The sequence below is a fragment of the Dipodomys merriami genome, unplaced genomic scaffold (genome assembly GCF_024711535.1).
Source record: "Dipodomys merriami isolate MVZ:Mamm:240054 unplaced genomic scaffold, mDipMer1.0.p SCAF_89, whole genome shotgun sequence".
NCBI lineage: Eukaryota > Metazoa > Chordata > Mammalia > Rodentia > Heteromyidae > Dipodomys > Dipodomys merriami.
The window spans coordinates 2,705,001-3,762,500 of NW_027206501.1; the positions used below are offsets into that span (position 1 = coordinate 2,705,001).

Consider the following 1,057,500-nt stretch of genomic DNA (forward strand, 5'->3'; position numbering starts at 1 on the left):
TTATATATTATAATTAATATATAACAAATAATATGTAATACGTACAATGTTATATATTATATATACCATAAACATAAGTATATATAAAATGAAGCACAAAAACAATGAGAAAAGGCAATGGCAATGAAATAAATATTAAACCACAAAATTATGGCCAAGTGTGATGGCTCACACTTGTAATCCCTACTACTCAAGAGACTAAGATTGGGAGGACTTGATTCCAGAACAGCATAGACAAACAGCTCATGTGAACCCATCATCCAATAAGACTAGGTGTGGTGGTGCTGATTTGTCACCCCAGTTACACTTAATGTTTAAATATAGGAAGACCTGGGTCTGGGATAGTTCAGACACAACTATGAGACCCTATTTGAAAACCAACTAAAGCAAAAAGGGCTGGGTTCATTGCTCAAGTGCTAGAGTACTTGTCTAGGAAGGGTTAAGATCTTGAGTTCAAACTCCACTACTAGCAAAAGAAGAAAAAAAATGAGCTGCAGAAATGCATTCCATGTGGACCAAACTGGTTTATTCTTAGTAGTTTAGTCTACCTATATATATCAACTAAAACAACTACCTTAAAAAAACGTCTTATTCATCCATATATTTTGACTAGATTAAAAGTCAGTAGTTAACTACTTTCCAAAATTTCTGTTTTCATTTGATTTTGATTTTGATTTTATATACAAACTGTTCTCAATCAGTTCAGTTATCTGCTTCTTTTCTTTATTCTGAATGATAATACACAAAGAATATGTAATTTGGGGCCAGAAGAATGGATCAAGTCCTTGCTTACTTATTCATTAAATATATTTATTAAAAATTTTATAGGGCCAGCCACCAGTAGCTCATATTTGTAATCTTAGCTACTTGGGAGACCAAGATCTGAAGATCACAGTTTGAAGACAGCCCAATCAAGAAAGGGTGTAAACTCCAACGTATATCAAAAAGCCATAAGCAGAGGTGTTGCTCCAGTGCCCAACCTGAGCATATAAGCTAGTGGAGTGTGCTCAAGCCCTGAGTTCAAGCCCTAGTACTCATGCGCATGCATGTGCACATGCACACATGCACCCACACACACAGACTACACACACACACACACACACACACACACACAGAATTTTCCGTTCGTAAAATGAGTTTCCAAAGGAGTATCTATTGTATGAAAAGTGGGAGCATTCTTATACTGTGTATCATGTAAAATTTAGGCCATTTAAATCATTAGTTAACCAACTGGCCGGTAAACATTTATACATTTATCCAAGATTTGCTGAACCTATGGAGGGGAGCTCCTCTTTGTGTTGACTGAGTTCCTCTGAAAGACGAGCTGAGAGAGTTTGGCAGTTATGTGTGAGGCAGTCCCAAGCACAAATGCCAGAGTGGACTGTGGGAAGGGAGACAGGGGAAGGAAGTCAGTGTTAGGTGTGTGTGTCTGAGAGTGCATGGGTATGAACCATGGGACAACACACAAGTATTCCCTGGAGGCTGGGGGTGCCAGAGCTTATGTCCAGCAGCTCCTCTTTGTTACTGGCTGAGGACTGAAAGCTTCCGCCATCCCCCAGTATGGGTCCAGCTGGCAACAGCGATTCAGTCCTCAGCAAGTTGCCAATATCTATAGCATGAGTGCCAAAGGGACATGGACAGAGCAGCATCTGCATCAGTACCCCCAGCCTTCTCCCACTCTTCCTACAAGGGTGCAGTTTGACTTCCGAACCATGGCGCCACCTAGTGGGAGAGCTCCTCAGTGCAGAACTGCTATCAAGTCAGGAATTCAGGGAGGTGATTGCCACTAATGCTCTCCCCAGGTTTACCGTGTGTGCTTGGAGCAGGGCTTCAGTTATTCCACCATGACCATCCCACATGGATAAGGCTGCCCTGAACAAACTCAGGTGATGACTCCACATTCTAAAGTGGAAGATACCTTGTTTACCGAGGTAGCACCAGACAGAAAGTTTCGTTACAAGGACTTTTAGACCTTGTCGTTTCAATTGTAATAGTCTTAATGGAAGCTGGGTTCTCATGCCTATAATCCTAGCTACTCAGGAGGCTGAGATTGTGGCTCAAAGCCAACCCTGGACGGGAAAACCCATGAGACTCTTACCTTCAATGAATCACCAAAAAGCCAGCAGTGGAGCTTTCTCAAGCCCCAGCCACAGTAGCAAAAGTAATAACCTTCTTAATGAAAATGCCCAAATTTTACTTGTATCTTGAGACTAGTTTAACATATATATATATACATATATATATATATGGTCTTATATATAACTTATCACAAAAATATCTTTGATAGCATGAAGGAGATCTTATACATAAAATGCCAGAATATTGGGAATAAACCAGCATCATCCTGAGTTGAGAAGCAGATAAAAATCCCCTACTGCCTTTTATGCCTTCTGATTTTCCTACAGCCCTGAAGGTTAAAGGGAGGGGAGAGAGGTGATTACAAACCTTTTATTCCTAAATGCAGTTGAAGAAAGAGGCAGACCCCAGGTGTTCGCACAGTCCAGATGCTGCCATTTCCCCTCTGTGGAGTACATATCATGAAATGACTTCAAGAGCGTGCATATGTTTTAAAGAAATTGAGCTAAGAATTTAATTTAGGGGGACTCAGTTTTGTTGCTGGTGGTAGGCTTTTTTCCCCCACTTACTAACTTTTTGAAGAGCCCAGACCCTTAATTTCTATACTTGTCAACCACAGCAATACTATAGGAGAATCACTGGGGTTCGTGGAAATGTATGTGAGCACAGAGCTAAGTGTGTGAACGAGTTCCACTAGTAGGAATCTTTGTTGCTTGCATTCAGGGGATAACCCTGGATGGGAAAGGGCACAAAAAAAGCGACTAAAGCCCTGAGTGTTAATAAATGCATCTTAAAAGCAATCATTTTGACAGCTTAAGTGCATACAATGTGGGTTACAATCAGTGAGTTTGCTGCAAGAAATTAATATGAAGCCATTCTTCTACCCCTGTACAAATCCTTTAACCAGGAGCTAGCCCTCTGATGTTCCTTACATAATTACAGAGGCCATATGGTATTTAACAAAACACCATGTAAAAGTGCATCATATTTTTATTTAAATTTGTTTAAATGTGTCTTCATGATCTAGTTAACCATTTTTTTGTGATAGTGAAGAACTTTTCAAATGATGGCTATTTAGCAGTTTTCAAGTTTATGAGATGGCACATGGCAAATGTGCTCAATGATTTTACACTTAATGACTTATGGTGTAATAAGATACAGAAAAAGCAGTTTAATCATTTGGTGGTTCTGTTTGAGAAAAAAGGGAGGTTCAGGGAGGAGGAGAGGAAGGGAAAGAAGAAGAGGGAGGGACATAGGGAGAGAGAGAGAAAGAGAGAGAGAGAGAGAGTGCTCACCGAGAGCTGTGATAGATAACCCACCCAGGGACCACAGAGACAGAACAAGTTACTAAAAGCACATCAATGCTTCTTGGCCTTTCACTTTTCATCCTGGATGAGGATTTAATGCTGATATTTAAGTTTTACAAGATAAACAAGGTAAGCTGATATATTTACTAAGTCCTAAGAGAATTTTTTTAGTTCATTTATAACATTTCTCAAAACTCAAACTAAACCCAGATCTCTGTGTTTGTCTGGAGCTTTCTCTGTGTGTAGCAGTTTGCAAAGGTGGTTGTTGGGTGCACTTGAAGATTATCAACAAGTGAATGGAAAAGAAAATTGAAAATTGGCTCTGTCATGGGTGAAGGACTTGTAGAAGAATGTTACAAATATAGACATATTTATACAATTATAATGTCTAAATGCAGTTAACTTTAAAACTAGGCTCACAGCTGCATTTGCAGTTCAATGGTGCTTTAACTCATTAGTATCAAAGTGTATCCTAATGCTACTACAAAGCTAAAGCAACTTTCTATTTAAAATTGTAGCTTATATATAGCCTATAATAAATGTATTTCTTTGGTAAATTCAGAAGTATATTTACTTTACACTTCGAAATAATAAACCACATTTTTCTCAGGCTCCAAAAAATTATGCCTTTCACTTTGTTTTGTTCAGGCAAGAGCAAGAGAAATTGGACTTTTAAGTGGCAAGAAAATATTGTAAAGTTGAAAGTTCAAAAATGAGATGTATGTTGTACTTTCAAAAATATTTCTGGGAAAGTATAGCATGATATTTTCCCCTAATTCCTTATTACTCACTTATATGCTGATGTCACATGCAGTTTATAGAATTAAATGTATTACTTTAATCAGAGTTTATACCAAAATCTGTTCGGAGAACTTTCTTGAAAAGGGCAGTTTCACATTTCTGTATTGGAAAACAATGTTGTTTCACCAAAAATTAAACATATAATCTACATGATAACATCAATATTTATTGGTAACTTCCTTTCTTGCTTCATTCTAAAACTAAGACTTCTGATGACACATTGCATACAAAGAGGTTATAAATTGTCAACCAAGGGTCTTCTACATATAGCTGTGTTATGTTTTTGATCTTTATTTTATATTTTGATTAATACTTATATGGAATTAACTCCTAATTTCTTGTTTAACACTTGGCATTTACCTTCTGAAGCAGGGATTATGTATGGAATGAAAGCATAAATATACTTAGGATGACTGTAATACATTTGTGATTTATTTCTTTCCCTCCCCTATTTCCCAATTTAGTTTTGTCATTTGTCTTAAAAGGAATCGTAACATCTGTTTAGTTTTATGCCATCTTCGAGTTTAACCAGCTTAGTGAAATGTCCTCTGGCTTTTTATCTGTACTTATTCATTGGGAACAAAAAAAAGGGTTTTTTTTTGCCAAGGTTTTTTTAATCTTCCCTATACATTAAAAAAAAAAGTCTGCAATTCCTTTTGTAAGCCTAAGTGGCCAGATAATAGGTTATGCTTTAGGCATCCATGAAGATATCTACACACTTAATATTCTTTTTAATTACCAAAGTTTACCACCAACTCAGTAAACACTTAGCATAGGCATATTGACATAAGAGTGCTGAGAGATCGAATCATGTATATTCAGATTCAAAGATAAACATAAGTAAAAGACTGCTATAAGTGTATCACATAGATGTTTGTGAAAGACTTACCATTTACCAAATTATTTTTATGGGAATATTAATGCAATTTATAGGGGAATAATGCATACAGAGCAGAATCATTTCAGCTTAGATGTGTCAGGATATGTTACAAGAAGAGGTATTTTGAGAGAGTCTTAGATAATTGGTTGGGAAAAGATAAAGAAGGACATCCAGGTAGGAGAGATTGGACTGGGGTGGAAAGGGAGGAAGCTGCCAGACAGGGAGGAAGGAATATACCAGGAACTGGTTGCAGACAGGTTGGCTTGTGTAGAATTTCTATCCGAATGTAGGGAGAGGAAAATATGGCAGACTTGGTAAGAAATGAATTCTGAATTCCTCAATTGATGTGCTAGCCAGTGACTGGAACAGAAATCTAACATGACATTTCTTTTTCTTTCTTTCTTTCTTTCTTTCTTTCTTTCTTTCTTTCTTTCTTTCTTTCTTTCTTTCTTTCTCTTTCTTTCTTTCTTTCTCTTTCTTTCTTTCTTCCTTTCTTTTTCTTTCCTTCTTTCTTTCTTTCTTTCTTTCTTTCTCACTCACTCACTTGATCCTTCCTTCTTTCCTTCCTTCTTTTCTTTTTGTCTATCCATCTCTCTGTCTCTGTATGTCTATCTCTTGTCTCTCTATCTCTCTCCAGTCTGTTTGTCTGTCTGTTTTCTGTCTGTCTGTCTGTCTTCTGTCTGTCTGTCTGTCTCTCTCTCTCTCTCTTTCTCTTCCTTCCTTCCTATTTTTTTGTGCCAGTCCTGAGCCTTGGACTCATGACCTGGGTATTGTCCTTGGCCTTTTGTGCCAAAGGCTAATGCCCTACCACTTGAGCCACAGCTCCACTTCTGACTTTTTTTTTAATTTAATTTTATTTTATTTGTGAACATACTGTACAGAGGAGTTACAATTACATGGGCAGGATAATGCGTACATTTCTTACCAAGCATTGCAGCCTCCTCCTTTGGTTTACCCTTCACATCCCTTCCCAGCCTCCCCCCTCCCCCCCAATCCCAATCCTTCTCCTTCCCCCCCCTTCCCCCCACCCCCGCACCAATGTTGTAAAGCTCGTTTTGGACATGACAACTTGTACTTCTCATTGTTGCAACAGGTCCACCTGAATCCTTAAAGAACTGGTTTTTCCCCATCTCCTCCACAAGTTATACTGACATCAAATATAGTGAAAGCAGGGGTTATACTGTGGGGAAGGGACATACAAAGCAACAAAGAGATAATCTTATAAATGCATTAGAAACACATGCATGAAAGAAAAAAACATTAAAATACACATCTAAGGGTTCATTTTCCTGACATCACATTATCTGACCTTTTCCGCTTGACTCATACATATACTAGATATTACAAATAAGGGAAACCATGGGACCTATGTTTCTTTGGGCCTGGCTTACTTCACTTAATATAATTTTTTCCAAGTTTTTCCATTTCCTAACAAATGGGGCACTGTCATTCTTTCTGATGGCGGCATAGAATTCCATTGTGTATATATACCACATTTTCTTGATCCATTCATCTACTGAGGGGCATCTGGGTTGGTTCCATATCTTAGCTATGGTAAATAATGCTGCAATAAACATAGTTGTACTGGTAGCTTTAGGGTGGTCTTGTTTGTAAACATTTGGGTAAATGCCCAAAAGTGGGATTGCTGGGTCATAGGGGAGTTCTATGTGAAGTCTTTTGAGGAACCTCCATACTGCTTTCCAAAGTGGTTGAACAAGTTTACATTCCCACCAACAATGAAGTAAGGTTCCTTTCTGTCCACATCCCCTCCAGCATCTGTTGTTGTTAGAGTTCTTGATTTTTGCTGTTCTAACTGGAGTGAGGTGATATCTCAATGTTGTTTTGATTTGCATTTCTTTTATGGCTAGGGATGTTGAACATTTCTTCATGTGTCTATTGGCCATCCTTCTTTCTTCTTCAAAGAAGTTTCTCTTTAAGTCTTTCGCCCACTTATTTATTGGGCAGTTGTTTCTTTGAGGATTTGTTGTTGGGGGGTTTAAGTTTTTGAGTTCCAAGTATATTTTAGATATGAGACCCTTGTCCGTTGTATGGCTAGTAAAGATCTTCTCCCAATCCGTGGGCTTTCTATCGATCTTGCTAGCTATGTCCTTTGCCCTGCAGAAGCTCTGCAACTTTATGCAATCCCATTTGTCCAACCTTTGTTTGATTTGTTGTGTTTCCGGGTCTCTATTCAGAAAATTTCGGCCTTAGCCAAGGAGACCTAGGGTTTCTCCTATTCCATCCTGTAATGTTTTCAGAGTGTCTGCTTTGAGTTCAAGGTCTTTGATCCATTTGGAGTTGATTCTGGTGCAGGGTGATATATAAGGATCTAGCTTAAGTTTTCTACATGTAGTTAACCAATTTTGCCAGCACCATTTACTGAAGAGGTTGTCTTTCTTCCATTCTATTGTTTTAGCTCCCTTATAGAAGATTAGATGGCTATAGGTCTGTAGGTTCATTTCTGGGTTTTCAATTCTATTCCATTGGTCCTGAGGTCTGTTCTTATGCCAATACCAAGCTGTTTTGATTACTATGGCTTTATAGTAGAGTTTGAAATTTGGTATTGATATTCCTCCAGCAGTGTACTTCTGACTTTTTGCTGGTTAATAGGTGATATGAGTTTACCACTTGAGCCACAGCTCCACTTCTGACTTTTTGCTGGTTAATAGGTGATAAGAGTTTCCCAGACTTTCCTACTTGAGGTGGCTTTTAACCATGATCCTCAGATCACAGCCTCCTAAACAGCTAGGATCATAGGCATTGGCCACTGGTATCCAGCTAACATGCTGTGTCTAAGAAAATTAATCAGTCATGGTTGTACCAATCCAGTTGAAATGTGGAGACACTCAATGTGAAGAAAGCAATGAGAATAATCAAGGAAAAGTTTGTGGAGATTAGGCAGTAAAAATATTGAAGTTATATTTCAGTAATGGGTTGTGGACTTCACCAAGATTTCATCTGTCTTGTGATTTTTTTATTTTATTTTCAAAGAATAGCTCAAGGAATTTTTTCCTTTGTGGGAAATGATAACTTGGTCCTTTGCCTCATTGCTCACTTAGGCATATTTTATGCTTCTAAATCTACTCAAATTGAATTTCTCATAATTTCTCCCCAAGTGCTTTGTCAACTTCTTTTGAGTCCACAGTGACCATAACAACTGTATTTAAGGATTTAATGTACACTTGGAAAATTGAGGTAAACCCTTATGAACTCATGTTAGAAAATGAATAACACATAAAGGTATATATAATATATGACACATTTTATATTTGATATATAAGATATATATGTATAAAGATACATTTGAGATTTAGAGTTTTGAAGTTGAGAGATTAGAATTAAAAAGAGAATAATGTAGAGAATAAAAAGAGGGCAGTGTTTGTTTGAGAGGGATGTTGGAGAAGAGGAAAAGTCCTTATTTACTAAAGGAGAGAGATTTGTTGAAGAACTGAGAAGGGAGTCAGGATGGAGAAATCTGTTTTCCCAGGAAATTAAAATTAGATGGATATGATAGAAAAAATGACATAAAATTATGATTGTTTTTAAAGTGGCAAAGCAAGGAGGTTAGTAGAGAGTGAGAAAGTATACCATTAAGGGAAACTTCAGCCTCCACGTTGATGGCTCAGGAAGAGGGTTAAAGGAGAGAGACAGATGGACGGACAGATGGACAGACAGACAGATAGACACAGACCACAGACAAACATTTCCTGTTCCTCATGCAGGAAATGGGATTCCTAAAATGATGAAATTCTGTCTGAATACTTAAAGTCTTTAAACTATTTGTTCCCTTAACTTTGACTGGTTTGGTTCAAATTGTAGAGCACCTGTCAAGCAAGTAAGGAGGTCTGAGTTCAGACCCTACTACCACAAAAACCAAACAAAAAAATAGAAAAATACTTTGACCTACAGCACTTAAGTACTTGTAAAAATGAAATTGATTATTTCTCCTTTTCTTTTGCTATTCTTCTTTCTTTGCGTGTAGTATTATTGATACAATTTTATTTAATTGTTCTTTTTGTTGTGCCAATCCTAGGGCTTGAACTCAGTGCTGTCCCAGAGCTTTTTCTCTCAAGAATGGCACTCTACCACATGAGCCACACCTCTACTTCTGGCTTTTTAGTGGCTAATTGGAGATAAGAGTTTCATGAACTTTCCTGTCTTGGTTGGCTTGGAACAGTGATTCTCAGATCTCAGCCTCCTGAGTAGCTAGAAATATAAGCATGAGCCACCAATGCCAGGCTTTCGTTCATCTTTGATTTATGTGTCACTGCCCCCAGCCAAACACAAAGGGAAACGCAAAGGTCAAAGAGAAGTGAATATTATTCTGTATTGAATTATATTTACCTGTCACTTCTATCAATTGACCCCACATTCCCAATAAGAATTGTTTAATATATTCTTGAAATAATTTCTTTCATCTGTGCCTTTCAAGATTCTGTGTGTGTGTGTGAGAGAGAGAGAGAGACAGAGATAGACAGAGAGAGACAGAGAGACAGACAGACAAAGAGTGGGGGGAGGTTGATACTGAGACTTGAACTCTCAGGCCCTGGGTTAACTTTTTTCAGGCTGGCTTGTGATGTCAGCTTCCTGGATAGCTAAACGTACAGGTATGAGCCACTGATCGAAATCCTTTTTTTTTTTAGTTTTATGTGCTTATGTAATGTAACAAGTAGTAAACTGGTGTTTCACAAATCTACAAAAGTACCTTTTGTCCTCAGATTTACTTAGAACATGACTGTTCTTTTTGTTTTAAAAATTGTGGGTTTATATCATGCAGAAATACAACTGTAATCAACTCAGTGAGAACTGAAGGTTCCAGGCACCCACAATACTATTTTTCCTTCTGTACTTTTTTTAGGAGCAATTTCAAGAAGCACAACTGGAGAGCCTTTTACAATTGTTCTTTAGATTACGTTTGTAAAAAGAAATCTCCCTGTTTCTAAGCCAGACAGCAAAAGCAGATTCCTCTCTGGACTGTGTGGGTTCACAGGGACTGGCTTCCCGTCAGTGTTGAGGATGATGTATGCTGTCAAAACCTGGTTGGACCACACATTATGTAATCACCATGCTGAGGGCACTGGCATTTGGACTTGGCCCATTTGAGTACAAACAAATGGAGTGTGACAATGTGTGTTTATTCTGAAAGGAACAGCCTTGAAGAATAAAGAACACAGCTCACTGCTCTCATTATGAAATGCCTTCTTTTTAACAAATGAGACTGACATTTTATTTACAGTAGAAGCCTTCAACCTGGGAATGTCACTGTGTTAGTTAAGGAAGATTTGGATCAGAGACTAAGGATTTGAATTTACTGCTGTTTGCGGTTCCTCAAAGTTTGGATATGGTTACTTTCAGAAGAAAACTAAGTTTCAGATCTGTTTTCCTCTAAATTGGATCAATTTAACCCACCTATCATCTACGTTTCTGTATTTTCAGCTTAGTGTTTAGTTTTAGTACTGCTTTAGTATTTTTAATATATTTAATATAAGCATCAAAATATATTAAGAAAATCATTTACTGCCCTCCCAACTACTCAAGAGGTAGAGATCAGGAGTATGGCAGTTCAAGGCCAGCCCTGGTTACAAGTCGTGGATCAAGCAACCATATGACTGAGTTAGCAAGACCCCAGAGGGGGTAACATTTATCAAGAGGCATTATACTCATAAACTGGCATTTTGAATTGAAATCCCTTTGTATAACTGATTAAAGATAGTAAAAAAACAAAACCCCCATCTCAATAAACTAGGTGTGGTGGTGTGCACCTGTCATCCAGCTATGTGGGAGGAGAGGCTTGGTCTCCACCCAAGGCCGGACATAAATACAGCAGAACCTACCTGAAAAATAAAGTAATAAAGAGCTATGGACTTGCTTAAGTGATAGAGTACCTGCTTAGCTTGTATAAAGCCCTGAGTTCAAACCCTAGTACTGAAAATTCAAAGGAAGAAGAAAGAAAATGATTTATTCTTACACATTTTCCTCCATTTTGTCTTAGCTTTATCTTATGCTAGTGTCTTTCTTGAAAAGAGTTATCAGCTCCACAATCTTGTCCAAGCGTGGCTTAAACAAACATTTCTTTGTGTTGAATACAGAATTTACCTGTATCTCCTCCAAATGTTGGAGCACTCATGTACAATCAAGTTAAGACAGTGGCCTGAGAGTAATAAGCAAAATCTGGTGAAAGAAAGAAAGAAGGAAAGAGGAGGGAGGGAAGGAAGGAAGAAAGGAAGGAAAGGGAGGAAGGGAGGGAGACAGGAAGGAAGACAGGCAAGCAGGCAGGCAGGCAATCAGAAAATTATTGACTCAGCTTTTACCTGACATCTCAGCTACTCAGGAGGCTGAAATCTGAAGATCACATTATGAAGCCAGCCTGAGTAGGAAAGTCCATGAGACTCTTTTTTTTCTTTTTTTAATATATATATTTTTTATTGTAAAGATAATGTACAGAGGGGTTATAGTTACATGAACAAGGTAATGAGTCCATTTTCTATCAAGCATTGTTGCACCCTCCTTTATTTTTCCCCTACATCTCTTTCCTCTCCACCTCCCCAACTCCTCCCTTCCCTCTCCCACCCCCGTCCCCACACCCAAGCCCCCTCCTGCAAAGTTGTAAAGTTCGTGTTTTTTTCTTAATTTAATTTTATTTTATTTGTGAACATACTGTACAGAGGGGTTACAATTACATGGGCAGGATAATGCGTACATTTCTTACCAAGCATTGCAGCCTCCTCCTTTGGTTTACCCTTCACATCCCTTCCCAGCCTCCCCCCTCCCCCCCAATCCCAATCCTTCTCCTTCCCCCCTCTTCCCCCCCCCCCCCACACACCGACGTTGTAAAGCTCGTTTTGGACATGACAACTTGTACTTCTCATTGTTGCAACAGGTCCACCCATATCCTTAAACAACTGGTTTTTCCCCATCTCCTCCACAAGTTATACTGACATCAAATATAGTGAAAGCAGGGGTTATACTGTGGGGGAGAGACTTACAAAGCAACAAAGAGATAATCTTATAAATGCGTTAGAAACACATGCATGAAAGAAAAAACATTAAAATACATATCTAAGGGTTTATTTTCCTGACATCACATTATCTGACCTTTTCCGCTTGACTCATACATATACTAGATATTACAAATAAGGGAAACCATGGGACCTATGTTTCTTTGGGCCTGGCTTACTTCACTTAATATAATTTTTTCCAAGCCTTTCCATTTCCTAACAAATGGGGCACTGTCATTCTTTCTGATGGCGGCATAGAATTCCATTGTGTATATATACCACATTTTCTTGATCCATTCATCTACTGAGGGGCATCTGGGTTGGTTCCATATCTTTTTTTTTTTTTTTTGTTTTGTTTTTGTTTTTTGTTTTTTGGTCCGGTTGTGGGCCTGAACTCTGGGCCTGGGCGCTGTCCCTCAGCTCTTCAGCTCAAGGCTAGCGTTCGACCACTTGAGCCACAGCGCCACTTCCAGCTTTTTTCTTAAGTTTACATTCCCACCAACAATGAAGTAAGGTTCCTTTCTGTCCACATCCCCTCCAGCATCTGTTGTTGTTAGAGTTCTTGATTTTTGCCGTTCTAACTGGGGTGAGGTGATATCTCAATGTTGTTTTGATTTGCATTTCTTTTATGGCTAGGGATGTTGAACATTTCTTCATGTGTCTATTGGCCATCCTTCTTTCTTCTTCAGAGAAGTTTCTCTTTAAGTCTTTCGCCCACTTATTTATTGGGCAGTTGTTTCTTTGAGGATTTGTTGTTGGGGGGTTTAAGTTTTTGAGTTCCAAGTATATTTTAGATATGAGACCCTTGTCCGTTGTATGGCTAGTAAAGATCTTCTCCCAATCCGTGGGCTTTCTATTGATTTTGCTGGCTATGTCCTTTGCCCTGCAGAAGCTCTGCAACTTTATGCAATCCCATTTGTCCAACCTTTCTTTGATTTGTTGTGTTTCCGGGTCTCTATTCAGAAAATTTCGGCCTTAGCCAAGGAGACCTAGGGTTTCTCCTATTCCATCCTGTAATGTTTTCAGAGTGTCTGCTTTGAGTTCAAGGTCTTTGATCCATTTGGAGTTGATTCTGGTGCAGGGTGATATATAAGGATCTAGCTTTAGTTTTCTACATGTAGTTAACCAATTTTGCCAGCACCATTTACTGAAGAGGTTGTCTTTCTTCCATTCTATTGTTTTAGCTTCCTTATAGAAGATTAGATGGCTATAGGTCTGTAGGTTCATTTCTGGGTTTTCAATTCTATTCCATTGGTCCTGAGGTCTGTTCTTATGCCAATACCAAGCTGTTTTGATTACTATGGCTTTATAGTAGAGTTTGAAATTTGGTATTGATATTCCTCCAGCAGTGTTCTTTCCGTTGAGGAGCGTTTTTGCTATTCGGGGTCTTTTATTGTTCCATATGAATTTTTGGATTGCCTCTTCTATTTCCTTGAAGAATGAGGTTGGAATTTTGATAGGTATTGCATTGAATTTGTAGATAGCCTTGGGAAGTATTGCCATTTTCACGATGTTAATCTTTCCAATCCAGGAGCATGGGAGGCTTTGCCATTTTTTTAGTTCTGTGTTGATTTCCTTTTTCAAGATTTTAAAGTTTTCATCGTAGAGGTCCTTCACTTCTTTAGTTAAGTTAATTCCTAGGTATTTTATTTTTTGTGGGGCTATTACAAATGGAGTTGCTTTCCTAATTTCAGCCACACTTTTCTCATTGTTGGCATACAGAAAAGCCATTGATTTTGGGGGATTAATGTTATAACCTGCTACTTTGCCAAAGTTTTGAATCAGCTTGAGTAATTTTGGAGTGGAGTCTATGGGATTCTTTAAATACAAGATCATGTCATCTGCAAAGAGGGAGAGTTTTATTTCTTCTTTCCCTATTTGGATCCCCTTTATGTCTGCATCTTGTCTTATTGCTGTAGCTAGGTAATACTAGATTGAAGAGAAGTGGAGAGAGTGGGCATCCTTGTCTTGTTCCTGAGTTAAGAGGAAATGGCTTTAGTTTTTCACCATTGAGTATAATGCTGGCTGTAGGTTTGTCATATACAGCCTTTATTGTATTGAGGAATGTTCCATGGATTTCTAATTTTTCCAAAACCTTCATCATGAAGGGGTGTTGGATCTTGTCGAATGCTTTTTCTGCATCTATTGAGATAACCATGTGGTTTTTATTCTTGCTCCTGTTGATTCTTGCTCCTGCAAAGTTGTAAAGTTTGTGTTTTTCAACATACTCTCTTGTACATCTTATTGTCACAGTGGGTCATCCTGTATCCTTATTTCAACATTTTGTTATTTCCCTTTCCCTCCCCAAATTAGAAAAATGCATATACAAGATGTAGCACACTGGAATCAATTACAGTGACAACAGGGGTTGTATCATGGGGGAAGAGCATTCAAAGAAACAAAAAAAAATCAAATAGAATCAACAAAACAAACATGAGACTCTTTTCTCCAATTAACCACCAAAAGTTGTGGCTCAGTTGTAATAGCTCTAGCCTTGAGCAAAAAAAAAAAAAAAGCTCAGGACAGTGTCCAGGCCGTGAGTTCAAGCCCCAGTACTGACACACACACAATTTTTTTTTCTAAGAATGTCAAATTTCTGTCAGTGAAATGTGCTTCATGCGTTCACCCTATTCATCAAGTAGCAAGTAGACATTCCTGTGGGCACATGCATTGTCCTCCCACAGAATTGCTAAGTACAGTGCTTGAAATAATTCAGCTGTTTCCCCAAAATGCAGGTAACTGATCCTTGAAACCGGTTCCCATCAAGCCACCATATCTTCCTTTCACAGTTTACACTGCTATTACATTGCAGCTTTAATGTTCTCATTCACCTAATTTCAACAGTCAAACAAATGCAATATATCAATACCACCAGTAAGATCAGTAATATCTTATTACTTTATTATTGATAACATTGTTATTTAACAAAAAATGACCTCATAGTTTCATACTGGATTGCATCAATTTTCAAAACCAAATGTCATTTTTTACCTTATTTCTTGAGTTTTCTTTGGGTGTTTTGATAATGAAACAATGTTTGCCTATTTAACCTTTTTTTTTCTAATCAGGCTCAGTGAAAAAGCCACTGATGGCCAATTCCCAAATTCTCTTATACACACAAGTGCAAATCAGAACTTTTCTACATATGTATATGCTTCCTGGTTACAGAATCAACCTTCAGGGCACTCCAGGCCTCAAAGGAACACTCAGGGCCCATTTTCCTCCTTGCAATGGCTGCCTTCTGGCCTCTGTGACAGCCTAAAAGAAGGAGAGCATTTTGCTTTGAAAGGATCCACTAATCGGAATCACACTCATCATCCTCACTCTTGTAAGATTTTTGCCCTGTAAAGTTTGGTCTCTCGCTCTTCCAAGGCTGTGGGTATTCTGTTTGTCTTTGTCTCTCTCTCCCTCTGTCTCCTCTCTTTGTCTGTTTCTCTGTACGTCTGTCTCTCTGTTCCTCTTGTCTCCCTGCCTCTTTCTCTCTTCTCTTTTCATAATTCTCTATGCTCTGTCTCTTTCCCTGTATGTCTCTTTCTCTGTTTCTCTTTGTCTCTCTGCCTCTCTCTCTCTCCTCTCTCTCTCTGCCTCCTTCTGTCTCTGTCCTCTGTCTTTCTGTCTCTGTATGTCATTAATTCATTCTCTCTATAAAGTGTGCAGAATTTCTGCTGAATTCACTGAATTAACTCCTATATTTATAAGCAACCTTGAAACCGTTTCCCTTTCTCTTGTCATAAACTATCTCTATATGGTTCAATAAATAGGTATTACCATTTAAAAAACCTTTTAAGTTCCTATCCATCTATAATATGTCTATTAGGTGTTAAAAATTAACTTGGTATGGGCTGGGAAATTGGCTCAGTGGTAGAGCGCTTGCCTTGCATGCCTGAGGCCCTGGGTTCGATTCCTCAGCACCACATAAGCAAAAAGAAAAAAAAAAGCCGGAAGTGGTGCTGTGGCTCAAGTGGTAGAGCGCTCGCCTTGAGCTGAAGAGCTGAGGGACAGTGCCCAGGCCCAGAGTTCAGGCCCCACGACAGGACCCCCCAAAAAAATTGACTTGGTAACTTTGTCGGGGAGGGAGGGGTTCTTGGGACTTGAACTCGGTGCCTGGGAGCTGTTTTGCTGTTTTTGAGCTTTCCTGCTCAAGGTTAGCATCTACCATTTAAACCACAGCTACACTTCAGATTGTTTGGTGGTGGTTAATTGGAGACAAAAGTCTCAGAAGCTTTTCCTGCCTGGGCTCACTCAAACTGCAGTCCTTAGATCTCAGCCTCCGGATTACAGGCATGAGCCACTGGTGTCCAGCTTGATGAGTTAACTTTCGTGAACCACATGTAGTGGATAATCCTAAATCAGGACAGTCTGAACATCTGCTAAAACAAGGAGTATGGAACATTTGTAGATAATAGTTTGTGAAACAGCAGCCATATTGAGTCATTCCTACCTTTCTCAGGTGATCTTGCTTCTTCTGTAATCACATAGAATCGCCTGCATTTTCTTTTTTCCTTTTTATATTTTATTTTCTTGTATAGCTGCTGTACAGTTACATCAGTTAGGTAATGAGTACATTTCTTATTGAGCATTGTTCCCCCCTCCTTTGTTTTTCTCCCACTATCTCTTCCCTCCCCTACCTCCCTCACTCCCCTCTCCAAAGTTGTAAAGTTCATTTCCTGTGTCCTTGTTTCAGCATTTTGTTATTTCCCTTCCCTTCCCCAACTAAGATAAATGTATATTCAAGATGCAAAGTACCAAAATCAAATCAGTGACAATATCTCCTGCATTTTATACAGGTGTTTGGAAGTTGGGAGACAAAATTTGAGTTGAATAAGGGATAGAGCCAAGTGAGTGCCACTTAGTTTATAATACAAGTGAGTGCCACTACACTCAGCACTTGTTTAAGAAACATTTTGAAAATAATTATATGCAGTATTGGCACACACAGGCACACACACACACACACACAGGCACACACACACACACACACACACACACACACACACGTAGCCTGAAGGAGTAGTAGACCTAGGAGGCTTTATAGAGATGCCGGAAGACATGTGAGGTGCATGTCATGGGGGTGGAAGTAGATAAAGACTTCAAATACCTACATATACCTGCAAAACAATGACAGAATGTCAGAAATAAACACTGCCCATTTGATATGGTTTAATGACATGAAGACAAAATTTTTAAAGAAAGTTTTGATTAGCCAGGCAGTGGGGGCTCATGGCTGTAATCCTTGTTACTCAGGAGGCTGAGATTTGAGGATCATGATTCAAAGTCAACCAGGGCAGAAAAGTCTGTGAAACTCTTATCTCCAATTAACCACCCAAACACTAGAAGTAAAGTTGTGGCTCAAGTGGTTTTATAAACTAAGACACAGCCTGAATGTGATTCTTGTATTTTCTGTCTTACCTGAATTTTGCTAGTGAACAGGTTCTAATTTCAGTCTGCTGAACTGAAAGTATCCTGAGCTGAGTGTGATACTACTGTAATCCCAGGCACCTTGGAGGCTAAGTTATGAGGATTGCAGGCTGGAGGCAGCCTTGGCAAAATTAGTGAGATCCTACTGACAAAATAGGAACCGCTGGGAGGTGTGGCTTAAATGGTAGATCACTTCCCTAAGAAGCACAGCATGAGCTTCTGAGCTAAATTCCTACTACTGGGCAGAAAAAAAAAAGTATTCTGACAATGAGTTTATGGTATCTCTGTTAATAGAAACTGGAGTATTATTACATTTCATTTTTTTCTTGCTGTACTTTCTCTTCCCCAGGAAATTCTGGAGTTAAAAAAAAATTATACTTCTGGAAAGATTGATCTATCTTGCGATCCTAGATGTCCTTAGAATTTGTGCTTAAATCTTAGCAAATCATTCTTCTACATTCTATTAAAACCATGGAGAAAGTGAAGCATTGGTGGCTCACACCTGTAATTACTCAGGAGGCTGAGATCTGAGAATTGTGATTCAAAGCCAACCAGGATAAAAGATTGTGAGACTCTTATCTTTGATAAACCAATCTGAAAAAGTTGGAAGTGGTGCTGTGGCTCAAGTGCTAGCCTTGAGCACAAAGAAGCTCATAGATAGCACCCAGACCCTGAGTTCAAGCCCCAGGACTGGGAAAAAAGAAAAGAAAAGAAAATGCTGAAATATGAGAAATACCATAAAGTAGTCATTACACTATGTGCCCAAACATTCCTGGTTTTCCTTCGCAACATGTGAATTTTGTCACATCAAATCTCTCTTCTGCTATCCTGCAGAGAGACAAGTATTCCCACATCACTTCCAGAAAGAAATACCTAGTAGTGCCTACAGAGTTTGCAATTCCCAGGTGTGCCTGAAGGGGGCAGCATCCCTAGATGGACAGGAATGAGGACCAGGCGTTCAGGGATGCACACAATCCACAGAAGAACCGATGCTTTTATACAACTTCCTTTCCTCATAGGGTCCCCAGTTCCCTGAACTATGGGGAAGAAAAAGGTCCATGAGAGAGAATAGAACCTTCCAATCTATGCCGTACTTGTCTTGGGGTTGTTTGGTCTTGTCTGTTTTTAGCTTACATTAATTGTACAGAGGCCACAATCATTGTTACAGTTCCATACCTAGGACATATTCCAATCAATCACACATTCCATTCAGTCTTACCCACTCCATCATTCCTTGCCTTCCTTCTCCCCTTCTTTCTTGAACTTTTTATTTCTTTTCACGCAAAGATTAGCACTCTACCACTTGAGCCACAACTTTACTTCTAGTGTTTTGGTGGTTAATTGAAGATAAGAGTCTCACAGACTTTCCTGCCCTGATGGACTTTGAATCATGATCCTCAAATCTTAGCCTCCTGAATAACAAGGATTACAGCCATGAGCCACCAGTGCCTGGCTAATCAAAACTTTCTTTAAAAATTTTGTCTTCATGTCATTAAACCATATCAAATGGGCAGTGTTTATTTCTGACATTCTGTCACTGTTTTGCAGGTATATGTAGGTATTTGAAGTCTTTATCCACTTCCACCCCCATGACATGCACCTCATATATCTTCCGGCATCTCTATAAAGCCTCCTTCTAGGTCTACTACTCCTTCAGGCTACGTGTGTGTGTGTGTGTGTGTGTGTGTGTGTGTGTGTGTGTGTGTGTGTGTGCGCGCGCGCGCCTGTATGTGCCAATACTGTAAATAATTATTTTCAAAATGTTTCTTAAACAAGTGCTGAGTGTAGTGGCACTCACTTGTAATGCCAACTACCAGGCAGATCAGATTATATTCTGAGATTAGATAGCAGTAAAAATTTCTAAAATATTCATACATAGAGTTTAACGAATATTGCTAAAATCAGAGATAGGCAATAAACTATTCAGGATTTTAGCCTGAAGAATTGCTTTCTTTTCACAGCAAGGCAAGTAGGAAGGTGATATTCTGTGTGTAGACTTAATGAATGAAATTCAACCTCTTCCAGGGTATTAGCTCAAAGGAAGGTAAAGAAAATAGATTTGAACTAAATGAGATATTTTTATTGGGCAAATCTAAAGCCTAGCTTTCTGATCACCAACATTAGTTAATAAATGATTTTGGTATCCCTGTGTAATAATACTTTAGGCCGTGTTTAATCAAGACAACCTAAATTCTATTACTTAGTGATTAATTTCATCAGACCACTTAGGTGATTACCTCTGTATGCATTAAGTTATATTAAATCATCACATTTCAATAAGTTGATAATTTTAGAATGCTACATAACAATAGCCACTCTCTAGATGCACTTGTCTGCTAGGACAGCCATAACAGAATGCCACGGGCTAGATGGTATAAGCAATAGAAATGAATTTCCTCACATCCCTGGAGAGCAGAAGGATGAGAACAAGATGTCAGCAGATCTGGTTTCTTCAGAGGTCCCTCTCCCTGACTTGCAGATACTCCTCCTTCCTGGGGCTCTCTTTTTATTTATTTTATTTATTTATTTTTATTGTGAAAATACTGTACAGAGGGGTTACAATTACATGGGCAAGATAATGAGTACATTTCTTATCAAGCATTGTAGCCTCCTCCTTTGTTTCCCCTTCCCATCCCTTCCCAGCCCCCCCCCCGCCCTGCCCACCCACCCAATGCTCCCCCCCCACACCAAAGTTGTAAAGTTCGTTTTCGACATGACAACTTGTACTCATAGTTGGAATGGGTCCACCTGTGTCCTTATTTAAACGACTTGTATTTTCCCTTCCCCTCCCCAAATTATACCAACATCAAATACAGTGAAAGCAGGGGTTATACTGTGGGGGAGGGACATACAAAGCAACAAAGAAATAATCTTATAAAGGCATTAGAAACAATCACATGAAAGAAAAAAAACATTTAAATACATATCTTAGGGTTCATTTTCCTAACATCACCTTATCTGACCTTTTCTGCTTGACTCATACATATACTAAATATTGCAAATAAGGGAAACCATGGGACCTGTGTTTCTTTGGGCTTGGCTTACTTCACTTAATATAATTTTTTCCAAGTCTTTCCATTTCCTAACAAATGGGGCAATATCATTCTTTCTGATGGAGGCATAGAATTCCATTGTGTATATATACCACATTCTCATCTACTGAGGAGCATATGGGTTGGTTCCATATCTTAGCTATATAGTAAATAATCCTGGGGCCCTCTTCTGTGCACAGGCACCCCAGGAACTCTGTCTCTGGGTCATAGTCTTTGATAAGGATGTGAAATCACATTGGATGAGGACCACCCAAACAGCTGCATTTTGTCCAAATGCAGTGACATTCTGAGATGCTAATGCTTTACCATGTGTGTGTGAGGGTTAGGTAATGGACACATAATACTTAGAAGCACCCACCGTAGAAACGGTAAAAACCAAACAGTTTTTAGGGTAAGAAACCCAGAATTTGATTATTTCTTCCTCCTTTACTTAACTTTGTCCAAAACAGGAGTTGATATAGTTGATATTGTTGATATATAGTTGATATAGTTGATATTGCATCATTGACGATCAATACCTTTTCTGAAATCTTCTGAGGCTGCCTCATTACATTTCAGCGCAAACTGTTTAAAACCTTGAACGTGCTATTGTATACATTGTCACCAGCTTGGTAAAAAGGATAAAGAAAAAATTGGTGTCATATTAGCTAGCTTGAGGGATCTGAGCAGACGTAAAAGACGAGTCATGACAGCCTCTCAGGACAAACCCAGAGTGTCTACAAGAGAACCACTGTTTTCTGAAAAGCTGAAACAAGCATCTGTGTTTAGCAAGTCCTTTTCTCAAGTTGTATCTACAGATAACTTGAAATGTATAACAGCAAAAGAAAACATTTTACCTCTCTGTTAGCTTTTTAAAAAGAGGTAGGCAAGTAAGAACAGCACCACCCACGTGGTATTCAGGTAAGGGGTAGGTTTATTCATCGTTCTGGCTGGCACCAGGCCATGTTAGCCCTCCACGCGTCTGGGAAAGGCCTGGGAAAGAGGTGGGAAAGAGCTAGAAAAGAGCCAGAAAAGAGAAGAGAGAGGTGGGAAAGAGAGAGCTGGGAAAGAGGGCATCTGGGCCTGGGCTAGGCCTTATCTAGGGTATGGGTGGAGAAAGGTGGCCACATCAAATTCAGATGTGGCAGGTACTGGGTGGAGACTGCTGTGAGGAAGGTGGAGTCTGCTCGCCATCCAGGAGCAGACCTTACACTCTCTGGGTAATAGGCATACATGAAAGAGAATAAAAGATTACCATAAAAGAGTTGAAGTATTGCTTTGAAGGGAAATATTATCCAGTGGGTTTATTCCATCTATTTTATGAAAATAGTCTGGATAATATCACTTGGAGCTTCTTGAGCACAATATTTCTTTTGCTTTTAATTCTATTGTGCCAGTGCTTGGGCTTGAACACTTCTTTGCTCAAGTCTAATGCTCTGCTCCTTGAGCCACAGCTCTACTTTCAGCTTTCGTTGGTGGCTAGTTGGAGATAAGATTCTCATGGACTTCCCAAGGGACTGGCTTCAAATCATGATTCTCAGATCTCAGCCTCCTGAGTAGCGAGGACTACAGACACGAGCCAAAGGTACTTGGTTAATACATTTCTTTATTATAGATTTCTGTGAAAAAAGAGAGGAAGGAAGTAAAATAATGTACTTTCAGGCTTTAGGAATAGTTGGGAGAATAAATAAGAGAAATGAAGAAAACCATAAAAGTCAAAGAACCCGTGCAGTTTTCAAAAAAGAAAGCCTCAGATCTATAAAATTTTTATTTATCAGTTGTAGAAATATAGTTAAAAATTTTGGCACAGCACAAAACACAGAACTTGAGGGGTGATTTATTTGTTTAAGAAAACAGGAGAATAAAGGTTTCAGACTGAGTAGCTTCTACAATCTAGGAAGCATTTGGCAAAAACCAAGGAGAAGGAAGGTCTGGGAAGGTGGCTTAGTGGTAGGGTGCTTGCCTCGCATGCATGATGCTCTGGGTTTGATTCCTTAGCACCACATAAGCAGAAAAGGCTGGAAGTGATGCTGTGGCTCAAGTTGTAGAGCATTAGCCTTGAGCCGAAGAGCTGAGGGACAGAACCCAGGTCCAGAGTTCGGGACCCATGACTGACAAAAACAAACAAGCAAACAAACAAACAAAAAAACCAACAAGGAGAACTGTTAGATTGTTTTGTCTTTCCTCTGAATGATTCACATGTGATCCTTTAATTCAAAATAACCTGTGAACTAACTTCCCTCATCTCTCCAGAGATAAGGGATCTGTAGAGATGAAGGAAGAAAGATGCTGAGAAGAAAGAGAGCTGCTTGCAGGTACAACAACTTAATGGTTGGTGTAGATCTATGGCAGTGTAACTGTATCAAATTGCACAAAACACAAATACACACACTTATGTGCGGGTGATATTAGGAAGTCCGAGGCCTTGATATCACAAAGAACAGCATTAACAGTACTGAAACAGCAATCCAAGAATAAGTAATTGTTCATCTCAGGGACGTGAGATCAAAGCCATGTGGGTGACACCTCTTTGCTTCTCTGGCTTTACATACCAAGGTCTTCACTCACTACAAAATGATAAGATGCAGTGTACTCAAATCTAATAAGTAGAGCAGGCACTGGTGGCTCACCTCTCAATCCTAGCTACTCAGGAGGCTGAGCTCTTAGGATCATAGCTTGAAGCTATCCAAGGCAGAAAGGTCCTTGACTCTTTTTTTTCATTATTATTTTTTTTTTATTGTGAAAATATTGTACAGAGGGGTTACAATTACATGGGCAAGATAATGAGTACATTTCTTATCAAGCGTTGTAGCCTCCTCCTTTGTTTCCCCTTCCCATCTCTTCCCATCCTCCCCCCCATCCCCCACCCAATCCTCCCCGCTCCCCTTCCCCTCCCCACCCCACCCCCCACACCAAAGTTGTAAAAAGTTCGTTTTCGACATAATGACTTGTACATCTCATTGTTGCAATGGGTCCACCAGTATCCCTATTTAAACGATTTGTTTTTCCCTTCCCCTCCACAAATTATACCGACATCAAATACAGTGAAAGCAGGGGTTATACTGTGGGGGAGGGACATACAAAGCAACAAAGAAATAATCTTATAAATGTGTTAGAAACAATCGAATGAGAGAAAAAAAATTTATCTCTAGTTAACCAACAAAAAGCTGGAACAGGTCTATACCTTAGATAAGCCCCAGGACAAGGACCAAAAACAAACAAAAATCTCTAACTGTGGTAATTTGGGAATGACAGTTCTCTTTCTCATTTAGGGACCCTTAAATATGGTGCTTTTCTGTTCTGCTTATAACCTTAGTTCCCACCCCTTCCCTTCAATAACTTATCTGTAGTTGCTCAATAAATTCCAAACTGTGCAGCTTCTACCCACTGTGACCACATAACTGCTATTTTGTTTGAACATCAGATAAAACTATTGGTTTGCTCATAGGAAGTCTGTTTTAGAAATCATCATAAATACCAGAATACCAGAATCATCTTCGGAAATCTAAACAAAAGAAAGAAGGAGAAGACTTTCATTTACCATCTCATTTTTGTGGACATCTTCAAACTCACTGTTTGAATTCTCTCTCTCTCTCTCTCTCTCTCTCTCTCTCTCTCTCTCTCTCTCTCTCTCTCTCTCTCTCTCTCTCTCTCTCTCTCTCTCTCTCTCTCTCTCTCTCTCTCTCTCTCTCTCTCTCTCTTTTGTCAGTTGTGGGGCTTGAACTCTGGGCTTGGGCACTATCCCTGCGCTCTTCAACTCAAGGTGAGCACTCTACTGCTTGAGTCACAGCGCCACTTCCAACTATTTGAATTCTCTTCTCTCATTTTTCCTCTCTATCGTTTGTGTGTGTGTGTGTGTGTGTGTGTGTGTGTGTGTGTGTGTGTGTATGTGTGTGTGTGAGTGTGAGTGTGTGTGTTTGTGTGTGTGTGTCTGTGTGATTACTAGGGCTTGAACTCAGGACCTGGTCTGCTGTCCCTGAGCTTTTTTGCTCAAGTTTAACACTCAATCACTTGAGCAACACATCCACTTCTGTGGCTTTTTGGTGGTTATTTGGAGATGAGTCTCAAAAACTTTCATAAGAGTCAGATCTGACTCTTCTCATGTAGCCAGGATTATAGGCACGAGCCTCTGGCACCCAGCTTCTCTCTGTTATTTCCAGGTAACAAAAGTTACCTGTTGTAGCTTTTTCTCCAGGGTCAGTGATTTCCACATTGCCTTATACTCTAGTCACTTTGTTTTGTCTTATTAAAACTGAAAGCAATATTCAACACACTTTTGATTTATTTACTTTTATTTCTGATTCATGAAATCCTTCTGATTTCTGCACTATCACATATTTTACTCTCTCCCAATTAAGAGGCCCTTCTTTAAGCCAAGCTTAGGTGACACAAAATGCAGTCCCAGAAGTATGGAAGGTGAGGCAGGTAGATCACATTAGAGGGCAGCCTGGGCTACGTAGCAAGACCTTGTCATTAGAGAGAAAGGGAGACAGAGAAAGAGAAAGAGAGAAAGGTTTTCTTTTTCAATCCTTCTTGTCAGTCTTTATTTTACATTTTCTCCACAATTTTATTATCAATTAATTGTACAAAGTGGTTTCATTCTGACATACAATGACTTTGACCAGAATCCTCTCCTTCATCATTCTCCCTCCTTCTTCCCAATCTCAGTAAGCTTCCTTCTTCCATTTTTTACATGTATAAAGTATTTAACCATATTCACCTTCCTTCCTTCTCTTGGTTTGTCCTTAACCACTTTATATTATTCTGCACCTCTACATATGGGAAAATACTAGACTCCCTTCTACCATTTTTTTAAAAAGTTGTAACTGCAATTCCTTCCTAGGTGATTACATTTAGCAGCATAGACTTTGATTGCAACTATGTGTTGATATAGTAAATCGCATCACCTGTCTGCCTACCGGACTCTGTCTAACCCTGAGTTTTTCTTCATGATCTTCACTCACACCTACGTGTTTTATGTCCTATTTTATTGTCCTGACACCACAGTGATGCTTGTTATAATAGGTTTTTGGTGTTTAGTGAGTATTTACAAAATGAATTAAATCATACAAGTGTTTCTAAATATAACATATTTATATATTCAAAGAGAGAGAAAGCAGAAGTAAATAATAACATCTTATAAGCAATCTCTGAGAAGAAACTTTGCTTTTTCACAACACAGGTAAATATTGGCTTCAAATATTGCTTATACTATATTGTATATATATATATATATATATGTAGATATATGTGTATATATATTTGTATTGCTTTTCCATGTTTGTGAATATAAAATATGCAAATGTATAACTCATCTTTTCATTCTCAGTACTTGGGACCACGTTTTCTAATCAAAGATTTTATATCAAAATTGGACAGTAGACTTTCTATAAGGTTATTGAAGCTTGATACAAATAACTAGCAATAATGGTGGTATCATTAACTTATTGTTAAATTGTATTTTCTAATGGTAATATATTTTAATTGAATTTATTACTATATACATATTACATGTGTAATTTTGCATAGTTACAGCATATGTAGAAAGACAAATGCAGATAATTATCCACATTAATACTTATATGAACTATATGTAATTTTCACAAAGTTCTACAAATGTATGTACAAGTTCATATAAAAATGAAAATGTACACATAAATACATCGGTGGGTAAATCATTTTTCTGTTTGTAAAATAATGAAAATAAGTTTTTATGAAGTTTTTATGAAATTTTATGTTTTCATAAACTGGGGTGTTGTGGAATGATCACAAGATTGAGATTCAGAAATTCAGCTTCCTAATTGTGATTTTGTTACTAAGTTCCATTGCATTGAGAGTCATTGTGTTTATTAGAATGGGAGCTCTACAAGGGCAGGGATTTTATCTGCTGCTTCATAAGCATCTAGTTCTGAATCATTTTGTTGCATTGGTTATATTTCTCCAAATGTATAGTTTCCATATATGTATGTAAATTATCTGTAGGACAGCAATCATCACAGCCCTCATATTGCAAATTAATATTAAAGCCCTTATTAATTAAAATTCAAGGCTGGAACTCTTTTTTCAGACTACTTGTCCCTTTCCTATTGCTTGGTCCACCAAAACTCTTCTCATTGAATAGTAATTAACATAAAAAAAGGAAATAATGAGATTTCATTCCATTTGCCATCTTCTACCAGAAGATCTAAAATAAAAATTTTACAAATGAAAAGATATTTTTCAAATTTATACAAGTAGTAAATATAAAGAATATCTAATACTCTCTCATGTATTTTTTAAATTTTTACTTGTTTCCATTTTATTTTGCTTTTATGAAGTGTGTTGCTAATCGATTTTGGAAACTAGTAAGGTTTAAAACAGCCCTAAAATTTTGAAGACATTCTGTATTTATACTTTTCATTAAGCAAGCTTGATATCTCAATTTACAAACATAAACAAATTAATAAATATTTCCAAGTTTTCTTTTCCGATTAATTTTAAAAAGATGGACCCAAGGACAAACCATTTGGAATCTGTGTTAGGAAATGTAAGAGAAATCAGGTATTGTCAGTTATGTGCCATGGTCTTCTGGAAGGGCTAGCCAACCACAGAGCTCTGTGATCACTAGCAAACCAGTCAACTGTTGTGGTCGGATTCATCAACGTTAGAAAAACTAGGGAACCTGAGGACCACGAACGACGCCACTACATGATTGCCACAGCTTTCATTCTTCACAGCCTCCCCATCACAGCTTCTGAGACCAGTTCTGCAGTATTTGACTTCCTTCTTCCCTCATGGCTATGTCCTTACCTCATCCTCCTGTTTAATGACACCCCAATCCCTGTTCCACTAAAACCATTGCTGTTCTACCCTGTTGTTCCCTGCCATTCTCTTATTACCACCCATATTTATCTTTAGTTGATCATTGACTTTCCTGTATTCACATCTATTCAAATGTGAGCTCCATGTTAGCAGTAATTTTCCCATTTTTTCAATGTATCTCCGGCATTTATAACAGTGTATGATACATAGCAGGTGTCTGGTAAATAATTGTTGGATAGGTGGACAGATAAGATGGATGAATGGATGAATGCACCAGTCTATCAGTGGGTAGATGGATAGATGAATGGATGGATAAGCTGAATGAATGCACACTTTAACATGAGTTTGCTGATGCTGTTCAACTGTTTCTCCTGCAGTCTCCAGCATCTCTTCAATTTCTAAAGTTTTCACCTAATTTCTCTAACTATGGTCAATGTTACTGTCTGTAAAAACTGATACTCTATACTTGCTGCCTTACCTCACACTGCTTTTGTTGAACATTTAACATTTTGTTAAACTATTCTTGACTCATTAATTTGTAAATACAGGGTTGCACATCTGAAGTGTTTCAGATTTTTCCCTTTTTCATAGTTTTGAAATATTCACAACATTTATATATCTATATTTACATATCTATATATCTATATATTGAAATATCTGGGGAATGAGAACCAAGTCTATGCATGAAATTCATTTGCATTTCATCCATACCATAAAATTTTATCAGATATTTTCAAGTGCATCTGGATTTTGACAGCCACATGATGTCAGCTGTTGAATTTTTCATGTGTGACATCGGCCAGCACTCAAAAACATTTGGGATTGAAAGCATTTCAGCTTTTGAGTTTTGCATTAGGCATCCTTTGTACCTGTGGGACCTGCCTCTGTCCCTCCCATGGGATCTTCTCAGCACATAGCTGTGGAAGAAATGTTGCTCTACTATAAAATGAACTGCTTCTAAGAAAGGCATAGTATACAAATGAATAAAGGCCAAAACTAAGCCAAGAAATATTTAGAAGGGCCATAACAGAAATCCATGCTTTCTGTAAGTATACATGCCCTATACTAACAAGTCAAGTGGGCAAATCAGAGACCAAAAAAGAAAAAGGAAGAGAAGTCTTGGGTTTCAGCTGGGAAACTTGGAACATACATACAAAAGTTGGTAGGACTGTAAGTGTCTACATTGACTTTTATTGACAATTCATGAAGATTAATTTCTTGCCCATTCCCTTAACGTATCAACTAACATATCAACTTCCAATCATTCTGTAAAATTTTTCCCATAACACATTCAAATAATTTAATTTAATTTAATTTTGAAAGCACATCATCATGTAATGGAGTAATGCAGCCGTGGAAAATAAATGTAGAAATATTTATATTTATGTTGAATGAGAAAATGGCACAGTATCCTGATGTGATCTCATTGTCATGTTTATAACTGGTTCTTCTAGATATCAAGGATAGAAAATGAATACTGCTCACAATGTACATGCCTGCCTAGAAATTAAATTCTCACTTGGGAACTGACAACAGACAGATGAAGGGTTGAAGAATCAGTACTGTGAAAAGAGCAAGTCATAGCAAAATGGTAAAGGGAGTGAGGAGGATCGAAAAATCTATTCAGAGGAGGGGACACAGGAACAGAGATTTGAAGGAAGTAAGGGAGCAGGACAGGAAGATCCAAAGGGATAGTCAGAAAGTTTAAAGGGCTGTACAAAGATGTGTTTGAAGTGTTGAAGGAGTTACAAACCTGACAATGTGAACAGAGAGTAATGATCTGGAACGAGGGAATCACAGTGAGATCTGAGAGGTACCCAGGCACCATAGCATGTATGCAGCGTTTTATGGGCCATGCTGACAATTTTGGATTTCCTTAATTATGCTGATTGATTACAAGGGTGTGATGTGATCACGTGCATCTTTTGAGAACTATCATGGCTCTTAGAGAATATTCTGAGGAGGTAAAGAACAGAAGTTGAAGATCTGTTTGGTGAATATTGTAGCTGTTAAGTGATAGTAGTGGCTTGAAGTGGGCCTGGAGCAGTGGAAGGAGGAAGAATGGTCAGGTGGGTGTGGTATTGTGAATAGGAAGTCAAGCATCCTTTGCATCACAGGTAGGTGTGTTGGAAGGAGGAGTAAAGGGTGATCCCTGGGACTTAAGCCTGAGCACTTGAGTAGGTAATGATGGAGATAGAGAACACAGTTTTCTTTTGGATGTGTTACTGTTGAAATGTCTGCTAGAGCTCTAAATGGAGGAAATGACAGTTGGATTATGATTGTCATTTACCAGAAACACTGAGATTGGAAATGGCACATATCTGGGAGCCCATAAAGCATCAGCTGAAGTCAGAAATTATAGAAAAAGTATGAAAATGCCAGACAACCAAACCCATAGAGTCCCCTCATCAGAGAGTTCTGAACAGGAAGACATTTCAACACAAAAACTAAGGAGAAGCAAGCACTGGGGAAAGGAGAAAGGAGGAGTGTGATTACAGAAGCCAGGTGGATAAACAAGTGTGGATGCAAAGACAACATCAATCTCAAGTTATTGATTATCATTTTCTTTTACGGGGATGAAACTGTAGGGGCTATGTCCTATTTCTCTGCCATTGGAAAAGTTTATAATATTGCTTGGGAAATAAGAATAGCTATGGAGGGGCTGGGAAGGTGGCTCAATGGCAGAGCGCTTGCCTTGCATGCATGAGGCCCTGGGTTCGATTCCTCAGCACCACATAAGCAAAAAGGAAAAAGCTGGAAGTGGTGCTGTGGCTCAAGTGGTAGAGCGCTAGTCTTGAGCTGAAGAGCTGAGGGACAGCGCCCAGGCCCAGAGTTCAGGCCCCACGATTGAACCCCCCCCCCCCACCAAAAAAAAAGGAATAGCTATGGAGGCCCGGTGGCAGTGGCTCACACCTGAAATCCTAGCTAGTTGGGAGATTGAGATGGTTGGAAGCCATAATCTTATCTCTAATTAAGCAGCAAAAAGCCAGAAGTGGTGATATGTCTCAAGTGCTAGAGCACCTTGAGCCTTGAGCAGAAAAAGCCAAGCAAAAGCATGAGTTCAAGCCCCAGTAACAGCGAACGCCCGCCCGTGCGTGTGCACACGCACACACACACACACACATACTAGCCATGGAAAGTTTAAGAACAATAAAAAACAATTAAAAAGCAAATAAACCTATAAAAAGAATATGGAGGAATGAGCATTGATTCTTACATACTTGATTCCGCCATTTCCAAAGGATTTATGGGGGCTAAAAATAAAGGAAGAAATGCTATCTTTCAGATGGCTCATCAAGAGTATATTTAATCACCTGCATTTTACAGGGGAATTATGTGTGGAAAGGCTATCTATGTACATGTATTTTCTCATATATTATTTGTGGGTATTAAGTAATTCTGTGCAATATACAGCAAAAATGTATATAAAATGCGTAGATGGAAAAAGGCTACTTGCTACTATATACATATATATGTATATAGTTTATATATGTAACATCTTAAAAATTAAGGTTATATTTACTTAATTTCACATTTTGTCTTGGTTTTGTTCATCTTTTGTTATGTATTACTTATATAAAAAGACTTCTCTCTGTCTCCACTTATTGAAACTGATTATATATACATAGTTATTTTTTACTTCACATTTTTAATTTACTTTTATCCATTTTATTAGCTTATATTAATTATACAGAGAGGTTTCATTGCAATATTTTCTTTGTGGGTACAGAATACTCCAATCATACTGATCCTTTATATTCTTCCCTCTTCTTTGATCTAGTTCAATAGGCTCATTGTTCTATTTTCAGACATATATATATATATATATATATATATATATGTGTATACACACACACACACACACACACATATATATATATATATATATATATATATATATATATATATATAAAACACTGACTATATTCACCTTTATACCTTCTCCTTTCACCTTCTGCTGGTAACCTTCCCACTCCATACCACCCCAGCCCTCCAAAAAAAAAAAAGTAGAACTTATTTTACATTTCTGTATATTTTTAAGGACTGGATTCCACATTTGAATGAGAACACACAATGTTTGTCATTCTCCATGGCTTATTTCACTTCACATGTTGATTTCTAGTTCCATCCATTAAATAAAGGTTTTAGAGTTGGTATCCATGCTAAGATTAGAAGGCTGGTTCATCCATTCCACAGGGGCTCATGAAGTTGCTCTTAACTTTGAGCTTAAGAAAAACTGAAATGCCCTAGGTAGGTCACACAATCACAGCACTTGGAAGGCTAAGGCAGGAAGACTAGAATTTCAAAGCCAGCCTGGGCTATGTAATGAGGACCTGACCATCCTAAGTTATGTAGTGACCCATCTTAAAAACTGGAAATTAAAGACTAGGAATGTGGCTCAGTGGGAGAGTGCTTGCCTAGCATGCATGAAGCCCTGTGTTTGATTCCTCAGTACCACAAAAAAAAAGCTGGAAGTGACGTTGTGGTTCAAGTAGTAAAGTGCTAGCCTTCAACACAGAAAGGCTCAGGGACAGTGCCCAGGCCCTGAGTTCAAGCACCAGGATTGGAGAGAAAGAAAACAAAAACAACAACAAAAAAAAAACTAGGTCTTAATGATCAGCCAGTGTAATTCCTACTGAAAGTGAGCTCAGCTTCAAACTGCCCATCAGACATCATGCAGCTGTATCAAAAGGCCATGAGACACTTGTGTTGCCTTAAAATTAAGGTAATATTCATTCTAGCAAATTAGATATCATGTATACCATCTTATAGAAGCGTGTGTATGTTAAGTGTTTTAAAGGGCTGGGATGTAGCTCAGTGGCAAAGTGCTTGCCCAGAAAGTGCAGCGTCCTGGGTTCTATTCCCCAGTATCAAAAAAAAAAAAAGAAGTGTTGTAAAGTCACCAGAAAAAATTATTATTTCTCCTAATGGGGATTGCCTAACAGCACAAAATAGTGGTATTCCTCATACTTGCAAGAGACTCTGCTTTTTTTTTTTTTTTTTTTTTTGGTCCGGTCGTGGGGCCTGAGCTCTGGGCCTGGGCGCTGTCCCTCAGCTCTTCAGCTCAAGGCTAGCGCTCTACCACTTGAGCCACAGCACCACTTCCGGCTTTTTTCTTCTTGTTTATGTGGTGCTGAGGAATCGAACCCAGGGCCTCATGCATGCAAGGCAAGCACTCTACCACTGAGCCACCTTCCCAGCCCGAGACTCTGCTTTTTAAAAGAGGGATCCACTCAAACATGGGAACCTTTTTCTGCAAGAGGCAACTTCATTATTTATAACATAATCATAGTCCATAGGAAATTATCAATTCAGACAAATGGCTGTTGACAACAGATGACAAATCTGAGAAAAAGCATATGTATCTCCATTGTGTGCCCAATGGTTTCTTGGACATTTCAGGGTCACCTTTGGGATCCCCAGCCCTGAAGGTCCAGCTCCACAAATTTAGAAAATTCCAGGTTAGAAAAAGCCTAACTTATTCAATATTATCCTTCCATGTAACAGTTCAATGTGAAGTCCAAATTTTCATTGTCGTCAAGCAACAGTAATAGAGCAAGTTCATTTTATTCATGGAGATTCTGTAACATCTGAAACTTTCATCAGGTTATGTCTTCTACCAAGTTGGTAAATCTCACCTTAGCAGTTGGTAAATCTCACCTTACATTTTGCGTATCATTATTGTAAGTGCTGATTTTTCTGATTAATAAATTTTTAGTCCAGTACTAGAGCTTGAACTCAGGACCTGGACATTGTCCTTTAGCTTTTCTACTCAAGGCTAGTGCTTGACCACTTCAGCCACATCTCTGTTTTTGGCTTTTTGCTGGTTACTTGGAGATGAGTCTTATGGACTTTCTTGCCCAGGCTGGCTTCATACCAAGATCCTCAGATTTCAGCCTTAAGATTAGCTAGAATGTCAGGCACAATTCGCCAACACTTAGGTTTCTGATTAAAATTTTAATTACAATGAAAATTAACTATTGTGTTTGCAGAACCGATCACTACCTGGAGAAAAACTCTAAATAAAACTCAGTGTTTCTTTTTCCTATCTCTTGTCAGAGTCAGGACACAAGAAGTTAAAAAGCACCATTCAGAGAAGCACAGAAACAGGCATGGCAGCGGAAATGAGGAAGATGGTGAGACAGCCAAGCCGGGAGTCTACTGATGGCAGCATCAACAGCTACAGCTCAGAGGGAAAGTAAGTGATGCCAATGGCCCTCAGGCCAGGGATGGGATAGCAATGAACAAGACAGCAAAGTCCCAGAAGGCTACTGTGCATCCACTTTGTCCCTCAGGATACACCTGAGCACCTGCCACTCAAACCAGCCAGAGAGATAAAGAAATGCAGAGTTCATATAGATTTCCATCAGTCAGTACAGCTCAAAATTATCCTGCCTTGAAGAGAAGATAGGAAAGCCACCTTTAATGAATTCTGTCCAGATGGGAAACTCTGACCCTGCTGTGAAAATCTCAATTCAAAATTAAAAGTGAGAAATACAGCCAGGCTCCAGTGCCTCATTCCTGGAATCCTAGCTCTCAAGAGGCTGAGATTTGAGGATCCTGGTTTGAAGCCAGCCTGGGGACAAAAGCCTGAGACTTTTAACTCCAATTAACCAACAGAAAGCCAGAAATGGAGTTGTGGCTCAAGAGTTAGCTTGCCAGTCTTGAGAAAAACAGCTAAACAAGAGCACTCCATTACTGGTACCAGTGTGTGCGTGTGCGCGCACGCACACACATACACAGAATAAGAAATTAATGCCTGATTTTTCTTTTTTTTTTTTTAATTTAATTTAATTTTATTTGAGAACATACTGTACAGAGGGGTTACAATTACATGGGCAGGATAATGCATACATTTCTTACCAAGCATTGCAGCCTCCTCCTTTGTTTACCCTTCACCTCCCTTCCCAGCCTCCCCCCTCCCCCCCCACCCAATCATACCCCCCTCCCCCCCCCCCCACACCGACATTGTAAAGCTGGTTTTGACATAACATTTTGTACTTCTCATTGTTAATGCCTGATTTTTCTACTTTAAACTGCTTTGGGCTCTAAGTTATTGTAAGCCTAACATACTCATACATTGTACAGTTTTCAAAATAACACTTACTGTTACCTCCGGGGATTGGAAGGAAAACCAGGATCTCTGTATATCATTTTTTATGATTAATGATAATTATTATCAAAATTAGTTAATTCTGAAAAATATAACTGAATATTTTTTGTTTGATTAACTTATTCTTTTTATATGGATCCCACACAAAATCTGCATTTTTCCTACGCTAAGAATTTTTCTGGTAAAACTTTTTACTAGAAAATCAGAAGTAGCAATTACTACACCGTGATATATTAGGTGAAGAATGACTGTACACAGATTCTTCCTAATAAATTTTCTATGAATATCTGAATCATTTGCAAGCCAAACTAGTACTTGTACTTTCTTTTCTTTGACTGGCATTTTTGATATTGCTTAAAAATTAAAAGAAAATTATGCTGAGTTAATATATATGATGATATTTTTCCCACTCCTGAGTTGGTCCTAGCTTATCTGATCAAAAATTTGGGAAAAAAGAACATAGTAAAACACAACCTAAGACAAAAAAATGAATGCATGTAAAGTGAATGAGATAAATTACTGCAAAGTTTAATGAGGCATTAGAGTGCCGTGTGCAACCAAAGACGAGACATTATTTCCTGATACAAAAACAAGACAAATAAAACTCCTCTCTGCCCTGCCTAAGCCTGATTTCAGCTCTTCCATATCTATTTCCTTAGTCTCTGGAAGGGATAAAAACATGAGTATCTGGCTGGGAAGTTGGCTCAGTGGTAGGATGCTTGCCTTGCATGCATAAGGCCCTGGGCTCCATTCCTCAGCACCACATAAGCAGAGAAAAAAGCCGGAAGTGGGGCTGAGGCTCAAGTGGTAGGGCGCTAGCCTTGAGCTGAAGAGCTGAGGGACAGCATCCAGGCCCAGAGTTGAGCCCCTACAACAGAAAAAAAAAAGTGTGTACCATGCACTTCCTCTTTATTTGTGGGCAAAATAATTTGTGATAGCACAATAGAAACAGTTGTTACTAAACTACTGATGGAAATCAGAAGAATGATGAAAATCCGTACATTCATAATCAATTTAATTGCCCATAACAATAGCATTCACACTTATATGGCAAATATTGTTATATGAATAAAAATAGTTATATAGCAAATATTGTTATGTGGGATAAATATGGTCTTATCAAAAGACTTATCAAATGCCAACTGTTTAACCAACATTGGGCTCATTAACCAGAGACAATTACATCAGTAAACACTAAGAACACGTCATTGCTTTTCTGCAGCCTACATATAAAGGCGTTCAATAAATCACAGATTAGTAAGAAATAGAGATGATCTAACGATTGAATTTTTATTTGGACAAAATAAAGCCTCAAATTACTCAAACATTAATTCATTCAAAACTGAGTCATATGAACATTTCATTTGTGAATAAGAATTAATACAATACTACAATAGTACTCAAAATATTACTAGTGACTTTTCTGCATTCATGTCACTTTGTTTTTGAGAAGTTAGATAAAGGTGATGATACTCAAATTATTGTCTTGTATTTTGTATCCACAATGTATTTAGTAAGAATGTGGGATAAAGGGTCCAGAGCACTTAGAACATTAAAAACATCTGAGCCCTTCTGAATGGAACACTACATCTCAATCAGTGAGATGCTAAGATACTTGTCCTAAGTAGTTTCATGTTTTATGATCAGAATTAGTCAAGAGGAAACTAGCAAAGAGTGTTGCAGATCACGTGGGAGAGAAAAACTTCTGGGTACCTGAAGAAAAAGAAATCAAGCCGGGCATTGGTTGGTGGTTCATGCCTGTAATCCTAGCTACTCAGGAAACTGAGATCTGAGGATCACAGTTCAAAGCCAGCTTGGGCAGAAAAGTCCATGAGACTCTTACCTCCAATAAACCTCCAGAATACTGGAAGTGGTGCTGTGGCTTAAAGTGGTAGAGCACTAGCCTTGAGCTGAAAAGCTAAGGGACAGAGCCCAAGCCCAGAGTTCAAGGAGAGAGAGAGAGACAGAGACAGACAGAGACAGAGAGAGAGATCATAGATATAATGTTTCCTCTTTTGTCTTTTATCCTGTTGCTAATAGCTTAATATTTCCTGGAGTGCGACTGGGTGCTGACAGCCAGTTCAGCGATTTTCTTGATGGACTGGGTCCCGCCCAGCTGGTTGGACGCCAAACCCTCGCCACCCCTGCGATGGGTAAGGGTCATTTCTCAGCCAACAGGGGCTTCCTGATTGTCAAGGCCATTTGAAACAGCACAGTTGTCATGCCTAGGAGAAGTAATATTCTGAATAGGTTATTGCTGGCTACAGAACTCTATCTGAATTTCTAGTACATTTTTCTTACATGAGACATTATGCAAAATAAGTACAATTAGCCATAAATCTTTCAGTTGCCATTTGAACTGCTAGATAACCTTGTTAAGAACAGTCTGCACTCGATGCAAATGTAGATACATGATTAGATTTCACACCACGGAAGGAAAGCTGGACCCCACAAAGTAAGGTGTTGGTATAATCGTTTACTGTTTGTAAGTGAATTAAATTGCCTCCTTCACAGTCTATAAGAAGATAAGCATATAATATTTCAGAATCAGCTGAAAATCAAAGAGGAGGGGGGAGAAAGGAAGTTTAGAAATGCTGGAAAACTGTTCATGTTTCTTAGAGTGGGAAAGAAAGTAGAAAGAACCAAGCCAATATCTATTGGCTGAGCTCCCCTCCTCTGAAAATCTCAAATCTACAGTCCTCCAAATTGTAGAACTTTCAAAATATCAGCATAGAGAATTCTACACCTGATCTCATGTCAAAATGCAGACTCAAGAACAACTTAGGTGTATTTATTTTATGTTAACATTTGGATCTTATCCCCTATAGACCTCATTATGTATTTGCAAATATTTCCAAATCTGAATGTATATGAAATCTGAAGCACCATGGCCACAAGCATTTTGGGTAAGGGACATTCAACATATTGACAGGAAATACCTTAAATGAAGTTAAAAGGAAGAGGAGAAATAGAGAAAATTATATGCAGCCTGGGCAACAAATATTTCCCTGTACCACATGAAATTACACCTGCAAAGAAATCATAGTAAACCCACAAAAATGAATGGAAGTAGATAACAAAAGATATATATCATCATGGAATTTTACAGTGATGGAGATCAATAGAAAAAAATCAAAGAAATCTTCTAAGACAAAACTAACTGTATAAAATTAGCAAAGTCCAATTTACATTGAGCATGGTGGTGCAGGCCAGTAATCTCAGTACTACATAATTCCAAGGCTATCTTGAATTATATAGTGAATCTGAGGTCACTGGAGTGAATTTGGCAGCAGAATGAATTTGGCAACAGAGTGAAACCTTGTCTCAAATAAACAAATAAATGAACAAAGACAGATTCACATTGGACTTGAGTAATAATACTGACAGGCAGAAAGCAAAAATTGCCTTCAAAACTTGGAATAACAAGCAATTTCCAACTTGATGTAGAATAGCCAGCTAAATAATCAAGTAAGTGTGAGGCTACAGTAAATACAAATTTGGAAGCCTGGTGCTGACTGATGCCTACAGCCCCGGTACTCAAGAAGCTGAAATAAGAGGATTGAGATTTACCGCTAGGAAAAGACAAGTGCATGCAATTAACCACCACAGAAGGCAGAAGTGAAGGTGTGGCTCAAGTGGTAGAGCACCAACATTGAAGGATAAAGTTAAGGGACAGCACTCAAGTCCCGAATGCAAGTCCTAGTACCTGCAAAACGAATGGATGAGTGAATGAATTCATGGTTGGACGACCGTTGGCTAAGAGCATTGTCTTTACATGCACTTCACTGACTTAAAAGCCACAGGAGGATTTGCCTCTGTAAAATAAACTTCTTCATTGACTTAAAAAAAGAGAAAAAGGAGATCCAACAAAAAAAGTATCCTCACACAAGAGAGATGATTTTGGGATTTCCAGCATGATAGTGTAAATTGGAAATAACAGCTGTGGCGAGGTTTGAATATAGTTTTTATGAATTGTAGCCTGCTATGGTCCTTAAAACAATGTTGTAGAGTGCCTCCTGTTTTTGTTTTTATGGAAGAGTCAACATCAGGATAGAATAAAAGTGACATAAACATAAAAATGTAACTTATAAAAAAAAGATAACACTAAGTGTAAGATAAAGGTAGGTCACACCTGTAATCCTAGCTACTCAAGAGACTGAGATCTGAGGATTCTTGCTTGAAACCTGCCCAGGCAGTAAAGTCCATGAGACTCCTACCTCCAATTAACCACTAAAAAGCTGAAAGTGGAGCTCTGGCTCAAGTGTAGAGCATTAGCCTTGATCAAAAAAGGTAAGGAACAGCACCCAGGTTAATTCAAGCCCCAGTACACACACACACACACACCAATAGAATGTAGCTTTAAGAAAATAAAGTAGAAAAAGGCTTTAAAATGTCACAATTCCATTGAAAACACAGTCGTCCCATGCAACAAACAATGCCCAGTTTCACAAAGCTCAGTTATTATTATGCTTCATAAAGCTCAATTAACAAGTCTGGAGTGACCATAAAAAATCACTAGAAGCAAGCAATTTACATCATGCTTTGATATAGAGGAGAATTTTAGATATAAGAAGAAAGAAAAAATTTAAATTTATTCTAGTAATATTCTAAAGGGAGAACAGATACAGCTCTTAGAAAAACAATAATGGTGGCTGAACTATATAAAAACATAAAACCAGAGAGAGTAAAGATGATGATGATCACTGAACTCAGCTCTCAACCCAAGGAAAAAGGACTTCCTAAAGAAATTCTAGAACCTCATTTCAATTTATGAGGAAGAGAAAAATTGTCAAGGGAAAAAAGGAAATAAACCAACAGCTTTTATTTTCTAGTAATGCCCAAGAAAGTGTTTAGAAGATAAATGATTCTTGAATGATTAAAGACAAAAATTACTGAAAATTCTTTTTTGTTTTGTTTGTCGATTGTGGGGTTTGAGTTTGGGGTCTGAGCACTAAGCTCTCTTGCTCAAGGCTAGTGCTACCATTTTGAGCCACAGCTTCACTTCCAGTTGTCTGGGAGTTAATAGGAGAAAAGAGTCTCATGGACTTTCCTGTCTGGGCTGGCTTTGAACTGCAATCCTCAGATCTGAGCTTCCTGAATAGCTAGGATTACAGGCATGAGCCAACAGCATCCAGCAGAAAATTCTGTATTAAGACAAATTTTATTCAAGAAAGAAAAGATAAAAATTCAATTTAATAGGGGCCGGGAAGGTGGCTCAGTGGTAGAGTGCTTACCTTGCATGCTCTGGGTTAGATTCCTCAGCACCATATAAGCAGAAAAAGCTGGAATTGGCACTGTGGCTCAAGGGGTAGAGCGCTAGCCTTGATCTAAAGGACAGGGCCCAGGCCCAGAGTTCAGGCCCCACAACAGACCAAAAAAAAAAAACAAATTCATTTTAATAAAAATGTTAAAATCAATAATTTTTCATTCAAGAATAAAAAAGGTACAGACAAAGCTTAGTTTCTACACTCCTTTAAAAGATACAGTTTCATGGGGAAAATAAACTTCAAAGGATGAAATACACAAAGAAATATCAAGGAAAAATTAATGAAACTTGATAAATTTATTTTAGAAAAAAATGCTTTCTCTGAAAAACAACCTAAGGTATAAATGTCTGGAAGCCTAGAGCAAGTGGCAGAGCTCTTAACCTAGCAAGTTCAAATCCCATTACCATCAAAAGTAAATGCATAGGTAAAAATGAAAAGGGAGATATCTCTTCAATTCATTCTAATAGTGGATATAGTTGTACATCAAATTATACCTGGGTTCTTAAAAGACTCCACTTCTTTCACAATCAAAGAAAATCAGATTAATATAACCATCAGAGTGACAAAACTTAAGATGAATTTTTAAGACCTACTTTATCAAATCTAAGAGTTGCAATCCAGAAGTTTCCACAGAAGCACAGACTAGTCGTTCTTCAAGGTTTGCAGAACACACAGGGACTTTGAATATCTGTAAAACGAGATCCAAACATGTAAAGATCTGGAACAAGTGTTCAACCAAAGGTTCAACCAAAGGTGTATGATTTCTTGTAAAATTGTTTTAGTGCTTTTATATTTGCAGAGATGTAAATAACCTATGTTTTCATCAACAAAGGTCAGGTTACATGGGTAAAAATATATCCGTTCACTGGTACATATAGTTGTACAAGGACAGTGTGTGATCCCATTCATGATGGATGCACAGAGGAATGGATGGATGGATTATCAGATCTACATAATAAATGATAGCTAGATGGATGATAGATAGTAAGATATATAGAATAGATGGATAGATACATGTAGATAATTAGAGGTAGAAGATAGGTAGTTTTCTTTAGATGATTGTAACACAGACTATTACAATTTTTATTAATAAGCAAAAAGATGACATAAAACAAGAAATGTTACTAGAGCATGAGAATCACATGACTACTTCAATGTGGTAGTTGATTTTTTTCCAAGTAACCGATGTCAGTTTTGAAAATGGACAGAAAAGTGGGACTAGGGTTATCTAAATATTTGTTTCTTTATATCACAGTCCCTAAGATGATTTTAATTTTTGTTATATCTCTTGACTGAAAAGAAGGTGAAATATTTTGCTTTGCCTCCACCCCAGGTGATATACAAATTGGAATGGAAGATAAAAAGGGCCAGTTAGAAGTAGAAGTTATTAGAGCACGAAGCCTCACACAAAAACCTGGTTCCAAATCTACACCTGGTAAGGAAATCTATTAGGAAGTTTTGTCAAGAGAAGATTAAAGAGGAAAAAAGAAAGAAAAAGAAGATAAAGATTTGAGACATTTGTGACAAGTGATTTTTCTGTGCTTGATTTTGTATCTCTAATTGGTTTTTTTAAACAATGTTTCTGTCATTTCTTATTGCATGAATGAATGTAAGTCTGTGTTTTAAAATTTTGAATTATAATTGTTTCATAGCTTGTATCAGTTATTGCTTTTTTATGTGTTTATATGTACAAAAGTAAAAATGGAGGAATCTAATCATATGAAGTAAGGAATGAGCTTTTAAATACAAACTGTAATTCACAAAAGTGAAACTTCAGGTAACCACACATTTTCTTGAAGTGAGGAAAGTTGCAGACATGGTGTGTGTGTGTGTGTGTGTGTGTGTGTGTGTGTGTGTGTGTGTGTGTGTGTACATATATATATACATATATATATGGGTTTTAAGGAAGCAATAGGTACTTACAATGATTTTACTAGTTTTCTGGGAAATTATCAAACAGCATCTCTAATTCTCAGATATGGTATTCTGTAATAAAGTAAGTGAATTCAAGGATTAATTTCTTATATGTGTCTATACCTTGGTTTAGCTCCTTATGTCAAAGTCTATCTTTTGGAAAATGGAGCCTGTATAGCCAAAAAGAAGACAAGAATTGCACGGAAAACTCTTGATCCTTTGTATCAACAGTCCTTGGTTTTTGATGAAAGTCCACAGGGAAAAGTTCTTCAGGTCAGTAAGAGATTGTCTTTCTCTGCTGTAATATCTGTAGTATGCATAGCAACATTGAAGTGGTGGTGAACCACAGAGAACCAAATTCCAAAAAAATAAACAGTATTAAATCATTGAGTAAAAAAAATAACCAGGGGGATTTGAATGTAATCATGTATAGTATTTACATAGAATGATTCTAATGGAAATTATTTTCTTCCTGTTCTTTCCTTCTCTCCATCCTCACATTTGCATTATTTTTCATACATACATAAATAAAGACATAGATATAGATATCTGCATACATAAATAAAGACATAGATATAATAGACAGATGTGACAGATGAGAGAGTAGATAGAGGATAGAAGATAGGATGAATGGATATCTATAGAGAGAGAGAGAGAAAGATATATCAAAATAAACAAAACTAATAGTAGTTCATTGGTCATTACTATGTACTGGATGTGACTTCTAAGAGATCATACAGGCACTAGCCACTAGCTGAATGCCAGACACATAGTTGGGTACTCGGGTATACTACCTCTTTTAACATTTGTAAGAATCACGTGGCATGAATACCATAATCTTCATTTTAAAGATGATTTCTCAGTAATTTAATTTAGCAAAACTATTCAGTAAGTTGAAAGGGCAGAATTTACCAGCCCTGCTTGTGTAAGGCATGTGACGGTGACAGTACAGAACCTTTAAGCTCAAGGACTAGAACGTAGAACTTGGGCAATTATGTACTGGAAGGCTTGTCCAGGCATGGAGCTGACCCAGATGGTGTAACTGTTAGTGAATTCACTGCGCTACTAGCCATCTGAGCAAATCAGAGTTTCCAGACAAGTCTCCTGAAGGTGTCAACCACAAAAGGAATCCACCATGCTTTTGCACACTGCACTGTAAATGCATTGCATGGCACCCAGCCTTGGATTGTTTCTGTAATCTGCATCTCTAACAGCCCCTTTCCTTGATTATTAGATAGGCCTGGGATTTATATCTGAGAAAGCATGTATTTCTTTCTTTAACATGGCTCGTGCACGTAAAACCTTTATTGACTAAGGAAACATTATTTGCATCCCATCAAACTGAAGATGGAGTGTGCAGTATCTCTGAGCACCTTCACATTATTGATTCTCACCTATGCTTCCTCATTGGTGTTGTTTGGCCAATTCAAGTGTAAAAGAGAAAGCAGTTCAAATTAATGTCGCATGCTCTGTCTCTGCAGGTGATCGTGTGGGGAGACTATGGCAGAATGGACCACAAATGCTTTATGGGTGTGGCTCAAATCTTACTGGAAGAACTGGATCTGTCCAGCATGGTGATTGGATGGTACAAATTGTTCCCGCCCTCATCACTGGTGGATCCCACACTCACTCCCCTGACCCGTCGGGCTTCCCAATCTTCTCTGGAAAGTTCAACTGGGCCTCCCTGCATCCGATCATAGTGAAGTTGGAGTTTTTCCAGTAAACCTCTATCTTGCAGGATAACAGTTGAACCAGATATTTCACGATCAAAAAGCATTGTTGGAGACAGACAATCAACTTGTGTTTTTGCCTGTAGTAGTTTTTCAATAATATGTCCCAATTGTTTAAAACATGGCTTCATATGACAGAACAAGGCAATCTACCAAATTAGAGGAAGAATCAATGTGCTAGTGAGAGTCACTGATGCTTCTAACAAATAGAAAAAGAGGAAACTTCAGATACACACACACACCACCACCACCACCACCACCATCACCACCACACCAAATTGAACAAACTGGAAACTCTCACTTTCTGAAAAGTCATAATTTACACATTTCTGCACAGACCACAAGCAGTGTTATTTTCCTGGTGTTTGAGAAACATACTTGTTTGTGTGTGTGTGTGTGTTATTGATTTGTGTTTTTGTCAGTTGTTTTTTGTTTGCGTCGGTTCCTGTTTTCTTTGTTCTCATTGTATTGTATGTGATTTCCACTCCTTTTTTGGGCTGTATCATAAAAGGTTTCAGGATGCTAACAGAGACCCTTCCTTTCTTTTTCCAAAAGCACTAACTAAAAAGGGCTGAAGTAGTCTCTGTTGCATTAACAAGTAGTCGACAACTACAAATTGACGCCAGTGAACAGTTTCACTAGCTTTCATGTCATAGTTAAAGTCTTATGTGTGGAAACCCAAAAGACAAGAAGTTATCTTCCAAAACTCATCCACCACAGCTTTGTCAATGAAGAACATCCCTGTCTGCCGTCCACACATGTCCCGATGTTTTCCATTGTTTTGCATGGAAGACTTTGTAGTCAATCTACAACTAATGCTGGGAACTCAAAGTAATTGCATAATCGTACCTTGAAAACACTCCTGCTAGTACCTTCTTCCTTCCTGATATCTAAAACAACTCTGCTGATGTAGACAAACTTTACTTCTGACTTCCCCAAATGGTGACTAGGAATGAATTGGAGCCTAAGACACTTTCAGCTACACCCAGGCTTCTGAGCCATGCTCCAGTGCAATTTTTCACCTGCCCTGGAAAGAGGGTGGTATGAGCTGTTCAGTATTTCACTGGATATTCCAGTTGAAATATTCTGCACTAAACTAATGTTTTTCTATTGAATTTCAGTTTACATTTCTTTGAGGTCGAAGCAAGCACAAAGCTTGATTTTTTTAAATGCCAAGTATCTTACTCTTTTTTTTTTTGGATGGGGGGAGGGAATCAAACCAAGTCAAATTCTCATTTGCATTTTCTTCATTTTTGAGTTTTCCCTGACCTTGAATATCCCTTTGTGTAACCATGCAACAAACTTCAGACACACAGGTGTATCAGTCCGTTCTCTCTCCTTTTATGAGTCATTCAACTTTTGTGATTACACAAAATAGAGCAGCATGACTTGGAACTGTTCAAAGCTGCATGCACATTTTTGTAAAAAAAAATGAAAAGAAAAAAAAGCAAAGAAACAAAAGGTTATTTAACAATGTATGTTAGTTTCACATAGGCTTGTCTGTTGCATGTATGTACAGTTTGCTTGTTAATTACTCTATTGAAAATAACCAAGAAATCTAAGCCATCCATTTTTGTTATAGACATTTTGCAAGTTTTTTAGACTCCACCTCTTAGGGGTCTGGGCTGAAATGTCTATAGATGGACTTTATTTTTTAAACCCTCTGGAAAATGTGATGTAGTATGGACCAAATTCCTTCTAATGAATATTTTGGTGTAGATTCCTCTCGTGGGACTGTAACACAAGTAGACACTGTGTCCACACTAGGTTTTAATCCATAGACATACTGCCTGCACCAAGTAAATTATTATTTATTATTTCCACATGCCAGAATTTTATCTGCCCATCATTCCACAGGGCACAGATTGACCACTGCTCACCATGCCGAGCAGGGAGAGCTGAAGCATTGGTGCACTTGTCCTAGATTCCGTTCTGTCTTAGTGGCCAACAATCAACTGACTATAGAATTGGGGTAGCATCTTTCTATTCTGACCACTTGTCTTAACACTCTTCTCCAACCCCTGTGCTTTTAAAATGAACTCCCAACTCATGGATGTAAACATGTTTAATAAATTTTACTTTTCATGTCTGATAGTAGCCATCTGTGTTCTATGTCTGGCCAGATTTCCATTGTGGATTCGATGGTGCAAAAATGGGAGCCAGATTATGGCCAGGGGAGGCTGGGGCTCATTGTGTGCTTGCTAGCCTTGGAGACATGACTTGTCACTGCACTCTCTATGTCTTCTTCTCCGGCCTAAAAGGTACTTTGCATCACAAACAAGTTTTTCACTCTGTCAGCCTGTCTTAAGTGAGCACATGATTATACTTCTGAAAAGTGGCATTATTAAAAAAAAAAACAATAAATCTCAGTAAGAATCAAATGAAGGTTGTTTTTCTGCTACTGTTTGAATGTGCTAATAAAGGAGAGAACTGTCTGCCAAATCATTTGAAGTTATGTGACGTATTGAAGTAATACTTGTGTGCCTCTCATCCGAGCTTCTGGTTCCTCTTTGCGTCTTTTCCTTCTGGACTCTTAACTAGCTTATAGAACCTTTCCTTCCAAAGGCCAACTTAACACCAACATCTACCCTAATCATGTTAAGCACAATCTTAAGGAATAACATTTTGGGGTCAGTTTCTCAAACTAATATGCTAGAAATAAAACTTACAGCCTTGTGCTGTCACTTGGCTTTTCTACTCAAGACTGTCACTCTATTGCTTGAGCCACTTCTGGGTTTTTGCTGGTTAATTGTCAATGGTGGTTTCTCTCAGATTTATCTGCCCAGTCTGGCTTTGAACTTCAGTCCTCAGATTCCAGCTTCCTCAGTAGCTGGGCTCAGGCCTGAACCACCAGTGCCTAGGTAAGATTTGTTAGATTTTATTTTCTTTTTATGTAATTCATAATCATGACATTCACGAAATGCTAACTTAATATGTTAACTGGTGAAATAGTTATTGGGATCTAATCTCAAATTGCCAACAGATTTTAATTTTTTGTTGTTGTTGGTCATGGGGCTTGAACTCTGGACCTGGGCGCTGTTCCTCAGCTCTCCAGCTCAAGGTGAGAGCTCTATCACTTGAGCCACAGTGCCACTTCTGTTTTTCTGGTGGTTTATTGGAGATAAGAGTCTCACAGACTTTCTTGCCTGAGCTGGCTTTGTTAGGATTACAAGCATGCACTACCAGTGCCTGGCTCAGATTTTAGTTTTTACAGAGCAGCCTTGGTTTGACATTACTTTTTTAAAAAACTGACTCAATATCATATTTAAAACAGCAAAGCAGCTTGAGAAACAACACCATCAATTGTTTATGGTTTTAAAACAATTGAATGACTTCAACTCATTGAGTCATTTTGTTGTTTGGTCTACAAGGCATGTGATTATCTGTTAGGTGGGGTCCAAAGGCTGTAAAGCCTTGTCAGAGCTGAGCTGTGAGTGTGTATGCATTAAGATAGCATATGACAAATCTGCCACTGAAATGGAGAGTGGCTGGATTTAGCTTTAGAATTTCTATCTAGACAGAAATTTCTTTTCAAATAAGAGGAAGTTGCACAGTTGGGATCTCAAGGTCTACAGTGGAGAGGAAACAGATTTGTGAAGTCCTGATGGTTTCTTGCTGACATTTACCACTTAGTTCTTGAAATCTCAGCCTGAGATAATGATTGATCACACCTAGCTGATGTAATTCAGGGATGAAGTATAGATACTAAATTAAGTACTTGGAATATAAAAATGAAAAAACCTCATTGACCCACCTTTGAAGGGGCTCCATTTCTATGAAAAGAGATCATTACCTGAAGAAACAAGTAAGATAACAAATATTTGACTTATATACAAAGGGTTCTATTGCAAAGGTGATTTACAGAGGGATTACATTATATGAACTTTTGAAAAGTGTTAACCTCTCCTTTATTTTCTCCCATCCCCCCAAAACCCTTCTCCCTCAAGTTGTAAAGTTCATTTCAAACATAGTGTCTAGTGACTCTCACTGTTGCACTGGCTCACCCTTTTTTTCTCTGTTGCTATGATTCCAAATCATATAAACTGATATACAAGACAAAAGGGTACAGAAATTAAAAAGTGACAACAGGGAATAAACCAAAGAAAAAAGAAATAACTACAAATAGTACTCTAGTAAAACTTCTTGTTTCCATTTCTTGGAGGTCATTTCAATAAGCATCACTTTATATGGTCAAATGCCCCTCAATAGATGAATGGGTTAAGATATATATATAGATAGATAGATATAGATATATATATAGATATATATATATATAATGAAATTCTATGCTTCCATTAGAAAGAATGGCATTGCCCTATTCATAAGAAATGGAAAGTCTTGGAAAAATATTAAGCAAAGTAAGCTGGACCTAAAGAAAATGAGGCTGCATGGTTTCCTCACTTGTAATAACTAGAATGGTTAGGATATTCTTAGCAGAAGATCACAATAGCTCAATAGCTGTGTGCATATGAGACTTTTTAAATTAAGTAGTTACCATTCAACAGAACAGTTTACGAACACAATGGGTCTTGATCAATCTCACCTCTTCCATCATTATTCTCATTCTTGCAAACCCCACTCCTTCCCTCAATTTTCTCAATTTTATACAATGTACGTTGAATTTTATGACTGTATTCTGGCCCCATTCCTCTTACCATTCATCTACTCCCCTCTCCTGGATCCTACTACTTTCCCTGGTGTTTATTTTGTTGGATTGTGAGTTCGCCTCTCTAGGGAATTACACCATAGTCCACTTAATATATTTATATTTGCTCAGATGCCACCCTGAGATATTTGTAAATTAATTCTAGGTTCCACATCTGAGAGAAAACATGTCTCCTTTGTCTCTCTAGGTCTATCAGACTTATTTCATTCTCACCAGAGTCCTCTCCCCCCCCCACACACACACTTCACACCTAAGCATCTACAGCCTAGAGATGCCACGCAGCAGGCCAAAGCTTGCTATGCTGACCAGAAACAGAGCTGTGGGATTTTTATTAGGAGTAGAGAAATCTGACCACAATCCAGTCCTCTTCAAAGATAGCAGAGTAGGAACACGAAAAAGAAAGTTTTCCATGAAGAAAATCTTCAGTCAAATACAAACGATGCAGCTTGCTGAGATTGGTGTGGAAAGGATGGAAAGGGAGGAGAAAAACTGGCCAAGGAAGGGAGTGGCTCTGTTCCCAATGCCTCGAGTACATAAATGGGCATGTTCAAAAGCAAGCAACCCCCGTGTGAAACGAATTGATTTTAAGAAAAGAAACCAGCAATAAAAGAAGTCAAGCACTTTGTTGAGAAAGACTGCTGTAACTTTTCATCACTTCCAGAGAACCAGAGATGAGCAGTCAAGCAGTCTGCCCTGCGGGGCGCTGTCCCCTCCACCAGATGAACAGCAACTCAAAGCCTGGATATTCTACATTAAGGCAGCTCCTGCATGCCCAGCTTGCAGCCCCAACTGCTGCCTTGATGGCTCTTCCAGCTCAAGGGGATTGAAAGGTTAGGGAAAGGAGGCAGGTAGGTCCGTTTTCACCTCCAGGGCCCTGGCTTACGGCTTTCCCCCACTGTGTCCTGCCTGAGATCACAGGAGCATTTATGATCTTCAGAAATATACCCCAGTCCGCTCCAGGAACAGTAGGAACAAAGCACCTAGAACAAAGCTTATTTTTATTTTTGCATGTACTAGTACTGGGATTTGAACTTGGGGCCTGGGCACTCTTCATTAGCATTAGATCCTACAATCTCAGGCCTTGAGTGGCTAGGATTGCAGGCATGAGTTACCGCTGGCCCCACTTAGAAGCTTTAGGCCCCAGACTTAGCCTTTAGTTTTAAGTTCATGTTGCCTTTCAGATCCCCTTGGCATGGGTCATTGTTCTCGTTCCCTGTGTAATAAACTCTGTGTCTTCATGTTAAATCAATCTGTCTGGAATCATCCTGTAGAACATCTGGGTCCTCTATGTGCCCTTGAAGTTATTTGCTCTCAAGACATACTCCATGGGTCTCCATCTGCTCACAGGGTCTCTCCTCCCAGAGGAGCTTGGGAGCCAACCAGCCTTTGCACACAGCCCACACTGTCTGCCCCAGGAGCCTCTCCAGGGAAATAACCTGCCACTCTTCCCATCCCTTAAGTGTCCACTGAGCAGGTGGGCCCTGCTCTGTTAATCAACTCTTTGATTGAGACACACCATGGAGGAGACTTGAACTCAATCCCAGCCCAAGGCAGAGTTGTCCTTCTGACTTCCAAATCTGTAGAGAAAATTAAAACTGAATCCCACCCCACTGATGTAGAGGTTTGCTGGGAAACATCACGACAGAGAAACGTATTCTATCATGCTGCTTACCCATTCTTTGTATCACCAACCACTATGTGTAATTAATGTGCTACCAGGACCTGGATGTGGCAAACATGGGTCCCTGAGGTCAAATTCCACTATAAAGACACTGTTAACTATTTTATGTTTGGCCCTAAGTAAGGTTAAAAAAAAAAACCTAAGACACAGATTCTTTAAAAATCCTTAACTCTGTGTAATCCACAAGAATGTCCCTTTTTCTCCTTTTCTCTGCTTTCCTTCTACCATTTTATCCATCTGAAGATTTCAATTATTGCCTGTGTTTTAATGGCAGCACACCAAATCTTCAATTGTCAGAAATAATTTCCACACTGTTCACTCAATGATCCAGCACCTCACATTGGGCACATACAAATAAAAACAATTTACTCACACAAATGCAAAGTCGTGTTCCTTCTGCTGCACACCATCTACTTTGAGGTTTCAAAATGTCACGAGCAACGACCAGAATAAACCATGTGGTACCATCAAAGTTCATGTAAGTACTGCCCACTAGTGATGTTGTCCCTATGTGTTTCTTAAGACTTAGCTCGATCATCAAACCATGACCTGCTTGTTCTACTTCTGAAACGGATGATAAAAATAGTGATGCAATAATTAGAGAAAGTCCATGAGGAATTATATGAAATGTGGATTCCATCAGTACCGTCTATTCAATAGATGTTACTGAATGTTTTCATCAACAAAGTCATCTAGTAATCAGCCACATAATATCAAAGAAACTGCTTTTCTCTAAAGGAATATGTCATCCAACCTAAGTTGACACAGTGGTGCAGTTTGGCTATGAAGGCTTTCCATGAGAAGAGAAATCTTAGCTAAGTATAGAATAGAGGAATGTGATAGATATTCCAGACAAAGGCAGGGGAAGGGGAAGACCTAGGAGGAGTCAATGTGACTGGAATCTGCCTGGCAGATTATTCAGTATTCTTTCAACTCTCTTGAATAGCTCTTACCACAGAACTCCAGCAAAAGACCTATAAATATCATATATTTATAAAATATATAATAAATGAACATACCTATTATCACATATTGGGTAAAGGATTTTGTTTTTGTTTTCTGGTGCCAGTTCTGGGGCTTGTGCTCAAGGCTAGCACTGTACCACTTGAGCCATGGTTTCTCTTCTGGCTTTTTGTGTGGTTAATTAAAGATCAGAGTCTCATATGCTTTCCTGTCTGGGATGACTTCGAATCCTGATCCTCTGAATTGCTAGGATTACAGGTGTGAGACACCATACCCATCTTGGGGTTTTTTTTTCTCATAAGCATGTATATTGAAGCAAGAAAACCACTGTAAAATGATAAACCCAACATTGTCGTGTGCTAGCTACTCCTAGCTACTTAGGAGGCTGAGAGCTGAGGATCACAGTTCAAATCCAGTCCATACAAGAAAGTCCCTGAGATTCTCATCTCCAATTAACCATCAAAAAGCCACACTTGGAAGTGTGGCTCAAGTGGTACAGTGCTGACCTTAAGCAAAAAATTTCATGGACAACACCCGGGGCTTGAGTTCAAGCCCCAGGACAGGCACAAAAAATAACAACAAAAAAAGAGTAAGACCAAAATGTAAAGTAACTCAAGCCCAGAGGAAATTTCTGTCTCCCAAGGGAACAAGATAGACCAGGAGGGTGAACAGGAAGAATCTCTGCACAGCATTGGTGAACCCAGCAATCTCCAATGCCTAGGATCCATCAAAGCCAGGGCCAGGGTGGCTGTCTACACCAGCCAAAGACAATGGCACAGCACATTAGGATGAGCTGGTGGGCAAGATCTGAAGCAATGCTCATTGATTGTTTCTAGTAGAACCAATCCACGGCCATTTAGTCACATGTCCTTGCCACCTTGGCTCTTTTCATTGGTTGAACAGACATTTGGGGCATTATGGAAAGAAGCAGCAAGAGAGCAGGGGCCTGAGGCACTATGGGAACCAGAAGTGCCATGATGAACCACTTTCACTTGCCATGTGTTGTGTCTGCCGCTTTTTATCCTTACTTAACAGTTCCTTTTCTGTTCTTTCATCCCCATCTTGGTGAACGAATGAGTGTGTGAATGAATTTCAAATATCTTTGGGCCTTTACTAGAGACTAACAGAGCTCACTTGGAGCAGAAAGTTGTGAGTACTCATGCCTAGAGCATATAATTCTGTGGTTGGCCAGTCCATCCAGTGGCTTTCTGGCTACTAAACGCAGCATTGGGGTGAAACTACTGATTTTTCCTAACTTTACCTACCACAGACTCATTTGATTATCATTGATGAGTTGAGACACCCATAGAAATATCTGAGTAATTCAATCCTTTATCTTTGAAATATCCTCAATGCAGGCTTTCCAAAGAACTATTTTTCAGACTTATCTGTAGTGCTAATAGGGATAAAATGGGAGCAGGAGAGCCCGGCATAGTGGCCTCAGGAGTAGCTATGTCAGAAGAGATAGGAGGTTTAAACTAAGGGATGGGGTGGGCTAGGCATGGTAGGGGGATTATGGTCCAAGGCTGCTGGAAGAAAGTGGAAGACTTGCTCCGAAAAGTAAACTAAAGCAAAAGCAAGTGGGTGGGGGAGGGGAGCAGGGAATGTGGCTTAAGTGATATAAATCTTGCCTAGCCAAGCACAAGGCCCCAAGTTCAACACCAATTACTGCAAAAAGAAAAGAAAAGATGTAGTAGAATGGAGGACAAACTAGCATGTCCCATAATTTTCATTCGTGTTTCAAGCACAGTATTGATCTTTCATTTGCCTGATAATTTTGTTGAAGTTTGAGGAAGTGACATATTAGTTTGGGTCAGGCCAGGTAAATTTACTAAACAAGTTAGGTGGAGAGTGAGAGAGGAATACTATTCATCTCATAGCAACAAAACACCAAGCATGACTCTGAGATATCTGAGCCTCTCTCCTAGGAAATTAGGTAGGGAGTAAAACAACCATCCAAAATTGCTACCAGTTTGGGTTAGCAAGCCTCCCAGCACCAAAGGCAGCAGAAAAGCTACCTTTTTTCTGGATTCCTAAAAGTTTAAGCCTCTGCCCCAGAATCTTTTGCCACTCTATTGCCAGCACAAAGTGAGCAGGGATAAAAAAAATGTCAATTAAAGCAATTCAAAATAGTCTAGTAGCATGATTTCACTTACTGGGAGGCTGAACAGTATTTGTGATTTTTTCACTGTTTTGCTAACAAGAGAAGTTGTATTATATGATTCTGCTCCATATTTGGTTTTAAAATAAATCTCATTCTGCCCTAACAGCAAAATGCTACAAATTCAAGATTATAAACAAAACGTTTCTATCCAATCCCTGCCCTCTGTTGGTGAGAACTGGAACCGCAGGAAACAAGGCAGTGTTGTGGCACACTCTGGCCACCAGATGGCAGCAGTATATCAGACAGATCCGTGAGGCCTAAATTGAACTCTAATGAAGAAGTAAGATTAGGTCTGACTAGCCCTAAAGTCTAAGGGCAAATGTGACTCAACATATAACTTAAGGACAAAACATGTAGGGTAATAAGGCTTTTCATGACATTAAAATACCTGTGTTTAACTGGGAGCCTGTAGCTTGTAAACTCTAGCTACTCAGGATGCTGAGATCTGAGGATCATGATTCAAAGTCATCCCAGGCAGTAAAGTTCTGTGAGACTCTTGATCTCTAATCATCAAAAGGCCAGAAGTGGCTGTGATTCTAGTGGGAGAATGCTAATCTAGAGCAAAAATTCAAGCCCCAGGTCTGGCATGCACACACACACACACACACACACACACACACACACACACACACACACACACACACACACACACACACACATCTATTTTAGGGTTCCAGTATTTTATAACTACAAACATGCCCCAAATAATTCATCAAGAAATCAGGTCCAAGTGGCCCACAGCTGTGATCCTAACTACTCAAGAGGCAAAGATCTGAGGATTGCAGTTGGTAATCAGACTGGGCAAATAAGTCAAGAGACTCTTATCTCCAATTAGCTAGTACAAAACTGGACATGGGTCAGGTGGTAGAACATCAGCCTAGGTTTTTTCACAAGAACACAAGAACACAAAACCACAAGAGCACATACCAGAAATACAAAATCAAATTGCCACCTGGACCATCTTCCCTTCACAGGGTGGAAAGACATCTTTCTTTATCCAGCTTCTGCTGCTTGCAGACCTTTGTTGGCTTGTGACAGCTAAGTCTGCAGCCTCCAGTCTCCACCACTGACTTCACATGCCTTCCCTCCCTGTGTCCCTGTCTCTTATTTTTCTGACTCTTGAGAGAGCTTTTGTCAGCCAAGCTCTGGTTGGCCACGCCTATAATCCTAGCTACTTAGGAGACTAAGAACTGAGAATCAAAACCAATCAAACACCAAAAGCCAGAATTGAAACAATGGCTCAAGTGCTAAAGCGCCACCCTTGAGCAGAAAAGTTAAGAGACAGCACTGAGGCTTGCTGAGTTGAAGTCCCAGTGTAGGTATACATACATATATGTGCACATATGTGTGTGCGCGCGCACACACACACACACACACACACACAGCCTTGCCGCTGGAGTTAAGGCCTAAGTCAGGTCCTTACTTTAAATATGACTACAAGGATTTTTCTTCCACATGAGGTGACATTCTGACACATCAACACAACTTTTATTTGGTGGCAGGGCATATTAGATCTTCTATAAGAGAGAGGCACGTGAGTCCTGGCATCTCTCTTGCCTCATCAGCTTTATCGAATGAGAAAGCTTTATCTGCACAGAGACCAGTAACTATCAAAGTAAAGCAGCAAGTGGAAGGGCCAGAAGATGATTATTGGTAAAGGAGCCTTTCTCTTCCCCCAGAAATGCCTTTGTAAAACCTTTGGTGACTCCAGGAAATAAAGTGATTTGTGCATCATTAATAAGAGTCAGAAAAATATTATTCTATTTTGTTTGTAATACCTAGGGCTGGGGACAGGTGGCTCATTCCTGTGGTTGTGGCTACTTAGAAAATGGAGATCTGAGCGTTGAGGTTGAAAGCCAGCCCATTGGCTATGATTCTTAGCCCCAGTGAACCAGCAAAAACCTGGAAGTGGAGCTGGGGCTCAAGTGGTAGAGTACTATAGCCCTGAGCAAAAAAACAGGGACAGCACCCAGACCCTCCATGTCTAATACAGGTGTACATACACACACACACACACACACACACACACACACACACACCCTACAGTAACATGAAACTGTTCCAATTTGATGCTTTTGGTGGTGAGCAGGTATAAAAAAAAAATTGAACGTGCCGGGCGCTGGTGGCTCACGCCTGTAATCCTAGTTACACAGGAGGCTGAGATCTGAGGATTGCAGTTCAAAGCCAGCCCGGGCAAGAAAGTCCGTGAAACTCTTATCTCCAATAAACTACCAGAAAACTGGAAGTGGCACTGTAGCTCAAATGGTAGAACACTAGCCTTGAGCTGAAGAGCTGAGGGACAGCGCTCAGGCCCTGAGTTCAAGCCCCATGACGACAAAAAAAAAAAAATTGAACGTGGAATCTTAATTACCTATGTGTCATTGGATAGAGTATTAGACACATAATAATGCCCCCCAGCCTAAGAAGAAGGTATAATGTTTTAATATACACAAAGCTGTATTTAGGAGGTAGAGGTTAGAGATTTGTGGTCTGAAGCCAATTCAGGCATCAAAGTTTGAAAGAAGGCAGGTGCTACTGGTCTGTAATCCAAGCCACTCAGAAAGCTGAGATCTAGAAGACTGTGTTTAGAAGCTACCCAGGAAAGAAAAATCCATGATATTCCATCTCCAAAATAAACAGCCAAAAGCAGGGCTGGAGACATGGCTCCAGTTGAGCAAAGAAACAGCAAGCACAAGGTCTGAGTTCAGACCTCAGAACCAGGAAGAACGCTCACGAGACTTCATCTCAACTAATGTCTGGGCATGGCAGCATGTGTCTGTCATGCCAGCCACTGAGTAAGCAAAGCATCATGGCACAGCAGCACATCCCTGGGGAAGTGCAAACAGAAGCAGCACAGTTCAGGCCATCCTGGACATAGAGAGACCCTACGTCAAAAATGACCAAAGCAAAAGGGGCCAGAGGCAGGACTCAAGAGGAAGAGCACTTGCCTAGCTCATGTGAGGCATAGAGTACCACCATGTGTGTGTGTGTGTGTGTGTGTGTGTGTGTGTGTGTGTGTGTGTGTGTGTGTGTGTGTGTGTGTGTGTAAAGAAATTGTCTTTTTTCTCAGTCTTTTTGGTCTATGTGCCAGTACTAGTAGGGCTTAAACTCAGAACCAGAGTGCTCTTCCTTAGCTCTTTCCACTCAAGGCTAGTGGTCTGCTACTTGAGCCATGCCTCCCGTCCAGCATTTTGCTGGCCAATTGTCAATAAGAGCTTCATGGACTTTTTTTTTTTTTTGGCCTGGGCTAGCTTTGAACTACGATCCTCAGACCTCAGCTTCCTGAATAGTTAAGATTATAGGCATGTGACACCAGTGCCCAACTTCTCATTTATTTTGTAGTGCATACAGTGTTACAGGCAGGCCCTAGCGCTTCTTACCTCTGCAAGGTGAGGAGAAGCAGCAGCAGGGGAAGTGGTGAGAGATGAAAAACTCCAGGTCCGGCTCTGATGGCTCTTTGACACCATTCCCTGGACAGTTGACCTAGACACTTACATTAGATGAGCCCTGCTCTAAATGATCCTTGTCTGGCAAAGACCTAGACACTTACATTAGATGAGCCCTGCTCTAAATGATCCTTGTCTGGCAAAGTTTTAATTGTGAAAATGGCATCCTCCATATTGTTCCCTATTGTTAGGAATTGCTTAGGGCACCCCAAGGATGAGAAGTGATTGCCTGCTGATGACCTCCAAAAAGCCAGAATGTGGACCACAAGGTCAGCCCTGCCTGGGACATCACAGCTTCTCCTCTGATGTCTAGAAAAAGGTCAAGATGGCTATGTTGATTGACAAACGTACAAAAAAATATCCTGCAGTCTTAACTTTGGCCTTTTACAATGGCATTTTCCCAGGTAACTGAGAAGAGAAATTACAAGGCAGTGCCAGGGATACTGGTTGAAAAGAAAAAGGAAAGGCGGGTAGAGGATGAGCCATTTTGATTTTTCTGGTTCCTGGTTCTCTGTAAGAACAGCGTGAGTAATGATGCATTTGTTGCAGTAAGCTGAGCCCATGCTGAGAAAGCATTCCTGGCTGGAGGCATCCAAATGAAAGATGTGCATACAGAAGAATGGCAGCGGTGTTACTATTTGAGCAGGACAGATTCTTCAGTGTAGCCACTTACTACCTGAAAGCAGAGATGCCCCATGGCAAGGCCCCATGGCTGCTGAGCTTTCTGGCTGGGCTCTCATTGGCCAGGAAACTGCTGCAAGGGATGGAGCGTCTGGGTTTCTGGCTGACTGGTAGAGCTGAGAGACAGCAGAATTCCACAATGAAGGACGTGTTTGCAGTGTGCAAGGACAGCCATTAGAAAGGATCTTGTCCAACAGAGCTCCTGGAATGGAAACTCTCACCAGGTAGGCAATGAACAGCACTCAGAAACCTGAAGCTGGAACTGGAGCCATGGCTCAGATGGTAGAGTGCCAGCCTGAACCACAGAAAAGACAAGGAGAGGTGAGGGCCTTGAGTTTAAGCCCCAGTATTGGCACAAAATAAAAAAAAGAAAAGGAAGGAAGGGAGAGAAGGAGGGAGGGAGGGAGGGAGGGAAGGAGGGAAGGAAGGAGGGAAGAAGGAAGGGAGGTAAGGAAAAGGAAAGGAAAGGAAAGAGAAGGAAGGAAGGAAGGAAGGAAGGAAGGAAGGAAGGAAGGAAGGAAGGAAGGGAGGGAGGGAGGGAGGGAGGGAGGGAGGGTGGGAAGGAGGGAAGGAAGGAGGGAAGGAAGGAGGGAAAGGAAAGGAAAGGAGAAGGGAAGGAGAGAGGGGAAGAAACAAGAAAAGACATAGGCAGAAAAAAAAGTAAAAGAAAGAAAGCGAGAGGAGAGAGATCTTTTTAAAAATTTTATTGTCAAAGTGATGTACAGAGGGGTTACAGTTACATAAGTAAGGAAGTGAGTACATTTCTTGTCTAACTTGTTACTCCCCCCTCATTTTTCTCCCTCTTTCCCCCACTAATCCTCCCCCAAGTTGTAAGATCATTTCTAACATATCCTCTTGTGAGAATCACTGTTACATAGGTTTCCCTTTTGTTCTTTGTCTCACCATTTTGTTGATTCTCTGCCCTTCCCTAGTTCAGATAAATATATATACAATACCCAGGGTACCAAAATCAAATACAGTGACAACAAGGGATACACCATATGGGGAAAATAACACAAAAGAAAAAGGAATCACATAGTCCATTGAGAACAACAACAAAGAAAAAACCCTTGTGTCCATGTCTTGGAGTTCATTTTACTTAGCATCATCTTATATTTTCATATGTACATAGCTATTGAGCTATTCTTCTCATCTGCTAAGATTATTCTAATTATTATCCTAATTATACTAATTATTGCAAATAAGGGAAACCATGGGACCTATGTTTTTATGGGTCTGGCTTACTTCACTTAATATGATTTTAGATATAGATATAGATATATCACATTTTCTTGATCCATTCATCTACTGAGGGACATCTTGTCTGGGCTGGTTCCATATCTTAGCTATGGTCAATAATGCTGTGATAAACATAGTTGTGATAGTAGCTTTAGTATGGCCTTGTTTGTTTTCACTTGGGTAAATGCCCAGAAATGGGATTGCTGGGTCATAGGGGAGCTCTATGTGTAGTCTCTCTCTCTTTCTTTTTTTTTTTTTTGTCGGTCGTGGGCTTGAACTCTGGGCTTGGGTGCTGTCCCTGCGCTCTTCAGCTCAAGGCAAGTGCTCTACTGCTTCGACCACAATGCTACTTCTGGCTTTCTACTGGTTTATTGGAGAGGCTCATGAACTTTCCTCCCAGGGCTGGCTTTGAACCTTGATCCTCAGATCTCAGCCTCCTGAGTAGCTAGGATTAAGGTGTGAGCCACTGGAACCCAGTTCTATGTGGAGTCTTTTGAGGAACCTCCATACTTCTTTCCAAAGTGGTTGAACAAGTTTACACTCCCACCAACAAAGCAGTATGGTTCCCTTTTGACCACATCCCCTCCAGCATCTGTTATTAAAGTTCTTGATTATAGCCATTCTAACTGGGGTAAGGTGGAATCTCAATGTTGTTTTGATTTGCATTTCTTTTGTGGCTAGAGAAGTTGAACATTTTTTCATGTGTCTATTGGCCATTCTTATTTCCTCTTCAGAGAAGTTGAAGAGAGAGATCTTTTTTTGAGGGGGGGCCAGTTGTGGGGCCTGAACTCTGGGCCTGGGCGCTGTCCCTCAGCTCTTCAGCTCAAGGCTAGTGCTCTACCGCTTGAGCCACAGCACCACTTCGGCTTTTTTCTTTTTGCTTATGTGGTGCTGAGGAATCGAACCCAGGGCCTCATGCATGCAAGGCAAGCGCTCTACCACTGAGCCACCTTCCCAGACCAAAGAGGGAGATCTTATGTCTAAACTTCCACATCTTTCTTACTGAGAGGTGTTTCCTTCTTTCCTTCCTTCCTTCCTTCCTTCCTTCCTTCCTTCCTTCCTTCCTTCCTTCCTTCCTTCCTTCCTTTCCTTCCTTCCTCCCCTCCCTTGTATTTTTGTGTCATGATCAATGTCTCTCCTGTCCACTCTGGCATCTGTGTTCGGTCTTAGCTGAGGCAGAGATGCCTGGCCATTCTTCTTTCCCACAAGGCTGGGGAGAGCCCTCCCTCCTGTGAAGATCCCTCTCACTAAGGGCCAAAGTGCTTTCTCCACTAGGAGGCGATGCAGGACTTGGATGGACCACTTGTTTGTCTTCCCATGTCTGCTCTGAAGGTGTCTTGATTGCTCCCAAAGGAGTGTTTCCTGTCTGCTCCCAGGGTGTGATGCTTCACTTTTTAGCCACTCCAGTGATTCCCTTGTGATAGAATCCATGTATTAGTCTGTTATAAGGACCCAGTGCCGTGCCTGAAGGAAGTAATTTGCTTAATTACCTGAGCAAATCACCCTTCCATCTGCAAAAGCTGAGCCACACAAACCTCGGTGATGTCATCATCATCTATTTTAAGATCATCACTAGTTACCATCCTTCCACACAATTGTTGTGGGAGTTTTCATGTCCCTTCCTCATAAATATAGTAAGTGTGGTATCACCCACACCTACAGAACACTGAATTCAAGCAAGGTTAAGTAAATTAGACCAGTGCCACAGCTAGACAATTGCTGAGCCAGTATTTGCAGCTGGATCTACCTGATGCAAGGCTGCATTCTCGGTCATTATGCCAGACTCAGAGCCCTGGAGTGGATCACTAGAGTCTTGTACAGAGTATTGTGCAGATGGTCAATGACACATACCTCTGGGGGCGGTTAAACCATCCTTGGTAAGAGGACATGAGACAGATTCCACAGAGTGGAGATTCAACCAGGACTTATTGATGTGTGAATACGGATGTTGATATACTAACTTAGACAACATACATTATGGTGGTTCCACAGTTACATGGGTGACACATATAGGGAGGATTATGATTTGAGATCAGCCTGGGGAAAACATTAAAGAGATCTCAACAAGTTAAGCCATCCTTGGTGGCTGCATCTTTGAACCATGATCCTCAGACCTCAGTCCCCCAAGTAGCTAGAATTACAGGTGTGAACTATCAGTGCTAGGCATCAACAGCAACTTTTTTCTAAAGGCCCAGCCTGTGTTCTGTTTCTGGCTGGCTCTGTAATCTTACAGTACACACTGGTCCATGTCATCATGAGTAGAAGATTCTGTATGGCCCAAAGGAACTATCTGCAAATACTTTGCCCGAGAAACACACATTGCTGAGTATGCCATAATCATTAGTTGTACAAGCCATTGTTTGGGACCAACCAGCAGCTGAGAGCAGAAGGCCCCTATTGTAAGTGTGCCATCCATTCAAGGTGATGTCCACTTCAGTGAGGAGCTGTCCTCATGTGGCAAGCACCTGAGCTCCAGCCACTAGAGTTCCTCTGACTGTCATTTTGACCATGGTGCTGTGTGGCTGCTACTTTAAGGTTTCCCTTAATTAGACTTCTTAGTGCCATCTCCCAAACAATTTATTTCCCCAGTGTTAGTCTCCTGATAAGTACTCAGAATCCTCTATTTCTAAGACTGCTATTTATTTATTAAATTATTATTTTTTAATGCTGTTACTTGGCTTCCACTCAAGTCCTGGGCATCACCCTTAAGCTTTTTTACCTCATGGCTGATGCTCACGTTAGCCATAGTTCTACTTCTGGTGTTTTGCTGGTTAAAGTGGAGATAATTCTCACAGACTCTCCAGCCCAGGTGGATTCAAACCTCTATCCTCAGCCTCCTGAGTGTCTGAGTGAGCCACTAGTGCCCAGCTCTAAAACTGGCCATTTTTATACTATAGTGTTTAAACTGTTTGCTTCCAAGCATCCTTCAGTGTATGGGATTGTGTGCTGGAGGTACTGTACCTCAAGTATTCATCATCTCACTCTGGGAGTGCACCCTGTATTTGTGGAGCTGCTCAGCTATTGAGACCACTGCCCAGCCTGCCTGCCTTCAGCCTTCCCAGAGGCAATGCCAGAAAGGCTACAGTCATGAACAACATAATCTTGAATGGACTCAACACACCCCAGCTGTCTTAACTTTGAGTCAAACAGGCTCATTGTGACTTTGTAAAAGAAGTGAAGTAAAATAATTATATTTAGAATTGCATATGCTTAGGTCAAAACCAGCCTTCCAAAATAGCAGTGCCAGCTTAATTCCCTAAATTGTGATTAAATGTTGAAATGTTAGAGCTGGATGGATCTATTCATTTTCCAGACGAATCATCTAGGCTTAGAAAAGTAAAGCGACCTGTGAGCTCTGTTAGTGTCAGAACCAGGACAAGAACCCAGTTATGAAACTGAGTGCAACCAACTGCTGTGGGAGGAAGTTAGGCCTCCTCTGCTAGGCAGTAGGGCATGGAAGATGGGAGCTGGGACCAGCTCCAACGCAGATGAGAGGACAGCTCGTGAAATACCCATCAGGCCCCCAGTGGGCTATGGGTCCCAAACACATGTGCCCTTTGTGAGTATGGCCTGGTATGTCTCCATCAGCCTCTGTACTTGTGAGCAGAGTCAGAAGATCAAATTTCTGAGAAACTTCCATGCTTGTGCTCACAAGGCACAGAAACCAATCAGGAGACATTTCACAATGCATGTCCATCCCTTGACCAATAGAGACAGGCGCTCATGAGAAGGAGGAGGAGAAGGAGGGGGGAGGCAGTGGCAGCAAAGGGTCCTGTATAGAGGAGAGGGTGTGGCATCCTGAGGGTAAGGCAAGACACCTAGTTTCAGGACCCCTCATTGCACAAGAGCCTATTTCACTGTTTCTTTCTCTTTTAGATCAACCTGCTATGTCTGCTTTAAACACTTTCTTGCCCTTCAGTCCATTAATCAGCTGAGAAAATGAAACAAACCTGAGGCACAATACCTAATGTCTCAGTCACTTATGGTACATATTTTAGAGTAAATAACAATTCCAAATGTTTATGGATATTGTCTCATTGGATTTGCACAGGTTGATTTGCATCATATTATTATTAAAGGAAAAAGAAGCATCCTGCATACATTTACAATTCTCCTCTTACATCTGAGTTCACTCCTCGACTGGAAAGAGCTCAATGTGGATGCATTCTGAAAATGTCCAAATACCATACAATAAATCTCCGTGTGTCCAAATCACCTTTGCGCTCTCAAATGTACGGGACACAGCTCAGGGTCTCAGAGTGATGTGAGCAGCTTCAGATACACAAAGGAAGCAGACAAAGCAACACCAACAACACCAGCACATGACAGAGATTTGTTTAGGAGAAACTCTATTGCTCATTCCTGGATTCTGTCAACATTGAAAAGGATTGACCGGGAGCAAAGCCACTGTCACCTACCCAGTAGCATTTTTACAACAGAGGGTTCCTCTCTTTGGGATCCATGTAATCCAAGAGTGAAGGGAGAGAAGGTGAGGAGGAAATGGAGTCCCTGGAGGCCTCAGCCAGCACAGCTACACAGGGCAGGGTTGATGGATTCCTACTCAGATCTAGTGACAAACTTGAGCTCTTCACATCCTGAGAATTCCTTTTGCCTGATCCATATTCTATGATTACCTTTACTATTATTATTGTTACAGAAGCAAAGAGGCTTTCTTTCTTCTTCTTTCTTTTTTTCTTTTTGATTTGTTCTGGAGCTTGAACTCTGGGCCTGGGCACTATTCCTCAGCTCTTCAGTTCAAGGCTAGCACTCTACCACTTCAGCCATAGTGCCACTTCTGGTTTTCTGGTGGTTAACTGGAGATAAGAGTTTCATGGACTTTCCTGCTCCGGCTGCCTTTGAACTGTGATCCTCAGATCTCAGTCTCATGAGCAGCTAGGATTAGCTACCAGCGCCCAGCCAAAGAGGCTTTCTTTAGTAAAATTCAAAAGCTTCATCTGTTCCAAAGATCTGTTTGACACTCCATCAAACTTTAGTCTCTTACCTTCTAGAATGTGGAAATTCTGAACCATAATGGTTTTTTACTACTACTACTAGTAGTAGTAGTAGTAGTATTTGCTGGAATAAAAAGATTTTCTTCAGTGGAATGGGAAAGCTTCATGTGTTCCACTATCCATTTAACTGAGTGACATTAGTGGTGGGTTGGTGAATGGACTTTCCCATGCCTAGCTCCTTAGAGCCGCATCTGCCTGCACTTGAGCGAGCCTGAAAGCCACAGGCTGATCTCTCAGTTCTTGATCCCCGTTGGTCGGTCCTCTGTGCCAAGTGCCTTCTAACACACCACCAGGGGTGAGGGACCCAGATGACTGTCGTACTGACCCTCTTGTCATCCAGATGGCACTGAGAAGAACTCTGTGCCAACCCTGTCCTAAGTGACTTGAAACTCAGGTCTGACAGGTAAGACTTAAGGCATTTTATGGGGGGGGGCAGATGTGTGAACTTAGGGCCTGAAACTTGCAAGGCCACTGTGATACCACCGAGCCATGCCTCCAGCACTGTTTTTGCTGGTTACTTTTTAGGATAGGGTCTCATCTCCTACCGAAGGTTGCACCTGAACTGCAATCTGAGGACTTTTAGTCTTCGCACTCATTTCTGGGATCCCACGTACGTGCTGCTGTGTTCATCTTCTCTGTGTGGAGACAACATCTAGTGGACTTTTCTGTCTGGGCTTCAGACCAGGAGGTTTTGAGGTTCTGCCAGTCTCAGCCTCCCAGGAAGCTTGGATTGACAGGTGTGCTCTCAGGTGCACCACTACGCTCAGGTGTGGGTTGTAAAGGGACTTGCAAACACTTGTGCCTGGGCTTGCCTCAAAACATGAGCCTCCTCTTCTTAGCCCCCGAAGGAGCTAGAATTACAGGCCATGGACACACGCAGACTGATTTTTTTAAAAAGAAGATCTTAAAATTTCCAAAAGTCTCTCTTACCCCTCTCTCTCTGTGTCTCTTTCCCTCTCCTTTCTCCTTCTCTCTTAAAAAGATCTTTTGGACAGCATTGAGGCATAAACTCAGAGCTTTGTACTTGCTGGGCATACTCCACTGCAGTTATTTCTTTGCTCTGATTATTTTTCAGATGAGATCTTTGTCCTGCCTGGGCTGGCTTTCACTGCTCCTCAACACAGCTGGCATGATCCATGTGAGCCACCACACCCAACTTCTGGCATGGAGAAGGGGGCTAGAGAAGCTTCTTGTCCAGCATAACCTGGAACTGCAGGCCTCCTAATCTCAGCCTCCTGTGTATCTGGAAATAGAGATATCAGCTACCCTGTCCACCTAAAGCTTTTTCTGTCAATGATACAAAGTATGATTTATATAAAAATCATCTGCAAGTCTTTGTTATTAATAGAATGATGGCAAATAGGTTTGTTGATCAATTTCATCCCTTGGTTTTAAAAGTACCTGGGACTTTACTAGGTCCTGAACTTCTGGTGTTGAAGCACTGGAATCTTTCCTTTCAATTTGTGTGGAGAAGGGGTCCTGGGGTTTTAACTTAAGGCCTGGGTGCTTTTCTCAGCTTTTTTTGCTCAAGGCTAGCACTGAACCAATTGAGCCACAGCTCCATTGCCAGATTTGTTGTGGTTAATTAGAGATCTGAATCTCACATACTTTCCTGCCCTGGCTGCTTTCAAACTGCAATCCTCAGATCTCAGCCTGCTGAGTAGCTAAAGTTATATTTGTGAGCCACTGGCACTGAATAATCTTTTATTTTTACTTTTATCTTTTTACTTTTACATAAATTTTATTATAATTACATTTTCTTAATAATATTGAACAGCATTATCTTTTAAAGTACATTTATATCCTTTTTAAAAAAAACCCTTAAGTGATTGTGCAAAGAAGTTGCCACTCAACAAAGCAGTTTATGAATGCAATGCATCTTGATAATGTCACCCCTTCCCCCAGCCCACCTGACCCTACCCCTTCCTTTTTCTTAAATTTTTTAGGATTTGCTTTGAATTTTATGACTGCTGTCTTCCCTCTTCCTCTCTTTTATTGTTAATCCTCACATTCTGAAAAGGGTTGGGTCTTTATTGTGATTTTACAGCAAAGATCTTCCTAGATGGTTATAAGTAAAATGCTAACAGGTGCATTGATGGCTTCCTGTCTTTAAAATCACCTGAGGTTAGTGACTGGCATAGTTATGAATTGTGATCTGAAGCAGCTCATGTTTCTCTGTCATGTGCTTTTCTATTGTCTTGCTGGTTGTCACTGAAAATGTAACTTTTTATTGATCCCTAAGAATTGGGCAAATCAACCAGTGGCATTACTTTGCAATATGTATTTGCATTTTTTCACCTGAAATGCCATGGGTAAAACATTGCCTTAAAATGATTGCAAATACAAGAAGTGCAGTTCCCTGTTGTGAATTCCCTGTGGTTTCATAATTTTGGCTGAGGTTCCAAGTTTCTGAGAGAAGAAATCAAACCAACTGAGCCATTCTTGCTAAAGGAAGAGCAAACACACAGTCTAGTCACATGTAACTCAACATCTTCACCTAGGAGAATTACAAACAATGGAGACTGAGGGCGGGAAGGCTGGGAGGAAAGGTTTTCTCTGGGGAGACTGCCAGTTTGCAGTGTTACATTTTTGGAATAAAAAAAAAAAGAGGATTTGCTTTCTCCTGCAGGCTAGGTAAGGAAAGCTTCCAGAGAGACACTTGGCAGAAGCAGGCACTTGCCAAAACTGGAGAGTGACTACCCCAGGGAAGCTTCCAGGCTGCAGAAGCCTGTCCTCCAGCCCCCACCTCCATCGCCTCCCTGTTTTCATGTTGTCACCATTAAAGGAAAAGTATTTGATTCTCTCATGGGGAAGATGAAGGGCAGAGGAAGGGGGCGGGAGGGTAGTCTATGCTCAGTGAGGAAGCTTCGTTGTAATGTGGGCCTCCCTCCAGCAGGAGGATGCACGGAGGAACCGGTCTTAAATCATGAGGAAGATTGCTCTGGAGAGCTGCTGAGCACAGAAAAGGCCTGGCTAGGCAATCAGGGCATTGGCCCCTTTCCATGGTGGTTTTGTATTCTTCGCCTTGGGGAGTCCCGTGTGCAGGGACTCCTAGACATCACAGCACCAGGGGACCACGCGGAGGCAGGCAGGCACAAGAGAAAGATAATTACAAGGTTTAGTAAAGGGACCATATCTCCCAGGAGAGGGAGCACATGGCATCTGCCCTATCCAGGTGGCAGGAGGATCTGAGGGTCTGGGTGGAGAGAGGGAGGGGCCAGGGGTGTTCGCAGGAACTCCAGGGCGGGGAGGAGCTCAGGTCTGGAGCTGAGGACCTAGAGTGGTGATAATCCTAACTATGGACTTGAGCAGTCACACATTGGGGCCCCAGGAAACCACTTCATAGCTCAGTGCTCCTGGAAAATTGCATGTGAATAATGGACTGCCAGGCCCCAGGGGTGTGCACCAGAATGGGCTCCCAGTCAGAGGGGCCAAACAGCACCCCGAGAGGTCATGCGGCTGCATGGAGCCTCTGGTTGCATCTAAGGACTGATAAGTGTCCAATGATCTTGAGAGTCACATAACTCTCTCCTTATTCACTCCCCCCCCCCCCCCCCACACACACACAACACACACACTCTGGGCAGTCTCCACCTTTGGAGGGCTCCTTTCTCACAGGAGCTCTGCATATCTTATCATATTTATCTTCAATAAATCTTTGCTGTTTTACTTCTTCCTCTGCACCTATAGACTCATTTGGGGAGACCAGAGACAAAGGACCTGAACCAGGCAATGGGGTTTTTCAGATCACTTCCATACAGAGCAAGATACCTTTGGCAAGAATAGCAATGTAAGTAGGAAGAGATGAGGTTAAGGTGGCTTCAAATGACCAAGCAGAGATTGCATCCCTTCACCTGGGAATGAGGGCTGTCGAAGGCCCAAGGAAAAGTATCCAGGCAGTCTGTGTGAGGCCTTTAAGAGAAAGTGCATGAGAATTCAGCATTTGGATACTTGCCATCAGACAGAAAACAGCCAGTGCTGGAGTTCAGCCTCTCAGCTTCTTCATTCTCTCCCTAGCTTTTGATGCAGACCCAGAGCAGCCAGAGTGCTAAGCTGGGCTCTCTGATCATGCATACCCCTGTATCATAGTTTCCTGAGCCAGACTTGAATTGCCAATGGGCCAAGAGTGAGAAGCAAGAATAGAACAAGTTAAGTTCTTGCAATAAGACCAGATTAGACATTATAAAAACTTATGGAATATTTCAGGTGTACAATGTACTGATGAACCTCCACATTTCTATCACCCAACTCACACTAACTGAGAGCAAGACAGTACCTAAATATCTGACAGCTAAATGGAAAAATTCCAGTGTAATGTCAGACCCTCGATAGCTTTCAGGCTCTACTTTCCCTCCTTTGCCTTTTGCTACATCTAGAAGCTAAAACGAGAGTCCAAGTGCTCCCTCCTGTAGTGATTCAGACCCCCAAGACATTCTGGTACCTATTAGTCATTAGTGAGTGATCTTGATTTAGGTGTTTTCTGGTTATCCAATTAAGGGAGGGACCAACCGCGCAGATATTATTTAGATAGTGGTCACGTGTGTGTGCGTAGAGGGAATGAAGGAGATTGTTTATATAATGGGACTTTTTGGATTGAACAAGGAAAGCATCAAGTCATTTTGAATGGCTTGAGCCAAGTGCAAAGTCTGTGGTTTGGGTTTTTATTGTAATTGGGTGGCAAAGTCTAGGTGGGTTTTATGCAGCTTGCGGCGGATCCCTGACCCCCAAACAGAAGCCTGGGGTATGCGCACTTTTTATGTCTGCACTTGCTCCTGGCAGCTGCTATGAATAGCATTTCCTCTCAGCAAATGGTGCTGTGTCAGAAGGCATAGGCCAAGAGTAGTGTGGCACTTTTCCCAGTAACTGCTCTGGCTAGGAATGCAGACTGTACCCCATAAATTACAGCTCTCCAGAGATGAATTTCTAGGAATATTTTTATTCCTTGGTTTTATTATGAGTTCTTCCCTATGAGTAGATGCTAAAGGGTCTATATGGCCCAGGAGAGTTAAATGAGCAATCCATGCAACCATAATCCAGCAACCTTGTCAAGTATCTACCCTGGTTTCTTACTATTCAGCTGGAAAAACTCATTATTTTCAACTCCACAACTTAGGAACCAGCTGGAAAGCTGAGAAACTGCTCAGATCCACCTATATTTTGAAGGCCATAAAATCCACCCAGACAAACTTATTTCTTTTCTCTAGGTGTTTATTAGGAATTAGCCCAAGGTACCAAAGCTAGTATAGAGTGTAATCCCCTCAGTTTTCAAATATTTTCCTTCTGGAACTTATTGTGAGAGGGTCTAAACATCTGTGTGTTAAAGCGGCTTAGAAGAATCATGGTGCAGGCTTCTCCCTCTGATGCTAAGAAAGAACATTTTATACCTTAGCAGGTTGTTTTAATCTAAAAGCAGTTTAACATTCGTTATATACAAAAGCTCCCCCTTTGCTATCTAGGGTTTTATTGTTTTGCTTTTGTGTGGTACTGGGTGGGGCTTGAACTCATAACCTTGCATACCTGCTTAACCTTTCACTCAACTCTGGGGCTCTACCACTTGAGCCATCCCTCCACTTCTGCTTTTTACTGGCTAATTTTAGAAAGAAGTTCATGCATTTATAGGGGTGATCAGTTCTCTTAGCTTTTTATTTGTCTGAAAATGTCTTATCTTGCCTTTAATTTCTGAAGGACAGCCTCTCCAATTATAGCATGGCAAGATTTTCTTTTAGTGCTTTGAATACATCACTCATACTCTCCCTTGCTTGCTAAACTTCTGTTAAGAAATCTGGTGATAGCCTTATGCAGTTTCCCTTGTGTGAAGAGCCCCTTGTCTCCTGCTACTTTGAAGATTCTCTCTTACCTTCAGCTTTTGACAATGGACTACAATGCACTCTGCACTATTTTTCTTTGGGTTGCTCTTGCTTGGGATTCTTTGAACTTCATGAATCCTTGACAACTCATAAGCATACCTTAAGTCCAGCCATGGCATGAGTATTCAAAGAACAGGCACTAGCAAACACTAAAAAAATAAAAATCAGGGCTTTGATTCTGCTTTGTGTCTAGAGAGTTAGTCATTAAGAACTTAGCAGCACATACATTGGACAGCTTTAGAAAAGATTCATTTGATTCTCTTCATTAGCTCTCACTTGACTTATCTCCTTGCTCCTACTCAAAATATGAAAACAAAAAGTGTGATATGTTTTCATAACATGGTTTGCTACACTGCATGAAACTCTATGATACCTGATTTTGAAGTAGAATTCTGGACCTACCACTTTTCTAATTATTTGATCATGAAAAACTTCATTAATGAGGGGAGAGAGAATTTGGTGAGGGAGGGAGGAAAGGGATGGTAGGGAAAAAATGAAGGAATAGGAAATGAACTCATTACCTTGCTCATGTACCTGTAACCTCTCTGTACAGTAACTTTACAGTAAAAAAAATATTAAAAAAGAAAAACTTCATTAAGTTTGAAAATCTCAGTTTCGCTATCAAAAAATGTAGTTAATAAGAAATGTTACTGTAAAGAATGTGTGTGTGTGTGTGTGTGTGTGTGTGTGTGTGTGTGTGTGTGTGTGTGTGTGTGTGTGTGTGTGTATCTACCATTACTGGGGCTTGAACTCAGAGCCTTAACTCTGTTCCTTAACTTTTTCTATTCAGCTGGCACTCTACCACTTGAGAAACAGCTCCACTTCTGGTATTTTGTTGTTTAATTGGAGATAAGAGTCTCATGGGCTTTACTGCCCAAGCTGGCTTGGAGCTGTGATCTTCAGATCTCAGCCATGGGAGAAGTTAGGATTACAGGCAACAGTCACCAACACAGATTAGTATATGGAATTTTATAATGCAACACAAACTCAGCTTAAAATTGAATCATTTTAGCAGAAAAGCTCAAAAGCTATGTAGATATGCCCATATAAGATGATGCTAAGCGAAATGAACCCCAAGATATGGACACAAAAGGTCTTGTCATTGTTGTTGTTGTTAATATATTATGTGATTTTTTGTTTCCTTTGTATGTTCTTCCTCCTATGGTATATCCCCTGTGCTTGATTTCAGTACCCTGCATCTTATATATACATTTATCTAATTTGGAGAGAAGAAGGGAAACAAGGACACAGAATGACCTATTGCAACAATGATACACGTAAGACACTATGTTAGAAGTGAACTTTACAACTTTGGGGATGGAGAGAGTGAGGAGGTGGGGGAGGGAAGGAGAGAACAGCAAGGGGAAGGGTAATAATGCTTGACAAGAAATGTACTCATTACCTTACTCATGTAACTGTAACCCCTCGTACAGCGTCTTTACAATAAAATAAAATTAAAAAAATTGCATTATCTTAAATTTCAGTGTCCATCTATTTACTTGAGTGTTTTATTTGGTATTAGGGCTAGGTAGATGTATGCCTCTCTTTGGAGAGATGAATGGTAGCAATAACAGGTGCAGGAAATAAAGTCAATAACAACTATTTGCTTTTGTCCCAAAGAAGAAAAAATAGGAGCAAATTGATGATTTAATGCACTGCAGTCAGCTGTCAGAAGATGCTATGCCTACATATGATAATGAGTCAAGAGCAACTTATAAGTCACATTTAGCACAGGAGGAACTTTCATAAGGAATAAGTAGCCTGAATTAAGGGAGGTCTATACTAAATTCTTGCTGGCTTATTCACCCACTAAAGTCTTCACTTTCTTTTCTCTTCATTCCCTGAAACCTGCTATAGATTCAAGTGTCAGCAATTGAATTGCATGGGCTGCTAACAGCTGATCCTGCTGAGAGATTTCAGCTAATTAGTTGAGGTCTTGGCCTTGCTCAGTTCCTCCCTCCTCTTTAGCAGGCCTGTGGGAAACTCCAGATCAGGAAATAAATATGTGTTGAACATGTGTTCAGGCTTTTCTTGGGTTGGACCCTACAAGAGTAGCAAACATGGCTCCTAATCCCCAAAGTTCACAATCTACATAGATGATAATCAAGACACACTAGGCCACACAGTAGGCAATATTGCACTGAACATACTTAACTTGTGGTTACACATAATTTACCAACTTGTGGAGTAATTTAGATAAGAGCAAAACTTTGAGACTCTAGATTATGGGGGCCCTACCTAGATCCCCAAGGGAGCGGTAACTGGGTGCAGGAAGTATGCTTGGTTCGGTTATGTAGAAAAAGGCCGAGGGCAGTGGAAAGCCACAGGTGTATGCTTTTTACTTTGCTCTATGTACACAGAATTCTAAGTGCTGGACATTACATATTGATCCTCTCCAAAAACAAGCTAAGTGCCTGGCTTTCAGTGTTCCACATGTCTGCTACATCCTGAGACCCTGTCATTTACCTCTCACAAGGTGATCTGTGAACCAGCCCCAAGTTAACATGTATTTTCTCACCCATCAAAAGCTGAGAATGGAGGAAACCTAAAGTTTGGGGCTCTCTTGTGATTTACATCAACAGTAATCCTTTCTTTGCGATCATGGTAACAGCTGGGTGGAATAGCACCCGACCACCACAATTGAAGTGGGATTGAATTGGACCATGAGAAAGGAGTAGCATTTTCTCTTCTGGGAATTGGAACCAAGGCAAAAACACCTACGAGCAAGATTCATGGAAAGCACGAAGAAAAAGCTACAAAATGTCAATCTGGTCCTTAGGGGAGGAATTTTGAAATGAACAGCTCCATGTCTGTAATGGGGTCCTATCTCATTTCACCAGTAGCCAGCAGGTAAAAACCTTACATGTTTATTTTTCTTGAAACTTCTATACACTTCTAATTTTTTAGCAGTAGTGGGTTAGAACTCAAGGTTTTATGCTTGCTATGTAGGCTTCCTACCACTGAAGCAAGTCCCAAAGCCCTTTTTTTTGTTTCAAATATTTTCAGATAGGGTCTTGTGTTTTTGCTCAGATCCAATCTTTAACTATTGTTCTACTTCTACCACTCACATACCTGGAATTGTTGACATATACCATCACTGAAGGTCTTACTAACGTCTTATCTACAGTGGTATTTAACTGAGATCCTTCTGGCTATTTCGTAAGTAGTTGGGATTAGAAGCATGAATCACCATATCAGGCCTGGCTTCTATGCACTTAATATAATCTAGATACATAGCAACTAAATCATCACACTTCTTCAAGATGCAGGTTTTCAGTAGACAAAGAATAAGTTCAAAGTCTCCTCCAGAAAATTAGCAACCTAAAAATGCACCGATATTTTCCTACTTATTACCCAGGATATAGAAACATAATCAGAAATCTACTTTTACCTTTTATGTAATAGAGCTATGGTGAATACTCTGACGTGTGTGTGTGCATGCACATGTGCGCACGTGATGGTATTGGAGCTTGAACTCTCACTTGGGTTTTTTACTTAAGGCATCAGCCCTACCACTTGAACCATACCTTCCACTTCTGCCATTTTGCTGGTTAATTGGAGGTAAGTGTCTCAGACTTGTCTGTCTGGGCTGGCTTCAAATCATGATCCTCAGCTTTTGGCCTCAGTATCTAGGATTACAGGCATGAACTACCAGTCCCTGATGTACTCACTTAATGTTATTGTTTTGATCAAATTTAATTGTAGAGAAAATTATATCAAATCACTTAACCACAAGCCCCTCTTGAAATATCCATAAGTGTGTTCTGCTATAGTCAAATTCATAGTTGGTGGATATGAAGATGCTAAAACCAGGAGTACCTCCACATTGAACTCCTTCATGGAAAAGTTTGAGGAGTGCCTGCGTTAGTTCCTCATTAAAGGCTTTACAGAATTCAGCTGTGAGGCAGGCACTGGTGGCTAATGCCTGTAATCCTAGCTATTCAGGAGGCTGAGATCTGAGAATCACGGTTCAAAGCCAGCCCAGGCAGGAAAGTTGGTGAGACTCTTATCTCCAATAAACCACTAGAAAACTGGAAGTGGTGCTGTGGTTCAAGCAGTAGAACGCTCGCCTTGAGCTGAGGAGCACAGGGACAGTGCCCAAGCCCAGAGTTCAAGCCCCACGACTGACCAAAAAATAAAAAATAAAAAAAGAAGAAGAATTCAGCTGTGAATCCATTAGGACCTAGACTTTTCCTTTATGGGACACTCTTTATTTCTTCTTTTATCTCATTGTTTATTTGGGGGTCTGTTAAGTGGTTTATGCATTCTTCATTCAGCTTTTGCAGCTTGTAAGTCTCTAGAACTGTATTCATTTCTTCTAGATTTTCCAGATTACCTGTTGGTAAGTTTTTAAAGTAATACCTCATAATCTTTTGAATTTATTGGATATTTGTTATGTGGGATCTTCACTGTACTTTTCATTTTCTTCCTCAGACCTAACATGCGATTTTCACAAGGTCAGAATGACTTTGAGTATTCATCTGCTATATCACAGGAACATTAAAATAGTGGTAGGAATGGCCATAATAAAGTTGAGAAAAGTAATTTAAGCCACAAAAAGAAGGGAAAAAGAAAACGAGGCTAGTTGGTTTGGACAGATCAATACTCAATAAAAAGCAAAAAGAAAAAAATAGAAATAAACTTGCTCAAGTGATTTTGGAAAACAGATTTCATACTCAAGTCTTTTGAAAACTTCATTCTACTTCAGTGTTACAGTTCATTTAACAGATGGCAATTAAAGAAATAAGAAGAAACCTAAGGGCATATTAATATGGCAACATTTTAGAAGTGTTAAAGCTGTCCAAAATCTTAAAGCTTGCCAAATTCACATTTTAATTAACCTCTCTTCGACAGATTTTTGTTCTGTGGCTTCTTAGTGAGAAACCACTTTCACACTCATGAAGATCAGCTCGATGCTTCTGCTCAGCATCTATGGACCAATCCTTCACAACACCCAAGTAACAGAGGTTCTGACTACCAGCACCTGTGGATATATTTGTAGACTATTTGGAACCTTTATCTATCTCAGCAAGGCCCAGGAACAGAGTAGATCTTTGGTGGCTAGGAGCTGAATCTTTGGGATTAGCCATTGTGGGTTTATTTTCCATCTATCTCAGTTCTTTTTTTTATTTTTTGTCAGTGTTGGGACTTGAACTCTGGGCCTGGGCGCTGTCCCTCAGCTCTTCAGCTCAAGGCTAACACTATGCCACTTGAGCCACAGCGCCACTTCTAGTTTTCTGGTGATTTATTGGAGATAAGAATCTCATGGACTTTCCTGCCCGGGCTGCCTTTGAACTGCGATCCTCAGATCTCAGCCTAGGATTATAGGTGTGAGCCACCAGCACCCAGATTTATATTTCAGTTCTCTAGGTCCCCTTGGGCTCTGAATTCTTGCTATCGCCATGCTGGTGGACAAAAGTTTGCTTCAATCCATGTAGTTACCCCACACCTTCAAAGGAAAGAAGTTATTTTCCATTTCTAGCAGCTCAATGGTTGCAACTCCTCCTCTATTTGCTTCTGTTTACCAGATTATACACACTTTTCTGCCAGGGTGGGCCTTATCCTCAAAGCATCCTGAACAGCTTAAAGACATCAGGATTCCCAACTCTTTCTAAGGGTCTCCTCTGCCTGTGGATCTTTTTCCTGTAATGGTACTTTCTGAGGCTCATGGCCTTCTTGACCATATCTACCGTGAGAAAGAGATGGTAATGTAGCCTATGGGTACCAGTATTGGTGCATAAGGGCTTTCACCTCAGGGAGAGGAGGCAACTTAGCAGGGAAGAGAACACGGGTAAGGCTTAGCATTCTGAAGCACATGAAATGTCTGATGTTTGCTAGTGATGCCGCTGAAATTCCTGATATGAACAGGTAAGCACTGAGAGACAGCATTAAGAAGGAATAAGAATTGTTTTGACCTAGGAGATTTAGGTTTTAAACATTAGACAAGAGAGTGTCTCTGGAGTGATTTTAAAAGAAAAGTAAGACCAACTTGTGTTTTAGAAAGATAGCTCCAATACCAGTGTTTGGAGACTCAATCTAATTTAAGGATGTTTTGGTTTCAAGACATAGGAACAAATGGACTAAAGTTAACTTCAAAAGGAAGTTGTTGCAAAGTGTTGTACTATCTCACTTCCTAGAAGAAATAGTTAAATGGCTGAAGACCAGGGACAGACCCTGGCCATCAGCCTAATGAGGAGTTATTAGCATACCAGAGTCCACTAATGCTTGGTGACTTTTCCCTCCATGGTAAGAATGAGTAGTTCATATTTCCAGGGAATGTAGCTTAGCTTGGATCCAGCATTCATGTTTAGGAGAGTGACTAGCAAAAGCAGACATAGCCATTAAGGGCTCTGTTGGTGGTACTTGCTAGGAGGTAAGCAATCATTCATCAAACACAGTTAGAAAATGTTTTTTCTACACAGATAGATGATAGCTAGCTAGTTAGATAGAAAGGAGAGAGACAGACAGACAGACAGACAGACAGACAGACAGACAGAGTGGTGATTGAACTTAGGGCCTTGCATTCAAGTGCTCTACCACTTGCATCATGCCTCCAGTCATTTTTCTTTTAGTTCTTTTTACCAATAGGGACTTAGACTACATTTTTCCAGACCAGCTTCAAACTATGATCTTCTTACCTCCATCTGCTATTAGGTGAACTTTTCTCTATGCCTGGCTTGTTTTTAAGACAGATTTTGCTAATTTTTGTCTGGACTGTACTTAATTCGCAATCCTCCCAGGACTTCACTTGTAACCCTTGTTACACGTCATGTAGTTTTGTAAATGATTGGATATGGAAAGCAAATAAGAAAATAAAATATCCCTTTTTACTTTGGAGGATGGGATAATACTGGATATCAATTTAGATAATAGAGAAAGAAGAGGTTAGGGGAGCCGGAAACTTTTGAATTGGAGGTACATAGTTCCTATGCAATACACTCAGGAGGATACATCTAATGGAGAGTTGAGATCAGATTTGAGAGCCCATGAGAAGCATGACCCCTGGATATGCACATTGTCATGTCATCCCTGATATCCATGGCTGCCGGTGCTGTCACTCAAGGACACTGTGGAGAATAAGGAGAGAGGTGGACTCAGGAGACATACACCATGATTCATGGTGGGAGGAGGGCAAAGAAGAAAAAGGAGAGAGACAGGTCTTATTGCATTCATTACTTAGAAAATGATTAGTGACATTGTGAGCCAAGGGTTGGCATCGTGCGACACAGGTCATGTCACCAGATGGAATAACAAATAAGAAGTAAGAAAGCAGAGACAGTGAGTGCAGAATTGCATTGTTCTTTCAGGAAATTTTTCCAAGGAAAGGCAAAGAATGAGATCAAAGTACATTTATTTGTTTTTCTACGTGATGACAAAAGCAATATATACAAGTTAAGGAAATACAGAAAATCATATAGGTTTTAAGCTTTATAATGGCTTAGCCAAAATGGACATGATCTTATTTACTAGGGGAGAAAGAGACATCTATAAAATGCTAAAATGGAGGACGGGTTAGAGGTGTGGATCAGTTGGTAGAGTACTAACCAATGAGCTGAAATGGTCAGGTACCAAGTTTGAGTCTCAGTTTCAACCTAAAAAATGCTAAAAGGAAAAATAACTGATGATAAGACAACTCTTTACCCAACAGTTGAGTTAATGAAGGAAGGAGTTCAGGAAGGAAACCCCTGCTTCGAGGACAGGGAAAGTAAGAGGGAAGAAGTAGAGGGCAGTCTTTTCACTGGTAAGTAGGAGACTGGCCATTGTAAGAAAGATGGGGATGGGGTATAAGTTAACATGAGATGCTCAAAGAGTGGTCAGAAGTGATAAAGAGATCTTTCTGAGAGCAAGAAAACTCACAGTGGAATGAAAGTTCTGGTGGCATTGGAAGCCATACATTTTTATAAACTCTGATCTTTTAAGATTAAAAAAAGCAAATGACCAAGCTAAATGGGAACCACCTGTAATTCTAGCTGCTTATAAGGTGGACAGGAGAATTGTGGTTCAAGGTCAATCCTGGCAAAAAAATAGTGAGATTTTATTTCAAAAATAAGCTAGCAAACTGTTCCATTGTACCTATAATACCAGCTTTGTGGAAGGCGGAAGTAGGAGGATCGTGGTCTGCGGTTGTTCCAGGCAAAAGCAACAGACCCTACCTGAAAAAAAATAACTAAAGTGCAAAGTACTGGAAGTGTGCTCTAACTGATAGAGGGGTTGCTCAAGTCTCTGAATTCAGGCCTGAGTATGAAAAAACTCTATATATTATATAAAGGAGATATATGTATGTATATCTATATATTGTAAGTACTATATATCCTTAAATATATCCTTTACTATATCTATCTATCTATCTATCTATCTATCTATCTATCTATCTATCTCTATCTATCTATATCCTTTACACACACACACACACACACACACACACACACACACACACACACACATCCTTTTAGAGTGCTTTCCAAGTGTTAGTGCAGAAGATGATTAATGAGTCATTGTGGCTTCACACATCAAGTCTTCAGAAAAGACAGTTGAAATGCTTTGACTGTATTATTTAACCCATAAAGGAAAGAATGAAAACTAACCTTCCCTTCTTTGACCAACTGAAATTAAAGTTAATAAGCAAAGACCTGGGGTTGTTTGATACTTAAACAAGCAGATTTTACAAAAGCTGTGAGATAGTTGAAGAAAACCAGGGTGTGATTGTAGATGGCAACATCAAAATCATTGTTTTCAACTGAACACCAGAGAGAATAATCTTGACTAATAGCAAGAGAGAGATAATGTGATTTTTAATGATTTGAAAACTGAGCTTCGACTACAGGATGGTTGAAATTAGATTCCTTCCAGTTTATGACAGAAGCTTAAGGATTGATGATGACTAAGCCAACCATGGAAGTTTTCAAAATGTGTACTGCAGTGAAGTAAAAAAAGAAAAAAAATGGGGGCATGATTGCATTGTTTATGTGCCAAGGGTGGTAGAGCTGCATGACAGAAGTCCAGAAACAAAATCTTGCATATGTGCAGAAATGTGAGGAAAGCAATAATCCCCAAGTGGCCACGGAATAATTAACATGCATATCTTCTGAATACTTCTTAATTATTTAGAAGCAGGATAAAAAGATAAAAAGAACACTGTTAGATTGAAATGGTCATAAGTACGGTATCAAATCCATTAGATTTCATAATTCTGGTGTTTCATTTTTAGAGGTAGAGTCAATGTGTGAACAAAATAGAAATAGTGAAACAAGTTCTTAAATTTATCCATGAGGCTAGTAGAGAGTATACCATCTTGTGAGAAAAAGACCTATTATTAAAATAGGGGGTCATCCTGTGGTGATTTACTAGGAACATTTCATGTGTAAGAGAAAGCAAATCTTGGGCTGGGAACGTGGCTTTGTGGTAGAGTACTTGCCTTGCACGCATGAAGCCCTAGGTTCAATTCCTCAGTACCACATACGCAGAAAAAGCCTTGGCACTGTGGCTCAAGTGGTTGAGTGCTAGTCTTGAGCAAAAAGAAGCTCAGGGACAGTGCTCTTAAAAAAAGCAAAAAGTAAAAAAGAAAAGTAAACAAACTTGAAAATACAGAAAACTGAGAGTAAAAGATTATAAGGAAAAAGAGAAAGCAATGGTAAGTGGAGGAGGAAGAAGAGGGGGAAGGTAAGGATAAAGGAAGAGGAACCAGAAGTGAAGAGAGGAAGGAAGGAGGAGGAGATGGGAAGGGAGGGAGAAGAGGGGAAGTGGAGGAAGAGAAAGAGGAAGAAATGATTTTCAGAAGCTACTGATGAAATTACTCATGCAAACAGGTTTCTTTGGGAGATGTATTTGGGGCCAAAGAAAAGAACAAAACATCTGATTCTTAAGGAGCACAACTTTTGAATGTCTATACGAAAGAAAAGTACTGTAAGACAGTTGAGAAGTTGGAGACATGGCTCAGGTGGTAGAGCACCAGAAATCATTGTTACTGAATTCGAATCCCTATCTCCAACAAAAGAAAAAAAAAGACACAGTTGAAACATATCTTGATATTTGGAGAGGGGCTAGATGAATGGAAAAATGAGTTCAGTCATAATAAATATATTATGTGGAAAAGGAAGGGAGAAATATGATGTGACTATGGGAGAAGGGGTAGGTGGAATGGGAGGGAAAACAAGAGAAGGGTGACTCTTATACCACCATTTGAAGATACTAAACAAACAAATAAATAATCTAAAAGAAGAGAAATGAAGAAAGAAAAAGGAAGAAAAAGTTTGCTAGCTTGCAATTTCAGCCTGACGACTACATAGAGTTTAGGATGGCTATGGTTCAGAAAATGTTTAAAGTATTAGAGAATCTCTTTATAAAGCACCAAAGTTTTAGGCAGTCATTTTTTTCAATTTAAAGAACAATAATTGATGGATATGTTAACAGAAATTCTCTTGGAGTAATGGAATTTTAGGTACTCTTTTCAGTACCTGCCAAATGGGCTAAATTGAACATGTATAAGATACGTCTGGAAGCAAGTCCATCCCTTCTTCTGGTGATTAACAATCTCTGATGCTAAATATATGTTACAGGTTCTCCTCATCATCAGTTGAAAATATGGTGAATCAAACAGCCTTTAATGTAATGAATCTATTGAATGTCATGACTTAGCAAAGAGTACCTGTAAGGTACCAATTTCTAACCCTCCTGGTTGGCTGGTTAACAGGAGCTGTGGCCTACTTCCTTTTATCCACACTGCAGAAACATCAAAATTCAAATCATCACAAATGTAACACGGTGCTGGTCCTGGTAGCTCTCATCTGTAATCCTAGCTAATCAGGAAGCTGAAGTCTGAGAATCACTGGCTGAAGCCCGCCCAAGCAGATAAGTCCATAAGACTCCTATCTCCAGTTAACCAGCAAAAAGCCAGAAGTGGAGTTGTTCCTCAAGTGGTAAAGTGCCTTGAACACACACACACATACACACACACACACACACACAAAGAAAAAGTGAGAGGTCCTCAGTTTAAGCCCCATTACCAGCACACACACACACACACACACACACACACACACACACACACACACACACACATACACACACACACACACACACACACACACACACCTGAAAGACTTTTTTCTCACTTTACACTAGTGTAAAGTTGAAGAACTGTAAGTCAAATGGTCACAAGTCAGATATTGGCTGAATTCCTTTGTAACTGGAAGAAAGAAGTGCTCCTAAAATGAATACTAAAAGTAAATTACATACATACATACATATATACATACATACACACATACAATGATTCTGTTTACAATACGTTGTTGGGAAAAGAAAAATGCATAATTCAACAAACTAAGAGCTACCTATGAATGATGACTTCACTGTAAACATAGGCGACCAGAAGTTTACTTTTCATTACAGTTTTAAAATCTTTATTAAAATGCTTTCATGCTGTGATACTTTAACAAACAGGTATAGAAATTGGACTTCTTTTCAATGTAGTGTATCAGTTAATATGCAATGATTGGCCTTAGGTAAAAGAAATGCATTTCGTTTGACTGTTAGGAATTGTTGAGTGGTAATCAGGAAGAGCCTTCTCTCCCTTCTTCTGCCGTCATCCTTGTTACCTTATTAAAACCACCATTAAGCTAGGTGCTGGTGGCTCACACCTGTAATCCTAGCTAATTAGGAGGCTGAGATCTGAGGATGGCGGTTTAAAGCCAACCCTTGGCAGAAAAATCAAGAAGACTCTTATCTCCAGTTAACCACAAAAAGCCAGAGTGGAGCTGTGGTTCAAGTGGTACAGTGCTAGGACAGTGCCCAGGCCCAAGTTCAAACGCCAGGACTGGCAAAAAATCATTATGTTGGACATGCTTTGAATGCACATGCTAATGCACTTGCTACTCATAAGCACACTTGGAGCTTAATTTTCTTAAATTTCTAATGAGTAGACAGAACAACTAAGGCAAAAAGTTGGCAGACAACTTGCCAGAACTATAGGCCTGAATGGTTACACCAAGATTTAAAAACCTGGTTACAATCCAGATCTTAAACATGATTTAGATACTCTTCTTTTATTATAAAAGGAGTCATTTACTTATAGGAAAGTTGGTAAAAACACACAGAAGAGAAATTCATAAATATTTGGATATATTTCATCAACTTTTAAAAGTTGAAATAAGTAAAGTGCTCATGGTTAGATTTTTATTCACAATCCAGTTGCTTCTCCTCTTCTCAAAACTAATTTAGCTATCCTTCATCTCCTAGCTACATAAACTACTATTGTATTGAATGGATCACTTAATTTAACACTTAAGAATTGATTTTAAAGGTAAAGAGTTATAAAATCCAAATGTTCTTATATGTAGGCAACTGTTCCTAGATCAATAGACTGATTCTAATTATCAGCCACAATGTTTCTAACTTTTAAGTGTTCATGGTACACTAATGGAAAAGAAAACCACAGGTCCAAAAAACGCCCCCTAAGATGTGGGTATTGAAATTACTTTTCTTCATTATAAATATAATGACTAGAAAGTTTTCCAAAATACACCTCTATGCAAACATATGTGTGCACACATGCAGTGACATTAATGTTCTCTTACTCATTGAATACTTTCCTTCAGTCCTTGGGTTGTGCCCATTATAAAGCCAGAACCCTCTGAGTTAAGCAGAGCTTACAGTCAGAACATTCATCCCTGAGGAGCTACCCATCCGCCCAGTCACCTCACCGACAAAGGGATGAGGATCTGTTTGACAGAAGTCTGTGTGCAAACCTCAATATCTGCCTAGAGATTAATTCCATTAAGACATCAAGCAATGTTTGGACAGCAGTTTTTACAATCACTTTCAATCAGAATATTTCAAGCAGCTGTTTACAGTATAAAATAATTCTTTCTAGGGCATTTGCTAAAATACTTTTCCTTGCTCTGGGATGGTAAAATAATCCTGTGTATATAAACTTCTAACAATTGGTATAAGACTTACTAGCCACTTTTTCTTTAAGAAGAGAACAGTGTCTTGTTATTCTATGTACATACCAAGAAAATTATGTTGAGTTTTATCTTTGAAGTCACAATTAATAGTAGCCATCCTTCATTTCTTGGCAAGTCCATATGACTTTGGTGATCTTCGCAATGGATAGAAAGGAGGATAGAAAAAGCTTTTGAAGGCCTAGAGTACTCTGAATTAAAATGAAGAGCTTAAGATAACATAGAAGATAATAAGAGATCATTGGCCTAATGTGGTGAACTGAGTTTGGATACAGTGTTGGAGGTTAGAGAAGAGGGAAGACATGGGGAAAGAGGCTTTGAAATGACTTCCCATGTCATATGAATGTCAACCCTCTCTAACATAGGGGTGAGTGATTGCCATAGATTTAAATTAACTGCATTTTAATTTTCCTGGATTTCAAACTGTGTTTCTTTGGCTTCAACGGTATGTTGAAATTGGCTTAAATGCTGCTTGGCCATCAACTGGGAAAGCTCTTCTACTAATCTGGAACATAAAGCATTATACCCTACAGAGAATGACTGTGATTGTACTTCTGCTCAGTTTTATCAAGTGTAACTTCCTGGGGCACTTGAATAATGGAATGGTCGTTGGCAAATAATGCACAGGTGAAGGTCTTCTGCTAGAGGAAAACAGAGTAGTATGCTTCAGACATCATTAGCAAATGAGCCTTACCCTGAAGCTGAAGAACTACATCTGTGGGAGAAGAACAATGGCTAGCAAACCAAAGGAAATGCGGGCTTTTCAGGAAATGATCAGATTCTGTTTGGGTACAGTGAGTTCCATTCCTTAATTACATTTAATTAATTTTCTTCTGCCCTGCTGTCTGATGGGAAGCTTTCCACACCAGCAGACAGTTAATTGCCATCATTTATTTGGCTTTGCCTTTTGGTACAGTGGTTAGCCATTTTCTCTCATCATCCATCCTATGGAACCAATGATGTCACAGATGACGCTGTCACATGCCTTTCTTTCATGACCCCCAGCCATGCATTCAATAACTGCACAGAAAGTAGCATTTGTATTCTCTTACACCTGCTCCCTAGCTCAGCTCTTTGCCTGACCATTCTTGTCTCCACATATCCCTGCCCAAAAGACATATGTTAACTTTCTCTATAAGGTAACTATTGACATTCTGACCTCTCAAAAAATATTCTTTCATTTTTCCAAATAAGTTACATAAAATGATTTTGAAGTTCAGCCGCAAAGCTACACTTGTGAGTTTGTCCTAAGATGAATTCTATTGTGATAAGTGTAATTACTTCAAGAAAGAAGAGCATTTGGACAAAAGACTCATCCATAAGAACTTCAGCACTTATTTTTTGAAAGCGTGAATATAAAAGAAGTATCTCTAAAGAAAGGAGAAAATCAAATGAAAGTCATTCCAGAAGAGTGCCATATGGCTTGCAAGATGTCTGGGGTATGGAAGGCTCATGTGCAGAGGGAAATACAGATTCTGGAAATCAGAAATGAAACCCTCCACAAAGTAGGTCATTCCTCATAACCAAATTCAAAGACCAAATTTCTCATCTCTTACTGCTAAATTAGTTTTTATCTCTGCTGACATAAGTGTATTTTTTAAAGTAAATTCAATTCTCACCTCAGCATGGTTTATATTTGTGCTGTCGCTAAATGGCTGTATTCTAGGGGTGATGTCATGAGCATATGTTTCTCAATTATAACATCATCTTCAGATCTGGAAAATAAAGGAGATGCACATTTGAACTCACGGTGAAGGCATCTGCACACAAGATTACTATCCTTTAGCACAGCTTCTGGTTTCTCCCTAAAGTTTGAAAATATATTCAGAAATAGAAAACAAAAAATCCAATGATTTCCTTCAAAGCAGTGTTTCTCAACCCCGGTATTACTGACATTTTAGAACTGATAATCATTAATCGAATTCATTTTTAGAGAAATTTAAATTTTAAACAGAAAGTGCAGAGGGTTTCCATATACTATTTTACCACATATAAATGCATGCTATACCATATGTGTATATGACAACACAAGCATGTCATTTATATGTTACATATGTTATATATCTGACATATATAACATACCATATGTGTTTTTATTTTGTTGTTTTTTGTTCTCCCTTGCAGGGAGCTGAGATCAAGTTCAATAGCATCCCTGTCCTAACCACTATCTCCACTAGAGGACAGCAGTGGATCCCAGTTGTTGCTATCAAAGGTGTGACCAGACATGACCAAATGTCCTCAGTGGTCAAAATCAGCCCTGGGTGAAAATGATCACACAAGGTTTGGCCTTCCCCAAGAAAGAGCCAACCTAGAGCCAACTTTCCCATTTCTTAAATGGACATCATTTTTTCCAGTTTGTCTCTAGACCATTATGTCTAGAATTTCAGTATATTTCAAGGAGCTACTGAATAATTGATAAAAATCCAATAATTTCCATTCACAGGAATTGGGATCATAATTTACAAAAATTGATAAGAAAATTCATTACAAAAACACCGGTACAGGAAGTGGTGCTGTGGCTCAAGTGGTAGAGCACTTGCCTTGACCTGAAGAGCTCAGGGACAGCGTCGGGCCCAGAGTTCAAACCCCACAACTGACAAAACAAAAAACAGCAACAACACAGGTACAGGTGGCTCATGCCTATAAGCTTGCTACTCAGGAGTCTGAGATCTGAGGATCCCAGTTTGAAGCCAGACTGGGCAGACAAATCACTGAAACACTGATCTCCAATTAAGCATCAAAATGCTGAAAGTGGAGCTGTGGCTCAAGAGGTAAAGCACCAGTCCTGAAACCAAAAGCTAAGGGACAATGTCCAAGCCCTGAGTTAGTCTCAGAACTGGCAGCCATGTGTACACACACACACACACACACACACACACACACACACACACACACACACACACACACACACACACACACACACACACACACACACACACACACACACACACACACACACACCCCTTCCTCATAAAATATTAAGTAACAACAATCTTGATAGTCTGCACCAAGAAATGCCATAATGAGAATAATCTATACGGACTATATGGGCAACATACATTTCTTTTCTTTTTCTTTCTTTCTTTTTTTTTTTCGTTTATGGTGCTTGAACTCTGGGCCTGAGTGTTGTCTCTCAGCTCTCCAGCTCTACCACTTGAGCTACAGCACAACTTCCAGTTTTCTGGTGGTTAACTGGAGATAAACAGTCTCAAGAACTTTCCTGCCAAGGCTGGCTTTAGACTATGATCCTCAGATCTCAGCCTCCTGAGTAACTAGGATTTCAGGTGTGAGCCACCAGTGCCTGGCTAGGCAGCTTTTTTTCCATAATTTAACTACATGAGAGCTAAATTGCCCAAAGGCTTTTTTTGTGAATATGAGATCAAAATAAGTGAATTGAAACTTCGGATCTGATAGCTTACAAGGTCTCAATATTGATACCTTTGCCCCTGCTATGTGTACCCCAGGGAGAGTCATGTCTGCAGCAGTGCTCCAAGAACTCTCAGAGGGCCTTGGTAAAATCTGGGGTATGAGCTACACCCGCTCATCCTGCTCTAATAGGACTGAGGCAGAAGTCAGCCATCATCATTGAACCAACATGCTGACGGCTGAAGAAACACTGGCCTACAGTTTACTTTGGATATGTCTTTTATTGTTTCCATGAAATTCTGAGCAGTCTTGCTCTGGTTCACACAGTCTTTCTGGCCATCTGAACACCTTCAGAAGTTCCAATAAAAGCTGACAATCATGGAAAAAACTCTTGCCTCTGTAGATAATATTACTTGTGTGGTACTGAGTTCCATTTGATCAAAATATTAGTGCCTGAGTTGTGGATTTTAATGCAATAACCAAAGAAGAAAACAGTGGCTCACATAGTCACATGCTTCCTAGCCTCTCTCCCAGTTCTGCAATTACTAAACTAAATGTCCTGAACTTCAAATTTTAAGTCCATCTGTCCATTCATTATGTAAACACTTACTGCTTATTATGGAGCAGCTGTGATTTTCAGTTTTTGAGACATAGATCTCTACTCTAGGGTGCAGAATTGTAGGACTGAGACTGAGGAGGAACAGAGAAATAAATACGAAGAGAAAGAACTCGAGTCTAGCAGGGTTCCCATGGCTAATGCCTGTCATCCTAGCTACTCAGGGGGATTTCCAGCCTGGGCAGGAAAGTCTGTGAGATTCTTATCTCCCATAAACTACCAAAAAATAAAAGCCAGAATTGGAGCTGAGGATTAAGTAGTAGAGCTCTAGCCTTGAGAACAAAGCTCAGGGACAGCACCCAGACCCTGAGTTCAAGCCCCAGGACTGGCATGCACCTGTGTGTGCAGGTGCTCACACACACACACACACACACACACACACACACACACACACACATACACACGAACCCAACATGGATGCCATTGGTTCAAAACTGTAATCCTAGCTACTCAGGAGGCCAAGAACTCAGGATCACAGTTCAAAGCCAACTGGGGCATGAAAGTATGCGAGACTCTTATTTCCAATTAACCACCTGAAAACCCAAAGTAGCGATGCGGTTCAAGTGGTAGAGTGCTAGCCTTGAACCAAAAATAGCTCAGGGACAGGACCCAGGCCCTAAATTCAAACTCCATGTCTAACAAAAAGAAAAAAACATAATAATAGTAATAATAAAAAGCCATATCTAATAGGAGAAATGGTGGTGTGAGAATAGACAGGGAATCAATCTTTCTCAGAGAATGTTACATCTGAACTGCACAAAACGGGGAGCAGAAACCAATCAAGCTAAGTAGGAAGAGACGACTTGAAGATGAAGGCATTGTTATATACAAGGAGTAGGAGAGCCTAGAGCCTCCTGGGAGATCTGTTACAGACTTGCCTGGAATGTTGACTCCATATAAAGATGGGAAATGTACTGGGAGGAAGCAGAAGTCACTCCATGATGGGTCTTGTACAAAACAAAATGCAGAGACGTTTTCCTTTACAGATCAGTGGGGAAATGAGTGGGGAGTGGGGAGATGCTTGTAAGCAAAGACATGCCCTGAGTGGGGCTGTGTTTAGCAGAGATTGCTCTGTAGCAAGGTGGAGCTTTTCTGCAGTTAGTCAGTCAAGCAGAGCCAGAGTCTGGCTCAACGAAGAGGCATGGTAAGGGTAAGGCACCGTATTGCCAAACAGTGGTGAACATCTTGCTGCATTTCTGAAAGTTTCATGACTTAAATAATCCATTTGCTTTGAGGGCTTTTTTTTTTCCTAACAGTTCTCAGAGACAAGTTGTTCAGCAGAGAGAGAGAGAGATGATTGAATTAATTCATAGTTGTCATGTGAAAACCTTTTAAGCTGCAAAGTGAGAATTTTCACAGGTTTGAACAAAGCAGGGCCAAGTGATGTGGCTCACACTTGTAATCTCAGCTACTTGGAAGGCAGAGATAGGAGGATCATAGTTGAAGGCCAGCCAAAAAGCAAGAGGCAATGAAAAGAAGGAAGATTTTATCTCAAAGAAATTACTTCCTGGGTGTGTTGGCACAGGCATGTAATCCCAGCTACTCTAGAGTGTAAAAAGATTTGTGATCTGAAGCTGGCCCTTGGCATAAAAGCATGAAACTTAATCTAAAGAATAACTAATGTAAAAAGGGTTACTGATACATTGCGTATGGTAGAGCATATACATAGAAAGCTCAAAATTTACCATGATGTCTTTATTGATTTGCATATGTTCCTCGTGTAAAGGGAGATTTCATTGTGATACTTCCATACATGTGTGCAATGGACCCTTGATCACACTCGGCTCTCCACCACTCTCCCCTACCACTCCCCCTCTTCCAGAACAATTCCAGCACTCTTCTGTCTTCATACATAACATGTATGTGGCAGAGAAATCTTGGGGGATGAATTAGGACTGTACATGAACATGGAAGAAAATCTCTGGAGTCTGGAAATGCTCTTCTTCTGGGGATCACAGTGCCCAAGACAATATCCATACTTATAAATCCTTCATGGTCTCCTTGACCAATTGGAACAATCAGTTCCACATCCCCGAGAATCTAAAGTCAGAATCCCATATTCAACCTTGCTGGAATTCTTGCTGGAATGTCAACATCTTTGCCTTAATACTAGTTCCCTGGGGCGGGGGGCGGAAAAATGAAGGAGGGAGCAGGGAATACAGATATTCAAAGACAAACAAATGAGAACTCTTAGGTCTACAAGAGACCAGATCTTTTCTCCCTGTCATTTTCCAACTCACAGTTGGTATCTTTGAATGTTGATATATTCTTCTTATAGTTTTATTTACTTACATTTGCCTACATTTTATTTACTTACATTTTACTTACATTACTTTCATGTGTTACTTACTTATTTACTTAGATGGGAATAATGGTACTTAGGAAGCTGAGTTAAGAACAGTATGAGTTCAAGGTCATATTGTCTATATGAAGAGCTGAAGGCCAGCTTGAGCTATCTAGTGAGTTGAAGACCAGCCCGGGCTTTGTAGAGAGACTCTGTCTTCAAATAAATTATCTGGTATTGTCTTACATGATATGCATCTTTAATGAAAAGCAGTACAAGGAGGTGGAGAAAAATATTCTCTTGTGCATGTGGAAAGCAATATACGCCAGCACCATCTTGTTAAAGGACAACTTGATAACAGCTGTAAACACTCTATAGTGTTCATTTTGACACAGACATTCCATGTTGGACACCTAAAACAATGGAAAAAAATAATTTTCTGCGTGCATTATTGTATTACACTATTGTACCCCAAAAAGGAGCAGCAATGAGCTGAGCAATCCCGCTAAGGTATGCCTGAGAAAAGGACCCCATTGGGAATTTTTTCAGCCCTCTACTGCTCCTACTTTTAACTAGGGTGCTAATGTGTGAATCTGGGAATGATAAATAAATATATGATAAATAATACAAATAATAAAAATACATTGGAAACCCGGCACATATCGATAAAGGCAGAACTGGATAGTATATTATAACATGGACATAAAACACAATACAATGCAATGAAATAGTTATCAGTTTGTCAATGTATAACTATTTCTTTTTTTTTTTTGTCGGTCATGGGGCCTAAACTCTGGGCCTGAGTTCTGTCCCTCAGTTCTTCAGCTCTAGACTAGCGTTCTACCACTTGAGCCACAGCGCCGCATCCAGCTTTTTCTGCTTTTGTGGTACTGAGGAATTTAACCCAGGGCCTCATGCATGCAAGACAAGCATTCTACCACTGAGCCACCTTCCCAGCCCAATATATAACTATTTCTAAACAACTGTAATGGGATGGAAAAGCAAAATACCAAAGACTGAGAATACTCCTATTTTATTTCTATATAGTTTCATTTTATTTTATTTTGTGTGCCACCAGGGCTTGAACTTGGAGCCTTAAGCTCTTGCTATGATGCTTCCCTTAAGGCTAGTACTCTTACACTGAATCACACCTCCACTTCTGGTTTTTTGTTAGTTAACTGGTGACAAGAGTCTCATGGACTTTTCTACCTGAACTGACTTCAAGATGAAATCCTCAGATCTCAATCTCCTGAGTAGCTAGGACTACAAGCAGGAGCTACCAACACCTACCTAAGTTCTACATTTTTAAGAGTCTACTGAGATATGCAGATATACTTACAATATGTTCTGACTGGACACAAGACAAGTTGTTTACAATACATTTCAGGAATTTGGTGAAACTATTTTCATGAGTAGAATAGCCCTGGTTTACTCAGGGGTCCAGGTGGGAAAGTCCACAAGACTCTAATTAACTACCAAAAAGTTGGAAGTGGAGCTGTGGCTCAAGTGGTAGAGCCCTAGCCTTAAGCAAAGAAAACTCAGGGATAGAGCCTAGATCTTGAGTTCTATCCCCAGAATCAGTACAAACACACAAAAATCTTTCTTCTTTTCATTATACTTTCATCTCTACTTTAGAGCAAATCTAGAGCTAGTCTCCAGCTTTTCTCTTGAATCTAGGTGGCCTATGTCTTCACCTTGTACCTTGTTCCTGACACTGTAAGACATCCTGGAATTTAAGATGCATGAGCTTGCTAACCTGCACTCCATCTTTCATCGTGTGGCTCTTTGCCAATTGTAGATTCGCAATATAAAACTATTACTTGAAAGATAATCAAATCCTTATTTTGATCCAGAAGCCATTACATTAAACTTCTTTCCATCTTGGGCCCACTTTCATAAGATATTAGAAAGATGTGTGAACAGCAATACTTTTAATTCCGTCATTGCCTGGGATAATTCTTTTATGTGAGCCTGAAGTACTGTGATTATCTTCTAGTCACTCCCTTGCCTAACCAGATGAGTACTGTCCTAAGTAGTTCAAGGACATGGATTTATTCTTACTTCAGAAATGTATCCAACAACCTCATGACTTAATAGCATACACAAACCCTATGAAAACTGATTTCTCTCTATGTCATAGAGAGTATAGCAGCCTAGCTCTAAGTTCATTTCCTAATAAAATTACTGGGAGCCCTCTTTTTTGGCCTGAGGCACCCCAAAAAGGAGCAGCAATGAGTTGAGCAATCTGGCTGAGGTACGCTTGAGAAAAGGACCCCATTGGGAATTTTTTCAGCCCTTCTGCTGCTCCTACTTTTAACTAGGGTGCTAATGTGTGAATCTGGGAATGAGCCTTACAGAAAAAGTAGTTTCAAATCAGCGTTATAAAAAGATGTGCTCAGTCCCTAAGAATCCTCTCCAGAGCTTTCTGTTTCTCCCTGTTCATGAAAATTACAATGTTTAAATATTAGTTCTTTTTGAATCTTTTAAAGAGGTTTGCTCTAAAGGTTGCAATTCTTAAAATAGATTCCCGTGTACAACATAAATAGAAAGGACCAGAGATGGCGGATGACCACCTGTGGTGGCAAAGAAATGCAGAAGCTGAGAATTGTATCATCTAGAAAGAGATGGACAGCGAGTGATGGTTTAATTGAAGCTTTCCTCAGAATAAATGAATTCGATATTCACGTGACTATCTTCATATGGCCACAGCTCTGCAGTACAGAGAGAACAGTGGAAGAACAGAGAAGCAAGCAGTGACTGCACCCATTTCTTTCAATATGAACAATCAGGGGAGAGGGAGGGAGACAGGAAGAGAAGGGAACAAAGCCAGCACCAGAGGAGGCCCAGCGCTCCTGGGTTCCTGCAGAGGTTGAAGGGAAATGAGGAGTCTAGAAAGACTTAGAAGCAATGGCAATGGAGTAAATAAGTGTTCTCTTAAGAATATTCAAAAAGAATTAACAAAATCCTATTTGGATTGATTCTTAGAGAGAATATTTTGGTCAGTTTTGGGGATTGAACTCAGGGCCTTTACACCTGCCAGGCAAGTGGCTCCACCACTTGAAGCACACCTTTAATCATTCTGCTTTAATGTTCTGGAGACAGGGGCATACTGCTGTCAATGCCTGGGCTGCTTTTGGCCTCTTTTTCTTTCCTTCCTTCCTTCCTTCCTTCCTTCCTTCCTTCCTTCCTTCCTTCCTTCCTTCCTTCTTTCCCTCCCTCTCTTTCTTCCTCACTCCCTCCCTTCCTTCCTCACACCCTTCTTTCCTTCTTTCTTTCTTTCTTTCTTTCTTTCCTTCCTTCCTTCCTTCCTCCCTCCCTCACATCCCTCCTTCCTTGCTTCCCTCCTTTCCTCCTTCCTTCTTTCCCTCCTTCCTTCCTTCTTCCTTCCCTCACTCCCTCCCTTCCTTCCTCCCTCCCTTCTCTCCTTCCTTTCTTCCTCCCTCCCTCCCCTCCCTCCTTTCCCTTCTTCCCTTTCTCCCTCCTTCCTTCCTCCCTTCCTTCCTTCCTCCCTCCCTCCCTCCCTCCGGCTCTATCCTCCCTCCCTCCCTTCCTCCCTCCCTCCCTCCCTCCCTTCCTCGCTTCCTTGCTTCCTTGCTTCCTTCCTTCCTTGCTTCCTTCCTTGCTTCCTTCCTTCCTTCCCTCCTTCCTTCCTTCCTTCCTTCCCTCCCTTTTCTTCCCTCCCTTCCTTCCCTCCCTCCCTTCCTTCAGTCCTTCTTTCTTCCCTCCTTCCCTCCCTCCCTTCCTTCCTTCCCTCCTTCCTCCCCTCCTTCCTTCCTTTCTCTCTTCCTCCTTTCCTCCCTTCCTCCCTCCCTTCCTTCCTTCTTCCCTCCCTCCCTTCCTTCCTCCCTCCTTCCCTTTCCTCCTTCCTTCCTTCCTTCTCCCTCCCTCCCCCTCCCTTCCTTCCCTCTTTCTTTCTTTGCTGTGAATTCCTAACCTCAACTCCAGGCATCACTCTCACTTGGCCTGCCTGCTAGGCTTGCGCTCCACACTGGAAGCGCACTGAAGCAAGCAGCTTAGGCAAATAGGGAAAGAAGGTGACCTGGCAGACATAACACCTTTCCCTCTCATTGAAGACTTTGGGAAACAGACAATACTAGGTGAACACAATGCTTTGTATTCTTTCTAGAGCCCCCCAGGAAGCTGAAAGAATGGCTCTGATGAAAGCAAACCCCCTTACAACCCTGGAACAGACCAGTTCAGGGGACAGGTGAGGTGCACAGTGACTGAACCAGATACCCAAACAGCTGAGACACACCAAGAGGGCTATAAAAAGGACTCCATGAGCCTACATTGAGGTAATGATTTCTGAGTCCCACTTCTAGCTATTTTACACTAATAAGTCAGTATTGTCTTCCTCTTCTTTCTTTTTCCCCCTTCCTCCTTCTCCTTTTTCTCTTCCTCCTGCCTCAAACTTATTTATTTGTGGAAAAATATAAAGGATGCAATATGGTATCAACACTTCCAGCCTAACATTTTGCTGGTGATATTTTTTCCTGAGTAATTAGGATTACAAACATGAGGCCCTAGCACCTAGCACTGGCCTTAAACATTTCTATATGTGTGACAAGGCCCTGAGGCTTGAACTCAGAGCCTGGGCACTGTCCCTGAGCTTTTGTGTTAAGGCTAGCACTCTACCGCTGAGCCACAGCTCCACTTTTTGCTTCTTGTTGTTCTTGGTGGTGGTGGTTAATTGGAGACAAGAGTCTCACAGACTTTCCAGCCCAGGCTGGCTTTGAACCATGATCCTCAGATCTCAGCCTCCTGAGTAGCTAGGATTATAGGCGTGAGCTCCCAGCTCCCAGAGTGGCCTCAGACTTTTGATCCTCCTGCCTCTGCCTCCTTAGTCGCAGAGATTACAAACATGCAGCACCATGCTCAGCTTCTTGGAGTATTCTGATCAAGTCAAAGTCATGTGCAAATTAAGTGCCATAATTGTATGCAGCATGTAACTAGTACAATGGTGGTAACTGCCCTGTAGAGTGTTTTCTATAAATGGATTCAGAAACTCACTTTTGTTCATCTCTACTTCTCACTCCATCACTCCAATCACTGCCCCAACTCTAATCAATGTCTAGAACTTTGATTCTAACCAAGGAAATGCATGATGTGTTTCAAAATCACAGAACACATATTACCTGAGAAGTGTAAGCACTTCTTTTTTGAACTATAATTTTCTTTTAACAAAAAAATTCAGTAGTCAAGAAAATAAACCATTACAATGGTTTTGGAAGAACAAATAAGAAAGTAGAGATAACTCACCATAAGTAAATAGAAGCATCTACTCGATTATTATTATTATTATTATTATTATTATTATTATTATTATTATTGTATTGGTATGGGTTTTGAACTTAGGACCTCCCACTCGGTTTGCTTGCTTGCTTGGCTGGTGCTCTAACACTTGGTCCATACTTCCAACCCTGCTTTTTGCTGGTTATTTTGGAGAAGGAGTCTCAAGGGCTTTCTTTTTTGCCTAGATTGTCTTTGGAGTATGATCCTCCAGACTCCTGAGTAGTTAGGATTAAAGACATGAGAAAAGATGATTATTTTTTTAACTTTTCTAAAATAAATTCATCATAAATACTAAAAAGTGTAAGTTTGATTTAATTTACAATTTTAATTTCATCTAGCAGAATTTGATTTTATTTTGACTTCTAGTCAAGCTATGAAAAGGTCTCTCCAAAGAAGGCTATCTGCTTGAGTATGCCTTACAAAGCAAATGAGATATAAAATGTTTTTAAATGTACATGTTCATTACCTTCACAGGTGCTTGATCAGCTCTGAGTTAAATGTCAAGGTCAGTGTCCATGATGTCCCAAGCTTTTCAAACATCCATTGAGCATTTAATTCTCATGCTTCTGTTCTTTTCTACTTAGAAACAAGAAAGATGCATATCCTTAATAATGTCTCAACAGTGAGTTCTTAACAAAAACATTTGTAGCTGACTTTTCTTTTCTTTTTTTTTTTTCACTGGCCCTGGGTCTTGAACTCTGGGTCTGGGCACTTGTCCCTGAGCTTTTGTGCTCAAGGCTAGTACTCTACCACTTGAGCTACAACTCCACTTCTGGCTTTTTGTGGTTTACTGGAGATAACAGATTTTTCTGTCTGGGCTGTCTTCTAACCAGGATCATCAGATCTCAGCCCCCTGAGTAGCAAGGATTACAAGAGTGAGCCTAGTTTGTTTGTTGTTTTCTTTCTTTCTTTCTTTCTTTCTTTCTTTCTTTCTTTCTTTCTTTCTTTCTTTCTTTCTTTCTTTCTCTCTTTTCTTTGTTTCTTTCTTTTCTTCCTTCCTTCCTTCCTTTCTTTCCTTCCTTCCTTCCTTCCTTCCTTCCTTCCTTCCTTCCTTTCTTTCTTTCTTCTTTCTTTCTTTCTTTCTTTCTTTCTTTCTTTCTTTCTTTCTTTCTTTCTTTCTTTCTTTCTCTTTCTAAATATTTTTATTGTCTTTAAGTAGCTGTAGAAGAGTTGCCATCCCACAAAGCAGTTTATGGATCCAGCTCATCTTGATCAATGTCACCCCGCATTCTCACCCACCCCTCCCACCCAACCCCTTCCTTCACTTTCCTTAATTTTTTAGCATATGTATTGAATTATTGTTTTGCCATTCAGCAAAGCAGTTTATGTATACAATGCATCTGGATCTGTGTCACCCCTTCAACATCTACACCTCCCTTCAATCATTCTTTCTCATGTTTTTCTTAATTTTGTGGTATGGACAAAGAATTCTTGACTGCTTTCTCCCTTCTTCCCCGCTTCATTCATATGCCCCTTTCCCCTTAACTCTACTCCCCCATTCTTACTTGGTTGGGCTTTGACTTAGTCTTTCTGAAGAATTAGTAGATTTCAAATCTCTATTTCTTATAACCAAAAAGCTTGAGACCTCATGGGAATATATAAATGAGGTCCATGATCCCTGGCTTTCATCTCGTTAATCAAGTTCCCTATATGCAGACTTGGTAATTTCTTCAAGCCTGATGACTAGCCTATCTTGTGTAGCCCAGTCCCAGCACTGGGAAATCCATTTGCTTTCACAGGAATTTTCAACACTCACCCTGCAAAACAGCAAGGTGACCTCACAGTGGCCATCCTCTGTCTGCTCTCCATCCTGCCTTAGAGATGCTTTTTTTTTTCCCCTGGCCCTGGCATTTGAACTCAGAGGTTAGGTGCTGTTCCTCATCTTTTTTTTTTCTACCATTTGAGCCACAGCTCTACTTCCAGCTTTTTTGGTGATTAATTGAAGATAATAGTCACTCTTTCCTGCCTATGCTGGCTTTGAACTTCAATCCTCAGATCTCAGTATCCTGAGTAGCTTGGATTACAGGCATGAGTCACAAATGCCTGGCCTTGGAGATTCTTGAACATGTATTTTATTGTTTATAACCAGTCATTTCTGTAGGGATTATATCTATTCATAAAAGTGATTATTATGATTTTAACAATACTTAACCAGCTCTTAGGCATTTTCCTTTTTTAACCAATTTCTACTTTCTTTTCAAAAGACTTTCAAGTTTTATTTTTGCCAGGTATTGCTGGCTATGACTTGAGGATTCTGTTGTGAAGCCCTCCCAGAACAGAAAAGTCTATGAGATTCTTATCCCTAATTAACCAGCAAAAACTCGTAAGTGGATGTGAGACTCAAGTGATAAAGTACCAGACCTGAGAGAAAAAAAACAAGGCCCTGAGTTCCAGCCAGAATACTGGCACATGTGCTTGCACACGTGCGCACACGCACACATGCACACCTACACACGCACACACACACGCACACAAAATCAAACTCAACTTATACTTTCTTTTTAAAATAATTTTAAGTTTTATTTCAAATTTATATATAAAATTTACAAAATATACCACTATATGTTTCAAGATATATACAAAATGTTTAAATTTGAATTACCATATTTATGTACTAAAACATTAATCATTTCTACATGGTGACATTTTTTAAAAGGCTTTTCTTAGGGGAAGACTAGAGGAAGGCCAAGGAAGTGGTGATATTGTCCAAAAAGAATTGTACTTATTACCTGACTTATAAAATAGCAACCCATCTGTACAACACCCTAATAATAAAAATAAAATTATATTTAAAAATTGAAACAAGTTTAAATAAACACAAAAAGCCATTTCTTCTAGTTTTTTGGAAAGCATACAGAACAATTTTTTAAAAATTTTTATAGTGAAAATATTGTAAAGAGGGTTACAATTACATGGGCAAGGTAATGAGTACATTTCTTATAAGTATTGTTGCCTCCTCCTTTGTTTCCCCTTCCCATCCCTTTCCCCCACCCCGAGCCAAAGTTGTAAAGTTCGTTTTCGACATAACGACTTGTACATCTCATTGTTGCAATGGGTCCACCTGTATCCCTATTTGAACGGTTTGTTTTTGCCCTTGCCCTCCACAAATTATACCAACAGCAAATACAGTGAAAGCAGGGGTTATACCGTGGGGGAGGGACATACAAAACAACAAAGAAATCATCTTATAAATATGTTAGAAACAATTGCAAGAAAGAAAAAAAACATTTGAATACTTAGCTTGGGATTCATTTCACCTAACATCAACTTACTTAACCTTTTCTGCAATAACTAGTGTATGTCTGAGAGAAGCAGAACCATTATTTTTATATATTGCCAGTCTCCAAAGCAGTAGCACACCTAGCCTCTACCTAGTTGTAACCTAGTACTCATTGGCCCACCTCCCCCCATCCTTCCCCAACCCCATTCTCCCAGCCCCTGGTCACCCCCTTTCAACTTTAAGTTTCTAATACATATTTAAGATTCCACCTATGAGTGACATCACATATTTGCATGCTTGGATTGTTTCTCTTGACATAGTGATCTCCATCCAGTTGTTACAAACCATAAGATTTCCTTCTTTTTATCTGATTGACTAGTACTCCATGGTGTGTATGTACCATGTTTTCTTTACCTGTTGATTGATAGACTGTTAGGCTGTTTCCATTTCTTGGCTATTGTCACTTGTGCTGCAATGAATATGAGGCTCAGATGTCTTCAATATTCTGACTTCATTTTCTTTGACTATGTACACAGTAGTGGGATTACTGAATCATATGGTATTCTATTTTAATTTTTTTGAGGAACCTCCATATGGTTTTTTATAATAGCTATGCTATTTACAATCCTAACAACCTCTACCATCAGTAAAAAGCATTCCTATTTGCTATGCATCTTCACCCCACTCTTAGGAGTAAAATCTCTCAATAAACTAGGTGTGAAGTAGAATACTTATGTTTTTTACTTATATTTCCCTCATAAGATTCAGCACTCTATTACATGGAAATTGGAGTTTTGAATTCCCTCATTTGGGAAGTTAGTTGTCCTCATTTTTCCTGTTTTTAATTATTTTGGGTCAATGTGTTATAGATATGCACCTGTAGTCAATTATAGACATTGCATATGTATTTTTCTTCTCAAGGTTTCCTTTCAATGGTGCATTCTGAACAAGTGTGTTTAATTTCAGTGAGGTTAAATTAATCCTACTCAGTGAGGTTAAATTAACCTACTCAGTTAAGCTGAGTAGGTTTTGTGTCCTATTTAAAAATTATCCTCCACTCGAAACTCATGAAGACATTCCTTCTGTCTTATTCAGCGGAAGCTTTGCAGATACGTGTTTCACTTAGGTCTGTGATACATTCACAATTTATCTTTGTGAATACCTGGGGTAGGAAGTCAGTTTTTCCTAACATATACCCAATTGCTCCAAAACTACTTGCTGAAAATTCAACCATTTACAATTGCCCTCCATGAAAACATGGCGATATATCTGTATGACTATATAATTTCTTTGTTGTTTTTCCTTATTTCAGTTGTTTCTACCTCACCCTCAGTATCCAGATAAAAGAAATTCTTGATAATGATGGTTAGCAGTGTCTCAAAATAGACTATAAGAACAATGATGTTATTAATGTATGCCAAATCAAAATAAATGTATTGTTATAAAAAAAAGAACAATGTTTCCTTAAAACTTTTGGGTGAATACTCTTATTCTAACAAGAGGAACTTGTATTTTGTATTGTCATATGTCTTTGTAGTTTAAAAGGATTTAAAGGGATTTTTGTAATCCAGTTTCTTTAGAAAAATTGACCTATAAAATTTTGTTTCCTTGGGTTTAGGGTTCCTTAGAGTTTATTCTCACTAAGTGATTTTGGTAGCCTATTTTCTTCATTTCTATCACTTATAAAAGTTGTGTTAAGATTAAAGTTATTTCTTCCTTAGCTGTTTGGGGAATTCACTAAAAAACATTTGGCTTTGTCTTGCCATTCTGCTGAAATTTTTTCATTACTCTTTTCAATTTATGTATCTGTTTTTATCTACCTATTTATTTATTCAGTTACTAGGACTGGAACTGGAAATAAGGGCTTGAAGCCCTCACTCAACTTTTTCCTCTTTTTTTCTTTTTGTCCCAGTTTGGTACTCTATAACTTGAGCCGCAGCTCCCCTTCTGGCTTTTACTTGGTAGTTGGAGCAGAATCTCATGGGGTTTCTCTGCCTGGGCTGCTCCAAACAGTACTTCTCAGATCTCAGCTTCCAGACAAGCTGCACAAGTAGGTGTGAGCCAGCAGTGCCTGGCCCTCATTATGATTTTAAAGAAATGCTTGCAGATAAATTATTAAGGTTTTGTTTGCTCGTGTGTGTTATATCAAAATTTTAACAGGACCAGCTTTTGGCTTCTTCAGTTCTCACTATTTTATCATGGTTTTTATTCATGAATTTGTGCTCTCATCATTTTACAATTTCTCTACTTTCTTTTGCTTAATTTAGTATTCCTACTAGAACTTCTTAAAAAAGTTGCCTGCTTCTACTTTCAAAATCATGTTTTCTGATGTATGGATATTAAATAAAATATACTAACTTTGAAAGCCATGCATCCAATAAGGGATTAATATCCAAAATATATAATAGACATAGATAACGCAACAGGAAGGAAACAAATTGCCCAATTAAAGCAGAGCTTCCATATGATTCAGAAACCTTGCTGCTAGGCATATAGAGAAAGGAAAGGAAATGTGTCAAGAATGTATGCTCGCTCTCATTCATTTCAAAACTAGTCACAATAGTCAAGAAGTCAAATCAACCATTGGTAGATGGATAGATGACAAAGCAGCGTATAAACCCATATCAGAATATGGTTCTCATTTGAAAATCAAGGAAATCTTGTCATTTGTGCACCATGGATGAATCTAGAAGAATGTGGATTAAGTAAAATAACTCAGGAAACAAAAGACAAAACATTGTGTTATTTTATTTATAGACACTAAAAAGTTGCATTGATAGAAAAAATGTAGAGGAAGAAGAAATGATAGGAAATCTCAGTTAAAAGGAATAAACTCAAAGGACAACATGGTTACTATAATCAAAAACAAAGTATTATATTACAGGAAGGAATAGGGGATATGCTAAGATTCCTTGGCACAGGTCAAAACAACCCAAATAAAGATCCAGAAACACAATAAATCAAAGAAAGGTTGGATAAATTGGATTGCATTAAACTGCAGAACTTCTGCATGGCAAGGGACATAGCCAGCAAGCTAAATAGAAAGCCCACGGATTGGGAGAAAATCTTCACTAACTATACAATAGACAAGGGTCTGATATCTAAAATATAAAAATCTAAATTGTAATTAAAATATAAAAATTAAAATATAAAAAATTACCCCCCCAAACAAATCCATGAAGAAACAACCATTCCATTAATAAGTGGGCTAAAGAATTAAAAAGAGACTTCTCTGGAGAGGAAATAACAACAGCCAATAGACACAGGAAGAAATGTTCAACATCTCTGGCCATAAACAAAATGCAATTCAAAACTACATCGAGATTCCATCTCTCCCATTTAGAATGGCCATTATCAAGAAAACAAATAATAACAGATGCTGGCAGGGATGTGGTCAAAAGGAAACTCTCTTACACTGTTGGTGGGAATGTAAACTGGTTCAATCACTCTAGAAAGAAGTCTGGAGGCTCCTCAAAAGACTAAACATAGAGCTCCCCTATGATCCAACAATCCCACTCCTGGGCATTTACCCAAATGATCACAAACAAAGCCACACTAAAGCTACCAGCACAACTATGTTCCTTGCGGCATTAGTCATCATAGCTAAGATATGGAACCAACCCAGGTGTCCCTCAGTAGATGAATGGATCAAGAAAATGTGGCATACACACACACACACACACACACACACACACACACACACACACACACACAATGGAATTCTATGCTTCCATCAGAAAGAATGACATCATTCTATTTGTTAAGGAAATGGAAAGACTTGGAAAAAATTTTATTAAGTGAAGTATGCAAGACTGAAAGAAACATAGACTCCATGGTTTACCTCATTTGTAATAATTAGTATATGTCTAGTATAGTCCTAGCAGAGGATCACAATAGCTCAATAGCTATGTATATATGACCATATAAAATTATGCTAATCTTAATGAATTCCAAGATATAGAAAGAAGAGGGTTTTGTTTTTGTTTTTTGTTTTTTGTTTTTGTATAGTATTTGTTTTTAATGTACTGTGTGAAGTTACTTTTTTTCTTTCATTTTTTTCCTTTGCTTTCTCCCCTGTTGTTGCTGTTTTTGATTTTGGCACTCTGTGTCTTGTATATATGTTTATATGATTTGGGGAGGAGAAGATGAATAACAAATGGTGAGACAAAGGACAAAGACTGAACCAATGCAACCGCGATACTCACAAGACAATATGTTGGAAATTAACTTTACAACTCTGGGAGAGGTGAATCTGTTGGGGAGAGTGCGAGAAAAATGAGGGAGGGGGTAACAATGTTCAACAAGAAATGTACATTTCATCTTATATAACTAACTATTCTAAACATGACCTTTACAATTAAATTAAATTTTAAAATTCAGAGTATTTTATTCTTGAAATTATCAAAATGTTATATCACAAAAAATGATCACTGAGGCAGTGCATTTAGTTAGTTTTATATAAAATTTTCTGTGCAATAAAGATACTTTAAAACATCATTTTGTGTGTGATAAATGCATATAATACGAGAAAAAAATCCTAGAAACTTTCATCTAGGAGGGCTGGGGTGTGGCTCAATTGTGCTTAGCAAGTACACAGCCCAGAGTTCAAATCCAAGCATTGTCAGAAAATGATAATTAGCTAGCAATTTAACAATATTTTTATTTGAAATATATATTTCATTCATCCATATGAAATAGTGTGTCCCTTTCAAACGTATCATACTACACTTTATGTATGTCAGTTGTATTAAATAACAGTATGTGTGGTTAAAGATTGAATCTTATGGTTGTATGAAAAAAATGGATAAGGAATATATCCTGATGTCATATTTGTCAATAAAACAAAAAAATTAAGGTGCACAAACCACTGGAAATTTCTCATGTTTTTCTGGTATGCTCCATGTTCCTCTAATCTTTTATAGCAGCTGTTGAGGAGACGAAAAGAGAGGCCAGTTGTACCTGCATTTCATGTGTCAAATATGCTAGGGTGCAAAGCTTACAGCTCTGTATTTATGCCTAATTGTTATTTTATTATTTCCCATGAAAGAAACAGTATATTTTTAGAATTCTACATGTCATTAAATATGTAACACATACAGAAAAGAAGAATCTCTTGTTAGTAAGACACACAAGCTTGTCTGTAATGAATAACCATAGGTTCTATGTGGTGTTCAAAAAGACATTTGGAAGCGAAATATTTGAAATGAGTATTTTTTTTCAGTGCCCAGGCAACCTAATTTTTAGTTTAACACCAGGTTTACTTTCTACCTGACGTTCTCAGAATCTTTCACAGGAGAAGTCATGCCATTTGTACTAATAATATACCAAGAAGCAGCAGGGATGCCACAATGAGGAAAAGCCAAGAAAATAGGACCAAAACATTGGCTTTGCAGTGAATGTATGAAATTAGAACTACATCAAATATGTGACAATTCTTGATGTCCAAGTCTTCCTTTGAATTTTATTTTTGTTTCAGATTCTTTAAAAAAAATTTGTTTGTTTATTCTCTGGTCAATTACAAATAAGAGGCCACGCTCTTCTCTACCTGGGGTTGACTTTGAACAGTGATCCTCAGATCTCAGACTCCTGAGCAGCCATCTCTCAGCTTAATTTTATTACTTTTTAATCTACAAATAATTGCACAAAGCTGACAGTTATGTCCATTTATGTATCAAGTGCATCTTGATCAGAGTGCCAATCTCAAACTTTCCCAGTTTAGGGAGGAATCCCCATAAGTTGTAGCTCCATGTATGTATGTATGTATGTATGTATGTATGTATGTATGTATGTATGTATGTATGTATGTATGTATGTATTTAGTTGTCATAGGGCTTGAAATCTGGGCCTGGGTGCTGTCCCTCAGCTCTTCAGCTCAAGGCTAGCACTCTACTACTTGAGCCACAGCACCACTTCTGGTTTTCTGGTGGCTAACTGGAGATAAGAGTCTCATGAACTTTCCTGCCACGGCTGGCTTTGAATTGTGATCCTCAGATCTCAGCCTCCTGAGTAGCTAGGAGTACAGGCATGAGCCACTGGCGCCCCGCTCCATTTATTTTTTTAAATTAACTTTTCTATTATTTTGCATTAAAAATCTTGAACAACATCTAAGAGAAATAATGATAATAACTGAGGTAGAAATTTTAAAAGGGGCTAAATACAGATGACATTCCTGTCATCTATCTGACCTTGAACAAAAGACTTGCTTCTGTGGCCTCAGTTTCTTCTTTCATGAAGGCAGAGAATTCACACCTCTGAAATGTTTGTTCTTGAGCTACATCCGACTGTTCCTGCCATGATTAGACAATATGTCTGACATCATGTGTGCATAAAACATTTTGGAGATTTGATCATTTTTATGACTGTTAAGGCAACTTCATAATTCTATTAAAGAACAAGGATATCTCAAAAGCAAACGAATCAAAAAAATTGAACACAGCCACAGCTTTCTTTTATGACTGCTTCCCAAAAGCAACAATTGCCATTTAAATCTTTGGAAATACAGGACAAAGTGCTCTTCAGAAAACAAGGTCCACTTCAAGACACTAGTGGCTTTTATTCAGAAAATAACAGAATAATCCCACCAATATCCTGAGCCTCTTGTCTGACATTATCCATTTCCACTGTGATTCACCGGACTCCAGGTACAGACATTGTAGTGTCATTGTGTCTGGTACTTTGTAGCTGTCCTTTCAAATGGGAAGAAAATTTATTTCTCAGGTTTCCCAGACAGGAAAAGCAAAGTGCAACTAATTTATTTATGACTCTGTTCTGTTCAGCTCACTAAGTATATATTTTTTAGCTTTGTGCTGGGAGAGAGAAAGAGAAAAAAAAATGTCTTTCTTTATCAAGAGGACATGAGAAAAGAGTTCTTTCTGATTGTTACAAAATAATTCATTGTATCCCTCCAGGCAAGTCACCCAACTTGTCCCTCTTTTCCTCTGGCATCTGACCACAGAAGGGTTGATAGTAATGGTCCATTTTTCCTTAGAACAGACAGAAAAAGACAAAATTAACACATTAAAAGGTAGCTGATATGTGTTGATCACTATTGATGAGCCAAGTCCTCTTTAGAGCACTTCCAGTGTAATTTCAAATGTCAGGTCTTAGTAATAATTCTATATGAAAGCCTTTGGAAATATGCTCATTTTTAGATGAAGTTGTGGAGACACAGAAAGTTAATAACTTGCCTGAAGTCACAAACTAGTGGTACATTCAAACTCCAGCGTCTGTATTCAATCTAGACAATCTTGCCTTGTTGTTTTGCAAGTGAAATGACAGATTTAAAAGTCTCATTCCCAATGTCAGACACTGACATGTCAACAAGATGCCAAACTTTCCATGTAGGAATTGGTCAAAGACAGCTGTCTGCTTATCTTGTCTCCTAACAAGAAATCCTGGTACTCATCATGACCTGAAATGGGAATATTGCTCCCAGATGTTCCTTATCATTTCTGTGCAGTGCATCCTTTGAGTTGTAAGGCTGTGGCCTTTTGTACACTTTCACCTCAACTCTTAGCTAAGGAGTCTTGGTTTGAATTGTATTGCCCACAGCTGCAGCACTCCCCACTCACATAGAATCTCCACAGAACCAGCTCCAGCTGTGCTTCAGCAGATCCTTGCGAGCATTGCCTCTCCATTCTTGCTGTAGGGATGTTTTAACTTAGCTGAACACCAAGTACAAACACTGGAAGCAAGGCTGCTAAAGCCTGGAAGAAGTGATATTAATGTTACCTCACTTGCATTTCTCTTTCTGTTTCATCTCATATTCTGCTATCAGAATAATCTTTTTTGACTATAAGGCACTTTTATTGATTTCCATTTTTCTAGAAGAGCAAATGAAATCATCAGCTTGTATACAGGTCTCCTTGATTCTATTACCCTGACATCCAGACTCACCCTCCTGAAGAGAAGCTTGACTATTCTCCATCACAGTTTTAATAGAGTTTGGTCTTGGGCCTCACGCTTGCTATGCAAGTGCTGTACCATTAATTCAGGCAGGGTCTCCAGCATTTCCTTGGGGGCCACCTATGATCTGTGATTCTCAAAACTCTGCCTTCCAATTATCTGAGACTACAGACATGACCATAACACTCAGCAGTCATTTTGAGGATAGGATGTTGCTATTTTTTCTTTTTCTTTTGGGTCTTGGACACTGCCTTTGAATTCTAATTTGCCAGTCTGTGCCTACCAACTAGCTGGAGTAGCATAGGTGCACCACTATACTTGGTCCTGCTTGTTCAATTTTTTTCAATAAACATTTCTTAAGTACTTAATTTGTACCAGGTGTAGAACAAGAGGCTAGTCAAGAAATGGCTTCCTATTTGTCAATTCTTACCAATATTTCAAATCCCATGCTCACTGCATTTTTCATTAACACTGCTTAGACATTTCCTGGAATCAATATTTGTTTTTATTAAGTTAGGTCTAGCCACTTTAAGCTTCAGACCCCTTCATCCTTCATCAGGCTGAATTAGAAAGATTCAGAAATACTTAACAGACACTTGAGCAGAGTGCTTGGGCTGCTTACAACTTCAATCCCACTGAGGTTTCCAACCTTTACTTAGAAAGTGATGATAAATTGTTAGGAAGCTGATGAATTATTGTTACCATCTGTGCAGATGTACGTGAGGAACACAGAGTCACTTTCCCTCTTTAAAAACGGATGGTGTTGATGTGTGTCTGAGGACAGCGGGGGTGGGATGCAGAGAGAGAAAAAGAAATGTACTTCTTTCTGTACACCATCCAAATCTCTTGGCTTCCCACCTTAGTATCTTTCCACCAGTGCAAAACTTTCTTGACATATTGTAGTTCCCAATTGTCTGCATTTGCTGAGCATGGATTTGAGCCATCTTGCTGTTAAAATTAAGAATCAGCCCAGCTAGGGGAGAATATAGTCATAATAGTCAATGTATATATGTAAAAATGAACTAGGAAAACAGAGGGAGGGAATGGGTGGGATTGAGAGAGATGGGGAGAAGGATGAAGACATGACATCGATCAAGGTGCATTGTACTTATAAGCTGACATACTAATTTGTAACCTCCTTTTACAACTACTTAAAGATAATACAATGATATAATAGGTCTGGGAAGTTGGTTCAGTGGTAGAGTGCTTGCCTCTCATGAATGGGGTCCTGAGTTCAATTCCTCAGCACCACATAAGCAGAAAAAAGCCAGAAGTGGTGCTGTGGCTCAAGTGGTAGGGCACTAGCCTTCAGCTGAAGAGCTGAGGGACAGTGCTCAGGCCCAGAGTTCAGGCCCCACAACCAACAAAAAAAGACATACTAGTAATGGTAATAATAATAATAATAAATCAACCCAGGTTTCTTTTCTCTACATCATACTATAATATCACAGTTTTTAAAATTATGATTTTATATTAGTTCAACCCTTGCATTGTACAGAGGGTTTTCTTCATTTGATAGTGCTGTAGTCATTTCCAATAGATTATCGTACTGTAAATACTTCAGCTTATTCACTTAATCAATAGAACACTTATGTTATTTTCGACGTATCCTTAGCAGCACAATTGTTATGCATTTTCAATTTATTTTTATATCTATTTTTATAGCTGCCACTTCTAGAGTGTGGAAGGCAAGACTTTTTTTCTTAACTTTAAAAACATCGTTTCCAAAAGAAAGCTGTTCTGAAATCTGGCTTTTTCAGCAAACTGAACACCCACACAATGAAGACGGAATGACAGAAGTTAGAGGTAGGAAAGATACATAAGGTCACCTTGCCTAGTTTCTTAAGCAAATACAAAGATGTGTTTGCAAGAATGCTTGAGTTTACATAACTTTTTATTTTAAGCATAGAATATGGTGCTGACCCTCATTATAAGTGCTCTCAATAGAGAAATTTTACTAGTACTTTAAGGGCATTGCTAATAGTTTACATTTTCTTTGGAATCAATTGTACCTGTGTGGTGGGATTGTAAATCTGGGTGATTCTAAATTTATGTCTCCTTTTTGGAGGATAATAATTTCCTTTTTCTGTTTTTAAGAATAGTATTTTTCGCACCTATTATTTCATGACAAATCAACGCAAGACTAATAATTCAAAATAGCAGCTTTCATTGTGTGGTTCTTTGACAGGGAAACTGAGCTCAAGGTGGCAGTTGTGCATGGGCTGACATGCAGCTGCAGCCAGATGCTGATATGGAAATCATCTGCGAGGCTTTGTTACACATAGGACTCTTCTGTGGCTACTCAGCTAGGGGTCCCAGCCCGAACATCTATGATTGGATCCTCTAGGTGCTGTTACCTTTCCCTTCCCCACTAGTTGAATGGCTTGTCCCCAAGCAAATGTCCCAAAATAGAGATGACATCGTTATTGACCTGCCTGATGTATCTCAGAAACACTTCACTCAGCCATTAGAAAGGACCACTTGGGTGTAAGTGGAATGGTGGCAGTATGGATTTGAGGTAAGAAGTAGGGGTGAGAGGAGAAAAACCTGGCTGGAGTGAGATTGTTACTGTCATCTTTGCAAAGTAAAACCTTCCACAACTATTTATATGATCTATAATGAATTATTTACAACTATATACAGAATAAAACATTTCAGTTGGGATATAAATTTCTAGCTCTTTCCATATCAAGCCATATAATACTAGATCTAAATCATATATATGGGTATAGATTATTTAATAGATTATAAACTATATGATAAATCTCTTAGTACCATAATAAATCCAGCAAAGTACACAGTCCATATTGCTTATTTTGTTTAAATGGTTCCTACTTTCTTTTTTAAGTTAGATTCAATCAAACAAAAAGAAAAAGAAACACATATTAATTTGTAATCAGCATACCATTATCTTTGAGACTTGGGTTCTGATCCCAAGTGCATGCAGTTCCTCTACTAGCTAAGTAAAACCTCAATGGCAGTTGGACCTCCCAGGGCTTCAGTATGTTTATATTATCCCTTACTTCTTTTTTGTCATGAATATTTAAACTTCTCACTTATACATTTACATAACTGCAACTCCACTTCCCTTTTTCTTTTATTTCATTGTTATCTTTTTTTTTGGTGCTAGTACTGGGGCGTGAACTCAGGGTCTTGCACAGTCACTTTTCACACAAGGATGGTGCTCTACCACTTGAGCCCCAGCTTCATTTGAGGATTTTTGCTGATTAATTGGAGGTTACAATCTCTTTGATTTTGTCCTTGGAACCACAATCCACAGATAACATCCTTTGCTCTACCTAGGAAGACAGGCGAGCCACCAGCGCCCAGCTTAATTTCTATTTTTATCTACTAAATAAACATAATTCCCATTACAACCACTTAATCAGTCTAATGAATTGCATATGTTTATTTTCCTATATTGAGCCGCAGGGAAAGTCTATCATAAGCTCCCTTGTCACAAATAAGATTAAAGGGTTAGATTTCTATTTGAGGTTGAGTTCATCTGAGTTACACATACTAATTTTTCTCCCTCTTAGCCTAGAATAGCCCATCATGCCCCTGAAGTTTTGCCATTAAAATAATAAAACTGTTCTGATTATCTCTCCTCAACAGGCAAGTTGATAACATCTTTGTCTAGCTGTGGAAACATTATGAAATGAAAAAGCTGGGTTCTGTCAGAAGCATGAAATTCACTTGAGAAACTAGCTGTTGATGCATAAAGCAGTCATAACACAATATGAATCCTGTGAATTTATAAGTAAACATGAAACTTAAATCTCTAAAACATCCACTAAGGCTATCTAAGCAATGTCCAGTATAAGTGACAGAGGCGTGATTTCCATAGGGCCCTAATGGTATTCATCAATAATATTTTATTATTTTTTCCCTTTTGAATGAAACACTTGGCTAAGCAGGAAATTTTTTGTTGTTGTTCATTTGCTTGTATTTTGGGCAAGTACTGGGGCTTGAGCTCAAGTCCTGCACACTGTCTTGAGCTTTTTTGTTTAAGACTGGCACTTGAGCCACAGCTTCACTGGTTACTTGGAACAAAGAGTTTCAAAGAACTTTCCTGCCCAGACTGACTTTGTATCTCAGCTCCTAAGTGTGAGCCACCAGCTACCAGCAGTAAAGTCTTTTTGTATCAGAGATCTTGAGACTCTTTTTTTTTAATTGTGAAAATACCATACAGAGTGGTTACAATTACATGGGCAAGGTACTGAGTACATTTCTTATCAAGCATTGTTGCCTCCTCCTTTGTTTCCCCTTCCCATCCCTTCCCTTCTCATCCCCTCACTCCCCACCCCCACCAAAATTATAAAGTTCATTTTTTGACATAATGAGTTGTACATCTCATTGTTGCAATGGGTCCACTTGTATTCCTATTTAAACAATTTGTTTTTGCCCTTCCCCTCCACAAATTATACCAACATCAAATACAATGAAAGCAGGGGTTATACCATGGGGGAAGGACATACAAAGCAACAAAGAAATCATCTTATAAACATCTAGAAACAATCACAAGAAAGAAAAAACATTAGAATACTTATCTTGGGGTGATCTTGAGATTTTTTTTAATTTTTATTTATTTTTTATTGTGAAAATACTGTACAGAGGGGTTACAATTACATGGGAAAGATAATGAGTACATTTCTTATCAAGCATTGTAGCCTCCTCCTTTCCCCCTTCCCATCCCTTCCCAGCCTCCCCCAACCCCCACCTAATCATCCAATCTTGAGATTTTTAAATCATACTTTCCTATATCTCCAAAGAGCTTTTCTCTCTCCCTCAATTCAAATGATTTCCCCTACCCCCTATTACCATCAGAGATGGTAATTACCATCTCCACTTCCACAATTTGATTTGTCTTTCAATCATTTGGGGTTTTGAAATCAATATGACCTCTTCCCATTAGGTATACAATTTTGTATTTTAAAAATTATTATTATCAAATTATTATTATCTTTAAGTATTTATTCAAAAGGGTTTCACTCCAACATGTCAGTATATGAGTAGACTGTATCTTGATTGATGTCATCCTTTCTGTCATTTCCCCCCCCCATTCAACAATTACTATTTGTGGTGTAATTTCTTTCTGACTATTCATATGTCTAAATCCCCATAACAATCTCACATCAAATCCTCTAGGATGTTCCTGCTTCTGTGTAACTGGACTTGCAAGGATCTGCTAGGCACTGGGGAAATATTATTTACCTTCTCTATCATTATTCATTGTCTTTTGATAATGCTAGGCCACCTTAATTACTCCTTCTAACCCACTTATAAAGGCCAAGCCAAGAGTGGCTGAGATGCTCCTTAGCCCGGGTCTCTTAATTTACTAGTTAAGGCAAGTGCATTACTGAACACTACAAGAAGACACTGAGAATGCCACCACCTCATGATCCTGAAAGAGAAAGTCCAAAGCTTTGCTGGCATTTCTTTTGCTCTTTTATGTGGCAGCCCTCCTTCTAAGCACAATGTATTCAAAGGCAGCTAGAAACTTAAGGGGCAAAAGTGACCCACATTGCAAATGCCACTGTGCTCATCACAGTCTGTCATCCAATTTAGCATTTGGAAAGCGGTTGGACCCAACATCCTGACTCTGTTTACTTAATGATCTCATCCAGAAATACATGGCCAAGAAATGGAGGAGAAGGAAAGCCCTGACTCTAGCACTATGCCGGCACTGCTGAGGAAGGCCAGCCACACCACAAGCAAGCACTGCCCAGCACCTGCCCCTGCTGGAGGGAGGAACGCAGATGCCACTGTCCACCACCACAGCCAGAAAGCTGCTTTTTTCTTTGCTGAAAAAGACACTTACTGAGCATCCCACTGGGAAAAATACTGTTTGCTCTGATTTCTTTTTTTTTTTTCTTTTTCTTTTCTTCTTTTTTTTTTTTTTTTTTGTCCGTCGTGGGGCTTGAACTCTGGGCTTGGGCGCTGTCCCTGCGCTCTTCAGCTCCAGGCGAGTGCTTACCGCCTGAACGACAGCGTCATTTCCGGTTTTCTAGTGGTTTATTGAAGATAAGAGTCTCATGGACTTTCTTGCCCAGGCTGGCTTTGAACCACAATCCTCAGATCTCAGCCTCCTGAGTAGCTAGGATTACAGGTGTGAGCCACCGGTGCCCGGCTTGCTCTGACTTCTTATTGCTGAGCCCTTAAACAAAACTGAAATCCCTACAAGTCAGCATTGTTCTTTAGGCTTTCTCCTGTTCCCTACAACTACTTTTTAAGTGACCAATGAAAATGCGTAGATGTCACTGGAGTGAAAATTTGTCCTTTATATGTGAAGACATTAGTGTGAGAGTATTCTAGATCTAAAGATAAAAAATGAGCATGAGCCTCAATGAAGAACTAGCTAGGAAGGAGATAGGGGAACTAATAAGAGATGAGAGGAAGAAAAGGGAAGGCAGGAAAAGGGAATATATATAATATATGAAATTAAAATTGTGTGTATGTATATATATGTATCTATATATGCACACAATAGGTATATATGTTTATATATGTATATCTCTGTATATATACTTATATGTGTGCATATATAGATACATATATAATTAAAATACATTGTGTTATATATTTCAATAGGTCATAGGTAGATTCAAAGGAGAACTAAAATAATGTAACTCCTTAGAAAAGCAAAGTCAAATTTTAATGCAATAAAAATACCAGGAAGCTGGGGGGGGGGAGGACTGAGGGGGGGGTAGGGGGAGGCTGGGATGGGATGGGAAGGGGAAACAAAGGAGGAGGCTACAATGCTTGATAAAAAATGTACTCATTATCTTGCTCATGTAATTGTAACCCCTCTGTACATTATTTTCACAATAAAAAATAAATAAAATTGTAAAAACATACCAGGAAGCTGGTACTTGAAAGCAGTGGGGTCATGTCAAGGGGAAAGTGGTAGACTGGACAAACAAAGAGAAGAGGGGGAGAATGCAGTCAAGAATCCAGTGTATAACCTACAAAATTAAGAAGAATGAATGAAGGAAGGCATGGGTTGAGGAGGGAAGGGTGCGAATGTTGAAAGGGTGACATTGATGGAATATATTGTATTCATAAACTGCTTTTTAAATGGCAACTCCTTTGTACAACTATTTAATAAAAATAACAAGTCATTTATAATTTTAAATAAATTGTACCATGGTCAAAAATAAACAAATAAAGAAGGTTTTCAGTTTTCAGGGTGGGTATGAAAATGAAAATGCAAGGAAAAGTAAAAACTGTGTCTGGGAAAGTGGGATTAAGAAAAAAATCATAGAAGGGGTGAATATAATCTAAGCAGACTGTATGCATATATGCACATATCACAATAAGCCCCCACATTGTACAATTAATATGCACAAATAAAAATGTGAAAGAAAGAAGACATTATTTTCTTAAGAAGCATGGATAAATTGAAAAGGGAAAGAAAATTAGAGGAAAGACTTACACAGTACACACTTACTCTAAAGTTCAAATAAAAAGCATATTGGAAAAGGCTGATTGATTGCTCTTCTAGATACTAGTGGCAAGAAAATAGAAATGAAAAGGCATTTAGGACTATAGAGAAATAGCTATTTTTCAATTTATTGATCCTTCAAATATAGAAGAATATGTTGTTTTGTCAATATAGTTGCTTTGGTGGGAGAGAAGTGGGGGTAGAACTTGAAAACAACTGAAATTGAGTTAAAGTGCTGATGTATCTGGTAGGATTAGAACTTCACAAAACAGATATGGCCAGGTGCCCATGTCAGTAATCCTAGTTAGCTTTGCTCAGGAGGCTGAAATCTGAAGATCACCAAGCAAAGCCAGCCCAGGCAGGAAAGTCTGGGAGGCTCTTATCTCCAATTAAGTACTGAGGAGCTAGAAGTAGAGCTATGGCTCAAATGGTAGAGCACTAGCCTTGAGTGAAAAAGCTGAGGGACAGTGCCTAGGTCCTAAGTTCAAGCCACAGTACCAGCATGAAAAGAAAACCACCACCATAAAGAACAAAAAGCTCATGGCATTGCAGGTGTAGCATTAAGCTGTTGTTCACTGCATGGCAACTGTCGGATTTAAAGGGCATACCGTTATAGTCCGTGCTGCTTAGCCAGTGTTGTAAGCTGAATAGTGTATACGGCAGAGCTACCAGTCTGAGGTTAAGATAGCGGATGAACATCTGCTCTAGTAATGGCCAAATACACACTCCATCAGACTCAAGCTCACCCATCCTCCTATGCATTTGGTATTGATGAAAGATAAGTTTTCATATCTCAAGTAGTCTTTAGAACACTTTTCTTTCTCTTGCTAAGAACACTTTGTGCCAACATTAACATTAAGAGGGGTATAATATTTACTTTTCAAATGTCAAAATTTCCTAGTTTGTATTCTTGGATGGGCTTTTGAGCCTATGTGTTTTTCTTTTTAATTTTCTTGTACACTTCTGTTTCCGAACTTAAAACATTTTCTAAAGCCCTTAAAGCTAATGGATGTCTCAATAGTCTGTCTTACTATACAAGAGATGGAATCTTTGTTGGTGGGGAAAAATGACACTGAAGAGAATTCTAGTTACTCAGAATTCAAATTAAATGGACAACATGTTATTAAAATAAAACTTATTAAATAACTGTACCTTCTGTTCAATGACTACAAAATGATTTTAGATTAAGTTTTTCAGACCCAAATGTCCTCTTTCATGGTAGCAAAAGATCAGCTTCTTCAGAGGGCCCCAGAGCTAATGGTTAACATTTGCAAAACGAAGCCAGGCATGAGACCAACCATCTGTCTGTCTGCTACATTCACATTCCATGTCTTCCATCTTGTTCTTCAGCTCCTACTCTTATTTGCCCATTTTCCTTGGCTAGGCAGGCTCACAGGCTTTATGAACTGATAACCGTGACCATTGCAAAAGATCAAAATGCTGTCTACTAGAATTTCCAACATTGAAACTCCATTGGCTTTCAGAATAATTGGGGTTCTCTAAATAGTTGTGGAGAATGAAATGTTTTCCCACATCTATCTTTTCTATCTGTGCAATATTAGCTCCCTTGAAAATAGTTCCTTTCCAATGCAATTCTTTTCTGTCCTATTAAAATCTCTTTTCTCCTTAAAGCAAAAAAGGCACTCAATCACCATTTCAGTTCTATGTTTTCTATTGCATATACCCAAACTAACCAAACTAACCAAACTAACCTCTTCACTCTCTGCATGCAAACATAAGAAATTGCAATCTTCTGTGCAAAATAAAACATTTGAAACAAAAGACATTTCCAGTCTCTACATCTTACACTTTGAAAAAAGCTTTGAAATCATCAGTGTTCCTTCCCATTCCTACTCTTACTCCATTAAGGATTTTTATTTTTATTTTTGGATTAATTTACATGATTTAATGATGTTGTTGTGTTCTAGCAAAATAGTGGTGCCTCCTTTACTCTGGAAATCATAAGCCTTTGCTCTAATGTTTACAGAGCATCAGAGTACAGATGTACTTGTCTTATATGAGCTTATAACCTGAAAGGACATGGAAATATACATATAAACAATTCAGTTTCAAGTAACCATGGTTTATCCTGAGGAAGTAGAGCATAACTTTGAGTTCATAAGAATTCTTTGATGGCTTAAGTCTTTAAGTGGGTTTGGAATGATGGATACTGGGTTTATAGGCAGTCCTTGGGCAATCTGGTAGGACAAAAGCATGAGAGACTGACATGGGAAGTGAATTAACAATAGGAAAAAGATGATACAGATAAGATAGTGTGAAAATTAAAGATGACCAATTAGAAATAAAATTCCTAAGACACCTAGCAACTAGGTAAGGTCTTTGAACTTAATCCTTATTCAAGTGTTTAAATGCTGTTTTTTGAGTGGGATACTATAACCAAACTTTGTAGTGTAAGTAAGATATAAAATCTATGAGTGTCAAGTGCCAGTGGCCCACACCTGTAATCCTAGCTACTTAAGAAGCTGAGATCTGAGGATTGGAGGTTTGAAGCCAGCATGGGCAGAAAAGTCTATAAGAGTCTTTTCTCCAATTAAACAACAATAATCTGGAAAAGGAGCTGTGGGTCAATTGCTAGAGTGATTGCTTTAAGAGAAAACACTAAAGAACAGTGCATAGGACCTGAGTCCAAGCCCCAGTACTAGCAACAAATAAACAAAAACCTCTATGAACAAAATTAGTTGATTCCCTTAGGAAAGAGAAAACAGGAAAGGAGAATTGAACAGTAGTTTATCCAACACTCAAAATCAAATGATAACTACCTCCTACCTACAAAATAGCTCGTCTTTTTTTGTGTGTGTGTGTGACAATACCCTAAAGAGGGGTTACAATTACATGGACAAGGTAATGAGTACATTTCTTATCAAGCATTGTTGCTTCCTCCCTTTATTCTCCTTCCCATCCCTTCCCATCTTTCCCCATCCACCCAGCACCAAAGTTGTAAAGTTCATTTTTTGACATTATGTCTTGTACATCTCATTGTTGCAATGGGTCCACCTGTATCCCTATTTAAACATTTTTTCCCTTCCCCTCCCTAAATTATACCAACATCAAATACAGTGAACACAGGAGTTATACTGTGGGGGAGGGACATACAAAGCAACAAAGAAATCAGCTTATAAACATGTTAGAGACAGTAGCAAGAAAGAAAAACCATTTGAGTCCTTATCTTGGGGTTCATTTCGCCTAATATCAACTTATTTGACTGTTTCTGCTTGCCTCAGACATATACTAGTTATTGCAAATACGGAAATCCATGGGACCTATGTTTCTTTGGGCCTGGCTTACTTCACTTAATATAATTTTTTCCAAGTCTTTCCATTTACTATCAAATGGGGCAATGTCATTCTTTCTGATGGAGACATAGAATTCCATTATGTATATGTACCACATTTTCTTGATCCATTCATCTACTGGGGAAGATGGTGGAGGAGAAACTGGAGGCTAAACAAATAGCTCATCTTAATTTGCCACATGACACCTAACCATAATGACAATTACTGGAAAACGTGTCCTCCTCCTCAGTTCACATTCAAATGTCAATATCTTTGTGTCTTTGAAACAGAGCAAAGATAAATACTGTATTGTGGGAGTCACATCATGTTAAATAAACCCATGTACAAACAAACTGCCTGATTTTAAGAGTCTGTTTTCTCCAAATTGTTTGGTGATTAGTATAATAACAATCATGAATTGTGTCTGTATGATTCACCACGGACTTGTTTTCAGATATATTATTTTGAGCCCTATTGTAGAAATATGGTTCTGGAAATATGTTCAAAATATGTTTATACTCAATGTACAAACACTGAAGCCACTGTCTGTACCCCAAGGATAGTTGAAGATATACTAAATGCTCTCTTCCTATAGATACCTTATAACAAATCTCCTTTCTTTCCCCTTTAAACCAAAGAAATATTAGACCTTGGAATCTAGAAATATGCCAGTTGGTCATGAGCTGTGAGACTAGATGAGAAATTATAAATAAAATATTTCTCATTACTCATAGGAATAATTACAGTTATAGTGAGATAATCAAGACCCAAACTTACATTAACATACTCCACTAAAACCCCATCAAAGGCTTCCTTATAGCTGAGTAGAAAGAAAGCCACCATCAGCAAAGATTCCTTGTCCTGAAAATCAAAATCCCTGGAAAGTAGGCTGCAGGAAGGTTGAAATAACTTATTTACTCACAGTGAATTTCCCCTCCTTACTACATTAGCAAGGCTGTACATAACATCAGGAAATTTAATTTCAAGATCTCAGTGATCCTAAGGAAATCATTGGTTATAATCCACTAATGTGGCCTGGTGGTTAATTCAAGAAATACATACAGCATGCCATGAGTGCAAGAGATTGAAAATATGAAAATTTCTTGATGTCCAGCTGTCAGTCCTAAGGAATTTATTGAGAATCTACAGATTCCCAAAGGAAATGAATCCATTCTTCATATAGGTACAATATTGTATCACGAGCATATCTGGATCATATGTGCCTTATCTAATGTGAACAGTTGAATCTGGCCTGCTTCCATTTGTTTAAGCACTAAGAGCTACAATACATTTCAGAGTGATTTTTTTGTGTGTTTTTTTTTGTTTTTTTCTTTAGGCCAGTCACACTACTTAACCCAGGCTGGCCTCAAACTTGCACTCAACCTGCTTTTTCCTTCTTTTGAGCTGATACTGGGGCTTGTTGAATCAGGGCAAGTGCAGTTTCTCTTCACTTTTTTGCTCAAGGCTGGTTCTCTACCACTTGGACCACATCTCTAGCCACACCTTTTGCTGGTTAACTGGGAATAAATGTCTCAGAAATACTCCTGCTAATGCTGGCTTAGAACCAAGATTCTCATATCTCAGCCATGCTAGGCTTATAGGTATGAGCAACCACACTTGTCTCAGCTTTTCATCTTCCGAATGCAGGCATTACCAGCATGCACCACCATACCTGGCAGATTTTATATATTTTAATGGCAGTAAAATATCAAAAGAATAATAATATGTGACATGTAAATATTTGAAATTCAAATGCCAATGTTCATAAATAAAGTATTACTGGAACATAATAATACCATTCATTTATATGGTGGCTTTCAAGCTATAGAATTAGAGCATAGTAGTTAAATAGAAACCACAAAAGCAAAAACATTTGCAATCTGACACTCTAGCCAGTTTGCTCAACCCTGATTTACAGCATTCTCACAATAAAAATTGCAAAATCATTTTTTTTGTTTTTAAAAATATGTTTTTAGGAGTCTGGAGGAAGATGGCAGAGGAGAAGCTGGGAGCTAAACCAGCTCTTGTGTAGAAACCAGTTTTAGCATTCCAGTGAAAAGTCCAAGGCTAGAGTCACATCAAGTGTGCCATCATAGTATAGAGAGTTTGGCCAGAGAGAAAACTCAGGCACCTTGGTTAAATAGACAGATTTGACACTTTCCAGTGGCAGCAGTGGTGATGGGTGCTGCTGCAGTTGCCACATTAACAGATAGAGCCCCTAACAAAGGTACCAGAGGCAGTGTGCAAGAGGATTTTACTCACAGCCAGCAAGAACTAAGGAGTAGAGATCCTCATCCTGCTAACTACAAACAGTCACAGACTGTGGATGGCTCAGAAACCAAGAGAAAGGTATCAGTACCCCACAAGGTATCTTCACTCCTTCTCAGGAATTAACGGTGGGAAGGTAGCCCCTCCCCCACCACTGGAGAAGAACGCCATCATTGATACTGACAAAGACCAGGACAGAGCAGCTAGCAGGTAACTCAGACCTTGGAAGAAGCCATTCAACAACTCAAAGGAACCTGACCTGTGGGGCTCAGCCCACCCCTGGGGAAAGTTGCCCTTCTTAGGCAGAGAGCTCCGCTCAACTCAGGACGGGGTGACTTTCTTCACTGGTTAAACAGAGCCAGAGGCTGCCCCACCACTCTGTAGCACAGACAGAAACTCCAGCTGCAGGAGGGTAAAAGAAAAACAATTGGAAATCAGTACACATAAATCCTGAGAATGGCTCTTAGGTGGACTGTGTGAGTATGTCAGGAGCTAGCCCCTCAGGGAAAAGCAACTGTTTGCTGGCAGACATCAACCCTACCTACAACCTAGCCCCATCACAGCAACTCCAATCTAGAGAAAACAGCCAACTCCCTCTTATGTGATACTCAAAGCAGATTGCCTCCCACTGAACTAGCCTGGGAAGAGGGTCATAAAATCCATGGTAAGGAAAAACTTTGTTCTGCCTGCTCAAACTGATTTAAGAAATCAACAAGCCACAGGAAAAACAAACACCACGAGCAAACCACACACTCCACAGAGAGATGGGTTATGGACACAGAGGAGAAACAAGATCCCTCTACCCCCAAAAAATTGAAGAACTTTTTTTTCTACCTACTTTTTAAATTTAAAAAAATGTTTTCTTTTTTTCATCATTTTATTTTAAGTTCTTTTAAAATTCTCTTTTTACTCCTTTCTCTTTTGGTCCTCTTTGGTTTTTTGCTTTACTTAATTGCTGTTCTATTCATCCCCACATATATATCCTTCTTCAAATATTAGACCTTATCCTTTATTATGTACATACTTAATTCAGATATTGATTACTCAATTCACAAACTCTCAGCCTTAACTCTTTTAATTGTAAGATTATATCTTTATACTTATATAATTTTCAAGTGTTTCATTTTAAATTTTTTTATTTTTCATTTTTCCCTTTTCTTTATCTCTTCTCCTTTTCTTCTATCCTTTTCCTCTCTCTGAAATTAGGTCTTAGTTATCTTCCCTCTCTCCTTTTGCTCCCCACATTCCTGTAATTTTTTTGGATGGAAATTTAGGGTTTTTTTATCATTTATTTATTTATAACACCCCACCCCCTCACACCCCCACCCCCACCTAAATTATAAAGTTCACTTTTTGACATAGTGTCCTCTAATCTTCTTTTCTCCTGACAATTATCCCTAAATCTATAGATTACTGGTCTGCTGACTCCTTCTTTTATTTTCTTAGTCTATTGATCCCTGGTTGATTGTTATTGAACTACAATGTATATGTTAAACTAGATTGTATCTGTACTCATTTTGAGTGCATCATACAATCTGTGCAACTACAGGGCTATGATGATGCTTGCCTTAAAATAGTGTTCTAGTGCAGAATTGGTTTTACCTTCATACCCAAATGGGCAGAAAAAAAACAGAAAACACAGGGAAAGTGGCAAGTCCAGGTATCTCAACTCCAGCTCATGATAATTAGGCAACAGAGCAGTTAATGAATAATCCAGAGAAGAGTTCCCAAAATGCCAAATGTTCTACAAACACTACTGGTAAAAATGCTGAATGAAAAGATTGAAAGCCTGTAAAGGACTGTGTGAGCGGGATAGAGAAATGCATGAGCATGATGATACTAACTAAAGATTGATACAGGAATTTTGCCAGCATGAGGAAGCTAATCAAAGATTAATAGAGGAATTGCATGAGTAGGATGAGAATAAACAAAGATTAATAGAGGCATTCGTGGAATCCACAAACAGAAAGCTGGAGGAATCTATGGAGGCCATAAAGGGAATGCTGAATGAAGCCCAACAGAAGGAAAAGGAGTCCAATGAAACTAATCAACTAAGGGATTTGAGAGTGAACACTGAACACCAAATTAAAGGAAGTAAAGAAGTGCAATAAGATCTAAAACAAAGCTCCAACAAAGAATTTGAAGCCATCAAATCTGACCAATTAGAAGGAAAGGAAAAAAAACCAAAGTAGAAAGCCTTGGTAGTAAGTTAGACCATGCAGAAATCAAATCTCTGGAATTGAAGACAGCCTAGACATTATAGAGGAAGACAGACAAGTATTCAAGACAAATCCAAGAAATATGATAGATCTAATCCACATTTAGAAGACACCATCAGAAGGCCTAATTTGAGGATAATGGGTGTAGAGGAGCACCTAGAGACAGGAGTTAATTGTCTAGGAAATTTATTTAACAGGATCCTAGCAGAGAACTTTCCAAACATGCAATAAGTTAGGCCAATTCAGATATCAGAATTCTTTAGAACCCCAAATAGACCAGAACAGAACAGAACATCCCACTATCACACTGTAATCTGCACAGGATTTATTGAGACCAAGGAAATGATCCTTAAAGCTGTCAGGGAGAAAAGGTCAATTACCTACAAAGGGAAAACAATGAGAATAAATTCAGATTTCTCAGCAGACCAATGAAAGCAAGAAGAGCCTAGAATGATGTATGCCATGCCCTAAAGACAAACAACTATCAACCAAGAATACTGTACCCAGCTAAACTCACCTTCATAACTGAGGGAAAAATAAAAACCTTCCACAGCAAAGAAAAATTGAAACAATATATCTCCAAACCAGTCCTACAAAAGATAGTTAAAGATGTCCTACACATAGAAAACCAACAAGAGCACGATAAAGGCCAAGAAACGGCCCCCAGAGAACCCAAGAATCATAGGAAGAGCTGGGCGCCGGTGGCTCACACCTGTAATGCTAGCTACTCAGGAGGCTGAGATCTGAGGATCATAGTTCAAAGCTAGGCCAGGCAGGAAAGACCGTGAGACTTCTATTTTCAATAAACCACCAGAAAACTGGAAGTGGCACTGTAGCTCAAGTGGTAGAGCACTCACCTTGAGATGAAGAGCTGAGGGACAGCACCCAAGCCTAGAGTTCAAGCCCCACAACTGACCAAAGAAAAAAAAAAGAATCATAAGAACAACCCAGTTGGCACAGCCCCCAAGAAGATGGATAACATGGCAGGAACTACAAAACACCTCTCAGTCCTAACTCTCAATATTAATGGACTTAACTCTCCAATTAAGAGACATAGATTAGTTGGATCAAAAAGCAAGATCCTTCTGTTGCCTTCAAGAGACACACCTTGCCCACAAAAACAAGCATATTCTGAAACCGAAAGGCTGGAATAAATTCTACCAAGCAAATGGCCCCCATAAATAGGCAGGGGTTGCAATCCTAATATCAGATAAAATAGACTTCAAATTAAAATTAGCAAGGAGAGATAAAGAAGGTCATTACATACTAATTAAGGAATCTCTTCTTCAGGAGGATATTACAACTCTAAATATCTAGTCACCAAATAATAAAGCACACAAATTTATCCAAGAAACAGTATTTTTCCTAAAATCTCACATAGATCTAAAGACATTAATTGTTAGGGACACACCACTATCCCCACTGGATAGATCAACCAGGCAAAAACTCAACAAAGAAACTTCAGATCTACACAGCTGCATAGATCAACTAGACTTAACAGACATCTACAGAATATTTCACCCAGCAGCTTCAGAATATACGTTCTTCTCAGCAGCACATGGAACATTCTCCAAATAAGACCAAATTTTAGGTCACAAAGCAAATTTGTGCAAACTCAAAAACATTAAAATTATGCCCTCATTCTCTCAGACCACAAGGGAATAAAGTTAGAACTCAACACCAAATACCAGCAAAGAAAATCCTGTAACACATGGAGGCTGAATAACACATTGTTGAACCACCAGTAGATCATGGAAAAGATTAGAAAGGAAATTCAAATATTCATGATATTTAACAAAAAATGGAAACCACTAGCTCCTTTGGGACACAACAAAGGCAGTACTCAGAGGCAAGTTTATAGCTCTGAGTTCCTACATCAACAAATTTGAGAGATCTGAAACCAACTATTTAATGAAACACCTGAAGCTCCTTGAGAAAGAGCAACAAGCTAAACCCCAATCCAGTAGATGGAAACAAATAATTAAAATTAAATCAGAATTAAATGAATTAGAGTCTAAAAAAACGATAGAAAGAATTAACAAAACAAAGCCTTGGTTCTTTGAAAAAATTAACAAAATTGACAGACCCTTAGCAAATTTTATTAAAAAAGAAGACAACACACCCAAATAAACCAACTCAGAGATGAGAATGGAAACATCACCACAGAAACAGCCAAGATTCAGAACATTATAAAGGAATACTTCTCAAACCTTTATGCTAATCAGTTAGAGAATCTGGAAGAAATGGATGAATTTCCAGCAAATACTGATATGCCTAAACTAAACTAAGATGATTTAAATCAACTTAACAGACCCATATCAATCATGAAATAGAAAGAGCAATAAGAGCCCTCCCACTCAAGAAAAACCCAGGACTGGATGGCTTCCCACTGAACTCTACAAGGCAGAACTCACATCCATGCTCCTCCAACTCTTTAATGAATTTTGAAGTGGAAGTTCACTACCAAGCTGTTTCTATGAAGCCATTATAACCCTCATCCCAAAACCAGACAGGGACTCATCAAAGAAAGAGAACTACAGAACCATTTCTTTGATGAACATCAATAAAATCTTCTCAACAAAATTTTGGCCAATCAATTTCAACAATTCATCAAAAAACTCATACACTATGATCAAATAGGATTCATTTCAGAGATGCAAAGCTGGTTCAATATATGCAAATCAATTAATATAATGCACATCAACAATAGCAAGGATAAGAACCACATGCTTATCTAAATAGATGCAGAAAAAGCATTTGACAAGATCCAACACCCCTTTATGATGAAAGCTCTGGAAAAACTAGGAATCCATGGAACATTCCTGTGTATGACAAACCTACAGCCAGCATTTTATTTAATGGTGAAAAGCTAAAGCCATTTCATCTAAATTCAGGAGTGAGAAAAGAATGTCCACTCTCCACTTCTCTTCAATTTAGTATTAGAATGCTTAGCTAGAGCAATAAGACAAAATGCAAACATAAAAGGGAAACAAATAGAGAAAGATGAAGTAAAACTATCCCTCTTTGCTGATGACATGATCGTGGTATTTAAAGAACCCCATTGACCCCACTCCCAAGTTACCTGAGCTGATCCAAAACATGGGCAATGTTGCAGGGTATAAAATTCATCCTCAAATATCAAGAGTTCCCCTATGACCCAGCAATCCCACTTTTGGGCATTTACCCTAATGTTTACAAACAAGACCACACTAAAGCTACCAGCACAACTATGTTTATTGCAGCATTATTTACCACAGCTAAGATAGGGAACCAACCCAGATACCCATCAGTAGATGAATGGATCAAGAAAATGTGGTATATATACACAATGGAATTCTATGCCTACATCAGAAAGAATGATATTTCCCCATTTGTTAGGAAATGGAAAAACTTGGAAAAAATTATATTAAGTGAAGTAAGCCAGGCCCAAAGAAACATAGGTCCCATGGTTTCCCTTATTTGCAATATCTAGTATATGTATGAGTCAAGCGGAAAAGGTCAGATAATGTGATGTTAAGAAAATGAACCCTTAGATATGTATTTTAATGTTTTTTTCTTTCATGCATGTGTTTCTAATGCATTTATAAGATTATCTCTTTGTTGCTTTGTATGTCCCTCCCCCACAGTATAACCTCTGCTTTCACTATATTTGATGTCAGTATAACTTGTGGAGGAGATAGGGAAAAACAAGTCTTTTAAGGATACAGGTGGACCTGTTGCAACAATGAGAAGTACAAGTTGTCATGTCGAAAATGAACTTTACAACGTTGGTGCTGGGGGGGGAGGATTGGGTGGGGGGGTAGTGGGAGGCTGGGAAGGGATGTGAAGGGTAAACAAAGGAGGAGGCTGCAATGCTTGATAAGAAATGTATGCATTATATATATATATATATATATATATATATATATATATATAAAAGAAAACTTTAAAAACCAGAAAAAGGAATTTTAAGCAGAAATAAGAAAGCAGAAAAAACTCCCATGCTCCTGGATTGGGAGGATTAACATCCTGAAAATGGCAATCCTGTCAAAGGTTATGTACAAATTCAATGCGATATCTATCAATATCCCAATCTCATTCCTCTATAAAATAGAAGAAGCAATCCAAAAATTCATATGCAACAATAAAAGACCCTGAATAGCAAAAACAATCCTTAGCAGAAAGTACAGGGTTGGAGGAATATCAATTCCAAATTTCAAACTCTACTACAAAGCCGTAGGAATCAAAACAGCTTGGTACTGGCACAAGAACAGACCTCAGGACCAATGGAACAGAACTGAAGACACAGAAATGAACCCACATACCTATAGCCACCTAATCTTTGATAAGGGAGCTAAAAAATTAGAATGGAAGAAAGACAGCCTCTTCAGTAAATGGTGCTGGCAAAATTGGTTAAACACATGTAGAAAATTAAAACTAGATCCTGATATATTACCCTGCACCAGAATCAACTCCAAATGGATCAAAGACATAGAATTCAAAGCAGACATCCTGAAAACATTACAGGAAAGAATAGGAGAAATGCTGAGGTTCTTTGGCAATGGGTGAAATTTTCTTAATAGAGACCCGGAAACACAACAAATCAAAGAAAGGTTGGACAAATGAGATTATATGAAGCTACAGAGCTTCTGCTTGGCAAAGGATATAGCTAGCAAGATCAATACAAAGCCCTCGGATTGGGAGAAGATCTTCACTAGCCATATAACAGATAAGGGCTTCATATCTAAAATATACTTAGAACACAAAAAATTAAATTCCCCAACAACAAATCCTCAAAGAAACAACTGCCTGATAAATAAGTGGGCTAAAGACTTAAAGAGTAACTTCTCTGAAGAGAAAATAAGAATGTCCAATAGACACACGAAGAAATGTTCAACTTCACTAGCCATAAAAGAAATGCAACTCAAAACAACACTGAGATTCCACCTTACCCTAGTTAGAATAGCTATAATCAAGAATTCTAATAACAACAGATGCTGGAGGGGATGTGGCCAGAAGGGAACCCTACTGAATTGTTGGTGGGAGTGAAAACTTGTTCAATCACTTTGGAAAGCAATATGGAGGTACTTCAAAAAACCCAGGTAGAGCTCCCCTATGACCCAGAAATCCCACTTTTGGCATTTACCCAAATGATCACAAACAAGACCATACTAAAAGCTACCAGCACAACTATGTTTATTGCAGCATTATTCACCATAGCTAAGATACGGAACCAACCCAGATGCCCCCTCAGTAGATGAATGGATCAAGACAATGTGATACATACTCATATATATATATATGAAAACATTAAAAACCAGAAAATGAATTTTAAGCAGAAATAAGAGAGTGGAAAAAGCTCCCATGCTCCTGGATTGGGAGGATTAACATCCTGAAAATGGCAATCCTGCCAAAGGTTATGTACAAATTCAATGAGATATCTATCAATATCCCTACATCATTCCTCAATAAAATAGAAGAAGCAATCCAAAAATTCATATGGAACAATAAAAGACCCCAAATAGCAAAAACAATCCTTAGCAGAAAGAACAGTGCTGGAGGAATATCAATTCCAAACTTCAAACTCTACTACAAAGCTATGGTAATCTATCTATCTATCTATCTATCTATCTATCTATCTATCTATCTGTATGTATGTATGTATAATGGAATTATATGACTCCATCAGAAAGAATGACATTGCCCCATTTGTTAGGAAATGGAAAGACTTGGAAAAAATTATATTAGGTGAAGTAAGCTAGACCCACAGAAACAGGTCCCATGGATTTCCTTATTTGCAATAACTATTATACATCTAGGAGAAGCCAAAAAGGTCAAAAGCTATGTACATATGACCATATAAGATGGTGCTAAGCGAAATGAGTCCCAAGATAGGGACACAGGAATTATATCTTTGTTGTGGTTGTTTTTAATGTATTTATAATGTATTATGTGATTTTTTTGTTTATTTTGTATGTTCTTCCCCCATGGTATAACCCTTTTTACTATATTTCATTCCAGTGCCCTGCATCTTGTATACACATTTTTCTAATTTGGGGAAGGGAAGGGAAATAACAAAATGCTTAAATAAGGATACAGGTTGACACATTGTAACAATGATATATACAAGACACTAGGTTGAAAATGAACTTTACAGGATGGGATGGTGGCTCAGTGGTACAGTGCTTGCCTTGCATGCATGAGGCCCTGGGTTCGATTCCTCAGCACCACATAAGCAAAAAAGAAAAAAAGCCGTAAGTGGCACTGTGGCTCAAGTGGTAGAGTGCTAGCCTTGAGATGAAGAGCTGAGGGACAGTGCCCAGGCCCAGAGTTCAGGTCCCATGACCAGACCCCCAAAAAAAGAAAAGAAAATGAACTTTACAACTTCCGGGGGGGGGGGGTAGGGTGAACGGTGGGGGGAGGAGGAAGAAGTTGGGGAGGTGGGGAGGAAAGGATGGTAGGGGAAAAACAAAGGAGGGAGTAATAATGCTCAATAGGAAATGTACTCATTACCTTAGTCTTCTAACTGTAACCCCTCAATAATACCTTTACAATAGAAATACTAGGTAGATAGATAGATAGATAGATAGATAGATAGACAGACAGATAGATAGATAGATAGATAGATATAGATAGATAGATAGATAGATAGATAATCCAGCAGAGAGAAAAATGTTTCCTTTCACAAGATTCTGGACTTTTTCACAGTTATACTGGAATTTTCACATGTAGTATCTGAAAGTATTTCATTTTCTTAAATTATGTAGAAAAATATGGGTGATTAAAAAAAAAAGAGACCTGAAAGGATCCAGTGTACTCTGAAATCCTCACAAGGTTTGGGAAAACACACTGAGACAGAGAACATGTGCCTTCTTGCATGTCTTCCTGGCAGGCGTGTAAAGCTGAATGGCTGAACTGTCTTAGAGATTATGAAGGACATTCTTGGTGGGGTGGGGAAGGAGCAGAGAAAGGTTACCACGAACAAACCAGAACAGAACACCATCCAAGCAAGTAAATCCAATAGTTACTTGAAAACATGGGAGGTCAATATTTTCAGTAGTTTCCAACTTGAACTCGTGAATGGTTTTGCTTCCAAGTCAGGCCAAGAATGCCCCTCTCAGAACCCAGAAGTACAACCACCCACTGCCTCCCATCTCATTCTTCTAATCTGGTGCCTTAAGTCCATTCCAACACATGTAACTGGTGTTTCCATTGCCTTCTGTAAGACATTTCTCGGATGGAGCTATGATATTCCCATTTGGATGATAATCAATTCATGATGATAGTTTAGCTTATTCTTCTCTTGTGCCAGGAACAGATGAGGAGTGGAAGTGTCTGCTTTTACTCCATTCCCTACAGATGAAGAACACAAAGTCACTCTAGCTGGCTTCAGGTTGCATGACAGTTGCAGTATTTTTTGGCATCACAGTATAAATCAAATGAGCAAATAAACCACTGGTGCTGCGAGGACAGACTCAGAGCACCGACAGAGCCATTTACTATCTTCCAATAATACATCCAGGCTTGCGGGGGCTTCTCGAGCCCTGTGAGTACACTCATTTGAGCATATTTTAAATATACATCACTAGAATTCATCTTTTCCTTTCTTTTTCTTTTTTAACTCAAAGGATCTGCTCTGTACATCAGGACTCAAACCAGCACATGCCTTAACAATGTGTCTGGGCTCAACATGTAGGGTGGCTTTAGGACTAGCAACATGTTCTTGCTTTGCTGCCTTACTCTGGGCATTGGCTCTTTCACTATCTTATCTGTGTGGTTCTTTCTGGGATTGATTTGATTGCCCTAGTTTATCCCTCTGGTTTATCAGATGTCAACAACTTCTCAGCTCACTCAGATTTGTCTTGCAGCCATCCATCCTTTCATTAAAAAGTCCCTGTTTCTTGCCATGGGTCAGAAGTTCATGCCTAGTTATTCAGGAGGCTAAGATCTAAGGATGGACATTCGAAGATATCCTAGGAAGGAACATCCTTGAGAAACTTAAATGCAAAAAAATAAATAAATAAAATAAAAAATTAAATTAAATTAAAATTAAAAAAAAGAAACTTAAAGGCATTTAGCCACCAGAAAGTCAGACGCAGAGCTGTGGCTAAAGTGATAGAATGCTAGAAAGTTCAGGGACAGTACCCAGGCTGTGAGTTCAAGCCCCAGGACACATACATACACGCACGCACACACACACACTCTCCACATTTCTTGAGTTTTGAAGAAAGGGAAATAGTTTCTCTTTGGATAACACAAGGAAATTCTTCCTAACTGAGTTAAACGATCTTATCTGAAAGTCTTGTTTCCCATATCTGCACAAAGGTCTTGCTCCATTCTTCCCAGAGCTTCCAGTAGTTGAACTACAGGCATACCATAATTTAGCAATTCACTTTGAACTATTGGCTAACTTTTTTTCAAGTGTAACCCTTCAAAGTTTCAATTTCCCACTCATGCCTCAGTTGCAATCTTCATGTAAGCCTGTTGTTTCATTATGAACAAACCACTAACATTTTTAGAGATGTTAGAAAATTGGTAATCACCAGCTACCATAGTATGAAGACAATCAGGCAAGGTTAGAAGTTAGAAAGTATGAGAAGTTGGAAATCAATGTAAGATACTCAGAACATCATTAGAGTCTGACCCAGAACTACAGTAGTAAGTCTAGTGAATGAACAAGAAGAAATTTGCATCGATTGGGGGCTTTTCACACAACGTAATGTTATGTAATGTTTAGAAGGTATTTGAGAAAAAAATAATTTCTTTAACTATTAACCTTTATCCTATTACCTTGTAAATTCAATCTTATCTAGAACTTGCTATATTTTATCTGGCTAGGATTTTTAACTATTAATTTTTTTATTAACAACTACTAAAAGATAATAGCACTGGCTTTATTTCTTTTGCTTTGTATGTGTGTGTGTGTGTGTGTGTGTGTGTGCATGTGTATGATTGTGCATGTGTGTATGCATGTGTGTGTGTGTGTGTGTGTGTGTGTGTGTGTGTGTGTGTGTGTGTGTGTGTGTGTGTGTGTGTGTGTGTGAGTCCTGGGGCTTGAGCTCAGGACCTAATCACTTTTTTTTTTCACTCAAGATTAATGTTCCTGTCACTTGAAGCGCTACTCCACTTCTTTTTGTTCTTTTTTTTGTTTATTTTATAGCAACATAAAATCAGAGCTCAGATAATATCACAGACATGCAAATTCCTACAGCCATTGGAACTTCTGAAGGGGGCAAGTGGACATCTTTGGATTTCATAGCAATTTATTTTAGAATTTGTGAAAGAACTTTGCTGGATGCTTTGCAGCTTTGATTCCTTAACTTTCTAAGAGAAAGAAATGTCTTTATGAATGGCAGAGATTCCTGCCTTGAAATAAACAAGAGATAGCCGGTTGCATTTTCTGTCCAGGGCTCAGGTGGGAGATTGGGACACAGGCCCCAGGTCCCGCTTGCTCACTCGTGCTGATTTGCTGCAGCCTGGAGCTTCTGGGAGCCACTCCCTTTGCAGATTTCTGTCATGAAGCAAAACAGAAACATATTGTGACGAAGGTGGAAAACCCTGGGGTTAAAAAAATAACTGTCAGTCTTCAAAGAGGGAGGGGATGTGTAGGAAAGAGGATATTCGTGAATGAGAAAACGAATTCCCAAACAGGTGCTCTTTTCCTCACAAGACTAATTACAGAGAAATTTCTCAGGCACAGTTGGATTTTGACTAAACACAGCCACAAGTGCAGTCAAGCCACCATTTACATAAACAGGGCTCAGGAACATACTCATCAGCCTTATCTGGAGCCCCTTCAGAGTCCTTTTACTTCACCACAAAAATCATTACTTATATTATTGTATTATTTGTTCATAGAATGATGAATAGATTAAAATTAGCCATATACTGATAGTGGCTCTCACCTGTGATCTAGCTACTCAGGAGGCTGAGATCTAAAGATTGTTGTTTGAAGCTGAGGGAGATGTTGGTAGACTCTGTGCTTCCTATGTCAAGTGGGTAGGTTAGTTCTGAAAGAATTTGCATTTATTCCTTATGCTTATGCATTTATTTAGTTTATTGTGGTGGAGTGTGTGTGTGTGTGTGTGTGTGTGTGTGTGTGTGTGTGTGTGTGTGTGTGTGTGTGTGTAAGAACAGGCGCATGCGTGCCTCTTTCTCTCCCTCGACTTTTCCATTCAGAGCTGTTAATCTACTACTTGAGCCAGATCTCTACCTCTGGCTTTTTGCTGGATAATTAGAGATAAGAATTTCAAAGATTTTCCTGCATGGACTGGCTTTGAACCTTGATCCTCAGCTCTCAGACTCCTGAGGTTATTGTTACAGGCATGAGCCACCAGTGCCTAGTTTATAGATTAAAATTAGCCATGTGCTGATAGGTGGCTCACACCTGTGATCTTTGATTTTAAATAGTGGATTTCTGTAACCATGTTTATAAGAGAAGTGGTCTGTTTCTAATCTTTTATTAAGCTATTTTTACCCTATTTTAGTATGAGCATTTTAACTACCTTGATTTAAAAAGTGTAATCTTTCTTCTACTTCAGTTCAGAACACAATTAAATGCTATCGTAGCTATCTTTTCCTTGAATTAAAACATACTTATAAAATTGGTTAAGTTTACTTAGCTGAGGAAGAAAAAGTAAGGTTTTCCAATTTCTCTTTTGGTCACTAGCCAATTTTTCTAGAAAATTTATTTATATTATTAATACCTTTCCTTTATGAACCAGGATTTATACGTTATATGATCCAAAAATTTTTTATCTGCTTTTAATCTGTGGTTCTCTGATATTTTTCATACTTAATGCTTTTTATAAGTTTCTTCTTTTCTTAATTTAATGTACTAGAACTGAGTATTTTAATACTCTTTTCCAGTGAGATCTTTGATTCTTCTTAATCTATTCTATCATTACATTTTTAACATTTTTCTATCTCTGCTTTCATCTCTACAAAGAAGTCTTGTCTTTCATCTTTGGTCAGATGCTGTAAGGATATGATTTAGTGGTCCTTGTTTAGAAAAATAGTCTGAGGTAGCACCACAGTTTACCAAAAGAAGATTAAATGAGAGATGAAGAGAAAAAGAGTCCCCAAAAGATAAACGAGAGAGACAGAAACAGAGACAGAGACAGAGACAAAGAGACAGACAGAGATGGAGACAGACATGGAGAGTTTAAATCAACCTCCCTTCTTTCTTTATATCATATAAACTATTAAACTTTTTAAGTTAGGTACATTATTGTCCTAGGTAAATACATAAGTTTCATGTTTGTATTCCTATTATAAGTACTTTGTAGAGTGCCTGGCCAACAGATAACAGATGCATAAATACTCACTCAGTATTTATGCATTCATAAGCCATGTTAATCTTACATTTTCTACTTATCAGTTATATATATGTTCTATGTCAAAGACCCACACTCAACAATTAATCTATCTTATTCATATTTCCCTGTTGCTAGTACTTGTAGACACCATTATAGGTGTACACAAAATGGAGGTTCTCCTAACAACATCACATCACTACTATAGAAAATTGTAGATATTAAATTGGGAATATTATTAGCCAAGGGATACTTCAATATTGGCCACCTATCTAATGTATGATACCCCTTATTCTTTTCATCCATCCTTTGCACAATCCTCAACTTGAAGGATGGTTAAAAAACACTCTGATATTGAGCCTGGCACCCGTGGCTCATGCCTGTAATCCTAGCTACATAAGATGCTGAAATCTGAGGATCACAGAAGTCAACCTGGAAAGTACATGAGACTCTTACCTCCAGTTAACCACCACGGAAGCTTGAAGTGGAGCTGTGGCTCAAATGGTAGAGCACTAACCTTGAAGAATAAAGCTCAGGGTCTGCACTTGGGCCCCAAGTTCAATTCCAGGGCCGTCATAAGAAAAAAGAAAAGAAAACAAGAAACCTCTGGTATTAAGAAAAATCTCTACAAGACCTGCCATGATAGAATTTCTGTCATGGGCCTTGAACTCTTGGAGCCACATAGGCAGAATATCAGCTCCCAAGAACAGAACTGATTCCTCTATCTCACCATGTGATTTGCACAGGTCATTTTACTTTGGAGGGTTCAACTTCCTTACATAAAATACTATAATTTTATCCAGGTGATGTTGGCTTATGTCTATAATTGTAGCAGCACAGGCAGAAAAGCCTATGTAATTCTTATCTCCAAATAGCCAGGAAAAGCTGAAAGTGAAGGTATGCTTCAAATGGTAGAGCACCAGCCTCGAGTACAAAATCCAAGCCAGAACGTGGGCTTTGAGTCGTGGTACCTGCGCAAAACACAAACCACAGACAAACAAAAAACTAGGATTGTTGCCAAATGGTTTCAGATTCCCTCCATTTAAGGCATGCTATGATTTGATGAATCTTTACAAAACTATCCCACCAAAGGAATTTGGAAGTATACAGTAACAGGAGTACAGCAGTCCTCTTACTTTCAAGCAATACCGATGTGATATTTGATTTTAGCAGTTTTAATTTTAGTAGTGTGTACTAATTATACACAGCAATGGTTTCCTTATGACATTTTTATACATCCCTATAATTTACTTAGACGATATTTACTATCACTCCTAATGACCACTTGGCTTTCCCCAGTAATGACTCATTCTGCTTTTATATCTCTTTTAGTAAATGAGAGAAAACATGCAATGTTTGTCCTGATTCTGACTCCTTTTCCTTAAAATGCTAATCTCATTTTACTTATTTTTATGAAGATGTCATAATTTTGTTGTTATTTCTATGGCTCATAAATACTCCCTGTGTATGTAGACTACATCTCTATCCATTATCCATTCATGAGTGCATTGGTTGATTCCATGACTTGGCTATTGTGAACAGTGCCACAACAAACATGGACAGGCTGGCAGCTTGTATTCCTCCAGGCATAAACCCAGGATTTGTACAGCTGGATCCAATAGTAGCTCTATATTTCTCACGTTGTTATATACCAGCAGATATACCAACATATACCTCTGGGAAGGATTATAATTTGAATATCTTAAGTAAACTGCATTAACAGACATACAGATAATTATTTATATGTAAATCAAACACTTCCTCTGCAACCTAGCTTTCATTTCAAGCATAAAATTAAAGACAATTACGGGGCTGTAAGTAATGGTTCCACACATTGTATTAAAAGAATATGGACTAGAAAAGAATTTCCCTTTTTCTATGCAACCCTAGTTTAAAATGAAATATTTAGCCTCTAAGAAAATATCAGTGGAGGCTGGGAAGATGGCTCAGTGGTAGAGCGATTGCCTTGCATGCATGAGGCCCTGGGTTCGATTCCTCAGCACCACATAAGCAAAATGAAAAAAGCCAGAGTGGTGCTGTGGCTCAAGTGGTAGAGCGCTAGCCTTGAGCTGAAGAGCTGAGGGACAGCGCCCAGGCCCAGAGTTCAGGCCACACGACCAGACCCAAAAAAGAAAGAAAGAAAGAAAGAAAGAAAATATCAATGAATGAATTAAAGTGAATGCTTTGGGCAAATAGGAAGCTGAGTGCTGAGTATTCACATCAAAAAATATCATGAATATTTTTTCATGCTTTGTAGATTTAAAGTGTCTTCCCCTACACTGTGTGTATGCACATGTGTGTTCATGCATGCCAGTACTGGACTTGCACTCAGGACCTCACACCCACCCTTAACATTCCACTCAAGGCTTGCACTGTATCACTTGAGTCACAACTTCACTTTTTGGATTTTTTTTTGCTAATTTATTGTAAATAAGTCTCATGAACTTTCCTACCCAGGCTACCTTCACATCTTATTCTTCAGATCTCACACTTTTGAGTAACTAGGTATACAAGCATGAGCCACTAGTGCCCAGGTTTACTGTTAATAGTGTAAATGTGACCTCTGAATTTTTCTCATCTTTGGAACTAGAAAATGTTGACTGTAATTGGAGAGTAATTTATATAGTGAGATCTAAAAAGAAGAAAATATTTTTGCATGTGTAATGTCCCAGAAACTGTTATCAATCATTCTGATTAATTTCCAGATGCTCCATCTCTGTACATTATTATACAATGGAAGAAATTGAAGCTCAAGAATTTGAAAATTAAGTGGATATGTGAGGTACTAGACTTTATGTCATATAACAATATTCTATAAGGTAAAGTTTGATGACCTTTCCTTGTATTTGAAAAAGGAAAGTAGTTTATTTCATGTTCAATAGAACACTTTAAATACCATTTTGTTCTAAATTTCACTGAATCCATTAATATGTACCATTAATGGTATTGATTTAAATAATTAAAGAACCAGTACTATTTGCAAAATTGATTTTTCATTTTATAATTTTTTTTATTTACAAAATAACATTACCAAGCAGTATGGAGGTTCCTCAAAAGACTCCACATAGAGCTCCCCTTTGACCCAGCAATCCCACTTTTGGGAATTTACTTAAATACTTACAAACAAGACCATACTAAAGCTACCAGCATGACTATGTTTATTGCAGCATTATTTACCATAGCTAAGATATGGAACCAACACAGATGCCTCTCAGTAGATGAATGGGTCAAGAAAATGTGGTATATATACACAATGGAATTCTATGCCTCCATCAGAAAGAATGGCATTGCCCCATTTGTTAGGAGATGGAAAGGCCTGGAAAAAATTATATTAAGTGAAGTAAGCCAAGCCCAAAGAAGCATAGGTCCCATGGTTTCCCTTATTTGCAATATCTAGTATATGTCTGAGTCATGCAGAAAAGGTCAGATAAGGTGATGTTAGGGAAATGAACCCTAAGATATGTATTCAAATGTTTTTTTTCTTTCATGCGCTTGTTTCTAACACATTTATAAGGTTATTTGTTGCTTTGTATGTCCCTCCCCCACAGTATAAACCCTGCTTTCACTGTATTTGATATGGGCATAATTTGTGGAGGAGAAGGAGAAAAACAAATCGTTTAAACAGGGATACAGGTGGACCCATTGCAACAATGAGATGTACAAGTTGTTAGGTCGAAAACGAGCTTTACAACTTTAGTGCGGGTGCGGGGGGGGGGGGAGGATTGGGTGGGGGGAGAATGGGAATGAATGGGAAGGGGAAACAAAGGAGGAGGCTACAATGCTTGATAAGAAATGTACTCATTATCTTGCCCATGTAATTGTAACCCTTCTGTAAAGTATTTTCACAATAAAAAATAGATAAATAAAATCACTAAAAAAATAACATTACCATTTTCCAACATGCACTGACCCCTAAATGTACAAAATAATGTTATGTATGATCTCATTTAATCTTTATAAAACCACAGACAATAATAAATATTCTTATTTAACTTTATGACTCTGAGGAGCAGGAATTTTGTTTGCTCAAGGCAGACAGTTAGCAAGTAGGTGAGCTAAAATTGAACTCAGCTCACTGAGTGTAAACCCAAGCTTGTCTGCACTACTATAATGCTGGGCACTGAGGATCAATGAGTTCTATAACCTTAGATGAAAGGATATTTAAAAGATTCCTTTATTTTTCAATGTGATATGAGTTTCCATGGCAATTCCCAAAGAACTACACCCTCCAGACTTCTTTTACCTTGAGCTTATTTTTCACTAAAATTCATGTTTTTTCAAACCTTTTCTTAGAAATTTTTTTTTTGGCATTCATTGTTACACAGGGGGAATATTCTTGTGATAATTCTTTACAGTATACAATGTGCCCTCAAGAAACTCAGGCTCTCCATTTCTCTCCATCAATCCCTTCTCCTTCTTAAGACAATTCCAGCAGGTTTAATTGTGTTATTTTCATACATATAACATAAAGGTTTGAGCTACACTTGCTTTCATTCATCCTCTCCAATACTTTTCACTCTCCTGCTGGTTTCTGCCCCTAATGGAGCCTGTTTTACCCTGCTATCACTCATTTTTATTTTCATTTCATGTGTATATGAATTATGAAAAAGATTTTACCCTGGTATTTCGTGCGCGCGCTTGTGCGCGCGCACACACACACACACACACTATAGTTTAGATTAACCTCTTCTATTGCACTCTTCTTCGTTCTCCACAGCTTCCAATCCATTTTGTTACATGTACTTCATGCATAGACACATTTATTTAGAAATTTAGATTTTTGAGCTTGGCTTATTTCTCTTATTTCTCTTCTGTAGTTCAATCCACTTTCCTGCAAATAATATAATTTTAATTCTCACTATTACTAAGTAATATTCCACAGGATATATGTACCATATTTTCTTTCCACTCATCTGCTGGACAACTTGTTGATTCTACAGTTGGACTATTGTAAAAATAGCTAGTAACATGAGTGTCTAGGTATCTCTTGTATGTATTGATTTACATTCCTTCATAATTATACCCAAGAGCAACATGAAGGCTATTACAATACTAGACTGCAAATTCTACTGCAAAGCTAAACTACCTGAACAGCTTGGTAATAGCACTAAAACAGACATAAAGACCAATGAAACAGAGAAGAAAATAATCCATGTACCTATAGCCATCTACTTTTTGATAAAGTAGTCAAAACATACACAGGAGAAAAAATATCATCCTCTTCAATAAATGGTACTAAAAAAACTGTCTATATGTGGACGACTGAAACTAGACTTCTATCTATCTCTCACCCAGAACAAAAGTCAAAATCCAAGTACATTAAAGATGTTAATACCTCAAGTATAACAAGGCTGTGGTGACTCATGTCTGTAATCGAATCTACTTAAGAGGCTGAGATCTGAAGATCAAGGTTCAAAGCTAGCCTGGGCAAGAATGTCCATGAAATTATATCTCCAATTAACCACCAGAAAACCAGAAGTGGTGCTGTGGCTAAAAGTGGTAGAGTGTTATCCTTGAGCAAAAGAGATCAGGGACAGGGCCCCAGTCCTGAGTTCAGCCACATGATTGACAAAAAAAAGCTTCATGTAAGATCTGAAAGTATTAAACAAGAAAACATAGAGAAAATATAAGTATATATAATCATTTTCTGAAAAGGATTCAAATTACCCAGAAAGAAAAAAATGGTAAATGAGACTAAATAAGATCAAAAGTTTTATAGCAAAAGAAATAATTATCAGGACAAAAGACAGCCCATAGAATGGAAGAAAATCTCTGCTGCTACCTAGTCGTGGATAAGGAATTAATATCAGAATATAAACAGTTCAAAAATTAAATGGTAAAAGGAGAAATAACCCATTTTATGTGCTGGAATTTAAACTCAGGGCCTAACACTGTTCCTGTGTTGTTGTTTCATTTTTCCTCAAAATTAGTGATCTACCACATCTCTACTTCCAGCTTTTTGAGGTAGTTAATTGGAGATAAGAGTCGCATGGGCTTTCCTGACCAGGCTGGCTTTAAACTTCAAATCTCAACCTCCTGAGTAACTAGGATTATAGGCATGAGCCAACAGCACCTGTCAATAACCCAATTATTGAAAGGTCAAATAAACAGAACAGACATTTCTCAAAAGAAGAAATACAAATAACTAGTAGATACATGAAGACATGTTTATTATCCCTATACATAAGAGAAATGCAAATCAAAACTACACTTAGATTCCATATCATCCCAGTCAGAATAGGAATTATCAAGAAACCAAAGAAACAAAACTAAAATCATGGCAAAGTATGGGAATAAAGGAACCTTCATTTAGTGCTGGTAAGACTATAAACTATGGAAGTCAGCATGGCGATTCCTCACAAACCAAAAATAGTATTATCCTATAACCCTACTATACACATCTTGGCATATATTTGAAGGAATGTAAATAATGTTAAAGTTTGAATTGATAAGTACTGCTGATTTCACACTGACTAATAAACTAAGATAGTTTAAGTTAGCTTCCTATACATATTTAGCAATTACTATGAGGGAGTGTAATGTTTGCTAGAAGAGGAAACTTAAAATTACTTCTTAAAAATAAGAAGGGGGGAAGTGGCACTGTGGCTCAAGTGGTAAAGCACTCTCCTTGAGCTGAAGAGTTGGGGGACAGCATCCAAGTGGGGGGGAGGGGGGAAGAGGAGGAGGAGGAGGAGGAGGAGGAGGAGGAGGAGGAGGAGGAGGAGGAGGAGGAGGAGGAGGAGGAGGAGGAGGAGGAGGAGGAGGAGGAGGAGGAGGAGGAGGAGGAGGAGGAGGAGGAGGAGGAGGAGGAGGAGAAGAGAAGAAGAAGAAGAAGAAGAAGAAGAAGAAGAAGAAGAAGAAGAAGAAGAAGAAGAAGAAGAAGAAGAAGAAGAAGAAGAAGAAGAAGAAGAAGAAGAAGAAGAAGAAGAAGGCCAAACAATAAGGAGTTAGTCCAGCTCTCTCTGACCAGAGATTTGGGTTCCTAAAATACACTTCTCCCCAAAAGATCAACAACAACAAATATATAAATAAGCAGAGAGTCACAGGGAACTGAAAAAAATCTTACCTGCTTAACAATCATATAGGACTCCCCCGCAGTACACTGGATTCAAGAAGGAACACTTCTAGAATAATCATAGTAAAAATATGACATGAATAGCAAAAAAGTGATTTTAAATGCTGCAAAATTAAAGAAGGAGCTATATTACAATGGAAAGAAAATCAGACTCACTGCAGACCTCTCCACACAAAGCCTCAACACAAGGAGAGCCTGGAGATCAACTGCCAACCCAAAAAGAGCTACTCAGAGAAACAATCATTTCCATTATATGGTGAAACCAAAACCTTCCATTACAAGCAAACATTAAAGGAATTCATGATCACTAAACCAGCATTACAAAGAACTCTAAAAGGAGGAATACAATCTGAAGAATACAAATAAAATCAAAGAAACACATCAGACAAAAATCATTAGAAGATCAATTTAGTAAATATATGAAGAGGGAAAAAAACAAAATACATGAAACTTATAATAGAAAATAGCTCTATTGCAAAAAGAAAAAAAAGTAAAATTAGAAGAACCAGCATCAAAGTCATAGATTTTCTCTCAGTATATAAAAATTACAAGAAATAGAACAAGTGTATTCTATTTTAATTACCACAGGTTTTGGTTGATAGTAGAAATCACAAATGGCACTTTTGCTTTGTTCTTTTGACACATTCTTTCTACCAATAATATAAGCACTGTACATGTGTATGCATCATGTATCTTAAGGTATAGAATAGTGGCAACACCTTTGACTTCCCCTGTGTGCCTTTCTCAGATCACAGTCCCAAATATTGTAGTGAGCTCACTTCTACACTACTATTTGTATAAGTCACTCTCAAGCTTGTTGTTGTAGTTTTGTCATTTGTCTATCTATTAACAATATCATGCTTAGTTTTGCCTGTTTTCAAACTTTATAAATAGAACAATTGTTCCTTTTAATGACTTTCAATTTTTATTTACAGAACATTCTTTTAAGATTCATCTATGAAGAGTGATGTAGCTATTGTCATTTGTAACTGTGATGGTTAGTCTTAACTGACAACTTGATTGGATCGAGAAATGCATAAAGATTAGCAAAGCACATTTCTGGGTGTGCTATGTACATGATGCGGTCCCAGAGGGAATTACCTAAAGAAGAAGGGCTGTACTATCCCATAGGCTGGGGCCTGCATGGAATGAAAGGGGGTTAGAGAAAGGCTGCTAGCCCAGACATTCTCTCTCAGTTTCCTGGCTGCCAAGATGTGAGCTGTTCTGCTCTGCCACATCCCACCTCATTATATCCTTGTAACAATGCACTAAAACCTCTTTGATTAGAGCCAAAATACCTAAGTGTTCTTAGGTAATTTGTCAGAGCCATGAACCATTATCAGAATCACTACTTAGTAACATCCCATGATATCATTATATCACAATTTATTTATTCATGCTACTACTCAGTGTTAATGGATCAGTAATTGTTTCCATTTTGCTTTGTTGCTGTCACAAAGCACAATACTCAGTTTCCTCATTTCTAGTTATAATGCAACAATTTCTCTAGGATTTGTACATGGGAGTGAGTAATCTTAGAGACTGAATCTTTCAACTCTACTACTGTAGTCTTCTTTAATCAATAGTTTTTTTTTTTTTAAGTTAATCTGTTATAAATAGTTTCCATTCTGGAGCACAAAAGAAGACATCAATCTGTTGGGCTCTGAAGTCTGGATTTCTCAGTGTAAATTAAATATAATAAAATAATACTGTGGCAAATTAGTCTCAAGTTACTTTAACCAAGTAATTTATGAGGGTTGGTCTTCAGGGTGATGGTATTTGGAAGTGCTATGGAACCTTTAAAAAGAAGGCCTAGGAGGAGGTTCATAGGTCCTATAGTAATTGAAGGTGTGCTGCCAGAAAGTCATTCTCCCTATAGTCTAGCTGTAGGTTGCAAGAGGATTGTTATAAAAGCTGTAAACATCACTCCTGTCCTCATTCTACTTGAAGATGAAATCATTCGCTTGTTCCTTCAATAGTCCCCTCCTTCTAACTACACTGTGAGGTGAGTCTACAATATACCACCTATACATTTAGCCTCCAGGAATATCAGTTAAGTAAATTTTTGTCTTCATAACTAGACTTTGTTGGATATTTTACCATAAAGACATGAAGCTGATTAATACACATGGGGCAATCGAATTTTTTCCATTAATAATTATATATTTATGTTATCTCAACTACTGGAAGAAGAGTAAGTTATGAGTGCTCTATGAATGAACATTGACAAACTAGTAACACCAAAGAGAGAGTTTCCATGTTAACTTTGTCTCACCTGTCTCCCTCCCTGTGCTGCATCGTTCCTCTTTGCTACTCCACCTTCCTTCACCATCTATTCCAGCTCAGTCATTAGCAGTTCCAAGAATAACTCTACTCTACTCAGGCTTGTGATGAAATTCCACAAAACATAACAGTGCAAATACCTCAGGATTTTCTAGGAAATAGACATTTCCTAAGGATTATGTTCATAGAAATATAAAGGCCAACACAGAGTTCACATTTCTTTTATAAATTTATACTTTTTCCTGTTATGAAATGTCTCAGGAATCATTCCAACTAGTATTCAAAAAGAATTGTTTGAAATGTCCCCTTTGGTAACCGTGCCTAGCCATTGGGTACTGGCAGCTACCGCCAGTGGACAGTGAGTTTGAATTACAGACTAACAGTGGGGCCACAGTGCACCTCACATACCTATAGACAAAGGGTATTCATGTGTATAGAGTCGGTGTTGTGATAAGTGAAAGCCAAATGTAATGTAACTATAGGTAGACTAATGGGCTTCTTTTCCTTTTAATGAATAAATATATAGAGTACAGCAATTGCCACAGGAAGGTCTTTTTTTATCTTAAAAGTAGTTTGATCTCTAGAACCTATCTACCTATCTTTCCCCATGATTTTATTAATCATATTTTAATATATAAGTATTTATAAAAAATATATAAATGTGCACATATAAGCATATATAAAAGTAAATATATTTTTTGTTGCTTTGTATGTCCCTTCCCCACAGTATTATCCCTGTTTTCACTGTATTTAATATTGGTATAATTGGGGGGGGAAGGGAATAAAACAAATGGGATACAGGTGGACCCATTGCAACAATGAGATGTACAAGACGTTATGTCAAAAAATGAACTTTACAATTTTGGTGAAGTGGCGGGGAGGCTGGGAGGACAGGGATGGTAAGGGGAAACAAAGGAGGAGGTAACAATGTTTGATAAAAAATGTACTTATTACCTTGATCATGTAATTGTAACCACTCTGTATGGTATTTTCACAATAAAAAAAAAACTTCTTAATAAAAAAAGAAAAAGAAATTCCCTCCCCCCAAAAAAGTAAATATAGGGGCCAGGAAGGTGGCTCAGTGGTAGAGTGCTTGCCTTGCATGCATGAGGCTCTGGGTTTGATTCCTTAGCACCACACAAGCAGAAAAAGCCGGAAGTGGCACTGTGGCTCAAGTGGTAGAGTGCTAGCCTTGAGCTGAAAAGCTGAGGGACAGTGCCCAGGCTCAGAGTTCAGGTCCCATGACCAACAAAAAAATCAGTAAATATAATATATTTGATACATAAATATATACACAAGTAAAAATACATAGTATACATAAATATGATATGTATTATATATTAACATTTAAATATATACTATATTAATGTGATGTCTTATATATCATATATTACTGATAAATCATATATAACATATTATATATGATATATCATGTTAATATGTTTCTATGCTACCATTATATAAATACATTTATATAAATATAATGTTTTATATAATATGTATAATATCACTGTATAAATGCAGAAGTTTATATAAATGTATAAATTCACATTTTATATAATTAGTTACATATATACATAAAGATCTCTCTAGATATATTTCATCCTCATCACTCAATGGATAGGAGAATATTAGAGAAGATTTTTTAATAGAAATATGCCTTCTAGCTCTCTCAATAACAGCATTTTAAATTATTGAGCAAAGTATTTGTCATTTGTACTTGAATATTTTATTGTAAGCAGAACAGTTATACAAGACAATTATTCAACAGGACTTCTCACATTGCAGAAGAAATCTTGAGTCCCTTTCCATTGAAGCTCTGTAAAAATTACTTATAAAGCTCTAAGTACTTAACAGAAAAAGGAGCTAAAAGCTTGCTTTATTAAATATGCATTAGAAAATGAGATGAGGCAAAATTTAGTAGCAATAAGTATCTCCTCTGAAGTATTGTTTGGAAATTTGAAATTTCATTTCTTTAAAGAAATTTGATCACTCAGTTCCATTTATCAAAACATACAATTTCTTCCTGACCAAAAAATAATTTGAACAGTCCTGAATATATTGTAAATGCACTTATTTTCTCTTTATCTGAGAAAAACTGCCCTGGGTGAAATGATATATTTTTCTTAAATAGTATAAAAATGATAACTCCCTAAGTACTGGTCAATTTTATAAGTTAATGTTTCAAATCAAAATAAAAATAGCTGGCACTGATGGCTCATACCTCCAATCCTAACTAATCAGAAGGCTGACATCTGAGGATTGTAGTTCAAAGGTAGCCTGGGCAAGAGTCTCTAAGACTCTTCTCTAAATTCCATCAAACATCTGGAACTAGAGCTGTAGCTCAAGTGTTAGAGCACTAGCCTTGAGCAGAAAAGTTCAGGCTTAAGAAACAAGGCCTTTAGTTCAACCTCTAGGACCAGCACAAAAATTAATAATAAGTAAAACAAAATAAATATACTAACAGTGATTCCTTACTTGGCTAAGACTCCATATAAGAATTCCTTCCTGACCTCTTCAGAGAACTCTTATGGAAAATAACTGCTCTGGCTTCTGACAGTGTTTTCCTATATAAAACACAAATATAAATGACAGTATTCTCATTACTGCTACTAATAAAAATATTGATGTCTAAATATTTATATTCTGAAAAAACATGAGATGAGTGTTTGATTGAATGTGTGGAGGACAAGAAAATAAAAACATGTGCTAACAACCAAAATAGATTTTTTTAATTTTTAATGAAAAAATCAACAGCTAATATCCTATGTGGTATTTCAACTTTTTGATTGCTAGCACTTAGAAAAAGATTTAAATTGTAAAATGTGAAATAAACACAGTATAACCCCTGCTTTCACTATATTTGATGTTAGTATAATTTGTGGAGGAGAAGGGGAAAAACAAGTCGTTTAAGGATACAGGTGGACCCGTTGCAACAATGAGAAGTACAAGTTGTCATGTCGAAAACGAACTTTACAACTTTGGTGGGGGGCGGGGAGGATTGGGTGGAGGGAGCAGGGGGGAGGCAGGGAAGGGATGTGAAGGGTAAACAAAGGAGGAGGCTGCAATGCTTGATAAGAAATGTACTCATTATCTTGCCCATGTAATTGTAACCCCTCTGTACAGTATGTTCACAATAAAAAAATATAAAAATGTGAAATAAATATGCTAAGGAAAAAAATAATAAAATTGTTTTAAATAAATTATGTTAAATGATATATGAAAATATCATTGTTAATCATAGAAATAGATGAAGTATAGAAAATAGTGGGTTTCGATGTGGCAAATTTTTTATACGTGTGTATAATATGCTTTGAGATCCCTCCTTGCCTCTCATGGGTCAGTCAATAGATAACATACTCGAGAGAGTTTGTACAAATAGTATCTTGGCACCAACAGAAGGTAAGATTAGTACAAGCTCCTAGAATAGGTCTTGGCAACCTCATTACGCTGAGGTTGGTGTGAGTTGATTCAAAGAGATTGAGAGCAGGACAGTTTATCCTTAGTATTTGCTGTGTTTATAGATGGGAAGATACTGTAGTGTATGCACAGAGCAACCACTTGAAGATATTAAAAATCTTAGTCTTGTAACACAATCATTGCTTGTTCTTGCCCTTCAATGGAAACTTCTCACTTACCATATGGAAACAAAGTATTGCAAAGCAAAGACAGACTGAGGAAAGTGGCTCTGTATCATTATGGAGATAAGTGTGTGGCCTTAAGTAGAAGTGTTTGCAGTGTTTGGCAAGACTTATCTTCTAATAAACAGGGAATATCTACAAGGCCAAACTCCTTGTGAGAGTCTAAACTAGAATCTTAGTAGTAGTAATTTCTTCAGAGTAGTCATTTATTCAGGCACAATTTTTTTCAGAGTGGCCTCTTTCCAGATAGTGATTTGTGTGTGTTTTTGTGTGCTGGTACTGGTGCCTGACTCAGGACCTTGTGCTCTTGTCTTTTTCATTCAAGCCTGGTGCTCTACCATTTGAGCCACAGCTCCATTTCTGACTTTGCTAGTCAATTAGAGATAAGAGTCTCGTGAGGCTGTCTGCCCAACCTGCCTTTGAGCTTTGATCCTCAGTTCTTAGTCCCTTGAGTAGCTAAGATTACAGGCATTAGCTCTGGTACCCAGAGAATTATTACTCATCTTGTAAGATTATCAAAACCCATCTCTCCTCTGACACTTCTACATTGCTTTCACACTGCAACCTGATTCCCTTCAATACCAGACATCTACTTAAACTCAGCTTACTTGTGTTGTCATCTCCCACCTAATAGATAAAATTTGTTTTCTTTCCAAAGAAAGGGAATGCACCTCATGTTAGATGTCCAAATTTTGCTAATGTTTGAAAAATATATCACCAATTTATGCATTATAGATATGACTAGGCATATCCATACCAGGACAGCTGATGCTTTTTTTACACATACTTCTGATTATAAGCCACACTAATCAAGCCATTTCTAATTTTCCTTGGAATTTAGGAACTTAAGTTCTAGTTTGGGCTACTTGCAAGTAACCATTAATAGTTATGCTGTTGTGATTTAGAATCTCTCTAAATGCAATGTTCAATTGCACCAACATCAAGGCTATTATATGGGAAACAATCATTTGGTGCAGTGGAATATGCTTGAGCGGTCAATTCTCTAATTAAAATTGACTTGTGTTTTACAGTCCAATACATCCCATGAAGTAATGAATATTTTGTCCCTTAGAAAAGTGATTCCCAAAAAGAGTCTGTCAAAAAATTATAAAAGATCTTTTCAGAGGATGTGGAAAGTACAAGTATAAATATCTCAGGTCTGCTGAATTGAGGAACATTTTTGGCATTTATTCAATTCTTGCTAGAAACTCTGGAAAGAATCTATAGTCACATTCTAAAGTACCCATGATAGAAAACTGACTTAAATAGAATCACTCAAAAATGAATTAATTAAAAGGAATTCAATGGTTAATATAACAAGAAAAGTCAAGAGATTAACCATAGTCATTAGACCTCCCAAACATCATTCCTCAAATAAGGTGCTGCCTTCAATGGCTTTTGGAAGCAAAACCCTGGTAATTCATGCTTGTAACTCACACTTGTAACCAAATGCTAGTCTAACAGAAAGACTACTGCCTGTCAATATTCCCACTAAGAGCTTCCTTTTGTCCCATTGTGCCATGTCCTATAAGCAGGAAAAAACAGGAGCCCCATTAATATTAGGTTTAGGCTTTTATTACATACTGTACCCTTAAAATTGATGATTGAGACCCACCTTGTCTAAACAATAAAAAAGAAAAGAGTTGGAAGAAAATGAACTGTAAGATGAAACTAAAGCCATTCCACCTCTTGGAACCCTTACAATCAGCTCGTCATTACACTCTCATCTCCTATATTTCCATTTATGACTCTAATACTTAAAAAGTCACATATGCAGTTATATGCTTACTGATTGAATAAGCCCTTCTCTCCCATACAACAAATGATTTGCAAAATTATTGAAACCACATGAGTTCTTTGTGAAAATTTGCACAAGTACTTGCAAATTGAATTCAGAATTCAATTTTGGTCCATTCAAGTTTAGACAAATGCTAATGTTAGGATTATTTATTATTAAAATTATATAAGCAAAATCCTGAAACTCATCACTCCTTCCCATGAAAACATTTATATGTTATTGGATTTTGTTTATTCTATTAAAGAACTTCAAATAACAACAAGGATCAATTTAAAATATAAACTATGGCTTCATTCAGTGACACACTCCTACTATCCCAGCCATTTAAGAGGCAGAGGTAGGAGAATCACCAGTTTGAGGCCTATCTGAGCAAATGTAATGAGACCTTGTCTCAAGGACAAAATAAATACTGAGGGACTGGCTCAAGCGGTAGAGTGCATGCCTGGCATGAAGTATTGAGTTCAGTACTTATTACTGTAAAACTAGGCAGCTAACTGTCTAAATAAATAATCTAGGACTTGAGATTTAGTGATAACTCAATTGATAACATGCTTTATATCCTGGGTTCAATCTCTAGCACCACTGAAACCATACGTAAAAACATGAACTAAAGGAATATAAGCATTCCAAGTAGAACATGCAAATACTAACATACTCTGATCATATAAAGTAATATTTATCAAAATGAACCCTAGGAAATGGAACCAAGTAGTTTCTATCTTTGTTGTTGCTTCTGTTTTCTTTTTTAATTTTTTGTCTTGTTTGTTTATCTGTCGTGGGAAGGTGGGGGGCACAGAAATGGAGGGTGTAAGTCAGGAAGCACCCCCCTCGCAGACTAAGCTCCGCCCTGGATGGTGTGGGCAGGTAGGCACCTCCCGGCTGTGCCCCGGACTGTTTATAGGGTTCTCAGAGGAGCAGGTTGCCACCATTTTGCCCCTCTCTTCATAAGAACATGGGCTTGTCAGCTCTGCTGACAGTAAATCTTTTCTCTCCTCTACCTGACTTTCGTCTGCGTGGTCTTTTGGGTACTTTTCCTCTCACAGGGACAAAGAGTAAACAAAGGCAGTAGTAGATAGTACTCATTAGACTTTATGGGGAGAGAACTATACAATTTGTGGGTAGGGACTGGGGAAAACACTGGGAGAGAGAAGAAAGGGGTGACATTGTCCAAAAAGAAAAGTACTCACTACCTGACATGTAACTGAAATCCTACTATACTAACAATAAAAGAATTTTAAAAATTTAAATACTAACATTTAATCTCATATGAGTTCAACTTTTTTCCTGAGTAAGACTAGAGATCAATTCATCCTCAAATGGTCTAATAAAGGCATTTTCTCAACACACGGTCACAATTTTCTCTTTTGAACAGGAAAACAAACACTATCCTCTATCTATGAAAGAGATCCTTGGGGCTGTTTTGTAAGTTGCTCTCTGCGAATCTGAGCAGATACCATGGCTCATCTGAGCAGATATCACGGTCCTCAAATTCATTTCACTGCATTAGAGGTCCTTCATTCATCCCAATGACACTGAGCCCCTCGTACACTGGCACCAGGCTGTGTATGAGATACGATGGTAAACAACACAAAAAGTGGTCCTGTGGGTTGCTGCCAGCCCAGCGAAGACGACAGACGTTGATCCTGTTAGAACACAAATGCACAAGTACGAAGAGCAATTCATGTTTTTAAATTCAGTGTTGCTCTTATGTTGTCTCAGAACTCATAGGGTCCCCTCTGGCGGGCTTGGGAAGTTGCCTTTGAGCCTAGTGTAAAAGATTGAAGACTTTAGTGGTCTTCTTCCACCTAAAGGACAGATTGGAATAAAGGAATTACAATGAGGTCAGATTATGTGATCATTAGACACTATATGCACCACAAGGATTCAGTATTCATCCTCAAATTTATCCTAAAATTTACCTTGCAATATACTTGAATATAAGATGGCATAATCATCTGTGTATTTGAAAGATCTAAGAATAGATATAAAGACTGATATAAAACTGACATGAGCTGGGCATTGGTGGCTCATGCCTATAATCCTAGCTACTCAGGAGGCTGAGATCTGAGGATCACGGTTCAAAGCCTTCCTTAGCAGAAAAGTCCATGACATTCTTATCTCCAATGAACCACCAGAAAACCAGAAGTGATGCTGTGGCTCAAGAGCTGAAGAGCTCAGGGACAGTGTCCAGACCTAGAGTTTAAGCCCCATGACCATCAAAAACAACAAAAAATAACTGACATGAGAATACTTAGTGAGTTAATCGTCTAAGTGAGAGAAGATGACATGAAATACTTGGGGACAAAAAATGCTTTGCATATTTGAGAGGGAGTAGAAAATAAAAGACAAATTGACTCTTACCATTTTTTTCTTTTCATTCTTTCTTTTTTATTTGTCAGTACTAGGATTTGAACACAGAGCCATGTGCTTTCCAGAGAGGTACTCTACTACTTGAGCCATGCTCCCAACTCTTTTTACTTGAATTATTTTGCAGAGTCTAGCTTTTATGTTTGAGCTGGTTTGCTTCTCACATAGCAGAGCCTACATGTGTGTATTACTGCTGCCAGATTTTTTTATTGGTTGGGATGAAGTCTCACAAACTTTGTGCCTGGTGACTATGAACCATGATCTTCTAAATCTCTGCCTCCTGAGTAGCTAGGATTAAAGTTCAAGCAAATATATTCAACTTTTTGCCAAGTTTTAATTGTTATTGAATGCCAGAAAGTTGTTTGTTGACCCAGTATACTTTCTAAGAAAGCCTATCATTTTTGTCAGTTTTCCTAATAAGACAATAAAGATTTCCATTCTTTAATAGGTACATTTATTTGTTTATCATGGTATATAAATGCCTGTAGGAACAAGGATACTCATGTCCTGTAATTTTCTGGTTATTGTCAATGTCATTTGGCAGTTAGCTCAATTATCTTCTTAATTCAGGTCTTTTCATCACCAACCAAGTTGATAGATGCATTTACAATATAAAATGATGCAGTGCTGGGTGCCAGTGGCTCACACTTGTAATTCTAGCTACTCAGGAAGCTGAGATCTGAGGATCGTAGTTCAAAGCCAGCCCAGGCAGGAAAGTCTGAGTCTCTTATCTACAGTTGACCACTTGAAAACCAGAAGTAATGCTGTAAATCAAGTGGTAGAGCACTAGACTTGAGCTGAAGAGCTCAGGGACAACTCCCAGGCCCAGAGTTCAAGCCTCACAACTGGCATAAGTAAGTAAGTAAGTAAATAAATAAATAAATACCAAATAAAATTATGTAGTAGTCCAAACTGACTGTGGGTTTGAATTTTTTTCAAACTGTCATACTTTTTAGAAGTTCATTCCTTAACTCTTAACACTAACATGATCTGAATTACAAGTCAATACAGGTAGATGACCTAGCATACTGTATGTGGTTAATTTTCCTTAAGGAAATGCAATGCTCTAAATTCAAATTCAAATTTAGCCTAAATGGATGGTGGAATTACTGGATACTTTTCAAATTCCTCTCCCTTTCCCCCCAGTTTCTGTAATCGTGTCCCCGTACTTATTTGGGTCATTTTCTCTTTTTCCAATATAGCAATTCCCAAAGCAAGGCAGACACTATGGGCCTTTTACCTTTCTGTCCTTCACTTAACAAATATGTCTGAGAGCCTAATTCTACCCCAGAGCCTATCAAATACCTCCGAGTGACAACCTTTCAGTGACTCAGATCCACATACTTAAAACTAATGATGGGTCCTCTCTTAACTCTCTTACTTGTGGTATTCATGTCAGTCAAAGTTAACAAAACAAGCATACTTGAATTGGAGAATTCATAGTTTCACTCAACACTTGCTTCATCCCTCCCTGTCTTTCAACCCAGTCATGAGTCCTACCGCTCTACAACTTAGACCTCTTTCAACACTTGTAGCCTGCTAAATTCTCATTGAGTCTCCCTTCCTTGACTGCCAATCCATTCTTCCAACTGAAGCCGTCTTACAAGGAAGACTGATGCATTCACCTTGCTTCTGTGCCTGAAGGTCTCAAGGAAGGCGTTTCCTCCTGGCCTTCAGGGAAAACATATCACACCTCAGTGCTGCACACAGAATCGGTGAGAATGTGCTCATTCTTCTTGCAGTTACTTCATTATGACACTATCCCTCTTCTGTGGAGCTCTGATAGCAAATGACATCTTGTTCGGAAGTTGTGTAACACCTGTGAGCTTGTTATTTTCACTTTTTCTGCCTTTTTCTAGTATAACCCTACTGCGTCAACATTCAGTGCTATTTCTCAGCATAACATTTCCAGCAGCAGGCAAAACCCATGTATCCACCTCCATTTTACTATGTCTTTCTACACATAGAGACTCTGCAAATCAGTTCCCAAAAACCACTTGCTCACACTTCATTCTCAGCAAACCTTCTAGTACTTTCTGTCCCCCAGGATCTGCTATAAAGCATGGTGTACAACACAAATTCCACAATTTATTCAATTAGAGCTGATAATTACAGCACTTAAAAATTAGGGATATTTAGCATGTGCCAAGTGTTTTAGCAAGTTTCAAAGAAATAAACACACACATACAGGCATGCTAAGAAAACAAAGCTTGGTGAGAAAAATGGGTAAATGACTAACCTCACTGCAGACCTCCAAAATTGAAATAACTTTCAAGTATTGATTTACTTGAAGTTTGCATTTTGATGTGTCCATGCATGTATATCATGTACCTTGGTCTGACTCACCCCTTCCATCCCTCCCTTTTCTCTGCCTCCTCCATTATACGGGGTCACTCAGAACTCCCAGGATTGCACTGATTCTTTGCACTTTGAGTCCCTGCGTGCAGCTCAATCCTAGAGCCTGCCTGGCTATGGGCCACTTGCAGGCAGCTGATCACTCTGGAAGCTCTTGCGATCTGAGCTCTCTATGACCAGAGGTAAATTGCTTGGCCTGAGATGCTCTTCAGACAGTGAACCTGTACATTTTTTCTTATCACTTATGACAACCTAAAATGTAATTAATCTTCCTGGCTCACTCACTGGTAACCACAATCCTGTAGACTCTTTATAGAGATAATAATTTCTCACAGGAAGTCTCAACAAGTACTCCAAGTCTAATGCTGGGGTCCCATCTTTGAGACAACCCAATGACATTCTATTGAAAGTGTGTTTGTAATAGGTACTGAGACTGTTTTTCTTTCCATGCATTAAAAGTAAGAAGGAAGTCTGGCATCTTTGCCTTCCTTTTGGACTTGTTCTAAGTCACTTTCCAGTTACCTTGGGATCCAGGGAAGAGAGGACTGATCAGTAACATCTTTATGACAGAGGACTAAAACAAACCCTAGGGACCAGCAGAGTCCTGCAGGACAGGTCATTCCCACATAAGGACAATTATTTGTAATGATCAGGCTGCACCCTGGATCCAGAGCGGTCATCTCATGAGATCCAGACAGCTCTTCTCCAGTGGCCACAGCAACAACAGAACCCCTTTCCAGGAGAACCAGAGCCAAGATAATGACCATCCAGACGACATCTGTAACCAACTATGCATCCCTTTATCCCAAGCCCCTAATTCTTCTTCTACTGAAATCTAGTGCCCTTGTCCGCGCCCTGAAGGTGGCTGGGGCTGCACTGAGGTACCATCTTCCCTTTGACATTATGCTACATAATCTCTTTTGTCTGCCATATTTCTTTCCTAATACAGTTTCTTATCTTTTCTTGCTTGAATTCTTCTCTGAGCAGATGCAAGGTCAAAATTGATTAGTTGCACTGGATTTCTGGTAACACCTAGTACCTCAAAAGCCTTCCCTCCTAACCGCCCCCCAAAAGATGTTGCCACCCTGTTATTCTCTGAGAGGTGAAGAGTGAAAGGTTATCCTCTCTAATGCTGGCCTATCTCACTCAACTGCCACATTCCCATTTTGAGGGTTTAAGGCTTATGCCTCAAACTGACAGCTACTTAGACAGTCTGTTCCAGAGATTGCCTGTAGGGATTCAGCTTCCTCTCCCCATAATGAAAATAGACCTGGGGTTACAAAATGTTTCCTAATTTGCTCTGTCTTATTCCTTTTCCATGTTTGTCAGTACTCCTCTTTCTCTAAATATATTCCCCTTCATTTCTCAGACATTTCTCATGTTGTCTGACAAAGGAAAACTCTATTCTTCTACTCTTCTTTTCCACTTTTATAAATAAGCAATTTGGCTAATAGTTAGAGCTACTCGAAATTCATTAACTTCCGGTCTGATCCTCACTGTCAACACCATCATTATATTTTAATAATAAGTAGCTTGTTATGATCATTTCTTTTCTTTTCTTTTCCTTTTTCCTTTTTTTTTTTTTTTTTTTTTTTTGGTCATGGTACTTGAACTCAGGTCCTGGACACTGTCCCTGAGCCCTTCAGCTCAAGGCTAGTACTCTACCACTTGAGCCACAACAACACTTCTGGTTTTCTGGTGGTTAATTGGAGATAAGAGTCTCACAGCCTTTCCTGCCTGGGCTGGCTTGGAACCGTGATCCTCAAATCTCAGTTTCCTGAGTTGCTAGGCTTCCAGGCATAAGCCACAGAACCCAGCTGTCTTGATCCTTTCTGACACAGGTCACACAGTGAGCTCATAGAAGCAGCTGAGAGAGGCTGAGGCAGAGTTTGTAGTTGTTGGATTTATGCTGTCTAAACACTGAATCTTATTTCCTAAGGTGAAATCTCTTTGATGGTACTCAAACACTATGAGGTGTGCTTGAGGGCGGGGAAGGTGGCTCAGTGGTAGAGCACTTGCCTTGCATGCTTGAGGCCCTGGGTTCGATTCCTCAGCACCACATAATAAAAAAAAACTGGAAGTGGCGCTGTGGCTCAAGTGGTAGAGTGCTAGCCTTGAGCTGAAGAGCTGAGGGACAGCACCCATGCCCAGAGTTCAGGCCCCACGACCGGACCCCCCCCCCAAAAAAAAAAAACTCAATTAGAGAATATTCTTCTTGAAATGGAAGTAGTGATAGGAATCTATTCAGAGAGAGACAGAGAGAGAGAGAGTGATTCCATAATATTACTTTGTTTCTTTTCTATTTCTGGACAACTCTATCACTGTGAATAAATGGCATATTGCTGTCTCATATCCATGATGTTTGGGAAGGAAATCAGCAATATTTTTGTTTTTGTTTTCTATGCCAGCAGTGGGGCTTGAACTCAGGGTCAGGGTGCTATAGCTCCACATCTAGCTTTTTAGTGTTAATTACAGGTAAAGGTTTCACAAATTTCTCTGCCTAAGCTGGGTTTGAACCATGGTCCTCAGTTCTCAGCCTCCCTAGTAGCTAGGATTTCAGACATTCGCCACCAGTGCCTGACACCAACATTATGATGAGCTTAATAAGCAACTATCTGCCAACTCTTCTGTTACCTCATAAAAATATAATAAATATTACACTTCATAAGTCAGCATTTCAGTGCTCCACAAATGAGGGAATGCCTATTATTTTTCTAAATGAAAGAGCAAAAAGCAACCAGAAAGTTTTAGAAACATAAAAGGATTTTGCCAACATTTTCCTCTAGAAACATTAATCTCTTAAAACAAAATCCTGGCCACAGAACTACACTAGAAATGAGGTATTTATCATGCTATATGACTTCCCAACTAGATTGTGAATATTTTAAGTTGAGATTTTTGAAAAAGCACACATATAAATAAGTGTTTTGCACTTAAATAATCCATTTTTCAAAATAAAGTTTAAGCTGTGTTGCAAAATTTGTCAAAATTAAATTTCAATCTCTACCCTCCAGCTAAGTATAGTAGCACAGCTGCCATGATCCTAAATTTGAATAACACAACTTGTATAAGTGGGACATGGAATGCCAATTTCTCAAGTAGAATATGGGGTTCTCTTTACATATCTCAAGGCCATAAATTTCCTTCCTATGTTTAGCAGTTATCCCCAAACTGAAAGCTTGAGAATAGTGTATAGAGGAAGGAAGCTTCAAAATATGCATATTCATATAGGTATTTTTCTAAATGTATTTGATGAAATGAAGAATTGTTTTAACCAGGAAATGTCAAACCTATTTATTGCAGACTTCCCATACTGTGTGATGGACTGAACTAAAAAAGATAAACGAGGAAGATACTCCACATAGGGTGGGAGGAGCAGGCAGGAAAGAAAGATGTCTCCCTGGAGAAAGAGAGGACTGGAATGTGCAGTCTCCAACTCAGGGTGTAGGTGCCTGAGGGAAGAATGACATGGAAGGTGGGAACCGCTGCTCAGAGGATAGGATTTCTCAAGGGGCATTAGGAAGAATGGTTTGGCAAGGATGGTAGAATCTAGGCTGAGTAAGGAGGGCATTCATGCCATGTGGTGGGAATGAGTGGCTACACAGCAGTGGACTGACAAAGTTTGGAAATCTATTATGGTAACAAGAGCCAGATTTCTCATGGCAGAAGACAGATACAAAGGAATGAAAACTATGATGAATTATGTGCTATCACATTGAAATTAGAGATATGAATCTGAAGTCATGTTTTCCAACAAGTATGATTGTATAAACATAGAGATGAATGTAGAAATAATTGTGGGCCCACTATTGAAAGTTCTATGTGGAACAGAAGCAGTAGATCCACCATAAAGACTTCGCTAAGCAGACTCTGGAGGCCAATAATTCCAGGATCTGCAGCCACCAAGCTGGAAACTCAGGAGAGTCAATAGCGCCTCTTCAATGTGAAGGGCTGAGGTTTGAGACCTAAAAAGAGCCAATGTTTCTGCCAACGTTTGAAAAATAAAACAAACAAACCACAATGAAAATAAGACTCCAGCTCAAAACAGTCAGAAAAGAAGAAATTTCTCTTACTTGTGGGAGGTTCAACATTTTTCTTCTATGTAGGCCCTAACTAATCAGAGAAGCTTACTCAAGGACATTCACCCTTACCCAGTCTATCAATTCAAAAGTTACTTTCATGTGGAATCAGCCCCATGAATACTCTCAGAATAATGTTTGGCAAAACATTAGAGATTTTCCCCAATTCTCTTCAAATTGACACTTAAAATTAACTATCATAATTTCATAGATACCTGGGTATCTACGTCTAAAATGTATAGCGCCCAAGTTTTGGTTACTAAATACAATTCTACCTTAAAAGGAATTAGAGATCTTTGGATAAATGGCTGAATCCAAGTTTGAGAGGAGAAAGTTCAAGATGATTGGGAATATTTCGTTGTTGCATGAATATATTAGAAATGAACTTTACAACTTGGTGAGGGAATTGGGTGGGAGGGAAAGTGGGAGAAAAATGAGGGAGGGGGTAACAATGTTCAACAAGATATGTAATGTACTCACTACAGAATGTAACTGTAACTCTTCTGTACATCATCTTGATAATAATATTGAATTAAAAAAAAGAACACACACACACACACACACACACACACACACACACACACACACACACACACACACACCACAAAAGGACATAGGAATCTACTTGAAGACCTTCCCAATGGCTAAATCTAGAACAATTCGAATAAAACAGAAGTAACACTTAGCAATAGACTGTATAATCAAGTGAGAATCAATGAGTCCATATTCCTGTTATTTAATTGGAAACATGGAGCCAAGATATTTATATACTCACAAAGTACAACTTCACTAAATATATATTAATTATAAAACAGAAAAGAGTAACTTCCCAGTTCTTAATGAAGTGATCAATGTTAACATTAACAGGAATAGCTGAAAGAATGCAGTGATACAAAGGTACTCCCATTTTATGTTATCTCCACAAGAAATGAAATGCACTGGCAGGGAATCTAAGAACTCATATCAGCATTATTTGAGGTCAGATCTGAACTCTACCTTCCAAGAGTCAAGGTCATACAGCCAAAGGAAACTAAAGATTGATTGTAATTAGAAAGAGAATAAAGAAATGTGACAACCAGATGCATTATTGGAATCTGAACTGGATCCTTCTGTTATAAAGGACATTGCCTGAATAATTTATATAGCATAAGTGTTGGGCTGGGATTATCTTGCAGTAATACATTTGTATTCACTTCCTGGTGCTGAGGGATTTGGTAATGTAAGGTAGTGTCATCATTTACAAGAATATTCATTAAAGTACTGGGAGTTGATGGTGCATAATGTCATTATTTTACTTTTATATTCAAGGGGAGAAAACTCTGTTCTGATTTTGTAACTTTTCTCTGTATTTGAAATTATTTTCAAAATGTATGAATACTATATTCCATTGGCAATCAGAAATATTACCTATCCTTAGGAATACCTTCATTTTTGCTATATATGTTTCTTAATTCTCATATGTGAGAAAACTCATATATATTACAAACAATCTATAAAACTCATATATATACATATATTTATTTCCAAAGACTAGTAGTTACCAAAACCCTTCATTTTATAAATTACTAGGTGTGGCTTTTTAAATCTTTTTTTTTTGTCGGTCATGGGGCTTGAATTCTGGGTTTGGGCCCTGTCCCTGCACTCTTGAGCTCAAGGCTAATGCACTTGAGCCACAGTGCCACTTCCAGTTTTCTAGTGGTTTATTAAAGATAAGAGTCTCACTGACTTTCCTGCCTGGGCTGGCTTTGAATCATGATCCTTAGATCTCAGCCTCCTGAGTAGCTAGGGTTATAGTCATGAGCCACCAGTGACCGGATTAAATCTTTTTTTTAACTCACAGGTTTAATTTTTTTATTATGCAACTGCCTAACCAAGTAGTGGCACTTGAACAAGCACAGTCATATAGAGAATATCCCCATGTTTTCTCCTTAGATGAGTCAAACTTTAGAAATTTTCACTCTATGGTAAATACTCCTACCACTCCAATTTAACACCCTTAACAACCATAAGCATTTATCCAGTTTTTCATTATTTAACTGTAAGTACAGTTAGTCTTTAGATCTCTGTAATTTTAGATGTTTTTGGCCTCTGCCTCCTGAAAACTTGCTTGGCTTTATGACAAATTTTCCTCCTTGTTCTTCTCCAAGAATTCCTTCTTAGTGGTCTCAGGCTGTTAAACAGATTTACCAAGACAAGAGGATAGGAGCAACAAATGCTTATTAAGTCAGTCCAAGAGAGACACACAAAGCAGCTAGCCAGCCAAAGAGGCACAGTAGCACACACTCTCTGGGTTTTATGGTTTTTGTTAGGCTACTCTTCATTGGACCTTTCCTGTTTTGTGGGGCCTCTTGATTGGCTGCTTCTTGCACTCTGGTGTAAAATTTTTTCTCATAGGAACAGCTCAAGATTTCGGTTTTTCATACCTATGTTCCACCTGGCCCATTTCCCAGCCTTGAATAACATCCTCATTTTACCAGGACCTTGGTATTCTGTGTCCGCAATGTCATTGTAAATAGAGCCTCCTTCACAGTTTTCATAGACTTACTGTTGATAGTCCCTAAAATATTAATGTTCCCTGGGTTCCAACCTTATGTCTCCATTACACTGTTCTCCTGAGTCATCTTTTGAAAGTCCTAATCATCACCTGTGTGCTGACGACCACAGATCTACTGCAAACAGATACCACATCTAAGCACAGACCTGAAGAGCCCACTCCCAAACAAACATATCCACACTTGGATGCCTTGGATGTCCCAACATGATTCCACAAAACTGAATTCATTGCCAAATCCTCTTGGTCCCCTCCACTAAGGTTGGTGATGAGTTTTCTTTATTCCTCTAAGTGAATGACATCACTATTTACTTAGCAGTGATGACATTTTTTTAATTTTCCTCTCCCACCACTATCTTGTCTCTGGATTTCAACTTTATGCTTGGTGTCCTGACAGTAATTTGTCTCTTCTACAATTTGACTTCTTAATAACACAATGACAAACGTGCCACAAACATCCTCTGGCAGAAAGGTGGGACAAGAAGATCTAGGTGCAGAGTTTTGTTCTGTCTGGACAATAGAACATTAGTTAGGCTCAAGTGGAGAAGGCTGCTGAGATGGCCTTTCAACTGTTGGACCAACAAGACTGTAATTGAGTCAGAAAATGAAGCAGCATCCTATCCAAGAATGAAAGGTATTCTGTAGTATGCACGTGGCAAACTTGATAAGATATACAAAGACATATAATACGCAAGTGAATTAAAGTCAGCAGATAATTTACCTTCTCTCAGAGGTGCCTGAAAATGTTTCACTGTCAGGAAGTAATGCATAAGAACCTTTATAATCTTTGGGCTTTACTTTTTGTAGGACTAGCACAAGTGACCCCATTTTTCATGGTTTTGAGTCTCTATGTAATTCAAATTGGCTGCAACTATCTATGTAGTCCGGGCTGGCCTCAACTCATGACTCTCTTGTTTTATTGCCCCAGGTGCTGCGATTATGGGTATATACCACCTCCCCTGGATAGCAATGACTCCATTACTTTTCTGACATCTCTTCTTATCTCTGAACACGTCACTTTGAAAATCTCTGTGATTTGGTTTTAATGATTCATCAACTTTGGGATGAGATATGTTCCATTTCTTAATTCAACATGGGAGGGGAAGTGATATGGAAGTAAGGTGTGTTGCTGGTACCAACAAGAATGAATTTAAGCAAGAGTTTTAGAAAACTGGTTCTTAGGCTGGGATTACCTGAAATTCAATCATACATTTATCTCTGACTTAATGATATTATCTTAAAACCCTACTTAGGCTGTACTTCTGAGAAGTTGTACTTCTGAGAATATCAACAAGCAATAGTCACAAAATTATGCAAGGAAAACAAAATGAGCAAAGACTTAATAACAACTAGCTTGCTTGAAAATAAGTATTTCTAATTGCCATCCTCTATCAGCCTAACTGCAGATACTTAAAGGAAGAACTGAACCATAAATTGATAAAAGGACATGAGAACAGCTGAAGTTAAAATTTTATGAAATTGAAATTTCAAGTGACCATAGGTAGAAATATTTCCTTAAAAAAGGAATCTTATATCTACATTTAAAGAAATAGATGTAGGCAATATGTCAGTGATTTTATTTAATCTGAATGGTACTGGTTACAAAGAACAGAAATGCCAAAATTCTCAGTCATTCATGAAGTCCAGATATAATGAATATCAGATAGAAAAAGAAAATTTTCTGGTCATTTTCTGTTAAGTCCACATACTTTTAACTGTGCAAATATTTCTATAATACTTAGTTTAGACATACAGTTCATATATTCTAGTCACAGACATAGGATTGGAATTCTCTGAAATAAACTGGCCATTTTAAAGGCTGACATATATCAACCTGGACTTAATGTTTAGACTAAATTTCCTAAATGATTTTTAAAAAATACAAGTAGTTCTCCTGATAAAACACACTGGAATTCTAAACCTGTATTTTTTAAAATGTTACTGAGAACAGATATACATACATATATATATACATGTTCACACATATGCATGTAAATACATATATATGCATATGTCTATATATGCATACACATAAATATACATATCTATACATATACATACATAAACATGTATGCAAGCATATGTATATATATGAATATCTGTTCTCAGTAACATTTAAAAAATGTAGGCCTAGAATTTCAGGGATTTCATCAGAATATATATTAGGGGGATTTGAACTCAGGGCTTTGCACTTGCTAGGCAGGTGCTGCATTAATTGGAGTCACATCTCCATTTGTATAATATTATTCTTGAGACAGCCTTATTGATCAGACATGAAAAATTAAGTTAATAAGTAGAAAGAAATATTAAACTGTACTAACAATTTATACAAACACATTCTAATTAATATAAATTATATTTATGAAAGAATGAAATAGACAAATAGTTCTTGTCCACAAGATTCCTTCTTTTATTTTTCAAATCTCTAATCCAGCAGTTTTATCAGTTTTGGTTGGTTTTAAAGTCAATTTTCTTTAGTCCTGAATATTTGAGAGTTAATTCTTGAGTGCCTGTATTTTAGCTGGATCTGGCTGGGTTAAGGACTTTTGACTACGCATTTTATGTATCTATATATTTAAAAGAGAGGTAGCAGAAAAAGAGGAATAAAAGGATAGCAATTACTCTGTTAGGAGTAGGAGCTCCCATATTAGGAGGTTGTAAAAGAGACAAATCAAAGGAATGGCCAGAGTAGAAACTTCCATTTGGAGATTACAGACTATCCGTGGATTTGCGAATAAAGCCATTAATTCTTAGAAATATGGAACCTCTGGTCATTTTCTCCATCTTCTACAGGGCAATTCCACTTACAGGACCTGGTGTTTTTATGTAGGGATCTATTGACCATCTCATTTTGAAGCTATATTGAGTGGTATTAAAGAAAATAGAGACAGTTTAACTTGGAGATGTAGGGATTAAATATTTTCCAATGATGTAAAATATAATCCAAGGAGGAAACTAGTTCCAGAGGGTTAGTTTTTTGTTTGTTTGTTTATTTCTGTAAGAAAGAATGGTATATTTTACCAGCCATGAAGGATTCTCAGGTATCTGAGATACTATATTTCCCATAGTTACCTGGGGCTGACAGGCATACCTCATAGTCTACCCCAAAGACTGGGTTGCCTGTGTAACAACCATAGTGCTTTAAGGAACTTTCCTTAGAGACTCCCTCCTTATGAACGTGTCAAAGGGGAAGACTTCTTTCCTCCCACACTGACATGTCCTTTGCTCAGGTCATGTTTTCTTCAAGGGCTCTCTCTTGTGATCTTCTATCCCTTGGTACATGCCATAGCACACCTTTTGTGACCCACAAAAATTCTGCTTTTTTTCTTGTGTGTATGTTACTACTGGACATCCTAAAGGATGTCTCCTCCCTGAATCTCACTGTCCCTTTAAATTAATGACCCACAATGTTATAGGTCTAGGAATACATTTTCCCCTTAGATCCCCTAGGCTTCTACATCACAATTTGGGGAAAAAATTGTTCTGAGTCTTGGGAAAAGATTGATTGAGACTGATAAATCTGATCACCTGAAGCCTGAATCAAAGTGGAAAGGCATCAAAGCCCATAAACCATGCAAAATGTCAACCCAAGGAATGAGTGTGGACACTTGGAAAGAGAATAGCAAGCAAAGCATTCATAAGTGTTGGGAACTCATCATCACTCAGAAAGCCAGAAACGTATTGCTACATTGGCTAGGCTGATAGGAAAATCAAATTTAAAGGAAAGCAAAAAGGTCAGAGATTAGAATGCATTCTCTCAAGCCAGCAGAGCAGTGGGGAATAAGAATTAACTAGCAGATCTGAGTCATGATACCAAGGCATTATGGGTGATTTGGGGATTTCTAGATGTTCGTTTGTCCTTGTATACAGAAATTAAGGTTAAGATACTGCTCAAGATGCAGCAAACAGCTCATGAAGCAAAGTAACCAGGAAGAATCAAATACATTAAAAGCTGATTTGCTAGCAAAGCATGAGTTAACTTGTTTATTTTTTAAATCTGAGTATTGCAGTCAGAAGTTAAACTCCATGAATCAATATACTTTATCTGCTTTTTTTTTCCCCTTTGGGTAAACTCAACAGTAAGATCAACAGCTCAATAATCATTTGTTGAACAAATGACTTCTATGTAAGATTACAGATTTCCAAAGGACAGAAATGATCTCATCAATCTGTTTTAGTGACGTAATCCTTGACATATCAAAGGCTATAATCTTACTATCTACCCAAGAGATATTTATTAAGTTAGTTCTATATTTAAGATATTGTACTGTGGATTCGAGTAATAAAAACATAGTCCAAATAGTAAAACACATAATCCACTAGAAAAGACCTCCGACGCCAAATTCCCATCTATTTTATGGAGCTGTCCTGTGTTCCAGAATCACCTTTTACTTTGATCACATCAAACAATTCTAATGCCAAATGAAATCTAGTATTATTACTGATATTACTTGGATTACTGATATTGTCTAGGATTCAGTTTCATTTTGTAAACCAATTAATGAACAGAAGAAAAGAAAATATTTAAAGCAAACAGAGCACGTTTATTCTTTAAAGCAGGAGGGGTCCCAGGGGATGGTAGTTCTCTTAGACTGGCTATATATATTGTCCCTTGACATATCTCCTGGTTTGATTGGTTAAGGAGTAAACATATGCTTCAAGGAGTGCTGTGATTGGTTCCCACAGATCCATGGAGTTACCTCTCAGAGGTAACTCCATACCTCCTGCCATGTCGGAGATGGTCTTGGCAGATATCTTCTCCCTCCCCTGGAAAGCCTAACTTTCCCTCCCTGGGGTAGGAGGATAATTCCAGAAGACACATGTCACCTCTTATTCCAAATTCTACCCCAAACTCCATTCCTTTTTATCCACAGTTCCACACCGAAGATTTTCCATCTTATATTCTCCTAAACACATACTTGTTATTATGAAAATGACTTGTGATCAATGTTTGGGAAAGATATTTCATAAGAGAAAATAATCTACTATTAAATATCAGTCCTGAAAGCTTGGAGATCTTCCGAGCAGGAGAGCTTCACAAGTCTTTTCTCTCCTAGTTGCCAGCCTGCCACTGTATTTCTACATGTCTACCTTTACATATGGAGATTTTCTTCCAGAAAACTCCCAAGTTTTTATAATCCAGAAAACGTAGCTTTCTTGTAGTAAATTCTCTCTGAAATACATTCACATATCTTTTTTTTAATGAAGGAAACCCTGATAGGTTTTCCTTAAAGAAAGAGATAATTCTGTTTGGCATTGGTAACTCATTTGTAATCTGAGGTATTCAAGAGGCTATGTTCTGAAGGTCAAGGTTTGTTGCCACACTGAATAGTGTGATAATGTATCTTCCATTAACCAGCCAGAAAAAGTAAGAAATACTGGAAAGAGAAGAGGAGTAGAGGAAAAGAGTTATGAGGGGAAGAGAGGGGAAGGAAAGAGAGGGCAGAGGAAGGGAAGGTTGAGGAGAGGAAGAAAGGGGAAGGGAGGAACAGAGCTATTTTCTCTCCTTCGGGGGAGGTGATCTGTTTAGACAGAAGAAATCTCTCATCTCCTTTATTTCAATAACTGATATCTAAAATTGCATTAAGTTTAGTTTAAACTGTGCAAATTAGTCATTGAAATGCTCTAGACTGAAATCTTTAAGACTTTCACAAGAGTTTTCTCTCAATTACACTTCCCAGGCTACATTTACTTAGTTGGAATTTTGACCAAAGTACAGAGATTTATTCCTGTTAAGTTTCATCTTATTATATTTGGCCCATCATTTCAGCCTGTCAAGATCTCTTAGAAGCTTGATCCTGGCATGCAGTCTATTCGCTATCCTTGCCAACTTCATGTCAAGTGCAACTTGCTTAAGTATGTTGTTCTCTATCTTCACAGAAGCCACCAAAAATGGCTAACAGGCATGTGCTGTTTTGTTATAGGATTCCAAGAATGAAAAAGAAGATGAAATCACCAAATGAGACACGTAAGGACAAATATCTTTAGATTGGGAGTGAAGATCTGGTGTTCAGGCATGTGTCTCCTATTGTTTTTGGCATGTCCCTTACTAACTTATTTTGAGGCATGAGTTGATGTGGTGAGAGAAGGAGGCCAGGAATAAGTGGGTAACCTGAAGTGTTTTCATGTTCCAGAGTCGGAGTTAGGACAAGACAAAAGAACACCAAAAAAACCCTGAGCATGTAACATTTCAAAACCCTGATCAGGTAACATTTCAACCTTCCAATATATTCTATCACAGGCTTCTTGGTTGTCTCATCCCAATGAGGGTCCCATGATGGCCTTTTGTTTTTTTGTTTGGTTTGTATGGTGGAACTCGGTCTCACCATTGCTAGGCTACCATTCAACACTTGAACCATGTCTCCAGACTCTCTTTCTGTTGGTTATTTTTGAGGTAGGGTCTCACTTTCTGTTTCCTGAGCTTCCATCCTACTTGTACTTCTCAGCATTTTGTAGGGACTAGTTGGTGTGTACCACAGCCATTGTGCTTCCCCCAGAGCTGGGAATATAGGATATACAACTATGCCCAGCCATTGGAGGTGGAGTCTTGTGAATATTTTTCCCATAGACTGGCCTCAAACTGTGATCTTCTGGTTTCTACCTTCCAGGTAGGTAGGATTACAGGCTTGAGCCATTGTACACAGGTTAGGTCCTATGATATTTAATGGCTAGAAACTGACTTGTCAGAATTAGCTTTCCAATCTGAAATTAAGCTATCATCTTTCCATGCTCTCATTATTAGAAACAACTCCACCAAACCCAAACTAATTTTGGCTTAGTTAGGATACTTAATGGAATCTTTGTGACACCTATATTTTGCTATATGCTATTAACTTATTCTATGAAAACTTTCTCAGCCACGTTTACTGAGGGTCAATACTGCTATTCTGCATCCAAACTTCTACTCCTAAGATCGATGTGTAAGTGATCACATAGCCACAACACTTCTCCCTTTCTCTCTCCTCATGTCCATCGTCATTATTCAAGCATTCCTGTGTGTCTGTGGAAGTTTTATTCTGCTTTAAAATTACATGTTGTCTTGCCAATGCTGTTTTTATGTAGCTGTTTACCTGGTTAAATACACTGAAGTCCTATTTCATTTGCTTTTTCAATATTGAGTATTTCATAATTACTTAATGAATGGATGAATGAACTGATGAGACTGAGCACTAGGAACTATATATCTATCATTCCAGAGCCCTGGTTTAATTACTCATATTGCTAATATATCTTCCCATGTGTTAACACTTGAGACCTTAGCAGATGGCAACAGCAATAACTAGGTAATGCACAGCTATTCCTCACCAGTTATAAGCATTGAATTACTTACACACTCTAGTTGGCAAAGTCATAATGAATAAGTGCAGAGGATAAAGGGGAGTCAGGAAAATAATACTAATGGTATTTATTACAAAATAGTAATACCATTATCTATTTTTCGTGTGCATGCACAGAGATGGAGACAGACAGAGACAAAGACAGGACATAAAGTCTAGAGGACAGCCAGTCCCAGCCGTATTATTTGTTACAGTCCCCTGTTGCAATTTTACCTTTTCTTGGTTCACAAACAAGAAACTATGGTAGAGTTTTCAATCAGCTAAAGTCAATTATGTTAACTTATGCAATACTGATTAAATCTCTCCTTAACATTTTAAATTTTCATATGTTGAACTAAAATCAACTAGTTTCATTTTTGTGTTTTCATATTCCTTTGTGATGCTTGTAAGGAAGGAGTCATGATTTCTCTTTCAGGAACTATAGCCCAACACATTGCTAGAGACTGCTAGAACAGAATTAACCTGTACTTAAGGACTCATTTAGTCATCTCATCTTTAACCAAACACTCCCATTCACATTTTATGAACCCATGTCTGGGAACATGGTTCAAGGTGTTGAGTTCAAACCACAGTACCATTAAAGACAAAACAAAACCCCCTTCTTAATGAATCCCCTATTTAAGAAAAGGAAAGGAGTTAGGTCATCAATAAATGAGAGATTTTTGCAAATTTAGAGATTTTAACAAATTGAAGAAGTGATATCTGGTGAATTCATTTAGAAGAGATTTCCAGCTCAGAATGCACAGAAAGACTTATGTCCTCCACCCTCATCTTCAATCTCTCTAGATAACACTTGAGACTGAAAAGTGCTACGTTCAATTGAGGGCAAAGTTGGACATGGCACTGAAAACAAGAGGATAATAGAATATCTGTATTTGCAACACAAATCCTCCCCCAACACATATATCTTCCAGCATACAAAATGCACTGAAAATTAGGTAGAAGGCAACTTTTCTAAAGAAGCTGAAAATATCTATAGACTGTAACTTACTTAAACTTTCCCAAGCAAAAGATTCTTAGATATAGCAGTAATCTGTCTTTAATTAGAACTACCCATATATAGAGAGATACAAATTTCACCAGCTTCTTTGTGAACAAACAAATATTAAACAAACAGGAAATGATGCAGCAGAAATCCTTCGATACAAAATGGTGAAAAATAGAAAAAGCTCATAGTTGCATTTAAAGGCAATAATTAAAATGTCCAACCATATTCATTGGTCAAATAAATCCTGGCTCATACATGGAGCCTGATAAATATCATAAAAGACTATTTGTTGACATAATCATAGTACTTTAAATAAACTGATTACTAGATAATTTGCCAATAAATATAGTAAGGATATGTTTATATATGTGTATATATATATATATATATATGTGTACAGCTTTCTATCTAAAATATCTATCATCTATTTATCTGTCTATGTCAATCTGTTTTTCATCTATTTATATAATTTGTCTGTATTTTCATGTATAAAGAAATTCTGAAAGATTATGTGAAATTTAAATATCAATATTATTTTTCTCTATTTTTGTTCTCTTCCCCTTCTCTGAATGAACATATATTGTTTTGATGATTGATCTACAAAGGAACATTTGGTGGCTGTTGAAGCAGTTGTTTATATTGATTTTGAGTGTCCTAAACATTACTTTTATACCTCTGTAATTTACTTTCTTTTTTTTCTTTCTTTTTTATTTTTTGTTTCCACAACGGGGCTTGAACCTCATGCCCTTGCTTGGCTATCTATTAAAATCTAACACTTAATCACTTGAGCCACACCTCCACTTCATGGTTTTTGTTAACGTTCCTGTATGGGCAGGCTGTGAACCCTGATACTCAGATCTTGGCCTTCTAGGTAGCTAGGATTACAAGCAGCCATTTTTGTAATTCACTTTCTATCCCTAAGTTTTCATAAAAATTACTATCCGCTCAAGTAATCACAAAAAACAAGAAATGCTGCATCATTTTTCAACCTCATGCTATTTGATAGCATTAATTATTCTCCTGTTCCTTAAATTCTCTCTTCCATTGGCTCCTGACCCAATGTTCTCTTTGCTTCTTTCCTAACTACACTATGCTTCTGTCATTCTCCTCTTTTCTGGGCTTTCCTCCTTGCTGGCCTCCTTGGTGTTAGTGCTGTTAAAACAGTACTCTTGGCAGGGGGCTATTTTTTCCACTCTTCCTGAGTAACCTCATATATTCCCATTTGCTGAACTGTGATCAATCTGCTGTTTTCACATGAGTTTAATTATCATCTCTGTGCTGTTGACTGCCATCTATATTTTCAGTTCAGATTTCTCATTTTGCTCTAAAATGTCTAATGTCAAATCCCAACTAGATGTGTCAACTTGGATGTATTTGAAATTAGGTTTTGATCTTTCTCTTTGGCTCCATGCACATATAATTCTTCTGCACTTCTCAGTTTTACACACTGTATGCAGTTTCTCCAGCCAGAGATTTCCATCTGGGTTTCTCCTTCTGATTCATTCAAGTCTGGTTCCCATCAAGCTCTTTGTTTAATTGTTCGATTTCTATGTACATGTAAAGTGGTCTCAGAATTGTTAGGTCAAACCCCCTTGGGTAACAAGTTTATCCATTCAGGTATGATGCAAAAGCACACAGTGTGTTTTCATTTTAGTGTTATAGATAGTATTTATTTTTAGATTTCTGTAGGTCAGCACCTTTTTCTCTCTTTCTATACTACAATACTACAAAGTCCTTCCTTCTTTCCTTCTTTCCTTCCTTTCTTCCTTTCTCTCTCTCTTCCTTTCTTTCTTTCTCTCTCTGTTTCCTTCTTTCTTTCTTCTTTCTTTCTTCCTTTTTTTTCTTTCTTTCTTTCTTTCTGTCTTTCTTTCTTCCTGTCTTTCTTTCTCTCTTTTTTTAATAAGTCATAAGGTTTGAACTCAGGGCCTGGGTGCTGTCCCTGAGCATTTTTGCTCAAGGCTAACCCTACCACTTTGAGCCACAGCTCCACTTCTGGTTTTCTGGTGCTTAATTAGAGATAAGAGTCTCCTGGACTTTCTTCCCAGTCTAGCTTCAAACTGCAATCCAGATCTCAGCCTCTGGAGTAGCTAGGATTACTGACATGAACCACTAGCACCCAGCTATTCCATATATTTTAATAGCATTAGATTAGAATGTAATAAATGCCTAAAGATCCTTTGACTTCCTTTATGTGTTTTTAATTTATATAAAGTTCATCTTTGTGGTTTCAAACATACATGGTGTCAGTTGTCCACCATTTCAACTTTACAGAGTAGTTTTACTGCCCTAAAAGCCCTCGAAACTCACCGGGTAATCGTGACTCATGCCTATGACCCTAGCTACTCAGGAGGATGAGATCTGAGGATCACAATTCAAATCCAGCCCAGAAATAAAAGTCTATGAGCATCTCAGTTCCAATTAACTAGTAAAAACTGAAAATAGAAGTGTAGATAAAAATGGTAGATTGCTAGCCTTGAACAAATAAGCAAGTGTGCAAAGCCCTGAGGACCAGACACAGACACACATACACATACACACAGCCCTTTGAACTTCACTTCTTTAAATATCCCATTGTCCCAGAACTTTTAGAAACCAGTGGTATTTTACTATCTCTAAAATTTTATTTTTCTCAGAATGTCATCTTGTTGGAACCATACAGTAATATAGAATTTCAGCCTCCTTTCTTTGATTTAGCAATGTGTTAAGTAAATTTAAAATTCATTGTGAATACATTTAAGATTTATTCATGCGTTTTAATGATTTATTTTACAAGCCATCTTAAAACAGTGTCTGAATAATGTTGCTGCTTCTCTACCACAAATGTGATAAATTATAAACAACCAAAGACCTCCTGGTTTGGGGTTTAGGAAGGTGGAAAGCTCAAGAGCATAGGGCCAGATTTGGTGAGGGCCTTAGTACTCTCTGAGAACACAGAAGGATGAGTATAAATGCCAAATATACGTACTGTATGGATAATGGGAGAAATCCATCGATGAAAGCAGAAGTCCCGTGACCTAATCACCCCAAAAAGACCATACCTGCCAAGGCCATTGCACTGGCAAAAATTTACAGTGTGAGTGTTAAGTAAGATATATAAATCATAGCCATTCCATTGCATGGGTGGTGTCATAGTTTATTTAGCTGTCTGTTCTGATATCTTGGTTGCTTCTATATTTTAGTGATTATGAATACAGTTTGAATTAGTATTTGTGTGTCAGTTGTTTGGATATCATGTTTACATGAGTTAATCTACTATCTAGGAACATGATTGCTGGACTATATCCTCAGTTTGGATTTGAAAGAAATTTCCAAATTGTCTTTAAAGTGGCTGTCTAGTTTAGCATTCTCACCAGCAGTAAATAAATTGCTGCTACTTGACATCCTCCCCAGCGATTGCTAGTGCTAGGCTTTGCAGTTTTAGCTATCCTTATAATTTTTTTTTTACATAGTATCCAATTCTTGTCTAAATTTCTAATCCCCTAATAACAGAAGACTTTTTTGTTTTTAATTTAATTTTATTTTATTTGAGAACATACTGTACAGAGGGGTTACAATTACATGGGCAGGATAATGCATACATTTCTTACCAAGCATTGCAGCCTCCTCCTTTGTTTACCCTTCACCTTCCTTCCCAGCCTCCCCCCTCCCCCCCACCCAATCATACCCCCCTCCCCCCCACACCGACATTGTAAAGCTGGTTTTGACATGACATTTTGTACTTCTCATTGTTGCAACAGGTCCACCTGAATCCTTAAACGACTTGTTTGTCCCCATCTCCTCCACATGTTATACTGACATCAAATATAGTGAAAGCGGGGGTTACACTGTGGGGGAGGGACATACAAAGCAACAAAGAAATAATCTTATAAATGCGTTAGAAACACATGCATGAAAGAAACGAAAACATTAAAATACATATTTAAGGGTTCATTTTCCTAACATCACATTAACTGACCTTTTCCGCTTGACTCATACCTATACTAGATATTGCAAATAAGGGAAACCATGGGACCTATGTTTCTTTGGGCTGGCTTACTTCACTTAATATAATTTTTTCCAAACCTTTCCATTTCCTAACAAATGGGGAAATGTCATTCTTTCTGATGGAGGCATAGAATTCCATTGTGTATATATACCACATTTTCTTGATCCATTCACCTACTGAGGGGCATCTGGGTTGGTTCCATATCTTAGCTATGGTAAATAATGCTGCAATAAACATAGTTGTGCTGGTAGCTTTAGTGTGGTCTTGTTTGTAAACATTTGGGTAAATGCCCAAAAGTGGGATTGCTGGATCATAGGGGAGATCTATGTGAAGTCAGAAGACTTTTTTTTGTCGGTCATGGGGCTTGAACTCTGGGTCTGGACGCTGTCCCTCAGCTCTTCAGCTCAAGGTAAATACTCTACCACTGGAGCCACAGCACCACTTACAGTTTTCTGAGTGGTTTATTGGAGATAATCATCTCATAGACTTTTCCTGCCCAGGCTGGCTTTAAACTGTGATTCTCAGATCTCAGCCTCCTGAGTAGCTAGGATTACAGGCATGAGCCACAACACCCAACAAAAGACTTTTTAAAAAACCGGTAATGGAGGATTAGCAGAGTACAAAAGACATGACATCTAGAAAGATCACATTAAAAATAAATACTCTAAAAGGCAGACAATGGTAGGATAGATTTATAAAAATGCACACCATTCAGATTTAAGGTTGTAACTTAATGATAGAATACATATTTGTGTACACACACACTCACACACATACACACTCACACACACATACACACACACAAACAAGACCAAAACATAATTTATCTCTATGGTATCTTCTATATATAGATGTTTTCAGCTGCATAAAATTAAAAGGAACAAGCCAGGCACTGGTAGCTCAAACCTAAAGTCCTGGGTACTCAAGAGGCTGAGATGGGGGTATTGTGGTTCAAAGTCATCCTGGGCAGAAAAAACAGTGAGACTTCATCTTCAAAATAACGAACTTTTAAAGGCAAGGTTGGAACAGGGGCTGGAGTGGTAGGCAAGGAGGCTCAGTGAGGTTGAGGCCCTGAGTGCAAGATTCTGAGTTTAAATAAATAAGCATAAAAGGCACAAATCAGTGGAAAGTTTAAGGATGGAAAAGTATTTACACACTCAATAAACAAGAGAGAATGGTACTACTAATATCACATAAAACATTCCAAATGTTCCTCAAAACAAAGATACAAATAAAAAATGACCAAGAAAATAGGACAATTATTAGCAGTTTACGCTAGAGCAACAAAATGTAAAAAGCCAAAACTGACAGAAATGAAAAAATAACTAGAGCATGTAATAGTCATGATTCTAAGCTATACTATCTCAGTACTAATAACAAATAGAACCAGAAGATGGATCACCAAACTACAGACATTATAAGTCAACTAGGTCTATTTCACACCTATAGAACACTCTACTAACCAAGAGCACACACATTATTTTTGTAATGCACATGGAACATTCTGCAAGATACATAAGTCAGCCTCAATAAATATAAAAGTATTAGGGAAATGAACCCTAAGATATGAATTCAAATGTTTTTTTTCTTTCATGCAATTGTTTCTAACACATTTATAACATTCTTTCTTTGTTGCTGAGATGCACAAGTCCTCATGTCGAAAACAAACTTTACAACTGTGGTGTGGGAGGGGAGGAGGGCTGGGGAGGATTAGGTGGGAGGGCGGGAGGGGGAGGATGGGAAAGGATAAGGGGAAACAAAAGAGGAGGTTACAATGTTTGATAAGAAATGTACTCATGATCTTGCCCATGTAATTTTAACCCCTCTGTACAGTATTTTCACAATAAAAAAAATAGAGGTTCAAATGAACTATGAAAAGGAAAATAAATAAATAAATAAATATAAAAGTATGAAAAGCATGTGCTGTATAAGTTGTGACTACAATAAAAAATTAGAAATCATTAACACAAGGAAGTTTTAGAACTAAAAAATACATATAAAAACATACTCCTAAATAACCAATGTATCTAAGAAGAAATCAGAACAGAAATTGAAAAATGCCCAATTAGGAATGAAAATAAAAATATGATATGCAAATCTTATGAAATGCAACAAAAGTAAAGTGAATTGGAAAATGTACAGGCCTCAACACTCATGTTAAAGAGAAAATGATAAATAACACTCTCCAAAGAAAATTTAAAAGTAGGATACACAAGATCAAAACAAGGTAAAGGAAGACAAATGATTGGCATGAAAATAAATGCAATGTGTAGCTTGAAATACAGGAGACAAAGTCAAGATAAACAAATCCACTTCTTTCAAAAGACATTTCTCATGCCGGGCGCCGGTGGCTCACGCCTGTAATCCTAGCTACTCAGGAGGCTGAGATCTGAGAATTGCGGTTCAAAGCCAGCCCGGGCAGGAAAGACCGTGAGACTCCTATCTCCAATAAACCACTAGAAAACCGGAAGTGGCGCTGTAGCTCAAGTGGTAGAGCGCTAGCCTTGAGCTGAAGAGCTGAGGGATAGCGCCCAGGCACAGAGTTCAAGCCCCATGACTGACAAAAAAAAAAAAAAAAAGACATTTCTCTAGTTTGAGGAGGGAAAGGGAAAAAACAAAATGCAAATAGGGATACAGGTTAACCCATTCTAGCAATGAGATGTACAAGACACTATGTTGAAAAACGACCTTTACAATTTAGGGGGTGGGGAATGTAGTTATGGAGGTGGGAGGGAAGGTATGGTAGGGGAAAAACAAAGGAGGAGGTAACAATTCTTGATAGGAAATGTACTCATTACCTTGCTCATGTAACTGTCACCTCTCTGTACAGAATTTTCACAATAAAAAATCATTTTAAAAATTTATCTAAAAAGATGAAAGACATCTACAGTGAATGCTATAAAACACTAAAGAAGATTCTAGAAGATGGAAGGATTCCCCATGATCTTGGATTTGAATTAGTATTACAAGAATGAGTCTACTACTGAAAGCAATCTACAGATTCAAAGTATATGAAAGCTGACATTTATGTTATTAACACTAATACTTTATTTCCCTTTGTGGTACCAATAAAATAATGAAATTCTAAACAAAAAAGTAATAGATGCTTAGTTAGAATGACAAAAAAAGAGAAAAGTTAAATATCATGAATGAAATAAGAAACATCAATATTGATCTCCCAAACATAAAAATGATTATAAGTAAATATGATACAATAAACAATTGCTGGACTGTCAATTAGATAGCTTCAGTGAAATGAGAAAGGGCTTAGAATGATAACCAAAGGAAATAGAAATAATCTATAACAAGTAAAACTTAATCCAAAGATAATAAATTAGCATTCAAAAAACCTTTCCTAAGAGAAATTCCAGGACTTTGTTAATCCTGCTTGTTTTTTAGTTTCTTCCATGGTTTTTGGTGTCTGACAGGTGACACTTCCTCCTGCACCATATACTGTGTCAGATCTCTGTGGCAATCTGCATAGATGGTGTCAATTAGCCACCCAAGAGAATTTCCAGATATGCAGCTGTCTTTGGGACTATCAAAACATCTCTGAAGATACCAACAGGCATGTCTCTTGCTGCTATGCAACACACTGCTGGACACACAGGGCTTGGCTGTCCTCACTGTGTATCCAGTCGGCCTTGTTATTATTAGTGTGTAATTCTATAAACATGAAGACTTATTTTGTTTATAGAATATACATGCAGAAACATAGCATTTGTATATTCCAAGGTTTTATGAGGGTTCACTATGTTAGTAAATAAATAGTATCAAAGCCAGCCCTAGTATTTAGTAAACATTGTTTAAGAATTTGTAATCTATGGTTATTAAGGATGATTGTTTTTCTTTCTTTATTTTTTTTCTGGAAGTACTGAACCCCATTTGAACCCAGTGCCTTTAAGAAAATGTTCTATGACATGAGCCATGTCCTCAGCCTTTAAAAATAAAAGCTTACTTTTTGGAATCTCATACTTTTGCTGGGTACCATTATCTGTTCTACCATTATTTTACATGCATCTAAGATTATAAACATAGACCATCATGTCCAGATTATTTGTTGAAGTGGGTTCTTGCTAGTGTTTTGTTAGGGATGACCTTGATCTGAAATCTTCCCTATTTCTTCCTCATAAGTCACTTGGATTATAGGCATGAACTGCCTCATGTAGAATGAATGGCTACTGAATTATTAATGACTTATTAATGAATATGCCAGAACTTTAGTAATAAAGCACTATGATCAGAAAGAATCTGAAAAACCTAGTCACAATTTGAGGAATTGAGATGTCTAGAATTCTCTCTAGACATCTATGTGGATTTTATTAGACATTAGCAATGAAGATGAAATATCAAGACTCCAGGTCTACTAAGTTTAGGACAATGCTTGGTCCTAGCCACTGATGCTTGGTTGTATTTATCTGAAAGGAGAAATTATCATTTCAAGTATCTTATGATCATCACAACTCTTTGAAGTAAATATTTCTGTATCTTTCATGCTGCTAAGTCAGACATATGAACAATATATTGGGCAAATCATTGATAATTAGGCAGATTCAAGTCAGGACAGGATAGGAAGAAACATTCTCAAGATAATGTAATAAATACCCCTCTTGCCACAAATAGAGTTGAAAATCTATTACTGGAGTATCTACAGGTACTTTACATGCTGATATAAAAAATCATATCATACATTGAAATTCCACCTTACCTTGGCTAGAATGGTCATTATCAAGAAAACAAACAATAAGAGATCATGAGGATGTGGCCAAAAGGGAATGCTACCACACTGATTATGGAAATATAAACTTGTTCAACCACTGTAGAAAGTAGAATGGAGGTTCCTCAAGTAAAATAAACATAAAACTACCTGAAGCTCCAGTATTTCCAATTCTGGCATTTATCCAAAAATTACAAATCAAGATATAGTAAAGCCACTAGTGTACCCGTGTTCACTTCAGAATCATCACCATAGCCAAGGTATGGAAGCAAAGCCTAAATGCCACCCAATGAATGAATGGATCAAGAAAATATGGTAAATATACACAATGGAATTTTACTCATCCATTAGAAAGAATGATATCATTTACAAAGAAATGGATGGAACTGGAAAAATATGTGTTAATTGAAGTAAGACAGGCCCAAAGAAACAAAAGATGGATGATCTCCTTTATATGCAGAAAGTAGATTTAGTTTATAAATTTTTAAGTAAATACATTGGATGGTATGCAAGTATATACAGATATGTTAACTGAAATATGGTAGACTCAAGGGAGAACTCAAATAGTTTAATTCCTTAGAAAGGTAAAGTCATAGTTCAACAAAATGAACATCAGGAAGTGGGTACTTGAAAGGGGTAGGGTGAGGTCAAGGGGAAAGGAGTAGATGAATAAAGAGAAGAGGGGGGAATGAAGTCAAGAATTCAATATATATCTTATAAACTTAAGAAGAGTGAGGGAAGGGGTAGATATAGGAAGGACGAGTAAGAAAATGTTTAAAGGGACGACATTTATCAAGATGCACTGTATAAACTGCTCTGTGAAAAGGCAACTCCTTAACAACTTGTTAAAGATAATAAAAATGAAAATCATACCATACATGTCTTTCTATATAACTATACTGAACAAAATGCTAGAGTATATTAAGGACATCATACTGAAAGATGGAAAACCATAAGGATTCCTGGGCATTCTTAGGAAAAGAGCCAAGGATTCAGAAACCTTGCTTGAGTTCCCTGGTAGATGGTAACAAATTGTCATCCATATTTACTTCTATTATTAGCTGAACAATCAGCTTTGTCTCTCTTCTGAAACCTTTCCATTCTGTACAAGTAATCTTGAAGAAAGCAAAGGCAAGGAGAAAACTCTGAATCCACATTTATCTTTTCTTTTTTTCTTTTTTTTTCTTTTCTGATTTTTTTTTTCTGGGCCTGTACCTTGCACTTGGAGCCTGGGCGCTGTCCCTAAGCCTCTATGTGCTCAAGGCTAATGCTCTACCTCTTGAACCACAATGCCACTTCCAGCTTTTTCTCAGTGGTTTATTGGAGATAGTCTCATGGACTTTTCTGCTCAGGCTAGCTTCAAGCCACTAAACTCAGATCTCAGCCTCCTGAGTAGCTAGGGTTACAGGCTTGAGCCACCAGCACCTGGCTTTTGTCTTTTCAATTTACCAACAAAAGGAGGATTGGTGCTTACAGAGTAATTACTTTATTCCTCCACTCTCAGAGAATGGATCAAGAGAGAGACAGAGAGACAGAGCCAGGGAGAATAGAGAAAAGATAAATGTGGCTAGAACAAGGGGAAGAGAAGTAGAATAAAAACTGAGAACTGCAAAGGTAAAAAAAGAAGACAGCTGGGCGCTGATGGCTCACACCTGTAATCCCAGCTAATCAGGAGGCTGAGATCTGAGGATTGCAATTCAAAGCCAGCCTGTGCAGGAAACTCCATGAAACTCTTATCTCCAGTAAACCACTCAGAAAACCAGAAGTGGTGCTGTGGCTCAAGTGTTAGAGTTCTTGCCTTGAGCTGAAGAGCCGAGGAACAGTGCCCAGGCCCAGAGTTCAAGCCCCACAACCGACACACACACACACACACACACACACACACACACAAAATAGAAGCAAGACCAGATCTGAGGAAAGAAAGGTATGGGAAAAAGGTGTTGAGAATTTGGGAAGAGACAATGAAGCAGTGCATTGAGAAGTAAGGAAAGATGTAAGATGGAAAGATACTCATTGGACTCTATCTACGTCCTCCTCATGGTTATAGAAAAATGTGACTAAAAATTAGTTGTTAAATTAAAAAAAATGTTTCTTACTGGAGCTTTCATTGATCTGAACATTGTTGTGGAGTTGAACTATACATATGTCTTGGTTTGTAAAATGGCAGGCAGTAGATAGATGCTGAATAACTAAATTTGACTAGTGACCTCTGAAAGCAACTAGTTCTACCTCCAGATGTCTTATCAATGTCTTATCAATTTCTGTACTTTATCCTGTTTTATCTTCATTTTATTTTATCCAGTTTCAACTTAGAATGTTGAAAGCCTCTCCTTTATTCAGCTTTCTATCAATCCATCATCAATCAATCCATCCTTTGTCAATCCATTCTTGGCTTTGCTACTAACTAAATGTCCAGATTTCCTCACTTGGCACATTGATAGAACTAAAGATAGAATGCCAGCACTACTTGTTTATATTTGCCCTAATAGTTTTTCTGGGAGCAACTTTAGAGGACAACTTCCTCTTTCCTTTCCACCCACAAACACATGCTAACCAAACACAATTTATGGGCTTAGAGATGATATAGAAGCAATTGTGACTTTCATGGCTTATACCTGGATTATGCAAATAAGTGAAGCCAAAAAGTGTATTAAAATAGGAAGTGATGAATTTAGTCAGTACTTTCTCTATCTAAAATCATAAGGCTCAGATTATTAAGCAATATTAGGGGGCAAAGTAAATGGATTTGCAGATCAAGAATAATTTACTAGATGACAATCAGGCTTCCACAACAACAGGAGAGTATTTAATTCACATTTTAAAAAGCAGAAGGATTATGAAAGGGGTGATATCCATCAAGATGCATTGTAGTCATAAACAGGTGATGGGGGCTGTCTACCAAGCTTCCAAGGCCCAAAGGTGAAACAACCCATCCTTTGAATTGCAGATATATCATGCTATTTAGACCCAGGATATGTAAATATACCATGTTGTTTAGCCCCAGGGAAATCCCACCTCAGATGACAGGCATGCATGAATCCCAAGAGGCAGGGGCAGGGACTTGGATGATAGGGTACTAAACCTATCAGTCCTGTGACTTGAACTTGGGAGACTCTTGAGTTTCTTATGATCCTACTCCCATTGCTGACCAGATTTTAGGGTCAGACCAGCATAGATGACATTATGCCAGGCCTCATGTTCTGGCTCCTATCTCCTGGCTCTGCTCTGGTCAGTCAGCATGGCATCCCACTTCAGCTCTCCATTAGGGCTGATGTGAGTTGTTGTGTTGTATGGTGAGAAAACAGAGAAGCCACATTTTGAGAGGTCGAATTTGGACTCTTTATTAAAAAGCCAGTGACTAAACGGTGACCAGCAGCCCCAAACAGAGCTTGCACCAAGCTTTTAAAGACAACAACCACATGCTTGGGGTGGAGACCAAACCTTAACAAAAATGGGCCTTACATGGACATACTCAGGTACCAGTAGAATTTTTTCTCTCTAGGGAAGATATACCTCAACCTTCCATATAGGGCAAATCTTTGAGGCTACTCAGTGGTGGGTGATTCAAGCCATTTAGGGAAGCAATCAAGGCAGAATCTGAGTATTCTTTTGGTGTAAGGTAACTTATCAGAGAAGCCACACTGTGGAAGATGGAAGTAGGGAGGTCAGGTCTGGCCGGCACCATATTGGGACACATGGTGGATGGTAGGGTCTCACATTTTGTCTTCCTGTCAGGGGAAGGAAATGTCCCTGTCTCCCCGGTGATGGGTGTGCCCGGATCCCTGGAGGCAGGGGCAGGCACTTGGCTGATAGGTTACTGAACCTGTCAGTCCAGTGCCTGGGACTAGGAATTTCCTGTGGCCCTGCCCACTGCACTGACCTATTTAAGCCCAGATCAGCACAGGCGCCATTCGTCCATACCAGGTGTCTCTGTGATTGTGTCCTGTGTCCTATCTCCTGGCTCCTCTCTGGTCATCATGATCCCAATTCAGCACTCCATCAGTGCTGACTTGATGTGTTGGTATTGTTTTTGTTCTTTCTTTCCTCTCTGGCCTGTTTCCTGTGTTACATGCATTTGGGGACTGCATGCCTTTGTAACAATGGGCTGTTTGCATACTGCTAACTGTGTAATAAAGACTCCAATATTCCATCTTCCAAAGTATGGCTTCTCTGATAAGTTACCTTACAACACTCTATGCAGAGGTTTCCTAAGGCTATGACATCTGCATTTCTCTGAAACAGAGCTCTCCTAGCTCACCTTAAGCTAAGCATCTGTATTCAATTAATGTCCTCTCTTCCTCCACCCAGTAAGGGGCACCAGGATGGCTGTAAGAAGTTACTTAGACTCAGCCTCTTTACTTCAGTTGGAATTGTTTTCCTGTTCTTTCTTTCCTCACTTGCTCTTATGAGTCAGTTTTCTAACAAAGTTAAGAGTATTCATAGGGCTGTAGGTTTTTGTGACAAGAGTCTTCCTGCATTTGCCAACTTTCCAATTAAGACTTCCAATTCAACCTTTCAAAATGGGCTTCTGTATCTCACTGACTGGATTCACTATTCAACACTACTTAAAGATAATTTTTTTTTAATTCAGAAGAGGCCAGATGCTGGTGGCTCACACCTGTAATCCTAGCTACCCAGGAGGCTGAGATTTGAGGATCAAGGTTCGAAGCCAGCCCGGGCAGAAATTGCCTGTGAGACTCTTATCTCCAATAAACTACTCAAAAACGCTGGAAGTAGCACTGTGTCTCAAGTGGTAGAGTGCTATCCTTGAGCACAAAGAGGCTCAGGGACAGCACCCAGGTCCTAATAGGTTCAAGTCCCAGAACTGGTAATTAAAAAAAAATCAGAAGGGAAGGCCCCACAAATATGGTGTCTGGAAAAGTTGGACACAGTTGGGTGGAGACACAGGTTTTGAGCTCCAGATATGCACCAGCCCTGCCAGGCTTGGCTGTGGATCCATTCTTGGTAACTGTAAAGGCATCACTTTGCTACTTCTTTCCCATTTCTCACTCATTTCCACTTACTGCTGAGATCACATCCCTAGATGCTGAGTCGGCTTTACTTTTCTCCACATGTCTAATGTAGTTTCCAGTAAAAGAAATAAATTCAAAAGAAACAAAAGAACAATTAGGATTGTGATAATACTGAGCTGAAAGGAGGAAAAAAATCCTAAAGAAATGGTGAGTAAATCTCAGGGCAGAAGCCAGCCATTTCAAACATTTTTTTTGTTCAGTCATGGGGCTTAAACTCTGGGCCTGGGCACATGCTGTCCCTGAGCTCTTCAGCTCAAGGCTAGCGATCTACCACTTGAGCCACAGCACCACTTCCAGCTTTTCGGTGGTTGATTGCAGATAAGAGTCTCATAGACTTTCCTGCCTGGGCTGGCTTTAAACTGTGATCCTCAGATCTCAGCCTACTGAGTAGCTAGGATTCAGACTTGAGCCACTAGAACGCAGCCCATTTCAAACACTTTGATGTCAATTTTGAAGAGCTTCCCTTAATCCCCCATCATAGAGAAGAAACACAAACTCTAAATGTCAGAAGAGAAATGATGTATGGATCTTTGAAGTAATACATTAACTGGGAAAAAGACCAGGAAGCAGCAGCTTGGTGATACAGCCTCATAGCAAAGTTCAAATCTTACTTAAGCTTAGTGACACAGACAGGGAGACAAGGATAAGCTGGCTGCTACTTAAGGACCGCAGCTCATATGGAAATGCGAGATCCACAAGAGACTGACAGAACTCCATACAAGGATGAAAAATGGCCACTGTGAGAGTTTGGGACAACACTGGTATAAAGAAATCACAGTACAGCCAGGCGCCGGTGGCTCCCGCCTGTAATCCTAGCTCACAGGAAGCTGAGATCAGAGGATCATGGGTCAAATCCAGGCCTGGAAGGAAAGTCTGTGACACTCTTATCTCCAATAAACCACTAGAAAACCAGAAGTGGTGCTATGGCTTAAGCGGTAGAGCACTCGCCTTGAGCTGAAGAGCTGAGGGACAGTGCCCAAGCCCAGAGTTCAAGCCCCACGACCGACCCAAAAAAAAAAAAAATCACTGTACAAAACTAGCTAGCTTCTGGGTGGGGCAAAAGAAACAAGAAGAGTCAACATCAAGGCAGGGTACCTTTGTGAGCCATGATGGACTCCAAAGGGAAGTTCATTTGTGCTGGGGGTGTGACATTACTGTCACTGCTTAGGGATGAGAGGCTGGAAACACTGCTTTTAGATTCCATTCCCTATAAAATCCATCTTGAAAAGGACAAGAAAAATAGAAACAATTGGAGACTGAATCCTTTTCCTCACTTATACACAGTCTTCTAGAAGCTTTCCTTTCCCTTGATGTCAGGGTTGTATTACCCAATCTGGGTATACACACTCCACTCCATCTGGTAGTGATAGATTTCCAACTGCTTCCCACTTGTAAAGAGGAGAGAGCCAGCAAAGGTTTTAATGAGTAATTGGTTTAATAGAGCATCTGGAAAAGTAGCCACATATTCAATTAGAGTAATTAACAATATACTTGCACAATGGCAACATTTTAAGTGAAGACATAAAATTTAAAATCAACTAAGAATCATTCCATACACAGCTGCCAAAGAATGAAGTTTTTCTAAAAATATCTAGACATAAAGCAAAAATGTATATGACAATGCTTTAGGGAGATAGGGTTGCTGTGGGTACAGCTATGTTTATATTTGAAACTCAAACTTTGGGACAGTTCAATCAGAAAGCACACTTTCAAATGAGGCACATGCCTCATGCCAGGTGTAGTATCAGCATTCTCTTAAGAAAGGACAATGATAAATAGCCCAACAAAAATCTCTGAATGGTTTTCTAACATTTGCTTCTATATCTTGTTCCTTCTGTGCCCAGTACACTTCTATTCCTTTTTCAAACTCTTTGAAACATTTATCACAGTACACCTAATATTGGGAATACATCAGAATGTATCAGAAAGGATACATCACAAAGAATGACACCATCCACCTCTCCTTCTCTTCTTGCAAATTCTTAGTGATAACTTAGTTTTCTCCCATGGTTGCATAAACATAGCTATTTTTCTCTGCATTTTAATAGTCTCTATTATTGAATACCTACTTACTCTGACTTATTGTGTTTCTTCTCTTAACAAGATTCCTCAGATTTAACACTTATAAAGCAGAGCAATTATCTAATATACATATATACAATGTGGATATATTATATATAATACAGATATTATATATACACATACAGATCAACAGTCTCAAGCAAGCAATGAATACACTTGGTGCATATGTTCATCTCACAACAGATGCTTCATCCCTCACTCTGGTTTTCTGAAGGCATCAAATATTAATAAAAAGCACTTCTGAATTCACGTACATAGGTCTCTAATACACTCTGACTTTGTAAAAGTCCATCTTTACTAGGTCTTTATATAGGCAAATCTTCCACAGTCAGGAATTCCTCAGGGCAGGCATGGTCCTGGAAACACAGATTGCTAAAGGTAGCAGAGCAAAAATAATGATTGTTACCATTTAGACTCAAGCAACTGAAAGGCAGATAGCCAAATAATGGCTATTTAGGAACTTTGTAATCAGAGCCAAGACTGCAGTAGTATTGGATGCTGACTACAGTGATTCTGTGCCTGCATATCTGGTACATTGTCAGCCAAATCATTTGTGATTAACAGCAATGCTAATTTTACTATTGTAAATTTAAGAACTGCTAAAAACTTAGTATAAAAATTTTCTAAAGATTGGACCAGTTTACACTCCCACCAACAGTAGTATGGAGGTTCCTCAAAAGACTCCACATAGAGCTCCCCTGTGACCTAGCAATCCCACTGTTGGCCATTTACCCAAATGATCACAAACAAGACCATACTAAAGCTACCAGCACAACTATGTTTATTGCAGCACTATTTACCATAGCTAAGATATGGAACTAACCCAGATGCCCCTCAGTAGATGAATGGATCAAGAAAATGTAGTATATATACACAATGGAATTCTATGCCTCCATCAGAAAGAATGGCACTGCCCCATTTGTTAGGAAATAGAAAGACTTGAAAAATTATATCAAGTATAGTAAGCCAGGCCTAAAGAAACATAGGTCCCATGGTTTCCCTTATTTGCAATAACTAGTATATGTTTGAGACAAGCAGAAATGGTCAGATAAGTTGATGTTAGGTGAAATGAGCCCCAAGATAAGGATTTAAAAGGTTTTTCTTTCTTGCCATTGTTTCTAACATATTTATAAGATATTTCTTTGTTGCTTTGTATGTCCCTCCCCCACGGTATAACCCCTGTTTTTACTGTATTTGATGTTGGTATATTTTGTGGAGGGGAAGGGAAAAAACAAATTGTTTAAATAGGGATACAGGTGGACCCATTGCAACAATGAGATGTACAAGTCGTTATGATGAAAAACGAACTTTACAACTTTGGCATGGGGAGGGGCAGGGGGAGAGCGTAGCAAGATGGGAAGGGATGGGAAGGGGAAACAAAGGAGGAGGGAATAATGCTTGATAAGAAATGTACTCATTACCTTGCTCATGTAATTGTAACCTCTCTGTATGGTATTTTCACAATAAAAAAACCTTAATAATAAAAAATAAAATGTAGATTAAAAGTAAAAAAAAATTTCTAAAGGTTTTCCTTTAGTTGGAATGGAGGAATGATTTGATATCATTAAACATTTTCAACCAATAAAAAGCAATTTTTAAAGGCAATTTAAAATGTTAAATGCTTTGGTTTCATTCATTTATTATTATATTAATTTTTAATTATCTTTTTTTGCCAGTTCTCCAGCTTGTCCTCAAGCCCTGGGAACTGAACTTCTTCGGCTAGCACTCTACCACCTAAGCCACAGTGCCACTTCTGGCTTTTTCTGTTTATGTAGTACTGAGGAATGGAACCCAGGAATTCATGCATACTAGGCAAGCACTCTACCACTAAGCCACATTCCCAGCCCAGTTTTTAAATTATCTTTAAGGAGTTGTCCAAAGGGATTTCAATTCAAGTTGTTAGTTTATGAGTAAAATGCAGCTTGTTTGTTTTTTAAAAATAAAATGTTTTTCTACATAGTTACCAGTTTCCTCTGAGAAATGCTAATAAACCCATTTCACTGAGTAGAATCTATGCACTACACTCAAACTACTGTGGACAAGATAAAAGGAAATAATATTGTGATAGCTTATTGAGCAGAATGCCTCCATTTTATGACTGTGCACCATCTTGTCACACACACTTCACTTCCTCCCCACCATCCTATCAATGGCATCTTCCCTATTCAATCGTGCACACTTTGCTTCTTCCTCCCCACTAGTTCCGGCTTGCTCAGGGACAATAAGCTTCAGGAAGCAGTTAGTTTCGTTCCCATTTGCTTGGAATCTATAAACTTCAGAAACAGTCTAGTGTCAGGAGATGTCTTGACTCAGGTGGATGAGCACAATGCCCAATGCAGCAGTAAATTAGATATGGGGCCTCTTGCTTAATACTGACTTCTGCTTCTGTTGTTTCCTGCTTATTGCTTGTAGCTGTAGATAAGGAAAAAGGGAACTTCCAAACTCAGAGTGAGGAGTATAGTAACCTGACTTGATAGGGAAACAGGCTATCTCACTTGGATACCTGACACCCTGAGAGTGCTCACTGGACAGCTATAAAAGACTTTCCATTGGCTATGTATTTTGTTTGAGTGGTGGCTCCTGGGAATTCCCATTTCAATATGTGAAAATAAATGAAGAAGGTGAGTGGCTATAAAGGCTCCAGGTGTGGCTGGAGGATCAGAGTTTGGAGGACCAGGTTTCTATTTCTTAGCTCAGTAAGATGGGCAGATACTGAACTGTTTGAACCAATGTTCAGGGCTAATGATACAGGTTCTTTGAGGCCTGGTAGTTCTTAATCCATCTCCTTATGTGTTTGGTGAAATGATTTAGCAATCTAACATTAGAGTCACTATATTAACATGCTGGTTCATCATCGGCATTGCTTGATTTATCTTTACCTTTGCCATTGCCTTATTTGAAGGTTATGTGTGATGGAATCAGCATGGTGTAAGGAAAAGTATGAAGTTTATTTACAGCCAGAGTCTCTGTGATGCCTTTATTATGATAAATTAATTAATTGTTGAACATGATAATAAGGATGAGGATCAAGAACAAACTTTCTGATGAACATCCTTGAGACTAAGTCTCACATATCTAGCCATGAAATCTGTCACATGAGTTTTATTATTGTCCCTATCTTGTGAATTAGGAAATAGACACTGACAGAGTTGATATACCTTGCCATATTCACTGACATGATAAACAGACAAAAATTTAAAATCCTACCATCTGTTTCCAAATCTTGGTCTTTATTTACTATGCCACAAAACAAAAGAGAGTAACCAATTTAGAGCAGCTGAGAGACTGGAAGTCAGAAGCATCACCGTCAAGCAATGTTAATTAAGACTAAGTTTCTGCAAACAGACTTCACTTAGCCTCCAAAAGAAAAAATTACTTGGAGTTGTAAAGATCTCTTCTCAACATCTCTTTAGCATCCCTACCAAATTTGAGTTTGATAAAAGGATAGCTCGTGATAACCTAGGAAGAAATTTCTAAGCGTGTTATTATGCATTAGAAAAATGCATAAGAACTGTTATTATTCTCCCAAACAGCTCAAAGAGGCATTTTCAAGAATGAAGACTACAGTTTTAAATCACTGGCTAAGGATATCATTTGAAACAAACCCTTGAAAACAAAACATTTTATTGTTAAATTTGCTAGGAATGCCATAAGAATTTGAGACTAATGAAGTTAATTTTGCAGCCACATTTTTGTAAGCACTAATAAATTGGACAAAGGGATCTCACTGATACTTACAACAATGTTTTTAAATCAAATTTACCTCATGTGTATTACTCTTTCTTACTCCTGTCTTTCCTCCTGCTTCATTTTTAATAGTATTGGAGGGCTTATTATGCCATTTTCATATATATATATATATATATATATATATATATTTGTCATTTCTCTGCACAGTCCTACATTTACAACTATGTCTTTTTAAGTCTAGAGTTCATCTATGAGAACAAACTTATCATTTTTGTTTATCTGGGATTGGCTCACCTGCTTAACATAATGAACTTCAGTTTTATTTTTTTCATTTTGTTTTTTTATTATGAAAATATTGTACACAGGGGTTACAACTACATGAGCAAGGTAATGAATACATTTCTTATCAAGCATTGTTGGCTCCTTCTTTGTTTCCCCTTCCCATCCCTTCCCATCTTCCCCTCTCGCCCCCCAAAACCCCAGCCCCCGGCCAAAGTTGTAAAATTCATTTTTCGACAAAACAACTTGGACATCTCATTGTTGCAATGGGTCCACCTGTATCCCTATTTAAACAGTTTGATTTTGCCCTTCCCCGCCACAAATTATACCAACATCAAATAAAATGAAAGCAGGGGTTATATCATGGGGAAGTGGCATACAAAGCAACAAAGAAATCATCGTATAAGTATGTTAGAAACAATCGCAAGGAAGAAAAAATATTTCAATATTTACCTTGGGGTTCATTTCACCTAACAGTAACTTATCTGACTTTTTCTGCTTGTCTCAGACATATGCTAGTTATTGCAAATAAGGGAAACCATGGGACCTGTTTCTTTGGGTCTGGCTTATTTCACTTAATATAATTTTTTACAAGCCTTTCCAATTCCTAACAAATGGGGCAATACCATTCTTTCTGATGGAGGCATAGAATTCCATTGTGTATATATACTACATTTTCTTGATCCATTCATCTACTGAGGGGCATCTGTGTTGGTTCCATATCTTAGCTATAGTGAATAATGCTGCAATAAACATAGTTGTGCTGGTAGCTTTAGTGTGGTCTTGTTTGTGATCATTTGGGCAAATGGCCAACAGTGGGATTGCTGGGTCATAGGGGAGCTCTATGTGGAGACTTTGAGGAACCTCCATAGAACTTTCAAAAGTGCTTCAACAAGTTTACACTCTCACCAACAATGCAGTAGGGTTCCCTTCTGTCCACATCCCCTCCAGCATCTGTTGTTATTAGAGTTCTTGATTATAGCCATTTTAACTGGGATGAGGTGGTATCTCAATGTTGTTTTGATTTGCATTTCTTTTATGGCTAGAGAGGTTGAGCATTTCTTCATGTGTCTATTGGCCATCCTTCTTTCCTCTTCAGAGAAGTTCCTCTTTAAGTCTTTAGCCCACTTATTTATGAGGCAGTTGTTTCTTTGAGGATTTGTTGTTGGGGAATTTAATTATTTGAGTTCTAGGTATGTTTTAGATATGAGACCCTTGTCCGTTGTATGGCTAGTGAAGATCTCCCAATCCGTGGGCTTTCTATTGATCTTGCTAGCTATGTTGTTTGCCATGCAGAAGCTCTGCAATTTCATGCAATCCCATTTGTCCAACCTTTCTTTGATTTGTTGTGTTTCTGGGTCACTATTAAGAAAATTTCGGCCTGTGCCAAGGAGACCTAGGGTTCCTCCTATTCCATCCTGTAATGTTTTCAGAGTGTCTGCTTTGACTCCGAGGTTTTTGATCCATTTGGAGTTTATTCTGGTACAGGGTGATATATAGGATCTAGCTTAAGTTTTCTACATGTAGTAAACCAATTTTGCCAGCACCATTTACTGAAGAGGTTGTCTTTCTTCCATTCTATTTTTTTTAGCTCCCTTATTGAAGATTAGATGACTATAAGTCTGTGGGTTCATTTCTGGATTTTCAATTCTATTCCATTGGTCCTGAGGTCTCTTCTTGTGCCAGTACCAAGCTGATTTGATTACTATGGCTTTGAGTACAGTTTGAAGTTTGGTATTGATATTCCTCCAGCACTGTTCTTTCTGTTGAGGATAGTTTTTGCTATTCGGGGTCTTTTATTGTTCCATATGAATTTTTGGGTTGCCTCTTCTATTTCCTTGAAGAATGAGGTTGGAATATTGATAAGAATCACATTTAATTTGTAGATAGCCTTGGGAAGTATTGCCATTTTCACGATGTTGATCTTTCCAATCCAGGAGCATGGAAAGTTTTGCCACTTTCTAAGTTCTGTTTTGATTTCCTTTTTCAGGTTTTTAAAGTTTTCATCATAGAAGTCCTTCACTTCTTTGGTTAAGTTAATTCCTAGGTATTTTATTTTTTGTGGGACTATTACGAATGGGTTTGCTTTCCTAGTTTCAGCCACGCTTTTCTCATTGTTGGCATACAAAAAAGCCATTGATTTTTGAGGGTTAATTTTATACCCTGCTATTTTGCCAAAGTTTTGAATCAGCTTGAGTAATTTGGGAGTGGAGTCTATGGGATTCTTTAAATACAAGATCATGTCATTTGCAAAGAGGGAGAGTTTTACTTCATCTTTCCTTATTTGGATCCCTTTTATGTTTGGTCTTGTCTTATTGCTGTAGCTAGGCATTCTAATACTAAATTGAAGAGAAGTGGAGAGAGTGGACATCCTTGTCTCATTGCTGAGTTAAGAGGAAATGGCTTTAGTTTTTCACCATTATGTTTAAAGTTGGCTGTAGGTTTCACATATACAGCATTTATTGTATTGAGGAATGTTTCCTGGATTCCTAGTTTTTCCAGAACCTTCATCATAAAGAGGTGTTAGATCTTGTCAAATGTTTTTTCTCCATCTATTGAGATAACCATGTAGTTCTTATCCTTGCTCTTGTTGATGTAATGAATTATATTAATTGATTTGCGTATATTGAACCAGCTTTACATACCTGAAATGAATCCTGTTTGATCGTGGTGTATGATTTTTTGGATGAATTGTTGAAGCGGACTGGCTAAAGTTTTGTTGAGAAGTTTTGCATCAATGTTCATCAAAGAAATGGGTCTAGCCGGGCACCAGTGGTTCACACCTGTAATCCTAGCTACCCAGAAGGCTGAGATCTGAGGATCTCGATTCAAAACCCACCTGGGCAGGAAAATCAGTGAAACTCTTCTCTCCAATAAACCACAAGAAAACCGGAAGTGGAACTGTAGCTCAAGCGGTAAAGCGTTCGCTTTGAGCTGAAGAACTGAGGGACAGTGCTCAGGCCCAGAGTTCAAGGCCCACAACCAGCCCAAAAAAAGAAAGAAAAAAAAGAAATGGGTCTATAGTTCTCTTTTTTTGATGAGTCTCTGCCTGGTTTTGGGATGAGGGTTATGATGGCTTCATAGAATGAGTTCGGTAGTCAGCACAACTATGTTTATTGCAGCATTATTTACTATAACTAAGATATGGAACCAACACAGATGCCCCTCAGTAGATGAATGGATCAATAAAATGTAGTATATAAACACAATGGAATTCTATGCCTCCATCAGAAAGAATGACATTGCCCCATTTGTTAGGAAATGGAAAGGCTTGGAAAAAATTATATTAAGTGAAGTAAGCCAAGCCCAAAAAACATAGGTCCCATGGTTTTCCTTATTTGCAATATCTAGTATATGTCTGAGTCAAGCAGAAAAGATCAGATAAGATGATGTTAGGGAAATGAACCCTAAGATATGTATTCAAATATTTTTTTTTCTTTCATGCGATTGTTTCTAACACATTTATAAGATTATTTCTTTGTTACTTTGTATGTCCCTCCCCCACAGTATAACACCTGCTTTCACTGTATTTGATGTCGGTATAATTTGTGGAGGGGAAGGGGAAAAACAAGTCGTTTAAATAATGTAATCATTATCTTGCCCATGTAATTGTAACCCCTCTATACAGTATTTTCACAATAAAAAATAAATAAAAATAAAAAAAAAGAATGAGTTCGGTAGTGAACATTCTCTTTCAATTTCATTGAAGAGTTGAGGAGTATTGGTGTGAACTCTGCTTTGAAGGCCTCGTAGAATTCCGCTGTAAATCCATCTGGTCCTGGGCTATTCTTAGATGGGAGGTCTCATATTGCTGTTTCTATTTCAATGCTTGATATGTGCCTGTTAAGGTGGTTTAACTCATCTTGGTTTAGTTTCGGCATGTCAATATTTGCTAGGAAAAGGTCCATTTCTGCCAAGTTCTCAAACTTATTAGCATTAAGTTTTGAGAAGTATTCCCTTATAATGTTCTGAATCTTGGTTGTTTCTGTGGTGATGTTTCTATTCTCATCTCTGAGTTTATTTACTTGGGTGTGTGTTCTCTTCTTTTTCTCATAAGATTTGCTAAGGGTCTGTCAATTTTGTTAATTTTTTCGAAGAACCAATTCTTTGTTTTGCTGATTCTTTCTATTTTTTTCAGATTCTAATTCATTTAATTCTGATTTATTTTTAATTATTTGTTTCCATCTACTGGATTGGGGATTATCTTGCTGCTCTTTTTCAAGGTAGTTCAGATATCTCATTATGTCATTGGTTTCAGATCTCTCCAATTTGTTGATGTTGGAACTCAGAGCTAAAAACTTGCCACTGAGTACTGCTTTTGCTGTGCCCCAGAGGAGGTGGTAATTTTTGTGTTTATTTTTGTTGACTATCATGAACATTTGAATTTCCTTTCTAATCTCTTCCATGACCCACTGGTGTTGTTCAGGCTCCATGTGTTACAGGACTTTCTTTGGTGGCTTCTGGTTTTGAGTTCTAACCTTATTCCCTTGTGGGCTGAGAGAATGCAAGGTATAACTTCAATGTTTCTGAATTTGGACAAGTTTGCTTTGTGACCTAAAATGTGGTCTATTTTGGAAAATGTTCCATGTGCTGCTGAGAAAAAACGTGTATTCTGATGCTGCTGGGTGAAATATTCGGTAGATGTCTGTTAAATCTATTTGATCTATGCAGTTGTTTAGGTCTGAGGTTTCTCTGTTGAGTTTTTGCCCAGTTGATCTATCTAGTGGGGATACTGGTGTGTTAAAGTCCCCGACAATTAATGTCTTGGATCTATATGAGATTTGAGAGAAAGTAGTGTTTCTTGGATACATTTGGGTGTTCCGTTGTTTGGCGAATAAAGATTAGAATTGTAATATCCTCCTGAAGGAGAGATCCCTTAATTAGTATGTAGCGACCTTCTTTATCTCTTTTAACTAATTTTAATTTGAAGTCTATTTTATCTGATATTAGGATTGCAACTCCTGCCTGTTTATGGGGGCCATTTGCTTGGTAGATTTTGTTCCAGCCTTTCACTTTCAAAATGTGTTTGTTTTTATGGGAAAGGTGTGACTCCTGAAGACAGCAGATAGAAAGATCTTGCTTTTTAATCCAACTAGACAGTCTATGTCGCTTAATTGGAGAGTTAAGTCCATTAATGTTAAGAGATAGGACTTAGAGGTATTTGGGAGTTCCTGCCATTTTATCCACCTTCTTGGGGTCTGTGGCAACTGGGTTCTTCCTATGGTTCTTGGATTCTCATTTTGGATGTGGTTTCTTGGCTTTTATTGTGGTCTTATTGGTTTTCTATGTGTCAGACATCTTTAAGTATCTTTTGTAAGGCTTGTTTCATGGAGATATATTGTTTCAATTTTTCTTTGTTATGGAAGGTTTTTATTTGACATTCGGTTATGAAGGAGAGTTCAGCTAGGTACAGTATTCTTGGTTGATAGTTGTTTATCTTTATGGCATGGCATACATCATTCCAGGCTCTTCTTGCTTTTGTTGTCTCTGCTGAGAAATCTAAGGTGATTCTAATTGGTTTCCCTTTATAGGTGATTGATCTTTTCTCCTTGACCTCTTTAAGGATCTTTTCCTTGGCCTGAATTGATCCTGTGCAGATTATAATGTGATGGTGGGATGTCCTATTCTGGTCTGGTCTATTTGGCATTCTAAAAGCTTCTTGTATCTGAATAGGCCTATCTTTTTTCATGTTTAGGAAGTTCTCTGCTAGGATCCTGTTAAACAAATTTCCTAGACCATTAACTTCTGTCTCTAGGTGCTCCTCTACACCCATTATCCTCAGATTAGGCCTTCTGATGGTGTCTTCCAAATGTTGAATAGATCTATCATATTTCTTGGATTTGTCTTGGATAGTTGTATGTTCTTTCTCTATAATATCTAGGCTGTCTTCAATCCCCGAGATTCGATCTTTTCTGCATGGTCTAACCTACTGTAAAGACTTTCTACTTTTTTTAAAAATTTTCTTTTCCTTCTAATTGGTCAGCTTTGATGACTTCAAATTCTTTGTTGGAGCTTTGTTTTAGATCTTGTATGAACTTCTTTACTTCCTTAATTTGGTATTCAGTGTTTATTCTCAAATCACTTAGTTGATTGGCTATGGTTTCCTTGGACTCCCATTCCTTCTGTTGGGCTCCATTCAACATTCCCTTTGTGGTCTCCCTGACTTCTTTCAGCTGTCTGTTTATAGATTTCATGAATGCCTCTATTCTCATCCCACTCTTGCAATTCCTGTATTACTCTTTGATTAGCTTCCTCATGTTCACACAATTCCTGTAGTTCTCTTTGACTGTTCTCAGCCTGCTCAAGCCATTCCTGACTTACTCTTTGTCTGTTCTCAGCCTGCTCATTCAATTCCTTTACTTCTCTTTGAGTGTTCTCAACTTGCTCACTCAATTCCTGTATCAATCTTTGAGTAGCTTCCTCATGCTCATGAGATTTGATCTTCAGTTTTGTCCATTTTTCCTGCAAACTACATGATTTCATTCTGTGTGTGTGTGTATGTGTGTGTGTGTGTGTGTGTGTGTGTGTGTGTGTGTGTGTGTGTGTGTGTGTGTGTGTGTGTGTGTGTGTGTGTGTGTACTGGCCCTGGAGCTTGAACTCAGAGCCTGGGCACTGTCCCTGAGTTTTCTTGCTCAAGCCTAGTATACTACTACTTGAGCCACAGCTCTCACTTTGAGTTTTTCAGTGGTTAATTGAAAGTACAAGTCTCATGGACCTTCCTGGCTAAGCTAGCTTCAAACCATGATTCTCAGATCTCAGCCTACAAAGCTAGGACTATGGGCATAAGCTACCAGTGCTTGTATAATTTCATTCTTCATCATGGATGAATAATACCTTGTTGTAAAATGACTATACTACCAAGAGGGAACAATCTAAAGATTCATTGCAATCTCCATGAAAATCTCAAAGTCATCTTTCACTAAAATTTTAAAAATAAATATAAAAATTCATATAGAAGCACAAAAAAAAATAGCCTAAGAAATCCTGAGCAAAAAGAGCAATGCTGGAGGCATCACATACTTGACTTCAAATAATAAAACTCTGTAGAGTTACATTGATAAAAAAATGACATGTTTCTTGCACAAAAATAGACAAATAGGGTAGATGAACTAAAAATATATTTACACAGCTACAGTCATCTAATAAAGTTTTATTGAAACCTCTTATAAGCAATCCAAAATGTATATGTGCCGGGCGCTGGTGGCTCACGCCTGTAATCCTAGCTACTCTCTGTCATTTTGTATTTAATGAGAATGTTCTAGAAGTTCAACATAAAAATTAAACTTTGTGAGTGAAAACTTTTTATTAAACCAATAAGTTGTTTATTGTTTGTTGGTTGGTTGTGAGGCTTGAGCTTGGGGCTTGGGCATCATCCTTGAGCTTTTCTGCTCAAAGCTAGAGCTCTATCACTTTAAGCACCATTCCTAGTTTCTGGTGGTTAACTGAAGCTAAGAGTCTCACGGACTTTCCTGCTACGGCTGGTTTTGAACCACAATCCTCAGATCTCATCCTCCTGAGTAGCTAGGCTTATAGGTGTGAGCCATTCGTGCCCTGCTCAAAACCAATCAGTTTTTAAACTGAAATGATCTATTTGACTCTAACCAGCAAAGGGTTAGTAATACATCCAAGACAATAAGTAATCATCAATTTCATTTTGGAAGAGTCATTATGCACAGGTCAGCTTTTCCAGGCTCACAGAGATGGCTGTGGTTTTGGTATTGTCTTCGATTGTCAGTAAAGAAATATGATTGTTTTCTTGACAAAATGTGAATGAATTCAGGAATATTTAAACCACAATGCCTGTTTCTCTGCTTTAGGAGAGCAAACATCTTTGCTAAAATGCAAATATTAGTTGGTGTGTTAGCACTTACAATTACAATGTTTCTCTCCTCTCCTCTTTTTTTCTTTCTTCTCTCTTTTTCTTCTCCCCTTCTTTTTCTCTCCCCTCTTCTCCTCTCCTTTCCCCTTCTTTCTCTCCTCTGTCTCTTTTCAGAGTTAAAGAGTGAGCTCAGGCCCTGCATATTCTAGAACAGCATGCCAGCCCTGAGCCACTTCTCTAGCGCTAGTGTATTGGTATTTTAATTAACAGCAACAGCTTAATTTAAATGTATATAAAATATTGGCTTAATAAAATGCTCATCTTGTAGGAATATCACACTTAGACTGTATGCACTTTATGTGAATGTGCTTGGGATAAGAAATGATATGGATGAAAATGCATAGTGTTGAGAGCTCAGAGTTGAACATTGTGGTAGGTGAATAAGTACATGAAAAAACAACATTCATTTTCCTGGACAAGAGGTAGGTGCTAGAAAGGATACAACATAGAATAAAGTATGTTCAGACAGCCATTTATCATCCTTCCCTGAAGTAATTAAGGGCCTATTACTTTAAAAGTCAAAGTCTTGCTATGTAGCTCAAAGTTTTCCAAAACTTTTGATCCTCCTGCTTCAGCCTTCTAAGTGCTTTTAAGCACAGAGACATTACATAACACAGGTCTCCCCTCATGTAATCTGTGATCCATCTTCTCTCTAAGACTTTCAACTTCACTCATTGGTTTAGGCTTTACCTTTTCAGGCTTGCAGAATTTGCCAAACATACCATCCATTTTCTTTTTCTTATATAGACATTAGGGCAGATAGAATGATATATGTGCAAGATGTGCTATGCAAAGAGCCCTGGAACAAAAAGTAATTCCTGAGTGTTTTCATCTTGCTAGTCATTATAGTAAAATCTTGATTTTAGCTCTCAGTGTATAGGTCAGTATGCTTTAGCATAGCTGGGAGAATTGACCACGTTTCTGGAGCACTTTACTAACATGTTGATTTTTCTATTTCTTCTCAATTTAAAAGAAGCAGAAGTTAAAAGAACCAGTTCCTGATTATGTATTAAGGTCAGTTGGACTACAGTGGTAGTGCTAAAAACCAAATGGAAAGATCATTGGATTGAGGTAAAAATGGGTGATTTCTACAGAGATTACCAAAACTCTTTCAATGTATGCTATTCAAGAGTTAAAGTTGCTGGTGCTGGTGGCTCATGCTTGTAATCCTAGCTACTCAAGAGGCTGAGATCTAAGGATCATGGTTCAAAGCCAGCCCTGGCAGGTAAGTCCATGAAACTCTTATCTCCAATAAACCATCAGAAAATCGCAAGTGGTGCTGTGGCTCAAGTGGTAGAGCACTCGCCTTGAGCTGAAGAAATGAGGGACAGCACCTAAGCCCAGAGTGCAAGCCCCACAACCGACCAAAAAAACAAAAAGTTTAAATAAATGGACTTAAAAATAGCAATAGCATAGATGTCCAATCCAAATGCTAAAGAATTGGGAAAATAACTAATATATTAGAAAAAGACTTAAGAATCACAGCCAAGTATAGCCACTCGCATCTGTAGTCCCAGTTACTAGAGAAGGAAAGGCAAACGAATAACTTGAGTCCAGGAGCTGAAGAACAGCCTGGTCAATATATTAAGAATCTGATTCAAAACTAACAAAAAAGGAGAAATAAAAAATAGAGCTTGGCCCTGGTGATACCTGCAATCTTACCTATTCAGGAGGTTGAGATATAAAGAAGATTGTTTGAAGCCAGCCCTGGAAGAAAATTCTGAGACTCTTATCTCCAAGTAACCAACAAAAAGTCACAAGTAGAGGTATGATCAAGTAGTAGAGCACTAGTCTTTAGCAAAAAGGCCAAATGAGAGTGTAAACCCTGAATTCAAGTCTGGTACCAACACACACACACACACACACACACACACACACACACAAACAAACAAATGTTGAAATAAATGTAATTTATTGTAATAAAATATAAGCAAGATAAATGCAAAGTTGTATGTTTAGTTTCAAATCTCCTCTTGCTAATTATGAGCTCATTAATAAGGAGCAGATATGACTGCCAAGTAAACTACTGTGGTTTGGGTTAGGGTGATAGAAAGTGTCTACTTATTCTGGTAGTTTTGTGTTGATCAGACATCACTGGGAAACATCTGTTCAATGATAGCTAAGGAGATTCTTACAGGATGTCCAGAGAAAAATAGTTGAAGTAGCTAGTGGTCTCAAAACCATTCTCAGGAGAATGAGCTGTTTATTTGTAGAATAAAGATCGGCAGAAAGCACATAGTGGGTGGCCTTTGGAATAGCATTTGTACACAGAAGATGGATTCAATTTCTTCCATATGACTTAAGAAGACAAAGCCAGAGTTGATGGGTCCAAGTTTAAAGAGAAACACATGAGATCCCAAAGAAAAATGATTACAGAAAATGTGTAGGGTTCCTGGGTGGAAGTAGCAGTGATTTGACTTTTTGGATTTAAAGGCACTGAGCTACAACTAAGGCAGAAATCCAAGGAAAAGGGTAATGAGTGCTTTCTTTTGTAAAGAGTCTTGAAGAACTAGCTGAAGGATCAATATTCAGAGATCTAGTAAATCTGGACTTTTTATTTCCTCAGGAACTAAATTTCTTCAAGATTCATCAGTATGAAGTTTTAGGGAAAAAGTAATTGCTACACTCCTTCAGGAGGAAAAGAAAAGAATAACAACCCTTTTCATACTGATCAACCATATAGCCAGTCTTTTCTATCAATTTTGAACAAGTTGATTGAGTATAATTCTTCTGTGAAAAGAAACATTTCTTCAACATTTCCAGTACACAACTATATTTCTCTAAATACATATCAATATTTTAGGGTTTTCTGTATAATATTCTTGTATTTATCTCTGGTAGATTACTAGACTCTTTTCATAATCTTTCTGTGATCTTCCCTAACATCTTAACATAATATTTTACCTTTTTTTGTCATCGTGGGGCCTGAACTCTGGGCCTAGGCACTATCCCTCAGCTCTTCAGCTCAAGGTTAACATTCTACCACTTGAGCCACAGCACTACTTCTGGCTTTTTCTGCTGAGGAATCAAACCCAGGGCCTCATGCATGTAAGATAAGCACTCTACCACTGAGCTACCTTCCCAGCCCCATATTTGACTTTTTGTAAGTGTGATCAATGAGAACAGAGTTTTGAAAGATGGACTGCAAAAATAAATTTACCTACAAATAAGGAAAGAGTTTGTTTAACATATATATTGTGGCAATTAGTCTAATTTCAAAGAACAGCATTTCATTATGAAGTAAGGGAAAGACTAGGTCTAAGTAAGTCACCTTGTTTCCACAGCCATCCTAGGGCTCCCAAGGCCTAGAGGTGAGACAAGCCAACCTTTTAATTGCAGATATACCATGTTGTTTAGACCCATACAAGATATGTAAATGCATCATGTTGTTTAGCCCCAGGGAAATCCTATCTCCCAGGTGATGGGTGTTCCTGAATACAGAGAGGTGGGAAGAGGGCAGGGCTTGGATGATCAGTGCCTTGAACTTGGGAGACTCTCTAGTTTCCTGGAAGGAAAGGGGATAACTGGATTTTAGGATGAGACCAGTGAAGATCCCTTTACACCAAGCCTCTTATGCTGTATCTGGTCTCCTGACCTTGCTCTGGTCAGCTTAGCATCCTATTTCAGCTTCCATTAGGGTTGATCTGGGTGGTTGGTATTGTTTTTCTGCTTTTTCTTTCCTCTCCTGCTCTCATGATTCCGTTTTCTAACAGTGTTACGTGAATGTGTGGGGCTGCAGGTCTTTGCAACAAGAGTTGGCCTGCATTCATCAGCTCCAGCTTTCCAATAAAGACTCCCAATTCAACCAAAATGTGGCTACTCTTTATCTTCCTGACTGGATTCACCTTACAACAATTAGAGGTTGAAATACCACTGAGCACAATGAAACAATCATAGACTTCTCTACCCCTGCAGAGAAGGAGGAAATGATTGTGGCATGATAAGGGCAGAAAAACCAGTGGCTGTAAAAAACGAATAATAAAATACTTTTGGAGAATTAAGAGAACCAACTAAGTGAGAAATACTCAGCATATACAAGATCATTTCAGGAGCTGAAAAATACTTAGGCCAAGAGATTGTATTTTCTCCTCATAGCCTATCATGGTTCCTTTCCAAAATGGATATAGGCTTTGAGTCCAAAGCTTGTCTGGTTCTTTCAACACATGGTCAGATGATCTCTTCTTTGTAAAGTGGAAGAGAGCTTCAGTTTCCAGAGTCCTGTCTGAAATGTACTGCATGTCACTCTAACAAAAAGCCTATTAGTAATAGATTCCTCTGAGAAGTCCTATTTCTCTACAGTTTTTGACTGCTAATGGCTTCCCTTTTGCAATTGCCATCATAACTTTCTTAAGAGGCAAAAGGAAGTGCATGAAAAAACATGTGGGAATCTTAGATGCTTCTTCATAATTTCTAGCTGGCATCAATCAACATCACACAAAACTAGTGGAATTCTTGGCATAAGTGAACACTGACAGCAAGTCTGAAGTGACCAAATCTGAGGAAACCTCTTGAAGTAAGGAGGTCAGGTTCGGCTAACACCAGATTGGCCACATGGTGGATGATGGGGTCTGGCATCTGGTCTTCATGTGGGGGAAGGAAACTCCCTGCCCATCACCTTGCAGGTGTTAGGTGTGCCTGGATCCCTGGAGGCAGGGGTGGACACTTGGCTAATAAGTTACTGAATCTGTCAGCCCAATGCCTGAGACTGGGAGTTTCCTGTGGATATTTCCCCCTGTTGGGGCCCTATTTAGGTCCAGACTAGCCCAGCTGCCAAAAATCCATGCCATGTGTCTCTCCATGATTTTTTCTGTATCCTGTCTCCTGCCTCGTCTCCAGTCATCTTGGCATTTCAATTCAGCTGTCCATTGGAGCTGAATTGGATTGTTGGTATTGTTTCTGTTCTTTCTTTCCTCTTTAGCCTGTTTCCTAGCTGTGTTATGTTCATCGAGTGCAGCAGGCCTTTGTGATAACAGGCTGCCTGCAGCCTACTAACTGCATAATAAAGATTCCAATATTCCATATTTCAAATTGTGGCTTCTGGGATGATTCACCTTACAACACTCTCAAGACAACCTGCTTACACTCAAGTTTGTTTTTTGTTTTTTGTTTTTTTTTCAGTCATGGAGCTTGAACTCAGGGTCTAGGCCCTGACCCTGAGCTCTTTGAGCTACAGCTCCATGGTTTTCTGGTGGTTAATTGGAGATAAGAGTCACACAGGGATTTTTCAGCCCAGGCTGGCTTCAAACAAGTGATCCTCAGATATCAGCCTCCTGTACACTCAGCATTTTGCCTCCAGGTAAAATCTTTGGTATGGATCAATGCATAAAATGACTTGTTACCCAGGGAAGTCTGAAAATGGGTTTTATTTTTCTAGCCTGAGTGACTGTGCTAGACATTGAATGGTAAATCTCTTGAGATCCTGCAGCTTTCTTAGATATGGAAGCTTTTTCCATCTCTCTTTGTCCTTTTTTTATTATTATATTTAAGTAGTTGTACAAAGGGGTTTCAATTCAGCATATCAGTTTCTAAGTACAGTGTATCTTGATCAATGTCAGCCCTTCCATTGTTCTCTCCTCATCTATCTCAGTCCTACCCATCCTTCAGGTTGTCTGGTTCCATGTTCACATATGATTATTGACTATTATGACTGCATTCACCCATACTTCTTCTCTCTATTCATCTGCCTTCTGCTGTTTTTTACATCCCATATTCCCCAATAGGTGTTTCATTTATCCCAAGGGAAGAGAAAATGTTTCCTTCAGAACAGGAAATCTCAATGGAGGGAGGAAGGGAAAGTGATCGAGGAAGGAGAGCACCTTTTGGCTTTTAGGAGATAGTCAATGCCTATAACAGCAGAAGGGATGGGTAGCAGCGAGCTGGAAGCCTACAAGGCACTTGTTATTTTCTTTTTGTGTGTGGGGCAGTCCTAGGACTGAAATTCAGAGCACGCTCCCTGAACATTTTTGCTCATGGCTAGTGCTCTACCACTTGAGCCACAGCTACACTTTTGGCTTTTTTCTGGTGCTTAATTAGATATAAAAGTCTCACAAACTTTTTGCACATGCTGGTTTGGAACCTCTATCCTCAGATATCTGCCTCCTTAGTAGCTATGAATGCAGGCATGAGCCACTGGTGCCCAACTCACTTTGACTGATTAGAAGTAGTCATTAGGCAGCCATCTTTGAGGTTGTACAAGTCCCTGGGCTTGGGGACAATTGAATAGAGACCAATGGTTTAGCCTGGGGAGATCCAGGCCTCTTGTGGCATTCAACAAGGGGACAATCCAGTTCAAATATCTACCTGAGACTGACATTGCAATTTCTCTGGAGCTTCTTGCTCACATATATTTTTTTCTGGTCCAAAATAGTGGGTGTTGATCATAAACCATTAACTAATAAGACAATAAGCCTTTGCCAAAGGCTTGACATTATTAATTCTTTCCTGATCTTTCCCTATGCCCTTGTAAGTTTCCCATCCAGGACACTGGGTCTTTGAGCATCTTCAAGATGTCCTCCAGGTCCTCCCACAGCTTGTGGTGCGTGTTGAAGAGTGGAAAATCCCAACTGGTGCAGATGGCCTTCTCCTAGGGGCCGCCCTAATGCACTGGCACTAATCCCTTCCTGGAGGTCAGAGTTCTGAATCCTGGGGTTGACAGGACTTGCTCCCACTCCTGGTGGCTGGGCACACAGTGTCACAAGCCGAAGCCCTTGCAGCAGCTGAGGTTTTGGTGAAGGAGAAAACGATCACCTCATCTGAGAGCAGTGTGGCAGGTGAGACTGATGGATTCCCACACAGCAGCAACAATGCCATCTGGGTTTGGTGAGCTACAGCCCAAATCGCACTCAGGGCAGACCTGTGTCCTTCATGCAGTAGGCAACACCCAGGGCAGGGGTGACAGTGTCCTGGGGCTGATCTGAGTTGGATGCACTCTCAATTCACCATGGACTGCTTGCTGATGTTGATTTTGATTTTGGGGGATTTTTTTGTGTTCAAAATGCATTATGAGCTTTATTTACATTTCACCCTTAAAAATCTAACAAATTTTACTGCTGGGAAGTCATCATATTAGAAATACATGAAGCATTCCCAGTTTAACAAAAATGAAAGAAAGAATAAATAAAATTTCTTTGACCACCAGTGAGATTGGACAGCCTCCATTTCCCACAAATAAATATTTTCTTGAATGTCCCTCTAAACTTCTACAGAGATGGTAGTCTCAATTCAGGTAGATGTGAGGAAATATTTTCAGAAGTCAAAATTAGAAAGAGGACCTCAACATTTTGGCTAGCAAAAAAGCAACTGCCCAGACAGCTCTCATCTTTGTAGGTGGAAAATAAAGAGTGAACAAAGCTACAGACCCTGTGACACTGACTGGTAGAATGTCTATATTTGAACTAAAAAGGTTCCCAATTCTGTATTTCATTTGGTCCATAGATTCCTTTTGGTGATGTGGAGATAGAGCTCTGCCTCGGCTTTTTGCCTTCCTTTTCTATTTTTACCTGGATTATATGCCAGACATCCTGAGAGATTACAAAGAGATTACAAAGAGGCCAGAGAAGGCTTGTGATGACTGGATTCTAACCCTCACACATGTGTTCATCACACTTTGTCATTTTCCTCTGTTTTCAGGAGTTCCTTGATAACTCAAGGTGACCTTCTCATTCCGTTTATGTAATTAACTCTGGGATAAGGAGAGAAGATCTTGAGTTTGTTTTTCTGGGTGATCTAATGGTTTGAGTCTGGGAGCAAGTTTAAAGATGTATAATGGTTTTAATATTAAAAAAACTGCAATATCTGGATCAGGTCCTTCATCTCTATGGTCTCCAACAGTGAGTCAATAAACATAGAGAGAGACGTAGAATGGCAAAGATTTACTGAAAATAAAAGATAAAAATGCTGCTAGATGAAGAGGGGTCTCATGAAAAATACTATGTTCTTCCTGTGAGGGTTAATAAGGTTTCTCTAGGAAAGAGCTATGTGATTTTCAAGATTGTTGGATGGTTTGAGGATCACATCAGTCACCAGACCAAGTCAGAGGTTCAGAGGTTTGTACAGCCTGCACAAACCCTCCATGTGTCATTTAGCTACTGTAAGTGGATGCCCATTCTAGGGTAAAGCTCTGGGGTGCCATTAGCCTGTTATTCATGTGCAAGTCCCCAGGGACAATGGACCATGACATGATGCCCAGAGGGCCACATGTGTGATATGATGTTTGGGGGTCTGAATACAGGACTGCTTAAGACCATGGTAAGGAATGCTGAATTGCTATGGGAGGAAACTTTTGCTCTGATTGCTCTTTTTCTGTTCTCAATGCTTAGAAACACTGAAAAATTACAGTGAAAGCTCACACTCCAAAATTTAGTAAGGAAATGATAGATAACTCAAGGGTATCATGGAGAATGGGAAGCAGAGAATGGAAGGCATACTCTGCAAAGCAGGGTTGGCGTTAATATTAGTCTAAGGGTGTGTGTGTGTGTGTGTGTGTGTGTGTGTGTGTGTGTGTGTGTGTGTGTGTGTGTGTGTGTGTGTGTGTGTGTGTGTGTGTGTGTGTGTTCATTAATTTAAAAAAATAAGGTAGCTCACTTTAAATGTGTAGTGATATTGAGATGCAGTATGTAAGGAAAAAAAACAAAGATAATTAAAAGGTCTCTGTATGAGCTCGATCAAAGACCTGTAACCTTTTCAGTATGCAATCTGGAACGCTTAGCTCTATGGGTCTTTTCTCTGGGGTGCTCTCGCTGATGCTAAGAATCAGTCAGTGTCTTGATTGAAGGATGCAATCTTGGCAGGCCTCCTCTGGGGACCTGAAGCAAGCAAGGATTTCAGAGTCTCCCCCTTCTACATTGCTCAGAATATATTCACTTAACACAAAATTTCTAGAAAATGAAACATGTCTATCCATTTGCAAAGTGTGGGTTTTCACTTGGACATTTTGAGAATTTTGAATGAGTGCATTTATATTATTTTGGCCTTTTTAAAAATTCTGTGATGTATTTATCCTTCCAATTATAGGATTATATTGTTGGATCTCTTTTATTTTTCTATTGCTCTGTACAATAAAAATCTTATTTTCAAACAAGCTAATTAATTTTAAATCACAAATGATTTGCAATCATCTTAAGAATCTTTCATGTCTGAATGCAACAATTACCCACTTAGACTTCATTTTCTGTGAACCCTATTGGTTTCAGAAAGCCCTGAAAAAAACAACATTGAAATGGATAGAGTTCCTGCCATGCTTTATATGTCCTAGTCAAATCCTCTTGTGTGGATAAAGTTGAGAAAGAAAAATACCACTTCCCTCAAACTAATCTGTCTTCATTTTGTAGCACACACTGAGTTTTTGTATAATTTAATTTTTGAAGGAAAATTAAGAGTGTTTTACAGTGCTTTCTCCAATATACAAATTGAATGTTGGCTTGGTAAAGGCAGATTTATTTCTGATGATTTTTTTCATGCAGATTTTATCTTATGGCTCAGCTTTGGGATACAGGAAAGTGCTGGATTCACAGTAAAATAGCATCACAAAAGAGCTCTGAGATAACAGAATGAGAGTTGGTGCTGAGAAATCCCTTCTTTGACTTCTTCTGAAAAAGCCATAAATAGTGAAAAATAGACATCTGCTAGAAATCAGATATTTTAGACGAAATGCAAGCTTCCATTTAAACACACATAGTGGTATATGCATGTATACACAATTAAGTTGACCATAGGATATGCAAAAGTGAAACTCCATGGAGTAAAAAAAAAATTTTTTTAGTCAGTTATGGGGCTTGAACTCTGGGCCTGAGCGCTGTCCCTGAGCTTTTCAGCTCAAGGCTACTACTAGAGCCACAGCTCCACTTCTGGCTTTTTCTGCTTATGTGGTGCTAAGGAATTGAACCTAGGACATCATGCATGTGAGGCAAGCACCCTACCACTGAGCCACCTAATCTTTTGACCAATTAACAGTTTAACAATATGAACATCAGGAAGCAGAGCATTTTGAATGGGACTAGGCTGGAGGGAAGGGAGTGGATAAATGAAAAGGAGAACAAGGTACAAATGCAGCCAGAATATTCAATGTACATATGAGATAAAGGACCCTGGGGGGGGGGCAGGGAGAGGGTAATGAAATGAGTCTGGGCAGAGGGAGGAAAGAGATGGGACAGAGGAGAAAAATGTATGAGGTGACTAATCAACAAGCACTAAACACTTAGATGGACGTTATTAATTGTAACCTCCCTCTTCCCCACTGAAGCTTGAAATTTATATATATATATATTTATTGTAAAAATGTTGTACGGAGGGGTTACAGTTACATGAGTAGGGTAATGAGTACATTTCATAGGGAGCATTGTTACCTCCTCCTTTGTTTTTCCCCTACCATCACTTCCCTCTCCACCTCCTCAACTCTTCCCACCACCCCACCTCGACATTGTAAAGTTCCTTTTCCTGTACATCTCCTCGTCACAATGCATCAGGCTTCATCCCCATTTAAGCATTCCCCAATATCCCTTCCCCTTCCCAAATTATAAAAATGTGTATACAAGATGCAGAACACTGGCATCAAATCCAGTGAAAACAGGGGTTATACCATGGGAAAAGAACCTACAAAAGAATCACATAGTGCATTGTAAGTACATTAAAAACACTAGCAAGAAAGAAAAAACCACTTGTATCCCTGTCTTGGGGTACATTTTGCATAACATTATCTCATTTGGTCATATGTACATAGCCTTTGACCGTCTATGCTTGCATGGAGGTACCTCAAAAAATTCCACATAGAGCTCCCTTATGACCCAGCAATCCCACTTTTGGGCATTTACCCAAAGGAGCACAAATAAATCATACCAAAGCTACCAGCACAGCCATGTTTACCGCAGCATTATTTACCATAGCTAAGATATGGAACCAACCCAGATGCCCCCTCAGTACATTAGTGGATCAAGAAAATATGATATATATATATATATATATATATATATATATATGAATTCTATGCCTCCGTCAGAAAGAATGACTTTGCTTCATGGAAATGGAAATGGAAAGACTTGGGAAAAAATTATATTAAGCCAGGCCCAAAGAAACATAGGTCCCATGGTTTCCCTTGTGTGCAATGGATATTTTTTAAAATGCTAAGTAAGATACAAGTCGATAGTCTCAAATCCATCAGTGCTTTCTTTCTCCATTTATGATGCATTCGGTAAACAACTTCCAGGGTAAGCTTCAGAGAGATTTCAGGTCTGAGCTCAGATATTCCAGGAGGCTGAGAACTGAGGATTATGACTCACCACACACCACACCACACACACACCCTATATTAATAAAGGAGGATGTTAAGCATTATCAAATAGATTATTTGCAAATATGAAATGAAACAAGGTAATCTGATAGAGATGTTATTTTTTTATTGTGAAAATACCATACAGAGGGGTTACAATTACTTGGGCAAGGTAATGAGTACATTTCTTATCAAGCATTGTTGCCTCCTCCTTTGTTTCCCCTTCCCATCCCTTCCCATCTCCCTAGAGATGTTATTTTTGACTGAGCTGTGTCAAGGAGTATGACAGAGGGGATGAGATCAATTAGAATAGAGTGTAAACATGTGTGGAGATGTAATGATACAATCTCCCCTCCCTGTGTAACTGATATAAGTTAGTAGAAAACGTTTCATCTCATTTATTAATAAGGGCAATCATGAAGGGCAATCATGAAGTGAAGAAACAAGCAATAGTAAATGCTGGAGAGGATGCAGTGTGCGTATGTGTGTGTGTGTGTGTGTGTGTGTGTGTGTGTGTGTGTGTGTGTGTGTGTGTGAGAGAGAGAGAGAGAGAGAGAGAGAGAGAGAGAGAGAGAGAGAGAGAGAGAGAGAGAGAGAGAGAGAGAGAGGAACCCTCAAATGCATTGGTAGGACTGTAAATTAGGACAGCTATAATGGAACTAAGTTTGAAGGTCTCTCCAAAAACAAAACAAAACAAAAAAAAAGAACTATTATATGATCCTACTACATTGTAACTCCTGCACATATACACTCACAGAAAAAAAGGCAGCATACCATAGAAATGTCAGCATACTCATGTTTATTGTGACACAATAGTAAATTATAGAATCAACCTAGCTACCTAACAATAGAAGAATTGGTAAAGAAATAATTGTATATATGCACAACAAAGTGAAATTCACTCATAAAGGAGAAGGAAATTATGTCATTTACAAGAAAATGTATCCAATTGGAAATCATCATGTTAAATAAGATAAACCAGATTCAGAAAGGGACATTCAATATAACTATCCACCCATCAGTCACTCCCTTATAGTAAAGAAATCCAGCATTTTGAACTATACACTTCATTATTGTTATCTTCAGTCACCCTACTATGTTATAGCACATTAGAAATTCTTGCTTCTACAGAACTGTAACTTTGTACCCATCAATTGTCATCTCTCATTTCCCCTATTCTCCTGTCCTCTGATAACTGTCATTACATTCTTAATTTCTATGAGATCAAACTTTCAGATCTGAAATATCAGTGAGAGCATGAAATTCTTCTTTTTATGTACTAAGTTTATTTCACTTCCAGTTTCAGTGATACAGACTTGTGTATATATGACATTCCATATTACACAAATACCATATTTGAACTATTGTTGCAATAAACATGAACCTGCAGATGTATCATTGACATAGTGATTTTATTATTTTCTATACTAACTTTCTAGTATGTTTCAGTGTGCCAATCCTGTAGCCAGGGCACTGTTCCAGATCACTTTTTTCTTTTTCTTTTTTCTGTACCACTCAAAGCTAACCACAGTTCCATTTCTTTTTGGGTGGTTAATTGGAGATAAGAGTCTCACAGACTTTCCTGCCAGGGTTGGTTTTGAACCACACTCTTCAGTAAACAAGATATATAAACTGAAAGTAATTAGAAAGAAAATATATCATGCCAACACCAACTAAATAAAGGCAGAAATAGTACTTCAGTGTACAGTTCTTGCCTAATATGCATGAGGCTCTGAGTTCAAACACCAGCATCACGTACACACATAAAAAAATGACAAAAGTGGCTTCATTATACCACATGTTGAATACTAAAGAAATTGACTCCGGCAAGGACAATCATTGTGTAATGATAAAGAAGTAGATCTATTAAAAATTCAAAATATCAATACAAAATTTCTCAATAGAATTCTGGCCAACCACCATAAAAACTAATAAAAAATAATCATACACTGTGATCAAACGGAATTCCTTCCAGGGATGCAATGCGGGCTGAATATATACAGATCAATTAATGTCATTCAGTGTATCAATAGGAGCAAGGACAAGAACCACATGATCATCTAAATCGATGCAGAAAAAGCATTTAACAAGATCCAACACCTTTGTATTATAAAAACTCTGGATAAGCTAGGAACCCGTGGAACATTCCCTAATATAATAAAACTGTATATGACAAATATATAGCCAGCATTATATTTAATGGTGAAAAATTAAAAACATTTCCTCTAAAATCAGGAATGAGACATGGATGTCTGATCTCTCTATTACTCTTCAACATAGTATTGGACTTCCTAACTACAGCAATAAGACAAGAGACAAACATAAAAGGGATCCAAACAGGAAAAGAAGAAGTAAAATTCTCCTTCTTTGCAGATGATATGATCCTGTATTTGAAGAACTCTCCCAAATCACTCAAGCTGATCCAAAACTTTAGCAAAGTAGCAGGGTATAAAATTAATCCGCAAAAATCAGTAGCTATTGTGTATGCCAACAATGAGAAGAGTGCGCTGAAATCAGAAAAGCAACCCCCTTTGTAATAGTCTCAAAAAAAAACCCCTAGGAATTAACTTAACCAAAGAGGTCAAAGACTTCTATGATGAAAAATTTAAAAACCTGAAAAAGGAAGTTAAAGCAGATTTAAGGAAATGGAAAACCTCCCATGCTCCTGGATTGGGAGAACTAACATTGTGAAAAAGGCAATACTGCCCAAAGCTATCTACAAATTCAATGCAATACCTATCAATATCCCAACCATATTCTTTAATGAAATAGAAGAAGCAATCCAAAAATTCATATGGAATAATAGAAGACCCCCAAATAGTAAAAACAATCCTTAGCAGAAATAACAGTATTGGAGGAATATCAATGCCAAACTTGAAACTCTATTATAAAGCTGTAGTTATAAAAACAACTTGATACTGGCACAAGAACAGGCCTTAGGACAAATGGAGTAGAATTGAAGAACCAGACATGATCCCACAGATCTATGGCCATCTAATCTTCAATCAGGGAGTCAAACTTATCAGGTGAAGAAAGACAGCCTCTTGAACAAATGGTGCTGGCAGAATTGGCTATACACATGTAGAAAACTGAAGTTATATCCTTATATATCACCCTGCACCAAAATCAACACCAAATGGATCAAAGACCTTGAGGTAAAAGCAGAGACCCTGAAAATATTACAGGAAGGGATAGAGGATATGTTAGGGCTCCTTGGCACAGGTCAAAAACTTTCTAAATAAAGATCCAGAAACACAACAAATCAAAGAAAAGCTGGATACATGGGATTGCATTAAACTACAGAGCTTCTGCATGGCAAAGGACATAGCTAGCAAGATAAATAGAAAGCCCACAGATTAGGAGAAGATCTTCACTAGCTATACAACAGACAAGGGCCTCATATCAAAAATATACCTGGGGCCCAAATAATTAATCCCTCCAATAACAAATCCTCAAAGAAACAACCACCCCATTAATAAGTGGGCTAAAGAATTATAGAGAAACTTCGCTAGAGAGGAAATAAGAGTGGCCAACCACATGAAGAAATGTTCAACATTTCTGGCCATGAAAGAAATGCAGATCAAAACTACATTGAGATTCCATCTTACCCCAGCTAGAATGGCCATTATCAAGAAAACAAATAAAAACCGAAGCTGGCAGGGATATGGCTAAAAGGAAATTCTATTACACTGTTGGTGGGAATGTGAACTTGTTCAAACACTCTGGAAAGTAGTCTGGAGGTTCCTCAAAAGACTAAGCATAGAGCTTCCCTATGATCTAACAATCCTACTCCTGGGAATTTACACAAGTGGTCACAAACAAACCCACACTAAAGCTACCAACATAACTATGTTCATTGCAACACAGTTTGCCATAGCTAAAATATGGAGCCAACCCAGATGCCCCTCGGTGGATGAATGGATCAGGAAATTTTACATATACACAATGGAATTTTATACTTCTATTAGAAAGAATGACATCACCCATTTCATGAGGAAATGTAAAGACTTGATAAAAGTTATATTAAACAAAGTAAGCCAGACCCAAAGAAACATAGGCTCTATGGTTTCCCTGATTTGTAATATCTAGAATATGTCTAGGATATTCTTAGCAAAGGATCACAATAGCTCAATAGCTGTGTGCATATGACAACATATCAAAAGGAACTCTAAGAAATGGAAACAAGAGGTTTTGTTTAGTGTCCTGGATGTAGTTATTTCTTTTCTCTTTCATTTTTTTCCTTTGGTTTATTCCCTATAGTCACTGATTTGATAACTGTACCCTTTTCTTGTATGTAAGTTTATCTGATTTGGGGTAAGGAGGAGGAATCACAGCAAGAGTGGGACAAAAGTGAACCAAGTCAACAGTGATACTCACTTGACAGTACATAGAAATTAACTTTACAACTTAGAAGGGAGAGGAGTCAGGGAGAGGATGAGGAGAATGTGAGGAAGGGGGTGACACTGTTCAAAAAGAAATGTACTCATTACCTTACTTATGTAACTGTAATACTTTTGTATTTCACATTACAATAAAACTTAGAATACAAAATAAAAATAATAAAATAAAACACAAAACAATCCTAAGTATATATAAACCATGCAATAGGATTAATTTATGTTGGGGGGGAGGAGGAAGGATGGAAAGGGATGGGAAGGGGAAACAAAGGAGGAGGCTACAATGCTTGATAAGAAATGTACTCATTATCTTGCCCATGTAATTGTAACCCCTCTGTACAGTATTTTCACAATAAAAAATAAAAATTAAAAAATTAATTTATGTGAAACTGAAACTTAAGCTAAGCAAATGATCAGTTATATGCTGGGATGTCAGTGTTAAAACTCTTGTGTAGCATGCACCACAAGGCTCTAGCTTTGATTCCCAGCACTTCACTTAAAAAAAATCCGTAATTATTATTTCAGTATTCTATCAATAGGAATACAGAAAAACTCAATAAAAAACAGAATTAAAAGAATCCAATTGCTATCTATAGAATATTCCACTCAGCAATAGCAGCTTATTTAAAGATCATAACCAGGCAACAAAATAAATTTCACAAATTTGAAAGAACTGAAATGACATTTTGATGGCGAACGACTTAACCTAAAGCACTCACTTTCCCCCTGACAGCCATACCTTAGACCAGACCTTGCTGCAGACCTCACTGAACCATCTCCCTGTCCTGTGTCCCCAAACAAACATACCCTGAAGTTTTGGAGAAGAGAGCCTCAAATCAAGGCCACATCTGACACTGATGCTCCAATGAACACAGCTGCTGTTGAAACCTTAATACTCCTCAGTCAGAACAACATTGCCCACCACCCTTCAATCTTTCTGCCGAGTCTTTATAGAGCTCTAGTTGTAAGGGGGAGGAGGGTTATGCCATTTCCCCATCAGCGGTGCTGAAATAAACATGGTCGCCCTTCCCAGGCTTCACTCTAGAATAAAGCCTGCTGGTCAGTTGACTTCACTTTCTGTTCTTTCTTCTGATACTCTTATGACTCAGTTTCCTTACATATATAATTTGTTTACTCGTTGTATGACATCCAAGTAGAATTCAAAACAAAAATAAATCCAACAGGGAAGTGGCTACACTCTAAAAAATGAAGCAATTCATTTGTAAAAAATTAATGATCCAAAATAAAAAGGAAAAATTCATTAAACTTAATAAAAATGAAAAAACAGCATATCAAAATTTCTGGGATGCAATTAAGGCAGTCCTAAGAAGGAAATTTTGGGTGCTATATATTTTCTTTACCATAGAAGAAATCTCATTTAAAAAAAATAAGAGCAGAAAAACAAACCTAAAAAAACCAGAGGCAAAACAATACAAATTACAGCATATCTTTCAATAAATTAAAAGTAGTAAAAAAAAAAAATGAGCAAATCAATTGTTTGAAAATATTGTCAAACCAAGCCAGGCGCTGGTGGCTCACGCCTGTAATCCTAGCTATTCAGGAGGCTGAGATCTGAGGATCACGGTTCAAAGCCAGCCCGGCAAGAGAGACCGTGAAACTCCTATCTCCAATAAACCACCAGAAAACCGGAAGTGGCGCTGTAGCTCAAGTGGTAGAGCGCTGGCCTTGAGCTGAAGAGCTGAGGGACAGCGCCCAGGCCTAGAGTTCAAGCTCCACGACCGACAAAAAAAAAAAAAAAAAAAAAAAAAGAAAATATTGTCAAACCAGTTCTTTGGACAGAGTACTCTACGGTGATTAAGCCTCTAAGCAAGACACATTTAAAAAAAGAGAACGTAATTTATTGGTATCATGAATAACTAAAGGAAAATCATTTCAGACGCTAAAGAGACCAAATGGATAAAACCACAAAGAAATACTACTATATATGCCTTCCAGAATAGAAAAAAAAAACACAAATGTAATTACATCAAATGTTTTTGAGGATGCAGGGAAACTGATCACTCTTACTATAGTGCTGAAACGAAATGGGAAAATAAATGGCACAGCTACTTTTGAAAAGAGGCAAATTTTGCAAAACAAAAACATTTATATGCTTTATGAAGAAATAATTGAACTCTTGAACATTTAGACCAGAAATAGGAGAAGTTATATTGACACAAAAACCTGTCACTGAACATCCACAGCAGCTTCACTTGTTTGCAGTAGTAAGAACTTCAAACAACTCAAATGTTCTAATACACAATTAAAATAACTGTTTCCTTCATGCCAGTGTGCTTAATATACACAACCTGGATATCGTTAAATAGAATTTTGATGCACAAATGTCAGTCCTGTGTGATTCCATTTACGTAGAGTCCTTGAGCAGAGGTGAATACAGACCAAGGATGTTAAGAACAGAGATAGCACAATGTAAGATTCTTACAACTGAATCTTTCATTTCTTGATTGTTGTGATGATATAAATCTACATGAACTACATACATAATTCACATACACATAGAGATGCACACGTAAATTCATGTAAATATAGCAGAAACAAACCATGCTCTGTGGATTGTACCAATGTCAGCCTCTAGAGTTGTTAATATACCATAGATATTAAAATGGTTCCACTAAAGGAACTCCTATGTAAAATACACTAGAACACGGAACATAATTTCTTGTAACTTCCTATGTATTTCCTATTGGTATTTCATTGTTTTAGAAATTAAAGGGCTAGAGTAAATCAGCATGTACACACTTTGCTTTCAATTTTAAACAAAAGGGTGTGTCTGCTTGATATTAGGTTGTAATACCACTAGCTAAAAGCAATCAAGCACTAGCTACAGGTCTACTCTGCTTTGAACTACACATGTACTTCTTACAAAATCCCCAAATTGACATGGTAGTATCATTTCAGTCTCTTTTGTGGTGACCAAATAAAAGACTGGAAAGGTTAAATATGTTTCCCATGATTTCATACATTCAGTGTCATATACAACATGGAAAAGTGGAAAGTGTGATGTTTTGAGGAGTAAAAGTAAAAGGGACCCCACAGCAAGGGAAAATTAAGAAGACAAATATATGTGGCTATTTGGTACTCCTTGGATCCACTTTGCAATTTTACACAAGGAATGTATTCATCTCATTTAAAGGTGAGAAGTTTCGAACTGTATACACTAGAAAATTTCTCCTAAGATTGGCCTTTGTCTTCATACTAAAATTGAAGTGCAGGAAATTTGACTAAAATCTGTCAGCCCATTTGAAAGTTAGTGGGAAACAAACTGGTGTAAAACACTAAAGGTCTAATCGATTTCACTAGGTGCAATCAATACCTTTCTCATTCCCAATTCAGCAGGCAGCCCTATTTTAAACATCCATGTAAGCCAAGAATGACTAAAAACAGCATTTGATTTTTACCACATACTGTTAGCTGAAAATTAACCACAGGATAGCAGAAGACAGAATATTCAATAACAAGTTCATTTCTCTCATCTTTATGAAAAAGTTCTCTTCATGTAGCTCATGTAAATTAAAAGTACTTTATAATGTAAATATGAAGAGTATAATAGAAATTTTATTTGATTTTTAATGTGTTTTGTATGCCAACTAATAGTTTTTGTTTGGTGTTAGAGTAATTTTGTGATTCAAAAACAGTAGTGTATATGCAATCATTAATTTAATATACTTGACTTACTTAAATGCTGACTGTTTAGTCTTTCATCTTAAATTCTACATTTCTGATGTCGTAATTATGATGCTTTTATGTATATCAAACACAGATGTCAAGAGTAATCCTTCTGCCAGGTGAGAGTGGCTTATGCCTGTAATCCAGCTACTCAGGAGGTTGAGATCAGGATCATAGTTTGAAGCCAGCCCAAGCAGAGAAGTCCATGAAATTATTATCTTCAATTAGGCTGCAAAACTGGAACTGGAGGTATGACTCCAGTGATAGAGCACCAGCCTTGAGCAAAAAGCCAAATAAGAGCTCAAGGACCGAAATTTAAGTCTCACTAATGGTACTACCTCCCTCCCCCCCCCCCCCAAAGTAATAAATCTCCTCAATTTCAGTAGAGTTTATTTATTCTCTTAACACATTATCCCACATTTAAGAGCCAGATGTTATGTTAAGTGTTGGGATATATCAAGTTAATAAACTACATCAAAGTGTTCACATATGACCAGGCCATTTTAAGTCTAAAATCGATGTCACGCTATTTTAGTCTAATAGAAATGAAAACATCATGGAGACTTTGAAATCCCATAAGGGGAAAAAACTCACCAACAATCAAAATTATAAATTAGAAACCTTCTTCGAGGAACTGCTCAAGATGATCCTAGAAGTATAGGATAGATGTGGCAAAGGCACATCTTTTGGGCAAGTCTTTTGGGTATTCACAGAGAAATCTAGACTCTAGTGTTAGAAGTGAGTCTTAACTGAAGGATCAAACCACATAGTCTGTAATGTAATGAATGAAGGGGAAATGTTCAGTGTATATGAATAGGAGAATGAAAGGAAGATTTGCATTACAAGACCAATATGTGGGGGATTGTTTAAGGCGAAGGGCTTGAGAGGTTGGCCCTGATTGGGACCAGAAGTTATTGCATCACTGTGAGAAGTATCGCATCATTATGAAATAATTACACAAAAGCAATGGTAGAAGAAATGGTGATTCAGGTTAGCTTATGAGCCTCTACTGTAGACTATGGAGAAAGATAAATTTACACCTGGGACAGATATGGACAATACTAAAATAGTCTAATATTTCCTCTTTTCTCTAGATCGGTTTATTTTCATTGTTCTACTTTAATCAAGTCATCTCCAATTTGTTGTTAAGCACATTGGTAACTTTTAGTAAATATAGATATTTTTTCAATGCTAATTGTCTAAGAAGAAATGTGAACCATATGGCTCCAATTTCCTCTTAGGCCTTGACTGTATCTACTATAAAACACTCAGATTTCCTCACTCCTAATTGTAACATAAACACCCCACTGGAACCTGTTTCTATTGACTGTTTCCTCCCTTGACTAGGTAGGGTTCATATGTCTCATCTTTCACAAATACAGGATTTTTTGAATTGTCTACTCAATTCTATGTCTAATTTCATCATACAAACTAATTTCCATTTTTTTCTTGCTTTTTGTTTGATGAGGGAGTTCACTCAGCTGGACTCAAACCACAAGTTTCATTTAACTACTATTGTCAACAGCTGAAATGACAAAATTGGCTCAGCCTTCTAGCTCTTTGCCCTTGGTAATTTATCATGCTAGTAAAGTTCAAAATTCAACCAAGAATAGTGTCATGCTTTTTTTTTTATTGGTGTATATTAATTGTACAAAGAGCTGGGTTTCAAAAAGGCCTTTTCCTAAGTGTCTATAATATATTTGTGATTGTGTTTCTCCTTTGCTTGTTGACACTTCTGCTCCCTCCCCACAACTCCTGCTTTTCTTCCTGTTCTTTAATCATCTTCCTTCTAATTTCATGTCTCTGCCTTTTCTAGGTTCTAAATATGAGAGAATTTATAATATTTGTCTTTCTGAGTTGGCTTATTTTGATTAACATAAAGGTTTCAGTTCCATCCATTTTCCTACAAATAATCCAGTTCATTCTTCTTTTTATAAATTTTAGGAGCTTCCTCTCTAGGAATTTCTTGTTAGTATGTTTTCTTAAGTCTCTGGTCATGATGGAAGTATCAGGGTCCATTCTTTAACTTCTGTTACTAAACAAGACAATAGTGTTCTACTTCCAGTTCTAGTTTCCCAGCATTGCAGCCTGGAGAAAAGCCATACAAATAGGATTTTTTTTCTCACTTCACATTTTCCAAACATCATATCCCCCACTCAAGTGTGTTTGAGTAATTGTCTGAACTGATTCGGAGAGAATATAACTTTAGATTTGTGCCACAGCCAGCCTACATCGAGATAATTCACCATGACCAGAATCAGCCTCTGACCATTAGTATATGATAGTCTCTTGATCACCCCACCTTCCCTCCCTTCCCTTTCCTCTTCTCCCTTCCCCTCTCCTCTCCTTTCCTCATTCTCATCTATTCTCTCTTCTCTTCTCTTCTCTTCTCTTCTCTTCTCTTCTCTTCTCTTCTTTTCTCTTCTCTTCTCTTCTCTTCTCTTCTCTTCTCTGCTCCTTTCCTCTCTGCTCCTCTCCATTCCTCTTCTGTCTTCTCCTCTCCTCTCCTCTATTATTCCTTTTTATTTTTCTGGTGCCAATACTAGTGCATGAACTCAGGAGCTAGCACTCTTGCTTGTTTTGCTATTTATCAGCTAGTAGTCTATTGGAGCCACACTCCAACTCAGCTTTTTGCTGGTGTTTTGGCTTTTAATTATTTAATTTTGGGGGGTTTGTTGTTGCACTTGTTGAAGATAACAATCTACCAAACTTCCCTACTAACTGGCTTCAAACTAACATCCTCTAATCTCAATCTCCTGAGTAGCTAGGAAAAGAGGTATGAGCCACCAGCAGCCAACTCTTTTTTTTTTAATTTCTTTAAATATATCACATAAACATGTTTTATATTTTCACCTGATCATCCTGATTCTTGAATATTTTATGCATCTATTGCTTCTTATATTTCTTATTCTGCTTTCTTCTTTATCCAGTTATGATTATTTGCTGATATGTAAACTCATATTTGTTGGTATATATATATTTGGGGGGGGGTCCAGTCGTGGGGCCTGAACTCTGGGCCTGGGCGCTGTCCCTCAGCTCTTCAGCTCAAGGCTAGCGCTCTACCACTTGAACCACAGCACCACTTCTGGATTTTTTCTTTTTGCTTATGTGGTGCTGAGCAATCGAACCCAGGGCCTCATGCATGCAAGACAGCACTCTACCACTGAGCCACCTTCCCAGCCCTGTTGGTATGTTTTTATACTTTGGTGTCTGTCTGAATTTAATTTTCCCCCTGAAAATGTCTAGTTTACATTTATTTTGGTTTTCAGGTTGTTTTTGTTTGATATAGAAAAGGATCCTCCAAATATCAATACCAAATTTCAAACTCTACTACAAAGCCATAGTAATCAAAACAGCTTGGTACTGGCACCAGAACAGACCCCAGGACCAATGGAATAGAACTGAAGACCCAGAAATGAACCTAAAGACCTATAGCCATCTAATCTTCAATAAGGGAGCTAAAAAAAATAGAATGGAAAAAAGACAGCCTTTTCAGTAAATATTGCTGGCAAAATTGGTTAATCATTTGTAGAAGACTAAAGCTAGATCCTTATATATCACCCTGCACCAGAATCAACTCCAAATGGATCAAAGACCTCGGAGTCAAAGCAGACACTCTGAAAACATTACAAGATGGAATAGGAGAAACCCTAGGTCTCCTTGACACAGGCTGAAAATTTCTTAATAGAGACCCAGAAACACAACAAATCAAAGAAAGGTTGGACAAATGGGATTGCATGAAATTGCAGAGCTTCTGCATGGCAAAGGACATAGCTAGCAAGATCAATAGAAAGCCCACGAACTTGTTCAACCACTTTGGAAAGTAGTATGGAGGTTCCTCAACGACTGCACATAGAGCTCCCCTATTACCCAGCAATCCCACTGTTGGGCATTTACCCAAATGATCACAAACAAGACCACACTAAAGCTGCCAGCACAACTATGTTTATTGCAGCATTATTTACTATAGCTAAGATATGGAACCAATCCAGATGCCCCTCAGTAGATGAATGGATCAAGAAAATGTGGTATACATACACAATGAAATTCTCCATCAGAAAGAATGGCATTGCCCCATTTGTTAGGAAATGGAAAGACTTGAAAAAGATTATATTAAGTGAAGTAAGCCAGGCCCAAAGAAACATAGGTCTCATGGTTTCCCTTATTTGCAATAACTAGTACATGTGTAGGACAAGTAGAAAAGGTCAAAAGCTATGTACATATGACCATATAAGATAATGTTAAGCGAAATGAATCCCAAGATAGGGACACAAATGTTTTTCTTTCTTGATATGGTTTCTAACATATTCATAATGTACCATGTGATTTTGTTGTTTCTTTGTATGTTGCTCCGTCATGGTATAACCCCTGTTTTCACTGTATTTGATGTGGGTGCCCTGCATCTTGTATATACACTTCTCTAATTCTAGGAGTGAAGGGATAAAACAAAATCCTTAAATATGGATACAGGTTGACCCATTGTAACAATGAGATGTGCAAGACACTATCTTGAAAACAAACTTTCCAACTTTGGTGGGGGGGGTGTAATAATTGTGGAGGTGGAAGGGAAGGTATGGTAGGGGAAAAACAAAGGAGGAGGCAACAATGCTCGACAGGAAATGTACTCATTACCTTGCTCATGTAACTGTAACCCCTCTAGTCAGTATTGTTACAATAAAAATGTAGAAAGAAAGAAAGAAAGAAAGAAAGAAAGAAAGAAAGAAAGAAAGAAAGAAAGAAAGAAAGAAGGAAGGAAGGAAGGAAGGAAGGAAGGAAGGAAGGAAGGAAGGAAGGAAGGAAGGAAGGAAGGAAGGAAGGAAGGAAGGAAGGAAGGAAGGAAGGAAGAAAGAAAGAAAGAAAAAAAGAAAGAAAGACTCACAATCCAACAAGATGAATACCAGAAAACTGGTACTTGAAAGATGTTAGGGAGGGAAGCCAATAGGAGTGAATATAGATGAGGAGAGGAAGGGAGGGAGAGAATGCTGTCATAATATTCATATCTTATGAAATTAAGAAAGCTGAGGGGAGGGTTGGGAGAAATGGGGGAGAATGATGAGTGATAAAGTGTGACATGGATTAAAATGCATTGATTCATAAACTGAAAAAAAAGAAAGAAAAGGATTCTCCAACCTACACTAAACTAAATTTTTGCTTCTTTTTTTTTTTGGGGGGGGGTCCGGTCGTGGGGCCTGAACTCTGGGCCTGGGCGCTGTCCTTCAGCTCTTCAGTTCAAGGTTAGCTCTCTACCACTTGAGCCACAGCACCACTTCCGGCTTTTTTCTTTTTTGCTTATGTGGTGCTGAGGAATCAAACCCAGGGCCTCATGCATGCAAGGCAAGTGCTCTACCACTGAGCCACCTTCCCAGCCCCTATTTTTGCTTCTTTTGAAGAAGAAAGTAGTGGGAATTCTGAGCTCAAATCCTTGTGGGGACTTTTCCCCTCTCCCTCTGGAGACACACATGTAAGAAGTGCAGGAATATTTGTATGTGTCAGTCACCTTTAAAAATGGATGCTGATCTGGGCTGGGAAGGTGGCTCAGTGGTAGAGCGCTTGCCTTGCATGCATGAGGCCCTGGGTTCAATTCCCCAGCACCACATAAGCAAAAAGAAAAAAAGCCAGAAGTGGCACTGTGGCTCAAGTGGTAGAGTGCTAGCCTTGAGCTGAAGAGCTGAGGGACAGCGCCCAGGCCCAGAGTTCAGGCCCCACGACTGGACCAAAAAAAACAAAACAAAACAAAAAATGGATTCTGATCTGTAGGGGTTTTCCTTTTAGGGGTCTGTCTAATTGAAGCTCCTATTTTATAATGGAGCTAAGTATTATCTCTTGAATTCACCTTCTTCTACCTTATTGTGCATGGGATTCATCTCTAGAAAATTAGAGATAGAAAAATATTCATAATTTCAGTGATTTCTTAATTTATTAAATTTCTGCTTTATCATAATTTTTTATCGTTTCCTAAATTTCTGCCTAATGCAGCTGATAATTTAGGAAGACACATTTTTAGCCAGCATTTCAGTGTTTGGTAAATGAAAAGACTTTCAGGATATCTACTAGCTAATATATTAATATATTATATATTATATACATTAAATATATAATACACTATATTTTTGTAACATTTTATACTCTCTAGTCTAATAAATTGTATTATCACATCTTTTATAATATGAAATATATTATTGTTATATATTTATATATTATTATATTTTGCTTAATATATATTGTATCATATGGGATATGTCATATTATGATATAATATGATAATATTGCATTATGATATTATGGCAATATCATATTATGATATATGATATTATAAAATGATATAACATCACAAAATGATACATACTTCAGAGAGAAATATTTGTTGTAGTTTTAAGCAACTCATGTTTGAATTCCTCACTCTTGTTTATATAATCCAAGTTACATGACAAGGTCACGGGAAAAACAAATTATTGTAGGTAGCTGAAAGTGACTTCAGCCCAGAATCGTGCCCGCAGTGTACAGCAGGCAGAGCATGCTTTGGCAGATGCATCTCCGTCATTTCCCAGGCGGAGGCTGCATTGAACAATCCCTTCAGAAACGGCAAAATGGGTTTAGCATACATGATCGTGCTGCTGACTCTCTTAGAACTTTGTTAGTGCTACCACCTATCTACAAAGATAGTTAAAACTAAGTAGGATTGTGAAAAGATTAAATTCTATCCTTTTCGAGAGTACCTCTTGAAAGGATCACACTTGAACTAGCCAGAGCAGACAAACTTGCAACAAATCAATATAAAGTCAGACATAGAAGTGCAGCTCAAGCAGTAGTGTGCCAGCCTTAAAGAAAAAAGCCAAGCTATAGTGCAAGGCCCTGCATTCAAGGCCCAGTATCCGCATACATACACAAAAAAGTATATAGTTCTTTTTTTATTTTGCCACATACTACAGAGGTTATTACGGCAAACACTATCACACCTGACTCATATTGTCTTCACATTATGGTGTGTGTGTGTTTGTGTGTGTGTGTGTGTGTGTGTGTGTGTGTGTGAGAGAGAGAGAGAGAGAGAGAGAGAGAGAGAGAGAGAGAGAGAGAGAGAGAGGGAGGGAGGGAGGAAGAGGGAGAGGGAGAAGGAGAGGGAGAGGGAGAGGGGGAGGGAGGGAGGAAGGGAGGGAGGGGGAAGAGAAAGAAAGAGAAAGAGAGAGAGGAGAAAGAGAAAGAGAGAAAGGGAAAGAGAAAGAGAGAAAGAAAAGAGAAAGAGAAAGAGTACTGAGCCTGAATTCAGGACCTGGACTGTACCCTTAGGTATCTCACCAAGAGCTAATGCTCCACCATTTGAGCCAAAGCTCCATTTCCATGATTTTGGTAAGAGGAGATAAAAGACTCAAAGCCTAGCTTTGAGCTGTAATTCTCAGTCTTAGAATTCTCAGTGTCTAGAATTCCAAGTGTGAGCCACTGGCTACTGCCTTGATCTTCACATCTTTACAGTAGGTCAGTAAAATGTGTGGGGGCAGGGGTGTGAGGGGGATGAAGATAACCACATAAACCCAGCATTTTCTCTAGCCTTGAAATAGCAACATTCTTTCACTTCCCTGGTTATTACATTTAATTCAGTAAGGGACACCAAGTGAGAATCACTTTGTTCCTCACTAGGAAGGTATAGCTGTCTCTTTCCCTATCTTCTGGCAAATCCAATTTTCTTACTCTTGATGAACATCCCTGGCATTTCTCTGAAACGTCCTCAAGACTGGGCTCCTCTCAGAATGAGACTTCATTATCAGCCCTTACATTCTCAAGAAATAGATTTGCATTACTTACCAACTGAAATGTCACTCCGGTCAATATACATGATATAAATACATTGTATGTATAAGCTTGTGAATATGAGTGTGGCTACAATGTTCAGTCCAGGCTCATTCACACATTTAGAGTTATTCCCAAGTGTTCACAGAGATAAACATGAAGAGTCCTAACACTCCAAACCTTTCAATCTAAGAAAGCAATGAAGCAGAATAAAATCATAGGTTGAATGGAAAATTTTTAGAGTGGCTAGATATATGGTTGTCATTTTTCTAGATCATGTCATTTTATTTTTATTTTAATAATTTGAAGGGAAATTTCAAAAACTATAATTCCTTAGAAAGCCCAGATCAAAGTTCAGCAAAATAAAACACCATGAAGTGAGTACTAGAAAATGGTGTGGTGGGGTCAATGGGTAAGGAGTAGAGGAATGAAGAGGAGAAGAGGAAAAGAATGCAGAAGAGAATCCAATGTATATCCTACAGAACTGAGAAAGAAGACGTGGGTAGGGGAGGAAGGGGTGAGAACATCGAAAAGGGTGACATTGATCAAGATACATTATATTCATAAACTGCTATGTGAAATGGCAACTCCTTTGTACAACTACTTAAAATAATAATAAAATAAATAAATATATAGGAAATACAAAGCCATTTTTGGTTAAAAAAGAAAAGAGTACAGTCCAGTGATGCTCAGTACATTTGCAATGTTGTGTAATGGTCCCTAGTTTATAGTTCCAGAAGTTCTATTATCTCAAAGGTAACTTTTACCTATAAAGTAGGTACTCTCCATTCTTCCCTTCCCCCGGCCCCAACCCCTCTAACCCCACTTCCTGGCCATCATTAATCTGCTTTCATTCTCATGAATTTGTTTTGGGGAAGCATTTCATACATACAGGATCATGAAACAAAGGCCATTCTATGTCTGATTTCTGTCTCTCATCTTAATATTGTTAAAGGTTCATCCATGTTATAGCATGTATCATTCTTTTTGTGGTACAATATATCATTGTATAAATATAACACATTGTGTTCATAGAATTTATTAGATGTAAATTGTTTGCCCTTTCAACCATTGTGAAAGAAATATCATAAACATTCCCATATTCAGCTTCACTACATTCCCAAATATTTTAAATTTTCTGGATAGAAGCATAGGAATGACTGCTGGGTTATATGGGAATTATCATTTAACATTTTTAACTTTTTGATGAGTTGCCACACCTTTCACCAGAATAACTGTATCATTTACTTTGCCAATCCCAATGTACAAGGATTCCAATGTTTGGAAATACTCATTAAAACTTGCTGTTTTTTATGCTAATTGGGGAGGGGGCTTGAACTTGGGGCTCAGGTGCTGTCTCAGTATTTTTCACTCAATGCTGTCACTCTAACACTTAACCCATAGCTCTTCTTATGGCTTTTTTTTTTTTGGCTGGTTAACTAGAGATCAAAGTTTCATGGACTTTCCTGCCTAGACTGGCTTTAAATTGTGATCCTCAGATCTCGGCCTCCTCAGTAGCTGGAATTACAAGTGTGAGCCACCAGCGCCCAGCTGTTATTTTCTGCTTTTAAGATTGTATAGCTAATGAAGATCTTCTCCTAATCTGTGGGCTTTCTATTTATCTTGCTAGCTATGTCCTTTGCCATGTAGAAGAATGCAATCCCATTTATCCAGCTTTTCTTTGATTTGTTGTGTTTCTGGATCTTATTTAGGAAGTTTTGACCTGTGCCAAGGAGCCCTAATATATCCTCTATCCCTTCCTGTAATATTTTCAGGGTCTCTGCTTTTACCTCAAGGTCTTTGATCCATTTGGTGTTGATTTTGGTGCAGGGTGATATATAAGGATATAACTTCAGTTTTCTACATGTGTATAGCCAATTCTGCCAGCACCATTTGTTCAAGAGGCTGTCTTTCTTCATCTGATAAGTTTGGCTCCCTGATTGAAGATTAGATGGCCATAGATCTGTGGGATCATGTCTGGTTCTTCAATTCTACTCCATTTGTCCTAAGGCCTGTTCTTGTGCCAGTATCAAGCTGTTTTTGTAACTACAGCTGTGTAATCAAGTTTGAAGTTTGGTATTGATATTCCTCCAACACTGTATTTCTGCTAAGGATTGTTTTTACTATTTGGGGGTCTTCTATTATTCCATATGAATTTTTGGATTGCTTCTTCTATTTCATTAAAGAATGTTGTTGGGATATTGATAGGTATTGCATTGAATTTGTAGATAGTTTTGGGCAGCATTGCCATTTTCACAATCCAGGAGCAGGGGAGGTTTTTTCATTTCCTTAAATCTGCTTTAATATCCTTTTTTTTAAGTTTTTAAAGTTTTTATCATAGAGGTCCTTGAGACCTCTTTGTTTAAGTTTACTCCTAGGTATTTTATTTTTTAGTGGCTATTCACTAGCTATACCACAGACAAGGGTCTCATATCAAAAATATACCTAGAGCTCAAAAAAATTAAACACCCAAGAACAAACTCCCAAAGAAACAAGCACCCCACTAATAAGTGGGCTAAATAATTAAAAAAAGACTTCTCTGGAGAGGATATAAGAATGGCCAACAGATACATGAAGAAATGTTCAACATCACTGGCCAGAAAAGAAATGCAAATCAACACCACATTGAGATTCCACCTCACCACAGCTAGAATGGCCATTATCAAGAAAACAAGTAATAACAGATTCTGGCAGAGATATGGCCAAAAGAGAACACACAATACTGCTGGTGAGAAGTAAGCTGGTTCAACCACTCTGGAAAGCTGTATGGAGGTTCCTCAAAAGATTAATCATAGAGCTCCCTATGATCCAGCAATCTCACTCCTGGGAATTTATTCAAATTATCACAAACAAGGCCACACAAAAGCTACCAGCACAACTATGTTTATTGCAGCATTATTTACCATAGCTAAGAAGGGAACTGACCTAATGACCAATAGATGAAAGGATCAAGAACATGTGGTATATATACCCAATGAAATTTTATGCTTCTATCAGAAAGAATGACATCACCCCTTTCATAAGGAAATGGAAAGACTTGGAAAAAATCATATTCAGTGAAATAAGCCAGGCCCAAAGAAATATAGGCTCTATGGTTTCCCTCATTTTTAATAATTAGTATATGCCTAGGATAGTCCTGGCATAGAATTATAATAACTCAATAGCTATGTACATATGAACATACAAAATGATGCTAATTGAAATGAACTCCAAGACATGGAAACAACATGTCCTTTTTGTTGGTTGTTGACCTTATTGTCACCAATGTACTATATCAAGTTCTTATTTTATTTTATTTCATTTTTCTTTTTCCATTGGTTTATCCATAGCAATCACTGTCTTTGGTTCTGGTACCCTGCATTTTGTATATATATATACATTGTATATACATATATGATTTGGGGAATAAAGGGGAATAAGAAAATGCTGAAACGAGGACAAAGGATGACACATTGCAACAATGATACTCACAAAACACTATGTTGGAAATGAACTTTACAACTTCAAGGGAGGGGGGAAGGAGAGGGAGAGGGAAGGGATAATGGGAGAAAAACAAAGGAGTGGGTAACAATGTTCGACAAGAAAAATACTCATTGACTTATTCATGTAACTGTAACCCCTCTGTACAGCATCTTTACAATAAAATAAAATTTAAAAAATAAAAAGATTGTAGTCACCTTTCTGGGTATAAAATGGTTTCAATTTGCCTTTTCCTAATGACAAATAACAGTGAGAATCTTCCTCCTCCTCCTCCACCTCTTCCTCCTCCCTCTCTCTCATTCACCTCCTCCTCTTCCTTCTTGTTCTTTCAAAATACTGGAGTTTGATTCTAGGGCCTCCTTATTGTCCAGATTGCTTGATCAGCTAGTTTTCTGTCATTTGAGCCATGTCCTTAGTCCTAGTTTTTGCATAGTATTTTGTAGATGTTTCCTCATGTGCTCTTTTGCTCAGGATGGTTTCAAAACTGGATCCTCTGGATCTCAGTTTCCCAAGTAGTTGAATAGCTGTTCATGTGTCTCTGAGATATTTCTAGTTCTTCATTATGAGGACATCTGGTTAAGTTCACGCACATTTTATAATTGACTCTTCTTTTGTGGAGGGGTCGCTGATACCAGGCCTTGAACTCAGGGCCTTGTGCTCTTGCTCAGCTTGTTCGCCCATGGCTGACATTCTACCACTTGAACCATGCCTCATTGATGTATCATCTGTGACTGATTTTAGATTATAAATAAAATATGTATTATTATTTAATATTTATTATGTTTTTCAGACACTTGACATTCAGTTTTTAAAAGGAAGATCCAGCACCCTTGTGACATCAAGAATGTGCATATGTTTTGAATAGATTGCAATGAAAATACACAGGAAAAGAAAAATACATTTTAAGGAGCATCTCAAGAAAATTTATTAATATTAATGAAAAATATCATAACAAATATTGGCATAATTTTCTACTCTCCAATCAACTGTCCCTACAGTTCAAATAAATGTTCATATATACAATATACAGTTCATATATGTCCTGAGTCTATATATTATTTGCACACCCCTCTATTATTAAAAAGTTGTGGTCAATGCTAAAAATTGTAGTCTGATTTTTATAAAAGCAATAGTCCAACATTATTAGTACCATGGAGGATATATTCCAAAGCTATGGGATAAACATAACCTAAACTGAAAGGAACTTGTGTGTATTATGCCAGAAGAATCACATCTTTTCATGAGGGTTCTTAACGAGGCAAAACCTCTTGAGAGAAGACTACATGCTGATTGATGCTCTCAATGTTAAAAAAGCAAGTTCATCCACTACAGAAAGGTCACTAGTGAATGCAGAAAATAAAAAGTATTCTATGTTTATTTGTCATTGATAGCAAGAAACTCAGGGAATAGTCAATTCTATTTATTGAAAAGAAGTTATAGGTGTTAAAATGTTACTGGTACAAAAGTAGGAATTATGAAACTAAGAAAATTAGTACTATAAAAATCATTCTGGTTACAACTGTCCTCACCCTACTTTTCTTTTTTACACCTTTGAAAATGGAAATTGGAAATTCATATCAATTCTTAGTACTGAAGAAAACTAAGACTAGAACTAGTTGGTTGAACTTACTACCTAAAATCTAAAAACAATTACCATAAAATATCTGAGCTATATATATTACCTGAAACTTCTAGGAGCATCATCACTGGCTCATAAAGAAGTTTCAAATTAATATGTTTGTATTGTCTTCCTCAGATGTGAAGGAATTGATTATTTAATTAAAACAAAACCTTTTTAGAACAAGATTCAAATCATCTACATATACAAAGCAGTATGTCTCCCAATGTCTCCAAACCCTAAGGACTCAATATTACCTCTCTGTCTTTTAACACAACATCAGAATGTCATTTACTATCTAATTAAATCCAAGATGAATAGAGTAAATTACCATTGACTTAGAAGCCTTCCGTTCAATGTTTTTGAACATGTTTCCTCTCGAGATGTCTTCAGTAATTACTAGAGAATCCTTGTGCCTCTGAAGGTGACTCTTCATGTGTCTCTACTTTTTTCCAATCATGTCGGTGTGATATAGTTTTCACTGGAAATCACAGGTGGTAAGACTTGGAACGAAGCTGGAAGAATCAAGCAAGTTACTGAAACCTGTCAAATTAGAAACAGGCTCCTTTGACCGTGTGTGAACTGACAGTGTGTACATGTGAATGCTATTTTTAGGCCTGAATATTATTCATACCTATTTCAAAAATCTCTGATTAATAGGCAAATGAGCTTCCTAGATTTGCTAATGACACAATTACAAATGATTTACAAATTTGCTAAAGGTGATCTCCATTGGTCTTGCAAATTGTCAGTGTATTATTTTGTTGTGTTTGCATTTGGCTTACAAGACTTGACAACAGCAAGGAATTCTAAGTGTACTCTTCTGTGTGCAATTCTGCATGAATCTGTTCCTTCATTCTGCCCAACATTCTGGCGTCTTCGTCTTCATCTGATGTGGAAAGCAACAGTAAATCTGCCTGAGGAGGGAGGTTTAAAGAACAGAAGAAAATAACAACTGCAACATTAAAACCCTAAAGGCTTCAGGCACCAGTAACTCACACCAGTAATCCTAGCTTCTCAAGAGGCTGAGAAATCTGTAGGATCCCAATTCAAAGCCAACACAGACAAAAATGTCTGTTAGACTCCATCTTCAAAAATAACTAGCAAAATGCTGTGCTGTAGATGTGCCTCAAGTAGTAGAGCACCAACTCCAAATAAAGCAAGCCAAACAAGTGCTGAATTCCAACTCTAGAACTGGCACACACAAAAAAAGTTCTAATGCTATGGATGGAAGGTTAGAATGGTGAACTTAGAAATAAACACTTGGGTGGGGGGGGGGGGCAATGGCTCACGCCTGTAATCCTAGCTACTCAGGAGCCTGAGATCTGAAGATCTTGGTTCAAAGCCAGCCCAGACAGGAAAGTCCATGAGACTCTTATCTTCAATAAACCAACAGAAAACCAAAAGTGGTACTGTGGCTCAAGTGGTAGAGCACTCACCTTGAGCTGAATATATCAGGGATGGCATCTAGGCCAAGAGTTCAAGCCCCACAACTGACGGGGAAAAAAAAGAAAAGAAAGAAACACTTAAAAATAAATAACTTAGAAATAAATCACTCCAATAATATCATAATCATCTATTTGCTAGAGAAGGAAAACCAATTAAAGTCACCTTCACGTAAAAGTAGACATCATAGATGTCAAGGATTTTATTTTTTATTTTTTTATTTTTTTATTATTGTGAAAATACCATACAGAGGGGTTACAATTACATGGGCAAGATAGTGAGTACATTTCTTATCAAGCATTGTTGCCTCCTCCTTTGTTTCCCCATACCATCCCTTCCCCTCTCCACCCCCACCCCCCTAACACCACCCCCTTACACCCCCCACCCCACCAAAGTTGTAAAGTTAGCTTTTCGATGTCAAGGATTTTAAAATGCCACTGACTTAGTGATGAGTTAGAAGAGTCTCAGTGTTGAAACAGAAAGAGAAATTGGGATGCCACTGAAAGGGCTATGGAAGTTCAGTTTTATTTATGGCTCTAAAATAACACAAATATTATTTGAGCATGGGCCTGGAAAAAAATTGTGTTAATCAGGTTCAGAGAAACAAAGGGTGCATATTTTCTCTCATATGTGGAAGTTAGGTCTAATTATATATATATATATATATATATATATATATATATATATATATATATGTACCCATGTAGGTTCATTTGTATGTATATACAAACTCATTAACTGAGGTATGGTATATGCAGGGAAGAATTCTTATGGTGTGACTCTGAACAACTAACCTACAGTCTAACAAAATGCCTGGAAGCTGGTACTTGGAGTATCAGTGGGAAGAGTGAGGTCAAGGGGAGGGGTGTAGGCAAATTGTGAGAGGAAGGAAGAACAAATGCAGTCACAATCAACCACATATGTGAACATGGAAACTAGGTAAACTTGAGAGGATGGTTGGGGTTGGGAGAAATGGGAGAGAATGATGGAAGGGGTGACATTGATCAAAATCCATTGTACTTGTACATGTTGAATTAAAACCCCTTTGTACTGCTAAAGAAAATTTAAATATTCAAAGTTTATTTTTTATTGTGAAAATACCATACAGAGGGGTTACAATTACATGGACAAGGTAATGAATGAGTACATTTCTTATCAAGCATTGTTGCCTCCTCCTTTGTTTCCCCTTCCCATCCCTTCCCATCCCCCCCACCACGGCCAAAGTTGTAAAGTTTGCTTTTCAACATAATGTCTTGTACATCTCATTGTTGCAATGGGTCCACCTGTATCCCTATTTAAACAATTTATTTTTTCCCTTCCCCTCCACAAATTATACCAACATCAAATACAGTGAAAACAGGGGTTATACCGTGGGGAGGGGACATACAAAGCAACAAATAAATATCTTAGAAATATGTTAGAAGTTTAATCATAAAATAACATGAACCTGGATATCATAGTAGAAATGATCAGCATTGCTCACCCAATTTGGAGTAGTGAGTTGTTGATAATACCTCCCAGGATAATTGGGTGAATATGGAAGTAATATGATCAAGTAGATTGAGTTGGCCTAAACTTTGGGAATAGCTGTGAGATGCTGAAAAGGGCCGGGATTCCCAGGTCTTTCCCATGGGGAATGAGCTTCATCATTTAAATCAACCTTCATACACAGTTGTGAAGGTTGTAGTTTGTATGAGCAGAAATACCACAGAGGAGAGAACGAAATTCTGCAATTTAGCCATCCTTTCAGCTATGAAAACCCTGAAAATAATAGGTCAGCAGTAACTGAGAGCTGAGCAAATCTTTACTGATACTTTAAATGATTGCCCTCTGGATTCAGAGAAGGAAACCAAGTTGCTAAGGAGCTTGTGGGTATTTTAATCCAAATTCACATGTACACACCTTTACACACACACACACACACACACACACACACACACACACACACACACACACACACACACACACACACACACAGACTCCTTGACCCCAGACAGACTCATCTATTACTCAACATACTTATCACATTGACAAGATCTTTTGAAGTCGGCAGGATAATCTTTGTAGGACATATGTAAAGAGCAGTGAGTCACTTGGCTTTGCCAAAAGGCACTTCAATTATCTGAAAAAACACAGAGAAACAGTAGCAAAAACACAGTAACAGTAGCAAACTCAAGGAAGTCAGAAAACAATTGGGATGTTAGGTAAAATCAATTTTAGTTTCAAAAATTTTTTTAACTTGGATTAAGATCCATATATAATTCATAATTCAAATCACTGTTTTGATATATTATTATATTTCACTTTAAAGCAATAAGAGAAGATTATGCTGGGGAGTATAATATACATTTAAAAGTTCACAGAATAATGAAAAACCCATTCATCAAAAATAGCATTAGCTAATTTTACTGAGTACTTTCCACATACTAGACACTTCAAAAATATTTATCTGAATTAAATCATTATAATAACTCATTACCTTTTCCAATCAACCTTATGCAATGGTTTCCATTACTGTAATCTTTCGAGGAGGAACTGATGCACAATTACAGAAAAAAAACTAAATTAAGCGACTTATATTTTATCAACTACATAAGATCCACAATTTTAAAATTTACAAAATTAATAAGTGTCTTTCTATACTAGCAATGGAAGCAAAATATCAACTAAAAATACTGTTTTGATAGACAAGATAATGCTCGCACATTTATACACTTTTTTCTTTATGAGCTCCGGGTGTGTGTGTGTGTGTGTGTGTGTGTGTGTGTGTGTGTGTGTGTGTGTGTGTGTGTGTGTGTGTGTGTGTGTGCTGGTCCTGGAGCTTGAACTCAGAGCATGGGTGTCATCCCTGAACTTCTTTTGCTCACTCGCACTCTACCACTTGAACAACAGCACCACTTTCAGCGTTTTCTGAGTTGTTTGCTGGAGATAAGAGTCTCAAGGGGACTTTCCTGACTGGGCTGGCTTCAAACCGTGACCCTCAGATCTTAGCCTCCCGAATAGTTAGGATTACAGGTGTGAGTGAAGAGTTGTTGATTTTTTAAAATACTGATGATAAGAGCATGGTATTACTAGGCTTTTGCCAGTTGCACCTGTATTAACAAATGACTTAGATAAATGTTGAGTCAGCACAGCAAGGAACAGTTCTTTTTCCTCAATTTTTAACATAACTTCATGTTTATCAGTTTCTATTTGTTAACTTGCTAGATTACTGTGCTGCACACCCTACAAAGGTGTAACCTTAACACTGGAAGTAATGATGCATGCTTGCAATCCCAGCACCCGAAGAAATCACAAGTTCAAGCCAGTCTGGGCTACCAAGTGAGACTCAGATTTAAAAAATAATATAAACTTAGGTGATATGTGGAGTTGGGAGAGATGGCATTGATCAAGATGCATTGTACTTGCTTGGTAAGAAATGTATGCATTATCCTGCCCATGTAATTGTAGCCCCTCTGTACAGTATGTTCTCAAATAAAATAAAATAATATTAAAAAAAAAGATGCATTGTACTTATAAACTGACATGTTGAGTTGATTATTTTCTTTCTGTGATAATTTATAGAACAATGCAATCTTTAGTGGAACACTTAATATCAATAAAAAATTCTGAAAATATTTCAAATGACCAGAAATGCTTGACTCAGAAGTTTTCGTGAAAAGTTGGAAGTAACACCTCTACTTGTAACTGAGAAGGCTTCAGCTAATGGCCAATGCTGTGGTCAGTTCCTGTCAGAATCACCTTTCTACATGAGATTTGAACATGCAAATCATGACACACATCTTGGGCAGCAGCTCCAAATTGCTATTATACTTAATGAACCAGGGAAGTCACAAAGTGACTTATCTGTGTATTCTGCAGGTATTCTTAAGTAGAACTGAAACTGTTCTTTTTTTTAAAAAAATGTTTTTTATTGTGAAAAACTGTACAGAGGGGTTACAGTTACATGAGCAAGGTAATGAGTACATTTCCTATCAAGCATTGTTGCCTGCTCCTTTGTTTTTCCCCTACCATGGCTTCCCTCCCACCTCCTCAACTACACTCCCTTCTCCCCGCACCTAAATTGTAAAGTTCGTTTTTCGACGTAAGGACTTGTACATCTCATTGTTGCAATGGGTCCACCTGTATCCCTATTTAAACAATTTGTTTTTTCCCTTCCCCTCCACAAATTATACCAACATCAAATACGGTGAAAACAGGGGTTATACCGTGGGGGAGGGACATACAAAGCAACAAAAAATCACGTGGTTCCTTATAAATACATTAGAAACAATAGTAAGAAAGAAAAAAAACCATCTGTGTCCTTATCTTGGGGTTCATTTCACCTAACATCAACTTACCTTTCCTTTTCTGCTTGTCTCAGACATATACAAATATTGCAAATAAGGGAAACCATGGGACCTATGTTTCTTTAAGTTTGGCTTACTTCACTTAATATAATTTTTTCCGAGTCTTTTTCCATTTCCTAACAAATGGGGCAATGCCATTCTTTCTGATGGAGGCATAAATTCCATTGTGTATATATACCACATTTTCTTGATCCATTCATCTAAGGGGCATCTGGGTTTGTTCCATATCTTAGCTATGGTAAATAATGCTGCAATAAACATAGTCGTGCTGGTAGCTTTAGTAAAACTGTTCTTAATAACTAAACAAAACTGCCATTAGTAGAAAAAAGGACTTCCTACAGAACAATAGCATTCTGGAGAATCATAAAGGGTTCAAGTCTTTGTAAGAAGTAGAGAAAGAAATTCAATTTCAACCATATAAATATTTTATAAAACATCTAGAAGTGGACAAAACACAGACTACTAATGCAGTTTTGCATTTAATTTAATTTTGCCTCTGATAATTTGTCAAGTTCATCAGACTTTGGGACTAGTATTACTTTATACTTTTGATTGTGTGTGTGTGTGTGTGTGTGTGTGTGTGTGTGTGTGTGGTTTGTGGGGCTTGATCTCAGGACCTGGGTGCTGACTCTATGCATTTTTACTCAAAGCCAGTGCTCTATTACTTGCACTACAACCCCACTTCCACCTTTTTGGAGGACAATCGAAGTCTCAGACACTTTCATGTGCATGCTGGCTTCAAACCATGATCCTCAGATCTCAGCTTCCTGAGTAACAGGATGACAGTTGTGAGCCACAGGTTCCTGGCTTACTTTGATAGCTTTTTTTTCTTGCTTTATATTTCCTTTGGGTCACTGGCATCAGAAGTCCAAGCTTTGTACTTCCCGTGAAGGAACTCTAATGTTTTTTTGAGCCGTACTCCTCCCCACCCACAGACATTTCTTTGTTTTTATTTATTTATTTTTCCTATAAAATCCAATTTTTTTAGCTAATGTTTTTAACTAATCCAGTGTTTTTAATTGTGGTCCATCCTTGGACCACAATCCTCCTATCTAGATCTGCTTAACAGATTAGAGGATGTGTCACTACTGCCTGGCTTATTTGTAGGTAGGGCTTTCCCTAGTTTTTTGCATGGACTAGTGTTTTGTTTTGATTTTTTAAATTGTATTTTATTGTAAAGATGCTATATAGAGGGGTTACAGTTACACGAGTAATATAATGAGTACATGTCTTGTCGTCTTGTCGAACATTGTTACCCCTCCTTTTTTTTCCTACTATCCCTTCCCTCTCCTACTGCCCTCTCTTCCTTCCCCCCACCTAAGTTGTAAAGATCACATCCAACATAGTGTCTTGTGAGTATCATTTTAGCAATGGATCATCCTGTGTCCTTGTCTCAGCATTTTATTATACCTCTTTCCCTCCCCAAATTAGATAAATGTATATACAAGTTATAGATTACCAAAATCAAATACAGAGACAATAAATAAATAAGACAAATATATATACAAGATGCAGGGTACCATAATCAAGTACAGTGACAACAGGGGATATACCATAGGAGGAAGACCATATAAAAGAAACAAAAAAAGAAATCACATAGTATGTTAAAAACAACAACAACAAAGAAAAACCTCTTGTGTCCATCTCTTGGGACTCATTTCGCTTAGCATCATCTTATAGGGTCCTATGTACATAGCTTTTGAGCTTTTCTGCGTATCTGATAACGTTATCCTAGACGTATACTAGTTATTGCAAATGAGGGAAACCATGGTACCTATATTTCTTTGAATCTAGCTTACTTCCCTTAATATGATTTTTTCCAAGTCTTTCTATTTCCTAACAAATTGGGCGGTGTCATTCTTTCTGATGGAAACATAGAATTACATTGTATGTGTATACACACACACACACACACACACACACACACACACACACACACATATCATATTTTCTTGATCCATTCATCTATTGAGGGACATCTAGGTTAGTGTTGAACTATATTCCTTCTCATTGCCACCACCTGAGTAGTTGGGATTAAATATGCAACTTATTCTGCCCAGCCTCTTATTTTGAGTTTTTGACACATTTCACACAGTTTAAAATTTGAATTAGACTAGAATGTCTTAGCCGTACTTCAGTTCTTTATATGAAATACCCTATTGCCACAATTCTTAGCATCTCCCTCTAATTTAATGTGCAGAACTAGGTGATAGAATAGTTTTAGATATTGAAAGAATTTCTGATATCTTTTTAAATTTTTTACCATTATTATTAACGTGTAAAGGTGATGAGAAATCTTTGTACTCAGTTTACTTCAAGTGAGACTCTAGGAATTTAAAACTATATTTATTGATTTGAAATTGTCTAGCAAATTGGTAATGACTCCAACTGGGACAAATGCACTGATCAACATATATAAATGTGTTTTCTTAGGTGAAACAAAACTTGAGATAGGAAATAGAAAAATAAAATGATATCAAGTAAAATAAAATGAATATAAAAGAGCCATCACAAAAGTTTATTGTCTATTTTAAGATATACCTAAGCAAAAGTTTGCATGCAATAGAGAAGTTTTCATATTTTATTTTCTGCCTAATAAACCTTGCTTTATTTCCATCTGTAGCATTGCCTGGGGTTTTTTAATTGCAATTAAATTCCTAATGCTATTTCTTAATGATAGAACAAAATTAGAACAAGTGGACTCCTGCCAATTCCCCAGTCATTCATTTTGTAAACTTCCTATTCTCTGCCCTCCTCCTGTGAATAAATCAAACCTATAAAGTCCTACTGCGTAATTCTCCTTCATCTTGTGTTGAAAATTGTTCTTTTTTCCAACACTCTGATGTGCAATTGAAAAATTCAAACGGCTAATAAACAGCATGGATTCCTAGGTTGAAGAGCCGGCCATCTGTGCACCGAACACCTGGGTGTAAAGAACGAAGTCCCCCATTATTGACTCAAAACGTGACAATAAATCAGAGAACTGTGGGATGTTATCATACTTTAAATTAGAAGGTGCTAATAACTAAATGCCATACAGTGCACTAAAGAGGTTGCTTCAGTTTCTCTTCAGTTTTCCTTCCTTACATTCTTCTTTATGTAGTCAAGTTGTCCCAGATTATAGGGGACATGCTTATCCTAAAAAATTCCTTCTTGTTTTCCTAAAATTGAATTTTTACTGCATAACCTGAATTTTATATGGCAAACCTAATTATATGTATAAATGTCTTGGAAATATTTCTGAAAATAATCTGGTCTTTCCTATGGATCAATGTGAGATTTTCACATATTTGGAAAACAGAAATACTCAATGATGATCATCCTATAAATTTTACACCTTGATTCAACATGGAAATTTGTTGGATTTGCTGTATTTGGTAGCTTATCAGAAGGCAAACATTTTTTAAAAGGCCTTTTCAAAACAGAATGTGAAGCTCATAGAATCTCTATAAAATTACTCTGCTTTTTCTTTGTAGAATGAAACAAGTATGGCTGTGGTCCAATAAAACTTCACTTAGAAAAAGAAGTGCTGTTTAATTGATCATGCCCAAGTATACTTTTTGTCTTTTATTATCCATTAGGTTTACTTGTGGATTTTAGTCACATTCTAATTATTACAAATGAGGGAAAACATGTAATTTATGTTTCTTTGGGTCTTGACTTACTTCACTTAATATAATTTGTTTCAAGTCTCTCCATTTCCTTACAAATGGGGCAATGTCATTCTCTCTGATGGAAGCATAGAATTCCTAAACATTCACACAGTGAAACTAAAGGAGGATATTCTTAGGAGAAGATCAGATGGGCTCAATAGCTACATGCATAAGATCATATAAAATGATGTTTATCAAAATGAACTCCAAGAAATGGAAACACAAAGTTTTTTTATTGTATTGTTTGCTGTTCTTTTTTTCCCTTCTATTTTTTTTTCCTTTTTGTCACTGTTTTTGATTTCTGTACCTTTTGTCTTGTATGTAGGTTTTTCTGATTTGGGGAAGCACAGAAATGTTTGGACAAAGGATAAACTAATTCAGCAGTGATGTCAGTAAACACTATGTTGAAAGTGAACTATACAATTTGGGTGGGGAGGGGAAAAGTAGGAGAAAATAAGTGATGGGGCAACACTGCTCAAAAAGAAAAGAAATTTACTCATTACCTGACTTATATAACTGTATGTATATCACCTATGTATATCACCATTATGATTAACAAGAAGAAAAAGGAGAAGGAGAAGGAGGAGGACAAGGAGGAGGAGGAGGAGGAGGAGGGGGGAGGAGGAGGGAGAAGAGGGGAGCTAGAACATGGGTTGCAGCAATCCAGCCAATGATAAATTGAAATTGCTCCTAAAAGATGTTCCAGGGACATTAAATTTAATTTATTGAAGAATCAGTCCAGTCAATCATCAAAATAGAAGATTATGAAGAGAAATGAAATCAAACTTTTTTAACAGGCATTTGCTTTTTCCCTCTGCTATTGAAGGGAAATGATTGACATTGGAACATTTGAGTTTGAAGCATTAATTTGAATAAACAAATGTGGTACCATGTACTATTATAGTTTTTAACAAAGAGAAATGCTGTCATTTTGCCAAATTACTTTTTTACAATGAAAATATTTAAAATTAAAAATGATGGTGAAGCTGGGCACTGGCCAGGATTAAGCTTTGAAGCCAGCCTGAGGAGGAAAGTCTTTGTCTCCAATTAGCCAGCAAAAAGCTGGAAGTGGAGCTGAGGCTCAAATGGTAGAGTTGCTAGCTTTGAGCTAAAAAGCTGAGAGAGCACCCAGGCCCTTAGTTCAAACCCCAGTATCCACACCCACACACCCACACACCCACACCCCCTGCCCCATACACACATGAAGATAGTGAGACTTGTGATCTAAAAGTGGAAAATTTAAACAACCAACCCAAAGTAAGTTTCCTCTCATATATAGAGACCATATAAAGATCATACAAGATCATAAAAACACACATACATTTTTGTGTGTGTAAAAAGTGGTTGTAATTGTGGCACTGTTTCTGGGGACTGGGGAGTAAAGGATAAAATAGTAGGTGATAGCACTGAAATATATTACATCGATGAATGAAGATAGTAAAATGAAACTCACTGAAAGCTGTTTAACACCCATTAGTACTAGAGAAGGGGAAAGAGAAAATGAGGGCACCATCTGATTAAAATACTGTATGACATGTGAAATACCATGAGCAATTAACATATACTTAAAAATGAATGACAGGAATGTAAAACAGATCTTTGTCCAGGGTAGGGGTACAAGGGGGGAGTATACAGAAAAGGTGAAGGAGGATAAACATAGTCAAAATTCTTTACATACACATGCAAAACTGGAACAATGAAGCTTATGGTGGTTTGGGAAGAGGACAGGGGGATGAGGGAGAGTGATGGAGGGGACTGATCAAGGTACGTTGTGTGCATGCAGAGACGTGTCTCCATAAAATCCCTCTTATGACTAATCAATGTGAATAAAGTAGGAAAAACTAACACTGAAGAAGGCAAATGAAAAAGCATCGTGTTACACAAGGCTAGCTGAAAGGCAGACACATACCAGGGTATGGCTGGAAGGATAAACAGAGTGAGAGGTTTGGGTAGCATCCAGGTCTCGCTGATGAGCAGTAATTAGATATGGTTTCCACAAGAGTGTAAAGAAAGCTAAGAGGGCATGCAAAGAGAAGAACAAAAACCACCAAGGTCCATGGAAGGATGAAATCAAGTGATGTCTTAGACACCTCCCTGGCGAGAGGTATAGAAATGAGAGCCCAGTGACTGGCTTTGTCTATGATCTCTTGCCAGTGACTACCTGTATTCCATTTGAGAGTTGAGTCACAGGTGACAGGCACACCTGAAGGTGCAGGAAAGCCTTTGTACTGTAAGCACAGCCTGCTCGTAGAAGGCTTTAGTCTGTGTGGGAAGGACCCAGGCACACACTGAAAATCAGCCAAGCATGTGACAGCCAGTGATGTATTTCAGATAATCCATTGTCACAACTCTTTCTCTTGCTAAATTTGAGGTGCAGATAAAGAGATGCCAAAGGAAATTGAGTGGAAAAAAATTACTTTATTAAATAAGTTTCATTTCTCATTTTCATCATCATCAAAGCCAGAATAAATCTGATACAACAGCAACTGGAAATGACTAAAATGAAGTAAAGAGATTATTGTCATTAGAGGTAGCCTTGTGGCAACAGGAGGAAAGTGTCTATGTAAAAGAATGGAAAGAATGAATGCATGAGGGATGACACAACCAGAGCCAGAGCTCAGAATCAATTTGATGGTCTCCCAGAAGAGAAACATCAGAAATGACCAATATTTTAATTATATGAATTGGCTAGTTTATAAAATATAATTCTCCCCAAGTTAGACTACAGATTTAGAAGCAGTGGCCCAAGAAATTTAGTTATTGTCTAATTATCATCATGAAATTGGTAAATGAATAGTATTATCAAGGGAGTTTACAATTGAGATCAAAATAGCTAAACAACAACAATAAAATCTCCAGCTTCTTCAGGGAGCTACTCAGGAGGGAGAAATCTGAGGGTCAAGGTTCAAAGCCAGCCTGGGCACAAAAATCCCGGAGACTCTTATCTCTAATTAATTGGCAAAAGTGAATGTAGGAAAAAAAAAAAAGTGAAGATGCAGCTCAAGTGGTAGAGATCAACTTGAGTGAAAAAGGCAAGGACTTGAATTCAAGCCCTTATACTGGAAATATACCCCCCAAAAATACTAAAATGAAGCCACTGGATACCCTGAAAGAAAAATTCATCTTGATGGAAGCATGATAACTTTTACAGAGTACTTTTTAAGTATAGGGCATAGTGAAAAGTATCGCCATAGTAATATTAATAGCTCTACTTCTTTTACTGGGAAAAATTCCTGAGGCCTGGACAGATTAAGGAATTTGGTCAGAAACATAACTAAGATGTGTCAAGGCAGAGACTCTACTACAGCATGCCTCACCCACAACTCAACACAACAATTTTTGTGATGCCCAGACTGGCATATACAGTCACTCAGAGTGCACCAAAGGCCACAGCTAATATGACCCTCCTTAATTAGGGCGTTTGCATCTGACACTTGTGAACAAAATTTCCTATTGCAGATCACAAACTGTTAATTTCTTCTTCACTTATGGTGCTGGTTCCTGGCTCAGCAGTTGTGTCCTTCCTTCTCTCTAGTTTGTGGACAGTCCTATGGATATTCGTGGGTGGAAGGCAATCTAGTTTTCTGACTAATCATGTGCAATGATTACTTACGGGAATTCTATTCAAAGCATAGTCCTCAAAATTGCTTGCTAGAAAGAGAGAGCTTCCCATACTCCAATTCAGACCTGCCAGCTCAGTACACCTGGAGGGGAGGGCAAGGATCTGCATCTTACCAAGATCCTGAGATGAACTGTAAGCCTATTAAGTTTGAGAAATACCAGCTAAGAGGATTTACTATGGCTGTCACTCTCCCTCACAGGAGAAGATTCATGACTCTATGAGCTGGCTTCCAGAGCTTAAAATCCTCTGTGCTGGGAGCTCAGAAAAGCCACTCCCACTCCCAGCTGACCAGAGACAACAAGGATACAGACAGATATTGGATATAACTACAACTGACAATGTCTGTCCTTCATAGACAATGTATAAATTGTATATTTTGCTTAAGATTCCCAATGATATTGATGAGATAAAAACAACAACTTTATCTTTGAATCAGACTTGTCATGGCTCTCAGCTACTCACTGTCTTTGGTTTGTCTCAACAAATCTCTCTCTCTCTCTCTCTCTCTCTCTCTCTCTCTCTCACACACACACACACACACACACACACACACACACACACACACACACACACACACACACACACAGAGCTGTAGCCTGCCAAACTAAGGGTTTAGAGTCTACTTCAAGAGCTGCTGTGAATGCACAAATAATACAAAATAATATAAACAATAAAAAGCACTAGACATTTTTTAGCTATGTAGAAATCTACTTGAGCAGAAGTTCATCATTTTTTCTTAAGTCCTGATGAAGAATCCATAATTTAAAATATTAAACTTGAATTTGAATCATCCACAACCCATTTCAGTCAATAAAAATTATAGACAAATGAGGTTGTTGAACTCTCAATTTCTCCAGTGTGGTCAGTTAGATTTCTTTTAATTGTACTATTCATTTTCTTCCTATTTATTCATTTTTGTACCTGTCTCCACATCTTACTTTCTCTTTTGCCTCTTAGTCACTCTACCTTTGAAGATTTTCTGTCTCCCTCTTTGTGATCACACAAATTATTTAAATCTGACTAAAATTTCTTTAGAAGGTTCCAATCCGGATTCCTGTCACTAATGGTTTAAATTCATCCAACATATTGGATAGAGAAGGAAGGAGAGGGCTGGGAAGGTGGCTCAGTGGTAGAGTGCTTGCCTTGAATGCATGAGGCCCTGGGTTTGATTCCTCAGCACCACATAAACAGAAAAAGCCAGAAGTGGCGCTGTGGCTCAAGTGGTAGAGGGCTAACCTTGAGCTGAAGAGCTGAGGGACAGTGCCCAGGCCCAGAGTTCAGGCCCATAACCGACAAAAACAAAAAAACAAAAGAGAGAAGGAAGGAGAGACTTGTAGATACAGCAAGACATGAAGACTGAGGTGAGATATGGTGGGTTCAGGAATTACAGATGTCAAGTATTCAGGTAGATGAATAAATAATGAATGTATAAGCAGAAAGCTAGCCAATTCTAGAGATAAAAATATTCTATAAGAAAAGGACCACTGGATTAAGATCAAAGGACTTCAATTAATTATTATCTGGGCATCTGAAATTGAGTTTTCATGGTCAATTTAATCATATAAGCAATAGAACAATTATTCATCTCTTATGAATGTGCATGTCTATTCTTGCACAGAGAATTGTCAGAATCTCAAATTTTGAGTTAAATATGTTCTATTTCCTAATATTCTGTTAACATCAGCAAGATTGACATACAGCTTCTGTGTAACTTTTTCAAAAAATAAAAATAAAGAAATTCTTCAAGCCAGGCACTTACAACTTAAATTCTAGCTACTCAAGGAGCTGAGATCTGAGGATCATGGGTTGAAGCCAGCCTGGCCTGGAAAGTCTGTGAGACTCTGACCTCTAGTTAACCATCAAAAAGTCTAAAGCAGAAGTGTGGCTAGAATGGTAGAGCTCTAGACTTGAGCAAAATAGCTCAGAGACAACACCCAGTCCCCCTGACTCTCTCTCTCTCTCTCTCTCTCTCTCTCTCTCTCTCTCTCTCTCTCTCTCTCTCTCTCTCTCTCTCTCTCTCTCTCTCTCTCTCTCTCCCTCTCTCTCTCTCCCTCTCTCTCTCTCTCTCTCTCTCTCTCTCTCTCTCTCTCCCCCTCTCTCTCCCTCTCTCTCCCTCTCTCTCCCTCCCTCTCTCTCTCTCTCTCTCTCTCTCTCTCTCTCTCTCTCTCTCTCTCTCTCTCTCTCTCACACACACACACACACACACACACACAGTACTTTGACAAATGAATAGTTCAGGATAAATGGTCCTTTGTGTATTTTTCAAAGGCATTTCTGAGTCTAATGGTTGATCCAAACAGAAGCATTGTCAAATGTGCAGCCACTTGGTGTAAGAGAACCCAGACACAGAGAAACTATGTTGGCCTCGTGGCCATCTACTATCATTTGAGTACTACATAAACATAAAAAAAAACTATACCAGCAAACACAACTCAATGATAGTTTAGGGATAGTAGTCTTTTATAAAGAAAGAGATTCTCAACCTAAAATTCAGGATAATATGACCTCCAGAAGAAAGAAATTGAATGTAGTAAGAAAAATGCACATTATTGGCAATGTCCTAGTTCTCAAATTAGGCAGCAGGTGTGCATTTCATCTATACCTATCATCACTTATATTTTGCATGCTTTATGTGCATAAAATATTACAAAATATTTAATCATGATATTCCAAATTGTATTATTGTGCTATATAAATCTAGTATAATTCAGAAATGTCCCTCCCCCATGGTACAACCCCTGTTTTCACTTTATTTGATGTTGGTATAATTTGTGGAGGGGAAGGGAAAAAACAAATTGTTTAAATAGGGATACAGGTGGACCCATTGCAAATGAACTTTACAACTTGGGCGCAAGGGGGGGCAGGCACAGGGAGGGGGGTGAGATGGGAAGGGATGGGAAGGGGAAACAAAGGAGGAGGCAACAATGCTTGATAAGAAATGTACTCATTACCTTGCCCATGTAATTGTAACCCCTTTGTATGGTATTTTCACAATAAAAAATAAAAGAAAGTCTACCAAAGTTATGGAGACTCATATTTGAACACAAATAATGTACATGCCTGCTTTGAAATATGTTTCTAATTGATTTTAAAGCAAAGAAAATACCTTTCAATCAAAGGACACCTAGCCCTTCTGTTTGGGGGAGTTTGTGAATATAAGAATGGAAATTTCACCTTTTTTCCAAAAATAATTCATAACTTAATTTTTCTCCAAAGAAATTCTAAGTTTTACAGGGATACTGGCATGTATTTCAAAATGAAGTTTTTCATATATAACATGTATTTTAGTTCTGTAAATGTTACCATGGCATGAAGGGGGAAATAACCTACTATAATAATCTTAAGAAATATTTTAAGTAATTTTTAAGTCAGGATCATGAAAATTCTAAGTAATAAAGAATTGTTGAATTGCTTCATTATTAATACATTGGATAGATGTGATGTTTCTTAGGATATAGTTTAAACATAATAGATGACTGGATACTACGCAAGAATGAGGTAAGTTTTGTGCTACATGACCATACTCTAAAACTACAGAATCAGTGATGGTGATCTTAATGTAAAGATGATTAATGTGGCAGGTTACAGGGAAACAGGAACAAACATTGACAAAATGTGAGATATAGGCAATATACCAACTAGTCTTGTTTAATAATAGTATAAGAATGGACCCAATATATTTTAATAGAAGCAAATGTTTACTAGAAATAAATGTTAATTCCAATGCTTAGAACCAAAATCAGTAGTTAGAAAGGATCTAGTGAGCCAGGCATTAATGGCTTATGCCTGTAATCCTAGCTACTCAAAAGGCTGAGAGCTAAGGATCAAGGTCTGAAGCCAGCCAATGCAGAATATGCATGACTTGCTTATCTCCAATGAATGAACAGAAACAAAGAAGCTGGAAGTGGCACTGTGTTTCAAGTGGTAAAGTAGCTTGAGCAGAAGAAGCTGAAGGACAGTGCTCAGACCCTGATTTCAAGCCCCAGGACCAGAGTGTGCACACACACACACACACACACACACACACACACACACAAGCACACACGTAACTGAGGGAATCAGTGACCAAAAGTGAATTTAACCCCTATGTTTATTAATGCAATAGGATGTCTACAAGTGAAAGGATCCTTCATTACTTAAAAAATGCCCCCATATCTGAATGCTGTGTCTTAAAAGCATGTTGCAGGAAACATCCAGGAAAATGAATTCTTTTGGGTCAACATCATCCATGAAATTGAGAATATTAAGCCAAAGAAGAGAGGATGACATAGCAGGAAGGGGAAGGTAAAGCTCTGCAGTAAGTATGATTTTTCAGGAACAATAAATTATTTGATTTCTTTTTTTTTTTAATTTGGGGTCTGGTTGTGGGGCCTGAACTCTGGACCTGAGCGCTGTCCCTCAGCTCTTCAGCTCAAGGCTACCACTTGAGCCACAGCGCCACTTCCGGTTTTTTTCTTTTTGCTTTTGTGGTGCTGAGGAATAGAACCCAGGGCCTCATGCATGCAAGACAAGCGCTCTACCACTGAGCCACCTTCCCAGCCAAATTATTTGATTTCTATATTATTTTTTAGTTTGCATATTATCTCCTTAGAAAGTAAATATATGACCAGAGGAAGGAAAATCTGTGTGTGTGTGTCTGTGTGTGTGTGTGTGTGTGTCTGTGTGTCTGTGTGTCTGTGTGTCTGTGTGTGGGTGTGTGTATGCATGTGCCCAAGAGTGCTGATATTGAACCTGGGCTTAAATTCAGGATCTAGGTGCTATTCCTTAGCTTTTTCCCTCAAGTCTGGAGCTCAAGTTGAGCCATAGCTCTACTTCCACCTTTTTGGTGATTAATTGGACTTTTCTGCCTTGGCTGTGCTAAAATCATCATCCTCAGAGTTCAGTCTCTGATTAGCTAGGATTATAAGTGTGAGACACCAGCATCTGGCTGGATGAAAAATTTTAACACAGCTAATAACAGTGGCAAGACCCAAATGCCAAGCACAGACAGTAGTGGAATTCTTGAGTAGATGATATGGAGTATAAGTGATAGGGTGAAACACAGACCTTGACTTCTTCAACTCTTGAGTACTTTGGGGTCACTACAAGGGTGTTATAATTAATAGATAAATAGATAGATAACCATATATGTTATACATAATATACCCACTTAAAAAGGTATGTCTCAAATAGCTGGAGGAAACAAGGATATTGGTTGCCTGCTTAAATAGAACATACAGTAACAACAACCACAGATAGTCATGCCAAGTGATTCACATACTCAACTCTATTTAGTCCTTCCAAAAATAAGGAAGTTACTATTATCCCAACTTGTCTGATAAAGAAGACCACGGGGCTGGGAAGGTGGCTCAGTGATAGAGCGCTTGCCTTGCATGCCTGAGGCCCTGGGTTCGATTCCTCAGCACCACATAAGCAAAAAGAAAAAAGCCGGAAGTGGCGCTGTGGCTCAAGTGGTAGAGCGCTAGCCTTGAGCTGAAGAGCTGAGGGACAGCGCCCAGGCCCAGAGTTCAGGCCCACGACCGGACCAAAAAAATAAAAATAAAAATAAAAAAATAAAGAAGACCACACTGAGAGCAGAAACAAGGACTAAAATTTAAACTAGAATGAATTTGAAAAGCCAGATTTCTTGTCTGATTAATTCAGTCGTTGTCAATTCTAGCCAAACATTAAACTTGTCTGGAGTGTTATTTAAAATATCAATATCTTGGATCCCATGCCTAGAGATTCTGGTTTAATTGGTTTAGAGTAAGACTCAGGCATTCATATAAGAAAAGTAAAGTAAAGTGAATCTTTGTCAAAGTGACTCTAAGATGGAGTCAATCTTATGAACTATTACATTAGGCTATTCTGTTTCCTTTCCCACCCTTTCTGTGGAGGTCATTGTAGCATAAATCAATACAAGCAGAGACAAAGTTTGCTTTTCACTACTTTCTAACCTCTATTTCACCTCAGAAAATGGAAGTCTGAATTCCACATTCACCATCTACTCTATGACATGCTAAGATGTCAATTAACTGCTGCCTGACGAACCCTGTCCTTTAAATATCTCCTGCATCATCTGACACTGAGATTAGAGCATCATTTTTGAAATTGTGCTTGTCTCAGTTTGTAAAATATCCTCCTGCACTTCCCTGCTGCATTTTCTTCCTTTCCTTTCTTTCCTCCTGTCTCCTCCTGTCTCTCACCACAGTTGCACTCACCACGTTCTCAACCCAGTTCCACACTACCAGGTCCCTCCCTAAGGAGAACAAAAACAACATTTATCATCTCCATCTCACTCTCTCCCTAAGTCTGAATTCCATAGATCTAGCGGCCTATGCAGAGTATCTCAATTTTCTTTGTTCTATGCTAAACGTACCTGGACCTTCCTAGTATTACTTCCCAGAAACAAGGAGTTGCTTTGTTATACTGTACACAGTGGCACAGAATAACATGTCTAAAGGACAGAGTATCACCACCTCTCAACTTCTGAGGGGAAGAGAATCCACCAGGCCTCCCAACCTCACCTCCTAAGCTTCGGAGACCATTTGTCCTGCTGATGCCAAAGCAAAAAATTACTAAGGCCAGGCATCAGTGTCCATACCTGTAATGCTACCTATTCAGGAGGCTGAGATTTGAGGTTCAAAACTAACCTGGGCAGAAGAATCCCCAAGACTTTTATCTCCAGTTAATCATCAAAAAGTGGGATGTGGGGGGTATGGCACTAGTGATAAGGTTCCAGCCTTGAGCAAAAAAGCTGGGCAACAGCACAAGGCTATGAGTTCAAGCCTCAGTACTCCAGAAAATAGTAGACCTTAGAAATAAGAAATAGAAGTGTGTGTTGCTAAGTCAGCTTCAAGGTTCTCCAACTTTGCTACTGAAACACAACCACAGGTGAAATTACTTGTAGTTATGAATGATTTGCTCTTTTTTGTTTATTACTGTAACTAGATTGTATAAGCAATATTTTACATTTAGGTATTTATATAAATATTAACTTATTTCCTAATTAGTTACATATATTTGTGTAATTTTACACTTTTTTCTCATTTCTGAGGTCACACTTGTAAAACAAATGCTACTTTCAATAATCCCAAAGACTGCTTGCTTCTGCAGCTCATATACTAAAATTGGAATGATACAGAGATTAGCATGGCCCCTGCGCAAAGATGATATCTAAATATGTGAATTGATCCATATTTTTAAAACATGATCCTCAACAGAAAGAACAGTGCTGGAGGAATATCAATACCAAATTCCAAACTCTACTACAAAGCCATAGTAATCAAAACAGCTTAGTACTGGCATAAGAAGAGACCTCAGGACCAATGGAATAGAACTGAAGACCCAAAAATGAACCCACAGTCCTATAGCCACCTAATCTTCAATAAGGGAGCTAAACAAAAATAGGATGGAAAAAAGACAGCCTCTTCAATAAATGGTGCTGGCAAAACTGGTTATTCACCTGTAGAAAACTAAAGCTAGATCCTCATATATCACCCTGCATCAGAACCAACTCCAAATGGATCAAAGACCTCGGAATCAAAGCAGACACCTGAAAACATTACAGGAAGGAATAGGAGAACCCTAGGTCTCCTTGGCACAGGCCAAAATTTTCTTGATAGGGACCCAGAAACACAACAAATCAAAGAAAGTTTGGACAAATAGGATTGCATGAAGCTGCAGAACTCTGCATGGTAAAGGACATAGCTAGCAAGATCAATAGTAAGCCCATGAACTGGAAGAAGATCTTCACTAGCCATACAATGGATAAGGTCTTCATATCTAAAATACACTTGGAACTTGAAAAATCAAATCCCCCAACAACAAATCCTCAAGGAAACAACTGCCCAATAAATAAGTGTGCTAAAGACATAAAGAGAAACTTCTCTGAAGAGAAAATAAGAAGGGCCAATAGACACATGAAGAAATGCTCAACCTCTCTAGCCATAAAAGAAATGCAAATCAAAACAACATTGAGATTCCATCTCATCCCAGTTAGAATGGCTATAATCAAGAACTCTAATTAAACAACAGATGCTGGAGGGGATGTGGACAGAAGGGAACCCTACTGAATTGTTGGTGGGAGTGTAAACTTGTTCAACCACTTTGGAAAGCAGTATGAAGTATCCTCAAAAGACTCCACATAGAGCTCCCCTATGACCCAGCAATCCCACTTTTGGGCATTTACCCAAATGATCACAAACAAAGCCATACTAAGGCTACCAGCACAACTGTGTTTATCACAGCATTATTTACCATAGCTAAGATATGGAACTAACCTAGAGAAAATGTGATTATATATATATATATATATATATATATAATGGAATTCTATGCCTCCATCAGAAAGAATGACATCGTCCCACTTGTTAGGAAATGGAAAGACTTGGAAAAAATTATATTAAGTGAAGTAAGCCAGACCCACAAAAACATAGGTCCCATGGTTTCCCTTATTTGCAATAACCAGTACATGTGTAGGACAAGCAGAAAAGGTCAAAAGCTCTAACTGTGTGAATGTTTAGACTGCTATTTAATTAATCTTGTCCAAGAGTAATTATTTGTCTTTTACTATGCATTGGGTTTACTTGTAGGTTTATAGACACATTCTAATTATTACAAATGATGGAAACTATGCAGTCTGCGTTTCTTTGGATCTGGCTTATTTTGCTTAATATAATTATTTGCACATCTTTCCATTTCCTTACAAATGGGCCAATGTCATTCTATGCTTTCTGATGGAAGAATAGAAATCCATTGTGTATATATACCACACTCTCTTGATCCATTCATCTACTGAATATGGAATCAACCACTGGGTTGATTCCATATCTTAGTTATTGTAAACAATGCTGCAATGAACATGGTTGTACTGGTGGCCTTAGTGCCCATTGGTTTGTGGTCATTTGCATAAATGCTGCTTTCCAGAGTGGTTGAACAAGTTTACATTCCCACCAACAATGTAATACCATTCCCTTTTGTCCACATCCCCACTAGCAGCTATTATTGTTAGTTTTCTTGATAATGGCCATTCTAACTGGGTGAGGTGGAATCTCAGTGTTGTCTTGATTTGCATTTCTTTTATGGCCAGAGATGTCAAGCATCTCTTCATGTATCTATTGGCCATTCTTATTTCTTCTTCAGGGAAGTCTCTCTTTAAATCTTTAGTCCACTTTTTAATTGGGTTATTGTTTCTTTGAGGATTTGTTTTTGGGAAGTCTAGTTTTTTTATTTCATCTTTTAGATATGAGGCCCTTGTCTGATGTATAGCTAGTAAAGATCTTTTCCCATTCTGTGGGCTTTTTATTTATCTTACTAACTATGTCCTTTGCCATGCAGAAACTTCAGCTGTCTGCAATCCAATCTTTCTTTGATTTGTTGTGATTCTGGATATTTAGTTAGAAAGTTTCGACCTGTGTCTAAGAGCCCTATTGTTTCACCTATCCCTTCCTGTAATATTTCCAGAGTATCCGGTCTTACATTTAGGTCTTTGATCCATTTGGAATTGATTCTGGTGTAATGTGATATATAAAGATCTAACTTCCATTTTTTGCATGTGTATAGACAATTCTGCCAGCATCATTTGTTGAAGAGGCTATCTTTCTTCCATTCATCCTGTGTTTTTGATTCCGTTATCAGATATTAGGTCACTGTAGGGTTGTAGGATCATTTCCAGGTCTTCAATTCTATTCCATTGATCCTCAGGCTATTCTTATGCACATACCAAGCTAGTTTTTTTTTAATTACTATTTGTAATAGCGTTTGAAGTTTGGTATTGATATTGCTCCAGCACTGTTCTTCCTAACTATGGTTTTTATTATTTGGGATTTTCTATCATTCCACATGAATTTTTGTATTGCTTTCTCTATATCATTGAAGAATGTTGTTGGAGTTTTGATGGATATTGCATTGAATGTATAGATAGCTTTGGGAGTATTACCATTTCTAGGATGCTAGTTCTTCCTATCCAAGAGAATGGAAAGTTTTTCTATTTACTTAAGTCTGCTTGAATTTACTTTTTCAAGTTTTAATCATAGAGCTCCTTCACATCTTTAGTTAAGTTAATTCCTAGGCTTTTTGTTTTTTGAGGCTATTACAAATGAAGTTCTTTCCTTACTTCAGCCTTGCTCTTGTCATTGTTGGCATACAGAAAAGTATTGATTTTTGTGGGTTAATTTTATACCCTTCTACCTTGCCAAAATTTTGGATCATCTCAACTAACTTGAGAGAGGAATCATAGTGTTCTTTAGTAACATTTTTTATAGTTTATCTTGCCCATTACTAAAGAGTGTTTATCTTAACTTATTTATCTCTACCATATCAGAGTATAAGAATATTATAATATCCCCTTATCTACTTTCATTCATTATAAACAAAATAATTTGACCAAATGTAAATTAAAGCAAATAATTCAATATTGAATTCCAAATGTAAATATGAATTATAGGCTCAGGAGGTGCTTCAATATAATTGTATGATAATTATATGAATTATATGAATGGATGAATCAAGTCATTTATAATAAAGTGCAAATGCTTTGTAATTTATATTAAGAAAAAAATCCAATTAGAAAGTTTGCAAACGTAGTCATTCTATTACTGACTATATTAACTTTGTCATATTAAAATCATCTCCCCAGTGTTAAATTTTTAAATTAATTTCTGACATAATTTCCTTTTGCTTACAAGTTTATATGCACATGGAGCATGGCAGATATAATAACATTGAATAGATTCCTATATTTTGCTTTATAAATTTAATATAAGACATCATCTTCACTGTGTTACATGTAAGACTTGCTGGAACTTGCCTATGAGCACAGATTCTGCAAAATAACTTAGTATTTTATATCTTCCTTCAAGTAAAACTCAACAGTGAGATAATTTGCAGTTATCTTGTCATAAAACTTTGTAATAAAAATGATTCAATAACTTAAATTTTTGTCTCTTTCAATACTAATTCTTGATAGATAATTAGTAGGTAAAATGTAGTCATTTTTCAGGGTAATTCACCACTAGGAATGTTCTTTATTCAAGAAGGTATAGAATAGGTGATCCAGGGATGGATTTTACTTGTGCTTATAATGTGTAAACACATTCTAATCCATTAAATAAAAATCTCAATGGTAAAAGAGGATATGCACCCCTTGTCTTTCTGGGTCTGATTTACTTTACTTAACATAATTTTTCCAGATTCATCTATTTCTTTGCAGCTTTTGTGGAATCATTCTTCCTAATGGATGAATAAAATTCCATCAAATATATGTACCACATTTTCTTGACCCATTGGTCTATCTAGGGGCATCATTACTTTAAACATACATTAGCTCTAATGAATAGGCAGCAGTGCACATGATGCAGTGTACATGCTTGTGCTGGTGGCTTTATTGAATCCTAATATGTATTTTTCTGGATAAATGTCCAAGTGTACTATGGTTGTATCACAGGATAGTTCTGTTTCAGGGGGGTATCTCCAACTTGCTTCCCACAGTGGTTGCACCAGTTTATATTCCCACCAGCAGTATAATTAAGGTTCATTTTCCCCCACATTCATACCAGCACCTGTTGTTTGTATTCTTGATAAAGGCCATTCTAACTGGGGTGAGATGGAATTGCAGTGTTGTCCTAATGTATCTAAGCTAAGCAGCAGAAAAGTGACTACCTTATGGCTCTTAACTGTCCTGATACTGGTGATAATATAGACAATAACAGATAAGCAGAAAAATATGTGAGGAGTGATATGGTCCTATTTTATGAAACTGAACTGAGATAGCTAAGGTCCTGCTTTTCTCTAAGGGAAGAGATGTACTTGGAGAACTATATCAATTTTTTAAAAATAAACACCTTTAAAGATGAGTGTACTGAATACATTCTCAGAAGATTCCCTTCAGGCTAAGCTCTGATCTCAAATGTATCTTCATGAAAGTTAAGAACAAGGTTTGTGTAGATTTCTTGAAATTTTTTGAGAAAATGGACATACTTTAAGGCTGTGACTAAGAATGTGAATAAATTTAGAAATCAAACAAAATAGAATCATTACCATGGCATCTATTCATCAAGTGACATTAGAAATCAGGAAATGAATTTTTCCTTTACTGATCTTAGGGGTTTGTTTCTTTTTCAGCTTTAAAATAGAAATAATAATACCTAACATTAAAAGCATTGATTGAGACATCATGTGCCAAGAAATCAGCATATCTTAAATTAATAAATATTCACATAATAGCCAGACTGCAGACATTTTTACACTCTCTTAATGACCTTTATATCGTTTAGCAAGTAATAGAGTTAGGAGAGAAGAGAATAAGACCACTTACTTTAATAGTCTAAATTATAGCTTCTTTTCTATCAGTGCTAACTTTCTTGACTTCTTTTATATGAATGAATCTCTGCAAGTTTAAATATATGACTTCATAAATTCAAAAGTTTGCTTGGAATTGTGTCTTTAATTTCTTTTAAATTCTCTCTCATATCTTTGTTAGTAGAATATTCAATGGCAAGGGAAAACTTTATCACACTTCATCTATAAGTTATTTAACCCTTTTCAGCAGTAGAATTACTAATTACTAGCTTCTTCCCTGGTGTTTGCACAAATAGTATATTATGTATTTTATTATCTTTGGTTAGTTGTGTATCAATTTTTCTCTTAATAGCATGTAAGCTCCTTAAGGAACAGGAGAATGGCCTATTTGTACTTGTTGAAGTTATTGTGAAAAACAGCTTTAAGATATAGACATTGACCTGAATTGTGAAATGGTAGCTTGTCTATACAACACCTTAATGATAACAATTAAATTATATTACTATATATAGGCGTTGTATTATGTCATTAGCAGGAACATGGATGTGAAGTTAGTCAGGCTTAGAGATACAAAAACATAGATGTTGTCTTTCATATGTGAAAGTCACATCTAAATTATAAATACATGTATGTAAACATATATAGAATCATATGTATATATACACAAACATATTGAAGTATGATATATGCAGGGGATAATTCCAATGGTAGAACTCTTTTGAACAACTAACTTACAGTTAAATGAAATGAATACCAGGAAGCAGGAATTTGAGATCTCAATGGGGAGTGAAGTCAAGGGGAGAGTAGTAGATGAATGAACAGTAAGAATGGGAGAATGCATTGAAAGTGGTGGCATTGATCAAGATGCATTGTACTCATAAACTGGCATGTTGAAGTGAAATCCCTTTGTACAAACACTTAAAACTAATGTAAAAAAATTAAAAGAAATAAAAAAGAAGAAAGCAAAAAAAAGTATATATGTAGGCTTTGGAGGGGGGGTAAGTGAGAATCTTTTTGGCAGTGACATCAGTTGGTATATGGAAAGCCACTGGGAATGGAAAACTATAGTCAAACATTCGGTTTGATTTTCTATAGAAATGCTACAAACAGGAGAAGGGGGATAGAATGCAGTCAAAAATCCAGTACATACAAAACTAAGAAAATGAGGGAAGGGGCTGGTTGGAAGGGATGGGTAGGAATGATAAAAGTTGTGACATTGATCAAGATGCAGTGTATTCATAAACTGCTTGTTAAATGACAGGTGTTTTGTACAACTATTTAAAGATAATAAATTTTTTTAATTAAAAACTTTTTAAATTTAAACAATAGGGACACACACACACACACACTCACGGGGGAACAGGGCATTTGAGAGCCCTCTTGATGTGTCACATCTTGAAGCAGTAGCTTCTGATTGCTGTTTTAACCTACATTTTCTCTTTTTTATTGTTGTTTTTAAAGACTGTGCAGCTGGGCACCAATAGCTGCTGGCTATAATCCTAACTTCTCAGGAGGCTGAGATCTGAAAATCATGATTTAAAGCCAACTCAGGGCAGTTTATCTCCACTTAACTACCCAAACAGCTGGAAGTGGGGCTATGAATCAAGTGGTAGAGTGCTAGCTTAGAGTGGATAAATCTCAGGGGCTCAGTGACAGCACCCAGGCTCTGATTTCTAGCCTGTGCACACACATACACACACACACAAAATATTATAAAATAGATTATTTACTTTTTTCCCTTTGAAGATTAAGAGAATGATATCTCTAGTCATTAAGGGTCATTAACTACTCAAGATCTCAATAACAATGATAATGTGGTTTTTGTTCCATCACTGAAGTTATCAAGATATAAATATAACTTACTCCACATACTCCTTGAATTCTTAAAATAAAACAAAGATAAATAATTCATGATAATCACAATAAGGTCACAATCATAGTGAGGACAATGCAACTTGTAACAGAAATAGGAATATTAATTCACACTGCTAGCTGTGGAAAAATAAAACTATCTTTATCTTCTGAGAAATTGGTTTTTAAAGAACTATTTGCTTTTGTCACATACTCTAATAAATCATTTGCTTAAGTGAATGCAATATTTTTGGAGAAACATTAAGCTTATTACAGCATATCTAATAAACACTTCAAGAAGTTCATCTCTCTAGAATAAGTTAATAGTTTAATAGAAGTAAGGGAATGAATTAATTTCTCTGTCTCTTCTACTTAAATTTTATACTAAAATTTAAATAAATCTGAAAAGCCTATGTCAAATTAAAATATTTTTAAAATATAAAAAATAATCATAACTACCATTAATGATAATTTCTAATACATTTTAAGGAAAATAAATTTTCTGAAGTTAAATTACCACATTTCTTACTGTGAATAGAAAGACCTAAGTCAGGTTCATGTTCACAAGAGGTAATTTTCATTTTACTTTTATTCTTTATTGGGAATATGGAAATTGAATATAGAAATTGAAATATGGAAATTGAAAGATAACTTCATTGTGCTTTTTAAAGAACTCAAAAATATTTTATTTATTGAAATATCTAGAGAGAAAATTGGTAGTTATTTGAGGTAAATTGTCCAACCCTTCAATTTTTGGGACTACAATTTCATTCAAAATTATAGGTCACATTGAGATATCACCTCACTCCAGTTAGAACAGCAAAAATCAAGAACTCTAACAACAACAGATGCTGGAGGGGATGTGGACAGAAAGGAACCTTACTTCATGGTTGGTGGGAATGTAAACTTGTTCAACCACTTTGGAAAGCAGTATGGAGGTTCCTCAAAAGACTTCACATAGATCTCCCCTATGATCCAGCAATCCCACTTTTGGGCATTTACCCAAATGTTTACAAACAAGACCACACTAAAGCTACCAGCACAACTATGTTTATTGCAGCATTATTTACCATAGCTAAGATGTGGAACCAACCCAGATGCCCCTCAGTAGATGAATGGATCAAGAAAATGTGGTATATATACACAATGGAATTCTATGCCTCCATCAGCAAGAATGACATTTCCCCATTTGTTAGGAAATGGAAAGGTTTGGAAAAAATTATATTAAGTGAAGTAAGCCAGGCCCAAAGAAGCATAGGTCCCATGGTTTCCCTTATTTGCAATATCTAGTATAGGTATGAGTCAAGCGGAAAAGGTCAGATAATGTGATGTTAGGAAAATGAACCCTTAAATATGTATTTTAATGTTTTCGTTTCTTTCATGCGTGTGTTTCTAACGCATTTATAAGATTATTTCTTTGTTGCTTTGTATGTCCCTCCCCCACAGTGTAACCCCCGCTTTCACTATATTTGATGTCAGTATAACATGTGGAGGAGATGGGGACAAACAAGTCGTTTAAGGATTCAGGTGGACCTGTTGCAACAATGAGAAGTACAAAATGTCATGTCAAAACCAGCTTTACAATGTCGGTGTGGGGGGGGGGAGGGGGGTATAATTGGGTGGGGGGAGGGGGGTAAAATTGGGTGGGGGGAGGGGGGAGGCGGGGAAGGGAAGTGAAGGGTAAACAAAGGAGGAGGCTGCAATGCTTGGTAAGAAATGTATGCATTATCCTGCCCATGTAATTGTAGCCCCTCTGTACAGTATGTTCTCAAATAAAATAAAATACAATTAAAAAAAAATTATAGGTCATTAACTTTTTATCTTTCTAGTATTTTTGTTAAAAACAAATTCTGATTTTGGTAAATTTAAATAAACTATTAAGTCTAAAACATTCCCATGGCATTGTTTATTCCAGAAAAGTTTATTAGTAATTCTTTCTACCAACATTAAAAATTACATTATAGAGGGGCTGGTAAGGTGGTTCAGTGGTAGAGTGTTTGCCTCACATGCATAAGGCCCTGGGTTCAATTCCTCAGTACCACATAAGCAGAAAAAAGCTGGAAGTGGTGTTGTGGCTCAAGTGGTAGAGTGCTGTCATTGAGCTGAAGAGCTGAGGGACAGCGCCCAGGCCCAGACTTCAGGCCCAACGACCGACAAAAAAAAAAAAAAAAAAAAAAAAATACATTATAGGGCTGGGAAGGTGGCTCAGTGGTAGAGCGCTTGTCTTGCATGCCTGAGGCCCTGGGTTCGATTCCTCAGCACCACATAAGCAAAAAGAAAAAAGCCAGAAGCGGCGCTGTGGCTCAAGTGGTAGAGCGCTAGCCTTGAGCTAAAGAGCTGAGGGACAGCGCCCAGGCCCAGAGTTCAGGCCCCACGACCGGACCCAAAAAAAAAAAAATACATTATAGAAAAAAGTGATATTTAGCAACTAAAAAAAATTTAAGTAACCAAGTACAGTCAATATAAACCTAGACGAAAATGCAGTACAAGTAGTCAATAAATACATGAAAAAAATGCTCAATAACCCTGGACATAATGAAAATGCAAATCAAAAAAGCACTGGGATTTCATCAAAAAAGCCATAATCAAGAACACACATAGTAGAAATACTGAAAAATTAGTAGAAATGTTGGAAAAAGCAAATCTTATACACTGTTGGTGGACATATGAACTAGTGCAACCATTATGAAAATCAGTAAGGAATTTCCTCAAAAGTGAAAAACTGTACAATCTAGCAATATTGTTCTTGACCATAAGCCCAAAAGGATGCAAGTCAGGATACAATAAAGGCACCTATACACTCATGTACATTGCAGCCTTAGTCATGATAGCCATGCTATGGGAACAGCCCAGGTGCCTTAAAACAGATATATGGGTCAAGGCAGAATAGTACATATATACAATGGAGTATTATGCAGCTATACAGAAGAATGACTTAATGTCATTTGCAGTTAAATGGATGGGTTTGGAGAGCAACATATTATGCAAAGGAAGCCAGGTTCAGAAAAGGACAATGGCCAAATGGGTTCTCCCAAATGTGGATGCTAGACCTTAAAAAGCCATATCCATAAATACAAATATATCTGCATATATATGTCTGTGTGTTGAAATGATAGTAAGAGAATATTATGAATATATCTACATTCGTGCGTTGTGTGATCTAAATCAAAGGGGACAATTCCTTAAAAAGAAATTTTACAGCACTTATACAAATATAAGTTGACAATCTACACTAGTACTTCTAGAAAAGATAGTGAATTGATAATCATCTTTCCAAACAGTTCCCCAGTGGAGTAGCTGATAAAATTGACTAAACTCTAAAGGAGGAAGTGGTGCTATGGCTCAAGTGGCAGAGCACTTGCCTTGAGCTGAAGAGCTGAGGGACAGCGCCCAGGCCCAGAGTTCAAGCCCCACGACTGACCAAAACAAAACAAAACAAAAGCCTAAAGGAAAATTAAGCTAATTTCTATCATCTCTTCCAGGAGACACTTTTTAATCCATCTCATCAGGTTATCATTATTCTAATATCAGACCCCAAAAGATTTTCTTTTCTTATTAATCTTTATTGAAATGGTGATGAGCAGGGGGTTACAGTTACATAAGTAAAGTAATAAGTACATTTGTTTTAAAACACTGTTACCCCATCCCTCATTTCTCATGGTTCCCCTCCATACTCCCCCTGCAAGTTCTAAGATTCATATCCAATATAGTGTCAAGTAATATCAATGTTGTATTAGTTCATCCTTTGTCATGCTGTTTCTGTAATTCCCTTTCCCTTCCGCTACTCAAATAATCTTATATGCAAGACACAAGGTACAGATAATCAAGAGAAAAAAAAAGAAAAAGAAAAAAAACTACATACAGGACATAATAAGAACCTCTTGGTTCCATATCTTAGAGTTCATGTTGATATGCTTCATTATATATGGTCCTATGCACTAAGCAATTTGGTTATTGAGATCTCCTGTTGTACATATCATAGACATGTTCTAGTTCTTACAAATGAGGGAAACCATGCAACCTACTTTTCTACAAAAGGTTTTCAAACCTATCAGAAAATATATACATATATATTTATGTGTGTGTGTATATATATATATATATATATATACTTCCTCCAAAAATAATCAGCAAATCAACTTCAATATTCTGAAAATAACCCAGTGGGATTTATGTCAATTCAAGGTTTGACAATGAATTACTACCACCTACCACATCAATAGGCAAAAAGAAGAAAGTCAAATCATATCAATAGGTACAGAAACAACATTAACAAAATCCAACATCCATTCACTATGTTTTGTTTTGTATGGATACTTGGGCTTTAACTCATAGCCTCACATTTCTGCTTGGCTTTTTACACTCAAAGCTGGCACTAAATCACTTGGGTCACATCTCCATTTCTGACTTTTTGCTGATTAACTGGAGATAAGCTTCTTTTAGATTTGTTTGCTGGAGCTAGTTTGAAATCATGATCCTCAGATCTCAGCTTCTTGCTTAGCTAGGATTACCAGTGTGAACCACCAGCACCAGAGTGTTCATGATACTTTTTAAAAAATATTAAATTAGTAAGAGGAAACGTGCCAACTTGGTTTAAAAAAAAAGTACTATTAAAAAAAGCCTATAGAGCTGGATGCCAGTGGTTCACGCCTATAATCCTAGCTACTCAGGAACCTGATATCTGATGATCACGGTTCAAAGCCAGCCCAGGCAGGAAAGTCCATAAGACTCAGCAACAATTAACCACCAAAAAAACAAACAAACAAAAACCTATAGAATAACAGATTCTCTTGACAGTTAGTGAAAGGGCTCTTGGACAGGACAAAATAGAAGATGAAAATGGTTGATATATGTTCTATATCTGCATGGAATTGAAACAAAGAAACCTGTTGGACTTGTTCTGAGAAGGAAAAGAGGGGGTGAGGGAGATGAGGGAGGGGGACAGAAAGGTTGAGTTTGATCAGGAGACATGTATGCCTGTATGTAAATATCACAAAGAAGCCCCATTGTAGAATTAATAGAGCTAATTACAATAACTACAGTGAAGAGGACGCTTCTTGGAGGAAAACCCAAGCTTTCCACTTATCATACGAGACATAACAGTTTTTATTTATGCTTCCCTTTCTCTAAGTTCTTTGCAGACATTTAATTCATGGACCATTGGCAACTATAAAATTACTCTCCAGAGTTGCCTATCTCAAGTTTATTTGATGCCCAAGTAATTTAAAAATGATTACATACATACAGGCAGTATTCCAAACTGGAAGTCATTATCTATAAAATTTTTATAAGCCTTAAAACTTGAAAATATTACCATTATGTGCTAAAGGTATAAAACTCATTATAACATGAGCAGATGTTCAATGTCAACCTTCCAACACTTGGGTATTGGTGACTATTGCTTCCACATTAGCACACTGATTAAGTGACATATGTTAGGTGCTTACTCTCTGTTCCCTTAGGAAACGTTCTTTCCTAACAATGTTTATTAAAGTTATTTTTCTGAAATTTAGATTCTAGAACAATATAATACAACCATGCAAGTATATTTATATACATGTATATTCATACACATATATGTTTTTCCTAAGAACTTCTTTCTAATATTCATTGTGTACAATACATGTATTTTCCTCTTTTTTTTAGAATGTTGCTTAGTTTATTCATTTTTAAAAGAAAATATATTATTTTTTATTTTTTTAATTTAATTTTATTTTATTTGTGAACATACTGTACAGAGGAGTTACAATTACGTGGGCAGGATAATGCGTACATTTCTTACCAAGCAATGCAGCCTCCTCCTTTGTTTACCCTTCACATCCCTTCCCAGCCTCCCCCCTCCCCCCAATCCCAATCCTTCTCCTTCCCCCCCTTCCCCCCCCACCCCCGCACCGACGTTGTAAAGCTAGTTTTGGACATGATAACTTGTACTTCTCATTGTTGCAACAGGTCCACCTGTATCCTCTTAAGAAACACTAATATATATAGAACAGGATTTGGAAGATTTGATAGATGTTATAGATTAAGCCCTAAAGAATAAAATAGAATGTTCCATCAGTTCTATTAACAGGATCCTAAGTGAATCAGCAGTATCTTCTTTCGTACTGTAAAAACTGACAAAAATGTGAACATATTGATATTTTCAGTCATTTTTTTCTCTAAGAAACTCAGCTAGAAATAGTATATACTATGTTCCTTCAAAAGCTGTCTGAGAAAGAGAGAAAAAAAGAGAGAGAATGAGAAATCACTCACCCTCTACATGAAGATGGAAAATCTTTAGAAAAGATTCCAAATCCAGTACCCCACAGGATTGTAGTTTGACAGATGGAGCTTTCAGGGTCAGTAAACCAATGACGTCCTTCTTCCCCTCTAATAAAGGTCTCACATCATTTTAATTTTCATCTTCGTTATATATAAAATTAATTTCATAAAAACATTCAAATAATTATAGAAAATAATAAAAGCAAGATATGTCATCATTAAGGTTAGGGTGTGTGTATGTGTATGTGCACATGTGTGTGTGTGTGTGTGTGTGTGTGTGTGTGTGTGTGTGTGTGTGTGTGTGTTGGAGCTTGAACTTAAGGCCTTTTGTTCTCACTTTTTCACTCAAAGCTAGTACTCTACCACTTAAGTCACACTCCTATTCCAGCTTTTTATTAATTGGATATTCAGCTTCAAACACAATCCTTAGATCTTAGCCTCTTGAGTTGCTAGTATCACAGGCATGAGCCATGGGTATCCACCTTACTCATTACTTACACAACATGTGGGTACAGAACCCCCAGCTCAAATCAAGCAGCAAACATTCAGTGATGACACTTTTTTCTTAAAGATCAGGGATTATTGGTAATGAAAAGTTACCCAAATGTCCTAGGTTTGGTATGTTCATATCCTCTAATTAATATAGATTTTCTTTAAATAAAATTTTAGTTACTGAGCCGGGCACTGGTGGCTCACGCCTGTAATCCTAGCTACTCAGGAGGCTGAGATATGAGGATCGCGGTTCAAAGCCAGCCCGGGCAAGAGAGACCGTGAGACTCCTATCCCCAATAAACCACCAGAAAACTGGAAGTGGCGCTGTAGCTCAAGTGGTAGAGCTTTGAGCTGAAGAGCTGAGGGACAGCGCCCAGGCCCAGAGTTCAAGCCCCACGACTGACAAAAATAAAAATAAATAAATAAATAAATAAAATAAAATGCCATATTCAAAATACCAAAGAACATTAAAAAATGCCATATTCAAAATACCAAAGAACATTAAAAAAAAATTTTAGTTACTGAAAGAAAAACTACAAAGCCACTTTCCATTCTGTTGTAATTGTATTTCTAAACTTACTGAATTGTATAGTTTTGACCTAAATATCTGTTGTTGATGTAAACCAAAATATATTTTTTTAAAAAAACAGCCACAGACAAATAAAACTTATACCTTAGATACAAAAGAAAAAGCTTTTAAATGATGGAACATCAACTCTTGGAAAAGTAAAAGCATGAACAACACACTTCAGGAAACAATTGGATATTTGCTTTGACAACTTTTGAATGAAACATATAGCACACATTGCATGTTATGCTCCAGAACTAAAATAAGTTGATGGTTTTAGTCTAAGAAATAAAGAAAGCAGTAAGTATGATCATTCGCATTTCAGAAAGTTCCACCATCTCATCATTCCTGGAAGAGGCTGCTCACGGTGTCTGGTGTTCTCTGTGTGTTTATTCTACACAGCGTCTTCTGTACATGTTGAAGTTTGTAAGTGCCTCTCAGTGGAAGCTACACTGTGTGGAATGTGCAGTTTGTGTTGTGTAACTTGCCTCTTTTTTTGGTAGTGTATCTCATTTTTCAGGCCATTTTATGACCCTGTGGAGCAAAGAAGAAGGACCTCTTTTGTCTTCTCTGCTCAGTGAGCTTAGTGCCATCTGCTGCATGCTTCCAGCTACTGTAGTGGGAACTATAGTTAAGAGGAGTTTGGGAAACTGGAGAGAGCTGGCCTCATAGTTACTAATTCACAAGCTATGAGTAGGAAGGAAATAAACTTCAGAAACTGAGACTATCTTAGAAACATTTATCAAAAGAGACTCGCATAGTGATTCCTTCACTTAAGTTTTATATAATGCACTCCATGGCTCTTCTTATAATGTCTTGGTGTAATAATTTCACCTAAGAATTGATTTAGCTTTAACTTTAGTTCTTCCAAAATGAAGCTATTTTTATTCAGCTTGTTTCTTAGATAAGTTATAAATGCATCTGTGGGAAAAAAGATAATTTAATGGTATTAACAATTATGTTCACTGGTGGATATTTACATATTTTAGATAAAGGATTTCCTTTTACTTAAAAAATACATCAACAGGACAGATATAAATAGATATTAAAAAGCAATAAGCCCAAAGATATTGCCAAAGATTACCAAAGAGAGTCTTGTTTATTATGTAAAATACCAGACACAAAACCACTAGAGGGGATTGTCCTAGCCTACATCTCTAAAACTTGCAACCAGTCTTCTCTATAGCAATCCCTCGAGCTATTTTTTTTCTTTCTGTTCCAGAAAATTATACCTTTCTGTCACCTTGAATGCAGACCAATTTTATCTTCCAGATAGTTAAAAATTCTATTCCCTGTAGTGTTTTAAGATCATAGCTTCCTGCAAAGCTACATTGCTTCCTTCATTTCCTCAACATTGGAAATGAACCAGACTGAAGTCATGTGAACGGTGTTTAATTATGTATAAAACAAACCATCATTGTAAAGCCAAAAGAAATCTGAAATACTAAACTAAAAGGATGTGAGGGTGGATATGATCAAAAGCATGGCAGCCTACTAACAATTACATTGCAAAATATTCAGATTTTCTGGAGAAATTTTTTAAGCAGTTATTAATCCTAGAAGAATCTCTGTGAAAAATAGAGTAGAGCCTATTTCTATTTTAATAAATGTTACTTTGTGTACAAAAAAGATAGGCATTCACAATGTGTAATGCAAGTTGCAACCTTGGAGTTCTTGTCAAACACACCCTAAAATAAGAAGGAAAAGAATACTTTCCTGCCTAAAGCACCAAGAATATCTGCTTGTCTGTCTCCAGAATTTTACTTAGGACTACTAAAGAAAAGTACTAGAAAGCTACCGACTCTGTCCTAAATATCCCCGTTTATGACTCAGTCATGAAAGGCCTTAAGTTCCTTTTGACAGCTCTTCTACACCCAAGTTATCTCCTACATTTGCTTTTTCTCACAATTCTGAGTGGCATATTTTCTATCATGGGAAATTACATTACAAGAAACAGCTGTATGGACAGAGGAATGCCCAGAACACCTGCATATGCAGGGTGAACAAGCCATGACTGTATGATAGGCCAGTTTGCTTATCCTAATCTATATATGATATACCTACTATTCATCAAGGTCTTTTTTCTTGTCAATATTTAACCTAAAATTGATCATTGAAAGTAGTACTGAAACAGGCAATTAAACCAAATGCATCTGACTTGAAGACATATGCCTTTTTCTGAGAAAGATACTGATAAACATTGAGAGCTGTACAATCACAGTCAGATCTACTCTCTTCAGAGACTTGGCCCATGAGAAAAAGCACCTTTCCAGCTTACTATTCCCTCTGCACTTCATTTGATTCTTTATCACTTCATATAAGATGATGCTAAGTGAAATGAACCCCAAGCTATGAACACAAGAGGTCTTTCTTTGTTGTAGTTGTTTTTAATGTACTACGTGATTTTTTTGTTTCTTATGTATGTTTTTCCCCCTATTGTCCCCTGTTGTCACTGTACTTGATTATGGTACCCTGTATCTTGTATATACATTTGTCTAATTTAGGGAAGGGAAGTGAAGAGAAGTGAAGGGAAGGGAAGGGAAGGGAAGGGAAGGGAAGGGAAGGGAAGGGAAGGGAAGGGAAGGGAAGGAAAGGGAAGGGAAGGGAAGGGAAGGGAAGGGAAGGGAAGGGTAATAACAAAATGCTGAAACAAGGACACAGGATGACCCATTGCAACAATGATACCCACAAGACACTATGTTGAAAATGAACTTTACAACTTCGGTGGGCTGCGGGGGGGGGGGGGGGAGGAGTCAGGGAGGTGGGGAAGGGAAGAGATAGTGGAAGAACAAGAGAGGGGTAACAATGCTTGACAAGAAATGTATTCATTGCCTTACTCATGTAACTAACCCTTCTGTACAACATCTTCACAATAAAAAAATTAAGAATTCACTTCAATCTGCTGCCTTCTTATCCTGATATACTTAACATAATGCTTAGATCATTATAGATATTATTTTTTAAACCAACAATATCATATTATCACTTTCTAGGTCCAATACTAACACTTGGTTCTTGTACTTCCTTCCTTCTCCTCCTCATGACTTTCATTTCAGACATTGTCTCCCCTCACAGCCTCTAGCACATCAGTGCTGCTCTCACACTTACTTTCTACCTGTCAGAGCAGGGAGATCCAAAATCCTCCTCAAATATAAGCCATATAAAAAGGTCAAGAAACAAAATCAGTCAAGTGAGATGAATATAAAATTTGCAGGAATAACTTGAGGGAGAATGAAAAACAAGCTGAGGATTGACTGAATAAAGAATGTCATCTCTAAATAATAGTGGCTCAATAAAAAGTTAAGGGGCTCTTGCAAAATTCCAGGTAGGCATACAGAAACAAATGCCTTTTGAGGTTGTTGTTCTAGTGATTTAACCAACATAAAGTATCTAGTATTGACCAGCAGAAAAGTGAAAAGCCATTCCTAAGGCTTTGCTAGATGTATGCTTTGTTCAATGCCTGGAACTCAAACTCCAATTCTACAAGGGCCCTCACTCAGCTCTACCCTGGGATTTAAAAAACTGAATCCTCCACCTTCAGGACACAGGTGGACCATCTCTGGTCTGCAGCAGGATAAATATTCTCTGTTCACTAAGTGTTAAAACAACCCCACATCCAACGGTGAGCCCATCTGCATAGTTTTCATTTATTTCTTATAGAGAATATCATTTCAGAATGACATAGTTCTGCTTTCCTTTATGATTCATTTTCCCCAATTGTAGTAACAACTGTTTTGTTGAATAATAAATATCCAAATAAATAAATGTTGTTGGATAATATTAATTTTCATGTAACATGAAGTAGTGTACTCTGCTTTCTGGTGTCATCACAGCACTAAACAAGACAATGTAACCACTTAACATTTAGTATTAAAAAGTCACCGATAATCATTTTCCCTTCATTTTGAAAAGTACCATCACTACTTATCTTGAACCTCTGAAGATCTTCCTATTCTGCTAACTCCTGATATCCTTAGCCGCTACTGAGGAGCTGGCTGTCACTGAAGCCAGCAACTCTGCCACTGAAAGCAAGCCACCCTTATGTTCCTTTTATGTTTGAAAGACTGACTCTTTGCCTTGGTGTTTTCACATTTTTCACTATCATATATGTATATGTTTGCCTCTCATTTTCTTCTAATATTATTGGCACAATTATGGTTCACATTTCCCCTATTTTTCCTCAAGGTTAAAATTTTGTAAAACTAGAGAGGGTGCTGGTAGAAAACATCTGTACTGTTAGCTACTCAGGAGATTGAGATCTGAAGACTCAGTGTTAATGCCAGACTGGATAAGCAGGCTTAGGCCCTGTGTGACTTCAATCCCAGTGCTGCCACCAAATATACATATATATAGATATGTGTGTGTATACACACATATGCCCTGGACTGCACTCTTCCTACCTATACCTGTGACGTATCTTGGCTGACGTGCACATCACCACACCGCTCTTATTTGCTGAGATGGAATCTCACTAACCATGCTTTAGTTACTTTTAAATGACAGTCCTCCTAAGTGTTTCAGGTATAGGTGTGAGCCACTGCTTTGGACTAGTTTGCCAATCTTTTTAACTATTTCTCTACTAAATCTTTCCACTGAAGTCTTAATTTTAGCTGTTGTTTTAGGATAAGAAGACTGATTTGTGTTTTTAAAAATCAGTATCACTTCTTTTATACTTAGCTGCTTCTTATTTTCTTCTGTTTTCTAGTATATTTTAGCTCACAAGCATAAGTTATTTATAATATTTTGTTAATTTCAACAGTTGAATTCCTTTTTCTTTTTTTTCCTTTTTCTTTTTTATATCAGTGAATATTGGTTTGAAAGAGTCTCATGTTTCCACACACGTATTTTATATACTTTGGTCCAATTCTTTCCCTTTGTTGTCTCAGCAGGTTTCATGATTCTATTTTGATGCCTCTTGTTAAATTCTTCTTTATGTTCACCCCACTCACACATTCTCCTCCATGTTTAAATTTTTCCTGAATCCCTTCCATAGGCTGCTGTCAGTCAACGGTGTCTTTCCCTGCAGATTGCCTCCCTCTGATAGTATCACTGCTGTTACACTGAAGTTGGGTAGAAACAATTTTTGAAGTTTGTCCCCTTATCTCTACATGCTGCCCAAACCACAGGTCACCTCCAGAAGCTGTATCTTTCAGCACACAAATATCCTGTGGACAAAAGCAACTTCTAATATTCAGTTCATCCTACCTTTTGGCTAGATATAACTTGCTACCAGGTAAGCTCACTTACTTTTTTATTATTAATTTACTTTGTTGTTATTATAGTGGTGATGTACAGAGGGATTACAATTACAATTACATGAGTCAGATACTGAGTGCATTTACTTTTGTACAGTGTCTTCTGTTCCCTCATTCTCTCCCAGTCCCTCCCTCCTGTCTCCACCCACGAGTTGTATAGTTCACTTTCCTCAGTGTCCAGTGAGGACTGGACACTGCTGCGTTTTTTTCAACATTTTTTCTTTACCCTCCCCCAACCTTTCTGAATATGTTCACTTGAATACACCACACACATCGTAAAGAAGACAGAATCATCAAAAACTAAAAACAAGAAAGAAAGAAAGAAAGAAAGAAAGAAAGAAAGAAAGAAAGAAAGAAAGAAAGAAAGAAAGAAAGAAAGAAAGAAAGAGGGAGGGAGAAAGAAAGAAAGAAAGAAAGAAAGAAAGAAAGAAAGAAAGGAAGGAAGGAAGGAAGGAAGGAAGGAAGGAAGGAAGGAAGGAAGGAAGGAAGGAAGGAAGGAAGGAAAAGGAAGGAAGGAAGAAAGAAAGGAAGGGAGGAAGGAAGGGAGGGATGGAGAGAGGGAGGGAGGGAGGGAGGGAAGGAAGGAAGAAAGAAACAAAGAAAAAAGAGAAAGATAGAAACAAAGAAACAAAGAAAGGAAAGAGAAAAAAAGGAAAAAAGACATCTCTTGTTCCCATATCTTCCATAACTTGAAGTTTGTTTCAGTATGTATATTTTTATATAAATACGAAGAGGTACTTGGGCATTGCACCTTTATGTGAGCCATATGATAAGGACACCTGCACATCCAAGTTCATTGTTGTGATATTCACATATGGAAACAGCCCAAATGCCCCACAATAGATGAGTGGATCCAAAAAATGTGGTACCTATAACAATGGAATTTTCTACAACCATTAGAAAGAATAAAATAGTGTCATTTGCAGGGAAATGGATGGAATCATGTTAAGTGATGTAAGTCAAGCTCAGAAAGACAAAAGGTGCATGTTCTCTCTGATATGCAGGAATTAGATCTAAAAATACGCTGAGATTTGATAAATTATACAGGATTCTAGATACTCACGTCTTAACAAGTTTGTAGTAATGGAATTTAATCATTCATCAGGAAGTATGATATTACATCATTTGCAGAGAAATGAATGGCCCTGGAAAAAATTATATAAAATGAAGTAAGTCATGTTCTATGAGGCAAAGATCACGTTTTTCCCCTCTCGTGTGGAAGTTAGATCTAAATCATATGTGTGCGTGTGTGTGTGTGTGAGAGTGAGTGTGTAACCATATACAGGATCAAATGTGTTCGTGAAAGAATAGCGTATGCAGGGGAGAATTCCCATGGCATACCTTTTTTGTAACCTTTTGTACAACAAACTACTTTTATAAAGATAATGTTTTAAAGACACACAAAAAAAGAGAGGTTAGGAGAAAAAATGTTTGTTGTGTGATGGAGCCTACATGCCACCCCTAGCAGGTGCCAATTCTTCATCTCTGGGGTAGGGTGGAGGAGGTTCCTCAGGGAGGTTGAGGCACACCCAAGGCAATGGAACACTGGAAACATCTGGCACTGGTGGATTTGGACAGCTGTGGCACAGCTGGAGAAAGCTATCACCTTAGCCTATCAACTTTGCGAGGTTGACACAGACAAGGTGGAGCCTGTGGCATCAGTCCTTAATGGGAGGTTTTCTATACTTGAGATTGGATAATGTAGTAGGAGCAACTATGCTGAAAAACTACTACAAAATTCCTAATGCATGGTGAAAGAGTATTGTCTAGCTCTCCCCAGCTCTCAGATATTAGTCCTTTGCCAAAGCCCTTGTCACAGGGCTGATAGCTAGCTATTCTGGGAAAGTATAGCCTGTGAACGAACACATGAAGTACTGCTATCATGAACCTTAGTTTCCCACTTCCTTCCATCACCGGAAAAGTGAATGCTTGAGCATTTCTTAGTAACTCTTCTGTGGACAGAATTGGAAAACAACTAGCTAAATAAGGCAATGGGTTCCTGATGCTAATGGAAGAAAGAGAGAATGTCAACTTCAAAGGAAGTGGAGCAAGCGTTTACTTATAGGCTTGTTCAGTATGGAAGATATCCTCCTTTTTCTCCCTCTAAAAAATGTATGTCTGCCAAACCGTGTATACTTGAACGTTTTTTACTGATATACCTAGTAGACAGAGTATCTGATCACTGGGTGACAACCTGAGTTGTCAGTTTTCTTTTCCTTGCTATTTCCACCAACTAGAACAATTGCACCTTTACCAGACATACTTGCATTTGTTCTGGGTACTTACTTTTTTGTCAGCAGAGAGCTTACTTTCTGTAAGCTTGGAAAAGGCTGATTAAACTTTACTTAAGAACTCCTTAACAATCTTCTCTAAGATTGTACAAGGTAAATAAAGTACTAGCTGCATCTGTAGTTTATTTCTTAAAAGAGAACTTATAACAATAAAAATGGAAGGTTTGAAACATTTTTCCATCATTTTTGTTGTCATTTCAGGATTGTGTGTGCCCACTAAATATCATTTGACACTTTTTGAAAGTTGGAGTCATGTCAAATAATACCAGTTTGGAAATCACACAACATACACTCACATACACACACACACTCACACACACACACACACACACACACACACACACACACACACACACACACACACACTTTGTTGAAGGATTCTAAAGATGTACCTTTGGAGGAGAAAAATTTAAGGGACCTCTATCAGAGATAACCAGGCCATAATACTCCACAAAATCAGTCACATAACCGTGGAGTCAGTATTTTGTTATTTATTTTTGAGGCTTTTTCTTTTTTCTTTTTTTCTGTTCAGATGTACATTTGCCAAAACTTTTTGGCACAAATACAATGAAAACATAGAATGGAGTATAGGGGGTGAAAGAGATCAGATTTACTTTTCCATACTAATCCTGTAAGTTCCTTTTCTGTGGAAAATTTCTAAGGTGAGTGAACTTAAAACCATTTAACAACTCTTTATGTTTTCATTTTTTAACCAAAATGTGTTAATTGTCACCAATAAACTCAAATAATCTACAATAGCCTCATGAGCTCTGGAAACCTTACAAAATAGAGTCTGTGAAGATTTGAATAAGAAGGGAGTCCTATCCCCAAAATCTCAAATCTTGACAGACTGTTAATTGAAGGCAGATATCTATAAATAACTTCAAAAGGCAACAGTGAATGTGAAATGCAGATTCTTGGTCAGCAGTTGTGCCAGTGCTATCAATAAGGAGTAATAGATTCTAGGCTCCTTGAAGAAGAGGGAAGAAAACACTAACAAAAGTAGATACAATGACCCACAAGCAAACCCAAATGAATATACAATGAAGATGCTCCCATTGAAACCTTCTAAGGTAAAATAGAAAGTTAATGAAGTGATTTACAATACTGGCTGGAGAAAATGGAAGGAGAGTGTGAACAGAGAAGGTGAGGAAGAGTGAATATGGGCAAAATACTTTGAATTCCTTTGATGCAAATGGAGCAATAAAGCTTCTTGAAGTTGGTTTGGCAAGGAGGATGAAGAGGGAGAGTGATGAAGAGCTGGGAGTCTGATCAAGGTACGTTGTAAATAAATATGAACATGTCAAAACAAAACTAACTTGCTAATTTTAAGAGAATTGTGCTTTAAATTAAGACAAATGAGGACCTCCACACTGAGTATATATTTAAGAAACTACAGCAGGAGCTGGGCACTAGTGGCTCACTCATATAAACCTAACTACTCAGAAGGTTGAAATCTGAAAATCCAGTTTTTATGCCATCCCAGATAGAAACGTCCACAAAACCCTTATCTCCAATTAGCCAGTAAAAAGCTGGAAGGGAGGTGTGCCTCAAGCGCTAGAGAGAAACTTTGAACAAAAAATGTAATTTGAGTCTGAGGACCTGAGTTCAAGCCCCAGTATCAGCACACACATACACTCCCCCAAATATTACACACACACATATACACAGACACACACACACACATACACACACACCTGCCAAACACACATAAGAAAACTATAAGTGTGGTTGATGTATGCAAAATAAGGTCTGTTCTGATAACCATTAAGATACAGGGTACAGGGCTGGGAAGGTGGCTCAGTGGTAGAGTGTTTGCCTTGCATGCATGAAGACCTGGGTTCCATTACTCAGCACCACATAAACAGGAAAAGCCAGAAGTGGTGCTGTGGCTCAAGTGGTAGAACGCTAGCCTTGAACTGAAGAGCTGAGGGGCAGCACCCAAACCCAGAGTTCAGGTTCCATGACCAACAGAAAAAAAAAAAAAAAGATACAGCATAGAATTAGATAATTTATCTCATGGGATGGGAATTATTTACTTTCTCTAGTTATATTAAGATACAAATTTTTCTTATAGTACTTATTGAAGACAGTTTTTCCAATTCTTTTCATGAAGAAAAGAGCAGATATAAAATACATATAAAACATGTATGAAGTAGGCCTGGCACTGGTGACTCACATTTGTAATCCTGACTACTCAGGAGGCTAAGACCAGAGGATCACAGTTCAAAGCCAGCTTGGTCAGGAAAGTACCTGAGACTTATCTCCAGTTAACCCACCAAAAACCAGAAGTGGAGCTATGGCTCAAAGTGTTAGAACATTAGCCTTGAGCAAAGAGCTCAGGGACTGCACCTAGGCCCTGAGTTCAAGCCACATGACAAACAACAACAACAAAAATTAAAATGTACACTTCTGTACAAAAAACAGCAAAACAATACTGCAGGAAACAGACACTTGCAGCCTACTCAGATAAGCTTTGGTTATTATCACTTACTAAGCCTCATAAACATTCTCCTCAACCCATTCCCTGCCATTCCCACCTCCCCTACATGTATTTTCTCTATCATTTCATTGTTACAGAATGCTTTTCAAAAGTTGCCAACTACGTTTCTACATGCAAGCAATGTATCAGGTACTTCTGCTTGGTCAGTAGGATATAGAAACAGAATTTTAAAGTGTAGCAAAAACATTTTATTCTTCTTTTTAAATTTTGATGTCAATAGTGGGGCTTGCCACAAAAAATAAAATACCTAGGAATTAACTTAACTAAAGAAGTGAAGGACCTCTATGATGAAAACTTTAAAATCTTAAAAAAGGAAATCAACATAGAACTTAAAAAATGGCAAAACCTCCCATGCTCCTGGATTGGAAAGATTAACATCGTGAAAATGGCAATACTTCCCAAGGCTATCTACAAATTCAACGCAATACCTATCAAAATTCCAACCTCATTCTTCAAGGAAATAGAAGAGGCAATCCAAAAATTCATAAGGAACAATAAAAGACCCTGAATAGCAAAAACGCTCCTCAATGGAAAGAACACTGCTGGAGGAATATCAATACCAAACTTCAAACTCTACTATAAAGCCATAGTAATCAAAACAGCTTGGTATTGGCATAAGAACAGATCTCAGGACCAATGGAATAGAATTGAAAACCCAGAAATGAACCTACAGACCTATAGCCATCTAATCTTCGATAAGGGAGCTAAAACAATAGAATGGAAGAAAGACAACCTCTTCAGTAAATGGTGCTGGCAAAATTGGTTTACTACATGTAGAAAACTTAAGCTAGATCCTTATATATCACCCTGCACCAGAATCAACTCCAAATGGATCAAAGACCTTGAACTCAAAGCAGACACTCTGAAAACATTACAGGATGGAATAGGAGAAACCCTAGGTCTCCTTGGCTCAGGCCAAAATTTTCTGAATAGAGATCCGGAAACACAACAAATCAAAGAAAGGTTGGACAAATGGGATTGCATAAAGTTGCAGAGCTTCTGCAGGGCAAATGACATAGCTAGCAAGATCAATAGAAAGCCCACGGATTGGGAGAAGATCTTACTAGCCATACAACGGACAAGGGTCTCATATCTAAAATATACTTGGAACTCAAAAAATTAAACCCCCCAACAACAAATCCTCAAAGAAACAACTGCCCAATAAATAAGTGGGCGAAAGACTTAAAGAGAAACTTCTCTGAAGAAGAAAGAAGGATGGCCAATAGACACATGAAGAAACGCTCAACATCCCTAGCCATAAAAGAAATGCAAATCAAAACAACATTGAGATATCACCTCACTCCAGTTAGAACGGCAAAAATCAAGAACTCTAACAACAACAGATGCTGGAGGGGATGTGGACAGAAAGGAACCTTACTTCATTGTTGGTGGGAATGTAAACTTGTTCAACCACTTTGGAAAGCAGTATGGAGGTTCCTCAAAAGACTTCACATAGAACTCCCCTATGACCCAGCAATCCCACTTTTGGGCATTTACCCAAATGTTTACAAACAAGACCACACTAAAGCTACCAGCACAACTATGTTTATTGCAGCATTATTTACCATAGCTAAGACATGGAACCAGCCGGGTGCTGGTGGCTCACGCCTGTAATCCCAGCTACTCAGGAGGCTGAGATCTGAGGATCGCGGTTCAAAGCCAGCCCGGGCAGGAGAGACCGTGAGACTCCTATCTCCAATAAAACCACCAGAAAACCGGAAGTGGCGCTGTAGCTCAAGTGGTAGAGCGCTCGCCTTGAGCTGAAGAGCTGAGGGACAGCACCCAGGCCCAGAGTTCAAGCCCCACGACCGACAAAAAAAAAAAAAAAAAGACATGGAACCATGGAACCAACCCAGATGCCCCTCAGTAGATGAATGGATCAAGAAAATGTGGTATATATACACAATGGAATTCTATGCCTCCATCAGAAAGAATGACATTGCCCCATTTGTTAGGAAATGGAAAAACGTGGAAAAAATTATATTAAGTGAAGTAAGCCAGGCCCAAACACAGGTCCCATGGTTTCCCTTATTTGCAATATCTAGTATATGTATGAGTCAAGCGGAAAAGGTCAGATAATGTTATGTTAGGAAAATGAACCCTTAGATATGTATTTTAATGTTTTTTTTCTTTCCTGCACGTGTTTCTAACACATTTATAAGATGATTTCTTTGTTGCTTTGTATGTCCCTCCCCCACAGTATAACCCCTGCTTTCACTATATTTGATGTCAGTATAACTTGTGGAGGAGATGGGGAAAAACAAGTCGTTTAAGGATTCAGGTGGCCCTGTTGCAACAATGAGAAGTACAAATTATCATGTCAAAAATGAGCTTTACCGGGCGCTGGTGGCTCACGCCTGTAATCCTAGCTACTCAGGAGGCTGAGATCTGAGGATCGCGGTTCAAAGCCAGCCCGGGCAGGAGAGACCGTGAGACTCCTATCTCCAATAAACCACCAGAAAACCGGAAGTGGCGCTGTAGCTCAAGTAGTAGAGCGCTCGCCTTGAGCTGAAGAGCTGAGGGACAGCGCCCAGGCCCGGAGTTCAAGCCCCATGACCGACAAAAAACAAACAAACAAACAAAAAAAAAAACAAAAACGAGCTTTACAATGTCGGTGGGGGGGGGAGGATGGGGGGGAGGGGAGAGGCTGGGAAGGGAGGTGAAGAGTAAACAAAGGAGGAAGCTGCAATGCTTGGTAAGAAATGTATACATTATCCTGCCCATGTAATTGTAACCCCTCTGTACAGTATGTTCACAAATAAAATAAAATAAAAAATAAAATGCCCTTCAATAATCATGAAACGACAACTCACCACAATCAGTTTTGGGCATGTTCCACTTTATTTCAGGATAATGTTATTTTTTATTGACTGACAAAATTGCTGTAGCTTAATACATTTTCCTGCATTAGATTTATTTTTGATGTCACTGGGGTTTGAATCCAGTGCTTCATGCTTACTAAGATGAGACTACCACTTAAGCCATGCCTCCAGCCCTGATTTTTACTAGTTGTTTTTAAGATAGAGACTTACCTGCAATTCATGCATGCACCTGAGCTCTAATCTGCCTACTAGGTTTTCTTTTGTTGCTGGAATGGATTACAGACATGTGCCTCCGTCCCAGCTTTGCTGCTTTGAGATGAAGTCTCTCTGATTTTTCTACCTAGGATGGCCTGTAACTATCACCTTCCCAATCACAGCATCCTGTGTGGTTTGGGATGATAGGCATAGGCCACTGCACTAGCTACAGATTAAATAAGGATCTTGTGATCTTTTCTTCACAGGCTGGGCTCAAATCTCAGTTCTTTCCATTTCAGCATCCCAAGTAGCTAGAATTATAGACTTGAATGCTTCACTGTTAGCAGCTTTATGCAGCTCTCACTAGGCAATTTTTAATCATGCTTTTAAATTTTATTTCATTTAATGAATCAAATAAAACTATAATTGAAGTTTTCACTGATGCATGTGTCTAACAGTCTTAGTAAATTATTCCACATTTCATTTTAGGTTTCTACATATTTTTAAAAATGTCATCTCTATAGTTTGTTGGTATGGTATGTTATAGAAACTATATTTTCATTTTTTGTTTTGTTTTGTTTTTGTTTTTGAAATTAGGTGTGTACAAGGCTATCCTTAAACTCTTCATCTTCCTAATTCAGCTTCCTAAGTATAGGGATTATAGGTATGAACAAAACCCAGCCTCAATATTTTCTGTTTAGCCACCTATATTCCCAAGTTACTGTACATTTGTCAGCATTGTCACTTTTAAGTAATAGTGATATTTTCTTAATGGATTTAAAAATCTATGTTCACAAGCCCCTGGGATCAGTTGTGTGTGTGTGTGTGTGTGTGTGTGTGTGTGTGTGTGTGTGTGTGTGTGTGTGTGTGTTTTAATGGATATTTACCTTGTAGGTTCTGGAGCCAGGATAATAGCACACTAAATGTAGATGTATTGCTCCTATTTCTGTTCACTGTTGATGAGTACTTAAGCTGATGCCATGTCTTGGTTATTGTAAATGTGCTGCCATAACCACGGGTGCCTAGGTGTCTATTGTGTGCTGGCTTTGATTCCTCTGGATATATCACCAGGAATGGTAGAGCAGGATTGTATTTTTAGTTTTCTGAAGAATCTGCATACTTACTTCCATAGTATTTCTACTAGCAGTGTTGTTTTCTCCTTGAGGATGACCATTCTGAATGGCGTAAGATGGATTCTCAATGTTGCTTTGTTTATACTCCTTTGATGGCTAAAAATGTTTAACAGTTTTTCACGCATTTATTGGCCATTTCTACTAATTTTTTGAAAACTGCCTGCTCAACTCATTTGCCCTCTTACTATTTTACGACTAAACTTTTGAGTTCCATATATTACTCCCTTCTCAGAAGGATAGCTCGCATATATTCCTATACTGTAGACTGATTTTCACTTCTATCATTGTTTCCTTTGACCCAAAGGAGCTTTGCAACTTGATAAAATCTCATTTATCAATAAAAAGCTTTGCACAGTGAAAGAAATAGTATCAGGAATCAAAAGAAAGACTACAGAATAATACAAAGTCCCTGCCAGTTATTCACTATATAAAGCATTAATATTCTGAATATATAAAGAGCTCCAAAAATAAGGCATCCAAGGAATGAATAACCAAGAAATCAAGACAGGTGTTGGTGGCTTATTAATCTAATTACTTAGAAGGCTGGGCTCTAGAGGAGGATTAAACCAGCCTGGTTAGAAGTGGTGCTGTGGCTCAAGTGGTAAGCGCTAGCCTTGAGCTGAAGAGCTCAGGGACCCAGGCCCATAGTTCAAGCCCCACAACTGACAAATACACACACACACACACACACACACACACACATCCTGATTAGAAAAGTCCCTGAGATTCCATCTCCAATTAGTCAGGAAAATATCAGTCTGAATGTGTGGATCAAGTGCTAGAGCACCAGGTGTGAACAAGAAAGCTTGGGAAGAGCATGGGGTGCTCAGATCAAGCCATTTATCAGGACTAAATAAAGTAAATAAACAATACAAATAACAAATGAGCAAATGAATTAGACAGTTTTCAAAGTATAAACTTCTAAGAAACACATGCAGAAATGTTCAAAATTTTTGCTGTTATTTCTTGAACTATTGGAGCTCTATTAAGACAGTTGTTGCCTAAATCTATTACCGGAAGAATTTTCCCCTTTCCTTCTACTAATTTTTTTTCAAAGTCTATAGTCATGCATTAAAGACTTTCATCCATTTCAATTGATTTTTCTGCAGAGTGAGAGATAGGGTCATAACTTCAGTCATCTACATGTGGATGTCTAGTTTACCCCATTTCACTTGTTGAACAGGCTTTATTTTCTCCCATGCATGTTTTTGGCACCATTGTCAAGAATCAGGTGACTGTAACTATGTAGGCTCACTTCTAGCTCCTCTATTCTGTTTCATTAGTCAATATATTTGCTTTGTGATGTTATTGCTATTAGTATGTGTATGTGTTGGGTCTTGAACTCAGGAGCTGGGCACGGTTCCTGATACTTTTTACTCAAGATTCTCTGCCACTTCCAGTTTTTTGGTAGATAATTGGAGAAAAGAGTCTCATTGACTTCCCTGCCTGGTCTGGCTTCAAACTGCAATCCTCATATCTCAGGCTACTGAATAGCTAGGCTTACAGGTGCAAGCTACTGGTGCCTAGCTTGCTGCGACATTATTTTAAATTACACAGAATTCTAGCTATGTCCCACCTTTCCCTGATTACATACTTTCCCTTTGCCCAATTGTACTAGAGTTTTGTTTATTTGACCATTTCAAATAATATTTAATTCTATTGATCTCTGTTGTATATGTGTTTGTTTTATTTGTTGTTGTTGCATATTTACATTTATTCATTTGGGAAATCTTTTAAATTTCCTAATATAATTATTTAAAATTCTATTTTCCTTTAAGAATTGTTGAATTCATCATTTTTTGATGGGAATTTTTTTCATTATCATTCAGCTCTTAACAATGTGTGTTATATAAACATTATAGAATAAGTAATTTTAGTATGTTGATAAAAAGATCTAAGTATCCCTGAATGGAGATTAATGCAATTAATCTGTTAAAGGTTAAGGTTATAAAATGTGTTATTCAAATATACTATACTCTTACTATGTCTCTGATTGCCAAGTTTAGTCTCCCATTCAAATATGCATTCATCTTTTTATTCCAAATATCTATGCATCAGCAGTATTATTTAAAACAATGTTTATGACAGTTAAAATTCCCACACCTTTCTAATTGAAACCTATTTCCACTTTGATCTGTACTTATGTGTTTTTTCCCTTTCCAAGGCAATATTTACAAAGTTGCACCATGTATTTATACTTACTTATTAGTTATTATTTGCTCTTAGGATTAAACTCAGGACTTGTACGTACAAGGCAGGCACTCTATGACTTAATCAATCTCTCCAGCCCCTTTGTACATTGCTTATTTTCTAAATAGAGTCTTACATTATGTCCAAGCCAACCTGGGCTGTGATCCTTCTAAATGTGCTTCGTTATCACTGTCACTAAAGATGATATATATATACTGCTGTCCCAAACATTGTAGTTCCCCAGGACCTTATCTAACAGGACACTATGCCCAAACATTGGTTGAGATACAGACTCAGCAACTTTTATGACTGTGATGGACTCAGACTGTAAGTATCTAGAAATAAAGGCTTGGGGCACTATGCCCACTTATATCACTTACAGAATATATTTTTCCACTCCTCTATTTTTAACTCGAATGTAGATGGGTGACTGTTAAGGGGAAACAAAGGAGGAGGCAACAATGCTTGATAAGAAATGCACTCATTACTTTGCCCATGTAATTGTAACCCCTCTGTATGGTATTTTCACAATAAAGAAAAAAATCACAACTGAAATTCCTTGTCTTTTAACTCAATCAATTATATTTTATAGTCTCCCAATTTAAGTTAAGAAATGCAATAATCATACAAAAACTCAGAGTACTTTGCCCAAATATAGCTAAAACAGTCTAAAACTCACCTAATAAGGCACCAAAGGTTTCAGATTTACATAAAGTATTGAAACTTTCATATTGTTTAATGCCTCCCCTAATGGGTTCCTTATTGATTCTCTTATGCCATAGTGTATCTATTCTCTAAATTTTGGACACAAATTACGTTGACTGTCTATATAAGAACAAATAGATTCTATTACATAGCCCAATGAAGAAGTTATATTTTAGATGTCGTAGGGATACTATCCTAATTGGAGCTAGATGTTAGTACCCAAGATACTTGGTCAAACAAAACAAAACAAAAAAAAACAACAACATAAGTTACATACTCAGAAAAATAACATTGGCAAGACACAGACATTATCAAGAACACAACTAAGACCTTTCCATAAGAACTGCAAAATCTGGCTCCCTAAACATATACAAAACTTAACAGTTTGGCTGATGTATGTGTAGTTGCATCACAGTTGGCTTTCATTCCAGACAGTAAATTTTAGCAAAACATTGGTAATTATTGGTGATTACTGCAAATACCTAAGTATTAGGTCTCACACACAAACACACACGCACACACAAGCATACAGATCTTTTGGATTTTTGTACTACTAATTCCACAGATTTGTCCCTTTTTCCTTTTCTTGTCATATTTTTTTTGGTTTATTAATTTTGTTTTGTCAGTTTAGATATTGATTGGAATTTTCACTGTTTCCTTCTATAACTTTGAAAGTTAAAAATTTTAATTACTATTATTTTATTGGTTGCCTTTAGCATTGACATGTAGTACCCTGGTTTTCCAACAAGACACCCCCAACACTGGGTCAACTAGGCTAGCAGTCTTTATTGCCATGTGGCCTCTGCATCCAGCTTGCAGAGCTTAGGAATGCAACCCCGATTTGCAGATCCAATAGGCCAGAGCAAGCAAGCTGGGGGTACAGAAGGGAGAATTACACAGTAGGAATTTGGCAGTTATGCTTGGCTCCCTTCTCACCCATTTCTTGGATTCTGCAGAGGTCAGGCTTGACTCTGGTTATTCAGGTCACTGTGCCTTCTGCATCACCCCTGACCTAGAGAGTCCCCATGTCGGATACTGATCATTGTACTACTACTTAATGAATTCCAGTAACCTGGTGTTTAACTCACTAATTCACTTCAAGCCTTTGGAATTTTTGGAATTTTTGGAATCTTTGGAATTTCTACTTTTAATAACTAGCCTTGAGGATTTGTTTTCTACAGGAAGATCCTGCCTTTCAAGTTTGGCCCTATTCTTAATAATCAATGATTTTGCTCTGTTTCTAATTTCACAGTTTGTATTCTTTTGGGGGGGATCATCACAGTCAGAATCCCTACACTGAGAAAAGCCATCTTTTCCACCAAAGTGGGTGACTTCCTTCTTTCAGTCTTATGAAAGTTCCTGTTTTAGACAGGTGGCTTGACCTTGCTTGATGGAATCAGGTGGCTTGACCCTGCTTGATGGCATTTTACTTACATTCTCTTCCAGATACACTTTAAGACATTCTGTTAACAAGCTCATTAAATTTTAGTTACATTCTATTCTTGTTATACTTTAATTAAGACATCAGGTTACAGGCTCACCTGGTCTTGTTAATTAAGACATCTTATTTCTGTTAATGAAGCCACATCCTGTTAAAAACAATTTTGTTTTTATCTTTTTCAAACTAACCAATCACAAGCAGATTGTGAACTTGAACTTGGCCAATCTAAGCAGAGGGGCAGGGCCTGCTGTTTAAGGATAAAAGGCAAGCAGCAGCAGCTACTCTATGTACTTGAAAACAGGATTTTGGTTGATTTGCACTCCCTTCTGCTCAGATGTAAATTTTGCTTTGCCAGGATCCTTTGTTTTTGTCTTCACTTGTGACTTGAGGGGTTCTTGGAGAACACAACACACACACACACACACACACACACACACACACACACACACACTAGATAGATAGATAGATAGATAGATAGATAGATAGATAGATAGATAGATAGATAGATAGATAGATATAAAATCAAATATGGGGAATCATCTGGGATCTTTTCATCCAGGAGGGGTACTCTGGGAAACAAATTTGTTTCCTGAGGGAAACAAATCCCTCATCATTGTTTCAGAGAACCTAGGTTGTTGGTTGACTAGTGTTCTTGTATTAGAAAACCACCTTGGGCCTGAATTACCTCAGCAACACAGGGCCAAGCAATTTCAGGCATGTACAAACCAGGGCAGGAAACACCACTGATTGATAATATTTGGTTTTTGGAGTATGTGCTCTTGTATTGGAATGAAATGTGTTTGAGACACTTGTGGAGTTCTGATCCTCAGTTCTACAAGTATTCAGGTGTCTATATTCAGCTTTCCAGTGGTTCATGGGGAGGGACCTAGCAGGAGTTTGTATTGCTAAGGAGCACCTTCAATTTGATATCACCCTGCAAGGGAATCCATTGGAGACTAACAAAGCACAAGGGGTATTTTGTGAGACATCTGCAGATTTGAGAAGTGTAGCATCTACAGAGCTAACCTAGTAAAGTGAGACGGGGAACATTGTAAGTGCAAAGAGCTCTGGGGAAGAAGAAGCTAGAAAAAAGTCCATTAGGATGGATGCTAAAATACTAGTTTGATAATCCTTGAACCACAGGGACAAAGATGTAGGAAATGATCAAATATTGCTGCTTCATCTGGACCCAAAGACCTCTTCTTCAGCCAGCTATCTTGTGACCAAATTTTGGGTCATATGAGGACTGGGTTTGCCAATTGCTTACATATGTTAAGGACAAGGTTCCAGAAAGTCAGGAAGAAACTGAATGAACCAGGCCTGCACCAGATATAGGTGTGCAGAGAGGGAACTAATGGCAGAGATTATACAATATAGGAAAGGCGAGGAGGAGGTGTGGCCACAGCAGATGTGTAAGTGACTTCAGAGCCTGGGTCCTTTCCCTGCTCACAGTCAGGTGATTGACAGTTGCTGGTGATTACAGGTTTTGGCAGATGATTTCTGGTAAGGCTACGTGCTTCCCTTCACAAAACAGGGAGGGGAGGAAGGGGCTGTTCTGGTCAGACCTAACCTCCAAATTGGACTCCCTTTCCTGTTCACCTTCTCTTTATAATCCTGAGTCTGAGTATTTCCAGGCAGAATCCCAAGACCAGATGGGCAGTCTGGCCAGAAGCTTCCAAAGGCTCAATCTTAACCCCTTCCTGAACTCCCAGATAACTCTCCCATCACGTTCAGCCCCACCTCCAGTTTGCAGTTTTTTTTCAAGCTCCAAAAAGAGCTGCCACTATGTCAAAAGGGCATCCAGAAGCTCTCCTTTCCCTCATTAACCAGAATGCAATCACAGGCCCTTTACTCACTTGGAGAGGTCCAAATGGAGGGGGGAACTGACTAGCAAGATAATCCAACATTTTAAGAAAGAATTCAAACCCTCTCTTGAAGAACCACATGGGATCATGGAACAGGCCCACAAATCTCTACCTGGGCTGAACGCATGTCCATCTTGGGAATCTTATTGTCTGGGAAAGAGAGGACTAAAATGAGGACAGCAGCATGGGTCCTGGGGTTCCACCCACAGGCAGGAAGTTCTCAACTACTCCCACTGGAGTACTAATGATCCAGGCCACAGAAGAGAAATGGGAGATTTGAAACATGACCATTAAAAGGATGAGACTTTGATGCATTGCAAGGGAAAGATGAAGTACCTGCCAACTTCCTACACAGACTGAAAAATCAAATGAGAAGTTAAATACTTAGAAGAACAATATTAGCAAGAAACAAAACTTAGAAAACTGACATTAGCAAGAAATAAAACATTATCAAGAACACAGCTAAGACCTTTCCATAAGAACTGTAAATCCTTGCTCACTGAACATACACAAAACTTAACATTTTTGCTGATGCATATGTAGTTACATCACAGTTGGCTTTCATTCCAGACAGTAAATTAATGTGATTGTTTCAAAAACATAAACATTAGAAGTTCGAAAGAGAGAGAATATTTTGATTTTTTGTGCTACTTATTCCAAAAATTTGTCCCTTTTTTCTTTTGTCTTTTTTTGTTTAATTTTGTCAATTTCAATATTGATTTGAATTTTTTCTCACTTGTTTCCTCCTACGTCTTTGAAAGTTAAAGTTTTTATTTCTCTTATTTTATTGGTTGCCTTTGACACTATTAGAATGCCTACCCCCATCCTTTCTTATCTTTTGAAAGTTCCTCCTTTGGCCCTGGTTGAATGAATTTTAGTTACATAAATTTTATTTACATCCTATTCCTGTTACACTTTAAGACTTCCTGTTACAAGCTCATTAACTTTCAATTACATCTTATTGCTATTATACTTTAATCAAGACAACCTGTTACAAGCTTATTGAAGTTCAGTTACACCTGGTCCTGTTAATTAAGACATCCTGTTCCTATTAAGCCACATCCTGTTTCTTTAAAAAAAATTTTCTTTTGAACCTCTTCAAACTAGCCAATTAAAAGCAGCTTGTGATCATGATCTGGGCCAATCTGAGCAGAGAGGCAGGGTCTGCTTCATTAGGGATACAAGAGCATCACCTGCCTGTTATATTTTTGCTGATGATACACCCTTTCGTGCAGAAAATTTGCCTTGTCAGGATATTACTTTTTGTTTCTGCATTTGTGACCCTGGTGGTTTTGGAGAGCATATTTATATCACTACTTCAAAACATTCTAAGCCAGACACCAGTGGCTCATGACTTTAATCCTAGCTACTCAGGAGGCTGAGAACTGAGAACTAGAAGCTAGATCCAGCAGGAAAGTCCATGAAACTCTATCTCCAATTAACACCAAAAAGTCAGTAGTAGAGCTATGGCTCAAGTGGTAGAGTGTTAGCCTTGAGTGAAAAAGTTAACCAAAAACATGAAGCCCTAAGTTTAAGCTCCAGTACTGGCGCACAGATGCACATGCATACACACAAATCTGAAAGTGCAATTTTCACTCCTTTAAATATTTTTAAAAATTTAAATTGGATCACCCTTTCCTGAGATACATGAAGTTAAGAGAAACCATAGTTCCACCTGCTTTCAACTGCCTTATGCGATCAATGTTGTCACATTTACCCATGCATTTAGCACATTCTTTTAATTCTCTTTTGCATTTTCCGTGTACAATGGCTTTCTCTTTGACCAGAGTCCATCTTATTTTGAACTTTTTTCAGTGGGTGTGTTTTGGTGGCAAACTCTGTTTTTTTTTTCTCATGTGGCAACTTATTCTTTATTCTGCACAATTATTTTCCTCAAGTATACAACTCTAGATTGATAGGTGTTCACTCTTACACAGTAACAATGTTTCACTGTTTTCTGGCTGCTCTTGCTGCTGCTAAGAAGTCAGTAGTCAGTTAGAAAGTTTTCTCTTTGAGTAGTTTTTTTTGTAGTTTTTCTGTCTATATAAGCACTCTGTAGTTAGTTTAAACTAGAAAAGCTCTATATTCACTTATTTTTATTTCTTGGCTGTAGACTGACAATTTTATAGATACATGAATGCTTTCCCTAGTTTGGCAAGTTTCTGAGCCAGTTTCAACATTACTTCTTCCTTGTTCTTCATTTCTTAAACCGCCAATTATTTAAATTAGATTTCAGTCTGCTTATATTTTCCCTTTTTCTCAGTGTTCTCCATTCTAGATAAAGTTTTTAGATCCTTTTTCTAGTTCATTGGGCTTCTCAATTGTGTAATCAAATCTCAGCTCCAATCACTTTTTATTTCAGCATTTTTCATTTCTGAAATTTATATTTAATTCTTTTTCAGATCTACTTGTATAATCTTAGCTCCTCAACTATAATTTTGTCCTTTGTTGTTTTTAAAAAGCAACCATTGGAAAAATTATTTTATGGCTTGTATAATAATGCTAAAGTCTAGTTGTTTCACTAGTTTAATTCAGTGTTTTGTCTCCTTGGGATAGTTTCTTCGGGCAGTGCAGGGGGTTGACTCATTGCTTTGCACTTGCTAGGCAAATACTCTGTCACTTGGGTCATGCTCAGGGCCATTTGTTTTGTTTTTTTTTTTTGGATACAAGCTCAATTTTTGCCTAGTAAAACCTGGACTATGTTCCTCCTGCTTATGATTCCCACTATATCTAGGATGATAGATGCCTTTCACCAAGCCCAGCTTTTTATGTTCAGATGGGGTTTCATCACCTTGTCTGGGTTGTTCTTAAACTGTGGTTTTCCCAATCTCTGCCTGCTTTGTAGCTAGGATTATAGGCGTGATTCACTATACCCAGCTCAATCCAGTTTTTTATTTTCCCCGGCTGGTACTTATTTGTATTGTTCTGCTTCATTGAGTTTAACTTTGGTGATGATCTTCCATTCATCTGCCAGTATTTGCTTTAGACTGACTTGATACTGGATAACATGAATGCTTTGCTAAGTTCCCAAGAACACATTAAGTTGGAATACTTCCAATTAAAATACTACTAACAACATTTTAAAATTACCCAGCTGATACAAGTTCAGTCACTCTGCAAATGCTTGTTTTATAACCTGTTAATGATCATTTGTACACACCCCTCTCCCTTTAATCTAATGTTGTTTTAAGAGAGGCAATAAGTTGCACAGTCTTTTTCTATTAGCTCTTTAATTGAGAATTAAGGACCCATGGGGTTATATGCAGGGGGAATTACTTGTTAGAGTCCAATTTTTGCAATTCTTTTCTCTTCCCCTATTTCTTCCTATTTTCAAACTCTATGAAAATGGAATTTTATGTTCATGCCAAGGTTAGTAAATATTTTTAGGGTAATAGTTCTCCATAGCTGTCAGAATTGTTATTGTATACTTTCATCCCCAACGCCAAAAACAAATAACAATATAATGCCCTTATTATGTCAACTATTGTGTGTGTGTGTGTGTGTGTGTGTGTGTGTATGTGTGTATGTGGCACAGAGACAGAGACCAAGAGAGAGAAGAGGACAGAGAGTAGGGACAGAGAAAGAAACAGAAAGAGAGGGACAGGGACACAAAGAACATAAAAAAGGATAGATAAGCACAGAGATTAAAGAAGTAATAACTTTCATTAACTCTGCTAAATTCAATAACTATCAAAATATTGCCAGTGTCTGATAATAACATGATATGTGTGCTCATTTGAAGCATTTTTTGATCATCTACCATTTTCAGTTTCTGAATCCATGGGAACATTTCAGGAAAATCCTCAACATAGAATAAGTATGACCCCTGACAGCACTGTGTAATTTTTTTTTTTACTCTCCTGGAGAGGAGGGAAAAATAAACCCAGGTTCTTGTGACCTTTTTCAGCGGGTTCAAGAGATGATAGGAAAGATTCATGCCTTTTGACATAAAGATGAATGCTGTAGACAAGATTTCTGCCTGTGGTTCCTAGTGCACAAGAATCTATTAGAAACTAATAGACTGGCTGCAGTGATTATGGCTGGCATTAGGCTGTGACTGCTCAGTTCTTAATGTAATCCTAGCACCCACACTGACATCAACAATAATTATGCTAGTGAAGTGATACAGCCTACAGAAAAGTACATGCTTCTAAGAGTAACATCCCATATGTGGTCTAACTAATTAGATGGAGAAGTAAGATTCCTCCAGAGGGCAGGGCAAAGGACTGGCTGGGAAAATATTGCACTACAGGATCAAGGAATCTTCCTCTTCCTCTCCAGTTGTTCTGTCTTCCAGTCCTATCATTCTTTTATATCCATTTTCCTCTTTGTCTTTTATAAAATAAGATGATATATTTTTTATTGTGCCAGTACTGGGGCTTCAACTCAGGGTCTAGGTGCTGTCCCAGAGCTTTTTTTGCTCAAGGCTAGTGCTCTAATACTTGAGCTGCAGCTCCACTTCTGGCTTTTAGGCAGTTCATTAGAGATAAGAGTCTCCTAGACCTTTCTCCCCAGGCTAGCTTCAAACCTTGATCTTCAGATCTCAGCTTCCTGAGTAGCTAGGATCACAGGCATGAGCCAGCAGTGCCCAGCTAATGAGAGGGTTTATTAGATGATGTTACTCTATTTCTTGCCTCAACACTTCCACAGCTATATGTTCCAACACTTCAACTAGACTTTTAGGAGTAACATTTAGAGATGAAGAGGGGTTGTGCCTCATCCAGAGGCTCCCAGTTTCAGGGAAATTTTATTACTTTGATGAGGCTGGGGGGTGGTACACTATACACAAGGAGTTGGATTGCAAAGTGAAAAGTTCTGGTGATGTGTGTGTGTGTGTGTGTGTGTGTGTGTGTGTGTGTGTGTGTGTGTGTGTGTGTGTGTGTGTGTGTGTATGCACTGTCCTACAGCTTTAACTTTAAAGAAAGATTAAAATTTAAAATATGAAATATATTTTACTATGTTTGAATGGGTTGAAAGTCAAGCACTACCAGAATAAAAATTGATACCTATTTTAAATAATGAGGATTGTGGGTAATAGGATGAAGGACTCAGAATGAAAAGTTTCAAAACACAGACTATAACAGAGAGAGATTATTTAGATTCACATATATAAAATTTTCCATATATTATACTTGAGAGCTACTAAAAATACAATTATATGGATGACTCAGTAATGTTCAGTTTACCAATTAATTGTGTTGCTTTACAAGCAACAACAATTGAATACATTACCATTCCATGAAGTGGAGGTATGGTTCAAGTGGTAGAGTTCCAGCTTTATGCCAAAAAAAGAAAGGGAAAGGCCATGTTAAAGACCCAGTACTGGCACAAACAAAAGAAAATGTAGCACAAGGTTAATAATTCTCATTGAAATGGAATTAGAACATTGCTCAAGGAGCTTTCATAATTCAAATTTGAAAAGTAGCTTTGTTTTTCTAAAAATAACTTTTCTTGAATAAAGAAGGTTAAGAAGCATAGTAGATTAGAAAAGATTAAGACAAACCTAATATTTTGAGAGTCTGTGTACCCATATGTATATATTTATAAACACATACCATATATGTGTATCTATGTATATATGTGTATATGTACACATATAATCAATAAATCTTTATAAAAACATAAGTTTGATTTATAAAAGATTGAAAACAAAGGGGAAACAAAGGAGAAGGCTACCATGCTTGGTAAGAAATGTACTCATTATCTTGCCCATGTAATTGTAACCCCTCTGTACAGTATTTTCACAATAAAAATAAAAATAAAAAAAGATTGAAAACAAACTTCGCTCTTAAATGCAGGTAAATTCATTCAATAAAAACAATTACCAATTTTTTTCCTTTTAATATTTTGCAATACTAACAGACTTCTTTCTACATCAGAGACTGTCATTACACAAGAACATTTTAGCTACTATTATATACATAAGCACATATAACTGAAGTAAAAAATCATAGTCACAGTTTGATATAACTCTTCCAAGGTTATGATTCTTGAAAGGAATGTGCTATTTTTTAATTCCTCAAAAGGATACATTTGAAAATATTTGTATGCAGCTGATATTCAAATCAAACATCCATTCCTATTTTCTCAAAAATATACCTCTAATGAGGTAGTAAACAGGCAACTATAGTTTTAAAATTAACAGATTGATATTCTATAGCCATTTTTGTATAATGAGCTCTTGTATAAATATGTCATATTAAATTTGAATAAACCTGCGGTGTCACTTGAAGGGTTTATATTCTAAAGCAATCAAAACATGGTTTGTCTTCCTGGGTGCTGATGCTCACACCTGTAATCCTGCCTACATAGGAGGCTGAGGTCTGAGGTTCATGGTTCAGAGTCAGCCTGGGCAGTAAGGACTATGGGAATTTTTTAATCTCCAGTTAACCAGCAAAGACCAGGTGCTGGTGGCTCACATCTGTAATCTTAACTACTGAGGAAGCTGAAATATGAGAATCCCACTTCCAAGTAGGCCTGAACACAAAAGTCCTTGAGATTCTTAATTAACTACTAAAAATTAACTATTAAAAGAAAATTAACAACTAATTAACTACTGAAAAGAAAATATGGGATGTATAGCTGTGGCTCAAGGGGTAGTGTGCTAGCTAGCCTTGGGCAAAAAGATCAGAGCCCAAGCCCCGAATTTAGGTCCCATGACTGACACATAAAACAAAAACCAGGTGACATTGTCTGAAAAGAAATGTACTCTTTACCGTATGAAACTGTAACTCCTTTGTATATCACCTTTATAATGACAATAAAAAATGAAATTAAAAAGCTCTAAAATTCCAAATATAAAATAGAGACTATACTGATCACCATACATAACAAATATTACCCAAAGTTCCAGCAAGCAAAACTCCCAGCTGGATACCTTCACAGTCTGGCAAGGTTTCTCACCTTCAACTTTGGCGACATTTGGAGCACATAAAGCTCTGTTGGGGCAGATATCAGTTACTCTGTGAAATGCCCAATAGCATCTCTCACCCATAGCTCCTGATACCAGGAGCTGGGCTGACCTACAGTTCTTGCCTTCCCTGCACTGTGCTTTCGACATTACAAATATTCTCTTGGCACTAAGTAACCAGTAATGTAAAAAACTAGCTCTGGATAAATGAATATTTATAATAAGCATGCTAGTTGCTTTGGGTTATAGATTTGAATAACTTTATTTTTCAACTAGGACTGAAGCTTGAACTCTAGGCCTAGATATTTTCCCTTAGGTTTTGCTCAAAGCTGGGGTTTTTCTACTTAAGCCACAGCTCTACCTTTGGCTTTTTTTCTGGCTAATTGGAGGTCAGAGTGTCACAGACTTTCCTGGGTAGCTAGGATTACACGGGTGATCCCTCAGCACCCAGCTATAGTCCTGGATAACTTTTTATCATTGCACGTTATATATTTCAATTTTCTCTAAAAAGATTTTTAAGCTTTAAATAAGTGACAGGCTGGACTGATGGGGGTGATGTTTGTTCTTCATTTTGATACATGGCAGGATGTGAACAATTGCTAATAGACTTGATGAATGGATGAGGATAATGAAACATGAGTCTGATCTAAACTTAGATGTGATTAGTCATGTCTCAGCTAGTGAAGCACTGGAGAACTCAGGGAAGGATAGGCCCACCTTTAAGGGTCAGGCCAGGACTTGGGTGAATGGCTTTGCTGCATTTGGGGATATGAAACAGCAGTATCTAGACTGAAGAGTGTGATTCTTTTTATGTGTCAGTACTGTGGCTTGAACTAAAAGCCACTATGCTCTCCTTTAGCTTTTTGCTCAAGGCTGACACTCTCTCACTAGAGCCAGAGTTCTGTTTCTGGCTTTTGAGTGGTTAATTGCTGATAAGAGTCTTACGGACTTTTCTGCCCAGCTGACTTTGAACCACAATCTTCAGATTGCAGTCTCCTAAATAATTTGGATTACAGGTGTGAGCCACTGACACCTTACAAGAGTGTATATTTTACCTAACATTATCTGTTCCACAAAACACATGAGCACTGCTGGAGTCAGGATGACATCCAGAGATTCAAGTAGGTAGGCAGGCAGATAGTTGGCATTGAGGAATTCAATTAACGAGACACAGGACTCCAGTCAACAAAGTGGGACACAGAATCAGTTTTTGAGGATGACTGAAAAAACCAAAGATGAGACATTGCCAAGACAGAGAAGTAGTCGGGGAACAGTAGAAAGGGTTGAAATATAGAAATGACATGATCACATAACAGAGCTAAGACCTGTGGCTGGACTAATAATCTTCCTTCACATTGCAGGAACAGATTTGTGGTGGGTTACTGTGCTTTGAATAGGAATATTTTAAAGCACTAGCTTGCTATTATGTTAAAACTGTATACACACACACACATATGTATGTATATGTACTGATGGGAATCTGCTTTGTATCATTATAACAACATGTTGCTCCCTTTTCAGCCCAATTCTTTTTATGTATCCAAAGACCTGTATGAAGGACTTGCCTCTAGGCCCATTCTTTCTATGTATCCAAAGATGGAATATGAAGGATTGACTTCCACCCTGTTTTCTTAGGTGCATACAGATACCAGACAAGCCACCAAAGATAAGTGCAGACTGCCAACTCCAGCAGGACAATTTCTCTAAGCCTGGCTGTAAAGAGTCCATCGTGGGCCCAACCGAAAAGCCCCCCACCTCCCTTGACCTAGGGTTTTTTTCATTAACTTCTGCCTCCTTGTTCAGACCTCATAAACCCAGCTCCTGTCCCAGCTTGGACACACAGTCTCCAAGCCAGCGGGAAGGCTGTGTCCCTTGTTGCTCTATCTCAATAAACAGTCCTGCCTGTGGAAGATCAAGTCCAGCCTGTTTCCTTCCTTTCTCCTCCGGAAACCCGAGAAAGGAGAAGTGTCAGGAGTCCCCTCCATCCACCTCCTGGCTGCCTCTCATAGAGCCGTTTACCCTCACTCTTTCTGTGGCCTCTCCCCTCCGGAAGACCCCCACCCCGCCCCGTGCCTCTTCCTCCTCTAGCTTCTTCTTCCTCTCTCTGGGAGCTCTGATCTCCAAGCAGGAGGCTCTTTGCCATTTGACCAACTCCACCCACCACCTAAAAGCCTTCAGGACAAGGTAACCACACAGACCAGGGGACTCCAGGAAGTCCCCCACTCTCTGTCTGTGGGGTCCCTAGAGACTTCAGGAGTCTCTCTCTCTCTCTCTCTCTCTCTCTCTCTCTCTCTCTCTCTCTCTCTCTCTCTCTCTCTCTCTCTCTCTCACACACACACACACACACACACACACACACACTTTGCTGACCCCATAACATCCTTTAATTAGGACTTTGGGGACTCCCTCTCCTAATTATTGGGCACTTGTTCATTTGCCTTCCCAAAGGCATTGGTGATCTGAAGCAGCCAGACAGGCCACTCTTATAGTCCTACCAAATTTTCCAAAGTGGGCTCTAAATTGTTTGTTCCCAGAGGCATCCCATTGGCAATCTCAAGACTCTGGGCTGACTGATTTACAGTCTAAGAAAACTGATTTGTTTGTCTACTGAAATCGGTTCTCACTATCATGTAAATAATGGCCACCATTGGCCTGAAGTTTAGAACCTTCAACTTTACTCTTACTGATTTAAACAATTCTCCAATGAAATGGTGAGGATCTGAGGTCCCCAAGCTCTCCTCTACCTCCACTCCAGTGCAGCCGTCCCCCACTCTGCTCATCCTGTTTTGCCCACCAAGTCCTTCTGTATCTAATCTCCACTTGAGGCCACCACCTCTGTTCTCCTGCCTTGCTCACCAAGCCCTTTTCTGCCATGACCTCCCAATCATCTCCTCTAGAAAAGTAACTCCTTATCCTGTAGCAGCTCAATCTGTCTCTCACCCCCTTTTCCCTCCCTCCATCCCTCTTTCTCTCTTTTCTTTGATGACCTCTAGCACCAAAGATCCTTTTCTCATTCCTTGCTCTTCTAACTACTCTTGCTATCTGCAATTGGTCCAGATTCTCTAAGCTAAAACCGACTGCTCCAAGCAAACTCCTTCTGTTGAACTCTGTCCCTGTGCCTGCCTACCTGTGTAGCTGACACAAGGTGGGGCTGAGCACAAATCTCCAAAGGTAAAACAACAAGCTAATGGCCCTGCTTAAACTCCCTCTAAACAAGCCCCTTCACACTTAATATTTCTCAACCCCCTTCTATGGCGAATACACCTTTTTCCCTTCCAGACCCTAAATAAATAGGCCTCTGCTCTGACTCTTTTGTTAATCTGTCATAGTGGTTGGCTGGTGTAATATCTGAGTTGCCTTGCAGCCCTGTTTGTTTCTGGGGGTTTGCAGATGGGCAAACTTATGGGAAAAGCCCCACCTTTTGCCTGCCAAATTCAAGCGCCAATTCAAACCAAAATGTTCGTTTAAACAGCTACTATAAGGCAGACTCTAACTCCATTGGCCACCTGAGTGTGGCCAGGCTTTACTGCATAAATTTTGCCTTTAAAAATGCTAGCTTGTGGGCCATTTTGGGGTGACACCAACCACATAAATTCATTTGTTTAAGGAAAGGAAGTTTGTGGACTGTGATGATCCCCCCCCAAAAGAAAGAATATAAAATGTGAAATTGTGCAGAACTATGCCTCAAGTTTCCTTTTGTGTTTTTACCCCACCTGCACCTTGCTTCCTCTTTTATTACCTTGAACAACTCTTTCCAATCACTGATTAAAGGTTGCTAATTATCCACATTCCCCAAGAATTGTTTAAGGTCAACTTTCTGTCCCCTGTCTGTCCCCTGACTTACCTTCTATGCCCCTATGTCCTATACAAGCATAAGATGTTTTAATAAACTTTGTCTATACCCACATGGTATGGTCCCTTTCTGCCTACCAGACACTGCACTCCCGGGTCTCATTGGGTGAACAGCAATAGCTGGTAAACACACTGAGGACAGCTTCTCTCTTTTACTGCTCTCTCCCTTTCCCACTCAAAAGTCCCATAATAAAAACAAACCAGTCCTTTTTATTTTGGGGACTCAGACAATAATCCAATCCTTTTTGCTTTCCTGAATCCACTCACTTCAAAATCTAGATTCTTGATTTCCCCTCTAGGAGGCTGAAGAAGAGAAATCCCTCCATTTCACCTCTTTCCTATCAGATGCTCTCTCTATCCAAATGTAAGTTTTGTGTTGAAAGAGTTAATTATAAAATGTGCTGTTTGTTTAAAGGAAACATCTTTATTAAGGGTAGTAGTAAAAGGAATGAGACCCAGCTCGGTTCCTAGCCAGCTGTGACTAAGAACACCAGGAAGAAGATAAGGAAATGTAAGAGGAAAGCTAGTAAAGAAAGGGAAACTGAGGAAATGCCTTTGGATAAGAAAGTATTTGGAAAGTAAGAATTGTCTTAAATGTTTGTTCCAAAATGGAAAAGATAGAAATTAAGACAAACCCCAGAAGGATCTAGTAGGTGACAGTTGGTATGAGTATGTAATAAATTCTTGTAAAATAAAGCTTATTAAAACTGGTATGTGATCAAGCTAGCTATGATTTAAATACTGTTGTAACACCAGCATGTCATTCTTTATGTCCATCTAAAGTCAATTATCTTTAACCAGTCTGTGTATAAGTTTGTAAGCAACCAAGAAGGAGATGTGACAATTCATATAAGGACATGGTTTAGCCCAGATCCTGCCTGGACCATCTTGCCTACCTCCACTATGATAAAAGTAGAGTGGACTCCTGCCTGATTCCTTGTGAAAGGCTGCTTTAGATTTACAAAAACTGAGACGCCTGTGGGACCTTACCCAGCCTGACCTGAAAAAGCTCACTATGTTGTTATGCTATTGAAACAGGGATAGGCCAGGAGAGTCTCTTGTGAACTTTGGTTATCAGGTTTTCTGGGCAGCCAAGCTATACTACATCTATGCTAAAATTCTCATCCCATCTACTGAGTTTTGTCATTGCAGAATTCCGGCAAGTATTTGTTGGTAAATTCTGGATAGGGTGCAAGTAAGCCCTACTTATTCCCATTGATCTTTTTGTTGTTTAATTGGAAATAATAAAGGGTTTTTGTGGCAAAGATTACAGTTCCAAGCCAGCCTGGGCAGAAAAATCCATCTGAGACTCCATCTCCAACTAACCAGCAAAGAGCCAGGCTGGAAGCTGGCTCCAAAGTTAACCAGCAAAAGGCTGGAAGTGGCACTGAGACTCAAAGTAGTAGGGCACTAGCCTCAAGCAGAAGTGCTCAACATAAGTGCCCAGGTCTTGAGTTCAAAGCCCGTAAATGCCAACTGGGACAAGTTAACCCAACAACAAACATCTAGACCCCCAGGATGATGTGAGAGGAGTAAAAGGAGATAATGTCCCATCAGTCACTTTGTGCCAGCCCTTTCAAAATTAACCAGAGCCAGGAGATCAAGAGAACATAGTTAATAAGCATGCCTAGCTAATATCCATACCTTTCTACCTTTTAACTAGACAAGAACTTACATGCTTGCCTTTGTTACCTGTTATTTGCATTTATAGTAGCCTCTGACTGGTTATTCCTAGCCAGTCTACTACGTTCTAAGTTGCCATAACCCTAGACACCCCCCCTTCCTGCTCCCAGGCCAGTTATTCCTCCTTTCCTGGAGGCCACAATTGGGCTTATGCTCCAAATGGAACTTTTCTGGCCCATGGCCAGTGTGTTTTCTCCTACATCATTCATGTTAACTGATCTTGTCAACTTGTCAGATTTTTGTCTGACCTTTTCAAAAGTTTCCTTTAACAGGATAACAGCCCCCCACTCAGGACATCACCTGGGAGCACGTCAAGGCCATCCTATTACTGCAGGCAACCAGAGGTTTCACTTACACTGTCATGCCTCATCCAGTACAAACCTGGACCCTGAAGACCCCAGCTCCAGTGACTTCTAGATGCCCCTATGTCAGCAGGAAGTAGCCAGAAAAGACTACGGCATCCCTCAACTTTTTATAGTCCTTCAGGGTTTCTCATGATGGGAATCTGCTTTGTATTCATTATAACAACATGTTGCTCCCTTCTCAGTCCAATTCTTTTTATGTACTAAAAGACCCTATATGAAGGCCCATTTTTTTCTATGTATCCAAAGATGGAATATGAAGGATTGACTCTTACCCTGTTTTCCCAGGTGCATACAGATACCAGGCAAGCCACCAAAGGTAAGTGCAGACTGCCCAACTCCAGCAGGGCAATGTCTCCAAGCCTGCCTGTAAACATTCCATCATGGGCCCAACAAAAAGCCCCACACCTCCTTTGACCTAATGGCTTTTTCATTAACCTCTGCCTCCTTGCTCAGGCCTCATAAAACCCAGCTCCTGTCCCAGCTTGTACCCATAGTCTCCAACCCATGGTAAGGTTGTGTCCCTTGTTGATCTATCTCTATAAACAGTCCTTGCCTGTGGACAATTGAGTCTCTCCTGTTTCCTTCCTTTCTCCTCCATCTTCCCAACATGTACACACACACACACACACACACACACACACACACACACACACACACACACACACAAATACTCCTATTTTTGGATTTAAAGTGTCCAAACTTTTTAGAATAATTTAGAAAAAAAGTATCATTACTCTGAGTAAACGCATCTCAACAGAGAAAGCGGGTCACAGTAGCACACACATACCATTGTAGCTGTGGGAAGGAGCATAAATAGAAGGATTCTGGATCCACAATGCCCTGGGCAAAAAAGAATAGAAGGGGCTGGAAGCATGGCTCAAGTGGTAGAGTGCCTGCTCAGCAATTGTGTAGCCCTGGGTTTGAACTCCAAAACAGAAAAATGAGGAAAGGAAAATGGAATGAGAGAGGGAGGAAGAGAGGGGCAGTGAAGAGAAAGAAGAAAGAAAAAGAAAGGCGATCAGAGGAGGCGAGTCTCCAAGCATGAATGGCAAATTTGTCTTTTTCAATCAACAACTTGAGCCAAAACTCCACGTCTGTCTTTTTGGCGATTAATTGGAGATAAGAATATCATGAACTTTCCTGCGCAAACTGGATTTGAACACTGATCTTCAGCCCCCTGAGGATTGCAAATGTGAGCCATTAGCACCAATCTTGTCATTACTTTGAACAGAAAGAAGTAAAGGCTTAATGGGATCCAGGAATCATAATTCAACACATTAATTTTTTCTGAACCCAACTCAGAGTGTATTAAGAAACACATTTAAATCCTCATTGTTATTTATTGCTTCACTTCAAGTCTTATTACTAAAAAAAACATTGGTTTTTGTTTTCTTCTTGAAAGTACTGGATGATATCAAGTCTTATGGCTCCCAGCTTTTCACTTTTCATTTAGCATCAAGAAATACCTTCATTCTTATAAGTATTTTTTTATTTAATTTTTATTGTGATTAAGTGATTACATAAATTTCACAAATTTCAAGTATTGTGAGATAGTGACAATTAAAGTCACAAACACATTCTAACCTTCATGGGGCAAATTGTCATTTTGTAACAATGACAATGTCTCTGAAGTTTGTGAATTCTATGAGCTTTGACAATGCAGCTATTTCCACTACATCGGTGATACGTATATTTTTTTTCCTTTTATTTAGTGCTAGCTGTTCCTTCTATCTCTCTCATTCCCTCCCTCCCATCACTGTCCTTCAGTTGCTTAGTTTGTTTTCATCAATGTCCAATGCAGCTGAAGGGTCCCTCTGTTGTATATTTCCCCGTTTCCCTCTGATTCTGTGTTCTCCCCCTAATTTCCGTCACATCTGTGCATATATACCATATATGTGGTCAGCAGCATGGGGTCATGTAGTAATGATATGACAAGATGAATGGAGGTCCTTTGTTTCTCAAGTCTTGATTACTTTGATTACTTTTTTTGTGTTTAACTTCCACATATCAGGGAGACTATGTGCCGTTTGTCTCTTTGCTCTTGGCTTACCTCATTCAAAATGATTTTTTCTAGTTGCATCCATTTCCATTTGTCCTTTCTAATGGATGTATTTAGGTAATTTCTACAGTATGCTCTGTTATTAAGAACTAGCATGATTCCACTGTGGTCAGATAGAATACAGGGGATTATGTTGATCCTCTTGTATTTGCTTAAATTCCTTGTATGAACTATGATATTGTCTATTTTGGAGAAAGTTCCATGGGCTGCTGAGAAGAACGTGTACTGGGTTGTTGTTGAGTGGAAAACTTGAGATATGGCATCATTTAATTTGGAGGCTTCTTTGCCAATCCTCTGGTTGATAGACCTGTCCTTTGGTGAGAGAGGAGTATTAAAGTCTCCTAGTATTATTGTATTTGGATCTATTTTATTTTGTATGTCTGAGAGTATTTGCTTAACATATTTGGGTGTTCCAATGTTGAAACTATAAGTTGATAATGGTAATATCCTCTTCTTGGATTGTTCCCTGTATTAATATGTAGTGTCCTTCTTTGTCTTTTTGTATCGATTTTAACGAAAAGTTTATTTTGTCAGATATCAGGAAGCCAACTCCTTGCTGGGAGCATTTGCATGGTAGATCTTCCTCCATCCCTTCACTTAGGGTTTGTTTTTATCTTTGGCTGTAATATGGGTCTCTTGAAGGCAACAAATAGATGAGTTTCTGATCCAATCTGCAGTTCTTTATCTTTTGATTGGTAAATTAGTTCATCAATATTTATAGTTATTATGGAGATGCACTGTGTTTCCTGTCATTTTCCTGCTTTCCTAAGTTTTGCTTTTTTCCTTTCCTCCTGTGCTTACTAAGTTGGACTTCTAGTGATATCTGTCTGATGTGAATCCCTGATCTTGGTTATATTCTTCAGTTTGTATTCCTCCTCTTAATATTCTTTGAAATTCTGGCTTTTTGTTTATGAATTCACTTAGTTTTTCTTATTATTAAAAATTTTAGTTCCTCCATCGAATGTGAATGCTACCTTTGCTGGTATACCCATCTGGGTTGGCAGTTATTGTTTCTCAGGGCTCGGATGGTGCTTTTCCTGGCTTTCCTTGCATTCAGTGTCTGTATGGAGAGATCTGCAGTGATTATGATTTTTTTTCTCATGATAATTTAGCTCCTTCTTTGTTTTTGCTGCTTGCAAGATTGTTTCTGATCTATCATTTTTACTATAATGTGCTTAGAAGTGTTCCTCCTGGAATCCTTCTTGTTAGGTGTTCTGTATGCTTCTGTTATTTAGGCAAGATTTTCTCTTTTAAGATTGGGGAAATTTTCAGTGACAATCTTATTGAACAGGTGTTGCATTCCTTTATTCTGGTATTCCTCACCTTCATCCACCCCAGTCATATGAAGGTTAAATTTTTTGGCACTGTCTGCTTTTTCTTGGACTTCCCTTTGGAATAGTTTAAGTGTTTTTTTTCCATATCTGTGACTTTTTTTCCAGTTGCTGCATTTTGTTATCCATACCTGATATTCTATTTTCCATTTCATTCACTCTGTTACTTATGGCTTCATTGTGGTTTGCATGGAGGAAACTGAACCATTTATGACTTCTATGTTGGTCCTCAGAGTATTAATCTCATCTCTTAACGAGGTGTGTACTACATCTAGTTTTGAATGCATCTCCTGTTTGAAATCCTGTATCTCTTTTGATGATTCATTTCTTTGTTCTTTGTTTCTGATCTATTTATTGCTTTAATTCTTGAGTCATTGCCTCTAACATCTCTTGGATGTAGTGTTTGTCATCCATTTCTGTTTTGTTTTCACTGGAGCTCTTCCCTGGGTGGCTGCTGGCCTTTGGAGGTGGCTTGCTATCTTGGATATTGATGAATCTTGTAATTTTTTTTTTGCTGTGATTTTTCTCATGACAGTTCAGGGATTATTGGAGACCAATTCCAAACTCTGTTTTGGTCAATAGGTGGCTGTCTTTGCATGGTTCTGGGTTGGTTCCTGGATCAATTGATGAAGTTCGCTCTTGGCCCTGGGTTGGCTGAGAGAGTTTTTACCTAGTCTCAGTTCTGCAATGGGGAGAGTCAGACCTCCAGCTGCTAGTCTGACTCACTCTCAGCTATCTGTTGGAGATCACAGGTAGTTCCCTCCTTCAGCCAAGGACTAAGCAGCCTAGACTGCTTGTGCTCCCTCCTATCTGATGGAGCTCTTGGCAAGAGCAGGTGGGCTGGGTGTATTCTCCCAGTTGCTGGAGTCTGGTATGAGTTCTTGATTATAATGAGGTGCTGGTGGCCTGAGCTGTCCAATCCCCAGGATACACAGGTCAGGGTCTGGTGGGATTTGGGCTTCTGGTTCTCCTGCCCGGGACACACAGGACTTTTGCTGTCACAGGCACAGTTCCCTGGGGGTGCAGTTCCTTGCTTTCCACCCTCTGCTGATGTGTGTGCTCGGCTTCTGACTTCAGTAGAGACAGGTGGGTTATGCAGCTCAGGCACTGGATCTCCAGGCCTGGCCCTGGCTCCCTGTCCCCAGCCTGGGACACTGGTTGGACTCAGGTGGGACATGTGCTGCTGGGTTTCCTGCCTGGGGTACGCAGTTCAGATTTCTTCCATGGCTGGCTGCTGTGGCCCATGGGTGCTGTTCCCAGCTTGGGCATTTGTGCTCCCTCCCAGGGGTGCTCTTAGTCAACACTGGTGGACTGGTGTGCTCCACAGGCTGGAGTACACAGTTTTAGTGGGACCTGTAGTCCAGTTTGTAGAGGGAGGGGTCTGGGTCAAGCTCTAGTGGTTATGCCAGCACTCGTCTCTCTTGGGAGGGGAGGCTGTCCCCTATGAGGTACTCACTTATCCTGGAACTGGTTGGGAGCTGTCCAGCAGTGCTGCATCAGATTACTGTTTCTGTGAGTTGCAGGTCACTGGTTGCCACAGCACTCTGCATTCCGTTGAGATGATTGTAGGCTGCTCTAGGTCTATGTTTCACACCGTCTCTGTTTGCGCTGTCCGGGTTGGCACTGCAGGCATTATTTGGGCTGGCCTCCTATGGACAGTTGTAGTTCTGGGAGCCCAGTGGCTTTTGGAATGGTTTGGAGCCGCTCTGCTGGCGAGGGCCGGGGAGCGGTTTTGTGCAGGTTCCAAGCTCTGAGCTTTTTCTGTTTGCAATCAGCAGGTCCAGTACTTTGCTGGTGTTCTGCAGATGACCCTCAGTAGCTCTGGGGTCTCTGGCAGCCCCAGGCTGGGCCAGCCCATGGTCTGGTGCTGAATTGTGTGGCCAGCAAAGGATGGGGGAAGGGTCTTCGCACTTTTCCATTGTGAAATATTTTCCTTTTTTTTCTTTTCACCTCCTGTTTTTTTCTGGGTGTTCACCTTTTTGCTGTTGTCGATCTCTTGGGGAAACTGAGCGTTGGCACTTGAACTCTCTGGTTGGTTGGAGAGAGCTGTGGTGTTTCCCTACTGTCCTGTTGCCATCTTGGTCCCCCTCCTCTTAAGACATTTTTAGTTGATCTTTCTTCCTCAATATGTTTCTGTCTTACATATCAAATCACACGTAAAGATGAAATCCATCCAGGAAGGAAAGCCCCCAAGACTCTTATCACCAATTAATTACAAAAAAAAAAGTGGAGCAGTGGTTCAAGTAGTAGAGCACTAGCCTTCAACACAAAAGCTACAAACAGCACCCAGGACCAGAGTTCAAGCCCCAGAACTAGCCAAAAAGAAAACAAACAAACAAACAAAAAACCCCAAAAAGTGAAATCCCAAACCTTGATGACATTTGAGGCTATCCTCCCATCTCTTCATTGTCTTGCTATTTTGTCCCATCTAAATATTACACCAGAGTAGTGAGCTTGAACTTTGCTGCTTTCTGTTTTCAAGAACAGCTGGCTCTGATTACAAATGTTTTTCTTGTGGTGCCAGGGCTGGGGCTTGATCTCCTGGCCTTGCGTTCTTACTCAGCTTTATTCACTAAGGCTGGTAGGTGCTCTGCCACTTGAACCACACCTCCATTTTCAGCTCTCTACTGCTTGATTTGAGATAAAGTCGTTTATGTTTTTATGCCTGAGCTGGCTTAGAACCCAGATCCTCAGAAATCAGCTTCCTGCATAGCTGTCCACTGATACAATTAATGCTTTTTAACCTCTTGCAGCATTTCTATCATCTTTCTTTCCATAATGTACAGCCTCCCAGCCATAATGCTAGTGATTCAAGACAAGACAGGCATTGGTGGCTCCCACCTGTAATCCTAATTATTCAGAAGGCTGAGATGTGGACCATTGTGGATTAAAGGCAGCCTAGTAAAATAGCTTGAGAGTCTCCATCTCCAATTAACCAGCAAAAATCTAGCCTGCAGGCATGGTGCAAGTGGTAGAGTATCAACTGAGCAAACAAGCCCAGAGTCCAAATCCTGATATCCTAAAAATAATCTAGACTTAAAAAAGTCATAGGCCTGAATACCCTGGTCTCTTTTTTTTTGCAGCTTGCTATTTTGTAGCTGACACAGAAAATCACAGAAAGCATTATTTCAAGTGAGCCAATAAATAGTAACACAGCTTTTCAAACATAATTATAACAGACTTTTAACCTTAATAAGGCATTATACAGAAACCTCATATATAAAAGAGAAAAACAAATTTCTGGTGGAAACTTTAGGAACTTGAATATTCTTTCTTCTGCTAAGTTCTGTCCTGTCTCTCTTCTAGCTCTCCACAGCACTATTGGAAAACTAGGCTAAATATTGAGCAGTTACCAGGTGCTTTTAAGTATTTTTCTGAGTGATTTCATCAGTTCCTCAGCATTTCATTATGAATAAAATCAAGTAAAAGCTGGATGTTAGTGGCTTAAGCTTATAATTCTAACTACTCGGGAGGCTGAAATATGAAGATCTCTGTTCAAATCCAACTCAAGCAGTTAAATCTGTGAGACTTGTATCTCCAATTAATCAACAAAAACCCAGAAGTGAAGTGTAGCTTAAAAGGTAGAGCACTAACCTTGATGGAAAAAGCTAAGGGACAGTGCCCAGGCCCTCAGTCTAAGCTCTGTTACTGGTGTGCACATAGACACACACAAACACACACACACACAGCACCAAATAAAATGATATAGTTTATACATCATTCGACTCTGCCTGATAAAGTGTAAGACATGATACTTTATTAAATAATCTGTTGGAGAGCGAAATAAAATCAATAGAGATGTTCAAATTGTCTCAGGCCTCAAAATATGCAGTTCAACAATGTCCATCAATCTTGAAGCTCAGTGATCCAAATGGCTGTGTTGACTCAGATTGGGGACCAACAACAGTGGCTGTTTCTGGCTTTCAATTCATAGTTGATTTAACATGGTATTTTGTCTAGAGCCTTCCTTAAGCCCACCCCTCTGCTTACTACTTCTTCCTGTCAATCACAAAAATTATGTACTATCTTCAAATTCTCACTGCTTTTCAGGGTAACAATCTTTCTATTCATCTTTGATTCCTCTGACTTTAATGATTTGACTCCTCTTGTTCATCTTTGATTCCCCTGATTTCTGGTGGGCTCAATCCTCCTTTTCATCCCTGATTCTTCTGACTTCCTGTTGGCTCCTCCCATGGGGTGCTCAGCAATCTCAGTGTTTTTCTGAAAGAAGTAGGAATATATAGTGTTTCTGTGCATCATTCTCCAGCAGCTCATTTTCTGATATCTAGTTCCTGCCTAGATTGTTAGCCATAATACCTTGCCTTAAATCTCCTGGCTCCTGCTTACATCTGTGTCTTCATATAGACCCTGGCTTCAGTAGTATACAACTCCATATCATTCTCACCCAACATCAGCCCTTCAGATTTCACATTTTTTTCAAATGCTTTTTCTTTGAGGATTCTGTGTTTATCAGAGTCTAATTATTCCTAATTCCTAATTATTCCTGAGGAATAGCTAGCTTATTGCATTCTTTAGGAAATCCTTGGCAGCTTCCTGTGAGTGTCTGCATAACCCTTTCTGAACTCATCACCAAGTTATAATTACTTACTCATTTATCTTTCTCTCCCACTGGCCCATAAACATGAGAGGAATCAGGAATATTTTTCATCTCTGCACTACTCTAGTTAGCATGGGACCTGTTGATTGATGATTGCTTGTTGGAGGGATGAATATATTGGGGAGCTTCATAAAAGATGCTCCCTTCATTCTCTTTTGAACAAAGTAATGGTAAAATGTCAGTACCACTAGGGGGCACAGAATTATAACAGAATGTTCTAGTACATCAGCTCAAAGCAGCCATTTCCCTTCTAAACTAATGTGCTCAATTTCTAAAAAGGTATACTTTTAGAAAAATTAAATGACTACTCAAATTATTTCCTCAAATAATTGACTTAAAGATGGAGTGACATTGTCATATTCACGTACCTGAACAAAATGAAATCAGTTATAGCCAAAAGCAATAAACATGATTTTATTAATGAATGTAGTATTAGGGAAAAGATCAAAATGAAAAGAAAATGTCCAGATATTAATACCACTAAGAATTTTTGAATGTTTTTAAATAAAGAAAATAAATAGCAAGGGTACCAAACAGCTCAGTTAGGTAATCCCTTGCCTGTTATGTGTAAAGCCCTAGGTTGGGTCATCAATACCAAGTGAGAGAAGGAAGATGAAGGAGGGAGGGAGAGAGGAAGAGAGGAAGAAAGGAAAAGAGAAAAGGAAGAAGAAAAAAGAAGGGAGAAAGGGAGGGAACGAGGGAGGGAGGGAGAGAAAGAAGAGGAGGAAGGAAGGAAGAAAGCAAGACAGCTATCTAAAATATATATATATATATATATATATATATATTTTTTTTTTTTTTTTTTTTTTTTTTTTTTTGTCGGTCGTGGGGCTTGAACTCTGGGCTTGGGCGCTGTCCTTGCACTCTTCAGTTCAAGGCAAGCACTCTGCCTCTTGAGCCACAGGACCACTTCCCTAAAATATCTTTACATGAAAAAGTCTATTTCCACAAGAAAATGAAGAGAAATATTGAAGGTATACGTTTAAAATAAAACCCAAATATTCTTTTAAAACCAACCAGAAGAATCATTCTAATACTTTCCTTCATAAAAAAAACCATCAAATTACCTAGATTAATACAAAATAATTAGGTTTTTAGTATTTTAATTTTAAAAGGGTTAGTAATTTACAACTTGGATATTGGGGTTTTTTAGAATTGTTGGGAGATCTAGGTTATTTTGTTTGATCATTATAACTACTATTTTCAAAAAGTTATTAATTTATCAGGTGCTGGTGGCTCCTACCTGTAATTCTAGCTACTCAGTAAACTAGGATCTGAGGATCATGGTTGAGAGCCAGTTTGGAAAGAAAGCACATGAGACTCTTATTTCCAAATAACCAACAAGAAACTGGAAGTGGAGCTGTGGCTCAAGTGGCAGAGTGCCAACCGTAAGCAAAAAAAAAAAAAGCCAAGCAGGAGTTGGAGGCTGAGTTCAAGTCCCAGTATTGGTTCACACACAAATGAAAAATTACTATCTTCACCTTGGTACTTCCTCCAGAAATTGAGTAATGCTGTAGTATGTACTTAGAAGGTTATCATCAGAATCAAGAAAAGTAATTAGATAACCATGGGGCCTAGTAACACTGAACACAGACAAAGGATTTGCTATCATTTTGCTTTGAATGATGGTAACTATTCTTAGAAAAATAAATTTTAGTAACTGCTGGGGTGGAAATGGCGAGACCTTTTGAAGTGCTTTCGTCTTGAAGCACATTTCTCTGTTCCTCTATCAACCTTTCCTTACAGCCACAGACATTCACACCTACCTCTTTTTGGTACCCCTGGGCCAAAAGCTGTTCTAAAGGGTTTCTGACTCATTCACCATGTGATGCATGCCTGAAACTCCTACTGTTAGAACTCTGTGCAGTCTGGCCAGCCTCAGAGACTCTCTGTTATTTATTGTCCTGGGTTCTCTGATGATGTCTGGTTATTGGAGTAACAACTTGAGAATCTTGTATCCTATCTCTTAGAGGTAAGAATTCTCAATGGACAAATGGTACTTCGGAATACCCTGTTGATCAATTTAAAATTGTGACAAGAACTAAATATGCTTTCTGACCCAATGGTTATTAGCATACATAAAATTCAATATAAGCTGGTTGCTAGTAATTCTAGCTAATCAGGAGGCTGAGATTTGAACATCATGATCTGAAGCCAGCCTAGGCAGACAAATCCAAGAGACCCTTATCTCCAATTAGCCAGCAAAAAGCCAGAAGTGGAAGTGCGAAGCCTTGAATAAAAAGGCTAATCAAAAGTGAGGTGCCTTGAGTTCAAGCCCCAGTTACCTGTACACACAAAAAAAATTCAGTCCAGTTTTATGCTTATTGGTTAGATTATGGCTTGACAGGAAGGAAATAAAGGTGATTTGTAGGAGGGATACAGCTGAAAGATCACTTTATTTAGGAGTTGGAGATTTCAGTGATTTTTCCAAGCCTACATGCCAAATTGCTGGGCTTTATGTAAGACTCTAAGCAGCAACCAACCACAGATTTCCATTAGTAAATTTCAAATTTGTTCCAATGGTTAAGAATTCGGTCTTATCATCAGTGCTATGATTAGCCCAGGAATCTCACTTGGAATCAAAGTGCAGCCACAGCACTGGAGACCTTCATCTTTACCACCACTATTCCACACTCACACACTGATGTGAACCATGAGTAGGAACTGATGAACCTGTGTGTTGCAGAAGAGTTGTAGCAAATGGGAAAATAGGCTGGTATGGAGATAAGAAAAAAAAAACAGTAATGGCTCACTAACATTTTTTGAAAGCAGTCAAAAATCTAGTTATTCTGCCTTCTTTGTAGGCTCTGGCTGATATTTTTTGAAAGCAGCCAAAAATCTAGTTTTTCTGCCTTTGTAGGCTCTGGAAGTCTTTCTTGTTATCTCTTCCTCATAGAAGGATTTCTTTAAGTTTTCCTCCTCCTCCTCCTCCTCTTTCTCCTCCTCCTCCAGCTCCTCCTCCTCTTCCTCTTTCTTTTCATTCTCATTCTTCTGGAAGCATTGGAGTTTACTCAGGACCTTACACTTGCTGGGCAGGCACTCTACTCGAGTATGCCTTCAGTTCTTTTTGCTTTACTTACTTTTTAAGTAGGTATTTTTATTTATACCCATGTCAGTGTGAACTGTTCTCCTATTTATGCTTCCCTCATAGCTGGTGCAAGCCACCATGTCCAGACTTTTATTGATTGAGATGAGGTCTTTTAAACTTTTTGCCTGAAGTGACTTCAAACTAAAAAGAACAATCCCCCCAAATGGCTAGTATTATAACCATGGGCAACTATGCCCAGACTAGAAATTTCAGTATCATTATTCCAGATTCTCCTTTCAGAAGAAAAATATAATGGGAGAGAGAAGACACAGAAATAAAATATTTCTTGTAACTATGTTCAACTGAGTCCACCTCCATATGGACTTCAGAAAATAAGCTTTGAAGGTCATAAATTTCAGGCAGAAAAGAAATGGTTGAAAGCCAATATGTTTCAAAGGCCAATCAACATGCACATACTACAATAAACATTTGCCTTTGAAAAGTATATCTGTCATTTACCTTTACCTCTATATCTTCATAGGTCTAATGCAATCATTATGCATGATATATACACAATATTGTTTTAGTCAGGGCTCATTATGTTTACTTTCTTTTCTGATACTTCAGCAAAAAAAGAAAAGGCAGTTTCCTAGCAACATCTATATTCAAGGGAACAACAACAATAAAAGCTTAATCACAAACATTTTATTTTCCCCAAAGTTGATTCCTGTCTGTGCAGCGAAGTTAGGTAGGTAGCAAGTATGCATCTCCTTAGCTTTTCCTCCTGTGAATTAAAGGGACAGTGAATACAATTTGCAACTTATGCCTGGCTTTCCTAGCAATTGAAGGGTTTTATTGTCCATTTGCTCTTGGATGTCATTAGTATCAATGATACGAAGGAAGAAAGAGTGGATTGGGATTCGAGATTGCTGGATTCCTAGTAATCCTTACATGAATTACTAGTTGATATATCAGTCAGTACTGTTTTTTGGATTGTTTATTTCCAAATGCCTGTTATTCTGGAAGGGTGCATTTCAAGGGTCCTTCCTAGATCTAAAGCCCTACTAACCATCACATCTCATTTTATTTTTAAAGTTTATGGGAAGCCAGGTACAGAGGGCTCATGTCTATAATCTTAGCTTCTCAAGAAGGGTGAGACTGGAGAATCACAGCTTGAAGTTCTGTCAGGCGGTAAAGCCCTAGAGATTCTTAGCTCCAGGTGGCTCCTATTCATAATCCTAGCTACCCAGGTGGCTGCAATCTGAGGATCACTGTTCAAAATCAGCCCTGGCAGAAAGTCTGTGAGACCCTGGTGTCCAACTGAAGGCTGAAAAGCCAGAAGTGAAGGTGTGGCTCAAGTGATAGTGCATTAAGTCTTGAGCCCCAAAGCCAAAGAACAGTGCCCAGACCCTGAGTTCAAACCCCAGTACAGGCACACATGCACTCATACAAAAGCCCTAAGTGAAGGTGAGGCTTAAGTGGTAGAGCACCAGCCTTGTGGGTGAGAGATGAGTCCCTGAGTTCAAGCCCTAGTACTGGCAAAGTTTATTGGCATTCATTCAATCAACATCACAGTTTCACTCTAGTATTCCTTCCTCCCAGGAAAGCATCTTTGGGAAATGAAGTAGCTGGCTGCTCTCCAAAGAAACACGTGCCTGTGCCTAGCTTTCTGGAGACTTCCTGCTTGCTGGCTGCTTGGGAGGTGGGGGTCCCCAGGTGCACGCAGAGGAAATGACCTGACTGACCTCTGTGGTGGAAGTCTACACGTCTTCCTCCTCCTTCCTTAGGAGGAAGTGGCGTTCATTTCACTGCCTTCAGAAGAGCCAAGTTTCTCGAGTTGAAAGCATGTGCACAGCAGTCTCTGCATCTTTCACCCCGAAAGTCCCTGCACAGAAACTCCGTGGGGAGTCTAAATATAGCAAATAACAAACTCCCCCTCCCCCGCCTTCAGCCGGGGTCCCCTGTGCAGCTCGAGGATTGGAGGATGGCATATCCCCACACTCTTCTTTGCATCTGCCTGGAAGAGCGGGCACGGAGCAATCGCTCTCGCACCTCCACAGCGCGTGGGTGTGAAGTGTATTAGGGGAAAGCAAGAGTGACTCTGGGTGCTGGCACTTGGCTCGCAGTCACGTGGCACCACTGCCAGCCACCGGGAACAAGCAGCCACAGTCTCCTGTCCAGAGGAGAGGCCTGTGGGTCTCAGGAGCAGGCCCCAGGGCTCCCACCTATAATAGATAAGAACTTCAAAATGAAAAAGAAAAGAAAAAAGAAAGCATTTAAGGGGAGGCCACAGCAGCTGCCCGCAGGCGTGGTGCGCGTGTGCGCTGTGGGTTGGGGCGGTGGGAATGCGCACCTTGCTGCTTGTAACTTGTCATTGTTTTCTTTCCTATTTGGGAGGAAAACTACTCCCTTGGAAGAAGTGTCCAAGCCTGGCTTCTTCTCAATTTCCCCACGCTGGATGTGAGCTTGAACTGCTTAAGGTTTTGACTTAACCATTTTATTTTTTTTTTTTTTAATTCCAATTTAAGTTTATTTTTTGGGGGAAGTATCTTTGAAAGCCAGCGGCACTGTGGCCTCGCCTTCCGCCAAGGGAACTGAGCCCAGATCGGAGTGGCAGGGTGCTAGACCTGCACCCCAGTGGGAACCCCAGGCAGTTGGTTCTCGCACCCCATCTCTATAATCAAGTCCGTGTCAGCATCCGCGGCCTGGGGGTGCGCCCTGGACACCTCATCCTCTTGGATCCTTCTCCCAGCCCCTGAGACTTGGGCACTTTTCTGACTTCCTGAGACTTAAATGGAAATTTCTTGACTAGGGAACTGGGTTCGTTCTCCCCGGCTTGGCTGCCAGGTGGAGCCCGGGGGCAGCTCACCCACTGCGGAGAAGCCGCTGTGGAGTTTCACGCCCTCCCCGCACCCCACCCCCGGGCTGGGAAGGAGGGATGTTCAGTCAACTCGAGGGCGTCTGTCTGAGGCTGGGATGGAAAGTCACCGCCCGCAGGCTGCGTTGAGCGGCGGGAAGACGCCGGGTCCCCACCTCGCCCTCTCCACGGCCGCGTCCTTCGGGTGTGCCGCCCACTGAGCTGCCCACGGCTCGCCACCAGCGCGGGAATCCCAGCGTGGGTCGCGCTCGCCCGCTCGCTTGAGGACGGCCGGGGACCCGGAGGGCAGGCCGGGGCCGGGCCGGCTGCACCCCCAGAGGGAAGAGGGGCAGGACCCTGCCCGGCGAGGCGGGGCAGGGCGACGGACACCTCCGCTCCGTACGCTGGGCACCCCACCACCTCAACCTAGCCGACAGCTCCGAACTACCCCCCCCCCCCGGGGAAAGCAAGTCTAACTCTTCCCTGAACTGGACTCAGGTGATCGGTCCTTTACGGGGAGAAAGGGGTGCAGGGGAGTGGAAGGAGTGAAGAAGGGGGGTTGCGGCTGGTGTGTGCGCGCGTGGGAGCGCGCCCCGGAGCGCCCCACGCCTGGCTTGGGGGTACTTGGAGAAGCAGGCAGCGGTAGCCCCGGGAATCAGAGAACTGGCGAAATCCTCTCCGAGGGACGCCCCCAACAGGTCCGGATCGCGACGAGGAAGCGACGGGCGGCTAGAAATTGGGCGCCCTCGGCCTCCTCCGCGCGCCCGCCGACCCCGCCCCGCCCCGCGCCGCCCCCCGCCCCGCGCCGCTGGAGGTCGCGGGCCGCCGGGCGCCCCGTCGGCCGCCCGCTTCCTCCTCGGAAAGCGGCGGGCGCACATGAGGCCGCGGTCGTCCGGGCGAGCGCGGGCGCCCCCCTCGCGGTGCCCGTGGTGATGCCATGCCCCGCCACCACGCGGGTGGAGAGGAGGGCGGCGCCGCCGGGCTGTGGGTGAGGAGCAGCGCGGCGGCCGCGGCGGGCGGGGGGCGCCTGGGCAGCGGCATGAAGGATGTGGAGTCGGGCCGGGGCAGAGTGCTGCTGAACTCGGCCGCCGCCAGGGGTGACGGCCTGCTGCTGCTGGGCACCCGCGCGGCCACGCTGGGCGGCGGCGGCGGCGGCGGCGGCAGCGGCGGCGGCCTGAGGGAGAGCCGCCGGGGCAAGCAGGGGGCCCGGATGAGCTTGCTGGGGAAGCCGCTGTCCTACACCAGTAGCCAGAGCTGTCGGCGCAACGTGAAGTACCGGCGGGTGCAGAACTATCTCTACAACGTGCTGGAGAGACCCCGCGGCTGGGCGTTCGTCTACCACGCGTTCGTGTGAGTACCCGCCGCCCCTCTCCCTCCTCCCCTGCGCGCGCCCGGCCACGCCGGGGACCCCTCCCCACCGGTGCGCTCGGAGCCCGCGACCCGGCCGGACGCGCGCGTGCGCGCGTGCACACACTCCCAACGGAGCGCGCGCGCACGTGGTGGGTTTTATTATTACCATTATCATTATTATCGCTATCATTATTTGCTTGCACGTGTCGGTGCTCTTGCAACCTTTCGCCTCCCCTGCTCCAGCTCCTCCATCTCTGTAGCTTGAACCCCCTGATCCCCTCGGTCCCCTCGGTCTGGCGCCCCAGGAACTGCTAGGCACCCAGCAAAAGGTGGATTTTAGGTTTCTCAGCTAATTGGGATCGGGGAGATCCTGAGCTAGCATAAAGTTCAGCCGAAGCGGGGAGAGGCACAGAGACGGCACGTTAGCGGGGTTCCGGGGTGATGGCGGAGGGGGAGACAGGTCCTCGGTACCGGGGGAGGAGCAGGGAAGCTGCTAGATGGTGGAGACAGCCACTGGGTTCGGAGTGCGCCCGGAAACACGCCTGGCCACCACCAGGGTCGCCACCAACGGCAGATCTTGTCAGCGCGTGGAGCAATTCTTGTCACAGAGAAGGTGACTAAGGTCGAGAAGAGTGAGCCAGGCTGGAGCGTGGACCCGGGCGACGTGGGGCGCTAGAGCGCCGCGCCCAGGTGTGACCCAGGAAGCGCGAACCCACCCGCCACATCTGCCCGGAGTCAGCTCCGTGTGTGTGTGTGTGTGTGTGTTTGTGTGTGTGTGTGTGTGTGTGTGTGTGTGTGTGTGTGTGTGTGTGTGTGTGTAAGCCCCTCGCCGTCTAGCAGAGAATGCTTAATGAGAAAACGATTGGAAGCAAATGTTTATTTTCCCCACAGGCATTTAAAACCTTTTAGTGGCTTTAAAGTTTACTACTGTTTTCCCCACAAGGTCCATTCATTCAGTCTCCTGTTAAGAGTCCAGGTTTTACACCCTGTTTCATTCGTGGTTTTTTTTTTTTTGGCCCTTCCTCTTTTTCATTTTTTGCCTTTTGGCTTTCCACTCTTCATACTTGTTGCCTATGCTAAGATGAAATATAAACACGATAGACGATCTTTAGAGAAAGTTGCAATTGCCCATGCGTTCCTTCTTTCCTAGGAAAATTCATTTTGAACACATAACCTAGTTTCTTTCTGTATCATCTGTACATATCCTCATCTGAGACAGGCTGGCACCAACATGAAAAAAATATTTTTTAATACTTGGGGGAAAGAACTAGGTTTGTAAGTACTGAGCCTGGAATTTGACCACGTAGGACTCAGGAAGCCGTGGAGGCTACAATCCGTGGGGCTCTGGTGTCTGGAAAAGTTTACAATTCCAGACTGCTGTGAGCTTGTAGGATTCACTGAAAGCTCCCCTGTAACTTTCATTAGTATTATTATTTCTACTAATTTCACATCCTTATTACACCAAAAGGGATTAAGTTCTATCATTCGCTGATTGAAGATCATATTAATGTAGGATGTAGATACTGCAATTAATATTAGTCATAGAGAAACACCACTGATAAGCTTTTCTTCCCTGGGTTGGTAGAAAATCACTCTATTATTTAATGAGTCCAATAAGTTATTTTGACCTGTTTTAGAATAAACTCAAAATTTAGCAATGATGATACCTATTTTGGCAGCAAATATATCATGCCTATAATAACTTTTTACAAGATAGGCTTAACATATTCATGGCTTGGAACTTTCAATATGATGACTTTGTGGTGAATCATATGTTTTATCCACCTAGCAGTGCTTTTTATGATAGATATGATATAAATGATAGGATATGCTGATATGATATAAAAACATGATATGTTGATATTGAGAACATGAAGTTCTGCTTCATATACTTCCAGCAGTAGGAAACAGTACTGTTTTAGTTGCTACATAGACTTGCTAGGTACACATTAGCACAAGGACTGCTTGTAATTTTATTTTATTTATTTCATTTTAAAAGTAATTATTAATTGTTTGTAATTATTAATTCTTGTGATGGTCCTGGGGCTTGGACTTAGGGCTTTGGTGCATTCTCTTGAGTTTTTTCTTAAGCCTACTGCTCTATCACTTGAGCCACAGCACCAATAATGGCTTTTTGGTGGTTAATTGGACATAAGAGTCTCATGGACTTTTCTGTATTTGAACCACAGTCCTTAGATACCAGCCTCCTGAGTAGCTAGGATTACAGGCACCCAGCTTAAATGGGTTTTGGAATAGCTGGACTTTACACATTAAATTAATAAATCAAACTTGCTTTGAGCTGTACATCTAACAAGACCACTAATAACGCAGGAAATTACAAGAAAATCACTTCTAGAAGAGGTGTAACTAACTAATTCCCTGCCAGCCTGGGAATCCCCAAATCTTACTTTAATAACAGTTTTTGTAGCATATTAAGGTTCCTGCCAAGAAACAAGTGCACTGTGATTAATGAAGCACTTCAGGGATGAATTTACTTGGTAGACCAATGTTTATACTGCCAAGAAACAAGAAAAGTGTACTTAAACTTATGCTTTAGGTAAAGAAAAACCTCTGTTAAATATGCAAAACTCATTATATAATGATACTTTAATGATATAAAATGTGGTTTTAAGAGTACTTATTCTAAGCTGGATGCTGGTGGCTCATGTCTGGAATCCTAGGTACTCAGAATGCTGAGAGCTGAGGGTGTGGTTTGAAATCAGCCCTGGCAGAAAAGTCCGTGAGACACTTAGCTGCAGTTAACCAGCGAAAAGACATAAATGTTGCTGTGGTTCAAGTGGTAAAACACTAGTCTTATGTGAAAGAGCTAAAGGACAGCATCCATGCCTGGAGTTCAAGCTCTAGTATTGGCCTGAGGATGCCCGTGCACACACGAGTACTTAGCCCACCAATAAGAGATATCTGAAATGTCTGAAATACTTACTTGCAGTTGGCGAATCGGGGGATTAGATCAGTGTCATTGCTGTACTTTTGGTTTTATGGGTAGCATTTCCTGCCTTTAGCTGTTCTTCAGTTTATTAGATGAGCCATTAAAAATAGAAGCTGACTAATTTCCTTGAATGTTGTTTGATTTTTCTTAGTCCCCCTTCCTTTCGGGAAAATTTTAGAGTCATGGTGGTACTATGTAGAGGAATCATAGTGGGATTCTCTGTATAAATTTGCCTTGCTGTAGGAAATGTGGTTCTGAGAGAGTACACAGGAAACAGTAGTGTAGATACATCTTACTTACTTAACACTCCCCCAGTGTATATTTGCCTGGTTTAAGACCGTGGAAGAAGATTCATAAGTATTTTTAAACTAGAAGAAATATTCCAGACACCCAAGCTAAAGGCCCTGAAGGCATCCCTTTTTTCATACTTCCTCCTTCTGGCCATCCAAATGGTCATTCTGTCCTGTTTATTTACTCATAAATATTTTGGAAATACATTTCTTTAAGTTCTTTGCTTTTCCCACCTCTGCCTGGTTCTAAGTACCTCTGCATGGGATGATTGTAATACCTACCTGTTTAATCATCTCCCTTCTATTAAGGACCTTGTAGCAGGAGTCTCTGAAACCATAGCTCTAAATGTAAGTCTTTTCACTTCCTAAAAATGCAGATATTTATTTATTCATTTTTGGCAGCACTAGGATTTGAACTCAGCACCTTCTACTTGCTTGCTAGCTGGCACCTTTCCACTTCAGCCACACACTTAGTCCTTTTACTTTTAGCTATTTTTGATATAAGACCTTGCATTTTTTTGTGTAGGCCAACTGGAACCACATTTCTATTTACTTGTCCTGTGTATCTGAGTTGACAGGCCCACACTGAGCTACTGATTGAGATGGCATCTCACAGAGTTTTTGCCCCAGGGGCTTGGAATCATAATCCTCCCAGTTACCTGGATTTTAGGCATGAGCTATTGAATGCTGTTAAAATGCAAATCATGTATTATTCCCATGCCTTAAATCTTTCTGTTATTATGTCTTATTAATTTGTACATGTGTTTATTTTATTTTATTTTATTTTTATAAAAGCTGAGTGGCAATGAGCCTGGGAAGTAGCTTATTGGTAGAATGTTTGCCTAACATGCATGAAGCCCTGGGTTTGATTCCAGGACCAGCTCCAGGACCAGCAAAAAATCCAAAAGAAAACAACAAAAAAGCTGAGTGGCAATTATTAATTATAGTATGTGTTGATTCCCAAATTAGTAAGAGAAAGACCTCTACTTTTAAGGATGGAAAAATTCTAGCATGTGGTGTTTACAACCATATGAAAAAGTGTGACACAATATCCATGATTTTTTTTTTTTGGTCGGTTGTGGGGCTTGAACTCTGGGCTTGGGCACTGTCCCTGCGCTCTTCAGCTCAAGGCGAGCGCTCTACCACTTGAGCCACAGTGCCACTCCGGGTTTCTAGTGGTTTATTGGAGATTAATGTCTCACGGACTTTCCTGCCCGGGCTGGCTTTGAACCGCGATCCTCAGATCTCAGCCTCCTGAGTAGCTAGGATTACAGGTGTGAGCCACCAGCGCCCGGCATTCATGCTCTTTAGAGGAGGTAGGTTACCAAGCTCTATGAGAAAGGAGAAGGTAGTGGAGGAGATGAATGCAAAACCATCAGCAGTCTCCTAAGTAAAAAAATGAGACATGAGCTGACTTTAGACAAATGAGTCCTTAATTTGCACTTAGGCAAAAAAGGGAGAATGAAGTCCTGATGGAGAAAGAAGCTTATGTAAAAGTTTGGAATTGTGAATCGGCGCAGTAATTGTATGTGCTCCCAAGAATTTGCAGGACAAGACCATGTAAAAAAATCACGTTGCCAAATGCAGGTGGCTCACACCTGTCACTCTAGCTACTCAGGGAGCTGAGGTATGATGATCATCAATCAAAGCCAGTCCAGGCAGAAAATTCTATGAGATGCTTATCTTTATCTAGTGAACTAGCAAATGAAGCTGGAAGTGAAGGTGGGCTCAAGTGGCAGAGTGAAGAAGTTAAGGGAGAGCTCAGAGTCCTGGGTTCAAGCCCTAGTACTGACAGCAAAAAGAAGACAAGTCATATAGCTAACATTTGGGAGCCTCAGATGCTAGCCATGGAATCTGGTCTTTATCCTATAAGTAGTATTACACTGTGATGAAAAGGAAGAAAGTGAGGCAATCAGGTAAGAATTTTGGCAATACGTACATTTTTATCGGCTTAAAAAATGAGCTGGAACTGGGCGCTGGTGGCTCACACCTGTAATCCTAGCTACTCAGGGGGTTGAGATCTGAGGATCACAGTTCAAAGACAGCCCAGGCAATGAACCACTAGAAAATTAGAAGTGGTGCTGTGGCTCAAGTGGAAGAGTGCTAGCCTTGAACTGAAGAGCTGAGGGACAGCGTCTAGGCCCAGAGTTCAGCCCCACGACCGCAAACAACCGCAAAAAAAAAAAAAAAAAAAAGAAGAGTTGGCAGATCCAAAATGGAGTCATTGTGGCCTATTGTGAGATGGAAGCCACTGTATCAAATTTTCATTCAGTCTTGTATTCCTTTTTTTATTATTAAAATACTGTACAGAGGGGTTACAATTACATGGGCAAGGTAATGAGTACATTTCTTATCAAGCATTGTTGCCTCCTCCTTTGTTTCCCCTTCCTATCCCTTCCCATCTCCCACCCCCCAGTCTTGCATTCTTTCTGCAAACATCTATTTACTCTTTCTAATATAACATGTGCTGGTCTAGAAAGATGAGAGAAGATTGCCCAAGAAAAGAAACCCAGACAATAACTTTGAAGGAAAAGAAAACATTAAGATGTAGAATTGGCTGATTGTTTTCACCAGTCCAACACATAGTATGAGAACACAGATCTAACCTGGGGATTTGAAGAACAGAAATGCCATCCATGAATGCATAGGAAAGAAGGCATTGTAGAGTGTAAGTTCACATTTGGGCATGTTATGTTTTAGATGTTTTGGTTTTTTTTTTTTTTGACGGTTGTGGGGCTTGAACTCTGGGCCTGGGTGCTGTCCCTAAGCTCTTCAGCTCAAGGCAAGTGCTTTACCACTTGAGCCACAGCACCACTTCTGGTTTTCTGGTTGTTAATTGGAGACAAGAGTCTCATGGCCTTTCCTGCCCAAGCTGGCTTGGAATCATGATCCTTAGATCTCAGCCACCTGAGTAGCTAGGATTACAGATGTGAGCCACTGGCACCCAGCTTGTTTTAGATGTTTTTGAGTCATTCAGGTTGCTGTTGAAAAGGATCAGAGAATAGTACTGAACTAAATACAGGCCTTTTCCAGGAGGTTTTGGATCAACAACCAGAACTTTTAAAAGTATGTAGTATGATGATGATGACTGAACCAAATGCAGGTCTTTTTCAGGAGGGTTTGGATCAACAACCAGAACTTTTTTAGGTACATAGTATGATGATGATGATGATGGTGGTGGTGGTGGTGGTGGTGGTGGTGGTGGTGGTGGTGGTGGTGGTGGTGGTGGTGGTGGTGGTGGTGGTGGTGTGTGTGTGTGTACTGATGGGGGCTTGAACTCAGGGTCTGGGTTCTGTTGCTCTACCACTTGAGCCACAGCTCTACTTGTGGCTTTATGCTGGTTAACAGGAGATAAGAGTCTCATAGACATTCCTGCTTGGGCTCAAATTTCTGTTTCTTGTGATTGCAGACATGAGCCACCAGTGCCTGACTAGTAAGATATTTTTGGATAAATGAATCTGCAAAGCTCAAAATTAATCTGATATTTAGCTTGTATACTTAGGCTTTTGAGGTTCTAGTAGTTTGTGTTAGTAAAATCAGTGTGTAGGGGAAAAAATGAGATAGTTTAGGGAATAGGCAATGAGTTACCACATGGTAAAGAAGAGTCTTAGGAACATCAGAGCCAGCCAGTGGGTGGAAGAATACAGAAAACATGTGCAGAAGAACACCCGAAGGCCAGGGGGAAAGCCAGGATAACTTGTTTTTATGAAGGCAAATGAAGATGTGCATAAAACCAGAAGTTATGGTCAGCAGTTTGTGGTGCTGCAGAAATGTTTTAAAGTTGGGTTAGATTTCATTGGATAGCTCAGGTTGGAGACTACTGTTGAGCTTCCCCCATAGCAGCTGAAGTGGTGAGTGTTAGGATTTCAGTAGACTGAGAATGGTTAAAAGTAAGCTCCAGATCCACTGAGACAGTTCACAGGACCTTCAAGTTATGGCTATGGATTCTCTATCAGGCCTTATTGTAACTTCTCCTCTTTAATATGCATTCCAGTAAAATCCTTTCTGAACTGGTCTGTCCTGTATTTCACCCTTGTCCTTTTGCTCAGTGCTGTGCTTGAGGACCACTTCTTGCATTGGCTTTCCAACTCCTATAGTGTCTTCAAAATCTAGTGTTTGCAGACTGGAATCTGAGGATCAAAATTCAAATCCAGCCCAAGCAGGAAAGTCCATGAGACTATTGCCTCCAATTAGGCAACAAAATGCCAGAAGTAGAGCTGTGACTCAGTGGTAGAGCACCAGCCTTGAGTGAAAAGGCCAAGTGAGAACATGAGGTCTTGAGTCTAAGCCCCAGTGTTGGCATTACAAAAAGAGAGAAGAAAAGAGAAAAAGAAGAGAAGAGAGAAAAGACATGCAAGGATGGTTTCTGTCTTTCAGGATGATTCAGGTCCTGTTGTCTCAGGTTCTATGGTATTCTGGGATATGATCAAAATAGTATTCCCCCAACTCCCCTCACTGTATGGTCATTTCTGGCTACCTTTTCTGTGTTTCTTGTACAAAGAAGAACATACCCACACAGGAAGTGTCCTACTTACCTATGAATCTCAAGGTCCAAGCAGTGTTTTTTTGTATCTTGTAGACCCTCTATAATTGTTTCTTTAAGAGAAAGTTAATCATTTTCTTGGAATCCTTCCATACAGGAGTTTTAGGATTAAGATGAAGCTAAAAGAACCACCAGGTCTTTCCAGTTTTCTTAGAAGTAACATTTAAGAAAATGATAACCAGTGGGAAGCGGCCTCAGAGATCAGGGCTTTGCTCTCAGCTTGACAACTAATTAGCTGTGTGACTTAGAGGAAGTTGTTTTATCGTTCTGGGTCTTCAAATCTTCATCTTTGTATGGTCACCATGATAGTGTCTGCCATCCAACTGAGGTTTTTTTTTTTTAGACGTATATGCTGCTATTATTTATTATAACATCACCCTACTTCATAGAATATGTAAACATTTGCCTAGATGTCATTGATGTTTTGCCTTTTTTTGATTATGCAACATTTATAACATCATCTGACTTACAACTTTTTGTTCTGAAGATTCATTTTATTTCCAGGCAGGGGAGAGAATATTTCACAGTTTGTTAGCTTGTTGTGTGACTTCAGTTACTCATAGTAAATGGTCCTTAATCTGTTCTTTTGCCCCAAACTTGCAAATGTTCAGGTGTTAACAGCAGACTTTGTACCCCAGACTGTGACCATCTGTCCATCTGCTCCTTTCTTATTCATTCTTCACATTTTCTGTGAATCCAGTATTGCTCAAATTTCATTCAGCAAACATTGGGTATCTTTGGGGTGCCAAGGCCTAGATGAGGCTATTCTGGTCAATATAAGCAATTGTAATAAGAAGGAGTTCATTTCAGAGGGGAAGACAGAAAAACAGAGAAATAACTCAATATGGTAAATGCTTAGTGAAAGTGTATATACACCAGCATCCAGCTGAGGTTTTGAAAGACAATGTTGGGTGTCTAAAATGCAATCATGAAAGGAAAAGAGTAAGCTGGGTGCCAGTGGCTCATGCCTATAAACCTAGCTACTCAGGAGGCTGAGATCTGAGGATTGAAGTGCAAAGCCAGCCTGGACAAGAAAGTCCATGAGACTCTTATCTCTAATTAATCACCAGAAAACCAGAAATGGCGCTGTGACGCAAGTGGTAGAGCACTAGCCTTGAGCTGAAGAGCTCAAGGACAGAGCCCAGGCCCAAAGTTTAAGCCCCATGACTGATGAAAAACAAAAAAAGGAAAGAGGATTTTCATCAGTTCCCCTCCTCACCTGTGAGATAGAAGGTGGCATTAGTTGTTAAAACTTTGCTCATAACTCTCAAGATCTCTGCCCACAATACTCCTTTGCTTGAAGGAGAGATCTGTTTCCCATCCATGCATACATCATCCCTAAAATCAGGGGTTCCCTCTCTCTTGTTCATTGCTTTTTCCCCCCGCCCTGTTCATGCCTACCATGTAAATCACTGTGTAAACATACATCATTACTCTTACTGACACCATCTCCAAAATACTCCAGTAGCTCCCTTGTGGAAGATGGAATTTTTTCCTTACTGGCCATTGTCTGTGTCTGACACTAGATCCAATTAATTGCTTTATTATTTATGAGAAATTCTGTTCTGAATTAAGTCTATGTGTCTAGAAATTATACTTGAATTTTATTGTTCTTCCAAGTTCCTTAAAAATCACTGACTTCTAGATACAGAGAATCTTTGTAGTGATTTATCTTTAGCTGATACAATACTGGTATACTTCATTTCCTTCAAATTAATCTAATTTTAGAAAAATAAACAAAGTTACAATAGTTGAGGACCTTATTGCTGTTCGAAATATTGTAAAGTGTGAAGATACTTAAAACTTATTGGAAATGCTGAAAATAGTAGAGCCTAAAAGAAATAATACACAGCAAAATAATATTTTTTTCCTTTTTTATTTATATAATTATTTTCTACCTTTAAGTAGGGGCTTCAATTCAACATGTCATTTATGAGTACAGTGTATCTTGGTCAATGTCACCACTTTTCATGAAAAGAATATTTCAAAATGAAATAAAATCCTGATATAAGAATCACTATAAACAAGGAAGAGAGCCAGCAGCCTTTTGATAATTACTTGCAATGAAGTAATGCCAATTTTATTTTTTAATTGCAGATGGTCCTATTGGCAGACCAAAGTGCCAGTAGAGCATGTTTGATCCCAGACCAGTGGTGTGAAACCACTAGAAGCCCAATTGTCAGACAGTCACAGTCATTATGGTTAATGACTTGTCCGTGTTTCCAGTTTAATTTTCTTTTTCTTCAACCTTGTATGAGGATGCTATTTGAAGTTTTATTTGGTTGCAACCTGGGAAACCAATTGGCCACACAATTGCATTTTTTCATAAACAGTGAAATACTTGGATGAGTCTCAGAGTTTCAAGCATACCTTCTAATTCTTTGTAAGTTTGAAGTGTGAGCTTCCTAAATTAAATTAAATCTATCGTTTCCTACTTTTAGTAGTTTGAACTTTTTATGTTGCTCACATATGATTATTTATGCATGCATATATTCCAGACATACACAGAATTAACCTAAATATATCTTTTTGCAGAGATTTTGTGTCAGTGAAAATATTTACATTTCTCTTTGTTTTGTTTCACCAAAGGTAAAATGAGGCACTTGAATAAAATGCGATTTAGAAATAAAAAGGATTTTACATTTACTCTTGGTATTATAAAGATGGTCTCATAATTTGAACGATGTTTAAATTTACCTATATATGAAGAAATACACATTTTTTTTATAAACTCAGAGATAATATAATGGATGCAGTTTCCGTGTTTGCATGCTAAAGAACTATAATTTTATTTTGTGGATGTGGAGCAGCCTATGAGACAGATAGGACTTTGACAGATAATAATTCTAGTACATTTTATTTGGGATATGGTCTCACTGGACTTGAACTCTTTTTTTTTTTTTTTTTTTTGGTTGGTTGTGGGGCCTGAAATCTGGGCCTGGGTGCTGTCCCTCAGCTCTTCAGCTCAAGGCTAGCACCCTATTCCACTTGAGCCACAGCCACAGCACCACTTCCAACTTTTTCTGCTTATGTGGTGCTGAGGAATTGAACCCAGGGTCTCATGCATGCAAGGTAAGCACTCTACCACTGAACCACCTTCCCAGCACCTGGACTTGAACTCTTTATGTATATATTCCAAACTAGTCTCTAACTTGCAATCTTCAGGCTTTTGCCTTCTGAATGCTGGGATCACAGGTATGTGATCCATACCATATTGCCATTGGATTTTTCTTTTAGATTTATCACACTGTCAGCTCTATGACTTATGGCTTGAAAAGGACCACAGTGGACATGGAGGACCAATTTTGAAACTTACTCCAACCTTAAGCAAGAGATAATTAGGGTGTAGACTGGGAAATGATAGCAGGATGGAAAATATATGCTGATAAAATTGGAATGTATTAACAAATGATCTAATGCAGAAAATGATAAAAGAAGGTCAGATTGGTTATTTCCAGCTTCTTTTCTTGGATAGTTTACAGATGTTAAACACTTTACTGAGATCAAGCATGCAGATGGAACAACTGGTTGAGGAGAATGTGAGATGTAAAAATGTGAGTTTAATCATAGAGATAATCTGCTTGCAGTGCTGGTGGGCTGTCCAGCTACACATGGCCACATAGCTTGTGGATGATGATACAGCAGTAAAGAGTAAGAGAAGCAGGAGAAAGATGGTGACCTGAAGCATACTAGCATTTGAAAGATGAGCAGAAGATATGAAGAATTTAATGAAGTGTACAATGAGATATAAAGAATCACTAGATCCTCAGAAGATGACAAGGTGGTTATGGAAATAAAGTGTTATGTGAAACCAAGAGTTTCACAAAGTAATCAACTATGAAATAGGGGAGTGGCTTAGTATAATAAAGAACAAGGATCAGGGTTGGGCATCACTAACACCCATAAACACTATACTTATAACTGCACAGGGAAGAGGTTCAGGAGCTGCATGTCTCCCAGACCTAAATGCATTGGAGAGAATTGAACTAGAGTGAGATTTTAAATTCTACTTTCTGTTTCAAGTCATTGGATGAACATCTCAGCTTTCTGGTTTGTAAATTTAGCCTAGAATAATCACAGTTGTCTGAGTTCACAGTATGTATAAGACATGGGCAAGGAATTATAGGAGTAAATGATAAATAAGAGATAGTCAGTTGCCTTAAAGATTTTACTTTAAATCTAGAGTGGTATTAATTCACGATTTACTTCATCACAAATGAACCCTCAAAACATATTTAAGAACTGACAGGATCAAAGCAATGTCTGGCTTTTCTCCAGTGGCGTTTAGTGACTGCTGCAATAGAAAGGATTTACCCTGTACAGACCACTGATTGCCTGTTCTCCTGACCCTTTGGGAAGTTTCCAAGCTGGGTATTTAGCTGCTTGTGAAGGTGGGTGGGTGTTCAATACAGGGCATTCCCACACAGAAACCAAACACAGGAGTTCCCACTGATCATAGTAATTTCTAAACAGTAGTAATTAAACTGGTTAAGCTCAATGTTCTCGTTAATAAAACATTCTGAGTATGTTTAATTTGCTCCAAAGTTTTTAAAATAGAAAGGTAACTGATGACACTTCATAATACTGTTTGAGAACTCCCCCTCCCCCAATGGCTTGAGAATAATAATAACCTAAATGTTTGGTTCAAGAAAAGGACATTCGGATTTTTCAGTATATAGTTTAAACTTCTAATATGTTTAATATTTTATTCATTGACTTTCTTCTTGTGCCAGTTTTGGAATTTGAGCACTATCCCTTGTTTTTTTTTTTTCCTCAAGAATTCTGAAACCTGAAACACAGCTTCTCTTCTGACTTTTTGGATGTTAATTGGAGACAAGAGGCTAATGGGTTTTCCTTCCCAGGCTGTTTTGGAACTATAATCCTCAGATCTCAGCTACTGAACAGCTAGGATTATAGGCGTGAGGCACCAGCACCTGACCAGTCCCCACATCCCCCTCTTTCCCCTAAGGAACTGATTATCTAGTCTTCTATTACCTCATTTCAGTACATGAGCGTCTGACACATACTCTTTCCTTGAAACACATTGGGAATACTTTTTCCCAGTTGGTCAACAATCTTGAAGAATTTGAAAAATGGGCTCTTTTTTCAGCAAGACCAGAACACTTGTGCATCTGAGGCCAGGAATTATTAGGAATATGTACTTGCTGCCATCCCGAAGATACTCTTCATCCATTTATTTGAAGCTACCTTTTAAAATTTCATTTTGTGTGTGCGTGTGCGTGTGCGTGTGTGTGTGTGTGTGTGTGTGTGTGTGTGTGTGTGTGTACATATTGTGTAACCTGGTGCTCTATCACTTCAGCTACACCTCCACTTTCAGCCTTTTTTTTTTTTTTTTAAACTAATACTTAATTGGAGACAAGAATCTATGGATTTATCTGTCCTGGCTGGCTTTGAACCTGATCCTCAGATCTCAGCTTCTTGAGTTGCTAGAGTTATAGGTGTGAGCCACCAGTGTCCTGTAACAATTTTTTTTTTAACTAGAGCAGCATTTAGATTAAAATATTACAAGGTAAGATTTAATTTGACTTAAATTTGTAATATAGATGATAAAATTCTATAGTTCTTTTTTTGCCCAACCAAATGGAAAAGGCAGTACAAAATGGCAATATAAATGACTTTTGGACAGTACACTGAAAACTTTCAAGGTAAGTTCTTGCCTCTAAGGCATTTCAACTCTTTTGTAATACTTGACATGTAGAAGAAATGACCTGTTGGAGACAATCATTTTACCAAGCTTGAACCTTCAAGTGGCCATCCAAGTATTTTTCTAGAACAAAGCCAACTAAATTCCTTTAGACTGAGACTCATAAAGGTGTCAACGGAAAGAAATGGGTTAGAATTTTCTTCATGGAACAGACTACTTGAATTAATACAGCCCAATATCATTCTTACATTGAGATGGCCTGTTGCCAGTGGCGTGGGTGGTAGGTGGCTGTAGATGTTTCCTTTGTTCTTGGGTATGCAACTACACAGACAGGAATGGTGCCCTCAAAGGGTGAGGCAGATGGTCTGACAAGGCCAAAGACAACTGGAATTTGTTGGGAATTGGGGCTTTTATCCAAAAAGATGGTATTGCTGAATCAGGAGGATCATAGTTCAGAGCCATCCTGGGCGGGGATGTTCACAAAATTGTTTTCCTATTAATTACCAAAAGCTAGAAATGGAACTGTGGCTCAAGTTGTATAACACCAGCTTTGAGCGAAGAAAGCTAAGAGAGAGACCAGGACCTGAGTTCAATTCCTCGTATAATCAGAGAGAGAGAGACAGAGAGAGAAAGACAGAGACAGAGAGAGAAAGACAGAGACAGAGAGAGACAGAGGCAGAGACAGAGAGACGGGGGACGTGCAAGAGAGCAAGAACAGTTATGTTATTGAATAGCTAGAAATTGAGGATTTTCTTCAAATGATCTGGCATTTGTATATGATCTGTCCAGATGTGGGATGCCTAAGCATGCACAATTGATCATTTTGCCATTCCAGGTTTAACTTTGACTTGAGGAGTGGGCTCTCCATGGAGGATATAGAGCCATACCTTAATACTCAATTTTTAGGTGTATATTACTATGTTAATTGTTGTTTCTAGAGTGGAGCCTATTATGTCAATAATCGGTCCCAGGTCAGACCATTGGTTTTAACTCCTTTAAGGGTTGCACACCTACATGTTCATGCCAATAGTTTTTCAAGCCTTCCAAAGATGGAACAGAAAATAAAGTAGCAAAGAAAAATACCTAGTCATCATATCTGGAAGAAATGTTAGGTTCCAGACACTGATTCAGACCAACACTGCAGCCCCTCATTCCCTTCTCTGTAGGATAATAACAATAACTTCCCTGAAAAAGGAAGTGAGAGATTTCTAGTTTCTCTTGTAAGATTCCCTTACATGGCTCCAGAACTTTTGTATCCAGTGTTGGAACAGAGGAGTTTTTTTTACAGATGACTGTTCTTAAACTAGTTGTGTCACGCTCCTGATAGCTGCTTCCAGAGCTCATGGATTCAGAGTTTTATTCCAGGCTTTGGGGCAAGAAGTAGATAAAAGAGTAAGTTTGTAAGTAACATTAGGTGAGGTGGCCTAGACAACCATAAACAAGAGTACTTAAGAAATGGTTACATTATGCTGGAGAAAATGGAATATTTCTCTAATAATACAATTCACTATTGTCATCAATGTTCCTCCAAAGTAATAACTAAAAAAAAACCCAGCTTTTTGTTCTTTTTCATTGGCTCAAATTCTATTTTTACGTTACAGTCTTAATATATATTCCCAAAGCATGTGGTAGAATATTTAAGGGATCTATTCACAACAGTCTATCATGTGCTGCTTTTTCTCTCTTCCTCCTCCTCCTCCTCCTCTTCCTCTTTTTCCTTTCCCTCCCTATCCTTCCTTTCCTCCCTCTCCCTCTCCTCTTCCTTATCTTCCTCATCCTTCTCCTTCTCTTTCCCCTTCCACTTCCTCTGCTTTTCTTTTCTATGTTACTAGAGTTTGAACTCAGGGGAGTCTTGTGTTCACTCAAGTTGCTTGCTTGCTAGCATGCTCTACCTCTTGACCACACTTCCACTCCTGCTTTTTTTTCTGGTTATTTTGGAGACAAAGCCTCATGGATATTTTTGGCTAAGACTGGCCTCAAACCTCCATCCTCCTGATTTCAGCCTCTGGAGTAACTAGGATTACAGGTATAAGTTACCAGTACCTGGATTAATTATGTTTCTGTGCTTTTTTTTTTCAAGGGCCACATGCAAAGTTAGGTACCTGGATTAATTGTGTTTCTGTGCTTTTTTTTTTTTTTTCCAAGGGCTGCATGCAAAGTTAGGTTCAAATTAGGCTCAAATTTAGAAACTCAGGGTAGGATTCCTTAGAGTTTCTTTAAGTTTTCTAATAGCTACCAATTTTTTCTGGAATACTCATATTTAGCAAGTGGGTTGTGGAAGATCATCTTTCCTATTTTATAAGCTAATTACTCTTTGATGGTTGAGAAATGAATTAGAAATTAATTTTGCTTACAGATGGAACTATTTTAGGAAAAAAGCACCATGTTTAAAAAATCCGAATATGTTTGTAATATGAATTGCACTTACCTTAAAAATATTTACGATATAGGGCTGTGAAGGTGGCTTAGTGGTAGAGTGCTTGTCTCGCATGCATGAGGCTCTGGGTTCGATTCCTCATCACCATATAAACAGAAAAAGCTGGGAGTGGTGCTGTGGCTCAGATGGTAGAGTGCTAGCTTTGAGCTGAAGAGCTGAGGCATAGTGCCCAGGCCCAGAGTTCAAGCCCTACAACCGACAAAAAAAAAAAAGAAAAAAAAAAGAGTTACCATATAGTCTACTGAGTTTCATTATGAAATATTTTCTGTAGAGAATGAATGTCTCAAATTAAGGCAGCAATTAATAACAGACTGCACAGAGCTGGGCCTGGTGTGTTCTCATGGGGAATATGAAGGAAGGGAGAATAAGATGTGAGGAGTAGTGAAAAGAAATGAAAAAGTTCAAGCTTTAAAACTCATGCAAGCGTGGCTATGACCAAGCAGCAATTGGTTGGTTTTTAGGTAGAAAAAGGATGCTCATATGGACTTCTATCTTGCTTGTCTTTTGGAAGAGGAAGACAGAATTACAAGTTACCAGTATAAAGGTGATATGAAAAGTTAATAAGAGAGTACAACAGTAGAAATATAAGGAGGTGAGAGAATAAGAGGGGAAAAAAAAGTAAATTAGGGCAATCTAGCATTTGTGAGAGTACCAAATCTCAAACAAGAACTGCAGCAGTTTGAAGGCATTAACAAAGAGATGAGGTTGTACATGTTTTTTTAAAAAAAGACAGTAGCGTAGAAAACTGAGATAAAAGAAGAAGCAATGAGGATCTAGAGCCATGTGTGGCATCTACAGCACCATGTGGTACAGTGACATCCAAATTCATAGTATAAGTAACGAACAAACAAATAAATGTTCTAGAAAAAAAGAACCAGAGCAACTCTGCAAATAAGTGGTGCAGTGTGTGGACAGAAGCAATCAGCATCTTTTTTTTAAAAGTGCATTTCTTTTTTATTATTGTTATTATAAAACGTGATATACAGAGGGATTATAATTACATAACTCAGGTAAAGATTACATTTCTTTTTGGACATGTCACGTATTCATATACTGTTTTGTAGCATAGGAACTTCTTGGTACAACTATTTAAAGGTAATAATTTTTAAAAAAAGAAATGCAATCAGCATCTTTAAAAGCACATCAAAGCTGGGCACTGATAGCTCACTCCTGTAATCCTAGCTACTCAGAATGATCCTCTGAGATTAGAGGATTGTGGTTTAAAGCCACTTGAAATCTCAGTGCCCTGAGTAGCTTGGATTATAGGCATGAACCACTGACACTGGCCCAGGTGGAGTTTTTATATGATCATGTAGAAGCCTCAATGTTTAAGATTCAGAGGATTTCTCTAAACAGTGGTATGCAGGAAAAATTTGAAAAAGGAGATGTAGCCATAACCCTCTAATGGCTGTGTAGCTACATTGAAGGGAATACAAATGTTCTAGAAGTTGTATACACACAACATGTATGACCTTGGGAAAATTGAAACCCCTCTAAATCTGACTATGTTACAAGTGTGGAAATAATGAAACAAGCTAAGTGTGTGTGTGTGTGTGTGTGTGTGTGTGTGTGTGTGTGTGTGTGTGTGTGTGTGTGTGTGTGTGTGTGTGTTGGAACTAGAGTTTAAACTCAGTGCCTCAATGTCTTTGCTTTGGGTTTTCTGTTCAAGACTGGTGCTTTACCACTAGAGCAACAGCTCCACTTCTGGCTTTTTGGTGACTGATTGGAAGTAAGAGACTTTCCTCACAGACTTTCCTGCCAGGGCTGGCTTCCAAGTATGACCTCATATCTTACCTTCTTGAATAGCTAGGATGACAGGTTGAGCCACCAGCGCCAGGCTCCAGACATGGTTTGGAAATTCCTTATATAATCACTGGTAGGGGGAAAACACAACAACCATATAGATTTATATTTCCTTATGGATAGTATTTTTAACCTCCTAAAGGAAACCAATACTTCTGTAGACAGGCATATGTGAAAAAATAAAGAGTGCTCAACAAGTAAATAAGTGAATTAATTAAATAGCACTTGATTCACAACCACATTGTATTTGTTACCTGAATTATATATTATAAGACTATTGTATGTTCAAGTTCTGTGACCTGGAACAGATTTTTTTCCCCTTCAAATCAGGAAATATTTTATCATCTTTTTTATTTTGGAACCTCTGAACCTCTTGTTGTGACACATTTAAAAAGCTAAAGAACTCTAGTTGGAAGGACCTTTGGGGCTTGTTCCAACACTGCCCATTTACATCAGAAAACAGTCTACAAAAAAGTTAAGCCGGGGCTGGGAAGGTGGTTCAGTGCTTGTCTTGCATTCATGAGGCCCTGGGTTTGAATCCTCAGTACCACATAAACAGAAAAAACTGGAAGTGGTGCTGTGGCTCAAGTGGTAGAGTGCTAGCCTTGAGCTGAAGAGCTGAGGGATAGTGCCCTGGCCCAGATTTCAAGCCCCACAACTGAAAATAAAAGGTTGCACCATTTGCTCAGCACACATTGCTGGTTGGATTTAGCTCTGGTGAGCAGGCCTGCCACTACACTTGTAGGTCTGTGGCCTTCCTTAACCTTATTCCTCTGGAAGGTATCCTGTTTTTATTTTTGTTTTGTGTTTTTTTTTTAATGTGAAAAGTGACATTCATTTTAAGTGCTATGGTTTGTTAACTCTGCAGAAGATATTTTATCTACAAGCATTTCTTACCTTTTCACTCTGTGTAATAGCAGAAACAGATTTCCTCCTTCTAGAAATGCCTAGTAGCTAGCAAGAGATATTCATGTTTATGATATTAATTAATGAATTAACTTTATTTATATTTAGTGCTAGTGCTGGGGCTTGAACTCAGGGCCTGCGGACTCTCCCCTTAGCCTTTTCACTTCAACCTGGTTTGTGCTCTACCACTTGAGGCATATCTCCACTCTGGCTTTTTGCTGGTTAGTTAGAGTTAAGTGTCTGACTGACTTTCTAAGCCCAGGCTGGCTGTGAAATGCAATTGTTAGATATCAGTCCCCTGAATAGCAAACACAGTGTGGGCCTGTATTATTGTTGTTTAAGGGATTTCAACTCAACATGTCACATTATGAGTTTAATGCATATTGGTCAGGGTCATCCCATCAACCTGTCATGCCAATCAGATCTAACACACTTTTAGGTCCGAAGAGACTGGGATCTAGACCAGCGAGACAAGATCCTATCTCCTGAAAACTGCCACCCTACCCATGAAAAGAGAGGATGATCTTCAGCTTTCAGATTTTTGTCATGAATGGTTAAAATTAACTTGAATTTGATTCTCATGTTCCTAATACTTCTTTATGTATCAAATAAACTTATGGTAGTTATCATTAAAATGTAGTGGTTCTATTAATCAATATTTGGAGAAAGACAGTTGGATGGCTGTTTAAAATCATGACCCTGATAGTGACCGTTTTTGCTTGGCTTACCTCATACACTCAAATGTTGGAGTGTAGTATATGTTTCTTAATGCATTTATTATTAATCTCAGAAAAAATTGAAGTGCAGAATTAATTAATTGTGCTGGTACTAGCCCTTGAACTCAGGGTTTGACACCCTGGTTTAGATTTTCACTAAAGTTTGGCACTCTATTACTTGAACAACAGCTCCACTTACAGCTTTTTGATAGTTAATTGGTGATAAGAGTTTCATGGATTTTTTTTTTTTTTAACCTCGGCTGGCTTCAGACAGCAATCATCAGATTTCAGCCTTCTGAGTAGCTAGGATTACAGGTATGAGCTACCAGCAACTGGCTTCTATTTATTTATTTATTTAATTTTATTTTTGTTGTTGGTCACTGGGCTTGAACTCTGGGCCTGGGCGCTGTCTCTAAGCTCTTCAGTTCAAGGCAACAGCTCTGTCAGTTGAGCACAGTGCCACTTCCGGTTTTCTGGTGGTTAAGAGTCTCACAGACTTGCCTGCCTGGGCTGAATTAGAACTGAGATCCTCAGATTCAGCCTTATGAGTAGCTAGGATTACAGGCGTGAGCCATCAGCACCTGGCTTTCTATTTAATTTTTATCAGCAATTCTTTGTGCCCTATTTCTCTCCTGAAACTCTATAGCATTTTTTCTCTCACCATGAGGTGAATATTATTCATCCTGAGCTATATCACCAGCCAAATACTTGAGGGAGGTGATCAGATGGAAAGAAAGAGGCCCCTTTCTCTACCACATAACTAACACTTTGTGCCTTACAGAAGAGAGTTAGTTTAGCACTAACAGATAAAAAACAGTGAAAAAGGCTGCCTCTCCTCATGAGTAGATTTGTCTACAAATGTAAAGCACTTACCCTAGCCATCTGTGGCATAAAGGGACCCTGTGATCTTTCAACTCTGACCCTATCTTCCAAAAAAAGTCTAATTAGTTGACATTCATTAAACATCTTCAGACAGGATCTGCTATACAGCAGTGGCAAATTGCAAGGCAGATTTACACCCTTTGTAGTGATATCAGTTTATTAACATTTTGATGCCTTCTGAAGACAGCCAAACAGTTTTATGTTTGGTACAGGGTCCATAATTTAATCCACAGATCTGTGTAGCCTGCAATAATAAAAGCACAGCAGTGTTTCTTGAAGCAGTGTTTTGTCATTTAAAACATTCAGAGATTATCTACAACTACTATTACCAGCGAGTTAAATCATGCAAGGGAAAACTCCTTTGAAGAGATCGAGGTCGATATACATGATATCTTTCTAAAATGAATTATTAGGCTCATGGTGGCGCATGCTGATAAACCTACTTAGGAGGCTGAGATCTGAGGATTGAGGTTTAAAGCTGACTCAGGAAAGAAAGTCTGTGAAACTCTTATCTTCAATTAACCACTCCAAATACTCAGAAGTGCACTTTAGATCAAGTGGTAGAAGGCCAGCCTTCCAGCCTTCCAGAGACTGCACTTAGGCTCTGAGTTCTAGTCCCGGTACTGGCACAAAAAAAACCCAGTAAAACGAACAACATAAAATGAAGTATTAGCTGAAAAAGTATGGTATAAGACATTGTGTATAGAATCATATATACATACTCACTTTTCTAAAGTAAGACCAAGGCTATACAGTAGGTTTGTTAGTTTGTTTCAGTTGAACTTGATAGCCTCACAATGAACATTGAGTTAGCAAACCCTGCATCGTTGTTTATACTGGAAACACAGGGATATGTTCTAGAAGCCTTTGTTCACAACATTTTGATCAGCTAGTGAATGGCTAGTGTTGATTTCTTAGCATTGAGTACTCAGCATATCTGAATGCAGCTTCTATTCTCTGTGTTCTTCCATCAGGCCCATTGTGGCCTTCTTGTGCTTAAGAAGGGCTATGTACTTCAGTAAGTCCCTCAGCTTTGTCCAGTGTTAATCTGGGAACAACAAGAGACTCAACTTCCTCGCTGATGTTCATGTACATGAACATGTACATGATGTTCATGTACATATGATCTGAACAGTGCTGCAGCAGTTTTGAGGGCTGCTAATTAATTTTGATGAGGTAATCTTGCAAATATGGGTTCTGGATAATGAAGATCCATAATGCAACCAGATTCATGCATGTGCACACGCGCGTGCACACACACACACTTTCTATATGCATGTATATAAATGGGAAGTTGCTAGAAGCATCAAGAGAAAGCTTGTTGAAAGTTATTGGGAATAAGGCTGTGGGCTGGAATGATATGATGCGTCTTCTTCTCTCTGTCTTGTTTGCCTTTTTATTGTGTCCATCACAGATATCTTTGTCTTCTCTGTCCCCTTTCTCTTCTGCCTTTGCTTCTACCACCACCATCATCATTCTTTTGGCAAGTCACGGACTCTCTTCTGCCTTTGCTTCTACCACCACCATCATCATTCTTTTGGCAAGTCGCGGACACTTCAGGAGGAGGTCTATAGGGAAGAATTTATTCCAGTCAAATTGATCATAGTGAGTATCCACTGAATCATACTCTTAGAAAAGACAGTCTATATGATTTGCATATACATTTTCAAATGATTTTTATTACTACTAAGTATGACACTTAGAACATGAGTTCTTAGGGTGGTTTGTGCCATACCTGTTTCCCTGTCTCCCAAGCCCCCAGGAAGCTCTGAACTTGGGAGTGTTTCAGGATCAGCAGTGTTTTTGATTAAGTTTCACTGCATGTCATCAGAATAAAAACTTAGTATGTAGAAAATAAGCACTATCAATAATATACTACTGGAAATTAGGTAGTATATGAATATGATGCACACTTCTGGTCAAATTCCAGCCTCTGGACTTCCTCCTTCTTCTTCATAGTGGCAGAACAGATGATGAGTCCTTTGGTTTGGTCACTGTCAGCCGTATTATAGATGTAGTCTCAGTATGCATATTTTCCATTTTTCCCCTCAGTATATATACTTTCTTTCTTTCTTTTGTGCCAGTCCTGAGACTTGAACTCTGGGCCTAGGTGCTATCTCTGAGCTTCTTTTGCTCAAGGCTAACACTTTACTACTTGAGCCACAGCTAGATGTGAGCCCCAAGGCTCTTGAATTATCTTTTAAATGTGTCATTGATAATTTGTGACTTTAGGAAACATGGGAAATATATGTATAATTTTTTCTACCGTGTATATATGTTTATGTTCTTTTCATTTATGTTTATTTATTTATTAAATTCAGGGCCTAGGCTCTGTCCTTGAGCTCCTGAGTAGGTAGGATTACAGACGTGAGATGGTCACCCAGCTTGTTTGTATTCTTTTGTTGAAAGAAGCCTGGAAAGAAAGTGACTTCTGGCTTCCATGTAGAGATTTCCATTTCTTCTAGGTACTGGATGTGGTGTGCAGTATGCCTAGTTCAAAAGGTTAAGCTGAAAGTGCTTTAAGAAAGTATATAGAAGACATGCCTGTATTTAATTATAGCTATGATATATTATAATTTATAATCTCTGTGGACTTTTTACCCTGTGGTTGTTGGGAGACTGTAATTTAAAATGATTCAATTATTTTGTAGGATTCCATTCCTAACAGCATTACTCCATCTTTCACTCTATCTCTTCTTCAATATTGAGAACAGTGTATTTTACATGTTTATATGCATATGTACACATATATAGTCAAGATGTGTGAAAAACACCCCTTCATTTGAAAAAAATCAATAAGGCTTGTAAAGAATAATTTAGCAACAAATGGTGGGAGTATTTTAAGAATAAACTTTGTAAATCTATGTACCTCCAAAAATAAAAATAGTGAAAGTTTAAAAATGTTTACTTTCCTCACTAAATATGACAGTTGCCACAAGTGGAACAGCTTGTCTACTGGTGTCTCATGTCTATATAACTATGAGTGCTTAGGGAAAATGCATGTACCTATCTATTAATATGCATAGCTGACTGTAGTCTCTGTACACAGTGTTCAGTGAAAGCAAACGGTTCTTTTCTAATGAATCTGTGTAGAGCTGGTATGTGTCTTGTCAGCCCAGGCTTCCTTGAGCTTGAACTAACTTTCTAGCTGGGATGGAGTTCTCTGTGACTGATCCTTCTGTCACACACTGTGAGGGCTTACTAGTGGCTGTGATCAGTGCACAGCTCAGATGTACTATTCTCTTTAAAAAGCACTAGTTAGCTGGGTGTTGGTGGCTCATGCTTATAATCCTAGCTACTCAGGAGGCTGAGATATGAAGAGTGCAGTTTAAATCCAGCCCAGGCAGCAAAGTCCTTGAGATTCTTATCTCCAATTAACCGCTATGCAAAAAGAGGTACAGAAAAACCAGAAGGGGAGCTGTGACACATTATGAAATTAAATATTTCCCTTTTATTTTATTTGTACAGTCAGTCAAGTAAACATCGAAGACCTACTAAGTACAGAACTTGAGCAAGATGACTCAGTGAAGTTTGTAACAAGTCCCACACTCCCACATAAACAGCTTTATAAAAAAGTTGATCAGAGGGATGAGATCTGAGGATCTCAATTCTAAGCCAGCCTTGTCAGAAAAGACCATGAGACTCTTATCTCCAATTAACCAGCAGAAAGCCAAGTGAGAAGGTGAGGTTCTGAGTTCAAGCCCCAGTATTGCCACAGAAGAAAGGAAAGAAGGAAGGAGGGAAGGAAGGAAGGAAGGAAGGAATGAAAGAAGGAAGGAAGGAAGAAAGGAAAGAACCGTGGTACAGAGAAACCTGTGGTACAGAGAAACCTGTGGTACTTAATTGAATGAATATTGATAGCAGGCTCATTATGTATCAAAGCATCATGCCAAGCACCACATATACTATGTTGGATGAGGTTGGACTCTGACAGTGCTGTGAAGGGCAGAAGGAGGATCACGTGTTCCCTGAGACCAGTGAGACCACCATGGGTGATTATTTAGATGAACGCCGAAATGTACTTAGAATGAATATTGCAACATTACCAGTATTAGAGAAAAAGTTCAAAACCAGGTAATTAATGAGAATTGTGATATAGTAAACTGCCGTACAGTAGTAGAAAGGAATGGATTAGGAATACTTGAATCAATGTGGGTATATACTCAAAATGTTGAGTAAACATAAAATACGTAGCTGGATGCAGTAGTGTATGCTTGTAATCCCAGCATTTGGAAGGCTGTGGTAAAAAGATCATGAGTTCGAGGGCTCTATAGCTAGATGTCAATACAAGGTGCATTTATATAGCGTGAGACAGACTACCTAGTATTCAAAGATAGGGAGGCCAATACTTATAGATTGCTTAGCCCAGCATGTGTATGTTATAAATATTTGTGAGTTTGTTCAGTATTGATACATAGCTTTTCTGGAGGGGAGGAATAGGATGGAGGAAGCAATTTTTAGCTCTCCTTTTTTCTTTTTCTTTTCTTTTCTTTTTTTTTTTTTGGGTCCGTTTGTGGGGCCTGAACTCTGGGCCTGGGCGCTGTCCCTCAGCTCTTCAGCTCAAGGCTAGCACTCTACCACCTGAGCCACAGTGCCACGTCCGGCTTTTTTTTCTTTTTGCTTATGTGGTGCTGAGGAATCGAACCCAGGGCCTTAGGCATGCAAGGCAAGCACTCTACCACTGAGCCACCTTCCCAGCCCTCTTTTTCTTTTCTTAATGATCCAAGTCTGGGGAAATACACACTTCAAGTCTTTTTCTCTTAATTTTTATTCTAATCTTCTTGAAGTGTGTTTATGTGGAAATTATCTCAGAGAAGGAATAGGTGGTGGTTTTACTGTTTTAATCTGACAATCTAGATGATGTGTTTTAACCCTCAGTTTTGTTGTGTGCTGAATCATATCAGTCAACTCAGGAATATAAGCTTGTTGGCAGGGTCAGAGCACAACTTCCGGTGTACAAACTAATGTCTGTGTTGGTGCACTGCTCTAGTCCTGCTCACAGATGCCCAGCTGTGCACACGCCGGCAGCAGCAAAGGAAGCTGAGAATTGAGTAGAACCGACAATAGAAATCCCTGCCCCATATTGTTGATGCAAAGGCTGTTTCCAAATGATTCTATGCTGTAGACTCTTTCAGAATAGAAAAAGAGAACCATATCTTAAACACGTGTGTGTGTGTGTGTGTGTGTGTGTGTGTGTGTGTGTGTGTGTGTGTGTGTGTACACTGACACATAATGGCGTACTTTTCCTGATGTTCACCCATCATGTGATCTTAGAAATTTGCTTAACAGTCTCATGTATAAGTCAGGTGCCTGTGGCTCACGCTTGTAATCCTAGCTACTCAGGAGACTGAGTTCTGAGGATCACAGTTCAAAGCCAGCCCAGGCAGAAAAGCCCCAGCGACTCTTATCTTCAGTTAACTACCAAAAAGTCAGAAATATAGCTGTGATTCAAGTAGTAAAACACTAATATTGAGGGAAAATGCTAAGGGACAGCACCAAGACCCTGAGTTCAAGCCTTATAGTCATGTATACACACATTGCCTTAGGTGAATTTGATCAAAACCTCCAGTGGAGACAATGAATGATGCATATTCGGTGAACATCCTCAGGATTTGAAGCTGGAACTGCAGGTCCACTGAAGAGTTCCTGCAGCTCAAGGAGACTTCATGAATTTACTGAATACCCTGATAATCACTGTCAGACTTGAAGCATGAAATGACATATATGTATATATATATAAACTTCAATTATTTTGCAGTTCTTCTTGATTGCTTCTTTTTATTGTTTTTTGATTTCAAAAAAACTAGTTTATTCTTTTTAAAAATGTTTTATTTTTATTATAAAGCTGATATACAGAGGGGTTACAGTTACATAAATCAGGTACATTTCTTTTTGTAAGTTAAATGAAACAAGCAATATATTTATTGAACAATATAAGTGCAAACCATGAATCCCAAGAACAAGGAACCATGTGGTGGTTTCCTTTCCAGTGAACCTTATAGGGCAGGGTAGTATGAGGTAGTATAAGCAAGAGGAGACCCTATCTTTCTTTTCTTTGGTCTCTTTTGAAACACAGGCTTTATTTTCTGTTCTCTATAAGACTCCAGAATGAAAAGACAAACTCTCCTTAATCTCACTACACGCTGAAAACTGGGGAATGCAACTAAAATCTGGACAAAATGGTATAATCTTAACATTTACTAGGATAACTGTCACGTTGACTCAATGTGGTAATAGAATCACTCAACTGCATAGTCATCAGCAGTAAGTCTCTTCTCCCCTCCCCCTTTTTTTCTCACAACTGTTTCCTTCCCCTACCTGAGTGGCACAAAGTCTCAATTCCCTGATCAGCCAAAAGGCAGTTCTTAAAGGAAGTCACAGGATGTACTAATGTATTTATAAACTAGTAAATAGCAGCTCCTTTGTACTTGATAATAATAAAAGTGTTAAAAAATAATTTAATAAAAGTATTAAAGAAATGAAGATAAGATGAAAGAGTTATACAATCTAAAGGGAACCTAGAGTATTAAAAATGGGTGGGTACAGTCATAATAATCAATGTATATATGTGAAAATAGAACTGGAAACTTGAGGGAGAGAGGTTGGGATATATGAGGACTGGGAAAATGATGAGGTGACAATGATCAAGATTCACTGTATTCATAAATTAACATGTTGAACTGAAACCCCGATGTATAATTATTGAAGAGTACATTTCTTTTTGAACAATATCACTCCTTTCCTTGCTCTCTCCCAGGTTTTCCTTTCAATCCCCATGGGTAAGTTGTTTAGTTCATTTTCAAATAGTGTCTAGTAAGTACCACTGCTGCATTTGTTCACTTTATTGAAATCAACTCCAGGAAATAGAGAAAACTGGTTTCTTCTTTGTTGCTATTTTTGCTTTCTTTACTTTTTGTCCCGTTTGTTCATTTGTTTGTCTTTGGGAGGGTAAGTAGGGGCACAGAAATGGACTTGAATGCTTCTTTAAAGAAGGAAGTTATGGGTGTACAAAATCAATCAATTTAGTTACTTCATGTGTACTCATTTAAGATGGTGTAATTTAGCTCAAACATTTCCTTTGAGAAGGAAATTCAGTCAGATGACAAGTTCTTGGCATCAGCCCTCAACCACCAATACAGAATATGACTAAGGAGTAACACTTTCAGTCTAAGGTCACAAACAACATGAACTTCAGACATTTTATTCACCAGGTGGCAAATAGAAATGAAATCGCAGAATCTTGGTTTTTAAATAAATAATGTACTGAGTGACATATCTAAGTATACTTAAAGTGGACGGTCTGTTCTTACAAACCCTCTGCTTTTTATTCTATTATATATTTTGTTTATGATTTAAATAGTCAATGAGTTTATTATAACATTATACTGTTTTCCATTCTTCTGAAATGATATACAGATTATTATTGGTCAGATCAAATAGTTAAAATGCAATTACAGGAGATAGAAACTGAGTATCTCTTAAAATCAAATCTGAAAAGTACAAAAATGAAAATTAATCTAATTTGTATTTGTTAACCAAATTAGTGATTATTATTTGAATGATTTGCCCTAACCATTTTTTTCTTAGAACTAGCTGACTAAGGTATATAAAAATAATGACTCATGGATGCCCATTTTGAAATAGCCAATATAAATAAATAAGTACAGTCTGGCTATTTGATAATTTAAACAACTGCTCAGACAAGTGAAATGTAAAAACAAAAAGTACTGCAAATATATCTTGAAGTGTGTGTTTCAAGATGATTTTCAGGTTAGGTCCACGTTTATATAGCTGTACAAAAAACAAGGAAAGGAAACCAGAAATTCCAGAATATTTTCAAAACCTTAGCCCTCTTGATTCTTAACGGTTTTTCAATGCCAGGAGAATAAATTAGTGGTTTGCCCTCTGGGGGAAAAAGTCTATTTAAAAGAGAAAATATTAGCTGGATGCTGGTGGCTCATGCCTGTTATCCCAGCTACTCAGAAGGCTGAGACTTGACAGCTGAAATCCAGTTAATCAACAAGAAGCCAGAAGTGGAGCTGTGACTCAAGTTAGAATGTTAGCCTTGGGTGAAAAAGCCTAGTGGGAGTGTGAGACTTTGAGTTCAACCCCAGAACTGGTGAGGGTGTGGTGGGGGGAGCAGAGAGACAGAGATGGACAGAGAGACAGAGAGATGGACAGAGACAGATAATATTTTAACTTTTTACCTTATAAGAGGACAATGAATGATTTTTGGTAGCTGGTAGAGCAATGATAGGATTATATGTACTTGGTAGGACAGAGCAGAGCAAATTTGTGATTAAAGTTGTCCTTCAGTGTCTACTGGAGATTGACTGACTCAGGTTCCTGCAGAGACACTAAAATCCACAGATGCTCAAATTCTGTAGTGTTTGCAAATAACCTATACATACCCTCCTGGGTTCTTTGGTAATATCAATGCAGTGTAAATTTCGTGTAAATAGCTGTTGTACAGTGTTGTTTAGAGAATAGTGACCTCCCCCCCAAAAAAAGACTACACATAATCAGTGCAGATAGAATTTTTTTTCTAATATTCTAAATCTGTGATTGGTTGAGTGTACTGCATGTGGAATGGGCATGCAGAGGGCCCTCTGGATTGTCTTCCTTTCTGAAATCCATCACCCATCATGGTATATGGTTAGCACTGGAGATGTGAAAATCAGAGAACTACTTCTGACCTTCACGTAGTTTCAGTCCTAAGGAAGAGCTGTGGGAACAAGATACATACCATACAGGTAGCACGCCAGGAAGGCTTGTGAGCAGGAAATGTGCAGTGACGAATCCTGTATAGTGTAGGGAAGAGGTCTCGTTCCTCTTTGAGGAGACCTAGAGGAAGAACAGGGAAAATAGGGAAAGAGCAGTTCCTTATCTGAATTTGTAATTATAAGTATTACCACCTGTGTGGAAATGAGGTGAGTGGTGAGATTGCTGCTTTCCTTGGTATCTTGTTTGCACACTTTGTGTATTCAGTGTAGCTGCCCCTTCCCTACAGAACAATTACAAGATTACCTTTTCATCTGCTCTGGAAAGTCCTTTGGGAATATAAACGTTCTATTCACTGTGCCTGACATGGAACCAACCATCTGGTCATCATCACAAAATGAATATTTTTTTAGTTGAACTGAATGAATGAAAGGACAAGTGGATGGATGGGTGGATGGACAGATGGATGGATAGATATTCTGTATTTAGAAAGCAGTATACTTAGGTTATGACTGTTTCAGTGGAAAAAAACGTAAGAGGAAAAAATGCAATACATGGGGTGTGGTAGAATGCAAAAATATTTTTACTAGAAATACTCTTGGACTTTATTATAAATTAGAAATTATTTCCCCCTATGTCTAGCCTTTCCAAAATTTCACATTCATGCATACACTAGTATACTTGTTGAACAGTTGGCCTAAAGTCTTGTTTCATTCAGTAGTCTGTTCTTTCATTGAGAAGACAGTTTTGAGCTAGTAATGAAAGTTTTCCATTTAAAACACCAGTCTTTTGCCGTATGTACCTCAATTATGTGAAAATAAACTTTTCAGTCCACTGGAAAAATCTTAATTCTGTTAAACTCTTTTAAGTGGTATTACATATCAAAGAGTGCACCTTAAATGTACGAATGGAAGAAAAATAAAATAGCACTGGAGACCCAAGGAGACCAGGCAGACAGATGGAATTTTTGGGAAATGTCTGTGGCATTTGGGTTTATTTTTAAGGGAAAGAAAAATGTTCCATTAAATTTTATAACACAATAATATTTTTTAAAAACTTACACTCAATAAGAATCTTTATAGTGCTGATGTAAAACTCAGATTATATTTTATCCATGAATTGCAGATTTCTTTTGGGATGAGTGTGGATAGACTAAGAAACAAGATTTTAGAAACCTCTTCCATTCTCCTTTTAGTTTCTCCTCTTCCTGTTCCCAATGAACTCTTACACACAAACATGCATTTTTATTTTTATTTTCCCTGGGATTTCTTTGTAAACAATGCCATACCATACCTAAATGAAGAAACACACCAAATAGTCGTGAGCACACTATAAGGAAATCAAACACAACATTTTGCATAATGTATAGGCAACTTAAAAAAATGCTTGACAAAGAAGCAAAAAATATGCAAGAGGTACTGGCTTTGTGTCATTTTTACTTAGATATTTCAGATGATGAAGAAATTCTAATTGTGTCCTTATTGAGCAGAGTAAGCCTCTGAATCATTCTCTCCCAACTTTGAGTTCCAATTGCATTTTCCTTTCTCTTTCTTTCCTTATCTCCCAGACCCCCTCCTTCTCTTCCTTTTCCTTTGTCTTCATCCTTCCCCTCCTCACCCTTCACAAAAAGTCTAAATTGCTTGATGGTCATGAAACAGTGAAGCAGGAATTGAACCTAGGAGTCATCCTCACTTTGGCTTATTCTTTACCTTATTTAACCTGAGTATCTTTGGATACTTTAGATTCTTTTTTTCTGTTTTTATTAACATATATTACTGTATGAGAGGGTTTCATTGGGATATTCCCATATATGCATTCAATGAAACCCATTCAGATGTATCCCATTCCTCAGACCCTGCCACCCTTTCTTTCCCCACTTTGGAACAATTTCAACAGGTTTCCTGGTTCTATTTTCACACACGTGTGTAAAGTATTTCTTTTTTAAAATAATTTTTTATTGTGTTTAAGTGATTACATACATTTCATAAATTTAACAGTGTGTGAGAAAGTGATCGTTAAAGTGATAGTTAAACACATTCTAACGTTCATGAGGCAAATTGCCATTATTGAGGCCTATAAAATTTGTGAATTCTATGAGCTTTGACAATACAGCTATTTCTTCCACATTGGGTGGTATGTACATTTCTTTCCTTTTGCTTATTGTCAGCTGTTCCCTCTATCTTTCTCTCCCTCCTATCCCTCCCTCCTATGGCCCTTGAGTTGCTTAGTTCGTTTTCATCAGTGTCCACTGGGATACTTTAGATTCTTTTTTTTTTTTTGTCGGTTGTGGGGCTTGAACTCTTGGCCTGGACACTGTCCCTGCACTCTTCAGCTCAAGGTGAGTGCTCTACTGCTTAAGCCACAGTACCACTTCCTGTTTTCTAGCAGTTGATTGAAGATAAGAGTCTCATGGAGTTTTCTGTCCAGGCTGGCTTTGAGCTATGATCCTCAGATCTCAGCTTCCTGAGTAGCTAGGATTACAGGCGTGAGCCACTGGTGCCCGGCTACTTTAGATTCTTAACTGAAGTATCACATAGCCTAGTTCCTCCCTCTTGCTGGCCACTGGTCAACACTACGCAGGGTTTGGGGATAGTGGTCTTGTATGGTGTGTGCTTTTGTGTGTGTGTGTGTGTGCTAGTACTGGGGCTTGAACTCAGGGACTGGTGTTGGAATTTAGCAACTGGGATCTGTCCCTTAGCTTTTTCACAAAATGCTGGTACTATATGCCTTGACCCACACCTCCATTTCTGCCCCCTCCCCCAACTTTATTTTGGTGGTTCTGATAACAATTAATTGAAGATAGGATTTTACAGAGTTTCCTGCCAGGGCTGGCTTCAAGTGGCAATCTTCAGATCTCAGCCTTTTGAGTAGCTATAATTGAAAGCATGAGCCACCTGTGCTCAGCTTGTATTCAGTTTTGGTTTTGTTGTTATTGTTACTGTTTTTGCATTTTATTTTATTTATTGTTATTGTAATGGTGATGTACACAGGGGTCATAGTTACATAAGTCAGGTAATGAGTACATTTCTTTTTGAACAGTGTCGCCTCTCCCCTTGTTTTTTTCCTAGATTTCCCTTGTGATTCCCTTAACTCCCTGCAGAGAGGTAGTGTTTGGAGAGGAAAAGCATTCAATTCTAGGCAGAAAACATAGTTCAAACCAGCCACAATTCACACTGACTACTCTTAATCAAGGAAACTTCCAGGTCCTGGTTTCTTCCTCTATCAGATGAGGATAGTGGAGAGGCATCACTGGAGTGCAGAGGGCCGGACATGACACTGAGAGCTGTAGAAAACCAGGCTCCTGAGTGATACACGCCTCCTGTGATTTTCCTTCCCTCTTGGTTGTTTGGAACATTCTAGATACATTTGTTGTATGAGTAGATACTGTTTGTCACAGGTATTCACAACTTTTCATAGCTGTATCCCAGTCTTGTTGACTGTAGTTTGTTTATTCCACAGGAGTGGCTTTAACTTGCTTTAGAAGAAGAGAGACATGTCCCTTGGGTTTCCATTCCAGTTTGTTTCAGATGCCATGTCTTGAAGCCATTGTGTTGGTGTTTCAGAGCCACACTTCAGTTTGTCAGAATCAGTGGAGCAGGACATTTACTGCTTGTCTTCAGTGTACTGAACGAGTCTCTCATGTTTTGTTCTTTATTCGGGGAGGGGGTGGGGGAGCGGTTCTCTTGGTAAAAAGATTTTGCATGATTGTCTACGCCTATTATTTTATTTCATGTATTTTCTTTCAGTATTTTCAGAGAAAAGAGAGTAATGAATATTACCCAATAAGGAAATGCAAATAAGGCCATGTCTTCATTTTTTGCCATTGTTTTGGTGACTTTTCAGTGACTTCTATAGATGTGATCATTTATACTCCAACAAATGTTTATTAGAAACATTTGAAATTATGCACTAATGTCAGTCTTTGAATATATCATTTTATTTTGAGAATACAGGTGTATGCCAATAACAATTGATACTTTTAAATGTGAACAAAAAAATGACAGCTAATTCTCTTATTAAACATATTCACTTATCAAAGAAAGTAATACTTTCTTAATGTTTTAAAAAGACAACTAAGTTTAAGTAGTTATTAATGTGTTCTAGGAAAAAATTAACTTTCAGATACTATGCACTTAATTCTGTGATGGAAACATACACATTTAAACCTCAGATGGTTTTATAGGAAACTGTATATACTTACAAAATACATTAAATATTTGAAAGATTCTTAAAAAAAATTTTTTTAGTGCCAGTACTGGGTCTTGAGTTCAAGGCCTGGGAAGCTGTCTCTTAGCTCTTTGCATCAGGGCTGGTGTGCTATCACTTGAGCCACACCTCTACTTTCATCTTTTTTTGTTCCATCCTGACTTACTTTACTTTAGTTAGAAAATAAGGTTCAAACACAAAATGTTTCAAGTAATTTATTTTAAACTAGCAGTCAAAAGTGTTTCCAGCTTTTTATGGCTAATTAGTCTCTTAGATTTTCCTGCCTGGGCAATTTTGAATTGCAGTGCTCAAATCTCAGCCTCCTGAGTAGCTAGGATTACAGATATGAGCCACTAGGACCAGGCATGTTTTTATTTGTGAAGTATAAACTTTGTAATATCTTCTTATTGAGGTTTTTGAAATTCAATACAAATGATCCTTGTAGAATTTCCCCAGTGTTGAAAACATTACATGGACATTACATATTAGGACTGAGTGCATGCTATAAACACAACTCACAATAAGACCCCAGGGATATAATAATAGGAATAATTAACATTTAAATTGGAGAAACCAGAAAGGAAGTAAACAGACTGATTTAATTATGTTTGAGGCCATGCGATCTAAGAATAGAAGGAAATGGGGTACAGTGGGAGGTTAACTGGAAGAGTTGAGATTTAAAGCAGAGACAATTCTAATGTATTTGAAATACATTGAATTTAAAATAAGAGAATGCTATTGTAGTGAAGATGTATTACAACCACTTCACAGTTTGAAATAGAACTCCAATGTTGTCATTTTTTGATATTTCAAGAGATTTTATAATAGGCCAACTACCACTGGATACATTGCACAGGTGCACTACATTTAGGATGAAAATAAGGAAAGCTTTGAATTTCATTTTTGAGTGAAATGTAGGCATGAGAAAGAGCATTCTAGTGGTGGCATACAGGAGGGAAAAAGGAAGTTGTCTCCAACCTGAGTATGGAGGTGAGAATGAACCCAGTGCTGCCTTAGGCAAGAAGATAGTAGATAATCAGAAAAATAAATTCTAAGAACTGAATGTGACTTTTTCTTTTCTGGTAATAGCACTTAAACTTAGGGCTGGTGTTCTACCACTAGATCCACATTTCCATTTTCAGCTTTTTGGTGGTAAGAATCTCATGCATTAGCTACTTGGGCTGGCTTTGAACCTAAATCCTCAGATTTCAGCATTCTGAGTAGCTAGAATTACAGGTGTGAACTACTAGTTTCTAGCTTAAAAAATTTTTTTTTTGTCAGTCGTGGGTCTTGGGTCTGGAACTGTGGGCCTGGGCACTATCCCTGAGCTCTTCAGCTCAAGGCAAGCGTTCTACCACTTGAGCCAGAGCACCACTTCTGGTTTTCTTGTGGTTTATTGGAGATAAGAGTCTCACAGACTTTCCTGCCTGGGCTGGCTTTGAATTGTGATCCTCAGCTCTCAGCCTCTTGAGTAGCTAGGATTACAGGTGTGAGCCACCTGCACCCGGCTAGTTTCTAGCTTTGAATGCAAGTTTTATAGTTGAGGAAAAATTTTTAGATTGCAAATGAAGACAGACAAAGAGACTAATCTTGGCTTATATCTATCATAAGTATACATGAAAACACTCATATCTTCTATTTATTATAATATGAAATCACTATGTTCATAAAAGAAAATTATTAAAATGGTTGTTTAATGAATAATGAAAGTGAACTTCTGATTAGGCTCATAAATATTCTTGGATGCTTTAAAATGCTTCATTCTGTAAATTTCTGTACAGTTTTTAGTAAACCAGATGTATTTCTTAGGAAAAAAACTTACATTTTGCTGTTAATCTTGTTATTATATTTAGAAGCCCGAGTCAAACATTTTTTTCAAGCAAAAGAAAGCTCTAATATGTTGGCTTGGTGTTCATTATGTACAAACTAAAGGGGAAAGTGGAAGAAAGACCATCAGAGTAAAAATGTAATGAACCTTCAAACTTTGTAACCCAGTATACTCTCACCAGAGGAGACCTCAGATAATACTAGGTTTAGTTCAAGTGAACACACAGGTCTCAAACATTCACATGTTCATTTATTTATTTATTTACTTATTTGCCAGTATTGGAGCTGGAACTCAGATTTTTACACTGTCCCTTAAATTTTCCATTGAAGACTGGCATTGTACCACCTGAGCCACATTTCTACTTCTGGCTGTTTGCTAGCTAACTGGAGATAAGATTCTCATGAACTTTTCTACCCAGGCTAGCCTTGAACCATGATCCTTAGGTCTTAGTCTCTTGCGTTGTGAGAATTAACAGATGTGAGCCACCAGCACCTGACTTACACTTTTTATTTTGCTTTTTAAAAGCAATCTATTAAATTCTACAAACCACAAGCTCACTCTTCAAATAAGTACACATAAAATCACCTACATTTTCCTCCTTATTGTAAGATAAAATAATTATGTTCATAAAAGTGAATGTATTGGACACAAATTTGGTGATCACCATGACCTAATTTTTAAGATTGTGAGGTGTCCACTGAGATATTTGAGGTAGAAAGCAAGATTTGTGGAGAAAGTAGAATTAGAGGGAGGAATGAGAAGTAGGAATGTATGTTTGTATATATGTATGCATGCATATTTATAAAAATACATGTATATACACATACATGTACATAAAATGTATATATATCAGATATGAATGTTATCTCTCTCTTTCTCTCTCTCGTTTCCCATCTTCCCAAATGCAAATATTGGAAACACTTCATGTATAAAACACATGTCTGTGATGTGTGTGTTTTCACATTTCCACGTTGCCTTCCGATATTTGACAGATTGAGCTGTGGAATGATTTGGCACAGGTGATCTTAGTTGTAGAGCATATTTTTTTGTTGTTGTTCTGTACTAACATATTTTCCTTCTGCTTAATTAATTTTGTTGTTGGTATTCATGATGCCTTCTTACGTTTAAGAAGGCTGCTAAAATGAATACATAAATAAAAGGAATTGCTACTTCTCTTCTGCTTGTACTGGGCACTCACACGACTATAATTCATTGGGGGAATGAAGACCACACAAAATAGTACAGAACTGGTTACACAAGGAGATTTGAAGAAGGTTCTTAATTACTTTCCACAGCAACTTCCCTCACCCACTCTTAGGTGTGAGTGTGGTATAGTTTGCTTTCGGGTTCAGTCCTTAAATTTATCTCTATTTAGTATTCCATCAGGAATAGCTGGTGTGTCTGCAAACACATTCCTTTATATATTTTTCATAATGCTTGGTTTCCTACTCACTGGAGAGTATACTTGAGTGAAGATCATCTTAGCTATTTCTATGTTGTCTATTCATCTATTATATCTTCTAGTATTGGAATGCATTTAATTATGGTAAAAACTTTTAGCAAAAGTAACCAAACAAAATATTTTATATCCACTGATGATTTTTAGACTTAGTTTTCTCTCCCTTTCCTCTAGAAATGCCTAAATTTAATATTCTGCCTTTATAAATACAACAAATATGTTTGATCCAACTTCTAAGCTTCTCCACCACACAAACATATGTGATCTACAAGTTCTTACTTGTACACCCTGGCCTAGACCCAATACTTCTCATTGACTGTTACATCAGGGATCTCTCTCTCTCTCTCTCTCTCTCTCTCTCTCTCTCTCTCTCTCTCTCTCTCTCTTTTCTCTGTTTATCTTCAACTTTGTCAGTAGATGGGTATATTATTTTTCAATATTTAAGAGAAGCATTTATTGTATTTGCTTTTCCTTCTCTGGATTAAGTCAACCAGTTAATAAATGGGGCCTGTTCATGGAATAAATGTAAGTATTATAATGTATTTTCTTAGACTTTTTACTTCTAAAGGTTCCAGAATTTACCTCATGGACTCTTCAAGCCTGAGGGAAGAAACAAGGCCTGTTCTTGCCTACAGTGGTTCTTAGGAGACGCTGAGGATGTTAACGCAGAGTTTTAGAATGTGCCAAGACTATAAAAATTCTTCCCTTTGTAGATAGAAATTCATAATTTATTTGCAAATCATGATATGGTACAGTCATAGTTTAGTTATTGTAGACCAAATGTGTGTAATTCTTAAAATTTTGTGGGAGAACATAAAGCAGCCTATGAAGCAGTATTAATTTATCTTTGATATTCCCATATCTATCTAATTTGTCAATTAGTCATAACTGTGACTTTTCCAACAGCACTGTTTTGGGCACTGTACCCTGAATTTGATACATGCAGGCAATATTAAGATATAAGTGCTTACCCCACTACTTTCAGTGTTCATTTTAATTCACAACTTAGATTCAAATGATACACACTCTCTTTCTCTCTCTCTCTCTCTCTCTCTCTCTCTCTCTCTCTCTCTCACACACACACACACACACACACACACACACACAGAGACACACACACACACATACATACACTTGTGATCAAACATGGCTTGTGATCAAACATGGGGCATTGCACTTGATAGGAAAGTGCTTTGCCACCAAGTCACATCCAGCTCAACAGGAATTATTAGTGACAGGAGGAAGTTTTCCTGGAATTTCTGAAATTCTTTCTTTTATGCTTAGAAATTGGTAAAGATTCAGTCTTTTTGAAAGAATAAGAATAATAACCTCCAATAGGACCTTTGAACACAATTCAAGTTTGTTCTAAAGGTCACATAGATGTTCATTCATTCATTCATTTCCATTTGACAGTAGTGGAGTTTAAATGCAAAGCCCTGAACTTGTTGGTTTCCTATTTGAGCCATGTCCCTAGCCTTTTATTTTTTTCTTGTACTTATTTTTTTTATGTCCCTTGTTCAGCTTTATTTTTATTTTTTATTTTTTAAAATTTTGTTATTGTAAAGATACTGCACAAAGGGGTTACAGTTATATGAGTAAGGTAATGAGTACATTTCCTATCAAGCATTGTTACCCCCTCCTTTGTTTTTCCCCTACTATCCTCCCTACCACTCCAACTCCTCCCTCCACCACCACCCCCCAAGCTGTAAAGTTCATTTTCAACATAGTGTCTTGTAGGTCTCATTGGTACCATGGGTCAACCTGTAACCTTGTTTCAGCATTTTGTTATTTACCTTCCCCTCCAAAAATTAGAAAAATGTATATACACAATGCAGGGCACTGGAATCAAATACAGTGACAAAAGTGGTTATACTGTGGGGGAAGAACATACAAAAGAAACAAAAAAAATCACATAGTACATTATAAGTACGTTAAAAACAACAGTAACAGCTAGGCATCCGTGGCTCACACTTGTAATCCTAGCTACGGAGGCTGAGATCTGAGGATTGTGGTTCAAAGCCAGCCTTGGGACTCTTATCTCCAATAAACCATTTAGAAAACCGGAAGTGGCACTGTGGCTCAACTGGTAGAGTACTTGCTTTGAGATGAAGAGCTGAGGGATGGTGCCCAGCCAGAGTTCAAGCCCCAGGAGCGGAAAAAAAAAGAAAAGAAAAGAAAAAGAAAAAAAGCAACAAAGAAAAAAACCTCTTGTGTCCCTATCTTGGGGTTCATTTCTCTTAGCATCATCTTATATCATCATATGTACATAGCTTTTGAGCTTTTCTGCTTGTCTGGTAAGATTATCCTGGATGTATATTAGTTATTGCAAATAAAGGCAATCATGGGACCTATGTTTTTTTTGGGCCTGGCTTACTTCACTTACCATAACTTTTTCCAAGTTTTTCAATTTCCTAACAAATGGAATGGAGCTTTGTCATTCTTTCTGATGGAGGCATACAATTCCATCATGTATGTATGTGTACACACACACACACACACACACACACACACACACACACACACACACACACACACGCACACACACACACACACGCACACACACACACACACACACATTCATCCATTCATCTACTGAAGGACATCTGGGTTAGTTCCATATCTTAGCTCTGGTGAATAATGCTGCAATAAACATAGTTGTGCTGGTAGCATTAGTATGGCTTTAGCCCACTTATTAATGGGGCAATTGTTTCTTTGAGGATTTGTTTTTGGGGGACTTAGTTTTTTGAGTTCTAAGTATATTTTAGATATGAGGAATAAATTTTTTTTTAAAAAAAGATGGTGTTTTTCCTGGTAGGCTCTTCTAAGGTGAGACCTTGTCATGTCTTCCTTTTGTTGTAGTGTTAGGAGGCTGGCTGAATGAGTAAATGCTAAGTTATTAAACAGTAGAGCTACATACAAGTTTGAAATGCAACAGAATTATTTTTTATGGTTCAGTCATGCAACTCAGCAATGATTTGTATGTCTTAGATCAACCGTTGAGAGCTATGAACTAAACTTGTCTCCTTCCTGAGTGGCGACCACTTCCTGTATTTTTTTTCAAGTATGTGTCACAACAGAATATGAATATGAAATTTGTATAGGAGTCTGACTTGAAAAACTATGCTATTTTTGAACATGCTTATTCCCAGTTTAGAAGACTTAAAATTCCAAGACCAAGGCACTAGCACATTTCGTATCTGTTTCTGTTATGATGCTTTTGAAGCAATGGACATTGTTTTCACATGCAAAATAACTTCTTTTATAAAGACATAGATAGCGTTCTTCTTTTTTGTGTGTGCAGTTTTGGGGAATGGCATCTAGGACCTCACATATGCTAGGCACATGCTCTATCATTAAGTTTCATCTCCAGCATTAATACTGTTTAGAAGGGCTCTGTTATAGGACCTTGATCTCCAAATAAAGGGCCCTCTCTCGTCGACTTTTGACATTGTGATTGTCAACATTGGGCTTTGGGAGGACACAGCCAGGCTATACAGTCTCTACAGGAAAGAAATATTGCATTTAAGTCTTTGATTCATTGTAAGTGTATATATATATATATATATATATATATATATATATATATATATAGAGAGAGAGAGAGAGAGAGAGAGAGAGAGAGAGAGAGAGAGAGAGAGAGAGAGAGATTTTCTTCTACATGTGGATATCCACTTTTTCCGATATCTTTGCTAAAGCAATGGTCCTTTCTCCAATATTTGTTCTGGGTACCTTGTTTGAGTATCAAGTGGCTGTAAATAGGATTAGTTTTTGGATTCTTTGTTCTATTCCACTGATGAATTTGTCATTTTTATGACAATATGTACTGCATTTTGAAGATAGTTTTGTGGTGAAGTTTCTTAGCATCCTCTTCAGGTAAGTAGTTAGATACACAGTGAGTTACCACCATGTATTTGTTGGTTTTGGTGGTCCCAACAGTGTTTTAGTCTCTTGCATCTATGAACACTGTTTTAATAGTTATCTTGCACTTCATCCTCAATAAAATTCTACTGTTGATACCTGATTTTTGACTTTTCACCATTATTATACATTTTGAGTTATTGTTGATTCAGATGAGAAGTGCATAGTCATCATAGTTTTCAGAAAATTACATCTATAAACACTATTCTTTATACAAACCATGCATTGAAAATGAATGTAATTATAGATAAAGAAGATTTCACTCAGTGGGGAAGTGTTACTATATATTACTAGAAATGATGCTGGAACTAAAGTGGTGGTAAACTATAGAAACAGTTTAAAAAACTAATAGAAGATAGCTGGGCAGTGGTGGCTCATGCCTGTAATCCTAGCTATTCAGGAGGCTGAGGCTTGAGGATTGCAGTTTGAAGTCAGCCCAGCCAGGAAAATCCATTGTACTTTTATCTCCAGTTAACCATCTGAAAACCAGAAATGGGTCTGTGGCTTAAAATCATAGAGTACTAATCTTAAGCAAAAAGCCCCCAAACACCCCAGGGACTGGACCTAGGCCCCGAGTTCAAGCTCCTCCCGTGTCCCCCCCCCAACAAAAAGCTAGTGTGTGGTTTGTTTGTTTGTTTGTTTGTTTTTGTTGTTTTTTTGCTGGTACTAGGGCAGGTCCTGAACACTGTCCTTTTGTTTTGTTTTGTTTTGTTTTGCTTAAGACTGGTTACTTATGGTTAATTGGAATTGAGTTATCTAATGGACTTTCCTTGTCTGGACTGGATTCCCACCTCAATCCTTTGATCTCAGCCTCCTGAGTAGCCAAGAGTGTGAGCCACTGGCACCCAGCAGTCTTTAATGATTTTTTTTAAAGCTATTTTAGTTATTTGCTATTTTAGCAAATTATTTAACCTCTCCTTTTTTTTCCCTTCACTATTTAGCACATAATGAACGTAGTCTAGAATGGGCTCTTTGAGATGAAGGATTGAACTGCTTCCAGTTTATTTATTCATTTGTAGACATTACAGTCTATTATACATTAGAGAATGCTGCTTTCAGAATGCTGTGGTAGAGGGACCACCAGGTCATGGATTACTATCCTTCTGATCTTTGCTCAATATTTGGTTTATCTTTTCTACCCTCCATACCACCATCTGATATGAACTCTTTACTTTTCACCTCATCTAATGAATAGTTGTTTGATTATTTAGAAAAAAATTTAGAAAGAAATCTTTATTGCCATTTATTTTCCTTTCAGTACATTTATATACGTATTTTTTCTTTTTCTTTTTCCCTTCTTTCACCTTCCTTCCTTCCTTCCTTCCTTTCCTTCCTTCCTTCCTTCCTTCCTTCCTTCCTTCCTTCCTTCCTTCCTTCCTTCCTTCCTTCCTTCCTTCCTTTTTCTTTCTTTCTCCCCGCCCCCCAGGCTTGAACTAGCCTAGGATTTCACACAAGTCTGGCACTCTGCCATTTGAGCCACACCTCCACTTCCATCATTTCGCTGGTTAATTGGAGAAAAGGATCTCAGGGACTTTCCTGGGTGTGCTGGCTTCAAACCATGAACCTCAAATCTCAGCTTCTTATGTAGCTATCATTATGGTGTGAGGCAGCAGTGCTTGGCAGTACATTTATATCTTGAACTTTAGCTTTTGATGCAGCTGAAAATACTATTTTTTGTAAAGTTGATAGGAAAGTTTTATTAGAAAAGAAATTTGGCAAAGAAACATAGGTCCCATGGTTTCCCTTATTTGCAATAACTAGTATATGTCTGAGTCAAGCAAAAAAGGTCAGATAAGTTGATGTTAGGGAAATGAACCCTAAGATATGTATTCAAATGTTTTTTTCTTTCATGCAATTGTAATACATTTATTGGATTATTTCTTTGTTGCTTTGTATGTCCCTCCCCCACGGTATAACCCCTGCTTTCACTGTATTTGATGTTGTTATAAGTTCTGGAAGGGAAGGGAAAAAACAAATCGTTTAAATAGGGATAAAGGTGGACCCATTGCAACAATGAGACGTACAAGTCGTTATGTCGAAAATGAACTTTACAACTTTGGTGATGGGGCGGGGAGGAGGGTTGGGTGGGAGGGTGAGGGCAGGATGGGATGGGAAGGGGAAACAAAGGAAGAGGCTACAATGCTTGATAAGAAATGTACTCATTATCTTGCCCATGTAATTGTAACCCCTCTGTACAGTATTTTCACAATAAAAAAGAAAAAAAAAGAAAAGAAATTTGGCATTGAAAGAGAACATGTGCTACTAGGAGACAGTACTTGAGCCCATTTTAGCTATAAATTATTTTATCATGTAAGCATATTTATTTTCATCACAATGACGTGTGTGTGTGTGTGTGTGTGTGTGTGTGTGTATGTGTGTGTGTGTGTGTTGTCCTACAGCTTTAACTCTGTGCCTGGATACTCTCCTTGACTTTTATTTTTGTTCTCTACCACTTGAGCCACAGCTCCACTCCAGGCTTTTTGGTAGTTCGTTGAAGTAAGCATCTTACAGACTTTCCTGCCTGTGCTGGATTCAAACCGTGATCCTCAGATCTCAGCTACTTGAGTAGCTATTGGTTAAAGGCATTATTTACTGGAGCCTAGCTGACTGTACCCATCTCCCCCTCCCCTCCCCCCCCCCCGTCCCCAGGCAGCACCCCCCTGGCACCCCCTCCCCCAGTGCCAGAGTTTTAAAGTTCGTTTTTTTAACGACTTCTACATCTCATTGTTGGCATGACTGTTGAATTTTTAATGCTTAAAAATAGTTGGTATGAGTCAGGTGCCCAAGTCTCACACCTGTAATAATAGCTACAGGCTGAGATCTGAGGATCATGTTCAAAGTCAGCTTGGGCAGGAAAGTCTTTGAGATTTTTACCTCCAACTAACTAGCAAAACAAAACAACCAAAAAACCTCACTGTAGGTGGAGCTGTGGCTTAAGTGGTAGAGCACCAGCCTTGAGAACAAAGGATAAAGGACAACACCTAAGTCTTGAATTCAAGCCCTATTCTAGCACAAAAAAATACTATGTATAAAAACTAAAGGTTAGTATTCTCCAAGTAGGTGCAAAAGTCAAAAATACCATGTACTCTTTGTGCAATAAGGTATCTAGAATTTGTTTTTCTTTGATTCATTTAGTGAGTTTGCCAAAGATAGGATAAATAACTTGTCTGGAATGTTTTTATTAGTTGAAGAGCAGGTGGGTAGCAGATAAAACAAGAAATTAAAATCAAATAATGTACAAAAACAAATCAAACTGAAACATTAAAGGGAACAATCTAAGGTTACTTCCTGGGAAAGAATATGTTTATATGAGACATGTTTCTATCCCTAAAGAAATACTTTCCTTTTAACTTTAGAATGAGCTCTTGATATCATTGGGCTAGTAGAAAATTTGGATGGCTTAATAACTGGCCCAATTTTCACTTTCTTAGGTGATGGCTTTGTTATGGTTGCTGCCATTTCTGAGGTTTGTTTAAACTGTCCTAATTACAGAGAAAAGAAAATTAAGGAAAGCTATTTTTGACAGCTGGGAACTAAAAATATGATCTAGAGTAATTACCAAACTCTCTGAACTTAGAAAGGCATAGAGGATAACATCAGTAAGTTTTGTGTGCTCTTTGAAGAACCTTCCCAGATGAAATATTTTAAAGGTCTTCAGGAAACCTCCAGCAAAGTACAATAGCAGTTGCGGAATCATTAAAATATTCCTGTTTCCAAGGAGACTAAAGTTTCATTTCATTAAGATTTGTCAAGGATCTGAAGCATTGTGTGCTGTAATTATAACTGTACTAAGTATTTAGCATAATTCACTTCTTAAGGGATATCCTTTTGGGCAAGCAGTTCTAAAATATTTTAACTTTTGAATATAGAAGAGAACATCTGAACTAAGCTGAATGAAGCTTATCTTTCTGAATCATCACCCTATTCCTTTATTCCTTTTCCCTGGCTTAAACTCTGCCCTCCCAAGGATGCCATCTTATCAGCAGAGCTGATTGGAGCTGGTTGGAGCCTAGGAGTGATTTTGATCCTCACAGAGAAAAGACTAGACAGTTCCATGTCAGCAAGATCTTGCAATCTTTTAGACCAGACAACATGGTTGACTTCATTGTAAATCCTATTCATCTCACCTGCTTCTCTTCAGAATGGCTCCTGACTGTCTTAAGAAGTACTCCAGCATCAGTGTAATCAGATATAATCAACAAAAGAGTATAACTAATGTAATCAGTGACTATCAAAGTTCTTTGGGGAATCTTTTTTTAAAAGATGTTTTTACTCAGTTTTTCAGTTTAATTAATTATTAATTAATTAATGTGCTGATTCTTGGGCTTAAACTCCAGGTCTTAATTTCTTGCTTGACCTTAACACTCAAGGCTGGTGTTACTTTACCAGTTTAGCCACAGCTACACTTCTGGCTTTTTGCTAATCATTGGAGATAAACCAAGGACTTTTCTGCCCAGGCTGGCTTTGAACTGCAATCCAAAGTTCTCAGCTTGTTTAGTAGCTATGAGTCACCAGCACTTTACTTCAGTTGTTTTTTCTAAATTAATTAATATACCATACATTGTGATATTTCCATTCATGTATATAATGTATGTTGTTCAAATTCACTTCCTATCATAAATCTTTCTTATCTCCTCCCTATCCATTCTTTTTTTCTTTTTTTTTGCTGGTCATGGGTCCTGAACGCTGGGTCTGGGCACAGTCCCTCAGCCCTTCAGCTCAAGGCTAGCACTATACCACTTGAGCCACAGTGACACTTCTGGCTTTTTTCTGCTTACGTGGTGCTGACGAATCAAACCTAGGGCCTCATTCATGCAAGGCAAGCACTCTACCACTGAGCCTCCTTCCCAGCCCCCCCATTGCATTCTTCATCTACCATTCTTAGTGGGTTTCATTGTGATATATTCATACATATATACAATGTACTTGAATATATTCACTTCCATTAGCTTCTCCTTTTTCCCTCCCCCTTCTTCCAAGAGTCACCTTTTACATTTATACCATATCATCATCATCATCATCATCACCATCATCATCACCACCATCATCATCATCAACAGCAACAGCAGCAGCACTGCAATCACTATTCTTTAGGTCTAGACTGCAGAAAAGAGAAAAATATGATTTTTATCTTGTTGAGCTCAGCTTATCTTACTCAACATGATGTTCTCTAGTTACATCCATTTTCCTACAAACGACATAATTTCTTCTTTGTCAGTGAATAATACTCCATTATGACCATATAAGAGATTTTCTTCATCCATTACTTAGTTTGGGGACCCCTTTCCTTTAGTTCACAGCAACTATGAGCTACCTCAGTGGAGGTTTGCCTTGTCTTATTTCATTACCTTAAAAAGCTAAATAAAAAAGCCTCACCTGGCTGGACTCACCCTCTTGTCAGGATTTAAGAAGGCCAAAGAAGGTACTAGTTGAGTAAGGAAAGAGCCTATGGGCGCTACTGGCCTGGCTTCAGTAAACAGTGAATCTTCTGTTCAGATTGCAGCTGTGTCTTAATACAGAGTGTGAAGCCTGGAAATACTAGTTTTAAAAACACACAAAAATTAATCATATTTTCATAGTATACTTTGGTATTTGGCATAAGGCAAGCAAACATTTTGGTCTGGTATTTAATACTTAAGAACTTTACAAAAGACTATATAGTATATGCTTAGGATATAGTACATATAATGTAGTATATATAATATATAGTTTATATAATATGGTATACAATATAGGTATATAATAGAGTATATACCATATTATTTATAGTATATGTATATATAAGCTGTATAATATATAGTATAAATATAGAGCATATACATGCAGAAATACTATACACTGAATACTATACTATACACTGAATAAAACTTAACATTTATTTCTCTTCTATTCTATAGCTCTTTTTTTTGGAATCTGTTACTGCCATTATTACTGTTCAGTATATTTTTCATCAATCACATGAATTTTCCCTTCTGAATTACTGAAAATGAGGAAGTTAGCCACATGTATATTTTATCAGCTACGTGTCAGGTTGAGTTTAATATGTGCATATATGTTTTTAGTGTAAAGCACTGTTTTTTTTTGTTTTTTGTTTTGCTGGTCCTGGGGCTTGAACTCTGGCCTAGGTGATGTCCCTGAACTTCTTTTTGCTCAAGGTGAGCACTCTACCACTTGAGACACAGGCTACTTCTGGTTTTTTTGAGTAGTCTATTGGAGATAAGGGTTTCATGGAGTTTCCTGCCCTGGCTTCAAATCTTGATCCTCAGAACTCAGCCTCATGAGTAGCTAGGATTACAGGTGTGAGCCATGGTGCCCAGCTTAAAGCATTGTTTTTAAGAACAAAATAATCTTTTAAGTATACAGTAGTTCCATATATAAATAAAATCTGTTTTGCTTTTTAACAAAATACTATTCATATATGACCTCTTGTAACAATTAGTAGTTTCATTTTAAGACTGTGATTTGAGAATATAATCCATTTGGACAGTATGGTATTTTAAAATTACAGGAGTCCGAAACTCTAATTGTAATCATTTAAATGCATCCCCAAATTGCCATGAATTTCTGAAAATCAGTAGTTATTATTATTTTTATATTTCTAACTAGCACTGTGTTTATTATCCACATTGTTGATTGGCCAGTACTTAAGAAACTTCTTTCCAAATCAGGACTCATATGAGCTTATTTGAAGCACATTAACTTTGCCCAAAATGATCTAGCTACGTTCTTCCTTTGTGTTTTTTGTGAATGGTTCACCTTTTCACATTTCTACTTTTTTAAAAATATACTTTTTATTGTAAAAATACTGTACAGAGGGGTTACAGTTACATGAGCAAGGTAATAAGTACATTTCCTATCAAGCATTGTTGCCTCCTCCACTTCCTGGCCCAAATTACCAAGAGCTGCCTGTGTGGGGTGACAATAGCATGCCAGGAGTTTTGTAACCTATACCCTGTTGTCCTTGAAGCATTAATGCTGGGTGGTTAGAGTACTAGAAAGTGATGTCACCAGGAGATGTTTTCCCAGCTTTTGAATTGCCCAGCCACTCACTTTATGAGCCACATAAGAATTTCAATTATTGCACTTCCTATGATGAATGAATTACTCTAAAACTGCCACCCATCTTACACTTGGCTTTTAATGCTGCCATATTGTTTCCATATTCAGTTCTAACCTGGAAGGTCCATATATAGGTTCAGCAGTAAGAGTACAATAGAAGTAACCTCACAGCTTTTCAGTAAGATTGCACTTTATATGAGCATAGAAGACTGCAGATTGCAGAGATTTAATGAACTTGCTTCCACATTTTAAAGCAAAAATAAGCAACAATAAAGGAAGTAGAGGTCTACATCATTATATTACTAAAGGAATAATATTAAGGGAATTTAATGTTATTATTATTTTTATTATTGTTGTTGTTGTTGCTGCTGCTGTTAGTTCTGAACCTGAGGCTTGAACCCAAAGTCTGAACATTGCTCCTGATCATTTTTTGCTCAAGTCCAGTGCTCTATTACTTACACTCATTTCTGTCTCTTTTATGGTTAATAGAAGATAAGAGTCTCATGGACTTTTCTCCCTGCCATGGCTTCAAACCATGATACTCAGATTTAAGCCGCCAAATACCTAGGGTTATAGGCCTGAGCCACTAGTTTCCTCTGTATTATTTAAAAAAAAATCTAATTCAGTCAGAGGCTTGTGGCTCACACCTGTAATGTTTGCAGCTCAAGAGGCTAAGATCTGAGGGCTGCAGTTCAAAGCCAGGTCCATAGAAAAAGTCTGTGAGTCTCTTATTTCCAATTAACCACCCCAAAGCAGATCAAGTGGTAGAGTACCTGAAGCAGTCTTAAGCAAAAAAGCCAAGTGAGAGTGTGAAGCTCTGAGTTCATGCTCCAGTATCAACACACACACACACACACACACACACACACACACACACACACACACACACACACACACACACACACACACACACACACACACACACACACACACACACAACATCCTCTAAACTTTTTTTTGGTGGGGGGGTGGTCATGGGGTTTGAGAACTCTGGACCTGGGTACTATCCCTCAGCTCTTCAGCTCAAGGCAAGCAGTCTACCACTTGAGCTACAGCACCATTTCCGGCTTATCGGAGATAAGACTCTCACAGATGGTCTTGCCTGGGCTGGTGTTGAACTGCGATCCTCAGATCTCAGCCTCCTGAGTGGCTAGGATTACAGGCATGAGCCATTGGCTCCTAGCAACATACTCATTTTGCAGTGTTTAAAAAAGAATTGAAAAGTAATAAATTTACATACTAATTTGTGGGAAACCATGTCTTTCCTCAAGGTCAATACATCATCAACCCTTCAATATTTATTTATTTATTTTTTTGGTCGGCCGTGGGGCTTGAACTCTGGGCCTGGGCGCTGTCCCTCAGCTCTTCAGCTCAAGGCGAGTGCTCTACCACTTGAGCTACAGCGCCACTTCCGGTTTTCTGGTGGTTTATTGGAGATAGGAGTCTCATGGTCTCTCCTGCCCTGGCTGGCTTTGAACCGCGATCCTCAGATCTCAGCCTCCTGAGTAGCTAGGATTACAGGCGTGAGCCACCAATGCCTGACCTCATCCCATCAATATTAATGTCAAATCAAAACCTTTTAAAACTAATTATTTTTCCACTCGATTTTTTTGGCTCATATGTAATTTATTCCAATTTTGATTGAAATTAGACTTATACAATTGAATACTGTTAATGCTAAAAACAATCTCAGAAAAAATACTGACTAGTGAGTAATAAAATTATTCAAATTATTTAAAAACGTATTAGATAACCTAAAATATGGAATTATCCAATGATAACATAAATATTTAAGAAGTACTAATGTACTTACATTAGTACAATGTACTAATGTAAAATACTCATAATTATTTTATTATGAACTTTTGCACTTAAAACCTTTTAAAATACATTGTTATAAAATTAAAAATAAAATTTAAAAATTCCAATAAGAAACTTATTAGGGGCTGAGAAGGTGGCTCAGTGGTAGAGTGCTTTCCTTGCATGCATGAATCTCTGGGAAAAAGCCAGAAATGACGCTGTAGCTCAAGTGGTAGAGCGCTGTCCTTGAGCTGAAGAGCTGAGGGACAGTGCTCAGGCCCAGAGTTCAGGACCCACGACCAACCAAAAAAAAACAAAACAAACTTATTAGGTGTATTTATAACATAATACTGAATAGTGATTCGTAATGCCTTATTTATTTCACAATTGTATGGTTTTTTATATTTCCGTTAACACTGTATGTTCTTTATATTGTAGTTACCATTCCTGAAATATTGGCCACGATCAAACAACATTTTAAAACTGTCCTATTATAATATTAGCAAATATCCACGAAGAGATTAATGAACTTCCTTTCTTTAAAGAAAATATCGGAACAGATGTTCATGAAGAAGGTATGGTGCTTGCCCCTCCCCTGGCCTTCTGTTCTGATCCCCACATCAGTTTACAAGTGTTTTACAACAAACCTTTTAGTTAACTTTGCTTAAAAAGTGGATCTTGTCAAGCATGAAAATAGGATGGGCTTGATCTATTAAATTAAGGCAGTCACCAAAGCTGACTGAAGCCTGACATCTTCTCTGTGCTGGATATGGAGACCGGGAGCCTCCTATTATTGTTCCAGTATGAAACCTTTCAGCTCTTACCTGGAATTCACCTTTCATCTCAGTAGACAGGCAAACACAGAGAACTATACTTGATCACTTTGCTTTAGAAGTTAACAGTTCAAAGAATGTGGAAAATTTAATAATTACTTTTAGGTAAATACCACAGAAAATATTATTGATGGCAAGACTGGCCAATGGATATTAAAATAAATGGCTAAAAGATGAAGGAGAAGCTGAACATTTGCACAGTCTCTAATAGCTCCTTCAAAGTAGTTTTTTTAATTAAAAATATTTCTTTTACAGAGTAGGAGAAACTCATGAACAACCATTTGGGGATCTAGGTTAATCCATTAGAAACAACAAGATGTACTTAGATCATAAGATAAGGTTAATACCAGTGGTAATAAAATATATGTATATCATGTTTCCTGACAGGATGGTACATCAAACTTTTGTACCTTTATTTGATAATGTTCATATTTAAGTGACCAACATATTTTAATGTGTATTTCAGTTAGATAAGAATAAAAAATGAGGAATATTCTATGAAAGAACTTATTAGAAATCTTCAAAAGTTTCAAGGTCATCAAAGTAAGGAGAAATTGAGTTGTCACAGATTAAAGGAGTTTAAATGCAATGTGGGATCTTATTTTAAAGCAGAATAAAGATATTAATTAAAACTGAAATTCAAATAAAAGTTCTAATTTGGGGCTTTAATAATGTCAGTGTCTGGATTGAATAAATATAGTATAATTATGTAAGATGTTGGCATGGAAGATGGGGTAAAAACATAGAAATAATATAATACACCCATATTAGTATATAAATATATCCTCTAATAGTATAAACATATATCCCTAATAATGGTAGACACTGCATAATAGTATATAGGATATTATTTTTGTCTTTTTTCTATAATTTTTGAATTAGTTCAAAATTTGGTTTTATAATAGAAGAAGTTGACACTCCTAGTCAATGAAATTGAGTTGTATTAATTAAATGTAATTACTAAGCATGCTCCTCAGTACTGCAGAGAAAACTAAAATACATAATCATAGTTCCTGCCCTCAAGCAATTTATTTTTATGTGAGAACAATTAAGATAGCAGTATGAGCACTGGCACAAAAAAGGCATAAGTGACCTGTCTGTGTATGTGTATTCATGTGTTTATGTTCACGTGCACGTATACACATACATGTATCGACTACTCTGCTGGCCAAGTAGTAGATTTAGAAAAGCTTTTTGTGAGCATGGCATGAGATAGAAACTGAAGAATACACAGAAGTTTTACTGTTTCATCCCAAGAAAAAAGATTAACATAGAGCTGGTTCTAGCGGTGCACACCTGAAATTCTAGCGGTTCAGGAGAGTGACTTCTGAGGATTGTGGTTCAAGGCCAGCCAAGGCAGGAAAGTCTGTGATATTCTTTTTTTTTTTTTGGTCCGGTCGTGGGGCCTGAACTCTGGGCCTGGGCGCTGTCCCTCAGCTCTTCAGCTCAAGGCAAGTGCTCTACCACTTGAGCCACAGCACCACTTTCGGCTTTTTTTCTTTTTGCTTATGTGGTGCTGAGGAATCGAACCCAGGGCCTCATGCATGCAAGGCAAGCGCTCTACCACTGAGCCACCTTCCCAGCCCGAAAGTCTGTGACATTCTTATCACCAATTAACCACTAAGAAGCTGGAATAGGAGCTGTGCCTCAGGTTGCAGAGGGTCAAACCTTGGGTGAAAAAGCTAAGCAACAATGCCCAGACCCTGAGTTCAGGCCCTGGTTCTGGCACAAGTAATAAATACGTGGAAAGAAAAAGAATAGAAATATCAATGTGATGAAAGGAAAGAAAGTGATGTTGTTTGGGAATAGCAAGCAGGTGGGCCAGTTTCCCCAGTAGTGAGTAGTACTTGTGGGTTAACCTATATCACTTCTTTCTTTCTTGTTGCTCCTCTCTTTTTATCTTTGTCCCTGTCTCTCTCTGTTGTTAATTATTTTATAATTATTATTATTGAGCTTTGAACTCAGAGCTTTGCATTTCTAGATTACCACTGTATTTGAGCCATACTTTGGTCCTTTTGCTCCTAATTTGTTCATCAGGTAGGATCTCCCACTTTAGTCTAGCATCTGACTTAATCCTACTTCCATTACAGGTATGTCTCATTATATCCGACCTCCACATGACTCATTAATCCATATCTTATTCAGCACAAGGTAATGTAAAATACCATAGGCAATGTGGGTTAAATAACACAAAATGATTTTTCTTGTACTTCTGGAAGCTGGAAGTCCCACAGCAAGCTGCTGGCGAGGTCACTGGCAAGTGCTCTCTTACTGGATTGTAAATGACTGTGTCCTCACGGAATGTGGAAAGAGCCCACAAACTCTCTAGGGTTTCTTCTTATAAGGACTCCAATTCTACAGGGGTCACCACCCCTGTAGTCAAACTTACCCTTAATCACCTGTGTAAAGAAGGCCCTGGCCAGCCAATTCAGTTCTTGTTTCTCCTGTTTGCGTATAGACAACCATGTCCTGCTTGTTTGCTCACATAGCAGGGAAGAAAGTATGAAACCACTTGTGTCTACTTTCATAAGGGAAGCAGCTCTCTCTTGTGAGTTTGTTTGACCTTGATTATCTCTGTAAAAAATGTATCTCTGAAACGACACACATTGAGGGATAGAGATTCAACACATTAATTTTAGCAGGACATAAATACTGAGTCCACCATGATAGAGAATCCTTACTTTGGGAGAGTTGAATCACTTTGCCGAGGGAACAAAGAACAGGAATGAATGCTGAGAGACATCTAGAGCATCTACAGAGCATTTCTAGGGCTCTGTGAGGACTTTGTTGTGTTTCTTTGTCAGAATAGTCAGAAGAGTTTCTCAATCTTAGGCTCAGATACAATCTCAATAATTAGGAATCCTCAGTTTTCAAGAATCTCATCCTAAACCATAAGTTTGTGTTGGGTCTTCCTTTCTAGAGAGAGGAGATAATGAGAGTAAACACATTTTTGTATTCACTACTTTAAAATGGTAACTTCTTCTCTTTAATATAATTTATTCAAGAAACAACTTCAATTTTATACAGTATATGGTAATTTTACCTTTATACTTAAAGTATATGATGATCAAAAAGGTAACCGTGACAACAGGCCTGTAGTCCAGTTCATGATGGCAGATCCCTGAGCATTGGAGACCTTTGGCAGGAAATACTTGTTCATGATGACACAAACATACATATATGAACAGGAGTTACATGTTTGTAGACCTATCTGTCTGTCTGTCTGTCTACCTACCTGCCTACCTATCTTTGTATCTGTCTGTGTATCTACCTTCCTACCTATCTTTCTTCTCTTTCTGTGTGTTCTGGTAATAGGACTTAAACTTAAGGCCTGGCAGGTGTCTCTTAGTCGTTTTGCTTAAGACTGGCGTTCGACTTCTTAAGTCACACCTCCACTTCTGTTTTTTTGGTGTTTAATTGGAGATGGATTTTCCTGCCTGAGCTGGCTTTGAACAATGATCCCAGATCTCAGCCTCCTGAGTAGCTAGGATTATAGATGTGAGCCCCTGCCTAGCTTATCTGTACCTTTATTTTTAAAATTTTTAATTAGTATTGTAAAGTTGATATACAGAGGGGTTACAGTTACATGAATCAGGTAATGTGTAATAAGTATAATTCTTTTTTAATCCTGTCACCCCTTCCATTGCTCTCTCCAGGTTTTTCCCGCCTGTCCCCACACACAAGATATCCAGTTCGTTTTCCAGTGTCTAGTGAGCACCACTATTGTATTTGTTCGTCCTTTTTCCACCTTTTTTTTTTTTTTTTGTTGGTCATGGGGCTTGAACTCTGGGCCTCGATCCTGGATGCTGTCCCTCAGCTCTTCAGTTCAAGGCTGGCACCCTGTCACTTGAGGCACAGTGCCACTTCCAGTTTTCTGGTGGTTTTATTGGAGATAAGAGTCTCATGGACTTTCTTGCCCGGGCTGGCTTTGAACCTCCATCCTCAAATCTCAGCCTTCTGAGTAGGTAAGATTACAGGTGTGAGCCACTGGTGCCTGGCTTCCACCTTTCCTGTGCCCTTGCTCACCCTCCCAAATACAAACAAACAAGACAAAAGGAAAAGAAAACAAAAACAGTAACAGTGGCAACCAAGTAATGTCTTTTGTTTCCTTTTCTGGGAGTTCATTTCATAGAATATTATTTTAGCTTTTTAACAGGAGAACTATAAACTGTCTACAAAGGTAGACAGAAGTAGACGGTTTTATCATATACGTGAATTGGCAGCTTAGTGTTTTGAGAAATAAAAGTATCAAAGTTTTGGTGTCAGAAGCACAGGTTCTAGTTTATTCTGTGGCATTTCCTGACTACACACGCTTGGGAAAACCATAGCCTCAGGAGGCTGTCTCTTCCCCAACTGCAGTAAGTACCTTTCCTCACCAGCAAAAGAAAACATCAGACCCAGGAAAGCAGTTTATATATTGGCATATTTCCTTCACTCATCATTTCATTACTGTAGTGGTAATTAGTTTCTAATATTTATTTCAAGTGTCATAATTAAGGTGAGAATATTAGCGTAGGTATATTTATTAATGTTATGGTAAAAAATAGATAAGTATGATGGAAAGCATTTATACAAGGTTAAATGATCTGTAGTGATTATGCATGAGGAAAAAGATGGCCAACAAGTAATCCTGTAAATGTCTTCAAGAATTCCAGAGAGTAAGTAATGATGAGCAGAATAGGAAAGGTCAGTATGACTTATTTAAGCTAATTAAGCAAAATAACTCCCCAAGAGTGAGAGTCATTGCTAAGTACAATAAGTTTTGGGGGAGGCTCTAGAATTTTTGTGATGGACACCCTGTTGTCTGGGAACGGTTAAATGGATACCCCGTTGTCTGGGAACAATTGAATACCAGCTTTACCCAGAATCAGAGACTCAACCTCCATGTACCCACACCTGGGTCTCATCTTTGTAATCTGAGTGGATGACAGATCCATTATTATTATTATTATTATTATTATTATTATTATTATTATTGTTAAGTAGTTGTACAAAGAAGTTCCCATTCTACAAAACAGTATATGAATGCAAGGTGTCTGACAACATTGTCACCTATTGCTTCTAACCCATCTCTTCTCTCAGTTTTTTTAAAAAATTGAGATTAGGTGGTTACATAAATTTCACATATTTCACAGTATTTGTGGGATAGTGATACTTAGTTATAAAGTCCCAAACACCTTTTAACCTTCACAAGGCAAATTGTCACTATCATGGTCTATACAGTTTGTGAATTCTATGAGCTTTGACAATACAAATTATGTTTACATTTCTTTCCTTTTGCTTAGTGTAGGCTGTTCCCTCTTTTCCTCTCATTCCTCCATTCCCATCACTGTCTTTGGGTTGCTTAGTTCTTTTTCTTCTATGTCCAGTGCAGCTGATGGGGCCCTTTTTTGTATGTTGTTCTGTTTCCCACTTATTCTGTATCTTCCTCCTGTCTTCCCTTTGTTGCGTGCATATATCTACGAAGAACATGGAGTCATTAAGTAATGATATGACAAAATAAATAGCTGTCCTTTAGTTCTCGAGTCCTGTTTACTTTGTCATATCTTCTTGAGTTTTGGCTTTAGCATCCACATATCAGGGAGACCATGTGCTGTTTGTCAATGTTTTTGGCTTACCACATTCAAAATAATCTGCTCTAGTTCCATCCATTTCCCTCCAAATGCCATTATTTTGTCCTTTCTAATGGCTGCATAATATTCCCTTGTATATAGGTACCACAGTTTTTGGATCCACTCATCAATAGTGGGGCATCTGGGTTGTTTCCAAATCTTGGCTATTGTGAACAGTGCTGCAGTGAACATGGAGGTTCATGTGCTCTTGTATCCTGGTTCCTGATGCTCAGGATAGATGCCTAGGAGTGGTATGGTTGGGTCATAGGGGAGGTCTATATTTAGCTTTCAGAGTTGCCTCCAGACTGCTTTCCAAAGTGGTTGTATTAGTATACATTCTCACTAGCAATGCAGTAGGATTCCTCTTTCTCTGCATCCCTCCAGCATTTGTCGTTGGCTGACTTTAGGATGTGGGCCTTTCTAACTGGGGTAAGGTGGCATCTCAGTGTTGTTTTTATTTGCGTTTCCTTTACAGCCAGGGTTGATGAACATTTCTTCATGTGTTTCTTTGCCATTTTTCTCTTCTTCTGAGATGTCTCTCTTTAGCACCCTTGCCCATTTCATTATTGGTTTGTTAGATTTGTGAGGGGTTAGTTTCTTGAGTTCCCTGTATATAATGTATATTAGACCTTTGTCTGATATATTGCTGGTAAATATTTTTCCCAATTAGTTGGCATTTTTTCTAGTTTGGTTGCTATTTCTTTATCTATGCAGAAACTTTTATTTTAAGGTACTAACATTTATGGAGTCTGCAATTTGTTGTGACCCTGGGACTCTGTTCAGGAAGTTCCTGCCTGTGCCTATAAGTTCAAGTGTCTCTCCTTTCAGAGTATCAACTTCGATGTTAAGGTCTTTAATCCTTTTAGAGTTGATGTTAGTACATGGTGACAGGCTAGGATCCACTTTCAGTTTTCTGCAAGTGGCCACCCACTTTTCCCAGCACCAGTAGTTGAAGAGGTTATTATTGTTCCACTGTATGTATTTGGCTCCTTTGGGATGACAGATTCTAAATGGATCTATTGTGTTTTAATACTGGATTATGTTTGTTGACCCACAGAAACACAACTCAGTAATGGCAAAGCCAACCCTTCAAAAAACATTAAATCAAGCATATTTCCTTCTTGAAAAATTCTAGTCACTGATTTTCATCTTAAAATGTTGACAATCATTTTATTTTATGAGTATCATAAATAGTAGAGTATATTTCTTCCCAAAGTTATTTGCATTTAAAGTTGAGTAAACTGTCTAGTCCTTTCCTCTGCCACTTAAAGAACAGACAGAGATTAAAGAGTAAGTTGTTTACAGCAAAGGGTAAGAAGGAAAAGTTAATGGAAGTAGATTCTCTGGGGAGCAGAGGAGAATTACTAACTGGAAAAACCCTTCTTGGTCCCCTCCCCTGGCAAAGCTTACCTTGGTTTAGATTTGTTGCTGTTGGTCACTTGTTGGGGGCGGGGCTTTCTGATTGATAACCCCGGCAGGAACCACAGCCTGGTTATTTCCCTTGTAATTGTTTTTCTTCCACTTCAGAGCACCTGGGCAGTAGTGTTGGGTGGAGTCAGGGGAGAGGGAGGAGCAGGTCTTTTGTTCTGCTAGACCTTTCCTAAAGCTCTTTCTGATTGGATCGCCTGAGCAAGAAAATTCCCTTCCGATTGGATCCCCGCCATTGCAGAACATGAGGGCAGACCCAGGGTGGGCCGGGTGGTTCTGCTTTGAGTCTTTTCATAGCACTCCATACTACTTTGGGGTCCACCAGGAATAAGAAAGTTGATTGAGATAGAATGAAATCAAGGAAAAATGCTAGAAACTAAGAAGAGAAAAGAGGAAGAAAGTCTGGGAAGGGATTTGAGTAAATAAGGGGAATAACTTCTGAGGTGGGGAAGTAAAGGAGGGAAGGAAGATCTGGCATGGAAATACTTCCGGCTTAGTGAAGGCTCCCCTTAGGTGGAAGTCAGGAGTATTGCGCTGCATCCTTTGTCTTTGAAAGGTAGTTAGCTCTTCAGTCACTCTGCGCCTATCTTCAGTCCTCTGACATCTTCACTTTGAGTTAAGAACTTCAGAGGCCCCCAGAGTGGACACTGGAAATTATTTTTAGATGGTATTAGCAGTGGCAAGACTTTTTTAGATTAAACTGAACCAAATGTTCTCCATTATTAAGTTTTCCACTTCCGCTGTGCAGAGGTTAACAGAGATCAATGTTTATATTTCTAGAAATTCAAACAGTCTTACTAAAACAAGTTACATTAAAAACATTAAGACATCCTTTCCCTTAAATTTTTTTTGTGACATTATTTTTTAAGCTACATTTCTAACCTTAAAGACTTAAAATGTTAGCTGGGATCTGTGTCCTGTAATCCTAGCTAATGAGGAGAATGCATCCAAGGATTGAGACTTAAAGCCAGCAATGGCAGAAAAGCCCATGCCACTCTTATCTCCAATTAACCACCAAAAGGCCAGAAGTGGAGGTGTGGCTCAAGTGGCAGGGCCTGCTCCTTTTTGGAAAAGAGAAAATGAAAATATCACTATCAGTCATTTGTCACGTCCAATATTGTTTTTTTTTCTCAGGATAAACAAATTTTCATTTTCATCTTGATGGTTAAGTTTCTTAACTAGATGAAATAGAAACTCAGTTTATGAAATGGAAATTCCAAAGAGAATTGGAAGTTTGTGTGGCAAATAGTCTTTTGATAGAAAGGTTCTGCTATTAAGTAATTCTGATCTTGCTTCTTGAAAAACATTATATGTTTTATCATTCAGCTAGTAAATATGTGTATGAATACAGCTGCATAGAAGTTAAAAAAATCTCACTTTAAGTTATTGTTTATTTACTTATTTTGGTGCAGATACTAGGGCTTGAACTCAGGTCTTATCCCTTAGTATTTTTGCTCAAGGCTCGTGCTTTACCGCTTGAGCCACAGTTCTTTTTCAAGCTTTTTTTTGGTGGTTAATTGGAGGTAAGAGTCCCATGGATTTTCCTGCCCAAACTGGATTCTAGCCATGATTCTCAGATCTCAGCCTTCGGAATAGCTAAGATTATAGGTGTAAACCACTGGCCTGGCCTCTGGCTTTTAATTATTACTTGCGAGAAGTTCTTTGCTGTGTTATACTTTAGATTTTTCATTACAATTGTAAAGAAGACTTTGAAAAATGGTAGTTATTTTTTCTTTGCTCAAGTCTTTTTGAGACAAAACATACGAACTTTAAAACGCCTTTTTTCCCCCTGTTTATATTCCCAGAAGACATTATATATTGTTATCTGGGATCTACTTGAATTTGAAAATCGAGTAACCACAATAGTCTTAAGATATATATAAAGCTTAGTCATGAACTTACTTGTTAAATTATCTATTTAATTATAGTTTTGATCCAGGCGCTTTCCAAGAAATTATAAAACTGTTGTCTCTTATAAAGGGAAACTTAATTCCTAGGGACAATTAGAGAAAGCAGCCTAAGTTCTGTAAATTTATCTTAGAATTGAAGTAATATTTAAATGAAAACATTGTGCTTTAGAATTACATTGGGGAGAGCCAGTGTTTGTATAAGGGCTACAGATTTGAATTTCTAATTCAAATTTTTAATTGAATTAGACATTCTCATTCCGGTTCTGATATTGACAATTTTGCTTAAACACCTACCTTCATCGGTGATTGGATATGATGAGAACTACTGGTAAGATTATACCATGAACTGTCTTTGGCATGCTTTCTCATGCTACCTTTTAGGAATGTATTGAGTTTTGCAAAATGACCCCTAGTGAACACTTGCTTTATGGAATTCATCTTCCTTGTTTTACTTTTGAATGGTAGTCTTTGAATTTTATCTTCCTGAGGCAGTGGTTCAGAAAGAAGGGGCAGTTCTAGAACTGAGGGAGTAAATCACTGGATGCTTTAACCTCATTTACTGAGGTGACCTTTTTGTTTTTTAGCCATTTATTGATTTTAAAACTCTGCACACCTTCTGTAATTGTTTAAGTTAATTCATATAATTGTACATTTGGAGCTATAGTCATAGGTTCTAATTTCATTGGTTCTTACAAAAACTTTGATTTTTTTTTCTTTTTTTGCCAATGTGGGCTTTGGGACTTGGGCACTATCCCTTAGCTTTTTTTTTTTTTTCCACTCAAAGCTGATTCTCTACCACCTGAGCTACAGTTCTGCTTCCAGCTTTTTGGTAGTTAATTGTAGATAAGAGTCTCATGGACTTTCCTGCTTGGGCTGGCTTCAAACATCGATCCTCAGATCTCAACCTTTTAGATAGCTAAGATTATAGACATGATCCCCCAGTGCCTGACTCCTAATGTTGCAAATCTGAGCTGATTACCCTGCCTTGGTCTGGAGAGCATCTACTCACCGCTGTATGAAAGGACTGGTTAATCTCTTCTTTCATCTTGATTATGGACACATCTCTTGGCAAGTGAACAGGGAACAGGAAGTATGTGTGGGAATGGAAAACATCACAACAGAACATTTTTTTCTCTCTCCTAGATTGTTTATTGTTGTTTTCTGTCATAAAAATAATCTTAAATTACATCATTTTAATATAAACTCAATTTTATTCAGTCAGAATATGCTCAAGGATAATACAGGAAGACCATGTGTTCTTATATGCTAAGTCTTCAAAGAAGCAGGTTGGGACTCATGTGCCCTTGGTTTTAAATGTTTTTGTTATTGTTGTTGTTTTTGTTTCTTGTTTTTTCTTTTCTTTTTAAGGCAACATCTTACTATATAGCCAGGGTATGTTAAAATTCTTGATTCTCCTGCCTCAGTAATGGCTGGAACTACAGGTATATATCCCTATGTCTAGTTTCTATATTAATTGTCTCTAAAGTGAAATTTTGGAGTCTTTGAAGTGTAATTTTGCAGTAAACAACTCAATCTTTTCTAAATTATAGAGACTATAAAGATTACTGTGCAGATATAACAGAATATAACTTAGAGATTAAAAAAGAAATTTTATTATTTTTTATATTGCAGTTTTTTAAATACGTTTTTTATTGTAAAAATACCGTACAGAGGGGTTATAGTTACATGAGCAAGGTAATGAGTACATTTCATATCAAGCATTGTTACCTCCTCCTCCCTTCCCTCCCACCTCCACAACTACACCTCCCCCTCTCCCCCACTCCCTGCCTAAATTGTAAAGTTCCTTTTTCAACACAGTGTGTTGTACATCTCATTGTTACAATGGGTCAACCTGTATTCCTATTTAAACATTTTGTTTTTTCCCTTCCTCTCCCCAAGCTAGAGAAGTATATATATATATATATATATATATATATATATATATATATGATGCAGGGCACCGACATCAAATACAGTGAAAACAGGGTTATACAGTAGGGGAGGAACATACAAAGAAACACAAAAGTCACATAGTACATTATAAATACATTAGGAATAATAGCAAGAAAGAAAAAAACCACTTGTGTCCCTGTCTTGGGGTTCATTTCACTTAACATCATCTTATCTGGTCATATGTACATAGCTTTTGACCTTTTCTGCTTGTCCCAGACATATACTAATTTTTTCTTTTTTATTTATGTGTTCTAGTTCTTGGGTTTGAATTCAGGTCCTGGTTGCTGTTCCTGTCTTGTGATTACTACTGGCCTTATTGTGAACTTGTCTATTAACTTATAATTGAAGAACTCTGTGTGTGTGTGTGTGTGTGTGTGTGTGTGTGTGTGTGTGTGTGTGTGTGTGTGTGTGTGTGTGTGTGTGTGTGTGTGTGTGTGTGTGTGTGTGTGTGTGTGTGTGTGTGTGTGTGGTTATCAATACTAGGGCTTGAATTCAGCATATCACACTCTCACTTGGCTTTTCACCCAAGGCTGTTGCTCCTGTACCACTTGAGCTGTAGTTCCACTTCTAGCATATTGTTGGTTAATTGGAGGTAAGAGTCTTGAGGACTTTCCTTTCTAGGCTGTTTTTGAACCATAAGCCTCAAATTTCAGCCTCCTGAGTAGCTAGAATTACAGGTGTGAGCCACCAGCACCTGGCTGAACTTGCCTAATTTTAATTTTATATAGTATGTCCTAGAATAAATTTTGATGATTTATTTGATATAAAGTTTAACCTTAATTGTACAGTGACACCTAGCCCAATAACAGGAGTTCAACTGGATGCGAAACTTATTCTGTTCAACTGCTATCTTCAAACAAAGCAGGTACACAGCAATTACTTACAGAATAGATATAATTCTACTGAACTCTAAAGCAAATACTAACATTCAATGCTGACTGAGCAGACATGCTTGCTTCTTTTCATTTTTCATTACATTGGTGAATTCCACATGTCTTTTGCAGGTGATTTTCTTTTCTGGATGGTTCCTGATCATTGTCATTATTGTCTATGGTGGTGTATCAGTACAGCTACTCTGATCATAATCGGATGAGCAACAGTATGTTTTGCTTTGTTTATGGGAAAAAAGATATTTTATGAACTTGTGGTTAGAGGCCTGAGCAAAAAGACTCAATAGTTTCTTGGAATTATAATTCGAATATTTGGAAACAGACAGACAGTGTCTCACTGTAGGGTTGAATTGGTCTGTAACCTTGCTTTCCTAGATGAACACCATGGACTCTAAGGTGTCACCAGAATAAGAAATGATCTTACAGCCTGGTACTGGGTGCTCATGGCCTATAATCCTACCGATCTGAGGATTTTGGTTTGTGGGTAACCTGGGGAGACAAATCCTGGAGACTCTTATATCCAATTAACTAGCAAAAAGCCAGAAGTGGAAGCATGGTGCAAGTTGCACAGTGTCTGCCTCGAGCGAAAAAGACAGGAAGTGAGAGCTTGAGGCCGGAATGTCAAGCCCCAATATTGGCATGTGTGTGCATGCACACACACACACACACACACACACACACACACACACACACACACACACACACACACACACACACACACACAGAAAGAATGATGGCTTATGTCTGTAATCTTAACTGCTCAGGAGACTGAGATCTGAGGATCATGGTTCAGAGCCAGCTTGTGCAGGAAAAGTCCATGAGACTCTTATCTCCAGTTAATGGCCAGAAAACCAGAAGTGGAACTGTGGCTTAATGTGTTAGAGTGTCAGCCTTGAGTTAAAGAGCTCAGGGACAGTGCTTAAGGCCCTGTGTTCATGAAGAGAAATGGTCCTATAAATGAGCATTAAAAAATGAAAAGAGAGGATGATAACACATTTCACGTGTCTTGCATTCTACTAAAGCCATTTTAAGGTATTATCATAAGGAATTCTTGCAAACCTATGCTGTTATCCTTATTTTAAAAAGGGAGAATTTGAAGCCTAGAGAAAGCAAGAAACTTTCTCAAGGGCATAAAAGAGGAATTTGGATTCAAATCTAGTTGTCTTCTCCAGGATTTCTGCTTTTAACCCTACATGGCTCAATTCTTAAATAAAACCTTGCATTAATGACATGTCCTAATGCCTGTTGTTAAAAATGAGAAAGGAATACTGGTTTTATGTGTGTGTGCACTTTTTAATAAGACCTTCATGATACCTTTGGCTTTACTGCAGATTTTCCTTGTGTTGTGTGTGATGCTCTGATAAATGTTTAAGATATCTTTAGGGACACATGTAATTAGCAATTTTTAATTTAATGTGTTCAATTAAGTAATAATTTATTTCCTACTTGGTATATGTTCCATGTTTGATCTTCTGCTGGTGTCAAGAAGCCACACAGAATAGTTGCCATTTAACCACATTTTGACTCTTTTGTTCCAGAAATAAAGAACAAAATAAACAAATTTGCAAGGATTTCTTTAGAAAAGTTGTGAGATAGAGATTCATCCAAAGCAATTTTTTTCCAAACTTAAAAATTGGCAGAAAGTTTTGTTTATAATACCATAGAGATAAAAGTTAGATTCACATAGAGGATTTCAGTGTTTCTTGTAATATGGAGTCACTCAGGAACTCACCAAGCCTCACAAGGTAAACTTTTGGAAACATTTGTGGGTGGAAAAATCAATGGCAGTCAAGAAGTTTTAGGTAGAGACTTGAGATACAATTCACATATGTACACAGTTCATCCTTTTTTACTTTTAACATTTATTATCTTTTAGTTGTTACAGGGGTTTCAGTTTTACATGTGACTTTCTAAGTACATGTCATAAGTTTTAAGTTTTATAAGTTGTTTTTTTTTGTGATCAGTGACATCCCTTTTATATTATATTGTCTTTCCCATTCTCCAAACTCAAAACAAAGAAAACTCAGTAAGCTTTAGCATTTGTAGTGTATGGACATAATTGTGTAACCAACACCGTTACATAATTCCAAAATATTTTCGCCATTCAAAAAGAAACTTTTTTGGTCCATAAGTAATTATTCTCCATCCTTTTCTACCACTATCCCACCTTAAGTGGCCTCCAAACTTTCTAATTATATTCATTTGCTAATTCTGAATGGTGACTATAATAGAATTATATAATACATGGTCTTTTGTGCCTCTATTTTCATATAATTTCAATTTACATTTTTTTTTTTGCCTGTCTCAGGACAGGCTTGAACTCAGGGCCTGGGTACTGTCCCTGAGCTTCTTTTGCTCAAGGCTAGCACTCTACCACTTGAGTCATTGTGCCACTTCCAGCCTTTTCTGTTTATGTGGTACTAAGGAATCGAACCCAGGGTTTCATGAATGCTAGGCAAGCACTCTACTACTAAGCCATATTACCAGTCCAATTTACAACCTTTTTATTGCTAGATTGTATTGCATTGTATGATATGCCACATTTTGTTTACCTATTAATCAAGTGCTGTATTCTCAGATTAGTGTATTTCATTCATACTGAAATTTGGGCAAATTGGACCAGGAACACAATCCATGCTAGTTTCCAACTGAAGGACAGTTATAAGCACTTTTAACTTCCCATATCAAACAAAATCATTGTCTATGAAAAGGAGAAAACTCAAGAACGAAAACCCCTGATGTCTGTTATTAAGGCAATAGAAAATGATGAAGAGTTTTCCTCATTGACTCAGCAAGGTAACCCTCTGTACTTTGCTCAACATTTGGCACTATAAATTCATTGGCTAGAATGCCCCCCCCCAAAATCCACACTAACAGAATGCATATAAAGGAAATGTCTCTCTCTTCTATAAACCAACTCTGAAAATAACCAATGTAGAGTTATAAAAACCAAAAGTGTAAATTTACATTCTGTGTCCACATTGCCTTTACTGGATTACTGCCTCTTCAAGAAATGAAAGGGCCCAGTGTTGGTGGCTCATGCCTGTAATCCTAGATACACATGAGACTGAGATCTAAGGATCACCGTTTGAAGCTAACCCGGGCAGAAAAATCTGAGCCTTTTATCACCAATTTATCACCTAGTGGGAAGTGGAGTTGTCCCTCAAGTGGTAGAGTTCCAGCCTTGAGTGGAAAAGCAGGGACTTCAGGCACTGAATTCAAGTCCCAGTTACTGTGCTAGCACACAAAATTAAACAATAGCCTGAATTAAAAAGAAATATACTTTTCAATGTATAGTGATTATTGTGATCTGATCACTTAAGTAGACATTTAGCAAATAGCAAGGGAAGAAGAGTACCAGACTGCAATTAATTAGAGCAAATCACAAGCTGCTTGAAGTTCTGATTCCTAATTGCGTCCTAAAGAGTTGAAGTAAAAAAGTGGGGGCTAATTCTGAAGCCTTTACTTGACTTTTTACTTGATTCTCCAAACCATAACCTAGGTCGAGTGTTTATCAGAGATCTGCAGAGGAACAGGTCTTCTGTGTTTTGGCAAATGCAGCTCTGAGCACGTGAGAGACACTAGTCTTTGATTACTACTATGATAACAATAATAGTTATTGACAGGATCTGATGCCAGCTGCTATTCATTCAATAATTACTATCTGCTGGGCGATTTCTAGCTTCAGGAAACTTCCTAACCTCCCAGGGCAAGTTTGTCATTTCCATTTTGTAGACAAGAAAACGGTATTACTGATATGTAGCTATACCTTTATTAAGAGTGCTAAGACACTTCCAAAGTATATCTCTTGGAAATAGTAAAAAATGGATAATGAAAATTTGTAGCCACTCCACATCACAATACTGATGATAATATGATTTCTATATCCCCGGGGATAAAGACTCTACCTGTCTGTCCTGAGTAACCTGTTGAACTTGTTTTTTGTATTGATCATGGGGCTTTCATAGATGCCCTTTCTAGCTTAAGCCATAGGCTACTTTTCCCCATGCTATGTTGTTGTTGTTGTTGTTGTTGTTGTAGGTTATGGGGCTTAAACTGGGCCTAGGCACTGTCCCTGAGCTCTTCAGGTCAAGGTGAGTACTCTACCACTTGAGCCACAGCACCAGTTCTGGTTTTCTGGTGGTTAGTTGGAAATAAGAGTCTCATAGACGTTCCTACCTTGGCTGGCTTTAAACCTCGATCCTCAGATCTCAACCTCCTGAGTAGCTAGGATTACAGGTGTGAGCCATTTGTGCCTGGCACATGCTGTGATCTTAGGACTTAGGACATTGCCACAAATTTGAATGAGATGTTATGTTAGTGCCCATTATGGAGTCTGGATCCGCTCTAGAACATTGTGATTTCCCCTTAATAATCTTTATATGTACTCTGGTCTTGCACTTTGGTTGCCTTCACCCACGGTATAACCCCTGATTTCACTGTATTTGATGTTGGTATAATTTGTGGAGGGGAAGGGAAAAAACAAATTGTTTAAATAGGGATACAGGTGGACCCATTGCAACAATGAGATGTACAAGACGTTATGTTGAAAAACGGAACTTTACAACTTTGGCAGGGGAGCCAGGAGGAGGGGGAAGGGGAGATGGGAAGGGATGGGAGGGGGAAACAAAGGCGGAGGCAACACTGCTTGATAAGAAATGTACTTGTTATCTTGCCTATGTAATTGTAACCCCTCTGTACTGTAGTTTCACACACACACACACACACACACACACACACACACACACACACACACACACACACACACACACACACACACACACACACGAGTGAGTGCAAGGGTTCTTGCCTGAGAGAGAGCTGGAAAATTTCTGGAGTTCCCCAAGCTTCGAGGATTTCCTTGAAGGTAAGGGAGGATTTAACCTTCTCGGGAGATCCTTCAGATTTATGGACACAGATTCCAGGTCTTTGGGAAAACAAACTTCAAGTGAGTTATCTTCATATAGTATAGTCACATCATAGGGTGTTTTTTTTTTTTTTACCGATCTTAGTGTTTAGCAGGCCTTTCTATACCACAAAAGGAGTGGACAAATGACTCCTATAGTTATCTTACTTTGGCCAGCACAGAATTCATTTTTTAAAGATGTTTTATTCACCTAAGGAGGGAGGGTTATAGTGTGACATCTTGATGCATATATAAAATGTACTGTGACCAAAATCACTCCTCCATTTCTCTATTTATCCTGAATCTCCTTTTCTTCTTCTCCTCTTCCTTTACTTCTTCTTCCTCCTCATATTCATTCTTCTTCTTCTTTTTCTTGTGCTAGTATCAGGGTTTCAACTCAGGGCCTCAACTCACTTGTCTGTTTGGCTTACTGCTGGCACTCTTAACACATGAGGCATGCTTCTGGTGCCAGCTTTTTACTGGTTAATTGGAAATAAGAGCATTGAAGATTTGTCTGCAGCCGGGCGTCGGTGCCTCATGCCGATCATCCTAGCTACTCAGGAGGCTGAGATCTGAGGATCACAGTTCAAAGCCAGCCCTGGCAGAAAAGTTCGTGAGATCCTTTTCTCCAGTAAACCATCAGAAAACCCGAAGTGGCGCTGTGGCTTAGTGGTAGAGGTCTCGCCTTGAGCTGAAGAGCTGAGGGACAGCACCCAGGCCCAGAGTTCAAGCCCCACGACCTACAAAAAAAAAAAAAAAGGTTTGTCTGTCTGAATTGACTTTGAACCTTGAGCCTCTTGAATCTCAGCTTCCTAAATAGCTAAGATTACAGTATAAGCAGGAGCGACCATCACCCTTCTGAAGCATTATTTTCAGTGTGTAAAATGGTATGCATTCCAGTATATATTACTTGTGTGTTCTTTTTTTCTTTACACACACATATAACACAGAATTTAAATGGTCACAGTGGTTAGTGAGGAATCTCCTACTCATTTCTAAAACCCTAGCAATCCGTTTTCTTTTCATTGTACCATTTTTGGTGTTTGTATGCCTTATTATGATAGAGATGGATAGGTAGGTTTTAGTTCTCTCCACAAATATTAGCCTGTTACATATACTAAATATTTTGCCTTAGCAGTTCATCTAGTACTACGTACATCATTCATTTGCATACTACATACAATTCCATTAAAGCAATTTACACTAATTCTTTTAACTAGGTGTCTATCATTTGCAATATTGCCGATCACATTTCAATGAAAATACTTACATGAATTCATTCGTTACTGAAATTAGATATTACTCAGATTACTTATAATGAATTCATTTTATCTGAAGCTCCTAATGAAAGGCTACAGGCTGGTGCTTTAAACAATGGCTATGTCTTTTTCACAGTTCTAGAGACATATGATCAAGGTGCTCCTCTTGGTAAAGGTCTTATATCTGATCTGAAGATGCCCAAAATATTGCAATGTACTAGCATGATGATGTCTCAGAACAAGAGCCCTAGAAGTGTCTTCTAATATGGAGACCAAATTCCCTGATAGGAACTATACCTTCATGAATTCCTCTGAACCTAATTGCCTGTCACATGCCCCAGTCTTGCTTGCAGATTGGATATGTTCAGATGAGAATTTAAGGTGTTCACAGTCATTTCATAACATTACTTAGTCAAATGATATAATAATTTGATAGTCTACCTAGTATTCTTTATTCGATCCATAATAATAACCTTTGAACTTTACCAATAGAATTGTGATAGCCCATGAACTGATAAGTCAAAATGATGGCATAGTTTTGTGTTTATATTTTTTAAATCATTTTATTTATTTATTTATTTTTGCAGTATTGGGGACTGAACTCAAGGATTTTGCTTGTTGAGCCATTTGTTCGGCACTTAGTGTATTTTAGATTTTGTTTTTTCTTGTTAATTTATAAGCTTGAATACATCTTTAGTAAATATTATCACTGCTTCCTCCTTGTAATATTTCTTTTTTTTCTTTTCTTTTTTTTATCTGTACCAGGCTTGAGCTCAGGGCCTGTGCACTGTCCCCTAGATTCTGTTGCTTAAGGCTAGCACTCTACCACTTGAGCCACAGCACTACTTCTGGCTTTTTCTGTGTTTGTGGGCTTCATGCATGCTGGGCAAGCACGCTACCACTCAGCCATATTCTATTGGATAAATCTTAGCTCTCTTCCTCAAGAGGCTGTGAAGTTCTTAGCAGAGAAGCCATGCCTCATCTTTCCATTTTCATGTGTTCAGCAATCACATTTATTGAGAATCTACCATATTCTAAGCACTAGTGACCTGTAGGTTGAGAGAGCTAAAGAAAAGTAAAGGAAGCAAGTGTGAACTGTGTCTTGTCTTAAGGAACATAGAGAATTATAGAGACAGATGACACCCTGAGCAATAGTAGTATAGGCGACAGCCAGATTCACAGGCCCCAGAAGTTCAGAGGAAGCCTGTTCACCTGAGACTGGAGAAGATGGAGATAAAATTTAAGGCATATCTTTATAATTAGACTCAAGTGCTAGGCAAATCATGAATGTGAACTAACTTTAGGAAAATTATTAGCAATATTTTATTTTTCTATCTGTTATAAGCAGTGTATCTCAAAGTTGTAAAGCCTTATTTGCTTTTTTTTTTCTCAGAAAGTGAACATTTTCATGAGAATTGAAAAATCTATCCATTTGAGCTCTAATTTATAAAACCTTAGTGTTTTTTTTATTGATTTTTTTATTTATGTGACTGGTTCAAGGATTTAAGCTGAGTCTTACGCTTGTTTGGATGGTGCTTTTTTACTTGAATCATGCTTCAAGTCATGCTTCCAGGCATTTTATTGGTTAAATTTGGGATTGAGTTTATTAGGCTTTTCTGCCCAGGTTAGCTTCAAATCATGATCCTCTGAATCTAAGCTTCCTAAGATGCTAGATCACAGGCATGAGCTATGATGCCAGGCTAAAACCTGGCATTTTTACTGATTACTTTAAAAAAATGTTAAAAGCATGTTACTATGCTTTCTTAACCCCATCCATACCATCCTCATCAGAGTTTACACTTTGGGATTTCACAAATACTATGGAAAGCATCTTGCTTTGTAGAGTATGAGCACTCAAGGCCTCCCAGATGACAAGGTTATTCTACTACAAGATTTTCTTTTCTCCTCAATGTTGTAAGACTAGGCTAGATTACTGCATTCTCTCTGAGATCTCTTTATCTTTCTCTTTTCTCACTTGATACTTCCTCTTATGAATTATTTGGGGATACAGATGAAGAAACTGGTCTGAATTATGCCTAAAAGAAGAATATATAGCATCTCTGTGATATGATAACATAGAATCCTTTTTCATGTCATTTTTAAATCACTTATGAAGATTGCATAATATGTTTCTATAAATTATTACACTTACCCATCTAACTTGTTTTAATACTTTAGAATACTGTAAAATGTCTGTAGTTGTGGAAAGTTAGGCTGTTTTCTTTTCCTTGTTGTTGTTTTGTGCCCATACTGGGGTTTGAACTCAGAGTCCCAGCCCTGACCATTAGCTGCTTGTTCAAGGCCAGCACTTCCACTTCCTACTTTTATTGATGAATAACTGGAGATAAGAGTCTCACAGACTTTCATTCCCAGGCTGGCTTTGAACTGAGATACAACCTTGTGAGTAGTTAGGTTACAGGGGTGAGCTGCTGGTGCCTGGCTGAAGTTAGTTTTTATCAGTCTCGGTTAGTGGTATATTGTTTCTCGTTGTATTCAAGTTGTCCAACATCATAAGAGCATTAAATTTTATTCCCTCCTCAATAGTTCATGTCCAAAGAGAGCAAATATAAAAAAAAATAATACTTACAGGGTAAAAAAATACATAAAAGTTATTTTGACCAATAAAAATGTCACATTGTCGTTAACCACTCTCTGCTCATTGAAAGTTCTTGCAATTAAGAACTTAATTCACTTATTGTCTATCTATGTTTAATTTTGAAGAACTTAAGTGATAAATCCATTGAGTCCTATAGTTAGAGGACAAACTAAGCAACCATTCCCTTTGCTCTCTGAGTGTTTAGAGCTCTAAGGTCAGCAGTCCAGCAGAGTGAGTGTGATGTTGGGCAGGGCGGTGACTAATGGCTCTCAGTCACGAGGCTTCCCCCAGTGGACTGAGCTGGCCCCCACACAGGGAAAACAACACAGAAAGTCTCCAAAAGAAAGAGATGTTCCGCAGTCTCAGGCAACATCCCCCAACTCACGCAGCCCGCTCATAAACATGACCAATTGTACAAGGGGAAGTGGGTGAAGGAGCATGAACCCTAAAGGTCAGGGTGCATCCGGCCACTGCTTGGGAGTCCGGCAGCATCCTTGGGGAGGAATACGACGTATTTGTGATAGATCCACACCAGATTCCAATCACACTGGATAAACAAGCTTCACAACTGGCTGACTTGATAATAGCTGAGAATTTGCATTCAAATAATAATTCTAGACTCTGTACATTCATTCTTAAGTTAAATATCACTAAACAGTATCTTATCTGTGTTGCGTGCATTAAGCTTTTTGTAGTATTAATATTTATATTCATGAAATATTCAGTGATGGTATTTGTAGGTTTTAGCTGGTAGAATTATATTTTGATTTTCTAGTTAAAAACAAAGAAGTGATACCAGATGCCTGTAATACTAGATACTCAAGAGGCTGAGCTCTGAGGATCATTGTTTGAGCCAGACCAGGCAGAAAAGTCCATGAGACTCTTATCTTTATCTTCAATTAACCATCAAACAGCTGGAAGTGGAGCTGTGGCTTAAGTGGTATACTGCCAGCCTTGAGCCAAAAAGCTAAGAGACAACTCCAGGCCATGAGTTCAAACCCCAGTACACACACTCACACACACACACACACACAGTGATACAAACTCAGTACACTGGAAAATGAAAAACAAATCATCAAACTGTTATCTGATTCAGCAACTGATCTTCTATTTTGAAGAGTTACTGCAATGGGACAAGATTAATGTACAACATCGAAACTTCTGTACTTAATTGGAATAGTTTAATATTCATAGAAAGATGCTTTTTCCACAGAATTCTTTTACCATATAATCATACATGTATATTAATATAATTTGATCATCACAGAGTTTGTGACCTTCTGATTTTTACCTCTCTCATTGAATTACATGATTTATGAAAGCTTATTCTCTATTTAGGTTGCAGACAGAACACTAATATAGTTTCTTTTCTTTTTCTTTTCTTCTATGTGTGTGTGTCAGGACTGGGGACACTGCACTCTTGCTTAGCCTTTTTGCTCAAGGCAGCTGCTCTACCACTTGAGCGGCATCTCTGTTTTTTGCTTGTCAATTGGAGAATCAAGTCTCATGGACTTTCCTGCCTGGGCTGGCTTTGAAGCTCAATTTTCATATCTTACTCTCCTGAGTATGTAGGATTACAGGTGTGGAGCCATCAGCATTGCAATTTGTGTTGTATATCATCTTCCTACAATCAGAGAACAGACTGGAATGTTGATGCTAATGTCACTTGAACAATCATGGGTGTGTTGATGTTGATGCCACACAGAGAACCCTGACATGTGACAGCCTGAGGCATCTGGATGGAATCAGCTGGTGAAGTTCAGAGTCCAGTATTTCAGATTTCTTTTTTTAAATAAGTTTTTTTAATTGTGAAAATACTGTACAGTGGGTTACAGTTACATGAGCAAGGTAATGAGTACATTTCTTATCAAGCATTGTTGCCTCCTTGTTTTTCCCCTACCATCGCTTCCCTCTCACCTCCTCAACTACACTCCCCTCTTCCCCCTCTCCCCGTCTAAATTCTAAAGTTTGTTTTTCAACATAGTGTCTTGTATATCTCATTGTTACAGTGAGCCAACCTGTATCCCTATTTAAACATTTTGCTTTTTCCCTTCCCCTCCCCAAATTATACCAACATCAAATCCAGTGAAAACAGGGGTTATACCATGGGGGGAGGAACATAGAAAGCAACAAAAAAAATCACATGGTACCTTATAAATTCATTAGAAACAATAGCAAGAAAGAAAAAACTATTTGTATTTCTATCTTGGGGTTCATTTCGCTTAACTTCATCATATCTGGTCATGTGTACATAGCTTTTGACCTTTTCTACTTGTCTCATACATATACTAGTTATTGGTGGTGCTGTAGCTCAAGTGGTAGAGTACTTGCCTCGAGCTGAAGAGTTGAGGGACAGTGCCCAGGCCCAGAGTTCAAGCCCCATCGCTGACCAAAAAAAAAAAAAAAAGACAGCTTTGACTACCAAGCAGGAACACCAGAGTTTGTCCCTGGCAAATTCATACTCTCAGATTTCTTAAAGCATATGTTACTGGAATTCTGGGTATTCTTTTGCAATGCTTTTCATTTCTCATAGAAAAGATACTAATATACATGATATATATTAAACATCACCTAGAATACTATTCATTATATATACAGAGAGAGGTATTTAATATATATGGTATCTAAGGTATCTGTCTCTTAAACATCATACAACAAATGAAAATTGTAATTGTCCCTATTTTAAAATTATTTATCCTGGGGCTGGGAAGGTAGGTTGGTGGTAGAGTGCTTGCCTTGTATCCATGAGGCCCTGGGTTTGATTCCTTAGCACCACATAAGCAGAAAAAACTGGAAGTGGTGCTGTGGCTTAAGTGTGAGGGACAGCGCCTAGGCCCAGAGTTCAAGTCCCACAACCGGCCAAAAAAAAAAAAGTAAAATTATTTAGCTCGAATAATAGCAGTTTACAAATAATTCTAAATAATCAGATAATTCTAATAATCAGTTTCTTTATCATTTTATTAATTATCTAGTTGTAGCTGGTAAACTTGCTTTGCTTATAAGCATCAGTTTTTAGAAACTTGAATTCAAACTCAAAATCAGCAAATTCCAAAGAAGCTTTCAAATACATTAAAAAGGAATTCCCTTATCTATCTCTCTGTTTACAATAGACATGTCAGTTATGTAGTTCACCCTGATAGCTTAAAAATAAGGAGATTTCAAATTGGAATATGCAGTTCTATTTTTACAAGTATCATTTAGAAAATAATTTCTAAATGCTGTAATTTATGAAATATTAGTTGTTGCAGTGATTCGAATGAAAGAGGACCTTATATGAAGCAATTTGCAAGTTTTAAGACCTGCCTTTTACAATTGCTCTGCAGTTGACCCTTTGGTCCTATTTTGAGTTGCCAGATGAAAATAAGGTTTCCCTGCAAGTGGCAGTTGCTATGGGCAACGGGTGCTGACGCCAAAAGATGAATACTCTACCTCCTTAATATAATGATTACTTTGTGAGCTAAATAAAGAACTCAATTGTAGAGAAAGAAGTTATAAATGTGAAATATCAGGGAAGGAATGGAGACAGGAATATTAGAGATGTGTAAATAAGAAAAAGCATGATTACCGTTGCATTTTTGGTAACTGCCTAACATTTGGACAGAAGTCTTAATCTGAGCATTCTAGATTTACACCTTTCATAGAAAACTAACATTGTTACCTAGTGCCAATGGCTCATGCTTCTAATCCTAGCTACTCAGGAGGCTGAAATCCTAGCATCTTAATTCAAAGCCAGCCCAAGCAGGAAAGCCAGTGAGACTCTTATCTCCAGTTAACCCCAAAAAAGCCAGAAGTGGAGCTGTAGCTCAAGTGGTAGAGTGTTAACCTTTGGCACAAAAGCTCAAGAACAGCTTCCAATCCAGGGTTCAAGTCCCAGCATGCCCCCTTTCCTCTCTCCACCAAAACAAAACAAAACAAAACAAAAAACAAAAACCCCACAAAAACTAACATTGTTCACTGGGACAAGTCTTCCTTTGTAATATGAATAATGTGAATTTATGTCCTTAGTTCTTAGTGGATTTTGAAAAAAAAAAAAAAAAAGGAAGTCTGATCAAGATGTAATTACGTCGGGAAATAGTTGCCTATTTATTTTTTCTTTTTAACTTGGAATTTCCGTTCAGAGTAGTTTGTGCCATTATAATTGATATATGTGTGCTATTTGAAACTTGATAGTGGATAGGGTCAGCTAGCCACCGCATTTATCCTCAGATTGTTTTATTAACATGTTGGTTTAATGACAGCACTTTTGTGTAAGGTTTGATACAGCAGCCTTTATAATGTCATTTGCCAAACTCTGCTGGTTAGCTTCAGCCATTGCTGTGACTGCAAGAGTCCTTTAAAAAGAAAAAGACACAGGCACTGCTGTTTTTGAAGGGTGAGTTCCCTTCTCTTTTATTGGCATCTGGTCTATGCCAGGTGCTCTTTTTGTCTCCAAAAAACCCTACAGAGGCTGATCGGGAAGACAGACATAAAATCAAGTAATTAGAAATAAATACACTATAAAATATAATTGAGTCCTAAAGCTAGATGCTACAGGAACACAAAGGAAAACACATGATCATGGACATAAGTCATTCATGGTGGGTTGGGGGCTCAGGATGCATGAGAACCATCTGCCTAAAGCAATGTCACTTCATTTATTATCAAGGTTCATGCAATGAGCTTCTTCATTGCATTTCCCCTTTCTTCCTCTCTCCTTCTAAAACTTAACTTGTCAATTAAGGAATAATTGAGCTAAATTTCTTCCTCCTTCAGTGGAGACTCTAGAATATGGACTCAGCTATATAATACTACAAATACATTCTGTTGGGCCTAAATCTTTCTGACATTTTTATATGAAGAGATTGAACTTACTAGGCAGTTGAGAATGGTATATACAGAAAAAACTTTTTTTTTTGTCTGTCATAAGGCTTGAACTGTGGGCCTGGGTACTGTCCCAGCTCTTCAGCTCAAGGCGAGCACTCTACCACTTGAGCCACAGCACTACTTCTGGTTTTCTAGTGGTTTATTGGGGATAAGAGTCTCACGGACTTTTCCTGCCTGAGCTGGCTTTGAACTGTGATCCTCAGATCTCAGCCTCCTGAGTAGCTAGGATTACAGGCAGATGTTTCTATTTCATTACAAATGGGGCACTATGATTCTTTCCGATGGAAGCATAGAATTCCATATATATATGTATATATATTGTGATATATATATATATATATATATATATATATATATTTCTTTTTCTTGATCCATCCATCTACTGAGGGACATTTGGGTTGGTTCCATAGCTTAGCTATGGTGAATAATGCTGTGATGAACATAGTTGTGCTGGTAGCTTTAGTATGGCCTTGTTTGTGATTGTTTGGGTAAATGCTCAGAAGTGGGATTGCTGGGTCATAGGAGAGCTCTATGTATAGTCTTTTGAGGAACTGCTTTCCAGAAGGGTTGAATACCTGGTATTGTATATACATTTATTTGAATTAGGGAAGGAAGGGGAACAGTAAGACAAAGGACAAGGGGGAAATCAATGCAACAGCTATATACACAAGACTGTGTTGGAGATGATCTGTACAACTTGGGTGGGGAGACTTGGGGGAAGGGAAAGTAGGAGAAAAATGAGGGAAGGGATAACAAGATTGACAAGAAATGTACTTATTACTTTACTTATGTAACTGTAATTCCTCTGTATATCACCTTGACAATAAAGAAAAAAGGCAAAACCGAAACAAAACAAAACAAAAAGAACCATCATTACCACCACCACCACCACAACTATCTGCTTATGTCCCAATGTACTTGATTCAGGAAAGTGTTCAATGTATTGAGAAGGGCTGATGGCGTACTGCTATGATAATCTATGGGCTTTATGAGCTTAGAAAATGACATAAATACATACAGTAGCAGGGTTTGTAGCCAACAATAGATACTTGGGCTTTTTGGACTTTATCTTTAGATCAGAAGAGCTACCTTTTTTTTTTTTTTCTTGACAAGAATAGGTGGGATCACTTCTTTAGTAAGAGAATAATTCTAGTATCAGTTTGGAGAATGGATTGGATTTTAGTTTTCAACCAGACACTGTATTGAAAAGTATAAATTGATGGATTACTAACTGTTAGACAATAATTCAAGCTTGGATGTGAATGAGAGAACCCAAAACACAAGCAAAAAGAGGATAGGAATCCACAGGGGTCTGTGGGACGTGTGCCTGGAGATAAGGCCAGAGGAGCAAAGAACAGGCTGAAGGATTTTTAGAGAGTTGGGAGAGAGTTAGGAGAATTGTCTTAGGAAAGAAGTAAATGACTCATGCTATATATCTTAGCTATTCTGGGGAGGCTGAGAGCTGAAGGTCACAGTTTGAAGCCAGCCCAGGCAGGATAATTCCTGAGACTTTCATCTCCAATTAGCACCAAAAAAAGGGAAGTGAAACTGGCTCAAATAGTGCGGTGCTAGCTTTGATTGAAGCAGCTAAGGGATGGCACCCAGGGTCTGAGTTTAAGCCCCAGCACTTGAAAGCACACGCGTGCGCATGTGCGCACCCATGCATGCAGATACACACACACATACACACACACACACAGAAATAACTCATTGCATCAGAGTGAAGAACTTTTAGAAAGGGTTGGGGAGAAGAAAACTAATGAGACAGAGTTTTTCTTTGGGGGAACAAAGGGTAAGATTACAGAAACTACTCACAGCAGTAAGAAGCCCTAGTCATAAAATTGTACAACAGTTATTAGATACTTAAATTGTATCACCATAGGCCAGGATTGTGCCTAAACTATTCTAGAGAGGTGCATAATCCTAACTGCTTATACTGAATCCTAATTATGAGATAATGCGAAATAACATTAAAACTAGCACCCCACTGATTTAATTTGGAGAAACCTTCATATCAGCTATTTCTAACAATTCTTTCTACTTTTCTGCAAACCATAGTTATTTCAAATTTGGCCCTCAACTCTTCCTTCTGTTTTTTCTCCCTTCCCCTTCCCCTTCCACTTCCCTTTCCCCCTCCCCTCCCTTCCCTTCCCCTCCCTACCTCTCTCTTTCTTTCTTTCTTTCGTTCTTTCTTTCGTTCTTTTGTTTTCTTTCTTTCTTTTTCTTTCTCTCTTTCTTTCTCTCTCTCTTTCGTTCTCTTTCTCCTTCCTTCCTTCCTTCCTTCCTTCCTTCCTTCCTTCCTTCCTTCCTTCCTTCCTTCCTTCCTTCCTTCCTTCCTTTTTTGGGCCAATACTGGGGCTTCCTTTTTCACTTAAGGCTAGTGCTCTACCACCTTTCACTTTTTGCTGGTTAATTAGGGACAAGACTCTCATAAATTTGCTACCTTGGCTATCTTTGAACTGTAATCTTCAGATCTCAGCCTCCTAAGTATCAAGCACTAAAGGCATGAGCCATAGTTACCTGCTTGGCCTTTAGTTTTAAAAGGAGAATTGTTGCTATAAAGAAATAAATATAGCCAGGCACTAGTAGCTCATGCCTGTAATCCTAGCTTCTCAGGAGATTGAGATCTGAGGATCATGGTTCAAAGCCATCCCAGGCAGAAAAGTCCTTGTGAGAATCTTACCTCCAATTACCACCCCAAAATCAGAGGTGGAGCTATGGCTAAAAGTGGTAGATCATTAACCTAAAGCAAAAGAGCTCAGAGACAGCACCCAGGCCCTGAGTTCAAGCCCTGCACCAATAAAAATAAATAATTACAACTTCGCTTGCTTTATATAGGTGTCAGAACCTCACGATTTTCTTTCATTTGTTCTTTACCCTGATTGTTGAACACTGATTAACTTAAATTTTTTAGATTTAGTTCCTTCTTTGGGCCATTACACTTAAATGCCAGCTGTTTTCTGCAGAGCATAAGGTAGAACAGCCCCACTCTGAGGTACTGTACCTTATTTTAAGCTGCAGGGTTGCTGAGGATGAAGTGAGAAATTAGTAATTGTTGATTGTGCAAAATACAGGTAATATTTTTCTGGTGATTGAGCTCCTTTGCATTGTGTATTCTATCATTTCCCTTAGAAAGAATACACACAAATACTGTCTCTTTGACAAGGTATCCACAATTGGTCCTCAGGGATGTTTGCCTGGGCCTGAGTAGGTACACTAGGGGGATGAGTGACAACTTCTCTTGTTTTAGTCTGAAGGGTAGTACATCCTTGTGTGTCGATCCTTCTCATGGATGCAGATACACAAGGTTTGCATGACAGAAGCTAAACATTAATTTAGGCAGAGTCCTGGATCTAGAGCTGACTCTGGTCTAAGCTGTGCATTTTTAAGGAATTATTTGTACATGTACAATACTAGCCCATGGTGGGGGACAGCGTTCTTTCAGCAGCTTCTGCTGAAGTTTGAAATGGAGATACTACACTTAAAGGACAGTTGTTTCTCTGACCCTATGCAAAGAAAGCAACTGTGGGTGAGAAAACAAAGTAACTCAGGATGAATTTCAGAATCCAAAATCTTATAAGAAAATAAGAGGCTGGGTGCCAGTGGTTCATGCCTGTAATCAAAAGCTAGCCTAGACAGGAAAGTCTGTGATATTATTATTCCTAGTGAACCACTAAAAAGCCAGAAATAGAGCTTTGGCTCAAGTTGTAGAGCTCTAGCTTTGTGAACAAAAAGTCAGACAGCACTCAAACCCAGAGTTCAAACCCCAGAACTAGTTTAAAAAAAAGAAAAGAAAGGAAAAGAAGATAAGATAAAAATTCTTAGGATTGTGTGAAAAATATACCAGGAAGAGATGAACAGTATTCGGTGTTGAAAGACAAAGTAATTAAAGTTTTATGATATGGGTCAAGATACTGCAGGTTTACATTGTTGTTTACATTTTGGCCTATTTTTATTGGTAATAGCTCTCACCTGCTAGGTTGTTTTAGTATGAGTTCTATTTTTAATTATCTTGTGTGCCAATACTAAGGCTTAAACTCAAGGCTGGCACACTACCATTTGAACCACAGCTCCACTTCCAGTGTTTCATTGGTTAATCAGAGATAAATAGCTCACAAACTTTTCTGACCTCTATGGCTTTCCATGTCTGTCTTCAGATCTCATCCTCATGAGCAGCAAGCCTTTATGACAGGTGCCACCAGTGTTCAGCTTATACAGTTGATTAGGCTAATAAGAACCTAAAAAGTAAAATAATGCTGACAAAAAGACAAAATTGTCAATGAATAAAATTTAGAGATGTGTAGGCTGCCCTAAAAGTTAAAACAGATTTCAACAATTGCTTAATTCTTGTCCAGTGAATAAGAGCTTTCTTAGTCTCTTTCTGTTCTCAAAAATAAATGATTTAGGTGAAAAAATAATTTTCACTAGGAGAGTTACACTATCCTACTTAGCTACTTAGGTAAGTTAATTATAAAATTGTCCAATCTCAATTCATTGTGAGCTATATAAGCATATTGGAGAGTGCATTTTGTTAATCTCAAGAATTTATGTTTTTGAAATTTTTTTGAATAGAAGAATCCTTTAACCACATAATTTCCATCATTAGCCACTTAGTTTGGTTTATGTTACGATAACTAATTTGAATGTCGATGAATTTGAAAATTTAATGTAACTCAGATCAGACTTAAATACTCCTATTTTGAAGCATATTTAGCACTTTTACTTCCAGATTAAAGTTCTGTGGAGAAAATCATTAATATTTATTAAATCTCTGTTTTAGGCATAATGTTTTCCATGAATCACACCTTAATTTTCATGCATAATTATCTTTTATTTCAAGTCCTTTGTGTATAAAGTGGGAATAAAAACATGTACTTGTCAAAGGCTTGCTTAAACATTGACTGACAACGTTGTATAAAGCATTTAAAACAGAATAGAGTAAGTTCTTAGTAAATGTACCATCAACTCTTGATGATGAGAATATTTATAACTGGGCATATTATTATTGTTTGGATATTATTCTGTTCTTGCCCCAGTTCTTAAAAGTCCAGTAAACACACACAACCAGTAACTAACAGACTGAGACATAAACTTACTTCTGCTTGGGTTCTGGGTCTGGTCCCTTTCTGGCACTCCAAAAGATTTAGTTAAAACGTCCCTATCCTCACTGTTCTAACTCAGGCCCATTCAATTTGCCATCATTCTGTGCTTTTATTTTTTTGTTTGTTTTTGTTTTTTGTTTCTCTACTGGTACTGTTACTTGAATTCAGAACCTCACACTCTCATTTACCTTTTTTTGCTTAAGGCCTGGTGCTCTAACCCTTGAGCCACAGCCCTACTTCCAGCTTTTACTGGTTAGTTGGAGATCAGAGTCTTATGGAATTTTCTGCTCGGAATGGCTTTAAATCTTGATCCTCAGATTTCAGCTTCTTGAGCAGCTAGGAGTCTAGGCATAAACCACCAACACTTGGCTGAGTTGTTCTTGTTTTAAGATTTATCAAGTTCAGATAGAATGTTCACGTTTAAGATAGTATCTTGGTTTCCAGGGACAGTGCCTGTTGCTAGGTATGTCACAATTTACTCCTATTAGTAAAACACTAGAATAATGGATGACTTTTTAAATGTCAACTCTGAAAGATATACTATTGTTCTTAGAACAGCCTTCTATGCACTCTCCCTACCATCCTATCTGCCTCTTTAAGAAGAAAAGGAGAGTTGAAGCAGCCCATCTTCTGGGAGCCTTGCCCAAAATACAAACCAGCAATCTGCACACACTCAGAAGGTATCAGTGTTCTCTTACTGCCAATGCTGGATTGAAGGACCAAGCTGGCTCCCCTTTAACTTCACTTCCTGGGAGGAGTTTATCCTAACTTAACTGACTGGGCAAGGGCAAAGTATTAAATAGAACTATCCATACCATAAATTCAATTCCATTAAATAGAATTATCCATACCATAAATTCAATTCCATATCATATTGCTTTTACTTTCTACCATCTGCCTGCATTACAATTTATTATATTCATTTTACTTTCCACTTAATCTAGATATCTAAAGGTAACAACAATCATTCCAAGTGGGACTTTTATGCAAAACATCATAAGGGGAAATTTCTAGTGGTTTCATTATTAAAACAACTAGTTGTCTAAAAGATTAGTAAGTTATATTTTGGCATGCTATTTTATAGAGAAGGCTATTTGTTAAATAGCCATTCAAGGTTAGAAGATAATTAATTCAAGCTTTTATGTTCATGAAAATTTAATAAAGCAATCAAGCAATCTTTTTTTATGTTGCTGAGTAAAGGTTAACAGAAATATATATGTGTGTGTGTGTGTGTGTGTGTGTGTGTGTGTATATACACACACACACACACACACACACACACATATATATATATATATATATATATATATATATATATATATATATATATATATATATATATATAGGCTTCTTGATCGAACATCAGATCCTCAAACCAAAAAAGACGCAAACCAAAAAAGCCAACCGAGAATACCAAACCCTAAGTTCATATCTCAGTACTGACACACAAAAAATTTAAAGACAAAAAGAGCCAGGAATTATTTTATGCTTTAGTCAAAAGAAAGAAAAATGACAATATTACAGGTAGTTTTATGAAGAGGCCAAAAACTTGGTTATATATCCTTTTCCAATAAATTTTCAACTGAATGTTTTTTTCTTCCATTATAACATTGGCACACAGTAATTTGAAGTGAATGCAAAATATTTTCTTGGCTCCAAATCTTAAATTGTACATTTTGGCCAAGGATATGATTGTAGATGAAAACTTAGCATTGACAAACGAATGACTCCAACATTCTGAGGATGATGTTGAGTGAAGATAAAATGCTAAAATCTATTTAGCAACAAAAGGGTTGCCTAGATAAAAAGGTAGGAGCCAAATACAATCACCCATTGATGTGGTTCCATGCAAATAAAGACAGACATTCCTCAGCTGTCGGCCTTGGCCTCTGTTAAGGAAAAATGGAGGCACTTTTTTTTTCTTAGTTATATGAAAAAGTTAGAGAGCAGGTACTTTGTGTTTAATAAATGATTAAAAAATGTTAAGTCATTGGTATGTTGCAATAAAGAGTTACAGGTCCAGTAGAGAAAGATGTGTTTCAAATGTTAAGGAACAAAAAGTCTTTGTTTCCTTCCACTTTCTGTGGCAATACATTGAGTCAGCCCTGAGGATCGCAGGGGTTCAGGCGAAAATGTTCTCCCTGTCCTCCACACGAGACCCCCTCCCACGGCACAGGGCTCGTCCCCACGCGAGACCCCCTCCTAACTGCACACCGCGAATTCCCACGTCCTCCCCGCCCTCCACACGCGACCCCATCCCACTGCACATGGCGTGTTCCCCTACAGACCCAGCTTCCAAGCTCGGGGCTGATGCCAGTAACTAGATAGATACTCAGGAAGCTGAGATCTGAGGATTTGGGGTTGAACCAAGCCTGGACAGAAAACTCAATGAGACTCTTGCCTCCAGTTAACCACCCCAAACCCAGAAGTGACTGATGTCATAGAGTGCCAACCTCAAGTAAAAAAGCTAAGCAAAAAGGCCTGTTTTCAAGCCTTAGTACCAGAGCAAAACAACATCAAAATAACAATACAAAAACAAGCAAACAGACATAGCTAGCTTCTAATTGCCAGCTAGTTTTCATTTCCCCATATTTCATTATAATTGAAACAATAATGACTTCTTAGTACAATTTCAACAGATCCAGGTGAAAAGAAACCACTTGTGTTTATTTTCATTCTAAAGTGTTCGGCGTTTTTATTTCTTTGGTCTTGATCCATTGGATTATTTGACTTGCTTTTTTTGTATGTGTTCCACTACTAATACTCGAACACAGGGCCTTATAATCTTGCTTAGTTAGCTATTTCACTCAAGGCTGGCATTCTACCACTTGAGCCACTGTCAGCTTTTCTTTGGTTCATTGGAAATAGGGGACTTTTCTGTCTGGGCTGGCTTTGAACTAGGTTCCTTAGATCTCAGCCCTGTGAGTAGCTAAGATTACAGGCGTGAGCCAGCACAGCTGGCTTTGATCAATTTTTAAAAGTACTTTACTAGTCGTTCTCCTCCTCTTTATACCTGAGGTCAACAACCTCTCTCAGATTTTATTCCATTTCACTCTCTCCCATTCAAATACTCTCCTACCTTGTTTGCTCTTCTCATGCCTCTTCCCTGCGGAGCCTCAAGGGTGGTTTAGTTAGGATTCAGATCTGGTCTTTTGCCAGAGCTCTGTGTTGCTCCCACTACAGCCAGTATACAAAGGGCAATATCGAATCATAGCAAATTATAGTCCTCTTGAGCAGTAGCAGGTGTCTCTCCATCCACTCTACCTAATACTCTTAACTCTAGTACAGAACCCAGATTTGTGGTAGTGTGGTAGTGCCCTGTCTCTCCCAGCATCTCTATATCAAATGCTATCTGATAATACTCTTCTTTCTTTTACCTCTAATGTCCCCTTCTTTTTTTTTGGGTCCAGTTGTGGGCCTGAACTCTGGGCCTGGGCGCTGTCCCTCAGCTCTTCAGCTCAAGGCTAGCACTCTACCATTTGAGCCACAGCGCCACTTCCGGCTTTTTTTCTTTTTGCTTATGTGGTGCTGAGGAATCGAACCCAGAGCCTCATGCATGCAAGGCAAGCGCTCTACCACTGAGCCACCTTCCCAGCCCTCTAATGTCCCCTTCTAATCTTGGTTCCCATGTCCCCTCCTGCAGACACCACCATATATCTCCTGGACATGACTTGTCTTTATTGTACCTCTGTGGCATTTAAAAATTATTTGCTAAATACCTGCCTCCCCCAGAAGACACTTAATTTTTGAGAGAGAAGAAAAAAGTCATGCCAATCCATCAAAACCCACAAGGGCTAAAAATAGCTAGTGAGACCATTTCTTTAAAAAATATTTTATTTGGCCAGCACCAAGGTACATAGATTAAATTCTTACAAAGAAGCATTTGCAAAGAACCCAGCTCTGTCTAAAAAGCAAGTTCGGGTGGTTTAAATGAGTTGTATGTCAGCATTTTTTGATATTCACTTATTTGATATGATTTTAAAAATGTGGTTTCCATGTATCCAATGCTGTTTGTAATATATGCTGTGATTTTCAGTTACCCTGCAAGAATGTGCATGGTGCTGAAAAAGAAGCAATTAACTACAATGAAGATATTCAATATTTTTGCTGTTCCTATGAAACTTGTGAAAACCACTCATTCTTAAAATAAGTTTTTTTTTTTGTAATGGGGAAATTCAATAAATGGTTTGTGGCTGCTTTCAAATGTTAATATTTGTACTCTATTTTTGTGTACATTAAACATGTCCAAAGCACACTTTTCTATGAAAATAAAGGTGAATCTTTAGTTCTCTTTGAATATTGATCTCCTCATAGAAGTTGTATCTTTGTATTTTTATCTAGAATGGAGATAGATTTACACCTTCAGATAATTTCATTATCACAATTAGATTTTTTTCCACAGATCATTTCATATTTCCTTATTCTATATATGTGCAATCACAAATATATAGACATTCTCACTGTGGTTTGGAAGTGGTAGGAGAATTATACTAAATTTATTTTTGTAAAATGTTTTCAAATCCCCAGAAAGACCAAACTGATGTATTTTCCAAATCATTATTTTAAGTCTTTAAATACTTTATTCACACCATGGACTTTCTCTATGTCTCTATAAGCTGTTGTGTTTTCGAATTTCCCAGAAATTACTCAGTGAGAACTCTGCAGGAATGCATACAAGAGGCGCATACCAAATTCTTTTAGGCAGCTCTAATCATAGCTTTCTTTGCCTTGGCCTAGTATAGCAAGAATTTCTCCCACTTCTCCCCAAATTACAAATATTGAATGAAATATCCCAGTAATCATTGTGTAATGTAAGACTCCTTTCTAATAGAGATTTTTAAAAATAATGAAAAAAAAAGAAAAGTAAGGGAAGAGTGGATCAAAGCTGGATGGAGATACTGAAGGGATCATACAGATCAAGGTGCATTGCACACATAAATTCCTTTGTTAAATGGCAAAAAAATCAATATAACCTAAAAAGCCAATATAACCAACCAATATAACCTAAAAATCAAGTGAAGGAAGGTGTGGGTTGGAAAGGTGGATGAAAATGTTGAAAGGGATGACACTGATTAAGACTCACTGTATTCATAAGCTGCTTTGTTGAATGGCAACTCCTTTGTACAACTACTTAAAATAATAAATGTATTTAATAAGGGATTATAATGTGAGTTTAAAATTTCCATGTATCTTTTTTCTTACTGTTTAAAAATATAATTGTCTTTTCTAAAAAATAATTGTGAATGCTGAAAAAGTTGTTTCCATTCATAGAAGATGTGGCATTTGCTCTTTACTTTGAATTACCATTTTATAACCAGAAGACTTTGTAAATATAGATTGCTACTTTTTCATCTTTACAGACCTTTCTCCTGTGGAAAAATCTCTTATTCAGTGCTACTACATAATATATGCTATATCTCTTTGTCTTCCTCTGCCCTATTATTGGTTGCACTGAAAAGATGACTACAAGACCAGTGCATTCAAGTACAAGTGATTTACACAGAAGACGTTATAGTTCTAAACTACTTTGTGGGGAGAGTAGCACTGAGGTCTGAACTAAGCCTCACACTCTTGTTCGACTTTCTTTCTTAGCTGGTGCTCTATCACTTGAGCCACAGCTCCAGCCTTGCTTTTTGCTGGTTAATTGGAGATGGAATCACATGGACTCTCCTGCCCATGCTTGCTTTGAACCACAATCCTCAGGATTTCAGCCTCTGATGTAGTTAGAGCAATGTGAGCCACCACCTGGTTGTCAGTTTCATTATGTTCACTCCCTTGGGAAATAGAGAGGGGCCAACACAACAGTGTTGAGTCTTTGTTTCACATTGTTTTTGGATTGGTATTTTCATGGTGATATTGCTTTAAAGAAACTGAACTAGTTAGTGTTTCTCCTATAGTTTCCATTCTATTCATCTTCTCTGTTTAATTGATTTCTTTCATCTGATGTTTCATTAGTTCTTGAGTGCCAGTCCTATTTGGATAGACCCATCCCTGCAAATAGGCAAGGAGATGGTAAAATTGTTGGCATTTACATGTTGGAATGTCTTAAATACCATTTATTCACTTTGCTGTAGGGATTAAGTTGTGAGAACAGGTCGTGCGTTGTTAGAATTCACCAGGGATCAGTCATTGAAGAAACTAAACAGTAGAATCTGGTCTACAGCACAAATCCCTTCATATCAAAACTACTTATTACTTTCTCAAAGTTTATTAAGTATGACAGCAGGACATGTTTTGCCAAGATGGGGATAGTGGAATTGCCTCATAGAGGAAGAGATATATGTGATGTTCCTCTTGGAGACATTGTGCTTTTATTTGTAAGAGTGGGAAAATTGCCAGGTGTCAGTGGCTCACATCTGTAATCCTGCCTACTCAGGAGGCTGAGATCTGAAGATTGAGTTTCATTATCAGCTGGGGCAACTAACTGGCAAAAAGCCAGGCTGGGTGAGTAGTTCAAATGGTAGAGCACCAGCCTTGATTATAAAACCCAAGTGAGAGTTCAAAGCTCTTAGTTCAGGTACCACTACCAACACCAAAAACAAGCAAAAAGAGTGAGGAAGTTTATGTAGGTGTAGATTAAAATATAAATATTCTTAAAAATATGCCTGGAGATTTTATTGTCAAAGTACTGTTTATGTAAACAAAAAACAAATTAAAAAATTGTAAATGTAATCTTTTCTATAAGGCTTAATAGTACTTTGAAAAAATAACATAAGAGAAATTTTCAAAGTGATTATCAGACCTTATTTTTAACATGAAAGAACTCAATTACTTTAGTCTGGGAAGTAATTTGTTATATTACAATGTTGACAGGCTCAAATTCACTGAGATACAATTTGAAAAATAGAAGTGAAGTATCAGATAAAGAATTTCTTTCCTTTTGGTATTTGTCTTACTAAAATAAGTGAGTTTTTGTGTGAAAAGTTAAACAAAGAAAGAATACAAAACTGACTATTAAAATGAGATATTGTGTTTATACAAACTGACTCTGAACTAAGGGTTTGACTAATTTCTGCTGCATGAAGAGCAGGGATAATTTACATTGGAATTGTATTGAATACAGAAGCAGAACTGAGAGCTATTAAACACTGTTAAATTTAATTAAAACGACACTCAGTGGTTTAGAATTTTTTCTTTTTCTATAAGCATGGTTCCAAATAGAAGCACTTTCCCAGCCACTGTAAATTTAGCTATCATTATCTCCAATGAAAGTAGCACAGACATACTTACTCTTGAGTACAGATTGGGAAATGTACGATAGTTCTGTATAAGATGAAATCATTTGATACATTTAATATGTTGTGAAATATCCTGTTAGAGTGAAATTTTATAAATTATGCTTTTAATTATACTTTTTAATTTCATTTATATTTTGAAGTAGTTGTACAAAGGAATTGCTATTCAATAGTAAATGAATTTACTGAATGTTGATCATCTCTTCAATCATTCTCCCCATCCTCCCAACCCCATCTATTTCCTCATTTTTCTTAATTTTGGGTAATATGCATTGACTTTCATGGCTGTAGTCCTTCCTTCCTCTCTTCATTGTTCTATCCCCTTCCCCTTTACAAGTGAAATTTACATGTGACACATGGCACTAGTGGCTCATACCTGTAATCTTAGATACTCTGAGTCTGAGATCTCAAGATTGCTGTGTAAAGAGTCTGTTAGTCTCCAATTAAATAGCAAAAAGCTGAAAGTGGATGTGTGACTCGTGTGGTAGACAGCCAGTCGTAAGCTTTTGTAAAAGCCAAGGGATAGCAGTGTCCAGTCCCAGAGTTCAAGATCCAGTACAGGCACCAAAAAATGCAATCATTTGTCTCTTAAGAGATTCCTTTCTGCCTTTTCTTTCTCAGATATTGTGTTGGACACTCAGGAGAGGGAAATGAACTTGTGCTCTCAGAACTCAGAGGTTTGTGGTACTTAAAGAGTGGAAAGATTTGTAACTGAGTAAAGGCAAAAGAACTCTTCAATGTCCAGAGATGCATATTGAATATAATGAAAGCACAGGGCTGATTGTCTTTTTTTTTTTTTTTTGGTCGGTCGTGGGGCTTGAACTCTGGGCCTGGGCGCTGTCCACTCTACCACTTGAGCTACAGCGCCACTTCTGGTTTTCTGGTAGTTTATTGGAGATAGGAGTCTCACGGTCTCTCCTGCCTGGGCTGGCTTTGAACCGCGATCCTCAGATCTCAGCCTCCTGAGTAGCTAGGATTACAGGTGTGAGCCACCAGCACCCAGCAGGGCTGATTGTCTTACTTTGCCCATGTCCCTATGGTGGCTTCGAAGAATTTACAATATATCTTATAATCTGGCATAAATGCAAATCTGCATACAGATGTGAATCTGTATCTTCATCCTTTCAACACTAAATTCTCTGTTTTTGTTAATTCCTAATGTGGTAACTTAAATTGGTGTCCTACTGGCATTAAAAGCATCAGAGTGCCTTTCTAAATATCTAAGCTTGATAAGAAATGTACTCATTACCTTGCTCATGTAACTGTAACCCCTCTGTACAGTATGTTCACAATAAAAACCTTACTAAAAATAAAATCAAAATATAATTTGACCAAAGAGGGGACAAATAATCATAAAAGTGAACTGTAATCCAGGTGTTGTTGTCCCCTCTCTGTAATGCTAGCTACTCAGGAGACATAGATGTGAAGACTGAGGTTCAAAGCCAGCCTGGGCAAAAAGAATCCATGACAATCTTATCTCTTTTTAACCAGTAAAAAACTTGTGGATCAGGTGGTAGAAGGCTAGTCTTGAGTGAAAAAGTCAAGCAAGAGGCCCTGAGTTCAAACTCTAGTGCTGGCATAAAAATAAAAGCATAGTAATTTTCTATGAATAATCTAAACAAATGGTTATTGAAGTGTTAGTATTTAGGTACTTATATACATGTCAAGGAATTAGCACTTAGAGCCACATGTAATAATCTTCTGTTAATATATATAAAGACACCCACACCAACATAAATCTTTCTATTAATATTATACTTAAAATACTTCAGAAAAAATATTCACTTAATTGCTTCTTTATTTCCATATTGGGAACAGAGCTATGTTCCTTTAACTTAGAAACTATACTTATTTGTACATGCATCTACATCCGTGGTATGACATTTCCTTATTCCAGAAGAGATTTCTGTGCAGAGTCCCAAATCTACTGTTTAAATATGTATATTGACCAATAATAATGTGAAATTTTGGATTTAAATGTGTCTACTATAGAACAGATGTGGTGAATACTCATATATCAAGGAAGAAAATCTAAATTAATATAAGTCCGTGTCATTTTGTTTTTGTAATAGAAGTGTTGCTGGTGTTACCATTGTTTCCTTACCAGTAAGCATCATCTATCTTTTCCTTATATGTTGTTTATGTATATTTCAGCATTTTTTAAAAAAAGGTATTATATACTTTAGATCTTGAGTCAGAAGGAAATGAAATAAAGCTTATGCTTGTTTAGATTAAATTGAAAATATTGAAAATAATTCAAGAACAGCCCTTGAGGAAAGTTACAGTAAATTAAATTCTCAGATGTTTAATTTATTCCATGACCCTTGAGCCACCTGTGATTTAAATCAGTCACTAACTTGATAATTAACTTAGGACAGAATATAAGCTTAGAGGGGCTGGGTATGTGGCTTAGCAATACAGTGCTTGCCTAGCATGTATGAAGCCCTGGGTTTGATTCCTCAGTACCACAAAAACAGAAAAAAGCTTGGAAGTGGTGTCATGGCTCAAGTGGTAGAACACTAGCCTTGAGCACAAAGAGGCTCAAGGGCAGTGCCCAGGCCCTGAGTTCAAGCTCCAGGACCAGCAAAAAAAAAAAAAAAAAAAAAAAAAAAGAATGTAAGCTAAATATCAGTTGCATTTTTTCATATGTACATGATTAATCATTGAGCGGACACAGATTTATTAATTAAAACTGACTCAAAAAGATCTTGTTTCTACGATCTATCTAGAGTAAGTAGACAGGTGTCCAGCAGTTCATAGGTAATATCAAGGCATTTATTCAATTAGCAGGCATTCCTAACAATCTGACTCTGGCTCGGTCTTTTACTCCAAGTCAGCTCATAAATAAGTACTTCTGTTTATGTTATCTTATTTTGTGCTGATACTAGGCTTACACTCAGGATCTTGCATTTTCTCTTGTTTTTTCCAATCACAGTGGATGTTCTACCACTTGAGCCATATTTCCAGTTTCAGATTTTTTCTGGTTAATTGGAGTTAGGAGTCTCACAGATTTGTCTACCTGGGCTGGCTTTGAATCACAATCCAAACAACTCTGGGTCCCAAGTAACTAGGTGTGAGCCATTAGTTTACTTCTCTATTTACAATTCAGACCTTCTCTTTTATTTGTTTTTTGTCAGTCCTGAAGATGCAGTCTTCATTCTCCTTGGTTATTCCTAGCATCTACTGTAGAAAAGTTCTAGGAGGACAGTAGTTACAACCTTTCAAGTTCCACCCACAGCTTCTAAGGAACCCACCTCCTACTTAACCCTATCTTCTTCCTTCCCTTTACTGGCAGCCCAGTATAGGACCAATGTAACTGCTATCTTCACCTTTAGTATATTGACTCCTCACACACTCCATCCATCCAGTTCTACTTTATATCTTTAAAGGTCTATTTCCCATGCTGGGGGAAACATTTTTTTTCTCTCAATTTTATCTTTCAAATACCCATGTACCCTCAGGTTTATTCAGACAAGCCTTTCATAAAGGTCTTCCAGGCCCCTCAGTTATTCAGGACATTCTCAGCCCCACTGGTATATTTAATATCAATATAGGATATCTGTTTTACTTTGATATTATTATTGGTTTTTTTCTGGGTCTGGACATTGTCCCTCAGCTCTTCGGCTCCAGGCGAATGCTCTACCAGTTGAGCCACAGCACCACTTCTGGTTTTCTGGTGGTTAATTGGAGGTAAGAGTCTCATGGACTTTCCTGTCCAGGCTGGCTTTGAACTTCGATCCTCAGATCTCAGCCTTCTGAATAGCTAGGATTACAGGTGTAAGCCACAAGCATCAGGCACATCAGGTTTTTAAGAGAAGGAGCTGTATAGGAATCTTCTGTAGATCCCCCTATAGAAAATGAAGAGTCATAGTGCCAAGTATTACTTGTTAATTGAGTAGATTGCAGGTAACACTACAAAGATGATGAATTGATGGTTCTTTTTTGGGGGGGTGGGGTGGGATAGGTCTGGTCGTGGGGCCGGAACTCTGGGCCTGCGCGCTGTCCCTCAGCTTTTCAGCTCAAGGCTAGCACTCCATCACTTGAGCCACAGCGCCACTTCCTGCTTATGTGGTGCTGAGGAATCGAACCCAGGGCCTCATGCATACAAGCTAAGTGCTCTAGCACTGAGCCACCTTCCCAGCCGAATTGATGGTTCTTGAAGAAGAGTGATTTGGGACCCCCACTTAAGCTCAAATATCTTTTTTTTTAAGTGAGTGTTATTGTTGACTGTAAGCTTTCAAGATCACACACATTTCCATAAGAGAAGACCCTCTCTGGGTCCATCAGCTATGAATATGGGTGTTTCCTTCCTTTCTACTATTTATGGAAGATCAAAGGAATTATCCAGAGATAGCCAGAAGTGATTTCACATCTTAATTCTCTCAACCTTTCTCTTCCTGCAATACATATGAAAAAAATGAAAGATAAACTGACCCAGACTGTATTTTTCTTTGTTTTAAATTTTATTTTCTTGTAAAGATGCTGTACAGAGAGGTTATAGTTACATCAGTAAAGTAATGAGCATTGTTACCCCCTCCATTGTTTTTCTCCTAATATCCCTTCCCTGCTCCTTCTCCTCTCCTTCCAAAGTTGTAAAGTTCATTTCCAGCAGAGTATCTTGTGAGTATTATTGATGTAATGGGTAATCCTGTGTCCTCGTTTCAGAATTTTATTCCCCTACCCTTCCCATAATTAGACACACACACACACACACACACACACACACACACACACACACACACACACACACACACACACACACACACACACACACACACACACACACACATATACACACATACAAGATGCAAGGTACCAAAATCAAATACAGTTACATAAGAGGAAGAACATACAAAAGAAACAAAAAAAACACAGAGTACATTAACAACAACAACAACAACAAAGAAAATGGACTGTATTTTTCAAAACATAGAAGATTGGTAGGATAATTTTCTCTTGAGTTTTTTTTCCTCTTGAGTTCTTTCCTTTGACCACTACGCCTGATGCTCTTAAAATCAGTACCCTGCTATTTGCTCTTTCTGAATCCTGAACTTATATGTGTAGGTCATTATACTCAGTCAAGAAACTTCTTATTTTTTTATTGTAAAAAATACTGTACAGAGGGGTTACAATTACATGGGCAAGATAGTGAGTACATTTCTTATCAAGCATTGTAGCCTCCTCCTTTGTTTACCCTTCCCATCCCTTTCCAGCCTCCCTCTCCCCCCCAGTCCTCCCCCCCAAGTTGTAAAGTTCGTTTTTGACATGACTAGTTGTACTTCTCATTGTTGCAACAGGTCCACCTGTATCCTTATTTAAATGACTTGTTTTTCCCCTTCCCCTCCACAAATTATACCGACATCAAATACAGTGAAAGCATGGGTTATACTGTGGGGGAGGGACATACAAAGTAACAAAGAAATAATCTTATAATTGCGTTAGAAACAAATGCATGAAAGAAAAAAAAACATTTAAAATACATAAGAAGAATGGCCAATAGACACATGAAGAAATGCTCAACCTCCCTAGCCGTAAAAGAAATGCAAATCAAAACAACATTGAGATACCACTTCACCCCAGTTAGAATGGCAAAAATCAAGAACTCTAATAACAACAGATGCTGGAGGGGATGTGGACAGAAGGGAACCTTACTTCATTGTTGGGGGGAGTGTAAACTTGTTCAACCACTTTGAAAAGTAGTATGGAGGTTCCTCAAAAGACTCCACATAGAGCTCCCCTATGGCCCAGCAGTCCCACTTTTGGGCATTTACCCAAATGTTTACAAACAAGACCACACTAAAGCTACCAGCACAACTATGTTTATTGCAGCATTATTTACCATTGCTAAGATCTGGAACCAACCCAGATGCCCCTCAGTAGATGAATGGATCAAGAAAATGTGGTATATATACACAATGGAATTCTATGCCTCCATCAGAAAGAATGACATTGCCCCATTTGTTAGGAAATGGAAAGACTTGGAAAAAATTATATTAAGTGAAGTAAGCCAAGCCCAAAGAAGCATAGGTCCCATGATTTCCCTTATTTGCAATATCTAGTATATGTATGAGTCAAGTAGAAGAGGTCAGATAAGGTGATTAGGGAAAAAAAAAGAAACTTCTTTGAAATATTGTTAAAGATACTAAATCATTTAGGGCTTTAGCCCAATGGCAAGTAATTTTTAAAGCTACATTTGAGTTCATTAAACACTTTCCCCCCCAAAACTTTCCTTTAGATGGAAAAATCAACTAAGTGACAGTAGATGCACAATAGTAAATTGTGGTTCAGCAAGTAATCAGATCATTAACCAGGATATTTTGGAAGAGAAAGAGCCTGTGCTCTGTAAGGATTTACAAATATCATATGTACTTCTTAGTAAGTTACATATATTTTTGATAAGTTCTAATGTAAGAAGTAGTCAATATAATATTGATCGGTTTTCCTTTCTTTTAAATTATCATAATAAAGCATTCATAGAAAACATCTTTAATATTTTAGTGTTGGATTCTTTCCAATCGATACAAAACATTCATGTAAGTTGGTTCTGGCATTCCATTCATTCGTGAACTAAAGTACTACCCAAATAAATAATAATGTGGGATTACATTTGGTCCATGGAGGAGAAATATTTCTAGAAATTAAAATACTATCTTTCTCCTTCTCCTTCCATGGCACTTCTGGTGGCAGTTTAATGGTCCCTAGCAGAGATCTGGCCCTGAAAATAGAAGCTTAAACTGAGGGTGTACCCTTGCTAAACCAAAGTGAATTGTGAAATAGCTAGACAGACTACAACTTCTCATGTTCTCAAAATGATTTCAAGATGTTTTCTATAAAAGTTCACTACTTTTGCTTTTGAAAAATCCATTCAGCAAATATTTGTTAAAAAACATACTGTAAAATAGAAGTTTAAAAAAATCCCTCTCAATAGACATGAGAAAAGTGTTCAAGGTTTGTAATTAAATGGTTCTATTCTGTCTTCATGTTGTAGAGGTACAAGTGATGGAGGGGGATATCAACCTTAAATCCAATTTCATTCCAATCCTGAGTGCTTTAAGAGAAGAGTGAGCATTCCTGATCTTAACCATGTTGATAATAAAAATGCTCTCTTATTACTTGTGTCCCAGCCACTATATCTGAAGGGTCATTGTTGAGCATAACTGACATTCTTCCTGTGCTATGTGGTCACAGTCTGGCAGAGAAAATGGACAAGAATCAAATTACCACACACATAAATTCACTAGACTCTTATCTCCAATTAATCAACAAAAAAGTGGAATGGAGTTATAGTTCAGTTATGATTGAGTGCTAGGGGTGGGCGAAAAAGCTAAGGGACAACACACACACACACACGCACGCGCACACACACACACACACACACACACACACACACACACACACACACACACAACTTTGTGTTATGGGCCTGTACTAGATTTGAGAAGTACATGAACACAGGGCATTCTGCTGGGCAAATCAGATAGTAAGCAGAGAAAGAAGTTGATGCCATCCTGGGAGGTGGTGCTATGGTGACAAAGTGCTGGAAAGACATCGAAATTTTTCCAACCATATTTAGTGTGTTCAGGGATAGGTGTGAGATTAGAGCTTCTGAAGGGGCTGATGTTTGAAGAGAAATCTGAAAGAAGTCTTGACATGCTACCACAAGAGAATTCTTAGCTTCTGCTTTTGTGTTTGGGAAGGACTTTGTGTGTTTGAATCTAGAGTGCAACACAGAACATGAAGAAACTCTGTAAGACGTGTTAGAAAGCCAGATCTTTTGGAGCTGATGAGCACTATATCCAGCTTTGCAAAGGCCATTTCCTAATGAAGTTGACAGGGTCAAATTTCCATCTAAAAGCATGTGACTGTGGACAACTGGGTAGGCAAAGAATCAGTACAGGAAACCCTCTCCAAAGGTCCCTGAAAGATGAAGCAGCCTAGATAGGGATGATAGCAGTAGGGGTAGAGAGAGGGGCTTGGCATTTATGAAGTGGACAAGACAGGAGTTGTTCCCACATTTCTCGGTTTTTACATAGAAAGAAGTTGATACCATTCTTGAGGGAAATAACTCTGGATTTATAATTTTCGCCCTCAGTGCAACTAGTTCCATTTAGGACTTGTGGTTTCTGAGATGTTTCTGAGACAGCCTAGTAGACAATCAGAAAGAGATGGGATCTGGAGTACAGAGAACAGGTGGGGAGTGGTGCTAGAAACTTGGGGGTCAAAGGCTTGGAGTGCAAAATCAAAGCTTTCTGCTGGGCAAGATTCTGTAACCAGGGACTTTATGGTTTCCTCTCAGATATATCCCAAATCCACGGGGCAGTGCTGACACACAGGGGACACTGAATGCCTATAATGTTGAGTATGCATATTTAACATCTATTTGTGGAAAGGCAGGGAGGGGGCTTAATATGAAAAGAGAAGCAGATATAGAATGAAACCTAAAAGAATGTCATCAATTATAGGCTGGGACAAAAGAATGAACTCAAAGAGGAACAGCAAAGGAATGGCCAGAAAGTAATCTGTGCAGTCTGCGTTTTGGCAAGCCAAGGAAAAAAACATTTCAACAAGGAAAGATTAAATCTATCCTGTGGAGCAATAGACATGCAGCCTTCAGCTTAGCTTACAAACAAACACTTTTGAATTCTCATAGTTAAATAGCCTTTACTTGTTTATCACAATTGTCAAACTTTTGTGTGTGTTTGTGTTTATGTGTGTGCGCAGGTCTTGGGGCTTGAACTCAGGGCCTGGGTACTGTCTCTGGTTCATTTGCTTGAGGATATCACTTGAGCTAGAGCTCCACTTCTGGGTATTTATTGGGTAGTTTTTTTTTTTTTTGTTGTTGTTGTTGTTATTTTCTTGGTCGTGGGGCTTGAACTCTGGGCCTGGGTGCTGTCCCTGCACTCTTCAGCTAAAGGCGAGCACTCTACCTTTTGAGCCACAGCACCATTTTTGGTTTTCTAATGGTTTATTGGAGATCAGAGTCTCACAGACTTTTCTGCCTGGGCTGGCTTTGAACCATGATCCTCATAATCTCAGCCTCCTGATTAGCTAACATTACAGGTGTGAGCCACCAGCGCCCGGCTATTGGGTAGTTTTTGTTGGAGCTAAGAGTCTCACAGTATTTCCTGCCCAGGCTGGCTTTAATCCACAGTCCTCAGATCTCAGCTCCTGAGTAGTTAGGATTACAGGTGGCTCATACACTGGCACCCAGCACTGTCAATCTTTGAATTTTAAAAGATCTGCTTTCTTGGGTGTGAGACATACCTTGAGAAGTTGCCCCTTTGTAGCACAGTCCCACCAAGGGTACATATAAGTTACATCAGCATTCTTTGAAATGAGTTATAATGCCAATGACAGTTGGAAAATGTATATTTAACAGAACATCAATAGTTTTTCTTGTCAAGCTCCCTTAGATAAAAACTCAGTATTTTTTTTGGGGGGGGGGTCTGGTCTGGGGCCTGAACTCTGGGCCTGGACACTGTCCCTCAGCTCTTCAGCTCAAGGCTAGCGCTCTATCACTTGAGCCACAGTGCCACTTCCAGGTTTTTTTCTTTTTGCTATGTGGTGCTGAGGAATCAAACCCAGGGCCTCAGGCATGCAAGGCAAGCACTCTACAACTGAGCCAATTTCCCAGCCCCCCAAAAAAACTCAGTATTTCTTTTAACCATCTGCCTTTACTCTGTACTTTTTTTATTTCTATATAAAAGACACCAATAGCTTATCTCGAAAACAAGTCATGTATGTGGCACACACCTATAATCAAGAGGCAAAAATAGGAGGATCATTGTCTGAGGCCCTACCTCAAAAAACACTAAAATGAAAAGAACTGAAGTCATGGCTTAAGGGTTAGAGTACTTGCCTACAAAGTCAAATCCCAGGAGACAAAGACTTTATTAACTGCAAATATGATCACATGACTACATAGAGAATAATAGTGAAGGTTTGGTTGAGCAGTGGCTTTATTTTACCTCCAGAATAATGCTTTATTATTTTAAAAAAACTTAACTGGTTTAAAGGAAAAATGATAGCCTCTGAAGATTATAATTGATTTTCAAGATTGGTCTGTATGATTATCTTTTAAACTAAATTAGGGTCACAACTCTCAGCCTACAGATTAAGGTTGTTTATCTAAAATTCTGACCAGTCCATCTTATTCCAATATTCTCTTTCTTGAGACAGATAACCCATGTAGCTATTATTATCATCAGTGGAAAGACAAGGGAGAAGGCATTAATTAGTCCTTGGTTTAAATCCCAGTGGTACTATAAATATTTAGTTTAAGGAATAGTTCTGGCTCTCCCTCTCTCATTTATTTCTCCTCAACACATTTCTCCTACTAGATGTTTCATTATATGTTTATTACTTATTTGGCTTTGGTCAAACTTCCCTTGCAAAATAACCTGCATGAGAAGTAGAACACTGTCTTCTGTGTGATCACAGCCTCCAGTCCCCAAATGGGACCTGTGGTGGCTGCTCAATAATATTTATAGAACATAAACAGATAGAACTTAAAATCTGATGGCAGGAGGCAAATATAAAAAGTGTTGGTTAGGTTTATATCTTAGTTGGAAATGCTCTTCCTAATTCACACATTTGAAATCCAAACGAATGTCTTGTCTGGGTCACATCTGTAGTTGGCTATTTCTAAGATCCAACCTCATATTGTAGGTGTTCATGTGAGTATCTAGCAGGCACTTTGAATTCAAACTGTCTCAGATGCACCTCATTCTAAGCTCTCACCTGTCTTCCCCCTTCCTTACCTTACTGAGCCAAGCATCACCAGTGAGTTACAACATTCCTTTTTCTTGTTCTCACACATCCAACCAATCACCAAATGCTATCTGTTGTGTTTCTGTGAAGTCCTTTGAATCTCTTGGGTCACAGTACGGCTTTCATGCTTCCAGTCTGTCTTGTGCACAGTTCATTTCCTACAGTTAGCCAATCATTGTGTGACCATTCATTGATCAATAAACCCGGTCCTTTTATGTAGCTATTCTAGTCCTAAAATAAAGAGAGAAAAACTAATTCCACATGAGGATCTTATAAAGGAGCAAATTAATACCAGCAGCCTATCAAAAGTCTTAGAGAAGCATACCCTTCCTCCTTTCCCCCGTCCCCGCCATCTCATTTCCCTGGGTAGAGAATGAACTTCTCTTTCTTCTTGCACACAGAATCACACCTCATTCATTCTTAGAAGTCCAATTCAAATGCTGTCCATCGCTCCCATGAGGTTTTTGCTGAAACCCTGGGCAGAATGAATGATCGTTTTTTGTTTGCTCCTCCATGGGAGCAGGCCCATCTATGGAGGAAGTTCTGTAAGAGATGTATGCCCAAGGTGAATCCATGGTTTAGTGTTCCTGTTAAAGACCTTTCATTTTAGAGTTTTAAAAAATATTATCTTTAAGTACTTGTGCAAAGGGATTTCAATTCAACATACCAGTTAATAATTATAATGCATTTTTTTTGACAGTCCTGGGACTTTAAGACAGGGCCTGGGCACTGTTCCTCTGCTTCTTTTGCTCAAGGCTAGCACTCTACCACTTGAGCCACAATGCCACTTCCGGCCTTTTCTGTTTATAAGGAATCGAACCCAGGGCTTCATGAATGTTAGGCAAGCACTCTACCACTAAGCCACATTCTCAGCCCTACAATGCATTTTAATCACTGTCACCCTTTCCATCAATGCCCTTCATCTCCTCCAGCCACACCCATTTCCTCAACTTCCCTAATTTAGTTTTCTTATATGCACATTGAATATTGTGAGTGCATTCACCCACCCTTCCTCTCTTTATTCATCTACTCCCTCTCCCTTATCTTCATCCCTTACCTGATACATAATTGTATTACTTTATGAATTAGTTGTTCAAAGGAATTGCACCACTGGAATTCTACCCTGCATAAATGATACTTTGAGGTGTTTGTTTGTGCTGGTACTAAGCCTTAAACTCAGGCCGTCACATTTTCATTTGGATTTTTCACTCAAGGCTGGTGTTCCACCATGTAAGCCACACCTCCTGCTTCTAGCCTTTTATGTTCTTTTCGTCCTTAGCTGGCTTTGAACTGAGATCCTCGTATTTCTGTCTCCCAAGTAGCTAAGATTACAATTGTATGCCACTAGTTCCTGGCTCCTTTCAAAGTCTTAATCTCTACCTAATTACCTAATTAAGTAAGAATTTCACTTCAGTGACTTTTTTTTTCTTAAGGGAGTTCCTAGATCCCTTCTCTCCCATATCCATTGTCTCTTCTAAAATTCTGACCCTGATGGTACATTATTTCAGAGTTGCTTTGTTCTTTTTCTCTGAAGTCCTCTGTCTCTGATCTATGGCAATAGAAGAGCTTTGTATAATGCAATTGGTGGGAAGTTCATACTCCTTGGAGTTTGAAATGGAAATGGATTCTGTCTAGAAAATCCAATAGAAAAACAAAGCCAAGTTTTCATGTACTTGTGATTTCCTACACATATAATATCATTAAATATTTTGCTTTCCCTTCCCTCACTGAGACAGCCCAGGAACAGTTGCTTAAACACTGCATTCCTTGTAGTGTGTGCATTACCAAAGGACATACAAATAGCTTTTTATCCTAAGTGTGGATGGATGATTGCCCCGGGTACTGCCAGATAGCTACTGTGATTTTGCTAATGACCATCAGACTCAGAGTTTAATTGGCAACTGCTACATGTCAGAAATCCTTATACTAGCTAATTTCCGACAGTTTCTAAATGACAACTGCTGATGTCAAGGCAGTTCAAAAATAGCAAAAACTTGATTTCCCCTTAATATCCAGATAATCATATTCTTGGGCACCAGGGAATCTAAGCAATAATTCTGATGGATTTTTTTTACCATTGGATTTGGAATAAACAATGGTAGACACAGTTTTCAAACAGGAAACAAAAAGGAAATAGGCAAACAAAAACAAATGTTCCAAAGAAGAAAAATATAACCTCTGTGAGATTAGTTTAAAAAATACAGAAACAAAAAAATAACTAGATGGAACTTTAAAAACTAGACAGTTTGGCTATGTAGTTGTTCCTCTTGTTCCAAAGTTATTTTTTTCTCTTTTGGGGCCCAAATTTATATTGAAATGGGTTTAATTACAATGAAGCACTTGTAAGATTATTTACCAGTGAATATTCCTTTAACTGGCTTGAAGTAAGTGAGAGTGTGATTCATGCCTAAAGGAGCCAGTTCTGGGCAGGTCATTACAGGATGGGTGGGGATGATTAGCTCCCATCCCAGTACCTGCAGTGAGATCACCAAAAGACTTGGTGTCTGTGGCATTTAGAATGGCCATGTACCCGGGTGTGTTCGCAGTACAACCAAGTTCCCCAACCCATCCCCAGTCTCCAGGCCAAGTCTTTCATGCCTCCTGCTTTTACCTTGCAAACTTTGGCTGCTGTGCACAATGGCAGTCTTGCATGCTATATATAGGCTATACGAAAAAATGGTTACCATTTGACAATTGTAAAGCCCTTCTCATTACAGTGATTCAAACAAGATCTTCAAGCATAGGATGTAAATAGAAGAAAGAACGGGAGCCTATTCTAAACTTTATGGATATATAGCTCCAGTCTTCCCTTTACAATACACATCCTTGATCCCTCACTAACCCTCAGGATAGAACTAGCCAAGGTGCGGGTGGTTCATGCCTGTATCCAGACTGCTCAGGAGACTGAGATCTGTAGGTTCAAGACCATCCCAGGAGGAGTGCCAACCTTGAGTGAAAAAAACGAATGAACAATTCTCAGGCCCGAATGATCTACTGTAATAGAAGGAAAAGCTATTCTTAAGATCATAGAGGAATTTAGATATTTCCTTCCTTCTTTTACTTTTGTTTTTATTTTTTGTTATTATCTGTAAGTAATTGTACACAGGAGTTTCCAGCTTTATTTTTTTAATCAATTAATCCTAGTACCTCATGTTATAAAGGCTTTGTCTGCAGGCACAGATTAGTTTTATTTTCATGCCTTTATGTTACAGATAAGACCAGATTTATTTGCTTCACTGGTGTGCATAGTAGGTATTTAATTACTGTCTGTTGAGTGTGTATTGGATGTCAGACACTCTGTCAGTTTTCGGTTTCCTAACATTTCAGAAAAATGTTCCACTGTGATGAAAATAATTGTGTTTTAACAAAAGCAACCTTTAGAGAACAGATTGCATGGATACTCCTTCACAAAGCGATACGAAAAGCTCTTGTTCCGCTTTCGGCACTGCTGGCCTAGTACCATCACAAGCAGCAATTTAAATTCATTTGTGCATTCGATCATCACAATGTTTATGCATCACTTACTACATGCCAAGAAGTGTTCTAGGGACTGAGAAAATGGTGATAAACCAAAATCAGAGCTGGGGGTGGGGGGAGCAGGGGGTTAGAATTGCATTCTGCTACAATCCCTACAATCATTCTAAGGGATGTAATGATTTATTGTGAGTCCTGTTTCTAATATTGATAGAATGTGAGGAATGACCCCAGTGTAATGGCATTCCAGTGACAGCACTAAAAAGCTTCAGAAGTTGTCACGCCCAGCAGGGGCAGACTGCTTGTTCACTAGCAACAAGGCTCCACCACTGGATGCCTAACACCTCATGTTCTCTCACTGATGGTGTAAATGGCCCTTTTAAAAGGAAAGAGGGACTACCAAGATTTCCCCAGAGGGACCAAACAACAAGTCATGGGAGAATGTTCTCAGCTTGTCTATGCATTTAGAAGATAGTGTATTTTAAGTATCAGAGCAGGAACCTTATTTCAGTAAAGACTACAGGTATTGGTTTTACATTAACCACATTTTAAAAAGATAATAGACACAACACCAATGAAAACTTTCACTTTCATTTCCCCCAGTGAGGCTCGCCTTTAGATATGTTTTCTAACCATTCTTTCAAGCCACAGAAATAAAAATTTGGTGAATGTCTTTGTTTGGTACTCATGAATGAATTTTTACAAAAGCATGAAAAAATCATATTGCTAAAAAGACAGTTGAAAAATTATTTCCTTCTTTTGCTTTCTTTCCTCCCTCCTTCTCTCCATCTCTCCCTCCCTCCATCTCCTCCCTTATTTGTGCCAGTACTCGAGCCTGAACTCAGGGCCTCAAGCTTTCACTCAGTTTTCTCTCTCAAGGCTGGTTTTTCTTTTGTTTTGTTTTGTTTTGTTTTGTTTTTACCATTTGAGCCACACCTCTACTTCTTGTTCTTTTCAGGTTAATTGGAGATAAGATGTCTTCTGGTCTTTTCTGCATAGGCTGTCTTTGGTCTGTGATCCTCAGATCTCAGCCTCCTGAGTAGCTAGAATTATAGAAGTGAGCCACTGGCACCCAGCTTATTTTGTAGCATATCCCACTCTGGTGTTACCAGATAGTAGAACTAGCAGTAGCTTGAATTCTTACTTGAAGTCTTTTACCACGTGCCTTCACATGACTCCTTCCATCCCTGTATGACACTGCCAGTTGCTAGCTACATATCTCCAAGAGGGCAAGGATTGTATTTAATATGTGTACTGAGAAAAAATTGCTTTGAGTGGGCTCTTGTGAGAAGTTGAGGTTTCCCTGACCACCAGTTCCTTTAGATAACTATGGTTTTCTGGAGAGTTCTCCCTGGCTGATCTCTAAGAGTGTCTAGGTAGCTAATTATGTTAAAAATGTATGCCTCTTCCTTTGCTGGTCTCCAAGCTTCTCTTGCCAGCTTCTCAGCAGCAGTTGGTGACAGAAAGTAGCAACTGCTCCCCTTTCTATTTGCAGATTCAGGAGATACAGCCAGGTCTTTAGGCTTCCCTTCTGCTCTATCTTATGGCCTTGTCTGAAATCCTCATGTATTTGTAGTATAGAGAATAGGAAGAACTTTTAAAGCAATGCATCTCTCCTCAGCTTCAATATAAGTCATTTCATTCCTGGTTATGGATGTATTTTATCAGTTGCTCTTTTGAAATTGAAATGTAAAAATATTCTCTCTTTGGTTTCTAAAAATAGCTGTTAAAATAGTTCAAAAATGGTTATAAAATAATGCTAATGGAGAAAGGATGCTAGTGGGATGAGAGGAGAAGATATTTCTTCAGTATTCATTCATTCATTCACTCATCCATTCAGTAGTTATTGACTGAGCACCTATATGTAAAGCTCTGAGGGGCATAAAATGAATAATGCACAATTTTTCTTCCTTAGGCCATACTGTCAAGATGGAAAACTTGGTAATCTTTCCACAGCCAGATTTTTTTTTCCTGGTCAGATTTTAGACCCCTACAAAGTCAAATTTTTTGTTAGGAAACTGTTACTCTGTCTTCCAGGTGAGAAATATTCTGAAAGATTAACCTAGTGTGCATTGAAGGAGAAAAGAGAGACAGAGAGCCTCATAAGCATTGTCCTTCCCAAAGAGAATATCCCACAGAAGTCTCTTCTCATGGGATTCTTAGGCTACATCCCAAACTTCGTAAGTAGTGATGTCAAGAGAAACAAGAAAGCTTCAGTGAAGCAAAGTTCAGCTTAACAAACAATGTTCAGTTCAAGTCTCAGATTAATGAGATGATATAGATATTTTACTGACTGAAAAACCCAGGCACTATATGTCTAAGCACAGCTATGATTTAAGCCAGGTCTCGGTGTCAAGAGACATATATTCATAGGCATAGCCATGGGCTCCCCATTTTCTGGCCCTTCTCTGTGAAAGTGGCATCTGTTCTTGGCAGGGAAGGACCAATGTGGATAGCTCTCTTGTTTCCGTGGTAACATCTTTGCTTCCTCCAACTCCTCAGGGATTGGACAGAGCTCTTTCTCTGGTTCCCTTGAATGCCAGCAATAGTTCATCAGAACTCCAGAACTCTCTCTTTGCCAGATGCCAGCAACTCACGCCTGTAATCCCAGATACGCAGGAGGCTGAGATCTGAGGGTCATGGTTCAAAGCAAGCCTAGACAGGAAAGTCTGTGAGACTCTTATCTGCAGTTAGCCATAAAAAAAACTCTAGAAGTGGAGCTGTGGCTCAAGTGGTAGAGTACAAGCCTCAGGACTAGCACAGTAAAGTTACAAACAACAACAACAACAACAACAATAGAACTGATATTTCTGATACTCCGCATCCTGGACTGGACTGATACCATGAAACCAGAGCTTATCCAAGTATTTCAGATTGTGGGGATTTGGCAAGAAGCACATAGTACTTTCCATCTGAATAGTTCCTATACCTATATGTAAACTGAACTCTTGTGGTAAGTGGGTACACGTTGAATGAATGGTAGAGATATGTCATAACTTCATCATGTCCTGCACTCAGTAATCTATGCATTATTCTACCTTTTGTCTCATAGAGCGGAACTTCAAACTATGTGCTTCTGAGTCATATTTACAGCTTTACTGTCTTCCCTTGTGCTTTTCCCACTCTCAAGGCATGGGTTACTTATCCTTTTGATAAATTTTCTGTTTTTAATGTGCTAGGGAGTGATTAATCAGATTTTACAATGTTTTTTGCATACTAGAAGATGATGATACTTACAGGGAAAGACTCTGCTGTGAATTGGTGTGTTCACTTAAGTTTCTGAGTCTACCAAAGTAATTGTTACCTTTCTTAATAGTTTCAGCTTTCTCTCTGCTTCTCAGTTTTCTAGTGTTCTTTGTGTCACAGAAACATTGGAATAGGTAACTGGTAGGGATATTTTCTCTATTCTCACAGATTCTTGGTGGGATGTAAGCACGTGATTTTCTTCTGTTTCTTCTCTACTTAGCCAATTTTCAGTGAAAGGAGTTTCTGCTAATAGGTAGAATTCTTTGCATAGGGAGCCTGTGATCATACTGGATAATACATAATGGAAAAATACAGACCAAGGAGAAGAAAGAATTTGTTGAGGGTCTCGCAAATGGTAGGTTTAGAACCAGGAGGAAATAACTATACTCTTGATCTTAAGCCATTGATTTCTTCTCTTACCAAGTATTCTCATTACAACCATTAAAAAATATATTTTTATATATATATGTATTACAAGTTCTATGACCAACCTCCTTCAAAAAACATGAATATCTGTTGAATAAATATGTACATATATTTGTTTTTGCAAATTCAGGGCCTGGGCTTTGTCTCTGAGCTCTTTTGCTCAAGGCTATCACTCTGCCACTTTGAGCCACATTGCCTAAAAATGGGTTTTATGATTACATTTTGTTGGTACAGAGTAAATCTCATTTTGTTCAGTATCCTGAAGAGGACAGGGTAGAATTTAGAGAATTTAGATATAATGATTAAATATGCGATTGGCATTTTCTACATTTAATCTTCACAAAAAGCCTATGTCATTTTCCCGCTTTGGGATGTGGGAAAGGTTATGCAGTCCTAAATTTTGTTTTTCTGATCATAAAATAAATAGCATATAGGTTATAATAACAATTAAATGAAATGATACTATGTTGTTTTCAAAACAGAGCCAGTGAATGTCTAGCAAGTAGCATGCACAATTGTAAACCATCTTTTTTATCAGAAATAAATAACTTTTAACCCGGGCACTGGTGGCTCACATTTGCAATCCTTGCTACTCAGGAGACTGAGATCTGCAGATTGAAAAAAGTGCATCAGACTCTGATCTCCAGACTCTGATCTGCCAGAGTAGAGTTGTGGATCAAGTGGTAGATAAGTGACAGCCCCTATTCCATGAGTTCAAGTTCTGGTTCTGGTATCATGCACGCACACACACAAACAAATAAAAAGTAACTTCTTTCCTATGTTTAAAATAATATTTATTACTTCATAGAAAAATGAAGAATGATGGCCAAACCAGAGGAAGGAATTCACGTGCTTTTGCTGTCTTATGAGTTTTTTGTTGGTCATATAGCTTGAACTCAGAACCTGAATGTTTTCCCTGAGTTTTTTTGCTTAAGGCTAGTGCTCCACCATTTTGAACCCTGGCTCCACTTTTGGTTTTATGGTGGTAAATTGGAGATTAAGAGTTTCAATGACTTCCTTGCCTGGGCTGGCTTCAAACTGTGATCTCAACCACCTGAGTAGCTAGGCATAGCTAGGCATGAGACACTAGTGTCCAGTTTTTTTTTTTTTTAAAGTTTTATGAGTTTTTATTTGTTATACCTCTGATTCTTGTCATAGAAAGCTATTTAAGCCATGTTATTTATGGTGAATATATTCATGTTCCTTTTCCCTGAAGTGTTAACTATGCAAATAAGCATAAGAGTTATAATAACAGAAAGGAAACTGGTAAAATAGTAACAGCAAAGTGGTGTAGTATAAAGGATCTAGGACTTTGGTAGACTCATTTCAGTTCTAACTTTGCAATTTCTTCATCTTGAAAATGGAAATCAGTTTGAAGATAAAGTTCATTGGTAGAACACTTTCACAGGTCATGTGAAGTCCTGGGCTTGATACAAAGGTAAATAATTAAAATATTAAAAATAAAATATATAATAAAAAATTAAATAGAACGGAAATAGTCTATAATCTCTTAGAATTGATTTCAGGATTAAGAAAGATGATAAACATAATGTCTTAGCCATTTCTAGAAATATATAAGATACTGAATTTACCTCATATTTAGATAGCTGTATTAGATATATGGTTGATAGTGAGCAGAGTTTGTATGCTTGCTGTTGGACTAATGTTCACACAACAAAAATGTATAAGAAACACATAAAGCTGGCCTGCCTCTTTCTTCCCCTTCTTTTCTAGTTTTTGCATTCCTTCATGTCAGGTGATTGTACAATAGTATTTTGAGTATTTGAGTATATTGGACTTGAGATCAAATTTTTCAAAAAGTCTGTGATTTAATACATTGCCATTAATCTTTCCTTTCCTTAAGACCTATCATGTTATCTTAGTGTGGAAGCAAGCTCTGCTAACACAACTAATTTGAATTCATTTTTCAAATGAGAGTTCATGTGCTCATATGCTAAAATTAAGGCCTGTTACATCTTCTGCACTTCCTTTGGCTACTAAGGTAATGTAATTTCTGTGTAATTGAATTTCTTTTGACATGCTTACTTATTTAGATATTCAGGCTAATTTGCAAGTCTTTTATGTCTGTGGCTGTTTATATATTTTCTATAGATATTTTCTCTGAGACTGGCTATTTCAGAGAGCTTTGGCTTGTTTAAACTATATGAAGTAGCTCTAAGGAAATAGGATTCAGGTTCAAGAATGCTAGCAAAATTTGATGATAATAACCACTTCTGTCATAGGAAGGGAAAATTAAGCTTATTCCATAATGTAAAGAAGAAGTGAATGGGTTTGGTGGCTCATTCCTGTAATCTAAACTACTGGGAGAAGGAGGGAATCAGCATGTGAGGCCTTCCCTGGCTAAAAGGTTTTTATAAGACCCCATCTCAATGGAAACAACTGAGTATGGTAGTTTCTACCTCTTATCCCAACTACATGGTCTAGGCCAGCCAGGTCCTAGTTAATTAAAGTGAAAGGATGGGAGCATGGGTCAAGTGGCATAATGTTTACCTAGCAAGCACAGGCTCTGAGTTCAAGCCCTCCCACTAAATAAATACTAAATGATAGATTGATAGACAAGAAATTTGAGTGCAGCAGATAGATGCATCAAAAGTCATCCCTTAACAAATATTAGTTTTAATAAGAAAAGTTTATTCCCTCATCTTTTGGCTTTGCTTTCTGTTTGTCAAAAACTTATTTTGTAAATAAGAGGATTAAAGGAACCTGTATGGTAGCTGAGAATTTTTCCTATGGCTTCTGGAAGAGTCTATTCTTTGTGTACTCCTCCTAGAATATAAGTGAAGCAAGAACCATGGTTGTAGGCTCTCCTTAAACACGTTTTTGGGTGTGCACTGGTACTGGGGCTTGAACTGGGGGCTTCATGTTTGCATTGTTGTCTCTCTTGACACTTTGATTGTCGATCAAATGACTTGCAAACCTGCCTGTTTTGCTTGGAAAAGGCATCTTAGCTCTGGACTTAAACACATACCGCAGGGCTTTTATATGAGAAATGAGAAACTCATTTGACAAAGTGTTAAGTGTCAGTTCTATTGAGAGAATATTGCACTCTGTGCTTCTCCTCAGTTGCCATGCCCAAGCCCATAGCCAAAAGCTGAGCATGTGTGCATGCAGATGGAAGCCCCTGCTACTGGAGATGTATGAGTGTGGTCAAGAAGAAAAGAACATCTCATGGATTTCAGTGAGGTATTTGAAATCAAATAGAAAATATATGTCTTCTCAAGCCTGTAATCTTAGCTATTCAGGAGGCTGAGACCTGAGGGTTATGAATCAAAGCCAACCTGGACAGGGAAGTCCGTGAGGCTCTTATTTCCAGTTAATCAGCAAAAAAGCTGAAAGTAGAGGTATGGCTCAAGTGGTAGAGCAACAGCCTTGAATGAAAAAGCCAAGTGAAGGCACGAGGCTTGAGTTCAAGACCTGGTACTGGCAAAATGAAAGAAGGAAGGAAGGAAGGAAGGAAGGAAGGAACGAAGGAAGGGAAGCAAGGAGGGAAAAAAAGGAAAAAATGATTTAATTTACCATAGCTTTTAGTACAGAAATGCAAGTTATACTTTATAGCATGGGTTGGAATAAAGAAAGGAAGAAATAGAAAGAACTCAATTTGCTTCTAAGAAATTATTAACCTACCTGCAATGAAGTTGAAGAACATTTTAAAAGTTATTGTCTTCCATAGCAATGTAAGGGTATATTTTTTACTTATAATTTTCTCTGATTTTACCCTTAGATATGTATTTAAATGTTTTTTCTTTCATGCATTTGTTTCTAACGCATTTATAAGATTATTTCTTTGTTGCTTTGTATGTCCCTCCCCCACTTTCACTATATTTGATGTCGGTATAATTTGTGGAGGAGAAGGGGAAAAACAAATCGTTTAAGGATACAGGTGGACCTGTTGCAACAATGAGAAGTACAAGTTGTCATGTCGAAAACGAACTTTACAACTTTGGTGGGGGGGAGGGGAGGATTGGGTAGGGGGCGGGGGGGGGGAGGCTGGGAAGGGATGTGAAGGGTAAACAAAGGAGGAGGCTGCAATGCTTGATAAGAAATGTACTCATTATCTTGCCCATGTAATTGTAACCCCTCTGTACAGTATGTTCACAATAAAAATAAAAACAAATAAAAAAAATTTTCTCTGATTTTTACCTAAAAACTTGTTTCATTTTCTAAAATTCCACAATGGAGAGCCATATATGCTAGAATTTCAAATAGACTTTTTAATGTAATACCAATTTATGATCTAATGGGTGACAAAGGCCATTTGAAGCATATTTAAATCTCTCCCCATACCTTGTGTATACACATACAAATATTCCAAACAAGCTATAAAGTCCTGATAAATTTAATAAAAGTCAAATAGTAATTATATGTACTGATTCAAGTTTCTCACAAATGGATTAATCATATATTGCTGTTTGGCAGGTCATTTAACTCACTTTACAATTAATGTATGTAGTATGACGTGATTTGTTTTGAAGAAGTATAGTAGGAAATTTCTTTTTTTCTTTTTCACAGTAGTGAGCAGAATGGGTGCTCCTAGAGATATGGTGAAGGTGAATGAGAAAAAGACAGTTATTGATCAAGGGTACAATTAGAAGATAGTAAACTTTAGTGACATATTGCTCCAAGTAGTTACTATAAACAGGAATAGTGCATCACATTAAAAATTGCTACCAGACCTCTCTGTACAGCATCTTTGCAATAAAATAAAATTAAAAACAATTGATAACAGTAGATTTTAAATGTTTTCACTACAACATAATCACTGCAGGAGGTAATAGATTTGTTAATTAGCTTGATTTGCTCAAGCTACAATGTGAATTTATCAAAACACCAGTGGTACTCCATAGATGTATATAATTAGACAATTAGAAATAAAAATATTATTTTAATCACCAAAGATAATGCAACCCAACTTTGTAAAGTTTTTACAAAGACCCCCCATTGAGAATTACCATGTTTAAATTTTATGGTGAAAATAATGCATAAAACCAGCATATATTTAATAGATAATTTATTATGCAACAACCCGATAAAGCATAGTTACAGCCTTCTTGGAATAGGAGCATTAGATCTCTTACTCTCAAAGTAATGGACAGTGAATGGATTCAAAAGTGTGGATCATTATATCCAAAAGTTCTCATCTCGCAGAATCTTAGGGGAAAAAAACTGAAGTATAGTAACACAATTTTTAATTAATTAAAAAACTCAGATAATTAAAAACCATACATGAATTTTGAATTTTGTTTTGTGGGGTCCTGGTGCTTAGTAGACAGGCACTCAACAACTTGAGCCATGCCTCCAGTCCCTTTCTGTATTCATTACCTTCCCGGTCACATCTTACTTCCTGCCTGGCCTGGCCTGTGCTGAGATCTTTCTATTAGCACCTTCCCTGGGTTGCTGGGGATGATAGATATGTGCCACTGAACACAGCCATTGTGTCATAATAGACATGCCATCACACACAGCCTTTGGTTAAGATGTATTCTCATCAACTTTTGTGCCTCAGCTGGCCTCCACCTGTGAATCTCTAATATCTGTCTCCCAAGAAGCTATGATTCAGAGTTGAGTCATCTAGCCTGTTTGATTTTTAATTGTGATGACCCAGGTTCCCAGTGAAGCACAGTAGGATATCATAGTTACCTGTTCACTTTCCTGGAGCACAGAAAGTTGTGTTATGAGCAATGATATCTCACTCACTTAGATTTAATTCTAGCACATGAACTAGAACAACTGTCTTTCATTGCTATCAAAATTTATTAGGAGATAGGCCAGGTGCCAGTGCTCAGACTTCGAGTTCAAGAGGTCTAACATTAAAAATAGCAGCAATATAAGTGTCTAATGGTAGAAGCCTAACTTAGTAACTTATAATACTGTGGATGATATGGAGAAAATATGACAAATACAATTACTGAGAAGCAATATGAAGAATTGAGATTCTTTAATCAGATCAATCTGATTAAAATATAGTAGTTTAATGTATGAAAATATAGTAGTTTAATGTATAGTAGTTTAATGTAGTAGTAATAATGTGTTTCTTTGTAAATTTTAATCCATGCTCCCTGTTGATGGAGTAGATTCACAGTAAGGGATGCTGTTCGCATTTGGGAAGTGTGGAGATTCTGTACTTACCGATCAACTCCCTTATGAACCCAAATTGCACTAGTTAATGCAGTTCATTCCTAAAAGGAGCTTAATAAATGAAGGATTCATATAAGAATTACGAGAAAGGCATAACTGTGGGAATGATAGAAGCCAGTTCTTTACAGGGCAAATCTTAACAATAGTGCCACCTTGGAAGGACTGAGGAAACCATTGGTGATATGTTGTAGGGGACCAAGCCATCAGGTATGGAAGTCTTAACTTTTACCACATCCTCTTCTGTCAAGGACATCTGTCCTAACTTCTCCTTTAGGTTTAACTTGGCTTTGTTTCTATCTCTCCTGAACTTACTTCATTTCATAAATGAACTGAACTTTTGTTACTTAACTGAATTTCACTGGAAAATGTATTCCTTCTTAGAAATGATAATCCACACACCCCTTTTATAAGTGCAGCATTGAAAACAAATCACCATCCCCTAAGTTACTTGTTTCTCTATCAAGAAAGTAACAGAACTACTGTTTGTTCTGTGACCTAAGAACTTAGGTCTGGGAAGCTATTCATGTCAAAACATCTCTTCAGATTTTTTATGGTCCCAAGGACTGATGTCATGAAGAGTCTGCTTCATTTAGGATAAACCTACCAAATAAAAAATAAATATAAAAATATGTATAGTCTAAGAGCATTTGTAAGTCAGGTGGCTCCTGCCTGTAATCCTGATTATTCAAGAGAATGAGGTCTGAGGATCAGAGTTTGAAACGAGCTTGGGCAGGAAAGTCTATGAAAGCCTTATCTCCAATCAGCTACTCAAAATCTAGAAGTGGTAGAGTTCCAGTCTTGACCCCAAAAGCTACGATACAGCACCAACACCCTGATTTCAAGACCCAGTATTGGTCTTGAAACCACACACACACACACACACACACACACACACACACACACACACACACACACACACACACACACACACACACACACACACACACACACACACACACACACACACACACACACACACACACACACACACACACACACACACACACACACCCCATATATGAAGCACTGTAGGTTTAGGTTATTATATTTTAGTTATCCATTTCTGGGTAGTACATGACAGTGTAAGGGTCAAAACTTACTTGGATTCTCTGCATAGTGTCTCACTTGGTTGAAATGGAGCTATTCAGTAGAAAATTGTTTTTCTGAATTTTTACTTACAGTAATATCATTGCTAAGTCTCAATAAGCTTCAATTTTCCCTAGGTATTGACATCTGCCCAAGCCATTTAACATTTCCAACTACTTTCAATTCAAAAATATTTTTAAAACATCTCTTATTTTCTACTTGAAGACATTAGAAATAAGAGATGAATATGACCTTACGGATAATCATGTGATCTATTAGGGAAACAGCCTGGGGGATACCAAGCCTGCAACACTTTAAGGGGGAAGAAAACTCAAGTGGCAGCCAAACTCAGTTTGTCTTGAAAAGACTTTCTTGCTAGTAGCTGGAATTCTTTGCTGCTGATAGATGTGCAGTTGGCAAGTTGATTGCCATAGGAAGCTGATGCACTGGGAGATGTACAGAGTACTCCATAGAGATCATTCAAATTGACAAAGGCAGCTACCAAATAATAAGGCTACAATGGGATTCTCCAAGAAAAATTAAATTTTAAAACATTATTTTTGTGTCAGTACTAGGGCTTGAACTCAAGACTGTGACACTCTCCATTAACTTTTTCTATCACGGCTGGTACTCTGGCTCTTGAGCCACACCTCCAATTCTAGTATTTTACTCATTAATTAGAATTGAAAGTCTCATGGACTTTCTTAAAATCCTCAGCTCTCAGCACCTGACTAGCTAGGATTACAGGTGGGAGCCACAGTCAGAAAATGTCAAAACGTTTTGTTTTTGTGGGGAATATTGAGGCTAAATCTCAGGCAAGGAAAGCTTAGGAGATGTAGCCTCTGCTGGATGGCAATCTTTATTTACTCAGCCTATGAAGAATATGTAATTTTGAGTAAAGGATGAAAGGATGGGTGAAAACTTTACCAAGCATGCTTATGTAAATAGGAAGATTTTAGGAGATTGGGTAATATGTTCTAAATGTCAAGCTTTTGTGACATTTAATACTGTAATCCCTAGAGTAGAACCCTGAAGATTGTAGCTGCTAAGTCCCATCAGCACCTGTTTACTTGCCTGATGTTTAACTACGTTTTCAATTCTAACTTCATTGATGCTTCGGTGAAACCTTTTGAGAGGGAGATATAAAGAATTTTTCTAAAAGGTCCTAATGCTAGCAATGTGATGAATGCTGGCGCAATAGTTGACACCACCAGGGGGAGCTTTCTTGGGAAGAGCTTTAAAATGGGTGGATGACCTGGGTCATAAGGGAGAAGTTTAAACTGAGCCACTGATGTTTTGCCCTTTCCCTGAGTGTGGGGGGACAGAGTGCCCAACAGGCCAAAAGTGGAAAATGTAGTTGCCTTGAGCTTCAGTGTCAGCTTGCCCAGGAAATATACTTTGAAAGGGACCTTTAATTGTCTCATTTCATATCAGCACACGAATTTTTTTTCTTTTAAATAACAAGGTATAACCAGAAGATTATGTAATGTAATTGATCAGACAATACCCCTTGACTTTCTTCTTCCTTCAGATGTCAGCCCATAAGACAGGGATGGCATTGATTAAGATGCGTTGTACTCATAAAATGAATTGAAAGTTCTCTGTACAACTACTTAAAGATAATTTTAAAAATTAAAAAAATATTTCTCAAAGTGAGACTCTAAGGGAAAGGATGCAAATGTGTTTTAGAGCGATGATTCTCAAATTTACATGAAGATATGAAGCACGAGGTCTCTTATTAAAAAGCAATTTATGATACAATTAGTGATTTACATCCTGAACACTAGGACAGGAAAGACCCATCTTAGATGGTGTGGTTATGGCTTCGTATGCTGTAAAGTCACAAAATATAAGAGGGACTTGAAAGAAAACAAAAGAAGTTAGAAACTATACATATTTCATATATATATGTATATATTATTTGTTAAAGCCAGTCTGTTGTTTCCAAAGGATGTGTCAGGAAGAAAAAACAAAATAGTTGCTAGAAAACAGGCCAATCTATCTTCATTGTACTCTAATTCTGAAGGATACAGTCTTCTGTTTTAAGTTGTAAAGGCCTCTTCCTTCCAGCCTATTAAATATCTCTGCCAGCCACACTTCTACAGCTCATCTTTCCCTTTATGCCCTGCCATTGCACCCATATCTGTCACTGGCTGTCACCAGCTTTCATAAGATAGAGAAGCAAACTGACTTGAAGATGAATTTCACACTTGCATCTTAAGTATTCTAGAATAAGGCTTTTAAGAAGAAGGGATATAGAATTTCTATGATGGACAGTTGGTTAGAAGATAGTGTTGGCATCCTCTATTGTAATATCCATTTGACTATTTAATGTGATGAAATTTAGGAATCGTCCAGAAATTCTGGATTTCTCTTAGTACAATGAAACTTGCATTAATATGCAAAAATTTTTATAATATAACCTTGGAAATGATGTTCATAGTTTATAAGATTTACAAAATTTCTAATTGAAGTGCTCACATAACACCAATTTCCTTCCTTTTTTTTTTTAGTATTATTTATAGCGGGTGATCTACAGGAGATCAACTTTCTTCTCAGTATTTGATATAAATAGCTACAATTCTCTAAGTATGATCTGTTTACAATTTCCAGGTAGCTCAGGAGCTGATAACTAACTTATATTCAAACTTTGGCACAGATGCATCTTTGTTGTTAATATAAATTAGTACTTTTCATGTGAAATGCAGTAAAAGTTGTATCTAACTGCAGTGATATGATATTTTCATAAAAATACCACATTTCTTTTTTTAATGTTTTTTATTGTAAAAGTACTGTACAGAGGGGCTAGAGTTACATGAGTAGGGTAATGAATACAATTCCTATTGAGCATTTTACTTCCTTCCTTGTTTTTCCCCTACCATCCCTTCCCTCCCCACATTCCCAACTCCTCCCCCCACCAAGTTTCAACATAGTGTCTTGTACATCTCGTTGTTACAGTGGACCAACCTGTATCCTTATTTCAGCATTTTGTTATTTCCCTTCCTCTCCCCAAATTAGAAAAATGTATATACAAGATGCAGGGCACCGAAATCAAATACAGTGAAAACAGGGGTTATACTGTGGGGGAAGAACATACAAGAGAAACAAAAAAATCACATAGTACATTTTAAATACCTTAAAAACGATAGCAAGCAAGAAAAAAAAACCCACTTGTGTCCCTATCTTGGGGTTCTTTCACTTAACATCATCTTACAAATCCTCAAAGATAAAGTGGGCTAAAGACTTAAAGAGAAACTTCTCTGAAGAGGAAATAAGAATTGCCAATAGATACATGAAGAAATGCTTAACTTCTTTAGCCATTAAAAGAAATGCAAATCAAAACAACATTGAGATACCACCTCATCCCAGTTAGAATGGCTATAATCAAGAACGCTAATAACAACAGATGCTGGAGGGGATGTGGACAGAAGGGAACCCTACTGCATTGTTAGTGGGAGTGTAAACTTGTTCAACCACTTTGGAAAACAGTATGGAGGTTCCTCAAAGGCTCCACATAGAGCTCCCCTATGACCCAGCAATTTTACTTTTGGGCATTTACCCAAATGATCACAAACAAGACCACACTAAAGCTACCAGCACAACTATGTTTATTGCAGCATTATTTACTTACTATAGGTAAGATATGGAGCCAACCCAGATGCCCCTCAGTAGATGAATGGATCAAGAAAATGTGGTATATTTATACAATAGAATTCTCTGCCTCCATCAGAAAGAATGACATTGCCCCATTTGTTAAGAAATGGAAAGACTTGGAAAAAATTATATTAAGTAAAGTAAGCCAGGCCCAAAGTAACATAGGTCCCATGGTTTCCCTTATTTGCAATAACTAGTATGTGTCAAGGACAAGCAGAAAAGGTCAAAAGCTATGTACATATGACCATATAGGATGATGTTAAGTAAAATACCACATTTCTTGAAGAGCAGGTAAGTTGAGTCTGGACATGGCAGAGACATTCAGAGGCCAGCAGTGGTGGTCTTTTGCGATCGTTTCCCTTGAGCTGGAGAATGATGTCCAAATGCAGAAAGGAACATAGTCTGTTCAGATTTCTTTCAGACCTAGGGACTGAGAGTATATGCTTATTTTCATGCTTCTTACACTATGACGAAAACCTGAAATTACCTTGCTTAAAACTGTCTACATTAAAGGCTACTCTGCATAGCTTCTGCTCAGAATTCTTCAAAAACCTTTGATCGTTTTACTCAGCTTAGAGGGAATGTCACAGCAATAATTAAATACTTATAAAATTTAAAGATCAAAGTATGGAGTAGAAGCTGAATTTAACTATGTAAATAAAAGCATTTATAAATAACTAGACTGTAATTTTTTTCTCTCCTAGTAATGAGTCCAAATATTATCAAACCTAATTAATGAAATATCCCATAATAGAAATAATGAATTTTAGTAAGCATTTTTCAAGACTGTGGTCATTAAACTCTAATTTAATTATGTTAATAGAATTTGAATGGATTTGAGCCAACAGTGCCATGCTGTTTTCATAATTTGGATTTTAAAATAAATTTATGATAAACACACACCTCTTCTCCTTAAATTTTTCTTTATCCAATATGATAGATGCAAACAGAATGTAATGGCAACTTGTTGAATTCAATTAATTGTCTTTAGCAGTGTGTAACCGAGATCATGTTGTAATGTTAAGCATAAGACTTGGACCATGTAAATCCTGTCCTTACTAACTAGGACTATGTTTTCATTTATTATATAGCTGTTACAGGCACTTCATTAAAAAAATAGGGCAAGGCCTGGATTTAACTTGTCTTCTTTATCAGATCTGTTACATATTAGTCTTAGCTTTCTGTGTGGTAAACTGCTGGCCTACTCTATGACTTGGCTAGTGGATGGAGTATTATAAATTGAAGTAAACATAAGGTATTAAATGTGCTATAGTTTCTGTTATTTCATCTTTCATGTTTGTTTGCAGGAACCAAATAAAAGGTCCCAATTATCAGTGAATATAAACTCACATAGTCAGAAGTTTATTCCTCTTTCATGCTTTATGTCTACAAGAGTTTGACCCATGGTAATCCATGTGACACCAAACCCTGGAAAGGAAACTTTGTTGTGAAAATGGGTCCCCAACTAAGCTCACACTTTATTGTCAAAGCAAGAGAATGGCCACACCTAACTTCAGAGTGTGGTACATGCATTTCCACCACAAGCCTGGAAGGAAGGAACAGGCCTGCCAGTTAGGAGCTATGCTCATCTCCCAGATATTGTGACATGTGAAACTCTGAACAATCCTGAGATGTAACTATTGAAAACATTCTTTTCAACTTGGACATGATCAAGAGGACCATCATATAAATTTTTACTCTAAATGATAGATGTGTGTGGCACCAAGATTGAGAGGAAGTAATGTGCTCTATGAAATAAGTATCAGTATACTTCCTGATAGAAATATAATAGTGAGAATGTCAGTTATTGCAAATAAGGGAAATCATGGGATCTATGTTTCTTTGGACCTGGCTTACTTTACTTAATATAATTTTTTCCAAGTCTTTCCATTTCTTAACAAATGGGGCAATGTCATTCTTTCTGATGGAGGCAGAGAATTCATATATATACATATATATATGAATATATATTCATATATATGAATATATATATGAATGAAATGCACACACACACACACACACACACACACACACACACACACACACACACACACACACACACACACACACACACACACCACATTTTCTTGATCCGTTCATCTACAGGGGCATCTGGGTTGGTTTCATAAGAAACATAGGTCCCATGGTTTCCATTATTTGCAATAACTAGTACATATGTAGGACAAGCAGAAAAGGTCAAAAAGCTATGTACATATGACCATATAAAATGATGTTAAGCAAAATGAACCCCAAGATAGGGACACAAATAACCTTTTTCTTTCTTGCTATTGTTTCTAAAGTATTTATAATGTACCATGTGATTTTGTTTGTTTGTTTGTTTGTTTATTCCTCCCCTACTGTATAACCCCTGTTTTCACTATATTTGATGTCGGTGTACTACGTCTTGTATATGCACTTCTCTAATTTGGGGAGGGGAAGGGAAAAAAAACAAAATGCTCAAATAGGGATACAGGTTAACCCACTGTAACAATGATATGTACAAGGCACTATGTTGAAAATGAACTTTACAACTTTGGAGGAGATGGTAGGGGAAAAACAAAGGAGGAGGCAACAATGCTTGATGAGAAATGTACTCATTACCTTACTCATGTAAATGTAACCCCTCTGTACAGTATTTTTACAATAAAAAGCATACAAAAAATGTCAGATACCAGGCTTTCAGAGGACTCCTATGGCTAAACCAGGGAGGGTTTTTTTTAAAGCTTTTTTATTGAAGAATGGAAGAGCATGGATTTATGGAGAGGAAAAGATAACTTACAAAACAGAGAAGTAAAATGCAATGCAGGAAGTCTTCTGATTTTTGGACTATCCTTAATGAGCACATTTATGTTGCTTTGGTTAAAATATCAGGACCTTTTAATCTAATGACTCAGCTTTTCTGTGTTTCCGTTTCATGTCTTATTGCTTTGCTGTTGAGAAGTAAAGCCATGAAGGAACTTTTGGAGACTCTTGTCCATTTCTACTAGAATAGTTGTTTCTTAAAAGTGAAAAAAAATGAGGAAATTACTGACTCATTCATGTTTCTTTTGTCACCTTGAATTAGTTAATTCTTGAATTGAGATCTCTAGATGTAGATACAATATCAGATCAAAAACAAGTTAAATATTTAAATCAAAGGGAATATGTGTACTTTTCATACTTGTAACAATTTCTGGGAGATACCAGAAATCATTTGGGATTGTAATTCAATTGGCTAGGATTCCTATGAACTTGTTCGTTAAAAGTTTAATTTAATTAAGTAGTTTAATAATGAGTACATATTTTTAAAAAATTAAGTTTATATTTTGTTTGTCATTAAATCACATTTTTGAGACAAAAACCGAGACTGCTACCTTAATACTAGCATAGTGAATATGCTAACGGATACATTCTAAAGGATTCTAACATTCTAAAGGATATAGTATTAGTTTGACCTGAACTACCATATCATATTTCCACAAAATGAATGGTTTAAAACAAGAATTACACAGGGTCATATATATCATACATATATATATATAATATTTCAACAGATGGACTACAATATTATATCTACCAGTGGAATTGCAAGGGTGTGTAACTCTATAGCGCATAACTAATTATCAAAATGGACACCAGAAGCTGACACATGTATTTTTTTAAATTTATTTTATTTGTGAACATACTGTACAGAGGGGTTACAATTACATGGGCAGGATAATGCGTACATTTCTTACCGAGCATTGCAGCCTCCTCCTTTGTTTATCCTTCATATCCCTTCCCAGCCTCCCCCCTCCCCCCCAGTCCCAATCCTTCCTCCCCTCCCCCCCCCGCACCAACATTGTAAAGCTCGTTTTCAACATGACAACTTGTACTTCTCATTGTTGCAACAGGTCCACCTGTATCCTTAAACGACTTGTTTTTCCCCATCTCCTTCACAAGTTATACTGACATCAAATATAGTGAAAGCAGGGGTTATACTGTGGGGGAGGGACATACAAAGCAACAAAGAAATAATCTTATAAATGAGTTAGAAACATGAAAGAAAAAAAACATTAAAATACATATCTAAGGGTTCATTTTCCTAACATCACATTATCTGACCTTTTCCGCTTGACTCATACATATACTAGATATTGCAAATAAGGGAAACCATGGGGCCTATGTTTCTTTGGGCCTGGCTTACTTCGCTTAATATAATTTTTTCCAACTCTTTCCATTTCCTAACAAATGGGGCAATGTCATTCTTTCTGATGGAGGCATAGAATTCCATTGTGTATATATACCACATTTTCTTGATCCATTCATCTACTGAGGGGCATCTGGGTTGGTTCCATATCTTACCTATAGTAAGTAAATAATGCTGCAATAAACATAGTTGTGCTGGTAGCTTTAGTGTGGTCTTGTTTGTAAACATTTGGGTAAATGCCCAAAAGTGGGATTGCTGGGTCATAGGGGAGTTCTATGTGAAGTCTTTTGAGGAACCTCCATACTGCTTTCCAAAGTGGTTGAACAAGTTTACATTCCCACCAACAATGAAGTAAGGTTCCCTTCTGTCCACATCCCCTCCAGCATCTGTTATTGTTAGAGTTCTTGATTTTTGCCATTCTAACTGGAGTGAGGTGGTATCTCAATGTTGTTTTGATTTGCATTTCTTTTATGGCTAGGGAGGTTGAGCATTTCTTCATGTGTCTATTGGCCATCCTTCTTTCTTCTTCAGAGAAGTTTCTCTTTAAGTCTTTCGCCCACTTGTTTATTGGGCAGTTGTTTCTTTGAGGATTTGTTGTTGGGGGATTTAATTTTTTGAGTTCCAAGTATATTTTAGATATGAGACCCTTGTCCGTTGTATGGCTAGTAAAGATCTTCTCCCAATCCGTGGGCTTTCTCTTGATCTTGCTAGCTATGTCCTTTGCCATGCAGAAGCTCTGCAACTTTATGCAATCCCATTTGTCCAACCTTTCTTTGATTTGTTGTGACACATGTATTGTTGAGGGGGAGGAAGTCAAGAGGAGAAGGGTGGACAGATATACTCAGATTCAGTGTATATATGTGAAAATGAAATGATTTTAGGAGATGAGTTGGGTTGGGAGAAATATGGGGAGAATAATGGAAGGGGTAACACTCATAAAGATGCATAGTATTCATAAACAGGTTGAATTGAAAGCTACTTGTACAACTACTTAACAATAAAACATTGTATAAATAACAAAGAGGCATAAAAACCATAATCCTCTCAGTTCTGGAAGCTTGAAATTGAAGACACAGCATATAGAAAGACATGTTTCCTCAGAAGATACTAGGAATGCATGTTTCCTTGTCCTTTCCTACTTTCTGGTGGCTCTAAGCATTTCTTCTCAAGTTTTGGCTTGAAGCCACCTCCATTCCTTTTCTGTCTTTGTTGTCACATGACCTGTTTTGCTCCATTTTCTGACTTCTGATTTCAAATCTCCAAATCTCCCTCTCTTAGGGTCCACTGAAATCCAGTGTCATCATAACACAATTATAATGACAACTATTTTTTATTATTACTGTGAAAATACCATACAGAGGGGTTACAATTACATGGGCAAGATAACAAGTACATTTCTTATCAAGCATTGTTGCCTCCTCCTTTGTTTCCCCTTCCCATCCCTTCCCTATCCCCCCCCCACCTAATCCCTCCCCCGCAAAGTTGTAAAGTTCGTTTTTCAACATAAGGACTTGTACATCTCATTGTTGCAATGGGTCCACCTGTATCCCTATTTAAACGATTTGTTTTTTCCCTTCCCCTCCACAAATTATACCAACATCAAATACAGTGAAAGCAGGGGTTATACCGTGGGGGAGGGACATACAAAGCCACAAAGAAATCGTCTTATAAATATGTTAGAAGCAATTGCATGAAAGAAAAAAAAACATTTGAATACTTATCTTGGGGTTCGTTACCCTAACATTAACTTATCTGACTTTTACTGCTTGACTCAGACATTAACAACTATTTTTTTTTTTTAAAAAAAGGTCACCGTCCATAGATTCCAGTGGCTCCAGTCTCCAGGACTTTAACGTATCTTTAAGGGGAATAGAATTCAACAACTCAAAAATGAAATTTTGAAACTTCTGTAAAATCCATGACATCTATTTGTAGGATCTTTTACAAGACCCTCCTAGCCCCCAAATAGAGAAAGATACTAATTTCATTATAGTCATGCTCCTACACCTGACTGGGACTAGATTTATATATCTGGCTCTTTGTTATCTTCCCTAAGACCTGGTTTCTTGCATGAGTTCTCTTTCTCTCGAGTTTTGTAGCAAGAATTGATAAAGTTTAACTTGTTTCAGAAAGAACTGGCAGGCAGTTCAGAATGACCAGAGTTGACATGCTAGAGATCAGGGGTGACTCCTGTTTCTCTCCTCTGTCAGGGATTTGCTGACAGATACTAATGGTTGCTGTCATTGAACTAAATCAGAAGCAATGGGAGAAGAAAACAAGATTTCAGCCATTTTTAACGAAGTCAACTTACATTTCTTTTCCTCTTGCTCTTTACAAAGTTACATTGGATATGATCTGTGAAATATATGTAAAATACTATAAACAAAAACTCAGAGCCCCATCTTTTCCTGTAAGTACTATTAATGCAATTTGAATATTAGGAAGGAAGGAAAAGGCTGGAAAATGTAATTCAGGATACTACATTGACATCCAAAAGTACCAGATGATAAATCAAGACTCAACAACATCTTTTTGTGTTCTACTGTATTACTGTTCTCAACTAATATATTAGTATACATGTTATATATTCTAATGTTGTAGATATCAAGAACTATGAAAATTCAAAACAGTTTAATTATAGTAACAAAAGATGACATGATGTACTACAGACTGGAAGAAGGAAATGTTACGGATTTTGAGGTTTCCTAAGGATTGCATTATTTTTAGAATTACCTGTCCTTAGAGTTTTATAACCCTGGGACGAGCACTTAGATCAAAAATAAATTACATCTCATGCTAAAGGTATGGTTCAGGTGATAGAGGACTTGCTTGGCTAGCACAAGGCCTTGCTTTCAAGCCTCAAATTTTCTAAGAATAGAAAGAAAGAAAAAGAAGTGCATTTGAATTTTCACTAGCTCTAACTGGTGTTCAGTATTTTCTCAATAATGAGAATAAGCCAGGAAACTATGGTGATATTGGTACTAGTATAAATCATAAATTAGTTGTAAACTTCACCACTTTTATTGAATACATTGGAAATATAAATTATAGTCAGCACTCTTTCAAAATTAGGTCTGCTAGTAGATTTCCTGCTAGACATTGCTACATAATGCATTACTAATTATTCAGACATTTCAATAATTTGTCCATTAACATTTATTCTTATAATGTTTTTAGTTTTATGCATTTTTATAACAATTATAGAGAAGATGTTTCTGTAAGCTTCCTTGGACTGCCAAACTGACCCATGATAAAACCAGAATTTGTCTAGGATATTCTTAGTGGAGGATCACAATAACTCAATAGCTATGTGCATATGACCATATAAAGTGATGCTTAAGGAAACGAATGCCAAGAAATAGAAACAAGAAACGTTTTAATGTTGTGTTTGCATTTACTTCTTTTTTCTTTCTTTTTTATCCCCCTTGGTTTATTCCTTCTTGTCATTGATTTTGATTTCTGTACTCTTTGTCTTGTATATATGTTCATCTGATTTAGGGAAGGGGAATCACAGACATGGTGGGGCAAAGGGTAAGCCAATTCAACAGTGAGACTCGCTAGACACTATGTTGGAAATGAATTTTACAACTTGAGGGGAGGGAAGTAGGGGGGAAGTGGGAGAAAATGAGGGCGGGGTGACACTGTTCAAAAGAAATGTACTCATTACCTTTCTTATGTAACTGTAATTCCTCTGTACATCACCTTTACAATAAAATTTTTTAACAAACCGAGATGAGTAAATCTCTTTTGCATTTGGTTCCTTCTTCATGATGACAGGTTAAAAGGTAGGCTCAAATGTTGGAACTAAATGTTATAGCTATATTTATTTTTCAGTTATCAACTCAATCATCTGAATTTTTTTCTTTTACAACTAGCAGTGTGCTAAAATATTTGAGAATACAAGGATTTAAAAACTATAACATGCTGGGCATGGGTGGCTCATGCCTGTGATCCTGGCTACTCGGGAGACTGAGATCTGAGGTTCACAGTTTGAAGCCAGCTTGGGTAGTAAAGTCTGTGAAACTCTTTTTCTCTGGTAACTACTCAGAAAATGCCAGAAGTGGTGCTGTGGCTCAAATGGTAGAGAACTAGCCTTAAGCAAAAGAGGCTCGGGGGGAGAGCCCAGGCCCAGAGTTCAAGCCCCAGGACCAGCTAAATAAATATACAAATAAATGTGTAACAATAACAGTATTACAGTTCTCAGTGGCCTTACAATCTAGTGATGTAACACATGAATTTTCATTATTTGCATTATGTTTAAGATAATTACTTTTGTGTAATTTTTCTTTCTTTTTCCTTTGATATTTTGGGGATGCCAATGATATTAGTGCTTGAATTCAGACTTGGCTTTTTTGTTCACGATTAGCACTCTACCACTTGAGCCACAGCTCCAATTTAGGCCATTAAGGCCTTTTACTGGTTAATTGGAGAAAAGAGTACCAGGACTTTTTGTTCAGGTGGCTTTGAATTTTGATTCTCCAGTCTTAGTCTCCTAAGTGATAAGTATTACTGGTGTGAGCCACCAGCATCAGGCTTGTGAATGCTTTTTGAAATATCCTAGAAAGCTGCTGTACATACTTATTGGACTCCATCAACAGGATTGTTAAGTGAACAAGGCAGCATCATTACAATTTCATAAATTTTAAAAAGTTACTTTCCTTTTAAGAAATGAGAAAGGAACAAGAAGTGGGTTGGCTCTTATACATAATATTTATTACTCTTAACTTCGAAAAATTCAGCATCAGAAATTTCCAAGTCTTTTACGGTATATAATCCATATGTTTATAGGAAACAAGGAAGAAAATGTAGTCACGCTGAGATAAAACACAAAGTAGCTTGAATTTGTGCTAGGTTTGTTATGATCATCTTGCCAAGGATACATGCCCTACTTCCTTCTCATTGAAACACTTACAACTTGCTTTAATATTCCAACAGCTTGCTAGCAATATTTAGAAGCCTGTCACCTGTTTTAACTTGAGCTTGACTTAGGACTTTCTAAATCAGAATCTAGGTTTTAACAAAATTCTCCATTTGTTTGAATGCACGTTAATGATTTTTGATGCAGCTATCATAACCAAAATAGGAACGATTTTTATTTGTTTGTTTATTATGTGGCTAAGTCAGTAATTGAGCTTGAACTCACGGCCTGGTAGCTGTTCTTTAGCTTTTTCTGCTCAAGGTGGGTGCTCTACCCTTTGAGCCATGACTCCACTTCTATCTCCTTTTTTTGCTGGTTAATTGGAGATAAGAGTCTCACAAGACTTTTCTGCCCAGGTTGGTTTCAGTCTACAAGCCTCATATCTCAGCCTCCTGAGTAGCTAAGATTATAGGTGGGAGCCATTTGCACCCAATGGGATGATTAAGTTTTTCCACTCTTTAAGTTCTTTCTTGTTGCTGTTACTATATTCATCTGAACACATGAGACCCCCTAGTGATTTTAAAAAATTAATTAATTTGAATTAACCTCATTGAATCAGGCAATTGTCATTTTCACACCTGGGTATTTTCTCTGTCATACTAGGAAAGCTCACATTCAGAGAGAAAAAGAAGGCCCTAGTATTTCATTGAGGCAAATCCTAAGTGCATAATGTGCCAGGGAAAGCTATTGCTTTTCCTGGACTGGCTTTGACATATTCACACTTGAATGTATTTCATTCAGAAAAACTCAAGGGCTGTAGAATGGCACAGTCTGCTTTTATGAGAAACAGATGTGTCATGGTTCACCCACTCCCTGACCACCTGTGGTTTGCCCATGACTCAACTTTCTTAAATAAGGGGAGTTAACTCTTGGATCCTGAACGAACTCTAAATTACATATTTATTTACTTCCTCTTCATATTTCTCTTCCCTGCTCATTGCCATGATAGAAGCTTAAAATTCAGAGGACTTTGAGTAGCTATTTTCAACACTCCAAGCCATTTTTCATTTAAAGGCAAATGCTTACTCTAGTATTGCCTCTGATATTCTAAGTTCAGTCAATACCCCAGTTTTAATCAATCAATTATAAAAAATATTATTCAATGTACTTATGTGAGAGTGGAACTAGGTAAACAGAGGGGTTCAGAGAAATAGGAGAGAAAGGTGGAAGGGGTGACACTGATCAGGATGCATTGTACTCATAAACTGTCATGCTGAATTGAAACCCCTTTAAACAGCTGAAAATAATGAAAACATAAACTGATACAATTATAATTTTAAACCTACTTATTAATATGATGTACTTCATTATTTGTGTTTTACTTGAAATTAAGAATTGTTCTGGTTTAGGAATATAGTTTAGATGATTAGTGACGTGTCTCAGCTACCTCTGTTTATGGAATAATAATGAAAAATTAAAACGACTTAATATTCACCAACTTTTGACAGAAGGCAAAACTTGATGTCAAAGTTCACAATGCTCACTTCTAACAATTGCACACAAGTAGCTGAAAAAAGAAGGATTTGAATTTTGTTACATTTTATTTCTCTTGCCATACTCCATTCTTGGCTCCACAGAAAATCGGCAGGGAAGTGGTCCAACCACAGGTAGGTGGATGGAAAAATACAAGGCACAAATAACACACAGGGAGAATAATCACGCCTTCCACACTCACTGACAATATTTCTTTAAAAATATTTTTATTTCCATTCATGCAATCAATTTAGGGCTTTTTTTTGACATTCCACTAAAATGTTTTGTTTGTCTTTTCATGGAGTCTTTCTGTATTTCCTCAGACATGGTATCTAATTAAATTGAACATATAAACTTGTAAAACCTGTTCATTCATGGGCCAAATTATAATTTCAGTAAAAACTCTGCCAAAAATAAAAGAATGTAAACTTTAAAAAATACTTTGGGGCTGGGAAGGTGGCTCAGTGGTAGAGCGCTTGCCTTGCATGTTTGAGGCCCTGGGTTCGATTCCTCAGCACCACATAAGCAAAAAGAAAAAAGCCGGAAGTGGCGCTATGGCTCAAGTGGTAGAGCGCTAGCCTTGAGCTGAAGAGCTGAGGGATAGCGCCCAGGCCCAGAGTTCAGGCTCACAACTGGACCCCCCCCCAAAAAAATATTTTGTACTCCTGACTGTACTTATGTAACTGTAATCCCTCTTGTACCTCACCTTTACAATAAAATTAAATTAAAAAATTAAATGATAACCCCTCTGTACATCACCTTTACAATAATTTTTTTAAAAAAACTGAATGAATGCATATGATACCAGATAGGATTTTGGAGCTATACAAAGAAACAACAATGAAAATTTGAGAAATTAGGATGCATATAAGTGATGTTTGTTTCTTATTTTTAATCACTTCTAAAGATATTTTGCCATCTAAAGAAACCTAGTGAAAATATATTGCGAGATTTGTAATAGATAGGATGTAAAGGAGTAAACAGAAACTATGTTATATGGTTCTTAGACTATACACAACATGATATAAAATTAGCTGATGTTATACAAATTAAATATTCATACTGTAAACCAGTTTATGTAGTTTAAGAACTAAAAGCTCTTAAAAGATGAGCAACTAAGGGGTGAGATTCATCAAGGTGTGTTGTGTTCAAAAACTACTTTGTTGAATGACAAAACAAAAGCATTAAAAACAATGTTGCCATGTTAAAAAAAAAAAAGGCAACTAATAGGCCTTAGGTGAGGTAATGAGTACATTTCCTTTTGAATAGTGTCACCCCCTCTCTCATTATTTCCCAGATTTTCCCCCCTGGAATTCCCTTCCCCCAAGTTGTATGGTTCATTTCCAGCATAGTGTCTAGTGGATTTCACTGCTGAATTGTTTACCCTTTGTTCCACTGTGCTTCCCTTTTCATTTAGTCTTAAGAACTGCCCTGAACAGGTTTTTTTTTTTTTTTTTAATAGCATAGGACTGTTGGCTTCAGGCCTGTCCCTGGCAGCAGGCCGTTCATCATCTGCCATGGGAGTCTGCAACAGCAGGGACCTCCCTCTAGTTCCCTGCTCTGTCTACTGAGTACCTACCTGATGAAAGCCTGTAGAGTAGCTCTTCTCTAGTGTGCATTCTACTGTGTCTGGACCACTTAGCTAAACACTCAGAGTAGTCCATGCTTGTCCTTTACACATTCATGAGAATTTCATTTATTTTTTCTTATCCAGTAGGATAATGGAGGGTCTCTTCTACTTCTCGACTTTGCCAAAAAGGTTATCCCTTTTGAAGAGCTTGTCACTCTGGAATTTAGTTTGCTTTGCATCTCAACTCTCTCACAGGCTCAAGTCACAGAGGATATATTTTTTAAATAAGCATTAGATATCTTAAAAAGCAATGACTATGAAAATGTCATGATTTCTGATTGGAAAGCACGTGGAAATAATGACAAAATGAGCGGAAGCTTGTGATAACCTACATTCTTACTAATTCCATTGCAGTTGTTTTAAATCTTATGTTATACATAAAACTGGTAGGCAACTTGTAGTTCATCTTTTTCTCTCTATCACCATTCCCAGTTCATAAGCACCCAGATAATTGAAATTATTTGATAAAAAATAATTTCATGCCTGTAATTCTAGGTACTCAGGAGGCTGATCTGTAGGTTACAGTTTGAAGCCAGCCTAGGCAGGAAAATTCACAAGACTCATCTCCTACTAACCACACAAAAGCCCAAAGTGGAGCTGTGGCTCAAGTTGTAGAGCTTTAGCTTTTAGCAAAAGAGCTAAGGGACAGCTTCCAGGCACTGTCCCTTAGCTTTTTCATTCAAAGTTAGCACTCTACCACTTAAACCACATCTCTACTTCTGGCTGTTTGTTAGTTGGAAGTAAGACTTTCATGGACTTTTCTGCCCAGCTTGGATATGAACTACAATTTTTACATCTCAGTTTCCTGAGTAGCTAGGATTATAAGGCATGATCCACTGGCACGTGTGTCTTGTGTCTTGTATAAAAGTTTATGTCCTACGTATAGGACATAATAAAAAGAAATGAAAATCAGAACAATATTGAGATTCCACCTTATCCCAGTTAGAATAGCCATTTTCAAGAAATCTAATAACTATAGATATTGGCAGGGATGTAGCCAAAGGGGAAAGGTACTATTCTTTTGGTTGGGAGTGCAAACTTTGTTCAGCCACTTTGGAAAGCAGTATGGAGGTTCCTCAAAAGACTAAACATAGAGCTCCTCTATGATCCAGCAATCCAACTCCTGGGCATTTACCCAAATGACCACAAACAAAGCCATACTTAAGCTACCAGCACAACCATGTTCGTTACAGCATTATTTACCATAGCTAAGATATGGAACCAACCCTCAGTAGATGAATGGATCTAGAAGATGTGGTATATATACAAAATGGAGTTCTATGCTTTCATAAGAAAGAATGGTATTACCCCATTCATAAGGAAATGGAAATACTTGGGGAAAATTATATTACATGAAGTAAGCCAGACCCAAAGAAAAGCTTTTTTAGTTTCAGGGTTTTTTTTTTTATGGTTTCATTTGTCGGGGTATTTTTATGCTTTTATAGTTCCAGAATGAAAATAGGTGCCTGCACCAACACTTGAGTTTTGCCTTGTTTTACTCTAATATTTTCAGGTTGTTAAAGCATTTGATCCATTTCAAGGTAAATTTTTTATATCATACAAAACAAAGTTCAAATTTCACTCTTCTACAGATGGATGTTCTCTTTTCCCAGAAATATTTGGTAAAGAGGTTGTCTTTTTTTGGGGGGGGGGGTCCGGTCGTGGGGCCTGAACTCTGGGCCTGGGCTCCAACCCTCAGCTCTTCAGCTCAAGGCTAGCGCTCTACCACTTGAACCACAGCGCCACTTCCGGACTTTTTCTTTTATTTTTTTTGCTTATGTGGTGCTGAGGAATCAAATGCAGGGCCTCGTGCGTGCAAGGCAAGCACTCTACCACTGAGCCACCTTCCCAGCCCCAAGGTTGTCTTTTTTTAATTGTATGTTTTGGAAATATTTGTTGAGAATCAGTTGACTATAGATATGTGGATTAATGTCTGGATTTTGTATTATGTTCCATTGGCTTCTATGTGTCTGTTTCATTGCTATCATTAGGCAGCTTGGCTACAATGATTGTGTAATATAGAACGTACCTGTCTCCAATTCTGCTGCTCTTTATCAAGAATGCTTTGGATATTAAGAGTCTTTTCTGTGTCCATATGATTCTAAAGTCGAAAGATATAAATCTTAGTAAACAAAATTCCTTAACTTACAGGCTTTTGGTCTCTTTGCCACTTTAGTCATAAGCAAAGAAACTGTTATGATAGAAGAAAGAATGGCCGGTGAAGTTGATTTTAGCTAAGATTAAAGAAGTTCAGCTGAATATTCTAAGTTACTTTTAGTTAACTCCTAATAAAATCCTACAGTAAAACATTCTGGGATAGTTTTTTCGAATAAAGGCATTGCTCAGGTCTTGCTTGTGAATACAGAGAGGCCTGACTCTTTATGGGCAGATAACCATGCCTCCAACTTTACTTGAGATACTTCCAATTTATACCCTTTCATTTCAAGGTATCATGATTTGAATGAGTATATAATTGGTGATCCTATTAATAAGCCCATACTCTAGAGGGCTCCTTCCTAGAAGTGAAACTAGCAAGCTAAAAATACAGTGTTAAATATTACTGAAAGATGTAGTGTAAAATATTTCTGAAAGCCAAGCATTAAATGTTATAATCACAGTAAAATAACTAAGCATAATAAAAATAAAGAGATAACACTTCATATGTGCACACATAAATGACATTCTAATTGAAGTGCTTTGACACTTTACAGTGTGATAAGAAGAAAGGGGATAGATGGGTGCTGCTGCCTCATATCTGTGGATCCTGGCCACTCAAGAGGCTGAGATCTAAGGAACGTGGTTCAAAGCCAGCATGGGTAGAAAAGTCTGTCTGAGAGACACTTATTTCCAATGAAAGGCAAAAAGCTGAAAGTGAAGCTGTGGCTCAAATGGTTAAGTGCCAGCCTTGAATGTGCAAGGCCTTAAGATTAAGCCCAGAACTAGCACAAACGAGCAACACGAGTAGAGGCAGGAGCAGAGGAAAGAAGTGGAAGAAGGGAGGGAATAGGGTAGGAAAGAAGGATGGGAGGGAGGGAAGGAAGGAAGAGCAAATTAGCCAACCATCATTTAAAGGCCAAAATGACTAGAAGTCCAGCAATCACAGAACAGAACACACAGAAACACTGCACCAGAATAGAATGTAACTCTTTTGAACTGGGCTTTCTCTTCGAGGCAAGAGTGTGTGACTGTTGGACTGTGTTTATTCTTGGTGACTTTTATTAATAAACCATGTCCAGTAATCCATACTCTATACAAGGAAAGGTTCTCGTTGGAACAGCAGCATAAATATGCCAGATCTAGGTCTAATAGAGGTAGTGGCATGGTCTCCTGGGTACAGTTTTAAGAGCAATTAGAACTAATTCCAAGACAAGCTTGTCAGCACCTGAACAATGAGAAAATAGTCAGTGACTTGGCATTTTGATTCTGAGTTGTACCCATGTTAAAGCTGAATAAGACTCAGTTTTAATGAGAGAGAGAGAGAGTACATATGTGCGCATGCATCTCTGTGGTGAGAGGGTTGATAAATATACATATAGTTCAGCAGCTTTGGAATAAAAGTGAAAGGCACTCTTGGTTGCTTTCAAATCCTCTAAAAATAGGCACAAGTCTCTGCCAAAGCTAATAGAGACAGGATTCCCATGGAAACTCTTGGGCTAGAAGGGAAAGGTTTTATTTTTTTTCATCAGTTATTAGTTAAGTGATTCCTGCCCATTTTCTAATATGTAGAAATGGATGGACCAAACTCTAATGGTACCTGCTTATCTGGACTGTCAGTGTCTATGCTGAATTTACAGTCTTTACAAGGAAAGCTTTGAGAGAAAAAATCCAAATCAAACCAAACCAAACAAAGGAATACTAGCTACCTTGTTACATTCTGGGCTCTTACTTTTAATTGTCTTTCCTTTCTCACCAGCTTTTTTATAAAAAGTTCTAGGCCCTATATATTTGTGTGTGACAGGAGTTGCCCTCTTTCCATTTTCTCAAGGTGTGTTCAGGGCCTCTTTTGGATGCATTTGTCAGTTATGAAAACTAAAACTACACAAAGTCAGCATGGAAGACACATAGTGAAGTTAGCCTTTGGGCAATGTCACTTCTGCACTCTCAAACGTAGCAATTGCAAAAAATATTAATAGTCAAAATGAACCATTTATTCTCTTTGCCCTTGTAATTTGAATACATTTGAGATGAGTATCTTAATAAAATTAGCAGTTATACAAATATACAAATACAAAAGGAAGAATTTAAATGTTTTGAATTGCAAAAGCGAAAATTTCATAAATTGCAAGCATTTTCCTTGTAGTTTTTAAATGTAAAATTATGGCTAATGTAAATAGCAAATTACATTCATTAATTTTTTTTCTTTTGCCAGTCATGGGGCCTGAACTCGACCTGGGCGCTGTCCCTCAGCTCTTCAGCTCAAGGCTAGCACTCTACTACTTGAGCCACAGCGCCACAACCGGCTTTTTCTGCTTATGTGGTGCTGAGGAATCAAACCCAGGGCCTCATGCATGCAAGGCAAGCAATCTACCACTGAGCCACCTTCCCAGCCCCTTAACTTTGGTTTTTTTTTGTATGCTGGTGCTGAGGATTGAGTCTCTTGATCTTGCTTGACCTTTTCTGCTCTACCACATTTGCCACAGTACCACTTCCAATCTTCTTTTGGTTAACTGGGGATCAGAGTCTCAATGACTTACCTACCTGTCTGGCTTTGAACCATGATTCCCAGATCTCAGACTCCTGAGTAGTTAATTTTACAGGCCTGAACCACTGGAGCCTAGCAACACTCATTTTCACAAGTCACTTGCTTTACCCTTCCATTTTATTCATGTGTTCTCTTTCTAATAACATTCATTTTCTGACATATATTATAAATAAGATTACATATAAATTGTCTTTGAGCTGCAAACATCTCCATATAAGCCAGATTTAATCATCACTGTAAAATTGCAAAATAATAGTTTAATGTTTATTTATAATTATTTAAATTTATTTCTTCATATAGTTAAAATCATTTAACCCACAATCCTAAGAGATATTTTTGCACTAAATTCATAGATATATTTTCTTTTCTTGTATTTACCTCTTGAAATCACAGTTGACTTACAAAATCAATCATTGGACTACATTTTAGATGCTCTTAACTCAGTGCCTGGGCTCTGTCCCTGAGCTTTGTGCTCAGACCTAGTCGTCTATGACTTGAGCCACCACTCCACTTTTTGCTTTTTTTAATAGTTTGTTGGAGATAAGAATTTCCTACTTGAGCTGGTTTTAAAGTGAGATCGTCAGATCTCAGCTTCCAGAATAGCTAGGATTATAGACAGCACCTGATGAAACACAACCTTGATGAAGATTCCAGATCCTATTGATAAATTCCCAGAGCCTGATGCTTCAAGGTCTGGTTTTCTTTTACAATAAAGCTGTGCAGAGAGAAAAAATCCAACCCGTCCCCCTCCTCACCATGACCTCTGGGTTAGAGAGATGCCTAAGAAAGATGTCCTTCTTCCCAGCCTCACCCACAGGACACATTTGCTGCTACCATAGGTCCTACTTGATTTGTAATGTCCATGTATGTTCCACTAAGAGAATCTTAAAAATCAATTAAAATGTTTGTGAGGAAATCAACGTCACAATTAGAAAGTAAAATTTTTGTTGTTTTTGTTCTTCACTATGAATCTAAAAGTCTTGGCATATAGTTTTAATTTTGTGAGAAAGGTTATCACACCATTAAGACTTGTGTTTCAGACACAGCTCTGTCACCAAGTAGACAGATAACCCTAGTACAGTTCTAAAAAATGTTTTAATTTGGACCTTCTGTACTTTTATTTGAGACAGGGCTCACTATGGAGTTCAGGGTACTTCAAATTCTCAGTCCTCCTGCCTTGATTTCCCTAATACTGGGATTACAAGTGTGAACTACCACAACTAGCCTTCCAGCTAACTGCTTGAAAGCAGCACAATTAATGATCTGAGGTCAGATCATTTATCATTTTAACCAGGCATTGGCATTACAATACAAACAAATCTGGGCAGTGATGAACTTTTGAAAACATCAAAACCATAGGGTAGTTGAATATGGCTAACAATGTAATATTGTTGTAATCTACCAGAAAATTGTACAGAGTTTTTCAGTTATTAGAATAAAACTCAATCTGTTATTCAAATAAGAGGGCTTTACTATGCCATGATTAAATGATTAAGTAAGAATTAACATGGTTTGATACTATTCCCATAATGAATACTATTGCTGCATCTTATGGATTATGTTAATTACATTACATTCCTCCATTTAGTTAAACTGTCTTTTTATGTTTTGTGCTAAATTGGCTTATCATTGTCATTTGAATCTAATTTGAATATTGATTCTCACTTTCCCAAGATATACAAAAAGTAATTGGGCAATTCCATTTGCATAATGCTTATAGTAAAAGGCAACACAACAGGCTACACAATTACACTATTAATTTATTATCCTCAAACATATGTTTTTATGTAACAGCAATAAAAAGTCAGCTCTATAAATTGTAGATTGTACTTGTAAACTGTGAACAATGGAATAAATTTTTTACTACAAACATCAATACTCATGTTGACATAAATATGTATCTTCCTATTTATTTTTCTGGAAAAGTCCTAGTCCTCTAACGAGGTCTTGGTTATGCTGCTTTGATAGCACATAGAGTAATATTAACAAATCTTTCATTAATTATTTTTATACAGTTTTAATAGCCCCACAGATAGGATGTGTTGGCCTTCAAGGGATGAGTTATTATAAACACTGTGTAGACATTTGAAAGAAACAGCGTGGGAGTTAAAATTACAGGTTCAGGAACCTATTTTTCGTCTTTCTCCCACACATACACTCATCTCCTGTCATATTCTTTCCCAAAAGTTTGCCAATTTCCCGTGTTTCTCAGTAGATGTTTCTTTTAAATAAATGCCCAAGTGTCATTTACAGGTCATGTTGCGTGCTCTGTATTGGCTTGTATGAAGATTCCTCATATCCACATGCAGAAACATAAGGTTTTATAATTTTTCAGTATTGGAACAAACTGCTGTAGAAAAGAGGTGTTCATCCAATGGGAGGATCGATTGTAATTTCTTACTTAAAGAAGGAAGACTCTGGCTAGAGCTGTATTACATCTCTACCCCGCTTCCTCTTATTCCTTAAATATTAAGGTATGGCACGCCTAAATGGAGAAATACATATGGAAGAGCTTTTTATGGTTACTAGAATTTTAACTCAGGGCCTCATATTTGCTAGGTATTCTATCACGTGAGTCTTCCTCTAGACCTTTTTTGCTTTAGTTTTTTTTCCAGTTAGGTTCTCCTGTTTGGGCCTCAAGACTATGATCCTCCTACCTGCTAGTGGAGAAGAGATTCATTGCCAAGATTTCATTGCCAAGCTGGCCTCAAATAGAATTCCTCCAAAAGAATTCTACTCCATCATTTCCTTTTCTTGTATCCTTGAGCAAGTCAATTTTTAATTCTCAGCACTTTTATTTCCATCTCATTACATAAACAAGGTTTTTTGAGCAGATACAGATCTGTCTCATAAAATGACTATAAACTAAGTGATTGTGTAAGTGGAACCATGTAGGCATTATTTTGATAGCATAAGCCAAATAGTCTAGTTTTCCAAAGCTATGCTCAGGACACTAAGAAAACATTACTAAGTGACTATTCACTAACTTAATTCTAAAATAGTCCAGTTAAATGTTATACTCTTTTGGAATGACAAAAATAAAGAGATAATACAAAACCCCATATGAGACCCTATCGGAATATATTTCTCTAACAGATTAGATAGAAATTGGTGTTTGGTATCAGATGAGATGAGAATATAAAGCATTTGATGCAGGAAAGAAACAGGATACCTTCACCATGTTCCAACTACTCCAGGAAGTATTGGGGGCTCGGTTTTTTGTTTTGTTTTAATTGTGAAAATACCGTACAGAGGGGTTACAATTACATGAGCAAGGTAATGAGTACTTTTCTTATCAAGCATTGTTGCCTCCTCCTTTGCTTCTCCTTCTCATCTCGGCAACACCCCCCCCCCCCCCCCCCCGCCTCCAGCGCCATAGTTGTAAAGTTCGTTTTTCGCCATAACGACTTGTACATCTCATTGTTGCAGTGGGTCCTCTTGTATCCCTATTTAAACAATTTTTCCCTTCCCCTCCCCAAATTATACCAATGTCAAATACAGTGAAAACAGGGGTTAAAGCAACAAAGAAATGATCTTATAAATATAGGAGCTCTGTTTTGAATAAGGAAAGCACACATCCATAGTCTTTGAGATTTTCTAGTCTAATATGTATGGGAAAGGAGAGGGGAAAGAAAGGTAGAAGATAGTCAGTATAAAGAGTAGATCTGGATAAGAGCCATGCATTTGCAATTGGTGTTATCACAATATGCAGAGAGAATCTAAGCTGTAGAATTGGGTGCAATTACCTGATGAAAAGTAGGAAAGAGATGAAAAGAATGAATTAGAATGAGTTTTGTAGACATAAATTAATGGCTTAGAGAAAGAAGGTAATCAAGGAAAAATGATTGGTTTAAAAATTGAGTGTTTAATTGTATCATTCATTGAGTTGGCAAGAACTGGAGAAAGAATAGTGATAGGTTTATAGAGGAGGGACCTGTTTTGATACATTAAATTTGACATCTCTTTTGCAAGTGGAAAGGAAGTTGCAGATATGCAGTCATAATTTCAAATCAAGAAGGTGTGGTATCAGGTAATAGTACTAGGATGGCTGAATAGTCATGTGCAACACCAATAGCAATACATTTCACACGTTTTTTGGAAAAAAATTCTCAACATACTCATCAGCTGTTAGGTTGAAGTGGGAAGAGGGAAAATTATTTAACATCTACTTTTAGGCAATATTCAGATAGAGAGGTTATTAGCCTTTTTAAAATATATTTTTTACTGTAAAGATACTGTACAGAGGGGTTACAGTTACATGAGTAAGGTAATGAGTACATTTCCTATTGAGCATTGTTACCCCTTCCTTTGTTTTTCCCCTACCATCCCTTCCCTCCCCACCTCCCCAACCCCCACACCAAGTTGTAAAATTCATTTTCAACCATCTTATTGTTACAACCTGTATCCTTGTTTCAGCATTTTGTTATTTCCCTTCCCCTTCCCAAATTAGAAAGAATGTATATATAAGATGTAGGGTACCAGAATCAAATGCAGTGAAAACAGGTGTTATACCATGGGGGAAGAACAAACAAAAGAAACAAAAAAAATCACATAGTACATTAAAAAACAACAGCAACAAAGATAAAAACCAATTGTGTCCCTATCTTGGGGTTCATTTCACTTAGCATCATCTTATATGGTCATATGTACATAGCTTTTAACCTTTTATGCTTGTCTGGTAAGATTATCCTAGACATATACTAGTTATTGCAAATAAGGAAAACCATGGGACCTATGTTTCTTTGAGTCTGGCTTATTTCACTTAATATTATTTTTCCAAGTCTTTCCATTTCCTAACGAATGGGGCGGTGTCATTCTTTCTGGTGGAGGCATAGAATTCCATTGTATAAATATACATATTTTCTTGATCCATTCATCTACTGAGGGGCATCTGGGTTGGTTCCATATCTTAGCTATGGTAAACAATGCTACAGTAAACATAGTTGTGCTGGTAGCTTTAGTGTGGTTTTGTTTGTGATCATTTGGGTAAATGCCCAAAAGTGGGATTGCTGGGAGCAATAGGGGAGCTCTATGTGGAGTCTTTTGAGGAACCTCCATACTGCTTCCCAAAATGGTGTCAACCTTCTTTCACACCCTTCTGTCAACACAGTGAACAGCATGGACACTGTCTTCATAGATTTAACACAACAGGTTGAGAAAACGTAAAAAGGAAATATGGATTTGGGGCTGTGTGTGTGTGTATGTGTTAGGCAAAACCATTTTGTTATTGATAATCCAAAAACTGTACAAAATAAATGGACCTAACTCTGGAGATAACTGGCATGGTTCCTCAAGAGATTTTGCACCTGTTCTGCCTTTGTGTTAAAGACCTAAAAGCATCAGTAGATGACTGATACACTTTAGTGGTGGCCTGACAGGTATATTTAATTCAGGGCTCTGAAAGAATTACAGAAAGAAAATACTATAATTGCTGAATATTACAATCTGCACAAAATCAGTATATAAAATGACATGAATTATTTACAAATCAGCAATGTTCATTATGAAATCTTGTTTTAGAAAGGGAATTGCTATTCATACATGTGGGCCAATTCCATTTCTATGGCATTCTGTTGCATATGGACCTAGCTATTACCAAGCCTTGCCTCTACTATTTAGATTCATTTAGTACTTCTGCATGAATGTAATAAAATAAGCTGACAGCCTAAATATAGGTACTTAAGGATTTCTTTGTCATATAAATATAAATAACTAATATTAACCCTAAAAATCTTTCTCAAAATAAATATACTATGACAGAAAAGAGTCCTTCATTCATTTATTCACCTACAAACACTGACTGCTAACCAGAAAAATACATCCACCAGTGTTAGGCAGTCAAGAATATGGATTAGTATGAAACCCTCTCAATCCTCAAGAAACTTCAATCTAGGAGAGAAAATGAGGAGAGGGATTTTGATCAAAGGATGGCATGAAGTCCAATTAAAGATGTTCTTACACAGCTAAGGAGAGAATGGAGAATGGAGTGGGAAACATCCTGGGAAGATGACTGGGCATGAAAGAGAGTAGGCCTCGCTGAGTGAATGCAGGGTAACGTGTTGTTGGCAAAGATGCATGGGGGTGGGATGCTAAAGACCACAGCTCACCAAAGAAGAGTAAACATTCAAGGCTCAGACAATAGAAAGGTACTTATTCATTCTAACTTAAGAAAATAGTAATTAATATAGTATGTCTTGAAATAAACTTACTTTTTGGAAGAAAGGATTTAAAGAACAGGAAGGTATTTTAATCTATTAGGAAATGGCACTTACATTCTCATCAGTCTGGTGACCTTTTGTCCATACTCTCACCAATGATTGCTATATTTTTTCTTTTTCTTCTTTTGTACAACTGTTAGGGCTTGAACTCCCAAGGGCTTGAACTCTCCCAAGCCTGTCATTCTGCCATTTGAAGCACATCTCTACTTCTAGATTTTTGATGTTACTGGAGATACAGGTCTTATTTACTTTCCTGCCCAGGCTAGCCTAGAACTGCAGTCTTGAGTAGCTAGGAGTGAGCTATGTCTTGTCTTTTAGAGTATGGCCATCCTTGCTAGTATGACTTGTTGTATTATTGTGATTTTAATTTGGATATCCCTGGTGAGTTGTGATTATAAATGTATTTTGTTTTTCTTTTCTTTTATTTTTTCGTTTTTGTCAGTTGTGGGGCTTAAACTCTGGGCCTGGGCGCTGTCCCTGAGTTCTTCAGCTCAAGGTGAGCACTTTACTACTTGAGTCACAGAGCCACTTCTGGTTTTCTGGTTTTCTGGCTTTCATGGACTTTCCTGCCTGGGCTGGCTTTGAGCTACGATCCTCAGTTCTCAGCCTCCTGTGTAGCTAGGATTACAGGCATGAACCACTGGTGCCTGGCAAATACATTGTCTTTTTAGGTATCCTTGCTCTACACATACATGTATATACATATGCACAAAAGATAACTGTGAAATGATGATTATGTTAAATGACTATATTAACCATTTTAGTGTATGTAAACATGTATATCATAGCTGTATATGGTGTGTATGTCATATACATTACATTTATATACATATATACATACAGAAGTAAGCATTTTGTTATATATTTATATTCTTCATAAATCTATATCATATGTAACTCATATATATCTATTATATATGTACACATATATATACATATCTCAAAACATTACATTGTACACATTAAGTACCTATAATAATAAAATTTTTCCACAGTAAAGCAATGTATAAATAGTAATGTGTTTGTCAAGTGTTGCTAATATTTATTGCATAATTTCTGGGAGCTGAGAAATAGAGAAGAAGGTTCAGCAGAACTGTAGGCAGGGCCTGCAAGGATTCTGTCTTTGGAGAAGGAACCAGAATATTGAGAATCCCTGAACAACTCTATGCGAAATAGTCATGATGTGCTTTTCTGAGGAAGTAGGCTTTAGTTTTCACCAAATTTTAATATGATTCATGCCTCCCAAAAGGTTAAGATATTTCACTACAAAATAAGAACTTATTTTACATATTTTATTCATGCAGACTTTTCACTGTCGTTATCTTTATTATTCTGAGATTGGTAAACATATTGCATTATGTAATTTGGCCTGAAATTACTTAATTCTTTTTCTTCAGATGTATTTTCTCTGACACAGTCTACTGAAATATTTAAACTCTTTTACAATATTGTCTGCATGCCTGGGGCATGGCTCAAGAGAGAGATCACCTGATTAGCAAGCACAAGACCTTGAATTCCAACCTGAGTACTACAAAAAAGAAAGAAGGAGGAATGAAAGGGAGAGAAGGAGAAAGGGGAAGGAAAAATGAAATTATAGAAGGAAGACATGAAGGAAGGAAGGGAAGATGGACGGAAGGAAAATACTTCAGAGATCATACTGATACCGAAACATACAAAAATTCTCAGAAACCCTGACTTATAATCGGGGATTGCAAGAGCCTATAGTAGCATACCTTATAACAAGTATAATAAGAAAATTCCTAAAGCTAATTGCTGAAATGAATGATTAGCAAATATTAGAAAGATGACACCAGTTTATAAAATTGTACGTAATTCACTGTAAATTGTCACATGGCTCCATAAAATAGCAAAATTACTTTTTATTCTGATAAGGTATATGGTTTCATAGAACCGGAAAATTGCTCCTTGAAGATGAGGGTTTTTTAACATTATTATCGTGTTTCTTAGTAAAAATGGCCATCTCTTTCCTATCTCCCGACCGTGCTGCTAGAAGAGTCTCATTAGATACATTCCCAACTGTAAAACCTATTGCAAAGACTTAGCATTTCAGACAGTGCTGTTTTGGTGCATTGGAACACAGAAGCCAGATACAGATCCACATATAGGTCACTTTATTTATTACCAAAGTAAGACTGGACAGTGGGAAAAAGACCCTGTTATTCTTTTATTTCCCCCCCCCAACTCAATATCCTTATAGTGGAAATCAGATCTTTATTCATTCACTAAAATCAGTCCTAGATGAATTTCAAAAGTATACACAGACACATTAATAAAAAACAACTTTATAGGACAAAAGTTAGCAAACTTTTCTTGTTTCTTTTCTTTTGCATCTGTACCAAGGCTTGAATTCAGGACCTCTGTGCATGCTTGCTCTACTACTTAAGCCATACTTCCAGCCCAGAATTTTGCCAATTAATTAGAAATGGAGTCCTCCTTGACTTTTCTACAAAGGCTGGCTTTAGTAGCAATTCTCTGATGTCAGTTTTCTGAGTGGCTTTCAGATTATAGGCAGCAAAATTTTCTTTAGGAGTAGATAGTACACAAATCAACCTTGCAGGTCATATGGCCTTTGTTATAATCATCCAGTTTTCTGCCCTGTTAGCACAAAAGAAAGTCATAATTAATGCATGAGAAAGTGAACTTGTCTGTGCTTCAGTAAAACTATTTACAAAAGCAGATGGTAGGCTGAGTGTGGTTTGCAAACTATGATTTCCCAACCCTTTCTCTAGAACATCTATTGGAGCTCGAAGTTAACAAAAAATTATTTGAAAAAATTTTAACATACATTAATAGCACAAGGAGGTGGGAATTCCTTGTGATAATTTCAGATATATATATATATACTATACTTTAAATAAGTTCACCTTCCCCATTATACTCTCTTACCTTCCCTCAAAAGTTGATTAATGTGAACATAAGAAGTACTAGCTAAAAGCAACTTTGATAGATTAGATCTGATCACCAAAAGATATTTCTAAAATAGAGAAGAATGGAAGAAGAGATTTTAAAAGATTCTGTTCAGAATATACGAACATGAACATCATACACACACACATACACACACACACACACACACACACACGCGTGCGCGCGCGCACACACACACACACACACGCACATATCCTAAACACTGGTAAGAAAGAAAACATACAAGGGACCAAAAAAAAACAGGCAAGTAAATTTGGTATAAAAGTTTCATTAAAGAAATTCTTCCAATGATATCCAAATGGACAATAAACATAAAAAATTTCTTAGCCTCAGTCTTGAGGACAACAAAACACAAAAATATCAGCAGCATACTATTATATCCACAAATGAAAAAGATAGAAAATTTCCAAGTATTACCAAGAATATAGAACAGATAGAATTTTTACCCCTTGCTGAGGAGAGTATAATTGAGAGAAGAGCTCTCTCTCACATACAAGAATTAAAAAGAAATGACCCTGATGCTCTGCCCTCAGGGAGGGGAAAGGTAGCCTGACCTTTTAAGGGGGGCCTGTACATAGTAACTTTCTTCCAAAGAGTGCAGCCTGGAAAATGGTGATAAGAGGAAATTTGCAGTGAATAAACTGACAAACACTAACTCAATCAAAGAGTGATGTCAGGGGGATGACTGGCAAGGCATGCTGGCCCCTTGCAAACTTGGTGTGATATAATGAGCATGCCACTGTATGTCTGTGGTCTTTCTCCAGAAAACACATAGCCTTGGTCAAGAACATCAGAGAATTAGACATTGGTGGTTCATGTCTATAATCCTAGATACTCAGGAAGCTCAGACCTGCAGGATCACAGCTCTAAGCCATCCAGCAGAAGAGTCTGCCTGCCTTAATCTCCTATCAACCAGCAAAATGTAATGGTAGAAACATGTTTCAAGTGGTAGAGCACACAAGGTGAGCAAGAGCACAAGGAATTGAATGTAAGCCCTAGAACTAGAAAAAAAAATCAGCAGATCTCAAATGGAGAGGCTGTGCACAAAATCATTGACTCAGTACTTAAGCAAGACTGTCATGGATGCTGGGCATCTTTTTCTCACCCCTGTAATCCTACACACTCAGGAAGCTGAGATTTGCAGCTCTTGGTTCAAAACCAGGCTGTCCAAGAAAGTCCCTGAGACTCTTATCTCTAGTTAATCACCATAAAAGCCAGAAGTGGAGCCATGACTCAAGGATACTGTGGTATCCTTGAGCAAAAATGCTCAAGGACAGCTCCTGTGTCCTGACTTCATTCCCAGGACCACAAAACACACACACACACACACACCACACACACACACACACACACACACACACACACAAACATACACACACACACACACACCAAAGATATTAAAATCTGAGAACCCTTTAGATACAAGGACAGTTTATGGTGGTAGGATACATTAATGTTCTGTATATCCTTTATGGGATCTCAAAACTGAAAAGGGATATTAAATAAAAATGTAGCAAATTGGAATGTAAAGTCTTTCTACATCAGTTTATTAATTATGACACATGCACACTGCTTATGCACAATGTTAACTCTGTAATAAACTTGTAACTTTTTGGAATCGTCCAAAATTAAATATAAAAGAAATGCTTGTAAGTATGTGGTTAGACTTAAACTGGGCATCTTGACGTGTAATATCATCTCATTAGCAATGAGAAAATAGAAAACATGTAAAGCATGGCTTCTTTTATAACTCAATATCCATTTATAATGCAGTACTTATTTTTCAGTTTTCTCTGTGGATTTTTAGTGATTAAGCTTTCTATATGTGAATTACTTCTGTTTACTACAACACATGAAGGTGGGAACTTTATAAGCTATTACACTATTATATTTGAAGTAAAACTTTATATATCAAACTTCATGCAGAAGAGCTGAGTGATGAAATAGTAATGCTTTTGTTAATAATTATAGATTATTAAAAATTAATTTTCGCTCCATTACACTCTTTCAACAAACAGAAGTCTCATAGATAGTTGGAACTGAAAGGGACATTTAAGAGATTAGTTCAGCTTCTTAACTTTATATGAAACAACTGAATGTTAGAAAATTTGAGTCTTGCCCAGGTCCTAATAAATTGGTGGGAATGCTGGAATTTGTTTATTCAGTTGAATAACACTGAATATTTACTAGGTTGCAAAAACTATGACAAGAAGGGTGGCTATGCTAGATGGGTAGCTGAGTTTAATTTTACCCTTCTATAGGAAGCAGCGAGGAAGGAAAGGGACGGAAATGAATCGATGGGGTCCACACAAAATGGGAGCAGGCCAGTGGACACACAGGAGAACTGAGAAGCAAATCACTTGTCCTGAGTCTTTGCAAGATTGGCAGGGTTTAAACAGTGGGAAAGGCCAGAAACAGATATTCCAAGCAAAGCAAGGATCACATGAGTCAAAGGTCAAAGAGGTAAAATTATGTGTTCTACAAGAACACATAATATCTGCCGTTGACTGCAGAACTGTGGAAGCAGGGAGTGTCTGAAAAATGATGCATCTTGGGAAGGTTTCTGTACCAGTTAATGAACTGAACCTTTATCTATAAAAAGATATCATGGAATGACTATCATAAAAAGTTATTATAGTTGGCCGGGTGCCAGTGGCTCATGCTTGTAATCCTAGCTATTCTGGAGGCTGAGATGTGAGCGTCGTGGTACAAAGCCAGCCTTGGCAGGAAAGCCCATGAGACTCTTATCTCCAATAAATCGCTAGAAAACTGGAAGTGGCACTGTGGCTCAAGTGGTAGAGCATTTGCCTTGAGCTGAAGAGTTGAGGGACAGTGCTCAGGCCCAGAGTTCAACCTCCATGACTGACAAAAAGACAAAAAAAAGTTATTATATTTGAGAGGATGGATGGGTTGGGGAGAGATGAGGATGAATTGTGGAAAGGGTAACACAGGTCAGGATGTATGTGTTGAGATGTTGAAATGAAACCCTCTGTACAACTACTTAAAGAGAGTTTTTTAATAATTTTTTTTAATAAACAAAGCTGGGTGTTTGTGGCCCATTCTAGTAACATCCAATTAACTAGCCAAAAACCGGAACTGGGTCTATGGCTCAAATGGTAGAGCACTAACCTTGAGGGAAGGAGCCAAGCAAGAATATGAGGCCCTGAATACAAACCTTGAAGCTCCCTTCAAAAAAAAAGTCACTATAGCAGTCAAGAAATATGTAATAAAGGATCAGTGTGAGAATGTGGTAGCAAATATGGAGAAGAGTACACAAGTACCCAAGAAGTACTTAACTAAATGATTGAATCGCAGTTGGCTGAGCGTTGGCTGCAGGAAAGATACATGAAAATGGGAGCTCAACCCCTGACTCTACGAAGCTTCAGAACTCAAGGAGCACATAGTAACCCTGGTTTCCATTGGTGAATTTTGCTGCCTCCCCCCTAAGCTTGGCTTTTGATAAGCATTCCATAACAAGAAATAAACAAAACAGGATCAACAAAGCTATTGCTCTTACCCTGTCTTGTCCCAGCATACAAGTTATCTTCTAGCAGGGTACACACATTATCAAAAGAGATCTCTGAGGTGATTCTTTGAAGAACCTGCAGAATTAGTTTTTTTTTTCCTCCTAAGCTATCGTCTAGCCATTGTAAAGATCAAGTATGCCTCATAAGGCAGGAGCTGATGGCATGGTTGTAATCCTAGCTACTGAGGAGGCTGAGATCTGAGGATCATGGTTCAAAGCCCACTCAGGCTATAAGGTCTGTGAGACTCTTATCACCAATTAGCTAGGAAAAACAACAACAACAACAACAAAAACAAAACAGATGTGGAGATTGTCTCAAGTGGTACTCCACAAGTCTTGCCGAGTAAAGAGCACAAGGTCCTGGGTTCAAGCCCTCTAAATGGCACAAAAATAAAGCCATTCAAGCCTGACACACTAAGATTAAATTCTGGTGAGGGCGAATGACTATTCTGCTCATACAGAAAGGAAAGGCATAGACTAAAGGGCAGTATCATGATTACCCTTAACACTGATGTATACATGGAAATTGCTTAATAAGTCCATCTTAAATATTTCCAAAAACAAGAACAATGTGAGATAATAAATATGTTAATTAGTTTGATTGTGGTAATCATTTCAGTGTGTACATATGCTAAACATCACATTGCACACTCTATGCTTAATAAAATGGCTTAATAAAGATGGAAAATATTTTTGAACAAGGACTCAACAAGATAGTCAGAATGTACCAGAAAGAATCTAGAAGAATGTTGTATCCCAAAGAATAGAAGTTATACAGTTTTCAGAACAGAACAGAGTGATCAATTATTAATAAAGAAAATGAGCAGTTTGTAACAAGGTACTGGTGGCTCACACCTGTAATCCTAGCTACTCAGGAGGATGAGATCTGAGGATTCCAATTCAAAGCAGAATGGGCAGGAAAGTCTAAGAGACAGTTATCACCAATTAAAAAACAAAAAAAGAAGTGGAGCTGTTGCTCCACTTGAGCAGAAATGCCAAGCAAGAAGCAAGCCTCTAAGTTCAAGCCCAAAATCTGACTCAGAAAAGTAGTAGTCCCTAAAAGTATTTATATATATTTATACATTATATATATACTATAAGTAATATGTGTATATACATATGTGTATATATACTTACATATTATATATACTATACACTGTATACTATGTACTATATAATGTATATTATATAATATATATAATTATTTAGTGAACTTGGCTATAAGGAGGCTACAGGTGACATTAGTGATAATTTGTTGTTGTGACTGTGCTTAACTACCCCAAGATGGCTTGATGAGTATGTGAACAACAAAGTAGAGGCTGCTTTTCCAGACTATTCTTTGATGGTTTGGATAAAATTAGAAGAAAAGAAAATATCCAGGGGCAGACAGCCAAGGGAAACTCTTTTGTTGTCTGATTAATTTTGGAGAAATGTTTAATGTGTTGTCAGCTACTAGGAAAAGTGTCCATTGGAAAACAAATGTTGAGGACAGAGGCAGAGGAGGCTGACTCTGGAGGGAGGGGGTTGAGAGAGGGTAAAGGTCATGCAGAAGAAGGGCTGGCATCTAGCAGGTGTAAATTCAAGGATGAAGGTGCATCCAGTATACATCAACATCTCAAAATTTGTTTGAGTGTGTATGTGTCCCAAGCAGGTTGGTCTAGCATAAGTGCATGCTGAAGATTTTGATTGCTCTTTTAGTAACTCGTATTTTTCCAGTAGGAAGTAAGGTATTCTGCAGAAAATGAGGTTAAGCAGGGTCATCGGCGAGCAAGTGAGAATTTGGATGAACACTGAAAAAAGTAGGCAAGGGAATTATTGAGGCCAAAAATAAAAAGATGAAATTTAGCAGACAGTCTTAATTGGAGACAGCAACAATCTACAGGCGTGTATGTGGTTATTTTTGGTTTGCTTTTGTTTTATTTTTTCAGTCATGATCAGCTACCACACTCTGTGTGTGTGTGTGTGTGTGTGTGTGTGTGTGTGTGTGTGTGTGTGTGTGTGTGTGTGTGTGTGTGTGTGTGTGTGTATGTGTGCGTGTGCTAGTCCTGGGGCTTTAACGTAGGGCCTGGAGGCTGTCCTTGAGTGTTTGGGGTTTTTTTGCTCAAGGCTAGCACTCTACCACTTGAGCCACAGCTCCAGCTTTTTGGTGGAAATAAGAGTCTCATAGACTTTCCTATCTGGGCTGGATTTGAACATCTGTCCTCAGATCTCAGCCTCCTGAGTAGCTAGGATTACAGCCATAAGCCACAGATACTTGGCTTATCAGAACTTTTAAAGGCATTTATTCAGCATCCCTTAATGTATTTTGACATTAGGTACTCCAGACATTACCTCAATCTCAGTAAGTAGACATGTTTATTACTATAATTTCTAGGTGAAGTAACTTCTCCAATATTTCACAGTTGGAAGGCATAAAATAGCTCTGTCCATGTTGATGATTTTACATTATCCATTTTTTTTCCTCTAAGAATTAGAGCTTTAATAATTGACATTTTACCCAGGTGTTGGTACTTCATGCCTGTAATCCTGGCTACTCAAGAGGCTGAGACCTCAGGATAGCGCTTCAGAGCCAGTTCAGGTGAGAAAGTCCTTGAGATTTTTATCTCTAAATAACTACAAAAATCTGGAAGGCAAGCTGTAGCTCAAGTGGTAGAGCACTAGCCTTGAGCACGAAAGTGCAAGAAGAGGAGCTGGGAAGGTGGCTCAGTGGTAGAGTGCTTGCCTTGCATGCATGAGGCCCTAGGTTCGATTCCTCAGCTCCACATAGGTAGAAAAAGCTGGAAGTGGTGCTGTGGCTCAAGTGGTAGAGCATTAGTTTTGAGCTGAAGAGCTGAGGGACAGTGCCAAGGTCCAGAGTTCAAGCCCCATGACTGACCCCCCCCCAAAAAAGTGCAAGAACAGCACTCAATACAGCTGTTCAAGCACCAAGACCAGCACTAAAAACAACACAAAACATGCCAAGTGAGACTGTAAGGCCCTGAGTTCACACCATAGTACTGGCGGGCATGTATCTGTCACACATACACACACATTGATATTTTGCTTAGCCTCAGGGAACTTCTATGCTAATAAATAATTGCAAGCTGCTATGCATGACTATTATGGTCAACCATGCAGAGCTGGGATGGGCTTTTCCCTCCTTCTAGGAAGTCCTCTCAGGATGCTGACAGTGAGCTCTGATCATACCTGAGCAATGTTTACCAAGTAGAAAAGGACTCTGGACACTTCAGCTTTGCTGGAGGGGATATATATGCAATGGCAAGGTGACATAAGAAATTCTATCTTTGGGGCTGGGAAAATGGCTCAGTGATAGAGCTCTTGCCTTGCATGCATGAGGCCCTGGGTTCGATTCCCCAGCACCACATAAGCAAAAGGAAAAAAAGCCAGAAGTGGCGCTGTGGCTCAAGTGGTAGAGTGCTAGCCTTGAGCTGAAGAGCTGAGGGACAGCACCCAGACCCAGAGTTCAGGCCCCACGACCGGACACCCCCCCCAAAAAAAGAAATTCTATCTTTTTTTAATCTGGATCCCAGTGGCTCATGTCTATAATTCTAGCTACTTAGCTATCAGAGAGCTGAGGATTGTGGTTCAAAGCCACCTCAGACAGAAATGTCTGTGAGATTCTGATCTCTAATCAGCCCCCAAAAAGCCAGAGGAGGAGCTATGGTTCAACTGGTAGAGTACTAGCCTTGAGCAAAACCACTCAGGGACAGCACCCAGGCCCTAAGTTCATGACACAGGACAGGCCCAAAAAAAGGAAAAAAAAATGTATGTTTTTGCTTTGTACTGTAATAATACATATATAAAATATCAATATAAATGCTATGTAATGTAATATATGTAATGTAGTGAGTAATTACAAAATATACTTTGCTCAATACAAATTGGCATGAAGTGTTGGGAAAGGCTTGGGAAACAACGGTATGGGATGAGAGAGGCATTCTATCTACTGAAAGCTTCCTGTATAACAGTCAAATGGATGACGTATAAGTTTCTAAAGAAAAGAATGATCACATTTAAGTTGTAGAAATATGAACCTGCCAGTAACAGACAGGATGGATTCTAGAATGAGGAGAGTAATAATTATGATCACTACAAGGTCTCATTTTGATCTGAGGCAGAGCAAGTGATTTTCCTAGGATCAGAACTTTGTAAACAGAGAACTCTATGAGTAAAGTGTTATTATTTCCTCTTTATAGGTGAGGCCCTCAGAGTGTAACTAGTTTGCACATGGTCTTAGAGCAAAAAAGTAGCTGAGGCAGACTGGCTAAAGCTGGATCTCTGTTGGGAGGAGATTAGGGTGGCTTGGGGAATTAGGATGCAGGTACTGAGGATCAGGATACAGGAGGGGACTAACTCTAGGTTCCTAGTTCCGAGCCAGTGTTCTTTCCACCATTTTCTTATGTTTTGTGGTCTTGGTGTTTATATACGAACATACATGTCCCAGTATTTATAAGGGGAGAATAATGTCTGTCCACATTCATATGTACTCAGAACCTCACAATACATTTATAGGAGAAATAAGATATCTGTGGTTGCCTTTTTTGGTAAGATGAGCTTGCTAGGAAAACTCTGATTCCAGTGGTTGATGTTCCTGTAAGCTGAGAGAAGGACATAGAAGAGGGAGATAGATAGATAGATAGATAGATAGATAGATAGATAGATAGATAGATAGATAGATAGATGGATGGATGGACAGACAGACAGACAGACAGACAGACAGACAGACAGACAGACAGACAGACAGACAGACAAATGACACAGCCATAAGCCAGGAAGCATCAAGACTCACCAGAAGCTTGGAAAGACAGAACTAATTTGTCCCTGGAATTTTTAAAAGGCAAGTTAACACTTCAGTTAACACTTTGAGTTCTATCTTTAACCCTGTCTATACATTTATTATGCTTTATTATGCTTTTTTGTTTTTGCTGTTGGTGCTGGTACAGGGACTTTAACACAGGGCCCTGTGCTCTCTCCCTTACCTTGGCTCTACCACTTGAGCCATACCTCCATTTCCACCTTTTTTGCTGGTTAATGGGAGATAAAGTCTGGTGGGCTGGATTTGAACTGGAATTCTCAGATCTCAGCTTTGTGAGTAGCTTAGATTACATGTGTTAGCCATTGTGCCTAGCTCTTTTCTTGTGCATTAATACACCAAGTTTGTGGTATTGTGTTGCACCAGTTACATGAAACTAATCTAACATATTTCTTTACCCAAGCTATTTTCCATGTAGACTTATATTCTGTTGATAATTGCATACAAATAATCACATAGCTGTTGGGAAAAAGATCACTCCCCACTGTTGCTCTAAGGAGCCTGCTGTCTTTAAATTGCCTTTCCCAGAAAGGCAAAGTTCATGTGGATTCCCTGGGCACACATCTTGCTGATTATATTGAGATTATCACCTACTGTTTTGGTACTTTGAGTTACAAAAACAGATTTCTCTGTATACCCTAGCTTGACAGTAACATGAAGACTTAACGTTAAAACAACCAGAATAACAGCATCTGTGCTTGAAATTTTTTTTAAAAGGGTAGGAACGTGTTCAAGCCTGCTTTAGATTTGACTTCTGCACTGTCCCAGGGATCAAGAGTCTGCTCTTACGCTAGACTGAAATATCCAGAGTTGTTTGCAAAGTGTATGGTAAGACAGATAAGCAATCTAGCATGAAGTGATACTTTTCACAGCCTATTGGAAACTCTGAGTTCTCAGGGCACAGGATGGTGGGATTTTAGGGTTAGCCAAATAGATTCAACATGAAATTAATAAGAGTCAACATCATTGTACTTCCTGCCAAAATAGTGATACTGACTTAACTTCTGCATTGATTCATTTTTCCTTTCATTGCCAGTGACTTTCTTTCAGACATGGTATGTATGCCACTTACATTTCTGAACTGCATTGTAAGGGCTTCTGGGATTCATTCATTCATTTATTTGTTGTTTTTTGTGCCAATCAATATTGGAACTTGAGCTCAGGGCTTGGGTGCTGTCTATCAGCTTTTTCTGTCAAGGTTGGCACTCTAACAGTTGAACCACGGCTGTACTTCATGCTTTTTGGTATTAAATTAGAGCTAAGATTCTCCAATACGTTCCTTCCCAGGCTGGCTTTGAACCATGATCCTTAGATCTCAACCTCCTAGGTAGCTGGGATTATGGGCATGAGCCACCAGTGCTCAGCTAGCATTAATTCTTACAGAGCAAAGATGGTTATAGGGTATTTGACATTTGTTAGGCCTGCCAACTCATATTGATCAGACACCCTGTGTGCGTGTGCTTACACATAAATTTCCCCCAGCACTTTGGAGCATGTACTTGAGAGTAAAGAGAGAGAAGTACTGAGCAAAGCACCCATGTCCAGCCCACTCCCCCAGTGCCATACAATACACTGCATTTCCTGCTGTCAGGTCAATGAAGTAGTGAGGTGTCATGTGATTATCCTGGTCTCCAGAACACACACTGCCAAAAAGGCATCAGGCATTTGCCTTTTAAAATTTACTCCTCATGCTGGGAATTGGTGACTCACACCTATCAATCATGGTTCAAAGCCAGCATAGACAGGAAAGTCAGTAAGATGCTCACCTCCAATTAACCACCGAAAAGCCAGAAGTACAGCTGTGGATCAAGTGACAGAATTCTAGCCCTGAGCAGAAAAGCCTAAAGATAGTGCCCAGGCCTTTAGTTCAAGCCCCAGGATGGCACACATATAGTATATATACACCACACACACAATTCACTTTTGGAATGGATTAATAATATTAGAATGAATTAATAATTTTAGAAAACGGTATATTTTAAGTCTTAGGCTTAGTGATAGGGATTTTATTTTGCCAGTCCTGAGGCTTGAAATCAGGGCCTGGACATGTCCCTGAGCCTCTCTGTGCTCAAGGCTAGTACTCTCTAGCATTTGAGCCACAGCACCATGTCTGGCCTTTTCTGTTTGTGTGGTACTGAGGAATCAAACCCAAGGCTTCATTCATGCTAAACAAGCACTCTACCACTAAGCCACATTCCCAGTCCATGAGGAATTTTTTTTAATTTATTGTGAAAATACCATACAGAAGGGTTACAATTACATGAGCAAGGTAATGAGTACATTTCTTATCAAGCTTTGTTGCCCCTCCTTTGTTTCCTCTTCCCATCCCTTCCCATCCTCCCCTCCACACACCAAAGTTGTAAAGTTCATTTTTCAACATAATGTCTTGTATATCCCATTGTATCCCTATTTAAACAATTTGTTTTTTCCCCTTTCCCGCCACAAATTATACCAACATCAAATACAGTGAAAACAGGGGTTATACTGTGGAGGAGGGACATACAAAGCAAGAAAGAAATATCTTATAAATATGTTAGAAACAGTAGCAAGAAAGAAAAGACATTTGATTCCTACAAAGCCATAGTAATCAAGACAGCTTGGTACTGGCACAAGAACAGACCTAGGACCAATGGAATAAAATTGAAAACCCACAGACCTATAGCCATCTAATCATCGATAAGGGAGCTAAGACAGCCTCTTCAGTAAATGGTGCTGGCAAAATTGGTTAATCATTTGTAGAAAACTAAAGCTAGATCCTTATATATCACCCTGCACCAGAATCAACTCCAAATGGATCAAAGCAGAGTGAAGGCAGACACTCTGAAAACAGTACAGGGCAGAATAAGAGAAACCCTAAATCTCCTTGGCACAGGCTGAAATTTTCTTAATAGAGACCCAGAACAACAAATCAAAAGAAAGGTTGGACAAATGGGATCGCAGGAGGAATTTTTGAATTCAAATTTTATCTGAAATGGATCTTCTTCAGAAAAGCCCCTGATCAGCTGTTATTTTTACTATAATACTTGGTTGGTTATATAGTAATTTTTTTCATGGGTCTATTGTCTGTCTTTCCAACTCCCCAGATTGCCAACTGTCTTATTTGCCTTCATCACTGTACTATCCACCAAGCCGATTTATATCTGTTGTTGATTAAAAGTTTATTCAGTGAATGTAGTATAGACCTGTAAACCGTAAGGAGTAAGGATAAGGAGAAAGGACCAGTGATAAAAGATATAGGTGGTTGCTTGAAGTTTATTTGTTTGTTTGTTTTTTTGCCAGTAGCAGATTGTTAACTCAAGATCTCATTCTTTCTTGGCTTGGTCATTCACCTAGCATAATGCTCTACCCTTGTGCCATGGCTCTGGCCCAGGTTTTTGCTGTTTGTTTTGGCAATAAAGTCTTTCAGACTTTTTCCATCCAGACCGGCCTCAAAACAGGATTGATCTTCTAGATCAATCCTTAGTAGCGAGGATTACAAAAGTGAGTCACCAATGCCTGACAAGTCAGAGTTTCAACACAGAATTAGCAGAAGGGACCTGGTATTGGACCTAAGGCAAAGATTTTGGTGACTGGGGAGCTTTAGAATCTGAAGACAACACTGCCCATGTAATTGTAACCCCTCTGTATTGGTATTTTCACAATAAAAAATTAAAAAGAATCTGAAGACAAGGAAGGCATTCAAGGGACAGATAGATGCAAAGTACCTACCAGTGAGGGATAACAGGGCAAATCATACTGGTTTATCTTCCAGCCAGTTTACGAGGAAGTAGAAAGGAGGAGTATGAAAGCTGAAGACTTCTAAAGCTTGTGTATAAAGTATGACAAGCATATAATACTCCTAAACAAACCAAAACCAAATTCTTAAGCTTTACAGGGCTGTATAATAAGAACCTATATCTTAAAAATCCTATATTTATGTGTATACAATACATGTACACATATATGTATATGTGTGTGAATATGTTGTGTGGAACGTGACATTAACATGTAGCATTGCTGTGTAGTGCAAAATCAAACTATAAAAGAAATTTTGTAGCTTGAAATAAATTGCAAGGCACATTCAACCAAATGGACTGTCCTTTTCCTGTTGTGTGTGTGTGTGTGTGTGTGTGTGTGTGTGTGTGTGTGTGTGTGTGTGTGTGATCTAACACAGCTTTATAGAGGATACCATAAGGCTTTTCATTTCCACCCCAAATATTTTAGGTATTTATTAACAGATGAAGAAACTGTAGAGTAGGCTGGGTACCAGTGGTGCATGTCTGTGATTCTAAGAGGCTGTGACCTGATGATCTCCGTTCAAAGCCAGCCTGAGCTCAAGTGGTAAGACTTCAACCTTGATGGAAAAATTATGGGACAGTGCAAGATCCTGAGTTCAAACCCCCATCCTGACACAAAAGAAAAAAAAGGGAAAAACAAAAGAAAAAACATGAAGTGTGTAGAGAAAGCCGAGGAGAGCAGTATGTTAAACAAGGTGAACAACTGGAACTGTGTCACAATTGCCCACTGTTACCTCGTTATATTTGAATGTTCTGAAGAAACAGTTCCTGAGTTCATATGTCTCCATGCTGTTGTCTGGGCATCATTTTGATTTTCCTTTGTTGACTTGACTGTACGGGAACCAGAGGTTTCTTTTTCTTACCTATGGGATGGAATGCTTTTCTAACTCAGGTCTGATGGCTTTCCTGGGACAATAGGGCTTGTGTGGGGTTAGCGGAGCACAAAGCAAGCTGTGTAACTCATATGGAGCTGAAATGTGCCGGAGATTGCCTAGGGGCTACCAAACAGGAATCCAGAGAGCTGTGGTAACCCTTGTCCTGCTTCCTCAGCTCTCATGGCGAGTTCATCCCCTCTTCCATCCTCAGTATGCCTGGCCAGAGGTGTGACATGCCTGTCTCAAAGGTAGGGACCCTTCCTCAACCACCACTGACACATGTTATGTCAGGGGAAGAGAAAGGGAAGAGGGAAAGGACTATATGTGTTTAATGTCCACACCAGGATACAGGGTTCCTAAAGGGTGCAACTTCTTTGGAGAATTCTGATGAGGAAGACCTGACAGGGATCAGAGAAGGGAGAGAGCTGAGGGAAAGTGACATTTGGATAAAAGATGTAGGAGAGAAGCCAGATACTGATGGCTCACAGTGGTAATCCTAGCTATTCAGGAGGCTGAGAGCTGGTTTGAAGCTAGCCCAGGAAGGAAAGTCTGCAAGACTCTTATCTCTCGTTAACCACCCAAAAGCCAGAAGTGTAACTGTGAATCAAGTGGTAGAATACCAATACCAGCACACACACACACACACACACACACACACACACACACACACACACACACACACACACATGATAAAAATAGTTACAGTATGAATTAACATTACATTCATGGACGATGATAGAAAGCATGTTCAGAGTTTATTTCACTTACACAACAAGCAGTTTGGTAGAAACCAGGCTCCGCCATGTCATCCCAGTAGCAGGCCCTGTCTGCTCTTATTCCCTGCAGTGTGCCTTCCTCCTATTTGTCTTCTCATGGTTGTAATATTGCCACTCAACTCCAGCCTTACAAATTGCATCATAGTCAAGTGGCAGAGGGTCTCAAAAGGGCTTGACTCTTTATAAGAAAATGTTGATTTCTACAAGTTTCTACTATGTTTTGGGCTAAAAATAAGTCTCAAGTTAATCCTTACTTACAAGTAAGACTGAAATGTTGGGAATTTAATGTTCCATTCTTCGTGGTAGACGAAGTAGTTAACACTTTTTCAGGTGACAGATTTACAGATTTTGAATGAATCACAGTGGTCAAGGTCAAATGATCAAATAAAACTACATAGCAACAGAGGAATGGAGGATGAATATAATCATAATACTCAGTGTACACATGTGAAGATAGATCTAGGAAACTTGAGGGGATGGGTGGGGAAGAATGATGGAAAAGGTTGAATAGGAACCTCTTTGTATGATTATAAACTAAGAAAGATGAATAAGCCAGTCACTAGTGGCTCAGGCCTATAATTCTAGATACTCAAGAGGCTGAGATCTGAGGATCATAGTTCATAACCAGTTAGAACAGACAACTCTAGAAGATTCTTGTCTCCAAATAAATAGCAACAAGCCAGAAGTGGAGGTATGGTTCAAGTGCTAGCCTTGAACAGAAAACTCTGAACTCAGAAAACTGAGTTCAAGCCAATAACAAGCACAGAAAATAAAAAAAGATTATTTTTAAAGAAGAATAAAACCCATGCAGTTAGCAAGAAATTATCAATCAATAAAGATGAAGATAGTCATTTCTGAAAAACCACTATGTTAATCTTAAAGAATAAGATAGAATGGTGGTTATTTGAAATGAAATTGGACAGTGAAAGGAGAAAAAATAACGACCACCAAAACACACAGGTGGGTAGCTTGTTCATAATTATTCTTTAGTGCAGGCAAAATAGAATGGTTAGCTAAGTATGAAATTCCCAACACCCCAAAATGATTAATGATTGAAGAGATGGAAAGACTTAGTACCCTGATTTGATTAATGTGCATCATATTATTATTGAGTTAATTAATTATTAGTATTGAATTAACATAACAAACCCCATAATGATGTACCATTTTTTAAATAATAAAAAGATGACAAAGGCATTGAGCAATACCAAAGTGCTTTAGATTCTCTTTCCTTTAACTTTCTATCTTATAAAATCTTTAAATTCCTACAGAAGAACTTTTAGAACAAGAGGATTTTATAATGAACCTGGACAGTTTTATCTCCCAGGATGTTGAAGGAGCCCATGCCCACTGCAGTGTCGATGCCACTAGGCCTCTGCTCTTGAAGTGGGTCATAGGTCCAGCAAAGCCAATTAGCAGCACTGTGGGTGGAGGCTCCCATTTGTGGAGTCTGGTTACATCTCTGCTGTCTAGCAGATTTTCTTTTCCTGTGTACACACATCACACTTGGTGTGACACCTGGTATGCCCATTCATAAGTGTGCAAGTTCCTTAGAACTCGCCTCATACCAGATGCCGTCCTAAGCTCTGAGCTTAGCATAGGTCAGTGTCTGCCTGTTAAATGCATTGTCCAGGAGAAATATATGAATCCTATCAATAATTTTCAGTACTCCATTATTCACATTAAAAAATGGCAAAAAGAAAGGCCAGATACTCATGCTTCATGCCTGTAATCCTAGCTCCTCAGGAGACTGAGATCTGAAGAACATTGTTCAAAGCCAGCCCAGGCAGGCCCTTGGGACTCGTCATCAATTACCTGCTCAATAAAACCTGAAACAGAGCCATGGCTCAAGTGGTAGAGCACTAGCCTTGAGTAGAAAAGCTCAGGGACAGTGCCCAGGCCCTGAGTTCAAGCCCCAGGGCTGGCAAAAATAAGCAACCTCTCCCCCACCCCCACCCACACACACACTATTTTTCATTCTAGTGCTGACACTTGAACTTTCCCTTATCTTGATCTCTCAAGGCTGTTGCTCTACCACTTGAGCAACACATTCACTAATAGCTTTTTGATAGTTAATTGGAACTTTCCCTTATCTTGATCTCTCAAGGCTGTTGCTCTACCACTTGAGCAACACATTCACTAATAGCTTTTTGATAGCTAATTGGAGAGAAGGATCTTTGTCAGGGCTGGATATGAATGGGGATCCTCAGATCTCAGCCTCCTGAGTAGTTAGGATTACAGACATGAGCTTCTATCACTGGGATAAAATTATTTTTAGTAATATAACTTATTTAAGCCATGATAGACAAAGCAGTAGCATTTTGTTACAATTATTACTGTAATTAGTGAGACTTACCACATTCTGTTTTGCATGCTAAGTCTTCCAAAATCCATGTACTTTTCACACACCACCTTTGGACTAGTTACATCTCAAGTGGTCAGGAACTGCATGTGGTGAATGACTAATGAGAAAATACTGCTTTATAGCTTGCAGACCCTAAATAATGAGTTAGTATAAAACTTATTAATTATGCCCAATAAATGCTCAGTAGGGAAAGTTCGTGGCAGGAGGTCGCAAGGAAGCTTATGTGAAAAAAAAGCCAGTCGTTCTTCTAGTCCATTCTCCTGGGAATGCATTTGTCTTAGTAAGTTCACCAGTCTAGAGATTTGCCAGTCTAGAGATTTGCCACATGAGTTTAGAAAACTTGCTTTAGTCAGTCTTTAAGTGATTGGCTCCAGACTCCTGGCTCCTAGTGATAGACTTGATGGATTGATGGATACACATGTGAGAATCCTTTTCCATTATTGGTGAACCATGTCATCAGGAGGTTTATGTGTTTGTGTCATCTCCATGGTTTTATGGTATCCTCACCTTGGCTTGTCTGGGCCTGTCACATAAACCCAGCCCCTCTCCTATCTGCTTTTATAAAGCCACAGACTGAGACTGAGTTTTATATTTCTAGACTTATTTTTAGTGCTGGTACTGAGGCTAGAGCCTCAGTGTTCGCTTAGTGTTTTCAGTCAGGGATAGTGCTATACCACTTAAGCTACAGCTCCACTTCTGGCTCTTTGATGGTTAATTGGAGATAAAAGTTTCCCAGTCTTACCTATCTGGGCTAGTTTCAAACCATAATCCTCAGATCTCAGCCTCCTAAGTAGCAAGGATTACAGGTGTGAGCCACCAGTGCCCAGTGAGATTTATATTTTTAAATAGTTAACAAGAAGTGGAAAAATTAAAAGTTTCTGATAGATTAAACTGCACAAAATTTAAATTTCATTGCCTACAAAAATATTTCCGTGCAACAGAGCCTCACTCTATATAGGTATTATCAGTAGCTGGTTTTGTGCAAAGTTGAGTCACTGAAAGAAACCATATGGCAGACAAACCTAAAATGTTTACTTCTCTATTCCTGAAAATGTTTACTAACCCCGTGTATTTACATCACTTATAGAGCTTTAAAGGAATACCAATATCCAGCACTACCCCCGAATAATTCTGCCTTAATTAATCTCTGATGAAGTTCAAGTATGGATTATTTATAATAATAAAAAAGAGCTTTGGTTCAAGTGGTAGAGTGCCAGCCTTGGACAGAATAAACCAAAGCAAGAGTATAAGTCCCTGAGCTCAAGCTGAGACTGGCACACACAAAAATGTCCCAGTAGCGTAGCCAATTGATGTAGGAAACCATAGTAGCAAGGTTAGTATGGCTGACAGAGCCCAGGACAAACAGAATCAGGAAAGGAACTGGCCTTTCGGTTGCTCAGTCTGTTACCTGTCAGCACAGGGCTACTTGATTTAGCAAGCCAAGGCACATTCTTCTGAGTCAGTGCTCCTCTCTGTTTGTGTTTAACCTCTATGACCCTGGTGTTTCTACACTTCCAAACTTAACCAGCAACTCTCTTGATTGACATGCTTTTCCTGTGGAGTAACTAGTTAATCTGGCCTTATCAGCCTGGGGCCATTCTATTTCTCTCAAACAGGATTTTGTTTGTCTATTCTGAGTCACTATCAGTTGCTTTAAAGAGTTTTCTTAAGATCTATCTTCCTTTCCTTTCCTTTCCTTTCCTTTCCTTTCCTTTCCTTTCCTTTCCTTTCCTTTCCTTTCCTTTCCTTTCCTTTCCTTTCCTTTCCTTTCCTTTCCTTTCCTTTCCTTTCCTTTCCTTTCCTTTCCTTTCCCTTCTTTTTCCCTTCTTTTTCCCTTCCCTTCCCTTCCCTTCCTTTCCTTTCCCTTCCCTTTCCTTCCCTTCCCTTTCCTTCCTTTCCCTTCCCTTCCTTACTCCTTTTTCCTTTTCCCCTCCCCTCCCCTTCCCTTTTCCTTTTTCCTTTCTCCCTTTCCTTTCCTTTCCTTGCTCCCTCCCTCCCTCCTTCCCTCCCTCCCTCCCTCCCTTCCTCCCTCCCTTCCTCCCTTCCTCCCTCCCTTCCTCCCTCTCTTCCTCCCTTCCTTCCTTCCTTCTTCTCTTTCTTTTTCTTTCTCTTTTTCTTTTTATTTTTTTTCCAAAATATTTCTTGGTTGCTTCAGTGCTTTATATCTTAAACAATTCTTGCTAATTTTTGCTTTCCTTAAGTATCTTTGAGTCTGCAACCTGACAGGCATTATGCCTCTTGAATATGTTTCCTGGAATTATTCGTTGAATGAAAGAATGAGTGAATATGATGGATGCAGGGTGAGGTAGACAAAAATATAGAGGTATTTTTCAGAGCATGTGAGGTCGTTTGAGTGAGTTTAAAATTAGAGTTTTCCTGGACAGTCTTCTGAAGAAAATACCTTAATGTTTCTGAGAATGAGATTTTGGATATGTATGTGGTAGAGAATTAGTACCTACTTCAGAGAAGAGTATGAAGATAGTTTGTCAGATTCAGGAGCTCAGGTGGTAAATAGTTCCTTAATAGAAAATTTCCCTTCTTTCTGTTCGTTCATCCTTTTAGATATCCATGGTCCTTATTGTTTATAGCTGTATATATTTTGTGATTATTTATTAAATAATGGAATATCTAATAAATATTATTAAAATTACTTGGTAAAATAATTTATTGTTTATAAATACTTTGTAAATACTGCTGTACATATGTGAAAATGGAAGCCAGTAACTTGAGGGATGGGTGGGATTGGGAGAGATGGGTGGAACAATGAAAGGAGTGACATGGATCCAGATGCATTGTGTTCATAATCTGATACATTGAATGAACCCTTTTTGTATAACTACTTAAAGATAATTAAAAAAATAAAATTATCTTTTGTAAAGTAACCATAGCTCAAACAATTGAACTTTTCCCTTAATAAAAGTATTATGTAGACATACTCATTTTGTAGGTTCAGTCCCTTTTGTAAAGCTTACATTTCTTTCTTTCTTCTTAAAGATTTTCAAGTTTTGAGATGGGAAATTTCTTCACCGGAACCTATGTCTCATAGTTTTGTTATGCCAAGAGAAACATAGTCTGTCTTCTAAAATGTTGTTCATTGCTATTTCTTGATTCCTGAATTGCCTTGAATACTGGAGGATGAAAGTTTCTGACCTTAGCTTCACATTAGAATCTGCATGCTGATTTCCATGCTGATCTTCAGCCTCTCTTGGAGCTCCAGAACCCAGGGCAGGATCTGCTCTCAGTCTGATGGTAATAGGCTGGAAGCCAGTAGATTATCCAGTCCTCATTGTTGAGGAAATGAAGCCTTCAGTATGTGAGAGCTGCCCTCTTCCCTTCACGTGACATGGAACTGGAGAACCCATCTTTACCACCTCCAAGCCAGCGCTGCAGGCAAATCCTGAGCCGAGAATTTTAGGATGTGTAGTTTCCTTAGGGAACCCAAAAGCTACTAAATGGAATGTTGCTTAAATACAAAAACTATCAATTATTGAAGAATGAATTATATATGTACGTTTGATTTATTTTTCATTGCATTTTTTAGTACATTTTGTATATTACATATGGTGACTTTCATTATTAGGTCTTGTTTGTGAGGTAGGAGATATTTTATACATATATTTTAATATATTATAATATGCAATGGAATACTATCAAATTATTAAAAATTCTCACAGTGGAAATCTCTCTCTCTTTTTAACTGCCTAGCATGTATTCTTCCTTCTTTAAATAGCTGCACGTCTTTTTTTTTCCTCTCACATAGCATGAGGGAACGGATGCACAAAATGATGAATAGCTTTAGATTAGGTCACATAGTTCGTGTGTGTCAGAATGAGGAAATGAACCTAAACCACAAAACAGGTTGTCTCATTTTTCTTTTCCATACTAAAAATAAAATAGAATTTTGGGCTTGCTGTGTGCTAGTGTCTTACAACTGCAATCCTAGCTCTTCTGAGACTGAGATCTGAGGATCTTGATTCAAGGTCAGCCTGGGTTGGCCATGGACTCTGTTGTCAGTTAACCAGCCAAAAGCTGGGTTGGAGGTGTGGCTCAAATGGCAGCAGCTATATGCAAAATAAACCAAGTGGATGTGTGAGTGTGGATCTCTTGAGTTCAAGATCCAGTACTTGAACATCATCATCATCAACAACAACAACAACAACAAATAGAATTTCAGACTGTGGATATGATTTGAGTAGTAAAGCACTTGCTTGCTTAACAAGCCCTGGGCACTGAGTTCAAGCTGTGGTACCAAAACAAAATGAAACAAACAAAAAACCCTACTAATGTTGGTTCATAATCTAAGATCTATTATCTCAATATTTTCTTTAGTTAGGAAGTTGGAACAAATATATGGAAAGGTTAATGTGTAAATATTGTAAGCTGTACTAGAAAATGAAAATCACCTAATATATCTTCATAAGATACATTTTAGTGAGTCGAAAGGGAAAGGGGGCCATTTTGTTTGATTATACTTTTTGGAGCAGAGTAAAACAGATCCATTGAACTGGAGCCATGTACTAGAATATATTTTCTTTCCACAAAGAGCCATTTTGTCATGAACTTGGCTAGGTCCCAGTGCAAGAAAATAGAATAGTATTAAGATGAGGGGATCTTGTAGTGGCCAAACCGAATTAGAGTGAGACTCAACTTGTTAAGTGTGTGGTGAAACTTGCATGTCTGTCCAGAAATCATTGAAATGTTGATATAAACATTAACACTTTCTTAAAGCAATGTTCTAGTTCCTTAAAAAGTTGCACTGATAGATTTTTCTTTCTTCTTTCTTAAAATCTAGTCTTTTGTGTTCTATAGAATGACAGTCATCAGAAGATTGGCCCGGAAGTAGTGAAAGTTTTTCTATAAAAGTGAAAAATGGAGTAAATCCCACAGACACCACAGAAAGCATCGCCTACCTGAGCTGGAATGCAATGCAGGAGAATTTGGTGACTAAAGCATTCTTTCATCAAGTTGAACTAATAGATTAAACAAAAGGAAAAAAGAGCTGCATCAGTCTTTTATTTGTAAAACAAACAAACAAACAAACTAAAGTTGTAGTTGGGTGCCAATGGCTTAGGCCTATAATTCTAGCTACTCAGGAGACTGAGATTTGTAGGATCATGGTGCAAAATGAGCCTGGACAGAAAAGTATGAGACACTCCCATCTCAAAAATAGCCAGCACAAAGCCTAGTTAGAGCTCGAGCACAAGGCTAGCCAAGCAAGTATTAGGTGTTGAGTTTAAATCCAGGTACATGAAAACAAAAAAGGTAACACTACAACTGATGCCATTTGTAAAGCTAAGTAAATTAAAAACATAAAGCACAAAGTATTAGCCTTAAGATGAAGACCAGATTTTTAGATCCAAATGATCACATTCAATATTTGGTATTTAGCAAGGTTTTCTTTAGGCATCTTTTATGATCCTATGTGGTTATTTTGGTTGAAAGAATGGTAACAAGACAGACAAGGTTCTTCACCACAGGTATCTTGCCTTCTAGTGGAGAAAGGTCATCAAGAAATAGACAATGGACAAACTCAGTGCGGCTCTCTATTGCTCTGAAGGAAATAAACAGGGGCCACTCTTGGAGCATATCTGAAAATGACCACGCAGCCACAGGTGGGTGGCAATAATTCCATCCATAGAGTGTTAGGAGGGTTATCTCAGAAAAGACAGCATTGAAGGTCTCAGCTGAGGCTAAGAAAGAGCCTTGATCGAGGTCAAACTGGGGAAGAAGCCTCTTTGGCAAGAGGGAGTTGTTTATATAAATGCCAAGGTAGAAGATTTGCATCTGAGATAATATACAGAAGCCATCTCACATAGCTATCATTTATCTACCCATCATCTATCTATCTATCTATCTATCTATCTATCTATCTATCTATCTATCTATCTATCTATCTATCTTCTATCTACTGATCTGTCTGTCCAGCTAGCTAGCCATCTTTCAGTGATAAAAAAAAGAAGCAAATAAGCAAATAAGCTTGAAAGCCACATTAAAACCAGCATAGATACTGGGCATCGGTGGCTCATGCCTGTAATCCTAGCTACTCAGGAGGCTGAGATCTGAGGATTGAGGTTCAAAGCCAGCCCGGGCAGGAAAGACCGTGAAACTCTTACCTCCAATAAGCTACCAGAAAACCGGAAGTGGCACTGTAGCCTAAGTGGTAGAGCGCTAACCTTGAGCTGAAGAGCTGAGGGACAGAGCTCAGGCCCAGAGTTCAAGTCCCACGACTGACCAAAAAAAAAAACAAAAACAAAAACAAAACCCCCAGCATAGAGCATCATTGCTAGTCCTGATGGAAAATTGAATTGTTGCATATTTTTATGACTCTTCAATTATAAAAAAAATCTTTGTAAATTCCACAAGTGTTCATTTATTTTTAATTTTTGGTATCAGGGCTCAGGGCCTCACTCAAGACTGGTACTCTACCACCTGAGCCAACCCCAAAATTTTAATTTTTTGTTTTTTAGTCTCTAATTATAGTCTTTTACTTACCAAATCCACTAACTTCTCTAGATCAGTGATTATGAAGCATTCAAAATAGCATTTTAGGCTCAAGCTTGTTATTATTGGTGTAATTTCTATATCTTTGTTACTGTTGTGGTTTTCTTTTGAAGTTCAGTGAAACAGTGGAGACATCCTTTTGTTACTAGTATTTTAGAATCAACGTTTTTCTGAGTGTCTTACAAGTAAATCAACTCCTGAATGAAACAGATCTTTAAATAAACATGACCCTAAAAAAATGGCTGTATTCTGTAATCACAGTCATGAATCTGAGCATTTCAATGATGAATTGCGCATGTTTCATTTTAATTTGAATTTTTTTCAATTGACTTTGAGGTGGTGTTACAATTCAACCTGCCTCTGCTGTTTTATGTGCATTAAAACTTGTTGCTACCATGTAATAACTAGAAGAACATAGCTGCAGGGTTCCAATTATTCTGGCAGAGGAACCTTATTACATTGACTCCAACTAAGCATGTAATTAATGTCTCTATTTCAAGGCTATTTCAGCATATTCAAAACCCAGAGACTTTCCATATACACGTAAAGAAATGCATATTAATACTTGTGATGTCTTCATCCCAGCACATAGAAATGTCAGAAGAAATTTGGAGCCAGGTTCTGGTGGTTGGTACCTATAATTTTAGTTACTACAGAGACTGAGACCCAAGAACTGTGATTTGAAGCCAGCCAGTGTGGAAAAGTCCATGAGATTCTTGTCTTCAATTAACCAGTGGAAAACAGGAAGTGGAGCTGCTGGCTCAAATGGTAGATGGCTAGCCTTGAGTAAAAAGCCAAGTGAGAGTGTGATGTCTGGAATTCAAATCCCAGTACAAGCACATGCACACACCACACACACCACACACACACACACACACACACACACACACACACACACACACACACACACACACACACACACACACACACACACACACACACACACACACACACACACACACACACACACACACACACACACACACACACAGAAAGAACACAAAGAAAAGAACACAAAACTTGGAAGAAGATGCTTTTCTTTAACATTGGATTCCAAATATTTTGCCATACCTAACAACGTGCCTTAAAAATAAATACATCATTCTAAAAATTCTCAAAGATGGGGCTCCCTCCAATCTAAGGATGTGGCATGTTGTCACATGATCGCAGTGTCTGGGTTGAGATAAACTATCTGTGATACCATTTGAATACCCTACTGAACATTTAGGAAGAGTTAACAAATTTTGTCTCAAATTGTTTGGATTCAAGCTTCGGTCCATTTTTAAATAAACACAAAGTATTTGTGATTTTTGCACAATTTTAATAGTGAATTTTGCAGTGATTCAACTAGCTTAAAATAAACAGTCGCCTTAACTTTTGCTTAGAACTTTACCAAGAGTTGCTTATCACCACAAAAATAAAAAATAAAAAATCCACATGCCATTAGAGGCAGTACAGCTTGTGGTATTTGAGTTGCCAATAAAACATTCCCACATTCGTATACCTCTTGTCTTGCAGTTGAAAAAAGCTGTGTTTAGATGCCACCAGCATTTAATTTCATTTCAATTTAATTTCATCTTCCCATTAAGAATATCTTGTCCAAACATTATGGAGGCATTTTATTCATTCTTACTTTTTTAATTTCATACTGTAGGTGATGCTAGAGGGAAGAGTGTGCCAAGACATACTGTTTCTATGGATTTCTGCATTTACATATTGTCATATAAAGAAGACACAGTGTCTATCTCACTCTGTCTCTCTGTCTATCCATCCACCTCTACCTTCTGTAATCAGAAAGTATAATAATAAAACAAGTTTATTTTAAATAATTCTCACTGTGAGAAAAGGTAAAGAGAACTCTCCTTAACTAGGTGCTGTTTATTCACACCTGTACTACTAGCTTCTCAGGACACCAAGATAAGAACTGAGGATCCTGGATTGAAGCCACAGACAGGTCTGTTAAAATTTTATTTCCAGTTAACCAGTAAAAACTTAGAAATGGAGGTGTGGCTCAAGTGGGAAAGCACCAGCCTTAAGCAAAACAGCCAAGTTGAGAGTTTAAGGCCCTGAGTTCAACTTTGGTGTCTGTATACCAAAAAAAGAAAAGGGAAAGATAATTATCCTAAAATCAATTGTTTTCTCAAGGAAAAGGGCGATCAACAATGTACTTGTGTGCACATACATAGGCCCTTCAGAGCAATGGAAAAGGAAAGGAAGTCAGTCAGCCTTGATTCCAAACCCTATTGTATGTCGGGCTCTGGGCCCATCCCTTCAAATACAATACGCATTCTTGTGTTTGCACATGGCTTTGAGGAACATCAGGTGTGCTCCCAATCTCGTGCTCCTATGGCTTGTGCCACATTCAGAGCTGACTGCTTGACATTTGAAAAGTAGAAAATATGAGAAGATGAGTAGCTGAGTATTTTTGACATTGCCGGGATGTTAGAATTATTTAAAAGTTATATTAAATGCACTGACAGTCTCGGAGCCTGATTTATAGTTGCTAATAAAATTTTCACCAAGAAGGATTATCAAGAAATTTGAAAAGAGAAGCCACAGCAGATGCACATGGGCATTCATATGCGTATGGGGTCAGAGCACGTTGGCATACTCGTGCTTTTCCTATTTATAGCTTCCGGGACACATTCGCGAGTGATAAATGAACATTGAAATGCTACACATATGTTTATATCTACTTTTAGCTATGGAGTTGTTTCAAAAAGTGGTATCTCTGCTGAGCCAAATCCCAGGCATTTGGAAAGAACAAGCGTTTTTAAATTTCTGTGTTGAACGAGAAAATAAAATTCTGACAAGATATGGCAATAGTAAATGTGACATAAATTTTTTAAGAGAAATATATAAGAAATACATATGACAGAACCAGAGCTTTTTTTGGGGGGGGTCCAGTCATGGGGCCTGAACTCTGGGCATGGGCACTGTCCCTCAGCTCTTCAGCTCAAGGCTAGCACTCTACCACTTGAGCCACAGCGCCACTTCTGGCTTTTTTTTTTCTCTTTGCTTATGTGGTGCTGAGGAATCGAACCCAGGGCCTCGAACATGCAAGGCAAGTGCTCTACCACTGAGCCACCTTCCCAGCCCCGAACCAGATCTTTTTGATACATAGATATTGCTTGGAAATTTTTAAGCCTTGAAATTATTTACTTTTTTTGTTTCACATTACAGTTGTCCATTTTAACTTATTGTAGTTTTGGATCAGAGACAGATTGTTTTCTTTTTTAAATAGCCAGGTAAGCTGAAGGTCAATATTTAATAAGGAATGTGGATCTTGTCATTTTGTCTTCTATTGGCCAGACTATTGCTTAAAGAAGGAATTAAACAGTGGAGGAGAGACTGAGTTCAAAAGAGAGCAAAATCCATATAGAAAGCCGCTACGATAATATTTAAAAGTTTATCTGATTTAGGGAGGGGCAGGAGGAGGAGAAGCACAGAAACAGTGGGACAAAGGATGAACCAATTCAGAAGTGAAACCCACTAGACATTATGTCGGAAATGAACTATACAACTTGTGTGGGGTAGTGAGGGAAGTCAGGAGAGGAAAAACTGAGAAAGAGGGAGGAGGTGACACTGTTCAAAAGGAAATATACTCCTTACCTGATTTAAGTTACGGTAACCCCTCTGTATATCACCTTTACAATATAATTATTTAAAAAATTAAATAAACGAGAACTAAAATCTAAAAAACACTTCTTTCAGCCAGGCATAGTGGTTCACACCTTTAATCCCACCTACTTGGAAGGCAGAGATGGGGAAGAGCTGGATTTGAGGGCAGCCTAAGCACAAAGTTAACAAGACTTCCTCTCAACACAGATGATGAGAGTAGTGGTACACACCTGTGATCCCAACTACATGGAAGTATAAACTGAAGTATTGATGCTGGATAGACTAGGAAAAATGAGGTATGGTCAGCTAATAGCAAATACATGTACTTTTCTTAAGATTACGGGAACAAAAGTCATTTTGGGGGAAATGAAGTAGGAAAACTTACGGAAACTGAGGCCTGGTGTAGGCAACTCAGAAATATGGTATCTAGAAACTTAGAAATGCTCTTTGCTTCAAACAAAGGTGACTGAATGCATTCTTTCCTAAGGGATGCATTTCCCACCCAAGAATTCACAACTGCCTGACAGGATGCCCCAAAATGCAGTTAGCAGGGTGTCTCCTTGTTTCAAGAATAAGGATCTGTTTTATGGCAGGATACATTCTTACCTGAAACACCAGGTGTAGTTAAAGCAAAGACAAAGCACCTAGCTTTGCATAACTTAAAGCCAGAACCCCTGCCTTTACCCTATAAATACCCAACAGCCCAAGGAGCTGTGTCTCTCTGGGTGTCTCCTTGTCTGTGTCTCTATGTCTGTGTCTGTGTCCCTATGAGAGCACCCACACTCTGCTAGAGTGTGCCCTTGCCCTTCTGTTTGTCTGCTTTTTTGTCTGTTTCCTTGCTTGTTTACTTAAAAGGCTCTGCCAGGTTTTCTTACTATTTTGACTTGTCCAGAAATTCTTATTCTTCGATTGAAGTCAAGAAACCTGTGAAGAATTCCCATATTTAAAGGGGAGCTTCACTAATCCTCACCTCTGTCTAGTGACAGTATCACTATGCAAGCTGGTCCTAGAACTGGAAACCCTACTCAAAAATAATGTGAACAAAAAGTCTGAGGATGTGACTCAAATGGTAAAGCATCTGCATACCAGGCATAAGATCCTTAGTTCAAAAAAACAAAGGAGGAGGTAACAAAGCTCGATAGGAAATGTATTCATTACCTTACTTATGTTACTGTAACCCTCTGTAAAGTATCTTTACAATAAAAAATATATATTATTAAAAAAATCCTTAGTTCAAAACAAAATCATTCCTTAGCCTTCCTTTGTTTGCAAGTTGCTGAAAGTGAAATAAACTAAGCAAACTTTTACCTAAGTAAAAGTCTTCAGGTATGATTTGCTTTGGAAAAAACTAGCTAAAAGATCTCAAGGCAGCATGACTCAAGCTTGTAACCTTAGCTACTTGGTAGGTAAAGTGACTTTAGCCTCTGAAGCAGACCCAACATGGGGGCTCACAGAACCACCACACTTAAATGATCTTGGCTAAATACAATGAAACTACCTTTCTCCAAAACTTAACCAAGCAAATAAAATCTGGCATGCATTTTATGGAGCCAGTTTGGGTCATATGTGCATGATGGCTCTTAATTTGAGTTGGGTTGGATGACATTGATTGGTCAGACCAAGATCATGTCCTTTAAAGGGCGGGTGAAAAGGCAGGGCTGGCTTCCACTCACAGCCCTGGTCCTGGGAGGTGAGATCTTCACCCTTCTTCTTCTGTGGCATCACTCCACACAGAGCAGCAAGTTACCTAGATGATTTGTTTTACAGTCATTACAGTCCCTTAAACCCTAATTTCTGTTCTTTGGTCTCTTCAGATGTGAGAATGAACATTTAGGCAATGTTAGAAGTGAAAGAACCCTTGTAACGCCATCAACGTAAATATTTTTTGTGTGTTTGCTTATCATTCATTTGGGGCTTGCTGATTGCATGAGCTGGTTCCCATACAGCACTGCAAAGGACTTAAGAAGAGGCTTGTAAAATATGAACCAGAATTTTATTAAAAGGATTCAATGTATATCATAAAGATAATTTTAGAGCAAATCACCAGTGGTTAGTTCGCACCTTTAATTCTAACTACCCAACAGGCTGAGATCTGAGGATCGCCATCCATAGTCATCCAGTGCAAGAAAATCTGTGAGACATCTCTAGTTAACCACACACACACACACACACACACACACACACACACCACGCATGCACGCATGCACGCACGCATGCACAGAGGTATTTTTAGGAATTGGACTCTGATGTGAATTACAGGAATTACTACCAAAAATCTATACAAAATTTTAAAAAGCAAATTCTATCTTCTCTCCTTCCTATCATTTCTAAAATTTCTATTATTACAGTAACTTGTAACTTACAAAATCTTTATGGGAAAGTAAATCTACTTTCTTTGTCTTCTTTATAGTTTTAGTTCCTTTTTCCAATATTGGTCCTAATTATTGCTAGTAACCATCCCTGTCACTAACAGGAAATAGCCATTGCAAAAATCAGTATATAAATAGTTATATTTACTTGCTATAAGCAAGCCATTATGAAATACTTATGGAAGTATTATTAAATAATGGAAACAATTACTAAAAACTTACAGAACTATATAACTTGAGGTTGGAAATAGGAGAGGGAAAATGTGGGAGAATGAAAAAAGGGGTGACATTGTCCAAGAAGAATTGTACTCATAAAAAATGGTTATAATTCCATAAACAGAATATACACAGTGGAATTCTGTTTATGGAATTACAACCATTTTTTACATCTACTTAACAATAATAAACATTTAAAAACTTATCGAAGTTATTAAAAAATATTAACTATATTCTGAAATAATTACAAAGTTCCTTGTAGATATAGTAGATATAGTAGATCTCAGACAAAAGTCTTCCATTACTTGAGGTTCAATCATTAGCAGTTTAGATTCTATATTTGAAATCGGATAACTTGCTATAATCTCCCACCCCCAGCCCTGACAATGATATGTACCAGGTGCCTTATTTTAAAGCCAGCCAGGATCATGGTGAGTCAGGAGAGTCTTTTATATCTGCAACAAGTCACCTCAGATTATTAGAGTTGCTGATAATGAGGCCCAGGTCAGGCATTTGATCTCTGTGAGTGCCTGAAGTACCTCAGATAGGTTCTAAGGCCACCCATAGAACATAGCGCTGTCTTCATGATACTGGGGAACAAGGCTTAGAAGCTTTGGGTATGGTAAGACATTTCCCCAAGTCCTATAAACACATTGCATAGCGTGCTACCCTGTGCTAATAGTGACCAGACTCTTTATTCCAAGGACATAGATATCAAAGAGAAAAATTAGAAGACAATGGGGATTATGGCTGAGCCACAAAAGCTTATTGAAGGTTTCCATATAATTAGATATCTTTGTTATATTTAAGATACTGATATTAAATTGTGCACGAAATACTGATTTTTAAAATTCGCCAAGGTCAAAAATTGAAATACAAATAGATCCTATAATAGGATTAAAGAGCAAGAAGAGGTAATGATGGGTCTGTTCACTGAGTATAATGAGATTATTCTGGAGAAGCCGAGCCCTTAGTTTAAACAAGAACATGAGCTCACTGGACCAGCGATGCAATGCTGCAATTTCCATGAACTCACTGCTTTTTGGGTTAGCTGATAGATATCAATCTTGATGTGTTTTTAAGGAACAGAAATACTTCCCATAGTCTAGGCAGAGTCCCATCGAAGTCAATAATTTGTATTGAATCCCAAATTACCCTAATAACTAATTTATCAACTATTTTAGTTAATCAAAAAAAGTACATTTCAAATACTTGTAGTGATTCTGAATTATACCCGTTTTTGACTCATCAGAATCTTAACATAAATACTATTCATTCCAGTTACATTGACAAGGATTCCAAATAGGCTCTTGTAGCTCAGCCAATTAAGTTAATGTTCTTATGTTGATATTATTTAGTTCAAATGAAGTTTTAAGTGTGTGAATAAGATGCTTTTCAAAGTAGGAAACAATTAGAATTTTTATAGAGGAGTCACTAGTGGTATGAAGCAATGCTAATAAAATACAGACGTTGAGCTAACCAGAATTTGGAAATTGAATAGTCCCTGGATAGCAGTACTGGGGAGGGGAGAGCGGTTTCCAAAGGTCAGAAGGGTGTGCTTCGTGAGCAGTCCTCTGGTCACTGGGTTTGTGTCCTTAATGGGAGCTGGGGAATCCTTTCACTTCCTCTGGCCCTTTTGGGGTAAACACTTGCTACGTTATGTATTGCTGTGGCAGTCTAGCACCCCATCGGAGACTTAAAAAGTGATGATCTACTGAAATCAGGGACTGGAACCCCTAAAATCATGAGCCAGAACAAACCTTTTCTCTTTGTAAGTTAATTACCTCTGTATTTGTTATAGTGACAGAAAGCCAGCTTAGAGTTAGAATTTATAGCAAAAAAATTCAAACATATTAAATACTATGTTAATAATAGTCAATCATTAGGATGCTGCTTACAAGTTTTATCTCTCATTCCTTTTAAACATATTTCCCAGACTTTCTATTAACATCAATTATTGTACAAAAGGCCTCATTTCCACCTACCCACATATGCATACAATGTACCTCGATCAGACTACATCCTCAGTCATTCCCCCTCATCCCCTGTCCTTTCCCCAAAGCAATCTCAACAGGTTTCATTGTTCCATTTTTACACAAGTACCTAAAGCATTTTGAGCATATAATTATATGCTTTTCTGTATTAATGAGCATCTCAGTTCTTGAGTCCCTAAAATGTGAAAGTCACTATGTATGAGAGGCTAAGTCAGTATCTGTGAGGAAATCAAGAAATTAGAAAAACAAACAAACAAACAAAAAAGTACTCATCTTCTTGCTCTTGAATTCTTGTTTCCAAAATAACAATAAAAAAAAGAATAAAAAAAGAATGGAATGAGCAGGGGAGGGAAGAGAAAGGGAGGACAAAAAGGAGAGAAGAGGAGAAAAGAAAAAAGGGGGCAGTTGTGGTGGCACATGTCTATAATCTCAGGTACTTGGGAGGGAGAGGTAGGAGGATTACAGTCCAAGGCCATCTGGGCCAAAATTTGAGACCTTATCTGATAAGCAAACTAAGAGCAAAGGGACTAAAAGTGTGACTCAAGACGTAGAGCAAGTTCAAGGCCCTAAGGTCAATATCAGTCTGAAAGAAGAAAAAAAAAAAAGACAGAAAAGAGTAATTGTGTCCAAGGACCATGGCCCTGTGCTATTTGCTGCATGAAACTTACCCCCAGACTCAAGGCCTAGCTCCCTTCTGAAATATGCCCAACCATGGAGAACACTTCTTAAGTGAGTGTGTTCAGTTCTCTTCTTTCCAAGCTCATAATGTGTTTTCCATACTACAGCATGAGTTGTACCATGAGTTGTACTGGCCAGGATGGATCTAGTGTAGCTCAGAGGACTAAAAGTCCCCAGTCCTATTGAGGCCTGCTAGTCCTGCCTCAGGTCTCCCACCAAACTTGTGGGACGAGCTAGGTCTTTAAGAACTAAAGAAAAAACTAGGAGGAGGACACAGAAACAGAGGGAAATGGGAAAACATACAACAGTAGGACCCATCAGTTACACTGGACATTGATCAAAATGAACTAAGCAACTCAATGGCAGCGATGGGAGGGAGGGAATGAGCGTGAAAGCGGGAACAACTGAAACTAAGCAAAAGGAAAGAAATGTACATATCACTCAACCTATCACCCAATGTGGAAGAAATAACTGTATTGTCAAAGCTCATAGAATTCATAAACTTTATAAACCACGATAAAGACAATTTTCAAATGAAGGTTAGCATGTGTTTGTGACTTTGACTAATATCACTGTCTCACAATACTGTGAAATTTATGTAATCACTTAATTATTATAAAAATGGCTTAACATGAAAATAAAAACAAAAAAAACTGAAGAAAGTGAAATGAAATTATACTTTAAAATATCACTCATCTTAGAGGATGTATAGTCTAGAAGAGATGTAAAATATAAAATATTTAAAATGGCCAGGAATTGCAGAAGATTCTGTGATATAAGAATAATTGCTAGTTTCAAAAGAGCAAGGCCCTTATGGGAATTAAGGTTGGTCTAGGGAAAGGACTATAGGAAAGGAGAAGACTGTGTTTGTATATGTTATTTCTTTTCTCAACACATATTCTTAGCTTTAATCATTCTACATATTTGAAATACCTTTTTATATGGTATTGCAGTTCCAAGCATAAGATTTCACCCTAAGCCCATTGTGATATATGATTATTTTTCTGTGTATCTGTTTGTCTATCATCTATGTGTTATCCATGTATCCATTTATCTATCTATGTATCTATGTATCTATGTATCTATCTATCTGTCTGTCTATCTATCTATCTATCTATCTATCTATCTATCTATCTATCTATCTATCTATCTATCTGTCTATCTATCTATCTATCTATCTATCTAGAGCCAGCTCTGAGTCTTGCACTAAGGGCTATCTCTTAGCTTTTTCACTTAAGGCTTGCAATTCACCACTTTAAGCCACAGTTCCACTTCCAGCTTTTTTCTGGTTAATTGGAGATAAGAGCCTCTTGAACTTTGTTGAACAGACTAGCTTTGAACTATGATGATCAGATCTCAGCCTTCTGAGCCGCTGGTAAGAGCCACTAGCATCTTGGCTTATGATATGATTTAAATATTTTGAGATTTGCATATAGAGACAAAGAGTAGACTCAATCAGTTGCTTAGTTCATAGAACATTATCACTATTAATCCAATGTTAACTTCCTTTTTCTAAAAGTTACTTTTTGTTTTTTTGTCCATTGTGGGGCTTGAACTCTGGGCCTGGGCTCTGTCCCTCAGCTCTTCAGCTCAAGGCTAGCATTACCACTTGAGCCACAGCACCACTTCCAGTTTTCTGGTGGTTTATTGGAGATAAGAGTCTCACAGACTTTTCCTCCTTGGGCTGGCTTTAAAACCTCGATCCTCAGATCTCAGCCTCCTGAGTAGCTAGGATTACAGGCATGAGCCACCAGTGCCCAGCCAAAAGTTAATTTTTTTAATTAATTAATTTTTTATTGTCAAGGTATATACAGAGGGGTTACAGTTACATAAGTAAAGTAAGGTAAGTAAGGTACATTTCTTGTTGAACTTGTTAATTTTGTTGTTGGTGGTGGTGGTTGTGAGGCTTTTAACTCTAGGCCTGACCTCTTTAGCTCAAGACAAGCACTCTACCACTTGAGCCACAGCTCCACTTCTGGTTTTCTGGTGTTTAATTAGAGAGAAGAGTCTTACAGACTTTCTTGCCCGGGCTGTGTTAATTTTTAAAACCATAATTATGTTCCATTTTTAATATTCTTCCTTCTTGTAGTTACCTATCTGTGTATGTTTAAGTCATACCTTACACTTTCTTTTCCAGTTTTTTCATATGGGTTTATACACAGATAAAACAAAGTATCTGAACATAACGAAAAATCTGTATTTTCTTGTTTCTATTTTTTTTCCCAAATCACTTTTTATTATCTTTAAATGTTGTAGAAAGGAGTTTCAATTCACTGTGTCAGTTTATATGTTCAGTCATCTTGGTTTATATTGCTACTTCCAGCATACTTTCTCCAGCATATTTCCTACATAAGTGCATGTTCTTTGGGATCAGAGAAGGAGACTCTTTACTTGGAATGTAAAATGCATTTGAGGAAGGAACTGAAGCGGTTGCTGGCATGGTAGATGATATCCTGGCCCCAAATTCTGTTCTTGAATGGACTAGATAACCAGCCTTCTTTGGGAATGTTTTCCTGTATTAGATTCAAGAGTCTGTCTGGATGAATCTCTTGATTTCCTTCTCCCAGCAACCTCTGGCAACTCTACCAAGTGCTGAACTGTGCTTAGGCTTGTAGCCCTCCAAATGCCAAGGAAGGAGCAAATTTACTTTGAAAACATAATTTGAAGGATAATTTTATTTGATTGCCCTTCCCTTATTGTACCAAAATCTTCTAATTAGTGCATTTTTCTCAGGCTATTTGAAATAATTCTGATTGAAGCAAGGGTACAACACAGTTTACTTGCTTATTAGTAACTTACTACCATGAGTGTTATCATGTACCCTTGTACTATTAATAACTAAGCTAGGAAATAATTATAAGCAACAGCCTACCCTAATTCCTGCCCACACAGTGTTCTGTGATACCCTTTGAGTCTCAAGGAGTGAAGACACACTTTGTAATGAGGTCTTATTTGACCTCTCCTCCCTTAGGCAGCAAAAGGTAGCAATATTCTTTCATCCCAGCACTGCCTGTAATGAAATAAACAATTCTGTATTTAATTAGTGAGTCTGCAGATAAAATTAGCTATTAACTCACTCTCTTTCTGATGTCAGCAGGGCAAAAATTCAATCAGTAGTTCAATTTTTAAAGAGTTTTGTGTTGTGGTAGCTCTAGTGTCATTTTAGTAGTGGTGATCAGTACTTATGAAGATGAGATTTTTGTATATTTCTGGATCAAAGTATTTGGTGTAGAAAGAGACTGTGTCCACACCATCACCAGAATTGTTGTTGCTTCTGTTCTCCATGATGACCAGTGTCCATTCTGACTGGACTGAGTTGGAATCTCAGTGTTATTTTATGGTCAAGGATTGGTGCACATTTCTCCATGTATATATTGGCCATTTGTACTGGTTCTTTGAAGAATTGTCCACTCAGTTCATTTGCCTATTTGTTAATTGTGTTTTTTATTCTTTGGTAATCAGATATTTTTGACTCCTTGCATATTCCGGTAATAAAATTGTTTTAGATGTTTAACTGCCAAATTTTTTTCCATTCTCTAAGCTTTCTTTAGAGACTATTTACTTTGGTGTGCAGAACTTTTGAGTTTAATACAATCTTCATTCATCAATCCTTGCTCCTCTTGCTGATCTCTTAGTATTCTATTCAGAAAGCTACTGCCTTTGTGTACATGTTTCAGTGTTTTCCACATTATTTCCTGTTTGAATGTTTCATTGAGACAACCAATGAGTCAATTCTCAAGCCAACCATGTCATTTTGTACTTTGGACAAAAGTTTTGTCCTGATTATTAATCCCTCAGATTCTCTGTTTTACAAGAAACTTCACTTCGGAAGTGAAGGGTAGGTATAGGATGTCATCATGTATAAGCTTATTCTCAATATTGGGATATAAAGTATCTACACAATAACCTTAAGAAGACCTGAGCCAGTGGCAGATATTCAGAGAAATTAATATTAATGATATAATTTATTTAAACTAATACACTCAAAATGTTAGCACGTGATATAGTTATTACTATTACTTGTAATAGTAATAGACATCTTAAGTGGTAAGAGAATGGCTAAGTGTATACATTCTCCAAAGAACTTAATGTTTAATGCTTAATGGCTTCAGATTTCAGAATTAGCACTTGTATATACAGGTCCACCTAATGAGTGAATCAGTGCCAGAATATTCTTTGCAGACATTCAGTTGTGCTAAATCAATTCTATACCAAAGTTTTCCTCAAAACTCTAGATCTTGGGTGATTATACAAAAAATTTTAAGTTTTGCTTCAAGAGAAATAAAAAGTATTATTTTAATACCTTCAGAGATCATCCACACTGGGAAATAGTGGTCCTCTGTGGTATTGACAGAAAATTTTCACTTAGTTGCTTTGTTGACTAAATTCTTTATTACCAAGGCTTTTTCATCTTTATTATTTGCCTGCAGTGGCTGTTCAGAGAGCTTCTAAGAAAGATTCTTCTCTGTTCTTAGAAATAATACTTCTGTTTATGAGTAATATAAACTGAATAATCTTCACCAGGATAACTTGAGTAGCTATAAATAGCTATAAATAGATGCCTTTTCAGAGGGGAATAAAACACAGCAATTTCTAAAACTTAGACTCTTGAACAAAAGCAAAATATTTTTAAGTCATTGACCTTACTGCTCTGGTTTTCAAGGACATTATTCTTTACTTCTTTTTAAGACCTGAAATCTACTGACAGTAAACTAGTGATAGTGACCTGAGGAAACACAGGGTACCAGCGGAACTCAGCAAGGATGGATTTTGACTTTCTCTCTTTCTTTGGTACAAAGTTCAGTAACCTTCACTCCACAGAAATAGTTACATATGCCTAGATAGAACCTGAACTTTGTAAGAGTGTTTCTTCTAGATGAATGTGACCAACGTAGTTTGTTCACATGTATGAAAATAGAAGAATGAAGCTTGTTAAAATTAAGAAGGAAAAGGGCATAAGGGAGAGTGGCATAATGGGTGAGGTTGCTAAGGATACATGACATGCATGTGAAATGTCACAGTGGACATTGTATGATGAATGTATGCTCCTCTCTTGTATGATGAATGTATGCTCATTCAATAGTATTATGTAGAGGCCTTAACTTCTTTACTTCATTTGTGACCATCAAAGCAAATAGAGCATTGATCTACTTAATACTGGCAAAGCCATTAACCACAAAAATAAGAGGAACAAATCTGTGGAAAGGGACCAAATCTGTCTTCATGAAGTACCTAGAAAGTAACCTTAAAAATAAAGCTGCTTAATTATGGCAGACTGTAAAGCCAAAAAGTTTATTGAATAAACTTAATGTCTAAGAAGAGTAGGAAACAAGGTTTGTGAGTAAATGTGTTACTAAATGTGTTACCACAGGTCCTTCTAACCTTAGAAAATGTGTTTTCCTCATTTTTGGTCATCTCCATGTTCTATTTGTATTCATTTAGCATTGATACATTGTCATTTATCTGCATTAATTAAAATTACTGATGAAGATTACTCTTAATGACATGATAATAATTCATCAGGTCGAATTTTCCTATTGATTAGTGATTCAGTATTTCACTTTCTCACAAGGCTAACTTCTAAATTACTGAGCACATATTTACTAAAATTATTTTGGGAGAGAGAAAAGAGAAGAGAGGAGGGAGGGAGAGGGGGTGGGGCTTCAGGTTGCTTGGTTGTTTCCTTAGAATAGATTTCCAGAATAGGAATCACTGGTTCATAAGCCTATATTCCCACATATTATACAGCTGACCATATAAAATATGATGTTATTTATAATTTACATGTTCATCCTTTTTATTTATTTTTTTTGATAGAAATCTTTTTTTAAATTTTTTATTGTGAAAATACTGTACAGAGGGGTTACAATTACATGGGCAAGATAGTGAGTACATTTCTTATCAAGCACTGTAGCCTCCTCCTTTGTTTATCCTTCCCATCCCTTCCCAGCCTCCCCCCGCCCCCCCCCACCCAAATCCTCCCCCCCCCCACCAAAGTTGTAAAGTTCGTTTTCGACATGACAACTTGTACTTCTCATTGTTGCAACGGGTCCACCTGTATCCTTATTTAAACGACTTGTTTTTCCCTTTCCCCACCATAAATTATACCGACATCAAATACAGTGAAAGCAGGGGTTATACTGTGGGGGAGGGACATACAAAGTAACAAAGAAATAATCTTATAAATGCGTTAGAAACAAATGCATGAAAGAAAAAAAAACATTTAAATACATATCTTAGGGCTCATTTTCCTAACATCACCTTATCTGACCTTTACTGCTTGACTCATACATATACTAGATATTGCAAATAAGGGAAACCATGGGACCCAAGACCACACTAAAGCTACCAGCACATCTATGTTTATTGCAGCATTATTTACCATAGCTACCATGCCCCTCAGTAGATGAATGGATCAAGAAAATGTGATATATATATATATATATATATATATATATATATATACATACATACATACATACATACACACACACAATGGAATTCTATGCTTCCATCAGAATGAATGACATTGCCCCATTTGTTAGGAAATGGAAAGACTTGGAAAAAATTATATATGTTCCTCCTTTTTAATCTATGGTTGTTGTTTTGATTTGGTTTTTGTGCTGATACTAGAGCTTGAATTCAGGGCCTGGGCACTATCACTTAGCTGTTCTGCTGAAGGCTGGTGCTTTACCACTTGAGATATACGTCCACTTCTGACTTTTTAACTGATGAACTGGAAATAAGTGTCTCATCTATTTATTCTGTTTAAGCTAGCTTCAAACCTTAACTTTCAGATTTCAGGCTCCTGAGTAGCTTAGATTATAGGCATGAGCCACCAGCACCCCACTAATCCATGTCTTAATTACAAAAATCTGTGTGGCAGGCAGAGGGTAAGTTGTTAAATCCTAACATAAATGTGGATTTTGAAAAAGGAAATAATTTACATATTTCTTTATGCAAAACTTGGCTAGTATGCCCTTTCAGAGTGACATAATATTAAATAGGGAAATGTTAAAGAAGCACTAATTAATGACTAAGTATTCCTGATTACCATTAATGTATTACACCATCATATATATTAATATAAGCTCTTAGTACCTAAAACTTTAACACAGGCTAATAAAAAATAGGTATTTCTCTTAACTTTTATCCTGTTTGTTGTTAGTGTGGTTCCTTTGCTTTCATATTTACGATTGCATGAGTTTTCTATGACTTTTCTTGCTATTGAAGATTGTAAGTATGGTCTTCAATCTTCTGTAACGTCCATCCATGGCTATTAATCAGCTTTATGCATCTCTGGCCTTCTATAAATGCTTCTATGGTCTTCGAGGAGACCTGCATGAACATCAGTCCATTGCAAGGAACTAAACAGGGACTGACTCGAAGAAATAGGAGTGGGAACTCAGTACAAAATTTATAGCATATCCAAACTATGGGAGATGCAGCGCATATATTTCATCCCTTACTTATAGATCCACCAATCAAATATTCTGGAGTTACAGAATTTTCAGACAAAGCTTGCTTTCTCCTTAACAGAACCAGTAGAGGTTGGTTGTGCATCAATATTTTCTGCCTGTTTCCTGTTGTGTGTGTATGCTTGAACTCAGGACTTCCTACTCTCATTTGGATTTTTTGCTCAAAGCTAGAACTTTACCATTTGAGACAAAGCTTTACTTCTAGTTTTTGCAGGTTAATTGGAGACGAGAATCGCATAGATTTTTCTTCCAGCACTGGCACTGAGCCCAGATTCTTAGAGCTCAGCCTGCTGAGTAGCTAGTAAGCATAAGTTCTTAACCCCTAGCTGTTGCTATTTCTTTTTCCTCTAGTTTTAGTCCTTAAGGATTTTGCTAAAATGACCCTAATATTTTTATGTCATCTTTTGTAAGATTAATTATTTTCTTTTTCTTTTACTTCAATAGTTATCTGTCTTATTTTCCCAATATGGAAATAAAATCTAAAAAATTCATACCATTTGAAAGAAATGAATAATAAATGTCATATTATAATCTATTTTTCTCTCAGTTATAAGCATTTTATAATATAATCTGCCTGTATCTCTCTTCTCATTTTTGTATGTGTGACTCATTAATCATCCATATTTGGCAGTAACACTTCTCTTGCTCATATGGATCATGTCTTGTTCCAATTATATATTTATTTATGCATTATTTATTGTTGATAACAGGAAAGCCAAGGATTCTGTTTTCATTTAGTAAAAAGAATATTAAATAGTGCAGTATTGCACTATAGTGCATGCCTGTGTTCAAATACCAGCAGCATTTTGCTAAAATATATGATATTCCTACAATAGGGCTAAGTTCATAGCAACTTGAGTTATTTTTATCCCAACATGGTTCATTATTGTTTACTATGTGTGTATCAATATAATTAGCCAGGTTGTTGGCTCATGCTTGTAATCCTAGCTACTCAGAAGTCTAAGGATTGTGATTTAAAGCCATCCTGGGCAGGAATTTCAGAGTCTTATCTCTAAGTAACCACCAAAAAGCCAGAAGTGGAGTTATTTCTCAACTGATAGAACACTAGATTCAAGTGAAAAAGTTAAGGGACAGTGACAGAGTTCAAGCCCTAGGCCTATGTACTATCACACACACACATACATACACACACACGATACAAATATAGAGACATATGTATGATACAGATAGATTGATAGATATTATAAAGAAACATATGATAGATGTTTCAAAGGTAAAATTCAAAGGTTACCTTTACTGTCAAGGAAATTAAAATGTGTTAGATTATAAAAGATAAACAATGCCCTTTTATACTCAAGTTATTTCTCTACTTATATCTTCTATCGTGATTCATTCTGAGGTGAAGCATTGGTACTCATTACACCCCAAATCTGTTGAATGTTGGAGCTTAGTAGTGGTGATGCTTGCTAAACTTGTAAACTACTGAACTAAATTATTACTGCCTATAAGTACTATCTGTACTATATGTACTATCGGCTTATCTTTGGCCTTCACCAATATCTGCCTCACAGTTGCAGTGTCTTAAGCTTAGGCTCTGTGGCTCATGCTTATAGTCCTAGCTACTCAGGTGCCTGAGCTCTGAGGATCATGGTTCAAAACCAACCTGAACAGAAAAGTACATATGACTCTTACCTTTAATTAACCAACCAGCAGTCTAGAAGTAGAGTTGTCACGCAAGTGGCAGAGTGCCAGTCTTATGTGAGAAAGTTGAGGGACAGTGTCCAGACCCTGAGTTCTTCCCTCAAAACTGCCACATACTCAAAAAAGAAAAAGAAGTGGTGTCTTAAGTGTTTGGAATAGAGAAAACTCCAAATGTAAAAGGCTTTTGTAGAAGACAAGAAAGTGGTCATTGAACATAGTAACTAGAACAAGTGCAGTTTGCTTGTTGTGTAGGAAGAGAATCAGGACAGCAAGGAGAGAAGGACCATGAAGTAATTTGGACTTTATCCGTAGAACACGCAGCTGCCACCAAAGCCTTTGCAGGAGAGATATGATCAAACTGTTTACCAGACAGAAGAATGGAAACGTGACAGGAGAGCGCGTGGGTGACCGAAATTGGCAGAGTAAACAGGGCAGTGGCTCAGCATATGGAGGGAAGTGAATATATTTCAGAGATACTTAGAAATATCTGAAGAATAACTTACCCAGCATAGTTCTGAATATTCTACTTCAAATAACAAAGTCTGTAGTCAACACAGGAAATACAAAAGTTACCTCTACTTTTAGAATGAGAATTAGAGATGCAATATAAAGAATCAGAGCCTGAACTGATTTCTTTTTGTTCAGTTTGGAACATCCAGGTGATACATCAGCCAAATCAAATCATCATTTTTTGTTTATTTTGGGTTTTTGTGCTAGTTCTGGGACTTAAACTCAGGGCCTAGGTACTATCCTTGAGCTATTTTTGCTCAAGGCTGGTGCTCTAACATTTGAACAACAGCTTTACTTCCAGCTTTTTGATAGTGAATTGGAGCTAAGATTCTCATGGCCTTTACTGCCTGAGCTAGCACTGAAGTATGATCCTCAGATCTCAACCTCTGTGAGTGTGAGCCACCCATCCATGTAGTTTAATCTTTCATGTCATTAGGTGAGATGAGACCTTCTCCAAAGCCTATTATCTTTTAGTTTCCCACAATATTTTCTCCCATTTTTTCTGTTTTTTAATTTTAAGAAGTTGTACAAATGGGTTTCAGTTCAACCTGTTGAACTGAATCTCCCATTTATCATTTTACTTGTTCCAGTGATCCACTGTGTTATTTAAAATAATGGGATTTAAAGCTAGAAAAATGCAAGTATTTGATTTATTTTATTTGCTTCTTTATTTGTTTAGTGTTGGTACTATGGCTTGTTGCTTCCACTCAGGGCCTGGGCAGTGTCTCTTAGCTTTTTAACTTGAGGCTACCATTCTACCAATTGAGCCAATGTCCAGTTTTTTGATGTTTAATCAGACACGAGTCCCCCAGACTTCCCTGTCTAGGCTTGTTTTGAACCACAGTCCTCATATCTCAAACTTATGGGTCACTACTCTTGCAAGAACTAGCCATCTGCATCCAGCTGTTTGTTATTTTTAATGTCTTGTGTCCTGGCATTTCCAAGAAGCCCTTCCCAAACCAGGTGGTGAGTGAAGAAAGACTCTAAAAGTGACATCACATGTTTTGAGTCACATCCATGTTGACTAGGTGAAATTTTGCCCACAGGAAAACACATGTAAAAATAATAAATCAAATGAGCTGGATGTGGACCATGCTGGATGGGAATCTGACACCTAGCACTCTGACAATTTAATCCTTATTATGCCAAGACAAAGGAGCCTGGAGTGACACTTGATGTGCCTAGATAAGAGAGAGATACTGCTTTCAAATGATCCCTTTCTTACTTATATGTCTTTCTAAAGTTTGCAGCTGTGAACTTGATGTGGTCCCGGTGTTTTTGTGAACGGCTGGAAAATTTCACTCACACACTAATGGTTCCAATGAACACAAAATACCTCTTCTACAGGGCAGTTGCCAATAAGCAGTATTTTTAGAGACACATGTCACCGTTTCTGTTTGCCTCTGTTGTGACTGTTAATGGGCGCTGAATGATTAAGGAACAGGCTCTGATAAAAGGCATTACCCCACTGCTTCATTATATCCTGTGGCAGTAAATGTTTGCCACACATTGGGCTCAAGCTAACATGTCATTAAACTGTGTTCCAGTTAAATCAGCTCCCAGCATATAACTGTTCCTCTGAAATGTGTTTGTCATTTCCCTGTATCAGAAAGAGCAGCCCATTCCTTTAGAGTTCCTGCAGCTAAATGATGTCATTGTATCATTAATGTATGCCTCCTTAGGGAAGTATCTTACTGCGTTTTCTGCATCGTGTGGGAAACTTTGCATCTAGCTCTAGGAATCCCTCTGTTTCCTATCATTGTTATCTGATCTGTTGTAAAAAGGAATCCTTTTTTTCAGAAAAAAGATGGGAAGTGAAGAAAGCAAGGGCCAAGGAACTTCACATTCCAGTAGGTAAGACTTTCTTCTGCACAGAATGTGTGTCTCCAGCATAGTTTTCCTCTAGTGATCATTCTTGATGAATGTCTGGTTTCTGGATGGAGAAGAAATCTATTTTCCTTTCTGATTGTAGAAGTAAAGATTACTGAAATTTCCTACACTCCTCCCACTCTACCCCAGGCCACACAGAAACCTTCTTAATTTCTTCCACTGTTTTGGAAATGAAAAAGGAAGTGTTTGCTTTTGTTCCAGATACTAGATACTATAATATTACTACCATGGATTGTGACTGTGAGCAATCAGAGGGGAAAAGTCATCAGGCGTCATTTTGTCTTTCTATACAAGCATGGATGTGTGTGTGTGTGTGTGTGTGTGTGTGTGTGTGTGTGTGTGTGTGTGTTTATGGTCCATTTTGACATGCTTAGTCATCACTTTGAGGCTGGGCAGGTTGAGAAAACAAAAACATCTGAGACATAAATGCATCTTTCATTCTGACATACAGTGTTAGCATTATCTTTTATTTCCAGGACCAGAACTTTTCATTTGTTTCTTTTGTAAAACAGCATGGTACCATTTCATGCTGGCTAACCTACAGTTGCTAAAAATACCCTCTGTCTGCTTTCCCTAGGTTGTGAGTATTCATTTATTTCAACTTATGTGTTCAGGCAAAGACAAGAAAATCTCTTTCTCAGGAAAAGTTCATGCATGATTTCAGTGCAGGTGGCATTGTGCATGCCTGGCTCTCTTAGGTAGCTGCAGTATACAGGGGAACCAGAATGTGCCAGTTTGAGCCTATGCACGTGACACACTGCCACAGATGGCATGGAACTCCCCTTATTCTCTGGTTTGGGATAACCACACAGGAAAGGTTCTGTTCATAGTCAATTGTGAATAGCATACTTCTGGTAGAAAAGAAAAAAAAATCAGGGAACAAGATTTCATTCTTTCCTTCTCTTCCACAAGATGGCTTTACTTTTGCTTCTGAATCAAGGAAATCTAATGAGAATCCAAATTCTAGAAAAGACATCGTGAGGGTTCATTTGATGTCATATACTGCTCAGGTCCTTTACCATGTCTTATAGGAAAGGATCATGATTTATTTTTCCTGTTTGTGTACCAAGATGTTGTAAACAGTACTGTGTGCATACATCCCTTTCCTATATTAAAAAAAAAAAATACTGTTGGCGCTGGTGGATGGCTCAGGCCCATAATCCTACCTACTCAGGAGCATGAGAGCTGAGGATCATAGTTTGAAGCCAACCAGGCAAGAAAGCCTGTAAGACTCTTCTGTCAGGGCTGAGAAGGTGGCTCAGTGGTAGATTGCTTGCCTTGCATGCATGAGGCCCTGGGTTCGATTCCTCAGCACCACATAAGCAGAAAAAAAAAGCCGGAAGTGGTGCTTTGGCTCAAGTGGTAGCATGTTAGCCTTGAGCTGAATTGCTGAGGGACAGCGCCCAGGCCCAGAGTTCAGGTCCCACTACCGGACCTCCCCCCCCCCAAAAAAAAAGACTCTTCTCTCCAATTAACTACCAGAAAAGCCAGAAGTGAAGCTGTGGCTCAAGTGGTAGAGTGTCAGCCTTGAGCACAAAAGCCTTCAGGGACATTGCCTAGGCTCTTAGTCCAAGCCCAGGACCACAAAAACAAACAAAAAACAAAACAAAAAAAAACCCAATCATTACCAGCAATAACAAAACAACAAAAAGAAACTATATTCCAATGGCAGTTCTCTTAAAAGGGCTCCTTTGAAAATTAACGTTTCCTACCCTTTCGGTAACAGTGATAGCCTGGGGGCACATTTGGCATGTATTTGACTTATTTAAGGCTGATTATTTCTGTTCCATTACACTAGGAGGCGGTGGGAGCCAAAGTCTATGTATATAGCTCATCCTTAGGCTCTACAAAGACCAGCACTTTACCCATAGTAAACACTGTTACCATGTATAATGAATAAAATCATGTCACATTGGGAGCCCACAAGAATTATCATTGAAAGCCAGGAGATGGTAGCTCATGCCTGGAATCCTACCTATTCAGGAGGCTGATCTGAAGATCGCAATTCAAAGCCTGCCCAAGAAGGAAACTCTGTGAGACTCTTATCTCCACCAGAAGTGGTGTTGTGGCTCAAAGTGGTAGAGAGCACTAGCCTTGAGCAGAAAATCTCAAGGACAGTGCCCAAGCCCTGAGTTCAAGCCCCATGACTGGCATATATACATATATATGTATATATTATATATAATACATATATATATACACATATATTTGTATATATTCTATATGTGTGTGTATCTGCACGTATATAATAGAAATTATGCCCAGAAACATTTAGGGTCATGATTTATTTCATGACAGAAGCACCAAGTTCTTTTGTGAACTTTACTGGTACAGAATACCAGGGAACTGTCTTGATAAAAATGAAAAAGCTAAAGAGCCACTTTGTATGAATGGGCAGAAATGGAGGCAGAGGGGCTTATTAACTTTGCGTATACTAGAGAGAGATTGATTTGCCTGGCTTCAAAGGCTTGATTTACTTAGATATCACAATAAGAGACACACTAAGTGCATCAAGCTTTATTTCTAACTGTAAGGGCATATTGCAAAGGTCTGGGGAACAAGTGAGAGGAAATTACAAACTAAGTAGCAAGCTAAGGTTTATGGTGATACCGACCATCTACACAATTCTGAGTCAAATGAAAGACATTTGAAACCAGAAGAATTGCTTTCATTCAGATGATCTACAAGGCCCATTTTGGTTGGTGATTTGTCATCTATGGAGAACTTATTGAAAAGAGTGTATTATGATAAAGCGTACTCTATTTTGGATACATGCCAAGAGAGATTGCTTTCCTAGAGAAATCACGCATTGTTTTTTCTGTTTCTTTGCTATTTCTAGCTGTGACAGGCTGCACACACTTGTAAGTCACTGTGGCATTTCATCCACTTTATTTTGCAATTCATTGTATTTGTTTTTATCAGTTACCTCTGACTAAAGTGAACATTCTGAGAAATAGAGTTAAGCAAAACAAAATTTCTTTTTTTTTAAAGCCTTATTTTCAGAGGCTTATTTCCAGGATTCTACCAGCAGGAAAGGTCTTAACCTGAAAATATGTTTAGGCCAACTAAAGAGACATTTATTTCTAAAGCCTACGCAGGTATAGCTTATTGCTTGGTAACATTTACAAGGTTTCTTTCTTTTTTCTTTTTATTATTAACGTGCTCTATGTTTCTGGAAATAGAGAAATAACTTTTTATCCAAATGAACCTCTTTATTACTCACAATTAATGGACTATTTTGTGTCCAACTATGTACCATCTTTTAAAGTGAAAACTGTAATTGAGTTTTAGTAATACGTATTCATTGCAGTAAGTTATGTACTTGTAGTAATTCCACATGCACATAGAATGTACTTTATTGAAGTTTAGCCCTTGAAGTGAAAGCCTTCATTCAAAAGACCTTACTGCCATCCTGGGATCAGGTGTTCAGGAGCAGCCACTGGGCTGTGGAAGATTCCTCTGGCCTTGCTGACTGCCCTTATTTATGCCTCTGATAGCTGGAACCCTAGTGCCCCACAGTCAGAGCAGAGCAGCCAATAGGCAGGGTTCTTTGCCAGAAAAGAATGGGAAGGCACACAGCCAGGCATACTGTCCCGATGCATTTCAGGGCAACAATCAGAGTTCAATGGAAGCAAAGATCGGGGTAGCCAAACAGACAAAAAGTAAAGAGTCAGGATCCCAGGAGAAAAAGGCAAAGACCTTAAAAAGTAAAGAGTCAGGATCCCAGGAGAAAAAGGCAAAGACCTGTCACATTTGAAATAGAAAGACCATTGAGGAGACTGGGTCCTAGGAGAAAAGGATGACTTAGCTATGGCCATTACTTCTCCTGTCTCGGGAGGTGGGTGAGAAGATCACTCACACTCTACTTGCCTACCCTATAAAATAAGGGTTGTAGAACTATTGTCAACCTGAGGAGTGCCTGTGAAGATTCCTGGATAATAGAAAATATTCTCACTCATGCCCGTAAATAGCAATGTGTGGCCTGAAGAGTTCTTAAGTGTTCTGGTTGTTGTGATGTGTGCTGTAACTCCCAAGTGCTTGCTGCTGAACTCATTTTGGGATGACTTTCTTTCCTGCAGTACCACTAGATCTACTCAGTAGATCAGTCTACTGAGTAACTAGGATTATAGGCTTGAGCCAGTGGCACCCAACATCTCCATCTTAACATAGAGTTGTTGTAAACCTGATCTTTTTGGGTTTTTTTGGTCCACTTTCTTTTTCAATCAACAAAGGTGATGCAAAGAGTACCAATCTAGGCCGTGGTAATAATAAAAATTGCATTTGCTTGGAGACATTTGCTTGTCTTTCTTTTAAAACAACCTATCCTTACTTTAGAGTTTTAAGTAGGAGATAATTTGACATAATAGAATCCTCAGAGTTCTAGATAGGAAACAATTTGGTGTACTCTTCATAATTGTTCATCAAATTTCACCTAGACTGTTTCAACAGAATTGAGAAAACTAAGAGCAGATTATCACATAGAAAGAACATGGAAATAAGGTTAAAAAGTGGACCATGATCAAGAACTACAAAATTGGGCTGGGAAGGTGGCTCAGTGGGACAGTGCTTGCCTTGCATGCATGAGGCCCTGGGTTTGATTCCTCAGCACCACATAAGCACAAAAAGCCAGAAGTGGCACTATGGCTCAAGTGGTAGGTTACTAGTCCTGAGCTGAAGAGCTGAGGGACAGTGCCCAGGCCCAGAGTTCAGGCCCCAAAACCGACAAAAAAAAGTACAAAATTCAAGTTGGATCATTTTTTATGAGTGTGCTTATACTGAGTATGCTTATATGAGTGTGCTTATGCCTTAAACTTGGGGGTCTGAAGAGTGTGGGTCTGAAGGGTGTAAGTACTGTCCCTTATTACTCAAAGCTAGGGTTCCAGTACCAAATGAGTCACACCTCTATTTCTGAATTTTTTGAGAGCTAATTAGAGATAGCGTCTCACAGGCTTTCCTGCCTGGGGCTGGCTTTGAAGTGTGATCCTCAAATTTCAGCTTTTTGAGTAGCTAGAATGACAGGTATGAGCCACTAGTGCCTCGCTAAAGCATTTAAAACCTTTTTCACAAACACAGGGTTCCAGTGCTTAATGTTCTAGAATGCAAAGAATTAGACATCACCTGTATTCTCAAGGAGCCGGTAAAACCAGGTAAGTGACATGTGACATACACAAGGGCTTTACATCGTAACATGTGCCTGGCACTTAGGAATGAAGAATTGCTTACATTTTCCCTTCAAACATAACAAAATTTACAAATGTAGAACAAAGTAAAAACTCTGTGTGTGTGTGTGTGTGTGTGTGTTTGTGTGTCTGTTTATGTTAGTCCTGGGGCTTGAACTCAGGGACTGGGTGCTATCCCTTAGCTATTCTGCTTAATTAGTTCTCTACCAGTTGAGCCTCAGCCCCACATCTGGCTTTTTGGTAGTTAACTAAGAGTCTCACAGACTTTTCTGCACTGAGCTGAGATTCTCAGAGAGCAGCTTACTGAATAGCTAGGATTACAGGCTTGAACTAATGGTGCCCAACAAAAACACTTCTTTTATAAGCACAGGAAGAGGGATATTAAGATCTATCAAGTGAAAAAGAAGAGACGAGGGAAAGACAGTACAGGCAAACATTTGAGCTCAGTTTTCATTAATGTGTGAGATATCTGGCTTTGTGGGCAGAGAAGTCATGGCAGAGGGAGGAAGATTCTAGAAGTATGGGACTTGGTGTTCAGTTTAGTGTGACTGAAAGGAAGTAGTGCATTATGCTTTAAATTGATTTTTTTGAGTTAAAAACTAAAAAGAATTTTTTAAAAGAAAATGTTGAGACATCTTTGAAAAGTAGATTGGGTCCATACCAATCCGGATCCTCCCAGTTACGCTTAGAAATTTCACTTGATTCAATACCCAGTGGGGACTCAAGGAAGCCATTAGATCAGGGCAATAACGCCATTGGAGTTAAGTTGCTACAGAACAAATCATTAAAATGGATCAGCAAATTTCAAATGATGAAGCCGAAGGGAGTAAGAGTGGAACTATTTGGCAATTGGCTTAGAAATTAGAGGCCCAGTGAAAGAGGCACTTAGAAGATGAAATTAATATGACTCATCTTGAGCCGCAAATTGTGCGTGCGACAAATGATGGTGCCATTAAGAGGGACACATGGTGCAAAAAGAAGAGCTGGACCGCTGGGGCAGCAGAGATGGTGAGTTCAGCTTGGGACATACTAAGTTGAAAGTGCTGGCAGGATATTCAACACCGGAATGCTGGAGAGAGATTTTCAGTGGAGACAACGTGCACATACAGGAGATGATTGAAGTCTTAGAATTACCATAATGAAGGGCATGAGGACAGAAAATTAAAGATTTTTTTTTCCTTCAGGATTGTCCTATCCACAGATCAAGAGCACACAGGAAAGAATGTCTAGAAATGAGGTGAATGCTCAGAGTGAGGCAAAATCACGTGTAAAATGTCCAAAAGGAAAGAGTGGGCAAGGATTTTATTGTTGCAAATAAGTATGGAACCTGAGAAGAGACACTTGGTTTGGTAACTGAAGGAAACCAATGACCTTTCCAGGAGAAGAGTTGAGCAGGTCTAAGCCACACTGTAATAGATTAAGGAAAGGAGTCTGTTGTGAAAAATTAGAAACAATACAAAGAGAAAACCTTTTTTATTTAAATCCAGCATATCTGATAATGAGTAAAGAGATAGTAGTCTTACGATAGTTCTACAATTCTGCAGAAGTCAACCTTTGTTATACAACTTAAGTGAAACAGTAAAGTTAAAGTAACTTTGTAAGAGTAAGGAGGCTTCAATAGGCCTGTAAACTAAAAGGAAGGCCCCTGTGGTCTAGAAGAGAATAAAATTGAAAAACAACAGTGGGTGGTGGAAGATCTTAAGCAAGTGAGAAAATGTAGGGTCAAAGATATAATTGAAGTGTTCACATTTTTATTGAATTTTATCAAGTGCTGTGAGCTCATACCTATAATCCCTGCTATTCATTAGGCTGAGATCTGAGGGTTGTGGTTCAAAGTGAGCCAGGACAGATGAATCTGAGAGACTCTTATTTCCAGTTAACCAGCAAAAAGCAGAAAGTAGAAGTGTGGCTCATGTGGTAGATTGCTAGCCTTGAGTGAAAAAGCCAAGCAACAGTGAGAGACTTAAATTTAATCTTCAGTGGGGTGAGGGTATACATGTATACTCACGTGCGTGGGCGCACACACACACACACTCATACACATACAATTTTTATAAAATCTAAGTTTGTGTATAGATTGTTGAAATAATCAACATGGTCTCTCCAACAGCTAAAAAGAGGCCAAGATAGCAGTGGGTAAGCCACATTACAACCCAGCTATTTGGTCACTGATGAATGTGGCCTGTCTTTGCAAGGAAAGGTCAGCTAAATTATTTCTTTATTACCATTGGGCTTTGTAATATCATATACCTAGATGACATCTTTCTCTACAAAGAATACTTCCTGCAAATAACAAAGGAAATCATTACTTCAGTATCTTCTTCAGCAAGGGATGAGAAAAGATATTCCTAAAACCTGCCATATAGGAATGGGTGGAAGCATTTTATTGACTTGAGAAATAAAAGTATTGCAGATATTATCCAGATTCTTCTGCATACATTTAGTGCCAGTACAAACTGGACATAATAAGTATTTGCATACGTCTACAATCAAGCATAAATAGATACGTGATGCTACCTTGAACATACAGTATGTTCAGATGCTTCAAATTGATTTTTACTGAATATTATTGTCAGCACTAATTCAAATGATGAAAACACTTCTTTCCACTTGTTGCTATTTATCAAACTGAGAAAAGGTAAATACAAATCTCAAATGACCCTAGTTTGGACATGATACACCATTTATGTGAGAAAATGTTTAATACTGTATTCATGTTAATATATATTACTCAAACTAAATTCTAAAAAAAAGTAAGTATAATGTTATAGAATAAAACTAAGACAATTTGACAATGCAGATTTGGGCGGGGGGGGGGGCGGGGGAGTCGGTTGTGGGGCTTGAACTCTGGGCCTCGACTCTGTCCCTGAGCTCTTCAGCTCAAGGCTCTACCCCTTGAGTCACGGCGCCACTTATGGTTTTCTAGTGGTTTATTGGAGATAAGAAGTCTCATGGACTTTCCTGCCCAGGCTGGCTTTGAACCGTCAGCTCAGCCTCCTGAGTAGCTAGGATTACAGGCATGAGCCACCGGTGCCCGGCTGAAAATGCAGATTTAAAGCAAGGATTGTGGTTCAGGGAAACAATATGTTAAAAATGAGAACCAGGTTAAAATTTCTTAAGATCTTAAGGCTCCTCTGACAAGTTTTGTTTTTGCTTTTGTTTTGGGGTTGGAGGATCTTTATGCCAGTACTGTGGCTTGAATTTGGAGCCCCAGTGCTATCACTTAACTTTTTTGTTCATGGCTAACCTTTCAGTTTTATGCTAATTAAATGAAGGAAAGAGTCTTGTGGACTTTCCTACTCTGGCTGGTTTTGAACAGAGATCCTCAGCTATCAGTTTCTGGAGTAGGTAGGGTTACAGGCATGAACCTGGCTTACTCCTGTTTTGTTTTTTTTTTCTTTTTCTTTTTTTTTTATTGTAAAGATACTATACAGAGGGTTACAGTTACATGAGTGAGGTAATGAGTACACTTCCTCTTAAACATTGTTACCCCCTCCATTGTTTTCCCCCTACCATCCCCTTCCTCCCTCCCTTCCCCCGAGGTTCCTAACTTTCCTGGAGCAAATTGTCTATCACAGTCTGTAACATATAACGGTGTTCACATGTTATATACCATATATGTGATCAGCAGCATGGGGATATTTAGTAGTGGTTCAACCAGATGAGTGGGAGTTCTTTGTTTCTTAAGTCCTGTTAGTTTTGTCATGTCACCTAACATTTTGGATTTAGCATCCACTTATCAGGGAGACCATGTACCATTTGTCTCTTCGTTCTTGGCTTACCTCGCTCAACATGATTCCTTCTAGCTCCATCCATTTCCCTGCAAATGCCATTATTTTGTCATTTCTAATGGCTGCATAATATTCCATTGTGTATAGATACCACAATTTTTGGATCCATTCATCTGTGGTGGGGCATCTGGGTTGTTTCCATATCCTAGCTATTGTGAACAGTGCTGCAATAAACATGGAGGTGCACTACTCCTGGTTTTATAGGGGAAAAAACCTGAGGCTTAGGGTTTCAGAGCACCCTATTCAGTGAAAAGTCTGTAAATCACTAGGGCATACTTAAGAGTGACAGATTTTATATTTTTATTTTCAGCTAAGTTCTTAAAAATCTCTAGGCTCAGTGTAAGTAAAATTTAACGTACAATTGATGGAGTTAATCCTCTACAATCCAGAAGTTAGAAAAAATCATGAATCAGCATACTTTAAACTTATATGAAATGTGAAGAAATATTGATCAATGAAAAGAAAACTCATAAATCAATCTTAGCATGACTTAAAAAAAAACTTTTCTCTGTCAATTAAAACCAAAACCTTCTAGTTCAATACATTTTGCAAACACTAGTACAGATTCAATCACTCTGGGTACTTTAAAAAATGTTTATAATTTGAAGAAGCTGTGCTTGTTTAAAACACAAAGTAAGCATATTATAAGGGGGAAAAAAACAGTGAAAGGATGTTTTTCAGGCTGCTACATACTTCAGTTGAGTTTGTGACTATGCAATTAATTATTGGGTTTTTAAAAGTGAAGATGAACTACTTTGAAATTTACATAAATAGTCCCAATAATATTTAACTAATATATATGCACTGCTTTAAATGAATATGTTAAATTTATATTTCTACTTTATGGAATGTGTTACATTCAGACTTCTGTAATGTATAAATATATGTGATTCTGTTAATCCTTAAGAATGTTCAATTATTTGGAAATGTAATTTGAAATACAGAGACATATTTGGAATTCTTAATAACAGAATTTAGTTAATAGCTCCCTAATAAATAATTAATAAAATATTTAACTTAAAGTTTTTAAGCTCAAGTTTGTTTTTAATAAAAAGTTTCAAATACTTTAACTTTTACAATATTTCTTTAATTCCTTAATAAATACCAAGTATTTTGATAAAAGACCTAGACTTGTATAGTAGTTTTTCTGGCATATCTCTGTGTATGCTGTATTACGGATGACACACTCTAAAAAGAGCTGATTATCTTTATTGTGGGTTAAAAAGTTCTTAGCACCTTTGATGTCCAGTATCTTAATATCATAAGCTGGATGTCAGTGGCTCACATTTGTAATCCTAGCAACTCAAAAGGCTGAAATCTGAGGATTGTGGTTCAAAGCCAGCCTGGGCAGGAAAGTTGTGAGACTGAACTCCAGTTAACTACCAGAAAAGTGGAAGTGGCACTGTGGCTCAAAGTGGTAGAGCACTAGCCTTGAGCTGAAGAAATCAGGAACAACGTCCAGGCCCAGAGTTCATGCCCCATGACTGACAAATAAATAAATAAAATAAAAATAGCTATAAAAATTTTAAGGTCAGAAGCAAATTGTGGAATTAATATTCACCCACTAGAAAGGCTTCTTAAAGATCAACATCTCTGATGGTCATTCAGGAAAATACCAAGAATTTGAAATGATATCCCATTATTTTATAACTTGATTCTTATTTTTCCATAACCTAAAGAGTTATGAAATAATTATTTTACAAAATCACTACTAAGATCAAAACTGCTTAGTACTTCTTCCAAGAATATTCAAAATAAGAACTTTGACTATGGTAAAAGTAGAAGTATCTAAACAGAGTACTTGTTCACATGCTGAGCTTGGATCCCCTCGCTTCAGGAAAATCTGTTCTCCCTCACCCCTGCAAGTCCGATGCTCAACTAATCGACTGTTAAGACTCACTCTTCTTTGGCTCTCTTCACGACTGGGATACTTCTTACAGATCATGTTTTGCCATCTGAGCTCTGGCCCTTTGGCCTTTTAGCTTCCTCGAAGGGGACCTAAGCTTCCTGTTTGTCCTCCTGTAATAGAAGCACCTAATTTCCATTTCCTGGTCAGCCCATTTCATGGATGCCCATTCCTACTTGATTTTGGTCCCTATACCTTCTCTGTACTTTCTCTCTGATTTCTATTCATCTCCTTGCTCTGTCATTTACGGTCCAGATCATCCTTCCTAAGGTCCTTCCAGCTGTTCCTCTACTTTCTTCGTTTTCTACATCTTAGCCTTCAGAGCCTAGAGACAAAGATACACCCACTTGGGGAAGGAGGTTTTACTCTCTGCTATGCTAATCATGATCAGGATATATTCTTCTTTAGACACATCTGTCATAGTGTATGGAAATGTAGTTTGACCAAGCAGAGGTCTTCATGGTTCCCGCCGAAGGGCCAAGATACTATTATCAATCAATGGGATCCTAAAGTGCAGAGAGGTTAAGAAGCCTTAACCTCTTAGAGAAGCTACTCAGCTAGAGAGAACTTAATCTGAGGATCAGAATATACAAGTGTTTGTTCTTAAATACTTACCTTGATCATATGAAGCTATTGAGTTGGACCATTAAAGTATCTACTAAAAATAAATTAATAAAATAATATAAATAAAGGGAAGGGGTAACAATGATGGACAAATAATGTATTCATTGCCTTACTCATGTAACTGTAACCCCCCATATAACATCTTAACAATAAAATAAAATAAGAAACAGCAACAAAAATCATCTATTAACCACCTTACTCACCCTATTCATGTTACCAGTAGACCTTTGATTATCTGTTTTTTCCCTTTCTATGTAGATTTAATAGAGTATGGGTTTATGTATAAATTCCCAAAAGTTGACACAACCTACATAGTAATGTATTGGAAGGTCTAATTTTTTTATATTAGGAAGGGGATAAAATACAAACAGGGAAACAAAGCAGTCCTGGAGTAAAAGTCAAGAGACAAGGGAGGGATTGGTCTTCTTGCTTGCTTGTTCTTTTCTCTCCTTGGCATCAAAAATGACTTACTCAGAAAGAATAGCAGTTCTTAAGACGTCAATAATATTCAGCATTTCCCTTTATAGAGAGGCACTAACGCTGCTCACTAATAGTGTCTTAGGGCCATAACACGTTATGAAATAAAGAGTTTTATTTAAAAAAACATAATAAGAACTGTTATTTTCCAAGTAACATGTTGTATGTTCATCATGTGCTTACTTAAACATTTTATGAGTACATTTATAAATTACGTTGCTGTACTTTTGGCTGGATTTCTGAGAAGAAGTTAACCCACAGATAATTTGTACCATGAGTGGAAGGTCCCAGAAAGGAGAATGACAGGTCCCACGAGTGACCATGTGACTTTAGAGGCTGTTGGAAGAATGAGGATATGAGGAGGCTACAATAAAGAAGCTGAAATGGATTAGGATGAAATGGTATTTATAGTGGTAGTGAATATTCAACTCAGTTATGTAATGCTATTGTTTTCCTAAGCAAGTTGAAATTTGTCCATAAAAGCTACTTCCTTCTAAGACTCCTATTCTTCTCACCCAGACTCCTCCCTGAAGAGCATTCTAAGGAAGACATGCTAGAGACGATCCAGGCTGGATTCCACTTCTCCTCTATCTGTTCCACACTTACACACATTATCCTTTTCCTTGAGCTCAGCTGCAGCATGCATATAAATGAGAGACAAATTTACTTGTCTGCCTCCCAAATTGCCTTTCATTGAGTTTCACATTTTATGTTCTGTCACTGTGGAAGACATTCTGAGCTAAATATTCAATCTCAACTGAAATGCCACAGCCATTTATTCTTACTTTGAATAGTGTTTATTGCAGGGTAACCACTCATGAAGCTTCAGAGGAATTTCTTTTTTAATGTTACTTTTCTTCACACACATCTGGTAATTTCTGACATTACTCTCCTCTCAAATCATCCCTCCATTTCCTTTTTTTTCTACTTTGGTTTTTTGGAAGAAAAAGAAAAAACAGAAACAGTTTCTAACAGCCAAGTATGGTGATGCATTCCTGTAATCCCAGTTCTCTAGGAGATTGAGGTAGAAGCACCCCAGTACAATGGCAAGCCTATGTCTCTAAAGAAATAAAAAAAAATCTTGCCTGCTCTGCTCTTCTTCTGATTCTTGGGGTTGGGATCTCTTACTAGAGTACCTTTGTGTCACTCAAAATGGCCCTCAAGAAATATCTGGTTATTTATAGTTTTTCTTTCCAGAATTCTTTTCAGACTTCTCATTGTCTAATAAAACAGCAATAAGCAATTCAGTCTTGGAGTTCAGCTTCTTATCACAGCCCCAAATGGATTGATCATTTTTCATGTCTCCTTTCTCCTGTTCTCAGGAAGACTTAATTTCTCACTCATCTTTTCACCAATAACAAAGGGACAATTACATGTCATATCACTCTCCATTTTCTTGAAGGAATCTTTCAAAATTTGTCTCCTGTGTAATAAAGTCTTTCCTGATCTGCACCTGTCAAGTCCTGGGATGACTGACAGGATGCAATGCTCAGACCTCCACATCTCATAATACTAACATTCATTTTCATCCTGTGAAGCATTTCCCAGTCAGCTCCTGTTTATAAGTCTGGACATTTCTGCAAATCCTCCCCTAGATATAGAGAATGGTTGCAGCAAACAGCATTTACTGATTTTTGAAATGACTCAATTATGTGCACATTTTCTTTGTAACATTTCTCCAATCACCGTTTCCTAGATGTTGTCTCCTGAACTCGTTCATACGGATGGTCAGTGTCATGATGACCAGCTGGAAATCCCTGTGTTTGTCAAACAGAAATAGCCATGAGTTTTTAGGAAGTATGGCTTGTTATCTTGGGCCTCTGAGAATGTGCAGATGCTTCATTTTCTTTCCATTATTTTTTAAATTGAATTTTATTTTACTTTCTGTTATTACTAAACATCTTCCATTTAAGAAGAATGGGGCAATATATAGATTTTTTTTTTACCTCTATTGCTCCTATAGCAAAGTAGCACAACTTTGGTGTATGTATTATTGCACAGCTCCTGAGACCATGTGAAGCTAAAAATGCAGATAGGCCTGTCTGTATTCTTACTGGTGATATGTCCAGATTCTAGAGATAGCTGCATCCTTTATCTCATGAATCCACATTATGCAGACTTCTATTGTTAGAAGAAGTGGCCCCTGGCTCTGAAATGCCTGCTTATCTTTTACTTGGACAACTGAGTCTACCCTAATTAAAAATTCTTTTATTTTTAATGTATAAATTCTTGTGAATTTTATTTTTTATTATTTTTAATATATATTTTTATTGTAAAGATACTGTACAGAGGGGTTACAGTTACATGAGCAAGGTAATGAGTTTCCTATCGAACATTGTTACACCCTCCTTTATTTTTCTCCTACCATCCCTTTCCTCCTCACCTTCCCATCTCTCCCCTCTTCCTGCCCCAGTCATCCCCCCCCCCAAAGTTGTAAAGTTCATTTTCAACATAGTGTCTTGTACATCTCATTGTTGTTACAATGGGTTAGGCTATATCCTTATTTCAGCATTTTGTTATTTCCCTTCCCCTCCCCAAATTAGAAAAATGTATATACAAGATTCAGAGCACTGGAATAAAAAACAGTGACAAGAAGGTTTATTCCTTGGGGGAAGAACATACAAAGAAACCAAAAAAAAAATCACATAGTACAAAAAAGAACAGCAAGAAAGATAAATATCTAAAATATATTTAGGACTCAAAAAATTAAGTCCCCCTAGAACAAATTCTCAAAGAAACAACCTCTGGATTAATAAGTGGGCTAAAGACTTAAAGAGAAACTTCTCTGAAGAGAAATAAGAATGGCCAATAGACACATGAAGAAATGCTCAACTTCTCTAACCACAAAAGAAATGCAAATCAAAACAACATTGAGATACCACCTCACCCCAGTTAGAATGGCTATAATCAAAAAATCTAATTACAGCAGATGCTGGAAGGAATGCCATAAGGGAATCCTACTGCATTGTTGGTGGGAGTGTAAACTTGTTCAACCACTTTGAAAAGCTGTATGTAGATTCCTCAAAAGACTCTACATAGAGCTCCCTGTGACCCAGCAATCCCACTTTTGGGCATTTACCCAAATGATCACAAAGAAGGCCATACTAAAGCTACCAGCACAACTATATTTATTGCAGTATTATTCACCATAGGTAAGATATGGAACCAATCCAGATGCCACTCAGTAGATGAATGGATCGAGAAAATGTGACTTTATACACACACACACACACACACACACACACACACACACACACACACACATAAATGGAATTCTATACCTCCATCAGAAAGAATGACACCTCCCCATTTGTTAGGAAATAGAAGGACTTGGAAAAACTTATATTAAGTTAAGTAAGCCAGACCCAAAGAAACATAGGTCCCATAATTTCCCTTATCTGCAATAACTAGTATATGTCTAGGACAAGCAGAAGAGGTCAAAAGCTATGTACGTATGACCATATAAGCTGATGCCAAGCAAACCCCAAAATAGGGACACAAGAAATTTTATCTTTCTTGCTGTTCAGAATTCTTTTTAATGTAAACAATGTTTTTTATTTCTTTTTTTTAAAATATTATTTTATTTTATTTGAGAACATACTGTACAGAGGGGCTACAATTACATGGGCAGGATAATGCATACATTTCTTACCAAGCATTGCAGCCTCCTCCTTTGTTTACCCTTCACCTCCCTTCCCAGCCTCCCCCCTCCCCCCACCCAATTATACCCCCCTCCCCCCCCACCGACATTGTAAAGCTGGTTTTGACATGACATTTTGTACTTCTCATTGTTGCAACAGGTCCACCTGAATCCTTAAACGACTTGTTTGCCCCCATCTCCTCCACATGTTATACTGACATCAAATATAGTGAAAGCGGGGGTTACACTGTGGGGGAGGGACATACAAAGCAACAAAGAAATAATCTTATAAATGCGTTAGAAACATATGCATGAAAGAAACGAAAACATTAAAATACATATTTAAAGGTTCATTTTCCTAACATCACATTATCTGACCTTTTCTGCTTGACTCATACCTATACTAGATATTGTTTTTTATTTCTTTTGTAATTAAAATTATGATTTACATGTCAGTGCTATCATATGACTACATTTTCTTGTTTCAATTTTTAATTATTATCTTTAAGTAGTTGTACAAAAGAATTAGCATTTAACAGAGCCATTTATGAATATTGCTTGAGCAATGCCATCTCTTTCAACATTCTCTCCCATACTTTATTCATCCCTTCCCGCACTCTTCTTAATTTTGTAGGACATACATAGACTTTTGCCTCTTGCTCCCCTATGACCCAGCAGTCCCACTTTTGGGCATTTACCCAAATGTTTACAAACAAGACCACACTAAAGCTACCAGCACAACTATGTTTATTGCAGCATTATTTATCATAGCTAAGATCTGGAACCAACCCAGATGCCCCTCAGTAGATGAATGGATCAAGAAAATGTGGTATATATACACAATGGAATTCTATGCCTCCATCAGAAAGAATGACATTGCCCCATTTGTTAGGAAATGGAAAGACTTGGAAAAAATTATATTAAGTGAAGTAAGCCAGGCCCAAAGTAACATAGGTCCCATGGTTTCCCTTATTTGCAATGTCTAGTATATGTATGAGTCAACCAGAAAAGGCCAGATAAGGTGATGTTAGGAAAATGAACCTAAGATATGTATTTTAAATGTTTTTTTCTTTTATGCATTTGTTTCTAACGCAATTATAAGATTATTCCTTTGTTGCTTTGTATGTCCCTCCCCCACAGTATAACCCATGCTTTCACTGTATTTGATGTCGGTATAATTTGTGGAGGGGAAGGGGAAAAACAAGTCGTTTAAATAAGGACACAGGTGGACCTGTTGCAACAATGAGAAGTACAAGTTGTCATGTCAAAAACGAACTTTACAACTTAGGGGGGGAGGATTGGGCGGGGGGGGGTGGGAGGATGGGAAGGGTAAACAAAGGAGGAGGCTACAATGCTTGATAAGAAATGTACTCACTACCTTGCCCATGTAATTGTAACCCCTCTGTACAGTATTTTCACAATAAAAAAAATACAAAAATAAAAAGAATTTTGCTTCTTGAATTCTTCCCATCTTCTCCTCTTTATTTGTTGTACCCTTTTCCCCTTGACCTCACCCCACTCCTTTTGAGTACCTACTTCTTGGTGTTTTATTTTACTGAACTTTGATTTTGCTTTTCTAAAATATTACACTATTTGAGATCTCTCTTGAATGTCCCATATTTCAGTTAATACATTTCTATACACTTGCATACCATTCAATACATTTGCTTAATGAATTTTTAAGCTAAACTTACCTAACACATATAAGGGAAAACATGGATCCTTTGTCTCTCTAGGCCTGACTTCACTTATCATAATTTTTTCCAAGTCTTTTTTTATTTCTTTACCAAATGGTACAATATCATTCTTTTTTATGGATGAGTAAATTCCATTGTATATACCACAGTTTTTTTATCCATTTATCCATTGAGGAGCATCTTGGCTGATTGAATATACCTTGGCTATGTGAATAGTTATGCAATGAACATGGTTGTGCTGATAGCTTTTATGTAACCAGTACCAACTCCAAAGCATCTTTATTGTGTAAGGCAAAATATTTATGTATTCTGGAAATAAAAACATAGTTATATTTATATGACAGAGTGACATTATTCTCACTATGCAATTATGAAGTCTGTTAATAATGAAGCTCATGTGTTAAACTGAAAAATAGCCACAAGTATATTCAAATGAAAGGAGATAATTTATAATTGTTTCTGTTTTGGTCATTTTATTTAGAGGTCAATGTAGCCTAAATTGGCCCTTAATTAATCCTCCTGCCTCAGCCTCCTGAGTACTTGAATTACAAACAAATGCTACTATATTTCTTATCTAGTAAAATTTTTTTAAAGACTACACAAAGCAGGTACTTTAATTGCTGATAGAGTGTTTTGTTGCAGATTTTTGTAGTATTACAGTTTGAACTCAGGTCCTCTTATTCTTGTTTGGCTTTTTGCACTCATTTGAGCCACATGTCCACTTTAAGCTTTTTGCTGGTTTATTGGATATAAGAGTCTCATGGATTTTTTTTTTTTGCCAAGGCTAGCTTTGAACCATAGTCCTCAGATCTTAGCCTCCTGATAGCTAGAATTACAAGCGTGTCTTATGTGCTTAGTTCTCAAATACATTTCATTGAGCTTTCCTAAGTGTTCCTGCTATGATGATATAAATTTGAATTGCTCCTGGTTTTGAAAGAATCTATAAAATAAACTTATTTTTATAATATTTATATAATTTTTGTAATATACATATTTACCTATATATGTATACACACATATGTACTATACACATGTATACATGTATTAGACATACACCATTGTGTATCTATATACATGATTATGCATAATATATGTATATATACATATACACACATAAATATACACATAAATGTAACCATACATTGCTTAACATCAATTATGTATTTTGAGTACTGTACATGAGGTAGTACATTAGGCAGATGTCTTTGTATAATCATCACATACACTGGCCCCTAGCAGCTCACACTTGTATTCCTAGCTATTCAGGAGGTTTAGAGATTAGAATTATGATTTGAAGCCAGCATGAGACTCTTACCTCCAATGAACCAGGAAAAAGCCAGAAATAGAGATGTCACTCAAGTGGTAAGGCTTTAGCAAAATCCCAGTATCAGTGCACGTACACACACACACACACACACACACACACACACACACACACACACACACACACACGCACATGTGCATGCGCGTGCACACACACAACATCATGTAGTGAATTTAACTGAGGTGGCTATATAGTAATACATAGTGTTATGTAATCAGCATTGGATGTGCAATCCATTGTTAGAAATTTTTATGCAGCACATTACCATATATACACTTACAAGTATTGTAAATACAATCTTCTCTATGTATACCATCAGATGGCCTCAGCTAGTTGTTTTTTGACCATTTTTTACCTAGCAGTCTTGTAGTTCCCCAGAGACGCTCTCATGGTCTCTCTCCCAGAGACCCACACTGTGTCCATCTCCACATTAGGACCTGCTGTGGAAAAGCTCTTACTATCTGGCCATTACTTATCGCTGAAATCTGAAAAGCCTCAATAGAGAAAAGCATGTATTATTTCAAGTGGGATTTTATAGAGCAATTAGACAGATGAGATATAATTTTGGCCCAAGACATTTTTGTAGGTCCCAGCTTATAAAGGAGCTTATTTGGCTCTGTTTACCAATTACAGTAGCATTAAAGACCTCTGTGTCAATTCCATCCATTCACTCATTCAGTCATTCATTTGAAATACCCAGGAAATATAGTTAGAGTACAGTCTGAGTGCATATAACAGTCTTAGGGCCTGTAAGATAGGTTTTAGCCTATAAAAAATATGCCCAAAACACTGTAGTATGAATTTACCACACAAAGTATTTGGTAATTTGAGTTGTAATGAGTTAATTGATACTGTAGGCGTTCAAGAAGAGACAGAGTTCCTGACATCTTTATTCATCAGGTTCTCCACTGCTGGGAAAAGAATAACTTACATAATTCAAGGGAAGCAAGATCTCTCTGGGATTATGGTTTCAGAGGGTTCAATCTGTAGCACTGACTGCACTAATTCTGCACCCATGTGTGGTGTGGTGAGGTGAAACCGCAAAGAGGTGGAAAAAGATCACTAACCTCATGGGAGATGGGGAGAGGAAGGAAGCAAGGATCAGGTCTGACCTTGAAAGGCACTTACCCAGTAAGCATCCTCCTTTTAGCTCCACATCCTAAAGTTCCACCACTTCCCAAAACAGGACAACTGGCTTGGAAGTGTTAAACACATGAACCTGGGAGGTGTATTTCATGATCAAATCATTACAGCATCAGAGTAGCACACAGAGAGGGAAAGTGGCTGAGCTAACAATGAGTTCAACAAACCTAATAGAAGTTCAGTAGGTATTGACTGGGGAAGGCAAGAGAAAACATGACAAAAAGCATGTGTACGGTAGAGTGAATGGTTGGTTGGACAAGGCAGATTTTGAAGTGCTTGTTGAATAGAAAGGTTGTCAAGGATGGTAGAGGGAAGGTGGAAAGGTCGAAATGTGACATGTGGTGGGGTGCTAGTGAAACCATGAAGATTGTCTCTGTAGGAAGAGCATGGCATCATTCCTTCCTTAGTAAGGTTAAGCTTGTGTACTAAGATAGGAGTGGACATTAGGGACTTTGTGAAGGCCTAACTTCAGGGAGCAAGGGGATATCCTAAGGGTTTTTAAGAGATGAAGTTGGGGCTAATGCAGAGGGAAGAGTCAGTGCTTACCAAAGGTGCTGATTCCAACATGAGTTAAAACAGTGGATCTTTGATACAATGTTTTTAAAAAATCAAGAGGAAGGCTACCCTCATTAAGGGTTGACCCTCATTTCTCATTCATAGAGAACTATCTAGCAGGAAAGAGGAGATGTGGGTGTATTGTGATCCACTGTGCTCTCTCTCAGCAGGAAATAGCTTGGAGCAGTCGCCACTCCTGTTGCCAGACAGCAGTTATAGTTTCCATCCAAGAAGGGAGAATGGGGTGGGGGGCCCTGTTAGGCAGATACAGATAAAAAGTGGTGGATTTAAATAAGGCAGATACACATGGTGCTTCTTGTTCCCGTAGTGCCTCCAGCTTCTGCTCAAATGCTTCTTCTTCCCATAGTACCCTGGGTCAGACTCAACCAATGAAAAGAGCTGGGGTGGGTCCCTTTCAGGTCTCCGAACTTGGGTTTGTGCACTGCAGGGTGTGTCAGGATGACCACCGATGTGCAGCTCACCATCTCTATCACTATATAGTGAGCTACTGTCCCAAGAAGCAGGAATGATGTGACACTTTCCCTGTCCCGTGGTCCCAGGATCCCAGGGTCCCAGGACACAGTCTGAGACAACATGGAGGTGTGAGGGGCATGCACACTGCACTCCATCCCTTCTACCCATCACAACATGCAAAGAAACTGTGTCTGGATTTCCCCAACTGCCTCATTTCCCCAAAATCTTACTTAACCCTATGGAAAAAAAGTTGGTACTGAATAGGGCAGAGGACAGGGGCTGCTTTCTTTTCTATTCCCTCCCCCCAAATTCAGAATTTCAGAATGTGTGTGTGTGTGTGTGTGTGTGTGTGTGTGTGTGTGTGTGTGTGTGTGTGTTTAAAAGCTGGGGTGGAATAGTGCAAGCCATCAAAAAAGCAACACATACACGCCTAGGTGGCTCACATTTCTAATCCTAACTACTCTGGAGGCTGAGATCTGAGGATCATGGTTTGAAACCAGCCTAGACAGGAAAATCCATGAGACTCTTATCTCCAATTAAACTCCCAAGATGCCAAAAGTATAACTGTGGAGCAAGTGGCAGAGCACTAACCTTGAGCATAAAACCTCAGGGATAGTGCCTAGGCCCCCATTTCAAGCCCAAAGTCCAAAAAAAGAAAAAAGAAAAGGAAGGAAGGGTCCAGAGGAAGTATGGGAGGATCCTCACACATAACCAGTCCCTCAGAGAGGACTCTATTGGACTTTTCTTGGGAGCCCCACTCTAGATGGAGAGTCACACTACTTTCTTTCTTAGCTTTCCTTTCACTTTCAAATAAACTTCCTTTGTTTACCTTAAAAAGTGAAGGGCTTGGAAGAAAATCTAAAGTGAAACTCTTATTGATGAAAATAGGTGAGATCCAGAAATGGATAGATACTTGAAAGAGGGAGAGGAAGTAGAATAACAGAGCATAATCTTGCTTGGTTTTACCCAAGTTTTAATGATCATATTCAGCTTTTACTGTTGTTTTTATTTTGACTATACGCCAGGAGTTGTCAACAAGGGGTAATTTTGTTGCAGATATGAGAGAAGGAGGGTGTGACAACCATCTGTGTACTGTACAGTCCTCCACAACGAAGAATCATCTGCTGGTCAAGAGGACCAAGGTTGAGAAACCTGGCAACCTGGTTCTGTATTTGCCAATAGGAAACCCCTTTAACATCTTGTTTAATCAGGCAGACATCGCCTTCCAATTACACAGGTCCCCTACAAGAACTGAAAAATAGAAAAAGTTCTTTTTTTACATTTCTCCATTAGAGAAAGAAAATATATACTCTGCATGAGAATGATATTTTGGAGAAAACTTATTTTCAGAAAAACAAGCAACATTTTTCTTTTTCTTTTCCTCTTTTCCCCTAGTAATTCAAGTAAAATACATATTGAATATTGTAAAGCCACAGGGAGACAAACTAAGAACCAGCTCACACTTGGTCATATTTGTTCAGAGTGTTTACATGATAAATAAAAGGCATGGCATGTGCTCGAGCCGGCCTGGGAGTCTTCCTGTCTGTTTGCCAATGGAAACATCAATCAGCACTCTCTGTTGTGTCCATACTTCATCATGCAGGTTCCTATAGTTTCTGCAGATGAAAATAATTTTTCTTTTTCATAACTTTCTTTAAGAAATATTCATTTCATTCACTGTGAACAAGTTGGACCAATAAGTAAATGTGAAAGAGTCAAAATGTTCATGAACCCTTGGACAAGTCACTTGGAGTCTCAACATGAAAGCAGTCCAACACAGTGTTTAAGAAGAAAAGTCAGTGGCATTCTGTCCAGATCTACCTCTTTGTCAGATTTTTACTAGGAATCACCTGCCTTCTCTTTCTGAGTTTTCTCGTCTGTAAAGTGAAGGAACACCTTGCCCATCTCATGGTGTTATTTTGCAATTGCCATATTAAAAAGATCTGACCAGGCTACCAGAAGGTAGAGATCTGAAGATCATAGTTTGAAGCCAGCCTCGGCAGACAAATTTGTGAGACTGTTAGCTCTAATTAACCAACAAAAATCACAAAGTATGGGTATTAATCAAATGGTAGAGTGCCAACCTTGAGTGAAAAAGCTAGTGCAGGAGCATAAAGCACAGAGTTCAAGTCCCATTACTACCATATCCATACACAAAGAAATATCATACAATGGTCATTAAAATTTTCAGTGACCTATTTTGCTGGACTTAAATAATAGACTGATTTTAAGACTTGAAGGAGAAAGCTTCTGGAACAGAATAACCCTCTCCCCCCAAAAAGTATTAAGTCTCTTTCTATCCCTAGAAGTAATATGTGACTGCCTGGTATTAATGAGAGCAAGAAAACTATGAGACTTTAAAGGTGTCTCACACCCTAGTTCTTAAATTGTTAACCACAATCCAAAAGGATCTTCTGGACCCTTTATAAGAATATTATTTAAGCCTTGCTTAGCATGTCAAAAATCATATTATGTCATTTTTTATACTGTGAACTAATCTACATTATTTCTATCCATGAGTACAGTCATTTCTTCCTGAGAGACAAAAAGTGATCATGATTTTCATGGTACAACTTTTCTGCTCACTGGAATGTCATATGAAAACACATGCACATACTTCGCATGTTAAAGTACTGGTAGAATTTTAACATTCATCTGTTTTTAGATAGTGATATCCATGGTGATTTCTGGTTTGTTTTTTTATTTTTGATTGGTGTGTTTCTAAATTGTCTGAATTGGACTTAAACTTTAAATTCAAAATAGGAAAACAACCATTTTAAATGACATGTCACATGTTTCTTTAGTATTTCTTTTAGAACAAACAAAAATTCCATCCACAGCAAAATAAAAAAATACATTGTGACATATTTATGTGATGGAATAATTTTATGGCATTTTAAAATAATGGTATATCCATATTTGTCAACATCAATAGATCTTAGTGGCATAAAAGATATAGGGAAGAAGCCAGCTATAAAATAATATGAAAAATCTATAATACGTGCATAAATTTCCTAAGAGACATTATGTAGCACTGTGCATAAGTGGATTGCAATTATCAGTTATATGAGGTTAAGGGAGGGTAGGAAATAGGCTGGGGAAGAAGAAAGACCAAAGAATATTTGTATGAACAGTTTCATAGTTCTTTTTGTGTCTGTGCCTATACTGGGGCTTGAACTCAAGGCCTCATTCTTTTACTTGACCGTTTTGTTCAGAGCTAGCTTGCCAATACATCAGTCACACCTCCATTTCTGACTTCTTGCTATTGAATTGGAGATATAAGTATAGTAGGTTTCCTGCCCAATCTTGCTTTGAACTCAGCTTCCTGAGTAGCTGCCAGTATCGCTATGAGCCACTACCAGCTTCTGACCTTATAGTTCTATTATAGAAACCAAATGATGAAAATAATAATATTTGTAAATTGGGGGGGGTGATAGCTGAGTGTTCTATTATTCTTTGTACCTTTTTGTACTTTATAAGCTTTAAAAATGGTTCATTCAGTGGAGCTTGTAGGGAAAAAAGGAATTTAACTGACTGCAAAGTACCTGAAAATTAGGATAATTTGTCAAGACCCACACTGCTCCAAAGTAATTCTTATTCTCATTCCTGAAATAGCTTCAGTACTAAATAATTGTGGCTATTCAGTTTGACTCTGAAGTAGGTACCCATATGGGGCAAATAGTTTTGGTTTATTGGAAAGAGACTGTCAAGAGTCCCTGGAAATGGCTTGCAGAAGCTAGGAAATAATTTCTTATAATTTGACGAAAGCTGAATATAAGTAGTTTTACACTTGTCAAGAGTTCTTCACCAAATAATTCCACAAGACATAAGATGTTCTTTGGTAAGGAGGTCAAGGCACAAATAAATTTTACTCTAGTCCTTTCAGGGGGTCTTAAAACTGGCCTTCTGCTACAAGGCCCTTCCTGATTTGCAGCTTTTGTGGAGATGAAATACATATACCTCTGAAGAAGGAAAAGCAAAGCCTTTTCTTACTCTGAATGTCCTTCATTAACATATCATCCAAACAAATTGTCTTTTTGTCATGTACAACTTAGAGTATGAAAAAAATAGCAATAAGTCTTCTTTGATACTAACTCATATTTCATGTTTATATTTTCCATCCTGATTTTGTATATCCTTCCAACACCCTTCCTTCCCCCCCCTCCCAAAAGAAAAAAAACCTTTCTGAATTGAACAAGTTTAGTTTGTTGGCACGGTTATATATCTTACATGTTTTTACAAAATCTCCATTACATTATAATCTACCTCTCCTTCAAATATGTGATACCCTCAAACTCAGAAATATGTTGAAATGATGATTTTTTTTGGCATTACAGGCAAGGTAAAAACATGATTTTTTTTCAAATATGCAATCATGGACCTCCATAAAGCCTATTTAAAGTGAATGATGATTCTTTCATCCTTTGTGTTTCTTGCACATCAAAGTTCTCTTTCCTGACAAACCTGGGAGTAGCCTCAGAGTCCTCAATTATGAATTTGTCAATTAACTGGAGTTAATACCTAAGCTGAAACCTATTAGCTCTTGCTGCAGATATACTGCAGAATACATACAATAATCCCTTCCTGATCCAAGATCCAGCTAAACCCTCCTTCAATTTTATTATCTGAGGTCATTTTCCCCTTTTTAATTTCTAGTAGCAGATTTTATTTCATTCAACTGTATAGGAAGCAAAACTACTAAAAATTATTAAGGAGAATATATTGTCTCATCAGTAAAATTTTACTGTTTTTTCAGCAGGGTCAATTTAAGTTACAGTAGTAACATTTTGCAGTAATACATGGAATGAATGTTTCTGTGTTTGTGTGGTACTGGGGATTGAAGAAAGAGCTTCTTAAGCACTGCTACTTGAGTTATACCCACAAATCTTTTGCTTTTATTTGGTTTTTGAGATGGTCTTGCTAACTTTGCCCAGACCAACCTCCCAGATAACTAGGATTACAGGCATGGACCATCATGCCCAAGTGTAAAATGTTCTTATTATGAATTAAAATTCATAATAATATTACTATATGAGTTAAAACAATATTACCATTATGAATTAAAATAACGAGGTGAATTATTATAGTGATGTAATTGTTACAGACTCTGTACTATCATATATGTAGTTCTTCATTTTATATTTGCAACAATATTACTAAGATATATAATTGCACAGATGGAGAACAATGAGTCCAAGAGAAATTGGGTGATTTGATCAGTAACACAGTAACATCTGAACATAGCAGAGTCTGGTTTCAAATCCCATATACACCACCCTTAGGCATAACATTAAACACAGCATTAGACTGGAATCATCTCAGAACAGCTTATGATAACCAACTATTGAATTTGAGGATTTATGCAAGCCAGTTGTTAAGTATGATTTTTCTTTAAAATTAAATTATATACATACATTAATGCAAAGTTAATAAGTATTTAAAGCCCATTACTTCCTAATTACTTACTCCATTATACTGTTAAATATTCTGTTTTTTACATTTATTTTGTCTTTGTGGTGAAATAACTATATAATAATAGGTTATTGTGTCTTTTCTCAGTCCACATCTATGACATCACTCTGATAACGAGATCATCCCTTGATGATAGGATTCAGCCAAAGAAATGAGGAAATGCTAAAAATCTAAATTATTGTTTTCTTTCATTGGGATCCAGCTGCTAAACATTTGTCAGCTCACCACCAAGAACATTGATGGAAATATTCTCATTTTTATGTTTTATTTTTGTAGTTCTTGTCATCATTGAATTCCTCAATAATAATATAATTTTATGAGTGAGTTGCTCCAATCAGAAAATGAGAATGATCAGCTTTGTCAGAGTATCTAGTTAAGCCACTGACTAAACAGGACTGAACTTTTAAGAGCACAAATATTTACTAGATGACAAACAGGAAACTTCAAAGTCAGAATTCTAGACATAAACTGGTGATTGTGTGACTTTCAGAATATGATCTGAAATTTGGAGTTCCTTCTGAGGGCAAAGCTTAGTGGGCTTTTCCTTCCTTCCTTCCTTCCTTCCTTCCATCCTTCCTTCCTTCCTTCCTTCCTTCCTTCCTTCCTTCCTTCCTTCCTTCTTTCCTTCCTTCCTTCCTTCCTTTCTTCTTGCCTGCCTGCCTGCCTGCTTACCAACCTTTCTTTTCTGTTTCCTCCCTTTCATCTTCACATCTTTCTTTCTGTATTTACTTTTCCATTTATTTTCTTTCTTTGTTGTTCCCTTGCTTGCCTTCCTTTCTTCTTTCCCCCCTTCCTCCCTTTTTTCCTTTCTTTTCCCCTCTTCCCTCCCTCCTTCCCTCTCCCTCTCCTTCCCTCTCTTCCTCCCTTCCTCTCTTCCTTCCTCTGCTAATTCCAGGGCTTGAACTCAGTATCGTGTGCTTTTGCTCAGCTTGCTTACACGTGGCTGGTTCTGTACTTGTGATAATTATTTCTTTCATTCCTACTTTGAAGAAATTTTAGAAAGAATTTTCAAATTCTAGTTACTTGTCCAGGTAGGAATTCAGACAATTGGTTATTAATTCTGAACTCCTAATTGCCTAATACCCTGCCTCTGTATTTAATAGCTGGATAAGGTGTTATGTAGAAACATCAAAGAAACATGTAATGTAGTTATGAATTTTAGAAAATCTTCAGCCTCATTAGAGAAAGGAAATAGAAAAAAGATTGTATTTCACAAACAAGCGTATGTGTCTGTGTGTGTGTGTGTGTGTGTGTGTGTGGAGGGAGGCGGGAAGTGAGGAGGGAAGGTAAGGGGGTAGGGGAAGGAGGATCATGGGGCTTGAACTCTGGGCCTGGGTGCTAAACCTACAGTGCTTCATATATGGTGTGTGTGTGTGTGTGTGTGTGTGTGTGTGTGTGTGTGTGTGTGTGTGTGTGTGTGTGTGTGTGTGTGTGTGTGTGTGTGTGTGTGTGTGTGTGTGAATGTTTCTCAGAAATACTGAGATTCCTTTGCTATAAAATTTCCTTACACAAGGACAAAACATCCACTGTAACAATCCTGGAGTGAAGCTGAGAAACATTACACATATATTGCCAGCTTTAACATTTGGAGAATATGTCACCAATTTAATTAATGAGAATAATATGGCTAAAGAGAAAGTTATTAGCATATCATATATAGATCTAACCATCTATTTACCTATTTATCTGTCTTCTATCTCTATTCTTCAGACACCATCCATTAGCATTACTAGTATGTAACACTACCAAACTTCCCTATCCATTTCATTGTATGTTGGTTCTTTTCTTAAACAGTGTTACAGATTCTTGTGATCTGTAATTTGAGCTCAGATCCGAGTATTGAGATTCAGAGCCAACCCTGGCAGAAAAGCCCATGAGATACTTATTTCCAATTTACCAGTGAGTAGCCAGCAGTAGAGCTGTGAATCAAATGGTAGAGCACTAGTCTTGATTTAAGAAAGCTAAGGAATAGCACCAGGCCATGAGTTCAAGCTCTAGTACGGACACACACACACACACACACACACACACACACACACACACACACACACACACGCACACATGCACATACACACACACTACACACACACACAACACATTCTAGAAAGTTCTCAACAATGTACTTTACAATACAGACCTCTGTATTCACAAAAAAATATAAAACACAAAAAGTATTCTGTAAAAGGTAGTCAGTGAGACTCAGCAGTATTTTCTACCATTTTTGCTGTGCCTAGTACTTAAAATATAACAAACGGGGCACTCGTGGTTCATTCCTGTAATACTAGCTATTCAGGATGCTGAAATCTGAGAATCATGGTATGGTTCAAAGCCAGCACAGGCAAGAAAGTCCATGAGACTCTTACCTCCAATAAACTACTCAGAAAATGCTGGAAGTGGTGCTGTGGCGCAAGTGGTAGAGTGCTAGCCTTGAGAAAAAGAATGTCAGAAACAGCACCCAGGCCCTGAGTTCAAGCCCCAAGATGAGCACCCAATGTATATGTATATATATATGTGTGTATACATATGTACATACATATATATGTATGTATACATACATGTATATATGTATATTTATATATGTATATGGAAGCTTAACATTGTTTACAGATTATATCACTTTTACTTTAATATTTATATACTTTGTATTATATAACCTGATAGAACTACCAACATTTAAAAAATCACTTCACCAAAAGCTTGTAAGAAATATCTAACTTCACACCACTTAAAGTATCTGGTATTTTCTTTATAAATGTTGTTATATATTGTATCTTCCAGGAAGCCTGCTAGAAAATGGAACTGAGTGGGGGAATTTGCATATTTCTGTTCTCACATAGGGTTGCCAAATATGTTTTTAGTTCACTTTTTATACAGGATTGAATCCAAGTACTTAAAAGGAACATTTTCTTAAGCTAATTTTAACTATTTTATGTCCTTTTCAAGAGCAATTGGTTTTAAGTATTTTTCAAGAATTTTACTGACAGCCCCATACAAGTTCGTTCTTTCTAATTAGTGATACCTTTTTGATCTAGGTCCTATTACCACTTTAGTTCTGAAATCATTTTCATAGGCTTTTTTTCCTCTGCTGAAACTTTGTATCATTTATTTATTATAAAAATATTTTATAGAATCACATTGAGTATAATGTTTGCTTTAAAGTGTTTGTTTTACCTGTCTGTGCCTGTCATATTGGCAGTGACATTGGTGCTGTCTTCCCATGGAGGTAGATGATGTTTCCTTGGACTTTTGACAAATAATTTTGAGTTACATCTTGGGCATTTGAGTATTATTAAGTCTTGGAGACCCTGAGTTCTATTATACTGCTTTGATGATTTTACTTTAATTGTACCAATTTACTTGTATAAAATCAAAGGATTGACTGTCTCCTATACCAGTTTTACCCACTCAAATCACCATTCCGACTTTTATTTTTCTTCATTGTTTTTGTTTTCATTGACAAATTACAAATGCATACATCTCAGGAGTACATAACAAGGTTTGATATATGTGTACAACATGGAATGATTAAGTCAAAGCTCATGAACATTTCAGCTCTTTATATACTTAACAATTTTTCGAGAGAATATTTTGCATGTTTGTGTGTCTGTGCTAGTACTGAGGCTTGAACTCAGGACTTAGGCATTGTTCCTTAGGTATTTTTACTCAAAGTTGGTGCTATAATACTGAGCCACAGCTATACTTTCAGCTTTTTTTATTAATTAGATGTAAGAATGTCAAGGACTTTCCTGCCTGAACTGGCTTTGAACTGCAATCCTCAGATCTTATTCTATGTTAGTAGCTAGGATTATAATCATGAGCTACTTACTCATGACTTTCTCTTGTCTTTCTGTACGTAGTTTCTTTCACTTAGCTTACTCTTTTCCAGTTTCATCCATAGTATAGTAAATAACAGAATTTCCCTTCTTTTTTAAAACTCAGTAGGGCTTCATTGTCAGTTCCATGTCTTGACTATTATGAATGATGCCACTGTGAACCTGGGAGATACAGATGTCTCCGCGACATGGTGATTTAAATTCTTTGGATATGCTCCCAGAAATGCAACTCTGGGATCATATGGCAGCTCTGTTCTTAGTATTTTGAAGAACTCCCATGCAGTTTTCACTAAGTCTTCCATGTGTCCTTGATGGCTAGCCAGAGACTTGGGCGGCATTTATGGATACAAACTTTGGAATTCCCTTTCTCAGGCCCTCTTCTTTACGAGGTTCACAGCCTTACTCCTCAGCAAGCCCCTCCTTCTGTCTGTTCTAAAAAACTGTGAGAATCTGAAGCTCAACCCATGCCAGTCACTTACTCCCATGTATGTACTCCCTCTTTCCTGATCCCCCACTCCAAAAATTCTCAGAAGATACAGGCTTACATTTTTTGACCAGCATTGACTGTTGTGAATGCACATTTGATTAAGAGGCAATTCTTCCATATTTGAAAAGAAGTAAGAAATTTATAGAAGCAGCACCTTCAAATGAAGTATAACTGTGTGACTCCCTCTGGAGTTAGGTAGGACACAGTCAGCAGTGGTACCATAGGTATGTATTTTGTGACAAGCACACATAGGTACCACGATACCATTTTGCCATTAAACCTATGGTAGCCATTTGTACCAAATGATAGTTATGTTTTACAATTGTTCCTGGTTGTCACCTTCACTGAGGTAAAGTACCCAGATCTCTGAGAGTTAGCCCAGCTCTGAAGTATAGAGATAGAAATCTTTTCCTATCACATCTGGATGACTCTCTGCAGTGTTTAGTTTTGAGCTGTGAAGAAAATCTAACTGAAATCTGACCTTCTGCCTCATTCCTTACAAACTAATAACAACTTACAAAATAACTTCCACAACTTGACCTGTTCTTCCTGTAGTTGTGTATATTGCTCAGTGATTACCCACTGTAAAACCATCACAATTCCCATTAATTTTGCAAAGGTCATTCTTTAGATGACAAACTGAAAAATGACCCTTACTGTTTAACAGATCAAATTGAAAGCTTCTGTCTAGCTTCAGAGAAAACTTCTATTCTTTTTTCCTTTTTGCTTGTACTGGGGCTTGAACTCAAGGTTTTTGTGCTGGCTCATCTTTCTTGGTCAGTTGTACCACTTGAACCATGCCAGCATACCTCCTCTAGACCTTTGCATTCTTTAGTATGACTGTTAATGATTATAGCGCTATAGTCATAGTAGTCAGAAAATAGAAGCAAGCATTCATTGACTGATAGCTGGCTAAAGAACATGGGATACAAAGGACAGGGAATTCTATCTAGGCATTAAAAAAGTAAATACTGTTATTTATGACAACCATGGATGGATCTGGAGTTCAGTTATGACTTTTGAGAGAAACCAAATACAGAAAGACAAGTATGCATGTACTGTCACATAAAAAACGTTGATCGCAAAGGTTAGGTAAAACAGAGTCAGGGAGAGTTGTGGAATATGGAGATAAATGGATTCTAATCAACAAATAATTAGAACAAGAAATTCTGGTGTGCTCTTACACATGGATAACCTTAGGTAACAATAATGTCCTATAGATTTCAGAAACATAAGCAGTATTGTGAAAGCCTTAACTTTAAAGATGATGAATATTTGAGAATATAAATAAGTTTAACAAATACAAAAATATTTTATGAATATGTACTTTTGTTATGTATCAAACTTAGTTTAATTTTTAAAATATTATATTGCTGTATCTATTCCTTGCTATTTTATTCACCATAAATTTGTAGCTCTCTTTCTATTAATATCACATGTAATTATTCCTTAAAGAATATTTGAGCCAACACCAGTGGCTCACATCTGTACTGCTAGCTACTCAGGAGGCTGAGCGCTGAGGATCAGGGTTTGAAGCCGGCCAAATAGAAAAGTCTCCATGAGACTCTTATCTCCAATTACTCACCCAAGAAAAACCCTGAAGTGGTGCTTTGGCTCAAGTGGTAGAGACTTACGGACATCATCCAAGCCCTGAGGTCAAGTTCTACAATTGACAAAAATATATGAAATTTCCCTTTTCTTCATTGAAACAGTCCTTTTTTTGCAGGGGAGGTGTGTCCATTTTGGGGCTTGAACTCAGAGAGTTGTGCTTTTTGTGATCAAGGGTAGTATTCTACCACTTGAGCTGCAGCTCCAGTTTTGGCATTTTGCCAGAGATAAGAATCTCATGGACTTTAATGCTAGAACCTCAATATATATATAGAACCTCTATCTATGTAGAACCTCAATGTGTCAGTAACTAATGAATTCTATATGTGGTTGTAACTATTTCAAGGCATTTAGGAGATACTGATATTCAAATTAAATGCAGGATAAGACAGATGTACCAAAAAGTAAGGATGTTAAACAATATTTGCATGATTGTTCATGGATCTTAATTGTTAAAGATCTCCAGTTTGAATCATATTCTTTCTTGATTAGTGCACATGAAGTGTAAAAATAATTGTACTCAAGTAGCTCAGGAATCAAAGGAATGATCAATGCCATTGGGTTAGTAAATTCTATTCACTGGAGGTTTATGTGCATCATAAAGCAATGGTTCTGAGATGATCTAGCAAACAAATTGTCCTAAGAACCAAAGGTTAGGAAGTTGATGAGATGTGGAGCTAAGTGTGTCAGTATCTTGATACCATCTGTGGAAATGACTTCCAAAACGAGGGAAAAAAAAAACCCTTTCCTCTCTTACTGAAGTCCATTGTGAAGTCTCCACTGTCCATGCCCTATCTTTTTACAATAGCTGAAAGGTAGTCACAATGCCTATAGGGAAGAGAGTAATTGCAATGACTGCAAGACATATTGACAACTGAGATTCTTTAAATGCACATGGTACACATGCACTGCAGCTACGTGCTTTTCTAGACTGTGGTAAAGACCATAGTTTTCATGATTCTTGCCTATTTTTTTTCCAGAGAAAGCTTTGTGCTCAGAAACAGTATGTAGTCACGTTGATGGGCTGTGGTTGAACTGGATTATAACACATCCATCCTACTCTGTCTTGAGCTTGTGATCACTCCAAGGCAATGCTTTTTAGAGAGAGGAACTCATTTAAAAAGAACATAAGCTGTGAGCTCTGTCTACAAAGGTCCAAGCCATCAATGTGAAGAAAAAAGAAAAAAGCTTTGAAAGCAACAGAATGCTGTAGAGATATAACACATTGTTCTCTCTCGTTTGCTCATTTGTCGTTTTTCTCTTTTTCCCTCTTCACACTTGGTAAATACATGAGTCACCCTGAAAATGTTCACTTCACTTTAGCTTATTCATTTCTAGATCTGCTCTATAAGGAAGAATATTCTTCAGTAACAGAAAACAGCATAAAAATAGTAAAATGGCAATAGAACAAACCTCTATTATCCAAACTCTGCATGTTAATCCATGTTTCTATTGACCTTCCTTTCCGTTATGCCTAACTCCAAGATAGAGACACAGTGAACCACTAATCAATCTGTATTGCATAGAAGCACAAATTACATAGATACAAATCCAAATCCCACAAAGTACATATGTTCAAAAGAAAAACAAATTGTAAAGCAATCCGTCCTATACAACTGGCATCCCTAACTTTTCCCTAAATGACACGAAGGTTGTGACATTTCATAGCCACTAGCACAGCTAAATATAAACAGATTCTTCTGCGCCTGCTCCCTGCACTTCTGCTGACTGACAGGACAATTAAGGAAACAAGTTTCCTTTGTAAATTACAGCTCCATGCAGCTTTGAGTAAGCAAAAGTGTACATTAGAAATATTTTTAGCTTGACACGAAACTTTCCAAAGGCTCCTAATTAAGCATTTAAGTCCAAGAAACTATAATTGCAACTGACTGGGAAATCATACCTTTGGTAGGATCAATCTTCCACTAAAACTATTGTTTGGAAACCCTTATGGAAAGCCCTTATTATACCTCAACATCCTCTTAAACACAAGGCCATTGCTAATATTGCCCACTTTATGAGAAATTCAGGAGCTCGGTTTCTATTTAGAGCGTACATGCAATGTGTATTCCCACACATCTAAGCGAATGAGTGCATAGAAGCACTGTTTGCTTATTATTAGAAAATAAACCACCAGACTCTTACCATAGAGAATGACAAAGTCTAGCTTCACACACCATGGAATTCAACAACTAGACTAAGAGAGATCTCAGTAGGATGCAGCCTCACTTATAATTTGATTTTTTTTTCATGGATATGTCCCATGAATAGTGAACTGAGTATGGTACTTTCTACAGAGATCAGATGTCAGATATTGTTGCAGGAGGGTAATAAACTGTATAGTTTAAGTGTGAAGGTCTTGCATATCCAAATATTAGTTGCTTTTCAATGAGGATTATCAGGGCAGTTAGCATATATGAATTTAAAATAATAGTCGGCTAGCTCCTGTGGTCATAACAGATCATGTTATGGTCCCTGTTGCAGTTACTTAGATAAATTCATGAGCATATTTAGAGGATTTTTTTGTGTCAGTTATAGGGCTTGAATTCTGGGCCTGAGCACTGTCCCTCAGGTCTTCAGCTCAAGGCGAGTGCTCTACCACTTGACCTACAGTGCCACTTCCAGTTTTCTGGTGGTTTATTGGAGATAACAGTCTCATGAACTTTCCTGCCCGGGCTGGCTTTGAACCTCGATCCTCAGATCTCAGCCTCGTGAGTAGCTAGGATTACAGGCATGAGCCGCCGGCGCCCTGGACTTTTATATCCATGTAATTTTTTTTTTTTGGTTGGTCGTGGGGCTTGAACTGTGGGCCTGGGCACTGTCCCTCAGCTCTTCAGCTAAAGGCGAGTATTCTACCACTTAAGCCACAGTGCTACTTCTGGTTTTCTGAGTGGTTTATTGGAGAAAAGAGTCTCATGGAGTTTCCTGCCCAGGCTGGCTTTGAACATCCCAGATCTCAGCCTCCTGAGTAGCTAGGATTACAGGCGTGAGCCACCGACACCCAGCTTTCCATGTAATTTTTAATAATCATGTTAAAGTAGTAGTATTTATTTCTCCATCATTCTTGTTTGAATTTTAATATCAAACTACAACAGAATATGATGGGTGAGTAGAGACTGTATGCAAACATATCACATTGGTTTTACATGTATACAACTAGTTAGCTGATGACATTCATCATATATCAATAACACATAACACCACCATTTCACAAAACCAGAATTGGATTTATCGTGAGGAATTACCTTTCTTAGAACCAACTTATATGCCGTAGTCATATATAGCTTAAAAAACAAAACAAGATTTCCCTAGCAGGTTATGTACCTTCTTCAAGTTTGTATCTGAATGACATTTGACAGGTAAAAGAGTTCATTCTACTCTCAAGAGAAACAGGTGTTAGCTGTCAAAATATTCAAAAGGTTCTGTTGAAATTTAATATAATCAATTACAAATTCTGTGTGTGTGTGTGTGTGTGTGTGTGTGTGCTTGCTGATAGTGGTGCTTAAACTCAGAGCCTTTTGCCCTTGCTTGGCTTTTTCCCTCAAAGCTCATATTCTTCCACTTCAGCCACTTCTTCATTTCCAAGTTTTTCTTGGTTAATAGGAGAAGTGGTTCTCTTGGACTTCCCTGACCATCTGTTACTCTCTCTCCTCAGATCTTAGGCTCCTGAGTAACTAGGATTGAAGGCATAAGTCAACAGTACTTGGCTTTAATTTTTTTTTTTTTTTTGTCGGTCGGTGGGGTCTGAACTCTGGGCCTGGGCACTGTCCCTGAGCTCTTCAGCTCAAGGCTAGTGTTCTACCACTTGAGCCACAGCACCAATTCTGGCTTTAAATTTTTGAGTCATAGTAATATTATTTTAAATATATAGTCCACTCAGTTGGGAACACTAATGAAAAACTCATTCATTGAGATAAATAAGAGGATCCCAATGTAGGCCTTACTACTTGAAAGTGTAAAAACCTGTGCCTTCCTCCATGTTTTATGCTAGGAAATACTAATGGAAGGTCAAGGAAAGAAAGCAGCTAGTGGTGTCCCTGCTTGAATGTTGTAAGATTGGGTGTTAAGACTATAGTCTCCAATAATCTTGTGTGTGTGTGTGTGTGTGTGTGTGTGTTTTGTGTGTGTGTGTGTGTGTGTGTGTGTGTGTGTGTGTTGATATTGTAGCTGTGGCTCTACTTCTAGCTTTTTGGTGGTTAATTGGAGTTACGAGTCTCATGAACTTTCTTGCCTGGGCTGGCTTTGAACCTGAATTTTCAGATCTTAGCTTTCTGAGTAGGTAGCATTACAGAGGTGAGTCACCAATACCTGGTTTCCAATAAGTAGTCTTTTGATGGCATTGATCGTGATAGCACTTTATCAGAAGAGAAGTAGACAGAATTTTGGCTGAGAATTGCCCTTAAACAAAGCTTAAATATGAAACATATGGATTTTTAACTGGTAGATCTTTAATCCACACCTATTTCCTCCTCCAGTAAGCTTTATGACCAGCCCTCTCGGTACCTTTAGTATTTCAGTTTGTGTTCTGAGGTTGTTTTCAAGAATGTTCTAGTTAATAGAAGCTTGCATGTATATTTATGACCAACCATTTATATTTGCATTTTACACAAAAAAGCTTTCAGAAAAGGAAAATGTCTACCTCTGTCACATAGGAGAGGTGTGTGTGTATGTGTGTGTGTGTGTGTGTGTGTGTGTGCGCGCGCACGTGCCAGTCCTAAGGCTTGGATTCAGTCCTCAGGTGCTGTCTCTGAGCTTTTATGCTCCTTAAGCTCCAACTCCACTTTTGTCATTTTGCTGGTAAAATGGAGATTAAAAATCTTACAGACTTTCTTGCCTGGGGTTCTTTGAACTGTGATCCTCAGATCTCAGCCTCCTGGGTAGCTAGGATTACAGATGTGAGCCACTAGCACCCAGCTGACTTACAGGATTCAATTTTACTTGCTGAGATAATCAAAGGAGCGGACCACAAACTGGGAACATCTCAAGTGAAACTTCATGCTAGCATTGCATTGCCATCCAACAAAGCTAGGAAAGAGAATCTCTAATGAAAACCACAGATTTGTACAGCAAATATCTTCATCTCTTCCAGTCCATGCTCCAGAGGAGGCCTACACTAAAGTTGGGATATTTGATGAGCACTTGAAAAGTCAGCATTGCCCTTTTCTTGTAATATCTTCATAATGAATAGTCAGGAGAACCTTTTAGGATTCATCTGCTTAACCAGCAATGTGATACTCATAGACATTCACACTGGGTGAATTGTTAATAATAATTATACTCAGTTAACAAGATTTAAATTAAAATTTTTATCTCCAGTGTGGAATTAAGAGAGAGAATTTGGACTGGGCTTTGTAATTCAACTCTTTACCCATCCCTAAATATCTAATCCAAAAGAAAAATGACTAACAGGCAGATTATGAGTGTGATTCTACCCCCCAAATATTAACTACATAAGGCCCAACAAATCTATTTAAAACTACTCCACACCATACTATTATTCATCCATAAAGAAGAATGAAATCATGTCATTTGCAGGAAAATGAATGGAGAAAAATATCATCATGTGAGCAATATAATCTAGACTCAAAAAGAAAAAGAGTTTCTTTCATATGTGAAATCTAAATCCTTTTCAACTTCTATATGAAAGTCAAAGGGAAATATTTGGGAAGAGGAAAGAGCCAAAGGGTAGTGAGGAGAAAGAATAAGAGGACGATGAGGAGGGCAAATGTGATTGCACTAGAATATGCTTTATGAAAATGCCACAATGAAGCCTGTTTGATCATTTTTGTTATTTTGAAATAAATAGTATTTAGCAGTTTCATTATGCTATATAATGAAAATATGCTAAATATACTGAAAAAAACTTTAAAAAAAAAGAAAAAGAGGGGTAAGTAAATTCAACCAGATGTACAACAGAGTTTGAAATTTGAATCATTAACTCTAAGTGTCTCTGAGTGGTCATTAAATATTCAAGTAAATTTGGGAGGCTGGAAACCATGATGAGTGCTATGACACTGGAGGGAAAGAAGGCGGCAGATATTGCTGATCTTTCCAGGGCTAATCTGGAAATATATAGCTGAGTCATAAACCATGCCCTCAGGCTCGATTTTGCCACTTGATGAAGCAAAATACTAAATGCCCAAAGAGATTCAGAGGGCGAGGAGAAAAGTCCAAAAGATTCCAACAATTTAGAGCTTAGATTGTCCAACCATGATGCTTTTACATAGATTCCCATGTTAGTGTCACAGGTGGCTTCTTTAAGCCTGTTGCATCACCATTTGAGACACTTTGAACCCCACTTTATCCCACCCGATCTTCATTCACCACTTGCATGCACACTACATGACAGATTACTTTACAAATGGCATTTCCAGTATCTTACAACTTACAACAAACACTCAGAAATAAACTTTTCAATACTCTCCTACGGAATACATTTTTAGCCAGGTGCCAATGGCTCATGCATAGCTACTCAAGAGTCTGAGACCTGAGGCTTGCTGTTCCAAGCCAGGTTGGGTAGCAAAGTCCATGAGACTCTTATTTCAAATTAATCACAAAAAAAGCCAGAAATAATGCTAGCCTTGAGAAAAAAAAAAAGCTTAGGGACTGCGCTTAGACCCAGAGTTCAAAACCCAAGACCAGCAAATAACAATGAAAATATACTTCTGATCTGTCTTTGTAGGGGTTAGGGGGGCACAGAAATGGAGGGACAAAGGGTGAACAAATGCAGCAGTGGTAGACAGCTCACAAGATGCTGTTGAAAATGAACTATACAACTTGTGGTTAGGATGGGAGGGAAAGACTGGGATAGAATCAAGGAAGGGTGACACTGTCCCCAAAGATTTATACTAACTTCCTGACGTTAGTATATCACCTTTAGAATAACAATAAGAGATTTTTAAAAGGAAGAAATTTCTGCCCAGGTGCTAGTGGCCTTTGTACCTATAATCCCAGCTACTCAGGAAAGTGAGATCTGAAAATCTCACCCAAGACAAGGCAAAGAAGTCCTTGAGAGTCCTGTCTCAAGTTAATACCAAAAAGCTAAAAATGGAGTTGTAGTTCAAGTAGTAGAACACTAGATTTGAACACAAAAGCTAAGGGAGAGCACCCAAGCACTGTTGTACATATATTTTCTTTTCAGGATTCTATTAGTGGATAATAGTTGAACAGGATAGGAAGCTCACTTGGAAATTTTTGTTTTTTAAATCAGTCCTGGGGCTTGAACTCAGGGCCTAGGCGATGTCCCAAGCTTCTGTGCTCAAGGGTAGTACTCTGCCACTTTGAGCCACAGCTTTACTTTCTGTTTTCTGGTGGTTTACTGGAGATAGTGCCACAGACTTTCCTGCCTGGGCTGGCTTAGAACTCCTATCCTCAGATCTCAGCCTCCTAGGTAGCTAGGATTACAGGAGTGAGCCACCAGGCACCTGGCTTCACTGTTAAATACATCCAATGAAACCTCATTCAAACTCATTAAACCTTCGCTTCTATTCTAAGGCCCTTCCAACAGTTTTCATTGTTCTATTTTATATATGCAAATGAAGTATTTGGCTCACAGTTACCTTACTTACCTCTCCATTTGCCCTCAGCTTCTGTCCATAAGCACCATATAAGAAAGTCTATTTTACTTTCCTGCCATTAGTTTTGTTTTTTTTTTAGTGTGTGTTAATTGTACCAGATATTTTTACTCTGATATTTTCAACTTTCAATATATTTTTTAATGAGAATAAACCTCTCTATTGCTTTCTCTCTACATTGCTAGCAATTGCTGGTCTCCTTCTTAGAAATTTTATTAATGGATGATTTTTTTTTATAGCAAGAAACCTTCTACTATGAGTTTATAAAATGTTTGTGAGGTAGAACTGTATTGCTGGCTCAGTCTTAAAACAGCCAGTGGCAGGGAGAACAGAGTGGCTGTCTAGGCCAATTGAAATATGAGTCAACGTCTGGACTTTTGTTTGACTCTAAAGTCGTTTACTTATCTGAGATGGCCTGCAGGTTTGGCGCGGCTTATGATGACGTTTATTTGAGAGTTGCTGAAGGTCTGTGTTCTGTGTAAAGGAGAAGCAGAGCTGTGGCTTCTCATTCTGGTTCAGATCCATGAGTACCTGCCTACTGGATGGCCAACACAAGTTCTCAATCCATTTCCTTATGACTCCTGGCAGCCATGTTTCCCGTGTGACTCTTGTTCCCAACTCTCCTCAGGGAATAATAATCTTTCACACTTATCTAGTTCCTGGAAATGCTGTGAAAATTGATGAGTGAATGGATGAAATACTTGCAATCCTCAGATGAATGTGTTATATAAACATAGGAAAATGCTGCTTTTCCAGACCATAGCTATAGCCCACAGCTTCTCTAACAAGCCAGTTTTCCTGGCTCGATGTTTCTTGTCTGGGGATGTTTTATTCTGAGAGAACTGATGTGCCTTTTCTTAACATGTGAGCCTGACTCTTGACCCAATGGAAGATCAAATTATATTTTACCAAAATATGGACTAAAGGTCTCCTAATCTCTTTCATTTCTTTAAAGTGGAGGGCCTTGAATTTTTGTGATTCACTATATATTAAAAAGAAAAAGAGCCAAGTACCTAGCTGGGATTACAAGTGTAATCCTAACTACTTAAGAGGTTGAGCTCTAAAGGGTCATGGTTTGAAGCCACCTTGGGCAGGAAAGTCCATAAGACATTTATCTCCAATTAATTGCCACAAAGCTGGAAGTGAAGCTGTGGTTCAAGTGGTAGAGCACTAACCTTGAGCAAGTGCCTGGGCCTGAGTTCAAGCCTAGGATGCAGAAATTTTAAAAAATAAAATAAAAAAAAGAAAAATGTGTTTGCTTCCGAAGATTTTCAAAACCCAAAGTGATTGATTTCTTAGAAGTATGGCTTTTATACAGTTATACAGGATGATTTCTAAAGGCCTATTGAATTCTGAAACTACTTAAGAAGTTTTTACCTTGCAACAATGTATTATCAGTTAAGGATAATATCCTTGCCTTTTCAAGGACTTCATTAAAAGCAAGTCATGTGGAACTTGGAGAGAACATACTTAACTTGCTTCAGAAAACATGTAAGGTGGGAACTTGACAAAATAGATCTGAAATGATCATTAGTTCAATGACACTCTCTGCAAAATACAATTTAGTGCCTCTTGAAATGTGTGTCAACAGTTAGCAATATTAATTAGCACTCAGCAGTCAGGAACTGAGCTCATTCTCAGCTGTTAGTCTGAAACCAACTCAACAAAGAGGCCTATGTTCTAAACAGGTCTGGCTACTGGTCCTCAATTCACACTGTCATACTTTTCTGGACAAAGCTTTATTCCATTTTTTAAAACCTCAACAATTTTTACTGTTTGAAATTTATTTGAAAAGATCACTTTGGGAAAAACTTGGCATATACAAGGCAAACTACAAAATCTTGCTTTACCTGTAATGACATCTCATTGTAAACTTAAAATCAACCATAGTGGAGGTATTTACATAAAGACATCAGAAAATACTACATATGGATTAGAAGTTTTTCTCTGAGGAGCCAAATGTTAAATATTTATGAGTATGTCATCTGCTTATCCTTTATTAAATAAATATTCAGTTCTATTGATTGTTTATATCTGTTAGCCTCCTTTTATTACACTTTATTCAAAATGAGAAAAGAATTGTTTTGCATTCTAATTATGTCTTAAACTATCAAAAAGTACTTTGATATTTCATGTTTGCAAAATCTTATATTAAACTTGAACTTCAAGTAGATTCTTGGACGCCACTGAAAATTTCACTTCAAGTATAAGTTGGTAAATTATTTTTGAACTTTTCTGTTAACACAGACCAAGCTGGTATGCTATAGGATTGGATAGCTTATCCTTGTGTCTAATGGCAGAAGACACATGTCAGATGACATCCAGTGATATGTGGAAGCAGAGCAACCTGGGAAAGAGGAAGGACTCTCAATCAAACTGCAGATTCTTACAGTAATACTTCAGAAGTGTCTTTCTAGCAATACTCCCCTTTACAATGTAGTTCTCACTCATTTTTAAAAAATTATTAATTTACTTTATTGTTACTGTAGAGGTGATGTATATAGGGATTACAATTACATGTAAGGTCATGAGTATACTTCCTTGCATACAGTGTCTTCTATTCCTTTATTTTCTCTCAGTCCCCTCTTTCTGTCTCCACCCCCCAGATTTATAGTTCACATTCGTCAATGGCCAGTGAGCTCCATTGCTGCACTTTTTCACCCCTTTCCTCTCTAATTCTTTACCCTTCCACCAACCCTTCCTAAGAAGTACACTTGAATACATCATAGATAAGGTAAGAAGACAGAATCATGAGAACCTAAAAACTAAAAGAAGAAAAAAGAAAATAAAAGAGGTATCTTGTTTCCATGTTTTGGAGTTTCAGTATGTATAGTATTATATATAAATATATGAAGAGGCAGTTAGGCACTGTGCCTTTGTGTTGTCTCCTAAGAGAATCCTCTTTTGGTCTCACTGTGTGTGAGTATCTAGAATCCTGTATAATTTATCATATCCCAGCATATTTTAGGTCTAATTTCCACATATCATAGAGAACATGTGTTGTTTGTCTCTCTGAGCTTGGCTTACATCACTTAACATGATATGTTCTAGTTCCATCCGTTTCCCTGCAAATGACATTTTTTTTATTCTTTCAAATGGCTGTATAAAATTCCGTTGTGTAGAGGTACTACATTTTTGGATCCACTCCTCTATTGTGGAGTATCTGAGCAGTTTCTATATCTTAGCTATGGTGAATAGTGCGGCAGAGAACATATGATAAAGGCACCTGCCTTTATCATATCCTGGCTCATTATATTCAAGGTAGATACAAATGCCTATGAGTGGTATGGCTAGGTGGTAGGGAAGGTCTATGTTTAGTTTATTGAGGAACCTCCATACTTCTGTCCAGAGTGATTGTAGTAGTTTACATTCCCACAAACAATGTAGTAGGATTCCTTTTTCCCCACATCCAGCCAGCATTTGTTGCTGTTTGAATTCATCTGTTAGCCAATCTTACTGGGGTGATAGGGAATTTCAGAGTTATTTTGCTTTACATTTCTTTTATGACCAAGGATGTTGAGCATTTCCTATGTGTTTCTTTGCCATCCTTACCTCTTCTTCTGAGAAGTCACTCCATAGCTTCCTTGTCCATTTCGTGATTGGTTTATTAGGTTTGGAATGGGTTATTTTCTTGAACTCCTTGTACATATTGGATATTAGGCCTTTGTCTGATACCTTGCTGGTGAAGATCTTCTCTCAGTTTGTTGGCTGTCTTTCTAGTTTAGTGACTATGTCAACTTTGCAGAAACTTTTTATTTTGATGTATTTTCACTTGTCAAGTCTCTCTCCTATCTGTTGTGCCCCTGGGACTCTTTTAAGAAGTTTCTACCTGCACCTATAAGTTCTAATATTTCTCCCACTCTCTTACAGTGGTTTCAAAGTTCTGGTCTGATGTTGAGGTCTTTGATCCACTTTGAGTTGATATTAGGATATGATGACAAACACTCATTTTTATATTATAGAGTATGATGATACTTCTTGGAAATGATGAGAGCAATGTATATGAGACTGCTAGTTTGTACAAGAAACTCCTAAAGTAAATGATCCATGCTGGATGGAATCAATTGTCTTTCATGTGAGCTAGTTCTAAAAAGGATTCACTGCATATATGTAAATGTCAACTTTGTAGTGAACTGTTAGTACAACAAAGTTATAGTGGCGTCATATAATACCATGAGGGTGCTTTTTAAACTTCTGCAAGCAGCATAACATTAAATGTTTACACTGGTTTGTTACCATTGTTGTACTCCCATATATCTGTGGGAATTTTTTGTTTTGATTTTTATTAACATATTACTTGTACATGTTAATGGAGAGTATGACATTTAATCCTATGCATACTACATGCATTAAACAATCAGTATAATTAATATTCCCTCTATCTTTTCACTGTGTTTGAAGGTTTTTGTGCCTCCTTCTTGCTTCTTTAAAGTATCTATTTTTAAAAATGATATGTATTATATTAACATTATATATTGCTATTATAATGTATAATACAAAATATATCCTTGTAGATCAGTATATATTGCATATAAATATGTTTTCTAATAGAAAAGACAAAGTATGAATATGAATAAATTATTTTCTTATAATAGGAAATGATTATATTGAAATTTTAGTTAGTGAAGTTATATATGAAATACTTACACATATTGCTTCAGAAACAATGAATAAGGGATGATCTTAATATCTTTGATGGTAAAAGTGTTAGGAAATTATGTAGCCATAATTAATGACAGTTTTTATTTTGCTCATTAACATGCCCACTTGTATGAAAAACATTTGACATTGCTATAAAATGCAGCAATATTTTTTAGTAATCCAAAGATCTTATTTTAAAAGGCCTATCATTAACTCTTAAAGTAGAATACATTTGAGCATAAAGATGCTTTTATTATATTCAGTCATTGGAGGTTTTGCATATTCTATTGATCCTGTCTTAAAAATGTCAAAACATTTTAATCATACTAAATGACTTGCTAAGAAGATTGTAATAGGCTCTCTTTCCCCTTTCTCCTCCCTCCCCCCCCCACATACACAATGTATTACATGGGTGATTAGAGCAGATAGATTAATTTTATCATGCTAGTTGATAAGTGTCCTATTGTAATTGTATGGCCTTGCAGAAAACAAGATATAATTATCATTTTCAGTGTCCCAGGCCTTACTGAGTAAATGGTTCTTGATATTGACATTTTGTACTGTGGATAATAATATTCTTCATTCAGAAGAACAAAAAGTGCTACACCAGCATTTATTCATCCGTGGCCATTGTCTTATCAATTACCACCCAGAAAAGAAGCTGCACCCAGTCGTACCCATGGCAAACAATCACGTTTGCATCAAGCCTTCCCAGAATTAACCATTCAAATTAAATTCACATTTGTGATACGAAAATCAGAAACTATGCCTTGTAGATGGAAATATTTTTGATCAGGTTTAGCATTTTAAACAGGTCAAATTAAGACTATTTTAAATTTGAATGTTTGTGTTTAAGAAACATGAAATTCTTGATTAAATTTAGCTACTAAAATGTCTTATCAAGTCTTACGTCTAAGGAATGAAATACTTTTATAACGTACTGTGTTGAAGATGCAATGATTAAAATAAATAACAGTACACATGAGGGAAAGGTAATCTGTGTCTATTTTAGGAAGCACATATACATGCACAAAAATAACAAGCCACCTCAATTAGGTCTTAGCATTCTTAATATCACTGTGTATTAGACAAATCAAGAATACGTTGCATTTAGTTTGCTCAAGTATTTGCAGATACTCTGACACAACGTACCAAGGAAATGATGCATATATGGCTTGATTTAGTTTGGAAAGGCACTTTGATGAATTTCTGGCTAATGTTAGACCAGTGAGAGAAAGAAATGGTATAGGAACCAAGGACTTGGAAATAAGTTGTTTATGAGTCAGGAGCATATTAAGTGGTAAAAATAATGAGATCAACCAGCTGAGATATAAAGTCTACCATGCAGATTCAACCTCTGAGATAGATGAGATTTTTAAATTAGATTTTAGCAGAAGGCCTAGTTTCTGAAAATCTCAGATATCCATTTTACCTCAAATTTGTCAGAACACTCAGCTACCCATATCTATGAGCACCACAGGCTTGGGTCCCACCAATTTCAGAAAACACTGAAAGAAAAATGTTCCATGCTGAACATGTAGAGACCTTATTTCCTAATTAATACAACATGGTAGCTATTTATATAGCATTTATATTATATCAGGTATTACACTTAATCTGGAAGTGATTTAAAGTACATGGGAGTGTATGCCTTGCTTATGTGCAAATATCATGCCATTTTTTAAAATTTTATTTTATTTTATTTGTGAACATACTGTACAGAGGAGTTACAATTACATGGGCAGGATAATGCGTACATTTCTTACCAAGCATTGCAGCCTCCTCCTTTGTTTACCCTTCACATCCCTTCCCAGCCTCCCCCCTCCCCCCATCCCAATCCTATTCCTTCCCCCTCCCTCCCTCCCCTCCCCCCCCCCCCCCCCCCCCGCACCGACGTTGTAAAGCTCGTTTTGGACATGACAACTTGTACTTCTCATTGTTGCAACAGGTCCACCTGTATCCTTATAGAACTGGTTTTTCCCCATCTCCTCCACAAGTTATACTGACATCAAATATAGTGAAAGCAGGGGTTATACTGTGGGGGAGGGACATACAAAGCAACAAAGAGATAATCTTATAAATGCATTAGAAACACATGCATGAAAGAAAAAACATTAAAATACACATCTAAGGGTTCATTTTCCTGACATCACATTATCTGACCTTTTCTGCTTGACTCATACATATACTAGATATTACAAATAAGGGAAACCATGGGACCTATGTTTCTTTGGGCCTGGCTTACTTCACTTAATATAATTTTTTCCAAGTTTTTCCATTTCCTAACAAATGGAGCAATGTCATTCTTTCTGATGGAGGCATAGAATTCCATTGTGTATATATACCACATTTTCTTGATCCATTCATCTACTGAGGGGCATCTGGGTTGGTTCCATATCTTAGCTATGGTAAATAATGCTGCAATAAACATAGTTGTGCTGGTAGCTTTAGTGTGGTCTTGTTTGTAAACACTTGGGTAAATGCCCAAAAGTGGGATTGCTGGGTCATAGGGGAGTTCTATGTGAAGTCTTTTGAGGAACCTCCATACTGCTTTCCAAAGTGGTTGAACAAGTTTACATTCCCACCAACAATGAAGTAAAGTTCCTTTCTGTCCACATCCCCTCCAGCATCTGTTGTTGTTAGAGTTCTTGATTTTTGCCGTTCTAACTGGAGTGAGGTGATATCTCAATGTTGTTTTGATTTGCATTTCTTTTATGGCTAGGGATGTTGAACATTTCTTCATGTGTCTATAATGGGATTGCAAAAAGTTGCAGAGCTTTTGCAGGGCAAATGACATAGCTAGCAAGATCAATAGAAACCCCACGGATTGGGAGAAGATCTTTACTAGCCATACAACGGACAAGGGTCTCATATCTAAAATACACTTGGAACTCAAAAAATTAAACCCCCCAACAACAAATCCTCAAAGAAACAACTGCCCAATAAATAAGTGGGCGAAAGACTTAAAGAGAAACTTCTCTGAAGAAGAAAGAAGGATGGCCAATAGACACATGCCATTTTATACGAGGGTCTTGAACATCTGCAGATGCCAGTATCCATGATGGAAAACTCCTAGAAACAGTCTGCTACAAGAAGCTAGGGGTGGCTTCATATCAAGCCTCTCAGAACTCATCTATATCTATACATGGAGAAACATCTGTAAGTTAATAAAAATAAACTTGGATAGGCACCAATGACTCACACCTTAAACCTTAGCTACTCAGGAGGCTAAGATATGATTCAAAAGTCAGCTCAGCAGAAATGGTCAAGAGACTCGCATCTCCACTTTAACTGACAAAATGCCAGACCGCAGATGTGATTCAAACTGGTAGAACACTAATCTTGTGTGAAAACGACAACAATAAACAACTGTGAAAGCATAAAACCCTGAGTTGAAACCCTGGTAACCAGTAACACACAAATAGAAAGGTAGATGATAGATAGACAGATATACAGATAAACAAGCACATAGATAGGTAGAAGATAAATAGATAGATGTTAGGTGGTTATAAATAGATAAACTTGATTAGTGGATGTCTTTTTTATTCTAGTTCCTCCTTTCCCCCTAAGGTAAATTAACTTTTATTTTTCAAATATACACAAATATCAATTAGCAAGATTCAGTAAATATATCAACATGGGTTCAAATTTCTATTCCTGTAGTACAACAGCTGGTAATAATAGTTCTAACACAAACGTCATTACTAGTTCATAAGTCCACTCATCACTGAGTGAAGAAGGAATTTCTGCCATCAGTGATCAGTTCTGTCATTCTCCCCAAGGGATCAGGCATTGATCATTGCTCAGCTGTGATTCTATTCACACACACAGAGCCAAGAATGTCATTGTGCTGTCCTGCTTCCCAGTTATAAACCAGGGGACATATAACAAAAATGAACAATCTAAAGATGGGCTTGCCTAACAAGTGCAAGTTCAGCAAAGGCTCAAAAAGTCATATCGCTGTCAGACTACTGCCAGAGAAATCTGATTCAAACATAAAGGGAGTTTGAGAAGAAATAGCTGGAGGCTGGAATGCTCACACCACCAGCATTCAACAGATTCTAGATGTTCAGCCAGGGGAAAATGGTCATGAGGCAAATGGTCATGGTGATGAGGATAATGGTGGTCCACAGAGTGACATCAGCATAAAAAAAAGGAAATAGTTTATATGAAAAGAATTCTCAGCGTGGCACAAGTGACTCACAGCTGTAATCATAACTACTCAGAAGAGTGACATCTGAGAATCAAAGTTTGAAGCCAGCTCAGGGAAGAAAAGTTTGTTAGATTCTATCTCTAATTAATCAGCAAAAATCCAAACTAGAGATAGGGCACAAGTGGTAGGATGCCAGTCTTAAGCAAGCAAGAGGAGGAATAGTGTGAGGTTCTGAGTTCAAATACTAGCAAAGGAAGGAAGGAAGGATTCGAAGGAGAGGAACAAAGGAAGGAAAAGAGGGAGGAAGGCTGGGAAGGAGGAAGATAAAGGAACTCTCAGATATATCCCATGCCATGAAAGGGCAAAGGACAAAAGTTTGGAATTAAATCCAAACTCAATTGTATTACAATTTGCAAAGCCATAAAACATGCCTATTCTGTATAATGGTTCATAGGTTGGCCAAGTTTATAATTGATCAAAAATTTGATCAAAGATGATCAAATTAAGACATTGGGTTACGTGAAATAAATTGGGCACAGAAAGACAATGATCACACGATCTCACTTATATGTGGAATCAAACATTTCTGATTAAGATTTCCTCCCAAAGAAAAAATACATTGTATTCTTAATTTTAATGTTTTAAATTACAGTGTGCTAAACAATTACGAGTTTTCCATTTACCTATAATAGGCATGTTGAAATGTTAATTGAGCCTGGAACAGGTGGCTCACATATGTAATCCTAGCTGCTCTGGAGGCTGAGATCAGGATTGCAGTTTGGAGCCATCCTGGGCAGGAAAGTCCATGAACCTCATTAACCACCCTCAAAGAGCTGGAAGTGTAGCTATGGCTTGAGTGAAAAAGCAAAAACCTTTTTAACTTAAGCAAAAACACTCACGGACAGAGCCTAAGCCCTGAGTTCAAGACCCAGGACTGACACACCCAAAAGAATGTTAATTTAATAAATTACTAAGCATAACTCTTTGCTATGTATGTGTGTGTGTATGGTGTGTGTATGTGTGTGTGTACGCGCATGTGCACGTGCATGTGTGCATGTACACAAGTTCATGTGTGTCAATACTGGAACTTGAACTCTGTCTGAGCTTCCTTCTAACTGATTTTTCTGTCTCAGCCTCCAGCACCTGGCAATGAATATATCTTATCTCCTGTTAAATAACAAACTCTTTGAGAGATTCACAGACTGTTTATGGGCAGTTTTTGTTGTTTTGCTTTAATAAATACATTTTAGTGGGTTTTATTGAGCTATTTCATACATAGCAAGTACTTGGATCAGTCATATTTAGTTATATTATCACTCTCTCCTTTCCTTCTGCTCTCTAGTGCTAGAATCTTCTACAAGAAGTACAACTTTACATTTTACAAAGCAAGTTCACAGATTAAGCTTTTGAAGTTGCTTCAGAAGTGACCTTGACATTTGATTTTTGAGGTTAGAATTTAAAAAATTAAAGGATTTAGAGAATACATAAGCATATGCCTAGTGAAATAACTGGTGTTTATGTACAAGTCAGGTAGAGAAAATAAAATGGTGTTTAGTTTGTTTGACCCAGGACACTGAGTTATAATTGGAACCAGGATTTGCTCAGGTGTTAATCATCCAGTTTGGAGATTAGTAAGAAAAAATGCTCAAGGATACAACATGGAGCCCACTCTCACAGAGTTTACCATTTAATTGGAGACTATTCTACTTGATTAACATTTGTAACTGCCTACTTGATTTTTTTTTTTTTTTGTCAGTCATGGGGCTTGAACTCTGGGCCTGGGCGCTGTCCCTCAGCTCTTCAGCTCAAGGCGAGCGGTCTACCACTTGAGCTACAGCGCCACTTGCCTACTTGATTTTTAAAATGACTACTCTGTGCCAGGTATCGGATACATTCTTGGTATATGTAAAAAAATATATATGCAAAGAACTTTCATGGAAATTGCATTCTTCAACAGTAAGAAACGTCTAGTTGAAAATGATATGAATCAAAAGGGAAACTAAAGAGCTCAATAAATTGACACAGGAGAGAGTTTGAACTGAATTTAAAGGTAGTAGAACTATATATGGGATAATCATTGGGAAAAATGTGATTCCAATTTCTCCCATGTAAACATAGAAAAAAAAGTTTTAGTTAATGAGCTGTTTAAAAATTGTTTCTGCATGTCTTCTAGCATATGGGCAGTATGCTTAGCTGTCATGAAATCCTTTTTGTTTATTAAATGGATGGCAGCCACTGAACAAAGTTATTTCTACTGGCTGATCTTTTCCTGTTTAAAACACTGTGCTATTTTCATATATAGAATGTACTTCTATCATAGTCAATCATTACCCTCATCATCCTCTCCTTTAATGGCCTTAAATGATCCTTTCTCAATATCCTTAATTTCCTTCTCCAGCCAAGTGCTATCTTTTGATAAAGTTGAAAGAATGCCATTCTTGGAGAAAAAATATTATTTCTCAGTACAACTTGGTGACTTTCCTATGCTTACAAAGTTTCCTTATTTCCCTATTTTTCTCCCACATAAGATTTGTGTATATGTACATATAAAGTACACTGACAGAACCATTCATATTCATGAAGCTCAGATACAGCCTGTCTCTTGCCAAATAAGACCTAACCTTTAAGATTTCCATATTCTGAAACTGAAAATTATATTTTCATCAAATATGGTAGCAAAGAAGTCTTTGTTCTCTTTTTGACTTAACATATACTAATATTACAAAGGGGCTCATTGTAGTACTTCCAAACATGCGTATAATTTACTTTGATCATATTCATCCCCTCTATTACTTTCTTATCCCCCAACCCTTTTAAAAACAGTTTTAATGGGTTTCATTGTTCCTTTTCCATAAATGATACAAAATAATTCAATCATATTGACTCCCCCTTTCACCCTCTCCTTTCCTGCTGGTTTCTACCCTAAATAATTCTCCTGCTTTATATTTATATCATTCTTTTTTTAGGAATAGACTGCACATGTAAGAGAGAACATACAATATTTGTCTTTCTTGACCTGGCTTATTTCACCAAATATGATGGTTTCTGGTTCCACCCATTTTCCTGAAAATGACATAATTTTGTTCTTTACAGTTAGATAGTACTTCTGTGTGTGTGTGTGTGTGTGTGTGTGTGTGTGTGTGTGTGTATGTGTGTGTGTGCGTGTACCTGTGTATATGTCTTTGTGTAGTTGAATCACTGACTGTGACACTTAGGTTGACTCTATCTATGCTTTTTCTATGGTGAATAGTGCCACTATGAACACACATGTTCAGGTACTTGTAAGTTTACTTACATTCCTTTAGCTATCCTCACCATAGTGCTATAGCAGGATCAAATGGTAGTTCTAGTTTGTTGTGTTTTTTGTTGTTATTGTTGTTGTGTGTGCGTAGATTGATATTGCTCTAATTAACATTCTTACCACAGTGTTTAAATGGAAGTGTTCAGTGAGGGCTGTTGAATTCCTGCATGGTTTTTAGCTGAGTAGATAAGGTGAGGTGCTTCTTTCCTAGTAATAGATTGTGTTGTCAAAGTCGACAGAAACAATAGGATTTTATCTTATCATATACCTGAAAGTCCAGAAATACAATATATCTAAGACTATTTGAGAGCTTCTTGCTACTTTCTAACTGTAACTAAATAATCATCTGTTTCCATCTTGGTTTTCTCAGTAATCTCCCTGTCCTCTGATACCTTTCATTCTACCCTCAGATCATATGAGACTAATGTTTGTAGATTTTTGAATATTAATGAGATTATGCAATGCTTTTCTTTCTAATTTTTGTGGTTTTTTTCACGTAAAATAATATTGCCCAAACAGTGATACTCACTAGATAGTGTATTGGAAATGAAGTTTACAGCATGGTGGGGAGGTAAGGAGGGGAAAAATTGGGAGAAACTGAGGGAGGGGGGTGATACTGTTCAAAAAGAAATGGATGGGGCTGGGAAGGTGGCTCAGTTGTAGAGCGCTTGCCTTACATGCATGAGGCCCTGGGTTCGATTCCTCAGCACCACATAAGCAAAAAGAAAAAAGCCAGAAGTGGCGCTGTGGCTCAAGTGGTAGAGTGCTAGCCTTGAGCTGAAGAGCTGAGGGACAGCACCCAGGCCCAGAGTTCAGGCCCCACGACCAGACGCCCCCCCCCCCCCAAAAAAAAGAAATGTACTCATTACCTACCTGACTTATGTTACAGTAACCCCTCTGCACATCACCTTTGTAGTAAAATTTAAATTAAAAAAATATTTCCCCGTTCTATTTTGGAGTCTACAAATGGCAAGATTGTACTTTATTTTTCACATACCTGTTAATCTTATGTATGTCTTGATTTTGGAAAGTATCTATTTTAGATCTATTGGTTAGCTATTTATTGCAATATTTGTTATTGTAGGTTTTTTTTTCTTTTGGACTTCTTTCTATATTATGGATGTCAGCCTTGACAGAATTATGATTTGAAAACATCTGCTAATGGAACCATGTAATTTGGTTGAGGGGGTGGTGGGGGAAAAAGTATCTTCCTACATTCTGCAGGTCATTTCTTCCTTTTGCTTCTTTCATTTGCTGTGCAGAAGCCTTTTAGTTGGATGTTATTCACAAACACATTGTTCAAAACAAAATTCTGTTCTCCCTTTTGCTGTTTCTACCCTCAATAAACAATTAAAACTTTTTCTCTATGTAAGACAGTAGATAAGACAAAAGAGAAGACATGGCCCTCTCCTCAAAAACCAAGGTCCTGTGGAGAGCTGAATGATACAGGAACCAGGGAGTAAATGGGACTGGTAGGAGGTGTCTAATCCTAAATGTCAAAGTGTGGTGACACTTCCTCTGCTTTGCTCCCACATTTACTCACCTAATTTTATCCTCCACTGATGTCTTATCTTCAAGGTGACCCTTCAATCCTACTTGAACTCTATTCCAATCTAATCATTTCAACAGGACTTTCTAAAAGTACTTAGCTTTTTTAGGGGAAAACTTTAAAGTACTTGAGTCCTGGTTGTACTGTTTGTTTTGTGTGGTTTGGCTCAGTTGCTTAAACTTTTCCTAAATTTCATCTTCCAATTCTATAAAAGAATGAGAACAAACAAAAAAATGGGAGAAAGGCAAATAGGAATGTAAGATCAGAAAAGCTCTTCTTAGAAATAAGCTAAACAATTCATTGATACCAAAAAACTAATCACCACAGTGTAAATTATGTTTTTCTTCCTTTTTACATTGTGAGGGTCATTGAGTTTAATGGAATCAATTAATTCACTTTCGACTGTCAGAACTTCAATCAAACAGTAACTCTTTCCCTTGAAAACCCTATTTCTTCCAGAACAGTACTTCTGTCAGAAATATATTCCATATTGTAGGTATGGAGTTTAATCAACATGACCCTTATTTCTCTAGTCTTGTGGTTATTTCTAGCTTACTGTCCTGTTATGAGGGGGTGTGTGTGTGTGTGTGTGTGTGTGTGTGTGTGTGTGTGTGTGTGTGTGTGTGTGTGTGTGTGTGTGTGTGTGTGTGTGTGTGTGTGTGTGTGTGTGTGTGTGTGTATCTGTCTATGTCTGTCTGTCTCCGATGTGGAGGGAAGGAAAGATACAGTAGTTTTCCTTTTGATTATACTTGCACTGATTTTCTCTGTTCATTTCATGGAGATTAGTGTTGATGTACACACTATTAGATGCTTTATGAGAAGTGTCCTCTAGATATTAGTTTTAGGGCTTCTATTTTTAGACTGTGATGTGAACATTGCTATCCAATCTCCTAAATTTCTTCCATGCTGATAGAATTAAAAGAGAGGCCACCAGGCAATTTGAAACCTTTCAAGGACATGAACAGAATAAAGAAATCCTGCCCTAGCCAAAGAGGAAAACAAAGAGGAAAATAATGACTCAGAAGAAAATGGCATTTCTCACTATGTAGACCAACCAGCAAAATTGCAAATACAGAAAATAAATATCAGAGATTCACTTAAGCAAGAATTTAACATACAAGTAAGTTTTTAGAAGGCCAACATCAAAATTTAAACAATTGGAGAGCCAATGTTGTATGGGGAAATTAGAGAATGACTTATGAATGCCACTCAGAATCCCAGAAATAAGTTAAGCTCCAGAGAAAGGGTTAAAACCTTCCTTTCATATTTTTTTTCATTTTCTAGAATGTCCTTCATTAAAGATCTCTAGAAAAGGTTTTCTTTAAAAATCAATCCAACCAGGCAACACTGGCTCACACCTATAATTATAGCTACTCAGGAAGCTGAGATCTAAGGATCAAGGTATGAAGCCAGTCCTTAAGACTCTTATCTCCAGTTAACCACCAAAAAGCTGGAAGTGGATTTGTGGCTCAAGTGGTAGAGCACTAGCCTTGAATAAAAAGCTCAGGGATAGAGCCCAAGTCCTGAGTTCATGTTCCAGGACCAGCACACACAAACCTGCTTCCCCCCCCCCCCCCCTCCAGAAAAGAAGAAAAGAAAAAGAAAAAAATCAGTCTAGATTCCTCTTGATTTACTGTAAAAGATCCTTCTTAGCATGGCTTTTATACATATTTGTCAGAAATCACTTCATTGTAAACACACATGAAAATAAAATAAACCCAGTTTAGGGCCTATTGGGTTTTTTTCTGTTATAATTTCAAATTCTTCTGGAAAAAAAATCTCCTAATAGGGAGATCAGTATCATTGCCTCATTTTCAATTACTTTAAACCAACTCAAGTAATTATCTTCATGTGGAGTTTAGTGCTTTTGTGTGTGTGTGTGTGTGTGTGTGTGTGTGTGTGTCTGTCTGTCTGTCTGTCTGTCTGTCTGTCTGTCTGTCTGTCTGTGTGATGTGTTGGTATTGAAGCTTGAACTCAAAGCCTGACACTCTGACTTGGCTTTTTTATTCAAGGCTTGTCTCTGCCACTTGTACCACCCTTCACTTCTGATATTTTAGTGGTTAATTGGAGGTAAAAAGTTTCAGGTACTTTTTGTCCATATTAACTTTGAACTTCAATCCTCAGATCCGTCTCATGAGTAACTAAGATTATAAGAGTGAGTCACCAGTGCCTGACAGTTGATTGCTTCCTACTTCTAGTTTCCTCACTGGGTCTATTCCATTTTCCTGCCCTCTGAAAAAATATTTTCTTTTGTGCTCTAGGCTAGGGCTCTACCACTTAGGCAAGGGTTCTACTACTTTTTTTTTTTTTTTGTCGGTCCTGGGGCTTGAACTCTGGGCCTGGGCATTGTCCCTCAGCTCTTCAGCTCAAGGCGAGCACTCTACCACTTGAGCTACAGCGCCACTTCCGGTTTTCTGGTGGTTTATTGGAGATAGGAGTCTCACGGTCTTTCCTGCCTGGGCTGGCTTTGAACCACGATCCTCAGATCTCAGCCTCCTGAGTAGCTAGGATTACAGGCGTGAGCCACCAGAGCCCGGCTGGGTTCTACTACTTATGCCAAGGCTCCACTTCCATCTTTTTGGTGATTAATTGGAGATAATAGTCTTGTGGACTTTCCTGCCAGGGCTGACTTCCAATAGTAACCCTCTGATCTCAGCCTCTTGAGGAGCTGGGGTTGCAGGTATTAAATAAGAGCACCTAGCTCTTCTCTTCTTTTGAATTCCCTGATGAGAGGAATGTGATGATCCAGCTGAGTCAGCTGTCACCGGATCCAATCATTGGCTACAGAGCAGAGAGGTAGAACTTGCCATGTACCCCTGGGGGATTAGGAGAGCAGAATGAAAAGCAATGAATTCCTGTCTCCTGTATTAAGTAGGAAGATGACTCAATGGTTCCAACCTACTTGGATTTAGAGTAGACTAAGAACTGCACAGGGAGGGTTTACTTTCTCCTTGATCATATGATGTGAGGGATCCTTGGCTTCCTGTAGTCTCTTCCTTTATAGTTTCTTTGGAGTGTTACCAAAATCTCACAGCAAACAACTTTGAAGTGAGAGATTTTTTTTTTAATTATATTTTGAGTTTTGGTGCTGGTTCTGGGGCTTGAAATCAAGGCCTGAGCATTTCTTCTCAAGTCTGTGGCTTTACCACTTGAGCCACAGATCCACTTCATGATATTTTTAAAATTTGAAAATATTTTCACGAGCACACCCTGATGTTAATAAACAAGAATTACTTCCAGTGTATTTGTTGGATCTAAATGGACAGAAACAAAACAAAACAAGAAAAGCGATGTGGTGTGTTTGAGAGCGCTCAGTGCAAAACTCTTTATTTTCAGTAAGCAGCATACCTGTTATTTATAGAAACATAACCAAAAAAGGAGAAATAATATTATTTTTCTGAAGAATATAGACTAAAATTTGGAAGCAAATTATACCAAACGAATTGTTTTGGTTGCTCTTGTGAGTGTAAAAAAGTCTATAAGTTACAGAAGAGGTGTTTTTGTAGTATCTTAACATATTACTTAAGGGAGAATAGAGGAAAGGTAGGATACTCGATTTCTAAGAAAAACTGGACTTTTTCTCATCTTTGTTTGTGTATCCAAGGTTAGAGCTACATAAAAACTCCAGTCTTTTTCAGATACCTTAAGTGTTAATCCTGATGAAAATATCATCAGGGCCGGACACTGGTGACTCATGCTTGAGGATCACAGTTCAAAGCCAGCCTGAGCAGAAAAATCTGTGAGACTCTTACCTCCAATTAACTAACCAAAAACTGGAAGTGGTGCTGTGGCTCAAAGTGGTAGATCGCTATCCTTGAGCAAAAATTGCTCAGGGACAGGCTCAAGCCTTGAGGTCAGGCCCCATCCAAAAAAAGAAAAAAAAAAGTTATCAGGGTGCTGAACATAGAGGGTCAAAGTAGTCTGTTTCTGCCAGGATAAATGTGCCATGCTGACACCAAAAATCATACCCACTTCAGAAATAAGTACTTATTTGATCCTGTTGATTTTTTAAAAAATATATCCCTAAAATATACAGCCTTAGATTTCCATTTCTACATGATTACATAATATTTCTTTCATTAAATACAATATATCCTATTGAAAAGACTACAGAAAGAAAAGGACAGAATGGAAAATTTAGCTGCTATGAAAGTCAGCTAGACAGTCACTCTGAACAAATAGTGAACATTATTTTTTAAATTAGCTCTAGCAGGTAAGAGTAAGTTGTTCCAAATAAGATAAGTTGAGTTCATATGAAAATGGAACCATGTGATTGAGGGTATGGATGGGGTTGAGAAAGGTAGGGGAGAAAGATGAAAGATGGGACATCGATCAAGATGCACCACACTTACAAACTCTTTTATTGAATTGAAATCCCTTTGTACAAGTAAGGTGACAAAAACATTGCAAAAAGATAGATTAATTTTCACTCAGACAATAAATTATTAGTTTCCTCTAGGTGTAGACACTTCTGTAATAAATATTTCTTTAGAGTTTTTTTATCATATTTATTTGTTAAAAAAATTTCTTTAAAATGGCTAACATTGAAAACCTATGCTAAAAATAACACATTAGAAATTTCTATTATATTTTAAATAAACACCACAAGTACAAATTGGTTTTTGGCCACTTCTTCTTGCTACCAGAGACAACTCCATAGTAAAATAGTTTCCATCGCCGTCTTCTTTTTTTATTTTATTTTATTTTATTTTTTTTGAGAACATACTGTACAGAGGAGTTACAATTATATGGGCAGGATAATGCATACATTTCTTATCAAGCATTGCAGCCTCCTCCTTTGTTTACCCTTCACATCCCTTCCCAGCCTCCATCCCCGTCTTCTTTTCATTGGCATTGCAAAGTGATCACAGCCTCCTTGAGCAAAGTTCCTTGTCTAGATTTTGAAATTATGTCTGTATCATGTGACCTCTCTATAAATCCTCTGATCCTAATGTATTGTTCAACAGACAATTTTCTTTCATTTAATTTACAGATTTATTGTTCTCATTAATGTTATTTTTATTCATTTTGACTTGTCCTCTACCCACACCTCCATTCCTACTGGTCTGATCTGTACCCTGGGAATTCAGCCTCCAATATTACCTCTGCCCTGATGCTCTTGCATTTCCTTTCATAATCAGTGAAGCTATAACAGGCCATTGATTTTACTCAGAAACCCAATTTTGCACATATGGAGTGAAGTCCTAAATAGTCTTCTAGCAGCCTTGCTCATTCCAAAGTTCTAAACTCTTTTTCTAGGAGCAATGTTTGCTTACTGTTTTGTTTTGTTTTTAGTACTGGGGATTTTACCTTACTTCCACTTCCTGAGCCATGATTTGCAGTTGTTTTGCTATCTCAGATTTTCCCCTGCTGGTTATTTCTAAAATGATCTAGTATTCTCATAAGGTAACATGCATTAAATGTTACAATGTTACCAGTCACCAAAGTAGTCCCAAGAATTACACAGAAATTTTCACATGTGATGTTTGACTTGCAGCTGTTTCTGTGAATTTGTACTCTGAAGAATTATTCCATGAGAAAGTTACCTACTTCATCCATTAAACACTTGTTGTGGAAAGCCTTCTTCCTCCAGGGCCTGCATGACATGAGTGCCATTCCTTCATTTAACTTTACAGCATCTTTGGAAGTACATGACATGATCCCCACTTTGCAGACCAAGTACTGAAATTTAAAATCTTGAGGTAACTTTATCATGATGCTTAAAGGTTATTTATAGAATCTTGGGGCCACTGGCTCACTCCTCTAGCTACTCAGGGTGATAAGATCAGAGGATCATAGTTCAAAGCCAGCCCAGGCAGGAAAGTCCATGAGACCCTTATCTCCTATTAACTACCAATAGGCCAGAAGTAGAGCTGTGGCTCAAATGGTAGAGCACTAGCTTTGAGCAAAAAAGCTCAGGGAAGGTGTCTGTCTGGGCCTGAGTGTGATTCCAAAATCCTTCAAACCTAATTCTCAAGTTCTCACTCCACATTGTTTCATTGATGTTCTAATAGAAACTCCATTGCCATTTGAGTATTGATATGTCTGAATCATCCAGAAAAGCATACACTGAAATGCAATCTTGGCTGATATACAGAAAATTCATATGCAAGGTACTTAATTCATTCACCACAATGAAAGGTACTAAGTGGAATTAGTGGATCAAGTACACAATATTGAACCCATCTCAGGGTTCTGTTAAGAGTTTTGTCACCACCCTACTGTCTAGAAGATCCAATGCATTATCTCTTTGAGAGGCTAATCCTCATGCTGAGTTCTTTTGATCATCAAGCATCCTGGACAGGATGTTTTGCCATCCAGAAAAGCAACACTGCTGGGATGTCAGCTGGAAACATGTCATGAAAGATTGGCCCCAATCCCAAAGCCAGCAGTGTGTTGAAATTAGGGCATATTATTTACATAGTTCCAGGCCACATACTTTTTCACTGACAACTAGAGATGACTAAGAATGTCTTTTGTGCGTATGTGCCCCTGTCATCAAATAAGCACTTACGAGTCATTTGACTCTGACTGTGGAATGCTTTTAAGTTCATAGTATCTTCAGACTAGGTGATATGAGAAACAGGGCTCTCTTCTTCAGAGAAGGGCAGCTCTATTCATCTCTTTGTGACAGGAGGCTGCAGAAAACAGTAGTTTAAAAAGTTGAAAGGTTGCCGGGCGCTGGTGGCTGAAAACAGTAGTTTAAAAAGTTGAAAGGTTGCCGGGCGCTGGTGGCTCACGCCTGTAATCCTAGCTACTCAGGAGGCTGAGATCTGAGGATCGCGGTTCAAAGCCAGCCCGGGCAGGAGAGACAGTGAGACTCCTATCTCCAATAAACCACCAGAAAACTGGAAGTGGCGCTGTAGCTCAAGTGGTAGAGTGCTCGCCTTGAGCTGAAGAGCTGAGGGACAATGCCCAGGCCCAGAGTTAAAGCCCCAAGACCGACAAAAAAAAAAAAAAAAAAAAAAAAAAGTTGAAAGGTTGGCACTTCAGGCTATAAATCTAGCTCCTTAGGAAGCTGAGATCTGAGGATCTAGGTTGGAAGCCAGCTCAGTCAGGAAAGTCCGTGAGATTCTTACCTTCTATAAGCCAGCAAAAAGTGAAGATGTAACTCAAGTGGTAGAGTACCAGCCTTGAGCAAAAAAGCTAAGAGACAGTGCCCAGGACCTGAGTTCAAGCCCAGTACCATGGCCATAAATAAATAAATAAATAAATAAATAAATAAATAAATAAATAAATAAATAAATAAATATTGCAAGCTGGTATTTGTAATCAGTGCTGCTAACCAAACATTATTGTTTGAGGTCTACACCTAGCTCTGATAGTCACTTCCACAGCCATTATCACCTGGGTTAGCTCTCTTGGTAAACAGAGAAAAATGACAGTCATTTTATTAAACATTCATGATTTCCTGGGAGCTTTCATCTTAAGCATTTTATCCTGACTCCAAATATAGTTATTAAGAAGCCCATTTCATAACTGTGAATGCCAAGACTTAGATAGATCGCATAGCTTGTTAGAAGCCACATGGTACAAAAATGGTAATCAAAATTGAATCCATATCTGGCTGAGTCTGCACTCCCCAACTTAACAATTCCACTCTGGAATTTCTTTTTTTTTCTTTTTCTTATTGTGAAAATACTGTACAGAGGGATTACAATTACATGGGCAAGATAATGAGTACATTTCTTATCAAGCATTGTAGCCTCCTCCTTTGATTCCCCTTTCCACTCTGGAATTTCCCAGTTATGCTATTCATGCTCCTTACACCCTCTTTATTTTGTTTTAAGGTAAATCATCCCAGAAGCCACATTTTAAAATACAGAATATTGGAGTCGTTATTATACAGTTAACAGGCTGTAGGCTGCCAGTTGTTACAAAGGCCTATAGCACGCAAACACACATAACACAGCTAGGAAACATGCTAAGGATGAAAGAAATAACAAAAACAATACCAACAAGCCAATTCAACTCCAGTGGAGAGCTGAATTGGGACTCCATGATGACTGGAGATGAGCCAGGAGACAGGACACATAGACACACATGGCATGTGTGTCCCTGTGTCTAGCCTGGTCTGGGCCCAAATTGGTCAGCACAGGGGGTAGATCCTCAGGAAATTCCCAGTCCCACCCACTGTACTGACAGATTCAGTAAAGTATCAGCCAAGTGTCTGTTACTGCCTCCAGGGGTCCTGGCACGCCCATTACCTGGGAGGCAGGTGATGGGTGAGGAAGGTTCCTTCCCCCAGCATGAAGACAAGATGCTAGACCCTACCATCCACCATGTAGCCAGTATGGCACCAGCCAGACCTGACCTTCTTCAATTTCAGCCATCTCCCTCTTCATCCTGTTCTATGAGATATGAGATTCTTATTTTTATCTAAGGAGGTAGGGGGAAACCAAATGTTTGCTCTTAGTAACACACATAGGGCCATTTCTAAACCACCTTTTCATCAAACCTTTTAGTTCAGGTCAGTCTTTGTTATGCAACTTATTGTCAGTCACTTGATTTGAAAGCAGGAAAAACATTTCAGAATTCAGGGGTTGAAGGCATGGCTCAAGTGGCCAATTAACAAAAGCATCAAATACATCAAATACTGAATTCAACTCCTGGTCTCAGATTTGACAAAAGACAAAGCAAACCAGAATTGAGATTGTTCCATGATCTAACTACACTACCTCGCTGCCTTGAGCTTTTTAACTTCTATCATCAACATTCTCAGTACCTTTTCATATAAAATTAGAATGGCCTTACTTATAATGTAAAACTACATAAGATTCATTTTTATCCTCTTTGTCTGAATGAGCTCACATTATTTGCTCCCAAAATATATGTAAATTGTCTCTCTCTAGCCTTTATATTATGCTACTCTATTAGGCTTGACTACTGTCACAATTTGTACATGGCATGGATTAAATTTTTCTTAATAATGAATGATAAATATGCATGTGTACATAGACTTGAAGGAGGATAGTTTGAAGTTATACCTGTGAACCAGCACTTGCTTCTTGGAAGGAAATAAATTCATAAACCTCAACCTAACTAAATATATTTCGCTTTCTCAAAGTTTCTCATGGCTTTATCTTCCTATTTGGAAATGTGATTATAAGAAAATAATATTTTAGTGTTGTTTTTATGTGGCAATGATTCAAGCTGGAATGCTTGATTCTTAAAGCTCAGAATTGCCTCTTGCTAGACCCTGTAATCTTAGGATACATTAAGGGAAACACAAGATATTGTAGAACAATGGAAATAATCACATTGTGTTCCATCGGGTGTTTGAAGAAGCTTATAGATAAACAGAAGTATGTTCGAATCAATCAGTAAGAAGTTGAAGGGGGTTGAAAAATAATTTGCAAAGAGAAATAACAAAGGAACTCAAGGTGGTTTACTAGAAGAAAATAAGTTACGGAGCTTACAGATTAGCTGCTACCAAATAATTGGAAAAAATATTATATAGAAAAGCAATTTAAACAGCCAGGTGCCAATGGCTCACCCCTTTAATTCTAGCTACTCAGGAGGCTGAGATTTATGGATCCCAGTTTGAAGCCCAGCCCAACAGATAAATCTAAGAGATTCTTATCTCTAGTTAACCAAATGGCAAAAAGTGGAGGTGTGGCTTAAGTGGTAGATTTCCAGCCTTGAATGACAAAGTTAAGTGAAGTCACCAGGACATGACTTCAAGTCCACTACTGGAACAAAAATACAAAAAAAAAAAAAAAAAAAGCGATGCACATGGTAATCAAGAAAATTCGTAGACACAAATATAGATAAAAAGTAAAACTGTAAAGGTGGCGGGGGGGGGGGGGCGGGATATAAAGCCCCAAACTGCTGCAATGAAAAGTTCACACCATCACAATTGCCCTTTAGAAATTTCAGCTATCAAAATTATGGGAAATGGGGCCAAAGAGATATAACTAAGTTGTAGAATAATTGCCTCCCATACATGATGTTGTAGGTTCAATCCTTGGCATGGCAAAATTATGAGTCACAAACGAGACACCCCTTGATGGTATTATCACATCTTTTTCATTTTTGGTAGTGTATTTTCATGTTTGTGTAATAAATGTGTGTGCTCATGCTTATGCTTTTTTTCACTATTTTTTAAAATTTAAAACTCAAAATTGGGGCTGGGAAGGTGGCTCAGTCTTGGGGCTTGGGCACTGTCCCTGAGTTTCTTTTTGCTCAAGGTTAACATTCTACCTCTTGAGCCACAGACCCACTTCTGGCTTTTTTTGTTTATGTGGCACTGAGGAATCAAACTCAGGGCTTCATGCATGCTAGGCAAGTACTCTACCACTAAGGCACATTCCCAGTCCCAGGTACTGTTGTCTTATGCCTATCATTCTAGGTACCTGGGAGTTTGAGAAGGAATGGATCACATTTCAAGTCAAGGTCCAGTGGAAAATTTCTCAGGACTCTGTCTCAAAAATAACCTGCCAAAACAAGGCTGGAGGCATGGCTCAACTGCTAGATGCCAGAGTAGAAAGACTGAAGCTCTGAGTTCAAACTACAGTACTAGGAAAAAACGGAATTATGGCAAAATTATTATATTATAGAATAAAATACCTGGAGTTTTGCAATGACTAAAATGACACCAAAATAAATATACTTTCAATTTGGATGGCATTTTAGGGTCTTCTTAACATTTCCATACCGATGTTCATTTTAAGCTTGGGAGGAATATATAATATATAACAATATATAATATATAATAATATATAATATATAATAAATTCCTTATCCTGATTAAACTTTAAATATTCTGATGAGATATTTAAAGTCATCACTCATTTTAAAACCAATTTAACATAATCCTATTGTCTTGAAGTAATTGTATTAGTTTTTTGAATGCCCATTTATCTAATATATAGCCAGGTAGATATTTGGTACTAAGGGGAAAAATGATGCAAAGAACCAACAATCCAGTAATGCAGAGTCTACATGTGTGTTATCATAATGACAATAATGTATGCTATATTTGATCTATAAACGTTTGTAACTCAAATTCCCAATGGAAATTAAGACTGGTTATTGTTCTGCTGCTTCATTTTATCTTGTGTTAATTTTTCCTTCCATTTTTTAACCAGTTGAGAGTAATATCTTGCAAGATCATGTTTCCTCACTGTTTCCTCACGCTCAGGTAGATATATTGGGAAGGCACATGCTGGCCCAAGGTTGGACTGGCTGGTACTATGCTGCAACCTCTTTCTTATTTTCTCTCTTTGCTTTTAATTCTTTTTATTGTGTTTATGAAGTTGTACAAAGGGGTTACAGTTCACTTTATAATTACAATGATTCTTGAGGAATATCGATCCTTTCATTTTTTTAAGTGGTTGCTCAAAGGGTTTCAATTTAACAGGTCAGATATTGAGTACAATTTTATATATAATATATTATATAGTTGATTAGTTATACAAAGAAGTTTCACTTGTTATATTGTGAGTACAATGCAGCTTGATTTTTTGCAGCCCTTTCATGATTTTCTATCATTTCTCCCAACTCCACGTATCCCCTCAGTTTTCCTAGTCCAATTTTTACATATCTACATTGAATATTATGACTAAATTTTTCTACCATTCCTCTCTCCCTTGGTCTAACCCCTTCATTTGACATGGTTTTCATTTTGCTCAACTAAAAGTTCATTGTTTCACCATTGGCACTTACCCCTGCTTGTTTCTACTTCAGTTAACATGTTAACATGTTTGCATTTGACCTCACATATGATACATATATATTATAACTTAGATCTAAGTTCCATATATGAGAGAGGACCAGTAACTCTGTGGTCCATATTCCTGTCATTACACAGAGCTAGCGTGAACAGTTACAGACAGGAAGCTATAGCAGTAGGAGGAAGATTGCTTCATGACACTATTACTTTTGTAATTTGGAAGGAGTCATCTGAACATATGTCACATCTTTACTCTGATTTCTCTTTTATTTTTAATCATTTTCTTCTCCAAAACGATGGGAAACAAATAGGAGGTTGGGAGGTCATATGTTTTCTGTTATTTTCTCATAAATCTATAATGCATTTACATATAGATGTAATAAATGTTGTCATGGTATGTCTGCCAACTCCTTCATTATTGACTCTGTTAAATAACAGGTTGGAGTCACCTTTTAGAGAAATAGCTACTTGTTGACATTAAAGGATTGATTTGATATAGGTATAAGAACGAATAAAATAATGCATTCTAAATTGTACTTATATTAATCCAAAAAGAACAACATGTCACCTAAATGTAAAGTTATTTTATTAATTCACTAAATTCAGAATAATAAAATCCAGAGTGAAGTCAAACAAACTGTCGGACAATGCTGTGAAGACTATGTATGTTAAGTTGCTATCCTCCTCTGCTCCACTTCTCCAAGTATGAGTCTAAAGATTACTCCCTACCTAGTAAAATAAGGGATTGGCCAGAAGTTTGTATCCTCAAGTATTGGGCCAGGAACCAGCAGCTCACACCTGTTATCTCAGCTACTCAAGAGACATAGATTGTGAAGCCATCCCAGGCAGTCCAGGAGACTCTTATCTCCAGATAAGCAGCAAAAAACTGCCTCAGGTAGTAGAGCACTAGCTTTAAGGATAAAGCTAAATGAGAGGGCCCTGGCCCTGAGTTCAAGCTCAATATCAGCAAATAAAAAAAATAATAAAAACAGAGTATTGAAGAGATGAGCATTCATTCTGAGAGTTATTTGTAGACATTTTCTTCTTTTCTCCCTCTTGCCAGCCCAGGAATCTCCCATACAAATTCAGAAAGCCAGAAAACAAATGAAGAAACTTATGTCTTAGAGAAGGATGGAAGCTTCATGTCAATTTCACTGTCTGCAAACAAAAGTAGATCTTCAAGACAACTGTAGTAGATAAATGATAGCTAGCTCGCTAGCTAGCTAGATGGATGGATAGATAAATCGATAGACATGTATTATTAGATGTATTAATAAGATGAACAGATGATGGATAAATAAAATGGAACTACTTGTAAATAATCAGCCTATCTACCTTGTAACTACTGTTTCACCATCAACCCTTTCTCCACTCCCTTTACATTCTAACATGTATGTATTGTTAACCTGCTTGTAAAGTTAAATCCTGAAGTTACTGAAGGTTTATAAAAATTGGTTTTTACAATAGATTGGCAGTTATCCCTATGTAATATCACTTGGGTTTTATTTTTGTTGTTGTTGTTGGTTTCAAGTTTGTTTTCATTTGTGCCAGTTCTTGGGCCTGAAGTCAGGCTTGAGCTCAAGGCTAGTGCTCCATCACTTGAGCCATTCCTCCACTTTCAGCCTTTTTTTTTTTTAATGATTCATTGGTGATAAGGGTCTTAAGAACATTCCTTCCATGCTGGCTTTGAACTCAGTCCTCATATCTCATCATTCTGAGTAGCTAGGATTACAGGCCTGAGCAATGAGTAAACTGGTGCCAGCCTTTGTCACTCTTGTTTATTTGTATCCCAGAATGTTTGTTATCAGAAAGGAGGAAACTATGGTTTTCCTCATTTGTAGTAATCACTATCTGCCTATAAATCTACAAGTAAACACACTGGATGGTAAAAGATGAAAAATTACACTTGGATATGAAATTATACAGGACTCTATGAACATTCTCACAGTGAGACCAAAGGAGGATATTCTTAAGAGAGGATCACAAAGGTTCCATAGCTATGTGCATATGGTCACATAAAATGATAGTTATGGAAATGACCTCCAAGAGATGGAAACGAGATATTTTTATTTTTATATAAAATATTATATCAAATTATATTTTTATATTATAATATAAATTTATACTGTAAAGATACTGTACAGAGGGGTTACAGTTACATGAATAAAGTAATGAGAACATTTCCTATCAAGCATTATTACCACACCATCCCTTTCTTCCACAACCTCCCCCCCCCAAGTTGTAAAGTTTGTTTTCAATATAGTGTCTTGTACATCTCATTGTTATAATCGGTCAACCTATATCCTTGTATCAGTATTTTGTTATTTCCCTTCCCCTCCCTAATTAGAAAAATGCATTAGACAAGATGCAGGGTACCAGAATCAAATACAGTGAAAACTGGGGTTATACCATGGGAGAAGAACATACAAAAGAAACAAAAAAATCACATACTACATTAAAAACAGATAAAATCACAGGAGGAATTTAATAACTTTGCTTTTTGTTTTAGTTCTGTTTGTTTGATTCACCCCACCCCCCGACACACACACACACTTTGTTGCTATTTTTGATTCCTGTACCTTTTGTCTTATATCTAAATTTATCTGTTTTGGGGAGAGTAGCTGGGAACACAGAAATGGTGGAATAAAGGCTGAACAAATGCAACAATGATACTCGACACTATGTTGAAAATGAACTACTGGGAGTGGGGGGTTGGGGGGGGGAAAACTGAGAGAAAACAAGGGAATAGGTGACCCTGTTCAAAAAGAAATGTAATCCCCCTGTACATCATCTTTACAATAACAATAAAAATACATTGCAGAGAGAGAGACAGAGACAGAGGCAGAGAGACAGAGACAGAGAAAATAAGGAGCCTGGCGCCAGTGTCTCAAGTCAGTAATCCTACCTACTTAGGAGGCTAAGATCTGAGGATCCCAGTTGAAATCCAGCACAGCTGAGAAAGTTTGTGAAACTCTTATCTCCAAAGAACTAGTCAAAAAAAGCTGGAAATGGCTCTTGGCTCAAGTGGTAAAGTGCTAGCCTTGAGTTAAAGCAACTCAGGGACAGTGCCCAGGCTCAGAGTTCAAATCCCAGGACTGACAAAAGATACAAAAAGAAACAAAAAAAGAAAAAATCAAGAGGGATGGGTACTCTATATACAATGGACCAAAAGGATGCACTACACCTGTGGAGTGCCTTGTGACATTAAGTCTCAGTACAAACAAGGCTTGAGGAACTTCTGCTCTGAAATAGCAGTAACAGCATGTATTTGTATAAGGTGTACATGTCTGACATTTCCCCAGGTGCTTTACAAGCATTATTTCTTTTAGCAGTCTCAAAAGCTCTGTTTAATGGGTACTGTTTTTCCTCTTATGTAGCCTCGTGTCATATAGTAATTTAATCAAAGTTCAACTTCATCAGAGTTACTCAACTAGTGATTGATAGAGCAGGGATTTGAACCCAGACCACATGGTACTAGTTTAGGTAAAGGTGAAGATAGAGGGCCTACTTACAAAGCAAACCTAATGAAATATTCTATTTTTTGCCACCTGTGTGGAGCTTTTGAATTCTGTGTTCTATAATAAATTCTAGGGGGGAAAGAGTGTCGGTTTTATGTTAAGTTATTTTTACATAGAATCATTCGCTTGGACAGATACTTTGGAGCCTGCATTTTCCTTGTAGATTTACCAAATTTCCATCTACTAAATAGAAGCACAAAGATATATGTGGGTTTTTCTTTCTACTCAAAATGTCTCCAGAAATGAGGACTCATGCGTTAGTTGAAGGATCTCCATAGTTTTTAATCTAAATTTTTCTAGAATCTGTCTGTGTGCCTTATCTCTCTCTCCTCTCTTTCTCTCTCTCTTTCTCTTTCTCTTTTTTTCTCTCTCTCTCTCTTTTCTTTCTAACATTACCATTGTGAAAGCTAACACAAAGCACAATAACTGAAGGTAGAATTCAAGTTTAATGTATTTGGTTGTATTTACTTACTGGAACTTATGAGATATGCTCTTCATCTGAGGTAACTTAAAATTATTGTAGAATTACACTTGTTACAAACATGATGTGTGCTTCCTAAAAGATACCATTGATTTATACAAAACAGCCTCAAACCCTACTACATAATGTTGTTCTGAAGGTACCTGTACTGTCTGGGTGAGATTATATTTGACCGCATCAAAAAAGCTTACTCTAATACAATTTTCCAAACTTTTATGGACAGGAAAAGAACAGAAATGCTTGCATGGTATTTCTGCTTCCAGATAGCAGATGTGATTTATTACTGAGTAAAGCAACGGCACAATGGTTTGCACTGGCTTAGAAAAAACTAGCTGTTCTTTCTTTTTAATCATGTTAGTGACCATCTTAGTATTTAATTACATTTTCAGAGCATCTCAATAGAGGTACAGTGTTTTTAGTGTATTGAAAATAATCTAGAAAATGTTTTTTGCTTCCTGGATAATAAGATGAGCTAAATTCTCTCAAACTAGAACCAATTGAAAATGACAATTTAATAGGTGAATACTTCTGTTTTTAATATCTTCCTCTTCTGACACAAAATTTAAATGACAGTCACTAAATATATTGACAACAGTAAGAACTAAAGAAAAGGCTGAATAAATTATGATACCCTAAATACATTCACTCTATAATTTGTCTTATGATTAAAGTTCTTTACATATGTAAACAAACCAAACCCACCTTACACTATATTTAATATATTAACTATGATATTGTCTTAGCATTTAGAATGATAGTTTTTTAAATCTCAATTACATCTCCCCTAAGCCAAAATAACAAAATTAATTTAACTTACTATATTTTGAGTAGGAAAATGAAGAAATCTCATAGTCTTATCTTTCTTGGAAAACACATTATGAATAATTACTTAGATTACAATAATCAATTATTTATGAAAATTTAATATAGTGAATTAATTTATTATGTATTAGAAGTAAATATGCACTAGATTTCTTAGCAAGCCAGTCAAGTTGTATATATTATGGGAAATAGAGTATTATTTATTTATATTTTGATGCCAATATTGGGACTTGAACTCACGGTTTCACGCTTTACTTGCTTTTTCAGTCAAAGCTGTCATTCTATGATTTTAGCTATGCGTCCACTTCCAGCTTTTTCCAGTTACTTGGAGATAAGAATCTCACAGACTTTTCTGCCCACGCTGGCCTTAAGCCTGCATCCTCAAATCTCTTCCTCCTGAGCAGCTAGAATTACAATCTTGAGCAACATAAATGTTTAGAACAAAAGATTCAATGATCACATAGTGATATCTTTTTCTAGGGATATTAATTCCCATTTCAATCAATGAAATTACTCAAACCAACCCAGAAATTTGCCTCAAATCGAATGGAAATAATATCATGCGGAGGAAAAGAACTAGCTGGTCTCTTGATGAATAATAATTGCATGAATAAGAATGCTGATAAACTACTTTCTATGGAGTACCTGCCATAAACCAGTTTCTGTAGTAGATATTGTGCATTATCTCCACTCAGTCCTCAGAGTCCCTAGAAGTGTAAGTGTTGCATTCTCTTGTTCACAAAGAAACAGTCTCCTGCACAAAGGGACAGGGCAAGTCCTCCAGTCTCTAGTAGAGATGCTTGATTGAGTTACATACTCTACTGAAGTGACTATATTTAAATCTTCACTGAAAAAAATGAACAAAGGATCACATATGCACAAAATTGGAAGGCTAATTTCTCAAAAGGTCAGTCCTATCTGGATTTTAAGTCATTAAAAATAATTCTTTATTCCAATTTGACATGAATAAAAACAGTTGTGGCAAATCCAGTTCTGGAATGACCTGTAGATTTTGCAGAATATTCTCTATAATTACCTCCCACTGATGGAAAAATCTTTTTCTTGTGGGGAGGAATTTTTATGTTTAAACAGTTAAGGAAGTACCAGGTAATACTACTTTTAACAAATGACCATAGCAAAATCATCATAGTGATATCAACACAGGCTGGCCACCTCAACCTCTCATAGCCATTGTTATTTCTTCACCACAGTGAATTGAAATGTATTTTACTCAGTAGTGGTCATCTCTGTTATCATTGATTTTGCAGGAATGAATCACTTTTTGTTTCACTTTGATTCTGGCACTAAACTTTTGTCCATGTTGGGGTTATAATTGCAGGCTTTTATGGTTTTATTCTGAAATTTTATTGGAAACAGTATATTCCATCATCAATTCACTTGAAAAAATACAATAAATGTCAAGTTGTCTCTGTTCATATTTCAAAATGTGAGAGACTTAATTCCTCTTCCTTTTTCCTTTTGATGAAATGGTTATATTATCTTAATCACTTAATGATCATCTTCACAATTAATTCATTTTAAATCACCAAAATCTATTCTATGACCAACTCCCCATTTCTATAGGCCTCTTAGGTTCTGCGTATATTCTTATTCAAATCTTTGCTTTAGGGATTTTTTAATACAGAAAGTATCTACTCTTAGTACTTATCTTACAACTAATATGTTTGAGTTTACATTATTTATTTTTTTGAGTTTTAATTTTAAAGTCTAGATTTCAAAAGATTTCTATGTTCACTTATATCTGTTTTTCATTATTGAACTTGCTTTGTTTGCTTGCTGGGCTACAACACTGCTGCTTATTCTGGCTTTTGCTGCTTATGTTTGAAGATACAATTTTGCAGACTTTTCTTCATCTAGTGTCTTTGAACCATAAATTTGTGGATTTTTGTCTCCTTTACAATAAGGTTTATTTGTGCATGTGAGCCACTAGCACCTAGCAAATAAATTGTTTGTTTAATTTTTTGAATTTATAATAACTTTGTTTACATATTTAAAGATCACCCTCCCCTTAAATTTGGAAACATCTAGAGAAAATTTAAGCACTCTCTCTGAAACATTTTAAATTAAAGCCACAATTTGATTCTGGTACTTCAAACAACCAGAGGGCAAACTTTTTAGTATACACAAAATCAATAAAAATCTTCCTAAGCATTGAAACATTACTGTGAACCTAATAAATATAAATTAATAGTTTTAATAAATCATATTGCCTTGAGCATTTAATCATTGATTTAAGAGTTAAATCTTTCTGTCTTTTAATAATGACTTCCTTTATGCCTGACTTCTTGAAATGACTGTCTTTAAAAAGCAGATAGCACAAATAAAAATTGCAATAATAATGACAAGTTATTACTGCAATGCACATAGTACAAAAGTATTTGTACTAAGAATTTATTTCATTTGTCAGCTTCATTAATCAGAATATCATCAATTGTCAAAGATATTTGCCATCAAAGCAAAATGACCATTTTAAAATGATTGCTTAGTTAAAGATAACATTTACAGATTACAGAGTTGAGATCTTGACATATTTATAGATTTAGATTGTTAGCCAAGATTTGACTGGAACAAGGTTTGGCTAGAACAAATGCAGCCTCTTAAAGGGCAGATCATTGAGATGAAACTTTACAGGAGCCTCTGTGGCTATGTCAAATGATCTTGACAGAGAAATAGTATCTCACAGCGTATCTCAAGGTTCCTTTTTGAATGTCCTCTTTCCCAATTCTTTTAAACATCTCATGCGTAACTTTTACTATAGTGTCCTTAATTTTTTACCACCTGAATCTTCATAAGAGGACAAACACAAATAAAATGTAATAGACATAGTTTCAGCTGATTATGTATCAGTAGATATTATTGAAAATCCATGGCTACCTTTGCTTCGATATAACTCATAAGATTGTCAGTGTGTGTGTGTGTCTGTGTATGTATGTGTATGCACATGCTCGTGCATGTGCACATGCACGTGTGCGCACACATACATATGCTCTGATTGTCTCAACTGCAGGCATTTTTAACTCTTGTAGACATCTTTGAAAGTATTCTCATTTTCTAGGAACAAAATGGTGTATGTCAAATGCTATTTTATTTCCTCGTCTCATGATATGAAATTACTCTTCTTCTTGTTGTTGATTCTGTTGTTGTTACTGTTGTTTGTGCTAGTACTGGGGCTTGAACTTGGGGCTTTGAGTTATGTCTTGACTTTTTCACTCAAGGCTAGTGCTGGATCACTTGAGCCACACTTACACTTTGGCTCTTGATAGTTGGAGATAAGAGTATCACAGAATTTTCTGCCCAGAGTGGCTTGGAACAATGATCCTCAGACCTCAGTCTTTGAGAGTAGCTAGGATTACAGTTATGAGCCACCAGCACCTGGCTTGTTGTTTTATTTTGGTTTGTTTTGTCTCATCTGGTCTCATTTCTTAGCAGTATTGGGGTTTGGACTCAGGGTCTCATGCTTTCTATTCAAGTATTCAGAAATTTCTCTTCAGCAAGTCCACAGTACCCTGAATAGAACCCAAAATCTGGACAGTGCAGGTGCATAACTAATTGTGTGAAAACTGCAAGAAGCAAACTAGTGATACTTTCCAGACTATTTAATAAGAGACTTGGGAGAGATATTTTGGGAAATTCATGAAGTGTCTTTTAACTTTAAATTATATTTTTATTACTTCACTAAAATTTTTTTGTTCTAATACAAAATATATTATCAGATTTGTTCAGTTTCACTACTATGAAGATGCCACTTTACATGATGCCATTTCAAGTTATATGATTAAATTAGGAAAGCCTCTTACCTTTTTTATAATTAGTTATAAACACAGCTAATTAGTTATAAACATAACCCAAACTGGTTATATCCTATTGCAACCAACTCCTCTTTTCTTTTTATAAATCAACCAACTCTTCTTTTTATAAATCATAATTTAATGGTCACTTTTGGATTAACATTTTGTTTTTAAGACCTTTCCATGTTATATCCCATATTTTAATTTTTATTTGCCATAAACAATCTGGAAGTTGAATTATTGACTTATGAGTTCTGCTCACTTTTAACTTTACTAGATGTTAATAAAGCATCTTTCAAAATGATTTGATAACTTGTCCTCCCATCAGGAACATAAGAAATCTCCAGTTTTCCCTTGTCACCACCAATCTGACATTGTCAGATGGTTTAATTATTTCCAATTTCTGATTATTAGAAATGGCTCCTCTTTGCCTGGCTCTAGTGGCTCATGTTTATAATCCTAGCTACTGAAGTTCAAGGATGAAGCCATCCTGGGCAGAAAAGTTGATGGGACGCTCATCTTCAAGTAACCACCAGAAAGCCAGAAGTAGAACCGAGGCTCAAGTAGTAGAACACTAGCCCAAGGGAAAAAAAATCCAAGAGATTGTGTCTAGGCCCTGCATTCAAGAACTAGTATTATGCAGAAAAAAACCAAACAGACTCCATTTTAATAATTTTTACATCATTCCATTGCAGGTAAGATTGTGCATCTTTTCATATGTTTATCACCATCTTGAATTGCTATTTAATCAGTATCCTCTTTGCTCCTAACCATTTTATGTCATGTTCTAAATGATGTTAAAAATGCTAAATATTTGCCATTTGTTATATATGTTAATACATTGTCTTTTCTCAGGCATAATCTTTTATTGTAGAAGTTACCTGATTCTAGAAAGGCAATATATCAGTTTATTATCATCCTGTGTTTAGTCTTTTATGTAAGAAATTCTTTCTTTCTCTAATAAAGATATTCTTCTACATTTTTAAGATTTTTCAAGCTTCATTTTCATCAAGTAATTTGGAAACTATGATCATGAAAATATTAGCTCAATTCATTATTTAGTCATTACTAGAAACAGATGTTTAAGTATTGCTTAGACTTCATTTTCTTGGTTTTTTTTTTTTTTGCTGAATTTTGAATTCTTTTCAGCCTATACCAAGATACACATTAGCTCAAGTTGAGCTTCTGACTTTTTAATTTTATTTTTTTGTTAGGGGTTTACATTTTATCTCTCTTGTATCTACTAATATTCTTTATTATTACTCACATTGGATAGGTCAACTTTGTCTTCCCTTTCTAATTTCTATATCTTGTCTTGGGCCATATTTTTTCATATGAAAGTTAAATCACTTTGCCTATGTGCTTTATGCCTCCAAAAATAATATGGTTTGCTTGAAAATTAAAATAATTTCAAAGGGAATATGAAATAACTGATAAATAATACTGTCAAGCAACTAGTACAACATACCATGAACTCTGTGCTTTATAAACAATGAAAATTTATTGTTCTCAAGTTCAAAGTAGGAAATTCCAAGAGCAAGGTGCTAGCAGACTTTGTGTCTGAGAAGCTGCCTTTCTGATTCTTACCTGATGCTGCTTCTGTTTCCTTATATGATGCAGGGGCCAAGGGTCTTACTAAGTGCACTGATGAATCCTCACTCCGGAACCTGATCATTTTACAAAGGGCCATCTCCTGATTCTATCACCTAGGAGTTAGGATTTGTATATGTAGAGAGGGCCAGGGACGCAAACATTCAGATCATATACATACCAATGCTTTTGCCCTATTTTGCCACTGAGTCTATCTTCTATGAAAAACAGAAGAGTACCGTTCAATGTGTAATATCCATGCCTGTGCTGTCCTTATGCCTGAGCACCTTGAAGATTCCATTGTAGCTGTAAGTAGTGTCTTCTTGTTTCAGTTTTTGTTTTCTATGTGTGCTCTATTCATTTCTGTATTTTGTTCTTATATCCTACAGCCTTGCTCAATTGCCTCATTAGCTTTAATAGATTTCACACTATATTTGATTTTGAATGTAGGTTATCAAATCCATCAATTAGGTCAATGTGTTTCTCAACCTTCTCTAAGCTCCTTTTCTTACCGTACTGCTGTGTGGAGAACCTCCAGAAAAATGTTAAATAGCAGAAGTCAGAGTTTTTCAAAGGCAAATGGCAAGAAACAAAACATAGCAGCTGGACTTATATGTTTGTGAAGCATAAGGGAATTAGAGGTTGGATAGAATGTATTTGAGTCTAGCTGGGCTCTCAAGCACCGTAAATCTAGTTACTCAGGAGGCTAAGATCCGATGATCAAATTTCAAAGGCAGCCTTGCCAGAAAAGTCCATGAAACCATTATTTGCCATTTTAACCAGGATAAAACTGGAAGTGGAGCTGTGGCTCAAGTGGTAAAGCACCAATTTTGGGCAAAAAAGCTAAGGGGCAGTGCCTGGCCTTGAGTTCAAGCCCCATTACCAGCACGCGCTAGAAACCCTGAGTTTAAGCCCTAGTACTGGGGTGCATATAACGTGTGTACACGCATGCACACACACACACACACACACACACACACACACACACACACACACACACACACACACAGAGAAAGAATAAACTCACTGAATGTTGTTGCTGATAGTGATGATAGTGCTATATTTGTTGCAGATGGTGATGATGGTGATGGCCAATATCTAATGAGTATTTTTATACCTTAGAAACTATGCCAAAAGTTTTGTGTGTGTATCAAGCTTAATCCTTACAAAACTCATATGCAGAAGTTAGCTATTTTTGTATATATTTTTATTGTAAAAATACTGTACAGAGGGGTTACAGTTACATAAGTAAGATAATAAGTACAGTTCCTAACGAGCATTGTTCCCTTCTCCTTTGTTTTTCCCCTACCATCCCTTCCCTCCCCACCTCCCCAACTCCTCCCTCCCTCCCTATTGTTATATACCATCTTAAGGTTGCATAAATGAATCCTAGAGAAGTTTATTGGCTTGCTTATGTTCAGACGGCCAACACTGATGGATACAGGACACCCATCAGGTGTTCTCCTAAATTCAATATTAGACATTGTCTAATCTTTTAGTTCTGTGAAGGACAGAAATAGAGATGTAGAGCCAGGCACTGTGCTATTCTCCAATAGTCTCACTACTCAGGACACTGTGGAAGGAGAATTACTTGAATCTAGCAACAGAGAAGCATGGTCACAGCAAGGCTTTATCTCAAGACAAGTAAGAGAGGGGAGGGTAAGAAGTAATGAACCTCTGGTATATACATTTATCTAATTTGGGGAGGGGAAGAGAAATAACAAAATGCTGAAATAAGGATACAGATTGACCCATTGTAACAATGAGATGTACAAGACACACCACTCTGAAAATGAACTGTACAACTTGGAGGGGGAGAGTTGGGGAGGTGGGGAAGGAAGGGATGGTAGGGGCAAAAGAAGGTAGGAGGTAACAATCCTTGATACAAAATGTACTCATTACTTTACTCGTGTAATTGTAACCCCTCTGTACACTAATTTTACAATTAAAAAAAACATAAAAAAAGATAGTGAGACCCTATCAAAAACTGTGCATGGTAGTACAGCTATACAAGAGACACAGATAGAAGGATCGCTGGTCCAAGATGGCCTTGGGAAAAGCCTGAGACTCATAATGAAAATAGTCAAAGCAAAAAATGGGCTGGAGGCATGATTCATGAGTGAATCCTCAGCAAGCACAGGCCCTCAGTTCAGAAATCTCATACTACAGTAACAATAATAATAACAATAAACTTAAATCTAAAAAAAAATAAGTAATGGACCTCAAGGTTCACTAGCTTCTTAAGTGTGTCTCTGATTATTTTTTTGGCAGGGGAAGGGTGAGGTTTTAAGAAGTAGGATAAAATCCATAACTTTTAAAAGATTCTACTTATAGGGTGCAATTTATTTGCTGACTATGATGGGATAGCCAAAGAAAGCTATGGCACTTCTTCGAACAGATTTCTATTTATTTATTTATTTATTTGTGTGTGTGTGTGTGTGTGTGTGTGTGTGTGTGTGTGTGTGTGTGTGTGTGTGCACAAGTACTAGGCTTGAACTCAGGAATTATAGCTCTTGTTTGACTTTTTGCCGAAGGCTGGTACTACTACTTGGGCCATGCCTTTGCTTCTCCAGAGAGATTTCACAATGTATGCTGAAGCAAGACAATAACAACATGACCAACTGTAATTTCAGGCACAAGAAACCAAGAGTTACAGGTAAAAATGTAAAAGTGTAAGCTGAATATTATTTGATACAAAGATTAGCAAATAAATCAGATTACCTGTTGAGGTTCCTTCCAGTTGGTGATTATGAAATGCAGTCTTATTTTTTGCTTTTTGATTATGTTCACTGCTAAAGAGAAGTAAAAGACAGAGCTAGATGAATTTCTTTGGAGGTTTCCTGGGTACTTGATTTTTTTAAAGGAACAGAAGAAAACTTCAAACATTTCACATTAAATAATACTTAAAATCCAAAACAACCCGAGGTTAAAATGTAAAAGACCAATACTATTAGAGATATATTTAATCTCTGAATTTTCCTCTTGCTATACAAAAAGAGCCTCATGCTAAAAGTGGACGTGGGTGGTTCTGAGATTCGTTTCCATAATTGTTAGTAGTGCAGAACAGGGTACCAGCATCAACTAAGAAATATTCTCTTTAAAAGGCGTGGAGGATAGGGATAGAGTGAGTGTTTGAGCCTGTGTTTAGGATGTACAGGGTTTTGTGTTCAATCTCCCTCACACTCTCCCTTACAACAATTAAAAGCCGAAAGTTAGAAAATAATGTGTTTGTGTACCATTACTGGGGCTTGAACTTTGGGCTTGGATGCTTGGCTTTTTGAGGCCTTTTTTGCTCAAGGCTAGTGTTCTGTCACTAAAGCCACAACACCTTTTCCAGATTTGGAGAGGTTAATTGGAGGTAAGAATCTTATAGACTTACCTGCCCCGGCTGGCTTTGACCTACAGTACCCTGAGTAGCTAGAGTTACAGGCATGAGCCACCAGTGCCTAGCAGAAGAGCAAATCTTAAGCAATTCTCCTCAAAGTATATAAGATGTGATAAAAATAGAAAAGTGTCCCTAAGCCCAGTACTACACAGAGAGAAATCATCAGTAAGTTTAGTGAAAAGTCAAGACATCAATATTGGATAAACAAGAAAATTAGAATTAAAAGCCCAACAATTCTAATACTTTTATTTGGCTTGGCTTTAATATCCAGGTTTTCATTTTCCTAAAAGCCATGAATTCACTTTTGGATAAGAACAATAAAGTCAGTTCAAGAGTATTTAAAAGGGATGTGGGATAAGAATGTGAAATAAAAAAGTGAATGTGATTGGAGCATATTATGTACATGCATGAAAATATCACATGAAGCTCGCTGGAACAATTACTAGCGATAATGAAAAGTAAACTAAAGTGAAATCTATTTTGGAGAGGTTGGAGGTAAGTGCACACATAGATAGGCATATTGTTATGATCCTTTTCTCTTCTTTTTTACTTTACACATCACACACTCCCTGGGGAATTCGTCTCATTTTCCTGCATTTTGCTGGGTGGGAGTTGACTGTGAGATGTCTTGCTGAGGAATTCAGGGAAGTTTGACAACAACATCCACATCATTGTCAGGCCTTATGGTCTTTAACATTGGAAGCAGCTCTCTTATTTTTTCCATGTGGAAAAAAATAGATCTAGATCCCATTTTATTTTCAACTTAGAGTTTCAATGTGACTAAGGAGTTATGACTCAAGCAGCTGTTGGTCTGTAATTAATCATAGGCCTGCGATCCATCAAAAAAAACCCACTCTTTGGTGAGAGTTCCAGTGGTTGTAAGTCAGCCTCACCAATCTCCCTTCTTACACTTCAGGTGTGTCAGGAAATCATTGTGTGATTAGAGCTACTGAATCTAACAGCAGACTCTGCTCTGCACTTCTCAAAATGTTATACAAGATGATTTCTCTTTGCACAGATTTTTTTTTTTTTGCTTGCTTAGAACACCATTTCTTTCTGGAACAGTTGATGCCTCCTGTTCTGTAATGAACAATGTGCTTTTCTTGGGTGTGCTGTGCTTTGTAAAACAAAGTGAGAAATTATAACACAAAAAGTCTTCATGAGATGACTTTTCCTGCTGAGATCAGCCTCAAAAACAAACAAACAAAAATCCCTGACACATTCGTTGTTGGGTTTTTATGGGCTCCTCTTGGAAATTCAGAGCCAAACTTTTGAGAAGGAATGAAACTTAAGAGAAGGAATGAAAAAAGAAAAAGAAGAAGAGGAAAAGAAGAGGAAGAGGAAGAAGGAGGAGTCCAATGTAAAACAAATACACACAGGATGGAGCTGATTCCAACAGATCACGAAGAGCAGTTGCAAGCAATAGTAGGAGATAATGTGAGAACAAAAGCTCTGTGTATTCACAGAGCTGTGGGAGAACTGAACAGAAAGATTCCCATCACTACCTGCAGGAAAACCTCAGGCTACAAACAGCTGGACACTCAGCAGGCAGTAAGTGTGTTGAAGAGATCCTGCAGCCAGCCTAGCTGCCATGAAAGATAGGGAAGTGGAAAGAACAAAGAAAGCAAAAAGCTAGAACCTAAAATAAGCCAGATTAAGAGGAATGAGGAGGGGCTTAAAATGTCACAGAACCCCAATAAAATGAGCAAAGTACTAATAGTTGCTGAAATGATGTTAAATTTGTTAAAATGAAGTGCAACTATGAATGACAGTCTTGCTGTTCCTATTGCTTGCTATAAGAATTAATATCCAAAGGGCATATGCAATATGTCTTTTTTGTTTTGAATTTGTATGATGAGATGAACTTTTGTTACACCAAGAAGATGATTTAAGATAGGACTTAATTAAAAATGTTTTGGCCAGTTATGGGGCTTGAACTCAGGGTCCCCAGATCTTTGGCTTCCTGGATCATGGCAAGTGCTTTACTGCCTGAGCCAATACTCCAACTCAGCATTTTTGCTGGTTAATTGGAGATTCAGACTCACGTACTTTTCTGCTTGAGCTGGCTTTTTCCTTCAACCCTCCAAGTGTCAGGTTTCTGAGTAGCTAGCTTCTGAGTAGCTCAGCTTTAAAAAAAAAAATCGTGTACGTATAAAACCACTGTGGTCTGAATTGTTTTACCAAAAGCATTCACACTATCGAACATATTCACTGTTCACTCTAGAGTCTAACCTAGAGCCTATAACTGGCTCAATCCTAAGATATACCTTCCCAGTTTCCTTTAGTTATATTTAGGCAAATTGCTAAAAGCATCTATAATGTTGAGTCTAGAGCAGTAGATAGCTATTATAAGAATTCCGTAGAGATTATTTAAATTTTTGCAATTTAGGGCAGGTCTAGGTTAACATAGTAATATGAATGTATGTATATATGTAAGTGCATCAGTGCTTATTAGTAAATAATCAAAATGGAGAAATGTTTCTTCACTGAAGAAGTTTCCTGCCTTCAGATGAATACAAAAAGCATGGAAAGATATTTATAAGATAATGCTATAGATGTTATAAGATGTGAAATTTATTTTTACTTTTGTATTATCTTTAAATACTTGTACAAAGGGGTTTCAGTACAACATGTCATTTTATGAGTATAATGTATCTGAACAATATCATCTCTTCCATTGGTCTAAAATTGGAAATTTGGAATACTATATGGGTACTTACCTTTCTATAATATAGAAAAGGATTATGAAAATCAACCCTAAAACAACACCTTAAAAGTTTATAGCCATGCTGTAAGAAAGTAATGCAATTTCTGAAACACCAAACCCTGAGGAGAAATTCTCACTCCAGAGATGGCAGATGTGCTTCTACTGATGCCCACTGGCCTAGAGCCTATTGCCAAGGATGGCCTAGCCTATAGGGCTAGTGGGAGGGACCCCAATGAAGCAAACCCATCTAAGGACAAGTGGGAGAACCACATTACAAAATGAGATACTGGCAACATTGATGTGTCTCAAGCGTTGACCTCACTGGAGAGAGAATAAAAGACTACTGTAAACTCCAAGCCAGCTTGTATGTGATTTCAGACATGATTCATGCTGCTCATGTGTGCAGCAAAACCTAAGTTTGCACAGGACATGAAGCAAAGAAGCATCCTGTCTGTGAGAATGTACCTGACCTCAGGACTCAAGTGTTCCCAAAAATAAATCTCAGTGTGTGGATGAGTCAGGGAGGGTCAGAAAATGAAACAAATGACAGATTCAGACTCTTCCAGATTGCAATATGGTGTCAGACAGCTTTGATGCATAATGTAAACAAGTAAAATCTAGTCTCAGAGAGACAAAGGGTCCATATTTTCTCATATGTGGAAGCTAGGTCTAACATATACAGGGTCTTCCGCATATATGCATAAACATATTGTCTACAATATGGTATAGGCAGGGGAGGTTTGAAATGATGTAATTCCTTCAAATAACACAAAGTTTAACCAAATGAATATCAAGAGGCTGAAACTTATTGTCAAGAGTGGGGAAAGATAAATAGAGAGAGGAAGGGTAGGCAGTGGGTGAATACAGTCATAATCCCTGTACACATGTGAAAATGGAACCAGGTAACTTGAGGAAATGGGTGGTGGTTGGAGAGATGGGAGAGAATGATGGGTGGGATGATATTGATTAAGGTGCCTTGAATTTATAAATTACATATTTAATTGAAATCCCTTTGTACAACTGAAGAAGGATCCCACACATCCATCCCCGGGGACCACACAGAGGCAGGCAGGCACAGGAGAAAGATTATTACAAGGCTTATGAGAGGAGCATATAAAGACCACATTGAGAACTACCAGTAGTGTACTGTGCAGAAAAGATCTAGAATTTTTCTTGTATAAGTAAAGCACAATAGACTGCTACTAACTTCTATGGCAGCTTCTATCCTGGGGAAGAGAGTGGATATGTCTTTAGGTTGCATTGTAAGAAGCCTTTGCTAAGCCGGGCGCTGGTGGCTCACGCCTGTAATCCTAGCTACTCAGGAGGCTGAGATCTGAGGATCGCAGTTCAAAGCCAGCCCGGGCAGGAGAGACCATGAGACTCCTATCTCCAATAACCACCAGAAAACCGGAAGTGGTGCTGTAGCTCAAGTGGTAGAGCCCTCGCCTTGAGCTGAAGAGCTGAGGGACAGCGTCCAGGCCCAGAGTTCAAGCCCAACGACCGACAGAAAAAAAAAAAAAAAAAAGAAGCCTTTGCTAGCAGCAGAAGTGTTGTGACTGTGGGTCAATGGAAGCCCTTTTAGAAGTCCGTGGTCCTGGTGGCCATGAACTGGGCCATCACTGGTACCATTTCAGTGGGTGGAATGCTAGTCTACACCATCATCAAAACCATCTTACATCAGATTTCACTCAATGCAGTTTTGTATTCCAGAAATCACCAGGTAGAACCCTTGCCGCGGACCGGGTTCTGTCGGGGCGACGGAGGACACCTAAGGGAGGAACCTGGAATAGGTGGGGAGATGGCAAACAGACAACTCACACACAAGAGGAGTGGATGCTGAGTGCTGAGTGCGATTTAATGCAGAGGATAGCAACCTTTTATAACAGAAGTCTCATGAGAAAGGGCAAAAGGTTACACAATCTTGCTGCATGGCTTCTTTCTTGGGTGGTCACCAGCTGGGCACCTGATAGGCATTTGTCTTCGGCTTATCTCTAAGGAATACAATGGGTTTGGGTTTCGATGTTTGTCACCAATTAACCATTACCTATTTTTATAGAGGCCTTAACTTTCCCATAAGATCTTTCCTGTCTCTTCTTTAATAGTAAACTTTAAGGAGACCTAGCAATTCTCTTAGTAAATAGCAGGAAATTCTCTCTCCTAAATAATTATCTCAGCAATTGCCATACATTCTTTCTGTTTTAGCTGAGCCTATAGCTTCTTGTAAATCCCTTACAAATAATTCCTTCTGCTGAAGTGACTTTGTGAAACCCCCAATACTTTTATATTTACTTATAACTTGTCTCCTAGCCTCCATAAGAGGGGTTTCAGGTTAGCACTTAACTCTGGTGAGTTAGTCATATTTTTAAGACACTCATCAGATATTGGAGTCGTCAACACTCTTAAGAGAGAGCTTTGAATAAGGGAACGTTGACAATGAGCAAGTACAAAAAGCAGTAGAAGCAGTAAAAGATTAACAGGCACTCTTATGAGGGAAGAAAGACAGAAACACATCTTTTCCCAGGGGTTTGCCAGCCTTTTTCCAGGAGTAGGCCTCTTAGAAGCCCTATTCTCCGAGGTAGACTTCGGTGAAGTCCCAAAACTTGGAGATAGGTTTCTGTAAAGCCCCATTCTCTGAGGTAGACTTTGGTGAAGTCCCAAAACTCAGAGATAGGTCTCTGAAGCCCCTATCATGGTCTGATAGATGGTTTCCCATGCTAAGCAGACTCTACTGGGGTCGGCGTGGCAAACCCTTTCATATCTTACTCAAACCTTTTTTTTTTTTTTTGGGTCCGGTCATGGGGCCTGAACTCTGGGCCTGGCCCCTGTCCCTCAGCTCTTCAGCTCAAGGCTAGCACTCTACCACTTGAGCCACAGCGTCACTTCCGGCTTTTTTCTTTTTTCTTATGTGGTGCTGAGGAATCGAACCCAGGGCCTCGAGCATGCAAGGCAAGTGCTCTACCACTGAGCCACCTTCCCAGCCCAACCCTTTCATATCTTAACTAAAAGTGAACAACACATCCCATTGACCAAGCTTTGCAAAACTCCTATGTCACATAACACATCTTGTCAGAAGACACTAGCAATGGAGATTGACACCCAACAGCTGGTCTTTCTAAGAGAATGTGGCGCTCTCCTAAGGAAATCTGTGTAGTTGAAATGGAAGGAAATCCATCCTAGCATTTGCAAATCTTAAGTGAGATTAATAAAACATCATTTCCAGTTAGAGAAGAATTTCAGGAATGGGAGAGTCACTGGAAGACAGCAGACAGGCGAATGCTGTGACTGGTTTTATTTTAGAGCATTCAAGGACAAGTGAGTTTCATTTGCTTAAAACCAGCAAATCCCTGTCCATTTCCTGTAATCCTAGATAATCATGAGGCTGAGATCTGCAGATCAGGCAGGAGTATCCATGAGACTCTTTTATCTCCAATAAGCTTAAAAAAACAAAAAAGACGGGGCTGGGAAGGTGGCTCAGTGGTAGAGCGCTTGCCTTGAATGCCTGAGACCCTGGGTTCGATTCCTCAGCACCACATAAGCAAAAAGCCGGAAGTGGTGCTGTGGCTCAAGTGGTAGAGCACTAGCCTTGAGCTGAAGAGCTGAGGGACAGTGCCCAGGCCCAGAGTTCAGGCCCCACGACCGGACCCAAAAAAAAAAAAAAAAAGACGAAAGTGGGCCCCAGGCTAAAAAAAAAATCATGAACAACACCCAGACCCTGAGTTCAAGCCCCAGGACCTCCCCCCTCTCTCTTTCTCTCTCTTTCTGCCTCTCTCTCTCTCTCTCTCTCTCTCTCTCTCTCTCTCTCTCTCCCCACACACACACCCAAACACAAACACACACACATATAATGGAATCTTAGAATGCATTTTTAAATAAATGAGTATGTGCTTTCTTATCTTATTTACTTCTTAAGTATTGTTAGGTTTAAATAAAAATCAAGTGGAATTAGTAAAATCAGGCATGAAAATGTTCAGTTATTTGATTACAGTAAAAAAATGACTCCATGACAAACATTAAAGGAATTCATGATCATTAAACCATATTAGAAAGAATTCTAAAAGGAGTAATACAAGCTGAAGAAAACAATTAAAATCAAAGAAACATATCAGACAAAAATCATTAGAAGGTCAATTTAGTAATCACAGGAAGAGGAAAAAAACAAAATACAGTGTCCTGACCTGCAGGACTTCAACGAGGGCAATGAACCTAAGCGAGAAGGAATGAAGGGACAAGAGACACGAAGAATGACAGCAAGACAAGGATTCTGATCAAGCTGCAAATTTTTATTTTTCACACAGGGGTATTTATATGCTTAGAATAAGGAAACTTTTTCATTGGCCGTAGCCTGCAGGATGTTTGCTTAGGGCAGTGTGAAAAGGTGGTCGTTAGCAGCTACAGGGTGTTTGGGGCATGATGAAAAGATCAGATTCTGTAAACAGCCTCAAGATGTTCCAGTGAGATAGTCAAGCCTATCATGTTGAGAGACTCCCTTTTGGCTCCCGACAATACAGGAACACAAGAAAATGGCAGGAAACATAACATGTCTCTCTATAATGGCCCTAAATATTAATGGACTCAATTCTCTAATCGAAAGAATGGCAGATTGTATCCATCCATTGTTGGCATTCTGTTTTGGGCTATTTTTGAATTGATTAAAGCTGCCACTAATTATGATATATGTCTTTTAATATATTACCTGAATGTCACAATTATTGAATAAATAGAAGATTAATAGACTCTGATCTTATATAAAAATTCAGATACAGACATTTGTACAAAATATCATACCTTTAAATATACAGAACCATCAAGTACGTCATAAAGGCGATCAGGCTAACAGAATAGAAAATAGCCCTATTGGAAAAAAGAAGAAGCACAGTCCCAAGCATAGGGTCTTTCTTTCTTCCACCACTCCACCAAAAAACATTCTAGGAAATTGGAACACTTGTTGTTAGGGAAGAAAGAGGTTAATATGAGGCCAGTCAAATGGAGAGAGGAAAGATGGGTGAAAACAGTCATAATATTCCATGTATATATGTGAAAATGGAACTAGGTAACTTGGGATGGGTAGGGGTTGAGAGGTGGGAGAGAAGGATGGAAGGGTTGACATTGATCAAGTTGCATTATATTCATAAACTGACACATTGAATTCAAACGTTTTTGTACTCCTACTTAAAGATAATAAAAATGATAAAATTTAAAAAAAGTTCTGCAGTTAATATATAAAAATATTCACATGAGCATATTCAAAATATCAATTCTGAAATTGTACAGAATTATCAAAATTTGAATGAGACTATTTAAAGGACCCTTCACACCCAGATAACCTAGACTTCTAAGATTCTAGCCTGCTCATTATGTGATCCTATTAATCTTAGTTGACAGGACTTCAAAGGGTGACAAGCTAAAGTGATTTTATCAAAATATCATGAAACTGCAGCTGTCTGATCTGCAAGACCCCCAACACAGTTATGTAAGCCATAGTTATGTAATGAATGTCTCAAACATGAATTTGTACAATTTATCCATGAAGATGCAATTCTACTATCTTGCTTAACCCTCACCACAATGAAGAAAAATGTTAAACTATACTAAAGTTCTAGAGGCTTAATCTTAAAAGAATAATATATTCCTGTCATCCAACAAGTCCATTCTAGGATTTTCTATGCCTTTCTCATTGATCTCAGTATCATAATATTCTAGAAGACAAAAGGCTTTGAATGGCCAAATATCTTCAAATGGGCTCTCAATGTTTCAGATCTGAAATCAATAGCAATTATTCTAAAAATATGGTGAATATCATACCTTATGGTCAATTTAAAGGAAATTGAGAATTCTAAAGCTGTATGGAATGGTCTGTCTTTCTGTTAGATTTTTGCATTGTAAGGTTCTGCTCCATCATTTGCACTAGTGCTCTATGAGGTAGATGGGTACCCAGACAGACACATGGTAGATAGATAGATAGATGATAGCTAGATGGATAAATGGCAGATACATTGTTTAACATTTAACTCCTATATGAATTATATGAATATATATGCATATACAATCAAGGATAAATGGGAAATGAGCATCTCTTTTACTCAGAAAAAAAGGGAAAACAAACATTTACTAGGTGCTTTACTTGGTACATAAAGGACATTCTACCAACACACAGCCTCCCTGCTGAATGGTCAGAATCATCTCTATCAGCAGACCTAATGCACACCTAGAATCCTATTAAGCTCTAAGTTATCTCATGGGGAGCCAGAAATAGAGATATTTCCGTGACACAACTGATTAAGTAGATCATTAGATCTACTAAAATAGGTTAGATTCAACCAGATAGTTTGCAGTGTGTCACCTGGCCAATCCCTGGGATTTTAGTGAAGCCCATCCAGACACCCAAGGCTTCCCTAGCTAGGAAAAGAGAACTTTACTCACTCCCTGAAAGCTCCCTGTGGTGCCTCCAGCCAGCAATGAGGCCACTGGCTTAACTGCAGAGCGCCTTGTGGCACAAATGAAGAAGTTGGGCTGGTAGATGAAACTCTTATCATGACATGGTGGGAGGATTTCCTCTCTCAACCACAAGAGTAAAAGATTCTATGCACTGTTATTCCACAGAAAGCAAAGCTCCTCCAGCCTAAAAGCAATTTACACACTGACATTCACACCATGACAGTTTTTGGAAGAGTTTGTCTTTTGTATGGAACCTGCCTTTACAAAAAAGAAAATAGAAAGAGCAATGTATCTGATGGCTTGTCTGGTCTAGATTTTGAAGCACACACTAACAAACAGAAATATTTGTCTCTGAATCTCATCTGGCTGAGTTAACACTTTATATTTTCTAGGTAAATTTTAAAAAGAACAACACATTGTCCCTAACAAGTTCTGTTCATTGTTGGTCATGATGGCTATACTTCTAAAGTGGAGCCCTATGAATACTCCCAGTGGCGTTTTCATGGAAGACTAGGCATATAGTCATCCCAAGGAAAGGGAAGGCATCTTTTTAAAACTTCCATTTGTCTATACTTTCTACATGAAGTGAACTTTTCCTTCTGTTCCTGATAGTGGATACCATGATGGCAAAAAAGGATTACTCTAGATATGTATTCATTGTCAAGAGAAATGAAGAGTTTTGGACAGCCACAAAGACTATTAAAATCACTTTGTATTCTGCTTTTAATGGGTACAGGTGCATATTAGCTTAGTGAAGTTCTAGTTCACAGGTAAAAGGGCAGATTCCAAAAGGTAGATAACAGGATATCAGAATGTAATGGAGATTAGGCAGACAAAAAAAAACAAAAACAAAAACAAAAAAAAAACTTTACACCATCTTGGGACAGGATCACTTTGCAAAATGCAGCACTAAGAATCCTGTGTCTGTAATCAAACAAGTACAATCATACAAACCAATTCTTTTGTTTCTGGCAATAGGCTTTCTTCACACACAGCATCCAGTCATATTTCCTGTATCCAGCAGAGCTCTCATGGAGCTCTAGAATCCCCCTTCTTTGGCCAGCCTGGACAGGAAAGACCATGAGACTCTTACCTCCACCAAAAAGACAGGAGTGGAGCTGTGGCTCAAAGGTAGAGTGCCAGCCTTAAGGAAAAAAAGCCAAGTAAGAACAAGAAGCCCTCAGTTCAAGACCTAGGACTGGCATACAAGCAAACTGAACAAATAATTGTAAACAACCATCTGTTAATGGCTTCAGAACAGAGCAGAGTCCTAAGTGCATTTACAAGTGGGGAAAGACACTAGGAACTTTAGTGAGGCCATGGGGCGTGCAGAGGATTCATGAAGATACTAGAGATTTCTGGATTCTCACTTGCATTGAAGTGAATGTATCAAGCTTCTATTGCCCTTAAAAAATAAGTCAACGCCAGGCCCAGACATGTTTTTCTTTGTAAAATACAAAGGCTAGCAAAACAAAGATTGGGGTGCAGTTTCATCCAGTTAGAAGGATGAATGGGAAAGCTGATACCTTCCAGCAGCAAATGAGTAGGAGTTGCCAAGAGATTGGACAAAATGCTTTTGCAGAGTTTGAGAGAGAATTTTGGCCTGTATCCTAGCCAATCTCATCTGCAATGCAATGTTTTTGGATAGGCAAATGCTACCTTCAAATCCTTTTAAACTAAATACTGTACTTTTTCTTTCTCTTAGTAAGTACTTTGGGTCTCTCAAGAAAAATGCTTTCCTATGTATATGAATTGATTCTATGGGTCAACTCAGAAATAGCAGATTTGGGAAGCTTTTTTTTTAATTCCTGGTAATAATGGTAGATTTATACATATTTATTTACATTTTTTTGCCACCCAGATAGCAAAGGCAGCTCACTGAGGTGAAGCAGAAAATCCAGTCTGATATAGTGAATTTACTGTTCGCCAACCCCAGGGTCTGGGCACATCAAATAAGCTCCTACTTACTGAAATGGAATTAAGATTGGCTTAGCTCTTCCCACTCATCCCAGAACCCTAAATCCATAGCTCCTACCATCAAAGCTCTGCTGAACTTTTTTTCCTTCACAATCTGTTCCTATTAGTCTAGTTACTAAAACAATGATTCCCCGGCATTCTGATGATCCAGTCGCATCTAATTATTCAGTACTTTTCATGTCTAAGAATACTTAAGCATTTGTTTGTCCTATAAATTAAGTTGAAAATAATTTAGTGCAGAACTTTTTAGGCTGTCTTCAGTGATATTGACATCTAAATGCTTATCCTGCAGGAGTATCTTTCCTGAGTCCCTGCAGTGTTTATCATCTCTAGTGATTCAAAAATGAGCCAAAGAGTGTGCTGTGGCTCGAAGTATAGAGCACTCGCCTTGAGCTGAAGAGCTGAGGGACAGCACCCAGGCTTAGCTCAAGCCCCATGACCAGCAGGAAAAAAAAAGAGCCAAAGAAATGATTCTAACATTAGAATTTTACCATATTTTTGGTGCAGGTACTGGAGCTCGAAGTCAAGGCCTTTCACTCCCACTCGTGCCTTTTTTGCTCAAGGCTGATGCTCTACCATTTGAGCTGCTTCTGGTTTTTGCTGGTTAATTAGAGATAAATGTCTATGGACTTTTCTGCCTGGATGACTTTGAACCATGATCCACAGATGGAGGCTTTCTGAGGTTTTGCCCAGGAAACATAGTTTATAATCACCCCTGCTTTCACAAGGATCCCTCTAAAGAAGAAATAATGTAGGAAGTACCTATGAGTCTACACAATCACCTCTTCTTAGCATTCACCCCAACAGCTGTCAACATCACGTCCAGAGGGACTGAGTTCTTGTATATCAACTTGAGTGACTTTGGGCTTTGACAGAAGGTCATAACATCCTTGTTAGACATGCGATGCAAATTTTTCCAAGAGGTTATGCTTCAGGTTTTTATTCTAAAAGCAAGAAAAGTTGCAAAACAAATTTCTTTGTAAGTCCAATATTAAAAGGTGTTGAAAATGAATTGCCCTCTAGCTTTTGTCTTGGTTGACAATTCTTCTGGGATAAGGTTGATTATTTTATAATTCCTTGTGGAGGCTGTCAGATCTGTCTGATTAAGTGAAAACTAGCATAAGGACATTATATAAAGGATATCATTCATGTCAATTGTTTCCTTTTAAGATGAAAGCAGATGAATTGTGTTATGTAGAAGCAAACCTGGGAAACTTTGTTTATAAGATTCCCAGTTTTGAATCCTGTAGACTGATTCCATATTAAAGGAAACATTTCTGTCAGAGACAAATAACATGGTCATACATTTATTACGTAGTTAGACAGGGATGCGAATTAGATCACATAGACTTCTTAGTTGTCAGTATTGTTTTTCCATAATTGGAAGAATATATAATGGTGGTTATCTGGGATGCCCAAGACACACACACACCACCACCACCACCACCACCACCACCACTCACACCACTACAGTTCCATACCTACTGATTCAGTAAATTTAAGTTGGGGTTTTTTTTTCAGGCATTTTGGCTCACACCTATAATCCAAGCTTCTCAGGAGGCTGTAATCTGAGGGTTGTAGCTCAAAGCCAGACCATATAGGAAAATCCACGTCACTTTATCTCCAAAGAACCAGCAAAAAGCTGATAGTGAAGCTGTAGCTCAAATGGTAAGGCATCAGCTTTGAGAGAAAGAGTTAAGGGACCATGCCCGCTTGCTGAGTTCAGGCAGGCCCTACTACTAACACAGAAAAGGAAGAAAAAACAGAAAAGTTTCCATTTTTAAAAGCTCCACAATGGAATTAGGTGCTCATTGTCAGCAAAGATCACCCTATCATAAGCTATTTTAACTTAGCTGGATGATGAAATGCCACTAGTACAGATCATAGTGCCTGAGCAGCAGTCTGGGGGCATGCATTGACAGCATGATTCTTTTGTCTATCAGACCTGTTGAAGAAGAGAATGTGGCAGGGAGTTATATGCATTCTTCAAGAGAATAAGAAACTGAGAAGAACTAGGGTTAAGAGGAACATATTCTGAGATTTTGAATTATTCATTGTCATATACTGTATAATGAACTCAATTTACATGTTATTCAACCACCCTGGATATTTTTATATTCTACCCATAATAAGTTTAATGTCTCTATTTAATGTTTAGCTATGTATAGTGAAACTGGGGATCATTCCATTAAGCAAACTAAGCCAGATTGAGAAAGACACATCGCATATTCTTTCATATGTGGAAATGAGACCTAAAATGAAAAAAAAAAAGTAACATGAGGATAAAAGAGAGACTATTTAAGGCTGGTAACCAGCAGTGAAGGAAAAAGGAGGTGGTGAAAGGTGGAGGTGAGCGACGTAAAAGTATTTTACATGTATGGATTAACAAAGAATAATAAGGTCATATACAGTGGCTCATGCCTGAAGTCCTAGTTACTCAAGAGGCTAATAAGATCCTCAGCAGAAAAGTCTGAGAGACTCCATTTCTAACTAATCAGCAGAAGACCAGGCTAGAGGCATGGCTAAAGTGGCAGAACACCAGGTGAGGGCAAAGAAGCCAAGACAAAGAAAGAGAGAAAGATGGTAGGGGGGAAACAAAGGAGGAGACAGCAATGCTTGATAAGCATTACCGTGCTGATGTGATTGTACCCCTCTGCACAGTATTTTCAGAATTTAACCCTGGATTCTAACATACACAAAGAATTTATAGCTCCTTCCCTTCTCCTTCCCTGACTTTTCTTTCACAATAAGTAAAACGAACTCTGTTCTTTTTTTTCCTCTGTGACCCTCTTGACATATCTGTTTTTGTGATGTTGCATACCATCTCAAATGGTTATATTTTGATTGAAAAGATAAAGTTGATCAACATGGTTTGTGACAAATTCAGATAAATGTTTTACTTTATCTGGAGAAGAAATTCTGACCAGACTTCAAAATAGGTATATTAAAGGTCCTGAAACACTTTTCATAAAATTGAGATTTAGGGTACTTTTATTTTTAAGGAGAAGGAGGTCATTTAAAAAAAAAGTAATGTTCCAAACCTACATCATTAAGAGAATAAAAGCTTGGCAGTGCCTCTCTCTGTTAATTATTTCTAACCTCCTTTCATGCTGTGACCCAAACAGAGATGTAGACCTTTTTTTCCTCCTTTTTCAGTGTGATTATTTCATATTGTGAATGGTGAGGACTAATTACCATGACCCTTGAAATTTGAATATATGGGAACCTTACCTAGTGTTATTTTTAGACCGATCTCCTAAAGTGTTTTCTACTTAATCTTTTCAGTGACATGTATTTGATAAAATATTAGCTTTGGTTCTTAACTACACAGGTGTAGACTGTATCTCATTGGTGGAGAAGAGGCGCATCCTGTCCAGGGGGAATTCCAGCCCACCAGGCTCTCAGTGGCTAAGTCAGGGCTTGTGCTGCTGTTCCTTGGCCTCCTTCTGACAGTTACCATAGTGCATCATTGTTAGGAGAAAGAGAAGTGTACCTTCTTGTACTGAGAAATAAAAATACTGTGGCATCCTAATCTGAGCTCATAATTTAATAGAAATGTGTTAACAAGTAAAGACAGTATTTTCCACAAGTGCCTAATGTTGAACATTAGCTCAACATTTCCTATGTTTCTATTAACCCCCTACATTTAAACCAGTCTATATCTATAGTTGTATCTATATCTATATCCATAATCGATATCTATTTCTATATCTAGCTAGCTAACTAGCTAGCTATAATATACTTTATCTACAGGAAGAGATTTTTTTTTCCATATCCATTTAACTAGTCCTCTCCAAAAGCATTTATCAACAGAAGCTAAATGTATATCAATTCTAAAATTAAGAAAAAATATTAGGGAAGGGGGAATTGGAATAGACTTGAATTGGGTCAGATCCAAGGAGACCTGCTGAATTATTCAAACAGGAGATCAACGGCAGAAATAATTTGTGCTGTAGAAGCAAAACTGTGTAAATTGATATGTGATGATATTTGAGATCATTTAATTTGGTGGCTTGGAAGAAAATCAAATGAATTCAAGAAATTCTTATAAATATTTCTATCTTCTTTTTTTGTAAGCAAAAGATATCTGCCGACTTGAATATGCCACCTGTTCTTTACTTTAATACTCAATAATTTCTTTTCCTATCATATTTTAGTAGTTGTACCAAGGAGTTGCCATTTAACAAGGTACTTCATGAATTCAATGCGTCTTTGTCAGTATCAACCCTTTCAACATTCTCAGCCATCCCTCCCAACTCACGGCTTCTCTCACTTTTCTTAACTTTGTAGAATATACATTGAATTCTTGACTGTATTCTTCCTCAAGTTATATGGATCTTTGGCATTTTACAATTTCTTGGTGTAAGTTCAGAAAATGATTCGAATTTCTCCAACATTTCCCCAGTCTCTGCAATTAGAAATATATGCATATGATTTGATAGTCTTAGGGAGTGGAATATATAAAATATGAAAGTCCTAAAACCTTATTTCATGACCACCATTGGGATATTTTAAACCCTGCATATTTTAAGGTTGAAACAATTAAAAAATTCAACAGAGAAATTTTCAATCCAATGTTGAAAGTACAGAGACGGAGTCAGATCTTAAATCATTTGAAAGAAAGGTGTGAGAATAGGGGGAAAGCCATAGATAATGAATTGTAAGGTTGTGGAAAATAGGCAAGAATGGATAATGTTCAGTGGAGGACATTGCTCTAGGGCAGACATGAAATGAAATGTGATCAGGAGATTTTAAAAATAAAGAAAACAAAAGCTAAAGGCAGAGAAAAAGAAAACATGAATTATATTACAGAGGGTAGTCTATAACTAATCACAAAACTTTCCCCTTAATCTAAATGATGGGAAATTAAATCACACAGAGTATGTTTTTGCCAAAGTGAGAAGAGGGATCTGTGGCCAACATCAGATTGCTTCCATGGATGGGGCTCGGGACAGCTGAGGTTTGCAGCAGACTCAGTTGAAAGCCAAGCACTTCAGCTTCTACTTAGTCATCTCAGAACTTTTTTGCACCTTAATGGAAATCTAAAATAGGGGAGAAAACAATATCCAGAAGTTAAGCTGGGTGCCGGTGGCTCAAGCCTGAAATCCTAGCTACTCAGAACTCCTAGCCATGTGCAGTTTCCCAAGAAATGAGACCAGATATTTAGAACATTTCCTCACAGAGACTTACAGAGAGATAATAAGTTTATAGTAACTAGATAAAGTGAAAGGTCATCATTAGAGAGAAGAGTTCTAGCTTTGTTCCTTCAGGTTGAATATTAGTGAGGTCCTTTGCAGTTTATACTTCCAGTGATAAAATTAATACCATCAAAAATCCCTATTCATTTTCTCTAGCAATTAAAGAATTAAAAGGCAGAGAAGCAGGGTGCTGGTGGCTAATTGTGATCCTTGCTATTCAGGAGGCTGAGTGAGAGCTGAGGATCTTTTTAGAAGTCAGCCCTGGTAGGAAAGTCCATGAGACATATCTCTACCAAAAAAGTCAGAAGTGGATCTGTGGTCCTATTGTTAAGAGTACTAGCCTTGAGCAAAAAAGCTTAGGGATAGTGCCCAAGACTTGAGTTCTAGACTCAGGACCAGTACACACACACACACACACACACACACACACACACACACACACACACACACACACACACACACACACACACACACACACACACACACACACACACACACACATTCAGAGAGAGAGAGAGAGAGAGAGAGATGCAGCCGAGTTCATAGCAGACAGAGAAAGTTTATTTGAGAGTGACAGCAAAGCATACTCCCTGAAGACATGGTCCCTAAATGGGGGAATCTGTAATATCTTGATTGATTTTCCTTGATTGATTTGTTCCCTTTCTCTCTTGGAGCACAAGTGTGGAAAGGGTCCCCCCTCATGCCTAGAAGGTAGCACTTGCTTACCACAACTTGTGCAACGCACATGATGCACCAAGGACCCTGAGCCTGAGTGTCCAATGGGAACAAGAGGAGTGTTCTACCCAGTGACATAGTTCCTGTCATGTTGGTATTAGTCCCAGCCACCGTTTTCTGTCCCTAACCACCTTGCCAGGGCAGCTCAATCCCTTCAACATATACAGCTTTTTTTTTTTTTTACTTGCATTGTTTGATTCAAACATTTCACTGTCACCTGTTGGTGATATACCTAAGTTGCAGGAATATTATTTTACTATACAGCTAATCTGATCACTATTTATGGTATTAAGCACTATGGTTCATTACAATATGATCTCTAACACATTTATCACACAATCTCAATCAAATTCTTGAACTTGGAATGAACAGAATCTGGCTAGGGTAAAGCATTTGGACATGATGGACAGAAGAAGGATAGAAATTTAAGCTGAAAAGGCAGAAATTGTGGTCCAAAATTGCTATGCATACTACTCCCCCTTCAAAGAGTTAGACTGTTAAAGTTTATTTCTTTTAACCTTCTCACTTACAGTTGACAAGATAAAATCAGAAAAGCTAAGACTATTTAGCATCCCATAATAAGTGACAGATATAAAAATGATCAGGGCATTGAACACTTAAACTGATTCTCAAAACCACATTTTTATTATGACAAACTCTTCTCTCTCATGTATCCTTCACCTGAATAGCTATTAAATTGTAGACGTATAACTTTAAATCCTTTCTTAGAATAATACCTTCTATAGAGATTGTGTGAATATGTGTGTATGTGTGTGTTGTGAAGTTATTTCCCCTAGTGTATTATTCTCTAATACTTCTAGTACTTCACCTACTGCCTGAACACTAGACATTTTTGATCCATATACCTTAGAATTCTAATTTGATTACTCTGGAAAACTTATTTTTAGAAACTAAAAGAGGACAAAAGTGAACTTGAGTAACTTGTAAGTAGAGTGGAAAGTGTGAATGTGACTTAATGCTCCCTCTGTGAGCAGCCTGGAATCAAAGGTGCAAAGACTGTGTACCTCTCCTCACCTAAACTCCCAAAGCCATAGATGGAGCACACGCATCATCTTGGACACCCATAAGGGAGGACAGGTGGGAGAGGCCTGGGAAGGAAACATCACATGCAGGGCTGGACCCTATGACTACAGATGGGGCCAGCATCAGAGTTTGCTAGCTATACTAAAAAGTTCTAAACTTTATCCCAAGAAGTATCCAAAGCCTATGGGAGAATTGAAACAATTTAATGGCAAGATGATAAACGTGTGTATAGATGTGTATATTATATGTTATATATGCTATATATAATGTGAATTGGAAAGGTTATCCTGGCTTTAATATTAAAAAATAGTGGAGCTTACACTTCCATACTTGGAGTTTGGAGCTGAACATCAAGTATAACAAAGATCCTAAGGATTAATCTTTATCCACCTCCCTTTAATGCCATTTGAATGCCATAGAGTAGTTTCCAGAGCCATTTTGCAGTGTAATTAGCTATGTCATTTCATTATAAGCTTTGAAAAGAGTAAGCCAGGCACCTGTGTCTCACACCTGTTATTCTAGCTACTTAGGAGGCCGAGATCTGAGGATCATGACTCAACGTCATCTCAGGCAGGAAAGCCTGTGAGACTTTTATCTCCAATTCACTACCAAAAGTGCTGGAAATGAAGCTATATCTTAAAGGGCAGAGTGCGAGCCTTGAGCAAAAAAGCTCAGGTACAGCACCCAGGTCCTGAGTTCAGGACCAGCACACACACATTGCAAAGACTTTTTTTTTTTTGGTCAATCGTGGGGCTTGATCTCTGGGCCTGGGCACTCTCCCTGAGCTCTTCAGCTCAAGGCAAGCACTTGAGCCACAGCGCCACTTCCGGTTTTCTGATGGTTTATTGGAGATAAGAGTCTCACAGACTTTCCTGCCAGGGCTGGCTTTGAGCCGCGATCCTCAAATCTCAGACTTCTGAGTAGCTAGGATTACAGGCACCTGGCACAAATATTTTAATTATATACAAATTCATACATAAAAACTCCAGGCATCTAATGTGTATTGAGCCTATATTATGTTTTTTGTCTTTCATATTGTACTTAACATGTGTTCTGTTCATAGTTGTTGAATAAAATATGTATTAATCAGTTTTTTTAAGGAAAGAAATAGAGAAACAGTTATGCCATAGAACAAATGAGAATGGTTGTGACCACTGAAAATTCATGTTGAAAACCTAAGCCCTAACCTCACAGTCATAGCAAATGGTGCCTTATGGAACTGATTAGCCCATTTAGATGAATTAGTAGAATATTAGTGTATTTGGAAGAGACCAGAGCACCAGAGACGTTAACTTCTTATTCACTGTGTAAGGATACAATGAGAAGTTAGCAGAAGAGATCTTTCACTAGAACCCAGCATCCTGACACCCTGATCTCAGACCTATGGCCTCCAGAACTGTGATAAATAACTTTTTCTTATTGATCAGCCATGCTATTTTGTTATTGCAATCCCAAACTAACTTAAGACAAGAAGTGAAGGGGCTGAAGGTGAATAAAACCAATGTAGAATCATGCCTAGCAAGCCGAAGTGATAGATAAATTGTCACTGAGTATGTGTGATACAGAGAAGCAACAGTGAAGCTATTTCAGAAATCCAGGCAAGACAAGAAGTTACTTGGCCAGGATGAGACTTGTCACCAAGTGTGTATGAGAATTAAGTGCCCAAGGCAATTCTGTATCATATGAATTTATGTTGTATAAGAATTCAGAATAAGAAAAAGTCCTGAATTTCCTTTGGCAAGATATCATTTAAGTTCTCTTCTCTTTTCTGAAAGACATTGTGCAATTTCATCATTGAAGTTCCATTACTTCTGAGCTGGCAGCTTTGCTGATAGCTCCTATGTGCCGAAAGGCTTGCCCATTTGTTTTCCACCTCCCCATTTGGCAGTGCACATTTCTGCCTTCATTCCTCATGGCAATGTCCAAATGTTGTTCTAATTACTGAAAATCAAGAAGGGGGAGAAAGTGGAAAACAAACAAGTAAAGAAAGGTGGGCAGGTGCACTCGGGGTGACTCGCTGCGTGTTTCTTATCATCAACGGCACAGTAGATCCAAATGGTGACACGTCGAGCTTGGCCAGGATCCAAAACACTCACTCTTGCTGAAAATTGAAAATCATATTGGGTAGGAAGAAATTGTGTATGAGGGGCAACACAGAGCTATACATATAGAAGCAAATAAAAAAGACTGTCAATATGTACACTAATGGATTGGATGTTGTCTAAATTTGCAGATACTTCTACTAGTGAGTAAAGTGTCTGCCACCTTGAGAATCCAGAATACTTTTTCATTAGCTTGAAAATGGCTGTTTTCCTTGCTGACCTTATCAGTGAGGTTAGGAGTGTTGTGCAAAACAAAGCTGCTTCGTATTCGAGTCTTTTACTCCCATTTTCTCTCTAGGAGGTGGCAAATGTTTCACTTTTTCTATTTCTCCCTATTTTATCACTATTATGCTATTCTAAATCCTTGCTAAAACTTTCATGAAACTTGCTCAGGACTCATTGTCATACTGATTTGGATTTAAATTCAAGTCATAGGACATTTTATCTTGGAGATGGTGGTGTTCTCCTCTTCTAAATAATAATTATAGTCTCAAAGTGGTATTTGAGGGATTTAATTGGTCTGTTTATGTTCTTAAAAGCCTCACACATTGCCAGACCCAGACCCATAAAAGAAATGAACTTCCATGATCATTCTAGCCATTTAAGAGTTATCAAAAGATATCTTTATTGAATGTAAATAGAGTAGACAAGCTTAAAACGTCAGAGACAACTGCACTGGTATTGTTTGAGTTCTGTTTTCTTGGAAAAATTTATTAAATTCTTTTCACATGGCACAGACTTCTATATTCATTATTCATGACATAGACATGATCCTAATATAACTGAAGGAAAAATATTAATGAGCTATTTGAGGTATCCGCTCCCCTCTGAAAACCCAGGTATATCTTTCCACATTCTACTTTCTCACTACAAGTAGATTTAAGTTAAATTTTAGTCAGTAGAATTGTTGGTGTTAAACAAGCCTAGAAAACTCTCAGGTTAGCCTCTGTGGTCAAAATCATAGAAATCCAGACCTAAAGGAACAATCCTGCTACCCAATCATCCTGAGAGTTTTGAGTCAGCATAGGTGGTCCACAGAGCAGCGGTTTCCATTGAAACCAAAGTAGTATTCGATCTTTGTACGCCTAGAAAACTATATTGTATACAAGTAGAGACAATAATCAATGTCAGGTGTTCTGCATATGGATAGAGGTATATTTTCAAAGTATATAAATTCTATTATGATTAAAATTATAAACATTCATACAAAGGAAATGCTGAATTTGAATCCTATTTTCCTGAGGGCTTTCTCCAAAGTCTAGCTGATCTCACATGAAACCCCTTTGACATTTTAAATGACTTCTCGGCTTCAGAAGAGAAGAGCAGGAGAAAGCCAGAGAGCGAGTGACCTTCTGAGATTTCATAGCCTGCTTCAGAGGAGAAAGGTGAAAGAAAGGTGAACATGACCTGCTCTCTTGTCAGATGACAAAGTACCAAATTTTGGGATACAGTATCCTGATTCCCCATAATGGAACACACCTGTGTTCACAAGTCAGGACTGAGAGTTATTCACATGGACAAAGCAAATGGAATAAAGAAACTGGTGTCTCTAGGTGCCATTGGTAAGGTTACTGACTCAGCCCAATCTGGAAAGGCTGTAAAAATAAATATGATAAAAAAAAAGTAATAGCCAGGTACTTACATTTATAATCTTAGCGACTCAGGAGGTTGAGATTTAAGGATCTCGGTTTGAAGGCAGCCTAGGCAGGAAAGCTTCAAAGACTCTTAATCTCCAATTAAATATCAAAAAGCAGGAAATGGAGCTCACATGGTAGAGTGCTAGCCTGAGGGGAAAATAAAACTTAGGGACAACATCCAGGCCCTGAATTCAAGCCTGAAGACTGATACCATGAAAGAAAAAGAGAAAGAGAATAATAATGCTCTGTAATACAAAAAAGCTAGGAATGATACATGGGCTTATTTTATTGGAGAGTGCAAGGGAAATAAGATGATTTTGCAGCCTGAAAGTATATTGGTTAATAAAGTAATCAATTTACTTATAATCAATATATCTTTGGCTTTCACAACTCAATAGAGGGCAATCTTTGAGGACCAGGCCCACTGGTGGATATAGCTTCTTTAGACCTGGTTGCATGATTTTAGGGGACTAGCTTCCCACTGGCACATCATCTTCCACAGGGACTCCTCCTCTTCATTTTAGCTGTGAAAATAAATATGTGAATGTAGAGCCCAAAAAAAGCTAAAGAAGGAAAAACTAAAGAAGGAAATCCAAGCCTATTCCTTTACTATAAGCACCAAGGCTCAAAAGAGATAAAAGATAAATAACAACAAATGCTGGTACAGATATAGGTAAAAGGAAACATTATCCTGATGCTAGCAATGTAAAGTATTGCAACTACTAAATCTAGAACTACACTATGATCTACCATACCACTCATGGCCATTTATCCAAAAGATTACAAGACGCTCATAAACCCATGGTCATTGCTACACTATGCACTATAACTAAGCTATGAAAACAGCCTATGATGTTCCACATTAGATAAATAGACTCAGAGAATGTTATTCTATACACATATGTGTATATGTGTGCGTTTGTGTGTATACATACAATGGAATTTATTCATCACCCAGAAAGAATAATACTATGATGGACCTTGAAAAAAATGTTAGATGAAGTGAGTCATGTCCAAATAATGAAGGACAAATGTTTCCTCTCATATGTAGAACTTAGATCTAAATTATATATATATATATATGTTTGTATGTGTATATGCGTATATATACATATGTTCATGTATATGCTCACATATATATGTTCAGATACACATATGAACATAATAGAGCTATATGCATGCATAAACAATCTGACTAAAATATGGTATATACAAAGAGATTACAATGGTGTGACTCAAAGAACTCAAACATTATTTAACAAAATGAATATCAAGAAGCAGAATACCTGTTTTGTCAGTTGGGGAGGGAGTCCAGGGGAAAAGAAACGGATGGATGGAGAGAGGAAGTTTGGACAAACAAGGTCATAGTATTCAATGCACAAATATAAAAATAGAACCAGTCCATGGACTTGTAGTTCATCCCTGTAATCCTAGCTACTCAGGATAGTGCGATCTGAAGGCTATGGTTGGAAGCCAGCCCATGCAGGAAAGTCAATGAAATTATTATCTACAATTAAGCACACACACATAAAAAAGCAAAAGTGGAGCTGTGGCTCAAGTGGTGGAACCTTGAACACAAAAGTTCAGGGACAAAAAGTAGTCCCTGAATTCAAGACCCAAGACCGACACCAAATAAATAAAATGAAAACAGAAAAATAGAAACAGGTTACTTGAGGGTGTAGGTGGGGCTTGAAGCCTTGGGAAAGAACAATGGAAGGGATGATGCTGATCAAGATGTATGCTGATCAAACTGACATGTTGAATTGAAACCGTTTTGAACAACTACTCAAAGATAATAATAGACAGGCAAAACTGGCTCATACCTGTAATCCTATCTACTCAGTAGGCTGAGATCTGAGGATCACATTTCAAAGTCAGCCTGGGCAGGAAAGTCCGTGTCACTCTTATCTCCAGTTAACCATCAGAAAACTGGTGCTGTAGCTCAAGTGGTAGAGCTCTAGCCTTGAGCTGAAGAGCTTAGGGACAGTGCCCAGGCCCAGAGTTCCCCACAACCACCACCAACAACTGCAAATAAAAGATAATGATGATGATGATGATGATGATGATGATGATGATGATGATGATGATGATGAGATGGTGGTGGTGCTGCTGCTGAGATGAAATATCAATATATCAATCTTAGTTTCTTTTACAAAGAGTTGGTCCTGTAAGGCTAAGTTAATGGACTTTTTAGCTATTTGTTGCCTTAGAGTGCCATCCCCTCAGACTTTAACCAAGAACAAAGACAGATATGTTTATGAGGCCAAGGAAAGGCCAGATTTCAGAAGAATGCAAGCTCAGATAGTCTCTTAGTCAAAGGAACCTTGGGAAATCCATGTGAAATAAACATCCTTGGATGTCTCTGCTAGTCTTTCTTCTTAGCATCTGATGTTACGTTTTCGATTTCACTGCATTCTCAAGAATAATGTAGGAAAATATTCAGAAGGATCAAAAATTAGAACCCATGGGGCTGAGAAGTTGGCTCAGTGGTAGAGGGCTTGCCTTCCATGCCTGAGGCCCTGGGTTCGATTCCTTAGCACCACATAAACAAAAAGAAAAAAGCCAGAAGTGGTGCTGTAGCTCAAGTGGTAGAGCACTAGCCTTGAGCTGAAGAGCTGAGGGACAGCGCCCAGGCCCAGAGTTCAGGCCCCACGACCGGACCCCCCCCCAAAAAAAATTAGAACCTACTAATTTAAAAAGGTAAGATTGCTCAGGTTACACAGTCTAGAGTTACCAAATTACTTAAGAATGTATTTTTAGCAAAATATATGTTCAACAAAAATGCTGATTTATTTTTTTCCCCACTGAGGCAAAATAAGGACAGGTAGCAGATTTGGCAGCCAGATATATTTAGATTAGACATGAAAAAGGACTTCTCGTTTATAAAGACAGCTACACTAATTATAAGGAGTGTGTAGCTTGGCTATGTAAGATACAGTCTGGCTTCAAGGTTGTTTTGCCTTTTATTTTAAGAAGTTTAAATAACCATTGAATATTTGCTCTGAAATATAAATGTTCCTTTTTTATTTGTTAAAAATGAACCTCCCAAAGAATAAGAAAAAAAAATTGATCCTATATATTGGGTGATTTTTCTGAGCATCTATCAAATCTCTGTTACTTCCTGAAAATAACAGATTCTATTTTAAGTACTTAAATTTTAGAAAACATTTTAAGGAAATTTGGGGGAGGGGGTAGGGAGTCAATCATGCGGGTTTAACTCAGGGTCTGGGCTTGAACTTTTTTACTCAAGGCTAGAGCTCTATCACTTTGAGCTAGAGCTCCACTTCTGGCTTTAGAGTAGTTACTTGGAGGTAGTCTCATGGGGACTTTTCTTCCTGGGCTGGCTTTGTTGTGCCCAGGTCACAGGACCCGCACCAAGAAGACTACTGAGAGTCAGACTTTTCACTGCTTTAAGGTTTTATTTAGAGGGGCTGCAGCTCCGGTCTCATCCTACACTCCAACACAGCGGAGCCTAGGAGGAGAGCCCCAAGCTAAACATTTGCAGGGTTTATAAAGGCACACAACCAACCAGGTGTTTAGATTACCACCACGTGTTGCTCTGCTAGACAGAATTTGCTGATCTTAGGTTTCGTTTAAACAAGAAACAAGTGGTCACTGCCTCAAAACTTTAACCCTTCATCTTCAAGCCACAATCCTCACATCTCAGCGTCCTGAATAGCTAGGATTACAGGAGTGAGCCACCAGCGCTGACAAGAAAATGTTGTATTAAAAAAAAAAACGTTTTTAATGTTTATGTGCCAATAATATGAAGATTCAAAATATAAAAGAATTTCTGCACAGGTGCGCGCACACACACACACACACACACACGCACACAATTTCATAATGGCACACTGACTAACTTTGAACTAGTATTAAAAATTGCCCACCACTCAGGCATCTTTCTAGCTGCTCAGGAGCTTGAGAGTTGAAGATCAGGTCTGAAGCCACTGTGAACAGAGCAGTTCATGAGACTCTTACCTCCAATTAACCACCAAAAAGCTGGAAGTAGAACTGTTGCTCAAGTGGTAGAGCACCAACCTTGAGCAAAAAAGCTCAGGGACAGAGTCAAGGCACTGAATTCCAGACCCAATGCTGAACAACAACAACAAATCTCTCATCATTAGAAAAATTACAACTTACTGTGGATGTGTTCATATCTAACCTGATGTAATTATTTATGTAAGATCCTGCATTTGAATATGCACAGACAGAAAGAAATCTGGTAGGAAACATTAGATCCATTAAAGTAAAATCTACTACAAATCATCCTCAGTACTGTGATCCTTGCCAAAAACCGAATTTGCACGTTTGCTTGTGAACAGAGTCCCCTAGATGGATGTGCTCATGGATTTCCCCCCCAAACTGTGGATGTTAGGAGACTTAGCTTTATATTTCTGGTAGAAAGCTTTGGGCAACTGAGCCATCACAATAGAAATGGCCTTTGGTAAAAGTTAATTTTTAATATTAAAACTGAGTTCTTTTCCCAACTTGGAAATCTACAGTGACAATGTAGACTCATTGTGAGCTTCTATGGCAGTGGTTTCCTTGCTTACATGTGATTAATAATTGGTATCAGTTCTATTTTATGTGTGTAAGGGCCTTGAATTCAGGACCTCAGACTCTCACTTGGCTTTTTCACTTAAGAAAGGCACTCTACCACTTGAGGCACACCTCTACTTCTGGCTTTTTGCTGGTTAATTGGAGCTAAGAGTCTCATAGATATTCTCTGTCTGGGTGGCTTTGAACTCCAATCCTCAGGTCTCAGGCTCCTGAGTAGCTAGGATTACAGGCATGACACACCAGTGCCCAGCTGGGTACTAATTCTTAAAGCAAACAATTCTTGTTTCATCCCAAGCATTACTGTATGACTATTACAAGTAAAACTCTGGAGTCCTAGACCTGGAAGTATAGCTTAGTGATGGAACATTAACCTAGCATCCTCATAGCAGTAGATGAAATCACTAGCATTTCAAATTAAAAAAAAAAGTCTTTGGTGTTTTATGTACTAATTGAAGACCTTCTATCATACATCTATATCTGTCTCTCTATGTTATATAGTATAGCAACAGGAGAAATCATGCAAATACCTCAAGAAAACCAGAGTCAAGTAATAAAAGGACAAGTGGTATGATATCCAGAAAAGACTTACATAGAGAAGAGTTAGGAGCCAGGAAGACTATAGAAACTGTCTTTCTTCTCTTCTTCCCTTCATTTCTCTTCCCTCTTCTCTTTCTCCTTTTCTTCTTCTTCCATTCCTCTTCCTCCTCCTTCTTCCATCAACTCTCTATTTTTTTTGTCTAGCATGTGTGTATATTTGTATTAGTATATATAACACACATATACAAGCATGCATTTTCATGTATGTATTATGTATTTCATCTTTTCACTTCTTGGTGATTTAGGTTCTCTTAACTTCGATGAACACATGGCATTTTCCTGCCCTGATATTGGCCCAGATTCTAGATTAACTTTTTTCAAATGCCTTCAATGTCTGAGGCCATCTGATGGAGTAGTATTTGCCTGTGATCCAGCCATCCGAAGCCAGTGAAGATCAAACAGATACAAAATATTTAGAGGGCACACAGACTACTCATTCAACAGATCATAAGGACCAAAGTTGTTATAAGGAGAAACGTGGGAGAAATCTCCAACTTCTTTTTGCCAGAGCATGAACTCAGGGCCTTTGATTAGTGTTTTTTTTTTCTCAAAGCTGATACTTTACCACTTGAGCCACACCTCTACTTCAGCTTTTTGCTTGTTAATTGGAGATAAGAGTCTCTGTGATTTGTCTGTCCTGCAGGCTTTGTACCAGATCACAACCTCCTGAGTAGCTAGGATTAAATTAGTCCTATTTTTCTAATTTTACTGGCAAGAAAACAGTAGTTCTTAAAGAGCTGACAAATGACAGAGTTAGGATCCAAACTTATGTGTCTGATTCAGTCCGTTTATTATTCTGTATAACTTATCCTTCTGGAAAAGAAATACAAGATACAAGTTCAGTCTAGTTTATGCTTTGGTTGGCAACTGTATTGGGTTTACTGGTATTTCAGAAGGGAAGTGTAAAGCCATATTAAATGCATTTGTAACTATAGATGAATCAAAACTTGTGACTCAAGTTCCATACCCTACGATGATATTCAATGAAAACTCACTGGCCTTTTACCTAACTCAGGTTCCTTTGCCTGTGGCCTGATGCCTGAAGCCCAGAGCTTTAGAGCAATTGTCTAACTACTGTCCACCATCGCAGGAGCCTAGCCCCAACAGCTCACAGGAACTGTCTTGTCTAGATCCCTGTAGGTGGGGAGCAAAACCTATCTGCCTATATTATAAATGTTCCTCTCTTCCTAGGGGCCATTCAGGAGAAATGGTGTGAGCCCTTTAAATATCAGTCAGTATTGTGAACCAGCTTGTAGCAATCTACACAAAAGAAGAGCATTGACATCATACTGGTCAATTATATTCCCTGTGGTTTACTCTGTCATTAATAAGGTAGCCGTTAATCCCACTTCCTGAAGTCTTCCACCACTCACGTGTAACTCAGCATCAGCAAACTCTAATCTTTAATGTTTTCCTGGCATATATTCCAAGCAAAAGGTTGATACTCATTTCTTCTTCTATGTTCTATTTTTTTCTTAGAATACTTAGAATAATAGTACCAGTCCCTCATTCAATTCCAGTTTGTCTTTCTGAAGTTTTGTGTGTGTGTATGTGTGTTTTTGAAGGTGTGTGTGTATGTATGTGTATGCGTGAGCCTATATGTGTGTATACGTGCATGTGTGTGCACATGCCTGTGTGTGTGTATGTGCATATGTGCTTGCATCAGTACTAGGAATTGAACTCAGAGCCTGGTCACTTTCCTGAGCTAGTATTCTACCACTTGAGTCACATCTTTAATTACAGCTTTTTTAGTGATTAATTGGAGATAAGAGTCTCATAGAATTCCCTGCCAGTACTGGCTTCAAACTAGGATCCTCAGATTTCAGCAGCCTCTTGAGTAGCTAGGATGGAAGGTATAAGCTACCAGTGACCAGCCTTTTAAAAGTATTTTATTACAATTTCTTAGGAAATCCTTTTTATATTTATATTTAGTGTAATTCTTTAAATGTAGGTCTATTCCTAGCACTAACATTTAGCTACATTAACTGTCTTTCTTAAGTATGCTATCAAACTATCAGCATCAAGGAAAATCATCTTAGATTCAGTGTGTGTGTGTGTGTGTGTGTGTGTGTGTGTGTGTGTGTGCGTGTGTGTGTGTGCGCGCGCACACGCTCGCACGTGTGCACATACCTCCATTTTGGCTTTTTGCTGGTTAATTGGAGATAAGAGTCTCTGAATTTTGTCTGCCCAGGCTGGCTTCAAACGGTGATCCTCAGATCTCAGTTTTCTCAGTAGCTATGATGATAGGCCTGAGCTACAGAGGTTCTACATTCAAACACATTCAATCAAGAACAATTGATGTGTCTGTTTTCCTCATGTTTTTGATTAAACTCAATTCAACAAACTTTTTTTTTTTTTAAATTGTATTTTATTTTATTTGAGAACATACTGTACAGGGGGGCTACAATTACATGGGCAGGATAATGCATACATTTCTTACCAAGCATTGCAGCCTCCTCCTTTGTTTACCCTTCACTTCCCTTCCCCGCCTCCCTTCAACAAACTTTTATGGAAACAACTGAAACATAAAAAGGGCAACAGCATTACTATCCTAAAACAAAAGTACAATAGCCAGGCACCAGTGGCTCACAACTATAATCCTAGCTACTCAGGAGGCTGAGATCTAAGGATCAAAGTTCAAAGCCAGCCCTGGAGGGAAGTCCGTGAGACTCTTATCTGTAGTTAACCACCAGAAAACCGGAAATGGCACTATGGCTCAAGTGGTAGAATGGTAAGTCTTGAGCTGAGAGACAGCACCCATACCCAGAGTTCAAGCCCCATGACTGACAAAAAAAAAAAAAAAAAAAAAAAAGGACAATATTACCTTTCTGGATCCAAAGAATAGTCACCCCCAAAGCTTCCATTAAAGGCTGAGGTCTGATTTGAGATGAAGATTACAAGAGAAAAGACTTTAAAGTAAGCTCCCCCATTCCAAATTAAGGATGATTTCATAGCATAAGGAAATGTATATGTATATATATGTATATATGTAATAACATCAATATAGCAATATTGATTATGTAGAAAGGAAAGAGCGATATTTCATTGAAAATGTATCCAAATGGCTGTGAGGCCGTGGCACACATGATAGCTGAGTTCAAATTTTAGGACCCAAATATATGAGCAGAGACACGGGAGCAGTAATACTTATGGCCTGAGACTCTTGCTGCTGTTTAAGAAAGTTCTTCCAGAGCGGTGAGAGTAGAGGGTGGCGTGAATACCTAAATATGGGCATGCTACTAACAATGATAATGGATGGTGGTCACAAATTCACTCCAAAGGTAACAAACTTTCTGTGTTGTTTGACTTCATACTTCTTCTTTTTAAGGTGTGTGTTTAAATTATCTTTAAGTATTTGTACAAAGGAGTTGCCACTTAACAGAAGTTTATGATTACAAAGACTGATTTTATATTTCTAGCCACATCTTATGTTTAAACTTCCTAAAAAAAATCTAAGTATGTAGCACTTAGCTAAGTGTAGTGAATTGTTAAGTAAAAGAACATATTTTCTATCTGTTTTAGTTTCTTATTACTTCCTAAAACATACCTATTCTAATTGAAATTTTGTATCTTTGATATAAATCCCCAAGACCTTCCCCATCCCCAGCTTTAAGTAATCACCATTGTATTTTCTGCTATTATGAACTCAAGTTTCTTACATTCCATGTTTAACTAGAATGCACAGTGTCTTTCTGTGCCCAGCTTATTTCACTTAGCATAGTATTGGCTAGACCTATCAATGTTATTGCAAATAACAACAATGTTGTTTTGAGGTTGAATTTAGTCATATATAGAGAACACATTTTCTGTATCCATTCAGTTACTGATTGGTTTCATATCTTGGCTGTTGTGAATATTGCTTCAATGAACACAAAAATGAAGATACCTCCTCGATATACTTATGTGTATGGATATACATGCTTGTGTGTGTGTGTGTGTCTGACTGTCTGTGTCTGTGTGAGTGTGTCAGTATTGAGGCTTGGCCCAATTGCTTAGCCTTTTCATTCAAGGCTGACAATCTACCACTTGCGCCCTATCTCCACTTACAGCTTTTTGCTGGTTAGTTGGAGATAAGAGTCTTACAGACTTTCCTGTTGTGGCTGGCTTTGAACTTTGATCCTAAGGTTTCAGCTTCCTCAGTACTTAGGATTACAGACATGAGCACCCAGTTTGACATTCTGATTTTGAAACCTGTGGATATATACCTAGAAGGTATGATACAATAGTTGTGTTTTAATTATTTGTTTTCCATAATTGCTATGCTCATTTACATTTCTACCATTGGCATGACAGGGTTTCCTTTTCTCCATGTTTTTGTCAATACTTGTTACCACTTGTCTTTTATAATAGCTGTCCCAGAAAGTAAGAGCGCTGATACATCATTGTGGGTTTCACTTATATTCCCCTGATGATTAGTGGTTTCAAGCATTTTTCACATATTCAGTGGCTCTTTGTATGTCTTTTTAATTGTTTAGAAATGTCTATTCAGATTCTTTGACTGTTTTCTATTTGTTTTCTTGTTATTGAGTTCCTAGAGTTATTCAGTCTTTAATTGAAAGGGAACAATAAACACAGCTTTTATCCTTAAGAAAAATTTTGAACACAATGGCTTCCTTCTTAAGTCAGAATGAATCTTGAAAAAAGGTATTGAAAAATATTCAATCAGCATTTACTAAATGAGAATGTTATGATAATACCTTATGAGTAACATGAATAATGCTCAAATTGGAATATTTTTATACTGTTTTCCATTCTAATTTATTTTTTCAAGGAATTTTAAATGTGAAAACAAGTTTTATTTTAGTTCATCTTCTAATAATTATACATCATAACATGCTTATCAGAGTTCTATTAATCATTTTCATAACAACTTCCAATAACTGAGATATGAACTCATGCCAGAATTTTCAGTTCTTTGAGTTTGAAGAAGAGATTTAAAAATAACACATTGAGCTGCTCAGGACATTATGAAACTGAACTAGAAATTGATGTTGGACCAGGCACTAGTACAGGTTCATGCCTGTAATCCTAGCTACTCAGGAGGCTAAGATCTGAGAAGCTGGCTGGCGCAGGCACATCAGTGAAACTTACCTCTAATTAAAGAGCAAATGCTGAAAGTGGAGCTGTGGCTCAAGTGGTAGAATGTTAGCCTCAAGCAAAAAAGCTCAGGGACGGTGCTTAGGCCCTGAGATCAACCTTTAGGTTTGGCATGAAAAAAAAAAAATTGATATTGGAACTCTGAAGTCAGTAATTACTAGCAAATGTCATTGCCACCAAAATTCCATTTTGAGTTCTTCATAATGAGGACTTTGGAGTTCAGTGGTCCATCTCCACCTTAATTATGTGCTTCTTCCTCCTTCCATATTCCTCTCCATTCTGGATGTCACTTGACATTTGCATTGCATGATCAAACCCTTCTTTCACACAGCAGATCCTCCTCTTCCCTTCCCAGAACTAAGCAGGGTCATTTCCTCTTATCATCTTCCTTCTACTCATACAACCACATCTGCAGCATCAAGTCTCTGCCCCTGTGGAAGAGTGAGTAGCTTTGCTGTCCTGGTTGGCTTGTAGCTAAAGGATTTTCTTACATATGGAATTTTAAGTGCTAGAACCATGATGACTGGCCACATAGGTGAGATGTGGTTGGGAGAGAAGTAGTAATCCACCGAGGCAAGCTCCTTGCCCCTTTCTCTTCTTTCTCCGTTTTTAGATTGTAAAATTCTCTGCTCAGATCTGAGTACGTCTTTTGTTTTTCTTTTAAAACATGATGCATTTGAATGTTGGGCATGGCTGAATGATGGTGTTGTATACTTAGTGGAAGGATCAATCAAGCCCAGATTTCAAGGCCAGCCTAGACAACGCAGTGAGCCTCTAAGAGAAATTATAATACAGTGTAATAGGCAATAATAAAATGTAATATGATAATATATGCATGCAAACATTTATAAATAAGAGGAAGAGAAGAGTCTTACTGTTCAGTTAGTTCTCATAATTTTTCATTTTCAGACTACTCCCTCTACATCTACCATTTATCCATTTTCTGAAAATTTTTACCATTTGAAAACTGAAAAAAAAATCTCAATAACATGTAGCAGAAACACATGAGCCTACTACTGAAAGTAATCTTTCAGTAAAACAGCACCTCCTAATAAAGGGAATTGTTAAATGATTTTTCTGAAAGGTTTATAAGTAAGGATGCTGATATCCTGATACAGATATTTGTGATTGGATTATTCTTACGATGCTTTCTGTAACTGGACAAGAATGAGTTAGTGGTAAGATACCATCATATATGGAGCTTTGGAGATACAGATGAGTTTCCAAATGGAGCTCTCTTCAATCTAAATCTGTCAAGTCAGTAAAGATATTTGTAAAATCAGTCAAAACAGCTGTCTACCATCTGAATTGCTTAATTAGAAGCTTTATACTTCCTAGTTGCTTTTATAGCTTGTAATTATATCTCAAGGAGGCCAATATTACTAGACTAGATCTCCAAGTAGTCATTCATTTATGCATTCAAACATTTCTTCATATACCAACACTCTATAAATTGTTCTTCTAGACATATTCCAAGCCAATCAATCTCGGTACCTGGCCCCATGAAGTATGTAAAATACTGTGGATAGAAAACAAAACAGCTGGGCACCAGAGGCTCATGCCTGTAATCCTAGCTACTAAGGAAGCTGAGATCTGAGGATTGCAGGTTGAAGCCAGCCTGGGCAGAAAATTCCATTATTCTCCAGAAGTAGAGCTGTGGCTCATGTGGTAGAGTGCTAGACTTGAGCAGAAATGCTCAGAGACAGATCCAGGCCCCGAGTTCAAGCCCCATGCCTGACATACTCACACAAAAAATTAAGACAGGTGACTCACTCTTGTAATCCTAGCTATTCAGGAGGCTGAGATATGAGGATCACAGTTCATAACCAGCCATGGCAGAAAAGTTTGTGGGACTCTTCTCTTTAATAAAGTACTCAGAAAAAGCTGGAAGCAGTGCTGTGGGTCAAGCGGTAGAGTACTAAGCTTGAGCACAAAGAGGCGCAGGGACAGTGCCCAGGCCCTGTGCAAGCCCCAGGACCATCTAAAACAAGTAATTTAATAGGTATAGATTTAGAAGGTACAATACAGTGGCATCAAGGGACAAGGTGGTCTTAGTGAGATATGCATATTACTCTGATACGGGCAGAGAAGAAGATTCTGGGTAGAGAGAGCAGTGTGTTAGAGGGAGGAGCTTGCTTAGTAATTTATGAAACTGGGAGAGATGCAGGCCAATAAGAAGAGCTATTAAAGGTGACAGCCATTGAACTGAGGCAAAGACTTTGTCTGGATGTGTGGTCCAGTTGATGATGTATAAAAAACAGTCTGCCTGCCTTGATGAAAATAGGCTTGAAAATGCTGGAGAAAGAGCAGGAAGCCATCAGAGGCTGGGCAGCGTGGTGGATCTAGGAATTCTAGTCCTTTGCAGTCTTGAGGTGTGGCTTATGAGAGCAGGGATTGAATGTCTGCCTGCTGGCTTCTTTGCCTTCACGGATCCACCCTCCTTCATCCATTGCCAGAGAACATGATAAACTGCTCTGTCCCACCGAATTTTATTGGTTTGGGACACTGAACTGACTAGAAAGGATTAATTAATATTACAGCTGCGAGAAATTATCAGCTCATGAAAAACTACACTATATTAAAAACTAGCATGCTTATGTTGTTTATGGGAAACATCTGTCCACGTTTTTTGCTGAGATATCATTTCTCTCTCTCTTTCTCTCTCTCTCTCCTCTTGTGACTTCTAAAAGTTGGCATATTGTTTAACTGTAATAGATATTTCTGTTCACATCATTGGCCATGTAAGCAATGACTCCCTAAGTTTTCAAATTATATTAAAAGATGATGAATAGTATTTAAAGGATTCCAACAATATTAATGTTCCTTAGAATCTTTAATTCCTTGTAGGAAAAATATAGCTCTAATTGTGAACATTCAGAACCTTCTTTCTGTGATATTTTTTAAGGAGTGATAAGATGATTTGTGTTTTTATTAAAAACATAGAGACAAGTGCTGTGTTCCAAGTATCTCATTATCATTACCATGGCAACTTCTTGTCTTTATGTCCAGCAAATGATTCCTATTGCCTGATAAATGTTTGGATAGTGTCAAGGCCCAAAGGCTTTATTTAAAAAAATTATAAAACATAGAAGCCTCACAAACCATAGACAAGAAGAATTAAATTTTACAAACCTGGCTAACTATGGACCCACAGAGGGAAAATTTACGGTTGTTTCAGTAGTATTTAGTGGTTCTTTATTAGCCATGTGGAAATGCTAAAACTTTTACAACCATAATTTTGTAGTTTTAATAGTGGCAAATATCCCTGGATTGTGTCCCACTGAGCATCACAAATATTTCAACAATGACAAGCTTCAAACTTATGGGAGGGAGGGAATGAGAGAAATGAGGGAACAGATAATACTGTACAAAAGAAAATGTAATCATTATTTGATGCATATAAATGTAATCACTCTGGATATCACCTTTATAATAACAGTAAAGTAAATTCAGAAAAAAAGAAAGAAAAAAGGAAGGAAGGAAGGAAGGACAGACGGACATGACTTGCTCATCTCATTTTGGAAAACTGGTTTGTTTATACTACAAATCAGAAAAAAAAACAAGCCGTCTCATTTATGATGAATAATTGTTGTCTTGTGCTCACCTATGACTTATGAGATCTTAGATAGTTTCTTATACTAAAGCTTATAATACTAATAAGAATGTCTTATGCCTATAATCCTAGCTATTCAGCAGGCTGAGATCTGAGGATCAAGGTTCAGCGCCAATTGTGGCAGGAAAATCCATGACACTGTCTCCAGTTAATCAACAAAAAGAAGTGGAGCTGGGCTCAAATGGTAAGAGTGCCAGCCTTGAGCAAAAATTCATAGCACCCAGACCCTGAGTTCAAGCCTTGGTAGAGCCACATTAAAACAAAAAAGACTAACATGGATAATAATCAGACTAACAAGAATTTTAAACAAACTTTGTCTTAAAATGAGAATATTTTAATCAAGAGAAACAAAAGTTTTAGGTAGGAAAACTGAATTAAATTCCTATCACAGCAAAAAAATACATAAAGATTATTATGCAAATAGCAATGCCAACTCAAATAGTCTATGTTCTTTTAATAATTTCATTAACTTGCATTTTCCACATAAAATTGCATTGAATTTTTTTTGGGGGGTCCGGTCGTGGGGCCTGAACTCTGGGTCTGGGTGCTGTCCCTCAGCTCTTCAGCTCAAGGCTAGCACTCTACCACTTGAGCCACAGCGCCACTTCCGGCTTTTTTCTTTTTGCTTATGTGGTGCTGAGGAATCGAACCCAGGGCCTTAGGCATGCAAGGCAAGCCCTCTACCACTGAGCCACCTTCCCAGCCCTGCATTGAATTTTTTTTTCCTGCATGTGCCAATGCTGGGGTTTGAACTCAGGGCCTCACATTCTTGTTTGGTTGGCTTTTTAACTCAAGGCTAGCATTCTACCACTTGAGTCTCATCTCTCCTACTAGCTTTTTACTAGTTAATTCGAGATAAGAGTCTCAATGGCTTTGGGGCTAAGGCTGGCTTTGAACTATGATGCTCCGATCTCAGTGTACTGACTAGCTTAGATTACAGGTATGAGCCACCAGCATCTGACATTTTACTTTTTAAACTAGATATTTTCCATATGAGATATTCTGCTAGCAATCACATTGGCCATCACACCAAAGTGACAAACTGATGTTATAAAATAATGGATATTTATTTTAATAAAAGATAAGTTCTATTTTTTTTAAAAAAAGGTCATTTATCTGTATGAGTTTTCTAATGCAGACTTCAGTATCTAATTATAGTGGAACATAAAAGACATTAGAAATCAAAGCCTATATGTTTCTTTTTGTTTTCTTCTTGTTGTTGTTGTTGGCTTTTTACCCCTCTCATCTCTACTAAAGTTATGTAGTTCAGTTTTTATAGCTATATATTTCTGTATAAGTAACTGGTGTAGATCTGATCAAGTCTACTACAATAAAAGTAATTTACACTCAGTGATGATTTACCTACAGAGAGCAGAGTCTAGTAAACTACTGTGTTTACCATCACTGTTACTTAAATAAGTAAAACTAAACAGTGACCAAAACAGGAGTTACACAATTTCTGATTCCCAGGTGTCTTTTCTAATGTATGAAGAGACAGCTTGAGATGGCAGATTTGATTCAAATAAGTAAACCAATGGTTTACCCATTCATTCCCTGCCTTCAATCATTTCTACAGCTGGTGTGAACATTTGTTGAGATTCAAATGAACAGAAGCCAAAGTGGGTTGAAATAATTAACTTATGAAAACAATTAATGTAAGCAACATATGCATGAATGTGATCACATAGTGACACATATGGCTAATTAAATTAGATCTATTGAACCTGATTTTAAGGACCATTGGCACAGGTCTTGGTAAGATGTCTTAAGTAAAGTGATTAACTACATTTTAGTCATAACCTCAAAAATTAGCTTCAAGCCTTGAGTTTTATTATGTAGTTAACAACAAACATGTCTCACACTTTCTGTTTGTTTTCAAGATGATTTAGAAAGTCAAAATTGGTTACCATGCACAAAAGCCAAATAAAGGGCTATTATTTCTGGAATAAAGTAATATATTTTGTGTGTGAAGGAAAACTTTCCCTTTTAACTTTTATGGCAATAAGGCATGATTGCTCTTCTCAGATAAACTTGCCTTGTTAAAACATTTTAGCAAATTAGTTGGTGTTTGTTTACTTTATTGTGAAAGGCTTCACAAATTAATACTGTGGCAAATATGTGTTAAATATATGTAAACATAAGTTTTATAGAGGTTTATGATTATAAAAGTCACTGAATGTTGCCTCTTTGCCAGTTGCAAAGTGTTTATTTAAGATTTTATTTAGTTTATTTAAGATTTCAATAAATAAAAGATTGTTAGATATTTCCTTCGGCTCATTAATCCATAGGGTTTTTTTGTTTGTTTGTTTGTTTTGATGCCAGGAAAAGGTCTTGAACTCAATGCCTGGTCACTGTCTCTTAGCTTTTGCATTCAAGACTGGTGTTCTGCCACTTGAGCCACATCTCAACTCCCACCTTTTTGGTTATTAAATGGAGATGAGAGTTTCATAGACTTTTCTTCCAAATTTAGAATTGAATCGTGCGCCTCAGATTTCAGCCTTCTGAGTAGCTAGAGTTATAAGCCTAAACCACTGGGGCCCTGCCCTACCCTCTCCTCCCCTGCCCAGCCCTGCCCTTCCCTCCCCTCCCCTCCCCTCCCCTGCCCTGCCCTTTCCCTCCCAATTACTTTTTATCCTTTAAAAGTTTAGGAAGGATGAGCACTTCACATTAGCCATTTGAATTTCATCTTCTTTTTTCCTTGGGTCAACTGACTCAAGCTTTCAAGTTCCTTCCTCATTCACATCCATGGTATATTTGATTTGTGCTTTTTCTCAGTTCAGTTTTACAAAAGAGAAGACAATCTTGGTTTCAGCAGCTCATCTTTACAAAATCAAACTCTGATGCATTGAGAGGTTAAGGGATTTCCTTACAACTTTATAGGTAAAAGAGCCTCAGTGTGAATAAGCATTGATGAGTTTAGGATTTTAAGTTTTAATTTTTAGAACTGAGTGATTATACAGGTAATTAATTATACATGGCAATTCTTACGTGGGTGTGGCTGCTGGCCACAGGACTCATCTTTAGAAATTAGACTTAGGAAGCTCTGTGAATGTTCAAATGCCATGTTTTATTTATCTTATCTTCCCCAATGCTTAGCAAAATGCCTGGAGGAGAATGTGTAGTAAGTGTTGGTTGACTGGGTAAAAATATTAATGAATGAAAAATCCAAAAGTTTATTGATATCTGCAGCTGAGGGTATATGTGCAACTTACTCAAATTTTTAATATGTGTAGCCATTAGACCAAGAATAACTTTTCTTCATAGACACACATTTGAGTCTATGAGATAAATCAAGCCTTATTTGAAAGATTTCTCAGCTACTGTACATTAAAAAAAATACTAGACCTTCTGTTTACATTCTCTGATTAAAAATATTGCAATGAATTTTCTTCAACATTTTATGGGAGATGGTGGTTAAAACTATTGAACCTAAATATTCTCCTTGGAAAGAGAAAGAGAGGGTTTCAATATATAAATCACAGGGAAATTATGAAAGACACCATGAAGAATCTTCAGGACTTTTTGAAATGATTCTTCCCAGACCCATACAAATCCTGCACCACCAAATGATGTTTGAGCATCATTTGGGAGCACTTTCTTTTCCCCTAAATTCAATGCATACCCAATAAAATAATTTGCTCAGTATAATTGGCTAAAAACAAAACTGTGTTTCTTGTTTAACCAATTAAATTAACATAAACTGAAAACCATACAACCTGTTGTGTACTTAAGCACCTGGCAAATGTTAAAGATGTGAACACAAAAGCACAGTCTCTTCAGGAAAACATACCTGTCTGCTTGGGAAACAACAAGTAGCTCACTGCTGTAATCCTAGCTACTGAAGAGGCTGAGATTGGAAGATCTAAGTTCAATGCCAACTTGACCAGGAAAGTCTATAAGATTCTTAGCTCCAATTAGCCAGCAAAAAATTCCAGAAATATAACAGGGGTCCAACTGCTAGAGTGCTAGCCTTGAGCAAAAAAGCTCAGGGACTTTGCCCAGGTCCTGAGTTCAAGCCCCAGGACAATCACAATCACAGGAGCAGCACACATACACACGAGTGTTTCTCTCTCTCTCTCTCTCTCTCTCTCTCTCTCTCTCTCTCTCTCTCTCTCTCTCTCTCTCTCTCTCTCTCTCTCTCTCTCTCTCACACACACACACACACACACACTGTTCTCAAGTAATTCATATCTTTGACATAAAAATTTTGTTTTTTTCACCCTTTGCAAATTTATTTTCTGGACTGTTTTTCAAATGTTGTATTTCTTTTTCTAAAACTCTGAAGGCTGAAATTTTCAAAGGCATGTGTACAAATATGAAGGCAGTGCATTTTAAATGCACATCTGTGTGGGGCGGCACTGTAGCTAGAGGTCTATCACTCTAGAATTACCATTTGTAAAAAAAAAAAAACAAAAAACAAAAAAAACCCACAAAAAAACCCCCCACCTCACTTGTATTGGTCTGTATGCTTATTTTAAAATAAAATAGCTGCTGCTGGTGGCTGATTTCAAGCCCCACTACCAGCGCCTAAAATTAAATAAATGAATAAAAATTAAGTAAAATGCCCTTTGATTCACTTGAATTAAGTTCAGGCTGGTAGATGGAACACTAACCTCTGCTCCCCCTCTAAAACCCATATGCGATGAGTAGAAAGAAATTTTTTAAGGCCCTTCTATCATTAGAACAAAGGAAATAAAACAGAGAACACAGACAGGCACCCTAGGAAGCTTATAGACAAATAGTAACTGACTTAGCACAGCCTAGAAAGTTAATCCCTAAGTCAGCAGCTAAGAAGCAGCCTAATTTTTATCACAGGCAAGAGTGCAGAATGGGTAGCTGCGGCAGGGAAAGTGAATGGCAGGTCGTACAGTAAGCTTCTTACAGGTTTGTTATGGAGACCAATAAACCCCAGTGCTCCTCCCCAGTTCCTGTGACCATCTAACTGGGCCTCCACATTCTGGCAGAATTGGAGGTCCCCTCTCAGAGGAGACTGCAAGAGAAAGCTTTCCAGCTCTGATCCTCAGGCTAGCTGAGTGAGGAATTCCAGGCCCAGGTGAAATGGGAGGTAACACACCAGCCACTAGGAACTGTCTCCCACTGCGGGCAGCAGAACCTTCTTTGGGGAATCACTGCAGTCCAAGAATAGAGATGACTCTGTGGAAATAAAGCCGAGTGCAGACAGAGGGAATTTTGGAAAAACTGGGAAAGACCCAGCCAGATCCCCTGACACTAAAGCTCATCTAAGTCACAGAACTTTTCCACGCCTTGCTGATGGTTGAGCGGATGGTAGAGATGATGTGGTCTTAACAATAGAAACATGGAACATAGATCATCCTAGCCACAGACTGGTATTACTCTGTGGAAGAGCGAGGGCTGGGACATGTGAGGGGTGTGTGTGTGTGTGTGTGTGTGTGTGTGTGTGTGTACACATGTGTGTGATCATGCATGACTACACACCAGAAGACATCTACACTAAATAATCCACACTGTTTTCACCTCATAAAACCAGTAGCTGCTTGGTCTGAACTTTCTAGTTTACCTTTTAATTTACAAACACTGATTCATCCTTGCTAGAGGTCAGTCAGTATTTTTGTTTTTAGAGGAGGACCCTTGATCTCAGAAAATGCTGAGGTACCCCGTTTGAATTTTTTTATAGATTCAAACTTTTTATTCATTTTTGTATATATTTTTATTGTAAAAATACTGTACAGAGGGGTTACAGTTATATGAGTAAGGTAATGAGTACATTTCCTGAGTATTGTTACCTCCTCCTTTGTTTTTCCCCTACCATCTCTTACCCCCCACCTCCCCAACTCCCCCTTCCTCCCCAAGTTGTAAAGTTCATTTTCAACATAGTGTCTTATACATCTCATTGTTACTTCTCATATATACATTTTTCTAATTTGGGGAGGGGAATGGAAATAACAAAATGCTGGAATAAGGATATAGGTTGACCCATTTTTTTTTTTAAAATCAAACCTGAAAGCAGTTGGCGAACAAGCAGGAATAGATAACTTGAATCATTTGTATGTATCACTGTGACAAAAATAAAACTAAGTCTAAAATCATGTAGGAGAACCAGCAGCTTAATCTCGTCCTCATTTCAAAACCAAACTTTAAGAAAAAGAGTAAAAGTAATTATTCTTTGTTAACCATTTTCCTAACTTGGCCTTTTATAACTTATTTTTATACAGATTCTCATGATTGTCCTCTCTCTTAAGACCTATAAAACCCTAGCAATTATAGTTTTTATCTTATCAAGTAGCCTAAAGTACATGTGCAGAAATGTGAATTATATGTGATATACAATTTGAAGGGTTTTATAAATTTGCTTTTTTAATTATTCTTGTTTCAAGGAACTCATATACTTTGTGATTTAGTTACTAACATTTTCAGTTTTTCTGCATTTTTAACAAAAACTACTCTGGAAAATGTTTCATGAAAATTCACATGAAAGAATGTTTAACCTTGTCTTTCTCAAGAAAGATTATTACAAAGATTATTAGCCTTTCTTTTTTCTTTAATTTTCTTTTTCTTTTCTTTGTCTCTTTTTTTTTTCAATTTTTTTCTTCCTTTTCTTTTTGTAAGTCCTGGGGCTTGAAATTAGGGCCTGAGTGCAATCCTTGAACTTTTTAGCTCAAGATTAGGCTCTACCACTTGAGCCACAGCTCTTCATCCAACTTTTTGGTAATTGATTAATGGTAAGATTCTCAGGAACTTTTTCTGCCTTGACTGCATTTGAACGGTGATCCTCAGATCTCAGCGTCCTTAGCCAAGATTACAGGGGTGAGTCACTGGTACCTAGCTGATTTTAAGTACAGTGTGTAAGAAACAGATTATTCTATTATTTCAAAACAAAAAAATTGGTGTCATAAGTTCTTTATAAGGCAGAAATATAAGGAAAGATGTGAATTTTTAATAAACAAGTGTATTTTAGTACATTGAGTAAACTTGGACTTCAGGTGCTCAGATTGGGAAGTATCTGAAATATGAAGACATTTCTATTTGTTTAGGCTTTTAATTACATTAGGATTTCAACTTCAGAGTTGGGAGACCAGGAAGCTAAGAGATGATGTATTCCTGGTGAAAATGTTTTATCTGTACATCAGATTAGTATCAATTAGCTGTTGAAATATTATTTACTTCTGGCTTGGTCTCTTCATGAATCATACAGGATAAACATCCCAGGCCATAGGCAGTGGGGCAGGACAGGGTACAGTTAGGAGGAAGTTTGATCCACCTGGAGGTTTCCCACTTTGCTGTAAAGATCAATTAGTAATTTCTTGTCATTGGTCACAGGGAATTAGTTCTACATCATTATTTCAAATTAGCTAGCACTATTGGACTATTATTTGTCTGCTGCATAAATTTAATAAAAAAATTTTAATAAAATAACCATAATGCCTCAAAAATGTAATGTATAAATAACTTGTCTTTAAGTTAGATGCTGCTTCTTTAACCGGGTTATTTTGGGACCATGCAGCTCTCTTATAAAAACAGTAACTGTTTTTATCTAAATTGACAAATACTGACTTTATCATTGCTAGAAGCTAGTGTTCTCATTTTTAGACAAGGTCTATGATCTCAGAGAATTTCTTTTTTCACTGAAAGAGGCCATCGGCTGTGGAAGGGGATGTGTTCCTATACTCCCAGCTACTTCAGAGGCTGAAGAGGGAGAATTTCTTGAGCCCAGAAGATTGAAATCAGACAGAAAAAAAATATTGCAAGAACCCATTTCAATAGAAGTAAAATAAATAAACCAGTAAATTAAAAAAAATAGCACTAAGGTCGTCTCTTTAGTCCTGTCTACTGAGGGAGAGTTTCTGCTACTTTCTTTGACAGCTTTTCTTTCACTTTCAAATAAACTTTCCCTTATTCAAGAAAAATGTGAGCTCTCATTAAAAATGTATCTGTAGGGAGCGTGTCATATGAATAGAACTGATATCTTAGTAATAGAAAATGTTTAGGAAGCTGAGTGCCAGTGGATCACTCTTAACTTCTAGCTACTCAGGAGGTTGAGATCAGAGGAATATGGTTTGAGACTGGCCCTACCACACAAATCTGAGACCAGAATAAAAAGCTAGAAGGGAAGGAGTGCTGACGTTAAGTGAAAAAGCCAAGTGAGAGCTGAGAAAACCAAGAGATAGAGATAGAGAGAAAGAGCGAGTGAGCAAGTGTGAAGAGAGGGAAAATAGGGAGGAGGAAAATGACAGAAAGAAGGAAAGTATGGAAGGAAGGAAAGAGGGAGAGAGGGAGAAAGTTAGAGTAAAGGAATCATTCTCTAGTTCAAATCTCTGGGATTCTCTGAAACAAAGACTAAAGGGGGACACAGAAATGGAGGGAGGAAGCATGAGCAAATGTAGTCACTCATTATACATTATGTAAAAATTAACTGTATGACTTGAGGGAGGGGATGGGAGGTGGAAGAAGGGAGAGAATGATGGAAAGAGTGGCATTGATCAAGATGCATTGTCCTCACAACTTGACAGGTGGAATTATAACCTTTTTGTACAACTACTTAATTTTAAAAAGTTAAAAGATGAAATGAGATGAAAACCAAACCAAATGACTGACTGAGAAAATCTCTGTGGACCGTGTTCCATAGAGAGGCAATATAAATGATCCTTGAATCAATTATAGCAACTGAAATACATAGTACTGCTGCTACTGCTTGCTGCTTCTGATGCCCAAGGTGATGGAGATGGTGGCACTGATGATGATGACGGTGACAGTAGTGATGGTGACAATTTTGATGATATTAGTGGTGATGATGATGATGACATTGGGGGAAAGGGTAGTGATGCTTTTCTTTAGCGACAAGATTTCAAAGGTGACAAGTTTTCAAAAGTGCACCGAATGTTGACTTTTTGGTTAGAAATGCTATTAGAGGAAAAATAGGACATTGGGAATCCACTGATATAAAACCTTTTAAAGCATGACCCAATCTAAGGAGTTAATACTCTACAGAAAGATATTATCACGTAAGCTTTATCACAAACTGGTCTTATGAATTCTATAATTGATAACTGCTTTGGTTTTTCTAATTCAACTATATCTCCAGCACCTGGAACCTTAAATCCAGCTACCTGAATACTTACTCATCACCACTCCCAAATACTTACTTTCTTCTTCTAACTAGTATAAAGTCCATGATCCTTTACATTCATTTACAATTTCTCCTGTCAACAAAACTCCAACTTTGTGTGTGTGTGAGAGAGAGAGAGAGAGAAAGAGAGACAGAGAGAGAGAGAGACAGAGAGAGAGAGAGACAGAGAGACAGAGAGAGAGAGAGAGAGAGAGAGAGAGAGAGAGAGAGAGAGAGAGAGAGAGAGAGAGAGAGAGAGAGAGAGAGAGAGAGAGAGAGAGAATGTAGCTTGAACTCAATGCCTGGGAATTGTCCCTTAGCTTCTCAAGGCTGACATGCTATCATTTGAGCTACAGTTCTACTTCTGATGTTTTGCTGATAATTGGAGATAACAGTCTCCTGGACTCTCTTGCCTTGGATAGCTTTGATCCATAGTCCTTACTTCTCAACTTCCTGAGTAGATCAGGTTAGACATGAACCACCAAAACTCAGCATCTCTTGCATCTTAAGGTCCCACATTCTTCAGATTTCCTTTTCTCATGAAAGACCATTTCTCAAACTCTTCAACTTCTCTAACCTATTAATAATTTACAATTAATTTAAAACTGAGTACAAGATGAGCTTTGATCTCAACTCAGCTGTCCAACACATAAGATTTCATGAACCATCTTATCTAAAACAACCTCCTCAGGTACTCTGTATCCCATCACCCATTTTCTTTTCTTTTCTTCCCTATACATGTCACTCTCAGAAAATTCTATTCAGTTAATAATTTTTTTTTTTTTGCGCAGTCCACCTTCCCACAAGAATGTAAGCTCAACAGGGCCTTGAGCTCATCTATCTCATCCTGGCTCAACACATCAGAGCACCTATTTCATTACAGACATGAAATACATATTTATGTATTTCATACATTTCAATGAGAAATGAATAAAAGATTGGACACCAATTTTTACATTAGATTTAATTCAAATATTATGTGAGAAGTTTTCAAATGTAAGGGAAGGGATAAAAAATTAAATGATGCATGAAAACAAGTCACATACAAAGTTTCAAGTTAAAAAATATCCTTTTACCAATTATATAAATTAAATTACAGCCAAGGCAAATATCATATTTGATATTTTATAGTTCAATCTGAAGTTAATAGATAAACATCTGATTTGTGGAGATACAGGGCTACATAGATGCTAAGTGAGTTTGCATTCTACACAGAACCTCACTCTCAGTCCCTGAGTTTTAAATTAGTACATTTACTTCACTCAATAACATATAAATTCTTTAATAATTTATCCTTTTTGCCTTCTTCTTTTACTTGAATTTCCATTTGTCATTCAATTTCTTCTAGGGTTGGAATCTTTTTTTTTTTTTCTTCTGGTCATGGGGCCTGAACTCTGGGCTTGGGCACTGTCCCTCAGCTCTTCAGTTCAAGGCTAGCTTGAGCCACAGTGCCACTCCTGGCTTTTTCTGCTTATGTGATGCTGAGAAATCAAACTCAGGACCTCATGCATTGGAGGCAAGCACTCTACCATTGAGCCACCTTCCCAGCCCGCCATTTGGAATCTTAAAAACATCATTCTTGGGCCATAAAAAGTTGTCAATATAGGCTAATGGTCACTCGCAAACAAAAAGAAGGATACAAGCTGTGCATTAGTGGTTCTCTCCTATAATCCTTGCTACTCAGAAAGCTGAGATCTGAGGATCTAGGTTTAAAGCCATCCTGAGCAGACAAATCCTAGAAACCTTTTATGTCCAATTAACCAACAAAAGCCAGAAGTGGAGGTGTGGCGCAAGTGGTAGAACACAAGTCCTAAGAGAAAACTCAAAGGAGGGTAAGAAGCCATTAGTTCAAGAGAGATAAAGAGACAGAGAAAGAAAGAAAGAAAGAAAGAAAGAGAAAGAAAGAAAGAAAGAAAGAAAGAAAGAAAGAAAGAAAGAAAGAAAGAAAGAAAGAAAGAAAGAAAGAAATTATCAAATGAGAAGCATATGTATCAGATGACTTGTGGGCTGGACATTCTCCTCTCCTACTAGTCTTCCTCATCCACGAACTAACAATTAGTAAGTAATTAATTATTCAGTTATAATTATTCATAATTATTACTACTAAATTATACATAGAGTTTTAAAAGGATAAATAGAAATTTATTATAATACTTCATAAATAACATTCTATAAAATGGAATCAACCCTTTAAGTTAGATACCCAGAGAAGCTTTAAAATTTCTCAGTAGTCACCATCCCCTGGATTATTTGGATATTAAAGAAGCACAGGATTTAAGTTTGTTTGATAATCTGTAAGACCAGTACAAATCCACTGCCAGCTGTGAGCCATTTTACTAAAGGAACTAAGTCTTTCACTGCTTGAACTAGCAATAAATTTCCCCCAGGGATGGGGTAATGTACCACCACAGGCATGAACCAACCAGAGCACTGTTGTGGATAGCTGCACTTGCTTCCAACACAATATCAGAGGTTTGTAAAATATAGCACACATCAAAAATAAAGAAAATGTAGACCATGTTAAAGTATGTTTCCATGAAATGTCATTTTTTTCTTCCATATAACTTTTAGTAATTCTCTCCCATGTCACTTGGTTCTGGAAAAGTGAACAGTGCCTCTTCACCAAAAAAAAAAAAAAAACTGCAATTAATCAAACAGACATACAAAGGGGTTTTCAGGGAATATACCATGTCAAGCTTGCCAAATGACGTAAGAAACCATAAGATTTGGGGAACTCTGAAGAATTTCTTCTTCTGTGTGTGTGTGTGTGTGTGTGTGTGTGTGTGTGTTATGTCTGAACAAACATTTTAAAGTAAATATGTCTTCTATATTTAGATGATGTATCTTTGTTTAATTCAGTTTTTTAAAAATCAAACATATTTATATAGACTGTAAATTTCCTCATGTTTTAACTGTAGTCAAAGGCTAAGCTTTACCACTTAAAATCAGGGGACTGGAGCATAGTGCTCACTCTCTCTGAGTTCTGCGGACATATTCATCATCTTTATTACCTGGCAATCAAAGATTTCCTGATTTCTTTTCTTAAATATGTTTTTATTGTAAAAATACTGTACAGAGGGGTTACCATTACATGAGCAAGGTAATGAGTACATTTCCTATCAAGCATTGTTAACCTCCTCCTTTGTTTTTCCACTACCATCCCTTCCCAGAGGGGAGTGTAGTTGTGGATATGCTCTGATTTCTTTTTGTTGTTGTTGTTGTGAAAATACAGTACAGAGGGGTTACAATTACATGGGCAAGCTAATGAGTACATTTCTTATCAAGCATTGTAGCCTCCTCTTTTGTTTCCCCTTCCCATCCCTTCTTCCCTCCACCCCCTCCCCACCCAATCCTCTTCCCTCCCCCCCTCCAAGTTGTAAAGTTCGTTTTTTAACATAACGACTTATACATCTTATTGTTACAATGGGTCCACCTGTATCCCTATTTAAATGATTTGTTTTTTCCCTTCCTCTCCACAAATTATACCAACATCAAATACAGTGAAAGCAGAGGTTATACCATGGGGGAGGGACATACAAAGCAACAAAGAAATAATCTTATATGTTCTGATTTCTTAAACAAGATGGTGTCTGATTGACCTATTTACTATACAATCAGAGTCAGATTTCATGAGCACAAAGGATTGCATCCCTAGGATCTAGCTAATTAATCAATCAATCAGTTAATTAGTAATTAATTAAGACATTCATTTGATCAATTTTTGAGTGCCTACTGGGTGCCAAATATTTCTTGAGGGTCTGAGGCTTTAATGATGAACAGGACTGAAATAAATGAATAGTTCCATGAAGGTAAATGACTAGGCGGTTTCTGATTGGATTAATAGAAGTTACAAGATAATGTTGTGGTAATTGTTGTACAAGTCCATAAATTTATTTTTTAAAAATCATAGAACTGTTTCTATTGAAACAGGTGAGTTTTATGATGGAAATAGTCTATCTAGTTCAATAAAGCATTAAAAAATAAATAATAAAGCTTTGTCCTTAATGTTTAATGAGGAAAATGACAAGTGAACCTCAGAGCTCTTTAATATGCTAGAGAAATAGGAGAGTTGCTGGCCTGGAGTTGTACATAAACAGTTTTCTAGAATTTTAGTATTGAAAGGTGAACATTTGGCCAAGAGATGGTAGTGCACACCTGTAATCCTAGCTGCTTGGGAGACGGAGATCCAGATCCCCATCTGAAGCCAGTCCAGGTAGGAAAGTCTGTGAGATTGTTATCTTCAATTAACCAGTAAAGAACCGTAAGTGGAAATGTGGCTCAAGTGGTAGAGTACTAGCTTAAGGAACAGCACCCAGGCCCTGCATTCAAGCTCCAGTATTAACATCAAAACAATAAATAAAATAAAAAAGATAAGCATTGTCCCTATAATGGCCATGCCTCCAAACTTCAATGAAAAAGCATGGTTCAAGTGGTAGAGCAGTTACCCAGCAAGCATGAGACCCTAAATTCAATCTCTAGTACATTAAATAACAGATAAACAAGCAAGCATTAAAATGCTATATTAGTAGTTCAGTTTCAAACCCTAATTTCTTGCTCTATGAAGACACATTGTACCTAAAATTTGCAAAACTCATTAGCACGCTGATCTTCACCGTCTGTGTATTTTAAGAAACAAGGCCGTGACATGTCAGAAAGTGTTGCCAGTCTCCTCAATTTGATGTTCTCTGAGCATTGCAGACCCTTCAGTATTGTTGGGAAAGCCGGTGGAAACTGGGGAACAGCTGAGGGTTGGCACTATCTTCTACTTGAACCCAGCCACTCAGGGACAGTGGCTGGCCCAACTCCCAGATCATCACCAGCAAGAAGAAAGGACTGAGCCCAATGGAGTCAGCAGACCCACAGCTGCCAGGGGCTCTGTCTGCTTTCACTGTGAACGAGCACGCCTGCAAATCCATCCCTAGGCCCTTTTTTTTTTCCTTTAGAAAAATGGAAAGGATACCTTCGCTCTGGGTTCATAGTTGGATCCTACACACTGCCAAGCTTTCTGATATAAGCAAAAGTTTACTATTTTCTTTAATTTTGTACGTATTTTTATTGTCTTTAAGTAGCTGTACAAAGGGCTTACAATTCAATAACGCTTGATCAGTGTCACCCATCATTCTCCCCATCTCTCCCAATTCCACCCATCCTCTCAATTTACCTTGCTCCCTTTCACCCACATACACTGAGTGTTGTGACTGTCTATCCTTCATGTCTATTCATCTTCCCCCTTCCCTTGAGTTCACACCCTCTCCAGAACAAACATTTATTTTGTTAAACTGTACATTAGTTGTTCAAAGGCCTTACATCATTGGAATCCTCCCCTGAATATACCATATTTTAGTTAGATTTGTGTATATATTTCTGTAGTCCTGTAATTTTTAATTTAGATCTAACTTCCACATATGAGAGAAAACATATGTCCTTTGTCTCTCTGAGTCTTACATCTCTTATATAATTTTTTCCAGGTCCATTCATTTCCCTGAAAATGACATAATATCAAATCTTAAGTCTTCAGGATAGTTTTTTATCATTTCATTTTTTTTTATTACTGTCTTTCAGTAGTTGTAGGAAGGAGTTGCCATTCAACAAAGAAGTTTATGAATACCTACAGTTTCTCCTTATATAGATCTCTCTGTGTCCCTGTCTAAACAGATATCAAATATTTCCTTACAGCTTGATTTGCCCACCTCAGATAAGCGGAATTCCCAATTGATCACACTGTGTATTCTTTTATTCACATAGGTAATATTAGGCTTTATTATCTGTTAATGTTGATCCAAAATCTGATCCTATAAAATCAGATGCTATCTAAACCTCATAGACCTACTTGTATATCCCCAACTGAGTAACCATGCCCTGGGCATGTGTACTCTTATCAAAGGAGGTTGGCATTTCTTTACATGTCTTCCTGTGGAAGATCAGTTACATGTGAAAATAAATACAGAGATTAGTAACAACAGTCACTTATTGACTGTTTTTCTGTTTTGTAACTACATAGGAAGACCATACATTAAAAAGGGGGATTATTCTTCATGATGCCTGCCTCTGTGTCACTTTAAGGTTACAAAGATTGATCCTTAAACTGCATCTCTGAACCTTGGTTTATATTTTTAAAAATGAAGGTATTGAATACATGGCATTCAAGATATCTTTAAGCTTTAACCTTCTTTAGTACTTAGAACTGGATCCAAAAATTCAGCCCTTAGATTCACAATGAGATGTAAAAGTTTGAACTGGAGCCAAACAGCTGCTTATTCTACCCCTCCCTTCCCCCCAAAAAGACAAAACTTGCTAATTTGACTGCGTCTACCTGAGGAAACATTTTATCAAGTTGAATTATTTATGCATTATTATTTCAGACAAATTATTAAAGTCTCAGCAGGAAACTTTTTTGCCTAGCTCTAATTTTTTTTATGGATAGAATGAATGTCACCCAGACTGCCCTAAATCTTATCTGATGGGAGTGTTTCTCCCCAGCTTTGCCCCTCAGCTAGGGCCATAGCAGTTACATGGTGCTGTAAGTAGCATGGTTCTTGTGCCTCTGAAAAGCAGACCAGGGGTGAGAGAGTTTGGGAATGCTACCAGCTGTCAATCAACATCCCCACATAAGGTGGAGAAGTCAAACATATGTCCAAATAATCTCCTTTAGTCAGAATAGTAAAGATCACTGAGCCAACTCACTTTACTTGCTTACTCTTAGTGTCTGCTCCATGTAATTAAGGATTTAACCTCAGTTTGAATCATAGCTTTCTCATCTACTGCATCTATAAGTATCAGGAAAATAAGAACCATAGAAATGTTTAAAGGATTACATAAGGTAATCTCAGTAAATTATTTAAAAAAAAACAGTACCTGGAAGGCAATAAACACTATTCAGTTACAGGAATGAAAAAAATATATTTAGTGAAAGTCATAGCACTGGGTGGGATCTTACTGATCAGAGATTAAACAAAACAAAACAAAACAAAACAAAAAACCCTGTTCTGTAAGACTGAGATGCTATAAAGTAACTAGACTTCTAAGATAGTCTCTCTTCCTCCTCCTCCTCCCCCTCTTCTTCCTCCTCCTATTGCTCCTTTCTCATCTTTTAACAAATGGCTACTGATTTTCTTCCCCATGCTAGGTACTCTTGATTCTGAGGGATAAAATTGGAGAACAAAGCATGGTTCTGGTTCTCTTGTAGTTTAATGGAGGAAAAAGATGTTTGTCAAATCGCTTCACTGATTAATATATGGTCACAAGTATCAGTTAAGTATTCTGAGCAAATGGAAGGCTGTTTGAAAAGGGCCTGTATCTGAAGCATCAGGGCTGTGAAAGCCATTACTGGGCACAGTGGAGAGGAAGCAGTTAGCCCAGCCCCAAAGCTCAGAAGGTCTCACAGAGGACCCAAGGTCAAAGCAGCCTTTGTAAAAGTATGGCTGGAGATGAGGTGGTAGGAGACAGTGGTATCCAAGCCCTCACTAGAAGGGTAGGGAGGAAATACAGTAATGTCGAGCAAAAGTAGCCTTGCCTTATCTAAATAACCAAACACTATCCCATGATTTCTTTCTTTCATATATATATATATATATATATATATATATATATATATATATATATACACATATATATATACACATATATATATGTATATATATACACTTTTATTATCTTTTTAAATATGTTTTATTATTTTTTTATTTTACTTTTATTATCTTTAAGTAGTTGAACAAAGGGGTTTCAATTCCACATGTCAAGTTTGTGAGTACTATACATGATTTCTTCCTAACAAAAGTGTCTTTTCCATTGATAGACTCCCATAGTTTTAAAAAATACATAAAATTCCTTTATGACTGACCTGAAATATCAAAATTAGATATATGTCTTCCATTCAGTATAAGTTGTGTTAATATTATTGGCAATTATCTGCCTGACATCGCCAAACATTCGTGGAGCATTTCATAATTATTTTATCTGATCATTCTCAAGTAACCTCATTCCTGACACTTTGGCTCCTTTGACGTCAGTGAGACATCTGAGATAAGCTCAAAAATATGTTTTACAGATAAAATTAAAGAGATTGACAGATAAAAGAGTTAAAGAAGTATAACCTCTGAAAAATTCTCATTTCAGTATCTAATTTCCCTTTAACTTCTCAGGTTATTAAAGAGAAGTTTAAATCGAACTTATGCTTCTAAAGTATAACTGAGCTTTGCAAGTAGAAATGTAGATTTCCAAATTTCTTTTGTTTTCCTTCAGAGTCTGGCTAGGCAGGCACTCAGTCGCTTGAGCCTCTTGCTTTTAGTTTACCAGATAGGGTCTGACTTACCTTGCCTGACTGGTCTGAAACTGCAATTGTCCTATTTCCACCTCCTAAATATCTGGAACCACAGGCATCAGTTACTTCACTGGCTTATTTTTCTGATTGTTGTTTAGTGTTGATAATGTTCTTTGTCTTTCTGGTTAGTTTCTGCAATAGTGTCTCACTGATGTTTACCTAACCATGATCCTCCTCTCTCTGCCTCCAAGTTCTTGGGACCACGTAGAAATACACGTTTCTTTAAACCTGTGTAGACCTCTAAAGTGAGAGGAAATGAGTGCAGCCATGGGGCAGTGTCTCAGCCTAAAATGACCAATTTAACTCCCCAGAAAGTTCACTTCAGCCTAAATCCCTATCTGATGTCCTCTTTGTGCTATTCAATGAAGAGCAACCTTTTTGAAGTTTCTAGTTTTTTACTTCATTGTGTACCTAGTATTATGGCACAGGCTAAAACTACTCTGAAGGGAGATTTGGGGACTAAATGTCCTTTTTTTTGCCTTTTTATTATCATTTTCATTAATTTGACTATAAAGGCAATTTGATATTAAAAATGAACTCTTTTTTCCCATTTACTACTGAAATGCAGTCCATGCCTTTAAAATACATATGTTCTCACAGTATTTTTTAATTTCAGTACTAAATTTTTATTATCTTTTTAAGTAGATGTACAAAAGGATTTCAATTCATCACATCTTAATCAGTGTCACACTTTTCATCTTTCTCCCCATCTCTCCCAAAATTGTCCATGCCCTCAATTTATCTAGATCCATTTCCACATGTATAAATCGACTATTATGATTTCATTCTCCCTCTCTTCCTCTCTGCATTTGTCTACCCCTATTCCCTTGATCTCACCCTCCTGTGACAACTCAAGTACCTGCTTTCTTTCTAGAATTCATTTTGTTACCCTATAAGTTAGTTGTTCAAAGAGATATACCAGTTTAATTCTTTCCTCAATATGCCATACTGTATATGCATATGACCCTTTATACATATGACATATGCATATATGTTTATATATGTTTATATTTATATTTTGCTTCAACCTGTGTTCTTTGCCTTGCTGGGCTTGATTTACTTTACATAATTGTTTTCAGGTCCATTCATTTCTTTGCAAATGACATAATATTCTTCCTGATGAATAAGAAAAATTCCATTATGTACATACATATCACATTTTCCTTCCCAGAATATATTTTAAAAGTTAAACATGACCTGGCCGCTGGTAGCTCATGTCTGTAATCCTAGCTACTCAGGAGGCTGAGATCTGAGCATCGCAGTTCAAAGCCAGCCTGGGCAGGAAAGTCCATGAGACTCTTATCTCCAATAAACCACCAGGAAACCAGAAGTGGCGCTATGGTTTAAGTGGTAGAGCACTTTCCTTGAGCTAAAGAGCTTAGGGATAGCACCCAGGCCCAGAATTCAAGCCCCATGACCAACATAACAAAATTAAACATTAGGTTTAAACATTTTAGCTAATGCAAAATGATGGTGACTTCACTTGTTCCTGTGGACGCTGCAGGAATACAGATGGAACTATAACTATTGTTGAGGTTCTGTCACCTCAGCTGCAGAAGTGAGCATAAAGAATGCGTTAGGGGCTGGGAAGATGGCTCAGTGGTAGAGTGCTTGCCTAGCATGCATGAGGCACTGGGTTCAATTCCTCAGCACCACATAAGCAGAAAAAGCCGGGAGTGGTGCTGTGGCTCAAGTGGTAGAGTGCTAGCCTTGAGCCGAAGAGCTGAAGGACAGCGCCCAGGCCCTGAGTTCAGGCCCCATGACTGACAAAAAAAAGAAAAAAGAAAAAAAGAATGGGTTAGTGTCACATGAATGCAAAGCTGGTGTCACAGAAATGAGATTTATTTTTAGCTGCTAAACTTTCTGAAGACTAAATTACAGAAAATAGCAATCATTTTCTTGTGTGATGGCTCTTAAAATTAATCAGGCAACTGGGTTAATAATAGCATATTTTATTAATGACCTATAGAAACACCTGTATTTATTCATCAGAAATCTTCAAATTGATATTCCAGTCAAGGAGGGTCAAATTATCATTTGAAAACTCTTAAATCAATTCAAGGAATGGTGTGCTATTTAAGAGCAAATTAAATACATTCAGTAACCTAAAGGTTAAGAGTACACAATCGGACAACCTAGATTCCAACCTAAGCTTGAATACCTACTAACTGTGTTATCTTAAATAAGTTACTTTTTTATAGATTAGACATCAGTGTTAATGATAAAATATAGTAATTGTTAACATTCACATACAGAGATTCAAAGAGAGCAAAACAGATAGACATGATAGGCATTATATGCCCCATTCTATTCTAAAAACAATCATATATTTAATTTTCACAACTGTATGAGGTAGAAAAGTATTATTTTCCCCCTTTTCTTTCTTTTTTTTTTTTTTTTTTTGTGTCCGGTTGTGGGGCCTGAACTCTGGGCCTGGGCGCTGTCCCTCAGCTCTTCAGTTCAAGGCTAGCGCTCTACCACTAGAGCCACAGCGCCACTTCTGGCTTTTTTCTTTTTGCTTATGTGGTGCTGAGGAATAGAACCCAGGGCCTCAGGCATGCAAGGCAAGCCACTGAGCCCCGTTCCGAGCCCCTTCCCCCTTTTCTTAATGAAAAGAAAGTAGGAAGTCAAACAACTTGCCATGATTCAGAGATCAGATCTAACTTAGACCAGTTTTCTTGCTTCTAAGTGTGTCATCAAGCACTGCCAATATAATGGCCATCAACACAAGACTATTAATTCAATAAGACAATTATGTGGTTCCATTAAATATTTAACAAGCATTCACACCACCATTATTGGTCTATAAAACCTACATGTATATATTTGATTTCTCTTACATTGAATATGTGCGTGTCTTCTCAAGTTTTTTTTGTTCTATCATCTTTAGGTAAGTTTTATAGGATTGTTCTATCATCTTTAGGTAAGTTTTATAAGATTATCTGGAGGGCCACACATATTAATTGGCATTACACATTTGAGGGTCTAGTATTTTCATGTACCAGTGTATAAAACAGTCAAAGTTAAATTTTGTGCCAATAAGGAGACTTGAAGTCAGGGCCTAGGCACTGTCTCTTAGCTTTTTTGCTCAAGGCTGGCACTCTACCACTTGAGCTATACCTCCACTTATGGCTAAGTTTCATTTTTTATTATTAATGTTTTCTATAAATACTTACAGAGCAAATAATCTATTGTTCAGTATTATTTACTATTATTATTATGTCAAGAATTTTTCTAGGGAATTGAGCAGAATGCAGAGAGCGTTTTTTCTTGCAGGAAGTTTACCATCTAGTCAATCATTTTATCATAAACGATTCAAATTTGAACCTTAACTCGAGAAATAGCATCATATACACAGTTAAAATTGAAGAAGTTGAGGTGTATCTCAAATATTAGAGCATTTGTCTAGCAAAGATGCAGCCCTTAGTCCAAATCCCAGTGCACTAGAAAGCAATCCTGAAATATCCCATTGTTAAGCCACCAGGGTTATTAACAGGGAGATGTATCACAGAGGCCACAGTTCTCTCTCTTATTATTTTTCTCTCGCATGCTTAAAGAAAAGTAGTTTGAGGATGTATAATCCTCAAATCCGGGAGGCAGAGGCTAAAGCTTGGAGAGTTCAATTCCAGCCTTGGACATACTTATCTTTGGGAAAAGATATGGGATAGGAAGGGAGGGGAGGGCCAGCTTCTGAAGAACCTTTCTCCATTGAAGCTGAGGGACAGAGCAGAGGAATTTCAGGATCTCTGAGAACTGTAGCCATAACTCAATCCCATTGAGAAAGCATGTGCCGACTTGCTCGTCTCCAGACACATGAGCACCTGTTTTCACCAGCCATTCATTCTGCTCATCTAGGCATGGAGAAAAGCCATCAGGGTCACAAAATCGAAATGGGTGCTTTCACACTCTTGAGAACAGAATTTACCTCTTTATGTTCTTATACCATAATAGTCCTTTAAATTTTTTTGTATCTTGCTATACTCTCTGAATCATGGAAAACAATTATATTAATGAAGCCTTTTCATATCAGATCATATCCTTTGACAATACAAGACAAAACAATGTACTGCTATAATGATATAATTATTCAAGATTCTTTTTCTAGTCACCTTTTCATTTGACAGAAAAGAAAGACTTAGTCCCCTTATAATTTTAGACAAGGAAACATGTATTTCCTTTTCAAATTTTTATTTTGATTAGCCAATAAGAATTGTATTTATTTATAAGGAACATTGTGATATATATGGAGGGTACCTGCAAGAATGACTATATCAAGCTAATTAACATATACATATTTCTTCTCTTTGTGAAAATGGATTTTTGTTACATTTAATTAGCATATATTAGTTTAGTCAAGTGTCCATTTCACACCTGTAATTCTAGCTACTCAGGAGGCTTAGATCTAAGGATGAAGGCTCAAAGGAGATAGGGCAGGAAAATCTGTGAGACTCTTATCTCCAACTAGCCAGCAAAAGAAGCCAGAAGTGGAGCTGTGGTTCAACTGGTAGAGTGCCAACCTTGAGCAAAAAAGCTCAAGCACATATGCTCTGAGATCAATCACTAGGACTAGCATAAAAAACAAACCCCATAGTCTTGCCTTAATTTAATTAGCATACATTAGTTCACAAAGGTGTTTCACTTTAACATTTCCATCCATGCATACAGTGTACCTCCTTATTTTCCCATTTCCTTTCTTGCAAACTCTGAACAGGTTTCATTGTTCTGTTTTTATACATGCAAAAATAAAGTACTTTGAGTACCTTTGCCTTTCCTACTCACTGAATCCCTCCCCACCATAACCTGTTCCACTTTCCTGTCATTCATTTCGTTGTTGTGTGTTAATATGTTAATGATACACAGGACTGGCTGGGAATGTAGCTTAGTGGTAGAGTGCTTGCCTAGCAAGCATGAAGCCCTGGGTTCGATTCCTCAGCTCCACATAAACAAAAAAAAGCTGGAAGTGGTGCTGTGGCTCAAGGATACTTGAGCAAAAAAAGCTCAGGGACAGTGTCCAGGCTCTGAGTTCAAACCCCATGACTGACAAAAAAAGAAAAAAAAACCTCGTAATAATACACAGGAGGATTTGCCATGGTATTTCCTACAGGCATGTAAATTTCAATTGGTTTAATCCCCTCCATTTTCTTTCTCTGTCTCCTCACCTTCTATTGTTCAACATACTCTCTTGAGTATCTTATACCATCATTATGCGTAGATGCATTATATATCTGTCTTTTTTCTTCTCTAATCCTCTTCTTGTCCAAACATTCTGTATTTCTTTATTTCACAATTCTGCTGAGAATGCTGACAGACTAAGGAGAAAAGAAACATATGTATTCATCATTTGCAAATTTAATATGCTTAAATTAACTCACATAATTCTCACAATAACTCTGGAAGTATATTTAACCCCAATTTAACTAAGTAAATATAGAGATTCAGGAAAACCATGTAACTGACACACTTACATTGAAATAACAGAGCTAAGACTAGACTGGCTATGTGCAAAGTTTATGTCCTTAATATGAAACCAGACTATTTTGTATTGACAGAGGTCAGATGACTCTAAGACCATTGACATTCAAGAGAAAGTTGTCTCCAACAGTTCTTTTTACACACTATTCTTACACCAATTGACAGTTTGTTGAAAACAAACTTTACAACTTTGTTGGGGGCGGGGAAGGAGGGGTTGGGTAGGTGGGAAGAAAAAAGATGGTAGGGGAAAAATAAAATAAAGGAGGGTGTAACAATGAGGAAAAGGTCTCATTACCTTGCTCATGTAACTGTAACCCCTCTGTACAGTATCTTTACAATAGAAAATATATATATTAAGAAAAAACAAGACTGGGAGCTGGTGGCTCATGCCTGTAATCCTAGCTACTCAGGAGGCTGAGATCTGAGGATCTCTGTTCAAAGCCAGACAGAGCAGGAAAGTCTGTGAGACTTTACTGGAAGTGGTGCTGTGGCTCAAGTGGTAGAGCACTAGACTTGAGCTGAAGAGCTGAGGGACAGCGCCCAGGCCCAGAGTTCAAGTCCCATGACTGACAAAAAGAAAGAAAGAAAGAGAGAGAGAGAGAAAGAGAGAAAGAAAGAAAGAAAGAGAAAGAAAGAGAGAAAGAGAAAGAAAGAAAAGGAAAAGAAAAAGAAAGAAATGAAAATAATTGGCAAAAATGAGATTAGCACCTTCCCCCATTCACTTAGTTGGAATGAAGAGCATAACAGATACAAGCAAGACTTGTGGTTTAATAGGTCATGGATCATTAACTACTACTGAAGTGCTACATTTTATGTTCTCAAGAAAAATCTTTGCATCGATTTGAAGACTGAGCAGAGAAAAATCAAAAGCCTATAAATAGTCTGTAGAAATAGTTCTAAGAAACCAAACACACTATTATTTCTTCCCTATCCAACATCAACTAAACCTAATAAGAAAAGGAGATTAGACAATATATACATATTTGTTTATTGGTAAAATTACTTGATCATCCGGTTAATTATATCTTGATGATTAAATAAAAAAGCTTGCTTACAGAAATTGTAAAGGATTTCAAGTAGATCGATCTCACATATAAACAGAGGAAAGGAAGCTTTGTTGCTCTGGCTAAAAGTGATCAGCACAGGGGCACAGTAGGTAATGCAACCATCCCAACTTTGAGTCTGACAGACTACACTGGGGCCAAGTTTCACAACCTCTTCTTATTCCAAAGCTTTCCACCAGGGCTTATTATAATTATATCCCTGGAAATCTAACAGCAAATATGTTGCCTTTGAACATCAGTATTACTGTAAGTGTATTAGTGAACTGGCAGAACCTTGCCTATAGGCTCTCTTGGATTGTTGTTGTTGTTGGTAGTAGAACTTGAACTCAGGGCCTGGGTGCTGATCTTGAGCTTTTTATGCTCAATGCTAATGCTCTACCACTTAAGCCACAGTGCCAATTCTGGTTTTTGAGTCGTTAATTAGAGATAAGAATTTCATGGGCACTTTTCTGCCAGTCCTGGCTTTGAACCATGATCCTCAGATCTTAGCCTCCTGAGTAGCTAGGATTATATGCGTGAGCCACTGGCACCTGGATCTCATAGATATTTTAAAGTAGTAATTTTTGGAGAAAGACTGGTTAACTTTTTTTCTAATATTGAAATTCTATTTCTCTTGGGTTTATACAGGCTATAGGCATTGTTCTATGCTATAAATCTGCCATTAGGCAGTATTTAATTCATTCTTTGGATATTAAGTCAAAAGGAGAAGTTTGGAATATCTGAAGTTATCATCAAAACATAATTAAACTATTTTTATAGAAAAAGTTAATTTGTGGACTAATAAATGTAACTAAGACAAAAACAAGTTGCTTAATTGACAGAGGATCTATGCGTACACTCATTTATTGATTTAGAATACCAAAGGTCACTGATCTATCTGAAATGACACATAAGTGAAAGTGTTAAGGAAATAGTCCTCTAACATATATAACTGACCACTCTATATCCCAAAGCATTACCTGTTTGTTTGTATATGTGTGTGTGTGTATATGTGAGTGTGTGTGTGTGTGTGTGTGTATATATGTATATATATATATATATATATATATATATGCCCTTGCCTATTTCTGTATTTAATCAGTCTGTCTATATGTAAATTGTTACATTTTTCTGGAAAATACTAAATAATGAGATTTATCTCAGCCAAAGATGAAACATCTATTTAGGAAGTTATACAGAGAAATAGCATGGAGTTAGTTTTCAGGTCATTTTGATTTATAGTAGAATCATGAAACTAGAACTTTGATGTCTGTACAATTTACATACAGTAAAATTATAAACAATCACTAATATATAACAGCAGAGAGGTGCCAATATGCTAAAGTTTTCCCATCACACCGAAGAAAGCAAGTAACGTTGTAACACATAAATTTAAAAAGCAATTGTCAGCCAGGAGCCAGTGGCTCATGCTTGTAATCCTAGCTACTTAGGAGGCTGAGATCTGAGGATGGTGGTTTTAAAGTCAGCCCACTTAACCCCCAAAAAGTTAAAAGTAGAACTTGTGGCTCAAGTGAAAGAGCACTAAATGTAAAAAAATAAGAAAGAAAAAGAAAGAAAAGTTCAAGTATAGCACCCACACCCAGAGTTCAAACCTTAGAACCCAGATGCTACTATTTCCATAATGCAGATAGTTATCTGAGTTTTTATTCTCTAGGTATATTATAATGTTAATATTACAAAGTAGCTGGGCACCAGTGGCTCATGACTAAATCCTAGCTACACAGGAAGCTGAGATCTGAGGATCATGATTTGAAAGTCCACAAGAGCTGGGCGCTGGTGGCTCATGCCTGTAATCCTAGCTACTCAGGAGGCTGAGATTTGAGGATGGTGGTTCAAAGCCAGCATGGGTAGGAAAGACCATGAGACTCATCTCCAATAAACCACAAGAAAACAGGAAGTGGCACTGTAGTGCAAGTGGTAGAGTGCTCACCTTGAGCTGAAGAGCTGAGGGACAGCGTCCAAGCCCAGAGTTCAAACCCCATGACCGACCAAAAAAAAAAGTCCACAAGACTTTGACCTCTAATTAACCACCAAAGAGCTGGAATTGGAGCTGGTAGAGCACCAGCCTTGAGCAAAAAGCTGAGACAGTGCCCAGGCCTTGAGTACATATGTGTTATATATGTGTGTATTTGTATATGTATAAAGTGTGTATGTATGTGTATATGCATGTGTGGATATGTGTGTATATATGTTTTCATATTTCCCAAATCAATACATGATAGTATTCAAATTTGGCACTTCTTTTCAATGAAATGTGAACATCTCTGCAATCGCGAATAAAATCATCCCCTCCATTTTATTCATTAATTATAATAGAAATGGGTATTGCTGCTATTTCTACTAAAGATAACTAGAAAATAAAGAGTAATATTTGCTTTACTCTTTCAACTCCTTTTATAAATTAATTTTTTCTGGCTTCCTGATAATTGGTTGGAGATAAGATTTTCAAGGCCTTCATTGCCTGAATTGGTTTCAAACCACAATCCTCTAATATCAACCTCCTCAGCAGCTAGGATTATAGGCATGCATCACAGGCACCCAACTTTATTTTTTTAGTGGTTATCAATTTAATTCTATATTTAACCAAAGAGGAAAAACAAAGCTTTTTTCCTCCCAAACACTCTACCCTCTCAAGTCTTTTTTTTAATTCAAAACTCTTACAATTTTCTTATTCAAAACACTCTCTGCTTTGCTAATTCCCCAAAGAGAAGAAGACATTTGCATTTTGTTCTTTCAGGGGCGGAATTAGTATAAGAATAGCACAGAAATGTCTCTTGAATATGTTTTCCATGAAGATCCTAGTTAGCCATGTCAATGATACCTAAGCAAAGCCAAGAATAGAGTTTGAGAAGTTTGATCCCTTATTGTTTTTTTTTTTTAAACAATCGCTTTTTATAGTGGCTTGTAATAATCACTTGTAAAATATTCAATGTTGTTTCTCCATGCCATGCTAGTGGCTGCCTATCTTGGTAAGCAATGTTATTAAAAGATCCAGTCAGCAGGGTTTCATCTTCCTCTGCAGTGATTTGCTTGTGTGGAATCAGAGTTCTGTCTGAAGTCAGTGAATGCAGTTGATGAGGCTAATGTTTCACCAAATAGAAAATTAAAATTGTTGTCTGGAATCAGACAGAAAATCCTCACTGATTATTGCCAACTTGTGTGATGAATGAAAAGAGAGGAGCAGACCAAATGGATTCCATTCAGAACTCTCAGAAGCCCCAGGTCACCACAGCTGCCTCCCTGTTTCAAGTGACCTAAGCCAGCTGCTCTGCCCTTGCTCACCTGGTAGAATGATGGCCTGTCATGACACTCTCCCCTACAGCTAAGGCAAGACTGTGAAGAGGTGGATGGTGAGTCCACAGCTCTGAGTGCTGGAGGCATTGCAGGATGGGCAGATTCCAAGGACTGGATGGAAGAACACTGGGAATCCCCAGTGCAATCTGCCTTGAACTACAGTTCTAAAAGTCTATTTTCATTATTTGGAGGAGCAGCAATAGAGGCAGCGAACACCGCCTGTCATGATGTTATAAAGACTAATCATCTAAATGTTGCTTTCTGAGCTCTGTAAGATGTTGTGCAAAATCAACTTGTCATGAATGATTAGATCACATAGCTGATCTCAGGACCTTAAAACAACTTTCTTAGCCTTTTCTACTGCTACAGCTTAAACCTGAGAATCTGTTTTCCTAATGATGTTAACTCTGATCACACTTTTCAACACTCTTACTCTTCTCAAATTCTCTTATTTTCAAAAAGCTATGCACTCTTAACACTTCAGTTTTCAACTATAGAACCTGATTCAAGATACATAATCTGCCAGTAATCAGGAAAAGATATTCCATTCTCAGCTTTTAATTATAAGAGTGAATTTTTTGGTTTGGTTTGATTTTCATTCCACCTCTTTTCATTGTTCTATGTGTGTGTGTGTGTGTGTGTGTGTGTGTGTGTGTGTGTGTGTGTGTGTGTGTGTGTGTGTGTGTGTGTGTGTGTGTGTAGTGTGTAGTGTGTAATTATACTGGGGGCTTCCTTTTTTTCCTCTAGGCTAGTGTACAGCCACTTGAGCCACACCTCTATTTCTGGCCTTTTGCCAGTTAATTAGAAATATGTATCTTTTAGATTTGTCTCTCTGGGCTGACTTTAAACCTGATTCTAAAATCTCAGCCTCCCAAGTAACTGAGATTACAGATGAGCCACTGGCTCCGGCTGGTGATAGTGATTTTGTTTCTATTCTGTTTCATAGACATTTCTCATAGAACATCCCAGAGAAAAATACTGGAAGGGGGGGATACATACTGTGTACCTAAAACAAAGGGCAACATTTAATTTAGTACATCTCAGAGCTGATCTTCTTCCTGATGAGTGCAGAATAATATACTTTTAGAAATTTATGTTCTAAGTACATTAAATTACAGATTGAACCAATTGGAAAGGCAGATAACAGTTCACCAAGTAAAATAAGTTTAATTGCTCTGAAAATACTTTGGCTTATTAAATTCTTGTTATTTATGAAAAGATAGTGTTTGTGTCAGGCACCAGTAGCTCATGCCTGTAAACCTAGCTACTCAGGAGGCTGAGATTTGATGATCCTGGTTTGAAGCCAGCCCAGGCAAGAAAGTTCATGAGACTTTCATCTCCCATTTATCACCAAAAAGTCAGAGATGGATCTGTGGCTCAAATGGTAGAGCACCAGCTTGGAGTAAAAATGTTAAGAGGTAGTGCTCAGGCTCTGAGTTTAAGTCTTAGTACAAGCACACACACATACACTAATGCATGTTAGGGAAATTATGGCCATTGTATATTAGGCAAGTCGAAGGTAGAAAATGGTGGATGATAAAATGTAAGCAAAAAAAAAGATTCCGTAAAATAAGTAAAGCCATTATTGAATATGGATATTTGATTTGTCAGATTAAAGTTCAAACTTCAAAGGTGTGTGTGTGTGTGTGTGTGTGTGTGTGTGTGTGTGTACCTGCATGAGTGTTTTGGTGAACTTTGAACTTGATCACATTAGTATGTATATTTATTTATCCCCCCTCCAATATTTTTCTCTGGGATGTTCTATGAGAAATGTTAATCAAACAGAATCATCCAGTATTCACTTCTTTTCTTTTGTGCCAAAGACTCTTTCATCCTACACAATCTAAGATATCTCCCTTCTGTTTACTTTGATCTTTTTCTGTGTGTCTCACTTGCACTATCAAAATAAATTTTAAGAGCAATACCAGTAGCTTTTTCCTGTAATCCTAGTTACTTAGGAGGCTGAAATCTGAGGATCATATTTCAAACCCAGTACTTGCAAATGGGGTGGAGGAGAATGCAGTCAAGAATCCACTGTATAAACACAGAATTAAGTAAAAGAAAGGGTGGGCAGAAGCAGTGGGTGAGAATGTTGTAGGGGGTGACATGATCAAGATGCATTGCATTTATACTGCTTTGTTAAATTCATCACCTTTGTACAATTACTAAAATAATTTTCCAAATGTAAAAACAAAGATATTAAGCTTTGATTAAATCACATTCTTTGCTTATTTGAAAAAAAAAGAAAATCCAACCTGGGCAGGAAAGTTCATAAGAGACGTATCTCTAATTAACTACCAAAAAACAGAAGTGGAGCTATGGCTCAAATGGTAGATTGTTAGCCGTAAGCAAAAGAAATAAAACAAAAGTCAGAGTTAGGACCCCAGGCTCTGAGTTCGAGCTCTAGGACTGCTACAAAAATAAATGAATACAAACATACATAAATGAATATATACATACATACATACATTTTATTAGATATTACGCTAGATCCAGTTTACTTATAACTCTCTTCCTACCCATCCATATCCTAGAAGATAAAAAATCTTGCAAGTATTTTAAGAAACACCCTGAAATTTAGAGAGGGAATATTTTATATTCAAGTGAAATTACCTTGATGAGATGAGAAACTTAACTAAATATTTTAACTCACTGTACCACTGCTGAATCCTAATCCTACTCCCAAATATGTTGTATAAATTCTCCAGAATAAGCTCCGTTTAGATAATTTTATTATGTTAGGCAAATTATCAGATTGTACCTTCTCGGAAATTCCTTTTGATAGTAACTGCTTTTTTCCTAAGTAATTTTCTAATTAGCACAGGTCTTTAATATCTTTTTCAAGATTCATCCCTTCTAGTCATTCCTTCTTTTATCTTTCTGCCAAAATTACCCCTTTACTGGAATGTTTTTCTTTAAAGAGCTAAGCATTGTTTTTTAAATCAAAAGCCACAATTTTTATTTAATATCGAGATTATAAATTCCTGTTTGGTCTCCTGAGTATTGTTTTCTACAACGCCCTTCCCCCCTGCCAGAACACAGCCATGTTCAACAAAGGCTTTTGGCAACATCCAGTAGGCCACTAAGATTTTATTCTTTAAACCACTGGGAATTGCTCAGTAAGTACTCTGTATATGTTCAGCCTAGTGCTATGTTTTGTCTCCATCAAGTGAATGAAGTGGGCTTAGGCCATGATCTCATGGAATTTACAATCCAATGAGGAAACATACATAATGATAATTCCTCCTGACATACTTTATCCAATGGGGGAAAAACATCTATCTGTATGTTTTTTTAAAAAAAGAATAGTTCCCAAGTGAACTTAAATCTGATTTGCAGTCAACGTAACTATAAATGGAGATTTTCTTCTTACAAATAACAATGTCAGCGAACTATGAATCATAGACCTTTCTAGCACTCTGAATAAGAGCTAGTAATTCATCCTTTGTTTCTCAGAGGGGAGCTGATTTGGTAAAGTCTCTAAGGCTTTTCATATTAGACTCATATAAACGTTAATTGCCACTTTCTTATATTGTAAGATAGACACCAAGAAGTTGAAAGACTACCAAACGTGGCTCATGTGTGTGATCCTAGCTACCCAGGAAGCTGATATATGAGGATCAAGGTTCATAAAGCCAGCTTAACCAGAAAATTACATTGAGATTCTTACATCCAATTAACCAGAAATGAAGCTGTGGCTCAAATGTAGTATCAGCCTTGAGAGAAAAAGCCAAGAGGGAGTATGAGGACCTGAATTGAAGCACCAGATTATTCCCTAGGTAGGTTTACATGAGATTTCATTCAACCACACACCAACTAAAAGCAGTAGGACAATCAAATTAAGAAAAGATGCTTGCCATCTTAAGTTCAGGTTCCCTGTAATTTTTCAGAGATTTTCTTGGGTAAATCTCAATACAGCTGAGTTAGAATATGGAAGTTAAGTCCAACTTCCTTCTGTGACACAGTTCAAGATTCTTTACAGCTAAGTCAAGCTTCTAGCTTGCAGCTATAGATCTTCATGGTCTAATCTGAAAAATTTGAGTATGTCATATTTAGGCCTATCTGGCTTCAGTTCTGTTAATGAAGAAATTGTGTGTGTTGAAGGTAAACTGTGCAGATAAATACAAATTAAAAAGAAGTCAAATGTTTGATAAAGGTGGAGGTCTATAGATGTAGAAGAATGAGTAAAAATAAGCACAAAATAATGCAGGAGAAGTTGAAAGATCCAAGTTAGCATTTTGTTGTATCCTCGGGATAAGAAAATGTTCTTTGTACTGGCATTTGTTTGTTTTTGTTTTTGTTTGTCTTGTGCTGGTCCTAGGGTTGGAACTCAGAACCTAGGTGCTGTCCCTTGCCTTTTTTGCTCAAGATTGGCACTCTACTATTTGATTCACATCCTCCCATCCAGCTTTTTACTGATTAATTGAAGATAAGAATAGCTGTGATTTGTCTGTCTGGAGTGGGTTAGAACCAAGATCCTCAGGTCTCAGCCTTCCTAGTGTCTGGAATTATAGGTATGAACTGCCAGCACCGGGGTAAGTGACTTTACATGGTTGGTTCCACCTGTGTGATAAAATTGGGTAGGACATAGGTTTCAAATAAGTACACCATACTTGTAAAGAAAGACAGCCTTCATAACAGAATCTAGGGGCCATAACTGTAGGCATGAGCAAGCTCATAAGCTTACATAGATTTCCAGTCTTGTTTGCCACTGCTACCTTTTTATCTAGAGCTTGTTAAGATTTGTTCTTAGCTCATGGAAAAGTCCACCCTTTGTTTTTTTTTCCCCTCTAGACAGACTAAGAGTCTTGGCAGAGAAACTTCAAAGGCAGTGAAGTTAGTAGCATCATGGAAATTTGGCCAGGAATAATACACTAAGGCTGATTAAGCATTAGTTTGGGTTATTTTCACAGGCAATTGCTCCACAATTTTTCATCCCTTTATTTTAGCAGTTACCATAATCAGTCACAACAACCCTTCCTAAAAAGGAGCTTCCAGTCCATTCTTATCATTGTATAGTCTGCATAATTGTGAAATTTAAATTTAAATTGGATATATAACCATGACAAAACATGAATAAATCATCTGCAGGCCTTCTGAATTGCTCAGTTTACACTTCTTCAGAGTTAATGCAAAAAGGCAAATTCAGGCTTTTGATTAAACAACAAATTGAACGACTGGATTACTTTGATGTATTTCATCTCTGGTAATTTTGTTCTTTTGCCTTTTAAATCATTTTTTAATTGCTTTGAATACTGCCAAAGTGCATGTGCACTCTAATCTATTATAACTATAAGGAGGAACTTTATTTCCCTAATAAAAAAAGAAGATGTACAATGTAGGTGATTTAATCCACCTGATGTTGGTCGGGTTACTTAGAAGGTGCTACAGTTGATATAAAAGAATTAGGATTCAGTTCTTGCATGGTGGTTTCTATATTAACAATCCTGAAACTCAGTTATTCTGCATTTTTACATTAGAAGCACTTTCATGCACCAAAGTTACAAAAAAGTGAGTATTTAATGGTTCCAGTTTTCCAAAAGTTCTATTCAAAAGTAAGAGTCCTCAAAATAAGAAAAGCTTTAAAATTGTTAACAGCTAAATTCTTGTGTGTTTGTGTGCATGCATGTGTGTGTTTGTGTGTGTCTTGTGTGTCTGTGTGTGTCTGTGTCTGTGTCTATGTCTATGTCTGTGTATGTTTATGTGTTCTGGCTTGTACTCTGGGCCTGAGAACTGTCCCTTAATTTTTTCCTCTCAAAACTAGTTCTCTATCACTTGAGCCACAGCTTTACTTCCAGCTTTTTGTGGTTAATTGTAGATAAGAGTCTCACAAACTTTCCCCTGGCTTTGAACCAGGATCCTCAGATCTCAGACTCCTGAGTAGCTGGAATTATAGGCCTTGAGCCACAGGAGCCTAGCAACAGTGTAATTCATTAACTATTGATCCTATGCCATCATTTAGCAGACATTTTCCTTTTTCTTTCTTTTCTAAATTGGTGCCTGCTCCTAGCATTCCTTTTCCGTAACATAATTCAATTGTACAAAGAGACTTCATCATAATATCTACAAAATATATGTACTTTGGTCAAATTCATTGGGTTTACATTACTCTCTGTATACTAATGCTGTTTATTAAAAGGGAAAAGAAAGGAGAAAAGCTAATAAATTCTGAGCAAAACGGTAGGCTTGGGGTTAAACAACATGTATATTAGAATAACCTTTTACAGCCAAGCAATGATGGTTCATACCTATAACTGTAGCTTCTCAGGAGACTGAGGTCTGAGGATCCCAGTTTAAAGTCAGACCACCTAGGAAAGTCCTTGAGGGCTGGGAAGTTGGCTCAGTGGTAGAGCGCTTGCCTTGCATGCCTGAGGCACTGGGTTCAATTCCTCAGCACCACATAAGCAAAAAGAAAAAAGCCGGAAGTGGCGCTGTGGCTCAAATGGTAGAGCACTAGCCTTGAGCTGAAGAGCTGAGGGACAGTGCTCAGGCCCAGAGTTCAGGCCCCACAACCGGAAAAAAAAAAAAAAAAAAAAAGAAAGTCCTTGATACTCTTTACTTCATTTGACTACCAAAAAGCCAAAAATGGAGCTGTGGAGTCGTAGAGTGCTAGCCTTGAGTAAAAAATGCTCAGGAACTGTGCCCAGACCCAGACCCTCAAGCTCTAAGACAGGCACCAAAAAAAAAAAAAAAAAAAGAAAGAAAGAAAGAAAAGAAAAAGAAAAAAGAAAAAAACTGAGCACAGGCTTCATTTGGGATTCATCAGGGCCTTATCTTTGCTTTTTGTGCTAAATCCCCTCCTAGCTGTATCACTTCCTATATTACAGCAATGCAAGAACAATATCTTTCTTTGACATGAAACGAAGAACCAGGAGACCAGTTCACTGAAAGCCACATAGCAAGTCAGTTATCAGAAAATGATGGTTTTATTAAATTACCTACAATCATTTAATTAAATTACCTATAATGTCTAACTCTTCTTTATGTGTAAATAATCTTTCAATGATAGGAGCTGTAATCAAAAAGATATTTAAATGAGAGTTCAAATCTTTACATTTGAGATTTGGGAAAAGGCTTCAAATTGATAGTTTTTGAAGCTCCCTTTTAGCATTTTCCTTGGCCTGAAATCTTTCATAGAAAATCAATATATTCAACCTTCTAAAACTGAAAGACTGGATGAAGAGGGGACAGTCAACATGAATTCCTGAAGCTCTGACTTTCCCTTCTTCTACCCAGGTGGGTTTTTGATATCATAGACAGACCATGGATTCTTGACAGACATTAAGAATGTCCTAAGAGTTAATTTTCATAGATGTTGCACAGATTTCTTGTTCTATTACCATGTTTCCCACATGAAGCCTCAAGCTATTCATTTAGGGGAGGGGGAAGAAATGAAAGAGAATGGACAGACTAGATATAGTTGCATACACCTGCAATCCTAGCAAGAATGTGGAGCAGGATGATCCAGAGTTCACCATTAGCTTATGCCACATAGGTTTACAAAAACCTTGTGAGTTGGGCTGGGAAGGTGGCTCAGTGGTAGAGCGCTTGCCTTGCATGCATGAGGCCCTGGGTTCGATTCCTCAGCACCACGTAAGCAGAAAAAAAAGCCGGAAGTGGTGCTGTGGCTCAAGTGGTAGAGCGCTAGCCTTGAGGTGAACAGCTGAGGGACAGCGCCCAGGCCCAGAGTTCAGACCCATGACCGGACCCCCCCAAAAATATAACCTTGTGGGCAACCTGAGATACATGGAATCATATATATATAGATATAGATATAGATAGATAGATATACACATGTATATATACATATATGTGTGTAATATACATATACATATGTAACATGTACACATATTATACATCTATAAATATATACAAAGATATATACCCAATATGTAGATATAGATACATATAGCTCCAGATGTAGATATATTGAATATATCTATATACATCACATTTATATATAGATCTACATGTATACATATAAATATGTGGATATAATATACATATATAGATGCATATATATACATCAATATATGTGTGTAGATATGTATGTAGATATGATATATATGTATGTGTATATATGCACTAGATATTCTTTATATATGTATATATGTAGATATTTGTATGTACTGTAGATATGTATAAATATATGTACATAAATGTATACTGATTATATATCATTGTATATACAATATACTTATTACATATATATACATTACTCTTTACTGTGAAGAAGTGTTGAAAAATATTTCCCAATATACTTCTGAACTGTGTTTTAATACTTTGGATATTATAAGCCAGTCAATACTCTTCACTTTCCTTTTGAAAATGTGAACTTTTAAATCAGATTTTCGTTGCAGGAGAAAATTAGTTTAGTAATCTCTGGTCCTCTTATGAGACAGAACATGCATCAATCAGCAGAATAAAACACATTTAGCTTTCAGGCTGAGTCTGGATAATAATGGCAGTGCAAATGAGAGCTAGAATGCTTGATGCTCTGCCTGGGAAACTTGCCCAAGGCTTTTTTGGCTCTTATTTTTTGTGGTTTCATATTCACCCATTTCATTTATATGCATCAAATTAATACTATCTTTCATATTTGGACAAGAAAAGAAACATTTTTAGAAGTTACTAGAGAAAAAGTTCTCCAAGGAACATAGCTCATTTTCAAGGTCTCAAGTTTTCATATTTTTAGGAAACATGAATAGATAGGACAAGGAATATCTGCAAAGACATCCAACAACATCCTTAATTCTAACAATTGTGCTTCCAAGTAAAGATGCTATGAAAATATACTAAGGGTCTGGGTTAGTATAGCCTATCTGGCTATAAAGAATAACAAAAAATAGTGTTTCAGTTGTACAAGATACCAAATAGTACTGAGATACAGGCATGCTATAAAAAAACAAAAATAAGCCAGGCAGTGGTGACTTACACCTATTATTCTAGCTACTTACGAGACTGAGATCTAAAGATCACAGGTTTTTAGCCAGCCCAACAAAAAAAATCCATAAGAATTTTATTTCCAAGAAGCCAGAGGTAAAGCTGTGGCTCAAGTGGTAGAATGTAAGCCCTGAGTGCAAAAGCTAAGAGATAGCACTGAGGCCCTGACTTCAAGCCCTATCATACACATACACGCACACAAAGGAAAACAAGAAATTTTTCACCTATTAATGAGAATCATGAACATGAGTAAATCACCATTTCTCACTTCAGAGATTACAGTGCAAAAGGATAGCTTTTGTCTGTTTCTTTCTCTTTTTTTAAGTTGCTTTCGGGGAAATACAGACTATAATATTTGGTGAGTAAAAGTATATTTATAAACTTAAGGATCTTAAGATCAATTCAAATCTAATTACAAGAATGACATCCCCGAACACGAAAGTGCTGGAATTATCTTGAGGGTGTTTGATTTTTTCTAAATTTTTAGCAAGAGAACTCCTCATCTGGCATTCTGAAACAAACAAGTATAATACAGAGTAATTTTTGTGCTGCCAGAGAGAAGATTTGCCACCTGTGTGCCAGTATAGAAGGGATTCTTTCATGCATGCTGCCTGGTGTGTGCTCAGTTGTATGGACAGGCTCAGATAACAGGGAAAGAAGCCTCACCAAGTCTTTCTGTTGGTATTGTCCTGGTATCTGAGCCTGGTAGATAATGAGAACTATCATCTGATGACTGAGTGTGAGGGAAGAGTGCCTGAATGATCCCATCAACTTCCATCTATTTTATCATTAGCATAAATGATCAAGATCTAATGGTAGAACAAGTGGCTCATGCCTGTAATCTTAGCTACTCAGGAGTCTGAGATCATAGTGCAAAGTAGAAAAGTCCATGAGACTTTGATCTCCAATTAACCAGCAAAAGGACAGAAGTGGAGGTGTGGCTCAAGTAATAAAGTGCTAACCTTGAGCAAAAAAGCTAAGCAGAATGTGAGGCCCTGAGTTCAAGCCCCATTACTAACATAAAAAACAAATATAACAATAGGTAATTGAGAGGCATTTTAAATTATTCATGATACATATCTATAAAAGTATGTATTTATCAAATAAGTGTCTATTAAATAGACTACCTCTTCCTTTTACTTAAATGTTTCCCTCAATTACCTATTTCAATTTTTCCATAACTTTTTTGTTATTTAGTTATTTATTTTGTTGGTCATGAGGCTTGAACTTACGGCCTGGCTGCTGTCCCTGAGCTCTTTGTTCAAGGACAGCACTTTACCACTGTGATCCACAGTGCCACTTCCAGTTTTCTCATGAGTAATTATAGATAAGAGTCTCATGGACTTTCCTGTCTGGGCTGGCTTTGAATCAGGATCCTCAGATCTCTGCCACTGGAGTAGCTAGGATTACAGGCATGAGCACCCAGCCCATAAAATTATTTTTATATAAAGTATTATCATCTTAAAACAAAAGTATTCTTAATGGTTAATCATTTAAGGTTCATCCATGAAGTTTGTACAATTTTGCTAACTGAAAAGTATAAAATAAAATGCAGACCAACATCATTTAATTGTAAGCAAGAGCAATGAAAAATGAAAAGTTAGGTAGCAACCAAAATATGCATTTATAATTACAGTCAAATTATCAGAGACCCAAGGGGGTTTAGGAGATTTCAGAATGGAGAAAATTAAGTTAGTGGGATCATGGATAGAATGAAATAAGTAAATATAATGGTGGTATGCAAGTGTCTACAAATGCATTAATTGCAAAATGGTAGATTCAAGGGAGATCTCAAAGAGTATCATTCAAGGAAGAAAGGCAAAATCAAAGTTCAGCAAAATAAAAGACCAGTCAAGGGGGTAGACAAATGAAGAGAAAATAGGGAGAATACAGTTAAGCATCCAATGTAGATCCTACAAAATCAAGAAGAATGAGGGATGGGATGGATTAGGGGAAGGATAAGTGAGAATGTTGAAAGGGGTGACATTGATCAAGATATATTGTACTCATAAACTGCTCTGTTAAATGGCAACTCCTCTGTGCAACTACTTAAAGAAAATAGTAAAGGAAAATAATAAAGTAAAAAAAATAATTTAGGCAAGAACGCTCAGGATGTGGCTCACAGGGTAGATATCCTGCCTAGTAATCACAAGTCCCTGAATCCAAGCACTAAAATAAAAGTATTTTAGGCATAGGCATGAACTTCCTTCTAAGAAGTGTTTCATACTTTCCTAGTTTCCTAAGGAAAAAAATGCTTCATTTAAGTTCTGACCTTTAGAAGGTAAAATATTATGTTACTCAAGGAAAAAAAAAAAAACAGGAAGGAAGGAACAAAAAGGAACAAAGGAAGGAAGGGGAGGGAGGGAGGGAAGGGAGAAAACCAAGCACCTGTGTTGATTTAGATAGAGTTCAAGCCCCATTACATACCAATACATACATACATACATACATACATACATACATACATATATACATACATACATACATACATACATACATACATATTATGTGAAATATTAACAATAATGTGAAATATTAACAATAATGACATCCTAAATTGCTCATTTTGTTCCTCTTGGTGGTCCTTATAATTATCTATACATTGTTATAAGGATGTGGTCAAAAGATTTCTGCTAATCAATTAGACAAATCATTACCCTCAAGTTCCTGTAGCATTCATAGTTTTTTTATACTGTAACTCCTGTTTATTTGTTAGTTCTATAACAACTACCTCTATCGAGAAAATCATGCATTAGGCTCACGCCTATAATCCTAGCTACTCAGGAGGCTGAGATCTGAGGAGTACAGTTCAAAGCCAGCTCGGGCAGGAAAGTCTGTGAGACTCTTACCTCAAATAAACCACTAGAAAACCAGAAGTGGCATTGTAGCTCAAGTGGTAGAGCTCTTGCCTTGAACTGAAGAGTACAGGGACAGTGCCCAGGTGCAGAGTTCAAGCCCCACCACCAACCAAAAAAAAAAAAAACAGATACAGAAAGATTTTATTTATATAGGAATTTTACATTTACATATTGATTTCTCCTTATGCTTAAGAAAGAATTATTTTATCTTATATTTTCCATGAAGTGGTTAGAGTAATACAACTATGTGCTTGTTAAATAAAGGAGGTTGTGATAGATCATTTGCATATTTAGAAATTTAATTGTAACATAACATACAGTGATCCTCATTATATATTATATATTTAAAAATTGATAAATTAAAAAAATAATTTGTGGGTCAAGAACCAGTATGTATATCATCTCACAGAGTGGTAAAAATTGTTTTGTCTCCAATGTGCAGGTTCTTGAGTTTGCATAAGGCCACACTCCACCTTTTGTTTCAGATCTACTACATGTATTCTTTCAGGGCCTATTTACTCTATATTTTTCTCATTTTTGTGTTATTAATAATTATGAAATTCAGAATTTCACTATTTAAAAAGCCCTCCAATGGCAGTGCAGAAGTTCTGTGTAATGTTTCTAAATATAAAGACTGTGATATGTTTCATAGAGAAAATTTGCAGGTTCAATAACTCCCATTCAAGCATGAGTTATAACTGTTTTATACATATAAATATATGCATATGTAGATACTGCTACTATAGTTATTGCTGCTGGCTGTGAGTTGAATGTTAATGAATCAAGGAATATATTAAATAAGATCATTAAAAAGAAACTCATCAAACCAAATTTGTTAATCAATTGATGCAACTGCTCTATTCAAGGCTATAAGGGCTAGTTCTATAATTTCCCTATTAATAATGACTTAGTACTTTACAATTCATTGTTTATGATGACTTTACCAAAAATATCTACTGCAAGTATGTTTTTTTTATTTTGGTTTTCTCTCTTGGAGGCCATTTTCCCATTACTACCTGCTGAACCTTTGTGGATGGTTTGAGGATATGTTATGTGTGCTCTAAGCTGACGTTCTTACCATTGTACCATCCACCAACCCCATGCATCAGTGAATTTATAGGAAAAATATGGCTGTATAGTCAATAGGGCTATTAACTTTTATGATTTTGTGTATGTTATTTTTATTTTTTATTTATTTTTATTTTTTAATTTTTTGGGTCCAGTCGTGGGGCCTGAACTCTGGGCCTGGGCGCTGTCCCTCAGCTCTTCAGCTCAAGGCTAGTGCTCTACCACTTGAGCCACAGTGCTACTTCCTGCTTTTTTCTTTTTGCTTATGTGGTGCTGAGGAATCAAACCCAGGGCCTCATGCATGCAAGGCAAGCGCTCTACCACTGAGCCACCTTCCCAGCCCCATGTATGTTATTTTGAAACCAAACTTCAACACGCAGGCTGTAACTAAGGTTCAATTTACCGTATTTTAGATGTCAATATTTAAATTTTTGGATTAGCTTATGACTGGGTAAAGTGCAATGGATTCTATTGATTGAGAGCTAGTAACATTTGCATCATGAAAACTTAAGATCAACAAACAGCTTTGTCCCTGTGAAAGAAATGACAACATACTCATACACAAAATACTTGGGTTCAGATGTATTGTGTGTGTGTATGTGTGTGTTTGCATGTGCATGCGCGTGTGGGGGTATTGGAGCTTGAACTCAGGGCCCAGTCTCTCTCCTAGTCTTTTTTCTTCAAGATTTGTGGCTCTACCACTTGAGCTACAGCTGTACTTCCAGATGTTCAATGGTTAATTGTAGATAAAAAAAAAAAATCTCACAGAACTTTCCTGCCTAGCCTGGCATTGAACTGTGATCTTCAGATCTCAGCCTCCTGAGTAGCTGGGATTACAGGCTACTGGGTTCAGACTTATCCTGATGCTTAAACATATTCAGATCAATCTTGTGGTGTTACAGAAGCCTGTCCGAAGGTGGGAAAAGTGCCTTCCCCAGACTGCATGCCAAGCAGAACTGAGAAGACAAGGCTAATTTGCCCACGACTTGCCTTCCCCCACCAGACCACCCTACCTGTGGCTCCTCACTCCAGCTACAGATGACAGCATACTCTTGTACTATTTTGAAATACCATCCTAATTCCTACTGGAATTCCTTATATTATCTTAAATATATATCTTTCCTTCTTCATTACTTTAGGCATAATTATGGATAGAAGTTAAATGTTCCCAATTAACCTAGAGTCAGAAATTGTGTCTTCTATTGAGAAAAAGGAAAGCAATGTTTGAAAAGAGCTTTCCCCTTAAAATTATGGAGACATTCAAATATTTATACTAAAGATGAACTTTAATTAGGAATAATAAATAAATGTGTCTATGCTCAATTTAGTACTTATGGCTAGATCTTAAGAGGCAGAATGGAGGTGCTATGAGACCAGACAATTGTTTTGAGAAGAACTTATCCCGTACAGACTCCCTGGGAGTTGATCCTTCTCTTTATACCTCAGTAAGTGGCATGAATAAATGATAGAGACTAACCCAGTAACCCCCCCCCCTCTCCAAGTATGCCTTAAAGATTTGTTGTGTTTGAAAGGAATTTGAAAAATTAAAAACCACAACCTGATATGCTTTACATCTTATAGAAGTCAGGGGAAGCTATACAATGATAGACAGTATTTAAGATAAAATATTCCCTTTCATTGTATATTTCATTCAATGAAACACTATGTTAGTTATGACAAAGGAGAAGGCTCACAGTTATAGAGTTTTCCATTAGACTCTGATCATTAATGTAGGAAATGAACTACCATAAATGTAATAGTATTTCTCTTAAGATTTTATTTTTCCTGCTCCTTTTTATAGCCCTCTTCAGAATAGAAACATTTCTTGCCCTATAAAAAATTTAGTCAATAAAATTCTCAGGCTCTTGCAGTGATTTTATAATGCTTTCCTAGCCTGTACTTATCAGTATAGTGAAAGGAGATAGCACTATGTAATTTTAAGACATGTACCTAGCTAGCACCAGTAACTGACACCCGTAATCTTAGCTACTCAGGAGGCTGAGATCTGACCATGGTGGTTCAAAGCTAGCCCAGGCAGGAAAGTCTGACTCTTATCTCCAATTATCCAGCAAAAAGCTGGAAGTGGAACTGTGATTCAAATGATAGAGCACCAACCTTGAGTGAAAATGCTATAGGGTAGTAGCCAGGCCCTGAATTCAAGATCCAGTACTAGAACACACACGCACGTGCACACACACACACACACACACACACACACACACACACACACACATACACGGCATACAGCTAAAACAAATAATATCCCTTTATTTAATTTGAGAAAAGAATCTATTTACTTAAGGATGAATAAATCAATGGGTAAAAAGTATGATGAAAATGATCTTTCTCATGTATTTATTTTCCAATACAGTTTCATTCCTTTTGATTTTTTCTTTCAACTTATATGAAGCAAACACCACATACTTATTAGGTACTTTGGTGTTTTCAGAACTATGCTATGCACTATGTAGGTCTGAAAACAATAACAGTATCTGCTTTAAAGAATGTAATGTGTTCCACACCAGTACTAATAATCATCAAGTGTCACTTGAAGAATCGTAAGAGGTTGAGGAGGTTGGTATTCTTTGAGTCATGTTTATATGCCTGATACACAGATGTCCTTCACTTAAGTCTTCACATTCATGTTAGATGTTAAATATGCCTTGAAGCCTGTGACGTAGAAACCCACCCATAGAAACGGGTGTCACTGAATCTCACATTCCTTGTGTGGATTTGCAAAGCAACTTTTTCTTTGAGGTAGGACTTCCAAAATCTCTTGCAAAACTGCCATTATATGGAAAGCCATGTGGGAAAAGCTGAATTATAAAACCACATGTGGAATTTTCTTATTCATGTCTGAATGCTAAAAGTGTAGCAAAGAGCCAAGTGCTGGTAGTTCATGCCTATAATCCTAGGTACTGAGGAAACTGAGATCTGAGGACCTAAGTGTGAAGCCAGCCCAAGCAGGAAAGTACACTTACCTCCAGTTAACCACCAAAAAGCCACAATTGCACCTGTGCCTAGAGTGTCAGTTTGTGCAAAAAGGATGTGCAAATGGAAAACACCTGAACCCTGAGTTTAAGCGCTATTACTGCTCTTTTCCCAAAAAATAAAATAAAAATAAAGAAATGTATAGAGAAGCAAAAAATTGTGACAGTCTAGGCTGCTAAAGAAAAGAATCCCCAAGGAGGTGAGACTTTAAAAGAAATGAATGTATAGTCCACTCAAAGCAAAGCACTAGGGCAAGCAGAGAAAAGGAGTTTCTATTGCCTACACTGTCAGCACTCATTATTTTAAGGAGTAGGAACAAGGATAGGATATTGAGCCTAAGGGTTTGAGTAACACAGTTTGTGTGTGTGTGTGTGTGTGTGTGTGTGTGTGTGTGTGTGTGTGTGTGTGTGTGTGTGTGCGCGTGTGTGTGTGTGTGTGTGTGCGTGTGTGTGTGTGTGTGTGAGTTACAGTAAGTAGAACATATTCTTATAATCAATAGATATTCCTAAAACATCACACACATATGCAATATTTGCAGATAAATAATGTGCAAATATACTATCTTTGTCAAAAATACATTGAAGCACCAAGGTCAACCTGGGTTATAAATTCAGGCAGCACCTGTTGTTTATTCACATCTCAAGTGTAGCTCATTTCAGGAATGAGAATAAACAACGTGGTCTCTGTTACTAAGTTTCCCCTTTGGCTCGTCAGCTAATTGGTATGTGATGACTTTATACCTGAAACTTAAGAGTTGAGCCGGAAGCTGAAAATAGCCAACTTGAGTTTCCTAATTATAATTTTGCTTTTACTGTAAGAACTTTTTCATTGAATCTGAGTTTCATAGTATGTGTATTTGAAATTATTTTTATTCTAAGGGTAATGAATCTCTATGTATTTCTTAATAGTAAATGAGCCACTTGTAGCTAACACACAAGACAGAGGTTTTTGTAATATTTAAATATAACTAGGTTTCAAAATAACCTAGACAAAGGAGTTGCATTATAAATATTGGAAGGACGCCAAGCCCAAAGAACCATAGGTCCCATGGTTTCCCTTATTTGCAATAACTAGTATATGTCTGAGTCAAGCAGAAAAGGTCAGATAAGTTGATGTTAGGGAAATGAACCCTAACATATGTTTTCAAATGTTTTTTTTCTTTCATGCGATTGTTTCTAACATATTTATAAGATTATTTCTTCGTTGCTTTGTATGTCCCTCCCCTATGGTATAACCCCTGCTTTCATTGTATTTGATATCAGTACAATTTGTGGAGGGGAAGGGAAAAAACAAATCGTTTAAATAAGGATACAGGTGGACCCATTGCAACAATGAGATATACAAGTAGTTATGTCGAAAACGAACTTTACAACTTTGATGCGGGGTGGGGGGGCGGGGGGAGAGGTGCAGGATGGGAAGGAATGGGAAGGGGAAATAAAGGAGGAGGCTACAATGCTTGATAAGAAATGTACTCATTATCTTGCCCATGTAATTGTAACCCCTCTGTACAGTATTTCCACAATAAAAAAAATAGTACCAAAAATAAAGGTAAGCCATTTACTGTCATCTCTTTAAGAAATTATTCTTTTTCAGTCTGAGAATATATGCATAAAATTTGACATGGATATATGTAAGATATAATGCCTATTATACATATAGACACACCAAAGTATACGCATAATGCCAGGTATAATGTAATTTTGGATGGAATGATGATGGAATTCTATTGTTTCTTATGTGCAATAATGACAATTTCATATGGTTAAATCTGATGCCAAAGCTTGCTTGTTAGTGGTCCTTTCTCATTTGGGTAGAGAATAAAGTAGTTGTATTGAGGTAGTTTTTAAACTTGTCACATTCCTACCTTGAGACCGAGTTCCCTAGCTGGCTTATTTTCTTCTATATAATTTTCTAATATGATTCTAGGCATTACTGAAAAGCTGATTATTTGATTACTGATATGCCAGTCCATTTTTTTGTTTGGAAATGGTCAGACATCAGACCTTAGAAGGCAAATAAAGTCCCACTGTTGTACTTAGACAAATAGATAGATAGATAGATAGATAGACAGACAGACAGACATAGATACATATATAATGGATGTTTATAGATACATGATAGATATTATGTTTATAGATACATGATAGATACTAAATACATAGATGATAAATAGATACACATATACATACATACTTGGTAGAGAAGATAGATTATTTAATCATATATGCTATGTTTATATATTATATACCCATTACACATGTACATTTATATATGGTATAAATATAACATGAGAATATATTTATCATGTTTTATGTATGTATTTATGTGTCAGCATTTGTTTCCTATTCCCTATTACTTACCCTTATATCTTTTACTCTTAGTAATGTCTGAAAGTATATACATTATTCTCAAAATCCAAGTAGTAACAAATGGGCTAGGAAGGTGGTTCAGTGGTAGAGTGCTTGCCTTGCATGCATGAGGCCCTGGGTTCGATTCCTCAACATCACATAAGCAGAAAAAATAAGCCGGAAGTGGCGCTGTGACTCAAGTGGTAGAGCGTTAGCCATGAGCTGAAGAGCTGAGGGACAGCACCCAGGCCCAGAGTTCAGGCCCATGACAAACCTGTCCCCCCCCAAATAAAAAGACCAAGAAGTAACAAACCTCTAACAGGGTGACAACCAGATTGTCACCTTCTTGATAGATATTTTAAGACTGCAAAGGAGATGGATTGGCAGACACTAACAAGAGAATATCCTCTTCATGATCCAAATATGTGTACTGCTATTTTGTTTCCTTTATTTTATTGTTTCTTGTCCTCCCCCTCCTCCACTGTGATTATAGTTCAAAGTAATCAGCAGCTTCATGGATTAAGTATCTAAATCTTTCTGTGAGTGTTAAACATTTGATGCATAGGATACTGACACAGTAATATAGAAAGGAAAAATTGCAAACTGTAATTTCCACATATACTTTCAATCATAGAAAATTGAATTACCCAGTTGAGGAGAATTCGATGTTGTAGCAGCTGCTACATATGATGTAGTATGTTTTGTATGACATATTTTTAGTAGACAAACGAGATATTCTCGTTACGGTTTGTTGATAGTGTCAAAAGCTGTATAAATGCCTTTGTAGCTCCGAATAAAGAAAATGGCTCCTACCATCACAAGCTGCCACCAATCTGAAGGAAGTTTTGCCATGTGAGGAAGCCAGCTTTCACGTTTTTCCTTTAAGAAATCTAATTAAGGGTTGGGAAGGTGGCTCAGTGGTAGAGTGCTTGCCTTGCATGCCTGAGGCCTGGGTTCAATTCCTCAGCACCACATAAACAAAAAGAAAAAAACCGGAAGTGGCACTGTGGCTCAAGTGATAGAGTGCTAGCCTTGAGCTGAAGAGCTGAGGGACAGCGCCCAGGCCCAGAGTTTACAACCAGACCAAAAAAAAAAGAAAGAAAAAAAAGAAATAGGTTCAGAGCTTGCATTTCCTATCTGCTAGTGAATTGATGAATATGTATTTGGCATTAAATATAATATTTACCTTACACGAGCCAATGAATAAATGTTGAACTATTTTTTGTATAATACCCTGATAATTAATAAATACTGATATCTCGTAGGTGCTTATTGTGTTCCTGTTAAATTCAAAGGAATATAATAAAAGTCCTGTTCTCAGAGACTTTATAATTCACCAGCTGCTGGTGGCTCATGCCTGTAATCCTAGATATTCAGGAAGTTAATATCTGAGGATCATCGTTTGAAGCCAGCCTGGGCAGAAAAGTCCAAATGACTCTTAAATAAGTTAACCAGTAAAAAGCTAGAAGTAGAGTTGTGGCTCAAGTGGTAGAGCACCAGCCTCAAACAGAAAAAAAATCAAGTGAGAGCAAAAGGTCCTAAGTTTAATCCCATGTAATAGTACAAAAAATAAAAGATGTATAGAAATATATTTGTATTTAGAAATATAAATGTATGGTGATACATTTGTAGAATGTTTTCATTTTTATCTCATATGTAATCAAATCTTATATAAATACAGCAAGTATGAGAATTTATTTTACCAATGATGAGATTGAATCTGAGAGGAAATAAAAGATTTACCAAAAGGTTCCAAGTTTGGACATAGTGAAGCCAAACCAAACTGTTTACGCCTCATGGTAACTTGTATTCCCAGCTATTTGGGAGGTACAGAGTCCAAGGAACAAGTTCGAGGCCAGCTGTGGCAAAAAGTACAGTCTGATCTCAACCAACTAGCTGGTCATGGTCATGTATGCCTATTACCTAAAACACACTGGGAGCATAGTAAGAGGTTAGCAGTTCCAGGCTAGCCTCTGGCTAGAGGTAAGACTTAAATGGTAGAGCACCTATCTAGCAAGTGTAAGACTGAATTTTAATACCACTAACAAAATAAATGTAATAAAACAAACATTCAGGCCTTCTAGTGCCCTACTAATGCCCACCAAGTCACTTAGGTTCCCTAAACCAAATTGAAAGAGAAGTACATTAACAGAAGAAAAATAATAGCAATTATTCATTCACGGATGTCCCAAGTACATCAAAGGCTTTGCTCTGATTTCTACAATATGTATCTTTCAATAGAACAATATTTTAGATGCTGGGTTATTGGTTGCCACAAGCATATCATATTTCAGATGTGTAAAATTTTAATTAAGAAGAAATAAAAATGGTATCTTTAAAAAATTATGATACTAAAATATGCTAAAAATACTCAGTGCAAAGAAAGTTTAAACTTAGAGGTCGTGGGAAATCTCTGTATTGTTCTCTTAATTATGCTGTGAATCTAAAACTTCTTTACCAAAAATAAAATCTTTTGGAATAAAAAAAACTTGGAGTTAACAAGTTTTCAAGAGATGCCATTAATTTCCTTCAGACATTAAATGCTTAAGAATTATTCTCAGAACCTTTAATAACTATACACATTTATTTGTGTGTGTGTGTGTGTGTGTGTGTGTGTGTGTGTGTGTGTGTGTTAAATCATGTGAATTTTTTTGTAGAGAATAAGGGGTTTGTAGAAATCCTTAAAAAGACTTAACTATTAGACCAGGCACTAGTGTCTCATGACTGTAATCCTAGTTACTCCAAAGGCTGAGATCTTAGGATTGGGATTCAAAGCCAGCCTGCGAAGGAAAGTCCTGAGACTCTTATCTCTAAGTAACCATTAAAAAGCTGGAAGTAAGCCAGGCACTGGTGCTCATTCTTGTAATCCTAGCTACTCAAGAAGCTGAGATCTGAAGATCATGGTTCAAAGCCAGCCCTGGAAGGAAAAGCAGTAAGAATCTTATCTCCAATTAACTACCAGAAAACCATAAGTGGCTCTGTGGCTCAGAGTGGTAGAACTCTACCCTTGAGCATAAAAATTCAGAGACAGTGCCCAGGCCCTGAATTCAAGCCCCACGACTGACCAAAAAAAAAAAAAAAAATCTGGAAGTGGTAGCACACAAGCCTTGAGCAAAATAGCTTAGGAGCAGTGCCCAGGCCCTGAATCTAAGTCCTAGGTCTGGGACAAAAAAATAAAAGACTAAACAATTATGAAAAATTATTTTGACACTGGAGAAAATTAATTTATTTCCCAAACTTTCATGCTGAAAGAAATAATCTCTGGGAAACTTTTGAAGTACTTGAAACCTCACTAGTTAATTTCATGTTGCTTTCCTTTCAGCTATGGTTTTCTACTAATCAGCTTTAAACAGAGAATGATAAAGCTCAAATAAGTCCAAAGACTGTCCTAATGAGCAGTTGTTCATTTTATCTGATGCAAATGACAAAACCAGAATAATAATAATCAAAAGGCACTATTTCACTCTTGGTTCTGTCAGTTACAAAATAATATGAAGACTTTAGATCTGTCAAAGAAATTTCTAAATATCTGGCATGTTTGTTTGTATCTATTTGTCCTCTCATTATTTTTGCATTTGAAAACATGAACATAAGAAATTATATGTTTATTTTTCAGTTTTTTTATCATAACCTTTAACTCCACAATAGATTCCAATATAAAAGTGTACTCATGTTTCGAAAGGTCTTGAGTATTAGGAACACATGTTGAAAACCTTTTTGAATAATGAACTGTTTAACAAAATTATCATTATGTTACCATATGAGACTACAAACCACATTGCTGAATGGGTAATACTCCAAACCAAAATTCAGCAAAGTAAGACTTACAAGTCAAACCTGGCCTAGCACCCTGCTTTGTAAATGAAGTTTTATTAGGAAACATCCCCACTCACACCCAAAGTTGCTTTTTGCATTACAACTGCACAGGTAACTGAAAGGAGCCCTAAAATATTTTACTATCTAGCCCTTTACTGAGAAAGCTTTCCACCTCCTCAAAAGTCTTTCTCCTTTCCCTTCTTTACTCAGTAAAGAAGGCATCCCTGTCAGCCATTGATAAGAAAATTCTAATCTGCAGCTGGACACTGGTGAATCATGCTTATAATCCTAGCTACTCTGAAGGTTGAGATCTGAGGATTGTGTTTCAAAGTCAGCCTGGGCAGGAAAGTACATGTAACTCTTATCTTATCTCCAATTAACCAGCTAAAAGTTGGAAGTGGTGTGTTTGTCAAGTGATAGAGTACCAACCATGAATGTAAAAGCTAGGTGAGAATGTGAGACCCTGAGTTCAAGCCCCATTACAGGCAAAGAAATCGAAAGAAAGACAGACAAGAAAGATGGGGGGGGGAAGGAGGGAAGGAAGGAAGGAAGGAAGAAAGGAAGAATGGAAGGAAGGAAGGAAGGAAGGGAGGGAGGAAAGGAGGGAGGAAGGGAGGGAGGGAGGGAAAGAAAGAAAGAGTGAGAGAGAGAGGAAGGAAGGAAGCAAGCAAGCAAGGAGGGAAGCAAGGAAAGAGAGAAGGAAGGAGAGAGAAAGGAAAGAAAGAAGGAAGGCAGAGAGAGAAAGAAGGAAAGAAAGACAAGGAAGAAAGAAGCATATATGTGAACACTGAGAATTTAGGTATCTGTATAGAAAGCACTTTCTACCTTATACCTTATATTAGTACATAATATATTTTATTTACCACAATGAATGATTTTGCTGAACTTTCCCCACCCAGTATGTGTCTACCTACATGGAATCACCAACTTCAGTATTTTAGTCCCCCAAAGAAGAGTATGGATTTGGTGATCTTTATCACTATAACTGCAGCAAAAGAAAACTTACCCTTCCCAGACCCTGGAACTTGTCTTCAATTTTTTGGACAGACTGCAAGTATGTTTTTGGAGAAAGGAAGTACACTTTGTCTAGTGCTTGTCATGGCTTGCCAACGTCTCTGATCTTTGAAATACTTCACTGAGTCCACACACTGACACAGGCTTTCAGTTTACTTTTAATTCTGCTGACTGAAAGCAAGAAGAACCATTGTAGGTCAGTCCCTAGACAATGGTCTGTCTTCTGTGTCCAGAAATGGGTGCTTCTGGTGTAGCAATGCTGATCACTGCTCTCTAGAGACATCTGACTGCTGGGTTTATTTTTTTTTGACATAGTACATCACAGTCTCCTGCCAAGAGTACTTCAACTACTCAAGAAGATTTTGGCCAGCATTGGTGGCTCATGCCTATAATCCTAATCAGGTGGCTGAGATCTGGGGATCTCTATTCAAAGCCAGAGAAGCACATATGACTGTTTCCAATTAACCAGCAAAAACAAATTTACTACTATAAGGAAATAAAGAAATAAAACTGTGGCTCAAGTGGTAGAGCACCAACCTTGAACAGAAAAGCTAAGAGAGATTATGAGACCCAGTGTTCAAGCCCCAGTATTGGCATAAGTGCATGTACACACACACACACACACACACACACACACACACACACACACACACACACACACACACACACACACACACACACACACACGAGCGCGCGTATTGTTTTCTGCTGTTTAGTTACTGTACTACTTTACTTTTTATAAAAAAAATTATTGTTGTAAAGGTAAGTCAGGTGACTAGTACATTTCTTTTTGAACAGTGTCGCCTCTTCACTCATTTTCTCCTGGTTTTTCCCTCCCGATACCTCTTTCCCTGTAAGTTATACAGTTCTTTCTCAATATGGTGTCTAGTGAGTATCACTGCTGCATTTGCTCACCCTTTGTCCTATTATTTCTGTGCTTTGATAGAGAAAAGAGAGTAAGAGACAATCACCAGTAACCTACTTCATAGGGCAGGTAGCCTTACCTGGTTTGCTTACAAACTCTTTGTCTTTGACATCTTTTAAAACCTCTATTGAGGTTTTATGAGATGTCTCAATACTTGTGGATAGTGAAAATCTGCACTCCGGTTTTCCATGAGAAGTCTGAGACAACGTTTCAAGGAAGAACAATATTTGGATCTAATCAGTTGGAAAGTACCACACTCAAATTTTCCTTTTATTAAACGTAATATTTTTAAGTAGCTTCTTGATACAGATAGCCAGTAAACACAAGAAAAAATGTTTGGCATATTTAGCCATCAAGGAAATGCAAATTAAGACTATGCTAATTTTACCTCACCTCAATCAGAATGGTTATCATTCAGAAAACAAATAACAACCAATGCAGGAGGAAAGGAGCTCACTGCCATTGGGGATGTAAATTGGTCTTGCCATTGTGGAAATCAGCATGGCAGTACCTCACAAACAAAGAGAGAAATAGAATCTCTATTTGATCCAAATGATCTAGGCATATCACTTTCATCAAATCAGGTTCCTCTCAAGATACCCGTGTAACCATGGGCATTGGGCTGCCACTTACAGTATCACATTGAAGAGTCAACCTTGATGCCATCACTAGATGAATGGGTTGTCTGGTGTATGTGCGAAATGGATTACTACTGAGCAAGTAAGAATGAAATTATGTCCTTTGCTGCAAAATGGGTGGGACTGGAGACCATCATTTTAAGTGAAAACAAGGGGAAAAAGGACAGTCCCACAAAGACAAGTACTGTATTTTTTTCTCTCATTTGTGAAAGCGAGAAGCAAACAAAATAAGCAGTCATGAAAATAAAAGGAGAGCTAATAGTTAGGTGGAAAAGGCAGTTTGGGGGGATGGAGGGATAAAGAATGATGGACAGGGTAAATATACTCAAAGTAGATTACATGCAAGTAGGGTATGTTACACTCAAACCCCTCACAGTGAAATAATATATATCAATAAAAATTAGTTTTCTGTGAGATAAACCACATGCTTATATTGATGTTTCTTGTTTCTTTCATCTGGGCCCTTTCTCCTCCTGGATGCATAGATTTCCCATTAGCATAACAGCCTACCTTCATCAGCAGAATTCTTAGTAGTCATCTTTATGATGAATTGACATCTCTACCTGGTCAGTTTAACTGAGGTTCCTTCACACATACTTAGCTATAGCAGAGCAGTTGAAATAGCCAGGAACTAGAATAAGGAAGACTGAGAACTGAAGTTCCGCTCACCAAAGCTGTGCTACATGGAGGAGAGATTGACTTCTCAGCCCCAAGTTTGTCATTGCATGCATTCATACTCACTCAATGGAATCATTCATAAGACTACACCATATGATAACCCTTATGCTGGGTTCTGTTTCATATTTTACATTATCTATCTATCTGTTTGTCTATCTGTCTGGTGCTGATACTAAGTGCTTGAACTCATGGCCTAAATGCTGCTGTCACTTAGCTTTTTTTTTTTTTCAAGGCTGGCACTGTACCACTTGAGGTACACTTCTACTTGCAGCTTTTTGCTGATTAATTGGAGATAAAAGTCTCACAGACTTTCCTGCCCTGGCTGGCTTTGAACCATGATCCTCAGATCTCAGCCTCTTGGGTAGCTAGAATTACAGGCTTGAGCCACTGGTACCTAGTTCATATTTAAATTTTTAAATGTCTTTCTTTATAAGTAGAGATTTGGGATGACAGGTCCATTTAATTCCTTGTCATTATTTTGATCTATGTTAATAAAACATAAATATTAGATAAGAATGATCATTATTATTTCACTTTGGTATTATTTAATACATTGGAAAACAGATTACCAGTTTGATTTTCTCTCATTTGATCCTTGAAATAACTGTAGAGAATGAAGCGAGGAAGGGTGGGTGAATGTCATCATAATATTCAACTCATATATATGAAAATTGAACCAGGTAACTTGAGGGGATGGAGGAGTTTGGGAGAGATGAGAGGAAGAAAACATTGATCAAGATGTATTTTACTCAAAGACTGACATGTTCAAATCTTTTGTACAACTATTTAAAGATATTTTTGTTTCTTTGAGGATTTGTTTTTCAGGGAGTGTAATTTTTTCAGCTTTTAAAGTAGATAAGAGGCCCTTGTCTGATGTATTGCTAGTAAAGATCTTCTCCCAATATGTAGATTTTCTCTTTATCTTGTTAGTTATGTCCTTTTCCATGCAGAAACTCTGCAGTTTAATGCAGTCCCATTTATCCAGCCTTTTTTTGTTGTTGTTATTATGTTTCTGGATCTTTATTTAGGAAGTTCGACCTGTGCCGAGGAGCCCTAGTGTTTCCTCTATTCCTTTCTGTAATATTTTCAGGGTATCTGATCTTACATTGAGGTCTTTGATCCATTTGGAATTGATTCTGGTGCAGGGTAATATATAAGGATCTAACTTCAGTTTTCTACACATGTCAGCACTATTTGTTGATGAGACTTGTCTTTCTTCTCTAAAAAACAGCCCCATTAATAAGTGTGCTAAAGACTAAAAGGGAGACTTCTCTGAAGAAGAAATAAAAGTGGCCAATAGATACATTAAGAAATATTGAACATCTTTGGCCAAAAAAAATGCAAATCAAAACAACATTGATATTCCACCTCACCCCAGTTAGAATGGCCATTATCAAGAAAACTAATAATAACAGATGCTAACAGAATTATGGCCAAAAGGAACCACTATTACACTGTTGGTGGGAATATGAACTTGTTCAACCACTCTGTAAAGCAGTATGGCAGTTCATTAAAAGATTAAATATAGAGCTCCCCTATTACCCAGCAACCCCACTCCTGGCCATTTACCCAAATGATCACAAACAAGGCCACACAGACATATTCATTGCAACATTATTTACCATAGCTAAGACTTGGAATCAACCCAGATACCCCCAACAGATAAATGGATCAGGAAAATGTGGTAAATATAAACAATGGAATTCTCTGCTTCCATCAGAAAGAATGACATTGCCCCATTCATAAGGAAATGGAAAGATTTGGGAAAAAATTATATTAAATGAAGTAAGCCAGACCCAAAGAAACATAAGCTGCATGGTTTCCCTCATTTGTAATAATTAGAATATGCCTAGGATATTCTTAGTAAAAGATCACAATAGCTCAATAGCTATGTGCTTATGACCATATAAAATGATGCTTATTGAAATGAACTCTGAAACAAGAGGGTTTGTTTGGTGTAATGTTTGCAGTTATTTCTTTTTTCTTTCTTTCTTTTTTCCTTTGGTTTATTCCCTGTTTTCACTGTTTTTTAAATTTCTGTAGCCTTTGTCTTGTATGTAAGTTTATCTAATTTAGGGAAGGGAAGAGGCATCACAGAAATGGTGAGACAAAGCATGAACCAATGCAACAGTGATACTCACTATAGTGACACTGTGTTGGAAATGAACTTTACAACTTCGGGGAGCTGGAAGTGGGGAGTATGGGAGAAAATGAAGGAGTGTAACACTGTTCAAAGAGAAATGTACTCATTACCTTACTTGTGTAACTGTAACCCTTCTGTACATCACCTTTACAATAAATTTTTTCAAAGAATATCTTCAAAGATAAACAAAAAACCTGGCAGCCACAACTGTAATATTATAATTAAAAGATTATAGATATGTTCAGAAGTCTTAACTATTCTGATAATAAAAAAATGACATCGTTCAATATAAAAAATATTTCTAAAAATTACAATTAAAAAACCCTGTAGAAGAGAGGCAATGAGGATGGGAAGAACTAGATAGAGCAGGAATGAAGTAATAAGCTCATGCATACATAACTTACTAAATGTGGCTGCAGGTGGAAGAAGCAACCACAGAATCATGAAGTCTCCATATTATATTAAATTATTGTGTTCTAGCATCACATTTTATAATGAAAAGAAATGAGACAGATCTGCCCAGAGTGTATACCCTGGAGAAACGGAAAAGTTTCAGTGTTTTTCTGCAGATCTTCATCTAGTCTAAGGAGTTTGGATGAGTTAGCAGGATGGAGGAGTCAGGAGTTTTTCAAATAAGGAATGAATATGTGGCTTAAGCCTCAAAGTCTGGAAAAACCATGGAGGCGGAATTACAAATCCGCCTTTGTGGGTTAAGATTAAAGTTTGTTTGAATGATTGATGATTTGTGCTGGTACTGAAACTTGAAGTCAGTCATTGTTTCTTAACTTTTCCACTCAAGGCTGGTGCTTTACCACTTGAGCCCCACCTTTGCTTCTGACTTGTTGTTAGTGAATTACAGTAGTTAATTAGAGTCTCATGCACTTTCTCACCCTGGCTGTCTTTAAACTAAGATCTTCCTGTCTCAGCCTCCTGAATAGCTAGTATTACAGGCATTGAGCCACCAGTACTCACCTGGATTTAAGTTTTACAATTCAACACAATCTTATCTTTTCAGGGAAACCTTCCTTAATTATTCTACCTAAATATTGTGTTCCCTTCTGCCCCCTGTCTTCCCCCTGTTTACTATCTCTCACTAAGCCAGTACCCATTTTATTCTTTTTTTTTTTTTTTTACCTCTCCTGCCTCACTTGAATAGAAGAAATGTTGTGGGTGTTTTTCTTTGCTAGGCCCTCAGCACCTAGAACATTACCTGGTGCATCACATCCCCAAGATTATGCATGGTACATTACTAAATGAATTGATTAGTACCTGGACCAGGCAAGTTTCCTGCTCTCCTGCCTCTTACCTGTTAGCAGAGCAGACCAAAACAAACCAATAAACATGTGCTTCCAGAGGGCATCTGTCTACTAGGGGAAAATAGAAGCAGGGCAACCAGAATGTGGAGCATGAGGTAAAAATACACTGCTGCAAACATTGAATGTGTAACAACAGAGAAGACTGTTTTCTTTCAAAGTTATTTCTCTCTGAATGATATACTCTGGTTTTCTCGTCCTTGGTTATTCTTGTGAAAGGAAAAAATAAAGAGTCAGGCATTAGTGGCTTATACCTGTTATCCTAACTACTTAGATCATGGCTCAAAGCCAGCCTGGGCAAGGGACTCCATGAAACACTCACGTCTAATTAGCTAGCAAAAAGCTGGAAGTGAAGATGTGATTCAAGTGATAGAGTGCCACCTTTGAACAGAAAAGCTAAAGGATAGCACCAGGCCCAGTACCAGCATACACACAAAAAAAGAAAGACCTGAGACCTTGCTGGACACAGGAGATAGGGTAGCAGCTGAGGAGCTGCTCCCAACTTCTGTTCTGACGCCTCAGGGACATTGAGTTCCTTTCAACAGCAGACTGAACTGGAGATAATAAGCATACCGACAAGGGGACAGAGTTAGAAGTTAGGCAAATAATTTTAACTTGACAATAAAGGCAAGGGGTTTGGAAAGAGACCTAAAGGATTGCAGAAAGTCATCAGTTTTACTCACTCAGAAATTGTCCAACGAATTCAGATTCTTTACTCTGCTTTTGTTCTGAATCAGTTTGATTTGGGATTCATTGTCTGTCTGTCTGTCTGTCTGTCTGTCTGTCTGTAACAGTCTCCCTGTATAGGCCTCACTAAACTCCTCTGGAGATCACCATGTGACCTTTCTGCCTCACTTCTCAAATACTGAGGCTACAGATTAATAACACAGTGTACAACTGTGGATTTTAAGTTGACATAAAATTGGATTAAAAATATATAACCCCTATCAAAAATTAATTAATTTCAATTAATTTATTGGTGTCAGTATTGGTGCTTGAACTTAGGTCCTTACCATCTCACATGGCTTTTTGCTCAAGGCTGGCACTCTACTACTTAAGCCACACCTCCACTTCTGGGATTTTGATGGTTATCTGGAAAGAAGAATTGCATGGACTTTCCTGGCAAGAATGGCTTTGAACCAAGATCCTCAAATCTCAGCCATCTGAATAGCTCAGATTTACAAATGTGAGCCCCTAAATTAAAGCCAGATGCTTTAAGAACACCGTCTTAGAAACACACAGTTGATTGGACTGAATTTATATGGGCTATCACCAGATAAAACACAATATAAACACATACTCTCAAAGAAAAGTCTTTTTTCTTAAAAACCAAACCAAAAATGGAAGAAATAGGCTTGTTGAGGGTGTCAATATCATAATCATAGAGGGAAATCAGATCTGTTCAAATCCTAAAGTAGTCCTTCTTTTCCGTCAAAAAGTATAGTTTCCAAACTACCTAAACTGTGGTGAAAAGAATATGAAAATTCAAGATTGACAAACTCTTGGTTGACTTCTTATTCCTCCACATGTATTTATTATAGGCATTGAATACATAGGTATTAAATAGAAAACTTGTATTAATGAAATTAAATGCACCATGAAAAGTAAAGTTAATAGGTACCAAATAATTGGAGAGAAGAAAATATTCTAATAGTCGAAAGGAATGAAGTAATATGGCTTGGATTATATATATTCATAAGCTCAATAAGAATTCCTAGAAATCCTTCAGAAAGAATAGTAGGCAAGTGATTTATAGTCTATATAAAGGAACAACTGTGATCTCTAGAAAGCTTGCCAAGAAAATGAAATATTAAATTATGCTTATTTCTTGCTTGGATAGTTCTACCATTTTGCTATAACAGAGCAATAGAGCAGATAAAATGTCTTGATTTCAGCAAAGCACTGAAAAGCTTTTTTATAATCTCCTTGAGGAATAGAAAGAGAAATTGAAGCAGGATGGCAGTACTCTTGGTAGGAAGAAACCATGAAGTTTTTAAGACCACTAGGAACAAATGAATTGTGATTAACATAATCATATACAAAAGTGACAAATACAAAGAGTTTTCAGAACTCTACGTGACCAAAATCTATTCAGCTTAAGATAAGTTTGGGCCAACAGAACCATCTATTCTTTTAACAAAAGGAATGCAACTTAACCTGAGTTAATATTCTCATTTGAAAAGAGGGGCAATAGGGAAAAGCACAACTTTTTTATTTTTGTGCTTAATTGTTCGTCCCAGTTTATCCTCTATGCGCTGTATCATGCGGAAAAGATATTAAAATATATAGTATTGCCAGGCACTGGTGGCTCATGCCTGTAATCTTAACTACTCAGAAGGTTGAGATCTGAGGATTACAGTGGGAAGCAATACATATATTATTAATATATATATGTTACAATTAAAATAATAGTCTTTTTCCTTACTAAAACAAAAAGACTTGTTAGAGCACAGATGAGGCCTGAATTCCCAAAGCAATCAATCTAAATATTCAGAACTAAGCCATACAGGGAAGATAAAATATGGATAGAAGAGTACAAAGAATTCAGGAATGAAGTTCATCTGCAGACATATGTAACCCATATTGATCCATTATCGACATGGATTAATAATTCACCTCTGAGTTTCTTAGCAGCCACAGTAAGGAGACAAATACATTAAAAGGTCATTGCTACACATTAAAAGTTATGTTTTTGTTTTTGTTTTTTTTTTCCCAGAAGCAACATAGATCTTTCTTGCTATAAAATAGAGACAAAATTTTTCTATGGGGTGCCTCATTGAACAAATACAACCTGAAATACTAAAACAATCTTAAACTAGAGTAAGTTTGTTGGATGTTTTTACTGTTTCTAAAGGAAAGAACAAAATCAATCACAGTTTAGTAAAAGTCATTACTTTGGAGACCAAGTTGGGACAGGTTGATGTTGCTCAGGTTTGCTGCAGGCCCTGTTTCATGTCTGTTGGGTTTTTTGTTTTGTTTGTTTATTTTGAAGTAACTATGTATCCTTGAGATAGTCCTTTTGGGAACCAAACATTTGCTAATACCTGGGCAGTGGAAACTTTGAACTCAGATTCCTTGGCAAGAATGAATAGTGTAGGCATTTTTTGTTGATGATGAAGTACCAGAACTTTTGCTTTCATTGAAGGATTATAATGGTTGTGAATCCCACTTTAAGGGATGTAATGATGTAGGGGACAGTGCAAACAGAGTGATAGATGTAGACATTGTTGCATATGCAAAGTAGAACACAAAGTGGACTTGAAGATGGATGAAGTCATTGGCAAAACACATCCTCTGATTTCTGAAGAGCATTCTTAGCTTCTTCATATTTAACCCATGTTAAATATTTAATCACATATGTCCAGACATATGTGGAAGGCTTTGGATAAGGAGAGTGAAGTAGGGTTGAATTGTCTGTAATGAGTTTGTTGGTTTGAACTGGTAGGAGGGTTCTGGACACTGCAGGGTTCAAAGAAGAGCTCTAAAAATATCTGTCAATGAATATTTCAGAGAGATTTTCAGAAACCACCCTAGCCTATTGGATTCTCTGATCCTGAGGTAAAATCAGGCAGAAGATGCCCTGTGCCTGCATCCATGCAAAGACCAGCGGCTGGTGTAAGGGGTCAGAATTATTGATCTGTTCTTTTACCTGGTTCTAGTCCATTGAAGAGAACCGCGTTCCTCTACAGGAACTCACTAAGCCAGCAGAAGTGGCTATTTCCTACATCCCTACATCCTCTGACTCTTATGTGTGTGAATAGTAGGGCCTGAACTCAGGGCTAAGACTTTGTCCCTTTTCTTTTCTGCTCTGCCACTTGAGCGATATAGCTCCATTTCTGGGTTTTTTGGTAGTTAATTAGAGTTAAGTGTCTCATCGGCTTTCCTTACTGAGCTGGCTTCAAACCTGGATCTCCAGATCTCAGCTTTCTCAGTAGCTAGGATAAGAGCCACGGGGCCTGGCACAAAAAATAGTGTTAAATGTACAAATGCATGGATTGCAAAAGAAAACTCTATTGCAATTCAGTTATTGAACTATTACACATCTTTCTGACATGATAAGTTGTATCTTTCTTTATGAATGCATTAAAAGCAGCCCATAGCATATACCCTTGTTCTTGTCATAATAATGACAAAATTCCTGAAATAATGATGAGCAAAGTCACTCTTCAAGATGAAGCAGTTATGATTTTATCTGCCCTGTAAAATGTAATATAAAAATATCTGTAATTTCTCTGAGTGACAAAGTCACAGAACTGCTAATATTGCCAAGCTTTGTTGCCATGGTTAGCAAAAAAATAAGACATAAAAAAAAATTCTATGTACAGATCTATAGTAATTCCATGAACCCTACATTAAGACAAGCTGAATGCCCTGACTAGCCAATCCTCCCACTTATACTCAATGGCTGAGGAGAGAAGCAGGGGAGCAATGGTCCCTCATCAGTGTGCAGACCCATGCACGGAGCTGCAGAAGCCATGGTGTGTTTGTTGCTGGTGACTCATACCTGTAAGCCTACTCAGAAGGCTGAGATTGAAGGATTAACACTAAAGCTAGCCCTGGCGGGAAAGTCCATGAGACTCTTATTTTCAACTAACCACCAAAAAGCTAAGTGGAGCTGTGGTTCAAGTAGTAGAGTGCCAGTCTTGAGCAAGAAAAAACCCATAAAAGACAGTTCCTAGTCTCTGAATTCAAGACGCAGTACTGGAACAGATTTTGTCTTTTGCTGAGCCAAGAATATTGCATCTTTGCACCGTCACTCAACAGTTCTGTGTATTATACAATGTTTGAATCTCTCTCGCATGAAGATTAGGACAAGTTACAAAATAGTCTTAATTGTCAGTTTTAATATCTGTACAACTGAAATGATAGGAGGATGGTGGGGGAGAATTTATAAAAGTAGTCATTAAAGGTCTCCTTTGTTTCTGCGCCATACTTTGTCAGTTTCTGGCTATGGTACCTTGAATATCTTTATCTTAGAAAGGCTTATCAAATTTTTCAAGGCCAGGAAAAGGCAAGGATTAACTCTACAGCCATATGAAGGTTATTTATTTATTTTTTGTCGGTCATTGGGCTTGAACTCTGGGCCTGGGTGCTATCCCTCAGCTCTTCAGCTCAAGGCCAGCGCTCTACCGCTTAAGCCACAGTGCCACTTCGGATTTTCTAGTGGTTTATTGGAGATAAGAGTCTCAAGGACTTTCCTGCCCAGGCTGGCTTTGAACTGAGTAGCTAGGATTACAGGCGTGAGCCACTGGCACCCGGCATGAATGTTATTTTAAGGGGTTTTTATATAGGAATTTCCTAGAGAGAAGCAAAGGTGAAAAGAATGGTCTAGAGTAAGTAACAAGGGTGTTGGTTGGTTATCTTGCATTTGCAGATTAGTGACTTCAACTTTGAAAAAGAGCCTTATTTTTTATTAGATTTTCTTTTGGAACACAGATCTGTCCCTAATTTGAGAAGTTCCACTGTTCTGGAAATATATATGTCTAGAAGTAGAAGAATGCTTGTTCCTGATTCAGATCCCTGTCATTAGTTTATGAGTAGACAAAGCTCAAAGGTGATTTCTCTAGCAATTGGGTGGTAAGGAAATGGACAATGTGTGGGTAGCAGAGGAAGTTCTTCTTCCTTTACTGTCCTCTTATTAATATAAAGGAATTCAGCTTAGAATCCATGAGCAATATCCGACAACGAGCCCTGAGTATACTAGTAACCACTTAGAATACATGATAGCTTCCCAGAGAGGCCAGACAGTAAGTGGCTTCTGCTTCTTAAATAGGAAAGTGGCTGTGTCATGTGCTCCCACAGAGGAAACAAGAGACACATTCTCCATTCTCAGCCTTTCTCCTAGGATTTCTACTTGGAGAAGGTGCTGTATGGGAAATAAACAGATTCTTCAATGTGAACATTTAAATGAAACACAGCGCACGAACACAAACCTACCCATGTAACTGATCCTTCATCAAAGCATCCCCACAATGGAGTCCTGTATGTTTGACTCTTAAAATATCTAATTGGAGTCCTGTATGTTTGATTCTTAAAATATCTAATAATGATGTAACCAGTGTCTATTCAAAAGGGTTTGTTGTTTTAGTCATTCTGTAGTGATAATGCAAGATCCTTATCAAATTTCTCTTTCTTTGTTGTTTTACAGTTTCCTCCTTGTCTTTGGTTGCTTGATTTTGTCAGTGTTTTCGACCATCCCTGAGCACACGAAACTGGCATCAAGTTGCCTCTTAATTCTGGTAAGTGAAACATATGGATCAGAATTGCATGAAGTATGTATAATAGAAGTAGTTGTGACCTTTGATCCATGCATTTAATCCCACAAAAAGTTCTATTTATTACTATGAAATGTGTAATAATATGTGAAATGAAAGTTTCAAATAGAAACATTTTCCTACCAGCTTATATTATAATAAATTCTCAGAAATACCTAGAAATGTTTAGGATTGGTATTATTTGGCAATGTCTTGTGATGGTTATATCATAAACCGAAGACTACATGAAGCAATTTTAATTATGTTTACCTATGCTAATGAATTAGAGTGAAAGTCAGTATCCATGAGCTCTGTCTTTATTACAAGACTACAGGGCAAAGAGTATTTTACAATAGCCACAGTTTAGCAATAGCTAAGTATAATTAGCTAAAAATTAGATAATCTTGGCACCTCATAAGGAAATTGAAGGCTCCTTCATGTTTTTTCAACTTGCATACTGAATTGTGAGCTCTGCTGCTAATGCAGCTATCTAGTGGGAAATTTCACAGCTCGCTCTGTTTCCATTATGCTGACAATGCTCCGCTGCACAGAATTTACTCAATTCACTTTCAGATGTAGAAAGATCCCAAGATATTTTAGTCCAAATTATTCTGAACCTTCTAAACTCTTATAGTTTCTATTACAATGAAATTATAGCACTGTATACTCAAATCACATCTGACTGAAGGGTTAGTTCATTTATTTCCATTTCAACCCTGCTACCTTAGTCCAAACTGATCAGACTTGACAGGAACTGGAATAACTCACTTTTCTAATGCCTAGTGGAGCTCAGTTATCATTGCTTTAGTTTGTAATCCTAACTTACTCAGGAGGCTGAGATCTGAGGATCACAGTTCAAAACCAGCCAGGAAAGTTCATGAGACTTGTATCTCCAATTAACCACAAAAAAATGTAAATGGACCCAGGTTCTGTTGGCTTACACCTGTAATCCTAGCTACTCAATGATGCTGAGATCTAAGGATCACAGCTGGAAGCCAGCAGGGCCCAAATGTCCTTAAGAATTCTATCTCCAATTAATCACCAAAAAAACCAAAAGTAGTTTAGTGGCTTAAGTGGTAGAGTGCTAGCCTTGAGCACAAAGGAGTCCAGGGACAACTCCCAAGCCTAGAGTTCAAGCCCCAGGGCCTGTGATTTTAAAAAACAAAAACAAAAAAAGAGAACAAATAAAAATGAAACTAAGGCTTCAAGTGGTAGAGAACTAGCCTTGAGCAAAAACAAACCCAAACAAACAAACAAAACAAAACAAAACAAAAAACTAGGGGACCAAAGCCTAGCTAGACCCTGAGTTGAAGTACTGGCATAAAAAATAATAAATATATCAACTTTAATGGAATAGACAGGAAGGAGGGGATGTAGTTTAAAATAGTTTATGCTCATAAATCGCCAGATTGGTTATATACAGAAGGAAGTATTTAATATGAAAATGATGTTATCAGCATTAATATGTAAAACAGGAATGTTTCCACTCAGATAATCCAGAAGGGCAGATGCTGGTCCGACCTGTGCTTTCATACAGTCAGTTTGTATTTGAGTTGGCAAGACTTCATCAAGCTTTATGATCAATAATAGGGAAAAATTATTTCTGAATTAGGAAAAATTACCTGTGCCAATTTTTCTCCATACAAATTGTACAAGCAATATATTGCTAACATCATGTTTATGGTTTCAAAACCTAATATAGATAATCAACAGACCAAAGAGCAATTTGAAGGTTGGTTCCATTTACAAGGTTTCAATTCGGGTAGCCAGTAGGCTTTTAACCTGCTTACGCCTTTGATTACTACAAATGATCTCAGCCAGATCTAAGGCATAGTGGTCTTTAGGTCCTTTTACAACCAAGAACTTTACCTTAAAAATATAAATCAGACTTTCAGAAGTAGAAACATGAATAACAGGATTTATCTCATGACCAGAGTTATATATTAGGAATAAATCCATCATTAGGAATCCCATAAAAACTTTTATTTCAAAACTAAGAATCCAGGGCTGGGAAGGTGGCTCGGTGGTAGAGTGCTTGCCTTGCATGCATGAGGCCCTGGGTTCGATTCCTCAGCACCACATAAGCAGAAAAAGCCAGAAGTGGCACTGTGGCTCAAGTGGAGAGCACTAGCCTTGAGCTGAAGAGCTGAGGGACAGCACCCAGGCCCACGACTGACAAAAAAACAAAACAAAACAAAACTGAGAATCCAGAAGAGTAGGTTACAACCTCAAATTTCTGAAATACAAATTCAGTCACTGCTAATAAGTTCCTAAATAGATCAAAGGAATCTGTGCAATTATAATCTCCAAATTGATCATGATGCTGATAATTTAAACCTGTTCAATAATGAACAACAGTCAGTAACTATAATATAGTTTGGTAGATAAAAATGAAGACAGACAAGCACTGGTGGCTCATGCCTATAACCCTAGCTACTGAGGACTGTGGTTCGAAGCCAGCCAAAGCAGGAAAATTTGTGAGACTCTTATCTCCAATTAACCATTAAAAGCCATAAATAGAACTATGGCCCTAGCCTTGTGTGGAAAAGCTAAGTGACAATGACCAAGCCCCAAGTTCAAGCTCCAGCACTGGCAAAAACAAAAACAAAAAAATAAAATGCACAAGACTAGGGTTTTTCTACATGTTTCCCCAGCTGATCTCAAATTCCTAGGCTCAAGCAATCCCCTGCCTCAGCTTCCTGAGTAGCAGAGAATATCAGCACATGTTACCATTTCCAATGTGAAGTCACTTTTGTATACATTTATGTGCCTTGCTGGAATGCAAATATAACAGTAGAGGAATAAATTTAGTCATATATCTCAATTGTCTTTTTGTAACTTTATCCCTTTAAGGTTTTAAATGAATATTTTAAATGTGGTCAGAGATTTCCTATAATTTTACTTCTATGTAAATAAAAGGTACCCACTTGTCTAACTGGGAGAAAGAGTAGGAGGAGGAAAAAGAGGAAGAGGAAAGGGAGAAAGCTGGTGGAGGAATAACTATCTAATTTCAATAGCTCACATATTTATAACAAACTATACTAATCAAAATGTTACAGCATTGTCATAAAGGCAAAGTTGTACACTAAGTGTAGTAGTGGAAAATAATAGTCCAAAAACAAATCCTTGCATATATTGTTAAGTGATTTGTGTGTGTGTGTGTGTGAGTGTGTGTGTGTGTGTGTGTGTGGAGGGAGGCAGGAAGTGAGGAGGGAAGGTAAGGGGGTAGGGGAAGGAGGATCATGGGGCTTGAACTCTGGGCCTGGGTGCTGTCCCTCAGTTATTCAGCTGAAAGTGAGCACTCTAGCACCTGAGCCACAGGGCCACTTCTGGGTTTCTGAGTGTTTTATTGGAGATAAGAGTCCCACAGACTTTCCTGCCCAGCCTGGCTTTGAATCATGATCCTCAGATCTCAACCTCCTAAGTAGCTAGGATTACAGGCATGAGCCACCAGCGCCTGGCTGTTAAGTGATTTTTGACAGGAATAGCAAAGCCATTCAGTAGGCAAAGGTCTCTTTTTAACCAACGATGCTGGAAACATTCACGTATAGGAGAATGAACTTGAACCCTTACCTAACACCATAGACAAAAATTAAACCAAAACTGGATGAAAAACGCACCTCAAAATCTAAAACTCATAGATGAAAACAGAAGGGTAAAGTTTCATGGCTTTTACTTTTTTGTGTGTGTCTGCCTGTGGGCCAGTACTGGGGGCTTGAACCCAGGGTCTTATGCTCTCGTGTGTTTTTGTGCTGTCCTCTACCACTTGATCCACACCTTTACTTCTGGCTTTTTGCTAGTTGATTGGCAATAAGCAGCTCAAGGTCTTTTGTATCTGGGCTGGCTCAAAACTTAATTCTCAGATGACCTTAATTCTCAGATCTCATTCACCCAAGTAGCTAGATTACAGGCATGATCCCCATACATTCACTTTGACAGTGATATCTTGGTTATAATATTAAAGGAAAAGACTACAAAACATAAAAAAAAGACAAATGGTTCTTCAGGAAAAAAAATTAAATTGTGTCAATAAACAATCATCAACATAGTAAAGAAATGAAAAGACTGAAAAAAATCGTATTAAGTAAGCCAGACCCAAAGAAACATAGATCCCATGGTTTCCCTCATTTGTAATAATTAGTGTATGTCTAGGATAGTCCTAGCAGAGGATCATAATAGGTCAATAGCTATGTGCATATGACCATATAAAATGATGCTAATCAAAATGAACTCTATGATATGAAAACAAAAGGGTTTTCTTTGTTGTTTTTAATGTACTATGTGATTTCTTTTTCCGTATGTGTGTGTGTGTGTGTGTGTGTGTGTGTGTGTGTGTGTGTGTGTGTGTGTATTTTGGTTTATCCTCTGTTGTCACTGTATTTGATTTTGGTACTCTGTGTATTGTATATACATTTTTCTGAATTAGGAAGGGGAACAACAAAATGGTGAGACAGAGAACAAAGGGTGAACCAATGCAACATTGATACTCACCAGACAATATATTGGAAATGAATTGTACAACTTGGGGGACAGCTAGGAGAGAGGCATAATGGGGAAAAAATGAGGGAGGGGGTAATAAATTTGACAAGAAATGTACTCACTACCTTATGTGTATGACTGTAACCCCTCTGTACATCACCTTGACAATAAAATTAAATTTAAAAAGGGAGAAAATATCTGAAAAATCATATATCCACTAAGAGATTAACATTTAGAATATATAGAGAATTCAAAAAACTTGGCAACACCAAAGCCAAATAATAAATTAAGAAGGCTTAATTTAGAAATGACTAAAGAAGTTGAATAGACATTTTGCAAAAGAAGATGTACAAACAATGGATAAGCACATGAGGAGATGTGTAACATGAAAAATCATGAGGAATGTGCAAATTCCCAATGATAATAACTGTCAGAGCACCGCTGACAGCTCTTAGGATGCTGAAACAGTCAGCCTGTGAAAAACAGTCACTGTGAAAAACACCTGAGAAGTAAAAGGGATCAAGGACTTATTTTGGGTCAGAGTTTGCGAGGTTTCAGTCTACAGTCGGCTTCCTCCTTTGCTGTGAGCCCATGGGAGAGAGACTAGTGGTAAGGGTTATGAGGGAGCAAAGTTGCTTGCCTTATGGCAGCCAGGAAGAAGAGAGAAGTAATCATGAAGAAGCCATACCCAACCATTGTGTGCTTCCCTTCACTACCTTCCAGTAGGACCATGGTGTTGTGACATCCCAGACCTCAGACCCCTTCTGCTCTCCAAGACTCATCAACTGACATGAGCCTCGGTGTTGTCTCTAAGTTTTGTTGTTGTTGTTGTTGTTATTTGTCAGTTGTGGGGCTTGAACTCTGGGCCCGGGCACTGTCCTTCAGCTCTTCAGGTCAAGGTGAGCGCTGTACCACTTGAGCCACAGCGCCACTTCCGGTTTTCTGGTGGTTTATTGGAGATAAGATCTCTTGGACTTTCCTGCCCGGGCTGGCTTTGTACTGTGATCCTCAGATCTCAACCTCCTGAGTAGCTAGGATTACAGGCATGAGCCACCGGCGCCTGGCTTCTCTAAGCTTTTTTGTTCAAGCCTGGGAATTGAGATCCTTGTGACCTATTTGAGAAAACGTGGAGTAGTAAAGCCATTGTGGAAAACAGTTGGCAGTTCGTCAAAACATTTTTTAAAATTTTGGGTCCGGTCGTTGGGCCCGAACTCTGGGCCTGGGCACTGTCTCTCAGCTCTTCAGCTCAAGGCTAGCACTCTACCACTTAAGCCACAGCACCCCTTCTGGCTTTTTTCTTTTTGCTTATGTGGTGCTGAGTAATCAAACCCAGGGCCTCATGCATGCAAGGCAAGCGCTCTACCACTGAGCCACCTTCTGAGCCTTCTTCAAAACATTTTTAAAAACGTAATTACCCTATTCTATGTGAAATCTACTTCTTGATATCTACCTAATAGAATCAGAGGTAGGATTTTGCAGAATTATTTGTATGTGAACATATACAAATCTTCATCACAGTTTTATTCAGGATAGATAAAACATGGAAGAAACACAGTTCTTACTGACAGATACATAATATGTAATATAGCTTGTCAACCGAATACTCTCCAGGCTTTAAAACATGGAAATTTTCCGCCTTGTGCCAGTGGCTCATGCCAATAACCCTAACTACTCAGGAGGCTGAGACCTGAGGATAGAGGTTTGAAGCCAGCACAAGCAGTAAACTCTGTGAGACTCTTATCTCCAATTAACCACCAAAAAGCTGAAGTGGAGCTGCGGCTTAAGTGGTAAAGCATAAAAGCACACCACGACTCTGAGTTCAAGCACTAGGAACAGCACTGGGGGAAAAAAAGGAAATTTTGATATATTACAATATACTAAGTGAAATAAGCCAGGCATACAAAGAAAACTAGAGTGTGATTCCATTTGTATATGATATACTTATATATTTATTTACATATTCTATTTATGTATGATATATTTAACACAGAGATCATACAGATAATCAGAGTAATGGTTTCTGGGAGCTGGAGTAAAGGAATTTATTGGTTAATAGGATTAGTAATTGTTTTACAAAATGAAAAAATTTGTGGAGATGAATGATGGCAGTGATTGTACAATATTTTGAATGCTTTTCAAATAATGGAACTGTACAATGGTTAAGGGTTACTACTTGGAACAAGTAGCTCACACCTCTAATCCTAGGTACTCAGAAGGCTGAGATCTAAGGATAGCAGTTCAAAGCTAGCCTGAGTAGAAAAGTCATGAGACTATTATCTTCAATTCATCAACAAGAAGCTAATAGTAGACCTGAGGCTCAAATGGTAGAGTGCCAGACCTTAGCCAAAAAGCAAAATGAGAGCACAAGGACCCTGAATTTAAGCCTCAGTACTGGCACATACATACATACATACATATATACATTCATGCATACATACATACATACATACTAAAACAAAATAGCCAAGGGGTAAAATTTGTATTATGAGTAGGTTATTTATATAATTTTTTTTTTTTTACTTATTTTCAAAGCAACATCTTTCTGAGTAGCCCTGACTGCTCTAGTAGTCACTAGCCTTGAACTCTTGGTTATTCTGCTTCAGCCTTCCAAGTGTGGGATCACATTCATGCATTACCATTCCTGGAGTTATATATTTTTATTAACATAAAAATTGATAAGAATAAAAGAAATTATAATTTCAAAAGACCAAGAGAGTCACCAACACTGGTCTCCTGTGTGTTTCATGGGCAGCTTTATCTTTCTCTTTGCAATAAAGTTCTTTTCTGCTTAAAAAAAGAGAGCGAGAGAGAGGAACTAAGAGTAATAGGGAGTGAATCTCATCACAGAGCATTGTATGCATGTATGGAAAAGTGACAATGAACTGCCCATAATATATACATTAATAAAATATAAGGAAGTTCAAAGGAGTAATTGATCGTTATATTGTCTACTTCATAGGGCTGTTATAAAGATTACATAAATAAAGGTGCTAAATCTGGGCCCAGCATAGAGAAGCTCATAAATATCATAATCACTGGCCTTTTCATATGTGATGAGGCCCCAACAGGACTTAATTACAAGTGGATGGTGGAATATTTCAAATGCTTCATTTAAGAAAACATTATACTTTTAGGGGCTGGGAAGGTGGCTTAGTGGTAGAATGCTTGCTTAGCATGCATGAAGCCATGGGTTCAATTCCTCAGTTGCACATGGGCAGAAAAAGCCAGAGGTGGCACTGTAGCTCAAGTGGCAGAGTGCTAGCCTTGAGCAAAAGAAGCTCAGGGACAGTGCCCAGGTCCTGAGTTCAAGCCCCAGGACTGACAACAACAACAACAACAACAACAAAAAGAAAACATTACACTTTTAAGCAAATGTCTTTTTTTTAATTAAGTTTTTTATTGTGAAAATACTATACAAAGGAGTAACAGTTACATGACCAAGGTAATGAGTACATTTCTTATTCAGCTTAAGCAAATGTCTTTGTAAGAGGTTTCTTGTGTGTGCACATGTGTATGTGTATGTGGGCTGGTTATGGAGCTTGAACTCAGAGCTGGGGCACTTTTGTGCTGAAGGCTATTGTTTTACCACTTGAACTACAGCTCAATTTCTGGTTTTTTGGTGATTAATTGAAGATAAGAGTCTCATGGATTTTTCTGCCTGACCTGGCTTTGGACTGCATTCTTCAGATCTCAGCATCCTGAGTAACTAGCATACAGTCATAAGCCACCAGCTTCCAGCTTCTGAGTTTGCTTGCCATAATCAAGCACTGATCATTATATACCCACTCGTTCATTGAATTACGTGTGGCTCTTTGGCCCACGTACCACATGTGGCATGTATTCACAATAGCCATTCGTTTCTGGTAACTAAAGAAACAGATTTTTATTGTTGTAGCATTATGGGTAAAGTGTCTGATGACAATGCTCATAGCTTCATAAACTTTTCTGTCACTATCTGCATAAGTTGAGTGGAGCATGGGGCAAGAAAAACTGAATTAAATGGAGTCACTTTCTCCACCATCCCTTAGGGAACAGTATTTCTGAACCTAAGACATGTGCTCTATGTCCAAAATTCAAGGGCAATTAAAGATGGTGTTTATTGCCTCAATTTTTGTAAATTTGTCAAAACTAAAAGCAAGCTAGGATTTAGTACCTTCCATTTATTTTACTCATTGATTTGTTTTTATTTAAGAAAAAAAACAAAAGCAAAAGCACCTTGCAATATAAGTGTTTCTTTACCCCCTCTTCCCATTTTACCAAATAGCTAAGGCAGTGGTGCAAGATCAGTACGAAGTGTAAAACAAAGTCAGGATTCTCCCCAAGGACTTGCTGACAAAAAGCTTAGACTGTCTGCAGGCCTTCAGCAACCTCTCATACTCTTGCTTCTTTTGAAGTTGATAAATATATATATTACCACACAATAAAGCACTCAAGGTCTAAGGTATCCTTGTGGTTCATAAATGTCAAGTGATATTTGCAATAGTTTGACCTAGAATATGTCAGTTTCTTAGTCATAAAGGGACCCACTTGCACACTTAACAAGAATAGTTATCTACATTTAGATAACTAGACATGTTTATTTCATTTTTGTTGCCAGTTCTGTACCTTGAACTCAGGGTCTGAGCACTGGCTCTGAGCACTATGCTCAAAACTAGCATTCTGCCACTTGAGCCACAGCTCCACTTCTGACTTTTTGGTGAATGAAAGGTAAGAGTTTCATGGACTTCCCTGCCTGAACTGGCTTCAAACCTTTATCCTCAGATCTCAGCCTCTTGCATAGCTAGGATTACGGACATAATCCACCCATGCCCAGATTAAACATTTTCTTTTGCAAAGAATTCCAAATAGCATTTTTCCATCCATAACTTTATCCATGAAGTAGTCAGAGGTAAAATTTCATATCCTAGTGATAGGTGAGCACCACACTGTTAACATATTAACTCTTATTTTCAACTAGTACTAGTATGGAAAATTTTGATTTGATTATGTCTTCTTTCATTCACCTGATGTGTCCTTTTCCATCTTCCTGAGGACAATACAATTTGGAATACATTTCTTCCCTATTGGAATTCTTCCCTATTGGATAATTTCTTGCTTACCAGATTAATTTTAAAACATTTGTGTTATTAGTCTTTAATGAAAATTGTTTATCACATTGAAACAGACCATGTCTTTATTTAATGAAAATGATACATATATATATATATATATTATTTGAATGTGTTTTTTTCTAAAATTGTTCACCCATAAGCAGTAAAACGAATGGCATTATCAATTTTAGTAAGATGGATTGTCTCAGTGTATTTGTTCATCTACCCTTCTGTATTAGAAAGATTCCAGACTCCACATTGATTGTGCTAAAATTCTAAATGAATATTTTGAACACATGGTAAAATATCCAGGTATTCCCCCAACATCTGGGTGTTGGATATTTTCCAGTGAGAACAAAGCACATTTGTTGCATATGCTTCATGCAGCAAAGCAAACATGAGTCTGTTGCTTTTTTGCATAGTGAAACAGCTGCTGAAGTATGTACAATCCAATTTAGAAAGATCTAATTATATCTTAAATGCACTAGTGGAGTTTTCTATTTAAAGAAATCAGTAAAAGAAATAAATAATAGATAAAAATAGGGGCAGTCAGTAGTGAATCCCATTGTAATGTGAAGAGCCCCAAGAAAAAACTAGTAACTATATAATTAGTCTATGCTGCATGTTTGTTTTTCACATGAATGAGCGCGGGTTTTTTAAATTGCTATATTACTCTCTACTATATACCATGGTGTTGAAGAATTGGTGATGCTTTGGAGAGAAAAGACCAACTACAAAGACATTTTCTAGACCTTGCAAAGTCTAAAGGTTTGTGGAGGATAGTGTATGGATTTAGGGAATATGATTGCATTAATCTTTACATTTAAGGCTTCTGGTTCAAAGCATTATAAGAGAAGATAACAGAGTGTAATGATGAGATCTCGTTCAAGGTTGTTAAATAGAGTGTTTGTAACAGAAATGACAGAGTATAAGATGTTAAGTAATCACTTATGAGGAATGAGTGATGTCTCTTTAGGTTTCTCACATCCCTATAATTACTGCAGAAAGCGCTCAGAATATCCCAGTGAACACTAAAAACGGCAATTATTTTCCTTTCATCAAGGAGAATGCAAATAAACTTCAAAATCATTCATGGAGACTAACGACCCTCATCAATCTGCTAGTGACTGAAAGCAAAAGCAGGAGTAGTTAAACACCTACACTGGAGCTCTTACAGAGAGATAATAATATAGTAAGTTTCCTTGTGGGGAAAAAAAAGTGTTTCAGATAATACAGGGAAGAGTTGTTCAAGTTAAAGGAACTCAAATGATGGAAGGAGTGACATTCACCAAGATGAATTGTACATACAAACTAAGTTGTTGAATTAAAACCCTTTGTATTACTAAAGATCATAAGCAAATTAATTTTGAAAACAATAAGGGTATTTTTCAAAAGTAAAAAAAATTACACATTAGAAAGACAAAAAGGAAAAATAACTTTTTCTATGTCTGAGTTTGGAGGTTTCTTTTCTTTCCTTTTTTCTTTTGGTAGTGGTGTAGGGATTGGAAATCAGAGCCTAAAGCTTGTCCAGCTTGCTTGATTGGCTGGTGCTATACAATTTGGGCCATGCCTCCAGCTCATATTTTTGTTCATTATTTCAGTGATGGAATCTATTGAACTTTTCTTCCTGAACTAGCCTTGAACTGAGATCCTCCAGATCTCAGCCTCCTTATTAGCTAAGATTACAGCTGTGAGTCACTGGTGCCCCACAAATCTTTCGTGTTTCTTATGCAAGTATTAAGATTAACAAATAGTTTTGTTTCTTTAAGTAGTTGTACAAAGGAGTTGTCATTCAACAAAGCAGTTTATGAATACAGTGGGTCTTGATCAGTGTCACCACTTTCAACATTCTCACTCATTCCTCTCAAAGCACCTCTTCCCTCAAGTATTAAGATTTAACCAAGTACCCTAATAATATCAGTTTTAGTGCTTAATGGGTCCCACAGATCTTGTTAGCATTACCAATGAACTACCTACAACCTGGTTAGAACTGATGCTTAGCTGCATTTGAGCTCCACAGAAGTATGTCACACTAAGAGAGATGGAAAGAAATGAGAGAATGGTAAACATAATGAAGTGGCTAGAAAACAGCAGGATCCAAAGGTTAAAAAAATCCTTCCCTTACTATCTTTGCATACCTATGTCATTCCCATTTTTTAAAACTTCAGATACTTCCTCCTTCTTGGAGTAAACTCTTCCTTCTGTTTCTGTAGCACTATATTTAACTATGTATCTTCTTCATTGTCCCTTTATCCAACAACATTTATGTTGTGCCCAATATGGTCAAGACTTTCTTTTAGGAGTGAAGATATGAAGTGATGAACATAACAAAGCATGTACCTTCGTGGAGTTTTCCGTCTTAGTGCATATCAATGCTCTAGGGATTATAAATAAAAATGAAAATACCTGGTGCTGGGGGCATCCTAGTCAGGAGGCTAAGATCTGAGGATTGCAGTTTGAAGCCAGCCCAGTCATAAAAGTTCTTGAGATGCTTCCTCCAATTAATCAGAAAAAAGTGGAAGTGGAGGTGTAACTCAGTGGTAGAGTGCTATCCTTGAAGTCTTGAATGAAAAGTCAAAAATAGAGCAGGAGGCCATGTCCTAGTACCAGCAGAAACAGGAGGGGGGGGAAGGGGAGGGAGGGAGGTGTGGAGGGAAGAAAAGAAGGAAGGAAAGGAAGGAAGGAAGGAAAGAGGGGAAAAGGTAGAGGTATTGAAGTGGTATTTGGGTAGTATAGTTAGAGAAGTACACTAAATAGGATAGCAGTATTCCAAAGACTTGAAAAGTACATCAGCAAACCATGAAGCCTTTAGAGAAAGAATGATCTAGACAGACAGTGTCAAGGACAAAAGCCTTACATAGAAACATACCCACTGAGACAAGGAAGCCAGAAGCAGTAGGGTGTGTCCTGCTATTCCCCATGCAGACATATGTTAGGGTCACAATTACAGTGAGGAGACTCACCATGCTCCTGTAAAGTAGATGAGAGGAAAACTTTCCAAGCTATAAATGGCAGCTTGACAAACAACATTACAGGCTGCGTTCAATGAACAGACTGCAGACCTGGCTTTCTACAGGACTATAAATCACAACGGATCCACAGAATACTGATGGAAAACGGGGAACAGCACAGGGACTGCAATTACTGCAGGCCTCTCGCCTTGGTTCTCTAAAGATTGATGGAGGAAGAGTCAGGACTGCAGGATCTCAGCATCGGTGAAGAGAGTGGGGAGAAAGATGGAAGCAGTGGCATTGATCAAGATGCATTGGAGTCACAAACTGACTTGTTGGATTGAAACCTCTTTTCTATGACTAGCGAAGGACATGAAAACAAATTAGAAATGAAAGATCTCAACATCAGGAGAAAACCTGGAAAGCCCTCTTTTGCCAGAGAATGCCGCAGAACACAGAAAGGGAAACACCAGGTAGTCACAATCCACCAGGAAGGCTGAGAGGATGACAGCGTGGGAGCACTACTTCCAGAACAGCGAGTCAAAAGGGAGGACTCTCAATCTCATCACACAATGCACTTGCTTCACCCATTTTTATGTTCATCCATGCTTAGCTACATGACCCTGAACATCCAATTTGCCACTGTTGTGGGGTCACAAGGCAAGACCAGAGAGATAGTGGAGGGACTTCCTGGCCTCCCCAGCCCTTATTCCCAGAGCATTGTTTTTGATACCAGGCAAAATCCAGTATAAACCAACATCAAATGCAACTTTAGAAAAGAGAGACATCCTTTCATCATCGGGAGGGTCTCAGGGCCAAGAGAAGCTACCAAGTATTTCCATCTCTTCTGACAGCACTGGACAACTTGTGGGTTTGTTATGCTCTGTGACTGAAGGGTTTTCGCCCCCAGCTAGTTGAGCTTTCTGCTTCTCTCTAGCAATCTGAGTCACTGTCTCTCCGATCTTTACCTGTAGCCAGTATCAATGGAGGACTGAGATGCCCAGGTCAGGTCATGTAACCAGGCAAGAATGGGCATCAAACTTGTCAAAGAGGACAGTTTGCCATTTTAGAGGAGAGCTATAAAGAAATCTAGACTGGCAGTCAGAAATGTGGAATATCCACTAGGTCATTCAGATATTCAACATTCTAAGGAGAATGATTCCTTAAGTCACCTTTGCAGACTGAAGGATTTAAAAAAAATCTTGGCTCATTGATTCATTTATTCAACTTATTTGCTTATCAGTTATTCACTAGGAACCTAACAAATAAGCTGCTTGCCAGAGTCATAGTGTATATTATATACCAACTCTAGGTTACTCTAAATAGACAGAGCTCAGTGGTTCAAAGCCAGCGTGGGAAGGAAAAATCTGTAAATCTCTTATCTCTAATTAACCAGCAAAAGCCAGAAGTGGAGATGTGGCTCAAGTGGTAGAGCACCAGCTTTGAGTGAAAAAAATTAAAGGATAGCATCCTGACCCTGAGAAAAAGCCCTAGTACCAGCACAAAAATAACATTCCTATATGGTCCTCACTCTTCCCCTGATGGCTCCTTAAAGTATTGTCCTGGTTACATCAGTGAAGAATTTGATAGCTGATGAAATCTATCTACTTCTTTTCAGCAGTTGTTAAGACAATAATGATGTCAGCGAAGCATGGGTGTTAGGGATGATCTTTCCCACTTTGTCCTAGCTGGATGCAACAAACTTGAAGCAGCATAATACTGCTCTTGTCCATGTTCTTTATTTTAACACTTGCTCTTTCTTGGAAATTACTTGTAAGGAATTCTCCCCAGAGTCCTTATGCAGAAGACATGAATGTAAGAACAGAAGTAACCCATCTTTAGCATCCCTACATTTTATTCCAAAACAGTTCCTCCCTGCTCTACCTGTGACATAGAACAGAGTAACATCCTCTCTGTAACGCAACATCCCACTCTATCACATGTCTTCTCCTTGGCTTAAGTGGAGACAAGGTTTACTGTAACATTTTTTTCTTGTTGTTGGTCATGGGGCCTGAATTCTGGATCCAGGCACTGTCCCTCAGCTCTTCAGCTCAAGGCAAACACTACCACTTGAGCCACAGTGCCACTTCCAGTTTTCTGGTGGTTAATTGGAGATAAGAGTCTTAAGGACTTTACTGCCTGAGCTGGCTTTGAACTGTGATCTTCAGATCTCATCCTACTGAGCAGCTAGGATTACAGGTGTAGCTACCATGTCTGGTTTACTGCAACATTTTGCTGTTAAAATTTGGCATATCTTTATAACTGAATTTATATTACTAATATATATTATTAAGATTGTTGGGTTTTTTTGTTGTTGTCCTGGGGCTTGAACTCAGGGCCTGGGCAGTGTCCTTAAGCTTCTTTTGCTTAAGGCTAGTGCTCTACCACTTGAACCACAGTGCCACTTCTGGCTTTTTCTGTGTATGTAGTACTGATGAATCGAACCCAGGGCTGCATGCATGGTGGGCGAGTACTCTACCACTAAACCCAGTCCAAGACTGTTGTTTTTTAAGAACTCCAGTTATACAGTTTTATAATTTACAGTGCTTTGCCCAAATCCTAGCTTTTATCACAATCCCCATTCTTTTATAGTGTGCAATCTTACCTAAATGCAGGCATATATTTTATACTGCTATAGTTTCACATAGCTGGGTGGCTGCAAAGTAGGACTGCTAAGAGTTCATGTTTTTCAGGTATGTACAATTCCTGTGTGCCTTTCATGATACGCCTCTTACTGAACAGCCCAGCTCCACCATTTCCCTCTGTTACCTTGGTAATTCCTTCTAATTTTTAAATTCTCAGTCCATGTCTTTTCTTTTTGAAACCTTTCCCTGAGTTGGAAGCCTATGGCTCATGCAGGTAATCCTAGCTACTCAGGATCTTGAGATATGAGAATCATGACTCAAAACCAGCCTCAGCAGGAAAGTTCATGAGACTTTTATCTCCAGTAAAACACCAAAAAGCTGGAAGTGGAGCTGTGGCTCAAGGGGTATAGTGCTAATATTGGGCAAAAGAAGCTCAAGTACATTTCCATGGCCCCAAGTTCAAGCCCTGGAATTGGCACGTGCACGCGCACGCGCGCATACACACACACACACACACACACACACACACACACACACACACACACACACAACTTTCCCCTCACTTTCCAGAAGTTGTATACTATCCATACCCAGGTTTTCTTTCTGCTATATGAAAGTTTCATCAGACAAGGCAATGTATATTACTATTCTTTGAAAAGCCTGATATGTATCACCGGGCCCAGAATACAGTAGATAATCACTAAAGGTGTGAAACTAAATAACTTGACTTGTCTTTCAAAATCCAGCACATACTCCTATTTTGATATTGTTGTACAATTTATCACTATTTAGTATTTTCTTGCTTGTCATTGCTTTGCACAACTGGTTTCTGCCATCAGAAATATAAGCTCCCTAAGAGTGGGCTTGCTGTTTTTTTCAGTACTCTAACCATAATGTGTAAAAAAGAAATAGTGTTCAAGTACCTAGAAAAAAGAAAGAAATGTGAGATAAAATTCTCAACCACATGGATTAGATGACTAGATGTAGGCTTTGTTCTCTTATACTAATAATAAGTTCTTAAATGAATTACCCTATAGGTTCAGTGCCTTCAAGAAGACATTAAATACTCGGGTTTCAATTAATCTTGTAATTTTAGTCATTTGAAGTTCTTTAAAAAATTTTTCACTCATTTGGAAGACCTATAAAGGCAAGTATAATTAAGTAATATGGAATATAAGTTTCTAAATCTAAAATAAAGCTATTATTTGCTAACTTTTACCTCTTTTTTCATTCTTTCTCATTTTCTTCTGAATTTCATTTACCCTCAGAGTGTAGGCTAATTAAGCATTTATATTATTATAGCAAATACTATTATCTAATATCCAAGTGGTTTGGTCATTAACATTAAATAATAATGGTATAACATAAGCCTGTAGCCAACATTAAAAATGGATAAGATCATATAACAATAATTACTGCAAAGCCCTAGCTAGTTACTTACTACTACTACATTTTAATTAAAATGTCATTCAGTAATTACTGAGCTGTTTCCTAAGGATCTTTAGGAGAAAGGTAGAGAGAGAGAGAGAGAGACAGAGATAGAGACAGAGACAGAAAGAGAAGTAGAGAGAGTAATGTCTCCAAACAGCTTCTGTGGTTACATTTTGGATCAACCGTGTCTAAAAGTAACTATCACTCCTTCTTCAGACCTTACACAGTATTATATTTCATATTTGACATATATAGCCATGCATTAAACAAATCTATCTTGGGCACCTATACTGTGGTTTTTGCATTCCATGTTCTGTATGTATAGGGAAAAACAACATATATGGGGTCAGCACTACCTATCATTTTAGGTGTTCACCAGGAACCTTAGAACAGTCTCCCTGGAGCTGGGAGGGATGCCTGTGAATCATTTAGATTTTATGTTATCAGTGGTGGCGATTAAAGGAAATCTTTAAGTAACAGAATGGCTGGATCCAGTTTGGTTTTGAGAGCAATCCTTCTGACTATTTCTCAAAGGATTACTGCGGTGAAGAGGAAAGCATGGAGTACTGCAGAGAGGGAGGCACTGTCCTGGAATACCAGGTCTAAAGCAGACAGAGAGTAGGGACGACAGGGAAGGATGGAATCCCAGACCTCTCTGAGGCCCAGCCATCTGGGTAGAATTTGAGGTGAAAGGTAAAAGGTGAGGTTGTCTGCCTTTTCTGTCTTTAGGGTGCTGTCAGATGGTAAAGACATCATCCAAGACTGAGAATACAGAACATTCAACAGGTTCAGAGGAAAGCTGGCCTGGCTTAAAATATATTTCATTCATTTGGGGACCACTGGGAGTCTTTGGAAGTATTTGTAATAGTCTAGGATATGTGGGAGCCCATTTTTGGAGATCACTGGAAGCCTGGGAGATGGGGAGCGGAAAACCTGGATAAGGAAATAGTAGCCACCGTTATGACAGGCCAACCAATTCAGAAACAGATCCAATATCTGTTTTGTGAACACAACAGACTGCAACATTTATCTGTTAAACTTTAGTCTTGAGAGAGTTCGTTGGGTACCTTCTCAAGACCTTTGTTTTCTTCAGCCCAGGCCTTTAGCTGCTTAGAATGTTACCACTAACATTCATCCAAAGTCTAATTAGCCACATGAGAGAAGAAAATTCGGGATAGAACTTTCTTCCTTTGATGAAGTTACAGGTTATTATTGCCCTGAAACACACTGAAATTAATTTTCTAAAACCAAATTTTTCAAAAGGGCTATTGAGAGCCATTCTTTCCCCCAAGTTTAAGGCTAAATGCTATGCATCTTTAGGGTGACTTAATCGTGTGCTGCTACTATTTTTCTGAAGGACAGAGGAATGGCGTTCTCCAAGAAATGGAGACGCTTAGAAGACTGACTTTCTCCCATCACATACACATACAAGGGAGCAGGTGTGATCTGTGGCTTTGCAGGAATCTAGCTTCCTTCCCAAAAGTCAGTGTTCTTTCCAACGTTTGTTAATCAATCAAAATTTCTTCCTACCATATCTTTAGGCTTCTCTATAAAACAAAAAAGTAAGCCTGAGCCAGGGGCTGGTGGTTCATATCTGTAACCCTAGCTACTCAGAAATCTGAGATCTGAGAATGGTAGTTCAAAGCCATCCTGCGCAGAAAATCCATGAGACTCTTATCTCCAATTAACCACCAAAAAGCCTGAAGTGGAACTGTAGCTCGAGTGGTAGAGGGCTAACCTTGAGCATAAAAAATCATGGGGACTGTGTCCAAGCCCTGAGTTCAAGACCCAGATCTGGCACAAAAAGAAAAAAGAAAAAGAAGGGCTGGGAAGTTGGCTCAGTGGTAGAGTGCTTGCCTCGCATGCATGAGGCCCTGGCTTCAATTCCATAGCATCACATAAGCAGAAAAAAGCAAGAAGTGGCACTGTGGCTCCAGTGGTAGGGCTCTAGCCTTGAGCCAAAGAGCTGAGGGACAGCACCTAGGCCCAGAGTTCAGCCTCCACAAAATAAAATAAAAATAAACAAAAAAATAAACAAAACAAAAATAAAGAAAATAAGCCTGGTTATCAATACAGGCAGTAACTTGCTAGTACATGTAACTGCATTTCATAAAGGCAAAATGATGAAGAGATTATTAAACAAACAAAAGGCTTTGGTTGGCCCACCTGTTGATGACCTTCCATTACTACCTCACCAAGCAATAGCTGGAGAGAGAAAACTATATATCAGTTTGGGATTTTAGGATGATTTTGTTGAAGGTCAAAGAAAGAAATTAATTACTTTGGAAAATCTCCAAGGAAAAAATTACCTATCCGAAATAAGGGATTTTGCTTTCTCTTGACTCGGTATTATTCAGAAATAGAAAGTGCTAAAATAAAATGTCAACATGATTTAACCTTATGTTTCTTCTGTCGGCTGCCAACTCCTTTCTGTGTGTGAATGTACATGTGTGCATGTGCGTGTGTGCACACATGCACTACCTTGTGTAAGTGAGGCATTTCAGATGAAAATGGACATTGTTTAAGTAGACTCTAACAGCACATAGCCAAAGCAAATACCTGCAATTGGCTTGTATGAATCAGGACCTAATCTATGGGTGTCAGGCCACTGTATATGACAACAGTCATCCATCCCATGCCCCCTTCCCCCTGCACACCACAGCTTAACATAGTGTCTCTCCCCAACACTCACAGTCCAAAGCCTAAGTAAGACTGTCAACTTCATCTATGTGCCATGTGCTGTTTTGAACAACTGAATGTTCTTTGTCTGCTTCAAAGGCAACGAAGGATGGTACTATTTTGTCCCTGACCTGCTTATTAATATACTCACTTTATGGTCACTGCTTTTCATGCAACCTCTAAGTCAGATAATAAGAGATGATGGAACTCTCTTTTTTACCAACTGTGGCTTAATTGTCCTTCCCAGCCCCAACGAAAACAGTGAATAAATGAGCACACGCTTATTGTTTTCACCTTTCCTGGTGAAGATACTCCCAAGCTAGACATTTATCACATTTTGAGGGAAAAGCAATTTTACCAAACTTCTTGTAAGATATTTGATGTCATAGATTCCCAGCCAGAAGAATTTGAGCAGCAGCACAGGATAAATAAGCATTGGAGGGTATGTTAGCCTAAAATAAATAAAAATATTTTGAGTGTTGTGAGCTACTTGTGTGTGTGTGTGTGTGTGTGTGTGTGTGTGTGTGTGTGTGTGTGTGTGTGTGTGTGTGTGTGTGTGTGTGTGTGTGTGTGTGTTGGTACTGGGGCTTGAACTTACAGCCTTGGTGCTTTCTCAAAGCTTTTTTTTTTAAATTTAATTTTATTTTATTTGTGAACATACTGTACAGAGGAGTTACAATTACATGGGCAGGATAATGCGTACATTTCTTACCAAGCATTGCAGCCTCCTCCTGTGTTTACCCTTCACATCCCTTCCCAGCCTCCCCCCTCCCCCCAATCCCAATCCTTCTCCTTTCCCCCCTTCCCCCCCCCCCCGCACCGACGTTGTAAAGCTCGTTTTGGACATGACAACTTGTACTTCTCATTGTTGCAACAGGTCCACCTGTATCCTTAAACAACTGGTTTTTCCCCATCGCCTCCACAAGTTATACTGACATCAAATATAGTGAAAGCAGGGGTTATACTGTGGGGGAGGGACATACAAAGCAACAAAGAGATAATCTTATAAATGCATTAGAAACACATGCATGAAAGAAAAAAACCTTAAAATACACATCTAAGGGTTCATTTTCCTGACATCACATTATCTGACCTTTTCCGCTTGACTCATACATATACTAGATATTACAAATAAGGAAAACCATTGGACCTATGTTTCTTTGGGCCTGGCTTACTTCACTTAATATAATTTTTTCCAAGTTTTTCCATTTCCTAACAAATGGGGCAATGTCATTCTTTCTGATGGAGGCATAGAATTCCATTGTGTATATATACCACATTTTCTTGATCCATCTTTCTCAAAGCTTTTTTGCTCAAGGCTTATGTTCTACCACTTGAGCCACAACTTTACTTCCAGCCTTTCTGGAATTAATTGAAGCGAAGAGTCTCATGGACTTTCCTGCCCTAGCTGGTTTAGAACCTCTATCCACAGATCACCTGAGTAGGTAGGATTATAGGTTTGTGCCACCAGTGCTGGTTCTCAGTTTCAATTTAAATTTATCATTGAAAGAATATGGAAAAATACCAGGCATGGTAGTACATGCCTTTAAGTGCTATAATGCCAGCACTCAGGAAGCTGAGTCAAGATCAAAGCCAGCCCAGACCTGTCTCACAAAAAATAATAAGTAAGACACAGGCATGGTATTACTCATCTGAAATCCCAGCTATGCAAGAAGCACAGGTAGGTAGACTGTGGTCTAAGCTGGCTGGCCAAAAGTGCAACATCCTATCTGAAAATGGAAAGAAATCACATCTGGGGATGTGGTTCAAATGCAAACAAGAGAAAGGCCCTTAGTTAATCAGGAACATACAGAGTAGATACAAATCTATGGCTCCACTCAGCACACACTGCCAGCCCTCCCTATCTCTTCCCTGTGCCCCACTGCACCTTAGAAAATTAGGATCCTAATTTTTGGATACTGTCTTACTGGTTCCAGTCTTCAAAGTTATTTTCACAGATTGTTGGAAATCATGATGGCCGTTAGTGTTCTGTTCTTTGCCAACTAAGCAGAAGTTTCAAGAAAACATCTTAGTTCCTTTAATATCGCACCCTCAAATCTTCCTGCACTTTGCAACCATTATTTTTGCCACAGGATACTTGGCCTGTATTTAAAAGGCCTAGAGGGGCTGGGAAGACGGCCCTGTGGTGGAGTGCTTGCCTTGCATGCATGAGGCCCTGGGCTTCAGCAGCACATAAGCAGAAAAAGCCAGATTATGACCCCTGCTTTCACTGTATTTGATGTCGGTATAATTTGTGGAGGGGAAGGGGAAAAACAAGTCATTTAAATAAGGATACAGGTGGACCTGTTGCAACAATGAGAAGTACAAGTTGTCATGTCGAAAACGAACTTTACAACTTGGGGGGGGAAGATTCGGGGGGGAAGGAAAATGAGAAGGGATGGGAAGGGTAAACAAAGGAGGAGGCTGCAATGCTTGATAAGAAATGTACTCACTATCTTGCCCATGTAATTGTAACCCCTCTGTAAAGTATTTTCACAATAAAAAAAAATTAAAATTAAAATTTTTTAAAAAAAAGAAGTTTGTTCATGCCCCGGGCGTTTGTGGCTCACGCCTATAATCCTAGCTACTCAGGAGGCTGAGATCTGAGGATGGCGGTTCAAAGCCAGCCTGGGCAGGAAAGTCCGTGAGACTCTTATCTCCAATAAACCGGAAACGGCACTGTGGCTCAAGCGGTAGAGCACTTGCCATGAGTTGAAGAGCTGAAGGCAGGCAGCCAAGCCCAGAGTTCAAGCCCCACAACCCACAAAAAAAAAAAAAAAAAAAAAAAAAAAACAAGAAAGAAAGAAGTTTGTTCATACAGATCATAAAATTCTAACCTTCTGAGCTTTAGGAAACTTGTCTTCCTTTTCTTCCAGGGTCTTATGCTCTTTAGACAAGTACTCCACTACTAAGCTACATCCCAGTCCCAATGTTTTAGTTTTTCATTTTACAATTCACTTTATTCCCAAAATGCTTACAAGTACCTACTGTCCTCACAGAAGTGAGTTTTTCAGAAACCCAACCTTTTGTGGTATGAGGACTCCCCTAGTGTATTTTGTGGTAGGCACTGAGGAAAACTCACACGATACAATTGCAGAGAGTTTATAGTTATAGAAATAACTCTAAATAGAAATAACATCAACTATCCCTCTAGGGAGGAATGATGTACTCATTTTCATTCTCACTCTTCATGGCAGATGGTCAAAATGGAAACACCAATGTGCTATGCTGAAATGTAAACGTTTAAACCCCTTTTTGAAAAACTCTCATGTTATAAAATCAAAATGTATCAAATAAAGGCCAAGTGAACTTTAAAAAATAAAAAAAGAAAAAAAAAAAGAAAAAGCCAGAAGTGGCACTGTGGCTTAAATAGTAGAGTGCTAGCCTTGAGCTGAAGAGCTCAGGGATAGCACCCAGGCCCAGAGTTCAACTGTTAAAAATAAATAAATAAATAAATAAATAAATAAAATTTTAAATAAATAAGAAAGATAAACATACTGAGAAGCCTTTTGTTGTTGTTGTTAAACATGTATACAGAGTTGGCAATTGATGCTGAAATTTGTTAATGGCCCTTCCACAATTATACATGTGAAAGATAAGATAAAAAGATAAATAAATTGGACTACCTAATTTTTATTAAAAAATAAATAAATCTATGGCTCCATGGCTCAGGCCTGTAATCCTAGCTACTTAGGAGATCTGGGTTTGAAGCCAGCCTGGGCAGGAAAGTTCATGAGCCTCTATCTTCAATGAACTAGAAAAAGCCAGAAGTAGAGCTGTAGTTCAAATGGCAGAGTGCTAGCCTTGAGCAAAAACAACACCCAAACCAAGTACAAGCCCCAGGACCAACACATGCGCGCGCACACACACACACACACACACACACACACACACATCAGTATGCAAGATGATTCTTCATATCTGTTGTTTCTCATTCCTTTACTGCCAATAAACAAATATAAGATTGTTTCTCATCTCCTCACTCTTGGGAGGCTGTCAGTTCAAGGCCATGCTGAAAACTAAGACAGAAGAACTGTGGGTTGGCATTTGGCTGTGAACAAAATTGTGGGTATTACTTTCAACTCTCTGACAATTATGGAAGACTGTTTAATTAAAAGATATTTATATTGCCCAGCTTCTACTTTTACCATGTGTGGGTAATTCCTTGCTCTTAGTTTAGATTCTCATTCATATTCTGCAGTCTAGAATACACATACAAGTGAGTCCTGACCCACTTTCCATGCTCTCAAACCATCGTGGGGGCTGAGTTCATCTCCAGGTGCTCCCCTGTCTTTGCCAAACCTGATGAGGACAAGAGGAGATATAACCGAGAACCATTCTCACATGTACATTGCACATGCATTCTCCCATCCTTTCGCCTGAGGAGACATCAATGGAAGGGATGACATGGATGAAGATACATTAGATTCATAAATTGATGCATTGAATTGAGACCTCTTTGTACAACTACATAAAGATAATTTTTAAAAACTAAAGATCACAGCAGACTGGCTGGTAGTTCATGCTTGTAATCCTAGCTACTCAGGAGGCTGACATTTGAGGATTGAGATTGAAAGCCAGCACAGACAGGAAGGTTTGTGAAACTCTCATCTCCAATGAGCCAGCAAAAAGGTGGAGGTGGAGGTGTGTGGATCAAGTAGTGGAGTGCCAGTCTTGAGCAAAACAAGCTAAGGGATAATGCCCAGGACCTGAGTTGAAGCCACAATACAGACAAAACAAAATAAAATAAAGCTACTGTAATGAGAAGATAGAATCCAGGCTGGTTGTATCTGAGAACTTTGACTTAGAGCATAGCCCTCATTTCTCTCAGAGTTAAAGCCCATGTTCTTGCAGTAACTTAAGAAACCCTACAGAAACTCTCCATTCCTATCTTCCCTCATCCCTGATTCTCCTCTTTTTCCATCCTCCACCCACCTGTTCTTTTCCCGATTCATATCCCACAGCTTTGCTCCTGCTGATTCCTCTCCCTTAGAATTCTCTCACATTCTCCCTTAGCCACGCCAACCTGCTCAGAAAAGCCTTTTTTGAATTACCTATTTACAGCTGAAATCTTGCCAGTACTTCCCAGTATCTATTTCCTCTTTCATCATTCTCTATACTCCTTACCTCTGGTCCAGAAAATGTTTTTCGTTTATTCTATTATCTGCTTTCCTCTACCAGAAACACTAAATGGGCATGAATTTTCCCTTTTGTCCTTTTTCTGTCCTCAGAATCTAGAAAAATACTTAGCATATTGAAAGCACCAATAAATATTTAATGAATGGATTTATTTCATTGAGGCCACATTGTTTATGTTTTTGTTTTTGTTTGGGGGGGAGGGGTTGTTGATATTGTTACTGTTCGTGCCAGTACTGGGACTTGAACTGAGGGCCTAGGTGCTGTACGCTAGCTTTTTCATTCAAGTCTGCACCTCAGCTACTTGAGTCACCCAGCCACGTCTGGCTTTTTTTCTGGTTAATTAAAAATCAGAGCTTCACAGACTTTCCTGTGGAGGCTAGTTTGGAACCACAATCCTCAGATCTCAGTCTCTTGAGGCCTCCTGAGTAGTTTGGATTACAGGTGTGAGCCACCAGCACCAAACCAGATACTACAGAACTTTACTTCTTTAAACACTAGTAATAACCCTGTTAAGAGATTGTTTGAGTGTTGTTTTGTAGAAAAGAAAATTGAGGTACAAGTAACTTGAGTTCAGTTGTACATTCTTCAGGAGTGGCAGAGCTCCTTCATAGCCCTAACCCACAAGCCTTGCTAAATGAATTAAAAATGTTCTGCATTTTCTACTCTTTGTCCTCAGTATCCCACCATGGCCCAAATTAATTAGCCATGTTTGACATGGACCTGGCCATCACAGTGCTGGCTTTCCACGTACGTCTTTGAAGTTTGAAGTTTTATTTGATATGCAGAAGCCAATATTCAGGAAAAGAGCCTATATATATATATATATATATATATATATATATATATATATATATATATATATATATATATATATATATATATATATATATATATATCTTTTTGTGGCGGTAAGAAAAGGATCCAAACACAATGTGCAAACTTTAGAGCATGCAACTATGGAAGATACAGGCTGTGGAAGGGAGTTTCAAGTTCCTTGGATAAGCAATAAACTCTTCTTTCAAGTTCAAGATGTCATTCTTCCACTAGGTCTGCCACGACTGACTAAAAAGGCCTTGATACTACTGGGGAACAAGCTAACAGATATTTGCATTATTTGCATTCTCATTTTTGCAGCTAACTGTAGTTTATTGCAATGATGATTGAAAGCGTGTAATTAGAATTTCAAAGGAAGCATATCTCTTACCAGTTTTCCATTGAGTTGATACTTAGAGAATCTCTGTTGACAAACTGTTGCCAAATAAAGATCCTGCTGGGTTTTCTTTAATTAATATAAGGGCCCAGTTATATTAGTCCATTAATTTGTTTAAATGCAAATAAATACTATTAAGGATCTTGAAAAATATTTCCTCTTAAATATGCTAAACCTTCCCTCTTGTCCTCTCATTTGTGTCCTAAATTCACCTAGTAAATGCTCTTGAACTCAAAGCAGACACTCTGAAAACATTACAGGATGGAATAGGAGAAACCCTAGGTCTCCTTGGCTCAGGCCAAAATTTTCTGAATAGAGACCCGGAAACACAACAAATAAAAGAAAGGTTGGACACATGGGATTGCATAAAGTTGCAGAGCTTCTGCAGGGCAAAGGACATAGCTAGCAAGATCAATAGAAAGCCCACCGATTGGGAGAAGATCATTACTAGCCATACAACGGACAAGGGTCTCATATCTAAAATATACTTGGAACTCAAAAAATTAAACCACCCAACAACAAATCCTCAAAGAAACAACTGCCCAATAAATAAGTGGGCGAAAGACTTAAAGAGAAACTTCTCTGAAGAAGAAAGAAGGATGGCCAATAGACACATGAAGAAATGTTCAACATCCCTAGCCATAAAAGAAATGCAAATCAAAACAACATTGAGATATCACCTCACTCCAGTTAGAACGGCAAAAATCAAGAACTCTAATAACAACAGATGCTGGAGGGGATGTGGACAGAAAGGAACCTTACTTCATTGTTGGTGGGAATGTAAACTTGTTCAACCACTTTGGAAAGCAGTATGGAGGTTCCTCAAAAGACTTCACATAGAACTCCCCTATGACCCAGCAATCCCACTTTTGGGCATTTACCCAAATGTTTACAAACACGACCACACTAAAGCTACCAGCACAACTATGTTTATTGCAGCATTATTTACCATAGCTAAGACATGGAACCAACCCAGATGCCCCTCAGTAGATGAATGGATCAAGAAAATGTGGTATATATACACAATGGAATTCTATGCCTCCATCAGAAAGAATGACATTGCCCCATTTGTTAGGAAATGGAAAGGTTTGGAAAAAATTATATTAAGTGAAGTAAGCCAGGCCCAAAGAAACATAGGTCCAATGGTTTCCCTTATTTGTAATATCTAGTAGATGTATGAGTCAAGTGGAAAAGGTCAGATAATGTGATGTCAGGAAAATGAACCCTTAGATATGTATTTTAATGTTTTTTTCTTTTATGTATGTGTTTCTAACGCATTTATAAGATTATCTCTTTGTTGCTTTGTATGTCCCTCCCCCACAGTATAACCCCTGCTTTCACTATATTTGATGTCAGTATAACTTGTGGAGGCGATGGGGAAAAACCAGTTGTTTAAGGATACAGGTGGACCTGTTGCAACAATGAGAAGTACAAGTTGTCATGTCCAAAACAAGCTTTACAACGTCGGTGCGGGGGGGGGGGGGGGGGAGGGGAGGACAGGGGGGGAAGGGGAAGGATTGGGATTGGGATTGGGGGGGAGGGGGGAGGCTGGGAAGGGATGTGAAGGGTAAACAAAGGAGGAGGCTGCAATGCTTGGTAAGAAATGTACGCATTATCCTGCCCATGTAATTGTAACTCCTCTGTACAGTATGTTCACAAATAAAATAAAATTAAATTAAAAAAAAAAAGTTTTATAGCAGGTGCTGGTGGCTGATGCTTTTATCCTAACTACTCAGGAGACTGAGATCTGAGGATTGTAGTTTGAAGCCAGCCTGGGTACAAAAAGTCCTTGAGATGCTTATCTCCACCAAAAAGTCGGAAATGGAGCTATGGTTCAAGTGATAAAGTGCCAATTTTTGAAAAAGCTAAGGAACAAGTGCCTGGGCACTAGTTCAAGCCCAGGATCAGTATACATTCATGCATGCGCACATGTGAGAGCATAGACACACACATACACACGTTTTACCCAAACTTTTGTAGGATTATAAAAAAAAAGTGAAGAATGTGTTTGTGCTTTAAAATGGAAGTGGCGCTGTGGTAGAGCACTAGCCTTGAGCTGAAGAGCTGAGGGACAGTGCCTAGGCCCAGAGTTCAAGCCCTATGACCGAAAATAAATAAATAAATAAATAAATAAATAAAATAAGTTCTCATTAAAAGCATATTTATTGTGAAAATAAACAGAACAGCAGAATAGAAATAAAACTGGGAAGTTTCAACAGTATAAACAGTTTATACTTTAAATGAACTATCAGTACTGGATATATGAAGCTAGTCTTGAACACTATAGTAACTCAGATACTCTTGGGGGAGAGTGGCTTTCATGCCTGCCAAGCTATGAGCTAGGAAGCTCCCCATTTCCATAATCGACATAGAGCTTCAGACCTGATCATGGACAGGCTATGTGTCAGTGTCGTGTCCTCCCAGACACTTCAGGGTCTAGCCTGGGAAGGTAAGTAAGAACAAAAAATGCAAGTGCCAACAAGAGAGGTGAGATTGACCAACACGCATTGTACTCATATATAGATGTTAAATTGAAACCCCTTTGTGCAACTACTTAAAGGTAATTTTCTTAAAGACAAGTAAAAATAAAATAATTTTTAGAAAGGGGAAGTGAGAGTTGTTTCCTTATCAACCAAAAGAAGTTCCCAGATCTCTCTCTGTTTGAAGAAGAGAACTTACTTAAGTTCCTTGCTCATTGCAATCTTCAGTCTAATTGTTCTGTTCACTTAGCCAGTTGCAAATGCGCCTTGCTCCAGGCCTTTTTTAAAATCTACATTTTACAAAGGGCCAACTTGATACTGAGCTGTCACTTTATATCGATTGAAGGAAGTATTCCATACTGCCTTAGAAATGGTAACAAGTCGTTTCGCCAATGCATGTCCTCCCTGGGCTAACTAAACTCATACTAAATAGTTACTTTGCCTACAGGCTATTCCTTGTTAATAAGCTATAAAGTCAGCCAACATACAGGTTTATAATACGATGGGTCTGATCACTTTGTGTGTAGAATGCTTTACTAGTTGTAATGGTGAATTTGTCATCCCCTCATATATCATTAGATACAGGCCCTATTCTTCAAATCTGAGGTCATTGTTGAACAGGAATAAGTTTCCAGACAACAAAAGAGCAGATAAGCAGAAGACTTTCAAGTTCTTGTGACAGGGCAGATCCCTTTTATATGAAGTGATTTTCCAAACCTGTCCAGAGGATGGCAGTTTATCCTGTAGTGAAGGCTGTCACCTATCGGGGGTTGTTTGGCACTGGGTGTCATCAACACAAGTGGACAGTGCTGTAGTAAGATACAATGATGAGGTGGAATTGTTCAGTTACTGTATTTCAAGTACTATTAGGGGCAAATAAGAGTGATAGTTTCTATACACGAGTCATCTCTACCTAATATATAGGGTAGATGTCATCCAATACAACAGAAACAGGAGTGAGGATCAGAAAGTAGAGCAGGGTGATATATAAGGATCTAGCTTTAGTTTTCTACATGTAGTTAACCAATTTTGCCAGCACCATTTACTGAAGAGGCTGTCTTTCTTCCATTCTATTGTTTTAGCTGCCTTATCGAAGATTAGATGGCTATAGGTCTGTAGGTTCATTTCTGGGTTTTCAATTCTATTCCATTGGTCCTGAGGTCTGTTCTTGTGCCAATACCAAGCTGTTTACAAACAAGACCACACTAAAGCTACCAGCACAACTATGTTTATTGCAGCATTATTTACCATAGCTAAGATATGGAACCAACCCAGATGCCCCTCAGTAGATGAATGGATCAAGAAAATATGGTATATATACACAATGGAATTCTATGCCTCCATCAGAAAGAATGACATTTCCCCATTTGTTAGGAAATGGAAAGGTTTGGAAAAAATTATATTAAGTGAAGTAAGCCAGGCCCAAAGAAACATAGGTCCAATGGTTTCCCTTATTTGCAATATCTAGTATAGGTATGAGTCAAGCGGAAAAGGTCAGATAATGTGATGTTAGGAAAATGAACCCTTAAATATGTATTTTAATGTTTTCGCTTCTTTCATGCATGTGTTTCTAACGCATTTATAAGATTATTTCTTTGTTGCTTTGTATGTCCCTCCCCCACAGTGTAACCCCCGCTTTCACTATATTTGATGTCAGTATAACATGTGGAGGAGATGGGGACAAACAAGTAGTTTAAGGATTCAGGTGGACCTTTTGCAACAATGAGAAGTACAAAATGTCATGTCAAAACCAGCTTTACAATGTCGGTGTGGGGGGGGAGGGGGGTATGATTGGGTGGGGGGGAGGGGGGAGGCTGGGAAGGAAGGTGAAGGGTAAACACAGGAGGAGGCTGCAATGCTTGGTAAGAAATGTATGCATTATCCTGCCCATGTAATTGTACCCCCTCTGTACAGTATGTTCTCAAATAAAATAAAATAAAATAAAAAAAGAAAGTAGAGCAGGGAATAATAAAGCAGAGTAGCATATAGTGATAAAAAAAACAGCAGATCCCCCCTCACATGCTTCCACCCTCATTCCTTAGATTCAGCTGTCAGGATAATTCATATTCCAATGAAAATAATAAGTATTTGCTATGTGCCATGACATACACTTAGATATTTAAGAATTGGTATTTAAAACTACATAGGAAACTTCCCAAGTGGCTTCTCATTTTTTATAATTGTTTCAGGTTTTCTAAAGCCAGTCTTTTGTTCTTTTTTTTTCCTTTTAATGGTACAGGGAATTGAACTCAGGGACCTGCACTTACTACGTATGCACACTACCATTTAAGTCACATCCCTAGCTTTTTTGGCTTTTGTTATTTTCTAATGAGGTCTTGCATATATGCCTGGATCTCAGTTGGCCTGTTCACGTGTCAGGTACCTGGGATGATAGATGTATGACACTGGATCCATCTATTCATTGAGATGGAGACTCACATGTATGCCTAGGTTGGCCTTGAACCATGATCTTCCTGATCCCTTCCTTCTAAGTAGCTCGGATTACATATGAGAGCCACCAGCATCTGGCTGTTTGCAGTCTATTGTTAATGGTTCAAATGAACAACAGCCTGAAGAACTCATTAAATTAATTCAATATAAACTATGAGCAGGTCCTTCATCTTACTCAATTTCACAGTACACTTGATTTATAGCATTTCTAGTCCTGAATGATTTTTATGGATGACTAGAAACAATTAGATATGTAAGTAAATATCCTAGAAACAATTAGATGTATAAGTAAATATCCTAGAATAATGACAGATTTCACAATGGGTATAATTATTTATGGAATTAATAAAATTATTAAAATAAATTAAGTTTCATATATTTGAAATTTCTTAGCGACCTACACATTCAGAATGGTAGAATACTTCAAATGTTTCTTCAATTTAAAAAATGTCATTAATGGAATATTGTTACAGTACCACTGATGGATGTTCTTTGGGACCAGAGTCTTGATTACTATCATCAATTGCAATGAAAGCAACCGTGGGCTTTCTATTTGTGCTGGTATGTTCTGTTAATGGGATCCTCTGTCAGTTTTGGGTCTGAATTTTTGTCTCTTGTGGGTTTTTTGTGTGAGCTTATCTGACTCAATCACAACAGGTTCTGAAGGCTTTTGTTCATTCAGCTCACATATAAGAGGAACAGAGAGACTTACGTGTTTTCCTACCTCTAAAAAATTACCAAAGCATATTTTTGCTTCCAGAGAGTATATTAACACCAATAGCACATGTTATAGTAATGGGAAGAATATGTAATCTGGGGTAATAAAATGCACTTTGGTATTTATAAAGAAAAATAATCATGGGCAGGAGAGGAAGGAGACAAATCTAGGTTTTTAGTCAAAATGGTTTCTGTTTTGTTAGGTCTGGAAGGAAGGTGATATGGGGAAATCATGGGGATTTCTCCTTCTGCCGATGGCATATGCCCCACGATAAAGCTTAGAGGATGGGAGTGAAAAAGACAATATGTGCTTCCTGCTGCACTTCAACACTACTGGCCCGTTGCCTGTTTTCCTCTGAAATCTATGATTGCCAAGATTTGTATTTCTGTAGGGTCATGCCCGCCAGTTTTTAAAGCTAGCAGCAGAATACAACTCTGACAACCCAGTGTCTGAGATTCAAGGTTTGGCTTGTCCAAGACAAGTTTCTGCTTTCCTCATAACTGAATAAATAAAACATATTGTTTCTGCTTGGTCTTTGGGAGTTCCATCTGCTCCAAAGCCCATCATATTTCAGGAGCTACATGGGAGGCTGACATTGAGGATTGCAGTTTGAAACCAGCCAGGGCACGGAAGTCAAATGAGACTCTTATCTCCAATTAATCAACAAGAAGCTGGAAGTCGAGCTGTGGCTCAAGTGGTAGCACACCAGCCTTCAGTGAAAAAGCTAAGAATGCAAGGCTCTGAATTCAAGTCCCAATAAGAGCACAATAATTGTGGAGGGAGTGGCTCTGGGTTAGGTGGTAGAGTAATTGCCTTGAGCTGAAGAGCTCAGAGAAAATGCCCAGACCCAGAGTTCAAGCCCCACAACTGACAAAAAAAAAATGTGGAACACAATGAATCTCTTTCACTCTTTTTCTCCCTTCTCTTTTTCCTTCCCTCCCTCCCTCTTTCCCTCTTTCCCTCTTTCTTACCTCTTTAGCTGGTTTTAAAGAACAATGGGATATAAAAAAATCTATCATTCTAATAAAAAGAGAAAATATCAAATGACCTTAGAGGAAAATAAAATTGGCCAATGGTATAAATGATAGGAGGTAAATTCACTGATTACTGAGATTAACCAAAATAAGCTCACGCAGAACAGATACTTTGCAGTAGGAAGGAAAGAAGCTATTCACCCTTGTATTGCAATTAGTGTCAATACAGTTAAGTAGGCACCAAAAAAATCACTGGCCAATTAACTTATTCCAATTTTTTTCCCATCTAGCTAACTCCTTTTCAGAATTTGTAATTTAATGGATTAATATAATCGTGCTAATGGGGTTTTGCTAAACTGGAAGTCATGCAATGAAAGTAAATTCAGTATTCAGTGTGGCTTGTACCCATAGAGGAATAAGAACACTGGGTAATCAGTTTCTCAAGCAACATGACATGGGCAGGACCATGGCACCTCATTTTGTGAGTTTTCTGCATGTAGGATTTAAACAGATGGAGGATGTAGAACACAGTGTTCCTATTGATATTCTTTGTGTTTATGGTATTTGATATATACTTATAAAGTGAATCCCTGGGAAACAGAACATCTGTAAATAAACTAAATCTGGGCAATTTAAAACCATGCAAATATGGTAAATGAAATAGAACCCAAAGGATATGTCACTCAGCTAGCACCAGTGGCTTATACCTGTAATCCTAGCTGAATAGGAGTGGATGATTTGAGGATTGCAGTTCAAAGTCAGCCAGGACAGGAAAGTTCCTGAGACTTTTATCTCCAATTAACCAGCAGAAAGCCAAACCCAGAGCTGTGGTTCAAGTGGTAGAGCTTTAGCCTTGAACAAAAAAGCTAAAGGACAGTTTCTAGGATCTGAGTTCAAGTCCCAGTACTGGCACCAAATAAAAAGAGTATCTATCAGTAGAAGAGCAATTTATTCAATTCCAAGAAAAGGCAAGCTGTGAAGTTGGAGAAATAAATCCCAAACATGAAAAAAACATGAAAGTTTTTCCAAGAACTTGTCTAATCCTGATCTGACTCCACCTCTCAGCAGTGCAAAAGTCATCCTCAGTTTTGTCACAGATGTCTACCTGAGCCCACAGGAAAATATCAATAATAGAAGAACAGGAGAACATAAGGGTTGCTTTATAGTTCATGTGGCTAGGATGTACAAGTTTCTAGAACCCAGAGACTTAGCTATGGACAAAATACATCATTCACTTTAAGAAATTCATTAATTTTAAGAAGTTAAATTTTTTAAAGTAACAACTTTTAATATTAAACTTGTATAAATAAGAAAGACCCATTAGTTTTTCATGTTTTATTATTACAAAACCAAAAGATGGTGTCTCATGTCTGTAATCCTAGGTATTCAAGAGGCTGGGATCTGAGAACTGAGGTTCAAAGCCAACCTCAGGCAGAAAAGTCCATGAGATTCTGATTTGCAATTAGCCACCAGAAAAAGCCAGAAATAGAGATGTTGCTCAATGGTAGAGTGTTAACCTTGAATGAAAAAGCCAAGCATGAGTTCAAGTCCCAGTACCAGAAAAACAAAACAAAAAGATTGGGTAGAGGTATAGCTGGGAGTAGAGTGCTTACTTAGCATGAGAAAGGCCCTGGCTTGAATCCCCAGCACAAAAATAGTATATAATAAAGTAAGTCAGGCATGGCTACTAAGGAGGATCATAGTTCAAAGCCAGCAGGGCAGGAAAGTCCAGAAGACTCTTATTTCCAATTAATCAGCAAAAAGCCAGAAGTAGAGCTGTAGCTCCAGTAGTGGAACACTAACTTTGAACATAAAAGCTCAGGGTTATCACCAAGGCCCTCTACTTTTGGCTTTTTGCTAGTTAATTGAAGATGAAAATCTCATGAATTTGTGTGCCTGGTCTGACTTTGAACCAAATCATCTCAGCTTCCTAACTAGTTGGATTTCAAGCATGAGCTACCAGTGCTCAGACAAGGCTACGTATCTTTTAACATGGATGAAACATGCATGGAGAAATTTCAAGAATCAACTAGCCAAATGAGGGAAGACACAAAAGAAACAAAAAAAAATCACATGGTACATTACAAGTACATTAAAAACAACATCAAGAAAGATAAAACCACTTATGTCTCTATCTTGGGTTTGGTATAACCCGTTTTCACTGTATTTGATTCCGTTGCCCTGAATCTTGTATATACATTTTTCTAATTTGAGGAGGGGAAGGGAAATAACAAAATGTTGAAATAAGGTTACAGGATGACCCATTTACAACTTTGGGGGGGCGGGAGTTGCATAAGTGTGGAGGGAAGGCATGGTAGGGGAAAAACAAAGGAGGAGGTAACAATGCTCAATGGAAATGTACTCATTACCTTACTCTGTACAGTATCTTTACAATAAAAACATATACCAAAAAAAAAAGAGAGAAGATCTACAGAGGCATAATTGCTGGTAGTCCTCAAAAAGAATTCAGCCATCCCTGTCTCCTTGTGTCTGCTAGCCGATCAGGGGCAACCCTAAGATTCCTGGCTTCAAAACATTCCTAAGCATTGTTTCCCAAGACAGGCAGCATCAGTGCCCCCTTCAAACCTTGTTCTACCTGTCCTCCTCCCCATAGGGCCTCTCCATAGTGTGTGATAAGCAGCCTAGAAAGTTCTGTCACTGGCTCTCCACCTCTTCCATACAGGCTTGATTCTAAAAATGTCCAGGTATCTTCACATCCAGGGCCAAACATCACCTTCAGGAAAGCCATTTGTTCTTCCTTCAATACATTAATAGTATATAACAGTATTAATACTATTAATACTATTTATATTAAAATGTTAAAATATTAATAATGTTATAGTATGCAATGTTAAGTATGTGTAATATAAAATTATTATGACTGATATTACTGTTTATATGTAATTGTTATTATTAATTTCACATTATTATATTCATATAACATATAGTAATATAGTCATCCTGCCATATTATTAATGTAATATTATTAATAGAACAGATAATATGATTAATAGTATAACATTAAAAGCTAGATTGATAATAGTATATGGTGTCCTATAAATGATGGCTATTAAGTTTTATGAGGAATTTTTCTCCTTTTCAAAGAGATAGCATATTAAAATGTGATCTACTTGTATACATTTTTCCACATTCTGATGTAAGTGGAGAACCAAATCTAGATCTTGATTACATTTCCTTCATGAGTGCTATCCTGGTAGAAGCTTCCAGAATTAGCAAGAATTACAACTGGGACTCATCTGACTGATGTCTTTCTTTGCAACTTACAGCACAATTTACCTCACATGTTCTTTTCCTACTAGTGTTTTGTGAGGAGGCATGCTGGCTTGCTCACTTTATACCACTTTAACTATGTGCACAAAAAAGAAACAGCAAAACTAGCTGCAAATTGATTGTGTTGGTTGTCTGAATAAGAGCAGTTGTTTCAGTTTTATATATCTAATTAGCCACTGCTCTTCAAGAACTGTTGCGAATGTCATGGGGTTTGTAATGTTATTGGTTCATCTTCACAAAAGTGCTATTCGATGGCATAAAACTAAAATTAAAAAAAAACAATTAGTTGCAGCAGACAGCTTGTAAATTAGACAAAGGTCACTGTGTTTTAAATGAACGGTGCTGTTAATGGAAGAACAACAAGAATATGTGCTTTTTAGGCACTGTGAATTTGTAACTGCTCCCCCAAATCAATTAATCTTTATCTAAAAACACTTAAGTAGCCAGAGAACAAAATTAGTTCATGAACAGAATTTGGAACTGTTAGGGCAGTACTGGGCTTAAACTCAGGTCCTCTCACTTTTTCTTGGTATTTTTTACTTAGGGCTGGTGTTGTACTACTTGAACCATACCTCCGCTTTTATTGCTGGCTCATTAGACAAAAGAATCCAATAGACTTTCCTGCCCAGGCTGACATAGAATTGTGATCTTCAGATCTCAGCCTCCTGAGTAGCTAGGATTACAGGTGTGAGCATCAGCACCTGGCAAGTCCCTAGATAGAATTACAATTCTCAAAAGATATAGCACAATCATATTGATCAAGAAGATATTGGCACAGGCGTAAGGGAAAAGACTTTCTTAGCATGGGTAAAAGCAGTTTAATGTTACATGAGTCTCAGTAGCATACTACTAAAATTCAGGCGTCGCTCTACTTCTACCTTTTAGGGTTCTAAACTTCTATAGGCGAGTTTTTCAGTCTTTAAGAAGAATAGGGCCTCTAGGCTTTGGTAACTTATGCCTATAATCCTAGCTACTTGGGAGGCTGAGATCTGAGTATCATAGTTCACACCAGCCCAGGCAGCAAAGTCCATGAGACTCTTTTTTTTTAAATTGGAATCATTTTTATCCTGAGTCCTATACTACACAACATTTATGTAATTGTAAACTTTTTTTATTGTGAAAATACAGAGGGGTTACAATTACATGGGCAAGATAATGAGGACGTTTCTTATAAAGCTTATCTCCATTTACCTTCAGAAAACTGGAAGTGAAGTTGTGGCTTAAAGTGGTACAGTACTAACTTTGAGCAAAAAGAGTTCAGGGACAGTGACTAGGTCCCAAGTTCAAGCCCCACGACCAAAAAAGGAAATAGGAATAGGGAAGGTATAAAGATAAAGAAGAAATACTGTGCCAGGCGGCAGTGGCTCATGCCACTCAGGAGGCTACTCAGGAGGCTGAGATCAGAGGATCGAGGTTCAAAGCCAGCCCAGCAGGAAAGTCCATGAAACTCTTTTCTCCAGTAACCACCAGAAAACTAGAAGTAGCACTGTGGCGCAAGCGGTAGAGCTCTTGCCTTGAGCTGAAGCACTGAGGGACAGCAGCACCCAAGCCAAGAGTTCAAGCCCCATGACAGACAAAAAAATAAATGAATACTGTAACTCCATCAAACACTGGATAAATTTGGCCAAAGTATACTATATGCATGCATGACAACAATATCAAACTAGACTTTGTTTAACTAATATACACTAATTGAAATGAGAGAAAAGAAAATGACCATTGCCTTTGGTTCGGGGGCGGAGGGGCTGTCTAAGCCAAGCTTCTAGGGGCTTCAGTTGGAAAGGAGTGAACCTTTATTGTTATTTTTCTAAGTAGATCAAGTACTTTGAATGTCATCTACTAATCTCTTCAGCGGTTATTTAAGTAGAATTTAACTAGAACCAGAGAACTAATTCATCCTGAGGTGCAGCAACAAAGGCACCAGAATTTGTCTTGTGGTTGCCCAGACAGCCTTAGAACCATCTGCTGTCTGATCATTTCAATTGATCGCCACAGATTTTTAACTTATTTGAAAGTAAAGTAAGGAGACTTCTTTTAAAAGGTGATTAAGAGATCGCCTCTAAGGCAACCACAGTGAGATCAGACCCAAACTTGCACAACTCATTTCCTTTCGGCTACATCCATCCATGGCTCTGCCGCTCATTTCTCAAGTTTTATTTGCACACTTTGGCAAGTGTGTGGGTACTTAGTTCTGCACAATTTTATCACATGTGGAGATTTGTATAGTGAACAGGACAGTCAACATACTCCACAATTCCATTGATCTTCCTCTTCTTTCTCCTCCTCTTCTTTTTCTTCTCCCTTCATTCCTTTGTCCTCCTCTTCTTTTTCTTCTTCCTTCCTTCCCTCTCTCCTTCTTTTTCTCCCCTTTCTCCTCCTCCTTCTCCTTCTCTTCTTCCTCTTCCTCCTCTTCCTCCTTCTCCTCTTCCTCTTCCTCCTTTTTCATGTTGGTATTAGAGCCTGTCACTCTCAATTAGCTTTTCTCACTCAAGGCGGAGCTCTACCACTTGAGTCACATTTCCAATCCCAGATTTTTGCTGGCTAATTGGAGATAAGAGTTTCACAGGCTTTTCTGAACAGGTTTGGTTTACTTCTTACCATGATCCTCACATCTCAGCATCCCAAGTAGCTAGGATTAAAGCACCCAACATAAGTTATACTCTTTTGGGGGGGGAGGGGGTCATGAACTCTGGGCCTGGCTGCTGTCCCTGAGTTCTTTAGCTCAAGGCTCTATACTTGAGCCACAGCACCACTTCCAGTTTTATGGTGGTTAATTTGAGATAAGAGACTCCTGGACTTTCCTGCCAGGGCTGGCTTTAAACCACAATCCTCAGATCTCAGCCTCCTGAGTAGCTAGGATTACAGGCATGAGCCTGAGCCACGGCACCTGGCATAAGTTGAACTTTTATACCCAAATCTCCTCCGCCTTCCCATTTGCTCATCCCTCCCCACCACCAGCCCACCCCATGAATCATTTATCTCACTTCTAATCACATTTCTTTAAATTTCACCTTGGTTCATTCCAAGAAATGTGATGTAAATGATATAGTCTATTGAGATTGGTTTTTAATCACACAGCATAATTCCCTAGCAGTTTATCCAAGTTGTTGTGTAAATAACCATGTAAGTTAAATGGTATCCCATGGTATGGATTTACCATACACAGCTTGTCTAATATCTTCATGATCCAAGTTGTTTTCATTATAAACAAATATTCTGCAAACATTCATGTACAGGTTTTTATGAAAGTGTATGTTTTTATTTCTCTAGCATGAATGCCTCAGAGTATAATAGCTGAGTTCTAGGGAAATCATAGGTTTAGTTTTATAAGAAATCTCCAGACTGGTTCTTTAAGAGGGTCTGTGTAATTTTATTTCTGACCTCATGTTTTCTATTCTTTTTTTTTTTCACTTTCACCATTGAGATTACTGTGTAGCAATATCTCATCATGGTTTTGATTTGCTTTTCCAGATGTCAAATATCTTTTCATATGCTTATCTGATATCTATATATTCCCCTCTTAGATGGATGTAAACACATTTGTTTGTATATATACATCTATATCCATTTAGATACCAATTCTATAATTGAATTTTTTTTAATTGTTAAATTCTGAATGTTCATTATATTTTCTAGATGCTAGAGCTCTGTCAAATATGTGGTTTGCAAATATTTTCTCCAAGTCTGTGATTTGTCTTTTCATGCTCTATACATGGGTTTTCATAGAGCAAAAGTTTCTAATTTTGCTGGAATCCAAATGTTCCTTTTATTATTTGTGCTTTTGGTGTCAGGTGTAAGAACACTTTGCGTGGTCAAAATACCTAAAATTTTTCTGCACTTTTCACTACATGTTTTATTATTTTAAGTTTAATATTTAAAATGCACAATCTTTGTAAATGATTTTTCTGAAAGATGTGAGATAGAAATTAGAATTCTTTGATGTTTTGCCTTCTTTTCTTGGTCCCTCCCTCCATACCTTTCTCTCTCTCTCTCTCTCTCTCTCTCTCTCTCTCTCTCTCTCTCTCTCTCTCTCTCTCTCTCTCTCTCTTGCATATGATATCAAATGATGATCAAATTTCTCTAGGATTCATTGTGGAAAAGCTACTTTCTTTTTTTTATTGTGAAAATACTGTACAGAGGGGTTACAATTACATGGGCAAGATAATGAATACATTTCTTATCAAGCATTATAGCCTCCTCCTTTGTTTCCCCTTCCTATCCCTTCCCATCCTCCTCCCGCCTCCCACCCAATCCTCCTCCCTCCTCCCCCCTCAAAGTTGTAAAGTTTGTTTTCAACATAACGAGTGTACATCTCATTGTTGCAATGGGTCCACCTGTATCCCTATTTAAACGATTTGGTTTCCCCCCCACAAATTATACCAACATCAAATACAGTGAAAGCAGGGGTTATACGTGGGGGAGGGACATACAAAGCAACAAAGAAATAATCTTATGAATGTGTTAGAAACAATCGCATGAAAGAAAAAAAATTCAATACTTAATCTTGGGGTTCATTTCCCTATCATCAACTTATCTGACCTTTTCTGCTTGACTCAGACATATACTATTTATTGCAAATAAGGAAAACCATGGGACCTATGTTTCTTTGAGCCTGGCTTACTTCACTTAATATAATTTTTTCCAACTCTTTCAATTTCCTAACAAATAGGGCAATGTCATTCTTTCTGATGGATGCATAGAATTTCATTGTGTATATATACACCACATTTTCTTGATCCATTCATCTACTGAGGGGCATCTGGGTTTGTTCCATATCTTAGCTATTGTAAATAATGCTGCAATAAACATAGTCGTGCTGGTAGCTTTAGTGTGGTCTTGTTTGTGAACATTTGGGTAAATGCCCAAAAGTGAGATTGCTGGGTCATAGGGGAGCTCTATGTGGAGTCTTTTGAGGAACCTCAAGCTACTTTCTTTACTGAATTATTTGTGTACATTAACAGAAATAAGTTAAGCATGTTTATATGGGTCTATCCCTGAATTTTGTAGTCCAAGCCACTGTTCTATATGTCTATCCTCTATCAACAACATAAATTCTTAGTACTAACTATTTAGGCGTAATTATTTGCTAAAGCAATTACTTCAATTTTTTTCTTTCCACACAGATTCTAGATTAAGTTGTTTTGTATCTCCAGAAAGCGTTATTGAAGACAAATAAGATTAGGGACTCAGTTTTAGCCCATACTCTGGAGTATTTTTGGGCAAGAAAGCAAAGCATAAGTTTTAGCTGTCCTTACACTTTCAGATTAGTTAAAAACAACTGGACCTGATGTTACCATGCTTAGGGGCCATGCTGAACACAGTTATCTTGCTTTCATGTCCTTAAAATCTATGTAACTTCAGATATGGGGCTCACAAATGATGATGTAACCTTGGTTCTTTAGATAATGTAAAATAAATCTAGTTTTATTTTCTCTCCAAAAATAAAGCTTTACTGAGGAATTTCCTTAAACCTCCAGACCAATTTGGAATGCATAACATCTTTGTTATGTTGAATCTTCCAACTTATGAACCCAGTGCTTCTTCTCACCAATCTCGGTCTTCTCTTATTTCTTTAATGGGTATTTGGTAATTTTCAGCACTTATATACTATAAGTACATGTCTTGATAAGTATGCCTTATTTTGATTTGGAATTGCTGAAAATAAAATTGTAGTTTCAACATGCTCATTGTTAGTAGACAGAAACATGATTGACTTTTTCATGCTGATCATTTATCCTTCAACTAAACTCACTAATTAGTTCTCACAGCATATTCATGGGTTCCTTGGGATTTTATCTCTAGACAGTATTACCATCAGCAACTTTTTTTAAAGAATGAAAAGAAAAATTACACCAAGAAAAAACAATCTGTTGTTGTTGAGTAGAATGTTCTGGGTCTATCAATCAGTTCTCCACAAGTGACCACGGTACTCAACTGTTCTGTGAAAGTTCTGCTTTCCGTTCCACAACTACCCCAGCAGTCCTGAGAAGGGACAGTCCTGAAGGTCACAAACACAGCTGCACATTTCTCTCTCTACTTCTCTCGGCTTCTCTTTTCAGCATTATCAGTTTTTGTTTCATGACAAAAGTGTGTTGACATTTTCCCCTAATCTCTTTCAAAAACAAAAAGCACTCAGCATATTTCTGAACATTAAGCAGTAAACAACTGGCAGACCTACTTTAGCCTACCTCACTGTAACAAAGAAATATTTTAATAACCTTAATATACTTTTCTCCTACACCATGGCTATACATATATATGTTATGTATATGCCTCTCTCTTTCTATACATATATATATGTATATATATATATATATATATATATATATATATATATATCCGTGTCAATTTTCATAAGAAAGAAACATAGCAATACCTGTAGGTAGAATCTACATGTTTTCATGGGTATCATTCACATCATACCCCTCTCAACTAAAGTGCCAAATATGCTGATATAAGTAGGAGATATTGAAAAAAAAAAAGACCTGCCACTAAACCAGGTTGGTGGCAGATACAGACATACATAGACATTTGGAAAAATGTGCTGGAATGAAAAATGGTGAGCTTGCTGGGCAGTGGTGGTTCGCGGCTTGTACCTGTAATCTTAGCTACTCATAAAGCCATGATCTGAGGATTGAGGTTGAGCTCTGGCACAAATGGTAGAGCACTATCCTTGAACAAGAAAGCTAAGAGAGTGCCAAGCCCTAATACCAGTGCATGCACACATACACACACACACACACACACAGATGTACACGTGCACAAACAGAGGATCTCATATCTTGGCACTCCAATAATATTCAATAAATGAATAGACTCAACTACTTAGGTATGCATTCAAAACAAAGCTGAAACTGAATCTCTGAGGAGGGCACAATGACCATTTAGTTATGCATGCATATATGAGTCTTGTAGGCAGATTTAAGTTACAGTGAGTAGGCAGAGGATTTGTTCCCCATCATGAGAAATATTCACAGACGCCATAGTGCAAAGTAGCAGAGATTAGAGGTGATGTTTCTACTAAGTACTTTAAAGTGAGGCATACCATCACACACGTTACTAAAGAATCAGATATGTCCCTGAAACTTGAAACCAAATGCCATTTTTACAAGTTTGGTTACCTTTTTCTTGCAAGAGTGGAGTAAGAGAGTGAGGAATGGATGGAAATTTTTACTGTCTCTATTTCTATATTCTTTATACTTTCTGTATTTTACTTGGCATATGGAATATATTATATTCTTCATACATAAAAATATTTGACTTCATTTCTGTGTTGTGTGGAAGCTTTAATAAAGCTCAAGTATCACTTTCCAATTAAGCCATTACAATTAAAATCCAGTTCATAAACCGCACTCTGTATGACACACACTGAGTTGATCCCACTTTGAAAAACAAGGTAGGAAGTTATTTTTAAAAACAAAACCAATTTTAATAAACTCTAGACCTGTCCCTATAGGGACAAATGACTATGCTAAGCTCACTCCAGAGAGACTTTCCTTTTCCAAATTCTGTTTGGTTTCCATTCAATGACTTACTATTTAATGAGCCACTTTTAGCTGGCCTTTCCCCAAGGTTCACTCACAACTCTTCCTAAATCATCTCTAAGTCATTTTGCTGGCGCAGGTGTTGTTGTTCAGGAAGCTGTGGCCAAAGGGCAGCAGTATAATTAACAAGCTTCAAATCCAAAGTTTCAGGTCTCACTTCTGGCAACAGAGAAATGTGCCACATCATGGTAAATGCATCTGAAACCTGTTGTTTTATAAGGAGATTTTTGACACTGTAATGACAAAACAGTATAATTCTAAATTTTACTTCTTTTTCTCTGAGAACAACTCTACTACAGCTCTTCTTCCTGCTTTTTGGTGGTTAATTGGAGATAAAGGTTTATAGACTTAACTGCTTGAGCTGGCTTCAAACCTTGATCCTCAGATCTCAGCTCCCTGAGTAGCTAGTATTACAAGCATGAACAATAGTGGCCGGCCCTGAAAACAGTTCTGTCATTACATACAATATGAAGCTCTGACTTCCATAGAATTTGCAATTATATTTAAGGGTCTACCCATTTCATCTCAGATCTTTCTTGTTATTGAATAGCTAAACTCAACTATATACACTATATATTGCCCATGAGAGAGACTATTAATTAGGCCATGTACTTAGTACTGAAAGCAACAGGCTTGGAATGAGTCAGTAACTTGAAGAGAAATCTCATTCCATGACAGGAAATGTAGTTATGATGAGGTTTTGATATTCATCAGTTTCAGTTTGACTTGATCAAGAAATATTTTTAACCTGCCAGGTGCTTCTGGCTCATGCCTGTAATCCTAGCTACTCAGCAAGCTTAGATCTGAAAATTGAGGTTCAAGTGGTAGAGTGCCAGCCTTGAGTGAAAAACACCAATGGATAGGGCCTGGGCCCTGAGTTTGAGCCTTAGTATCAGCACCAAAAATAAAAAGGAGATGTTCTTACCTGTAGACATTAACCACTAGATTGTCTTAAGCAAAGTGTGTGAATGCCCCTATTCACAGACTTTCTTACTAAGATTTGCTCTATAATGCTTCTCTCTGACATATCCTATCTGATGTTGTAGGAGTTCGTGATGATTGTCGTCTTTGGTTTGGAGTTCATCATTCGAATCTGGTCTGCAGGTTGCTGTTGTCGGTACAGAGGATGGCAAGGAAGATTGAGGTTTGCTCGAAAGCCCTTCTGTGTTATAGGTGACTATCAAATTTCCAGATATATGGATTTATGACACTGCATACTTTTCTTCTTTCTCCTTATTGCAAAGTTTGATCAATCTTACAGTCTAACATCCATGAGTACTCATCAAGCACTTTTGTGTTTTGAAAAGCTCGACTCAATCCTTACCACAACACTATGAATACTTTTATCATCCCCATTTTACAAATAAAGAAGCTGAGGCAAATACAGGCAGAGTAAGTTACCAGAGTCATATGTAGTAAAGTGGTGGAGCTGGAATTGGAGCCAGGTAATCTTTCTCTAAAACACTATTTATGTCAATTAAGATTCTGAGAGACATGGTTCCTCTGGGTTGCCCTGAATTAGAAAAGCATCAACTCCAGTAAGTATAAGCACAGTATTGCTTTAGATTGATAATAGAATTAAACTACTGTATCAAAAATAGGTGCCAGAATATTGGTTAATCACTTGTAGAAAACTAAATCTAGATCCTTATATATCACCCTGCACCAGAATCAACTCCAAATGGATCAAAGACCTCAGAGTCAAAGCAGACACTCTGAAAACATTACAGGATGGAATAGGAGAAACCCTAGGTCTCTTTGGCACAGGCTGAAATTTTCTTAATAGAGACCCAGAAACACAACAAATCAAAGAAAAGTTGGACAAATGGGATTGCATGAAATTGCAGAGCTTCTGCATGGCAAAGGACATAGCTAGCGAGATCAATAGAAAGCCCACAGATTGGGAGAAGATCTTCACTAGCCATACAACGGACAAGGGTCTCTTATCTAAAATATACCTGGAACTCAAAAAATTAAATCCCCCAACAACAAACCCTCAAAGAAACAACTGTCCAATAAATAAGTGGGCTAAAGACGTAAAAGAGAAACTTCTTGAAGAGAAAGAAGAATGGCCAATAGACACATGAAGAAATGCTCAACCTCCCTAGCCATAAAAGAAATGCACATCAAAACCCCAGTTAGAATGGCTATAATCAAGAAATCTAATAACAACAGATGATGTAGGGGATGTGGACAGAAGGGAACCCTACTGCATTGTTGGTGGGAGTATAAACTTGTTCAACCACTTTGGAATGCCCACTTTTGGGCATTTACCCAAATGATCACAAACAAGACCATACTAAAGCTACCAGCACAACTATGTTTATTGCAGCATTATTTAAGATATGGAACCAACCCAGATGCCCCTCAGTAGATGAATGGATCAAGAAAATGTGGTATATATACACAATGGAATTCTATGCCTCCGACAGAAAGAATGGCATTGCCCCATTTGTTAGGAAATGGAAAAACTTGGAAAAAATTATATTAAGTGAAGGAAGCCACACCCAAAGAAACATAGGTCCCATGGTTTCCCTTATTTGAAATACCTAGTATATGTTTGAGACAAGCAGAAATGGTCAGATAAGTTAGTGTTAGGCGAAATGAATGAACCCCAAGATAAGGACTCAATTTTTTTTCTTTCTATTGTTTCTAACATATTTATAAAATATTTCTTTGTTGCTTTGTATGTCCCTCCCCCACAGTATAACCCCTTTTTTTTTTTTTTTTTATTTTTTTAATTTTTTTTATTGTAGAGATACTATACAGAGGGTTACAGCTACATGAGTGAGGTAATGAGTACACTTCCACTTCCTCTTGAACATTGTTACCCCCTCCATTGTTTTCCCCCTACCATCCCCTCCCTCCCTCCCTTCCCCAAGGTTCTTTTTTTTTTTTTTTTTTTTTGATCGTGATTAAGTGATTACTTAATTTCCGGAAATTCACAGTATTGTGGAATAATGATGCTCATTTAAAGTCACAAGTTCATTCTAACTTTCCTGGAGCAAATTGTCTATCACAGTCTGTAATATATAACGGTGCTCATATGTTATATACCATATATGTGATCAGCAGCATGGGGATATTTAGTAGTGGTTCAACCAGATGAGTGGGAGTTCTTTGTTTCTTAAGTCCTGTTAGTTTTGTCATATCACCTAACATTTTGGATTCATCATCCACTTATCAGGGAGACCATGTACTGTTTGTCTCTTCGTTCTTGGCTTACCTCGCTCAACATGATTCCTTCTAGCTCCATCCATTTCCCTGCAAATGCCATTATTTTGTCATTTCTAATGGCTGCATAATATTCCATTGTGTATAGATACCACAATTTTTGGATCCATTCATCTGTGGTGGGGCATCTAGGTTGTTTCCATATCCTAGCTATTGCGAACAGTGCTGCAATAAACATGGAGGTGCACGTGTCCTTGTATATTGGTTCCTGTTGTTCAGGGTAGATGCCTAGAAGTGGTATGACTGGGTCGTAAGGGAGGTCAATCTTTAGCTTTCTAAGGACCCTCCAGACTGCTTTCCAAAGTGGTTGTATGAGTGTACATTCCCACCAGCAGTGTAATAGCGTTCCTCGTTCTCCACATCCCCTCCAGCATTTGTCGTTGGCTGATTTGTGGATGTGGGACATTCTGACTGGGGTAAGGTGGTATCTCAGGGTTGTCTTTATTTGCATTTCCTTCACCACCAGGGATGATGAACATTTCCTCATGTGTTTCTTTGCCATTTTTATTTCTTCATTTGAGAAGTCCCTCTTTAGTTCCCTTGCCCATTTAGTAATTGGTGTGTTGGGTTTGGGAGGGATTAGTTTCTTGAGTTCCCTGTATATACAGGATGTTAACCCCTTGTCTGATATATTGCTGGTAAATATTTTTTCCCAATTAGTTGGTTGTCTTTCTAGCTTGGTTGCGATAGCTTTATCTGTGCAGAAGCTTTTTATTTTAAGGTAGTCCCATTTGTCGAGTCTCTCTCCAATTTGTTGTGACCCTGGGACTCTGTTCAGGAAGTTCCTTCCTGTGCCTATTAGTTCAAGTGTCTCTCCTACTCTGTCCTGCAGTAGTTTCAGAGATTCAGGTTTAATGTTAAGGTCTTTAATCCATTTTGAGTTGATGTTGGTGCATGGTGATAGGCTGGGGTCCACTTTTAGTTTTCTGCATGTGGCTGCCCAGTTTTCCCAGCACCAACGGTTGAAGAGGCTGTGTTTCTTCCATTGTATGTCTTTGGCTCCTTTGTCGAATATCAGCTGGCTGTAGGCCTGTGGATTTATTTCTGGATCTTCTATTCTGTTCCATTGGTCTTCGGGTCTGTTTTTGTGCCAGTACCATGCTGTCTTTGTTATTATAGCTCTGTAGTAGAGTTTGAAGTTCGGCATGGATAGCCCTCCCATATTGTCTTTATCCCCTAGAATTGTTTTGGCTATTCTAGGTCTTTTGTTGTTCCATATGAATTTTTGGACTGTTTTCTGTATTTCAGTGATGTACGTCATTGGGATTTTAATAGGAATTGCGTTGAATTTGTATATTAGTTTTGGAAGTATTACCATCTTTACTATATTAAGTCGGCCTATCCAGGAGCATGGGAGGTCTTTCCATTTCCTAGTGTCTTCTGCAATTTCTTTCTTTAACTTTTTATAGTTCTCATTAAATAGTTCTTTTACATCTTTGGTTAGGTTAATTCCTAAATATTTTATTTTTCGGGAGGTTATTGTGAATGGGGTTGCTCCCTTTATTTCCCTCTCTTCCTGTACATTATCAGTGTATAGGAAGGCAACTGATTTTTGTGGGTTTATTTTGTATCCTGCTATTTTGCCGAAGTGATTTATGATTTCTAAGAGTTTGGGGATGGAGTTTTTGGGATCGTGGAGGTATAGTATCATGTCGTCTGCAAAAAGGGATAGTTTAACTTCTTCTTTTCCTATGAGGATCCCTTTAATGTCTTTTTCTTGCCTTATTGCCCTGGCTAAGGGTTCTAGGACTATATTGAAGAGGAGTGGAGACAGTGGGCATCCTTGCCTTGTTCCTGATTTTAGGAGAATTGGTTGTAGCTTTTCCCCATTAAGTATAATATTGGCTATTGGTCTGTCATAAATGGCTTTTATTGTTTTTAGAAATGTTCCTTCTATTCCTATTTTCTCCAGAGCTTTTAGCATGAATGAATGTTGAATTTTGTCAAAGGCCTTTTCTGCATCTGTAGCGATAATCATGTGATTCTTGACCTTGGCTCTGTTGATATGTTGGATTACATTTATTGACTTACGTATGTTAAACCATCCCTGTGTCTCTGGGATGAAGCCTACCTGGTCATAGTGAATTATTTTTTTTATGTGTTTCTGGATTCTGTTAGCTAGAATCTTGTTAAGGATCTTTGCATCTGTGTTCATCAAGGAGATTGGCCTGTAATTCTCCTTTTTGGTTGGGTCTTTGCCTGGTTTGGGGATGAGTGTGATATTGGCTTCGTAGAATGAGTTTGGGATAGCTCCTTCCTTCTCTGTTTCTCTGAAGAGCTTGAGGAGTATGGGTATTAGTTCTTGTTTAAAGGTCTTATAGAATTCTGCTGTGAATCCATCTGGTCCTGGGCTTTTTTTTGTTGGAAGACTTTTGATAGCTTCCTGTATCTCATTATAGGATATTGGCTTATTTAATTGGTTAACTTCTTCTTTGCTCAGTTTGGGCAACTTGTATTTCTCTAAAAATGCATCCATTTCTGCCCGATTTTCTTCCTTTAGAGAGTATAGCTTTTGAAAGTAGTCTGTTAGAATTGTTTGGATATCTTGGGTACGTGTGGTGATGTTTCCCGTGGCATCCCTAATCCTATTAATATGGGTTTCCTCTCTTCTTTTTTTAATTAATCTAGCCAATGGGCCATCAATTTTGTTTATTTTTTCAAAGAACCAGCTTTTTGTTTGGTTTATTTTGGTTATGGTTTTCTGATTTTCTAATTGGTTAATCTCTGCTTTTAATTTGGTTATCTGGCTTCTTCTAGTAGCTTTAGGTTCCATTTTTTCCTGTTTTTCTAGCTGTTTTAATTGCAACATGAGATTATTTACCTGGTCTGTCTCCATTCTCTTGATGTGGGCACTGAGGGCAATAAATTTGCCCCTCAGGACTGCTTTTGCTGTGTCCCACAAGTTTCTTTGTGAGGTGTTTTCATTTTCATTGAGTTGTAGGAAATGCTTTATTTCTTCTCTGATCTCTTCTGTTATCCAGGCATTGTTAAGGAGTGTGCTGTTCAATTTCCATGTATTGGAGAAATTTCTGCTGTATGCTTTGTTATTGAGAGCTAGCTTGATTCCACTGTGGTCAGATAGGATACAGGGGATTATGTCGATCCCTTTGTATTTGCTTAAGTTCCTTGCATGAACTATGATATGGTCTATTTTGGAGAAAGTTCCATGAGCTGCTGAGAAGAATGTGTACTGTGTTGTTTTAGGGTGAAATACTCGGTAGATGTCAGTTAATTCCGCTTGCAGTATGGCCTCTCTTAATTCGGTAGCTTCTTTGCCAATCCTCTGGTTGGTAGACCTGTCCTTTGGTGAGAGTGGTGTGTTAAAGTCTCCTAGTATTATCGTATTGGGATCTATTTTATTCTGTAAGTTTGAGAGCATTTGTTTGACATATCTGGGTGCACCAATATTTGGGGCATATAAGTTGATGATGGAGTATAACCCCTTTTTATACTGCATTTGATGTTGGTATAATTTGTGGAGGGGAAGGGAAAAAACAAATTGTTTAAATAGGGATACAGGTGGACCCATTGCAACAATGAGATGTACAAGACATTATATCGAAAAACAAACTTTACAACTTTGGCTCGGGGTGGGAAGGGGATGTGGGGGTAGATGGGAAGGGATGTTAAGGGGAAACAAAGGAGGAGGCAACAATGCTTGATAAGAAATATACCCATTACCTTGCCCATGTAATTGTAATCCCTCTGTATGGTATTTTCACAATAAAAAAAAATAGGTGCCAGATTCCTGTAATCCTAGCTGCTCAGATAGCTAAGACCTGAGGATCTCAGTTCAAAGTCAACCCAGGCAGGAAAGTCCATGAGAATCTCCAATTAACCCTAGACCAGAAGTAGAGCATGGCTCTAGTGGTAGAGTGCCAGTCTTGAATAGAAAAGCTAACAGCACTCAGGCCTAAGTTAAAGACCCAGTATCAACATTTTGTGTGTGTGTGTGTGTGTGTGTGTGTGTGTGTGTGTGTGTTTGTGTGTGTGTGTGTGTGTGTTGTGTTTTGTGTGTGTGTGTGTGTGATATTTTATAGGATTCCACTGTGTGGAATGAATGTCAGTGTGTTATTCCTAAAGGTGCATATCAGTTAGCATAGCTACTTTCTTTGGTAATTCTAGACCTGACAATATACCCATTCTGAAATGTGATTCCCCTAACTCCACAGCCCCCAGATGAACAGCAAAGCTCTGGAACCGATGTGGTTCCAGAAGGATTCCATTCCCCTGGGGTTCAGTTTTAAATTAACACTTCTCCATGAAGTTCCATAGGGCATTCTGAAATTCAGATCTGGTATTTCTCAGTAATATATTTAAACGATATCATAAATTTGAAAACTCTACAAGAGAGTAAGAAATAGGAAAAAGAGAGTAAGAAGAAACATGAGGAAACAGTTAGGGAACACTGATGGAAAGGGAGACTCATTAGACATCATGTTAAATTGTAACCCCATTGTACAAACTTTGAAGTTTAAGTAATTTAAAAGAAAAGGAAAGAAAATACCAACTGAACACCCAGATGAAGGAAGAGGAAGAAGAGCAGGTGGCAGTCTAGGAGGAGGAAGAGGAGGAGAAAGAGGAAATTGTGTCATTCATAGGAAAAGAAATGGAACTGGAGATCACGTTAAGTGACATTAGCCAGATTCTGAAACAGTATTGCATATATTATGTTACATGTGGAGCCTTTAAACCAAGCAAGCATAAAAGATGTTGAAGTAAATGAACTATTAAAAAATAAGAAGAGGACTAATGAGATAGCAAGAGGAGATAAGTGTACGTAATAAGAGGAATCATAAATAAGATCAAGGAGTTGCATATAAAAGATTGTGGCAGTTTAGCCATTATGCTGTTGATGTGGGAAGTATTTTCAGTAAACACACCAGTGCTAGGTCCTAAATTATGTGCTACTTGCCAACCAATGTCACATACTACTGAGCCAATTGACCAATTACAAGTTCTTGAACACAACTTGAAAGCAGCCCTTCTTGGTCATTTCAAAGAAATACTTCACTATTTCCCTTTGGAATTATCCCACTCTATTTACCTCTGAACTCTAAAACAAAACAAAATCAAAAGCTTTTCAAAACTTTATTAAAGAAGTCATGTAAAATCATTGTATATTTGTGTTAAGAAAATATAGATTTGTGTGTGTGTGTGTGTGTGTGTGTGTGTACTTGTGTGATTATTTGAAGATGAGAGTATCATGGTCTTTCCTGCTCAGGCTGGCTTTGAACTGTGATCTTCAGATCTCAGCCTCTTGAGTAGCTACGATTACATGTGTAAGCCTCCAGTTGCCCAGCCAGAAAATGTATTTTAAATAACTATAACCTAAGGAAAGAAAGGAGTCTAGATTTTTCGATCAGGTACTTCTTTTTGTTAAAATATTATTTTATCTTTTCCTTGTTTTGTGAACTTCCTTTGAAAATTGATTAAATTGTCTCTAGAATTAACAAAATCTTCCTTAACCTTGTGTGCAATTTATATCTCTCCTCTGAGGCTCTGTTACAAGAATTTTCTACAACTGTGGAGAAGAAAACCATACTCCTGATTTTGAGTCAAGTATATCTTAAGTTGCCTACCTAAATTCCTTTTTTCCTGTTTTTTAATAAAATGAAATCAAGATATATTACAGTTATCCCATCTATACATTTGGTTTTAACAAACCCTTAGATTTTCTTTTTTGGATTTTCTTTTAGCCAAATAAAACCCTGGCCATGTCATTTGTGTTTGGTGCATATGTGTCAGTGGTGATACTTGGTCTCAACTTTTGCTCCGCATTCTTTTCTTTTCTTTTCTTTTCTTTTCTTTTGCTTTCTCTTCTCTCCTCTCCTCTCCTCTCTGCTCCTTTCCTTTCCTTTCCCTTCCCTTCCCTGCCTTCCCCTCCCCTCCCTTTCCTTTCCTTTTTTTCTTGCAAGTCCTGAGGTTCAAACTTAGGACTTGGTCACGATCCCTGAGATTTTCTGCTCAATGGTAGTGCTCTGTCACTGAAGTCAAAGCTCCACTTCCAGCTGTGTGTGTGTGTGTGTGTGTTGTGTGTGTGTGTGTGTGTGTGTGTGTGTGTGTGTGTGTGTGTGTGTGTGTGTGTGTGTGTGTGTGTGTGTGTAGGGGATGGGTAAGTAATTAAAGATAAAACTCTCACAGACTTTTTCCTCAGGCCAGCTTTGAACCATGATCCTCCAATCTCAGCTTCCTGGTAGCTACGAGTATAGTATGAACAACCAAGCCAGCTTTGATCAGCCTTTTGCCTCATGGCTGGTGCTCTACCACTTGAGTTATGCCTCCAGTTCTATACCTTTTTCAATAAAAAAGTTCACTTGTTGGCCTTTCCTGAGGGGCTGCCATCTTGAGCTGAAGAATTGGCTGCACAGATTCCCTTCATCAATGTGTATGAATATTGCACTGAGGGGAAGTGGTTAAAACACCAAGAAGAAATCAATTTACATAGCATCAGCTGCAGATGCAAGATTAATAAGAAGCTGGTATTTTCTGGGGCACATTTCAAGATTGAAAAAAATGGCCCTATTATATCTGTCTTTAGAAGGAGTCACCAAGGAATGATAATAATAATAAAAAAAAAGCCACAGGTAGAAGTAATTGGTGAGCTTCCTGACATCTCAGACTCATCATTGTGATCTCAGCTTCAGCCTTGGGTAAGTCATTAATAAAAGCTGGAACAAACAAATGAATGTGAAATCAGTCTGAAGTTATTCAGGTATGCTAATGCTACTGGATAAATTAATGTTTCAATGTAGAAAAATCATAGAAGAGCCAGTCTAGGTAAAAAAAAAAAAAAAAAAAAAAAGAAAGACAAACTAAGCTACTATTGTGGTCACAAGTTGCAACAGAGGCTTGCTAACTTGCCAGCACCTTATAAACTGATGATTTTAGAGATCATTTGTGTGCTTCTCTGATTTCTGCATCTTTTGTTCTAAGAAACTTGCTCTTTAGCTGCTTCATCTTCTGCATCTTCTGAAAGTGTTTCTCCTTCATACTGTAACAAGGGTATTGTTTCTCACAGTTAACTGTCATAGATTCACTGTATCTTCTCTTGTGTTCTGAGTGCTCTAACTCAGCTGCACATGTGAATAAGACTCCACCCAGCGCCTCACACCTGTAATCCCAGCTACTCATGAGGTTGATATCTGAGGAATGTGGTTCAAAGCTACCATAGGCAGGAAAGTCTGAGATTTCTTTTCTTTTTTTTTTTTTTTTGGTGTGTGTGTGTGGGGGGGGGTCAGTTGTAGGGCTTGAACTCAGAGTCTGGGCATTGTTCCTGTGCTCTTTTGCTCAAGACTGATGTTTTACCCTTGTGATAAACAGTGCTACTTCTGGTTTTCTGATGGTCCGCTGGAGGTAAGAATCTCCTGCCCGCGTTGGTGTTGAACTGCAGTCCTCAGATCTCAGTCTTCTGAGTAGCTAGGATTACACATGTGAGCCACCGGCACCTGACTCAGCTTATAAAACTCTTTTCTCCAATGAATTGTCAAAAACTCCAGAAGTGGAGCTGTGACTCAAGTGGTAGAGCACTAGCCTTGGGCACAAAAGCTCAGGGACAGTGCCAGACACTGAGTTTAAGCCCCAGGACTGACACCAAAACAAAAAAAAAAAACACATGTACCCCAGTGTATTTAAATATATACTACACATAGATATTATATACACACTATCTATTAAATCTGTATATTACATATGTATATATGATCACATATTGCTTTCAGCTATTTAGTTTCATTTGTGTATGCTAGTACGTAGGATGTGCTCTGACTTGTTTTTTTCTTGTAAGACTGCTTCTCTATCACTTGAGCCATTCCTCCACTTTTGGCTTTTCGCTGCTTAGAGATGAGTCTCAAGGTTTTGTCTACCCAGCTTGCCTCCAATCCTTAATCCTCAGATCTAAACCTCCTGAGTAACTAGAATTATAGGTATAAGCCACCAAGTCCTGGATTTAACTATTTAAATGTATGCATTTTCATCAACTTATAAATAAACAAAAAAGATGATACTTAGCCTGGAACAGGTGGCTCACACCTGTAATCCTAGCTACTCAGGAGGCTGAGATCGGAGGATCAAAGTTCAAAGTCAGCCCAGGCAGGAAAATCTGTGAGACCCTATCCACCTAAAGCTGAAAGTGGAGCTGTGGTTCAAATGCTAGAGTGACAGCCTTGAACACAAGTGCTTAGATACAGCAGCTAGGCCCTGAATTCAAGCCCCAGGAGCAACACACACAAAAGAAATGCATGTTTACTGTTCATTCAAAATGTTAGATTTTAAGGAATGAATGTTAAAATTCTAGGCTTCTTATTTATAGTGACAATATCAGATCACTTATTACTGCTTTTTGTGGGGGAGTGGAGAGAGAAAGAGACTGGAATTGAACACAAGGCCTTAGCATGACCCTACCCTTTTTTGTTTTAGTAATTTTTGAGTTAGGTCTTATAATGTTTCCCCTGGAACTTGGCTGGACCCTCTTCCTCTTACCTATGTCTTCCACACAGCTGGACTATTGGGACTGAACCACTATACCAACCTTGTTAACTGAGATGAGGTCTCACTAACTTTTTTGTCAACTTTCCTTGAACTGAGATCCTCCCAATCCCTGTCTCCCTACTGCTGCTCTTCAATCTGAAAGGGAAATTGGGGAGAAAGCAGATACACTTTTCCTGTATCAAACTGCAAACGCTCTCTAGTGACATTGTCGTGAGATTCTCTGGATCTCCCACATCAGAGACATCTTCTGGAGGAAGCAATGCTCCACTCAGAAATGCCTTTAGACATTTGTAATGTTAAACAGACCATTGGCAATTGAAGTAATCATCGACTTGATACCCCATTGAATTTCCACCATAACTTGAGAAGCTGATAGGATTTGACCTATCGGAGGGTACACTTAGAGGAAAATGAATGATTGATTATTGTCTCCCACTCATAAACTCCAGTAGAGTACTATGGTATGTTTTATTAATATTTTGTACTGTCATATCATATAAATATATTCATTCATGGACAGAATACTGATGTGCCAAACATAATTTTAGTGCAAACAATGCAAAGATGAATAAAACATAGTCCCTTCCTGTAAGTCCCTTCCTATGCCCTTAGAAAGGGATGAAACCAAAAGATGGATAACTACAGTGTTGTAAAGCTCACATAATACTAGTTGAAGCAGTTATGATAAATAGGCTATAGAATATGATGACTGTGCCTAACGTTAAGAAACAAAGATGATCATAAATTTAAGCAATCCAAAAAGAATTATATTTTTATGTAAAACATCCAAATTATGGGTAAATTTGGGTAGAAATATGGATAATTTGAATAGGAATGTTAGCGTTTTTCTGTGTCCAAGTATGTCTAGAGACTCAGGAATAACCAAAAGGAGAACTCCCTTAATTGGATGATCCTAGAATATCTAAGTGGGAGTCCTAAGGGTTGGCCTGAATATTGAAAAAGAGCCTGCCATGGAAATACTGAGCACTTATCTTTGCAGGCTAGGTGAGAGTAGTTGCAAAGATTTCGGGGACCTGAGGAGCTTAGCCTGCACAGGAGGAACATATAGAGTATTGTGGCTGTAATGCCAGGAAGTCTGGGGAGACTGGAGAAGATGGTACAGGAGGCCAGTAGATTCCACTGTAGGGCTGCACAGACCACAATGCAAGTTAGGGTCTAGAAACAGGCCACCAAGGGAAGGCCAGTAAGTTACTTGTAGGCCAAATGTGAATATTGGAGTTAAAAATAGCAATGTGTTTTTTTTAATCTAGTCCCTTTGAACTTTATGTCAGCAGTATACAAATGATTATCCATTGTGAGAAACATACAAATAACTTATGAGGGAATTATTTCTGAATTTCCATATCTATATATTTCTGCCCTCAGAACACAAGATTTCAGATTGACAGGAAAAATAAGTGTTATTTTCTATGAGCAACTGGAATCATAATGTTCTAGAAACTCTGCTGGATACCCATTGGTAATATTACCAAATAAGTAATTCCTTACAGCCTTCTTGACTAGAAGACTGTTGTAGACTTTTATTAGTCATGATGATTACAATGCAGATTTATTTCATTAAAGCTTATTTATTTCCTTTGAGAAATTGTCCCCTTTGCTTCAAGATGTTATCTGAGAACTTAGGATCAGTAAGAAAGATTAAACTATCACTATGGGGTAAATTTTCAAAGTGGTGCTTAGAATTTACCAGTATGAGACCCATTAACTTCCGTGAAATTCCTGCAGTTAAACCACTGCACGTGGATTTGAAAATGTTCTGCAGGATATCTTTGCGGTGCTTTTTGTTAAAGTTTTAATAAATATCACAGAGCAACTCAGTACAAATCTGAATGCAGTATTTAAGAATGGGGCTAATGTACTTACTGTTCAATCAGAAACAATCAGAATTAGAGTTTCAAGCTCCTTCTCTATTAAGTCAAAAGAACAATACAAATCCACTTTTGATTCTTCAAAGAGCGTCCTTCTATGAAGGAATTTGGTGGAGGTCAATTAGAATCTAGTGCTCATAAAGCAGAACTCAGTACTTCTGAGACATTCTGTTGCTCACTCCGTAGCTGGAAAAATTGAAGCACTATGAAGCAAAGGTGCTTTGCTGTAAATCAGCTATGAAGCTGGAATTGAATTCCTGGCTCCTGATGGCTCCTGGCTTTAACAGTATTGCCTTTTGTAAGAGTCAAATTTAATTATAGTGTAATCCGTTTAATCTCCATGCAGAAGAATAACGAAAGTTCCGAGAAAATGAATTTATTAACAGATTAGTGAGAGACTATGTTACATAGATTAGCAACTTTCTTTTAAGGGATCTCGATTTTCAGTATTTTCTAGAATATGTTCAATGATATGAAGGGGATTATCCTAATTCTTCCAGCCAGAATTGGCAAAGAACTTTTTGACTTTTTCTCCTTTGAAACATCATGGAAAAGTTCCATTTGAAAATGGTGCAGGGCTGTCTTCTTTGTCAGGAAATAAAAACCTGATTAAAAATAAAAAACATCGTGGGAGAAAAAGTGAGTAATTTTCCTTCACACCCCTCCTGGGCTAAAATAAAGAACTAAACTGAAATAAGTACTGAGCTTACAACCTCTCATGAAACAAAAAATGAGTGTGTGCCAGGTAACCCAAGTCTCATTCCTGTAATCCTAGCTCAGGAGGCTGAGATCTGAGGATCACAATTCATATCCAAAGCTAGCCCCAGAAGAAAAGTCTATGAGACTTTTATTTCTAATTTTAAAAAGCCAGAAGAGTGAAGGTAAGGCTCAAGTAGTAGAGAGCAAAATAGCTAAGGGGGAATACAAGGCCCTGAGTTCAAGCCCCATTACACACACACACACACACACACACACACACACACACACACACACACACACACACACACACACACACACACACACACACACACACACACACACACACACCATGTGTGTATCACTATGCCTTTCTTTCTTCCATCTTTAGCTTTTGGTGACTTTTATACCAATTGACCGTGGCTTTGTTCATGTTAGTCCATCCACTGTTTTTATTTCCTGCATTTGTATTAGAGAAAGAATCGTAGTTTTGAAGATCTCCCTTTGAGTCAGAGATCTCTGAAAAGAAATTTAATAGTTTTAATTATAAATCATGTATTTAAATTAAATATAATATATACTTCTCATATCCATCTTTTAAAGTAGAAGGAGATTATGCCTTAAAAATGGAGAATTCAGAAGTACTGAAAACTAATGCTTAAAATGGGGCTTTAAGAATAAGAGCATTGCATGAAAGGAAAAAAAAACAAAAAAACATTTGAATACTTATCTTGGGGTTCATTCCCCTAACATCAACTTATCTGACCTTTTCTGCTTGACTCAGACATATACTAGTTATTGGAAATAAGGGAAATCATGGGACCTATGTTTCTTTCGGCCTGGCTTACTTCATTTAATATAATTTTAAGATGATTTCTTTGTTGCTTTGTATGTCCCTCCGCCTACGGTATAACCCATGCTTTCACTGTATTTGATGTTGGTATAATTTGTGGAGGGCAATGGAAAAAAACAAATCATCTAGGGATACAGGTGGACCCATTACAGTAATGAGATGTACAAGTTGTTATGTCGGAAAACGAACTTTACAACTTTGGTGGGGGATGGGGGGAGGACCGGGTGGGGGAAGCAGGGAGAGTATGGGAAGGGATGGGAAGGGGAACAATGGAGGCAAAGGAGGCAACAATGCTTGATAAGAAATGTACTCGTTATCTTGCCCATGTAATTGTAACTCCTCTGTACGGTATTCTCATAAAAAAAAAAAAAAAGAATGAAAGCATTGTCAAGGGTCACTCACACAGCACGTAATCAAGGGGCTGGGGATTGAGGAAGAGATTTGTTCATGCCAAATCCTGATTTCCTAATAACCCTTTACCACTATCTTGCTGTACCAACCGTGTACCATACAAGAACAAACTAACAACCATATGAGCAGCTCTGGGCTATCTCCCAAATCTCCCTCTTCTACTCAGAGATGTTATCAAAAAGTCTTAAATTAAATAGAAATTGGCATTATAGGTGTGTGTGTGTGTGTGTGTGTGTGTGTGTGTGTGTGTGTGTGTGTGTGTGTGTGTGTGTGTGTGTGTGTGTGTGTGTGTGTGTGTTTCCTGTGGCTTGAACTCAGAGCCTGGGCATTGCCCGTAAGCTCTTTTGCTCAAGGCTAGCACTTTACCACTTGAACCACAGCTCCACTTCTGGATTTTTTTGTGGGTACTTTTTCCTTTTTTTTTATTTTATTATTATTTTTTTATTTATTTTTACACTTCTGGATTTTTTGTGGTGGCTAATGAGTCTCATGGATATTTCTGCCTTGGCTGGCTTCCAACTGCAATCCTCAGATCTCAGCCTTCTGAGTAGCTAGGATTACAGGCACAAGCCACTGGCACCCAGCTAGGAATCAGTATTATGAAAGAGGTGATTCTTCTCTAAGATCGGCCATTTTGTTCAGCTTTTGTTTGAAATAAGTTTACACTTACTACAAGTTACAATAATGGTACAAAACTATATTTGAACATGCTTTTTGCCCAGCTTGTCCCAATAATAGTATCTCACCTAAGCAGAATGTAGTTATCAAAGACAGAAGGCTGATGCCCAACTACAGCCTTACAGATGTGTGTGTATGTGTGTGTATGTGTGTGTATGCCAGTTCTGAAGATTGAACTCTAGGTCTGTGCTCTGTCCCTGAGCTTCTGTTTACTAAAGGCTAGCACTCTACCACGTGAGCCACTGTTCCACTTCCTGCTTTTTCTGAGTAGTTTATTGGAGATAAGAATCTCATGGACTTTTCTGCTCAGGCCTGCTTCGAACCCACAATCCTCAGATCTCAGTGGCTCATGCTTGTCGTCCAAGTGATTCATTCAGACCTACAGATTTTACCAGTTTCTGTATGCACTAAATTTTTACAACAATTGCTGGGAGATTTGTTCAGTGACCACCACAATCAAATACAGGTCTTTTCTCTTGGTGTGGCTTCCTTGCCATCCCCACCCCCCACCCCACCGCTTAACCCATGGGAACCAAGAATCTAATCTCTAGCACTATAATCCTGTTATTTTTTAAAGCGCCTCTCTTCCCCTAGGAGATTACACTATAAGCATACACTAGTAATCTTTGGAAATTGGCTTCTTTTTCTCTCAGCATGGTGTTCTTGAGCCCCATCCAAATTGTATCAGTAGTCATTCCTCCTTACTGCTGAGTCATATTCTGTGATGTGTAGGACAACCTGTTTCTCCATTACCAGCTAGAGTTTATCTACTTTGTTACTAGACATTGGTTATTATAAAAAGGTTCATTTTTATGAACGTTCATGTGTAACTATTTACATAGACAAATATTTTTATGTATTTTAGGGTAAATGCCCATGAATGAGATTACAGGATCATATATTAAGTATTTATTTAACTTTATCAAAAACTTCCCAAAATGTTTTTCTAGAATGCAGTCATTCATTCCTTCTAAAATATGGAAAGGTCTATGGTCCTGACCATACCACTCCGGGCCTATGATACAAAATACCTATATATTAAATGACTAAAAATTTACATCTATGCTAGATTAAAATGAATTTTTCTATTCATATAAAACTATGTTTCTGCCTTTAGTTTTTAATGAAAATTATTTTAGGAAGCAACATTTGCTGAAATTCATGTTTTATCATTTGGGTCAAGGAAAAAACTGAAAAAAATACCCCATTAAGGAACATTTCTTCATGCTCTGATAGATGAACGTAAATTTTATGTTTACATGGATAAAATGTTAAGAGACCAATTAATGTAAAAACCCAGTAGTGTAGAAATTCCCGATGGACCATTACTTAAACCTAACTTTACTTTGTAGAAAGTCCTTATTCAAGCAAACTTTAATAAGACCAAGACTAAAGGATATGTGTAAACCATGGTAATTGCTGGCTCAAACTGTAATCCTAGCTAATCAGTAGGTTGAAATCTGAGGAATGAGGTTTGAAGCCAGCACTAGCTTTGCCAAAAAGTCCATGCTACTATCTCCATATTGCCAGCAAAAAGCTGGAAGAATCTGAGAGCCCGTGGCTCACACCTATAATCCTAGCTACTCAGGAGACTGAATTCTGAGGATCGTGGTTCAAAGACAGCCCAGGCAGGAAAGTCCATGAGACTCTTATCTCCAATAAACCACTCAGAAAACTGGATGTGGCTTTGTGGCTCAAGTAGTAGAGTGCTAGCCTTGAGCTGAAGAGTGCAGGGACAGTGCCCAGGCCGAGAGTTCAAGCCCCATGACCAACAAAAAAAGCTGGAAGAAGAGGTATGGTTCAAGTGGTAGAGTGCTAGCTTTGCATGAAAAAGCCAAGCAAGAGCATGAGGTCCTGAACTCAAGCCCCCATAAACACATACACAGATGAAATGAGATGTGATAGGTATATAATAAGTTGCCATAACTGACAGTGGTAACAATTCCAGTCATGAAAATATAGGCTTTTTTTTTTAAATTTATTTTATTTGAGAACATACTGTACAGAGGGGCTACAATTACATGGGCAGGATAATGCATACATTTCTTACCAAGCATTGCAGCCTCCTCCTTTGTTTACCCTTCACCTCCCTTCCCAGCCTCCCCCCTCCCCCCACCCAATTATACCCCCCTCCCCCCCCCACACCGACATTGTAAAGTTGGTTTTGACGTGACATTTTGTACTTCTCATTGTTGCAACAGGTCCACCTGAATCCTTAAACGACTTGTTTGTCCCCATCTCCTCCACATGTTATACTGACATCAAATATAGTGAAAGCGGGGGTTACACTGTGAAAATATAGGCTTTGTGTAATCTCTGATCAACCCTAGATCAATTAATTCAATCAGAAATAAAATTGTCAACTCAAGTAAACCTTGTTTGCATGTTACATTGCCTATTTCTTTTCAAAATATCTTCATCAGTCAGTGCATACCTAGAAGTTGCCCATTTATACACTGTAAAAATACTTTGTATGTGAGTGTGTGTGTATGCACATGAGTGAGTGAGTATTTGTGCCAATACTAGAGTGTGAACTCAGTCCCTTGTGCTCTCATTTGGCTTTTTCACTTTTAGCTTTTTGTTAGTTAATTGCAGGTAAGTGTCTTGCAGACATTCTGCCTGTGCTGGCTTTGAACTGAGATCTTCAGATCTCAGCCTCCTGAGTAGCTAGGATTATAGGCATGAGCTGCAGGTGCTTGGCCAAAATTTTATTTTTAAAAGTGAAGGGAGATAGTAGGAACCAAGCTAGGTACCTTTTGAATCTAGAGCTCTTTAAATGTAATAAATAGTTTGGGGGAAGAGTTGTTGGATTAATCAGAGGGCATTTAGCTTTGGGTTTTTTTGTTTGTTTGTTTGTTTTACTGGATGTTAATTTTAGCTTAACCTGCATTGTTCCCAAGAGGGCTTCCTGGCTCCTTAGTGAGACCATCTATCCTGCGAGGTAATCCAAATGTGTCTCCTGTCATGTATTCATCTGCCTGTGGTAACTCACGTCAGTGCTAACATCTTTTCACCCCTGCTCAGATAGTGGACGTCTCTCTACCCATGTCATCCCAACCTCATGCATACCATTTGCTATTGTATTCTTAGGTCCCCACAGTTGCTAGCCACAGTGATTTTTGTCCACAATGATTAAAATAGGTAAATATCATATGCTAGTGGCTCGTGCTGGTTGAGAACTGAAGATTGTAATTTGAAGCCAGATTTTCTCTCCTATTAACTGACAGAAAATCTGGAAGTGGAGCTGTGATGTAAGTGGTAGAGTGCTAACCTCGATTAAATAAGCTCAGGTACAGTGCCCAAGCCCTGTGTTTAAGCCCCAAGAATGGCACGCACACACACACACACACACACACACACCACACACACACACACACACCACACTCACACACACACACCACACACACACACACACACACACACCACACACACACACACACACACACACAGAATCAGCCAGAAAACATTCACTGAAGAACCTCATCCCACCAAGCATGGAAAACCCTACATACAAAGTGCAGAAAAGATACTTTCTACACGAGAAAGTATGACAGTTATCCAAGCAATGTAAGGTGAAAAACCAGCACCTTGACCTCAGATTTCAGGAGTTAGAAAAATAATTTTATTTGTTGGTTTGGGGTTTTTTGGGGGTCTGTCATGGGGCCTAAACTCTGGGCCTGGGCGCTGTCCCTCAGCTCTTCAGCTCAAGGCTAGCACTCTACCACTTGAGCCACAGCGCCATTTCCGGCTTTTTTTTTCTGCTTATGAGATACCGAGGAATCAAACCCAGGGCCTCATGCATGCAAGACAAGTGCTCTACCACTGAGCCACCTTCCCAGCCCAGAAAAATAATTTTCAATCAAATCGTTTTATTCTCTACTTTAATTTGGACCTGTGAGTGTGGTTATATATTTTTGAGTAAAGCTCTTGTTTTGCATGTTTATAATTTTATACTCTTCTAGAAGAGACTCTACTTCTATACTGCCTTCATCCCCCCACCCCCATTTGTTTCTTCACTTCTGCCTTTTGCAGAAATATTTTAAATATTTGATTTGAGCCCCTACCACAGACTCCAAATCTGTGCTTGGAATTTACAGATTAAAGCACTGTAGCTAAGCCACAGGACATTTGCCATTAAGTGACTTAAGAATCCACCTCTTATCAAGTTTCTGTGGTTTTCTGGGCTATGCACTGGTCATAATGTTCAAATGTGCACATCTGAAACCATTTTTGAACTGCTTTCCCTTGATTCTTTTCCATTTTTGGTTAAATGGGAAAATAGTCACCTTCTGAGTGGTGCTGGACTCCTTCAGGCCATCTCCAGCCTCTTCAGAAGGGATTCCCAGATACCATCACATGGTTTCAATAAATGTTGTTTTTCAGTTCTCCTTGAAAAGAGGGTGCCTTATTGAAAAAGCTCATGATGGTGGGAAAGAAATTGATAACGAATAGCAAGTGTGTGCAAAGTAGAATGTTTTTCCCCCACAGCTTCAGGACTTCTAACAAGACATTACATTTCACAGTCTGAGCTGCAGATTCAGTGCTGGTCATCATGAAGTATAAGGCTGTCTCTAGAAGTAAGGGTGGCATGATCTCCCACCAGCCTCTCTGGCACTCTCTTTCTTTCCATACAAGCACACATAAGAACAGTGGTATCCTTTGTAAAGTTCATAAGCAGTAGCTAAGAGAAGCAAATATGAAAGCCAGGCTCCAGTGCCTCACACCTGTAATCCTTGCTACTCAAAGCTGGTATCTGAGGACCACAGGTTCGATGTCAGCCCAGGCAGGAAAGTCTGTAAGATTTTTTTTTTTAATCTCCAATTAACCAGCAAAAATTTGGAAGTAGAGGTGTAGCTCAAATAGTATAGCATCAGCCTTGAGGGAAAAATACAAAGTCCCTATGTTCAAATCCCATACTGCTGCAAAACAAAAAAGAAAGGAAAAGGAAAAGAAATCAAAGTTTTGGAAACTAGTCTTTAGATCCAAACAGGAAATATTTTGGCAAGAATTTTATAAATAAATATGGGACTTTGATGAATCATTAGACCTGATCTCTCTAGTTAATATTTTATAAATAAAGATGGGACTTGGATGCATAATTAAACACCATCTATTTAGTTATTATTCTCACAAAAGCTACAAATATATAGATATAACCTATATATCTCAAATGGAAGCAAGCAGGATTTTCAAAATTATATGTGTCAGATACTTACGTCTGGCTTGTATTAACTGCTTCAAACAACTGTTTTTACTCTTCACTGAAGGAAAACTCCATTTTCACACCCCAGTGTTTATCCCTATTGGATTAGCTGAGTATCTAAACGGTATCCATTTCCTATTTCTAAAAATAAGAAATTGTGCATCAAAAAGATTAAGAGAGCTAGGTGAGCCAAGTAATTTTCAATTTCCTCACATGATACTTACACTAACTGCCCTCCACAAGTGTTCCTAGCTTAGTGACATTTATACTCAAGTGGCATCTCCATTGCAAAACCCAAAGAACATAATCTAATGGAGGAATTTCCTGAAGATATCCTTTCAGAAATGTTTTAGTGGTAGATGATGATTATAACCTTCATGTCTTCAGAAGCAATATGATGTTTCTCAAAGAAAACTGCATTTCCCAACACTACTAAATATATTACCATGATTCAAAAAGCCGTTATTTTTCAAGTGTTCCCACATTAAAAGATGATATTGAAAATGTGGTGTTTGCTGGTCACAGATGGCTCATGTCTATAATCCTAACTACTTGGGAGGTTGAGATCTGAGGATCAAGGTTCAAAGCCAGCCTGGGCAGGAAAGGCAAGGAGACTCTTAGCTCCAATCAAACAGCAAAATGAAGGAAATGGAGATGTAGCCCAAATTATAGAGCACCAGCCTTAAGTTTAAGACATAGTACTCCTTCTATCTCTGTCTCTGTCTCTGTCTCTGTCTCTGTCCTCCCCTCCCCCCCCTCTCTCTCACACACACACACACACACTACACACACATACAGGAAAGTGGGGTGTTTGTGTTTTCTATTACCTCAAAACTATGGTGATATTGTTTGTCTGTTGGTATATAAGCATTCAGGTTCTGACCCCAAGTGAGATCTTCAAGTGTTACATTTCACCGAAGGAGATTAGAGGATTCCCACTTTGATCGATTGGAAATTCAAACCTCTTCTAGATCTGCAGGCAACTAGTAGTTTGGGGCTCTGTTCAGGAACTGAAACTGGCTGCAGTTTTTCTGAACATTGTAAAAATGGCTGTTTCCAAAAGCCCAGCTTACTATAATCTAACAGAAAGCCCTAAACTAAATCATCCAAAAATACATGTACTATTCATCCTGTGATTTATAGAGAACTGGTGGTATCATATCCAGATAATTTAGCCAAGAACCTAGATACTGGAAGGGAGTAGTCCTGTAGCAATAAATAATCATAATAATTAAAAACAGGCCAAAATATCAGGCCCTACTTTCAAGCCCCAATACTGTCAAAAAATGGTGGTGATGGTGATGATGATGATGATGATGATGATGTTGATGTAATCTGATCTTTAAAAATCTATCTCACAGGAAATCTAAAGGTACTAACAGAACTATTATGGTTTCATCAGGACTTAATTCTCTTCTTGCTACACTCAAGCTAATTTAATCTCCTTTCTTCTCCTTAAATACTCAGACAGGGCTGTGATCCCAAAAGCTTTTCATTTTTTCTGGAACCCTTCTCCTTGAGGTATGGTCACAGCCAGCCTTCTCTTTCTTAGGTGTCATCTCAAATGTCACCACCTCCAGGTTGTCTTCCCTGGCTATCCCTGCTCAAGTACCACTTCTTACCCTAAGCTTCCACCTCCACCCTGATTAGCTTTGTATGCCTCTTGCTACTGACATTACATTCTGTAGCTTATGTATGAGTGTAATGGCAGCATAAACTTATAGAAAGTAACTCCAGGAGTGCATAAAACATTTCTGTTTTATATTCATTGTTCTTTCCTGGGGGCTTAGTTCATAGCAAGCATGCAAGGAAGAGAGATACTTGTTGAATGAATTAATGATGGAAGGGGCAATTACCTTAACATTTGCTTGGAGAGGAATATTTTCAAAGTTCTCCAGCTGATGCTTTGAATTCATCCAATATCTAAAACAAGTAAGGTTCCACTGAGCCACTTCCCACTTTAATCCACTTCATGCTCAGGCTCCAGAAGCCCGTCCTGTGAGACGGATGGTGACATAGTTAGTGGCAGTGCTGACAGTCAAACCAGACACAGTGTAATGTTCTCTGTGCTTTCATAACTACTTCCTCTTCTGAAAGATTGGAATTGTGACACATGAGCAAATATAACAGAACCATAAAAATCTCAACTCCTCTTTGTCTTCTTCTATCCTGGCAAGAAAACTTCTGCGCAAAATAAAACAATAATGCAGAAACATTTCATCACAGTCATGACAGTCACCACACTTGTCTCCCTCTGCTGTCCCACTGAGACTACATAATTTATGAGCATTCTTGATTATAATAAGATTTTTACTAAATTTTACCTGAAATAATCTTTTTTGGAAGTGGGGACAGATACTGTCTGCTTTACTCCTTTATTTCTAAAGCCATTCTCCACTCTGTAAACCTCTGCTATAGTGCCATCACACTCCAGCAATCTCGTGAAAACGTTCTAGTGTAGCATTGGGTAATAACCATTTGTTGGCAGTCATATTGCCTGTTTCAGCCCTACTGAATGTCTACCTTCCTGTTTTGCTGGTCTATCTACTAGAAGAAGAAAAAATTACTAAAAGTATGGAGTAAAATGCAAAGAGTCTGGGGTCAAATATCTATCGCTTTACTTCCTGGTCCATTTACTAGTCAAATGACTTTAGATTAAGATTCTTAAACTTTCTTAGAATCAACCTATTCTCTATAAAAGTTGCTGGTAAGCATCTGTGGCTCACATCGTTAATCCTAGCTACTAAGGAGACTGAGATCTGAGGACTGTGCTTCAAAGTCAGTCCGGGCAGGAAAATCCTTGAAACCATGATGTCCAATTAACCAGCAAAAAAGAGCTGGAAGTGGGGCTGTGGCTCACATAGTACAATACCAGCCTTGGGAAAAAAAGTTAAGGGGTAAAGCCCCACCTGGCTCTGAGTTCAAGCCCCAGTACTGGTGGTGCTTGTGTGTGTGTATGTGACATACACACACACACACACAAACACACGCACATAATTTTTTGCAGATTCAAAAGTTAATTTGGAACCAGGAGCTGGGTCTCATGCCTGTAATCCTAGCTACTCAGGAGGCTGAGATCTGAGGATTGTGGTTCAAAGCCAGCCTGGGCAGAAAAGCCCAGTGGTAGTGTGCTTGCCTTGAGCTGAAGAGCTGAGGGACAGCTCCCAGGCCCAGAGTTCAAGCCCCACGACTGACACAAAAAAATAAAAGTTAATTTGGTATTAGGTGTGCCAAGGTCAACTATGGGTTTAATATGTATTATCTCACTTAATCCTCACAACAATCTTGGAAGAGAAAAAAATGGTTCCATTCTCTTATGTACAGGTAAGGACTCTAAACTCAGCAAGATTCATAGATCTGATGTCACTCCTCTAGGAAAGGACAGAATTTGGAATCCCAGCTTGTTTCTCATAGACTACACACTCATAAACTCCGGGACTCCTTAGAGGACAATTAGTGTGAAGTAGGAAAGTCTGTATTAAGCACTCCTTGTAGCCTCATATATCAGAGCTGCTCAATAAATGTTGCCCATCTTCCTTCTCTTTCTCCACCAATGACTAAATAAATTACTGTGGTCCACATGTGAACCCTCCTGGATCAGAGCTCCATTGCAAATAAATAATACTTCTCCCTTTCTTCATTACGACAACATTACATGCTTGCTATTAACTATTTAAGCAGATCATTTTGAGTTTTTTTGGTTTTTTAAATTTTTATTGTGAAAATACTGTACAGAGGGGTTACAATTACATGGACAAAGTAATGAATACATTTCTAATCAAGCATTGTTGCCTCCTCCTTTGTTTCTCCTTCCTAACCCTTCCCATCTCCCCCCCCCTCCACCCCCTCCCGCCCTACTTGGCCAAAGTTGTAAAGTTCATTTTTCAACATTACGACTTGTACATCTCATTGTTGCAATGGTTCCACCTGTATCCCTATTTAAACAGTTTGTTTTTGCCCTTCCCCTCCACAAATTATACCAATATCAAATACAATGAAAGCAGGGGTTATACCATGGGGGCGGGACATACAAAGCAACAAAGAAATCATCTTATAAATGTGTTAGAAACAATCACATGAAAGAAAAATCATTTGAATACTTATCTTGGGGTTCATTCACTTAACATCAACTTATCTGACCATTTCTGCTTGTCTCAATCATATACTAGTTATTGCAAATAAGGGAAACCATGGGACCTATGTTTCTTTGGGCCTGGCTTACTTCACTTAATATAATTTTTCCAAGTCTTTCCATTTCCTAACAAATGGGGCAATGACATTCTTTCTGATGGAGGCATAGAATTCCATTGTGTATATATACCACATTTTCTTGATCCATCTACTGAGGGGCATCTGGGTTGGTTCCATATCTTAGCTATGGTAAATAATGCTGCAGTAAACGTAGTTGTGCTGGTAGCTTTAGTATGGTCTTGTTTGTGATCTTTTGGGTAAATGCCCAAAAGTGGGATTGCTGGGTCATAGGGGAGCTCTATGTGAAGTCTTTTGAGGAACCTCCATACTACTTTCCAAAGTGGTTGAACAAGTTTGCATTCTCACCAACAATGCAGTAGGGTTCCCTTCTGTCCACATCCCCTCCAGCATCTGTTGTTATTAGAGTTCTTGATTATAGCCATTCTAACTAGGGTGAGGTGGTATCTCAATGTTGTTTTGATTTGCATTTCTTTTATGGCTAGAGAGGTTGAGCATTTCTTCATGTGTCTATTGGCCATCCTTCTTTCCTATTCAGAGAAGTTTCTCTTTAAGTCCTTATCGCACTTGTTTATTGGGCAGTTGTTTCTTTGAAGATTTGTTGTTGGGGGATTTAATTTTTTGAGTTCCAGGCATATTTTAGATATGAGACCCTTGTCCGTTGTATAGCTAATGAAGATCTTCTCCCAATCCGTGGGCTTTCTATTGATCTTGCTAGCTATGTCCTTTGCCATGCAGAAGCTCTGCAATTTTATGCAATCTCATTTGTCCAACCTTAGATTTGTTGTGTTTCTGGGTCTCTATTAAGAAAATTTCAACTTGTGCCAAGGAGACCTAGGGTTTCTCCTATTCCATCCTGTAATGTTTTCAGAGTGTCTGCTTTGACTCTGAGGTCTTTGATCCATTTGGAGTTGATTCTGGTGCAGGGTGATATATAAGGATCTAGCTTTAGTTTTCTACAAGTAGTTAAACGATTTTGCCAGCACCATTTACTGAAGAGGCTTTTTTCCATTCTATTTTTTAGCTCCCTTATCGAAGATTAGATGGCTATATGTCTGTAGGTTCATTTCTGGGTTTTCAATTCTATTCCATTGGTCCTGAGGTCTGTTCTTGTGCCAGTACCAAAAAAGTCTAGTGGCATGGCTCAGGTGTTAAAACACCTAGTAAGTGTGAAACCCTAACTTTAAACCCTAATTTTTATAACACATGGATGGAGAGCCTGGATTGGTTGGACCTCAGGTGGATAAACTTTCCAATCCTCCAGTCCTTGCCCGGGAAAGGAAGTACCATTTTATCTAGGATTTATTCTTTTTTTTTTTTTTTTTTAGAAATTCTAGTTGGTTTTAATTTAGATGAATAATTATCAATGCTTTTCTACTATTCTAAACATGCCGATGTAAACTTTTTTTTTTACTAACATTCACAAACTTTCATTAGGAAGAATTTTTAAAACTAAAATGAAATAACAGGTATGCAAATTGTTCAAGTTTTTGGCAAAGAATGCCAAATTGCCTCCTACCCCCCCCCAAATACTGCTTTATCTTTATAGTAAACTTTGATGAAAGAAGGTTCTATCTTCTTACTTTCTAGTATTGATTATTTATTATTTGTTATTTATTATTATGTATTTATATATGTTATTTATTATTGATTATTTATTATTTGTGGGTTTGGATCCACAGCCTTGTGCTAGCTAAGCCTGCTTGCTAAGCTGTAGATTTACTACTTGAGCCATGCTGTCAGTCTGTTTTTAGGTAGTTGTTTTGGGAATGGAGTCTTAGAGACTTTCCTACCCAGGCTGGCATCAAACAGAGATCCTCCAAATCTCAGCCTCATAAATAGCTAAAATTACCGATTTTAATCACCTTGTGCCCAGCTAGATTCTTGATCAATTAAAATGCTGTCACTTTGATGGTGAAATGGTATATGACATTTAAATTTTGAAAACTAAGATTGGTCAATGGTATGGCTGAAGTGGTATAGTACCTGCCAAATAACAAAAATAAAATATAGTTAACATTTCCAAACTATGCTATAGAGAACTTCTTTGCATGTATTTATTCACATTTTTATGTCTTAGAATAAATTTGCATGTATGTATTCTGTCCAATTTTCTACTACCATATTTTGTGTTTTTATGTATTAAATACATGATTGCTTTTCATTACATATATATTGCATATTTTTCCAGGTTTGCCTTTGCATCTAAATCTGTGTGAGAATTTTTATTATATGGAATGTTTAATTTTTGCATATTTGTACCTCAGCCTCAGAACTACAAAATGAGGAAAATTCAATTTTATGACACTTAAAATTGTAAAATTGTATTTATTTTTGTGCTGGCTCTAAGAAAATAACTACTCAAAGACGTGTCCAGTGCTACAGTGTGAGGGTGCAGTGGTACAGTGCTGTCTGCTACTTTTATGTGAAATGCCCTGAATTCAAGCCTCATTATTTCATGAAGGAGGGAGGGTAGGTTTTGGCTATCCATATAGGCAATTGCTATGCTTATAATATTCTGGGCAATATGTGAAAATGCTTAGAGCCATGTTTATCATGTACTAAACAGTAAATTTAGTTATTACTGTTGGTATTATTGGCATTGTTGTTTTATATTAGCAAGGGGAAAGAAACAAGTATTGTCACACATTGTTTATGAAAATCAGTACCATATATAGAATATCCTAACAATCTAATTTCTAGGAATTTATCCTTAGAAAAATACCCATAAAGTGACACGTTGAATTGAAATCTCTTTGTACAACTACTTAATGATAGTAAAAAGAAAAAACAGAACTGTGCACTAGTGGCTCCCACCTGTAATTTTAGCTACTCAAGAGGCTGGGATCTGAGGATTGAGCTTCAAAATCAGCCCAAACAGGAAAATTCTTGAGACTCTTCTCTCCAATTAACCATACAAAGCTGGAAGTGGAGCTAGAGCTAGAGCACTGGCCTTGAGCATGCACAAGGCCAGCACTCAAGCCCAGAGTTCAGGCCCCAGGACCAGAAAAAAAATGCAAAAGGAAAGAAAAGAAAAAGACAGAAAGAAAAACTGGAAGGAAGCAAGGAAGATAGGAAGAAATTTAGGATGGAAGGAGGGAGAAAGGAGGGGGCAGGGAGGTAGGAAAAGAATAGCTATAAAAATAGATGTACAGAGAATTAGTACCATACATCTAATTTTTATACATTTATCTTTAAAGAATATTTAGGCTAGGAATGTGACTTAGTGGTAGAGTGCTTGCCTATTATGCATGAAGCCCTGGGTTCAATTCCTCAGTACCACATACACAGAAAAAAACGGAAGGGGCTCTCTAGCTCCAGTGATAGAGCCGCTAGCCTTGAGTAAAAGAAGCTCAGGGACAGTGCCCAGGCCCTGAGTTCAAGCCCCATGAGTGGCAGGAAAAAAATAATTTTAAACTGATGTACAGAACTTGGTGCATCTGTGATTCCAGCTACTTTGGAGGCAGAGATCAGAAACATTACACTCTGAAGCAGTCAGCTCCGGGCAAAGTTATTGATACCCCCATCTCAACAAGTAAGTTCAATGTGATAGTTCACATCTGTAATTCCAGCTAATAGGGATTCCTAATAGATAGGAGAACTGTAGTCCAAGGCTGTCCCTAAACAAAAATGCAAGATCATGCCTGAAAAACTAACGGAAGCAAAATAAAGATTCCAAGTGTGGCTCAAGGGGTAGAGCACTTCCCTAGCAAGTATGATACTTTGAGTCCAAAACCCAGTATTGCCAAGACAAAAATATACAGGCCTGCTCATTTTAACATCACTTTGTAACATAAAGGGGGGACAAGAAAAAATGCAATGTTTAGGGATTTGATATTGGTTGCCCTTTGATTTTTCCAGAAAGAACAAGATGAAAAGAATTTTAAGTGTAAGGAGGAAATTTATGTTAGCTATGAGGGAACATTTTCTTAGACTGATGAATGATGAAAAGGAAAGACAAAAAGGAAGGAAGGAAGGAAAAAAAGGAAGGAGGGAAGGAGGGAGGGAGGGAAAGAGAAAGGGAAGGGAGAGAGAGAACGGAAGAATGGGAGAAGGAGGAGAAGGAGGGAGGGGGCAGGAAATCTCCAGAAAGTATTTTCATCTAGGAATTAAGGTTGAGCCTTCTGGTAGCTGAACTCTAGAAAATGTATGGATTCTTATAAACACTAGTTTGAAAATGTTCATCCAGACTTTTCTCAACCCCTATGACTTATTCTTCCCATTGTGATTTAAACTGTGCTAAACTACATCTTCAAATGGACACATTATATAGTGTAATTAGGGCAACACCGCCGCCTGTCAAGGGCAGATGTATCAGTGGCTTTGTTTTAACCCAGTCCTTGGCTTAAGAAGGAGCAGCTTTGGATATGAATCCACCTGCTAATAAGAATGCTGTGGCATTTCAATGGCTAATCCACTGTGATCGATTCATATTGATGTTGCTGACTAAATCATTCCAGTTTCCAGCAGAGTCCAGTAATAAGCCCCTTCACAATCCTTGCGTGCCTTAAATGTCCTTACAGTGTTTGCTTCACTCAAACTTTGTAGTCTCCTTAAATGTCCCAAACTCATCAATAAATCATTTGAAATGATTCAGTAAGTTTGTGGAGCAACTTCATAATACTGTATATTTCACATCTCTACTCAGCTGCTTATAATCAATAACCACTTTTTCACCATTCCACAGCTCGTTTGTCTGTCTCTTCTGGGAGAGGTGGATTTTAGAGTCTGGGATTGCATGCTTTTCTTTTCCATGCAATTCAGTGCTCATCCTTATTTATTAGCAGGTCTGTTTCTTTCCCTAGCCCCATTTTCTCTTGATACATCTATAAAAGTACCATCTGTTCTTAGCAACATTTTATTTCTACATTACCCTCCCAGTTCTCTCCCCTGAATGTTTTATGTGACAATAATTTATTCTTGATTTGTTATTCACCTGCTTTCACAACTTCATCTTCCCTCCACCCCCATGCTGCCCTTGGTTTTCTTCATCTGAGCAGTGGTGCGCTTAGCTCCTAAAAGCACAGCTTTGGAGTCAAGTAGGAGGCCAAAGTTGGGCCTTGGTTGGGCCTTGGTCTTTGACCACTACCAAACCCATCTGCTTCTGTAAGATGGTTATGGTACTGTTGTTTGAAGGATTAAATATAATAATGTATAAATGTTTTTCAACTTCAGCACTACTGACATTTGGAACCAAGTCGTGTGTGTGTGTGTGTGTGTGTGTGTGTGTGTGTGTGTGTGTGCACGCTTGTATGCGCACGCTTATGCCTACCCATATGCATATAAGTGTGTAAGTGCAGTACTGAGGCTTGAATTCAGGGCTTTGGCACTATTTATTAGCTTTTTCCACTCAAGGCTGAAACTCTACCACTTGAGCCACATCCCCACAGAATTTTACAGACTTTCCTGCCTGGGTTGACTTGGAACTGCAATCCTCAGATCTCAGCCTCCTGATTAGCTAGGATTACAGGTATGAGCCTCCAGCTCTTGGCTCGTGACTGTCATTTATAATTCCTGAGACCTGAAGGCTATTTATCAACAACCCTGGCCTATAATACTAAAGACCAGCTGTAACCCTGTTCCCATTTGTGACAAGCACATACATCTCTGGACATTGCCAGATGACCTTTGGGAGGCAAAATAATCTTCCTTCAAAATCATTATCTTGCCCATGTAATTGTAACCCCTCTGTACAGTATTTTCACAATAAAAAATACAAAAGACAAAATCATTGATGCCCACCAAACTTGTGGGGATTGATGGATGATCTGAAGAATGTGTAAGGACCAAGGGCTGGTCCTTAATTAACTATTTAAACCAGGAAAGATAAACAAATGAACTAAAGCCATTCAAATAAACCTGCATACCTTCATGCTAATTGTTAATACAAATAGCCCACTAGGGCTATTTATACCTTACATGAAAATATACCCCTGAAGGAAACACAAGGCCCCTATGTTTCAGTATTTTAGAGGATTAATTAGTAATACATCTTAATGTATCCTCCTGGTTATTCTATAAATTTTAATAGATGACAGTTTATGTTGCAGTAGAATTTATTGATCCCAGATATTAAACCACTGATGTGGTAAGAGAATAAAGTTCAAACTACCTTTAGGTGTTTATTAATGTAAGTTTGATCAATAGCATTCACATTTCAGGCACTCTTTTAGGTACTAGAACTATATTAGTGAAAAATAATAGTTATTCAAGCTCGTAGAGCCTCTATTCTAGAAAGCAATGAGCCACAAAAACAACCAACACATTAAGAAATATAAAAGTAAGAAGTTCTCATAACTTAAATATTAGCCTAGAAAAATTATCTAGATAATGCTTACAGGAAAATCCTGGTACTTGGCTAGAACTCAACCAGGACCAGTATTGTGATAATGTTCACCATGAACCATTTGGTTGCTTATCAGTGATTTCATTGTCTGAACTCTGACTTTTTCATCTGATTTGAATTACAATGAAGGTGTTAACTCAGTTCTGCTGTTACTTTCACATACTTTGTCATTTCAGACATTTAGATTATGACTCACCCCGTGCATAACTTTTGTAATTGTCTCAAACTAGCAGTGTTCCTTTTACTTACCTTGTTCTTCTCTTAATGAATTAACTGTATTATATGGTCTTTGTGCTGTAGTATAAATCCTGAATTTTTAAATGTGTGCTTTGTATTCTTCACTTGTCCACCTGTAAAATGCAGCCTGTAGAATAGCTAACTCATAAGATTCTTACAAAACTTAAGTAAGATAATGTTTTAGACCACAAAGAAATTCCAAGAGCAGTAATACTGATTTGTGGGTTGTTTTTCTGCACCCCTACTAGCCATCTACTTGTATGTACTGTTTCAAATACCTAACACAATGAATGAAATATTGTATCTCTTTCTTTCCTGGGTATTGAGAAGATGAAATGTTTCAATGAAATATAAGCAAGCATGAATGTCCTGCAGGACCATATAAGGAAAGTGTCTTTATCTGTAAATTACTATGCTCAGAGCAAATATCACCAAATGATAAAAACCATCATCTGTGATTGTTCATAGCTTGTTCTTTACATATTCTTTCTTATTTAAAGTGATACTCATTTTAGGAAATCCCATAGAGATTCATCATTAATACTTATAACAGAGGCTAGTAGGAGGAATGGCTGAATGAAAAAGGGAACAGGGCCGGGCGTTGGTGGCTCACGCCTGTAATCCTAGCTACTCAGGAGGCTGAGATCTGAGGATCGCGGTTCAAAGCCAGCCCGGGCAAGAGAGACCGTGAGACTCCTATCTCCAGTAAACCACCAGAAAACCGGAAGTGGCGCTGTAGCTCAAGTGGTAGAGCGCTCGCCTTGAGCTGAAGAGCTGAGGGACAATGCCCAGGCCCAGAGTTCAAGCCCCACGACCGACCAAAAAGAAAAAAGAAAAAGGGAACAGGACACAAGTACACCCAGAATACTGAGTATGCATAAGTGACAAAGAAAGTGGGAAATATGAATGAGTCTGGGGAGGAGGGAACAGATGGGAGGAGGGGGAATGATGGACATGCTGAATTGTAAACCCTGTGAAACTCCCTTATATGACTTTTGGAAGTTCAGAAAAAACATTAATTAAATTTTAAAAATGTAAATGATAATTTAGAAACAAAATTGATGTTATCAGAGGATTTAGGCCCATTTCTGTGCCAAGTAGAGAATTAAGTAGCAAAAAAGTAGTAAAGTATAACAGAACAAAAGTTTATTGAAAGGACAGCACACACTCTGCAGGGAGAGGCCTCAGACCAAGGAGTCCAATGATGTCCCCCAGGGAAGTTGCCTCTGTGCTTTACTAATTCTCCTTCTCCCCCTATATCAGGGAGGGCCCATGCATTAACTTGAGTCCCTCATTGGCCACTGCACTTGCCTGGAAGTAAATCTGATTGGCCATCCTTGTTAGGTTTTTAAAAGAGGTAGCCGAGTAAGAACTGCACCAGCACGCAGGTGGTATTCAGGTAAGGGGTAGGTTTATTCAAGTAGACCTGCTGGGACCAGGCAAGGTTGGCACTCCACGTGGCTGGGAAAGGCCTGGGAATGAGAGAGAGCTGGGAAAGAGAGGAAAGAGCTAGAAAAGAGCAGAAAGAGGGGTAAGAACAGCAGCACTCACGTGGTATTCAGGTAAGGGGTAGGTTTATTCAGTAGACCTGCTGGGACCAGGCAAGGTTGGCAATCCACGTGGCTGGGAAAGGCCTGGGAATGAGAGAGAGCTGGGAAAGAGAGGAAAGAGCTAGAAAAGAGCAGAAAGAGGGGTAAGAACAGCAGCACTCATGTGGTATTCAGGTAAGGGGTAGGTTTATTCAGTAGACCTGCTGGGACCAGGCAAGGTTTGCACTCCACGTGGCTGGGAAATAGAGGAAAGAGAGAGGAAAGAGCTAGAGCAGAGAGAGAGCAGAGAGAGCTAGAAAAGAAGAGCAAGAGAGCAGAGAGAGAGAGCAGAAAAGAACTGAGAGAGCGAGAGAGAGAAAAAAGCAGAGAGAGAGCCTGGGCCTGCACTAGGCCTTATCTAGGGTATGGGCGGGGAAAGGTGTGGCCACATCAAATTCAGATGCGACTTCAGCAGATGCAGATGTGACCTCTTCCAGGTGTCCCAGTTGCCTAGGTAACGCAGGTACTGGGTGGAGACTTTGCTGCAAGGAGGGTGGAGTCTGCTGGCCATCCAGGAGCGGACCTTACAATCCTAATCGTGCACAATTACAGAAATGGCTCTGCTTGGTCATACCCAACCTAAACAATGTAGTACTTCACTGTGGATATCGAATTTTGAACAGGAACCCAGAGCCCTCTGGGAATAAGTGTCATGGCAGACCACAAGTTCTCTGACACATGTTATATCCACCATTATTCCATACCCATCTACCTAACAGTTCCCTTTGCCCATTCCCCAAATGTCCTTTATCACCTGACTCTTGACTTCTACAGATAATTAACCATAATAACCAATGAATATTCTACCTTGTTTTTCCTAGTCATATTGATGGGAATCTGCTTTGTGCTCATAATTCCATGCTACTCCCCTCTCAGCCCAATTCTTTTTATGTATCCAAAGATCCTATATGAAGAACTTTCCTCTCCCCCCCTTGGCCCTATCATTTTACGTATCTAAAGATGGAATATGAAGGATTGACCCCAGCTCTATTGTCCCAGGCCCATACAGACCCCAGGCAAAATCCCAAGTATGTGTGAATTCGTTTGAAGTTCAGGCAGGGCAGTCTACCTAAGCCCAGCTGTAAACATCCCACTGTGAGCCCAACTGAAAGGCCCCCCACCTTCCTTGACCTAGTGGCTTTTAAATCATTCACCTCTGCCTCCTTGCTCAGACCTCCTATAAAAACCCAACTCCTGTCCCAACTCATGGGCACAACCTCCAAACCCACAGGAAGGTATGTGTCCCAATAAACAGTCCCTCCCTGTTGATGATCGAGTCCAGCCTATTCCTTTTCTGTTCTCCTCCATTTTCCTAACATAAGGTTTCGGCACCATAGGAAAATGGAGGAAAAAAGGGGGAGAGAAAAGGCCTTTCTGGGTTTACACAGGGGGCCAATAATACCTCAAGCCACAGCAGGGTGGCCGTCCATGAGGCATGCACTGCTTACAAAGGCAAAGGCCACGAGGTCTTTCCGGTGGCTGTTTAGCCCAAAGTAAGTTTGGAGGGCTCAGTGCTCCAGATAGAGAAAGGCCTTGGAAGGAGGAGGAAGGTAGCAGAAAGACTCCATGAGAGGTGGCAAGAAGGTAGATGGCCCCTCAATAGAGGGCACCCAGTTACTCCTGGTGCTTTTCCTCTCCTGGGTGTTGGCACCATATGTAGGAAAATGCAGGAGAATGGAAAAGGAATAGGCCAGACTCAATCATCAACAGGTGAGGACTGTTTATTGAGGAATAGTGAGGGGCACAGACCTTCCCATGGGTTTGGAGGTTGTGCCCCCGCCCCAGTTGGGACAGGAGCTGAGTTTTTATAGGAGGTCTGAGCAAGGAGGCAGAGGTGAATGAAAAGCCCCTAGGCCTTTCAGTTGGGCCCACAGTGGATGTTCAGAGCTGGGCTTAGGTAGAGTGCCCTGCCTGCATTTTAAAGGAGTTCACACATACCTGGGATTTTGCCTGGAGTTTGTTTGGGCCTGGGACCATAGGGTGGAGGTCAAACATTCACATAAACTGGCACGAAGTTTTGCTAAAAAAAACTTCCATCACACACTACTTGACAATTGACTTTTATGCCCTTCAAATATGTCTCCAGTGTCCTGTGTCAATGCATTCAGCTTCTTCTCAACCCAGAAACTCAGTGGTACACTTGAGTCTCTCTGAGCAGTTTTCCAGAAAGGCACTCAGAGTATAGATCCGATTGAAAATGGCCTTTGTCTGAACTGTCACTGACCCAGAATGGAGCACCAGGAGGGTAATCCATACCTCCTATCAGCTGTCATCAGTAGAGCCTCGCTTTTTCAGTGCAGGTAGAAGGATGAAATGAATTCATTGGCAGCGAATCCCTATGATGTGGAAACTACAAACACAACACCTTTTTAGTAGAACTGCTTAGAGGACACAAGCCTAGTCAGGCACAACCCACTTGAAGCAGGAAGGAAATTATTTTTTGAGAACATTAAGGTCAAGCTCATATATTAAAATAGCTGCAGGATCTGAGCTCCAGAGGCTCACACCTATAATCCTAGCTACTTGGAAGGATGAAAATCAGCCTGGGTAGGAAAGTTCATGAGACTCTTATCTCCTGTTGGTCAGTAAAAACCCAGAAGTGGAGCTGCCGTTCAGTGGTTGATTGCCAACCAAAGTGGTTGATTGCAAAAAAGCTAAAGAAGAGTTGAAGCCCATTAAGTTCAAGCTCCAGTATATATCATTCAGCTCCCACCCCCATATATATACAAATTACTCTTGGAGACCATTTACGCTTGCCATTTCCAAGCCCACTTCATGCCATTCATATTTTCTCTGTGAGGGTCAGTATTCTTCTGCAGGTTCCTCTAAGCACTTGGCAGCTAAGCCAAATATTAATGTGTTAAACATTAAATATCTTCTTCCTTTGCAATGCACTGGGTGTTTTATTACATAGGCTATTATAACAGATGTATTGTTATTTAATTTGTGTATAAAACTTTCAGATCTGCTCTGAGTTAGAGTGGTCTTCTCTGTTGAGGCCCACAGACAGTCTTCAAAGCTCTAGGGCTTCCCAGCATCAGGGAATTTTTGTAACACACTTGTTTGGCAATGAGACTTTTTGTGTGTTTGGAGGTACTGGGACTTAAACTCAAGGCCTGACCGCTGTCCCTTGGCTTCTCTCCTCAAAGATGGTGCTCTACCACTTGAGCCACAGCTCTACTTCTGTCTGTTAGTGGGTTAATGAGATAAGAATCTCTTGCACTTTCTTATATGGGCTGGCTTTGAATCCCATTCCTCAGATCTCAGTCTCCTGAATAGCTAGGATTATAATGATCCACCAGTGTCAGCTTGTCTAAGTTATTGAAGGTTAGGTAGCATGTGGTTATGATTGAACAGGTAAAGCACAGGACACAGATAAGCTCTCAGGTAGCTCCTCATCCAGATCTCTGACTTCACTCTAAATAGCATGGGGTGAGGCAGGGTTTTGAGATCTGTGTGTTTGACTCTAAAAGAGTGAAGATTTCAGAAATACTGTGATGAAGGATGAAAATCCTTAGCCGTGTGATTTATGACTGTCTCCATCTGTGTCTTTCAGATACTATCGTTCTTATTGCTTCAATAGCAGTCGTTTCTGCAAAAACTCAGGGTAATATTTTTGCCACGTCTGCTCTCCGAAGTCTACGTTTCCTCCAAATTCTCCGAATGGTGCGCATGGACCGCAGGGGCGGAACTTGGAAATTACTGGGTTCCGTGGTTTATGCCCACAGCAAGGTATGCTAGACTTTTTCTTTTCTTTTCTTTTTTTCTTTTCCTTTTTTTCCTTTCCTTCCTCCCTCTCTCCCTCACTTCCTTCCTTCCTTCCTTCCTTCCTTTCTTCCCTCCCTCCTTCCTTTCTTCCTTCCTTCTCTCCTTTCCTTCTTTCTTTCTTTCTTCTTTCCTTTCTTTCCTTCCTTCTTTCCTTCTTTCCTTCTTTCTTTCTCTCTTCTTTCTTTTTTGTGTCATTCCTAGGGCTTGAACTCAGTGGGCGCTATCCCTGTGCTTTTCTGCTCAAGATTAGCATGCTAGCATTTAAGCCACAGCTCCACTTTTGGCTGTTTTTACGGTTAATTGGAGATAAGAGTTTCACAGACTTCCCTGCCCAGGCTGACTTCGAACTGTGATGCTCACATCTCAGCCTCCTGAGTAGCTAGGATTAAAGGTACCAGGCTGCCTTTCTGAGGTTGTAAACAATGGGTTTTAAACTTTTTCCGTTGCTGTAATAAAATTTAAGAACCCTATTATAAGCAATAGTTACTTCAGAACTTGGTGAAAGCAGTTCAGGGTACTGGTGTATAATGCATTAATCAATTTGTTTTTCATGGATTGGAGGGTGAGGAGGTTCTGGTGTTGAATTCAGGACCTGGGCTCTGTCCCTGACTTTGTGCTCAAGGCTAGCACTCTACCACTTGTGCCTCAGCTCCACTTCTGGCTTTTTTGGTGACTAATTGGAGATAAGAGTCTCAAGGACTTACTTACTGACCAAACTGGCTTTGAATTGGAATTCCTCAGATCTAAGCTTCCTGAGTAGCTAGGATTATAGGAATGGGTCACCAGTATCTAGCTCATTGATTTTTTAAGGAGTAGCTACTATTTGTTTTTATTTTTAAATTATTTATTTTTATTATATTTAAGTAGTTGATCAAGGGGCTTAATTTCAATATGTTAGTTTATGAATACAATTTGTCTTTTTACAATTACATTTTTATTATCTTTAAGTAGTTGTACAAAGATTCAACAAATCAATAATCAGTACAGTGTATCTTGATCAGTGTCACCCCTTCCATTATTCTCCCTCACTTCAAGAAGTAATAAAGTGACAGGCATTGGTGACTCATGCCTGTAATCCTAGCTATCCAGGAGACTGAGATCTGAGGATCATGGTACAAAGCCAACCCAGGCAGAAATGTCCATGAGACTTGTACCTCCAATTAACTAGCTATAAGCTGCAAGTGGAGATACGGGTCCAATGATAAAGCACCAGCCTTGAACAAAAAGGTTAATCAAAGGTTCAAGGTTCTAAGTTCAAGCCCCAATACACACACACACACACACACACACACACACACACACACACACACACACACACACACACACACACACACACACACACACACACACACACACACACAAAGGTAATAGAGAGAATGGAATCGCGCAGATTTTTTTTCCTTTTGCAAAGGCTTTTGATTTCTAAAAATACTTTATTCCTTTTATTCCTAGGAATTAATCACAGCGTGGTACATAGGATTTCTTGTTCTTATTTTTTCATCCTTCCTTGTCTATCTGGTGGAAAAAGATGCCAATAAAGAGTTTTCTACATATGCAGATGCTCTCTGGTGGGGCACAGTAAGTACAAAACTCCATTTTATCTATTGGATGGTATGCGATGATTCCTTTGCGTATAAGGCAATGGTTTCTAGGATGGAACAGCCAAAAGAGAAGGATGTGATAACACATAAGATTTGTCATTGTCTTAAGCGTTTCCATATCTTTTTATCCCAATGTAATTAAATTCTCTCATAAATCATATTTATATTCCTTTTAGATTGTTGCCCAAAATTTAAAAAAAACATATCACTTTTTTGTGTGTCAGTCCTGGGTCTTGAACTCTGGGCCTGGGCACTGTCCCTGAGCACTTCACCTCAAGGCAAGTACTCTAGCACTTGAGCCACAGTGTCACTTCCAGTTTTCTGGTGGTTAATTGGAGATGATAGTCTCATGGACATTCCTGCTTAGGCTGGCTTTGAACCTGGATCCTCAACTCTCAGCCTACTGAGTAGCTAGGATTGATTACAAGCATGAGCCACCAGCACCTGGAAAAATACATCACTTTTAAATAATTATTTTAAAAAATAGTTTGCTTCAACTTTGTGAAGGACTGAGTTAAACTGACAGTTGTTATACTGATTTTTTCCAGTCATATAATAGTTGATCTTTATTAGCAAAGCAAATTAGACAGCTGGGTACTGGGAGGCTAAGGCAAGGAGTTAAAAACAAATTCAAGGCCAGCGAGGACTACATAGTGAGAACCTATCTCAAAAAGCAAAAGAATTAGCTGGGAGCTGGTGGCTCACATCTCTAATCCTAACTACTCAGGAGGGTGAGATCTGAGAATTGTGGTCCAATGGCTTCTTATCTCTAATTAACCACCAAAACAGCCAGAAGTAGAGCTGTGCCTCAAAGGGTAGAGAACCTTAGCTAGGTCCTGAGTTCAAGCCTTCGAGCTGGCATAAAAAATGTACTCAGATTATTTCTCTTCTTTTTAAAATAAGTCAAACATAGGAGAATGGTAGCTGAATGGAAGTTAAAGAGGAGTTAGAAGAGTAGAATACATTTGCTTGTGGGAGGGGTCAAGAGGAGGAAGATAGACAAATGGAGGGTGAGGATAAGTGAAGACTGTAATGAATATATGCAAATGGAACCAGATAACTTGAAGGAGTGTGTGGGGTTGGGAGAGATGGGTAACAGTGGAAAGGGTGACACTGAAGGCAGCCTAGGCAGAAATGGTATGAGGCTCTTATCCCCAGCTAACTACCAAGAAATCAGAAGTGGAGGTATGGCTCAAGTGGAGAGTGCCAACTTTGAGGGAAAAAGCAAAGTGAAATCATGAAACCCTGAGTTGAAGCTCCAGTAACAGCACAAAAACTAAAACTAGAAATAAATAGAAATCTAAATTAATGAATGAATGACCAAATGAATGAGAATCATTTGGATGTCACAGATTATATATTCCTACTTTCAAAAGTTTCCATCCTACTTTATATTGTTATTGAAAAGCAACTTTCCAAAGAAGTCATTAGTCTCATACAGATAGAAAATAAACATGTGGTATTTTATTTAACTCATTAAAAATGTCATTATCAGTGAAGAAATCAATTCAAAATCCTTTCCAAAGAAGAAAAAATTAGAAGACCTGGAATACTGAAACACTTGTACAAATACAAGAAAACCTTCAGTGGAAAAAGCTAGTAGACCCTCCACTGGACATTCCATTTACATGTAGATGGAAAAGAATATTTGCCTGCCACATTGGCTTTCCCCTGTAATCCTAGCTACTCAGAAGGCTGAGATCTGAGGCTTGTGGTTGAAAGACTAGATAGACAAAGCCTAGAGAGTTGTAGCTCCAATTAAGCATCAAAAATCCAGAAGTGGAGATGTGGCTCAGGTGGTAGGTTGATGCAAGCCTTGAGCAAAAATGTTAAAGGAGAATGAGGGACCCTGAGTTCAAGCCCTATTACCAGCTTCCCCCGGCCCAAAAAAGTATAAAGGTTGTGAGCTATATATGACTTCAAGAATTAGAAAATAGCTCAGACGTTATAAAGATGCAGAACCCCTGAAATCCGAATCTACAACCTGGAAAGGGTTATTCGTGAACATGGCAAAGTTTTCCTTTGAAGCCAAAAAATTTCTTTGCATTGTGAAGAATTTATAAGGTAGAATGATGGAAGAGCTAATCAAGATGCATTATACACAGAGACTAACATATTGAAACCTCCTTATACAACTGTATAATTAAAACACAAGGAATTTATAAAGCAATTGTTGAAACCTGTGCCCTAATAAAAATTTCAGAGTAGTATACATAATACATATGTGTGTGTACAATGTATACTTTTCATTTATTTTTATTTTATTTCTTTAAGACATTCTAAAAGGGTACATAAAATTTAATAATTGGGTAAGAATTTTAATTCTCTTAGGTCCAGCAAAGTAAAATTCTCTTATAAATCATTAGAATTTCTTTTATTTGTGCCAATCCCAGGGCTAGAACTCAGGACCTCAGGACCTGTGCACTATTCTTGAGATGTTTTGCTCAAGGCTAGTGCTCTACCACTTGATCCATAGCTCCATTCTGTTTTTTTACTGGTTAAATTGAGATAAGAGACTCTTGGACTTCCCTTCCTGGGCTGGCTTTGAACCACAGTCCTCAAATCTCACCCTCCTGAGTAGCTAGGAATACAGGTACAAGCCACCATTGCCCAGCTTCATAAGTTATTTATTTATTTATTTATTTATTTATTTATTATTTTGGTTGGTCATGGGGCTTGAACTCTAGGCCTGGGCACTGTCTCTCAGCTCTTCAGCTCAAGGCTAGTGCTCTACCACTTAAGCCATAGCGCCACTTCCATTTTTTTTCTGCTTATGTGGTGCTGAGGAATCGAACCCAGGGCCTCAGGCATGCAAGGCAAGCACTTTACCACTGAGCCACCTTCCCAGCCTCATGTGTTTTTTGGTTTTGTTTTTTTAGTACTAGATTTTTGCCAACATAAATGTGTCATTTTCTTTCATTGTGATTCATATTTAATGATTGATTGGATGACTTGGTGCTACTGGGCCTTGAGCCACGATTCCAGTCCTGCTTTTTGCTGGTTATTTTGGAGATGGTGTCTAGCAGGCATTTCTGGCCAGGTTGGCTTTAAACTACCATCCTACTGATCTCAGCCCCTTGAGTAGCTAGGATTACAGCTATGAGTCATCAGCACTAAGCTTATTTGTTTTGTTGAGCACCAGAATTGTGTTATATTTGTTCATTACCCTACTCACCAGAAGATCATCCCGAAGACCACAAAACTGGTTAGAGGCCAAGGAAACATTCAAATTTTTTGTATTAACTTGGCCACTGGTAGCTTATGCCTGTAATCCTACTCAGGAGGCTGAAATCTAAGGCCACAATTCAAAGCCAGCCCAGGCAGGAAAGTCCAGTTAACCACCAAAAAAAAAAAAAATTAAACAGAACTTGACATATTTGGTGGTTTGTACAATAGCAATAAATGATCATCAGAATTGTCTGAGTAAATGTTTATAGGTTTGTATAGTGTCGAAGCATTGTGGGGTTTAATATCTTGGTTATTAACTTCTCTTCCCTACCTAAAAGCCATTATAGATGATTTGAAAGAAGACTAGAAACCAGAAAGAGAGCAGTCACCTGACATTCTTAAAATATCTTTCCTCTGTACAGAGCAAAGGCATGTCTCTTATTCCTGGTGGCTTTTCTTGCTAGCAGGGGGAAGGCAGTCTCTCTTCTTATTCTTGCGCTTCTCTTGGATAATTCTAGTGTATATCCATCCTGGTGCGTTCAGGTGTGCTTTGTCCTTCCATGCAGCTGTTGCTGAGCCTCAGTCTGGCATTTCATTTTCTTTCTTTCCTTGAGTTTCCCTTGTCTTTTAATTACTGATAAGAATTGCTATATTGTGTGTGAAGCAGTGTGTGGGAAATTCTTAATATATTCTCACTTAGTCACCAGCTACTTTCTTCTGCCAGAACAACACATAAAGCAGGTTTGCAAAGGTCACATCTGCGACTTCCAGAGGGGAGGCAACATATTTTCTATGATTTCCATTTTAATAGTATTGTTTTGACTGATGGTTAACCTGTGCTTAACATGTTTCCTAGTGGCCTAATTATGTTCCCATTTAAAAATTAAAAGTCTAGCCTTGAAGAGACACTAAAAAGAAAAATGGACCAATATGTCAAGCTTCTAGGAATTAAAAAAAGGATTCTTTATTCTACAGTGTGTTGATTTCATCTGACTCATTAATGAAATTGTCCATAGCCCATTCAGCAGGAATACTAAACAAGAGGGCTTAGATGTCTATTCAGTGTCCAAAGAACATACACCAGGTTTTAGTGGTTAATAAATTTAAACTAGTATGCTTGTTAAAATTTTGTTTTCTTTATGAATGACCAGACATTAATAATATGAGCATATTTTATTGTGATCATTCAATACATTGCAAATGGTGCACTATGAAAAATTTTACTCTCTCCATTATACTCCCTTTTACCCCTGCCCTTTTTTCAAGCTCTGTTAAGTTGATCTATAGATATAGACATAGTTATATAGAGATATAGAGAGATATATATCTGGACACCTGTGGCTCATACCTATAATGCTAGCTCCCCAGGAGACTAAGATCTGAGGATCTCCAGCCTTAGCAGGAAAGTGGATGAAAATCTAGTCTCCAATTAAGCATGAAGAAAAGCCTGAGTGGAGCTCTGGCTCAAGTGGTAGAGTACTAGACTCGCGCACAAAAGCTTAGGAACGGTGCCCAAGCCCTAAGTTCAAGGGACCATCCCTCCCCCCAACCCCGCCATACACACACACACACACACACACACACACACACACACACAAGTATATGTGTGTTATATATACACATACATATATACATATACACATATGTATATATATTAATCCTCTTTATCCTTCAGTACCCTTTCCATTCCCTGTTCCTCTCCCATTGATCACCCCCAAACAATTCCCTTGCACATTCATATCCTATCATCATTGTCACTATCATCATTTTAGGTTTAGGTTCCACACATGAGCAAGAACATGCAGTATGCAGAACAGGCAGTGGGCTTTTTAGACTGGTATGCATAGAACATTGTTTAGATAACTCCTAGTTATAATTTTCCATGTCCTTTAAAACTATGGAAGTGGGGCTAGGAAGGTGGCTCAGTGGTAGAGTGCTTGCTTTGCATGCATGAGGCTCTGGGTTTGATTCCTCAGCACCACATAAGCTGAAAAAAAAAGCTGGAAGTGGTGCTATGGCTCAAGTGGTAGCACGCCGGCCTTGAGCTGAAGAGCTGAGAGACAGCACCCAGGCCCAGAGTTCAGGTCTCATGACCAGACCCCCCTCAAAAAAACAAAAAAACAAAAAAAAAAACTATAGAAGTACCCAGGATAGATAAGGAAACGAGAGCACTCATAGTTGATAAGTACAAGGAAATTGTTGGTGTTAATTTCAAGTAGAGGTAAGCTCAGTGGCTCATGCCTGTAATCCTAACTATTAAGGAGATAGAGATAGGTGGATCAAATAGGGAAAAAGTTAATAAGACTCCATCTCAATCAATAAAGTCTGGGCCTGTTGGCAGGTGCCTATGATCCCAGCTAGAGAGAAGTTGTAAATTGGAAGCCTGTGGTCCAGGATACTGAGCTCCACTTGGTATTATTTTCTATTATTATTTTCCTGCATTTAAATTACTTCAGATTTATTCTGAAATAATTTAAGAATGGGTTTTCCTGAAATTATTTGTTCTTTGTTATTTACTGCTTTTCAATTATTTTTTCACCTTTTGCCTTGCTTTGAAAATAACTTAAGATTGTATTTCCCTGAGGTGATTTTTTTCTGGTAATGACCTGCTCATAAATACTAGCTTTTCTTCTTTCTATTTACTGCCAATTGTTATGATGAAGATAGTTTTGTCAGTTTAAGAAAAATTCATTCCATAGCATACATCTAGTATTTTTTTTTGTATTACTGGGGTTTAGACACATTGCCTTGCACTTGGTAGACACAGTCTTGCACGCGGCCAAACTTCCAGCCAAAATCTACTTTTTTGTGTGTGCATGTCCTTGGGCTTGGGCACTATACCTGACCTTTTTTGCTCAAAGCTAGCACACTACAATTTGAGCCATAGCTCTACTTTGGGCTTTTTGGTAGTTAATTGAACAGTCTCAGAGGTGTTCTTGTCTGGGCTGGATTCAAACCAAAATCCTGAAGTATCACATTCCTGAATAGCTACAGGTGGCAGCCACCAGCACCTGGCTGAGAATTTATATATTCCTGCTACAAATAATTCTTTTAGTAAAGGCTAGACTTGATTTCACAATCCTCCTTCTTCAGCCTCCAGAGTGCTGAGATTACAGGCCTATGTCATCAGACCTACCTCTGTCTTTTGAGAAAATAAAGAATACTTCAGCCAGAAGTGTGGGGGCACCTGGGTCTTCTCACTTACCTGCAGTGCTACTCTGCCTGCAGTAGTTCTGGAAGACATGCTAGACATTTTTTAACATTTTATTTATTAATTTTAGTACTAAATTTAAATTTTAACTTTCCCAATGGTATTATAAATATACCATCCAAAGCCAAAAATGTTGGTTGCCTATAATCCTAGCTACTGAGGAGGTAGAGATTGGGTGAATCACAGTTGGTTTGAATCCAGTTTAGGCAAAAAGATTGAGAAACCCCATATCAAACCCATCACTTGGTGTAATGATGTACCTACATCATCCCAGGTACACAAGAGTCTGAACTCAGGAAGATCATAGTTCCAGGCCATCCCAGGCAAAAACAAACAAACAAAAAACCCTAGTTGTTATCTCAAAAATAACCAGAGCAAAAAGTTCTGGATATGCAGCTGAAGTACTAGAGTACCCACTGGGCAGGCACAAAGCCCTGAGTTCAAACTCAAATGCTGAAAGAGAAAAAATAAAATGAGTTTGTCCAGCATATGTGGTCCAAGTCATTCCCTTGGAGTACTTTTACCATGCAGAGTAAAAGTCCAGTATATTGATTCATTTTTTTTAACATCGTTCATATTAGAAAAGTAAATACTTTGACTCAGGAATTCTCAAAACCTTGTTAGTACAAAAGCCAGGTGCCATGGTTCATGCCTGTACTCCTAGCAACTCAGGAGACTGCAATCTGTTGACCAGGGTTCAAAGCCAGCCAAGGTAGGAAAGTCCAGGAGACTGTTATCTCCAATTAGCCACCAATAGGCCAGAAGTGGAGCTGTGGCTCAAGTGGTAGAGCACTAAACTTGAGGAAAATAACTCAGAGACAGTGCCCAGGCCCTGAGTTCAAGCTCTGGGACTGGTAGACACACAAAGAATATTTTCATACCAAGAGAACACAATAACAGACCACACTAAGTTCTTTGCATCTTTGTCTTTGCCTCCCCCCAGTCCACATGAGCCAGATAGCATCATAACAGCTCATCTGAAATGATCAGGGTATGTCTGATTTTATCCCCAGAAACCACTGTGCTCAACTCTTGTACCCTGCCTTTTCCACAGATAGAACCAGCAGGGAATAACAGAATACAAGGCTGATGAAATCTGCAAATGAGGAACACTATTTCTTTAATGTTAAATCCCCCAAAAGAGTCTAATATTTCAAAGCAGTTGCTTTGTTTACTAGGTTTGATTCGAATGAGACTGTATTACTAGATTTAGATTTTCCAAAATCAACTCTAGTTCTGTAAGTCCAGGCAGTTCCATCACTGTGTTAACTGCGCACTGTAATTACGCCGCACCATCTGCCTCATCACTGGGAGGCGCTGGACACTCCGTGGGAGCAGCTGCAGTTACTGCAGCTACAAAAATGATGAGATACAAAGCACCAGCACATACTGCCATCCTCACACAGCAGGCCAGCAGGGTATTGCTGGCGTCTAGGAGAACTGTGAAGAGTTTTCCAGAAAACAGACTGCTATATCATCCAATTCAACTGTCCAGGTATATTTGATTTCCTAATCCTAGGCCCTGAGGATCTATCATAGATAGAAACAGCTCAGGGGGTCTCTGAAATAAGCTGCTAGTCCAGGACCTCCCCAAATTCTGGGAAAGCTGGGATCTGTAGGATCAATGTGCCCTGCCTGTTTCTTTTCTTTTTTCCTCTTCTTTTATTTTGTACTCAGCCTGGGGCTTGAACTCAGGATCTTGGCACTGTCTCTGAGCTTTTTGTGCTCAAGGCTAGCACTCTACCACTTAAGGCACAGCAGCTCCACTTCTGGCTTTTTGGTGATTAGTTGGAGATAAGAGTCTCTCCTGCCTGGGCTGCCTTCATATAGCAATTCTCAGGTTTCAACCGCCTGAGCAGGTAGTGTGTGAGCCACCCATACTCAGATGACCTCTTTTTCTGACTTTATACCAACATGAAACGAATTATTACTGGTTTCAGCCAATGAGAGGTTGAGGAGGTTTCTAGAAGGCAGAAATGGTTCATTGTTTAGCAGAAGCAATGGGAGAGAAAGCACTCTGGAGTTGCTACCTTCTCTCCAGAGAAAGATCCAACTAGTCAGACCATGGTAGCAAGCCTTCCACGTGTTGGAATCTGCGTCTGCTGTTCCCAAGGAAACAGGTTGCCACTTCAAGGGCAGCTTTCCTATCAGGGCTCATTGACCCATGGTTTTGTGGAATGCAGCTGGTCCTCACCTTAGAGGTCACCACAGAGGTCATTGTGAATTCCTGGAGAAGGTTCACATTTTATTTGTAAGTGAACCTCAGAGACATCTATTCGATTTTTCTTTTTTTTCCTCATTCATGTGCATTAATTATATAAATTAATACGTTTCATTGGGACATTTTCACACATGCATGTACATTTAATAATTTCACTCTATTATTCCTTATTATTATCCCCACCTCTTTCCCAGTAGTTTCTCCTCAACTTTGATGAGACTGTGTGTGTGTGCATGTGTGTGTGTGTCTGTGTGTGTGTGTGTGCACACATGCATTCATGCATGTGCCATTACTGGAGCTTAAACTCAGGGACTTCACATTCTTGCTTAGCATTTTTTTTTTTTAGCTCAAAGATGGTTCTTTACCACTTGAGCCACACTTCCACACTTCCAGCTTTTTACCAGTTAATTCGAGATAAGGGTCTCACTGTTTTGTCTGCCTGGACTGGCTTTAAAGAATCTCATTCTTCAGAGCTCAGTCTCCTGAGCAGTTGGGATTACAGGCATGAGCCATGACACCCTGCTTGAGGAGACTTTATCTTGTGTCCGGTGTTACTTCTGCTCATATCACAGAGACTAGTTGTCCCCTTTGTGTCCATAGAACTAAAAGGATGAACTTTGCAGGCAGGAGGCAAACTCCCACCAGCTCCCTGCCTGGGGGCTTCCCAAGGCCAGTCTGGCAGCCCTAGGTAGGGCCTTCTGCTTTCCACCAGGAAACTCACTGTTTTCTTTGAAATTGGAATGGAGGAAGTTGTTGAGGTCAGTGGTTTAGCACTAGTTATTCAAATCCCTGCCCTCAGAAATGTGGTCGACTGAGAGGCTGAATCAGTGCTGAGTGGACGCAGCCTCACTCACCTTGAAGGACTCCAGTACAGCCCTACAAGTCCACTATATTCACTGTAACACAAACACTCGCCACCCCGGGTGAAGAAAAGAGAAAGTTTGGATTCTAATGAAAGAAACCATGGTTTCTTCTCCTCTCAGTAAAACACAACTGTTGTCACTTAGCTGGGTCCCATTCTTCAGACTTAGAGAGCTCGGGGCTCACATCTGTAATCCTAGCTACTCAGGAGGCTGAGATCTGAGGATCAAAGCTCAAAGCCAGCTCAGGCAGAAAAAAAAATCCCCAAGACTCTTACCAATAATTAACCAACAAAAAGTTTAGAGTACAGATGTGGTTTGGGTGATAGAGCACTAGCCTTAAGTATAAAAAGCTAAGAGTCGGTGCCCAGGCCCTGAGATCAAGCCTCAATACCACCATTAAAATAATAATAATAATCACACTGAGCATTGTGCCAGACAGAATAATTCCAGTGTGTTATGGGAACAGAAAACCATGAAATGTGACTATTTTTACTATGACCAAACCATGAAATTCTCCTTCAGTAGACAATTATTAATAAGTTGCTATAAGCAGATTAAACTATTTTGCAGGAAGAGTATGACAAGTTGAAATTCTATATATTTAAGATTAGGAACCTATAATAAAATTGAGCCAATTTTTTTCCCTTATGGACATTCTCAAATTCTTGCCAACATCGGTGGCTCATGCTTGCAATTCTACAGCTTCAGCAGGCTGAGAGCTGAGGACCATGGTTGAAAGTCATTTCATACAGACGAATCAGAAAGGCTCTTACCATTCATTTTTTTTAACCAGCAAAATACCAGAAGTGGAGGTGGGGTTCAAGTAGGAGAGTGCCAGCCTCCAGTGAAGAAGCTAAGAGAGAGCATGAAACCCCTGTACCAGAACAAGAATAAAATAAAGTATAAATATGAATGACAATATAATTAATACAGTATATTTCCTTTCAGAGTCTCCACACTAATACTGTTAGTGACATTATATCATGTTGTCTCCTGGGTTCTACTACACATTCTCTCCCTTCCTCTCTCCTTCCCTCCCAGCAGGCTCTGACAACTCCATTCCTGACTGCTCAGAGCCCTGTCCTCTGACCCTAGACCTACAGCCTCACTCAGGACTGTATCTCTTCCCTGGGGCTTCAGGAAGTAATGAAAACTCTCCCAAGCCAGGCCCAGAGGGACAATGGCCAAGCCCTGAATTCAGGCCCCAAGACTAGCACACATACCAAAAACCAAAACCAAAAACACCATTACCACCCCCTACCCCCAGCAAACCCAAAGCACTATTCCTCTGACTTTCCTTTCCTTGTCATCCTTCAATGTCTGTGGTCCTGAGATGTCCTTCAGCCTCTTCTTCCCAGGTTTTGTGATCTATTTTCTACACAACACTTCAACGTACCTGTCCCTGGTTCCAAAACCCAAACACCATGCCTAGTTCAATCTACCTTTCTCTCAAGACTCAAACTGTCATTCTCAGTTTCTTATGAGATATTTCCACATCAGAATTGTCTTGCCATTTTGCAAGCCACAATTTACAAAATGAAACATTCACCTTTACTTGAAAACCTTCTCTTTCTTTTTTATGTTTATTTTTGTACCAGGGCCTGAGTGCCATTCCTTAGCTCTTTTGCTCAAGGCTAGTATTCTACCTCTTGAGCCACATCTTTATTTCAGGTGTTTCATTGGTAAATTTAAGATAAGAGAATATTTTTATTTCTGTATCCTTTGTCTTGCACATAACTTTATCTGATTTGCAGAAGAGAAGGGGAATCACAGAAATGGTGGGACAAAGGGTGAACCAATGCAACAATGAGACTCACTCGACACTGTATTGGAAATGAACTTTACAACTTGAGGGAGAGGGAGGTGGGAGGGGGTGAAGTGGGAGAAAATGAGGGAGGGGGTAACACTCTTCAGAAAGAAATGTACTCATTGCCTTCCTTATGTAACAGTAACCCCTTTGTACATCACCTTGGCAATAAGAAAACTGAAGTACTTTCCTGTTCAGTCTGGCTTTAAACCTCAATCCTCAGATCTCAGCCTCCTGAGTCATGAGAATTAGAAATGTGAGCCACAAGTGCCCAGCCTCCAAAATATCCTTTACTTCTTTATCGTATTTTTAATGGTGCAAGCATCTTCACACTTGAACTTTCTAAGTCATTGTTGACTTATTCTCCCTGCTTTGACCCCATTGACCCCAGATAATCAATAATGCATTTCCATCCAACATCCCAGTTATGTCTCTTTGCCCTCCATCCATACAGTCTCTTAATTGGCATTCCTACTTCTTATTTCTCCCTGTGCCAAAACACCTGATATATTAGCTGCCCAAATCACAATTTCTAAAATCACCATTCAAAGCACACTGCTTAAACAAACATTTCATCTAGGAATGTGGCTTAGTAGAGTGCTTGCCTAGCATACATGAAGCCCTGGGTTTGATTCCTCATTACCACATAAAAACCATTTCATAAGTATTTCTGGGTTGCAAAACAGGAAGCAGAATCCTTATCCCAGCACTTGAGGCTTTCATTCACCTGTTCAGTGCATCCTTACTAAGTGATTACGATATGCAAACTGCTATGCAAGGAGCCATCTATCCACAGGAGACAGTTGTAGTCTACATGAAGTTTTCTTCTTCCCAGTGGAGAAATAACAAACAAGTAAACTTGAGCAGTATATTACTCTCTCCGATATTGGTATCTTCTATAAATAAAAATGAACAGAATAAGGATTTAAGGAACAATTGACAAAGAACTACTTACATAAGATGATCCAGATTGCCTTTATTAAGTACATTTTTATTTTTAATTGACATAGTCATTATGCATATTTATGGAATATAAGCTGACATTTCTATACAGGTGTGCAATGCACAGTGATCGGAGCAGAGTAATTTGTGTATCTATCACCACAGGCTTTTATCGTTCTTTTGTGTTGGGAATATTCAAAATCTTCTTTACTATTTTGAAATACTCAACTAATGACTGGGATTACTGTCAACTATAATTATGTCAACCTTAACTTTTCTACTGTGCTATAGAACATTGGAAGATAGTCTTCCTATCCAGTTGTACTCCTGCACCCATTAACCAGGGATGGTCTTTCAATCAGGGATGGATTGTCAATCCAGGGATGGATTGAGAATTAAGTAGCTCTCTGAACAGAGACCAAGGAATAAAAACAAAAACAGCAAGTGCAAGGTTCCTGAGACAAGAGTCAAGAAAAGGGTTGGTGTGCTAATGAACAGGAAGGCAGACACAGAAGCAGAAGGAGATGGCAAATGGTAAGAGAGCAAGCTAGAAATGGGGCCAGAGACCCACTGGGGAAAGTATTTAGGACACTGGAAGCCATAGAGAGGAATGAGACCTGTTCTAAGGAATATGGGAAGCCTGTTGAATACTTCACTTTTAGGAAACCATTTTTAGAGACACTCCCTAGGGACTGTAGATATAGCTCAGCAGTAGAACTGACTAGCATGTGTGAGGTTTGGGGTTCCATCTGGAGCATTGCAAAAAGGGAAGAAAGGAAGGGAAGAAGAAGAGGAATGGAAAAGGAAGGAAGGAAGGAAGATGGAAGGTGAAGGAAAAGAAGGAAAGAGAAGGAAGGGAAGGAAAAGGAAGGGAAGGGAAAAGAAGTGAAGGAAAAGGAAAGGAAAAAGAAATTCAGTGTCCAAGCTTTAATAGATCTAGTTAACTTCCTCTTTCTCTATTTTTTTACTTGTATTATAAATTGAAAATTGTTGTTGTACATATTTATACAGTGGAATAATTAACTCAAATAATAGGGTATCCAGTACCTCAAATACTTACTTTACTTATTTTGTGATGAGAGCATTTGAAGTATACACTCAGTGATTTAGAAGAGCAGAGTCATTATTAATATCTGTCTTCATTGTACTCCCAGCTTCTTTGAGTTTGATTGTATTAGATTCTACATGCAAGGGAGAAAAATGGGTATTTGTCTTTTCATACCTGTTTATTTCAAATCATCTCATTAGATTCAGGAAAGGCATTTGACAACAATAAATTCTAAACAAATTAAATATAGAAGGAGCACAGTACAGTGGACCTCATGTATGATGGTTGCCACTAACAAAACACTAATATGAAAATGTGTGATCCTTTCCTCCAAGATCCAGGACAAAACAAGGATGGCTACCACCATGTCTGTTCAGCACAGTACTAGAAGTCCTTGCCAAAGCAATTAGACAGGTAAAGGAAAAGCATTTCAATAGGGAAGGAAGAACTAACAGGATCACTGTGGCCTGATGACTTGAACTAATAGACAGAAAACAGAGATAGATAGATAAAATAAGATAGATAGATAGATAGATAGATAGATAGATAGATAGATAGATAGATAGAGATGTGTGTAGATAGCACAATACACTGCTAGAACAAATAAAAATTCAGTCAAGTGTAGACACAAAATCAACACACACAAAAATCAATTGTGACACTAACAAGGAATTTTCTGAGAAAGAAATCATGAGGATAACCTTACTTATAATAGCTTCCAAATAAAATAAATGCTTAGAAATCAATGTAATCAAGAAAGTTAAAAAAATGTGTACAGTGAAAATTATACAACCAATCTATATCACATTTTCCTGACCCATTTGTCTTTGAGTGCATCTGGCAGATCACATACCATGGCAATGATGAATAATGCTGCAATGACCATGATTGTACTGGTGGCATATTAAGCCAGACCAAGAGAAACAAAGGCTGCATGGTTTCCCTCATTTGTAGTAGATAAAATATGTCTATAAATCTATAAGTAATACTGGGCATTGGAGGCTCATACCTGTAACCCTAGCTGCTCAGGAGGCTGAGATCTAAAGGTCCCAGTTCCAAGCCAGCCCAGGCAGGAACATTCATGAGACCCTTATCTCCAATACATTACCAAGAAAGCTGGAAGTGGAACTATGGCTCAAGTGGTAGAGTGCCAGCTTTGAGAAAAAAGAAGCTCAGGGACAGTTACCAGGCCCTGAATTGAAGCCCCAGTATTGGGGGGAAAAAATCTCTAAGTAAACACATAAGGTGGTATGCAAGTGCTTACAAATGAATTAAATGAAGTTAAATATGTTAAGTATAACTTAAGTAAGAGTTAAGTATAATTGTTATGTTATATGGCACCTCCTTTGTACAACTACTTAACAACAATTTAAAAAAACTTAATTAATAAAAGAAATTGAAGGCCTGGGAATGTAATTTAGCGGTAGAGTGCTTGCCTACTGTACACAAAGCCCTGGGTTCAATTCCTCAGCACTACATAAACAGAAAAAGCCAGAAGTGGTGCTTTGATTCAAGTAATAGAGTGCTAGCCTTGAACAAAAAGAAGCTCAGGGTCAGTGTCCAGTCCCTGAGTTCAAGCCCTAAGCCTGGCAAAAAAGTAAAAGAAGAAATTGAAGATGCCGATAATGTTCTTCAAGCCTACCATGTTTCCACATAATTTATAATTTCTAGAACCATCCCTGTGTGTTCTTGCTGCCTATGCAGCTGGCCACCTTTCCCTTCTGCTCCTTGATCATTTCTGCCTCTCAAAATATCACCCTGCCTTCATATTCCAGGTACAATGACAGTTCCCTAGTTAGGCCTCCTCATTTTCCAGGCTGGTGCCATCAGTCTGTTTCAGGAATTCCTCCAGCAGGTTAATTATTTTCTCCATCATAATCCCTGCGCCCCTTTATGCGGTGTTTTATTTGTACATTACACTCTTTTCTTACCATACCATAAATTCTCTAGGACAAGAACTATGTACCTCTCGTTTTGGTTGCACTGAAAATCATAACACGTACCTCCAACATGCCAGATCTTTGGAAAATGCTTTGCCAAAGTAATGAATGGACATTCACACAAATTGTGGTTTGGGAGGCATTCCTAAATCTATAGTGCTGTCACAGTGCATCACAGATGATTATCTGCTTACTTATGCTGTCTTTGAATATACTTAGACAAGATGGGGAACTGTTTCCTTAAACAAAGAGAAGTTCTGTTCTGCATCATGGAAAATTAAAGCTCAGTAATAAAATGCGTCATCGGGCCTTCGTGAATAATGATTTAGGGGAAATGTTGCTTTACCTTCTATTTGTAGGTCCTAAATTCCCTCTCCAATACTCAAGCTGGATGTTCTATTTGTTTTGATTTTAGATTACATTGACAACTATTGGATATGGAGACAAAACTCCGCTAACTTGGCTGGGAAGATTGCTCTCTGCAGGCTTTGCACTCCTTGGCATTTCTTTCTTTGCACTTCCTGCCGTGAGTATCTTTGCAACAATAAAGCAGCTCTAATTAGGTCGTAGAGGTTTACTGGAGTGAGCTCTCCTAAATTGGCATGCTTGGAAACACAACTGATATTATTGCCGTCTCTTTTTTCTAGTAAAATGTTGACTTTTCTAAATATATCTAACTAGAGGACTTAGAAAACACGGTCTTGAGACTTTAATAGCAGCTAATTCAGATGGCATCACCTTCTGTCATTAGACCAATTATTTTAAATGTTGGTAAAGAGTGCCAGTGGCTCATGCCTGTCACCTAGCTACTCCGCTACCTCCTAGCTGAGGTCTGAGGATCAAGAGTCAAAGCCAGCCCAGCTCAGAAAGTTCCTGAGACTTATCTCCAATTAACCAGCAAAAAGCTGGCAGAGTAAGTGTGGCTTGAGTGAAATGAAAAAGCTAAGGACAATGCTCTGAGTTCAAGACCCTGTACTGGTGTGCATGTGCATGCACGCACACGCGCGCACACACACAATGTCAGTACATATCTAAATATACCTTTATTTAAAACTGATTGCTCCAGTTTAGCTTGTCAAGTATGCTGTTGAAGAGATAGCTCTGCAGAACTGCAGGATTTTCCTCTTCAATTCTACTTGAGTGAAAAGCATATGACCTTAAGTATTTTGAAGATGTCCAGTGATTTATTTTTGTGTCACTGTCACTGACGTTTGTTGATGAGCATTTTCTGCCTCCAGAATGAGGAGTACATTGATCTTTCCCCCATGCTTCTGATTATTCTCTTCTTGATGGACAAAGCTTGTCTTTCTAAGCATGTGATTGTTTGGCTTCTTTAAAGGTAGATGATCAGAATATTACAATTTGCCTGTTCCCATGAGAATGGGGATAGCTCTTGGGAGCCCAAAGAAAGAAGTCCTGAGCAGTGGCAGCAGGTGTGCCTGAGGAAAACAATCCCAGGCTTGCTCCAAACACAAGTAATGCTATGGTACAGGCTCTGCCAAGCCAAAACCCGAAACCCGAGAGCAGCCTGCAAAGGAAGCCAGGTCAGTCATGAGGTCAGATGGGGATTTTCAACAGCACAGTTTTGAGCTCACAAGGCTAAAGACCGTCTATTGTTAATGAATTCAGAGGATATTCTCACCCTTCCCAAACACAGCAGATGACTGCAGATGGACCAGCTGGTTCTACTCCAGACCACTCAAAAATCACAGAAAAGAGCCTGAAAAGACTAGGCGCATGCACAGACATAAGACCTCCACATGAACTCTGTCGCATACTGTATTTGTGTGTGAAGGCTGCTGTAGCAAGCTGGGTTCCAAAACAATAGAAATCAACTCTCCTAGTTCTTGGAGGTTAGAGGTGTCACCAAGGCTTGTCCATTTTGAGACCCATGAGAGGAGAACTGTTCTAGGCCTCTTTCCTTGGCTTGTCAGTAGCTGCTGCTTCTTGTGTCTTCATATACTCTGTGTCTGAATTTCCTCATCTTATAAGGGTAGCAGTCATACTGGATTAGAGCCCAGCCTATTATGCTCATTTTAATATGATTTTATCTCAGCAAAGGCCTTGTCTTCAAATAAGGTCACATTCTGAGATATAGTGGATTAAGACTTCAACATATGAATAAGAGAACAGAGCTTCACCAAATAATTTTGAGAATGTTTCTTCAACAGTATGATTGAGGGTTAATTCTTAAGTCTAGACAAATTCTTTAGTAAAGAATATGATCATATAAGTCAAGAGCTTAGTATGGAGAAAACTCAATTAACATTATTTACATCCACCAGTAAGAATATAGAAGTATACATTTCCTAGTGTGAAATGGTGAAACAAAAAGAATGAAAAAAAATAAATCATTTATCTAGAATTAACTCATGGCAATCTCAACAATCTGGAACAAGGCAGAGATTCACTATGATAAGATTCCTTGCAAGAAACTCCTTTAGGAACAACAGTAAAATTCGGTCTTAGATTTTTTTTCCCCCTAAAATAATGACACAAAATACTTTTTGCTTTTGTGTTTATGTATACCTTGAGGTCACATATAAGATGAATATACAATCATATATACATTGTTCCACAGAACAACTACTTGAGACCTAATTCACAGCCCAACTTGCATTATCAGAGACAATTCTGAGAAGTTGACCTATATAGTTTCATAATTCTTTGAAAATTATAAACACTTAATGTAGGGGGAGGTTGCTAGAATCAACATAACAACAGGAAGAAATTATGGAAAGTGAACACCCAAAGAAGGACAGATAAGCATGTAACAGACAGACAGACATAAGTGTTCCAAGAATTTCACCAATTAGGGTCCGCCTACCTTTGGGAGCTGGCTACAGCCAGTCTAGCAAAATACTTCTGCCCCAGAATGAAACTCTGGCACATTACAGGGAGGTTAAATGTGTCACTGTGTTAGGTTAAAGGTTAGAGAGTTAAGTAGTCTTTCTTGGGGATGTTTCCAATCAAGTGGTAATATTTTTATAGATAAATTAAGTCACTACAGTGTTGGCAATCTGACAAATGCACTTGGGTAGAACAGAACATCTCCTAACAATGCCAAGAAAAGTGGCCTCTAGGACCCCTCTTTCTGCTGCAGCCTTACTTTGCAGCTGAGTGATGGCTTTGCCCCATGAATACCACCTTGCAGCCAACAGGACTGACTGGCTGAAATTTAGGAGAACATGTAGTCATTTGCTGAAAGGTGGAGGGGGTTGAGAGAGGCTCTTCTGTTTAGAGTTCCTCCACTCCAGAAACCTGAGGACCAAAGTTTCCAGGACTTTCTCTGCAGTCTCAGGCCCCCCATGGCAAACTCCCCCAGGGATCACTTCCTGCCCCATTCCTTTGTAGCATCCAGACAATCAGATCTTTGTCCTCTCAAGGGCACCCCTCCCCAACTGCTACAAGTAGGGCTTTACTGATTTTTTTTTTTTAAATCAGTTTTGTGACATTAACCAGGATGCACTGTACTCCTAATCTGACATGATAAACTGAAATTCCTTTCTACAGGAATTAAAGGTAATTTTTTAATTGTATAAATTTGTGGGGGGGAGAATTTTGGCTAGGTACTGGTGGTTCATATCCTGTAATTCTAGCTATTTAGGAGACTGAGACCTGAGGACTGAGTTATAAAGCCAGCCAAAGAAGAAAAGTCCAAGAGCTACATCTCCAATGGACCAGTAAAAAGCTGGAACTGGAACTATGGCTTAAGTTGTAGTGTGCCAGTCTTGAGCAAAAAAAGCTGGAGGATAGTACATGAGTTCAAACCCCAGTATTGGTGCGTGCGTGTGCGCGCATGCGCACGCGCGCGCACACACACACACACACACACACACTCACACACAATTTTTTTTGAGTTTCATAGGAATAGAATTCTTTGAAAGATCCAGTTAATCATTTCAATCAAGGACCAGTTCTCTTTGACTAACCATTCAATAAATGAGTGGATGTCACAATCTACAATCACTAACAATAGTAACAAAGATAATTATTATATAACAGAAAATATTAATAACTTTGAAAAAGTCTTTCAGCACAGGGTGAAGGTGTCCAGAAAGAAACATACTCATTACCTGACTTATATAACTGTAACCCCTCTGTATATTACCTTTATAATAATAAAAAAGTTTATTGATTAAAAATATATTTTAGGGCTGGGAAGGTGGCTCAGTGGAGCACTTGCTTTGCATGCCTGAGGCCCTGGGTTCGATTCCTCAGTACCCACATAAGCAAAAAGAAAAAAGCCGGAAGTGGCACTGTGGCTCAAGTGGTAGAGCGCTAATCTTGAGCTGAAGAACTGAGGGACAGTGCCCAGGCCCAGAGTTCAGGCCCCAAGACCGGACCCCCCCCAAAAAAATATATATATATATATTTTAAAGAATGGAAAGAATCTTTCAGCATATCTTTTTCTGTCATGTATGATGTACAAATTAAGTTCTTTTACTCTGGAACATAAGGGAGGTAAATATTTTAAAGGTTACCAAAGCAATTTGTATATGTTACACTTTTCAGCCTGTTGCTATTACTTGAAGCTCAACAATGTAATTCTTGTTATCCTAGCAAATGAGTGAAAAGAAAGCTCAATTTCTAAGAATTTTCATCTATTTGTGTCAGTATTTGAAGGGCCAAAACATGTTCAAAAATAAGTCATGTTGTTGATGTGTGTGTATGAATATGTATATATATATACATATATATACATACAATATAACAGATTTTAACAAATTTCTAGTTAGGTGCACTTCTGAGCTGTACACTAAGAAAGATGTAGAAGAAAGTTGGAATGGAGTCATAATCAGACGATAAACAGACCTGCTTAATAATGATCATCAAGTGCAGTCTGCCACAAGAGATACGTAGCAAACAGTTGCCACCTATTAATGTGTTTCTAAGCAATGACAATGGGATTTTCAGCATATTTTACTTTGATAGATGCTGAAGTTGTGCTGTATACCTGTCTTCATTTTCCAAAGGTATATTTAATGCTGAATCTCAAATCCACACAATCAGTGCACAAAAAAATGGAGGCTAGAGCACTGACTCAATGTCTGCATAATCTAAATTATATTCCATAACAGTAGGTTATATACAAAAATGCATATAGTGTATGCACTATTCATGTATACTATTATTTCCTGATATGTATCCTGACATTTTTATTCTTTCCTACATTTCATTCTTTGTGAAAAATGAAATTAAAAGAAAAATAAATCAACAAAGTTGTATACAAAAGAAAAATGTAGGAGAAGCAAACAAACAAAGTTGGTATGGATTTAGAAATGAAAAGCCATTTTTATAGTCTCCAAGTAGAGGGAAATATTATTTAAAATTATAAACCATGACCTAGAAACCAGGTTTTTTATGAAGCTTAGTTTGTGTAACCACAACCTGTCTGAGGAGATTTCTGACAGCCTGAGACACACACAATGAAAAGAGGAGATGAAGACCAGAACCTGTGATGTAATCGCTAATTTCATGGCACAGTTGTTTATCCTAATTAATAATACAGTAGGTCATTGCTCACTAATACCAAATTGTATTATTTTTATAACTGTGTTTTTTTAAACAAGATTTCATTGCTCATTGTCTGGTTATTGTCACAGAGATACTCAGAATTGAGAAATCCCAAGATAAGAAGGAAGGTTAAAGGTTATCTAGAGCTCAAAAATATCTCAGCCAAGTTGTCACCCAGCCAAGATTTAACATCTCCTAGAGATGGAAAAATACACCAGCTTTCCAGACATCCTTGCTATCCTTGAGCTACTTTAAAAATAGAAAGGAGAGGAAAGCAGCCACCCTTTACCTATGACAAATACTGACTTAGTTCTTATAAGATGCCCATCTCTAACCTGAGGGTTAGACTCCTTGAAGTTTAATAAAAAGCTAATAATTTATAGCTAGCAAGTAAAATCCACAAACTTGAAAGCATTAAAACTCCAAGCCCCATACTAATAAAGCTGAAAATACAGATAAAGCCCAGAGATGGAATTTAACAAGGCTCTGAAAACCAACCCAAAGCTAAGACAAAAAACATCTTTATTTCACAAATGTTACACCAGAACAAAGTGGGAAGAGATATGTACATTAAAGAACCAGGACTTGAGCAGATTGAGATGAAAAGCAGAATAAACTAATGTCAACAAAAGATAAAACTGTAAGATTACCAGCCCTCAAACCCAAATAGGGAAGCCCAAATCAAAAAGGAAAAGAATTATAGATTAAATGCAAGCTTAGAGCTGAGCCATAATGACCCCTGCTCTTGTCTTTATTGTATAGATAGACTAGGTTAAACGCCTCTCCTCTTCACAGTGAATGCCCATTTGTCTCATGTGGATAACGTCTGTCTTCCTTTGACTTCACTTTAGTAGGTGTAGAATTATAACATCATAGATGACTACCCCTGGGATAGATTAGAGTCTCCATTTTTTCTCCCCCATGTTATGGATGGAAATACAGCCTTGCAGATTCTCATCATAGTGATAGATTTGTTCCCACAACACCCCCAGCTCCATCCAGAATCAGAATTCATACCCTCTAAATGCTATCACTGGATGAGCGTGCTTGCCTAGCATGCAGGAAGCCCTGGGTTCAATTCCTCAGCACCACATAAGCAGAAAAAGCTGGGAGTGGCACTGTGACTCAAGTGGTAGAGTGCTAGCCTTGAGCTGAAGAGCTGAGGGACAGCGCCCAGACCTAGAGTTCAGGCCCCACGACCAACAAAAATAAATAAATAAATAAAGAGAAGGCCACACACAAATTTTAATTGTCATTTTTATTTGCAATTATGAGGCTTCTTACTATATCATGAGACAGCAAATGACAGTGCATAATTTATTTGCTAAAGAAAGAAATTGTTATATCTTGTCATATCAGAGACCTAAAATACAACATCCCAGGTAAGCACACACAGGTCATGTGCATATAGACTTGATATGCAAGAATAAAACTCCATGGAGTAAACCCTTTGAATAATTGATAGACAGTCTCACAAAATGAGTATTGGGAAGCTGAAACATCATTTGAATAGGTAGCTGGACCTTATGGGAGGGGAGTAGATAAATGGAAAAGGGAACAGGGGCACAGCAGATAGGAAAGAAAGAAGGAGTGAGTGGTCAAAATGCACTAGACACAAAATTGGACAGGTTAACTCATCATCTTCTTAAGCATTTGGAGATTTTTAAGTTTTTAATTTGTAATTAACTAAATAAAATTTTTAAAAAAGAAGCTGGGCACAAGGGCTCATACCTGAAATCCTAGCTACTCAGGAGGCTGAGATCTGAGGATGGCAATTGGAAGCCAGCTCAGGCAGGAAGTCCATGGAACTCATATCTCCAATTCACCACCAAAAAGCTGGAAGCAGAGCTGTGGCTCAAGTGGTAGAGCACTATTCTTTAGCAAAAAAAAAAATCTCAAAGGCATTGCCCAGTCCCTGAGTTCAAGCTCTAAGACTTGCACCAAAAACAAAAGTTGTTATATCTCTTGGTGATATTTTCCAGTAACTTTCCATCATCTGGTGGTATTATAATAGAGACAAATAGTATTTGTTTTAGTAAGTAACATGTTTATTATGGATAGGTCACACTATTAGTCTTTCTTACAGACTCATTTTAGAGATTTTTAAAAAAAAATATTTATACTACTCAACAGTACTTTTGAAATTTGTGGGAGTTTTTATTCTATTTTTATATTTTGTTCCAGGGTATTCTTGGCTCAGGTTTTGCATTAAAAGTCCAGGAACAGCACCGCCAGAAACACTTTGAGAAAAGAAGAAACCCAGCTGCCAACCTCATTCAGGTAAGTGCAGTGGAATATAGGTAGATGGCAACATCTGTCTCCTTAAGTGTTTGTCAGATCATTTTCCAATCTCCACACTTCATTGCTTCATAGAGCTACCGTTTTGTCATTTTCTAAACAGTGAATTCAGAACTTAACATACAATCTTGGATTGGGTAAGATACATTTTTGTTTCAGCAAACGGTCAATGCATCGTACAGATTAGTTCACCACATCGGCAAGACTACACAGAAGTTAGCAGGAATGTTGCTCCTGGAATAAGCTTTTATGTCTTATTCAGGAAGCCTTAACTAATCACTAAGTGATAGAGCAGAACAAAGCATTGTTTTCTGCATTAAAATCATGTTCTTCTAGTCATATGTATACAACAATATTGAAGAACAACTTAGTTGTTTAGAATGTCAAATCTTATTGTCTGTGGAATTGCTTTTAATGACATGTAAGGCAATAAACGAGATATCCTTCCTGTTTTGAAGGTGATGAGGTCATGGAAGACATCAATGTTTGAGAATATGAAACATAATCACATTATCTGATGCTAGTTACTAATATAGATATACTATTTAGCATTTGTCTTTTTTTCCACTAGCACATAATTTGCTTGAGCACTAAAATAAATGCTTCTCCTTTGCAATGTTTATCTTTGTGTATTTGTGTACCAATTCTGAGGCTTGAACTCAGGGCCTGAGCACTGTCCCTTAGCTTTTTTGCTCAAGGTTAGCAATCTACCACTTGAGCCAGGGCTCCACATCCAGCTTTTTTTTTTCTTCTTAGTGGTTAACTGGAGATAAGAATTTCATGGATTTTACTGCCTGGGCTTACTTTGAACCACGATGTTCATATCTGAGTCTCTCAAGTAGCTAGGATTACAGGCATAAACCACTGGTGGTCTGCTTAATTTTTAGACTAACCTCTTCCACAACTATTGACTGGCAAATGGGCCTTGGTTTATAACTTCCAAAACAAACCTCTGAAAATCTCTATTTTTTTTTTTAGTTTCCAGGCTTTGAAAGAGCAATAGAGAGAGAATAGCTTTCCTTTCTTTTTCTTTTTCTTTTATGTATTTAGCCATTTATTTATTTATTGGTGCTGGTACTGGGACTTGAATTCAGGACCTCAAGCTCTCCTTTAGCTTTTTAGTTCAAGGCTCGCAGTCTACCACTTGAATCACCTCTGGTTTCTTACTGATTAATTGGAGATAAGAGTCTTGGATCTGTCTGCTTTGCCTGGCTTTGAACTGTTATTTTCGGATCTCAGCCTCCTGAGTAGCTAGGGTTACAGGCGTGAGCCATTGGTGCTTAGATCTTTTCTTGAAGGAAAAGATCTCTAAGTAGAAGAAACTTAAGCACTGCAACAAGAGCCTGGGTCTGTAGCTCTGTGGAAGAGGACTAGTTCCTACATGCATGGTCTGGTGCTCCATTGTCAGCACTGATCCCAAACAATACTCATCTGAATGAAAGAGACTTCACACACTCTAAGACACACCCAAAATACTGGAGGCACAGAACTCACAGCCTCCCATTTCTTATCACTTAAGTGGCTCTCCATCCTTTCATTCTTCTAGAAAGTTTTTCTCTTTACTCTTCCTACCTTTAATTTCTCTTCACTCCAGAGCAATGTTTTCTAAGCCATATACTTCAATATCAGCTCTTCTTGGAGGAGCTTCTATTCATGCATCAGTTGTAAAGATGGAGACCTTCAATGCGCAGTATAGCAACCACTAGTCCCATGCTGTTATATAAATATAAACTAATTAGAATTGAAATTTTAGTTTCTTTATGGTACTAAACGTTTCTCAAGTTTTCAATAGCTTCCCATTGCTATTGGCTACTTTACTGCACAAGGCAAAGAGTAAGAATAAAGCCCAATTTTTCTAAAACTCTAAATTACTTAAAGCAATCACCAACTGAGAATGAAAATAAATCCCCTTTTCTATAGTAAATCATTAGAGCAAAGGCATTTATATGTATGCAATCAAAGTAAGACAAGTCTCCCATCACCAATAACTCATAAAACGTAAATATGACACTGAACACTTTTGTTTGGGGCGTAGAGTTTTATTTCATGGAACTGGGTTACGTAAAATACTGTGATCAGTGATTGAACTTGTAAAAACGTAGCTAACAGCAAAGCAAAATCATGAATTCTATTTAGAATCCCAAAGTATGCATTGTATTTAGCAAAAGAAAATTGCAAATATTCTTTTTTTTTATTGTGAAAATACCGTATAGAGGGGTTACAATTACATGGGCAAGATAATGAGTACATTTCTTATCAAGCATTGTTGCCTTCTCCTTTGTTTCCCCTTCCAATCCCTTCCCATCTCCCACCCCCCCTCTCCCAGCCAAAGTTGTAAAGTTTGTTTTTCGACATAACGACTTATACATGTCACTGTTGCAATGGGTCCACATGTATCCCTATTTAAACAATTTGTTTTTTTCCCTTCCCCTCCACAAATTATACCAACATCAAATACAGTGAAAGCAGGGATTATACAGTGGGGGACACATGAAGAAATGCTCAACATCTCTAGCCATAAAAGAAATGCAAATCAAAACAACATTGAGATACCACCTCACCCCAGTTAGAATGGCTATAATCAAGAATTCTAGTAACAACAGATACTGGAAGGGATGTGGACAGAAGGGAACCCTACTGCATTGTTGGTGGGAGTGTAAACTTGTTCAACCACTTTGGAAAGTATTATGGAGGTTCCTCAAAAGACTCCACATAGAACTCCCCTATGACCCAGCAATCCCACTTTTGGGCATTTACCCAAATGATCACAAACAAGACCATACTAAAGCTACCAGCACAACTCTGTTTATTGCAGCATTATTTACCATAGCTAAGATATGAACCAACCCAGATGCCCCTCAGTAGATGAATGGATCAAGAAAATGTGGTATATATACACAATGGAATTCTATGCCTTCATCAGAAAGAATGATTTTGCCCCATTTGTTAGGACATGGAAAGACTTGGAAATATTCTTGAATACCTTTAAAATCTAATTGTGGAACATAATTTTAATCAATTAAAGTTGAAGTTACACTGAGGGTATGGCTCAAGTGGCAGAGGCCTGCCTAACAAGCACAAAAGCCTGAGTGTAAAACCCAGTGCTACCAAAAGAGGGAAGAAAATCAAACGTATTCATTTGAAAAGCCACTTCTCCCATATTCAAATGTAATTTACTTCTTATATACAGTAATAATAATATAACTATTAATTTATTCATTGCTTGTTCTTTATGTAGTCTTTGGACAGAGTTCAAGGCTTCAGGCCTTGATTATATGGTGTTCATTTGCTGATTCATTTGTTTTCTTTCCCAATAAACCTGAGCTAGTTTGCTGAACATACAAAGCAAGACCCAAAGCAATCTCATTTGCTTTAAAACAAAGCCACTTTCTTCCTACCAGGGCAAGTGAGATGGCCAAATTGCTCAGCATTTGTTTGGTGAGATAACTAAATTAGCCAGCATTCCAAAGTTTTGGGGGGAAGCTTTAAACTCCAGAGTTTGCAGTAAAGTTAGCTATGTCAATATCCTTGCAAGATTCATTTAAATTACCTTTTCATTTCAAGTGGAGCCGTGTGGGAAAAGAAACCAGCTCTCAGTAGCATTTGGAAAACCAGCCCAAATGTCACAACTTCTATGTACTCATGAAGTACTTTTTTTTCCTAAGTGCTTCCCATATATTCTGTCATTCAGTCCTCCAGATAAGCTGAGAAGGTGCTAGGACTAAAATCCATGTCGTCTAAATCCAAATCCATCTCTCATTTCAACACAAAGTACTGTATCCTCCTACAATCCTAGCTACTTAGGAGGCTTTGTTGTTCAAAGCCTGGACAGGAAAGTCCCACAGACTCTTGTCTCTATTAACCACCAAAAACCTGGAAGTGGAGCTTTGGCTCAAATGGTTGTGTGAAAAAAAAGCCGAGTTCAGGCCTGAGTAACAGTATAAAAACAAAAAACAAACAAACAAAAAGTAAAACAAAAGGGGCTGAGAAGGTGACTCAGTAGTAGAGTACTTGCCTTCCATGCATGAGGCCCTGGGTTCGATTCCTCAGCACCACATAAGCAAAAAAGAAAAAAGCCGGAAGTGGCGCTGTGGCTCAAGTGGTAGAGTGCTAAACCTTGAGCTGAAGAGCTGAGGGACAGCACCCAGGCCCAGAGTTCAGGCCCCATGACCAGACCCCCAAAAAAAAGTAAAAAAAAAAAAAACGTTCTGGGTCTGAAACTAACTCTGGAGACACTGAATCATTAAGGATGGAGCCATAATGCTTTACTAGAAAATTAAGTGAAAGTTTGTGAAATCAACCCTCATTGGCTTACTTCCCTTCAAGAGGAGATCAGTAAAAGTTAGTTTGAGGAAGCTATCTGGAACAAAATAATAAAATTGTGTATTGAAACTTTGGCTTCCTACAAAAAAAATTAGATCTTATCTAGTCACCCTAGAGTGAGGCTGTTTGTCTATGAATCCAAACTACTTATGCAGATACATCCTCTTTACTGCTTCAATCCTTCATAAGAATAGATGAAGAAGCCAGTGCTGGTAGCTCATGACTACAGTTCTAGCTACTCAGGAGGTTGAAATATGACAATCAAGTTTGCAGTGAGCATAGCAGAAAAGTTCATGAAACTCTTATCTGCAATTAACTAGCCAGAAATTGAAAGTAAATATGTGGCCCAAGTGGCATAACACCATCATTGAGTGAAAAAAAAAGCCAAGTAAGAGTGTGAGGCCCTAAATTCAAGCCCCAGTACTGGTACAAAAAAAAAAAAAAAGAATAGATGAATAGAAAAAAAATCCTAACAGACTGGGACATGGCTTAAGTAGTAGATTGTTCAGAAGGTCATGAGTTCCATCCCCAGTACTGAAAAAATTTTTACATGTGGAAAAGCTAACAATGGCGAGAAATAGAATAAAAATAAAGTTGTAAAATAATCTCCCAGAAAACTCAATAAAAAGAAAAACAAAGATGAAGCTGGGCATTGGTGGCTCATAACTGTAATCCTCACTACTCAAGAAATCTGAGGATCACAGTTCAAAGCTAGCCTGAGCAGGAAAGCCCATGAAACTCTTTATCTCCAATTAAACACCAAAAAGCCAGGAGTGGAACTGTGGCTCAAGTGGTGGAGCACTAACCTGGAGCATAAAATCTTAAGAGACAGTAGCACCCAGTCCCTGAGTTCAAGCCCCTGGACCAGCGCACACACACACACACACACACACACACACACACACACACACACACACACACACACACACACACACACACACACACAAAGAATAATAATAAAGATGTGTAATAATAAAAAGAAAAAGATAAAAAAATTGAAGGATCCTTTTGGAAGATACAAGATCAATAATAGATGTTGCTCAAATAGAGTATAAGGAAACTAAGGGAAGGATTTTACCAAAGAACTACTGAATAATGATTCTCCAGAACAGGAAGGCAGGAGTGGTCATAGTAGAAAGTTCACCAATTGTGGTTCAAAGACAGCCTAGGCAGGAAAGTTGGTGAGATTCTTACTCCAATTAGCCACCAGAAAACCAGAAGTGGCGCCATGGCTCAAAGTGGTAGAGTGCTAGCCTTGAGCAAAAGAGCTCAGGGACCCAGGCCATGAATTCAAGCCCCACAACCAACCAAAAAAATAAATAAAGAGAGGGATTTTGTAAATGAGAAAAAATGCTCAGATAGAGGTTAAGGTTCCTACAAAGTTAAGAGGATTGAGAAAGGATCTCCTATAGCCCCACTCTTGGGCATAGCCCTCCAGTGTTTCTCACTTACAAGGCATGTTTAGATGAAGAGTAATGAAGGGATCAAGAGCTTAGCCCTTGATTGACAACAAACAAGACGTCAGATATTAGTAGAAAGAAACACTTCACTTTTCTCAGAGTGCCCTCTCTTGCCTCTAATGTATGGTAACATTATGCAGTGATACTTTGGTGCCATTATTGGTGAATTATTGTTTTGGATTTTTTCCCTACTGTTTTCAGACAATGCTGTATGCCTCTAGTTCTATTTATGTCTTTTTTTTTCAGAGTATCAATACGTATGTCACCTTTAAGAAAATTGTTTAATGAAAGCAGCTATCTAGATTCTTATAGCACTAGAAGATTTCTGAGCTTCACTATGAGAAAAGAAGCTGAGATGATAAATCTGTGTTTTTCTGTAATTCTAGCTATTCAGGAGGCTGAGAGCTGAGGATCCCAGTTCAAAGCCAGTCCGAGCAGGAAAGTCTGTGAAATTCTTATCTCTAATTAACCACCTAAAAGCCAGAAATGGAAATGTGACTCAAGTAGTAGGACACCAGCCTTAAGTAAAAAGATAAAGGATAATGCCCAGGCCCTGAGTTCAAGCCCCATTACCTGCGTGTGCGTGTGTGCATGCACACACACACACGCACACACACACACACACACACACAAATGTATGTATTTTATTGATTTTTGTTGTTGCTTCTGTTTTGTTGGTACCAGAGTTTAAACTCTGAGTCTCATACTTGCTTGCCTTTGTTCAGTTGGAGTTATTTCACTTGAGTCATGTCTCCTGCCTGTCATTTTGCTAGTTATTTTGGAGAATGAAGTCTTTCAGACTTCTCTGCCTAGCTTTGAACTGTGATTCTCTGGATCCTGGCCTCCTCAGTAACTAGGATTATAGATGTGTCCTGTCCCACTGATACCAGCTACTGATTCTTCACAATCATTCTAAAAATTGTGTAGACACAGCTACAAAAAAATTGAATAACTGCAGAAATGATAGTAATTGCTTTAGTACCTATTATGATGCCAAGATGCATAGCACAGACTTCCATGGTAAGCAGTTAAATCAACATAAGCTGTGTGGATAAAGCTTTAGCAAAGGAATCCTACTAAGAAAATATAAATTAAAAAAAAAATTCCTTCACAGCATAAAACATTCCTTAAGTTCTGCTGTAAATTTTCATGGCACTTCCCAGATGTTTCATGAAGTAGAATGAGTATTCAGGAAAGAGCCAATTTCCAAAGAGAGTTGAGTCCTCCTGTTCAATACCCAGCTAGACAGAGATCAGTTCCTACCTGTGTCCTACCTCTACCAGCTTCCATGAGGCAGCACCGTGCACCAGCGCAGAGTACCTTTGTCATTTATGTCACTCATACATTTGTCATTTAGGTCACTCAACATCATTCATTTTTTGTCCTGGGGGTGACTTTATTTTAAATTATTATGAAGGTGATTTACAGAAGGGTTTCAGTTGCATAAGTCAGGAAATTAGTGCATTTCTTTTTAGCCAGCATCACACTCTCTCCCAGTTTTTCCCTCCCATTCCCATTCACAAGTTATATGGTTCATTTTCTACATCACATCCAGTGAGGACCACTACTGCATTTGTTCACCCTTGGTCCCTCCATTTCTGTGCCTCTCCTTACCCTCCCAAAGACAAGCAGATCAAAAGAAAACAAAAACAGCAAAAAAGAAACAAAACCTCATTTCCATTTCCTGGAGTTCATTCAATGAGTATCATTTTATGTGATCAGATATGTATAGATATTGTGCCTTTGTGATCCTCTCCTAGGAGTGCCCTCTTTTGGCTTCACTATTCAACATCATTCTTAAAAAGTCAATATGATTGACCTTAGTTGTGTGTCCGTATTATACCTTCAATATTCAATTCTCCAATATGTGCACATATTACACCTTCCTATTTATGCTACTGTTAATAGATGTTGTGATAATTCTATTTTTACTTAAGAAATCAGTATGAGGTGTTATCTTTTGTGTGTGTGTGTGTGTGTGTATGCACACGCACATGTGCAGGCACACACATGCACATGCCAATACTGAGGCTTGAACTCAGGACCTCTCTCCCTTGGATTTTTTTACCCAATGTTAGCACTCTTTATCACTCGAGCCATACTCTACCTCTAAATTTTGGTGATTAATTGGAGATAAGAGTCTCGTGGATCTGTCTGCCTGGACTGGCTTTCAACCATCTCAACTTCCTAAGTAGCTAGGATTCTAAGTATGATCCACTAGTACCTGGCTAATGGTATGTATGCTTATCAAGTGTATTTAAGTTTATCTGTTGAATATTTACCTAGGAATTCACAGCTTTATCACAGTAAACATATATATTCAACTGTAATAGACACTACAGGACAGTTTTTCCAAGTAGTTTGTACCAGTTTTTAACTTGTTTGTGCAGCTCTTATTCAGCCAGTGATATTCTCGGGAAAGCAAATATAATTAGATCACTTTTTTTCTTCATTGTACATTTCAAAATCTTGATTGATAGTTATACAGTAGGGATGTGACCCATTTAAATGTATTTGTCACATAAAATAGAATGCTCTGAGTAATGAATCGTAATAAAAAATTTTCTCTAAAGACATCAGAGCAAACACTTGGTATTAAAAAATGCTTGCAGGCTCATTGCAAAAGGAATAAATTTACCAAGCTCTGTAAGGGAATGTGCATGCAGGCAATCTTTCAAATAGACAGTTTCAGTGGAAGTGTTTCAACCTCAGTTATCAAGCAGTCAGCAAATTCCCACTGGAGGGCTATGCCCAAGAGTGGGGCTATAGGAGATCCTTTCTCAATCCTCTTAACTTTGTAGGAACCTTAACCTCTATCTGAGCATTTTTTCTCATTTACAAAATCCCTCTCTTTATTTATTTTTTTGGTTGGTTGTGGGGCTTGAATTCATGGCCTGGGTCCCTGAGCTCTTTTGCTCAAGGCTAGCACTCTACCACTTTGAGCCATGGCGCCACTTCTGGTTTTCTGGTGGCTAATTGGAGTAAGAATCTCACCAACTTTCCTGCCTAGGCTGTCTTTGAACCACAATCCTCAAATCTCAGCCTCCTGAGTAGCTAGGATTACAGGTATGAGCCTGTGTGTGTGTGTGTGCGTGTGTGCGCGCGTGTGTGTGTGTGTGCGCGCGTGTGCGTGCATGTGCACGTGTGCCGTGGCTTGAATTCAGGGCCTAGATTCTCTCCATTAGCTTTTTCATTCAGTGTAGGCACTCAATCACTTGAACCAAAGCTCTACTTCTGGATTTTTGGTATTTAACTAGAGATAAGATTGTTACAGTTTTTCCTTCCCAGGCTGGCTTTTAACCATGATCCTCAGATCTCAGCCAATCAAAAGCCAGCATATCTTCACTTTTTTAACATTAAAAGTATTTCACAGTTCAACCTCAGGGTTTTCACTAATTAAGTCATTCACAAACCTTAAAGGTTATTAGCCTAATAGCTACTGTACTAGTTGTAAGGTAGATTTTTGGTAATTTTTGCTTCTGTCTTATCAACTGTTAACTAAAGGCCAATGAATGAAAGGCCCAGACTGCATCTTCACCCTCGGATTGTTGGACATCAGTATGTATTGACCAGGTTGAACAGTACTGTTTTCCCTTGAGATAGATAATGTTTATCCCTAACTGGCTCAAAAATTGTGTTATGTGCATTATGTGTATATTATGTATATTATGTGAACAACCTCAAGTGGTTCACATCTGTAATCTTAGCTATTCAGAAAGCTGAGGGCTACAGATCTTGGCCAACCCAAGCAGAAAAGTCCATAAGACCCTTGTCTCCAATTAACCACCAAAAAGCTGAGTGTAGAGGTGTGACCTTTGTGGTAGAACAACAACTTTGAGTGAAAAAGCTAAAGAACAGTGCCCAAGCTGAGAGTTCAACCAAGTACTGGCACAAAATTTGTATTGTTATATATCTTGGTGTGTCTGCTTTGTGGTGTTGTGGTGTTTTGGAAAAGCTTTGATATGGCAGAGTATGTATAACTGCCAGTCTGCTTCTTCTTTTGGGCATGTTTTCAGGGCTACACTTTGCTAAGGAAAAGGTTTTGAATGTGTAGTAAATGAATAATTATCCTTTTCATTTTATTCTATTTCTTGCTCCATTTTTTTCTGTCCCCATTATACCCCATACAGTGCGTTTGGCGGAGTTACGCAGCTGATGAGAAATCTGTTTCCATCGCCACCTGGAAACCACACTTGAAGGCCTTGCACACCTGTAGTCCTACCAAGTAGGTATCCGTGCAACAGCTGGTGCTGGAGCTGAGTCTCCTCTAGTCTTCTCAACAAGCCATGAATGCACACAGAGAAAGTGTTCCTGTTGGCTGGTCTCATTCTGTATTGTTTGGATCTTGGTAGTAGCAATACAAGTGCAACACTGAATGACTCCTTTCTCCTTCCTCACTCTCCAAAGACCTGGACTGAAGAGGAAAGGAATGTAATCCTTTTTGTAGGGATGTGTCTACTATTTCATGTTCACATCTAATCATAAAGCCTGTCAGAATTCCAAAGGTAAGAACCACAGTCCACAACTAGAATAAGGATTATTTATCATCTGCCCTTGAAAGCAATGTGTCAGTGCACATTCATTCAGCCTAAGTCATTTCTCTTCTGGATGCCCTTACATTTTCACTTATGCTTTCACTTGGCTGAGCAAACAAATATTAACAGCAGAAGTAGAATTTACAAGAGGCAGTGGACCAGTCAGATTAAAATCTGGAGTTAACATTCAAGCTTTCCAAGTCATACTACTTCCCTTCCCATTGCATTGTCCAAAGGTTATCCACCATGCCTAAACCCAAGGGAACCTAAAAAGTCTCGAAGGAGGACATGATCTGAAATCTTATTAATGGTCCAAAAAATTACCAACCACACTGATTTTTTTTCAAAAAAGTTAATGTCTTCAGGCAGTGTCCTGAAGTGTAGTTCAACTAGCAGAGTACATATTAAAACATTGTCATCATCTAATTAAAAAAGTAATCATTGAAACTCCAAAGCCAGTAAGTCATGAGGAAGATTTTTCTGAGTCACTCAACTTGATGAAAGTAGTCAGTTCTACAAGTTGTTCAAAGGCTATTAAATTGCTTATCTAGCTCAGTCTTTTAGAATGTTGGCTATTTCCATTCATAGTCCTACAAAACCTCAATCTCAGTGTGTTTCCTGAGATTTAAGGCACCTCACTACAGGGGCTCAGGGTCTGGAAGATCAGCAGGGGACACTTGAACTGGGTTCTTGGCATGGCTGTTAGTGGAGCTGTGTGATGTTGTATCACACAATCCAGCAGGAAGTAACAAATGTACCATCACCACACAGAACTTGGTCAGCAGCTTCCTTGTCTTGCCCTGGGCCTCGGACAAGATGATCCCTAAGCATTAGCGGGACAGATGATCCCTAAGCATCAGCAGGACAGCAGGTCAGCTCTCCTAGAGGTCAGTAGCTGGAACGGTCAACGTTGGGGCACAGACATTCATGGTCCCACCCCCAGAACTTTAGAGACATGGAATTCTAGCAAAGATAGAAGCCTCGAAGCCTGCTGAGTGAAGGTGTGGATTCAAATCCTCTTTCGTTTTCAATCTTGGAATTTACTGGGATCCTTTTTACTGGCTATTCAATTCCTTTGAAAAGGAACCTCACTCTGCCATCTATTCCTTGAGTCTGTGAATCAAAACTGAGAATTTCATGGAAATTATATGTTGCTCATCTTCACAAAGTTTCTTCGATAAATGTAAAAAAAGAAGTCTTGTAGGGAAACTGTTACAGGCTTCTCAAATGACAGGAGAGTAGTTTATTATCTTCTATGATTATTCGCGTTTTGGATTAAAAGTCATTCTGAAGCCTGAAAGAAGAAAGAACCATTTAATAATGAGTCAAATTCTCCCACTGCATTGACTATTATTTTACTCATGTAATTTCTTCTTTTCCTTTGATATTTTCCCCATTTAAATAAGGGTGGAGGTGGAGTGAGATAGATCAAACGCCTGCCCTTAGCCTGTTGCTGTCACTGAGCCTGTCAATCATCTTTAGTCACCTTTCCCTGCTGCCTCATTCGCCTGGGTCTCAGCTTCATTTACTGAGAACCTGTCATTTGTCCACAATGACGCAACAATCACTGGCAAAATTCATAGGAGTCTAGATGTTGTGATGTCTCTCCCTCTAACAATACTTCATTGTTGTTGTTGCTTATTTATGGTTGCTTGATAACCCCAAGAACAATATTCCATATATCATCCAACTTTGCCCTCATGGTTAATATATTCACCAACTCCCTGAAGCCAATTTCAGGCCTTTGCTTTAGAAAGGAGTTCTAGGTTTGTGAGGAGAATAATTGCAATAACTTAGAGGGATGTTTTTAGATTTATAATTAGCTGGCTGACTGTATACAAAATGACTAGTAAGAGATGGACCAGAACTTCCTTTATTTACACAGTGTATTTTCTTCTAACATTCAGAATCTAAGGAAATTCTGAAGAGAACAAGCAGTTGGTCTTCAACATACACATTCATCAAAAATTCATTGAACACATGTTACATGGAAGGTCCTGTTCCAGTCACTAAGAATGCAGTGGATGGGGTGGGGAACGGCAAGTTAAAATCTCAAAGCTCAGCAAATATATATTGAAAGAACATTGGAGGTGACATATAAATATGTAAACTATGGAACACATATGATGGCAACAGTGCTGAGCAGAAAAGTAAACTAGAGAAGCAAGCACATTGTCAAAATCGTCATCACCACTATCAAAACAATATTGTTACTAGAAAACCCCTGGGCTGGGAATGTGGCTTAGTGGTAGAGTGCTTGCCTAGCATTCATGCAGGCCTGGGTTTGATTCCTCAGTACCACATGAACAGAAAAAGCTGGAAGTAGCACTGTGGCTCAAGTGGTAGAGTGCTAACTTGAGCAAAAGAAGCTCAGGGATAGTGCCCAGGTCCTGGGTTCAAGCCCCAGGACTGGCCAAAAAGAAAAAAAGAAAGAAAGAAAGAAAAAGAAAACCCCAGCTCCATTGCTTGGTTCCCCACAGCTTTGGCGGTACTGTGGAATGCTTTTGCTCCTTAAGCTTTCCTTGGGGAGTCATGTGAAATCAAAGCTTAAGAATCAACTCTAGTGCAGAAAGCAATGGGTGAAGAGGCATGCCATATCTTCAAAACCACTAGGGAGTCAACCAAGAAGTCTCTTACTCTCTTTTCAGGACTATTTTTTTCTCTTACATATGTCTTAGAGGTCTCAGTCATGGCTATTTCAAAGTTTTAATGACAGAGGACTTAGAGAAGAAATTATTTGTCCTGATTTCCTTCTTGAAGTGAATAAGGATTAATCACATGATCAATATGCTATGTGAAAGAGAAGGAGAAATATTGTACAGAGTTATTGAAAGTTATCACGCTCTGAGAAAAGCCCAGAGGCACTTAAAGAACTCAAAAGTTACAGACTTGGTACTATAATGCCTTCTGTTTTAAACCTTAAGAAACCCAAGACCTACAAGAAAGCGAGGTGTGTATCCAAAAGCCCACAGTTAACTTACAATGAATAGAATCCCTGCCATGGTGCTTAGACCTAAGTTGGCCCAAATGGTTTATTTAAAATACTACCCAACAGAAAACCAGAAGAGTTCCGGCAGACTTTCTATGAATCTGACTTACTCCATGGGAACTCATACTTTACACAATGGGGAAAAAATAAATCTGCCTCAACCAGCGATTGAAGTACAAAGCCATCTTCACAGATGAACACATCCAAATTTAGATCCCCAAAGTCTGCCTGAGGCCCCAGTGTAACCAGAAACAATCTGGTTAGACCAGACTCACCTTTTCTTAACCCCTGGCAAATGAAGAGTCAATCTGTGCTGATTGCCTAGATATGGGTAAGACCAGATTTGCCAAGAAATGTTGTGATCTCTCATTCCTGTGCCACAGTGAATGTGAGATATGAAGTGGGGAAGCATTTATGCTAAACAATGTTGTTCTTGCGGATCATTCTTGAAAGGGGTTACTTAAGCTACTTGCTTCCCTAGTCTCCAATTGGGCCATGAGCTAGTGCTATAAATGTATTCACAAGTTTATCATCATCTTTCTTCTGTCCTCACGCACCGCAGGAAAGAACAAGGGGAATCGTCAAGCAGGTTTGTGATTTCTCTTTTGCTACATGTGTGTTTATAAATCTGATGCCTAACAGATGTTTCTAATGTGTCTCATGAGTAAAATCGATCAACAAATACAAGAAGATTATAAAATGACCTTTCATAAGATGGCTTACAAAGTTGGCTGGTTTTTTAAAAAATTGATTTTTCCTTCCTTAGGAGCAGCAGCATCTTTCCCTAACCTACTCAGGAGCTTTTAATAACCTGCCAGGTAGAAAACAATCTAGGGTTGAAAATCACTCTAGATTTTTGATCATTCCTTCTTGCCATTTTTCTTTACAATATTCTTATCCAACTCTTCAAATGTAGCGATGTAGAGAATTTAAAAAGCAAAACAAAAGGAACTTTTTTTTTTTGTTGGTCGTGGAGCTTGAATTCTGGGCCTGGTTGCTATCCCTCATCTCTTCAGCTCAAGGCTAGTGCTCTACCACTTGAGCCACAGTGCCACTTCTGGTTTTCTAGTAGCTTTTGGAGATAGGAGTCTCATGGTCTTTCCTGCCCAGACTGGCTTTGAATCGTGATCCTCAGATCTCGGCCTCCTGAGTAGCTAGGATTACAGGCGTGAGCCTCTGGCGACCGGCAAAACAAAAGGAACTTTTTTCTGAACATTACAGATCTGGATAACAGCCTAGGCTTCACTGTCTTTTCTTTGGAGGGAGAAAAGTTGTATTTTATTAGCTTTGGGTATTTTTTTTCCCATTCTTTTGGCAAGAGGAACATTGTATACAGGAGGTGAAAGTGTTTGTATGGGTCATTATCGGCCCATTGAGCATGGAGGTTTACTGGGGTCAAAAGAAGGCTCCATCTTTCTCCATCTTTCAGAAAGATGAGTCTCTCCCACACCCCGAAATTTCCTCAAATAGCTTGTGATCATTATTCCCTCCTCTAGAAGGAAGTGCTTTAAGGGATTCAATTTCATAGACTTGAACCTAGAAGGAATAGAAAGCAAAAGTAATCCTTGTTCATGAGAAACAGGAAGGGTCTGGAATTGGAAGCAAAGTCCTCAAGGACAGGGCCTTGGCTGATCTCAGCACTGATAGCGCAAGAACTCAGAAAAGGCAAAATCCGCAAGGGAACACCAGGTGCCTGGAAGGAAAAAAAAAGGGTGCAAGCTTCTTGTTTTCTCTCTCTCAAATCATTAACAATCGTCTCAGTAAAAAGGAAATGGAGAAATCTATCTGTCCAGAGCTAGCTTCTAGATGGGAGTCAGTGAGCATCCAGGAATTGTTCCTTTTTAGCTTTGAACTATTATCAACAATAATGACATTCATGATAAAACATGTAGGCAGCATTGAAAATAGTTTTGAACATTCATGCAGGGTGATGAAGCACTGGAGTATCAACCTGAAAAGATTCCCAAACATCAATACCATCTTCTGTGAGAGGGAGACCATAGAGTACTGCATCTAGCCGTAAATGACGAGCATACGTGAAGTCATTATACCCTCTCCTACTTGGTAGACAACCAGTTAGAACAAAGCACATTGGCTCTTCCTGGGCAATCCCTTCAGAACATTTAGGTGCCTGGAGATACTTTCCTCCACTTTAGAAGCATTTCCAATCTAAGAGAGGCTGAAGTTATTACACTCAACACATTGTTTGCAGACAGCGTGAGAGTCAAGCTGACCCATTCTGACCCAGAACTCCCTTTTCCAAAATTCCAGGCAGACATCAACTTCACTTGAAAAAAAATGCACACAATAAGTCATAGTCATTATAAACCATGTTTTCTTCTCTTTGGCAATATTTTTAAAAGCTTTCTTTGTCTCAGGAGTTATCTGCAAATTGTCTCACAGAAGGATTTGTCTCCAGATTTCTAACGGTAGAGACTGTCTTTGGCATGAATCCTAAAATCACTGGAGAGTAAAGTCTTCTATCATGGTTTCATCCTCCAAAAGAAAGCTGTTGATACCCAAAAGGGTCAGAAATAAGCATGGCCTCTGTGTGTTGGTCAGTAAAGTCACCAACACAGTTTCCAAATATTAGGAAGGTAGAAAACAAAGACTGAATTAAAGGTTGACGATGGGACTTGTGCTCACCAGTCCCAGCACCAAGTCCACTGGCCAGCTGTTACAACGCAGGACAACCAAGCAAATCTCAATTGTATGAGGTTCACATGTATCTAAAACACTTCAGTTGATTTCTGATGCTTGTGATGAAGTCTGTCAAGGATAGCACACCTGTAGATTTGAATGTGTTCAGATCCACTAAACTTGGTTTTCAACTAAGAGAATCATATATATGGGGGGGGGAGTGTGCTTTTCTGAAGTCCTCAGGGATTTAACAATTCTGTATTTGGCCGATGCAAGTTCTGTTCCACCAGGTTGCCCAGATACCCACCTGAGGCCTTGTACATCACAAACTCTGTTCCCCAGCCCCAAACATCTATCCGTGTGTAAAGCTATGAGAAAGAATGTATATGTGTAATAAATTATGCATAGGTAGAGAAATAGAAGGTGCTTGGCTTCAAGTATACTTTATGTGATGAGAAATAAAACAAAAACATATAACCAATTAAAGACGTAAAACACTGCAATGATCTGGAAGGAAACACTGAAGATGCCTGCTTTTTAAAATTGACACATTGTTTAAAAGAACACACTGAAATTCTTGTTTTAATATTGCTGTGGCTTTCACCTTGTGCTCCATTGGCAATAGAACTTAGAATATCACATAATGAATTCAGAAAGAGTATTGTAATAACAATAGCAGCCGCAGCATCTTGGAAAATAACAAATTTGTCCTTACTCAAGCAAAATAGGCACGAAGGAAAATGCATTTCTAATGAGAGTTTTCCCTAAGAGAAGATCAGCTATGGATCCAGAATATTGTTAATTACTCTTGACCTCATTTCAAAGGGACTAATTAGCGCCACCCAATGGCAGAGCCCTTGATTGCATTCAGCTTTGGGGTTCATATGAATGGTTGTTTCTGATAAACTGCACAGACAAGTTTCAGCACCAGTGGGAGCCAAAATTTTTTTTTATCATTCGCATATCATAGACCCTGGAGTTCCCTTTCTTTATATAAACTGAGAGTAAGCCAGGCATCAGTGGCTCTTGCCTGTGATCCTAACAACTCAGGAAGCTGAGATCTGACGATCACAGTTTGAAGCCAGTCTGAGCAGGAAAGCCTTTGAGACGGTTATTCCCAATTAAACAGCAAAAGGCTGGAAGTGGAGCTATTGCTCAAGAGATAGAGTGCCAACTTTAAGCAAAATCACAAGGGATAGTTGGCAGACCGTTAAGTTCAGCCTCAGTACCGGCACACAAAATAAAAACAAAATAGATTAAAGTAAACTGCGAATAATCCAAGGATAAATGAGCAGCCTGCTTTCTAGGTCAATGAGAGTTATGGCAGTAGACTAGACCACGTACAAAAGAGTTATAGATGGGAGGCAAGCCTATTTGGTTAATTCTGTTTCCTGCCTTGGGATGTTCTTGCCAAAACACACACACACACACACACACACACACACACACACACACACACACACACACACACAATTTTGTTTGTCTACACTAAAGTTAGGGTATGGTTAAACAAAATGCACCTGTAATGTCTCAGATTAAAAAACAGTATCATATTCTTTGTGATAGACCTCAAGTATTTCTTTAGAAAAATAGTTTTATCAGTCCCAAGAAAAGGGTTTTAAATTCAACTTAATGAAAATTAGTAAAATAATGTTTCTTGTGTTGGCACTATATACCAATTATTGTTATTCTCATCTCAGCCTGTTCTGTTCATCCTCAACTTAGACTATAAATACCACTTCCTCCATCTCATTTTATTAATCACTTTGTTTTCCTCTATCTTCCCTCTAAAACAGTTCTAATCTCAAAAATGTGATTAGAATGTATTACATTTTACTCAAGTCAATCATCTCAGTAAATAATTTTTCTAACTCATTTTTTAAAACCTGACCAGCTTGTATCTGTGTGTTGTAAATTGTATTTTCAGAGACTAGAACTTACCTGCAAACCTCTCCCACCATGTTAACCACCACATTAACCAAGTATTCTCACCTTGAGGTCCTGTGGTTTGGATGCTTCCCTTCCTTTGTTTTCAGAAACTTGGTTCCAATGCTGTGGATAGAACCCATGGTCTTGCACATGCTAGGCAAGCACTCTGCCACTGAGCTATATCCCTAGGACCCTCCCATCTCTTTCACCAAGTCATTGAACAGTGGTGGTGGGTGAGCCATCACATTGGTACAGAAGGTGTTGTTGTTGTTTCCTCTTCCTACCTCAAGTTTTTATTGCTGCAAGAACAGACCATAGCTGAATTCTAGTGGTTCACACCTGTAAGCCTAGCTACTTAGGAGATGGAGCTCTGAGCATGCGAGTTCAAGGCCAGCCCAGGCAGGAAAGTCTGTGAGACTCTTACCTCTGATTAACCAGCCAAAATATGGAAGTAGATGTGTGGCTCAAATGGTAGAGTGATAGTCTTGAGCGAAGAAGCCACACAGGATGCAAGTTTGAGTCACACTACTGGCCCGGCGCGCGCGCGCGCGCGCGCGCGCGCACACACACACACACACACACACACACACACACACACACACACACACACACACACACACACACACACACACACACACACACACACACACACACACACACACACACACCCCTGATCAAATTTTCTGAAGTTTGAGCATTACCTATAAATCTCACTGCCTCTGCTTCCCCTGCCTAAAGGAATGATTGCTGAGTTTGTTCCTTCCTAGTTGCTCCCTTACTTCTAGTTTATAAGGCATCACCAAGACCCCCTCAGACTTTGACACTACAAACTGTCCACACTTGCTTTAACAAGTACCTGTGAGACTGATATAAAATGCATGTCATAAAAGGCACATGTGATGTTCTTTTACTACTTTACTCTCTGTGCTGTAACCTACTGAGCGCTCTGGCAAAAATACCTTGTGGAAGGTATTGTGTGTTCTTCCATTTCTTCCATCTTTTATTACTTACATTTTGTTTCTTCTGTATTTAGAGGACAATCTGCGTGATAACTAAAAACTCAGGAAGACTAGATTTTAGGTGTCCCCCAACATAGTTAATCTGGATCCTTACTGACAGAATGTTAAAACTTCAAAAAAAAAAGTATTTTCAAACTAGTTTCTCCTGTTCACATTTATTGATAAGAGGACAAGATTTACTTTAAAAAAAATATCAGAAAGCCAAGTGCTAGTGACTCATGCCTATAATCCCAGCTAATCAGGAACCTGAATAGAAAAGTCCATGAGACTTTTATCGCCAATTAACCAGTTAAATTCTAGAAGTAGAGGTGGGGCTCAAGTGGTAAAGCACCAGTTATAAGTGAAAAAGCTAAGCAAAAGCATGAGATTCTGAGTTCAAGCCTTAGAGCCAATATTTTTTTAAAGCACATAATAAGACTTAGAATAAATAAAAGCACCTTTTCCTGTTTACAAACTGTATATCTGGAATTTTTCTTGTTTATTTTTTAACATTTATTGAACCTGATAACCAGTTACCTATAGTAACTGTAATACAGATGCTTTGCACAGATTCAGAACTTCTGCTTTTAGATTTCAAAGCAATTACTACTATCTGCTTCATTGACTTTTGTAAGTACGTATTCCTAAAATTGTTGAAATACTTTATTCCCCATTTATACTATGTTACATTGATAGTTATTATAGGGGTTTCTATATCTAAAGTATTTGGATTCTTATTCCCATATTAAATAATTATTAACATATAGAATACCATCATTTGTTATGCCTATTTCTAATTAACAATCAAGAGCAATGGTTATATATCAAGCAGCACAATTAAACTATATAGTACTTATTCCTTATATCGTCTATGAACTTACATATTAACAGTAATGGGAGCAGGGTTCTGGTGGCTCATGCCTGTAATCCTTGATACTCAGGAGGCTGAGATCTGAGGATGGTAGTTCAAAGCCAGCCCAGGCAGAGAAGTCTGAGACTTTCACCTGTTTAACCAACAGAAAGCTGGAAGTGCAGGCATAGCTCAAGTGTTAGAGGTGCAAGGCCCTGGGTTCAAGCCCTTCCACTGGTACAAAATCAAAAGCAAACAAGACAAGCAGTGAGGTCAAATGGTTTGGTGTTTAAGAAAGAAGGAAGGAAAGAAATTCCTGAGCACTTTCCTGGTGGTGAAATGCTTAGTAATGTGCTGCTATTTCGCTCACTCCTAGTAAGTTCTGTAGTAATAAACAGAAGCTCTTCAGAATGTACACTTCACGGAAGCAGAGGTACCCAGCATCTGGCTAGTGACATGAGATTTGAGAATGCCAACTAACCTCAGGTGCATGACCAGGCTACACTGCCAACCCACCTGAGCCCTATTCACAGACTCACTCTTCCTAGGGACTTCTTGAATGAGTTGTTTTATTTGTTAGTTTGTTTTTGTTTTTGTTTTCAACCCCGCTTGTCATTTTCCTTGTTGCCTGTGGCTTGCTTTTTGACTCAGCAAGTGGGAGAAATAGGAGAGTACTGGCGATCAGCTGGTTGGCGCCCCCTTGTGGCTGAACAACTGCTAAGCTGCTGCACGCACTGGCTTATAGGCTGAGTGACCCATGGTTGCCTGAGGCGAGAATTTGTAGAATGCTTCTCGTGTGATGGGCTAAAACCCTAATTAAGTATAACAATAACTACAGCAATCTAAATCCTGAAGGATTAGGGTTGGGCTTCTGATCGTACAGAATTCCCTAGCAGGAAGCAAACTAGTAATGATGTGCACGCTGAGCCATCTGAGTGATAGGTCCATCTGGTTCTGGTTCTGAATTCCCAGGCAGAGCCCAGTCCTCAGCTGGGAATGTGGGACTGCAGATTGAGATGCTCCAGGCCTGACCACAGTGAACTCTGGGCGACTGTCTTCAAAAGACAGACCTATGTGTTGGTCTCCTGGGGATTGTCATTTGTGTGCTTCCTGAAAAAAAAAAAAAAAAAAAAAAAGTAGTGCTGCATCAATCTTCTTCCAAAAGTCATGCTTCTAAATGTCACCAAAGATGCAAGAACAAGCGTGGAAATTTGAGTGTCCCAGTGAAGAGTCTATTTTTCATCATTGTGTGTTTTCAATAGTGGCCACTTAAGCAGTTTACTAACCATCTAATCAAGGTGCTCTGTTGATTTCCAAAGGGGAAATGAAGTAGAACCACTAATAAGAATAAGCTTTTCCTGAGAGGACACAAGAACAGACCCTTACTTTGAGGAAACATTTGCCTTAGTTAAAAATAATGCTGGGTTAGGAGACTTTTCTCAACTTTTACATTGTGTCAAAAGAAAAGCAAACGAAAACATTACATTTTCTCTAATGTAATGCATAATTTTGAGTATTTTTTAAAACAGTTTTGAATATTTTTAAAATCAGGTTTGGGTGGCACATTCCTGTAATCCCAACTACTCAGGAGGCCGAGATCTGAGGACTGCAGTTCAAAGGCAGCCCAGGCAGGAAAGTCTGTGAGACACATCTCCAATTAACTACCAAAACATCCAGAAGTGGCACTGTGGTTCAAGTAATAGAGCACTTTGAGCTTTGAGCAAAATAAACTTCAGGACACTTCCCAGGCCCTCTAGTTCAAGCTCCAGGACTGGCACAAATCATTTATTTTAATATATTAACAATACTTGTGTAATTGATGACAAAAAGGGAATGGAGCCCAATTACGGTGGCTCACACTTGTGATTCTAACTTCTCAGGTGGCTAAGATCTGGAAGTTAGAGGTTTGAAGCCAGCCTGGGCTTGCAAAAAAAGTCTGAAAGATTCCAAAGACTTCATTTCCAATTAGCTAGTGAAAAATCAAACTGGAGGCATGACTCAAGTGATAGAACACCACTCCTGTAAAAGGAAGTCGAACCAGTCTAGGCCCTGAGTTCAAGAAGCTCTAGTTCTTGGAGAAGAAAATGATACCAAGAATTCATTTCTACCAAATTTAGGTACTCCAAATAGTACTGAGATTTAGATAATTTTATTCCCCTCTTCCAGATATTCATATTAAGTAATGTCAAAATGTTTCAATGGACACTGTGGAAATAGTTTTGATAAGGGATTCTTAAATATTTTATCATAAATATGGTGAATTTGATATTGATAATTCCTTTTTATGCTTTCTAACTTTTTAGTGCTTATGCTTTTTCTTTTTTAATAAAATTTTTTTCTTGATATTGGGATTTGAACTCAGAGCCTAGCCAGGCTCTCTACCCTTTTAGCCATACCCATAGCCCTTGTTGCTCTAGTTATTTTTTGGATAGATTCTCATTTTTGTCTGGGGTCAATCTGCAATTCTCACATAGTTGACTCCTTAGGGAGTTGGGGTGACAAGCACACATCATCAGTTATTGATTGACATGGAATTGCACTAAGTTTGTTTTGGCTGGTCTGAAACTGTGATCCTCCCAATCTTTGCCTTTTGTGTGTCTGGGATTACAGGTATGAGACCCGAAATGAAAGTTATAGAAAGAATAAAGCAAAATTCATATAAAATTGTTTCATGATTTTCTCAGTTGCCTGTAAATTTAGTTGGCATAGGAAAGAGACATAACTTGAAAATTTGAGAAAATAATTTGATAAAAACCTTCTATCATAATTATCCATCTGCTAATTCAAGAAAAGGTATAATAGATAAGATTGGGACTAGTGAGGAGCTTATAATAGAGCTACATCTGCTTGAAAAAGTGCAAAAATATGCATATATGTTCTGAACCAGATTATCATAAATTTAAATTATGATAAAGACACACTGAAATCAGAAAGAGATGGGAAGTTTTCCCAATGGGGGGGGGCAAAAAAAGGTTAAAAAGAGTTGACATTTGAGTTCCTATCTATTTTTATGGATTTATTTAAATAATTGAAAGTTTATGGATGACATAGAGAACATAGCCTGCCAATAAGAAGATGAAGTTTTCCATTGTTTCTATTGTTTTTGTCATCAGTTATGTGGAATATAGATAAGCCTTTCTCCTGGTGGGACTGTTTTAAAGACGCTGGTCACAACACCGCACCGCTCATTCTTTGCATGTGCCTTTCAGCTAGTTGTGCTGGACTGAGCTGTGTCTGCAGTCAGACATGGGGTGGGAGAATAATGTTGGTTGCATGGTCAACTCCTTTACTGCTGTCAGAACTCTCACCATTGTTCAGGGTTTGATTTGTGTCCATGTAAGCATCCATCAAACGTGGAACCTTTCAAGAGTATCATTTGTTAAAGCAAATAGGCATGGGAAAATAAATGTGACTGTTTCTTGTTAGCTACAAAACACATATCCACTAAACACATTTGCTGTTGGCATGCTGCAGTTGGGAACAGTGGACACTGTGGTAAGTGGAAGAGACAAGGTCTCCATGGGTCTCTATAATCCTTATCTCTGACATGGCTGCCTTCTCCCCCACAGAGGCTACAGCATGACTCTGAAGAGCTGCCAAGCCACTGCCCGCTGCTGAGTCCTGGGACTCAAGTGCTTTCTAAATGAAACAGGAAAACAAACAACATGCCAATACAAACTTTTCTCCAGTTGGGTGCTCAATGCCTGCAATCCTAGCTATTGGGAGAGAGGGGGGCTGAGATCTGAAGATCAAGGTTCAAAGCCAGTCCAGGCAGGAAAAGTCCTTGCAACTTTCATCCAGTTGACCATCCAAAAGCCAGAAGTAGGGCTGTGGCTCATGTGGAAGAGCACTACCTCTGAGCAAAAAAAAAAAAAAAAAAGAAAAAAGAAAAAGAAAAAAGCTAAGGGACAAGCCCTGAGTTCAAGTTTCCTATTTGAGTCCCACAAGAATCCCTTAGCTATATTGCTGCTTTGATGGAATGTTAGAGAACCCTAAGTTCTGTGATTCCATCCTGCCCCTCCCACACCCCAAATCATGTGCCTTGATTAGGAAATTGTGAGATACATTAGGGATTTGTTGTCACTTATTATTAATCCTTCCTCCATCAGCCCTATCCAGGATAGCATCAGAGAACTGAAGGTTTAAATAAATACAATGTACTGGTAGCTGCCACAGCAAATCAATATCCTGCTTAATAGCAGGAAATCGTGTTAGTGAACATTACCTCGCATTCCACTCCTCAGTCATCACATTCATTACATGTTGTATGTGTCTAATAAGATGGAGGCAATGTTCCCACTGGCTATGCAATTGCATGCGTTTATGGATATCATAATCTTGCCTGGAGTACAAAATGCATGTTGAATGTAACTACATGTCTAACTCTCGTCCCTGGTTTTTCTATAGAGACATTTAGAAATTACAAAGAGATATGCTCCCAAACAAAAAAGAATTACTTTTAAAAATATCTCGGTTAAAAGTAAAGCTCAAATCACCCAATACTTTTTGTTTTTTAAGTGCATTCCGAATCAATCCTTGGTTATCTGCAGGATAATTGGATATGAATTGCTTGTGTTTGGTCTCAGTTCGGCCTGTGATAAACTCAAGAAATGCGTGTACATCTCTAGGATGAGACTGATTGAATATGAATGCTATGACAGAGAGATGGAATAAAGATCAACTTTTCACTGAGGGGGGAAAAGCCCATGTCTAATACAATGCATACCCATCTGCAACATCGACTTGTTTTACCCGACAGAAGGGAAAGGGTGCGCAAGCTAACCGAGTATCTGTTCTCTACAGTCAGAAGCTAAGCTTCAAGGAGCGGGTGCGCATGGCCAGCCCCCGGGGACAGAGCATCAAGAGCAGGCAGGCCTCGGTGGGTGACCGCAGGTCCCCGAGCACCGACATCACGGCCGAGGGCAGTCCCACCAAAGTGCAGAAGAGCTGGAGCTTCAACGACCGGACCCGCTTCCGGCCCTCGCTGCGCCTCAAGAGCTCGCAGCCCAAGCCGGTGATGGACGGTAAGGCCTCTTCCCAGTTTCATTGGTAAGGGAGACCAGGAGGAGTGATCAGATCCACCGTGGTAGGGGGAAACAGTGCCGGGAAAAGACGTGATGTGTCCCGCTGGAAGTCTGTCCATTGCTTTCGGCCAGTGCACCCCATTTGGGGGAGGGAAGCGACATTGGCAGTAGAATCTGGAAGCCAGGGCCCCAGCTCGCAGCCTGGCAGGGAGAGAGTATCCTGGTGTCCATCTGCCACAGGACACACACAAAAAAATTAAAATAACAAAGTGTTACATGATTTTGATTAAATCTAGCTGTAGTCTATTTGCTTCAAGATCAGTGTGAGCTGAGCTGGGCACTGGTGACTCACATCTGTCACCCTAGCTTCTCAGGACGCTAAGATCTGAAGATTGCAGTTCAAAGCCAGCCAGGGAAGTCTGTGAGACTCTTATCTCCAATTAACCACCAAAAAGCTGGGAGTGGAGCTGTGGCTCAAAAGGTAGGGCACTCACCTTGAGTGAAGAAGCTCAGGGACAGCACCCAGGCCCTTAGTTCAACTCCAGGACTGACACACAAACACAAAGAAAAGGTCAGTATGACTTTCTGCTGTGTAGGTTTTGTCGACCAGCAAAGGTCCAAGGCCTAGGAACAACTAGGGACTCTGAACACTGGAACTCAGTAAGAAGTGACGGCACCTTTCTAAGGAAGCGCAAAGCTACCCTAGTGATTCTCACATGCACCTTCTACCAACAAGTCAGAAATCACAGCTGGCCATCCTTAGAGGGACTCCAATGATAATTGGAACTCTGGCTCTTCTCTCTAAAACATTTAGTCTAAGAACTGAGCATATTATGTAGCAACTTAGTTGCCAAAGCAATCTATCTAATGTCATATAATTTTCATGTTTATAATGTTCATGTTTGTTTTTTTATTCAAAGATGAGCTAAAATTTGTTAAATCAAACCTTTGTGTACAACTACTTAAAGAAGGAAAGAAGGAGGGAAGGAAGGAAGGAAGGAAGGAAGGAAGGAAGGAAGGAAGGAAGGAAGGAAGGAAGAAAGGAAGGAAGGAAGGAAGGAAGGAAAAGAATTAGCTAGAACCTAGTGCTGGTTGCTCACGCCTGTAATTCTAGCTAATCAGCAAAGGAAAAGTAAAATACACATCTACTGAAATATATACTCATTTAGAAATTCATCTAATTCTATCCAAGTAGAATGGACAGTTTCTTGAAATGGAAAAATCTGCCTCTGTTCTTCAGTCAGAAGCCAAGTTTTAAGGAGCCCATGTGGATGCCTAGCTCCAGGGGTCAGATTTGAGGATCTAGGTTTGAAGCCAGCCTGTGCAGAAAAGTCCACAAGATTCTTGTCTCCAATTAATCAGCATGAGGCTGTGAGTTCAAGCCGCAGTACAATCACACTCACACACACACACACACACACACACACACACACACACACACACACACACACACACACACACACACACACACGAGAGCAGGGTTTGTAATTGTGTCTCTTATACAAGGCCAAGAACCAAGACCAAATAGCAACTTCCCTTAATGCACAAAAACTGCCAAGTCTACCAAGCCTCTGTTCTCATCCCCTAGGATAACCTGTATTTTCCCAGGCCCTGAAAGCTCCAGAGATCCAATTAACAAGCAAGGGTCATAAAATCAGTGATCTCAAGCTCCCTGGGGTGAAATCTCCGGAACCTCAACCCATGGCTGCTCCAGCTTTTTCTCAGAAATCCTCGGGGAAACAGCCTCCACTCTTCCACTCTTGCATGAGTGGCACAAACCCTTTCTTCACACCTCTACATCCTCCTCCAGCCCACAGGGCAGGCTCTCTCTTAGACTCTGGGTTGCTGACTGGTTGTGGCCCCTATCTCCTGTTGTTCTGCTAAGGTGGGAAATTCCTTCTGCATCACCACGGAACACTTCGGAGTCATGCCACTGGTGACACAGAGCTTCAGTGTCTTCTAGGTCATACATGGTCCTCCCTAGGTTTTTGGTTGAAATCCTCTGAGCAGCTGAGTAACTGGAAACTGAGCATATGAAATAAATGTGTCCATCCTTTCTGGAAGGTGATTTGACAAAATCTTCCTCAAAGCTTTATATAAGACCTAGACTCATCCCACCCAACTGGTTCCATTTCTACTATATAACTTGATGTTATGAAAAGATATCAGACATTGAAAAAATGATATTTATGAGAAAAGATCACCACAAGCCAGCATGGTGACTCACTCCTATAATCCCACCATGTGGGAGGCTGAGGCAAGAGGATTTCAGGGCCACCCTGGGCTATATATCAAACCTGTCTCAAAAAGATGATCACAAAAAAGTCATTTCCTTATATATAATACATAATAATTCATAAAATGCATATAAATATATGTGTAAATTATATACGTATGCATATATACCTGTATGTTATGCATGAGGTACATCGATTAGTATATAAAAAAGAATAGTCACCCTCAAGTGGTGCCATCATAATTACGTTCTTCATTTTCCTGTATTTCTACAATTAACTTCTACAATTAATACTTCTACATTTAACATGGGAAGCTTTTATAATAAGAAAGGTAGGGGGAATTTTCTATAGTTGTTGTTAAAAACAGAAGCCCACTTAGTATTGGTAGTGACTCAGGAAGCTGAGATGTAAGGATCTCAGTTCAAAGCTAGCCAGGGCTGAAAAGTCTGTGAGATTCTTATCTCCAATGAATCAACTAAAATCTAGATGCGAAGTTGTGGTTCAAGTGATTGAGTACTGGATTTGAGTGAAAAAGCCAAACAAAAGCACAGGCCCCAAATTCAAGTTCAGTTCTGGCACAAAAAGTGGAGGGTGGGAAACATAAGCCCATCTTTTTATACATTGCCATCTCCTTTCCTCTACTCTAGGGAACTTTGCGCAATTAATCTGACGCTCCCCAAATGTCCCTTTCTAGGCTGATTTCCTCCCGAGTAGCAGAAATAGCATCTGCTCTCATACTGGGATCAGCCTTTGTGGAGTAAAGACTTAGACACTCTAGTTGGTTTAACAGCTCACAGTGCTTGAATGAGATTCTTGGACTACTGTCACAAAATACCACAGACTGATAGTATAAAGAACAGAAATTTGTTTTCACAGATGTACATCGAATATTATGACTGTGTTCTGCCACTCTTCCTCTCAAAATTCATAGATTCTAGATACCCAGCATGGCAGATGAATTCTAGTTATGTTATTTGGCTAGAGGGAAAGAGATGTTCAAAGGCTTGCCAGAATAGGTATTATTCCTCATAGTATTTTCATTGGGTGCAAAGATGTTCCATAAGTCAGACATAAAAAAGACAATCCAATCTTGACCAGATCACAAATTGGAAAGGCCCTCTCCCAAACACTTTCTTGATCATTTTGGACAAAGGACCATTCTGTTTGATTAGAATGGAATTACTTTTCCCTTGCTGATGCCTGTATCAATTGATTCTGAGCTCCCCAGGTAATGGAGTCTTGTGCTATTGTAATAGCTTTGTGGGCTACTCATGGGCAGGCAAGTATGACCCTCCCTCCTCACTTAACACAACAGCCCAGAGTCTTTACTTCTGGGTTAACTTGAGGTTGGTCTGAGAGAATTGGAAGGTTTTTTTCCCCTTGCTTTAAAGAAAAAATATTGAAGTAGCTATCTAGTAAATGCAGACTTCAATTATACTTTTTATTTGTAGTGCCTCTCTAGGTTTCAAGTGTGTCTACAATCCACTTACGAATCATAGAAAATAATACATAACACACAATCAGCTCCTTGTCTTCCAAATCTATTTGTCCTCTTCTGAAGTGCTTTTCTTTTATTATTTTTTCTTTCTTTAGGTATCTTAGGCCTTTTCTTGCCAGTTAGCACTCTCAAGGAGAGTTGGGGAATAAAAGAAAGAATAATGGGAATTCAGATCAGGCTGTAAATGAGTAACAAGGAATTACAATGGGGAAGTAATGTCCCTAGCTGGAAAATATTACTGAGGAAAAGCAAAAATAATTTAGGGTTGATCTGTGCATTTTAGCAATTCCCATGAAGTCCACTACTACAGATGGTACTATTTTTATGATCCAATGACTCATACCAAAGATTACTAAATAAATATTTTGTTGTCCTTGTTATAATTTTAATGAAATTAACATTGCATACACAAAAGGAGCACAATTGTTCCCGAACATCTCACACTCCTGTGACTCAGAGAAATGAAAAGTACAGACAAATGTACCATTGGTACAAACACACTTACGGCAAAGGCAAGAGAGTCAGCTATAAGGACAGATTTATATTATGACATAAATGGTATTTATAAATTCTCTAATGACATAGAAATGTTTCATTAGTCAAGTGTATATAAGTGTCTATACATAATTAGAAAGTAAAGCCTCTTCGTATAAGTTAGAAATGTGTGTGTGGCCGGGCGCTGGTGGCTCACGCCTGTAATCCCTGTAATCCTAGCTACTCAGGAGGCTGAGATCTGAGGATCGCGGTTCAAAGCTAGCCGGGGCAGGAGAGACCGTGAGACTCCTATCTCCAATAAACCACCAGAAAACCGGAAGTGGCGCTGTAGCTCAAGTGGTAGAGCGCTCGCCTTGAGCTGAAGAGCTGAGGGACAGGCCCAGAGTTCAAGCCCCACGACTGACAAAAAAAAAAAAAATGTGTGTGTGTGTGTGTGTGTGTGTGTGTGTGTGTGTGTGTGTGTGTGTGTGTGTGTGTGTGTGTGTGTGTGTGTGTGTGTGTGTGTGTGTGTGTGTGTGTGTGTGTGTGTGTGTGTGTACCTGTACTGGGGATTGAACTCAAGACCTTGCCTCTAGCTTAGCTTTGATGCACAAGAGTGGCACTCTACCACTTGAGTCATAGCTCTATTTCCAGCTTTTTGATATTTAATTGGAAATTAAAGTCTCATAGGAAAATTGGAGCAGAGTTAATGGAAGAACTCAACTGAGATGTAACTTAGTAGTTTTGGGAATCTTAATGGCAATATTGCCCAGAAACAAAAATACTGAATAATTCTATGTACAGATAATAAAAAATAAATAAAAAATCATGACCAGAAAAAAAATCTCATAGAATTTTCTTCAGCCTTCTGAGTAGCTAGGATTGCAGATGTGAGCCACCAGCACCTGATGCAACTAACTTCCCTTGAATTCTCCAAGGCAGCAATTGTCCTAAATGCTTTACCTCTTTTGTTTCATATCCCCTGCATTCCTGTGGAACAGTTATTACTCCCAGTATTTTTTCTTCCTCATTTCACAGATAAGGAAACTGAGACCTAAAGCTCTGTCCATTGACCAAGGTGTAACAGATGCAAAGGAGCTGCAGTGTCAACCCAGGCACTCTATTTCCATAGCCCGCTAGAGACACATTTTAAACATGCTCCAGGCAGCCAAAACCATTGTTCTTAAAGCATCTTTCAGATTTTCTTCTCCCACTCCCATTTTCCCCTACTTACACTTTCCATCTTCAGTCTACCCAATTCCTCATTCTGTACAAGCTATTTTACCTTGCTTCCATTATACCCAGCCTTCCTCCAGGCCCCAAGTGCCACACTCCTTAACTGCATCAGCCATCATCAAAGGCTCCCAGGACTAGAAGATTAGGCAAATTGGGGAAATGGCCTTTCATTGACCCTTCCCTGTTTAGATCTGGTATTTAGGAAGACATTCTGTATTATGGCCAAGCTGGTGTGTGTCTATTCATCCCAAATGGCGGGTTGTTCTGAGGTCTGTTTCAAAATGGAAAAAAAGAAAGTGTCATATAATGGACAGTTGTTAGCACAAAGGAACAAGTGAAAAGTGGAAGATTATAGAAAAAAATGAAAGCAGTGAAGAGAGAAACTAAAATGAAACCAAGAAGTTTTCAGATCGCTAACTAGTTTGCTATCAAGAAGTAATATTCTATGCTGGGCACTGGTGGTTCATGCCTGTAATCCTAGCTACTCAGGAGGCTGAGATCTACAGTTTGAGATTGAAAGCCAATCAGAGCAGGAAAGTCCAGTTAACCACCAAAAAGCCAGAACTGAAGCTGTGGCTCAAGTGGCCTGAAAGGAATAAAGCTCAGAGACAGTTCCTGGACCCTGAGTCCAAGACCCAGGACAGGCACAAAAAATAAAATAAAAATCACATAAAGAAGTGGTATAGTTCCCAGCCCTGCTACACTTGGGGGTGCCTTTCAGCATTGTACCCAAAGAGTACAATGACCTTGACAGAGGACAGGGAAATAGACTGAGGTGGCTCCACTGAGTAGTACTTCATAATTTAATACTGATGAAGCCCAATGCTCTGTAGTAATTAGCTCCAGTTAATTCCGGAAACAGTAAGAGATCAGAAAACAATTCTCATCTATACACACAACTCTGCCTGTTTTAACATGTTTAATATTGTTTCTGCTCACCAGGAAGGTTTTCTTCCCTCTGAGCTGCCCTCAGGGCTAATGTCTACTTGTGGGGAAAGGGAATGACACACTCAGCAGACAGCAGGAGAGAGACTAGAGCAGCCTAGGTACGCACGTGTGGGGTTCACCTGAGTGGAGTCTGCATGAGCTCAAGATGCCAAAAGCCTCCGGATCCAGGTGTTCTTGAGGCACACGGGATGTTCCTGGCACTGCTGAACATCCCTCTTCTCTTCACATTGTTCTCTCTCTTTGGCCCGTATACCAGCAAGGATGCACTCATCTACCAGGTACAAAGGAAGCAAATTCAAATACCTGAAACCATAATACAGCTTTTTATTATTTCCTCTGTGTGTGTGCGCGCGTGTGCCAAAACTAGAACTTGAACTCAAGATCTGGGCTCTGTCCCTTACCTTTTTTGCTTGAAGCTGATGATTTACTATCTGAGCCACAGCTCTACTTCTGGTTTGTTTGGGGAGGGGGTAAAGTGTGGGGGGGGTTAATTGGAGATAGAAGTCCCATGAACTCAGATCTTAGTCTCCCAAATAGCATTATAGGCGTGAGCCACCAATACCTAGCCATAATGCATTTTCTCATGCCACATAAAAAGAAGCTCAGCCAGGTGCCAGTGGCTCACGCCTGTAATCCTAGCTATTTAGGAAGCTGAGGTCTGAGGATCATGGTTCAAAGCCAGGCCAGCCAGGAAAGTCTGTTAGACTCTTATCTCCATTTAATCACCAGAAAAACAGACGTTGTGCTGTGGCTCAAGTGGTAGAACCCTTACCTTGAGCTAAAGAGGTTAGGGACAGTGGCAGAGCCAGACCCAGAGTTCAAGCCTCATGATGACAACAACGACGAAGAAGGAGAAGGAGAAGGACAAGGAGGAGGAGGAGGAAGGGGGAGGAGGAAGAAGGAAGAAGAAGAGGGGGAGGAGGAGGTAGAGGAGGCAGCTGCTCAGAGGTTAGGCTCAGGTGGCTCACACCTGTAATCCTAGCTACTCAGGAGGCAGAGCTCTGGGGATCATGGTTCCAAGCTAGCCTGGGCAGAAAGGTCCTCATGAGACACTTACCTCCAATTAACCACTCAAAAACCTGGAGGTGGGCTGGAAAGGTGGCTCCGTGGTATAGCGCTTGCCTCAATAGCATGAGGCCCTGGGTTCGATTCCTCAGCACCACATAAGCAGAAAAAGCCGGAAGTGGTGCTGTGGCTCAAGTGGTAGAGTGAACTGAAGAGCTGAAGGACAGTGCCCAGGCCCAGAGTTCAAGCCCCACAACCAGCAAAACAAAAAACAAAAAACCTGGCTCAAAGTGATAGAGTGCTAGCCTTCAGCAAAAGAGCTCAGGGACAACAGCCAGGACCTGAGTCCAAGCCCCATGACCAACAAAAACAAAAGAGAAAGAAGAGGAGGAGGAGGAAGAAGAGGAGGAGGGGGGACGGGAAGGAGGAAGAAAAGGAAGAAGAGGAAGAGGAGGAGGGGGAGAAGGAGAAGGAAGAAAAAGAGGAATAAGAAGAAGACATGGAAGTAGCTTAGAAATAAGACAGGTCCCAGCAAGGAACCTGGAAGTTCTGGCTCATACCTCTGCAATTCTAGTCATCCTTCTTTTGACTGTACCCTAGTGCAATGCTCACTTCCTTCTAAGGATGGAGCCAAATGACTATGACATTCCGAGCATCTTTCCCTGAGGCCATTCTTCAAAGTGAGGACAACTGTCCACTCCCAACTCATTCTATAGAATTCTCACCAGCCTGCAATATGGTATGGCACCCTCATTAGCTGTCACTAATCAAAACACAATAGCTAGATTTAGAGGAAGTAAAAACTTGGAAAAATTTGCATACACTTCAGGCTTAATATTGGAGGACTGAATATTGGAAAAGTAGCCTCTATTAGTGTCTGACATAGCTGAGTAATTGTTTAAACTTTGGGGGATGAGTAAGGAAGAAGTCTACCCTTTAAAGATGATATTTTCCCCCAACTATTTTGTCAATCATTTCAGTTCCTGTACATATCTAGAATTTTTTAAATATAAAAGCCAGATTTAGTGTGTTTTCTTCTCCTGTCTTTTGTCATATTCTTTCTATGAGACAATAAACATAAAACTCACGTACTACTTGAGTTTCAAAAGAGGGTCAAAGTGAGCAAAAGAGAAATGACACAAAGTAAATGAGTTAGAGGCTGGGCCTGGTTGGTTCACTCCTTTAACCCCAGCACTGGGGAGGAGACAGGAAGATGCCAAGTTGAAGACCAGGCTGGGATACCAAGAGAGATCCTGTCTCAAAAACTAATAAATAAATTAGTATTCTATCAGAGAACCCCTCCACTCACAGTCAGCCCATGTGTTTCCTTGAACCACCACTAGGGGAAACCTGGCACTGTTGCCTTCCTTTCCACCCTTTCAGCTGTAGCATGGAATCTCATTTCTCAAGCTACCTCCCTCATCTTTTGAGGGTTAATAACTACCCAGATCTCATCTAAGAATAGTTAAAAGGGATGGTGACCTATCTTACTAGTGGGATAAAGGTTTTGAACTAAAAACCTCCTGCTTGCTAGAGCAAGGGACACTCCACTAGCCCTGTTAGGCCTGCTGCCCTCGCAGCTTTTGTTTTGGTTTGTTATTCCTTTCAGATAGGATTTCACATTTTTGCCTGGTGCCAATCTCAGACCACAGTCCACCCTATGCCTCAATTGTAAGTGGGATAACAGGTGTGTACCCCCACACCCAACTGGTTTGCTGAGATAAGATCTCTCTACAATCTTGCCTGAGCCTGCTTCGAGTTACCTCAATCAAATACCTGGGATTACGGGCTATGAATCACCAAAAGAAGAAAAGAATGCAGCGATGTTGACAAGCACTGTATTCCAAACTAGCATTCTCCTTTATCCATAGTGGGACATTTTGTTTCAAGCACTATAAATCACAAAATATCAGCCTTTTACAGTCAGTCAACCTTATGCTTATGAGGTATTTTGTTTTGTTTTGCCAGTTACAAGGCTTGAACTCAGGGCCTGAACACTGTCCCTGAGCTTTTACTTGTAAGGCTACTGCTCTACCACTTGAGCCACAGTTCCACTTTCAGATTTTGCTGGTTAATTGGAGGTAAGAGTCTCAGACTTTGGCTAGCTTTGAACTACAATCTTTAGATCTCAGGCTCCTGAGTAATTAGGATTACAAACATGAACTATCAGTGCTTGCACACAAAATTTTGTAACTTCTAATCCAGCACCCTTTCCTGAAGAACATAGGGCTCTTCTTCAGCTTTATCAAGAAGCTGAAGATGGGCTGGGAAGGTGGCTCAGTGGTAGAGCGCTTGCCTTGCATGCATGAGGCCCTGGGTTCAGTTCCTCAGCACCACTTAAGCAAAAAGAAAAAAGCCGGATGTGGTGCTGTGGCTCAAGTGGTAGAGCGCTAGCCTTGAGCTGAAGAGCTGAGGGACAGTGCCCAGGCCCAGAGTTCAGGCCCCACGACCGGACCCAAAAAAAAAAAAAGAAGCTGAAGGTATATTACTAGTCTCTTCCAAGGGGAGATCCAGACCCAAGAGATGTAAACACCAATGTTTTAGTTCCACATAGCCCTAGCAATTGGAGACCTCACAATAACAGAATGGATCCCATGATTGGAAACAATAAAGGCAAACTTGGATCAACTCTCAACGATGTCTGGACCCTTCAGATCCAACCAAACAACCTTTAGTAAATTTTCTCTCAAACCTGAGTTTGTATAACCTGTTCTCCTGGCCAGATGGAAAGCAATTTCCCCAGCCATTACCTGTCATCAAAACAGCCAATTTTAAACTGAGAAAGGGAAAAGGGAAGGAGCAACAAAGGAACACAAGAGACTTGCATTCTGACACCTCTCATTCTTCCCACACTATTTCTTCCCTTCCCAATGTTAGTAATGACCCTTTATGTCCTCAGGAGTTTATCAAGTGGCCAGATGCTGGTGATTTACACTGTTATTCTAGGAGGCTGAGAACTGGAGGGCCCTGGTTGGAGGTCAGCCTACAAAGAAAGGGTTAATAGATTCAATTTCCGAAATAATCACCCAAGCTCACTCCTGTAATCCTAACCACTCAGAGGCTGAGATCTGAGGATTGTGGTTTAAAGCCAGCCTGGGCAGGAAAGTCCATGAGACTTATCTCCACATAACTACTGACAAGCCAGAAATAGAGCTCTGGCTTAACATCTTAACATGATAGAGCACTAGCCTTGAGCACCAAAGCTCAGGAACAGTGTCCAGGCCCTTAGTCCAAGCCCCAAGACTGGCACTAAAATAAAAAGAGTGAAAAAAATCTGAATAAAAATTTCAGGAAAAAAAAACAACAACCAAAAACATGACTAGATGAATGGCTCAAGATGTAGAGCTCCACCCTAGCAAGGCCCTGAGTTCAAACCCAAGTGCCACACGTGTGTGTGTGTGTGTGTATGTGTGTGTGTGTGTGTGTGTGTGTGTCTCAAATGTCCCTTCTAATTCTGTGAGGTATTGTGAATGAGCCCTCAGTTTGGTAGGTTTTAGTGCAATTTGGAAAGTATCTGAGGCATGTTGCTCAGGGCGAGCAATTTCCTCAGCAGCTGGGGCAGCAACCCGAGATGACCAGGGAAAGGAGCTGCCTTGTTTGCTTTGCCCTTCAGCCCCATCTCAGTTATAGTATGGATTTGCACGAGTATGAACAATATAAAGCATTTTTTCCTCCCTCAGACTTCACACTTGTCAGCAGAGACCTGCCTCATGACCTGAAATTGGCACACAATCAGCACAGAATTAACCATTACACAAATCACAGATGTTGGCTCATATTTAAAAAAACATTTTGGCTGCATTTCAGTGATTTTCCATTCATAGATCTCCAATTCTTTCCTTCAGAGGTACTCTTAGTTGTCTGCATCACAAAGAGAAATCAATATGACACTATTTTAAAATTATATTTAATCCTGTGCATAGTGTGCTCTACTAAAGAAGGAGGAAAAAAATAAAAAGTTAGATAAAGGCCAGGATCTGTTCTCTACAATAATGGCTAACAGAAGTATTCAGTATGAAAATCTTATCTTACATGCCCTAAATTCCTCTGTGTGTGTGTGTGTGTGTGTGTGTGTGTGTGTGAGAGAGAGAGAGAGAGAGAGAGAGAGAGAGAGAGAGAGAGAGTGAGAGAGAGAGAGAGAGAGAGAGAGAGAGAGAGTGTGTGTGTGTGTATGTGTGTGTGTGTGTGTGTGTGTATGTGCTAGGGCTTGAATTCATAACTTATCTTGCTTAGCTTTTTTGCTCAAGGTAGGTGCTTTACTATTTGAGCCACAACTCTAATTCTGGCTTTTCTGGCTAGTTGGAGATAAGATTCTCGCAGACTTTTCTTCTCAGGCTAGCAAGAAATGTTAAGCTTCAGATCTCAGCCTCCTAAGTAGCTAGGATTATAGACATGAGCCACCAGCACCTGGCTCTAAATTCCTCTATTTCACTTCTGGTGACTAATTTATTCTAGTTTTTTCTCCCTTGGTATCTTCCTTTGCTTTCTCACTCAAGGTTAGCACTTGAGCCAGAGCTCCATCTCCAATATTTTGGTGATTAGTTGTAGATAAAGAGTTTCACAGATTTTCCTGCTTGGGCTGGCTTTGAACTGTGATCCTCATATCTCAGCATCCTGAGTAGTTAGGATTACAGGTGAGAGCCACTGATATACCGCTGCTTTTTGCTGTATCATCTCTTCGCATGTTCTCTTCTATATACTTATCATCACAAATGAATGAATGAATGAGTTGAATGAATGAATGCTGGTACAAATTGGCTGTGTTTAGTGTTAGATAATTTATTGTCTTCTTTTTCAATAAATATGAAAAATCATGCTTATTTATCATAGCCACTACAACCATAGTCTCACTTTTTCTTCATGTGTCAAGTATGGTAATGCACTAGTAATTCCTATTTAGTTTGGGAGGCTTTTGCCTGTGTGTGTGCAAATAGAGGGACTTGAACTCAAGGCCTTGCACACTTATGTTGACAGCTGTGCTCTACACTTGAGCCATGCTTCCACTTCCTACACGGCTTTTGAAAGGAATACCTATGTTACTATATCTGGGGAATCTAGTCCAAATATAAAGGTTGACATCCTGGCATTTTCTGGAAGTTACTAGCCTAATCAGAGTTGAATATTGATCGAAATTATCTGATCTATTTAGAATTTTCCAACAGATTTGATAAAAGAATAACACAGATTTTTAGTTCTGCCCTTTGTTTGGCCTATGGTTAAGCATCACTTCTTTGATGAATGTTGGATGTATCTGAATACAGTTCAAAGGAAATAGATCCCACCGTTGCAGAAAGGATTCAATAAGTCCCTAAGTCGTTTCATGATTGATTCAGCATGCATCTCTCTAAGACAAAACATTCTAGAATATTTACGTGGGAAAGGCAATTTATCAGTCTCATCAATCTTATTTGTTCAAATACATGGTTGTGTGAGAGACAAGCTTGAGACTATAATGGCTATCTCAGTGGCCGTTCACTTGGTTTGGCCAGTGTTGCCTGGAGATTTGTTCTAGTGAAGGCAGTCCTGCTAGGCGAGGGATTTACCTAATTTTTGTTACAAGCACCTTGATGATTTGCTAGAGGAACAATAAAAGTCTATACAAATTGATTTTCCAGTGTATGAGTAAAAAAAAAATGCCTTCAAAATTTGTAAGTTTTATGTCTTTGTTTTCACTTGGGAGGACTCGTAGCTCTTTGAAGATAGTTAGGTTTTCACAGAGCTTTTATGAAAATTGAATCAGTCAGACATAGTGTCTAGTATCGCATTATCCACACACAATATCTAGTGTCATGGTTCTAGAGCAAACAAGACCTTGTCTCAATCCTACTAACCCATTAAATTGAGTGTGATGAGGCAAGTTTAGTGTAATTTATCTGTTTATGAATCTGTCTGCCCCTTCCCACATACTCTCAGAAAGAATAATAACTACCTAACAGGTCGGTGTAACAATAAAATACAATGTATACAGAAATTTTGTTCAGTACTCCATACTTGAATATATAACATGCTATACTCAGAATTTTATACTTCTCAACAAATTGAATGCAGTTACTATTTAATAATTTATAAATACCAATTTCTGCATTGATAATGATGAAGTATTAGACTTGATTGATGTTTTTCTCTACCTTTCACCAATTCTTCTCTGTGTGAACAGATGGTTACAGTTTCAATGTTCTGCCACATACCAGTAGCTCATACCTGTAATCCTAGCTCCTCAGGAGGCTAAGATCTGAGGATTGAAGTTTGAAGCCAACCTGGGCAGGAAACTCCATGAGACTCTTATCTTCAATTAAGCATTAAAAAACCCAGAAGTAGAACAATGGCTTAAAAGGTCATTGCTAGCCTTGGACCAAAAAAACTCAGGGACAATGCCCAGACCCTGTGTTCATGTAGCGTGTAAATGTATCATTACCTTACTTATGAAACTGTAACCTCTATGTATATCACCTTTATAATAACAACAAAAAATTTTTAAACAAATAGAGTTCAGTTATTCTGGGAGAGAAATGTTGGCATACTGTGTTCATTAACAGACTACATTGCATATAAGAGTTACTTAGGAAAATATTTATTTTGAATGAATGACTAATGAACAGGTTATCAACAAATAATTCAATATCTCTTTAGGATTCTGTTAGTTAAGCCTTATTGATAAAGTCCTATTTTAGGCTTTAAAAAGTACACACACACATTCACACACACAAATACAAATTAGATTCTTCACTGAGGCAGGCATTGTATTATTCAAATTGTTCTTGCTGAATCTCTGAGTGTTGAGCTGTTCAGTAAGTGGTATTGGAGTGATTTAAAGAAGATACTGAAGCTTACTGGGCACTGCTGGCTCACTCCTGTAATCCTAGTTACTCCAGAGACTGAGATCTGAGGAGCACAGTTCAAAAACAACCTGGGAGGGAAAGCCAAGGAGACTATTATTTCCGATTAACCAATAAGAAGTCAGAAGTAAAGTGGGCTTAAGTGATGGAATGCCAGCACGGGGGTGGGGGGGGGAAGCCAAACAAGAGCATGAGACCCTGTCTCCAGGCTCCAGGACATACTCTCCCCCACCCCCCACCCCCAAAAAGATAACAAAACAATAGCATTAAGTTTCAAGAACTTCCAAAGGACACATAAAAACATACTTTTGTGCCCCCATTTGAATAATGATAAGAAAATAGCAACATTCAATTAAAAATAATAGAAACTTTTAAAAATATTTTTTCTTTTATCTTGTTGAGGTTTGATCATAATTTTGGCAGTAGAGACCATAGTGTTTTAAAAAACCCTTTAGTGCTTCATCCGTGGCTCAAAACAAACTCTTTTTAATTAAGTGTCAAGAACTATTACATGAAATTTTGCCAGTATTTCAGCTAGCCAGTAAGGTTAATTGACGGTCTATAATAGAGAATCTGAGAGAAATTTACATTGTAATTAACATAATTTAGGATTTTGAGCATGCATGAATTATTTGTAAATGGCATCTTTGATCTTTAAGAGAGAATGCACAAATGCAGTATTTTCTTACATAATACATCATCTCATTAGTGTGAATTAGTATTTCTGAATGTAGCTAATTAGCCAGCCTCAGAATAAGCACAAGAGAAATCAACATCACAAATCATCAATGAAATGCAAATCAGACCTATACTGAGATGTCATCTCTCTCCAGTTAAAATGACTATTATCCGAAAAGACAAAAGGTAGCAAGTGATGGTGAGAATGGGAAATAAAGGTCATGCTAATATACTAATGCATCTTAACATATAGTGGCTAGAACTGTAAATTAGTACATCCATTAGAGAAAACAGTACAAAGGTTCCTTTAAAAAGTAAAATAGAGGAGTTGGAGATGTGGCTCAGGGGGTAATCTCAGATGAAAGAAAGAGAGAGAAAGAGAGAGGAAGAAAGGGAGGGAGGGAGGGAGGAAGGAAGGAAGGAAGGAAGGAAGGAAGGAAGGAAGGAAGGAAGGAAGGAAGGAAGGAAGGAAAGAAGGAAGGAAAACAACCCTAAAAAATCAAAACAGAACTACCATATGATCCATCAGTCCCTCAACTGGCTACATGCTCAAAGGAAATGAAACCAATATATATTAAAAAGGCATCTACAAGCCAAAGATGGTGGCTCACACCTGTGATCCTAACTACTCAGGAGGTTGAGATCTGAGGATCAAGGTTCAAAGCCAAACAAGGCATAAAAGTTTGTGAGACCTTTATCTCCAAATAAGCAGCAAAAAGCCAGAAGCAGAAGTGTTGCTTAAGTGGTAGAGCACCAGCTTGAGTGAAAAAGTTAAAGGAGAGTGGGAGGTCCTGAATTCAGGTCCCAGTACTGGTGTGCGTGAGCGCACACACACATACAAAATGAGATCTACACTATCGTGTTCCTTACAGGATCACTCACAGCAACCAAGATTTGGAGTACATACTTAAGTGTCTCTCAACAGATGAATGGGCACAGAAAATGGGATAGATACATAATAGATGGTTAGGTAGGTAGATTGGTAAGTGTAGGTATGTAGGTGGAGAGAGATGGATAAATGGATAGATGATAGATAGATAGATAGATAGATAGATAGATAGATAGATAGATAGATAGATAGATAGATAGATTATAGAGCAGAATGGGAGAATCTCCTGACATTTGTAGTAACACAGATGAACCTTGAGGTTATTGCATCAGGTGCCAAAAAATGGAACGTGAATAGTGGTTACCAAAGATTGGGTAAGTAGAGGGAGGGTATTGGTCAGACAACATATTAGTACAGTTACATGGAAGGAACAAATTCATCAGCTCTATTTATAGGTGATAATATGATAATATATTATACTCTTGAAAAATGAAAATTTCTAGACATTACATACTCTCACCATTATAAAATATTAATACATTTGTTAATTGGACAGATTTAGTCATCCCTCTGTTTGTATGTGTTCCCAAACATCATTCTTATACACAGTGAATGCAAACAAGATTATCTGTCAGATTTGGTGGGGAGGGCTGGGAACAGGTGCATGTACTGGGGAGCTCAGAGGCTTGAACTGTCGCTTGGCTTTTTCTCTCAACACTGGTTCTCTATCACTTGAGCCTGGCTTCTGGCTTTTTGCTTGTTAACTGAGGTGTTTTTTTTTTTAATTCTCAAAGATTTTCCTATTCCAGCTGTCTTTGAACCACGACCTTCAGATTTCTTGCCCCTAAGTAGCTAGGATTACAAATGTGAGCCACAGTGCTCAGTCAACAGATTTTGAAAAATAATAAAAAAAACTTTTAGGAAGTCAAATAATATAAGTCTTTATAACAAAATAAGATGATGTTACTTCTCACTTCTCTCAGCTTACCTAAAGGCTTCTATTTGGCTACCATTTCCTGCTTTTCAGCTATTTCTAATAGTCATGTCTCCAATAGTTTTTTCCAAAGTATTTCCAATAGCATGTTTAGACTGCTAATTCCTGACTAATTAATTCTGAACATTATATATACTTCCAACTCTTGTCAATGACTATTAGCTTTTTCACTTCCCTTTCTGAAGATCCTCTATCCTCCTACTACAAGTTCTAATGATTACCCATAAGTCAAAATTATACGTCAATATTTTGTCTCAATTGTTATTATAGTGCACTGTGATTATACTTATGATTATATATAGCCTTTTGCTTTTCTTGTAGGATATATCAATACTGTTTCTGTTGTCTTCATAATTATTTCTACATCTTCCACTAATCCCTCCCTGAAATTTTCTGTTACAGTTACATCAGGTAACTGATAAGTTAGGCTTTGAGAATGTATCCTAAATACTTCCATTCTCCTTTTAGCTGAGCTGGCTTCTCTCTAAGCCAGCTACCAAGCTATTATCATTCCAGTTCCCTTGTATTGTTTTTTTATCCAGACTGAATTCAGTTTCCAGAATCTCATAGTTTTGTCTTTTTAAGTTTACTTTATTACTCCAGAATGGGGAATAAATCAAGGTACAAAGATGGCATGATGACTGAGGACATGGCAGATGTCAGCATGCCTGCATCCATTCCCATCACTCCCCTCCCCCTGGGCCACGTCCCTCCTCCCCCTGCTGTCCTGAGTCACAAACAAGTCCTTCTCCATTCACCAAGGCTGCTTCCACCAGCATGCCTTCCTTCTGCTCCCAGGCCTTCTGCTCTTTTGGTTAGCATCCGAATTTTGTTGGAATACATCCTCCAGCCACTTTCTTAAGAAAGAATGCATGCAATGCAAATCTAGACACGTGTGTGTGTGTGTGTGTGTGTGTGTGTGTGTGTGTGTGTGTGTGTGTGTGTGTGTGTGTGTGTGTGTGTGTGTGTTTCCATTCTGCAATACATAGTTTAGGAGGTAATTTCCTCTCACTCCACATAAATCTGTTATTTGAACTTTGGAATTGTGAAATGATCCCAAGTTTCTTAGCTTTCCATTTTCCATCTCTTTGTCTTTTTTGTTCTACGTTCTGTGCATTTTGGTTAACTTTCTCATCCATGCCTCTTATTAAGATTTTCATTTCTCCTATTATTCCTAAGGTCCGTTGTTATTTTCTGAATTTCTTTATTTTGGTCACACAGATACAGTACCATGCCTTCTATCTGTGAAGATATTAATGACAGTGTTTTGAGATTTCATTTTCCTCAGTGTCTGTTCCCTTCTAGTTACTATTTTTGTGTGCCAATCCTGGGGCTTGAACTCAGAGATTGGGCACTGTCCCTGAGCTTTTTCTCTCAAGGCTAGCTAGCACTCCACCACTTAATCCTTAGAGATAAGAGTCTCGAGGACTTTCTTTCCTTGGGCTAGGCTTCAAATTGCCAGCATCTTGTCTCAGCCTCCTAATTAGCTAGGATTACAGGCATAAACCACTAGTACCTGACTGTGAACTCTACTTTTAAATTTGTTTATTGATACCACAACGCTGATATAGAGGTGTTACAGTTACGTAAGTCATGTACACAGTATATTTATTTCTGGTCAGTGTCTCCCAATTTTTCCCTTCCCTCCCCACTCACCAAGGGTAGAGTCCATTTTCAACTTAGTATCTAGTGGATACTACTGTTCCATTTGTTCACCCTTGTCCCTCCATTTCTGGGTCCCTGCCCTTATCCTCCCAAACACATATAAACAAATCAACAAGATTAAAAAAAAAAAGAAAAGAAAACGAGAACAGCTGCAAAGAAAAAAAAACCTTGTTTACATTTCCTGGAGTTCATTTCAGTAAATGTTATTTTGTACGATCAGAGGCACATAGGCATTGGCGCCTTTGTGCTCCTCTTCTTAGAGCATCCTCCTTTGGTGTGACCTCTATTTTTGTAATAGAAGATTTCCTTAGATGTTTAGTAAATCTTGGGTGTTTCTTCATAATGAAGTATAGAAGATACAAGGAAACTAGATTGCTGAAATTCATTGGTCTTATTGTTCCTGATCAACTTCAATCTTCACCATAGGCTCATCTGGGTCAAACATTTCTCGGTGACTTCCTTGAGTTCGTCTTTTGGGCTCTTTTTTTTCTGAAATAGATTAGATTCCCCAGACAATACTCATTGAAGCATCCTCTCCAATGGTTAAAAGGCTTGTTGCCATTGCTACAATGGTGAGCAGGTGTTGTGGGTTCTCAACATTCACTTGGTGAGCAGGTGTAGTGAGTTCTCAACATTCACTGGACATATGGTCAATTAGGACTGCAGCTTTTGGTTTAATACTTGTCCTTCAACTACGCCTGACAACCCCTTATCTCTTTCCATCTGCTCCCAGGACTGAATGTCCAGGGTACATTATATGTGATCTTCCTTATCTGAGTTTTTTTCCTCTATCCCCTTGTATCCAGAAGTACCCAATACTATCAATTCCTGAGATTAAAAAAAAAAACTTTTCAAAAGTGTAAATCTCACTGTTGTTGCAGTTTTCCTGAGTGTTGGCATATGGTTTTTCTCTCTGGTATCAGCTAGTTAGTTAACCTAACTTGTCCCATCTGCTTCCCACTTCTGAAATTATGTTGTTGTGGCCTCCTCTCCTATTCTCTCCTTGTACGTGTTTAGACCTTTCATGGAATTTTTAGATGGAGCAAGATTAGAGATGTATATTCAATCTACCATCTTAAGGAAGAGAACATTTTATCTGTGTATGTGGTGTGTGCCTGGTCACAATACATTTCTTATTGTGTGTCGAAATCATAAAAGCTTGACAGCTCCTATAAGCCAAGCCAGCAAAAGCTAATCAAATCCAGTCAAATGCTAATCATATTGTCTCTTTAGTATAAAATTCTCCTCATTGATCTGAGAGAGTTTGATATATATGGGACATATTTTTTATTTCAGGATGTGACATTCACATGAAATTCTTGATCTAATTTATTTTAGGGAAAAGAATATAAGTTGTATGCTTTTCTAATAATGCTATTTGCGTATCCATCTCTGTTTCTGTTTTGGGTAACAAGATTATTTCTTTTGTACTCGGCATTTTTTTTTCTTGTCAAGAATTTCATCCCACTAAAAAATAAGCAGTAGACCCAGATAAGAACATAATCTCTTTTAAATCTGTAATCTTCAATTGTACTAACAACATTTACTATTTAAATGGTATCTATTTTTATTAAAAAAATATATACAAGAAAATGCAACTGCCTGTTTAAAAAATACTGAAATTAGCTCCTTAATTAGAATATTGCTTTAAAAGCTCAAAAGGTTATCTTGAAACAAATATATGCTTTGGCTATGAATAGCTGGGCTTATTTCAAATAAAAAAAATTTGTTCTCTATTGTTTTTTAAATGTTTTTATTTTAATTATATGACCTTTCAAAACATTAATAGAAATGTGTTGACAAATTTATGAAAAGTTTTCTTATAGAATTATTTTGTATTTCTCTAGGAAATCAATGAGTTCCTAACTGGTAAAAGAGCTCACTCTTGAGCTATTTACTCCAGATCTCTTAAGACTTAGAATTAAATAAAGAATGTCACATTAGTGACATTTCAGTTTGTCCTTATAATGTCAACAACATGAGGTATTTGAATAAAAGTCACATATGGAAAAGAACACAAAAGTCACATATCCAAAGGTGTCATACAGAATAACACTATATCTCACTGTAATAAATTTACATTTTCATTAGTACTTTATTGTTTTTCTAGACCCAAGAATTTAAAGTAGATCCACAAGTTGCGTTTCCTAGCTAAAAATCAAAGCCATTTATTTATTCAATAAATGTTCTCGTGTTCTAATGTGAAAATTATTCATTCTTATACTTGAAACTTACTGTGCCTCTTACATATTTTCATAGAGCAATGGAGGCAAATCTTATTTTAAATGTTTATTTAAAAACTTACATACATTAAGGACAATTAAGGATATTTATTTTTCTTATTTTTATTTATGCCAGTACTGGGACTTGAACTCAGAACTTCAAGCTCTTGCTTGGCTTTTCCCACTCAGAACTTCAAATCTCAGTCCTCAGATGTCAGCTTCCTGAATGGCTAGGATTACAGGCATGAGCCACTATTACCCAGCATTAAAAAATTCTTTTTCACGGTAGAATTTTGGATTATACATGATCATGACCGATTATAGATAAATAAAAAAATGAATAAATGAGCATGTAAAATGCCATAGGGCAGACAGAAACAATAAAGTCAAAATCTTATATAAGGAAGACTTGGTTCCACTCTCATGACAATTACTATTTAGCAGGGAAGAAGATTTATAAACATTCAGATATAACAAGTGTTGTAAGATTTATGTGATTCCTGAGTTGGGTGTGTGGCTCAGTGGCAGGAGACTTGCCTATGCCATGTGCACTGCCTTGGTTTGATCTGCAGCAGCACAAAAACTAAAACACCAAGTGATAGATAAATGCACACAGGGAACAGAAGGGCTGGGCCAAGCTTGGCAATCATTATGCGTTCCATAAAGATGGTAAATTCCTGAAGTACTGAGCTGTCTCACTGGCCTCCACACTCTATCCTTCAGCTTGAGACAATGCAAAGGAGCTTCTAGAATGCAATACTTTTCAAACTTACATATATTCTGAGATTTAAACGATTCACTCTAAAGGTTTTCTGAAGTTCTCCTTATTCCTATTTAGAGATGTTTCCTGCTGTGTTTGTTTCCTATACACATGTGATAATGTGCTTAGTAGTAAAGCCCCTAATTCTAGAGAAGCCAAAGACAAAAGGAAGGGAGAAACAAATGGATGGGGGTGGAGAGATAATACATGAACAGTATCCAGTAGTGATGACACCATAGCCATCACCAGGAGAAATGTTGGCAGGGACCTGGCAGGGAAAGGCTGTAAGAAGAGGTCGAATAGGAGCTTCTGAGCTATCAGAATAAATTTCTCTCATTTGGCAACCCGACATGCTTAATTTTCAGTCCGTGTTGAGAAACTGACTTTGGCTTTAACTGACTCATCAGTTGATGCAGAGAAAATGACTATAACCAGGGAAGATGCTAGAACTTAAGAGGGCATTTCTCAGAATGTTAGAACCAGGGACTAATTCCTTCTCATTCTTTATGATTTAGTTTGAAATTCAGAGAGGAAGGATGAGACAAGGCTGACCAACAGATACAGTGTTAAGAGTTAAATAGGAAGTATACTCAGAACTGATGTGTTGAATTATGCCTTTGTACAGCTACTTAGAGATAATTAAAAAATGAAAATATGTAAGTAGGAATGCATTCAGGCATGTCATGCCACATGTGCTGCATTTTTAAAATATAAGACAAGAATTTGAACTGTACTTATTATAAAGAAATAATTAACTTTCAGGTAACAGTTACACTAATTACTTGATTTTATCATTATTGAATGTACACATAAATCAAGCCATCAAATTGTACCTCGCAAAAATGAACAAATATCATATGGTCAACTGAGCGATGAAATGAATAAAAATGATTTTTAAATATTTCATATTTCACGCCTGGCACTGGTAGCTCAGGCCTATAATCCTAGCTAATCGGGAGGCTGAGACCTGAGCATTTCAGTTTGAGGGTAGACCTGGGAGGAATGTCTATGAGACTCTTGTCTCCAGTTAACCAGCAAAAAGCCAGAAGTAGAGTTGTGCCTCAAGTGGTAGCCTAGAGTGAAAAGGCCAAATGAGAGCATGAGGCTCTGAGTTTAAGCCCCAGATTCACCACAAAAATTAACTAATTAATTATCTCAAAGTATCTATGAACATGTATTATTATTGCAGTAAGTAAAAACAAAATGAAAGCAAAAAAATCTGAAAAAAAATCTAGGAGAAATACATATTTATATATAATACACATATATATAATATACATGTGTGTATATATATAGATAGATAGATAGATAGATATGACCACCTGGATCATCAGTCCCTTTGTAGACTCAGTGTATCGCTTAATGTCTTAAAAATATAGCAAGGAAAAGAAAAGAAGAGCCTAGCCAAGGATATAACAGAATAAAACTGTGCCTAGCCAGTTACTCTAAACTCTAGTGGGATTAAAGACATTATCTTTGGACTATCATATGTCTAAAATGAAACTTCTAAATTTAGAATGATACTTAAGGTGCTGAGAAATGACAGGGCAGGGAAAAGAACAAGTGAAGTATGGCTAACAGCAAAGGAATGAACCCTTGGAAAATAAACTGTAATTGGTGACAGAATATAACAAATTACTTATCACCATAAATAGGGACCATTTGTTTGAAGTTTTTTTTTTCTTTTTATTCATTATTTTAGTTATCTTTACAAAAAAGCTTCCATTCAGCATGTCAGTTTTTTGGGGGGTTTTTTTGTTTTGTTTTCTTTGTGCTGGTGTTGAGGCTTGAACTCAGGGCTTTCATCCTCCATGAGTGTTTTCACTCAAGGCTGGTACACTATAACCTCTGGTTATAGTTTTTTGCTGGTTAATTATAATTAAGAGTCTCATTGACTTTTCTGCCCAGGTTGGCTTTAAGCTGGGATTCTCTGGTCTCAAAACTCTTTAAGTAGCTAGGATTGCAGGTGTGAGCCACTGGCACCTGGTTCAACTTATCAGTTTATAAGTAAAAGGCATCTTGATCAATGTCATCCACTTGTGACCATAGCAATGTATGTATTCATGCCACAGTGTAATAAATTGCACAAAGCAACTTAATTCTACAATAAAAATAGATTGTTCTGGAACTTTTTTTTGTTCTGGAACTTTGAAAGACTTATTTTTCTTCATTCTAATTTGTTTTTCCATTTTTCAAATATTCAGTGGCTTAAAGTGTAACTCAGTGGTGCAATTCATATTTAGTATTAATGAGATTCTGGGTCCAACCTCCAGCATCCTTTGTCCAAAAAAGTAAATATTAATTTTATAGTGGAAAAAATACCTTAAACTCATTAAGGAATTTTAGAAGAGCTACATATCATCTATGAGCTCATGACCTTGAATAGTTTATTTCATTTTTACATATTATCTTCTAGCTGTTTTTCTTTTTGCGTATCACTATACATAACCAAAGTATCTTTTTTCACATTGCAATTTAATTGTACACTTTAACATTTTCACATTAGTACATATGACTCAGAATTATCCTTTTCATTTTTTTGGCTTCTTGAGACAGAGTCTCACTGTGTAGCCCTGGCTAGCCTTAAACTGGCAACCCTCCTCCTGCTTCAGTATCCCAAGTATAGGGATTACACGTGTCAAGTGGTTCTTTTTTTTGTCATAGTATGTGGAAACTTGCAATTGAATTAGTGGTTTGTCAAAATTGAATTTTAAATGTTGCTGAAATTATAGATGGAAACAAATCAAGACCACTGATAATTAATACAAAGCAGGGTTGGGGTTAAAACTTAGGGGTAGAACAATTACCTAAAGTAATTGAAGCCCTAAATTCAATCCTCATTACCACACGTGAAAGACAAGGAAGTAGTGCTGTGGTTCAAAGTGGTAGAGAGCTAACCTTGAGGGCAAAAGCACAGAGACAGCACCCAGGCATGACTGACCAAAAAAAGAAAGAAAAGTTGTGGTCAACAAGGAATCATATATATGTATGTTCCTTTATCTCCACCATAGGAAGCAATCGCTGTGCACAGGTGTAGGCTGGGCCTGCCCAGGAAGATAGTCCACAGGAGGCAGAGTTTTTTGAGGGTCACCTTGTTCCATTAGCATTTTGCCCTTGTGACTTGACTTTTTTCAGCTCACTGTTCCTACCTGCTTAGATTCCTGTAACTCACATGCACCAAAAGGCCAGGACAAAAGCAGACATGGCCCTAGAGGGCACAGATCTAGCTCAAAATTTATCCCCTGCTGTTGCATCACTGATAGAGGCTTTATGCCTTTGGAAATAATAAGAGAGACATCTAATGTATCATTAACCTTACTGGAAAGAAAACAGACATCTCAAGAAGCAAAAGGGATAATAGTATCTTCTTCACTTTGTGGCTTTGAGGAAAAAGCAAAGCCTAATCCAGCTTCTGTCCTGACATGTGCCGGCAAGCCAACCTCTCAGAAAAATAAATGGGAAGTAGAACTGTGTGTTTCATTTGTACCTTGAATAATCAGGTTCTAAATCGAAATACTAAACTAGGCACTGATGGTTCACGCTCCTAGCTACTCAGGAGGCTGAGATCCATGCATCAAGGTTTGAAGCCAGCCTGGACAGGAAAGTCCATGAGACTCTTACCTCTAATTAACCATTGAAAAGCCAGATGTGGAGGCTGGGCACAAGTGGAAAAGTGCTAGTTTTGAGTAAAAATGCCAAATGAAAGTGAGAGAGCCTGTGTTCAAGCCCTTATATTGGCGTGTGCGCATGCACGTGCGCACGCGCGCGCGCACACACACACACACACACACACACACACACACACACACACACAAGGATATAAATAAATAAGTAAAGTGATATTCAAAAGCTGCCCAAGAGGACTTAGCTGAATGGAATACGACTGGAGTCTGACTCCTGTCCTCCATTCAGCCCTGTTCTCCAATAGAATAGAGAACTGTCGGTCTCTTTTGGGAACTTAAGGAGCTAAGAGGGTATGGCTGACTTGTAATTATTTGGGATAGCTCTACCCCGTATGCAGTCAATTGCTGCCATCATCTTCCTTTTTTTTTAGCTATTTTTTATTGTGAAAATACTATACAGAGGGTTTACAATTACATGGGCAAGATAATGAGTACATTTCTTATTAAGCATTGTAGCCTCCTCCTTTGTTTCCCTTTCCATCCCTTCCCATCCTCCTCCCCCCTCCCCCCGCACCCAATCCTCCTCTCCCCCTCTCCCCCCCACCAAAGTAGTAAAGTTTGTTTTCAACATAACGATTTTTAGCTATTTTGACAGGATACATTTGTTAAAAAAAAAAAAATAGTAGTTTCCCATTCACCTCACAATTAAAGGACCCCACTTTTTTTTTTTTTTGCCAGTCATTGGGTCTGAACTCTGGGCCTGGGCACTGCCCTCAGCTCTTTAGTTCAAGGCTAGCGTTCTACCACTGGAGCCACAGCGCCACTTCCGCTTATGTGGTGCTGAGGAATCAAACCCAGGGCCTCATGAATGCAAGGCAAGCGCTCTACCACGGAGCCACCTTCCCGGCTCTGACCCCACATATTTTTGTACTGAGGCTTGAGCTAAGGGTCTCATTCTCTTGCTTAGGTTTTTCATTCAAGACTGACACTCTCTCCCTCGAGTCACACCTCCACTGATTAATTGGAAATGAGTCTCATGCACTTTTCTGCCTGGGCTGATATTTGAATTGGGATCTTCAGTAGCATCCTGAGTAGCTAGGATTACAGGCATAAGCCACTACTGCTGAGTCACAACCCTACATTTTATGTTACTTAGGTGTTTGGACTTTTATTATCATGCTGTGACTGGCTATGTGGTTTTCAAGTAGAGTGGTCATCAATACAGATGTTATAGCATCTGCTTTCCCTGAATCATCTCCAGTATTCCCCAGCTGCCAGGGATATAAGGCTTCAGGTGAAGGAAGATAGTCCTCTGCCTCTATTTCAAAGGACAGCATAAAATACTCTTGAGCCAGGTGCCTGCGTGGCTCACCCTGTGATCCTGGCTACTCAAGAGGCTGAGATCTGAGAATCATGGTTTGGAGCCAGCCCAGGCTAGAAACTCAGAGACCCTTATGTCCAATTAACCACCAAAAAGCTGGAAGTGGAACTGTGGCTCAAGTGGTAGGGTGCTAGCCTGGAGCAAAAAAAAGTGGGGGGAAACTTAGGGAAAGTACAGCACTCTCTTGAATTCAGTTTTTTGATTGGTAACACCTAGCCTCTCAGAGGGCTCCTTTGTGGCAGCTGATGACCTCAGCTCTGATTACTAACTAGTCTGTAAGTGAGCCCACCTGTCCACCTGTCTTCCTCCTCCACCCTTCATAATCCTCTGGGAAGTTTCATGGTGTGTTATGTCCAGATATCTTTTGGGATATGGGTAGGCTTAACCCATGACCTGCTCCAACTTTGGGTCCTTGGTCAAGGCTGTGGACTCCTTTATGACAGGCAGGAAGAACTATGTGCAGAAAAACACATGCATGTAAGTTCTGCTTCTGTTGCTATCTCTGTGTGCCCTGTGGCAAGTTCCTTAAGCCTTCTGTGCCTCTTTTCCACAGTCTAGGAAACAAAGAGTAATAATAGTACAGATCTTATGAAATTTTGTAGCAATTAATTAAAGTTTTTGGCACATAATTAGGTTTCACTAAAAATCTCTTGTTACTGTGTTTATTATCACTATTACTATCCTAGAGGAAAGAAATAGAAGTCATAAAAACGAGTTCATCTACCAGGGGCCAGTGGCTCAGGTTTGTAATGCTAGCTACTCAGGAGGCTGAGATCTGAGGATCACAGTTAGAAGCCAGCCCAAGCAGGAAATTCCATGAAACTCTTAGCTCTAGTTAACCACCAAAAAAGCCAGAAGTAGAGCTGTGGTTCAAGGGGTAGAGTGCTAGCCTTGAGCATGAATGCTCAGAGATTACCCAGGCCCAGACCAGCAAAAAAGAAAGAAAGAAAGAGAGAAAGAAAGAAAGAGAGAGAGAAAGAAAGAAAGAAAGAAAGAAAGAAAGAAAGAAAGAAAGAGAAAGAAAGAAAGAAAGAAAGAAAGAAAGAAAGAAAGAAAGAAAGAAAGAAAGAAAGAAAGAAAGAAAGAGAAAGAAAAAAGAGGAATTTTCATTGACATATTGGGAATTGACAGGGCATCATGTCATCATTTTGTTCTCATAATCAAGGGGAGAAAACTTTGTTCTGATTTTCTAACTTTTGTCTGTATTTGAAATTACTTTTCAAATGTATGAGCACAAAGCTTAGGGACAGTACCCAAGCCCAGAGTGTCTAAGCCCCATGATACACAGAGAGAGAGAGAGAGAGAGAGAGAGAGAGAGAGAAATACATGTAGAAATTGGATATCAACTTTGGCAACTTTTCCATCTCAAATTTTAAGAAATGGTTTTAGCAATTTTGTCTGTCATTTATCATGGATTTCCTACATTTCTGAAAGTCTTGTATTCAAAACAAAGACAAGTTTGTCACATTTGCCAAGTATATTCTGTAGTAATTTTATGAAATGTCAATAATTTAGTGTTCCTTGGAACCCTACACTTTTACCATATGTAGCAATTAACCCCAAAGTAAAGTGAATGGGGTTAGGAGGTACTGGGTTTTCATGTCCAATCTGCAAATCTGCCTTTAGCCTTGGCCATGTGGTGTTATAAAAGCTCTCTCTCAAGCCTCTGCTGGTGGCCAGGAACTAATAAGGAGTCTATGCTCTTAGGTCTGGCTGCTTAGCTTGCTTGTTCAGTGAGCACAGGACTCTTGGGGTCAATGTCATGGGATTCGAGCTCTGTAAATACAAGCCAGTTCGTGACGTGTCCAAGACTGTTTCCTTAACTCCAAACAGCTGTCACTTAGATGATGGGTATTTAGTTCCCATGGAACTGGGCAAAAGAGCACGGATGGATTAACACAAATCCATCACCAGCATCTTTCCTGTGGAAAAAACAGCTCAGAAAATGATGTGTGTGGAGTCACCAAAAAAAAAAAAATGGGTTAGTGTGCAAACAAAGGAGAAAGAGACAACTAGATAGCACTTGGCTTATCTTATGCACACCTTGGCATTTCCAATTGGTGTTAACTTCCCTTACAGCTGACACAGCCCTTGGCACGGATGACATCTATGATGATAAAGGATGCCAGTGTGATGTGTCGGTGGAAGATCTCACCCCGCCACTCAAGACTGTCATTCGAGCTATCAGGTTAGTGAACTCTCTAGAACAAAATAATTCCAGACTTATCTCCACTTATTTAGGTTACTGTCTTACCAAGTTCTGTGTGTTTCCACAAGAACTTCTTCCATTTTCATCCAGGTGCTTAGCCAAACGTGCAGTATTTTTTTCTCTTAATGTAAAACTGTTGTGTTCAACAGAAAATATGTTATGAATGGTGGGTAGAGTTTGAAAACCAAGTCACTGGTCACAGGAGGCTCTTTCTTATACAGATAGCAATTTATTTGTCTGTGTGTGTGTATGTGTGTGCTAATATTGAGGATTGGATTCAGGCCTGGGCACTGTCACATAGTGCTTTTAATCAAGGCTGACAACCTACCATTTGAGGCACAGTCCACTTAAAACTTTTGACTAGTCATTTGGTGTTAAGACTTTCACCGACTTTCTTGCTTTGGGGTGCCTTCGAAACTAGATCCTCAGATCTCAGCCTCCTATGTAGCTGGGATTACAGGTATAAGCTACCAACACTCTTTGAAATTTGTTTTATTATCTTTAAATAGTTGTGCAAAGAGGTTTCAAATCATTATGTCTGTTTAGGTGTACCGGACATCTTGATCACCATTTTCCCCCATCTATCCCAACCACGCCCATCTACTCCTGGTCCCTAGCTCTGTTTCCATGTGTATATATAGTATTATGATGTGTTTACCTACTCTCCTCTCTCCATTTGGTCATACCCTTCCCCTTAACTTCCATTCCCTTAAATAAGACACGTTTCAGCTTTCTGGTATTCATTTAATATCAGTTAAGTGTTCAAAATAGCCACATCATGGCAAATGGCCCCTGCATAGAGTGTCCTCAGTCAGTTTGTATATGTCCCTATAAATGCTTTCCCATATGTTTATATTTTAGATCTAACCTAAGGGAGGTCCTTTTAATTTAAATTAGTTAAGGATAGTGAGTGAGACTCAAGTGGTAGCATGCTTGCTGAGAATGTGAGAAGCCCTGAGTTCAAATCCTAGTACTGACATAAAAATTATTGAATTAATTAGAATGGAATACAATTTAAAATTTAATTGATGAGTCACATATTTCACAGTCTTAAGCATGCAATAAATGTTAAGTGGCTTATGGCCACCCTATTAGACAAAGAAAATATGAAACATTTCTATCAGATATTGCTCCTCTAGAAGTCATCTTGATAGCATCATGAGACACCCTAAAATGAAAGCAAAGCTGTTTAGTTCATTCTTGCAGTCAGTCTGACTTGCAACCGCACAGCACATCCTATCTAGCAGAGGAAGATTAAGTTTCCCAAAAGTCCTACTTAATGCAGTGAGCAACACTTCCCAAGGCATGGAGCATTCTTCTTTGCTTCACAACTAACGAAAAGGATTGTGAGCAGCAAGAAAGAAAATGAAATCAGTTTATTCCGCTAGCTAAGTCCTTTATCAACAGTTTAAGAGTTTCTTTGCTATACCCTCTTAAAATCCAGCTGGTTTTTGTAAAGTATTTTTCAGAATTCCCTTGTTTTTCAGAATTCTTGCTTTTTGTTGTTGTTAGTGGTTTTTTGTTTGTTTTGTGCTGATACTGACTCTTGAACTCAGGGCCCAGCTACTATCTCTTAGCTTTTTTACTCAAGGCTGGTACTCTACCACCTGGCTTTTTAGTGGTTAAATGGAGGTAAGAGTTTCATGAACCTTCCTGCTCCAACTGGCTTTGAACTTCAATCCTCATATCTAGACTCCCTGAGTAGCTAGGATTACAGGCCTATTGCCTGTAATAACATGACCTGTGCCTAGCCTGGTCCTTACTTTTAATTGAATTTATGATTTTCCTCTCTGTCCATTCTGTGGAGCTCTGACTCTTTTGCATGTTAATTGGTGAAATTGAAGGATGATTCTTCTGTCCCCTATCCCCTCATTTTGTTTAGTGCTTGTTTTTTTTTCAAAACACTTCTTTAAATTCCATCTAAGTTTATTGAATTTCACAAAAGCCTAAAAGTTACACTAAATAATTTAATCACTTAATTAGGAATCTGTAATTTTGAGGAATACATGATTTAAAAACCAACCAAAGGGGTGACTCTGTTCTAAAACCCCTTGGCACAGCTATTTGAAGATAACAATTCTTAAGGAGAAAATGAAATAAAATGAAGTTAAACAAAATAATAAAATAAAATGCCCAACCATTAAATAAAATAATAAAATAAAATGCCCAACCAATATAATCAGCAGTTCTGTCTCTTGTCGGTCATAGGCCTGAACTCTGGGCCTGGGCACGGTCCCTAAGCTCTTCAGCTCAAGGCTAGCACTTTTCCACTTAAGCCACAGCACCACTTCCGGCTTTTCTACATATATGTTGCTGAGGTATCAACTCAGGGCCTCATGCCTGCAAGGCAGGCACTCTACCACTGAGCCTCCTTCCCAGCTCCTATAATGAGTAGTTCCGAAAAGCAGTTTTCAGACAGACCCAAAGTCTTTTCCCAAAGGAGTGTAATCACATAAATAGGTTCAACAACACTAATTGGAAAGTTTTTGGCCAGAATATGCACAACTTTTAAATCTCACCTAAAATAGTATTTCATTTGTATTCCACTGATTTCAAGTATGAACTACCTATTATTTATATCTAAAATAGTATATGGGACATTTTCCTTGGGTTGGCTTATTATTGTTCTTGGTAATACTGGGGTTTGAACTCAGAACTGCATGCTCACTTAGACATTCCACCACTTGAGCCACATTTCTAATCTGGTTATTATTTTTTTCAGATAGCCTTGTATTTTGCCTGAACTGGCCTTAGACTTTGATCCGTCTTCTTATACCTTCTTCACAACTGAGATACCAGATTTGCATCACCATGCCCAGCTTTTTTCAATTGAGATGAGTTCTCTCCTATTTTTTGCCTGACTAGCCTTCAACAATGATCCTCTAGATACCTGCCACCTGAGTAGCTTTGGTTACAGATGTGAGCCATAGTGCTTATCCCCATTGTTACTTTGTGGGTGTTAGAACATTAAATTCAAATACTTCAATACACCTTTTATATCCTAGAAACACTTGAAATAGTCATTTTTAGCCAGGCGCTGGTGGCTCACGCCTATAATCTTAGCTACTAAGGAGGCTGAGACCTGAGGATCATGGTTCAAAGCCAGCCCCAGCAGGAAAGTCCATGAGACTCTTATTGCCAATAAACCACTCAGAAAAAAACAGAAGTGGCTCTGTGGCTCTAGTGTTAGAGCACTAGCCTTGAGCTGAAGAGCTCAGGAACATTGCCCAGACTCAAAGTTCAAGCCCCACAACCAAAAAAAAAGGCGTTTTTCTTAAGACAAAAAATAAAAATATGTAGCAAAATACATACTTTACTACAAGGATGACAGTATGGAAAATATTATTTCTTCATTTACCAAGAACAAAGTCAAATTTCCTATTTTCATTTATTAATACTTAGGATCTGCCATTTCCTACTTAGTGAAACTTCTCAAACAGTGAGGTAATTAAGACCAGCCTCTGGATTCTGTCCTCTAAAAGCCCCTTCAGAATGTTTTTGATGAGCAATATAATTCCTTGCCAGTGTTTGTGTTTGTTGTGATTGGGTTTCATTCCCATATTTTTCAGTGCTGGAGATTGAACCAGGGCCTTGAGCATACTAGGCAAGCACCCTACCATAGAGCTGTATCCCAGCTCATGATCCCATGGTCCCATGATATCATTTTTTTTCTTTCAGTGCTAGTCCTTGAACTGAAACACAGGGCCTACCACAGTGCTGTCCCTGAGCTTTTTTGCTCCATGATGGTGCTCTACCACTTGAGCCACAGCTCCATTTTAAGCTTGCTCTTTTTTCTATCATTTTTCTTTTCTTTCATTTTCCTTTTTTGGGGGTGCTAATTGTAAGTAAGTCTCACAGGCATTCCTGCCTGAGATTGCTTTGAACCACGATCTTCAGATCTTAGTCTTCTGAGTAGCTGGGATTATAGGTGTGAACCACCAGTGCCCAGAAGATGTCATTTTTAAAATACATACTTAAAACAATGACTATTTTAGACCATTTATAAAACATGCTGTTTGTTTCACAGAAAACAGTTTTGTATATTTCTCACAGAATTACCACAGATTTCCTTCAAAATATTATTTTATATATTTCACAAGTCTTCTGGAAATACCTTTTGCTCATTTTTTTTACCCATTTTGCTATTTATTTGTGTGTGTGTGTGTGTGTGTGTGTGTGTGTGTGTGTGTGTGTGTGTGTGTGTGTGTGTGTGTGTGTGTGTGAGTGTGTGTGCTGGTTTTAAGGATTGAACTCAGCCTGGGCAGTGTCCCTTTTTTTGCTCAAGGCTGGTGGTGCTCTACTACTTGAACCACACCTCCACTTTCTGCCTTTTTGGTGGGTAATTGTAGATAAGTGTCTGGAGAACTTTCCTGCTCTGTCTGACTTTGAACCACAATGCTCAGATCTCATCCTCCTGAGTAGCTAGAATTACAGATGTGAGCACCAGCACCTGACCATTTTTATTATCTTTAAGTAGCTGTGCAAAGCAGTTTCTGTTCAGCATGTCCACTTCTGAGTACAGTGCATCCGGTCAATGCCATTATATCCCAACCCCAGCCATCCTCTCACATAACCTGATTTCATTTTCACTACGTACATTGAATACTATGACTGTTTTCACCCACCTTCCTCTCTGCCTTCGTCTGACCTTTACCCTTCAGCCCACCCCCTACCCCGGGAAAAAAAATCATGTTTCAACTGCCTGGTATTCATTTTTCTAAACTATCAGCTGTTCAAAAGAGTTACAAATCCTCCCCTACCTGTACCATGCTTTAGTGAATTTGTTTATGTATATATGTATGTATATTTATAAGTTAGACCTAACTTTCACATATGAGAAAAAATGTGCCCTTTGTTTCTCTTGATTGTACTCATTTAAACAAAAGCTCTATATCCTGTTAATGGTTCAGTTTAAACAATTTATCTTCATTTTCATCCATTCATGGAAATAAATTTCTGAATAGGTAAGGCTAGTTGGGATTGTCAATAAATTGAGACACTCTAAGGCAATATGTGTATGCACTTCTCTTGTTGTATGATAGAATATCAGTTTTCTTGTCACTAAAAACTTGTCATGACTCTTCTCACTGAAAACTATAGCCTAGAAATTACCTGTACATGTTCTTAAAAATATGGGGTGCCAGGCACCGGTGGCTCATGTCTGTAATCCTAGCTAGTTAGGAGACTGAGATCTAAGGATCTCAGTACAAAGCCAGCCCAGGCAAGAAAGTCTGTGAGACTCTTATCTCCAATAAACCACCAGAAAACCGTAAGTGGTGCTGAAGCTCAAGTAGTAGGTGCTTGCCTTGAGCTGAAGCGCATATATATAGTGTCTGCTTATGTAGACACTTCTGAATTGTCTGAGGAGGTTGAAGAAATGATATAAGGGTTACCTCTCATCCTTGTACTTGGCAATAGTCACAGTATGATTCTGGAGAATTTTTTACACAAAAAATAATGTGTTTTGTTTTGTTTTGTCGATCATGGGGCCTGAATTCTGGACCTGGGCACTGTCCCTCAGTTCTTCAGCTCAAGGCTAGCACTCTACCACTTGAGCCATAGCACACTTCTGGCTTTTTCTGCTTATATGATGCTGAGGAATCTAACCCAGGGCCTCATGCATGCAAGGCAAGCACTCTACCACTGAGCCACCTTCCCAGCCCATAATGCATACTTTTTAAAACAACAAATATTACTGGGCACCAGTAGCTCATGCCTGTAATCTTAGCTACTCAGATTGCTGAATCTTAGGATCAACATTCAAAGCCAGCTTTGTCAGGAAAGTCCCTGAGACTTTTATCTCCAATTAACCACCAAAATACTGCTGTGGCTCCAGTGGTAGAGTACCTAGCTTTGAGCACAAAGCTTAAGGACAGCTCCCGGGTCCTGAGTTCAAATTATAGTATGCACACACACACACACACACAAATTAATTAACAATATAATAATGACAGAGATTTGAAGGTTGTATCCAATATACCTGTTTATTTTTTATATGCCAGAATGAAACATTTCTGAATGCAAACGTGATTGTGCAACCTGGTTTTCTGTACTGAGTCAGCTAGGTAATTGCACAGATAGGCCCTCTGAGGCAATATGTAAGTACTACTTAAAGAAATGGGCATTTGGACAAAGTGTGTTCTTTGTTAAAACACTGTGATGTAAAATTTATAAGTTTCTTATCATTCTTGTTTTCTTAAATTACTTCACCTAGGATCACGTCTTCTCTTAATGAGATTCTCAATGACAGTTGTCCCATCCTGTCTTAATCTGTACAACCATGTGTTTCTGTCAAGAAGTGATGGGCTGAGGTTATAACTCAAGAAGTAAAGTATTTGCTCAGCATGTATGAGGCCCTGGATTCAATCCTCAGTGCCGGGGTAGAGGTGGGGGATGGGGTAACTCAGTGGCAGAGTGTCTCCAACATGGGTTCCTCACACCCACACATGCGCAAAGGACTGAATCAAAACATCATGCAACTTAGGGTTGTTTTTTCTTGTGGCAAAAACTTTAAAAATAAAAATCTATCTCAGATAATATGCACTCTGAAGAGAAATGCATGTAAAGCTATTGATTATGTCATGTTTTCAATTTCTTTTAACACATTCATGCAATAATCATTCTTTGTCTATTTCAACTGCTGCAAATCTTTAATTTTCCGAGTCAAACCAGCCTTTTAGAGAATCAACTAAAGAAATAAATCTGAGGTGAAAACTCGAAACACTTTTTTTTAATTGAAGCTGCAGCCTGACTTTACCCTGGCAACATTGCCAATTTTCCCTGCCTCCCTCCTTCCCCTCCCTGAGGCTGCTTGGGAGAGCTGGCCCAAGACACAGGGCTACCTCTGTCTGGCCCTGACTGACTTATTTCTGTGTTGCTGTTTCTTCATCTTGGGAAAGGTCCAATTCAAGTCAAGGAGAGGATAAACAGTTGGTTATTTCGTGTCCTTCATTCACATTTGCAAAGCTCCAAGAACAGAACCGCACATGGTAAACACTCTTCAAATGCTGCTTGTTACTGCTCTCCAGATAGAGGTGCTCCTGGGCGCCTTCTCTGTCCTCTGCTACCCATCTTCTGTTCCAAGAGAGGCTTTCACCTTTTACTCTCTTATCTCCTCCCACAAGCGGAGCATTCTTTCTCTCTTCCAGTGGGTGCCTACCTGCCAAGCAAGATTGTGAGACCCTGAATTCAAACCCCACTACCATCACACTGAGGGGAAATTGTGTGTGTGTGTGTGTGTGTGTGTGTGTGTGTGTGTGTGTGTGTGTGTGTGTGTGTGTGTGTGTGTGTGTGTGTGTGTGATTTGAAACAAGGCGCAGGGATGCCTGCCTCTCTCAACTACAGGGAAGCTAAAGATTGCATACAGGGAAGCAGAGGATTGCAATCTTTGGCCAAACCACATATCTATAGATATATCTATAAATATAGATATAGATATCAAAAGGTTGGGGTGTGACTTGAGTGGTAAAGCACAAGGCCCTGAATTAAACCCACATACCTCCAAAAGAAAAGTGATAAGATTTATATATTTGCAAGGTGGAGAAGATGAAATAAAAAGGTAGGAGGAATCAAGTAGCTGGATGTCTGGTTAGACAAGAGGTGGTGCATTACTACACATATGAAATGTGTGGGCCTACAGTTCCTAGAAGAAAAAATATGGAATAGGCACAAACGTGATAGTCATCGTCACAGAGATAAATGTCTACAGAAGCCTCACTCTGAAAGTAAGAAGAAAAGATGATCTACATAAAACTCTAAAGCTGAAAAACACAGAAAAACAGTCCAATACTGGTGGCTCATGCCTGTAATTCAAGCTATGCTGAGATCTGATGATCCTCGTTCAAAGCCAGCCTGGGCACGCCTCATCTCCAATTAATGACCAAATAGCCAAAACGTAGAGATGTAACAAGTGGTAGAGTAAAATAGCCAAGCTGAGTTCAAGTCCCAATAACCAGCACAGAAAAAAAGAACAGAAAGAAAGAAAAAGAAAAACCACTATATTAGGACCTCCAAAAGAAAGAAGACACTGAAGGAGACAGACTCAAAGTCAATGCAGGCAAGCAAAGGGATGTCAGCAGACCATAGCTGTGTAAAATGCTGCTAAGAGGATGGAGAGGATTCAGAGTAGAAAGATCCTTTGAAAGTAGCAATGATATGGGGTACCAGTGGCAATCTAGAGAATCACAGTTTGAATTCAGCGGAGGCAGAAAGTCCCTAAGACTCCATCTCCAGAAAAGCAGGGCTAGAGGAACAGCTCGAGTACAATGCACAATGAAACAAACAAGCCCAGTGAAACTCAAAATTCTGAGTTCAGACCCCAGTATTAATAAAAGGAGAGGAAAAAAAAATAGTGGCAATGAAGATGTCACCAGGATTTTGAAGAAAAGCTTAGTGCTGGGTACTGAGGGCTCAGGCCAGTAATCCTGGCTACTGAGGAGGCTGAGATCTGAGGATACCTGTTTAAGGAGAACCCAGGGAAGAAAGACTGTGAGTCTGTTACCTCTAAGTAACTAACAAGAAGCCAAAAGTGGAACTGTGGCTCAATTGGAAGAGCACCTGCCTTGAGTAAGACACCACCCCCCTCCAAAAACAAATCCACACAAAACAAACCCTTAGGAGAGGACAAAAGAGTCTAAAGTCAGATAAACAGAACATGTTGAAATTACCAGAAGTGTCAAGAATTTCTTAGTGATGAGCAAAGACTCATCAAGACTTCTAAAATAGCATCAATCTGATCAGCGAACTGAAGCACTGTGGATGTCAGAGTGTGCGGTGGGTGTGACAATCCAATCTCACTGTCACCCCACACTCTGGAGTGGGGAGATTTTTCCAGTGTTCTGGATGGATGATCTTCCACTTCAAACAGACTGGCACAAAGACAGATTCTCAACCCTTTCCTGAGACTCCAGTCTGAACTCTGATGCAACACTCCACAAATAGATCAGAAGCATGTATTTGCCATATGGGCTTTTGTGAAAGAAAAAAAAAAATCAGGCGCCGGTGGCTCACACCTGTAATCCTAGCTACTCAGAAGGCTGAGATCTGAGGATCACAGTTCAAAGCTAGACCAGGCAGGAAAGTCTGTGAGACTCTTATCTCCAATTAACCACCAAAAAACCAGAAGTGGAGCGCTCAAGTGGTAGAGCGCTCACCTTGAACTGAAGAGTTCAGGGACAGCACCTAGGCCCAGAGTTCAAGCCCCATGACTGACAAAAAATGAATCTTCAGGCTGTTTAATCAGTACAACTTCTTAATTTTGCTGGTGGCATCTCTGCTATTTTAACAGAGGTGATAGATCTCTGTTTGCAAGTAACTATGAAGACAAACTTAGCCCAGTGCCTCACACACTACCTGAAGATGCTGACAGAGCAACAGCCTACGGGCCTATTTAGCACCAGCTGGTATATTCCCTGGGTTAACCTTCCTGTTGGTTGTTGTTCTGAAGATAATGACTCATGGCCACATTTGGCTCTGAGACTGTGTTACATTACATTTCCCTGAAGATATGGTTGGTAGCATTTTTAAACCTTTATTTGATGATAATTTCAATGCAATCTCCTATTCATTGTGTAACTGGAATTATCTAAGAGCAATAAGCATGTATAGGCAGTTTATTTATTTATTTGTCCACATGTAGAGTTTGTGTAGGGTTTTTACTCTTAAGAAAACAAAATCCCCAGATTGAGTCAAAAAAATCTATGCTCACAAAATCCAGAGAAGGAAATTAACTATTCACAGATTCAATTGGATCTAGAGAGTTTTATTTAATTTACTTCTTTTTCCCCTTAAAAAAAAATCTAGGCAGGGTGCCGGTGGCTCATACCTATAATCCTAGCTACTCAGGAGGCTGGGATCTGAGGCACTCAGTTCAAAGCCAGTCCGGGCAGGAAAGTCCATGAGACTTTTATCTCCAATAAACCACCAGAAAACCAGAAGTGGTGCTGTGGCTCAAGTTATTGGATGCGTGCCTTGAGCTGAAGAGCTCAGGGACAGCGCCCAGGTCCAGAGTTCAAGCACCATAACTGACACACAAAAAAAAATCCAGGGCTGGGAATGTGGCTTAATGGTACAATGCTTCCCTAGCATGCATGAAGGTCTGGGTTTGATTTCTCAGTACCACATAAACAGAAAAAGCCAGAAGTGGCACCATGGCTAAAGTGGTAGCCTTGAGCAAAAGAAGCTCAGAGACAGTGTCCAGGCCCTGAGTTCAAATCCCAGGACTGGCAAAAAATCCAATCAAGTGCTAGTGGTTCATGCCTGTAATGCTAGCTAGTCAGGAAGCTGAGATCTGAAGTTTCTGGTTCAAAGTCAGTCTGGGCAGAAAAGTTCCTGATATTCTCATTTCCAACTAACCAGCAAAAAGCCAGAAATGAAGGTGTAGCTTGAGTGGTAGAGCACTAGCCTTGAGTGCAAAATCAGGGAGAGTGGTAGACCACAAGTTTAAGCCCCAGTGCCAGGATGTGCATGCACGCACAAGCACGCGCACACGTGTACACACACACACACACACACACACACACACAAATTCAACAAATCTACAGGAGAGCCTGCTAAATCCTGCAAATAAGAGACAATCATCATCATCATCATCATCATCATCATCATCATCATCATCAGAGCAGGTGCTCTACTTCCAGTGGTTAAGAGACTGTGGCCACAGATTTGACCTGGTGTCCTAAGTCAGCCAAATGGCCTAGCTGTGAATTCTCCTTACAGTGAGGACATTGGGTAGACTATCCACATGTCGAGGTAATTTACATATCTCTATAAAGATCTGAAGACAAATACAGAGCCATGAGTGCATCCACAACTCCTGGGCTTCTTAGACCCTGCTTAATAGCCCCGATCAGATGTAGGAAGGGTTGAGATGCCATAGCTATATGATTCTGTGCCTTTTGTAAGATTTTCAGAGGAAAAGCACAGAAGCAAGTATGTACTGTTGGGTTCTGTTTATGTACTAGCAGGAAAATAATAGTAATAAATATTCTTTTTTTTAAAAAAAGGAAAAGGAATGAATAAATGTTCAATAAGGACCCAAATGATCAATTTCTGTAGCCCTGGTTGGCTCCTGAATTTGGTCCATGATCAGAATCACCAAAAATGACTGATTTCAATGAGAGACTTTCTTTGAAAGAAATTCAATAATCAAAAGTTCTGGGTCTCCTCAAGAATAAGCCCTGAGCCTCTTTATTTTGATGGAAGTACATGCTGTATTTCTCATGGAGAGTCAGAGATCAGAAGATAGAATTTTCTAAACTCAGAAGACGAGGAAGATAAAATGTGTGTACATCTATTGATCTATCTTATCGATCGATCTACTATCATAGATCTACTTCTCTATCTGTACATACATATATAGTAAATCAACCCAACAGAGAATATGCAGAGGAAAAGGGCAAGGAAACACATACTTGTCCTAGAAATTCCAAAGATGTAGGAATCCAAGGTCATTTCAGAAGCCCTGAGAGGCTCTAGAGGATTCCCACAGGTGGAATGTGGAGCAAGAAAAGGATGTGCATCTCCTCCAGAAATCATTTCTGATCGCTTTCACCAGTCTGGATTAGACCTCCCTTTTCTGTATTCTCATATTAATGTATGCCTTTTACCATCTCCTACTTCACAAAGCAGATTGTAGCTCTGTCTGCTTGTCGCCATGACACTGCAAGGGTTCCAGCTACGAAACTTTGCTGTAACATTTGATCCAGAGCAAGACTGGCACACAGTAGGCACCCAATAAGCATCTGATGAATAAATGGCTAGACAGATGGATGGGTAGATTGGGGAGTCTCACTCAACAAGTACATCATTGGTATCACTGGAGGAATCAACACATTTTGCTCATTTGGAGAACTCCAGCCTTGGAGAAATGAGGCTCTGAAGGCCACTCAGAACTGTCTTCAGCCAGGACTGTCCTGTACTGTCAAGACACACCAGAAGAGACTGGAGAGCAAGTCATCTTGTCATCCTGTCAGAGGCTTCTTACACTGCGCTGTGCCTCCTCCGAAGGGAGGAGAGCCATTTCGCCCCAGAACCCAACACAGTACGCAGCACAACAGCACAGATTCTACAGGAATATTTCTTTATTGAAAGTAAAAATGAGCCAGGAGCTGGTTGCTCACTCCTGTAATCCTAGCTACTCAGGAGGCTGAGACCTAAGGATCAGAGTTTGAAGGAAGGCCAAGTATGAAAGTGCTTGAGACTACTATCTTCAGTTAACCAGCAAAAAAATCAGACATTGCAGTGTAGCTCAAGTGGTGGTAGAATGCCAGCCTTGAGTTTGAGCCACAGTACCAGCACAGGGAGGGAAGGAAGGAAGGAAAGAAGGAAGGAAGAAAGGAAGGAAGGAAGGAAGGAAGTCACTTTGGCTTCCCTTTTCCCTCCTTCTGTAGCGGAGGCAAGAAGGGCGCACGTGGGTCCAGTTAAGAGGCCTGACCACCCAAACTGCACTTACCACTCCCACCTGTGATGTGATATGGGTGAGTTTGAAAATTTATGCCAATTTGCATAAGTCAGGATGGATTCTTTGCTGGAGGGTAAGGACAGCTCCACCCTGGGCACTACCTACCACCACCCATAGCCTCCGTCCACTTCTGAGTCTCTCAACCTAGACTGAACTTCGTATCCCTTGAACAGAGTACACATGGTATATACTCCATCCCTTGGCTGGAGTATATACCCAGCTATAGCTCAGAGGTAGAGCACTTGCCTAGCATGCAAAAGGCCCTGGGTTAGACAGTGAGATAGAGACAGAGAACCAAAGACGGGGGGGGAGGGGAAGGGGGCAGAGAGAGAATGTATGTATTGTTTTGGCTGTGTGGTGGCATATGCCTGTAGTCCCAAGCTGAGTAGATCCCTTGTGTCCAAGAGTTTGAGGCCAGCTTGGGCAACACTGTGAGAACGAGTCTCAAAAGAAAGATAAAGGAAAATCGTTGCACCATATCCTGTACCAATTAAATTTAAATTTCTGGAGGTACAGCCCGGGCTGTCTGTCTGGGTGATTGCCAAGAGCAGCCAAGCTTGGCTCTCCTGATGGTCAGTCAAGCTGCCTCTTCAGTTCCCAGCCTGCTAGGACCTCTCTGCCAGGCCCCTGCTTTGGCTGCCAGCTGGGACTTTCCATCTGCTTGGTGATGGCCACAGTCTTTGGTGCTTCTCTTTTCTCCTCCCTCTTATCTCTGCATATTCATGTGTGATGTGTCTACTCTGACTTTGAGGGCCTGGAACAAGACTTTTGCAAAGATTTTTAATAACTCGTGGCAGCCCAACAAATGCACCTACATTTCTTAGATATGCGCACGTGTTTGTGTGTATAGCTAGAGATATATTTGGCCCAAAGGCTAACTTTGCTTCACTTATTTCATTGTGCTGAGAAAATCGGAGTTGCAGTCTTCTCCAATTTCAGGCAGAGATTTTGGTTTGTGATGAATCTTTCCCGCCCCCTAATGGTAGTTCTAGAACATGTCACTTTTACTCGGGTTTACTCAAGACCCTCTAAGCCTTAGTTATGAATAGAATTGAAGGAGATTGGGTCTTTCACTATTTGCTACTGAAGTTGACCTGGGATGCAGTCTACCCTCATTAAGAAAAGGAGCTACTGCATGTGTAATTTACTTTTCAGCCTTCTGGTGTTCTTCCAAAGGCCGATCAAATTCATGTAAGGAGAAAGGTTTATTGAGCACGAGACACCTGTGAATGGAAGTATCGTAGCAAGGTATCATAGATTTAGGACAGTAGTAGAATGTTTATTTCCTAATTCATACTTAGGTGTTTATCATCAGCCAAATTAAGAAAGTCTCTTAACAATTTCCTTATCTGCAAAATAGATAATAGATTGATAAATGAATGGAAAATATTAATAGAAAATACTTAACAGATAATGAAAAATATCCTTCATATATGGTTACACTATGAAGTACTCCTGAATCATTATAATCTTAATTATTACATGTATTTGAAAGGTTATACTTTTACTCAAAGACTTAGTCAATACCCTTTTCTTGCAGGGAATGCACAAATCATGGTCAATTTTTTTTTTTGTTGTTAGCCTGTAAGAGACTACCAAGATCTCTTCCCATGCCATTTCATAGACTTTAATTTGCTTACAGCATCATGACTTTTCCTTATAGCTTTTAGATAGACTGTGAGCCAACAATTGAAAGCTAAGAGTCAAAGTCTAAGCTAGAGCTTGTATTTGTAAATAAAAATTTATTGAAACACACATATACTCGTTTGTTTGTTATCTTATGGTTGCTTTTACACCAAAACATCAGCCTTCTAGAAAAAAAATGTATGACCTGAAAAGTAGTAAATTTTGATGACCTGCCCCTGCCTAAACTTTGAGATGCTCTGGACTTAGCACAGCTGTGTTGGAGAAATCAAAGCACAGAACATTTGGCTGGCCTCAGATGGGAAGTCAGTTTTCACTCTTCTTCCTGCCCACCCAGGTAGTTATTTCAAATATTAAAAGCCTTAGTATTTGGATGCATTGGTCTTGGAGAAGGGGAAAATGCAGTATTAAAAGACCTTTGAGCCAGGTGCTGGTGGCTCACACCTATAATCCTAGCCACTCAGGAGACTGATATCTGAGGATCGAGGTTCAAAGTCAGCAGGGGCAGGAAAGTCCCCGAGAGACTCTTAGCTCCAATTAACCAGCAGGAAACCAGAAGTGGAGCTGTGGCTCAGGTGGTAGAGTGCTAACTTTGAGCAAAAGAAGTCATGAACAAAAAAAATATATTTTTTTTTTAAAAAGAATGATCTGATTGCAAGTCCCAAATGAAATTCAGGGACAGCGACAAGCTCTGAGTTCAAGCACCACAAAATTCAAGATGGATTCCCTCCTCCCCCCCAAAAAAAGAAAAGACCTTTGAATTACATCTGACAAGTTTTAGACATTCTCCTCAGTTTTCAACCCTGTCTATTTTTCCCTGTGCTGTGGAATTACTGAACTCTGAACTTTGAGAATTACTGATCTTTAAATTTTGAGAAATGCTGCATGTTAACTTTGTTTCAAACCCTGCATTACTTCACTCTCTTTCAATAGCTAACTTGAAAAAAAAATCATGATACTGCTGGATGCGGGTACTCACACCTGTAATCCTAACTACTCAGGAGGCTGAGATCTGAGGATCTCAATCCAAAGCCAGCCCAGGCAGACAAATCCAAGAGACTCTTATGTCCAGTTCATCAATAAAGTGCCAGTAGTGGAAGTGTGGCTGAAATGGAGGTGGGCTCAAGTGGTAGAGCTTCAGCAGCGGGGGGGCGGGGGGGGTGTGGGGAGGGGGGAAGGTGGCGGGGTGGATCATGATACTAATTGGGAAAGTAAATTTTAAAGTAAAATTGACAGACTACAATGAGACTAATATGTATATATACTTATGTATTTTATAATTGTAGTTATATTTTACTCTGTGTGTATTATCAAATATTATGCAATTATAATTGCATATTGTATATAATATATAAATATTTTGTAATATATTTCTTTACAACAGTGATAAAAGATACATAGTATAGCATATATTATATACGTATTGTATATTATATATGTAAGGTCTGCCCTGGCCTCCCCACCTCCTGTATAAGTCTCCTCCTAGAACCTGTTACCTAGGTAACTGGCACAACCTGGAAGCTGTCACCTCCCTCTCCTCATCCTGGGCCATCTTCATTCATGCCTCCCATTGGACTGGGGAGGGTCTCAGTCCCTGAGGTCATATCCGGATCCATGAAATCTACCTATTTAGTTTACCTTACAGTATATTACACATACTTTTTATATCTATGTATACCCTTAACTGTAAGTAAGTAAACTAAAGGCCACTAATTTTGTAATAAGAGTTTTGGGGGGTGGGAAAAGAAGACACCTTTTGAGAGAATGAAGTGATTATATGGACTGCCATTGTGAATCCAGACATGGACTCCCCTTTGGGAAGACAGAGATGGAAATGGAGAGATTGGCTGATGGCCTCACTCATGAGCATTTCGGAGTACAAGAAACAGTAGGAGGTCACCCCATAGCCCAGACTTTCTCCTTAATGTTTATAAAGGGGCCAGTCCTGCAGCTCAGTGCTAAATTGTGAGTCTTGATTGGAGAGTCAGAGGAGTGCTGGTAGACTCCCATCTCAAAGACCTGCAGCTGCATTTTGCAGCCAGCACAAATCTTATATAGGCCAAAACCACATGAGTGTGAGGAATTAAACCTCACAAAAGTGTTAAATAAAGGCAAACCATCTAGGGAAACAATCAGGGGAAATCAAGGGCCAGTTATCAAGGGGAAATAGACATGGTCTCCTTACTTCACAACCCTTCAGCCTTTGGGGGAATATTTAATATCCAAACCATAATAGTACCCAAAGGACTTGAATCTATTCTAAAGTATTCGATTTAGAAGTGTTCAACTTAGAAGTTCCTGCTCTGTCACAGTATGCAAACTTGAAACAAGCACGGTGAAAGATCATTTTTATTGCTTCGGGTGATTGAACTAATATTTGCTAAGGTAAAAACATTGTCCCAAGCCAGGTACCAGTGGCCCATGCCTGTGATCCTAGCTACTCAGGACGTTGGGATCTGAGGATCGTGGTTCAAAGCCAGCCTACTCAGAAACTAGAAATAGAGCTGTGGCTCAAAATGGTAGACCTGAAGAGCTCAGGGACAGCGCCAAACCCAGTCCTTGAGTTCAAGCCACACAACCAACAACAACAACAAAACTGTAGTCCCTAAGTAAATAAGTTACTGTAGGTGAGATACACTGTCACAGGTTAGCTACATGAAGGCATACAAGACAGTCTGTCCCAGTGGGGAGGTTAAGAAGTCTTCTTTTCTTTTATTTTATTGTTAAGAGGGGTTACAGTTACATGCTAAGGCAATGAGTACATTACTTGTCGATCATCCTTACCCCTTCTCTTGTTGTTGTTGTTCTACTATCCCTTCCTTCCCCCACCTCCCACATTCCTACCACCTTTCCCGGCCCTCACCACCAGAAGTTGTAAAGTTTGTTTCCAATATAGTGTCCTGTGGGTATCCTTGTTGCAATGGGTCATTCTGTGTCCTTGTTTCAGTATTTTGTTATTCCCCTTCCCCTTCCCAAATTAGACATACATATATACAAGATGCATGGTATCAGAATCAAGTATAGTGACAACAGGAGATATACCATAGGGGAAAGAACATACAAAGGAAACAACAACAACAAAAATAAAATAAAATCACATGGTACATTTAAAGCAATAACAATAAAGATAGACCTCTTGTGTCCATATCTTGGGGTTCATTTCACTTAACATCATCTTATATGGTCATTTGTACATGGTTTTTGAGCTTTTCAGCTCAAAGAGTATCCTATATGTGTACTAATTATTGCAAATAAGGGAAACCATGGGACCTAAATTTTTTTTGGACTGGGTAACTTAATATAATTTTTTCTAAGTCTTTCCATTTCCTAACAAATGGGACGGTGTCATTCTTCCTGATCGAGGCATAAAATTCCAGTGTGTGTGTGTGTGTGTGTGTGTGTGTGTGTGTGTGTGTGTGTGTGTATGTGTGTGTGTGTGTGTGTGTGTGTGTGTATCACATTTTCTTGATCCATTCATCTACTGAGGGGTATCTGGGTTGGTTTCATATCTTAGCTAGGTGAATAGTGCTGCAATAAACATAGTTGTGATGGTAGCTTTAGTATGGCCTTGTTTGTGATCATTTGGGTCAATGCCCAGAAGTGGGATTGCTGGGTCATAGGGGAGCTCTATGTGGAGTCTTTTGAGGAACCTGCATACTGCTTTCCAAAGTGGTTGAACAAGTTTACACTCCACCAACAATGCAGTAAGGTTCCCATTTGGCCACATCCCCTCCTGCATCTGTTATTATTAGATTGCATGAAACTGCAAAGCTTCTGCATGGCAAAGGACATAGCTAGCAAGATCAATAGAAAGCCCACAGACAGAGAAGATCTTCACTAGCCATACAACAGACAAGGGCCTCATATCTAAAATATACTGAGAACTCAAAAAATTAAGTCACAAAAAACAAATCCTCAAGGAAACAACTGCCCTATTAATAAGTGGGCTAAAGACTTCAAGAGAAACTTCTCTGAAGAGGAAATAAGAATGGCCAATAGACACATGAAGAAATGCTCAATTCCTCTAAGTATAAAAGAAATGCAGGGGCTGGGAAGGTGGCTCAGTGGTAGAGTGCTTGCCTTGCATGCATGAGGCCCTGGGTTCGATTCCTCAGCACCACATAAGCAGAAAAAGCTGGAAGTGGTGCTTTGGCTCAAGTGGTAGGGCACTAGCCTTGAGCTGAAGAGCTGAGGGACAGTGCTCAGGCCCAGAGTTCAGGCTCCATGACCGACAAAAAAAAAAAAAAAGAAATGCAAACCAAAACAACATTGAGATACCACCTCACCCCAGTTAGAATGGCTATAATCAAGAACTCTAGTAGCAACAGATGCCGGAGGGGATGTGGACAGAAGGGAACCTTACTGCATTGTTGGTGGGAGTGTAAATTTGTTCAACCACTTTGGAAAGCAGTATGGAGGTTCCTCAAAAGACTCTACATAGAGCTCCCCTATGACCCAGCAATCCCACTTTTGGGCATTTACCTAAATGATTACAAACAAGACCACACTAAAGCTACCAGCACAACTATATTTATTGCAGCATTATTTACCATAGCTAAGATATGGAAACAACCGAGATGCTCCTCAGTAGATGAATGGATCAAGAAAATGTGGTATATATACACAATGGAATTCTATGCCTCCATCAGAAAGAATGACATTGCCCCATTTGTTAGGAAATGGAAAGACTTGGAAAAAATTATATTAAGTAAGTAAACTAGGCCCAAAGAAACATAGGTCCCATGGTTTCCCTTATTTGCAATAACTAGTATATGTCTAAGTCAAGCAGAGAAGGTCAGATAAGTTGATGTTAGGGAAATGAACCCTAAGATAAGTATTCAAATGTTATTTTTTTCATGTGATTGTTTCTAACATATTTATAAGATTACTTCTTTGTTGCTTTATATGTCCCTCCCCCACAGTATAACCCCTGCTTTCACTGTATTTGATGTTGGTATAATTTGTGGAGGGCAAGGGAAAAAACAAATTGTTTAAATAGGGATACAGGTGGACCCATTGCAACAATGAGATGTACAAGTCATTATGTCGAAAAACGAACTTTACAACTTTGGTGGGGGGCTTGGGGGGAAGAATTGGGGGGGGATGGGCAGGGATGGGAAGGGGAAACAAAGGAGGAGGCAACAATGCTTGATAAGAAATGTACTCATTATCTTGCCCATGTAATTGTAACCCCTCTGCATGGTATTTTCACAATAAACAAAAACAAAAAACAAAAAACAACATGGAGATTCTACCTTACCCCAGATAGAATGCCTATAATCAAAAAATTTAATAGGGGTGTACTATGGGGTAGCCACTCCTTGGCGGCGCGGGTGGCGCGGCCGCCGGAGCTGTGCTCAGGCTGTTTGAAGCTGCTTTGGGAGTGAGTGTGAGTCACGGTCGCGGGCGGCCCGGGCAAGGGGAAGAACATGAGGGAAGCGGAATTCTGCCGAGGAGAGTAGATCTTCTGAGCTGCGCCCCAGCGAGGGAGAGAGCCCCGGCGGTGGGCAGTGTCTCCGGTAGAGGAACACCGGAGGGTCCTTTTGGGACACTTCCCCTGGTGTGTGATTCTGATGCTCCAAAACACCGCAAACTAGGCCTCATTCCAGCGGGTCCAGTTAAGACTATTTAGAGCAATGGTGGGACAAAGGGTGAACCAATGCAGCTGTGATACTCACTAGCCACTAATGTTGAAAATGAATTTTGTGGGTGGGGACGGGAGGGAAAAAACTGGGAAAGAGCGAGGGAACTGGGGACATTGTTCAAAAAGAACTGTACATTTTATTGGACTTACGTAATCGTAACCCCTCTGTATATCACCGTTGCAATAAAAATAAATACATGCAAAAAAAAATTTAATAGGAAGTCTTCTAAAGAAGCTGATGCCTTGGGGGCTGGGAAGGTGGCTCAGTGGTAGAGCGTTTGCTTTGCATGCATGAGGCCCTGGGTTCGATTCCTCAGCACCACATAAGCAAAAAGCAAAAAGCCAGAAGTGGCGCTGTGGCTCAAGTGGTAGAGTGCTAGCCTTGAGCTGAAGAGCTGAGGGACAGCGCCCAGGCCCAGAGTTCAGGCCCCACGACCAGACCCCCCCCCAAAAAGAAGCTGATTCCTAAGTTAAATCTGGAACAATCTTTTCAGCTAAAGAACCATCCTATTTTTTTTAAGGGATATTATCCCTAAGTGTTATATCTTAGCCCTCTGGAATCACATGGGAAAGAGAGAATTGACATTTGACTTTGTGTGTGTGTGCGCACGCGCGCACGTGCACACATGCATGTATCTGTAACCTGAGGCTTGAACTTGGAGCCTAGGCACTATCCCTGAACTGTTTTGCTCAAGACTAGTGCTCTAACACTTGAGCCAGCAGTTCCACTTCCAGCTTTTTGTGGTTACTTGGAGATAAGAGGCTCACAGACTTTCCTACCCAGGGCAGCTTCAAATCATGACTCTCAGATCTCAGCCAGCTGAGCAGCTAAGATTACAGCTATGAGTCCCTGATTCCCAGCTGTTGATGGTGATTTTAATTAAGAGTTTAGATATTCACTTAAGACACACAAAACTTTAGCTTTAGGGTTTTTTTTATTTGTAAAGTATGTCTCACATGAAATGTACTTAACTTGTCTTCTGTAAATCTTTATTACATTTCTGTAAAAGCCGAAAAGCCTCAAATATATGACTTCTCCCTCTCCAAATTTTCTTATAATTTACTAATAAGATTAAGGTAATTTCTTTTGGAAGAATTGTGAAGACTAATATACTATGTTGCTCTTATAGAATCATGAAATTTCATGTGGCAAAACGGAAGTTTAAGGAGACATTACGCCCATATGACGTAAAAGATGTTATTGAACAGTATTCTGCAGGTCATCTGGACATGCTCTGTAGAATTAAAAGCCTTCAAACACGGTAAGCAATAAAAATGTTATTGACTATCAAACAATGTGCATATGGGAACTCTGCAGGAATAGCTTCTCTTTAGTATACAAAACCACTGAGTCCGGTGGCTGGTGGATCATTCCTATAATCCTCGCTATTCAGAAGTTGAGATCTGAGATTCCCAGTTCTAAGCCAGGCTGGGAAAAAAAAAAAAAAAAAAAAAAAAAGTCCATCAGACTCTTATCTCAAGTAACTAGCAATAAGATGAAGTGGAGCCATGGTTCAAGTGGTAGAGTGCTGACTATGACCAAAAACAGCTAAGGAGAGTGCATGATGCCCTGTGTTCACACACACACACACACACACACACACACACACACACACACACACACACACACACACACACCTGAATTCCATATTTCACATTCATTGCTATTGGGCAAGGGCACTTTTGCTTTTTATGTAGATATCATACCAGTGGCTCACACCTGCACCTGGAATCTTAGCTACTCACAACACTGAGATCTGAGGATCCAGGCTCATAGTTAGCTAAGGAAGGAAAATGGAGCTGTAGTTCAAGTGATAGTGCACTAACCTTGTACAGAAAAGCTCAAGAACAGTGCCCGAGATCTGAGTTCAAGCCCCAGGACAGGTACAAAAAGAAAAAAAATCAAAGATTGAATCTTCAATAGTTTTTGTATCCCCACAGTACATTTAACTCTATGTGAGGCCCTAAAACTAGGTCTTCAGTAAAACAGTCCATGTATGCCAGGGAGGGCAGACATCTACTGACTCATAAAACCATGACCCAGGCACTTCTGTACTTCCAGTTTAATAGACTAGGTATCATGACAGAAAGAGGACACTGCCTATGTCTATACAGATAAAGAAAACTGGAATATTGAGTCAATACCCCTCATAATTCAAATCTAACACACACACACACACACACACACACACACACACACACACACACCACACAACACACACACCATTTGGGCTGATCAGGTTTCCATGGGAATTGCTTTCACTTGTGCTGTGTTCATGTCACAGTCTTTACTGAGGTGGCCATCATATTCTAAGTCCTTTAGTACAGCTCTTTGTGGTTCCCAAGGCTTATCACTCATCTATATTATCCCAAATAAAGGTGCAAAAGAAAGAGACCATACTTTCTCATCTGCTGATCCTCTTATAGATGTATAGCAAATTCTCATGAATAATCTTTTCTATTCAGAAGGGATGAATTTGATGTAGGGGCATGGTATGTATAAATGGACATGTCAAAATTAAATCCCCTTAAACGGCAAATTGATGCTAATAAAATGTCCCAAATAAAATAATGACTAGGGGGGAGGGAGAGTGGGAGAAAAATGATGAAGGAGGTAACAAGTTGGACAAAAAATGTACTCACTTCCAGGCGCCAGTGGCTCATGCCTGTAATCCTAGCTAATCAGGAGGCTGAGATCTGAGTATCATGGTTCAAAGCCAGCTTGGGCAGGAAAGTCCATGAGATTCTTATCTCCAATTAACCACCAGAAAACTGGAAGTGGTGTTGTGGCTAAAGTGTTAGAGCACTAGACTTGAGCTGAAGAGCTGAGGGACACCTCCCAGGCCCAGAGTTCAAGCCCCATGACTCACAAAAAGAAAAAGAAAGAAATGTACTCATTATCTTACTTATGTAACTGTAACTCCTCTATAACTCACTGTAACTCACCTTGACAATAAAATTAAAATAATTAAAAAATAATAACTAATGCAAGACAATCACAATTATTTTTCAATGGTTGGATTCAGAAATGTCTGCTCCAAGGTAGAGTCAATTACTTCGTTTAGGACAATTTTTCCTCCAGAAAGTCTTCCATAAGTGATTTCCTAAGGGAACAGAGTGATAAGAAAATAATCACATTTGTGCATGTCAGGAAAACAGATAACACCAACTAGAACACATGCATCCTTATTGCATCTTACACAAATTAAAGATGCTGTATTTAATGTTTTTGGTATAATGGGGCATATTAACTTAGAGCATGATGCTTGTGAGAAAAGCATACTGTTTGAGCCACACTCCCAGTTTTTTAGCTTTCTATTTCATGTAGGGACTTGTGCTTTTGTACAGACCAGCATAGACTGTGATTCTCTTATTTCTGCTACTAGAACAGCTCATAATATGTGCATGCACAACTACACCTGGCCTCATACTTTTGTTTTCCAAACACCTCAGTGTGACCTAGGGTAATATCCACTTTCAGCACTAGTAACTGAATCTCCTTTCTCTCTCTCTCTCTGATAGTGTTGATCAAATTCTTGGAAAAGGTCAAATCACATCGGATAAGAAGAGTCGAGAGAAAATAACAGCAGAACATGAGACCACAGATGATGTCAGCATGCTTGGCCGGGTAGTCAAGGTTGAAAAACAGGTACAACTGGACTACACTGATTATAGTGTACTTCATTGTAATTGTTCATGAGAATCAATGGGAAGGCCACCACTGGTGGCTCACTCCTATAATCCTCAGGAGGCTGAGATCTGAGTATTGGGGTTGAAAGTCAGCCCAAGCAGGAAAGTTCATGAGACTCTTATCTCCATTTGAACACCAAAAAGATCTCAACGTGGAGCTGTGGCTCAAGTGGTAGAGCACTAGCCTTGAGCAAAAAAGCTCAGGGACAGTGCCTAGACCCCGAGTTCAAGCTCCAGGACCAGCACATACATATATATAGACATATATATGTATATACACACACAAAATCAATAAATGATAAGAAAGTTAAACATTAAAGTTAAGGTTGATCTTAATGTTAATGATTACTAAAATTTTAAAGGACACTAAAAGTGAAGAAAGAGTGAATGAAAATTAATTTTCATAGTGTCTTGGCACTTCCATTTAAGCAATAGAAAATTTTACCTTGTTAATTAATATGTAACTGGAAGTAACTGTAGTTTTTCAATAATAAAGTAGCAAAGATCTACTTTTCATTTGCATTTTGGTGATTTTCACTGTCTCTCTTTAAGGTCACCCTCTAATTTTTTTTTAACTCACCATAATTACAACATTGATTATTTTAAACCTTGAAGTTCTATCTTCTCATACAACATTCCAGAAATCAAATTGCTATCCCAAAGAATGGAATCATGAATGTCCCAAGTTTTTTATTCTGAAGCACTCTGGACTTTTATTTTAAAATCCAGACTCACCTGGATTGCTGCTTAAGGTCTTAATTGCATTATAGAGTAAGTTCCTTAGCAAAATTCAATAGAGTTCCAGAATGATTATCAGGAGAATGAGGAAAAGTGAGAATGAGGAGAATGGAAGCTACCCTTTCTTATATTGCTACCCTTATACCTTTCTTATACCTTTCTACCTTTCTTATAAGCTACCCTTGCTTATATTGAGTTTTCGATCTGAAAGACATGAGTGGAGGAAGTTCAAAGCATTCCTCTTCTGCTATAACCACCTCTGGCCCAGGGCAACAAAATACTCCATTACTACAAGTCAAAAGTGTACTGCACACTCTGTAGTTACTGTATGGACAAGAGTCTCATCCTTTCTGATTCCATGAGCAAAGGTAATTCTCCATCAGGCATCTTCATATGAACTCTCATTTCCTACTTTCAGGTCCAATCCATTGAGTCAAAGCTGGACTGCCTGCTAGACATCTACCAGCAGGTCCTGCGGAAGGGCTCTGCCTCGGCCCTGGCCCTGGCGTCCTTCCAGATCCCGCCTTTCGAATGTGAACAGACATCTGACTATCAGAGCCCTGTGGACAGCAAAGACCTGTCTAGTTCTGCCCAAAACAGCGGCTGTCTAACCAGATCGGCTAGTGCCAACATCTCCCGAGGCCTGCAATTCATTCTGACACCAAATGAGTTCAGCGCTCAGACTTTCTACGCACTTAGCCCTACTATGCACAGTCAAGCGACACAGGTGCCACTGAGCCAAAGCGATGGCTCCACCGTGACGGCCACCAACAACATTGCACACCAAATCAATGCAGCCCCCAAGCCGCTAGCCCCCACAACCTTACAGATCCCACCTCCTCTTCCAGCCACCAAGCACCTGCCCCGGCCAGAGACCCTGCACCCAAACCCCACAGGCCTGCAGGAGAGCTTCTCCGATGTCACCACCTGCCTTGTAGCCTCCACGGAACATGTCCAGGTTGCCCCATCAAAGCTGACGAAGGACCGTGCTCTGAGGAAAAGCTTTGACATGGGTGGGGAAACTCTGTTGTCTGTCCGCCCCATGGTCCCCAAGGACTTGGGCAAGTCTTTGTCCGTCCAAAACCTCATCAGATCAACAGAGGAACTGAGTTTACAGCTTTCAGGGAGTGAGTCAAGTGGCTCCAGAGGCAGCCAAGATTTTTATCCCAAATGGAGAGAATCTAAATTGTTTATAACTGATGAAGAGGTGGGTCCGGAAGAGACAGAGACAGACACTTTTGAGGTGACAGCACAGCCGGCCCAGGAAGCTACTTTTGTGTCAGACTCTCTAAGGACTGGAAGATCGCCATCATCTCAGAGTGTTTGTAAGGCTGGGGAGAGCACAGATGTCCTCAGCTTGCCTCCCGTCAAGCTGAAATAAGATCTTCATTTTCTTTCTAGACATAGCAGTTCCTTTAGCCATACATATCATTGCATGAACTATTTTTGAAAGCCCTTCTTAAAGAAAAAAAAAAAAGAAGTTGACATTGCAAGAATCAGGAAGTCCAGGAAAGGCCATTTCTGATAAGCCCATTATCTTTTCATTTGCATGCAAATGCATGTCTGGGGATGGCTGAAATTCCAAGGTGCATCAACATAGAACCCGCTCATTTACTCATGTACCTTTGAGTTTACAATCCTGAAAAAAACCTAGCATTGCTAACGCTTACAGGGTGTACGAATTGCCAAGATTAGATCAAGGACAAGAATTGACGCAATAGTTTTGAAATTGTGGGAGTAAACACCTTCAAATTTCAGGCATTTCTGCTTTGTGATTCAGTACAAAATCATCTTTAAAATTAGGCCATAACGTCTAAACACAATAACTATCAACAGCTGCTCTTAAGGAATCAAGGAAAGCAGAATTTGAGGATAATAGAAATGGCTGTGTCCTTCAAGAAATCTCTGCCAACCTATTTCTACTCAGTCTTTTTCTTATTAATGTATTTTGAATGTCAGTTTGTGTGCTTTTTAACATTTTTTAATTTATTTTTTTATTTTTTGGTGATTTAACGCTGTGGCAAGCAGTGCTACGCACCCTTTTCATGTTGTCCTTTACAATGAGAATGTTTTTCAATGAGAAACAAAAAATAAGTGTGAATCATGACATTTGAGGCCAGTGGGGTGAATAGACTGGCTTTTTGACATATCTGACATTCCCAGGGGGGCCAAATCCACTCTGTAACTGGTCAAGCTTCTACACATGTAGGAAGCACTGGTCAGTGTGACAGCCAGCATGTCTAGGCTGGTTTCTCTTCAGTGGTATCAGCTCCAGGCTTGCTGATCCTGTCCACATACAAGTGCCAATTTAAAATGGGCACCTGTGGCTCACACCTGTAATCCTACCTACTCCAGAGGCTGAGATCTGAAGATTTAAGTTTGAAGTCAGTTCAGACAAGAAAGTCCATAAGAATCTTATCTCCAATTAATCACCAAGAAAGCCAGTAGTGGAGCCTTGGCTCAAGTGGTAGAGTGCTAGCCTTGAGCAAAAAAGCTCAGAGATAGCGCCCAGGCCCTGAGTTCAAACTCTAGGGCTGGCTTTAAAAACAAAGAACAAAAAAAAGGAAGTGGCACTGTGGCTCAAGTGGTAGAGCCCTAGCCTTGAGTTGAAGAGCTGAAGGACAGCGCCCAGGCCCAGAGGCTAATCTTTTGAGATGCTCATCTCATTTACCTAAGATGTAGGTAGGACCCCAGAGAAGAAGAAATTTGAGTAGGACTGAGAGAAGAAAGGCTTAGGAAAAAAAAATCTAGACACAATACAAGAAAATAGGTAAAGAAATTGGCTCTTCCCCTCAATGGGCAGTGAAAAGGAAAAAAAGAATCCAAAATAAAATACAGTTCTTGTTTTTTTGTTTATTTGGGTTTTTTAAGAAAGCAAGTATTGCTAGAGGATTCAACTACCTAAACATCCCTTATTCTTATATAACAGAGAATTTTTCAAAGTATTTATTTTTAAATATGCCCTGAACATGTTTTGCTATTATGGAGTACATTTTACATATGAAAAGCTAAGGCTACACTTTCTTTACTTTTTTTATACTGTATCGAACATTTTCTAGTTTCCTTGGGAATATTAAACCAAATCTGAAATTATTGGTTCAGTTTCCTAGTAGAAATATTTACAATAGAAGCCAGATGCAGGAACTGTAAATCAAATCACTTGCTAGTATATGATGGTAGCAAAAAGACCAGAGAGGGCAGGAATTTTAAAATATATTTATCAGGAAACAAGCAGTGCTGACTTCTTGTTGAAAACTAGCAAGCAACCAGACTGATGATACACAACTTACTCCCAGCACAGGAGAGGTGGAGGCAGGATAATCACAATATTGATGATAATAACAAAAATAAAGGAAATGAAGAAACTAGCATAAATGTCGGACTAGCAGATCTTTGGCCAAAGCAATGGTATTTAGAGGCAAAGAAAGGAGAGTCAGCACTTCAACTCACTTCAACTCTGGTCAAGAAAGTTGAAGATTTTCTCCTTGACAAACATTAGAACTGCCTACAAATCCCATCCCTAGCAACCCATAAGAATAAACAAGGATATAAAATGGCCACCCAAAGAAAGGAGATTCCCAAATCCACCAACTCTTCCCAACTTTTCGTGTGTGTGTGTGTGTGTGTGTGTGTGTGTGTGTGTGTGTGTGTGTGTGTGTGTGTGCTCACATGCACGCATGCGCAAGCTACTATGCGGTTACTGGGGCTTGAACTCAGGGTCTGTGCTCTTGCTTGTTTTTTCACTCAAGGTTGGCACTCCCACTTGAGTGGTTAATTGGAGATAATGTCTGCCCAGGTGAGCTTCAAACTGTGATCCTCAGATCTCATCCTCCTGAGTAGACAGAATCACAGGCATGAGCCACTGGCACCAAGCCAGACATTTGTAATCATTGGTCCTCCCTTACTTTCCTTCTTTCCTACCACTGTTTTGCTTCAGATTTTCACTAGGCCTTAAGCAGCCTCTGTCCTTCAGTAAACCACTTCTCTCTACCTAAAATGTACCTTTCAACCATTAAAAAAAAATCTTTGGGGGCTGGGAATGTGGCTCAGTGGTAGAGTGCTTGCCTTGCATGCATGAGGCCCTGGACTGGATTCCTTAGCACCACAGAAACAGAAAAGGCCGAAGTGGCGCTGTGGCTCACGTGGTAGAGTGCTAGCCTTGAGCTGAAGAGCTCAGGGACAGCCTCCAGGCCTAGAGTTCAAGCTCCACAACCAACCAAAAAGCAAAACAAAACCAAACAAAAAAAAAAACCCTTTTGTCTCTAATTGATCAACACTGCAATTTTTTTTTTTTTTTTTTTTTTGGGTCCGGTCGTGGGGCCTTGAACTCTGGGCCTGGGCGCTGTCCCTGAGCTCTTCAGCTCAAGGCTAGCCCTCTACCACTTGAGCCACAGCTCCACTTCCGGCTTTTTCTTTTTGCTTACGTGGTGCTGAGGAATCGAACCCAGGGCCTTGAGCATGCAAGGCAAGCGCTCTACCACTGAGCCACCTTCCCAGCCCCACTGCAATTTTTTTTTAAGGCTTCCACTTCTTATCCCACTTAGATTCTAAACCGCTCCTGTGGAGTATATTATGCAGAATCTTGGCTGCTGGAGACACACAGAAAATAGAATCTAAATTTTACACTCTAATTAAAAAATTTTTTATCAAACTCTTAAGACAATTATTTTCAAACCCAATTTATGAAATTTTCATCCACCCATGTCTGTACTTAACGAGAAGATATACCTTCCCAAAGACATTGCACACACATACACATCCTTCTGCTCACTTAAGCCATACACCTGCCCCACACTAAGCAGGCTGTCTCAAAAGGAAAAGAAGGCGGGAAGGTGGCAACTTTTGGTAGCACTGATTCTTGGACAGACTGTGTCCCAGATGGATACCCACTGGTGGCAGGACTTGGGAAGGGATTCTGAGGCCTTGTCAGAGCCCAGACAGTATAGTTTATTCAACATTGCTAAGGAAACAAAGTCAAAACACATCAGCAAGGTCGGAATCACAGCCAAATGTGATTAATCATATTGTGGAGAACACTCATACCTTAAAAACGTGACCATTTTGTGTGTGTCTTGTTCTAGCACAAAAACTCTCAGATGTTGAAAGATAGTTGTACGTTATGAAAAGTGCAGGGGTCCACCTGTTATTGTCACCCTGTGGGAATACAAGGGGTCTCCCATGTACCCTTCATACCTGTGGCCAATCTCAAATGGTGTCTGGAAGCACAATTTAGTAGAGCAATGGCTCTCCATACATATTCTCCATTCCGTTGTCTGCCTTCTTCAAGCTGATACTTAATCACAAACATCTCAAGTAAGATGTTAACTAAAAATCCTTAAGGGGTCTGATCTATTAAATGTTTGCATTCTGTTGAATTAAATTTGTATCTGTAGATTGCAGGTTCTGCTTAAAGCAAGCTACTTGGTTGTGTTTTTAAATCCTTACTTCTTGTTCTTATGTGCCTTTCTCACCTCCCATTAACTCAGTGATTCTGAAAGTTCCCAATTTGAAAATCAAATTGGCCCAATAAAGAGAGGAAATGAGGCACCGACGAACTCCATACCCATTTGCAGAGCAAAATCTAAGGAAGAACAACATTGGGGCAACTAAACAAATGGATCATTTCATTCAATCTGATTAAGGAAATACCAGTATCAACTCCCCAGAAGCTGGCTTTTTTTTTTTTACCTTAAATGACATGGTTGTGTTTTTGTAAGAAAAACTTACTTTAATATAATTCTGTGCATTTAAGTGAGCAGCTCTCAAAGTTACATATGACAATGCAATTGTCCATTTCCTGAAAACAATGAAATCAAGAATACCATATCCATTTCAAGCTATCATTAAAATGTAATTTCCTTTGCTCTCTTTTACTGGGATTATTTGTTTTAAAGTAAAACATTAAAAAATGTCTTAAACAGCTACTGTGACTGTTTTTATCTAGAACTAACTGGCTGGTTCTGACCTACCTATTCCAGATTAGTCAGCTGTACAGTGATTTGGGATTGAAATACAATTTTTTTTCTTACAATTGTTGCTAAAGAAATCTTAACTTGAGAATAAGGGAGAATTCTCTTGAGGGTATTATAGGAAAAAAATTTGTCCTGAACTACTTATTCAGGTATCAGTGCATGTGTATATTGCATTAGATAGCATTGAATATCTCTTATTTAAAATTTGTGGGACCTAGAAGTGTCTGGGATTTCAGACTATTCGCAAATATTTAATTATATATCCTGGAGATGAGCTCCTCGTCTAAGCATGAAATTCATGTGCTTCATACACAAGTTGTGCATAAAATCTGAAGGTGATTTTTTTTATGCAGTACTTTTTGTTAAGGGGATGAGTTGTTGGAGATTGAGCCCAGACTCAGGCAAATGCCAAACAAATGTTAATGCCAAACAAGCTGTTAAAAGAGGATGGGGGGGGAGGACAGAAGGCAGAGGGGGAGGAGGAGAAGCAGCAGCAGCAGCAGCAGCCCAGCACTGGTGGCTCACACTTGTAATCCTCAAACCTGCTTCTCAGGAGGCTGAGTTCTGAGGATCACGGTTCAAAGCCAGACTGGGCAGAAAAGTCCCTGAAAGACTCTTATCTCCAATTAACCACTCAAAAAACCAGAACTTGTGCTTGTGGCTCACAAGAAGAGCACTAGCCTTGAGCACAAGGAGGCTCAAGACCAGCATCCACATCCTGAATTCAAGCCTCACAACCAACCAAAACCAACAAGAATTATATACTGTTTTTAATAATCCACACATGAAATAAACTCAAAATGTTAAATTTTGGCCAGGCACTGGTGACTAACACTGGTATTGCTAACTACTCAGGAGACTGATATCTGAAGACTGGGTTCAAAGCCAGCCTGGGCAGGAAAGTCCATGAGATGCTTATCCCCAATTAACCACCGGAAAGCTGGAAGTGGAGCTATGGCTCAAGTAGGGCTAGCCTTGACCAAAAGAAACTCAGGGACAGTGCCCAGCCCCTGAGTTCAAGCCCCAGGGCCAGCACACACAAAAAGTTAGATCTCAGTGTATTTCAAATTCAGCTTTTAAGATTAGTCATACTCAGCCAGTCACCAATGGCTATCATCCTAGCTACTCAGGAGGCTGAGATGTGAAGACTAGATTTCTAAGCCAGCCTTGGCAGACAAATCTGAGAGACTCATCTCCAATTAAACAACAATAAGCAGAAAGTGAAGGTGTGATTCAAGTGGTAGAGCCTTGAACACTTGAGCAAAATAGCTAATGGAAAATGAGAGGCTGAGCTGAAGCCTCAGTACTAGGACAAACAAAAAGTATACTTAAACCAGTAAAACAAGAGTTTGCTAGACAAGTGATAAGAAATGGAAATAAGGATTTCTTTTTTTAAGCAATGGCAACAAGGTCAGGTGGATACCAAATGGGACCATTTTCCATTCTTTGTTTAAAAAATGTCATGGCTGGATGCTGATGGTTCAAGCCTGTAATCTTAACAAATCAAAAGGCTGAGATCTGAGGATCACAGCCCAAACCCAGCCCAGGTAGCAAAGTCTGAAATTCATACCTCCAACTAACCACCAAAAAAAAAAAAAAAAAGCCAGAAATGGAACTGTACCTCAAATGGTAGAATGATCGCCTTGAGCAAAAAGAGCTAAAGGAGCTGGGAAGTTGGTTCAGTGGTAGAGTGCTTGCTCTCACATGCATGAGTTCCTGGGTTTGATTCCACATAAGCAGAAAAAGCCAGAAGTGGCACTGTGGCTCAAGTGGTAAGGCTAACTAGCCTTGAGCTGAAGAGCTTAGGGACAGTGCCCAGGCCCAGAGTTCAGCCCCCACAACTTACCAAAAAAAAAAAAAAAGAGCTAAAGGATGGTGCACACATTCTGAGTTCAAACCCCAGGACCATCACCAATAAATAAATAATAAATAATTCACCTGCAGTCAGTGGATCATGGCTGTAACCTTAGCTACTCAGGAGACTGAAATCTGATGGCCGAAGTTCAAGGCCAGCCTAAGCAGGAATGGACATGAGATTTATACCCAACTAACTACCAAAAAGCCAGAAGTGGTGCTGTAGCTCGAGTGATAGAGTACCATAAAAACCTAAGAGACAGTTCCAGGCCCCAAGTCTAAACCCCAGTATCAAAACACAGGCATGCATGCTTACACACACACACACACACACACACACACGCCATTAGCTCTGATCTACTAGTAACTTTGTTAGTACAAAGATTAATGGTCAGGATTAATTCCAGATTTATTTTGAACTAAGCTCATAATGTTAGGGCTCCAGAAGACATAGTGGCAAAGCCACAACAGGGTATGTTGTGGGAATGTTATTCTAGAGGGGAGAGGGGGCTTCCCAGCCTGATTCTAAAGAGACGCAACAGGGGTGTTCCTATTCAATTAGCTTTAACATTAGTGAAAATAAATTGGTGCATGGAACATCCTTGCTTCCAGTTAACCAGTAAAAAGGCAGGAGTGGAGCAAAGTCCTAACCTTGAGAAAAATCAAATACCAGATTTTAAGCCACAGTACACACACGCACACCCCCCCCCCCACACACATACACACACAGGATAGAATGCTTTTGGTGGTTGATTAGGGATACAAATCTCTTGCACTTTCCTGCCTACACTGGCTTTAAACCATGATGCTCAGGTCTCAGCCCCCCGAGTAGCCAGAATTACAGATGTAAACCACCAGTGCCTGTAGTGACTTTTAAAGCTTTCCACTTATTTGGGGTTTTTTCCCCTTACCTAAAGGTAAGGCTTCCTTTATTTCCAGTCCTGTGACTTGTGACCCCAGATGTCCCCACCTTCCTTGTTTTTGCAGCTTGGGGAACCACTGCCCTCACATAAGGATGCCACCCCACCTAGATTTCAAGTTAATAATCTCCAGAACCCCACATGCACAGCCCTCCTCCCAGACATCCACTGGGGATGAATAAAGATGGAGGCTGATACCCTCCGGGATCGGTTCCTTACCATTCAAGAAAACTGATTCCGCTTGCTCTCCATGGCCAAGTCCCTGCTGGGGACTCCTCCCTATCCGCAGCTTCTTGCTTTCATCCTCTTTTCTTTCATAAACACACAGCCCTCTCCCATGGCTCTCTCCTCCTTTCCTCCTGTTGTGCTTTAATCTCCATTTCACATGCTTCAGTTAACCAGAACCCTGGGTACCATAGTTATTCCCAGACAGAAAGATGCAGCTGAAAACTTCCTGTCACCGGCAGACATCACATCTGTTTTAATGTTGTCACATAACAAGTGTCTCTTGGGTTCATGGTGACGCTGGTGCAGGCCACACAGCACTAATTGTGAAAAATGCAACCATACAATAATGCATACTTCTACACAGTATTTGACAATGATAATGAGTGACTTGTTGTTGTAGATTTATTATACTACCCTTATTTCTTTGTTTTTTTTTTTAATTTTATGGTATAGAGGTTTGAACTCAAGAGTTTCAAGTTTGGTGGGCTGGAGCTTTACTGCTGTTTGAGCCATTCCTCCACCCAGGCTTTGTGTTGGTTATTTTGGAGATAGAGATTTGCATACTTTTTTTTTCCTCCAAGCTAACCTCAAAACTCACTGTGAGATTCCAGCCACCTGAGTAGCAAAGATTACATGAGTTAGCCACTGACATCATGCTAATACTTTGAATAAATGCCTCTTAATTACTAAAAATAAATAAGTAAAACACAAGGCCTAGGAACCAGTGGATTATGCCTGTAATCCCATTCAAGAGGACTGAGTTTCAAAGTCAGCCTGAAGAGAAAAGTGTAAGAGATTTTATCATCAATTGACTACTGGCTCAAGTGGTAAAGCAGCGACTATCAGAGAAGAAGCCAAGTGAGTGCAAGGTCCAAAAATGAAGAAGTGTGGGAGATTTCCCCCATAGCAACCAAGCATTCAATTCTGCAGAAGTTTATCTTCCAGTAATTTGCTAGAGCAACCCACAGAACCCAAGGCAACAACTTCCTTTGCATTTACCAGGTTATTGTAAACAACAGTTTAAAGGATCCAAATGTGGAGATGAAGGAAGCACCATTTGTTTGATTTATTCACAATCCCTCTGAACTCAGTTCCTTTGGCATTTGTAGAATTTCATTAACTATACATGATGATCGACTTAATCTTAGCATCCAACACTCACCCTGGAATCTGCAGCGTAAGGTTAAAAGTCCCAACTGCTGGGCACAGGTGGCTCACACTTGTAATCCTAGCTACTCAGGAGGCTGAGATCTGAGGACTGTGGTTCAAAGCCATTTGGGGAAAGAAAGTCCATGTGAGACTCTTATCTCCAATAAACTACCAAAAATCCAGAAGTGGAGCTGTGGCTCAATTAGTAGAGTGCTAGTCTTAAGTTAAAAAAAATAAGGAAAGAAAGAAAGAAAGAGAGAAAGAAAGAAAGAGAGAGAGAGAGAGAGAGAAAGAAAGAAAGAAAGAAAGAAAGAAAGAAAGAAAGAAAGAAAGAAAGAAAGAAAGAAAGAAAGAAAGAAAGAAAGAAAGAAAGAAAGAAAGAAAGAAAGAAAGCTCTGAGACAGTCCTTGGACCAAGTTCAACATCCTCCACGGACACAAAAAAAATGTTCTAACGCTCTTATCATGCTTTGACTTTTTCTTTGACTAGCCCATCCCAAAGTTATCTGAGGGGACCCCACTCACCAACTATCTCATTAGCATACAAAGAATACTCATCTGCCAGGTGTCAGAGGCTCAGACCTATAATCCTATCTTTATTCGGGAGGCTGAGATCTGAGGATCTCCATTTGCAGCCAGCCTAGGCAGAAAACCCTGAGACTCTTATCTCCAATTAACCTAAAAACAAAACAAAACAAAACAAAAAACCAGAAGTAGAATTATGGCTCAAGTAGTACACTACTAGTACACTGCTAGTTTTGAGCAAAAATAGGCCAAGGATAGCAACCAGGCCCTAAATTCAAGCCCCAGGCATGGTGCATGCGCGCACACACACACACACACACAGACACACACACACACACACACACACACATACACACACATATAACCTGGAGCAATGGGTTCAGACCCCTTTTTTCAGGCTATAGAAGACCCTACAAATGGTGTATCCTGGCCCTGCAAAAGTAATTGCTGTCTGGACTTGAACTTCAGCATTCTGGGAGGTTGGTTTTTCCATAGCAGCAGAAACATCAATACCAGCTCATATCACAGGCCAAAATGGCTCTTGCAATAAAAATGATTTCCCCTCCCCTGCTCTGTATCTAGACTCTGAAGACTGACTTCCCTTAAGCTCCACTATAGACACCAAAAAAAAGAGCAAACCTATTCCTTGTTCCTGTCTTTGAGTCCAGAGCATTGCATTCCTGTTTGCTACTTCCCCTTACTGAGTGTCCTACCAATGCCAGGTCCAGACTACAGAGTCTTTAGATCCTAGAGTATAGTAGCCCGGCCAAGTGTTAATCTGACCACTATAATCTCTGCACTTGAGAAGCTGAAGCAGGGAGATTATGAGTATAAGGTCACTCTGTAGTGAGATTAGCTAAAAAACAAAAACAGTAATTTACAGCCCATGTTTAGTGACTGCCCAGTGTGACATCAGTGTCTACTTTCCCCATTTATTATTTATTATTTCTAATAATCCTCACCATATCACTCCCAGTGGCACACTGAGGTCTGACATTGTGGCTCCAGTACTAGAGCATCTGTCTCGCAAGTGCAACACCCTGAGTTCAAACCTCAGTGCCAATAAAATAAAATATAACAGCCTGGCACTGGTGGCTGATGCCTATAATCCTGGCTACTTCAGGCTGAAATCTGAGGACCACAGTTCAAAGCCAGCCCAGGCAGAAAAGTCCCTGAGACTTTTATCTCCAATTAACTACCAAAAAGCTAGAAGTGGAGCTTTGGCTCAAGTGGTAGAATGATATCTTTGAGCAAAATTATTCAGGGACAGAACCCAGTTCCTATGCAAAAAATAAATAAATAAATAAAATATAAATTTAAAAAGTACAAAATAAGACAATCAAATGAAATAAAAACAAAAATGACTAAATATAAAACGAAATAGTAAAATAGTGAAATAAAATAATAAAATAACAAAATATAAAATAAAATGAATCTAAATGAAATAAATATAGCAATTAGGATGTCTTTGGCTGAAGGTATAAGAAAACTATGACTAAAACTTTCAACTTGAAGGCATCCTTAGCTTACATAACCAGAAATCCAGGTAGGATAAAATTTGTCCAAATACCTCATCGAGTTTACAGGTTCTTTTGCGTCTGCTATCCTTGCACCCCGGCTATGGTGAGACAAAGGACAAAGGGGGAACCTATGCAACAGCGATACTCACAAGACAGTATGTTGGAAATGATCTGTACAACTTGCTGGGAGGATGGAGGGGAAGGAAAGAGGGAGAAAAATGAGGGAAGGGGTAACAAGTTAGACAAGAAATGTAATCACTACCTTACTTATGTAACTGTAACTCCTGTGTACATCACCTTGACAAAAATTTTTAAAAATACTAAAATTATATATGTATGTATATACTCATGGCAGAACTACATACTGTCCACAAGATGGCAGCCTTGCCATCTAACAGAAGGAAGGTAGCAAGGAGCTCTCCACTTAAGAGTGAGATAAAACTACTTTTCTGACTCCTGATTGAACTAACACAGGTCAGATGCTCATTCCTGGACTGGTAGCAAGGTTAAGACAACCAGATTCCTCCCTTTGCACTTGGGGAGGTAAAGCTGACCTACAAAAAACTGTAGTTCAAAACGAACTCTTGGTAGAAGAAAGGTAGTAAAAACATAACTATTATCACTATTATTTCCATTGTATAGATGATAAAAATAATGCATTAATATGGAACACCCATCACTCATGTCTGTAATTCTAGCTACTCAGGAGGATCTGAGGATCACTGTTCAAAGTCTAGCAGGAAAAGTCCACAAGATTCTTGCCTCCAATAAACTACCAAAGAAAAGCTGGAAGTGGAGCTGTAGTTCAAATGGTAGCGCACTAGCTGCAAGGGAAACAAAAGCTCAGAAACAGGGGCTGGGAAGGTGGCTCAGTGGTAGAGCGCTTACCTTGCATGCCTGAGGCCCTGGGTTCGATTCCTCAGCACCACATAAGCAAAAAGAAAAAAGCCGGAAGTGGCGCTTTGGCTCAAGCGGTAGAGCGCTAGCCTTGAGCTGAAGAGCTGAGGGACAGCACCCAGGCTCAGAGTTCAGGCCCCACGACCGGACCCAAAAGCTCAGAAACAGTACCCAGACCATGAGTTTAAGCCCTCAGACCAACCTCAACACATTGAGGAAAAGTAACTTCCCAGAGACAATAAGCAATAAGGCTATTTATTAAGTGATAGAATTAGGAATCAAGCACGTATAACTTCACTCTTGTATCTGAGATATTGAACTCCTAAAACAAAACAGGAAACAAAACTGGGATTTTAGAATTATGGCCTTGGGAAGAATGGTAATTTGACAATTCTTAGTGTGAAAGTTCATTGAAAAAGAAAGTACTCATTTTGAAAGTATCTTTTTAAAAAATTTATAAAAAGTTTTTCCTCGGGGCTGACAAGGTGGCTCAGTGGTAGAGCGCTTGCCTTGCATGCATGAGGCCCTGGGTTCGATTCCTCAGCACCACATAAGCAAAAAGAAAAAAAAGCCAGAAGTGGTGTTGTGGCTCAAGTGGTAGAGTGCTAGCTTTGAGCTGAAGAGCTGAGGGACAGTGCCCAGGCCCAGAGTTCAGGACCCACGACCAGACCCAAAAAAAACCCCAAAAAACAAAAAAAAGTTTTTCCTCTACTCTGAGAGTGCTCATATTTATTATAATAATAAAAATACAATAAAAGTGTTGACAAGCAAATAATAATTCTAATAAAAACTTTAAAAGTAAATATGAACTTCTCTTTGAGAATAGTGTGGTTTGGTAGGTTTCTTCTACAAGTCAGATTCAAGTGTGTTTTTCTATTATGAATCTGACCTAACTTTTGTTTAGCAACTTGTCTGGTAAAGATTATGTAATTAGTATTCTTGTTTGCTTCAAGATGTACTTCAAGTTTAATCACTTCCTGATCCTTCTACCACCTACTATAAGCCAAGAGCTCATTTATCTCATTTATTACAATGGCTTCATTATAAGGCACAGACTTAATCTAGGTAGGGTGGTACACACCATAATTGCAGCAATCCAGAGGTGGAGGCAGGAGAATTGAGAATCCAACACCAATTTGGGCTATGTATTGAGACTTTGCCTCAATCTTGACATGGATACTAGAGAGAAAGCAGTTTGAAGAGTTCAAATGAAGATATGTGGAGCTGGCAATATTCTAAGACATAAGATGCTAATGCTTAAAAGAAAATGCAGTCTGGATTCAATCTTCTGAATCCAGGCATTAAGGAGAATGTTCTAAAATGAAGATTCACAAAACCTTACTGGTCCACTTATTTGTGGCTTGAGGGTTCTCAGAATTTCTTTGTTACCAAGGGCTGGATCTGAGGTTCAAGTGGTAGAACACCTGGTTAGCAAGTTCAAACCCCAATCCTGTCAAAAAAAAAATCCTTTGCTCTCAGAACACCATCCCAAAGAGGCCACCCCAAATCCTAGCAATTAGAGACAATGTTGACTACCTAGTATTCAAATTTAGCATGACTGATTCTGTTCCAGATTCAGCCAGGTTGAAACCACCTATGTCACTAAGCAGTGAGACTAGGACCCCTTTGTTTTCATCTGGAACCCTCCTTCTTGGGGGAGGGACACTAAGATGGAACTCAGCACAGACTTGTACTGGCTAGTCAGGTGCTCTACCAGTTGAGCCACTCCTCCAGCCCCTTTTTGCATTGGTTATTGTAATTCTATTATGTTTAGATTAGCCTTAACCAAAATCTTCCTACTTTTGCTTCCTGGTTTCCCTGGGAATGACAGACACCAGCCACTGTACCCAGCCATTGTAGTTCCCTGGAAGCAGGGGTAACAGGCATACACTACCATGCCCAGCCATTTTCCCAGGTGAGCTAAAACATCAATAATCCCACAATCATGGTCTCCCAGGTATCTGGGATAGGAGGATAGATCACCATCTCAACTCCCCTTCAAATGTTCAGGTCCAAAAAATTGGGAGCCTTCAAAAGAAGGTGTCTACTTTTTGAGGTCCCTGCTTTCACTCAACTCAGAGAAGCCTGACCATGCTTTTAATATGAAGTTTATATAGAAGATATATCTTGTGTCTAGCCCATTCCTTAGGCCGTGATGCATCCCAGAAACACAACAGCAAGCCTGCAACTTTATTCCATGATCTTCCATGTAAGGTTTTAGACAACTTTGGTAACAGAATAGAAAAGTCAAAATCAAAACAAATGTCAAGGGCTGGTGCCAGTGGATCATCTGCAGTAACTCAAGAGGCTGAGATTTGAAGACTGCGGCTCAATGCCAGGCTGGTGTGAAAAATCTCTAAGATTTTTATTTGCAATTACCCAGAAAAAAAAAGTGGATGTCTGAGTCAAGTAATAGAGTGCCAACCTTGAACGAAAAAGCTAAGGAAGGACACAAAGCCATGAAATTTCCAATACCAACTGGAATACTACCTGGAAAGTTAGTTCTGGTTGGGAGAACAGCCCCTTCCCCCTTCCTTTCCACTTCACCTGCCTGAAACCAGTAGTCACCTAACAATCACCTGACTGAGTCAGTAATGGACCCCAGATGCTGAGGTCACTTCCTGAACACCTCGGTCACACCTCCTTCGGACAGTGAGAGGTTCCCCAGGCTCTGAGATCACTTCCGCAGCTGCTGTGGTCCCTTCTACCACCTTTCCCTATATAATCTGGCTCAATACAAGTCCTCTCTTCCCTCTTTTTCTTTCTCCTCTTTCTCTTCAAGCCTCCATCTTGTGTGTGTTGGTGGTTTGTCCTCCCCGCCCCCTCCCCGGCCCAATAAACTCTTTTCCTGCCTGAACCATGTGGCAGTTTCCTTTGGGCAAACCTTATATCTGGTGCCAAAAAATCTGGGGTGGGTCAGGAGTTGTTGGATCCCCTCCTCTTCTCTTTCTGAGGGTCAATCTGCCTCCTTGACTGCCCCTCCTCAGACCAAACTGCAGGAAGCTGGAGGAACCCCACCTCAGACTTCTGACCTTTACCATTGCTGGCTACACATCCACCATATTGTCTCCTCACTACATCTGGTGAGAGTGTCTACAAGTGTTCTGTGTCTGTCTAGATATGACACCATACCAGAGGGTTCCTACACCTCCTTGGCTTGTCATTTCCCATCTTGGAGATGCTTAAATCAAGGAATCTGACCCTCACTCTAGAAGAGGCACTGTGGGTAGATAGGGATGCCTTCCATCTATAACCTCTTCACACTAACCAGACTCCTTGCCCTTCTATGTCCTACAGGATACTGCCCTTCTACATTCTTCATAACCCCTCACCTCCCCATCCCCGCCACACACACACCATGTCCTCACCAGATACCCTGCCAGAGTTTCTGGTTCCAAGGGGGTGCCACCTGTCATGCCTGAGCCAGGACTCTCCCTTAGGATGTCTCCTTTGCTCCTTAGTTATTCTTCTATGCAAGCCAAAATGCCTTATAGCGTAGAAAATCAGTCTCAATTGTTGCAGGCTGTATCCCAGGGACCCCCCTCTAGGTTCCCTCTCACAGGCTAGCCATTCTGGGATTGAAACCAGACCTAAAATTAAAAAAAAAAAAAAGTATCTGCTTAAAATTGGGCCTCAGTATCAATTGTATGAACACAAAGTTAAAAAAAACTTAACTACTGAGAAATTCAGCCTTAGTACCAATTGGATAATTGCAATCACTGACCTAAATACAGCACTTTTGATCCCACAACATTGCAAGATTTAGACAAGTTCTTCCAAGACAATGGTAAATGGTCAGCGTTTCCATGTGTTCATGTTATCTTTACCTGTCTTTCTCTGTCTGTAAGCAAACTCCCTCTGTCAGCCTTCATCCCGCCTCCCAGCCGTCTCCTCTAGAAAGGTAACGTTCCTTGTCTTACAGTTCAATTCTCTCTCTCTCTCTCTCTCTCTCTCTCTCTCTCTCTCTCTCTCTCTCTCTCTCTCTCCTTACATGCACACATGTGCACACGCACGCACACACACACACACACACACACACACACACACACACACACACACACACACACACACCTCCTCCAGACTGGAGATCATTTAAAACTCTGACTTTCCTGAAGAGCACCCACACTCTGTTAGTGTGCCCATTCCTTTCTGCTTGTTTGTCTGCTTGTCTGCTTGCTTTCTCAATAAAGCTCTGCCAAGTTTTCTTACAATACTGACTTGTTCAGAAATTTGCCATCTAGGCCATGTGGTGGCCTCCAAGCTTACTACTCTACCCATTTTAGAAGGTATTCAATGATCAATTCATATGCTAATATGCCTTGCTAACAAAGTTGCCACATCTTTTCCCAAGCCCTGGAAATGGAGGTCCACTTATCTAATGTGCTTTTCTATCAAAGATATCTAAACTTATTCTGTTCTTGCCAATCGAGGTCTTGGTTATCTGTAAGAAATTCTGTTTGTTGTTGTCAAAATTGTGTTTTAAGTTTTGCCTTGTATTTTGTTTGGTGTTGCCTGCTTTTCCTAGCATTAACCAAGTGGTTTGATCATACAATGGGCCGATTTTCATTTTTCAAAACCTAAGCATGCCTTAGAACAGTTGCAGAAGTACGTGAGAGTGTGTGAACACGTTCAAAACAAACTCATTTTAATGCATAAAATCTGTGATCATGGTGTAAAAAAGTCTTTTCTACCAAAGTAACGTGCTTCTGCCTTAAATATTGATATTTTTGGTACTGATATTTCCTAAAAGTATTTGGATTTTGGCTTCATTTGTAACTACTTAACTGGCTCCACATACCAAAAGAAAAATTGGGCAGGTTTAAACTTAAACTCAAAAAAGGTGATCAGATTTGGGCATTACCAAATATTTCAAAGGATTATTATATTGTATTAAAGAGGTTTTCTAAGGATTATCTTAAGTACAAATTAAAGCAAAGGGAGTGTAAAGCAAAACTGGGAAGTTTGGTAAAGAATGGCTATAGAGTGAGACTTAAAAATGGCTTTTTTTTTTTTTTTTTTTTTTGTCGTGGGTCTTGACTCTGGGCCTGGGCGCTGTCTCTCAACTCTTCAGCTCAAGGCTAGCACTCTACCATTTGAGCCACAGTGCCACGTCCAGTTTTCTGAGGGGTTTATTGGAGATAAGAGACTCGCTGTCTTTTCTGCCCAGGCTGGCTTTGAACTATGATCCTCAGATCTCAGCCTCCTGAGTAGCTAGGATTACAGGTGTGAGCCACTGTGCCCAGCAAAATAAAATAAAATAAAAAATGGCTTCCTTTGCATAAAAAGAATTTTGGCTAGGTGCAGGTGGCTCAAGCCTGTAATCTTAGCTACTCAGGAGGCTGAGTATTGAGGATTGCGGTTCAAAGTCAGTCCAGGCAGGAAAGTCTGTGAGACTCTTTATCTCCAATTAATCACCAGAAAACTAGAAAGTGGCACTGTAGTAGAGTGCTTGCCTTGAGCCGAAGAGCTGAGAGACAGCACCCAGGCTGAGTTCAAGCTCCATGACAGGAAAAAAAAGAAAAAGAAAAATGGAATTTGGGTAGTAAGACTTGTCCTAAATATTTATTTCAAAGTGGAAGAAAGGAAAAATTAAGACTACCAAAGTTCACTTAAGTATTTGTTTATGTCAAGGTCTTTCAAATGAACACTTTTTTGGGGGGGGAAGGTCAGGTCGTGGGGCCTGAACTCTGGGCCTGGGCGTTGTCCCTCAGCTGTTCAGCTCAAGGCTAGCGCTCTACCACTTGAGCCACAGCGCCACTTCCGGCTTTTTTCTTTTTGCTTGTGTGGTGCTGAGGAATCGAACCCAGGGCCTCAGGCATGCAAGGCAAGTGCTCTACCACTGAGCCACCTTCCCAGCCCCCTCAAATGAACACTTTTTAACTCAAATACTATTTTTCACTACTAATGTGTTTGCCAAGTATATAAACCACCTTGGATAAAGAGCTGACAATCATTTCAATCTTAATTAGTAATATCCTAAAGTGTTATATTCAATTAAAAAGTAAGTCATTTAAAAAACTCAATAGCAGACAATTTTGTCATTGCAGATTTTGTCCTCTGCATTATTTTTTAATGAGTTTTTTTTATTGTGAAAATGCTGTACAAAGGGGTTACAGTTACATGAGCAAGGTAATGAGTACATTTCTTATTCCTCTGCAATATTTAGATCCACAGAAGAAAAAATAACTCTTGCAGTATTTATTGTTGACAAGTTCTAGGCAAGCCCTGCTTAACATATTTCTATTTAATCTCCTTGTTGCTTGAATTGAAATTAAAGGGGCAAAGGCTGGTTTGTTGTTTTTTGTTGCTGTTTTTTGCAGAGTGGTGGAGGAAGCAAAGACCCTATGCTTGGGACTATGCTCCTTGCCCCCTACCCCTCCTCTTCCTCCTCCAATTCCTCCTCCTCCTCCTCCTCCTGCTTCACCTCTTTGTCTTTTGCAATAGGGCTATTTTCTATTATAAGTTAGTTTGATGGACTTCAGGGCAATCTTGATGGGTCTATATATTTAAAGGTATGTTATTTTGTCCAATTGTATGTAACTGAATTCTGTTATATAAGATCAGAGATTAATACTTTTTATTTGTTCAATAAATGTGACACCCAGGTAATATATTAAAAGACATACATCATAATTAGTGGAATCTTTAATCAATTCATAATCTAAAACAGAATGCAATCATTGCAGGGATCTTTTGTTTTAATCCAATCTTCTGTTCTTTTGATTGGAGAATTGAGTTCATTAATATTTAGGGTTATTATAGGGAGATATGTCATGTTTCCTGCCATTTTCTTGATTTCTTGTATTTCATTTTTCCTCCCTTCCTGTATTTAGGATTTGGGAGCTTTGGGTTCCTAATGTGCACTTCAGGCCCCAAGGATCAACAAATACCTAAACAAGCAGAGAGTCATGAGAACTGGAAAAAAATGCCTAACTTCCACACATAAGGATGGAAAATCACGAAAAGCCCCCCCATTCCCCACCCTGCCCCAGCAGCGCACCAAAGAGACCTGGGGCCGCCCTAGGCTCAGGACCCACCAGAGCCCGCAGCATGCTGACGCCGGCCTGGACAGCGCAGAGGAGACAAAGACTAGCGGCTCGCCACCGCGGCCCCCTGACCAGGAAAGCGCCCTGGGTGTCGCCAGGCAGCCTGCAGCCCCCGCGGCAGAGCTGTGCGTGCCCCGGCGCCCAGAGCCTGGAACCAGGGGTCTGGAGTCTGAGCAGCCTCAGCCATGGGGCAGCCCAGTGATGACGCCACAGGACGGGGAGTGGCCTAGTGTCCAGGCAACAGCAGCAGCCAGCAGCAGGAGCAGCCAATCGGCAGGAAAGGCCCAACTCACCTCCAGCTCAGAGACTGAATCTCACCTTCCCAGGCCCCACCGCAGACCTGACCCAGCTCCCTGCAACCAGCTTGGGGCTGAGCACGTGCACTGGTGTTTGCTGGCCCCGGGGCCAGCTTGGGCTAGCCTCCCAGTGTGAACTGATCCAAGCCAAGCGAGCACCGCCACTGGTCAGGAACAAACGCCAAGCTGGGACCACGGCCCTGACAATCTCTAAACTCAATGCCTAAACCACAGCAATCAAAACTACAAAACAGGGCTGGGAAGGTGGCTCAGTGGTAGAGTGCTTGCCTTGCATGTATGAGGCTCTGGGTTCGATTCTTCAGCATCACATAAGCAGAAAAAGCCGGAAGTAGTGCTGTGGCTCAAGTGGTAGAACACCAGCCTTGAGCTGAGGGACAGCGCCCAAATCCTGAACTCAGGCCCCATGACTGACCAAAAACCAAAAAAACCAAAACAAATTTAACAGCTATAGCAATCCAGGGAAGGACTCCAGTGAGAATAAAGAAGATATGGATGACAAAAGAATCATTAAAGAAATGATGATAGGCCAGGCGCTGGTGGCTCATGCCTGTAATCCTAGCTACTCAGGAGGCAGAGATCTGAGGATCCAAGTTCAAAGCCAGCATGGGTAGGAAAGTTCGAGAAACTCTTATCTCCAATAAACCACTCAGAAAACCAAAGCGCTAGCCTTGAGCTGAAGAGCTGAGGGACAGTTCTCAGGCCCAGTGTTCAGGCCCACACATACGACCAAAAAAAAAAAAAAAAGAAATGATGATAGAATTGGTCAATAAAATAAAAGGGGAGATGGGAAAACAACTTCAAGAACTCAGAGAAGAAATGACAAAGAGAATCAAGACTCCAAGAAAGATTTGGAGAGAAAAAATAAACCTGCTATACACCACATTAAAATGAAATGGACACTATGGGAACTGATCTTGGAACCATAAAAGGCTCAATTTACACAATGCAAACAACAGTGGAATCCATAGGTAACAGAATAAGTGAAATGGAAAACAGAACTTCAGAAGTCAAGAATAAAATAGAAGCTAGTACAAAAAGTCAAAATTATGGGGAGAAAAACCCCTCAGAGGGGCTGGGAAGATGGCTCAGTGGTAGAGCGCTTGCCTTGCATGCCTGAGGCCCTGGGTTTGATTCCTCAGCACCACATAAGCAAAAAGAAAAAAGCCGGAAGTGGTGCTGTGGCTCAAGTGGTAGAGTGCTAGCCTTGAGCTGAAGAGCTGAGGGACAGTGCCCAGGCCCAGAGTTCAGGCCCCACGACCGGACCAAAAAAAAAAAAAAAAAACCCTCAGAATCTGACAAAGAGAAGTCTAGGAATTTGCAGACTCAACTAAGAAATCAAATTTCTCACATAATTGGGATTGACCAGGGGAAAGAATTTAACAGTAAAGGCATTGAAAATCTATTCCATAAAATAATAACAGAGACCTTTCCCATTCTTAAGAGAGAAAATCTTACTTGTTGAACAAAAGCATATAGAACCCCCAGTAGAATGGATCCAAGAGAACAATTATAGACACATCATAGTAAAAACAGTCATGAATAGCAAGGAACTGATTTTAAATGCAAAAAATTTAAAAGGAGCTATTTATGATGGAGAGAAAATTGGAATCACTACAGACCTCTCCACACCAACTCTCAATGCAAAGAAAGCCTGAAATGGTATAATTCAAGCACTGAAGTTCAACAACTACCAACCCAGACTGATCTACTAAGGGAAATTATCATTTACATTAGACGGTGAAACCAAAACCTTCCATGACAAACAAAAATTCGAGGAATTCATGATCACTAAATGAGCATTACAAAGAATTCAGGACAACAATCTGAAGAAGACAATCAAAATCAAACAAAAATATCAGACAAAAATCACTAGAAGAGCAAAAGTTTTGGATCTGAGGATCGAAGTTCCAAGCCATCGTGAGCAGAAAAGTTCCTCTGAAACAAGCATTTCTCCAATTAAGCTCTAAAAGCCAGAAATGGAGCAGTGGCTCAAGTGGTAGAGCACTAGCCTTGAGCAAAAGAGCTCAAGGACAGTGCCCAGGCCAATTAGTAGAAATGTCAACTGGGACAACCATCCCAGCAATGAGCACCTAGAAAGAACCCAAAGACACAACCAGTCCCTGACAATGAGTATGGAGAGGAACAGAGGAGATGATGTTGCATCATAAATGGAGCCACTTTGTGCCTGCTCTTTCAAAATTAACCAGAGCCGGGAGATCAAGAGAAATAGATAAAGAACATGCCTAATGTTTATACCTGCCTTCTAAATGAACAGGATCTTAAAGTGTGTCTTAGACTTGGGACAGTTAGCCTTGGCAGCATACTGGGTCTCCCATATATACTCTATAATCCAGACATCTACCAAGTTCTCCCATCAGGCCCTTAACCACTCTAATCCAGCCCCAGCTTTTGACTGTTTATTCTTAACCTGTCTCCCATGCCCTGCCCTACCCAGTCACCAGATATCAGAAGTAGCTACAGACATTTTCTGACAACTCCAGGACCATCTGGAGCACAGGAACTAACCAAGTCATCTAAATTTTAATTTTCTGCTCTGAATCCTTCTTTCTTCTGTTTGTGTGCCCCCTAATATTTCTTCTTATTGCTCAGCCCCTGCCTTGTAAGATTTCTTTGAGATTTTATCCAAGGACACATACAAGTGTTCACCACCAACCAACAGTTGCTAATTGCTGCCTTCTCCCAGACTGCACAATAATTCTGGCTTCCACCCCTAATACTGATACAGCAAGAAGTAGCCAAAGAGAATCACTGACCATTTATAACTATCAAAAGCCTGGAAAGTTAGGTCTTCCTGGGAGTAAAGCCCTTTCCCCTTCCTCTTCACCTGCCTGAAACCATAATCACCTGACTGTCAATCACTCCTGAGGTCACTTCCTCATCCACTGAGGTCATTTCCTGAACTTCCCTGGTCATGCCTCCCTTGGCCAGTGAGAGGTTCCCTAGGCTTTGAGATTACTACATCTGTGGTCCCACCTCCTACCTCTTCCTAGATAATCCAGCTCAACACAAGTCCCTTCCTATTTTTCCTTCTCCTCTCCCAACCTGTGCCTGCATCTTGTGTGGGACAGCAGTTTGCTCCCCGCCCCCCAATAAATTCTTTTCTGCCTGAACTATGTGACAATTTCCTTTCAGCAAACCTTACACACCAATCAAAAAAAAAGGGGGGGGGTTGGGAAGGTGGCTCAGTGGTAGATCGCTTGACTTGCATGCCTGAGTTCCTGGATTCGATTCCCCAGCACCACATAAGCATAAAGAAAAAAAAAAAAAAGGCAGAAGCAGCGCTATGGCTCTAGTGGTAGAGCACTGGCCTTGAGCTGAAGAGCTGAGGGACAATGCCCAGGCCCAGAGTTCAGGCCCCATGACTGGACCCCCCAAAAAATAAATAAAGGTAAAAGAAAATTTCCAAATAAAAATATAAATTCCCATGAATGCCACCCATAGCCCGGTCATGCAGGGAAACTCAGTCACTCTCACAATATCAGGTGTTTAAATTATTGTTTATTTTGTTTCTGTGCCCTTCATTTTATGGAAACTTGCATCTCAAAAAACAAACAGTTGCCCCCAAACTGCACAAGGTAAAAGTTATGGTAGTCCATGTAATCATAAAAGCAAAGAGCCTTAATTTAAATGTTAAAGTGAAAATACGAGATGTGTTGAGGAGGTATGCCTTTACTGGAAGTTAAATGGTACTGTGTTATAGGAAGACTGAATGGGGGTTATCAGCTTGTCAACACAGCAGAGACCTACTTGGAGGCATTGAGGATTACTAAACTTGGGATACTGAATTTGGTTTAGCAGTAGAATACTTCTCTATAATCCCCTCAGACATATGCCTAGAAAGCCTGTGGGAAAACATGATGGCCACAAATTCCAACCATGACTTTCATGACTTTCTCAGCTTCCCAGGGAAGTTGGTCTTCATGGCAACATTAACTCCAGGGAACCCCAAGAGCATCAAGCACTTATCTTGAGGAAGCCTGAGCACCATTAGGAGAGAAGGGATCACTCATCATGGTTGCCAAGACAGAAGCATGGTATCAGGGAAGCAATGAAAGAAAAGGCCAAGTCCTCCTTGGTGAGGGGCTGGCTCCGGACATGCTGCAGCATTTTCAAACCTGAGAAGGAGAAGGAATGATCAAATAGAGCCATGAACATAGGCAAGATGCCTGTGGGGACATGGAGGTGAGGGGTAGAGACTCACCCAGCCCATCCCTCCCAGAGGACCCTTGAGCACCCCCTACCCCATGATCACAAAATGGTCAGTTTTGGGTTCCTGCCACCCCGGTGGGTTCTGGGTAACATCTGGATGTCCAACCATGTGAGTGGTTCTTCAAGGATTTAAACTGCCATGCAGGAGCCCCAGGCCTGTCAGCAAGCCTTCACCCTCTTTTCAGTCACAGATACCTACCTTGGGCTTGACAACGAGCATCCTGGTGCCCCAAATACTGAGCCATGTTCCTGAGCCACTGCCTGGCCTTTGGTGGACCCACCACAGTGACTTGAGTGTGCCCTGTGGCTGTGAACCAGGGCTCCAGCTGAATGAGGGTGTGGCTGTGTTTCTCAATGCAGGGGAGGAATGCATCCCCATGGCCTGGGAGCAGAAGAGAGAGAAGAATGTGAGAACCAGCAGCTTACATGGCACTTGGTGGCTCTGAGGGTCAGGGCCTGGCCCAGACTCAGGGGGAGCACAGGGAAAGATTGGAAAGTGTGAAGAGGGCAGGAGTTGGGCACAAGCGCCACTTACCGAATATGTCTTTCTCCTGTTGTTCTGTCAGGTAAAAAACCAATGGAGCATCGAAGTTTTCAGGCCAGGTCCACCAGGCTCCCATGCTGTGAGCTCAGCTCTATGTTGTCCTCTCCCCTAGCTTTACTCAGAACAGAGCAAGTCCAAGCAGCTGCTTGCAAGGATGAAGGTCTAAGCTCTGAGATTTATGTCTTCTCTCAGACAAGCCTCCCTTCTCCACCTTGTCCCACCCTAGAGAGCGTGAACCAGCCCCAAAGCCCTTCTCAGAAAATCCACCCCTCTCTGCTAAATCCAGTCTCTGAACTCTCCACACAACCCTTCATGTGAGGCTTGGAGTCCAAACTCATCTTGTCTCTAATTTCAAATGTCAGCGCAGATCTACTGAGCTTGTGCTGGAGCAAGAAGGCTCTGGAATGGGCTCCAGTTTTTGTTTTGTTTTGTTTTTTGTCAGTCATGGGGCTTGAACTCTGGGCCTGAAGGCTATCGCTCAGCTCTTCAGCTCAAGGCTTCCATTCGACCACTTGAGTCACTTCACCACTTCTGGTTTTCTGAGTGGTTTATTTGGAGATAATCTCACAGACTTTCTTGCCTGGTATTGGATTTGAACAATGATCCTCAGCCTCCTGAGTAGCTTTGATTATAGGTATAAGCCACCAGGACCCAGCTTACCTGGGTTTTGAGGGCTGTAATTAACAGAGCAAAGTTGGGTTCTTAGTGTGGGGTATTATGGCAGCAGGGACAGGCTTGTGAGAGTGGCAACTATGGCAATTTCTACAGCCAGAGTTTCCAGGATGTCACCCATTCTAACAAATTACAAAATACAATGCACAACAAAAGCAACAGAAACAGACACAAGGGTGTTTACCTTTGTACAGGTGGAGAGATACTATAGAGTATTTAAAAATGTGAAAATTCCTTAGAGGATCTTGAAATCTTTTTTTTTTTAATTTACTTTTCTTTGGGGAGGGGGAACATACTGTACAGAGGGGTTACAATTACATGGGCAGGATAATGCGTACATTTCTTATCAAGCATTGCAGCCTCCTCCTTTGTTTAACCTTCACATCCCTTCCCAGCCTCCCACCCCCACCCAGTCCTCCCCCCGCCCCCCCCCCCGCACCAACGTTGTAAAGCTCATTTTCGACATGACAACTTGTACTTCTCATTGTTGCAACAGGTCCACCTGTATCCTTAAATGACTTGTTTTTCCCCATCTCCTCCACAAGTTATACTGACATCAAATATAGTGAAAGCAGGGGTTATACTGTGGGGGAGGGACATACATAGCAACAAAGAAATAATCTTATAAATGCGTTAGAGACACATGCACCACCTAAGCAGAAAAAGGCAGAAATGATGTTGTGGCTCAAGTGGTAGAGCACTAGCCTTGAGCTGAAGAACTGAGGGACAGTGTCCAGACCCAGAGTTCAAGCCCCATGATCAACCAAAAAAGGGAAAGAAAAAGAGAGAAAGAAAGAAAGAAAGAAAGAAAGAAAGAAAGAAAGAAAGAAAGAAAGAAAGAAAGAAAGAAAGAAAGAAAGAAAGAAAGAAAAAGAGAGAGAAAAGAAAAGAGCTCAGGAGTAGTGTGTAGGCCCTGAATTCATGCTCAAGTACCTGCACACAAAAAACAAAAGATTGTACAGATTAAAAAAAAATAGACAAAAAGTGATTGAAGCACTCTAGCAATTTGAATGGGGGATGATACGTGGTTGGGACTAGTGCCATGTTCTTACTAGGAAGGTGCACTACCACTAAGACACACCTCCAGCTTCTCATGTGCTAGTTAAATTTCAAAAATTGACTTGATTTTGTTATAGCCATGCACCTGGGCCTGATGTCCCTATATTTGGCCTCCATCATCAGGGGATGACAGGTGTGCACCGCACACCAAACTCCTTCGGTTGATAGGGAGTCTCACACCCACTGCCTGGGCTGACATTGAATTGCCATCCTCCCAATGTCAACTTCCCAAGGAACAAGGATCAAGAGACCTGAGCCTCTGGTGGCAGGATCGGATTTTAAGTTCTAGATAACTAACGATGAATCTCAGTAAACTATCTACTAAACAAAACTTGTGTCGTCTTTTCCATTCCGAATGGGTGTTTAAGTGAAAGGAGCCTGTGGGGTCCACCAGCCATGCCTGGGCCTCTCCCTGCTCTGACCTCACAGGGGCCACTGTGATGGAGTGAGGGCCCAGCGCACATAAGGAAGCGGCCTGGACAGCATTTGAGTCCACCTAGCAGGAAGCTGTTAGCGGTGACCTGCTGGACTCGCAGCTAGCTGCTCTGTGCGCTGTGTGGTGTTTGTAGTTTGCGTCCCCAGTATTGCCTTTGGTAGGTTAGCTGCTTCTTCCCTTTCCATTTTGCTGTTTGCTGTATTTGCTTCCCTACTATTTCCACTTGGGTTTGTCTTTCCCTTTCCCCCCTTGCCCTCTTGGGCCGCATCATTAGCCCGGCTGCGCGATGCTGCTTCCCGCCAGTGAGGAGGAGCCGGCGGGGCTGGGCTCCCAGGCTCCCGGGCAGGAGCTGCTCAGGGCTCAGTACCGGGTCCTGAGGGACATCGGGGAGGGCGGCTTCGCGGAGGTGAAGCTGGCTCAGCACCTTCTCACCCACACCTTCGTGGCCATCAAAGCCATCCCCAAGACCGTGAACAAGAATCTCATCAGCACCGAGGTGGACCTCCTGAGCTCGGTGGACCACCCCAACGTGGTCAAGTTGTATGAAATCATAGATACCCCGCACACCATGTACCTCGTCATGGAGAACGCGGAGGGCGGCGATCTTCTGGACTTGATCCAGACCATCGGGTGTCTGTGGGAGGAGGAGGCCAGGTATGTCTTCCGCCAGGTGGTGCGGGCCGTGCAGTACTGCCACGGGCAGGGCATCATCCATGGCGACCTGAAATTGCAGAACATCCTCCTGGACGCGAACGGCAACGCCAAGGTGTGCGATTTTGGGTTGGGCACCAGGGTCAGGGCCGGCCAGAAAGTCCTGGCAGCTGGGGGCACGTTACCGTTCTGCGCCCCGGAACTCCTGTTCCTCAAGGCCTACGATGGCACCAAGGCTGACGTCTGGAGCCTGGGCGTGTTGCTGTACGCCTCCGTGGTGGGGCGATTTCCGTTTCGGGGAGACACAGCGGTCCAGATGGAGAAGGCGGTGCTGAAGGGCAAGGAGTTCGGCTTCCCCGCCCATGTCTCCGCTGACTTCCGGGATTTGGTCACCAGCATGGTGGCCCTGGACCCCCAGCACAGGCCCTCGCTGCAGCACGTGTTGGAGCACCCCTGGCTCCAGCAGGGGGTGCAGGAGCCCCCAGCTCCGGAGAGCCACCCCCCGCGCCCGGACCTCTCCATTTTGGAAGCCATGGCTGGTATGGGCTACGACCCACAGCAGGTGAAAGAGGCCTTGAGTGCCAAGAGCTACAATGAGCTCATGGGTGTCTACCTGATGCTGGAGCAAAAGAAGTCAGAGTCCGGGGACCAGAGCGACCACCTGAAGACCCTGGATTCTACCATGGCGCCATGCCAGTCCCCCATCAGGTCTTTGTCCAAAATCACCACCTCCAGACCCAGTGCGTTTGCCCTGCGCTCCTTCGCCCTCAAGGAAGACCAGAAGGGCAGCACCGAAGACCTCCACACGTCCCCAGCCTCCTCCCCTCCCAGCCCATCCCCACCCTCCGATGCCCTGGGGGAGACAGGGGACAGCGGGCCCCACGAAGGTCCAGCAGAGTCCCAAGACTCGCCCCCCGCGGGACAGAGTTATGTCAGGGTGAAGAGCAGAAGGGTGTGGAAGAGAGTGAGGAGGTGCCTGAGGTGGTTCCAAGGGCTCTGTTGCTGCTTGCCTTTGGGAAAGACAGAGTGCCGGAACAAAGTCGTCCCTGTGGAGAGCGAGAAGAGCGAGGAGAGCGAGAAGAGAGAGGACAGCACGGAGAGGCTGGAGAGCAGGTGGGTGAACACGGAGCTGGGCTGCTGTGTTTTGGCTCTGCTATACTTAATACCCTTGCCAATGTGTAATCCAATGTGCAATCCAATTTTCTATGGGTACCAAGGGCTGGATGTGGGGGGGGGGGATTGTTAATGGAAACAGATGTTCAGAGAGAAGGAATCAACAAAAGTAGTTCAGTCACTGATACTCTGTCTTCTGCAGATAAAGGAGAGGAGGAATCCTGAGCTCATGGTTGTGACAGGTGGAGCGAGTGTGGGCTGACATCAGATCACAGGGAAGCTGGAAGTTTGCTGCTGTGTCAGACCATGCCCAGCCCTGTGACTCTGTCCAGCTCATGAGGAGTTGGGCAGCCGGCCACAGACCACAAGAAGGCCACCACTGACTGCCCTGCCTCCCTAGCATCCTCCACAGAGGTGTGCAAGCCTGCCTGGAAGTGAGTAGACACCTGCCTCACCCACAGGTGGTCCCCACAGACTTTTCCTAGAAATGGTTGCTAATAAATTTCTGTTCTCACAAAACGTCAGTTCCTGAGAGGATCCCATGAATTCTGTCTTGTGGCCTTCTTGTACGAGCTTTATTGAGAAGTAGATTGCAATGTGTGCTGGGATGTAGCCCACAGACTAAGGGGAGAGCGACAGGAAAGCGTCTGTCAGCTGTGGGTCATTTCTGGGCCTCCTCTATATCAGTGAGTGATTAAAAGTGCTCCTGACAACTGGAGCTGTGGCAGAAAAGCCAAAGAAAGGCACAAGGCTTGGAAATCAAGCCCCAGTACTGGCTTAAAGTCCTTGAAGTGCTTCTGAAGGGACGAGGTTCTGAGATGCTTCCAGGCCAGTGCCTGACCCCCAGTGTCACCAGCTCATCATTTGAAGAAGGACCGATGCTGATGTTGAGTTCTGTGCACTTGTCCTAAATATGCCCAGAAATCTGCCATAGCCTGGTGAAGTCCTAAGGGCCAGGCCATGTTGTAGTCAGGGAAGAGGCCTGGGTGTGGGTCCCAGGGTCACTGATGGGTCACTTCTGTAAGCTTCTGACTTCTTCACAGCAATGAGCTTGCTCTCTCCTTGGTGACCTTGTGCCTTTTTTATGTAATGGCACATGACAGTCATCCTGACCCACTTATCAGCTGAGACCCACTTATCAGCTACTCAGCTAGTCTGAGAATCCAAGGGATGCTGAGCAGGGAGCCATAGGCTGCGGAGGTCAGAAGCGGATGTGTGCTGACAGAGCAGTGCACACACTAGCGTGGTTGGAGAGGTCCCGCCGCCACACAGTCAGCCCACACGTAACACCACACAATTGCCCACCTGTGCTCTATATAGGTGCCTAGAGCATAATGCTTAAGAACACAGGACACAAGAAAGCTGCTCATCTCATGGCAGGCAGAAGCAAAAGAGAGCTGGCCCCTCCCCCACAGCTCTGAAGCTCCACTTTAAAGCTCAGGGCCATCTTCCTCCTCCCACGGGCCTAGGGAACCATGCCTTCAAGACTTGGAGGGCAATCAGGACCCAATCCATAACATCCAGCCCTGCCCACAGGTTCCTGTCCAGCTCCCCAGGCAAAATGGATTCTGTTCACCTCCAAACTTCCCATAGGCTAAACTGCCACAGGACTGCTCACAAGTCCAAGTCCATTGTCTCCTCTGAGGCTCAGGGCTTCCCTAGGTGTGAGCTCCTGTGAAATGAGTCAGAAAGTTACCACATCCCAGACAGAGAGGACACAGGGCAAGAATTCCCATTCCACAAAAGCAAATGATTAAGGAGAGATCCAACCAAAGCAACTCACTGTATGCCACATCAATGAGCACTTGGTGCTCATTCCTAGAGCACCAAGTCCAGCACCCAGGGTACCATAGTATTTTTGTGAATTCCAAAGGCTATCACAGCCTCATCCCCAGGACCTTGACATGTGCAGCCCACCTGGAGACTCTTTAGCTGCCTGTGCTTTGCCTCTGTCACCGTCTTGTGTGTAGTCCACAGTCCTGGCATCTGCACTTTCCTGGGGTGTCTGGGGTGTCGGCTGCAACTTAGCCTCACTCCCCAGGTGCACACAGCACTCTCTCATGGGCTGCCTGCAGGAACTTCACCCCTGTCTCACACGGCTGGGCTTCTCAGGTCTTCCTCTGAAATCACTGTACAAGCCTCCAAACTGCTTTATTCTAGCATTTGCTTGACCAAACACCAGAACTCCTTGGTAATGTCACAGTCTGCCACAAATGTGCCCTGCACTGCCTGGGCTCACTTGAGCCTTGGCTTTTGCAGATAATGAGAGCTCTGATGGGGAAGTGAACCCCCAAACCCATTTCCTAGATGACCCAATTACACTTACACATGCCCACTCTCTAGCTGCAGACAAATATGTTCACAGGCTCTAGTCACTCTCTCTGTCTCTGTCTCTCTGTCTCTGTCTCTGTCTCTCTCTCTTTCTCACACACACACACAGTACAGTGAGCAAGAGCTGACCTCATGCTTTTATTAGGAACCTACTCCGAGGAGCAATGGGTCCACCCACTCCTGCAATATTACATGAGCCCATTTCTGCAGGCAGAGCCTCTGTGACCTCACCAGCTCTCCCAGCCCCCCACACCTCTGCTGCATCCTAGCTCTGTCTAAGATATAGAGGATACAGTTAGCCCTGGCCACCTCCATCCACATCTGCCACAGTTGCTCCATGAGGGGAAGAGCAAATGTAGGACAGTCCCCCATGCCTGGCTGTGCAGCCACCTAGGAGCCTCTCACAAATATTTTGAGCCCATCCAGGTTAGGCCAGGTCTAAGAGTGAGGAGGTCATGGTAGCTACACAGCTTAGGGGGCATCTCAGCAATTCAGAGCAGGTTGTGTGGGAAACGCTGGGATAGTTTCCAGGGCAAGAGGCTGAGTGCTGAACTGACAAGTTTAAAAACCTTTGAGAGCTGAGGCAAGGCAAGCCAGAGGACAGAGAATCTTGACTTGAGAACATCGCCATTCCCTATCCAGCTACACAGGCCCCCCATGCAGGATGGGAGCCTGCAAGGCACAGAAGTGGTTGGTGCGGTAGAGAGGGACTGTTGGGTTGGTGTCCTCAAAAGTCTTGAAGCACTACAACTCTTTGAACCTGCTGAGCATGAAGACTGACCAAGTGCCCTCAAAGCAGCAGAGAACAGGTGGCTCAACCAGTGACTCAGGAGCCTGAGATTTTAAAAATGAGGCTGGATAGACCAATTTGTGACACTTCTATTTCCAAGTCACATGAAAAAAATCTACTAGTGAAGGGGTAACTCAATCTTAACCACCAGCCTGAGCAAGTCAATGAAGCAAGTGTAAGTAGTCCTCACTTCAAGCCTTACTGCCAGTACCTTACAAAACAAAAATAAAAGACCGATGTAAACAAAAGGACCAAACACTTGGAGAAGCTGAATCTTGTGACTAGAAAAAAAAAGGCTGAAATTCAGCTGCACAAAGCCACTGCTCCAATATTGAGCTTATTTGGGCATGGATTTTAGACTCGATTGTTAAGAGCTACCAGATGGACATGCACAGAAGTCTAGAGACCCTTATATTGTTGTATAAGGTTGTCAACCGGTCTATGTCCTGGTGGAAAACCTTACATTAGGTAAGAGGTTTGCACTCACTGTGGAACGCTCTTCCTATCCACCAGAGTCTAACATGAATTTCAGTCTGTTTTCCAGTACTGCAACAAATACACAAGATGATAATCTTTGAGAAAAAAAAAAGGTTTATTTTGGCTCACAGATGTTGTAGAGCTTGTTCAATGGGAACTGAGAATTAGGATGCAAGCTTCTATTTGAACTTCAAATTATCCTTCTCTACTTCAATTTTTTCATACTCCATTGGTGTTGTCTTTTTTTGTGGTTTTGTATATTGTTTCTTTTGTGTTTGTGTAGAGATGGGTGTTGTGTTCCTGCTAGAGGTCTGGACAAATGTATAGTCATGTTTGCACCCTGTGTTGTCACACACAATAATGCCATTGTACTGAAATCTCCTATATTCTGCATTTTCCTCCCTATTTTTAAATCCTTATTGAAATGGAAGTGCAAAAATTAACATGGCTCAGGCCAGTCATGGCTGCCTATACCCAGTGTCTTTGTTACTCAGGAGTCAGAGACAGGAGAATCGCCTGGAGTCTGGAGTTTGTGGCAAGCCTGGGAAACACAGTAGAGATCATCTAAAACCAATGTAAAAAATAAAACCATCTCCACAGATGTTCATGGGTTCTGATCCTTTATGAGGTTTAGTAGCATGTTACTTATTATGACAGTTATATGAAAATCACAAAGGGGTTATGTCAGACAGGGTCTTTCATTTGAGCCTTCTCAATCATCATGACTCTGAGCTCTTACTAGGAACATTTTCCATGTCCTTCTGCTTGATCTAACAACGTTCAATCAAGGGGTGGTTTATTAACGGCAGACATTGATGTCTCACAGTTACGGCGGCTGCAGGTTCAACATCAAGCACGCTCAGATTCAGTGTCTGGTGAGGCCCTGTTGACTGGATGACAGGCTTGTCCATCCTCAATGGGCAGGGAGCTCTCTCTGGGGAGTGTGGAGGAGGGCCCCAATTCTAACGGGAATGCTTCCACCCCCATTACCTTGTCCTCTCACAGTGGCCATGGTCCTACATCTTCATGTAAAAGATGAGGTCCCTCCCAAATTTGGATAAGATACAAACTAAACATGGGTAGAGGCAGGTTTGGCTCCTGTGCATTTGTGTAGGTCTGAGTGTGTGTGGGTATGATCACAGATGTGTGTACATATATGCATCTGCATGTTTACAATTGCCTATGTTTCTTGGCAGAATGAAGTTTTTCCTCACTTCCTCTGATTGTCTCATCTGTAATGTTTGTGCACTAACAACCCATAATACCAGCCCTTAAGGAAAACAGGTAACAGGGGTATTTTTGGGTGAATGCACATCTGACAACATGCAAGGATATAGTACTAGAACAACCCTAGAGACTAGATTGGGACACCTGCATTCTCTAGAATTGGAGTGCACAAGGATGGTGGGGTGAAAGGTTTGGTGTAACTCTACAAACCACTTCTGAGAACCAGAAAACCATGGCTCTGGGGAGGTCCCATTTAGGAGTAAGCTGAGAAAGAAGAGCCCATAAGTGAACCCTTGTCCTTCACAATGGAGAACACAGACATGGATCCTGAAGCCACTTTCCTGGGCCATCCTCTGCCAACTCAAGTGTCCAGAGACAGGGAAGGCACCATGTTCTCATGCTGCTTTCCAAAGTCAACTGACTCAGTCCTCAGCGGATCCTGGGGCCAGCTCTTGGTCTTTGTATGGAGGCACTGGAGCAGGTCTTGATCCCAATCCAAACCTACACACTTTTTCTTATTTGCCATAAAGGACACACCAGTGGTACCCACCCATTAATGGCAGGCCAACATGGACCAGGGAAGCAGTCTTCTGCTACCTGATGAACCCCAATCACCCAATATTACAAGTCTGAAGCTCAGTGCACACACATGCAATTAGAGAATCAAACCTCCATGGTTCAGCTGCTGTGGCTGTGGAGCTGACACTGGCTGTGACAGCCATCACAGTCTGTGACAGTGGAAGATGAGCCTCCAAGTGACATGGCTACAACACATCCTGAGCAGGCTGTGCCCATGTCCTGAAGTTGAACCACCTTCTTTTGGTGGAAGATGAAGGCCACCCCATGGTTCAGCTGCTGAGGATCTCATGCTGACAATGGAGATGACAGAGTCGCCTCCAGCTGTGACAGCAGCTGAGGAGACACCAAATGACACACATGCTAGGGATCCTGAGCTGGCAAGGCCTGTGTCTCCTGAGATTGAGACACTTCCAGCTGGGGCAGTTCAATCCAGATTATCCGGGGACTCTCTCCCCCAGGCTATGTCCTGACATTACTCTAGGCAGGACCAGAGAAGGTGCTAGAAGTGGGTTCAGAGGCACATTACCAACAGGCTCAGGCTTTGAGGCCTACCACTGGGAGAATGATGTTTTGAGGAGGAGGACAGCACAGACACCTGGAAAGCAAGGAGGAGGCTCATGAGCTGAGCTGCTACATTGTAACAGTGCTCTACTTCATGTCCTTCCCAATTCAATCAAATTGTGTTTTCCCCAGGGACTGGACTTGCATGGGGAAGGGAAAGGTAGGGTTGATCCCAGGGACAGATTTCCAGAAAGAATGTGTCAACCTACTCTCATACTTATAGCTAATGTCCTGCAGATGAGTCAGTGACATTGCTTTTCCCCTGTGTGGCTGCAGTTAAACTGGAGAGAATGCTGAGGTCATGGCTGTGGGGGATGGGCCAACTGTGGGCTCTCATCAAAGCCAAGCAGGAAGTTCATGGCTATGTCTTGTACATGGTCTGCCCTGAGACTCTTTCCATTGCTTGGCAAGTCCTCTATCTATAGAGAAACTCCACTGTTGCCCAAGCCTCCCTAGTGTGCCTCCCAGAGGGTGTCTGAGCCTGACTGGAGGTGAGAAGCCTCTTTATTCCCGGAAGATTTCTTGACAGTGGAAATGGAGATGGTTCCCAATACATTTCTGTTTCTCAAAACAAAACAAAACTGAAACAGACATTTCTGAGAGATGATCACATGATTTCTGTCTTGTGTCTACCTTGTGTCAGGTATGTTGAGCTGCTTGCTTCGAATGACAAGATATCAGAGCTCTGTCTGCTGAGTAGCAAGGATTATAGGCCTAGCCCACAGTTACTGGGATTTTTGTTGTTAGTAGTATATTATCTCTTTGGGTAGCAAGGTCTGGCCTCAAAGTCTAGATCTCACTTCCTCTGTCTCTCAGTGTAGGGATTACAGCATGTGCCTCCATGTGGTGTTTAGTATTTCTGAACTACTGAATATTCCTATGTCCCAGGGAAGATTTCCTCCATTTTTTGAAGCTTCTCTGTACACTAATTCCTCTCCTGGAAGAACTTTTCTGTCATCCATGAACTTTTTTCACATAATCTTTTCAAATTTACAGGGAAGAGGAAGGAAGGGGTTTGGAAGAGCAACTGCAGGTACAACATCCTTAATAAATGAAGAGAAAGAGCATTGCAAATGCTAGGCCCCATGGCTCTCAGCTTTAATCCTCACTACTCAGAAAGGAGAGATTGGAAAATCTAATTTAGAAGCCAGACTGGGCAGAAGAGTCTGTGAGACTCTTTATCTCCAATGAAACAGCGAAGAGCTGGAAGTGAGGTTGTGGGCTCCAGTGAGAGCACAAAGCCAGGAAGGTGGCACTGCAGGAAGAAGGGATGCACTGGATAAGATTGTGAGAGCAACAGAGAGAAACTTGCAGACTTAGGTATTACTGAGCTTGTTTTGTTGGCTACCATTTGCCAGTAGAAAACTTGTGTAAAAACAGGAGACTTCCCTCAGACACATGCCCAGAAGGCCTGAGAAAGTCAATATGGCCCTATGTCAGTACCTCCCAAGACTTTCTCATCATGGGCTGAGCAAGACTTGCCTCCCATCTCAGCTTCTCAGGAAAGGTCAGCCTTTACAACAGATGGAATGAACAGCAATAGAACCAATTGAGCAAGTGAAGGTAGAGGAAGGTTGATAGTGAGATGCCTACTTGTTGTAATAGACAAACACAGGTACAAGGTATCTGGCTGCATGTTGAGACAGGTGTCCAAGTCTTGCTTAGTCACAGGATGGGGCCAACATTCTGTAATTGCTACTAGGTCCTGCTTTGTGAGCTAGCTGAGGATCCAAACATTGAAATAGCACCAAATAGAACAATTATATATCTATATATATACATATATAGATATATGTATGCTTCTTTATATATACAGCTCTATATACATATATACAAGCATATATATTATATTTACAGAGAGAGAGTTAGAAACAGCATTTGAATTTAGGACCCTGAACTCTGGTTGAGCCTTTTCTTTTAAGGCTGAAACTGTACCATTTGAATTGCACATTGATTCCAATATATTTTCCAAGTTAATAGTCAGGATTTTTCATTCACTTGCTCCCTTCAAACTGAGATCCTCAAATTACAAAATCTTGAGTAATAGGATCATAGGGGTCTGCCAGGTGTGCCTGGCTTCAGATGTTTTGGGGTTGGTTTCCTTTTTTTTTCTTTCTTTTTTTTAAAATTTTTTTTTGGGGGTCCGGTCCTGGGGCCTGAACTCTGGGTCTGAGCACTGTCCCTCAGCTCTTCAGCTCAAGGCTAGCGCTCTACCACTTGAGCCACAGTGCCACTTCCGGCTTTTTTTCTTTTTGCTTATGTGGTGCTGAGGAATCAAACCCAGGGCCTCAGGCATGCAAGGCAAGCGCTCTACCACTGAGCCACCTTCCCAGCCCTTCTTTTTTTTCTTTCTTTTTTTTTTTGTTGTTGTGAGGCTTGAACTCAGGCTCAATGTTATGCCTGAGTTGTTTTTCTTGTGGCCAGCACTCTACTACTTTGAGCAACAGCTGTCCTTCCTGTTTTCTGGTGATTAACTGGAGATGACAATCTTAGGGAGTTTGCTGCCAAGACTGTTTTTGAATCCTGACCTCAGATCTCAGCCTCCTGGGTAGCTAGGATTGCAGGTGTGAGCTCCAGCACCCAGTAGGCATATTTATTTAGAAGACAATCTGATTTCAATATTTGGGATAAGTAGCTCCCCAAATAAAGAATTTTAGTCAGGCTCTGTTGGCCCATATCTGTAATCTTAGCTACTCAGGAAGATGAGATTTGATTATTGAGGTTCAAAGCCAACTTAGGTAGGAAAGTCCATGAGACGTTCTAATTAACTACCAAGAGACCGATAGTGGTGCTATGACTTACGTGGCAGAATCTTACCCAGAAGCCAAAAGGTAAGCGGTAGCACCCATTACCTGAAACCAATCTCTATTACTAGTCCCCAAATAATCAAATAGATTTAAGAAAACACAACTACCACCACTCCTAACAAAAAACCAAAATAAAATTAGGACTGGAGATTTGGTCCCACCCTATACCCTCCTCAGAATCTCTTGCTTCTACAGAAGCCAGAACAGCACTGTCATTTGAGGCTGAACTGGGAAAGTGCAGGGAGGGAGTCCATGAAGGAGCTCCAAGAAGGAAGGTGTAGGTTGGGGACAGCCAGCTGGGACTAGGTCAGGCGCTCTCCCTCCATCCTTCCCCTGCTCCTTCTCTCTGTGTTTTTCCCTCTCCTTCTCCCTCTCCCTCTCCCTCCCCATCCCTCCTCCCTCTTTTTCTCACACACACGCTCATGGATGAACACATGGACATTTAATATTTGGTAAGGGCTTAAATTATTGAAGAAAAGTCAGGTTGGTCCATCAGGGCTGTGGGACAAACACAGGATGTCACTGGCAGTGATGTTGCTGGCTGAGGATGGAGGATCCTTCCCACCCTGTGGCTGGGTGCTCTGGTGAGTACTCTTCCTCTATTCAAAGCACCAGTGAGTACTTGGTTTGGTTAGCATAGTAGTCCACTTCAAGGACAGGGAGGACAAGGGCAGTGCAGGCTGTGTGACCCCAGGCTCCAGGCCTCACCTGAGCTCCAGGTGCCCAGGGCCGGAAGTGGCCACACCACCACCGGAAGTGCATGGCGCTCCTGAGGCCCTGCTGGAGCATCTTCTGACAGAAGCCAGGCTTGCTGGAGGACCAGGCCCCCTGAGCTCTGTAAGTGGGGTGTCGGGAGGACCTGCAGGGAGGAAGAGAACCTGAGCCTGCGTGCGGACAGCTCGCAGGGCTGCGGCTCCGCGGTGGGATGGCGGCGCCTGGCCCGGAAGGGCCGCCGTAGCCACTCCAGTGTGACCCAGGCCATCCTTAGAGAGCATGGCCGCCCGGCCTGCTGAACAGCCTTGCAGACACGGACCGTGTGCACGTGTGCTGGGGAAGGTGTGCCCCTGTGTCTGCCACTCCTTCCTGTGCGCTCCTCAAACAGGAATGTGTGACCCTAACAAAGCCAAGGAAAACTCAAATTACATACTAGTTTTTTGTTGTTGTTGTTGTATCAGGGAATAGGTTTTTGTTTGTGTTTGGTCAGTCATGGGGCTTGAACTCTGGGCCTGGGCGCTGTCCCTCAGCTCTTCAGGTCAAGGCGAGCACTCTACTACTTGAGCCACAGCGCCACTTCAGGTTTTCTGGTGATTTATTGGAGATAAGACTCTCAGCGGCTTTCCTGCCTGGGCTGGCTTTGAACTGTGATCCTCAGATCTCAGCCTGAGTAGCTAGGATTACAGGTGTGAGCCACCTGCGCCTGGCTTTTTTTTTTTAATCAGGGATACTTTTTGTCAGCAATACAAACACCACCAATCTTTCAGTCATCAGCCACAGAGGTAAATATTACCAACACTCCTAAATCCCCACCACTTACACCTCAAGGACACCTACTATTCAGAGCTCACTAGAATCAGTCAATAATTACTCATAGGTCTGCCTTCTTTAACCTTACTTAGAGATTTATTCATATTGTCTTCTAGTCAAGATTCCTTTGTATGTATCACTCAGTCTTCTGTTGTATATTGTGGTCACTGCCTGTTTGGGCCTGTGATGAACAGTCTTATTATGAAGGTCCCCACTAAAGAATGCCCCAAACACCCCAGAAACTCTCTCTCATGGTCACTCCTTAAAGGTTCCACCAATCTCAATAGCACCACAGTGGCAACCTTTTCTTTACCACATGTGTTCAAGAAAAATGCTTTGATGTTGGAGTGGATGCATAGAAAAGTTTCTGGGATCAGATGTTTGATTTACAGTGATGAGACATGAGTGAACATGGTTGTGGGGCTGTGGCTCAAGTGGTAGAGCACTAGCCTTAGCTGAAGAGCTAAGGGGCAGTGCCCAGACCTAGAGCTCCTCTTGTGTGTGAGTTGTCTGTTTGCCATCTCCCCCCCTATTCCAGGTTCCTCCCCTAGGTGTCCTCCATTGTAGAGAGCTGCGAGAGGCCGCACCTGGAAGATGGCACCAGCTTCCGCCCTCCGCCTTCCTGGCGAGTGCTCTCGTGGTAAACAACTCCTTATATGGCTAAGGCAAAGAATCTGGCTTGCTTCCGCGCACCTGAACCTATTGGTGGTTCCCACGTGGCGTATCAGGGTTGGCTACCCAGCGGGTACTTAAGGCTGTGGGGAATTCTCCCCAGGGTTGGGGTCAGAAGATTACTCAAAGGTCCTCAATAAACTGCAGAGAGAAGAGTCCGGTGTCGCGTCTTCCTTGCTGGTCAAGGCGGTAGCGACACTCCATTGTCCCAACAGAGCCAGTCCGAGGCACATGGTCACAACATGGACTTGGTCCAGCCCAGTGTCAGTCTTTGCATGTGATAGGGTTTAGATTCAGGGCCTTGTACTCTCTAGGCTTGCTTTTCCTCTGATGATCTACCACTTGAACCATGCCTCTGGCCTTGTTTTTTTCTCCTGGTTATGTGAAGGTGGAATCTCACACACAGACTTTTCTGCCCCATTGGCTTAGAATTGTCATGCTCCTTGAATCAGCCTCTCAGCAGCTACTTTTAGAGTCAGGAGCTGCTAGTGCTCAGCTTAGTTCCTAACCCCATCAGCTGACTTCTTCAGAGAGTTCCTGCAAACTGAGCAATGAAATCCAATGAGTGATTACTGAAACTGGGGACAATGAAGAAGAGCTTCTTTAAAAAAAATTTTTTTATTGTGAAAATACCATACAGAGGAGTTACAATTAAATGGGCAAAATAAATGAGTACATTTCTTTTTTTGGGGGGGGGGTGTCCGGTCATGGGACATGAACTCTGGGCCTGGGCACTGTCCCTCAGCTCTTCAGCTCAAGGATAGTGCTCTACCACTTGAGTCACAGCGCCACTTCTGGGTTTTTTCTTTTTTGCTTATGTGGTGCTGAGGAATTGAATCCAGGGCCTCAGGCATGCAAGTCAAGCACTCTACCACTGAGCCAACTTCCCAGCCCAAATGAGTACATTTCTTATCAAGCATTGTTGCTTCCTCCTTTGTTTCCCCTTCCTATCCCTTCCCATATACCCCCCATATCCCCGTCTCCCCCCTCCCCCTGTCCAAAGTTGTAAAGTTTGTTTTTCAACATAACGACTTGTACATCTCATTGTTGCAATGGGTCCATCTGTATCCCTATTTAAACGATTTGTTTTTTCCCTTCCCCTCCACAACTTATACCAACATCAAATACAGTGAAAGCAGGGGTTATGCCATGGGGAAGGGACATACAAAGCAACAAAGAAATAATCTTATAAATATGTAGAAACAATCACATGAAAGTAAAAAAATTTGAATATTTATCTTGGGATTCATTTCACCTAACATCAACATATCTGACCTTTTCTGCTTGTCTCAGACATATACTAGTTATTGCAACTAAGGGAAACCATGGGACCTATGTTTCTTTGGGCCTGGCTTACTTCACTTAGTATAATTTTTTTCTAAGTCTTTCCATTTCCTAACAAATGGGGCAATGTCATTCTTTCTGATGGAGGCATAGAATTCTATATTGTATATATGCCACATTTTCTTGATCCATTCATCTAGTGAGGGGCACCTGGGTTGGTTCCATATCTTAGTTATGGTAAATAATGCTACAATAAACTTAGGTGTGCTTGTAACTTTAATATGGTCTTGTTTGTGATCATTTGGGTATAGGCCCAAAAGCAGGAATGCTGGGTCATAAGGAAGCTCTATGTGGAGTCTTTTGAGGAACCTCCATACATACTACTTTTCAAAGTGGTTGAACAAGTTTACACTCCCACCAACAATGCAGTAAGGTTCCCTTCTGTCCACATCCCCTCCAGCATCTGTTATTAGAGTTCTTGATTATAGCCATTCTAACTGGGGTGAGGTGGTATCTTAATATTGTTTTGATTTGCATTTATTTTATGACTAGAGAGGTTGAGCATTTCTTCATGTGTCTATTGGCCATCCTTCTTTCCTCTTCAGAGAAGTTTCTCTTTAAGTCTTTAGCCCACTTATTTATTGGGCAGTTTCTTTGAGGATTTGTTGTTGGGGGATTTAATTTTTTGAGTTCCAGGTATATTTTAGATATGAGACCCAGTCCGTTGTATGGCTAGTGAAGATCTTCTCCCAATCCGTGGGCTTTCTATTGATCTTGCTAGCTATGTCCTTTGCCATTCAGAAGCTCTGCAATTTCATGCAATCCAATTTGTCCAACCTGTCTTTGATTTGTTGTGTTTCTGGGTCTCTATTAAGAAAATTTTGGCCTGTGCCAACAAGACCTAGGGTTTCTCCTATTCCATCCTGTAATGTTTTCAGAGTGTCTGTTTTAATTCTGAGATCTTTGATCCATTTGGAGTTGATTCTGGTGCAGGGTGATATATAAGGATCTAGCTTAATTTTCTACAAGTAGTTAACCAATTTGGCTAGCACCATTTACTGAAGAGGCTGTCTTTCTTCCATTCTATTTTTTTAGCTCCCTTATTGAAGATTGGGTGCCTATAGGTCTGTGGGTTCATTTCTGGGTTTTCAATTCTATTCCGTTGGTCCTGGGGTCTGTTCTTGTGCCAGTACCAAGCTGTTTTGATTACTATGGCTTTATAGTAGAGTGTGAAATTTGGTATTGATATTCCTCCAGCACTGTTCTTTCTGTTAAGGATCGTTTTTGCTATTCAGGGTCTTTTATTGTTCTATATGAATTTTTGGATTACCTCTTCTATTTCCTTGAAGAATGAGGTTGGGATATTGATAGGTCTCGCATTGAATTTGTAGATCACCTTGGGAAGTATTGCCATTTTTACGATGTTGATCCTTCCAGTCCAGGAGCATGGGAGGTTTTGCCACTTTCTAAGTTCTGTTTTGATTTCCTTTTTCAGGTTTTTAAAGCTTTCATCATGAGGTTCTTCACTTCTTTGGTTAAGTTAATTCCTAGGTATTTTATTTTTTGTGGGGCTATTACAAATGGAGTTGGTTTCCTAATATCAGCCACTTTTCTCATTGTTGGCATACAAAAAAGCCATTGATTTTTGAGGGTTAATTTTATGCCCTGCTACTTTGCCAAAGTTTTGAATCACCTTGAGTAATTTGGGAGTGGAGTCCATGGGATTCTTTAAATACAAGATCATGTCATCTGCAAAGAGGGAGAGTTTTACTTCATCTTTCCCTATTTGGATCCCCTTTATGTTTGCATCTTTTTTTATTGCTGTAGCCAGGCATTCTAATACTAGATTGAAGAGAAGTGGAGAGACTGGACGTCCTTGTCTCATTCCTGAGTGAAGAGGAAATGGCTTTAGTTTTTCACCATTGAGCATAATATTGGCTGTAGGTTTGTCATATACAGCCTTTATTGCATTAAGGAATGTTCCCTGTTTTCTTAATTTTTCCAGAACCTTCATCATAAAGGGGTGTTGGATCTTGTCAATGCTTTTTCTGCATCTATTGAGATAACCATGTGGTTCTTATCCTTGCTCCTGTGGATGTGATGAATCATGTTAATTGATTTTTGTATATTGAACCAGCTTTGCATCCCTGAAATAAACCCTGTTTGATTGTGGTGTATGATTTTTTGGATAAATTGTTGAAGTTGATTGGCCAAAATTTTGTTGAGAAGTTTTGCATCAATGTTCACCAAAGCAATGGGTCTATATTTCTCTTTCTTTGATGAGTCCCTGCCTGGTTTTGGGATTAGGGTTATGACGGCTTCATAGAAAGAGTTTGGTAGTGAACTTGCTCTTTCAATTTCATTGAAGAGTTGAAGGAGTATTGGTGTGAGCTGTGCTTTGAAAGCCTTGTAGAATTGTGCTGTAAAACCATCTGGTCCTGGGCTTTTCTTAGAAGGGAGGTCTCTTATTGCTGTTTCTATTTCAATGCTTGATATGGGCCTGTTAAGATGGTTTAACTCATCTTGGTTTAGTTTCAGCATGTTTGCTAGGAAAAGGTCTATTTCTGCCAAGTTCTCAAAGTTATTAGCAGAAAGGTTTGAGAAGTAACCCCTTATAATGTTCTGAATCTTGGTTGTTTCTGTGCTGGTTTCCATTCTCATCTCTGAGTTTATTTATTTGAATGTGTTCTCTTCTTTTTCTGATAAGATTTGCTAAGGGTCTGTCAATTTTGTTAGTTTTTTCGAAGAACCAACTCTTCGTTTTGTTGATTCTTTCTATGTTTTTTTGAATTCTAATTCATTTAATTCTGACTTAATTTTAATTGTTTCTTTCCATCTACTGAATTGGAGTTTATTTTGCTGCTCTTTTTCAAGGAGGTTCAGATGTCTCATTAAATTGTTGGTTTCAGATCTCTCCAATTTGTTGATGTAGAAACTCAGAGCTATAAACTTGCCTCTGAGTACTGCCTTAGCTGTGTCCCAGAGGAGCTGGTAATTTGTGTGCTCATTTTTGTTGAATATCATGAACATTTGAATTTCCTTTCTAATCTCTTCCCTGACCCACTCATGATTTCATCCTTGTGTAGTGTTGTCATAGACCAGAGAGACAATGAACACTAGAGACTGAACAGCTCAGGAAGAAACTGTACAGAAATCCAATGTCGTGGTCTGGGCCTTCTAGGATTCATCAACAAATTATAGTTTCTTCCTATCTTGAAGGTGTTATTTTTGGCATGCAGTGCTGAGGATGAGCCCAGGCCTTGCACATGTTAAGCAAGATTTACTATGAGCTACATTCTATCAGAAGCACATGTTACACTTACAGTCAATTATGTATGTGCACGAAAATACATACATTTCATCACAATGTTTTTGTATAATTCAACTGTATAGGTAATAGTAGCACCTACCTGTAATCCTAGCCATGTAGGCTACTGAAAAAGGAGGATCACATGTTCAAAGTCAGCTGAACAGTTTAATGAGGCCCCATCCCAATGTTTTTCAATAGGGCTGGGGATAGTTCAGTGGTTTCCAGTGTGTTTGGAGTGGAAGGGGAGGGGTGCTATGTGTTTGCTTTTTGTGTGTTTCTTTTGTCTTTTTTCTTGTTTAATGTGGTATCCTGCCATAGAGTTCCTAAGTAATAATGCCAGATGCACACAGCTGTGTGCACAGGAATGTTTCTTTTCATGGCAGATCAGGCAGGGATTCTCTTTATCTTGTAAAAAATACAATCTGACAATCTGGTCCTGTAGTTGATGCTAAGAGGAAAACACCACCCACATAACTGTTCTGGTCCTGCTGTGACATAGCAGCACCTGAAAATTTGATTCTATCAGTACATCAGTGGTTCACACCTGCAATTCCAGCTACTCAGGAAACTGAAAGGTGAGGGTCAGTGTTCCAATCCAGCCTTAACAGAAGTCAGTTAGCGTCTTCTCTCCAATGATGCATTGAAAATCTGGAAATGAAGCTGTGGTTCAAGGCATAGAGCACCATCCTTGAGTGAAAAATTCAAGTGAGATTGAGGCCTTGAATTTAAGCCTGAGTGTTCAAGTCCCAGTGTCAGCGCACACACACACACACACACACACACACACACACAGAAGCCAAATAATTTTGTATTTTATCCATGAAGGTCTGTCTGCAAAGCTTCTTAAAATGTGGATTATGTTCTTCCTCTTAGTGGTAGGAATCCAGTCTGGTGCTTCATGTATTCTTAGACCATTCTTTCTTTTTGTGCTAGAAACATAGTATCCACAACAAACTGAAAACTTGCCATCCACTCAGTGTCTCATCCTTGTCTGGGTCTATTCATTGTCATAGGAGCACCAACTGTAAACTACATTTTTCATAGCATCTGTTGAGCAATGCCCAATCTTTATCATCCAGTTTCTTTCAAAAGAATGGCTTGCAGCCAGGCATTGCTGGATCATGCCCCAAATTCTAGCTGTTCAGAAGGCTGAGATCTGAGGATCATGGTTCACATCTCATCTGGGTCACTTCCATTCAACCAGCAAAATGCCCCAAGTGGAGGTATTGTGGCTCAAGTAATAGAGTCACAACCTTGAAAATTAAAACAAAGTAAGAGTCAAAGTGCTACATTCAAGCCCTGAAGTTGGCATTAAAAAGAGAGTGAGAGAAAGGAAAAGAAGCCAAAGGGGATGAATTCATCAGGACACAGAGTGAGGAAGTAGCACAACCATCAAAGAATCAAGATATTATGTATGCCATCAAGATTTTATTTCTTCTCTAATGGAGGAGCACTTTGCTTTCAATGAAAATTGGCATCAGCAAATCAAGTTGTTAAAATCAAATAAGCAACACCTTACCATCAATGACTGCTAGCTTTATGAAGCAATATTTTCCCCTAAAATGTATGATCTGAACAAAATATGGAAACAAAGTGAATGCTGAAGCTAATGTTGCACTGCAAGTGCCACCTGTCAACACAAATCCCTCATCACTTGCTGCCGTGACCAAAGAGATTCACCTGCACTGCCCGGGTTTCCTTCATCATTTTGTTCAGAGAAATGTGCTTTTTATTACTATAATTTTGCCATACAATGTATATAGCACCCTCAGGCATGTGTCCTTCTGTTCTGCAGACTTGACATCCTCTCCTTTAGGGCTTTTTCCATTAGTTTCCAACCCTACTTTCTTCCCTCCCTTCCTTAGTGTCACCTACTCCTCCCTCCATCAGTCTATCCATCAATGCATCTATCCATGTGCTGGTACTGGGGCTTGAACTCAGGGGCTGGACAGCTCTGTCCCTTCGCTTTTGGTGGAAGGATGGCTCTTGACCACCACCTGAGCTACAACTCTCCTTCCATCTTTTGTTTGTTAACTATATAGAAAAGGCTCATGCACTTTCTGTCCATGCTGGCTTCAAACTGCTTAGCTACCCGAGTGGCTAGGATTACAGGTGTAAGCCACTGGAGCCTGCATTTCCTTGATTGGGGGGGGAGTGGGGATTGCTATCCAGAGGCTTAACCTCATGGCCTAGGCACTGTCCTTTGTATGGTTTTTCTCAAGGCTAGCGCTCTACTCCTTGACCTACAGCACAGCTTCTGGCTTTGTTTTTGTTTGAGTTGATTGGAGATGAAGAATTTCACAGAATTTCTCATACAGACTAGCTTTCATCCTCAGATCCTCCTGAGTAGCAGGATTACTGAGATGAGCCACTATTTCCTAGCTACTTGATTTTTTAATGCAGAATTTCCTATCACAATAATTCTAGTTGGCCATTGTTTGCTGCTTCCAGATTACTGTGATGAGCAGGAGCGCTCCCAGCAGACCCAATCTATCCTGTCTACACAACTCCCTCATCACTTGCTGCTGTGACCAGAGAGATTCACCTGCACTGCTCAGGTTTCCTTCATCTTTTTTTTCAGAGAAATGTGCTTTTTTATTACTATAATTTTGTCATACAATGTATATAGCAATTAGTCAACTCAGTCAAGAAATAAGTCATTTTTAATAAACAGCCTAGGGACTTATGTGGTAAGGAATCCATAATTGTTAATTGCTGCTGTTATTATCATTACTAGTTTTTCACCACATATTTAGGTAGCACTTGCAATGCACCATTAGCTTCAGCATTCACTTTGTTTCCATATTTTGTACAGATTATACATTTTAGAGAAAAACCTTGCTACAAAAAGCTAGCAGTTATAGATTGTAAGGTGTTGCCTATTTGATTTTCACAACTTGATTTGCTGATGCCAATTTTCATTGAAAGCAAAGTAGTAGCATAGTGTTTTTTAAGTGCTCTTCCATTAGAGAAGAAATAAAATCTTGATGGCATATATAATATCTTGATTTTTTGTTGCTTGTGGGGCTTGAACTCTGGCCTGGGTGCTGTCCCTCAGCTCTTCAGCTCAAGGCAAATGCTCTACCACTTGAGCCATAGCTCCACTTCTGATTTTCTGCTGGTTTATTTGAGAGAAGAGTCTCATGGACTTCTGTGCCTGGGCTGGATTTGAACTGTGATCCTCAGACCTCAGCTTCCTGAATAGCTAGGATTACAGGCATGAGTCACCAGTGCCCAGCCTTGATTATTTTAATATACAAATCAAAGTGAGTGGGTATATATTGCACTAATATTTAGTAACTCACAAAGTAAAGCCAGACATGTGAAAAATGTAAAGCTAACACATTGTAAATGCACATTTTGTGAGGAATATGGTTTTAGAATACCTGGATTGTCTTTTTGTTCTTTAGATTTAAAATTTTAATTGTAAAGGAGGTGTACAGAGGGTTTACAGTTACATAAGTGAGGTAATGAGTACATTTCCTTTGAACATTGTGACTCCCTCTCTCATTCTCTCCCTGTTTTACCCCTCCTAGCCACCTCCCCCCAGTGTTATAGATTATTTCCTACATAGTGTCTAGGCAGTTTCACTGTTTAATTGGATTGCCCTTTTTCCCACCATTTCTGTGCTTCTCTGTCCCATTGTACTGTTTGCAGTTGCTTTTTTCTCTATTTTTGATTTATTCCCTCTGTTGATGCTTTTTGACTTCGGTTCCCTTTTCTTATATATAAGTTCAGCTGATTTGGTGAGGAGAAGGGGAAGCAAAGACACTGAGTTTCAGTCATCTGAGTTCCAGTAGGAACTTGAGGATCTCTGCAGTGCAGCCCAGCTCTCCTACAGTTCCCTCCTCTGGCAAATGTCTGGTAGCAGCTGATGCCTGGTGGCTCCTAACTATGCAGGAGGCTGAGATCTGAGGAACACAGATTGAAGCCACCAGGGGCAGAAAAGATTTTGAGACTCTTATTTACAGTTAGCCAGCAAAGGTCAAAAGTAGGATGTGGTTCAAGTAATCGAGCACCAGCCTTGAGTAGAAATGGGAAGGTACAGCGCTGGGAAGGTAGCTTAGTGGTAGCATGCTTGCCTTGCATGAACGAGGCCCTGAGTTTGATTCCTCAGTATCACATAATCAGAAAAAGCCTGAAGTAGCGCTGTGGCTCAAGTGGTAGAGGCACTAGCCTTGAGCTGAAGAGCTGAGGGACAGCACCCAGGCCCAGAGTTCAGATGCCACGACCCACAACAACAAAACACAGAAAACAAAAACCAACCAAACAAAAACACATAAAGAAATGGGAAAGTACAGAGGCCAGGCTCGGAGTTGAAGCTCCAGTACCAGAATAAATGAAAAAGTCTGGTGGCCATATGGAAGTATGCCCCAGGGACCTCGCAAACCCAGGATGACCACAGCCATAAGGACCGGTGGAAACAGGTTTTCCCATCCCATCACATTCTGTAGAGTCACAGCAGCTTAGAAAGCTTTCCTAGGGGCTGGGAAGGTGGCTCAGTGGTAGAGCGCTTGCCTTGCATGCATGAGGCCCTGAGTTTGATTCATTAGCACCACTTAAGCAAAAAGAAAAAAAAGCCAGAAGTCGTGCTGTGGCTCAAGTGGTAGCCTTGAGCTGAAGAGCTGAGGGAGAGTGCCCAGGCCCAGAGTTCAGGCCCCACAACCGGACCCCCCCCCCAAAAAAAAAAAAAAAAACAGAATGTCTGTTTAAAAAGAAAAAAAAAAAGCTTTCCTAGCTGGCAGGCAAGACCAGAAGGAATAAGTCTTCAGTAACTTCCACTTGAACCTATGTGGCTCTCACAGGGGTTGGTGATGTCTGCCAAGCTGAGAAGCCTCCAGAGACTTCAGCTCCCCTCCTCCTGCTCCAGATTCAGCTATAGCTGGCTCCTGGCCTGGCAGTCAGCCCTTCAAATTGCTGGGACTGAGCCTCCTTGGCTGAGGCCTCCTCTGTATCTGCAAGAACAGCTGTGTGAGGAGGCTGCACCTGTGTCCTGAACCCTCTCCACCCCAGTACACTGAACCCAGCCTGAAGACAGGGTGAGAGCTGCCATCCCAGAACACAAAGTTGATGAGATTTTCTAGATCCCTTGAATTCCTGAAAGCTTTTTGCAGACTGGCTGGGAGGCCAGAGACTGCCCTGACTGCCAGGAAGCTGCAGATCTCCCCCAGGGACTGGAGTTTGCCTGGATCACCCTCCCTGAGGACAGCTTACTTTGCAGGATGAGCTGGTGGAAGTGGCTGGCCAGTTTCATGATCATGTCACTTACATCCCAATGGTAGCAAGACCACCCAAACACCAGGAGCAGCATCACCTCCAGGGCCCAGGGTTTCACATGGAGCAGGGTGTGGGTCACACTCACCATGGGGAATGAGGTCTCCATCCTTGCCTGCATGGGGAGAAGGAGATGGAGAGGGTGGAGAGGCTCTGAGAGTTTGGGGAGGGAAAGATGGGCCGGGGCAGTGGGGATGTACCGTGGTACATGGGCACAGGGAGGCTGGCTCTGCTATCTGCCAGAGCCAGAGGGATGTGGAAAGGAGGAGCCCACCCCCACCCATTCCCAAGCTCACCACATATCCTTTCTGCCAGCCAGGCCTGCAGACGAACCGCTCTGGGACTCTTCAGGGACTTGTACTGGAACCAGGTGGGCACCCTGAAAGGCTTATGAGCACCTAGAATGGAATCCCTTCTCCCTGCTGCAGAGACACAAGAAAATCAAACTTCTTGGAATGGCCATGCTGGAGTCTCCCTGCAGGCAAAGGAGCTTTGGTGAGCTGGAGACTGAGCTGGGATTCCCCTGTGCTTTATTTTAAAGGCTCCTGATCAATACTCTTTGACTCCTGCACTTCCCATTGTATTCTAGACTGTTCCTCTTCCTCCACCCTCCTCAACACCCCTCCTCCCCATTTCCCCTGCACTTCTTCTAATCCAGACAAGGTAAGAGGGAAGCTCATTCCACACTTTCAATGCCTCTGTTCTCTAAACCACACAATGTCCCTGTGTGTTTTTCTCTTCCACTCAGTGTATATCTGTGAACACTCCTGAAGAACAGGAAGCTACAACACTGTCTGGTATGGTCGTTGGAGCATAATGCCCAGACCAAGGCACCAGACACCTCTCAGAATTCAGTCCCACTTCACTGTGCTCTCTGTGGGAGTTCCAGAGGCCAAGGAAGTGTGAGGGAAATTGCAGGGCCAGAGGTCTTGAGACTTGAGCAGAACATGAATGCAAAACAACCCAAAGGCCGGGCTCTATAATGGGCACCAGTAACTCATGCCTGTAATGCTACCTACTCAGGAGGCTGAGATCTGTGGTTTGGGATTTGAAGCCAGTTTGGGGAAAAAAGCTCCCATGAGAGTCTAATCTCCAATTAACTACTAAAAACCTGCAAATGGCACTGTGGCTCAAGTGGTAAAGTGCTAGCCATAAGCACAGAGAGGCTCAGGGATAATGGCCAGGCCCTGAGTTCAAGCCCCACAGCTAACCAAAAAAAAGAAAAGAAAAAAATCTGGGCACTGGTGGATTATAATGGTAAATTTGGGTTTTTAGGACATTGAGATCTGAGGGTTAATGTTTGAAGCAGCCTGGGTATGAAAATGCATTAGACCCTTCTGTCCAATTCACCATCAAAAGGCCAGAATGGAGCTGTGGTTGAAGTGGTAGATCACCAGCCTTGAGGTAAATAACTTTGTTATGAGAGCAGAGGACCTGCTTTCAATTCCCAGTGGCAGGTTAGAAAAAGAAAGCCTAAGAAATGCAAAACCCATAATGCATGCAGGGGATCCAGCAGAGAAGTTAGATGATGCTAGAACTGAAGGTCAGGCTTGTAGACTGTGCAACTTTTCACGCAGAAATTGTGGTGTCATTGATAGAGCTACTAAAAGAGCAATTTGACATGCCATGCTCTCCCCCAACAAAATGGCATCTCGCATTCCCAAGAAACATCTTTGTTTCTTATTCTGAAGTCATACTAGTTGGTATAAGCATACACTTGAAATTCTAGATATGATATTGAAGATGTGTGTATTAATATATGTGTGTGTGTACACACACATCCCTAAGCTGTCCTGGAACTCATAATAATCCTATACTGCCCCCTCCTCTAGTGGGCTGGGCTACAAGGTGCAGTACCATGCCTGGCAATTCTGTGCAAATAAAACGGTATGCAAACACTAATCTATCTATCATCTATCTGTCTGTCTGTCTGTCTGTCTGCCTTCCTGACTACCTACCTACCTATCTACCTAACTAACTACCTACCTAGTTCTAGGCTTTGAACTCTTGGCCTTAAGGTTCCTAAACAAGCATTATAATTGAAATATACCTCCACGCTTTTGTGATTTTATTAGATTTCTTTTAAGACCTTGCATTTATGTCCTGGCCAGTCTGGACTGATAACCTCCTGATTTTGCTTCCCTGGAATGTTGGTGAGCACCACTGCTTCCAGTTTCCATTGGTTCATAGGAATCTTGCTACCCTTTTGCCTGCACTGGTCACAAATTTTAATTCTCTTCATCTGTGCCTCTGCATTAACTAGAATTACAGGCCAAAGTCAGCACACCTGGCCAAATATTTATGTTTTTCCACAAAAGATACAATGCATACAATTTACACTTTATCTTACTTAGCATATTATCTTGAAGTTGTTTCACTTAGTACTTTGTGTGACACTACAAATCTTCTTTTGCTTCTTCCTCACTCCTTTCTCCTCATCTTCAAAATCATGTAAGATATGTGTGTTGATGTATAAACATGTATATATTATTGTAAAATAGAAAAGAGACTTCATTATATGTTCTTTTGTGCCACACATAGTACACATTTTATATATTTCTAAAAGCACAGGTGAATTAGCCTGTAAATCTGGCTACTCAGAGAAGGCTGAGCTCTGAAAATCCAGGTTTGATGCCAGGTTAGACATAAAGCCTATGAGACTCTTAGCTGCAATTAGCAAGCAAAAAGCTGGAACTAGGGATGTGGCTTGAATGAGAGCACAAGATCCTGGGTTCAGGACCTGGACTTGGCCATACCGAGAAAAATGTCAAACACCCACTCTGGACATTTCATAACTGTCAACTTAAACTCCAAACACTAGAGGGAGCCTGGGAACTTCCTAAATGTGCTGACCTTTTAGTCCAGGTGCTGGTGAGATGGGGCATTCAGGGCAGAGCAGATGGCTTCAGGCTTTTTCCTTGTGTTTATGCATTGTAGTCACACACAAACACAAAACCTCCTTGGCACGTATGTCCGAAGGCAGCTAGGCTGGAACAGGGAGGTCCCCATCTCACACTTAGGAATCCAAGCCCCAGCTCTGCCAGTTCCCCAGACCTAGCAGTGGTCTGATGACCTGCCAGTGTACTGACAGCCCTTTAAAATGACTGTGCCAGTATTGGGGCTGGAACTCACAGCTGTGCATTGTCCCTCAGCTTTTGTGCTCAGGGCTGGCTCTGTACCAGTTGAGAGCACTTCTACTGTGGCTTTTTGTTGGTTCACTGGAGATAAGAGTCTCAGACTTTCCTGCCCAGGCAGGCTTCTTGCCTGGCTATCAGGATTGGATTTCAGGTGGGAGCCACCAACAACCTAGTTTATATCATTTAATACAAGTTGGCATACACAGAGTCACTGTATTCATTGACTGGGAGACTTCAACATAGCAGATGAAGTTATAAAAAGTTAGAAAAGTTAGTGAATGAAAACACATTACAATGCATACTTTGTAGAAGAGACTGGAACACTCTCAGTCCTTAAATGAGCAAAAGAACAAGACTGTATATAAGGAGACACAGACATTTGAACAAATAAGAATTCAAATGAAAATAACAGATTTTTCCCTAATTGGAAGAAACCTGTTCTTTCAAAGTTTTAAGGAAGACTAAAAACTTGATCACATATTAAGCTTTCAAGTAAATCTCAGTGAATTTCACATCAGGACATTTCTATCTTCCATCTCTGACAGTAGAGAAAAAATAGGAAATTAACAATACAAAACAAGAGCAAAAATAAAATGGCAAATGGATCAGAAATATCAACTCACCCTAATTTACTCAAAGGCATTATTCATACTGGATATAATCATATATGAAATCATGTATGAGCATATAAACATAAACACACTGGCCAAAGTGTGGTATACAAAGGGGAGTGGTTTAACTCCTTTGAAGAACTAACTTCTAGTTTTATAAGATGAATACTATGGTCCTGACACATGTATTGTTGGGAAGGGAAATGGAGCAGATAAATGGAGAGAAGAAGGGTGAATCAATAGTCATTAGAGTCAATGTCCACCTATAAAAGCAACTAGTAACTTGAGGGAATAGTGGATTTGGCACACTGAGGGAACAATGAAGCGGAACATTGACCAAGATGCATTGTACTCATAATCTGGTTTCCATAATAATGGAAACCTCTTGGTATAGCTACTTAGATATATTAAATATTAAGTGTTGTGCTGCCTCTTGTGTACCATCTCCCTTCCTTTTGGTGTCACCCTGCCTTCCAGGTGTCTCCCTTTGACAACAGAGATTACAACCTCAGTGTCTGCAAATCATCTCATCCTACAATGAGGCCTGTCCACCACACATAGATCCTCGAAGCAGAATTTTGGGATGGTGAAGGCCTTTCATTGGCCAGTCTGGGAGTTAGAGGAGAAATACAGTCATTGTTTGGGGAGATAATTTCAAAACACATTTCACAGAGTTTCCAGTCTATCCCTGTGAGGACAAGAGCTATTTTCTTAGAGTGCATATAACTCCCTCCTGCATGCATCCATTCTTTCCTTCTCCCTGGTCTCTCATTCCTAATTGCTGAAATCCTTTCCCACATTAGGTTGTTGAACACAGGCTTTTATCCCAGCTGTCCTTCCCCATTTCTAGGGAACATGACAGTGCTGGAAACCAGAAATCTATGGAGTTGTAGATGGCGAATTACTGTTTCAGATGTTGACCAAAACTCCATTATGGTGAGGTGACTTCCGGTGACTGAGAGATAACTGGAGATTTTACTGCAGTAGGGTTGCCTGTGAGCATTGCTTATATTTCACTACAGGACAAACCAAAGCAAGTACAGAATAGGGCATAAGAAAAGGGAAAATGTTTTATATTCTTCAATTAGGGAAATTGTAAAACTAATAAAATTGGGAAGAAAAGTGAAATAATGTATTATTTCTTTGTATATGTAATACCTTAGAGTTAAAAGTATTCTATCAAGCTGATAAACCAAGTAGTCCAAATTTACTGATAAAAAAAATAATCTATAAAATAGTAAAGACAATGCTAATTAAAATCAGTTTTGGAAGAAAAGGGTCAGGAAAAAGAAACCTAATTTTGAACTTGATGGAGAACTAATGGACATCCTCTCTTAAAGTAATAGACCTAAAGAGTATTAAGAAGCTGAAAATAGGGGCTGGGAAGGTGGCTCAGTGGTACAGTGCTTGCCTTTCTGAATAAGGCCCTGGGTTCGATTCCTCAGCACCACATAAGTAGAAAAATACAAGTGGCAGTGTGGCTCAATAGATAGAGCTCTTGCCTTGAGCTGAAGAGCTGAGAGACAGTGTCTAGGCCCAGAGTTTAAGTCCTACAACAGACCAAAGAACAAAAACAAAAGCTGAAAATATCACACAGACTGTTCTTAGTATTAAAAACATACATACTTGTGGAAGAAACAAACCATACAATGAAAGACGTTCTGTTTTCCTTTTGTCGATCTTGAGCTTCAATCTCAGTGCATAGGTGCTTTTTTCTGCTCAAGCCTAGTACTCATTACCGCAAAACCCCAGCTCTGCTTCTGATTTTTTTGTTGGTTAACTGAATATATGAGTCTCAGTAACGTTCTTGCCTGTCTGGCAAGATTATTAGCTAAGATTATTAGCATAAGCCATCAGCACTGAGAAATGAAAGATACTTTTCAAACTGCAAAAACAGTGTACATAAAAACATGGAACAATCTTCCAAATTATCTGAAGATCAATATCACATCACTATCACATCACTACTTGCTGGCTCTGTGTAAGTGTGTGCTTGTGTGTGTGTGCACACGTGTGTGTGTGTGTGTGTGTGTGTGTACCCACATGTGGGCATATGTGCATGTACACTCTCATGTGTCAGCCAGATCTTTGGGCTGTAACTCAGGTCCTGGGCACTGTCTCTGAGCTTTTGTTGCTCAAGGCTACTGCTCTACCAGTTGAGCCACAGCTATACTTCCTAGATTTTCTTTGTAGTGCTTAATTAAATCTAAGAATCTCAGGGACTTTTTTGTCCAGTCTGACATTGAAGCGGGATCTTCATACTTCAGCTTCTTGAATAGCTACAATTATAGGTGTAAGACACCAGCCCCTATCTACTTCCTGCATTTTTTTTCTTGGATGTGAGGCTTGAACTCTGGGCCCGGGCACTGTTCTGTGCTTTTCAGCTCAAGGCCAGTGCTCCACTGCTTGAGCCATAGCGGCGCTTCTGGTTTTCTTAGTGGTTTATTGAAAATAAGAGTCTCATGGATTTTCCTGCCTGGGCTGGCTTTGAACCGTAATCCTCAGATCTCAGCCACCTGAGTAGGTAGGATTATAGCTGCACCCAATACATTTCCTGTGCTTTGAAGGCTAATTGGAGATGTGTTCCTAATCCTATATATAAAGGTATTAGTTCTAATGCAGATGCCTGTACTTGAACTGAACCACACAGCAAAGCTTATTCCTAATATATTCCTTTGGAGATGAGATCATAACAGATAAATTGGGGGAGGGGGATCAGATACTCAGATAACATAAGAAAATTGACTATATATGTGTCCACTAGAGTGTGTACACATGTGTGGACCCATGTAAGTCTCCACATGAGTTTCCATTACCTATGTCTCTGGAGGATGAGGTGGTTTGTTTTTTTTTTAATTCTAAAGATGTTATAAAGAGGGGCTGCAGTTAAATAAGTAAGGTTATGAGTACATTTCTTGTGCAACATTGTTACCCACTCCTTTGTTTTTGCTCCTCTATACCTTTCCTCACCCATTCTGTCCTCCCCTCTCCAAAAAGTTAATTTCCAACACCAAATACTTGTTGCATTAGTAACAGCCCCAAGCCTTGGCAATCTCATGCACACATGACAACATTCAAAACAAAAGATATTAAATTATCTGAATTCTGCTACATTTCCTGGAAACTGAGGCATTGACTGCACCCAGGACTTTCAGGGATGTTGGGGTGTACTGGTAAAACCATATCCACTATTTGTGAATGTCTTATAAGGAACAGGCAGAAGCCCAGGGGCACAGTGTGGGGTCCTGATGGAGGAAGAGTCTTAGGTAAGAGGACCCCAGGAAGTGACCACAGACTTGATGGAAGACCAAAGAGAACCTGGAATCCAGGTTTCCAGGCAGCCACATTCCAGAACCACAACAGAAAAACTCATTTGAGATACCAAGAAAAGCAACATGTTTTCCTGTTGCTGCCCGCTTTTCAGTAGCTCCGACTCCAGGAGATCCTGCAGAGAGCGCCTGGCTGACACCTGCAGACACTGGATCAACCCCCGACCCAGACCCCAGCCCCAACCCAGACCCAGAAGAACCTTCTGGCAATTCATAAGGAGAGACCGGCAGGTGGCACCTGGCAGCCCAGCCCAGGACAGCAGGGATGGGGACACTGCTGTGACTCCTACAAGCCAACCTCAGGTGCCAAGTGTGGAAGATGCCAAGTGGGCTGTGCCCACTGCACTGAAGACAAAGCTGTGTGCGGCTGAGATAGCAGCTGAAGAATCAGCATGTGCTCCAGCTGCCCTGGAGGCCAGGATGGCCGAGTCCTCTTCACGTCAGATCCTTGCATCTCCAGCTGTGGCTGCAGAAGAACCAGCACTGCCATGTACCCACGTGGATCTCCCAGTGGATGTGTGCACAGCCGTGGAGACAGACCCAGCCCCGCCAGAAGCAGCAGCAGAGGAGCCACAGTCCAAAAGAGCAGTTCTGCGTGTTGTTGTGTATCTTCCCAGGGCACATGATGAAGACACCTGTCCATCAGAGGCAGAGGACGCAGAACAACCACAGGGCTCCATTGATGAGACTCTCAATGAGCCTCTGCCTGCATCAGGAGACAAAGAACACTTTCCACTTGTGGCAGCTGAAAATGCCCAGCAGGGGGCAGCTGATCTGTACCTGGAGGATTACTCGTCATCAGCATCTGAGACAGACTGTTCTACAGCTGAGTCAGAGGATGAAGAGGCACGTCTCTGTATTGCTGACCCAGAGCTGTCCAGTGTATCTGACACAGAGTCTATTCCACCAAAGGAGGAAGATGAAGAACAACCACAAGGTAAAGCACTATTTTGCTGGCATCAGAAGGTGTCTCTGAGCGATGCTTATGAAGAAAACACTCTTCCTCCAGTGGATATCTGAAGAGCAACTGCACATTATATCTGACTTTGGTTTCTAGTTTGCAAAGGGGACAGAACAAATGGACTCCAACCTGTGACTGTCCTTTCTTCTCTAGAGATGTCACAGGCTCCACAGACTTTGTGTGATCTGGACCCGCTCTTACCTGCAGAGGGCAACTTAGCGCCAGCAGATACACCCCAGTGTGCTTCCCTATTAACACTGGGAGCACAACTCTGGGTGTGGAGGTAGAGACTCAGCAACTCCTGAGCTGCCCTGAGCCCAGCTGCAGCACTTAAACAAGTCCTTTCCCTCTGCTTGCCAATTATCTGCTGGGAATTGTTCCTGTTTTTGTTTTCTTTATATAATTTAAAGATGTATTTTAATAAAACTTTACTATTATTCACTTGAGTTGCACCATTCATAGTAATCCAGCTCCCTGTTCTAGAACAATGAGCTCCACCTGCTGACTGAAGAAGCCCCAAATGGAGCCTATGTTCCTGAGGGGAGGACCCTCACAGCTACCTGGAGGAGGTGGGAGGGAAGGCCATGGTGTGCAGGGAGCAGGTGAAGGTGAGAGGAGTGGCTATGGATCTAGCCTTGTGTGGGTACAGTTGCATCTAAGGCAGGGCCCCTGATAGTTAAGAGACATGGACTGTGTGCTCAGAAAAACATCTGTGGTGAAACCCGAGCCAGTGGCTCACACCTGTAAGCCTAGCTACTCAGGAAGCTGAGATCTGAGGATCACGGTTCAAACCAGCCTGAGCAGGAACATCCGTGAGACTCTTATCTCCAATGAACCACTAGAAAACCGAAAGTGGGGCTGTGGCTCAAGTGGTAGAGCACTCGCCTTAAGCTGAAGACTATAGGGACAGTGCCCAGGCCCAGAGTTCAAGCCCCACGACTGACAAAAACAAAGCAAAACAAAAACATCTCTGGTGAAAAGCTTTTCCCAGCTCTTCTGTAGAATGAAACCCTAGGGACACCTAGTGTTAGAAGAAGGAAAACAAAATGCAGTGGTGTGTGGATCTCCTCTCCCTCCTGAGCCCAAGGCTGTGTGAAGGGGGAGGGGAAGGTCAAGGTGGAGCAAAAGGGGTGGGCCAAGCTCTTTCTCTTGCACCTTGGGTTTCTGGTGGCTGAGCTGAGAGTCTTCAGAGGTGGCCATCACTTGGGCCTCTGTAAAATCAGCTGCCAGGTGACCATCGGGAGACTGTTGGGAATCACAGGACACAAGATGGTGCCTTGTCCAGGGCAGAGGTGGGGTCAGGTATGCACTGAGTTTCTGAAGATTCAGAGGACAGGTGTGTAAATCCTGTGGCTGGAAGACAGAGGTAGCAGCAGCTGATTCTCAGGTAAACCACTCACGCTGCACCACAGGTTTGTCCTCCCTGGCCATCCTGTACCCAGGCCCATAGCCAGCCCCAGTCTCCTGCCTCACACTGTGAGGAGGCTCCGATGGCCCTAGTATCCCTACGCCTTGAGCCAAACCTTGTGATTTTGCTGGTGACTTGGAGATTAGATTCTCCCAAATATTCCTGCATGGGCTGGCTTCATACACCAAAATCAGCCTCCTCAGAAGCTAGAAATATAGGAGTGACTCACCAAGCAAGTTTTTTGTTATGTTCATTCAAGTTGATATAAAGAGAGTCACTGTTAGCTACTTGAACTGGAGACATGATAGCAGGTAAAGTGACGATTTTGCCACATGACATTCAGGAAACAAATGCAAACCATGATTGTTTCCTGCTTTGAGAACACAATGTAATCAATGGTTCCACGTGAAACTTGTATACACTAACTGGAAAGGTAAAAATCTGAGATCTCCTGAAAGAGGCTTTGTTTTTTAGAAGTTGGAGGGATTTGGGAGAAATGAATGGGCAGGCAATGCTTACAGAGAAAGTAAGGAAAGAGAGAGGGTGAGCCATATAGAAGCTATGTAGCCTGCAGAACTGGTTTATTGGATATCATTCATTCACCAGCAGAACACAGACATTAGAAGACTGCCCTCAGGTATGTGTCTAGAAGTCCTCATGGAGTAACAAAGGTAAATATGTCAACCTCCACCACTGTCTGCCATGGCCTCACATAGCTCTGCAGAGGAGGTAGGTCTTCCTGGGATAATGGAGTATGAGGGAGCCTAAGAAAATCAAGTACTCAGCTCAAGGAATCCTGAGGAACGCAGAGAGCTGGATCGCTCCTCCTGATAGCCTTTCACCACCAAGGAGTCAAGCTACACTGAGACTGGCAGCCAAGTCCTTCTGGGGTAGGGGCTGGCTCCACACACTTTGCAGCACCTGGTAGCCTGGGTAGGAAGAAAGGTCAGACAGTTAGAAGCACAAAAAGCCTGTGTGGAGACACAGAAGGAGGGGAGAGATATGAGACATTCCAACACACCCACCTCTCTATGGGAGCCCATTCATATGCTCCGATTCATTTTCCTCCCTCAATGACTTGATTCAAAATATGGTTGACTCAAGCCTGTTTTCTCCAAAAAAAAAAAAAAAAAAAAAAAAAAAAAAAAAATATATATATATATATATATATATATATATATATATATATATATATATATATATATGATTGACTCTAGTGTCCTGCAGTGCAGGGGGCTGTGGGACCACCTAGATTCTCAGATTCCTGAGCAGTCCAAGTCTTTAAGATGCCATGTATGATCACCAAGCTTGGCATCAAGGCCTCAACCACAATTCGATCAAAGGCACTTACCTTGAGTTTGATAGTGAATGTTCCTGTGCTCCAAAAGCCATATCATTCCCATCAGCCACTACCTGGCCCTAGGTGTGCTCACCAGGGTGATGCGGGTGTGGCCTGTGACTGTGAACCAGGGCTCCAGCTGAATGAGGCTGTGGCTGTGCTCCTCTATGCAGGGAAGTTATCTGTCCTCCTGCCCTAGGAATAGAAAAGGAGAGAGGAAGAACAGGAAAACCACCCACAGAACTGGGGGCCAGGTGACTGTGAGAGTATGGGCCTGGCACAGATCAAAGAGGGGACAAAGGGTAATATCCATAAGTGTGAACACACAGGAAATGGCACAAGTTTCTGATTGTCTTGCTTCAGCAGTACTGGGAGCACAGCTTATGTACCAACACACCTGACCCATTCTAGAATTTAGTTCAATGCCATTAAGTTTACCAGCAGCTGGGGCTGTTGGTTCACGCCTATAATCCTAGCTACTCAGGACACTGAGATCTCAGGATTGTGGTTCAAAGCCAGCATGGGCAGGAAAGTTTGTGCCACTCATCTCCAATTAACCACAGAAAAGCAGAAGTGGCACTGTGGCTGAAGTGGTAAAGTGCTCACCTTGAGTTGAATTGCTGAGGGTCAGTGTCCAGGACCAGAGTTCAAGTCCCAGAACCAACAAATACATTTTTTTTCTGGAAGTTTGTTAGTTGCTCTGCCATGTTATGCTTTGTGGGTTTTTTTGAATCTCATATTTACTGTGGGGGTAAGTAGATTTCACTTAAATTATTTTATACTGTTTTTTTCAAGTACTCATATTTGAATTCCAAGCCTCATTCTTGCTAAAGGAAGCTTTTGACCACTGTGCCCCTACTCTATTTTTCCTTTCTTTTCTGATAGGGTCTCATGCTTTGTGCTTGTACTAAAACACTACTACTCAGACCTTCCATATAGCAGAGATGCAGACATGTACCACCACGCCTCACTTGGTTAAGATAGGGTCTCCCTAGTGCCTATCAAGGGAATGCCCAATGACCCAACAACCTCTCTCCCATTGTCACCCTTAAAGGTTCCACCAACTCTCAATAGCACCACACTGGGAACCATGTCTTTACCACATGGCCTCTAGAGAACCTTCCAGATCAAAACTATACATATGTGTTCTGGAATAATGTTCTCTGATGTTGGGGTGGATGCATAGAAAAGTTTCTGGGATCAGATGTTTGATTTACAGTAATGAGAAATGTGTGAACGTGGTCACACCCTGGACTTGGTCCACCCAGCTCCAGTCTTTGAATGTGGTAGGTTGGATTCAGAGCCTTGCACTCCTTAGGCTTGCTATTTCTCTGATGCTCTACCACTTGAACCATGCCTCTGGCCTTGATTTTTTCTCCTGGTTATTTGAAGGTGGAAACTCACATACAGATTTTCTGCCCCATTGGCTTGGAATTGTCATGCTCCTTGACTCAGCCTCTTAGCAGCTACTTTTAGAGTCAGGAGCTGCTGGTGCCCAGCTTAGTTCCTAACCCCATCAGCTGATTTCTTCAGAGAGTTCCTGCAAACTGAGCAATGAATGCCATGAGTTATTACTGACACTGGGGACATTGAAGGAAAGCTGCTGAGAAGGAGCTTGGCTTTTACCTAAGGACATGGTAAATCCTCCCTTTCCATCACCGTGTAGTGTTGTCATAGACCAGACAGACAATGAACATTTGAACAGTTCAGGAAGATACTATACAGAAATCCAATGTCTTATCTTGGGCCTTCTAGGATTCAGGGAGGAATTATAGTTTCTTCCTATCTTGAAGGGTTTTTTTAGATTGTTTTCATTTTTTAATAAGTTTTTTTAATTGTGAAAATACCATACAGAGGGGTTACAATTACATGAGCAAGGTAATAAGGCAATAAGTACATTTCTCATCAAGCATTATTGTCTACTCCTTTGTTTTTCCCCTACCATCCCTGGCCTTCCATTTTCATCACTATACTGCCTCCTCAACCCCCACCGAAGTTGTAAAGTTTGTTTTCAACATAGCATTTTGTACATCTCATTGTTGTAATGAGTCCACCTGTATCCCTTTTTCTGTATCCCTTTTTGTCTCATGGTGGTGGTGCAGTGTGGGCTCCTTCTCAGACGTTGAGGGTAGTAGTCTGTTGCTATACCAATTGTGACACATCTCCAGCCATCCTAAAATTTTCATGCTAGAGATTGCAACTCCAGAATTTCTTCTGGATAGCACATAAGCAGACATTGTGAGGGCCTGTATTCTTCCTACACAGGTGGCCACTAAAGATCTTTCTAGAACCCAAAGGTATCCAGTAATTCAGAAGTGTCAGTTAAGGAATTGAAATGTAATGTGGGAACACTCTGAATTAAGATGTGCTGTTGTAATTATAAGTTTAGTATCCTAAAAAGTTGAATCTGCATGCTTGTAATCCCAGCACTTGGGAAAGAGGCAAGAGGGTCATCAGTTTGAGGTTAGCCTGGACTCCGTAGTAAGATTTCACATGAACAAAGACATCAAGCCAGGTGATGGTGGCTTATGCCTATAATCTTTCCTATTCAGGAGGCTGAGATCTGAGGTTTTTGGTTTGAAGCCAGCTATGGAAGTAAAGTCTGTGAGACATTTTTCCCAATTAACCTGCAAATGTGGATTTGGTGCTGTGGCTCTAGGGGAGAACTCCAGCCCTGAGCAAAAAAGCCAAGTGAAAGCACAGATCCTGACTTCAAATTCCACCACAGGCACATGTGCATACCCATATACGCATATACATACACCATATAATAACATAAGTAGAGAGACAGAGAAAAACAGAGATGGAGAGAGATAAATAAAGAAGTATGTGTTTGGAGCATCAGCTGTGGGAATGAAGACCACTCTGAGCAGCCAGAATATGCATATCTCTAGCAAGAGACACACAGTGATCATGAAGGCAGATTACAGTGAGATTACAGAGACGGTGTAGGACTCCTTCTCTTTGGGAAAAAAAGAGCAGACTCCAGGCTGCCAAATGGGAAACAGAAAACCAAGCACTGTTCTCACTGTGTCTTCATGAAGAACCTTCTCTTGGTAATCCAGCAGCTCCTCTTACAGGATGTGCTCTGTGTCAGCTCCTTTCCCTCAAGATTCTTATTCAGGAGCTGGGTCTCTTATTGAAAGGGGAAATTTGGTGGGTGAGAAATACATCTGGAGTGTGGGTGAGGACAGGTGTGGCTTGTTCAGTGTCTGAAGACCAGGAAATGGTTTAATCCTTGAAGGAAAGGATGCTGACCTTCTTTCTAATTCAGCTGCTATTAGCACAACAAACAAGATATCAGGGAAATTTTGGATGCTGTTTGTTTCTAGAAATGAAACAGAAAAAGGAGGAAAAGATTAAACTGGTGAATAATTAGTGGACCGCTGAAATATGATCCAAGTTTATAATGATGGTTTGTGATATTTTCACGATGCAATAAAATACTTGTAGCTTATTTTTGTAATGAGAACTACTCTGAAGACAGATTAGGAAGTTCATCCTGTGAGACCAGCCTGAGCAAAGGATTGAGAGACCTCATCTCAACTAATGAAGCTGGGCTTGGTGGTATTTGCCTATCATTTGCTACATGCCACACTAGTCCTGGCAGAAACATAAGATCCTATTCCAAAGCTGACTCAAGCTGAAAGAGTGAGCTCCAGTAGCAGAGTCCCTAACAAGTACATGGCCCTGAGTTCCAGCTTCACTATCGATATGACTCCCAAAAGAAAAATGCCTGAACTTTTTGTTTTTGCAACAAGAGTCTTGCTCTATTGGGCAGTGTGACACTGAACTCATGAACATTGTTCTTTAGTCCCTAGTGCTGGGATTCCAGTTGTGCTCCACCACACCCCAGTCTGCAATTAGAAATTTATTCCTGCACTTTGGAATAACATGGAGAAATATGAATCAGTAATAAGGAAAGGATTAAAGTACATCCATCCCAAAGAGAATTGTATTGGTTGAGATAAGTTCTATAAAAGTAAAATTAAAAAGATGGAAAATGCTGTATTGTAAAGAAGTTAGTGGATATGAGAGGGTAGGGAAAGAGCTCTGAGTGTTTGGTATGGTGAACATTGTATAGTTTTGCTGATACTGGGGCTTCAATGTTGGATTTTGCCTTCCCACTCAACTTGTTTATTCAAGGCTGATGTTTTACTTCTTAACCCATGCCTTCAGTTCTGGTTTTGTGCTGATTAGTTGGAGTTAAGAGCTTGTTAGATTTGTCTACCCAGCCTAGCTTTGAATCTCACTCCTCAGTTATCATGTTCCTGGACAGCTGGGATTATAGTCATGAAGTACCAGTGCTTGTCCCATTTAATGAGGATTCTTGATTATGAGTGATAGCAGTATTTTGGCATGCCATGCTGAGTATGAACCCAGGCCTTGCACATGCTGTGCAAGGTTTACTATGAGCTACAATCCATCCCAACCACATGTTACGCTTACAGTCAACTTTTCTTTATGTATGTGCATGAAAATGCATGCATTTCATCACAATGTTTTTGTGTAATTTAACTGTATAGGTAATAGTAGCACATACCTGTAATCCTAGCCATGTAGGCAACTGAGGAAGGAGGATCACATGTTCAAAGTCAGCTGTACAGTTTCATGAGGCCCCATCCCAAAGTCTATCAACAAGGTTGGGGATAGTTCCATGGTTTCCAGTGTGTTTGGAGTGGGAAGGGGAGGGGGGCTGTGTGTTTCATTTTTGTACTTCTTTTGTCTTTTTCTTGTTTAATGTGGTATCCTGCCATTGAGTTCCTAAGTAATGCTCAGATGCACACAACTGTGTGCACAGGGCTGTTCATTTTCATTGCAGATCAGGCAGGGATGTTCTTTATCTTGTAAAAAGGCAATCTGACAATCTGGTCCTGTAGTTGATACTAAGAGGCAAACAGCACTCACACAACTGTTCTGGTCCTGTTGTGACATAGCAGCACCTGAAAATTTGATTCTAGCAGGACATCAGTGGTTCATACACAGCCTTTATTGTATAGAGGAATGTTCCATGGATTCCTAATTTTCCCAAAACCTTCATCATAAAGGGGTGTTGGATCTTGTTGAATGCTTTTTCTGCATCTATTGAGATAACCATGTGGTTGTTATCCTTGCTCCTGTTGATGTGATGAATAATATTAATTGATTTGCGTATATTGAACCATCTTTGCATCCCTGAAACGAAACCTGTTTGATCGTGGTGTATGATTTTTTTGGATGAATTGTTGAAGTCCATTTGCCAAAATTTTGTTGAGAAGTTTTGCATCAATGTTCATCAAAGAAATTGATCTATAGTTCTCTTTCTTTGATGAGTCCCTGCCTGGTTTTGGGATGAGGGTTATGATGGCTTCATAGAATGTGTTCGGTAGTGAACTTTCTCTTTCCATTTCATTAGTACATTTCTTATCAAGCATTGTAGCCTCCTCCATTGTTTCCTCTTCCCATCCTTCTCCCCCCCTCCACCCAATTCTCCCCACAGCCCCCCCACCCCTCGACCAAAGTTGTAAAGTTTGTTTTCAACATAACGACTTGTACTTCTCATTGTTGCAATGGGTCCACCTGTATCCCTATTTAAACGATTTGTTTTTTCCCTTCCCCTCCACAAATTAAACTGATATCAAATACAGTGAAAGCAGGGGTTATACTATGGCGGAGAGTCATACAAAGCAACAAAGAAACAATCTTATAGATATGTTAGAAACAATCGCATGAAAGAAAAAAAAACATTTGAATACATATCTTAGGGTTCATTTCCCTAACATCACCTTATCTGACCTTTTCTGCTTGACTCAGACATAGACTAGATATTGCAAATAAGGGAAACCATGGGACCTATGTTTCTTCATCCAATTATTTTGAAAGGCTTGCCTTGCAGCCAGGCATTGCTGGATCATGCCCCAATTCCTAGCTGCTCAGAAGGTTGAGATCTGAAAATTATGGTTCACATCTCATCTGGATCAATGAACCCAACAGATTCTTACTTCCAGCCAACCAGCAAAATGCCACAGTGGAGGTATGGTGGCTCAAGTAATAGAGTTACAGCCTTGAACAAGAAAACCAAGTAAGAGTCAAAGTGCTGAATTTAAGCTCAGAGGCTGGGAAAGTGGCTCAGGTACAGTGCTTGCCTTGCATGCATGAAGCCCTGGGTTCTATCCTCAGCACCACATAAGCAGAAAAAGCCGGAATTGGTGCTGTGGCTCAAGTAGTAGAGCACTGGCCTTGAGACGAAGAGCTAAAGGACAGTGTCCAGGCCCAGAGTTCAGAACCCACAACTGACAAAAGAGAGAGAGAGAGAGAGAGAGAGAGAGAGAGAGAGAGAGAGAGAGAGAGAGAGAGAGAGAGAGAGAGAAAGAAGGAAAAAAAGCCAAAAGCAATGACTTTCATCAGGGCCACAGAGTGAGGAAGTATCACAACCGACAAAAATATCAAGATATTATCTATGCCATCAAGATATTATTTTTTCTCTAATGGAGGAAGACTTAAAAGACACTGCGCTAGTATTTGCTTTGACTGAAAATTAGCATCAGCAAATCAAGTTGTTAAAATCAAATAAGCAACACCTTACATTGATGACTACTAGCTTTATGAAGCTATATTTTTCTCTAAAATGTATAATCTGAACAAAATATGAAAACAAACTGAATGCAGAAGCTAATGTTGGTTTTACTTTTGTTTCTTTAGATTTAAAAATGTTGTTGTAAAGGTGATGGACAGAGGATGTACAGTTACACAAGTCAGGTAATGAGTACATTTTCTTTTAAATATTGTGACTTTCTCCCTCATTCTCTCCCCGTTATTCCCCTCCCAGCCATCTCCCCCCAACTGTTATAGGTTATTTCCAACACGGTGTCTAGGGAGTTTCACTGCTCAATTGGATTACCCTTTTTCCCCCATTTCTGTGCTTCTCTGTCCCGTGGTACTGTTTGCAGTTCCTTTATTCCTGTTTTTTATTTATTGCCTCTGTTGATGTTTTTTGATTTCTGTTCCCTTTAGTTGTGTATAAATTTATCTGATTTATCTGTTGAGGTTTTTTGATTTCTGTTCCCTTTAGTTGTGTATAAATTTATCTGATTTGGGGAGAGAAGGGGGAAGCACGGAGACTGTGTTTCTCTCCTCTTAAACCTGGTGGAAACTGAGGTGACCTGGGTGAGAGTTGAGGATCACTGCAGTGCAGCCCAGCTCTCCTACAGTAGTTCCCTCCTCTGGCAAGTGTGTGGTAGCAGCCTGATGCCCCGTGGCTCCACATGTGATCCTAACTGATCAGGAGGTTCAGGTCTGAGGATCACAGATTGAAGCCACCAGGGACAGAAAAGTTCTTGAGATTCTTATTTCCAGTTAGCCAGCAAAAGTCAAAAGTAGGCTGTGACTCAAGTAATTGAGTGACAGCCTTGAGTAGAAATGTGAAGATACAGAGGCCAGGCTCTGAGATCAAGTCCCAATACCCCAATAAACGGAAAAGTCCAGTGGCCCAATGGAAATATGCCCCAGGCACCTCACAAACCCAGGGTGATGACAGCCATAAGGACGGGTGAAAACAGGTTTTCTCATCCCATCATATTCTATAGAGTCCCAGCAGCTTAGAAACTTTCCCAGTGAGGACTCAGTGGGCCTGTATAAGGCCTGAGTACAGGCAAAGCCAGGTGCTGTTGGTTAAGGGCATGGAGGAAGCACCTGACAGCCAGTGAGTCTTGCTGTCAGCAGGGAACAGACGCCACCTGTCTCAGGAGATGCTCACACACCCTCAGTGCTGGAGGAAGTCCTTCCCTTGCCTTATGCCTTCCCATCAACACAGCTTGGGGAATGCCCTGGTGATTATTAGAACTGTTTACATTCCTGCTCACCAGCATCTATCATAGAGGGAAAACAAAAGTAGCCTGCATGAGTTTTCATTGACTTCCACTTGAACCCAGGAGGCTCTCATTGGGGTTGGAAGGAGGATTTCCACTCCCACCCATTCCCAAGCTCACCACATATCTTTTCTGCCAGCCAGGCCTCCAGGCGACCCGCTCTGGGACTCTTCAGGGGCTTGTACTGGAACCAGGTGGGCACCTTGAGAGGCTTCTGAGCACCTGCAATGGAGTCCCTTCTCCCTGCTGCAGAGGCACAAGAGTCTCAAACTTCTTGGAATGGCCATGCTGGAGTCTCCCTGCAGGCAAAGAAGCTTTGGTGAGCTGGAGACTGAGCTGGGATTCCCCTGTGCCTTATTTAATGGCTCTTGATCACCCTCTTCCACTCCTGTACTTTCAATTGTATACTAAACTGTTCCTCCTCCTCCCTCCTCCTCAACACCCCTCCTCCCTATTTTCCTTCTGCCCACCTGTGCTTCCTCTAATCCTAGCAAGGTAGGAGGGAAGTTCATTCCACACTTTCAATGTCTCTGCTGTCTAAACCACGTAATATTTCTATATGGTTTTCTCTCCTACTCATTAAGGATAGGAACGCTCATTAAGAATAGGAAGCTACAACACTGGAGCATAATGCCCAGACCAAGCCACAGGACACCTCTCAGAATTCAATCCCACTCCACCTGTGCTCTCCGTGGGAGCTCTAGAGGCCAATAAAGTGTGAGGGAAATTGCAGGGCCAGAGGTCTTAAGACTTGAGCAGAACATAAATGCAAAACCAACCCAAAGGCCAGGCTCTATAATGGGCACCAGTAACTCATGCCTGTAATGCTACCTACTCAAGAGGCTAAGATCTGTGATTTGGGATTTGAAGCCAATTTGGGAAGAAAAGCCCCCATGAGACTCTAATCTCCAATTTACCACTCAAAACCTGGAAATGGCACTGTGGCTCAAGTCTAAATGCTAGCCATAAGCACAAAGACAGTGCCCAGGCTCTGAGTTCAAGCCCCACATACAACGGGGTGAGGGGGGAGGAAGTTGGGCGCTGGTGGATAATAGTGGTAAATTTGGCTCCTCAAGAGGTTGAGATCTGAGGGTTAATGTTTGAAGCAGCCTGTGCAGAAAAGTGCATTAGACTCTTCTGTCCAATTCAGCCAGAATGGAGCTTTGGTTGAAGTGGTAGATCACCAGCCTTTTGAGAGCAGAGACCTCCTTTCAAGCCCCAGTGGCAGGTTAAAAAAAGAAACCCTAAGAAAAGCAAAACCCATAACACATGCTGGGCATCCAGCAGAACAGTTAGGTGAGGCTAAAACTGAAGTTCAAGCTTCTAGACTGCCCAACATTTCACCCAGAAATTGTGGTGGTATTGAAAGAGTTATTCAAAGAGCAATTTGACTTGCCATGCACTTCCCCAACAAAGAGAATCAAATTTAGCATTCCCAAGAAGACATCTATCTATGTATCTATGTATCTATGTATCTATCTATGTATCTATCTATGTATGTATCTATGTATCTATCTACATATCTACGTATCTATCTATGTATCTATGTATCTATCTATGTATCTATCTACATATCTACGTATCTATGTATCTATCTATGTATCTATGTATCTATCTATGTATCTATGTATCTACGTATCTATCTATGTATCTATCTACGTATCTATCTACGTATCTATCTACGTATCTATCTACGTATCTATCTATGTATCTATGTATCTATGTATCTATGTATCTATCTATCTATCTATCTATATCTATCTATCTATCTACCTGCCCACCTACCTACCTACCTAGATCTGTGTTTGAACTCTTGGCCTTAAGCTTCCAAGGCCAGCATTTTATCAATTGAAATATACCTCCACATTTTTGTGATTTTCTTAGATTTCTTATAAGGCTTTGCATTTTGGGCCTGGCCAGTGTGGACTGATAACCTCCTGATTTTGGAATGTAGGTGAACATCACCCCTTCCATTTTCCATTGATTCACAGGAATCTTGCTACCTTTTCACCTGCACTGTTCACAATTTTGGTTTTCCACATCTGTTCCCAAGCATTAACTAGACCTACAGGCCAAAGTCTGCACACCTGGCCAAATATTTATATTTTTTCCACAAATGATAAAATGCTTATGATTTACACTTTATCTCACTTAGCATTTTATCTTGAAGCTGTTTCATTTGGCACTTTGTGCAACACTCCAAATCTTCTTTCCTTCTTCCTCAGTCCTCTTTCTCCTCATCTTCAAAAAAATATAAGATATATATGTTTATGTATAAAAACATGTATGTATTAATGTAAAATAGAAAAGAGACCTCACTATATGTTTCTTTTGTTCCTCACATAGTATCCATTTTATATATTTCTAAAAGCATACATTATTTGAGCACAGGTGGCTCATGTCTGTAATTCTATCTACTAGGAGGCTGAGATTGAGAATTGTGGTTTGAAATTCAACCTGAACCAGAAAGTCCAAGAGACATTTAACTTATGTCTGGTTAACCAAAGAGCTGGGCCTGGATGTCTGCCTCAAGCTGTGGAGCACTGGCCTTGAGCAATGAAGCTTGGAGACAATGACTGGACCATGAGATCAATTTGATAATGCATGTGCAACATACATGGTCTAAAATGAAGTCCTTTCTTCTTTTAGATATGGTGAAATTATTCTATTACTAGAAGGATCAATGTCACAAAAAGGTTACAAAGTTCAATAGGTATAGTAAAATCTGAATTCATCTGAATTAAAACTATCAATCTGGTTACTCAGAAGGCTGAAATCTAAGAATCCAGGTTTGATGCCAGGTTAGACATAAAGCCTATGAGACTCTTATCTCAATTAGCAAGCAATAAGCTGGAACTGGGGAAGTGGTTTGAATGAGAGCACAAGATCCGGAGTTGAAGACCTGGACTTGGCCATACCCAGAAATATGTCAAACACCCACTATGGTGATTTTGTAACTGTCAACTTAAACTCCAAACACTAGAGGGAGCCTGGGAACTTCCTAAATGTGCTGACCTTTTAGTTGAGGTGCCCATTACATGGGACATTCAGGGCAGAGTAGATGGCTTCAGGCTTTTTCCTTGTGTTTATTCATTGTAGTCACACACAAACACACAACCTCTTTGGCACATAATTCCTAAGGCAGCCAGGCTGGAACAGGGAGGTGGCAATCTCACACAGGAATCCAAGCCCCAGCTCTGCCAGCTCGCCAGGTGCAGCAGTGGTCTGATGACCTGCCAGTGCACTGACAGCTGCTTGAAATGACTGTGCCAGTATTGGGGCTGGAACTCACAGCTGTGCACTGTCCCTCAGCTTTTGTGCTCAGGGCTGGCTCTGTACCAGTTGAGAGCACTTCTACTGTGGCTTTTTGCTGGTTCACTGGAGATAAGAGTCTCAGACTTTCCTGCCCAGCAGGCTTCTTGCCTGGATATCAGGATTGGATTTCAGGTGGAAGCCACCAACAACCTAGTTGTATCATTTTATACATGTTGGCATACACAGAGTCACTGTATTCATTGACTGGGAGATTGAACATAGCAGATAAAGTTATAAAAAGTTAGTAAAGTTAGTGAAAACATATTAAAATATATATTTTGTAGACGAGACTGGAACACTCTCAGTCCTTAAATGAGCAAAAGAACAAGACTATATATAAGGAGACACAGAGCATTTGAACAAATCAGAATTCAAATGAAAATAACAGTCACAATTTTCCCTACAATTGGAAGACATCTTTTCTTTCAAGCTTTAAGGAAGACTAAAAACTTGATCACATATTAACCTTTCAAGTAAGTCTCAGTGAATTTCACATCAGAACAATTCTATCTTCCATCTCTGACTGTAGAGAGAAAATAGGAAATTAACAATACAAAACAAGAATAAAATTAATGGCAAATGGATCAGAAATTTCAACTCACCTTAATCTACTCAAAGGCATTATTCATACTGGATATAATCATATATTAAATCATGTACCAGGACATAAACATGAACACACTGACTGAAGTGTGGCATAACTAAAGGAGGTTGGTGTTGGTTTAACTCCTTAGAAGAACTAACTTCTAATTTTATAAGATGCATAATATGGTGCTGACACAGGTACTGTTGGGAAAGGAAGTGGAGCAGATAAATGGAGAGAAGAAGGGTGAGCCAATACAGTCATTAGAGTCAATGTCCACCTATAAAACCTACCAGTAACTTGAGGAGATTGGTGGGTTTGGCAGATTGAGGAGAAGATGAATTTTACTCATAATCTGGCATGAATGGAAACCTCTTGGTATAGCTACTTAGATGTGTTAAATATTAAGTGTTGTGCTGCCTCTTGTGTACCATCTCCCTTCCTTTTGGTGTCATCCTGCCTTCCAGGTGTCTCCCTTTGATAACAGAGATTACAACCTCAGTGTCTGCAAATCACCTCAGCCTACAATGAGGCCTGTCCACCACACATAGATTCTCAATGTAGAATTTTGGGGTGGTATAGGCCTTTCACCGGCCAGTCTAAGAGTCAGAGGAGAAATACAGTCATTGTTTGGGGAGATAATTTCCAAACATATTTCACAGAGTTTCCAGTCTATCCCTGTGAGGACAAGAGCTATTTTCTTAGAGTGCATATAACTCCCTCCTGCATGCATCCATTCTTTCCTTCTCCCTGGTCTCTCATTCCTAATTCCTGAAATCCTTTCCCACATTAGGTTGTTGAACACAGGCTTTTGTCCCAGCTGTCCTTCCCCATTTCTAGGGAACATGACAGTGCTGGAAACCAGAAATCTATGGAGTTGTGGATGGCGAATTACTGTTTCAGATGTTGACCAAAACTCCATTATGGTGAGGTAACTTCTGGTGACTGAGATAAGTGGAGATTTTACTGCAGTAGGGTTGCCTGTGAGCATTGCTTATATTTCACTACAGAACAAGACCAAAGCAGGTACAGAATGGGGCATAAGAAAAGGGAAAATGTTTTATATCCTTCAATTAGGGAAATTGTAAAACTAATAAAATTGGGAAGAAAAGTGAAATAATGTATTATTTCTTTGTATATGTAATACCTTAGAGTTAAAAGTATTCTATCAACCTGATAAATCAAGTAGTCCAAATTTAGTGATAAAAATAATCTATAATCCCTCCCAAACCTAACAAACCAATTACTAAATGGGCAAGAGAACTAAAGAGGGACTTCTCAAATGAAGAAATAAAAATGGCAAAGAAACACATGAGGAAATGTTCATCATCCCTGGTGGTGAAGGAAATGCATAAAGACAACCCTGAGATACCACCTTACCCCAGTCAGAATGTCCCACATCCACAAATCAGCCAACAACAAATGCTGGAGGGGATGTGGAGAAAGAGGAACCCTATTACACTGCTGGTGGGAATGTACACTTATACAACCACTTTGGAAAGCAGTCTGGAGGGTCCTTAGAAAGCTAAAGATTGACCTCCCTTACGACCCAGTCATACCACTTCTAGGCATCTACCCTGAACAACAGGAACCAATATACAAGGACACGTGCACCTCCATGTTTATTGCAGCACTGTTCGCAATAGCTAGGATATGGAAACAACCTAGATGCCCCACCACAGATGAATGGATCCAAAAATTGTGGTATCTATACACAATGGAATATTATGCAGCCATTAGAAATGACAAAATAATGGCATTTGCAGGGAAATGGATGGTACATGGTCTCCCTGATAAGTGGATGCTAAATCCAAAATGTTAGGTGATATGACAAAACTAACAGGACTTATGAAACTAAGAACTCTCACTCATCTGGTTGAACCACTACTAAATATCCCCATGCTGCTGATCACATATATGGTATTTAACATGTGAGCACCGTTATATATTACAGACTGTGATAGACAATTTGCTCCAGGAAAGTTAGAATGAATTTGTGACTTTAAATGAGCAACATTATTCCACAATACTGTGAATTTCAGGAAATTATGTAATCACTTAATCACAAAAAAAAAAAAAAAAGAACCTTGGGGAAGGGAGGGAAGGAGGGGATGGTAGGGGGACAACAATGGAGGGGGTAACAATGTTCAAGAGGAAGTGTACTCATTACCTCATTCATGTAACTGTAACCCTCTGTATAGTATCTTTACAATAAAAAAAATCTATAAAATAGTAAAGACAATGCTAATTAAAATCTGTTTTGGAAGAAAAGGGTCAGGAAAAAGAAACCTAATTTTGAGCTTGATAGAGAACTAATGGACATCCTCTCTTAAAGTAATAGACCTAAAGAGTATTAAGAAGCTGAAAACAGGGGCTGGGAAGGTGGCTCAGTGGTACAGTGCTTGCCTTTCTGAATAAGGCCCTGGGTTCGATTCTTCAGCACCACATAATTAGAAAAATACAAGTGGCACTGTGGCTCAATAGATAGAGCTCTTGCCTTGAACTGAAGAGCTGAGAGACAGTGTCTAGGCCCAGAGTTTAAGCCCTACAACAGACCAAAGAACAAAAACAAAAGCTGAAAATATCACATAGACTGTTCTTAGTATTAAAAACATACATACCTGTGGAAGAAACAAACAATACAATGAAAGACGTTCTGTTTTCATTTTGTCGATCTTGAGCTTCAATCTCAGTGGGTAGGTGCTTTTTTCTGCTCAAGCCTAGTACTCATTACTGCAAAACCCCAGCTCTGCTTCTGATTTTTTTGTTGGTTAACCGAATTATGAGTCTCAGTAACGTTCTTGCCTGCCTGGCTTCAAACAACATGATAAGATCTGAGCTTGCTGATCAGCTAAGATTATTAGCATAAGCCATTAGCACTGAGAAATGAAAGATACTTTTTAAACTGCAAAAACAGTGTACATAAAAACATGGAACAATCTTTCAAATTATCTGAATATCAATATCACATCACTATCACATCACTACTTGCTGGCTCTGTGTAAGTGTGTGCACATGTGTGTGTGTGTGTGTGTGTGTGTATGCACATGTGGGTGTGCGTACATGTACACTCTCATGTGTCAGCCAGGTCTTTGGGCTGTAACTCAGGTCCTGGGCACTGTCTCTGAGCTTTTGTTGCTCAAGGCTACTACTGCTCTACCAGTTGAGCCACAGCTATACTTCCTAGATTTTCTTTGTAGTGCTTAATTAAATCTAAGAATCTCAGGGACTTTCTTGTCCAGTCTGACATTGAAGCGGGATCTTCACACTTCAGCTTCTTGAATAGCTACAATTATAGGTGTAAGACACCAGCCCCTATCTACTTCCTGCATTTTTTTTCTTGGATGTGAGGCTTGAACTCTGGGCTCGGGCACTGTTCTGTGCTCTTCAGCTCAAGGTGAGTGCTGCTTGAACCACAGTTGCACTTCTGGTTTTCTTAGTGGTTTATTGGAAATAAGAGTCTCATGGATTTTCCTGCCAGGGCTGGCTTTAAACTGTAATCCTCAGATCTCAGCCACCTGAGTAGGTAGGATTACAGCTGTGAGCCACCAACACCCAGTTCATTTCCTGTGCTTTGAAGGCTAATTGGAGATGTGTTCCTAGTCCTATATATAAAGGTATTAGTTCTAATGCAGATGCCTGTACTTGAACTGAACCACACAGCAAAGCTTATTCCTAATGTATTCCTTTTGGAGATGAGATCATAACAGATGAATTGGGGGAGGGGGATCAGATACTCAGATAACATAAGAAAATTGACTATGTATGTGCCCACTAGAGTGTACACATGTGTGGACCCATGTAAGTCTCCACATGAGTTTCCATTACCTATGTCTCTGGAGGATGAGGTGGTTTGTTTTTTTTTTAATTCTAAAGATGTTATACAGAGGGGCTGCAGTTAAATAAGTAAGGTTATGAGTACATTTCTTGTGGAACATTGTTACCCACTCCTTCGTTTTTGCTCCTCTATACCTTTCTTCACCCATTCTGTCCTCCCCTCTCCAAAAAGTTAATTTCCAACACCAAATACTTGTTGCATTAGTAACAGCCCCAAGCCTTGGCAATCTCATGCACACATGACAACATTCAAAACAAAAGATATTAAATTATCTGAATTCTGCTACATTTCCTGGAAACTGAGGCATTGACTGCACCCAGGACTTTCAGGGATGGTGGGGTGTACTGGTAAAAACCGTATCCAGTCAGGCAAATAGTGAGTGTCTTGAGGAACAGGCAGAAGCCCAGGGGCATAGTGTGGGGTCCTGATGGAGGAAGAGTCTTAGGTAAGAGGACCCCAGGAAGTGACCACAGACTTGATGGAAGACCAAAGAGAACCTGGAATCCAGGTTTCCAGGCAGCCACATTCCAGAACCACAACAGAAAAACTCATTTGAGATACCAAGAAAAGCAACATGTTTTCCTGTTGCTGCCCGCTTTTCAGTAGCTCCGACTCCAGGAGATCCTGCAGAGAGCGCCTGGCTGACACCTGCAGACACTGGATCAACCCCCGACCCAGACCCCAGCCCCAACCCAGACCCAGAAGAACCTTCTGGCAATTCATAAGGAGAGACCGGCAGGTGGCACCTGGCAGCCCAGCCCAGGACAGCAGGGATGGGGACACTGCTGTGACTCCTACAAGCCAACCCCAGGTGCCAAGTGTGGAAGATGCCAAGTGGGCTGTGCCCACTGCACTGAAGACAAAGCTGTGTGCGGCTGAGATAGCAGCTGAAGAATCAGCATGTGCTCCAGCTGCCCTGGAGGCCAGGATGGCCGAGTCCTCTTCACGTCAGATCCTTGCATCTCCAGCTGTGGCTGCAGAAGAGCCAGCACTGCCATGTACCCACGTGGATCTCCCAGTGGATGTGTGCACAGCCGTGGAGACAGACCCAGCCCTGCCAAAAGCAGCAGCAGAGGAGCCACAGTCCAAAAGAGCAGTTCTGCATCTTGTTGTGTATCTTCCCAGGGCACATGATGAAGACACCTGTCCATCAGAGGCAGAGGACGCAGAACAACCACAGGGCTCCATTGATGAGACTCTCAATGAGCCTCTGCCTGCATCAGGAGACAAAGAACACTTTCCACTTGTGGCAGCTGAAAATGCCCAGCAGGGGGCAGCTGATCTGTACCTGGAGGATTACTCGTCATCAGCATCTGAGACAGACTGTCCTACAGCTGAGTCCGAAGATGAAGAGGCACAACTCTGTTTTGGTGACGCAGAGCTGTCCAGTGTATCTGACACAGAGTCTATTCCACCAAAGGAGGAAGATGAAGAACAACCACAAGGTAAAGCACTATTTTGCTGGCATCAGAAGGTGTCTCTGAGCGATGCTTATGAAGAAAACACTCTTCCTCCAGTGGATATCTGAAGAGCAACTGCACATTATATCTGACTTTGGTTTCTAGTTTGCAAAGGGGACAGAACAAATGGACTCCAACCTGTGACTGTCCTTTCTTCTCTAGAGATGTCACAGGCTCCACAGACTTTGTGTGATCTGGACTCGCTCTTACCTGCAGAGGGCAACTTAGCGCCAGCAGATACACCCCAGTGTGCTTCCCTATTAACACTGGGAGCACAACTCTGGGTGTGGAGGTAGAGACTCAGCAACTCCTGAGCTGCCCTGAGCCCAGCTGCAGCACTTAAACAAGTCCTTTCCCTCTGCTTGCCAATTATCTGCTGGGAATTGTTCCTGTTTTTTTCTTTATGTAATTTAAAGATGTATTTTAATAAAACTTTACTGTTATTCACTTGAGTTGCATCATTCATACTAATCCAGCTCCCTGTTCTAGAACAATGAGCTCCACCTGCTGACTGAAGAAGCCCCACATGGAGCCTGTGTTCCTGAGGGGAGGACCCTCACAGCTACCTGGAGGAGGTGGGAGGGAAGGCCATAGTGTGCAGGGAGCAGGTGAAGGTGAGAGGAGTGGCCATGAATCTAGCCTTGTGTGGGTGCAGTTGCATCTAAGGCAGGGCCCCTGATAGTTAAGAGACATGGACTATGTGCTCAGAGAAGCTTTTCCAGCTCTTCATCTGTGGAATGAAAGCCTAGGCACACCCAGGGTTGGAAGAAGACAAAGAAAATGCAGTGGTGTGTGGATCTCCTATCCCCCCTGAGCCCAAGGCTGTATGCAGTCAAGAGTAGGGGGGATAGAGAGGAGCTAAGGGTATGGGGCAGCTCTTTCTCTTGCACCTTGGGTTTCTGGTGGCTGAGCTAAGAGTCTTCAGAGGTGGCCATCACTTGGGCTTCTGTAAAATCAGCTGCCAGGTTACCATGGGGAGGCTTCTCAGAATCACAGGGGACAAGGTGGTGGCTTGTCCAGAGCAGAGGTGAGGTCAGGTGTGCACTGAGAGATTTTCTGAAGTTCCAGAGCACAGATGTGTGGTTCCTGTGGCTGGGAGACACAGGGAGCAGCAGCTGATTCTCAGGAAAAGCACGTGTGCTGCACTGCAGGTTTTAGGAGGACAGTGCTATTTGTCCTCCCTGACCAGCCTGTCACCCAGGCCCATATCCAGACCCACTTTCCTGCCTCACACTGTGAGGAGGCCTGGATGACACTAATATAGCTACCACTTGAAGCAAACTTTGTGATTTTGCTGGTTGAATGGAAATAAGAATCTCCCAAATATTTCTGCACGGTCTGGCTTCATACATGTATCTCAGCCCTCTGAGAAGTTAGGATTATAGGCATGAACCACCAAACAAGCTTCTTTGTTATTTTCAAGTTGATATAAAGAGAGTCACTTTTATCTGGTTAAACAGGAGACTTTAAGATAGCAGGTAAAGTGACATCTTTGCCAAATGACATCCCATTTTTGGAGCACACTCATTTCAGCAGACAAATGTAAACCATGATTGTTTCCTGCTTTGAGAACACAACGTAATCACTGGTTCCACGTGAAACTTGTATACACTAACTGAAAATCTGAAAATCTGAGATCTCTTGAAAGAGGCTGCATATTTCATAGAAGTTGGAGGGAGATGGTGAAAAATGAATGGGCAAGAAAAGCTTACAGAGGAAGAGCAAAGAAAGAGAGAGGGGTCCATATAGAGGCAATGTAGCCTGCACAACTGGTTTTGTTGAATATCATTCACCAGCAAAATACAGACTTTAGAAGACTGCCATCCATGTGTGCACAGAAGGCCTCAGGGAGATAACATAGGCAAAAATGCCAATGCCTACCACTGTCTGCCATGTCTTCACGTAGCTATGCCAAGCAGGTCAGTGTGAGGGAGCCTAAGAAAATCAAGTACTCAGCTCAAGGAGGTGTAGAGCTGGATTACTCTTCCTGCTTGCCTTTTACCACCAAGGAGTCTAGCTATACTCTGAGTCAGGCAGCCAAGTTCTCCTAGGTTAATGTCTGGCTCCAGATATTTTGCGGCATCTGGTAACCTGGGCAGGAAGAAGAAAGGTCAGACAGTCTAGGAGCACAAGAAGCATGTGAAGACACAGGCAAAGGAGGGGAGAGGTAAGAGACATCCCAGTGCACCCCATGGGACCCAGTCATGTGCCTCCACTTCCTTTTCCTCCCTCGATGACTTGATTCATAATATGATTGACTCTAGGGTCCTGCACTGCAGGGGACTGTGGGAACATCTGGATTCTCAGATTCCGGAGCAGTCTAGTCTTTAAGTTGCCATGTATGAGCACCAAGCTTGGCCTCAAGGCCTCAACCACAATTTGAGCACAGACATTTACCTCAAACTTGATAGTGAATGTTCCTGTGCTCCAAAAGCCATATCTTGCCCATCAGCCACTGCCTGGCCTTAGGTGGACCCACCACAGTGACTTGGGTGTGGCCTGTGACTGTGAACCAGGGCTCCAGCTGAATGAGGGTGTGGCTGTGCTCCTCCATGCACTGGAGGTATCTGTCCTCCTGCCCTAGGAACAGAAAAGGAGAGAGGAAGAAAACCACCAACAGAACTGGGAGTTAGGTGAACATGAGGGTGGAGGCTTGGCACAGATCCTAGAGGAAACATAGGGAGAGACGGATGAATGTGAAGAGCCAGGAGATGGCGTAAGGGCCACCTATCGAATATCTTCTCCTCCTGCTCCTCTTCCAGGTAAAAGACGAATGGGGCATTGAAATGTTCAGGCTTGGTCCACCACTCTCCCATGCTGAGAAAGCTCATGCCCATGTTGTCCTCGGTTCCTGCTTTACTCAGCACAGAGCAAGTCCAAGTAACTGGTTGTAAAGATGAAGAAGGTCCCAAACTCTGGATTTTATATCCTCACTCAGATAACTCACTCTTTCCCACTCCTGAACCTACTTTAGATAGGCTGAACAAATCCTTAAAACCTTCAAAAAGCCAGGCTCAAACCTGTAATCCTAGCTACTCAGGAGGGTGAGATCTGAGGGTCAGGGTTCAAAACCAGCCCAGGCAAAAAAGACTGTGAGACTTTATCTCCAATTAACCACCTGAAAACTGGAAGTGGCGCTGTGCCTCAAGTGGTAGAGTGTTAGCCTTGAGCTAAAGAGCTGAGGGACAGTGCCTGGGCCCAGAGTTCAAGCCCCAGGACAGATAAAAATATAACCTTCAAAGACAATCTACTCAATCACAGATGAATCCAACCCTGGATTCTGCCACTCTTTATTCATACCTCCATGATAAACTCGTTAATACAACCCATGTTTCTGGAAATCCATGTTTCTGGAAATCCAAACATCTTCACTCTCATTTCAGAATAGATGGTCTGAGCATGACCCAGATTTGATGGGTGCATATGCTAGAACAAATATGGCTGCAGAATGGGCCTAGTTGAGTTTTCTGTCCCAGCTACTCAGGATATGCTACAAGGAGGATGGAGAATTGAGGGAACTGGGCCACAGTTATCTATAAATGATCTCTAAAAGCAAATGATTTAGGATGTGGTGCAGTTCTAGAGCTAGGGAAGTTTCAGCACTGACTGCATTCCATCCAAGATTGGACAGGATAGGATAGGATAGAACAGGATAAGATAGGGGAGGAAGAAGAGGGGAGAAGGGAAAATGGAACAGGACAATACAGCAGAGCAAGGGCGAGCATGGGAGAGGACGAGGGAAAAGGGAAAGGAGGCGTTGATTCATTGTTGGCATCTGCCTCTTTACCTGAAGGTTAGTGCTTGGGGTCTCATTCCATGGATGATTTGTTTCTCTACATCACTGTAGAAATCTCAGTTCATGGTTTCCCAGTGGGGTCCTGCAGGCTTGTGTGACCCCCCCCCCCCAGACTCCAGGCCCCACTTCCTGAGTGCCAGGTGCCCATGACCGGAAGTGGCCACACCACCACCGGAAGTGCATGGCGCTCTTGAGGCCCTGCTGGAGCGTCTTCTGGCCGAAACCGGGCTTGCTGGAGGACCAGGCCCCCTGAGCTCTGTAAGTGGGGTGTCGGGAGGACCTGCAGGGAGGAAGAGAACCTGAGCCCGCGTGCGGACAGCTCGCAGGGCTGTGGCTCCGCGGTGGGATGGCGGCGTCTGGCCCGGAAGGGCCGCCGTAGCCACTCCAGTGTGACCCAGGCCATCCTTAGAGAGCATGGCCGCCCGGCCTGCTGAACAGCCTCGCAGACACGGACCGGGTGCACGTGTGCTGGGGAAGGTGTGCCCCTGTGTCTGCCACTCCTTCCTGTGTGCTCCTCAAACAGGAATGTGTGGAAACGTTTGTAGGGATCTGATTTCTAATCCCCAGTGATGAGAGGTGTATTGATTTGGTCACAGCATGGACTACGCCCAGCCAAACTCAGTTCTTTGCTGGTATAAAGTTGGGTCTTTGCCTTCCCTAAATGTGCTTGCTCGCTGAAGCTCTACCAAGAGCCCTTACTCCAGCCTGGTTTTGTGCTGGTTATTTGAAGGTGGAGTTTCACACACATACTTTCTACTGCATTGGCTGTTTTCGAACTGTAGTCTTCCAGGTTTCAGCCTCTAACAGCTAGGATTAAAGCTTAAACCCCTGATGCCCAGCCAAGCTGATTTCATAACCCAATTTTCTGTCATCTTCAGAGACTTCCTGCAAACTGAGCAGTGAAGGCCCAACTGGTAATTAGTGAAACTGGTGACAGTGAAGAACTGCTCTCAAAGAAATCAGCTTTTACAAAAAAAATGGTATTACAAAAAAAATGGTATATCCTATTCATACATGTGCAGTGTTGCCTTACACCTGAGAGACAATGAACACTAGAGATTTAACAGCTAGGAAGAAGAAACTGTTCTGCAATCTAGTGTCCTGGCTTTGGCCTTCTAGTATTCAAAGGGCAATTGTATTTTCTCCCCATCCTGAAGGTTTTCATGCTGCAGGTGGTGGGGTAGTACTGGTTCCCAGGTTTTGAGCTTGCTACTCTGGTGCTGTACCACTTGAGCTACACCTCCAGCCCTTCTGTAACTTGCCATGCTAAAGGTTGTCAGTCTCTAGAGTTGCTTTTGGAACGCATTTAATGGCAACATAGGAGGCCATTTATTGTTCCATCCGTTTGTTGCTACTACAAAGGTAGTTGACTACAAAGGTAGTCAATAATCTTCATGTTATCTCATAAGCTATTGAGATGTAATATGAAATCACTCTGAATTGAGATGTGCTATCCTGAATAGAAGAGTATAATCTGCTTGTGTGTAATTGCAGCAGAGGCAGCAAATCTGGAAGTGGGCTTGTGGCTCAAATGGTAAAGCACCAGCCTTGATAGGAAAAGCCAAGTGAAAGCAGGAGACTGAATTCCAGCCCCAGCACACACACACACACACACACACACACACACACACACACACACACACACACACACACACACACAAGTCTAATTTCATAATGTTGTGTTTATCTGTGAAGGCCTGCCAGGCTTATTAGCTTGTAGATTACTTTTTTCCAGTTAGTGTCAGGAATCCTGTGTCTCATGTGTTCTATAGCCCCTATTCCCTACTATGCTACAGACATGCTAAGCTCTAGAATCAAAGACATCTCATGCTCCTTGTCTGGGCCTATTCATTGTCAGACTGGAGTAGAAACTGTAAACTACATTTTTAAAATTTATATATATATATATATATATATATTATTGTGAAAATACTGTATAGAGGGGTTATAGTTACATGAGTAAGGTAATGAGTACATTTCCTATGGAGCATTTTTACCTCCTCCTTTGTTTTTCCCCTACCATCCCTTCCCTCCCCACCTCCCCAAGTCACCCCACCACCCTGAAGTTGTAAAGTTAGTTTCCAACATAGTGTCTTGTACATCTAAACTACGTTTTTCATATCAGATATTCAGTGATACCCACTCCATTATGGTTCTGACCATCAGCTTCAAACTCCTGCTTTATTCCCTCTTATCCTCAATATTTACATCCTCCGCCTCCTCCAACTGTCATTCCATTCATCCATCCATCCATCCATCCATCCATCCATCCATCCATCCATCCATCTATCCATCCATCTATCCATCCACCCACCCATGCATGTGTTTGTACTATGTCTTGAATTCATGGCTCAAAACTGTCACTTGAGCACGCGGGTCAAAACTCCACTTCTGTCTTTTTGGTGGTTAATTACTTATAAAGTCTGATGTGGCCAGGTGCTGGTGGTTCACATTTGTAATACTAGCCACTCAGGAGGCTCCCACATGTGATCCCAGTTAGTCAAGAGACTGAGATCTGAGGATCACAGTTTGAAGACACAAGGGCATAAACTTTGAGACTCTTATGTCCAATCTGTCAGGAAACATTCCAGATTGTAGCTGTGATGCAAGTAGTAGAGCAACAGCCATGAGTGGATGAGTGGAAGTGCTCTGGGCCTGAGTTCAAGTCCACCTACTGGAATAAACAAGAGTCTGGTGATTTTAAAGCAATATGCTCCAGGGAACCAGGAAAATCCAGGGTGACAGGAGTCACAAGGAGGCTTGGACACAAGTTTTCCTCTCTGTAGGGTCATGGCAACTTGGAAAGCTTTCCAGGTAAGGACTGACTCAGTGGGCCTGTAAAGTCCTAGCAAGGGCAAAACCAGATGCTCCTGGTGAAGGGGCATGGAGGAAGCACCTGACAGCCAGTGCCTCTTGCTGTCAGCAGGGAACAGGTGCCACCTCCCCAGGGAGATGCTCACCCAATCCTCAGTGCTGGAGGAAGCCCTTCCCTTTGCGTCTGCCTTCCCATCAACACACCTGGGGGAAAGCCTGGTATTTACATTCCAGATTGCCAACATTATCACAGATGGGAAGCAGGCAACCCACACACCATTCTCCCTCCAGCTGCCAGAAACAGCAAAGAATAAGTCTTCAGAGACTTCCACTTGAACCCACGAGGCTCTCACTGGGGTTGGAGATGTCTGCAGAGACCCCTGCTACCCTCCTCCCGCACCAGGTTCAGAGATGGCTGGCTCCTGGCCTCAAAATCAGTCTCCAAAAGTTGCTGGGCCTCAGCATTTGGCTGAGGCCTCCTCTGGAACTGCAAGAACAGCTGTGTGAGGAGGCTGCACTTGTGTCCTAAACCCTCTCCAACTCAGTACAGTGCCCTCAGCTAGAAGCCAGAGTAGGAGCTGCCATCCCAGAACACATGGTTCATGAGACTTTCTAGATCCCCTGAATTCCTGAAAGCCTTTTGCAGACTGGCTGGGAGGCCAGACGACTGCCCTGACTGCCAGGACTACTCAGATCTCCCCAAGGGACTGGAGTTTGCCTGGGTCACTCTCCCTGAGAACAGCTTATTTTGCAGGATGAGCTGGTGGAAGTGTTTGACCAATTTCATGATAATCCCAGGTACATTCTGTTACTAATAAATCCAGCTAAACAGCAAGATCTCAGGATGACTTTCATGGGTCCTGAGATTCACATGGAGCAGGGTATGGGTCACAGTGGACATGGGGGATATGAGCTCCATCCTTGTCTGTGAAGAGAGATGGGAAGTGGACAGGGTGAAGGGGCTCTGACACTCCAGGGGAGGTCAGCAAGGTTTGGCGTGAGTTCCAGCAGGAGAGGCTAGCTCTGCTCTGTGCCCAGAACCAGGAGGGTGTGCACAGGAGGACCTCCATACCCCCACCCAAATTCCCTTTTCAGCATCCCTGATTCTAAGCAAACTCTTCTGGGACTCTTCAGGAACTGGTACTGGACCCAGGCGGGCACCTTGGAGAAGCTTCTGAGCACTTGGAATGGAGTCCCTTCTCGCTGCTGCAGAGCCATAAGATGCTGAAACTTCTTAGAGGGGGCCAGCTGGAGTCTCCCTGCAGGCGAAGGAGCTTTGGTGAGCTGAACCCTAAGCTGGCACTTCTGCTGTGCTTTATTTTGGGTCCTTGCCCAGCCCCTGCCATCTCTGCCCTCCCATGGGATCACAGACCTTTTCTCCTCCTTCTCTTTCTCTTCTTCTCCTTCTCTTTCTCTTCTTCTTTTCTCCCATTCCCTCCATTTGCTCACCTGTGCTTCCTCCTGTACTTCTGAGAAGATAGCTTTACAAGCGGGAGCTACCTAGAGTCTTTTTTTTTTTTTTTTTTTTGTCAGTCATTGGGCCTGAACTCTGAGCCTGGGTGCTATCCCTCAGCTCTTCAGCTCAAGGCTAGCGCTCTACCACTTGAGCCACATCACCACTTCCGGCTTTTTCTGCTTATGTGGTGCTGAGGAATTGAAGCCAGAGCCTCATGCATGCAAGGCAAGAACTCTACCACGGAGCCACCTTCTGAGCCCCCCAGAATCTTTAATAATACAGCTGTGGTCCATGTACTTTGGACACCAGGGGGAATCTCTTTTTATTCCCATTAATAATTAAGGTTATTTATATATAGATATGTCATGTTTCCTGCCATTTTCTTGATTTGCTATATTTTGCTTTTTTCCTCTTCCTGTGTTTACTAAATTGATCTTTGAGTGAGGTTTGATGAGGTGTTTCTTGGATTTTGATAGTTTTCTTCAGACTGTTTTCCTCCCTTTACAATTCTTTGTGATGCTGGTTTAGTGGTCATGAATTCCTTTAATGTTTGTTTATCATGGAAAGTTTTAGTTTTACCATTAATGTAAAAGATAATTTCTTGGGGTGGATCAGTTTGGGCTGGCAATTGTTGATGTCTAGTGCTTGGATTGTACCATTGCAGGCTCTCTTTGTGTTGAGGATTTTTCTGGAGATTTCTGCAGTATTCTGACTTTATTTCCATAGATATATAGCTCCTTCTTTAGTTTTGCGGCATTTAAAATCAGTTTCTTGCTATTTATGCCTGATATTTTTACTATGATGTGTCTGGAAGTGTTCTCTTGGATCCAGTCTACTGGGAGTTCTATATGCTTCTGTTAAACAAGTAAGATTTTCTCTCTTAAGAGTGGGGAAGTTCTCAGCTATTGTTTTACTGAATAGATTTTTGATGCTTTTATTATTAAATTCTTCTCCCTAATTAATCAAATTATGTGTAGATTTGATTTCTTAGCTGAGTCTGCTAATTTCTGGACTTCGTTTTGGTAGATTCTTTTTACTTTTCTAGCATCTCTGTTTTATCCTTGACTTCTGAAATTCTATTTTCCAATTCACATATTCTGTTACCTATGTATTGCACTGTATTTTGCATTGTGCAAATTGAACCTTTTATAGTTCTGAGGTCATTTCTCATATTGTCCATTTCATCTTTTAAAGTGTTGTATTGCATGTCTCTTTTGTCTCCATATCTTCTGGGTGTGTGGGATTTTCTTTGTCATGTCTTCTTTGAGCTCTTGAAGTTGTTTTTGCATCTCCCTTTTATTATTGACTAATATTGTCATCGTTACTTTAATGGTTGTTTTGTCATCCATCTCTTCTTTATTCTCACTGGAGTTCTTCCCTGGATTGTTGTTGACTCTTGGATTTAGTTTGTTGTCTTGATTGCTCATGAATCTTGTAATCTCTCATTGTGATTTAGGCAGAGGAAATCTTGTGGAACACTTTCAACTTCTCTGTTCTCTAACCCACACTATATCTATCTTTTTTGTCCTACTCAGTGTATCATCTGTGAAGAATACTTAAAAAATAAGAGGCTACATTTCTGTCTGTTATAATGCCCAGCGCAAGTCAGAAGAGACCACTCAGAATTCCATGCCACTCCTGCTGGGCTCTCTGTGGGAGCTGTACAGGCCAAGTAAGTGTGGGAGTAATTGTGGGACCTTAACAGGCCCAGAAGTCTTAATACCTGAGCAGAATATGAATGAAGAACCAAACAGAAGCTGGGCACTGTTGGCTTACACCTGTCATTTTAGTTCCTCAGGAGGCTGAAATCTGTGGATCAAGTTTTGAAGCAGCCTGGGCAGGAAAGTCTACAAGTCTGTTTTGTCTGGTTCATCATCAAAAAGTCAGAAGTGGAGATGGGGCTGAAGTGGTAGAACACCAGCCTTGAGCAATAAAAAAGTAAAAGTACCAGTACCAGCTTTAAAAAACTAGCCCAAGACAGGCATAACCCATAACCACTTCAGGAGGTCCCACCAGAATAACAGACAAGGATAGAACTGAAGGTCATTTCCCCTGCAAATTGTGGTATCATTGACATAAATACTCAAAGCTGACATTTGAAATGCCATGCAAGTCACCAACAGAATCTAACCTAATGTTCTCATAAATTGTCTAGGCTGAAATTCTTATAATAAAGTGATACAGTTTTTCCTTGGTTGGTATAAGGAGATACTTGCAGTTCTAGACATGATAGTGAAGGGTGGTAAGAAACACATAGTCAGAGAGACAGACAGATAAAGCTTGATCTTTCATTCACTTAAAGGGCAGGGAAACATTTAAGAGATTTTTTAAATTTTTTTGTGTGAACATACTGTACAGAGGGGTTACAATTACATGGGCAGGATAATGCATACATTTCTTTTTTTTTGGGGGGGGGTCCAGTCATGGAGCCTGAACTCTGGGCCTGGGTGCTGTCCCTCAGCTCTTCAGCTCAAGGCTAGCGCTCTACCACTTGAGCCACAGCGCCACTTCCGGCTTTTTATTTCTGCTTATGTGGTGCTGAGGAATCGAACCCAGGGCCTCATGCATGCGAGGCAAACACTCTACCACTGAGCCAACTTCCCAGCCAATGCATACATTTCTTATCAAGCATTGCAGCCTCCTCCTTTGTTTACCCCTCACATCCCTTCCACATTTAAGAGATTTTAAACCATAGAGTCATACAGGCACTGGTGGCTCACACCTGTAATCTTATCTACTCAGTATTCTGAGATGTGAGGATCAAGCTTGGAAGCATGATCCTCAGATCTCAGAATACTGAGTAGATGTCCAATTAACTACCAAAAGCCAGGAGTGGAGCTGTGGTTGAAGGGGTGCAGCACTTGCTTTGACTAAGAAAGCCAAGGAAGAGTGTGAGGCCCTAAGCCCATGGCATTGTAGAGTGAGCACCATGGCTTACTAGAGGAGTGCCTGCCTAGAAATGCAAGATGCTGGAGTTTCGAGCCACAATTGCCACACACAAACCTGTCCTTCCACACTGTTGTCACATTGGTCTCTTTATATGCCCTGCCTGAATCCTGAGAATTAAAGTCCAGTTAGAAGATGTAGAAAGCCAGCTTGTGTCTCCCTCCATTCACTGAGGGAGAAACTCTGGAACTTAGGTGCAGTACTCTTAGTTCCTGAGAGCACTCATGAGTGTTCCTCTTTGAGGCCAGCTTCTTTAGGAAGTGTGAGCTGAGTACCATCCATTCTCTGGTGGCCTGTCCTCTCTATGTTGGCTCTGCCTTTCTTGTGCTGCAGGCATCTGAAACCCTTCTCCAGGTCATCATGGGGATAGGCTCAGAGATTAGCCACCATGAACTTGGCATAATGTTCCAGGCAGCCATGTACGAGGCAATGGTCACAGGGAGGAAGGGCAACTCCTGAGGCTGGGAGGGGAGAGTGGAGATGGAAAGAATTGACTGACACCAGCCTGGATCCCTCATCAGCCTTCCTCACCCAGTGTGAAGACTCAGGGTCTATGTTGAGGGGGCAGAATGGTGAGGCTCCAGCCTCAGGATTATCTGAGGACTGTGTTTAGGATTAGGAAAGCTTTTGGAACGCCGGGCTAGAGAGGGAAAATGTTCTCTCTCCCTATCTCAAAACACATGTCACAGACTCCTGAGAGCTGAGGAAGTAACTCTTCTGCTTGCTTAAGCATAGATGAACAACTGGTCAAGCATTTTCCTGAGATTGGAGAAGTGGTTTGAGCTTGCTCTAAAATAGTTTAGATAATAATATACCTAGACATTGGCTCATAGGTCAAGTAAAAATGTATCTGTTGAAATCTTTGTGTGAATGTCTTCTGACCAAATGTTGGCAAAGATTATGCTTGCTTACAATAAAGCACAGCATGCAGTGGGAATTGCTGTTTGCACTCTGCATCCCCTGTGTCCTGGTGATTTCGTGACCCTTACCCAGGGATCCCAACGCACTAGACACTGACAACCCAGGGTGCACCTGGCCTGCTGCTCCAAGTCTTAGCATCTGCCAGTCCCCCATTAGGTGGCTGCAGTCCTCATAGGAAGAAATTGTGCCGCTTTTCTCCTGTGTTTCCTTCATGGAGAGGGAGGCACTGTCAGAGGACATGGCCATATTACAATTGGCCCTGGAGCTGGAGTCTGGCAGATGGTGAAGCATGAGCAGGTTCTGGGCTTGTTTTCTGAACAGAAACCAGAGGTGGACCTACTAGAGCTGGTTGGGGATGGCAGATGGTTACTACTGCCTAGCCTTGATGCTGTCCTGTGGAAGTGTCACCAATGAGATTTTACACTGCCCTCTCTTGCTCTAGACAGAAGTGTATATGTCATTGTGTGTGTGTGTGTGTGTGTGTGTGTGTGTGTGTGTGTGTGTGTGTGTGTGTGTGTGTGTGTGTGTGTGTGTGTGTGTGTGTGTGTAGGCAAGCTGCTAGTGGGGCTTGAACTCATGGTCTATGCCCTATCCTATAGCTTTCCTGCCCAGGGAGGCTTTGAACTCTGATGCTCACATCTCAGCATCCTAACTAGTTAGGATTACAGCCAACATCTAGCAGAGCCCAGCTCAATATTTAGATTTTTAGTAAGGAATCACAAGATACTTTTGTAGAAATAATTTCAAAACTGAGCAGAGACTGGTACTTAAGAAAACATATGAAGAGCAGTGCATTTTCTCCTGTGCCCAAGTCCCTCCTTAAAAGATGGAAATCAGTCAGACACTTGTGGCTCATACTTATAATCATAGCTATTCTGGTGGCTAAAATCTAAGGATAGTGGGTCAAATCCAGCCCAGACAGGAAAGTCCTTGAGACTCTTATCTCCAATTAATCACCGGAAAGTCAGAAGTGACTCTGTGGCTCAAGTGGTAAAGTGCTTGCCTTTATCTGAAGATCAAGGCCCAGAGTTCATGCCCCACAATAGACAAAAAAAAAATTAAAGATGGAAACCTAACTTATTGAACAGTATCTGAGAATATACAGCCATGGTTCAATCCTGTAGATCACGTCTTTGTGATAATTAAGGTGTACATAGATCCTGCTTCCACAAATGTGGCACATTAACTTGTAACATCTGCATAGTGGGAAGTGGATAAATATTTACATTGTGGCCTGCCTGAGATCTACTGAAATAGTATTTTCAAAAGGTGCCAAGTGATGATTGTAGATGTGTGAATGTGTCTATCTTTGTGTTTGTGGGTTTGTGTGTGACACAGTAAAAGGATTTTTGTTTTGTTTTGTTGATCATGGGGCTTGAAATCTGGGCCTGGGTACTGTCCCTGAGCTCCTCAGCTCAAGGCCAGCGCTCTACCACTTGAGCCACAGTGCCACTTCCGGTTTTCTAGTGATTTATTGGAGATAAGAGTCTTGTGGATTTGGGACATTTACCCAAATGTTTACAAACAAGACCACACTAAAGCTACCAGCACAACTATGTTTATTTCAGCATTATTTACCATAGCTAAGATATGGAACCAATCCAGATGCCCCTCAGTAGATGAATGGATCAAGAAAATGTGATATATATACACAATGGAATTCTATGCCTCCATCAGAAAGAATGGCATTGCCCCATTTGTTAGGAAATGGAAAGACTTGGAAAAAATTATATTAAGTGAAGTAAGCCAAGCCCAAAGAAACATAGGTCCCATGGTTTCCCTTATTTGCAATATCTAGTTTATGTCTGAGTCAAGCAAAAAAAGGTCAGATAAGGTGATGTTAGGGAAATGAATCCTAAGATACATATTCAAATGTTTTTTTTTCTTTCATGCGATTGTTTCTAACATATTTATAAGATTATTTCTTTGTTGGTTTGTATGTCCCTACCCCACAGTATAACCCCTGCTTTCACTGTATTTGATGCCGGTATAATTTGTGGAGGGAAAGGGGAAAAACAAATAGTTTAAATAGGTATAAAGGTGGACCCTTTACAACAATGAGATGTACAAGTCGTTATGTCGAAAACGAACTTTACAACTTTGGTGCAGGGGGGCGGGGGGGGAGAGTTGGGGGGACGGGGAGAGGATGTGAAGGGATGGGAAGGGTAAACAAAGGAGGAGGCTACAATGCTTGATAAGAAATGTACTCATTATCTTGCCCATGTAATTGTAACCCCTCTGTACAATATTTTCACAATAAAAAAAAGTCTTGTGGACTTTCCTGCCTGGCTGGCTTTGAACCACGATTCTCAGATCTTAGCCTCCTGAGTAGCTAGGATTATAGGCATGAGCCACTGGTGGCTGGCTGGCTTCTTCTTATATTGTCATTCACTCCACTTTGGACTATATAAAGAATGATCCACTAATTGATCTTGTTACAAGAATTGTGGTGGTGCCAGGCGCCGGTGGCTCACGCCTGTAATCCTAGCTACTCAGGAGGCCGAGATCTGAGGATATCGGTTCAAAGCCAGCCGGAGCAGGAAAGTTGGTGAAACTTTTATCTCCAATAAACCAATAGAAAACTGAAGTGGGGCTGTAGCTCAAGTGGTAGAGCACTAGCCTTGAGCTAAATAGCTGAGAGACAGCGTTCAGGCCCAGCATTCAAGCTCCACACCAAAAAAAAAAAAAAAAAAAGAATTGTGGTGGTAAATAATAATCATATTATTATTATGGAATTGGAATGATCTGAGTTTTTGCAATGACTATCTGCCTTAGAGCCATAACAGGTCTGTGAGTCCAGGTGATTTTAAACTGTGGATATCAATGAACCCAGCAGAGTTCCAGTCAATCACAATAAATAAAGCATGTTTCCTATTTTTCAACTACCAGATCTACCCCAACAGAGCATTATATGCATTCTTAAGACTTTTCCTTTGGAGTCCACATTCAGAATTCAAATCTAGTTTTATCAGGTAATAACAGTCACAGATTAGAATGGATCACCATGACTATAATTAAGGAAAGAAAACTCAAATGAGAGACACTGATAGTAATTTTAAGCACTGGAGCTCAAAATTCTATTATTGCATGTATCAAAGACTCTAAATCTACATTTTCATTAAAAAAAAAAACCTGAGAACCAAGGAATAAAGAAGGATAATAGACTTTCTTCTTTTTTTTTTTTTTCTTGAGGGGTAATATGCAGTTTGAACACAGGGCCTTGGTGCTGTCCCTCAGCTTGTTGCTTAAGGCTAGTGCTCTAACACTTGAGCCACAGGTCCACTTCTGAATTTTTAATGGTGTAATTAGTGTTAAGAGTTTTCTAGACTGCCTGAGCTAGCTTCAAAACAAGATCCTCAGATCTCAGCCACCTGAGTAGTTAAAATTACAGGGATGAGCTACTAGTGCCTAGCTCAAGCATGTTAATTTTCTTCACCTTTTTTTTTGTCACTCGTGGGGGCTGAACTCTGGGCCTGGGCGCTGTTCCTCAGCTCTTCAGCTCAAAGCTAGTGCCCTACCACTTGAGACATAGCACCACTTCCGGCTCTTTTTCTGCTATGTGTTGCTGAGGAATCAAACCCAAGGCCTCATGCATGCGAGGCAACCACTCTACAACTAAGCCACATTCCCAGCCCCAAGTATAATCTTGAGAAAAAAAATAAAGTTTCAATATAATTTATTAAGGCTGTACTTGAACATTGAAAACAAATTATCAAAGCTGGTCATCAAGGCTCATATCTGCAATCCTAGAAACTCAGGAGCCCTATATGAGAATCAAATTCAAAGCCAGCACAAGGAAGAAAGTCCATGCGATTCTTTTCTCCAATTAACCACCAAAAAACTGAAATTTGAGGTCTGGCTCAAATGGAAGAGTACAAGACTATCACACACACACACACACACACACACACACACACACACACACACACACACACACACACACACACACACACACACACACACACACACACACACACACACACACACACACACACACACACACACACACGGTCCACTGAAGAGATAGAAAAAAACCAAATAGCTATGAACTGATACTGAAAAAATACAGTCAAATAATTGTTACTATAATCTTTAAATTTGGTATATATATTAAGAGGGCAGATATAGTTGTAGTAACAATCTTTAAAACAATATGATGAATAAATCCTACAAGTAGGAAAGGGAAAATGGAGAAAGCGCATGTGCTAATTTTTGTCCTCCACTGAGGAGGTCAAGTATTTTGGGTTCACCTTTGACTTTTCTAGAAAAATGAAGAAGTACTTAATGCTGAGGTCATATAATGTATTCAGGTTAATAATTTTCAAGTCAATAGAAAAACAAGACAACCTAAAAGAGGAAATAAACCTAGAAATCTGAAACTTGAGGACCATTGTTAAAACTCAATAATGACAATTTTTGTATAAAAAAGTGAGAAGTTTCACTGGGTTTTAAGGATATCCAAATATATGTTCTTTGTAAGACTCTGTCAAAAAGAGAAAGTTAAAATAAATCAAGGAATGTAATGCAAAAAAGCAAAAGCAGGAAGTCTTGAGATCAAATCACAAATGACCCATAACACATCCTGGTCTAAATGCTTTACATAAAGTGAGACCCTTATGTTGCTAAATGCTATACAATAATAACAAAGTACAGGGGCACTCATATCTGCACATCCCATAAGTATTTAGTTAGGCCTTATTACTACAACAGAATCCTCAGAGCTCCTATTTGTTCCTTCCACAAGGATCCCTTTTAGAGCAGGAAAATCATGGTAAGCCTGGTACTTTGGCTCATGCTTGTTAACCTAGCCCCTCAGGATATTGAAATCTGAGGATCATGATACAAGACCAGCCTGGCCAGAAAAAGGTTTTCAGTGACTTATCTCCAATTAAGCACTAAAAACCAGAAGTAGAAGTATGGCAAAAGTGGTAGAGTGCCACCTTTGAGTAAAAGAAGCCAAGTAAGAACATGAGGTCCTTTGTTCAAGCCCCAGTATTGGCACATGCACTAAAAAACATCATGAGTCTTCACAGACTTCTCTTCAGCTCTCTGTCTTAGAAATGCCTGACTTTAACAATATGAGATTGTCAGTGAAAACTCTTGTGTGCATAACAGAATGGTAGGACTGGAAGAAAGTCAGTCCTGCCTGCCATGCTGCTTGAATGAGCAATGGGACAGTCCACCTGCTTGCATACTCCTCTTCCTGGTACATTCCCTGACATGTTCTCCTGGCCACAACGTAGCCTCTGCCTTCTCTACATAGAAAACATTTCTGTGTAGAGTTAAAGGTGGTACTGGAACTGTAACAACTCAGACCTGAAAACTAGGGGCCACTCACCTGTGAAAACACACTGAAGAATTTGAAGAAACTGGCAAAATCACTTTCTTTTTCTTTTTAAAAATATTTTTTATTGTAAAGATACTGTACACAGGGGTTACATTTACATGAGTAAGGTAATCCTCAAAGAAACAACCATCTGATTAATAAGAGGCTTTTCTGAAGAGGAAATAAGAATGGCCAATAAACATATGAAGAAATTCTCGATTTCTCTAGCCATAAAATAAATGCAAATCAAAACAATGTTGAGTTTCCACCTCACCCCAGTCGGAATGGCTATAATCAAGAAATCTAATAACAACAGATGCTGGAGGGGATGTGGCCAAAAAGGAATCCTATTGCATTGTTGGTGGGAGAGTAAACTTGTTCAGCCACTTTGAAAAACAGTATGGAGTTTCCTCAAAAGACTCCACATAGAGCTCCCCTATGACCCAGCATCCCACTTTTGGTCATTTAACCAAAGGATCACAAACAAAGCCATACTAAAACTACCAGCACATCTATGTTTATCATAGCATTCATTATTCATCATAGCAAAATCACTTTTTTTGGGGGGGGGGTCCGGTCATGGGGCCTGAACTCTGGGCCTGGGCGCTGTCCCTCAACTCTTCAGCTCAAGGCTAGCGCTCTACCACTTGAGCCACAGCACCACTTCTGGCTTTTTTCTTTTTGCTTATATGGTGCTTAGGAATCGAACCCAGGACCTCTGGCATGCAAGGCATGCGCTCTACTACTGAGCCACCTTCCCAGCCCAGCAAAATCACTTTCTAAAAAGACCTAAACCCTCTCAGTCCTTAACTGAGCAACAACAAAGAACATAACTGTACATAGAGGTTTTAAAGAAATAAAAATTCCAGTGTAAACAACATTGAAATTTCTTTAGAAAAAACAGAAGAAATACATTCTTCACTAGTATTCAAGGAAGACTTTACAAAACTTGGTGACATGTTAAGCCTTCAAATAAATCTTGGTGAATTATCAGGACAATTCTGTCTTCCATGTCTGACTGTAAAAAGAAAATAGGAAACTAACAATACAAAACAAGAGCAAAGTAAAATGTCATATGGATCAGAAATACCAACTAATCCTAATTTGGTCAAAGAGATGATTCAAACTGGATTTGGATATGAACATATATGAAAACATATACTAGGTCATATGCATATAAAGAGCAACACACTGAAGTGTGGTATACACAGGGGAGGTTTGTAGTGGTATAATTCCTTAGAAGAACTCACTTACACTTTAACCAAATGAATGCTAGGATGCTGACACATGTGCTGTTGGGAAGGGGAGAAAGCAGATAAAACAGAGAGAGGAAAGGTGAACATATATAATCCGTAGAGTCAATGTATATATGTGAAAATGGAACCAGTATCTTGAAGGGATGGGTGGGGTTGGGACATTGAGGAGAGCAATGAAATGGGACATTGATATAGATGCATTGTGGGGGTCTTTCCATTTCTTTATAAATGGGGCAATATCATTCTTTCTGATGAAAGCATAGAACTCTATTGTGGGGCTGGGAAGGTGGCTCAGTGGTAGAGCACTTGCCTTGCATGCTCAAGGCCCTGGGTTCAATTCCTCAGCACCACATAAGCAAAAAGAAAAAAGCCAGAAGTGGCGCTGTGGCTCAAGTGATAGAGCGCTAGCCTTGAGATGAAGACCTGAGGGATAGAGCCCAGGCCCAGAGTTCAGCCCCACAATCGACCAAAAAAAAAAAAAAAAAACAGAACTCTGTTGTGCATATATACCACATCTTGATCCATTCATCTACTGAGGGGCACCTAGGTTTCACTAGCTCAGACTTCAGAAGATCCTGCAGAGAGCACCTGGTGGACACCTGCACACCCTGGATGAACCCCTGACCCAGCCTCCAGCCCCAAGCCAGGCCCAGAAGAACCTTCTGGCAATTTATAAGGAGAGACCAACAGGTGGCACCTGGCAGCCCAGCCCAGGACAGCAGAGATGGGGACACTACTGTGACTCCTCCAAGCCAATCCTAAGTGCCAAATGTGGTGGATGCCCAGTAGGCTGTGCCCACTGCACTGAAGATGAAGCTGTGTGGGGCTGAGGCAGCAGCTGAAGAATCAGCATGTGCTCCAGCTGCCCTGGAGGCCAGGATGGCCGAGTCCTCTTCACATCAGATCCTTGCATCTCCAGCTGTGGCTGCAGAAGAGCCAGCACTGCTGTGTACCCATGTGGATCTCCCAGTGAATGTGTGCACAGCTGAGGAGACAGACCCAGCCCCTCGAGAAGCAGCAGCAGAGGAGCCACAGCCCAGGAGTGCAGTTCTGTGTCTTGTTGTGCATCTGCCTGGGCACATGAAGACACCTCTCCATCAGAGGCAGACAGTGCCGAACCAGCACAGGGCACCGTTGATGTGGCTCTCGATGTGCCTCCTCCCACATCTAGTGAGGAAGAGCAACCTGCACCTGAGGCAGAAAATGAAGACCCACAACATGGGGCAGCCAATCTGCATCTGAAGGATTTCTCATCAATGGCCTCTGAGACAGACTCTGCTGTTCCTGTGTCAGAAGATGACAAGCCACAACACAATGCAGCTGACCTGGATCAGTTCATGGTACCTGACACCTTAGCTCCAGCAGATACACCCCAGTGTGCTTCAAAGTTAAGACTGGGAGCACAACTCTGGGTGTGGAGGTAGAGACGCAGAAACTCCTGAGCTCCCCAGAGCATCAGCTGAAGCACTTAGAGAAGTCCTCTCCCTCTGCTTGCAAGTTATCTGCTGCAGTTTTTTTCTGGATGTAAATTTAGCTGTTGATTTTAATGAAACTTTAATGTTTATTTATTTTAGTTGCATAATTCAAGACACTAATACCCTCTTGTAGAACCATGATTCCTATCTGCTAAGAAGCTCCACACAGGGCTGGGAAGGTGGTTCAGTGGTAGCCTTGCATGCATGAGGCCCTGGGTTCGATTCCTCAGCACCACATAAGCAAAAAAAAAAAAAGCCAGTGGCACTGTGGCTCAAGTGGCAGAGCGCTAGCCTTGAGCTGAAGAGCTGACGGATAGCACTCAGGCCCAGAGTTCAGGCCTCACGACTGGCAAAAATAATAAAATAAAAGAAGCTCCACACAGAGCAGATGGTCTTGAGGGGAGGATTCTCATCACTATCTGGAGGAGGTGGGAGGGAAGGCCATGGTGTGCAGGGAGCAGGTGAAGGTCAGAGGAGTGGCCATGGATCTAGCCTTGTGTGGGTACAGTTGCATCTAAGGCAGGGCCCCCCATAGTTAAAAGACATGGACTCTGTGGTCAGAAATACATGTGTAGTAAAAAGTTCCCAGGTCTTCATCTATGAAATGGAACTCTAGGCACACCCAAGTTGGAAGATGGCAAAAAAAATATAATACTGTGTGGATCTCTTGTCACCCCTGAGCCTGAGGCTATGTGCAAACGAGGAGAGAGGGGCAGAGAGGGGCTGAGTGCATGGGGCCAGCTCTTTCTCTTGCACCTTGGGTTTCTGGAGGCTGAGCTGAGGGACTTCAGAAGTGGCCATCACTTGGGCCTCTGTAAAATCAGCTGCCAGGTGACCATAGGAAGCTGCTGGGAATCACAGGGGACACAGTGGTGGCTTGTCCAGAGCAGAGGCAGTGTCAGGTGTGCACTGAGACAGTTTCTGAAGGTTCAGAGACCAAGTTTGTGATTCCTGTGGTTGGAAGACAGAGGTAGCAGCAGCTGATTCTCAGGTAAAGTACATGTGCTGCACTGAGGTTTTAGGAGGACAGTGCTCATTGCCCTCCCTGGCCAGCCTGTCACCCAGGCCCATAGCCAGCCCCACTTTCCTGCCTCACACTGTAAGGAGGCCCTAATGGCCCAAGTACAGCTGGGAGTGTGGGTGGGAGGCTAGCAGTGCGGCCAAGAACCTGGGTCCCGACCCTGTCCATGTGGCCTTTAGAGGACTGTCCTGAGGTTTTGGCTGAGTAGTAGGTAGAAATAGTCATATTTATTCAGTGTCTTCTCCAATCTGTTACCATCCTAGAGAAATTCTTATTACTAAATATGACTGACTTACAAATATTGACTGTATTTTATTTACTGGGGTCTTTATCCACATGGCTCAGGCTCAATTAAAAAGGACAGAAGAGATGTGGAACAGCAAAGGAAACAGTTGCCAGAAGGAGGGCCTGTCCACCTGCCTCCCCTCCCCCAGTGCCCCATAAATCAGAACCAGATGTGCTAGTTGATCCAGACAGATGTTGCTTCCCATCTATCCCCTCCCTGTAGCATCTTTCTCATCAGCTTTGTGCAGATTCACTCCAGTCTCCACTCAGCCCTTGAAGAGTGTTACTGTGTTTACTGACACCAGTAGATAAAGCTTATAACTGCTTTTGCCACCAATTAGACATTTGCAAAATTCATTGCATCTCTGTTAATCATACAGCAATGCACAGCTAGTTATCATTTTGTCAAAGTGCTGGGAACTTTGAGTTGTTGGAAATGGATTTTTTGATTTGGGCTGTCACTCCAGAATGGGGTGCAAATGCAGGAATCTCAGGAAGGCAAATTTTACTTCTGCAGAAGCATGCAGTTGACAATAGTCAGGTTATCAAGGACAAGGAGTAGGCAGGATTTATCCCTCACACACTGCGGCCGCTCATTCTGCTTTGATCTGAACTTCGGTTCCCAGTCTTTTGAGGTGGCTAGTTTTAAATGATATCAATATCCACCGCGGCCTGCTTACTATTTTCTGAAGGACCAACACTAAGCTTGTCCATATGTCCTCATTCTACTCTCAAGTTTCAATGTCATCCTTATGTCCTGTGAGCCAGGCCCTTTAGGGAGTCAGGACAGAGATCAGGGTGTGGTCTCCTGAGGGCTTCCTGGCTCCCATTAATCATTTGCCACGGCCTCTAGTGCAACTCTTAGATTTCAGGAACTTGATGAACAATTTGCTTCAAAGAGTTCCTTCAAAAGGAAAATATCTCTTTGACTTTTGATTTGCCCTCAGTCCCACTGGACACATTTCTTTTTAACTCATCAATAATAACAGAGAGAGCTGGGAAGGTGGCTCAGTGGTAGAGCGCTCGCCTTGCATGCTTGAGGCCCTGGGTTCAATTCCTCAACACCACATAAGCAGAAAAAAAAAGCCAGAAGTGGCACCGTGGCTCAAGTGATAGAGCGCTAGCCTTGAGATGAAGAGCTGAGGGACAGTGCCCAGGCCCAGAGTTCAGGCCCCCGACTGGACCCAAATAGTAACAGAGAGAAACTAAGAGAAGGAAGGAGATTTTAAAGGTTAGGGCTGGGGCTGGCCAGGATAAGGCTGAGTGATGAGCTGATACTAACACAAGTTTGAGCCATAGGACAGAGAAGCTGGAGTGGAGACCTGGGTCAAAGAGGGGCTACTGTCCATCTATGTGAATCACCTGTGTAGGATTGGCGCTCTGGGTCAACACAGAAGGAGTTGAGGACCTGGATGGGTTCTGTAGGTTTGGGACGCCCTAAAATCTTTAACCGCTGCATCCCCTTGCACCTCCCAGGCATGCAGATTGCTGAATACCCTCTATAAAGCCAGATGCCCATGGCTTCAACTTATAATCTTAGCTACTTAAAGGCTGAGATTTGAAGATTGTGGCTAAAAGCCTGCCCACGCAGACAAAACTAGGAGACTTTTCTCCAATGGCTTACAAAAGGCATGAACTGGAAGTGTGGCTCAAGTGAGCAAAGCAGCCATGATAATCCAAGCACCAATAACAGTACAAAACAAACAGCTTTTTTTTCCGCAGACAACATTGGAGGTTTCAATTCAGCTTTGATTTTCCTGTTGATATGGGTCTATGGATTACAGTCACAGAGAACATCATGCTGGGCATGTGGAGCAGGGAGGTCATGAAAACAAACACTCCTTCCTGGTACTTCTTACAGGTTCCAAACCCTTCCACAGTACCATGGGCTGGGGAACAAGATTTCAGTACGCATGCTTATTCAAGCTATAGCAACAGCCAAGCAGGGATCCAGGCAGACAGTGTAGTGGGCTGCTAGGAGGCTCCTAGGAGTGTGGGAAGAAGTGAGCCATCAGGAGAGAAGATGGCAGGGAGAGGAACATCTGAGGGAACAGGCATGCTGTGGTGAAGGTGCTTAGGAGAAGTCAAGAAAATCCACCTGAGGGCTACTCTTTAATCTTTCTAAAACATATTCTGGGCATGCTCTAGCTCAATTTTTGTATTACTCATCAAATCCATTCAATTATATAAGATCTCTCTATTTCTTCTCTGTGGGCATTTGTCCCAGGTTTTGAGTGCATTCCTCTATGATATTCACTGAGCCTGAAGCCTGCAAATTCTAATACAGATGGTGAGTGGCAGAGCCCCAACAGAATCCAGGTTTTCTCTCACAAAAGTCCTGATTTGCCCAGTGTTGCAGGTCTGGCTTCTGGCAGATAGAAATCCCTGCTGGCCCTGGGTTGTCATTCTGGAGGTCTGGCTCACTCTCCCCGGTAAGGATCATGAATAAGAGAGTTGCCCCTGTCTGTCCACTGACTCAAGGTTGCCATGACTGCACCTCTCCCTCCCCACTTCACCTGAGCCATGAGCACAGTCCTGGGCACCTTTGGGATGAGGTCGAGGGATGCAGGCTGGTGTGATGGACTGCGGGGGATCAGGGATGAGTACACACCTCCATTGTTCACAGGCTGGCTGGGGTACAGGCCAAGAAAGCAGGCATATCTATGCCTTGCCTGCAGTGACCCCATCTCCTAAAGAAGAAGGGAACCCTTCGTGGATGGTGGTGCTAGAGAATGACCCCCTCAAAGGTGCAACAAAAAACATTTTCAGAGAGGAGAGGTGTCACATGGCTGGTGACCCTAGCAGATATCACACGGTGATGGAAAGGATGGCTTTGGAAATTGGGCATAATGTAGACCAAAGATGGATATTTGGAAAATATCAAAAATCATACTACTAGCTTTGTTTTAATGCTTCAAAATATTTGAAGTTTCTACAGTTCTGTTTCAGGTCTGATTTCTGATGGAGGGAACCCAGGGCTGATGGGTCCAGGCGAGGGCCATGCCAGCCTCATCAGAGTAAAGACATACTTCCCAGCAGATCATGGACACATCCCAAAGCTAAACCGCTACCCCTGGCAGTGGTAGGCTGGCAATATGATGAATTGGGCAAGAGATTCAAGAAATTGGGGGCCTCCATGCACAAATGAAAGATAAGTTCTATACTCATAGGTCACAGGTTACCTAGAATTATGTACAGATATTTCTAGGAATCCTATGAAATTCTAGAAATCCTAATAACCCTAGTAATGTTACAAGCAAAAGTACTTATCTGTGGTCATATGCTAGCAAGAGACTATCTCACAATGAAATTCAGAACACTCTACTTGAATATCAGCAACTCAAATATTCTTTAGAATAAATTTAAACAATAGGTATAACATTCAATAAAAATTACCAAAAATTTCTAAATGAAATTAGGGAAAATGCAAAAATATGTGAAGACATACCATGTTCATGGATTGAGAGACTTAATATTCTAAACTGGAGCTAGGCATTGGTGGCTCATGCTTATAATCCTAGTTACTCAGGAGGCTGAGATCTGAGGATCACTGTTCAAAGCTAGCCCAGACAGGAAAGTCTGTGTGACTCTTATCTCCAATAAGCCACTCAGAAAACTGGAAGTGGCACTATGGCTCAAGTGGTAGAGTACTAGCTGTAATGCCAAGGTTGCAGGACCCCCCCCCCCCCCGCAAGAAGACCACCGAGAGTTAGACTCTTCAGCTGTTTTATTTAATCAGGCTGCAGCTCGGGCCTCGTCCTACACTCTGACACAGCAGAGCCCAGGAGGAGAGCCCTGAGCTAAGGATTTGCAGGTCTTATATAGGCACACAATCAACCAGATGTTTTGATTACCACCACATGTTGCTTTGCTAGACAGAAACAATCAACAAGTGGTGGCCACTGCCTCAAACTTTAACCTTTCACTAGCCTTGAGCTGAAGAGCTGAGGGACAGTGCCCAGGTCCAGAGTTCAAGCCCCACAACTGAACAAATATATATAAACTGGCACTTTTACATAAGTGAATGTGAATGTGAAAAGCAGGTTTGAAATTCAGGTGCAGCATCTACCTCACCTCTGCAGAAGTACAAAGCCTCATCCTTCAGTTACTAACCATGGAGCCCAGGGTGAGGCCCCTGCTTGAACACATCACAGAGCTTTTTGCTTCCACCAAGCTGATCACTGCTCACCAAGTTATTCTTCTGAGACAGTCATCAATCACCAGACACCCATAAACCCTGAGTGTTAGATCTGACATTGCTCACCATGTAGGTCAGAGTGAGAATCTTTGCCGAACAGAAAATTCAAATAGGCAATGGCCATGCATCTCGTATTTTAACCCGATACAAACCAGAGTGTTTCTATAGTATTTAAGCAATGCCTGTGTATCTTTTGGTTGTATTCTTCCTATCTCTCACAGATTCATCCATCTTATAACTCCTCCTAAGAAGGAAAGCCAGTATGTCTGGCTTTGATTCCTTTACCTTCTTGTTCCCTGAGCTTCAGCTCTCAGAGGATGACAACCAGGGCAGAGTCTGCAGAAGAGCCACCAGGCCTGCTATTCCTTTCTGCTCCCTGAGACAAGGACAGCTCCCCCAGCACAGGTCCCAGCCTGATCCCAGTGCTATCTTCTGCTCTTCCTGTATAAAATGCAGTCATTAGTAGATAGGGAGTAGGAAATCCTCCCAGATGTGTGTTCAGAGGAATGATGGGACCACAGCACCTACTGGTTACAAGAGCCTGACGTGGAAGAGAGTGACTAGTATTGTTTTATTCATTGTTTCTTTTTAATTTAATTGTGTTTTATATTTATTTGATATTAAGTTTTTATTAACATCACTGTATCCATTAAAGTTCATCATGTAACGTTTAGATGTGTCTACACAGGATCAGGTGATTACATTATGTGACTTAACATGACTAACACCTCTGAGAGAAAGATCCTCCTGGATCCTACTCATTTGCAATATGGACCAAGTCCATTAGCATTAGAGAGAGTTGCATGATTATTTCCCCAGAGTGGACACTATACACTGGTAGTGGTAGGGGAGAGGAGAAGGCATATGACAGACCTGGGTAAAATGGAACAAAATTGTAGCCAGGAGGAATCAGCTTGACGGATTGTCATAAAGTCAGAATATTGTCCTTGCTATATTGCGGCTCACTTAATGCAGTTTCACTGTATCTCGGGTTTTAAAAAATACATATCTAATTCTGTATCACAAAGTTTTCATGGGAAGTATTTCATGGAATTTTATGGTATATAAGTATTTATATAATATTTATTATTTTAATTATTTTGCCCAAACAATTTAAAACAATATAAAATATCTAAAATGTTAATTCAAGCATATTAAAATAATATTAAATTGAAATAGAGTATGTAGTTCATGAGTGGGTGAATACTGTACTGTACACATGGAAATACAGTATGCCACTATTGCTTATGCATGCATTAGCCAATAGTGTGCTCTGTACATGTGAGATTGTACAGAGCACACTATTGGCTAATGGAATGGAAGGTGACCAACCACAGCACTGTGTTCTGTAATCCTGGGCATTGATTGGCTCAGTAATTGCAGCATAGGCCCCACATTGTACCCATACATTCCACTTCACACAGACATCTGATCACTGCATGTAGTGTTGCTATGCTGTGTTGTGTTTTTGTGAAATTTTCAGAAAAGTTTGAATTTATTTCAAGCATTACTATGCCACCCAAATATTCTGAGCCTTCTAAGGCTTCTGGCAGTGAACCCAAAGTTACCATCAGAGAAAAGGTGGAACTTCTTGACATGTTAAAGGAAGACAAAAGCAATGTGGCTATAGCCACTATTATGGGCTCAACGAATCTACTGTTCGCTACAGAATGAAAGATGCAAAGAGTATTAGGTCTACAGCAATGATGACTTTTAACAATTTCACAAAGAGGGTGGTCACTTCCTGCAATAAGGCCATTGTGACGATCAAGTCTGCAGTGGCCCTATGGCGAAATGACTGCTGGAAGAAGGTCGTCTCACTGGATACCAACACAATCCATATGAAGGCCAAGAAACGTTACGATAGTTTTGTGGAAAGCACAGACATTCATGATGGTGACAAGGATGAAAATGAGGATGGTGACACAGAAGCAGGACCTTTGAGTGCGTCTCCCACCAGACCAACCCCATTCAGTGCCAGCAAGGGCTGGTTTGACAAAATTTAAAGATGCTTTGGACTCAATAGAGAAGCTGCCTGTGCAGATAAAGCCAGAGCTAAGGTGTAGGTGAACATCCTGTTCAAATCCATCATTGAGGAAGGGGGCTATAAGCTGAACATGTTTTTAACATGGATGAGATAAAGTCAGCAAGTGAAGAAGAGGATGAGGAACATGATGAACTATGGGGTCAAGAAGAGGAGCAGCTTGTCCTAACACTCCATTGTCTTGCAACCAAGGTCAGAATGATCAAAGAACTTGAGCAAGTAGCTAAAGAATGGGACCCCAGGTGTTTTGCTCATTGCACTTACTAAATAAAGTCGAGAGTGCTATGCCAGTTTATAAAAACCTTCTCACTCAGAAGAAAAAGCAGCCCCAGCACTCCCCATAACTATGTTCATCACTTGAATGAAGAGATCTGTTACAACTATATGTTTAGCAGAAACAGAAGGTACAGCCCAGGGTGAATACTATTACCTCCTGCTGATACCTTCAGAAGCACTTAATGCTCTTCTTGGCTGTGCAGTACATTCATCTCATCGTCATTACCTTCATCAGCATCAGTATTGCACAGCTACATAATTCATGATCTTCAGCATTCAAATTGTAGTATACTTCACTAGTGAAGACCCATATAGAATTTTTTATATTGTTAAAGTTACATAGGTTTAAGAGTGTAGAAAGTGTTTAAGAACACATGAAGTGTTTATAAGAGTGTGGGAAATGTTAATAAGAGAATGGGAAAGGTTTATAGGAGAATGGAAAGGGTTTATAAAGCCTTAAATATATATCTAAATAATAAAATAAATACAACACTACTACTTTGCGGATTTTCACTTATGGCAGTGGTCTCTGGAATACAACTCCCACGGTAGGCGAGGGACCACTTTTAATGCCTTCCTGTATGGTTCAAAGTCACTAGGACACTCTTACATGTCTGGTGCAATTGAGGAGTAGAATGTGATAGGCCAGTTCTCCATGGATCCTGGTGTCATGGTATGAGGAACTGGCCAGGTGGGCACTCCAACATCTGCAGGAGGGACACAGGCGGACACAGGCAGGAATTTCACACTGCTTTGGGTCTGGGCCCCGGGCACAATGGACTCTCCAGTGAAAGAGGGAGGTTCAGATTGCTTTATGTGGAACTGCAGTGAAGCAGGCATCTGGTACCACTCCTGTCCTCCACAGAAGCCTATGCAGAGTGGAGGTGAGCTCAAAGGCCTCCTGAGAAAGCCTGGAAAAGTGAAGGCCTCCACTCCATCTGGGGAAAGTCAGTGCCTGGGGCACTTCCCAAGGCCTGCTTTTCCATTTTCTACCAAAACCAAGCAGATAATTCTTCATAAACATGTTTTTCACAACCCTTCTCATAAAAGTGAAGGTGCTGAAAGTACTTTCCCAGCACCCTGCTGTCTTGGATTCTTCTTGAACAGAACTGATCTTTGCATATATCAGGAGACTTTAACATCCAGCCTTGTCTTCCAAAGGCTCAGGCCCATCTCACTATGTAAAATACACTCCATCCAACTTCAAGAGTCATCACAGTTACAACTATTGCTCAGGACTCCGAGTCATAGTTTTTACTGAGACTGAAGGCAAACTTTTAGATTTTAACCCCTGATTTAAAAAAAATGTGTACTTGCCATATATAACACCATGGCAAACATTTCCATTTCAATAAGGAGGGAGAGTAAGTAAGGGGGAGTCAGATCAAAGCAAGACTAAAGCCTGGCATACATTATTGCCAGGTCAGAGTCAGCCAGGTTCAGGACTTGGAAGAACATTCCAGATAAGGCACAGTCCTGAGGCAATGTAAACTCAGCTGGTTGGAGAATCACAAAGGAAGATCAAGAGATAAGATCAAGAAATGGCACAAGGTGAGATTACAGGAGGGAGTTAACAATTTCTGAAATAATATTATTTAAAATGGAGAATATAGCTGAAGATTCTTACTTCTAAAAATCACAAAACTTGAAGCTGGACCCGAGTACAACTCAGATAAATTCTATGGAATAAATTCTAGAGAAACCCCATGAAAAGTTTTGACAACTTATTCCACAGTATGCTGATTAACTAACTGAGTAGAGAACCCCAAAAGATACTCACTGATGAATTAACAATGCTTTGAAAGTTTAATCCTAGCTACTCTGGAGGCTGAGATCTGAGGATCCCAGTTTGATGCCAGCCTGACAGAAAAGTTCGTGAGACTCTTATCTCCAATTAACCACAAAAGGCCAAAACTGGAGCTACAGCTCAAGTACTAGAGATCTAGCCTTGAGCAAAAAAGGTGAGGATGGCATGTAGACCCTGAGTTCAAGCCCCAGGGCCAGCACACAGAAAACAACAAAGAAGAGTAACCTGCTTTGCTGTTTGTCATATTTTGTATTTCTTATATTTTGGCCTCTCCACAATTTGGCTTTTATTTTTTTATTTTTTTTTAAATTTTTTTTGCCAGTCAGGGGGCCTGAGCTCTGGGCCTGGGCGCTGTCCCTGAGCTCTTCACCTTAAGGCTAGCGCTCTACCACTTGAGCCACAGCGCCACTTCTGGCTTTTTCTGCTTATGTGGTGCTGTGGAATCGAACCCAGGGCCTCATGCATGTGAGGCAAGCACTCTACCACTGAGCCACCTTCCCAGCCCCATAATTTGGTTTTTAAAAGAAAGGTATGGCAGAAGGCATGGCTCAGAAGCAGTTTCTTTCTAGCAAGGAGAAGACCCTAAGTTCGAATCCTAGTACTGTCAAATGAAGAAAAAGCGAACTATTCAAGAAACAGAAGCTGGGCACTGATGGCTCATGCCTGTAATCCTTGCTATTCAGGAGGCTGAGATCTGAGGATCATGGTTCAAAGCCAGGCTGGGCAGGAAAAGCCTGTGAGACTCTTATCTCCAATAAACCACTCAGAAAACCGGAAGTGGCACTGTGGCTCAAGTGGTAGAGCACTTGCCTTGAGCTGAAGAGCTGAGGGACAGTGCCCAGGCCCAGAGTTCAAGCCCCACAACCAAAAAATAAATAAAAAAAGGAAGGAAGGAAGGAAGGAAAGAAGGGAGGGAAGGAGGAAGGGAGGAAGGAGGGAAGGAAGGAAGGAAGGAAAGAAAGAAAGAAAGAAAGAAAGAAAGAAAGAAAGAAAGAAAGAAAGAAAGAAAGAAAGAAAGAAAGAAAGAAAGAAATAGAAAGACAAGAAAGATACTGTGATGTGAGAATTAAGGTTCAAAGCCAGCTTGGGCAGAAAACAAGCATGAGACTCCTATCATGGTAGGTAGAGTACCAACCTTAATCACAAAAGCTAAATAAAGGACAATGCCAGGCCCTACATTCATTCCTTGGTACTGGCATTTAAAGAAAAAAAAAAAAAGGAATAAACAGGTTTGGTGGCTATGGTACCAAATCCTTGAAAAATGGATTCAGGGAGAAGAAACATTTGCAGACAACCTGGGCAAAAATCACAGAGAGGGAGGCTTTTTCATGTTCATTCCCTGTGGCTCTTCTCTATTTCTGTCTCTGTCTCTGTCTCTGCCTTTCCCTCACACTCTCTTTTTCTTCTCAGCTTTTATTTATTTACTTATTTTTGTACTCTGTCCTTTGAAGTCTTTGGCTGAATCTTCAGTATATCTTTTTATGTCTCCCTCTGTATCTCTGTAGGTCTGTCTGTCTATCTGTCTGTCTGTCTGTCTGTCTGTCTGTCTGTCTGTCTGTCTCTCTCTCTCTCTCTCTCTCTCTCTCTCTCTCTCTCTCTCTCTCTCTCTCTCACACACACACACACACACACACACACAAAAGGCTACTGAGGCTACAGTAGTGTTTTGTGGTAAAGAACACATGATGTCTTGAATATAATCCCCAATCCTTGGAAAAAAGAAAAGGAAATGACAAAGGACTTGACCACATTATATATAGATAGATAGATAGATAGATAGATAGATAGATAGATAGATACATACATACATACATACATACATACATATATATATACATATATACATATACATATATACATATACATATATTCCCCAACAATACCCAAATGGTCAGGAAGTACATACATTGTTCAGCATCATTTAATCAGGTAATGTGATTAAAGCTACAGTACCTGTTAGGGTACCCATTCTTCTTTTGTTGTTGTTCCACTCCTGGGACTTGAAATCAGGACCTTCTATTCTCCCTTGGGTTTCTTGCTCAAGACTGACACTCTACCACCTGAACCACAGCTCTGCTTCCAGCTTTTTCTGGTTAATTAGAGATAAGAATCTCAGGGACTTTCTTGCCTTGGCTGGCTTCAGAGCATGATCCTCAGATCTAGCCTCCTAACTATGTGAAGAAAATAGGATAACAAGTTCTGGTGAGGATCTGGGGTCCCATAAAATAGTATAACTGGTATGTCAGATATTCTGGAGGTTCCTTATACATATTTTTTAAATTGCTATTACAGGATTCACCAGTTCTACTTCTGGATGTACATCAAAAAGAATTCAAAGCAGGGAGTAAAAAGAATATTTGTGTTAGGAGCTGGTGGCTCACGCCTGTAATCATAGCTACTCAGGAGGCTGAGATCTGAGGATTGCGGTTCAAAGCCAGCCCAAGCAGGAAAGTCCACGAGACTCTTATTTCCAATAAACCACTCTGAAAACTGGAAGTGGTGCTGTGGCTCAAGAGGTAGAGCGCTTGCCTTGAGCTGAAGAGCTCAGGGACAGCGCCCAGGCCCAGAGTTCAAGCCCCACAACTGACCCCCCCCCCAAAAAAAAAAGTACTACTGTGTTAATACAAGTATTATTCACAAGAGTCAAAAGGTAAAATCAAGCCAGATCTAGCAGCTCATGCCTATAATCCTAGCTAGTTAGAAGACTAATGATTTTAGGATTAGGGCTCAAAACCAGTGAGGGCAGATATAAGGGCAGAAACCTGTATCTCCAATTAACTACCAAAAAGCCAGAAGTACAATGTCCAAGGGAAAAAGCTAAGTCAGAGCATGAGGATCTGAGTGTAAGCCTCAGTACACACACACACACACACAGACACACACACACAGACACACAGACACACAGACACACACACACACACACACACACACACACACACTACCCAAAGAAGCAACACAAAGTAGTATACATCAAGGGTTAAATGAATAAGCACAAGGTCGTATATATACAAATAAAATATTATTCATCCTGAAAAAATTTCTAACCAGTTTTAATCCCAGCTACTGTTGGAATATAGGATGGAGAATTTTGAGTTTGAGGCCAGCCCAAGCCAGCCCCAGCAAAGTTAGCTACAAAGATAGCAAGACCCTATGTCCAAAACAAAAACGTAAGGACTAGGGTCTAGTTCAAATGGTAGGCAGAAAAGGACAAAGTTCTGTGGTCAATTTATAGTCCTGCCATTAAAAAAAAAAGGAAGCCAGGTACCATTGGCTCATGCCTGTAATCCTAACTACTTGGGAGGCTGAGATCTGAAGATTTCCATTTGAAGCCAGCTCTCATCTAAAAGGCAAGATTGTGGGCTGGGAAGGTGGCTCAGTGGTAGAGGGCTTGCCTTGCATGCCTGAGGCCCTGGGTTTGATTACTCAGTACCACATAAGCAAAAAGAAAAAAGCCAGAAGTGGCGCTGTGGCTCAAGTGGTAGAGCGCTAGCCTTGAGCTGAAGAGCTGAGAGACAACACCCAGGCCCAGAGTTCAGGCCCCACAACCGGACCCCCCCAAAAAAAGGCAAGATTGTTGTTGGCATCAGTGTCACACTCTATCTACTGAAGAGTTTGGGATCTGAGGATTTTGCTGGAAACCAGCCTAGACAGAAAAATCTAAGAATCTCTATGTAACCATAAGAAGCCAGAAGTAGACCTGTGGCTCAAGTGGTAGAGTACTAGCTTTCAACTAAGAAGCACAGGAACAGAACCCAGGCCCTGACTTAAGCCCCAGAACTGGCACAAAATACAACACCGAAAAAAAGGGCAAAACTGACATCCAAGGTAAGATGGCACTTTAGAATCATCTTCACTGTGGTCTTGTGTATGTGAACAGTCACTGAGGATAGAAAGGGAAAAATCATCAAGAATCAAGAAAGAGGTAACAGGATAGCAATTAAGCACTGAGAAACAGAAAGGTAATGCAGAAGAAAATTGACTGTGGTATTTGGTCTGAAGGTGACTCCAACATGGCAATTTTGCTTTAGAGAATTTTTTTTTTGGGGGGGGGGGCGGTGGTGGGTCCTGAACTCTGGGCCTGGGCACTGTCCCTCAGCTCTTCAGCTCAAGGCTAGATCTCTACCACTTGAGCCACAGAGCCACTTCTGGCTTTTTTTCTTTTTTGCTTATGTGGTGCTGAGGAATCGAACCCAGTGCCTCAGGCATGCAAGGCAAGAGCTCTACCACTGAGCCACCTGCCCAGACCCTAGAGAAAATCTTATATCCCTGTTCCACTCTTCCTATCTCCAAGTGCTATGCAGGAGTCTTAGGGAAGGGGTATGACTATGTTTGAGATTCAGGTACTCTAGGGACCTTAACACTTGAACTGGGTGCCAGGCCTATAAGCTTAGCCACTCAGTAGCCTGAGATCTGAGGATCACATTTGAAGCCAGTAGGAGCAGGAAAGTTTATCAGACTCTTATCTCAAGTTAACCAGTAAAAAGCCAGAGTGGTTTGCCAAGCATTAGTTGATCACAACTGTAACCCAAGTTATTCAGGAGGCTGACATTTGGGCATCATGGTTTGAAGCCAGTCTGGGCAGGAAAGCCTGAAACTCAAAGCCAATAAACTGCTGAAACCAGAAGTGGAGCAGTGTGGCTCAAGTGGTAGAGAGCGCTAGCCTTGAGGAAAGAGAGGAAGAAAGAAGAAAGAAAAAGAAAGAAAGAGAGAGAGAGAGAGAGAGAGAGAGAGAGAGAGAGAGAGAGAGAGAGAGAGGGAAGGAGGGAGGGAGGGAGGGAGGGAGGGAGGGAGGGAGGGAAAGTTTAAGGACAATGCCCAGGCCCTGAGTTCAAGCTCCAAGAGGGAACAAAGGAAATAAATTCAAAACTAGCCAGGTGCTAGTGGCTCACAACTATAGTCCTAGCTACTGAGACAGATCTGAAGACCAAAGGTTGAAGCTATCCTGTTCAGGAAAGTCCATGAGGCTCATCTCTAATTCACCAGCAAGAAGCTGGAAATGGAGAAGTTGAGTGAAAGGTCTTTAATCATGTCCCACTATCAACATGTGCAAACAAAGTAATTGAAAACTACTGAAAAGTTGAGGGTACAGACTTTTTTCCAGGTGTAGGCCTTGGGAAAATAATTGTTTTAGGCAATAGAGGTGTGGCTCAAGTGGTAGAGCACCAGCTTTGAGAAATAAAAGCCAAGCAAGAGTGTGAGTCCCTTAGTTCAACCCTTAATGTCAGAACAATCACAAAATTGTTTTGTCTATCCCCCTGGAATAATGTGTTGGCATTTGGCATTATGGCTTTCTTTCTATATCCCTATATATCAAAATGCTAGGTTGTTTACAGACATACACATCAAAATACTTGGTTGTTTATAGTTTTTTTTTTATTTTAAGGGAGTATTATAAACTATGTGTAAATTTCAGATATGATCTTTAGCAGGCAGTGCCAGTGGCTCCCCAAAATGTAAGGGAAAACACCCACACCTCAAGTTCATGCTCCAGCCCTGACACATACAAACTACATACAAGCACACAAGAATATATGTCATAAATAGATATAGATATAGATATAGACATGTATATATAGACATAGATATGAAAGCAATTTTCTCTTGAGAATAAGACTTTCTACATATTATGCCTATTCTTTGCTAGGAATTTTTTTTTTTTTGTCATGGGGCTTGAACTCTGGGCCTGGGCCTGGGCGCTGTCCCTACCCTGTTCAGCTCAAGGTGAGCGCTCTACTGCTTGAGCCATAAAGCCACTTCCAGTTTTCTAGTGGTTTATTGGAGATAAGTCTCACCGACTTTTCTGCCCGGGCTGGCTTTGAACCTTGATCCTCAGATGTCAGCCTCCTGAGTAGCTAGGATTACAGGCGTGAGACGCTGGCACCAGTGGAAATATATATATATATATATATATATATATATATATATATATATATATTTTTTTTTTTTTTACCAGTCCTGGGCTTGATCTCTGGGCCTAGGTACTGTCCTTGAGCTTCTTTTGCTCAAGGCTAGCACTTGACCACTTGAGCCACAGAACCATTTCTGGTTTTCTGGTGGTTAAATGGAGATGACAGTGTCATGGACTTTCCTTGCCTGGGCTGGCTTTGAACTGCTGTCCTCAGATTACAGGCGTGAGCCACCTTAGAAAAAAACATTTGTGGGCTGGGAAGGTGGCTCAGTGGTAGAGCGCTTGCCTTGCATGCCTAAGGCCCTGGGTTTGATTCCTCAGCACCACATAAGCAAAAAGAAAAAAGCCGGACGTGGCACTGTGGCTCAAGTGGTAGAGCGCTAGCCTTGAGCTGAAGAGCTGAGGGACAGCACCCAGGCCCAGAGTTCAGGCCCCACAGCCGGACCCCCCCCCCCAAAAAAAGAAAAAAACATTTGTGAGACATTTCTCACTATGTTGTCCAGGGTTGTCTCCAACAGGTAATCCTTCTGCCTTCGCTTCCTATATGCTAGAATTACAGGCATGCACCTCCACACCTATCCCCACTCGAGAAAATTATGAACACTAATAAACCACAAATTTGCAATATTATTCCTAAAATTTCTTCCTTTGTCCTGAAATGGTCTTCCATTACTTGAGCTAGTCAAGAGTAATGCTCTATCACTTAAGCCATGCCTCTACTTCCAGGTTTTGGTAGTTAATTGGGGGCAAGTGTCTCTAGGATTTGTTTCCCCCAGGTAGGTTCAAATCACTGTCCTCAGATGTCAGTTTTCTGAGTAGCTAGGGTATCAGGCCTGAGCTACCAATGTCTGGATAGTTCTGACTTACTGATAGACTAAACAGACAACTAATAACAATCCTCAAATCTCAGCCTCCTGAGTAGCTGCGATTACAGGCATGAGCCACAGCTGCCTGGAAGAGTACTCCTTTCCCCCCCTAACTCATAATCTATGTGTTACAACTTCCAGACCCTTTTACCCCTCTTTTACTTTTTTTTTTTTTGGTCCAGTCGTGGGCCTGAACTCTGGGCCTGGGCGCTGTTCCTCAGCTCTTCAGCTCAAGGCTAGAGCTCTACCACTTGAGCCACAGTGCCACTTCCGGCTTTTTTCTTTTTTCTTTTGTGGTGCTGAGGAATCGAACCCAGGGCCTCAAGCATGCAAGGCAAGCGCTCTACCACTGAGCCACTTTCCCAGCCCCCCCTCTTTTACTTTTGTCAGATTTAAATTCAAGGTAGAGTTTGCTAGGCAGGCACTGTACCACATTAGCCACATCTCCAGCTCTGGATCTTTTAAAGTTCCCAGTCTTTAATGATTTTCATCTGATAGTTTTAGGTGTTGATCATTTCCTAAACTGATCACACTAGTAGTTGCAAAACATTCTTGCAAAAACATCTTTTTTCTTCTCTTTCTTTTTTGTGCCAGTATTAGAACTTGAACTAAGGGTCTGGCTGCTGTCCTTTTCTTCTCAAGATTGCTGCTTTGCTACTTGAGCCACGGCTCCACTTTGGTTTTGGGTGGATAAGCAGACATAAGCAGCTCACACACTTTCCTGACTTAACTGGCTTCTAATTGCAATAGTCTCAGATCCCAGGCTCCTGACTAGTTAGGATTGCAGGAATAAGCCACTGGCACCTGGCAGAATCCAGGTTTTTCTTTTCTTTTCTTTTTTTAACTGAATATGAAGAGGTCTGCCTTAACATGTGGTCAGTCATAAGGGTAAGGAAACTTTTTTCTGCCAAGAGCCATTTGATATTTATTATGTCATTCTGCAGCCACAAAAATAATCAGTACAGGAAGAGTGATATGGGCAGGCAACAAGAAGCATTACATGTCTGTGGGGCCATGTATAAATAATTTTGTAGGCCTTCTGCACCTCTCTGGACTCTCTGGACTGGGAGTGGCCCTTCCTGCTGGGCACAGGAAAACCCAGCGTTTTCTGTAAAGCTATAAAACATTGAAATCATGCCCTCACCAAATGAACCCACTGCATCGCTTCATACTCATTTCAAGCAACATTAATAATAATACTCATCATCATCATCGCCATCATTGTCACCATCATCATTTTGAGGAATGCAAATGATGGGAAAACAACAGGACCCCATTATACGCCAACAGCTAAGAACATATTTCTAAATCTCAATTTCCCTTTTTTTTTTTTTTTTGGCCAGTCCTGGGGCTTGAACTCTGGGTATAGGCACTGTCCCTGAGCTTCTTTTGTTCAAGGTTTGCACTCCACCACTTGAGCCACAGTGCCACTTCCAGCTTTTTCTGTGATTAATTAGAGTTGAGTCTCAAGGACTTTCCTGCCCAGCCTGTCTCCAAACCATGATCCTCATATCTCCGCCTCCTGAGTAGCTAGAATTATAGGCATGAGCCACTAGTATCTGGATTATTTCCTCTTTAATGGCAGCCATCACTATAGTTTCTAGAAGTTGGTGAGGCAGTCAGCCTAATGAAAGCTCTCTGGGGTCAACGTTTTGAGAGGCAGGATTCCTTAGGCACCTTCTAGGTGGTTCTTGCACTCTCTACCTTGGGTTCCTGCTTTCCGGGGTTCAGGCCAAGTCACTGCATTGGGCTCCTCACCTACCCCCAAATCCCTAAAATTCTAGAGCAGAAGGAACAGGTGGATGTAGGTGTAAACTCTAGTCAATCAGGAGTCTCCAGAAGCTGAGACAGGATTACCCTATGCCTAGAGGTAGCCCCTGAGTGTTAGGTGCAAGATTTAGCCTAGGGCAGGGGCGGGGCAAATGTGGGCTGGCTCTCAAAGGTGCAGTGGGAATGGGTAGGGCCCCAGGAGAATAGACTGTTGGTTGGGCCTTGGGCGGGACCAGGCGAGGGCGGGACTTGGAGTGTGAGATGGAGACCCAGGTGAGGCCCTGGAAGACTCAGGCGCTGGGCTTTGCACACATCTTTTAGGCTTAGCGTCTTCTTTGCTCAGCTAAATTTTTGAGGCATTCGAAATGGAATCGACGTGGGAAAGTAGACCTTACCAAAACAGTCAAGAATTCGAGGAATACTTCAACAACGGATCGCTAGCCTTCCAGGTGCAGAAGTTGCCTGCTGGATGGCGTCTTTGGTGAGTGCTTGGGCTGCCTCCTCCTGGGGCGGGGGGCGGGGGTCTCAGTCATGGGGGCTCAGATCACTCACTGCCTTTGCCCCCCAGGTCCACAGGGATCTCGGATCCCGCACATCTAGAAAGTGTGCCAGGTCAAGCTTGAGCTGAAGACTCTGGAATCTTCTGGCCTCACCGAGGTGGTGATTCAGGGCTTCTGTGTGCACAGGGATCATACCAAGTGGATGCTAGAGAGCATGCTTGAGAGGCATCGGCTGCGGCAGAAGTGAGGTGAGACCCTGAGGCGCGGGGTGGTGTTTACCTCGGCTGGCCTGGGGTGGGATTCCTCTTCCACACTAGCATTTGTGTCTACACAAGGTGTTGGCCCAGTGGCCTCCTCTCTCATAGCTGAGCATGCTCATTTCCTAGGCAACACTAGGCCCACACAGTAAAAGAAGTAAATAATTAGCCTCCCCTGGCTTACCTTGAGATGACACTCCTTTGGAGGCAGCTACAACCATATAAGAGCCACTTAGATTGAACTTTAGGTCTGGACAGCTGCAAGACCCCTTATCTACTACTTGGGCAGCAGCCATAAATCTTAGCCTGCCATGATGAAGCCTCTGGTCCATTCCAGAGTCTCTGCCTCCTCCTCCCTCATCAACCTTATATAGGTCACCACAGACAATAGCCAACACTGCTCTCCTATGAGAAGGGGTCTTGCTGGTCCCTTTGCTGGGGAATGTCTCTTTGTTCTTTGTACCTGGATGTCGTGTGGTTTTCTGGCAAAGTCTAATTTACTCTAACACAAGGTCATCCACCATCACCACCAAGGAGCCTTAGGTGACCACAGGGCCTTTAGTGTCCGGCCAGCTTCTAGAGAGTCCCTTAGAGTCTAGGGCCTAATCTCAGGCCAGGGTAATGTGAATTCTCAGCTCCTCCCTACTCCCCCAGGCTTCTTGGGGACTATTGGAAGTGGGCCTGTAATCCTGAAGTTCCAGACCCAGAACCCTTGGTTCAGAAATCCACAAAGGACCCTAAAGAGGTTGGGGGAGGGATCACCTGAGTTCTCTTACCCAATCCTCTATACTTAATCTGCTGTTTGGTGTTTATGATGCAGGAGTCTCCCAGCTTGAGGCTGCCATGAATTCCCTGGAATTAGATGGCTGAATGCAAACTGAATGGGATTGAGTCCTGCTTCCAGTCTTGATCTGAATATCTTTGTTCCAAGGTATCAAGAATAAAACTTTAACTATATAAATATTTCCTTAGCTTTGTGGTAGATTGTAGATGGTGTGTGGGATTGGACCTAGAGCAATGCTGATGATCTGAGGAGTTGTGGACTTAAGCCTTCATTGAAACCCTCTAAACTGGAAAGACGTTTTCAGGTCTCTAGGCTAGGGTCAAAGGGCTTAGTTGTTGAATCCTGAACCCAAATTCCCAGTGTGGAGGAAGGTGTGATACTGACATAGAATTCATTGGAACCGACCCTAAAATCATCCTGATACAAGAAAGCTAATCACCATTCCCAGTGTAGTAGCTTTATAATCTTGTGAATTTCTCTCTCTCTCTCAATCTCTCTCTCTCTCTCCTTTTTTTTTACATTATTGTAGCTTGAACTACCCAAGAGATCTGAGCCCCAGTGCTTCCAGCCTTGTTTTACTTGGTGTTGTCAGTCATGGGGCTTGAACTCAGGGCCTGGGTGCTGTCCCTAAGCTTTTTTGCTCAAGGCTAGTGCTCTACTACTTTGAGCCACAGCTCAGCTTCCAGACTGGGGCTGGTTAAATTGGAGATAAGACTCTCACAGCTGCCTTTCCCACTAGGGCTGGCTTCAAAACTCTAATCCTCAGATCTCTTAGTCCTGAGTAGGTGGGATTACAGAGCCTGGCTTGTTTAAAAATTGTTAATAGGAAGACAGCCTACAGATCTTTATCTGAATTCAATGTTTTTTTGTTTGTTTTTTTTTAATTTTATTTTATTTGTGAACATATTGTACAGAGGGGTTACAATTACATGGGCAGGATAATGCATACATTTCTTACCAAGCATTGCAGCCTCCTCCTTTGTTTACCCTTCACATCCCTTCCCAGCCTCCCCGCTTCCCTCCAATCCTCCCCCCCTTCACCCCCCCCACCCCGCACCTACGTTGCAAAGCTCGTTTTCGACATGACAACTTGTACTTCTCATTGTTGCAACAGGTCCACCTGTATCCTTAAATGACTTGTTTTTCCCCATCTCCTCCACAAGTTATACTGACATCAAATATAGTGAAAGCAAGGGTTATACTGTGGGGGAGGGACATACAAAGCAACAAAGAAATAATCTTGTAAATGCGTTAGAAACACATGTATGAAAGAAAAAAACGTTAAAATACATATCTAAGGGTTCATTTTCCTAACATCACATTATCTGACCTTTTCCGCTTGACTCATACATATACTAGATATTGCAAATAAGGGAAACCACGGGACCTATGTTTCTCTGGGCCTGGCTTACTTCACTTAATATAATTTTTTCCAAGTTTTTCCATTTCCTAACAAATGGGGCAATGTCATTCTTTCTGATGGAGGCATAGACAATAAAAGACCCCGAATAGCAAAAACGCTCCTCAATGGAAAGAACACTGCTGGAGGAATATCAATACCAAATTTCAAACTCTACTATAAAGCCATAGTAATAAAAACAGCTTGGTATTGGCATAAGAACCGACGTCAGGACCAATGGAATAGAATTGAAAACCCAGAAATGAACCTACAGACCTATAGCCATCTAATCTTTGATAAGGGAGCTAAAAAATAGAATGGAAGAAAGACAGCCTCTTCAGTAAATGGTGCTAGCCAAATTGGTTAACTACTTGTAGAAAATTAAGCTAGATCCTTATATATCACCCTGCACCAGAATCAACTCCAAATGGATCAAAGACCTTGAACTCTAAGCAGACACTCTGAAAACATTACAGGATGGAATAGGAGAAACCCTAGGTCTCCTTGGCTCAGGCTGAAATTTTCTGAATAGAGACCCGGAAACACAACAAATCAAAGAAAGGTTGGACAAATGGGATTGCATGAAGTTCCAGAGCTTCTGCATGGCAAAGGACATGGCTAGCAAGATTAATAGAAAGCCCACGGATTGGGAGAAGATCTTCACTAGCCATACAACGGACAAGGGTCTCATATCTAAAATATACTTGGAACTCAAAAAATTAAATCCCCCAACAACAAATCCTCAAAGAAACAACTGCCCAATAAATAAGTGGGCTAAAGACTTAAAGAGAAACTTCTCTGAAGAAAGAAGGATGGCCAATAAACACATGAAGAAATGCTCAACATCCCTAGCCATAAAAGAAATGCAAATCAAAACAACATTGAGATACCACCTCACCCCAGTTAGAATGGCAAAAATCAAGAACTCTAACAATAACAGATGCTGGAGGGGATGTGGACAGATGGGAACCTTACTTCATTGTTGGGAATGTAAACTTGTTCAACCACTTTGGAAAGCAGTATGGAGGTTCCTCAAAAGACTTCACATAGAGCTCCCCTATGACCCAGCAATCCCACTTTTGGGCATTTACCGAAATGTTTACAAACAAGACCACACTAAAGCTACCAGCACAACTATGTTTATTGCAGCATTATTTACCATAGCTAAGATATGAAACCAACCCATATGCCCCTCAGTAGATGAATGGATCAAGAAAATGTGGTATATATACACAATGAATTCAATGTTTTACATGGAGTATGGGAAGAAAATTCAGCCTCACACAAATAGTTTCTTTGAAGAGGTTATTTACTTTCCCGAGGAAAAAGACCATAAATTGCTGTAGTAAGTACCATGATGAGCCAGGTACTAGTGGCTCACGTTTATGATCTAATCCTAGCTACTGTGGAATCTGGCATCTGAGAATTCCTGTGGAGATGATTCCAGTGCTGGTGGAGATAGAAGGCTTATGCACTTGGGGCAATGCCTAGGGGTGGGCGGGGCATGCCTGGGATGAGGGAGGGCCAGCTGACTTGGTGGGAGGGGTGAGGTGGGGCTTGCCAGAAATAAGGTCATGCCTGGGGACACCAGGGCTGTGCCTGAGGCAGGAGGACAGGGGTGGGCCAGGCCTGCCTGGTCAGTTTAGCTTAAAGGCCTCTTGCTTTTTCCCTTCCCCTCCCTGAATTAGAGAAGTGTATATACACGATGCAGGGCACCGACATCAAATATAGTGACAACAGGGGTTCTACTGTGGGGGAGGAACATACAAAGAAACAACAACAAAAAATCACATGGTACATTATAAATACGATAGAAACAATAGCAAGAAAGAAAAGACATTTGTGTCCCTATCTTCGGGTTCATTTCGGTTAGCACCAGGTTATATGATCATATGTACATAGCTTTTGACCTTTTCTGCTTGTCTCATACACATATTAGTTATTGCAAATACGGGAAACCATTGGACCTATGTTGGTTTGGACCTGGCTTACTTCACTTAGTATAATTTTTTTCAAATCTTTTCCATTTCCTAACAAATGGGGCAATGTCATGCTTTCATTAAATAGCGATAGAGGTTGACCCATTGTAACAATGAAATGTACAAAACATTATGTTGAAAACTTTACAACTTTGGTGGGGGGTGTAGTTGTGGAGGTGGGAGGGAAGGGATGGTAGGGGAAAATGAAGGAGGAGGCAACAATGCTCAATAGGAAATGTACTCATGACCTTGCTCATGTAACTGTAACCCCTCTGTACAGCATTTTTACAATAAAAAACGTACCAAAAAAAGGCTGCTTGCCCCTCTGAATCTTTTCCCTTCTGGCCAGGGCAGACCCTGCCCAGGGTGCCCCATCTATGCAGGGGGCCCTGGCTCCCCTCAAAAATGGGGCAAATTTGGGGCTAGGAAGGTGGCTCAGTGGTCTAGAGCACTTGCCTTGCATGCTTGAGGTCCTGGGTTCGTCCCTAGCACCACATAAGCAAAAAGAAAAAAAAGCCGAAGTGGTGCTGTGGCTCAAGTGGTAGAGCGCTAGCCTTGAGCTGAAGAGCTGAGAGACAGCACCCAGGCCCAGAGTTCAAGCCCCACAACCCAACCCCCCCCCCAAAAAAAGTGGGGCAAATTTAAGTAGCCCCAGGTTGTGTGTGTGGAGTTGTGGATCTTACTATTGTTTGGTGAGCAAGTCAGCCACTTCTGTATTCCTGAGGTGCTGCCAGATACACTTTCCTGGTCACCACTACCTACTGTGACACCTCTCACCTCTCCTGGTGGAGGGCTTTAATCCAGTGTCCCCTGAACAGGCCTGAAATCCTAAACTGCATCAGTCCAGTCCAGGCCTGGAGGACCCCAATCCTCAGTGTTGTGAACCCTGTGTCTCCTACCTTATCCATCCTCTACCTTGCTGCCCGCAGTACTTCAGAGTCCATCCTCCCCCTTTCCACTCCTCCCCCCCCCAACCTGCCCCCAAGTACTTCATTTAAGGCTGAGAACAGTCCGGACCTATCGTCCAATTGGTGTCCTTCTGGAAAGGAACAGGAAGGACTACTGGCTGGAGATGAAGACCAAGACTCAAATTGTGTTTGTGCCATGAAATGTAGGGATGAGGGGAAAGGAGAGAGGCAAATGTTCTTCCTGTTGTCATGGTTTAAGATAAAGTAATTTCCAGCTTTAATCGAAGGTTCAGTGTTTTGTTTTGTTTTGTTTTTGGGTCCGGTCATGGGGCCTGAACTCTGGGCCTGGGCGCTGTCCCTCAGCTCTTCAGCTCAAGGCTAGCATTCTACCACTTGAGCCACAGCGCCACTTCTGGCTCTTTTTCTTTTTGCTTATGTGGTGCTGGGGAATCAAACCCAGGGCCTCATGCATGCAAGGCAAACGCTCTACCACTGAACCACTTTCCCAGCCCATGGTTCAGTGTTTTTTAATATCTAGTTTTTGCTGGTTTTGTGTCCAACAATATTCTTTCTACATTGATGACAAAGAAAAAAACTACTTTCAATAATTGTTTTGACTGGGCTTACACCGATAATCCTAACTACTCAGGAAGCTGAGATCTGAGGATTGCAATGCTTATCTGGCAAAAAGCCAAAAGTGTCAGGGGAGAGTATGGGGGGGTGTACATCAAGAGTGAATGCCAGCCCCAGAAAAAATGTCTTATCTCCAATCTCTGATTGGTTTTTCTGAGTGAAAAACCAAGTAGAGCATCAGGCCCTAAGTTTGAGTCCCAGTACTGGCAATGACAAGTTTTGGATGAATCTGAATGTTTCCTTCAGCAATTGCCAAGGCCCCTGGTACAGATCCTTCTTCATGTCTACTAATCCAGAGTAAATTGACTGGATGCCCAGTCAAGTTAGATGAGGGCAAAAAAATTGCTCCCTGGTTTGTGTACCATAGACCTCCCAGCTAGCTTTAGTAGGAGCAGTTTGATTAAAGACAGATTGTTAGAAACCAGATTAGCCTGAGAAAAATTTAGATGGAAATGCACATGGAATATAACTACTGGCTCTTTTAGAAAGCAGAGCTGGTACTCCTGGATGGAAAAACCTGGACTATATGTGTGTGTGTGTGTCTCTATGTATGTGTGTCTGTTTCTGTGCATGTATGCATGTTATGTGTATTGGGGCTTAAAGTCAGGTGTTCAAAGTTCTCTAGCTCAAGGCTAGTGCTCTACAAGTTGAGCTACAGCTCCACTTCTGGCGTTTTGATCGTTAATCAGATTGGAGATAAGACACTTTTCCTGGGGCTGGCTTCAAAGTTTCTCTAGCTCAAGGCTAGTGCTCTACAAGTTGAGCTACAGCTCCACTTCTGGCGTTTTGATCGTTAATCACATTGGAGATAAGACACTTTTCCTGGGGCTGGCTTCAAACCATGATTCTCAGATCTCAACCTGCCTGCCTCCGTGTTTTGTTTGGTTTTGTTTTTTGGTCGGTCATGGGGCTTGAACTCTGGGCTCGGGAACTATCCCTCAGCTCTTCAGCTCAAGGCTAGTGCCACTTCCAGTTTTCTGAGTGGTTTATTGGAAATAAGAGTCTCATGGACTTTCCTGCCCTGGCTGGCTTTGAACCATGATCCTCAGATCTCAGCTTCCTGAGTAGCTAAGATTAGGATTATAGGCCTGAGCCACCAATGCCTGACTTCCTTTTTTGTCAGTTGTGGAGCTTGAACTCTAGGTCTGGGCATTGTCCCTCAGCTATTCAACTCAAGGATAGTGCTCTATCACTTGAACAGAGCACCACTTCCTGTTTTCTGGTAGTTAATTGGAGATGAGAGTCTCATAGACTTTCCTTGCCAGGCTGGCTTTGAACCACAATCCTCAGACCTAAGCCTCCATCCAGAGGCGGCCTCGGCCTGCAAATAAACCTCTCCCTTGCCCAAATAGCATATGCTGCTCTTTCCTTGGCTGACAATTTAATTTGCCTAACCGAAAGTTCTGCGATGAGTCCTCCAGAAGGGAGGTGAGGGGCTGCTCATCTCCAGGCAGGCTCAGACACCCTCTGCAAAGGACACTAGGGAGGCAGGCAGTGGTGGACGTCCTCTGTCTGGCAACTTGTATAACTCCCAGTATAATGGACAGAGTCTCAGCATTGGCCATGGGTGGGACATACAAATGCTGCTTAGCTCTGTTCTGAGGCCAGTCCACAGTGGCCCATCCCTCATGTCCATGATCTCCCTGCACCCCCCCCCCCCCCATCTCCTGTTTAACTGCAGGCACACATGGGAAAAACAATGTCAGTTGTCATCTGCACAGGACATTTGCTGTAACTGTGGTGGTACATTGATTCCTTCTTGTTGGAAATCTGTCCCTGGGAGCAATCCTACCTTTCCATGCACCTCCAGCCCCTGGGAGCAAAGACAATTTGATTAGGAATCGGGAAGGACATGAAGTAGAGCACAGTTACAATGAAGTAGCTCAGCTCAGGTCCCACCTCCTTGCTTTCCAGGTGTCTGTGCTGTCCTCCTTCTCATGACTCTCACTTGCTTCCCCAGCAGCAGGCAGCACCAGAGTCCTTGAATCCTCTTGGTGATGCAACTCTGAACCAGCTTCCAGCACCTTGTCTGATCCCACTTAGGGCTGTGTCAGGACACTGTCTGAGGGAGCAAGTCCTCTGATGCGGCTGGACTCAACTCCTGCCACAGCTGGAAGTGGCTCTATCTCGGGAGACACAGGCCTTGCCAGCCCAAGAGCTGTCTCTTCAGCTGCTGTCACAGCTGGAATTTGCTGTGTCATCTCCACTGTCAGCTTGAGATCCTCAGCAGCTGAACCATGGGTGGCTCTGCAACTACCACATTTGGAAGTTGGATGTTCTCATTTGATGTGTGTACACTGAGCTTGGTTCCATACTACTGGGAGATTGGGATCCATCTGGAAGTAGAACACTGTGTACCTGGCCTGTGTTGGCCTGCCCTAGGTGGGGGAGGACAACTCCTGGGTAGTTCCTAGAAAATAGCCAGAAGTTTGTACATTGTGGTCAGGGTTGAGGGCTGCTCCAGTGTCTCCACACACTGATCTTCTGCCCTGTATCTGGGCTGTTTCAGTACACTTTCCTCAAGGGGTCTGAGTCCTCAGATGCTGGGTGGACCTTGCTGTTCTCTGGACCCTCCTCCATGCTGATTGGGCAGGGAACAGCCAGTGTGTCAGGGGCTGGGGCTGAGCTGGGACAGGAGGGCCTCGTGGCAGTACACTGATGGATATGCAGAGTGGACGGTTTGGTGTCTCCCTTCTCGTCCTCCTCCAGGAAGGTGGAGGGGTGCAGAACACGCACACCAGCTCTGGCTTTGGGGATGTGCAAGGCCCAAGCTTATGCGGGAACGAGCAAGGCACCATGAGGGACTCAGTGTCTTCAAGGGGCTGCTGAATCCTACACTGGGCTTCTGCTGTGCTGGCAGCAGGTATGTGCCCAGGACTATTGAATCTCTAAGCCAGTGAAGCTTCTAGGTCCTCCTGTGGATTGTAACCAGGTAGTTTGTTACAAGTGAGATAAGTGTTCAGGGACTCTGTCGCCAGTGGTCAAAACTTCCAGACCTTTTATAAGCATGCATGCTAGAGAATGTATTCTCACTAGGCCCTGTGCTAGAGGTCCACCATAAGGCCATTATCTGCAGAACTCAGCCAAGATGAGGATTGGGCTGCTTATACCTGCTTCTCCAGCTCCTTCATGTTCTTTCTGGAAATAGGAAGCAACCTATGACTGGACTTACTGCGACTCACCCAGGCTGCTCATGTCTACCTTACAGCTGCCCATACCCTTGGTGTGGGAAGAGTTCGTGTGCACAAAATGGACACTTCATGTCCAGCTTATGACCAGCTGAGAAGCTGGTACTGAGCCCAACATTGCATATATTGAGGTTGACTTCTGAATCTAGTAAGATGTTCTGTAATTTAGGTCTCTAAGTGCCATGCCCATGTCTTGGTAGTATCTACTTCAGTATCCCATTGAACACTGAACCTCCTTCTCCACAGACAACCCAGCATTAGAATAAGATCCAGTAGGTCACCTCCCTCTGTGGACTCCATTGCTACATAGATTCCTTCCTCAGTTTCAAGAATTTTACATATTTGGATACCTCTGGGACTCTACGTGGGAACTGGAGATGGACAGAGAAGAAGTAAGTGGTGTCTCTCAGGGAATACATAATTCTTGGAGGGAGAAAAATATTAACTGAGACAAAACAAATGGAAGCATTCACGGAAGGCAGGAAGCTGGGGTGAGTACCGTGCTGAGATCAGAGCCCGGGAGGGAGAGGTGAATCCGCACAGCATGGCCAGGCCAGGCCTCTGTAGATTCCAGCTGGGCTTTGAGCAAGATGTAGCTGAGTCCTGCACTGTGGAAAAGAAAGAATTCAGGGGCACAGGAAGGTCCCTCTTCCAGTGTGGAGCTGCTTGTGGTGCTGAGGAGGAAACCCAGGGCCTCACACACGCTAGGCAGGCATTCTACCACTGACCACACCTCAGTCTACTCTATAAAGTGCTTTGTTGTCTGTCTTCCACCCTCCCACTATAGAAGGTGGTTGAAGTTGAAGACACTGAGTCCAAGGACCCAGGAATGAAGGCCATTGTGGTCCTTTCCTGACTCTCCACGGTACACTCAAAAAAATGAGCCTGAGGGGCTGGGAATGTGGCTTAGTGGTAGAGTGGCTAGCATGCAGGAAGCTCTAGGCGCAGTACCTCAGCACCACATGAAAAGAAAAAGCCAGAAGTGCTGTGGCTCAAGTGTCACACTAGTAGCCTTGAACAAAAGAAGCTCAGGGACAGCACCCAGGCCCTGAGTTCCAGCCCCAGCACTGGCCAAAACAAACAAACAATGGGCCTGAGAATGTCCCAGGAAGAGGCTACTTAGCTGAAAAGAACACTCATGCTAAGAACAGAAAATCCAGTTTACATCACCTTATGTTCATGAGTACTTGGTTGGGATGAGCTGCCTAGTCCAGAGGAAGGATTCTGATGAGGAGAAGAGATTGTGGGAGTGGTGAAGCTGGACAGGACCTGGGCTTGGCTTTGTTGAGGTTCTCGCTGCCTGTGGCTCCCCTAATCAGGGTCAGGTATATAACTGAGTGGACACTTTGGAGAAGAAAACCCTGTGAAAGCCTGTAGCTGAGTCTTGGCTGAGTCCTAGTAGGACCCACACTGGCTTTAAAACTAGATCCTGCCGGGCACCGGTGGCTCACACCTGTATTCCCAGCTACTCAGGAGGCTGAGATCTGAGGAATCAGAGTTCAAAGCCAGCCCAGGCAGGAAAGTCTGTGAGACTCTTAACTCCAATTAACCACCAGAAAACCAGAAGTGGCGCTGTGGTTCAAGTGATTCAGCACTAGCCTTGAGCTGAAGAGCTGAGGGACAGCGCCCAGGCCCAGAGTTCAAACCCCCCAGGCCAACCAAAAAACAAAAACAAAAAACAAAAACAAAAACAAAAACAAAAAGAAACAACCTAGATTCTAATTACACCAGTCTTTCAAGCAGTTAACATCAAGAGATATGAGACATTGAACCCTGGCTTGTGCTTGACTGTTTCTTTTTTAAATTTTTGTGTCTATCCTGGGACTTGAACTCAAGACTTGGGCAACATCCCTAAACTTACATGCTCAAGCTTAGAGCTCTACCACTTGAGCCACAGTTTCATTTCTGGTTTTTCTTTATTAAATGAGGATAGAAATCATGAGGACTTACTAGCCTGGGCTGTTTGGGAACCATGATCTTAGATCTCAGCCTCCTGAGGTGCTAGGAGTCACAGCCATGAACCGACAGTACTAGGCTTCTCTATCCGCTCTCATTTTTCTCTCCAAGATTTTTTTTTTTTTTTTTGGTCAGTCATGGGGCCTGAACTCTGGGCCTGGGCGCTGTCCCTCAGCTCTTCAGCATAAGGACAGCACTCTGCCACATGAACCATATCACCACTTCCAGCTTTTTCTGCTTATGTGGTGCTGAGGAATGGAACCCAGGGCCTCATGCATGTGAGGCAAGCACTCTACCACTGAGCCACCTTCCCAGCCCCACTCCAAGATTTTTTTGGGGGGTCCGGTCGTGGGGCCTGAACTCTGGGCCTGGGCGCTGTCCCTCAGCTCTTCAGCTCAAGGCTAGCGCTCTACCACTTGAGCCACAGCACCACTTCCGGCTTTTTTCTTTTTGCATATATTATGCTGAGGAATTGAACCCAGGGCCTCATGCATGCAAGGCAAGCGCGCTACCGTTGAGCCAACTTCCCAGCCCTTCTCTCCAAGATTGTTTAAGGTTTAGATCAAAAGACAAGCTGAGTGTAAAGTGATGAGAAAGTTTCCATGTCCCCTTTTCTGTTCACATATAGACTTTCAACTATCAGTGTTGCCAACCACCAGAGTGGCCCATTTGGACATTTCCTGTGATTCCTCTCTGTCTCCCTTGCTGAGACAGCAGCCAGACAGTTTCTAATGTGAACATGAATCTCATGGACTTCTTTTCCATCTGTCCTTTGGCTGCTGCTAGCTGAGCTCTGAGAGTGCCTGGAATTCTTGCTCAACCTCTATCTCTGCCTTCCACCATTTCCTGAATGACACAGAGTGGTTGCCATGGAATGAGGAAAGATCTATTTTGTCAAGCTGCCAAGTGGTTGCTTGACATAACCAACACTATTTTAGTGGCAGCCACAGTCTCCTCAATTCTTATGCAACCTGAAATGTCTGTGTTCTTTCAGTCAACCTTATGAAATCCTGCTGAAACAAGGTGGCTTCAACTGACCTTATGATCTTTTCAAAAACAGATTGTTTTCTGACTTTGGAACCAAAGTTGTAGGGTAATTGTTTGGGTAAACATTGGGTGGCATTTCAAACTAGCCAATCTTATAAGATTGTGCTCCTCAGTTGTGATTAAAGCAGAACAAGGGGCAGTAGTGTGTGAGGGATAAAACCTGGGGGACTGCCCACTACTAGTCCTTGCTAAGGTTACTTCACCAAATGAACATGGTTCTACAGAAATAAAATTTGCTGGCTGAGATTCCTGAATTTGCATCTCATTCTGTAGTGACAGCTCAGACCAAAAAATTATTTCTAACAACTCATAGTTCCAAACATTTTAACAAAATAAGACTAGCTATGTGCTGCTTTATGCTTAACTGTGGTGCAATGAATTTTCCTAATCTCTAATTGGTTGCAAGATAAGCGCATGCTTTAATTATCTATGGTGTCAATAAAAACAGTAACACCCTGCAAGGGTAGATCAGAGGTCAGAGCACATCTGCACAAAGCTGATGAGAACAGATGCTGCAGGGAAGAGGAGATGGGAAACAACATCTGTCTGGCTGAACAAGCACATCTGGTTCTGATTTATAGGGCTATGGGGAGGAGTGGGGGTGACTACTCCCTCTTTGTGGAAGTCAGGCATTGGTAGAGATAAGACATTTCTATAGGATGTCAACTGATTGGACTGGGACCTGAATAAATGTGGCTATTTCTACCTACTGCTCAGCCAAAGCTTGAGGTCAGTTCTTTAAAGGGAATGTAGTCAGGTCAGAGTCAGGATACAGCTTCTTGGTCATACTGTTGGCTTCCCACTGACACTCCCAGATGTACTTGGGCCAACAGGGCCTCCTCACATCAGGAGAGTGGTGCTGGCTATGGGCCTGGGTGACAAGCTGGCCAGGGAGGACAATGAGCACTGTCCCCCTAAAACCTGCAGAGCAGCATGCATGGTTTACCTGGGAATCAGCTACTGCTACCTGTCTTCCAGCCCCAGGAACCACAAACTTGGTCTCTGAACCTTCAGAAATTGTCTCAGTGCACACCTGACACTGCCTCTGCTCTGGACAAGCCACCACCGTGTCCCCTGAGATTCCCAGCAGCTTCCCATGGTCACCTGGCAGCTGATTTTACAGAGGCCCAAGTGATAGCCACTTCTGAAGTCTCTCAGCTCAGCCACCAGAAACCCAAGGTCTAAGGGAAAGAGCTGACCCCACCCACTCAGTCCCTCTCTGCCCTTCCTCCCTTGCCTACACACATCCTTGGGCTCAGGAGTGACAGGAGATCCACACACCACTGCCAATCTACACACCTCTACCACTGGGGTTCCACTGCACAGATGAAGAGCTGGGAACAGCATTTTTACTGCAAATGTGTTTCTGACCAGAGTCCATGTCTCTTAACCATTGGGAGCCCTGCCTCAGACACAGCTGTACCCACACAATGATGCAACTGAAATTTAGAACAGTAAAGTTTCATTAAAATGCACTTTTTAAATTACAGAAAGAAAACCAGAGGAAAAAATCCAAACAGATAACTTGCAAGTGGAAGAAAAGGACTTGTCTAAGTGTTGGAGCTGTGCTCAGTGGAGCTCAGGGTGTATCTGCTGGCGCTAAGTTGCCCTCTGCAGGTAAGAGTGGGTCCAGATCACACAAAGTCTGTGGAGCCTGTGACATCGCTAGAGCAGCAAGGACAGTCACAGGTTGGAGTCCATTTGTTCTGTGCCCTTGGCAAACTAGAGGCCAAAGTCAGGTATAATGTGGAATTGCTCTTCAGACATCCACTGGAGGAAAAGTATTTTCTTCACATGAGGTGGTCAGAGACACCTCCTGATGCCAGAGTACTTTCCCTTGTGATCGCTCTTCATTTTCTTCCTCCGGTGGAATAGAGTCTGTGTAAGGCACCATGAGCTAACTGATCCAAGTCAGCTACACTGTGTTGTGGCTTCTCATCTTCTGACAAAAGAGCATGAGATTCTGTCTTGGATGCCAGGGACAAGAAATCCTCCAGCTGCAGATCGGCTGCCCCATGTTTTTCATTCGCATCCACAGGTGCAGGCTGTTCTCCTTCGCTTGGTACAGGCAGAGGCACATTGAGAGCCTCATCAACGGAGCCCTGTGCTGGTTCTTCATTTTCTGCCTCTGATGGAGTGGTGTCTTCATCATGTGCCCCGAGCAGATGTACAACAAGATGCAAAACTGCTCTCTTGGGTTGTGGCTCATCTGCTGCTGCTTCTGGCGGGGGCTGGGTCTGTCTCCACGGTTGTGCACACATCCACCTGGAGATCCACATGGGTACATGGCAGTGCTGGCTCTTCTGCAGGCGCCACTGGAGATTCATGGATCTGGGGCGAGGAGGACACAGCCATCCTGGTCTCCAGGGCAGCTGGAGCACATGCTGATTCTTCAGCTGCTGCCTCAGCCCCACACAGCTTGGTCTTCAGTGCAGTGGGCACAGCCCACCAAGTGTCCACTGCACTTGGTACCTCGGGTTGGCTTGGAGGAGTCACAGCAGTATCCCCATCCCTGCTGTCCTTACTAAACTTTCTCTAGAGCTCCAGCAGTCCTGGCCAGAACTGTTACCCCTGGCGCTCACCCGCTTACGTGCCTCTCCCCGCAGCCCTACTTTCTCAGCCCCCTTGAGTTAATGTACGGAAGGCCTTTTCTCCTAGGTAATTTCCCTACTGACAATGCCAAGACTCCACTAATAGACTACCTTCCCGTCCTAACCTTTCTTAGGCACATGTTATGCTAACATGCTGACCAGTGTCTCCCTCAGCCTCAACAAGTCCCCTTTCCCACTCCCCCAATTTTGCCTGGTGATCAAGTGTTTCTCAAGACCCTTAATCCATCTGGTTTACACCCTAAGTGGACAGCCCCTCACCAGGTTCTGCTGACTACCCCCACAGCAGTCAGGCTCAAGGGATAGCCACAGTGGATTCACCTGTCAAGAATAAAAAGGGCTCCTGCTCCTGCAATGTCTATACCAACACTGACTTTGAGGTAAACCTGTTCCCCACTTGGGCCTACCAAGTCCCCTGCCTGAGAAGACTTCCTCCAAACTTCATCCACGAGACTTGCTTCTTTGAGACATCATGTAACATCATGCTTCCAGGTCTGGAAGCAGTCACCTTCCCCTCCTACTAGGTCACATCCCAGGCCACCTCTGGTCACACGCCTCCCATCTGACCTTAGGATGGTCCCAGACCCTGAGGTCACATCCAGATCCAGTGTGGCCACACCTTTCCCCCACCTGGCCACACCTCTTTCTGTCTCTGGCCTAGATAAGTCCTGGCCCAGAGGTGGGTCACCCCTCTTCCTTCCTCCCCTTTCCTTTTTCAGCCATGCTTCTCCACCATGCCTGGTGAGGGCAGCAGTTCAGTAAATTAACTTCTTTTCCTACCTGAATAGTGCGTGGTGTTCTCTTCATCAGCTACCTAATAAAACCTACCTATTTAATATACCTTACATATGATACCTTGACTTGGATGGGGTTTTTGAGTTGAAAATATTAGAATTTCCTAACCACCCCTTTTCTGTGAACCGAACTGCCTTGAGACACCACACGAGATTTTTCACCAATACCATTGCTGGCCTTCACATCCACGTCCACACCACTTCTCTACTCTGGTGAGTGAAACTACTCTCTATGGCTCTCTATCACTCAGTCTCTCTCCAGACGTGGCGCCATGCCAGAGAGCTCCTATGGCCTTTAGCTGAAAGGCCGGTCACCTCCGAAGCTGAGGATGCTTGGTTTTGGGGGCTTGGCCATTTCTCTCTAGAAGACTCTGGGGGAAGTCAGGATGGCGCTTCTGCCTGGTCTCTCCTTCACTCACCAGACTGACTCTCCTACACATTTAATGGGGTGCTGCAAGTCAATTTTTATGCTAGTCTCAGTTTTAAACAGTTTTTGCCACTGCAATGGTAAATGGTCAGAAGTCTGTTTACTGTCAGGCTCTCTTTGCTCTCTCTCTGCCAATCATGTCTAACTTTCCCTAGCTTTCTCTTTCTCTTTTGTACAACATTTTAGCTGTGCCCTGAAGAGTGTGATGCAGGCTGGGTCCCAGGAAACCCCCTCTAGATTCACTCTCAAAGGCTAGCATTCTAGGTTTGAAAATTGTCAGAGTTTCCATTTGTTCAGGTTTCCGTCAATGCCTCATGAGACTTTTCCAGCCTTCATCCAAGAGACTTGCCTCCTCCAGACTTCATCTAAGGACTCAATACCCAAGTGACAGCTGCTGCCTGCTGCCTTCTCCAAGAATGGACCACATCTCAGTCTTTTACCCCTACTGTTGAAGCCCCTTGCCAGCAGGAAGTAGCCAGAGAGAATCTTTACCCTTTTTCATATTTAGCAAAAGGCTGGAATGTAAGGTCCGTTCCTGGATGGCGAACAGACCCCGCCCCGTACATGCGTTACCTAGGCAACTAGGACACCTGGAAGAGGTCACATCTACATCCACTGAGGTCACATCTTAATCTGATGTGGCCACACCTTTCTCCCACCTGGTCCCACCTCTTACCTGGTCCCACTTCCCTTTACCTGGACACACCTTTCCCCACCCCTACCCTATAGAAGGCCTAACCCAGGGCCAGACGCTCTCTTTTGCCAGCTGGGTGGCAGGTCTGGTCCCAGCAGGTCTACTAAATACGCCTAACCCTTACCTGAATACCATGTGCGTGGTGCTGTTCTTACTCGGCTACCTTTTTTTTTTTTTTTTTTTTTTTTTTTTAATTTGAGAACATACTGTACAGAGGGGCTACAATTACATGGGCAGGATAATGCATACATTTCTTACCAAGCATTGCAGCCTCCTCCTTTGTTTACCCTTCACCTCCCTTCCCAACCTCCCCCCTCCCCCCACCCAATTATACCCCCCTCCCCCCCCCCCCACACCGACATTGTAAAGTTGGTTTTGACATGACATTTTGTACTTCTCATTGTTGCAACAGGTCCACCTGAATCGTTAGGAAAATGAACCCTTAAATATGTATTTTAATGTTTTCGTTTCTTTCATGCATGAGTTTCTAACGCATTTATAAAATTATTTCTTTGTTGCTTTGTATGTCCCTCCCCCACAGTGTAACCCCCGCTTTCACTATATTTGATGTCAGTATAACATGTGGAGGAGATGGGGACAAACAAGTCAGCTACCTCTTTTTAAAAAACCTAACAGCACACATAAACCTCACATTGCACACAAATCCTAAGGCAGGGTCATGCGAGTCTGTGTCTCCGACAGTGTGTGTGTGTGTGTGTGTGTGTGTGTGTGTGTGTGTGTGTGTGTGTGTGTGTGTGCGTGTGCGTGTGTGCGCGCGCGCGTGTGCACGCACAAGTGCACGTGTGTGTGTTTAATAGTAAAAACAGTCTGTGATTTTTCTAGTGCTTAATATTCTGTTTTCTATTACTTCTGATGGTATCTATTAGTTCTCTATCATTAAGAATGAGCATGTTTCTTTTCCCTGACCCTTTACTCCAACAACAGATTTTAATTGACATTATTTTCATATTCTTTACATTATTTCATATCACTCAATTTGTATTTCTTGGTTTATCAACTTCAAAGAATATTCTTTAGCTCTAGAGTATTACAGATTGATCCTCTGCTGTGCTGAAGATGTTTCCAGACCAACAGAAGGAGGAGTTCTAAGTGTCTGGGTCCGAGATCCTAGGATTCAGAAGGAGGACTTTTGGCATTCTTATATTGACTATAAGATTAGTATGTGTTTTACAATGAAAACATCCTGTGTGCGAAGAAGATACAGAGAATTTGTATGGCTGAGGCAAAGACTCCAAAGTAATGCATTACTGGTGCAAGTGCTAGAATGGCCATCAAAAAACCTATGTTTCAATATGAACAGCCGCCAGCATGTTGATCAGCGTCATCAGGGTTTGGAAGATTTCCTCAGAAAAGTCCTGCAGAATGCACTTCTGATCTCAGACAGCAGCCTCCACCTCTTCCTGCAGAGTCACTTGAACTCCAAGGACATGGAAGCATGTGTCTCTGGGCAGGCCAAGTACTCAGTAGAAGAAGCAAGTTATTGTATTATTAAAAACTCCAAGATGATAGTTTCAAAGAACTAACTAAAGGAAAAAAAAAAGGCTAGGAAACTGAAAACTAATAGAAGTAACTAAATGAACAGGAAGATGATTTCTTTTCAAAAAAAGGTTTAGTTTAAAACATTATTAAACTTTTATAAATATTTTGATTTAATGTGTCTTAGGCCCTTTTATTTTATCCTCAGAGACTCATTATTTTAATACAGGAAGAAAACTTTTGCAGTTTATCCTGTTGACACATAGGCCTGGCCATCTGGGCATTTCCCAGCAGCTCCCACTCCTGAGCAGTGTGTTTGAATTCATAGTATTTCTGTTCTATAGCAATTTTGAAAAGCATACACTATGCCACTGTCATGCTATTTTTAGATAGTGTTACATAGCCATCAAAATTAATATGAAATAATGCTCAATATTCACTGTGTAAAACTTCATGAGATCATTTGTTTTCACATTAAACGTGAAAAAAATAAAAAAGTATTGCAGATAGAATAATTTGTTTCTGCCCTTTCGTCCCAATTTTTATTAGTTTTACAATTTTCCTAATAGCAGGCTATAAAACATTTTCCCCTCATCTGATGTTCCATTCTGCACCTGATTTGGTCTTGTTCTGTAGTTAAATATATTCAGTGCTCACAGGCAATCCTTATGCTGTAATGTCTCCTGTCATCTCTCAGTCACCAGAAGTCATATCACCATATTGGGGTTTTGGGTGATACATGACAAAGGAATTGTCCTCCTGGAATCCCACAGGGGTCTAATTTTCAGCACAGTCCTTTAAGAAACTAAGCCAATTCTTGTGTTCAAGAAGGCAATTAGGGAAGTGACTTCAGAAAGTAGGAATGAGAGACCAGGAAGAAGGAAAGGGAGGATGATATCATCTGCATAGGAGGGAGTTAATATACATTCTAAGAAAATGGTCCTTGACCTAACAGGGATAGATTGAGGACTCTAAGAAATGTATCTTGAAATTGTCTCCCCAAAAGACAAAGACAGTATTTATCCTCTGACTCCCAGCCCAGTCAGTGGAAGGCCTTCACTGCCCCACACTTCTGCTTTGAGAATCCATGTGTGGTGAGCAGGACTCACCCTCAGATGAGGTTATTTGCAAACACCTAGGATGTAATCTTTGTTGTCAAAGGGAGACAGCTGGAAGCCAAAGTGACACCAAAAGGAAATAAGATGGCACACAAGAGGGAACAGAACACTTAATTACTCAAATCCAATATTTAAAACAGTAAATTAGCTGTCCCAAGGGTTTTCCATTCAACATGTCTCATTAGGAATACAATGCATTTTTAAATATTTATTGTAATGGTGATGAGCAGGGAGTTACAGTTAAGTAAGGTAAGGTAATGAGTACATTTCTTTTTAATCAGTTACCCCTCTCTCATTTTCTCCCACTTGCCCCTCCCGATTCCCTTCCCCTCCCCAAGGTGTCTAGTTCATTTCCAACATTGTGTCAAGTGAATATCATTGTTGCAATAATTCATCCTTTGTCTTGCTGTTTCTGTGATTCTCTTTCCCTTCCACAGGTCAGGTAAACGAATATATAAGACAAAGGGTACAGAAAACTGAAAAAAGACCTGTATACTGGACAAAATAGGACCCTCGTTTCCAGTTCTTGGAGTTCATGTTGATATACTTCATTAAATATGGTCCTATGCACTTAGCAGTTGGGTAATTGATATTCTCTGTTAAGCATATCATAGACATATCCTAGTTATTACAAATGAGGGAAACCATGCAACACACTTTTCTTTGGGCCTGGCTTACTTTACTTAGAAACAACCTTTAGTGGACTAGTCTTTAGTGGACTAAAGACTTAAAGAGAGACTTGTCTGGATAGGAAATAAGAATGGTCAATAGATACATGAAGAAATGCTCAACCTCTCTAGCCATAAAAGAAATGCAAATCAAAACAACATTGAGATTCCATCTTACCCGGCTAAGAATTGCCATTATCAAGAAATCTAATAACAACAGATGCTGGCAAGGATATGGCCAAAAGGGAATGCTACTACACTGTTGGTGGGAGTGCAAACTTGTTCAGCCACTCTGGAAAGCAGTATGGAGGTTCCTCGCAAGACTAAACATAGAGCTCCCTTATGACCCAGCAATCTCACTCCTAGGCATTTACCCAAACGACCACAATCAAGGCCATACTAAACCTACCAGTACAACCATGTTTACTGCAGTATCATTTACCATAGCTAAGATATGGAACCAACCCAGATGTCCCTCGGTAGATGAATGGATCAAGAAGACATGGTATATATGCACAATAGAGTTCTATACTTCCATCAGAAAAAATGATATTGCTCCATTCATAAGGAAATGGAAAGACCCGCACAGTACATCTAGATAAATGTCCCCCTTCATTGCTGCCCTCAATGTCCTAACCCCACCCATCCCTTCAGATACTTGTTCCATTTTCACTTATGTACATTGAACTCTACGGATTATGTGTTCACCTTTCCTCTCTCCACTTTATCTGCTCTCTCCCCTTCCCAACAGCACATGTGTCAGCATCCTAGCATTCATTTTGTTAAAGTATAAATGAGTTCTTCTAAGGAATTATACCACTACAAACCTCCCCTATGTATACCACACTTCTGTCAGTGTGTTGCTCTTTATAAGCATATGACCCAGTATATGATTTCATGTATGTTTATATCCAAATCAAGTTGAATAATCTCTTTGACTAGATTAAGATTAGTTGATATTTCTGATCCATATGATAATTTAACTTTGCTCTTGTTTTGTATTGTTAATTTCCTATTTTCTTTTTGCAATCAGAGATGGAATATAGAATTGTCCCGATGATTCCCCAAGATTTACTTGAAGGCTTAACATGTCATCTAGTTTTGGAGAGTCTTCCTTGAGTACTGGTGAAGAATGTATTTCTTCTGTTTTTGATAAAGAAATTTCAATTTGAAAATTTTTCATTTGAATTTTCTTTTTTTTTGTTGGTCGTGGGGCTTGAACTCTGGACCTGGGCGCTGTCCCTTAGCTCTTCAGCTCAAGGCCAGTGCTCTACCACTTGAGCCCCAGCACCACTTCTGGTTTTCTGAGTGGTTTCTTGGAGATAAGTCACAGACTTTCCTGCCTGGGCTGACTTTGAACCATAATCCTCAGATCTCAGCCTCCTGAGTAGCTAGAATTATAGGTGTGAGCCACCAGCATCCAGCGTGAATTCTCATTTCTTCAAAATTGCTGTGTCCAGTTAGCTCTTTGTTGTTTTGCTCACTTAAGGACTGAGAGTGTTTAGGTTTCTTTTAGAAATTAATTTTGCCAGTTTCTTTAAACTCTTCAATATGTTTTCACACGAGTGGCCCCTAGTTTGCAGGTGTGAGTGGTTACAGTCCCAGTACCACCTTTAACTCTACTCTACACAGAAATGAGGTTTTCTAAGTAGAGAAGGCAGAGACCACACTGTGGTCAGGAGGACATGTCAGGGAATGCAGCATGCAGTGGAGTATGCAAGCAGGTGGACTGTCCCATTGCTCATTCAAGCAGCATGGCAGGCAGGACTGACTTTCTCCCAGGCCTAACATTCTGTTATCCACACTAGGATTTATTGTTGACAATCTCATATTGTTAAAGTGAGGCATTTCTAAGACAGAGAGCTGAAGAGAAGTCTGTGAAGACAAATAATGCTGTTTGAGAGTACATGCCAATACTGGAACTTGAATTCAGGACCTCAAGTTCTCATTTGGTTTCTTTTGGTCAAGGTTGGCACTCTACCAATTTTGCCATAACTTTACTTCCGGCTTTTGGTACTTACTTGCAGATAAGACCTGAAAACCTTTTCTGGCCAGGTTGGTTTTGATTCTAAGATCTTAATATCCTGAGCAACAAGGATTACAAGCATGAGCCAACAGTGCAATGCTTACTATCATTTTTCTGGTCTAAAAGTCATCCTTGTGGAAGGAACAAATAGGAGCTCTGAGGATTCTGATGTGGTAATTAGACCTAACTAGATACTTATGGGATGTGCAGATATGAGTGCCCCTGTCCTTTGTTATTATTGTATAGCATTTGGCAATATAAAAGTCTCCCACTATGTAAAGCATTTAGATCCAGGTGTGTTATGGGTTATAGTGTGATTTGCTCTCAAGACTTCCTGCTTTTGTTTTTTTGCATTCCATTCCTTGATTTATTTTTTTTTCCTTGATTTATTTTAAACCTCTCTTTTTGACAGATTCTTACAAAGAACATGTATTTGGATATCCTTAAAAGGAAGGGAAGCTTCTCAATTTTTTATACTTAAAATTGTCATTATTGAGTTTTAATAATAGTCCTAAAAGTTTAGGATTTTCAGGCTTATTTCCTGTCTTAGGTTGGCTTATTTTTCCATTGACTTTATTTTAGAACAAGTATGTTGCAAATGTATAATTTGATCTCAGGATCCAAGCATTGACTGCAAGCTTTTTTTGATCAATACTAGTGCTCTACCATTTGAGGCAGAGCTCGATATTCAGCTCCTTGATTAACTGGAGATAAGTGTCTCATGGACTTTATGGTCCAGGCTAGAGGGAGGAGGAGGAACAGTTTAGTATACAATTGGAAGTACAGGAGTGGAAGAGGGTGATCAACAGCCATTAAATAAGGCATAGGGGAATCCCAGCTCAGTCTCCAGCTCAACAAAGCTCCTTTGCCTGCAGGGAGACTCCAGCATGGCCATTCCAAGAAGTTTGAGACTCTTGTGTCTCTGCAGCAGGGAGAAGGGACTCCATTGCAGGTGCTCAGAAGCCTCTCAAGGTGCCCACCTGGTTCCAGTACAAGTCCCTGAAGAACCCCCGAGAGGGTTGCCTGGAGGCCTGGCTGGCAGAAAGGACATATACTGGGAATGGGTAGGGGTGGAGATCCTCCTTCCAACCCCAGTGAGAGCCTCCTGGGTTCAAGTGGGAGTCAATGAAAACTCATGCCTTCTTGTCTTGCCAGCTGGGGGAAGAATGCTGTGCAGGCTGCTTTTGTTTTCCTTCTCTAATAGATGTTGGTGAGCAGGAATGTAAACAGTTCTAATAATCACCAGGGCATTCCCCAAGCTGTGTTGATGGGAAGGCATAAGGAAAGGGAAGGGCTTCCTCCAGCACTGAGGGTGTGTGAGCATCTCCTGACACAGGTGGCTTCTGTTCCCTGCTGACAGCAAGAGTCACTGGCTGTCAGGTGCTTCCTCCATGCCCCTTAACCAACAGCACCTGGCTTTGCCTGTACCAAGCCCACTGAGTCCTCACTGGGAAAGCTTCCTAAGTTGCTGGGACTCTATAGAACATGATGGGATGGGAAAACATGTTTCCACCCGTCCTTATGGCTGTGATCACCCTGGGTTTGTGCGGTCCCTGGGGATATTTCCATAGGGCCACCGGACTTTTCCGTTTATTGGGGTACTGGAACTTGATCTCAGAGCCTGGCCTCTGTATCTTCACATTTCTACTCAAGGCTGTCACTCAATTACTTGAGCCACAGCCTACTTTTGACTTTTGCTGGCTAACTGGAAATAAGAATCTCAAGAACTTTTCTGTCCCTGGTGGCTTCAATCTGTGATCCTCAGACCTGAACCTCCTGATCAGTTAGGATCACATGTGGAGCCACGGGGCATCAGGCTGCTACCATACACTTGCCAGAGGAGGGAACTACTGTAGGAGAGCTGGGCTGCACTGCAGTGATCCTCAACTCTCACCCAGGTTACCTGAGGTTCCACCAGGTTTAAGAGGAGAGAAACACAGTCTGTGTGCTTCCCCCTCCTCTCCCCAAATCAGATAAATTTATACACAACTAAAGGGAACAGAAATCAAAAAACAGCAACAGAGGCAATAAATCAAAAACAGAGAAAAAAGGAACTGCAAACAGTACCATGGGACAGAAAAGCACAGAAATGGGGGGAAAAGGGTGATCCAATTGAGCAGTGAAACTCCCTAGACACTGTGTTGGAAATAACCTATAACAGTAGGGGGGAGATGGCTGGGAGGGGATTAACGGGGAGAGAAGGAGGGAGATGTTTAAAAGGAAATGTACTCATTACCTGACTTGTGTAACTGTACATCCTCTATCCATCACCTTTACAACAACATTTTTAAATCTAAAGAAACAAAAGAAAAACCAACATTAGCTTCTACATTCAGTTTGTTTCCATATTTTGTTCAGATTATACATTTTAGAGAAAAATATTGCCTCATAAACCTAGTAGTCATCAATGTAAGGTGTTGCTTATTTGATTTTAACAACTTGATTTGCTGATTCCAATTTTCAGTCAAAGCACATACTAGCACAGTGTCTTTGAAGTCCTCCTCCATTAGAGAAAAAATAAAATCTTGATGGCATAGATAATATCTTGATTTTTTTTTTTTGTCGGTTGTGGTACTTCCTCTCTCTGTGGCCCTGATGAAAGTCATTCCCTTTGGTGCTCTCTCTCTCTCTCTCTCTCTCTCTCTCTCTCCCCCCCTCCCTCTCTCTCTCTCTCTCTCTCTCTCTCTCTCTCTCTCTCTCTCTCTCTCTCTCTCTCTCTCTCTCTCTCTCTCTCTCTCTCCCTCTCTCTGTCTTTTGTCAGTTGTGGGTTCTGAACTCTGGGCCTGGCCGCTGTCCTTCAGCTCTTCAGCTCAAGGCCAGTGCTCTACCACTTGAGCCACAGCACCACTTCTGGCATTTTCTGCTTATGTGGTGCTGAGGATAGAACCCAGGGCTTCATGCATGCAAGGCAAGCACTGTACCTGAGCCACTTTCCCAGCCTCTGAGCTTAAATTCAGCACTTTGACTCTTACTTGGTTTTCTTGTTCAAGGCTATAACTCTATTACTTGAGCCACCATACCTCCACTGTGGCATTTTGCTGGTTGGCTGGAAGTAAGAATCTCTTGGGTTCATTGATCCAGATGAGATGTGAACCATGATTTTCAGATCTCAACCTTCTGAGCAGCCAAGAATTGGGACATGATCCAGCAATGCCTGGTTGCAAGCCAATCCTTTTAAAATAATTGGATGAAGAAACATAGGTCCCATGGCTTCCCTTATTTGCAATACCTAGTATATGTCTGAGTCAAGCAGAAAAGGTCAGATAAGGTGATGTTAGGAAAATGAACCCTAAGATATGTATTCAAATGCTTTTTTTCTTTCATGTGATTGTTTCTAACACATTTAGAAGATTATTTCTTTGTTTCCTTGTATGTCCCTCCCCCACAGTATAACCCATGCTTTCACTGTATTTGATGTTGGTATAATTTGTGGAGGGGAAGGGAAAAAACAAATCGTTTAAATAGAGATAGAGGTGGACCCATTGGAACAATGAGAAGAACAAGTAGTTATGTCGAAAACAAACTTTACAACTTTGGTGGGGTGGGCCCCCGAGGGGAGGATTTTATGGGGGCGGAAGGATGGGAAGGAATGGGAAGGGGAAACAAAGGAGGAGGCTACAATGCTTGATAAGAAATGTACTAATGGTCTGGGAAGGTGGCCCAGTGGTAGAGTGCTTGGCCTTGCATGCATGAGGCACTGGGTTCAATTCCTCAGCACCACATAAGCAAAAAGAAAAAAGCCGGAAGTGGCACTGTGGCTCAAGTGGTAGAGCTCAGTCTTGAGCTGAAGAGCTGAGGGGCAGTGCCCAGGCCCAGAGTTCAGGCCCCATGACCAGACCCAAAAGAAAAAAAGGAAAAGAAAAGAATTGTACTCATTATCTTGCCCATGTAATTGTAACCCCTCTGTACAGTATTTTCACAATAAAACAAAATAATTGGATGATAAAGATTGGGCATTCCTCAATAGATACTATGAAAAATGTAGTTTACAGTTGGTGCTCCTACAACAATAAATAGGCCCTGACAAGTTTGAGACACTGAGTGGATGGCAAGTTTTCAGTTTGTTGGGGATACAATGTTTCTAGCACAATAAGGAAGAATACATGAGGTACCAGACTGGATTCTTACCAGTGATAGAAGAACATAATCCACATGTTAACAAGCTTTGCAGAATTTCATAGATAAAACACAAAATTATTTGGCTTCTGTGTGTCTGTGCATGTGTGAGTAAGTGTACACAAATATGTGTGTGTGCTGATCCTAAGGCTTGAACACTCCGGCTTAATCTCAAGACCTCGATCTTGCATTTTTCACTCAAAGCTGGTGCTCTACCCCTTGACTCACATCTTCACTTCCAGATATTCAATGCATCATTAGAGACAAGAGGTTAATGGACTTCTGTGCAGGCTGGATTTGAACCCTAACCCTCACATTTCAGTTTCCTGAGTAGCTGGAATTGCAGGCATGAACCACTGATGTCCTGCTAGAATCAAATTTTCAGGTGCTGCTATGTCACAGCAGGACCTGAACAGTTGTGTGAGTGCTGTTTGCCTCTTAGCATCAACTACAGGACCAGATTGTCAGATTGCCTTTTTACAAGATAAAGAACATCCCTGCCTGATCTGCAATGAAAATAAACAGGCCTGTACACACAGTTGTGTGCATCTGAGCATTACTTAGGAACTCTATGGCAGGATACCACATTAAACAAGAAAAAAGCCAAAAGAAATACAAAAATCAAACACACAGCCCCCCTCTCCTTTCCACTCCAAGCACACTGGAAACTACTGAACTATTCTCAGCCCTGATGAAAAACTTTGGGATGGGGCCTCATTAAAATGTTCAGATGACTTTGAACATGTGATCCTCCTTTCTCACTAGCCTACATGGCTAGAATTACAGGTATGTGCTACTATTATGTATACAGTTGAAGTACACAAAACCATTGTGATGAAATGTATGCATTTTCATGCACATACATAAAGAAAAGTTGACAATAAGCATAACATGTGGTTGGGATGGATTATAGCTCATAGTAAACCTTGCTTAGCATGTGCAAGGCCTGGGTTCATCCTCAGCATTGCATACCAAAATACTGCTATCACTCATAATCAAGAATCCTCATTAAATGGGACAAGCACTGGTCCCTCATGACTATAATCCCAGCTATCCAGGAACATGATAACTGAAGACTGAGATTCAAAGCTAGTCTAGGTAGACAAATCTAACAAACTCAGGACAAAACCAGAACTGAAGGCATGGGTTTGATGTGAAACATCAAGCTGGGCGCTGGTGGCTCACGCCTGTAATCCTAGCTACTCAGGAGGCTGAGATCTGAGGATGGCGGTTCAAAGCCAGCCCGGGCAGGGGAGACCGTGAGACTCCTATCTCCAATAAACCACCAGAAAACCGGAAGTGGCGCTGTAGCTCAAGTGGTAGAGCGCTCGCCTTGAGCTGAAGAGCTGAGGGACAGCGCCCAGGCCCAGAGTTCAAGCCCCACGGCCGACAAAAAAAAAAAAAAAAAAGATGTGAAACATCAGCCTTGAATAAACAAGTTGAGTGGGAAGGCAAAATCCAACATTCAAGCCCCAGTATCAGCAAAACTATACAATGTTCACCATACCAAACACTCAGAGCTCTTTCCCTACCCTCTCATATCCACTAACTTCTTTACAATACAGCATTTTCCATATTTTTTGTTTTACTTTTAAAACTTCTTTACAATATAGCATTTTCCATATTTTTTGTTTTACTTTTATAGAACTTATCTCAACCAATACAGTTCTCTTTGGGATGGATGTACTTTAATCCTTTCCTTATTATTGATTCATATTTCTCCATGTTATTCCAAAGTGCAGGAATAAATTTCTAATTGCAGACTGGGGTGTGGTGGAGCACAACTGGAATCCCAGCACTAGGGACTAAAGAACAATGTTCATGAGTTCAATGTCACACTGCGCAATAGAGCAAGACTCTTGTTGCAAAAACAAAAAGTTCAGGCATTTTTCTTTTGGGAGTCATATTGATACTGAAGCTGGAACTCAGGGCCATGTACTTGTTAGGGACTCTGCTACTGGAGCTCACTCTTTCAGCTTGAGTCAGCTTTGGAATAGGATCTTATGTTTCTGCCAGGACTAGTGTGGCATGTACCAAATGATAGGTAAATACCACCAAGCCCAGCTTCATTACTTGAAATGAGGTCTCTCAACCCTTTGCTCGGGCTGGCCTCACAGGGTGAACTTCCTAATCTGTCTTCAGAGGAGTTCTCATTACAAAAGTAAGCTACATGGATTTTATGCGATAATACAAGTATTTTATTGCATCGTGAAAATATCACAAACCATCATTATAAACTTGGATCATATTTCAGCAGTCCACTAATTATTCACCAGTTTAATCTTTTCCTCCTTTTTCTGTTTCATTTCTGGAAACAAACGGCATCCAAAATTGCCCTGATATCTTGTTTGTTGTGCTAAAGCTTGCCTATTAAAAGCAGCTGAATTAGAAAGGAGGTCAGCATCCTTTCCTTCAAGGATTAAAACGTTTCCTGGTCTTCAGACACTGAACAAGCCACACCTGTCCTCACCCACACTCCAGATGTATTTCTCACCCACCAAATTTCCCCTTTCAATAAGAGACCCAGCTCCTGAATAAGAATCTTGAGGGAAAGGAGCTGACACAGAGCTCTTCCTGTAAGAGGAGCTGCTGGATTACCAAGAGAAGGTTCTTTGTGAAGACACGGTGAGAACAGTGGTTGGTTTTCTGTTTCCCATTTGGCAGCCTGGAATCTTCTCTTTTTCTTCCCAAGGAGAAGGAGTCCTACACTGTCTCTGTAACTCACTGTAATCTGCCTCCGTGATCACTGTGTGTCTCTTCTTAGAGATATGCACATTCTGGCTGCTCAGAGTGGTCTTCATTCCCACAGCTGATGCTCCAAACACATACTTCTTTATTTATCTCTCTCCATCTCTGTTTTTCTCTGTCTCTCCACCTATGTTATTATGTGGTGTGTGTATATGCGTGTATGTGTATACACATGTGCCTGTGGTGGAACTTGAAATCAGAACCTGTGCTTTCACTTGGCTTTTTTTGCTCAGGGTGGAGTTCTACCACTAGAGCCACAGCGCCAAATCTACATTTGCAGGTTAATTGGGAAAAATGTCTCACAGACTTCACTTCCATGGCTGGCTTCAAATCAAGAAACTCAGATCTCAGCCACCTGAATAGCAAAGATTGTAGGCATAAGCCACCATCACCTGGCTTGATGTCTTTGTTCACATGGAATCGTACTGTGGAGTCCAGGCAAACCCAACCTCATGATCCTCCTGCCTCTTTCCCAAGTGCTGGGATTACAAGCATGCAGATTCAACTTTTTACGATACTAAACTTATCATTACAACAGCCCATCTCAATTCAGATTGTTCTCACACTACATTTCAATTGCTTAACTGACACTTCTGAATTACTGGCTACCGTTGGTTCTAGAAAGATCTTCAGTGGCCAACTGCATAGGAGGGGGACATGCTCTCACAATGTCTGCTGATGTGCTGTTATCCAGAAGAAATTCTGGAGTTGCAATCTCTAGCATAAAAATTTTAGGATGGCTGGAGATGTGACTCAATTGGTACAGCAACACACTACTACGCTCAAAGTCTGAGAACCAGCCCACACCGATCGCACCACCACCAGGAGACAAAAAGGGATACAGAAAAAGGGATACAGGTGGATTCATTACAACAATGAGATGTAAAAAATGCTATGTTGAAAAACAAACTTTACAACTTTGGTGGTAGAAAGGAGGGAGTGTAGTTGTGGAGATGGAAGGGCAGGGATGGTAGGGAAAGAACAAAGGAGTAGACAATAATGCTTGATAAGAAATGTTCTTATTACCTTATTACATTGTTCATGTAATTGTAACCCCTCTGTACATATTTTCACACACAAAAAAACTTATTAAAAATGAAAACAATCTAAAAAAAAAGAAATACAACACCTTCAAGATAGGAAGAAACTATAATTCCTCGCTGAATCCTAGAAGGCCCAGGCTAGGACATTGGATTTCTGTATAGTATCTTCCTGAGTTGTTCAATTGTTCATTGTCTGTCTGGTGTATGACAAAACTACACAGGGATCGAAAGGGAGCACTTACGATGTCCTTAGGTAAAAGCCAAGCTCCTTCTAAGCAGCTTTTCTTCACTCTCCCCAGTGTCAATAATCACTCATGGGCTTTCATTGCTCAGTTTGCAGGAACTCTCTGAAGAAGTCAGCTGATGGGGCTAACAACTAAGCTGAGCACCAGCAGCTCCTGACACTAACCCTAGCTCCTCAGAGGCTGAGACAAGGAGCATGACAATTCCAAGCCAATGGGGCAGAAAAGTCTGTGTGTGAGATTCCCCCTTCACATAACCAGGAGAATAAAAAACAAGGCGAGAGGCATGGTTCAAGTGGTAGAGCATCAGAGAAAAAGCAAGCCTAGGGAATGCAAGGCCCTCAATCCAAACCCTACCACATGTAAAGACTGGAGCTGGGCTGGCCGAACTCCAGGGTGTGACCACGTTCACCCATGTCTCATCACTGTAAATCAAACATCTGATCCCAGAAACTTTTCTATGCATCCACCCCAACATCAAAGAACATTTTTCTTGATCACGCATATATGGTTTCGATCTGGAAGGTTCTCTAGATGCCATGTGGTAAAGACATGGTTCCCAGTGTGGTGATATTTAGAGTTGGTAGAACCTTTAAGGGTGACAATGAGAAAGAGGTTGTCGGGTCATTGGGCATTCCCTTGATAGGGACTAGGGAGACCCTATCTTAACCAAGTAAGGTGTGGTGGTACATGTCTGCATCTCTGTTACATGAAAGGTCTGAGTAGGAGTATTTTAGTCCAAGCACAAAGCATGAGACCCTATCAGAAAAGAAAGGAAAGAAAGGAAGAAAGGAGTAGGGGCACAGTAGTCAAAACATTCCTTTAGCAAGAATGTGACACACAGATCAAACACCAGTACTTGACAAAACAGTATAAAATAATTTATTGGAATCTACTTACTCCCACGCTTAAAATGAGATTTAAAAACCCCACAAAAGAAAGAGCGAAGAGCAATTAACAAACCTCCAGAAAAAAAAAAAAACTTTTGGTCTGTATCATGGGGTTAAATTCAGCCTGGACACTGTCCCTCAGCTTTTCAGCTCAAGGAGAGGGCTCTACCACTTGAGCCACAGTGCCACTGCTGGTTTCTGGTGGTTAATTGGAGATAAGAATGTCACAAACTTCCTGCCCATGCTGGTTTTGAACCAGGATCCTGAGATCTCAGCTTACTGAGTAGCTAGTATTATAGACATGAACCACCAGCCCCAGCTTCTAGAAAACTTAATGACAGCAATAATATCACTGAAGAAAATTCTAAAATGGGCGAGATATATTCGCACATAAGCTGTGTGCCCAGCACTGCAGATGCTGAAGCAAGTCAATAAGAAACTTATGCCATTTCCTGTGTCTTCACATTTATCGATTTCAACTTGTATCCCCTCTGATCTGTGCCAGGCCTCCACTCTCAGAGTCACTTGAACTCCCGTTCTGTGGGTGGTTTTCCTGTTCTTCCTCTCTCCTTTTCTGTTCCTAGGACAGGAGGACAGATACTTCCACTGCTTGGAGGAGCACAGCCACACCACCATTCAGCTGGAGTCCTGGTTCACAGGCAACGGCCACATTCGAGTCACTGTGGTGGGTCCACCTAGGCCAGGCAGTGGCTGATGGGCATGATATGGCTTTTCGAGCACAGGAGTTTTCACTATCAAGCTCGAGGTAAGTGTCTGTGTTCTAACTGTGGTTGAGGCCTTGATGCCAAGCTTGGTGATCATACATAGCATCTTAAAGACTAGGACTGCACAGGAATCTGAGAATCTAGATGTTCCCACAGCCCCTTGCACTGCAGGACCCCAGAGTCAACCATATTATGAATCAAGTCATTGTGGGAGGAAAATGAATTGGGGGCTTATGAATGGGTTCCCATTGATGGATGGGTACACTGCAATGTCTCTTGCTTCCCCCCTCTTTCCCTTTTGTCCCTACACAGGCTTTTTGTGCTCCTAACTGTCTGACCTTTCTTCTTCCTGCCCAGGCTACCAGGTGCTGCAAAGTGTGTGGAGCAAGCCCCTACCCCAGAAGGACTTGGCTGCCAGTCTCAGTGTCAGCTTGACTCCTTGGTGGTGAAAGGCTATCAGGAGGAGCGATCCAGCTCTCTGCGTTCCTCAGGATTCCTTGAGCTGATTATTTGATTTTCTTAGGCTCCCTCATACTCCATTATCCCAGGAAGACCTACCTCCTCTGCAGAGCTATGTGAAGCCATGGCAGACAGTGGTGGAGGTTGATATATGTGCCTTTGTTATCTCCATGAGGACTTCTAGGCACCTATCTGAGGGCAGTCTTCTAAAGTCTGTGTTCTGCTGGTGAATGAATGATATCCAATAAACCAGTTCTGCAGGCTACATAGCTTCTATATGGCTCACCCTCTCTCTTTCCTCACTCTTTCTCTGAAAGATATTCCTGCCCATTCCTTTCCCCCAAATCCCTCCCATGTTCTAAAAAACACAGCCTCTTTCAAGAGATCTCAGATTTTTACCTTTCCAGAGAGTGTATGCAAGTTTCACAGGGGACCAGTGATTACATTGTATCCTCAAAGCAGGAAACAATCATGGTTTGCATTTGTCTCCTGAAATCAGTGTGCTCAAAAATGGGATTTCATGTTGCAAAATCGTCACTTTTCCTGCTATCAAGTCTCCGGTTCAAGTAGCTAACAGTGACTCTCTTTATATCAACTTGAATGAAAATAACAAAAATCTTGCTTGGTGAGTCACTCCTATAGTCCTAGCTTCTGAGGAAGCTAGGGTTGGTGTATGAAGCCAGCCCATGCACCAATATTAGGGAGAAGCTAATCTCCAAGTCACCAGGAAAATCATAAGGTTTGGCTCAAGGCGTAGAGATACTAGAGCCATCGGGCCTCTTCACAGTGTGAGGCAGGAGACTGGGGCTGGCTATGGGCCTGGGTGACAGGCTGGCCATGGAGGACAAACCTGTAGTGCAGCATGAGTGGTTTACTTGAGAATCAGCTGCTGCTACCTCTGTCTTCCAGCCACAGGATCTACACATCTGTCCTCTCAATCTTCAGAAATTCAGTGCACAACTGACCCCACCTCTGCCCTGGACAAGCCACCACCTTATGTCCTGTGATTCCTAACAGCCTCCCTATGGTCACCTGGCAGCTGATTTTACAGAGGCCCAAGTGATGGCCACCTCTGAGGACTCTCAGCTCAGCCACCAGAAACCCAAGGTGCAAGAGAAAGAGCTGACCCACACCCTTAGCTCCACCCTGCCTCCCCTCCACACTACACACAGCCTTGGTCGGCGGGGGTTGGGGGGGAAGAGATCCACACAACACTGCATTTTGTTTGCCTTCTTCCAAGCCTGGGTGTGCCTAGGCTTTCATTCCACAAATGAAGAGCTGGGAAAAGCTTTTCTGAGCACACAGTCCATGTCTCTTAACTATGGAGGGCCCTGCCTTAGATGCAACTGTACCCACACAAGGCTAGATCCATGGCCACTCCTCTCACCTTCACCTGCTCCCTGCACACCATGGCCTTCCCTCCCACCTCCTCCAGGTAGCTGTGACGGTCCTCCCCTCAGGAACACAGGCTCCATGTGGGGTTTCTTCAGTCAGCAGGTAGAGCTCATTGTTCTAGATTAGTATGATTAGTATGAATGATGCAACTCAAGTGAATAACAGTAAAGTTTTATTAAAATATATCTTTAAATTACATAAAGAAAAAAAAAGCAGGGACAATTCCCAGGAGATAATTGGGAAGCAGAGGGAAAGGACTAGTTTAAGTGCTGCAGCTGGGCTCGGGGAGCTCAGGAGTTCCTGAGTCTCTACCTCCACACCCAGAGTTGTGCTCCCAGCGTTAATACGGAAGCACACTGGGGTGTATCTGCTGGCGCTAAGTTGCCCTCTGCAGGTAAGAGCGGGTCCAGATCACACACAGTCTGTGGAGCCTGTGACATCTCTAGAGCAGCAAGGACACTCACAGGTTGGAGTCCATTTGTTCTGTGCTCTTGACAAACTGGAGACAAAAGTCAGGTATAATGTGGAGTTGCTCTTCAGATATCCACTGGAGGAAGAGTGTTTTCTTCATAAGCATCGCTCAGAGACACCTTCTGATGCCAGCAAAATAGTGCTTTACCTTGTGGTTGTTCTTCATCTTCCTCCTTTGGTGGAATAGACTCTGTGTCAGATACACTGGACAGCTCTGGGTCAGCAATACAGAGATGTGTCTCTTCATCTTCTGACTCAGCTGTAGAACAGTCTGTCTCAGATGCTGATGACGAGTAATCCTCCAGGTACAGATCAGCTGCCCCCTGCTGGGCATTTTCAGCTGCCACAAGTGGAAAGTGTTCTTTGTCTCCTGATGCAGGCAGAGGCTCATTGAGAGTCTCATCAATGGAGCCTTGTGGTTGTTCTGCGTCCTCTGCCTCTGATGGACAGGTGTCTTCATCATGTGCCCTGGGAAGATACACAACAAGATGCAGAACTGCTCTTTTGGACTGTGGCTCCTCTGCTGCTGCTTCTGGCGGGGCTGGGTCTGTCTCCACGGCTGTGTACACGTCCACTAGGAGATCCACGTGGGTACATGGCAGTGATGGTTTTTCTGCAGCCACAGCTGGAGATGCAAGGATCTGACGTGAAGAGGACTCGGCCATCCTCTTCTCCAGGGCAGCTGGAGCACATGCTGATTCTTCAGCTGCTATCTCAGCCCCACACAGCTTCGTCTTCAGTGCAGTGGGCACAGCCCACTTGGTGTCCTCCGCACTTGGCACCTGGGGTTGGCTTGTAGGAGTCACAGCAGTGTCCCCATCCCTGCTGTCCTGGGCTGGGCTGCCAGGTGCCACCTGCCGGTCTCTCCTTATGAATTGCCAGAAGGTTCTTCTGGGTCTGGGTTGGGGCTGGGGTCTGGGTCTGGGGTTGATCCAGTGTCTGCAGGTGTCAGCCAGGCGCTCTCTGCAGGATCTCCTGGAATCTGAGCTACTGAAAAGCGGGCAGCAACAGGAAAACATGTTGCTTTTCTTGGTATCTCAAATGAGTTTTTCTGTTGTGGTTCTGGAATGTGGCTGCCTGGAGACCTGGGTTCCAAGTTCTCTTTGGTCTTCTGTCAAGTTTGTGATCACTTCCTGGGATCCTCTTATCTAAGACTCTTCCTCCATCAGGACCCCACACTGTGCCCCTGGGCTTCTGCGTGCCCCTCATAAGTCTCTCACTATTTGCATAACTGGACACAGTTTTACCAGTACACCCCACCATCCCTGATAAGGTCTGGGTGCAATCAATGCCTCAGTTTCCAGAACATGGAGCAGAATTCAGATGATTTAATATCTGTGGCTTTGAATATTGTTATGTGTGCATGAGATTCCCAAGGCTTGGTGTTGTTACTAATGCAACAAGTATTTGGTGTTGGAAATGAACTTTTTGGGGAGGGAAGGAGAGATTAGGGGAGGAAAGGAATAGAGGGACAATAATGAAGGAGTGGGTAACAATGTTCCACAAGAAATGTACTCATGACCTTACTTATTTAACTGCAGCTCCTCTGTACATCTTTAGAATTAAAGAAAAAACCTCATCCTCCAGAGACTCATAGGTAATGGAAATTCTTGTGGAGACTTACATGGGTTCACATAAGTGTACACTCTCAAGTAGACACATACATACTCAATTTTCTTATGTTATCTGAGTATCCTCCTCCCCCAATTTATCTGTTGGGCTCTCATTTCTAAGAGGAATATATTAGGAATAAGCCTTGTTGTGTGGTTCAGTTCAAGTACCGGCATCTGCATTAGAACTAATACCTTTATCTGTAGGACGAGGGACACATCTCCAACTAACCTTCAAAACACAGGAAGTGAACTGGTTGCCGGTGGCTCACACCTCTAATCCTAGCTACTCAGGTCACTGTGATCTGAGGATTAAAACCAGCCCTTACAGGAAAGTCTAGGGGACTCTTATCTCCAATAAACCACTAAGAAAACCAGAAGTGCCACTGTGGGTCAAGCAGTAGAGCACTCACCTTGAGCTGAAGAGCACAGAACAGTGCCCAGGCCCAGAGTTCAAGTCTCACAACCAAGAAAAAAATGCAGCCAGTAGACCAGGGGCTGGTGGATCATACATGTAATTGTAGCTATTCAAGAAGCTGAAATATGAAGATCCCTCTTCAATATCAGACTGGACAGAAAGTACCTGACATTCTTAGATTTAATTAAGCACTACAAAGAAAATCCAGGATATAGCTGTGGCTCAAATGGTAGAGCAATAGCGTAGAGCAAAAGGGCTCAGAGACAGTACCCAGGACCTGAGTTAGAGCCCAAGGACCAGGCTGACACATAAAGAGTGTACATGTACACACGCCCACATATGTGTACATACACACACACCTGTGCACAGGCACACAAACACACACAGAGAGCCATCAGGTAGTGATGTGATGTTGATATTCAGATAATTTGGAAGATTGTTCCATGTTTTTATGTACACCTTTTTTGCAGTTTAAAACGTATCTTTCATTTCTCAGTGCTGATGGCTTATGCTAATAATCTTAGCTGATCAGCAAGCTCAGATCTTATCAAGTTGTTTGAAGCCAGACAGGCAAGAACATTCCTGAGACTCATATATTCAATTAACCAACAAAAAATCAGAAGCAGAGCCAGCGTTCTGAGTTAATGAGGACTAGGCGTGAGCAGAAAAAATCACCTATGCACTGAGATTGAAGCCCAAGATGGACAAAAGGAAAACAGAATATCTTTTGTTGTCTGGTTCATTTCTTCCGTGTGTGTGTGTGTGTGTGTGTGTGTGTGTGTGTGTGTGTGTGTGTGTGTGTGTGTGTGTGTGTGTGTCTGTGTGTGTGTGTGTGTGTGTGTGTCATGGTGCCTGAACTTTGGTCCTAGGCACTGTCCCTCACCTCTTCAGGTACAGGCTAGTGTGCTACCACTTGAGCTACAGCACTACTTCTACCTTTTTGTGCTTTTGTCGTGCTGAGGACTCAAACCCAGGGCCTCATGCATGCAAGGCAAGCACTCTACCACTGAGCCACCTTCCCAGCCCAGTATGTTTTAAATACTAAGAATAGTCAGTGTGATATTTTCAGCTTTTGTTTTTGTTCTGTTGTAGGGCTTAAACTCTGGGCCTAGACACTGTCTCTCAGCTCTTCAGTTCAAGGCAAGAGCTCTATCTATTGAGCCACACTGCCACTTGTATTTTTCTAATTATGTGGTGCTGAAAAATCGAACCAAGTCCTTATTCAGAAAGACAATCACTGTACCACTGAGCCACCTTCCCAGCCCCTATTTTCAGCTTCTTAATACTCTTTAGGCCTATTACTTTAAGAGAGGATGTCCATTAGTTCTCTATCAAGTTCAAAATTAGGTTTCTTTTTCCTGACCCTTTTCTTCCAAAACAGATTTTAATTAGCATTGTCTTTCCTATTTTACAGATTATTTCATATCACTAAATTTGGACTACTTGGTTTATGAGCTTGATACAATACTTTTAACTCTAAGGTATTACGTATGAAAAGAAATAATATATTTTTTCACTTTTCTTCCCAATTTTATTAGTTTTTCAATTTCCCTAATTGACGGATATAAAACATTTTCCCTTTTCTTATGCCCCATTCTGTACCTGCTGTGGTCTTCTTCTGTAGTGAAATATAAGCAATGCTCACAGGCAACTCTACTGCAGTAAAATCTCCAGTTATCTCTCAGTCACCAGAAGTCACCTCACCATAATGGAGTTTTGGTCAACATCTGAAACAGTAATTCACCATGTTCCCTAGAAATGGGGAAGGACAGCTGGGACAAAAGCCTGTGTTCAACAACCTAATGATTTCAGAAATTAGGAATGAGAGACCAGGGAGAAGGAAAGAATGGATGCATGCAGGAGGGAGTTAATATGCACTCTAAGAAAATAGCTCTTGTCCTCACAGGGATAGACTGGAAACTCTATGAAATGTGTTTGGAAATTGTCTCCCCAAACAGTGACTATTTCTCCTCTGATTCCTAGACTTGCCATGAAAGCCCTTCACCACCTCAAAATTCTGCTTTGAGAATCTATGTGTGGTGGACAGGACTCATTGTAAGAAGAGGTGATTTGCAGACACTGATGTTGTAATCTCTGTTGTCAAAGGGAGACACCTGGAAGGCAGGGTGACACCAAAAGGAAGGGAGATGGTACACAAGAGCATCAAAGCACTTAATATTTAACACATCTAAGTAGCTATACCAAGAGGTTTCCATTCATGCCAGATTATGAGTACAGTGCATCTTCTCCTCAATGTGCCAAACCCACCAATCCCATCAAGTTACTGGTTGCTTTTATATATGGACATTGACTCCAATGACTGTATTGGCTCACCCTTCTTCTCTCCATTTATTTGCTCCATTTCCCTTCCCAACAGTACATGTTTAAGCACTGTAGTATGCATCTTGTAAAACTAGAAGTTAGTTCTTCTAAGGAGTTAAATAAAACCAATACCAACCTCCTTTAATTATACCACACTTCAGTCAGTGTGTTCATGTTTATGTCCTGGTACATGATTTCATGTATGATTATATCCAGTATGAATAATGCCTTTGAGTAGATTAAGGTGAGTTGAAATTTTTGATCCATTTGTCATTTTATTTGTGCTCTTGTTTTGTATTGTTAATTTCCTATTTTTTCTCTACAATCAGAGATGCAAGATAGAATTGTCCTGATGTGAAATTCACTGAGATTTATTTGAAAGCTTAATATGTGATCAAGTTTTTAGTCTTCCTTAAAGCTTGAAAGAAAAGATGTCTTCCAATTGTAGGGAAAAATCTGACTTTATTTTCATATGAATACTTATTTATTCAAATGCTCTGCGTCTTGTTATATACAGTCTTGTTCTTTTGCTCATTTAAAAACTGAGAGTGTTTAAGTCTCTTCTACAAAGTACGCATTGTAATGTGCTTTCACTAACTTTCCTAACTTTTTATAACTTTATCTGCTATGTTCAAGTCTCCCAGTCAATGAATACAGTGACTCTGGGTATGCCAACTTGTATAAAAAGATAAACAACTAGGTTGCTGGTGGTTCCCACTTGAAATCCAATCCTGATAGCCAGGCAAGAAGCCTGCCTGGGCAGGAAAGTCTGAGACTCTTATCACCAGTGAACCAGCAAAAAGCCACTGTAGAAGTGCTCTCAACTGGTAGAGAGCCATCCCTGTGCATAAAAGCTGATGGATACTGCACAGCCATGAGTTCCAGCCCCAATACTGGCCTCAAACAGTCATTTCAAACAGCTGTCAGTACACTGGCAGTTCATCAGGCCACTGCTGAGCTTGGGGAACTGACAGAGCCGTGGCTTGAATTCCTGTGTGAGATAGCGACCTCCCTGTTACAGCCTGGCTGCCTTAGGAAATATGTGTCAAGGAGGTTGTGTGTTTGGGTGTGACTACAATGAATAAACACAAGGAAAAAACCTGAAGCCATCTGCTCTGCCCTGAATGCCACATCTCACCAGCACCTGGACTAAAAGGTCAGCACATTTAGGAAGTTCCCGGGCTCCCTCCAGTGTTTGGAGTTTAAGTTGACAGTTACAAAACATATAGTGGGTGTTTGACATTTTTCTCCAGGCTCAGCTCTTTTGTTAACCAGAGATAAGTTAAGTGTCTCTTGGACTTTCTGGCTCAGGCTGCATTTCAAACCACAATTCTCAATCTCAGCCTCTTAGTAGATAGAATTATAGACATGAGCCACCTGTGCTCAAATAATGTATGCTTTTAGAAATAAATAAAATGTATACTCTGTGTGGCACAAAAGAAACATATAGTGAGGTCTCTTTTCTATTTTACATTAATACATATATTTTTTATACATAAACATATATCATACATGTTTTTGAAGATGAGGGAGAAAGAGAACTGAGGAAGAAGGAAAGAAGATTTGGAGTGTTGCACAAAGTGCCAAATGAAACAGCTTCAAGAGAAAATGCTAAGTGAGATGAAGTGTAAATTGTAAGCATTTTATCATTTGTGGAAAAAATATAAATATTTAGCCAGGTGTGAAGACTTTGGCCTGAAATTCTAGTTAATGCTGGGGAACAGATGTGAAAACCCAAAACTGTGACCAGTGCAGGCAAAGGGGTAACAAGATTCTTATGAATCAATGGGAAGTGGAAGGGGTGGTGCTCACCTACATTCCAAATTCAGGAGGTTATCAGTCCACACTGGCCAGACCAAAAATGCAAAGCCTTATAAGAAATCTAAGAAAATCACAAAGCGTGGAAGTATATTTCAATTGATAAAATGCTTGCCTGGAAGCTTAAGGCCAAGAGTTCAAACACAGAACTAAGTAGGTAGGTAGGTAGGTAGATAGGTAGGTAGATAGGTAGATAGATAGATACATAGATACATAGATACATAGATGCATAAATAGATAGATAGATAGATAGATAGATAGATAGATAGATAGATAGATAGATAGATAGATAGATAGATAGATAGATAGATAGACAGACAGACAGATAGATAGATGTCTTCTTGGGAATGCTAAATGTGCTTCTCTTTGTTGGGGAAGTACATGGCAAGTCAAATTGCTCTTTGAGTAGCTTTTTCAATAACAACACAATTTCTGGGTGAAATGTTGGGCAGTCTAGAAGCTTGAACTTCAGTTTTAGCCTCACCTAACTGTTCTGCTGGATCCCCTGCTTACGTTATCGGTTTTGCTTTTCTTAGCCTTTCTTTTTTAACCTCCCACTTAGGATTGAAACAGTCTCTGCTCTCAAAACTAAGCTATTTAGCTCAAGGCTGGTGATATACCACTTCAACCAAAGCTCCATTATGGCTTATTGATGGCGAATTGGACGGAAGAGTCTAATGCACTTTTCTGCACAGGCTGCTGCAAACATTAACCCTCAGATCTCAACCTCTTGAGGAGCCAAATTTATCACTATTATCCACAAGTACCCAGTTTCCTTTCCCCCACCCCATTGTATGTGGGGCTTGAACTCAGAGCCTGGGCACTGTCTTTGTGCTTATGGCTAGCATTTAGACTTGAGCCACAGTGCCATTTCCAGGTTTTGAGTGGTAAATGGGAGATTAGAGTCTCATGGGGCTTTTCTTCCCAAACTGGCTTCAAATCCCAAACCACAGATCTTAGCCTCTTGAGTAGGTAGCATTACAGGCCTGAGTTACTGGTGCCCATTATAGAACCCAGCCTTTGGGTTGGTTTTGCATTCATGTTATGCTCAAGTCTCAAGACCTCTGGCTCTGCAATTTCCCTCACACTTCCTTGGCCTCTAGAGCTCCCACGGAGAGCACAGGTGGAGTGGGATTGAATTCTGAGAGGTGTCCTGTGGCTCTGTCTGGGCATTATGCTCCAACGACCAATACCAAACATTGTTGTAGCTTCCTATTCTTAATGAGTGTGCACAGGTGGTGCACTGAGTGGAAGAGAAAAACATACAGGGATATTGTGTGGTTTAGACAGCAGAGACATTGAAAGTGTGGAATGAACTTCCCTCCTACTTTGCTAGGATTAGAGGAAGCACAGGTGGGCAGAAGGAAAATAGGGAGGAGGGATGTTGAGGAGGAGGGAGGAGGAGGAACACTTTAGTATACAATTGGAAGTACAGGAGTAGAAGAGGGTGATCAAGAGCCATTAAATAAGGCACAGGGGAATCCCAGCTCAGTCTCCAGCTCAACAAAGCTCCTTTGCCTGCAGGGAGACTCCAGCATGGCCATTCCAAAAAGTTTGAGACTCTTGTGTCTCTGCAGCAGGGAGAAGGGACTCCATTGCAGGTGCTCAGAAGCCTCTCAAGGTGCCCACCTGGTTCCAGTACAAGTCCCTGAAGAGTCCCAGAGCAGTTCGCCTGGAGGCCTAGCTGGCAAAAGGACATATGTTGGGAATGGGTAGGATTGGAGATCCTCCTTCCAACCCCAGTTCAAGTGGAAGTCAATGAAAACTCATGCAGGCTGCTTTTGTTTTCCCTCTATGATAGATGCTGGTGAGCAGGAATGTAAACAGTTCTAATAATCACCAGGGCATTCCCCAAGCTGTGTTGATGGGAAGGCATAAGGAAAGGGAAGGGCTTCCTCCAGCACTGAGGGTGTGTGAGCATCTCCTGACACAGGTGGCATCTGTTCCCTGCTGACAGCAAGACTCACTGGCTGTCAGGTGCTTCCTCCATGCCCTTAACCAACAGCACCTGGCTTTGCCTGTACTCAGGCCCACTGAGTCCTCACTGGGAAAGCTTTCTAAGCCGCTGTGATTCTGCAGAATGTTATGGGATGGGAAAACCTGTTTCTAGCCGTCCTTATGACTGTGATCACCCTGGGTTTGTGAGGTCCCTGGGGCATATTTCCATAGGGCCACCGGACTTTTCCGTTTATAGGGGTACTGAAACTTGATCTCAGAGCCTGGCCTCTGTATCTTCACATTTCTACTCAAGGCTGTCACTCAATTACTTGAGCCACAGCCTACTTTTGACTTTTGCTGGCTAACTGGAAATAAGAATCTCAAGAACTTTTCTGTCCCTGGTGGCTTCAATCTGTGATCCTCAGACCTGAACCTCCTGATCAGTTAGGATCACATGTTGAGCCACGGGGCATCAGGCTGGTACCACACACTTGCCAGAGGAGGGAACTACTGTAGGAGAGCTGGGCTGCACTGCAGTGATCCTCAACTCTCACCCAGGTTACCTGAGGTTCCACCAGGTTTAAGAGGGGAGAAACACAGTCTCCGTGCTTCCCCCTCCTCTTCCTAAATCAGATAAATTTATACACAACTAAAGGGAACAGAAATCAAAAAACATCAACAGAGGCAATAAATCAAAAACAGAGAAAAAAGGAACTGCAAACAGTACCATGGGACAGAAAAGCACAGAAATGGGGGGAAAAGGGTGATCCAGTTGAGCAGTGAAACTCCCTAGACACTGTGCTGGAAATAACTTATAACAGTTGGGGGGAAATGGCCAGGAGGGGAATAACAAGAACGAGGAAGAAAGTCACAATGTTTAAAAGGAAATGTACTCATTGTGTAACTGTACATCCTCTGTCCATCACCTTTACAACAACATTTTTAAATCTAAAGAAACAAAAGTAAAACCAACATTAGCTTCTGCATTCTTATTTTGTTCAGATTATACATTTTAGAGAAAAATATTGCCTCATAAAGCTAGTAGTCATCAATGTAAGGTGTTCCTTATTTAACAACTGATTTGCTGATGCTAATTTTCAGTCAAAGCAAATACTAGCGCAGTGTCTTTTAAGTCTTCCTCATTAGAGAAAAAATAAAATCTTGATGGCATAGATAATATCTTGATTTTCTTTTGTCAGTTGTGGTACTTCCTCACTCTGGGGCCCTGATGAAAGTCACTCCCTACGGCTTTTTTTTCCTTCTGTCTCTCTGTCTCTCTGTCTCTCTATCTCTCTGTCTCTCTGTCTCTCTCTTTCTCTCTCTTTCTCTCTCTCTCTCTCTCTCTCTCTCTCTCTCTCTCTCTCTCTCTCTCTCTCTCTCTCTCTCTCTCTCTCTCTGTCTTTCTTTTGTCAGTTGTGGGTTCTGAACTCTGGGCCTGGGCTCTGTCCCTCAGCTCTTCAGCTCAAGGCCAGTGCTCTACTACTTGAGCCACAGCACCACTTCTGGCTTTTTCTGCTTATGTGGTGCTCAGGATAGAACCCAGGGCTTCATGCATGCAAGGCAAGCACTGTACCTGAGCCACTTTCCCAGCCTCTGAGCTTAAATTCAGCACTTTGACTCTTACTTGGTTTTCTTGTTCAAGGCTGTAACTCTATTACTTGAGCCACCATACCTCCACTGTGGCATTTTGCTGGTTGGCTGGAAGTAAGAATCTGTTGGGTTCATTGATCCAGATGAGATGTGAACCATGATTTTCAGATCTCAACCTTCTGAGCAGCCAAGAATTGGGACATGATCCAGCAATGCCTGGTTGCAAGCCAATCCTTTTAAAATAATTGGATGAAGAAACATAGGTCCCATGGCTTCCCTTATTTTCAATATCTAGTATATGTCTGAGTCAAGCAGAAAAGGTCAGAAAAGGTGATGTTAAGGAAATGAACCCTAAGATATGTATTCAAATGTTTTTTTTCTTTCATGCGATTGTTTCTAACATATTTATAAGATTATTTCTTTGTTGCTTTGTATGACTCTCCCCCACAGTATAACCCATGCTTTCACTGTATTTGATGTCGGTTTAATTTGTGGAGGGGAAGGGGAAAACCAAATCGTTTAAATAGGGATACAGGTGGACCCATTGCAACAATGAGAAGTACTAGTAGTTATTTCAAAAACAAACTTTACAACTTTGGTAGGGAGGGCGTGGGGTGGATTGGGTGGAGGGGCGGGGGAAGATGGGAAGGGGAAACAAAGGAGGAGGCTACAATGCTTGATAAGAAATGTACTAATGAAATGGAAAGAGAAAGTTCACTACCGAACACATTCTATGAAGCCATCATAACCCTCATCCCAAAACCAGGCAGGGACTCATCAAAGAAAGGGAACTATAGACCCATTTCTTTGATGAACATTGATGCAAAACTTCTCAACAAAATTTTGGCCAATCGACTTCAACAATTCATCCAAAAAAATCATACACCACGATCAAACAGGTTTCGTTTCAGGGATGCAAAGATGGTTCAATATACGCAAATCAATTAATATTATTCATCACATCAACAGGAGCAAGAATAAGAACCACATGGTTATCTCAATAGATGCAGAAAAAGCATTCGACAAGATCCCACACCCCTTTATGATGAAGGTTCTGGAAAAATTAGGAATCCATGGAACATTCCTCAATACAATAAAGGCTGTATATGACAAACCTACAGCCAGCATTATACTCAATGGTGAAAAACTAAAGCCATTTCCTCTTAACTCAGGAACAAGACAAGGATGTCCCTCTCTCCACTTCTCTTCAATCGAGTATTAGAATGCCTAGCTACAGCAATAAGACAAGATGCAGACATAAAGGGGATCCAAATAGGAAAGAAGTAAAACTCTCCCTCTTTGCAGATGACATGATCTTGTATTTAAAGAATCACATAGACTCCACTCCCAAATTACTCAAGCTGATTCAAAACTTTAGCAAAGTAGCAGGGTATAAAATGAGCGCCCCAAAATCAATGGCTCTTCTGTATGCCAACAATGAGAAAAGTGTGGCTGAAATTAGGAAAGCAACTCCATTTGTAATAGCCCCACAAAAAATAAAATACCTAGGAATTAACTTAATCAAAGAAGTGAAGGACCTCTATGATGAAAACTTTAAAAACTTGAAAAAGGAAATCAAAACAGAACTTAGAAAGTGGCAAAAACTCCCATGCTCCTGGATTGGAAAGATCAACATGGTGAAAATGGCAATACTTCCCAAGGCTATCTACAAATTCAATGGGATACCTATCAAAATTCCAACCTCATTCTTCAAGGCAATAGAAAAGGCAATGCAAAAATTCATATGGAACAATAAAAGACCCCGAATAGCAAAAATGCTCCTCAATGGAAAGAACACTGCTGGAGGAATATCAATACCAAATTTCAAACTCTACTATAAAGCCATAGTAATCAAAACAGCGTGGTACTGGCACAAGAACAGACCTCAGGACCAATAGAATGGAATTGAAAACCCAGAAATGAACCCACAGACCTATAGCCATCTAATCTTTGATAAGGGAGCTAAAAAAATAGAATGGAAGAAAGCCTCTTCAGTAAATGGTGCTGGCAAAATTGGTTAACTAATTGTAGAAAACTAAACTAGATCCTATATATCACCCTGCCCCAGAATAATGAATAGTAAATAGGAAACCTGAACTAAGCAAACACAGAGCCCATGTATATAATAGAATCTTAGAAATACAAAGAGGAATGTGACTTTATCTCTGTAATGCCTGGTGCTAGCACTGTCTTTTGATCTCCAGAATTTAAGGCCTTTAAAGACAATTGATAAATATACCCCTCTAGCTAAGCCAGAGGTCAGAAGGACTGAAGCAGAAGTGCTCTGAGTCCACAACTCCAGCCAGATTGCTGGGACAGCACTGCACAAACGCGGTGAGCTCTGATCTCCAGCTCTGTGCGATCACATTCCTATGCTATCTGGCTTGTCTAACCACAGCCTGCAGCACCTGGCTGGATCTTGGAGGCTGGAACTGTGTGGCTAGGTTCAAAGGAGGCTAGCTACACAGAGGAGCTAAAGAATGTGTTAAAGCAGAAAAGATGTTGCAACAGTTGATAATTTAAGTGGTATTAAAAAAATGGACTTCTAGCTATCTACATATGACCATATAAAATGATGCTAATCAAAATGAACTCCAAAATACATAAACAAGAGGTCTTTTTGTGTCATTGACATTGTTGTCATCAATGTTCTTTCTTTTTTGTTTTGGTTGTGGGGCTTGAACTCTGGGCCTGGGTATTGTGCCTCAGCGCTTTACCACTTAAGCCACAGCGCCACTTCCTGTTTTCTGGTGATTTATTGGAGATAAGAGTTTCATGGACTTTCCTGCCAGGGCTGTCTTTGAACCATGATCCTAAGATCTCAGCCTCCTGAGTAGCTAGGATTACAGGTGTGAGCCACCAGCTCCTGGCTTCAAGGTTTTTTTATTTTATTTATTTTTCCCTTTGGTTTATCCCTGGTAGTCACTGTTTTTGATTCTGATACCCTGTGTCTTGTGCATATGTTTGTCTGATTTAGGGAAGGGGAATAACAAAACAGTAAAACAAGAACAAAGCGTGATCCCATGCAACAGTGATATTCACAAGACATGTTGGAAATGAACTCTACAACTTGTGGTGGAGGGGGAGTCGTTGGTTAGGGGGACAAGAGAATGGGAGAAAAATGAAGGAGTGGGTAACAATGTCAGACAAGAAATGCACTCATTGCCTTACTTATGTTACTGTAACCCCTCTGTACAGCACTTTTACAACAAAATAAAATAAAATTTTAAAAAACTGGACTTCTTACCCAGAATACTAAATGAACAGGTATTAGAAGTATTCCAGAAATAAAAGACTGTAGGAAAAACAAAACAAAACAAACAAACAAAAAACAAAAATCTAAAAGCTGGCACTCATGGCTCATGCCTGTAATCTTAACTACTCAGGAGGCGGAGATCTGAGGATCATAGTTTGAAATTAGACTTGGCAGGGAAGTCCAGGAGACTTCTATATCCAATTAAGCACAAACACAAAAAAGCTGGAAATGGATTTGTAGCTTTAAGTAGTAGAGCACTAGGTTTGAATAATTAAAAGCTCAGGATTAATGCCCAGGCTCTGAGTTCAAGCCCCACCTCTGGCAGGGGGATAAAACAAACTGGAAAGGAAGGAACAAGAATCAAAACAACACACTCTAGACTGCCTTTCTTTTACTAACATCCACTAGAGTATGCACAGATCATGTGGAAGAGCAGGCTGTACAGACAACATGGGAGCAGTTCCTGGACCTGAGCTGACAACCAGAAGCAGTAAGTCCTATAGCAGGAAGAAGAACATCCCCATCTCAACCAATAAAAAAGCTCTCAAAGCTATTCTGGGAGAAGAGAAACCGAAATGTTTTTCAGCATCACTGGTTAAACAATGAGAACATTTTCTTGTCATTGGCTATCAAGATTCTCCTAAAAATTCGTTTGGGTAGAATTTTGGCAAACGTGGCTGCCATTGCATATATTTGTGGATTGGTTCCTTCAAGACTTGGAGCTCTTGGACCCTATGCTGAAGCTCCTAGGAGACTTGAAGTCAGGACAGTACATCAAACTCAACAATGTGAGCATCAATTTGGAAGGGCTGAAATATACAATCAAGAGCTCAGATTCATTTCTGTGTTGTACAACTGGAACCAATAACTGTCTCTTTAGTAAGTACAGAATAGAATGCAAATGTAGAATGCAAATGCTTCCTCCATTTAATGTTATTATCAGTTTCTAACATGCACAAAAATAAAATAATGCTACAAATGCAATGAATCTTTCAAGAGAACTACAGAAGTGATGTATATGTATATGCATATATATGCAGGCATTGGTCTCTTTCTTCCATGAAGATTATTATGCATTGAACTGGATCTCTCTACAAACTCATTTACCAATGTCCTAACTCCATTATCTCATAATTTAACTGTATTTGGAAACAGAGTCTTTAAAGTGGTAATTAAAATGAGGTCATTAATGAGGGCTTTCCTCCATATTTCCTTTGGGCACAGACAGGCACCCAGGAAAGGTCATGTGCAGACATGGGAAGAAAGGCCAGGGACAGAGGCCTGGAGCAGAAGATTCTCATGGGCATCAAGAGGCGCAAACCTCTAAACACTTGGATCCACACCTTCTAGCTTCCAGAACTATGATAAAATAAGTCCCTTTGTTTAAGCCAGCCAGTTTGTGGCAACCCTAGAAAACTAATTATCTCATTTGGTGCACACCAGCCTCAAAAAAATCTGCTGAAAGTAAATTTCCTTTAAGGATGGAACAGGTGTAACAAAGACCCAACATCAAAAAGTTCAACTCATAACAAGATTTGTAAAGAAGGTGACTATAGGAAATGTTCAATGCACAGCAGTAGTAAGAATGAGAACTGGCTCACAATGCTGATGGTGCACTAGACTTTGAGGTCTAATTTGGATGGAGATTACTGAGGACAAGCTAAGTTATAATTCTAAAGGTACTTAGATAGAAGGAGTAGAGACAGACTCCTTCACAAGGGTCTAAGAACTGAGATTTCATAACCAGAATCAGGCACATAAACCTCAAAATTCAGAAGCTACTGGTTAAGGCTGGGTCCAGTTCTATCCACATAGTAGAACTGACTTTATAAACTCTATTTCTTACAGGATTTGGCTGGTGCTCTCAATGAAACTCAAGATTTTCCAACTATGAATAGAAAAGGGCTTCAAGGGCAGAGTATCAAGACGATCTTAAAACCCAAAACCCATGATGTTTTTTCTCCCGTTTGAAAGAAGAATTCCTGTTTGCCTCTGAAGTCTCTCTAAAATCTGAGAACTGTTACTCTGTTAAATTGAACCTAAAGTAAGGACAACCTTTTCATTCACTGGGTAAAATGGGTCAAAAACACTGCAGTATGAGTCTGCATTTTAATGGAATCCTGAACAAAACTTACCAAGAAAAAGTAGGTGGCAATGAAATCTTAAATATCACATCTTTTTTCTGAATGGACTGAAGCATAAATACTTCTCCTCAAAATGACCTTCAGTTAATCATGTTTAAAATTGTTCTATATTAAAACAAAGCATAAATTCCATGTAAAATTGGTATAATAATTACTTGTAAAGAGGAAGCCCAGATGTTAATTTAGTTTCAACAAATTCAAGAACAGGGAATTTTTTCAGATGCAACTAAATGACTAATATTTCTAGTTATAGTTTAATTTGGAAAGAAATATTACTGAATATAATCATGCAAGATTTACAGACAATTTCTTTTCCTTTTATAGAACTTGCCTTATTTATAACTCTTATTTTAGAATCAGGAAGGTTTGGGGGTTATTTATATATTAAACAGAAAACTGAAAATCCAACATTTCACCAAACTGCTTTCCAAATTTTGCTTTATGTATCTTATTAGAGATTAGGATTTAGCAAACAGGATTTAGCAATCAACATGTTGACTCAGAGACTCTCAGTCTCTCTGTATATCTTTCTGAGATTTAAATTGCTTAGATGATTAAAAGAACTAATGTCACTGATGGCTCGTACTGGTGATCCCAGGTACTCAGGAGGGTAAGAACTGAAGACAGTCCACGTAGAAAAGTCTGTGAGACTCTTATCTCCGATAAACTACCAAAAATCCAGAAGTGGAGCTGTGTCTCAAGTGGTAGAAAGCTAGCTAGGGTAAAAACAAAACAAAACACCCTTCAGGGACAGCGCCCTAGCCCTGAGTTCAAGTTCCAGGATGGCATACACAGAAAAAGAGCTAATGTCCATTTCATATCCATTGTAAGAAGAAAGAAACGTATTCTTAATCAAAAGTAATCAATTAAAGTGTCTATGATCTATCTATCAACTACGATATTAAATCAAAGTATCAAACATCTGAAATCAAGAGTCCCTTTTGAAGTAGTTGGGAGGGAGGATAAAAAATTTTTTTTCGGGGCTGGGAAGATGGCTCAGTGGTAGAGCGCTTGCCTTGCATGCCTCTGAGGCCCTGGGTTCTATTCCTCAGCACACATAAGCAAAAAGAAAAAAGCCGAAAGTGGCGCCTGTGGCTCAAGTGGTAGAGCGTTAGCCTTGAGCTGAAGAGCTGAGGGACAGCGCCCAGGTTCAGAGATCAGGCCCCACAACAGGACAACAGGACACCCTCCCAAAAAAATTTTTTTTCTTTCCCTCAACAATGAAAAGCATTTGTCAAAAGGTAGAAGAGGAAGAAGTCTCAAATATTGTATTCATCAGCTTGTATGGAAGGGCCATGCAGAAGTGAATAAAGAGAAAATCACAAAAGGAATGAGATAGGCTCTTTGAAAGAGCTACTTAAGGCCACCATGCTCTAATCAGTATATTCACAAATCCAGATAGGTGCCTGTCATATAATCATGAACTCAATGAAAGATTAATATATAAGAAATTAAAGAGAGATGAACATAAAACAGATTTGGTTTGTGTGTGTGTGCTAGGTATTGAAACCAGGGCCTTGAACGTGGTAAAAATATGCTCTAATAGGGCTGGGAAGATGGCTCAGTGGTAGAGTGCTTGCCTTGCATGCCTGAGGCCCTGGGTTCAATTCCTCAGCACCACATAAGCAAAATGAAAAAAGCTGGAAGTGGCGCTGTGGCTCAAGTGGTAGAGCGCTAGCCTTGAGCTGAAGAGCTGAGGGACAGCGCCCAGGCCCAGAGTTCAGGCCCCATGACCGGACCCCCAAAAAAAAATGCTCTAATGCTGAGTTAACTATCATAGTGCTTTTCTTTATATTATCCTATATTTATATATTTCTCACCCGAAAATATAAATAGGATTGTGCATGTATGAGTGTGTGTGTATATATTGGTACTGGAGCTTGAACTTGGGGTCTAGGCACAGTCCTGTAGCTTTCCCTGCTCAAGGCTGTTTCTCTACCACTTGAGCCACAGACTCTATTTCCAGCTTTTTGGTGGTTAATGGAGAGAAGAGTCTCATGAACTTTCCTGGCCAGGCTTGCTCTGAACTGTCATTCTCAGACCTCACCTCCTGAATAGCTATAATTACAGATGTGAGCCACTGGACATTGACTAGGATTTTAAACCTTTGAATATCTTCTATGAGAATGGGAAAATCCAATGTTTGCCTATCCCACTCCTCGCTCCTCTCCAAAGGTCTTTGTTTCATTTCTCTGTCAGTTTTAGCTTTAATTTTGACATGGACACATCAGTTACATTAGTTGTGTAAAAAAAAACTGTTCTTAAGTTGATAAGCAGTTATCCGTTATTTAATTATTATGCCATTAGATATAAATCAGCCAGAATCGGAAAGAAAACAATTTTTCCTTGTTTAGATTTGGAGACTAACTTCTTTAAAGGTTAAATTTTGCTTTTTACTTTTGAGTTGTGCCTTTCTATTGCTCAAAGACACAATTTTCTTCCCAAGTCAATGGTGTCACATAACTGATTAGTCATTAGGTATTTCTTGGAATTGATGACATTTTTACCAATAAAGATATTGTTTGGAATCTCCTGGAAATGATTACTGAAACTAGAAATCATTTCTAGCAGATTGCTTCATGTATATACTGTCATCTGTGGTTTTTGTTTTGTTTTGTTTTGTTTGCATCGGATTCCTTGGTTAGTTGCACTATTTCCTGTTTTTATATTCCCCAATTTCTTGACAATTACTGTTTTGTTTACTGAGTGCATATAACCTTAGTAATTTTTTTCAGAAAGAGAATAAACAGTAGGTTTTTCTAAGAACCTAGAACTGATTGATAGTTTCAATGAATATAGAACTTTAAATTTATTGTTACTTTGTTCAGAACATTGAAACTATTGATCATTTACAGTCTAGAATTCATTACTGGTAACAATATAAGGGCTTGTAAAGGCATTTACATTATTTTTTGTACATGACCTAGTTTGCTTTTATTTTGTTAGGTTTGTTGTTTGGGGGTATTTGTTTTGTTTTGTTTTGGTAGCACTACTTCAGATTGAAATCATGGCTTCCTCAAGCCTTTTGCTTTTAGCTTTTTCACCAAGGGTCCCAAACTTTTGCCTGACTGACCTCAGACCTCACTCATTCTGCCTATGCTTCTCAGCAAGCCAGGGTTATAAATGGATGCCTCCATGCACAGCTTGTTCTTTAGATAAGATCATGCTAATTTTTGCCTGGGCTCATCTTGAACAATAATCTTCTATCTTGACCACTTAAATAGCTGGAATTACAGGTGTGCAACACCATACCTGCTCATGACCTAGTTTACTTTTTAAGTTCCAAAAGTTTAAAGATTTTTTTCTGTTCCCTTTAATGATTTGAAGTCCATATGTTTCGAGTTATGACCTCTGTACTTACATCTTCTAAGCTTCCCCTGGGTTTTATGAGCTTCCTTATAGTTGAGTTCCTTATAGTCTCTTTCTGGACCAAAGGCGTTCATAAGCCTTCCATTAGCTTCTCTTATATTATTTCAGATCCTATTACACTACTTCCCGTCTCGATTAACTGCCTAGCCACTCTGAGGCCTTCTTGAAATCGGGAGTCCAGTGCACAGTCTATTCCATCCAACTATCTCTGTGTAAATACATCAATGCAGAGGGCTTTGTATCCAGAACTTTCTCTTTCAGTTGAAATTGTTTTACAACGTTTGGACTTGGTTTCTAATGTCTCAAAAATATTTTCAACAGAACATCTTTGTGTCTGGACAGCAAAGCTGTTCTGGGGTTAAGAATCAGACAATATAGATGTACTGAACTTGACTGAGATGTGCAACCTTTTGTTCTGTTTAGTATAAAGCACTGCAATTCTTCAACTATCTCTTACTTCTATCTAGACTCAATGACACTATCTTCTGTAGTGTGTTCTTCATATCTCAAAGTTCTTGGTATTTCTTCATACTTAAGACTGAGGCTGAGTGCTGAAGGCTCCCACATGTAATCCGAGCTACTCTAAGGCTGAGATCTGAAGATTGCAATTTAAAGCCATCTTGGGCAGGAAAGTCCATGAGACTCCTATCTCCAATTAACCATTAAAAAGCTGGAGGTGGATCTGTGGCTCAAGTGATAGAGTGCAAGCCTTGAGCAAAGAAGCTGAGAATCAGCACCAAGGCTCTGAGTTTAAGTTGCAATACCAGCACATGCACGCACATGTGTGCACACAGACACAGACACACACAGACACACACACAGACACACACAGACACACACACACACACACTCAGAGTGGGTATTAGATATATATAGCATAAGGGTTTACATATACATTATATTTTTAGCCAGAAAGCCCTAATGAATGTTAGGTCTATCTTGAAACATTTGTGAATGCAGGCAGAATTTTTAGCTAGTGTCCTTTACTCTAGGCAAAATAAAGTGCAGTGTACAATGTTATTGGTAAATGTAAGGTTTCCAAAGTAGAGAAGTATTAACTGTAGCATATCAAGTTTTCCACTGAATTTTTTCTTGATAATTTACCCAGGATTTAAATACTGGTACCTCACTGTGTGTACCAGAGTAAAGAAGAGAATGGATGATAAGAAAGCACAGAAAAGTGAGTTGTAGTTTTTTCTATTGACAAATATTGATTGAGTAGGCATCTGAAGTTCCCGTGAGCGTGTCCAGCCTCCTGGAATGCCATGCTTTGGGCTGAGCCCTAAAAGACACGTCTTGACAGATGACTTTCTCCTCCACCACCACACTCTTGCCTACTTGGCAAAGGCTCCTATCTAAAGCAAGCTACTCTCCCCTTTCTATCTTTCTCTCCCCTTTCTATAAACATCACACCTACTCATATTCATCTTCTTTTCTCTTTATTTTTATTAGTATTTTGAGGGAGCTTATAGGATAAACAAATATAGGAAAACAAATGTTCAGATTTGTCAGCCATTGGGGAAGGAGGAAAGAATTTTAAAGATTGTGTTATTGTTATTGTTGTTGTTGTTGTTGTTGTTGTTATTTTTGACAGTACTTGGGCTTGAACTCAGAGCCTTTGTACTCTCCCTAAATTTCTGATTGAGGTTGGCACTCATAACTCCACGTCTAGCCCTTAGATTTCAGCTTCCTGGTAAGTAGGATTATAGGCATAAGCCACCAGTTGTAAGCCTGTCTAGGTTTAATTATATTTAAAGCTATAATTTTTTAATGTATGTAGCTAACATCTTATCAAAGAACTTGGTTTTATCACAGGGCAACTTGTTCTCAAAGTTCTGTTAATCACCAGTTGATGCATTTTTATTTCATGATGCTCAAACTCCTTTTCTCTCTTGCATGTATATGTGTTTATATATGATTATATATAGATAGATGATAGAATAATAGATAATATATGTATACTTAATCATTTTACCTCCAGGACATAGAACAGTATATTTGAAATGCAGTCACTCTTTATAGATATTTTTATTAGTATAAATTAATTATACTAAGGAATTTTATTGTGATATATAGATGCATATAGCTTAGATATATTTGTGAAACAAATTAATAAATAAGTGGTGGGCCAAATATTTGTATCCAAATGCTCATAAGGATATAAGAAAAACTGTTAACAGCAATCCCACTTTTGGGCATTTACCCAAATGTTTACAAACAAGACCACACTACAGCTACTAGCACAACTATGTTTATTGCAGCATTATTTACCATAGCTAAGATATGGAACCAACCCAGATGCCCTTCAGTAGATGAATGGATCAAGAAAATGTGGTATATATACACAATGGAATTCTATGCCTCCATCAGAAAGAATGGCATTGCCCCATTTGTTAGGAAATGGAAAAACTTGGAAAAACTTATATTAAGTGAAGTAATCCAGGCCCAAAGAAACATAGGTCCCATGGTTTCCCTTATTTGTAATATCTAGTATATGTATGAGTCAAGCGGAAAAGGTCAGATAATGTGATGTCAGGAAAATGAACCCTTAGATGTGTATTTTAAGGTTTTTTTTTCTTTCATGCATGTGTTTCTAACGCATTTATAAGATTATCTCTTTGTTGCTTTGTATGTCCCTCCCCCTCAGTATAACCCCTGCTTTCACTATATTTGATGTCAGTATAACTTGTGGAGGAGATGGGGAAAAACCAGTTGTTTAAGGATACAGGTGGACCTGTTGCAACAATGAGAAGTACAAGTTGTCATGTCCAAAACGAGCTTTACAATGTCGATGCGTGGGGGGGGGGGGGAAAGGGGAGGGAAGGAGAAGGATTGGGATTGGGGGGGAGGGGGGAGGCTGGGAAGGGATGTAAAGGGTAATCACAGGAGGAGGCTGCAATGCTTGGTAAGAAATGTACGCATTATCCTGCCCATGTAATTGTAACCCCTCTGTACAGTATGTTCACAAATAAAATAAAATTAAATTTAAAAAAAAAAGAAAAACAAAAAAAAAGCAAAACTCTTAAGATTAAAAGGATATAAATGCATTGAAAATGAAATAAATATCATCTGATCAGAATTTCAAATACCATGAACATCCAGCATTGTACTAATGGAGTACAAAATAGATATTCCCAACACTTTAAGATTAAGGAGTAAAGAACTGTATAAAGAATTGTATTCATGAGTTCCATTTAAGTAATTTAGTACTCGATTTTTGCCAGCATTTCCGATTTTTATTCCGGATTCCCCAATGAACACACTGTCAAGTGTCCAAATATGATAGCCCACTTACAACCTATACCTGGTCCTTCAATACTGTCTTGTCTTAAAGAGAAAAAATGCACACCTGTTACTCCTAATCAGAACCCTCAGTCTTTCACTTTTTTTTCTTTTTTTTTTGGGTCAGTCGTGAGGCTTGAACTCTGGGCCTGGGCGCTGTCCCTCAGCTCTTCAGCTCAAGGCGAGCGCTCTACCACTTGAGCTACAGCACCACTTCCGGTTTTTCTGGTGGTTTTTATTGGAGATAGGAGTCTCATGGTCTCTCCTGACCGGGCTGGCATTGAACTGCGATCCTCAGATCTCAGCCTGAGTAGGTAGGATTACAGGCGTGAGCCACCAGCGCCCGGCTAACTGTTCACTTTTTGATACCACTATAGATGTCATTTCTCTCTAATCCAAATACCACACACTCCTGAAAAGGACTGCTAGGCATTATCTAGCTGCTACAGTTACAAATCAATTTGGTTGTGCCTGATATAAAGGTTGACTTATGACTCCATTAGGAAGTACTTGGGGCTGGGATGCAGCTAAGTAGTAGAGTACATTCTTACCATGCACAAAACCCTGGATTTAGTCTTGAACATTCTCTCTCTCTCTCTCTCTTTCTCTCTCTCTCTCTCTCTCTCTCTTGCTCTCTCTCTCTCTCTCTCTCTCTCTCTCTCTCTCTCTCTCTCTCTCTCTCTCTCTCTCTCTCTCTGTGACTCTCTCTCTGTCTCTCTCTCTCCAAAGTAGCATTACAATTATTAATATGTTGTATATTTTGGTTGGCTTAAAGACAGAAAGAAGAAAGTCAAGAAGGAAGGAAATCTTTCTATGCAACGTCAGGTTCTCCTTCAGACTCTTAAAAGATTAGGATTTTTACCACAAGTTCTTCATAAGCATGAGTATTTTAACTTCTCTGAACAAAGCAGCCAAGGTTTCTATTTTTTCTTCCTAGAACTTTCACCGTTATTTCCTCCCCTCATCTCAGCATGTTGCTTTCTTCCTTTAGCTATAGAGTTCCTCATTCAAATCTTTTTTATAGCACCTCCCAATGGATTATATTTTGTATTTCACATAAATTGATCAGCTATCTCATGACCCAGATTTCATTTGTCATTTTGTTTTACTCCTGAGCATAGAAAACTATATTAATAATCATAAACTAAGAGACAGATGTGCATTATTCTCTACTTGAAAATAGCAATACGATCATTTAGTGTGTGTGCTAGTTCTGAACTCAGAGCTTCATGCCTTTGTTTGGTTTTCATGGTCAAGGTTGGTACTCTTAGCACTTGAGGCACACCTCCACTTCCAGCTTTTTGCCCGTTAACTGAGTAAGGGTCTAATGGATTTGTCTGTCCAGACTGGCTTCAAGTGTTCATCTTCAGCTACCAAGCTCCTGAGTAGTTAAGATCATATGCAATATGAACATTTAACTTAAAAATGCGTTGCTGAGTTATCAGTGGCACACTTGTAATCCCTGCTACTACTCAGGTGGCCAAAATCTGAGGTTCGAAGCTAGCCGTGGCAAAGAAGTCTGGGGGACTCCTATCTCCTATTAACCACTAAAAAGCTGGAATTGGAGCTGTGACTCAATTGGTCCAGCACTACTCATAAACCAAGCCCTAGGACCAGCACAAACAAGCCAACAAAACAAAAACATAAGAGAACAACAAAAAACATGTGGTATCTGACCTCAATTTTTACATAATCTCAGTAAATAGACCTCACTGTTAATCGCCCTGCATGTATAAGCTACATGTAAATGATTTTACTAAACAGGCTATGTTGTTTTCAGATGTCATTTTGACTGGTTGCCTTTTGTGTTAGATTGCTGAACACAAAGCAAAATATTATGCTGTATTAAATATCATGGAGAAATACATTTTGAAGGAGGGGGAGACAGGCTCAGACTAGGGCTTTTACTTAGGTTGCTCATTGTGTGTGACAATCCACCATATAAACCACACCTTCAGTCTGGCCTTTTTGGTTTTTTTCTGGATTTACTTTGTTTAGGAAATGGTGTCTTGCAAAACTTTCTGCCTGGACGGCTTCACATTGTAACTCTTCTGGTCCCAGAGTTCTCAGTAAATAAGATCATGGCATGAGCCACGATCACCCAGCTGAACAAAGCATCCATACTCTAAATGTCCTTTAGAATCATTTATTAAATTCTATTTTATCATTTATCTTTTGGCACTGTTAGGGATTGAACCCACGACCTTGGGCGTGGTAGGCAAACATTCACTACTGCGCCACATCTCCAGGCCTTAACCCTTCATATAGGAGAAATCTTCTACAGCATACTCCCTCCCCTCTCTCCTTCTCTCTCTCACTTTCTTTCTCTCTTCCTTTCTTTCTCTCTTATTGCAGCATTTTTTTTACACTTAAGGCTGGCACTCTACCACTAGCACCACAGCTCTATTTTTGGCTTTTTGATGGTTAATTGGAGATAAGAGTTTCATAAAACTTTCCTGTCTGGACTGGCTTCAAACCCTGAGCCTCACATCTCAACATGTTGAGTAGTTAGGACTACAAGTGTGAGCCACTGGTAGGTATTTGGTACACTATCACATTTCATTGTTCATTTCTCCCAACAGAACTCTGAGAAGAAAGATGCCTACCACCATCAAAGTTGTTAGGACTTTGCTCTCTTTAAACCTGAATGATGAACAGTAAAATTAGAATGTGCTTTAAAATAAGCACAAAATAGCCTGGGTTAGTGTCTGGTGTCTGTAATCCTACTACTTAGACCTGAGGATTGTGGTTCAAAGCCAGCATGAGCTGGCTGGAGATGAGACTCATCTCTTATCTCCAATTTGTCACCAAAGAGCTGAAAGTGGAGCTGTGGCACAAGTGGTGGACTAGCTTTGAGCAAAAACTGTCAGGGTTAGTGCCCAGGCCCTGAGTTCAAGCCCCAGGATTTTGAGGGTGGGGGAAGGAGGGAAGAAGAAGAGGAGGAGGAGTAAGAGGAAGAGAAGGAGAATTTTAATATGAGATTGAAGGTTTTTTTAGACCCTCATTATCTGATGGGACTTTTGATGCTGATCCCTCTTGAAACCTTGAAATGTTGCCATTTTGACTGAAGCACTGAGTTTTACGGAAAATTAATTTTAAGTTATTTAATTTTTAAACAGTTATATGTGGCTATTATATTGTACAGTGCAAATTTAGATAGAAAAATAGCTATCTCATCTCATGCAAAAAGAATTTTGGAAGGTGAACGTCCTAACTCAAAGTTACTCTCAAAACACATTAAATACTTCACATGAAAGAATTGTATGAAGTGAATTCACAAATTAGAAGATAAGGAAATTCGAAAACTACCTTTGCATTAGGAATATGTACAAGTGAATTGGGGGGCAGGAGGATTAGAGTGAAAAACAAAACCCATGGAGGTACAGCTGCGGCTTTCTAGAATTTTCCCACAAAACTAAATCAACTTCAAAACAGTTTACAAGACTAAAAGTATATATTGAATTTCTCAGAATCAGGGGAACCAACAAGAAACTCTCCTAAATACCGAGCTTATGGCTCTGTTTAAAAATTCCGACGAACAAGCAAATAAAGATCAAATCTGCCAATGCCTGCATCCTATTTGCAACCCTTCCAAGATTGGTCTATTACCCTGACCCTCACACAAGTTTAACTCCAGCACACCTAAACCCCGAAGCCCAGTACACAGGGCTCATAACCTTGACACACAGGAAGCATTCACTCTGGCATGATCGTGCTTATTTGCTCCCTCCGCGGGTGCTCGACCACTTGAGCCCCGCCTCCAGCCTTGCTTTTGGCCGGTTATTTTAAAAAGTGTGTTTTCCTGCTCCACACTTGATCCTCCAGACCTCAGGTCTCCTGACCAGCAAGGATTACAGGTGTGAGTCGCCTGCTCCCCAGCGCGCGCCCTAGCAGGAGCCCCGCGGCGCGCAGGGTCACCCTGGCGCTGGTCCCCGGCCCGGCTGCCCACGCGGCGGCCCTCACCTTTCTCGCTCACGCTCTCGCTCTCCAGCTCCACGTCCTCGCAGCTCATGTACTCGGGCGTGGACACACCCTCCTCCTCCGAGCTGCTCACCGACATCTGCCGCTTCTTGCCACCCCTGCGGGACCGGTGCGGCTTGGGCGGCGAGGGGCGCACGGACTCGGACTGGTCGGAGCTCAGCGAGTCGTTCCGCAGCATGGTCTCCACCTTCTCCCGCTTGGCTTTGCGGATGAGCACGGCCGAGCCGGGGTCCAGGCGGCTCTGCTTCCTGAGGGGCTCCGGGGCGGGGGGCTCGGGGGCGTCCGCGGGGCCCGGCCCGAGCCGGGGCGCCCGGGGCTCCGTGGTCCTCTCAGGCGCGCGGGCCGGGACGCGCGGGCCGGCCTGGCTCTCGGGCGCCGCGGGCCCGGCCTCGGTGTGCGGGAGCGCCACGTCGCTGTGGCGCCGCTCGTGCCGGGCGCGGGACACCCGGGCGTGCATGCGCATCAGCTGCTCCTCGGGCAGAGGCTTCACCGGGTACCGCGCCAGGTTCGGGTCGCTGCGGTTCCTGGTCTGGTACTCCTCCTCCTTCCGCTGCTTCTCCGCCGCCGCCGCCGGGCCCGCCTCTCGCTCGTCCCGCACGTCGGGGTAGTCCTGGGATCGCCCCTTCTCCAGCCTGCGGCTTTCCCGCCTTTCTTTCCGCTCCCGGTCTTCTGCAGCCCCTTCTCCATACTGCACGGCCGTCTTTGGCCCGCGCTTCCGATCCGCCTTCGGGGCCGCTTTGCCATTCTGCTCTGAGGCCCCCGGGGCCTTCTTCCTGCAACCTGAAAGGAACCACAGGGAGAGCGGTTTGTCAATTGAAAAGGTCACCTGCCCACCCCACGTTTAAATCACTGCAGACAATGAGTTGCAATGTGAGGGCTAATTAAACACTGAGATGGCCAAGGGGCTGAAGCTACTCCAGAGGCTGAAATCTGGGGGTGAAGGTTTGAAGCCAGCCTGTGCAGAAAAGTCCGTGAGAATCTTACTTCCGGTTAACCAGCAAAAAGCAGGAAATGGAACAGTGGCTTAAGTTGGGAAGCACCAACCTTTAGCCAAAAAAAAAAAAAAAAAAAAAAAAAGCCAAGAGAGAATGTGAGGTCCTGAGTTCAAGCCCCAATGCAGGCAATGAATGAATGAATGAATGAATAAGAGGCAAAAGGCCACATACCTTGTATAACCCGTTAGCTATTTTGAAATATGTTCCTACTTTGTATTAAGGACTTAAAATGTTGTTTACACGTTTAATTATTAGATCAATAAAATTATTAAGAAATCAATCAAGTAGATGGATTGTTAATGCCTCTTTCTGTTTGTAATTCAAGAACAAAAGATATGTAAAATAATATAGACAACAGTAATGATCAAATGTAACCTGCATCAGTTAAAACCAGATATATACTTTATATGAACATTGATTATATATGTATATATTTTCTATATGTAGAAACAATATATTGTCTGCATACACACAATATTGTCTATAAATACAATATATAACTGGCAATTTTTTCTTTTAACTTTTAGGGAAATGTATATACAAGTATACACTTCAGGAATCAAATGTAATAGTATTTCATTAATAGTGGAATAAATTCTTACTTGATTATGTGTACCCGAACATGTTTTCAGTTTTCTAGGAGACATTAGCTAACCATAGCTTCTGATTTAACTTCCTTGGATAAAGTTAATAGAAATATTTTACTTTCGTTTCACTGCTAAATATCAAACCCAGAGCCTCTTGTATTCTAGACAAGTGCTCTACCACTGAGCCACACTCGAAGCTTCCAAATTCTGCCATTTTTGAAGATGTTATTCATCCTTCCTTCACTCCCAATCATTTGAGAATAGGGTCTGAAAGAAGAAAACTTGTATTTCTTCTTTCTCCCTAAGCTGTTGAAGACACAGGTCAAGAAAAAAATAAAGGAAATGGATCCGAAGTCTTTGAGTGGTATAAACGTATCATTTCGTTGGAACCTTTTAGTCTCTGCTCTACACTTGCAATGCACCTGATTGGGGGAAGTTTCATCAGTTTTTCCAGAAGTTTTGGCCAAGCATTGTGGGCTTACATGTTCTACTGTACTGTTGAAATGGGGGCAAGCTCAGGCACATGTTGGGAGTACTGAGGTCCTAAGAGATGGCTTTTGAGAGGTAATATCATAATTATATGTTCCCAAAGAGAATGTCATGAATAAAAGTTGAGAAAACAACACAGACAACACTGAGTGAGGGTAATTTCTGTTGTGAGCTAGCGAGATACAGTTGCTAAGTTACAGTGTTGGATGGATGGAACGAGAGGCAGATACTATAGTAGTAGAGACCAAAGATATATTAATGGGCCAGGAAAACAAAAGCATGGTCAGTATTGCTTTAAACATTTAGGTCTACCTGATCTTTGAAATGAAAGAGATGTGGATCTAAAGGGGAACTTGAAATAAAGGTTTTACTCTCAAGTGTATTAACAGGATGAGACATTGAGCATTATTAAATACAGCTCTAATAAAACTGTGGTGGCTGTCACAAAGACCAAGGGTCACTATATGAACATTGTATATTGTTGCACACAAACTTTATTGTAGCTCAGAAAGCCACTATTGCTCTTACAGAGATTTATATTGGATCAAACAACTTACTTCTCTTGAAATGCTTGATAAATAATACTTGCTTACCTTGCAAAGGTCATGATAGTGTTAAAGAAAAACACCATCTCTGAAGATGCTTTATGAAAGGGAGTAGTATTACACAAATGGAAGCTGTTCATCGGTCTCTATGTTTCTTTACAGCACTAATTATGCTTTTTTTTTTATCTCTCCTGTTAATTGTTTGGTTTCCACTAGTTCCTGATCAATGTACAAACTCTGATCAGGAAATCATCAGAAGCCAAGTGCCAGTGGATCACACCTATAAACGTAGCTGCTTAAGAGACTGAGATCTTAGAATCACAGTTCAAAGCCAGCCCAGGCAGAAGAGTCCATGTCTCATCTCCAATTACAAAACAAAAGCAGGAGGTAGAGGTATGGCTCAGGTGGTAGAGTACCGGCTTTGAGAAAATAAGCCACGTTAGAGCAAGAGGCCCTAAGCTCAAGCCCAGTATGGTAGGGGGAAAAAAGTTAAAGCCAAGTATGGGCTGACACCTATAATTCTGTCTTCTCAGGAGGCTAAGATCTGATGGTCAGGGTTCTAAGCCATGTCAGACAGGAAAAGTCCATGAGACTCTTATCTCTACCATCCAAAAACTAAAAGAGTAGCTGTGGCTCAATTTGTAAAGTGCTAACAAATAGTCTATCATCTTTTCATTTCTGCACTAGCAGCCTGTCTTTTCCTGTTCTAATACACCTAATTCTATTTACATCATCAACAGATATCCTTGCTTCTATCAATAATCAAATTCCATCTAAAAATCAAGACAAGTCTCAGTCCTTGAAATTCATGCTATTTTCCACCGTATGTCAAAACGAAATTATTTTCTTTTTAGCAACTTGACAGTTCCAGAACCTTTTATCTATTTAAGATCTTCTTATATGTTGACACTGCACCTTTACTTTTCATTTCAATGTGTGTGTACTGGTACTGGGGCTTGAACTCAGGGCCTTTTGCTCTCACTTGATTTTTTTTCATTGAGCCACACTGCCACCTCCAGCTTTTTGCTGATTAATTGGAGCTAAGAGTCTTATGGGCTTTTCTGACCAGGCTGAAAAATGTGATCCTCAGGTCTCAACCTCCTGAGTAGGGAGGATTACAGGTATGAGCCACTGGTGCACAGCCTGGGGTTTTGGTTTTGTTCTGTTTTCCAAATATTAGTTTATCACCAGAGCTACTCATCCAGAGTAAGGAATTTGTGGTGCCCTTTTTATTTTCTCTCCAAAAGCATAGGACCTTTCTTCATGGAATCCCCTCTTTTACTGTTTTTCTCCCTACAAATCCTAGATATTTTACAAAGCTTAATTCATAAGTAGCTTCATCTCTTTCCTTATAGTTTTGATAAGTCAACATCCTTGTTATATATCCTGGTTATATTTCCTGATATCTGTATTTTCTAGAAGATGTTATGGGCTCTCTCCCTAAATGTCTGGAAGAAAAAGGAGTCCTGATCTGCATGCTGTCTGTATTCTGGCCCAGAGTTAATTCATAGTAAACACGTGATGACTTCTGGCCACGCCTATGGAAAAACCTAGCATGTGCCAACCTGGAAACATATGTTCTCTTTTAATATTTGACACAACTGTTTAAGTGGATTATTACTGTCTGTTGTGGCCTAGCCAGGACTGCAACCCTGACCTCTTTCATTTGCAGGTCCTCAATCTTATTGTGTGAGCTTTGTTTAAAAAGGCCACCCAAACCCTTCCTTGGAGCCCCATTTTTTTCCCAACGGGATAAAAAAAATACGAGTTAATCAGACAAGCCAAGTACCAGGGCTCAATCCTGTGATCCTGGCTGCTTGGCAGGCAGAAGTTGAGTGATCATAATTCAAGGCCAGTTCTGGCAAAAAGATTTTACAAGACTCCATGTCAACCAAATACTACTTGTGGATTATCCTGGGGAAGCACAAGTAGAAGATCCCATTGCAGGCTAGCCTGAGAATAAAATGAGGCCCTAGCTTAAAAATAGTCAATGATAATTGTAACCCCTCTGTACAGTATGTTCACAAAAAATTAAAATTAAAATTTAACAAATAGTCAATGATGATTTCTTTGTTGCTTTGATGTCCATCCCCAACTGTATAACCCCTGTTTTCACTGTATTTCAGTTGGAAAAATTTGTGGAGGGGAAGAGAAAAAAACAAGTTGTTTTAATAGGGATACAGGTGGACCCATTGCAACAATGAGATGTACAAGACATTATGTTGAAAAACGAACTTTACAACTTTGGTGAGGAGCAGGGGAGATGGGAAGACAAGGATGGTAAGGGGAAACAAAGGAGGACGCAACAATCCTTGATAAGAAATGTACTCATTGCCTTGCTCATGTAATTGTAACCCCTCTGTACAGTATTTTCACAATAAAAAACTTATTAATTTAAAAATAAAAGTAAACAAAAAATAGTCAATACAAGAGGGAGCTAGAGGTATGACTCAAGTGACAAAGCCTACTAAATGCCAGGCTCTAAATTCAATCCCTAGTACAGACAGAAAAGAAAAAGTTACACAGACAGAAACAGTCAAACTTAATCCAGATCCCAACAATGATTTTCCCACACTTTAAGCCACAGGATCATAGGGGTTATGCCATCCTTCTTAATGCTATTCCCTAACAGATACAGTGGCAAACCTAGCCTTGAATATATTTTAGAGCAAATGAATTAAATGATTGTAATAAACTACCTAACTACATTATCCCTTCTTTAAATCATAGTGGCTTTCCAAAATGCCTAGGATAAAATTTATGACATTTAACACCATGAACTCAAGTACCATTCACCCATTCTTCCTTTACTTCTTCTACTCCAACCAATGGGTATATTTTTGTTTGTGTGTGTGTGTGTGTGTGTGTGTGTGTGTGTGTGTGTGTGTGTGTGTGTGTGTGTGTGTCTGTCTGTCTGTCTGTCTGTCTGTCTGTCTGTGTGCCTGTCTGTGTGCCTGTCTGTGTGTCTGTCTGTGTGTCTGTCTGTGTGTCTGTCTGTGTGTCTGTGTGTCTGTGTACCAAAACTGGAGCTTGAACTCAGGGCCCAAGTGTTGTCTCCTAGCTTTTTGCATTCAAGGCTGGCAGTCTACCATTTGAGCCACACTTACACTTCTGGCTTTTTGGTAGTTACTTAAAGATAAGCATCTCACAGGCCCTCCTACTGGGATGGGCTTCAAACTCTGATCCTCAGATCTCAGCCTCCTCAGTAGCTGGGATTGCAGGCATTAGCCACCAGTGCCCAGCAATGAGTCTTCTTTACGAAAAACTCACACCAAAGTTGACCACATGCCTGTGCTGATACCTGTGGCTTCATCTTGCCCTTCTCTTGGTCAAGTTAATTACTTTTCAGAGCTCATCATAGATGACATGCCCACAAAGAAGGCTTTCTCCTTTGTTAGCCAAAGGTCAAGCCAAACTTGACCTTTCAAAAGGTCAAGTTCCCTCATCCTATCTGCTCATAAAACACTCATTTAGAGCAGGAATCATCTGAAGTGCACAATGGTGTTCATGATTGGAAGTTAGTCGTTCAATCACGTGACAACATGTTTTGCATCTGTTCAGGATATAACAAAAAGGCCTTCCACCAAGGTCTCCTATGGAAGGATACTTTTTGAAGAGAGAAGAAACACCTAGCCTGGCTGCTGCCTTCTGTGTGGTACTGAGAATTCTCAGCTCCACTTTCTCTTCCCACTAGAAGTATAATTCTGGAAACGGGTTTTTCTCCCCCAAGCCCCAACTGGACTGCTGCTTTCAACACTGATGAATTATTACCTCTCTCTTGGAGGTTCACTTCTAGACCTAGATGAAGCCTGCTTCTGTTCGGGCCCCAAAGCTTGCTGCTTTCAACACTGATGAATTATTACCTCTCTCTTGGAGGTTCACTTCTAGACCTAGATGAAGCCTGCTTCTGTTCGGGCCCCAACGCTTGCTGTGAAGAATCTGCCCCTTTGCTTCTGTCTGGGGGTGCACTGGGGGGCACAGTGTCCTGGCACGAGGCCGCTGCCGTGCTCAGGGGTGTCTGGGACCTCGACCGCTCTTGGAGTCGTGCCTTCTTTTCTCTGGGAACCTCAGATCCAGCACCTGTGGCCGTGTCACTCAGGGTTCCGTCCTGACTTGCATGCTGAGGGCCGCTTCCAAAGAACCACGCACCAGATTTGGTTAAGATTTCTTGTTGCTTTCGACATAAATTGCACACCCACATAACCTATTTGAAGAAAAGAGAACAAGGTAATTTTTCTACTCTCATTTGGGCATAGAAAGAAACGTTTTCCTCTAAAGGTTGATGCTTACAAACTCCTTTTGGAAAAGGTTCTCGTGTAGGTTAGTGCATGCCTGGCCTGGTCTGGAACCCATCTTGAAAGCAAGATGTCTCTGGACATCCAGAGCCATTTTTCTCACCAATTTTCTCACCATTTTTAATCATTCTGAGACTCCCTTGACCTTATATCTGCCATTTTTGCATAATGGACTCTGAAGTGTCATTTAGAGCTCCTAAGTAGTAAAACTCTTAAGTGAGGTAGACAATTGATTAGAAAACTAATATAAAGAGCCTTAGGGCTAGCATTTATGTGAACCAACTTCACATCTCAATGGACTTAAAAGATGTCTGTCTTCTTAGAAACCATTCATTATTAAAGCCAATCGTGAAAGTAATTCATATGGACCATACAAAGAGAGGCACAAAAGAAAAGGCCATGCAGTGTATTCTCTCTAGCTTCTTAGCAATAAACTAACCTCAAGCTTCTTTTTTAATGCTATAGGAAGTAATAATCCATGTAGAAAACTATGAAAGTAATAGGTCTGAGGCTGAATTTTATTCACACGTGAACATTCCAATGTAATACTGCACTAGTAGAGCTACTGGAAAATTGTATCATCACTATTCTCTCTAGTCTTGATGATGTTTACAATGAGTACAAGACAGAGGGCAATAATCCTCATAAAAATAATGACAACCAGAGCAAAGAGAAGCAGTTTCCAAGCCATCATTGAGGCATGCTTTCCACTCTGATCATAAATATGAAGATAAATCCATTGCATGGGCATATATCAAAATAGTTTATATTATATAGCTTCAATTTAAAATATTAGTCAAATCAAATGTTGCACCTTGTAGATACCATCACCCTGATTTCATAAGTATAGTCTCTCAGAAACCTTGAGAGAATGAGGGATGACATTGAAAGGAACAGTATTCCAGGACTGGGATTTCATGATTAGTGACATAGATCTCCTCTGCATAGAATCTAGGATTGAGGCTGTAGATGTTTTTTTCCATGATTCTTTTGTTGCTTTTTTAGCTACTACGAAAGTCAACAAACAATTTGAAAGTCATAAGTTGATTTGAAATCATATGGTTCAAGAAGATTGATATGAAAATTTGACTATTTTACATGAACTAGACATTAAATTTGAATTTCTCAAACTCACAACAAGAAAATTTTAACTAAACATCCAAAAAAGGTACTTTTTACCTTAAAGAATGTATAAAATAAATAAATAAAATTTGTAACTATTGCAGTTTCCAAAATGAGAGTAAGCCAAATAAACAGGTCAGACAAATGATAGTCTTCGTTCAATGTCTAAGTAATTTCTATATATTTACACAAACTTATTTATAGTCTCATATATTGCATGATTTAAAAGCAATCACTAGATTTGGGTTAGTTTCCCATTTTTAATATATACAGAAATGCTACAAGATCCATAGAAGGAAACAAAAACTAAATTTTCAATTAAAGTTAACATTTATAATTCATTTTATTTAATTTTCAACCTTTTTTGAAGGTTAAACTTATTGAATATGTAAAATAAAAATAGTCATTTTACATAATGGTTTTAAATTTCTTTTCATCTAAGTCTGAGTGCTTCACTAGTTAATGTTACTTTTGAAAGTTTTAGCAAAAATTTATTTTATTATAACAGCTTCAAAGAGGGAGCAAGAAAGACAAGATTGCAGATAAGTGAACTCTATTTTAAACATTCATTTTGAAAAAACCTATTAAATTCCAAATTTTCCAAATCATATTTCACAGTTTATTATAATTTAAAATCTTTATCTTACAACTAAGGGGTGAAACTATCCTCCAACAGGAAAATAACATTAACTATAAACATGCTGGTACTTAGATTTTATTAAATTACTACCTCTCCATTTCTGTTTTAAATTATAAGAATTATTCATATCAGGAATAGCAGTTAAAAAGGAAAGTACTCAGCTGAGTGACACAGAGTTTCACACCTGAAATCCTAGCTACTTGGGAGGCTGAAATCTGAGGATCTTGATTCAAAGCCAGCCCAGGCAGAAAAGTCCTTGACACTCTGGTAGCAATAGTCTTGAGCAAAAACCCAGTGTCCGCCCTGAGTTCAAGCCCCAGGACTGGTACACACACACACACACACACACACATACACACACACACACACACACACACACACACACACACACACACACACACACACACACACACACACACACGAGTACTTACATGAGTTATAAAGTACAAGGATGTATATAAGATTACAATAGAATATTGTCATAACTTTTTATCAAATATGCTGGCTATCTACAACAGTATCCCCAGTACTAGGAAGGTTATACATGTTTATGATTTTCTTTTAGCTTGGTATTAAGTATTAGATTTTCTTGGGCCTATAAACAAAAAGTAGGGTGGGAAGAAATTCTTAGCAGATATAATTTTAAAAGAGGATAAGGGAGCTTGGATTCTGTGGACTGTAATCCTACTACTCAAGAGGCTAAGGTCTAGGTATCATAGTTGGAAATCAGCTTAGACAAATAAATGCAAGATATTTTTATATCTAATATCCAATCTAACAGCAAAAAGCAGGAAATGAGATGTGGTTCAAGGAGCAGAGCACCATCATTTAGTGAAAAAACCAATTGAAACAAAGGCCCTGAGTTGAAGCCTCAGTACAACACAAAAATTAAAAAATAGGTATGCTATTTATTTATACTCTTCAGTCTCTCTTTCTCTTTCTCTCTCTCTCTCTCTCTCTCTCCCTCTCTCTCTCTCTCTCTCTCTCTCTCTCTCTCTCTCTCTCTCTCTCTCTTTCTCTCTCTCTCTCTCTCTCTCTCTCTCTCTCTCTCACACACACACACACACACACACACACACATGCCTTTTAGAGAGTACACTATGCAGAGTACACTATATCCTGATTAAATAGCCTGGGATGTGTTCCAAAGTAATCTAAACTGAAGGTTGAAGGTTTGGGTAATAAGTTATCTTAACAATTCACAGATGTTAAGCAATCAGAAAAACAAACTCAAATGACAGGCTGGTGTGATGAAACGTGGATTCTGAAACTACATATCACATATCAGAAAAATAAGAAACAATAGAACATTTTAGTTTGTTCTTTTGCTTTAATGGCATGCTAATTACTTCCCCATTTAATGAATCATTAAGGAATACACGTAGCCATTTTATAAAATCTGCATCAACTTTTATCTAGAGTAATACAAATTACAATAGTTCTGCATTTATAAAGAGAATTCCATAGACAAAATGTGGTGAGAAAAAAAAATGATGTTCAGAATAAGCCATACTGTATACTTGTCTTTGTAAAAAATGTTTATATTCACAGAGCAAAAGAAATGTGTCTTGGATACTCTTGATGATATTAGCAAGTCTTTTATTATAACAAGCATCTTAGCCGGGCGCCTGTATTCCTAGCTTCTCAGGAGGCTGAGATCTGATGATCACAGTTCAAAGCCAGCCTGGGCAAGCCAAGTCCTTGAGACTATTATCTCTAATTAACCACCAGAAAACCAGAAGTGGCACTGTGGTAGAGTGCTCACCTTGAGCTGAAGAGCTCAGGGACAGTGCTCAGGCCCAGAGTTCAAGCCCCACAACTGACTAAATAAATAAAAATAAAAAATAAATGTAACAAGCATCTTGCTTTACAGAATCTACCTCAAGTATTGAGTATTATAAAGAATATAAGCACGCTTATTTCAAAAATCAAAGTTATTTTATTTTATATAATATCTTACATACACGATATATATATATACAATATAATAAGTATATATGTAACATATATATGAATATGTACATTATATTGTACATAGATAGGTAGCTAGATAATTTGTGTGGGGGAGGGTGGGTGTGTACACACGCATTTGCACTGGTACTGAGGCTTAAATTCAGGGCCTTGCACTCCTGCTTAGCTGTTTCACTTATGGCCAGCACTTCACCCACCAATTGAGCAACAGTTCCACTTCCAACTTTTTCCTCGTTAATTGGAGATAAGAGTCTCAGGGACTTTCATTTCTGGGCTGACTATGAGTATCCAGCTAGGATTATAAGTGTGGTACCAGTATCTTCTCTACATTTCAATCTATAGTTTATAGATACTTTCTGAAGATTGATTTAATTTCCTACTATAATTTCTGTTATTACTGTACCATTTTGATAACTATGAACAGGAACACTGGATGTAGTCAACCTTATAGTTGCTGCATTTGTTGAATATTTTTGTGCATTTTCAGTTACTTTCTTATTCAGGGAAGCAGAACTTATTTCCAAGGGAAACTAGAATCAAAATTGTCAAGGTCAAATTTCACTTCCTTTACAAAAGCAGAAAGGGTAGCAGAAAACAATTGACACAATAGATGAAAAGAAGTGATTTCTTTTTCTATGTATGCGTGTATGTGTGTTTCTGTGTGTGTGTGTGAGAGAGAGAGAGAGACAGAGACAGAGACAGAGACAGAGACAGAGAGAGAGAATGTGTGTGTGTGGTCTGTGTGTGTCTGTGTGTCTGTGCGTGTGTGTGTTCCAGTTCTGGGGGTTGAGCTTGAGGCCTGGGTGCCATCCCTGGGCTTCTTTTGCTCAAGGCTAGTGCTCTACTACTTCAGCCACTTCTGGGGGGGGGGGTGGTGATTAATTGAAGATAAGAGTCTCATGTACTCTCCTAAGTGCACTGGCTTCTAACAGTGACCCTCAGATCTCAGCCTCCAGAGTAGCCAGGATTATAGGTATGAACCACTGGTACTTAGTGAAAAATTGGAAGATTTAATAACTTCCAAACTGTATACTCTCATAAACTGTTGAATTTCAAAATAACAGAATAAGATACTATTTCAATAATATTATATACAGTTACAGAATAGTAAGCTAGAACAAGAACTTCAGAGAAGGGAGATAGTAACACATTCCTAGAAGTTGCTATGAGTAAAAGATTAGTGAAATAAAAGGATGTGGTGGTTTAAACCACAAGGGGAGAGCTTAACTGAAACTTTTCCAGAGTCTAGAGAATGCCATACTGGAAATGGCAGCTACTCTGACAAGGTAGAAATGAGAAGTCAAATAAGAGGAAACTATTTACATCGAATCTGCTTTTTCCTTCATTAGCCATTCTCCTGTTTTACTAAAGTAAACCTCAACTTTTCTTTCCATTGACTTTTTAAAAAAATTGTACTTTTTTTATTGTAAAAATGCTGTACAGAGGGGTTACAGTTACATGAGCATGGTAATGAGTACAGTTCCTATTGAACACTGTAGGATGGATCCAGTTGTAATGTTTTCCTTGATTGTTTAGAACTGGCTACGTTTAGATTTGCATTCATCTTTTCTTTCTACTCAGTCTCAAGGAGACTCAGTAGCTGCTCCTTCCTTTCACCCCTACAGTGCAAGGAAATGCTTGGGCTCTAGAATTAACTTGCCTTAGTTCTCATCCTAGACCCAGAAGTATGTGCATTTCATTCAGCCTGACCTGTATTGCCCTTCAAGGACCTGGGGGGGCCATTCTCTGTACATGAGGGATAGTAGGCCCTCCTGTCTCAATGAGGTGTTTTGAGATATAAGTGTGATAATCTATCTAAATTACTTAGCACTATGCCTGAAATTTAGAAATGCTTAATTATCTAATAATGATATAATAATGAGTAATTATTAAAATGATTATCATCATTATTATTTTACTAGTCATGCATGCATATAAAATATTGGAGGAAGCTAACAGCACGTTACAATACTAAAGATTAAATTTTAATTTGGTTCTTAGAGATACAAATATAGATGTGTGTGTGTGTGTGTGTGTGTGTGTGTGTGTGTGTGTATTATTTGTGACTATGTAGATTACATTACATTAAGAAGACTCAAAGTCAATTAGGAACTGGTAGCTTAAGCCTATAATGCTAACTCCTCAGGAAGCTGAGCTCTGAGGGTTGTGGTTCAGAGCAAGCCTGGACAGGAATGTCTGTAAGTCTCATTTCCAAATAACTATTAAAAAGCCAGAAATGGAGCTGTGGTTCAAGTGGTAGAGCACTAGCATTGAGCATAAACACTCAAGAAGAGTGCCCAGGACCTGAATTCACACCCTAGTACTGGCACAAAAATAAAAAGAAAATGAAAAAGGAAGAAAGAGAAGATACATTAAAAAAATAGATTCAAAGTCTCTGGTTTAACTTGAATTTACACTATCTCATGATTAACTCCTTCTTACTACTGTACATATTACAGGTTATAGTGTCTCTATATTTCAGCTTCCATGTTTATAAACATTGGAAAATAATAATGAAAATAAATTTACCCACATTATATGAGGACTAAGTGAGATAATAAATGCAACTATTTGATACACAAACTGAGCACTAAATAATATTGATATTAATAAGATTATTATTAATATTATTATTAAGATATGTTTACCCCAGATGTGTTTTCAAACTAAATATTCCTTTTCTACAATATAAATTGTGTGGCTCTGTCATATTTCTGATTTAGACAAATACCCTAGACACTGTTCTAGTCATTGGGGACAAAGATGTGACCAAAATGGACCAAATTTCTATCCGTGGGGTTTTGTTCCCCTAAAAGAAGACAAACAAAACCAAAACTCAAGGATTGGAAATCTCAGTGTTGTTAAGATGCCAGTTATCCCTAATAAGAGGCAATTATAAGACACCAGAAGCAAAGTCTAGACCACATTCAACCCTTACCTCCTCCCTTCCTCCCTCCCTCCCTCCCTCTCTCCCTCCCTCCCTCCCTTACTTCCTTCCTTCTTCTGGTAGTGGGGCTGAACTCAGGGCCTTATGCTTATACTAAGCTTTTTCAACTCAAGTGATATTCTAGCACTTGAACCAACTTCCACTTCCAGCTTTTTGATCGTTAATTGGAGGTAAGAGTGCCATGGGCTTTCCTGCCTGGGCTAGCTTTGAACTGTAATCCTCAGATCTAGGCCTCCAGAGTAACTAAGATTTCAAGAGTAAGCCACAAGCACCAATAAGTCATGGTATTTATTTCGTCTGAGTTAGTCATTGTTCTGACATTACTCTCCCATGGCCTAAGTAGTGCCATTTCTTCCCTTGCCTATCTGGACCTAGGTATGTTCCTGGCTTCCCAGCATGAAACTAGTCCAATCCACGACTGGATTATAATGATCTGCCTCTCACCTTACTATCTGTGTGATGCAATACAATAATATCTCTGATGGGTAGTTAACACCTTAGTAGCATCATATTACATCAATCATTGATTATAAAAAAATAAGACATCCATATACAAATTACTATACTTAGTAGGAAACAATACCACAGAGAAAGACTTAGAGACAGAGGCATAAAGTAGGATTCTAGATACTCACACCAAAAGAGGATGCTCAGAGCAAAAGAGGATAAGCTTAGGAGAGAAACACAAAAACACAATGCCTACAGGCCTCTTCATATTTATATAAAATTATATATATATATCAAAATGAATTCCAAGATATGGAAAGAAGAGATCTCTTTTTTAATTTTAATTTTTGATTCTTCTTTCTTCTTTTCCTTTTATATTGTATATTCAGGTGTATATCTTTGGGAGGGGAGGAGGGAGGGTACAGAACTCGAGGGAAAAAGAGCTAAAAAGTACAGCAGTGGAGCTCACTGGATATTTATGAAAGTGAACTATAGAACTCATGAGCAGATATGGGAGAGAGGGACTGGGAGAGAATGAGGGAACAGGAAGGAAATATAGGAAAGGAAATATACTCATTACCTGATTCATGTAATTGAAATCCCTCTGTACATTACCTCCATTGTAACAACAAAGTAAATTAAGTAAAAAAATACAAGAGGTAGAGATAGGCATGGGGGGAGAGAGAACACAGTGCTAAAAGAGATCCAGAGCTTGGAGTAGAGTTATGTAACCTGTATTTCAACTTAATGTCTGGTATATTCTATTAGTCAGTTGACAAGAATGAGTTTTAACAATGAATCTGGTAGTGTATGTGTGTGGGACAAGTGGGCAGCAAAGATGGCGCTGAGAGGGAGTTGAGTGGACAGAGCCTGATTTGTTTACGTTTAGTGCATAAACAGCTCATGGAAGCTTAGGTGCATGGTAGGTTGTGACCTTTTACAGTGATTGGTTGGTTCCTTTTCCTCCCCAGGCCACCAGGTCTCTTTTGCTTTAAAAAGTGCTTGCTGCAGGTTAATGCCCTGCTTGACTTGACTCCCTGCTGTGCCTGATTGTCTCCTGGGCTAAGGGAGGCTGGGGAACTGGCATGCACTTACCTTTCCTCAGACCCTGTTGGTCTTTCATGGGAGGGACAACTGCCAGACATATGTGAGAATCAAATTAAATTCTAAAAATTGAATGAACAACAACAACAACAACAAAACAATTCAAATTAGGCAAGGTAGATAATAGGATTCATGAATTCAAATTAAGATACAGTATCCAAGGTGAAGTAGGGAAAGCAATCATTAAGATGCATGACAGAGGTGATAAAATAAATGCATGGAAAGTGGTAAGAAGAATCCACATATGTGCAATTGGAGTCATAGGTCAGACTATAGAACATGGTACAGATACCTGAGGCATTCCAAAATCAATTGCGAAGAATGAATGGTTGTACCACCTCCCAAATTTATGGCCTACCCTGATTCCTTGTCTGATGGTATTTGGAGTTGGTAGTCTTTAACTAGGTTTTGAGAGATAAAACAGTTAAAGCTGCTCTGTGGTATTAGTGCTCTTGGGTGTCTGAAGAGATTCCCTATCTGCTATCTTGAACAACTAGGAAACAGCCGCTTAAAATACCAATCTGCTCTCGCTTTCCTGTTGGACTTGTGGCATCTATAAGACATGGATGTTTGTTGTTAAGCCACTCAATCTATGATATATTATTATAGCAGCCTCTCAGATTACATACCAATGGAAGAAAAGAATGCCACAGATTTCAGATTCATTGTGGCTAAGTACAGAGAATCACACTTGCAATTCCAGCTTCTGGGGAGGCAGAATTGAGAGGATTGCCTATTGAGGTTAGGCCAGGCAGAAAAAAATTAGACTTCCATCTCAATAAGAAAGCAGGGTGTAACAGCACTCACCTGTCATCACAGCTATGTGGGAGGAACAAATAGGATCAAGGCCCAGGTCAAACTACTGAAAAACAATAGAACCTATTGTAAAATTGACTAAAGTAAAATGAATGCAGGGCATGTCTTAAGTGGCAGACAACCAGACTGATAAGCACAAAGCCCTAGTATCAAACCCAATACTAAAAAATAGAGAGAAACAGAGAGAGACAGAGAGAGACAGAGACAGAGAGACAGAGACAGAGAGACAGAGACAGAGACAGACAGAGACAGAGACAGAGAGAACACAAATTAGTAAAACATAAATATCTAGGCACATCATTACAAAACTATAAAACAAAGGATAATTTCTATAACACCTAGAAGAAAAAGAGCCATTATCTCCAAAAGAGTGCTCTCAAGATGGATACTGTGCTCTTAACAGAACTCAGCTGAGAAGTCAGTGTAATTCTTTTTTTGGCGATGAAGAAAGATAAATGCTAAATAAAAGTTTCTGAAGGTTAAAATTACCCTTTAGAAATAAAAAAGACAGCTATATTTCAGCAAAAAGTGAAGATGTCATAAGCTAAATCACAGGAAAGAACCCCCCCCCCAAATTATAACAGTAGGAAAATAAGGTCAAACAGAAATAAAACCCAAAGAAAGAATAATATTATTTGGAAAATCTGAGGGCCGATGGTAAACAAGAATAATATGAAATATTAATCAGAGAGAATATTCATAATAATAGAGTAAGAGTTTAGAGAAGATAGATTGTATCTTTGTGGTATAGTGTTCTATTTTCCAGGAAGTGGTAAATATATTCCTGCATAATTAAAATTAATAAGATTTTTGTGAATAAAATATAAAAGACTAGTCAAAAGAATCTTAATATTATGTTAATGGAAGAAAGAATACAGAATATAATTAATTCTAAAGAAAAAAATAAAAAGTAGAAAACATAAAGTTAGATAGAAATACAATGTAGAGTAAGAAAATATAAAATATAGAATAATTTGCATAGCTATAACTTGTGGGTAGGAATGGGGTGTGGGGATGAGTGAAAAGAAAGGAAGGAATACCTTGCCCAAGTAGCATTGTACTCATAACCTGATTTTTGCAATTGTAACACCTTTGCACAACCATTTAATAATAACAATAAAAAATAAAGAACCCCTTAAAGTATAGAGTAATATTGACGCAGTAATAAGGAATCCTCCAACAGAGGAAAGCACAAGACCTGAGGTATTTATTGCCCAATTCTTCCAGACCTTTAAAGAGAAACAAATACCAATACTCCTAAAACATTTCCATGAAATAGAAAGGGAAGGAACACTGCCAAATTCTAACAGTAAAGTCATTATCACACCCATTCCAAAATAGAACAGGGACACAGACCCACACACACACACACACACACACACACACACACACACACACACACACACACACACACAAGTTGTCCAGTCTTATTCCATATACCACTGGCATTGCTAGCCTGAGTAATAAGGAAAGAAAAAGAAACAAATAGATCCAAATATAGAAGAAGTAAAATTATCCCTAATTGTACATAAAATTATCTTATCTTCTAATATTTTATCCCCCAAACTAGGTCTGACAAGCATCTTCACAAACATAGCAGGATAAAAAAAACACAAACCAACATATAATCTGGTTTCTGGTAGCTTAGGCCTGTAATCCTAGCTATTCAGGATGCTGAGATCTGAAGACTGCAGTTTGATGCCAGCTTAGGCAGGAAAATCTCCAATAAAATACTCAGAAAAAGCCAGAAGTAGTGCTGTGGCTCAAGTGGTAGAACCCTACCTTTGAACAAAAGGAGCTCTGGGATAGAGCCCAGGCCCACCATTCAAGCCCCAGGACTGACAAAAGAAAAACAAAAACAAAAAGATAGAAACCATTCACTTTTCACTTTTCTTTGAGAAAGAAATGAAAAGAACAATTCCATTTGCAATAGAAAAATACCTAACAATAAATTCAACTGAGAATATGAAATAATTCTGTAGTGGAAAATTAAATTTTGAAGAAGGAAATTTTAAATGACACTAGAAATTTGAAAGAGTTTCCATGTTCATGGATTGACAATTAATATGAGGAAAATGGCAATAGTAGCAAAAGCAATCTACAGATTCAATGAAATTCCCATCAAAATTTCTTTGTCACAGAAATAGAACAATCAGTCCTAAAATTAATATAGAAGCATCACAGACCCAGAATAGCCAATCTTGTCCACAAAGGAAAAAAAAAATAACGCTGGGGGTTTCACAATAGTAGATTTTGAATTATACTACAGAGCCAGAGTAACAAAAGGAGTATGGTACTGCATGAAACCCCACATGAAGACAAATGGGACAGAAGAGAAAACACAGAAATAAATCATGAAGCTAGAGCTACCTGAGTTTTGGCAAAAGGGTCTAAAGCATTCTTTGAAGAAAAGACAGTCTTTTCAACACAGAGTGCTGGAAAAACTAGATACCCACCTGCAGAAGAACAAACTAGATTCTATCCATAACTAGATTCTATCCATTGTTCAGCCTGTACTAATATCATTTCAAAGTAGATTAAGGATGTCAGTGTAATGAACTTTACAACTTTGGTGGGGTAGGTGGGGGAGAAGATGGGAAGGGATGGGAAGGGGAAACAAAGGAGGAGGCAACAATGCTTGATAAGAAATGTACTGGTTATCTTGCCCATGTAATTGTTTTTTTTTTAATTTAATTTAATTTTATTTGTGAACATCCTTTACAGAGGGGTTACAATTACATGGGCAGGATAATGCGTACATTTCTTACCAAGCATTGCAGCCTCCTCCTTTGTTTACCCTTCACATCCTTTCCCAGCCTCCCCCCTCCCCCCCAATCCCAATCCTTCTCCTTCCCCAGCTTCCCCCGTCCCCCCCCCCGACCCCCCTCCCGACCGAAGTTGTAAAGCTCGTTTTGGACATGACAACTTGTACTTCTCATTGTTGCAACAGGTCCACCTGTGTCCTTAAACAACTGGTTTTTCCCCATCTCCTCCACAAGTTATACTGACATCAAATATAGTGAAAGCAGGGGTTATACTGTGAGGGAGGGACATACAAAGCAACAAAGAGATAATCTTATAAATGCGTTAGAAACACATGCATGAAAGAAAAAAACATTAAAATACATATCTAAGGGTTCATTTTCCTGACATCAAATTATCTGACCTTTTCCGCTTCACTCATACATATACTAGATATTGCAAATAAGGGAAATCATGGGACCTATGTTTTTGGGCCTGGCTTACTTCACTTAATATAATTTTTTCCAAGTCTTTCCATTTCCTAACAAATGGGGCAATGTCATTCTTTCTGATGGAGGCATAGAATTCCATTGTGTATATATACCACATTTTCTTGATCCATTCATCTACTGATGGGCATCTGGGTTGGTTCCAGATCTTAGCTATGGTAAATAATGCTGCAATAAACATTGTTGTGCTGGTAGCTTTAGTGTGGTCTTGTTTGTAAACATTTGGGTAAATGCCCAAAAGTGGGATTGCTGGGTCATAGGGGAGTTCTATGTGAAGTCTTTTGAGGAACCTCCATACTGCTTTCCAAAGTGGTTGAACAAGTTTACATTCCCACCAACAATGAAGTAAGGTTCCTTTCTGTCCACATCCCCTCCAGCAGCTGTTGTTGTTAGAGTTCTTGATTTTTGTCGTTCTAACTGGAGTGAGGTGATATCTCAATGTTGTTTTGATTTGCATTTCTTTTATTTGCCCATGTAATTGTAACCCCTCTGTACAGTATATTCACAATAAAAAAAAAAAAGATTCCTTCATCATCCTGATTTCATAGCCTTTGAATATATACCCAGTAGCTGGATTGCTAGAGTGCATAATAAATCCATTTTTAGAACATGTGGACATTTCCTATCCATGTCATGATACTTTGTGGGTCTACATGTCTGTTTTTTTTATTTTTATTTAGTTTTTATTGTGAACATACTGTACAGAGGGGTTATAATTACATGGGCAAGATAATGAGTACATTTCTTATCAAGCATTGTAGCTTCCTCCTTTGTTTCCCCTTCCCATCTGTTCCCAGCCTCCCCCCTCCCACCCCCCAATCCCCCACCACCAAAGTTGTAAAGTTTGTTTTCCACATGACAACTTGTACTTCTCATGGTTGCAACGGGTCCACCTGTATTCTTATTTACACGACTTGTTTTTCCCCTTCCCCTCCACAAATTATACCGACATCAAATACAGTGAAAGCAGGGGTTATACTGTGGGGGAGGGACATACAAAGAAACAAAGAAATAATCTTATAAATGCATTAGAAACAAATGCATGAAAGAAAAAAAAAACATTTGAATACATATCTTAGGGTTCATTTTCCTAACATCACCTTATCTGACCTTTTCTGCTTGCCTCAGACATATACTAGATATTGTAAATAAGGGAAACCATGGGACCTATGTTTCTTTGGACTTGGCTTACTTCACTTAATAAACATTGTCATTTGTGAGTGTGTGTGTATGTGTGTGTCTGTGTGTGTCTGTGTGTGTCTGTGTGTGTGTGTGCGCGCGCACGCGCGCGCGTGCGCGTGACAGTACTGTGGCTTTAACTCAGGGTCTTGCCCTCTTGCTTGTCTTTTTCTCTCAAGGCCAGTACTCTACCAGTTGATTCACAACTCCACTTGTGGCTCCACTTGTGGTTGATTGGAGATAAGAATCTCTTGGACTTTACTGCTAGGACTGGGTTGGAACTGGGTTCCTCAGTTCTCAGCCTGAATTTCTGGGATTATATTTGTGAGCCACACTATAATAATAATAATAATTATTATTATTATTATTATCATTCAATAGAATCATAAGACAGAAAGTATGATATCCCTAACATTATTCTTTTTTCCTCAAGGTTTCAATAGCTTTCTAGGCCATTGTGATTCCATGCCTTCTTTGCATCCAGAGAAGTGAATGTGAATGTCTAGCATGCTGATGGTCCCCTGAAAAATCCAGCTCCTTTTCCCATACCTCCTCCCAGTTCTATAGAATTGGGCCAAAGATACCTGTACTTGCCAACTGCAGAAAGCTGCTGTGGAATCCACCTGGGGTGTCCCAGGGCCATACGCTGTGGGAGGGTCTCCATAGGAGATGAGCCAAGGATCTTCAGAGCAAATTTTCTCTGAATCAGCCCCTACCAACCACTTGGTAGGGCTGACTGCCTTTGTAAACTGGTGATCAATGGCGATGGATTTGGAGGCAGCTTTCTGAAGAGTTGGAGGAACAGGAGCTGAGATCCTATGTTTTTCTGCCCCTGAGAGAGAAACTGCAGGTCCAGCAGTCTCCCTGGCACTGAGCTGTGCTGCCTGGGGGAAAGTGTGATGCAGGTGAAACCATTTTTGCCCTCTTTAATGTATCTAGTCTCAGATTTTCAACAAGTCTTGGTTCCAGCAGTAACTGGAAGTTCTGTGGGTGAGCCCATGACTTCCACAGAGTGCTCTTACCTGTCAGTAATTATCAAAATCACAACTTCTGCATGAAGAGAATGTAGAATATTCCTATATTCCCACATAGTTGAGGTCACTCGTTCATTTTCATATTTCCTTTCTCCTTTGCTAGCTTCTTCTGGCATTCTCTGATACAGTTTTGACTTCACACTAGTCTAATTTATTTTTCTCCTTCTGTTGTTGGTATCATATGTGTTAATCACAAATACCTTACAATGTGAATCTTTTATAGGCTATATAACTAACATCATATGTCCTTGACATAATTGATGGTTAGTAATTTTTTGTTGTTTGCTTTCTTTGTAATTTATAATTGAACAATCAATGTATTAATGTCTTCACTGTTAGGTGGGCTTCTGGCTTCACAGAATCTGCTCTCGAAACCCTTCTCTTTGGTTCTACAACATGCCCATCAACATTGTGGGTTCTAGCACACATGGCTACATCCACCTCTTAGACACAAAAGTAAGTCACAAAACCAAAACCCTGAAACGTTTTGTCTGAGGATCTCACATTACAACACAATCTGCGAGTGTGCCCCATGTCTAAAAATGTTCTCTTAAACTATCATCTGTAGTTTCCAAACTCAATTCCCCCATCCCCCATCTCCCATTCCCCATCCCCCACCCCCACCCTGTGACACCAGCGACTAGCAACTAGGGAGTGGTTTTACCTCCATTCACATTTTTATAATATATAAATAGAAAAAGTAAAAGATGGACGGGTGTGGGGGGAGAGGGAGAAAGGGAGAGAAAGAAGACAGATTTTCTTTTAGGTATCAAGCAATCTGCTAATAAATGGTAATTTATCTAAAGAACTGCAAAGATATTATGAGGCAGTATAATCACTTGCATGTTGAAACATATAATTCATTCTCTACCTTAATTAGGTGAGATTTATGGCTTCAAAGTGTTTCTTCTGCATCTTTTAAACTAGACATACTGCAAATAAATTTTTCATTTTCAGATTTGGTACATTTCAAATTTTGGAGTACATATTTATAACATTTTAAAATTAGTCTATAGTTTTAAAACCAATGGTACCAATAAGCACATAAATGCAGCTATTTGTTATACTCATTACATTTTCCAAATGACATACTTAAGGAGATACTATGACAGATTATTGCATTCTATCTATATTTCTCAGCAATCTTCCATGAAAATAATTCTCACCTGAAGTTAAACAATGTATCATTAAATTTGTCTGAGCTCTTTATTTCTTTTTAGAATCCTTCCAGTTTCTCCATTGGTGACAAGTACATAAATTCAATTTTGTTTGACTGCAAATGTGCTACAGATGACTTTGTTAGTTGGCTATATAATGTAATACTATGAATTTTGATTGCCTTGCATAATGTAATAACTGTACAAAACTGTTTGCTACATATTTTGGACAAGATTAGAAAGTGTCCATACACTTTTTTAGTTATGAATCCATTTTCTTATGAGAATAATACATTATGGTAATTCTTGCAAACTTGGGCTGTAAGTCTTTCACATGTTATGTGTGTACTCTAACCTCTGAATTGCTTTATGCATTATTTTAGAATTCAGCATCTGTTTGGATTCAGTTCTAGAATTCAAAGATAGACAAAATCTGTGGGCCCAACCTTCTTATTTTGAAGATAAGTAAATTGATTCAGAGGGATTATAAGCATGTGATGGAATGTGAAATGGAAAAGGAAAAGTGTTTTGTCTCCTAATTTAAGGCTCTATTAGTGTCAGACTTGCCATATATGGTGTCATAAATCAACACACAAATGCGTGCATATGCGCTATATACATACTATACCAGAACATTAGGGAATTATTTAGGATCAATTGAGAGCTAGTGATATGCTGAGAACAGAGCCAAATAAAGATGCCCTAGCCAGGTGCTATTGGCTAGTGCCTATAATCCTAGCAACTCAGGGAGCTGAGCTTTTAGGATTTTGGTTTTTTTCAGCCCAAGCAGAAAAGTCCATGGGATTATTTATCTCAGTTTAACTAGCAAAATGCTGGACATGTTGTGGTTCAAGTGGTAGAATGTCAGCCTGGAGGGGAAAAAAGCCAATATTCAGTGTGAGACACTGAGTTTAAGCCCTAGTACTGACATTAAAAATATAAAACAAATTAAAGTTTCTCTTAAAGCTATTGAAAAAGCATTCAGACCATTTCCTGGAGAGGAATGTATCATAGTGATTAAGAATTGTCTCTTATCAGTTGTTTTATAGACAAGCTACCCAACTTTTATATGACTCAGATTTCTCCCAGATTAATTGAATTAATTACTGAAGTGTTTTGAATCAGGCCTGACACATAGTATATACTATAAAACTATTGCTTAAGAGATCTGGGGCTTAGGTGGAGACCAGTGGCTCACACCTGCAATCCTAGCTATTCAGGAGGCTGAGATCTGAGGATCATGGTTTGAAGGGAGCCAGGGCAGGAAAGCATGAGACTCTTGTTTACGATTAACCACCAGCAGCCAGAAGTGAAAATGTGGCTTAAATGTTAGAACATTTGTGTGTTTGAATAAAGCAGCACAGGAAAGGAAAAAAAATGAGAGAAAAGAAAGAAAGAAAAGAAGAAGCACAGGGACAACTGCCAGGCTCTGAGTTCAAGCCACAGGATCAGTGCACATGCGCGCACACAGACAGACAGACAGACAGACAGGCACACACACACACACACACACACACACACACACACACACACACACACACACACACACAGAGTATCTGAGGCTTAAAACACAGTATTTGCAATCCAATCCTTGCTAATCTTCTTTAGAGAGGGGCAAGGAAAGGAAAAGAAAGGAAGCAAAGTGACATTGTTCCCCTTGGTTGTTGCTGAAGTGAGAATGAGTGGAGATACGCCAGGTTTCATGGATAAGGATAGCATTTCAAAGGAACTTACCAATAGTATACAATGTAGTTTAGATAATCAATAGTGTATGATTTTTCTTTCATACACAGATAATTTCTATACACTAATCTGAGATGGTTATGATTAAAAAGATCCTAGAAATCCAGAAAAACCTCTCACGACATTTCCTTGATAAATTTTAAATTCTACTATTATGCCTCTGTCCTAATTTATTTGATTTCCTTTTCTGTTAAAAGTAAAACATATGCTAAGCCAGGTACTAATGACTCACACTTACAATCCTACTCAGGAGGCTAAGGTCTAAGAATCCCAGTTTGAAGCCAGCTTAGGCAGACATATCTTTGGAACTCTTATCTCTCACTGATCAGCAAACAGCCAGAAGCAGTAGGTAATATAGCACAAATCATAGAGCAACAGCCATAAAAGCCAAGTGACAGAGTCAGGCTTGCATGAGGCCAAGAATTCAAGCCCCAGTGCAAGTGCAGGTATATGTGCGCGCACACACACACACACACACACACACACACACACACACACACACACACACACACACACACACATACACACACACAATGGAATACATACTTTTCCAACTTTAAGACCTTAAATATTTTTTTAATCCCAGGCAAAATGGATTTTCAGTAACATTCATAACTATCACCAAGGCTCATCTAAAACAAATACAACCATGATTGTGACTATAATTATTAGGTGCTTATAGATTTAAAAGCTGGAAACAGCTTTCAATGACAGTTTATTCTGGGCCTTTGTGACCCTTCACCTTAGAGCAGATGCTCTTAACTTGAGGAAGCTAGCATGAATGAAATGCAGGACATGGGCTGAAAAGGAATATTAAATGTCACACAGGAAGCATGAAACATGAAAAACCCAAAACACAGCGCACATATATGGACATGTTAAATTGTAAATCTTTTGTATAACTATTTGAAAATTCAAGAAAGGAAGGAAGGCAGGAAGGCAGGCAGGCAGGCAGGAAGGAAGGAAGGAAGGAAGGAAGGAAGGAAGGAAGGAAGGAAGGAAGGAAGGAAGGAAGGAAGGAAGGAAGGAAGGAAGGGAAGGAAGGAAGGAAGGAAGGGAAGGAGGGAAGGACAAGTGCTATCTGAAGTTTTTACTTCAGTTTTTACAAACTTGAATTGTGACATGAGATCACCCTTACGGGGCACATTTAGGGCCATACAAGCTTGAAAGATTTCTCCACAATAAAGTATGCCCAGTGGAGACAAAAGTCATGTATTCTTTAATATTTTCACTCATGAACATGGATAACATCTTGATGTCCTGAATTCCAATGTCTTGGTTTTCTCAAACCTTAGACCACCTTAGAATCCCGCTCTATAGAAGAAAGAGTTAAATAAGCTTGACTTCTCTGTTAATTTTCTGACCAAGTGCATGTTAGTTAATTTCTCAAATACAGCACTATTTTTTAGTTAGTAAGAAGTAGTCATATAAATCATAAATTTTGAAAAATGAATGTGTATGTAGGACCTACTTCTTCAATATGACTTCATAGATTTATAATAAATGTTTAGCACTTGTGTTGATGTTGCTAGATCATGTACAGACTTATGTAATGGTTGGTTTCTATGGTAATATCACCTGCATCTTACTGTAACTGAAGATATTCAGGACCATTCTTTATGGCCATAGAAAACTAAGGACTAAGACAGGTTTACTCTTAGCTGTCTCTGACCTTCCCTTTCTTCATTTTGTGCTCAGCATCTTCAGGGTCCATTCACTGTTCTTTAACAGCCCTCTTCCTAAAAACAAACAACAACAACAAAAACATGGAAAAATAACCTAAAAATCAAACCTCTAGGGGCTGGGAATGTGGCTTACTGGTAGAGTGCTTGCCTAGCCTGCAGGAAGCCCTGGGTTCAATTCCCCAGTACCACATCAACAGAAAAAGCTGGAAGTGGCCCTGTGGCTCAAATGATAGAGTGCTAGGTTTGAGCAAAAGAAGCTCAGGGATAGCACCCAGATCCTGAGTTCAAGCCCCAGGACTTGCAGACAAACAAAAACAAAATCATAAACAAAAACCTGTATAGATGGCTCCAAAGTTTCATTCAAAGACTAAGACATTATTCTTAGCAATGTGCCATTTATTATTGAAGTGTTATGCTTGCACCATGAAATACGAAAACACCTGACCTTGCAGAAATCGCTCTTGTGTTGGATGTGGATGGTGCCCCCTTGTGATCATCTAATGCTCAAACTGGAGTTTGGTATTCAAAAGCAGCACTGAATCTCAACACTCAGTTGAGTAACTCCACAGTAGCACTAAGTGGGGCACATTCCAGAATCCTCCACTGAAGACCTGCCTCTTACTTGTCTTGGTCCTGGGTTATTATGGCCACAGAATATTTGGAGTCATTCACGGTTGCAGCCTCTTGGCTTCCCTATTTCACTGAGATCTGAAACTGGAAATACCCAGTCATATGGATGAGACTTTGTAAATCAACGATTGTGCTTAGAACCCTAAATAACGCCAACTCCCACGAAGTAACGAAAGCAGATTTTCTTTCCCCAAACCATGCACTTAAGCAATTTCTGATTTCATTCTGTCTTCCTAATAGAAATAGAAACAAGGCAGATGACACATCCTAGTTTACTAAAATAACTTTTCCCCCTCTAAAATTCTCATGCTATGTATCAAAAACTAAATGATATTTCTTCCTGGTCAAAATCTTTAGAGCATGATATTCCAGAGAACTTCCTGGCTAACCTATAAGTGGGAAACAATGAAAGTTTCTTCTATTATAAAGAAAAACATAGGCACACTAGTCAGCATGAAAACTATACTCCAAACATGATTTTATCCACTACAGAGCTACATACCACAACTAGAATATCAGTAGGCATCAAAGAACGTGCAGAAGTCACTTGATTAATAAAGCGTATCATAGAGAAAAGTGATTTCATATATTTCCCTATTTCTGATAAATTATTATTTGGCCTGTTTTTCACAATGCACACTTCCTATGTTAGGTGAAAGTTTGCTTCCCATCCTAAGTCCATATGTTTTATTGCTGGTGGCAATATTTATGAAACATTGTCATCTATTTTCAAGGTTTTACCAAGTTTTTGTAAAGCGCCCCCATGCTGTTTATTTCACACCTGCTAACATAATCCTTCCTTTATGGTGTTCTGTTTAGTTACTTTGGAAATGATATCATAACATAGCAGAAACACCTGTCATTGCAAGATGATGCCTGCTTATTTTTAAGCTGGAGTTAACCTCATTTCTATATACATAATGGAAAATGATTTCACACTGAGAGAAGGCTGCC

General features: G+C 39.2%; 7 protein-coding genes and 1 pseudogene across 43 annotated transcripts in view; 6 read left to right on the plus strand and 2 right to left on the minus strand.

The window, feature by feature from the left end:
• Nucleotides 1-45,430, plus strand: part of Rims1 (regulating synaptic membrane exocytosis 1) — a 505,606-nt gene extending 460,176 nt beyond the window's left edge. For all 32 annotated transcript variants that reach the window (XM_070012125.1, XM_070012126.1, XM_070012108.1 and 29 more), the window contains 5 exons: nucleotides 33,374-33,512; nucleotides 36,468-36,580; nucleotides 41,028-41,129; nucleotides 41,742-41,881; nucleotides 43,090-45,430. In XM_070012125.1, the coding sequence (XP_069868226.1) occupies nucleotides 33,374-33,512; nucleotides 36,468-36,580; nucleotides 41,028-41,129; nucleotides 41,742-41,881; nucleotides 43,090-43,308 (713 nt within the window). In that variant the 3' untranslated portion in view covers nucleotides 43,309-45,430. The remainder of the gene's footprint in view (nucleotides 1-33,373; nucleotides 33,513-36,467; nucleotides 36,581-41,027; nucleotides 41,130-41,741; nucleotides 41,882-43,089) is intronic.
• A 200,309-nt stretch (nucleotides 45,431-245,739) lies between these two features.
• LOC138820510 (U6 spliceosomal RNA) lies at nucleotides 245,740-245,839 on the plus strand (annotated as a pseudogene).
• A 62,236-nt stretch (nucleotides 245,840-308,075) lies between these two features.
• On the plus strand, nucleotides 308,076-858,063 carry Kcnq5 (potassium voltage-gated channel subfamily Q member 5). 3 transcript variants are annotated; one of them, XM_070012173.1, is made up of 15 exons: nucleotides 308,076-308,560; nucleotides 670,782-670,872; nucleotides 714,956-715,082; nucleotides 751,301-751,476; nucleotides 752,965-753,090; nucleotides 768,729-768,839; nucleotides 776,015-776,110; nucleotides 786,042-786,136; nucleotides 789,998-790,024; nucleotides 799,327-799,347; nucleotides 800,656-800,876; nucleotides 829,342-829,450; nucleotides 850,350-850,481; nucleotides 852,742-852,868; nucleotides 854,066-858,063. In XM_070012173.1, the coding sequence occupies exons 1-15, from the start codon at nucleotides 308,148-308,150 to the stop codon at nucleotides 855,026-855,028; spliced, it is 2,835 nt and encodes a 944-aa protein (XP_069868274.1). In that variant the 5' UTR covers nucleotides 308,076-308,147; the 3' UTR covers nucleotides 855,029-858,063. The 3 variants fall into 3 exon arrangements, with proteins under 3 accessions (XP_069868274.1, XP_069868275.1, XP_069868276.1); XM_070012174.1 differs by lacking the exon at nucleotides 799,327-799,347; XM_070012175.1 differs by lacking the exons at nucleotides 789,998-790,024; nucleotides 799,327-799,347.
• A 20,002-nt stretch (nucleotides 858,064-878,065) lies between these two features.
• LOC138820477 (putative KHDC1-like protein) lies at nucleotides 878,066-878,949 on the minus strand. Its single transcript, XM_070012158.1, has 3 exons — nucleotides 878,840-878,949; nucleotides 878,504-878,686; nucleotides 878,066-878,210 (listed from the first exon to the last, which is right to left on the minus strand). Exons 1-3 carry the CDS (start codon nucleotides 878,922-878,924, stop codon nucleotides 878,098-878,100), a joined length of 381 nt encoding a protein of 126 aa, XP_069868259.1. The 5' UTR covers nucleotides 878,925-878,949; the 3' UTR covers nucleotides 878,066-878,097.
• A 2,352-nt stretch (nucleotides 878,950-881,301) lies between these two features.
• LOC138820482 (sperm motility kinase-like) lies at nucleotides 881,302-883,278 on the plus strand. Its single transcript, XM_070012160.1, has 2 exons — nucleotides 881,302-882,779; nucleotides 882,982-883,278. Exons 1-2 carry the CDS (start codon nucleotides 881,302-881,304, stop codon nucleotides 882,983-882,985), a joined length of 1,482 nt encoding a protein of 493 aa, XP_069868261.1. The 3' UTR covers nucleotides 882,986-883,278.
• Nucleotides 883,279-889,085: 5,807 nt separating this feature from the next.
• On the plus strand, nucleotides 889,086-912,004 carry LOC138820462 (uncharacterized). 4 transcript variants are annotated; one of them, XR_011369889.1, is made up of 3 exons: nucleotides 889,086-889,387; nucleotides 903,931-904,110; nucleotides 907,841-908,456. XR_011369889.1 is itself a non-coding variant. In XM_070012143.1 (3 exons), exons 2-3 carry the CDS (start codon nucleotides 904,019-904,021, stop codon nucleotides 911,710-911,712), a joined length of 1,017 nt encoding a protein of 338 aa, XP_069868244.1. In that variant the 5' UTR covers nucleotides 889,086-889,387; nucleotides 903,931-904,018; the 3' UTR covers nucleotides 911,713-912,004. The 4 variants fall into 4 exon arrangements, 3 of the variants coding, with proteins under 3 accessions (XP_069868244.1, XP_069868245.1, XP_069868246.1); XM_070012143.1 differs by lacking the exon at nucleotides 907,841-908,456 and adding an exon at nucleotides 910,788-912,004; XM_070012144.1 differs by lacking the exons at nucleotides 889,086-889,387; nucleotides 907,841-908,456 and adding exons at nucleotides 903,334-903,380; nucleotides 910,788-912,004 and having other exon boundaries at nucleotides 903,935-904,110.
• A 10,412-nt stretch (nucleotides 912,005-922,416) lies between these two features.
• The window catches only part of LOC138820461 (regulating synaptic membrane exocytosis protein 1-like), a 294,074-nt gene continuing 158,990 nt past the window's right edge, over nucleotides 922,417-1,057,500 (minus strand). The window contains exons 5-7 of the mRNA XM_070012142.1: nucleotides 1,036,389-1,036,729; nucleotides 1,029,892-1,030,682; nucleotides 922,417-922,546 (exon numbers count right to left, since the gene is read on the minus strand). Of these exons, the coding sequence (XP_069868243.1) occupies nucleotides 922,419-922,546; nucleotides 1,029,892-1,030,682; nucleotides 1,036,389-1,036,729 (1,260 nt within the window). The 3' untranslated portion in view covers nucleotides 922,417-922,418. The remainder of the gene's footprint in view (nucleotides 922,547-1,029,891; nucleotides 1,030,683-1,036,388; nucleotides 1,036,730-1,057,500) is intronic.
• Dppa5 (developmental pluripotency associated 5) lies at nucleotides 959,066-971,235 on the plus strand. Its single transcript, XM_070012155.1, is given in 4 exon segments — nucleotides 959,066-959,173; nucleotides 959,431-959,497; nucleotides 970,177-970,356; nucleotides 971,186-971,235. Coding segments are annotated over 4 exon segments (405 nt in total).

What these genes read in the sequence shown, in the direction of transcription:
- Kcnq5 (XM_070012173.1), top strand. Translation starts at nt 308,148, where the DNA reads ATGCCCCGCCACCACGCGGGTGGAGAGGAGGGCGGCGCCGCCGGGCTG. An exon ending in CAAGTTGCCTCTTAATTCTG is followed by an intron (nt 670,873 to 714,955) that starts GTAAGTGAAACA and finishes CTGATGTTGTAG; the next exon opens with GAGTTCGTGATGATTGTCGT. An exon ending in TGGTTTATGCCCACAGCAAG is followed by an intron (nt 751,477 to 752,964) that starts GTATGCTAGACT and finishes TTTTATTCCTAG; the next exon opens with GAATTAATCACAGCGTGGTA.
- LOC138820477 (XM_070012158.1), bottom strand. Translation starts at nt 878,924, where the DNA reads ATGGGAGCCTGGTGGACCTGGCCTGAAAACTTCGATGCTCCATTGGTT. An exon ending in ACAGGAGAAAGACATATTCG is followed by an intron (nt 878,687 to 878,839) that starts GTAAGTGGCGCT and finishes TTCTGCTCCCAG; the next exon opens with GCCATGGGGATGCATTCCTC. An exon ending in TGCTCGTTGTCAAGCCCAAG is followed by an intron (nt 878,211 to 878,503) that starts GTAGGTATCTGT and finishes TCTCCTTCTCAG; the next exon opens with GTTTGAAAATGCTGCAGCAT.
- LOC138820482 (XM_070012160.1), top strand. Translation starts at nt 881,302, where the DNA reads ATGCTGCTTCCCGCCAGTGAGGAGGAGCCGGCGGGGCTGGGCTCCCAG.
- LOC138820462 (XM_070012143.1), top strand. Translation starts at nt 904,019, where the DNA reads ATGGAATCCCTTCTCCCTGCTGCAGAGACACAAGAAAATCAAACTTCT. An exon ending in CTGCAGGCAAAGGAGCTTTG is followed by an intron (nt 904,111 to 910,787) that starts GTGAGCTGGAGA and finishes CCCGCTTTTCAG; the next exon opens with TAGCTCCGACTCCAGGAGAT.